This window comes from Balaenoptera borealis (assembly GCF_965194805.1).
Source record: "Balaenoptera borealis genome assembly, chromosome: 8".
Classification (NCBI taxonomy): domain Eukaryota; kingdom Metazoa; phylum Chordata; class Mammalia; order Artiodactyla; family Balaenopteridae; genus Balaenoptera; species Balaenoptera borealis.
In genome coordinates this window covers 65,357,863-66,511,295 of record NC_138865.1, presented here as the reverse complement: position 1 = coordinate 66,511,295, position 1,153,433 = coordinate 65,357,863, and the positions used below count along the sequence as shown (strand labels likewise).

Sequence of the window (1,153,433 nt, the reverse complement as noted above, 5' to 3'; positions counted from 1 at the left end):
ACCCACAAACTGGAAAATAATTGTATTGCAGAGTTTCTCCCACAGGAGTGAGAGTTCTGAGCCCCATGTCAGGCTCCTCAGCTGGGAGGTCTGACATTGAAAGGAGGAGCCCTTAGAGCATTTGGCTTTGAAGGCCAGTGGGGCTTGATCACAGGAACTCCACAAGACTGGGGGAAACACAAATGCCACTCTTGGAGGGCGCACACAAGGTCTCGTGTGCACTGGGTGCCAGAGAAAAAGCAGTGACTTCATAGAAGCCTGGGCCAAACATACCTGCTGGTCTTAGAGGGTCTGCTGGGTAGGTGGGGAGAAGCTGTGGCTCACTGTGGGGACAAGGACACTGGTGGTGGAGGTACCGGGGAGTACTCATTGGTGTGAGCTCTCCTGGAGGCCACCTTTTCAGCACCAAGACCTGGCCCCAACCAACAGCCTGTAGGCTCTAGTGCTGGGACACCTCAGGCCAAACAACCAACAGGGCAGGAAAACAGCCTCATCCAGCAGCAGACAGGCTGCCTAAAACCTTCTTGAGCTCACAGCCACGTCTAAACACACCCCCTGAAATGGCCCTGCCCACCATAGGAACAAGACCCAGTTCCACCCACCAGTGTGCAGGCATCAGTTCCTTCCACCAGGAAGCATGCAGAAGCCTCTGAGACAAGCTTCACCAACCAGAGGGCAGACACCAGAAGCAAGAGGAACTACAACCCTGTAGCCTCAGAACAAAAACCGCAATCACAGAAAGTTAGACAAAATGAGATGACAAAGGAATATGTTTCAGACAAATGAGCAAGTTGTTCCAAAAGAACAACTAAGTGAAGAGGAGAGAGGCAATCTACCCAAAAGAGAATTCAGAGTAATGATAGTAAAGATGATCCAAGATCTCGGAAAAAAAATGGAGGCACAGATTAAGAAGTTACAAGAAATATTTAACAAAGACCTAGAAGAACTAAAGAACAAACAAACAGAGATGAACAATACAAAAACTGAAATGAAAAATACATTAGAAGGAATAAATAGCAGAATAAATGAGGCAGAAGAATGGATAAGTGAGCTGGAAGACAGAATGGTGGAAATCACTGCTGCAGAACATAAAGAAAAAATGAAAATAAATGAGGACAGTTTAAGAGACCTCTGGGACAACATTAAATACACCAACATTCACATTATAGGGGTCCCAGAAGGAGAAGGGAGAAAGGGCCTGAGAAAATATTTTAAAAGATAATAGCTAAAAAATTCCCTAACATGGGAAAGGAAACAGTCACCGAAGTCCAGGAAGCACAGAGAGTCCCAGGCAGGATAAACCCAAGGAGGATCATACCAAGACACATATTAATCAAACTGACAAAAATTAAATACAAAGAGAAAATATTAAAAGCAACAAGGGAAAGCCAACAAATAACATACTAGGGAATCCCCATAAGGTTATCAGCTGATTTTTCAGCAGAAACTCTGCAGGCCGGAAGGGAGTGGCATGATATATTTAAAGTGATGAAAGGGAAGAACCTACAACCAAGAATACTCTACCCAGCAAGAGTTTCGTTCAGATTTGATGGAGAAATCAAAAGCTTTATAGACAAACAAAAGCAAAGAGAATTCAGAACAACCACACCAGTTTTACAACAAATGCTAAAGAATTTCTCTAGGTGGAAAAGAAAAGCCCACAACTAGAAACAAGAAAATTATGAATGGGAAAGCCCATAACTACGGCAAACATAGAGTAAACATAGGAAATTATCCACACACAAATATGATACCAAAACCAGCAACTGAGAAGAGAGTAGAAATGCAGGATATTGGAAATGCATTCGAAATTAAAAGACCAGCAACTTAAAATCTTGTTCATATATAGACTGCTATATCAAAACCTCATGGTAACTGCAAACTGAAAATCTACAATAGATATACACACAAAAAGAAAAAGGAATCCAAACATAACATTAAAGTTGGTCATCAAATCACAAGAGAACAAAAGAAGGGAGGGGGAAAGAGACCTTCAAAAACAAAGCCAAAACAATTAACAAAATGGCAATAAGAACATATAAAATGAGTGTGCTAATAACAGTACCTGCACCTTTATTGAGCTGTTGTGAAAATTAATGGAGTTAATACATGTACTACAGTGTTGGTGCTGGCTCAAGAACTAAGCAGCTGGACCTTGGGCGAGTCAGAAACTCCAGGGCTCAATTTATCTCTCGATAGGATAAGGGACACAAACTAAATCATTGTTATCAATGAAATCGATTTTTAAAAAATGGAGTGTAGTGATTCTGGCTGAGATAGAGGGGACCCAGGCTCTGTCTGCTAGCCTTGCCCTGCTCCCTCTCTATCTGGACACTCCAAGGAAGCCCGTGGAGTTTGAAAGGGAATGAAACCCCATTATAAGATATAGACTGGCTCAATGAATACAGAAACAAGACCCATATATATGCTGTCTACAAGAACCCACTTTAGATCTAGGGACATATACAGACTGAAAGTGAGGGGATGGAAAAAGGTATTCCATGCAAATAGAGATCAAAAGAAAGCTGGAATAGCAATACTCATATGAGATGAAATAGATGGTAAAATAAAGGCTGTTACAAGAGACACAAAATGACAATACATAATGATCAAGGAATCAATCCAAGAAGAAGATATAACAATTGTAAACATATATTCACCCAACATAGGAGCACCTCAATATATAAGGTGAATGCTAACAGCCATAAAAGGAGAAATTGATGGTAACACAATAATAGTGGGGGACTTAAAAACCCAACTTACATCAATGGACAGATCATCCAGACAGAAATCAGTAAGGAAACAGGCCTTAAATGACACATTAGACCAGATGGACTTAATTGATATTTATAGAATATTCCATCCAAAAGCAGCAGAATACATATTCTTCTCAAGTGTGTATGGAACATTCTCCAGGATAGATCAGATGCTGGGCCACAAAGCAAGCCTCAGTAAATTTAAGAAAACTGAAATCATATCAAGACACTTTTCCAACCACAATGCTATGAGATTAGAAATAAACTACAAGAGCAAAACTGCAAAAAACACAAACACATGGAAGCTAAACAATATGCTATTAAACAACCAATGACGCACCGAAGAAATCAAAGAGGAAATCAAAAAATACCTAGAGACAAATGAAAATGCAAATACAATAATTCAAATCCTATGGGATGCAGCAAAAGCAGTTCAAAGAGGGAACTTATAGCAATACAAGCGTACCTCAGGAAACAAGAAAAATCTCAAATAAACAACCTAACCTTACCCCTAAAGCAACTAGAGAAAGAAGAACAAATAAAAGCCAAAGTTAGTAGAAGGAAAGAAATCATAAAGATCAGAGCAGAAATAAATGAAATAGAAACTAAGAAAACAATAGCAAAGATCAATAAAACTAAAAGATGGTTCTTTGAGAAGATAAACAAAACTGATAAACCTTTAGCCAGACTCAACAAGAAAAAGAGGGAGAGGACTCAAATCAATAAAATTAGAAATGAAAAAGGAGAAGTTAAAACTAACACCACAGAAATACAAAGGATCATAAGAGACTACTACAAAAAAACTGTGTGACAATAAAATGGACAACCTGGAAGAGATGGACAAATTCTTAGAAAGGTACAATCTCCCAAGACTGAACCAGGAAGAAATAGAAAATATGAATAGATCAATCACAAGTATTGAAATTGAAACTGTGATTTAAAAACTCCCAACTAACAAAAGTCCAGGACCAGTGGCTTCACAGGTGAATTCTGTCAAACATTTAGAGAAGAGTTAACACCTATTCTCCTGAAACTATTCCAAAACATTGCAGAGGAAGGAACACTCCCAAACTCATTCTATGAGGTCAACATCACACTGATACCAACACCAGACAAAGATACCACAAAGAAAGAAAATTACAAGCCAATATCACTGATGAATATAGACATAAGAATCCTAAACGAAATACTAGCAAACCAAACCCAATAATACATTAAAAGGATCATACACCATGATCAAGTGGGATTTATCCCAGGAATGCAAGGACTTTTCAACCTCTGTGAATCAATCAGTGTGATACACCACAATAACAAATTGAAGAATAAAAACCATATGATCATCTCGATAGATGCAGAAAAAGCTTTTGACAAAATTCAACATCCATTTATGATTAAAAACTCCAGAAAGTAGGCATAGAGGGAGCATAACTCAACATAATAAAGTCAACATATGACAATCCCACAGCTAATATCATTCTCCACAGTAAGAAGCTGAAAGCATTTCGTTTAAGATCAGGAACAGGACAAGGATGTCCACTCTCACCACTTTTATTCAACATAGTTTTGGAAATCCTAGCCATGGTTAATCAGAGGGGAAAAAAAAGAAATAAAAGGAATCCAAATTGGAAAAGAAGAAGTAAAACTGTCACTGTTTGAAGATGACATATTATACACAGAAAATCCTAAAGATGCTACTCAAAAACTATTAGAGCTCATTAATGAATTCAGTACCAATGGTATTTTTCACAGAACTAGAACAAAAAAATTTTAAATTTGTATGGAAAAACAAAAGACCTCGAATAGCCAAAGCAATCTGGACAAAGAAAATGGAGCTGGAGGAATCAGGCTCCCTGACTTCAGACTATACCACAAAGCAACAGTAACCAAAACGGTATGGTATGGGCATAAAAACAGGAATAAAGATCATTGGAACAGGATAGAAAGCCCAGAAATAAACCGACGCACCTATGGTCAATTAATCTACAACAAAGGAGGCAAGAACATACAATGGAGAAAAGACAATCTCTTCAATAAGCAATGCTGGGAAAACTGGACAGCTACATGTAAAAGAATGAAATTAGAACATTTGTTAACACCATATGCAAAATAAACTCAAAATGGATTAAAGACCTAAATGTAAGACCAGATACTATAAAATTCTTAGAGGAAAATATAGGCAAAACACTCTTTGACATAAATCGCTGAAATATCTTTTTGGATTCACCTCTTAGGGTAATTAAAATAAAAAGAAAAATAAACAAATGGGACCTAATTAAACTTAAAAGCTTTTGCACAGCAAAGGAAACCATAAGTAAAATGAAAAGACAACCCACAGAATGGGAGAAAATGTTTGCAAATGAGACCAACAAGGGGTTAATCACCAAAATATACAAACAGCTCATGCAGCTCAATATAAAAAAAAAACAACTCAATTAAAATATGGGCAGAAGATCTAAATAGACATTTCTCTGAAGAAGTCATACAGATGGCCAAAAAGCACATGAAAAAATGCTCAACATCTCTAATTATCAGAGAAATGCAAGTCAAAACTACAATGAGGTATCACCTTACACCAGTCAGAATGGCCATCATCAAAAAGTCTACAAACAATAAATGCTGGAGAGGGTGTGGAGAAAAGGGAACCCTTCTCCACTGTTGGTGGGAATATAAATTGGTACAGCCACTATTGAGAACAATATGGAGCTTCCTTAAAAAACTAAAAATAGAGCTACCATATGATCCAGCAATCCCACACCTGGGCATATATCTGGAGAAAACCATAATTCAAAAAGATACATGCACCCCAATATTCAGAGTGGCACTATTTACGATAGCCAAGACATGGAAGCAGCCTAAATGCCCACTGATAAAGGAATGGATAAAGAAGATATGGTACATATACACAATGGAATTGTACTCAGCCATAAAAAAGAATGAAATAATGCCATTTGCAGCAACACAGATGGACCTAGAGATTATCATACTAAGTGAAGTAAGTCAAACAGAGAAAGACAAATATCATATGATATCACTTATATGTGGAATCTAAAAAAATGATAAAAATGAACTTAATTACAAAACAGAAACAGACTCACAGACTTAGAAAACAAACTTATGGTTACCAAAGGGGAAAGGTGAGAGGGAGGGATAAATTAGGAGGTTGGGATTAACATATACACATTACTATAAAATAGATTATCAATAATGACCTATTATATAGCACAGGCAACTCTACTCAGTATTCTGTAATAACCTAAATGTGAAAAGAATCTGAAAAAGAATATATATATATATGTATAAATGAATCACTTTGCTGTACACCTGAAACTAATACAACATTGTAAATCCCAATATAAAATAAAAAAATTTTTTTAAACTCTTAGAAGAAAACACAGATAAAAGTTTTCGTCAGACTGGATTTGGTGATAACTTCTTGAATATGACACCAAAATAAAGGGAACTAAAGAAAAAAATAGATAAGTTGAACTTCATAAGCTGAAATTCTAAACTTTTGTGCATGAAAGAACACTATCAAGAGAGTGAAAAGACAGCCCACGGAATGAGAGAAAATATTTGCAAGTCATACCTGTTAAGGGATAATTTCCAGAATATATAAAGGACTCCTACACTCAACAACAAAAAAACCCAATTCAAAAATGTGCAATGGGGCTTCCCTGGTGGTGCAGTGGTTGAGAGTCTGCCTGCCAATGCAGGGGACACGGGTTCGAGCCCTGGTCTGGGAAGATCCCACATGCCGCGGAGCGACTGGGCCTGTGAGCCACAATTGCTCAACCTGCGCGTCTGGAGCCTGTGCTCCGCAACAAGAGAGGCCGCGATAATGAGAGGCCCGCTCACCGTGATGAAGAGTGGCCCCCGCTTGCCACAACTAGAGAGGGCCCTCGCGCAGAAACGAAGACCCAACACAGACATAAATAAATAAATAAAAATTTAAAAAAATATGTGCAAGGAACTTGAATAGACATTTTTTCAGAAAAGATATGCAAATGGCTAATAAGCTCTTGAAAAGATGCTCCACATCACTAGTCATTAGGAAAATGCAAAACAAAACCACAGTGAGAGACCACTTCACACCAATTGAGATGGTTATTACGCAAAAAAAAAAAAAAAAAAAAAGGAAATAACAAGGGCTGGCAAAGATGTGAAGAAATTGGAACCTTGGTACATTGCTGTTGGGAATGTAAAATGGTACAGCTGTTCTGGAAAACAATGTAGTGGTTCCTCAAAAAGTTCAACATAGAATTACCATATGATCCAGCAATTCACTCCTAGGTATATATCCCCCAAAACTGAAAGTAGAGACTCAAACACATACTTGCACACCAATGTTCATAGCAGTATTATTCACAATAGCCAAAAGTGGAAACAATCCAAATATCCATCAATAGATGAAGTGTTAAACAAAATGTGGTATATACATACAATTAAATATTATTTAGCCTTAAATGAAATTCTGACACATGTGACAACATGGATGAACCTTGAAAACATGCTAAATGAAATAAGTGAGAAAAATATTGCATGATTTCACTTATATGAGGTACATAGAATAGGCAAATTCATGGAGAGAGAAAGTGTAATAGAAGTTATCAGGGGCTGGAGGGAGGGGAAAATAGGAGTTATTGTTTAATGGGTACAAAACTTTTGTTTGGGATGATGAAAAAGTTCTGGAAATGGACAGTGGTGATGGATGCACAACTTTGTGAATGTACTTGTTGCTACTGAATTGTACACTTAAAAGTGGTTAAAATTATGTATATTTTACCACAGTAAAAAATGTTTTAAAAAAGGTAAAAAATTAAAAAGAGTAAAATAAACATCTTCAGATAAATGAAAACTTCAAGAATTCATCATGCACTGTACTTGAAGCTTTACCTGTACTGTTTTATTTACATACTAATTCTATAAAGAAGATAAAAATTTCTATTGTACAGATGAGGAGACAAAGCCTTAAAAGATTGACTTGCCTAAGATCAAAGAGCTAGTAAGTAGGTAAATAGTGATTTAAACCCATGTCTGCATGTTTCTAAACACATAAACTTTCCACTACCTTATTTTTTTAAATTAGGCTGCAAATTCCTAAAGGGATTCCATGATACCTTTACTTTCTCTGATTTTACAATATCCCTCCCTTGACTTCTAATCACCTCCAGTAGCCCATAGTGCTCTTGATTGAAAATGTTAATACAATTTATTATTCTTAATAGAAATTTCAAATACTCAGAAGATTCCAGGTAATATGTACATTATAGACAAAGAATTCACCATTTTATATCAAAAGTTTATTTCTCATTTTAAAGCTTTTTTTCAAAATGTAAATCTACTTTTACCATAAATAAAATCCATGTTGATTGTTAAAAATGATTTTAAAAGTGCAGACAAGTGAATAAAAGTGTGTGCCCTTATAATCTTACTCCCTAGAGATAAGCCCCAAAGGCATCATTTTGAAAATTTGATTATTTCAATTTTGTTTCAACTTTATTTTGTTTAGTGAATTTTTCATAATAATTGAATAATTTTAATTTTTTTTTGTTTCAGTCCCTCTGATTCGAGTTAGCAAATAATGACTGAAACAAAAAATGTTAAAGTTATAACTCAAAGTGTACAAAACTAAGTAAGTATAAAAACACTAAGTTTTGTCAGGTTTTAGCTTTTATACTTCTGAGGTTATCAAAGCTTAAAAACTTCACAAAGTCAACATTATAACTTTAACTTATTTTTTTTTATTCTTTTATACTTTGGCCTTGCCACACAGCACATGGGATCTTAGCTCCCTGGCCAGGTATCGAACCCATGTTCCTGCATTGGAAGTGCAGAGTCTTAACCACTGGACTTATTTATCTAACTTATCTTCTTAACCACAGCATAGTGTCTTTTGAATGAACATGCCACAATCCAAGGTCTCAGGGGGGTTCACTTTTTCTATCTTTATGAGCCCCCAAATTGCTCCCTTTATTTCTCCTTTAACTAGGGAAAGGGGTTTGGCTAAGCTGGGACATGCTTTTTGGAGATGCAAGGATCTTGGTTGGGCTGGAAAAATAATGAACTACAAGGAGTTCTCCCAAGACATGAGACCCACACACATTCCTGCTCATGTGAGCATGATGAGAGAATTTCATTTTTCCTTTACCTCTGAATTGAGTCACAGGAATCTGCCTAGCTCATATACTGCATATGCTGGAGGGAGGTTGACAGGAGCATGAATGAAACTTGTGAGTGGATTCATGGAATCACCCTCCTGGCTGCCCCCACTTTAAAAAGAGGTGCAGCAGTCCAGAATGCTTTTGCTAAACTAGGAGTCCACACTCTCTCGGCAGATTATAAAAGCACAAAAAATTGTTTTAAGAATCTCTCACACCAGACTTAGCTAAGTGAATCCTGCAGTCTACAGGCCCTGATATAACCCAGGAACCACTTGAGTTTTACTTGAGCAACAGTTCAGAACTAAATCTGACAAATTGAGCATCAGTAAGGATAATAACTGCAGTGTACTGAAACATATTGAATGTGTTTAAAACTGTGAATTCATAATCATGCAAAAAACAGTTTTAATTGTTCACCTTTGAAAGATGGTAAAGAACTGTTTATTTTGAAAATTGGTAAATAAAGAGAAAAATCGAGCATTTATCCTGCCTTTACAATACAGACTATGTGATTGGATAACTAAAGAGCAGATGAGGAAAAGTTTCTCTTGACACGATATTCCAACAAATAAATGAAGAAGGAATGACAGAACTGGAGAACAACATTTTGCATATCTAATGAATTAAGGATGTAAGCATTCAGCATCAATGGCTATTAACAACTCAAAGTAACCATTATGTGCCTCTTGTTGCACAAAGCCATCTGTGAAGCAGTCTCCACTCCGAAAAAAAATCAAACTTGATTTAGATTGTCCTTTAGATCCAAGTACCAATTATAGGAAATATAGAGGACAGTGATGCACACTTGGATGATAAAGCTAGAAATAAAAGTAAGAAAGCAATTACCATAAAGGTTAGTTAGGAAAGTGGTTATTTTTAGTGGGGACTTAATAGGCTCTCATGGAGAGCTTCTGGGTTGGCTGGCAAGGTTGTATCTCCTTTCATGGGTGGTGGTTAAAGGGTTGTTTGATTCATTAAATGGTACATTTGTTTTATGTTTTTTTCCTGTGGATGTGTTAATTGAAAACATTACAAACATTAAAAAATCATTAAGCTTGAAGAAGGTTATGGCAGATCAAGGTTTACATTGATATGTACAATAAGGGAGCAGGGCCAAGAATCAGTTCCAGGAGGGCAGGGTGGAGAGAGTGGGAACAGGGTAGACAGAAGCACCATGTTCCAAGGCTTCTTCTAGGAAGCAAACAGCAATTTCAGCACTTGCTGGGAAATAAAAGCCAAGATCTCCAGCTGTCAACCTAATAAGGCTGTGGCTTCCATCAACAATCACATTTCTGCTGTGGAAACAGCTTAGCAGGTCCTCAAAAAATTAAACATAGAAATATCATATGATTTAGCAATTCTAGTGCTAAAGAATTGAAAATAGTTTCTTAAACAAATATATGTATACAGTGTTCATAGCATCACTATTCAGTGTAGCTGAAAGGTGGAAACAACCCAAATGTCCATTAATGGATGAATGGATAAACAAATTGTGGTACTGACACACAGTGGAATGTTATTCAGCTATATAAAGGAATGAAGTACTGATACATGTTACAATGCAGATGTACCTTGAAGGCATTATGCTAAGGGAAAGCTGCCAGACATAAAGGGTCATATACTGTATGATTCTATTTATACGAAATATCCAGAACAGGCAAATCCATAGAGACATAAAGAAGACTGATGGTGACAGAGGCTGAGGGAGCAGGGAATGGGAAGTAACTCCTTAGTGGATATGGGGTTTCCCTTTGGAATGATGAAAATGTTTGGGCACTAGATATAGGTGGTGGTTGCACAACAGCACAGATTTACTTAAATGCCACTGAACTATACACTTAAAAATGGTCATGGTGGTAAATTTCAGGTTATGTGTATTTTGCTAAAATTTAAAAAAATTTTTAAATTTTACCATTTAGTTTTATGTTACATGAACTTCAGTAATAAAAAACAGGGGGGAGAGGAGAAGATGGCGGAAGAGTAAGACGTGGAGATCACCTTCCTCCCCACAGATACATCAGAATTACATCTACACGTGGAACTGCTCCTATAGAACACCCACTGAACGCTGGCAGAAGACCACAGACCTCCCAAAAGGCAAGAAACTCCCAACGTACATGGGTAGGGCAAAAGAAAAAAGAAAAAACAGAGACAAAAGAATAGGGACGGGACCTGCACCAGTGGGAGGGAGCTGTGAAGGAGGAAAGGTTTCCACACACTAGGAAGCCCCTTCGTGGGTGGAGACTGCGGGTGGCGGAGTGGGGAAGCTTCGGAGCCACGGAGGAGAGCGCAGCAACAGGGGTGCAGAGGGCAAAGTGGAGAGATTCCTGCACAGAGGAGCGGTGCCGAGCAGCACTCACCAGCCCGAGAGGCTTGTCTGCTTACCTGCCGGGGTGGGCGGGGGCTGGGAGCTGAGGCTCAGGCTTCGGTCGGATCCCAGGGAGAGGACTGGGGTTGGCAGTGTGAACACAGCCTGAAGGGGGCTAGTATGCCACAGCTAGCCGGGAGGGAGTCTGGGAAAAAGTCTGGAGCTGCCAAAGAGGCAAGAGACTTTTTCTTCCCTCTTTGTTTCCTGGTGCACGAGGAAAGGGGATTAAGAGCACTACTTAAAGGAGCTCCAGAGACGGGCACGAGCCGCGGCTATCAGTGCGGACCCCAGAGACGGGCATTAGACGCTAAGGCTGCTGCTGCCACCACCAAGAAGCCTGTGTGCAAGCACAGGTCACTATCCACACAGCTTCTCCCTGGAGCCTGTGCAGCCCGCCACTGCCAGGCTCCCATGATCCAGGGATAACTTCCCCGGGAGAACGCACGGCGCACCTCAGGCTGCTGCAACGTCACGCCGGCCTCTGCCACCACAGGCCCTCCCCACATTGCATACCCCTCCCTCCCCCCGGCCTGAGTGAGCCAGAGCCCCCAAAAGAGCTGCTCATTTAACCCCCTCCTGTCTAAGGGAAGAAGAGACGCCCTCAGGTGACCTACACGCAGAGGCGGGGCAAAATCCAAAGCTGAACCCCGGGAGCTGTGTGAACAAAGAAGAGAAAGGGAAATCTCTCCCAGCAGCCTCAGGAGCAGCGGATTAAATCTCCACAATCAACCTGATGTACCCTGCATCTGTGGAATACCTGAATAGACAACGAACGAATCATCTCAAATTGAGGAGGTGGACTTTGGGAGCAAGATATATTATTTTTTCCCCTTTTCCTCTTTTTGTGAGTGTGTATGTGTATGCTTCTGTGTGAGATTTTGTCTGTATAGCTTTGCTTTCACCATTTGTCCTAGGGTTCTGTCCGTCTGTTCTTTTTACTTAAAAATTTTTTTTTTCTTAATAATTATTTTTTATTTTAATAACTTTATTTTATTTTATCTTACTGTATTTTATTTTATTTTATCATCTTTCTTTCTTTCTATTTTTTCTCCCTTTTATTCTGAGCCATGTGGATGAAAGGCTCTTGGTGCTCCAGCCGGGCATCAGGGCTGTGCCTCTGAGGTGGGAGAGCCAACTTCAGGACACTGGTCCACAAGACACCTCCCAGCTCCACGTAATACGAAACGACCAAAATCTCCCAGAGATCTCCATCTCCACACCAAGACCCAGCTTCACTCAACGACCAGCAAGCTACAGTGCTGGACACCCTATGCCAAACAACTAGCAAGACAGGAACACAGCCCCATCCATTAGAAGAGAGGCTGCCTAAAATCATAATAAGGCCACAGACACCCCAAAACACACCACCAGACGTGGACCTGCCCACTGGAAAGACAAGATCCAGCCTAATCCACCAGAACACAGGCACTAGTCCCCTCCACCAGGAAGCCTACACAACCCACTGAACCAACCTTACCCACTGGGGACAGATACCAAAAACAATGGGAACTACAAACCTGCAGCCTGCGAAAAGGAGACCCCAAACACAGTAAGATAAGCAAAATGAGAAGACAGAAAAACACACAGCAGATGAAGGAGCAAGGTAAAAACACAACAGACGTAATAAATGAACAGGAAATAGGCAGTCTACCTGAAAAAGAATTCAGAATAATGATAGTAAAGATGATCCAAAATCGTGGAAATAGAATAGACAAAATGCAAGAAACATTTAACAAGGACCTAGAAGAACTAAAGAGGAAACAAGCAACGATGAACAACACAATAAATGAAATTAAAAATACTCTAGAAGGGATCAATAGCAGAATAACTGAGGCAGAAGAACGGATGAGTGACCTGGAAGATAAAATAGTGGAAATAACTACTGTAGAGCAGAATAAAGAAAAAAGAACGAAAAGAACTGAGGACAGTCTCAGAGACCTCTGGGACAACATTAAACGCACCAACATTCGAATTATAGGGGTCCCAGAAGAAGAAGAGAAAAAGAAAGGGACTGAGAAAATATTTGAAGAGATTATAGTTGAAAACTTCCCTAATATGGGAAAGGAAATAGTTAATCAAGTCCTGGAAGCACAGAGAGTCCCATACAGGATAAATCCAAAGAGAAACATGCCAAGACACATATTAATCAAACTATCAAAAATTAAATATAAAAAAAAATATTAAAAGCAGCAAGGGAAAAACAACAAAAAACACACAAGGGAATCCCCATAAGGTTAACAGCTGACCTTTCAGCAGAAACTCTGCAAGCCAGAAGGGAGTGGCAGGATATACTTAAAGTGATGAAGGAGAAAAACCTACAACCACGATTACTCTACCCAGCAAGGATCTCATTCAGATTTGATGGAGAAATTAAAACCTTTACAGACAAGCAAAAGCTCAGAGAGTTCAGCACCACCAAACCAGCTTTACAACAAATGCTAAAGGAACTTCTTTAGGCAAGAAACACAAGAGAAGGAAAACACCTACAATAACAAACCCAAAACATTTAAGAAAATGGGAATGGGAACATACATATCAATAATTACCTTAAATGTAAATGGATTAAATGCTCCCACCAAAAGACACAGACTGGCTGAATGGATACAAAAACAAGACCTGTATATATGCTGTCTACAAGAGACCCACTTCAGACCTAGGGACACACACAGACTGAAAGTGAGGGGATGGAAAAAGATATTCCATGCAAATGGAAATCAAAAGAAAGCTGGAGTAGCAATTCTCATATCAGACAAAATAGACTTTAAAATAAAGACTATTACAAGAGACAAAGAAGGACACTACATAATGATCAAGGGATCAATCCAAGAAGAAGATATAACAATTGTAAATATTTATGCACCCAACATAGGAGCACCTCAATACATAAGGCAAATACTAACAGCCATAAAAGGGGAAATCGACAGTAACACAATCATAGTAGGGGACTTTAACACCCCACTGTCACCAATGTACAGATCATTCAAGATGAATATAAATAAAGAAACACAAGATTAAATGACACATTAAACAAGATAGACTAAATTGATATTTATAGGACATTCGAATCAAAAACAACAGAATACACTTTCTTCTCAAGTGCTCATGGAACATTCTCCAGGATAGATCATATCTTGGGTCACAAATCAAGCCTTGGTAAATTTAAGAAAATTGAAATCATATCAAGTATCTTTTCCGACCACACCGCTATGAGACTAGATATCAATTACAGGAAAAGATCTGTAAAAAATACGAACACATGGAGGCTAAACAATACACTACTTAATAACGAAGTGCTCACTGAAGAAATCAAAGGGGAAATCAAAAAATACCTAGAAACAAATGACAATGGAGACACGATGGCCCAAAACCTATGGGATGCAGCAAAAGCAGTTCTAAGAGGGAAGTTTATAGCAATACAATCCTACCTTAAGAAACAGGAAACATCTCAAATAAACAACCTAACCTTGCACCTAAAGCAGTTAGAGAAAGAAGAACAAAAAACCCCCAAAGTTAGCAGAAGGAAAGAAATCATAAAGATCAGATCAGAAGTAAAAGAAAAAGAAATGAAGGAAACGATACCAAAGATCAATAAAACTAAAAGCTGGTTCTTTGAGAAGATAAACAAAATTGATAAACCATTAGCCAGACTCATCAAGAAAAAAAGGGAGAAGACTCAAATCAATAGAATTAGAAATGAAAAAGGAGAAGTAACAACTGACACTTCAGAAATACAAACGATCATGAGAGATTACTACAAGCAACTATATGCCAAAAAAATGGACAACCTGGAAGAAATGGACAAATTCTTAGAAATGCACAACCTGCTGAGACTGAACCAGGAAGAAAGAGAAAATATGAATAGACCGATCACAAGCACTGAAATTGAAACTGTGATTAAAAATCTTCCAACAAACAAAAGCCCAGGACCAGATGGCTTCACAGGCGAATTCTATCAAACATTTAGAGAAGAGCTAACACCTATCCTTCTCAAACTCTTCCAAAATATAGCAGAGGGAGGAACACTCCCCAACTCATTCTACGAGGCCACCATCACCCTGATACCAAAACCAGACAAAGGTGTTACAAAGAAAGAAAACTACAGGCCAATATCATTGATGAACATAGATGCAAAAATCCTCAACAAAATACTAGCAAACAGAATCCAACAGCACATTAAAAGGATCATACACCATGATCAAGTGGGGTTTATCCCAGGAATGCAAGGATTCTTCAATATACGCAAATCAATCAGTGTGATACACCATATTAACAAATTGAAGGAGAAAAACCATATGATCATCTCAATAGATGCAGAGAAAGCTTTTGACAAAATTCAACACCATTTATGATAAAAGCCCTGCAGAAAGTAGGCATAGAGGGAACCTTCCTCAACATAATAAAGGCCATATGTGACAAACCCACAGCCAACATCATCCTCAATGATGAAAAACTGAAACCATTTCCACTAAGATCAGGAACAAGACAAGGTTGCCCACTCTCACCACTATTATTCAACATAGTTTTGGAAGTTTTAGCCACAGCAATCAGAGAAGACAAAGAAATAAAAGGAATCCAAATCGGAAAAGAAGAAGTAAAGCTGTCACTGTTTGCAGATGACATGATACTATACATAGAGAATCCTAAAGATGCTACCAGAAAACTCCTAGAGCTAATCAATGAATTTGGTAAAGTAGCAGGATACAAAATTAATGCACAGAAATCTCTTGCATTCCTATATACTAATGATGATAAATCAGAAGAAAAATTAAGGAAACACTCCCATTTACCACTGCAACAAAAAGAATAAAATATCTAGGAATAAACCTACCTAAGGAGACAAAAGTACTGTATGCAGAAAATTATAAGACACTGATGAAAGAAATTAAAGATGATACAAATAGATGGAGAGATATACCATGTTCTTGGACTGGAAGAATCAACATTGTGAAAATGACTCTACTACCCAAAGCAATCTACAGATTCAATGCAATCCCTATCAAACTACCACTGGCATTTTTCACAGAACTAGAACAAAAAATTTCACAATTTGTATGGAAACACAAAAGACCCCGAGTAGCCAAAGCAATCTTGAGAAAGAAAAACGGAGCTGGAGGAATCAGGGTTCCTGACCTCAGACTATACTACAAAGCTACAGTAATCAAGACAGTATGGTACTGGCACAAAAACAGAAATATAGATCAACGGAACAGGATAGAAAGCCCAGAGAGAAACCCACGCACATATGGTCACCTTATCTTTGATAAAGGAGGCAAGACTATACAGTGGAGAAAAGACAGCCTCTTCAATAAGTGGTGCTGGGAAAACTGGACAGGTACATGTAAAAGTATGAAATTAGAACATTCCCTAACACCATACACAAAAATAAACTCAAAATGGATTAAAGACCTAAATGTAAGGCCAGGCACTATCAAAGTCTTAGAGGAAAACATAGGCAGAACACTCTATGACATAAATCACAGCAAGATCCTTTTTGACCCACCTCCTAGAGAAATGGAAATAAAAACAAACAAACAAAAAACAAATGGGACCTAATGAAACTTAAAAGCTTTTGCACAGCAAAGGAAACCATAAACAAGACAAAAAAAGACAACCCTTAGAATGGGAGAAAATACTTGCAAATGAAGCAACTGACAAAGGATTAATCTCCAAAATTTACAAGCAGCTCATGCAGCTCAATAAAAACAAACAAACAACCCAATCCAAAAACGGGCAGAAGATCTAAATAGACATTTCTGCAAAGAAGATATACAGATTGCCAACAAACACATGAAAGAATGCTCAACATCATTAATCATTAGAGAAATGCACATCAAAACTACAATGAGATATCATTTCACACTGGTCAGAATGGCCATCATCAAAAAATCTACAAACAATAAACACTGGAGAGGGTGTGGAGAAAAGGGAACCCTCTTGCACTGTTGGTGGGAATGGAAATTGATACAGCCACTATGGAGAACAGTGTGGAGGTTCTTTAAAAAACTAAAAATAGGACTACCATACGATCCAGCAATCCCACTACTAGGCATATACCCTGAGAAAACCATAATTCAAAAATAGTCATGTACCAAAATGTTCATTGCAGCTCTATTTACAATAGCCAGGACATGGAAGCAACCAAAGTGTCCATCATCGGATGAATGGATAAAGAAGATGTGGCACATATATACCATGGAATATTACTCAGCCATAAAAAGAAACGAAATTGAGTTATTTGTAGTGAGGTGGATGGACCTGGAGTCTGTCATACAGAGTGAAGTAAGTCAGAAAGAGAAAAACAAATACCATATGCTAACACATAAATATGGAATCTAAAAAAAAAAAAGTTCTGATGAACCTAGGGGCAGGACATGAATAAAGACACAGATGTAGAGAATGGACTTGAGGGCACAGGGAGGGGGAAAGGTAAGCTGGGATGAAGAGAGTGGAATGGACATATATACACTACCAAATGTAAAATAGATAGCTAGTGGGAAGCAGCCGCATAGCACAGGGAGATCAGCTCGGTGCTTTGTGACCACCTAGAGGGGTGGGATAGGGAGGGTGGGGGGGGAGGGAGATGCAAGAGGGAAGAGATATGGGAACATATGTATATGTATAACTGATTCACTTTGTTATAAAGCAGAAAATAACACACCACTGTAAAGCAATTATACTCCAATAAAGATGTTAAAAAAAACACACACACACAACAAATAACCACATTGCTTCATTTACTTGATGTCCACTGCGTACTTCTCCTGTGCCAGGCACTATGCACATGAAAGAGAAATAACCCCAGGATGCAAGGTGCTCACAGTCTAGTCTGAGGTCAGACAGATGGAGTGCATCTGAATCCCAGAGCATAAAAGTGGGTGTGTAAGAAGTAAAACTTGTTTTATTTTTCTCTCATTCAACCTAGTTCTTATTCGAGTCTTTTATTTCACTGAGGTGGCAGAAACACGATTTTTTCAGAATTGGAGTTTTCACCTCCTTTTTCCAGAGCTGTATCTAAATTCTTGGCACTTACATAATGCAAAGCTATGGGGGAAGGAGTGGGCACAGTTGGGTCTGCAGTCTCTGCTTCCCTGATAGCTGCAGAGGTATCTAGAAACCAGTCTGCTGGACCAGAAACACTGGTGCTGACATAATATGGTGATAACAACAGCTTATCTTTACATAGTTCTTATTATGTGCCAGGAGTTATCCAAACACTATGCAAACACTGTTTAATTTAAACAGCAACCCTTCAAGGTAGTACTCTCTTTATCCCTGTTTTACAGATGAGGAAGTCAAAGGACATAGAAGCTACATGATTTGCATAAGGTCACACAGGCTGGTAAACGGCAGAGCTGGTATTGGAACCCAGGCTGCAGAGTCTACATGTTTAACAAGTACTTATTGCTATCCCTTGCGCCAGTCAGTTGGCTCCCTCTAGGAGGTCAGCTTGCCCTGCTGCTTCCCTGACATACTTGGAGCCTCAAGAATCTTTCTGTTACCTCTATTTGGCCCCTTGTTCTAGGTGTGCTGTTTGCTGTCCAGATACTCTGCCCTTCAACTCTCATCCACTTCCTTCTCTTTTTCTCCTCCTGTCCCTGAGGAATCCTTTTCTAATGTCTAGGAGAAAGTCCCTCACTCTATCAATTTTGCTGTTTTCCCTAAACATTTTGTTTCATTTTCATACTTTGAGTTTTTAGAAATCAAATCAAGAAATAGACTCAAATTTTGTGTATGGGGGATGGGAGAAGGACAGTGTGAGGGTTAGGATGGCAGGAAGAGAAGGGAAGAAGAAAAGCAGAAATATCAAATGGAAAAAGAAGCTACAAAAAAATTTTAAAACATTCTTTCAGTGTCTTTTGGTGAAGTTAGTGGATTGACCATCATGTTTATTGTCTTTCTTTCTTAGCACTCCTAATTTTTTTAGGGTGCCCTCAAGGATATTTTGCATGTTCTCAACCAAGCGGTAACAATGATTTGCTCTCCTCTCTGGGGTCACTGGATATATACATTGTAGTATGTCTGACTGCCACCTCATCGCTGATGTTAGTGTAGTTTCACTCAAGCTTCCTTTCTGTCATAGCAATGAAAGGAAGCTTGAGCACCATTTTCTAAAAATCTGGGAGGCTGCTATGGTAAATTGGTTACAAAACAGCCTCAGTTTTCCCTCTCTGCACTTAAACTCTTTGCAATTTGACTTTGCAGTCACTCTCATCAAGAAGTGGAATCTATTTCTTTACTCCTTAAATCTGGGCTGGCCTGTGACTTATCTGAGCATCAGAAGTGTCTGTACTGGTTCTAAGCCTAGGCCTCAAAGGCCTTACACACTTCTGCTCTCTCTCTTGCTCCTCTGCCTTCACCATGGGCACATGCTGGAGCTAGCCTGTTGCGGGATGAAACATGTGGAGCAGAGCCATTCTTCCCAGCCAAGGTTATCTTAGACCAGCCAAAGGCCAGTCAACCACCCAACAGGTGAGTCCCAGCTGTGACAGAAGCACTGCCAAGATCAGCAGAAGCACCCTGCCGACCCACAGACTTGAAATAAATGGTTGTTGTGAGCCAAGAGTGGATGCTCGAATCACAGACCCTAGTTTGAAGATCACTTTACAATAATCTAGTGTTGTCTTTGTTTCCCCACTAGATTGGCACTCTTCAAGAGCCAAGACCATTCATCTGTGTCCCCAGCACCCAGAACAATATCTGAATGTTAAAAGGATTAATGAATCAATGAATTGGGAATGTCAAGATGTTCAAATCTAAGAAAAGGTGTTTATAGGGGAGGGTGTGGATATCAGAAATGGTAGATGTTGGAATTGGCTCACAGACAAAGAAACTGGGTTTTCTAGGAGGAAGGATGAAGCTGGTAGGGTAGGATGTGGTCAGGAATAATCAGCAGACCTGGCTAGTGAAGTTAGACTAGACACAGAATCTATGAAAGACACAGAATTGGTTATTGCTGGTATGACCCAGGTTCCTCTGAGGTTAGGGATAAAAGCTAGAATTTTTTCTCCTGGAAAACTAATTGCTTTTTTTTTTTAATTTGAAAATGGAATTGGCTTTATTCAACAATTCATGAATCAGGCAGCATCCCATGGGCTCTCTGAGGGGTTGTACAAAATGGAACATTTTATAGGAAGAAGGGTGGGGCAAGGAAGCTATTAGAAAAAGAAAATAATTGTTTTTAGGCCAGGATTTCTTTTAGGTGGGGAAGGAAAAGGCAAGGGTTTTACCATGTCGGAAAACTAGTTGCTTTGAAGAAGACTATGAATAGGTTCCTTTGACCTTTCTTTCCTTAGAGTTCTATCTAAGGACGAGGTCCGCCTTATCTTCAAGGAGTCCTGATCTTAAGGTAGGTGAGACCACAGTGCATATTCTCTTCCACAACACAGGAAGAAATCTTGAGGCCCATTGGCACTCTCCCTGGATGTCAGAATAATAAATACATACTGGTAGTGGCCCCTTGAATAAATGTATTTGTCATATTTCTGGATTTCACAGGACTGTAACTTTTATCGTTGTGAAAAAGGTTTGAAGGACTGACAAAGAGTTGCAAATATTTCTTTTACCAATCAAGTAGGCATGGAATAATATCATAATAAAGGTCAGGGTTACCCAAAAGGGTGTAGTTGGCCACCTTATACTCATATATGTCTTACATTGCCCTCATTACTCTCATTTTGTCCTAGACCAGTGAGAGCACTATCTTGAATCTGTGTCATTCCATGGGTTGGCAACTGCTGGTATAAAAAATGGACAATTGTAACTAGGGAGCAATAACAAATCTTAAGGCTATAGTGGACTATAACAATGAACCATGAAAGAAATATGGCCTGTCTGGAATTACCCTCCTCTAAATTACATTGCTTCCATAGTAAGGACAGTGACTTCTTTGTTGAAGTACAGCTGTCAGGATATACCTTTAGTACTTTGATAAGGAGCTCTTTGTCAAACCTGAGTTTCCCCAAAATTAACCCTCAGGATGATGAGAAGATTTGAAACCATATTATACAATAAACTAGGACTTCTGGGCTGAGAGAAGACTTGGGCGTATTTGCAGGGTAGAGGGAATAGTGGTTAAAGGGTATAACTTCCGAACTACCTGTCCAGTGAAGAAGCCAATGACTTTCCCAGCAAATTGTGATCTTGCTTCCCTAGCCATGGTAGACCAAAGCTAAACCAATTGATTCACTCCTACAGTTTGGGATTGGGACTGAGAAACTCCTAGTAGGTTTTTGGCTGAGTGCCAAGAACTCCTAACAAAGAGCTCTTCAAACTCAAGAAGGCTTCTCGGAGAGGAAGCATGTGTGCCTTACCTGAATTAATTCTCTTTTCTCCCCCTTCCACCTCCTAAATAGAGAAACCAAGCAGCCACTTGCCAGGGCTCTTAGCGTAAGAATTAATATGTCAGAAAATTATTTAGATCAGACAAAACCCTTAAAGAACCTACAAACTCTAAGAGGCTGTAGTACCTTGAGATGATTTTAGGTGATTCCATTGATGAATGTTTTTATTTTAATAGTATGCTAATTCGTTTATCTTCATAAATTTCAGTATTTAAAAAAAAAATCTTCTAGGACATCAAACTCATGGTTTCATGAATATTGTTTAGGCCTCATCTATTTACGTAAAAAAAAAGATGGGTTTAAAGAACAATATTACATATATAATATAGATAGTCAGAAAATAAGGAAAAGATCATTATAGTGAGTCACAAAGGAGGCTCAGCCACCTTCAAAGTTTTCAACAAAAGCTGCTGAAACGTTAATGTTCTTTGATCTCATTAGTAATGCAAATTTGAGGTACAATGACTTGTGATACGTATAATAAACCCAACAGTGAAACCCACTGAGGCATCAGGCTTTAAGAAACTGGCTTGGATGATTCAGAGAAGGAATAGCTATTTGTTGAGTGGTTGGGGTCTGTCAGACATCATTTTAAATGTTTTACAAGCATTAACTCATGTGATTCCTGCAACAACCTTATGAGGTAGGTAATTATTTTTATGCCCATTTTCCAGATAGGTTAACTGAGGCATGGAAAGATTAGTAAGTTAGCTAATTATCTACCACTAGTAAATCACAGAGAACCTACTTTTTCTTGAACAAGTTTCACAACCCCAGTCTGCTTATTTTGAATTTAAACTAGATTTTGGTTCCTGGGTCCTATAGCTTATTCAATTTTAACCCCCAGTGTTAGCACAATGCCTGGTACTTGGTAAAAAAAAAAAATGAAATGAAAATAAAAAGAATAAATAAAGGGATAGGTACAATTATCATAGTAGTTTGAATGACCCTAAAATTTCTTCCATATTTGCTTATTTTCCATTTAAAACCATAGGCTCTAGGCAACTCAGTCAAAGAACTGAATGAAGTCCCTAATCAAAGGCATCTTTCCTCTCATAAACTGGGCTGTGGTCAGGGTTAGAACCTGGCAAACTTTCAACTCAGCTGCTTAGGAAACACAATGTAGTCCAAGGGTTTGAGTTGCCTCTGATGACTTCAAAAGTTCATTTTACCCACTGTTACTCTGTGATTCTTTCAATTTCACTACCTCATTGCTGCCATAGTTCTCTTGCCCCATCACCCTCCCCCCTTCATTAAGAATGCTCCCAAGACCCCAAAAACTTCTTACAAATAGTCAGTTCTTCCACCAAGTGGAAGTGTCTTAGTTACTGTAGTGCTGCCTGGTACAGTTGAGAAAGGACGTGGAAAGGGGAATAGGAAAAGCAATCTACAAGATTTACAGTCCCAACTGTAAAATATGTAAAAATAAATTGTCACACTGTTGAAATGTCCATGTTATCTAAAGCAATCTACAGATTCCCTATCAATATCCAAAGGTCATTTTTCACAGAAATAGAACTCTAAATTTAAAAATTTATCTGAAACAACAAAAGACCCTAAATAGCTAAAGCAATCCTCAGAAAAAAGAAAAAAGCTGGAGGTATCACAATCCCTGATTTCAAACTATATTACAAGCTATAGTAATCAAAACATCATGTATGGGCAGTAAAACAGATACATAGATCAATGTAACAGAACTGAGAGCCCAGAAACAAACCCACACATACATGGACCCTTTATTTATGACAAAGGAGCAAAGAATATACAACAGAGAAAGGATAGTTTCCTCAATAAATGGTGTTGGGGAAACTGGACAGCCACATGCAAAAGAATGAACCTAGACCACTAACTCATACCAAACACAAAAATTAACTCAAAATGAATTAAAGACTTGAATGTAAGATCTGAAACCATAAAACTCCTAGAATAAATCACAGGCAGTATGCTCTTCGACATCACTCTTAGCAATATCTTTCTGGATATGTCTCCACAGGCAAGGGAAACAAAAGAAAAATGAACAAACTATATCAAAAAAGCTTCTGCACAGCAAAGGAAACCATCAATAAAACGAAAAGACAATCTACTGAATGGGAAAAGATATTTGAAAACCATACATCCAATATGGGGTTAATATCAAAATATATAGACAACTCAAAAGTTAAAAAAAAAAACCCTGAATAGTTTGTCAGAGGAGCTGAATAGACATTTTTTCCAAAGGAGACATACAGATGGCCACAGACACATGAAAAGATGCTCAACATCACTAATCAACAGAGCAATAAAAATCAAAACCACAATGAGATAACACCTCACGTCTGCTAGAGTGATTATTATCCAAAAGGCAATAAATAATAAGTGTTGGCAAGGATGTGGAGAAAGGGAACCTTCATAAACTGTTGGTGGGAATGTAAATTGGTGTAGCTATGGAAAACAATATAAAGATTCCTCGAAGAATTAAGAATAGAACTACCACATGATCCAGCTATTCCATTTCTGGGTATTTACTTAAAGAATATGAAAACAACAACCTATGGAATGGGAGAAAATATTTGCAAATTGTATATCTGAAAAGTGACTTGAATCCAGAATATAAAAAGAATTCCTACAACTCAATAATAAAAGGCAAATAATTACAAAATGGGCAAGGGATTTGAATAGACATTCTTCCAGAATGAGCAAATATTGTGTAGTTCTACTTATATGAAATATCTAGAACAGGCAAATTCACAGATTTTGGGGTCAGGGAAAATGGGGAGTTATTGCTTAAGGGTTACAAAATTTCTGTTTGGAGTGATGAAAATGTTTTGGAATAGACAGTGGTAATGATTGAACAACAGTGTGAATGTAATTAATGCTACTTAATTGTACATTTAAAAATGGTTAAAGTGGGGGGACCTTCAAGATGGTGGGGGAGTAAGACGTGGAGATCACCTTCCTCCCCACAAATACATCAAAAATACTTCTACAAGTGGAACAACTCCTACAGAACACCTACTGAATGCTGGCAGAAGACCTCAGACTTCCCAAAAGGCAAGAAAATCCCCATGTACCTGGGTAGGGCAAAAGAAAAAACAGAGACAAGAGAATAGGGACAGGACCAGCACCTCTGGGAAGGAGCTGTGAAGGAGGAAGTTTCCACACACTAGGGCTCCTTCACTGGTGGAGACGGGGGGGGGTGGGCAGTGTGTGTGTGGGGGAAGCTTTGGAGCCACGGAGGAGAGCACAGCAACAGGGGTGCAGAGGGCAAAGTAGAGAGTTTCCCGCACAGAGGATTGGTGCTGACCAGCACTCACCAGCCCGAGAGGATTGTCTGCTCACCCGCTGAGGCGGGTGAGGGCTGGGATCTGAGGCTCGGGCTTCGGAGGTCAGACCCCAGGGAGAAGACTGGGGTTGGCTGAATGAACACAGCCTGAAGGGGGCTAGTGCGCCACAGCTAGCCGGGAGGGAGTCCGGGAAAAGGTCTGGATGTGCCAAAGAGGCAAGAGACCATTGTTTCAGGGTGCACGAGGAGAGGGGATTCCTTTCCCGTGCGCCCACAGTAGGCAGAGCACCACCTAAGCGAGCTCCAGAGATGGGTGCGAGCCACAGCTATCAGCTTGGACCCCAGAGACAGGCATGAAACTCTAAGGCAGCTGCCGCTACCACCAAAAATCCTGTGTGCAAGCACAGGTCACTATCCATACAACCCCCCCCAACCCCCCACCACCAGAAGCCTGTGCAGCCCGCCACTGCCAGGGTCCTGTGATCCAGCGACAACTTCCCCGGGAGAACACATGGCACACCTCAGGCTGTTGCAACATCACACCGGCCTCTGCCACCACAGGCTCACCCCACATTCCAATTATGACTACCATGCCCCTCCCTCCTCCCAGATTGAGTGAGCCAGATCGCCCTAATCAGCCACAGCTTTAACCCCCTCCTGTATGGGCGGGGAACAGATGCCTGACCTACATGCAGAGGTGGGGCCAAAACCAAAGCTGAACCCCAGGAGCTGTGCGAACAAAGAAGAGAAAGGGAAATTTCTCCCAGCAGCCTCAGGAGCAGTGGATTAAACCCCCACAATCAACTTGATGCACCCTGCATCTGCGGAATACCTGAAGAGAAAATGAATCGTCCCAAAACTGAGGCAGTGGACTTTAGGAGCCACTGTAGACTTGAGGTTTTCTGTCTGCAACTGATTTGTTTCTGATACTGATGTTTATTTTAGTTTAGTTTGTAGCACTTGTTACCATTTGTGGATTTGTTTCCGGGTTTGGTTGCTCTCTTCTTTTTTTTTTTTTTTTTAATTATCATTATTTTTTTATGTTAATAACTTTTAAAGATTTTTAAAATTTATTATCTTTTTATTCTTATTTACTTTCTTTTTTTCCCTCCCTTTTCTTCTGAGTTGTCTGGCTGACAGGGTCTTAGTACTCTGGCCTGGTGTCAGGCCTGAGCCTCTGAGGTGGGAGAGTCAAGTTCAGGACATTGGACCACAGAGACCTCCCAACCCATGTAATATCAATCAGTGAGCACTCTCCCAAGGATCTCCGTCTCAATGCTAAGACCCAGCTCCACCCAACGGCCAGCAAGCTCTAATACTGGACACCCCATGCCAAACAACTAGTAAGACAGGCACACAACCCACCCATTAGCAGAGAGGCTGCCTAAAATCATACTAAGTTCACAGACACCCCAAAACACACCACTGGACGTGGCCCTGCCCACCAGAAAGGCAAGATCCAGCCCCACCCACCAGAACACAGGCACAAGTCCCTTATACCAGAAAGCCTACAACAGCCACTGAACCAACCTCACCCACTGGGGGCAGACACCTAAAACAATGGGAACTACGAGCCTGCAGCCTGCAAAAAGGAGACCCCAAACACAGTAAGTTAAACAAAATGAGAAGATAGAGAAATATGCAGGTGAAGGAACAAGGTAAAAATCCACCAGACCAAACAAATGAAGAGGAAATAGGCAGTCTACCTGAAAAAGAATTCAGAGAAATGATAGTAATGATGATCCAAAATCTTGGAAATAGAATGGAGAAAATACAAGAAATGTTTAAAAAGGACCTAGAAGAACTAAAGAGCAAACAAACAATGATGAAGAACACAATAAATGAAATTAAAAATTCTCTAGAAGGAGTCAATAGCAGAATAACTGAGGCAGAAGAACAGATAAGTGACCTGGAAGATAAAATAGTGGAAATAATTACTGCAGAGCAGAATACAGAAAAAGAATGAAAAGAATTGAGGACAGTCTCAGAGACCTTTGGAACAACATTAAATGCACCAACATTTGAATTATAGGGGTTCCAGAAAAAGAAGAGAAAAAGAAAGGGTCTGAGAAAATATTTGAAGAGATTAGAGTTGAAAACTTCCCTAAAATGGGAAAGGAAATAGTCAGTCAAGTCCAGGAAGCACAGAGTGTCCCATACAAGATAAATCCAAGGAGAAACAAGCCAAGACACATATTAATCAAACTACCAAAAATTAATACAAAGAAAAAATATTAAAAGCAGCAGAGGAAAAGCAACGAATAACATACAGGGGAATCCTCATAAGGTTAACAGCTGATCCTTCAGCAGAAACTCTGCAAGCCAGAAGGGAGGGGCAGGACATATTTAAGTGATGAAAGGGAAGAACCTAGAACCAAGATTACTCTACCCAGGAAGGATATCACTCAGATTCAACAGAGAAATTAAAACCTTAACAGACAAGCAAAAGTAAGAGAATTCAGCACCACCAAACCAGCTGTACAACAAATGCTAAAGGAACTTCTCTAGGCAGGAAACACAAGAGAAGGAAAAGACCTACAAAAACAAACCCAAAACAATTAAGAAAATGGTGATAGGAGCATACATATCGATAATTACCTTAAATGTAAATGGATTAAATGCTCCAACCAAAAGACATAGACTGGCTGAATGAATACAAAAACAAGACCTGTATATATGCTGTCTACAAAGACCCCCTTCAGACCTAGGGAAACATACAGACTGAAAGTGAGGAGATGGAAAAAGATATTCCATGCAAATGGAAATCAAAAGAAAGCTGGAGTAGGAAGTCTTATATCAGACAAAATAGACTTTAAAATAAAGACTATTACAAGAGACAAAGAAGGACATTACATAATGATCAAGGGATCAATCCAAGAAGAAGATATAACAATTGTAAGTATTTATGCACCCAACATAGGAGCACCTCAATACATAAGGCAAATGCTAACAGCCATAAAAGGGGAAATCAACAGTAACACAATCATAGTAGGGGACTTTAACACCTCTCTTTCACCAATGGACAGATCATCCAAAATGAAAATAAATAAGGACACACAAGCTTTAAATGACACATTACATCAGATGGATTTAACTAATATTTATAGGACATTCCATCCAAAAACAACAGAATAAACTTTCTTCTCAAGTGCTCATGGAATATTCTCCAGGATAGATCATATCTTGGGTCACAAATCAAGCTTCCGTAAATTTAGGAAAACTGAAATCGTATCAGGTACCTTTTCTGACCACAACTCTATGAGACTAGATATTAATTACAGGGAAAAAACTGTAAAAAATAAAAACACATGGAGGCTAAACAATATGCAACTAAATAACCAAGAGATCACTGAAGAAACCAAAGAGGAAATCAAAAAATACCTAGAAACAAATGACAATGAAAACACGATGGCCCAAAACCTGTGGGATGCAGCAACAGCAGTTCTGAGAGGGAAGTTTATAGCAATACAATCCTACCTCAAGAAACAAGAAAAATCTCAAATAAACAACCTCACCTTACACCTAAAGCAATCAGAGAAAGAAGAACAAAAAAAAAAACCCAAAGTTAGCAGAAGGAAGGAAATCATAAATATCAGACCAGAAATAAATGAGAAAGAAATGAAGGAAATGATAGCAAAAATCAATAAAACTAAAAACTGGTTCTTTGAGAAGATAAAAAAAATTGATAAACCATTAGTGAGACTCATCAAGAAAAAAGGGAAAAGACTCAGATCAATAGAATTAGAAATGAAAAAGGAGAAGTAACAACTGATACTGCAGAAATACAAACGATCATGAGAGATTACTACAAGCAACTATATGCCAATAAACTGGACAACCTGGAAGAAATGGACAAATTCTTAGAAAAGCATGACCTTCCGAGACTGGACCAGGCAGAAATAGAAAATATGAACAGACCAACCAGAAGCACTGAAATTGAAACTGTGATTAAAAATCTTCCAACAAAAGCCCAGGACCAGATGGCTTCACAGGTGAATTCTATCAAACATTTACAGAAGACCTAACACTTATCCTTCTCAAACTCTTCCAAAATATAGCAGAGGGAGGAACACTCCCAAACTCATTTTACAAGGCCACCATCACCCTGATACCAAAACCAGACAAAGATGTTACAAAGAAAGAAAACTACAGGCCAATATCACTGATGAATATAGATGCAAAAATCCTCAACAAAACACTAGCAAACAGAAAACAACAGCACATTAAAAGGATCATACATCATGATCAAGTGGGGTTTATCCCAGGAATGCAAGGATTCTTCAATATATGCAAATCAATCAATGTGCTACACCATATTAACAAATTGAAGAATAAAAACCGTATAATAATCTCAATAGATGCAGAAAAAGCTTTTGACAAAATTCAATACCCATTTATTATAAAAATTCTCCAGAAAGTAGGCATAGAGGGAAGCTACCTCAACATAATACGGGCCATATATGACAGCCAACATCGTTCTCAATGGTGAAAAACTGAAACCATTTCCTCTAAGATCAGGAACAAGACAAGGTTGCCCACTCTCACTACTATTATTCAACAGAGTTTTGGAAGTTTTAGCCACAGCAATCACAGAAGAAAAAGAAATAAATGGATTCCAAATTGGAAAAGAAAAAAGTAAACTGTCACTGTTTGCAGATGACATGATACTATACATAGAGAAGCCTAAAGATGCTACCAGAAAACTACTAGAGCTAATCAATGAATTTGGTAAAGTAGCAGAATACAAAATTAATGCACAGAAAACTCTTGCATTCCTGTACACTAATGATGAAAAATCTGAAAGGGAAATTAAGGAAACACTCCCATTTACCACTGCAACAAAAAGAATAAAATACCTAGGAATAAACCTACCTAAGGAGACAAAAGACCTGTATGCAGAAAATTATAAGACACTGATGAAAGAAATTAAAGACCATACAAACAGATGGAGAGATATACCATGTTCTTGGACTGGAAGAATCAATATTGTGAAAATGACTGTACTACCCAAAGCAATCTACAGATTCAATGCAATCCCTATAAACTACCACTGGCATTTTTCACAGAACTAGAACAAAAAATTTCACAATTTGCATGGAAACACAAAAGACCCAGAATAGCCAAAGCCATCTTGAGAAAGAAAAACGGAGCTGGAGGAATCAGGCTCCCTGACTTCAGACTATACTACAAAGCTACAGTAATCAAGACAGTATGGTACTGGCACAAAGACAGGAATATAGATCAATGAAACAGAATAGAAAGCCCAGAGATAAACCCACACACATATATACAATGGGATATTACTCAGCAATGAAAAGGAATGAAATTGAGTTATTTGTAATGAGGTGGATGGACCTAGAGTCTGTCATACAGAGTGAAATAAGTCAGAAAGAGAAAAACAAATACTGTATGCTAATGCACATATGTGGAATCTAAAAAAATTGTACTGATGAACCTAGGGGCAGGACAGGAATAAAGATGCAGACGTAGAGAATGGACTTGAGGACACGGGGAGGGGGGGAAGGGTAAGCTGGGAAGAAGTGAGAGAGTAGCATTGACATATATACCCTATCAAATGTAAAATAGGTAGCTAGTGGGAAGCAGCTGCATAGTACAGGGAGATCAGCTTGGTGCTTTGTGACTACCTAGAGGGATGGGATAGGGAGTGTGGGAGGGAGGCGCAAGAGGGAGGGGATATGGGAATATATGTATACATATAGCTGATTTACTTTGTTATACAGCAGAAACTAACACAACATTGTAAAGCAATTATACTTCAATAAGGATGTTAAAACTTCTAAAAAAAAATTAATTTAAATTAAAACATAAAGTAAAAAAAAACACCAAAATTACACCAGATTAGAAATGAAAGAGGATATCAATCAAATAAATAAAGAGATTAAAAATTATGAAAATATTTTATGCAAATCTACAGCAACAAATTTTAAGACTCGATGGAAATTGATGATTTCCTTCCACAATAGAAATGGGTAGAATTGACCTAAGGAGTATAAAACATAAAAAGCCCAATTTTCATAGAAAAGATTTGAAAGGTAATGTGGTAGCCTGAATAATGATTCCCCCAAAGAGGTCTGTGCACTAATACCTGAATCTGTTAATGAGTTGCTTTATAGGGTCAAGGGACTTTACAGATTATGTTTAGGAGATAACGAAATTATCCAGCATTATCTGCTTCCTTCAAACGATGTAATCTCAAGGGTCCATATATAATAGGAATGGTAGTAGGATAAATAATGACCCCAAATATATTCAGGTTCTAATCCCTGGAATTTGTGAACATTACCCTATGTGGCAAAGAGATTTTTGCAGGTGTAAGTTCAGCATTTTGAGGAGTGATTATTCTGTATTATCTGGTTGGTCCTAAAAGTAATTACAAATGTCTTTATAAGACGGAGTTAGAGGGTGATCTGACCACAGGAAAAGGTAATGTGACCAGGAAAGCAGAAATTTGAAGATGCTACACTGTTAGCTTTGAAAATGGAGGAAAAGACCAGGAGCCAAGAAATGCAGGTGGCCTCTAGAAGCTAAAAAAGACAAGGAAATGGATTCTTCTCTAGACCTCTCAGAGGAAGTGCAGCCCTGATGACACCTTGACTTTAGCCCAGTAAAGCTGATTTTGCACTTTTGACCTCCAGAACTATACAAGAATCAAGTTGTGTTGTTTTACTAAATTTGTGGTAATTTGTTACAGTAGTAATAGGAACCTAATACAGGTGATTATTAAAACCATTAAAATAAGGATCAGATGTTTCATAACTGTGCTCTAACTCTTAAATAACAGGTAATTCTGATGCAGTTTAAACTCCTTTATTTATTTTATAAAGCAAACATAATCCTGTTATTGAAACCAGATAAAGAGCAGGAAAAAGTAAAACTTTCAGGCCACTTTCACTAGTGAACCTAGATATAAAAATTCTAAATAAATTATCAGCAAACAAAATTTAGCATCTAATAAAATTAATTTTATGTATATTACTAAATGGTGTAAATTTTAGGAATGCAAGTGTATGGTCTAAAATCAATTATTCATTACAATAGCAAATTAAAGAAGAAAAACCATATGACCATATGAACACTTGCTGAAAGGGCATTGATAAAACCCAGCAGCCTCTCCTAATAAATGCTCTACATAAAATAGAAATAAAAAGAAATCAATGAGAAATGGAAAAGGCAATGAATGAAAAGTATATGAAATCTAATAAGTGCTCATTCATTCAATACGTATTTACCACTACCAGGTACACTGAGGATACAATAGTGAACATGATAGATACAATCTGTGCTCCCTAAAGCTTTCAGTACAGTGGGAGTGACAGGCAGTTCATTGAAGGCTTTGATGTGGAAGTAGGATATGGGAACCCATGAGAAAGCACTAAACCCAGTTAGGGCTACATAATAATAGAATTCTTGCAGGGACTGACATTTAAATTGAGATTGGAAAAGTGAGTTCAATGTATCTAGATTAAATGAGAGTGATTCATTGTAATGTACAACATGATAAATATAATTAATACAGCTGTATGTTATATATGAAAGTTAAGAGAGTAAATCCTGAGTTCTAATTACAAAGAAATTTTTCTTTAATTTTGCATCTCTATGAGATGATGGATGTTCACTAAACTTATTGTGATAATCATTTCATGATGTATGTACGCCAAATCATTATGCTGTACACCTTAAACTTATACAGTGCTGTATGTCAATTATATTTCAATAAAACTAGAAGAAAAAAAATAAAGGTAGAGTGTTTGGAGAAAATATTTCTGGGAGAGAGAATAGTCCTTACAAAGGCCTAAATATGAAAGATCCAAAGTTGATGTGACTGAAGTACAGAGCAGGAGGAGAGTGAAGTATGTGATAAAACTGGTGGGGAAGGCCCAGTCTAGACCAGGAAGGATCTTGAACCATATCAAAGATCTTGGACTTTATCCTATATGCAATGTGAAGACACTGGTGAGATTTAAGCAGGGGAATTGTGTTGGTTCTTCTCTATTTCCCTTACCTGCAAATCCATTCTTTGCCTTGATCCTGCCCTGGTAAGCTGATCTCCACAGGGTCCATCACCCAGTTTCTTTTGCCTACCGGCTTCTGGCTTGGTTCAGCCAATGAGTTGTCTATGCCCTGTGCCCTCCTACTTCAGTGCTACATCTCTGACAGTGAGTATATCTCTCCTGGACCACAAATCCTACCAGGTAGCGTCTTTGTGGCTCCAGCTCTCACTGAGTAACTATTTCTTGCCCCTTCAGGCCTTAAAGATGGATATGACTTCCCCTGTTTCTAGTCTCCTTAATCCTTCTCACACCTCTGTAAGTAGGCCTTTTATCAAAACTTTTCATTTGAACCATCTCAATTAAAGTCTATTTCCTTTTGAGAGCCTGACTGATATCGGAATGATTAGATCACATTTCTATTTTACAAAGATCCCTTTGGCAGCTTTATGGAAAACAGATTGGAGGATGGCAAGACTGGCTTCAAGAAGACCAGTGAGGAGGCTATTCTGGAGGTAAGAGAGGACAGTGGCTTGGGCTAAGGTTGCAGAACTAGGAATAGGGGGCTTCCCTGGTGGCGCAGTGGTTGAGAATCTGCCTGCCAATGCAGGGGACACGGGTTCGAGCCCTGGTCTGGGAAGATCCCACATGCCGCGGAGCAACTAGGCCCGTGAGCCACAACTACTGAGCCTGCGCGTCTGGAGCCTGTGCTCCGCAACAAGAGAGGCCGCAATAGTGAGAGGCCCGTGCACCGCGATGAAGAGTGGCCCCCACTTGCCGCAACTAGAGAAAGCCCTCGCACAGAAACGAAGACCCAACACAGCCATAAATAAATAAAAATAAATAAATAAATAAATATTAAAAAAAAAAAAAAAAAAAGAACTAGGGATAGGGAGTGAGGAGTCCAGCTCCTTGCCAAAATCCTATTTGTGACTTTTCAGGTCCTACATACAATAGGCAATTACAAAGACTTTCCCAGGCAGACCTCATAGGGAAAAGCTTGCCTCCCACACTAGACTTGGTGCACAGCCAATGCACTTCAGTCTGTAAAGGGGCTACAGCCATACTCTTACATACATCTGCATTCCTAGTCCAGGCATCTCCATTTGGAGGTCTCCTTATCAGGGAACCTAGAAGACGCTTTTCCCACTCTGACACAGTACTCAGTACTTTTCCACTCCTCGCCCTTCTCCCTCTTCCTCTCCTTTGGCCCCACAGTTCATAAAATTGTAGGAGCCTTTTGTATGGGTCTCCCTCAACAGTGAGTCAACCCCACCTGTTCACCATTTCATGGCAGAAAACGAAATGGGAGGAGTCGACACTTAGTTTGCTTTTATCCTCTTCCTTATACTATTGCAGTTAAGTGATTAAAGACTTGACTGTTACTTTCATTTTGGGTCATTATTAATCAGCTACTCCAGCACCTGACAGCTCAGCTTTCTCTAGCTCAGTTGAGCTCCTGACAGAGAGAAGCATGTGGATTCCAGAGATATTTGGAAGATAGAGTTGATAGGTTTGGCTATTGATTAGACTTGGGGTGGGGTGGATGAAGAGCAGTGAGGGAAAATACAAAGCCAAGGAAGCTGCCTAGTTTTCTTATTTGGGCAACTGAGTGGATAGTGCTGCCATTCACTGGAATGTGAAACAAGGAGCAGGAGCAGAGCAGCAGGGAGATATTTCCGTTTGAGGTCTGTGGGTCATCCAAGTCAGATGTGCAGAAGAGAGTTGGATATGTGAAAAGGAATTTAAGGGAGAGGTCTGGATTGAGATATAGATTTGAGAGTCATTGATTTATAAAAGGTAACTGTAACTATGGACATGGATAAAATGGCCCTGGGAGAATACATAGAGTGAGAAGAAAAGATGGTCTGAGACTAAAGCCCACAATGGTCTATTCCTAAAGTTGACCTCTTGGGATTCTCTAGATAATTCTCTAATGATATATTTTTCTATGACTGTATCAAAACCCTTCTTAAAATTACTGAATAAAATAGAGATAGCAGATTATAATGGAGAGCCAAAATTTAGAGTCAGCCCCATCATTCCTACTCTCCTCTGGCCTCCACATTGACCTCCCTGCCCCTATACCTCTAAACTACGCCCTGGCTCCCTCCTCTCAGGGAGCTGGAGGATGATGGACCCAATCAAGCCATCTCTTCTGTTACCTTTCCATGAAATCACAAAATCTTGACCTCCCTGTATTTTGAGCCTCTCCAAAGAGCAAAAGAATAGCCAGAATTTAGAGTTCAAATCTTTGAGTTTTTCTTTATCTGAAAACAGGGATAATAATAGCACTTACCTCATAACATTCTGTATCAAATGATATAATGAGATAAATTAAAGCACTTATGACAGAGCTTGGAACGCTGTAGATACTCCATAAATGTGAACTCCCTTTCTCCGAACTCCATGTCCCTCAGAACTGATAGGAATCCAGAATGCTGATTAAAGCACATGGTTAATGGCAAAGTTGTTCCTCAATGAAAGCAGCTGTCTTCACAACTGCAGGTACTATATTTCTTGGAATAATGTGTTCTGTACATTTACATCAGTTGTGTAAATGATTATTTCTTTTGGTTCACAAATTATTTCTCCTAATCAGCAAAGGGAACTACCTCTAAACCAAACCTGACTAAGCCCCTTTCTCAAGGAGAAGCCATCATGCCTCTGAGTAAAACTGCAGAGTAATTTCTTGAAACCTTTTAATTTTCTCTTTCCATTTTCTATTGGCAATCTGAACCAAGCAGAAGGCTAAATTCCTAAGTATCCAGAAGTGTAGAGGTCACTGTGTGTACTTCATCCTGAAAGGTTGAAATTAAATCAATCTGACAAAGATGGGAATTTCCTGATTTTTGTTCTGTTTATATTGAAATATGCTTTTGTTTTATCTAAAATACTGTTTCGAAACAAAGACCTGGCAAGATGCCTGAACAGACTTTCTGCTGTCTCTTCCATCTCCTGTGTCCCTATATGAGAGGCAGCGCAGACCCCACAGTTCTATGAAAAGTACGCAAGTTTTGGAGTTAGGCTGTCTTGGGCTCAAATATGAGCTTCACTACTAAGCAGATATGTGACTTTGGATCAGCCACTTAAGCTCTCTGAGCCTTAATTTTTCTATCTGTGTAATGAGAATTTCATTTGGGTTCCAGTGTCAATTAAATGAAATAATATGTATAAAGCCTCTGGTACACAGTAGGTACCCAATAAATGGCAGTCATGATAATATTTATTATGGAGGGTTAAACCAGACAGAAGAATGGAGTGGGTCCAGAAAACATTCCTTGAGAGGAAGAAAGGAAAGAAGGAGCAGATAGAGCGGGAAGAGAAAGTCATGACTTTATTCACTTCTCAGGGAAATTGGAAGGGACAATAAGGATGGGAGGTTCACTTGGGAAGCTGTCCTGGATGAAAAGGATATGCAGAAAGGTTCATCAGGTCAAAAAAGGGAGGTAAAAGTTCATTAAGACTTCTATTTGCATTCAAACAAAAATTCCGAAGGAAAAAATTCCGTTTAGAGATGGGGCTGCAATTCTCAGGGAGGTGAAATGGATACCATTATTCCAGAGGATTCTACAGTGGACTCAGTATGGAGGGAGAACACTAGAGAAAATACCTGGGAATCAGAACTGCAAGGGTAGCTGGTGTTATTTGTCTCTATGTTTGTTTGGTTTATTTTCCACCCAAGAACCATTTCTATATCCTTGAGTGAGAGCTCCCTGTTTAACTTGGGAAAATTACCTTTCCCAATGAAGTTGCCATCCTTTCTAAGACTGACCAACTTAATTATCTTTCCTTGAACTTTGAATCTTCAGTAGAGACTTAAAAATGAAAAATGGATAGAGTGAATTCCTCTAAGCAGGATTGCCTTGAAGAGCCCCAACCCTCACCCTACCCCCATCGGTTTCTGTTTCCCAGATCTGTTTTTTTCTAAACTGGATTCTCCAGGTGGATTCAATTTTGTTAGTTACCCAATATCCTTCCAACGAATCCCTTTTCTGCTTAACTACATAAGAGATGGATATCTAGTTGCTCAGTTATGGCACTGAATCAAAACACAATTTACAAGAAAAGAGGCCTCTAAAACCAAGGGGATGATCACATCAATACTATGATATCACTCCTTGGGAAAGCTGATTTTTAGTTTCATTCCTACCCTTCAGCATTCTCTATACTGAAGGGTGCTGGTAATCTGCAAACTAGATTTTCTAGGTTTCCTTGCCAGGTAGTTTCCAGTGAGATTCCACCAAAGGCAGGTCCTAGAGACAGACTAGGCAAGAGAGAGAAGACATCTTTTTCATTTTCTGCATTTGGATCTATCAGTGGCAACAGGCAACCATAAGCTCCAGAAGTTCTGGCAATGAGTCCAGTAGCATCAGTGGAACTGTGGGCTTCCAAGTTCTTTCAGTCTCAGTAAGAGTGCAAATTCTCAGCTCCTAGAAGCTGAGCAGTTGTTTCAACAGTATCAGCAACCACAGAAGAGCCCTAACAGCATAGCCTCAGTAATAGAGCCCTTGTGAGCTCTAGGTACCATCATTTGCCCATTTTGGCCTCTTTGGATTTTATTCCCTCTATTTGAAATGCCTAGAGCAATTCTGCTTTTCTAACTTGGCACTGACTGATAACTGGGTAACTTAATATTAAACTTTTGGTGGGGATGTTAACATGCGAGTAGAATCTTCAAGGTGTAGTGCAGTCAGACAGACCTGTGTTTAAATCTGGCTCTACTACCCAGTAGCAGTGTTATCTTGGGCAAGTAACTTAACTTAAAGATGTCTCAGTTTCCTTATCTGTAAAATGGAGGTGGCAGGATTCCTCATAGGGACATATGTAGATTAAATGATACAATGTATGTACCTGGCACTTAGCAGGCACTCAACAAATTTTGGTTTCCTGTCTATCCCTTTCTTAGCACTTGCCTATGCATGGTTTGGGTACAGGAGCATAAATACATTCCAGGAACTTTTACTTCAGACAAGCTTATCTCACGAACCAAGATACAACAGAAATGGACTATAAGAGGAAGTCAGATATGGAGGGGAAACATTTCCTGTCAGTTGTTGACAGGAAATATTAAGTGGGATTTCCAAAAAGGATGCTTTCCAGAGAGAAATATGATGCACAAAAAAGTTTAAACTCTTACTTCATAACAACCTAGTTCAAATCATAAATATAGGCCTGTACTCAGAAAAATAATGTTCTTATGTATTCATGGGAATTAGATATTCACCTGGCAGAGAAAAACTGGCTGCTACTCCTACTGTGGGTATTTTTGTAATGTCACTTGGAAAATGGAATGAATTATTTTTGACCTATCTGGGTAGAAATTTCACATTTCGTGTCATTTAGTATGAGTTGTCATGGATGTTAACAGAGAAAATATGCCTTTTCACATAAGGTCCCTTTAGCCCTTTGGAGCACTGGCTCTCTAGAGTGAAGTATTTGAAGTAAATCCAAAAAGATAAATAAAAATGACTAAAAGATCATTGCAGGGACCTCATGAAGAAATATTAAGGATTAAAGATGTCTAGGCTTGAATAGAATTATAGGATACTACTATTGGATGAGGAGATCCTCACTTTCAATCTTATTTTTGGATGAGGAAACCTAAGGTCAGAGGAGAAGGGACCTGCTCCTAAGTCATATATTTGAAGGCAGAAATGTAACAAGGTTTCCTATATCTGGGAGGGAGGCCCCAAAATGTGCTATCTTTTGCTTGTCTTCTGGAATGGCTTTGGCCAGAGTCTTTAGCTTCTAAGGGTGGGGCTGGAGGATAATCACAGTTATTCACCTTCTCAGGGCCTGCAGGCATTAGAATTCTTTTTAACCATCTATCAGAAAAGCTCAAAGAGTGTTCTTCCTATGTTTCCCTCTAAGAGTTTTATACTGTCCAGTCTTACATTTAGGCCTTTAATCCATTTTGACTTTATTTTTGTGTATGGTGATAGGGAGCGTTCTAATTTCATTCTTTTACATGTAGCTGTTCAGTTTTCCCAGCACCATTTATTGAAGAGACTGTCTTTTCTCCATTGTATATCCTTGCCTCCTTTGTCATAGATTACTTGACCATAGGTGCATGGGTTTATCTCTGGGCTTTCTATCCTGTTCCACTGATCTATATTTCTGTTTTTGTGCTAGTAGCATATTGTCTTGATTACTGTAGCTTTGTAGTATAGTCTGAAGTCAGGGAGTCTGATTCCTCCAGCTCCGTTTTTTTCCCTCAAGACTGCTTTGGCTATTCGGGGTCTTTTGTGTCTCCATACAAATTTTAAGATTTTTTGTTCTAGTTCTGTAAAAAATGCCATTGGTAATTTCATAGGAATTGGATTTAATCTGTAGATTGCTTTGGGTAGTATAGTCATTTTCACAACATTGATTCTTCCAATCCAAGAACATGGCATATCTCTCCATCTGTTTTCTTTCATCAGTGTCTTATAGTTTTCTGCTTACAGGTCTTTTGCCTCCTTAGGTAGGTTTATTCCTAGGTATTTAATTCTTTTTGTTGCACTGGTGAATGGGATTGTTTCCTTAATTTCTCTTTCTGATCTTTCATTGTTAGTGTATAGGAATGCAAGAGATTTCTGTGCATTAATTTTGCATCCTGCAACTTTACCAAATTCATTGATTAGCTCTAGGAGTTTTCTGGTGGCATCTTTAGGATTTTCTATGTATAGTATCATGTCATTTGCAAACAGTGACAGTTTTACTTCTTCTTTTCCAATTTGTCTTTTTTGACCCACCTCCTAGAGTAATGGAAATAAAAACAAATGGGACATAATGAAACTTAAAAGCTTTTGCACAGCAAAGGAAACTATAAAGACAAAAAGACAACTCTCAGAATGGGAGAAAATATTTGCAAATGAATCAACAGACAAAGGATTAATCTCCAAAATATATACAGCTCATGCAGTTCAATATTAAAAAAACAAACAATCCAATCAAAAAATGGGCAGAAGACCTAAATAGACATTTCTCCAAAGAAGACATACAGATGGCCAAGAGGCACATGAAAAGCTGCTCAACATCACTAATTATTAGAGAAATGCAAATCAAAACTACAATAAGGTATCACCTCACACCGGTTAGAATGGGCATCATCAGAAAATCTACAAACAACAAATGCTGGAGAGGGTGTAGAGAAAAGGGAACACTCTTACACTGTTGGTGGGAATGTAAATTGATACAGTCACTATGGAGATTCCTTAAAAAACTAAAAATAGAATTACCATATGACCCAGAAATTCCACTGTTAGGCATATACCCAGAGAAAACCATAATTCAAAAAGACACATGCACCCTAGTGTTCATTGCAGCACTATTTACAATAGGTCATGGAAGCAAACTAAACGTCTATCAACAGACAAATGGATAAAGATGTCGTACATATATACAATGGAGTATTACTCAGCCATAAAAAGGAATGAAATTGGGTTATTTGTACAGATGTGGATGGACCTAGAGACTGTCATACAGAGTGAAGTAAGTCAGAGAAAAACAAATACCATATGCTAACGCACATATGTGGAATCTAGAAAAATGGTACAGATGAACTGGTTTGCAAGGCAGAAATAGAGACACAGATGTAGAGAACAAACATATGGACACCAAGGGGGGAAAGTGGGGGTGGGAGTGGGGGGGGTGGGGTGATGAATTGGGAGATTGGGATTGACATATATACACTAATATGTATAAAATAGATAACTATTAAGAATCTGCTGTATTAAAATAAATAAATAAATAAAATTTTAAAAAAAAAGAAAAAGAAAAGCTCAGCCTCTCTCTCAGGAGGAGCATCAGCTGGCCACTCCTTGCAGGGCCACTGTGCCTGGGTACATTGGCTCCAGGAGAAGGGCAGGCATCACAGAGTGCCATCTGGGCCAACTCTGCCCAGATCTTTGGCTTTGGGGAGCCCCAGTGGTGATCTTCTGTTTTTGGTTAGTAGGTCACAAAATAGACATACAAAAAATAGATGTTTCAGTCTAGTATTGAATAGACAGACACTTGCTTTCACATATATCCTTCAATATATATTCATTATAATCTTCACAACTTTTATAACTACAAATGATCAAAAAGGCCTCAATTTTGAAGAATGCACATAAAATGAAGAGGGACTGCTCCTCTCTGTTCTAGCAAGGAACAGAGATTGGCTTAGGAAGCATGTCCCTTGTTATCCAGTCTTATGTTCTTTCCAGTTTCTCTAAAATAACTAACAATAGCATTCAAAAGTATTAAAATATGGTGCCCTATATGTGTTTTATAAGACTTTGTTCACCCTTGAAAAGAGACTTGTAATAGGTGGTCTAAATTTCCGGGAGGCACAACCAAAGGATTTAAAGTAAATATTTTAATATTACACTAATGGTTACTAAGGGTTATCATAGAATTACTACTTCTGGAGAGCTTGAAGAATGTTTGACAATTTGAGGGAAGAAAAGATAGCCAGAGGGACTTCCCTGGTGATCCAGTGGTTAAGAATCTGCCTTCCAGTGCAGGGGACGTGGGTTTGATCCCTGGTCAGGGAACTAAGATCCTATATATCACGGAGCAACTAAGCCTTTGTGCCACAACTACTGAGCCGCGCACTCTGGAGCCAGCATGCCACAACTAGAGAGAAGCCCGTGTGTTGTAATGAAGAGCCCACGTGCTGCAACTAAGATCCGATGCAGCCAAATAAATAATAAAAAAAAAAGAAAGGAAGGAAGGAAGGGAGGGAGAGAGAGAGAGAAAGAAAAAGAAAGAAAGAAAGAAAGAAAGAAAGAAAGAAAGAAAGAAAGAAAGAAAGAAAGAAAGAAAGAAAGAGAGGAGGAAAGGAGGAAAGGCATGCAGGAAGGAAGGAAGGAGGAAAGGAAGAAAGAAAAGGTAGCCAGAAATTAGTTTTAGCTCACACCATTCTTTGAATGTGTTGACAAGTGATGCTGAGAAGTCATCCCCACAGGACCCAAGCCAAGAGGACTGAAAGAGGATATACAGCACTGGCAGTTAACTTAAGAAATCAGACTTTTTGAGTGCTGTTGTTGCTATTTTTAACCACTGTTTTTAAAAAAATAACAGCTTTATTGAAATGTAATCCACATACATACAATTCACTCAAAAGTATACAGATCAGTGGTTTATAATATATTCACAGAGTTGTGGGACTATCACTACACTCAATTTTAGAACATTTTCATGATCCCAAATGAAACCCTGTACCCATTAGCAGTCACTCCCCATTCCTTCCCTCATCCCATCTCAGACCCTGGCAACCACTAATCTACTTTTTGTCTCCATGGAGTTGCCTATTCTGGACCTTTCATATAGATGGATTCATAGAAAATATCATGCATACATGGTGTTTTGTGTTGTTTCTTTCACTTAACATAATGTTTTTAAGGTTCATCCATGTTATACTATGTACCAGTACTTCATTCCTTTATATTGCTAAATAATATTCCATTATATAGATATACCACATTTTGTTTATTCATTCACTAGTTGACGGACATTTAGCTTGTTTCCCTTTTTTTTTTTTTGCTATTATGAATAATGTCGGTATGAATATTCAGGTACAAGTTTTTGTGTGGACATAATGCTTTCACATCTCTTGACTATATACCCGGGAGCGGATTTCCTAGGTCATATGGTAACTCTATGATTAAACTTTTGAGAAATTTCCAGACTGTTTTCCAAAGTGGTTGCACCCTTTTATAATCCTACCAGCAGGATCTGAGGGGTCCAACTCTCCACATCCCTTCCAAAATTTGTTATTATGTCTCTTTTTTATTTTAGCCATTGTAGTGTGTAAGGAGTGGTACCTGATGGCTTTGATTTGCATTTCCTAATGGATAATAATGTTGAGTCTTTTCATGTGTTTATTGGCCACTTGTTTATTTTCTTTGACAAACTGTCCTTTTTTGATAGTTTTGCTGTACATACATCCTTTTTTTAAAAAATTAATTTTTATTGGAGTATAGTTGCTTTACAATGTTGTGTTAACTTCTACTGTACAGCAAAATGAATGAGCCATACATATACATATAACCCCTCCCTTTTGGATTTCCCTCCCATTTAGGACACCACAGTGCATTAAGTAGAGTTCCCTGTGCTATACAGTATGTTCCCATCAGTTGTCTATTTTATACATAGTATCAATAGTGTATATGTGTCAATCCCTATCTCCCAATTCCTCCCACCCCTCCCCTTCCCCCCTTGGTATCCATACATTAGTTCTCTACATCTGTGTCTCTATTTCTGTTTGGGAAATAAGGTCATCTATACCATACATCCTGATAGACAAATTTTTTCTTTCAGTACTTTCAAAATGTGATCCCACTGCCTTCTAACAGTCATTGTTTCTTATGAGAATTCAGCTGTCAAACTATCAGCATTCCACTACCTACGGTCAATTGTTTTTCTCTTGTGCTTTCAAAATTTTTACTTTGGCTTTCCACTTTTATGATACATTGTGTATCTTTATTTATCCCAGTTAGAATTTATTGAGCTTCTTGTAAATTAAAGCTTTTCATGAAATTTGGGAAGTTTTCAACCATTAATACTTTGATTATTTTTTTCTACTCCTTTCTCTTCTCTCTTTATGGTACTCCCATTAGAGAGGTGTATGCACACTTCATGGTGTCCCACATTTCTCTGAGGCTCTGTTCATTTCTCATTTTTTCTCTCTGTTCTTCAGATGGCATAATCTCTATCAATTTATCTTTGAGTTCACTGGTTCTTTTTTATGCCTGTTCAAATCTACTACTGAGTCCCTCTAGTCAATTTTTCTTTCAGTTATTGTACTCTTCACCTCCAGAACTTCCATGAATTTATAAGTTCTATCTCTTTATTGATACTCTCTATTTGATGAGACACCATCATCTTACATTTTTAACCTTTTAAAGCATGGCTCCTTTTAGTTCCTTGAACATATATTTAATAGCTTTTCTGAAGTCATTTTCTGCTGAGTCCATTTGCGTACTCTCACAGGAAGTTTCTGTTGCCTGCTATTTTTCCTGTATATCACACTTTCCTGTTCCTTTGCATGTCTCAAAATTTTTTGTTGTTGAAAACTGGGAATTTTAGATAATATATTATAGCAATTCTGTATACTGCTTCTCTCCCCTGAGCTTGTTGTTATTGTTGTTTGCTTGTTTATTTTTTAATGACTTAGCTGGACTATTTTAATGAAATCTCTGATATTGCTCCTGAGAAGGCCCAGCCTTGGGCATGTGCATACGATGATGACAGTGATTTTAGCAGGATCCTGTCTGTCTCTTTTCCTGTCTTCTCTGTTAAGCTATCTGCTTTATTTGATATTACACTCAGCTGTTAGGCTTTATTAATTGCAAGTTGATTTCTCCACTGCTTTTGGTAATGCCCTGGGGCAAAGTTGCTCTGCAATCTGATCCAGTTAAATTCAGACCTCTTAGCAGGGGTGTTCTTTAAGTCCCTTCTATGAGGCTTGTTATAACTCTAATAAGGCTATTATTAGCTATATCTTCTCCTGGTTCTCTCTAGTAGACTACTTGACCTATAGTTTAGTTGTTGTTTTCATGGAATTACTTTCTTTCTTTTAATGTTTACCACCAAAATGGCCATTGTTTTCAAGAGTGCCCTTAGGCTTCTTCATTTTCTCTTCCAGATAAAGTCAGTTCTCTTGAAGAGAGCTTTGGAATTCTGTTATTATGGCCTGCCTCTCCCTCTGGAAAAAATCTTTGCACCTCTGCTCTAGAGCTGGGGGGCAGGTACAATGGTCCACTTCTCTTAGAGTGACACTTCTGCTTTATGAGCAGAGTGCTAGGTAGTGGTGGCAGCTTCTGATCTTATCAGGTTGCCCTCTAAGTTTCAAACCCTCCATCTTACAAGTGAGCTGTGGTGAGGGTATTCATGGCCCCAGTACTGTCAGCTTGCCATGCCTTGGGTATAGCCTCTGCCCTATTAGTGGGGGCTAGATAGAGGAAAGGAGACTCCAACTTCTTGGTCATACTCTCCTAGAATTTAGACTCTGCAACACAAAGCTGGAAAGGATGAGGAATGCTGTCAGCCTGCCCCTCCCAGGGAAATACCAAAGCCCAGGGAAATGGAGGGAGAAGGAGCCCTGTCTTCTTGTCCACATCTACCTGGTGTGAGCTTCCATTATGCTGAGCTGTGAGGTGGGGTGGGGAGGAGGATGGAGCAGACAGATCATGGGTCAAGTTCCACAGACTCTTGTTCTCATCAAGATCTAGATTTTCCTTTAAAAAATGTTTCTTCATTTGTACTATGCCCTTAGGACAATTTCCAGAGACTTTATTTTAAAAAAATAGTAATTTTCTATTAGAGAAATGCAAATCAAAACTACAATGAGGTACCACCTCACACCAATCAGAATGGCCATGATTAAAAAGTCTACAAATAACAAATGCTGGAGAGGGTGTGGAGAAAAGGGAACCCTCCTACACTGTTGGTGGGAATGTAAATTGGTGCAGCCACTATGGAAAACAGTATGGAGGTTCCTCAAAAAACTAAAAATAGAGTTGCCATATGATCCAGCTATCCCACTCCTGAGCATATATCTAGAAAAAACTATTATTTGAAAAGGTACATGCACCCCTATATTCATAGCAGCACTATTTTCAATAGCCAAGGACTTCCCTGATGGTGCAGTGGTTAAGAAGCCACCTGCCAGTGCAGGGGACACGGCTTCAAGCCCTTGTCCGGGAAGATCCCACATGCCACAGAGCAGCTAAGCCCATGCACCAAAACTACTGAGCCTGTGCTCTAGAGCCCACGAGCCACAGCTACTGAGCCCACGTGCCACAACTACTGAAGCCTGCATGCCTAGAGCCTGTGCTCCACAACAAGAGAAGCCACCACAGTGGAAAGCCCGAGCATTGCAACGAAGAGTAGCCCCCACTTGCCACAACTAGAGAAAGCCCATGCACAGCAATGAAAACCCAACACAGCCAAAAATAAGTAAATAAATAAAATTTAAAATAAATAAATAAATACAATAGCCAAGACATGGAAACAACCTACATTTCCATTAACAGATGAATGGATAAAGAAGATGTGGTATATATATATTATATATATATATAATGGAATATTACTCAGCCATAAAAAAATGAAATAATGCCATTTCCAGCAACATGAGATTATCATACTAAGTGAAGTAAATCAGAAAGAGAAAGACAAATATCATATGATATCACTTATATGTGGAATCTAAAATACAACACAAATGAACATATCTACAAAACAGAAGCAGACTCACAGACATAGAGAACAGATGTGTGGTTTCAGGGGTGGGAGAGGGAAAGATTAGGAGTTTGGGGTTAGCAGATGCAAATTATTATATATATTAATATATAATACAGGGACCTATATTCCATATCCTGTGATAAACCATAATAGAAAAGAATATGAAAAAGAATATATACGTATAACTGAATCACTCTGATGTACAGCAGAAATTAACACAACATTGTAAATCAACTATACTTCAATAAAATTTTTTAAAAACATAGTAATTTTCACTAGTTATAGTTGTTCCACTGGGAGTTGGGAGGTGGGGTTTCACAATACCATTCCAGAAGTCCTAGCAACTAAAATTTTAAAGGTATAATGGAGCTAATGGAGATCTAGAGAAAGTCAACTAAAATGATAATTAAGATCATGGTTAAAAAAAAGAGAGACTCTCATTAAGAAACAAAAAGCCTGAGAAGAGAAGCAATTGATGCTGATTAAGTACTTTGAAGCACATGTATCAGAATATTCCACCAACTGAACTTCCCATTCCTTATTTCAGTCATATATCATAATCCTGGTTGATCTTTCAGTAAAGATTTGATTACCTGGCTTATAGTCTTTCTCTTCACCATTCATCTTATCATCACTATTGATGATTCAAATATTCATGAAGATAATACAAGCAATATCCAAGTCATAGCTCCTTGACCTCTTCACCTCCAGTGAACTTGTCTTTCAATCCACTGCAGTTATTCACTCCCACGGCCATGCTTGACATCAATTATTGTACCATTAACAAAATCTCTATTTCAAGCATACTGCTTTCTGAACACCACCACCTCTCTTTCCAGCTCATCCTTGGTCCATAAGTCTTTGACCTCACAAGCACTTTCAGCTCAGTGATCTTACCACCTTTGAACTGCCTATCAATTCAATCATGTTCTCATTTTCCTCTCACCTAGTTGACATTCCAGGATCGGTCACTTTCATCACATCTTTGCATACATCCTCAATTCCTTTGCTCCTATCTTCCCTCCATCATTCTCACCCAACATATTCCAACCCTGGTAAAATCCAATTCTCCACCCACTCAGCACTTACACCAAAGCTTCTGTACATAGCCCAAGAAAAACACATAACTTCCTGATAGACCTCACCTAAAAAGTAAGACCCCCCAATGCAAGTGGTCCTCAGGATTGTTCAGCATTTCTCATATTCTATTCTGTTCTATTCTAACATTAAACAGCTTCTCCACCTTCCTCACACTCAGTTCATGACCTTTCTTCTTTTTCCCTCGAAAACAATAGAAGCAAGTAGATGACAACTTTCATGTCTTCCCACACCCAAATATGCCAGCCTACTTTCATCTGTGCCATATATTCTGACTACCTTTTAAAAATAAGTGATATGAGACTTCCCTGGTGGTCCAGTGGTAAAGAATCCGCCTTGCAATGCAGGAGATGTGGGTTCGATCCCTGGTCGGGGAATTAAGATCCCACGTGCCATGGGGCGACTAAGCCCACTTGCCACAACTATTCAGCTCGTGCGCCTCAACTAGAGCTTGCGTGTTGCAAACTACAGAGCCCACGCACTCTGGAACCTGAGCACTACAACTACAGAGTCCACGTGCCCTGGAGCCTGAGCGCCACAGCTAGAGAAGAGAAAAGCGGCACGCCACAACTAGAGAGGAATCCACGCACCACAACGAAGAGCCCACACACCGCCAGAAAAGATCCCACATGCCTCAACAAAGATCCCACGTGCCACAGCTAAGACCCAACATGGCCAAAAATAAATTAAATAAATAAATAAAAATCTTAAAAATATAAAAATAAAAGCATATCATTATAAAAAAATAAATAAGGGATATAAGTTTAACTCCTCCATGTGTGCATTAGATCTCATATCCTTGAGCCTGCTCAGAGACTATAACATTGTGATTACCCCTTCTCTCACCTGCATCATCATGTTCCACCCTCTACTCTCTAATTCATATCAACATACAAACTGGTGCAATATCTCCTATAATATACTTCCTTACATCCAGATCACCACCCTCCAGATAACCTCTTCTTTTCAGCAAAACTCTTTAAAAGAGTTATTTATTCTCATGATCTCTGCATTTCTCCTGTTGTTCTCTCTTGAAGGCTTTCATCTCCACCCTTCTATTAAAGTAGCTCTTGCCAAGGTAATCATTATCTCTAAATTGCCAAAACCAACGGGGAGTGCCTAGTACTATCCCTTCTTAACTTCTTAGCAGAGTTTGACACAGTTGCAACACTTGAAACACTTTCTCCATTTAGCTTTCAAGACATCACAGTTTCCTGGATTTCTTCTTATCTCATACATGATTCCTTCTTGTCTTAGTTGCTCAATTCTCTGACTCTTTCCACATTTAAGTTAGAATGCTTCAGGGTTTAATCTTCAGATCTTTACTCTTCTCAGTCTACATTTCCTCTGTTTATGGACTGAATTTTGTATTTCCCCAAAATTATATGCTGTAGCCCTATCCCCCAATGGGATGGTATTTGGACTTGAGGCTTTTGGGACAATTAGGGTTAGATAAGGACACAGGGCCATAGTCTGTCAGTATTACTGCCCTTATAAGAAGAAACACCAGAGAAATTGCATTTTCTGTCTCTCCACGCATGCACCTAGCACACAGCAAGGTGAAAGTCACAAGCCAAAAGAAGAGCCCACAGAATGAGACCTACCTTGCCAGAACCTTGTTCTTGGAGTTCTCAGCATCCAGAAATAAATTTCTGTTGTTTAAGCCAGACAGCCTATGGTATTTTGCTATGGCAGCCTGAGGAGACTAAGACACCACCTTATGCAACCTCATCGAGTACTATGGCTTTCCATTTAGTAACGAAAAAACCATGTATCTGCCAAACCTCAAACATATATCCAGCAGCATACTTACATCTCCACTTGAATATGTCTAGCAAATATCTTATATTTAAGTAGCCCTAGATGAACTCTTCTATCTCTCCACACCACCACCCCCAACTTGCTTTCCACTTATTCCTCTGTATCTCAGTAAATGACACCTCTTCTCCCTCTTGGGAAGCTCGAAATCTTGGAATTATCATTGATGCCCCACTTTCTCTCACATTTCATCTGAAATTTTTAGAAAATCTTGCTGCTTCTACCTTCAAAATATACCCCAAATCAAAGTACTGCCACACCTTGGTCTAAGTCATCATCATCACTTGCCTGGATTATTACAATAGTCCTCAGTTGAACTATTTTTTTTTAAAACTCTTGTCAACCCTTTAAGTCTTTCCTCTATACAGCAACAAGAATGTTTTTTGAAAAGCATAAGTCATATAATGTCATTTGACTACTGAATATCCTCCAATATATCCACATCATGCATAAAATAAAACTCATGGCCTACAGAGCCCTACATTACCTGGTCCCTTGTCTCCTCCCTGATCTCTCTTATTCCTCTTCTCCTCATGCACTGGTCTTCAGACACACTGCATTTATTACTCTTCCTTGGGCAACCCTGCTCTTGCTTCAGGCTCTCTACATCTGCTGTTCTCTCTGCCTGGAGCTCTTCTCCCAGATATACAGGCAGATTTTCCCCTCATTTCATTCAAATCTTGTTCAAATGTTACTTACCTAAAGAAGCCTTTCCTGCTCACCCTTTCTAGAATAGCAGACCCTGACATACTCTGTGCTCTTATCCAGCTTTTTTTCATAGCTTTTGCCACTACCTGATATTATATCATGTATCTATTTATTTATTTGCCTATATTTTTCTTATCTTGCTAGAATATAAGCTCCCCCGGGTAAGGGGCTTTGTTTTGTTTTGTTTTGTTTTGTTTTGCTGCTGCATTATCTGCGTATTGACTAGTGCTTGCCACTTCGGAGCTGTTCAGTAAATATTTGTTGATTGAGTGAATGTATTGAGTTGTAAAAAGAACAGAGGCTAATACAACTTGTCATTTTTTTCTAGAGAAGGGGCATTTTCTTTAAGAAATATACAGAGATACCAATGTTTCCAGAGTAATTTTTAGATCTTTGAATATTCAATATTGAGAACGTGAGGAGAAAAATTATGGAAATTATGCTTGTTAATTCATTCATTCAATAAATATTTATTGAGTGCCTATTCTGTGCCAGGCACTGTTCTAGGTATTGAGGATAAAATAATGAACAAAACATACAAAAAACTTTGCACTCATAATTAGGAGAATGAGGGAAAAAACAAGGTCAATTAGTAAATTGTACAATACAGAAAAGAGTGATAGCCAAAGGGGGAAAAGGGGAAGAAACACTACAGGTTAAATATCCAGAATTCACCAATAGATCAATTGTAAAGAAAATAAAGAAAGTGGGGGGAAAACAATAGATTATACTCTAAAATATGACCAAACTATGGTGTCTAAGGAGTCACATTTGGAAGATTAAACTAAAAATACAAGAGAATGATTGCTATAAAGGTCAGTGTAGTTTTTAACTGAGGGAGGAATGACAGGGTTGTGATAGAATGGGGTACATAGAAGGGGCTTCTGAGGTGAATGACAGGATTCTGCTTCTTGACCTGGGAGGTGGTTACAAGGGTATTCACCTTATAGTGACTCATTTAACATACATTTATTTTGGATGGTTTTCTGTATCTGTGTTTTATTTTACAATAAAAGATTAACAAAAAAAACAACAAAGGAAAAAATAAAAGAACCACTCCTAATAAGGCCAATTACCAAGACAATCCTCTTGTAGATAACAACTATCAATGCTGAACAAAATATAAAAACAAATACCTGAACAAATAGTGAACAAAATAGGTAGATACTTGGCAGAAGAGAACAAAGGTCAAGTTTCCATTTTGTTAGCATGGCTAAAAGCCATGTGGGGTAGATAAAGCTCTGTTAGAAAATCACAGTCTTACTGGTTTAAAAATCAGAGAAGAGGGTTTGAGTTTAGGGTACCACATTCACTGGAAGGTGAGAGAGGAAATCCCCAAAAAGAGAGAGCAAAAAAGGTGGAGGTCCCAAATTCTGGGTATAAAATTTGCCCAAATCTCTGGCTGACCCTTAAAAATGCAAACTAGGGGAAGACTCAAATCAGGTGTTTTGGTAAGGCCAAAACAACTGAGCTAAAATTTGAGCTACACCCATTGTAGAGGAAAAGCTAACTATATGTTTCTAAAAATCAATATTCTTCTGAGGAATATTCAGATTCAAGAGCATTCACAATATTGTGGATGTGAATCAAAATTACACAACATTCAAAGAATCAGGAAAACATGATAAATTTGTAAGAGAAAATATCAATAGAAAACAATCTAGGATGACTCAGATGTTGGAATTAGCCAACAATTATTTCAAAGCTTATATTAAAACTACACTTAGTGATATACAGGAAAATATACTCACAATTAATGAAAATATGGGAAATTTTAGAAGAAAAGAGACTTTTTTAAAAGCCCAACTGGAAATTCTCAAACTGAAAAATGAAATAGCTAAAGTAGAAAATTCACAGGATGGGCTTAAGAATAGAATGGAATGGCAGAGTAAAGAAGCAATGGAGTTGAAAATAGATCAACAGAAATTATCCAATATGAAGAACATAGAGAAAAAAAAATTTTTTATTTAACAGAGGCTTATAGGACAATATCAAAAGTTCTAACACGTATGTGATTGGATACCTGAAAGGAGAGGATAGAGTTAATTGAGAGGGAAAAAATGGCCCAAATTCCCCCCAATTTAGCATAAGACATACACTTACAAATTTAAGAAGTTTAATGAAGCCTATAAAGGATAAATAAGTTGGAAAAAAGCCTCCTATTAATATAATAGTCAAGCTGATAAAAATGAAAGAAAAATATTTGAAAGCAATTAGAGAAAAATGACACATTGCATACAGGGAAACAACAATGTAAATGACAGCTGCTTTCTCATAAGAAATAATGCAGGCCAGAAGACAGCAAAATATCTTTAAAGTACCAGAGGGGAAATCTGTCAACTCAGAACTCTATATTCAGTTAGAATATCTTTCATGAATGAAGGTAAAATAAGATTTTCAGATAAAAGAAAGCTAGGAGAATTCATCCCCACCACATCTGCAGTACAAAAAATAATGTTGAAGTAAGTTCTTCAGTCTCAAGAGAAATAAAGCCAGATGGAAATTCAGATCTTCAGGGAGGAATGAAAGATCCTTGTAAATGGTAACTATGTATATAAATATGAGACTATTTTCCCCTTAATTTCTTTAAAATTCACATAACTGCTTGAAGCAAAAATTATAAAATTGTATTGTAGGGCTTATAATATATGTAGATGTAATGCACATGACAACTACAACATGAGGGAATGGTAAATGGACCTATACACTTGCAAGATTTCCCTATTTTATGTGAAGTAGTACAATATTAACTCAAAGCAGACTGTTATAAGCTATAGATATGAATTGTAATTCCTAGAAAAGCCACTAAAAACACCAAAAAAAGTATAGCTAAAAAGCCAGTAGATAAATTTAAATGGAATTCTAAGATATATTCAAGTAGTCCAAAAGAAGGTAGGAAAGAGGGAAGACAGAAACAAAAAACACAAGTCAAAGTGAAACAAACAGTAAAATGGTAGACCTGAATCCAATCATATCAATAATTACATTAGGTGTTAATAGACTAAAGACTCAAATTAAAAGGCAGAGACAGTCAAAATGGATAAAAAAGAAAAATCCAAATATATACTGTCTAGAAGAAATGTACTTTAAATATAAAGACACAGATAGGTTGAAAGTAAATGGATGAAAAAGATATTATTGTACAAATAGTATGGAGGTCTATTAATATCACATAAAGTACACTTCAAGATAAAGATATTATGAGAGAAAGAGGAGAATTTCAAAAATAATAGAAGGAAGACAAAACAATAATGAATATGTATGTACCTAATAACAGTCTCTAAATACCTGATGACAAAACAGAATTAAAGCAAGAAATAGACAGTTTCACAAGTATCATTATAAATTTTACATTCCTTTCTCAGAAATTGATAGAACAACTAGACAAAAAATTATGTGAAGACATAAAAGGTCTGAACAACACTATAAGCCACCTTGACCTAATTTATATTTAGAGAACACTAGGTGAGAAGTGATGGTGATTTGGAGCAGCGAGAACAGTGAAGTGGTGACACATGATCAAATTCTAGATATATTTTAAAGGCTGACTTGGGATAGTCACTTAACATCTCAAAACATTTGTTATAAATCAGTAAAATGAGGATTAGTACTATCAACCTCATGGAGTTATTGTGGAATTAACTGAGATAGTACATATAAATGCACTATGCTATACAAATTATGAGATAGTATATATATGGTGCATAGCATAGTGCATGGCTCAGAGTAAGCAATAAGTATACTTAGCAATTAGTCTTACTATTACAATAGTAAGCCCTCCTATGTGCGCCCTCCTATGTGCCAGGGCCTAAATTAGGCACAGAGAATACATATTTCAATATGAGGCTCACATCTTACAGATGAAATGGAAACCAAACATTGCACTCACTTCATTGCAGTACCAATGGGAGCAGGAATGTCCAGCAGCTATAACAATGGGACATAAAACCCACAACTTTCATTTTTTAAAATGTCTGTCAGGAGGACACACCTGTGGTTCCCTGCATTTTACCACTCCCACAATTTCATTTTTGACCCCCTATGCAGAGTCGGATTACCCAAGAAAAGCTTTAAGTCATGGGAAATTTGGGGAAAAGAATAAGCAATACGCTATACAGAGTTTCACGGTTGAAGTTTAGATTTTTCTATCCTGACTGAACTCAGGGCATTTATTTGGCTTCTGTTGTTTTTCACTGAAGGAATATTGACCTTTAAACAGTCCTGGCTTCTGTGGAATTAGAGGAGAATAAGAAGTGTAACAGCTGGAGACTCAAGATAGAGCATTTACAGTAAATATTTGAGCAGCACATTGTTCAAGTCATACAACACTCTGGCCAAAAATATTTTGACAATGGGGAAAAGAGCCTTTCAAGTTAATTTTTCAGATACATTAATCCCAGAGCGTCTTGTATGGGTTGGAAGAGGAAAAAGGAAATTATGTAATATGATCCTGTGAAATGAGTGGGGCAGAAATAAGTGTTTCTACATGCACGGGGTCAACACCAACATCTTTATTACATCTACTACGGGCTGGGCTCAGAGGATACAAAGAAAAATGAGGCACCTTCCTTCAGGAGGTGGTGTCAGTCTGGGAGAACACCCAGTGACCTTAGGATCATGCCACCAGCCCAAATTCAGGCTATATTCCTGTCCCTCAGAAAGACATGACTACAATGGGCAAAAGCCTAAAGAAGGGATGCCCTGGTCTTTGGGCTGGATGCCTTTTGAGTGCCCCTCCAGACCCATTCTCCCTGCTATGTGACCACAGAGGCTAAATTTATGGGCTGCTCCACTTGGCTCCATTGCCCTGAGGCTTCTGGTGAGCTTTCAGTGAGTGTTGGGGCAGAGCCAACAACTTCAGATTATTAAAACAAACATCTATTTCAACCTCATGTTAAACAAGAACTTATCTAAAAATCTATCGCCAAATATAAGATCATTTACCCCTTTATTTTCTACTAAGGTTTTTACGGTTTTAGTCCTTACATTTAAGTCTTTGATCCATTTTTTATGTATTTTGTGTATCATGTGAGGTAGCTGTCCAATTTCATTCTTTTCAATGCGGATATCCAGTGTCCCAACATAATCTGTGAAAAAGGCTATGCTTTTCCCCATTGAATGACCTTGGCACCCGTGTCAAAAATCATTTGAACATATATGCAAGGGATTATTCCTAGGCTCTCTATTCTATTCCATGGTTCTATATATCTCTCTTTATGCCTGTACCACACTATTTTGATATTGTAGCTTTGTAGTAAGTTTTGAAATCAGAAAGTTTGAGTCCTTCAATTTTTTTGTTCTTTTTCTAGATTGTTCTGACTATTCTAGGTCTCTTGCAATTCTATATGAATTTAGAATCAGCTTGTCATTTCTACAAAGAAGCTAGCTGGAATTCTGATAGGGATTGTGTAAAATCTGTAGATCAATTTGGGGAATATGGTCATCTTAACAATATTAAGCCCCTTGATTCATAAACATGGATGAATCATTTAGGTCTCTCATTGCATTCATTTAGGTCTTCTTTAACTTTTTCAATGTTTTGTCATTTTCAGTGTATAATTCTTCCACATCCTTAGTCAAATTTATTCTTTTTTATTCTTTTTGACACTATTGTAATGAAATTGTTTTCTTGATTTTATTTTGATTCATTGCAGTTGTATAGAAATACAACTGATTTTTATGTGCTGATCTTGTAATGTGCAATTTTGATAAATTCAGTTATTAGTTCTAATCTTTTTTGTGGATTCTTTGGTATTTTCTACATATAAGATCATGTATCTGCAAATAGAGATAACGTTACTTCTTCCTTTTACAATTTGAATGTCTTATTTATTTTTCTTGCCTAATTGCACTGGCTAGAACTTCCAGTACAATGTTGAATAGAAGTGGTGAAGCAAGCAGCCTTGTCTTGTTTCTGATCTCAGGGGGAAAGCTTTCACTCTTTAATCATTGAGTGTAATGCTAACTGTGAGTTTTTTTATAAATGCCCTTTATCATTTTGGAGAAGTTCCTTTTTATTCCTAGTTTGTTGAGTGTTTTTATTATTAAGTAGTAATGAATTCTGTCAAAAGTTTTTTTGGTATAGATCAAGATGATCATGTAGTTTTTCCCCTTCATCCCATGAGTGTGACTTCCATATGTTGAACCACTCTTGCATTCCTGGTATAAATCCCACTTAGTTATGATGTAGACTATTTTTAATATGTTACTGGATTCATTTTTGCTAGTATTTTGTTGAGGATTTTTGCATCTATATGCATAAGGGATATCAGTCTAAAGTGTTCTTTTCTTGTGATATTTTTACTGGCATTTATAGCAGAGTAATTCTGGCCTCATAGAATGAAGTAGGAAGTGTTCCTGGCTCTTTTTTAATATTTATTTATTTATTTTTATACTATAACCATTTTATTTACCATCAAGAATATATAAAATCAATGCAGAAAAATTGGTATTACATAAATATCATTCTTATAATGGAATCAAAATCTCATGACTACAGAAGTATTTTCACTATGTGTAAGCGATAACTAAAGTCAGTTTTAGAGCTCAACATTCTGATGAAGTTCAGAAGTATTTTAAACTAGTTTTTGGAATCTTAGAATTTATTTTTTAATCTTTCTTTTTGTTTCCTCTCCCAGTAACACTGAGCTATAAAATATAAAATATAATATATAGCATATTTATTTTTATTTTTTGAAGAGTTTGAGAAGTATTGCTGTGAATTCTTCTTTAAGTGAATGGTGAATTCACCAGGGAGGGTACCTTATCCTAGGCTTTTCTTGCTTGTTATAGGTCTGTTCAGATTTTCTATTTCTTCCTGAGGCAGTTTTTATAATTTGCATGTTTATAGGAACTTATCCATTTCATCTAGGTTATTTAATTTGTTAATATATAATTGTTTATGATATGCTCTTATAATTTTTTATAAGATTTACAGTAATATATTCACTTTCATTTCTGATTTTAGTAATTTGAATCTTCTCTTTTTTTTCTTAGTCAAGCTAAAGTTTTGTCAATTTTGTTGATCCTTTCAAAGAATCAATTTTTGGTTCCAGTGATTCTCTCTTTTGCTTTTCTATTCTACATTTCACTTATTCAGCTCTTATCTTCATTATTTCCTTTTTTCTGCTAGCTTTGTAACTGAGCAGGACCCTATGGGGCCTTCCTGGGACAGACGCCTCCCCCATATCCTCTGCTTTAGCTCCTCTCTGAAGTACCTAGGTAATAGTATCTGATGCATATTTCCTGAGTTTTTCAGATGCTAAAACCACTACCAAATGGAAGAAATTAACTACTTGATGATCATGAGAACATAGCCTCCAGACCTTTTGGCGCTTAAGGATTGATCACCATCAACCAATCAGAGAATTATGCACGAGCTGATCACATACCCTGGGACACCTCTCCCTCACCTTGCCTTTAAAGATGGCTTGCTGAAACACTTCGGGGAGTTTGGGGTTTTTTAAGCACAAGCCACCTGTTATCCGTGCTTGGTCCTGCAATAAACCTTTCTCTGCTTCAAACTTGAACGTTTTGTTTTGTTTGGCCTCACTGTACGTTGGGCACACAAACTTGTATTCAGTATCAACTTTGGGTTTAGTTTACTCTTCTTTTGCTAGTTCCTTAAGGTTTAGAGTTAGATTACTGGTCTGGGATCTTTCTTCTGTCTTCATGTAGGCATTTACAGCTATAAATTTTCCTTTGAGCACTGTGATGGGGCTTGGGGCAGGCTGCCCCCAAATATGCCAAGGTGGCATATTGATTATTATGAACTGAAGTTACTTGACAAACAGCCAGTACAAGAAGAATATTCTGACCCTCCTTTGTTTCTCTGAAAGCAGGAAACAGTGCTCCCATTGGAAAATACCCTCTCTATGCTGAGAGGATGGAAGGCATTCTTATTACTGGAGATAGGGAATTCAAAACTGAGAAAGCTGTATAAACAAACTGTATTATTTCTTCATTAATTTGCTACCCCAAGCAAAAACCCCTCTGCTTTGTCAAGTCTTCACAAATAATTGATTCTTTGTCTAAGAAGGTATATTAACAGCCTGCTTTGGTCACTTCTTAGGTCCCACACCTATGGGACCTCTATACAAACAAAATTACATTTGTGTATTTTTCTCCTGTTAAGCTGCCTTATGTCAATTTGATTATTAGGCTAGCCTAAGGAACCTAGAAGGGTAGAGGAAAATTTTTCCTCCCCTACAACTGTTTTCTCTGCATCTCATAAGTTTGAATATGTTTCATTTTCATTCATTTCTAATTATTTTCTAATTTCACTTCTAATTTCTTTTTTGACCCATTAGTTGCTTGAGTGTGTTAATTTCCCCATATTTGTGAATTTTCTAGTTTTCCTTCATTTATTAGTGTTATCTCATTGTACTCAGAGAAGAAATTTTAGATGATTTAAATCTTTTAAAATTCATTAAAATTTGTTTTGTGGCCTAATATGTGTCTTTCCTGGAGAATGTTACATGTACACTTGAGAAAAAAGGTATTCTGCTGTTGTTGTGTTCCACAGATGTGTTCCATAGATGTCTGTAAAGCCTAGTTGGTTTATAGTGTTGTTCAAGCCTTATATTTTCTTATTGACCTTCTGTCTGGCTGTTCTACCTATTACTGAAAGTAGGGTATTGAAGTCTTCAACTATTACTGTTGAATTGTCTATTTCTCACTTCAATTCTGTCAGTTTTTGCAGCATATATTTTGGGGTTCTGTTATTTGGTGAGTATACGTTTTAAATTGTTAATTTTCTTGATGGATTGACTCTTTAATCAATCTATAACGCCTCTGTCACCTGTAACAATTTTTGTCCTAAAGTCGATTTTGTCTGATATTAGCACAGCCACACCAATTCTCTTTTGATTACTGTTTGCATGGAATATATTTTACCATGCTTTTACTTTCAACCTATTTATGTCCCTGGATCTAAAGTGAGTGTCTGATAGATGGAATATAATTGGATCATGCTTTTTATTCATTCTGCCAATATCTGCCTTTGCACTGGAAAATTTAAGCCATTTACATAAAGTAACTACACATAAGTACGTACATACTTCTGCCATTTTGCTATTTGTTTTCTTTAAGTCTTATATCTTTTTTTCCCCCATTTCCTCCATTACTGCCTTCTTTTTTTATTGATTTTTTTCTAGTGTGCTATTTTGATTTCCCTCATTACTTATTCTGTGTATTTTTGTTTTCTTCTTAGTGGTAACCCTGAGGATTACAATAAAATCTTAACTCTATAATAATCAAGTTTGAGTTAATACTAACATTTTCAATAGCATACAAAACTCTTCTCCTTTATAGTTCCATCCTCTTTTTTCCCAATGTTTTTGTCACAAACTAGATGTTTCTACATTAATTATAGATAAACATAGATCTATAATTATTATTTTATGCATTATTCTTTTAAATTATAAAGAAAAAAGAGAAGAATTACAAATAAAAAATATAACAATATAAAATATAACAATATTATGCATGTAGCTACTTTTTATTTTAATTTTTATTTATTTATTTATTTATTTATTTAGTTTTGGCTGTGTTGGGTCTTCGTTTCTGTGTAAGGACTTTCTCTAGTTGCGGCCAGCGGGGGCCACTCTTCATCGCGGTGCGCGGGCCTCTCACTATCGCGGCCTCTCCTGTTGCGGAGCACAGGCTCCAGACGCGCAGGCTCAGTAGCTGTGGCTCACGGGCCCAGCTGCTCCGCGGCATGTGGGATCTTCCCAGACCAGGGCTCGAACCCGAGTCCCCTGTACTGGCAGGCAGACTCTCAACCACTGCGCCACCAGGGAAGCCCGCATGTAGCTACTTTTTAACATTGTTCTTTATTTCTTCATATGGCTTCAAGTTACTGTCTAGCGTCCTATCATTTCAGACTAAAGGACTTACCTTAGCATTTCTTACAGGGCAGATCTACTAGTTACCAACTCTGTTTTTGTATATCTGAGAATGTCTTAATTTTCTCTTCATTTTTGAAGGATGGTTTTTGTCACATATAGAATTTTTGGTTGACAGTGTTTTTCTTTTAGCACTTTAGATATGTCATCCTAATGCCTTCTGACCTCCATGGTTTCTGAAGAGAAATTAACTGTTAACCTTATTGAGGATACCTTATACATGATAAGAAACTTCTCTCGTGCAGCTTTCAAAATTCTCCCTTTGTCTTTAGCTTTTGACGGTTTGGCTCTAATGTGTCTCAGTGTGGATCTCTGAGTTTATCCTGCTTGAATTTAATTGAGTATTTTGAATGTATAGATGCCTGTCTTTCATCAAACTTATGTTTTTAAACATTATTTTTTCAAATATTCTGTGTTCTTTTCTCTGTCTTTTTTCCCTCTAGGACTCCTATTATGCATATGTTGGTATGTTTGAGGTGTCCCAAAGGTCTCTTAATCTCTGTTTATTATTCTTTATTCTTTTCTCTTTCTGCTCCCCAATTGACCTAACCACTGATTCTTGTTAATAGTCACATTTGTTACTGATCTCCTCTAGTGAATTTTTCATTTTATTTTACTTTTTTTTTTCAATTCCAGAATTTCTAGTTAGTTCCTTTTTATAATTTCTTTCTCTTTATTTATACTCTCTATTTGGTGAGACATCATTCTCCTGGTTTCCTTTATCTCTTTGAACATATTTAAGACAGCTGATTTAAAGTCTCTGTCTGGTAAGTCCCATGTTTGCTTTTCCTCAAGGATGGTTTCTGGTGACTTCTTTTTTTCCTGTGAATGGGCCATATTTTATTGTTTCTTTCCATGCCTCATCATTTGTGTTGAAAACTGGACATGTTGAAAATTATAACATAGTAACTCTGGAAATTCAATACTTCCCATTCCCAGGTTTGTTGCTCCTGCTTGTTGTGAATTGTTGTTGTTTTTTGTTTAGTGAGTTTTCTAAAGTATTTTCTACAGTCTGTATTCTTTGTTACATGTGACCACTGAAGTCTGTGTACCATTAGCTTAGTGGTCAGCTAGTGTTATGAACATAATTTCCTTAAACAACTACAGCCAAAATTAGAAGAAAAAAAGGAAAAGGAAAAAATTACTCTCCCAGTTTTTGCAAGTTGGTTCTGTGTGGGGCATTCCTTCAATGCTTAGCCAGGTGATTTATAACTCTGCCTTAGCCTTCACTTCATGCTACCATGGAGACTGAAGGTCAGCCAGAGGTGAAAATATAGGGTCTTCTAAGGCCTGTTTTGAACATGTGTCCAGACTTGGGTATGAGCACTGACTTCCTGATTCCCCAGTACACATTGGAACTTTTAAAAGACCTTATTCTCCCATATATCTCCTTTCTTAAGTTCTTCCTTTCCAGGCTTTTTGACTTGTCTGTTGCTTATTCTGTTTTATCTCTTGTCCCAGGATGCTGCAGCCAATTCTTTTCCCTTTAAATGTTTTTGGCAAACACTTCCCAGGAGGCCACCGCAGCCCTGGGAATGCTTCAAATCAAATAAAACAAAGGAAAGTACTTGCACCAGTCCTTTAGGGAGCAGGTCAAAACACACAACCACAATTCTTTGAGAATAAGGCCTATCTTCCTCCTTCCGGCACTAGCATCTGCACCAGGGGCGCAGGCTGTCATCTTCCTGGCTGCCATTGATCTGGGGGATGAAGGATGGCAAGTAGGCAATTAAAAGTGCCACAGCGCTCTCTCACTGCAATGCACCAGCTTCTTTCTTCATTAAGCTTTTTGTGGTTGTTGTAAGTTTTTACTAGATTGAAGGGTAATGTGAAACTTGATTTTAACAGTTCTTGTCAGCTTATTTGTTGCTTTTGTGAAGGCATGGAACCCTGGAATTCCATATTCTGCCATATTAAGTGACATCAATTGAAATAGTTCTGCAACTTACATTATGGACAAGAATATGTTTAATTTTGTAAATGTTCTATATGTGCTTGAAAAGAGTATGTATTCCCCACTCTTAGATAAAATGAAATTTATATATCCATTTGACCTAGCTCGTTGATTGTGTCATCCAAGATTTCTAAATTCTTACGAATATTTTTTCTGCTTAACAATAGTTGCTAAGATATACATATTCAGTCTCCCACTAGAATGATTGATATGTGTATTTCCCTCCATAATTCTATTCATTTTTGTTTTATGTACTTTAGACTGTAACAGATTTTTGTTAGTTTAGATATATTTCTTCCCAGTGTATTGAATGTTTTGTCATATTCAGTAAACTTCTTCATCTTTAGGTATACTTTTTACCTAAAAGCATAACATGAATGAAGCAATACTAGCTTTCTATTGATTAGTATTTGCCAACACATAATTTTCTATCCTTTAATTTCAATTTATAGATTTTGTATATGTTTCTTAAAAACAGCATATAGATGAATCTTTTCTTTTCAAGTCCAATGATATTAGGTTTTTGACTGAAGCATATAATTCATGTAATGAAATTATTGATATATTTGGGTTAAATATACTCTATTTTGTCTTTTCTCTTTGTCTTGCCTTTCTCATGTTTTGTTTTCTCTCCTTTCTTGATTTGTATTGTATGAACTGTTTTGTTCTTTCTCCAGTCTTGCTTGATTTGTATTGTATAGACAACTATTTTATCTCCTTTTTTTTTTTCTTGGGCAGCGCCATGGGGCCTCCAGGATCTTAGTTCCCCAACCAAGGATTGAACCCAGGCCCTCAGCAGTGAAAGTGCAGAGTCCTAACCACTGCACTGCTAGGGAATTCCCTATTTTATCTCAGTATACTTGACCTCATTCTATTTTTCCTCCTCCAATAGCTTGGAAGTTAGTTATGTGCCTGATATCTATTATTCTGAAAATCTTCTTGAAAAATGTAACAGGCATGTTTAATGTATCTAAGCCTAAAATTCAGGAATATTTTTATCCCCTTTCTGACAAATACATGGTCTTAGAGAATTCCCATTCCTATAATCACCTCTCCAGATTTATGGGCTACTTTCGTCATGTATTTAGTTTTAGCTTTTCTTAATATTACAATAAATTATTATCATCATTTATACTCAATATTTGTTTAGTAGTACCTCCATATTTATCATATTCTTTGCTCTTCAATTCCACTTGAAGCTTAGGTCTACCATTTGGGGTCAACTTCCTCTGCCTGAAGTATATCCTTTACAACTTCATTTTTTAAAGTCTGCTGGTAGCAAACCCTCAGTTTTAGCTTTTTTTCTCTTTTAGGAACAAAGTAACATTGCCAGATCTAGTATGTGTCTGTGGGTCAGCAAAATTTCAGACAGACTCCTTGTATCTACCCTGAAAGGAGGCAGTTGGTACTTGAGAAGGAACAGGAGAGGAAAAAGAACTATGTAAGTCATAAAACTGGGGTGACCATATCTCAGTGTTCACCTATTACTCTGGACTAATTATTAATAACACTTTTTTCATTCTAAAAAGTTTTACACTTTGGATAATAAATTCTACTGTCACTTGAATAAAGCCCAAATGACCTGCAGTCCTCCTGGCTTCTGGAGCCATGTTTTCATTTGTATTGAACTCAGATAGCTAGGGACTTTCACTTCTAATAGAATGGAGTAGCTTGTGGCAGTCCAATGTTGCCATTAAGAATAACCAAAAAGGGCTGATAAAGCATCACAAACAAACAAATGAACAAACAAAAAAACAAGCAAACAAAAACCCATTTAAAGGTAAGAGAAAGGTAAGAAGCATTGAGGATGAGGAATCAAGATTCCAAGGAGAGGGAAGCTGAAGCTACAGCTGCTTTTTTCCCACGGGCATTTGCCAATTCCATGTGTGCACCAGGAGGCAGGCAATCTGGATTCTGTCTGGGCAGAAGGCCACTGCTAGGAAACAGAGAAATCAGCAAAGTCTTTGGTTGTCTTGTGGGGCTGAAGAGACAAAATTGGAGGCTTGAAGGGCCAAGAACTTAGTGAAAAAAAAGGGCTGGGGAGAACTGAGCCTGACATACAAGGAGTTTTCTCCTCAAAACATTTGCCAAATTATGCAATTGCATGAGGCAGAGGTTTATAAAAATTAGAAAGCCCTTAAAACAGAGCTGAAGTTTTGGCAGTTTTTGTTATATTTTGCAATCTTACTCTTCTGAGGAGAGAAATGTTATAGTGCATGACTGCTAGGGGAAATTTTCATAATTTAAAAATTTGATTAATCCAAAAGAAGCAAAGAAAGAAAGAAAATGTGGCATAAACCAGGAGGACAAAATATAGAAAAATAAAGCAAAATTGTAGACATAAATGCAAATATATCAGTAAATACAATAAATGTAAGTAGACTAAATAGTCCAGTACAAAGACAAATGATAGTCAAACTGGTTAAAAACAAAACAAAACAAAAACCAACTACATACTGCTTATAAGAGACACTTCTTAAATAAATAAAGAGGAACATTTTATAATAAAACAGAGTTCAGAGTACATCATAAAGTCACACTGTTAATCCTTTGTAATCTTAGTATTTGCAAGAATTACCAGGGTAGAGCATAATGACAGTCCCTTAGTTGTTACCTGTCATCTCTCCCTCCAATTTACTGCACACAGCTCAACTCCAAATCAGCACGGATCATCTAGCTTCTTGCCTACTTGCCTTCTTCCTTCACTGCTTCATTTCAAGAGGAGATACAGCCCTCTTCTTTCATTCCTCACAAACACAACACTTAGCTTGTAACAGATAATTGCTCAGGCTTAGGGATAATGAAAGTGTTGCATGTGACATGATTCTGATGTGAATTGGAAGTATTAAAAACACAGAACATAAAATCCATACTTGCTGGATTAATTTAAGATGGAAATGGGGAGAAGAAGACAGAAAGCAGTGAATCTTAGTTGACAGGATTGTAACTATTGGCTTTTTACATGCTATTTTTTTTACATGCTATTAAAACCTGCTAAAATCTCACCCATTCAGCTCTCCCTTCTACAGCAATTTGGTTCTCTGCCAAACTTTCAGTAATAAATAGAGCCTGCAAGCTCTCTGAACAGAGAACTGCAGCTTTTCAGGGGAGAAATCAACACCAGATCACAAGGTAAGAATGAAATCCATATTCTGGTAGATTTTTAGTCACATCTTGCAAAGTGAGATCTTGAGAACCATGGAAAAATGGTTTTATTTCTATAAAGGATTAGGTCGATTTATTATTATTGCCAATAGAAGTAAAAGTTGATGATAATAGTTGCTACTAACTTCAAATTCCATTTTGCTTTCCTTTGAGTGATTTATAAAATTATTAATAAATTGCTAAAATAAATTGTTTGTATAGTACTGTTCCCCTTCCCCACCACAAAACCTCGTAAAGCAAGTTGATAATTCTATTTCCTACTCCTGAAATGCTTATCCAAGACAAACATACTCACAATTGTTTACAAGTGGTTTTCAAGAAAGGACAAATATAAGAACTGAAAGGTGCCATTCCCTCAAAAACATCTGCTCAAAAATAATTTGTGAAAAAATAAGGAATTGACATCCTAAATGAGTAAATTTAAAAGCTCATTAGTTTTGCTACTATTCTTCATTTAGAGTGAAAATTGTTTTTGTTCTCTTTAATTCTTGCTGTCTTGCACTTTCCTCTGCCTTATCTTTCCCTGCATGAATACCTGCCTCCAGACTATTTTAATTTAAAAAATGGCACAAAGTCCTAAGTATTGTGGCTGTACACAAGTTGATTCTAGAAGGTCTTCGGAGACTTGAGAGTGGAGTATCTAGGACTAGGTGTGGCTGGATATTCTTGATGCTCACTCACTCCTCAGCATTGTGCTTCTTCAGCTTGAATCATCCCTGTATGTCACTGTATGCATCCCTGTATGTCATCCTATGCTGTTCCCTACATCCCTACCTACTGCTTCTCACATTTGTCTTTTGAATACTTAGTGCTCTTCTTCTAATTTCAACCCTGAAAAGGCACAGCTCTGTGTTCAGAAAACTTGAGAATCCTCTGTTTCTTAAAGTTTAGGGTGGGTGCTTGAGCTGAATCACACAGCTGGGTAGTGTCCTTAAATTGTAAAGAACTCTCATGGGCATCACTTTCTGCAACTCAAATTTCACATTTTCTTCTCCATGCTTCTCTGAAAGGATTCTGGATTTCCTGCCAATCTTTGACTGGTGGCTGCATAATTCATTTTCTCAGCAATGTATTGACGTAGATGTTTTTCTCTTTCCCATCACTGTTTAACTTACAATATCTAAAGCAAGAATGTACCTCTTTTCCTTTCCCATTTATAGCGAGGGAAGAATCCTAAGGGAAACTTTCACTTAGGGGTTGAAATAGGTCTAAAAAGTAAGGGAAGCGATTGAGAAATGGGAGCTGCCTCTTCTGGCCAGAGTCTGTAGAGGATTAAAGAAACAGCTTTCAACCAACTTCAGGGAATGTATCTGAGTTTCAGCTGTAAAAAGTTCTGCTCCATGGAGGAATTAAATCATTACAGGGAAATACTGTGGGAGGTGAGGAGGGGGGTTGGGGTGCAGCATTGAGGGAAGAAAAAAATAAACACCAAGAATTGTTTATGTGAGTAAATCTGACAGCATGAGGTCTGTTTTGGAGATATGAGTGCAAAGTTAAATCATTACATGGAAGTACTATAGAGGGGGCAGCATTGGGGGAAGAAAAATATATACATCAGGGAATATTTATGCTAGTAAATCTGATAGCATGAGGTCTTTTTTGGAGATGTGAGTGTAACTGTGCCAAAATCAATGTATCTTTCATTCAACAAGTTGAAATTTTGCCAAACATGGTGGGAATCGAGTGATAGAATTCTTCTCTTATATCTCAACTTGCAGCAGGGACATTTGGAAACATTAAGACCAAAAATAATCTCCTTGAACAGAAGAAAGAAATCTTAATTCCATTTAAAAAATGATGCTTGGTTCAAGGACTTTAGGAAATCCTGGTAGAACCTCTAATCTCTTTTCAATTTCCCTATGGTTTCTCTAGTGCTGATATCCGTACGCAAAAGGAACCTTTAAGGGTACACAGCCTTAGAGGACAGGCAAAGTTCATTTTTGGAGGTGTTAAAGGGGGGAATAAAGAGTTTGGGGCACTTCCTCCCTGTAGCAGACTCCTGGCACATGTTCACATGCTGTCCTTGTTATTGTTGGTAAATCATGCTATATCTGTGAAGGTTTTTGATTTTTTTGTTTTGTTTTGTTTTTTGCTTTAAGTGAAGAGTGCAGTATAGTATAATAGTAAAAAACACAGATTTTTAGGGTAAGATAGGCCTCAACTCCATTATCTGTCATTGATTAGCTGTATGGTTTTGGATCTTAACTTTCCTGAGCCTGAATTTTTTTTCTCTTGTGTAAAATGTAAAACAAAAACAAAACAATAATAAAACACTCTACCCTAGAGAGATGATGAGATGCTTATGAAGGTAAAGCAAGTCAGAAGCAGTCATGAAAGGTAACTGTTAATGATCACTGAAATTTTACTAAATGTGAGACATTCATTCCACATTCTCCCATTTAATCTTCACAGTACCTCTGTGAAATAAATATTATCTTCTCCACTTATAAAATTAAGCAGGTGAGATTTAGAAAGATCGTACTAACCCAACATGACACAACCAGCAAATTTCAGACCAGCAATTAAAACCCAGAGTTAAGTTCCATGAAGGAGAAAGACCTAACAGGAAAAATGGATTCCAAATGACTTAATTTAATGCGTCTCTAATCCTCTTTGTGAAGCCACTTTCTATTCAAATTTTCCATCATTTTCAAACAAAAATTTTAGTGAGATAACATTAAAACCTTTCACCTGTTTTCTTTAGGGCTACATTCATTACCATCTGAGGGAAAGGGTTCTTGTCAGCCACTGTTCTCTTATGTGACTTTCTTTTGTCATTCCCACTGGTAATGCCAGAACCAACAGTATCCATCCAGAAACTTGGCTTTACTTTTAACCAGCATACCAGTCTACACCTAGTTCCCCTTCACTTTGAACAGCTCATAAATTGGATGATCATCACAATTTTCCCCAGCAGTGCTAATGAATCTGAGATCTTTTGCAATTGTAAGAACGTTTTGCTCATTACTTCTCTTGGATTTCCTAGCAAAGATTAGATATTTTCTTAAAGAGTTGGACAGAACTTCATAGTTTTGCATGTCTGCTGTGTTCAAATCTCAACCACTCTAACTTCTTAGCCCTAACTTATTAGCCTGCTGGCTCTATCAGTTGCAGTTGTTTAAGAAATGCTATTTAAGTAGTTTATATTTTCTTTTAAAAGAGGAAATGATATGACTTTTCCCCACGTTCTTTCATTTGGGGTCTTGTTAAACCCAAACATGAACTTTCCTCTAACCTGAACTTATTAGTTCCAAAATTTTTCCTACCTAAGGTTTTATTTTTCCATTATCTTTTGTACATATATTATATATTAATTGTCCACATTCTTTAGCAATCCTGTTTAAACAATACTTTATCAGTAGTCAGCATGATTGCTTCATGCAGGTAAATCAATAGCAGTAGTATTGTTTCCTTGAGTAAATATTTCTTTTTTTCTAGTCATTTTTAAGAGTTTGAGCCACAGACCTAGGTGCCAACATTCATTCTAGTGTAATTCGGTGGCTATCTTTAGCTTCCTTTTTTTTCTTCATTATGACTTGTATAAGATCCATATTACCTCAATGTATATGTAGCATTACTTTATCAAAGAGCATGCATATTTTTTTCTTCACTGACTTTCTCAAGTGCCATATGGTTTGTGAAATCATAATCATAACATGGCAGAGATAAGTGAGAAAGGAACTAGCCACGTGGAGCATGCCAGCTGAATATCAACACTGGAAGGGACTCTCATTGTGGCTTTGGCCTTTATCAACTAATTTGGGATAATGTGGTAGTGAAGGAGCTGTGGAATAGCTAAAGGTTTACAGAACTTTTAACAACCTGGCAAGTGTTTCTGTTACCATTCGATAGGCAAATCCCAAATATAGGAGAAAAATCCTATAAAAGTTATGCTAGCAATAACTTTAGTCTTTGTATAAGGAAATACTTTCACGTATTATGAGAACATGTTTACAATTAACTTCTGAATGAAGGTAATGTAAAATAATATCTTAATCAGAAAACAGTTTTTAGTACTTTTCTCTTTTGAGCATCATTACAGACTCATGATTTTTGGTGATGTTGTAATTAACTCGTTTTCAGACTTGTTTTGATTAGCTATAATTTTTTGTTGTCTTGAGTCACTTGGTCACAATTTAGCACACAGAAGCCCCTTCATGGTGGCTCTTTTTTTTAAACTACCTCAGAACTTTAAAATATGCATCACTGCTTTCAGGCAACAAGTTATTCAGGCTCACCCTGCGTTTCTTCCATCTGAAACATTAAATCAGCCATTCTCCAAAGAGCCCTAGTTTCTCCAGTGGAGAACATTATTAGGCTACCAAAATCTGGGCCCTGGGATATACATTAGATTATATCATCTTAATACTGAAATTAAAGCAGTTCACTTAAAATCATGAGTTCATATTTATATTATCACTGGAGTTCTATGATATACGTCAAAATACTTCTTACAATTATTTTTAATATTTTATTTTGTTATGAGTATATAAACATTTGTTTGATTTACACTTTGGTCCAATTGTTTAAGTTCTTTTTGACTTTGAAAATGTTGGTGTGCTATTAATTGAAAGTTTTTAAAATTTGGTTGCTGCATTAGTTACTGGAGGATATGGAAACCTGCTTAACAGTTCACTTTATAAATAGGATGTTAACTGAAGTTTGATCTTCAATGTCTTTACAAGTCATTTCATTTGGTCACTATGTGTCCACCCACAATGACTTAATGCATGATTATATGTATATGATTTTCATAATCAATTTTATACACAAATTAATATATATATAAATTTTTGGTGAACAAATCCTACTGGTGTTTTGCAAGAATAAAATAGCAATAAAAGTACTATATTGGCAATCTGTAAAATTAATAGTAAAACTAGTAATAATAGTACCACTATTGGCAATCTGAATTTTTTTTTTAAAAGAACATCTCAAATAGTTACTTATAAATTTCAAAATCTTTTCCTGATATAAAATTTTTCAGTTTATCCATTCTGTTTCTGTCATATCATGTTTTTCTCTCATATAAAATATTTTTATTGATTTTAAAATATCAATTTATGTATTCATATTATTATACTAAAATTTTGCTTAAAATATATCATTATTTAAATGTTAAAATGGTTAAACTAGCTGCTACGGAACACAGTATGAAGGTTTCTCAAAAAACTAAAAAAAGAACCACCATATGATCTAGCAATCCCACTTTTGTGTATGTATCCAAAAGAATCAAAAGCAGGATGTTGAAGAGATATTTACACACCTATGTTCATTATAGTATTATTCAAAATAGCCAAGAGGTGGAATCAACCCAAATGTCCACTAATGAATGGATAAAGAAAATATAGTATATACATACAATGGAATATTATTCAGCCTTAAAAAAAAGGAGGAAATCCTGTCACGTGTTACAACAGGGATGAACCTTGAGGACATTATGCTAAGTGAAATAAGCCAGACACAAATACTGTATACTATATGATCCCACTTATAGGAGGTATTAAAGTAGTCAAGCACAAGAAACAGAGAGTGGAATGGTGTTGCCATGGGCTTTGGGAAGGGGGAAATGGCAAGTTGTATGATGGATATAGTTTTAGCTTTGCAAGATGAAAAAGTTCTAGAGATCTGTTGCACAATAATGTGAATGTAGTTAACACTACTGAAGTGTACACTTAAAAATGGTTAAGATGGTACGTTTTATATTATCTATTTTTTACCACAATTAAAAATGTTTAAAAAAAGAAGGGCTTTGCGCAGGGGGTGGGGGAGAATGTTTAAACAGCCCAACTGTATTTAGAGATATTATTAAGTCAATGTCCAGAATACATTAGTTGTTAGCCATTTCTTTTTAGGATTTAGAAAAAGTCAATGTAGAGTACATTTAGACAAAAAATATGTAAAGATAATTTGTATCACTTGATATGCTTTAGCTGCAATAAAAGAATAATGAATTGAATATGGCTCAAATTATAAGGACACTCACTGCTCACTTAACAAGAAGTTCTGAAGTTGGCAGCCCCAGAGTTGGTGCAAAGAATCAAGGACACTACCAAAAGACCCAGGCTCTTCTTACCCTTCTGCTCTGCCATTCTCAGACTGTCCATGATCTCTCCCTTCATGGGAGAAGATGGCTGGCCCAGCTTTGCGCATCACATCCTCACAGAGGCCAAGTGAGTGGAAGTCAAACAGCACTTACTTCTAAGGAGAGAAAATTTCCCAGAAGTCCCAGGCACACCTCCCCTTTGTCTCAATGTAAGATCTCTGTCACATGCCTATACCTAGACCTGTTATTGGTAGATGGAGACAGTATTGCCATGAATGGCTTAGGTTTCTGCATATCTAAATTTCTTCTTTGGGGAAAGAAAAGAGATTTGTCAGCTAAGAAACAACATTCATGCTAGGTAAACTATCAGCATCCCCTCATTCCTGCAGAACTCCAACCATTTTTAGTTTTTCAGGACTTCTTGCCCGTCGCTGAGAAGGGCAGCCAAATTCTTTTCAAAGTCATCCTGAGGATTCTGCCTTAGTCTGAAAAACACCTCAAAAATTGTCTTTAATCTGATTTTCAGTTCTTTCAGGACAGAAAACTAAGTCTTTAATCAGACATATCAGAAGCACTTCTTCCATACTAAGTGAAGAGAGGAATGTGTCCATTTCCCATCTGACCATTTTCTAGTCAGCTCAATTCATTCTTAAATATAGACGCTGATGTTCCTTTAATTTTTTTTTTTTTAGCCATGAAATAGATTGCTTACTTAATTCTGTCAATGAGTCTCTTTGACCGCCACACTTGAGAAAGTAGAATCCATATATTTTAGAATTCACTGACAGTCTCTATTTCCTTTAACTTAAAAAATTCATTAACATATACACACAGAAAATTGCACAAATCATGTGAACAAACCTATGCAACCATAAAAAGAAACAGAAGAGTAAAGAACTCCAGAATCCTCCTCCTGCCCTCTTCTTGTCACTTCTCTCTACCTCAAGAAAAGCCATTATTAGGTTTTCTAATATCATATATTCAATTTGCCTCTGGGGGTTTTGACCTATTTATAAATAAATTCATACATTCTATATCTTTTTGTGTCTAGCCTCATTCATTCAAGATTATGTTTGTGAGATGCCTCTGTGTTGTTGCACATCGAAGTAGCTTGTTTACTCTCATTACTGGTTAGAATTCTTCTAAATGAATGTGCCACAATTTATCCATTATAGTGTAGTCGGACATTTGCATTGTTTGCTGCTTGGAGTTATATGACTAGGACTGCTAGGAACATTCCACTACATATCTTTTGGCAAATATTTTTATGCCTTTCTGTTGGATATATACCTTCAAGTAGAGTTGTTGGGCCAAATGTATGTATATGTTCAGCTTTAGTGGATACTACCACATTATTTTCCAAAGTGGTTGTAGAAATTTACACTCTCATAAGCCATGTATAAGAATTCCAGTTGTCCCAAATCCTTGCAAATACCTGGTATTTCCTGTCTTCCTCATTTTAGCCAGTCTGATAGATAGGCATTGTGGTTCTCCTTCAACTTTAATGCATGCATTTTCTTTACTTTTCCTAGAAATATGTTGTTTCAGTCTGGGGCAACTAGACTTAAGTTAGCTGACAAACACACTTCAGAAAAAGATCTCTTCCCTAGGATTGTAGTTTTGGAGTTGAGGTATGCCTCTGTTGTGTACCAATTGCAAAGCAACATTAGTTAGAGAAGAAAACATTAAGAAAACAAACCATCATATTGTATTTGGGTTTCAGAAAAAAAGTCAGGAATCACTTTTTTAAAATGTTACACTATAGTAGAAAGAAAGGATTATTCTCTTAACCCCATGATCACAAATGGAGTATTTATAGACATTGAATACAACATACTTTAAGGAAATTTAGTCAAGTTATTATTGAATCATTATGAGCTAATAATAATCCACCCTCAATGTTTTATTAACTAAAACATTGCCCAAATGACATACAATTTAACAAAGTATCTACTTTATGTAATTTATCACAAGCATTTGATAAACCAGGTAATATAGAGGTTCTAAATGTGACATCAAAGCACTAAAGGCTGACTGACTGACTGGTTTGGGTTTATTTTTAAGCACAAGGCCAATTCTTATCTTCTGGTTGGGTGTCAGAAGCCTTAAGTTCAAACAAAGCAAAGGTATTTTTAGAGCTTATATTTAGTCTTCATGATATAACTAGCAAGCACTAACTAGTAGTTGACTTCCATTCTTAAAGAGGAAACTTTTTTCTTAAATGTTTTTATTTTTAAAGCGGGTCTGGTACATTACCTTCTACCAATGCAAAGTTTTGCTGCTTTGGGCTGCCTTCTCGTGGTCCTAAATTTTATTTTATTTTATTTTTTTATTGTTTGGCTGTACAGCTGCTGTGGAAGTGCAGAGTCTTAACCACTGAACCGCCAGGGAAGTCCCTCTTGGTCCTAAATTTTAGGCATTAGAGTCCTTATTTCCCCATTACCATAAACATCTGGCTCACCTTTTCGGAAGCTCCTCTTGTTATTCCTCAATTTTTCAAATCTGCCTTCAAATGAAGCCTACTAGCCTCCAGGATCAATTCCAGAAATATCTAGTGGCATCCCTATGCACTGGGAATGGAAGTTAGGTATACTTTCACTGGCTTTAAATATATATATATATATATATATATATATATATATATATATATATATATAGTATCTGGAATAAACTCTTCTTATCAATGTTTTATGTAGTTAAGAAATGTACCATACCCAAATCAGTCTGCTTCTTTAGAAATTTAAAGATATATATTGCATTCTACTTTGAAGATGCACTTCAAAATCTAAAGCTTTTCCTGTCTAAAATCTGATGTTTCTCTTAAAAAACAAACAGCAAGTCACCTGCTAGAATTTCAGATGCTGCCCAAAGAACCATATCCTTGTTAGGATTTGGAATTGTGCAAATATTAAACCACTCTAGGCTTTGGAATCTGGGCACTATTTCCAGAGTCAAAGCTGATATTAATGGGCAAGTTCTCATCTTTGGGTAAGCAATCTGTTTTGGTTGTATTGTTGCCAATTCCAGATGCTCTCACACTTCTTGGTATGTATTTGTGGAGAACAGGCAAGATCCAGAAATAATTCTTCCAAACATACATACACATAGATGCAATTACTACCTTTTTTATGAATAAACAGGGATGATAGAGTTTGATATAGCTTCATTGCCTACCCTTGCAAGTTGTTTTCCTTTGTGGATCTAGGTATAAACATTTTAGAAAGCAAAACAAGGCAGGTCTAAAACAACGAACTGAAGCAAACAGATTGGATTTTTATCTCCAGTTCTGAGTGCTGATTTTATGACCTAGTGACTCAGGTATGTTCACATGCTGTGGCTTGGCACCTGCTTTTACCTTGTGTATTTCTCAGCAAAGCCTTTATCCAGACTGAGATTTTGCCCCCACTCCTTGTTCCCCTGCCACCTTCTATGGAATGCTGTGCCAGAAATATTTTCTGTGATTCAGTTTTAATCACATCTTCTAAAACCTTTCTCACTCTTCCCTCACATTGTCTTACAAGCTAGAAGGAAACAAATCAAGGCTGCATGCCCTTATCCCCATCCAAAAAAGTGAGCAGTTTCATTGGTTGCTAGAGACGGGATATTGCACTGTGGAAGAAGGTATTCAAACATTTATTAAATTCCATACTTGAGACTAAAGGACAGCATCAAAAATTTCCCTGATAAAATGGAACAGTTCCCTGTATTTTCTTCACACTTTGTTTTTCTTTGCTGTTGTTGCTTAAAATTTTAATGAAACATTAGCAGGTTATAGAGGAAAGAGCAGTCATAGCTATTGCTCTGTGAGTTGGGGACCCAAGTTCTGGTCCTGGTCCTCCACCATGTACTCACTCACTAGGTGTGTGACCTTAAGTAAGACCTGCTTTGAGTGTTACTTCCCTCGTCTGTAAAATAAGGAGTTTTAGGCCAGCCCTGCAGTTTTTAATGGTGCTCAGTGGATGGCAAATGTGCTTTAGTGGTTCTACAAATATCTGATGCTAATTTCACAGTTTCTGGGGCTACTCTAAGACTAAACACCGATCCATAAACCCAATCAAAATTTCCTTTCTGCTAATGCAAATAGTTTCATTGTCTTCAGTGACTGACATGACAATCTTCTCTCTTTTTAAAAATGTTCTGCAGTTTCATAATTAATATATCAAGATGTAGATATTTTTCTTTTTTTTTCTTTTTTTAAACCTACTTGGGATTCATTGGGATTTTTAGATCTGAGGATTGGGGTCTTTCAATAACTCTGGAAAGTTCTCAGCCTTTATATCTTCAAATATTGCTCCTTTCCTATTCTATCTCCTTCTAAAATTCCAAATAGATACACATTAGACTGTCTCATTCTGTCCTTGAAGTCTCTTACCCCCTTTTTTATATTTTTCATCTTTTTAAAAAAATAATTATTATTTTTTTAAAGCCTTTATTGAATTTGTTACAATATTGCTTCTGTTTTATGTTTTGGTTTTTTGGCCGCGAGGCATGTGGGACCTTAGCTCCCTGAGCAGGGATCTAACCCGCAACCCCTGCATTGGAAGGAGAAGTCTGGACCGCCAGGGAAGTCCCTATTTTTCATCTTTAAGTGTTCCTGGATTGTATTCCAAGGAATATCTTCAGATATATTTTCTAGTTCACTGACTCTCTTCATATGTGTCTAATCTGTTTAATCAATCCATGGAGCTTTAATTTCAACAATATATTTTTCATTTCTAGATATTCTATTTGGATCTTTTTCAAATCCATTTGTTCTTTGTTCATGTTTTCAATCTTTTTAGAACTCTACCTAAACATATTAAAATCAGTTGTTTTAAAAAAAAATCAGTTGTTTTATATGTCATTTCTGATTGTTCTAATACACGAAGCCTTTGCAGTTTGGTTTCTGCTGTCTGTTCCCTCCATGGGCTCTCACCATGATGCCTAGTATTCTTGTTTGCTTTATAAATCTTGACTGCAAATTACTCATTGATCCTGCAAATTCTTCTCTGTGAATATTCTGTGGCTTGAGTTGCAGCTGGTAAAATTCATCAAGATAAGACTTGAGTTTTCCTTTCCAATATGCCTTGGGATACTACCAACCTAAAACCATTTTATGTTTAATTCTCTATTTCAGGCTTTTGGAGGCACACAGGTAGTGAGTGTGAATTCAGGCTGCAAACCCCTGTGGGGGCTGACTTTTCATGAGGAGATAAATTCTCAGAGCAATGGTTTCCCTTCCCTCGGACAAACAAGCTTCCTAGCTATCCCCTTCGGCAGGTGGGGTTTATTTATCTCAATCAGCCTTATCCTGTGAGTGTAGCCCTTTGGATATCCAGGTTTGTGCAGCAATTCCCTATTAGAATCCCCATCTTAGGCACATCCTGGGCTTTATTTCCTGGCCCCCGCACTTCACGTAGTTGTCTGCTCTCTCTAGCATTTAGCAGACAACTTTAGGAAAAAGCCAAGCTTGCATGCCTACTATACATTCTTTACTTTCATTCCAGCTCAACGATAAATTTGAAAAAACTTTAAAAAATATTTCTGGGCTTCCCTGGTGGCGCAGTGGTTGAGAATCTGCCTGCCAATGCAGGGGACACGGGTTCGAGCCCTGGTCTGGGAAGATCCCACATGCCGCAGAGCAACTGGGCCCGTGAGCCACAATTACTGAGCCTGCACGTCTGGAGCTTGTGCTCCACAGCAAGAGAGACCGCGATGAAGAGTGGCCCCCGCTTGCCACAACTCGAGAAAGCCCTCGCACAGAAACGAAGACACAACACAGCCATAAATTAAATAAATAAATAAACAAATAAATACAAATTAAAAAAAAGTATTTCTTACAGCATTATAGTTGTTTTGTCAGGTGGTTGGCCATGGTAACTAATCCACTGTTAAGTCGGAAACAGAAGTCTCTGATTAATTAACTTTATAATGAGCAAATATTATAAACTTAAATATATAAACCATATTTATATTAATAAATTAACAAATTCCTGATTTTCTCTTTTTTGTCTCTTGGGGGTTCTATTCAATATTCCTTTTTCAGAAAAGGATTCTACTTCTTATAAAGTTTTGAAAATTTCCTCTTCCACCCACAAACTGTAATGATTATAATGATTTCTCCTTATGATGTTGCTAAATCTATTCACTAGCTAGACCACCACTGATGGCGTATGAACAGAGTCTCAGTTTCACTCTCCCTTACAAGGTCAAATAATCCAGGTGGCATGTCATATTTTCAAACTTTTAATTTTGTTTTCTTAGTAGGGAAACCTTTTTGACCTAGGAAACTTTAAGCAGAAGCCCAGTATGGAAAAGAGGTTTCTGCTCTGGGCTCAGGAATAGGGAAGAAGGTCTGAAATCCAACAGATATGAATTTCTCCACCCCTTTTCTGGAGTACCTCATGAATTCTAAAAGTGTTTGCTTGAGGTTTTAGGCTATGGGACCTTACGCAAGTTCTCTGATGTCTCTGTGCTTCAGTTTCCTCATCTGTAAAATAGGGAAGATTATAGTACCCCCTGATAAAACTGCTATGATGATGGAATGAGTTACATATATAAAGCACTTAGTACAGTACAGTATTGGCACAGAGTGAACACTATATAAAGGTTAATTTTTTAAAATACAGAACTTTTAACTTCAAAAATCCTATTGAATTTTTCATACTCCTTTGAATTTTTACAAAATTCATAATTTGTATATTACTTGTCCAGTTTTACTTAAAAAGAATTTTCAAAGTAAAAGAAAAAAGTGATCTCAACTTTAAACTTCAGAGTCAAACTAAAACCAAAGACCTATTTATTCTATGTTGTTTCATTCCCATACATTGCTTTCTTCTAGCACTTAGGCCTCTCTGAATCCATAAAAACAAAAACAAATCTACACTACAGACTCTACAGACTTCCCTTTTCATTTTAAGTTTGCTCTAAGACAAAACATACCCAAGTCCATTATGTACCTTGATTTCAGATCCACCTCTACCCAAGATATTACATCTAGGTTACTTAATGCTCCCTTGTCCACCCGCCTCATCCTGTCTGCTATAAGGTTAGTGAAAAGAGAGGAGAAGGGCACAGGGCTGAGGCAGAGCTTGTACATTTCTCTGAGGATGGCATCTTTTGGGTGGTCAAGGGGCTGGTGTGGCTGCTGGTATAGAACCAAGCCTAGGGAGAGGGGAAAGAAGGGGCTGAACCAGGAACCTGTATAGGAGCATAGGAAAGAGAGTCAAAAGGATAAGAAGATCCTGGTTTTCAAGAACCCTCTTCAATTTTGAGATGAGGAAACTGTGACCTGGAGAGCTGAAAAGTCCTGTGGGGAGGGAGCAAATCCTGGGTCTAAGCTCGAGAATGGGAGGTCATTCTACCTCTGCTTCTTCAAAAATTACTAAAGACTTGGTCCAATACACAGCTGGGTCTCCAAAGTATGTGAGGCATGGGGAGGGGCAACCAAAGGGAATAAAACAACACACTGAACTGAATAATTCAAAATGTTGATCACACTAAAACCACAGGGCCAGAGGCCAAACATAATGTCAGCTTCTTTAAATGCTTTAGAAAAAGCATTTAAACAAAGTTGGATAATATAAGCAAATAAGGGAGGAAGCAATAAATTCTGCTGATTGGGAGACAAAGGAATTTGAATTGAGCTTTAAGGGTTAAATAGAAGTTTCCCAGGTAAAGGGGAAGAGGCAACTTTAGCAAGAGGAACAACTTGAGCAAGGCATGGAGGTGTGAAAGTGCATGGTAGCTTGAGGAACAGTAAATAGTCCAGTGGGTCTAAAATGCACAGGGCATGGAGGAAGGGGCTGTATGAGGCTACAAAGTTTGAAGGGCAGGTCGTACCAGTGTACAAAAATGATTAGATAAGACTGCATCCAGGAAAACCGTAAGAAAGCATAGAAGTGTTTTACAAATACTGTGTTATTTACCTTAAAGACATAAAAGAAAGTTTCCCTAAAAACTCATACCACACTTCCCCTCCTCTAACAAAAGGTTTGGCTTGAGTCATAGATTGATTTGCCAGGTTTCTTAATAGAGTGTTTCCTCTCCCTAGGAGGCATGTAGAAACTTACAGAGCAGTGGGGAGTGGGGGACAGGAAGTGATTCAGTTTGAGTGCTTTCTCATGGTTCCCCAAACTCAACCTCCCTTTCTTCGACATCACTTATTCTGATCTCCCCCAAGAAAGAAGTGAAGCCACCACAACCAAGGGAGTAGAGGGTCAGTGTGACCACACTCCTGTCTTACCTTCTCCCTTCTGCTTCCCTGCAAAATCTCTCAGAATTAAGTCATACAGTGTTGCCAAGCTTAGCCATAATCCCCATTTTTTCTTCCTCCTACCAGCCAGGACCAGTTTTGGGAGGCTGACTTCTTTCAGTGATTTCCTGGTACCCAACAATGGGTTGTGTAATCCCACCACACCCTCAGAGACCCTCTGCACAAACAAGAACATGCAATCTTGATGAGACAGTGAATGGAATTAAAGGCCCAGGAATTTAATTCTACCTCATTCTACCAATGGCTTCCATGGAATAAGAGAAAGAACCAGATGGACCCGATTTCAGATTCTGGCTTTGTTACTTATTAGCTATGTGGCCTTTTCCAAGATACTTAATCTCTCTGAGCCTCTATTTCCTCACTTCTAAAATGGAGGCAATCATATTCAAATACTAGTGTCATGGTGACAATTATAAATAATGTATGTAAAACATCTGACCCACAGAAGATGCCCAAGATACTGTAACTGTTATAACCGTTAGCATTATCGCCACCACCATCATTATTAAGAGTTTGCACTAATGCAGACTACCTACTGGTTTCATTCCTACCCTCTTACTGCCCTCCATCTGTTCCTAAAATGGCAGCCAGAGCACTCTTTTAAAAACTAAGTAATATTCCATATTACTTAAAACCCTTCTTTGGTTTCCCATTGTACTTTGTTTTTTTTTTGTTTTGTTAATCTTTATTGGAGTATAATTGCTTTACAATGTTGTGTTATTTTCTGTTGTACAACAAAGTGAATCAGCTATATGTATACATATACTCCCACACCCCCTCCCTCTTGAGCCTCCCTCCCACCCTCCCTATCCCAGCACTCTACGTCATCACAAAGCATCGAGTTGATTTCCCTGTGCTATGGAGCAGCTTCCCACCAGCCATCCATTTTGCATTTGGTACTGTATACATGTCAGGGCTGCTCTCTCACTTCTTCTCAGCTTCCCCCTCCCCCTCTGTTTCCTCAAGTCCATTCTGTACATCTGCATCTTTATTCCTGCCCTGCTACTAGATTCATCAGTACCATTTTTTTTTAGATTCCATATATGTGCGTTAGCATATGGTATTTTTCTCTTTCTGACTTACTTCACTCTGTATGACAGACTCTAGGTCCGTCCACCTCGTTACAAACAACTCAATTTCGTTCTTTTTTGTGGCTGAGTAATATTCCATTGTATATATGTGCCACATCTTCTTTATCCATTCATCTGTCGATGGACATTTAGGTTCCTTCCATGTCCTGGTTATTGTAAATAGGGGTGCAATGAATATTGTGGTACATATATCTTTTTGAGTTATGGTTTTCTCAGGGTATATGCCCAGTAGTGGGATTGCTGGGTCATATGGTAGTTCTATTTTTAGTTTTTTAAGGAACCTCCATACTGTTCTCCATAGTGGCTGCATCAATTTACATTCCCACCAACAGTGCAGGAGGGTTCCTTTTTCTCCACACCCTCTCCAGCATTTATTGTTTCTAGATTTTTTGATAATGGCCATTCTGACTGGTGTGAGATGATACCTCATTGTGGTTTTGATTTGCATTTCCCTAATGATTAGTGATGTTGAGCATCTTTTCATGTGTTTGTTGGCAATCTGTATGTCTACTTTGGAGAAATGTCTATTTAGGTCTTCCACCCAATTTGGGATTGGGTTTTTTTTTTTTTTATACTGAGCTGCATGAGCTGCTTGTATATTTTGGAGATTAATCCTTTGTCAGTGCTTTATTTGCAAATATTTTCTCCCATTCTAAGGGTTGTCTTTTCATCTTGTTTATAGTTTCCCTTGCTGTGCAAAAGGTTTTAAGTTTCATTAGGTCCCATTTGTTTATTTTTGCTTTTATTACCATTACTCTAGGAGGTGGGTCAAAAGGATCTTACTGTTATTTATTTCATAGAGTGTTCTGCCTATGTTTTCCTCTAAGAATTTTGTAATAACTGGACTTACATTTAGGTCTTTAATCCATTTTGAGCTTATCTTTGTGTATGGTGTGAAGTAGTGTTCTAATTTCATTCTTTTACATGTAGCTGTCCAGTTTTCCCAGCACCACTTATTGAAGAGGTTGTCTTTCTCCATTGCATATTTGTGCCTCCTTTATCAAAGATAAGGTGACCATATGTGCATGGGTTTATCTCTGGGCTTTCTATCCTGTTCCATGGATCTATATTTCTGTTTTTGTGCCAGTACCATACTGTCTTGATTACTGTAGCTTTGTAGTATAGTCTGAAGTCAGGGAGCCTGATTTCTCCAGCTCCGTTTTTCTTTCTCAAAATTGCTTTCACTATTTGGAGTCTTTTCTGTTTCCATACAAATTGTACAATATTTTGTTCTACTTTTGTGAAAAATGCCATTGGTAATTTGATAGGAACTGCATTGAATCTGTAGATTGCTTTGGGTAGTATAGTCATTTTCACAATGTTGATTCTTCCAATCCAAAAACATGGTATATCTTTCCATCTGTTTGTATCGTCTTTGATTTCTTTCATCAGTGTCTTATAGTTTTCTGCTTACAGGTCTTTTGCCTCCTTAGGTAGGTTTATTCCTAGATATTTTATTCTTTTTGTTGCAGTGGTAAATGGGAGTGTTTCCTTAATTTTTGTTCTGATTTTTCATCATTAGTGTATAGGAATGCAAGAGATTTCTGTGCATTAATTTTGTATCCTACTACTTTACCAAATTCATTGATTAGCTCTAGTAGTTTTCTGGTAGCATCTTTAGGATTCTCTATGTATAGTATCATGTCATCTGCAAACAGTGACAGCTTTACTTCTTCTTTTCCGATTTGGATTCCTTTTTCTTCTCTGACTGCTGTGGCTAAACCTTCCAAAACTATGTTGAGTAATAGTTCTGAGAGTGGGCACCCTTGTCTTGTTCCTGATTTTGAGGAAATGGTTTCAGTTTTTCACTATTGAGAATGATGTTGGCTGTGGGTCTGTCATATATGCCTTTTATTGGCTTTTTTATTTTTTATTTTGATTAAAAACTCTGGAGAGTTTTTAATCATAAATGGGAGTTGAATTTTGTCAAAAGCTTTTTTCTGCAACTATTGAGATTATCATACAGTTTTCATCCTTCAATTTGTTAACATGATGTATCACATTGATTGATTTGCATATATTGAAGAATCCTTGCATTCCTGGGATAAACCCCACTTGATCATGGTGTATGATCCTTTTAATGTGCTGCTGGATTCTGTTTGCGAGTATTTTGTTGAGGATTTTTGCATCTATGTTCATCAGTGATATTGGCCTGTAGTTTTCTTTCTTTGTGACATCTTTGTCTGGTTTTGGTATCAGGGTGATGGTGGTCTCGTAGAATGAGTTTGGGAGTGTTCCTCCCTCTGCTATATTTTGGAAGAGTTTGAGAGGATAGGTGTTAGCTCTTCTCTAAATGTTTGATAGGATTCTCCTATGAAGCCATCTGGCTCTGGGCTTTTGTTTGTTGGAAGATTTTTAATCACAGTTTCAATTGCAGTGCTTGTGATGTGTCTGTTCACATTTTCTATTTCTTCCTGGTTCAGTCTTGGAAGGTTGTACTTTTCTAAGAATTTGTCCATTTCTTCCACGTTGTCCATTTTATTGGGATATAGTTGCTTGTAGTAATCTCTCATGATCCTCTGTATTTCTGTGGTGTCAGTTGTTACTTCTCTTTTTTCATTTCTAATTCTGATGATTTGAGTCTTCTCCCTTTTTTTCCTGATGAGTGTGGCTAATGGTTTAACAATTTTGTTTATCTTCTCAAAGAACCAGCTTTTAGTTTTATTGATCTTTGCTATTGTTTCCTTCATTTCTTTTTCATTTATTTCTGATCTGATCTTTATAATTTCTTTCCTTGTGCTAACTTTGGGGGTTTTTTTTGTTGTTGTTCTTCTTTCTCTAATTGCTTTAGATATAAGGTTAGGTTGTTTATTTGAGATTTTTCTTGTTTCTTGATGTAGGATTGCATTGCTATGAACTTCACTCTTAGGACTGCTTTTGCTGCATCCCATAGATTTTGGGTCATCGTGTTTTCATTGTCATTTGTTTCTAGGTATTTTTTTGATTTCCTCTTTGATTTCTTCCATGATATCTTGGTTGTTTAGTAGCATATTGTTTAGCCTCCATGTGTTTGTATTTTTTTACAGTCTTTTTTCCTGTAATTGATAACTAGTCTCATAGTGTTTTGGTCGGAAAAGATGCTTGATATGATTTCAATTTTCTTAAATTTACCAAGGCTTCATTTGTGACCCAAGATGTGATCTATCCTGGTGAATGTTCCTTGTGCACTTGAGAAGAAAGTGTATTCTGTTGGTTTTGGATGCAATGTCCTATAAATATCAATTAAGTCCATCTGGTCTAATGTGTCATTTAAAGCTTGTGTTAACTTATTTATTTTCTATTTGGATGATCTGTCCATTGGTGTAAGTGGGGTGTTAAAGTCACCTACTGTTATTGTGTTACTGTCAATTTCCCCTGTTATGGCTGTTAGCATTTGCCTTATGTATTGAGGTGCTCCTATGTTGGGTGCATAGATATTTACAATGTTATGTCTTCTTCTTGGACCATTGCACTTTGAATAAAATCCAAGTTCCTTTCCCTGGCTTCCAGGGCCCAACCCTACCTGGCTTCTGTCTACTTCCATCTTCAACCCCATTATATTATACCCTTCCCATTGCCTAATCTTCTCCAGCCACACTGGCCCTCTTAGTTCCCTAAACAATACAAGTTCTGTCAGGGCCTTTGCCCCCGGAGTTTTCTCTGTCCAGAAGGCATCCTCTGTCCCCTCTCTGCCATATATTCTTCACACCCTTTGGGTACAGCTTAAATGCCACATTCTCTGACTACACTACCTTAGTACCACTCTACTCCTTTATTTTCATTACCAGCCTAATTCTTATTTATCATGTTCATAAATGATTTATTTGTGTGACTATTTGCTCAAAATGTATCTCGCCAAAAAACGAATAAACTCCGGGAGGGTAGGAAGAAGTCTGCTTTGTTCACTACTGTATCCCCAGCACCTAGCCCAGCACTAAACAAGTGTTTGATTTATTTTTGTTATTATGAGGCAGCACCCTGTTCAGATACAAATCCACACCACTTGTGAACTCGGGACCTTAGAGAGGTTGGGATTTCCCTACAATGATTACTAGTCATGTTTCTTTTCAATGTATTTAGCTACTTTCTAGGACATCAAAGTTGAAACTTTCTATTTTCTATATCATCCAAATTTTCCATAATGAAAATGTATTTTTAATAAAAATTTCTTGTAAACTCTGCATTTTAACAAGACTCCTCACAAGAAACCAATCTGATTAAATTAATTCATTTTAAAAGTAAAATTCACAATAAGGAAAGAAACACCAGCAGCCAACTTAACATTCTTAAGGATATCAGTATTTTAAAAGAGGGAAACTGCTAATCAAAGAGCATTGCCATAAGAGAAGGTCAGTGATTCAATAAACAATTTTCTAGTTGATCAGATATATCGATAGATAGTATGACAAAGTGAAATGAAAATTTCTGTGCAGTGTCCCATGGGTTAATGCTGATGGAATAGATAGTCCCTGGCAAGTAATGGGCACACAGTATTTGTTAAATGTAGGTTCCTGAAGCCTTCTCCAGCCGAAGAAGCAATCACACACATGGCAACTTTGGAAATGACTATACCTCATACATTTCTGTTGTTGTTGTTGTTCAGAAATTAATTACCAACTAATGAATTTCTATTTAAGATACTATTTCTTGATTAAAATCTCCTTCCAGGTTATTATTTTTATTTTTTTGTAATTTAAATGTATGTCATTTCCTCTGGAATGTTCCCCTCCCAGTACATGCACACTCTTACCCTCTCCTCCCTCCTTTTTTCTTAAAAAGCTCCTTCTATTTCCTTTTATTATCTAAAATATGGCTTTCCCCTGGTGACACCACTATTCTCAAAACCCGCTCTCTTTCATTGTGTGCCCGTGTCGCATGGCCAATAAAGAAAGTGGCACATTTCTCATTTTCCACTGCTCTTGGTAACCCCAACCCTGGGCCCAACTACTTATGTTAATTTCTTTCCATTCTGGTTACCTGGGACCCCAACATCCTTTTCTGTTTGATGTTGTCTCTGCTGTCATCACCCTCAGTGACTTCAGTGCCTGTTTTAATGATTCTTTAGTCCTCTTTCACAGCTCACTCACAAAGCCTCATCCTGACGGCCATTATTTTTTTCAGAAAGTTTTTTAAATTTTTTTAAAAAATTAATTAAAGGACTCTCTCCAAGGTCTTTAATCTCCTGTTAGGTCTCTGCAGTGCTCGTCATCAAATGTTCCTTTTTGAGAGGATCTTCTTTCTTTCTTTTTTTTTAAGATTTTTTTTGATGTGGACCGTTTTTAAATTCTTTATTGAATTTGTTACAATATTGCTTCTGTTTTCTGTTTTGTTTTTTTTTTTCTTTTTGGCCACAAGGCATGTGGGATCTTAGCTCCCTGACCAGGGATCAAACCCACACCTCCTGCATTGGAAAGCAAAGTCTTAACCACTGGACCACAAGGGAAGTTCCAGGATCTTCTTTCTTAGCCTTCATATATGACATCTTTTTTTCTGCTTCTCTTTCTGATCTTCTTTGTTAACTCCTTTTCTTCTCTTACCCCTTAAATTTAAGATTCTCCATAGTTCCGTCTAGACACAGCTTTCTCCTCCTGCTCCACACTCAGCTGAGACCATCTCATTTGCTCCCACGCCATCAACCCCTATGCTTTCACAAATGAACAAATCTACATGGCTAAGTCTGACCTCCCCCACCCACAACCCAGTTCCAGCTCCCTGCTGAAATTTCCATTTAATTGTTCCTCAAGTTTGAGATACCATTTGCCCCACATTACACTCATTACCTGTTCCTGCCAATGAACTCCCCACCTGAGTTTCCTACCCGGAACCACTGGTACCACTTTCACTTCCCTTTACCTCCCCTTCCCCAGTCCAGAACTGATATACCCACATCCAAAAAGAATTATGGAGGTTCTGTGGTGGACACAACCCTAACTGGGAATGAAATTGGATTCTAATACTGACTCAGCCACTAAGGGGCTGTGAGACTTAGTGGAGCTAGGACCAGGGATCTCTGGAGCCCTTTCTCACTCTAACATTCAAGGACTCTTATGAAATGCCTGCAGCACTCATCACCTACATCCTCTCCTTACTAGTCTCACTAACATTGTGCTAGCTCTGCCCTCACTGCTTTTTGCCTGGGTAATTTAATTGGCCTCCTAAATGGCCTTCTTTCCTTCCTTCTAGTCCTTCACACAGCCATAAAATTACATTCATAAAACACATCTTTGATATTTCTCAACTGCTTAAAAAACTTTCAAAAGATTCCTGTTGGCTATAGAATAAAATTCAAACTCCTTACTGTTACATTCTCATCTCTCTGCATGCTATGCCCCACATAACATGAAACTTCACCTTATCTAAATTGGATTACACGTGTGTTTGGGATAAGCATTTGGGGGGAAAAAATCCCCAACTTACTCTTTTTTTTTTTTTTAACATCTTTATTGGAGTATAATTGCTTTACAATGGTGTGTTAGTTTCTGCTTTATAACAAAGTGAATCAGCTATACATATACATATATCCTCATATCTCCTCCCTCTTGTGTCTCCCTCCCACCCTCCCTATCCCACCCTTCTAGGTGGTCACAAAGCACAAAGTTGATCTCCCTGTGCTATGCGGCTGCTTCCCACTAGCTATCTATTTTACATTTGGTAGTGTATATATGTCCATTCCACTCTCTTCATCCCAGCTTACCTTTCCCCCTCCCTGTGCCCTCAAGTCCATTCTCTACATCTGTGTCTTTATTCATGTCCTGCCCCTAGGTTCATCAGAACTTTTTTTTTTTTTAGATTCCATATTTATGTGTTAGCATATGGTATTTGTTTTTCTCTTTCTTACTTACTTCACTCTGTATGACAGACTCTAGGTCCATCCACCTCACTACAAATAACTCAATTTCGTTTCTTTTTATGGCTGAGTAATATTCCATTGTATATATGTGCCACATCTTCTTTATCCAGTCATCTGTCGATGGACACTTAGGTTGCTTCCAGGTCCTGGCTACTCTAAATAGAGCTGCAATGAACACTGTGGTACATGACTCTTTGAATTATGGTTTTCTCAGGGTATATGCCCAGTAGTGGGATTGCTGGGTCGTATGGTACCTAACTTACTCTTTATAATAAAAGTAATAGTAGATTAAAGATTTAGGTATTAAATAGTAAAGAATAAAAGTTTTAGAAAGTGGCATAATAAATTTATTTATAATCTTGGAGAAGGGGAGGTCTTTTGAAGCAGGACACAAAATCCAGAAGTTCTAAGGAAACGTTGATTAAATTTTACCACATAATATTTGAAAACTTATGTCAAAAATTTAAAAAATGCAATTAAGAAAGTCTAAAAATAAATGGTACTGGGGATAAATTTTCACCAACAACGGTTTCATTTCTTAATTTACAAAGAGTTCATATAAATCATTAATTTACAGACACAACAAATATGTTTTTTAAAAAGATGTTCAATCTCGCTAAATAATTAAAGAAACAAAATTCAAAACCATGAGATATTTCCCACTCTTCTGAAAGGCAAACATTTTAAAGGTGATGACTCCCCATTGCTGCTAAGGCAATGGAGAAAAGGGCACTCACCTGAATTGCTGAAAAATTATAAATCAATACAAACCTTTTGAAGTCAATTGGATAATATCTATCAAAATATGAGATGCACGTACCCTTTGATCCAGCATTCTTGCTACTATGAATTTATCTACCAATGACCTTACAAAGGCTTGCCAAGAATCATAACACACACACACACACACACACACACACACACACACACACACACACAGCTGTCAGTTGCAACATTGGTGATATTAGAAAAAAAAGAAAAGGGCAAAACTGGAAACAGCCAAAGAGTTAATCAATACAAGATTGCTTGTGGTATATTTATATGATTGAATGCTATTTGTAATGCTTCCTGTAAAAAAAATTATTTTGACATGTGTAAATGTTTATGATGTAAGTTAATTGTGTAATGAAAAAAGCAGCTTACAAAATAACATTTGCAGTATGATTCTACTTTTTTTTTTTTTTTTTAAAGCTGCGTTTTATAGCTACTTTATTTATTTATTTATTTATTTATTTATTTATTTTTGGCTGTGTTGGGTCTTCGGTTCGTGCGAGGGCTTTCTCCAGTTGCGGCAAGCGGGGGCCACTCTTCATCGCGGTGCGGGGACCGCTCTTCATCGCGGTGCGCGGGCCTTTCACTATCGCGGCCCCTCCCGTTGCGGGGCACAGGCTCCAGACGCGCAGGCTCAGCAGTTGTGGCTCACGGGCCCACCTGCTCTGCGGCATGTGGGATCCTCCCAGACCAGGGCTCGAACCCGTGTCCCCCGCATTAGCAGGCAGATTCTCAACCACTGCGCCACCAGGGAAGCCCTGATTCTACTTTTTTAAAAAATAGATGTGCATAGTATATCTGCATTGAAAAAAGAATGTCAGGATCTACAGTATACATGGTTTCCTGTCATTTACACATTTTCTAGGTGCACGTACATCATTTTTATAACAAGAAAAGAATTACTTAAAAAGTTTTTAACTTTCTGTAGAAAAGAAAAATGCAATTAAATGATTCACTCTTTGGCTGTTTCCAGTTTTTCCCTTTTCTTTTTTTTCTAATATTACCAATGTTGCAAGTGACAGCTGTGTGTGTGTTGTGATTCTCGGTAAGCCTTTATAAGTTCATTGGTAGATAAAGTTGTGTCCTTACATGCTCTATAGTGAGCAATAAACACTACGAAGAGTCCATGTCATAGACGTTTTATAATAGTTAATGGCTGAGTACAACTCATTGAAAGTGCCACAGCTAAAACAATCTAAAAACTCTGTTTAGGATTTGGCTGTGGGAATATGTTCCCACTCATTCAACCCATTCAACTAGCTCTATTTGCATTGCCTCATTCATCCGATGTTGCTTAATCCAAGTCTGTGTATATATAAGTAGAGCTGGAACATAATTGCATCAACTACCACCAAGTGTGGATAACAGGAGACCTCATCATTTGAGACCAGCCCTTCACATTTATAACTTAGGTAAGTATCATAACCAGTATGTGAGAATATTTGCCATATGTTATCGGAAAAAGCAGCACAAAAGAACCAGTAATGTTTACATTGCCATTTACTCTAATATTTCTGATTTAAAAATAAGAGAATAAATACTGAATTTTAAGTCTGAAAACATTATAAAAAGAGTGATCATATTTTTAAAGTAAAAGATTTGTAGGTTGTTAAAAGAAAATGCTTTGTTTTTTAGACTAGGATAAGAAAATATTTCCTGACTGTGCTTTTGACTCATCATGTGATTCTTAAAAAGCAGCTGTCTTTCTCTGCGTCAATGACTCCATTTTAAATGTGATATTTCCGTTTCTTATCTATCTTACATAACTCTGCAAGCTAATGTTGGTTTAGAGTAGAGTTCCTTGAAGTGTGTTCTCTCAAACTAGCCACAGGAGTGTTAATAGAGGGAGTTGAGGAGATTACAAGATCAAATAATTACTGAAAATAATTAGTTAAACAAAAGTACCCACAATTTTTCAATGAGGGACTGTCAACACCTTTACTATGCTAATATGAATTCTGATTTCCCAAGAAGTGGCATATAGATTGAAACATTTCCCAGATTTATTTGGAAATACAACTTTTTTTTAATGTCTCTCCAGAAGAATTTTTTTCTAGGACATAAGGATTCTTGAATAAAAGAGAAAAACAAACAAACAAATCCAGCAATGCAATTTTAATGTTATCAGTAAAATATTACCTGAACGCCTACTGTGTGCAGGGTACTATTTTCTGTACAATTTAAAATTTAGCACAATAAGGTTACCTAACTGCACTACCCCACATTATGGTTACAAATTAAATACCGTATTCTGAAATTTAGTATTTAAAAGAAGTTGGACAACTGCATGAGCATTTCAAGTTAAATTCCCAGTTCTGATTATTTTCTTTCTACATTTGGAGGGAGAACAGAGGAGACAGGATCAGGAAGCTCTGGCATAAAGATGGAAATCAGGAGACTAGATTCTGGTCCTGGTTCTGCTTTTGTGATCCTGGGCAAGGCACTTAACCTTTCAGTCCTAGCTTACTTATCTATAGAGTTAGGGGCTCAGTAAATGATGTCTAAAGTTCTCTGCTTCTAAGTGTTGTTAATCAATAAAGGAGGGAGAATCAGAGGAAGAAGGTAAGGATTGATGTGAGGTCCTCATTCTCTGTGAGGACAATATTCACTCCCATGGAAGATAACATTCATTCCCAGGGGGAGAGTAGGGAATCTCAACTATGTTATCATTGAAGGATTTTGCTCATGAGACTGGCTGTAAATAGAATGGCTATGTGTGAGATTCTAGTTCCATCTAAACAAGAAAATTTGGAAGTTCAGAATATTGGGGGTTTGGCAAGGGGCAAAAATAAAGGTGCATGAAGTTCATCTTCCAATGAGTCCTCTAACCCAGGAACTCAATGCTCCTCCTTTACTCTGCTAGAAGACTGATCCTAATGAAGTTTATAAGAGACTTAAGTAGTAACCACTCCTGGGATAATTTGGATTTAATATTTTTTAATCTAGCAAAAAGAGGGCAATGCTTAATAAAAGAAGCATTAACTATTATAGAATTACAGGCAATATTAGAATTTAAGACTGGAGGAGCAGTCTTGCTCCCTCCACAAACCACAGCTCCAGTGTCTTACCTTGATGATGAAGCCAGCTTGTAGTACCCTACTGAAAGAATACATAGTTTTCTGCAATTTATAAGAGAACTCCATATTCTTTCAATATGGTACTACAACCCAGCTTGATAATCGAGGAACAGCATCACTGATGATCCTTGCCTGAGTCAAGCATTAAATTGGGGGCTGCAAATGGTGATTTTCCTAATTCTATCATACCTTCTATAATGAATAAATCTCATTCATTCATTCTTGAGAAATGCTATGGAATTGCAGGTTTCTTTTTTCATAAAATGCTTTATAGTCAATTACCATCATTTTTTTAACATCTTTATTGGAGTATAATTGCTTTATAATGGTGTGTTAGTTTCTGCTTTATAACAAAGTGAATCAGTTATACATATACATATGTCCCCATATCTCTTCCCTCTTGTGTCTCCTTCCCTCCCACCCTCCTTATCCCACCCCTCTAGGTGGTCACAAACCACTGAGCTGATCTCCCTGTGCTATGTGGCTGCTTCCCACTAGCTATCTATTGTACGTTTGGTAGTGTATATATGTCCATGCCACTCTCTCACTTCATGCCAGCTTACCCTTCCCGTTCCCCATATTCTCAAGTCCATTCTCTAGTAGGTCTGTGTCTTTATTCCCGTCTTGCCACTAGGTTCTCCATGACCTTTTTTTTTTTTTTTTGATTCCATATATATGTGTTAGCATATGGTATTTGTTTTTCTCTTTCTGACTTACTTCACTCTGTATGACAGACTCTAGGTCCATCCACCTCACTACAAATAACTCAATTTCGTTTCTTTTTATGGCTGAGTAATATTCCATTGTATATATGTGCCACATCTTCTTTATCCAGTCATCTGTCAATGGACACTTAGGTTGCTTCCATGTCCTGGCTATTGTAAATAGAGCTGCAATGAACATTGTGGTACACGACTCTTTTTGAATTATGGTCTTCTCAGGGTATATGCCCAGTAGTGGATTGCTGGGTCATATGGTAGTTCTATTTTTAGTTTTTAAAGGAATCTCCATACTATTCTCCATAGTGGCTGTATCAGTTTACATTCCCACCAACAGTGCAAGAGGGTTCCCTTTTCTCCACACCCTCTCCAGCATTTATTGTTTGTAGATTTTTTGATGATGGCCATTCTGACCGGTGTGAGATGATATCGCATTGTAGTTTTGATTTGCATTTCTCTAATGATTAGAGAATGTTGAGCATTCTTTCATGTGTTTGTTGGCAATCTGTATATCTTCCTTGGAGAAATGTCTATTTAGGTCTTCTGCCCATTTTTGGATTGGGTTGTTTGGTTTTTTTTGATATTGATCTGCATGAGCTGCTTGTAAATTTTGGAGATTGATCCTCTGTCAGTTGCTTCATTTGTAAATATTTTCTCCCATTCTGAGAGTTGTCTTTTCGTCTTGTTTATGGTTTCCTTTGCTGTGCAAACGTTTTTAAGTTTTAGATCCCATTTGTTTGTTTTTGTTTTTATTTCCATTTCTCTAGGAAGTGGGTCAAAAAGGATCTTGCTGTGATTTATGTCATAGAGTGTTCTGCCTAAGTTTTCCTCTAAGAGTTTGATGGTGTCTGGCCTTACATTTTGGCCTTTAATCCATTTTGAGTTTATTTTTGTGTATGGTGTTAGAGAGTGTTCTAATTTCACTCTTTTACATGTAGCTGTCCAGTTTTCCCAGCACCACTTATTGAAGAGGCTGTCTTTTCTCCACTGTATAGTCTTGCCTCCTTTATCAAAGATAAGGTGACCATATGTGCGTGGGTTTATCTCTGGGCTTTCAATCCTGTTCCATGGATCTATATTTCTGTTTTTGTGCCAGTACCATACTGTCTTGATTACTGTAGCTTTGTAGTATAGTCTGAAGTCAGGGAGCCTGATTCCTCCAGCTCCGTTTTTCTTTCTCAAGATTGCTTTGGCTATTCAGAGTCTTTTGTGTTTCCATACAAATTGTGAATTTTTTTGTTCTAGTTCTGTGAAAAATGCCAGTGGTAGTTTCATAGGGATTTCAGTGAATCTGTAGATTGCTTTGGGTAGTATAGTCATTTTCACAATGTTAATTCTTCCACTCCGAGAACATGGTATATCTCTCCATCTGTTTGTATCATCTTTAATTTCTTTCATCAGTGTCTTATAAATTTCTGCATACAGGTCTTTTGTCTCCTTAGGTAGGTTTATTCCTAGATATTTTATTCTTTTTGTTGCAATGGTAAATGGGAGTGTTTCCTTAATTTTTGTTCTGATTTTTCATCATTAGTGTATAGGAATGCAAGAGATTTCTGTGCATTAATTTTGTATCCTGCTACTTTACCAAATTCATTGATTAGCTGTAGTGGTTTTCTGGTAGTATCTTTAGGATTCTCTATGTATAGTATCCTGTCATCTGCAAACAGTGACAGCTTTACTTCTTCTTTTCCGATTTGGATTCCTTTTATTTCTTTGTCTTCTCTGATTGCTGTGGCTAAAACTTCCAAAACTACGTTGAATAATAGCGGTGAGAGTGGGCAACCTTGTCTTGTTCCTGATCTTAGTGGAAATGGTTTCGGTTTTTCACCATTGAGGACAATGTTGGCTGTGGGTTTGTCATATATGGCCTTTATTATGTTGAGGAAAGTTCCCTCTATGCCTACTTTCTGGAGGGTTTTTATCATAAATGGATGTTGGATTTTGTTGAAAGATTTCTCTGCATCTATTGAGACGATGATATGGTTTTTCTCCTTCAATTTGTTAATATGGTGTATCACATGGATTGATTTGCGTATATTGAAGAATCCTTGCATTCCTGGGATAAACCCCACTTGATCATGGTGTATGATCCTTCTAATGTGCTGTTGGATTCTGTTTGCAAGTACTTTGTTGAGGATTTTTGCATCTATATTCATCAGTGATATTGGCCTGTAGTTTTCTTTCTTTGTGACATCTTTGTCTGGTTTTGGTATCAGGGTGATGGTGGCCTCGTAGAATGAGTTTGGGAGTGTTCCTCCCTCTGCTATATTTTGGAAGAGTTTGAGAAGGATAGGTGTTAGCTCTTCTCTAAATGTTTGACAGCATTCGCCTGTGAAGCCATTTGGTCCTGGGCTTTTGTTTGTTGGAAGATTTTTAATCACAGTTTCAACTTCAGTGCTTGTGATTGGTCTGTTCATATTTTCTATTTCTTCTTGGTTCAGTCTCGGCAGGTTGTGCCTTTCTAAGAATTTGTCCATTTCTTCCAGGTTGTCCATTTTATTGGCATAGAGTTGCTTGTAGTAATCTCTCATGATCCTTTGTATTTCTGCAGTGTCAGTTGTTACTTCTCCTTTTTCATTTCCCATTCTATTGATCTGAGTCTTTTCCCTTTTTTTCTTGATGAGTCTGGCTAGTGGTTTATTAATTTTGTTTATCTTCTCAAAGAACCAGCTTTTAGTTTTATTGATCTTTGCTATCGTTTCTGTCATTTCTTTTTCATTTATTTCTGATCTGATCTTTATGATTGCTTTCCTTCTGCTAACTTCGGGATTTTTTTTGTTCTTCTTTCTCTAATTGCTTTAGGTGTAAGCTTAGGTTGTTTGATTGAGATGTTTCTTGTTTCTTAAGGCAGGATTATATTGCTATAAAGTTCCCTCTTAGAACTGCTGTTGCTGCATCCCATAGGTTTTCGGTCATTGTGTTTTCATTGTCATTTGTTTCTAGGTATTTTTTGATTTCCTCTTTGATTTCTTCAGTGATCTCTTGGTTATTTTGTAGTGTATTGTTTAGCCTCCATGTGTTTGTATTTTTTACAGATTTTTTTCCTGTAATTGATATCTAGTCTCATAGCATTGTGGTCAGAAAAGATACTTGATATGATTTCAATTTTCTTAAATTTACCAAGGCTTGATTTGTGACCCAATATATGATCTATCCTGGAGAATGTTCCATGAGCACTTGAGAAGAATGTGTATTCTGTTGTTTTTGGATGGAATGTCCTATAAATATCAATTAAGTCCATCTTGTTTAATGTATCATTTAAAGCTTGTATTTCCTTATTGATTTTCATTTTGGATGATCTGTCCATTGGTGAAAGTGGGGTGTTAAAGTCCCCTACTCTTATTGTGTTACTGTCGATTTCCTCTTTTATGGCTGTTAGGAGCACCTCAATACATAAGGGAAACGCTATGTTGGGTGCATAAATATTTAAAATTGTTATATCTTCCTCCTGGATTGATCCCTTGGTCATTATGTAGTGTCTTTCTTTGTCTCTTGTAATAGTTTTTATTTTAAAGTCTATTATGTCTGCTATGAGAATAGCTACTCCAGCTTTCTTCTGATTTCCATTTGCATGGAATATCTTTTTCCATCCCCACACTTTGAGTCTGTATGTGTCCCTAGGTCTGAAGTGGGTCTCTTGTAGACAGAACATAATATGGGTCTTGCTTTTGTTTCCATTCAGCCAGTCTATGTCTTTTGGTTGGAGCATTTAATCCCTTTACATTTAAGGTAATTACCGATATGTATGTTCCTATTACCATTTTCTTAATTGTTTTGGGTTTGTTTTTGTAGGTCTTTTCCTTCTCTTGTGTTTCCTGCCTAGAGAAGTTTCTTTAGCATTTGTTGTAAAGCTGGTTTGGTGGTGCTGAATTCTCTTAGCTTTTGCTTGTCTGTAAAGGTTTTAATTTCTCTGTCAAATCTGAATGAGATCCTTGCTGAGTAGAGTAACCTTGGTTGTAGGTTTTTCTCCTTCATCACTTTACATATGTCCTGCCACTCCCTTCTGGCTTGCAGAGTTTCTGCTGAAACATCAGCTGCTAACCGTATGGGGATTGCCTTGTGTGTTATTTGTTGTTTTTCCCTTGCTGCTTTTAATAGTTTTTCTTTGTATTTAATTCTTGATACTTTGATTAATATGTGTCTTGGTGTGTTTCTCCTTGGATTTAACCTGCATGGGACTCTCTGTGCTTCCTGGACTTGATTCACTATTTCCTTTCCCATATTAGGGAAGTTTTCAACTATAATCTCTTCAAATATTTTCTCAGTCCCTTTCTTTTTCTCTTCTTCTTCTGGGACCCCTATAATTCGAATGTTGGTGCGTTTAATGTTGCCCCAGAGGTCTCTGAGACTGTCCTCAATTCTTTTCATTCTTTTTTCTTTACTCTGCTCTGCAGTAGTTACTTCCACTATTTTATCTTCCAGGTCACTCATCCGTTCTTCTGCCTCAGTTATTCTGCTATTGATCCCTTCTAGAGAATTTTTAATTTCATTTATTGTGTTGTTCATCACTGTTTGCTCTAGTTCTTCTAGGTCCTTGTTAAACATTTCTTGTATTTTCGCCATTCTATTTCCAAGATTTTGGATCATCTTACTATCATTATTCTGAATTCTTTTTCAGGTAGACTGCCTATTTCCTCTTCATTTGTTAGGTCTGGTGGGTTTTGCCTTGGTCCTTCATCTGCTCTGTGTTTCTCTGTCTTCTTATTTTGCTTAACTTACTGTGTTTGGGGTCTCCTTTTCGCAGGCTGCAGGTTCATAGTTCCCATTGTTTTTGCTGTCTGTCCCCAGTGGCTAAGGTTGGTTCAGTGGGTTGTGTAGGCTTCCTGGTGGAGGGGACTAGTGCCTGTATTCTGGTGGATGAGGTTGGATCTTGTCTTTCTGGTGCGCAGGTCCACGTCTGGTGGTGTGTTTTGGGGTGTCTGTGGCCTTATTATGATTTTAGGCAGCCTCTCTGCTAATGGATGGGCTTGTGTTCCTGTCTTACTAGTTGTTTGGCATAGGGTGTCCAGCACTGTAGCTTGCTGGTCATTGAGTGGAGCTGGGTCTTGGCGTTGAGATGGAGATCTCTGGGAGATTTTCGCCATTTGATATTACATGGAGCTGGGAGGCCTCTTGTGGACCAGTGTCCTGAAGTTGGCTCTCCCACCTCAGAGGCACAGCCCTGATGCCCGGCTGGAGCACCAAGAGCCTGTCATCCACATGACTGCTAGTGTTGAGGGTCTCCTGCAGAGGCGGGGGGTGGCTGTGGCTCACCATGGGGACAAGGACACTGGCAGCAGAAGTTCTGGGAAGTACTCCTTGGCATGAGCCCTCCCAGAGTCTGCCATTAGCCCCACTAAAGAGCCCAGGTAGAAACCATCATTTTTTTGATGCACAAACTATGCCAAATTTGCCCAGCAGGAGACCCTTCAAGGGGGCTCCTGTGTCCTTTTGACACAATCTCACGAGTTTTTTAATGACTCACTGCTTTATGGCACAAGATACTCAATGTTCACTTCTACTTTCCCAGCCCAGATCTAGAATCCTGGTTCCTTTTAGTGGAGAAAGTATGTAGAAACTAAGATATGGGCACACTGATATTGCTAATTCAAATTTAACACTACAGGGATTTTCCCTTCTTCTTTTATTTTATATTTATATCTCCGTTTCCCTGCAGTGAAAATCCTTTAACACCAATACATTTGTTTTATTCCATAGTATAGCAAAAACAATCTCAGAATTTCAATACCAATATTTCCTCTAACAACAAACCCACAAAGTAAAGTTTAAGATTTCTTTACAGTTCTTTTTGTCCTCTCACTATATTTCTAGTATAGATATATATTCAGAATGCGATGTTCAAATTTTACTGAAATTATTATTTTCTCTATGTGGCTATGTTATCAATTTTATATTGAGTTAGCCACAGTTGTTTCTGTTTGTTTTCAAGTTGAGACAATTGAAGTAATGTTATATGTTAATCCAACAGAAGCCTGAAAAATGAAGCCTAAAATGAAGTATTCAACCACCAAAATTTCCCCAGCAAGGATGCACAGCTCAGCAGGCAAAGCCTTGGTAAAATCTCCCACGTTGAGAAGTAAGGACTTAAGCCTTTCTGATTGTTTTACACACTATTTTTATCTGTTACCAAATCTTTATTATTCCAATGTTTATACATTCTACCTTACCAAAAACTACTAAGAATACAAGAGCTGAAATTGAAAGGGATGGGTCATAAATGTGTAACACAGTCAGTGCTGGTTTTAAACAGACTATATCCAGCCAACTTTTGCTTATTTGATGCATCACAGAACAGGAGTGGCTCAGATGACTTAAACCTGCTAATAGTGATAAACGTAATTATGGCCCTTCATATTAACCCCTTCTCTACCCATACCTCCTGCCACCAAATCCCAAAAGCTTTTTCCCAGATTTCCTAACAAAAATTTAAACAGACCCACTTTTATTCAACAAACATTTATTAAGACCTTTGGTATATCAAGCTTGTGGTCTTGACTTGAGACTTCTGATAAAGGAGAGAATAACAAGCAAAGATATTTGAATAATCCAGGACCCAAATAAAGCAGAATTGACCAAATGATGCTCAAGTCTGTCCAATTGCAAACTCAAAGGGTTTGGAATAAGTTGAAAGGTAACTAAGTCAGGTAGTAGCCTTAGTTTTAAGATCAAAGGACTATTAACATCTTTGATTCTTAAAATTACTTATCCTAGAAAAGAATTATGCAAATTTATTCTCATGTTTTTCATTTGAGAGCAGTAACACAAAAGAATTAACAGAGCTCTGGTGGACCAGAAAGAAAATAGAGCATGAGAAATGGTAGTGGGGACTGCCATATCTTTGTCCTTTGTGCTCTTCTGCATTTCCCTGAACATTTTAGGCCAGAAGAGAAAGCGGTGTTAAAGAATATCATTTCTGTCTCCCTGAGGCTCTGGCCCACCCATGCTCTTCTTTTGTAAGTAGGAAAACCAGTAATTGGACTGTGGTTTCTGAATTACCAGGAAATCACAGCTAAGTTAGTTCTTTTATTTATGTCTGAGTCAAAATGCTCCTTGCAGGAACAGTGACTCATTAGAAGTGACTCTGTGTCCCCAAATTCCCTCTTAATAAAGAATGAATTTTCTTTGTACCCTAGGAGATGTGGGCTCTATGTAGATACTGGAATGAGGGAGGGAGCAGGCTGGAATATACACCAGAGTTGCTGGCATTGATGGAAAATGAAAATGTAACCCCACCTGTCAGGGTGCAGTGGCCCTAACAGCTTATTTACACCATTCAGAGAAACAATGATAAAGATAATCCCAAATCTCATCGCATTATTTTTATGGTTCCTTACCAGATTTTTTTCCCCAACAATATTGGCTCAGTTTAATACTGTAATTGTCATTATTTAAACACTCCTGGCTAAAATTTCAACAGATACCTGTGTGGTGTGTGACAGGTATGAACTGCTTTTCAAAACTCAAGGTGCAAGAAATGTCACATCTTATTTTTCTAAATAAACTGCTCTGAGCCCCCAAACAACAAAGTTCATTTTAATTCCTTCTCCTCCCCTGGGCTAGCAGGATCTTACACAATCACAAAGCCATAAAACGCAATACCCAACCACTACAGGTATCCACACAGTCAGGTCCCACATGAGTTCTGGTCAGCACCAGGGCATTTCACCTCTAGTGCCAACAGGGCACGGGACTTCATGAGCTAGAGGAAAGCCTCTCCCCGAACTCATCTACTTCCCTGTTTCTAGGAAGCTACTCCTCAGGGTCAGGTCATTCTCCTCTGTTAATTCCTCTCCCCCACATCCATCAACCCTTTCCCTGCCCTGAAAATACAGTGTCCTTATGCATCTAGCCAGAGGTCACAATACGGGAGTCCTGGGACATATCCATCCAGCAGGAGTATTTTAGTTGGTCTGAATAGTGTTACTGTTGTTTTTTAATTGAGACAACATTTTAAAATTGGGAGATTTTGCATAAAAATCTGAATGTGTGGTTTCTCTCGAAAAATCTGAAGATCTAGCAACAAATGGGCCCATATCCCTACATGGCAATAGTTGGAGGTAGAACTGAGTAGGGATCACCCCCTTTAGTTTGCAGCTCTCCACAGAAGATCTTCTGTTACAGTGAAGGAGCTTTCACTTTATCCTGTGGACAGAAGGGAACCAACTGAAAATGTCTAAATGAGGAAAAACAGGACATTTTTATTTTGGAAAGATCATGTTGGTGGTAGTGAAGATAGAGCAAGGAGGCAAAAGTAGAAATAGAAACTGGTCAGAGGTCTACTGCATTCATCTTAGGGGTCTGGTGATGAGGGCCTGACCTAAGATGACAGAATGGAAAGACTAAAATTCAGATACGTTCAGAAAGTGAAATCAGTAAGGTAAACTGAATGAATTGAAGGATGGAGAGGGGGAAAATGGATAATTCTCAGCTTTCTGATTTAAAAATTGGGCAGATAATGGCAGATAGAGGTACTGCTTTTAAAGATAGGGAATTCTGGAGGAATATATTGGGGGTAAAAGATAAAGAAGTTGTTTTTTTATTATGAGTATATTTGCATTTGGGGTATGTGTAGGTCATTCAGGTAGAGATGTCCAGAATTCAGAAGGCTCTACATAGATAGAAGTAGACATGCTTTAAGGTAACTTTAGTCAAAATGCCCTGTGGCATCAAAATTTCTGTAGAGAAAGAGCAACAGATATAAAGCTCAGGAGACAGACCAAAGGTAGAGTTACAGTTTGGGGAGTCATCAATGTATAAAAAGATGATTGAAGTCATTGGAGCAAGCAAGATTGCCCAGAAAGAAAGCCTAGAGAGAGAAAAAAGGCAAAGGACAAAACCTTCAGGAACACCAACATTTTAGGATCAGGCAGAGAAGGAAGAACTAACAAAGAGACAGAGATGGACTGATCAGAGGGAAACAAGGAGAATCCAAGGAGACAGCTGATACAACAATAAGGGAAGAAGGGTTCAAAGAAGGATGTGGTCCCCAAGTCAAATGCAACAAATGGGTCAAAGGTAGTAAACACTGCAAAGAGACCTTGGTAAAATTAGTGTTTGGGGAAAAAATGAAAGATGAAGTGATTCCCTTCTGTAGTTCCTGTCAGCCGTGGTCTGGCTCTACAAAAAGATTTCCAAGCCCATTCCTATTTACTCACCAGAAATGCCTGAGGGATTTCATCATGCAGTTGCTATGAAGAAATTGCTTGTGAGAATTTCCTTAAAAGCCATATAAATATACTGCCTTCAGATATCAAGCAGGATGGAGACATAGGAAATGGCAACAGCCTTTTCATAAGTTTGAGCTGGCTCTTTGACCCTAGTGGAACACTCTCTTCTACAGAGTTCCCATGGCCATGCCAGCTTCATGCTTTCCTCCCAAAACACAACCCTCACACCACAGTTTCAGCTGCCCCGAATACCAAAGTATACCTTCTTCCAAACTCTCCCAATGTAAAGTATTTTAAATACTTCAAACACAGTCAGCCCCCAAGGAATTATACCCAGTGTTTGTCTCACTAGGTGCTAGCCCTTACATTCACATATTTAGCCCCCAATTCTATTCTTCTACATCCATAATATTTCCCCAGTGCTATGACCTTCACTTCTAACTACCAAAGACCCATATTCTCCTCCCCAAAGAGTCCACTCTCAAAATTAGACATACCTGGCATGGGATACCTCATGGGATGCTACACATAATGAGAAGCATACAGGAATGAGCATGCTTAGAGCATCATCTTATGCCTTTTAACTCTGAAGAGACAATGTGATACAGTATAGTGTAAACCCTGACAGCTGGATTTTGTTTTTCTATTTTGTAATGCAAGTGCCCGACTTAAGCTTTGATTGCTGAGGCATGCACTTCAAAGAGGTATCCACTTCAAAGAGGCATCTACTTCAAAGATGGCTATCTCAAATAAATACACGGCCAGCCACAAGACTAGATAAAGAAAAGGAGATCTTGGCTGATTTCCATAACTGGCCATTTGGACTACTTTCTTTTTTTTTTCCCACACTTTAAATTCCTGCTTTTATGTTTTAAATTCACCAGTTCGCTATCCTAGGCTCCCACCCTCAACTCCAATAAAAGCAGAATCCCACGCCCGTGCACCCTCTCTACCTGTGACTTCTCTGTGGGGTCCCAGATATGCAGTGTAATTTACAGATCCTATAATTAATTAACCTTGATTTCTTCAGTTTCCTGTTGGTTATTGCTGAAGGTCATCTTGCAATCATAATAAGAACCTTAACAGCCAGCCCAAAAACAACATTGGTTATTGACAGGCTAAGACCAGCACAAAACATGCAATTAATGACATATTGTATTAAATTAGTTGTCAGGAGACCAAGTTCAGTGTTGGCTCTGGCACAGCTTTGTAAATTATCTTTGCACTATATAAATGTGAGATACCATAGCTGACATATCTGTATTATAAAGGAATATTAGGGATTTTCAGGGTGAATGAGTATGATTTAATGGCCTTGCCCTGTTCAGACCGTTGAAGATACTTAAAGGTAGATGCCCATCTGAATTGGAAGTAAGATATAGATAATTCAAAACAGTAACTAACAAAAGTTTATTCCACTTAACTTTGAAAAGCATATTAGGAAGGCAAATCTTCTTGAGAATAAAAAAAAATCATAGAATGGATCTCAAATCACAAGTAATTATTTTCATTTTCTGAATTACTGTCAACAATTGAAATTTGGCTATATTGCATAAATTGCTTGATAATTCATTTACTATAATGTTGGAAATTGAGTTCCTATGACTCAAGTGTTATAACTTTCTTTTCTATTTGACTTTGAAAGGCTTTTTATGATTTCCAAGTGACAAATTTAATGTTTTATTTGAGATTTTAATTTTTATTTGGATAAATGAAATAATAATTACTGAATAACTGATTATATTTTTTTTACTTCAACTGATTTAATTTCAATTTGCATTTTGCTATTCCCTAAAGTTGTAGTGTAGCATTTTTTTAGATGGAGGTAGATGGAAGCATAGCTTTGATATTAGACACACTTGAGTCACAACTTCTCACCAGACCTGTAACCTTGGGCAAGTGTCATGACTGCTAAGAACTTCACATCATCATCTGTAAAACAAAGAGAATAATACCTACCTTGCAATATTATTTGTGAAGGGTTAAAGGAAACAGTATGTAGAATTATCAGCACAGTGCTTGGCCCACTGTAGACACAATAATATTTGACAAGGGAGTCAAAAATACTCAATGAAAAAAAAAAAAAAAACTCAATGGAGAAAAGATGGTCTCTTCAATAAATGGTGCAGGGAAAACTGGATAATAACATGTAAAAGAATGAAACATAACTCCTATCTACACCACTCACAAAAATTAACACCCAGTGGATTAAAGACTTAAATGTAAGACCTGAAACCACAAAACTCCTAGAAGAAAACATAGGCAGAAAGCTCCCTAACATGGGTTGGCTATTTTTAGTATCAATAACCTTTATAGACTATAGTCATCTCTCCAAAATTATTAAAAGTATATTCTAGATAAGTAGAAATGATTGTAGATTTCATATGATCAAAGAGCTCCCCCCCAGTTAGGCAAAAATTGCTATATGTTGGATGTAGATCCACACTCCCTTAAACCAATTTTGAAATCAAAATCTTTTCTAAAGACCTAAAGTTTTTCGTATCTCGTTTGACAGCAAAATACGACCTGAACTCATTTGACAGTTAAATCCTGACCTGAACCACATGAGGTCTTTATTTATTTCACTTTATGTAAATTTTCCTGTTTCACTATAAAATTATTAACTTTTTATTATGAGGTGCTGCCTTAGTCCCTGCTGGGTGTTCTAGTTATATACAATATATGGTCTACATGACAATGTTAAAATCTAATAAACTCTGAATTTTGAAACACAACTGGCCCCAAGGTTTCTGATAAGATACTGTGGACCTGTAGTTGCTTTCTTGGTCTGGTACACTCAGGGTTTGTAAAAGGATAAAGATGGATGGAATGAAATGGTATCACAATTTTTTCAATTGCTCAGAATCCCAACAGAAGGCTGAAGAAGTTTGCCCCATGTACTCTATGCAGCTACGCTCTGGCCTTAAAATAGAAAAGAAGACCTGTTACTTTAGGAAAGAAACCACCAAAAGGCATTCACCAAGAACAGGTAAGGAGAAACTGCATTTCCTGATAATTTTTCAACATAATGATGGGCATCTATTTGCCTTCACTTACCACATCAAGATACATAATTTTTTTCCTCATCCAAATTCCTTCTGGAAAAGAGTAAGGATGATGAACTATTTTTTAGCCATTTTCAGAAGGGCATATAGAGTTTTTAATAGCATGGGAGAAATGGTTTTGCTATAATATTAAGTGAAAATAGAGGATACAAAATTATAAATATATTTACAATATTTTTAAGTGTTTTTTTCTTTTATTTAAAGGAAGTAAACTAAAATGAATAGTGGTTGCCTTTTGGGTGTTGAGACCATGGGTGACTAGTTTTCTTTTGCCTGGACTCCAGTGGGTGTGCCCTATTGGGATATAAGTGTATAGGAGGTATTGATTCCTTCAGACCATGGGGTGACTGAAACCCTGGGGTCAGTCATCATTGTCAGCAAGCAGCCTCGACTGGAAATCCTCAAAGGAGAGATGGGAGAGGGGTTCTGCACAGAGTGAGGACTGACAGTCCAATCTTATTCCTACACCTGTCCTGCAGCTAAAAAGTACAAAGAGCAATGTCTGGTATTCGCTGCCTGTCAGGAGCTGGAACACATTGGACAGTCTGTGAAGAGCTTCACCTTCGATAAAACTAGGGTCCAGAAATATACTACAGCAACTGGTCTTCCAAGTATCAAAGGTAAGACTGGTCACAGGGGTGGTGTGAGGGTGAGGAGGGAGGTAAGACACGGACCGTGGAAGTGCCACACCAGGAAGCAGCCCCAAGTCTACAATTTCATGTAAATATATCAGAAACTTCTGTCCATTTGTTGCTGATGTGCCCATGTAGTGGTATCCAAACTAAGTACAGGGTAGTTGCTCTAACAATGCATGTGCGTTCTATAGTTAGCATTCCATTATTATTTTGAAATGCTTGCTATGGATTGGAATTTCATATACATTATTCCTGTGAAAAATACATTATCCTTTGGGGAAAAAAACCACATTATCTCCCCAAACTTCAACATTTTGACAATGAAAGAAAAGGAAGAGCTATTATATTTTTTAAATATAATTTCAACTCAAGTATTTTAAATAGTTGTTAAAATGGTTTTAAATTATATCACATACTTGTGCAAATATTCAATATTTAATAGTCTTAATTTTTTATATATTATTTTCTTTAGCATAATTCTATACTATAAAGAAAATATGATTTTTTCCTCCAGGACCTATATATGTAGTCTCTAAATCTGCTCCAGTTTACCTCAGCATGCGGTAGAAATATTATCATTTTCTATGTGTGCTCGTATATTAAAAAAAAATTGAGAGTACTGCTTTAAGTGTCACTGTTATTTAGCCAGAAGACAGAATGAGGCTCACATCTGCATTCTCCAGGACTGTTGAAAGTCTCTGAGTAACTCCATGCTTTACGGATGGGTATTCACTTATCCATGTCTATCAAAATACAGTCCCTTCTTGCCCATAGTTCCCTAGATCATGTGGAGTCAGGAAGCAGAGGTTTCCTCAGGCAAAGTCTATAACTTTTCCAGCTTCTTTCTCCCCACTAAACCCTCCCATAAGTACACTAACATGGCCTACCATGGCCTTCATGCAGGATGCTAGCATCTTTAATCCCATTCAGGTGGCACACCTCAGCCTTTTAGCTACATTAAGCTTGGGCCAGAGGCTTTCATCTATCCAACAGTGATGGACAAAGTGCAGCTCAAATTGCAGAAACAAACACAATCCATTGAGAAGGCTTTTTTTTTAATTTCTAAAAGATTTTTCATGGAAACAAGGTTTTTGAATTCTTAATGACAAGATTTTTACTTGTTACAGAACATTCTGCTTCCCTGAGTACATACAATGATCAATCCATTACTTTTGTTTTCGAGGATGGAAATTATGAGATCTATGTTGATGACTTAGGAAAAGACCAAGAGAAAGGTAGAGTATTTCTTTTTGTCTTTAATGATATAATGATGACTAGTAAAGTAAAAAAAATAAATTTACCAAACCATAAACAATAGATTAACTCAGACATGGCAAATAGATTTCATGCTATGTGCTAACTCCAATGCATTGTCAGGGGATGCTTGAATATCACTATATTGAGGAGGATTCAGAAGCTTATTCAGGGGGCTTCCCTGGTGGCGCAGTGGTTAAGAATCTGCCTGCCAATGCAGGGGACATAGGTTCGAGTCCTCGTCCGGGAGGATCCCACATGCCACGGAGCAACTAAGCCCGTGTGCCACAACCACTGAGTCTGCGCTCTAGAGCCCGCGAGCCACAACTACTGAAGTCCATACGCCTAAAGCCCGTGCTCCGCAACAACAGAGGCCACCGCGATGAGAAGCCCGCGCACTGCAACGAAGGGTAGCCCCCGCTCGCCACAACTAGAGAAAAGCCCGTGCAGCAACAAAAGCCCAACGCAGCCAAAAATAAATAAATAAAATAAGTTAAAAAAAAAAAAAGCTTATTCAGGATTCATCAGGGAAGAAGGATGATACTGAGAAGTGGTATCTGTTGTGAAATGTGGAAAGAGGTACCACATATATTTGCTATCACTAAATTATCTACTAGATCTTTCCAGCTTTATCAGTATCATTAAAGTATAAACCCTAGTAAAAGAATATACCAATGCTATGAACAACATTTAAAATATTTTAATACCAACATTGTTGGAGAATTCCTCAGAATATATTTATACATTTTTAAGACCTTTCTCAAAACCACAGAAGTTTTGCTTTTATTGATATACAATAAAAGAAGAGGATGTTTTCCGATGTTATATATATGTTGAAACTGAACCATTTGATAAAATTGTATCTCACCAAAGGGATTTTATGCATTCTCTTTCAGACAAGGTGTTACTCCGTTACTATGATTCCCAATTCCCCTCAAGTGAAACAGGTAATTTCAAAAGCTGGGTAGATCTAGTGCTTGAATTCTTAAATTTAGGGTAAAGACAAATCCAAAAATGCTCCATGGGAAAGGAAAGCAGTCTCAGAAGATTCTCTCCAACCCAAACTCATGGTAAAAATCTTGGATCTAAGATTCTAAAAGGATATACTCCATCTCATCCATTTTGCAGTTTAATAATTAGGATAAATGTTTGGCTACATTTAACAGAGATTCAGAATAATAGTGTCTTAAGTTATACAAAACTTTATTTCTGTTTTAGCCAGGGCTGGAATGGCAGTTCTGCTCAACAGGTTGCCCAGACCCAGCTCCTTTTCTCTTTGTGGCTCTGCCAACATCCACATGGCTCAAGATTCCTTGCCACCATGAAAATATCCATTCAGCAGGACAGAGGAAGACAGATGTATTATATGAGTTCTATTTCCCTTTAAGGATGCAACCTGGAAGTTGCACCTGACACTTCTATTCCCCTTATGTTGCTCAGAATTTAGACATATTGCTACACTTAGCTACAAGAAGGCAGGGTGGGAAACATTCTATTATTACACAAAAAGAGGAGTTGGATATTGGGGGACAACCATCAGTGGCTTTCTATGCAGACAGGGAAGCTGACAACTAGAGAAATACCCATTAGAGTCACAATTCTACTATTATTCTAATAGTATATAAGAAAACTAACCTCTCTCCTAAGGGGACTTAGAATTACCCCTTACTGTCCAATGACTCTTTAGTTTCATCTGGGTACAAGTATTTCTAAGAGATGTGTTGTTGAATGAAGTAGTTATTTTATATGACACCTTGGACTCTTTTCCTGGGTGTTAAATTCATTTAAATTAAAATGAGTTACAATTCTTAACTTTATAATTTGCATTTTTTAATTGCAAGATGGTGGTGGTGATCATCGGAAGTTAATGGTAAACCTGAGCCCCACAAAAGACAAAGACTTCTTGCTGCATGCCAACAGTAAGGAGCATTCTGTGGAGGTAATAGAAATATGCACCTAACTGTCATGACTGACTCTACTCATCTGTGCAGATTTGGGTGTTTGGGGTACTTTGAAGAAGAAGTTTTGTTTGTGCTATTGTACATAAAACAAAATCAGTTATGATTAATAACTTGCTTCTGGAACATGGAAGGGAGTGAAATGGCATGTGTAGCCTTGCTACTGAAAGTTTGATCTCTGCCAGCAGTACAGCATTGCCTGAGAGCTTTATAGAAATGTAGACTTTCAGGCTCCCTCACAACTGAATCAAAATCAGCATTTTAACAAATCTCCAGGAGATTCATAGGTACATTAAAGTTTGAGAAGCACTGCTATATAGAATGACTCGAATCCTTTCTATTTGGCTGTAGGAACTACTATGTTCTTCCAGGAAGTACTTCCTTGTAAAATATGGTTTTCTTAGGCAATTGAAAGACTAATTTTATACTCTGAGACTGGCTAAAGGGAGAGTCATAAACATTTCCATATGCCAAGATATATAGATAACATAATAATCTACATTTTAATCATAGGATTCACTGCATTGTCTTCTTCAGTTAGTAAATAGTAGTATTATATTGGTCATGATGAAGAATTATAAACATCTTGAGGAACAAACAAGCCAAAGTGGACACAAAGAAGAAAACATGAAAGTCTAATATAGAAGATAAATTACATAAATATACAATATATAGAGCTAACTAATATAGCCATGCAAGGTATTAATATAAACTCTGGATGGTAATCAGCATCTCCCTTAACAAAACATTCTTAAGTATATATAATAGTGTTTGGCATATATAACTACTCAATAATAAGTGCTGACCCCTACTGAGCTTTATTATATACCAAGAAGTGTGCTAAAGGTTTTACAAGTACTATCTCATTTAATTCTCACAGTAACTCTCTTATGAAGTTATTGTATTGGCTAGGTTTGCTGTGTAACAAACCATCCCTAACACTTAATAACTTAAAATAATAATCATTTCTATCACTCATGTATCTGTGGGTAAGTTGGGGGTTGACCGATCTAGAAAACTGGCTACACTAAAAAACTGAGGCTTGAAAGGTAAAGCAAAGTGTCCAGGTCTCAGAGATACTACATGGCAAAAGAGAAGTATGAATCCAGAAATACTGCATCCAGACCCAGTCATTCTAAGCCATCATGTCTCTCAAAATATACTATCAGTGAATCAAATCAAATCCCCCTACTTTGGCCCTCTGCTCATTTCTTCCCCACCTCCCATCCCCTTCTCAGTAAGCAGGCTTGCTAGAAATATCAAGTTATGAATAATTATTCTCCTTTAGTTTCCAATACAGGAATGTAAAGTTGACTCTGGACTTCCAACTCACATATTGGTTACTTTCTCTCTTGTCTTCCTCAGCTACAAAAATGTGAAAACCCATTGCCAGAACAGGTCTTCTTTGTCCTTCATGAGGAGACCTCTCAATGTGTTTCATTTGAATGTAAGAGCAATCCTGGAGTGTTTCTAGGAGTAAAGGATAACCACCTAGCTCTAATTAAACGAGGGGAACACCCTGAGGATTCAAATGAAGAGAATACCATATTTAAGCTCTCAAACTTAATATGACGGAAAGCTGCGGATCTTGGGTTGAGTAGTCCAAACAGCTACCATTGGAGAAAGGATGAGCGATAAAGAGACAGATAACACGAAGGGAAATGGAATGTTTAGTATGCTGTGGAATGTTTTCCTTACTATGTATAAAAATAATTTTTTTATAATCCTTCAGTTCTGTTTTTTATTTCCCTCTGTATCACTGCATATTCAGTACAAGTATTGGTATATTAAATAGCATATTGGTAAAGAGACTTGCCAACATTCTGAAGAGATACAGCCTGACCTTTACATTTTTCCACTTTCAGTGCTGAAAGAACTTCTTCATATTTTGAGCTGAGACCTCTGGGGAGAAGCGAAGGGGCTGATCCGCAGTTTTGTTTTAGACAGGGATCAATTTAAAGAGCTACATAGGGACATAATTTTCCCTGGTTCCAGATAATAGCCTCAAACACTAGAGCCTCTAATAAAAAAGACAACTGGAAGCAACACAGATTGACCATTTCACAACTGGAATAAAACACCAAGTTTGTTTGTAAATTCCGAAACTTCAGATGCCTATATGGCTAGACAGGTAACATAAATATGTGAAAAAGCAAGGATAATTTAAAAATTAAGGAAAATAAATCTAGTATTTTAAAAGTGAATAATTTCACCTCTAACTCACTTTTAAAATTCTGATTTTTATAGACTGAGTTAACTTTAAGCAAGGCATTCTTACATTAGAAAGTGAAATAAATTTTAGTTCAGACACGAAATTGAAATTATTAGGAATATCTAACAAACTAGAATATTTTTAAAAGCACTGAGCCCCAATATATGTTTGGGCATCCAAGTACCATGGGTTCCAAGTACCATGGTGTGGCCAGAAGTCCTCTAACCTACTAGAGCTTAGACGGGACATAGGATTAACATTACAACTTCAGTAACTGGTTATCCTTCATATGTTCTTCTGACCCTGGCTTACAGGAATCTATGACTTTTGATATATTCATTACCTTGGACAAAATTTCTTCTCATCCTTTCTTCCCATGTGCACAAGGCCTTTTGTTGTTTAGCTTCCCAATAACCCTGCTTACTATGGAATATTCACTTGACTTCTGTTCTTTCTCCATTTCTTTTGACCATCTGTGTCCTTCTGCACCGCCTGACCTCACTTCCACATCACCTGACCTCTGGATGTCAACATCTTTATTCTGCTTTTTCTACCTGATGGTGTAGAATTTTACATAAACCTATTTATGGCAATATTCTTCATTAAACATCTTTGTGTTTTATTGCTACTAAGGTACTAAAATTTATACTCAACCATATAATAACATTTCTCAGCTACTAAATAATTTTTGCTTATTTTAAAACCTTAGCAATTTCTACTGTAATTCTTCACAGGTGTAATACTGATAATAAATGACAAACATAATGACAGAATACTTATAAAAATATGACTTTTTCTGAAAGTGTAGGCTTTTTAATTTGTTGAGATATATTGAATATAATTGTTGGTGGAAAATAAAATAAAAGAGGCTGAGAATTACTGTATGAGGACAAACAATTATAGAACAATATATCTTTGTTTCATTACTTTGTCAATAATTTTACTATAGAGACAAAAATAAAAGCAGAATCTATATCATTCCCTCTGAAAAACACTAAATGTTGACCATGTGTATCTCTATGATATACTTAAATGATTACTATTCAGTAACCAAATATATCCATTACATTGTTCATATTCTTGAATAAACTGTATTTTTCAAAAGTATGTGAGACCATAATGATTTTATCATAAAATGACTCATATTGTGAAATTCTTAAGTGAAAGTAAGCATATCCCAATCCATCAATGTTGGTAAATGGAGTAGGTCATTTGTCTAATTTTTTTTTTTTTAAACATCTTTATTGAAGTATAATTGCCTTACAATGGTATGTTAGCTTCTGCTTTATAACAAAGTGAATCAGTTATACATATACAATATGTTCCCATTTCTCTTCCCTCTTGCATCTCCCTCCCTCCCACCCTCCCCATCCCACCCCTCTAGGTGGTCACAAAGCACCGAGCTGATCTCCCTGTGCTATGCGGCTGCTTCCCACTAGTTATCTATTTTACATTTGGTAGTGTATATATGTCCATGACACTCTCTTACCCTGTCACATCTCACCCCACCCCCTCCCCATATCCTCAAGTCCATTCTCTAGTAGGTCTGTTTCTTTATTCCGTCTTGCCACTAGGCTCTTCATGGCCTTTTTTTTTTTTTTTTTTTCCCCTTAGATTCCGTATATATGTGTTAGCATACTGTATTTGTTTTTCTCTTTCTGACTTACTTCACTCTGTATGACAGACTCTAACTCCATCCACCTCATTACAAATACCTCCGTTTCATTTCTTTTTATGGCTGAGTAATATTCCATTGTATATATGTGCCACATCTTCTTTATCCATTCATCTGTCGATGGACATTTAGGTTGCTTCCATGTCCTGGCTATTGTAAATCGAGCTGCAATGAACATTTTGGTACATGACTCTTTTTGACCTATGGTTTTCTCAGGGTATATGCCCAGTATTGGGATTGCTGGGTCGTATGGTAGTTCTATTTTCAGTTTTTTAAGGAACCTCCATACTGTTCTCCATAGTGGTTGTATCAATTTACATTCCCACCAACAGTGCAAGAGTGTTCCCTTTCCCCCACATCCTCTCCAGCATTTATTGTTTCTAGATTTTTTGATGATGGCCATTCTGACCGGTGTGAGATGATATCTCATTGTAGTTTTGATTTGCATTTCTCTAATGATTAATGATGTTGAGCATTCTTTCATGTGTCTGTAGGCCATCTGTATATCTTCTTTGGAGAAATGTCTATTTAGGTCTTCTGCCCATTTTTGGATTGGGTTGTTCGTTTTTTTGTTATTGAGCTGCATGAGCTGCTTGTAAATCTTGGAGATTAATCCTTTGTCAGTTGCTTCATTTGCAAATATTTTCTCCCATTCTGATGGTTGTCTTTTGGTCTTGTTTATGGTTTCCTTTGCTGTGCAAAAGCTTTTAAGTTTCATTAGGTCCCATTTGGTTATTGTGTTCTTATTTCCATTTCTCTGGGAGCTGGGTCAAAAAGAATCTTGCTGTGATGTATGTCATAGAGTGTTCTGCCTATGTTTTCCTCTAAGACTTTGATAGTGTGTGGCCTTACACTTAGGTCTTTAATCCATTTTGAGTTTATTTTTGTGCATGGTGTCAGGGAGTGTTCTAATTTCATACTTTTACATGTACCTGTCCAATTTTCCCAGCACCACTTATTGAAGAGGCTGTCTTTTCTCCACTGTATATGCTTGCCTCCTTTATCAAAGAAAAGGTGACCATATGTGTGTGGGTTTATCTCTGGGCTTTCTATCCTGTTTCATTGATCTATATTTCTGTTTTTGTGCCAGTACCAAACTGTCTTGATTACTGAAGCTTTGTAATATAGTCTGAAGTCAGGGAGCCTGATTCCCCCAGCTCCATTTTTCGTTCTCAAGATTGCTTTGGCTATTCGGGGTCTTTTGTGTTTCCATACAAATTGTGAAATTTTTTGTTCTAGTTCTGTGAAAGATGCCAGTGGTAGTTTGATAGGGATTGCATTGAATCTGTAGATTGCTTTGGGTAGTAGAGTCATTTTCACAATGTTGATTCTTCCAATCCAGGAACATGGTATATCTCTCCATCTATTTGTATCATCTTTAATTTCTTTCATCAGTGTCTTATAATTTTCTGCATACAGGTCTTTTGTCTCCTTAGGTAGGTTTATTCCTAGATATTTTATTCTTTTTGTTGCAATGGTAAATGGGAGTGTTTTCTTAATTTCAATTTCAGATTTTTCATCATTAGTGTATAGAAATGCAAGAGATTTCTGTGCATTAATTTTGTATCCTGCTACTTTACCAAATTCATTGATTAGCTCTAGGAGTTTTCTGGTAGCCTCTTTAGGATTCTCTATGTATAGTATCATGTCATCTGCAAATAGTGACAGCTTTACTTCTTCTTTTCTGATTTGGATTCCTTTTATTTCTTTGTCTTCTCTGATTGCTGTGGCTAACACTTCCAAAACTATGTTGAATAATAGTGGTGAGAGTGGGCAACCTTGTCTTGTTCCTGATCTTAGTGGAAATGGTTTCAGTTTTTCACCATTGAGGACAATGTTGGCTGTGGGTTTGTCATATATGGCCTTTATTATGTTGAGGAAAGTTCCCTCTATGCCTACTTTCTGCAGGGCTTTTATCATAAATGGGTGTTGAATTTTGTCGAAAGCTTTCTCTGCATCTATTGAGATGATCATATGGTTTTTCTCCTTCAATTTGTTAATATGGTGTATCACATTGATTGATTTGCGTATATTGAAGAATCCTTGCATTCCTGGGATGAACCCCACTTGATCATGGTGTATGATCCTTTTAATGTGCTGTTGCATTCTGTTTGCTAGTATTTTGTTGAGGATTTTTGCATCTATGTTCATCAGTGATATTGGCCTGTAGTTTTCTTTCTTTGTGACATCTTTGTCTGGTTTTCGTATCAGGGTGATGGTGGCCTCGTAGAATGAGTTTGGGAGTGTTCCTCCCTCTGCAATATTTTGGAAGAGTTTGAGAAGGATAGGTGTTAGCTCTTCTCTAAATGTTTGATAGAATTCACCTGTGAAGCCATCTGGTCCTGGGCTTTTGTTTGTTGGAAGGTTTTTAATCACAGTTTCAATTTCAGTGCTTGTGATTGGTCTGTTCATATTTTCTATTTCTTCCTGGTTCAGTCTCGGCAGTTTGTGCATTTCTAAGAATCTGTCCATTTCTACCAGGTTGTCCATTTTATTGGCATAGAGTTGCTTGTAGTAATCTCTCATGATCTTTTGTATTTCTGCAGTGTCAGTGGTTACTTCTCCTTTTTCATTTCTAATTCTATTGATTTGAGTCTTCTCCCTTTTTCTCTTGATGAGTCTGGCTAATAGTTTATCAATTTTGTTTATCTTCTCAAAGAACCAGCTTTTAGTTTCATTGATTTTTGCTATTGTTTCCTTCATTTCTTTTTCATTTATTTCTGACCTGATCTTTATAATTTCTTTCCTTCTGCTGGCTTTGGGGTTTTTTTGTTCTTCTTTCTCTAATTGCTTTAGGTGCAAGGTTAGGTTGTTTATTCGAGATGTTTCCTGTTTCTTGAGGTAGGCTTGTATTGCTATAAACTTCCCTCTTAGCACTGCTTTTGCTGCGTCCCATAGGTTTTGGGTCGTCGTGTCTCCATTGTCATTTGTTTCTAGGTATTTTTTGATTTCCCCTTTGATTTCTTCAGTAATCACTTCGTTATTAAGTAATGTATTGTGTAGCCTCCATGTGTTTGTATTTTTTACAGATCTTTTCCTGTAATTGATATCTAGTCTCATAGCGTTGTGGTCGGAAAAGATACTTGATACGATTTCAATTTTCTTAAATTTACCAAGGCTTGATTTGTGACCCAAGATATGATCTATGCTGGAGAATGTTCCATGAGCACTTGAGAAAAATGTGTATTCTGTTGTTTTGGGGTGGAATGTCCTATAAATATCAATTAAGTCCATCTTGTTTAATGTATCATTTAAAGCTTGTGTTTCCTTATTTATTTTCATTTTGGATGATCTGTCCATTGGTGAAAGTGGGGTGTTAAAATCCCCTACTATGATTGTGTTGCTGTCGATTTCCCCTTTTATGGCTGTTAGTATTTGCCTTATGTATTGAGGTGCTCCTATGTTGGGTGCATAAATATTTACAATTGTTATACCTTCCTCTTGGATCGATCCCTTGATCATTATATAGTGTCCTTGTCTCTTGTAATAGTCTTTATTTTAAAGTCTATTTTGTCTGATATGAGAATTGCTACTACAGCCTTCTTTTGATTTCCATTTGCATGGAATATCTTTTTCCATCCCCTCACTTTCAGTCTGTATGTGTCTCTAGGTCTGAAGTGGGTCTCTTGTAGACAGCATATATATGGGTCTTGTTTTTGTATCCATTCAGCCAGTCTGTGTCTTTTGGTGGGAGCATTTAATCCATTTACATTCAAGGTAATTATCGATATGTATGTTCCTTTTCCCATTTTCTTAAATGTTTTGGGTTTGTTATTGTAGGTGTTTTCCTTCTCTTGTGTTTCTTGCCTAAAGAAGTTCCTTTAGCATTTGTTGTAAAGTTGGTTTGGTGGTGCTGAACTCTCTCAGCTTTTGCTTGTCTGTAAACGTTTTAATTTCTCCATCGAATCTGAATGAGATCCTTGCTGGATAGAGTAATCTTGGTTGTAGGTTTTTCTCCTTCATCACTTTAAGTATATCCTGCCACTCCCTTCTGGCTTGCAGAGTCTCTGCTGAAAGATCAGATGTTAACCTTATGGGGATTCCCTTGTGTGTTATTTGTTGTTTTTCCCTTGCTGCCTTTAATATGTTTTCCTTATATTTAATTTTTGACAGTTTGATTAATATGTGTCTTGGCGTGTTTCTCCTTGGGTTTATCCTGTATGGGACTCTCTGTGCTTCCAGGACTTGATTAACTATTTCCTTTCCCATATTAGGGAACTTTTCAACTATAATCTCTTCAAATATTTTCTCAGTCCCTTTCTTTTTCTCTTCTTCTTCTGGGACCCCTATAATTCGAATGTTGGTGCATTTAATGTTGTCCCAGAGGTCTCTGAGACTGTCCTCAGTTCTTTTCATTCTTTTTTCTTTATCCTGCTCTGTAGTAGTTATTTCCACCATTTTATCTTCCAGGTCACTTATCCTTTCTTCTGCCTCAGTTATTCTGCTATTGATCCCATCTAGAGTATTTTTAATTTCATTTATTGTGTTTTTCATCATTGCTTGGTTCCTCTTTAGTTCTTCTACGTCCTTGTTAAATGTTTCTTGCATTTTGTCTATTCTATTTCCAAGATTTTGGATCATCCTTACTATCATTATTCTGAATTCTTTTTCAGGTAGACTACCTATTTCCTCTTCATTTGTTAAGTCTGGTGTATTTTGACCCTACTCCTTCATCTGCTGTGTGTTTTTCTGTCGTCTCATTTTGCTTATCTTACTGTGTTTGGGGTCTCCTTTTCACAGGCTGCAGGTTTGTAGTTCCCATTGTTTTTGGTATCTGTCCCCAGTGGCTAAGGTTGGTTCAGTGGGTTGTGTAGGCTTCCTGGTGGAGGGAACTAGTGCCTGAGCTCTGGTGGATGAGGCTGGATCTTGTCTTTCTGGTGGGCACGTCCACGTCTGGTGGTGTATTTTGGGGTGTCTGTGGCCTTATTATGATTTTAGGCAGCCTCTCTGCTAATGGATGAGGCTGTGTTCCTGTCTTGCTAGTTGTTTGGCATAGGGTGTCCAGCACTGTAGCTTGCTGGTCATTGAGTGATGCTGGGTCTTGATGTTGAGATGGAGATCTCTGAGAGATTTTTGCCGTTTGGTATTACGTGGAGCTGGGAGGTCTCTTGTGGACCAGTGTCCTGAAGTTGGCTCTCCCACCTCCGAGGTACGGCCCTGATGCCTGGCTGAAGCACCAAGAGCCTTTCGTCCACACGGCTCAGAGTAAAAGGGAGAAAAAATAGAAAGAAAGAAAGAAAGAAAGAAAGGAAGGAAGGAAGGAAGGAAGGAAGGAAGGAAGGAAGGAGGAAGGAAGGAAGGAAGGAAGGAAAGAAAGAGAAAGAAAGAAAGAAAGAAAGGAAAGAAAGAAAGAAGCTATAATATAGTGAAGTAAAATAAAGCTATTGTAAAGCAAAGCTATACAGACAAAATCTCACCCAGAAGCATCTACATATACACTCACAAAAAAAAGGAAAAGGGGAAAAATTAATATATCCTGCTCCCAAAGTCCACCTCCTGAATTTGGGATGATTCGTTGTCTATTCAGGTATTCAACAGATGCAGGCACATCAAGTTGTTTGTGGAGTTTTAATCCGCTGCTTCTGAGGCTGCTGGGAGAGATTTCCCCTTCTCTTCCCTGTTCGCACAGCTCCTGGGGTTCAGCTTTGGATTTCGACCCGCCTCTGCGTGTAGGTCGCCTGAGGGCGTCTATTCCCCGCCCAGACAGGACGGGATTAAAGGAGCAGCTGCTTCGGGGGTTCTGGCTCACTCAGGCCGCGGGGAGGGAGGGGTACAGAGGAGGCGGGGTGAGCCTGCGACGGCCGAGGCCGGCGTGACGTTGCACCAGCCTGAGGCGCACAGTGCGTTCTCCCGGGGAAGTTGTCCCCGGATCACGGGACCCTGGCAGTGGCGGGCTGCACCGGCTCCCGGAAGGGGCGGTGTGGAGAGTTACCTGTGCTCACACACAGGCTTTTTGGAGGCGGCAGCAGCAGCCTTAGCGTCTCACGCCCGTCTCTGGGGTCCACGCTGATCGCCGCGGCTCGCGCCCTTCTCTGGAGTTCGTTTAGGCGGCGCTCTGAATCCCCTCTCCTTGCGCGCTGCGAAACAAAGAGGCAAGAAAAAGTCTCTTGCCTCTTCGGCAGCTGCAGACCTTTTCCCGGTCTCCCTCCCAGCCAGCTGTGGTGCGCTAACCCCTTCAGGCTGTGTTCATGCCGCCAGCCCCAGTCCTCTCCCTGCGATCTGACCTAAGCCGAGCCTCAGCTCCCAGCCCCGCCCGCCCCGGCGGGTGAGCAGACAAGCCTCTCGGGCTGGTGAGCGCTGCTCGGCGCCGAGCCTCTGTGCGGGAGTCTCTCCGTTTTTTCCTCTGCGCCCCTGTTGCTGTGGGGTCCGTGCTGATAGCTGCGGCTCGCGCCTGTCTCTGAAGTTCGTTTAGGCGGCGCTGTGGATCCCCTCTCCTCGCCCACCAGGAAACAAAGAGGGAAGAAAAAGTCTCTTGCCTCCTCGGCCGCTGCAGACTTTTTCCCCCCGGACTGTCTCCCGGCTAGCTGTGGTGCACTAACCCCTTCAGGCTGTGTTCACGCCGCCAACCCCAGTCCTCTCCCTGCGATCCGACCGAAGCCCGAGCCTCAGCTCCCAGCCCCGCCCGCCCCGGCGGGGGAGCAGACAAGCCTCTCGGGCTGGTGAGTGCTGGTCGGCGCCGAGCCTCCGTGAGGGAACCTCTCCGCTTTGCCCTCCGCACCCCTGTGGCTGTGCTCTCCTCCGTGGCTCCGAAGCTTCCCCCCTCTGCCACCCGCAGTCTCTGCCCACGAAGGGGCTTCCTAGTGCGTGGAAATCTTTCCTCCTTCACAGCTCCCTCCCACTGGTGCAGGTGCCGTCCCTATTCTTTTGTCTCTGTTATTTCTTTTTTCTTTTGCCCTACCCAAGTACGGGGGGAGTTTCTTGCCTTTTGGGAGGTCTGACGTTTTCTGCCAGCGTTCAGTGGGTGTTCTGTAGGAGCAGTTCCACGTGTAGATGTATTTCTACTGTATCTGTGGGAAGGAAGGTGATCTCTGCGTCTTACTCTTCCGCCATCTTCTCTCCTCCCCTCTGTCTAATATTTTTGGTGATTCAAAATTAAGTAAGATTTTTCAGAGAACAGACTGTGTCTTTTTCACCTTTGTACTCATAGTGCCCATCATGGTGGCCAGTACAAAGGAGGTATTCAGTGACTTTTACCCAAGATCAAACAGCCAACATATACTTGCATTAAAACTTTAACCTGGGACTTCCAACTCCTTATTTAGATATCTTTCAATTTGGTTATCTTATTTTACCAGTTTAATTTTCCTTTTTTAAAAAAAATACTTTCCACCATCACTATAGTCAGTATTATTTGATTAAAATATTCAAATGTATGGTAGCTTTTTGTCATTTACTTGCATTTTTTTTTAACATCTTTACAGGAGTATAATTGCTTTACAATGGTGTGTTAGTTTCTGCTTTATAACAAAGTGAATCAGCTATACATATACATATGTCCCCATATCTCCTCCCTCTTGTGTCTCACTCTCACCCTCCCTATCCCACCCCTCTAGGTGGTCACAAAGCACCAAGTTGATCTCCCTGTGCTATGCAGCTGCTTCCCACTAGCTATCTATTTTACATTTGGTAGTGTATATACGTCCATGCCACTCTCTCACTTCATCCCAGCTTACCCTTCCCACTCCCCATGTCCTCAAGTCCATTATCTACATCTGCATCTTTATTCCTGTCCTGCCCCTAGGTTCTTCAGAACCTTTCTTTCTTTTTTTGAGATTCCATATATATGTGTTAGCATACGGTATTTGTTTTTCTCTTTCTGACTTACTTCCCTCTGTATGACAAACTCTAGGTCCATCCACCTCACTACAAATAACTCAATTTCGTTTCTTTTTATGGCTGAGTAATATTCCATTGTATATATGTGCCACATCTTCTTTATCCATTCATCTGTGGATGGACACTTAGGTTGCTTCCATGACCTGGCTATTGTAAATAGAGCTGCAATGAACATTGTGGTACATGACTCTTTTTGAATTATGGTCTTCTCAGGGTATATGCCCAGTAGTGGGATTGCTGGGTCATATGGTAGTTCTATTTTTAGTTTTTTAAGGAGCCTCCATACTGTTCTCCATAGTGGCTGTATCAATTTCCATTCCCACCAACAGTGCAACAGGGTTCCCTTTTCTCCACACCCTCTCCAGCATTTATTGTTTGTAGAATTTTTGATGATGACCATTCTGACTGGTGTGAGGTGATACCTCATTGTAGTTTTGATTTGCATTTCTCTAATGATTAGTGATGCTGAGCATCCTTTCATGTGTTTGTTGGAAATCTGTATATCTTCTTTGGAGAAATGTCTGTTTAGACCTTCTGCCCATTTTTGGTTTGGGTTGTTTGGTTTTTTGATATTGAGCTGCATGAGCTGCTTGTAGATTTTGGAGATTAATCCTTTGTCAGTTGCTTCATTAGCAAATATTTTCTACCATTCTGAGGGTTGTCCTTTTGTCTTATTTATGTTTTCCTTTGCTGTGCAAAAGCTTTTAAGTTTCATTAGGTCCCATTTGTTTACTTTTGTTTTTATTTCCATTTCTCTAGGAGGTGGGTCACAAAGGATCTTGCTGTGATTTATGTCATAGAGTGTTCTTCTTATGTTTTCCTCTAAGAGTTTGATAGTGTCTGGCCTTACATTTAGGTCTTTAATCCATTTTGAGTTTATTTTTGTGTATGGTGTTAGGGAGTGTTCTAATTTCATTCTTTTACGTGTAGCTGTCCAGTTTTCCCAGCACCACTCATTGAAGAGGCTGTGTTTTCTCCATTGTATATTCTTGCTTCCTTTATCAAAAATAAGGTGACCAGGGGGCTTCCCTGGTGGCGCAGTGGTTGAGAATCTGCCTGCCAGTGCAGGAGACACGGGTTCGAGCCCTGGTCTGGGAGGATCCCACATGCCGTGGAGCAGCTGGGCCCGTGAGCCACAATTACTGAGCCTGCGCGTCTGGAGCCTGTGCTCCACAACAAGAGACGCCGCGATAGTGAGAGGCCCGCGAACCGCGATGAAGAGTGGCCCCCACTTGCCACAACTAGAGGAAGCCCTCGAACAGAAACGAAGACCCAACACAGCCATAAAAATTAATTAATTAATTAATTAATTATAATAAATAAATAAATAAGATAAGGTGACCATATGTGCGTGGGTTAATCTCTGGGCTGTCTATCCTGCTCCATTGTTCTATAGTTCTGTTTTTGTGCCAGTACCATAAATGTCTTGATTACTGTAGCTTTGTAGTATAGTCTGAAGTCTGGGAGCCTGATTCCTCCAGCTCCGTTTTTCTTTCTCAAGATTGCTTTGGCTATTTGGTGTCTTTTGTTTCCATACAAATTGTGCAATTTTTTGTTCTAGTTCTGTGAAAAATGTCATTGGTAGTTTGATAGGGATTGCACTGAATCTGTAGATTACTTTGAGTAGTTTCGTCATTTTCACAATCTTGATTCTTCCAATCCAATAATATGGTATATCTCTCCATCTGTTTGTATCGTCTTTAATTTCTTTCATCAGTTTCTTATAGTTTTCTGTATATAGGTTTTTTTGTCTCCTTCGGTAGGTTTATTTCTAGGTATTTTATTCTTTTTGTTGCAATGGTAAATGGGAGTGTTCCCTTAATTTTTGTTCTGATTTTTCATTGTTAGTGTATAGGAATGCAAGAGATTTCTGTGCATTAATTTTGTATTCTGCTACTTTACCAGATTCATTGATTAGCTCTAGTAGTTTTCTGGTAGCATCTTTACGATTCTCTATGTATAGTATCATATCATCTGCAAACAGTGACAGCTTTACTTCTTCTTTTCTGATTTGGATTCCTTTTATTTCTTTTTCTTCTCTGATTGCTGTGGCTAAAACTTCCAAACTTGCATTTGTTTTGATGTTGTATAACACATATTACCAGAACGAATTTGCCCATTTCATTGTATCAGAAATGACAATTATGTCAAAATTTAGTTTTCCCTCATTTTATTTATATCCTTTACATTTTTATGCATTTATTGGATACCCTGAAATATTGTCAGGAAAATTTTATTTGAATGAGTAAAGTGACTTAGAATTGGAAAAGAAAACTAAGTAAGAGTTGAAATTTGGGGAGTTGGGGAAAGAAAATTCCTAATTTAAGTAGAATGCAACAGCTTGTTTAAAGTCTAAAAGGATTAATTCACAACCCCCATATCTGCAGAAAAAAACAATCAAAAAAAAAAAAAAAAAAACCCACCAATTTCAACCTTTGCGCCTCATGCTGAGAAACTGCATGGTGGATAGAGAAATCTTAAGCTGGGATACTCCAGTTGGGTTTGGGACAGGCTTGTCCTAAAACTCCTTCTCCCCTCATACTATCACCTCTACAGCCCAGAAATCTCATCTTCTAGCAGCTACTCCTTAAATACCTGCCATATATACTGGATGTATCAATGAGCTACTTCCTGTTGAGATGCCAAGATGATGAAACACTTCCTCAAGTCCAATTACAGTCCCTAACCCAGAGGACACTCCCATAAAGAGAGGGCTTCCCTGGTGGTGCAGTGGTTGAGAGTCTGCCTGCTAGTGCAGGGCACACGGGTTCGAGCCCTGGTCTGGGAGGATCCCACATGCCACGGAGCGGCTAGGCCCATGAGCCACAGTTGCTGAGCCTGCGCGTCTGGAGCCTGTGCTCCACAACAAGAAAGGCCACAATAGTGAGAGGCCCACGCATCGCGATGAAGAGTGGCCCCCGCTTGCCACAACTGGAGAGGGCCCTCGCGCAGAGGCGGGGACCCAACACAGCCAAAAATAAATTAATTAATTAATTTTAAAAAAAAGATCACAAGCACTACATTATTTCACTGAATTAAAAAAAAAAAAGAGAATGCATGAATCACTGCCTAGCATATTAAGAACATAGGCTGGGACTTCCCTGGTGGTGCAATGGTTAAGAATCCACCTTCCAATGCAGGGGACGCCAGTTCCATCCCTGGTCAGGGAACTAAGATCCCACATGCCATGAGGCAACTAAGCCCATGCACTGCAACTACTGAGCCTGCGTGCTCTAGAGCCCACATGTTCCAAAGCCCATATGCTGTAGAGCCCACGTGCCACAACTAGAGAGAAGCACGTGCCCCACAACAAAAGAACCCGCATGCTACAACGAAAACCCGATGCAGCTAAATAAATAAATATTAAAAAAACAGAAAAAGAACATAGGCTTGGTTTACTGCTTACTGCCTGTGCAACTTCAGCAAATTATATAACCTCTCTCAATCTCAGTTTATCCTCTGCAAAAATGAGGAGATACCAAATATTGTAGTTGTTTACTTACTATCTATCACCACCACCCCTACTTCCTTGCCCACAGAAACTCATTTTGACCTGGGCAGCAATATGCCCAACTAAAAATACACTCCATCCCAGACTTCCACACAGTAACCATTTGAAACTGTTCTGGACAATAAAAGATAGACGGTATAATGGTTCGAGAAAAACTACTTATTTATGGCTGCATTGGGTCTTCATTGCTTTGTGTGGGTTTTCTCAAGTTGCAGTGAGTGGGGGCTACTCTCCATTGTGGTTCACAGGCCTCTCATTGCAGTGGCTCCTCTTGTTGCAAAGCACAGGCTCTAGGTGCACGGGCTTCAGTAGTTGTGGCACGTAGGCTCAGTAGTTGTGGCTCACGGGCTCTAGAGCTCAGGCGCGGTAATTGTGGCGCACAGGCTCAACCACTCCACGGCATGTGGGATTCTCCCAGACCAGGGCTCAAACCCATGCCCCCTCCATTGGCATGCGGATTCTTAACCACTGTGCCACCAGGGAAGTCCCCGAGAAAAACTTTTTAAAGGGGACATATTCAGCTGGCATGTCCTTTTTCAGTCTTTCACCCTCTCCCCTTCTTCCTACCTAGACCATAAGTATGAGGTTGAATGTGCAGCAGAAAACTTCTGACCATGAAGCAGTAAGCAAGGAGACAAAGGCTTACATATTAAAAATGGCAGGAGGGAAAAATGGGAGAACTCTGGTGTAGAGAACAATATTCGTGTTCTGCTCAAATCTCCTTGAGTTTTTTTATACTGGATTCTTTGATAACATTTATGTGTGTACCATACACCCACACCACCACCACCACCACCACTTTCTGTGTGCTTTCAATATCCAGCACTTGCAGCTCTTCTTACAAAGACTGCACTTACAGTACTGATGCTGCTTTTCTTTCTTGCACAGAGAGATAAAAGTTTCTGTGAGTTTGCATTCCTTCCACCAGCCTTATAAGGCTCCTGAAAGCCCAGCTCCCTTGTTTTTTTGGGTGAAACAACTCTGTCTTAAATTTCACTCAAAAATCCCCCTACAGGGTTCATGTGGAAGCTACCCTCTGCTGGACTTCAGCATGAGATCACATTCTTGTTTAGATTCCTGTCCATCCCTGCCCTGCCCAACTCCCTTAGCAGTATTTCTTGGGAACACTTCCTTAGTAAATCACATGCTGATAAATCCCTTAATCGGAATCTACTTCTGGGGAAACTAATGTAAGACACCAGGTCACATGTGACATTTTTTTGCTGCCATACTAGTCTTGTAGTGTTAACTGCAGACTTTCTTGTTGAGAGAGAAAAATAAAACCATGTTTGCTTAAGCTAATGGTGGGTTTTCTGTTGAATGTGGCTTAAAGCAAACTCATCCATAGAAGAGATGACAGTAACACCTGCTTCTTAGGACACTGATAAGACTTGCCTTGTACATTGCAACCACTCAGTGAATGTTAGTTTAGAAAGACAGGCAAACCCAAGAACAATCTTTCTTAGGTATAATTGGAATATAGAAAGGCACAATCAAATCCCTCCATGACTTTAAGAAAAAACCTCTAAGAGATAAAGTATGGTGGTCAGGGGTGGGGATGGAATCAGAATGGATGTGATCTTACAGGTATAGAAGTAATCCACTAAGTTCATAGGGGTTTATTTGATTATACTTCTTAACCTACAAATAAGTTACATATAGTCTTTCATATACATCAAATATTACATTATAAATATAAAAAGATTTAAAAGTAAAAATGAAAGAATGACTCATATTCCTTCAAAAGATCATTGGATAAGAGCATAGATGTTCCAAAATATAGAAATGGGATAACTAAAAAATTACATAATAATTTATTAATATTAAATAGATCAGAAAAACAATAGAGAAATCAATGAAAACAAACTCTCGATATTGCAGAAAAATCAATAAAATGGATAAATCTTTTGCCAGATTGATTAGGAAAAAAATGGTGATACAAACTACCAACATCAATAATAAGAGAGTAGTCATCAGTATAGATTCTAAAGATATTAAAAGGATAAAAAAGGGAATATTATGGACAATACTTGGCAATTTTAATAAAAATAGACAGATTACTTGAAAGACACAAACTATCAAGACTTACTCAAGAAGAAACGGACAATATGAATGGCCCTATATTGATTTACTCATTACTCTGTAATGGCCTATAAGGGAAAAGAATCTTAAAAAGAGTGGATATATGTATATGTATAACTGATTCACTTTGCTATACACCTGAAACTAACACAACATTGTAAATCAACTATACTCCAATAAAAAATTTTTTAAAAAGTGAATCTGTAGTTTAAAATCTTCTCATTAAAAACTCCAGTCTTCATTGGTGAATTCTTCCAAATATTTAAGGAAGAAATATAAATTCTAAACAAACTCTATCAAAAAATTGAGGGAATTCTGTTGAACTAATTCTATGCAGCAAGTGTTACACTAAAAACCAAAGACACTGAAAACTACAGACCAATAGTTTTCATGAACAAAGATAAAAGAATACTAAATAAAATTTTAGCAAATCAAACCCAACAATACAGAAAAAGGATATATAATACATACAAAGGATACACACACACAAACATATATTTAAAAGATATAAAAATGCATCATGACCAAGTGGGGTTTATCCCAGGAATACAAGGTTGGTTAAATATTCAAAAATCAATCAATGTAATTTACCACGTTAACAAATTAAAACAGAAAAACAATATGATGATGTCAATAGATGCAGAAAAAGCAGTTCAAAATCTAATATCCATTCCAATAAAAGCACTCAATAAACTAAAAATAAAAGGGAACTTCTAAACATGATAAAGGGCATAGACCAAAGCACACTTACAGCTAACATCATAATTAATGGCAACAGACTGTATAAGATCAAGAGCAATGAACGGATGTCCACTCTCACCACCTCTTTTTTTCTTTTTCTCTCACCAGTTGTATCTAGCATTTTACTGGAGCTTCTAGCCATTGCAATAAGGCAAGACAAAGAAATAAATAATCCAGACTGGAAAACAAAAGTAAAACTATCTGTATTTAAAAATAACATGATCATCCATGTAGAAAGTCTGATGTAATTTGCAAAGAAGCTAATAGAACTATAAATTGAGTTTAACAAAGATCCAAGATGTTACAATACACAAAAATCACTTTTATTTCTATATAATATAATAACAAAAGACAACTGGAAATTTAAATGTTTACCATTTATAATACAATTAAGTATTTTAAAGTACTTAGGGATAAATCTGACAAAGATATGCAAGACCTGTTCACTGAAAACTACCAACCACAACAGAGAGAAATTAAAGAAGACCTAAATAAATGGAAAGACGTACCTTGTTCAGGGGTCAGAAGATTCAATATGGTTAGATGTCCATTCTCCTGAGGTTGATATATACGTTTGGTGCAATCCCAATCAAAATCCCAATCTGATTTTAAAATTTACATAGAAATTCGGAGGACCTAGAATAGCCAAAACAATTTCTAAAAAGAAAAACAACACTAGAGGTCTCTACTACTTGCTTTCAAGACTTATTATAAAGCTACATTTATGTTGAGAGTGTGGTATTTCCATAAAGATAGACAAAGTCATCGGTGGAACAGCATAGAGAGTTCAAAAATAGACTCAACCATATATATACAACAGATTATTCCCAAAGATGCAGTCAATTCAATAGAAAAAAAAAAAAAAAAAGGGTAATCTTTTCAACAAATGGTGTTGGAACAATTGCCTATCCATATGCAAAAAACAAAAAAAGAAAGAAAGAACGAAAAGAAAAAAACATTAAACTTCAATCCATACCTTGCACTATATATGAAAACTCAAGATGAATCACAGACATAAAACGTAAAACCTAAAACTATAAATCTAGAAGAAAACATAAGAGAAAATCTATGTGACACTGGGTTAGATAAAGATTTTTTATATAGGATATCAAAAATATAATCCATAAAATTTTAAAATTTGATATTTTGGAATTCATCAAAATTAAAAACTTTTGCTCTTAGAAAGATGGTGTTAAAAAGAGTGAGAAGACAAGCAAAAGACCATAAGAAAACATTTGCAAAACATGTATTTGCTAAAAGACATATTTAGACTATATGAAGAACCCTTAAAACACAGTAAGACACAGTGATGTCAGCATTATGGTAGTATGAGACAGTCCCTTTACCTCTCCCCTTCTATCTATAACTAGTAAAACATGCATAATTTAACAAAGGCTTTGCTGCACAACACATCAGGATGCTGGAGAGATCCACACATTTGTACATCTAAAGGTGGGTGGATTTGAACTCATAGAAGAGGCAGAACTGGGGGAAGAGTGGAGGCAGTACAGCTATCCTGGTCCTCCTGGCCATGGTGGCTGAGCCTGCAGCCCCAGACAACCTGATAACAGCAACAGAGGTGGTGCACACAACTCTGACCTCTAAGCTGCAGCAGCACCCACAGCCACAAGCAACTGGGCAGCAGTAGCATCAGGGCCCACAATCATAGTTCCTACAGCCACAGTGGCACCCATGACTCCAGCCACCCGTGAACATGAGAACGCCAGAAGTGGTAGAGGGAACCATAATCCTGGCTTGTCCCAAATTTCCCCCTCCCCCTGCCACAGTGGCAGTGCCCACAACCCAGGTGAACCTGGACACAGCAGAGGCACCCACCATCCTGGTGCCCCCAGCAGCAATGCCAGAAATAGCACTGACACCAGCAACAACAAGACACCAGTGACCCCAGGAGCACAAGTAGCAATGACAAGGGCACTGGTAACACCTCTGGCAGAGGTGGTAGAGGGAGCAGAGTGCTGATTCTCAAATATAGCCAGAGCCAGCTCAAGCAAGAGAAACCTAAAACTTGTGCTATAGCACCACCTAGTAAAAAAACAAAAGGAAGGACTTAATTACGAACCTGTTGAACAATTAAAATCAAATTGAACAAAAGCTCTATCTAAACAAGAAAGATGTTCACTACTTCAAGTACACCAGTGGAGGAACAAGTCATCAAGCACCATGAAAAACCATAGTGACATAGTATTTTAAAAAGAAAATGAAAGAGGGAGGGGATATGGGGATATATGTATACATATAGCTGATTCACTTTGTTATACAACAGAAACTAACACAACACTGTAAAGCAATTATACTCCAATAAAGATGTTAAAAAAAAAAAAAAAAGAAAATGACAATTCTCCAGAAACCAAACTTAAAATCTTGAAAGACTGTGAGGACAAGATAGCAGAGTAAAAGAACCTTGAGCTCACCTCCTCTCATGAACACACCAAAATCACAACTAACTGCTGAACAACCATCGATTAAAAGGACTGGAATCTACACACAAAAAAAGTTATTCTATATCCAAAAATACAAGGAAGAAACCACAAGACAGTAGGAGGGGGTGCACTCTTGATATAATCAAATTCCATACCACCCAGGTGGGTGACCCACAAACTGGAGAATAATTATATTGCAGAAGTTCTCCCACAGGAGTGAGAGCTCTGAGCCACATGCCAGGCTCCCCAGCCTAGGGGTCCAGAATTGGGAGGAGGAGCTCCCAGAGCATTTGGCTTTGAATGCCAGCAGGAGTTGATTGCAGGAGCTCCACAGGACTGGAGGAAACAGAGACTCCACTCTTAAAGGGTGTACACAAGGTCTCACATGCACCAAGACCCAGTGCAAAAGTACTGACTCCATAGGAGTCTAGCCCAGACCTACCTGCAGGTCTTGAAGGGTCTCCTGGGGAGACAGGGGATGGCTGTGTCCCTCTCTGGGGTCAAAAAAGCTGGTGGTGGACACAGCAAGGACCTACATGACCTCTGACTAAATGCAGACATTTTGGTTACTTGGCATGGAGACCTGGCCCCACCCAATAGCCTGTAAGCTCCAGTGCTAGGATACCTAAGGCCAAACAACAAATAGGGTGGGAACACAAGCCCACCCATCAGTAGACAGGCTGCCTATAGACTTCCTGATCCCACAGCCAGCCTAAGACATGCCCCTTGACACTGCCCTGCCCACCAGAGGGCCAAGAAACAGCTCTACCCACCAGTGGGCAGGCACTGACCCCTCCCACCAGGAAGCCTGCACAAGCCTCTAGACCAGCCTCACCCACCAGGGGGCAGACACCAGAAGGAAGGAAACTACAAGCCTGCAGCCTGTGGAACTGAGTCCACAAACACAGGTCAGAATCTACCCTGGAACCAGCTGGTCCCTGGCCCTTGGGTGACGAGAGGGGAGTGTACTTCTGGGACACACAGGACAGCCCCTACAGAAGGCCACTCCAAGGTTGAGAGATGTAACCAAGCTAGTACATACATAAAAATACAAATAGAAATTTAAAAATGAGATGGCAAAGGAATATGTTCCAGACAAAGGAACAAGATAAAACCCCAGAAGAACAACTAAGTGAAGTGGAGATAGGCAACCTACCCATGAAAGAGTTCCAAGAAATGGCTACAAAGATGATCCAAGAACTCATAAAAAGAACAGATGCACAGATTGAGAAGTCACAAGAAGTTCTTAGCAAAGAGATAGGAAATATAAAGAACAACCAAACAGAGTTGAAGAATACAATAACTGAAATGAAAAACACACTAGAAGGAATCAATAGCAGAATGAATGAGGCAGAAGAACAAATCATTGAACTGGAAGACACAGTGGTGGATATCACCGCTATGGAACAGAATAAAGAAAAAAGAATGAAAAGAAATGAGGACAGTTTAAGAGACATCTGGGACAACAGCAAACACACCAACATTCACATTCTAGGGGTCACAGAAGGAGAAGAGGGAGAGAAAGAGCCTGAGAAAATATTCAAAGAGATAAACAGTCACCCAAGTCCAGGAAGCACAGAGTCCCTTACAGAATTAACCCAAGGAGGAACACGCCAAGACACATAGTAATCAAATTGACAAAAATTAAAGACAAAGAGAAAATATTAAAAGCAACAAGGAAAAAGCAACAAATAACATACAAGGGAATCCCCATAAGACTATCAGCTGATTTTTCAGCAGAAACTCTACAGGCCAGAAGGGAGTGAAAAAATATATTTAAAGTGATGAAAGGGAAAAAGCTACAACCAAAAATACTCGACCCAGCAAGGCTCTCATTCAGATTCTATGAGAAATCAAAAGCTTTACAGACAAACGAAAGCTAAAGGAATTCAGCACCACCAAACCAGTGTTATGACAAATGCTAAAGGAACTTCTTTAAGTGGAAAAGAAAAGGCCACAGCTAGAAACAAGAAAATTACAAAATGGGAGAGCTCACTAGTAAAGCAAACATACAGTAAGGGTAGGAAATCATCGACACACAAATATGATATCAAAACCAGTAATTGTGAGATCCTCTGGCACAAATGCTGGATAGCTGAAATGCAATTGAAACTAAGAGATCAGCAACCTAAAACAATGATGTATACATATAGACTGCTATATCAAAACCTCATGGTAACCACAAAAATCTATAATAGATAATACACACAAAAAAGAAAAAGGAATCCAAACACAACATTAAAGATAGTCATAAATCACAAGAGAAGATAACAAAAGAGGAAAGGAATAAAAAAACACCTACAAAAACAAATCTAAAACAATTACCAAAATGGCAATAACAACATACATATCAATAATTACCTTAAATATAAACGGATTAAATGCTCCAATCAAAAGACATAGACTGACTGAATGGATACAAAAACAAGACCCGTAAAGATGCTGTCTACAAGAGACCCACTTCATATCTAGAGACACATACAGACTGGAAGTGTGGGGATAGAAAAATGTATTCCATGAAAATGGAAATCAAAGGAAGCTGGAGTAGTGATACTCATATCAGACAAAATAGACTTTATTTGTCTGTCTGTTTGTTTATTTTTGGCCACTGTGCAGCTTGCAGGATCTTAGTTCGCCAGCTAGGGATTGAACCCAGGCCATGGCAGTGAAAGCATCAAGTCCTAACCACTGGACCACCAGGGAATTCCCCAAAATAGACTTTAAAATAAAGACTGTTACAGGAGACAAAGAACAAAACTACATAATGATCACAGAATCAATCCAAGAAGAAGATATAACACTTGTAATAAATATATATGCACAGAACATAGGAACACCTCAATATATAAGGAAAATGTTAACAGACATAAAAGGATAAATTGACAGTAACACAATAATAGTGGGAGACTTTAATACTTCACTTACATCAATAGACACATCATGCAGACAGAAAATCAATAAGGAAACACAGGCCTTAAAAGACACGTTAGACCAGATGGGCTTAGTTAATATTTACAGAGCATTCCATCTGAAAGCAGCAGAATACACATTCTTTCAAGTTCACATAGACCATTCTCCAGAATAGATCACATGCTGGGCCACAAAAGAAGTCCTGGTAAATTTTAAAAAACTGAAATCATATCAAGCATCTTTTCCAACCACAACGCTATGAGATTGGAAATCAACTACAAGGAAAAAAAACTTCAAAAAACACAAACACGTGGAGGCTAAGCAATGTGCTACTAAACAACAATTGGATCACTGAAGAAATCAAAGAGGAAATTAAAAATACCTAGAGACAAATGAAAATGAAAACACGACAATACAAACCCTATGGGATGTGGGAAAAGCAGTTCTAAGGGGGAAATTTATAGCAATACAGTCTTACCACAGGAAACAAGAAAAATTTCAATAAACAACACACCCTTACAACTAAAGAAGAACAAACAAAAGCCAAAGTTAGTAGAAGGAAAGAAATCATAAAGATCAGAGCAGAAATAAATGAAATAGAGACTAAGAAAACAATAGAAAAGATCAAGGCAACTAAAGCTGGTTCTTTGAAATGATAAACAAAATTGATAAACCTTTAGTCAGACTCAACAAGAAAAAAGGGAGAGAGCCCAAATCAATAAAATCAGAAATGAAAAAGGAGAAATTACAACTGACACCACAGAAATACAAAGGATTATAAGACACTACTATGAGCAGCTATATACCAATAAAATGGACAACCTGGAGGAAATGGACAAATTCTTAGAAAGGTACAGTCTCCCAAGACCAAACCAGGAAGAAATAGAAAATATGAACAGAATAATCACAAGTACTGAAATTGAAACTGTGATTTGAAAACTCCCAACAAACAACAGTGCAGGACCAGATGGTCTCACAGGTGAATTCTATCAAACATTTAAAGAAGAGGAGAAACCTTCAAGATGGCAGAAGAGTAAGACGTGGAGATCACCTTCCTCCCCACAAATACATCAGAAATACATCTATATGTGGAACAACTCCTACAGAACACCTACTGAACGCTGGCAGAAGACCTCAGATTTCCCAAAAGGCAAGAAAATCCCCATGTACCTTTTGCCCCACGTAGGGCAAAAGAAAAAACAGGGTCAAAAGAATAGGGATGGGACCAGCACCACTGGGAGGGAGCTGTGAAGGAGGAAAAGTTTCCACACACTAGGAAACCCCTTTACTGGCAGAGACCGGGGGTGACAGGGGGAAAGCTTTGGAGACATGGAGGACAGCGTAGCAACAGGGGTGCAGAGGGCAAAGCTAAGAGATTCCCGCACAGAGGATCGGTGCTACCAGCACTCACCAGCCCGAGAGGCTTGTCTGCTCACCCGCCAGCCAGGACGGGTGGGGGCTGGGAGCTGAGGCTCGGGCTTCGGTCAGATCCCAGGGAGAAGACTGGGGTTGGCTGCGTGAACAAAGCCTGAAGGGGGCTAGTGCGCCACAGCTAGCCAGGAGGGAGTCCGGGAAAAAGTCTGGAACCACCTAAGAGGCAAGAGTCCATTGTTTCAGGGTGCGTGAGGAGAGGGGATTCAGAGCACCGCCTAAACGAGCTCCTGAGAGGGGCATGAGCCACGCCTATCAGCACAGACACCAGAGACAGGCATGAAACGCTAAGGCTGCTGCTGCAGCCACCAAGAAGCCTATGTGCAAGCACAGGTCACTATCCACACCTCCCCTCCCAGGAGCCTGTGCAGCCCACCATTGCCAGGGTCCCATGATCCAGGGACAACTTCCCCAGGAGAACACACGGCATGCCTCAGCCTATTGCAACGTGACGCTGGCCTCTGCCACCACAGGCTCACCCCACATTCCGCACCGCTCCCTTCCCCCGGCCTGAGTGAGCCAGAGCCCCCCTAATCAGCTGCTACTTTAACCCCATCCTGTCTGAGCGAAGAAAGGATGCCCTTAGGCAACCTACATGCAGAGGCGGGGCCAAACCCAAAGCTGAACACCAGGAGCTGTGCAAACAAAGAGAAAGGGAAATATCTCCCAGCAGCCTCAGGAGCAGCGGATTAAATCTCCACAATCAACTTGATGTACATTGTATCTGGGGAATACCTGAATAGACAATGAATCATCCCAAAATTGAGGCAGTGGACTTCGGGAGCAACCATATATTTCTTCTTTTTGTGACTGTGTATGTTTATGCTTCTTTGTGTGATTTTGTCTGTATAGCTTCGCTTTTATCATTTGTCCTACGGTTGTTTCTGTCCGTTTTTTTGTTTTTTTCTTATTTTAGTATACTTTTTAGTGCTTGTTATCATTGGTGGATTTGTTTTTTGGTTTGGTTGCTCTCTTCTTTCTTTCTTTTTTTTTATTACTTTTTAATTTTTTAATTTTTAATTTTAATAACTTTATTTTTTTTTTCTTTCTTTCTTTTTTTCTCCCTTTTCTTCTGAGCCGTGTGGCTGACAGGGTCTTGGTGCTCTGGCCGGGTGTCAGGCCTGTGCCTCTGAGGTAAGAGAGCCGAGTTCAGGACACTGGTCCACCAGAGACCGCCTGGCTCCACATAATATCAAACGGAGAAAGCTCTCCCAGAGATCTCTATCTCAACGCTAAGACCCAGCTCCACTCAACAACCAGGAGGCTACAGTGCTGGGCACCCTAAGTCAAACAACTAGCAAGACAGGAACACAACCCCACCCATTAGCAGAGAGGCAGCCTAAAAGCATAATAAAGTCACAGACACCCCAAAACACACCACCAGACATGGTCCCGCCCACCAGAAAGACAAGATCCAGCCTCATCCACCAGAAAACAGGCACCAGTGCCCTCCACCAGGAAGCCTTCACAACCCACTGAACCAACCTTAGCCACTGGAGGCAGACACCAAAAACAATGGGAACTATGAATCTGCAGCCTGCGAAAAGGAGACCCCCAAACACAGTAAGTTAAGCAAAATGAGAAGACAGAGAAACACACAGCAGATGAAGCAGCAACGTAAAAACCTACCAGACCAAACAAATGAAGAGGAAATAGGCAGTCTACCTGAAAAAGAATTCAGAGTAATGATAGTAAACATGATCCAAAATCTTGGAAACAGAATGGGGAAAATACAAGAAACGTTTAACAAGGACCTAAAAGAACTAAAGAGCAAACCAAAAATGATGAACAACACAATAAATGAAATTTAAAATTCTCTAGAAGGAGTCAATAGCAGAATAACTGAGGCAGAAGAACGGATAAGTGACCTGGAAGATAAAATAGTGGAAATAACTACCACAGAGCAGAATAAAGAAAAAAGAATGAAAAGAATTGAGGACAGTCTCAGAGACCTCTGGGACAATATTAAACGCACCAACATTCGAAATATAGGGATCCCAGAAGAAGAAGAGAAAAAGAAAGGGACTGAGAAAATATTTGAAGAGATTATAGTTGAAAACTTCCCTAATATGGGAAAGGAAAGAGTCAAGTTCAGGAAGCGCAGAGAGTCCCATACAGGATAAATCCAATGTGAAACACGCCAAGACACATATTAAACAAACTACCAAAAATTAAATACAAAGAAAAAACATTAAAAGCAGCAAGGGAAAAGCAAGGAAAAACATACAAGGGAATCCCCATAAGGTTAACAGTTGATCTTTCAGAAGAAACTCTGCAAGTCAGAAGGGAGGGCAGGACATATTTAAAGTGATGAAAGGGAAAAACCTACAACCAAGATTACTTCACCCAGCAAGGATCTCATTCAGATTTGATGGAGAAATTAAAACCTTTACAAACAAGCAAAAGTTAAGAGAATTCAGCAACACCAAACCAGCTTTACAACAAATGCTAAAGGAACTTCTCTAGGCAGGAAACACAAATAAAGGAAGGGAACTACAATAACAAACCCAAACCAATTAAGAAAATGGTAATAGGAACATACATATCAATAATTACCTTAAATGTAAATGGATTAAATGCTCCAACCAAAAGATATAGACTGGCTGAATGGATACAAAAACAAGACCCATATATGCTGTCTACAAGAGACCTACTTCAGACCTAGGGACACATACAGACTGAAAGTGAGGGGATGGAAAAAAGATATTCAATGCAAATGGAAATCACAAGAAGGCTGGACTAGCAATTCTCATATCAGACAAAATAGACTTTAAAATAAAGACTATTACAAGAGACAAAGAAGAACACTACACAATGATCAAGGGATTAATCCAAGAAGAAGATATAAAAACTGTAAATATTTATGAACCCAACATAGGAGCACCTTAATATATAAGACAAATACTAACAGCCATAAAAGGGGAAATCAACCGCAACACAATCATAGTAGGGGACTTTAACATCCCACTTTCACCAATGGACAGATCATCCAAAATGAAAATAAACAAGGAAACACAAGCTTTAAATGACACATTAAACAAGATGGACTTAATTGATATTTATATGACTATCCACCCAAAAACAACAGAATACACTTTCTTCTCAAGTGCTCATGGAACATTCTCCAGGACAGATCATATCTTGGGTCACAAATCAAGCCTTGGTAAATTTAAGAAAATTCAAATCGTATCAAGTATCTTTTCTGACCACAACACTATGAGACTAGATATCAATTACAGGAAAAAAATCTGTAAAAAATACAAACACATGGAGGCTAAACAATACACTACAAAATAACCAAGAGATCACTGATGAAATCAAAAGGAAATCAAAAAATACGTATAAACAAATGACAATGAAAAACACAATGACCCAAAACCTATGGGGTGCAGCAAAAGCAGTTCTAACAGGGAAGTACATAGCAATACAATCCTACCTCAGAAAACAAGAAAAATCTCAAATAAACAACCTAACCTTACACCTAAAGCAATTAAAGAAAGAAGAACAAAAAACAAACAAATAAAAAAACCCCCCAAAGTTAGCAGAAGGAAAGAAATCATAAAGATCAGAGCAGAAACACATGAAAAAGAAATGAAGGAAACAATAGCAAAGATCAATAAAACTAAAAGCTGGTTCTTTGAGAAGATAAACAAAATTGATAAACCATTAGCCAGACTTATCAAGAAAAAAAAGGAAGAAGACTCAAATCAATAGAATTAGAAATGAAAACGGAGAAGTAAAAACTGACACTGCAGAAATACAAAGGATCATGAGAGATTACTACAAGCAACTATATGCCAATAAAGTGGAAAATCTGGAAGAAATGGACAAATTCTTAGAAAAGCACAACCTTCTGAGAATGAACCAGGAAGAAATAGAAAATAGGAACAGACCAATCACAAGCACTGAAGTTGAAACTGTGATTAAAAATCTTCCAACAAACAAAAGCCCAGGACCAGATGGCTTCACAGGCGAATTCTATCAAACATTTAGAGAAGAGCTAACACTTATCCTTCTCAAACTCTTCCAAAATATAGCAGAGGGAGGAACACTCCAAAACTCATTCTACGAGACCACCATCACCCTGATACCAAAACCAGACAAAGATGTCACAAAGAAAGAAAACTACAGGCCAATATCACTGATGAACATAGATGCAAAAGTCCTCAACAAAATACTAGCAAAGAGAACCCAGTAGCACATTAAAAGGATGATGCACAATGATCAAGTGGGGTTTATCCCAGGAATGCAAGGATTCTTCAATACATGCAAATCAATCAATGTGATCCACCATATTAACAAAATGAAGGATAAAAACCATATGATCATCTCAATAGATGCAGAAAAAGCTTTCGACAAAATTCAACACCCATTTATGTTAAAAACCCTGCAGAAAGTAGGCATAGAGGGAACTTACCTCAACATAATAAAGGCCATATGTGACAAACCCACAGCCAACATTGTTCTCAATGGTGAAAAACTGAAACAATTTTCACTAAGATCAGGAACAAGAAAAGGTTGCCCACTCTCACCACTATCATTCAACATAGTTTTGGAAGTTTTAGCCACAGCAACCAGAGAAGAAAAAGAAATTCAAATCAGAAAGGAAGAAGTAAAGCTGTCACTGTTTGCAGATGACAGGATACTATACATAGAGATTCCTAAAGATGCCACCAGAAAACTACTAGAGCTAATCAATGAATTAGGTAAAGTAGCAGGATACAAAATTAATGCACAGAAAACTCTTGCATTTCTATACACTAATGATGAAAATCTGAAAGAGAAATAAGGAAATACTCCCATTTACCATTGCAACAAAAAGAATAAAATGCCTAGGAATAAACCTACCTAAGGAGACAAAAGACCTGTATGCAGAAAACTATAAGACACTGATGAAAGAAATTAAAGATGATACAAACAAATGGAGAGATATACCATGTTTTTGGATTGGAATAATCAACACTGTGAAAATGACTCTACTACCCAAAGCAATCTACAGATTCACTGCAATCCCTATCAAACTACCAATGGCATTTTTCACAAAACTAGAACAAAAAATTGCACAATTTGTATGGAAACACGAAAGACCCCAAGTAGCCAAAGCAATCTTGAGAATGAAAAACGGAGCTGGAGGAATCAGGCTCCCAGACTTCAGACTATACTACAAAGCTATAGTAATCAAGACATTATGGTACTGGCACAAAAATAGAACTACAGATCAATGGAAGAAGAGAGAAAGCCCAGAGATAAACCCACACACATATGGTCACCTTATTTTTCATAAAGGAGGCAAGAAAATACAATGGAGAAAAGACAGTCTCTTCAGTAAGTGGTGCTGGGAAAACTGGAGAGCTACATGCAAAAGAACGAAATTAGAACACTCCCTAACATCATACACAAAAATAAACTCAAAATGGATTAAAGACCTAAATGTAAGGCCAGACACTATCAAACTCTTAGAGGAAAACATAGGCAGAACACCCTATGACATAAATCACAGCAAGACCCTTTGTGACCCACCTCCTAGAGAAATGGAAATAAAAACAAAAATAGACAAATGGGACCTCATGAAACTTAAAAGCTTTTGCACAGCAAAGGAAAACATAAACAAGACAAAAAGACAACCCTCAGAATGGGAGAAAATATTTGCCAATGAAGCAACTGACAAAGGATTAATCTCCAAAATTTATAAGCAGCTCATGCAGCTCAATATCAAAAAAACAAACAACCCAATCCAAAAATGGGCAGAAGACCTAAATAGACATTTCTCCACTGAAGATATACAGATTACCAACAAACACATGAAAGGATGCTCAACATCACTAATCATTAGAGAAATGCAGATGAAAACTACAATGAGGTATCACCTCACACCAGTCAGAATGGCCATCATCAAAAAATCTACAAACAATAAATGCTGGAGAGGGTGTGGAGAAAAGGGAACCCTCTTGCATTGTTGGTGGGAATGTAAGTTGATACATTCACTATGAAGAATAGTATGGAGGTTCCTTAAAAAAACAAAAATAGAACTACCATATGACCCAGCAATCCCACTACTGGGCATATGTCCTGAGAAAACCATATTTCAAAAAGAGTCATGTACCACAATATTCATTGCAGCTCTATTTACAATAGCCAGGACATGGAAGCAAACTAAGTGTCCATTGACAGATGAATGCATAAAGAAGATGTGGCACATATATACAATGGAATATTACTCAGCCATAAAAAGAAACGAAATTGAGTTATTTGTAGTGAGGTGGATGGACCTAGAGTCTGTCATACAGAGTGAAGTAAGTCAGAAAGAGAAAAACAAATACCGTATGCTAACACATATACATGGAATCTCAAAAAAAAAAAAGAGAAAGGTTCTGAAGAACCTAGGGGCAGGACAGGAATAAGGACGCAGACGTAGAGAATGGGCTTGAGGACACGGGGAGGGGGAAGGGTAAGCTGGGATGAAGTGAGAGAGTGGCATAGACTTATGTATACTACCAAATGCAAAATAGATAGCTAGTGGGAAGCAGCTGCATAGCACAGCAAGATCAGTTCAGTGCTCTGTGACCACCTAGATGGGTGGGATAGGGAGAGTGGGAGGCAGACACAAGAGGGAGGAGATATGGGGATATATGTATATGTATAGCTGATTCACTTTGTTATAAAGCAGAAACTAACACACCATTGTAAAGCAATTATACCCCAATAAAGCTGTTAAAAAAAAATAAAGAAGAATTAACATCTATCCTTCCGAAACTATTCCAAAACATTGCAGAAGAAGGAACACTTCAAACTCATTCAATGAGGCCACCATCACCCTGATACCAAAACCAGACAAAGATACCACAAAGAAAGAAGGTTATAGGCCAATATCACTGATGAACATAGACACAAAAATCCTCAGCAAAAAACTAGCAAACTGAATCCAACAATATATTAAAAGGATCATACACCATGATCAAGTGGGATTGATCCGAGGGATGCAAGTGTTTTTCAATATCCACAAATCAATCAGTGTGATTAAAGAATAAAAACTATATAATTACCTCAATAGATGCAGAAAAGCTTTTGATAAAATTCAACATCCATTTATGATAAAAAAAATAACTCCAGAAAGTGGGCATAGGGGGAACCTACCTCAACATAATAAAGGCCATATATGACAAACCCAAAACCAACATCATAATCAACAGTGAAAAACTGAGAGCATTTCCTCTAAGACAGCAGTCCCCACCCTTTTTGGCACCAGGGACCAGTTTTGTGGAAGACAATTTTTCCATGGACAGGGGGTGAGGAGGATGATTCAGGTGGTAATTGAGCAATGGAGGAGATGGTTTAAGTGGTAATGTGAGCGATGGGGAGATGGTTCAGCTGGTAATGCAAACGATGGTTCAGGCGGTAATGAGAGAGATGGGGAACAGCAAATGAAGCTTTGCTCGCTCACCCACTTCTCACCTCCTGCTGTGTGGTCCAGTTCCTTAAAGGCTGTGGACCGGTACCAGTCCATGTCCCGGGGGTTGGGGACCCCTGCTCTAAGATCAGGAACAAGACAAGGATAACAACTCTCACCACTTTTATTCAGTATCGTTTTGGAAGTCCTAGAAACAGCAATCAGAGAATTAAAAGAAATAAAAGGGATCCAAATTGGAAAAGAAGTAAAATTGTCACTATTTGCAGGTGACATGATCTATACATAGAAAATCCTAAAGATGCTGCTCAAAAAGTACTAGAGCTCATCAATGAATTTGGTAAAGTTGCAGGATACAAAATTAATACCCAGAAATCTGTTACATTTCTATACACTAACAACAAAAGGTCAGAAAGAGAAATCAAGAAAACAATCCCATTTACCATCACACCAAGAACAATAAAATATGTAGGAATAAACCTACCTAAGGAGGCAAAAAAACTGTACTCTGAAAACTATAAGATGCTGATGAAAGAAATCAAAGCCACAAACAGATGAAAAGATATACCATATTCTTAGATTGGAAGAAGCAATATTGTCAAAATGATTATACCACCCAAGGCAATCTACAGATTCAATGCAATCCCTATCAAATTACCAATGGCATATTTCCCAGAACTAAAACAAACAAATTTTTAATTTGTATGGAAACACCGAAGACCCCAAATAGCCAAAGCAATCTTGAGAAAGAAAAACGGAGCTGGAAGAATCAGGCTACCCAGCTTCAAACTATACTACAGAGTTACAGTCATCAGAACAGTATGGTACTGGCACAAAAACAGAAATAAGATCAGTGGAACAGGATAGAAAGCCCAGAAATAAACCGATGTACCTATGGTCAATTAATCTATGATCAAGGCAAGAACATACAATAGAGAAAAGACAGTCTCCTCAATAAGTGGTGCTGGGAAAACCAGACAGCTACATGTAAAGAATGAAATTAGAACATTTACTAACACCATACACAAAAATAAACTCAAAATGGATTAAAGTTCTAAATGTAAGACCAGATAACTATAAAACTCCTAGAGGAAAGCATAGTCAAGAGACTCTTTGACATAAGTTGGAGCAATATCTTTTTGAATCCACCTCCTAGAGGAATGAAAATAAAAACAAAAATAAACAAATGGGACCTAATTAAACTTAAAAGCTATTACACACCAAAGGAAACTGTAAACAAAACAAAAAGACTACCTACAGAATGGGAGAAAAATTTTGCACACACTGAGACTGACAAGGGATTAATCTCCAAAACATAAAAACAGCTCATGCAGCTCAAATCAAAAAAACAAACAACCCAATCAAAAAATAGGCAGAAGATCTAAATAGACATTTCTCCAAAGAAGACATACAGATGGCTAAAAAGCATGTGAAAATATGTTCAAAATCACTAATTATTAGAGAAATGCAAATAAAAATTACAGTGAGGTATCACCTCACACTGGTCAGAATGGCCATCATCAAAAAGTCTACAAATAATAAATGCTGGGCTTCCCTGGTGGCGCAGTGTTTAAGAATCCACCTGCCAATGCAGGGGACACGGGTTCGAGCCCTGGTCCGGGAAGATCCCACATGCCACAGAGCAACTAAGCCCATGCGCCACAACTACTGAGCCTGCTCTGCAGAGCCCATGAGCCACAACTTCTGAAGCCCGGGTGCCTAGAACCTGTGCTCTGCAACAAGAGAAGCCACTGCAATGAGAGGCCTGTGCACTGCAACAAAGAGTAGCCCCTGCTCATCGCAACTAGAGAAAGCCCATGCACAGCAACAAAGACCCAATGTAGCCAAAAATAAATAAATAAATAAATAAATAAATAAATAAATAAATAAATTTTTAAAAATAATAAATGCTGGAGAGGGTGTGGAGAAAAAGGAACTGTTCATCCACTGTTGGTGGCTATGCAAATTGGTGCAGCCACTATGCAGAACAGTATGAAGGTTCCTCAAAAACTAAACGCAGAGCTACCATATGACCCTGCAATCCCACTCCTGGGCATGTATCTGGAGAAATCCATAATTTGAAAAGATACATGCACCCCAATATTCATAGCAGCACTATTTACAATAGCCAAGACATAGAAACAAGCTAAATGTCCATTGACAGATGAAGGGATAAAGAAGATATGGTATAAATGTGCAATGGAATACTACTTAGCCATAAAAAGAATGAAAGAATGCCATTTGCAGCAATATGGATGGACCTAGATATTATCATACTAAGTGAAGTAAGCCAGACAAAGACAAATATCATATGATATCACTTATATGTGGAATCTCAAAAAAAGAGAGAGACACAAATGAACTTATTTCAAAAACAGAAAGAGACTCACAGACACAAAAAACAAGCTTACAGTTACCATAGGTAAAAGGGGGTGGGGGAGGGATAACTTAGGTGACTGGGATTAACATACACATACTACTATGTATAAAACAGATAACCAACAAGGATCTACTATATAGCACAGGGAACTATACGCAATATTATGTAATAACCAATAAGGAAAAAGAATCTGAAAAAGAATATATATATACATATATATGTGTATATATGTATATATGTGTATATATGTGTGTATATAGATGTATAACTGAATCATTGTGCTGTACACCTGAAACTTATATAATATTGTAAATCAACTATACTTCAATAAAAGTTTTTTTAATTAAAAAATATTTTTTTAATATACTGTCAGCATCACAAAAATAAAATAAAATAAAATAAAATTCTTCTTTCCTCCATTGAGAAAAGAATAAAAAAGACTGTACTCTAAGTGATAGAGAATTCAAAATGGCTGTCATGAAGAAACTCAATGAGCTACAAGAAAACTCAGAAAGGCAGTTCAATGGGCTTAGGAATAAAATTAATGAATAGAACAAATACTTTACCAAATAGATCAAAATTCTGAAAAATTCTGGAGCTCAACAACTCAGTAAATGTGATGAAGAATGCATTAGAAAGCACTGGAAATAGAGCAGACCATATGGAATAGAGAATTAGGAAGCTTGAAGATCTTGAATCTTGAAATGATTCAGGTAGAAGAAGAGAGAGAACTAAGATATTTAAAAAAAATAAAGATGCTCTATGAGAACTGCCTGACTCCATTAGAAAGGCAACATAAGGATAATGGGTATCACAGAAGGAGAAGAGAGGGAGAGGGGAGCAGAGAATTTATTTAAAGAAATAATAGCTTAGAACTTCCCAAACCTGGGGGAAGAAACTAGATATACAAGTACATGAAACTAAGAGAACACCTAATTGCCTCACCATAAAAGAAGGCCTTCTCCAAGACACAGTATATTAACACTGTCAAAAGGCAATGATAAAGAAAGAATTTTAAAGGCAGCCAGTGCGGAGGGGGGGGGCGGAGTAGAAAAAGACAGTAACCTACAAAGGTACCCCCCAACCCCCATTAGGCTATCAGCATATTTCTCAACAGAAATTCTACAGGTCAGGAGGGAGTGGAATGACATACTCAAAATCTTGAAAGATAAAAATGGTCAGCCAAGAATACTCTATACAGTAAAATTATGATATGAAGGAGAAATACAAAAAAAAATACAAAAAAAACAAAAGCTGAGGGAATTCATCACCACTAGACCTCCCTTACAAGAAATGTTGAAAGGATCTCTTCTAGCTGAAATGAAAAGGCCAAAGTATACTAACCTTTGAATAAAGTGATAAACAGATAGAATTTAAAAATTGCAACTCTGTATCAGAATATCTTGTTAAACACTTAATTTTAGCATAAAAGTTAAAGGGGATAAAAGCATTAAAAATAACCATAGCAATTTCAATTTGGAAACAAACTCACAATATAAAAAGGGATAATTTGTGACCACAAAAATATAAAAGGAGAAGAGGAAAAGGACATAACTTGCATAGGTAAATGAAGATAAGAACTTATCAGCAGATAAAGGACTATTTTATCTATGAGATGTTTTATACAAACCCCATGGTAAACACAAAACAAAAATCTAGAGCAGAGACACAAAACGTAATAAAAGAGGAATCTGAGGAAAAACATCACAGAAAACCACCAAACTAAAAAAGGAGATAGAAACACAAGGAAAAAGAAAGAATGGAGATACAGAGCAACCAAAAAACAAAAGACCAAATGGCAGTACTAAGTCCTCATATCTCAATTACCCTCAATATAAATGGATGGAATTCACCAATGAATATTGAGCCATTGGCTCAAAAATGAGCCATTCCACAGAGTGGCTTGGTGGATTAAAAACAAGTACCAACTATATGCTGCCTTCAGAAGACTCATCTCAGGTCTAAAGACAAACATAGGCTCAGAGGGAAGTGTTGGAAGATGATACTCCAAGCAAATAGCAGCCAAAAGAAAGCAGGTGTAGCCATACTCATATCCAACGAAACAGACTTCATATCAAAAAAGGTAACAAGAGACAAGATGGACATTATATAATGATAAAGGGGATAATCCATTAAGGAGGCATAACAATTATCAATATATCAATATATATGCAGTTAACATAGGAGCACCAAAGTGTATAAAGCAATTATTAACAGACCTAAAGGGAAAAATTGATAGCAATACAATAATAGCAGTGGGCTTCAACACTCCACTTATAAAGATGGATAGATCATCCAGACAGTAAGTCAACAAGGAAATATCAGCCTTCAATGAAACATTACCAGATGGATTTAATAAGTATATATAGAACATTCCAAAAGCAGTGGAATACACATTCTTCTCAAGTGCACATAAAATGTTCTCAAGGATAGACCATATGTTTGGACACAAAAGAAGTTTCAATAAATTTAAGAAGACAAATCATATCTAGCAACTTTTCTGACCACAACGGTAAGAAACTAGAAATCAACTACAAAAAGAAAGCTGGAAAAATCAAAAACATGTGGAGTAAACAACATGCTACTGAACACTACTGGGTCAACAAGGAAATCGAAGAAGAAATTTAAAAATACCTAAAGACAAATGAAAATACAACATAACAAAGTCTATGGGATGCAGCAAAAACAGTACTAAGAGGGAATTTTAGAACAATGGAGGCCTATCTCAAGAAACAAGAAAAATCTGAGACTAAGATAACAAGGACATATTGTACAGCACAGGGAAATATAGCCATTATTTGGTAATAACTTTAAATGGAGTATAATCTATAAAAATATTGAATCACTATGCTTTACACCTGAAACTAATATTATAAATCAACTATATTTCAATAAAAATCATATGATCATCTCATTATATGCAAGAAAAAGCATTTAACAAGATTCAACATCCATTTATGATTAAACACTCTCAATAAAATGGATATAGAAGGAATGTACCTCAACATAATAAAGGTCATATATGACAAACCCACAGCTAACTAACATCATACTCAATGATGAAAAACTGAAAGCTATCCCTCCAAGATAAGGAACAAGACAAGGATGCCTGCTCTCACCACTCTTATTCAACATAGTACTGGAAGTCCTAGACAGAGCAATTAGTCAAGAAAAAGAAATAAAAGGCATCCAAATAGGAAAGGAAGAAATAAAACTGTCACTGGTTGTGAATGACATGATTTTATATATTGAAAACCCTAAAGCTTCCACCAAAAAACTATTAGAAATAATAAACAAATACAGTAAAGTTGCAGGGTAAAAAATCAATATACAAAAATCTGTTGTGTTTCTATACTCTAACAACAAACTAGCAGAAAGTAAAGTTAAGAAAAAAATCCGACTTACAATTGCAACAAAAATAATAAAATATCTAGGAATAAATTTTACAAAAGAGGTGAAATACCTGTACATTGAAAAGTATGACAGTGTTAAAAGAAATTAAAGAAGACAAGAAGTTACAAAATAAATGTCACAGATATGAAATGTACAGTGCAGGAAACACAGTCAATAATTATGTAATATCTTTACATGGTGACATACGATAAATAGACTTATGGTAATCATTTTGAAATGTATAGAAATATTGAATCACTATGTTGTGTAACAGGAACTAACACAGTGTTGTACGTTAATTTTACTTCAAAAACAAACAAACTCAAAGAAAAAAAATCAGATTTGTGGTTACCAGAGGCAAGGCGTGGGGGAAGGGGAAATTGGACAAAGATAGTCAAAAGGTACAAACTTCCAGTTATAAGATAAATAAGTACTAGGGACGTAATGTACAACGTGATAAATACAATTAACACTGATGTATGTTATATATGAAAGTTGTTAAGAGAGTAAATCCTAAGAGTCTCATTACAAGGAAAAAATTTTTTTTCTATTTCTCTAATGTTGTATCTATATGAGATGATGGATGTTCATTAAACCTTCTGTGGTAATCATATCATGATGTATGTAAGTCAAATCATTACGTTGTACATCTTAAACTTGTATGGTGCTGTATGACAATGATATGTCAATAAAACTGGGGGAAAAAGACATTGTTGAAAGAAAATAAAGAAGACACAAAGAAACAGAAAGACATTCCATGCTCATAGATTGGAAGAATTACCATTGTTAAAATGACCATATTACCTAAAACAATGTACAGATTCAATGCAATCCTTATCAAAATCCCAAGGACATTTTTCATTGAAATAGAACAAAAAATTCTAAAATTTGTATGGTATTACAAAAGATCCTGAATAGCCAAAGCAATACTGAGAAAAAAGAACAAAGCTGGAGGTATCACACTCCCCAATTTCAAACAAAGCTATAATAATCTAAACTACATGATACTGGCACAAAAACAGACACACAGATCAATGGAACAGAATTGAGAGCCCCAGAAATAAACCCATACATATATGAACAACTTATGACAAAGTAGCCAAATTCATACAATGGAGAAGGAATACTCTCTTCAATAAGTGGTGCTGGGAAATCCACACACAAAAGAATGAAAAACTAGGCCACTATCTTACACACCTTGCATAAAAAGTAACTCAAAGTGGATTAAAAACTTGAATATAATATCTGAAACCATAAAACTCCTAGAAGAAAACATAGGTAGTACTCTCTTTGACATTGGTCTTGGCAATATCTTTTTGGATATGTCTCCTCAGGCAAGGGAAACAAAAGCAAAAATAGACAAATGCAACTACATTAAACTAAAAAGCTTCTGTACAGCAAAGGAAACCATCAACAAAATAAAAAGGCAGCCTACTGAATGTGAGAAGACATTTGTAAAACATATATCTTATACGGGGTTAATATTCACAATATATAAAGAACTCATACAACTCAACAAGAAAAAAAATCCAATTTAGAAATGGATAGAGGATCTGAATAGATATTTTTCCAAAGAAGACCTACAGATGGCCAACAGGCCATGAAAAGATATTCAACATCTCTAATTATTAGGAAAATGCAAATCAAAACCACAATGGGATATCATTTCATGCCCTTTAGAATGGCTATTATCAAAAAGACAAGAAATGACAATGTTAGAGAGGATGTGGAGAAAAGGGAACCCTCATTAGTGTAATAAGTCAGACAGAGAAAGACAAAAAATGGCATAATATCACTTATATGTGGAATCTAAAAAAATAAAACAAACTAGTGGATATAACAAAGAAGAAACAGACTCACAGATGTAGAGAACAAAAAAACCACCCACTAGTGGTTACCAGTGGGGAGATGGAAGCAGGGAGGAGCAAGATAGGGGTAGGTATTAAGATGTGTTAACTACTATGTATAAAATAAATAAGCTACAAGGATATATTGTACAGCACAGGGAATATAGTCAATATTTTATAACTTATAAATGACGTATAACCTTTAAAAATTGTGAATCACTATGTTGCACACCTGAAACTTACATAATATTATAAATAAACTATACCTTAATAATAAATAAATAAATGGGAACCCTCGTGCACTGTTGATGGGAATGTACATCAGTGCATTTACATTCTATTTACTATGGAAAATGGTATGGAGATTCCTCAGAAAATTAAGAATAGAACTACCATATGATCTAGCTATTCCACTTCTGGGTATTTATCTGAAGAAAAGGAAAACACTAATTAGAAAAGATACATGCACCCCATGTTGATTGCAGCATTATTTACAATAGCCAAGATATGGAAACAATCTAAGTGCCCACCAATGGATGAATGGATAAAGAAGAGGTGGCATATATATATATATATATATATATATATATATATATATATATATACATACATATATATATATATATTAAAAAGTCATTAAAAATGATGAAATCTTGCCACTTGCAACAACACAGATAGACTTAGAGGGTATTATGCTAATGAAAAAAGTAAGGCAGAGAAAGACAAATACTGTATGATTTCACCCATATGTAAAGTATTTTTAAAAATAAACAACAAAACAAAACAAAAACAAACACATTTAGGCAAAGAACAGATTGGTTGTTACCAGAGGGGAAGAGGGATGGATGGAGGGCAAAATGCGAAAGGAAGTCAATTGCATGGTGATGGATGGAAACTAGACTTTTGGTGGTGAGCACACTGTAGTTTATGCAGAAGTTGAATTATAATGTTGTACACATGAAACATGTAATATTATAAACTAATGGTACCTCAAAAAACTCAATAATAAGAAAACAAACAACCCAGCTTTTTAAACTAGACAAAATATTTGAATAGACACCAAAGAAAATATATGGATGGCAAAGAACCACATTAAAAGCTGCTCACCAAGTCATTAAGGAAATGTAAGTTAAAACCAGAATGAGAAACTACTTCACACCCACTAGAATGTCTATAATCAAAAGACAAATAATAATGTGTTGGCAAGGCTACAGAGAAACTGGAGCCCTCATACTTTCCTGGTGGGAATATAAACTGTACGTCTACTTTGGAAAATAGTTTGGCAGTTCCTTAAAAAAGTAAAAATAAGTTCACCTTACAACCCAACAATTCTATTCCTAAGAATCTAACCAAGAGAAATTAGACATATATCCATATAAAGACTTGTACACAAATGTTCAGAGAGGCATTATACGTAATGACCAACCACTGGATGAATGGATAACCACTCAGCAATACAAGGGAACAAAGTACTGATACATATTACAACATGCATGAATCTCACAAACTTTATACAAAATGAAATAAGCCAGATGTAAAACACTACATATTGCATGATTCCATTTACATGAAATATCCAGAAATAGCAAGTCTACAGAAACAGAAAGTAGATGCCTGGAGCTAAGGACAGGAGCAGGGAAGACTACAAATGGAGACAAGGGTCTTTTTGAGGTGATGGAAATTTTCTAAAATTGGATTGTGGTTACACAACTCTGTAAATTAACTAAAATTCATTGAATTGTACACTTAAAATGGATGAATTTTAAGGTATATAAATTACACCTCAATAAAGCTGCTTTTTAAAAGATTTTTTAAATAACTAAACATACATTTACCATGTGATCTAGCCATTCCACTCCTAGGTATTTACCCAAGAGAAATGAAAGCTTATCTCCCTACAAAGACTTGTGTATGAATGTTCACATTTGTTTTGCTTGTAATAGTCAAAATCGGGAAACAACCCAAATGTTCATCCACTGGTGAACGGATAAGTAAACTACAGTATATCTATAAAATGGAAGTACTTCTTACCAATAAAAAGGAAGAAATTATTGTGATCTACTACAATATGGATAACTCTCAAAATAATTAAGCTGACTGAAAGAAGCCAGATCTTAGGGGGACCTCCCTGGTGGCACAGGGGTTAAGAATTCGCTTGCCAATGCAGGGGACATGGGTTGGAGCCCTGGTCCGGGAAGATCCCACATGCCGCAGAGCAACTAAGCCTGTGCGTCACAGTTACTGAGCCTGCGCTCTAGAGCCCGTGAGCCACAACTACTGAGCCCAAGAGCCCGTGAGCCACAACTACTGAGCCTGAGAGCCGCAACTACAGAAGCCCGCGCACCTAGAGCCCATGCTCCGCAATAAGAGAAGCCACCACAATGAGAAGCCCGCGCACCACAAAGAAGAGTAGCTCCCACTCGCCGCAACTAGAGAAAGCCCGCGCACAGCAACGAAGACCCAATGCAGTCATAAATTAATTAATTAATTAATTTTTTAAAAAAAGAAAGAAGCCAGATTTTAAAAAAAGAAGGCGGGCTTCCCTGGTGGCGCAGTGGTTAAGAATCCGCCTGCCAATGCAGGGGACACGGGTTCGAGCCCTGGTCCGGGAAGATCCCACATGCCACAGAGCAACTAAGCCCATGCGCCACAACTACTGAGCCTGCTCATCTGGAGCCTGTGCTCCGCAACAAGAGAGGCCGCGACAGTGAGAGGCACGTGCACCACGAAGAAGAGTGGCCACCGCTCGCCACAACTAGAGAAAGCCCTCACACAGAAACGAAGACCCAACACAGCCAAAATAAAATAAATAAATAAATAATAAAAATTATTTTTAAAAAAGCATTCCTTTAAAAAAAAAAAGAAGGCATACTAATAATTCTATTTATAAAAACTTCAGAACATGCAAACTAATCTATAGTGACAGATAGCACATTAGTGGTTTGGGGGAAATGAGAGTGTACAGGGATGAGGATGAAAGAAGTAATTACAAAGGGGCATGAAGAAACTTCTGGGTATGATCAATATGTTCACTATCTTGACTGCTGTGATGACTTCTCAGGTGTATTCATATTTCAAAACTTATCAAATCAGGGACTTTCCTGGTGATCCATTGGTAAAGAATCCGCCTTCCAATGCAGGGGACGTGGGTTTGATCCCTGGTCAGGGAACTAAGGTCCCACATGACTCAGGGCAACTAAGCTGGCACCCACAACTACTGAGCTCACGTGCCTCAAATGAGAGAGCCCGCGTGCCACAAAACTACAGAGCCCATGCACTCTGGAGCCCGTGCACCACAACTACAGAGCTCACGTGCCCTGGAGCCCACACACCACAACTAGAGACAGAAAACCCGCACACCACATCTAGAGAGAAGCCCGAGCGCCACAACTAGAGAGAAGCCCGAGAGCAGCAGAGAAGAGACAGCATGCTGCAATGAAAGATCCTGCATGCCTCAACGAAGATCCCACATGCCACAACTAAGACCTGATGCAGTCAAAAAGAAAAAAAAGAAAGAAAGAAATTTTTAAAAAACTTATCAAATCATTCATCTTAAGTATGTGTAGCTTATTGGCTGTCCATTATGTTTCAATAAAACTGTTAGAATTTTTAAAGATATTTAATAGGTCTATAGTATCAATAGTTAATAACTTTATTTTTAAATGTTTTTTCTCTTATTAAGTTCCTTACTGCATTGTCCTTATAGTTATTCACCACTAATTGCTTAAAATATATGATTAACTGAATTAACAAAAACTGCAATAGAATAAAGAAGCAACCCACCAAATGATGTTGCATATTGAAATGAAAAACAGACAGTTTTTCAGTTGTGAGACCTGGGATGGCAAATCATGACCTTAGATTTATTAGTAAGTTACTTTTAACATCATTCAGCTTCTGATTCAGTCTGTGGAGTGAAATGATAAGACCTTCCTCATAGAGCTGTTTTGAATATTTAATAAGGTAATACAATGAAGTCACCTTAATTCTGTGCCTGGCATCTCATAGGAGTTAAATGGTTATTCCTTTTCTCACTTCTAAGACATAATCTGGATGGGAGAAGCATTTGACTAAGTAAAAGCGTTTCTAAGCAATTATCTGAAGATTGTGTGAACGGGAGGTAGGAGGTGAGAAGGGTGGGCATGTTCTAAGAATTGGGTATTTATCCAAGAAGGATGGCAAACAAGAACTTCAGTCCCTGAGGAGGTATATTCAACAATGGTGCTATTGCAAGGCCTGGCTGAAATAGTCCTCCTAACTATTGCCCTCTGTCAAAAGTTAACAGTAGCTAACACTAAGTGGATAGAGTTATAGACAATTTTCATTTTCATCTTGATAGCTGTTTGTTTTACTTGAATGCATTACAATGAGCAAGAGATAATGAGAAAATAATAGTTATTTTCATTTTGAAAATAAAATTATTTGAAAAAGAAAATTAATAAAAACCACAATGAGATACCACTTCATACCTACCAGGAAGGATACAATTTAAAAAAAAAAAAAAAGAAAATAACAAGTGTTAGTGAGGATGTGGAGAAATTGGAAATTGGGACCTTCAGACAATGCTCATGAGAAGGTAAATGGTATAACCAATACGGAAAACAGTTTGCCAGTTCCTCAAAAAGTTAAACATAGAGTTAATATTTGACACCAAAATTCTACTCCTAGGTATATATCAAAGAGGAATGAAAACATATATTCACAGACACACACACAAAAAACCTGTACACAGGTGTTCATAGCAGCATTGTTTATAATAGCCAAAAAGTATAAACAACCTAAATGTCCATTAACTGGCAATATCTATACAATGGAAGATTATTCAGCCTTAGAAAGGAAGGAAGTACTGATACATACTACAACACAGATGAACCTTGAAAGCATTGTGCTAAGTGAAAGAAGCCAGACACAAAAGGCCACATATTGTGTGGTTCCATCTATATAAAATATCCAGAATAGGCAAATACATGGAGACAGAAAGTAGATTAGTGGTTTCCAGTGATGGGGGGAAGAAGAGAATGAAAAGTGATTGCTAAAAGGTATGAGCTTTCTTTCTGGGATGATGAAAATGTTCTGGAGTGAGATAGTGGGAACAGTTACACAAACTTGTGAATATGATTTTTAAAAAATATCTGAATTGTGCATCTTTTTAAATGGTGAATTTTATGGTACATGAATCATACTTCAATTTCTAAAAATGACACTGCTTAGAAATAGTAAATTGCCTAGCATGACACTACTAGTATAGGTAAGGACTAAATGTTACAAACATGGAGATTAAGGCTCAGAGGGATTAAATATTGAGTCTGTTCCCTTCAGAGCTGGTTTAGTCACTAGGAACAAAAACCTTCTCAAAATTGTTCAGCAACAAAAAAACGGTATTGGTTCACATTCTTGAGAGGGAATAAGATTGCCCCAGCATATCTAACCATCAAGCCGTTCTTGATTGCTGGACTAGTCAGGTGCAGCCATAAGGTCACATTCACAGAGTACAAATATGAACACCTTCATCAGGTGCTACGAGTAGAAACAGCAAATAAGTGGGTTGTAGGCATCGCAGAACACATTCCTACACTGCGCCAGGCTCCACAGTCAGTGAGTGGTAGATCCAGGAGTCTAATATTAGGAAAAATCAATAGGCTTGTTATCTGAAGAATCAAGATTACCTTCCAGATTTTGAGCCTAAGGGACTAGAAAGATGATGCTGTCAGAAATAGAAAGGGGTTGGGTTCCAGCAGCTCGGGCGGCGGGAGGAGCGGCAGCGGCCAGGCAGCCCAGCTTCGCGAAGGCTCTCGGCGCGCCGCGGCCCGCAGGCACCCGGCACGCGCCCGCCCCGCCACCACGATGCCCAAGAGGAAGGTCAGCTCCGCCGAGGGAGCGGCGAAGGAGGAGCCCAAGAGGAGATCGGCGAGGTTGTCAGCTAATCCAGCTCCTGCAAAAGTGGAAACGAAGCCAAAAAAGGCGGTAGGAAAGGATAAATCTTCCGACAAAAAAGTGCAAACAAAAGGGAAAAGGGGAGCAAAGGGAAAACAGGCTGACGTGGCTAACCAAGAGACTAAAGAAGACTTACCTGCAGAAAATGGAGAAACTAAAAATGAGGAGAGCCCAGCTTCTGATGAAGCAGGAGAGAAAGAAGCCAAGTCTGATTAATATCACACACCTGGTCCTATCAGTGGTCCCTGTTTCCCTTCTTGTACAATCCAGAGGAATATTTTCATCAACTATTTTGTAAATGCAAGTTTTTTAGTAGCTCTAGAAACATTTTTAAAAAGGAAGGAATCCCACCTCATCCCATTTTTTAAGTGTAAATGCTTTTTTTTAAGAGGTGAAATCATTTGCTGGTTGTTTATTTTTTGGTACAACCAGAAAATAGTGGGATATTGAATATGGGAGGCTCTGATTGTCTTGGGTGTCAGCTTAACATTCCACAGATGGAGGATAGCTTTTATACCCTGTAATACAAAGCATACTAAATGGCAGTTTGGAGTCAGTTGTGCATTTAATGTCTTAAACACTTAAATTACTTCTCTTCCCACGTTGTTTTTGGTAGAATTGTTTCCTAAAGCAAACCACTCACCCCTTGATCTTGGCTCTCCTGGGCAGAATTTTGTGCACTCTGTAACATCTTTGGTAGTGGTAGTCCAGTTCTTCTAGTAACTGTTAATGTGCTGTGAACGATGGACAATTTGAGTATGTAGTGTATATGATACTAAATTGTGAATTAGTGGGACTTACGATGTAACAGCATATCAATATTTGAAGATATAGGTACTTGATATCCTGTGAAGGAAAATTTGCCCCCAAATTTTAAGCTGGAAAGTCACTGGAATAACTGTTCAGAAAAGAATCACAACTACATGATTTTTTAGGTTTTTGGTATGTATGTTGAGAATTGTGTACAAATTGAAATGTCTGTGTACTGATCCTCAAAACAACCAATAAAATCTCAATTATGAAAGAAAAAAAAGAAATAGAAAGGAAGGTAGGAAACAGGAATTAGTGGGAAGGGAGAGAACGAGTTTGTTGGGACAGGCTGAATGTCAGCTGACAATGGGACCACGATATAGAAATACAGCTAGAAATATAAATGGTACAGTCCACAACCTTGAAGCACAGTTGGTGATCAAAACATTAGTTGTCTTCCACCATCCCTTGATTCAACTCCCGCCTCTTATACTTTTCCACTCATTCTTAATAGACAGTCCTACTGTAATCTTAAGTTATAAACACAGGTCTCAATTCAATAATTAGAATGTACAGTTCCGGGCTTCCCTGGTGGCGCAGTGGTTGAGAATCTGCCTGCCAATGCAGGGGACACGGGTTCGAGCCCTGGTCTGGGAAGATCCCACGTGCCGCAGAGCAGCTGGGCCCGTGAGCCACAATTACTGAGCCTGCGCGTCTGGAGCCTGTGCTCCGCAACGAGAGACCGCGATAGTGAGAGGCCCGCGCACGGCGATGAAGAGTGGCCCCCGCTTGCCACAACTAGAAAAAGCCCTCGCACAGAAACGAAGACCCAACACAGCCATAAATAAATAAATAAACAAATACTTAAAAAAAAAAGAATGTACAGTTCCATGAAATGGTCAAACCTCTGAACTTAATTTAGCATCAAATCATCTTCCCACCCTCATCCTTCCTACCCTGCAGGCTGGAATGGGGCTTCTGCTCATATTCTCCTTCACTTGCTACCTGAAGGTTTGCTCCCCCTATAGAATGAAGCTGGGTGGGGAAGTGGGGAGCAGAGGGAGTGAGAAGGAGAGGGGAGGTAAAGGGATAAAACAGTTCTTTACTAGTTCAGTGGCTTCAGTCTTGCCAAGCAGGCAATTAAAGCTGATTCCATGAATGGGCCTGGCAGATTATTAAAGTTGATGCTTTCTCTCAAGGGGCCCTTTAAAGATCCCCTGCTGGGCTCCTGTCTCCTGCTGTTCTCCTGCAGAGGTGACAGAGTTGGGAGGGTTGGAACATATTTCAGTTTCTTCCTCAGCTCCTTGTCTTTAGATGATTCACTTCTATCCTCTTTGCCCTAAGGTCTCCTTGCCCCCTCACAAATGTCCCCATGATGGCCTTCTCTCCTGCATGGCCCCTTCTGGTCCATAGGAAACACTCATTTATTATTGACCTTTCAAACATATCGCAAGTTAGAAAAAATAGTTTAGTAATAGAATAATGAGGCCCCATAAGATAGCTCCGACAATTATCAATATTTCTCTGTTCTTTTTCATGATTCCCCAATCCAACCCCACTAAATTTCTGTTGATGTTTCTGGAGTATTTAAAGGACATAATTTCTCCCATAAGTACTTCAATATCTACTCCCACTGTTACATGGCTTCATCTATCTTTCGCCTACCCTTTCCCCACACATATCTATACACACATTCCATCAAAACTGCTCTAGTAAGGTAGCACGAATACCTCCCAAATGATAAATCCAATAATCACTTCAGTCCATTTCTTCTGGTGCTCCCGGCTGCATGTCTTTCTCAACCACTCCATTCTTATTGGGTAGCTTCTTTTATCAAACAACTTTCCTGCTTCTCTTCCAACTACTCTTTCCATTCTTCTTGGCTGCTTATGTAGGCTCTCTTTTTCTCTCTGCCTTCTCAAATATCTGTGATCCTATATACACAGATAAGCAAAGGCCTAGGTCTCCAGACTCCGACTGGGAATGCCAAGTCTTGGTATCTGGATCACTCAAGGAACACAGGGCACTTTCCTCTCTCTAGCCTAGGGCCCTGGGGTGTTAATGTAACTACCAGCTGAATTCACAGCCAGGAAGACTGTCCAAACCTATTGTTGATTCAAAAAGACATGTGTCTGTTTCTGTGTGTGTGTGTGAGTGAGAGAGAGAGAGAGAGAGAGAATGAGAAACGGGGTGGGGGTGGGGTGGGGTGGGGAGAACTGAATATCAGGCTGTGGGAGAAGCTCCACTAAAAGAAGAGGGCTGAGAAATGGGTTTTCCATGTGTGCTGATGAATTGTAAAATCTGAAATTCCGTGTGCTACCTTGCTTACCATGAGTTCCCCTGTTCCCCACCCAGATAGCTCCCTGATCAACTGAACCAGCCTCACCCCACCTGGTCCTCAATCTATAGGTTTCATCTCTCTGCCCAGCCTGAGATATTCTTCAAACTACACCCTCCAACAGGAATCAAGGGTCACCTCACTCTCTTGTCATTACAAAGCCTGCCCACAGCCCACAGCACTCTGCTTCCAAGAGCAACCTTCATGTGGCCCTGCATAGCATGTTGTGTCCTCCTCCTCACAGGCTGTGAGTATCTGTGACTAATAAACTGCTGCCCATCTCACCTGACTATGTCAGATGTTGTGTGTTTGGCCATCTCATACTATTTACAGCAGGGATCCCCTCTTCAGTAACAGGATAAATACAAAGTGGTCAGATCAACTGGATCCTGCTGCTGGTTGGGAAGAGAGTGGTTAATAAAGACATCAAGGAATCTCAGACACTTGACCCTCTTGTTCCTCACTCCACATTGCCACCCCACAACTCAACCCTACCCCACCCAAGGCCATCAGCTCCCAGGGTTTTAGCTATTGCTATATGGACTGATAACTCTTAAGACCAGATTTCTTTCCTGAGTTACAGGCCAACTGTGCTTCCTATCATCTAAAGACACTACCATTTAGATGTGCCTTAGATTCTTCAAACTCAACACTCTATCTTTTCATCTCTGTATTACCAGCACCTAACACAATGCCAGGCACTTTCAATTCAATTTTTATTAAATATATGTAGCAGTCAGTCAAGCCTCCATAACTCTGCTTTGCTCCCTCCTGCTTCTCACTGCTGTGTATCTCTAATTCAGAGGTGTTCAAACACAACTTTCTGGCCCCAGCCACAGAGATTCTAATTCAGTAGATCAAGGTGGAACCCATGAATTTGTATTTCTAACAAGCTAATAAGTGACAGCAATGCTGCTGCTCAGAGGATCACACTTTGATAATCAATGTCCCAGCTCATACAAGAGTGTAGCCAATGATGACTAATACTTTGGATTACTTCTCTGCATGATTATTCTCTCTTATAGCAAGTCCTTTTGGCTCTCTGGTATCTGTTTTACCCTGAATTCTGACACCTGTAGTTGCCTTCCTCCCTGCCTGCCTGCCAACTTTCTCATTTCTACCGGCTTCAACCTTGCTATAATCTTTGAACTTTCCTACTCCTCCCTCCTTGCCTAGACCAAAGGCCCTAAACTGCCGTCTGCTCAGTCCTGACTTTGAGCTTAATATTTGCAGAGGCTGGAGTCCAAAGAAACATCAATATTGTATAATGCCAAATTTATCAAAGACCAAAATATCAGGTTTTGTTTAAGGTATGAGATATGATCAAATCTTGTCTAACAATGAATCTAAAGAGAAAGGTGGTATTTTATGGACTCAACTGCTAACCGCACTTGGGCAAAATCATTCCAGAAACCACAGAACTAATCAATAAAACTGTGGATTGTGGGTTGCTTTTGTAACAGACTTCCATATTAATAGAAGCATGAAAGGAGAGGAGAGAGCATGAATTTTGGTACTAGAGACATCCTGGTTCTAATCTTAATTTCTGCTGGCTATGGGACATCATACTGCTCTGAACCTCAGTCTCACTGCCTGTAAAATGGGGCTAATATATCTCCCATACAGGGCTTTTGAGAAGATGGAATAAGGAAATGGTTGTAACCACCTAGCACAGTGCCTGGCCTATATTAGGATCAACCACAGTAAATCCAATTTCTTTTCCTCCACGTACATTTTTAATTTAATACCCAATAGTACTTTCCCACCCTGCAAGGGAGGCTTTTTTCTCAAAGAACCACATTCAAGGAAAACAAACAAAAATGGCTAAGTTAGTGTTGCTTAGATTCAAAGAAATTGGCAGATGCTCCCTCAGGTCAGAACACTGCAGCTGAATGGGATCCTCAAACAGAAGCATTTTGTAAGTTAAACACAGACGAGAGGAAAACTAACTATGTTTTAACTTTTTACTGCTGATAACATGATACACTTCCCCTTGTACAATACTTTGCCTTTGCTTCTATTAAAAGAATGGTTACTCTGCAACATTATCTAAGCAAACACTTGAGAATTTTGGAATAAGCCCCAGTTGACACACCAGCTGTTTGGCCTTAACAGTCTTTCCTCAGTAGGAAGTCTTAAGTAGTTATAGTAAAGAATTTTAAGAAGAACAGTATAAACTAATTTAGTAATTCAGTTTCATGCAGGTACAACTTATTTAATAGGATTTTTCCTATTTTACCCTGAATCATTATCAATGCCCCATTGCTGGAAACAAAAATAGTAATTACCCAATATTTGAAATTCAGCTATTTGAGCAAGTCATCTCACCCACAACATGGACATCCCCTTCAGTAAAAGTCATATTTTTGAGGAATGCTAAGCTTGCGAAGAGAAACAATCTACTCCCTTCATCTCTTGGAAACCAAAAGTGAACATTTCCCACAAAATTTTCTGGGAGCCAGCCAGAGAAGGAGACTGACATTTGATTGCTTGGCTCTACTACAGGCCCTGCTTTGGTACTACTAAGCCTGGGAAGGCACACTTGGGAAAGAATGTAGGATGGTCACAATCACAGCTGGAAACTTTAAGACTGCTCTCTCAGTATTTGACAGTGCAAGTAGACCAAAAAAATCCCTAAGGATATAGAAGACTTTGACAACGCTATTAACCAAATTGACCTAATTGACATTTACAGAAACTCCATCCAACAATGGCAGAATATATATTGTTTGCACAGCATATTAATTCATTAAGAAGAAAATACAAAGGGATTAAAATCATACTAAGTATGTTCTCTGACCACATTGGAATTAAATTAGAAAACAGTAAGAGAGAGATATCTGGAGAATCCTCAAATATCTGGAAATTAATTATACACTTTTAAATAACTATGGGGCAAATAAGAAATCACAATGGAAATTAGAAAATATTTTATTTGAATGAAAATAAAAACACAATATATCAAAGTTAGTGGGACACAGCCCAAGTGATGCTTTAGAGGGAAATTTACATTAAATATTTATTGAAGAAAAGTCTCAAATGAATGTTCTAAGCCTCCACTTTGTAAACTAGCAAAACAAGAGCAAATTAAATCCAAGCGAAGCAGAAGAGAAGATAAAACAAAGGAGAGAAATCACTGAAATAGAAAAAAAGAAAGAAAGAAAAAATCAAAGAAACTAAAAACTGGTTCTTTGAATAGCTCAGTAAAACTGATAAACCTGTCACCAGACTAATCATGAAAAAAAAAGATAAAAATTATTGATATTGGGAGTGAAAGAAGGGACATCACTATGCATCCTATAGGATAAGAGAATATTGTGAACATCTCTTTGCCAATACATTCAATAGCTTGGATGAAATGGGCACTTTCTTAAAATAATTACCAAAGCTCACTCAAGAAAAACAGATAAAGAGCCATATACCTATTAAAGAAATTGTATTCATAGTCAAAAAACATTGCTACAAAACAAATAAACAAACAAAAAAACCTCCAGGCCCAGATGGCTTCACTGGTAAATTCTACCAAACAATTAAGGAAGAAACTATACTGATGTTATACAAACTCTTCCAGAAAACAGAAGAGGAGGTAACACTAATCACCTCATTTTATAATGGCAGCACTACCTCCAATAGCAAAACCAGACAAAGACATAACAAGAAAAGAAAATATACCAACCAGTATCTGCCCTGAACTTCAATTCAAAAATCTTTAACAAAATATTGGAAAATTGAAATCAGTAATATACAAAAAGATAATGCATCACAAAGTGGAGTTTATCCTAGGCATGAAATGTTGGTTCCACATTGAAAAATCAATCATTGTAACTTACCATATGAACAGAATAAAAAAGAAAATCATATCATAATCTCAATAGATACATAAAAGCATTTGCAAAATTCAACATACATTCAGGATCAAAAACTCTCAGCAAACTAGAAATAGAAGGGAACTTCCTCAACCTGATAAAAAAGTATCTACACAGGGCTTCCCTGGTGGCGCAGTGGTTGAGAATCTGCCTGCTAATGCAGGGGACACGGGTTCGAGCCCTGGTCTGGGAAGATCCCACATGCCGTGGAGCAACTAGGCCCATGAGCCACAACTACTGAGCCTGCGCGTCTGGAGCCTGTGCTCTGCAACAAGAGAGGACACGATAGTGAGAGGCCTGCGCACCGCAATGAAGAGTGGCCCCCACGTGCCACAACTAGAGAAAGCCCTCTCACAGAAACGAAGACCCAACACAGCCTAAAATAAATAAATAAATAAATAAGCAGAAGGAAAAAACAAAAACAAAAAAAAAAACAAAAAAAAGTATCTACACAAAACATAGACTTAACCTCATCTTTCATTCTGAAAGACTTAATGCTTTCCCTCTAAGATCGGGAATGACATCAGAAAGGCTGTCTGTTCTGATCACCTCTATTTAACATTGTGCTGGAGATACTAACCAGTGCAATAACACACACACACACACACACACACACACACACACATGCACACACACACACACACACACACAAATAAGAGGTTCAAGATGGCAGAGTAGAAGGATGTGCTATCACTCCCTTTTGCAACAGCACTGGAATCACAACTAACTGCTAAACAAACATCAACAGGAAGACACTGGAACTCACCAAAAAAGATAATGCACATCCAAAGACAAAGTAGAAGCTGCAATGAGACGGTAGGAGGGGCGCAATCACAATAAAATCAAATCCCATAACCGCTGGGTGGATGACTCACAAATTGGAGAACAATTATACCACAGAGGTCAACCCACTGGAGTGAAGGTTCTGAGCCCCACGTCAGGCTTTCCAACCTAGGGGTTCGGCAATGCGAGGAGGAATTCCCAGAGAATCAGACTTTGAAGGCTAGCAGGATTTGATTGCAGGACTTTGACAAGACTGGGGGAAACAGAGACTCCACTCTTGGAGGGCACACACAAAGTAGTGTGCGCATAAGGACCCAAAGAAGGAGCAGTGACCCCATAGGAGACTGAACAAGACCTACCTGCTAGTGTTGGAGGGTCTCCTGAAGAGGTGGGGGGCGGCTGTGGCTCACCACAGGGACAAGGACACTGGCAGCAGAAGTTCTGGCAAGTACTCATTGGCGTGTGCCCTCCCAGAGTCCACCATTAACCCCACCAAAGAGCTGGGTAGGCTCCAGTGCTGGGTTACCTCAGGCCAAACAACCAACAGGGAGGGAACCGAGCCCCACCCATCAGCAGACAAGCAGATTAAAGTTTTACTGAGCTCAGGCCACCAAAACAACACCAAGCTCTACACACCACTAGTCCCTCCCATCAGGAACCTTGCACAAGCCTCATAGATAGCCTCATCCACCAGAGGGCAGACAGCAGAAGCAAGAAGAACTACAATTCTGCAGCCTGTGCAACAAAAACCATATTCACAGAAAGAGAGACAAAATGAAAAGGCAGAGGACTATGTACCAGATGAAGGAACAAGATAAAACCCCCTAAAAACAACTAAACGAAGTGGAGATAGGCACCTTTCCAGAAAAAGAATTCAGAATAATGATAGTGAAGATGATTCAGGACCTCAGAAAAAGAATGGAGGCAAAGATCGAGAAGATGCAAGAAATGTTTAACAAACACCTAGAAGAATTAAAGAACAAACAGAGATGAACAATACAATAGCCGAAATGAAAAATATACTAGAAGGAATCAATAGCAGAATAACTGAGGCAGAAGAACAGATAAGTGACCTGGAAGACAGAATGGTGGAATCCACCGCCATGGAACAGAATAAAGAAAAAAGAATGAAAAGAAATGAAGACAGCCTAAGAGACATCTGGGGCAGCATGAAATGCCCCAACATTCGCATTATAGGGGTACCAGAAGGAGAAGAGAGAGAGAAAGAACCCAAGAAAATAGTTGAAGAGATTATAGTCAAAAAATTCCCTAACATGAGAAAGGAAATAGCCACCCAAGTCCAGGAAGCTCAAAGAGTCCCAGGCAGGATAAACCCAAGGAGAAACAAGCTGAGACACATAGTAATCAAACTGACAAGAATTAAAGACAAAGAAAAATTATTAAAAGCAACAAGGGAAAAATGACAAATAACATAAAAGGGAACTCCCATAAGGTTATCAGCTGATTTCTCAGCAGAATTTCTACAAGACAGAAGGGAGTGGCACAATATATTTAAAGTGATGAAAGGGAAGAACCTAAAACCAAGATTACTCTACCCCGCAAGGATCTCATTCAGATTCAACAGAGAAATCAAAAGCTTTACAGACAAGCAAAAGCTAAGAGAATTCAGAACAACCAAACCAGCTCTGCAACAAATGCTAAAGGAATTCCTCTAAGTGGGAAACACAAGGGAAGAAAAGGACCTACCAAAAAAAAAAACCCCAAACAATTAAGAAAATGGTAATAGGAACATACATATCGACAATCATCTTAAATGTGAATGGATTAAATGCACCAACCAAAAGACACAGGCTCGCTGAATGGATACAAAAACAAGACTCATATATATGCTGTCTACAAGAGACCTGCTTCAGACCTAGGGACACATACAGAATGACACTGAGGGGATGGAAAAAGATAGTCCATGCAAATGGAAATCAAAGGAAACCTGGAGTAGCAATACTCATATCAGATAAAATAGACTTTAAAATAAAGAATGTTAAAAGAGAAAAGGAAGGACACTACATAATGATCAAGGGATCAATCCAAGAAGAAGATATAACAATTATAAATATCTATGCACCCAACACAGAAGGACCTCAATACATAAGGCAAATGCTAGCAGCTGTAAAAGAGGAAATCGACAGTAACACAAAAATAGTGGGGGACTTTACGCCTCACTTACACCAGTGCACAGGTCATCCAGACAGAAAATTAATAAGGAAACACAAGTTTTAAATGACACAATAGAGTAGATAGATTTAATTGATACTTATAGGACATTCCACCCGAAAACAGCAGATTACACTTTCTTCTCAAGTGCACAAGGATATATTTTCCAGGAAAGATCACAACCTGGGTCACAAATCAAGCCTGAGTAAATTTAAGAAAATTGAAATCATATCAAGCATCTTTTCCGACCACAACGCTATGAGATTAGAAATAAATTAAAAGTGAAAAAAAACGTAAAAAACACAAACACATGGAGGCTAAACAATACGTTACTAAATAACCAAGAGATCACTGAAGAAATCAAAGAGGAAATCAGAAATTACCTAGAAACAAATGACAATGAAAACACGACGATCCAAATCCTATCGGATGCAGCAAAAGCAGTTCTAAGAGGGAATTTTATAGCAATACAATCCTACCTCAAGAAACAAGAAAAATCTCAAATAAACAATCTAACCTTACACCTAAAGGAACTAGAGAAAGAAGAACAAACAAAACCCAAAGTTAGTAGAAGGAAAGAAATCATAAAGATCAAAGCAGAAATAAATAAAATAGAAACAAAGAAAACAATAGCAAAGATCAATAAAACTAAAAGCTGGTTCTTTGAGAAGATAAACAAAATTGATAAACCTTTAGTGAGACTCATCAAGAAAAAGAGGAACAGAACTCAAATAATAAAATTAGAAATGAAAAAGGAGAAGTTACAATGGACACCACAGAAATACAAAGCATCCTAAGAGACTACTACAAGCAACCTTTGCCAATAAAATGGACAGCCTGGAAGAAATGGACAAATTCTTAGAAAGGTATAACCTTCCAAGAGTGAACCAGGATGAAATAGAAAATATGAACAGACCAATCACAAGTAATGAAATTGAAACTGTGATTAAAAATCTTCCAACAGGGGGGCAGAGCCAAGATTGTGGACTAGGAGGATACGGAATTCTCGTCTCCGAAAAACCATGGCACCTACCAGGCACTGGTGGGGGACCATGGACACCTAAGGGGATGGGAGGAACCCATTGTGACTGGGTAGGACACAGGGCATGGGGTGGAGTGAGGCGGGAGGAGAAGTGGAGGCAGGACAGGACTGGCGCCCCTGAGGGGCAGCAGGGGGAGGGGAAGGGATCCCACGCCCGAAGGGGGAAATTGGGGGACCATTGGGAAGGCAGAGGTTCAAAAGGGAGTGTGGTCAGGTTTCCCCTGCCCACTTGGGCCCCCAGGAGCCTGCTGAGATCCTGGGCCTGATCCTCTGCCCAGTGAGGCCCCCTGCAGCCACGTGGGTCCTGAGGGAGTGGGAGGGAGGGAAGGGGGATTTTAACACCCCACTTTCACCAACAGACAGATCATCCAGACAGAAAATAAATAAGGAAACACAAACTTTAAATGACACAATAGATCAGATAGACTTAACTGATGTTTTTAGGACATTCCACCTGAAAGCAGAGGAATACACTTTCCTCTCAAGTGCACATGGAACATTCTCCAGAATAGATCACATTATGGGTCACAAATCAAACCTTGGAAAATTTAAGAAAACTGAAATCGTATCAAGCATCTTTCTCCACCACAATGCTATGAGATAGGAAATCAATTACAGGAAAAAAACAAAAATACATGGAGGCTAAACAGTGCACTGTTAAATAACCAAGAGATCACTGAAGAAATCAAAGAGGAAATCAAAAAATACCTAGAAACAAATGACAATGAAAACACGGTGATCCAAAACCCATGGGGTACACCAAAAGCAGTTCTAAAAGGGAAGTTCAGAGCAATTCAAGCTCACCTCAAGAAACAAGAAAAATCTCAAATAAACGATCTAACCATACACCTAAAGCAACTAGACAAAGAAGAACAAAGAAAATCCAAAAGTAGTAGAAGGAAAGAAATCATAAAGATCAGAGCAGAAATAAATGAAGTAGAAACAAAGAAAACAATAGCAAAGATCAATAAAACTAAAAGCTGGTTCTTTGAGAAGATAAACAAAATTGAAAAACCTTTAGCCAGACTCATCAAGAAAAAAACAGAGAAGAATCAAATCAATAAAATAAGAAATGAAAAAGGAGAGATTGCAATTGACACCACAGAAATACAAAAGATGATAAGAGAGTACTACAAGCAACTATATGCCAATAAAGTGGGCAACCTGAAAGAAATGGACAAATTCTTGGAAAAGTATAAACTTCCAAGACTGAAACAGGAAGAATTAGAAAATATAAACAGACCAATCACAGGTAATGAAATTGAAACTGTAATTAAACATCTTCTAACAAACAAAAGTCCAGGACCAGATGCTTCACAGGCAAATTCTATCAAACATTTAGAGAAGAGTTAACACCTATGCTTCTCAAACTCTTCCAAAAAATTGTGGAGGGAGGAACACTCCCAAACTCGTTCTACAAGGCCACCATCACCCTGATACCAAAACCAGAAAAAGATATCACAAAAAAAGAAAACTATAGACCAATATCACTGATGAACATAGATGCAAAAATCCTCAACAAAATACTAGCAAACAGAATCGAACAACACATTAAAAGGATCATACACCATGATCAAGTGGGATTTATCCCAGGAATGCAACGATTTTCAATATACACAAAGCAATAAATGTGATACACCATATTAACAAATTGAAGAATAAAAACCATATGATCATCTCAATAGATGCAGGAAAAGCTTTTGACAAAATTCAATGCCCATTTACAAGAAAAACTCTCCAGTAAGTGGGCATAGAGGGAACCTAACTCAACATAAGAAAGGCCACATATGACAAACCCACAGCCAACATCATTCTCAATGGTGAAAAACTGAAAGCACTTCCTCTAAGATCAGGAACGAGACAAGGATGTCCACTCTCACCACTATTATTCAACATAGTTTTGGAAGTCCTAGCCACAGTAATCAGACAAGAAAAAGAAATAAAAGGAATCCAAATTGGAAAAGAAGAAGTAAAACCGTTACTGTTTGCCGATGACATGATACTATACATAGAATATCCTGAAGATGCCACCAGAAAACTACTAGAACTAATCAATGAATTTGGTAAGGTTGCAGGATACAAAATTAATGCACAGAAATCTCTTTCATTCCTACACATTAACAACAAAAGATCAGAAAGAGAAATTAAGGAAACAATCTCATTTACGATCGCAACAAAAAGAATAAAATACCTAGGAATAAACCTACTTAAGGAGGCAAAAGATCTGTACTCAGAATCTAACTATAAAACACTGATGAAAGAAATCAAAGATAACATAAACAGATGGAGAGATATACCATGCTCCTGGATTGGAGGAATCAATATTGTGAAAATGACTATACTATGCAAAGCAATCTACAGGTTCAATGCAATCCCTATCAAATTACCAATGGCATTTTTCACAGAACTAGAACAAAAGATCTTAAAATTTGTATGGAAACACAAAAGACCCCAAATAGCCAAAGCAACCTTGAGAAAGAAAAACAGAGCTGGAGGAATCAGGTTCCCTGACTTCAGACTATATTACAAAGCTACAGTAATCAAGACAGTATGGTACTGGCACAAAAACAGAAATATAGAGCAATGGAACAAGACAGAAAGTCCAGAGACAAACCCATGCACATATGGTCACCTTATCTTTGATAAAGAAGGCACGAATATAAAATGGAGAAAAGACAGCCTCTTCATTAAGTTGTGCTGGGTAAAATGGGCAGCTATGTGTAAAAGAGTGAAATTAGAACACACCCTAACACCATACACAAAAATAAACTCAAAATGGATTAAAGACTTAAATGTAATTGCAGACACTATAAAACTCTTAGAAGAAAACATAGACAGAACACTCTATAACATAAATCACAGCAAGATCCTTTTTGACCCACCTCCTAGAGTAAGGGAAATAAAAACAAAAATAAACAAATGGGATCTAATGAAACTTAAAAGCTTTTACACAAAAAGGGAAACCATAAACAAGATGAAAAGACAACCCTCAGAATGGGAGAAAATATTTGCAAATGAAGCAACTGACAAAGGATTAATCTCCAAACTATACAAGCAGCTCATGCAGCTCAAAATTAAAAAAACAAACAACCCAGTCCAAAAATGGGCAGAAGACCTAAATAGACATTTCTCCAAAGAAGACATACAGATGGCCAACAAATACATGAAAAGATGCTCAACATCACTAATCATTAGAGAAATGCAAATCAAACCTACAATGAGGATTCACCTCACACCAGTCAGAATGGGCATTATCAAAAAATCTACAAACAATAAATGCTGGAGAGGATGTGGTAAAAGGGAACCCTCCTTCACTGTTGGTGGGAATGTAAACTGATACAACCACTATGGAGAACAGTATGGAGTTTCCTTAAAAAACTAAAAATAGAACTACCATATGATCCAGCAATCCCACTACTGGGCATATACCCTGAGAAGACCATAATTCAAAAAGAGTCATGTACCACAATGTTCATTGCAGCACTATTTACAATAGCCAGGTCATGGAAGCAACGTAAATGTCCATCAACAGATGACTGGATAAAGAAGATGTGGCACATATATGCAACGGAATATTACACAGCCATAAAAAGCAATGAAATTGAGTTATTTGTAGTGAGATGGATGGACTTACGGTCTGTCATACAGAGTGAAGTAAGTCAGAAAGAGAAAAACAAATACCATATGCCAATGCATATATATGGAATTTTAAAAAGCAGTACAGATGAATGCAGTGGTGGGGCAGGAATAAAGACTCAGATGTAAACAACAGACTTGAGGGCACGGGGAGGAAAGAGAAGCTGGGATGAAGTGAGAGAATAGCACTGATTTATATACACTACCAAATATAAAATGGATGGCTAGGGGGAAGCTGCTGAATAGCACAGGGAGATCAATTTGATGCTTTGTGACGACCTAGAGGGATGGGATTGGGAGGGTGGGAGGGAGGCTCAAGAGGGAAGGGATATGGGGATATATGTATACATATAGCTGATACACTTTTTTGTACAGCAGAAACTAACACAACATTGCAAAGCATTTATACTTCAATAAAGATGTGGGGAAAAAAATCTTCCAACAAAAAAAATCCAGGACCTGATGGCTTCACAGGTGAGTTCTATCAAACATTTAGAGAAGAGCTAACACCCATCCTTCTCAAAGTCTTCCAAAAAATTGCAGAGGAAGGAACACTTACAAACTCATTCTACAAAACCACCATCACCCTGATACCAAAACCAGAAAAAGATATCACAAAAAAAGAAAACTATAGACCAGTATCACTGATGAAAATAGATGCAAAATCCTCAACACAATACTAGCAAACAGGATCCAACAACACATTAAAGGGATCGTACACCATGATCAAGTGGGATTTATCCCAGGGATGCAAGGATTCTGCAATATACACATATCAATCAATGTGATACACCATATTAACAAAGTGAAGAATAAAAACCATATGATCATCTCAATAGATGCAGAAAAAGCTTTTGACAAAATTCAATGCCTGTTTGTAATAAAAATTCTCCAGTAAGTGGGTATAGAGGGAACCTAACTCAACATAAGAAAGGCCATATATGACAAACCCACAGCCAACATCATTCTCAATGGTGAAAAACTGAAGTATTTCCTCTAATATCAGGAACAAGACAAGGATATCCACTCTCGCCGCTAGTATTCAACATAGTTTTGGAAGTCCTAGCCACATCATTAAGAGAAGAAAAAGTAATAAAAGGAATCCAAATTGGAAAAGAAGAAGTAAAACTGATACTGTTTGCAGATGACATGACACTATACATAGAGAATCCTAAAGACTCTACCAGAAAACTACTAGAGCTAATCAATAAATTTAGTAAAGTTGCAGGATATAAAATTAATGCACAGAAATCCCTTGCATTCCTATACACTAACAACGAAAGATCAGAAAGAGAAATTATGGAAACAATCCCATTCGCCAATGCAACAAAAAGAATAAAATACCTAGGAATAAACCTACCTAAGGAGGTAAAAGACCTGTACTCAGAAAAGTATTAGACACTGATGAAAGAAATCAAAGATGACACAAACAGATGGAGAGATATACCATGTTCTTGGATTGGAAGAATCAATATTGTCAAAATGTCTGTACTACCCAAAGCAATCTACAGATTCAATGCAATCTCTATCGAATAACCAATGGCATTTTTTACAGAACTAGAACAAAAAATCTTAAAATTTGTATGGAGACACAAAAGACCCCTAATAGCCAAAGCAATCTTGAGGGAAAAAAACGGAGTTGGAAGACTCAGGCTCCCTGACTTCAGACTATACTACAAAGCTACAGTAATCAAGACAGTATGGTACTGACACAAAAACAGAAATATAGATCAATGAAACAGGATAGGAAGTCCAGAGTTAAACCCATGCACCTATGGTCAACTAATCTATGACAAAGGAGGCAAGGATATACAATGGAGAAAAGACAGTCTCTTCAATACGTGGTACTTGGAAAACTGGACAGCTACATGTAAAAGAATGAAATTAGAACACTCTATAACACCATACACAAAAATAAACTCAAAATGGATTAATGACCTACATGTAAGACTGGACAGTATAAAACTCTTAGAGGAAAACATAGGAAGAACACTCTTTGACATAAATCACAGCAAGAATTTTTTGGACCCACCTCCTAGGGTAATGGAAATAAAAACAAAAATAAACAAATGGGACCTAATGAAACTTAAAAGCTTTTCCACAGCAAAGGAAACTATAAACAAGATGAAAAGACAACCCTCAGAATGGGAGAAAAAATTTGCAAATGAATCAACGGACAAAGGATTAATCTCCAAAATATATAAACAGCTCAGGCAGCTCAATATTAAAAAAACAAACAACCTAATAAAAAAATGGGCAGAGACCTAAATAGACATCTCTCCAAAGAAGACATACAGATGGCCAAGAGGCACAGGGAAAGCTGTTCAACATCACTAATCATTAGAGACATGCAAATCAAAACCATAATGAGGTATCATCTCACACCGGTTAGCATGGGCATCATCAGAAAATCTAGAAACAATAAATGCTGGAGAGGGTGTGGAGAAAAGGGAACCCTCTTGTACTGTTGGTGGGAATGTAAATTGATACAGCCACTATGGAGAACAGTATGGAGGTTCCTTAAAAAACTAAAAATAGAACTACCATATGACCCAACAATCCCACTACTGGGCATATACCCAGAGAAAACCATAATTCAAAAAGATACATGCACCCCAATGTTCATTGCAGCACTATTTACAACAGTCAGCACATGGAAGCAACCTAAATACCCATCGACAGATGAATGCAGAAAGAAGATGTGGTACATATATACAATGGAATATTACTCAGCCATAAAAAGGAATGAAATTGGATCATTTGTAGAGACATGGATGGACTTAGAGACTGTCATACATAGTGAAGTAAGTCAGAAAGAGAAAAAAATTGTATATTAACACATATATGTGGAATCTAGAAAAATGATGCAGATGAACTGGTTTGCAAGGCAGAAATAGAGCCACAGATGTACAGAACAAATGTATGGACACCAAGGGGGGGAAGTGGCGGAGGGGGGGGGGTGGGATGAATTGGCAGATTGGGATTGACATATATACACTAATATGTATAAAATAGATAACTAATAAGAACCTACTGTATAAAAATAAATAAAATAAAATGCAGAAAAACCCCAGACCCTTTGTATATATGAAAAAACATTTAGTTTATAATAGGAAAAAAAGGAAATAAGAGCCACACAGATTGGAAATAAGAAGTAAAATTATCTTTGTTTGCAGATGACATGATCCTATATAGAGTAAAATTCCAGAGAATCAACCAAAAAGGCTATTAGAATTTGTAAATAAGTTTAGCAAGGTCACAAGATAGAGGGTCAATTTACAAAAAAAATTATTTCTTATATACTAGCAAAAAACAATTATAAGTTGAAATGTGAAAAATGATGTTATAAACTATAGAATCAAAAACATAAAGTACTTAGGAGTGCATTTAATATTTCAAGATCTATACATTGAAAACTATTAAGTATTGCTGAGAACAGTTCTTAAGATCTAAATAAATGAAGCGATATACCATGTTTATCATAGGAAAATCAATATTAAGATGTGAATTCTTGCCAAATTCATCTATAAGTTTATTATAATTTCTATCAAAATCATAACAGAGTTTTGAAAAGCTAAAATTGACAAGGAGATTCTAAATTTTATACAGAAATTCCAAAGACCTACAAGAGCCAAAAAAAAGTTCAAAAGAGCATTGGAAGTCTCACACTACCTGATTTCAAGACTAATTATAAAACTATAGCAACCAAGACATGGTGGTATTGGCTTAAAGATGGACATATAGATCAATAGAACAGAACAGAGTCTAGAAATAGCCTTAACCACATTTGGTCAATTGTCTTTGACAAAGATGGAAAAAGGATGGATTTTCAACAAATGGTGCTTGAACAACTGGACACCCATATGTGAAAGAAAGTAAACAAGAGAGGGAGAAAAAATGAACCTCTGCCCCTATCTCACACCATATCCAAAAATTAATTTGAAAAGACCATAGACCTAAATGTAATAGCTAAAAATACAAAATTTCTCTTTAAAAAAATTGGAAAAAAATCTTTGTGACTTTGAGTTAGGCAAAGTTTGCTTAGATAGAACATAAACAGCACAAACCATAAAAGTAAAAATTGTTATATATTATAAAAATTTGAAACCTCTGCTCCTCAGAAGACTCTAAGAAAATAAAAAGATAAGCTTCAGACTGGGAGAAAATATTTCCAAGACATCTATCTGAGAAAGGACTTGTATTCAGAATAATATATAAATAATTCTCACAACACAACAATAATACAAATAACCCAATAAAAAAAATGGACAAAAGATTTGGACAGACACCAAAGAAGAAATATGGATGGCAAACAAGCACGTGAAAAAATGTCCAATATCATTAGTCATCAGGGAAATGCAAATTAACACCACATTGACATACCACCATACAGGTACTATAATAGATAAAATTTAAAAGACTAGCAATAATATCAAGTTCTGTCAAGGATGAAAAGCAACTAGAACTCTATCACATTGCTAGAGGGAATGCAAAATTATTCACACACTTTGGAAAACAGTTCGGCAGTTTCTTGTAAATTAAATAGACACTTATGCAACCCAGAAACTCCACTTTAAGTATTTACCTAAGGATATGAAAGTATATTTCCACATAAAAACTGGTATGTAATTGCTCATAGTAGCTTTTTATTCATAATAGCCCAAAACTAGAAAGAACCAAAAAGTCTATCAACTGGTGAATGGATAAACAAAATGTGATATATCCATACAATAGAATACTACTCTGCAATATAAAGGAACAAACTACTAATACATGCAACCACACAGATGAATCTCAATAACGTGATGTTAAATGAAAGAAGCCATACGTAAAAGAGCACATACTGTATCATTCTATTTATACAACATTCTGAAAAGTCAAATACTATATAGACAGAAATCAGATTTGTAGTTGCCTAGGGTAGGGATACATTCCAAAGGGGCATGGAGGTAGTTGTTGCAGTGATGGAAATGTTCCTATCTTGATTGAGATTGTGATTATACATCTGTATATTCTGTCAAAACTCATCAAACTATACACTTAATAAGGGTGAGTTTTACTGTATGAAAATTATCCCTCAATAAATCTGACTAAAATATAAGTCAAATAGCAATTTGGCCTGATGCCATGCAGAATGGAATTGTTCTACAAGCCTGTGAGTGAAAACTTTTTGCATTTTAAGAAAGAGATGAAATGACAGTGGTGTTTTGATTTGGCTTTTGGTTGTTTTGTTTTGTTTTTTTTCTTTAAAAACTGACTTGAGGTTTGCCACAATGCTAAATTCCTCAGTGGAAGTGGAATTTGCTCTTGCCTAGGATAACAGGAAGTTGAACTTCTTCTGATGAAAGGTGGTAGAACACAATGGCTAAAAAGAAAACATGATTAAAATGAGATAATACTACACACCTATTAGAATGGCTAAAATCCAAAATACCACACAAATGCTGTTGTGTATGTGGAGCAACAGAAATTCTCATTCATTGCTGATGAGAATGCAAAATGATACAGCCACTTTGGAAGACAGTCTGGCCATTCCTTACAAAGCTAAATATAGTCTTATCATATGATCCTGCAATCTTGCTCCTTGGTATATACTCAAATGAGCTGAAAACAAGTCTACACAAAAGCCTGCATACGAATGCATATAGCAGCTTTATTTATAATTGCCTCAGATTGGGAAGCAACAAGTATGTCCTTCAACCAGTGAAAGGATAAACATACTGTGGTACATCCATAAAATGAAATTTTATTCAACAATAAAAATAAATGAGCTATCAAACCACAAAGGGACATGTAGGAACTCTAAATGCATATTGCTACTTGAAAATAGCCAGTCTAAAAGGCTACATGTTATATGATTCCAACTATATGACATTCTGGAAAAGGCAAAACTATGGAGACAGTAAAAGGATCAGTGATGCCAGAGGTTCACGGGGAAATGGAGCAGAGAAGGATAAATAGGAGGCACAAGGGCATTTTTAGAGCAGTGAATCTATTCTGCATGATACTGTAACGGTGGATACATGGCATTATGCATTTGTAAATACCCATAGTACTGTGCAACACCAAGAGTGAACTCTAACTAGGGATTTTAGTTAATAATAATGTTTCAGAATTGGTTCATCTATTGAACATAGATGCAAAAATCCTCAACAAAGTACTTGTAAACAGAATCCAACAGCACATTAAAAGGATCATACACCATGATCAAGTGTGGTTTATTCCAGGAATGCAAGGATTCTACAATATACGCAAATCAATCAACGTGATACATAATATTAACAAATTGAAGGAGAAAAACCATATGATCATCTCAATAGATGCAGAGAAAGCTTTCGACAAAATTCAACACCCATTTATGATAAAAGCCCTGCAGAAAGTAGGCATAGAGGGAACTTTCCTCAACATAATAAAGGCCATATATGACAAACCCACAGCCAACATTGTCCTCAATGGTGAAAAACTGAAACCGTTTCCACTAAGATCAGGAACAAGACAAGGTTGCCCACTCTCACCACTATTATTCAACATAGTTTTGGAAGTGTTAGCCACAGCAATCAGAGAAGACAAAGAAATAATAGGAATCCAAATCGCAAAAGAAGAACTAAAGCTGTCACTGTTTGCAGATGACATGATACTATATATAGAGAATCCTAAAGATGTTACCAGAAAACTCCTAGAGCTAATCAATGAATTTGGTAAAGTAGCAGGATACAAAATTAATTCACAGAAATCTCTTGCATTTTTATACACTAATGATGAAAAATTTGAAAGTGAAATTAAGAAAATACTCCTGTTTACCATTGCAACAAAAAGAATAAAATATCTAGGAATAAACCTACCTAAGGAGACAAAAGACCTGTATGCAGAAAATTATAAGACACTGATGAAAGAAATTAAAGATGATACAAACAAATGGAGAGATATACCATGTTTTTGGATTGGAATAATCAACACTGTGAAAATGACTCTACTACCCAAAGCAACATACAGATTCAATGCAATCCCTATCAAACTACCAATGGCATTTTTCACAGAACTAGAACAAAAAATTTCACAATTTGTATGGAGACACAAAAGACCCCGAATAGCCAAAGCAATCTTGAGAACGAAAAATGGAGCTGGAGGAATCAGGCTCCCTGACTTCAGACTATATTACAAAGCTACAGTAATCAAGACAGTTTGGTACTGGCACAAAAACAGAAATATAGATCAATGGAACAGGATAGAAAGCCCAGATATAAACCCACGCACATATGGTCACCTTATCTTTGATAAAGGAGGCAAGCATATACAGTGGAGAAAAGACAGCCTCTTCAATAAGTGGTGCTGGGAAAATTGGACAGCTACATGTAAAAGTATGAAATTAGAACACTCCTTGACACCATACACAAAAATAAACTCAAAATGGATTAAAGACCTAAGTGTAAGGCCAGACACTATCAAACTCTTAGAGGAAAACATAGGCAGAACACTCTATGACATAAATCACAGCAAGATCCTTTTTGGCCCAGCCCCTAGAGAAATGGAAATAAAAACACAAATAAACAAATGGGACCTAATGAAACTTAAAAGCTTTGGCACAGCAAAGGAAACCATAAACAAGACTAAAAAGACAACCCTCAGAATGGGAGAAAATATTTGCAAATGAAGCAACTGACAAAGGATTAATCTCCAAGATTTACAAGCAGCTCATGCAGCTCAATAACAAAAAAACAAACAACCCAATTCAAAAATGGGCAGAAGACCTAAATAGACATTTCTCCAAAGAAGATATACAGATTGCCAACAGACACATGAAAGAACGCTCAGCATCATTAATCATTAGAGAAATGCAAATCAAAACTACAATGAGATATCATCTCACACCAGTCAGAATGGCCATCATCAAAAAATCTAGATACAATAAATGCTGGAGAGGGTGTGGAGAAAAGGGAACACTCTTGCACTGTTGGTGGGAATGTAAATTGATACAGCCACTATGGAGAACAGTATGGAGGTTCCTTAAAAAACTAAAAATAGAACTCCCATATGACCCAGCAATCCCACTACTGGGCATATACCCTGAGAAAACCATAATTCAAAGAGTCATGTACCAAAATGTTCATTGCAGCTCTATTTACAATAGCCAGGACATGGAAGCAACCTAAGTGTCCATCATCGGATGAATGGATAAAGAAGATGTGGCACATATATACAATGGAATATTACTCAGCCATAAAAAGAAATGAAATGGAGGTATTTGTAGTGAGGTGGATGGAGTTAGAGTCTGTCATACAGAGTGAAGTAAGTCAGAAAGAGAAAAACAAATACAGTATGCTAACACCTATATATGGAATCTAAGGGAAAATAAAGGTCATGAAGAACCTAGTGGCGGAGGATTAACCAAGATGGCGGAGTAGAAGGACGTGCTCTCACTCCCTCTTGCGAGAGCACCAGAATCACAACTGGCTGCTGGACAATCATTGACAGGAAGACCCTGGACTTCATCAAGGAGGATACCCCACGTCCAAGGACAGAGGAGAAGCCACAGTGAGACGTAGGAGGGGCGCAATCAGAGTAAAATCTAATCCCATAACTGCTGGGTGGGTGACTCACAGACTGGCGAACACTTATACCACAGAAGTCCACCCACTGGAGTGAAGGTTCTGAGCCCCACGTCAGGCTTCCCAACCTGGGGGTCCAGCAACGGGAGGAGGAATTCCTAGAAAATCAGACTTTGAAGCCTAGTGGAAATTGATTGCAGGACTTCGACAGGACTGGGGGAAACAGAGACCCCACTCTTGGAGGGCACACACAAAGTAGTGTGTGCATCGGGACCCAGGGGAAGGAGCAGTGACCCTGGGGGAGACTGAACCAGACCTACCTGCTGGTGTTGGGGGGTCTCCTGCAGAGGCGGGGGGTGGCTCTGTTTCACTGTGGGGACAAGGACTCTGGCAGCAGAGGTTCTGGGAAGTGCTCCTTGGTGTGAGCCCTCCCAGAGTCTGCCATTAACCCCACCAAAGAGCCCAGGTAGGCTCCAGTGTTGGGTTGCCTCAGGCAAAACAACCAACAGGGAGGGAACCCAGCCCCACCCATCAACAGTCAAGTGGATTAAAGTTTTACTGAGCTCTGACCGCCACAGCAACAGTCAGCTCTACCCACCACCAGAGCCTCCCATCAAGCCTCTTAGATAGCCTCAACCACCAGAGGGAAGACAGCAGAAGCAAGAAAAACTACAATCCTGCAGCCTGTGGACCAAAAACCACAGTTACAGAAAGATAGACAAGATGAAAAGGCAGAAGGCTATGTACCAGATGAAAGAACAAGAAAAAACCCAAGAAAAACAACTAAATAAAGTGGAGATAGGCAACCTTCCAGAAAAAGAATTCAGAATAATGATAGTGAAGATGATCCAGGACCTCGGAATAAGAATGGAGGCAAAGATTGAGAAGATGCAAGAAATGATTAACAAAGACCTAGAAGAATTAAGGAACAAACAGACAGAGATGACCAATACAATAACTGAAATGAAAACTACACTAGAAGGAATCAACAGCAGAATAACTGAGGCAGAAGAACGGATAAGTGACCTGGAAGACAGAATGGTGGAATTCACTGCTGCGGAACAGACTAAAGAAAAAAGAATGAAAAGAAATGAAGACAGCCTAAGAGACCTCTGGGACAACATTAAACGCAACAACATTTGCATTATAGGGGTCCCAGAAGGGGAAGAGAGAGAGAAAGGACCAGAGAAAATATTTGAAGAGATTATAGTCGAAAACTTCCCTAACATGGGAAGGGAAATAGCCACCCAAGTCCAGGAAGCGCAGAGAGTCCCATACAGGATAAACCCAAGGAGAAACACGCCGAGACACATAGTAATCAAAGTGGCAAAAATTAAAGACAAAGAAAAATTACTGAAAGCAGCAAGGGAAAAACGACAAATAACATACAAGGGCACTCCCATAAGGTTAACAGCTGATTTCTCAGCAGAAACTCTGCAAGCCAGAAGGGAGTGGCATGATATACTTAAAGTGATGAAAGGGAAGAACCTACAACCAAGATTACTCTACCCGGCAAGGATCTCATTTAGATTTGATGGAGAAATCAAAAGCTTTACAGACAAGCAAAAGCTAAGAGAATTCAGCACCACCAAACCAGCTCTACAACAAATGCTAAAGGAACTTCTCTAAGTGGGAAACACAAGAGAAGAAAAGGACCTACAAAAACAAACCCAAAACAATCAAGAAAATGGTCATAGGAACATACATATCGATAATTACCTTAAACGTGAATGGATTAAATGCCCCAACCAAAAGACATAGACTGGCTAATGGATACAAAATCAAGACCCATATATATGCTGTCTACAAGAGACCCACTTTAGACCTAGGGACACATACAGACTGAAAGTGAGGGGATGGAAAAAGATATTCCATGCAAATGGAAATCAAAAGAAAGCTGGAGTAGCTATACTCATATCAGATAAAATAGACTTTAAAATAAAGAATGTTACAAGAGACAAGGAAGGACACTACATAATGATCAAGGGATCAGTCCAAGAAGAAGATATAACAATTATAAATATATATGCACCCAACATAGGAGCACCTCAATACATAAGGCCACTGCTAACAGCTATAAAAGAGGAAATTGACAGTAACACAATCATAGTGGGGGATTTTAACACCTCACTTACACCAATGGACAGATCATCCAAAATGAAAATAAATAAGGAAACAGAAGCTTTAAATGACACAATAGACCAGATAGATTTAATTGATATATATAGGACATTCCATCCAAAAACAGCAGATTACACGTTCTTCTCAAGTGCGCACAGAACATTCTCCAGGATAGATCACATCTTGGGTCACAAATCAAGCCTCAGTAAATTTAAGAAAATTGAAATCATATCAAGCATCTTTTCTGACCACAACGCTATGAGATTAGAAATCAATTACAGGGAAAAAAACGTAAAAAAGACAAACACATGGAGGCTAAACAATACGTTACTGAATAACCAAGAGATCACTGAAGAAATCAAAGAGGAAATAAAAAAATACCTAGAGACAAATGACAATGAAAACACGACGACCCAAAACCTATGGGATGCAGCGAAAGCAGTTCTAAGAGGGAAGTTTATAGCTATACAAGCCTACCTAAAGAAACAAGAAAAATCTCAAGTAAACAATCTAACCTTACACCTAAAGAAACTAGAGAAAGAAGAACAAACAAAACCCAAAGTTAGCAGAAGGAAAGAAATCATAGAGATCAGAGCAGAAATAAATGAAATAGAAACAAAGAAAACAATAGCAAAGATCAATAAAACTAAAAGTTGGTTCTTTGAGAAGATAAACAAAATTGATAAGCCATTAGCCAGACTCATCAAGAAGAAGAGGGAGGGGACTCAAATCAATAAAATCAGAAATGAAAAAGGAGAAGTTACAACAGACACCGCAGAAATACAAAGCATCCTAAGAGACTACTACAGGCAACTTTATGCCAATAAAATGGACAACCTGGAAGAAATGGACAAATTTTTAGAAAGGTATAACCTTCCAAGACTGAACCAGGAAGAAACAGAAAATATGAACAGACCAATCACAAGTAATGAAATTGAAACTGTGATTAAAAATCTTCCAACAAACAAAAGTCCAGGACCAGATGGCTTCACAGGTGAATTCTATCAAACATTTAGAGAAGAGGTAACACCTATCCCTCTCAAACTCTTCCAAAAAATTGCAGAGGAAGGAACACTCCCAAACTCATTGTATGAGGCCACCATCACCCTGATACCAAAACCAGACAAAGACACTACAAAAAAAGAAAATTACAGACCAATATCACTGATGAATATAGATGCAAAAATCCTCAACAAAATACTAGCAAACAGAATCCAACAACACATTAAAAGGATCATACACCACGATCAAGTGGGATTTATCCCAGGGATGCAAGGATTCTTCAATATATGCAAATCAATCAATGTGATACACCATATTAACAAATTGAAGAATAAAAACCATATGATCATCTCAATAGATGCAGAAAAAGCTTTTGACAAAATTCAACACCCATTTATGATAAAAAACCTCTCCAGAAAGTGGGCGTAGAGGGAACCTACCTCAACATAATAAAGGCCATATATGACAAACCCACAGCAAACATCATTCTCAATGGTGAAAAACTGAAAGCATTTCCTCTAAGATCAGGAACGAGACAAGGATGTCCACTCTCACCACTTTTATTCAACATAGTTCTGGAAGTCCTAGCCACGGCAATCAGAGAAGAAAAAGAAATAAAAGGAATACAAATTGGAAAAGAAGAAGTAAAACTGTCACTGTTTGCGGATGACATGATACTATACATAGAGAATCCTAAAACTGCCACCAGAAAACTGCTAGAGCTAATTAATGAATATGGTAAAGTTGCAGGATACAAAATTAATGCACAGAAATCTCTTGCATTCCTATACACTAATGATGAAAAATCTGAAAGAGAAATTATGGAAACACTCCCATTTACCATTGCAACAAAAAGAATAAAATACCTAGGAATAAACCTACCTAGGGATACAAAAGACCTGTATGCAGAAAACTATAAGACACTGATGAAAGAAATTAAAGATGATACCAACAGATGGAGAGATATACCATGTTCTTGGATTGGAAGAATCAACATTGTGAAAATGAGTATACTACCCAAAGCAATCTACAGATTCAATGCAATCCCTATCAAATTACCAATGGCATTTTTTACGGAGCTAGAACAAATCATCTTAAAATTTGTATGGAGACACAAAAGACCCCGAATAGCCAAAGAAGTCTTGAGGCAAAAAAATGGAGCTGGAGGAATCAGGCTCCCTGACTTCAGACTATACTACAAAGCTACAGTAATCAAGACAATATGGTACTGGCACAAAAACAGAAACATAGATCAATGGAACAAGATAGAAAGCCCAGAGATTAATCCACGCACCTATGGTCAACTAATCTATGACAAAGGAGGCAAAGATATACAATGGAGAAAAGACAGTCTCTTCAATAAGTGGTGCTGGGAAAACTGGACAGCTACATGTAAAAGAATGAAATTAGAATACTCCCTAACACCATACACAAAAATAAACTCAAAATGGATTAGAGACCTAAATATAAGACTGGACACTATAAAACTCTTAGGGGAAAACATAGGAAGAACACTCTTTGACAAAAATCACAGCAAGATCTTTTTGGATCCACCTCCTAGAGTAATGGAAATAAAAACAAAAATAAACAAATGGGACCTAATGAAACTTCAAAGCTTTTGCACAGCAAAGGAAACCATAAACAAGACGAAAAGACAACCCTCAGAATGGGAGAAAATATTTGCAAATGAATCAACGGACAAAGGATTAATCTCCAAAATATATAAACAGCTCATGCAGCTCAATATTAAAGAAACAAACACCCCAATCCAAAAATGGGCAGAAGACCTAAATAGACATTTCTCCAAAGAAGACATACAGACGGCCAAGAAGCACATGAAAAGATGCTCAACATCACTAATTATTGGAGAAATGCAAATCAAAACTACAATGAGGTATCACCTCACTCCTGTTAGAATGGGCATCATCAGAAAATCTACAAACAACAAATGCTGGAGAGGGTGTGGAGAAAAGGGAACCCTCTTGCACTGTTGGTGGGAATGTAAATTGATACAGCCACTATGGAGAACAATATGGTGGTTCCTTAAAAAACTAAAAATAGAATTACCATATGACCCAGCAATCCCACTACTGGGCATATACCCAGAGAAAACCATAATTCAAAAAGACACATGCACCTGAATGTTCATTGCAGCACTATTTACAATAGCCAGGTCATGGAAGCAACCTAAATGCCCATCAACAGACGAATTGGTAAAGAAGATGTGGTACATATATACAATGGAATATTACTCAGCCATAAAAAGGAACGAAATTGAGTCATTTGTTGAGACGTGGATGGATCTAGAGACTGTCATACAGAGTGAAGTAAGTCAGAAAGAGAAAAACAAATATCGTATATTAATGCATGTATGTGGAACCTAGAAAAATGGTACAGATGAGCCAGTTTGCAGGGCAGAAGTTGAGACACAGATGTAGAGAATGGACATATGGACACCAAGGGGGGAAAACTGCGGTGGGGTGGGGATGGTGGTGTGCTGAATTGGGCGATTGGGATTGACATGTATACACTGATGTGTATAAAATTGATGCCTAATAAGAACCTGCAGTATAAAAAAACAAACAAACAAAACAACTAATACTAAACTTTCATTGGGTTATTTGTATGGAAATATGTTAATATAAATGTTTCAGACATTACATGAAATTTCTAAAAATCTTATATTTGTATTTGTATGGAAATATGTATGGAAATATGTTAATATAAATGTTTCAGACATATGAAATTTCTAAAAATCTTATATTTGTATTTGTATGGAAATATATATGGAAATATGTTAATATAAATGTTTCAGACATTACATGAAATTTCTAAAAATCTTATATGTTCTGGTATAATGTTATAAGTAATAATCCTAGTTATTACTTTAAAATGTATATCTCAGAAATAACTAATTTTCTTGTCAACTGCATTATTATGAACTTTCATCAAATCTTTAACAGTGGTCATTTTTAAGTCTTTTGTCATTTACAGACAGTTCTGGGTGTACTCTGATGCTTTTGCAAATATGTTCCTATAAAAGGCTTTCATCTTCAAGAAATTCATGGAAAAGACTCTGACAAGTACAGGTTTCTGGTAACTGACTGTACTGCTGAACTGAATGAATAAGCATTTTCAGAACTCTAATGAAAAACTGATGAACTCATAAAAGTGCTAACAAAAGATCAAGATGAAAAAAAAAATCAATTACATGGGACTGAGTGAACTGATGAGGATGAGTATAATTTTTGTGACTTTCTGTCTGAATTAAAAAAAAAAATCCCACAAGGACTCAGAGGCAAAGAATATACAAATCAATTTTCACTGCAAAGTATAGGAGCTGTTACAGTGGAGGATTGCTGGACTGAATGTCAATATTACGACATAGTATGAGTGTGTTTCATGTTTGGTAATTGCAATCATTGTTGCTTTTGTTGTGGTCATCCATGTACAATGCTTGGTGTCAGTCTATTTATCTCTTGTAAAAATAAAATACAGTGTGTGTGTGTGTGAAAAAAAAAAAAAGACAGACAATTTAGAGAAAAAAAATTGCAAAGGTAGAAATAATTCTAGAACTTGAGAGTAGTCATTGAAGTAAAAACCAGGTGAATTAAAAAAAAAAAAAAAAAAGAACCTAGTGGCAAGACGGGAATAAAGACACAGACCTACTAGAGAATGGACTTGAGGATATGGGGAGGGGGAGGGGTAAGATGTGACAGGGTGAGAGAGTGGCATAGACATATATACACTACCAAATGTAAAATAGATAGCTAGTGGGAAGCAGCCGCATAGCACAGGGAGATCAGCTCGGTGCTTTGTGACCACCTAGAGGGGTGGGATTGGGAGGGTGGGAGGGAAGGAGATGCAAGAGGTAAGAGATATGGGAACATATGTATATGTATAACTGATTCACTTTGTTATAAAGCAGAAACTAACACACCATTGTAAAGCAATTATACTCCAATAAAGATGTTTTAAAAAAAAATTGGTTCATCTATTATAACGAATGTAACATTCCAATGTAAGATGCTAATAATTAGGGGAAACTGTGGGAAGGTGGGAGGGAGTATATAGGAACTCCCTGTACTTTCCACTCAATTTTTCTATAAATGTAAAACTGCTCTAAAAAATAAAGCATATTAATTTAAATTTTTTTAAAAAAGAAAGAAAACATGGATGATAGATGTAGACTACCTGAGTACAAATCCTGCTTCTGTTCTTTATTTAACTGTGTGAACTAAACTAGTTCAGCTTTCTTGTCTACAAACTGGGGATAGTGTAGTAAGTAAATCATAGCTGAGGATTAAATGAGTTAATATACATAAGTCCCTTAAAACCTTGCTACTCAAAATATGATTCTTAGACCAGTAGCATCCACATTCACCTGGGAGCAAGTTAGGAATGGAGAATTTCATACTTCATCCTAGTTCTATAGAATATGAATCTGCATTTTAACAATATGCCCAAGATTACTTATATGTTCATTCATTAACGGACTGTTTTATGTGAATGTCTCTCCCTAGAGTCAAGCAACACAGGGCCTCAGAGGAAAGGGCTCGATAAAATGAGGGTTCCATCCTACTCTCTCAGAGATCTTTAAACTCTACTTCCCCCACAAAGGTTTTTTTAACATCTTTATTGGAGTATAATTGCTTTACAATAGTGCGTTAGTTTCTGCTGTATAACAAAGTGAATCAGCTATACATATACATATACCCCCATATCTCCTCCCTCCCACCCTCCCTACCCCACCCCTCTAGGTGGTCACAAAGCACCGAGTTGATCTCCCTGTGCTATGCGGCTGCTTCCCACCAGCTATCTGTTTTACATTTGGTACCCCCACAAACTTTTGTCCTTGGACTCAGGAGGCACGGCAGAGGGCAAACCAGGAAAGGCATCTACTCAGCTTACCCCTTCCTCTCCATTCTGTAGCCTCCCGTCTTCTTTCCTCACTTTGCCCTCTGCCTCAGTCCTGACCAGAGTTAACAGCTACTTTACCCAAAGTGTCAAACTATCCAGTGAAGCTACTGAACATAGTCATTAAAAAAAAAGAACTCTCTCAGCTAGAAAACATCTTTGGCCTTTACTCTCTACCTCTATATCTCCATCCTTCCCTTTCTCTCTCTCTCTCCCTCCTCTTCCCTTTCCCTTCCCCCCTCTTCCCTTCTCCTCTGCCTCTTTCTCTCTGTCTTTCTCTCTTCTTGAAAATCCTAGGCCTTAGCCAGTTGAAATTGCAATAAAGCAATTTGTCAAGGCTGAGAAGATACTGACAATCTGCCAGACACAGTCACCACAACTTCTGTTCTCATGCTCAACAACAAGGGTTCCTTCACAGTGTGGCAGAGGTTTATGATATGCCAATTGAAATCTTTTGTATAAGGCCACAATACACTGCCTGTATTGGACATTTGAAAGTTGCTAAGAGAGTAGATCTTAAAAGTTTTCATCACAAGAAAAAAAAAAATTTCTAACTGTATGGGGATGGAAGTTAACTATTAACTAGACTTATTGTGGTGATCGTTTCACAATATAAACAAATAAATCATTATGTTGCACACTTGAAACTAATATAATGTTATATCAATTACATCTCAATTTTAAAAAAAAGATTACAGTAAACTAAACTCTTTGCTGAAGTAACCATCTGCCATGCAGATGCCTTTGTTCCTAGAAAGGATTAAGAAACATGATGTTGATGATTTAACACAACTCTATCATCAGTTCAGAACCACTTGACTGATGCCAGGTAATTTAGTAATTTATCTTTTCAGTTTAAAGTTTGGAATCCATGCACATTTAACACTTAGCATTAGTCCCTTTTCTTTTTCCATATTAAATTTCAACAGGTGTTGGCTCACTTTGGCCAAACTTGCTAATTTTCTAAAGAATGCCAAGATACATCTTAGTACATGGTTCCAAACACTGTTGAAACCAAACAGTATCCAAGGAAAATTTTCACGTGGGCATATTTTTTTTGCTATAGCTCACCCTACAGACTAAAGATCCAGGTGGCATAAGAAGGGCCTATGTCTCATAACACTTACATGGGCAAAAACTATTCCTTTAAGGACATTGATGTCCTGAGGTACATTGCTTTATCCATGGATGAGTTCCTTTGAGCCACTAGCTAAGAAATATTAAATAAAATAAGACCCTTAAAGATAAGCATTTTTTAAATAAATTTTTAATAGACATTGGATTTTCAATATGAAGTTGACAAACTATGCCTCAAACTTCCTCTAAGTGACGTTTCATAGGCCCTTTCATACAGACAATATAAACCTTCTAAGGCAGATGATAGCAAATTGTATCTTCTAAAAATGGCTACCACAGTATTTCTCATCCCACATGCTCTTCTTATAAAGTATCATTAACATTCCTCCCATGCAGTGGTGGGATCTTTCTCCTCTCCCCTTGAGCCTGGGCAGACCTCTGTGATTGCCTGGACAAAGAGAGTATAGTAGAAGGAATGCTATGTGATTTCCAAGGCTAGATTGTTAAAACATCATGAATTTCTGCCTTGCTCTCTTGGCATGCTTGCTCTTGGAGCCCAGCCACTATACTGTGAGAAAGCTAAGCAGCCACATGGAGAGGCCAGGTATGGATGTTCTAGCCTACAACCCCCGCTGAGGTCCTAGTCAACAGCCAGCATCAATTGCCATACATGATAGCGAATGAGCCTTCAGATAATGCCAGCTCCCAACTGTTACCGACCAGGGTTCTGGGCCTTCCCCAATCAATAGAAATTGACTAGAGGCCAGACAAGAAATTCAGGCAAGGCTTTACTGGGGCCCCTTCTGCAGCAGTGGGGGAGCGAGAACAAACAACAGGCTCCCTTCCTTGCTCACTCCCCAAGGCGGGGCAAGCTTGTCCCTTATATGAGGTGAGGGTAGGGGTATGTCCAGGGATCATGCCAGAGGGGTGGCTTAGGTGTTTTACCCACCCCTTAGGTGGTGTTGTGTGCAGGAGGCTTGTGCAGTACCCTGTTTTGCTCCAGCCTCTTCAAAAGTGGCAGTTGGGTGTTTTTGGTCTCTGTATCTTTGGGGTCCAGAATTTGCCCCAACTGTGCATGCACACACTTATTTTTAGTCCCATACAGTTTCTTTGTATTTTGTTGCTCAAGGAGAGGTGTGTCCAGGTGCAAGCATTGCAGCACTGCAGCAAAGGGTTGCAGGTCCCAGCAAAGCGTCATAGGTTCCAGCCTGTCTCACAACCATCAAGTCACCCCCAGCCCTCAAGCCACCTCTATGTAGATTATAGAATTCCTCACCAATCCCATAGAATTTTTAACAGATTTTTGAAAAAAGGAAATGATTGCTGTGTAAGCCATTAAATTTGAATGGCTTTTAAGCAACAATAGATAACTATAACATCCCCCTCTTTTACAGATTAAAAATTGAGGCACAGAGATGTTGAGTGATTTGTCTAAGATCATACTAATAACAAGGGGTTAAACTGGGATTCAAAGCCAGAGTGTGAGCTCTGCACCAACTGCATAGTACCGCCTCTCATGCCTCCAGCACTATCACTGGAAAAACAATCCAAAGCTTATGTTTGACTCTTTGAAGTTGGGAAGTATATTCAGTTTGCTGATCCAATCACTTCTCCTTAAACTATTTAGACTTTTGCCCTGTTCTCTTTTATCTAATATCGGTTTTCAAAGAAGTTGACGTTCTGCCCAAATCTGTCATCCTACTAATGGTAGTCCACAACTGGAAGCAAACTTGTGGCCACTTAAACTTTTCACATAGGCATTTATAATGTAAGCTCCACATATGAAACATAAGTTACACAAAGTTCATAATTATATGAAGTTTGGTGCAACTCACAAGAAAAAAAGGAGGCTGAGTAAATCATTCTACTTGTATATATCACAAATATTAGGTATTCATTTTTTATATATTACAAAGCAATTTACTTAAAAACTGTGCCCTTTAAAAAAACCAATTTAATTTTTTAAAATTCCTATACTATCACAGATATCTAAGGAGCATTGTTTATGCTTTAGGGAGATGGAGTCACAAAAGCACTTGTGAAGGAACAAAGTGAGATAGCTAGAGAGAAAGGGAGGGCAGAAGGAAGAGGAAATCCCCAATCACTTTAGTTCACACATCTGGCATTTCTGCAGCTGTTCCGCATCTCTCTTGAGGTGCAGTGGCCATAACAACACATGATGTGTGGCCTTTGGAATAGTACATTGATTTCTAGGATTCAGCCAAGGGCCTCCTTGACTGCAGTAGACTGAGGAATGAACTCACCAGGGAAAAGTCAACTCTCTGGATGTTAGTTGACAGCTCTGAGCCTATCACCCCACAAGCGGACTCTTAACTCTTTTTATCCCAATGGGATCCTTTTAGGATCATACCTATAATGTTAACCCTAATACCAGCCACCACTCCTCACACTCAAATTACTATAATAAAATTCAATATATCAACAAGCATAAAGTAAACATCAGTGTGAGAAAAGCCCACTTCTAGTCCCTGAAAAGGGTGGATGCAGAAGGAGGAGGATAGAAAAGTCACCCTCCAAAGGATTCTAACAATAATGCCATGGATATGGAACATATAAATAAAATAACAAATGGCATCAGAGGACAAGTCCTGCACTGCTAAGAAGATAGACTCATAATAATAAGCGCTATTGGGATGAGACCTAGAGATGGATCAGGTTAGGCAGAATAGGACCTTGAGGGATTAAAAAAATATCTGAATGGATGCAGAAGAGAGTGAGAAGGGTTTCATGTGGGAGGCAAAAGGTAAAAGGGAGGCAGAAAAGCAAGTTTGGAAGAGAACTCACCCATATGCATATTTTGAACACTAACCATGTACCAGGCACTGAATAGAATGGTTAGACTGACCAAACCTGTAGGGTACCATCAATCTGGGATAAGTCTGTGCCTGTACCTTCCATTTATCTCTGTTCCTATCACCCAGAATAACACTTTTAAACTATTGATGAAATCATGTCACTCACATGATTCTATCCTACTCACAGAGTTTTGGTTATCTGGAACTCTGTGACTGTGAGACTTATGAAAAGGTGTAGGGTCCTGAGGATAGGCTAGATTGAGAATGGCCATAATTCATATGACCACCTTAGGGCTAATGACCAGTTGTGATGGAGGAGGGCAACCAGAAGTCAGAGCCAAGGAAACAACACTGTGCATCATGCTGTTGATGAAAGCCTGTAGACAAGAAAACAAGTCTCAGGGACTGCAACCAGAAAGGTCAGTCACAGAGTGCATGATGACTGGGGCAGATGAGTCAGGATGGAGGGGATAGATGACGGGATCTATTTTTATATGGCACCAGATTCATGGCACTAGGAAGGAATGACATATCAAAAAGGCCACATGGACAGACCTGGACATCCTCTGTTCAAAATCTATGCTGCTTTGCTAGGAAAGCAGATACAGAGACAGATAGTCACAGGACAGTGCAGTGATAAGAGAATGGCAGGGGCTATGGCACAGAAAGAATCAACTAGGAGGGCAGGGAAGGGCTCCCAGAGGGCAGTGTCCTCATCTGAAAGGTGAAGATTATAAAATCTGTCTCAAAGGTCACTGTGAGGCCATATGTGAAAACCAGTGGACAGAGTCCTAAGAAATACTATGTTGTAAAAACATTAGGCAGGTAGTAAGATTTCTTGTGGCTTTAATTTTCTTATATGTGTCTTCTAAATATTTGATAAGTCTGTATAACTCTAAGAAGTAAAATTTAATTGTTAAAATGAGGAAAAATACAAAGTTTTAAAAATATAGGATGTTACATGACAGAGTGACTGAAAGACAATCTGATCAGCTTCTTTAAACTAGGGTCCTCACTGTGGGTCTAGTCTTGACTTCCAGACTCTATACTGCCAATCCAACCAAATCACAAAAAAATCTCTCTATCCTGTTCTAGCTATAAATGGCTGCCAGTTCTGGGTGATTGGGAGTTCTTTGTCTTATTCTATCTTTAGTGAAAACAGTTCAGGCTTCTGAATCAATGCTTGGTTTAATAAACCAGATACTCATGGCTTTAGTCTCACCCAGTAGAGTCCTAAACACTGCCTAGCCCATACAAAGAACTTGGAGACACTGTACGTGGCTAAGGCTCACACAGGGACCCTCTCTCCCTCCTTAGGTCTCTTTGGTTCTTGGCCTCTTAGACCATATCGGTCACCAAGATCAGCATCCTGACCAGTAACACCCACTCCCCACACAGCTTCCAGCAGAGAAGCAGGATGATCAATTCTTGCTGAGGGTAATTTTCAGTCCCTTCTCCTTGCTCTACATAGAAATCACAACTTTAGAGGAATCCTCCAGATTCCTTTCCAATAAGTCTAAAAGGCAATTTTTGAAATCCTTTGTTCTTCCCTCTCATACTTAGGAGTAAGGCCTAATTTTTCAAAAGGGACAGTTATCTTCCAAAGACCTCATGCCTATGAGGAGGATATTGTTTCCCAGAGAGAAATCCATCAACAGATCCTTCATTTTCTCCAACCTAAACGAATCCAACACCGCTTTTTAAAAAATTTTCCTTCTACTATTTTAACTTGTTTTTGTAGTCTTAGTTTGAAAATGTGAAAAAAAGGAGAAAAGAGGAACTGGTAATAGCCAGTGAAAACAACTCACTATAATGTCTCTAAAATAATAGAGTCTAAGATTTAGAAGTTTTGAAAACAACTTTTTAAACAATTAGATAATAAGCAGATTCAAAAGCTTTATGAAAAATCCCCTATTATTCCAATTCAAATTTTCATTTTTGGTTAAGAAAACTTTTAAGAAAAGAGAATGATTAAGATAAACATTGTTATATTAGATACCCACCCCAAAAAGGAATATATGGCTAAAGAAAGGTCACTACACTCTTGACTGACAGTTCTTGGCTGGGTGAGCAGTGTCCCAGAACAAGTCTTCATCACACTAAAAGTTATCAAAATTTATTTAAGAACCTGCTGTATAGCACAGGGAACTCTACTTCACTTCGCTATACAGTAGAAACTAACACAACATTGTAAAACAACTATACCCCAATTAAAAAAAAAAATCATCTGCTGCCTTTTCATGCTTCACAGTACAGTCTGGCTTAAAAAGTTTACTAAACCCCTCCAGCAAATGATTGACTTTTCATGGGGTCTTGTGAGTGGTTTTGACAGACCAAAAATAAACAGATCTACTCCCTGCCTTGAGTCACTTTCTCTGTCTGGGGCTTCTTCAGTGACACTGGATGCCCCATATCCTTAGGGACACAGGTATGCACTCTGGGGATTACTGTGTATCTGCACAAAGGAATGGGTGCCAGGCTCAGTGTGCTGTTGAGTTCTGGTGCTGACTCTGCCTTTGTGAAACCTTAGGCAAGTCACAACTCATTCATTCAACAAATAATTAGTTAGCATCAATAATATGCCAGAGAGACTTTCCAAGATGGCGGAGGAGTAGGAGGACGTGGGGTTCATCTCTCCCCAGAAACGCACCAAGGATACATTTAAAAATGGAACAATTCTCACAGACCACCTGCTGAACACTAGCAGGGGACCTCAGACACCTAAAAGGACAAGAAAGATTCCCACGTAAACAGGTAAGATGAAAGAAAGAAGGAAAAAGGAAGAGGGGAGGAAGCAAGACAGGACCTGCACCCCTGTCAGGGAGCTGAAGGTGAGGAGAGGTTCCCACATCTGGGGAAGTCCCCTCACTGGCAGGGAGATCAGCTGGGACAGAAGGGGACCTTCAGGGGCTCGGAGGAGAGCCCAGCAACCGGTCTGTGGCAGGCAGGACAGAGTGAGACCTACACAGATGTTTCGTGCCATAGCCGTGCACACCCCAGCCTGAGACAGGTGTCCACCAGTGTGCACGGGAGCTAGGTGCTGGAATGTGGGGTTTGGAGAGCAGACCCAGGGAGGGGACAGCTGTTGGCTGTGAGGAGATAGCCTGAGGGGACGGAAGTGAGGAGATCTGCAACTGGGAATGCTCATGCAAGAAGCCCAGACTGCCACAGAAGCAAATTGCTATTGCTGAAGGACGTGCAAAGGACAGGGCTGCCATTGCAGCCTCTCTCCTCATGCACTGGCCCCTGCCTCCACGGGCACTAGGGAGGTCTCCCACCGGAGCCAGCTTGCACACCCCTGCTATCATCTCCTCCACCCCCACCTGTCCCACCTGGGCGACCCGCTCGCCCTGATCGCCACCTGACAGGCTCACACATTCCAATCGCTACCTCAGCACCTTCGTGCCTGGGTGGCCTGCTTGCCCTGAATGCCGCCTTGGCTCCTTCCTGCCTGATGGGCTCCTGTGCTCCAGGAAACTCTGGAACAGACTCTGGTGGGAGGAACACACGCAGAGGTGGGGCTAAAACTACAGCCTAGCCCCAGGGGCTGTGTGACTAAGGAAGAAGAGCTGAAATCTCTCTTCACGGCTGTGCAAACTGCGGAGTTACACCTCCACTGACAGCTTCCTAAATTCAGCGCCTGCAAAACATCCGAAAGGACGACAAGTGTTCCTGCAGCTGGGACGGGTCTGGCTTTAGCAGCTGTGGGCTTTGTGGGCACATATATGTGGGGGCTGGGCCAGGCCAGAGTCTGAGCTGCCTCCATAGCTCCCAGAGCAGGCCCAGGTGCACGACTACTGCTGTCCTCAGTGGATCTGTGCCAGTGGCCTGGTGAAAACAATGCCTGAGAGTCACCAGGGCCAACTGTCAGCATACCCACAGTTAAGGTGGGACTGAGAACAGTGCCAACAACAGTGTGCCTTGTGAGCCCTCACAATGAGCAAAAGGGGACACAACAGAGTATGTCCACAGATGAACAGCTCCAGAGGAGGAACACTCAGTGGCTTCTCTCCCAGTGGGAGTGCTCTAATCCCACTTACCTGGCACCACAGATCGGAAGCACAGCTAACAAACAGATCTGGGGGCCTGTACTTCAACAACTAGGGAGCAGACCCCACCCCTGACAGGGCAGTGACAACCACAGAGCAAAGGGGAGGCCCCATTCAATATCCAGGGTAGACTCTGGTCACCACAACACCAATCAAACCCCTTATCAAGGGGATAATAGCACAAGACCCAGGATAAGCCTCACCCACCAGGGGGCAGACACCAGAAGCAAAAGGAACTATGATCCTGCAGCCTGAGGAAAAGAGACCACAAACACAGTAAGTTAGACAAAATGAGATGACAAAGAAGTATGTTGCAGATGAAGGAGCATGATAAAAAACCACAAGAACAACAAAATGAAGAGGAGATAAGCAATCTACCTGAAACAGAATTCAGAGTAATGATATTAAAAATGATCCAATCTCAGAAAAAGAATGAAGGCATGGGTCAAGAAGATACAAGAAATATTTAACAAAGACCTAGAAGAACTAAAGAAAAAACAGAGATGAACAATACAATAACTGAAATGAAAAATACCCTAGAAGGAATCAATATCAGAATAAATGAGTCAGAAGAACAGATAAATGACCTGGAAGACAGAATGGTGGAAATCTCTGCTGCAGAATAGAATAAAGAAAAAAGAATGAAAAGAAATGAGGACAGTCTCAGAGACCTCTGGGGCAACATTAAATGCACCAACATTCCAATTATAGGGGTCCCAGAAGAAGAAGAAAAAGAGAAAGGGCCTGAGAAAATATTTGAAGAGATTATAGTTGAAAACTCTCTTAACATGGGAAAGGAAATAGTCACCAAAGTCCAGGAAGCGTGGAGAGTCCATACAGGATAAAACCAAGGAGGAAAACGCTGAGAAACATATTAATCAAACTAACAAAATATTAAAAGTAACAAGGGAAAAGCAACAAATAACATACAAGGGAATTCGCATAAGGTTATCAGCTGATTTTTCAGCAGAAATTCTGCAGGCCTGAAGGGAGTGGCATGATATATTTAAAGTGATCAAAGGGAAAAACCTATGACCAAGAATATTCTACCCACGAAGGTTCTCATTCAGATTCAAGGGAGAAATAAAAAGCTTTACAGACAAGCAAAAGCAAAGAGAGTTCAGCATCACCAAATGAGCATTACAACAAATGCTAAAGGAACTTCTCTAGGCAGGGGGGGAAAAAAAGAGGCCACAACTAGAAACAAGAAAATCACAAATGGGAAAGCTCACTGGTAAAGGTAAACATACAGTAAAAACAGGAAATCATTCATACACAAATATGACATCAAAATCAGGAACCATGAGAAGAGGAGAGTACAAATGCAGGAAATGGGAACTGCATTTGAAATTAAGACACCAGCAACTTAAAACAACCTTGTATATATACAGACTGCTATATCAAAACCTCATGAGAAATGCAAACCAAGAACCTACAAAAGATACACACACACACGAAAGAGGAAGAGAACAAAAGAGGAAGGGAAGAAAAAAGACCTACAAAAACAAATGGAAAACAATTAAGAAAATGGAAATAGGAACATACACATTGATAGTTAACTTAAATGTAAATGGATTAAATGCTCCAACCAAAGACAAAGACTGGCTGAATGGATACAAAAACAAGACCCATATATATGCTGTCTACAAGAGACCCACTTCAGACCTAGGGACACATGCAGACTGAAAGTGAGGGGATGGAAAAAGATATTCCATGCAAATGGAAATCAAAAGAAAGCTGGAGTAGCAATACCCATATCAGACAAAATAGACTTCAAAATAAAGACTGTTACAAGAAACAAGGAAGGACACTACACAATGATCAAGGGATCAATCCAAGAAGAAGATATAACAATTGTAAATATATATGCACCCAACAAAGGAGCACCTCAATATGTAAGGCAAATGCTTCAGCCATAAAAGGGGAAATTGACAGTGACACAATAGTAGTGTGGGACTTTAACACCACACTTACACCAATGGACAGATCATCTAGACAGAAAATTAATAAGGAAACACAAGCCTTAAATGACACATTAGACCAGATAGACTTAGTTGATATTTATAGGACATTCCTTCCCAAAGCAGAATATACTTTCTTCTCACATGCACAAGGAACATTCTCCAAGATAGATCACATCTTGGGTCACAAATCAAGGCTGGGTAAATTTTTAAAAATTGAAACCATATCAAGCATCTTTTCCAACAACAGTGCTATGGGATTAGAAATAATTACAGGGGGAAAAACGGTAAAAACCACAAACACGTGGTGGCTAAACAACAGATTACTAAATAACCAATGGGTCACTGAAGAAATCAAAGAGGAAATCAAAAAATACCTAGACAAGAATGTATATAGGCGTATAACTGAGTTACTTTGCTGTATAGCAGAGCTTGGCACAGCATTGTAAATCAACTATACTTCAATATAAACAAACAAACAAACAAATAAATAAATAAAATACCTAGAGACAAATGACAACAAAAACACGATGATCCAAAACCTATGGGATGCAGTAAAAGCAGTTCTAAGAGGGAACTTTATAGCAATACAATCTTACCTCAAGAAACAGGAAAAATCTCAAATAAGCAACCTATCCTTATACCTAAAGCAACCAGAGAAAGAAGAACAAACAAAACCCAAAGTTAGTAGAAGAAAAGAAATCATAAAGATCCGAGCAGAAATAAATGAAATAGAAGCTAAGAAAACAATAGCAAAGATCAATAAAACTAAAAGCTGGTTCTTTGAGAAGATAAACAAAATTGATAAAACTTTAGCCAGACTCATCAAGAAAAAAAGGGAGAGGACTCAAAATAATAAAATTAGAAATGAAAAAGGAGAAGTTACAACAGACACCACAGAAATACAAAGTATGAGAAGATTACTACAAGCAACTATACACCAATAAAATGGACAACCGCGAAGAAATGGACAAATTCTTAGAAAGGTACAATCTTCCACGACTGAACCAGGGAGAAATAGAAAATAAAAACAAACCAATCACAGGTAATGAAATTGAAACTGGGATTAAAAATCTTCTAACAAACAAAAGTTCAGGACCAGATGGCTTCACAGGTAAATTCTATTAAACATTTAGACAAGAGTTAACACCTACACTTCTGAAACTGTTCCCAAAGAACTGCAGAGGAAGGAAAACTCCCAGTCTCATTCTATGAAGCCACCATCACCCTGATACACAAACCAGACAAAGATATCATAAAAAAAGAAAAATACAGGACAATATCACTGATGAACATAGATTCAAAAATCCTCAACAAAATACTAGCAAACTGAATCCAAAAACACATTAAAAGGTCCTACAACATGATCAAGTGGGATTTATCCCAGGGATGCAAGGATTCTTCAATATATGCAAATCAATCAATGTGATATACCATATTAACAAACTGAAGAATAAAAACCATATGATCATCTCAATAGATGCAGGAAAAGCTTTTGACAAAGTTCAACACCCATTTATGATAAAAACTCTCCAGAAAGTGGGCATAGAGGGATCCTACCTCATCATAATAAAAGCCATATATGACAAACCCACAGCCAACATCATTCTCAATCGTGAAAAACTGAAAGCATTTCCTCTAAGATCAGGAACAAGACAAGGATGTCCACTCTCGCCACTATTATTCAACATAGTTTTGGAAGTCCTAGCCATGACAATCAGAGAAGAAAAAGAAATAAAAGGAATCCAAATAGGAAAAGAAGAAGTAAAATTGTCACTGTTTGCAGATGACATGAGACTATACATAGAAAACCCTAAAGATTCTACCAGAAAACTACTAGAGCTCCTCAATGAATTTGATAAAGTCATAGGATACAAAATTAATACACAGATATCTGTTGCATTCCTACACACTAACAACAAAAGATCAGAAAGAGAAATCAAGAAAACAAGCCCATTTACCATCACATCAAAAAGACCAAAATACCTAGGAATAAACCTACCTGAGGCAAAACACCTGTATTCAGAAAACTATAAGATACTGATGAAAGAAATCAAAGATGACACAAACAGATAGAGAGATAGACCATCTTCTTAGATTGGAAGAATCAATATTGTCAAAATGTCTATACTACCCAAAGCAATCTACAGATTCAATGCAATCCCTATTGAATTACCAATGGCATGTTTCACAGAATTAGAACAAAAAATTTTACAATTTATATGGAAGCACAGAAGACCATGAATAGCCAAAGCAATCTTGAGAAAGAAAAATGGAGCTGGAGGAATCAGGCTCTCTGACTTCAGACTATATTACTTCAGACAAAGCTACAGTCATCAAAACAGTATCACACTGGCACAAAAACAGAAATATAGATCAATGGAACAGGATAGAAAGTCCAGAGATAAACCCACACACCTATGGTCACTTAATCTATGACAAAAAAGGCAAGAATATACAATGGAGAAAAGACAGTCTCTTCAATAAGTGGTGCTGGGAAAACTGAACAGCTACATGTAAATGAATGAAATTAGAACACTCCCTAACACCATACACAAAAGTAAACTCAAAATAGATTAAAGACCTAAATGTAAGGCCAGATACTGTAAAACTCTTAGAGGAAAACATAGGCAGAACACTCTTTGACATAAATTGCAGCAAGATCTTTTTCAATCCACCTCTTAGAGTAATGGAAATAGAAACAAAAATAAACAAATGGGACCTAATTAAACTTAAAAGCTTTTGCACAGCAAAGGGAACCATAAACAAAACGAAAAGACAATCCACAGAATAGGAGAAAATATTTGCAAACAAAGCAACCGACAAGGGATTAAACTCCAACATTTACAAACAGCTCATGCAGCTCAATATCAAAAAACAAACAGCCCAATTAAAAAATGGGCAGAAGACCTAAATAGACATTTCTCCAAAAAAGACATACAGATGGCTATAAAGCACATGAAAAGATGCTCAACAGCACTAATTATTAGAGAAATGCAAGTCAAAACTACAATGAGGTATCACCTCACACCAGTCAGAATGGCCATCATCAAAAAATCTACAAACAATAAATGCTGGAGAGGGTGTGGAGAAAGGGGAACCCTCCTACACTGTTGGTGGGAATGTAAATTGGTACAACCACTATGGAGAACAGTAGGGAGGTTCTTCAAAAATCTAAAAATAGAGCTACCATATGATCCCGTAATCCCACTCCTGGGCGTATATCCAGAGAAAACTCTAATTTGAAAAGATACATGCACCCCAATGTTCCTAGCAGCACTATTTACAATAGCCAAGACATGGAAGTAACCTAAATGTCCACAGACAGATGGGATAAAGAAGATGTGGTGCGTATATACAATGGAATATTACTCAGCCATAAAAAAGAATGAAATAATGCTATTTGCAGCAACATGGATGAACCTAGAGATTATCATACTAAGTGAAGTAAGACAGAGAAAGATAAATATCATATGATATCACTTATATGTGGAATCTCAAAAAAATGATACAAATGAACTTATTTACAAAACAAAAACAGTCTCACAGACTTCAAAACCAAATTTATGGTTACCAAAGGGGAAACACCAGTGGGGAGGGATAAATTAGGAGTTTGAGTTTAACATATACGCACTACTATATATAAAATAGATAATCAACATGGACCTACTGTATAGCACAGAGAACTCTACTCAATATTCTGTAATAACATATATGGAAAAAGAATCTGAAAAAGAATAGATATATTTATATGTATAACTGAATCACTTTGCTATACACGTGAAACTAACACACACTGCAAATCAACTATACTCCGATATATAAAATAAAAATTAAATTTAAAAAAGGACAGGAATAAAGACATAGACGTAGAGAATGGACATGGGGAGGGAGAAGGGTAAGCTGAGACGAAGTGAGACAGTAGCATTGACATGTATACACTATCAAATGTAAAATAGATAGCTAGTAGGAAGCAGCCGCATAGTACAGGGAGATCAGCTCTGTGCTTTGTGACCACCTGGAGGGGTGGGATAGGGAGGGTGGGAGGGAAACGCAAGAGGGAGGAGATATGGGGATATATGTATACATATAGCTGATTCACTTTGTTATACAGCAGAAACTAACACAACAAAGTAAAGCAATTATACTCCAATAAAGATGTTAAAAAAATGTCATATATATGTGTGTGTGTATATACATATATACACATACACACATACAGACAATGGAACACTACTCAGTCATAAAAAAGAATAAAATAATGCCATTTGTAGCAACATGGATGGACCTAGAGATTATCATACTAAGTGAAGTAAGTCAGAAAAAGAAAGATAAATACCATATGATATCACTTATATGTGGATTCTAAAATATGACACAAATGAACTTATTTATGAAATGGAAACAGATTCACAGACATAGAAAACAAACTTATGGTTACCAGGGAAAAGGGGGTGGGGGAGGGATAAATTAGGAGTTTGGGATTAGTAGATACAAACTACTATATATAAAATATATAAACAACAAGGTCCTACTGTATAGCACAGGGAACTGTATTCAATATATTGTAATAAACCATAATGGAAAAGAATAGGAAAAAGAATATATGTATATATGTATAACTGAATCACTTTGCTGTACACCAGAAACTAACACAACATTGTTACTCAACTATACTTCAATTAAAAATAAATAAATAAATTTAAATAAATAAATAACTCCTGTGGTTAGTGTTGAATTTCAATAATATATATGTAAGCTTCAAGTTAGTACATTTTTATTACTTATCTTTAATAAACAGTGTACACTGTACTCTGCATGGAAGGATCAATCCTAAAATACCAGAGCTATTGGCAATGCTGCAATTTCTGGAATTTATTGTGAAACAGGAATATATATTGAAGATCAATTCTGATAAGGTCATTGACAAATCTTCCAAAGTTAAGACTTACAAATGAAAACTGTACTTCATTTCTGTGATAGACTAATATACAAAGGCATACATGTTTCTTTTCCTTTTTTAAATAACACATTAATATAACTAAACAGTATTAACCTATTGTTTCATTTTTGATATTGTAATTTTTTTGCTTATATACAGGCACAAAATTCCATAAAAGACAATTTTCACTGTTAAAAAGAATTTGATCAGATATCAAAAGTGATCAGATACCGAAGGTAGAGGATTCTGGCTAAACTGAGTTAGCAGGATTCTTGCGAAAACTGGGCTCTTGAGGACATGCCAAAGGACGGGGCCTAGTTTAAAAACAGCTCTAAGGAGCCTGACTAGAGTTTGGTCAAGGAGAGAATGTTTGTTAGTCTATTCTCTTGTTCAAGCAAATAAATAAGAGACATTCTTCTTTCCTTAGAACTAAAGTCCATTTCTCATACAGTGGCCTTTTGTTCATTAAGGACCAGCTGAACCACCTGCTAGAACTTGGTAGTAGAGGATATTTGCTGGATGGTGCTAGAAGTCAGGCATTTAATGAGAGAAATTTCTATGAAAAAAAGAAAACCAAAGATTAATAATTGGAAACCCAATTTCTGAGTCTAGAGGGCAGCTTTTAAAGAAGATTTCATTGGATGTTCTGGTGAACTTTCTGAGTGGCCCACATAGCAGCAGGCATGAAGGCTGCCCATATATGATCTGTTGTGGTAATTTATTTGAAGTTTATATGAAGTCATCCAGTTTCAGCTTATAGGGCTTTGGGAAAGGGCAATTTTATTTCTCAGTGAGGCTAAGTCAGGAGGGTTGGGGAAAAATTAGAAATGTTAGTTTGGAGAGTTATAGCTAGATATTAGAGGAAGAATTCAGGATCCAGTCTAGTTCACAGGTGTATAACCCACAAGGGTGAGTTACAGTTTTCCACTAAAACAAAATTTCTCTCTACAATTATCCCCCTTTATGAACAAAGATAACCAAAGTAAGGTAATTTTTGTTTACAAAATAAGCCTGGTCTTATTAAATTTGGTCTGATTATTTACATAAGTGCAGCAAGAATGGTAATTGACCACGTGGGCCTTTTTGAGTTTGATTCCTTTACTGGAATTTTTCATAAGGATTATCAGATTTTAAAAGTCTCCTGAGGCTAGAAAGCCAATCCAAAAACTCACCACAAGATTTTTCCTTCAGTACCTAAAGATTGGGGTGAATTCCTCTCTTCTTGAGGTCCCCAACAGGTCCTAAGTTTCCTAGGCCTGTCAGTAAGTGATCCTCCTTACTCACCTATAAGTCTAGGAACTCTGTAAGCCAGGTACCAGACCTGTTTTTCAAGAAGGCATTATAAGTATTGGTTCCATAAAGTCAACTTTAGCTACTTAGATTGAATTCTATGCACATCATTCTCAAATATGACATTCCAGTCCAAGCCTTGGTAATATAACCAATGTTTCCAATTATGACCTGTTACGAAGAGAACAGATTCTTATTGAACTTACGCAAATAATTATACGACCATGAAAGTAAGAATATTCACTAAGTGTTTCTGAATGCTGGAGGGGTCAAGCAGGTAGAAAAGATTAAAAATATTTCATTTTTTATTACAACGGTATAATTTATTAAATTGTCATGAGTTATAGATAGCTTAAGAGAAAAGGGAAAATGGTTCCTTATAACCAGAAAATAGACATTAAAGAACCAATAGTGTTCCAAACAAAAAATGTAACCATCCTTTACCAGTTCATTCAGTCCCATGTACTTAATTCTTGTTCTGCTTGATCTTGAGTTAGCAGTCTCATGAACATGTTGGCTTCTCCACTAGAGTTCTGGAAATCCTTACTCTCAGCATTGATATGGTCTCAAAATTATTTAAGCATTGCCATCATAAAGCATTCAGGCCTGCAACTTACCGCAAACACTTTCAGAGAAGAATCAGAGTAAAACAAAAACTATCTGTGGATGACAAGAGACTTAAAATGGCCATGGCCATGATGGCTTAAGATGTAATGAGAGTTCATTTGACAAGGAAATTTGATTTTTTTGTGTGTGTGTCATATGACATTTAAAAATAACAACTAGAATTACAGCTGATTACATTGTACCAAGACATATCATGGACAGTGAGGGTACTGACAAATTTTTTACTATAAACTTCATTAACTTCTGAAATAATTATACTAATAATATTTATCCATACAAACATAACCTAGAGAAAGTTAAGTATCTATTCTTATTTGACAATGCTTCCCATGCAATTTAGCATATCAAATAAATGGAATTACTCTTAACATTTCTCCTTTTACAAGAAAAGGATAAATCCCTTGCGATTTTCCAAGGGCCCTCTGGGAAATCTCAAGGGCAGTTAAAGATCAAGATTTTATTTCGCATTTGATTTTGGGAAGGCAAAATTGTCAAAAATGTAAAAAAACTTAGGTTTTTTAAATGTGAAGAGTCTCAGTTCCCTTAAATAATCAAGGACATGATAAAGGTTAACATAAAGCACATGAAATTATTCTGATGAGATACAAAATCCTGATTTCCCAGGCAGACTACTAATAAGGTAAAGGAAAACCTTTTATAATCTCCTATTAAGAGCAGACTGATAATCTAATATTTAGTCTTTTATCCAAGAACAGGTAATGTCTTTCCATTTGTTCAACCTACTTTGGTGTCTTTCAGAAATGTTTGAAGATTTTTCCTCTAGCCAGATTCTGCTTGCCTGGGACTCTTGCCTAGCTTCTTACAAACAAATTGCTTTTCTGGGACTCTAACCCAGCTTCTGGAGTATACTCAGAATCTTAAGAATCACTTAAAGGCATAAGAACAGGTAAAGAAGAAGCAAAACCATTTCTATTTGCAGATGAAAGGCAACATTCCTGGGTGACCTTAAAGAAATAAAATAAAATTAAACATTTAAAAATTTAGTAAGGTAGCAGTATATAAAATTAACATATAAAAATCAATAGCCTTTGTATACACAAACAATTATAAGAGAAAATTCCACTTACAATAGCAACAAAGAAGATTAAATACTTAAGAATAAACTTGTCATGAAATGTGTAAAGCTTACACAGAAAAATTTTTGAAACAGTTCTGAAAGTAGACTTGAACAAATGGAAAGACAATGCCTGTTCTTGGATAAAAGACTAAATATTATTAAATTGCCAGTTCTTCCTAGATTAATTTATAAACAACACCATCCCAATAAACATAACAACAAACTTTTCTATGGAACTAGACAAGTTGAAACTACAGTTCACATGGAAAAATAAATATGGGAAATATAGCCAGCAGAATATAAGAAACAAAAAAACGAAGAGAGCAAATGGACCTACCAGACATTAAAACATACTATGAAGCCTCTATAATTAAAATAGTGTGGTATTAGCACAAGACTAGACAAATAGACCAGTGGAATAGAACAGAAAGCTTTGAAGTAGACTCAAGTACATTTGGAAATTTAGTTGTAATAAAAGTGGCATCTGAAATCATTAGGGCACAGATGAACTTTTAGTAAATGGTGCTGGGAGAACTAAGTAGCCATTGGAAAAAGGTAAAATTATATTCATATCTCACACAATATAGAGAATAAACTCTGAATGGATTAGGGGACTAAATATAAAAAATAAAGCCAGTTGAAAACTTATGTCCACACAAAAACATGCATGTTTTTAGCATCTTGATTCATAATTGCCAAAACTTGCAAAAAACCAAGATGCCCTTCAGTAGGTGAATGAAGAAATAAACTGATATATCCAGACAATGGAATATTATTCAGTGCTAAAAAGAAATGAGCTATAAAACCACAGAAAGACATTGAGGAAACTTAAATGCATATTACTACTCAGTGAAATAAGCCAATCTGAAAAGACTATATACTGCATGATTCCAACTACATAACATTCTGGAAAATGCAAAACTATGGAAAAAATGGTCAGTGGTTGCCAGAGGAAGTGAAGGAGAGGAGGGATGAATAGGTGAAGCACTGCATTTTTAGGGCAGTGAAACTTTTCTGTATGATACAACAATGGATACATATCATTATATGTTTGTCAAAACCCACAGAATATACAACACCAAGAGTGAACCCTATACACTATTGACTTTAGTTGATAATGATGTGTCAATGTAGGTTCATTAATTGTAACAAATGTATCACTCTGGTGGAGGATGTTGATAGTGGGGAAGGCTTTGCCTGTCGTGGGAGAGGGGAGCACAGGGAGTATATGAGAACTCTGAAGTTTCCACTTAATTTTGTTGTGAACCTAAAACTGCTCTAAAAAGTAAAATCTGTTTTAAAAATAAAATTAAGTTAATAAAACCATACAAGAACTAGAAAAAAAAAACACACAGGAGAATTCCTCTTTTGGTTCTCTGTAGGAAAAGATTTCTAATTATAAGTCAAATCCAGAGGCAATAAAAGATCAATAAATTCACTAAATAAAAATATTTTTTGCATTGGAAAAAAGCCATAAACAAAGTTAAAAGACAACTAAAAACTGGGGGGAAAATATTTGCAAAATTATTCTTAGGAGAGAATTTGTGGATCACTTGTATTCCTATATATCTTGCTGTGTGTTCCAAGGCTGCAAGGCCTCAACCACTCTTTTACCTAGACCATTTCTCAGGGTTGTTTGTGTAACTGGCAACCTTGAGAGATGAGGTAACATCTCCCAGTGGACAAACAGCAGGCTTGCTTACTGCTTGTTATAAAAGTATGGACTCCCCAAGCTCAGTGTTCCTCAACTGTGACACAAACCCACTGCATGCACAGCATCTATCTTTTCAGGCCCATAGTAAGAAAATGCTAGAGAAACTTTAATACCATGGTGCACTGAAGGTAACCATAGTAACAAGAAAACCCTAGCTCAATTCTTGTCTAGATTGACTCAATCTCCACATTAAAGACCTAACAGAAAAACAGGCATACCTGTTTCCACAAATACTATATACCTCAGTCTCCACTGTCTTATGCTTGATGTCTAACTCCCAGCCAAAAATTATGAGACACATGAATAAAACCAAGAAGAAGAAATAAAAAAAAAAGACTCTCAAAAGACTTTCAAAAGAATCAGACTTGGATATAACCAAGATGATGAAACTATCAGACAGAGAATTTTGAATTACTAAGATTAATATGTTAAAGGTGAACAACATGCAGAGACAGATCAGGAATTTCAGCAGAGAGATGGAAATTATATGGAAAAGCTAAATGGAAATGCCAGAAATAAAAAATATGGTAACAGAGATGAAGAAGGTTTTGATAATAGGCTCATCAATAGACTTGAAACAGCCAAGGAAAGAGCCAGTGAATTTGAAGATAGGTCAATATAAATTACATAAACCAAAAACACAAAGAGAAAAAAAGTGGAGACAAAACCATAACAGAGCATGCAAAGGCTATGTGACAATATCAAAGATCTAACATGCATGTTAACTGGAATCCCAGGAGAACAGAGAAAAAATGGAACAGAAGAAATATTTGAAAAGCAAATGGCCAAGAGTTTTCCAAACATAAGATATTACACCACAAATCAAAGCATCTCAAAGAACCCTAAGCAGGATTAAAAACAAAAACAAACAAACAAAAAACCCCTCCTAGATGCATCATATTCAAACTGCTGAAATCTAAAGATAAATAATCTGGAAGCCAGGGAGAAAATAAAAGACATAGCATATAGGGGAACAAAAAATTAATTAGAACAGACTTCTCATCAGAAACTGTGCAAACCTGTTGGTGGGAATGTAAATTGATACAGCCACTATGGAGAACAGTATGGAGGTTCCTTAAAAAACTAAAAATAGAATTACCATATGATCCAGCAATCCCACTACTGGGCATATACCCAAAGAAAACCATAATTCAAAAAGACACATGCACCCCAATGTTCATTGCAGCACTATTTACAATAGCCAGGTCATGGAAGCAACCTAAATGCCCATCGACAGACGAATGGATAAAGAAGTTGTGGTACATATATACAATGGAATATTACTCAGCCATAAAAAGGAACGAAATTGAGTCATTTGTTGAGACGTGGATGGATCTACAGACTGTCATACAGAGTGAAGTAAGTCAGAAAGAGAAAAACAAATATCGTATATTAACGCATATATGTGCAACCTAGAAAAATGGTACAGATGAACCGGTTTGCAGGGCAGAAATTGAGACACAGATGTAGAGAACAAATGTATGGACACCAAGGGGGGAAAACCATGGTGGGGTGGGGATGGTGGTGTGCTGAATTGGGCGATTGGGATTGACATGTATACACTGATGTGTATAAAACTGATGACTAATAAGACCCTGCAGTATAAACAAACAAACAAACAAAAAACAACTAATACTAAACTTTCTTTGGGTTATTTGTATGGAAATATGTTAATATAAATGTTTCAGACATTACATGAAATTTCTAAAAATCTTATATATTCTGGTATAATGTTATAAGTCATAATTCTAGTTATTACTTTAAAATGTATATCTCAGAAATAACTAAATTTCCTTGTCAATTGCATTATTATGAACTTTCATCAAATCGTTAACCATGGTCACTTTTAAGTCTTTTGTCATTTACAGACAGTTCTGGGTGTACTCTGATGCTTTTGCAAAAATGTTCCTATAAAAGGGTTTCAGCTTCAAGGAATTCATGGAAAAGACTCTGACAAGTACTGGTTTCTGGTAACTGACTATACTGCTGAACTGAATGAATAAGCATTTTCAGAACTAATGGAAAACTGATGAATTCATAAAAGTGCTAACAAAAGATCAAGATGAAAAAAAAATTAATTACATGGGACTGAGTGAACTGATGAGGATGAGCATAATTTTTGTGACTTTCTGTTTGAATAAAAATAAAAAATCCCACAGTGACTCAGAGGCAAAAAATATACAAATCAATTTTCACTGCAAAGTAAAGGAGCTGTTACAGTGGAGGATTACTGGACTGAATGTCAATATTATAACATAGTATGAGTGTGTTTCGTGTTTGGTAATTGCAATCATTGTTGCTTTTGTTGTGGTCATCCATTTACAATGCTTGGTGTCAGTTTATTCATCTCTTGTAAAAATAAAATACAGTGTGTGTGTGTGTGTGTATGTGGAAAAAAAAAGAAAAAAAGAAACTGTGCAAACAGAGAGACAATACGCTAAAAGAAATGCTTCAAAATGCTAAAAGAAGAAAAGTGTCAGCCCCAAATTCTATACCCAGTGAAACTATCAAAAGTGAAAGAGAAATAATTTCAATAAATTTATAAGACTTTTAAATATGTGATAAAACAAAGTTCTTCTTCATATCATATTCAAAAATCTCTTGCCTATTCTCATCCATTTATCCCTCCAGATGAAGTTTAGAATTAACAGATACTGAATTTATATTATGAAAGTATGTATGTAATATTTGGAAGTATTTATTATAATGTTTATGAGGTTTTTTCAATATCACACATTTGTGTTTTCAATCTGAATTCTTACAAAAGAGGCCTTATTTCACAAAGGACTCATATACTAAAACATCAGCCCCTGCTTCCCTTCCAATCCCTCTTCCCCAGAACATGCAATTGCCAAACCCCAGTTTGCAATTGTGAATGGTCTTTAGAAATACGGAGAGATTGTGGGCTTATGATGGAGAAGGAATTTGTTTCTTGTTTATTGTTATTGACAGGTCAGGCAGAAAATATTCAACAAAAATATAGATGGTATGAACAACTCAACTTACCAAATTGACCTAATGGACATTACAGAATTTTGATTCCAACGTTTAGAAAATGTACATTGTTCTCAAGTGCAAAGGGAATATTATCAAAATTTGATCATGTACTAGATCCTAAGGCAAGTATCAAAACATTTCAAAGAACAGGTATTATATAGCCCACAATTTCTGTCCACAATACAATTAAATTAAAATAATAAAAAAGCACATTTTTAAAACCCACATATTGGAGAAATTAAAAAAAACATACTTCCAAATAACTTATAGGTCACAGAAATAATACAAAAATTTTAAATACTTAAACTTATGTTATAGGGAAACTATAGGTAAGACAATAAGCTACAAAATCTAAAAAGAAAAGTTACAACTGAAAGAAAGTGAAAGCAGTACCTATCAAAACATGTTGCAAGAGACTGATGAAAGATGATGGTAGTTTGAACCAGGATGATAGCAATGGAAGTGTATTGAAGTGGTCAAATTCTTATTATAAAGGTAGAAGCAAAAAAGAGTTACACATGGATTGGATATGGGTTATGGAAAAAGGAGTCAAGGATGACTCCAAGGTATTTTGCCCAAACAGTTGGAAGGATGGAATTATCATTTACTGTGATGAGGAGAATTAGAAGAGAAGGTTGGGGAGAGGTATAAATCAAGGATTTATAAGCATAAATTTTGGTTTATAAGCATAAATTTTAGATGCCCTATTAAACATTCAAGTAGAACAAGAGGTTATGCAGATGGGTATATATAAGTTTATAGTTCAGAGAAGAAAATGAGGCTGTAGGCATTTGGGAGCCATTGACATATAGATGATAATTAAAGCCATGAGACTGGATGAAATCATCCAGGGGTAAATGCAGAGAATGGAAGTACCTTGAGGACCGAGCCCTGTGGAACTCCAACATTTAGAAAAATTAAGAAATGACTGAGAAGGAATCATCAATGAGAAAAGAAGAAAATATGGTATCTTTTTAACAAAATAATATACACCTTAAGAATGATCTATACATACTGACCTAGAAGATGCCAATGATATATTAAGTTTAAAAAAATAAGAATATTGGGCTTCCCTGGTGGCACAGTGGTTAAGAATCCGCCTGCCAAGGCAGGGGACACGGGTTCGAGCCCTGGTCCGGGAAGATCCCACATGCCTCAGAGCAACTAAGCCCGTGAGCCACAGCTACTGGGCCTGCACTCTAGAGCCCACGAGCCATAACTACTGAAGCCCGCAAGCCACAACTACCGAAGCCTACATGTCTAGAGCCCATACTATGCAACAATAGAAGCCACCACAATGAGAAGCCTGCACACCACCACGAAGAGTAGCCCCCACTCACCACAACTAGAGAAAGCCCGCATGCAGCAACAAAGACCCAAGCAGTGAAAAATAAATTAATTAATTTAAAAAAATAAGAATATGCATATGAATTTCTATATTAGACACTGGTATCTATATTTCATATACAAAAATCCTATATGTATAATGCACCATAATGTTATCAGTGGCTATTTCTATTATATGAGACTTACGGGCAAGATAGGGGCAGAGGACATCTTACTTCTTATGCTATATAATAATTTTAAATTAGGAATATGAGTAGTTTTTATTTTTATCTGTAGTTCACAAGTATAAAATTGAATGAAAATACTAGGTCAAATACTATAAGTTTAGTGGGAACCAAAATTTTCAATTTAAGAATTACATACAAATATATAATAACCTATATATTAGAGAGGAGGGAGAATTGGATGAAGGTAGTCAAAAGGTACAAACTTCTAGTTATAAGATAAATAAGTACTAGGGATATAATGTACAACATGATAAATATAATTAACACTGCTGTACATTATATATGAAAGTTTTTAAGACAGTAAACTGAGAGTTATCACAAGGGCAAAAAATTTTTTCTATTTCTTTAATTTTGTATCTATATGAGATGATGGATGTTCACTAAACCTGTAGTAATCATCTCATGATATATGTAAGTCAGATCATTATGCTGTACACCTTAAACTTATATAGTGCTGTATTTCAATTATATTTCAATAAAACTGGAAGGAAAAAGAATATCATAAAGGGAAGATTAAAATATATATGTAAAGTTAGAAAAAGAAAAGATTTAGGTTATTTAAATATGTTAGTTATTAGAAGACTAAAATAGCAGTTGAATAACTAGATTATTTTGGAAATGTATTCATACTGGAAATCTACAAAAAAGTCACAAAATAGCTTACTACCTAAAATCTGAGAAATTCTAGGAATTGAACATTCTGAGAGATAAGGTGCTGAAGTCTTAGCAAGGATAGTGCACTTCTCTTTGAATCAGGCTTTTGGGTTCAGATATGTCAGGCTCTGGGCTTAAGAAAAAGTTTGAACCAGTATTGGTTTCAAACCATATTCTGTTAACTTTGCAAGTCAAATAAATTTGATTCTTTAATATGAAACAAACAAAAAGGATAAAGTAACTGAATGGTAGAAGAAAAAATGTAGGAAGAAGATACAGATGGAATGATGTGGACATTTAGAGAATAATCATTTCAATAAAATATATACACTAAACTTAAAATTGTAAAATAATGAAGTTTTGTTACACTGTACAAAAACAATTTCAGAATTGCTGTTGCAAAAATAATTTTGCTTCATTTCTGGTGTTCAGCTATTTATATTTCAATTTTAACTTCCAAGTTGCTTAGTAATGGAACTGTGTTTGATCACAAAAACCAAATATTTATTACAGATGCAAGTAAGCAAAGGAGAAAACAAAAACAAAAATATATATAATAACATATTGAACACAAATGGATGCGATGAATAATAATGGCACACAAAGAAGCTGGTTCTTCCTTGCACGTATTATTAGCATAGTAAGACTAAACATTTGACCTCTAACTTTAGCTCTATTCTCCACATTGATATTTCTGAATTAGTTAACAGTGTTGCACTGTTTTCCATATCAGTAGGAAGAGATGAATGCATATGCTAATTTATGTACATAGACTTCCTCCTTGTATGTAGAATACAATGCCATGATTCACATCTATTGATGCAGTGGAAAATGCTTTTGATATTGTATACACATTTATCAGTTTAATATGTTTTATATTGGATGTTTATTATTAGTCAAGGATAGCATTGTGAGGGACTTCCCTGGTGGCACAGTGGTTAAGAATCCGCCTGCCAATGCAGGGGACACGGGTTTGAGCCCTGGTCCAGGAAGATCCCACATGCCGTGGAGCAACTAAGCCCATGTGCCACAACTGCTGAGCCTGTGCTCTGGAGCCCACAAGCCACAGCTGCTGAGGCCCACCCGCCTAGAGCCCGTGCTCCGCATTGGGAGAGGCCACTGCAATGAGAAGCCTACACACCGCAAGGAAGAGAAGCCCCCGCTCGCCGCAACTAGTGAAAGCCCGTGCACAGCAACGAAGACCCAATGCAGCCAAAAATTTAAAAATAAATAAAAATTAATTAACTAATTTTAAAAAAAGGATAGCATAGGGGAGAAACCTCTTTTAACTGCTTTGTCTACTTTGCATGATTGATGTGGTGTTCAGATTGGACAATAAGAAACTATGCAAAACTTTTTTTTTTTTTTTTTAAGAAAGTAAAGTCAGGATTTGTTTAAGCAAGAATACGCTCTCAGAGGGAGAGCGGGCAGACAGGTGAGTAGCTGCTGCCCTGAGTTTCTTTGGCAAGCTGGTTATGAGGGGCATACAAATGAAGCAGAATATTCTTTGGGAAAGGAGGAGTTTGGGGGTTGTATTCCCTGATTTTCATCCCAGCTCCTTCCTCCCAAGGGGAGGGGGATTTTTTGTTCTTATTTAACTCTGATCGGAAGTGTCGTGGCGTCGGTACATGATGGGTGCTTCTTATCTGCAAGGCTAATTTTATTGTAATGAGAGCATAATGAGCAACAGGTTAAATGCCTTCTAGACAGGTAATATTATTAGGAGCAGCAGAATTAATGTTTTCTAGCATACTGCCTGGCACATAATAGGTGATCAATAGATATTTGTTGAATGACTGAATATGGGCCAACAGGAGCTATTTTTATCACTGATCCTTTGTCACTACGTTACTGGATTGATTTGTAATAATTAGGGCATGCTATAACCTTGGCTTAAGGAAGATAGTGTCTTCTCCTCACCATATAAATACCAACAAAACCTAAACTTTCTAAAGGACTAGTTCAGGGAAAAAAAGCAAGAAGATAAAGCATAGATTTTAAGATAGTCTTCTGCACCCACTATGTCAAATTCCTACTAGGTCTGTCCTGGAAATTTCAGATCTATTCCCTAATTGAGACCTTCCTTTTACACCATCTTAACCAACTACAACTTCTTAAAAAGAAACCTCGAGATCAGGCAACTCCTTCTAGTTCATCGTCCACATTTTTGTCCATTATTTAAAACATTTCTGGCTTAATAATGCTAGTAATATCAGATGACCCAATATTAATTAAAATATCAAAGTCTTAGTAAAGGGTCCAAGAAATCTTTCAGCATCTGGTCTCAATCTATATTCTTTAGACTCACTTCCCGTCACTTTTTTTCTCCACTCAAAGCCATGCCCACTCAACATTCTCTAGACGTACCATGTTTCCTCACGCATTTACAAAAGTGATTTTCTCTATTGGAAAGACCACTGTGCTTCCCACTTTCTACCCATGGAATGCAAAGAGGCAGTACACAGTAGTGGTTAAAAGGCTTAACTCTGGAGTTAGGCTGTCTAAGCGCAAATCCTGAGTTTGCCACTTACTAGTTATAAAGCTTTGGGCAAGTTGCTTTAGCTTATCCTTTTAATCCCTAAATCTAAATGCTAATTTGCAGGAAATATTGAAGATAGAAAAAAAATTATACCATAAGGAAGCAATTAGCCAAATCTAAATTGTGATACTGCATAGGGCAAAGAACATGATTTCTCTGAGATCAATAATATTAGAAAAGAAGAGGGCATGGAGGAAAGGAAGGGGGAAAAGAAGAATCTTGTAGAAGAAACTAAAAGAATTATACCAATCCAAGGCAATGGGTGGACCTAGTTTAGGTTTCAAACAAACCAACTTTAAGAAGGTATTTTTGAGACAATCAGTGAAATCTGAATATAAATGGGTTATCAGAAAATATTGAGGAATTATTAATTCTGTTAGGTATAATAGTGGCATTTATGGGTAGTATATTTTCTAAACTATTCTCAGTCAGATATATTATTGGGCATATTAAAAATGGAAATGACATCATATGTAGAATTTGCTTTAAAGTACTCCAGAAAAAAAGAGGAGGAGAGAGAAAATGAAACAAAATGTTGATGAATGTTGAAACTGGGTGATGGATACATTGGGGTTGTTTATACTATTCTTGAAATTTAAAAAAATTTAAACTACATACACACTTATCTTTTGACACTGAAATCCCACTTCTAGGAAAATCTACTCCTAAAATGTACCTTTGACAATATGAAAATCAGATAAATAAGTATTACAGTATTATTTGTAATTGAAAGTATTAAAACAACTTTAACGTCCATACATAAGGGAGTGGTTGAATAAACTATGGTACATCTACACAATGGAGTACTACTCAGCTCTAAAAAAGAATTAGGAAGATCTCAATGAATTGATTTGAAATAATTTCTGAGATATATTGGTAAATGAAAAAAGTAAAGTACAAAATAGTATCTATAAAATATTATAAGAAAGAAGCAGAGTATAAGAAAATATATATGACTGTGCTCATTTATGCAAAAGAAATATAGGAATAATAAACCAAAAACTCATCAGATTGGTTACCTAACAAGTACAGAACAGGAACAAAGTAGTAAGAATGAGGAGGGTAGCAACAATTCTCTGAGTATACCTTGCTGTATACCCCCTTAAAACCATGGTAATATTTCATACACACACACACACAGACACACACACACATTAGAATCAACCAGTATGTAGGCAGATCCCAAAATGGAAGAAAAACTAACAAATTAACATAGTAGTGTTATGAAAGGATAATATAACTAAAATGAAATGGGTAGGAAAGAAAAGAACTAACCTAAGTAACTCTGGAAAACAATATTTTTATGGTGTACTGCAAGGCTGAAAAAATGTACAAAAATATTGTACTTTAATTAATAACATTGTTTTTTATGTTGGTATAGGTTAGAAATTCATACACTATTGTACTGTATATTCTAAGATTAAACAAGTAAGTAAATATATTGTGGATATGAGCCAGGTTTCTCAATAGTGGAGAAAGACATTATAAATATGGAAAGGGAAAAGACTAGAACAAATTTTATAGTTTGGGACCGGAACTGGAAGTACTTATTTTAACTCACATTTTAAACATACATATATACAGATACAGAAATAAACACAGAAGTGTATATGCATTTGTTGGTACACATACATATATTTCCTAACTCTATCCACTGAGAATCTAGAAGCAATGACACCTGAGTAGCAATGAGCACACCTAGTATTTCTTGGTTTATTCTCCAATAATTGTAACCAGGACTCCTTAGAGAAATAATTAATTCTAGAGGTAGAGCATAATTTTTTAAAAAAAGATGAATCTGGAACATCTTGTGGTATTAGAAAGTAGAAAGTGTTCACAAAATGATGGTTGCGTATCAAAAGGACACAGAAGCCAACTTAATGGAACTCCCAATGGCCACAGCTGGGACAATTTGAGGACTAAAATAAATAATGATAGTATTGGAGTATAACCCATAGAATAAAAAAATCATGAGCCCATACTAATATAAATAACTGAATGAAAAATAAGTGGAAGAAAAGGGACCACTTCCTTACAGTAGATTGCCAATTATTAAATGTAGAAGGAATGACATAAATAGAATATCACTAATAGGTGAACAGTATAATTGCTGCAGGCAAGAATCACTAATGATGCTAAAATTAGTAGATGAAATTATGATGAGAAACAGGATATTCTTTAAGTCTTAAGATAATTATTAATTACAAAGGGGAAGAAATCTGACAGACATCACCTTAACCAGGTAAATAAATATCGTCAATAATAATAACATCATAAACCCCTTGTTATGATGCACTGAAAAGGGGACAACAGCACTTCTGTGATTTTTTTTTGGCAAAAATGTAAAACCTCAATTTATTTTTTAAAATATTTATTTATTTATTATTTTTGGCTGCATTGGGTCTTTGTTGCTGCGTGCAGGCTTTCTCCAGTACTGGCGAGTGCAGGCTACTCTTTATTGGGGTGTGCAGGCTTCTCATTGCAGTGGCTTCTCTTGTGGAGCATGGGCTCTAGGCTCACAGGCTTCAGTAGTTATGGCACGCGGGCTCAGTAGTTGTGGTTTGCGGGCTCTAGAGCACAGGCTCAGTAGTTGTGGCGCACAGGCTCAGCATTATACATTATACATTATACAAAGTAACAGACCAGTACTATTTAAAAGTGTCAAGCTCATGAAAGACAAAGAATGACCTAGTAACTGTCACAGATTGGTAGACTAAGGAAATGTGGTAACTGAATGCAACATTGGATTGTATGCTGGACCAGGAAAGGACATTAGTGGGGAAGGTGGTAAAATTTCAATAAGGTTTGTAGATGATTTAATGGTATTGTATTAATGTTAAAATTTTTTTGTTTCAATCATTTACCTGGTTATGTAAATGTTAACATTAAAGGAAGGTGGGTGAAGGATAAACAGTGACTCGTGCTACTCTCTTTGAAATTTTCGTATAAGTCTAAAATGTTTTCAAAATAAACAGTTGAGAAAAGAAACTCTTGGGGAGAGGGATAAATTAGGAGTTTGGGATTAACATATATACTACTATAACACTACATGTTATATGTGTATAACATATACATTACTATATATAAAATAGATAACCAACAAAGATTTATTGTATAGCACAGAGAAGAACTATACTCAAGATTTTGTAATAACCTATAAGGGAAAAGAAACTGAAAAAGAATATTATATATATATACACATATATATATACATATACATATATATATATATATATATATATATATTCCGAATCACTTTGCTGTACACCTGAAATTAACACAACATTGTAAATCAGCTATACTTCAATTAAAAGAAAGAAAAAAGAAACTTTGTGTTAACACAAAAGAAATATGTGTCTATTATTATTGCAAAGTTCCTGAAAATTTTAACCTTGACTTTAATTTTCCATTGTAAACTTATCTTCTTTTCTAATTGTTTGATATATAAATGGGCAGATAATTATAGAAGACCAAGAACCAGCCTTAATTTGCCCACATTCTTAAGAATGTTTACAAAGGCCTCTCATTTCCCATATGGTGCTGTGTACAAATCTTGGAAGGAACAAGTTTGGCCTTCAGGAAGCTTTCAGTATTTACCAAGGTATGATGGATGATAGACCCAGCCCTAAAGGCAAGGCTTTCTAATTAGCTTGTCTGTGGAATCTACAATTTTTTATGCAGATCTACAATTTTTTATGCAGATCACATCTTCTACTTCTGGAGAAAACAGCCAAGAAACCTTACCAAAACCACAGATAGTACAACCCAACTTTGAGAAATAGATTAATCACTGACTGAAAAATGTGCATGGGGGGTGTGACATCTCTTCTTTAAGAAGAGTTTGGCCCCAAAAGGCCAAATATTCTGACCATTTTCACCACCTCTCTAGTCTAGGTTGGTTAGCCCTCCCATGTACTGCCATGCCACTATTCTTCCTTCATTCTTATAAGATGGTATTATCTGTTTATCTCTCTGTGTGAGCAGGCATCATGCCAATCTTGTTTACCATTTTATCCCTAGCACCCAGCAGAATATTAAAATATGACAGATACTTAACAAGTATTTATTGGTGGCTGCACAGGGTTGCAGGGGAGCCCTGACACCAAAATGAAGAAACCAAGGCTCAGAAAGGTGCTAGCAGCAATAGTGAATGACATGAAGGCATCCAGTCCATTCTGTGATTGTCTATAATTATGTGAGGAATATGGCTGTCTAAAAAAGTGAAAACATTCTCCAGCATGTGGTGATGCAGAGATTTTACCAGAAGTCCAGGTGGATGACTTAAGAGATTTCATAAAGTACCCCAAAAGTGACATGAAAAGTGACCTCATCAAGGTGGACAAATAAGACATCCCTCACTCATTTCCCCCTCTAATAACAATAATTTGGCATCCATCCACAGACAAAAGTACCTTTGTGGGAACTATGGGATCCAAGTAGGAGATTGTGAATCCCCAGTGCAGTCTAAGACTGAGGAAAGCCATTTTGAGAAGGCAGGTCCACACACAGGCAGCTAAATCACCAACCATGGTCCTGACTATAGACCCAGAAACATCTCTGTAACCATGATAACTTGGCTACAGCCCCATTTGGCTTTGGTTCTGCCACCAATACAATATGCCAAGGAATCTGGGAGGAGTCACACCCACTTATGCATTGGGTAATAAACATACAGACCTCAGTCCCACCTGTGGACCATGAACTGGATACAGCCCCTGTCGGCTGTGATTCCTGGAGCCATGGAGCCCCTCTCAACGCAGTCCATGAACAGTCCTGCTGGCACAAGTACCTAGCAGAAGACACTCACATCTGCATATCAGGATTTGCTGAAATGGCTCTATACTTGGGTTTAGCCCCTCCAGCTGTGGTCAAGGAGCAGTTCAGCCTGCCCAGGAAACTGGCAAGAGACACACCCATCTGTCTCCAGAGTCAGCTCTGCAGACCTCAGCCTTGGCTGTAGAACCTGAAATAGCCCTGGGACTCAGTTCCAGACCCTCTCAGCCACAGTCCAGGGCCAGTCCTGCCCACCCAGGGACCCATTTAGTAATCAGGCAACAGCCCTCCCTCCCAGGAACCTGGTAGGAACTACATCCATCTGCACAGCTGGTAACAGACCCACTGAGGACCCAGCTGTGGACCTTTGTCCCAGCCCCACCCTACTGAACAAGGTACTGGAGGCAATCCCAAGTACCCAAGGACCAGACATGATCAACACCCTCTCAAGCCCCTGGTAACAAACCTACAAATGACAGACCCTGCTCAGACCTAGTGACAACCTCATAACCCACTCCAACTGCAATTCCAGAGGTAATACCATCAGCCCAAGGAACTGAAAGAAGAAAGTCTTTACCTTCTGAAACCAGCTCCTTTTAAATGTGCAGACACCAACACAAGGTTACATGGACCATGAAGAATCAGGCAAATATACCACCACCATAAAGTTCTAGTAACTGACCCAAAGAAATGGAGATTTACAATTTGCCTCACAAAAAAATTCAAAATACTCATCTAAAAGAAACTTAATGAAATGCAAAGCAACACAAATAGACAACTAAACAAAATCAGGAAAACAGTGTATTAATAAAATGAGAAGTTTTATAAAGAAATAGAAACCATAGAAGGAAGCTAACAAAAATCTTGACGCTGAAGAATACAACAACAGACCTGAAAAATTCAATAGAGAGCTTCAACAACAGACTTGATCATGTAGAACAAAGAATCAGAAAACTCAGAAACAAATAAATTGAGATTAGTCATTTAGAGGTGGGGGGAAGAAAAAAGAATGAAAAAAGTGAAGAAAGCTTATGTGAGTTATGGGACACCATCAAGGGAATGTGCTTTCACATCATGGTAGTCCCAACAGAAAACAGAAAGGGTCAGAAAGTATGTTTAAAGACATAACAGCTGAAAACTTCCCAAATCTTGGGACAGATATGAACATCCACATACAGGAAGCTCAACAGACCCTAAACAAGATCAACCCAACAAAGATTACTCTGAGACACATTAAATGAAAATGTTAAAAGTCAAAGACAAAGAGAATCTTGAAAGTAGCAAGAGAAAAATGACTCATCACATACAAGGGAACCCTCATAAGGTTATCGGCAAATCTCTACAGAAACCTTGCTGGCCAGGAGGAAGTGGGATGATATGTTTGAAGTGCTGAAAGAAAAAAAAACTTGTGAAAAAGACCACTGCACCCAGCAAAACTGTCCTTCAGAAATGAGAGGTAAAGGCTTTCCCATACAAACAGCTAAGGAAATTCATCACCATCAGACCTGCCTTACAAGAAATGCTAAATGGAGTTCTTTAAGTTGAAATGAAAGGATGCTAAGCAACAACATGAAAACATATAAAAGTGTAAAACTCACTGGGGTAAAGGTAAATATATAGTCAAATCCAAAATATCCTAAACTGTAATTGTAATAGTGGCCTCCCCAGTCTGAACCTGAAGCGTAATGGGCCCTTCCCTCCTCCCTCTCTGGCACTGGCCCACATGCAGTTAAGGCAGGGGCCACTCCACTGCTCGTCTCCACCCAGCCACGCCTAGTCCACTGGCCCCGTGCCGGCCGCCCACCCGCGCAAGTGGGCAGGTGGGAGCTCCGCTCCAGGGACACCAGCTCCTGGGCCACCTCATCGGTCATGAACTGACTGGTGAAGCCAGCAGTGGGCTGAGCCCACAGCGCCCGCGTCTCAAACAGCGATCCCAGTAATGGGGGCGTCAACCTCCACGTGGCCACCGCTGTCTCCACAGCTTGCGTGTCTCGCTCCACTGAGAGCTGGAGGATGATGTTGCTAGAGCAGCCCACTCACTACTTCCTCAGACCTGGCCTCTTTCTGGTGTCGCACCTTTCTACCCAGGGTGTAATAGTGGCGAGGCAGGCACGAGCTATAGCAGCCCGGCTCAGCCATTGGTTGGCACTGCAGTGGGCCCTTCTCCCAAGACCCATTAGTGAGCAAATGTCAACCAGCAACCATTAGTAGTCCTGCTCAGCCAGTGGTCGGTGCCACAGTGGGCCCCTCCCCCTCCCATATATAAAAGAAGCCTGAATTCGGACTGAGGTAACATGATTTTTTTGAGGCACTAGTCTTCCATCTTCTCAGACTGCTAGCTTTCTGATTAAAGTCGCTATTCCTTGTTCCAACAATTCGTCTACCAATTTATTGGCCTGTCATGCGGTGAGCAGAAGGAGCTTGGGCTCAGGAACATAGTGTTGCTGTATATTTCACTGTTACCTCTAGTATAAAAGTTTAAAAAATAACTATTAAAAATAACAAGGGCTATGAAAAACACAATAAATGAAATTAAAAATACTCTAGACGGGATCAATAGCAGAATAACTGAGGCAGAAGAACAGATAAGTGACCTGGAAGACAGAATGGTGGAATTCACTGCTGCGGAACAGAATAAAGAAAAAAGAATGAAAAGAACTGAGGACAGTCTCAGAGTCCTCTGGGACAACATTAAACACACCAACATTCGAATTATAGGGGTCCCAGAAGAAGAAGAGAAAAAGAAAGGGACTGAGAAAATATTTGAAGAGATTATAGTTGAAAACTTCCCTAATATGGGAAAGGAAATAGTTAATCAGTCCTGGAAGCACAGAGAGTCCCATACAGGATAAATCCAAGGAGAAACATGCCAAGACACATATTAATCAAACTATCAAAAATTAAATATAAAGAAAACATTAAAAGCAGCAAGGGAAAAACAACAAATAACACACAAGGGAATCCCCATAATGTTAACAGCTGATCTTTCAGCAGAAACTCTCCAAGCCAGAAGGGAGTGGCAGGATATACTTAAAGTCATGAAGGAGAAAAACCTACAACCAAGATTACTCTACCCAGCAAGGATCTCATTCAGATTTGATGGAGAAATTAAAACCTTTACAGACATGCAAAAGCTCAGAGAGTTCAGCACCACCAAACCAGCTTTACAACAAATGCTAAAGGAACTTCTTTAGGCAAGAAACACAAGAGAAGGAAAACACCTACAATAACAAACCCAAAACATTTAAGAAAATGGGAATAGGAACATACATATCGATAATTACCTTAAATGTAAATGGATTAAATGCTCCCACCAAAAGACACAGACTGGCTGAATGGATACAAAAACAAGACCCATATATATGCTGTCTACAAGAGACCCACTTCAGACCTAGAGACACTTACAGACTGAAAGTGAGGGGACGGAAAAAGATATTGGATGCAAATGGAAATCAAAAGAAAGCTGGAGTAGCAATTCTCATATCAGACAAAATAGACTATAAAATAAAGACTATTACAAGAGACAAAGAAGGACACTATATAATGATCAAGGGATCGATCCAAAAGGAAGATATAACAATTGTAAATATTTATGCACCCAACATAGGAGCACCTCAATACATAAGGCAAATACTAACAGCCATAAAAGGGGAAATCGACAGCAACACAATCATAGTAGGGGACTTTAACACCCCACTTTCACCAATGGACAGATCATCCAAAATGAAAATAAATAAAGAAACACAAGCTTTAAATGATACATTAAACAAGATGGACTTAATTGATATTTATAGGACATTCCACCCAAAAACAACAGAATACACATTTTTCTCAAGTGCTCATGCAACATTCTCCAGGATAGATCATATCTTGGGTCACAAATCAAGTCTTGGTAAATTTAAGAAAATTGAAATCGTATCAAGTATCTTTTCCGACCACCACGCTATGAGACTAGATATCAATTACAGGAAAAGATCTGTAAAAAATACAAACACATGGAGGCTACACAATACACTACTTAATAACGAAGTGATCACTGAAGAAATCAAAGGGGAAATCAAAAAGTACCTAGAAACAAATGACAATGGAGACACGACGACCCAAAACCTATGGGATGCAGCAAAAGGAGTGCTAAGAGGGAAGTTTATAGCAATACAAGCCTACATCAAGAAACAGGAAACATCTCGAATAAACAACCTAACCTTGCAACTAAAGCAATTAGAGAAAGAAGAGCAAAAAAACCCCAAAGTTAGCAGAAGGAAAGAAATCATAAAGATCAGATCAGAAATAAATGAAAAAGAAATGAAGGAAACAATAGCAAAAATCAATGAAACTAAAAGCTGGTTCTTTGAGAAGATAAACAAAATTGATAAACCATTAGCCAGACTCATCAAGAGAAAAAGGGAGAAGACTCAAATCAATAGAATTAGAAATGAAAAAGAAGTAACCACTGACACTGCAGAAATACAACCGATCATGAGAGATTACTACAAGCAACTATATGCCAATAAAATGGACAACCTGGAAGAAATGGACAGATTCTTAGAAATGCACAACCTACCGAGACTGAACCAGGAAGAAATAGAAAATATGAACAGACCAATCACAAGCACTGAAATTGAAACTGTGATTAAAAATCTTCCAACAAACAAAAGCCCAGGACCAGATGGCTTCACAGGCGAATTCTATCAAACATTTAGAGACGAGCTAACACCTATCCTTCTCAAACTCTTCCAAAATATTGCAGAGGGAGGAACACTCCCCAACTCATTCTACGAGGCCACCATCACCCTGATACCAAAACCAGATAAAGATGTCACAAGGAAAGAAAACTACAGGCCAATATCATTGATGAACATAGATGCAAAAATTCTCAACAAAATACTAGCAAACAGAATCCAACAGCACATTAAAAGGATCATACACCATGATCAAGTGGGGTTTATCCCAGGAATGCAAGGATTCTTCAATATACGCAAATCAATCAACGTGACACATCATATTAACAAATTGAAGGAGAAAAACCATATGATCATCTCAATAGATGCAGAGAAAGCTTTCGACAAAATTCAACACCCATTTATATTAAAAGCCCTGCAGAAAGTAGGCATAGAGGGAACTTACCTCAACATAATAAAGGCCATATATGACAAACCCACAGCCAACATTGTCCTCAATGCTGAAAAACTGAAACCATTTCCACTAAGATCAGGAACAAGACAAGGTTGCCCACTCTCACCACTATTATTCAACATAGTTTTGGAAGTGTTAGCCACAGCAATCAGAGAAGACAAAGAAATAAAAGGAATCCAAATCAGAAAAGAAGAACTAAAGCTGTCACTGTTTGCAGATGACATGATACTATACATAGAGAATCCTAAAGATGTTACCAGAAAACTACTGGAGCTAATCAATGAATCTGGTAAAGTAGCAGGATACAAAATTAATGCACAGAAATCTCTTGCATTCCTATACATCAATGATGAAAAATCTGAAAGAGAAATTAAGGAAACACTCCCATTTACTATTGCAACAAAAAGAATAAAATATCTAGGAATAAACCTACCTAAGGAGACAAAAGACCTGCATGCAGAAAATTATAAGACACTGATGAAAGAAATTAAAGATGATACAAATAGATGGAGAGATATACCATGTTCCTGGATTGGAAGAATCAACATTGTGAAAATGACTCTACTACCCAAAGCAACATACAGATTCAATGCAATCCCTATCAAACTACCAATGGCATTTTTCACAGAACTAGAACAAAAAATTTCACAATTTGTATGGAGACACAAAAGACCCCGAATAGCCAAAGCAATCTTGAGAACGAAAAATGGAGCTGGAGGAATCAGGCTCCCTGACTTCAGACTATATTACAAAGCTACAGTAATCAAGACAGTTTGGTACTGGCACAAAAACAGAAATATAGATCAATGGAACAGGATAGAAAGCCCAGATATAAACCCACGCACATATGGTCACCTTATCTTTGATAAAGGAGGCAAGCATATACAGTGGAGAAAAGACAGCCGCTTCAATAAGTGGTGCTGGGAAAATCGGACAGCTACATGTAAAAGTATGAAATTAGAACACTCCCTGACACCATACACAAAAATAAATTCAAAATGGATTAAAGACCTAAGTGTAAAGCCAGACACTATCAAACTCTTAGAGCAAAACATAGGCAGAACACTCTATGACATACATCACAGCAAGATCCTTTTTGACCCAGTTCCTAGAGAAATGGAAATAAAAACACAAATAAACAAATGGGACCTAATGAAACTTAAAAGCTTTTGCACAGCAAAGGAAACCATAATCAAGACCAAAAGACAACCCTCAGAATGGGAGAAAATATTTGCCAATGAACCACCTGACAAAGGATTAATCTCCAAGATTTACAAGCAGCTCATGCAGCTCAATATCAAAAAAACAAACAACCCAATCCAAAAATGGGCAGAAGACCTAAATAGACATTTCTCCAAAGAAGATATACAGATGGCCAACAGACACATGAAAGAATGCTCAACATCATTAATCATTAGAGAAATGCAAATCAAAACTACAATGAGGTACCATCTCACACCGGTCAGAATGGCCATCATCAAAAAATCTACAAACAATAAATGCTGGAGAGGGTGTGGAGAAAAGGGAACCCTCTTGCACTGTTGGTGGGAATGTAAATTGATACAGCCACTATGGAGAACAGTATGGAGGTTCCTTAAAAAACTAAAAATAGAACTACCATACGACCCAGCAATCCCACTACTGGGCATATACCCTGAGAAAACCATAGGTCAAAAAGAGTCATGTACCAAAATGTTCATTGCAGCTCTATTTACAATAGCCAGGACATGGAAGCAACCTAAGTGTCCATCATCGGATGAATGGATAAAGAAGATGTGGCACATATATACAATGGAATATTACTCAGCCATAAAAAGAAATGAAATGGAGGTATTTGTAATGAGGTGGATGGAGTTAGAGTCTGTCATACAGAGTGAAGTAAGTCAGAAAGAGAAAAACAAATACAGTATGCTAACACATATATATGGAATCTAAGGAAAAAAAAAAAAAAGGTCATGAAGATCCTAGTGGCAAGATGGGAATAAAGACACAGACCTACTAAAGAATGGACTTGAGGATATGGGGAGGGGGAGGGGTGAGATGTGACAGGGTGAGAGAGTGGCATGGACATATATACACTACCAAATGTAAAATAGATAGCTAGTGGGAAGCAGCCACATAGCACAGGGAGATCAGCTCAGTGCTTTGTGACCGCCTGGGGGGGTGGGATGGGTAGGGTGGGAGGGAGGGAGATGCGGGAGGGAGGAGATATGGGAACGTGTGTATATGTGTAGCTGATACACTTTGTTATAAAGCAGAAACTAACACACCACTGTGAAGCAATTATACTTCAATAAAGATGTTTAAAATAAATAAATAAATAAAGGGAGAGCTACATCTCAAAAAATAAATAAATAAAATAACAAGGGCTACAATAGTTTGTTACAGGATGCACAACACTAAAAACGTAAAGTATAACAACAAGAGCATTAGATGTGGGGGCATGAGAGGAAAATATAGAGTCTTATATGTGATCAATGGTAAGTTGTGATCAGCTTAAAATAGACTGTTATGTAAATAAGATGTTTCAAGTAAGTCTCAGAGTAAGCACAAAACAAAAATCTATAGTAGATACACACAAGTTAAAAGAGGGGAATCAATGTATGCCACTACAGGACATCAATTCACAAAGGAAAACAGCAAGGGAGGAAAAAAAGAACAAGGGAACTATAAAAAAGCCAGAAAACAAATAATAAGATGGCAATAGTGAGGAGGACCTTCAAGATGGCAAAGGAGTAAGATGTGGAGATCACCTTCCTCCCCACAAATACATCAAATATCTACATGTGGAACAACTCCTACAGAACACCTACTGAACGCTGGCAGAAGACCTCAGACTTCCCAAAAGGCAAGAAAATCCCCACTTACCTGGGTAGAGCAAAAGAAAAAAGAAAAAACAGAGACAAAAGAAGAGGAATGGGACCTGTACCTCTGGGAGGGAGCTGTGAAGGAGGAAAAGTTTCCACACACTAGGAAGCCCCTTCACTGGGGGGCGAGTCGGGGTGGGTGGAAGCTTTGGAGCCACGGAGGAGAGCGCAGCAACAGGGGTGCAGAGGGCAAAGCGGAGAGATTCCCACACAGAGGATCGGTGCTGACCAGCACTCACCAGCCTGAGAGGCTTGTCTGCTCACCCGCTGGGGCGGGTGGGGGCTGGGAGCTGAGGCTCGGGCTTCAGAGGTCAGATCCCAGGAGCGGACTGGGGTTGGCTGCGTGAACACAGCCTGAAGGGGACTAGTGCACCACACCTAGCCGGGAGGGAGTCCGGGAAAAACTCTGGACCTGCCTAAGAGGCAAGAGACCATTGTTTCTGGGTGCACAAGGAGAGGAGATTCGGAGCACTGCCTAAACGAGCTTCAGAGAAGGGCGCAAGCCGCAGCTATCAGTGCAGACGCCAGAGATGGACATGAAACGCTAACACTGCTGCTGCAGCGACCAAGAATCCTGTGTGCAAGCACAGGCCACTATCCACACCTCCCCTCCCAGGAGCCTGTGCAGCCCGCCACTGCCAGGGTACTGTGATCAAGGGACAACTTCCCCGGGAGAACACAAGGCATGCCCCAGGCTGTTGCAATGTCACCCTGGCCTCTGCCACCACAGGCTCGCCCCACATTTCATACTCCTCCCTCCCCCTGGCCTGAGTGAGCCAGAGCCCCCTAATCAGCTGCTCCTTTAACCCCCTCCTGTCTGGGCAAATAACAGACACCAGAGGACGACTCACATGCAGAGGCAGGGCCAAATCCAAAGCCAAACCCAAGGAGCTGTGCAAACAAAGAAGAGAAAGGGAAATTTCTCCATACAGCCTCAGGGGCAGCGGATTAAATCTCCACAGTCAACTTGATGTACCCTGAATCTGTGGAATGCCTGAATAGACAACAAATCATCTCAAAATTGAGGTGGTGGACTTTGGGAGCAACCATACACTTGGGGTTTGCTGTATGTGACTGACTAGCTTCTCATTTTTATATTTATCTTAGTTTAGCTTTTAGCGCTTGTTATCACTGGTGGATTTGTTTATTGGTTTGGTTACTCACTTCTCTTTTTTTTATTACTGTTTTTATTTTAAAAATTATTTTAAATTTCTTATTTTAATAACTTTATTTTATTTTATTTCCCTCTTCTTTCTTTTTATTCTCTCTTTTCTTCTGACTTGTGTGGCTGACAGGGTCTTGGTGCTCCAGCCGGGTGTCAGGCCTGAGCCTCTGAGGTGAGAGAGCCGAGTTCAGGACACTGGACCACCAGAGACCTCCCAGCCCCATGTAATATCAACTGGCAAGAGCTCTCCTGGAGATCTCCATCTCAACACAAAGACTCAGCTCCACTCAACAACCAGCAAGCTCCAGTGCTGGACACCCTATGCCAAACAACTAGCTAGACAGGACACAACTCCACCCATTAGAAGCAGGGCTGCCTAAAATCATAATAAGTTCACAGACACCCCAAAACACATCACCGGATACGGCCCTGCCCACCAGAAAGACAAGATCCAACCTCATCCCTCAGAACACAGGCACCAGTCCCTTCCACCAGGAAGCCTACACAACCCACTGAACCAACCTAACCACTTGGGGCAGACACCAAAAATAACAGGAACTAAAACCTGCAGCCTGCGAAAAGGAGACCCCAAACACAATAAGTTAAGCAAAATGAGAAGACAGAGAAATACGCAGGAGATGAAGGAGCAAGATAAAAACCCACCAGACCAAACAAATGAAGAGGAAATAGGCAGTCTACCTGAAAAAGAATTCAGAGTAATGATAGTAAGCATGATCCAAAATCTTGGAAATAGAATGTAGAAAATACAAGAAACGTTTAACAAGGACCTGGAAGAACTAAAGAGCAAACAAACAATGATGAACAACACACTAAATGAAATTTAAAATTCTCTAGAAGGAATCAATAGCAGAATAACTCAGGCAGAAGAACGGAGGAGTAACCTGGAAGATAAAATAGTGGAAATAACCACTGCAGAGCAGAATAAAGAAAAAAGAATGAAAAAAGTTGAGGACAGTCTCAGAGACCTCTGGGACAACATTAAACACACCAACATTCGAATTATAGGGGTCCCAGAAGAAGAAGAGAAAAAAAAAGGACTGACAAAATCTTTGAAACCATTATAGTTGAAAACTTCCCTAACATGGGAAAGGAAATAGTCAATCAAGTCCAGGAAACGCAGAGAGTCTCATACAGGATAAATCCAAAGAGAAACATGCCAAGACACATATTAATCAAAATATCAAAAATTAAATACAAAGGAAAAAATTAAAAGCAGCAAGGGAAAAACAACAAATAACATATAAGGGAATCCCCATAAGGTTGACAGCTGATCTTTCAGCAGAAACTCTGCAAGCCTGAAGGGAGGGCAGGACATATTTAAAGTGATGAAAGGGAAAAACCTACAAATAAGATTACTCTACCCAGCAAGGATCTCATTCAGATTTGATGGAGAAATTAAAACCTTTACAGACAAGCAAAAGCTAAGAGAATTCAGCATCACCAAACCAGCTTTACAACAAATGTTAAAGGAACTTCTCTAGGCAGGAAACACAAGAGAAGGAAAAGACCTACAATAACAAACCCAAAACAATTAAGAAAATGGTCATAGGAACATACATATTGATAACTACCTCAAATGTAAATGGATTAAATGCTCCAGCCAAAAGACATAGGCTGGCTGAATGGATACAAAAACAAGACCCGTATATATGCTGTCTTCAGGAGACCCACATTAGACCTAGGGACTGAAAGTGAGGGGATGGAAAAAGATATTCCATGCAAATGGAAATCAAAAGAAAGCTGGAGTAGTAAGTCTCATATCAGACAAAATAAACCTTAAAATAAAGACTATTACAAGTGACAAAGAAGGACACTACATAATGATCAATGGATCAATCCAAGAAGAAGATATAACAATTGTAAATATCTATGCACCCAACATAAGAGCACCTCAATACATAAGGCAAATACTAACAGCCATAAAAGGGGAAATTGACAGTAACACAATCATGGTAGGGGACTTTAACACCCCACTTTCACCAATGTACAGATCATTCAAGATGAATATAAATAAAGAAACACAAGCTTTAAATGACACATTAAACAAGATAGACTAAATTGATATTTATAGGACATTCGAACCAAAAACAACAGAATACACTTTCTTCACAAGTGCTCATGGAACATTCTCCAGGATAGATCATATCTTGGGTCACAAATCAAGCCTTGGTAAATTTAAGAAAATTGAAATCATATCAAGTATCTTCTCTGACACAACGCTATGAGACTAGATATCAATAACAGGAAAAAAACTGTAAAAAATACAAACACATGGAGGCTAAACAATACGCTACTAAATAACCAAGAGATCACTGAAGAAATCAAAGAGGAAATCAAAAACGCCCAAAAACAAATGACAATGAAAACACGATGGCCCAAAACCTATGGGATGCAGCAAAAGCAGTTCTAAGAGGGAAGTTTAGAGCAATACAATCCTACCTCAGGAAACAAGAAAAATCTCAAATAAACAACTTAACGTTACATCTAAAGCAATTAGAGAAAGAAGGACAAAAAAAAAAAAACTAAAGTTAGCAGAAGGAAAGAAATCATAAAGATCAGATCAGAAATAAATGAAAAACAAATGAAGGAAACAATAGTAAAGATCAACAAAACTAAAAGCTGGTCCTTTGAGAAGATAAACAAAATTAAACCATTAGCCAGACGCATCAAGAAAAAAAAGGGAGAAGACTCAAATCAACAGAATTAGAAATGAAAAAGGAAAACAACTGTCACTGCAGAAATACAAAGGATCATGAGAGATTACTACAAGCAACTATATGCCAATAAAATGGACAACCTGGAATGGACAAATTCTTAGAAAAGCACAACCTTCCGAGACTGAACCAGGAGAAATAGAAAATATAAACAGACAAATCACAAGCACTGAAACTGAAACTGTGATAAAATCTTCCAACAAACAAAAGCCCAGGACCAGATGGCTTCACAGGCAAATTCTATCAACATTTAGAGAAGAGCTAACACCTATCCTCTCAAACTCTTGCAAAATATAGCAGAGGAGGAAACACTCCCAAACTCATTCTAGGAGGCCACCATCACCCTGATACCAAAACCAGATAAAGATGTCACAAAGAAAGAAAACTACAGGCCAATATCACTAATGAACATAGACGCAAAAATCCTCAACAAAATACTAGCAAACAGAATCCAACAGCTCATTAAAAGAACCATACATCATGATCAAGTGGGTTTTATCCCAGGAATGCAAGGATTCTTCAATAAAAGCAAATCAATCCATGTGATACACCATATTAGCAAATTGAAGGAGAAAAACCATATGATAATCTCAATAGATGCAGAAAATGCTTTTGACAAAATTCAACACCCATTTATGATAAAAGCTCTCCAGAAAGTAGGCATAGGGGGAACCTACCTCAACATAAGAATGGCCCTATATGACAAACCCACAGCCAGCATCATACTCAATGGCGAAAAACTGAAAGCATTGCCTCTAATATCAGGAAGAAGACAAGGATGTCCACTCTTGCCACTATTATTCAACATAGTTTTGGAAGTTTTAGTCACAGCAATCAGAGAAAAAAAAGAAATAAAAGGAATCCAATCGGAAAAGAAGAAGTAAAACTGTCACTGTTTGCAGATGACATGATGCTATACATAGAGAATCCTAAAGATGCTACCAGAAAACTACTAGAGCTAATCAGTGAATTTGGTAAAGTAGCAGGATACAAAATTAATGCATAGAAATCTCTTGCATTCCTATACACTAACGATGAAAAATCTGAAAGAGAAATTAAGGAAACACTCCCATTTACCAGTGCAACAAAAAGAATAAATTGCCTAGGGATAAACCTACCTAAGGAGACAAAAGACCTGTATGCAGAAAACTATAAGACATTGATGAAAGAAATTAAAGATGACACAAGCAGATGGAGAGATATACCATGTGCTTGGATTGGAAGAATCAACATTGTGAAAATGACTATGTTACCCAAAGAAATCTACAGATTCAATGCAATCCCTATCAAACTACCACTGGCATTTTTCATGGAACTAGAACAAAAAATTTCACAGTTTGTACGGCAACACAAAAGACCCCTAGTAGCCAAAGCAATCTTGAGAAAGAAAAACAGAGCTGGAGGAATCAGGCTCCCTGACTTCACACTATACTACAAAGCTACAGTAATCAAAACAGTATGCTACTGGCACAAAAACAGAAATATAGATCAATGGAACAGGATAGAAAGCCCAGAGATAAACCCACACACATATGGTCACCTTTGATAAAGGAGGAAAGAATATACAATGGAGAAAAGACAGCCTCTTCAATAAGTGGTGCTGGGAAAACTGGACAGCTGCATGTAAAAGAATGAAAATAGAACACTTCCTAACACCTTACACAAAAATAAACTCAAAATGGACTAAAGACCTAAATTTAAGGCCAGACACTATAAAACTCTTAGAGGAAAACATAGGCAGAACACTCTATGACATAAATCACAGCAAGATCCTTTGTGACCACCTCCTAGAGAAATGGAAATAAAAACAAAAAGAAACAAATGGGACCTAATGAAACTTAAAAGCTTTTGCACAGCAAAGGAAACCATAAACAAGACGAAAAGGCAGCCCTCAGAATGGGAGAAAATATTTGCAAATGAAGCACCTGGCAAAGGATTAATCTCCAAAATATACAAGCAGCTCATGCAGCTCAATATCAAAAAAACAAACAACCCAATCCAAAAATGGGCAGAAGACCTAAATAGACATTTCTCCAAAGAAGATATACAGATTGCCAACAAACATATGAAAGGATGCTCAACATCACTAATCATTAGAGAAATGCAAATCAAAACTACAATGAGGTATCACCTCACACCAGTCAGAATGGCCATCATCAAAACATCTAGAAACAATAAATGCTAGAGAGGGTGTGGAGAAAAGGGAACCCTCTTGCACTGTTGGTGGGAATGTAAATTGATACAGCCACTATGGAGAATAGTATGGAGGTTCCTTAAAAAACTAAAAATAGAACTACCATACGACCCAGCAATCCCACTACTAGGCATATACCCTGAGAAAGCCATAATTCAAAAAGAGACATGTACCACAATGTTCATTGCAGCACTATTTACAATAGCCAGGACATGGAAGCAACCTAAGTGTCCATCGACAGATGAATGGATAAAGAAGATGTGGCTCATATATACAATGGAATATTACTCAGCCATTAAAAGAAATGAAATTGAGTTATTTGTAATGAGGTGGATGGACATAGAGTCTGTCATACAAAATGAAGTCAGAAAGAGAAAAAGAAATACCATATGCTAATACATATATATGGAATCTAAAAAGAAAAGAAAAAGGTTCTGAAGAACCTAGGGGCAGGACAGGAATAAAGATGCAGATGTAGAGAATGGACTTGACGACACGGGGAGGGGGAAGGGTAAGCTGGGACGAAGTGAGAGAGTAGCATGGACATATATACACTACCAAATGTAAAATAGATAGTTAGTGGGAAGAAGCCACATAGCACAGGGAGATTAGCTCTGTGCTTTGTGACCACCTAGAGGGGTGGGATAGGGAGGGTGGGAGAGAGATGCAAGAGTGAAGCGATATGGGGATATATGTATATGTATAGCTGATTCACTTTGTTGTAAAGCAGAAAGTAACACACCATTGTAAAGCAATAAAGATGTTTAAAAAATAAATAAATAAATAAATAAAAATGAAAATGGAAAAAATATATAGGTGCTATTTTCCTTGTAGTAAAGTTTTCATGCTTAAAAATATATATATATTATTTTACAGCTTAAAAAAAAGTTGTCAATAGTAAGTCCTTCAAGTAATTAAACTTAATTAATTTTCATTAAGTGATAACTTTGATTATAAATGGGTTAAACTTCCCAATCAAAAGGCAAACAGTGGCTCAAAGGATAAAAATATGTTACATCAATATGCTGCCTACAAAATACTCACTTTACTTTCAGGACACACATACGTTGAAAGTGAAAAAATAGAAAAAAATATTCTATGCAAATGAGAATTAAAAGAGAGCAAGGTAGTTGTATTTAAATCAGACAAAACAGTCTTTAGGTCAAAATTGGTCACAAGAGATAAGGAAGGTCATTATTTAATGATAATGGGGTCAGTTCATCAAGAATATATAACAATTGTAAATATATATGCACACAACATCAGAGCACCTATTAAGCAAATACTAACAGCTCTGAAGGGAGAAGAGACAGCAATACAAAAAGAGTTAGGGTCCTTCCATGTCCCACTTTCAACAATGGATAGATCATTAGACAGAAAATCAATAAGAAAACATTGGACTTGAACTATACATTAGATCAATGAAACTAACAGACATTTACAGAACATTCCATCCAACAACAGTAGAATACACATTCTTCTCTAGTGCACATAGAGCATTCTCCAGGATAGATCATATGTTAGGTCACAAAACAAGTCTTCACAAATTTAAGAAGATTGAAATCATACCAGCTATCTTTTCTGATCACACTGGTATGAACCTAAAAGTCAATTAACAGGAGGAAACTGGAAAATTCACAAATATTTGGCAATTAAACAACACAGTCCCGAACAACCAATGAATCAAGGATGAAATCAACAGAAAAATCAAAAAATATCTTGAAACAAATGAAAATGGAAATACAACATACAAAAACTTATGGAATACAGCAAAAGCAGTTCTAGAGGGGAAGTTTATAGCAATAAATGCCTACATTAAAAAAAAATCTCAAATAAACAACCTAACTTTAAGTTAGCAGAAGGAAGAAGATACTAAAGACCAGAACAGAAATAAAGAATAGAAAAAACCCAAAAAGATCAACAAATGTAAGAGTTGGGTTTTTGAAAAGATGAACAAAATTGACAAACTTTTACCTAGACTTACTCGGGGGGGAGGGGAGAGAGAGATCCCAACTCAATGAAATTATAAATGGAAGAGGAAACATAACAGCTGATACTATAGAAGTACAAAGGATCATAAGAGACTACCACAAAGAAAAGCCCAGGAGCAAATGGCTTCACAGGTAAATTCTACCAAACATTTAAAGAAGAATAATGCCAATCACTCTAAATTCTTCAAAAAAAAAACTGAATAGAAGCTAATATTCGCAAACTAATTTTATGAGGGCAGCATTACCCTGATGCCACAGCCAGATAAGGACACTACAAGAAAAGAAAATTACAGATCAGTGTCCCTAATGAATAGAGATGCACAATCTCTCAACAAAATTCTAACAAACTGAATTCAACAGCACATTCAAAAAATCATATACCATGATCAAGTAGGGTTGGAATACAAGAATGGTTTAATGTATGCAAATCAACAAATGTGATATTCCACATCAATAGAATGAAGGATAAAATTCATATGATAATCTCCATAGATGCAGAAAAAACATTTTACAAAATTCACCACCGTTTCATGATAAAAGCGCTCCACAAGTTGGGTATGGAAGGAATGTACCTCAACTTAATAAAGGTCATATATGGCAAACCCAGAGCTAACATCATACTCAATGGTAAAAAGCTGAAAGCTTTTCTTCTGAGATCAGGAACAAGACAGGGATGCCCACTCTAACCACTCCTATTCAGCATAGTCTGGAAGTTCTAACCAGAGCAATTAGGCAAGAAAAAGAAATAGAAGACATTCAAATTGGAGAGAAAAAATAAAATTGTCTCCATTTACTAATGACATGATCTTGTATATAGAACACCTTAAAATCTCTACCAAAAACCTGCTAAAACTAACAAACAAATTCAGTAAAGTTTGCTGATACAAAATCAACACACAACAGTTGCATTTCTATACATAAACAACAAAATATCTGAAAGAGAAATAAAGAAAACAATCCCGTTTATAATAGCATCAAAAACAATAAAATATATAGGAATAAATGTAACCCAGGAAGTGAAAAAGCTGTACATTTGAAAACTAAAGGCATTGATGAAAGAAGTTGAAGAAGAAATCAAACAAATGCAAAGATATCCTCAGTTCATGGATCAGAAAAATTAATATTGTTGAAATGTCCACACTACCCAAAGCCATGTATAGATTCAATGCAATCCCTATCAAAAATCCAATGATATTTTTCACCAAAATAGACAAAGCAATCCTAAAATTTGTGTGGAACTACAAAAGACTTGAAATAGCCAAAGCAATCTTGAGAAGGACAAAGCTGGAGGCATCCCAATTCCTGATTTCAAACTGTATTACAAAACTACAGTAATCAAAACTATGATATAAAAATAGACACATAGACCAATGGAATAAAATCAAGAGCCCAAAAATTAACCCACACATATACAGGCAATTAATATTTGACAGGGAAGCCAAGAATACTCAATGGGGAAAGGATAGTCTTTTCAATAAATGTTGCTGGGAAAACTAAACATTCACGTGCAAAAGAAATTGGAACTAACTTACACTTCTCAAAAAAATTAGCTCAAAATGGATTAAAGGCTTAAATGTAAGACCTAACCATATAACTCCTATGAGAAAACATAGAGAAAATGCTTCTTAACATTGGTGCTGGCAATGATTTTTTGGATATAACACCAACAGCACAAGCAACAAATGCAAAAATAAATAAGACTACATCAAACTAAAAAGTTTCTGCACAGCAAAAGAAACAACAAATGAAAAGACAACCTATCGAGTGGGAGAAAATATCTGCAAACCATATTTCAGATAAGGGGTTAATATCCAAAATATGTAAAGAACTCACACAACTCGATAGCCAATAAACACATAATCCAATTAAAATATGGGCAGAGGACCTGAATAAACATTTTTCCCTTGAAAACATATAGCCCAAAGGTAGAGTAAAAGGTGCTCAACATCACTAATCATCAGGGAAATGCAAATCAAAACCACAATGAGATACCACCTCACACCTGTTAGAGTGGCTATCATCAAAAAGATAAGAGATCATTGTTGGTGAGGATGTGGAGAAAAGGGGAGCCATGTACACTACTGGAGCAATGTAAATTGGTGCAGCTATCATGGACAACAGTGTAGAGCTTCCTCAAAATATTAAAAATAAACTATAATACGATCCAGCAATTCTACTTCTAGCTATATATACCAGAAGGAAATGAAATCACTATCTTGAAAAGATATCTGCACTCCCATGTTCATTGCAGCATTATTCGGTATAGCCAAGACTTGGAAACAACCTAAGTGTCCATCGACAGATGAATAAATAAAGGAGATATTGGTCAAAGGGTGCAAACTTCCAGTTATAAGATGAATAAGTTCTGGGGATCTAATATACAGCATGTTAATTATAGTTAACAATATTCTAATATACACTTGAAAGTTGCTCAGAGAGAACTTAAATGTTCTTACCACACACAAAAAAATTATAATTACATGAGGTGATGGAAGTGTTAACTAATCTTATTGTGATAATCATTTCACACTACATACATGTATCAAATCATCACATTGTATACCTTAAATTTACACTATATATGTCCATTAAATCTCAATAACTTGGGGGGAAAAGTATTTGTTGAATGAATACAGTAATATGTGAATAAAATACATCTATCCTCCCTATAGCTGATAACTATATAGCAACAATTCCTAGAATCATTCTTTGCTGTAAGTAAGGTCAGATTCAAGTCTGTGTTTGAAAAACATAGCCAAGTTCAAATCTGAAAAATTTCCCTGAAGGTCAGACTGTCTCCAGAGTACACAGCCAATTTTCTAGTAACCTGAGGGTCAAACTATACTTTTTATCACTTTTCAAAGAATACGAGGAAAGCATTAATAAGCTTGGTTGAGTTTCATCTATGAGAATGGTCCAGCTCTGGCTCCAGCAATGAAGCATGCCAGAGCCTCAAATTAGCATTCAGATTACTACTGTTTTCTTTACCTTTAAGGGTTTCTTAATCCTACCCAGGGAACTTTGTACTGTACCTATAGTTGGAATAATCTTTTGAGTCTCTCAGCAGGCGTTTCTCCTGGGGAGTAATCCATCTGAGACACCTTCAAAGCAGCCTCCACTCACGTCAAGAGCAGAGATATGCACACGTGTCCAGGGTAGACGACTGACACTCCTGGATGATCCCTGGGTCAGTCTCTAATCTCTAGTGCACCTCATCTTCCTAAGAGTCCCTGTGCATTTTCTTCTGCCCCTTCCTTCTATTAGGAGTGTCCCTGTAATCAATTACCCTAATCATTCCTCTGAGGTATCCAGTATCCACAGCTCATGTATTTATAGCATGTTAGGCTAATAAATAAAGTGTTTGAATATAATTATTTTTCAATATTTTCATTAAAGAAAAACAGTGCTCCAGAATAAACTCAACTGAAATAAGATAAATGCTTACTTCATCTTTTGAACCTGCTTTTTTCAGCATACGATACTTTAACATCCCAGATCACTCTTTTCATGATTTCCTATCATTGTTGAGGTCTCCTATCTTTTAAGGAGACTATCAGACAGCTTTGGTGAAGGGCAGTAATGAGGCCAAGGTTCTAGGGGTAAGGCCCAGGAGCACCACACAATTTCTCTCTATTCCATGGGCACAAACTGCACCTGAACTGTTTCTATTAACAATATTTATCACAGCAAACGTGGATTTTTTCAGACAGTAACCAATTCTCCAACTCTCTGTGTATCCTACAATTCAGTTCAATTCTGACACTAACTGTCCGTCAGACTCCACAGGTTTAAGGGGTCACTCCTACAAGACTGCCTCCACTTCAGATGCCAGTCACAATGTTTCTGGTGAAAGATTCCTGTCTTGTCACAGAAAGAATTCAGAAATGAGACAGGGAGGTCAAGAAAGTAAAGCGAGGATTTACTTAATTGAAAGCACACTCTCAAGGGGAGAGCAGGCAGACTCAGGTGAGTAGCTTCCCTGAGTTTTTTTTGCAAGCTGGTAATGTGGGGCATAGAAATGAAGGGGCAGAATATTCACTGGGGAGGGAAGGAGGGGTTTGGGGGTCATATTCCCTGATTTCTCATCCCAGCTCCACCCTCCTAAGGGAAGGAGGGATTTCTGTCCTTATTTAGCCTTGATCGGAAGTGTCATGGTGTCGGTGTATGATGGATACTTCTTATCTGCAAGGCTAATTTTATTGAAATGAGAGCACAATGAGCAAAAGTTTACATTCGTACGCCAGAGATTCCCGCCTTTTCCCACCTTTCTTTTTTTTTAATTTCAGTTTATTTTTAAAGATGAATTTATACATTTTAATATCCACAAGAGCCAAAACTGTATTTCTACAGGAAAAAAAAATGTATGATAATCCAAAAGCTTGAAGCCAAACATCTCCTAGAAAACAAAGTTACATGATGATCTCATATGATGCTTGGGAAAACAATATGAAGTAGATGAACTCTAAATAGAGGCCATGATCTGTAATACTAGTCTTTATTTTTTTTTCATATACATGTATCTATTCTTTTTCAAATTCTTCTCCTAATTAGGTTCTTATAGAATATTGGTAGAATTCCCTATGCTATACAGTAGGTCCTTGTTGGTTATCCATTTTAAATATAGCAGTGTGTACATGTCAATCTCAACTCCCTAACTATCCCTCCCCCCACCACCATTCGTCACAGTAACCATAAATTCGTTCTCTAAGTCTGTGAGTCTATTTCTGTTTTGTAAATTCATTGCTACCATTTTTTTTAGACTCTGCATATAAGCGATCACATAGGATATTTCTCTTTCTCTGTCTTACTTCACTCAGTATGACAATCTCTAGGTCCATCCATGTTGCTGCAAATAGCATTATTTCTTTCTCTTTAATTGCTGAGTAATATTCCATTGTATATATGTGCTACATCATCTTTATCCATTCATCTGTTGATGGACATTTAAGTTGCTTCCATGTCTTGGCTATTGTAAACAGCACTGCACTGAACATTGGGTGCATGTATCCTTTCAGACCATGTTTTGCTCCAGGTATATGCCCAGGAGTGGGATTGCAGGATCATATGGTAGCTCTATTTTTAGTTTTATAAGGAACTTCCATACTGTTCTCCATAGTGGCTGCACAAATTTACATTCCCACCAACAGTGTAGGGGGGTTCACTTCTCTCCACACCCTCTCCAGCATTTACTCTTTGTGGATTTTTTGACAATGGCCATTCTGACTGGTGTGAGGTGATACCTCATTGTAGTTTTGATTTGCATTTCTCTAATAATTAGCAATGTTGAACATCTTTTCATCTACCTCTTGGCCATCTGTATGTCTTCTTTGGAGAAGTGTCTATTTAGGTCTTCTGCCCATTTTTGGATTAGGTTGCTTGTTTTGATGATATTAAGCAGCATGAGCTGTTTGCAAATTTTGGCCACTAATCCCTTGTCAATAACATCATTTGCAAATATTTTCTTCCATTCTGTGGGTTGCCTTTTCATTTTTTCTATGGTTTCCTTTGTTGGACAAAAACTTTTCAGTTTAATTAGGTCCCATTTGTCTATTTTTCTTTTTATTTCCATTACTCTGGGAGATGGATTGAAAAAGATATTGCTGCGATTTATGTTAGAGAGTGTTCTATGTTTTCCTCTAAGAGTTTTATAGTGTCTGGTCTCACATTTAGCTCTTTAATCCAGTTTGATTTTATTTTTGTGTATGGTGTTAAAGAATGTTCTAAGTTCAGTTTTTACATGTAGCTGTCCAGTTTTCCCAGCACCATTTATTGAAGACACTGTCTTTCCTCCATTGTAGTCTTGCCTCCTTTGTCATAGATTAATTGACCATAGGTGCGTGGGTTTATTTCTAGGCTTTCTATCCTGTTCCATTGATCCATATTTGTTTTGTGCCTGTACCATACTGTTTTGATGACTATAGCTTTGTAGTATAGTCTGAAGTCAGGGAGCCTGATTCCTCCAGCTCCATTTTTTTTCCTCAAGATTGCTTTGGCTATTCTAGGTCTTTTGTGTCTCCATATAAATTTTAACAGTTTTTGTTCTAGTTCTGTGAAGAATGCCATTGGTAATTTGATAGGGATTGCATTGAATCTGTAAATTGCCTCGGGTAGTAATGTCATTTTCACAATATTGATTCTTCCAATCCAAGAACATGGTATAGCTTTCTATCTATTTGTGTCATCTTTGATTTCTTTCATCAGCATCTTATAGTTTTTGGAGTACAGGTTTTTGCCTCCTTAGGTAGGTTTATTCCTAGGTATTTTATTCTTTTTGATGCAATGGTAAATGCAATTGTTGCTTTAATTTCTCTTTCTGATCTTTTGTTGTTAGTGTATAGAAATGCAACAGATTTCTGTGGATTAATTTTGTAACCTGCAACTTTACCAAATTCATTGATGAGCTCTAGTAGTTTTCTGGTAGTGTCTTTAGTATTTTCTGTATATACTATCATGTCATCTGCATACAGTGATAGTTTGACTTCTTCTTTTCCGATTTGGATTCCTTTATTTCTTTTTCTTCTCTGATTGCCGGAGCTAGGAATTCCAAAACTATGTTGAATAAAAGTGGTGAGAGTGGACATCCTTGTCTTGTTCCTGATCTTAGAGGAAATGCTTTCAGCTTTTCACCAATGAGTACAATGTTAGCTGTACGTTTGTCTTATATGGCCTTTATTATGTAGAGGTATGTTCCCTCTATGCCCACTTTCTGGAGAGTTTTTACCATAAATACGTTTTGAATTTTGTCAAAAGCTTTTTCTGCATCTATTGAGATGATTATGTGGTTTTTATTCTTCAATTTGTTGATGTGTTGTATCAGATTGATTGATTTGCAGATACTGAAAAATCCTTGCATCCCTGGGACAAACCCCACTTGATCATGGTGTATGATCCTTTTAATGTATTGTTGGATTCAGATTGCTAGTATTTTGTTAAGGCTTTTTGCATCTATGTTCATCAGTGATATTGGCCTGTAGTTTTCTTTCTTTGTGGTATCTTTGTCTGGTTTTGGCATCAGGGTAATGGTGGCCTCATAGAATGAGTTTGGGAGTTTTCATTCCTTTGTAATTTTTTGGAACAGTTTCAGAAGGATAGGTGTTAGGTCTTCTCTAAATGTTTGATAGAATTCTCCTGTGAAGACATCTGGTCCTGGAATTTTGTTTGTTGGGAGTTTTTTAATCACAGTTTCAATTTTAGTACTTGTGAATAGTCTGTTCATTTTTTCTATTTCTTCCTAGTTCAGTCTTGGGAAATTGCACCTTTCTAAGAATTTGTCCATTTCTTCCAGGTTGTCTGTTTTATTGGCATACAGTTGCTTGCAGTAGTCTCTTATGATCCTTTGTATTTCTGTGGTGTCAGTTGTAACTTCTCCTTTTTTTATTTCTAATTTTATTGATTTGAGTCCTCTCCCTTTTGTTCTTGATGAGTCTGGCCAAAAGTTTATCAATTTTGTTTATCTTTTCAAAGAACTAGCTTTTAGTTTCGTTGAACTTTGCTATTGTTTTCTTCATCTCTATTTCATTTATTTATGCTCTGATTTTTATGATATCTTTCCTTCTTTTTGTTTCTTCTTCTTTCTCTAGTTGCTTTAGATGTAAGATTAGGTTGTTTATTTGAGATTTTTCTTGTTTCCTGAGGTAAGATTGTATTGCTAAAACTTCCCTCTTATAACTGCTTCTGCTGCATTCAATAGGTTTTGGATAATTGTGCTTTCATTTTCATTTGTCTCTAGGTGTTTTTTGATTTCTCCTCTTTGATTTCTTCAGTGATCCATTGGTTGTTTAGTAGCATATTGTTTAGCCTCCACGTGTTTGTGTTCTTTACAGTTTTTTTTCTTGTAGTTTATTTCTAATCTCATAGCATTGTGGTCAGAAAAGACGCTTGATTTGATTTTAGTTTTCTTATATTTACTGAGTCTCGCTTTGTGGCCCAGCATATGATCAAAGCTGGAGAATGTTCCATGTGCACATGAGAAGAATGTGTATGCTGCTGCTTTTGGATGGAATGTTCTATAAATATCAATTAAATCCATCTGGTCTAATGGGTCACTTAAGGCCTGTGTTTATTGGTTTTCGGTCTGGATGATCTGTCCATTGGTGAAAGTGGGGTGTTAAAGTCCCCTACTATTATTGTGTTACTGTCAATTTCCTCTTTTATGGCTGTTAGCATTTGCCTTATGTATTGAGGTGCTCCTATGTTGGGTGCATAAATATTTACAATTGTTATATCTTCTTCTTGGATTGATCCCTTGATCATTATGTAGTGTCCTTCTTTGTCTCTTGCAATAGTCCTTATTTTAAAGTTTATTTTGTCTGATATGAGAATTGCTACTCCAGCTTTCTTTTGATTTCCATTTGCATGGAATATCTTTTTCCATTCCCTCACTTTCAGTCTGTGTGTGTCCCTAGGTCTGAAGTGGGTCTCTTGAAGATAGCATATATATGGATCTTGTTTTTGTATCCACTCAGCCAGTCTATGTCTTTTGGTTGGAGCACTTAATCCGTTTACATTTAAGGTAATTATCAATATGTAAGTTCCTACTGCCATTTTCTTAATTGTTTTGGGTTTGTTTTCGTAGGCCTTTTTTCTCCTGTTCCTTTCTTGTTTTCCTCTCCTGTGGTTTGAGGACCATCTTTAGTGTTGTGTTTGGGTTGCTTGTGTTTGTGTGTGTGTGTGTGTGTATCTATTGTAGTTTTGGGGTATGCTGTTCCCATGAGGTTTTGATATAGCAGTCTATATATGCACAAGGTTGTTTTAAGTTGCTAGTCTCTTTCCTGCCTAGAGAAGTTCCTTTAGCACTTGTTGCAAAGCTGGTCTGGTTGTGCTGAACTCTCTTAGCTTTTGGTTGTCTGCGAAGTTTTTGATTTGTCCATCAAATCTGAATAAGAGCCTTGCTGGGTAGAGTATTCTTGGTTGTAGGTTCTTCCCTTTCATCACTTTAAATATATCGTGGCGCTCTCTTCTGGCCTGCAGAGTTTCTGCTGAAAAATCATCTGATAACCTCATGGGAGTTCCCTTGTATGTTATTTGTTGTTTTTCCCTTCTTTTAATATTTTTACTTTGTCTTTAATTTTTGTCAATTTGATTACTATGTGTCTCAGCATGTTCCTCCTTAGATTTATCCTACCTGGGACTCTCTGTGCTCCTGGACTTGGGTGACTATTTCCTTTCCCATGTTAGGGAATTTTTTTTACTATAATCTCTTCAAATATTTTCTCAGGCCCTTACTCTTTTTCTTCTTCTTCTGGGACCCCTATAATTCGAATGTTGATGCATTTAATGTTGTCCCAGAAGTCTCTTATACTGTCTTCATTTCTTTTCGTTCTTTTTTCTTTATTCTGTTCCATGGCAGTGATTTCCACCATTACGTCTTCCAGGTCACTTATCCGTTCTTCTGCCTCACTTATTCTGCTATTGATTCCTTCTAGTATATTTTTCATTTCAGTTAGTGTTCATCTCTGTTTGTTTGTTCTTTAGTTCTTCTAGGTCTTTGTTAACCATTTCTTGAATCTTCTAGATCCTTGCCTCCATTCTTTTCTGAGATCTTGGATCATCTTCACTATTATTATTATGAATTCTTTTTCCAGAAGCTTGCCTATCTCCACTTCACTTAGTTGTTTTTCTGGGGTTTTATCGATATCTTGTTCCTTCATCTGGGACATATACTTTTGCTGTTTCATTTTGTCTAATTTTCTGTGATTGTGGATTGCATTTCACAGGCTGCAGGATTGTAGTTCTTCTTGCTTCTGGTGTCTGCCCTCTGGTGAATGAGGCTATCTAAGAGGCTTGTGCAAGCTTCCTGATGGGAGGGACTGGTGGTGGGTGGAGCTGTGTCTTGCCCCATGTTCAGTAAAATTTTAATGCGCTTGTCTGCTGATGGGTGCAGCTATGCTCCCACCCTGCTGGTTGTTTGGCCTGAGGAAACCCAGCACTGGAGCCTACAGGCTGTTGGGTGGGGCTAATGGTGGCCTCTGGGAGGGCTCACGCCAATGGGTACTTCGCAGAACTGCCGGGCCAGTGTCCTTGTCCCTGCGGTGAGCCCCAGCTGCCTCCCACATCTGCAGGAGACCCTTCAATACTAGCCGGTAGGTCTGGCCCAGTCTCTTATGGGGTCACTGCTTTTATCCCCTTGGTTCTGTTGCACACAAGAGTTGGTGTGAGCCCTCCAAGAGTGGAGTCTCTGTCTCCCCCAAGTCCTGTGGAAGTCCTGTGATCAAACCCAACTGGCCTTCAAAGCTAGATTCTCTGGGGACTCCTCCTCCTGCTGCCAGACCCCCAGGCTTGGAAGCCTGACATGGGGCTCAGAACTTTCACTCCTGTGGGGTAACTTCTGTGGTATAATTGTTTTCCAGTTTGTGGGTCACCCACCTGGCGGGTATGGGATTTGAATTTATCGTGATTTGCCCCTCCTACCATCTCGCTGTGGCCTCCTCTTTGTCTTTGGATGTAGGGTATCCTTTTTTGGTAGGTTCCAGCATTTTTTTATGGATGGTTGTTCAGCAGTTAGTTGTGATTTTGGTGCTTTCATAAGAAGGGAGTGAGTTCGTGTCCTTCTACTCCACCATCTTGAGCTAATCTTCCTTCCTACCTTTCTTTGTCTGCCTCCAGGACACTTATCATCCCAAAATGTGTGGTTTCCTGTAAGTCTGGAGGTTCCTGCTTCTCTTTGTCTGCCCAACGACTCCTGATGTTTACAAGATGCATGGTTTCCTGCCATGTGGCCCATGTCCCCCTTTCTCTGCTCATATTTAACTACCTGCCTGCTTTAACAAGTCCCCGGTTGCTATTGGTACTTCTGACTAATTGGCTATAATTTAGGGGGTTCCCACAACCGCCTCCTCAGTTTTGATAATTCACTAAAACAACTTACAGAACTCAGGAAAACACTTTATTTGCTATTGCCAATTTATTAAAAAGAATGCAACTCAGGAACAGCCAAATGGAAGAGATGTATAGGGCAAGGCACAGAGGGGCACAGAGCTTCCATGTCCTCTCTGGGCACACCACCATCCCAGCACCTCAATGTGTTCATCAACCCAGAAGCTCTCCAAACCCCAGTGGTGTGGGGGTTTTATGGAGGTTTCCTTACATAAGCATGATCAAGTAAATCGTTGGCCATTGGTAATTAACTCCATCTCCAGCCTCTCTTCAGCTCTACAGAGGTTAAGGGAGGGGTTGAGGCTGAAGGTTCTAACCCTCTAATAATGCCTCTCACAGTCTCTCTGGCCATCTGAAGCTATCTAGAGGCCTCCAGCTACTAGTCATCTCATTGGCATACAAAAGACACTCTTATCACTCCAAGATTCCAAGGTTTTAGGAGCTATGTCCCAGGAACTGAGAATAAAAAACAAGTATTTATTTTTTATTATACCATAGCACCCTGAATTTTAACTCAGCTATGCCATCCATGCGAACTCTCAGACTTAGAGGTTGACCTAATGGTATAGGAGTATATAAATTTCAGAACTTCATTATTGAAATTGAAAAAACATACAAAAGGACATTATTAAGAGGTCAGTAGTAGCATCTTTATTTACAAAAGTACTGTAACAGTGTTAAAGCAGTCTTAGGATCTGAAAAACAGGGTTCACTTCTGTACCTACTAAGTCCCAGGAGCAAATCATTAACCAATGCTGAGCTTTGCTTTTCTTACCTGGTTTGTAAAATGAGAGATAACCCATTTTATCTTAAAATTTTTATATGTTTCAAATGAGATAATATATGTGAAGATGCTTGGCTAAGCATGCTTGTATAAAATATTTTATGAAAATATTATACAAAAGATAGGATATCGTATTTGGTTTCCAGAAAACTGTACAATTTGACCAGACAATTCTATTAGAAAGAAGCTCTTCCATTATATTTCCTGCTATTTATATCACTCTGATATTGACATTTTGAAATTGCACCTTTAGCCTATTTATCTCATTTTAGTTTTGAAAATAAGAATCACTAGCTAGCTCTACCTAGCTGTAAATGCTTTCTGAAAACCACTGTGCTTTGGAATGCTGATCAGCAGACTTGTAAGTTATTAAAATTTTTTTAATATATTATTTCAGAATGGTTAAAATATGAAAGGGAGGTATAAACATAAAATATGTATATATTTATTTTATATATACTTATATTTTATATAATTTATAAAATTATATAATTTTATATAATATTTAAAAGTAATCGGAAATTTGGCTGAACTTGTCTCTGATTCCTGGGAGGTACCCTCCAAATGCTTGGAAATTTCCTGAGTGATATAAGTGTCTTTGTTATTCTTGGTAGATTCTTCAAACCACACCTGATAGTTTGCCAGTAAGGTGACTCATGGTGGGCTCCTAGATAATTTCTGATAGTGAGATGATGCAGGGTAGGGGTTGGCCACACCAGAAAGACCACCCATGTGATTAGAGGGTTTGGGCTTTGAGCCACATGATAGCAGTATGACCTCCAGGGAAGTGGTAGAGATTGAGTTCAACCTCCTGGCCAATGATTCAATCAATCATGTCTATATAATGAAACCCCCCAAAATTTTGGACACCAAAGTTCAGGTGAGCTTCCCTGGTTAACAGTACTCTGTGCAAACTGTTACATATCAATGAGCCAAGGAGGCTGAAGTGCCCTGACTCCATAGGGAGAGGACATGAAAGTTTTGCATTTGAGATCTTCCCAGACTTCTCCCTATGTGTCTCTCCTTTTGGGTGTCCTGGTTTGTGTCTCTCTTTTTTTTTTTTATGAGTTGTTCTAGTGAACTATCAAAACTGAGGGGATGGGGCTTCCCTGGTGGCGCAGTGGTTGAGAGTCTGCCTGCTAATGCAGGGGACATGGGTTCGAGCCCTGGTCTGGGAGGATCCCACATGCCACAGAGCAGCTGGGCCCGTGAGCCACAACTACTGAGCCTGCGCGTCTGGAGCCTGTGTCCCGCAACGGGAGGGGCCGCGATAGTGAAAGGCCCGCGCACCGCGATGAAGAGTGGCCCCCACTTGCCGCAACTAGAGAAAGCCCTCGCACGAACCGAAGACCCAGCACAGCCAAAAATAAAAAATAAATAAATTTAAAAAAACAAAACTGAGGGGATGGTGGAAACCCCCAAATTTGTAGCCAGTTGGTCAGAAGTACATGTTTCCTGCAAACCCTTAAGCTTGTGACTGGTATCTGAAGTGAGGGCAGACTTATGGAGGTCTGTGCCCTTAACTTGTGAAGTTTGACCTAACTCCAGATAGTATCAGAATCATATTGTAGGGCCCTACCCATCCTACCTATCTACCCAATCCTCTCTTGCACTCCTCTATCAAAACAGAAATGATAGAATCATTTGAAATTTATGAAATCATTTGAAATGATAGAATCTTTGAGGCAAGATTGTGTATTCATACTTCCTCATCTTTTCAGGAAACAGTATAGGTAGATGGTAAAGACATTGGGCTCTGAAATCAGAATACATGGGTTCAAAACCTACCTCTGCTATTTACTTAGTTTTTGACCTTGAGCAAGGTATTTAACTTCTTAAAGTTTCACTTTCTTTGTCTGCAACATGGAAATAATAAAAGTACCAATTTATGCTCAATTAAATGAAATAATGCTCAGCACTGTGCCTAAAATATATTAAGAACTCAGTGAATGTTAGCTGTTACTTTTATCATTACTATTAAACATTAAAGAAGAAAAGAGTCTTGCTTAAAGGCATACAACTGGCTAGAAGCAGAGATATGCCTGGAGCACAGGTCTCCTTATTTTGCAACTTCTATTTGGGTGAAAAGGTAAAAGCCTTCCCACTAAATGCGGAACAAGAGAAGGATGCCCACACTCACCACTTGTATTTAACAAAGTATTAAAAGTCTTATCTACAGCGATCAGATAAGAAAAAGAAATAAAATGTATGCAAATTGGAAGGGAAGAGGTAAAACTGGCCCTATTTGCAGATGACATAGTACTCTATATAGAGAACCCTAAATTCTCCACCCAAAAACTATTATAACTAATAGATGAATTCAGCAAGGTAGCAGGATACGAGATTAATATACAGAAATCTATTGTGTTTCTATACACTAATAGTGAAATATCAGAAAGAGAAAGATTTAAAAAATCCCATTTAAAGTTGCATAGAGAAAAATACCTAGGAATGCCCTTCTGGTTCTCCAAGGACCCAGTGTGGGGAGAAAAGTGAAGACTCCTCTGCTGCTCTCTTCATCCCTGCAGGGAGGGTGAGAAAACAGAGCTGCAGAGATGTTAAGAAACCTGTACCAGGTCATTCAGCTGGTCCCCAGTCCTACTGTGCTGGCCCTACTCCAATGACTGGTGTCCTTATAAGAGGGAAATTTGGACACAGGCACAAAGGGAAGAAAGCCCTGTGACAATGGCAGCAGAGATTGGAGTGAGGCATCTACAAGCCTAAGAATGCCAAGGTTTCCCAGCAACCACAAGAAACTGGAAAAGAGGTACAGAACAGATACTTCCTCAGCCTGTAAAAGGAACAAATCCTGCTGACACCTTGATTTCAGACTTCAGACGTCCAGAACTGTGAAACAAAAAATTCCTGTTGTTTTAAGCCACCCGGTTTGTGGTCATTTGTGCCTGTAGCCCTAGGAATCTAATCACCTTATCTACAATTCTTGGACTAGGTTGTGAAAGGGAAGCTTTCAGATTGAGGATCGTCCAAAGAAGTCGGGAAAGACACAGAATGCAGCAAGTAGTCAATACATAGCACTCAACCTTGATTTATTCCTCTAAATCTCTATTAAACTAATTTCAGTCTTGTAATAATAAGAGCCAAGTTCTCTTTCCATGACTACTTCAACAAGTAGTGCCACCTGGAGAAGGTGCTATATGCCAAGCACTAAAGAGGCATCTGTCAGTTGGAATGCTTTCCTTCCGGTCAATTCCTTTGTTAGAACAGCTTAGCGGTAGTACTCAGCCTCCCAAGTGTGAACATGTGACTGACTTTCAGTAAGTGAAACAGAAGCATGAGTAACATATGCTAGCTCCCAGCCAAGCTCACTGCTACCTCCCTCAAGATAAGCTCTGTGCTTTTGCCTCCTTCTGATTGCCTGCAAAAGGGATCACCACCCAAGTAACCTTGGAAGCCACAAGTTAGAAGGTGATCCTTGTGGATCATCACTTGGAAGTGAGGTGCCTGCTAATTAGGAATGCCCCGTTTGGACATGGCATAAGCAAGAAAATAATCGTCTTATTACGGAAGGACATTGAGAGAATTAATGACACCGGCATATCTTTTGAGTCCCTTGGAGCTGTCTAAACAAAAAGATGTAGCAATAACTAGAGAGAGCAGAAGGAAATGAATTCCAGCGTGGAAGTCAACAAGCCAAACACTTCAGCTGGAGCCCAAGCCCAGACATGTGGTAATGAGACCAGCAGCAATTTCTCTCTGCAGTCCTGGTTCACACAGTGTAAACCCAATAAGCAAGGGAATCCAAAGCTTCAAGACCTACAGCTAAAGTGCAAACAACAGCAGCTTTGCACGTCAGGAAAGGTGCTTTCCTTTGAGTTGCAATGTCCGGCCAACACTTCTCATAACTACCACCACTGTGAGGAACGTCTGGTAGTTGCGTTGAGCAATACAGAACAGCTCAGTATTTTAGAATCCCCAAGGAGGTTGAAGGTTTCTTGCAGGCACTGCCTTCATTACTATTCCTGATAGGAAGGTAGAAGTCATAATATGTAATTTTTACATTCTATTGATAAAGCAACAGCAACAACAAACAGGCCCTGAGAAAATAAATAAGTTTTCCTAAATGAGGGACCTAGAAAGCAGGATACAGTTCCCACCTAAACATAAAAATTTTTTTTGTTGGTCCTGGCAAAATGCTGAATCGTGATGAAATGTACTAATGTGCACTCAAGGCGAACCACTCATGACATTAAAAATAAAACCACTCAAGCAAAACAATGAAGGTCTATCGAATGTTCACTGAAGGCCCTGGCCAGTCTTTACTTTAAAAAAAAATTTTTTTTGAAACGTCCATGTACCAATTTGCCATTCACGTGAAATATTAGGCAGCAAAAGTGAGTAAATTCTGAGGTGACTGAATTATAAGGACTGGTTTCTGACTAGAACTTTTCTCTCTTTTCAACATTGCCAGATAGGAGGTCCATTGGTGCCCACCACACTCAGCATCTGACTTCAGACATAAGTGACAACTTCCTCCCTGAATTCTCGGGCACTTACATTATTTTAATAGAACAATAGTTTTTTTGGAAGATAATGGTTGGCGCATATTCATTTTTGTGTCCCTACAGCACAAGTTAAATACCTTACACACAGTTAGTACTCAATAAATATTTGTTGAGAGAATGAATGAATAAATGCATGAATATGTATCCAGAAAATATTCCACCAAGATACCAAAAAAGAATAAAATAGCAATCAAATGACAATGAAATCACAATAAAATTACAAAGAAAATGTTAAAAAAAAGAAAAAAGAAAAATACCTAAGAATTAATTTAACCAAGGAAGTGAAAGACCTGTACTCTTAAAACTATAAATCATTGATGAAGGAAATTGAAATGACTCACATAAATGGAAAGATATCCCATGCTCTTGGATTGGAAGAATTATATTGTTAAAATGGCCATACTATCCAAAGCAACCTAGAGAATTAATGCAATCCCTATCAAAATACCCATGACATTTTTCACAGAACTAGAACAAACAATCCTAAAATTTACATGGAACCACAAAAGACCCAAAATTGCCAAGGCAATCCTGAGAATAAAGAACAAAGATGGATGTATAACCCTCCGAGACTTCAGACTGTATTTCAAAGCTACAGTAACCAAAACATGAGAGTATAGACACAAAACCAGACACACAGATCAATGGAACAGAATAGAGAGTCCAGAAACAAATCCATGCACTTATGGTCAATCTATGACAAAGGAGGCAAGAAAATACAATGAAGAAAAGACAGTCTATTCAACAAGTGGTGCTGGGAAAACTGGACAGCCACATGTAAAACAATGAGATTAGAACAGCCCCTCACAACAAATACAAAAACAAACTCAAAATGGCTTAAAGACCTAAATGTAACATCTGAAACCATAAAACTCCTAGAAGACAACATAGGCAGAAAACTCTTTGACATAAATCATAGCAGTATTTTCTTGGATCAGTCTCCTAAGGCAAAAGAAATAAAAGCAAAAATAAACTAATGGGACATAACTAAACTTAAAAGCTTTTGCACAGCAAAGGAAACCATCAACAGAACAAAATGACAACCTACTGAATGGGAGAACATACTTGCAATATGACCAATAAGAGGTTAATATCCAAAATATATAAACAGCTCACACAACTCAATATCAAAAAAATAGACAATTAAAAAATAGGCAGAAGACTTGAATAGACATTTTTCCAAAAAGACATACAGATGGCCAACAGGCACATGCAAAAATGCTCAACATCACTAATCATCAGAGAAATGCAAATCAAAACCACAATGAGGTATCACTTCATACCTGTCAAAAAGGCTATCATCAGAAAGTCTACAAATAAAGGTTGGCAAGGATGTGGAGAAAAGGGAACCCTCAAACACTGTTGGGGGGAATGTAAATTGGTGCAGCCACTATAAAAAACAGAATGGAGGTTCCTTAAAAACTAAAAATAGAACTATCATCCAGCAATTCCACTCCTGGCTATATATCTGGAAAAAATTAAAAACTAATTTGAAAAGATATATGTAGTGCAATGTTCATAGCAGCACTATTTACAATAGCCAAGACATGGAGGTAACACAAGTGCCCACTGACATATGATTGGATTAAGAAGATGTGATAGAGATAGATAGATAGAGATAGATAATGGATTATATAATTTTATTTATATATACATATATATATAATGGAATATTACTCAGCCATAAAAAAGAATGAAATACTGCAATTTGAAGCAACATGGATGGACCTAGAGAATATTATGCTTAGTGAAATAAGTCAGACAGAGAAAGACAAACGCAAATACTATAATGTCACTTATTCGTGGAATCTAAAAAATAATACAATGAATGGATGTATATGCAAAACAGAAATAGATTCACAGATACAGCAAACAAACTTGTGGTTACCAAAGGGGAGAGGGAACAGGGAGGGACAAATTAGGGGTATGGGAGTAACAGATACAAACTACTATATATCATATAGATAAGCAACAGGAATACACTGTATAATACAGGGACTTATACCATTATCTTGTAACAACCTATAATGGAATATAATCTGTAGAAATACTGAATCACTTTGCTGTATACCTGAAACTAACACAATATTGTAAGTCAATTACACTTCAATTTAAATAAAGGAAACTTCTATTTGATTCTTCTCTCTTTATATCATGATGCCTCTCTCCTATAGCCTCCTTATTGCTCCTCTACCTGGAACATTCATTCCTACCAGTCTATTTTTTCATACATCTGATATATCCTCTTGATTCTCTTCCATCAATGTTATTCCCATGCTTCCTTCAAAATCCAGTTGTCTCCATTATCTTTTCAAGCCTTATGGATGACTCTGATTGTGGTGACAAAGTTGATTGTTTTCTGCCTAGTATTGTATGTATGCATGATTTAATCTTCCTAACAAGGGTGTATACCATGAGGGCATGTGTTCTACATGTTTTTTAATCTTCCTGCTAGGACACACAGTAGTCTGTAACTAGGACAAGTTAACTTTATTCTGTTCTTATTTGTAGCTTCATTCCAAGATTATAACAAAATTTTGCCAGAATGCATCTTTCAGAGAATATGCCAAACCTCTTGGTCCTATGTCATTCTCTTCTCAAATGACCTAATTAATGCTTGAGATCTTTGTAAAGTCTTCTCAAGTGTACCACATTACTGATGCTAAATTCTCACACTGGGAAAATTGAGTTCCCATATTAATCTAATGGAGTAAGGGAGGGAATATTGATGGATAAGGCTGAAAAGTTAGGCATGCGACATATCACTCAGGGCTTTATAAGTCATGTTAAAGATTTTGTTTTTATCCTATGTGCAAAGGGAATCCACCAAGGCTTTGGAGCAAGAAGATGACAAGATCCAATGGATTGGAGGGAAATAAGAGTAGAAGTGGAGAGATTATTTGGAGAGCTATTGCAGTAATCCACGTTTTTAAAATGATGATTTGGTTTAGGGTGATGGCAGTAGACACTGGGGTTAGTACACAGATTGAAGATATATTTGAAGGAGTTTTAAATAGCACTTGGAGATGAACTGTATTAAGAAGTGAGGGATGGGGACTTCCCTGGGGGTGCAGTGGTTAAGAATTTGCCTGCCAATGCAGGGGACTTGGGTTCGAGCCCTGATCTGGGAAGATCCCACATGCCGCGGAGCAACTAAGCCCATGCTCCACAGCTACTGAACCTGTGCTCTAGAGCCTGCGAGCAACAACTACTGAAGCCCACACGCTTAGAGCCCATGCTCCACAACAAGAGAAGCCACCGCAATGAGAAGCCCGCGCACCGCAACGAAGAGTAGCCCTTGCTCGCCGCAACGAGAGAAAGCCCACGCGCAGCAATGAAGACCCAACGCAGCCAAAAATAAATAAATAAATATTTTTTTAAATTAAAAAAAAAAAAGGAGTGAGGGATGAAGGGATTTGGAAATGACTCAGGTTTCTGGCTTGAGCAGCTGGATGCACAAAGGCACTGAGATGGGAAAGCCTGAAGAGAAACAGATTCATGGATGGATAAGCAAGTGCTTCATTTTGGATAGAGTTTGAGATGTCTGACATATCCATATGCAGATGCCAACCAAGTTTCAACTCTGGAGCTCAGAGGCACTATTCACAAAGAAAATCTGTACCAGAGCTGTTTTGCTGTTACCTAATTCCATTTTCAGTGAGAGACCAATTTTATCATTGAACCTTCTAGAGCAGCAGTCCCCAACATTTTTGGCACCAGGGACCAGTTTCGTGGAAGACAATTTTTCCACGGACTGGGGGTGGGGGAGATGGTTTCGGGATAATTCAAGTGTATTACATTTATTGTGCACTTTATTTCTATTATTATTACATTGTAATATATAATGAAATAATTATACAACTCACCATAATGCAGAATCAGTGGGAGCCCTGAGCTTGTTTTCCTGCAACTAGATGGTCCCATCTGGGGGTGATGGGAGACAGTGACACCCGAAGTGTGTTGCTTATGTCCAGTCTACTCCGTAAGATGCAGCTTGTCATTTGCCACTCACTGATAGGGTTTTGATATGAGTCTGCAAGCAACTGATTTATTATAGTCTCTGTGCAGTCAAACCTATCTGCTAATGATAATCTGTATTTGCAGCCGTTCCCCAGTGCTAGCATCACAGCCTCAGCTCCGCCTCAGATCATCAGGCGTTAGATTCTCATAAGGAGCGAGCAACCCAGATCCCTCACAGGTGCAGTTCACAGTAGGGTTCGTGCTCGTATGAGAATCTAATGCCGCTGCTGATCTGACAGGAGGCGGGACTCAGGTGGCAATGTGAGCGATGGGGAGCGGCTGTAAATACAGACGAAGCTTCGCTTGCTCACCCGTCACTCACCTCCTGCTGTGTGGCCCGGTTCCTAACAGGCCACGGACTGCTACTGGTCTGTGGCCTGGGGGTTGGGATCCCTGTTCTAGAGCTAGTCACCATGAAATTGCAGCTTAAATCCTAGCATAAACTTGGCAGTATGGAGACTCTTTTTAAAGACTCTGTTATAAAAACACTTACAAAGCAACCTTCAGCAAATGAAATAGATCACTGAGCTCAAGAACCCAGGGGCCCCCAACCTAAGGTTGATTATGCACCTACCATGTGCTAGGCTACATGCTTTACAGGCACTATCATATTCTGCAAGGTGGCTCTATTACTCTGCCTAGTTTACATATGAAGAAACCAAGGGTTAGAAAGATTAAGACGTTTTCTCAGTGATATTTGGCATCACAGCCTAGTGAGTGCTGAAGCCAGGACTAGAAGCCAAGTGTGTCTGACCCCTTCAATTTTCCACTGTTTTCTTGGGGTTATTTTGCATAACATGACCACCTAAAACGTCAACAGCAGCATTTTCTTTTCCTAGAATATGAAATATTATATTACTCCCCTCCCCAGCCCCAAGTCTCCTTTTTCCCCACTGGATTTCCTCCCCCACCTTTTTCCTTTTCCCTCTCACCCTCTCTCCCTCTCTTTCTTTCTTTCTCTTGGAAAAAAAAAAAAGTAGTTCCTATCTGAGTGATGGATGAGGAAAGATGGATAAGAATAAAATATTCTAATGATGCTGGTAAAATCTGGCTTTCTTAAAGTACTGTTAAATATGCTCCTAACTGTGAGCTACAGAGAGAAAACAGTTGCCCTGGCACTGGAATAAAAACCATTTGCCTTGGGGCTTCCGTGGTGGCGCGGTGGTTGAGAATGTGCCTGCCAATGCAGGGGACACGGGTTCGAGCCCTGGTCTGGGAAGATCCCACATGCCGCGGAGCAACTAGGCCCGTGAGCCACAACTACTGAGCCTGCGCGTCTGGAGCCTGTGCTCCGCAACAAGAGAGGCCGCGACAGTGAGAGGCCCGCGCACTGTGATGAAGAGTGGCCCGCACTCGCCGCAACTAGAGAAAGACCTCGCACAGAAACGAAGACCCAACACAGCCAAAAATAAATAAATAAATTAATTTAAAAAAAAAAAACCATTTGCCTTCACTATAAAACCATTATGGGGGACTGGGCTGGGCGGGGAGGGATGTAGCTGCGGGTAGGATGGGTCCTCGCTGCCGGCTTCGGTGAGACTCGCTCGCGTGGACTGCCCGCGGCGGGCCCGCAGTGGCCGCGGCGGCATGAAGGGCGCTCTGGGGAGTCCTGTGGCCGCGGCCGCCGCAGGCGCCGCGATGCAGGAGAGTTTCGGCTGCGTCGTGGCCAACCGCTTCCACCAGCTGCTAGACGACGAGTCGGACCCGTTCGACATCCTGCGCGAGGCCGAGCGCCGACGCCAGCAGCAGCTGCAGCGCAAGAGGCGCGACGAAGCGGCGGGGGCGGCGGCCGGGGCCGGCAACCGCGGCGGCAGGAGCCCGGCTGGGGCCTCGGGCCACAGACCCGGCGCGGGCGGCGGCCGGAGGGAGTCTCAGAAGAAGCGCAAGAGCCTCCAGGCCCCCGGCGCGCAGCAGCCAGACAGCCCAGGGGGCGGCCCTCAGCCGCCCGGCCAGAAGCGAACTTCCAGAAGAGGCGAGCAGCAAGGATGGAGTGAGAGCCGGGGGACAGAGGTGACGCTTGATAGAGCAGAGCGGAGGTCCTACAGGGAATATCGACCCTATGAGACGGAGAGGCAGGCAGACTTTACACCTGAGAAGTTTACAGATGAAAAACCAGTTGACAGGTTTGATCGAGACAGACCACTGAGAGGACGTGGAGGCCCAAGAGGGGGCATGCGAAGCAGAGGCAGAGGTAGTCCTGGGAACAGAGCTTTTGACGGTTTTGACCAGAGAGGGAAACGAGAATTTGAGAGATACAGTGGGAATGATAAAATAGCAATCAGAACTGAAGACAACATGGGTGGATATGGAGTTCGCACCTGGGGATCAGGTAAAGATACCAGTGACATGGACCCGACTGCCCCCATGGAAGAGACCACAGTGGTGGAGGAGTCCCTGCGCCCCCTGGAGGAGGAATCTCCAGCCAAAGTTCCTGAGTTGGATGTAGAAGAAGAAACTCAAGTTCAAGAGATGACCCTAGATGAGTGGAGAATCTTCAAGAACAGACCAGACCAAAGCCTGAATTTAACATCCGGAAACCTGAGTCCACTGTCCCTTCCAAAGCAGTGGTGATACACAAGTCTAAATACAGAGATGATTTGGTAAAGGATGACTACGAGGATGATGCCCATGTTTTCCGGAAAGCGGCCAATGACATCACATCCCAGCTGGAGATTAATTTTGGTAACCTCCCTCTTCCCGGGCGCGGAGCCAGAGGTGGCACCCGGGGAGGCCGGGGAAGGATCAGAAGGGCAGAAAACTATGGACCCAGAGCAGAAGTGGTGACACAAGACGTTGCTCCAAACCCAGATGACCCCGAAGATTTTCCTGCTCTGGCTAGAGAGAGCCCTATTTCCCTGGCAACTTAAAACAGCACTGGCATACCTATAAAGAGACTTTTCTTGCTGTAGGGAAGAGAGTCAGACTCTAAGAACAATAGATGTTGCTTTTTCCCATGTAGTTTGAATTCATCGCACATTTTTGGCCTGGGGGTGGTGTGGGAATAGGGATTTCTCCAGATGCTAGAGAGCAGCAGTTCTGGTCAGGGGTTAGTCTGGCACTTTCCCAAGAAGGTGGAGAATGGTGATTATTTTTTTATTTAAGGAATTCCAAATGTAGTTCAGAAATAATGTTTAAAATATGTACATAGAGATTGTATTGAATCTTCCACAAAAGCATGGAGAGTAAAGCAAGTTGTAAAATAGAATCTATTGAGACTACTTAGTAAGTTGTATAGATACCGGAAGGCTATGTCCTTCTGTATTAAAGGAAATACATATAACTTGGACCATTAATTTAAAGCAGTCACAGCCTAGTTTTCCGAGACCAAGAAATTAAAATACAGTTGTATTTACTATTTACTTGTAAATGTTATATTCTCCTGGAATTTTTTGGTTTTCATTTAACCAATAATTTTAATTAGCTATCGGGCAGTCACTGGTAACCACTCTGTGGAAGAGAATTAGGGAAGGTATTGATTTTTTCATGGTGATCTAAACTACCTCGTGGTTTCTGCGTGTATGTACACACACATACACACGCTTAGTATAAATGTGCATATTTAGTGTTTGGGTGGTTTTTAGGATGAGTATTAAGTAAATGATTTTTAAAATAATGTTATTTAACCCACCAATCAAATGAAAAGGGGTGCAGGCAAGAGTATTGCAACTTAACACCACATGCTTTTCTCCCTCAGAGCTAGTGTCAGAATTCAACACCTGTGACAAAGGCCCTCTGTCCCTGTCCTGAGCAAGACTTATAAATAACTAATATTTATTGAACACCTATGTTTAGTTTTTCTCACTTGGCCCTTGCACCAGTTCGAGTTTCTATTTCTTGCCTTTGGAGAATTTTGGGGTTAGGGGCTTCCTCAGAGCTTCAATAACTCCCTGAGTCCCACCCTAACCAGCAGGGCTGAGACCTGGAGGCCCATGTTCTCTCAGCCTAGCTGCCTGCAGGGTGGTGCCCAGGGTGGCAGCCAGGGCAGAGGCATCTGTAACAGCCACTGGAAGCTCGGGTGACACTCTTCCCACTTTACTGAAGAAACTGGGTAACATTTGCTGGTTGTCACACAGTTAATATGCTTATGTGGGAATCTGAACCTTGGTCTCAGGATCTGTGCTTTTTTTTGCCTTGCTATACTAAGATGGCAGTTCTGAACTTGAACCCAAGTGTAAATAAAGGTTGGTATTCCCTCAAAAAAAAAAAAAACCATTATGATTTGATGGATGGGGAATGAACTACTCCTACAACAGCTGCTGTACTCATTAATTACTCAAGTAGACTGTGAGGAAACAACATTCTGCTCAGGTATTTAGCCTGTTACTTTTGCAAAACAACTTACCACACCCTTTGCATGCCTTTTGTGGTCTCATTTTATTGTGTGTAAGTCAGCCTCAAAATTAATACAAAGTAGGTGTGCAAGTTAGAGACTGCCAAATTGATTTCAAGGTTGGTCTCGAAATTGTTTTTTAAAGTATTTTGGTGTATACACCCCCTCTAGACCTTCCAGAATACAAATGTTCAATTCAGCAAATTATACCTCTCCTAGAGCCAATTGTTGACACCATACTCTTTATCCCCAAAGACCTATGAATTATTTTTTTAATGAAAGGAAAAAAGAAAGAACATAATGGACCATGTTAACATTTCTTGGGTTTAAGAAGTAATTTGAGTTATTTTGAATATTCCTGTTGGATGGTATGGCAGACACTGTTCATGAACTATACAACACGTGAGATAGTCAGACCATCCTTGCTCCTAGTTCATGAATAGTGAGGCTTATCATTTTCAATAGACATTTGCACTGTTTTCTGATTTTCACTATTACAAACTGCACTGCTATGAACATTCCTAGACTTCCTTCACATGTCTCTCAGTGCAAATGTGCAAGAATTTCTCTAGGAGTGGGACTGATGAATCATGGGGTATTTTTATTACTTTTCTTTAATTTCAAAATGGTTATACCAATTTACAACCCCACCCACAGTCTTAAGTATTCCTCTTGCTTCATATTCTCACCAACACTACTTATTGTTAGAGTTTTTTATTTTTGCCAGTCTCATGGGTGGGGTGACATGGTACTACATTATGATTTAATTCGCATTTCCTTAACTACTGAGGTAGAACCTTTTTTTAATAGGTTAATTTGCTATTCAGCCTTCTCTTTCTGTGAAATGCCTGTTCAAGTTTTTGCCCATTTCTCTATGAATTTTTTTTCTAACTGATATGTAGAAGTTACGTATATATCCTGGATACTGACTTTTTGTCAGTTTTACCAGTTGCAAATGTCTTCTCCCAGTTTGTGCCTTGTATTTTCACTCTTTGTGCTGTCTTTGGTAAATAGAAATTCTTAATTTTAATATAGCTGAGGTTATGAATCTTTTCCTTTATAATTTATGCTTTCTGTATCTTATTTAAGAAATCCTTCCCTACTCCACGTCATCCACATCATTAAGACATTTTTCAACACTGTTTCTAACAATTTCATTATTTTGCTTTTATTGCTTAAATCGGAATGCACCTAGAACCTATTTTTTGCCACATGGATAATCTATTTTCCCAGCATCATTTATTTAAAGATTCATTCTTTCCCCCACTTATCTGCTTTAAGTTTTCATATATACATGGGTTGGCTTCTTATCTCTCTATTCTGTCCCATTAGTCTATTTGTCTGTCTTTGAATTAATAGCTTTATAAATCTTGATATCTAGTATTTTGGTAAAGCAGGTCCCCCAATCTTATACTTCTTCAGGATTGACTCATGTATTCTTAGCCCTTTGCATTTCCACATGAATTTTAGAATTGACTTGTTAGGTTTAAGTATACAGTTGGGGGCTTCCCTGGTGGTGCAGTGGTTGGGAGTCTGCCTGCTAATGCAGGGGACATGGGTTCGAGCCCTGGTCTGGGAGGATCCCGCATGCCGCGGAGCAGCTAGGTCCGTGAGCCACAACTGCTGAGCCTGCGTGTCTGGAGCCTGTGCTCCGCAACGGGAGAGGCCGCGATGGTGAGGGGCCCGCGCACCGCGGTGAAGAGTGGCCCCCGCTTGCCGCGGCTGGGGGGGGCCCTCGCGCAGAGACGAGGACCCAACACAGCCAAAAATAAAAATTAATTAATTAATTAATTAAAAAATTAAAAAAAAAAAAAGTATACAGTTGGGACTTTGATTGGAATTGCACTGAATCTGCAGATCACTTGGGATAAGAGAAATCTTTACAATAACATGTCTTCTAATCCATGAATATGGTTTATTTCTCTATTTAGGTCTTTTCTAGTGTCTTTTGATAATGGTTTATAATTTCTGCCATAAAGTATTTGGACACTTCTTGTTAGGTTTCCCCCAGAACTTAACATTTCTTAATGTTATTGTAAATTTTATTAAATTATACTTTTTGTTGCTATTGTATAGAAATGTAATGACTTTTAGCATATTTATATTGTGCCTAATAGGCTTGCTAAACTTTCTTATTAATTCTAATAATTTATCTATTGACTAATTTTCCAATCTTTACACATTTATTCTTTTTTCTTGCTATATCACACTGGCTAGAACCTTCAGTACAATACTGAAAGAAAGCAGATGATAGACGCTCCTCTTTTTCCTGATCTTAAAGGGAATACTTTTAACATTTCAACATTGAGTTATGCCTATATTTAAAGCTGAAGAAATCGTGCTGCTCAGAAGCAAAGCAGTTGCTCAAGATCATAAAGCCTTTAAGTGATAAATCCAGGATTTAACATTAATCCAAGACCCATGTTCCTTTTATCAATTTGTGTCAGTATGGCCAAAAATTTAACCAATGGGACTTAAAATAGGCAGAGGCAAGGGGATACACTTGGATTTAAGACAATCTAACCCAAAGTAAAAATAAAAAATAAAAGCCTTTGCGCTTCACTAAAACTTCAGAAAATACTGGCAATCATTCTGCGGTGCAAACGTGGACATAATCCTTCCTAAAAATTGCCTGATAGTTCCTTGCTTCTCACAAGGATAAAGTCCAAATTCTCAGCAGGATACCCTTCCAAATTCATCTCTAGCCACCCTATCCCCAAATACCTTCAACCCTGCACTATTCATCATTCCCTAAACCTGTCATATATTTTCATCTGCTGTGACTTTGAGCACTCAGTCCTGCCTGTTGTACAATTAAGAATCCTAACCACTCATTCATTCATTCAACCAACAAATAGTTACCAAGACCCTAGAATGTGGCAAAAGTTGTGGTAAGCACTGAGGATATAATGGTGCAAAAAACAGTATAGTCAATGCATTTGTCAAGGTTTCAGAAAAAAGGAAGTTGTGGGAGAACAGAAGACAGAATAGCAGTGTTCTAATTGTCTTACTATTTGCTTTAACTGAGTCTTTGATTTGCAAGCTGGGCTAACCATTCTGAAGTCCCCTATCTTTCGTACTTATCCTTTTACTTCTTGTAAATTCTTAATCAGAATTCTCCAGAGAAACAGAACCAATAGGAGGATGAATGTGTATGCCTGTGTGTGTATATATATACACAAACATATGTGTGTACGTATGTGTGTGTATGTATGTATGTACACACAGCGAGAGAGAGAGAGAGAGAGAGATTTTAAGGAACTGGCTCACATGATTGCAGAGGCTTGGCAAGTCTAAAATATGATGGGTAGGCCAGCTTGCTAAAGACTTAGGGAAGAACTGCAGTTTGAGTCCAAAGGCAGTCTGCTGGCAGAATTCCTTCTTACTCTGGGGAAGGTGGAGGAAAGGGGTCAGTCTTTTTTTCTATTAAAACTTTCAATTGATTGGAGGAGACCTGCCCACCCACATAATGGAAGGCAATCTACTTTACTCAAAAGTCTAACAATTTATACGTTAATCTCATCCAAAAAATACCCTCACAAAAACATCCAGAATAATGTTTGACCAAATATCTGGGCACCATGGCCCAGCCAAGTTAACATACAAAATTAACCATCACACTTCTTACCCTTTCCTCTCTTTCCTACATCCTTGAACTAATTTTTTTTAAGGAGAACTTGAGTAGGAGAGGGGAGAAAGGGCTAGAAGGAAAGTGTCAAGGATAGCCATCTGATTTTTTCTTTTTTTCTTCAAGCTTAAGCTGTGAGGAATGTGTGGTTGAGGAAGGGCTCAACTGTTCAGCCTGTTTAACCCTGAAACCCCAACAGCACTGTCTTCATCCTCGTCTCCCTCAGAAGCTCCCAGTGCATGTATAGATCACTCTGCCAACCTTGTTGCAGCTGAGGAAAAGAGTCTTATAAAGTAGAGTACTAATTTTCTTTCTTAGGAGAAAATGAATATAAAGTTGTTTGAGGTTTGGGGTTTTTCTTCACTTATTTCAAACCCAGAAGGGTCCGCATAGACTTCCCACTCTGAAAGAAATTTAGTTTTCAATGTTGAATAATAAAATAACAGAAAATAATTATTTAAAGTCCTATAAAATAAGAATATGGAAAAGAAAAACACACTGACTACAAAACGAGGTTCTTTTGAGGGTATTAGAAGCCCATGTTCGTTTTCCTAAATTTCTCTTCCACACAGATTGAAAAAGAAGTATCAAATAACAAAATGTATCCTGCTTGTAAAATCATGTGAAATAGTTTCTTCAGGATGGGCATAAAGCTCTGCAAATCTACAGAGAAATATCAATCTATAAAACATTTTAAGGGTGCAAATATACAAATCTTACTTCACCTTGGATGGCTAAATAAGCCATCAACAGAAGAGTAAACACTCCCATCTAGTGGTTCATTTAGGGAAAAGACATTTGTACCCTTCAAAATGTTTCAACTAGTTAGGCAATCCAGTCCTTAAAAATAGACCATTTTGCCCTGAGAGAAAACAGGCTAAGAAAAATTAAACAAACACTTAGATATACAGTATGGCATGGTAGACAGATCACTGAACTAAAAGTCTGATATCTGAGTTCTAGCTCTGAGTTCTACTTTTCATAGCTGCATGATTTTAAACAAGTTTTACCTCTCCAAACTGGTTCCTCATTTGTAAAATAAAGTAGCTACACTAGATTAGTGTTTCTCAAGTGGCAAGTTATAACACAGTAGCCATATCAGTTTAATGGGTCATGACCTGAATTTTTTTAAATTTAAATATAACCAAAAAAAAAAAAAGTGCACCACAGGCTGTAGGAGTATTGTTTGAGGAAGTAAATAAATGTACACATACGTGTTGTATGAGTGTTCACGTATGTGTTTCCTGGAAGACAATATAAAATGTACCTGTTAACGTGGGTCACAGCCAAAAAAGCTGGAAAGACTCTAAGATTTCAATCAACTCCAAATTCATGTTCCTATGAATTGTGGCCATCAGTCCTCCCTCAGAGTCCTAATACAGGGTTTGAGCCTGCTTAATTTATAGTTAGATTTCTGATAGACCTGTCTACTGACCAGTGATTTCTCTCTTACAGTAAATCAAAAATACTCCAATCAGAATAGATATAAATATTTTCCTGGTTTTTTTTATGTGTTTTGTTTTATTTTCCTTCTCTAGAGACCACTACCAATCTTTCTAATGCAATGTTTCTCAAAATAATGGTCCAGGGACCAACAGTCTTGGATTCATCTGGGGTGTTGTTCGAAATATAAATTTTTGCTTTTCCTGTCCCACTGCTAGACCCACTGAATCAGAACCTCCAGGTATAGGGTCCAGCAATCTGCACTGTCGTCAAGTACCCTAGGTGATTCTTACATGTCCTAAAATTTGAGAAATACTAATTTAATTTTCAATGGCATTTTCAATGGCTCTTAGCAAGTAATTTTGTTGATCCCTGTCCATCTAACATCCTCTGTACTATCTCTGTCCTTTCTTCCATTTATTCCTCCCAAAAGGAGATGATCCTTGCTCATTCCCATCTCAGGAGGACAGATCTCTAATATCTACAGAGAATTGGGCCAATGGAAACACCAGTAACTTTCATGTATAAATCTGTAATATACTACCTGAGACCAAATGTGATTTTTAATATATTAAGCTATACTGAACAAATATTAGCCAGCAATTGTTCATTTGCACACAATCATACTCGGTACTTTTAAACAGAGCCCAAATCCTTTCTCTCCCAAATTTCAAAATAAATACTTCTGAGAATTTGTGGTTATATATATCCTTACTACTCAAAGTGTGGTCCCTATACCACAACACCAGCATTTCCTGGGAGATTGTTAGAACTAGACTCTCAAATTCTACCCCATAATTGGAATCATCTGCATTTTAATAAAATTCCCCAGGTGAACTGTATGTACACTAAAGTTTAAGAAGCACTGGTCTAAATCAAAACCACAATGAGGTAGTACCTCACACCAGGCAGAATGGCTATCACCAAAAAGTCTACAAATAATAAATTCTGAAGAGGGTGTGGAGAAAAGGGAACCCTCCTACACTGTTTGTGGTAATGTAAATTGGTACAGCCACCATGGAGAACAGTATGGAGGTTCCTTAAAAGACTAAAAATAGAACTACCATATGATCCAGCATTCCCACTCCCAGGCATGTATCTAGAAAAGATGAAAACTCTAATTAGAAAAGATACATGCACCCCAATATTCATAGCATCACTATTTACAATAGCCAAGACATGGAAACAACCCAAGCACCCGTCAACAGATGATTGTTTTAAGAAGATGTGGTATATATTTTCAATAGATGATTACTCAGCCATAAAAAAGAATGAAATATTGCCATTTGCAGCCACATGGATGGACCTAGAGGATATCACAGTACATGAAGTAGGCCAGACAAAGACAAACATATATCACTTATATGTGGAACCTAAAAATAATACAAATGAATCTATATACAAAACAGAAACAGACTCACAGACATAGAAAATAAGCTTATGGTTACCAAAAGGGAAAGGGACTGAGGGGAGGGATAAATTAGGAGTATAGGATTAACAGATACAAGCTACTATACATAAAATAGATAAGCAGCACGGATTTACTATATAACACAAGGAACTGTATTCAATATCTTTTAATACCCTATAATGGAAAATAATCTGAAAAAATATATATATCTATATAACTGAATTACTTTGCTGTATACCCGAAAATAACACAATACTGTAAATCAGCTATACATGAATTTAAAAAAAAAAAAGAAGCACTGCTCTATAAATAGTGGATGCGAACCAGTCAATTAGTAAATGCAGAAGTGACTGCAGCCAGGATTTTTGATGAGGCTCAGAGAAAAAAAAAAAATGTAATGGCTTCTAGGCATTGTTATGGACTGAATGTTTGTGTCCCCTCCAAATTCATATGTTGAAGCCCTAACCCCCAAAGTGATGATATTTGGGAGGTAATTAGGTTTAGATGAGGTCATGAGGGTGGGGCCATATGATAGGATTAGCATCCTTATTAAGAAGAGACAACAGAGATTTTTCTCTCCGTGGAAGAGAGCCCTGAAAGCCAGGAAGAGAGCTCTCACCAAGAATCAAATCTGCTGGCACCCTGATCTTGGACTTTCTAGCCTCTAGAACTGTGAGAAATAAATATCTATTGTTTAAGTCACCTGGTCTATGGTATTTTGTTATAGCAGCCCAAGCTAAGACAATGCTCTAAACAGTCTTTTTTTAACCTGGAATCTGTTCTCTTTATTTTCAAAAAGTGAGTCCCTAATACCCCTCCTGCCTGTGTAGAAAATCTCAGAGGAACACACAGGAGAGAGGGTGAGAGAGATAGAGGTTGAGAGACAATTTTTAGAGAGTACTATAAATCTCCATATAGTTATCGAAGGCTCTGTATTAAATGAAGTAGTCATTCAGGTGGGAAGACTGAGAAATAGCTGGTATCAGTACCTTGCTACAAGGAAATGAGCAAATCACCTCCAGGAGAATCAGACACAGAAAAAGATCAAGGCCAACCTAAATCAGTAAGACGCTACAACAAGATTATAGTAGCATTTCTCTAAATGACAGTTGCAATAGAGATTCCATTACCTAGAGTCACCAAAGCAGATATTGTTGTCTGGATGTTCACATGTTACATAAACCCCATAGTTGCTATCACAATATTTTAGAAAAACTGAGTCTGTTTGGGAGAACTACCTAGACAGAAGGGACACAATTTTAAGACTTAAGGCCCAGGGGCTTGATAATTTTGGTCCTAATGGAAAGTGATAATAAAACCACAATTGTAATATCCTTGGCCACTTATTTCTCAAGGCCACTTCTTTCTTAAGAAATGAGGATGAAATAAGCTATACAGGAATAAAACATCAATAAATGCCCAGTCAGACCATATATTCCATCTGGCTCTTGGAAACAGGGCATCCCCTTCCTATTATGAAGTAGTATCTCTCCTATGCAGATACTTCCTGCTCTGCTCTGCTCAATCTCCCAGGTCTGAATCCACTTTTGGCTTTCTCTCTGGCCTAATTTTGTTTCCCTAGTTTGAATTAATCTCTAGCTCTTCACCAGTAGTGTGACTCTGACCTGAGACATTCATGTGTATCAGCTAATCAATTACATCTTCTCAAAGAAGCCTCTTCCAGAGCCTTCTGAGATGCTCCAATCTGGACTAGTTACCTTCAGTGCCTTGGTGCATAACTCTCATTCTGGGATCGTCCCTCATCATCAATCCTGGGAATTCCCTGACCTCATCTGTATCACCTGTTTCAAGTACCCTATGTTTTCCTCTTCCTTATTTTGGTGGAGCATATCCTCCAGTAACTTCCTGGGAAAGGGTGCATGATAGATAAAATATGACACCTTGTATGTATTATAATGTCCTTATTCTGCCTTCACAGTTGATTGATAATTTGGCTGGGTATAGAATTCTAGGTTAAATCTTGAAGGCACTGCTCCACTGCTTTCTAGATTCCAGTATTGCTTGTGAAAAATCTGAAGCCATTCTGATTCCTAGCCTCTTGTATTTCACACCTCCCTCTCTCCTTCGCTCTCTCTCTCCAATCTTCTCTCTGAGTTCTGAAATTTCACAATGAAGCACCTTATAAAATTAGATTGAAACTGATTCCTTTAGTTCTGGGGAATTTTCTTGACTTATTGACAAATTTCTCCCCTCCATTTTCTCAGTTCTCTTTTTTGGAATCTAGCATTCAGCTGTTAAATCTGCTAGAATGACACTCTTATGTTCTTTTCTTTTCTCTCTTATTTTTCATTTCCCTTATTTTTTGCTCTATATTCAAAGATGTTTTCAATTTCATTGCCTAACCTTTCTATTGAGTTTATCATTTTGGTGATCATATTTTTAGTTTTCAAGAGTTCTTTTTTATTCCTTAAATATTCCTTTTTTAAAGTGTTCTCTTATTTTAAGATTACAATATCTTCTCTTATCTCTATGAAAATTTAATGATAATTTTAAAACTATTTTTCTTCTTCCTATATTGCCTCTATTTTTTCCAAGTTATTACTTATGTTTGCATGCTTTGGTAGCTTCCTTTTGTGTATACAGCTTTCCTCAAATTTCTGATATTCTTTGGTTGTCTTCTCACAGTTAAGAGAGCAAAACTAAAAAGCTAATTGGGGCTTCCCTTGTGGCGCAGTGGTTAAGAATCCACCTGCCAATGCAGGGGACACGGGTTTGAGCCCAGGTCCAGGAAGATCCCACAGGCTGCGGAGCAACTAAGCCCATGTGCCACAAGAACTGAGCCGACATGCTGCAACTACTGAAGCCCACGCACCTAGAGCACGTGCTCTGCAACGAGAAGCCACTGCAATGAGAAGCTCACACACTGCAATGAAGAGTAGCCCCCTCTCACTGCAATTAGAGAGAGCCCACACACAGCAACAAAGACCCAACACAGCCAAAGATAAATAAATAATTTTTTTTAAAAAAAGCTCTAATTGGAAGCTCTGAGTACCTGGGTGGCATTTGTCCAGTGAGCTTCATCATTAGATATTTTGGAGGGCACCTCCAATGCCAGTATGTGATATAATGTGCCAAAAGTTGTTTGATAGCTAACCTGTCGACCATTCTTCCCTCCACTGTTGCTAACAGAACACTATTTTTCTTTTCTTTAGGGCGGTAAATTTGATCAATTCAAGGTATGAAACATAGTCCTGTGGGAGCAGCTGGACAGTCTATAACATAGCTCCCAAAAGGCACAGCAATACTTGGCCATGGGTTAGGCAAGCATCAATACCAAAGGAGTGCATCCAGGGGTAGAAAACAGAGCAGAAGTGGCAGGTATGTTCAAAGCCACATAGGTAGCTATATCATGATTCCAGGCTACATCTACCCATTTGCAGAAAGACTACAGAAAGTGACAGGGGAGAAGGGGGATTCAAAGGAAGTAGGATGCAGCAAAAGGTATCAGGTACCAAGTACACTGGGGAGGGAAACTGAGGTAGAAGCTCACCTTACAAATAAAGCCAAAATTAGGGGATGGAAGGGAAAACTACAACTCAGGGATTATCTAGACAGGCAGGGCTCTTGTTGGAAAGCAAGCACTAGGTCGCTGATATTGTTGATTAGACTGCCATCATCTTCAGGACTGGCTCAGGAACTGGTGAGGGCCTGAGTCTAATACATGGGATCCATCATCTGTAGAGCTGGAAAAGATACTGAGTAACAAAAATAAGGCAGTGATAGACAACATAGGTGAAAGTAAAATCTAGAGCATCCTAAAGAGGGTAAATAATTCACTAAGGGCAACACGGTTAAAGCAAAAGGGAAAGGCTCAGGGCTGGTAATCAGTTATGTGTACCATTATGACCAAACCTACTGTAAAATATGAAAATACTTCCATGCTAGTTTGCAAACAGCAGCTGCAATGAGCCTTCAAAATGTCCCCCTCCCCTCACCCCTCTCCCTCCTTGATGTCCCCAGTATCCAGATCATCTCATGACCCAGCATATAAACAGCCCAGCAGAAGGCCTTCTGGACCCTATTCCAACCACTCGCCATTCTGATTATCAGTGCTCATGCATCATCAGTTATTAAATATTTTGCTATGTTCCTGAGAGGCTTAACCTGAATTGTGAAAATAATAAATATGCACCTGTCTGATGTATTCGACTGCACACAAATGAACAAGTTCATAAATGTTTCTGTATGAGCAACCAACTGTTTAGTACCTTTTGCATGTGAGTGCAAAGATATTCTAAGAAGTCATGGAAAGAATTTTCATCAATAGAGGCGCCTTCCTCACAGTGATATGGGGCAACTTCAAGGTTCTCTGCTCTAAAGAGCTATCTTTTATAATCCTTCTGAGTCTATGAGACATCTGTAGTGTTTACCAACCTAACAAGGCCCAGTAAAACACTTTCAACTTCAAGATACAAATTTAACTCTAGACTTGGACTTCTGTTAAAACTCCACGTTCTCCAATGATTTCACCAAAATGAGAATAAAAGGAATTACATACTTTTAAGGCATAATCCATAAGGACAAAGAGATGAGAAGAAGAGATAACCACCACAAAAATGAAGAAAGCAGAGGGAAGAGTAGTAACTTACTTGGAAGACCTAAGAAGTTTGAATCCTAAGCTGGTAGTGGAGAAAGTCAAGAATCAAAGCAAATTACATTGCATGACCACCAAAAAGCTCAGGAATTGGCAGGACCAGGTGTCTCTGGAAGTAGAAAAAGGAGGGTGGTCGTAGGAAAATGGGACTAAAAACATGAAGACAGGCTGAAAATCCAGTTAAGGAGTTAGAAACTCCTACAATTCTTCTCCCAACTGTGGTCAAGCAACTATGGCAAAGATATCAAAAAATACTGAAAGTTTACTGTCTAGAAAGGGTAAAACAGAGGATCTATGGATTGAAGGCACAAATGAGAGCAAGGATTTTGTACTAAAACAGGGAGATAATTTTGCAAAAGAACAAAGCCACAGACTGACAATGAAGACCTTTTTTATTTTTAAGTTCAACTAGTAATCAAAGTAATATAAATTAAAACAGCAAGATGTAATTTTTTCCCTATTAAATTGGCAAAGACTAATGACATTACCTAGTGTTAATGAGAATGCAGGAAAATAAACTCTTTCACATTCTGCTAGTGGAGGGTAAATTGTTATAAATTTTTCTGATAGTTATATATATTAGGTCACTTATTTGTTATTCTGCCTCAGTTATTCTGCTATTGATTCCTTCAAGTATATTTTTCATTTCAGATATTGCATTGCTCATCTCTGTTTGTTCTTTAGTTCTTCTAGGTCTTTGTTAAACATTTCTTGCATCCTCTTGATCTTTGCTTCCATTCTTTTTCCAAGATCCTGGATCATCTTCACTATCATTATTCTGAATTATTTTTCCAGAAGGTTGCCTATCTCTACTTCACTTAGTTGTTCTTCTGCGGTTTTTATCTTGTTCCTTCATCTGGCACATATTCCTCTGCCATTTCATTTTGTCTATATTCCTGTGATTGCAGTTTCCATTTTGCAGGCTGCAGGATTGTAATTCTTCTTGCTTCTGCTGTCCGCCCTCTGATGGATGAAGCTATCTAAGAGGCTTGTGCAGGCTTCCTAATAGGAGGGACTGGTGGTGGGTGGAGCTGGGGCCTTGTCCCTCTTATGGGCAGGGCTGTGCTCAGTAAGACTTTAATCCACTTGTCTGCTGATTGGTGAAGCTGTGTTCCCTCCCTGTTGGTTGTTTGGCCTGAGGCTTCCCAGCACTGGAGCTTACAGGCCATTGGATGGGGATAATAGTGGCCTCTAGGAGGACTCACGCCAGTGAGTACTTCCCAGAACTGCTGCTGTCAGTGTCTTTGTCCCCACAGTGAGCCACAGCCACCCTGTGCCTCTGCAGGAGACCCTCCAATACCAGCAGGTAGATCTGGCCCAGTTTCTTACTGGGTCACTGCTTTTCTCCCCTGGGTCCTGGTGCTCACAGATCCTTGTGCATGTCCTCCAAGGGTGGAGTTTCTGTTTTCCCTAGTCCTGTGTAATTCCTGCAATCAAACCCCGCTTGCCTTCAAAGCCAGATTCTCGGGGGGCTCCTCCTTCTGTTGCCAGACTCCCAGGCTGAGAAGGCTAATGTGGGGCTCAGAACTTTCACTGCAGTGGGAAAACTTCTGTGGTATATTTGAAAAAGAATAGATACATGTATATGTATAACTGAATCACTTTGCTGTACACCTGAAACTACCACAACATTGTTAATCAACTATACTCCAATATAAAATAAAAAGTTTTTTAAAAAAGGAAAATATCAATAGTAACACTGGATCCTGGGGTGGTGGGGAGCAGGTAGAGTAGGGTAAGGATAGGAGAATTCTCATTGCATATCTTTTTGTACCTTTTGAATTCTGTGTCTTGTGAGTGCTTTACATATTCTCCCATCACCACACATACACACACAAAAGAAATTTTTTAAATAAAAATGTTTTTTAAAATATTTTAAATCATTGTAAATGAATGTATATTTAATGACATGGAAAATGATCATGATAAGCTGTTAAGAGAAAATAATAGGTTATAAAACAGAAATGTATATATAATCCAAAACTAGTAATCATGTATGCATAGGGGGAAAAAAAGCCTGACAAGGTATAATCAAAAGCTTTTCTTTTGCAGCTAGAAAGAAATGTTCACTTTAAATGGATATTATACATAGCTATAAAAAAGACATAACAAAATAAACACATAACAACATAAATAAATCTCAGACATAATTTTAAATAAAAGAAGTCACACAAAAAAGTGTTTACACTTCCATTTACAGGCTGTTCAAGAAGAGGCAAAATTTATGTTAATAGAGGCCAGACTGGTGACTACCTATGTGGGAAGAATGGCTATGATTGGAAAGGAGCATGAGATAGTCGTCTAGAGTGTCAGAAATATTCCATGTCTTGATCTAGGGGGTGGTTACATAGGTGTATACATATGTACAACTACCTTGAGTTATACACTCAAGATTTGGCCACTTTATGTATGTTATATCTCAATTTTAAAAATTAAGTCTAGAAGGATATATTTCTAGACAAATACACACAAAGATACTATGAGAGTTATATATGCCATATCTCAAGAGAAAAATAATGAGGATGTTCCAGAGGACATGCAATGGTAGAGTAAAGAGGATGGACTTTGGAGTCAGATAGACCTAGGTTTGAATTCCAGCTCTGCCACTTATCAGCTCTGTGAATTTGGGCAAGTTATTCAACTTCCCTCTGTCTCAGATTCCTCACCTGTAAAAATGGGAACAATAAGAGTACTGACCTCAGAGGATTATTGGAAGAATCAAATGAGATGATGTAGGTGAAGTGCTTAAAAGAGTAAGTGGGTAATAGTAGGTATTCAGTAAAAATTTCTTCTGCTGCTAAAGGTAAATGTAGAAATTCTTTTTTTTGATCCAACACAGGAGCATGCCCATGCATGAGCGCCCACTCGCACACACACATGCATGCATGAACACACACGCACAGACACATACACACACACAGATCCTCTACAAATGCCTCTATTCTATCGGTCAAAATTACCAAGAAACAAAGCAAAAAGAAAAGAGACTAACAGCCAGGATTATACCATTTCCAGGAAAAATATAAAGTATTAGACAAAAATATTTTAAATTATGCATATTTCAATTTGCATAAAACGTTTTGTGAAGTTTCCAATGAAATTTTCAAAAATTCCAACAGCAAAAGAACATGTTCCAATATTCATCATCAGTATTCAAAGTTATCACTTGGGGATGAACAACAAGGTCCTACTGTATAGCACAGAGGACTATATTCAGTATCCTATAATAAACTATAATAGAAAAGAATATTTTAAAAAGAATATATATATATATACACACACAACTGAATCACTTTGCTGTACAGCAGAAATTAACACAACATTGTAAATCAACTATACTTCAATTTAAAAATTTTTTTTTAAATCATCACTTAAAAAGACTTCCCTGGTGGTCCAGTGGTAAAGAATCCGCCTTCCAATGCAGGGGACGTGGGTTCGATCCCTGGTCGGGGAACTAGGTTCCCACATGCCGCTGGGCAGCTAAGCCCGTGTGCCACAACTACTGAGCTCATGCGCCTCAACTAGAGAGCCCATGTGCCGTAAACTACAGAACCCACACACTCTGGAACCCACGTGCCACAACTACAGAGCCCACGTGCCCTGGAGTCTGCTCGCCACAACTAGAGAAGAGAAAACCCACACACCACAGCTAGAGAGAAGCCCACATGCCAGAATGAAAGATCCCGCGTGATGCAACAAAGATCCTGCATGCCACAACTAAGACCTGACGCAGCCAAATAAATTAAATAAATAAATAAATAAATAAATAAATAATCACTTAGAATTTCAAATAGCAAACTGAAAAATGCATCAGAAAAGAGACATACAGTTTGTAAATGCAATTGTCTTCCCTTATTGGAGCGGTTAAGATCAATCATTAACTATGCAGTGAAAAAAATATAAATCTTCATTTGTAATACTAATAAATGCTGAAACACATCCTGGGATTCTTTTGCCTGGGCCGAAGAGAAGAAAACCATAATAACACTTTTTCATAGATTATTAATCAGAATTGCACTCCTGGCCTGGGAACCAGAAATATATCTGTGGATCAGTGGCTAAAAGAGCCAGCATTCTGAAGAGAATTTTCAAATTGTAAGTGAATGTAGCACAAGTTTAATAACTGAATTATGCAAACAAATTGATAATAAAATCCTTTGAAGGAGTCTCCTGTAAAGAATTTTCATTGGCAGACAATGAAAATTTTAAAGCAATGTATAATATTTTAGGGATAATTCAAACCCTAAGAAATGAAAAGACAAAGCTCTTCCCATGTTCAAAGTTTAAAACCCAGGTTATTTGTGATTTTTGTTTTGTCACTAAACACCAATAGTTTAATATTCTGAGGGAGAGAGAGACAAGAAGACACATTAATAGAAATACACAAATCTCATGTTAGTCAATAATATCAATAATAGTCAAGGACTTCCCTGGTGGCACAGTGGTTAAGAATCCGCCTGCCAATGCAGGGGACACGGGTTCGACCCCTGGTCTGAGAAGATCCCACATGTCGCGGAGCAACTAAGCCCGTGCACCACAACTACTGAGCCTGCACTCTAGAGGCCACAAGCCACAACTACTGAGCCCACATGCTGCAACTACTAAAGCCCGCGCACCTAGAGCCAGTGCTCCGTAGCAAGAGAAGCCACCGCAATGAGAAGCCCACGCACCACAACGAACAGTAGCCCCTGCTCACCACACTAGAGAAATCCCACACACAGCAATGAAGACCTAATGCAACCAAAAATAAATAAATAAATTTATTTAAAAAAAATAGTCAGAACCTACCTCCTACTTCCTCTGTGCCAGACACTGCTCTAAGTGCTTTTCATGTATCTACTAATTTAATAAGGTAGATAGTATCACTAGCCTCACTTTACAGACAAAGATACAGGAATAGAAGGATTAAGTAACTTTACCAAGTCACACACTAATAAATGACAGAATCATGATCTGAATTCAGTCTTCAGACTCCAATATCAATGGTCTCACCACTCAGGCATTTAACTAAAGATATTAAAAAGTATGTAAATTCAGTGATGTCAAGTACCCTTGATGTAATGTGATGAGAATGGCACTCTCCTCTGTGGTCATCCTCCCCCAAACATCAGACAACCTCAAGTTGATAGACATTCTACAAAACACTTGACTAACACTACTCAAAACTGTCAATGTCATCAAAAACAAGGTAAGTCCAAAAAACTGTCACAGGCCTAGCTAAGACGGCACTAGGACTAAATGTAATGTGGTATTGTGGGTGAAATTCTGGAATAGAAAATGGACATTAACCATAAACAAGACGAAAAGACAACCCTGAGAATGGGAGAAAATATTTGCAAATGAAGCAACTGACAAAGGATTAATCTCCAAAATTTACAAGCAGCTCATGCAGCTCAATATCAAAAAACCAAACAACCCAATCCAAAAATGGGCAGAAGACCTAAATAGACATTTCTCCAAAGAAGATATACAGATTGCCAACAAACACATGAAAGAATGCTCAACATCATTAGAGAAATGCAAATGAAAACTACAATGAGATATCATCTCACACTGGTCAGAATGGCCATCATAAAAAATCTACAAACCATAAATGCTGGAGAGGGTGTGGAGAAAAGGGAACCCTCCTACACTGTTGGTGGGAATGTAAATTGGTACAGCCACTATGGAGAACAGTATGGAGGTTCCTTAAAAAACTAAAAATAGAGCTACCGTATGACCCAGCAATTCCATTCCTGAGCATATATCTGGACAAAACCATAATTCGAAAAGACACGTGCACCCCAATGTTCATTGCAGCACTATTTACAATAGCCAGGACATGGAAGCAACCTAAATGTCCATCAACAGAGGAATGGATAAAGAAGATGTGGTAAAGGGACTTCCCTGGCAGTCCAGTGGTTAAGACTCCGTGCTTCCACTGCAGGGGGCACGGGTTCGATCCCTGGTTGGGGAACTAAGATCCTGCATGCCGCACAGCACAGCAAAAAACAAAAAACAAAAAGAAAAAGAAAAAGAAAAAAAAATGTGGTACATATTTACAATGGAATATTACTCAGCTATAAAAAAGAATGAAATAATGCCATTTGCAGCAACATGGGTAGACCTAGAGATTGTCATATTGAGTGAAGTAAGTCAGACAGAGAAAGACAAATATCATATGCTATTGCTTATACATGGAATCTAAAAAAAAGGGTACAAATGAACTTATCTACAAATCAGAAATAGAGTTACAGATGTAGGAAACAAACATGGTTACCAGGGGGTAAGGTGGGGAGGGATAAATTGGGAGGTTGGGACTGACATATACATACTACTATATATGAAATAGATAACTATTAAGGACCTACTGTATAGCACAGGGAACTCTACTCAGTACTCTGTAATGGTCTATATGGGAAAAGAATCTAAAAAAGAGTGGATATATGTATATGTATGATTCACTTTACTGTACACCTGAAACTAACACAGCATTGTAAATCAACTATACTCCAATAAAATTTTTTGAAAAATTACAAAAACATTAAAAAATGTGTGTTAAAAATAAAAACAGTCTGCATAAACCCTTCTTTAAAAAATGTAAATCTAAAACTATTAAAAAATCAATAGGTTATTTCTTTAAAAGTATATAACCAAATATATGATTTTTACTTACCATCTCCACTCATCCCTTGAGGCACTTCTTGGTGAGATATTCAATAGATAAGCAGCTAGTGTCAGAAAAACACAAAGAGGGAAAAAAATGAGAGGTTTTCTTTCCCATGCCAGAGAACTAATTCCAGGCAAAGAGGGTGGCTTTTATCTTGTTGCTCTTGGAGAAAGTCCTCTGGAATCTAGCCAAAAGACCTGAAGGCAAATGAAAATAATCTTTATTTTTCCATCTCTCTTTCACCAACAAGGATGTGATTTGTGCCCTACCCCCAACCTAAGGACATTTTTTAACAATGGTTATTTCCATGTTTCCTGTTCATTAGAGTTACTAGTATACAAAACAGACCTTTCATACAGTCTTTCCAGGCACCAAGTGCAATATGCAGTTTTATTCAGTAATATATTGGATACTCCAGAAAACCAACTCAGACTAAACCCTGAGATGACAGCAGGAAGTCCCCTCTGTTAACTCAAGGAGAAGGCCCAAACCAGAATGTAATGGAAGAAGGCTTTTTAAAATTATTATTATTATTTTATTCTTGGCTGCATTGGGTCTTCGTTACTGTGCGCAGGCTTTCTCTAGTTGCGGCGAGCAGGGGCTACTCTTCATTGCGGTGTGCGGGCTTCTCATTGCGGTGGCTTCTCTTTTGCGGAGCACGGGCTCTAGGCACACGGGCTTCAGTAGTTGTGGCATGCAGGCTCAGTAGTTGTGGCTCATGGGCTCTAGAGCGCAGGCTCAGTAGTTGTGGTTCATGGGCTTAGCTGCTCTGTGGCATGTGGGATCTTCCCGGACCGGGGCTTGAACCCGTGTCCCCTGCATTGGCAGGCGGATTCTTAACCACTCTACCACCAGGGAAGCCCCTGGAAGAAGGCTTTTGCAACCAGACGACTCCTGATAGGTGGGCAAGAGTTAGCCAGGAAATAAGCATTCCAGGCAGAAAGAGAAACATGTGCAAAGGCCTAGTGGCAAGAGGATACAGTGAATTTGAAGTTTTCAGAACTGCAGTAATTTAGCCCTGGAGTACAAAGTATATGATGGGAAGTGGAAGAAATGAGGCTGGAAAGATAACACATCAAATATGTTTCAGGATATATTTCAGGAAAGAACAGTCTATTGTGAACAAATATGAAGTCACATGTGCAAGAAAACATTAAGTGTATATGCAGGAGTAGACTTCAGACAGGCTTCTGGCCTGGGGTGGTATACCAGGGAAACTCACCTTCAAGTCTCAGTAAAGAACTCAGTAAAGTCTCAGTAAAGTCTCAGTGTCTCAGTAAAGAACTTTCATAAATAGAATGTTTAAATATGTTGTGTTATATACATACTAAGGACTACTATAGAGCAGTGAAAACGAATAAATTATAGCAATACCACCAACACGGATGAATCTTAAAAACAGTGGGCAAGTCACAGAAGAATACATAAGGTATGATTCCATTTATATAACATTCAAAAATAGTGACAGACGTTAACTAGATTTATTATAGTGATCATTTCCCAATAAAGTTGACCCTTGAACAACACGGGGGTTAGGGATGCCAATCCCCTCAGAGTTGAAAATCTACATATAATTTACAGTTGGCCCAATATATCCATGATTCCACAACTATGGATTTAACCAATTGTGGATCATGTAGTACTACAGTACGTATTTACTGGAAAAAAATCTATGTATAAGTGGACCTGTGCAGTCCAAACCTCTGTTGTTCAAGGGTCAAGAAATATATAAATATCAAATCATTATGGTATACCCCTGAAACTGTTATGTGTCAATTATACCTCAATAAAAATAAAGTTCAAAAACTGGCAAAACTAAGTAATACATTATTTATAGACACAAAAGGAGGTAAAAACTTATGAAGAAAAAAAGGAATGATCACCCCAAAATTTGGAATAGAGGTTAACCGGGAGGAAGGAAATAGAATGAGAAGGACACGTATCATGCTTCAAAAACACTGGAAACACTATTTGTTAGTTGAGTGGTGAGTACATAGTTATTTACATTTATAATTTTTTAAAGTACATATGTATACTTTTACATGCATATTATATTTCAGAAGTAAGAAAGATAATAAAGAGTTTTAAGTATGAGTTTAAAAAAATGAAGCAGCCCTAGGTTTATAGAGTAATATCCCAAATTTGCTACTTAATAACTATGTGGCAAGTTATTTTCTGTGCATCTCAGTTTCTTGATCTGCAGAAATGGGAAACTGAGTCTCACAGAGATTAATAGTATTTCTAATACCTACCTCTCAAGATTATTATGAGGATTAAATGAAATAACACATGTGAAAGCACTTAGAACAATTCCCGGCACATAATAAGTAGTCAATAAACATTAGATATCTCCATTATTTTTATTATTGTAGAAGATATTTAATAAATGCTAATTTCCCTTCTGTCTTTTCTTTCAGAAAGAGAAGAGGAACCAGTACAAATGAAAGTCCATTCTGAACTCCAGTAGAAGAATCAAGCGGAGCCATTAGTGTTTATAGTTTGCTGCATTACTACTGTATTTCTTCACTTCTAATATTCACATTTTGTGGCGTTTTAATGTTTCTAAAATTGGGATTGCATGATTTAATCAGTGTGTGATTTAATACAGGTTTTTCCTCCTAGAAACCTCTTATTAAAATGAAGATGTGTCTTACAATTGATTGTGTCTCAGAATCGAGGAAATAAAGTAATTATGCTGTTGCCATAGCAGGCATGACAGATTTAAAACAAGAAGAGCTAAGCAACTACGGAGTAGAGTCCAAGCCTTAGGTTTTATGTGTTATAGCAAATTCACCACAATGGTCATAATCTTTAAAAGATTGTGAGTTTTCTATTAGCAGCTTGATTGCCCCCAGGTCTCTGCAGCCACTGGGTACAAGTGAGTCAAACTGCTTTGCCCCCACATTTTGCTGGTTCTAAACCCTCAGAGCCAAGCTTCAGGACTTAAGCACACCACCACCCCACGCCACCAAGTCTCCCCAGTCACTTCTTGGAGTCCTCTATGCTCAGGACCAGCCCTTACATGTGCTTCTAATCTGTTCTCTCTATGGATGTCCAGTCTGTGCCCAGTCCCTTGAGGGAAAGTGTATCTCTTAGTACTCAAAATCTGAACATCCTCTAGATAAATTTTCCTGCTTAATTAAGGGTCAAGTAATCTGGGTCCCTTACAGACATTTTAATAGCAGTCTACGCCTTTGTTGAAACTGCATGTAATTCAGGAAGTGTGTTGGCTGGGGAGGAGGGTGATAGTGAGAAGCAAGTGTAAAAATGTCTTTTTACAACCCCCTGTTCCGTTTTAAGGAATCCTCCTAATTTCTAGATCCTGACTAGAGAAACACACCGAACCCTGGGTTCCTTAGCAGAGCACAGACAACCTATTTCTACCAGCCCATAATTGACCAAGTCTTTACTGACTCATGTGCCAGCTTCACCTACATTCTTCTCTTAGATGACTCCCTACTGTTGTCCCCAGGACTTACCATCCAACCTGCTATCCTCCAACACGTAAGGAGAAAAAACAAAATCAAAACTTCTGGGAAGGGATAATCTGTTCCCCCCACTTTCCTCATGCAAATGAAAACAGGGAATGAGAACACCTTCTGTTGTGAAATTCCCCCTAAAGTCTGCTCATACTGCCCTTTATTTAGTTTAGTTCTTGGGCTTCTTTGCCCTTCATCTTCAGCATTAAGAGGGCAGTTTCTGGTTCAGTCTGAGAAAATTCTTGGAACCACTAGTGTTTCTGCAAGCATCAAAAGAAAAGTCCATTCTCTGGAACAAAATAGTGTTTAAAGAGCCCTTACTACCCTTTGTAGGTCTTTATATATACAGCCTTCATGTTTCCAACAGGAAGAATCTTCATTTTTAATCTAGAGACGTTCCTATATCTTTTGATCATTTTCTTTTCCCTTCTCTTCGCCCCTCCACTTCCCTGTCATTCCTCTTCTTCTACCTCTGAGGATCCGTACGTAAAATTCCTCCTAACAAGCCCCTTCATCCCGTACATATCATCTCATGCAAATGCGGAGAGGAGAACATTAGTTCTTCAGATTCAACCAGATTCTGAATTTTAATTTGATTCCCCCAAGGATTCCGGCTACAATTATATACACCACCAAAGAGAGTGAATAACTCTCCAACTTAAAATAAGCTCCAATTTAATATCCTGATAGTATGTTTGGGCTTCAGAGAAGAAAATCCTACGCTATAATATACCTCACTATTTTTTTAAGTTAATTAGTCCATGTAGAAGGGCTGCTGAAAGGAAATGTCACCCTGGTTCTAAATGAAGACCAACTGAACTACTGAAATGTGAGGACTGTTACCTATAACCTGTGCAGTTGTAAACTGCAGCAAATATTCCAGTTCATGCTGGAGAATATCTATGGGGAAGGTGACTCACTGCATATATTACAGATGGAGCTGGGCTATGATGTGAGATAGTTATGAAAATAACTTGCAAACTGAAATCAAATATAATATTATGGCTTTCCACAAGAAAAGCCTAACTACCAATTTTCTTCTCCTACTCTTGAAACATTCTTACTGGATTAGGTTTTCAACTATATGCCTTATTTTCAGGCCCAATTAAACATTTAAACATTTTTCCTGTTTTTCAGCTAAAATGAACAAAATGTTCATGGTAGTAGTTCTGTCATCATAGAAATAAAGTCCTAGAGAACTCACTATGGTTAAATCTAGCAGTGCAAATGACCGGACTACAGGGTGAGTTGTCAGTTCTTTAGAAGCAGTCTGAACCACCAATGTGGATTATTTTACAAGAGCTGATGTAATCAGGAAGCTCTGCATTGACCTTCCATAACAAAAGAAGTCAAGTGGTTAAAACGGCTGACACTGGTACAAGTCCCTAATCATTTCTAGACTCAAGTATCAATTACTACAATCTCGCTCCTTCCATCCCCAAACAACCCAGACCTGGTGAGTGGTATGACTTTGCTTTTACATTCAAGTTTCAATAATTTATTTCCAAAACATAATATACAGGCTTCTAAACATTAAGAGAAAAAAACCATTTTGTTGTATCATTTACCTTTACATTTACAAAGGATTGGTATAAATCCATCATCCTTACTAGAAAAATAATTCAAAGTTTATTCTTTGCTAAAAATAGGTCAATAACGTCTTTCTTGGGAAAATAATATAGCAATCCATTGTGGGATTAAAAATAATTTTCAAGCTCTTTCTTCAGAGGTTACTGAATCAAATATTTTGGCTGTTTTTAGTGTGCAAATAGCATCGAAAAGCTTTAAGCTTCAGATGAACAGTTTTGTGAGCCTTTCTGTGGAATACTGATTATTTCATTGTCTAATCTAGAGAGCTGAGGTTCTAAAATCATGGGGCAATAGTTTGGTATTTTACATCTTAAAAAGATAGTTTATTCAAACAGTTGGTTAGATTCATTATAAATTAAGTAAAATTTCATTTGATAGATCTACGTTTTCAAAACATATGTGTTGTTTTGTATGTGGTTATGCATAAGCCTAATAAAATGGACTGTTCCATTGTGTAACTTATTTTTCTAGGCCTACTCAGGAGGTCAGAATATTACTAGCTAGGAGGCCCCTTTCCAGAGGCCATGTTTTTCTTTGTTTGTTTTGTGTTTTTTTTTTTTTTTTAACATCTTTATTGGAGTATAATTGCTTTACAATGGTGTGTTAGTTTCTGCTTTATAACAAAGTGAATCAACTATACACATACATATATCCCCATATCTCCTCCCTCTTGCATGTCTCTCCCATCCTCCCTATCCCACCCCTCTAGATGGTCACAAAGCACCGAGCTAGCTGATCTCCCTGTGCTATGCAGTTGCTTCCCACTAGCTAGCTATTTTACATTTGGTAGTGTATATATGTCCATGCCACTCTCTCACTTCATCTCAGCTTACCCTTCCCCCTCCCCGTGTCCTCAAGTCCATTCTCTACGTCTGCGTCTTTATTCCTGTCCTGTCCCTAGGTTCTTCAGAACCTTTTTTTTTTTTAGATTCCATATATACGTGTTAGCATACGGTATTTGTTTTTCTCTTTCTGACTTACTTTACTCTGTATGACAGACTCTAGGTCCATCCACCTCACTACAAACAACTCAATTTCATTTCTTTTTATGGCCAATATTCAGAGGCCATGTTTTGATTTGGGATATGGAAACGAAGTTTCTCAGAGAGGTCAGGTCAATTTTGCTATGAGGGAAATCATTACTCTACCAAAAAGAATCACAGGTTAACAAAAGATTTCATACTTTGAACTGAAGGGTGAGGAAACATAGAAATAAGAAAATAGGCAGTGAGGTTGGTGGCTGAAACAATTCAGAGAAGGATAATCAAGTGCAAGCTCAAATATGGTTATCTGGAGTCTCAACTTGGAATAGACAAATGTATGCTCCGTGTAATTCAGGGGTTTCTTTACCCTTCATCCTCAGTTTTAAAAGAAGAGCACTGGTTCAGGGTTAGAACATTCCTGAAACCACTAGCGTTCTGCAGGCAACTGAGGAAGAGTTCAGCCTCTGGAACAAAACAGTTTCTAGGCAGTCCTTACTGCCCTTTTCAGGCCTTTATACACACAGCCAAATCCCTCATTAGCCTTCATGTTTTCAACAAGGACAATCCTCATTTTTTAATCCAGGGAGGCACATACTTCAAAGTAAGACAATAATAAACACTACTGAGCTATATGAAAGGATTATTAAGTATAAATCCAAAGGTTTGAAGTTGGTTTGGATGCCCAGCTAGATGCTTAATTATAGCTACATAGACATGAGTATGGCAAACAGCTGAAATTTGCTGAGGATCATATCAGGTTCCACAAGATCATGCTTGCAAGAACTACCAGAATATCCAACAAAACCACTAGAAACTAAGACTTGCTCAAGGCTATTCCCTGGTAATGAGCAGCCAGGCAATGAGCTAAATGATACCTGACCACCTGCCGTTACTGGGTTGAAGTCCTGATTTTTCCGCTGTATAAATTACCAGCTCTGAATAGAAAGAAGTAGGGGATATGGTACGTTGGCATCCTGACAGAGCCTGTTCAACTACTACTACTTTTCTGTGCAGACCACCTCCCACAACTGATAACCATGTATATGGACAGACATGCCTTCAGAAATGTAAGTGGATGCTTGGAAAAGAAAGAAAATGCAACTGCAACATTGAAAACCCATGCACTGTCTATTTGCATATATCTTATTTCTTCTCTCTTAAATTCTTATAGTACAGTAGCGTTTGCTTTTCTTAAGCTTAAACTTGACACAACTATTATAGATTTACTCATTCTCCCTCCCTTTCCCTCCCTAAAATAGACAATTGTGACTGGTCAGACTCACTTTCTAAGTTCCACTATCCCAAGCCTCTGGCACTGTTGATACTTCATGCCATGGGAGCACTGTTAGACTTAAGAGTTTTGAGGGGCCTTCATATACACCTTATGAGTGGTGCCAGGAGTTTCTCAGGCCCCTTAGGGAAGCTGGGAAGGGAAAATTGGGAGGGTACAAGACCAGGAGTCCTAGACTCCCTGCCCCACTTTGAGGCAGTTTTTATTTATTTTATGTATGAGGCTTTGTCATAAATTTCTGTTAGCACAAAAAGTTCAACTGATTTTCAAGGTTTTAAAAATGGCTGCTGTGGTGGAAAGAGGTCCGTAAGGGGAGTCAGACTTGGTTTGAAGGGCAGGACCAGTCACCTCTGAGGCAGGAGGGAAAATACCTCTCCTCCCTGACAACTGTAGCAGCACCTACCTCACAGGGACGTTGTGATGTCTAACCCACTAAGAGCATTGGAGGTGCACAGGCTGAGTCCAAGTTCTGTCCTCCGCGGCCTTCGGGCCAGAAGTCCCACCTCTGCCTCCACGACCTCAACCCAACATACCCTACCCCCCAGCCACACCTCCAACCCCATCCGGAAGTGGACCCGGTAAACCAAGGCATCTATTCCGCAGCCAGGACACTGACCCACTGGCCACAGCGTCCATTCCACTGGCCAAGTTATGGATCCATCCCACCCCACCCTACAGTCTGACCCCGAAGGCCTAGACTTCGACTCTGCTGGCCAAGACTACTTTTCCTCTGGCCATGAGTTCGACTATCTCTACCAAGAATTGGACCTGGACTCTCTTCATGAAGATCTTCTTTCTCAGCCGATGCCAGGCGCCATGATAGAGACCTCTGCGGCCACGTATGAATCCCACCGGACTGCCGAACCAGAGGATCTCACAGAGGCGGAGAAAAAGAAGCTCAAATCTGAGGTTGGTAAATTGGAGGCAGAAATTGTAACCCTACGCTGTGTGCTGGCAGCCAAAGAGAGACTCTGCGTGGAGCTCGAGGAAGTTGGACCTGACGGCCTTGGTGGGGCTGAGGCAGAATCTGTCCAAGAGCTGGCACGATGCTCAGGTCTCCAAAGCCTAAATGAAACAAAAGAGGTCAGCTGCCCTGTCCACCATGGGCTCTGCCATCTGCAGGAAGCTTGGAGACATGAAGAAATCGGCCACATTCAGATCCTTTGAAGGTCTTCTGGGGACAATCAAGTCCAGAGTCGCAGGTGGCAGAGAGCTAGGCAGTGACTGCCTTCCTTCTTCAGCGGGGAGTGGGGATGATCTGCTCCCTGTTTCCGGGAGTAGGGATGATCCGCTCCCGGTTTCAGGGAGTGGGAGTGATCCAGTTTCGGGAAGTAGGGATGACCTACTCCCCTTTCTGGAGCCAGAATGAGCTCCTTGGTAAACTTGCCTGGCCACCTGACCAGTGCAAGAACTCCCTTCCCTCATCCCAATTGCACCTCTGCCCACCAAAAACAACAACCAAACCACAATGGTAAAGTTAATTCAGGAAATGGACAGAGTCCGGTTTTGAGAAAAGTAGCTCCCATTTGTACATAGATATTTGCTGCTGTTGAGATAAAGAATCCAACGTTTTGTACCCAGTTATTTTACACTAAAGTTTATATGTGAAATGTATCACTATACTAGCCTTCCTGGGGTTGCATTTAAATGGACAGGACAATGGTCCCAGAGGGATTTTAGGCCAAAGCCAAAACTCCTTTTTTGGAAAAACCAGTGCATCAAAAGGCCAAAGTAGGTTTCTGTTTAGAACTGGTAAAAGGTATGAAATAATCTGCAATTTTATCCTCTCCCCATTTCCTTCCTTCCTTCCCTAAATCCTAGAAAGAAGCTTGAAAGCTCTACCTGGCCTACGGTTTTTATCTTAAAAAGATGATCAAGAAAAATGTTGTTTTTCTCTGAGACCCTCAGAAAGGGGGAAAAATATTAATAGACTAATTGGTACATAATACTATGACTTTTATGAAGTGATTTTTTTTAACTCCTAATTAAGCAAAATAACTTTAGCTTCAGTTTAGGAGATTGTCAACTACTTTGGACTCAAGCTGAAATTGCAACTTTATTTTGCCCCGTGCTTTGTTTGTAATCTTTTTATATATCAAAATGAGAGTTTTATAATTGAATCCTTGTGGCCATGTGTCTCTGCCACAGCAGCATGCTACCTAAAAGAAAGAAAATTGCTTCTCCGTTCTGCGGCGATTCCTTGTTAGTTATCACCTTCAGCTGAGGGACTGAAGGGAAAACAGCATAGCCAAATTCAAGAAAGATAAACCCCTGTCTCAAACGACATTTAAAACAGAATGTCTATCCCCTGCAATTCTGGCCAGTATGCCTTTTAACGGACCTAACTGATTGTACATCACTGGTCACCTTGACTCCAAGTTTGTCCTTCTTTATAGCTAACCCCAACGGAGAAGGAAACAAAACCCAACCCTCAGGGGATATCAAGATAGTAGGAGCCTGTAGGAACAGGAACCTGGTTTGGGTTTGTTCGAACTTTCTCATATCTGATTTTCACAGGAGCTATGTTTTGGATTTTTTGTTTTTTGTTTTTTTCTATTTTCAACATGCCTGGACCTGGCAGCTTCTTTCATTCCTCCAGTAACAATGCAGGTTAAAAGTTTGTGTCTTACATTGGCTTTTAGCAGGGGGACTAGAATCTTTATTTTCTTGGGTATATATATTGATAATGTCTCACTGTCTAAAGGTAGTCCCTACAGCCTAAGAAAGTGATCCTGTTTTGTTGATTTTTGAACGCTCCCCCTATGTTCCTTTGGTTTTCCTACAAGCAAAACCAAATACCACTATAAATGCAAAAGCACTTGGTAAACTATAAAGTCATTGATGTAAAGTCCACATATTTCTGAGGACAACGTTTTGCCTGGATTAAAATAAGATGTTCAACTATTTTACATGTTGTGTTTTAATTTGTTGTAGTTTTATGTGCTGAAGAACTAGAGAGAAACTTGCAGCATTCATGAAGCCAAAGTAGCCCAACAGGCAAAGGCTTTGACCCCATATTGCAGAAAGCCTTGTGTTAGAGAAAATCTCCAGCTGACATGATGAGACAAACCCAGAACATGTTCTATTTTATGTAGTAATTCAAACAAATGCTGTAACAGTTTCCCCCAATAAATCCTCAACCCCCTGAGAGCAGTGAAGAACACAACTATTTTTGTTTATCATTGTATTCCCATGCCTGGCTTACAGTAGATGTTCAATAAATACTTGTTGAATTAATGAAGGAATCAATATCACACACTTCAGACATCAAATCTTGAATCCAAGAGATTATCAACATGAACTTGTTGACAAGTTTCTCCTGCTTTTAAAGCATTTCACTTCCCCATTCAGAGATAATTTGAGATCCTACTATGTGTCAGGCACTGTGCCAGGCTCTGAAACCACAGAAATCAATTAGACATGGCCCATGCTCTCTAGAAACAGATTTTCAAATCATTACAACTCATTGCAGTAGGTGCTAAAATAGAAGACATATGTAAAGAACTGGTGTTCAACTCTGCCTTGGTAGTCAGAAAAGAATTCAGAGAGGCATAAAGTCTTAGAGGACTAGTAGGAATTTGCCAGACATACAAGAGTAGAACATTCCAGACAATATACAGAGGAACTAAGTCATGAAAGAATGTAATAGAATGGCATGTTCCAGGAAATACCAATAAGTCATTGTGGCTAGAGAGAGAGGGGAAGTGGTGAGAGACGAGGATGGAGAAATAAGCAGGGGCAAGATCACAAATAGTCTTCTGTATATGCTATCTGACATTAGTATTTAATCCTGTAGGAAATGAGGAGGATTTGAAGGTACTTAACTCAAATACATGTTTTAGATGTATCACTCTAGTCACCATAGAAGTAGATTGAGAAGTATTTAAGAGATAGAATCTCCAAAACTTAGAAAGCAACTGCATAGGAGAGAGGGAAGGACAGATTTGCAAGTTGATAAAGATGTAGAATTGAAAAGACTTGATACTGACAATGCTGGAGCTGCACATTCATTTTGCTTTGGCTCTTCTATTGGATTCCAGCATACCTGCATCAACAGCCATGGATACCAAATAAAATGCCTTCATGAGCATGTGGACTTTGGGTCAAAGGTTTCCTCCAGATTTTCTTTCTTCCACTTGCTTCTACCCTTCGCATGCATTGCTGACCCTCATTCCCTAGCCTGTTCACCTTTATAATTTGATCACTTCTGCTCATCTAGCCCTATTTGGATTTTGTAGCCTAGCCTCAGTCTATTTTACTTTAACTAGGCCACTTCAGGATGCAATTTCCAATAGTTCTCAGAATATGTGAACCCTCAAAGATGCCCCATCTGGCTCAACCCCTGAGAACCACTGGTTGAGAGTGATGTTGGAACAAAATTCCCTGAGGCTCTCAGTTTTCTTGGTCTTCCATTGCTCATATGAGTGAAGGGGCTGGAGTGGAAGGTAGAGACAAGGTTGAAAGTTCCAACTCCCACAGATGACACTCTCCACGCAGCTGGCAAGGATGGGAGTAGAGTACCAAGCCCTTGTTCATTAGCATCATACATACCCCAGCATACTGCAAGCATCACTCCCAGAGAAATTCACCTGCACTTCTGGAAACTACTTTATTCTAACCTTCAGATTTGAGAGAAAATATATCACATACCTACTCTCATGAACTGCATGGACTGCAGAGAGCTGAGCAGTGATCCAGAACTGTGTAGGTCTTCTGATAGTGCTAGGCAATGTGCTTGATGGCCCTACCCATCAAGGGCACAATGGTGCCATTTGTTGATTCTGCTAAGAAATGAGGTCAGTCGCATCTGGGCCATGGAATTTCAGTTCTTGTCCATGAATTCCAATGTAAGAAAAATTGATGATTGCCCCTCTGTCAAAATTACTGGGGCCACAGTTACCATCTGAGACCATGTCCCACTCCTTCTGACCAGATCTATTGATAGGAGGCTTGATGATGCCATGACTTCCAGTGCCTAGAGCCTCATTCACATAAGGCAAGTGAAAAATGGCAGAATGCCTTCAAGATGATGCACCTTGGCCAGCTACTATGAGACATTATCATGGCACTTGGTCATCTCTCAGAAATTACTAAGCAGGTCCCTAAAACAGTCAGAAATGTCTGGCAATTCCTGAGAGTTCACCAGGTAATTTAAAAGTTCCTTCCCTGTTTATCTATACTATCACCCAAATAAATGACCACCTCAAGAAGAGAAGTGGGTTCTTCTGGAAGTTGAAGGTTTTGGTCACCTCTACCCCAATCCTGGCTACCTTGCCTCAGACCCATGGCATTAAAACTTGCAGTTAATTGGAGAAAAAAATGTTACCTAAGTTAGAGGAATAATTCATAAACTTGGCTAAGCCAAACTTTCTTTCTAGAACATTATAACTAAGAGATTAAAAGTCTCAGTTGGGTTGAAACTGGTCTCTACAGTCATATAGATATAGATTTTTCATGTTTTAACTTCATGGTATCGCTTCAAATATCCTAATATTGACTTAGAAACTTGTATTGTAACCGAGGCCACCCACACTTCCAACCAACTGGCTACAAACCTTCAGGGTTCTTACTACTCCTTCAGACACCATAATTCACTGGAATGACTCACAGAACTCAGGAAAGCCCTGTACTTATGATTACAGTTTTATTATAAAGGATACAAATCAGGATTGACCAAATGAAGAAGCACAAAGAATGAGATCTCAGAGGAAACCTGAAACTTCCATGTCCTCAGGATGCATCATCCTGCCAGCACATCAATGTATGATTACCAAACTAGCAAGCTCAGGTGTCCAGCTTCAGGTGTCCAGAGTTTTTATTGGGGTTTCATTACATGGGTATGATTGATTGAATTATTGGCCACATGATTGAACTCAGTCTCCAGCTGCCTTCTCTCTCCAGAGGTTGGGAGGTCAGGTTAATATAATGTGACTCAAATCCCCAAACCTTAATCACATGGTTGGGTCTTTCCAGCACTGCCAGCCCCCATCCTGAAACTATCCAGGGACCTACCATGAATAACAAAGACACTCCTATCACTCAGGGAATTCCAAGGATTTAGAGTCTTCTTACAAGGAATCAGGGACAAAGACCAGCCAATTTTTTTATTATACAGAAAAACAAGCAACAGGAAGCTGCCCTACAAAATGGTCCCTCAATCTCCACAAACACAAGCAAAAGGCACTATGCCTCCATGCCAGCCTGTAAACACTTCTTACAGACAATTTGGCTGGTCAATGTTCCTTATCACCACAAAATCTCATATAATAATTCACAGCATTGCTTCATTACCCAACATATACCATTCCATAACTCTTATAGCTTCCAGACTGTTATTTACCCCAAAATTCCTGATTATTAGTAACACCCTAGTGGTTGGTAGCTAGAAAAGCCACAGACTACCAATGGAGGTGTATAAAATACCTTCAAAGGCACCAATGACTATTGGATTGAGGCTGTACTGGAGATGAAACATCTGCTCCACTCATCCCTGCATAAAAGTGAAATATGTCTTCCTTAGCATATTCAAAATCTTTATCCACCCTATGGAAGCTGATATCTAATTATTCCCATCTCTGCATATTCATCCCACCTTCCATTGGTCCTTGCTGAGCCTAGTCCATCTAGACCTTTACCCACTTTTACATATTATCTCCCAGTCCCAAAAATAGAAATATTAGACACCTGCTGGTTGGCACCTTGGCTCCCTCTCCCATGGTACTTAATGCCATGGAGATTTTATGGAGCTAGAAAAATGGTAGTGGGAATCAGCCTCCCACTGCAAAATTATCCTAGACCCTGGCCAGGGCCTTTCATGAAGCTCTCCTGAGGGGGTTGGGTGGGGAGTTTAGGGGAGTGGGGTGAAGCGTTGCAGCAGCCATCCTGAACACCATCTCATTTCTTTCTGGCCTGCTGTCACACTGAACTCTCCTTCTTCCTCTGTACTCTGCCCTGCCTCTGTCTGACTCCAAACCTTTGGTCCTCTACACCCCAAACTTTGAACCTACCTCTGGCCCTGTGAATTTTTTATTCAAACCAAGTGTTCCCATCAAATGGCTCTTATCTTTTCCTAATGGACTTAGTTTGCCCTTTGATTTGTGACTCTATGTTGCTGTCTATGAAAGCCTGATAAGCCCATCTGAACCTTACAGGAGAGGAGATAGGCAACTCACACATTTAGAGTTACCAAAGATTGGCTAGTTGGTAATGTATATAATTTCCAGGAAGGCAAACATTTATAATAATAAGAGCTAACATTTATCTGCTACTTACTATGGACCAGAAACTATTCTAACGCATTTCAGGCTTTAATTCATTTAATCCTTACTATAGCTCTTTGAGGTAGATTCTTTATTATTCCAGTTTTACAGATTAGGAAACCAAGACTCAAAGAAGTAAAGTAACTTTCCAAAAAATCCACAGCTAGTAAGTGCAGAGCCACATGCAAACTAGGAAGAGAAGTCTCACCAGAAATCAACCCTACCAGCACCTTGCTGTTGGACTTCCAGCCTCCAGAACTATGAGAAAACAAATGTCTGCTATTTAAGCCACCCAGTCTGTAGTATTTTTTTTATGACAGCTCTACCAGACTAATATAATCTCCTTCAAATTTTTACTCAAAAGTCACCCCTTTTGGCCACCCTATGTACACTTTTAACCACCATCTCCTCATTTCTGGGTTTAGAACCATATATCACAGATTACATTTTTGCAATTTGTTTACTGTCTGCCTCTTCAACTAAAATGTAAATTCCATAAGTGCAGAGATTTTTGTCAGTTTTTTTCACTAGTATATCCCCAGCATCTAATGCAGTGTCTGACACATAGTAAGTGTTCAATAGATAAATGAAAGGAGGGAAGAAAGTCCAGGAGCTGACTGGCTTGGTCCTCCTCATATCTCACCAAACTCTACAGGACAGAAAGGAGTCAGGGTTGGGACAATAAGTGAAACCTGGTCTGTACGTAGAATGGGGTCAGCATGATGGCAAATATCAACTTCAACAAACAATCAGAGTAGCCAGAGTCAGAAAATCAAACTAGGTCCAAACCAAGGAGATGTCTGAAGTCGTTAAAAACTTAAGGGCATCTAGGCAGCCAGTGACCAACTCTACCCTATACCTGGTTGTTAAGGTTTCTGGCTTTTACTTCTGATTATTTCACCTGCTCAGATATCTGCATTCAAAGGCTTCTCACTCTTATTTTACCACTCTTGTCCTTAGCTCAGGCAGAATTGGTGGTGATCTGAGGAATGATATGCAAGTTTACTCAGTGCCTTCAAAAGTTTCCTTCCCTTATAAAGCTTGAGAGTCCTAGAAAAAGAAATGCTTATAGTGTTCCCCCAGGTAGCAGCTAGGAGTCTCTCCAGGGTACACCAGGAGTCCCTTGCTTCAGCCTAGCTTCCTCCACTGTCTATCTCTCATTGCTGGCCACTTGGATTTCACCTCTCTCCTCAGTCTTTTTTGATGGCATCTTAGTTTTGGTTTCATCCCTGGATGCTGTCTCTTGAATTACTTTAAGCACTTTATTCATAAGTCTCTTAACAGCTGAACCCAGGATCTCTGGATCCTACTCCTGCATGAGTGGATTGAGAGCAAAGCAATAAAGACAAACCCTGCGACACTCCCCTTCTCCCAGCCACCTCCCCTCTACTTACAGCTTCTTCTCAACACTAGGGGGTGCTACTCACACTGTAATTTTACCCTATTTTGTGCTACACAAACCCCACAGTCATGCTCTTCATCCCTAAACTTCCATCAGTCACATCTCGTGATGAAACATTTATCATTAAAGCCTAAATCTATGACTCCCACTGAAATATGGATAAACCTTGCACCAGTTCCTTATGTAGAAAAAGACTTACCATTAACTAGGGTTTTGACCTTAACCTATAGAACCTACTCGCAACACTGAGAAGAAGGTCAGGGGGAAATTTTTTTGTTAATGTCATAGAATATCTGACTCTATGTATTCTGTGTATTCGCTTCAGGACCAGGCAAGTAGAGGGGACTCCTTGTTCTGATCCAAAATGAGAAGAGAGAAATCCTTCTCTGAAGGAAGAGGTTGTTTGTGGCAGTAGAGGGAGAAGGAAGAGGATCAATAATTGGGATCAGTGGATGAAAAGAAAGAAAAAAAGAAGGAGGGTCACACATGCCGAGGACTGAGGGGGTGGAGGGAGTGCAGGCATGGTGGGATTTGAGGGCCACCTGCACCTAGGCGCCTTGGGTAGGTATCGCCGGTCAGCTGGGGTGCTGTGAGCTGGGAGTGTGGCACGCTGTTCCGAGGTGGTGGTGGTTGTGGGAACAAAGGAGGAGCAAGCGCCTCGCTGAGTTCTTTGGGCCAAGCGGCTGTGGTGGTTGTTGCCATGGAGACATCGAGTAGTCAGAACAAGTCTGTTTTGGTTTGTATTGTAAATACCTGGGGGCGGAGACAAGATGGTGGAGTAGAAGGATGTGACCTCACCTCCTCTTAAGAAAACACCAAAATCACAACTAACTGCTGATCAACCATTGACAAAAAAACGCTGGAACCTACCAAAAAAGGTATCCTACATCCAAAGACAAAGAAGAAGCCAAAACGAGACAGGGGCAAACAGCAGAAGCAAGAAGAACTACAACCCTGCAACCCATGGAAAGGAAACTGCAATCATAGAAAGCTAGACAAAACAAGATGGCAGAGGAATATGTCCCAGATTAAGGAACAAGATAAAGGCCCAGGAAAACAACTAAGTGAAGTGGAGATAGGCAATCTACCTGGAAAAGAATTCAGAGTAATGATAGTAAAGATGATCCAAGATCTCAGAAAAAGAATGGAGGCACAAATTAAGAAGTTACAAGAAATGTTTAACAAAGACCTAGAAGAACTAAAGAACAAACAGTGATGAACAGTACAATAACTGAAATGAAAAATTCGCTAAAAGTAATCAATAGCAGAATTAGTGAGGCAGAAGAACAGACAAGTGAGCCAGAAGACAGAATGGTGGAAATCACTGCCATGGAACAGAACAAAGAATATGAAAGAAAATAAATAGGGACTTCCCTGGTGGTGCAGTGGTTAAGAATCTGCCTGCCAATGCAGGGGACACAGGTTCGAGCCCTGGTCCGGGAAGGTCCCACATGCCGTGGAGCAACTAAGCCCGTGCACCACAACTACTGAGCCTGCAATCTAGAGCCCACAAGCCACAATTACTGAGCTCATGTGCCACAACTACTGAAGCCCATGCACCTAGAGCACGTGCTCCAGAACAAGAGAAGCCACCGCAATGAGAAGCCTGCACACTACAACAAAGAGTAGCCCCCACTCACTGCAACTAGAGAAAGCCTGCACACAGCAACGAAGACCAAACAGAGCCAAAAATAAAATATAAATTAATTAATTAATTTTAAAAAAAGAGATTCAAATTTTAAAAAAAGAAAAGAAAGACAGTCTAAGTGACCTCTGGGACAACATTAAACACACCAACATTCACATTATAGAGGTCCCAGAAGGAGAAGAGAGAGAGAGAAAGGACCTGAGAAAATATTTGAAGAGATAATAGCTGAAAACTTCCTAACATGAGAAAGGAAATAGTCACTCAAATCCAGGAGGCACAGAGAGTCCCAGGCAGGATACACCTAAGGAGGAACACACTGAGACACATAGTAATCAAATTGACAAAAATTAAAGACAAAGAAAAAATAAAAAGCAACAAGAGAAAGGCAACAAATAATGTACAAGGGAACTCCCATAAGGTTATCAGCTGATTTCTCAACAGAAACTCTGCAGGCCAGAAGCGGGTGGCACAATATATTTAAAGTGGTGAAAGGGAAGAACCTACAACGAAGAATACTCTACCCAGCAAGGTTCTCATTCAGAATTGACGGAGAAATCAAAAGCATTACAGACAAGCAAAAGCTAAGTGAATTCAGCATCACAAGGCCAGCTTTGTGACAAATACTAAAGGAACTTCTCTAGGCTGAAAAGGCCACAACTAGCAACAAGAAGAGGATGAATGGAAAGCTCACTGGTAAAGGCAAACATACAGTAGAGGTAGGAAATCATCCACACACAAATATGATATCAAAACCATCAATCATAGCTCTATTTACAATAGCCAGGACATGGAAGAAACCTAAGTGTCCATCGACAAATGAATGGATAAAGAAGATGTGGCACATGCATACAATGGACTATTACCCAGCCATAAAAGAAATGAAATTGAGTTATTTGTAGTGAGGTGGATGGACCTAGAGTCTGTCATACAGAGTGAAGTAAGTCAGAAAGAGAAAAACAAATACCATATGCTAACACATATATATGGAATCTAAGGCAAAAAAAAAATGGTTCTGAAGAACCTAGGGGCAGGACAGGAATAAAGACACAGACATAGAGAATGGACTTGAGGACACGGGGAGGGGGAAGGGTAAGCTGAGATGAAGTGAGAGAGTGGCATGGACATATATACACTACCAAATGTAAAATAGATAGCTAGTGGGAAGCAACTGCATAGCACAGGGAGATCAGCTCAGTGCTTTGTGACCACCTAGAGGGGTGGGATGGGGAGGTTGGGAGGGAGATGCAAGAGGAAGGAGATATGGGGATGTGTGTATATGTATAGCTGATTCACTTTGTTATAAAGCAGAAGTTAACACACCATTGTGGAGCAATTATACTCCAATAAAGATGTTTAAAAAAGAAAAAAGAAAACAGCAATTATGAGGAGAGTACAAATGCAAGATATTGGAAATGCATTTGAAATTAAAAGACTAACAACTTAAAACAATCTTATCTATATATAGACTGCTATATCAAAACCTCATGGTAACCACAAACCAAAAATCTATAATAGATACACACACAAAAAAGAAAAAGGAATCTGAACATAACACTAAATATGGTCATCAAACCACAAGAGAAGAGAACAAAAGAGGAAGGGAAGAAAAAACACCTACAAAAACAAATCCAAAACAATTAACAAAATGGCAATAAGAATATACATATCAATAACTACCTTAAATGTAAACGGATTAAAGGCTCCAACCAAAAGATATAGACTGGCTGAATGGATACAAAAACAAGACCTGTTTATATGCTGCCTACAAGAGAGCCATTTCAGATCTAGGGATACATACAGACTGAAAGTGAGGGGATGGAAAAAGTTATTCCATGCAAATAGAAATCAAAAGAAAGCTGGAGTAGCAATACTCATATGAGACAAAATAGATTTTAAAATAAAGACTGTTACAAGAGACAAGAATGTACACTACCTAATAATGAAGGGATCAACCCAAGAAGAAGATACAACAGTTGTAACTATACATGGACCCAACATAGGAGCAACTCAATATATAAGGCAAATACTAACAGCCATAAAAGGAGAAATTAACAGTAACACAGTAATAGTGGGGGACTTTAACATTCCCACTTTCATCAATGAACAGATCATCCAGACAGAAAATCAATAAGGAAACACAGGCCTTAAATGGCACATTAGATCAGATGTACTTAATTGATATTTATAGAGCATTCCATCCAAAAGCAGCAGAATATACATTCTTCTCAGTACACATGGAACATTTTCCAGGATTGATCACATGCTGGGCCACAAAATGAGGCTCAGTATATTTAAGAAAACTGAAATCATATCAAGCATCTTTTCCGACCACAACGCTATGAGATTGGAAATCAACTACAAGAAAAAAAACTGTAAAAAACACCAACACGTGGAGGCTAAACAATATGCTACTAAAAAACCAATGGATCACTGAAGAAATCAAAGAGAAAATCAAAAAATACCTAGAGACAAATGAAAATGAAAGCATGATGATCCAAAACCTATGGAATGCAGCAAATGCAGTTCTAAGAGGGAAGCAGCAATATAGCAATACAATCTGACCTCAGGAAACAAGAAAAATCTCAAATAAACAACCTAACCTTATACCTAAAGCAACTAGAGAAAGAAGAACAAAGAAAACCCAAAGTTAGTAGAAGGAAAGAAATCCTAAAGATCAGAGCAGAAATAAATAAAATAGAGATGAAGAAAACAATAGAAAAGATCAATGAAACTAAAATCTGGTTCTTTGAAAAGATAAACAAAATTGATAAACCTTTAGCCATACTCATCAAGAAAAAAATGGAGAGGACTCAAATCAATAAAATTAGAAATAAAAAAGGAGAAGTTACAACGGACACTATAGAAATATTTACAAAGGATCATAAGAGACTACTACAAGCAACTATATGCCAATAAAATGGACAGTCTGAAGAAATGGACAAATTCTTAGAAAGGTACATTCTCCCAAGACTGAACCAGGAAGAAATAGAAAATATGAACAGACCATTCACAAGTACTGAAATTGAAACTGTGATTTAAAAACTCCCAACAAACAAAAGTTCAGGACCAGGGACTTCCCTGGTGGCACAGTGGTTGAGAGTCCACCTACCAATGCAGAGGACACAGGTTCGATCCCTGGTCCAGGAGGATCCCATATGCCATGGAGCAGCCAGGCCCGTGCATCACAACTACTGAGCCTGTGCTCTACAGCCTGCGAGCCACAACTACTGAACCCACGCACCACAACTACTGAAGAACACATGCCCTAGAGCCCACATGCCGCAAATACTGAAGCCTGCGCACTCCAGGGCCCACGTGTCACAACTACTGAGTCCACGTGCTGCAACAACTGAAGTCTGTGCACCTAGAGCATGTGCTCTGCAACAAGAGAAGCCACCACAATGAGAAGCCCATGCACCGCAACAAAGAGTAGCCCCCACTTGCCACAACTAGAGAAAGCCCGCAAACAGCAATGAAGACCCAACACAGCCAAAAAAAAAAAAAAAAAAAGTCCAGGACCAGATGGCTTCAAAGGCAAATTTTACCAAACATTTAGAGAAGAGTTAACACCTATCCTTCTGAAACTATTCCAAAACATGGCAGTGGAAGGAACACTCCCAAACTCATTCTGTGAAGCCACCATCACCCTGATAGCAAAACCAGATAAAGATACCCCAAAACAACAAAAATTACAGGCCAATATCACTGAGGAGCATAGACACAAAAATCCTCAACAAAATGCTAGCAAACCAAATCCAACAATATATTAAAAGGATCATACACTACGATCAAGTGGGATTGATATCAGGGACTCAAGGTTTTTTCAATATCTGCAAATCAATCAATGTGATACACCACATCAACAAATTGAAGAATAAAATATGATCATCTCAATAGATGCAGAAAAAGCTTTTAACAAAATTCAACACCCATTTATGATTAAAAACTCTCCAGAAAGTGGGCATAGAGGGAACATACATCAACATAATAAAACTTATTTATGACAAACCTACAGCTAACATCATACTCAATGGTGAAAAGCTGAAAGCATTTCCTCTAAGATCAGGAACAAGACAAGGGTGTCCATTCTCACCACTTGTATTCAACATAGTTTTGGAATTCCTAGCTACAGCAATCAGAGAAGAAAAAGAAAAAAAAAGGAATCCAAATTGGAAAAGAAGTCAAACTATCACTGTTTGCAGATGACATGATACTATACATAGAAAATCCTAAAGATGCTACCAGAAAACTACTAGATCTCATCAATGAATTTGGTAAAGTTGCAGGTTACAAAATTAATACACAGAAATCTGTTGCATTTCTATACACTAACAACGAAAGATCAGAAAGAAAAATTCAAGAAACAATCCCATTTACCATTGCATCAAAAAGAAAAAAATACCTAGGAATAAACCTACCTAAGAAGGCAAATACCTGTACTCCAAAAACTAAGAGACACTGATGAAAGAAATCGAAGATGACACAAACAGATGGAAAGATATACCATATTCTTGGATTGGAAGAATCAATATTGTCAAAATGACTATACTACCCAAGGCAATCTACAGATTCAATGCAATCCCTATCAAGTGGCATTTTTCACAAAACTAGAAAAAAAACCTTAAAATTTGTATGGAGACACAAAAGACCCTGAATAGACAAAGCAATCTTGAGAAAGAAAAATGGAGCTGGAGGAATCAGGTTCTCCTGACTTCAGACTATAATACAAAGCTACAGTCATCAAAACAGTATCATACTGGCACAAAAACAGAAATATAGATCAATGGAACAGGATAGAAAGTCCAGAGATAAACCCACACACCTATGGTCACTTAATCTATGACAAAAAAGGCAAGAATATACAATGGAGAAAAGACAGTCTCTTCAATAAGTGGTGCTGGGAAAACTGAACAGCTACATGTAAATGAATGAAATTAGAACACTCCCTAACACCATACACAAAAGTAAACTCAAAATAGATTAAAGATCTAAATGTAAGGCCAGATACTGTAAAACTCTTAGAGGAAAACATAGGCAGAACACTCTTTGACATAAATTGCAGCAAGATCTTTTTCAATCCACCTCTTAGAGTAATGGAAATAGAAACAAAAATAAACAAATGGGACCTAATTAGGCTCAAAAGCTTTTGCACAGCAAAGGAAACCATAAACAAAACGAAAAGACAACTCTCAAAATGGGAGAAAATATTTGCAAACAATGCAACCTACAAGGGATTAATCTCCAAAATATACAAATAGCTCATGCAGCTCAATATCAAAAATACAAATAACCCAATCAAAAAAATGGGCAGAAGACCTAGACATTTTCCAAAGAAGACCAACAGATGGCCAAGAGGCACATGAAAGGATGCTCACACTGACATCACATTATTAGAGAAATGCAAGTCAAAACTACAATGAGGTATCACCTCACACTAGTCAGAATGGCTATCATCAAAAAGTCTACAAACAATAAATGCTGGAGAGGGTGTGGAGAAAGGGGAACTCTCCTACACTGTTGTTGGGAAGGTAAATTGGTACAACCACTATGGAGAACAGTATGGAGGTTCCTCAAAAAACTAAAAATAGAGTGCCATATGATCCAGCAATCCCACTCCTGGACATATATCCAGAGAAAATGATGGTTTGAAAGGATACATGCACCCCAATGTTCATTGCAGTGCTGTCTACAATAGCCAAGACTTGGACGCAACCTAAACGTCCATCAACAGAGGAATGGATAAAGAAGATGTGATACATATATACAATGGAATTTACTCAGCCATTAAAAAGAATGAAATAATGCCATTTGCAGCAACATGGATGGACCTAGAGATTGTCGTACTGAGTGAAGTAAGTGAGACAGAGAAAGAGAAATATCATATGATATAGCTTATATGTGGAATCTAAAAGGAAATGATACAAATGAACATATTTACAAAACAGAAATAGACTCAGAGACTTAGAGAATGAACTTATGGTTACTAGGAGGGGAAGGGTGGAGGGAAGGGATAGTTAGGGAGTTCGGAACTGACATGTACACACTGCTATATTTTAAAAGGATAACCAACAAGGACCTACTGTATAGCACAGGGAACTCTGCTCAATATTATGTGGCAGCCTCGATGGGAGGGGAGTCTGGGGGAGAGTGGATACATGTATATGTATGGCTGAGTCGCTTTGCTGTACACCTGAAACTATCACAGCATTGTTATTTGGCTATACTCCAATATAAAATAAAAAGTTAAAATAAAATAGATAACCAGCAAGGACCCACTGTACAGCATAGGGAACTCTGCTAAATATTCTGTAATAACCTAAATGAAAAAAGAATTCAAAAAAGAATAGATACACGTATATGTACAACTGAATCACTTTGCTGTACACCTGAAACAAACACAACATTGTTAATCAACTATACTCCAATATAAAATAAAATTTTTTTAAAAAAAGAAAGTAAAAGACAAGTGTGTCAGGAGCTACTCTGAAGCTAAGCAAGGGAGAATTCTCAGCTTCTCACAACACATCATACTCTGGTCCCCAGACTCTGAAAGCCTCCAGCTCCCCACCTCATTAACCTCCTCCCAATCATCTCTTAGGGAGATTCCCTGCCCTAGGCAACAGAGGCTCAGAAAATGGGGGATGGGAAGGAGGGAAGAGGCTCCATTCCTGGCATGCTTAGTTGGACCCCTGAACATATTTCCCTGTAAAAATACTGCTTGTTGAATGGCCACGTCTTATAGTTCTGTTGGAACTCCACTTCAAAGCATTATAGGTTAAATATAGCTAACCACCGTGTACAACATGGTTTCTATGGAGAATGCATTCTGAGTTCCACATAACTCACTTCTACAAACAAACCACTGGAATTCTGGCATTCCAACAGGGGGACTGCCTGTGCAACTCTCAAATGAGAGAGGAAGATATATTAATGTGTTTTGGGACTGTTGGCTTCATCAGACAAGGAAAGATTGTGTGTCCTTTTTGCTTGACAGCCTTCTTATATTGCCTCCTGATCATTCTAGAGATAAAGAAATACAAGAGAACAAGTAAAATATAAGAGAACGAGTAAAAGTTGGAAGGAGGTATAATTTTAGCTTCTTTGGGCATTTTGATCATGAAAACTACTAAAGCAAATCGGATAAAAGTAAGCTCAGAAAATTAAGTTTACCTAAATTCAGATTATTAAACTGTACTTTAGCCACTTTAGTATAATTGTGTGGGGGGGAGGAATTGGGGGGAAGTGGAGAAAATGACTCATGCAGTCTTCTTACTGAAGCTGAAAGTCTACTAAACTCTGAAAAGATGCCATTACTAAGTGAGCTATAGCTCACTGTTTATGTGCAAGCTTAGACACCAAATCATATTTATTCTTTTTGGGGGCCCTTAGCAAAACAAGACATTAAACTTCTAGTACCTGGAAATATTTCTACATTGCAAGTTATTTTCTGGGAAAAAAAACAAACAAACCATGATTTGAAAATAGCAAGAGACAAAACAGGCTTTTTAAAATGATTCTTCAGTAATTAACATTTTTACATATAAGAAATGTCTGGCAAATATTTAAAGAGCATTCGTAAGTGTCCGGACAGTGACTTTTTAAAAAAGTCCAATAAACCTTGATATCATTCATCTGAGCACCTCCTATGTGCTAAGGATTTTACTTCTATTATGTTCTTTAATCCTCACTAAAGCCCTGTAAGGAAGAAAGTAACTCTCCCATTTCATAAATGAGAAACTTAAGGTGGAGAGACTAAAGAACTTGCCCAAGTCTTCGAAGCCTGCAAATGGCAGAGTGGACACTTGAATCCAGGTGCATCTAACTCAAAGCCAGGCTCTCAGCTACTCTGTTGCCTCCCAAATAGCAGAAGTCCAGCTGCCACTATTAAACATTAGCCATTATCACCAAGGATTGCCCAGGGGCATCTTTATAGTGCAAGTATCATGTGCAAAACACTTCCAAAGGGTTTCTCGGTAGGAAAGAGTGCACTTGCCAGAGGAAGGTGTTTTTGAATATTATTACCAGTAACAAATCCTTAAAATTAATCTATACTTTTTGTGCAATTAACGATCTTTAAGCAAGTACCTTTTTAGAAATAGACCATGAATAATGCAATCCGCATAAAAATAAGCACAATGTCTTATAGGGATATAGGTGTCCTGCTTGGGGGAGCTGGCAAACAGAGGGGGGACAGGCAAACACAGGTGCACGCATGTGTGCACACACATGCGTCCACCTTGAGGAGTGGTTCTGTTATCACCCAAGAGAAAGAGGGAGTCACGGTATGTTCTAGTTCCATCTCTAGCCTTATACAGAGGCTTGTTAATATTGGAAGGCTCAAGCCTGGTGACCTGAACTAGTTCGTTGCATAATCCACTCTTGAGGCTGTCGCTAAACTGTGGTGGAAGTTTGGATCATTTCCCCCAGGATAGCCCATAAAGCTCTAGAGCTGTCAATCCTTTCTCCTGGCAGATGAACAATGCCTATCAGTTCTTGTGGGTGGAACTTCATTGCTCCCTCCTCCCCCCGGACATGACTGCTGGGCTTCTAAAGTTATCACCCTCCACATCTCCTAAAATGCAGTATGTCAGAAATGCAACCAGTTTGCACCCAACAGCATTCCCCACCCCAACCCCCCACCAATTCCCAATCAGAGCTCTGGATATTCATGAATCATTATGACTGCTTAATCTCAGAGAGTTTTACTCAATTCCCTCTAAATCTCTCTGGATGGGTGAACAAGGATGGGCTTAGCTGCCCACAGCAGCTGCTAGACCCAGTATCTGTGAAAGCAGGGTCTGTATCTACATCCCAACCTCCAATGACTGAATGGACCCAGAAATCTGTCCTCAAGACTCTAAATTTTCCTTCTGTAGTGTCATATTCCCCAGGCCTAGGGAGTAAAGGAAAGCAGAGCCGTTGCCTTTTTGCCAGGGCAAACAAGCAGGTGCTCTGAATCCAGCGGTTCATAACAAAATGCTCAATTTCTCCTTGTTTGGGAGGCAGAGGTTGTTCTAGCTAGTGTAGAAGCTAGATTCCAAGTGGTCAGAACTGGAACAGTGTTTGCCATGTGGCATCAGGAGGTCAGATGGGCCAGCTAAATCACAATCCAGTAGGGAAAGCTTACATTGAAAAGCAAGACAAAGAGCTAATACATAACCCAAAGGCCGCAGGTTAGGATTTCAGAACAAGGACTTGAGAATCAGACAAAATGTGGTTCAGTTTACAGGGAGGTAGAGAGCAAAGAAAGGTGTCCAAGGGCACTGCTGTAAAGAACCTTAGAGTGTTTGTAAGTGAAACCAAAAGGATACATGGGCAGCTTCACAGCAAAGTGTGCATCCTTCTACCTCATGCCCAGTCTTCAGGTGAGTTGGAACAGGTCCTCTTTCCAGTTCCAGGCCCAGGGGTATGCATCATACTATACAAAGCTCCTTCCTCAGAGCTGCGATATCACCTTGGCTCCATCTGAATATTTTGGTCTTCTTTGACCTCTGCTTGACCACAGACTAGCTGAAATCTCAAGTCCCTTCTTTCAGAAGATCTTCTGTCCAAAAGCTTTGCATATATGCCTCAGACAAGGTCCCAATCAACTCTCATTTAAGGCTCCACAGACCTGACTGCAGTCTGACTGGCAAACAAGATACCAATAAAACAAAAATCCCATGCCGCAGAGCAGCTAAGCCCGTGTGCCGCAACTACTGAGCTTGCACTCTAGAGCTCACGAGCCACAACTACTGAGCCCGTGTGCCACAACTATTGAAGCCCTCGTGCCTAGAGCTCATGCTCCACAACAAAGAGAAGCCATCACAATGAGAAGCCCACGCAAAGCAACGAAGAGTAGCCCCCACTCACCGCAACTAGAGAAAGCCTGCACGCAGCAACGAAGACCCAACACAGCCAAAAAAATAATGAAATAAATAAATAAATTTATATTAAAAAAAAATCCAAAAGCCTTTTCATGGTCTTCAAAGCTTAGATCATCAATCTCAGCTTATTACCACAGCTTCCCATGCTTACCTCCTTCTAGCTTCACTAGTCTTTTTGTTCCTTGATCATTCCAAGCTCCCTTTCCACCCCTAGACCCAGGCCCTGCCCTGAGTCCTGTACTTTATATGGTCCCATCTAGCCTTCCTTCATTTATGTCCTTCCCTATAGGGCAAGGTCCACAAGACAAGAGACATGCCCACCAAGACCCAGTACCTCCCTATTAGATCACCCTATGAGATAATACTTGGGATTCCTAGGACAACAGAAGGTTCTGACCAAACAGCCTCAAGTCTGTCCCTAGAGCCTACAAGGACCTTTTCCCTATGTTCATCCTCCTGAAGGAGCCACTCCCACTGGTATGTACATCTCTAGACTCTGTGTTACACAGCATGTTATGGAATACAGTGACACAGAAAGTAATTATTGAACAAAGAAGTAAAATTACTCAACATATTTGGTTAGGTCTTCCCAGAAAAGAAGAGTTAAATTAAATGCAGTGCCTTCAGCTGTGCCCTGCCTGAATGTCAACTCATTAAAGCTTTGTTAAACCAGAAAGCCAGGGAAACTCAAAGCTCAAGCTACCCCCAAGAAAACTTTTGTTCTTGCCTCTTTTGATGAAAAGCCAGGAACTTGCTCCTAGTCTTCCAATATACGCAGTGCTTCAAGGTTTGAGGATTAAACCCAGCATTTCACAAGGCCATTGCCGAACTAATGCTGCAACACAAACTTTATCATTCACAGTCAAGACCGTCTTTTTAAAATATTTTCCAAATCAGAATGTCAATCATATTTGGATTCTGGTGCAGAGATTAGAATAATTAGTACCTGCAATCTTGAAATAATTGCTCATGGACACTGGTTTGCTGACACAAACTAAATGATAAATGTAAATTAAAATGACCAGATGCTACATGGCTATTCAGAATGTCTATATAGAGAAGAGCAGCTGTCTTTCAAAACTTATCTCTGCTTACCTACATATTTATGTTTCCCTTTCGGTTCAACCACTTGGAGTGTGTGGAGGGCCGTTTTCTTAATTCAGATTTATTAGAAAACAACATGAAGCAAAATTGTCTGCTAATTCTTCATTGGAGGCAAGGAAGTCCCAGGTAGGCAAAAGTGAAGGGAAAAAGGCAAGTGAGGCAAGGAAGGAGAAAAAGGTAAATATTGGTTTGGTCAACCCAATACAATCTTTTTCGTATTTACTGAGCTGGCCATACCTTTAAAAGAGACTTAACAAGTTGTTTGGTAATGTAGGATATCTCCAGAAAGGCATTTTTGGAATTACTTCATCTTGGAATCTTTGAAGGGCAAGAAATGTATTTTTCAGCTTTTTTTCCATCTCCTCTTTCCCATAGGGCATTACTTCAATGCTGTTCCTGCCATGTAAAGACAAAGAGATTTTGATACTTCCTACTGGTGGGAATTGGAAGAAAAGCATTTATTAACTGATACTTGCATGGCAAATGCCAGAGGATAAATCGATGTGCTTCTGTAAAGATAACCATATCCTGCCCACCAGCCATGACTGGGACTGTCACCAGACTGGATGCATGGTGACCCACCAGCATCCACCATCATCCATCTGGTTTTGAGAGAATATAGAGGTGAACTGAAAGGGAATATGATGGGGACCGCCATCCCCACATCCTTCAAGTCCAATAGTAGCACTAATTGCTGCAATCCTTTCTCAGGTGAGGCATTGTTTCTAATTTACATTCTTGAATGGGGGTGGGAACGGTCAGTTTCTGGCACTTCCACTTGGCCTTTCTAAAAATAATGGCCCTTAATCTACATAGTGCAGGGAACCCATGTAAGAGTTCTGATATCTATTCCAGCTAATACCTATTCCATTTATATACTCAAGGACTAGGGAACTAACTACAGACTACCGGGCAGGTCTGCTGACTCACTGGTCCTACTGTGAATTGGACTTGGGCTAATACCCCATTTATCATCTGGCTACCATAACTTCCATTCTAACTAGAAGATCAGGATGGTATTTTGGGTCTCCTAATATCAGTGCCAGAGCCACCTCAGACCTCATATCTAACAGATTTGAAAAGCCTGAGTATTGCCCTTTCCTCTGGCGCAGTTACTCTGGTAAATGACCAAAGGTCCCCTTAGGGAAGGATCAGAAAAATATTTTTCATATATACTATGGTGGCATTGCCAGACTCTTCCTCAAGGGGACCTGGTCTCCCCTTCAGTAAATGGATTCTGGGTCTATAAACCAATTTAGTTCTAGAAACTGGGTGATTTTTTCATTGTAGCATTGATGTCAGCTTTCCAGCTCTCAATTTTCTATTATACAAGTCAAGCAATGCCCTGGTCAGTTCTCCATCTATCTCATCTCTAAAATCACCATAGATCCATGTAGACCAAGGCACTCTAATTGCTACTCTGATTTTGATTTCCATTGCAATAATTATGTCCATTGTGCCTCTGAGAATTGTCCTGCCACTCGTCTCTGTCATTCTGAAATCCCATCAACCTCATTGATATTAGGCAGCCTAACTTCCATGCCACATATGCAGGCATGGTCTGCAGAGAACAGGCACCACCAAGCTTCCTAAAGAAACTGGCATACCTAGCACTAGTATATTTCTTACTGCCTTAGAGGTGGGAATGAGCTCTGGGTCCTTCAGGGAACATAATCAGTGATAGATTCTCAGGCTGTACATGGTAAATCCATTCTAACATTCCTGCTTCCCTAATGCATATACGTCCTTTTTGCTTAATGTAATGCCAAGATGACTAGCAACATCACCTCACATACTCTAGGCCACTGTCATGACCAAGTTTCAAGGCGCCAACTTGATAGTGTGCTTAAACTAGCTCTAGGTCCTAGAGCATTGAATCCTTAATCATGGGAGAATACCCCCATATCAGTGAATTCTCCCCTATCCAGCCCTATATTATTCCCCCCATCTAATATCCCCAAAACCCACTCTTACACATATTCCCTTGTTTCCTGCAGATATATAGTGGCCAGATCCTGTCATTTGTTTGATAGGTAGTCTATTTCTCCCCTAAGCAGACTATACCTTTCCTCTCAGGCTGTGTTGAAATATAATCCTGGTTACTTGCCTGTAGCCAATAAGGTATAGTAGAGGCAGTTTTGAGGAGAACAAGTATCATCTTGTTAGGCCATTGCACAGCCTCTAGGAAAGGGGAGGCTGCTTTCCTTTGTCAAAGAAAGCAGGTAGATTCCACTGGCCCGGGAACATTCCAGGGAATTTTTTAGTTCAGGGTTCTTAGGTTTATCCACTCAAATATCCTCATTACACAGGTCTTTCTGCCCTCTAGCATATTCATGGAAGCTACAAATTTAATTTCCTTTACATCTCTACTGTCTTTATAATTATAATCTGGATCTGATTTTCAACCCATTCTACCCTGAGACCAGACTGCCAGTGACATCTCTGGTTTTCAGAGAATCCTTTAAGTTAGCAATTAGCTGCCCCGAGTCTATCATTTTCTTTTAATAAGATTTCCACTGCCACCAAAAGCAGCCACCCCACATAACAAGTCTTATAATTACCAATTTCCACATAATGATCTCACAATGCCTTGCCTTCTGCCTTGCATCTCCTCCCAATTAATCACGGGTGAAGTTTCATTAATTGTGATCCCACTACCAGGGGTCATTATTACCCCAGTTACCACTGGGCAATAGGGTCTCAATTGCTTTTAGTCAAGTAGGCAATCCAACTCCAAAATTCCATCCTGAGAGTTTGCTATTTATGGCTAATCCTGGAATCTATTTTCTTAGCTTCAATTCCCTAAAACACAGAGCCTGAGGCAAAGCTTTTGTGCTACTGTTTTATTGGGAGTGCAATTCCAGGGAAGCAAGAGGAAAAAAGAGAAGTCAGCTAGGGAACGAGACAAGGCAAATACAAAGTAGAGCATTACTAAGGTGACCACAGCTTCATAAGGTATACAGTGGATTGTCCAGTGGTCATGGGACCTCTCTAGAAAAGCCATAAGAACCACTGTGTCTTGAAATCACTCGTTAGGGAGAAGAAAGGTAGGCAATTTATCTACTGATTCCTTCCTGTTTCCTACTCTATTTAGACAGGTTTGCCTCATATAGCATTAATGCCCCTGCACTTCTACATTCCCTCTGGACATCCACTGGTTCCAGATGGATCAGACAGGCCATAGAGTTACTGTGATAAGCAGCCAAGAACAATGGAACATAATGGATCTGAGAAGACATATAACCTAGGTCTTATGTACCCATAGCACAAATAGGGGAAAATGTCATCTCACAGCTAGAGCCATTCAAAGTTATTGTTAAAACTCTCAAAGAGAAACAAAGCTGGATGCTAGTTAAAGGCAGTAAAGACAGATTTACTCAGTAACTACGGCTGTAGTTAAGGGAGTCCAGTGTAAACCAAGCTCAATTTTGATCCATGTAGAGGTGACTGGGCATTTTAAAGGGAGAATGAGGAAGTAGACAAAGAGAATACGTAGGAGCTCAACAGAGTCAGGGAAGAGGGAAATTACAAAAAGTGGGTAGGCAGGTTGGTCAGTATGATTAGGCCATCTGAGTTTTCTAACTGGTTCTTATTGAAGTTAGGTACCCTCCCACAGAGACTGGGAGACAGGGGCCCTATCTTCAGATGTTGACTGAAACAGTAAATTCTTTTGGCAGATTGAGCTTTCCCAGGCAGGTACTTAAGGGGGGGCTTGAACATCCCAGGTATATGGCCTTGAGCTGTTAGAAACCATGCTTTTGTTCAAGGGTTTGTTCAGGTCTCTCAGTGTGGAAGGCAGTGAATGAAATTGTTTGTGCTTAGGGTCTGCAGTCCCTATAGGCCAAGCTTAAGGCCTAATTGAAAAGAGGGCTCAAAGGAACCTAAACTTGGTCAAGGAAACAGTCTTTGTCAGTACATCCATGAACTAAGGACTATGATACATATCCCTATCTGACATCAGCCAGTTCTGTAGGCTAGAACATCCCATACTATAGATGCAAAAGCAAGTCTTATAAAGATGGTACCTTTTACTGCAACCCTTTTGTCTTTTATTTCAACCATTTTTTAACTTCCTGAGGGATGATGACAATGCTAAATGAGAAGATGCATATAAGAAAGCATTCAATAAATGTTAGTTCCCTTACCTGTTAAACTTTACCAAGAGACCTTCTTTGCTCCCAAGGGTGATTTCCTCACCAAATGACCTCTTCAGTGGAGCCCTGGACTTTCAGACAGACGCTCATGTACATTTAGCCCCACACTTCTCTAAGAAGGTTGGGGCCTTTAACAGTTCAGGCCTGGGCTTCCCTGGTGGCGCAGTGGTTGAGAGTCCGCCTGCCAATGCAGGGGACACGGGTTCGAGCCCTGGTCTGGGAGGATCCCACATGCCGCGGAGCAACTGGGCCCATGAGCCACAACTACTGAGCCTGCGCGTCTGGAGCCTGTGCTCCGCAACAGGAGAGGCCGCGACGGTGAGAGGCCCGCGCACCGCGATGAAGAGTGGCCCCCGCTTGCCGCAACTAGAGAGAGCCCTCGCACAGAGGCGAGGACCCAACACAGCCATAAATAAATAAATAAATAAACCCAAAAGTTAAAAAAAAAAAAAAAAAACAGTTCAGGCCTGACTCACAGATGGAAGCCTCAGCCACCTTAAAATAAGACCCCTACTAAAGCCGCAGATAGTCTCTTCAGATTTCAACTCTGTCCTGACCTCTGGGCATTCTCTTCTGACATCCACCGACTCCAGCAGGCCAGCCCTGGCTCTCCAAGCTAACTCAGTGTCCTAGAGCCCTAGTTAGGAAAAAAAGTTCAGAAACCCCAGTAAGAAAATTATCTTCCTTTGCAGTTGAGTACCAAGCGTGACAAAACAGCAAGAAAACCTGATAAACATCCCCTCACCCCCGACTCTGCTCTATAAGACACTGGTTAGATACACTGCAATTAGTCAAGATTCATTAAACTCCTAAACCTCCAGAGGTGTTAATGAGATAACTCTGGTTTCCTATGGTACAGAGAGAAATGGGTATTTTGTTGTTGTTGTTGTTGCTGCCGCTGTTTTAGGGGATAACAGGCATTACCTCCTATTTATTATAAATTCATGTGTTAGTATCATTGACTTATTAGAGACATAATTTTTAAAGAACAGTTTCCTTCATTTAACTGGCTGTTGGTTTATTTAAATTCAGTTTAATGGCAAAGCCACCTGCATAAAAACTGAGAGGTTGCCCCTTTGAAATTGTTTAATACAGATACACAGTCAAAAATCAGAGTTACCTCTGAATCCTAACCCAACTCTGAAAAACCCACCTGGTGTGCTTCAGAGGATCTACCCTCTACTGTTAAGATGCATTTGGACTTTTCAAACATCTACCTTCAATTTTTTAAAAGAAATCTGAATATTAGATGGTGAAAATCTCTATCACAGAAAACCTGGACCAACAGAATTATTTTCCGACGAGTCATTTCTCTAGTAATAATACATTGGATCAAGGAGGGAAAATAACCTAGATGGGTTATTTTGTTATCTTAACCAAATTTTGTTAGAAGACTGTGGGCAAATGAGAATCATAGAATCTCATCCTTAAGTTAAATATTTTGACTAATCACCTGCCTAACAAATGTTTGGTTTGTATTTTGCAGGTTCTTGGGACTTGCCCCAAATCAGAATCTATTAGAATAGTGTGTAAAGAATCTGCATTTTTAACAGGCTACCCAAGTCATTCTCATGGCCATTGAAGTTTGAGAACTAGCGTAGAAGGAGGTAAGCACTCTCATACACTGCTGATAAGAGGGCAAATCAATAGAACTTTGTTGGAAGGCAGTTTAGTAGAAACTCTCTCAACCAACCCTGGATTAACTACGTTATTAGATAAACTGCACTCTATTCTTTCTATAAAACACACTGCTGGCCAGGACCCATCAAGTCCTTGATACCAGTATACTAGTCTTTGATCTGCCCTTACCATTCTGAATTATCTGCTTACCAAAAGTCAGTGTTTTTTATTTAAAAAAAATACTTTTATGCCAATTATACTTGGTTTTTTTTAAGATTTATTTATTTTTATTTATTTTTGACTGCGTTGGGTCTTTAGCTGCCACGCGGGCTCTTCGTTGCAGCACACAGGCTTCTCTCTAGTTGTAGCAAGCAGGCTTCTCTCTAGTTATGACCTGTGGATTTTCTCTCTCTAGTTGTGGTGCAGGCTCCAGGGTGCGTGGGCTCTATAGTTTGTGGCACGCAGGCTCTCTAGTTGAGGTGCGCGAGCTCAGTAGTTGTGGCGGGTGGGCTTAGTTGCCCGGTAGCATGTGGGATCTTAGTTCCCTGGTCAGGGATCGAACTGCATCCCCCATATTGTAAGGCGTTTTCTTTACCACTGGACCACCAGGGAAGTCCCTGTACTTGTTTTATAATTATTTATTTGATCAATATTATGTAAAAGAAAAGAAGAAGAGTTCTTTCAGGGAAAACTAATTTGAATGATTTAGACAGATTCTAAAGGCACACATACAAATGTTGTCAAATTAGGAGTAACGGAACGGAATACTACTCAGCCATAAAAAAGAATGAAATTTTGCCATTTGCAACAACATGGATGGACCTGGAGGGTATTATGCTAAGTGAAATGTCAGACAAATAAAGACAAATACTATATGATATCCCTTATATGTGAAATCTAAAAACTAAAACAAACTAGTGAATATAACAAAAAAGAAGCTGACTCATAGATATAGAGAACAAACTAGTGGTTACCAGTGGGAAAAGGGAAGGGGGGAGGGGCAATATAGGGGTAGGAGATTAAGAGGTACAAACTATTTATTATGTATAAAATAAGCTACAAGAATACATTGTACAATACAGGGAAAATGTCAATATTATATAATAACTATAAATGGAGTATAACTTTAAAAAATTGTTAATCACTATATTGTAGACCTATAACTTATATAATACTGTACATCAGCTATGTTTCAATAAAAAAATTAAATTAAATTAAAAAGAAAATGGGGTTATGGATAATAAACACTTAAAATGAGATAAAGTTTTTTTTATACAAAATTCACTTTTCTTTACTACCAGAACTTGTTTAAAAAACTACAGTCTAATGTCTTTAATTGAAAATGGAGAAGTTTAAGCTATTTGTTAGAGAACATCTATGTCTAATTACAAAGGTTATTAAAATCAATTGAGAAAAAAAGGAAAACTACAAATCCTAAATAATTCATTGTGGAGGTCATTTATCCAAGAAACATTACATGAAACTTTAATCAAGGGTCCCATTGTCAAAACAATAACAACAACAAATTCCTTATATCTGTGAGTCTGTTTCTGTTTTGCATATAGATTCATTTGCATTATTTTTACATTCCACATATAAATGATATCATATAGTATTTGTCTTTATCTGGCTTACTTCACTAAGTATAATATTCTCCATGTTGCTGTAAATCTATTTCATTCTTTTTTATGGCTAATATTCTATTATATATATATAATAATATACACACACTTTTTTTCTTTTTTTTGAATTTTATTTTATGTTTTTGTACAGCAGATTCTTATTAGTTATCTATTTTATACATATTAGTGTATATATGTCAATCCCAATCTCCCAATTCATACCACCACCACCACCATTTCCCCCCACCACACGCTTCCCCCCCTTGGTGTCCATACGTTTGTCCTCTACATCTGTGTCTCTACTGCTGCCTTGCAAACAGGTTCACCTGTACCATTTTTCTAGATTCCACATATATGCATTAATATACAATATTTGTTTTACTCTTTCTGACTTACTTCACCCTGTATGACAGTCTCTAGGTTCATCTACATCTCTAAAAATGACCTAATTTCGTTCCTTTTTTATAGCTAAGTAATATTCCATTGTATACATGTACCACATCTTCTTTATCCATTCGTCTGTCAATGGGCATTTAGGTTGCTTCCAAGACCTGGCTATTGTAAATAGTGCTGCAGTGAACATTGGGGTGCATGTGTCTTTTTGAATTATGGTTTTCTTTCGGTATATACCCAGTAGTGGGATTGCTGGGTCATATGGTAATTCTATTTTTAGTTTTTTAAGGAACTTCCATACTGTTCTCCATAGTGGATGTATCAATTTACATTCCCAACAACATTTCAAGAAGGTTCCCTTTTCTCCACATTCTCTCCAGCATTTGTTGTTTGTAGATTTTCTGATGATGGCCATTCTGACTGGTGTGAGGTGATACCTCATTGTAGTTTTGATTTGCGTTTCTCTAATAATTAGTGATGTTGAGCAGCTTTTCATGTGCCTCTTGGCCATCTGTGTGTCTTGTTTGGAGAAATGCCTATTTAGGTCTTCTGCCCATTTTTGGATTGGGTTGTTTGTTTTTTTAGTATTGAGCTGCATGAGCTGTTTATATTTTTTGGAGATTAATCTTTTGTCCATTGATTCATTTGCAAATATTTTCTCCCATTCTGAGGGTTGTCTTTTTGTCTTGTTTATGGTTTCCTTTGCTGTGCAAAAGCTTTGAAGTTTCATTAGGTCCCATTTGTTTATTTATCTTTTTCTTTCCACTACTCTAGGAGATGGGTCAAAAAAGATCTTGCTGTGTTTTATATCAAAGAGTGTTCTTCCTATGTTTACCTCTAAGAGTTTTATAGTGCCGGTCTTACATTTAGTCCTTTAATCCATTTTGAGTTTATTTTTGCATATGGTGTTAGGGAGTGTTCTAATTTCATTCTTTTACATGTACCTGTCCAGTTTTCCCAGCACCAGTTATTGAAGAGGCTGTCTTTTCTCCATTGTATATCCTTGCCTCCTTTGTCATAGATTACTTGACCATAGGTGTGTGGGTTTATCTCTGGGCTTTCTATCCTGTTCCATTGATCTATGTTTCTATCTTTGTGCCAGTACCATATTGTCTTGATTACTGTACCTTTGTAGTATAGTCTGAAGTCAGGGAGTCCGATTCCTCCAGCTCTGTTTTTTTTTCTCAAGATTGTTTTGGCTATTTGGGGTCTTTTGTGCCTCCATACAAATTTTAAGATCTTTTGTTCTAGTTCTGTAAAAAATGCCATTGGTAATTTGATAGGGATTGCACTGAATCTGTAGATTGCTTTGGGTAGTATAGTCATTTTCACAATATTGATTCTTCCAATCCGAGAACATGGTATATCTCTCCATCTGTTTGTGTCATCTTTGATTTCTTTCATCAGTGTCTTATAGTTTTCTGAGTACAGGTCTTTTACCTCCTTAGGTAGGTTTATTCCTAGGTATTCTATTCTTTTTGTTGTAATGGTGAATGGGATTGTTTCCTTAATTTCTCTTTCTGATCTTTCATTGTTAGTGTATAGGAATGCAAGGTATTTCTGTGCATTAATTTTGTATCCTGCTCTATACCAAATTCATTGATTAGCTCTAGTAGTTTTCTGGTAGCATCTTTAGGATTATCTGTGTATAGTATCACGTAATCATCAAACAGTGACAGTTTTACTTCTTCTTTTCCAATTTGTATTCCTTTTATTTCTTTTTCTTCTCTGATTGCTGTGACTAGGACTTCCAAAACTATGTTGAATAATAGTGGCGAGAGTGGACATCCTTGTCTTGTTCCTGATCTTAGAGGAAATGCTTTCAGTTTTTCACCATTGAGAATGATATTGGCTGTGGGTTTGTCGTATATGGCCTTTATTATGTTGAGGTATATTCCCTCTATGCCCTCTTTCTGGAGAGTTTTTTCCTAAATGGGTGTTGAATTTTGTCAAAAGATTTTCTGCATCTATTGAGATGACCATATCGTTTTTATTCTTCAATTTGTTAATATGGTGTATCACATTGATAGATTTGTATATATTGAAGAATCCTTGCATCCCTGGGATAAATCCCACTTGATCATGGTGTATGATCCTTTTAATGTGTTGTTGGATTCTGTTTGCTAGTATTTTGTTGAGGATTTCTGCATCTATATTCATCAGTGATATTGGTCAGTCATTTTCTTTTTTTGTAGTATCTCTTTCTGGTTTTGGTATCAGGGTGATGGTGGCCTTGTAGAATGAGTTTGGGAGTGTTCCTTCCTCTGCATTTTTTTGAAAGATTTTGAGAAGGATGGCTGTTAGCTCTTCTCTAAATGTTTGATAGAATTCACCTGTGAAGCCATCTGGTCCTGGACTTTTGTTTGTTGGAAGATTTTTTTTTAAATTATTTATTTATTTATTTATGGCTGTGTTGGGTCTTCGTTTCTGTGCGAGGGCTTTCTCTAGTTGCGGCGAGCGGGGGCCACTCTTCATCGCGGTGCGCGGGCCTCTCACTATCGCGGCCTCTCTTGTCGCGGAGCACAGGCTCCAGACGCGCAGGCTCAGTAGTTGTGGCTCACGGACCTAGTCGCTCCGCGGCATGTGGGATCTTCCCAGACCAGGGCTCGAACCCGTGTCCCCTGCATTAGCAGGCAGATTCTCAACCATTGCACCACCAGGGAAGACCTGTTGGAAGATTTTAAATCACAGTTTCAATTTCATTACTTGTGATTGGTCTACTCATAGTTTCTATTTCTTCCTCGTTAAGTCTTGGAAGGTTGTACTTTTCTAAGAATTTATCCATTTCTTCCAGGTTGTCCATTTTATTGGCATAGAGTTGCTTATAGTAGTCTCTTATGATGCTCTGTATTTCTGTGGTGTCCGTGATAACTTCTTTTTCATTTCTGACTTTATTGGTTTGAGTCCTCTTCCTCTTTTTCTTAATGAGTCTAGCTAAAGGTTTATCAATTTTGTTTATCTTCTCAAAGAACCAGCTTGTAGTTTTTTTGATCCCTGCTATTGTTTTCTTTGTTTCTATTTCATTTATTTCTGCTCTGATCTTGATGATTTCTTTCCTTCTGCTAACTTTGGGTTTTGTTTGTTCTTCTTCCTCTAGTTACTTTAGGTGCAAGGTTAGATTGCTTATTTGAGATTTTTCTTGTTTCTTGAGGTAGGCTTGTATTGCTATAAACTTCCCTCTTAGAACTGCTTTTGCTGCATCCCATAGGTTTTGGATCATCGTGTTTTCATTGTCATTTGTCTCTAGGTATTTTTTGATTTCCTCTTTGATTTCTTCAGTGATCTCTTGGTTATTTAGTAACGTATTGTTTAGCCTCCATGTGTTTGTGGGTTTTACGTGTTTTTCCCTGTAATTGATTTCTAATCTCATAGCGTTGTGGTCAGAAAAGATGCTTGATATGATTTCAATTTTCTTAAATTTACTGAGGCTTGATTTGTGACCCAAGATGTGATCTATCCTGGAGAATGTTCTGTGCACACGTGAGAAGGAAGTGTAATCTGCTGCTTTTGGATGGAATGTCCTATAAACATCAATTAAATCTATCTGGTCTATTGTGTCATTTAAAGGTTGTGTTCCCTGTTTAATTTTCTGTCTGGTTGATCTGTCCGTTAGTGTAAGTGAGGTGTTAAAGTCCCCTGCTATTATTGTGTTACTGTCAATTTCCTCTTTTATAGCTGTTAGCATTTGCCTTATGTATTGAGGTGCTCTTATGTTGGGTGCACAGATATTTATAATTGTTATATCTTCTTCTTGGATTGATCCCTTGATCATTATGTAGTGTCCTTCCTTGTCTCTTGTAACATTCTTTATTTTAAAGTCTATTTTATCTGATATGAGTATTGCTACTCCAGCTTTCTTTTGATTTCCTTTGCATGGAATATCTTTTTCCATCCCCTCACTTTTAGTCTGTATGTGTCCCTAGGTCTGAAGTGGGTCTCTTGTAGACAGCATATATATGGGTCTTGTTTTTGTATACATTCAGCGAGCCTGTGTCTTTTGGTTGGACCATTTAATCCATTCACATTTAAGGTGATTTTCGATTTGTATGTTCCTATTACTATTTTCTTAATTGTTTTGTGTTTGTTTTTGTAGGTCCTTTTCTTCTCTTGTGTTTCCCACTTAGAGAAGTTCCTTTAGCATTTGTTGTAGAGCTGGTTTGGTGGAGCTGAATTCTCTTAGCTTTTGCTTATCTGTAAAGCTTTCAATTTCTCTGTTCAATCTGAATGAGATCCTTGACAGGTAGAATAATCTTGCTTGTAGGTTCTTTCCTTTCAGCACTTTAAATATATTGTGCCACTCCCTTCTGTCTTGTAGAAATTCTGCTGAGAAATCAGCTGATAACCTTATGGGAGTTCCCTTTTATGTTATTTGTCATTTTTCCCTTGTTGCTTTTAATAATTTTTCTTTGTCTTTAATTTTTGTCAATTTGATTACTATGTGTCTCAGCGTGTTTCTCCTTGGGTTTATCCTGCCTGGGACTCTTTGCGCTTCCTGGACTTGGGTGGCTATTTCCTTTCCCATGTCAGGGAATTTTTAAATATAATCTCTTCAAATATTTTCTCAGGTCCTTTCTCTCTCTCTTCTCCTTCTGGGACCCCTATAATGCAAATGTTGGTGCGTTTAATGCTCTCCCAGAGGTCTCTTAGGCTGTCTTCATTTCTTTTCATTCTTTTTTCTTTATTCTGTTCCATGGCAGTGAATTCCACCATTCTGTCTTCCAGGTCACTTATCCATTCTTCTGCCTCAGTTATTCTGCTATTGATTCCTTCTAGTGTATTTTTCATTTCAGTTATTGTATTGTTCATCTCTGTTTGTTTGTTCTTTAATTCTTCTAGGTGTTTGTTCTTTAATTCTCCTAGATTTTTGTTAAACATTTCTTGCATCTTCTCGATCTTTGCCTCCATTCTTTTTCTGAGGTCCTGGATCATCTTCACTATCATTATTCTGAATTCTTTTTCTGGAAAGTTGCCTATTTCCACTTTGTTTAGTTGTTTTTCTGGGGTTTTATCTTGTTCCTTCATCTGGTACATAGTCCTCTGCCCTTTTATTTCCTCTATCTTTCTGTGAATATGGTTTTCCTTCCACAGGCTGAGGAATTGTAGTTTTTCTTGCTTCTGCTCTCTGCCCTCTGGTGGATGAGGCTATCTAAGAGGCTTGTGCAAGCTTCCTGATATATATGACATCTTCTTCAGCCAATCATCTGTTGATGGGCCCTTGTGTTGTTCCCATGTATTGGCTATTGTAAATAGTGCTGCTATATCTTTTCAAATTAGAGTTTTCATCTGTTTGTATATATACCTGGGAGTGGGATTGCTGGATCATATGGCAACTGTATTTTTAGTGTTTTAAGGAACCTACTATACTATTTTCCATTGTGGCTGTACCAATTTACATTCCCACCAACAGTGTGGGTAGGTTCCCTTTTCTCCACACCCTCTATGGCATTTATTATTTTTAGACCTTTTTTTTTTTTAAATTTTTTAATTTTATTTAGTTATTTATTTTTGGCTTTGTTGGGTCTTTGTTTCTGTGCGAGGGCTTCCTCTAGTTGCGGCAAGCGGGGGCCACTCTTCATCGCGGTGCGCGGGCCTCTCACCATCGCGGCCTCTCTTGTTGTGGAGAACAGGCTCCAGACGCGCAGGCTCAGTAGTTGTGGCTCACGGGCCTAGTTGCTCCGCGGCATGTGGGATCTTCCCAGACCAGGACTCGAACCCGTGTCCCCTGCATTGGCAGGCAGACTCTCAACCACTGCGCCACCAGGGAAGCCCTATTTTTAGACTTTTTGATGACAGCCATTCTGACAGGTATGAGGTGATATCTCATTGTGGTTTTGATTTGCATTTCTCTAATAATTAGAGGTGTTGAGCATCTCTTCATGTGCCTGTTGGCCACCTGTATGTCTTCCTTGGAGAAATACCTATTTAGGTCTTCTGCCCATTTTTTGATTGGGTCATTTGTCTTTTTCAATGTTGAGTTATATGTAGTGTTTGTATATTTTGCATATTATCCCTTCGTCAGTCACATCGTTTGCAAACATTGTTTCCCAGTCCATAGGTTGTCTTTTCATTTTGTTTGTGATTTCCTTTCCTATGCAAAAGCTTTTAAGTTTGATTATGTCCCATTTGTTTATTTTTGTTTTTATTGCTTTTGCCTTGGGAGACTGATTGAAGAATATATTGCTATGATTTATGTCAAAGAATGTTATGCCTATGTTCTGCTCTAGGAGTATTACGGTTTCAGGTCTTACATTTAGGTCTTTAAACCAGTTTGAGTTTATTTTAGTATATGGTGCAAGGGAGTGTTCTAATTTCATTGATTGGCATGTAGCTGTCCAACTTTTCCTACAACACTTGTTGAAGAGATGGTCTTTTCTCCATTGTATCGTCTTGCCTCCTTTACCATAGATTAATTGACCATAGGTGCATGGGTTTATTTCTGGACTCTCTATTCTATTCCATTGATCTACATGTCTAGGGAAGGATTATGCCTCCAGCTTTGTTCTTTTTCCTCAGGATTGCTTTGGCAATTCTGAGCCTTTTGTGGTTCCATATAAATTTTAGGATTATTTCTTCTAGTTCTGTGAAAAATGTCATGAGTATTTTGATAGGGATTGCATTAAATCTGTGGACTGCTTTGGGTAGTATGGCCATTTTAACAATATTAATTCTTCCAATCCAAGAGCATGGGATATCTTTCCATTTCTCTGAATCATCTTCAATTTTCTTTATCAATGTTTCATAGTTGTCAGCATATAGGTCTTTCATCTCCTAGGTTAAGTTTATTCCTAGGTATTTTTTTGATGTGACTTTAAATGGGATTTTTTTTAACTTTCTCTTTCTGATATTTCATTATTAGCGTAAAGAAATGTAACAAATTTCTGCATTTTAATCTTGTATCCTGCTACCTTGTTGAATTCATTTACTAGTTCTAATACTTTTTGCATGGATACTTTAGGGTTCTCTATATAGAGTATCATGTCATCTACAAATAGTGACAATTACCTCTTCCCTTCCAATTTGGATACCTTTTATTTCTTTTTCTTGTCTGATTGCTGTGGCTAGGGCTTCTAATACTGTGTTGGAAAGAACTGGTGAGTGTGGGCATCCTTGACTTGTTCCTGAATTTAGCAGTAAGGCTTTCAGCTTTTCACCACTGAGTATTATGTTGGCTATGAGTTTGTCATAAATGGCTTTTATTATATTGAGATATGTTCCCTCTATGCCCACTTAGGTGAGAGTTTTTATCATGAGTATATGTTAAATTTTGTCAAAGGCTTTTTCTGCATCTATTGAGATGATCATGTGATTTTGTCTTTCCTTCTGTTAATATGTGTTGTATCACATTGATTCATTTGCATATGTTGAACCACCCTTGTGACCCTGGAATGACTCTGACTTGATCATGGTGTGTGATCCTTTTTTGTATTGTTGGATTTTGTTTGCTAATATTTTGTTAAGAATTTTTGCATCTATATTCATCAAAGATATTGGCCTGCAATTTTCTTTTTTATAGTATCTTTGTCTGGTTTTGGTATCAGGGTGATGGTGGCTTCGTAGAAGGAATTTGGGACTGTTTCCTCTTCTTCAGTCTTTTGGAATAGTTTGAGAAGGATAGGTATAAGTTCTTCTTTGTATGTTTTGTAGAATTCTCCAGTGAAGCCATTCGGTCCTGAAGTTTTGTTTGCAGGGAGTTTTTTCTCTTTTTTTTTTTGTTGTTGTTAATTACAGATTCTATTTCACCTCTAGTGATCAGTCTGTTCAAATTATCTGTTTCTTCTTGACTCAGTTTTAGCAGGCTGTGTGTTTCTAGAAACTTGTCCGTTTCTTCTAGGTTGCCCAATTTGTTGGCATATAACTGCTCATAGTATTATCCTTTGATTTTTTTGTATTTCTGTGGTATCAGTTGTTATTCCTCCTCTTTCATTTCTTATTTTGTTTATTTGGGTCCTCACCCTTGGTGAGCCTGGCTAGAGGTTTGTCGATTTTATTTACCTTTTCAAAAACGAGCTCTTAGTTTTATTGATCTTTTCTATTGTTTTTTAATCTCTATTTATTTTCTCTCTGATATTTTTATTTCCTTCCTTCTGCTGACTTTGGGTTTTGTTTGTTCTTCTATTTCTAATTCTTTTAGGTGGTAGTTTAGGTTGTTTATTTGAGATTTTTCTTGTTTCTTTTTTCTGTGTGTGAAATAGGGAGCATTTTCTTTTTTTTTTAAATTTTATTTATTTATTTTATTTATGGCTGTGTTGGGTCTTCTTTTCTGTGCGAGGGCTTTCTCTAGTTGTGGCAAGCGGGGGGCCACTCTTCATCGTGGTGCACGGGCCTCTCACTATAGCGGCCTCTCTTGTTGCGGAGCACAGGCTCCAGACGCGCAGGCTCAGTAATTGTGGCTCACAGGCCCAGTTGCTTCACGGCATGTGGGATCTTCCCAGACCAGGGCTCGAACCCGTGTCCCCTGCATTGGCAGGCAGATTCTCAACCACTGCGCCACCAGGGAAGCCCCTTTTCTTGTTTCTTGAGGAAGACCTGTATCACTATGAACCTCCCTCTTAGAACTGCTTTTGCTGCATCCCATAGATCTGGTAAGATTGTGTTTTCATTTTCATTTGTCATGAGGTATTTTCTCATTTCTTCTTTGATTTCACTATTGACCCCTTTTTTTTTTAGTAGCATGTTGTTTAGTCTCCATGTGTTCATTCTTTTCCTGTTTTTCTTTCTGTGGTTGATTTCTAGTTTCATACAACTGCAGTCAGAAAAAAATGCTTGAAACAATTTCTATCCTTTAAATTTGTTGAGACTTGTTTTGTGATCTAGTATGTGATCTATCCTAGAGAATGTTCCATGCACACTTGAAAAGAACGTGTATTCTGTTTTGTTTTGTTTTTGGGGGGGGAGGATGTAGTGTCCTATAGATATCAATTTCATGTAACTTGTCTATTGTGTCATTTAGGACCTCTGTTTTCTTTTTTTCATTTATTTATTTATTTACTTATGGCTGCATTGGGTCTTCATTGCTGTGCACTGGCTTTCTCTAGTTGCAGCGAGTGGGGGCTACTCTTCATTGTGGTGCATGGGCTTCTCATTGCAGTGGCTTCTCTTGTTGTGGAGCATGGGTTCTAGGCACGCGGGTTGCAGTAGTTGCAGCACACAGGCTCAGTAGTTGTGGCGTGCAGGCTCAGTATTTGTGGTGCACGGGCTTAGTTGCTCTGCGGCATTTGGGAGCTTCCCGGACCATGGCTCGAACCCATATCCCCTGCATTGGCAGGTGGATTCTTAACACTGTGCCACCAGGGAAGTCCAGGACCTCTGTTGCCTATTGAATTTCTCTCTGAATGATTTGTTCATTGATGTCAGTGGGGTATTAAAGTCTCCTACTATTGTTCTGTTATTGTCAATTTCTCCCTTTACGTTTGTTGGTATTTGTTTTATAGATTTAGGTGCACCTATATTGAGTGCATATATGTTAACAACTGTAATATTCTCTACTTATATTGATCCCTTTATCATTATATAATGCCCTTCTTTGTCTTTCTTTATGGCCTTTGTTTTAAAGTCTATTTTGTCTGATATGAGTATTGCTACTCCTGCTTTCTTATCATTTCTATTTGCATGAAAAATCTTCTTCCATCCCCTCACTTTCAGTTTGTGTGTGTCTTTCAGACTGAAGTGAGTCTCTTGTAGGCAGTATATTGTAGGTTCTTGGTTTTTTTTTTTAAAATCCAATCTGCCATCCTATGTCTTTTGATTGGAGCATTTAGTTCATTGACATTTAAATTAATTATTGATAGGTATGTTCTTATTGCCATTTCAATCCTTGTTTTATAGTTCTTCTTTGCTCATTTCTCCTTTTTGTTTTTCCTTTTGTGGTTTTATGGGTTTCTTTTGTAGTATGCTTGAGTTCCTTTATTTTTGGTTTTTGTGAATCTATTGCATATTTTTGATTTGTGGTTACCATGGAGTTCAAGTATGTTGTGACCCATAACTATATCTACTTGCTTTAAACTGATAGCCTTTTGAGTTCAAACACATTCTAAAAGATCTTTACTTTTATACTCCCCTTCCCCACACTTTGTGATTTTGGTGCCATATTTTATATCTTCATGCTTATCCTTTCACTGTTAATTGTAGTTATAATTGCTTTTATGCCTTATTTTTATTGTATTTTAATCTATGCACTGGCTTATTTAAGTGATCCTCAATCCTCTTATATACGTGTCTTTCCTATTATGATTTTCCCTTTCCTATAGATTCTTGCTTGTCTTCTATTTTGCGAAGACCCTTCAACATTTCTGTTACGGTAGGTTTAGTATTGCTGAATTCTTTTAGTTATTTTCTTGTCTGAGAAATTCTTTATCTCTCTTTCTATTCTAAACAATAATCTTTTGGGGTAGAGTATGTTAGGTTGCAGGTTTTCCGTTTTCAGGACTTTGAATATATCATGTTACTCCCTGCAATAGGCTTTTATTATTGCTTTATAGACTTTTGAAGTGCATTTATTTACCAGTGTCAGAGTGGGAAAAAATGAAAAGGGAATGACTTTCTCTTTTGATTTTTATAAGCCATTCTAGAAACGATTAAAGTGAGGCATACAGGTATATAAACATTTCCTTTGTCCCAGAAAACATCATTGAGCAGCAATAACAAAAATATCTTACCTGGATTTTCAACAAAATTAAGATATTTGCAGTAGTCATTATCTGTGGTTATAGTTGCTGGAGAAAAGGAACAGATTGTAAATTTTTCTAACTTGAATTTTGAAAAGTAAATTAAAAATGTCTTTTATATCTATAACTTTATGTGATCATGACATCATATTTTAAACCCTAATGAAAGGTTTGGATTTTCAGAATAGGGAGAATTTCTGAGAACAAGCACACCAAAACTTGCCAGCATGCAAGAGCCACTCCAGATTTGCAGACAAACCAGCCAAGCAACCACAGGCTTCTTCTCTTGCATTCACATCAGGAAAGCCAAATCAGAACAATTATTTTTCAAAACAATTTGTCTCAGTACACTCTTTTTATTCTAAAACCAATATCTATTCTTAAGATAAAACATATGTATAGATTCTGTCTCTTTTGGTTATGTATACAAAACTCTTTCTTTTCTCACTACCTATTTTTAGAAACTATTAATTTGAATTATTGAGTTCTTTGTTTTTTAAGAAAAACATTTCATCTTAACGATCTAGCTTTAGAAAGCAAAATTCTTTACTTAAGCTATTTTAGGATTTATCTGATCTATTAAAAGGAAAAAGAGCTCTGAAGATAATCTCATCTAGTTTCTTTTTCTTTTTTTTGCAAAGTAAAAAAGATCAGATCATTGTATTCTTTCTCACAGCGTTTTTTTCTACGCAGTTATTTTTTCTTATCTATTTGCCAGTGAGCTTACTAACATTTTAGATAATTGCATTTTCTAAGATTAATATTCAACATGTGGCTATAATTCATTCAACTCTTAGCAATCTGAGGTTCTACCTGGCTGAAGTAAATTTTAAATTCCTAAATTAGTTCCGGGTTTTTTTAAATAGCATTTCATCCTTTACTTAAGGTATTTTTCTATTTGTAATTAGTAGTAAATTGTAATCCTAAAAGGAATCTGAAAAGTAAGACAATTTTAAGTTCATGGGTGTAGCATTATCCCATAGACTGAATTGTGTCCCCCTCCCCCAGAATTTATCTGTTGAAGTCCTAATCCTCTATGTGACTGTATTTGGAGATAAAGCCTTTAAAGAGGTAACTAAGGTTAAATAGGTCATAAGGGTAAGATTCAAATCCAACATGATATCATTATAAGAAGAGGAGGAAACGCCAGGGATGCACCAACACAGAAAAAAGACCATATGAACATACAGTGAGAAGACAGCTATCTGAAAGCCAAGGAGAGAGGCTTAGGAGAAACCAAACCTGTGGATACCTTGATCTTGGACTTCCATCTCCTAACTGTGAGAAAATAAATTTCATTTGTTTAAGCCACCCAAGTTTGTGGTATTTTCTTATGGCAACCCTAGCAAACTATACAACATCTGAGGCATTTAAATCACCAAGTATTTTTAAGCCACAGATAAATGCCTACAAATGATAATTAAAAAAAAAAAAAAAACACAGGAATCTTCCAAACAGTGTAACAGAAAAATAATAAACTGGTTCTATACACAATAGCAAATAGAATGACCATGTTTTAAGGACTACATCATGGACTTCCCTAGTGGCACAGTAGCTAAGAATCCACCTGCCAGTGCAGGGGATATGGGTTCGAGCCATGGTCCAGTAAGATCCCACATGCCACGGAGCAACTAAGCCCACGAGTCACAACTACTGAGCCCGCACACCACAACTACTGAAGCCTGTGCGCCCAGAGCCTGTGCTCCACAACAAGAGAAGCCACCACAATGAGAAGCCCACGCGCCGCAACGAAGGGTAGCCCCTGCTTGCCGCAACTAGAGAAAGCCTGTGCACAGCAACGAAGACCCAATGCAACCAAAAGTAAATAAATAAATTTATTTATTAAAAAAAAAATGACTACATCATGGTTGAATTGATTGCTCCAAAACTGAGCCACATTCAGAGTTACCAACTTAATCACCATATATGTATTGGGACTCAGCCCAGAAAAGATACAGGGAAATCATACTTCCTCTGTGCACCACTACTACCTCTCTTATTGTCCTGATTGGACTTCCTGCTTCAAAGGAGACATTCAGGGCACCTGTTCTATTTCTACTTAGATTCCCAAACTAGAGGACATATAAAAACCCTCAAGCAATATTTTAAGAGTTGCTTTGCTAAAGTTACTGAATCCAAAATCTGACAAGGCCATGACCCTGTCTCAATTACATTCACTCTCCTTGAGTTTCTTTTGACCTTTTTGACAATTATAATTCATTTAGCATATATGCTGACCTTGGATAAAGTTGCTGAAGATATGCACCAATTTCAACCACATTCATTTCTAATCCATTATTTTTTTCCCCACCAATCTATGAATAATTCAGAATAACTGAAATCCTCAAGGAATATATTTTGAGTATAACCCTACTTTTAAAAATTTGTACCTTGCTTCAATTTGTCCCCATAATTTCATGATATCAGGAAGCTAAATGCAAATGCATTTTGGCTCTTAACTTTCACTTTTTAAAATTATATGCATGGGGTATTTCAACACATGAAAAAAATAATCCAACAGCTCGTATTCTTTCCTATCTTCTCATTCACATGTTATTCCAGTCACTTTATCAAAGATCCTACACCACACTGTGAACCAAGTGTCTGCTTGCTCTCCCCCACCTTTCCCACTGCTGCCTCACCTCAGGTGGTCTCTCATCCCCTCCTGCATTTGTCCATGCTATAGCAGCTTCTCTGTTGTCACATAACTCCTAACCACCACCTCCACAGTGAGGTTTGGTTCACTTCACTACTGGTGGCCTTGTGAATTCTAGGATCACCATCCTCCCTCTCTACACCCTGTTGTTCCAGTTACATTGGCCCCATGGAGAGGTGAGGTGGTAAGGCTGCTCTTCTGTTTACTGCCTTGTCTCTTAATTCCCTCCCCACTGTCCCCAAAGCACCACTAACATAAGGCTGCAGAATGGGTACTATGCTTTTCTGAAAAATTGTGGGAAAGACAGAGTGTATTACAATATAGGAAAAAACATAGAACTGGATGCTATATGAACAGAAATAAAGGTCCCCTTGGACCAGCACCTTAGTTCCTAGACTTGTTTCCACTACCCTCCTTCATAGTTCACTCTTACCCTCCTTTTCCCTTCACAGTGTGGTGCTAACCCTACTTTAGAAATATTCTAGTCCCTAACACAGGAGTAACATACTACTCATAATCTCTGTGCCTTGTATCTCACCTCCACCTAGAGCAATTCATCTGAAGCTGGACGTTTCCCCAAATCTGCATTGTTATATCTAGGATAATAGTCCTTGGGAATCTTCAGCAGAATTTTGGGACTCAAAGCATACACCTTTTCATGAAACCTTTGCTATTTTAGAGGACAGTTATGCCTCCTCACTCCTCCTATGGAAATCTAGTAGAAAACACACATGCACACACATACCCATTCATGTGCACACATAGGTGCACCACATGTGTGCAAAGAGCATATGCACACACGGTCACACACATGCATATATATTCACATACATGTGTGTATGTACCATACCTTTCCCAAAAAACAGAACAACCAATCTCTTATCAATATTCTTAAGTCAGGAACCTGTAGAACACTTAAGAAGATTTTATTTGTGTGTGTGTGTGTGTGTGTGTGTGTGTGTGTGTTTGGTTTGTTTTTGTTTTTTTTTAATTAATTAATTTATTTATTTTTGGCTGTGTTGGGTCTTTGTTGCTGTGCGCAGGCTTTCTCTAGTTGCGGTGAGCAGGGTCTACTCTTCGTTGCAGTGCACGGGTTTCTCATTGCAGTGGCTTCTCTTGTTTCAGAGTACGGGCTCTAGGCACACCGGCTTCAGTAGTTGTGGCTCATGGGCTTCAGTAGTTGTGGCTCGTGGGCTCTAGAGTACAGGCTCAGTAGTTGTGGTGCACGGGCTTAGTTGCTGCGCAGCATGTGGGATCTTCCCAGACCAGGGCTCGAACCCGTGTCCCCCGCATTGGCAGGCGGATTCTTATGCACTGCACCACCAGGGAAGCTCTATGTGTGTGTGTTTATAAGAAGCTTTTAAATTTAGCTTTTCTTTACTTTTCACCAGATCAAATTCTCATACTGGGCTTTCTCCCTAATTAATCTCTGAAAGAGGAGGAAGAAGAGCAGAAAGCTTTTTAATTTCTCTATACAGATCAACCTGAGGCCAGGGATAAGATTTACATTTTCATTTATGCCACCAACAGATAGAATTTTAAAATCCACTTTTTCTAAGAAGGAAATCTATATAATTATGTGTATGTATATTATAATACACATATGGTAAAGTGAATACATCATAAGTGTATAGTTCACTAAATTTTTACATATCTAAACCCTGCTGTGGCCCCTACCCACATCAAAATATAGAATATTATCATCACCCAGAAGTTTTGCTTGTACTCTTCCCAGTCAACACCAGCAATTCCTTTACTCCCCAGAGGTTTGACTTCTAAAAGTATGGATTAAATTTGCATCTTCTTGAACTTTACATAAAGGGAATCATATAGTATGTGCTTTTTGTGCCTGGCTTAACTTAATCAAAAATTTTGTGATTCATTCATATTGTGGCTATATTAGTAGTTCATTCTTTTTTTATTGCTGTACAGTATTCTATTGTATGTATACACTACAATTTGTTCATCCATTCTCCTATTTATAGACTTTTAGGCAATTTACAATTTGGAGCTATTATAACTAAAGCTACTATGACATTCTTGTACACATTTTATTGAACATACGCACTAATTTCTATGCCCAGGTTTCAAATTTGGTTTAATCAATTTGCACTCTCACCAGCAATGTACAAAAGTCCAGCTGCTCTATATTCCTGCTAACACTCAATATTTTCAGTCTTTTTATCTTGAGTCCATTCTACCAAGACTTGTGATAAGTTTTAAGAAACTAAATGTTGTTGTGATATTCTTAAAAGCAACTTTTTTTTTTTAAAGCAAGGAACGTGACTTTTTTTTTTTTTAAATGGGAATTATTTATTTATTTATTTATTTATTTATTTATTTATTTATTTATTTATGGCTGTGTTGGGTCTTCGTTTCTGTGTGAGGGCTTTCTCTAGTTGCGGCAAGTGGGGGCCACTCTTCATCGTGGTGCGCGGGCCTCTCACTATCGCGGCCTCTCTTGTTGCGGAGCACAGGCTCCAGACGCGCAGGCTCAGTAATTGTGGCTCACGGGCCTAGTTGCTCCGCGGCATGTGGGATCTTCCCAGACCAGGGCTCGAACCCGTGTTCCCTGCATTGGCAGGCAGATTCTCAACCACTGCACCACCAGGGAAGCCCAGCAACTTTTATTTTTATGGGTAAAAACCAAAAAAACAATAATTTCTAATGTCTTTCAGATTGTATCATGATATATTCTGTGGGGTCACTCAAGAAATTATTATATATAATTTTGCCTTATCAGGGATTAGATAAAATGATACTGGATCATAAATTTCAGGTAGATCAAAGTTTACCAGCATCAACTGGTCATGTGACAAAAACATTCAGCCTGTACCAGCACATACATGAAGCACACTTATAGCAATAATCTGTGGTAGACTGAAATATTGGAAGATTGTGAGTAGACTAACAAAGTTACTAAAGTCATAAAAGATTATCAATGGTAATCTATTATGACTAGGACTGGTAGGAGTTATGTTTTAGATTAATTACAAAAATGGCCATAATTATTTCCCTCTCTATCCCTTTGCAATGAATCTTTGCAGCTCCTCCTTTTAAGAATAGGAGTCAATTTTCCCTCTCCTTGAGTTTTGGCTGGTTTTATGACTTGTTTTTGGTCAATAAAACCTGGTGAATTGACCCTGTACCAATTCCAAGTCTAGGCCTCAGGAGGCCTTGTTGGCTTATACTGGCTCTTGTAGAACCCTGCACATCCACAATGTGAACGAGCCCAGGCTAGACCTATATGGTGCAGTGACAGATCATCTCAGGTGACGCCATTCTAGATCCAGCCAGCCATCATCTGAGAGAAGAATTATTCAGCTGGGCCTAGCCCAAATTGTTACCACATAGAATAATGAGTTAAATAAATGGCTGTTGTTTTAAGCCTCTAAGTTTTGAGATGGTTCGTTAGGCAGCAAAACCTAAGAAATACAAGAAGTATATCTCAAGTACTTGATGGAGAAGGAATTCTTAATTATTATTAGGAGAAATTCACATTTAAATTGCTTCTGAGTCCTGCCAACAGCTGCTGCTGATAGTGGTAGTCAACATTCACTGAATGGTATGTTAAGTACTTACATGTGATATCTCATTTATTCTCACCACAAATCTACTAGGTACCTAATCAATTACAGTTGAGGAAACTGATGTTTGCCTCACATAGTTTACTCCAAAGCTGACGCTCTCAACCACTGCATCACCAGCTAAGAGCGAGAAGCTTACACTGACCCAATACTACCTTTCCTGCTCATCTCAATTTACAGGTAGTAAATTGATAGCCAAGAAAAGCTATGATTTGCCCAAAGCAGCTCCTTCTAACTCCCAGTCTAATATAGTCTTCTGTTAAAATTCTTTGTAGTCTATAAATTATATTAATGCTTATGATAAAAAATTGTGTTAGTTTGTAAAAGAAAATATGTAGGCTAAATATTCTAGAAAAATTCTCTTTCAACAACCTAGAAGGGATAATAAAATTTCTTCACTGTATGGAAACCTTATAAAATGTAATTTTAATAGTACAGTTTTGGAAGGAGTGCATTAGATGTACCTGGTTTATTCACATTGTATAAATAACATTTTAGGTACCAGGGAGAAAATGAGAAAATGGGACTGTATTTTTGTAAATATTTCTCGCAATTGTGTTGTAATTTTTTTTGGCTTTACAAAGTTATATTTTAGGTTTTTAATTTGGGGTCTGGGAGTGAGCAGAGAGAAGGCAGACAGTAGATCTTTTTTCAGTTTTGGAAATCCTCTGGGATTTCAAAAGAGGATCGAAATCTGCCTCAAGGGCCTCACAAACATGATTTGCTTTTTGAACTAATAAAACACCAAATTAATTTAGCTACATGTAAATTTGCCAAGCAGAAGTTAGCACTTCATAATTTATCTCCATCTTGAGCTGACAGAACCCCTATTGGAAAGAGTTCCCTCAGGCTCATAAATCCAAAGCCATAAAATGCTTTTTAAAATAACACCAATGCTTCCCATCCCAAATTCTTTATTATCGCAAATCACTAACAAGATCATTTGAAAACCAGAATAAATTCTATTGACTGAATGCGCTCAGATGTTGTGACAAAAACAGAGGAAAGTAACCATTATTGAGTGCCTGTGCAATAAAACTTTGTCTCATTTAGTTCTTGTGGCACTATGAGAGGTATTATTATACCCTTTTCAGGTACAGAAATCAAAGCTCAGAGAAATTAAATAAGTCGCCCAATGCCATAATGCTGGTAATGAGAAGAACCCAGATTCAAATTCAGGTCTATCTAATTCTAGAGCCCATGTTCTTTCCGTCATGCTACATAACTTCATTAAATCTGCATTAAACAAACTAATTACTAAATGGATATGGATCAGTTATACAGTATTTCTCACTCATGTAAATCTGCAAAATAATGTCAACATGTGTTTTTAACTGGAAAATGAGGAGGGGGGGCGTACCTTTCTATAGAAAGTATTTTAATGTCAGTAACCTTTCTCCTTCACAGGCAATAATCCTTATAGCAAACTAAATATTATATTAGTGAGATTGAAACTATTTTTTCCTCTAAAATAGTCTAGGAAAAAAATCTATTTTTTATCTCAATTTTCTTGTCCTTTTTCATAAATAGTAATAGTTTTGAGGGTGTTCAATACCTTAGAACTTAGGAATTTAGATCATTAGAAAATGTACAGCAAAGTTTTTTCTATGCAGAAATTATAACTATCTGTATAAAAGAAGACATGATTTATCTGCCTCCCTGCAAAGAGGAAGTGGGAGGGCATGAAGAAATGATCTCAGGTGAGGTGGGGTAGAATGATGAAGAGAAGTGTCTTTGCCTTTAGAGGCCCTGCATATTATGCAAACTTGTTTCTCATTCCAAGTAGACACCTGAATACTAGTTCCTCCCTCCCTCCCTTCCATCCTTCAACAACCACTTGTTAAGTATATCTAGGTACCAAGCACTGTTTGTGTTGGAAACAAAGATTAAGAGATTAAGTCTCTGTTCCCTAGGGAATCAAAATTTTAATGGGGAAGACAATCATGCAAACAAATAATTACAGCTCTGAGTTAGATGTTAGACATATGAACTAAGTATGGGAATACAGAGGAAGTCTTTCCTTCAGCTGGGAGGTATCAGGAAAGGTATCCTCAAGGAAGTGGCATTTGCAGGAAATCCTAACATATGAATTAAAATTTTCTAGGCAGAGAAGACATGGTAGGAAAGAGCCAGTCTAAGTTCAAAAGAGGGTGGCTAGAAGGGTCTAAAGGTAGGTGTTTACTGACCTTTACCCTCAAGAATAAAAGACGAAAAGTGGAGTCCAGTGAGGCTTTTCATAAATCAAAATTTAGTAAATCTGTCAATTTTATTCAGTGTTCCTAAAATTTCTAAAATTTCTTCTTAATGCAGAGAAGCATGATAAGGATGGGGTTGGGGATGAGTTATAACCTAAAATAACTTTCAGGGAACACAATATATCTAAAGTGTCATAAATTTTATATTAGAGCTGGGGTCAGCAAACTATGGCCCATAGGCCAAATTCTGTACTCTGCCATCTATTTTTATAAATAAAGTTTTATCAGAACACAGGTACACCACTCATTTACATATTGAGTAGAGCTGCTTTTGTACTACAACTGCAGAATAACTAGCTGCAACAGAAATTGTCTGCCCACAAAAATCTAACATTTACTATATGAGCCTTTAAGAAACTTTGTACTAGAGCTATATATCAACATGAGTAAGTATCAGAAAAATAATACTGAGTTTAAAAAGTAAGTTTGTGTTATAAAGAATCATGTTATACAAAGCTTAAAAAGACCCCAAATTTACTACTGTTTAGAGATACATGTATTAAAAGTATAAAGACAGGCATGACAATAATAAATAAGACAATGTTTATCTCTTTGGAAAAGGGAAAGAGGAATGTAAACAGAGAGGGGTTTTAACAATTTGAAATGTTTTATTTCTAAAGCAAGGTGGTGAATACAAGTGTCTATTACATTATTCTCTATACCTTTTTTTGTATGACTGATGCATTTCATAACTTGAAAACTCTCGGTTGTACAAAAAAAAAAAAAAGGAAAACTTAGATGGAGGAGTTATGTTGCAGATTCTACTGCCCCCAGATGGCTGCAACATCTTCTATCCCATATACTCTTACAATGTGGCTTTGACACCACTCCCATCTAGAGGCGGGGTCTCTACCCCCTCCCCCTGAAACTGAGTGGGCTTTTGTGAATGTTTTGGTCAAAAGAATATGGTAAAAGTGACACTATGTGACTTTCAAACTAGGCCATAACAAGTGATACAGCTTACACTTTGCTCACTGGAATTCTCACTGTTAAAATCTTCAACTACCATGTAAGCAGCCTGACTGCTTTGAGGCAGCCATGCTGTGAGAAAGTCCAATCCAGCCCAGAGAGAGAGACCACATGGAGAAGTCCTGAGACTTCTTACGGAGAGATGCCTAGCTAGTTCCCTACTGTTCTAGTCCCCATTCTTCCAGTTCTAACTGCATCTGACTGCAGCAGCATGACATATTCTGATCCAGAACTCCAGCTTTCCAACTAAGCCATTTCAGAATTCCTGTCCCACAGAAACTGAGAAACAGTAAAATGACTGCTATTTTAAACCTCTAAAATTTGTTTTGCAGAGCAAGTTGTAAATGGAAGTTGAACACTAAATTGACCCCATCATCAGGAAGTTAAACTCTAACAGCCTTCAGTGGAGAAATCTGAGCAAAATTGATCCAAAAACCCTCAGAAAGGTTGAACAATAAGAAGGACCAATCTCAGAAGGCATGTGACTGAAAACAGGAATAAACTGCAGGTGTTTAATGAGAATCCCAGATCTCCAGTCCTATTTGAACCATCAGGTATTCCACAGAACCAGAGCACTCACTGCAAGAAGGATGAGGATTATTCTCTGGACAAAGTGGATGGGGAGGCCTCCAGAGAAACAAAAGACGGATAGCTGAAAGGTAAAGAACACTGGCTAAGGAGGAAGGACATGAGAAATTTAAGCTCTAACCCTGTCACTCATTGATTACATGTCCTTGTCCAAATCATTTTCTCCTTTGTTAAAGAGCTTAGACAGGAATGATCTATGAAGTAGATTTCCACAATAAAAATCTGTGATTCAATTAAAAAGAGAACACCCTTTAAAATATGGCTAGTTTAAGTAATGAATCACGATATGAAGTGCTTTTTAGTCAATGGAAATTCTAGTTCACTTCTTGTAACATGTAGTTCTTTTAGAAATAGCATTAGAAACTATAATAGAAAACCTCCAGTTAAGGTACTTCTAATGTTTTGTTTTTCCCCACAAGGGACCAATCAAAAGAGTGTGGGCCTGTGGAAAACTGTATGGAGGTTTCTCAAAAAACTAAAAATACAACTATCATATGACCCAGCCATTCCACTCCTGGGTATTAAAAAAACCCCACTAATTCAAAAAGATACATGCACCCCAACAATGTTCATAGCAACATTATTTACAATTGCCAAGATATGGAAGCAATCTAAATGTCCATCAACAGATAAATGGATAAAGAAGATGTGAGATATAAATACACACACACACACACATATGCACACAGTGGAATATTACTCAGCCATAAAAAAGAATGAAATTTTGCCATTTGCAACAACATGGAGGAACTTGGAGGGTATTATGCTAAGTGAAATAAGTCAGACAGAGAAAGACAAATACTGTATGATATCACTTATATGTGGAATCTAAAAAATAAAACAAACTAGTGAATATAACAAAAAAGTAACAGACTCACAGATATAGAGAACAAACTAGTGGTTACCACTGGGGAGAGGGTAGGGAGGAGGGGCAAAATAGGGGTAGGGGATTAAGAGGTACAAACTACTATGTATAAAATAAATAAGCTACAAGATTATATTGTACAGCACAGGGAATATAGCCAACAGTTTATAATAACTATGAATGGAATAGAACCTTTAAAAATTGTGAATCACTATATTGTATACCTGAAACTTATATAATATTGTACATCAACTATACTTCAATTAAAAGAAAAAAGGGGGAAAAAAAGAGGCTGTGAGCCAAGGTATAGGGAACTGAAGGAATATGTATGAATCTAAGACTGTAAAAATGTTACAGTCCCTAGACCCAAAGAAATAAAAGAAGGGGGCTTCCCTGGTGGTGCAGTGGTTGAGAATCTGCCTGCCAGTGCAGGGGACACAGGTTCAAGCCCTGGTCTGGGAAGATCCCACTTACTGCGGAGCAACTAAGCCCATGTGCCACAACTACTGAGCCTGTGCTCTAGAGCCCGCGAGCTACAACTACTGAGCCCACATGCTGCAACTACTGAAGCCCGTATGCCTAGAGCCCGTGCTCTGCAACAAGAGAAGCCAACGCAATGAGAAGCCCACACACCGCAACGAAGAGTAGCCCCCAGTCGCTGCAACTAGAGAAAGCCCGCGTGCAGCAACGAAGACCCAACACAGCCAAAAGTAAATTTAAAAAATAATAAAATAAAAGAAGGGAGAGGTTACCAGAACATGGAAAAGTGAGTCATGCAGAGCAGGTCACTTTTGGAGGAGTAGTGACTTCCCAGGAAGGCGAGGTGACCTTTCAGGAAGAAAGCCAGGGGAATAAATATACTGACCTCCCTCTCTTCCCATCCTGCAGTTTCCTGTCTGTGCTTCCTCCCCACTGGCCAAACTCAGTTGGAAGCCTGAGAGCACTGACCCCATTGATGTACTCTCTGCCCTTGAACTCCAGGACAGCCAGCCGGTAGAGAGTGGCCCTGGAGGAGCAAAAGGAAGGTAATCATCAAAGATGTGCGGATGAAAAGGTGGTAATCAGAACTTTAGAGACCAGATTGAAATTCACTTTACATATATATGTGTGTGTGTGTTGACTTTGAGAAAATGAGATATTCTGAGGGGTGATAAGATTCTAGAATATTTAGTTCTACGATCAATCTTTTATCTTTCTGTTTTGCCTCTTTTAACTTGAACGAATACTGAATCATGACAGATGGCATAAACTTTAGTATTTGCTTCTCATCCATGTAAATAATTCCTCTTTTCTTTCCTTGCTCACATCCAAGTTGTTTCAGCTACACATCTGGTAATAAGGCATGGTATGTCAGAACTCTCTGATATTATGGTTTTTGTCAGAGAACGTCTATCTTGTTTTTAAAACCGGGCAGCTTCCTAAGCAGACAACAGCATTGCAGGGGAAGAGAAAACCTTAGTTACAACATGCACTATGTGGAGAAACACAGAAGGATGTATTTTGTTACATATAAAAGCACTCTTTGCAGTTATTTATAGCCTAAGTAACATACTATTCACAAAAGCTCATGTTTCCAGATGTAATTAATTTGGTCTGCACAGGACAAATGTATCTTTTCTGAGTCTCACAGCTCTAAGCCCTGTTCTGTCAATCATTTGGGATCTACACTGACTAGATTAACAGAAATCCTATACTGTCCCAGTAGATACCCAATGTTGACAGTAGTTTCCCTCCATCCTCCCCCCCCCCCCCACCAAGGGTTCTCCATGGAAGACCCACCACATTAAGAAGGACAAATTGTCTTATGGGAATGAGTACAGGAGATCTTGACTAGTTCCTCTTTCAGAACTTTTCTACTTCCCTGCAAAACTTTAGACCGCATTTCCAACTGTCACTTAGATATCTCCATGTAGGTATATTTTGGATGCATTTCAAATGCTACACAGTGCAAAGGGAACTCACTGAATTTTCCCAGTTTGCTTCCTCTTCTAGTTAAGAGCATCACCATCTACCAAAACCATCATTTAAGTCTCCCAAACTGGAAACTTGGGAATTATTCTTAGCATTCCATTTTCCTCATTACTCATATCCACACATTCTACAAGTCTGATAGGCTTGATTTTCTAGAATACTCTAGAAGCTACCCTTTCTTCTCTCACCCATTGCCACAAATTTCACCAAAACTGACACAATTGCCTCTTCAATAAGCTTTCTGACAGCATCTCCCCCTCCTCTCCTTGTCCCTTAGTTTTTCCCTAAGGCATCCTTCCACATTCCTTCTTCTGTCTTTCCAAAGGCATATTTAATCACAACAGTGGACTCCTTTAAAAACCTTAGTTTCTCCCTGGGGCCCACAAAATCTACTGCTTTGAATGCTAATATTCACACTGTGTTCTTTTCCATTTAGTCAACCTTTCTCTTATATGCAATCTCTTCTGACCTGTAAAAATGCATACCTCCTGTCTTTGCTTAAGCACTCTCTCCTCTTTGGGCATTCTGTACTTAACTAAATCCTCTCCATAATAATAGCACAAAAATAATTTATTGTGTACCAGCAAGGGATAGGCACTATGCTAAACTCTCTACACTCATTAGATGTTATAAGCACCATTTTACATTGAGGAAATTGAAGTAAATAATTCGTCCAAGATCACATTTTAAGAAAACAGCAAAACTGGGTTTACAATTCAGGTCTATCTCAATCCGCGAACTGAACACTTAAATGCTGCCTTCATTACAATATACCATTTAACTCAGGTCAAGTTGTACCCCTATCTTTAAGCTCACAGATCATTCTAGTCCCCCTTCACTCATCTCTAATTGTTGTTTTAACCAACAACAGACTATTTAGTACTAAATTATTCTTCAATATTTTCATTTTTTCTAAATCTTATCTGAATTGGATTGTAAATTCTTTGTGAGCGGAGAATTAAAAAAAAAAAATCTTAACATGCCTCCGCAATGGCATAGCATATCCTATAATAGCAAATAGCTATCTCTTATTGGGGCAGGTTATAAGCATGTTTAATATTTACACATGTAATGAATACTCAGTATTTGCTTTACTTAAATCAGGAGCAGACAAGATGAATTATATTTAGAGGATACAGTGAATGTAAAATTTTCAACAAGAGCAGAAACCGAAGTGTGTATCTGTATTCCATTTTTTTCTGTCCCTCCCATGTTGGGCCATCTTTTTTTATCATACTACTGGACTTCTCCGTACTTGCAGTTATCTTAAGTGGTTATTACAAAAATGCTGCTCTACCTTTAAGGTAATAATTTCCACCAGCCTGAATAGTCACGTTATGGATTTTGGCCAATATTAAGTCAAAATCTTATATATATAATTTTTTCTACCTTCATATGCTCTCTCCCTTCTTATTTGAAATAAGCCCACTGTTCGGTGTGTTAGGTAACCCTGCTTTGGGCCTGTTTCGGAGAATTTATTCCTGGTAGGCTCTCTGGAATTCCTTCTTCGGGGGTGTGTAATTTTGCATCTTTTAAAAGCATTTTCCATGACCCCGCAATCCCTTAGGCCAAATGCTCACTAACCCGGAAGGTCCACAAACGGAAACCGCGAGAGGCCCTCCGGGCGACGGCACCAACGCCTCCGTGGCCCGAGGTCCGGTTGCGAGCTCAGCGGGCCCGTAGAGGGCGATCCCAGCCGGCCCCGCAGCCTGCAGGCCTAGGGCCGCCACCTCGGCCCAGCGGCGGGAAACCCCAGGAAGCTGGTTTCCGCGCGAAGGCAGCATTCGGGCGGGCGGGAAACGAGTTCGCGAAACAGAAGGATCCCCAAGGCCTTTCCTGGGTGGCCGGCCCCACCAGGCCGCGTGGCTGGCGGTGTCTGGCTGAGCGCGGTGAAGCGGGTTCATTTCCTTACACGCTTTTCACAAATCTAGGCCGCGCCCGCGCGCACGCACACCGCTTTTCATGATCATACAAGTGCACGTCAGAGTTTCTCATCTTTGGTGTGTTTTTGAGACCACAGAACCGAATCGGCTAAGCCTGAGGAGTCGCTCGCGCTCTGGGTCGCGAAACCGAGACCAAGGGTGCAACCCATGTGGGCGGCCTTCTAACCGCCAGACACCCGAAGACTAGAGGGCGTGTCCAGGGCCCAGGTGCACGCTGAGGCGCAAGTAACGGCTCTCGGCGGCCCCGCCCCTCCGCCCCGCCCTCCCCGCACCCGCCCATTTTAGTTCCCTCAGGTCTATAGCCACTTCCCTGGTCGCTTCCTCTTTAAGGCGGAGCCCGGGGTAGATCTCGCGAGATCCGGGTTGGCGCCGTGACCTCCATGTGGGAGCTAGAGCTCTATAAGTAAACACTCCGCGCGGTGCAGACAAGGCTGTTTCCTATTTGTGAGGCGGGGGCTGCTTCAGCCGCGCTTCCGACTGGTTCCGGTTTACTTCCCTCCTCAGCTCTCTTAGGTGGGCTCGCGGTCTAGCATTCGCCGCCGCCTGTCGGGCCCGGCGTCTGGTCGGTCTTCCTCGCTTGTGCGCGCGCTCGCCCGCCGGCCGCGGAGAACCAGAGCAGCCGGAGAAGCGGCGCGGGCCGGGCGGGGCGCGGCGCCCGGAGCGCAGGGGGAGACAAAGCGAAGCCGGCCCCTTCTCCCGGCGCTGAGATGTGGATCCAGGTTCGCACCATCGACGGCTCCCAGACGCGCACCATTGAGGACGTGTCTCGGAAAGCCACAATTGAGGAGCTGCGCGAACGGGTGTGGGCGCTGTTCGACGTGCGGCCCGAGTGCCAGCGCCTCTTCTACCGGGGCAAACAGGTGAGGCGCGCCCACCGCACCCCTCTGGAAGCCCAGCAAGGGCAGCGGGGCGCCACGGGGATGCGTGGGCTGGGCGGGCCGGAGGGCTTGGTGCACCGCGCGCGCAGAGCGCACCTAGCTCCACTTCGGATGGGCAACCCGCGAGGCTCAGAGTGCGGCCCTGGGCCCGCCTACAGGGCGCAGCGGGGTCCTGGTCGACCCCTTTGCAGGTGCGCTCGGCGGGGGCGCCCCGAGCGCCGAGACCTCGTCGCCCTTACCAAGCGGGTCACCAGCCGCAGGCATAGCCCGCCAGAGCGCCTGGGTTCCCTCGCTTCCCGCGCTTGGTGGGGTCCGGGGCCCCTGGAGGGCGGGGAGGGCAGCGGGCTCTGGCGGCCATGCCGAAGCGCGGGTGGGGAGGGTCGGAGGCCCCCGCTCCCAACCGCGCTGACCCGGCTCACGGCTCGTATCGCTTCCGTATCTCTGCCGGGCTCCGGGCTCCCAAATAGGAGGGGAAACATACATTGCTCCCTCTGGGGCATAAGACCCGAAGTCTGTCTCCTCACTGTGGAAGGGATTTGTATATACTGAAGATTCGAAGGGTTTACAGAACTTCTGGTCCTCGCTTCCCTCACCTCTTTTCCTATAATCAAATCTGTCGTGGGGCAGATTAGAGACCTGGGCTGAAGAAGCTGTTGATGTAACCCGGGACAGGTTTAAACTGCCCGGTGTTTGCCAAGGGGGTTGTTCGCAGAGTGAAAAGCAGTGTAAAAGATTCGTTTTGCTCTTATTTTTCACCTTCTAATAGACCCCTCACTCAAGCTTTTAACACAGCAATTGGAGCATAGCCAGCGGTACATACTTGAAGGCTGAAAGTGTTTTTTGGCGGTGAGGGTGTCTGTGGGCGTCGCTGGTAGTTGAACAGTTTAGCCTTGGTCTGGCCCATTGAAGAAGATTTTTCCTACTCACATGGCCTGTACCTAGAGACCCAGACCCATCCTATTTTATTGCCTTTTTTTTTTTTAAAAAAACGTTAATCCACTAAAGAAGTTGGCATCCTCCAGTTGGTAGATCATAGTTTGGCTCCAATCCTGTAGTTTGAAATAAGTGTAACTCTCTTTGATTTGGTAGAAGTAGCCGTTTTCCTACAGCCAAAGGGTTTGAAAGGAATATTTTTCTCCCCTTCCTAGGCTTACCCTTTGAAAACTGCCCAGAAATTTCAGAGTAACAAGATTACACTCTGAGAAAGAGCCAGGGGTTTTTTTGTTTTCAAGTAAACGATAGCATCTTTGATATGTGTTAGTAGCCAGTTTTATATTGATCTTCTAGTGTTAGACTTGTAAAAATAGCTGTTCAATTTAGTTGTAAACTTTGCTTTAGAAATAAATGTATGTGTATTAAACACTATGTAGCTTTATATTGCTATGCCTCCAGTGGCTGACACCTTTTTATCTTTTGGTCAAAAGTGAAAAGCATGTAATCAAGTTTATTGAATTTTATTTTCTAGCTAGGAACAATAGTACGTGAATTCCTGGGATACTTTGGTGACTTCACCAGAGATAGAAATGAAGCATGAAAATGTATTCCTGGGCGACACCCCTTACAGTCTAATTATCAAATACGATAAAAAGAAAATGTGCACCTGGCTGTCTTTAGGAAAAGGTAGGGATTGGGATAAATTCAAGGCAACAGGGTACATTTTCAGGAAACCAGGAGGCTATTCCAGGTTCAGGGAAAAACTTGAGGATAACAACATTATGTACCTCCTAGCCCAGGACAGTTGATAACTCCCTACTTTGATTTCACTATAGGGATAAACCAGTAGGAATTAGGAATGGACCTTGGGTGCTGTACTTAGTTGGAGACAGAAGGAAGACATCGCTGAAGCTGTGTTTGTTCCTTATGAGCTGACAGGTAGCCATGGCAGTGATTATTATCTCTATTCTCCTTTCCTCTTTGGTGTCTACAGTCCTTGGACAGGATAGTGTGTCCTACTGTTGGATTGGTGTCACAGGGCTGCCCATATCCTGTAAAACGCCTTTGTGCTTATTAGAAAAAGGCCACCCCTTCCTCAAGATGCCTTACTGCCACATAGTGAAAAATGTCATAAATAAAATCAAATTTACAGTGTCCATGATGTAAATGGTCTCCCCCCTCCCCCCACCTTAGGTCTGCCGCTTTTAATCCTTGGAAAACATCAGAATCACCTGTGGATATTTATTATAGATGCTCAGCTCACCCCAGAATTGCAAGTGGTTGAATTTAACAAGACCCCATGGGAGACTCTGATGAGCACCAGAGTTTGAAAATGAATATTGAAGGATAGCCTCATACTAGTTTCTTACTGTTCAAAGTATGGTCCCTGGATCAGCAGGACCAACAGCATTAGCTTCACCTGGGAACCTCACACCAGACCTACTGAAGTAGAATCTGTATTTTAACAAGGTCCCCAGGTGGTCTGTATGCAAATGAAGCTTGAGAAGCTCTGTAATTATGTGATTCTCTCTACTTTAGAGAGTCAGAATGGAGAGCAGCAATTCAGGGCTGTAAGTTCCAGTTAAAGTAGGGTAACCTCATTTGGATATTCTTCTCTGGGAAGTTGAGTTTGCACCCTGGGGGTTGGGGGTTTTTTTTAAGGAAGAGTTATATTGGTGGATCTCTAAATCTTTTTGAGAATCCAGAGTTTTTCCTACTTCGAAAGGATTCTCTACCTTCTTCTCTTTCCTTCCCTGTACCACTGTAGGGACTCTTAGAATAGATCGTAGATGTGGGGCATGAACCAGAACTGAAGAAAAACTGAGTAGTTGCCTTTTGCCCCTGGACTCAGTTTTCACATGGAGTACAAAGTAAAAGTGTTTGCCTACTTGAGTGTGTGTGTGTGTGTGTGTGTGTGTGTGTGTGTGTGTGTGTGTGTGTGTGTTATAGTGTATATGCTGTGAAAGTGTAATGCCCTCCACCTGCATCCCTTATCATTAGCCCCTTGGGAATGACTTCTCTGCCTTCTCAGCCACTGCCAATTCGTGTTTGCTTCCTAGTTTTCCCTTGCATCACTGTTGCCGTTCTTACTGTTACCTGGAATTTCTTCCTTCAACCCAATTCAAGGAAAAAATTCTAGGACTAGTCCTGCCTCTCTAATATTGTAAATTCTGCAACCCCATCTTCTAGGATGGCAGTTATCAAACATTTTCTGCTGTGAGACATTGATGGACTATAGTTAAATGCATGAAACTCATAGGTGTTTGTAATTTCCAAATTACCCAGTCCTTTTCTCCCCCACTCAGCATACTTTAAGTGCAGGTAATTTTCAATCTATACTTTCATTAAATTTGGGAGAACTTTAGTACTTATTCTTATTTTTTTAGCTGTGCAGCTTGCAAGATCTTGGTTCCCTGACCAGGGATCAAACTTGCGCCCTCGGCAGTGAAAGCGCAAGGACCACTGGACCGCCAGGGAATTTCCAGTACTTTTAAAATAACATTCCAACAGTCTTCGCAACTCTTCACAATAGCCTAACTCTGTGGAACTTTCTGTGCGGTGAATAGTAATCACTGTTTCAGGAAAACTGGGAGGGTACCTATGAATTAGGAAGCCCTATATAATCTGGGTAAAAGTCGCTATCCTAGCGAGCGTGAGTAATTGAGGAAAAGTGGTTACTTGTTATTGTGGGCCTAATTTCTATTACAGGGCTTCATGTCTTCATATGCTTAGCGCTTCACTATGACTTAAGATGCTATTTTTCCTTTCAAACCAAGTCTCACTTTAAGCAGCTTATATTTACTCTGATCACTTCCTAGAAACTAGTCAGAGGGGTTGGGTATAAGAATGCCCCCAAGGTCCCTCTCACTGACACCTCAAATTTCAGTGGAAAAGTGTTTATGGAAATACTTTGGATTTCCAATTATTTCATCACCTTAACAGCTATCTTCATTTTGGGGCATGCCCTACCACTTAATGTGCATGTTCTGTGCTGTTAGTTTTTTCCCTACTTTGAACATGACATTTTTTTGTAGTTGTCATAATGTGCAACAGCTGTATGTTTAATCAAAGTTGTGCTTTTTCAGTTGTTACAGAATTGGTGTGTTCTTACTTGGGGGTGGGGGGGAGGGAAGGGGATGCTGTTGGAGAAAGTCAAAATGAAGGTGTGAATGTGTAGTTTTTTGCTCCTTGAGGTTTTCCCAGGAGTTCTTGTTTTTTAAATCAGATAAGCCATGTTAACATCCTGTCCCTATAAGGGCTTATCTACTTACTGACTTGGAAGACTCCTTAGACTTATTTGAAATAAGCATGTTAACTAATCTGTGAGATAATGTCTCATTTAATTCCCCCACTGGAAGATTTGAATTTCTCAATCCCTTATTCTGTTTAACGGTGTGAACACTTGTAGTGTGCAGGATTGTGCCAAGTGTACTCTTGGACCACTTGAATTAAAGTTACCTTACCTAGTACGTTAGTAAGTTTGTCATTCAAGGACAGATTCTCATTCTTTTCTCTTTGGTTGACTTCTCACATATGGCTTTATTGTGTTAGAGCTGTGAATGGTGACAGGTATTAACATACAAAGAGGGAAGAATGACTAGGGATTAAATTGGTAATGTTTTTGGGGAAATGGTAGTTCTGAACTTCAAGGAGTTTAGAAAAATGGCCAACTGACTTTCATAAAGAAACAAAATGGAGACTTAGTTTCCTAGGGCTTCTGTAACAAAGTACCAAACCCTAGGTGGGTTAAGACAACAAATTTATTGTCCAGCAGTTCTGGAAGCTGTAAGCCAGAACTCAGGTTGTCAGCAGGGCCATGCTATCTCTGGCTCTAAGGAAGAATCCTTCCTTGCTTCCTTTAGCTTCTTGATGTTTGCTAACAATCCTTGGTGTTCTTGGCTTGTAAATGTGTCACTCCAGTCACGTGGCTATTTTCTCCCCATGTGTCTGTCCAAATTCAAACTTTTCATAAGGACACCAATCACAATGGATTAGGGCCCACCCTTATCATCTAGTTTTAACTTGATTACATCTGTAAAGATCCTATTTCCAAATAAATAAGGTCGCATTCTGAGTTACTTGGGATTAGGACTTCACCGTATTTGGGAGGGGTTGGGGGTGGGGCTGGTGGACGCCATTCAGTCCTTTATAGAGACCTTGCCAAAATATGGGTAAGTTGCAAGATAATTTATTCACTAGTCATCCTGGAATACTTTTCATAATACAACTTGATCACCTTTACAGAGAACTTTGAGCAAGTTGGAGTAGCATAAGCAAGAATTGTAATTATTCCTGCTTGAATTTTTTTTCCACTTGATTTTTTAAAATTACTCTTCAGAAAGATAAAATGGTTAAACGTCTTTATGAACACAAGGTCATAAAACAGTTCACTTTCAAAATTCACCTTTCTTGTAGATTCATTAAAATACACAAAACTTGTTGAAGTTTAGAGTTTTTCTGCCTAGGTGATGAGGTCACAGCAGCAGTGATACATTTTTGGTTTCAGTGGCTATCAGATTTCCCTATAGTTGATATAGAATGGTTCTTAAGAATGTATGGAGGTCCTGAGAAGGTGCTGTCATCAGAGGCCATAGGAATGGCTTCACAATCACTAAATTGCAGTGCTCTGTATTTTATTTTAATAATTTAGCTAGGACATTTGAGTAACTAAGGATGTAGAAAGATTGAGTCTTGAGAGAAGCATTTTAATCTTTTTCTATCCTTTTTTTCTAGTTAGAAAATGGATATACTTTATTTGATTATGATGTTGGACTGAATGATATAATTCAGCTGCTAGTTCGTCCAGACCCTGACCTTCCTAGCACATCTAAACAGACTGATGTACAGGCCAAACCCTGTTCTAAGAGTCCACCTAAAGTAAAGAAAACCCCAAGGGTGGGACCTTCCGGTCAGCCGTCTACATCAACTCATGATTTTCTTATTGATCCTGGCATTGGACTATACAAGGTATGTTGTCTTCCTCAGACTTCTGGTTAATTGTGAGAATATAGATATGTTCTCTTCAGGGTGTTGTGAACAAGAAAACATTGATTGCTGTTTGAGAGTAAAGATTGGGCTGTTAATGTTTTAACTTTTAAAAGTAATCTTGAAATACTAGTGAAAGATATATAGACAAATGTATAAAATGTATATGTACAGTGCAGAGAATAATAAAGCAAACACCTGTGTAATTCCACCAAGGTTAAGTAGTTCCTTTTTGAAGCCTCCTGTGTGCCCCTACCAGAACACATCTCCCTCTCCCTAAGAGGTAAACTACTTGTTCTCACTTGTATGGTCATTTTATTTTTCTTTAGTGTTACTACTTATGTATGTATCTCTAAACAATGTTTTGTTTTGCCTGTATTTGAACTTTTTCTTTTTTGCATATCGATATTTTATTTTTCACTATTATGTTATTGCATTTTATTAACATGCCACAATACATTTATCTAATCCATGATTAATAGGTATTTGGGCTGTTTCCAGTTTTAGCTGTTATAAACTGTGCTGTTTTGAACCAACTATGTGTATCCTGGTATACATGTTGAAGAATTTCTTCAGGAATTTTTACCTAGAAATAAAAGTGCTGGTGGAATTTCGATGCATATTTTATCTGTAGATCAGCTTGGGGAATTGACATCTTTACAATGTTGAGTCCTTCATTCACGAATGATAGATGTCTCCATTCATTTAGATCTTTGACATCTTTCTCAATTACTTTTCTGTTTACATATCTTTGACTTATTTCTAGCAGCTTTGTTTTTGATGCTGTTACAAATGGTTGCCTTTTAAAACTGCGATTTGTTTGGTATGTAGAAATGCAATTGATTTATTTATTGACCTTTGTTATCCAGCAACTTCTTCAAATTCTAGTAAATTTTGTAGGAATAATTGACAGTTTTGCTCCATCTTTTTCTATCCATATATTTTTTCTTAATTCTTACTGGTTGGGATAAACTGGGACCCAAACTTAATTTTTCAGAGCTTTTTCAAGGCTAAAAATTAAAGATTGGTAGACAAAATGAATTAAGAAAATGCAAATAGAGATCTATGGAAAAATGCAAACAGATCATAAAAATGGAAAGAATCAAAACTGGCAAAGAGTTGTATCAAAGTACCTGGCCTGGCTACACTGATGAATTGCTTTAAACCCACAAAGATATCTAAATTGACCCACAAATGTAAAAAAAGGAAAGCTTTCATTTGTTCTATAAATTTAGTGTAATACTGATACTTAAAACATGATAAAAAGCACACTAGTATCACTACATATTGATGTAAAACCTAAGTTATGTTTTGCAAATAAAATTATAACTGTATATAAGAAGAACATACCTTGACTAATTGTGGTTTGTCAGGAAGTGGGATAGTTCATTGTTAAGAAATATTTTAATATTTCATATTAATAAACCAAAGAAAACAAATGATCTAATTTGTTTTCTGCATCTAAATAAAAATTTGAATTCATTTCTGATTTTTTTTAAAAATCCTTGGTAAGAGGAACAGATGGAATAGATGAATATTTTAAACCACACCCAGCATCATGCTTAATGGTGGGGAAAAGCCACAAACATTCCCATTAAAGACAGGAGCCAGACAAAGAAGCCCGTTAATGCTATTGTTTAACATCTTTCTAGAAGTGCTAGGTAATACAGATAAGCAGAAAACAAAGTGTTGTAAATACTGGAGAAGGCAGTCTTTACTTAGAAATACCTGGAAAGCTGAGAAAATACCTTAGAGCATAATGAGCCATCAGCAGAGTGGCTGTTTACCAGTAGCTTTCCTTACTATGATCATTTAGTAAAAGAAAAAAGTATAGTAACAAAACAAAAGTCTGGGAATAAACTTACATGATATGCACAAAACTTACATAAATTAGTGCCTTATGTAGTGCTCACAGTTCAGATTGAATTGTTAATATTGAAAGCCCACTTGCCAAATTGTTGTCTACGTCACTCATTGATTTCATCACTCTTTCAGTTACCAAAACTTTCTACTTGATATTTTTTCATATTATTTAAAAAATAAACTTGTTAGTTTAGAACAGTTTCAGATATACAGCATAATTGGGAAGATACTACAGAGTTTCCATATATCCCACACCTGGTTTGCCCTGTTGACATCTTACATTAGTGTGTGGCAGGTTTGTTATAATTAATGAACCATATCTCCTTAGCTTGTACCTAATGTCTTTTATGTTCCAGAATCCCATCTAGGACACCATATTACATTTACATTAGTATTATACTAAGATAGTTGTCACATCTCCTTAAGCTCCACTTGGCTGTGGCAGTTTCTCAGACTTTGTATTTGATGATCTTGACAGTTTTGAGGAGTATTGGTCAGGTATTTTGTAAAATGCCATGTTAGGATTCATTTGTTTTCCTCATCATTAGACTGGATTTACATATTTTGGGAGGAAGAGCACAGAGGCGAAGTGCTATTTTCATCACATATCTAGGGCACTGTACTGTCGACATTCTATTTGGTGATTATAATTTAGGTTTTACATCAATAGTAACTTACTACTGTTGATGTGAACCATAATCACCCGGCCAAGGTGTAGTGTGTGTCACATTTCTTCACTGTCAGTTTATTTTCCCCCACCGCCCTTTACATACTGTATTTTTTTGAGATGAAGTCATTCTATGCAGCCCAAACTGCATAGAGTCAGATTATCTACAAAAATTATTAGGAATTCTTTTATGCAGAAGACTTGTCTCTTCTCCATTTCTTCAGTCATTTATTGACATCAGTATGGATATTTTTTCTCCTGTGTCCCTTCCATATACCCCCATTATTTTGGGTTTCTTTGATTTTCGTTAAAGCGCTTTCTTTCTGGCACTGGCACTAGCCCTAGCGCTTTTCTTTCGGGCTCATCTTGTAAGTTTCCTGCCCCAGTCCTGCAGTCAACCATTTCTCCAAGGAGCCTTGGTTCCTGTAATTGGAGAATGGTATTGGAAACTAAGATCTGGGCTCTAGGTGCTCCTTGCTACTGGGGTGTTCTTGTTTTTAGGGCCCTCAGCTGACAGAGCAAGGAAATACATGTAGTATGTATAATAACTCCTGTATATCCATGTATCTATAAATATGTAACCATCTGTGTCCATATTAAGCTTACATTATTACATTTTAACTTTTAAGGGCAACAGTTTAGAAGCTGCTACTTTTGACTTGATTTGTTTTGGGCCATGTAGGTATGAATTTGTTTTCATAGGAGGACCAGCTTATGAATCTGCAGATCTGAGATTAATCAAGGTTAAGTAGTTAAGGTCGATTTAAATTCTCTGTTTAGCACACTTCTCAATACCCAGTTGTGTCCCCTCCCCCAAACTAATTCAGACAAACATCATGAGAAACTACTTCTCTTAGCAGATCTTCGCTTTTTATTTGCAGTGTTAGCACTTTGGCTGTCACCTATTTCTAGTACTTGGTTTTGTTTCGATTTTTAAACATCTCTTATATTTCATATTAATATATAGCATAGATGTTAAGGACTTGAGCTTTGTTGTCAGACTTGGTTTCAAATTTCAATTCAGCCGCTTTCTGAGTTTGACAAATTTGGCAAGTAAGTACATTGTCTCCCTTTCCTCATTTAGAAATACACTTGGAACCTGGCATGTAAACTCTCAAAAGGCTACTGTTATTTGTAAAGTAATATGTTTAGTCAAAGCTGCACTTAACCTTCCTCTTTAGTTGAAGAGGCTAACACAAACTTACTTGCTTTTTTGGATGAACCTCGGTAATTGTCATAGATATTTGAAATTTTGACTAGTGACTTTTTCATATAGAAGGGCTTATTTCTGGATAATCCATTCATTGAGTATTTAGATATTTCGTGTATATTTGTACTAGGTACTAGAAATGAGGTAAACAGATGATATTGCCCTCTGCCTTCATAATTATATTAGATATTCTTTTGGGCTAGCCTGAAAATGCTCAGAGGCTTCTACTTTTGACTTATTTTGAGTTTGCTTTGAATTTTGTCTTTTCCTTAGAGCGAGTCTCTGAATAGTGGGTATATCAAACTTTCATTAAATTGTGTCTGAATCATTTAAAAATTGGGAGGTTTTTTTTTTCCTCTTCATGAATTCTTGCCTATGTAATTTTTGCTTTATAAAGATTTTTCTTTATGGATGAGCAAACAGATTTGGAGGCTTTCCCTTCCTTTTGCTTAAGAATATTTTTGGACCTCATGATAAGCAGGCACAAAAAGTGGATTTTCAAAGTAGTGTACTCAAAACAGACATAGGTAAACATTTAAACTTTAAGATGAAATTTTAATCTGAAGTTGTTATCCAATATCAGTCTTGTTTTGCCCTATTTGATAACTTTGAGTGATATTTGGTCAATTTCAGATAGCTTCTCACATGTTGTAAAAAACCAGATATCACTATCATGTTTAGAAAGTCTGTGGAAGATTGTGCAGAGGCTGGGTCCATCCATTCCCATTGTACAACACATTGAACCACACTCTAGGAAGCAATTTATTTTCTGAAACCAGGTGGACCTCTGATGCCTAAATTGGTTTTAATTCTGGTTTTTAGATGTGGAAGCTTTGTATGACTCACATCAGATCTTACTGTTGAAATGACTCATTCTGGCTTAAATAATAACTGTTTAGCATGATGATAGTAAGCTTTTAGGGTTTAGCTAAGTGTGTGGCACTGTTAAAACTTTTTACATGTCTATGCTTATTGTAGCAAATAAAGAGGAAAATTATCAGTAATTACTAAGTAAAAATCATGGATTTCTTATATTTCCTGTCTTTTGTCTATAGTGCAGTGCTGCTCTATTTAACCTTGTTGATCATGAAATGTAATAGACAACAAATAAGAGTAGAACTTAACAAGATATTATGAAGTCAGTGTCCATAAATACCACTCAAATTAAGAAATAGAACAGCAGTACGCCAGGAGCTTCTCATGTGCCCCTCTTTATTAAACTCCCTCCTCCCTAGTTGTAACTACTACGCAAACTTCTATGGTAGTCATTTCTTTACTTTTTATTAGCTTTAACCTTTTATTTATTTATTTATTTATTAAAATAAATTTATTTATTTATTTTTGCCTGTGTTGGGTCTTCGTTTCTGTGCGAGGGCTTTCTCTAGTTGCCGCGAGCGGGGGCCTCTCTTCATCGCGGTGCGCGGGCCTCTCACTGTCGCGGCCTCTCTTGTTGCAGAGCACAGGCTCCAGACGTGCAGGCTCAGTAGTTGTGGCTCACGGGCCTAGTTGCTCCGCGGCATGTGGGATCTTCCCAGACCAGGGCTCGAACCCGTTTCCCCTGCATTGGCAGGCAGATTCTCAACCACTGCGCCACCATGGAAGCCCACTTTAACCTTTTATTACACTTAACCTCTAATAACCTTTAACCTATGTATGCATCCCTAATTTTCCTCTTTCTGAACTTTATATAAATGGAACCATATTGTGTTTTGATTTGTAACTCTGAAGAAACACGGTATAATGAGAGAATCATGTTCAGAGTTAGAGAAACCTTTATCAACTTAGCTCCCATTTCTAGCTGTGTATCTTCTGAGGGCAAGTGTATTTCACTTTTGAACCTAATTGGAAAATAAGAATGGCGTTGCATTGTAATTTTTAAAGGAGGTAACGTATATAACGTTAAATGGCTAATGTATTTACTAAATAAGCATGGTATGGTAATAAGACCATACTATGAGTTTTAATTAAGTTTTAACATAGGACATATGTTGATACTTAGTGGAAGGAGAGTTATTTCATTTCTTCCTACTATATGCTTGCTAGGTTGGCACATCATACAGATTTGTCACCTAATCTCAATATTACTGCAAAGTATGTTACTTTATAAAAGAAGCTGAGGCTGGGACAGGTTAAGTAACTTGTTCAAGGTTACATCTAGTAAGTGATAAGCAAGGGCTTAAACACACAAGCTCTGCAGATAAACCTCAGTTTTCCACAGAACATACAAAGTGCTACAGCTAGCTATGGTAATTTCTCTAGTATTTGCTCTTGGTACTGTTTTATTTTTTAATGATTTTTCCTTGCCTCCCGTACTTGGGGTTTTTTTGTTTGTTTGAGTTTTTATCAAACACTTGGACATGAAAGACTCTTCTCTAAATGTGGCTACGGGCATATCTTGGAGATAATACGGGTTTGGCTCCAGACGACCGCAAAAAGGAATATCGCAGTAAAGAAGTCAAACAAGTTTTTTGTTTTCCAGTGCATACAAAAATTACATTTACACTATACTATAGCCTATTAAGTGTACAACAGCATAATTTCTTTTAAAAATGTACATACCTTACTTTTAAAATGCTTTATTTAAAAATAACCATCTAAGCCTTCAGCAAGTCGTGATCTTTTTGCTGGTGGAGGGTCTTGCGTCCGTGTTGATGGCCACTGGCTGATCAGGGTGGTGGTGGCTGTGGCAGTTTCTTAAATCAGACAGCAACTTTGTCAACTTTGTCACATAGATTGACTCTTCCTTTCACAAACAACTTTGTCACATAGATTGACTCTTCCTTTCACAAACAAGTTTTCTGTAGCATACAAGGCTGTTGCATAGCATTTTACTCACAGTAGAACGTCTTTCAAAATTGGAGTTGAGTCCTCTCAAACCCCGCCACTGCTTTATCAACTAAGTTTATATAGTATTCTAAATCCTTTGCTGTTTCAACAATCTTTGCAGCATCTTCAGCAGGAGTAGCTTCCATCTCAAGAAACTACTTTCTTTGCTCATCCATAAGAAGCAACTCCTTATCCATTCAAGTTTTACCATGAAATTACAGCAATTCACCAACATCTTCAGGATCCACTTCTAATTCTAGTTCTCTTGCTATTTCCATCACATTGAAGTCCTGAACCCCTCAAAGTCATCCATGAGGGTTGGAATCAGTGTATTCTAAATCCTATTAATGTTGATATTTTGACCTCTTCCCAAGAATCACAAATGTCCTAATGGCATCGAGAATGGTCAGTTCTTTCCAGAATGTTTTCAATCAACTTTGCTGAGATCCATCCATCAGAGGAATCACTATGGTAGCTATAGCCTTACAAAATGTATAGTAATGAATAGTAGCAAAAACATAAGCTTTAAGGTCAAGGTGTCTTCAAATCCTAGTTTTACATTTTATTAACTTTCATTTGGAGCAAGTTAACTTGTCAGAGCCTTTGTTTCCTTACCCTGTAAAATATGATTTATTAATTATTAAGGTTAGTTAGACAAGCCTAACTAAAGGAGCCTTGCATAATACCTGGTATATGGGTATTAACTTTAGTACATACTCACCCGCACCCCTACCCCATGTGATACCATCTGTCAGAATTCTCTTGGATAACTTAAGTGGTCTTAGACCCTCAGGAAGAGCTAGCTTGATTAGGTAATGATCTTGTATTAGTAATGTCTTTTTTTTTTTTTTCTTTTTAAAGACTTTTTTAAAAGTTGAAGGGATGTCTCTTGGTTGTCCCTCCTGAAAGGGCTTTGACCTTTAGACCAATTCCCTCAGCTTTTTTAGGACAGGAATTTTTTTTTTTTCTTTTTAAAGACTTTTTTAAAAGTTGAAGGGATGTCTCTTGGTTGTCCCTCCTGAAAGGGCTTTGACCTTTAGACCAATTCCCTCAGCTTTTTTAGGACAGGATTTTTTTTTTTTTTTAAACGCGATTCCTTAGGTAACTCTAAATTTCTCTGGTATACCTGTCTTCTAATACCCTGTTTTCCTTTTGTTAGATTGTATGGTTTAGTTCTGGATCATCCACTAGAGTTGACTACATACATTTTGCATCTTTATAGCTCTGTTCTCTTTATATTTTCTTTGTTCTTCGAGGTACTAAAATAATGCATTTGCTAGTGACTTGCTGTTGGTGGAACTTATCTCCATTCTGTATAGGTAGGTTCACTAGATTCTTTCCTTTGTACATGTGCGTAAGTCCCTCGTTTTCGAGTTTTATTTTCTGTTTAATACTGTGTTTTCTGGTTGGACTGACTAAATTATCTGTAGGATTCTGAAGAAATTAATGGAACAAATTAATATCACAGTCATAATACTTCAAAGTTGTGGCTTTTTGTTAGTGACATTCTTAATGAATGACATGCCAGAATGACTCTTGGGTACACAAGAATTATATTTTAAAGGTCTAATATAGATATGGGTAAGGAATAGTTAAAGAAAATACCTATTTCATTGAAGAATATTGGGAGGAAAGTTAATTTTCATATCAGTAAATAACAGATTTGACAGTATAATCCAAAAAGAATAGTTTCGTTCTAATCTTTGAAATTACTTTAAACATGAATATCTGCAAATATTAACTATGATAACCCTCAAAATAACTTGAGTTATATTAATGTTTTTGAAGCAGTAGATGAAATTACGCTTCATTAACTAATTTTAAACTTTCTTTTAGGTAAATGAATTGGTGGATGCCAGAGATGTTGCCCTTGGTGCTTGGTTTGAAGCACGTATACATAGTGTTACTAGAGCTTCTGATGGACACTCACGTGGCAAAACTCCACTGAAGAATGGCAGTTCTTATAAAAGGACTAATGGAAATATAAATCATAATTCCAAAGAGAACACAAATAAATTGGACCATGTACCCTCTACGTCTAATTCAGACTCTGTTGCTGCTGATGAAGACGTTATTTATCGTATCGAGTATGATGAGTAAGTGCTCATGCTATTGAGGACTTCATTCATGTTTTTGTTTGTAGAAGCAAAATCTTTCATCTCAAGATTGTTTTCAAATAATAGTCTTTCAGAAGAAATCATCTAGGGGTCATGTTCAGTCTAGTACCATTTGTTTTTATTTTTGTTTGTTTAGTGGTTGTAATATAATAAGAGCTCCTCAACATTTAGCATCTGGCTCCTAAGTGGTTTGTTGTTTTGGGTATCCTAATACCTGGCTTAATTCAACATGTAAGGGTTTCTCTTTGTCTGGTCCTCTATTAGGGTTTTTGCTATGTATTTTAATAATATTCTAGAAAGTATATAATAGTGTGTAATGTAATAACATTCATTCATTTATTTATTTATTTTGGCCATGCCGCGGGGCATGTGGGATCCTAGTTCCCCAACCAGGGATCGAACCCATGCCCCCTGCAGTGGAAGTGCGGAGTCTCAACCATCAGACGGTCAGGGAAGTCCCTGTAATAGCCTTTAGAATGAGGTTGAAATATTTTCTAAAAGCTAATATTGGGATAATTCACATAAAATTTATACATTTAAAGGGTACAATTCACTGTCTTTAATATATTCATAGCATTGTGCATTATCACACACTATTCTTAGAACATTTTTATTTTCCCCCAAAAAACTATATGCTCGGCAATCACTTCCCAATCCCTCTCTCCCAACAAAAATTTTTTTTTTGAATTTTATTTTATTTATTTTTTTATACAGCACGTTCTTATTAGTCATCTATTTTATACAACAAAATGTTTTTAAATGTTCATGTGATAACAGTATTAAGAACTTGCTTTGACGGCTTAGACTTTAACACTGAATTATTTTCCTTACCTATTTTCAAAATCCTAGTATAAAAGTTACTATGGGGAAAGATTTAGTGTTTATTCAACACTAAATGATCTTTGTCTTCATTCAAGTGACATTTTAATATGTATAGAAAGTATGAAACCAAGTCTTTATCAGGTGTGAGTTCAAGATCCTAAAATGGTTTTGATTTTTCTTAACAAAAATGGTATAAAAGACTGGTGTCAACTCAGATTTCCAGGATACCTGGAAAGGGGTCAAAAGTAGATCCCTTTCATCTTTTCTGATACTTCTTATGGTTGTAGTTAACTTGCCAACATGGCTTATTTCAAATGTGCAATCATACTGTTTTTTACCATAGTAGATGATAATAGAACCAACAACTAAAGTGAGTATTAAGATCTGGGATTGGCCAGAACTGGCAATATTGGTAAATCGAGCCTGGGATAGAAAGGGATTGGAGTTGATGTGTTAATAGTAACCAGTGTCTGGGTTTATGAATACCATGGCAAAGAAACAAGAGTGGAGGACTTAAGCTATCTGTATATCGGCTGTCAACAAGTAGAGTTCTTGATTTGCTTCAAGTTTTTATTCTATTTCTTGGAGAAAAGAAGAAATAACTCAGAAACCTGCTACCTGGGACCTGATTCTGGCCAATAAAGGAGTTATTATTTGGCCAAAAAAAAAAAAATTGTATAGAATGGCACAGTGTAGAAATAGGGTAAGAAGCTTTAAACACTAAGTGAACTAAGGCTTATTAAATTTTTTACAGTTTTAGGGGCTCTTGGTTGGTTTTGGAATAAGACTTTCCAAGGGATAGACCTGAGTTTGGTACAATGTTAGAACATAAATCACAATATCTTAGCGTTTATTTGGTTATTTTTTTTTTTTAAGTAAATCATTTTTTTTTTTAATTAATTAATTTATTTTGGCTGTGCTGGGTCTTCGTTTCTGTGCGAGGGCTTTCTCGCACAGTTGTGCAAGTGTTGTGGCAAGTGGGGGCCACTCTTCATCACGGTGCGCGGGCCTCTCACTATCGCGGCCTCTCTTGTTGCGGAGCACAGGCTCCAGACGCGCAGGCTCAGTAGTTGTGGCTCACGGGCCTAGTTGCTCCGCGGCATGTGGGATCTTCCCAGACCAGGGCTCGAACCCTTGTCCCCTGCATTGGCAGGCAGATTCTCAACCACTGTGCCACCAGGGAAGCCCTGGTTATTTTTTAATGAAGAAGTTTGTGTTGATTAGAATGAATGTTAGTCTAAACCCAACATGCATGAGAAGACTAAAATTATCTGTCCAAAATAATTTTACATGATGGAATTGTTTCAGTGCTGGCAATTTAAAGATATGGTAGCTGAACTTTCTTTGAGACATAAGATATCAGAAGCTTAGTAAATGTCATTCATATCTTCAAAAAGAGAAAAGGACTATACAGAGTAAAGTATGAAATAAATAAAATAGATGAGTTTCTGGATAAAAGTCCCAGATAACAAAAAGCTGGTATAAGCATCTAGAAAAAATCATGATCCCATATGGATGTGATAAAGAATCCTGTTAAAGTTTCATTCCTCACGGTTATCAGAAAAGTTAAAAGCTATAGTCAAGTTCGTGTTAATTTCAGTAACTTATTAAACAAGTTCTTATGTTCTTGGACGGAGGATGCATTGAAGACAGATTGTGGAGTATGTGGCTTAGCAGTAGTAATAGATTCTTATTGAGTAGTAAGCTCCAACTTAGTCAATAGAATGTAGCTATCAAATAGTTACGCTGTAGGATGTTTTATTAGAAGTAAGATATCTAGAACAAGACTGGTGGTGCTACCGTTTTACTGGGCTGGTTATTCTCTACTTGGAATATTGTTTTCCATCTTCGTGCTTTAAGAATAATACCAACAGGACCTGGTGCATCTTTAGAGTAGAAGTCAAAATGTAAAATCAACATGAAGAATAGCTAAAAGAACTAAGTATTTACATTGAAAAGACTGGGATCAAGATAGTTTTCATATTTTAAAAGCTCTGGGTGAAAGTTCTGTACAACATAGAAGGTACGTTTCAGGATAACATAAACTTCCTACCAGTCAGATCTCTAAAGATAGAGAATGGTCTGCACTGAGAAGGAGACAAAAACAAGTGTTGGCTATCTTCAACCTTAGACAGGGGGAATTACTAGAAATGTTACATTGCAAAGGGAAATAAAGTTAGAAGTCATTAATCCAGTCACTCTAATTTTTTACTTCCAAAACAGTATTTGTGAGACAGTTTTTTTGTAGTTAATAGACTTTAAGTACATATAGGCTGCCATTCCATTCCATTTATGATTCTAATTTAGTACTGACATTTCTCTCAATGAATTAACTTCATTTTTCTCATAGATTAAGTTAAAGTAATCTGCTTAATTGTCTCCAAACTCTGAGTGCAGCAGTGCGTTTTGAACAGCCTGTCATTTAGCCAGTGCAGAGAGGTATTGTACATGGGGCCAAGGAACCTGTCCGAGGAATTCTTCTGGGATATGCAGTGTTTGTCAGTTTAAAATGGCACTGTTCAAAAGTTACTTTTATAGTGACCTACAGGTCCTAGTATATTAACCAGACCAAATGAATTCTCAGTCTTTGAAATGAATTTCATTAAAAGCATTGCTGTCTCAGAACAATATAAGTAGGTATACTACTCTGCATCTTCAATCCCCACTCCAGTCAGAGCAGAGTTAAAAACAATTTTTAATCTGTGAGGAGTGATACGTATAACAGATTTATGATGTTACTTATTAGGTAGATGTGTTCCACAAAACAACACTCCCAAAAGCCAAATCTAGTAGTTGATATTGTTCTAGAATCTCAGTGAAATCATTTGTTTGCTAATCTTATTCCATTTTTCCTCTCAAAATTATAGATACAAATATTCTAAGTGCATAAAAAGCAGGTTATGTTAAGAGATTTGTTTGAAATGTTTTAAGGTTTAAGAGTTTTACTGTTTTCAGGGGTCCCTTTTCTATAGATTCCTTGATGAACATAGACTGAATTGAGAGCTTCCTACTGCAAATAATATAAAGCAGAATTGTGGAGTTAACATCAAAGTGCCTGCTACAAAGAACATATATGTGGGTTTGTTCTGTTTTGTTTTTTCATGATGGCTATTCTATACTATTCATCTGTCATCACCCTTGCCTTAGCAAGGGCTTTGTATTTTTAGAATTAAACCAATCCAGTAAGTACTTTGGGAGAAAGAGCTAGTAGTACAAATATTAAATCTAGACTTTAGAGATTTAGATTCCAACGGATTCTTAAATCTTCTGTAAAGTTTTAACTTCTTAAAAGCAGCTTTATTAAGGTATAATTCACATAGCATTCAATTCTCCCATTTAAAGTGTAAAATTCAGTGTTTTTTTAGTATATTAACAGGACTGTGCAACAGTCACCACAATCTAATTTAGAACATTTTGGTCTTCCACAAACCCCGTACCCATTAGCAGTCACTCCCTGTTTCCCTACCCCCACCAGCCCTTCCCCCAACCCCTCTCAGCCATAGGCAATCGGGAATCTTCTGACTCTGGATTTGCCTATTCTGGACATTGCATATAAGTGGAATCCTATAACATGTGGTCTTTTGTGACTGGCTTTTTTCACTTAGCATAATGTTTCAAGGTTCATCCATGTTGGAGCTTATATCAGTACCATATTCCTTTATTGTCAAATAATGCTCCATATTACCACTGTTTATTTATCCATTTATCAGTTTATGGACACTGGTGTTTTCTACTTTTTGCTGCTAGGAACCTTCATGTACTATTTTTTTGTGTAGGCATTTGTTTTGGTTTTTTGGCATGTTATGTGGCAGCGAGATTGCTGGGTTGTATGGCAGTTATGTTTAACCTTGGGAAGAACTGCCAGACTTGTTTCCAAAGTGGCTGCACCATTTTACATTCCCATGAGTTGTGTATGAGGGTTCCAATTTCTCCACATTCTCACCAAAACTTTTTTTGATTAGAGCCATCCTATAGTATAGGAGGTACAATTAACCTACAACATTATGTTAGCTACAGGTGTACAGCATAGTGATTCAGTATTTATACATCACAAAATGACCACACCCCTAAAGTGTGTTTATTGGAGAATGACTACGCCTGCTTGAAACTTTTGTTTTTAGTGGTATTTTGGGCAGAAAACGAAAGGGAAGGGGATTCAGAAGTGAGCAAATGTCAAGGTAATATAGGCAATTATAAACCCATGGAGTGGTTAAATGGTGAATTAAAGAAAAAGAACATCAAATTTTCCCTTATTTCATAGTAAGCTTGTACTGTATATTTCCATAGCTTTCTAAAAGTTGTCTTTATTCCCATTAGTTAGTTACTCTCTGTAGTTATTTAAGGTTTAAAAATGTTAAGGGTCCTGAACATCTAAATTCACAAATCTGTGACTGCAGTCTTCTGAGAGTAGAGATCCTGAAGCTAATTGTGGTGATGAGCCATGATCTTGACTGATAGGGAAGTAGACTGGGAAAGGGGCAATCATTACCTTAGTGTTTCTGGTAGGTTAATATGTCTATAGCATAGCTTACAGCTATTTAATCACATTAACTCTTATATGCCAGACTCTGAGCTAACTTCTTACATGAATGCTCATGTAATCTTTAGAATAACTATAATGTTAGTTACATTAACTCCCATATGAAGAGACCAAGGCTTACTTACATAACTTGCCAGAGGTAACATCTGTTAAATTGTCTGACTCCAGAGCTTAAGGGTTAACCAATATGCATTATTGCCACTCTGCCTTAAACAGGGTACATGTAATTGGTAATAGCCTACATGACTTCAAAGGTCAACGATTTTGTATGACCTAAAGACTTGCTTTAGACTTGGCCTGGGTTTTAAAGCAGACAGCACTTATACAACTTTGAGTTAAACCCTGGGTATGTAAGCAACTGAGGCCACACTACTGAATTTAATCTTTACTCATCGTTTGGCTGCTTTATCAACAGATAAAGGCTTAAATCCTTACCCTGCTTTTGTATTAAGAAACATCTGTTCTTAGTGGATTTGGTTTAGATTCCTCTTAATTAGCAGTTCTCAACCCTAGCTACACATTAGTTGTCTAAGGAGCTTTAAAAATATCAGTGCCCAGGACCCACCCCCAGAACTTCTTGTATGATTGATCTTTGGGACCTCAGGGGATTGCTGTCTCAAAAGTTCCTCTGTGATTCTAATGTGTAGCCATGGTTGAGAACCACTGCCTTAGACTAGTGGTTCTCAAAGTATAGTCCTGTCCAGGAACATCAACATTACTTGTTAGAAATCTAAGTTCTTGTACTTACTCCGGATGTAATGAATCGCTCTCTGGAGGTGGCCCTGCAGTCTGTGTTTTAATAAGTCCTCTGGGTGGTTAATATGTATACTCAAGTTTAAGAACCACTCACTGATTGCCTTTTGTACAGCCTTATCAGTTGCTACTAAGAACCAATATGGGGGAAAGGGGTTGATATGACAATTTAAACATAGTAAATATATTAAAGGCTGGAGATGATATACAATACCTGAGGAATCTGAGTATTCATCTTTATTTTAGTACCTGTATAGGTGGCTTATAGCTTGTTGATTTTTCCATTTGTTTCCATATACATAAATGATTAGTTAAGTCTTTTTCTAAAAGAAATTATATTTCATTCCAGCTAAATGATCTGTATCATGTAAATGAGGGACCATTTTCCACTAATGCAGTCTTTATCTGTACCTTGGCTAACATAGAAAGCAGTGACCATCATGTGTTTGTGGAGAATTTATCTTTTATGTTGTATTGGTACATTCTTTTTTTTCCTTTTTAACCAATTAAAATATTCTGTTTTGAGTTTTGTGGCAATTTTAGTATATCATCATTCACATAATGTTTCTTTTGACTTGATGATAATTTCTCTGAATTCCCCAAACTTGCACTTCCTCTTAAGAACTCAAACCCCAACCCAGACCATACAAAAGGAAAGGTTAACATGGGAGCAGTATTTGCAGAATTAGCTCCAGAACCACTGTTTAAAAAGTATTCTTTATTTCTTCTGTCTGCTCCATCAACCGTTAAGTATTGGTAAATTCTTGAGTAGGGGAGAATACTCTGTAGTAGTTGAATATTTGTTCTGAGATCTAGTTCTGGCTTTCCTGTTGAATTAGACTCTTAAATGCATCAGTCAATAGTTCTAAGACAAGCTTTCTGAATTGGGCTTAGGGTTAAACTAGATCTCAGAATCTCCCCATATACCTTCTTCTAAGGATTCAACAGGTACATTTACAGGTCAGTTAAAAAGGTGAATACTAGTCTTGTCAGTGACTTGGTTTTTTAAATTGCTTCATTAAATTTAGTGTTCTAATTTAGAGACCTTGATTTATAAATTGGAGCTGATTTCTATAAAGAGAAATGTAAGCTAGAAAGCACATAGTAGTTTGAACAAGGAAGTATATATATATAAAGAGGGAAAATGCTTATGAAAGTTATTTTATTTATGTGTCATATCTTAGTGAATTGTCTATGGCTAGGCAAAGTTGAAATCTTTAAACATGAGAGAGAGTTTTCATAGTGACATGAAAACTACTTATATAATCTTTCATGCTCCATAGTGTTCACATTTCAAATAGAAATCAGTTTACCTCAGAAACAAAAACTCTTTTTGTTTTGACTTTTTAGTAGATTATTCTGAAGTACCCTTTTTAAAGCATGGTTCAATAATTCTCTTGTTAAAACAACACTATGTGCCAGGCACTATACAAGTACTTTTCCTGGATTATCTCATGTAATCCTCATTAAACAATCAATGAAGTGGATACTTTTCTAAGTGTAAAGAGGGAATAACTGAGATTTAGAGAAGTTAATATACCTAGTATTGAATAGGTGATAAGTGGTAGACTGAGATTCAGAAGAGCACGTACTTAGAGCCACTCTACCATACTACCTCTCATTTTGAGAGAAGCATGCTTATAAAATACCTTAATATATAAATAAGTATATATAAAATATTATAAAGCAGTTATGTTTGCATAATTAAAAAAATTTCTGTCATTCTCTCCAGTTATGTCACAGAACAGAAACCTTAAATCAATAAACACCTGTGTGTCTTTTTCTGTAAGGAAAATGCATAGCTCGCTAGTATTCAAAGGATTTTTAAACCAAATAGGTTAAACTGCTGCTTTTAACAGCGTGTCAATGTTCTACCATGGGATTGAGATCAAATGGAAATGTCATAGCATCACTTAGAACTTGGAGGGTAACTTACGCTAGGCTACAATTAAAAGCTCTTCTGGCGAACGTCTTAGGATAATGTTGTCATTGCTGCCAGCATTCTTTTAAGATTTTTTGAGCTATTCTAAGCCTGTGGTGCATGCTTTTGAGTATTCTTAATTATGGCTACTGCAAATAGAAGTCACTGAACCAATTTCGAAAAAAATCAAGTGGTATTTTTAGATAAAAGTTGCTGTTCTATAAAGTAACAAAACTGATTTTCTTGAATGTATTGATGTGATCTATTTCTAAAGGAATCCCAAAAATGTTTTAATGATGTCTGGGTTTTCATGGGAGAAAAGGAATAAGATTTTTAAAAATCAGATCAGAGTGTCATGTTGATCTTGAGTAGGGAGCTATAAATGAGAGGTTTAGTTTCAGAACCCTGGTGCAGTGACCAGTCTCCCCCATTGTTTTTTGGTTGTTACTGACATGTTTGCCAAAGACTTAGAATATTTCCTCTTTCTATGACTTGCAGTGTTCTGAATGGATGATAATCAAAAGGAGGGCAGAAGAAGTTAGATCTTTGACTTTATTGTTGCTCTTCTCTTGTGTTAAAAGATCACTTGGTGCTTAGAAAAATGATTACAGGTATCAGTTAAAATGACTACAGATATCAGTTGATTTCACCTTTTCAAATTTATACATCATTCCTTTACATTAGTGTTTCTCAAAACGATGGTCAGCAACACTGCGGATTCACCCAGGTACGATATTTATAATGCAGATTCCTGAGGGATACCAAATCCCACCCCCACTCCCTGCATTGGGTGGGCCTGGAGTAGAGCCCAGGAATCTGCTTTTCAGAAAGGCAGCCAGGAGCCTATTAAGTATACAGAGCATTGGTTCTCTTATAGGCTTTATAGTTTTAGTCATTAGAATCAGAATTTGCTTTGAATTCTAGGTCTTCGGTTGAGTTTTTTGCTTTGTTTTCTTTGAACTTGTTCAGCTTTAATTTCCTCATCTGTAAATACCTACTTGACCATGTTCTGTTTTTTCCCCCAATAACCTTGAAAAGTATCCAGTAATAATAGTGAAATTTTCTGCTTTTCATTTATTAATAAAGCCAGGTTATTTTGGTAAGTACTCTTAAATAATTTATCTTTGGCATAGGTATCTTTTAACCTGATTACATTGTTTCCACTATTAAAACAGTTATACACCATTGTTAACATGTTGTACAAGTGAGATTTATTTCCATGTAATATGTAAAGTCCTACTGTAAGCAGTTTTAAGTAAGTTATTTTTTGTCTGTGAGTAAGCTTTACATTTAAGGTGTGAAACTGAGTAATGTTATCTATTAGATTAAGAAATGCTTTCTTTTTGCATGTAGTATGACATTAAAGATTTGCTAAAGTAGAACATGCCTCCAGGTAAATGTTGTCCTTATTTAAGCATTTTAACACCAGGAAGCCATGTTTTGAAGGAAGGTTTCAGTGATAGAACTTTGCTTAATACAGTTTGAGTCTTCTAAAATGATTAGTTAGCTTACAAGTCACCTAAGGAAATGCACTTTTACTATTTTATAACAAACCTGTTTTAAAAATTGTGCTTAATCAATTTCCCTGAAATTTAATTCCCCAGGTTTTACTCAATGATTTGTTAATTGAAAACACAATTGGTTTTTGCTAAAATGTCACATAGTTCAGGATAATCAAAAGCATGTACTCTGAAGGATATCTCTAAAAGACATCTAAAGAGTATTTGGAGCAATGAAAATGTTACTGGGAAAATAAGCTTAAGGATATTTAAGGCTTATCTGAGAATATAGACTTTATAACACCAAAGTGTTTCTAAATTCTCAAAGATGCAGAGTAGCTAACTAGAATAATCTTATACCTGTAGTGGGGTAATACCTTGACTTTCAGGTTCTAAGAACAGAAGGTCATGTAGAATAAGAGAAAAAAAGGACCCTAGTCTTATCCTTCCATAGCTGTACGTTGGCTCTTGGCACAGTGTAGTCAGCTTCGGTATGTTCCTTCCTCTCTGCTTCAGGTCTTTGGGGATATCTTGAGCCCTGTTTTAGAAGTTTTTCAAGCTTCCAACACTTCCCAAAATGTTTCATACAGTCTCCTGCAGTTCGCCAGTGCAAATGCTGGAAGAAGTCAGCGCTTGGACCAATTTGTAGACTTTGCAGTGGTTATCTTCAGCCATACATTAGACTTCATGGGAGGCAGGGAATGCTGTGTTGGAGGCTGCCTATACTTAAAAAGACTTTCTCTTGCGTACTTGTATAAGTAACAGTGGAGCTAACTACAAGTTTCTTCGTTTTAAGAAATCCAAAAACGTTATCTTTAAAACGCCTTTTTCTTACTATCTCTGTATAGAATTCTTTGTTGCCACTTAACTACCCTAAAACACAGTGGTCCCAGTTTATTACATTTTATTAAGAGCTTTAGTTATACAAAAGATTTTTCTATTTAATGAGTTGCATGTTTCCAAACATCTGTAGGCCTGGTATATCCCAAACACACTAAAGTTTGAATGTGGTATCTGCTTCTCAATGAAAACTTGCTATTTTATAGTGTAAGTTCTGTGATAGAAATATGCACAACTAGCATTTAGAGTACCTAAAGTTCTGAGATTATAAGGTAGAGAAGATACTTCTGTATTCCTGAAGGAGAACCACAGGATACCAAGGTTAAGGAGGTACAAAATACGGGGTTACCTGAGGGTAGATTAGTATGGCTGGAGTGTAGGAGATATATGGTGAGTAGTAAGAAATGAAACTAAAGGTGAATAAAGATTTCAGGTTAAACATGGCAGATTAAGTTGCATGTTTGTCTCCACTCCTTCTTACACCCTCCTAGAAGACAGTAAAAGAATAAATGCATAAACCCCCGAGGACAAAAAAATGTGATAGAAGTAAGACACAGAAGAGAAAGCAACAAAATTTTGGAAGGTAAGAAGCTAATGGGTAAATGATGCCTAACTTAGGCCAGAAAAAGCTGAAACCTAAGGATAAGCCAACAACAAGCAAGTAAATTGACATCGAAGAACCTTTGGAAGGTTCAGACCTTGGATTTACCAGGTACTTTGGACGTAGGCATATGGAATAAAACTGAGAAGAAGAGGATTGGTTTATTTATATGAAAGAGCATTTTAATCACTTCTACCCCCACTCAAGGCTTAAATCAAGAAAGAGGAAAACATGGTACTCAGGAAATAGGATTCAACGCAGGAAGTAATGAAAGGAGATCCCAGCATGACAGCTGGGACAGTCTGAACTTTACTGATTACATTTCTGTAGTGGTATTTAACATGTTCCTCTGTTAATGTTAGTTTCCTGAAAGTTTATACAGTCTTCCCTTGGTATCCATGGGGGATTGGTTCCAGGACCTCCACGCATACCAAAATCCATGGATGCTCAAGTCCCTTATGTAAAATGGCATATTTGCATGTAATCTGTGCATATCCTCTTGTATACTTTAAATCACATCAGATTACTTATAATACCTAATACAATGTAAATGCTATATAAATAGTTGCTTGAGCCTGGCAAATTGAACTGCTTTTTGGAACTTTCTGGAATTTTTTTCTGAATATTTTCAATCAGTGGTTGGTTGACTCTGGATGCAGAACCCATGAGTATGGAGGGATGACTGTACTTAGAGGTTTGATTGGTTTTAAATTTCATTATTTGATAAGACTAGTTTAGAGATGGTATTTATTTACCTATTACATGGCGTTGGGAGGCACATAATACCTGCTGCTTTCTTTTTTTGTGGTGAGATTTGGGTGTTGTCAGCCTGATACATCCATTGTGAAATTTGCTGCCAGCTTTTAATAGTTTTAGTAGCCATTAATCTTTACCTACAGCCACTATTTTATGAAATGTAGTAAAAATAGTGATACCTCATTCTCTCCTTCATTTATTAGCTATAATTTTTTCATAAGGAGCTTTCTTCAACAAGCAGTTGGTTCATATACAAAAAGTAGGATAAACTATTGATTCTTGAACTTTTTCAGTGTTCAGAATGAATAAATTCCCTAGCATCCTCCAGAGGTTGGTCAGTGAGATTTTTACTAAGTCTCATTATGAACTAATGGATTTTAATACTTGTTTTACTCTAACTCAGTTCTTTTTGGTGCCCAGATTGTCTCATCTCTGGCCTGTGGGGCTCCTTCAAGTTGAACCTGACATAATGAGGGTTTCTTTGCATTCAGGTACAATAGGATGTCCCAAGCTCTTCTATTTCCTGCCCAGGCCTGGATTCAGCCATTTCTTTAAGGAGCCCTAGTTCTTTTTGTAAGAGCGTATAGTCGGCTGTTCATTGATACCTGTTTTGATCATGTTTCTAGGTCTTAACACTGGAAACAGCTAGGAAATGTTTGTATTGATATTTCCAATTAATTTTAGAGTTGAGGGGTTATCATTTTAATATCCTTAATCTCTTATTTTTTCTCTTACCTTGAAAATCATGGTTTCTATTAATGTCACCACTGACTTGTTTTATTCTACTCATATGATGGTTTCAGACTAACAGTACTAATATTGCAAACAATATGATTAGTGAAAAGTTGGTATGTTTTTTACTTTGTCCTTAGTAAATAGGTATAACCCCACTAGGAATGTATAGTTAGTATATTTTCAAGTCACATGTAATGGTATTTCTCAGTAGTTAAGCCACTCTTTTCATTTTGCTTTTGGTTTTTAGGGATTTCTCACATTTTGTAAATTGTTTTTATAACCAAGTGAAACATTAAACGATCCTATAGGTAAAACTTCAAAACAAGTACATTAAGAAAAAGTGTCCATCTTGGTTCCTTCTACCCTATTTCTTACCTCTTTTTGTAGTAACTTAATGAGTTTTTGTTTATCCTTCTGTCTCAAAATATATGTATGTATGTGTGATTACTTGTATACTCACAAATACATACACACTTATATATGTACATGTACAAGTATGTATTTCCACACACACTCATTAGGTAGAAAGTACACGTAGATACTGTTTGCATCTTGGTCTTTTTTTTAGTTAATGTCTCTCCATAGCAGATGTCATATTCCTTTTTACAGGAGAATAATATTCCATTATATAATTGTATCATATAGTAAGTAGTTTCCTATTATGGACATTTGATTATTTCTAGTCCTGCTGTTACAGATAGTGCAGCTATAAATAGCCTTGTGTATGTGTCTTTTCCTGGGGTTTTTTGTTACTTATGTTTGGGATAGATTCCTAGAAGTGGAATTCCTAGATCAAAAGGTAAATATATAGGCAATTTTGCTGTGTATTGCCAAATTCCCCTCTACAAGGAGACAGTACCACTTTGTATTCCCATCAGCAATGTAAGAATGCCTGTTTTCCCACAGCCTATGAACAAATTGTTATCAGGCGTCACAAAATGTTTTAAGCAGATCTGTGTTTTAGAATCTTTGGCAAAAGTATAATGGAGTCTAAGGTGTAATCCTAAAGACAGGGAGATGTGTTGGCCTTGACAGTAGTCTCAGAGAAATGCAGGCCTTCACTAACGGTGCAGAGTTACATTAAAGAAGTGTTAACAGTATATAGCATAAGGAGGACTTAGTAACTGGATGGAGGAATTGGGGATGACTCCAATTTCTGGGAGTATGAAAATTTAGAGAATATTGACCATCAGCAGATTATGGGATGGGGGAATTTCTTGAATTTGAGGTGCTCCTGAGACATACGTGTTAGAGATGTAGTTGGATATGAATCTGAAGAGAAAAGAAAAGAAAAATAGTGATATTTGAGTCTGGGCGTGTTTTTGACTTTGGTAAAAGTAGTTTTTGGGTCCCTTCTATATCTTTTTATACAGCAACTGACTTATCATCTCTGGGTAGCATTAGAAAAAGTATACTTCACTTTCATGACTTTTACACACTTACTGTATACATAAAGATGATGTATTCATATGCTCTACTTCTATAATTCTGTTCTGAAATCATACTTAGTTTCAGGGCAAACAGCTTAAATTCCTTTGCTCTGATGTAGGCAATGATTTATTTTAACTCATCTCCAATAAGCATTTTAAAAGTTTGTTACAAATATTTCCGTTCTTGGTATCTAATTTTGGCAATCATAGGTAAATGGAGAGCTTTTTACCAGTGAAATACGCTTTTTTACTTTGTTAATCATACAGGAATATATGATAATGTCATGATGTAAAAATCACAATACAGCTGAGAAAAGGATCTCATCTAAAAGAATAGTTTTCTATCCTTTATGGCCTTAAGAATATTTAGTCAGGAAACAAATTCACAACTTTAGAATTAGAAAAGCCCTAAAATATCTAGTTACAAGTCTTCTCCATTTTAGTTCTCAAAACAGCCATATGAGGTAGTTACCATTAGGTGCGTTTTACACATGAGAGGTAGTCATGTGTAAACTAAACACATGTAAAACAGCAAAGTTTAGTAACTTTCCCAAGGATACACGGTAGTAGGAAGCTAAAATGGAATTTAAACCCAGGCAGGTTGAAAATAGAACATATTTTGAGTGAAGAGACCAGTATGATAAAGGATTCAAAACCTTACGTAAGTTGAAGGAAATTCACTTGAAATGTTTTATACTTAGAAGATAGAGGAGGGCAGGGTGACAGGCTTAGACTGTCAAGGATTAGGTCTTTTCGTGGAGAGAGTATATAGATTTCTTCATGGCACTTAAGCTATGGAACTCATTCTGTGTTTATCTTTGATCCAGTATCAAGTATATTCTCTTTCCTGTGTCAGAGCTATGTGAAGACAGAATGGTTTTTCTTAGGGTTAAAGCTGGCCTCTCATCACTTACCATCCGAGCAGAGGTTGCATGGTTATTTGGGAGGCTTGTGGTAAAGGGGAATTTATAGTACTGAGAGGGTAAATGGACCAGATTGTTTCTGAGGCCTCTTGCTAATCCTGAGATTTTTCTTTCCGCAATTAACTAAAATTTGAAGAAACTTGATTAAATAGAGTGATTAAAATTCTACCCAGGGTTAATATCCATTTATTATAAATGAGTTAGGTATACTGTGAGGGTCCTAGGCCTGCATAGTACTTGTTTGATTTGGAAGAGCCAAGGCTAGCTGCTAGAGCTGCTTCCAACTTCAGGCCCACTTAAATTTTGAGTAGGCCACTCAGTTGGTTAAGGGTTAATGGTCTCTTCCCTTAGTTTTCTACATTGTTAATGCTGTCACAGAACGGTATGATATTTAACTGTTCTTGTGTTTCTGCAGCACAGTAGCTTATCAAACTTGAGTATGCTTGAGAATTTCTGAGAAGATTTGTGAAAATAGATCACTGGGCCTCACTCCCGGCGTTTCTGAGTCAGATCAGAAGTGGAGCCTAAGAGTCTGCATTTATAGCATGTTCACAGATGGAACCACCGGTTTGAGAACCACTGCTACAGTAGCTTGGCCTTTCCCAGTAGATTGAGTTTTCCAAGAGCAGGAACCAGATATTACTCATTTCTTTGTCCCTCTACTAGCAAGCAATACATAAAGGCAACAGATCTTAATTTTATAGAAGCCATTGTGGACTGTTACATTGCTGTTTTTGGCCTATGGATACCAGATGTTAGGCCAAAAAGTGAGGAACCTTGTAAAGCTTTAAGTTTGGGTCAGGTTTAGGTTTGTTAAGCTTACATTTAGAAATTCAAGTAAGATCAAGATTCTGCTGGATTTCTTTCACATGGTTCTACTTTCTGATACATACAAAATTCCAGGATTTTTTTGCTCTTGTTTTTTTGTTTTTTCATTTTGCCATTACTAGGCAGCTAGCTACATGTAAGAACTGAAATCTTATCTTTCTCCTTCTGGAAAAATGGAGGCCATTGAAAATGTACTAGATTTATGTTCTTATTATGCGTAAAGCAAATGGCAGAACTTGATGAACTGGTTCCAAGTTCAGGAGGAGGTCAGCATCTAGTCTTATTAAAGTAATTTTTATACATGGGTTAAGAAAATGTGGAAAAGAAGAACTTGGGTTTTTTACTTACCCCACTCTTTATTCCCTATCACCACCACCACCCCCAAGCTAGCAAAGAATGACTTACTAAGATTTTAGCAAGACTTGTTTATTCTGGCAGTTAAAATCAGGAATAAATATCATTTACTTTAAGTGCCATTAAGAATAATATGATTAGGTTTTTATACATGTTGCATATAATTTTAGTCTTCCTTGGTGATAATCATAAGCAGTGTTCTGTGATTCTTTTTTCTGTCTTCTCAGATATCCGGAAAGTGGTACTGTAGAAATAAATGTAAAGGATCTTCGACCACGAGCTAGAACCACTTTGAAATGGAACGAACTAAATGTCGGTGATGTGGTAATGGTTAATTACAATGTAGAAAGTCCTAGTAATAGAGGATTTTGGTTTGATGCAGAAATTACCACACTGAAGACAATCTCAAGGACCAAAAAAGAACTTCGTGTGACTGTTTTCTTGGGGTAAGATTCTCTTCACTGATGCCATTTAATTACTGAATTAAGGAGTGTAATTTTTAGGTATTAAGCACACATTCTTTAGTTAAAAAAAAAAAAAAAAGGAATCTATGAAAGATGGAAATTTCCATACTAGAGGAAAACGTTTTAATAAATTCTTGAGAATTTTTTTATTAAGAATGGCCCTTAAATCTCCATTGCTACTTTAAGGCTGGAGGTATTATTTGAAAGCACCTTGGAAATAATTGAATATCTTATTAGAGAAATTCTTGCCTACCACATAGGATTCTCCTAGGTTAAACCAATAATATACAAAAGCATTTCAATAGCTATGGTTGCTATGAGAATCTATGTTGATATAACACCAGTGAATGTCTACCTAGGCAGCTGTCTGCTGGACTTGCAAGACTAGCAAAAATTTTCTTTTATAGTAATTTTCTTTAATTTAAGAACTTAAAACAAGCTTAATGAAGAGAATTCAAAATGTAAACTATCACCCAAGATTTCATATTACTCAGATATTTCCATTGTTAATTCTTTAAGAAATACTTTTAGATGTTTCCTTCAAGTGATAAAGTACTATGCATTGTTTCAAAGCTACCTTTTTATACTTGGGGAAATAGTATCAACATCGTTTTGTGTTCAGTTCTTCTGAGTAAAGTGTATTGGATAAATAGTCACTAATTTACTTTTTTTAAAAGCCTGTTAAAAGTATTTCCAGTTCTTTATTACGATGTTTAAGTAAACAACTTTGTGTATATGTTTTTGTGCATTTCTTTTCTTTAGAATGAATTATTAGAAGTACATTTGTTGTGTTGGGGATACTAGAAAGACCCTGACAGTTTTCTTTTACTTAAGGGAAGCAGCCAAACTAACATTCTTGTCAAGTTCTGGTTAACTGATTATATATATTATGTATTATATATATAATGGACATATATTATCATATCTGTTATAACACGGAGGTGACAAATCTAAGATCAAGCATCTGCTTATGATTAATAATATAAAGCAGGGGTTGGTAAACTATGGCCCACTGGCTACCTGTTTTATGAAAATAAAGTTTTATTGGAACACAGTGATCCCCATTTATGTATTAGCCATGGCTGGTTTTTTGTGTGTGTGCTCAACAGCATTGTTGAGTGGTTGCACATGAGGCTTACAGAATCTTGAACTACTTACTCTCTGACCCTTCATGGAAAAAGTTTGCTGACTCCTAAGATAAAGAAAAAGAATGTTGTGAGCTTATGTTTTAGAAAACAGTTTCAGAAATTTGTACAAACACAAGTGTGATTCTATTGCCAGGCTAAGGACGTAACAATTAACAGAGTTCTAAGCAACTTGAAATTCTGATATGGATACATATCATGAAGGAAAGGAGAAAGCATCTACATAAATTAGTTATCTAGGGATTCTTGTAATGTTCTTGAGTGTAGGAAGTGGAAAGAAGCATGTATACACAATGGGAAGAGATAACAGTACTCATAACATTGAGCTAAAAAAGCTTGCTATTTAAAACATGTTTTCCTGAGTAATTCTGAGGTACAGTTAGAGTGGAGCACTCTGGCTTTAGGGACTAGAACTAAGATTGAGTGGAAATTATAGATAAGCAAATATTGGCTCATGAGAAAATGATTATATGATGGCTATCCCAAAGTAAAACACACTGTCCTATAAAGGATTATGTTTGCTGTCATTTAGGTTTTTACTAGACATGTTAGGGATACAAGAGTCAAAAAGGAGTCACTGTGGCTTGTGGATGGGAATTTTTTTTCATTGTTAGAAATCTTTTCCCTTCACTGGAAAGAGTGGATAAATAACCAGAGGGAAAGTATAAATATATTCTGCTGTTGATAGTTTGGGGCTGTTACAAGCAGTGCTGCCATGACATTATACCTCTGTCCTGGTGCTTATGTGCGTTAGTTTCTGTAGAATGTGTCTTGTCTAGAAGTAGAATTGCTGGGTTGTAGAAGTTGTGCATCTTTAACTTTAATAGATAGGACCAAATATTTAAGTGGTTGTACCAGATTGCACTTCCACAGTAGTATGAGAGTTCCCATTGCTCTGCATTCTTAACCACACTTACTTTTGTCAGGCTTGAGTTTTTGCTAGTCAGGTGGGTATATAATAGTATTCCATTGTGGTTTTGATTTACATGTCCCTGACTATTAATGAGATTGAGAACCGTTATGTTTATTGGCAATTTGGATATCTCTTGTAAGGATCCTGTTTCAAATATTAGTGTGTGTTGTTGTAGCTAATTAGGTAGTCTGTCTCACTGATTTTTAGGAGTTCTAGAGAACCCTAAAGTAGAGTAGAGACTTGACCATTTCAGTTATATGTGGAGAAAATGTCTACTCCAATTCTGTGGCTTATCTTTTTTCCCTATGTTTGAGTAGTAGTCTTAATTTTAAGGGGTTGAATTTATCAAAAATTTCCCCTAATGCACATACTTTCTGTGTCTTGCTTTAAGAAACCTACTGGGGGTTGGTCAGGGTTGGGGATGGGTGGGGGTGGTCAAAAGGTACAAACTTCCAGTTATATGATATATAAGTTCTAGGGATGTAATGTACAGCATGGCAACTATAGTTAACAATACTGTATTGTATATTTGAAAGCTGCTTAGAGAGTAGATCTTTAAAGCTCTCATCACAAGGGAAAAAAATATTGTAACTGTGAGGTGATGGATGTTAACTAAACTTTTTGTGGTAATCATTGTCAATATATACATATATCAAATCATTATGTTGTATACCTTGAACTTATACAATGGTATGTCAGTTACATCTCAATAAAACATAGAGTGAGGTGGAGGGGAGAAACTTTTCCCTACTCAGAAAACATAAAGATATTCTCCATTATTACCTTATAAAAGCTTAATATTTACCTTTCTTTAGATCTTTAATCCACTTGAAGTAGGTCTTTTTGTACAGTGTGAGGTGAGGGTTAGACTTAATACATATGAATAATCATTTTTCCTGGCATCATTTATTGAAAAGCCCATTTTCCCCTCATTGATCTTCAATATCACCTCGTCACATATCTTTATATTTGATGCATCCATCTGGTCTCTATTCTGTATCATTGGTCTGTTTTGAGTGTCCTTATATAAGTTCCACACTTTCATAATATGACAGAGCAGGTCTTCCTACCTTGTGCTTCAATAGTTCTTCTCTGTTCTTAGCTCTGTGTACTTTCATTCGAGTTTTCCAATCATTTTGGTAATTTCTACATAAAAACCATTGGGAATTTGATAGGTACTACATTAAATCTAATCCATGGGTGTGATTTCTCTCCATTTACTTAGGTCTTTATTATGATTTTGTCATGTTTTTATTAGGTGGAACCATATGAAATGTTTTTATAGATTCAAAATGTTTGAATGTTGGCCATTATATGGTTCAGCCTGATATAATTCTCTCCAGAGGTCTGACCTTATGTGTCTGTTATCCTTATTTAACCTCAGATACCACTTGTTATTATAAATCCTTTTTAAATTTCATTTTTCTCTTTGTTACTGGTATATAAGTAACCTTTGATTTTGGATCCATTAGCCTTACTAGAGTTAATAGTTTTAATTCACATGTAGATTGTTTCAGGATTTTTATAATTGTAATCTGTGAATTATGACATTTTTGTGTTGTATTTTTCCTTCGATTGCTAACTTTTGTCTTCATTCACCAGTTGCCTGTTAGTACATTGCTGAAAGGAGGTGGTGAGAGCAGGCATCTTTTTTTTCTCCTGATATCTCTTTGAAAATTTTACCAATAATTATAATGTTTGATGGGTATTTTGTAGGTATGCTTTCCTGGATTTGGTTTGACAATATTTTGTATAGGATTTTTGCATTTAGGTTAATGAGTGAAATTTGTATATTAACTTTCCTATCTTAGCTATCCTTTCGAAATTACGTTGGTTTTATAAAATTATCGTGTGCTATAATATTTTTCTATTTTATGGTAGAGTTTTGTGTCCTTTTCCTGAATGTTAAAACTTCTCAGTAAAGTCCTTTGGGGCTGAGTTTTCTTTGTGGGAAGGTTTTTTGATTTCTGTAATGATAATAGAACTATTCAGATTTTCTATTCTTGAAATAGGATTTAATTTTCTAGGAACCTATTTTAATTTTAGTTTATTGTCATAAGTTTGGATAGCCTCATCTTTTAACGTGTATAGTCTTTGTTAATGTTGTTCCCTTTTTCATTCCTGAATTTAGTTTGTGATTTAATCTCACCAAAGGTTTATCAGTTTTACTATACATTTACAAAGAACTAACCTTCATCTTTGATACTCTCTATTGTATTGAAAGTGCAAAGGAAGAAGCAAATAGAGGACATGATTTTTAATCTGCCTCGGAGATTTGATAAGGGAACTGGGAGTTAAAGTTCATGCTTGTTCCTAATTTTTAGCTTGTGAGTAGCAAAAAGTGAATATGCTTAAACTGTCTAATTCTAGTTAACAAATTCTATTTGATTAACAATGTTGTGTTAGTTTCAGGTGTACAGCAAAGTGATTCAGTTATACATATACAAGTATCTATTCTTTTTAAAATTCTTTTCCCATTTAGGTTATTGCAGATTATTGAGCAGAGTGCCCTGTGCTATACAGTAGGTCCTTGCTGGTTATCTATTTTAAATATAGCAGCATGTACATGTCAATCCCAAACTCCCAATCTATCCCTCCCTCCACCCTTCCCCCCTGGGAAGTTCATTCTCTAAGTCTGTGAGACTATTTCTGTTTTGTAAATAAGTTCATTTGTATCATGTTTTTTTAGATTCCACATATAAGTGATATCATTTGATATTTGTCTTACTTCACTTAGTATGATCATCTCCAGGTCCATCCATGTTACTGCAAATGGCATTATTTCATTCTTTTTAATGGCTGAGTAATATTCCATTGTATATATGTACCACATCTTCTTTATCCATTCCTCTGTCAATGGACATTTAGGTTGCTTCCATGTTTTGGCTATTGTAAACAGCACTGTAATGAACATTGGGGTGCATGCATCCTTTTGGACCATGGTTTTCTCCAGATATATGTCCAGGAGTGGGATTGCTGGATCATACGGTAGGTCTATTTTCAGTTTTTTAAGGAACCTCCATACTGTTCTCCATTGGTACACTGGCTGTACCAATTTACATTCCCACCAACAGTGTGGGGTGCTCCACGCCCTCGCCAGCATTTATTGTTTGTAAAGTTTTTGATGTTGGCCGTTCTGACTGGTGTGAGGTGATACCTCATTGTAGTTTTGATTTGCATTTCTCTAATAATTAACAATATTGAGCATCTTTTCATGTGCCTTTTGGCCATCTGTATGTCTTTGGAGAAATGTCTGTTCAGATCTTCTGCCCATTTTTTGATTGGGTTGTTTGTTTTTCGATATTGAGCTGCATGAGCTGCTTGTAAATTTTGTAGAGTAATCCCTTGGCCATCACATTGTTTGCAAATATTTTCTCCCATTCTGGGGGTTGTCTTTTCATCTTGTTTATGGTTTCTTGGCTGTGCAAAAGCTTTTGAGTTTAGTTATGTCCCATTTGTTTATTTTTGCTTTTATTTCCATTACTCTAGGAGACGGATTGAAAAAGATCTTGCTGCAATTTATGACAAAGAGTGTTCTGCCTATGTTTTCCTCGAGTTTTATAGTATCTGGTCTTACACTTAGGTCTTTAATCCATTTTGCATTTATTTTTGTGTATGGTGTTAAAGAATGTTCTAATTTCATGTTTTTACATGTAGCTGACCAGTTTTCCCAGCACCATTTACTGAAGAGACTGTCTTTTCTCCATTGTATGTTCTTGCCCCCTTTGTCATAGATTAATTGACCGTAGGTGCATGAGTTTGTTTCTGGGCTTTCTGTCCTGTTCCATTGATCTATATTTCTGTTTTTGTGCCAGTGCCATTACTGTTTTGATGACTATAGCTATGCAGTATAGTCTGAAGTCAGGGAGCCTGATTCCTCCAGCTCCAATTTTCTTTCTCAAGATTGCTTTGGCTATTCGGGGTCTTTTGTATCTCCATACAGATTTTAAGATTTTTTTGTTCTAGTCCTGTGGAAATGCCATTGGTAATTTGATAGAGATTGCATTGAATCTGTAGATTGCCTTGGGTAGTATAGTCATTTTGACAATATTGATTCTTCCCATCCAAGAACATGGTATATCTCTCCATCTGTTTGTCATCTTCTATTTCTTTCATCAGCATCTTACAGTTTTCGGAGTACAGGTCTTTTGCCTCCTTAGGTAGGTTTATTCCTAGGTATTTTATTCTTTTTGATGCGATGGTAAATGGGATTGTTTCTTGAATTTCTCTTTCTGATCTTTTGTTGTTAGTGTATAGAAATGCAACAGATTTCTGTATATTAATTTTGTAAACTGCAACTTTACCAGATTCATTGATGAGCTCTAGTCATTTTCTGGTAGCACCTTTAGGATTTTCTATGTATAGTATCATGTCATCTGTAGACAGTGACAGTTTTACTTTTCCAATTTGGATTCCTTTTATTTCCTTTTCTTTTCTGATTGTTGTGGCTAGGACTTCCAACACTATGTTGAATAAAAGTGGTGAGAGTAGGCATCCTTGTCTCATTCCTGATCTTAGAGGAAAAGCTTTCAGCTTTTCACTGAGTACTATGTTAGCTGTAGGTTTGTCATAAATGGGCTTTATTATGTTGAGGTATGTTCCCTCTATGCCCACTTTCTGGAGAGTTTTTATCATAAATGTGTGTTGGATTTTGTCAAAAGTTTTTTCTGCATCTATTTAGATGATCATATGGTTTTTATTCAATTTGTTGATGTGGTGTATCACATTAATTGATTTGCAGATACTGAAAAATCCTTGCATTCTTGGGATAAATCCCACTTGATCATGGCGTATACTAGACATTTACAAAAAAACTAACGTTCAGCTTTGATCCTCTCTATTGTACTGAAGGTGCAAAGGAAGAAACAGAGGACATGATTTGTAATCTGCCTTGGAGATTTGATAAGGGAACTTGGAGTTAAAGTTTATGCTTGTATCTAATTTTTAATTTGTGAGTACCAAAAAGTGAATATGCTTAAACTATCTAATTCTAGTTAACAAAATTCTATTTTTAACTTGCCATTTTCTGTTTCTATTTTAGCTTTGAAGAAAATTCAAAACAGAAGTCTAGGGTTTAAATCAGTTTTTCAAATCTTTGGTCACTTACTCTTGTATATTTAATAGTATATGAAATTATACTAGATTAGATATTCCTAAGTAGAATTTGAATCCTATAGCAAAAAAAAAAATTTTTAACCTTACTAAAACTATGGATGTACTTACTGTATTCTGTGTCATTTTTTAGGGTTTTATTTACTAAATTTTATCCATACTTGTTTATCATGACATCTCTAGTGATCTTATTATTGAATGTACCATTCTTACAGACTATGAACTTGATGTCCATATCAAGTTATAAATCAAAGCTCACTGTATTCCAACCATAGTGGCCTCCTTGTGTTGCTTAATCATATAAACACGCTCCTGTTTCAGAGCTTTTGCACATGCTGTTTCCTCTGACTGGTCTGCTCCACACAGATATTCATTTGGCTTACTTTGTCTTTTGTTTTATTTCTTTATTCAAATATCACTTCGAAAGACAACTTTCTTGATCACGCTATGTAAAATCATACATACAGACAGATACCAGGCATAGGTGTGTGTATATATGATTGAATTCTCCCTTAGTCTAACTTATTTTTCTTTATGATACTGATTATCACCTGACATTTATTATTTTCTCTTGCCCTACTTGTATTAGTTTCCTGTTATTGCTATAACAAATTACCACAGGCTTAGTGGCTTAAATAATAGAACTTACTATTTTACAGTTCTGTAGGTCAGAAGTCTTATGAGTTTCACTGGGCTAAAAGCGGTGTCGGCAGGGATGTGTTCCTTTTTGGAGACTGAAGGAAAATTGACTTCCTTGCCTTTTTCAGATTTTAGGGGCCTCCCAGTTCCTTGGCCTGTGGCCTGCTTCTCCATGTTTAAAGCCAACAAAATTGTATCTTTGACTGTTCATTTGTAGTCATATCTTCCTCAGGCTCTTTCTTCCTTTTTCTACTTTTCAAGGCCCCCTGTGATTACATTGGGCCTATCTAGATAATCCTATTTAAAGGTCATTAACAAAGTCCCTTTTGCCATATAAAGTAACATATTCACAGGTTCCTGGGCTTAGGACATAGATGTCTTCGGGGCCTATTACTCTGCCAAGCATACCACTGGAATGTTAATGCTTTGATTTTGTTGTTGTTGTTGTTTGCTCCTGTGTGTCAGGCCCTGTTCTAAGCACTAGTTAAAATAAATGTTCAGTAAATACAATATTTCATAGAATCTGAAATAAACGGTTTTCCATATTTTAACATCTCTGAAATTATGATGTATCTTAAAATTGCTATTGGACTGACTAAAGTTGGGTTCTTTCAGATATTTGAGTTTACTTCTGCTAGTCACCTTGGAGTACCATCTATAGAACTTGAAGTTAAATTTTCTGCTTGAGCTTTTTTAAACCACACAGGTAGTATGAATTCATATCTGTCAGGGGATACTTTTTCTCCTTATACCCAGGGGTAATATTGAAACAGGCATCTTTGTTTTCTGTATGTGCAAGGTGGTTTATTTGCCATTTTTCTTTAACATGAGAGAAGCCATTTGTTGTCCTAGCTTTGAGGGTCCTTCTTAGACAGCTCATCTCAGGCTTTTTTCTTGCTTGAGGTTTCATAAAATAATATGTCTTATAGTTGTTGGCTTTCATTTGGTGTCCCATCTTTATTTGAGGGTTCTTCTTATACTGACCCATTGCAGGCCAGTTTCTTTTTTGGTAGTATATAAAATAATGCATTTTTACAATTGTTCGTTTATTAGATTTCAATGAAATAAATAGGTTGTTTCCTGAAGGAATGAATTGACTATTTACCTGTTTTGGTTGTGATCTGTGCCTTGCTTCATTAGTTTAGTCAAGAGGAAATGGATGTAGTAAGCCTTCAACTTAAAATGATAAATGACTGGAAAAGTGATTTTAGTTTTAAGCTGTCTGATTTTATGACTTATTGAAGCACATAGAAGGTTTCTCTTTCCAGGTAGGGTGGAATAGCTGGCAGCAGATCAGCATTCTTACCTAAAACAACTAGAATAGCCAGATCAAGTACAGTTGTCATCTGAAAGGCAGCAGAGAGGTAAGGAGAACGACCAGGGGTATGACTCTGGAAAGGGAAGAACCTTAGAAAGCAGTTAGCTTTTTTTTTTTTTTTAATTTATTTTATTTTATTTTTTTATTTCTGGCTGCATTGGGTCTTCGTTGCTGTGCGCGGGCCTTCTCTAGCTGCAGCGAGCGGGGGCCACTCTTCGTTGCAGTGCGCAGGCTTCTCATTGCGGTAGCCTCTCTCGTTGCAGAGCACAGGCTCTAGGTGCTCGGGCTTCAGTAGTTGTGGTGCCTGTGCTTCAGCAGTTGTGGTTTGCAGGCTCTAGAGCACAGACTCAGTAGTTGTGGCGCACAGACTTAGTTGCTCCACAGCATGTGGGATCTTCCTGGACCAGGGCTCAAACCCGTGTCTCCTGCATTGGCAGGCGGATTCTTAACCACTGCGCCACCAGGGAAGCCTGACAGTTAGCTTTTGTAGTTGCTTTTTGCCCTGGGGACTATGCTAATTATGGATACAGGGCAAACCTCACTGAACAACTGGCGGCAGTATGGAGACAAGAAATCAGAGCTGTTGGCAGATATGTGGGATGCCTCAAGCATATGACCTGTGTTCTCTTAGGACTTTTGCCAGTTACTGGGTTTTCCTAGGCAGGAGGCTAAAAACATAAGTAAAAAACAAAGTGGAGTTTTTAGCAGTCTTAGAAGGCAAACATGAATTTGGGGATCCCTGGTGGAGTGGTCCCACAGAATATACAACAGGCTCTTAGTTGAAAACTGTAGATGGTTAAGGCAGACAGGTAGACTAAATCTTACCAAAGCTGAAGAACCAGCCTTGCCTCAGCAGAGTTGCTAATTAAAATGTTAAACCACTGCAGTATCTCTCCAGCAGAAGGAAGATTGGACCTTCTTAATGGTAAGATAATGACTGAAGCCTCTAATGTGGTTTTTTTTTTTTAATGCTTTTCTTTTTTTTTTAATTTATTTATTTTATTCTTTTATTTTTGGCTGCATTGGGTCTTCGTTGCTGTGCGCGGGCTTTCTCTAGTTGCGGAGAGCGGGGGCTGCTCTTCGTTGTGGTGCGCAGGCTTCTCATTGTGGTGGCTTCTCTTGTTGTGGAGCGTGGGCTCTAGAGCACAGCCTCAGTAATTGTGGCACCGGGCTCAGTAGTTGTGGTTCACGGGCTCTAGAGCGCAGGCTCAGTAGTTGTGGCACACGGGCTTAGTTGCTCCGCGGCATGTGGCATCTTCCCAGACCAGGGCTTGAACCCATGTCCCCTGCATTGGCAGGTGGATTCTTTTTTTTTTTTTTATAAATTTATTTTTTTTTATTATTTTATTTTTAAGAAATTCACGTTCTTTATTTATTTATGACTGTGTTGAGTCTTCGTTTCTGTGTGAGGGCTTTCTCTAGTTGCGGCAAGTGGGGACCACTCTTCATCGCGGTGCGCGGGCCTCTCACCATCGCGGCCTCTCTTGTTGCGGAGCACAGGCTCCAGACGCGCAAGCTCAGCAATTGTGGCTCACGGGCCTAGTTGCTCCGTGGCATGTGGGATCTTCCCAGACCAGGGCTCGAACCTGTGTGCCCTGCATTGGCAGGCAGATTCTCAACCACTGCGCCACCAGGGAAGCCCGGCAGGTGGATTCTTAACCAGTGTGCCATCAGGGAAGCCCGCCTCTAATGTTTTATATATACTATCTACCATGGAATCAAAAATACTGTGCTACCAAAAGACAGGGCCACATAATCAAAAACCAGAAGAAGATAAACCAAGAACAGAAATGGAGTCATAAGTGATCTTGATCAAGTTATCAGGCAGGAACTTTAATTATAATTAATATGCTTAAGAAAATAGTTGAAAAGATAGAGAATTTCAACTGAGAATTAGAATCTATAAAATAATCATATGGAGAACAAGAAGTGAAAAGTACAGTTTCCACAACTAAGACTTCCTTAGGTTGGTTTATCAGCAGATAAGACACAGCAGAAGATAGGATAAACTCAAAGGCAAGTCAGTGAAAAATATCCAACTAAAACATTGAAAATATAATGGAAAATAATACAGAAAAGACTGTTGTATATGTGGGACTTTGTGAAGAGGTGTGTTTACATCTATTTGTAGTTCCCCAAAAGAGAGTAGGGTGAAAACTATTTGAAAATGTAATAGCTAGAATTTTCCAAAACTGATAAAAGACGTCAGTCGAAGATTGAAGTTTTGCAGTTCCTAAGCAGGATAAATAAAAAGAAAACAGTGGCATATCGCAATAAGGCTGCTGAAAACTAAAGATAGAGTCAAAGGGAAGACGGCTGAGTTTTAACCAGGAGTAGTGTAAGCTAGAAGACAGTGGAATGGCATCTGAAAACACTGACTTTAAAAGTTCTCAACTTAGAAATACATTCTTTATGAAAATACACTACAAAAATGAAACCAAAATAAAGACATCAGACCACACCTGAGAGAATTCAGTACCAACAGACTTGCACTAAAAGAAATACTAAAGGGAGTTCTTTAAGCAGAAGGAAGATGATCTCAGATAGAAAGAAGGAAATATAGGAAATAATTATGAACAGAGGAAGGGTAACTATGTGAGTACCAATAGACTACTGAAAAAAATAAGTTTAAAATATGTGTAGAATAAAATCATGATAACCATGTGAAAGATGGGATTAGTAAATGAAGCTTTGAGATTCTGACATGATCAGGAAAGTACTGAAAGTAAAACGTAAAGCAGATTGATTTTTCAGGTTTGCATGGTGCATTCTCTAAGAACCACTAAAAATTAATAAAATATTAGCAAATTAAGAGTGGAAATAGAATAATACAAAAGAAGGCAATCAAGAAGAGTAAGACAAAAAGGTAGATAAAGTAGAAGACATGGTAAAATGGTAGCAACAAATATATCATCAATTATATTAACTATATATGAACTAAATATTATAAAGACAAAGATCAACAGACTAGATTAAAATAAAAACAAAACTCTTACGCTGCTTATAAGAAAATCTCCTTAAATATGAAATCACAGAAGTTGAAAATATAAGGATGGATGGGATTCTAGGAAGATGGCAACAGCATAGATTTTAATCTTCCTAGATATCCTTATAAAAACAAATAGAACGAAAAGATCTAATCCAAAAATTAAGGGCAGTATCTACAAACATTTAGGGTGATGTGGTATCTCCCACAAACACCAAGATAGCTACTGAGATAAACAACTGAAAGCTACAAGACCTGTGCGGTATCGGTAACTATACAAGAGGAAGAAGAGGGTAACAGGATATATGATTGACCCAAGAACTCCAAAATAATAAGTTAAGTTACCTCAGCAAGCTATCTCACCTGAGAGTAGCAGCTATGATGGCCATCTTTTAAGATGACCCCCAATAATTCCTGCCTCCTGGTTCTCAACACCTTGCAGAGTTCCCTCCCACATTTTATTAGGGTTGCTCTTTGTGACCAGTAGAATATGGCAGAAGTGATGGTATACCACTTCTGAGATTGGGTTATGAAAACATGGAAGCTTCCATTTTGGGCTCTCTCACGTCACTTCCTCTGGTGGAAGCCAGCTGTTATGTTGTGAGAATTCAGACAGCCCATTGGTCTTCCCCCAGTTGAGCCTTTATATGAGACTGTAGGTCTGGTCAACAGCTTGACTGAAACCTCAAGAAAGATCATGAGCCAGAACTACCCAGCTAAGCTGCTTCCAAATTGCTGATCCACAGAAACTGAGGTAATTTTTGTTTTAAACTGCTAGTTTTGTGGTGACCTGTTATGTAATAATAGTTAACTAATACAGTAGCTGAAGCCAGAAATGGGTATGCACCCCAGTTTGGATGAGTATACACAGTTTGCAGTAAGGTCTGAAGAGATTAGAGCCCTATGAACTCTCAAAATTAGTCAGCTAAAGTTCCATTCCAGGACAAAGTCCCATATTGAGAATAAACTACTAGGAATGCAGTCCAAATTGAGTAGGACAGGAACAGTAAGGACAAAGGAAAAAAGGGTCCAGTTAAAAAATAGGGAAGGGGAATAGAGCCAGGAGATACCAAAAGGAAGTTTCTATAGTGTCATTTTTTTAAATTAATTTTTGAGGCAAAATTTACTTAAAGCAATATGTACCATATTGCAATATGTACCATATAAAGCCACCACTGTAATCAAGATATAGAACCTTTTCATTACCCCCCCCCAAAAGTCCCTGTGGGCTCCATCAGAGTCACAATTACTACCACAACCCTCAACCTTGGCCTCAAACTACTGATCTGCTTTCTATCAGATTAGATTTTAGCTGCCATAGTTTTGAATGCTTCTCCAAAAAACAACAACAAAACTGAGTTATATGGAGCTCTGTGGCTGTGATCTAGCAAACCTAATTGAAGTTATACCCTCTAAAGGGTCAAGAAAATTTTATAAAAACAAGCAAAAGAAAAGCATTGATGTCAAATCCATACAAAATTAGAAGAAAAAGAAAAAATAAGGAACCAGGATAGCACCCTTACAAGGAAAATATCCCAGAAAGACATCCATGAGTCAAGAAAAGGTAAGCCAAGAATTTTAAGTCTAGCCAAAGTGGCCTTCATTATAAAGGCTGGAGACAAACTATCATTAACTTATAAGAACTAGGGGAGGAATTGTTCTCATGAACCCTTCCTGGGAAATCTTGTAGAGAACTAGTTTCAGACCATCAAGATGACTGTAGGCAATTTGACATAGAGTAGTAATAAACATTAAAAATATTTCTGCATCTAGAACTGGGACTAGAGGGAGGTACATAAGGGAGAAAGTGTAGTATGTAATGGTTTTATGGTCTGACACTGTAGATATAACTGTAAGACATGGCAGAAATATACAAAGAAACTTTAAAGTATTTTCTGTAATCATAATGACAACTGGTGAAAATGTCATATGTAATGTGGGGTAAAGCAAAGAAGTACTTGTAGCATTCTAATTTAGGTATCCCTGGTGTCTTTGAGAACTAGGATTTTCTGATTGTGGGGGAAAGGAGAAAGAGAAATAATTGCTTTGTCAAAAGCAGACTTATCCTTTAGTCCTGAATTTGAACAGAAAGTGTTTGCATGAACTCATGAGGTATCTTGTACATGTATTAATGTGTATGTCTAAATTTTGTAGCTTGGTCTAGAAATAGTGATCAATCCAGTTTTAGAAAGCTTTTCCAGTGCCTAAATTGTGGTCTTGAAATAACCATTTCCACCTAAAAGAAACTAGGCTTCCTTGGAGATAAGACTACAGACTGTGGGGGGGGGGGGGCAGGGGTCGGAAGCTGGGGCGAATTGAGAGTAACATCTACATATATACTCTACCGAATGTAAAATAGATAGCTAGTGGAAAGCAGCAGCATAGCACAGGGAGATCAGCTCGGTGCTTTGCGATGACCTAGAGAGGTGGGATAGGGAGGGTGGGAGGGAGGGGATATGGGGATATATGTATGCATATGGCTGATTCACTTTGTTGTACAACAGAAACTAACACAGTATTGTAAAGCAATTATACTCCAATAGAGATCTATTTAAAAAAAAAAGACTACAGGGTGGGGGCAGAAAATGTACAAGATGAACTGAGAACAAACATCTTGTCTTGCACATAACAAGGAAGCCCACAAAGACTGCTAAATTCTTGTCAGAAAGATTTGAGAATCAACTGGAAGATCCCATTGGCCAAAGATGAGATGATTTGAACATCAATAAGGAAAATAACTAGCATGGATTGAAACACCTCAAATACATGAACTCCTAGTTATATAGAAACTCATTGGTCACCTACATAGAATGTTTGAGAACTGTGTTTTTTAAACTGCTAAAGAAAGCATTTCATCTATATTTGTTATACGAGCTATACCACTGAGTCACCAAGTAATTGATGAGCTCAGGTTTCTCTTTATGGAATTATTCCAGCAAATAAGTAAAAAGGGAATGAAAGAACTAGAATATCAACATTTTCCAATCCCCAGTGAATTAATCTAGGCATTGAGCATCTATGGCTGCTGTAGGAAAAGACAACTAAGTAATTAGGTGCTTACTGATGAAAATAGACCTATAGACAGTTTTACCCAAAAAATGAACCTGGATTTGTGTAAACATTTAGAGCAAGGGTCAGCAGTTTTGTTCTGTAAAGGGACAGATAGTAAATAGTTTAACCTTTGGCCGCCAGATGGTCTCTGTCACAATTCAACTCTGCTGTTGTAGCGTGAAACCAGCCATGGAGAATACATAAACTAATAGGCATAGTTATGTTCCATTAAAACTTTATTTTTAAAAACAGGCATCAGACCAAGGGTTTTCAGCCTTTACTCCAGATCCAACTACTGATTTACTGGAAATATAAATGACAGAAAAAACTAAAGTACACTTTGGGAATGCAGGTATCAAAATTGAGACCATGGGAAACTCTATAGGACAAATGGTGGGGCTTCTTCAACAAATTATAAGGAAAAATATTAGGAATTTAGTTTTTGAAACACAAAACTATATCATATATTTAGGGAGGCAGACAGGTGAGAAGATTGAAGAAAATTAAGGTAAATATAACTCGTGGAAGGGAGTGAAGAGGTTGTGACTGGGAGGGAGGACATGAAGTGCTGAGGTAGTTGACAGTCCTATCTCTTGTCATGGTTGATTACAAGGATGTGTACCTTATAATTGGCTAAACCATACATTTATCTATAAATTTTCTGCATTTGACATTAAAAGTTTTAAAAGGTGAAATGATTGAAAAAGTCACCAAGCAAATGGTAACCAAAAAAACCAAAGGTACACTTTTGATACAAAATGCATTACTAGAGATACAAAGACATTTCATAAGATTTAAGGATCCTTAATCTGTGTGTACCCAATAATATATCTTCAAAAATACAAAGCAAAAGTTGATAGATTAAAAGGAGAATTATACAAATCCACAATCACAGCAAGAAACTTTGAAGAAGTATATGCAAACAGCTATAAATGTGTCTATGAAAAATATGGCTTAGTATTTGAAAGACTTTTCTTTGTAATAAGAGGTCATCTATTTACCCAGAAACTTGCCATATTTATTGGAAATATGTTTAAATCTTTCATTTTAATTGGGAGTATCATTTTACCTAGTCTTTAAGTTAAATTAAACTTACAAGATAGCTATCTTCTCACCAGATGATCTGAGTCTTGAATTTTTTTTTCCTAATATTAAAAGTGACACAACTTCAAATATTAATTAATCACTGGACTTTTCCTACTGCTGGAAACAATAACTCAGTGATTAGAATAGCTATAATCCCCATTTGTAAATAGGTAGTGTTCAGCGAGTTTCCAAACTGACTTTTAATTACTATTTGTGTATGATTTAGATTTTGCTGGCAGAGGTTAACCTTTCTTCCTTTTTTAAACAGGGGTTCTGAAGGAAAATTAAATGACTGTCAGATAAGATTCATAAATGAAATCTTCAAGATCGAGAAACCTGGAGCCCATCCTCTTTCATTGGCAGATGGAAAGTTTTTAAGTATGGATTTTTCTTATGGGCTGAGACTGCATTTATTGTTCGTGATTGCCATTTTAACTGGCCAGGGAATAACTTTTGAGAAAGTATAAAATTGTAGACCATACAAATTTATTTTCAAGACAACCATTTTGATATAAGATCTATTTTGGTTTAATGGATTTTTCTCAAATGATAAAATTTGTTTTCAAAAAGTATTTTCTCATCTTGGCATTTTATTGCCATTTTCTTGCTGTTTCGTTTATTATAGAGTCTGTCCAGATTAAAAACCCACTTTGGTAATGTTGTGGCCATTTAAGATTAATTTTGAATAGTGAGACTTATTTTTATACTAGTAGAGCCTGAGAAGAATAATGCTGGTTGAGCCCTGAATTTCTGGGAGGTAGTGAATGAGGTTTATGTCATCGTTAGGATGTTAGAATGTAGCCTTATCTCTTCCTTGTATATATTTTACTTAATATCATATAGCTAGTTGGTAACAGAAGTAGACTAGATTCTAAGTCTTTTCATTCATGGTTCAATCACTATCTTTCCAAATAGGTTACAGTGTCTCATACTCTGTCAATTCTGATTTTTTTTCTGGAGAACAATTCATTGACTTTATGCTGTGTGTCAATGTCTAGTATATTCTGGGTAAAGAAATATTCAAGATTAAATAGTTCTGCCTAACCTCTTCTTACCACAGTTGTGCAAGATTAGAACAAGACAAGACCTTTAACAGATCAATAAATAAATTTCCATGTTACTGGTCTAAGCCATACTCATTTTTTGAGGCTGCAATGCTAATACATCTACGTGAATTAAGAACCTTAAGGCATACTGTGTATGACTGTTTCTATGGTTTATGACTGTATGGTTATATTCTAGGAATAAAGGTAAACTTGATGAGTAAACTTATTTAATGTGACTTACTTGCTCTCAGTAAAACACAATAGAAAAACAAGATTGACTAGGTTTTTCTTGTGTTTTCTCTCTCAGTATATCTGCATATATATGTTGTTCTCTCCTCTGTCTAATGCTAATCATGTTATAGCTACAGCTTTGAACTTCTGTGTAAAGAAACCATTTCAGAGCCACAGCCAGATTGCCATTGACCAGATCACTCTCCAAACCAAAAATCTAAACATACCTTTGGCATTTTAGGTCTGTGAAATTTCCATTACTTATATATGTTGTCACAGCTACCTTAGTGGAAGTGAAACAAAATTGTAACCTTCCATTCATTAGCAAGAATAGGCAGTGTGATCAGTCAGAAAGTTAGTACTGAAATCAGTGGCAGTTTTCTTTCCCCCTCTCTTATTTGTCAGGTACTTGTTCCCTGTTTCTCATATTGAACAATCAGCTCTGATACGGTAAATTCCTCGCGAATTTATTGTGTGCATTTGTAAGAAATTCAGAGTATAGAACTATATAAGTTATAGAACTCCCAAGAGGTAATCACTCTAACAATATATGTCATTCTAGACATCTTTCTGTATCTATATAATTCATCTTTGTGTATCTATACAGTTAATTTTGTGTAAAAAATTTATTCTGCTATTTCCTTTTTGAATTTAACATATTTGGCTACGTCTGTATTATAGTTCTTATAAACTTACCTCATTTTACACAAAATCGATCCAACTGTTACTCTTTTGACATTTAAATTTAACTTTTGGTATTAGCATTACTATAAGATTTCTGTGTATGTATGTATATTTTATAATTTCAAGTGAATATTTTGGCAGAAGGTGTTTGGGTTTAGATGGGGGAGGCTGGCGGGATGGGGGAAGTCGGGGGGCAATAAGTGGAACCTGTTAGTTGCCAGAGTTCTGAACCAATTGACAAGTAAGATAAAAAAATAAAATAAACTGTTAGATACTGTTACTAATAAAGAGTGTATTGGGGGCATAGCAAAACCAAAATGGGTTTGCTAACTTCTAACCGCCGTACCCCTCCTAGTTCAGTCCACCCAAGGAAAGGTTTGGATCTGCAGAATAGGTGTTACCTAATAGTTTCGTTTATTAAGTAGTTAGAGCCAAACAACTTTGTTCAAGTATTGTATTTTGCTTGAAATTTTAATAAATCTTACAGTGCCCCGTGAGTTCACTGCATTGCCCCTAGGCATCTCGATGCACATTTGGGGAACTTTAAAGTACTACACTGGATTATTCCTTATGGTTCTTTTCTCTTTGTTAAAAAAGCTGCATGTTATTCTCATGGGTTTTTCTGTATAAGATTCATAGAGATAAAAATGATTTTAAGACTAGGCTCGCTATAATTTTGTTCTTAATAGGGAAAAATGACCCTGAATGTGACTTTTGTGGTGGAGACCCAAATAAGAAATGCCGTTCTTGCTCCTGTCATATATGTGGTGGAAAACAGGAACCCAACATGCAAGTTCTATGTGATGAATGTAACATGGCCTATCATATTTACTGCCTGAATCCTCCTTTGGATAAGGTCCCTGAAGAGGAATACTGGTATGATTATCAGGGGATTTTTGTTGCTACTGTGTTAAGAATTGCATGTGAAATGTGTCTTTGAAACACCAAAAGTAGATTTCTAAAGATACGTAGTGTATATACATTTTTGATAGGTAAGAGGTAGATTTATTGAGAGAGACACACATTCTGTAGGCAGAATGCAGTCCATCTCAGAAGGCGAGAACGGCCTACGTAGTGTATATTAAAGGGCTTAAAATTGTATAACTAATGGTTATTTGGCCTTGATACCTTTATTCAGTTATAACAACAGCTTCTGACCCAGTCTCTCACTCCATTTTTTAATCTCTCCAGTTCCTTCTCCAATATGAGTCCTGTGTTCTTTCAGAAATGCAAATTTGATAGTTACTCCTTTGCTTCAGAGGCTTTATGTTACTGTACAGGGCCCTGCACAGTGTTTTTTAGTTGATTTCTCCCACTGTATCCCTTGCCACTTTCCTCTTTTATTTCCCCAAATACTCTATACCCTAGCCAGATTAAATATCTTTCAGCTTCTTAAATAAGTCATGTTCTTTATCTTCTCTGGGTTTACACTTGATGCATTTTCTTCTTGGAAACATTTTCCTCTTTGCGTAACTTCAGGATGATACTCATCCTTCAGGTTTTTTCACTTAAGTATGACTTCAACTGGGAAGCCTTTGTAGATGGTTCCCTCTACCCCTCAGTTATTTTAGATGTGCCTATTAAATGTTTTATAATGTTACTTAACAGTTAAGTGCTTCATACATGCAAGACACTAATAAAGTGCTTTGTATGGATTATCATACTTAATCGTATGAGGTTAATAGTAGAACCAGGCACCAAGGTGAAATATACTTGCCAGAATCTATACTTGTACTGAGTAGTGTTAGCTACAAACAGAAAGGATTAGAAAAGAGACTGGGGGATAATGTTCCCAGTTAAAGTTATAATACGCTTCTTAAGATGTCATATTAGGAAGTTTTTTCTTTTTAGACTACGGTTCATGCTGTTAGCATGGAAGATTAAGTTAGAGGGATGACAGACTGTACTCAGAAATACTAACATCACCATTATGTAGCTGATATCATTGTGAAGAATAGATTGTTCTCCATTCCTTTGGTCTCTCCCCACCTGTTGGGAAGGTTGTTGTATTACAGCAGAGGCTGTAGGGGTGGGGGAAGAAAAAAAAGGATACAACTTCTTCCTTTAACCCTCTGCCACTACTTTGCATGGTCACACCCTGCATTTTACCATCACCAGTAATTATATTTCCTCTGAAGTCTCATGTGCTTCTTCCTCTTTGTTTCTGTGGACGATGTGTTCTTGCTTCACTAAATGCGAACCTTTCTTCCTGCTCTCACAGTTTCGTATCCTTTTGCATTTTGAGGAACTTCACTCTTGCAGTTAATTGCACTCCCGAATTGCCATTACTGGGTTATTCTCATTAGTATCCTAGAATCTCTTGTTTTCACAACACATGCACATACACACTTTCCTAGGTCCCATTTCTCCCACCTTTGTATTGTGGGAGAAAGCTGCCCACTCTCTTGCTTCTCAGAGCTGTCTCCACTGATTATTTCCATTTGCTCTCCTCCTGTCCATACCCCAGCACTCCAGTCTGACCTTCCCTCTCACTACTCAACTATATCTGCTTATATTAGGCTTACACATTTTATGTTGCCAAACCCAAGAGTCACTTCTGAGTCTTCTCCTTACTGTCCTGTTTACCTGCTAACTCTGTTTTTGTAGTTTGTATGATATCATCTATTCTCATTTTCCTCCAGCCTCACCGGCCTTTCCTTGGTCTCTTGTTGGTTTTCTCTCATCTACCACATTTCAGAGTTTCCCAAAGCACTACCCATGTTTTCTCTCTTCATCCTTGCTCCCTAGATGACCTCATGTAATCATGAGACTTTAAATACCAAGCAAACAGCTTGGAATTTATATTTTCAGATCCAGTCTTCCCTGAGCTTTATATTCCCTATATTCAACTGCCTGCTTCGCTAGTATCACAAAACTAGTGAGTCCAAATAGAGATCTTGATTTCCACAAACGTGTCCCCTAAAATCCCGCTCCTCACCTAATTTTCAGTAGGTAATACGATCATCTCATCCACTTGTTGAGGGCCAAAAAGCTAAACTTAATTTTGATTCTCTCTTCTCCCCACTCACATCCAATAACACATGAGCAAATCTTACAGTTCTCCATAATGTTTCTCTACTCTCACCACCCAGTTCAAACCACTATCTCTACACTGAACTGTATAGTAAATGCCTAACTAGTCTTGCTTTCACATTGTCTACCAGCTGTCCTTCTCGCCAGAGCAGCAGAATGATCTAAGTCCTGAATCAGGTTACTCACCTGTTTAAAACCCCCTAATGTCTTCCTGTTGCGTTTAGGATAAAATCTCAACCCTTGCCATCTATGACCTGCCCCCTGACTACTTTTATGTTCTTCAGAACGTACCATTCCTTACTATGCCTCAGGACCTTTACATTTAACGCCTCTTTGCCTGGAATGTCTTACCTGGCCTCTTGATAGGAATCTCAGCTGGAATCCCACCTCAGAACCTTTAACTATTGTATCTAAAGACACATAACATTTCTAATCACTATTACCACCCACATAACCCTGATGTATTTCCTTTATAGCATTTACCACTTTCTGAAATTGTTTCATTTTATGTACTAGTAGTTTTCCTTAACTGTTTACAAATATTTTGATCACAAACATTTATCCCTACCCAGTGCCAAAATAGTGTCTGAGTTCTTAACAAACTTGATGAAAAGATGGATCCCAGGGATGACTATAATTAGAAGACTGTCTTAGATTACTCTATGGAGTATTTCTACATTCATATCGAGGTCCTTCACTTTACCTGGAATTCCTTAACCTTAAATCTTCTTTTCCACTTCTCCAAATTATGTTGTCTGGATATTTAACCTCTGAGCTCATTTTCTCATCAGAGATAATATCTGCTTTCACCATAAGATCTTTGATAAAATTATAGGGTTAGCACATCAGGTAAAATACAATCTTTCTTACCACAAATTAATTTTTGGAAGCCTTCCTGATTTCCAAATTAGTAGGGATTTTACTTGATAGTATTTATTGCCATATCATACATAATTTTACCTTGAATTTGTTTCTGTATCTCACTGCCCGACTAATTTTCTCAGGGACCGAATTGTTTACATGTCTCATAATTAGGCAGTCAAAATTAACTAGTGGGTACAGGTGTCATCTTCTTTACTCTGTAGGCCACATGGCATAGATCATTATAAAATGGGAAGTATAGAAAAAGAAATCTAAGACTAATGGGGGAGTGGCCAGTTGATCTTTGGATATACTCAAAGTTTCCATATCTTGGTGACTCAAGAATAGTCCCATCTCATTCTATAGACATACTTCTGCTTTGCTTTTTAGAAATGATATAAGGCAGATTATAATGGTGTACAAGTTACAGTAGAATGACCAACTACAGATAGGCTAAAGGACAAACAAGTATAGAGAATTGAAATTGAGCTAGAGATAAGGCTAATATAAGCAAGCATCCTTGAATCCAGTGTACTTGTTATAATAAACTATACTTTTTTTTGTGGGGGGAACATTTTATTTGCAGCAATATTCTCTAATTAGAAAAGTCATAAAATATCTACAAAAAGCCTTCTGGAGGTAATATGTGATTTTAGCAAGGTGACAGGACATCCGTTCAGCACGCAAATATCAATCACATTTCATTATGCCTGCAATTAGACTATACATTTTTGAATCTGAGAATTCTAATAACCAATTTAGATGGGGAGATATATCAGTTGCATGGATCATTGTTCAGTCTAGAATCATCTATTCTTACCACTTTTGCTTTAATGATAAAAACTTCAAATGAATAATTTCTACTCTGAGGATTAGTGATAAGATCAGAGTTTATGGTGCCATTTAAATTGGACAGCCTTGTTTGGCTTTTGCATTGCATTTGAGAATTTGATAATAAAATCTTTTAAGTTCTCTAAAAGAATGACAAGTTTTTTTCGGTGAGCTTAATCATGTAAATATTTTGAAAAGCTTAATACTGAAATGCCAACTGAAACTCTGTAATATACACCAAGTATTACATCTTAAAACTTGTTCTAACCTAGAAAGGCCATTATTCTGTTATTGGCTTTAATATAATATTATCAAAATTCCTTTTCCTCTTTTTTTTTAAGGTATTGTCCTTCCTGTAAAACTGATTCTAGTGAAGTTGTAAAGGCTGGTGAAAGACTCAAGATGAGTAAAAAGAAAGCAAAGATGCCATCAGCTAGTACTGAAAGCCGAAGAGACTGGGGCAGGGTAAAGAAGGAAGTCTCTTTTTCTTCCTAGTTACAATGTTTATAACTGTGACGCAAGTTACAATGTTTCAGTTCCAATAGTAGTAATGGTATAAATGATGTTAAGAATCTGAAATGTTAACAAACAACTATATTGATTAATCATATAAATTGTTAAATATTAATCATATAAATTGTTAGGTTTTTATTTTATCCACATTTTATGGGAATTAAGGGCTTTCTTTAAGATTTAACATAACTGATTTCTCAGTTTGTTCGGTACCTTGTAGGGAATGGCCTGTGTTGGTCGCACTAGAGAATGTACTATTGTTCCTTCTAATCATTATGGACCTATTCCTGGAATTCCTGTTGGATCGACTTGGAGATTTAGAGTTCAGGTATGTTTTAAATTGGCTTAGTTGAAAGGGTAAAATTGGGTATAGTTCAAATTGTAGCAGTGTCAGTGTCGATTGATTCTAAATGGACTAACCTAGGTAGTATCACAGGGCATTCAGTTGTTAGAATGAAAGATTTCCTATAGGATGGGTAGACTCTTGCTCATAGCTTAGCAGACAGAGGAGCACACATCATGGAATTAGGCTTCCTCTAAGCCTTTGAATCACTTCGTTTTACTATTCTGTTATAGTTATGGTAGTTAAAGTTATTAAGTGTTCTGAAGAACTTTTCTTGCCAAGAATTTAATATTTGAAATAGATCTTTAAGTCATGCAGTAAGTTCTCATTTAATGTCATTGATCTGCAAGGAAGCTCACTTAGGGTGTTTTCTTTGGGGATTATCCTCTTGAATGAATGTTAAGATATTGGTTAGAGGAAATGTCAGATAATCCAAGGATTAAATTACTTCTCTTTTCCTCTTAAAGAAAACTCTTGTATTTTTCTAATTTCTTCTTTAGAAAAGTAATTTTTTCATTATGGAAAATTTAATGTGGAAAAAAAAATCTCTTAGGTAAAGAGCAGTTTCCAGTTAGACAGGATTCTGAACTTTAAGAGTCGAATAGCACTGGTGCTTAGACCACTGGTAAAATTTTAAGATTAAAATAATGTAATACATATACATAGCATGGAAAGTTAAATACTAGAGTATGATTTATATTTTAAAAACCTACCCTCTTTTTTCACCATTTTCTGTTTCTAAGAGGCAATCACTTTAAAGTTACTTTTTCTGAATTTACCTCCTTATTTATAAATAACATGTTACAGCTTTTGTCTTTATATTTTGGTTTTATTAATCTCTTTCTATGGAAGACAAGAATTTAGTTTAACACACTCTGTCCTCTCATCCTTGCAATGGTTATATCATAATTTTGAATAAATCAATTTTCAAGGCTTATATTATGACTTTGAATCTATAAATACAGTAAAAAAAAAACTGAGTTCAGGCATACCTCATTGCATTGCACTTTGCTTCATTGTACTTCACAAATACCATGTTTTTTACAAATTGAAGCTTTTTGGCAACCCTGTGTCAAGCAAGTCGATAGGCGCCATTTTTCCGACAGCATTATTTTTTAATTAAGGTGTGTACGTTTTTTAGACATAATGCTGTCATACACTTAAGACTACAGTATAGTGTAAATATGACTTTTATATGTACTGGGAAACCAGAAAATTTGTGTGACTCGCTTTATTGCAATATTTACTTTATTGTAGTGGTCTGGAACCAAACCTGAAATACCTCTGAGGTATGCCTGTACAATAATAAATAAGATTTATTTTTTATGCTATGTATTATTTATAATATTTATATATGAAATAAAAATTATAATAAAATACACTTAGTGTATTTTTAATTGCCTTGTTCTTTGTTTGCTTCTTTTTTTTGTATGCCTGTCATTCATTCCCAGATTGTAAAAGCCTCATTAATATGGTCTAAGATGACTGAGGTCATTGGCCTAAGCATTTAGGAGGATAGATTTGCAGTTTAGGAAGTAGGGAAGATTCAGCATGATTTATTATCGGGGTTGGTGAGGTTGGGAATCAAATGGTCCTATGCTGTAAAGTACCTAGTGTTTCCAAGGCCTAAATCCAGGTTCTGTTGCTCTTATCAGCTTCTCATCTAATGTGCCTCTTTACCTAGCCCACTATACAGGCTTGGATTTACTCTGCTAAGAACAGTTGTGTGATAAACAAATGAATTAGAATACTTCTCTTAAGAAGTTTGAGGTACACAAAGAAGTGACACTTAAGTTTAAGTGAGCCAGAATTGAAGATACATGGGGAAAAGTAGTAGGCCATTGAAATAGAAGAATTGCATGAATAAACTAAAAATGGGTAGTATGTTTATCATTGAGTAGTTGGGCTCAGATGTATAGGCTCCAAAATGGAGAAGCTGAAGATAAGGCTGGGAAGGTAGCTAGGCGCCCGGTTGAGAGAGGATAATATGTAATACTTAACTTGGGCTTAATATACTATTAAGACTGTTTAATACATGTTAAGCAGTTGAAAATTAAAAGCAGATATGTTCTTAAAAGGATCATTCTGTTTGTGATAGGTAGAATGAGTTTGAAGGAACAAAACTGCTGGAGGCAGTGAAAAAGGGTATGTTTTAAGTATTCATACTCAAACTAGGCTTATATCAGTGAAAGTAGAAAAAGATGGTTTTGAGAGATTTAGGCGATCAAATCAACAATATTTGTGACCAGATGGGTTTGAAGAATACAGAAGAATGAGGCTGAAATGACTCTTGCCTTTTTGACTTGGCTAGGGAACAGTGCCATAATGAAAGATGAGAAATGAGAAAAAAAGAGATCTAGAGCACTTACAGTAAATTATTTTTTGCCCAAATTGAGCTGGAATTACCAATAGACATAGGATAATGATTATTTAATAGTTATTTTGAAACTCACAATTCTAGGCCTGAGCAGTTTTAAGAGTCATCAATTCAGTACCTGAAGGATATATAGTTGGGGAGAAGTAGTCTGTGAGCAAAGCTTAGAATTCTGTGTGATATTCAGTTCTTAGTTGAAGCTTTTAGGATACAATAACATGTGTGAAACCATTTTGTAAATGTAACTTAACGAACTGTTCAAAGGTATTTTGAGTCTCTCTTGATGTTATAGGTGAGCGAAGCGGGTGTCCATAGACCCCATGTTGGTGGAATTCATGGTCGAAGTAATGATGGCGCTTACTCTCTTGTCCTGGCTGGTGGATTTGCGGATGAAGTAGTAAGTCATGATACAAGCTTGTTCTTTAGAACCTGTCTTGATCATTCAGTAAAATACAGAAGCTTTGTCCAGGATAAATCCCATCTCTTTTAGCATCGTTTTTATGTTGAAGTGGTCAGTTCTTTACCAGTCAAAAAGTAAATCAATTGGCAGTCCTTAATCTTTGTGTGTACTGATTATTGCAGTGAAAATAGTCACATTTTCTTTAGAGCTCATTTTTAATTTTGGGCTCATTTACATTTTTAATAATTGTAGATTGACATGTAGCGTTAGAAATAATACAGAGATGTCTTTGCCCTTTATTCAGATTCAGCCATTGGTAACATCTTGCAAAACTATAGTTTAATATCAACCAGGATACTGACATTGATACATTCAGGACACTGAACATTTCCCTTACCACAAGGATCCCTCATGTTGCCCTTTTTTAAGCACCATACTATATCTGTTCCCCCAAACCCCCTTAACCCCAGACAACCACCAATCTGTTCTCTGTTTCTATAATTTTGTCACTTCAAAAATTTTTATAAATGGAATCGTATAGTGTATAACCTTTGGGATTGGGTTTTTTTCACTCAGCATAATCCTCAAATTGTGGCATGTGTCAATAGTTCATTCCTTTTTATTGCTGAGTAGTGTTCCATGGATATAGGTGTACCACAGTACAACCATTCACCCATTGAAGAACATCTTGGTTATTTCCAGCAAATAATGCTGCATTAAAAATTGTGACAGGTATTTCCAGCAAATAATGCTGCATTTAAAATTGTGACAGGTTTTTTTGTAAATATGAGTGTTCATTTCTTTGGGATAAATGCCCAGAAGTGTAATTGCTGGGTTGTATGGTAGTTGCATGATTAGTTCTTTAAGAAACTGACAAAAAAAGAAAAAAAAGATGGAAAAAAAGAAACTGCTGAAGTATTTTCCAGAGTGACTGTACTACTTCTTGTTCTTATCAGCAGTGTATGAGTGATTCAGTTTCTCTGCATCCTCACCAGCATTGTGTTGTTGCTTTCTTTTAGCCATTCTGATAGGTATGTAGTTATAGCTCATTGTATTTTTAATTGACATTTCCCTAATGGCTAAGAGTGTTGGACATGATTTATTTATTTGTTATGTGTATATCCTCTTGGGTGGTGTAGCTCTTCAGGTCTTCTGCCCATTTTCTAATTGGGTTGTGGGTTTTGTTTGTTTTTACTGTTCATTGGATGTGTAGTTTGGAGGTATTTTCTCCCAGTCTGTTTCATCTGCGTGCTTTCATGGTATAATGATGAATTCAAATATAGATGAGTTAATGACATAGAATTTAACTATTTTTACATGATTATTTGCTGCTTGAAGAATAATCAGAAATGTTTTTGTTCTTATGTTTCAAACACTGTTGAGCTTATGTTGTCCCTATTAAGCTCTCTCCTACCTAGTTCACACTACTTTTTCCTTTATAGCACTACCACAGTTATAACTTTAAAAGTCGACAGGGTTATAAATATGAGCATTGTGAAGTCAATCCAGATACCATTTGGAAGACTGTATCTGATCAATTTAAGAAGTATTCTGGACTATTTTAGATGTACTTATTTATTAGAATTCCTTCAAATGGAGTATACACTGAAGATGAAATTCCTTAACACCTTATTCTTTAAAATATAGACCTCAATTTTGGGTCAACAAAGTGAATTGAATGAAGGTTTTAGGACATATAGAAACACTTAAAACCATGAGATTTTAGTTATGACTTCTAATCAAAGGAAAAACTAGATGCAAAATAATTGACCTTTATTACAAACAAGAATTAAGTAGAGAAAACTTCATTATCTTAAGTTCAGTCTGAACTAGTTAAAATAATCTTGCATTGAAGAAGAACCACTATTGAGATAGTATTAGTAGAATTAATTTACATACTGATAGTTACTTTCCTCGGTTTAAGTACTGAATCAGGCAAAAACAATAGCGATATAAATTTGTAGCTACTATAAAAATACTCGTGGAGCTAGTTTTTAATATCTTCTTTGGGCGTGTTTTTTTCACATTTAGTAGATGCTATACAACTTTTAGTATCCAAATTCTTTTCTTTCTTCTTAATGGTAGGTAATTGTTTTATGCCAATATAATTTGAGTAAACCCATAGACTGTAAAATGTGGGGAACTTACAATGCTGTTACGATTTTTAAGTTTGAAATTTAGCAGCAAACTTGGATATGGTGATTCACTTTGTTATAAAGCAGAAACTAACATACCATTGTAAAGCAATTATACTCCAATAAAGATGTTTAAAAAAAAAAAAACAGTAAGCCTTGGATATGGTATAGATTGCTGTTGGGAAATCAGTTTTGGAGTATTTATTAAAATGGTGCCCTGTAAAGAACCTACAAATTAATATTGATAAGTTGATTTTAATAACATTGAATTAAATTAAACAATATTCCCAACCCATAAGACCTTATTTTGTAACATTCTATAAATTATTTGTATAAGAATAGCTATGTTTGGAGGTGTTGGAAGCTATAACCTTAAAATGAAATCTTTAGATCAAGTGATAACAGCTTGAAGGTATATTACACACAAGATTGCATTTGAATTTTGCCTTACTTTGGTAGATACCTTGAGAGAACTTGTCAACTTATAACATCCGAACCAAAAGTTCTGACTCTGAAACAAGAATTGGTGAATTATACCTGGCTTTAGGTGTTTTAATGCCAAAAATGTTCTCCTGCAGGACCGAGGTGATGAATTCACATACACTGGGAGTGGTGGTAAAAATCTTGCTGGTAATAAAAGAATTGGTGCACCATCGGCTGATCAAACATTAACAAACATGAACAGGTACTCTATATTGTTAGTTTGTAAAGACTGTTTAGAATTTGGGCTTTGTGTAAAAGTTGGATTATAGGACTATAATTTATAACTTACACTGTAGAGGAGAATCTTAAATTGTGAGTTAATATAGCTAAAATACAAATCCTATTACCTGATTAGTATATAATTACTTATAAGCTTCCTAACTTATTTCTTAGTATCATTTTTTTAAATGACATAATTCCCAGTCTTAATACATGTGCTTTGCATTTGGAAACATGTTGAAACCTTTAAAGGAAAGGAACCTATATAATTTAATGAAATTGAGGACAAGGTGGCTTATCTACTACCACATAGGTCAAAGTTATGTTCTACTAAACACAGATTTATCTTTTAAAGTGACAAACTTCTTTTTAGAGGAGACTAATGTGAAATAGGGTTATGTTTGGGAGCCACATTTATGTGCATAAGTGAAACATCAGATAACTTAATCAGAACTACACAAGGTGCTTTTAGGATTTATGATAAAATGTCTTTTAACTGTTAAAAAAGAGAATGTTTAGGTACAAAAGAGCCACCTTGTGCTGACTTTATTCTATAGAAATATTCATGATATTCCAGCTTCCATGGGAATAGAAAATTTAATAACTTCAAAATGTTTTATTTCGTAAATGGCATGCTAATACCAATAATTAAGTAACCCAAACCATCAGATATCAATGACCACATTATAACTTGTCATACTGATAATTTTGTGATCATGAAGTTGAAATTTTTTGTATCCTATTATTAAGGGTATTTTGTGGAATATTGAGTAAAAGTGAGTATTTTTCGCTTTCCTGAGTCTAAATCACTCAGTTTTAAGTAGTGTGTCCTTAATTTCTGATTACCACGTGAAGTAAAGAATATACTTTATGATTTCAAGACTTTGTTGCATACCAAGTTACATAGAATCTGTTTTTATGTCTTCCTTCTATATTATTTCTGACAGTAGGATTATTTTATTGAACCAGCAGAGGAGACAGGTCAGATTTGCTGGTGAAAACATTGCTGAGGTAGGAGTCCAGCCCCTACGCAGTCTTTTTCTAACAAGAAAGCAACTCTTTAGGAAGAATGATCTTAAAAGGAATTACAAATATTTCGATGTGTAATGTCAATGAAAATGTATCTTGAATTTGCAAAAGGGCTTTTTCATGTTGTCAAATCTGAAAATTATACTTTCCCTTTAATAATAAGATTATTTGGCTTGAATGAAACTTCCTTTGTAACTACCTGCACTTGTAATGTACATGATAGATTCCTGTCAAGCTTTTGAAGAATCTAATAAATATACCCTGTTTATCATATGTCACAATCTCAGAAAATAATTGACAAGTAGTAAAAATGTATATATTAATAAGGAAGGTAGTGAAAATGAAATAGAAACTCAAAACAATTTAGGATTGACTTATCACAGAGACTCTAACATTCCTTCAGGTAATTTATACATTAAGCTGTGAGTACACCTTGTGATTGTAAAGGCCTCTTAGGCAAAGGTACCTATATGTTTTATAAACATGAAAGCTGAGGTGAAAGCTCTGACCCATAGTATACTCTTTCCTGACGTGTATATGGTCTAATTCCTTTTTTGTTTCTCTACTAAGAGGTAGTTTGATACCTGCTTTTTGCTTTTGAGAAGTTTGTTCCTGTTTCTTCTCAGCTCTTCCACTTTATGAAACTGAAGAGGGCAGCAGGTAACCTGGCCATCCTTTAACAGGGCGGTTAGAGGCAATCGATTGAGCTGTGGATAGAGTAATGGAAAAGCCTTGTTGTTTTGCCTAGTTTCATCCTCTTAGACTCTTTACACAAACTTGAACAGACTGCATACTTATGTGAAACTAGAAGTGAGTTAATAATTCCAGTTAATGGTGCAGTCATTATGATGGAAGGTACCTGTGAGCACCAAAGCATTCCACTCATTAATGTGAAGATAGTACATATCTCTTTCTTAGCTCTTTAAGAGGATGAAGTATATGTATCTCAATAGGTATTCCATAAATAATACCAGCCCTAGAATTGATGGCTACATTTTCTTCTACCTCAGAGTTTTAATGCATCTCCCATTTGAGATAAAAAAGATAACTTGGTGACCTTTAACTCTTTGACCACGTCTATTAAAAAAAATTTTTAACAAAACACTTAAGTTCATTTACTTTAACTATGATAGAAAGATTATAGTAGATTAGTCATTTAGTCTTAAGGTCTTTTGTTTGTTTGGGGTTTTTTTTGTTTGTTTTTGAGCTTGCATAAAAAGAACTATACCCTGAAAAAGCATGTTGTATCATATCTGATTTTACCAGATTTGAGGGGAGGGTATCTTTTTTTTAACCTTAAATGTTCTTAGTGGATTCTTTTCACTTAGGATATAGGTGTCTTAGAGGAAAAATACTAACTTTAAATACATTCTAGTTTGTCTTTTGGGGAGCAGGACTAAGTTTCCCCAAGGAAGGTCTTCTAACGTCTATTAACCTTACTGATTAATTACTACTAGGTGAGTACACATACTAAGGAAGCTTCAGCTAAATCCAGTGCTGTTTCCAGCTCAGTGTTCCTCCTTGTTCATGTGTCGTCAGTAAAATGTAGTGATCTTGAGCAGCCAAAAATCTTTATTGTCATGATTTAGCACAGGTATTTGAATGCTTCAGTTTTATTTAAACTTACCTTTTTACTGGAAGTCTTTAAAGGATATTCTCATATTAAACTTGTTCTTGTTATCTTCTAAACTTAAGGAATCTCTATTGTCTGGAATGTGGAAAGTAGACCTAGGAAGGTCATTCATACCTTGCTGACAAATTTATTTTTCTGGATTTCTTTCTACATTTTTCCAGCAATTTACCTCATTCCCTTATCAAAAATAACTATTACAACAATCACTTGCTTTAGTTTTCCAACTTTCTCCCTTCCCTCAACAAACGTTATTTAAAGCAAATTCCATGTATTTCTAGTTGTTTTCTATTATACGTGGCACAGATGTTATTACTTTCAGAAGAACCCTACAGGCTATCTGAGAACCAATCCCCTGGCTTGGGGGTGACATCAGAAAACTGATTTGTCTTCTCTGCTGGTGGGGGAAAGCATAATCCTATTATCTGGAATAATATGGAAAGAATCATAGAATCTTAACCATCAGGTAAGGCATAATTCACCTTTTAATTGAGCTAATGATGCGATTATATACTTGAAGAAAGATTACTTGGTATAAAGACTTTGTTTTATTTTTTAGGGCATTGGCCCTAAACTGTGATGCTCCATTGGATGATAAAATTGGAGCAGAGTCTCGGAATTGGAGAGCTGGTAAGCCAGTCAGAGTGATACGCAGTTTTAAAGGGAGGAAGATCAGCAAATATGCTCCTGAAGAAGGCAACAGATATGATGGCATTTATAAGGTGCTCTATCTGGCATGACATCTTGTTAGTCATTCTTCCTGGGCTTTCAAGACAGGGTTGCCACAGGGAACTGCTCTACTGTGGGTGGGCTAAAGGAAACAACAGACCATCTTAGTTGGTCTTTCTACTTTTTCTGGAAATACAACATGTACAAAACGAGCTCTTAATTTTGACACTTGTCTTTTAAGGCTTATCCAAAGTCCCTAAAGGCAGCGTTATATTTTGGGTTAAGTTTTTTTACAAGTATATATTCTCTTATGATAAAACTGTTCAAATAACTTGGCCGTTGTAGACATTGATTCTTATATCTTCCAGAATGATTCTAATTGTAATAGATTTTTCGAAGCGGAGCACATCATAATTTTGAAAATAGGTTGCATTCTTTGTTTTAAAAATGAAGACATCTACTGCCACCATTTTTATCTACTATTATGCAAAATTCTATTAATTAATGAGCATAATCTTGCTGCCACTTCAAATTTATAGCAATCTATACTTAAAGGAATTATCATAATTAGGAAATAAGGTCAAAACGATATTTAAGTGCATATTTTTTACTTACTATTACAGCAGAGCAAGTATCTTTCAAAGTTGCATTTAGTTCTGCCAAGTTTACTTAAAACGCTATTATGACATTATGAATAAGTCTAAACTTTACATTTCAAACTAGTACTGAAATATTATGATTTAGGTGGTGAAATACTGGCCAGAGATTTCATCAAGCCATGGATTCTTGGTTTGGCGCTATCTTTTAAGGAGAGATGATGTTGAACCTGCTCCTTGGACCTCAGAAGGAATAGAACGGTCAAGGAGACTATGTCTACGTTTGCAGGTTAGATTACATTTGTCTAGGCTACTTGTATTTTCATAAAAACGTATGCCTCTGTACTATCTATGTGCCTTAACACTGGATATAACCCACAGCAGTTGGTCAGTGGACTGTAAGGGGTGAGGAATGAGATCATGCAAGTATATGGAAGGAAAAGAAGTAAAAAAGTAGCATCCTAGGTGTCAAACTGCCCTAAGACCAAGAATTGTGCTTGGGGAAAGCTGGGCTTGACGATGAAATGTAAAGTGCAGTTGACCCTTGAACACCATGGGTTTGAACTACATGGGTCCAGTTATACACGGATTTTTTTCAATAGCAAGCATTTCAGTACATATCTGTGGTTGGTTGAATCTGCAGATGCGGAGGGCCAACTATAAGTTACACAGGAATTTTCAACTTGAGAGGATTGGCCCCGCCCTAACCCCCTGTGTTGTTCAAGGGTCAGCTGTATTTCCAATTCAATCTGGACTTGAAGTATGAGGGAAAGGGATACCTAAAATTTAGATATAAGACGCCTTGAGAAGGGAAGTTTATCCTAGAGGGCACAGGGGGTGTGTCTCTGGTAGGGGAAGGGGGGAGGTGGCTTATAAGAGTGGTCTGCTTTCTACCCTTCTCACTTTTCCTCACCCCTTTTCTCTCTTCCCCCTCAAAGCTGCTTCCTTGTCCTGTCACCACCTTTAGTGCTTTGCCTTTTTTTTTTCCCTTTGCCCATGCTCAGCTGTTAACCCATATAAGACTTTGTTGGTTTTTTGTGCATAATGGATGGTATGGCTACATTTCCCCTCCACTGCCTATACACCCTAGACTTTGTCCCTGACACTGACTTCAGAGCATGGTTTGAGTTCATCCTCCATCATTCCCCATCGCTGTGCTTCTCGTAAAGACTACCAGCTTTGTCATTTCCCCTGGCTCTGCCCACACTGCATGTGTAGGGGCTGAACTATGGGCAAGTGTCTGACCACCCAGGCAGGTGAGTGTGTCTCTTCTAGTGCAAGTCTGTTTCTGTTTTTGTTTTCTTTTTAAACTCATAGAATTGTTTAAATGAGACCCATCAGCTGCTAAAATAACTGCCAAAATAATTCCTTTTATAACTAAATATTTTTAAAACCTATTGTTAAATCCATTTTCAAAGGATTTTTTTTTCAGGTCTACTGTTCAGCAGAGCAGTGTTCTAGATAGGTTAAATTTGAAACAGTTGAGCAGAACAAAGCATATAAGCCAGTCAGCTATGATGAGTTAATATCATTGATGAGGGCTGTATAACATATTGAGCTTTAAATATGAGTGTTATCACAAAGCATGTCCAAAAGAAAGCATAGCCAATAAAACACAAGGGTAATAGGGTAGAATTTATTCCTTAAAGTCTAACCTTTTGGTTGATAAAGAATTCAGTAATTTAGTGGCTTTAGGTCTTCTAAAAGCTCTCCCGCCCCACCCCACCCCTGCCTCTTAATTTGGTGAGATAGAAATTTGGCCCTTCATGGGGTATTTTGTTTTTAAGATTGGCTCCATAACTTAGTGTAACCCCAACTATATGAGTATCATCTATTGTGCTCTTTGGTTGATCTTCACTTACCTTCATATCTAATTCTACTTTCCTTTCTTCCTCAAACTTTTTAAGCCCCCTAGTCACAACTCCTAAAAAGTTCTTTCTTCTTTTTGATCTGAAACTAAGATCATCACATTATTAAATGGAATATCTTTAACAGTCAAAGCTACATGGTTTTACACTGAATTGGGGATTTTTAATAGTCTTCTGTCCTTTGAATTCTGTTTCTTTAAACGTCTGTGTCCTTTATATAAATCTTTTCAATTTAGGGAAAGTATAGATTCCTCCCCATTCCCCTTTTTAAATTTCTGACAAGGATCTAGAACCCCTCTTCTCTATGAAGCTTAAATCTACATTGTACTTTTTTCCCTCGTCAGTATCCAGTAGGTTACCCTTCAGATAAGGAAGGGAAGAAGACTAAAGGACAGTCAAAGAAGGCCAGTGGAGCCTCAAAAAGGCCATCTACAGATGGTAGGTAATGATTGCAGGACATAAATCTGAATAACATAGTTTCTAATAAAGAGAAAACTCATAAGAAATTAAAAGAAAAATGAAGGGATTTTTTTTTTGGTGGGGGTGGGGTGGGGTGAGCTTTTTGTATATCTTAATAGTGTCAGAGCCTAAACAAAGTATCCTAAACTATATGGGAAAGTTAAATGCTGCTCTACCCTGGTTATCTTCATGCTAAACGTAATTGGTGCCAGTTTACTCTTTCGTTTCATAGTTCTGCTTAGAACCACTTGTAGTGTGCTGATGTATTTTTAAATAAATCTAGATGATTGTCCAAGTGCCTCCAAAGTACTGAAAGCATCAGATTCAGGAGAAGCAGTTGAGGCTTTCCAACTAACCCCTCAACAACAACATCTAATCAGAGAAGATCATCAAAACCAGAAGCTATGGGATGAAGTTCTTGCATCTCTTGTGGAAGGACCAGTATGTAAATATTTTTTTAATAAGTTTCTAATATTAACAAATGATGAAAAATATTTTCCCTATGAATTATCATTTTCACAAGTGAGTTAAAACTTGATCCTTTTATCCAATCTTCTCACCCAGTACGGCCACCTTTCAGAAATGAGGCAGCACTTGATGCTTTTAAATTGATTTTAGTCCTCTTAGATGTTGGTTTTTTGACCTCTCTGTGCTTGAACTTGATAATTTATGGTGAGTTGCTGTTCATAGGAAGAATTTTCAGTTGTGGAACACATTCAGTTTAATCTGAAACTCATCAGGAAAGTTTTGTTACAGCTCAAAGTTACCTGATAGAACAAGTCTTAAGCAATTCAGCATAATTTTCAATGCCCGCACGTTCAACCTAGGAGTAAAATAAACCAGCATTTATTTAAGTATTTCATGTTTTGGATTTTTTTTCCATTTTTTTTTTTTTTTTTGGTAATGATAAAATTTTAAAATGAAAAGGAATTTCAAGGTTAACTGACATCTGGGTTTTGTGTTAAGCTGTGTTTTGCAATGAAGCTTTCTTATCAAATCCCAAAAGGTAGGGGTTTCAAATGTAAATTGTTCATTCTTTGCTCACTGTTCTTATTGTCTCTAATTTTGCTTATAAATTTAATTCTTCTGTTTTCTTAGATATTAGCCCCTTGTCATGTGTAATATCGTTACTCTTCTGCTTTCTTTCCTTCAAAAAGAAAAGCTGCTGTTGTGGGTGAGCTCTAGTATCCTCTCTTGAAATTCCACTTTGTCATTTTTTAGTAATTTCTTCCTTCCAATGTTTTCTTCATTTTTCTGAGCACATTGGCCAGAACTTCTTGTGTGTCTGAAATGGGGTTAATGCGTATCTATATGCCCCTTTTATGTGGATTTAGAGGGAACTCTCATAGTTTTTGTGTTGCTTTTTGTTTGACAAATAGTCATCATTATGGAAACATCTTCCTGATACAGTTTGTAGACTTAGAAATGAATGAGGTTTATCAGATACCCTTTGGATTGATACTGGAGGTTTTTTTTTTCTTTGTTTCGTCTATAAATGTGATATTTTGCATTGTCCTTGGGTAGAATGAGACTTACATGTTTGGAGGACAGAGAAAAGTGAGTTAGCTCTGTGAGAAGTGTTACTTGCTTTTTAGCCAAGAGAGAACCAGGCATATGGAGAGTCTGACTCTGGTACGTCAGATTCCTTTTCACTTAGAGCAAGTAAGAAACAGCAAGCAGTTGTTGGTCATGGTCTGATTATTTTCTGGTTGGAGAGGATACAGCTGGTTAGTGATAACTCAGGTGAGTTCCAGCTGTGAGTGGGCAGAAGACAAAGTAGCAGATACAGGTGAAGGATAATGCCACCTGAGTGCACATGGAAGTTCTCTTTTGCACGTCTGTTGTCTGGGTTGGACATGTGTATTAGGCTTCAATCTGTGGCTTTTCATATATCCTGTTTATCATTTTTAACAAATTATTGAAGTGGTCAAATCCTGCAAGACTCGGTAGGTATGTGCAAATCAAGTGTACTTTTCAACCTCTTCTTTCAATTTAACTTTTATGTGAAAGTCACCAATTGACAGTTCTCAAACAAACAAAAACAATAAAAATCCTGCCCCTGGTGGCAGGGTCTTACATACCTATACCTAGGTCAGGTGACTGTGACCTTGCTGCTAGTGGTTACTCTGAACATTTATGTACTATTGCCCTGCGTAGGTTTCATGCCCATTCTTTTCAGATAAACCAGGAACACATTTAGTAAGCCAGAAAAATCAGGTTTTGGCCAGCAGTGACTTTTAAATAAATGCATATATTACATATGTATGCTTATATCCAAACACCTTCCCAAGGCCCTATATGATCTGGCATCCATCCCTACCTACCTTTGCATTCTCCTCTTGCTGCTCTCTCAGGCCCAGACTGCTTTAGCCACAGTGACATCTGTGCTATTTAAACACACTCAACCTGTTCCTGTTCCTAGGCCTTTACACATATACTATCTCTCTGACTAGAATTCTCCTCTCTGTATCTTCATGTGGCTTGTGCCTTCATATCTTGTAAGTCTCTGCAAAATACTACACTCCTCAGAGAGGCCTTCCCTGGCTATCCTTTCTAAAATAGACCCTCCTTACTCTGTTGCTTTAATTTGCCTTGTTTCGTCAGATACTACTATATGAAGTTGAGTTTTTAAAAATCTGCTCTCCTAAAGGAATATAAAGTTCCATGAGAGCAGAGACTTGGCCTTTTTATTACTGCTGTGTAGATGAGTGCCTGGTACATTGTAGGAACTCAAAATGTTGATACTAAGTATGCTAATATTACAGGCACTGTGGAGATACTGGGGAAATATCAGTCATTAACAAAGTAGTTTGTCAGAGAGAAGGTACCTGGTATTAAAGTTAAGTTTTTTCCACATCTCCCCCTAACTGGTATATTCTTCTAGTGTGTTGAATAACACTTCATTGATAATTCACTTGAGCTTTATAATCCATGCTTAAAAATAAGTTATTATCAAGACATAACTATGAAATGGAATATTTGGGGTTTTTTTTTAACTTGAAATTCCTGTAGATTCTGCTTTTATTATTAACATAAAGAACAAACATAAAATATACTCCCCTACTACCAAAAAATAACTGAGTTGAGGATTATCCTGGTGACTATTCAAAAAACTACTTTTCCTTCTAGGTTAAACAAACAGCTTAGGTAAGATGGAACCCAGTAATGGCTTTTGAAGATTATAGACTACCCATCTGATCATGTTTGCTTTAGAAAGCTCGACCTTCTGTAATTTAGTCCCAATTTGAGTAAACAGTAGCACCAGGAAAATATGGGATTTGGGGATTGGGGCAACATATCACAGAAAATTATTCTAGGTAAATAAATATGTTGATTCTTTGGGGTCTTAGATACTAGAGTATTATTGCCAAGTGCTTTTATCTTTTTTAGCATAAAAAATAAGTATTGAAGTTTTTTAAGAGAAGAAGATTGAATATATAGAGATATATTAGAATACCATGGAGCTTTTTGAAAATAGATCTGTATGTAATGACCTGAGACAAGCTGTTCATGATTTTTTTAAGTGAAAAATAGTAATCTCTGGAATATGAAGTTTACTTTTTGAAGCCATATGTCCTGACTTTGCAACCTTTGCAACTCAATCCTAAGATTTAAAAACTAATGTGTCTATCTTATGGATGGGATTTCTGCAGTTTCCTATTACACATTTGCTTGTTAGTTACAATCACTACTTGATTTTTTTCTTAATAGAAAACATACTAAATGGGATTGACACTTTTTTCCCCAATTATTTGCAATTCTTTTAATATATTATGAAATGCTAACCTTTTTTTCTTCTCCTTGGGTACCATTCTAGAATTTTCTGAAAAAATTGGAACAATCTTTTATGTGTGTCTGCTGCCAGGAGCTAGTTTACCAGCCTGTGACAACAGATTGCCTCCACAATGTCTGTAAAGTAAGTAGAACTCCTTTCTCATTTTCCCTTGTTAGGCCAGAAGGCACACTGACCTCCAAACCTCTTTTCAGCATGCGAACAAGCATTTTTTTCATGAAGCAGAATAGATAAGGAAACTTGCTGGTTAGGAAACGTTTAATTACATCTTGGTGGTGAATCCATGTTTTAATTCTGTAGTAATTCAAATCTGTATAGTCTCAACATTCTATCATGTTTGAAATTATTGAGGAGGGGTTGAAATAGAGAAGAAAGTAATGTGTTGTTGCTATTTTCTGTTACAGCTTACGTATGTTTCATATATTATAGTGCAAACTGAAATAATTTCGTGTACTTGAGGGAACCTAGAACAGATTCTGTCTGGCAGCATGCCCAGAGGAGTTGAATATTGTCTTATCAGTGTGGTGTAAAGGGAATTTGAATTTCAGTCAAACCAAGGTTGGAATCTTGTTCTACTGATTGGTGGTTATGTGCCCTGACCTAACTTCTGAACTTTAGTTTCTTTTGTAAAATGGAAACCGACCTTCCACTAAGTGTTTGTATGTGACCTTGAGTCAGTTCAGTAGAGCTAAATATATTTTTGGAAAGCACATTATACATTGACTTCATAAAGTAGATACGTAATTTAGTTTTAAGCAGGGGATTCCTGAGTTGTTTTTCTTTTGTGCTCTATCAGGAAAGATCAGGATTAAAATCCAACCTAGAAGGTGAGGCTAGTGGAAACATGCAGAATTCTAACATTCATTTTTACTGGATGAGGAAATTAATGTATACAAAAGTGGTCATTTACCTGAAGTTTCACAGTATGTGTCAGAGGTGGAACTAAAGCCACGTCTGTAGGTTAATTTTCATAGTGCAGATTCAGGCCTTGACAGTTGTTCATGTTTTATGTTTCTCTTGTTGCCAAACAGTAAGTTTCTAGTTCTGTTTAAAAGCCTAAGTTGTTGAGTACTTTCTATGTGCTTTACCCTCAGGTGAAATTAGGTGTTTTTTTATTTTGTTTCATTTTGGTTTTGGTTTTGCCTTAGGATTGCTTACAGCGCTCCTTTAAGGCTCAAGTGTTCTCCTGCCCTGCTTGCCGGCACGATCTTGGCCAGAATTACATCATGATTCCCAATGAGGTTCTGCAGACTCTACTTGACCTTTTCTTCCCTGGCTACAGCAAAGGACGATGATCTGTCTACTTCTACTGTGTTGCTCCCTGTGGCTTTTTGGACAATAAAGAATCTAAAATGGTTGGGGTGGGGGTGGGGGGTGGAAGCAATGGTGGACCATATCTCTCACGTTCTGAAGCAGCTAATCCTCTTTCCTACGTAGCCATCATCTTGTGTGTGTAGTAAGAGGCCCATTTCTCAACTGTCTTTTAAATATCAAAAGGTAGTTCTTGTCAGTTTAACAACTAGTTTTAATGAGTAAAAAGTCAAAGCCTCAGCTCTAGTTGATATCCAAGTTATGATTTATTTTGCAACTACCTCAGGACAGAAAAGATTTATGGGGATTTTTTAAATCATTGAATAATTAGTTAAATGAAATTTTAGCTACACACTGCCTCCCAAATATTAGTTGTGCCTGGTTCATGTAATTTGATTTTCAGAAAAGGAAGTGACACTTGAGATTGTTGGAATGAACGCAGCTTCTGTAGTGTGCATAATACATTTTTAATGTCTTCTTCCATTACAGTGTGTGTTTTGCAGGACAGGTTCATTTTTTTAGCCAATTTTGTGAGCTCCATTGTGCTTTTTTCTGGTGTTTTATGCAAGCTGACTACTAATGAAAACAATATGAATGCATTGTTGCTGCATTAGTGTAATGTGGTGTGGTTTTGCACTTAAAAGAGGTATTCAGATGATCTAGTTGTAAATGTTCATGTGAAAAGCCTCTTCTGTACTAATCAAACTGCTTTTAGTGAGTCTCACCAGTGGTTTTACATCTGCAGAGCATTGAGGACTGGGCTGACTTTTTGAGAGGATTGAAATTGCTTCATATTGTGATCCTAAATTTTATATTCACTATATTCCCTAAAGTATACCTTAATAAATATTTTATGACCAGAAAAATAGCTCATCTTGTTTCACTTTTTTACATTTGTCTGGCTTATATTTGTAGGTGTTTTTAAGAATCAGTCATTTCCAGAGTATTTCATTGTGTGTTTTTACTGAAACATTTTGCACAATTTTTTACTCTTGATTTTTGGTATTGAGAACTAGTATGAAATCTTAAGCACTAAGGGACAGATTTCACCCTGGGTTTGATCTTTTGGGTTTTTTTTAACTAAATGGGGAAAAAGTTTCAAATTAAGAACCTAGTGACTATTCTTTTATCTATAATAACCAAGTCTTAGGTTCAATTTAAGCATAATCAGTGCTACTTATTTCACAAACCCGAGAATATTCTAAAACAGTTCTAGTTTCTGAAACTAAATTTTCATAAAACTTTTAATATTATCGAATCAGTTTTCCTACCCTGAATTCAGAGCCATAAATTAGAGCCAATATTTATTGAATATTTGTTTTGCATTTGTTCATATGTATTTATTTAATTCTACTGACAGTCCTAATAGGCAGGATTTCTTATCCCCTTCTTATGGATGAATATCAAAGGCACAGAAAGGTTAAGAAACTGGCCAAAGTTCATAGGGCAAGGAAGTGCCAGAGCTGTGCTGTAAACAGGCTGAGTCCAGACCTGGCAATCTACTTCTAGGCTATGTAGACTCTCACATTTGAATATAAGCCAGACTGGTTTCAGTGCTTTTCCTGCATTCAGTTAAGCTCAAAATCAGCTCTGGGAAACACAGCACCGTGATTGGAGCTACTGTCACTTAGGGCTAGTTTTAAACATTAGAATCATTTTTATTTTGAAGAATCAAATTTAAATTAGATTGAAAATGAATCATTAAATTGCATCATCTAGTATTTTATTTCCTCTGGCATTGGCCATATCGCTGCATGAAGGGTGGGGAATACCTTCCAGTTTCAGCTACTTGAATTTGTTCTACCACTTTTTAGGGAAATAAGGAATTCCCACATTTATGCTGTATGTTGTTTTAACTTTGCTATAAAATGATAGATTATGAAAAAAAAGCTGATTACAGCTTAACATGTTCAGAAGTGTCAAGAATGTCCCAAAGCTAAGCAATTTTATATTACTCTTAAACTTTTTTCTAAAGACTTCCAAGTTTTTTTACGTAAGTATTTCAGTTTGTATCTAGAAGATACAGACTTTCAGAAAGCATAACCACAATATGTTGTCACATGTGTAAAAAAAATTTGTTAACTAATTATATCATCAAATCTAGTAAATATTTGTTCAAATTTCCATTGTCTCAAATGTCATACATGGATATTTAAGTTTGTTTGAATCCGGATCCAAATAAGGACTTTACATTGTTACTAATTGCTATCTTGTAAGTATCTTTAATCTGTGTATATCCCCTTAATCTTTTTTTTTTTTTTCCTTTGCCTTTTACAATTTGCATTTTGAAATGTTCTGGAGCCTTTCAAACAGAATAGATTTTGCCAATTATAACCATGTGGAATAGTTTAACCTGTTTCTCTTTATTTTCTGTAAATTGGTAGTTAGAATTCAAGACTGACCAAATTCAGGCTTGAATTGGGTGGCGGGGGGTGGAGGGCGGGAAGACTTCCTCATAAGTGGTGTGGTCATCCTTCAAGAGGGTGGTACATAATGTCTCTTGGGCTTAAGTTTGAAAGCTGAGGGTTTTACTGGATTCTATTACATTTAGTAAGTTATACTGATTGCTGAGCACTCAGCCACTTTCATAAGGGTAGGAGTTTTCTTTTTTCTAGTTAGAGTAGGCAGATCCTCTAGTTTTAGAACTCACTTCTAAATAATACGGTTCATTCAGCAAATATGTGCATGCTAGTATGTTTAAGGGTATTAGGTAATCTTTTGGAAGCTGGCAATCAAAAACACCCTTAGCTGTCTTACAACCCTGCTGTGACAGTTTGGCTAACATAAAGGGGCCCTGCCTATATAAAGCTTAAAGCTTTGGATCTCAGTATAGATCCCACTTACAAGAGCTGGCTGGGGATCTGCTCTGACTTGCCCACCGTCTATTTCTCTTTGCGCACCAGGGACAAAACCTTTCCCCATTCTTCTTCAGGTCACCCTGAAGATAGAGCTCATTACTGTCTACCTGTCTGATTTGTCTGTCTTAATTTGAGGAAATTGAACTTGATGGCCCACTCACCACCAGCTCACAGTGAGAAGAGTTATCCTTGCTTGTCCACTGACTAGTGCTGACTAGTCCCCACACCAGACCTTTAACTCTCTGAAAGAACTGTTATTTAGTAACCTGGGTTAATCAGACACTACACAGGAAAAAAAAAAAAAAAAGATTAAATACCAGTCACTGGACACAGGAATCAAGAGCCAGCTAGAGGGACCAAGCAGGCCGACCAAATGATGTATTGAAAAAAATGAATGAAAGAATAAGAGTTTTACAACTATATCCTCAAGTATGAAATTGCATTGTATTGATAGAGTAAGAACAAGTGCTGTGCAAAGAGTAATTTGAGATTAAAATTCTTTGAAATAAACATGACTGTGAAAACAAAATGCAACAGACAAAACAGAATGGACACTGCCAGAATTTTAATGTATTGCTGAGTAATCCATTATATGAGTATCCTGCAATCTGTCTATGCACCTCCTGATGTATAGGTTGTTTCCAGGATTTCACTATTATAAGGCAAGCTGCTGCAAAACTTTGTCTTTCGAAAATAGTTTGACATTTCTTATAAAATTAATTATGTGCTTAACATACAACCCATCAATTTCATTAATATTTATTCAGGAAGAATGAAGACCTATTTCTAAAGCAGTTTATACCATTTTACACTGCCAGCAGTGTATGAGAGTTCAGGTTGCCACAATCTAACACTTCATTTTGTTCTTTCATTATAACCATTCTGGACAGAGAGGGCATGTAGTCTCTGTAGGAGACAAGAGTGGGTTGAAAATTTAGTGACCAGAACGACTGTAGTAGTCATTTGTACTTTTCACCAGGTATTTCTGGCTCAAGTGCACGTGTTAGGATTATACATCCCAACCTCCTTGTGCTTGGCCAGGGCCATGTGACCAGCTGGTCAGTTAGTTGTAACAAATGCTATGTGTCACTTCTGAGCAGAGCATTTCATTGCCCTCCAGAGTTTTCTTTCCCCTTCCATGGAGACCAGTAGCATCTAAATAGAGCTTTTCTATCAGAGTGGGGTCCCCAGCCAACTTGTGATGTACATGCAACGTGAGTGTGAAGTAAATTTTAAGAGCATAAGGTTTTTGAGTTGCTAACACATGATCCAGGCTTTCCTGACTGATAGCATTCCTAAATTCCTCAGCCTGCCAGTAGACATGAAATTGAATTTAATTGATCTTTTTAATACTTTGGAACTAGAACGTCTACTGTTTCTAAACTGACTTCTTTACTATCCAAATTAATTGACAAAGCTACTGATAAATTGGTTGGTGGCATGGTAGGCAACCACTAAGATGGTCCCCAGTGATCTCTACCTCCTGGGCTTCGTGCCCTGTTGTAATCTACTCTCTGTGAGTGTGGGCTGGAATGCTTTCATTCTACTCATGTAATGTAGTGAATAGAAGTGATGGGATGTCACTTCCAAAGTGAGATACTGTGGCTTCCACTTGGGCACCCTCTCTTGCTCATTCTGAGAGAAGCTAGCTGGCATGTTTTGAGCTACCTTCTAGAGAGGCTCTTGTGGCAAGAAACTGATGTCTCCACCCAACAGCCAGTAAGATCCTGAAGCCAGAGGAGGTGAGTATAGAACTGGATTCTCCCCTAGTCAAGGCTTGAGCCTCCATGCTTTCTGTTAAGAAGTATCCTGTTGGGCTTCCCTGGTGGCGCAGTGGTTAAGAATCCACCTGCCAATGCAGGAGAGAGCGGTTCGAGCCCTGGTCTGGGAAGATCGCACATGCCGCGGAGCAGCTAAGCCCATGTGCCACAACTACTGAGCCTGCGTTCCACAATTACTGAAGCCCACGTGCCTAGAGCCCGTGCTCCGCAACAAGAGAAGCCACCTCAATGAGAAGCCCGCACACCGCAACGAAGAGTAGTCCCCGCTTGCCGCAACTAGAGAAAGCCTGCACTCAGCAATGAAGACCCAATGCAGCCAAAAATAAATAAATAAAAATTAAAAAAAAAAAATCCTGTTATTCATATTGTTCTTCTCCTATGGGTAATGTGGTGTTTTTCTCTAGCCTCTTTAAAGATTTTTTTTTGTCTTTAATTTTCAGAAGTTCAATTATGATGCTACTGAGCATGAGTTTCTTTAGGTCTGTCTTGTTTTGGGTCCATTCAGCTTCTTGAGTCTAGATTATATCTTCTGTCAAATTTGGAAACTTTGCAGCCATTTTTTCTTCAAATGTGATTTCAGCCCTGTACTTTTTCTTCTCTCCTTCAGAACTTTAATGCCATGAATGTTCGTTTTGTTGTTGTCCCACAAGTCTCTGAGATTCTGTTCATTTTTACTCACTTTATAGTCTCTATCATTCAGATTAGATTAATTCTTAGTGATCTGCAGGTCCACTGAGAATTTGCTCTGCCATCTATATTCTGCTATTGAGCCCATCCAGTAAGTTTTTTCTATTTTGGTTATTGTATTTTTCAGTTCTAAAATTTGTTTGGGTCTTCCGCGTATCTCTTACTCAAGTTTATATGATGAGTAATTTTGTACTGGATCCTGGACATTTTGAGTAGTATGAGAATCTTATTCCTATTTAAATCTTCTATTTTATAAGGCCAACTGTTTAGGTTCAGTGGGGTTCAGGCCACATTTGTGGTTCAGTGTCAATTTTCAAAGCCTCTGCATTGCTATTCTGGTCCACCTCCACTTGGATGCTACCCAGAAACCAATCTGAAACCTCAGCAGTAGTCCACCCATAGTTCACTTTGCCATGTTGATTATGGTCAGTTTCATGCGTGGTCTGCTTGAGGGTCTGCCCAAGACTTCATTAACAGATTTAAAGGAACCCTTTCTCCAGCTTCTTTCTCTCTGTAATCCTCCCTCAACCTCTAGTTGGGATGGTTAAGATGCTGCCTCTTTGCAGCTGGTCACTCAGTACAGGGCAAGGATGGTCCACAGGGCTCCTCCCCACAGTCTTGGCCACATCTAGTGAGTAGGGGGATGGGTGTTCACTTGGAATGGGGCAGGTATAATCAAACGGATTTTTTATACAGGTCACCCTTTTCCCATCCTTTGGCTTATGAGAGCAGGCTTTTTGTTTTCTTCATCTGTACCCATTGATGTTTTCAGGTTTTACGTTTTTCTTGCACCCAAATCAGGAAAGTAAAAAGGTGGCAAAAGAAAAACCCCAGGAAACTTCCAGGTCATTCCTCAAGTTCCAAAGTGCCTACCCAGGCTAACACCTTTTTTCCACCTTTCAGAGCCTTTTGATAGTTGCTTTATATATTTTGTCCAGGGTTTTTGGTTATATTTAGCAGCAGGAATGAGGTGAAATATTTAAACTTAGGTATTCATAAACAAAATATAGTATTTCAAATGTTAAAATCTGCAACTTTTATTTCATTGGACTTTATGCTTTAAGATAGTCTTCTCTTTTAATAGGTAAACTTAGTCTCTTTATGTGTGTTATACTGGAATGTTTATTCCTATCATTGCAGTTTGTTTATTGTTACGGAGGAGGCAGGAGTAATTCTTACCTTTCCTCCGTATTCTCATAAATGAAGAGGATTTGATCCTCCCCGCCCCACCCCTGCCACACACACATGCTGGACTGAAAGGTAATGTTTCTATCATTTTGTGATCATCCTTAATCTTTCAACTTAACTTTAGAGCATATTGATATGATTGATATTTATAAAATGGTCAATAGCTCAGTTTTTTTCTGAATAAAACATATATTTTTGTTTCCCTTCAGATTACCTTTTCTGACCTATTAATGTTTAGTATTCGTTATAACTTATTTTTTAAAACTCAAGTTATTTTAAATATGACTTGCTGTTTTACTTGACAAGTTTTGTCTGTTTACTCACTTTCTTGTTGAATACTTCAAGATGTTTTTTTACCATGGACTTTTCAGTGAAAGTCTATGAACAGTAAATTTTATCAATCTTTGTGGGTCTGAAAATGTTTTTTTTCACACTGATTTTAGAAAGATAAATTGGCTGGGTTTAGAATTCTAGGTTGCTAGTTATTCTTTCTGTAGCATCCTGTAGCTTTCCATTGTGTTCTGGCATCTTTTATTGCTGAAAAAAGTTGGATGTCATTTTGATTATTTCTTTGAAGGATATATGTTTTTCCCCCCAATAACTTTGGAGTTTCACTAAAATCTATCTAGGTGTGGATTAATTGCTGTTTGCTTTGCTTGGGATTCATTGTACTCCTTTAAATTGAAAATGCAGTTCTGGAATTTTAAATTTTTCTTTTAAAAATAATTGTTCCTCCCATTTTTTTCTATCTCCTTCTTGACCTCCTAGAAGTTTGTAGCAGTCTACCCTCCATACCTTAGTATCTGTTACATCTTTCATCTCTTTACCCACTCTGTGCTATGGTCTAAGTGATTTCCTTATATCTTCCAATTCACTGAATTTTCTCTTTGAGTCTAGCCCACTTTTTAACTAAACCAGTTGTTAATTTTGTTGAATGGGACTCTTTCACCATGCAACTAGTAATGAATTTGGCTTCTGCATTCACATGTAGCAAAGATTCTTGTTAGTGACTTTGTTTCCACCCGTGGCCTGGGAGGGAAAGCTTGTTTTCCTGCTGCGACCCTGAGCTAGAAATACCAGTTTTTCAGTCCTGGTATTGGAACAGAACTTTCCCAATTCTAAGCATACCCCATTCCTGCTTCTTACTATACATTATAACTGCAGCCTCGATTCCTAACATCTCTTCCCTGGCATCTTTGGAATCCCAATTCCTAAGACACATATCCAGTCCAGCCACCTCCATGGGCCTCGTAGTGTCAGGTCCTTTGGGTTCCCTCTTCATTTCTGCCACCTGGAGATTTCCTTTTCTTCCTTCAGAACCTATGTGTGTTTTTTAATGGGGGGAAGAGAAGTATTACACTGGCGTATCCATGTCTTTGTAGCAGGGATAGCAACAGTTCCCGTATATGTTCATTCTGTGTCCAAAAAGAATTGAGTACCGTTGGTATTTTTCATACCAACTTACTACTTACTACTCGCACACCCTGTGAGGTAAATGCCATCATCTCCATTTTACTGGAGATAAGAGAGTTACTCATCCTAAGTCACTAATGGTAGTCAGGAGCAGATTTAGAATTTAAGCTCAAGGCTGTGTTACTTTCCACTACTTTTTCTGCTTCACTATGTTGTTTGATTATTTACTCCAGTATTTTTGTATTACATCCTTTTGCTCTTTGAAAACCAGGCTTGGACACTATTTTAAAGAGAACCAGCGTGTAACCTGACTGAATTTCATCTGAAAATGTCTGAATGGTTGTTGCATGGCACCTGTTTCTTTTTAGAGACTCTTCTCGTTTTCATAGTGTAAAAACCATGGGCTTCATTCCTAAATGCAACCCGTTTATGGGAAATAATGAAGTTGCTTAAGGATGATACTGAGCCTGCCTAACTGGCTCCTTTCAGCCTCTCGTCCCCAAACTGCCCCTTGTTCAGGAGCATTAGACCTCAGACTGACAGCACTGGTGTGAATGGCAGACGCTGTCCCAGGCTAAAGGCTGTCTTTCTGACAAAATGCAGAAATAGTGCTGACTCTCCTCTCTACCCCCCACTCCTCCCCCCCCCCCGCCCCCCCGCCAACATGGCTGGCACCACACACTATACTCACTCCTTTGCTATTTGCAAGTTTATGTAACAGCCTACCCAACTGTCTCCTTCCATGGAAAGTATTTTCTTCATTGTCTTTTGGAATGCATTGAAGCTGCTTCTCTTAACCAATAAAAACATCTAGTTCTTCTATTTTGGGGAACTTTAATATTCCTATGCAGTTCACGTTGGATAAAATGTCTTGAATGCAAGCAAGTTATCTTTTTCCATTCTTTATGCCAGACTTTTAAGAAAGAATCTGTTTGTAATCTAATTCTACTTTGGCTGCTTCCTACTGCAGTGAGTAGCAATTTTGGATCAAGTTCCCAGTGGCAGCACTGGGGGAAATTCTGCATTTTTTTAGGATGACTGATATCACTCCTGGTGCTGTTGGATTCCACCCTGTTTTCTGGGAATTTATAACTTCGGCTGTTACTTAAAGCACTTAAATCTTATGAATCTCACCAAGTTTTTTGTTTTATTTTTTTCAAATGATCTTTAGAAGTGCTTTTGTAGGAAATTGAAAATGTCATACCCCAAACTATACAAACGCTTTTACTAGTGCTTCTACAGTGCAATAGACAGATCAAAATCACACTAAAATTCTCTTGCATTGGTTCTGAAAACCCTAGACCTCTATAAGAGATCCAGACCCCCAGAGAGTCATGTAGGTCCATTTAAAAAAATAATTTGTAGTTGATTTTTTTTTCAACCTTCCGTTGTCCATTGATTCTCTTGAATTCAGGAGAAATTATAGGCAATCTCCAACCTGCATTTCAGAACTTAATTCGTAAAAGAATGATGGCCATAATCTGTGACTTAATGTAGGTTGAAAATGAAATCTCTTCTATGAATTAGTACAAATATTTCCCCTAGGAACAGTGATACAGAGGAAAGAGGTAGATTTCCAGGTTAGCCTTCAAAAGCCTCTTAAACCCTAATTGAGCAGCACTGCTTTTACGGAAAAGGTATCCAGTAACCCTTCCCAGTTCCAGGCACCAGAGACTGCCCCCTCCCCTAGATAGACTACATGTTCCAAAACAAACTACGGGGTGGGTGATCTGACAGCAGAGATTGTAGCTTCTTTAATATCAGGGACTTATTCCCCATCCTGAGGAAGTTATATATATGAGAGGTGGGGAGAAGACATGGGAAAAGCTCCAGATGGACAATGTGTACGAAGGCTGGGAAGTTAGTTGGCAAGGTAAAGCTACAGCTGGGAGGCCCCCCCCCCCCGGAACAGGGAGGGCTAGGAGAGGGGGGAAGGGGGAGATCAAGTACTCAATGAAGCAAGTGATAAGAATTACATATGAACAGGAGAAGGAAGAAAGAGGAAAAAGAACATCATAACTCACCCGCACAGACCACACATCTTTGTTGTAGTACACAGCAGGGTCCCTGCCTGCTTCTGTGGCCAGAAATAAGCAGGCGGGTCCTCCAGCCCCTAAGGCTCCCTTCCTGGGAGGTTTCCACCCGCCCTGTCCTCAGGGCTTTGCTGCTCTCTGGACTCAGTTTTCAACTTCACAGACATCCTAACCCTGAGGTAGTCACCCCCCTGCCTCTTACTTCCTTACCTCTGGCCTCAGGTTTGGCTCCTGTATGGTTCCCTCAGTTCAGAACTCTTGCCGCCTAGTTGGTTTCTAAGAAAAACTTCCGTGTCCTTCCTCTTCTCTCAGGGTCCTCCCCTCCCACACACATTTCCCTCCTAATCATGGGGTCCTCCCTCTACCCCTTTATTGAGAGGCCCACTCCACTATGTCTGGTGCCCCCCTCCCAGCCTCTTTCTCATCCAGGGAACTTGGACCCTAGGTCTCTTCTTCCACTCGCCACCCCCACCTCCACCCAACACTGCTTCTCTCCTCTTCCTCCACCTGCTTACTGCTGGCCTGCCTCCCTCCCAAGCTTGGGCTTCCTCCTGCCCTCCACCCTTTCCTTTTGTCAGACCCTGTGCTCTCAAGTCAACTTCTTAACCATCCCCCTTCCCCATTCTCTTGATTTCTCTCCTCTTCCCAATTTGAGGGAGTTCTCTCCTGCCTCCTTATTTGGGCCAATTGTTCATGCGCTTGACTCCCTTCTCTTCCTTCTCACCCTGGAGAACTTTCTTCCACCTCCCCTACCCCCCCATCTGCCTTTTCTTTCCCCCCAGTATTTCCTTCATCTGCCTTGTCACTGAGCTAATGATGTTCTTTCCTCTTCCGCATCTGAATCCTCCCCATCCCTACCACAGACCCCTACCACCTCCTCCCCCATTTCCTTCCTGTTCCTAACCTGCACCTTCTTCCCACTTTCAGTTCTCTTCCCTCTCTCCTTCCCCAATTACAAATCCTTCCCTCCCTTCCTGACCTAAGGACCGCCCCCCCTCCCCAATATCTTTTCTCCTTTTCCCTCAAAGCCCTCCATCCTGAGCCGGGGTCCCGTTTTTCCTCTCTGGACCCTATTTTCTTCCCTATGATCTCGACTCTAGGCTGAAACCCCTCCTCCCCCTTCTTGACTCCAGAAATATTCGGACACCTTTCTTCAACCCCAGCGTTTATTCCTCATCTTCTTTCTTCCTTCCCTATTTCCAAGAGATTCTTAAAACCCTTTACATATGAGATTGAAAATAACCAAATGCTAAATAAGATGGAGAATACAGATACTAAGGCCTTCAAATATGCTTCGCCCTCTTCCTGAACACCCCCTTCGCCCCTTCTCCACTTCTAGTCATGGCTGGCTTCTTTTTGTTCAGATTTTAGCCTGAAAGTCACCTTGTAAGAGAATCATTCCCTGGTCACCTAATATAAAGGATTCCCAAACACCACCCACCCACAGACCATATTGGTTTTTGTTTTCTAAAGAACATTTAATACTGTGAAGTCTTGATGTGTTCGTCCATCTAGAATTGACGTCCCATGAAAGGCCTTAACTTTCTTGTTCATCTTGTATCTCTGTCGTTTAGAATGGTGCCTGGTACATAATGGCTCAGTCAGTTTGCTGAATAAGTTAGTGATTTCTAGGTACCAGACACTATGCCAAGTGCTCACGCTGTCTTGTTTAATCCTTACAACAAGGCTGACTGAGGTAAGTACTTTTATTATTGCTATTTTATACCTTAAGTAACTGAAGTGCAGAAAGGATAAGTGAATTTGCCTGTTGTCTCAAAACAGTTGGTATATCTGAGAACTTAATCCAGATCCGTATGAAGTCACAGCTCATGTTCCTCCCACTTTCTCTGGTGGGCCAGAGGAAAAGGGCCGTTAGGAATGGAAAGGGAAAGAAGATGGATCTGAATGCAAGGTAAGTCAAAGTGGAGTCAGGACTCCTGTGCTGGGACAGGGAGTGCAGGATGTATAGAATAGGACACTAGATCCTAAGTGAAGATGAGGATAATAACAGGAGCTAACACTTAGGAGCACTTACTTTGTGCCAGGTTCCAAACAATATATCGAATTCTCTCTCACCTAGGAGTGGTAATGTCATCTTACAGATAAGGAGACTGAGGCTCAGAGATGCTAATTATCTTCTCTGAGGCCATACAGGTACGATACAGGGGAGCTGGGATACCACCCCAGGCAGTCTGACTACAAAGCAAGTACTCTGGTTGCTATCCTGCACTACACGCAGCAGGAAAATAAACAGACTTACGAGAGTAGTATGCTCTGTGTTGGGCACCAACTCCTGCTTCCTGGATTCTTATCTTCTGGACATTCTGGAATGACCTCAGCTGATGTAACACTCCTGCCTCATGGCTTACCTCTTACTGCTCTCCACAGAGGAGGTGATTGATGATGAACCCACGTTACTCCACTAGCACTGGGGAAGCCCCCCCCCTTTTTATCTCCCCCCTTCACCTGGGATCAGCACAGGGCAGCAATTCTGGATTAGCTCTACAGACTGTATCTGCTCTACAGACTCAAGCTTTTTTCTTGAGTGAGGTGTCCCCGGGCTTAGATTGCTGAAGCATGGGGGTAAAAATGGAGAAGCAAGCCCTTCCAGCTAGAGATCTAAAACCACAGTCTCCAATTGGCTTCTTACTGATAATAAAGCTGATTTGTTTTCCAAATGGCAGGAGCGAGCCTAGCAGGCCAGACAAGGCGGAAGCACAGGTGGCATCGGCTCTAGGACAGTCTGCTCCAGTCATAGAGGGATTTTCCTCTCAAAATGGTAAGATTTGCATAAAAAATGCAAGGTTGACTAAGTCCAGCCTCTTCCTCACCCCTACCTGCCTCCCCAGACCCATCCCTTAAAGGCTTAGAGTTCTGGAAATGTCCCTGAAATGTGAACAAAGAAAGCTGAGAGGCAACAAAACCTGGGACTTGTTAGAAATGCAAATTCTCTGGCCCTGCCCCAGACGTACTGACTCAGAAATGGGTCAGGGCTCAGCATTCTGTTGTCTATAAGCCCTTCTGGTGATCTAGACACACTCAGGTTTGAAAACCACTGCCCTAGGTAACATCCCTAACCCTGGCTGATGTCTGAGCCAAACGTTCTGTCCCAGAGCCCTGCAAACCTCTCAAAGTGCTAACATCTCAACTTCCAAACTGCTTGTCCCAGATGGCTTCTTGCACCCAAAACTGGCACCTACATCCTTTATTTGGATAAAAGGCACCAGTTTGGTCATTGGAAAACACGTTCCCTATATGTATCTAGAGGGTTCATGGTTTGTTTTTGTTTTTTTAGAATTATTATTATTTATTTATTTTTGGCTGCATTGGGTCTTCATTGCTGCGCATGGGCTTTCTCCAGTTGCAGCGAGCGGGGGCTACTCTTCGTTGCGGTGTGCGGGCTTCTCATTGCGGTGGCTTCTCTTGTTGGGCCGCACGGGTCCTAGGTGTGTGGGCTCAGTAGTTGTGGCACGCGGGCTTCAGTAGTTGTGGCTCGCGGGCTCTAGAGTGCAGGCTCAGTAGTTGTGGCGCACGGGCTTACTTGCTCCGTGGTATGTGGGATCTTCCGGGACCAGGGCTCGAACCCGTGTCCCCTGCATTGGCAGGTGGATTCTTAACCACTGCACCACCAGGGAAATCCTTCATGGGGTTTTCAGACTGAGCTGGGGCCCTTCCCCTCTATGACACACAGCTGCAAGGCGAGGGTTGTTCCAGGAGTGCCCTGTGGCCTATCCCAGGGCTGTGAGAAGGCCAAGGGGATGCCCGATTCACAGGATGTATGTGTGTGTCTACATCAGACTCCTCATCTTCAAAAGTGCTCAAAAGGTATATTCTCCATAACATTTTGTAGGTACTTAATGCCCCTGAATTGAATAATTTAAAATGGTAAATTTTATCACAAGGTGGGGGTGAGGGAGAACTACACAAAGCCTGTCCAGAGGCTTGTCTCCAAGGCCTGGCATTTTGTACTTAGCTTTAATAGAACCCTCACAGCATGCATTGGGAATACTGGTTTCCATGGCAGTGTCCCTCTTTGAGATCAAGGATCATTCCTTCATTCATTCAATTTATATTTGTTTGTTGAACACATACGATGTGGAAGACCCCAGCTCAGCACAGGTAATCCAATGATGAATGAGATATGGTCCCTCCTCTCAGAAAACTTAGTCTAATGAGGCAGACAAAAACCAAGTAAACAGAATAATTACTAACTGTGCAAAAGAGTGTAGGATAACAAACTGAGTGCCAAGCTAGAAAATAAGAGAGCCCATTTCATGTAGAAAATAAGAGAGCCCATTTCATGGAGACGTGCAGAAGACCTCCTGAAGAGATGCTGAAACATGAAGAACAAACGGGAGCCAGCAAAGCAAAGGTGATGGGGACAAGTGCTCCAGGTGGAGGATACCACACGGACAAAGACCCAGAGCAGGGAAAGATGGCACAAGCCTCAGGTGAATGCATGAGCGACTTAATAGTGAAGACAAACAGTTTACTTCAACTCTCTAAATCACCTGCTTTTGCCCCTAACAAACATATTCCAGGGCAAGCAGTGGATGACCAGCTGTGGAAACAACTTGGGCACTCGACCATTAACACTTTACAGTCTGATAAGAAAGAAAAGACTTGCTGTTCACTCTGGTGGTTTGTTTACACATGCTTGTCCTTCCTCAGAAGGGGCTACTCCATTTCCTGATGGTCAGTCTGTGTTGAGAGCCTGGTTTCCAGCTCAGGAAGGGCAGAGTCTCCAGGTGTGTGGTGACCACGGCAGTGTGGTACCCAGTTTACACGGGTAGGAACTGGAGTTGTTCAGCCTGGGTTCAAATTCTGGCTGTTCTTTCTCATCAGCTGTGTGACCTTGGGCATCTCTCCATACCTTCCCCCTCGTATAAAAGTGGAATGTTGTGAGGCTCCAATGAAATAATAAACACTTAGAATAGTACCTGAGAAGTACTCAACAGATATTAATCATTTAATTATTATGTAAAAAAGGAACCATGGATCCCATCACTTCGCTACTGCTTAGTTAGGCTGAAATGAACAGTTCTACAAACTTTTTAAGTGTGAGAATGAGTAGACCACTTGCAGAGCATTCAATAGAGCACGCAGACCTTTCGTCCATGTCACTATCATAATAGCTTGAATAATGGTTGGTTGAGTAACAAACAAGGAACCAAGTAGTCAGGGTTAGAGCAGATGCTCCATAACTTTTGGGGAAGAACATATGAAGCATTTGCTATTTCTAGGGAAAAGTTATTTGTGGCAGGCCTGCTAGTTGCCTACCTGAAACTCATTCTTCTCCTTTTCTTCAGTTAACAAACTTCTGGTTTTCTTTGGGGCAGTAACATGCCCAGGTAAAAGATCTTCTCATACTCCCTTGCAGCTAGGAGTGGCAATTTGAAACAAGCCTGGCCAGTTAAAAGTAAGCAGAAGTTACTGGGTGGAACCTCTGGGAAAGCATTTCAAAAGCAGCTGACTTGGATGGAATCTGCCTTTTGTTTTTCCTCCTTTTTCCTGCCTAGAATGGGTATGTGATGCCCAGGTATGCAGTAGCCATCTTAAGACTGTGAGGATGAAGACTATATGCAAAGGGGGCAGAACAGGAAGACTGAAGACTACCCCTTGGCTTATCACCTCTGGACTTACTGTTAAATGAGGAAAAATGAACTATTTAATTAAACTGCTGTGGTTGTTTCTCAGTTATATGCAGCCAAACACAATTCTATCAGAAAGGGCTAAAGTGGCATTCACTGCTAACCGAGACATACAAACTGTTTCTTTAGCCAAAGACACAACTAATAATGTAACGGTTCTGCTGGGTTGGGTATTCTCATTATCCTTCGAACGCCTCTGAAACTAGGGTACATGGGAGTTAACAATGGAAAGTGGACCAAGAAGGCATTCTTCAAATTGCAATGCTTTTATTAGAATATTATTAATTGCAGATTTTTAAAAAACTACACACATGGAAAAAGGAGAACACTCAGAAATACTATTACAGATTAGGCAAATTAGTAGGATGAAAAAGATTTCTTCAGTGTATACAAAATGTAAACATTTGCCCTGGGATTTCCCACAGATGGCACAGTCCACAAGGACTTATTTGGAATAAAAATATGTCTATTGGATCTCCAGTATAGTCTCTATACTGCAAACTTGCTACATTGAAGTTAAAGTTACTAGCACACCCCAAATTTTCTACGCAAAAAACTAAGTGGTCCCGATCAAGGCAGCTTGAACATCAACTGCTACATGTGAAAGCAGAGGCACCAAAGCAAATCAATCTTCCAACAATGAGCTTCCATTCACTATGCTAATTGTATTTACATTTACCTTGAGAGATATTACAAAAATATACAGTATATAAAACCCCTACTTGAGTCTGTGGTGGAAAGTGAAACATTTCTTTATCAGGCATTCCAAAGCCATTAAATCAGTCACTTGAACTTAGGGAGAGAAGACTAAGAAGAGGCCCTCTTCTGTTCAGAAAATGGGGACTCGTAAACATCCATGGGTGGGCAGGTACAAACCAGGTGCTGATCTCCATAGATGTCATCAATCCGGGCAATGGTTGGCCAGAATTTGTTTTCTGGTTTCACGAAGGGCTGCAAGGGACAAAAGACAGAAATCTTCCGGGATATTCTGAGAGGTTTCTCTCGGTGGGGAAGAGGAAACTGCAATGATATTCCCACGGCCTGAGGTACCATTAGCCCAACAAGTACTCAAAAAGTATAAAAAGCTAAAATCCAACCTCCTTCATTACTGTCCATCCAAAACCCCCTGTCCCTACTCTGCCGAGCATACCACAGAGCACCTTCACCTAAGAATCAAAGGGGAGAAAGACTGCATTTGGGGCCATCTCTCTGTTGGATGATGGTAGAAAACATCGATCCACTTGACAGGGACTCCCATTTGGTCTTCCTGCACTGTGCACCCTGAGGATTCCCAGGCCCCTGGATGGCATTCTGACTCTGACCTCAAGAGCTCTGAAAGCCAATTCCTGTGTTCTGCATTGTTCTGCAAAGGTGTCCTACATGTGGTCACTATGGTGAGGAGACAGCAAGAGTGGGAGCCCCACAGAGTAGGTGATGGCCCCTCATACACACATGAACGTGGACCAGCTGGCACATCCAGTTTCAGAGGAGAACTTACGAGTGGGAATGCTGCCACCTCTCTGGAATACGGCCGATCCCAGTGGGAGGACGTGACGCAGGTCAACGAGTGTGGAGACATCTGAGACAGAGACATGGATGGGAGATGGGGTCAGAGCAGAACACTGCCTTTCCCTTCCGCACGTCACATCAACCAGTGAGGTGATGGAAGCCCATGGATGGTGGGTGGTGGTTTTGTTTCAGTTTGGGGGGGAAGGAAATTTTGGTAGGAAAATTTTTATTGTGAAACATTTTAAATATCAGAAAGTTATAGTAATAAAATAAGCACCCAACATAAATCAACATTTTTGTCATATTTCTTAACCTTTTAAAACAAGAAACATTACAGATACAGTTGAAGCTGCCTGCATATCCCCTTTCCATCTTATTGCTGGCCCTCCTCCCCAGCGATAACCACTACCTTGAATTCGGTTGTCACAATTCTCATCATGTTTTTATACTATTACTGCATATATTAATAAACTGCATAGAGCCTAGTTTGGTACACTTTTAAACCTTATATCATCCTGTGAGTATTACCCTCCACTTGCTTTTTTTTTTTTAATTTTTATTTATTTATTTATTTATGGCTGTGTTGGGTCTTCGTTTCTGTGCGAGGGCCTTCTCTAGTTGCGGCAAGTGGGGGCCACTCTTCATCGCGGTGCACGGGCCTCTCACTGTCGCGGCCTCTCTTGTTGCGGAGCACAGGCTCCAGACGCGCAGGCTCAGCAATTGTGGCTCACGGGCCCAGTTGCTCCGCGGCATGTGGGATTCTCCCAGACCAGGGCTCGAACCCGTGTCCCCTGCATTGGCAGGCGGACGCTCAACCACTGCGCCACCAGGGAAGCCCCCTCCACTTGCTTTTGTATCTCAGTATTGTATTCTTTAGATGTCTATTGCTATTTTTTAAAAAACTGCCTAAACCCTGAAAGAATCCAGAGAAAAGAGAAATAATAATGAGAGCAAATCATATTATATTCCTCCACTACCCTGTCAAACTCACACTGAGCACGGTGCTGGCCTTCTCCCGCCAGCCATTGGCCCCAGCCCTCCACCTTCAGCTGGGCAGCTCTGGAACTTGTCTGAGCTCCCCTGAACATCTCATACTCCTCTGGCTTGAAGCCATAACAACAGAACCACAGCCTTCGAGGTATACTCAATTCATGATCCCTCAGCTTAATAATGTCTGGACCTAATGCAGAACTTAGAGCTCCGATCAGATATAAAAGGAACATATTTTGGAAGAGGCGAAGTAATGCCTAACAATTTTTTTTCCAGTGTAGGCCATAAACATGGTAAAACATTCAGGCCAAGTACCATTCTGGTTGTTCTAAGAGATAACGACTCTAATAAAAGAATATCTTTATCCAGAGTTTATAAGGTAAATAATCTCAGTAGAGTGCATCAAACAGAGACACAGAATGATAAGATTTCTCCAACTATATAGGGTCCTTCAGCCTCTGCTCCCTCCTTTGGAAGCCAACTGGGTCCTTGTGGGGTAAATAGCTCCCGCAACCACCAAACGTATACATAAAGTTAAAACATATCAGAAATAACCACATTCGGGGCTTCCCTGTGGTTAAGACTTTGCCTTCCAATGCAAGGTGTTGCGGGTTCCATCCCTGGTCAGGGAGCTAAGATCCCACATGCCTCGTGGCCAAAAAACAGAAACAAAACAGAAGCAATATTGTAACAAATTCAGTAAAGACTTTAAAAATGGTCCACGTCAAAAATATCTTTAAAAAAAAAAAAGAAAGAAAGAAAAGAAATAACCACATTATACTTGAGTAACCACTGTTGTGTTGATTCAAGAAGATTTAAACTTCCAGGTAATGAACGTATGGTCTGCTCAGAAGAATGGCCTTATCCTAGGCAAGAATATCATCTTCCAGTAAGACTTCAGAGGTTGCCGGCACACCATCCAGACACTGTTTTCTACTCTCTGAGATATTTTAGATAAAGTACCAGTGCCTACGTACCTTCAGTGGATTGACCCTGGGGTCGATGCGGCCCTCCTCAATGTCGGCGATTTCCTGCCGAATGCTGATCATGGCATCACAGAACCTATCCAGCTCTGCCTTGTCTTCCGACTCAGTGGGCTCAATCATGAGAGTGCCTGCCACTGGCCAGGACATGGTAGGGGCATGAAATCCTGCAAAGGAGATGGAGGAACTTGTGTCACTAACTTTAACCTCCCCAATTTGGAAGACGAGACCCTCCCCATCTTATAGTTTATCCCAAGGAAAATAATCTGATAAATTTGCTACGGTATATATCTAGGGATACATTTTAGCACTATTTATGGAAGAAAAGCTTAGGAAATAACCTAACATCCAACGATAGAGGATTGGTTAGGCAAATTTTACTGGGCTTCCATACAATAAATATGCAACCATTCTTAGTATTTAAATGTATATTTGTTAATATTTTTGAATGTTTACCCAACTTAAGTGAAAAAGACAAGCTACCTAATGATACTGTCTCGTTTCTATTTTTAAAATGACAAAAGTATTTATATATATATATACACATTTATATATGTGTGTATGTGTATATATATACATACACTTTATATATGTATGTATATTTTAGGAGGGAAGCTGCTTTGAAGAATAAATACTAAAATTTTAACAGGGTTATTGCCAGAAAATGAGACTAGGGTTTTTATTTCACTTTGTTTTAGAATCTTTTTATAATGTTCATGTATTACTTTCAGTTAAGAGAAATTAAAATATTATAGCCTACCAAAAGGTAAATAATGAGGTAACAAGCATTAAGGAGGCTGGGGTGAGTGTTACTGTCCCTATTTTACAGATGAGGAAACTGAGGCTTGCCCAGGATGTAGAAAGTCTTCACCTTTACACTGAATACAGCTGAAGGTATTTCTATGTTTCCAAAAGCTTTCACATGTTAAGATGAATCGACAAGACACATGGTCAAGAGAGAGATTTCCTGGTCAAGAGAGAGATTTCCTGGACAAAAGCCAAAAACAACTTTTTCCCAATTCTTACACTTTTTCCTGTGAAACTTTAAAAGATGAAGAACAGCTCCCAGGTTGATATTTCTGTCAACTAAGTTGGCCCTGGAGGGCAATGGTTCCCAATTCTGGTGTGCATCATTACGTGGAGTCCTTTATAGAGTCATGCCTGCATTCTTTAAGGGATTGTCTTCTCAACATTTTATTATAAAATTGTTCAAATATACCGATAAGTTGAAAGGACTGTAGAGTGAACACCCATACACATTCTACCTAGAATCTACAATGACGCTCTGTTTGCTTTATCACATAATCTAGTTATCTATTCCTATCACATATCTAAGGCATCCGTCTTAGTTTTGATGCATTTCCAAGCATGTTGCAGTCATCAGTACACTTCCCCCTTAAACACTTCAGCATGCATATTATTAGCTAGAATTCAATATCTGAATTCAATATCTGTCCCCATATTTTTGTGATAGTTTACTTACTGCGAAATACACAAATCTTAAGTGTACAATTTAATGAATTTTGACAAATGCCTACAACTGTGTCACCCAAATCAGAAAGGGATTTCTTTTTTAAACAACAAGCTGATCTCATTACCCATTAAGTCTGACCTCAATTCCATGTGTGAGCAAATGCAGCCCAGTATTTTCTGCTGTAGTGGTTCCCATATCTGGAACCATCTGAGTTGTCATGGAAACATGGATTCCTGGATTTTAACCCTGATTCAGGAAATCCAAGGTATGAGCCTTTAAAAACTCATATCAGAATCAGGTTAAGTTTGGAAATCTCTGCCGTATGGCAGCATGCCCACACTCACCTGATAGGACTCATCCATAGAGTGCTTGTAAACACAGATTACTAGGCCTCACCCCTAGTATAATCAGTAATTCTGATTCAGGAGGTGATTTAGACCCAGAATCTGTGCTGTCATTTTCACTGTTGTTTTTTTTTTACTTAGCCATTCATTCATTCTCTCACTTATTAAGCACAATTGTTCTGAGTGCCTCCTATGTACCAGGCACCTGGACAATTCTGGGCTTAGGGCAAGCGTAGCCATCACTCTATCAAACATCAAAATATCAAGGTTGTAGGTAGAGCAGAACTTGGAAATACTGGGCAGTAACCTCAAATACCACTTCCCTCCTACCTCCATCCCCCAGCTCCCTCCCTGCAAATGCTGCTGCAGTCAGATGCGGGATACAGGCCACACATCTCAGAAGGGAAGCCTTAACCTGAATCAGCCATCACTCAGCCATTGCCTGGGAAGTTAAGTCAGGTCATAGGAGCAGCCAACAGGAGATTCTGAGGTAATTGCTAATTTCATTAATGAAAACTTTCTCCGGTTTTCCCATTTATTATCAGTGTAACTCTACATAATAAGATCATTCACGAGAGAAGTGAGTCACACACGTGGGACTCCCGTTATGATACGGTAGTAAAACTATTATTAAAGTTCCTTATTAAAAGAAGTCATTCAAATCATCTTAAAATTCAGATAGGACTCCACATCCATCAAAAGGCAAAGTTCTCCCCAACTTAGCCTTCCTGAGAATTGAAGGTTCTGTGATGTTATTAATAATGTCACTAAGAAAATGTATTTTAATAAGGGCTGTGCTGAGTGAACATCCACTAACAACACACAGATAAAAGACTTCACAGAAAATCACATCATCTCTGTGAAAACAAGGTGCACCTATTCCTTCATCTCCATAAGCAGCTGAAACAGCTATGCCACGACTGAGGTGGCTATAAAACTCAAATGCCACTCATCTTTCTAACACTCCTACAGGATGCCTGCTTCACTTCCTTCACTTTCATGGACCTCTCTGTTTACCAGGAGTCGGATAGGTGGAAGGATTTACCAGAAACATGGGCAGAGAGCAGCAATCATTTTCTTTGGGATTTTTAACTTTGTTAACTATAAAGACTTCTTTACCTAGCTGCTGATGGATTCAAGATGCATGATTTAATATCTTTTGAAGGACGGTACCAATGGAGTCATGGGGAAAGTTTTTTCTCTATCCACAGCCCCCAGATCCCCATTTAGCCTGTGGATCAGTTTACTATGGTACCTGCACATTCAGTCTGTGGTCCATAGCCAACATGGGCAGCTACATGAATGTCAAAAACCCAAGTTCCCCTACAAGGGGTCACTCCCGGGAGACCGCTCACCATAATCCTGAAGCCTCTTGGCCACATCGACGGCCTCAATATTTGCAGACTTTTTGAAGGGTCTTGTATCCAAAATAAACTCATGAGCCACATAACCTGTTGAGGAAAATTATTTCAGCTCAAGATTAACATCAGCTTGTTGTTTTACCCAAGCAAATGAACAAATAAACCAGCTTTTTAATGCATATCGTTGAGGACCAAGAAACCATGGGCATTTGGTAAGTTTATAGTTGACAACAAAGATTTCATCTGCTCTTATTACGTATAAAAATTGTTAACATGTTGGGCCAATATGTCCAGTCCTCAGTGCTCAACACACCCATGAGCCAGGAGGCTGGTGGGAGGTGGAACAGGAGCTGGAAGACTTGCTGAGATCCCTGGGGATGAGACCATTTCTACTCAAAGGACCTAAAATCTACTTGCAACAGTTAAACATGTCATCATGGGCCTGATCCTTTTATATAAAGTATTTCTAGAGTTAGAGGTACATTGACACCCTTTTCAACAGCATTGCTCCCAACATCAAATAACGGTTTCTTCTGTGTGTGTGTGTAAATACATACTAAACATATCCATGAGACACAGAATTTTATTTGATTCTTCAAAGGGGCTTTTGAGGTTTTGGTTTCAGGCTTCAGGCTGAGAATTAGAAATAAGGGCTGTCAAACAGCACACCGTAAGTGGCAAGGAGCTGATGAGGCCGAAGTCTTGTGGGGGTCAGTTCACTTTGTTCTAATTTGTAAACCAATTGCCTCTCTAGCCTCAGGCTGCCATCTCCCCAGCATGACTTGTTGACCACCCATCCAACATCTAGAATAAACCACAGAGTAAGTCAGCATTTTCTTAAATAGAACAACATTCCCGGGAGCTTCCCAAATTCCATGGCCCACACAACTGATGAATTTCCTTCAAAGAAAGTATCTACTCAGGTGAAAATAACGTACTCCTTCTTAACCCGCTATCCTGACCCTCAGCAAACAGTGAATCTACTTACAGATACTTGGAGCAGACATAACTCCTCGAGCCTGAGAAGAAAAGCTCCAGTCATTAACAGCCCCTGAAGATCTAGTATGTGAACTGCTCTGCTTCTTGTGTGATGAATACATATGAAGGGATTGGCTTTGTTTGAAAACAAAAGTATGAGAACCTGAGACTTTGAATATACTGTCACCCCATATTTTTAAAACAAGCTTTCTAACCGTGATGAGGATTCAATTGTAAGGAGTGTGGTTCAAAAGTAGAAAGGTGTATTCAGAGGTAGATAAACTTAGACCAAAAAAAAGTGCCTAAAAGAAATGACCAGCTGGAATGTTCAGGGGGAAAATCATGACATTATTTAAATCCTCATCAACTATTAATTTCAGGAATGCTAAATGCCCTACGGCACTACCCCATTTGGGGAGCCCAACCTCAAGCTTCGACCTTTCTTTTCTGAGGCTCTGGCAGCCATCCCAGCACCATGACAATGACTCAAAGAAGAAGGCTAATGGAGCTCACTGCTCTGAAGAACACTCAGCCATCAGGAGGGGAGGAGGAGACGGACACACAGTGGGGAGGAGTCTCTCTTGCTGGCGGGCAGACAGCACAGTCTTTCAAGCAGAGGTTCAGTAATAGCTGAAAGGCCGCATCAAGCCAAGCCCAGCCCAGTGCTGCTAAAGCAAGACTTCATCTGCAGAGGCCCCGCCACAGCCAAGTGGTTTGGGAAGAGCTCCATTTTCAAAATGAGGTTCAGATGTTATTTTCTAAGTCCATATTCTAATACGTTCAAATGGAAACTGTAGTGGGATTTCAGCATCTCTCTCTCTCTCTCTCTCTTTACTTGAGGCTGAAAAGGGGTGAAATTTAAACTTGGCTGTTCTTGGAGGCCAGATCCCAAGATGTTCATCTTTGTTTGCAGTTTTTAAGGAGAAAAGATATACAAATATATGGCATATGGTGAGTCAGAGTAATCTGAAGTAGAAATTGTATAAACTGATCAGTGCAAGTTTTAATTTTCAGTGAGTATGTGTTTCCTCTGGGCCTAACCATGACTGTAGCTGAGAGTCTGAAATGATAAGTTGAAGGAGCAAGGAAAGAAGAGGGGTCGGGGGGATGATGGAAGAGCAAAATAAAAGTGGCTTAGCTCTAGACAGTATGGTACTGGCACAACAACAGAAATATAGATCAGTGGTACAGAATAGAAAGCCCAGAGATAACCCACACACCTGTGGTCACCTAATCTATGACAAAGGAGGCCAGAATATACAATGGAGAAAAAACAGCCTCTTCAATAAGTGGTGCTGGGAAAACTGGACAGCTACATGTAAGAGAATGAAATTAGAACACTCCCTAAACACCATACACGAAAATAAACTCACAATGGATTAAAGACCTAAATGTAAGGCCAGACAATATAAAACGCTTAGAGGAAAACATAAGCAAAACACTCTTTGACATAAATTACAGCAAGATCTTTTTTGACCCACCTCCTAGAGAAATGGAAATAAAAACAAAAATAAACAAGTGGGACCTCATGAAACTTAAAAGCTTTTGCACAGCAAAGGAAACTATAAACAAGACGAAAAGACAACCCTCAGAATGGGAGAAAATATTTGCAAATGAAGCAACTGACTGACAAAGGATTAATCTGCAAAATATACAAACAGCTCATGCAGCTCAATATCAAAAAAAACAAACAACCCAATCCCAAAATGGGCAGAAGACCTAAATAGACATTTCTCCAAAGAAAATATACAGATGGTCAACAAACATTTGAAAAGATGCTCAACATAACTAATTATTAGAGAAATGCAAATCAAAACTACAATGAGGTATCACCTCACACCGGTCAGAATGGCCATCATCCACAAACAATAAATGCTGGAGAGGGTGTGGAGAAAAGGGAACCCTCATGCATTGTTGGTGGGAATGTAAATTGATACGGTCACTATGGAGAACAGTATGGAGGTTCCTTAAAAACTAAAAATAGAACTATCATCTAGCAATTCCACTCCTGGGTATATATCTGGGAAAGATTAAAAACTAATTCAAAAAGATATATGTACCCCGATGTTCACTGCAGCACTATTTACAATAGCCAGGACATGGAAGCAACCTAAATGTCCATCAGCAGACGCATGGATAAAGAACATGTGGTACATATATACAATGGAATATTACTCAGCCATAAAAAGGAACGAAATTGGGTCATTTGTAGAGACATGGATGGACCTAGAGACTCATACAGAGTGAAGTAAGTCAGATATCGTATATTAACACATATATGTGGAATCTGAAAAAAAACTGGTATAGACAATCTTATTTACAAAGCAGAAATAGAGACACAGACACAGAGAACAAACGTATGGATACCAAGGGGTAAGGGGCGGGGTGGGATGAATTGGGAGATTGGGATTGACATATATACACTACTAGGTGTAAAATAGATAACTAATGAGAACTTTGTGTAGCACAGGGAACTCTACTCTATGCTCTGTGGTGATCTAAATGGGAAGGAAATCCAAAAAAGAGGGGATATATGTATACATATTGCTGATTCACTTTGCTGTACAGAAGAAACTAATACAGATTTATAAAGCAACTATACCCCAATTAAAAAAAAAGAAAGAAAGAAAGTGGCTTGGCTCTAAGCTTGGAACATCCCCCCTCCCAACCCCTCATGTGTTAATTATCTTACAAGGCTGAAGATGACATGGGAAAGTGCTACAGAAAGATAAGGCTTCCCAAAACCCTCCTTGAGAGCAGGCACCAGAACTTTCTTATCCTGCATCCTCAGAGTGAGTGCCTAGAAATAAATGGAACTCACTAGCTAATTAGAAAGCTTGGGTGGGCAATCAACGCTCGGTCAAGCTTTTCAGTTGTAACCCAGGGACCACAACTAACAGCATCAAGACTCCTGTTTCCCTGGGAATGAGGTCAAGTAGATGGGCCACCCCCCCTAGGCTCAGGAGGTCACTTCCCAGGCAGGGATGTGAGGGTCCAGCCTCTAAGGCCCATGTCCACCTGCCCATAAAGGCCACCGGGAAACCTCTTCAGGGACAGGAATTTCCAGGCAGAGTTAGGTTTGCCTAAGGTCAAAAAGAGATAAGCATTTAAGAAATTAAAACATAAATAAAACACTGGGCTACTAACAAAATGGCCTATCCACTGACGGGAACTCTACTTGGATCAAACAGTGAGCCTAGCCTCCCACAAGAGCAGACACCTGTGAATTTTTTCAGTTCCTCCTTTAAAAATGCCTCACCCTACCTGAGGTAATTCCTTTCCTTATCCTAGCAGAATAAATACTACTGATGCTTCCCCATCCCAATTCTTGGCTATCACTTCCTTGTTTCACAAAACCCTAAGCCTCAACAAGTTTCGCTGGTATTTTCAAATCTCTCAAAGAAATGGTTCATAAAGGGAAGCCTGGAGTTCATTAAAATTATTGCCTCACAGTCGTCCGTAATTCCAGTCTTATTTAGAGCTGGTAAATATGATTAAGATGAGTAACGTCTTCTAATATTGCCATTAGACATTTTGGAATACAATGTGTTTATTAAGAACATTTCTATTTTGGGCTCTCAGGAGGTACGGCGATCATTCTTTTTTAGGCCCTAAAATACTAAGCCTCCAATTGTATAATGAATGTGTTTACCAGACCAAACACAAGACAATTTTTGGTTTCATGAACTTTGGGGTTGGGTAAGAAAGTCTGTAATCACCAATCTCTTTCTGCTTGGGATGAGAAATACAATTCATTATTTAATTCTTGGATAAAATGTCAAAACAAATGGAAATTTCATCCATCTTTCTGTGTTGCGAATCTCCTGGGACAGTCTGCCCGAACCAGTCACTTGTGATGCCAAGCACATAGCAGGCACCTGAGCAACAGGTGCTCATTCACTTTCCTCTCCTGGAGTGCCATGCATCCCCATGTGGTCCACACCACATTCGTTCTTGCCGTAAAGAACTCAGGCTTGCATCGCACAACTCTGTGAGCACACTAAAAACCACTGAAATTCAGTGGGTGATGTGTATGGTATGTGAATCCTATCTCAATGAAGTTGTTAAATAAACTTAATCCTAAGGAAGTATTAAATAAAAAATAACAATTAGAAGAAAAAAACCCTAAACCTTGTAAATTAAAGCAAAAACATTATTTTCACCCATCAAATCGGCAAAGACATTTTGGGTTTGGTTTGTGTTGCTTTCCCAGCCTGGCACTTGGTGCTCACTGGGCCCTAGTGCGATGGTCACTCCTATGCTGTTAGAATGAAATCAATTGCTATTGTCTCTGAGGGGAAACAAGGCCATACATTTCAAGAGCTTAAATGCATTCAGATCCTCTGAGATAACTTCTCTTCTACAACTCTAACCGGCGGAAATAGTCAAGGACGTTTAAAAAAAAAAATCTAGGTAAAAGATATTCATTGCAGCATTGTTACAGATGCAAATAACATGGTGGGCAGGAGGTGTGGGGGGGGGAACCCCTACAATTACTTAAATCATGGTATATATGATAGAATCGATGTAGCCACTTTCAAAGCACCTTTAATGACGAGGGAAATAATCGCAATATAAAATAAAGTTAAAAAACAGGATACAGGGCTTCCCTGGTGGCGCAGTGGTTGAGAATCTGCCTGCTGATGCAGGGGATGTGGGTTCGAGCCCTGGTCTGGGAGGATCCCACATGCCACGGAGCAACTAGGCCTGTGAGCCACAGCTACTGAGCCTGCGCATCTGGAGCCTGTGCTCCGCAACAAGAGAGGCCGCGATAGTGAGAGGCCCGCGCACCGCAATGAAGAGTGGCCCATGCTTGCCACAACTGGAGAAAGCCCTCGCACAGAAACGAAGACCCAACACAGCCAAGAATGAATAAATAAATAAATAATAATTTAAAAAAAAAAAGAGTAAAGCATTTAAAAAAAAAAAAAACAGGATACACACTGTGTTTATAATATGATCTCAATTGTCTAAAAGTAAGGTGGGAAGGAATACAGCAAAATATTCAGTGGTTATGTCTGCTTGATGGAACCATGGATCATTTACATTTTCTTCCTCAAACTTTTTTATTGTCCAAATTTTCCACGTTGAGCATACGTACATGACTTATATAATCATACAAAACCAATACTGATGCTAATCCTGAAGGCCAATACATAAGCAGGATGCATCTCACAGCACAGGAGCTATATTTGAATTAATTAGTAGCTCTTGTAGCTTCTTTCATACCCAACACAAGCATTTCATTGTGTTGCTTAGAGACATATTGCCCACAACTTTCTTTCCTACTCTCTGGGGAGCACTGTTAACCAGAGCTCCCGATTATTTAGTTCTTTTCTATTTTCAAACTCCAGAACCACCATTTTGGATACATATTTACAAAGCAAGATCAGCCTTTAAATTAAAGATCACAGGTGGAGATGCACACTTCCCTGGGCTGGAGACACTAAGAGCCATAGAGGGGCCTCGTACCCGTGGCCCTGGGTCTGGGCGCTGGATACTGACGGCTCTCTGCTCTCTCTGCCCCAAGCTCAAGACCCGTGGCTCCCTGGTCTCGGATTCCATGCCCACAGCCCATGCGCCGCCTGTCCACCTGACTCTTAGCGCCACCCTCCCATCACCTCCAGGGTGACTTGACTCCCCCTCCTATTATTCCCTCTATTGTAGCTTCACTCTCCCCTCTTCACAGCCTTTTCTCTGGCAGCTTAAAATCATCTTGTTCTCTTATTTAAAAACAACCAAAGCTGCATCCTATTGAAGCAGCTCCTGTCCCCCTTTACCACCAAACCCCCCAAACCATGAAAGCTTCTCCCTTCTCCCAACCTCAGCCTACATCTCAGCCCATTTCCATCTAGCATCTACCGCACTGTTGGGCCCTAACTGCTTTTGAAGGGGACCAAAGGCTTCCTAATTGTGAAAGGCAATGGTGCTTCTTAAGACTTATGAGACCTGCGTCTTTTTAAGCCACCTGCTCTTCAGCCTGTCCCTGCATGTCACGGAAGACCACCCACACGTGCTGACTGTGCGTGTTGTGCTGACACGATGCCAGGGACCGAGGCAGCCACAGCCTCCGCCGGGCAGGAGCTCAAGGTCTGCGGGAGACAGCCAGATGATAAACGGAGTGGGAGAATCCTCCGCGGAGGAGGGAGCCAAGAGGAGCAGTTCTCGCCACCAGGAAAGGAAAGGGCAGCCTCAGGGAGGAGGTTGGGCCAGAGCAGAGGCAGGAAGGACAGGCGCTGTGACAAATGCTGGGGGTTGGGAAGGGGGGCATCTAAAGCTGCCTCGGCACAGAGCCCCCCTCACCAGATGCCACTTTTCCTGCACCCACTCCATGTAGCCATCTGCTTCAGGGGTTTTGCTCTGGCTCCTCAACACTGTTTCCTTGGGTCCCACCATTTCCAAGAGCCTGCTCTCAGATTCTGTGCCCAGAGCCACATCTCTGCAAGTCTACCTGCTCCAGCCTCTGCCATCACTTCCAGGGAGACCTTGTTCCTCCATCTCTTACTCCCTCTAAGAGGGAGGCTTACCTAAAATTTCTTCACTCTCAACTAATTAGTAACTAACTCCCCTGATTCTACTTCTAACAGCATGTTCATCTCCTCCCACTGTCTTAATGATATTAACATCCTCTTAATCCTGTCATTACCCTGCTCAAAAACGCTTCTGGCCCAACTGTAGAGTCCAGAGCCTTCCAAGGCCTTCAAAGCCCCATGCTACCTCTCCAGCCTCATCCTCATCTGCTCCCATCCTTCAACCCACCCAACACTCCCGCCACCCAGACAACTCCTTTCTCTCCAGCTTGCTCCTGTATCTCTGTTTACTGGCGTTCTGCTACTCTTCCTTTCAGGCTTATCTCAAATGCCTCCTCCCAGAAGGCTCTCCCAACTATTCTGCCCTGCCTCTGCCCAGTCTGAATTACTCCACTCATTCCCATGGAACTGGAGGAGGTAATGAGTGCATGGTATTTATGTATACATCTCTCAGTGGTGTGGGCTCCTTGTTGGCCTGCGCTTCAGAGACTAAGTGCATGGCAGAGCCTCGCAAATAGTGATATCCTGTTCACTAAACTGAAGTGCTTTCCAATAACTCTAGGCTTTTCTCTGGTCTGTGCTAAGAAACAGAAGTTTCCCACCCTCTTCTGAAAGCCACATCCACTAGGTCAAACTTGGTTTGGCCAAGGAAGAAAACCAAGGTGAATATAGACTAAAGTTCATACTTGCCTCTTGCACCCCGGAAAAGGACTCTGTAGTGTTTTTCTAATCTCTTGGCCATGTAGTTGGCATTTAATATAGCAATTTCTGTGGCCTGTTTAAGGCCCTTGCCTCCCATCATCTGCAACAGAGGGAAAAAGAGCCGTCAACCACGGAACAGGGAAACCCAATGGACACTAACCAAAGGTATCCCCAGATAAATCCCACTCACAAAGGAAGTCAGCCTACCATCACTCTCTGGATTGCAGATGAGTGAAATATCCTAACAAGGATATCTGTCAATCCTCTCTAAGCCTGAAATAATTTTTGGTTTCCTCCTTTGAACAGTAATTTTATGCTTCTTATTATAGTTACAAAGCTTAGAACAGGGCAAAACTAACTGCTGACTATTGTGTTATCTACCGAAGAAAAAGAATTGTTTTTAGGTTACATGCATTTGGGGGAGGTTTTGTTTGGTTGTTCACTGTGAATTTGAGATGCCTTGATAATTGCCAGGAATCTCATGGGATCTTGGCCAAAATCCCCACTGAATCCATTTTGTATGGTTTGTCTTCCAATTGTCCATATTTGAGGCCTTTATGTTTAACAACTGCCAGGTTCAATCTTATTCTTTTCTGGTGGTTCATAAGTCCCTGTGATTATATGGGGTGAATGCCATTAGCAGCAAAGAGCTTAAAACCAAGACTGCACCAATTTTTACTCACTACTTTCTTCCCAGAACACCTCATATGATGGAGGCTTGATGTATATTAATACATAACTAACGTAAAGCAGATGAGAAAGCACCAAGTAAAAGAGCAGGGACACCGAAGTCCAAAGTAAGGAGAAGACACATTTTGGTCAAAGAAGGGTTCCTAGAGTAAGAGTTTGAACTTGAGTGGAAACTTGAAAATGGGTAGAATTTGGATAGACAAAGAGAAAGGGGATGACACTCGAAGTGAGAAGAATGGCAGAAACAAAGGTAGGGAATGGAAGGCACATGGCTGCAGCTTGGGAGGTGCTGTAGAGCTGGGTAGGCTGTGACTACCTCTCACAAGCCTCAAACCCTTGCTGGGAAGGACCTGGACTTGGTTCAGCCAGCCACTGCCTCTGGCCTGTGCATCAGAGTCTCTGAGCAGCTTGATGGCCCAAGCCCTAGCCTGCATATGCTGAATTTGATTCTCTCTGGGATGGGCCCTAGGCAAGTGCATTTGGGAAGAACCCCCTAAGGATTTTGTGCAGGCTAGGCTAGGGAGATCCAGCGAGGAGAGGATGGAGAGCCCTGGCTGGAATCTAGCAGTCCTGTAGGGAGTCTCCAAGAGGGACTGCAGCAGGGACAGAAGATAATTCTAGAGTCCAGGTGATAAGTAACAACAGCCTGAAATAAAGAAAGGGCCCAAGGTCAGAGGGGTGGCTTAAACCCTACTTTATTTCATTTTTAAACTGAGGCTCTGTCTGGTGTTCCTGGCATATGGCCAAACCAGCCTTGGGGCATTTATTTTCTATACGTGATTCATCGCCAGCCCAAATAACATTCCATAACAAATAACTCAGGTATACAGAGACCAAAAGGAAGCTGTAAATTAGATTCTGTTTGCAAAGAAGCAGACCTTTATTATGATTGTTTTTGTTTTTACTACTTGCAAACTAACTCGAGTATCATTTCAAAAAGCAGGTTTTAGTCTCTGGGGTACAGAATTGTTGTTCCAGCTTCCCAGAAAGTTTTCATTAAGAATCATAAATGCTACACTGTTCAAGAATAACAACCAGCCCAAAGAGTCATCCGGTGTGATTTGCATAGCTGAGTTAGGGGTTTATTTCACCAGAATCCTCCCTTCCTCTAAGGAGGGGAGCCAGTTGGGGAAGGCTGCTCTAATTAGCGGCTGAAGAAGTGCTCCTATCCAATGCATGGTCTTCTCAGCCCAGGAGGTAGGCAGGACAGTTTGAACAAGAGCTGTATAAAATAAACTCCGGCCGTAGTGTTTCTTGGAAAAACACAAAGGAAGGAAGCCTGTTCTCTGACAAAGTCTAATTACCCCCGAGAGTATAGTTCCACAGGCCCTAAAGGGCAAAGAGCTTTGGGAAACCACCACATAAGCAAATTTCTGCTATTTTCATCTTATCCTCCAGGCTCCCAAGAAATATAAAGCGAAATGAGATGTATTCCTAAAATTTATCCCAGGATCTCAACCAAGTGTAATAATTAGTATGTGCACTGTTTTTCACTTGCGAGGGGCCGTACAAATCCTACAGGAAACCAAATGACGTGGCCAGAACATCCATATGACTCATGGTACTTAACTCTGTCTGGAAAAATATATCTGGCATGTCAGTTTCTCTGGTGTTAAACCCACTATGAGAACGCAAAGGAAAACAGCCTGATGAAGAAGAGACAAAATGAGTTTTAGCTGATCTCTTCAGGAAGGTTTCTTCCACTCAAGTCATCAGCAATTTTCAAGTCTGCAGTCTCAGTTCCCCACCCACACATCATACCCCCCCGCCCCTCTAACACACATCCATAGGCCTCACCTTAATATAAGCCCATGAAATGGGCAAGATGGAACTGGAGCCCCATGGGGCCGCGCTGACGGTACCCAAAGGCCGGGCATCTTCGCTTGGCTTTACCGAAATGATGGGATGATTAGGCAGAAAAGGGACAAGATGCTTCTTCCTGTATTGTTTTTTTTAATACAAATTTAGAAGCTGTAAAAAGATCCAGTCTAACCAAACAGGCAGGTGCTGGGCCCTCTCAGGAAGCTCTATTCCTAGCAGAGGAACTCTGACATGGGAGGGACCCGGCACCTGCTAAGGGGCAGATGTTCAGGAAGTGTTCCTTCCTTCCTCCTCTGCTGGAGGCATGGCTCAGCAGCCATCAGCATCCCAGCAGCTCACCCAAGAACCGTGGCGGCGAATCTGGCAGAGGCAAGCAGCCTGGAATAGTATGCAGGGCCATGGGCTCACAAGAATGTGGGGACATCCCAGCCCTACACACCCTCTCCCTCCCAGCCCCTGCTCCCACACTCTTTCCCAAGACATCTAAGGGATATAGAAGGATGCTGCTGAGAAGAAGCCCCATGGGGTAACACATCAGAGGCCAGCCTGTGAACATCAGCCACCCTGCCTCCCCCACAGCTGAGGCACTGGGCCTCCTTCACTTACTATAAATAGTAGTAATCAAAAAGGAAAGAAGAGAAAAGCAAGGGGGCCAGGCTCGCAGCATTCCTGAAGACTGACCCCTTTGGCACAGTTTTGGGAAAATGAAGATGCTCAGGAAATGGCTGCTCAGCATCATTTTCATGAGATGATTTGGCTTCACAGTGTAAAGATATCAACTGCTACGAGACACTGCTTTAGTCTTATTCTGACTTCATCCAATTGTTTCTAGTAATAAGGTCTGTTTCCTTCTTACTTATCTCAGATGTAATAAGAATTCAGGCTGCAAAGTGTTCAACATCTTACACCCAATTCACTTTTTTTTTTTTTGGGGGGGGGGGGTGGCATTTAAGTTCTACTCTCTTAGCAAATTCCAATTATACAATAGTGTTATCAACTATAGTCACCATGTTATATGTTAGAGCCTCAAATGTAACCATCAGCTGATTTTAAAAAGAAATAAAGAAAAGCTGCTTAGAAGTCTAAATTAAAGTCTGAGAGGCACTTCTAGGTGCTAATATGCCAGTTCTCAGCCATAATGCTCAGTAAAGGTCCCTATTCATTACTCTGTTAATAATCCTGCTCTGTCTAGGCGTGACTGGGAGCTAAGTGTGGTCACACACTGTGGTTAATAAAATCTAAGTATGTTTCTCCTTAGACATACCCTAAAAGCACCCCTTTCACTGCTCCTCACCCAGTCCCTATAGGCATGCCACATGTGAAGGTATCCTGACACTTGAAGACCTCGACGAGAAGAACAGAGAGTTTGGGGCCAATCTTTGATTCTCAGTCTTCAAAGCCATCCTGAAACCAGGGCCCAGAACTCACACTCCGATGGGCCCCATGCCAGGGCCACCTCCGCCATGGGGAATGCAGAAGGTCTTGTGAAGATTTAGGTGTGAGACATCAGACCCAACGTCTCCAGGACGACAGATTCCCACCTACCACAAAGGGAAAGAGCCAAAAGCAAAAGTCAAGAGCGTGAAGGGGTGTTCTGGAGAGGCGGCCATGCTGTTCCCCTTGAGAGGAAAGGCAGATGGAGCTGTTCACAGAAACATAACTTAATAATGCAACCAGGACGCCCCCGCCAGTGTCCTTCGCCCTCCATGTGCCCGTGGCCTTTAAACTGCCGGTTCCTCAGCTGGGGGCAGGGGCACTGAGTTTCCCGTTGGGAGGTAAAGTGGCCACCCTTTACCTCCCAAATGCCGCAAGGAGACAGGCCTCTGGGCACTAGGTACCCCACCCTCGCCCTACACATGCCGGTGCGAGGCCCTCCCCAGGCCAAGGAGGTGGAGCGCTTTCCCCAAGAACGCAGTGAGTGGGACGCAGTGCCTGTCTCTTCTCCCTCCACAGATGAGAGAATTGAGACACGGATATTATATGCCCTGCTCGATATAAATACAACTGGATATAAACTTCAGGAGGCCAAAGTATATCACCTCTCTCGTTCACTCCTGTATCTTGAGCATCTAACACTGTGCCAGGCATATGATTGCTCTGGCAGCCCTGCGCCAGCCTCCCGGGCTTCCTCCCAGCACAGCCTGTGAGCGACAGCCCTTCCCTTGCACCTGACTGGGCCTCTGGGGCAAGGAGGTGCTGCACGAAAGGAAATCTGAGGCACAGAGAAGTTAACTGCCTGGTCCAAGATCACAGAACTAAGCTGTGAGACTTGAGTTGGTGTCCTTCATGCATCACGTCTTCCCATCATTTAAGAAGCCACTGAGATACTTGCATATTTAGCTGTCTCCTACCTGCGGTGTGGCTGACAGGGTCTTGGTGCTCTGGCCTGGTGTCAGGCCTGAACCTCTGAGATGGGAGAGCCGAGTTCAGGACATTGGTCCACCAGAGACCTCCCGGTCCCACGTAATATCAAACAGCGAGAGCTCTCCCAGAGATCTCCATCTCAATGCTAAGACCCAGCTCCACCCAACAGCCAGCAAGCTCCAGTGCTGGATGCCCATGCCAATGAACTAGTAAGACAGGAACACAACCCATGCATTAGCAGAGAGGCTGCCTAAAATCATACTAAGTTCACAGACACCCCAAGACACATCACCGAACGTGGCCCTGCCCACCAGAAAGACAAGATCCAGCCCCACCCACGAGAACACAGGCACCAGTCCCCTCCACCAGGAAGCCTACACAAGCCACTGAACCAACCTCACCCACTGGGGACAGACACCAAAAACAATGGGAACTATGAACCTGCAGCCTGTGAAAAGGAGACCCCAAACATAGTAAGTTAAACAAAATGAGAAGACAGAGAAATATGCAGCAGATGAAGGAGCAAGGTAAAAACCCACCAGACCAAACAAATAGAGAGGAAATAGGCAGTCTACCTGAAAAAAGAATTCAGAGTAATGATAGTAAAGATGATCCAAAATCTTGTAAATAGAATGGAGAAAATACAAGAAACGTTTAACAAGGACCTAGAAGAACTAAACAGCAAACAAACAATGAGGAACAACACACTAAATGAAATTTAAAATTCTCTAGAAGGAACCAATAGCAGAATAACTGAGGCAGAAGAACGGAGGAACGACCTGGAAGATAAAATAGTGGAAATGACTACTGCAGAGCAGAGTAAAGAAAAAAGAATGAAAAGAATTGAGGACAGTCTCAGAGACCTCTGGGACAACATTAAACACACCAACATTCGAATTATAGGGGTCCCAGAAGAAGAGAAAAAGAAAGGGACTGAGAAAATAATTGAAGAGATTATAGTTGAAAACTTCCCTAACATGGGAAAGGAAATAGTCAATCAAGTCCAGGAAGCACAGAGAGTCCCATACAGGATAAATCCAAGGAGAAACATGCCAAGACACACATTAATCAAACTAACAAAAATTAAATACAAAGAAAAAAACATTACAAGCAGCAAGGGAAAAGCAACAAAAACCACACAAGGGAATCCCCATAAGGTTAACAGCTGATCTTTCAGCAGAAATCTGCAAGCCAGAAGGGAGTGGCAGGACATATTTGAAGTGATGAAAGGGAAAAACCTACAACCAAGATTACTCTACCTAGCAAGGATCTCATTCAGATTCGACGGAGAAATTAAAACATTTACAGACAAGCAAGAGCTAAGAGAATTCAGCACCACCAAACCAGCTTTACAACAAATGCTAAAGGAACTTTTCTAGGCAGGAAACACAAGAGGAGGAAAAGACCTACAATAACAAACCCAAAACAATTAAGAAAATGGTAATAGGAACATACATATCGATAATTACCTTATATGTAAACGTATTAAATGCTCCAAACAAAAGACATAGACTAGCTGAATGGATACAGAAACAAGACCTGTATATATGCTGTCTACAAGAGACCCACTTCAGACCTAGGGACACATACAGATTGAAAGTGAGGGGATGGAAAAAGATATTCCATGCAAATGGAAATCAAAAGACAGCTGGAGTAGCAATTCTCATATCAGACAAAATAGACTTTAAAATAAAGACTATTACAAGAGACAAAGAAGGACACTACAGAATGATCAAGGGATCAATCCAAGAGAAAATATAACAATTGTAAATATTTATGCACCCAACATAGGAGCACCTCAATACATAAGGCAAATGCTAACAGCCATAAAAAGGGAAATCAACAGTAACACAATAATAGTAGGGGACTTTAACACCCCACTTTAACCAATGGACTGATCATCCAAAATGAAAATAAATAAGGAAACACAAGCTTTAAATGACACATTAAACAAGATGAACTTAATTGGTATTTATAGGACATTCCATCCAAAAACAACAGAATACACTTTCTTCTCAAGTGCTCATGGAACACTCTCCAGGATAGATCATATCTTGGGTCACAAATCAAGCCTTGGTAAATTTAAGAAAATTGAAATGGTATCAAGTATCTTTTCTGACCGCAGTGCTATAAGACTAGATATCAGTTACAGGAAAAACACTGTAAAAAATACAAACACATGGAGGCTAAACAATATGCTATTAAATAACCAAGAGATTAATGAAGAAATCAAAGAGGAAATCAAAAAATACCTAGAAACAAATGACAATGAAAGCACAACAACCCAAAACCTATGGGATGCAACAAAAGCAGTTCTAAGAGGGAAGTTTATAGCAATACAATCCTACCTCAAGAAACAAGAAAAATCTCAAATAAACAAGCTAAACTTACACCTAAAGCAATTAGAGAAAGAAGAACCAAAAAAATCCAAAGTTAGCAGAAGGAAAGAAATCATAAAGATCAGATCAGAAATAAATGAAAAAGAAATGAAGGACACAATAGCAAAGATCAATAAAACTAAAAGCTGTTCTTTGAGAAGATAAACAAAATTGATAAACCATTAGCCAGACTCGTCAAGAAAAAAAGGAAGAAGACTCAAATCAATAGAATTAGAAATGAAAAAGGAGAAGTAACAGCTGACACTGCAGAAATACAAATGATCATGAGAGATTACTACAAGCAACTATATGCCAATAAAATGGAAAACCTGGAAGAAATGGACAGATTCTTAGAAATGCACAGCCTTCCAAGACTGAACCAAGAAGAAACAGAAAATATGAACAGACCAATCACAAGCACTGAAATTGAAACTGTGATTAAAAATCTTCCAACAAACAAAAGCCCAGGAGCAGATGGCTTCACAGGCAAATTCTGTCAAACATTTAGAGAAGAGCTAACACCTATCCTTCTCAAACTCTTCCAAAATATAGCAGAGGGAGGAACACTCCCAAACTCATTCTACAAGGCCACCATCACCCTGATACCAAAACCAGAAAAAGATGTCACAAAGAAAGAAAACTACAGGCCAATATCACTGATGAACATAGATGCAAAAACCCTCAACAAAATACTAGCAAACAGAATCCAACAGCACATTAAAAGGATCATACACCATGATCAAGTGGGGTTTATCCCAGGAATTCAAGGATTCTTCAATATACACAATCAATCAATGTGATACACCATATTAACAAATTGAAGGAGAAAAACCATATGATCATCTCAATGGATGCAGAAAAACCTTTCCACAAAATCAACACCCATTTATGATAAAAACCCTCCAGAAAGTAGGCATAGAGGAAACCTACCTCAACATAATAAAGGCCATATATGACAAACCCACAGTCAACGTCGTTCTCAGTGGTGAAAAACTGAAACCATTTCCTCTAAGATCAGGAACAAGACAAGGTTGCCCACTCTCATCGCTATTATTCAACATAGTTTTGGAAGTTTTAGACACAGCAATCAGAGAAGAAAAAGAAATAAAAGGAATCCAAATCAGAAAAGAAAAAGTAAAACTGTCACTGTTTGCAGATGACATGATACTATACATAGAGAATCCTAAAGATGCTACCAGAAAACTACTAGAGCTAATCAATGAATTTGGTAAAGTAGCAGGATACAAAATTAATGCACAGAAATCTCTTGCATTCCTATACACTAATGATAAAAAAACTGAAAGAGAAATTAAGGAAACATTCCCATTTACCATTGCAACAAAAACAATAAAATACCTAGGAATAGGGCTTCCCTGGTGGTGCAGTGGTTGAGAATCTGCCTGCCAATGCAGGGGACATGGGTTCGAGCCCTGGGCTGGGAAGATCCCACATGCCGTGGAGCAACTAGGCCCGTGAGCCACAGCTGCTGAGCCTGCGCGTCTGGAGCCCGTGCTCCGCAACAAGAGAGGCCGCGACAGTGAAAGGCCCGCGCACCGCAATGAAGAGTGGCCCCCACTTGCCACAACTAGAGAAAGCCCTCACACAGAAACGAAGACCCAACACAGCTAAAAATAAATAAATAAATAAAAAATTAAAAAAAAAATACCTAGGAATAAACCTACCTAAGGAGACAAAAGACCTGTATGCAGAAAACTATAAGACACTGATGAAAAAAATTAAAGATATACAAAGAGATGGAGAGATATACCATGTTCTTGATTGGAAGAATCAACATTGTGAAAATGACTATACTACCCAAAGCAATCTACAGATTCAGTGTAATCCCTATCAAACTACCACTGGCATTTCTCACAGAACTAGAACAAAAAATTTCACAATTTGTATGGAAACACAAAAGACCCCGAATAGCCACAGCAAACTTGAGAAGGAAAAACAGGGCTGGAGGAATCAGTCTCCCTGACTTCAGACTATACTACAAAGCTACAGTCATCAAGACAGTATGGTAATGGCACAAAAATAGAAATATAGATCAATGGAACAGGATAGAAAGCCCAGAGATAAACCCACACAAATATGATCACCTTATCTTTGATAAAGGAGGCAAGAATATACAATGGAGAAAAGACAGTCTCTTCAATAAGTGGTGCTGGGAAAACTGGATAGCTACATGTAAAAGAATGAAATTAGAACACTCCTTAACACTGTATACAAAAATAAACTCAAAATGGGGCTTCCCTGGTGGCACAGTGGTTAAGAATCTGCCTGCCAATGCAGGGGACACGGATTCGAGCCCTGGTCTGGGAGGATCCCACATGCCGCGGAGCAACTAGGCCCGTAAGCCACAACTACTGAGCCTGCGCGTCTGGAGCCTGTGCTCCGCAACAAGAGAGGCTGCGATAGTGAGAGGCCCGCACACCGCGATGAAGAGTGGCCCCCGCTTGCCACAACTAGAGAAAGCCCTCGCACAGAAACGAAGACCCAACACAGCCAAAATAAATAAATAAATAAATAAATAAAAATAAGGTACCGCTTACTTTTAAAAAATAATAATAAATAAATAAATAAATAAGTAAATAAATAAACTCAAAATGGATTGAAGACCTAAATGTAAGGCCAGACACTATAAAACTCTTAGGGGAAAACATAGGCAGAACACTCTATGACATCAATCACAGCAAGATCCTTTTTGACCACCTCCTAGAGAAATGGAAATAAAAACAAAAATAAACAAATGGGACCTCATGAAACTTAAAAGCTTTTGCACAGCAAAGGAACACATAAACAAGACAAAAAGACAGCCCTCAGAATGGGAGAAAATATTTGCAAACAAAGCAACAAACAAAGGATTAATCTCCAAAATATACAAGCAGCTCGTGCAGCTCAATATCAAAAAAACAAACAACCCAATCCAAAAATGGGCAGAAGACCTAAATAGACATTTCTCCAAAGAAGATATACAGATTGCCAACAAACAGATGAAAGGATGCTCAACATCACTAATCATCAGAGAAATTCAAATCAAAACTACAATGAGGTATCACCTCACACCAGTCAGAATGGCCATAATCAAAAAATCTACAAACAATAAATGCTGGAGAGGGTGTGGAGAAAAGGGAACCCTCTTGCACTGTTGGTGGGAATGTAAATTGATACAGCCACTATGGAGAACAGTATGGAGGTTCCTTAAAAAACTAAAAGTAGAACTACCATACAACCCAGCAATCCCACTACTGGGCATATACCTTGAGAAAACCATAATTCAAAAAGAGGCATGTACCACAATGTTCATTGCAGCACTATTTACAATAGTCAGGACATGGAAGCAACCTAAGTGTCCATCGACAGATGAATGGATAAAGAAGATGTGGCACACATATACAACGGAATATTACTCAGCCATAAAAAGAAACGAAATTGAACTATTTGTAGTGAGGTGCGTGGACCTAGAGTCTGTCATACAGTGTGAAGTAAGTCAGAAAGAGAAAAATAAATACCGTATGCTAACACCTATATGTGGAATCTTAAAAAAAAACAAAAAAAAATGGTTCTGATGAACCTAGGGGCAGGACAGGAATAAAGACGCAGACGTAGAGAATAGACTTGAGGACACGGGGAGGGGGAAGGGTAAGCTGGGACAAAATGAGAGAGTAGAATTGAGATATATACACTTCCAAATGTAAAACAGATAGCTAGTGGGAAGCAGCTGCATAGCACAGGGAGGTCAGCTCCGTGCTTTGTGACCACCTACAGGGGTGGGATAGGGAGGGTGGGAGGGAGACACAAGAGGGAGGGGATATGGGGATATATGTATATATATAGCTGATTCACTTTGTTATACAGCGGAAACTAACACAACATTGTAAAGCAATTATACTCCAATAAAGATATTAAAAAATAAAAAAATACTGCCACCAAAACCTGGCATCCCACAGGCAGCGTGGCTTGTGGTTTCTATGGAAACAGCAACTGACTTTTTAGCCTAATTTAGATTTTAAAATACAGAATTGAATATACAGTCAATTCCTAATTATTCACCCCAAGAGGGAGAAAAGGAAGTACCCTAGCGCAAGAAAGTACAGTACCTCCGTGCTATTGAAACAGGCAATTTCACCCCAGCATTTCTAGCACCCCAGCTTTGGGTATCATGCACTTTACCAAAGGGCCCCTTAGGGCACGTGGCTATAAAGGGCTGGAAGGCTGTTGGAGAGAATACTGAGCTGAGGGAGAGAAAGGGAGGCTGACAGTTTTCCTGGACCATTCTGGCACCAGCCACAACATTCAACGGGTGTTCCTGCCACTTTGGCACTTGGACTAATTGTGAATGTGGTCAAAGATAAAGAATCCATTTATGCTACTGAAGCAATAGAATCCCTGGACTACTCAAAAGAAATCAGACAGGAGCAAAGAAAAGCAGAGAGTCTGAAATGGTTTAACAAAATTTTTTTTTAAAAAAGGGACTTCCCTGGTGGTGCAGTGATTAAGAATCCACCTGCCAATGCAGGAGACACGGGTTCCAGCCCTTGTCTGGGAAGATCCCACATGCCACAGAGCAACTAAGCCCGTGTGCCACAACTACTAAGCCTGCGCTCTAGAGCCTGCAAGCCACAACTACTGAGCCCACGTGCCACAGCTACTGAAGCCCGCACACCTAGAGCCCGAGCTCCGCAACAAAGAGAAGCCACCGCAATGAGAAGCCCGCGCACAGCAACGAAGAGTAGCCCCCGCTCGCCGCAACTAGAGAAAGCCAGCACACAGCAACAAAGACCCAATGCAGCCAAAAATAAATAAATAAATAAATAAATTAAAAAAAAAAAAAAAAAAAGGAGGAGAGGAGGAAGCTGAGAAGACTCTTAAAAACATGATGAGTCCCTGTCCTCCAAAGTCTCCCTAACGCATTTCCTCAAAGGTACACATCACACAGACCACCACCACACCCCCCAAGCCCTGCCAAGAAGTCAGGATCAGCCCTTCAGGGACAGAGCTATTCAGCTGTTTCACACTGATGAAGCTGAAGCTAGTCCAAGGCCATGGGAGATCAACAGCCACCAGGGGCCAAAACTTGGGTCTAAATTCCCTCAGGAAGGGAGTCAGGTGACCTCATTGCCTTTAGTACCCCCAGAGGGATAACACCCTGTGACAAGCTAAGGACATTCAGCTCACTCCCTGCTTCCCTTCAACCTTTTTACCTCCTCCTCAGCATCCCCCATAACCTCCTTAGGATCTGTAATCTCAGTGAAATTGTGGTACATACTTTGTTTGATTTGGCAGTATAGAAAGTCAGTCTCTGTTCTGAATTCAGTGTCATGTTTTAAGACAACTGCCAAGAAATCAAAGAAAATGAACTTTTTTTTTTTGGCACTTAACCATTTTCTCAGGGAGCCCTCTCACACTGCCCACCTGAGCGTTCATATTTGCTCCGTCCAGGTAGACCTGTCCTCCGTGTTGGTGGATCAGGTCACACACATCTCCAATGTTCTCTTCAAACACTCCATTGGTGGATGGATATGTAATCATGATTGCTGCCAGGTTCTCCTTGTGTTTATCCACCTGAAAGATAAAAAAGGGCAGAGGGAGACAATGAGAGGGAATGTTTCTTTCTTAGCCAATCCCTCGCTTTTTATTTTAAAGGATTAAGAAGGACGAAGACTCGTTCTATTCATTTCTGGAACTGTCTCAATGTAGGATGACGCTAATAGGAGATCCACAGCCATTACTCCCTTTGTAAATCATTCCAAAGAAATAACAAGATCCCTTCAGGATAGGTCTCCATTGTCAAAACCAAAAAACTGTTCAGAAGATTTTTGGGTATTTTGGGCTCAACTCTCTAAAGTGGTTTTCCTTTGGTTCAAATCATCTCAATAATTATTTCAGATCTTTTTGGTTCCAGACAAGTTGATTCTCACAGTTAATCTCTCTCTGCTCATCTTGCCATATCCACCCTTATCCCCTTTCCCTCCCATTCTACTGAAACTAGAATTTCCACTAGGAGTATTCTGCTCTGATTAAAAAAAAACTCCATCTTTTTCCTTTTGACAGAAGGCAAGCATATCTAAAAGGCATGTTCCTGTTTTTTTGACCAGCAAGTCAGTGAACAGGCTCATGTGGAAATGAAAAAAAACCTTTTTAAGGTCATATCCTATTTTGGAGAGACTTAATAATTATAACTACTGGCCCAGAATATTTATCAGTAAAAACTTTATGGAGCTATGGAAGCAGGAGGGTGGGTGGGAGAGGTGAGCAGCGTTGTGTGTTTTCATCTTCTCTTTGAGGTGGTTACATGAAGTTCTCAGTCTCCATACCTAACAACCCCGACAAAATCACATTGCTATTCAAGTGATTTCCTTCCCTCTTAAGATGCAGCCTCCAGTCCACCAGTGGAAAGCAGATACGGTTGCTAGGCAACCTCTTCCTGGAGGTTGGGAGGTTGGGAGTGGGGATTGGTGCTGCAAGAAGGAAGATGGAATATTGCCTGAAATTCAGCAGGTAACGGCTGGGGCCATCATAAGCATCTGCAGAATCTACATTTATGTTTTAATTCCCAACACAAAGATTGAGAATACCAGTGACTGCCAGTTTGACTGTTAATGGGGGAAGGAGGGGAAGGTTGGGCAGAAGGAGGCAGGTAGATCCTGCAAGGAGTATCCTTACTACCACCATGAATAATTCATTCAGTTTCTTACACATGCACACATTAGATGATGGGATTTCAGTGTAAAGGACCTTCTCCCTGTTAGAGAAGGAAGAGGTAAAATAGACTGTGGTCAGCTTTATTCTGGACCAGAAATGTGACTCTTGCTTTTATTTTTCTTATAGAGTCGGCTAGGTTTTCTGATTTTATGCCATTCTCCCTAGACTCATTCAGAGGAGGAACTGCAGTCTTTTAATTAGAATGCAAAAGAAGATAAACTATCCCTGATCCCCACAACTTCTTTCCAACCCAGACCTCCCCCATCTGTTAAGTGGAAGATGAGTACCATAGCCTTGAGGTGAGCTGCATCGATATTCCCGTATTTATCCACCTCCACAGGCTGAATCTTCATGCCTGCCATGTGGGCACTTGCAGGATTGGTTCCATGTGCGGATTTTGGAATGAGGCAAACCTTAGGAATGGAATGAAAGGAAGGAAGGAGAGAAAAATCACCAGGCTATTCATAATGACAGAAAAGTCCTACAAAATACTTGGAGCATAAATTCAATAGGCGCCACATGCTCTATTTAAATTGACCAGTAGTGCCTTAAAGTTTACTACAATTTCATTATTACTGTATTGCAAAACAATGTCCAACAGGAGTTTACACTTGAATCCCCAAATACTGTTCCCTAAAGACTTTCAGAATATTAATACTCTCCTCCCTTAACCCAGCAACACCAAAAGCAGGTCTAGGCTTATTCTAACCTTGTCTCAGCTATAATATATAGAAAGCACCTTACAAGAACATGAGATTGGAAGTTAAACTCTAGGACTCAAATGCACACATCACAGCTCCAGTGCTCTGCTTGGCTCTACTGAGACCAGGAGAAGTAATAGCCGACATATTCCAAGGCCTCTCAGTGCCAACACACCAATGACTACTTCATTATTGGATGCTTACTCTGTGCAATGAATTGTTAGTTGCCATGAGAATCATAACTAAGCACAAATGCCGATCAGCCCCTGCCCTGTGCTCACACACTGCGTTCACTGACAAGGCTGGCATCCGTATAAATAAATGTCTAGAAGGACTTCCCTGGAGGTCCAGTGGCTAAGACTCCGCGCTTCCAATGCAGGGGACGCGGGTTTGATCCCTGGTTGGGGAACTAAGATCCCACATGCCGGGCGGTGCGGTCAGATTAAAAAACTAAAAATAAATAAATAAATAAAAGGACCCTTTAAACAGGGACTGCATCACCTCAACCTAGTCTCCTTGGCCAGTGGAAACATCTCCTCCTCCCTTATCTGAGGAAGCCGTTCCTCTCTTTCCAAAGCATCTTGTTGTTGTCAGTATAATTGGGGAAATAAAAATTCTTTAAAAAAAAATGTCTAGAGCCCACAGGTACCAAAGGAAATCAGAATAACGGGGTGCCACTTCAAGTTGAAGAGATCAAGAGAAAGTATTTCAAGAGCTAGAACCTAAGCCAGAGCTTAAAGATGTGTTGAATTCTTATGGAAGGCGGATGGTAGGCACAACGTTAAAATTCCCAGATTTAAATCATTTGCATTTCCTGCCCCCAAATCATGGGAACACAGGTGCTCTGTGTGATCTGATGGTGCCCCACTACAGGAAAGGGCCTCATGGAGTTCCCTCCAACAGAAAGCAACAAGAAGAAGCAATGTTGACCCTGAAAACAATCCTGTTTTTAATTTTTTTAAATCCCAGAACCAATACTGACACCCCTTGAAGAGAAGTGGATGGGCATCATAAAAATAGGCTTATGAAGGGGATATTTAGCTTACAGCTGTTTCCTCAAAAACAGCAAAGCCATCTACTTAAGCAAAATGTATGTGACCCAAAGAGAACTACAAACAGAGGCAAACATGAAATTACTTTGTTGTTCTTCTGCAGACAGAAAGTTAGTGCCTCTTTTGAATGGTTACTGGTCTCATGCTTATTATGCTGTGTTGTCCTCAAATCCTTTTTCTTGTTTAAATGTTTCCCTTTTGTATTAAGTTCTTTTCTTTAATTTCTCAGGACCAAAGCTGGAGTTATTTTTCCTTTCTCACAAGATATTTTTATTCTACCAAAGGATCTTTGGATAAAAGGATCCCTTCTGGGCAGAACACTGATCAAGGAAGGGAAAGGTGAATATTTAAAAATGAATATAAAATATTTGTTAAAGGCCTCAATGAAGAATTCATACCAGAGAAGTTATAAGGAAACAAAAACATCCAAGCTAAAAATGTCACTCATCTTGTGATACACTGAATAGCATCCAAATGTGTCCACATTCTAATCCCAGAGTCTATGAATGTGACTTTATATGGCAAAAGGGATTTTGCTGGTGTGATTAAATTAAGGATCTTGAGGTGAGAAATTGAGGATCTTGAGATGGCATCTTGAAATCTGGATTATAGGTTGGACCCTAAATGCATTCACAAGTGTTCTCATCATAAGGAGCCAGGGGAAGCTTTGACTACAGAGGAGGTAGAAGATGTGATAACTGAACAAGGGGTTGGAGTGATGGCAGGAAGGGGCCATGAGTCAAGGAATGTAGGAGGCCTCCAGAAACTAGGAAAGGCAAAGAAACAGATTCTCTCCTGAATCCTCCACAAGGAACGAGCCCTGCCAACACACTGACTTTAGCCAAGTGAAACCAATTTCAGACTTCTAGCCTCCATAACTATAAGAAAATAAATCTGTGTTGTTCTAAGTCACTAAGTTTGTAGTAATTCGTTACAGTAGCCATGGGAAACTAATACACATCCTGATATAAGGATTAGCGGGAAGAAAAGGTCTCAGTGGTTTTGTCAGGGATTTCTTGCTGTTAGACGTTTCTGATTTTCTATGTGGATCCTCACTTTAAAAATTGTGGCGTTGCAAAGGACTTGGAAATAACAGGACCCAGATTTGATATTTTATCAACATTAACCCTCTTTGGTACATTTATGCCAATTTAGGTGGATGCTGTGTTTTTCTAACCCCCCAATGCACCTGGTATAGACCCAACATAGCTAGCTCATCCTCAAAGACTTGCTGGGGGCTTCCCTGGTGGTGCAGTGGTTAAGAATCCATCTGCCAATGCAGGTGACACGGGTTCAAGCCCTGGTCTGGTAAGATCCCACATGACAACTAAGCCCACGAGCCACAACTACTGAAGCCCGTGTGCCACAACTACTGAAGCCTGCGCACCTAGAGCCTGTGCTCCACAACAAGAGAAGCCACCGCAATGAGAAGCCCACTCACTGCAACGAAAAGTGGCCCCCGCTCGCGGCAACCAGAGAAAGCCAGCACACAGCAACGGAAGACCCAATGCAGCCAAAAAACAAATGAATAAATAAATAAAATAAATCTATAAAAAAAAAAAAAAAGAAGACTTGCTGAATGAGTGACAGATTAAGGAGGAGGGCTCCTTTGCAAGGGAAATCAATTTCTTACCACAGGTAAAATCCAAAAACAAAAGGCCACTCCTTTGCCTCAGGCAGCTGAGAAAAGAAAAATACATATAGGTTTTGGGGTTGTTTTTTGGTGGTGGGTTTTTTTTTGGTTTTGGGGGGGTTTTTTGGTCAGTGTTTTCCCTTTGTATAGGAAATTCAGTATCTGATCAACAAACCTGAGTTAGTATTTGACAGGCAAATTGAGTTAATAAATATAAAGTGTTTAGGACAGTGCCTGGCACAGGGTAATTTCTATATAAGTGTTTGTTAAATAATTTGTATTCTCTCAAGTTAAACTGGTAAATCAAGAACCTGGCCATTGCATTTTAGGAACCTCTGAAATTTAACCTAAGAGTAAATGTGAAAATAACTTCCAAAACAGCTTGAAATAAGAGAATCATCAGGAACCCGGGAGGTTCTGTAGCACATGACTTCCCCACATTCTTTTTTTTTTTTTTCAAAAGGATATATATATATATATATATTTTAATATTAATTAATTAATTTATTTATTTTGGCTGTGTTGGGTCTTCGTTTCTGTGCGAGGGCTTTCTCTAGTTGTGGCGAGCGGGGGCCACTCTTCATCGCGGTGCGCGGGCCTCTCACTGTCGCGGCTTCTCCTGTTGCGGAGCACAGGCTCCAGACGCGCAGGCTCAGCAATTGTGGCTCACGGGCCTAGTTGCTCCGCGGCATGTGGGATCTTCCCAGACCAGGGCTCTAACCCATGTCCCCTGCATTGGCAGGCAGATTCTCAACCACTGCGCCACCAGGGAAGCCCCAAAAGGATATATTTTACTAGATTCCATTAGAGTCTGTTGTATGGAAGCAGCTGTCTTAGACATCTCTGATGTTGAAAAATCCTGATTATTTGAATAATAAGTCATTTTCTTTTTCTCTAACTAAAAAAGTCAGGTTTAATTAAAATCTTTAATCTAGAAAGGATGCCAACATTTCCGAACTTAAGAGTTCTGTATTTCTACAAGCTCAGTGACTGGGTAGCCTTCCCTGCCTCCCCTCACCCACCCCCCAAAATGCAGCATCCCACTCCTCTCTGTCCTTCAGTGGAATAACCTCTTCCAACATTTCAGTGATGGTAGTGTGAACAGTGGTGCCAGAAGAAAAGTCACACACAAGGGGACTGAGAGAGAAGGGAGGACTGGAAAAAACAAAGAAGGAAAAGGAGCTAAAAAGAATCCATGAGTCACAGAAGAACTCTGCCCAGGCCCAATCAAAACGTCTCTCATCCTTTTTCCTTGACCTTTCTGGTTTGGTCCCCAACTCCTAGACATTCACAGATAGCTCCGGGTGTCAGACTAAAGAGCAGGGAACCAAGGAGGGATGGGAAGTATCACAGAGTGGACAGCCCTGGGTTTTAGCTGGCCTTTTCTCGCTAGCTGCTCACTGGCTTTCCACAAGCACCACAGTGTAGATCTCGGCAGCCTCTCCATAAAGCAGGAGCGACATGAAGATGGTTACACAGGATGAATGGCTCCCTCCCCAGGAGTCCCAGACACCTCATGGTTAAAGAACATAACAATGGGGAGTTCCAAGGGCTACTGAGTACATGGAAGCCACGGAGGAAAAATAGAAAAAGCAACTTTAAATGTCAGTCATCTGGCATCCTCTCACTGGAGTCCCAGTGTTTCCTTTCTGACTCTATGACGGTGCTGAGATTCTGAGGTCCAAAGAACAATTGTAATTCCAAACTAACCCTTCCTTAGAAAGTTAAAGACTTCAACACCTAAGCGAAAAAAAAAAGTTGAAATATCAGGGACTGTGTCTGTCTTATTTATCGCTTGATCTCTCTCTGGACTGGCGCACACAGTGCCTCGCATGTGGCCAGTCTTCAATAACTTATTCAAGTAATAAATGTCCTGTTTTCCAAAAGGTCTTTGAAAGTCAATTCTATTCCCCAACCAGGACGAAGGCCTGGGAAAACACACCTGTGTAATCAGGATGGATAAGCAAGGGAAGGTGGGAGAAAATTTTTTTTCTCCCCTTTTGTGAAAGGGAAGTGAAATAGTATTTAAATTCTTCACTGCAAAATCCAGGCAACGGGCCACAAACTATCTTCCAGCTTTAATAAAACCAGGAATGGACTAAGATTGGACTACCACCCACTGCACCCCACTTATGTGGGCAGCCAGACCACCCCAGCACCTTTTTCTCTAACTCTCCTGGGCTGGGCAGACACTTCGACCTGCTCCTGGCTCCTACCCACTGCTCCCTCTAGCACCACCTCCACAGCTCATGAAGTTCAAGTTTAGCGTGGCCATCACCAAAATGAAGGTCCCAGGAACACAGACCTCCTTCAGCCACAATCTGAAGCCTGTGTTGTTAGGTCATCTGCTAAAGGCACTGCCTTTGGGGATTAGTGGAGGCCTGGCGAGCCCATTAGCACCTGCTGGCCGCACAAGGGCCCCCCAAAAGCAGTTTGGACCCTGGAGACTAGACTCTCACCCAAAGCAAACAAAGAAGCAGAACCATGAACTCTGCTCCATGTCCCATGTCTTCTTTTGTTGCTTAGAGCTGAGAATCACTTAATAGGGAATTTATTTATTCAATAAATATTTTCTGAGCATACATATGACAAGAACTGTGCTCAGGCACAGTAGGAGTTACAGAAGAATGAAAGCTCAGTCTCTGCCCTCTGTCCAGGGCTGAGCCAAGGAGGGAGGCTTGGAATGGCAACATTCCTGCCCCTTCCTCCCTTTGCTCCCTGCGGGGAGCAGGTCCACAGCCAACTGGCTGACTTTTACAGACTGGGTTTGAGAGAAAGCCTTTTATCTCCAAATGTTTTCCCTCAAAATGGTCCAGTGAAACGTCTTGGAGGCAAGGATCGTAATAGCCAGTTCATAGACATTTGTTTCTTGATTATATGTTTCCCCAGCTTCTTCCAAGAAGACTTGGAGGGAGTGTCCCACAGAATGAAAGGGACCCTAAAGCTGAACCTGCTGCCCTCCCCCCACCCCCCGGTGGTGAGCAAACGGTCCACACTCACTGTTCTGTGTCTCTCTCCTTTCCCGTCTAAGTAGGCTCGGATAGTGGCCAGCCCAGCGTATTCCCCCTGGGCTCCGCTGCAAAGACAGGAAGAAAAGGGTCAGAGCTTTATGCCTCTCTGCTTTCATTTACTCATTCAATATTCATCGGGCACAGGCTGTGTGTTCACCAACATGTGACACTAAAAGCTCACCTAGGACCCCTGCATGAGCCTAAAGGCTTGAACAACCAGAACAGTGCCTGGTCTGTGCACTAAAGCTTACCCATGCACCTAAAAAATTTTTTTTTATTATGGAAAATTCCAAAATTATAGAAAAGTAGAGAGAAGAATATAAGGAACCATCACATTATACCTATCACCCAGCTTTAAAAATGATCAGATTATGGTCAATCTTGTTTCCACCTATATCCTTCACTCTGAACTAGATTATTTTGAAGCAGAACTCAAGCATCATATCATTTCATCAATTCAATCTTCAATATGTATCTTCCAAAGATAAGAATTATTTTTAAAAGATAACTGTAGGGACTTCCCTGGTGGTCCAGTGGTTAAGACTCCACGCTTCCAGTGCAGTGGGCACGGGTTTGATCCTGGTTGGGGAACTAAGATCCCGCATGCCGCATGGCGCGGCCATAATAAATAAATAAATAAATAAAAACAAAAGATAATTATTACACCTAAAACAATGAACAATAATTTCTTAACATCACCAAATGTTTAGTCAATGATCAGATTACCCCAAAGGAACTGTACACTTTGAGTGTGGCACCATTCCTGACAGTCTCAGGGTTGGCTTTCCCAAGCCCTAATGATCATGGCTGCTAGAGGCTGGCCATCCCCGTCTCAGCAGTCCTTGAAGACACTACTTTTAGAGAACACTTAATGACTAACATTCCAGGGAGGGATGCTGAGTCAGTCATAAACTGTTACTTAATGTTCTCAGTACTCTCTGCAGGAAGGAAAGGAAGTGAGTAATAGGTTTTTTTAATCCCATTCAAAATGCATATTTCCTCCATTTCGCAAAATTACACCATCTTTTGACTCTGTGGAAGGCGCGGTGGTTTTGGCATTCATCGCTTCTGGTCACCCCGTAATATTGAGATCATACTCCAAAAAAGCACAAGGCTTAAGAATAAATTGGATAAACTGTTTAATTTCTAAACTAAAAGCTAAAATTTTGAGCATTGGAAAACATTTTTTGAGAGAACGCTGGGATGGAACCAGTTGGATTTGAAATATCTGCAAACTAGCATAGGGGCATTGATGGTTTGGTGTCAGGAGACGGCAGAATTGACGATTTAGGGCTCAGCATGAGAAAAGGACAGAGAACAGGGAAACATCTGGGTGTGCAGGGCGTAGAGCCTGGCTGGAGGAAAGGAAGGAAAGTGGTGATTTCCACAATGTGGGTGTCACAGAGCAGCAGAAGAGACTAGATGAGTTAAGGAATAATAATAATAACAATAAGTATAAACTGCTCCATTAATTAAGCACTTCCTCTTTACCAGGCACTGTGCACAGAGTAAACACAGGTAAATGGGAAACATTGTTGTTGTCACCACCAAGCATTTTACACCATCTTATTTAATCCTCCTAATACCCCCACAAGATAGGTACCATTGTCTTCATTTTGCACATGAAGAAACTGAGTCAGAGTATTACATGCCCAACCGGCCAACAGTGACAGCCGGAGACACTGATACAAGTTGGCCTGTCTTAAGGGGCCTCGTGCTTCACTTGTAAGCAGTGAGGCTCCTCTGAGCACGCTGTGCTTCCCAAAGGATTGAGAGTCATGGGAGCAAACACTGGCTTTCCTTCACAGAACCCTTGTCTGACTGACAGAACTAGGAGGTTTAGCTCCATGTAAAAGGCCTGTCCCCATAAGACCTGGGGCACCCATTTCCTCATCACCCACACTGAGTGAGCTTTGCCTCTCTCCTCTCTCTTCCAGGGAGGGAGGCAAACACTGGGCTTCTATTTTTCTGGCTTCTGAAAAACAAGTTCTAGCTCATTTGATGTTCTTTATTTTGAGAACAGGAAAATGAACATGCCACGATTTAGCAAACCACTTACACCACTATTTACTTAGCCTCTCTGTGTTCTCATCTCTGAAATGTGCATAATAATTGCACCCAACTCGAAGGGCAGTTATGATAAGACATGAGATGATCCATGGTAAAGGGCTTTTCACAGTGCCTGGCACTAGGTAAACACTCATTAAGTACTGGCAACTATCATCACTATCATCAACGTCATCATCATCATCATCAATCATCACCATCTTCAGGCAGCAACCCTCATCACTCTGTGACTCAGGATGGGCTGAGGATGGGCTACCACAGCATTTGAATGAGCACTTCCACAACCCTCAACCTCTGTCACCCTCTCCTTTCCCTCCAGCAAGCCAAATCCACCATTCTTCAACTGTCCCAACTCAAGTTCTGCCTCTTCTATAAAGCCTTCCCCAAAGTCACAAATCCAGTTCCTCACCATGGCCTACAAATCCCCCACACGATCTGTGACTTCCACCCACCTCTACACCCGTGTCTTCTACCATCCTCTCCTTGCTCACTATCCTCCAGCCACCCAAGCCTTCTTCCTTCCCTGAAACAGATCAAGCCAATGTCTGTCTTGGGGCTTTTCACTAAATGTTCCTTCTGCTTGGAAAGCTCCTCCTCTAGTTCTTCAAATATCTGGCTTCTTATCAGTATTTAGGCCTCAGCTCAAGTGTCACCTCCTCAGAGAGGCCTTCCCTGAAGGCAGAAATCTTATCTGTCTTTATCAACATTGTTTTCTCTACGCCAAGAACACTGACATAGGGGGTGTTCAATAAATACTGATTGACTGACTGAATGACTGAATTATTCTTTACCTCCTCCAAACTCGTGGAGTATTTTACTCTACTCGTTCTTCTGATAATACCATCCTATTCATACACTATACATTGAAATTATAGATCTCACATGTACTTCGTGTGCCTATTTTATCTCAATTAGGGTATAGGCTTTGAGAATAGGATCTTAGGTATTAGAGTTCTATACATTCACAGGGAATATATAGAATAGTACTCACAGGGAATATATAGAATAGTACTATGCATGGAGTAGCTCTGCAATAAATGTTTAGTCAATTTGTTCAAAATTGAGTTCTTCTCCAGTCCAGACAATCAACATTAATGTCATCCTTTCTCCCATGGAAAGGGACTTCAGCACATGGATTTTGTATTTCTCTCTGTGTTTTTCTCATGACTTCTACTCATCTTGTTTTGTTGGAAGACCAACCAAGGTGTTTAGGAGTGAAAGAAGAGACTGGAGCTAGGAGCCAGTAATCCAGGAGAAAGGCAACATGCTAAAGACTTGATCAGGAATGCTGGGTGTTTTCTGCCTTAGATACTCTTAAAAATCAGCCATGTTTCAACTCAAAAAAGTACAAAAGATATGTTCTAAATGCCACACAAGTCTTATTCCTAGGGTACTATGGAAATAAGGGGAATTATTAGTGCCACCTGTTGGTGGAAAAGTATTATGAAAAGTAACTGCTTATAAGCATAACCCAGACAGAACCCGTCAGAAAAGTACTACCTGTGGAGGGGCAGCTAGGATAGTGGTCTTCTGACATCTATTTAAAATGAAGTGGCTACTGGCCTGGACCTGCAGAGCCAGCCACAGTGAGGAGGATGCCAGTAAATGGGGAGCCTCAGACCCACTTAGAAGTGCCAGGTAGGCATAAGCTTAAACTGTCTGAGAAAAACAAGGCCCCCAGTCACGGCATTTACTCAGGCTGGTGAAAAAACTGCGACATATTGTACTGTTTAACACAGAATGAGTGACAACTAGCAACTTCTTCCAAAACCCAGACTCATTCTACAAAGAATCCACGAGAAATCCAGTAGACTAGACGAAGCTAGAACAACTGTATAGCAAGTACAATGATCCACAAGGTGAAAATAAATTGGAGTTGATGGGATTCAACAGTTTTGTAATGATTTAAACCTAGACCCTATTAGCGTCAGTGTATCATCGTAAGTGTGGGATTTCAGGGCAGCTATTCAATGTGAATTTGGCAAAAAAATTAATTAAAGGGGGGGTGGAATTTGAAGATGGCATGACAGAGCTAGAGTGATAGTTCAGCTCTTTTGCTAAGATTAGAGCAAGAAGGACAAAATAAACTTCAAAGATTTTTATCATTTTACCTTTACCTTTGCTAAGAGCACTGAGCAAAGGTTAAGATTAAGAAATATTACAATTTAGTTCTATCTGGAAAGGTTAAATTTTTAGATCTTTGGAACAAATTTTTATTGGACTATCACACAAAATAAATCCCAAGGGACACTTGGAAACTTCCACTAGATTTTAGAAATATAACTGCAGATACGTCTATCTATGATGAAGAAGGAACATGGATGGCCTGCTCCTACAGATGATTTTGCAGAATGATATGCATGGCCAATAGTCACAGGTGGAAAGCACAGCACTTTTTAAGCATACAATTTAAGCATAAGATTATAAGTGAATTGCATCCTATAAAGAAGGCATTTTGGTCAGTTACTGAGTACCTTTGTCACTGATTGCAGAAGTCATCCTCAACCAGTCATTAAATAACCTCTTTGTTCCACCTAAAGAATACAGTGGCTGACTTTATATACACCATAAGAAATTCTTCAGAAGTTGTCTGCTTGGGAATATTTGAAGATGGATTATTGTAACTGCTGTTTTTAAGAGAAAGATTTCTGCACAGTATATATACTTACAAAAAAGTAACATAGAACCCATTTGCGTGACTGCAGAATACGCTACAATTCATGACTTAGTGTGAACCCCAGCAGTCACCAAAATTCCTGTTGAATTATACTATAAATTGAACTGAGAAAACAGTAGGATGTTTTATTTATACAAGTCAAAGTGGGATACTATATTTATACAAGTCAAAAGGTGTTAAAAATGTGCCCTAGGGACTTCCCTGGTGGCACAGTGGTTAAGAATCCGCCTGCCAATGCAGGGGACATAGGTTCAAGCCCTGGTCCCGGAAGATCCCACATGCCGCGGAGCAACTAAGCTCATGTGCCACAACTACTGAGCCTGTGCTCTAGAGCCGGCGAGCCACAACTACAGAGCCCGCATGTCGCAACTACTGAAGCCCGCGCACCTAGAGCCCATGCTCCACAGCAAGAGAAGCCACCACAATGAGAAGCCTGAGCACCACCACGAAGAGTAGCCCCCGCTTGCCACATCTAGAGAAAGCCCGAGCGCAGCAACGAAGACCCAACACAGCCAGAAATTAATTAATTAATTAATTAATTAAAAAAAAAAAAAAGTGCCCTAAAGAAAATGATCATGTTATGGATCATAACATTTAAAATTTTGGGTGCTGATGATTCAAGATTTATACAATTTTTTTGAACTATCAAGTATCGAGATTTACCAAATCTATTCTTGTTTTAATTTTCTCTAGATATTCTTCTGAAAATCATTCAGTAGTTTTTAACACACCATTGTAGTTCACACACTAATGGCCACATTTAGTGTGCAGTTTCAGAGAAGTTTTCTTCTAAGCTGTCTACAAGTCTGTGGGCCTATTTTATTTCTAATAATATCTGAACTTCTTAAGAAGTTTCCTATATGTTTTTAAAATTATTACATTTAAAAAGACATTTTTCATGAAAAGGTTTTTTTGAGTGATAAACTGTAAATTTAAATACGAAGTGAATTGTTTCCCTTCAACCACCTGTAATATCAATATCTAACATCTAGCCTGTTGTAAAAACTATAACTTTAAAAAAAAAAATTTATTTATTTATTTTGGTTGCACTGGGTCTCAGTTGCAGCAGGCAGGCTCCTTAGTTGCACCTCACCGGCTCCTTAGTTGCACCTCACCGGCTCCTTAGTTGCGGCGTGTGAACTCTTGGTTGCGGCATGCATGTGGGATCTAGTTCCCTGACCAGGGTTCGAACCCAGGCGCCCTGCATTGGGAACGTGGAGTCTTGACCACTGCGCCACCAGGGAAGTCCCAAAACTATAATATTTAAGAGCTAAAATATGCATCATTATCCAATAAAACCAAGATTTTTGTAGACATAAGATTATTCTGAAATTTATATGTAAAGGCAAAGTGACTGAAATAGCTTCATTTTGAAAAAGAAAAAAGCAAGAAGAATCAGTCTGATGCCAAGACTTATTATATAGTTACTGTAATAAATAGTGTATTATTAGTGGAAGGATATACTTGTAGATCAATGGAATAGAATATAGAAACCAGAAATAAATTCACATATATAAACCCAACTGATTTTTGACAAAATTGCAAAAGTAATTCAATAGAGGAAAGACAGCCTTTTCAACAAATAATGCTGGAACAATTAGACTTCCATAGGTCAAGCTAAGTCTCATACCTTACACAAAAACTATCTCAAAATAGATCATGGACTTAAATGTAAAACATAAAACGGTAAAACTTTTAGGATTAAACAGAAGAAAATCTTTGAAATTTAGAGCTAGTCAAAGAGTTCTTTGACTTGAAATCAAAAGCACAATTCATAAAAGGAAAAATGGATAAACTGAACTTCATCATAGTTGAAAACTTTTGCTCTGCAAAAGACCCTGTTAAGAAGATGAAAAGACACGCTACAGATTGGGAGAAAATATCTGCAAACTACATATAAACAGTAAAAACAGTAACAAAGAAACTACATAACAAACAGTAAAAAACAAAGGCAACTCAATTAGAAAATGGTGCTGTGATGATCAAACATGTGAATGTGCTTAGAAATAGAAAGGAAAGTTACATTAGGATGTTGGAGATTTGCAGGTTCTCATTGTTGCTCTTTTTGTGGATGTATATGTAGAAATGCTCAGCCTTTCAGTCCCCTTAAAAGGGGAATTTCCCCTTTTGTGTGAGTCTAGGGAAAGGCAGGGTCCTAACACACCCTATGGAAGCAGAAAGGGACCAGATATTCCCAATCACTACCCATGAACGAGGTGCTGGACATGTAACCCAGTCTCAACCTAACGGATACTCCAGCCTGGGACTTCATGAATCTGGAGAGAGTGACCCTAGGAAAAGGGCAGTCACAGTGGTGGTGGTGATGCTTCCCCTGGCGTGACCTTGATTGGTTCTCTGCTGCCAACTTCCCTTGGGTCTTGCTCACTTTTGAAGCCCCATTCTCCAGCTTTTCCATCAATTCTGGGAAGCACCCAATATCTTCACCCTGTAAATTGCTTTTCTGCTTAAATTATGCCAACCCATCTTCTGTTGTTGCACCTAAGAACCTTTACTTAATGACGGTGTCGTGGGGCAGGAGGGGATTACTAAATTTCTCCTACAACACAGCTTTTTAAAGTCACTCATTCCTAGGCAGGTCTAACAAAGAGATGGGGCCATCCTGGAGTTTCTCTTGCCCCTAATATCAAAGCCTTCCTTGATTTGCTGTCCCTTTTCAAACAATTTTACCCTGAGCTCCTCTGGATCTTACTCTCATCTGTCTCATTGGGATATGCCACCTAATTTACAGATGAATTTAAAATTTGTATTATAAAAGTAATATGTTTGTCTGATTTTTTTAAAATTCCATCAATGCAGAAGGGATGAAGCTTACAGTAAAAAAAGAAAAGAAAGCAACCCCCCCCCAAATTCTTCCCAGTCTTACTCCCCAGAAAGAAGCACTATTAATAATTTCTTGTGATACATAATGTTTTGATGTTGGACATTCTAATGCCAAACTGTCCTCATCCAAACCCTTCTTTACTTTAAAAATACCACCAACGAGTGGTTAGGAACAAAAATGATCCAAGTGAAATGTTAGCTAAGAAACTGACATTATGGTAAAACTAATCACAGTAAAATGATCAACAAAACAGCCAGTGTGTCAAAAATGACCTGAATCAGTGCACGGCAACCTCAGAGGACCACTCTCAAGAAAACAAGGTAGAATTAGTGCTGACTCCTAACTTACAGACAGGATAAACATGATATGCTTCCATAGCTTAGAAGCAATTCAAATTCAATCAAACTCTTTGTTGCATAACTCAAATATTCCAAACACTACCTAGATCTCTGCTTCTAGTAGCTTAAAATAACACCCCCTCAACATGTTCTTACCAACCTGTATCTAATTTGACATAAGCTAAATTCTATGCTTAACCTTTGAATTCTGGGCAAAAAACATCTGGATGGATCCAGCCACTCTAACCTTTCTGATATCTCAAGAGCACCTTAAAGCAGTGGTTTTCAAACTCGAAATCCCCAAATATCAGCATCACCCGGGGACTTGTTAGAAATATAAATGCTTGGCTTGCACCCCAGGAGTACTGAATCAGAAATTCTGTGGGTACAGCCCAGTGTGAGAACCACTTCTCCAAAGCCTTACAAACTGCAAAAATCCAAATATACTCTTGAGAGTCAAGAAAGTTGGGGAAGGGGAGATCCTTCTCATTGCTTTATATTTCCCCAAAAGTGGCTCTTTTCATCCTTCACCCTTCTTTCTCTTCCTGGCACTCTGAGTGTCTCCTTGGGAAATTAGTCACTCATCAGAGAGGGTCTCTAATATCTGGTTTCTCAGAGCTCTCTGTAAGGGAGGGCTCTGAAGCTGCACTAGGCCCAGTAGGAAAGCGAATCAGAAGTTATGAATGAGGTAAGTCTACTCAATGACACTGACCATGAGCTCAGGAAAGAAGGGGAGGGACATGGCCACTATCAGGGGTTTGACTCTGTTGTAAACAATGTGATCTGCACATGACAGTCATGACTTGGCCTGCAAAGGCCAGTTTTAAAGTTCACTCCACTGGAAGATATTAGTCATAACTAAACCTCCCTCTTTGGTGTTCCTCCAGGTCAACACACTTTGCAACCCAGTGATGCACATTAGTATCACCTGAGGAGCTTTTTAAAAACTCTGTGATGCCTGGGTACTGCCCCTGGAGGCGATTCCGATGTAGCTAGTTTGCACGGTGGGGAGGCCATGGTATACCTCAAAGGCTCCCCAGGAATTCTAATATGCAGCCAGGACTGAGAACCCCTGCAGGCCGTGGTTTTCACAGTGTGGTAGCCAAACCAGCACCACCTCATCCCCCAGGATTATATTAGAAATACAAATTCTCAGGCCTCAATCCAGACTCATTAAATCAGAAACTCTGGTGGTGGGACTTAGCAATTACAGGTGATTCTCATGCACAATAAAGTTTGAGAGTCATTGATTGCGCCCTGTTCACACCTCATTGAAGAACCTTACCAGGAGGAGATTCCGGGAAAGCAACTGCTAGCTCTATCTACACTCAAGATCACAGTTTGCAGTTTTTAAAGACAAAAACAACTCCCTCACTTTTATGAGCCAAGTGAGCTAATAATAATTCCAGCTTGTCTTTCATTTTAGATATCCGTGGAAGGTGTTAAATGCTGTTTCTGTCTGCCTTAAACATTACATCATAATTCTAACCTAGCAATTCCTAGAGTGTATTTGTGTGCTGCTGAATGATTTTAAGAGTGTCACAGGGATACGGGGAACAAGCCGAAGCAAGCTGCGCTGGGCACAGTAGGAAATGGAAAGGTAATTAAATATTATCTGGCTACGTTCTCCACTAAGCTGGAAATGCACTCCGCGTTTATAGATTGAGCAAATAAATAAGAGAAATGGGGACAAGTTTCTTGACATTTTTGTTTCTAGTCCTTTAAACAACGTTGGGATCTAACTGTCCCAGGAAACAGACCAAGTGAAGGCTTGGCTATATGAACCAAAGATTTCACGCCACAGTTTTTGGTTACAAAATCCTTTATCATCCATATTTATCAGCCATCCCTCAATTAAATCTCAGATCAATAAGGTAGTTTTCCCTTTCTTGCTGTATAGGAGAGAAACCTACATCACAACTAGGGAGGAAGCCACATGACAGAGCTCTGGAGGCCTCACATATCCTAGGTGCTAGCTAACCTCTCCTTTGAGCTGCTGATTTCCCCTCAGAAGAAAGTGCACTGCAGACAAAGGCCCTGTGGCAGTCTCTATCTAGGCGGGAACTATTAGAGAAAGAGAGAAAGAATAAAAACCCTCTGTGGGCATAACATAGAACTGCTCTGGACTGGAAGACATTATGTGAGGGCCCAGCAGCACAGACGAGGCGGAGCCATCAGGAAAACAGGCAGAAACACTCAGGTTTATGCCCGAAAATTGCAGTTTTCCTACTTAGGCATTTTAGAACCAGAGAGTTGTATTTCGAGTCCACTTGATGTTAAATATTACTCTATTCTACAGAGTTTGGCTCTTTTGCCCTTTGTTGCAAACCTTCCTCACTTTGAGTACGGCTTTGCTACAAAGGAAGACCAGTGGTTTGCCTCAACCCCAAGGCAAGTTCAAAGCCAACTTCATTATGCTATCAGCTGATGGCCAAACCCCCTGAGATCAGGAGAGTCAGGGTGGAAATGAATCTGTAAGCATCTTATCAAGAATTTCATTGTTTCATAATATGCACGTTCCCCACAATAAAAGTAACTTATTTTTGGATTGTATTAAAATAACATATATCGTGGTTAAAAAACGTTTTTATAAACTAAAATAGCGTAAGGACAAAAAGTAAAAATCACTTGAAATTCTACCACCTTGAGATAACTATTTCGGTGTCCATCCTTTGATTCTCTTTCCATCTATGCCTCTGCATAGATCTGTAAAACAGTATGGCAGTTCCTTAAAAAATTAAACAGAATTACCATATATTCAACAATTTCATGTCTGGCTATACACCCAAAAGAACTGAAGGCAGGGACTCAAACAGGTATTTGTACACCAACACTCATAGCAGCATTATTCCTTATAACCAAAAGGTTGAAACAACCCATATGTCCATTGATGGAAGAATGGATAAACAAAATGTGGTACATACATACAATGGAATATTTTAAAAGGAGGGAAATGCTGACATGTCACAACATGGATGAACCCTGAAGACATTATGCTAAGTGAAATAAGCCAGACACAAAAGGACAAATATTGTATGATTCCATTTATGTGCTGTACGTAGAGTGGTCAAGTTAATAGTGACAGAAAGTAGAATCACGGTTGCCAGGCGCTGGGGTAAGGGGTAAATGAGGAAATATTGTTTAATGGGTACAGAGCTTCGATTTGGGAAGATAAAAAAGTTCTGGAGCTAGACAGAGTTGATGGTTGTACAATGATGTGAATGTAATGAATGCCATTGAACTGGACAGTTAAAAATGGTTAAAATAGTAAATTTTATATTATGTATATTTTACCACAATAAAAAATTAAGTTATAAAATATTACTAACGCTACTTCCTAAAAATTACGCCATAGTTATCTTTTAAATACCATGCAGTAACAATAAAAGAAGGGAAATATATTTAGATTCCAAAGTTTTGGTGACTGGACTCTAGAACTCTGTAGACACACTGACCAGTTCCAACTTGTCAGGTATAAATAAAAACACCAGGAAATGGTCCCTTGATAAAAGAGGTTACTACACCCTCTATTTTATGAGTATAATTTCAGTGGCTGACATGGTACACTAAATTCTTTTTCTGTGCAGAGTAGTCAAGAAAACTTGTGTTTCTTCTTACAATAACTATAAAGCCTACACTGGTCCCTTAGACTTCAGTGGACACTAGCCAGCATTAAATCATGACTAATTAACCAGTAAGTAGTTAGCCCTGTGGTAGACTGACTCTGAGACCTGGAATATAGAATTATAAGACCTGGGATTTATAATCCACCTATGGAGAAAAGATTACCACAAATAAACCAAGAGGGAGGTTATGAAGAGCTAAAACTAAAGTCACTCACATAGAATATGTGGTGCATCCCTTCCTCTTTTCCCAAATTAGACATCAAATTTCCTTACTCACTGCAAGCATAGCCCCTGTATTTTCCCAACAAAGAGTAAGGTATTTCCCTATCTGTCATAGCAGCCTCTGCTCAGGACCAGAAATATCCCTCTACTAAGCCTCAACACAGCCTCTGTAACACTCAAGTCAGCTCTTGGAAATGGGTGGTATATCTGGGAATCTCTGGAGCTGGAGAAGGCATCACTGCCAGGAGGTACAAAATGATAAAGATTTCTCTCCCTCCTCCAAGACTGGGATAGAGAATGGAGCCTCGCTGACAATCATACAAATGAGGAGAGTAAGACAGAGAAAGAGCATTAGGTAAACTGAGGAGAACAGAGAAACTTCTAAGACGATGGTTTTCAACCTTGGCTGCAAGCTGGAATTACCCGGGGAGCCTTAAAGATATACCCATGCCTGCATCCTTCCCTCCACCTAGTCTTTCCCCATCGAGATTATTATTCTATCTGGAATTGTGATCTGGACATCAGGATTAGTTATAGACTCACCATGTGAGTCTAATTTCCAGGCCTGGGAACCACTGCTTTACGGGAAGGAGAGCTTCCTCATCCTTCAGTCAGTCTTCTGGAGACCCTGCCTGGGACCTCAATTTACTGCAAGAGCTAATGACTTTAAAAAAAAAAAAGAGCTAATGACTTTTAAAAGTTAAAATGGTCTTGAAAAATTGCTCTCCAGTACAATACAGAAGATGTGATCATATTCCATCACTAGAGGGCAGTTTCTTCATTGTCAACACTTAATTAAGGTATTATTGCCTCAGGTTAATTTACTCAGGTTCCTCCCTTAATTAAAAAAAAAAAAAAAGCAAAGCTGCATGATGACATTTTAATGAAGGTATACTACAGCCTGACTTTCATAAACACCAATTCCTTCCTATTTATGAAATGAGAGTTTGAGAGACTAACATTAAAAAAGCTCTGTGTCCTTTCATCTGTCACATGCCCTCTTCCTAAAGGGTTTGTACTGTATGGGGTATATTGTTCTCACAAAGTGTATGGCTTTGCTGTGTTACCTATGTTTCCAAACAGGAGGTAGGGCTTGATAGTAACTGATTAAGATCTGATTACCTTCTGTCTCAGAAAATGAGACAATAAATGTCTCAGTTTTAAAAATTCTTTGATTTTTGTATCTTGAAATAGAAATCTGGCATTTCTAACAAGCTTCTAGGTGCTGCCAATGCTGAGACTGCTGGTGGAGAACCACACTGAGCAGTGGGAGGTAGAGAACCTCGGGGCAGATACCAGACTCCTCCTCTGAAGGTATCCCCAGATGTTAATTCACATGCTGACGACATGTCTGTCTGTCTGTCTATCTATTCCCATGAAGACAGAAAGATCACAAATCCAGTGGATCCAGGTTGACTATACTACATCAGAATCACTTGGTTGCTTCTTAAAAACAAAGACTTTTAGTCTCAACCCCTGGAGATCAGTACTTCTGGAGTGGGGCCCAGGAATTTATATTTTTTTAACAAGTACCCAGGAGATGCTGCAAGAGCCCTTTGCTTTTGAAAATCACTGTTGCTCAAATGTTTTTACTTTACAGACAGAGACCGAGGACAGAAAAAAGGAAGGGAACTTTCAAAGTTAGTGACAGAACAAACTAGGATACGGACTCTCCTGGCCTTACTAGATTGAGGCATTACTGCTTATAAGGAGTTAACACGTGTGCTCAACTCTGATTCTTACACTATAAGATGGATGTAGTAACTAGCTTCCAAAGATGGCCTGCAATGAACCAGGACTCTTGACATTCACACCCACGTGTTGTCCCCTTCCCACTTTCAATCTGGGCTGGCCCTGAAACTTGCTGTGACAGATAGAATGCTCTGGAAGTGATGTTGTGTAACTCCAGAGGCTGAGCCTTAAGAAGTTTGCAGCGTCCACGTCCTTCCATCTTGGAACACTCCACTTTGAACCCAGACCCAATTCTTTGAGGGAGCTCAAGCAACCACTGGAGAGGTCCATATGGAGAAGAACCAAGGCCCAGGTCAACACCCTTAACTGAGCTCCCAGACAACAGCCATCACTACCTTCCCAGTTATGTGAATGAGGCCACTTTGGACCTTCTAGTCATCCATCCCAGTGGGTATTATACTACAAGAGATAACTGAAAAGACAGAAGAAGAAATCCCCTTACCTGTTAGGCTGGAAAGAGATTCGGTCATAGCCCGTGAGTTCACACAAATCCTTCTCAAGTTCTCGAAAAAGCTGCTGGTACCCTTGAGCTTGGTCCAGAGGCACAAAGGGGTGGATGTTTGCAAATTCTTTCCATGTGATAGGCTGAAGAGCAAGAAGGGAGGAAACGTACACATATGTACACATTGTAATAGTAATAAGACTGACTTTAATAATGATGATAATGATTATCAACAGCTAACACAAAGGGTGCTTACTATGTGCCAGGCACTGTTCTAAGCACTTTACATACATTCATTCATTTAACTCTTACCACAATCTTATGGGGTAAGTACTATTACTGCCTTCATTTTACAAGTGGGTCACAGAGGCCCAGAAAGGGAACTTATACAAAAGTATAACCATTTCCTATTTTTTCAGGAACAAAAAGGCCCCTGAATAGATTTATATCCATGAAACCCAATGAGTTGTTTCAGGCATGGTTTATTCAAACTCTTACATAGCACATATATCATTCTTTTTTCATGAAGCAGAACAAAACACCAACAGAAAAGCAAATGGGGAAAATCCTCCTATTAGAATATAAAATGATTTTCTTTGCCTGATGTGATTTGTCGTATCAGACTAATCCTATGGAAAAAAGGAAACATCCTAGCCTAGTAGAGATACTTACCAAACACCATAGCAGGGGACACAAATCTTCTGTTGATACAAGAAACAAATTAAAACCTCAAATCTCTACCTTTCTGGCACTGAGAAAGGATTTCTAGAAAGAAGGCTTACGGTTCTTAATTCTATCTGAGCTTAACAACTACAAATTGATAAAAGCTTTCAACATGGCAGGTTTAAAAGGGTGGTGGGGGGAGTTGGGGAAGGTAGGAAGACATAAACACTATATGTTTAATTATTTTAATATTTAAAAATAATTTCACCCATAAATTTAAATGATCGGGTTGTGATAAAGTTAGGGTTTCTCCCAAGATTGTTGAAGAGCAAGGTAAAGGATTACTAAAGCAGTTATTCAATCACGGTCCCAGCAGCAGCTTTCTCTAGTTATCTGCTTATGTATAAGCCAAGACACTGCCTCTGCTAAGTTCCCTTTTAATAGAAGTGACCTACTTACTGTGAGTTCAGATGAACTGTTGAGCTTCATGGTACAGGACCCCTTTAAGAAGCACAGCCAAAGCATATTACGTTAGTGACATGCTATGGTCTATCTGATCGGCCCTCCCATCTCCCCAAATGGTCACCCATTCATCCCTCTTGCAGCATATTAGATGTGACCCAAAGAGGTGGGATCAGGGTGGGGTGGGAAATAGAAATAAAGGCAATAATTACCAGTGGAATCATGCTATGAACAAGGGAAATGTCTTTGTTTTCCAATCTCTTCATATATCGGACAATATTTGTTTCTGAGTGATAGCTGTGAATATAAAACACACGGTTTAGGCCAATATAGTTAGGTAAGAGCCCATACACATCCCTCTAAAAGGTAAGACACACTGAGATCTACCTTCAACATACAGATCAAATTAGGCCATGGACAACATGCCAGCAAAGCATCAGAGGGAAGGGCGTGTACCCCCCATGAAGCGCAGAGGATGCCCTAGGACAAGAAGCTGCCTGTGGGCGTGAGAGGAAGAGTTGGAAAGAAGAGGATGTTGAGTTCCTGGGTATGATCTTCAGCCTGGCGACTATGCATCGAAACTCCCATCTTCTTGAGAGTAGAATTAGGGGTTATAGTGTCAAGGGAGCACAGCCACCAGGAAATAAGGTGTGCTTTGCCCAGGTTAGAATTGGGATTTAGTAGTGAGTCAGGCTGAGCCACAATAAACCAGGCCATGTCATAGTCAGAATGCCATAGTAGAAGCCACTCTCTACCGTGCTCCCAAGCCACAGCACACAATGCAGAAGTCACACAAACTACACAAACCTGTTGAACACTTGATGTGTAAGGAATGGACTAGTTCTCTTGAAGGCAGTCCCTAGAATACCTCTCCGTTCCTCACCCATGCTTTCAGCAACCAGCTCCTGCATGGAGAGACCACAGAAACTGAAGGGCAGGAAGCATGCCTGGAACCACATGTGAAGAAGGCTTCCATTCAGCGTGTATTCTGACAGAGCACCAGAAATTCCCTACCATCCAACCTCCCACCTCCCTGACCACCCACCCCAGGGATATCTGGCACAGTGCAATGACAGATGTCAGGGGTCATGCATTGTGGCAATTCTCCAAAACACTGTTTTTAAGTTCTGTTGAACTTAGCCACAGTGAACAAAGAAAAGTGAACAATCTTTACTGCCAAAGAAAAAAAAGTTGACATCCCCTGCATGTTCCTTGAATAATGAAGCAAGTTCCAGTAAACTATTTTAAAGGGCTATCTAAAAAGTGACGACCATGATAACACTCAAGTGAAGATTCTCACTTGACATTGCTCTTTTATCTTTGAGAACAATTCTAATAAAATACAAGTGCCAAGACCATTCAGTGGGAGAAAGGACAGTCTCTTCAACAATGGTGCTGAGAAAACTTGATATACACATGCAAAAGAATGAAGTTGGATCCTTATCTTATAGAATATACAGAAACTAATTCAAAATGGATTAAGGGGACTTCCTTGGTGGCGCAGTGGTTAAAAATCCGCCTGCCAATGCAGGGGACATGGGTTCGAGCCCTGGTCTGGGAAGATCCCACATGCCGCGGAGCAACGAAGCCCGTGCGCCACAACTACTGAGCCCATGTGCCACAACTATGGAAGCCCTCGCGCCTACAGCCTGTGCTCCACAACAAGAGAAGCCACCACAATGAGAAGCCCACGCACTGCAAGGAAGCGCAGCCCCCGCTCGCTGCAACTAGAGAAAGCCTGCGCACAGCAACGAAGACCCAACACAGCCAAAAATAAATAAATAAATAAATTTATTTAAAAAAAAAAATGGATTAAGGACTTAAATTTACAAGCTAAAACTACAGAACTCTTAGAAGAAAGTATAGGGGCAAATCTGCATGACCTTGGATTTGGCAATGGTGTCTTAAATATGACACCAAAAGCATGAGCAACACAAGAAAAAATAAAGCACACTTTTGTGCATTAAAGGACACTATCAAGAGAATTAACAGATAACCCACAGAATGGGGGGAAATATCTGCAAATCATATATCTGATAAGCATTTAATATCCAGAATATATAATTAGATACATGGCTTGCTCCTCATTCTGCTCCAGGCCGATAGTATGAGAGCCCTCAGTGGTTGCTCCATAAATATTCTTCAAATGCATGGAACAAGTATCTGTGATTAAATTTACTGCAGAGTTCTAGAGGGAAGATATTATTCAGTCTTGTTTATTAATTAAAGATTAAAAGAGAACAGTATAATACTTTTTTGATGATTTACATTTGTTATCTGATACTTAAGTCATCTCTCAAAGAGGACTCAGACAACCAGGGCAGCACTGATCAACGCTCTGGAACCTATTTCTGTTTCCTTTCATTGATTCATTTAACAAATATTTATTAAGTGGCTCCTATGCTCCAGGCCTTATAGAGTGTTGTGATTAACACCTTGCCACAGGTCTAGATAGCTGACGTCTCTCTTCCATCCCACAGACTCTCCTGCTCACATGTCCCTGCTATCTCATCATTTTAGAAACCAACTCAGTCACACTGAACTGTTTCTAGTTCTCATATAACCTCTCTCCTCCTAGCCTTTGTGGCTGCTTTTCCCAGTGTCTGGAACACCTCTGGCCCCATCCTCCTTCTTCTCAACTGTGTCTGGATAGCTCCTACTCATCTTTCAGGTCTCAGCTTAGGACAGTTTCTTCCAAGTGTTGGTGAGAAGCCCCCTCCACTCTGTGCTCAGAGAGCATCTTTGGACACTGCCCATCATAGTACATCATCTGGATTGCAGTCTTGTGCCTGTTTGGATCCTCATTAGACTATAAGCTCCAAAAGGGCGGTAAGTATGTCTGATTTACCACTAGCCTCAGGGCACAGCATAAGACCTGGCACATATTAGGTCAGTTTTCCCAGAATCAACATAACCAAGATGCCAATGTCATGAATCTTTGTATTAGGAATAGTTTCAATTAAACACCATTAACAATCCTTCCAACTAGCCTTGCTGCTCAGTCCTGGCTGGGGCCCACGGCAGTGACCTCTAACTATCAGCAGTCACAGTGGCAAGGGACAATCGGTGGCATAATTTTAACGCAGGCCACCTAATGTCATTCCTGCGCCCCCTCTCCCTCACACTCAGGCCCATAAGAGGCAAAGCCAACTGTGACACCTCCTCAAATAGTCATTATGAGGAATGTGAATTTTGATTTACTTACTGCAGATGACTCACAGCCGAAGATCCACAACAAGTCATCCAGATCTTTTTCATTGACTGTTTCATCAAGAGAAATACCAAGCTATAGAAATGAAAATGAAAGGGAAAACATCAGCTCTAAATGCCAAGATCAGTGCAGAGACTCCAAGAGAGGTCAAAGGGGAGAAAGTGCTGGACAAAACTCTCAGTTGTTCTAAAATAACAGGGTATCATTATGTCCAAGTTGGCCCTTGGGCAAAGTAGGCTAGACCAGTCCCAAACGTCAAAAGATTGAGAGTTTTACAGCCACTTCTGGACTCTAAAAGAGTCCAGATGGCTGCAGGGCACTCCTTTTGGTACTAGATATGCTCACTTTTTTCTTCCCTTAACTTACCTTATCATATCACTTATCATAGCCTTTACCTTGAACAGTCATATTGTGAACGAAGGAGTATTATGAGCAAAATATGTGCCTAAGAGTCCCATATATGAAAACACAACATCTTAAGGAAAGCTGACAATGGATTATCATTTAATAGGTCACAATGTTCCAAACTGGAAATGAAAATTGTTTACAAAGAAGTTGTGCCCAAAGGTCCAATACTGATTTTTTTTTAAATAAAGAGAAATTTTAATGAGAAAAGTCATAAAAATTTATAGAATTTGTACAACAAACAAACAAACAAAACTGAAAGTCTGACTTACTGTGTGATCCTCAAACAGCCGAATATTTATTTGTCGCTGAGCAGCCCTGCCCAAGACCTCCTTCACCGAGCAGCCACACTGAATCTTCAAAGTGTCAAAGAACAAGTCATGCTGGAGTTGGTGTCCTGCTCTCTTGAGACCTAGACAAGATAGGATAGCCACTGGTCTCTATGTAGAAACCAAACCCTCTGCCACTGACGCTTCACAGAAGTAAAGAGGTAAATCCTACTACGGTCTGTTCCTACACAGTGTTTTGGTCGGTGTTTTTTTTAAAAAAAAGAAGGACTTCCCTGGTGGCACAGTGGTTAAGAATCCGCCTGCCAATTCAGGGGACATGGGTTCGAGCCCTTGTCCGGGATGATCCCACATGCCACAGGGCAACTAAGCCCATGCACCACAACTACTGAGCCTGCGTGCCACAACTGCTGAAGCCCATGCACCTAGAGCCCATGCTCCACAACAAGAGAAGCCACCGCAATGAGAAGCCTGCGCATCGCAACAAAGAGTAGCCCTTGCTCGCCGCAGCTAGAGAAAGCCCGCGTGCAGCAACGAAGACCCGACACAGACAAAAATAAATAAATAAATTTATTTTTTTTAAAAAAGGTAAATGTTTATTATTATGCTACAGAAAGTTGTGAAATACATATAAAAATGGAGGAAAAAATCACCATAATCACCATCCAGAAATAACTAGTGGTTACTTCTTGGTATAGATTCCTCTAGAAGAGTGTGTGTATGTGTATGTGTGTGTGTAATATATCACATACATATACTTCTTTACCCTTTTTTAAAAAATTTAATGTATCATGAAGATTTTGCTTTTCTACAGATCAAAACCCCTATCATTATTTTTAATGGCTATATAATATTCAAACTTAAATTATGTACCATAATTTAACTAATTACTTATTATTGGACGTTTAGGCTGTTTCCAAGATTGCGCTATTGTAAATAATGTTTCAATGCACACCCTTTACATCGTTATCTGATTATTTCCTTTAGATACATCCCTAGAATTTCTGTATCAAATTGTAGGCACATTTTAAAAGCTTTTGACACATATTGTTTAAGTGCCCTCATAAAAGTCATACCAATATCAGCATTCTTTTTAATCTCTGCCAATGAAATGAGAGAAACACTACTTTATTCTTTCAATTTACATTTCTTTGATTAATAGTGAGGTTGAAATTATATATGTTCATTTGTATACTTTCTTTTAAAATTACATTTAATGTCCTTTGTCCAGTTTTCTCTCAGGGTGTTCATTCTTCTTGTGTATGGGGTGGGGGGACTGAGGAAGAGCTCAATATATTAAATATATTAACACTCAGTCTGTCATAGATGTTGAAAATATTATTCTTAGGTTTTTATTTGACTTTTAATTTTGCATGTAGTATTAGACATGCAGTGAGTTTTCAATTTTATTTACTCACATGTATCGGTCTTGTTATAACCAAAAGTTTTAAAACAGAAAACTGACTCACCTTCAGACAAAATCAAAGTGGCATTATGTACCCTCCTAGCAATATGTTCCAGCCCGTGGGACCCATGGTAGATTGCAAACATTGCAGCCATATTCGCCAAGAGAGCCTAAAACGACAAAAAGCATTTAAAGAATCAGGTTCAACAATGTGATGGAAGATGATCAGTGGGAGGGATTGTTATTCTGACTTGAGATGCCAAAACTAAAAGCAGGTACAAAGCAAAATGATTAGACTCCCTGCCTTCTCTATGATAGTTGGAGACCATTTATAACCTGCCCAACCATCTGAGGGGTAAATACAGCATCCAAGACACCCTAGAGCCACTATACTAAACCTTTGAATGTGACCATTAGTAAGGCGTTCCATCCATGCAACATAATCATGTCACCCATAAAGGGGAAGATCAGGCTGTCATCAGACATGGAGATGCAATATTTAATGTTGGAAGATAGTGGAACAACAAAGACCTCAGGGGGAAAAAAGTGAGATCTAAGAATTTTATGCTCAATAATACAGTTCTTCAAGGATAAAAGCAACAAAAATTTTCAAACACACAGGAACTCAGGGAGTATAATTCTCTTGAAGCCTTAAATAAAGCACTAGAAAGTGAATTTCAGCCAACCAAGAGGTGAATGGTGAATCTATGCAAAGGACCACCAAAGATGAAAATGCAGGACGCAGGGGAATAAAACCAAAATGAGTTGGCAGGAGATATATTAGGAAGGGAAAACCAGAACCTACTGGCTTATTCCCTGCTGACAGTAAGGTCACTTTCTCAGGTAAAGATATCTCTCCTGACCGTTGATTGAAGTTTCACAAAAATATTTACAGGGAAGTGTGTATTCTAGTGTGACAGAGAATAGGAAAGAATGGCACTAGAATCTCTCAGAGACTCAGGGAGGGAATCCAGCATAGGCAGCAAGGAAGGGACCACTATGGTGGCATCTTGGGTCAGGGAGGAGGATAAAAAGAGGATGGCAAAGGTCAGAAACCAAAATGAGTGCCAATGCGGGGGAAAATCATGGAGGCCCACCTCCTGTCTCTCCTCCTTTTGGCGCTATCCCTCACCTGCTTTTCCACCCTAGATCCTACCAACAAGCAGCCTTCTAACCATGCAATATCACCCTAGGTAACTGACCCAAACTCTAGTCTCAGACTCCTCACCTGCTTAGTCCATTCAATTCTCCCACAGCCCCTCCCATCTCATTGGTCCAGCACCATGGTTTCTATGAGTTTCCAGTCCCACTAAAGTGACTTCTGTCCTAATGTACTAGGTCAGCAGTTCAAGGTCCACCTTCATGTTCAAGCATCCCAAGGTGGGAAGGGGCACATTACAGAACAGAAACACTACTCAGCTGAGAAACACAGTGCTTTAAAGTTGGATGATGTTCAATATCAGATCTATTTTGTTAGGTACACATTTCCTCTGTGAGGCTGCTAGAAGGAATCTCTCTGGGGTCACTGCAAAAATGCCAGAAAGTGAAATCAGAGTCAATAAAGGAAATGAGGAAAAGAAGACATCAGAGAACACAGCAGTAGACTTTCTTGGACCAAGTGCCAGAGAGAGTACAGACACTCTTGTGGACTCTGTATAACAATCAGAAATAAATACGGAAGAACCACAACACGTTATAGCTATGGAGAGGGCATGTCTTAAGTAAAACATCCATAATATAGTGTATCATGGCTCATGGCTATACTGCCTGGGAATAAAAACTCAGGCTTGATGTTCACAGAATGCTCTGGAAGCCTCCCATCACAGAAGCCTTTTGGAGGTTGGTTCATGTCACTTTTTAAACTAGAGATCATTCTTTCTACAAACAGGAGACTATATCAACCAACTGACCAACAAATTAATGAAAAGTATAAAGTCACTTTTAGAAATCTTGGTAAGGCATTAGAATATCAAAGGAAGTTCAGAGAAACAGAGAGACCAAGAAGATTCAAATTTCTTTGATAATCTGACAAACAACATAATTAGGATACTTAAAGTAATCAAAAGTGAATCATGGGGACTTCCCTGGTGGCGCAGTGGCTAAGAATCCGCCTGCCAATGCAGGGGACATGGGTTTGAGCCCTGGTCCAGGAAGATCCCACAAGCCTGTGCACCACAATTACTGAGCCCACGCTCTAGAGCCCGCGAGCAACTACTGAGCCCGCGAGCCACAACTACTGAGCCCACGCACCTAGACCCCGTGCTCCACAACAAGAGAAGCCACCACAATGAAAAGCCCGTGTGCCGCAACGAAGAGTAGCTCCCGCTCACCGCAACTAGAGAAAGCCCGCGTGCAAGCAATGAAGACCCAACGCAGCCAAAAATAAATAAATAAAATAAATAAATTTATTAAAAAAAAAAAAAAGTGAATCATGAAAGGATGCTCAAAATCATTAGTTATTAGGTCACTGCAAATCAATCCTACAGTGAGATGTCACTTCACACCCACTAGGACAGCTATAACCAAAAAGAGGAACAATAACAAGTACAGGTGAAAATGTGGAGAAATTAGAACCCTCATATATTGGTGGAGGGAATGTAAAATGGTGCAGCCACTTCAGAAAAGAGTCTGGAAGTTCCTCAAATAGTTCAACATAGAGTTACCAACGACCCAGAAGTTCTATTTCTAGGAATATACCCAAGAGAACTGAAAATATATGTCCCCACAAAAACTTATACACAAATGTGCATAGCAGCCTTATTCAAAGTACCCCAAAGTGGAAGCAACCTAAATGCCCATCAATTGATGAATGGATTAACAAAATATGATATATCCATACAATGGGATATTCTTCAGCCATAAAAAAGAAGGAAGTATTGATTCATGATACCGTAGGGGTTCCAAACAGGCCTCCCTAAGATGTGCCACTTTAGCATGTGGATTATTTTGAGTTCAGGCAATGGAGACCTTCTGGGCTCAAGAGAAACTACTGCTCCTCCCTTAACTACCCAGAAGAATTTAAATTGAGGATTCTTCCCAGAAAAGGAGTTATTACCAAAGATAAATTTTATCTAAGTGGCCCCATCTATATGGCAGAGCAAACAACTAATTACCAAACATCTTGTTCTTCTTATCATCCAGTGAACGGCCCTCCCATGCTTGGAAGCACCTGGCCCCTATCCCATTCCTTAGCCCAGGATGACATGTATACCTTATTTACTTTTCTGTCCTTTAACTTCTTATGTATGTGGGGTCTCTGAGCCTCTCATATATGTGGGGATCCTGTATGTATGTATAAAATGTTATTTTCACCTGTTAATCTGTCTCATATCAATTTAATTCTTAGACCAGCTAGAAGAACCTAGAAGGTTAGATGAAAAATTTTTTTTTCCTTCCCAATTCTGTAACGTGGATGAACCTTGAAAACATTATCTCAAACGAAAGAAACCAGGCACAAAAGGCCACATATGGTATGATCTCATTTATATGAAATATCCAGAATAGGCAAATCCATAGAGACAGAAAGGAGATAAGTGGTCACCAGGGGCTGAAGGGAGGGGAGAAGGATAGGAAGTGACTGCTTAATGGGAACAAGTTTCTTTTAGGGGTGATGAAAATATCCAGAAATGAAATGCTGGTGATGGTTACACAACTTTGTGAAAATACTATCAACCATTGAACGGTGTACTTTAAATGGGTGAATTATATGGAGAGTTATATCTCAATAAAAGAGCTAATGAAATGTAAATTATACATCAATACCCCTGGACTTTAGAAAAAGCTAATGAAAGTTTGTGGTGGAAGTTGAGAAATAAGAGAATATAAAGAAGAAGATATGATGCAAATTCAGACACCTGTAGAAATGTCACAAGTTTACAGAAAGATTTTTTTTAAAGAATTCAGTAATGCATTTTCAGAGATTAAAAAAAAAAAAGTTCTGCACCATCAGTGATGCAAAATTAAGAGAAGTCCAGTGTGGACCCTACAACACTCAAGAGGAATGGGGCAGCCTTGAGAAGAACATGGAAGAGGTGCTACAAGAAGAAGGCTGGAGTAAAGACATAGAGTGCTCAAGGAACAGCTTAAAAAATATCAGTCATCTCCGAACAAAAGAGAATAATTATAGGCCTACAAAGAAAATGACACTGGCATCACAAGCAATTGTTTCATGCAACCAGTTATGAGAAGAAACACATGAGATGAAATAGACAATTGAGAGTTAGAAAATCTCCAGAATAAAAAAGTGAAAATCAGAGAAGACAGGGTATGACTATCTCTAAGGCAAACATCATGTTATTCATTGCTGAAAAACAGAGACCTCTTACGATCCAAGTTAAATAATGAAATATCAGCTATCCATGAACTGGAAGGAAAAAAGAAGTAGGAATGTAACTTTTGCTCATTGTAGATAGCCCAAGTTAACCTGGAAAATTAATTCAAACCTTGAAGCAGAAAACCCTTAGTGCACTTATGATCAGAGAGACACGTTCTGCAAGAACATGAGCAGAAAGCAGCAGACGAAGGGAAGATACGTAAGCAGGGAATTCAACAAATGAAGGGTAAACTACAGAAAGTAAAGGCATCACATAAAGATCAATTTGCTGTCAACAGAGGACAAGCTTGTGACAACTGGCTCCTTCCTGCGATACTAGAGGAGCTCTTCCCTGAAAAGCAGCCACCTCCCTGAGACAAAAAAAAATAATACAGGAAAACCAACTGAGGAAACTATTTCAACAACCAATGGATATGGAGCAAACTATAAGAAGACCTTATCATCTACTCCCTCCCTGGAGAGGCTTTCTAAAAGCTGGCAGTGGTGCTGTGAGCCTATGCCCTAAGGGGAAGAACACTGCACTGCCTACTGAGGTATCTGTGAGATCTCTCCCTTTCCCTGACCCCGAATGGAAGAGAACCGAGAATGGATTATATGCTCAGGAGTGGTCCTCCACCTGATCCTAGGAACTGGCTGGATGTCAGAAAACACTGCTCCCTCTAACCTGAGACCTTGGGCAACGTTCAGGTAACTCCTCCTCTTTTATCCCATACATTTCAGAAATGCCTCTCATGAGTTCCCAGTAAGAGTACCCCATGGCCACCACCGGCTGGCCAATCTGGACTATCCCCTCAGTACAGTCACCTCAAGCACCTTCACGTTGCCTTCCTCACACTAACCTGGAGGGCCTCCATCTCAGCCCTAAGAGAAGGTGCCCCAGTCACCACCCATAATGGACCTGCCCTGTGGCCAAGAATGCCAGAGATCCTAACGGGTGAAGGGTGTGCATACATGGAACCACAGTAAAATGCATTGTATTGGCATTCTGACAAGACCACAAGGCTTCTCTACCAACAAGATCTTGACATTTTTGGTGTGCACACTGCTCAGTGGATGAATGAAGCAACAACTCAGTAAATCAACAAGTAGCTCATTGCTGTAGACTGTAAGACATTCAGTGAGCAGGTCAGGTATGTGATCTACCTGAGCTGTACAGATGTTGCTGGTAGCCTTGTCTCTCCGGATGTGTTGCTCCCTGGTTTGAAGAGCAAGACGATACACTTCTTTTCCACTGGCATCTCTGGACCAAGAATAAAACATCCAGTTAGTACAGATTATCATAGCACCAGGAGTTGCCATAAACAGAACTGCTTCTTTCCTTCCCACCTTGAAGTGAATTCAGCAAAATTACTTAGGTGCAAGGCCATAAAGAAACAATTTACAAACCAATCTTCTTCTAAAGGGGACTGTTAATTTTCAGTTTGTACTTTGAGGATTTGAGGCACTGAGATATATACAATAAGCTGGGAACTTTAAAAGAAAATTTTCCAGCAATCACCCAGCCTAATAAAATGATGGTGATTGAGGATTAAACTTCACTCTGAGCTTCTTGGCAGACTCAGAGAAAAGGGAAATACCCGACAAAGGAAACAGAATTTCTATACTAGAAATCTAAAGCAACTATATGGCTATAAATAAAGGATGTTAACAACCTAACACTTGTCTCTAATAAAATTTCTCCTTTCTTAATACAATTAAAAATCTAGATAACCATAAAGATTCAGCAGTCTTAGCCTTTATTTCATCAAACTCTCAGGTCCACTTTCCAGAAAGGTAAGAAGTTCAATACAAAAATCAGAAGATGAGGGCTTCCCTGGTGGCACAGTGGTTGAGAATCTGCCTGCCAATACAGGGGACACGGGTTCGAGCGCTGGTCTGGGAAGATCCCACATGCCGCGGAGCAACTGGGCCCGTGAGCCGCAACTGCTGAGCCTGCGCGTCTGGAGCCTGTGCTCCGCAACAAGAGAGGCCGCGACAGTGAGAGGCCAGCGCACCGCGATGAAGAGTGGCCCCCGCTTGCCACAACTACAGAAAGCCCTCGCATAGAAACGAAGACCCAACACAGCCAAAAAAAAAAAAAAAAAAAAAATCAGAAGATGATAACTGATATATGAAACTCTTTTAAATTAGAAAACCCTCTGTCTCATCTGGTGAAGAGACATCATTGAAAGAAAATGTAATGTGAGAATACTTAAAGAAACTATTATTTTTTTTTTTTTTAAATAAATTTATTTATTTATTTATTTATTTTTGGCTGTGTTGGGTCTTCGTTTCTGTGCGAGGGCTTTCTCCAGTTGCAGCGAGCAGGGGCCACTCTTCATCGCGGTGCGCGGGCCTCTCACTGTCGCGGCCTCTCCGTTGCGGAGCACAGGCTCCAGACGCGCAGGCTCAGTAGTTGTGGCTCACGGGCTTAGTTGCTCCGTGGCATGTGGGATCTTCCCAGACGAGGGCTCGAACCCGTGTCCCCTGCATTGGCAGGCGGATTCTCAACCACTGCGCCACCAGGGAAGTCCGAAACTATTATTTTTTACATTAAAAAGCAAAGTGCCTTTTGCTATCATGTGACAAAGTGAAAGTATTTCAGAACTTCTCATCACCAGCACATCATTCACTAATTCAGACTCTTCACTTACATTAATAGCCCAGCTTTATGAAAGGTCAAAAACAATATGCTAAAGTTCCACAGTAATAATCATGGCATTCATCTCAATTCTTAACCTGAGGATTTTCATCAATGAGAAGCACTCAAGGAAGTACATTTGGAAATTACTCAAATGGCCAAAGGGCAGGCCTCTAGGAAATAATGTAGGTCACACCCAATGTGTGCATGGTAATGTCTTATCGCCCTTGTCTTTACATAGCCATGTGGCATGTTAATACTTCTGAGAAAGAAACTAGTTAGATATAAAACACACTTAAAATATTCAGTCTCTCAAGACTTTCATCAATCTAAAATTCATTTCTATGACTTCAATACAAATATGCTATAAATTGTACACATACTTTTCCAAATATGCACAAATTCATGGCATTCGAGAAGAGGTACATGGCATTTGAGAAGGGCCAAGTATGGGATAATGGGGTGTGTGTGTGTGTGTGTGTGTGTGTGTGTGTGTGTGTGTGTGTGTGTGTGTGTTGGGATGGGGTTGGGGGGTAGGCAGGGCATTGATACCCCAAACATTCATACCCCAAATACATTCTCTCTTCTGACTCTATGTTTACATTTCCTTAATCGACCCAAAATGGCCCAGTTAAATTCAAAGAGAAATCAACAACTTCCGTGATCAAGAGAAGGAGCAGGGAAAACCATAACCACAATAAAAGGGAAGAAACATGAGCTGCTTTACCTTGTTACCCCCACCATTCTTCCAGGCATCATCCTCACCAAACTTTCTCTGACAGCAAAAAAGGCTGCATGTGGTCCGCCATAGCCCAGAGGCACCCCAAATCTCTGTGAGCTGCCCAGAGCAACGTCCACCCCAAATTCTCCAGGAGGCCTCAGGATACACAGAGCTAGAAGGTCAGTAGCACAACAGGCCAAGCTCTAGAAAGGAAACAAGAGAAAATGGACAAGGTTGTGATCTTCCCTGAGACCAGTGGAAGGATAGCAAATTATCTCCATTATAGGCAGACTGGCAGAGTTGGTTCGTATCCTGTGAAATTTATTTACTCATTCATTCATTTAAAATATTTACTGAGTGCCTACCATGTGCCAGGAACCAGTGAAGAAAACAAACTTGAAAAAAGGAGGTTGGAAGGAGGCAGTTTTACCTTACCAAGCGATAAACGTGTGGATTAAAACACAACAAAAAGAGTAACAATAATAGGGCTTCCCTGGTGGCGCAGTGGTTGAGAATCTGCCTGCCAATGCAGGGGACACGGTTTCGAGCCCTGGTCCAGGAAGATCCCACACGCCACAGAGCAACTAAGCCCGTGCGCCACAACTACTGAGTCTGCGCTCTAGAGCCCGCGAGCCACAACTACTGAAGCCCATGCGCCTAGAGCCTGTGCTCCGCACAAGAGAAGCCACCGCAATGAGAAGCCCACACACCGCAACGAAGAGTAGTCCACGCTCGCCGCAACTAGAGAAAGCCCGCACGCAGCAACGAAGACCCAATGCAGCCAAAAAGAAATTAAACAAATAAATTTTTTTAAAAATCATGCTAAAAAGAGTAACAACAATAATTCAAAGTTGAGACACACCTCCATGGACCCCCCACAAGGAGAGGTTTGCCTACCCCAGCCTGATGGGCTCTCTCCACGAGCTCCGTGAAGTCTTCCACCTTCCCCTCGGTGTCTGGGTACTGGAACAGCACTCCACTGACATCTTTTCCACTGAAGTCCATTTCATGGGGTAACTTCAGCTCAATGAGGACTCCAGCATACCTGAAAAGACAGAAGACAAAGAACCACCATGCTTTTGGTTTACAGGGAAAGTCAAATCATCTACAGTTTCTTTTCCACGATAAGAGCGTGCGTATGCTGTGTCCCTCCTCAGTGCCCCCACCCCCTACCCTATCCCAACACGCACACACCCCCATCCCACACCCAGCCCTTCAGTGGTAACTGTGCTTCACACCAACTCACGTGCAGCCACCGTTAGCCCCTCCCCTCCCACTTTCCTGTCAGAATCTGTGCCTGAGACAAGAGCAGAAACATGCCTTCCTAGGGCTAAACAACCACCACCTGTAACTGCAGAGCCATTGCCACTTTGACCTTGGATAGGTCTTAGGTGAATGGAAAACCTCAGTAAGACAAGGAAGAAGACCTTCCTTAGGTTCCTGCAACTATCTAATTCCTATCATATGTCAGAAAACCACTTCTGAAGGAATGGTGGTATGGGATCAGGGGGAAAGGCTTTTACAAGGAGAAAGCAAACACACCCACATGTGGTAGTTGTTCTGTGTTTGTTTTATCTGATTACAGCACTTAAAAAATATAATATGGGGCTTCCCTGGTGGCGCAGTGGTTGAGAGTCTGCCTGCCGGTGCGGGGGACACGGGTTCGAGCCCTGGTCTGGGAAGATCCCACATGCCGCGGAGCAACTAAGCCCGTGCACCACAACTACTGAGCCTGAGCGTCTGGAGCCTCTGCTCCGCAACAAGAGAGGCCGTGATAGCGAGAGGCCTGCGCACCGCGATGAAGAGTGGCCCCCGCTTGCCACAACTAGAGAAAGCCCTCGCACAGAAACGAAGACCCAACACAGCCAAAAAGAAAAATTATAAATAAATAATAAATAAAAAATTAAAAAAAATAATAATAATATGCTTTCATCTACATCATACTATACTAGGTATTATGTGGATTCCCTATGAGCCATGTTTGCAGGAATATATACAAAATCATAACAGTTGTGTGAGAGTTCCATTTTTACCCTGTGCTTTTCAAACTTTTCAAAACACTGTTGAAACAATTTTAATATTCTTAATTTTCTTTTTAAAAAAAAGAACACAAAACAATGTGTTCTTTTTGTAAAATATAAAGCAAAGGTGACCAAACCCACTGTGTATTTTTCCCTGCATTCTAACACATCTTACTTACCAGCGAGGTCATGGGAAGAAAGTGGGAGGGAAAGTAAAATTCAATAGCCCCAGCTTAAACCAGGCTCAACTCCAGTCAGTTTGGAAATTAGAGGAAGAAACAGCAGAGATGAGCATAACATTATCCCTGAGTTCAAAATACAAATACAATTAATTACTTGGCTCGAGTCTGGACGACAGCTATTGTCTGTGAGTGGCAACGAGGGTCAACAAAAAACTTCCTCCTCTTGTTGTGTCTGTTGAAAAGAAAAATCACAATTCAAACACGAACATTAAAGAAATCAGAGTATCTTCTAAGAATGCAAAGCAAAGATGGTACTTAAGGAAAGTCTGAGCATAGGATAAAAAATAATGAGTCATTAATAACTAATAGTGACATTTCCTGATTCGAATTTCACTGAAATCCAATTCCCATTCTAACCCCATTTAGCAAAATCAATCTTAAACTGGTTTAAATTTTTTAAAATATACTATGAGGAAAAAGAAAGAAAAGGGTAGTGATTAGGTGCGAGTAGGAACAAAAAACTAAGTCTTCTAGATAAAATCATCTGAGAAGTTTATTGCCAAAGGAGCATTTAGAGATTATCTAAACCGAGTGTCCTCATTCAAAGGAAGCGGAGAAGAACTCAGATAGGTTGTGATACGTGCAGGTACCACACAGCTATGGAAGGAACTGCGTTGGGTCTAAGACCCAAATTCAGGAAGTTCTCTAACAGTCCATAGTTTCAGGAAACAAAACTGATGGGGATGCATAACACTTTGTGTATCACAAGCGCATCTGGGTAAAAAGAAATGAGTGGAGGATACAAGTATATTGCATAAAAAGAAAGATCCACATGACCAGTTAACAGCAAGTTTCTCAATGGAATGGGACTGAGAAACAGCAAAGTTTTACTTGTCATTATATCCTTCTCTACTATTTGAAATTTTCCACTATGAACAGGTATTATTCTTATAATAAGCATAAATTCAATACAGTAAGTAGAGTTGGGAGATACAAAATTAACTGTCCAATGCACAAAGCTCTTCAAAGTCTATATCTAAATAACTCTGGAGAGAAGAGCTATCTAAGCCTAAATGACCTCGGATGGAAACAAAAACAGTGCTATTGAAGAAAACAATGCTATTTCCTAAAAATAAGAAACACAAGGCTGCTTCTCAAGGGTAAAATTAAATGCAGGATGGAAGGTATGAGAATTAAGAGAGAGGAAGCAAATCAAGCACTTGCAGAGTGTGCCGTAGCCCAGTGACTCTATTAAGTTCAGGAGAGAACCCCTGACCCATCAACTACAAAGGTCTCAGCTTCTGCAAGTGTGAGATGAAAGCTCTTACTCAGAAAAAGGGGATGGAGGTGGGGGATGGGAGAGCAGCGAGAAGGTAGATGAGGAAGAGAGAAGGTGAAAAGGAGTGAAAAGCTGAGAGTAGAATAGAAATGGCATTCCTTTCCGGCTGTCCCTAAGATGACCCTAAGATGACCGGAAGAAGAGCCTGAACCCACCCCTGGGACTGCTTGGGAAGCAGAAGGGCCTGGAACTTAGAGGCCTCCACATCTGCCCAGTGAGTTCGAGGTTCACAACTGCAACACTGTGATTTATAGGAAATAAATATTTGATCATTCAGATGACCAAGATATATTTCTCATATATATTTGGTCTTTGTCCACAGTTCCTGGCTCACAGCTCCCAAAACCACTGGAATTTTCTTAAGTGTGAAAAGTGATCAAGGTGTCATTTGTAATGTTAATGAGGTGACCTTTTGCATCCCACAGAGGAATGAGGGCTGGTTGCTAAAGGAGCCAACCGTGTGATTAGAGGGTTGGAACTTTCAGTTCTACACCCTGAGCTCCAGGGTAGGAAGAGGGGCTGGAGGCTGAATCAATTGCCAATGGCCAAGATTTAATCAATCGTGTCTATGTAATGAAGCCTCCATAAAAAACCCAAAGGGTAGGATTTGGAGAGCTTCTGGACTGGTGAACATGAGGAGATTTGGGAAGAATGGGGATCTCTGAGGGAGCATGGAAGCTCTGAGCCCTTTCAAGATACCCAGCCCTATGCATCCCTTCTGTCTGGCTATTCCTGAGTTATATCATTTGATAATAAACTGCTTCTAGTAAGTAAAATGTTTCTCTGAGTTCTGTGCGCTGCTCTGAGGAGGGGGTCATGAAAATTCCAGTCGAGGAATACAGGTAACAACCTGTACTTGAGAATGGTATCCTGAGTTGGAGGGGGTTGTTGGAACCCCAATCTACAGCCAGTTGGTCAGAGGCACAAGTAACAACCTGGGCTTGCGACTTGTAGCTGAAGTAGGGCAGGGGCGGGGGTTGGGGGGGGGGCGCAGTTTTATAAAACTGAGCCCTTAACCTGTGGAATCTGATGCCATCTCCAGGTAGATGGTGTCAGGATTGAGTTGAATTCTCTGATACCAGCAGATGTTTGTTCGTTTGTTTTCAGGTGTGAGAGGAACCCCTCTCCCTGACTGGAATTGGTACCAGAATCAATTTAACCACCCCTCAAGACTGTGGAAGCCAAGAAAGAGACTTACATGGGCATTCAGAGTGTAAACAAAGAATGTTGCCCGCCAGTTCCCCAAGGATCAAGCCATTAGCCACTGCAGTCACCCAGTGCAGTGGCTAATGGCTTGATTCGACTAGGGCCAGCCCCCCAAAACCTCAGACAGACACATCATCAATGTAGGCAGATTTCCCTACCAGATGACCATCTACATGAGAATTCTACCTGGAAGGAAGGTAAACTCAAATGTATTCTCAAGGCAAAGAACAAAAGAAGGTGAGGAGCTGGAGAACGATTATTAACTAAATATTAACCAAAGTTAACCATGACCCAGCAATTCTACTCCTAGAAATGCATCCTCAGGAAATAATCAGAACTTTTGACAAAGATTTATCCTACAGATGCACAAAAATACCATTAATAACAGTGAAAAATGGGAACAAACAATGTATAACAAGAGAGGTGAGGTTACATAAATTATGGTACTTCCACGCAAATGAATATTGCTATGTAGCCAATAAAAGCCACAGTTTAGAGAGCTGACTAAAGAAATGGGGAAATGTTCACAAAATATTGTTAAATAGAAAAAGAAAGCAAGCTATAAAACATTAAATACAACCTGAGAAGAATATTCTTCATAAAAGAGGGTGATACTTATTTACATATTACATTGCAGATTGCTAGTTCCTACCCAATATCCATTCTCCCTGTCACCCATAGTAACAGAACCCCAATATGTAGGGGGCGGCAATGTGCCCATCTGAAAAAAACTGCATTTCCCCAGGTCACCTGTAGGTAGGGGTGGTCAATGAAGCATAAGTAAATTGTTGAGTGGAGGCTTCCAAAACACTATTTAAAGAGAGCTTATTTCGCTAGAAGTACCCTTTACTTCTTCCTGAATGCAGGCGTCATGGCTAGAGCTCCAGCAGTCATCTTGTGACCAGGAGGACTGTGGACGGGACTGTTGTCTGCCACTGCAGTAAACAAAAAATGTTGCCCGCCATCCCAGTTCTACAAGGATCAAGCCATTAGCCACTGTAGCTGCCCACTGATGGTGCACCCTGAGAGGAATTCAGGATGGAGAAAAACAGGAAGTATTATCTGCTTTGGAGACTGGCCCAAGATAGTTAAGATGCATTTCTAAGGAATAATTTCAATGAGCCCAAACTCTTGCATCTTCCCATATGTTGAAAAGCACTCACATCATTAACCTGAGATGTCTGTTCTTTGTGATTAGCAGTCATCTTTTGATGTTCGACTGCATGGTTTTTTCCAGCAAAAGACTCCTACATGTTCTGGCTCCTCCCTGACCTCTTCGGAGCAGTTCCTCGGAGCTGTGTGAGAGACTGTCTCTGGGGCTCTCATCCTTAGTAAGATCCCCAAATAAAACTTAACTTGCAACTTTTAGGTTGTATGTTTTTCTTCATTCTACAGGATGAAAGCCTCGCACTAACGATGGCAAAGAGAGAGGGGCATTGGTCCTTGATACTATCTCGGAGTTGCTGTAACATCCCTGAACTTAACATTATGTATGTGAAGAGCAAAATGTCTTTCTTTCATAATGTTAAACAATAAACAGCAGTGGCTTTTTTAAATGCACTATATTTCACATCTGTTTGTTACCTCAACTAACTGGTATAATGATACTGATACAACATATCTCATAGATACAAATGTGTGTGTGTGTGATAAACAGAAAGAGGGGGCAGGGAAGAGAAAGAGAGAGAGAGGGAAAGAGGGACAAAGTCACTGGGCACTGAACGGAGCAGGGGAACCCCCGTCTGCACAGCAGTTGTGAGGCTAGAAGACGTCCCTCCCCCTGAGGGAATCTCATGCTGGGCCTCTCACCTGTGGCAGAGCTGCATTGCCTCTGCAGCTGCGGTGGCCTCATCCAGCAGGGATGCATTAGCCATGTCCATGCCTGTGATGTCACACACCATGGTCTGGTAATTGAGTAAACTCTCCAGTCTCCCCTGAGACACCTCTGGCTGGTACGGAGTATACTGGGTGATCCTGTAAGGGACCCAAAACACTATGTCCAAACTGTGAATCCACTATTCAGAAAAAGCTCATGAAATACCTTCATTTTAGAATTCAGTATCTGAAAATTAAGTTTGCCTCTCTTGAGAATCATATAATACATCAATAAGCTTCCTTTTTGTCTTTTGTAAGGAAGCTCAGCATTAAATCATAGTAACAATATTATCCTTTGGGGATAATCAGTACTTACTTTTCTATCCCTCTAAATTACTTAATCTTACATTTCTATTTTAATGATCTTATTGTAAGTATGTTGTATTGTAAGTTGGCTCTTAAAATCCACTTGAGACTGCCTATGATATTATAAACAGAATAAAAAAAAAAAAAGCTCACCACAACCACGGTTCACAATAGAAAAGTATCCAAGAATCTAATATCTAATACTCGAAACTTTTGGTTTTGGGGGAGAGGAGCTTTGTTTATACTAACCAGAAGTTCTATGTGCTCCTAAAAAATTAATAGAGGTCTATTTAAGAATTGTTGGGAACTCCCTGGCGGTCCAGTGGTTGGGACTCCGCACTTTCATTGCCAAGGGCCCGGGTTCAATCCCTGGTCAGGGAACTAGGATTCCACAAGACGCGTGGCACAGCCAAAAAAAAAAAGAATTGTCACTATCCAGTTATTAAAAGTCTATGGAAGTAGTAAACTCCATACCTATCAAAATTCAAGAATACTAATGGTTAGAAGGCAGCGTAGACATGAATGCTAACCTTAAAATCCTCCAGTTATTAGCCAAAAATGTGTCTTTAGGTATGAGAGTTAACCCACTTAGTGACTTCATCACTTTTTTCATCCCTTCATTCATTCACTCATCCTACAAATATTTACTGCATGTCTACTAAGTGCCAAAAACTATGATAATTTCTGGTGGCACATCAGAAGCAAGATGGGTAACAGTCCCTGATCTCAAGGAAAATATATTGTAGTGGGGAAAAAGAGATAAAAAATACATAAAATCATTTCAGAGTGATAAATATTTTAAAGAAAATAAAATAAGAGGAGAGAGGGTGGCTGAGGACTTGGAAAGAGCTGCTATCTTTTCACCAAGAATCCATTACTGTACTAACAAAGTGTGTCAGATTGGGGGCTATGCTCCCACATGAGATTAACACTGTTTCATATCTCTATTGTTTTCATTCTTCCAAGCCTGAAGAGTATTAGGAAAAAAAAATTTTTTTCAACCCCTTTTCCTTCTCTCTTGATTTGGTAATCACGTTCAGGATATTTCCACCTTTTTTTTTTCTTTTTTCTTTTCTGAAGGCTTTGAAATCAATGTCTTCTTACCTTTGAGGGGGAATAGAGTGAGGGAGATTGCCTTACCAAGCAGTACAATGTCAAGACTTTGAAATAATTTCCCTGAAACTTTCATTGGTATAGTTGTGTGTGTGTGTGTGTGTGTGTGTGTGTGTGTGTGTGTGTGTGTGTGTGTGTGTGTGTTTGTACAGCAGAGTATGTTTTTGCTTAAATTAATTCCTTGAACAGCCTGGCTTAGCAACTGTAAATCAGTTTGCCAAATTCTAAGCGGGTGGTGAACTGGAATAAATGAAGCACACAATACATAATGTAGACAAAGTAGAAAGGGCATCTCAGCAGAAACGGCACACAAGAGGCACAGGCAAGGTGCCACTGTGACCTCAGATCAGATAAGATCTTCATACACAGCTACTCTGCCACCACAAAGACATATGCTTAGATAGCCTGGCTAACACGAAATTTTCATTTTACTCACAATCATTATTTGGCATACGGACAGACACACAAACTTATACACACACATACACAAACAAGCATGCATATGTATCAGCTAGCCCATGCAAAGAATTCATCACAGCACTGAACAGAATGTTGAAAAATGAGCAACAAACTCTCTATTAAAAGGAAAATGATTAAATAATTAATTTAATTAATTAAATAGACAATATGCATATAATACTATGGATTGTGAAAATGATATGTAAAAATATTTTCTGACATAGAAGATGCTCATGATACATTAATTTAAAAAGTAAAATGTAAAATACTACAATCCTATTTTTGTAAATTTGTAAAAACGTGAACCAAAATGTAACAGTGATTTTCTCTGGGTGGCAAGATTAACCATAACTTTTACTTTCTTTTTATTATATGTTCTAAATTTTAAAGACATTGGCTACCATTTATTAACCATCTTCTGTGTGTCAGGAACATGTTTACAACCTTTTTTTGCTGATTATGTGATGCATGCTCTTTGTAAAAAGTTGGAAAATTGAGATAACTACTGAGAAAATAAAATCACCCATAATCCCAGAACTCCAAGATAACAATAGTTAACATTTAGGTACATTTCTTTTCAGTCTTTTTTTCTTTTTCTTTTCCTGCTCATTTTTCTGTTGTGTTGTTTGCCCCTTTTCCTGTTAATTTGTGACTTTTCTATATACATTCTTTTTTTTTCTCTAGCTTTATTGAAGTATAATTCATTTATACTTAAGTATAATTCACTTAATATGTGTATATTAAAAGTGTACAACATGATGTTTTGATATATGTATACTTCGTGAAATGACTACCACAATCAGGTTAATTAATTTCAGTCTCTTTTTGACATCACAATCATATTTATACTTCAAAGTAAGATGGTACTCTGTATAAAGTTGCGTCTCAATTTTTTTTCTGTTAACATTATTCCATGGACAATTTCTAATAACTTTAAATATTATTCAGAAATATGCATTTGATTGTTATGTGTTATTAAATCATTTATCATAATTTATTTAACAAATCCCCTCAAGTTGAACATTACTTTTGGTTTTTAAATATTAGAAATAGCGTTAACAGTGAACATCCTTATCTTTGTATTATCTCCTTAGGATAAATTCCTAGATTCCTATCTTTGTATTATTTCCTTAGGATAAATTCCCCTCAAGTTGAATATTACTTTTGGTTTTTAAATATTAGAAATAGCATAACAGTGAACATCCTTATCTTTGTATTATTTCCTTAGGATAAATCCCTAGATATGGAATTTCAAATCATAAGGTGTACGATAATCAATTTCAAATCTTTCGGTACATATGCCATGTTTTTCTCTAGACAGTTCACACCATTCTGTATTCCCTTAAGTAATACAGTGATTCACAGGTTTCCCTGTATCTTCACCAATGCTAAGTATTAAGAAGCTCTGGGTGTCAACCTAAATTCTCTAATTTATTACCTGTGAACTGGGACAAGTCACTAAACCTCTCCCTGCCAATTTCTCTTGGCCATCAATGGAGATAACATCACCCATATCAGATATTATCTTAACACTCAAGTCCAATTAACATACATAAAGCATTTTGGAAATGGTAAAGTCCTTCCCAAATGCTGGTTGTTTTGAAAAGTTTTTATCCTCTGTTCCGGTCTTAGAAATTTTTTTTTTAAACACTCATAGACTTCTCCCAAAGGATTTATTCATACTTCTATTCAGATATTATTAGATAGTTCTACATGGAAACAATTTCTTTCTGGAAATTCATCACATCCCATGTCAGCATCACATTCCCTATCCTTCCTCCAACCAGATCGCCAAACAAGGTAGTTTCTTTTCTTAAATATTCTTATTCCTTCAAAGTTACCACTCTCATGCCAATTCTCAAGGTAAAAACTCCAGATTTTTTTAGGCCCAAATGATGACCAATTGCCATTAGTCTTCCTTCCGACGTCCTATATCCACCCCTTTGTTGCCTTACTAGCCTAGCACAGTGCTTAAAATAGGAAATTATCTAATATTTCTGGTGCAAATGTATTTGTTTGACTTTCCTGCTCAAATGGGGATGACTCCCCAGTTACCTGCAAGAAAAAGCCCCAAACCTCCCAAACACAGTCCTTCATACCTGAGACCATGCTATTCCTTTGCTCACAGACTTTGGGATTTAATATTCCCCCTCCCTTGTTCAGCCTTTCTCTCCTTGCTCAAAGTCCAAGCTTAGGCTGATGCTAATTAGCACTGCTAAAAGGAGAGAGCTTTAAAACTTTTCTTGCAGAGATGAGAAATACATGATCCTACTTCTTTTACTTGTAAACTTCTTTTATAATCCACACTTTTTTTTTACACTAATAAACAGACATAAATGGTCTTAAAAATCATCTATTAATGGACAAGGATTGGTGAGTCTCAAGCCTGGAGATACTAAACAAACCCTCATTTCAGGAGAAAAATGCTAGCACAGGGCCTGCCATCCTGCATAAAAGGGTTTAGTTGCCTCAGGCAAAACAGTGATCAAGAAAATGTCCGTAATCTACAATTTCTATGTTCCAACTGATATTTAACTCAATTGATTTCTGTTTCTAGATATATTTTAATATTAAAACCCAAAAAGTATCTGCATATCCAAGAAGGCATTCTGTTCCGCTCAAAAAGGATGCATGATATATTCAACATGGCATTAACATTTATTCCAAAATAATCAGTATTCTCTACGATTTTAACCAAAAAAGGCGTGGGGGAGTTGCAGGAAGACAAACATTCATGAGATTCTCTCATTTAATCCCAGTGCCAACATTACACAAAGTAGAAATAGTCACAAGGGAAATGTAAGTGTTTTGATATTAGTTAACTGATATTATCAGCAATAGAAAATTTCAAAAAGTAGACCCCATAAAATATATTCTAGGCCTAATGTAAATCTTCTTGTAAGAGCCCAAATGTTTGTATTCTCTGGAGGCTATGTTACCCATTTATTTTCACCTCACGTCACCGGAATTTGTTGGTTCCATCTCTATGGCAACCATTCAGAAGGGTGATAATGTGAAGTCTACCCACGCTCATGTGCACAGCCCTCCCTATCAGGGCTGGCATGGGCCAGTATCACCCTCTGTTTCAGATCAGCTTTCGGAGAATGCAAAGGAACAATACTTAAAATGCACCCCAAAACCAGAACTGAAAAGCAAAGAACAACACTGTCTCCCTCTCAAAACTCTGGCGGATCCTAAAAGTAAATGAACATATCCACTCACAGCCAGGAAGCAATATGGTGAATATTCTGTGCGGCCACCAAGAGCGAAGACAGCTGGCCAGTATTCAGACAGCTGGAATGCTGCAGCCCATTCATGTACTTAGGAGGCTTGTTTTGTAAGAAGGAGGAGACAGGCCATTTGCTTTTGAAATCAAACTTGGAGTTTACCATCCAAACTTTTACCAATACCCCAGGGGAAAAGAAGCCCTCAGCAATACAAATACCTTCACACGTGTTCACACACACACAAACACACACACACACACAAAGCAGAAAAACTACTTCTTTGACAGTTCATTCCTGTTCTCCTATTAATAAAGAAATGGAGTATATTGAAACCAAAAGCAATGCAGGAGTGATTAGGCCAACAGATCTGGCTTCTATAATGATGAGATGTGAATCACTGCATCTAGGACAAACACCCTCACCAATCAGGACTACCTTTGCACTTATGCAAAAGCAGACAAAAGATGCAAAGGCGCTGTGCCTCCCACCCAGTCTAACCTATGCCCTGAGCTACACACATGTCTTGGTCCTCAGACCTACAGGTCTGGGCTTTAGGCACCAGATGAAGGCCCGCTGTGCTGACGGCCCAACACATATTCACTCACAGACTCAAACACACAGAAACCGCTATGTTTGTTTGACTGTAAGTTCAAACAGAGTGTAAGTTCAGAGTGTAAGTTCACATATGGTAAGTAGTCAAAACAGTACATCTATTCCTAGTACTAAGAACACCTTGTGCAAAGTTTAAAATTACGTAGGGTATCAGGTTTACTCTCTAAAATGTCAAAATTGTCAACGTTTGTAATCTTAGATGGGGCTGCATGTTTCTCTGTGTGTTTGTGTGTGTGTGTGTGTGTGTGTGTGTTTTAGAGGTGACTAGATGTTTTAAAGGGAGAATGAGGGAGTGGGGAGGGGAATGAGCAGGGACTCAGTAGAGTCTGGGAAATGAAAATTTACAAAAACAGGAAGGGGGCCGCCCACATGAAACCCATCTGGGTTTGCTAACTGGTGCTCATAGAAGTTAGGCTCCTCCTAGATGATGGTACTGGTCATGCAGGGAATTAAAGGTAAGTAAAAACAGGGCTTCAAACGTGAAATATTATGTCAGAAACAATACTGCGACCAATTTAAAGGAAGGATATTTCTATGCAGAAAAAAAAAGTTCTTAAGCTCCCCAAATATTCCAAAGATATTTATGTTTATTGTTTTAAATTGAAATAGAAAAATTGCATTAGATAGATACAATGTTTGTATTTTAGTGATTCCAGAGTTTAGCTCCAATATGTGTACCTTAAAGTATAAGTATCTGTGATCAAATTTTATGGAAATTTTAATCCTTATTACCTTAAATACTTCTCCAGTAGAAGATGAAACCTGAATTATTTCCCATGCTATGCTCAGGTATAAATTTTGTTTCTAAGAAGCAAAGGAAGTTCATTACCACCAGTAATAAGTTTAACTTTGAGAAGCAAGGGAAGTTTGCTTAAAGAGATAGCATTTAAAAAATCACTTTCTGATGAATTATTTAAAAATACTAAACCAACATTTGATAATATCCCTATTTTCAAAATAAATCTGCCAAAACAGAATCATAATGACTATGTGCTCCTCATTATAATTTACCTCATTATAATTTATAATACTCTTACATAGAATAAAATCATCAATTTCAGGGGGGCAAATGTGATTGCTACAAGCTCCAGAAATGTGTAATTTGTAAGAAAACTGTATTCCCATGAAATCAAAACACCTGTATCTCTTACCAAATTTTGAACTGTTTAAATATCATACTTTATTATCCGCTATTCTGATTGAGCAAGAATAATGAAGCTCAAAGGATGACAAAATTAGGTTTTATGATATAATAAAATATGTATTATTATTATTAAAAAAAAAAAAAAAAAGAAGTTAGGCTCCTACCCAACCTCAGAAGTTGGGAGACACGGACCCCATCTTCAGGAGTTGACTAGAACAAACAGTAAATTTGGGGGGTAGCTTTGAGTCTTCTCAGGCAGGCACTTACTTCTGTTTTTGAGGAAAAAAATGGACTAACAGCTGTCTCAATAGTCTGTCATAGGATGGCAGGTGGACAGCTTCTTATATGAGGCGATTATACTGAAATGAGAATTTTGGTCACTTGATTCAAATTAACTCTGATAGAATTTTATTAAATAAAACCTATTTTTAAAACAGATGTGAAGTGTTCAGCAAATGTTTAAGATATATTGCTGTGGAGCACGTGCTTAGTATTTCAAAGAAGGCAATTCCGTGCTTCCCCATGGGGGGGGTCCACATTCCCTTTACTAAAATTGATTTTTTTTCTATATGCTAACCTAAAAGATAGTCTCTGCATCTTGCTATAAATACCTTTGAATTGCAGAGGCAATCACTTTGTCCTTGCATAATAATGGTCCTACTAAAAATTAAATCTACCTCGTACACCAACCAACTTAAAAAAAAAAAAAAAATCACCCAGGAAGTATCAAAGCCTTCCCAGGCTTGGTTTGTTTCTATGCTAGAGATGGTAAGTGCACACATTCCTTTGGAGATAAGGTTATCAGTTGAAATAAAGTTTCAATTCAAAGATGCTGGTGTATACAATGGCACTGATCCAAAAACAAGAGAAAGAAAGGCCCAGGGGTCCCCATCTTTCCTCCTCCATAGTCAGACAATATTTCCCAGTGGGCAGAAGAAGCAGATGCTCTGATCTGCTCTCAGGCACCTTTGAAGCCACGGTCTTTGCCCGTTAAGAAGTACCCAAGGTGTTTTCTGGTTTAGTGTATACTAGGACGTGAACCTCTGTTTCCTTCTTTCTATCATACAGCAAACAGGAATGGAAAAGCAAGATAGCATGGAAGTTTTCCTCAAGTGCAGGAGAAACATTTTCATTTTGTGCAACCTGTGGCCGCCAGAGTGGGCAGGGACAAGAACACCCCCTACCCCACCCCCTAGAGGACTAGGAATGAGTCACCTGATAGGTGAGGTGGAGGCAGAACAAGTAACAGCATTAACAGCTCAGGCTTGTCTTTGATTGTTTCTAGAAGAGCCTGTTCACAGAATACACATGTTCTCTTTCTCTACAAAGTGCTAAGTAATAAAGCGAACATTTTCATCTCCATCTACCTGATACAACGTCTTCTTTTTTCAGTTGGTCATAAACCCAGAATATTGGTTTGGGGCAGGGGGCAGGGGAGGGGGGTATAATTAACTGTAGCTCCTAAAATCCTGAGAGAAGACAATGGACCAAGATTTTGACTCACTGAGTAATCTCAGACAGCCTAAAATCCTAGTGTCTCCAAAGAATAAAGCCCTGAATCTGCCCACCTGCAGGTTTGATATCTTGCTCAAAAACGCTCACTGAGAACAAACACGGAGTCAGCAAGAGGAAGAGATGCCCAGCATCCACAATTCTGAGCTCTAGATTATTTTATGGGAATAAAAGTGGAAAGAAGCTTCTAAGTCCTCTACATTTGAGTAAGGAAATCTCCCAAGCCAGAGAAAGCCAGGTAGGTTCCTGCAGGTTACGGATAGCACTAGAGTATGGGTGTCAGTGGGCAAGTTCTGAGGCTTTGGGGGGTGGGGACACAGAAAGAGTCATGCAAAACAAATCACAGCACTCCTGTTTTTCATCAAGAAATACATTACCATCCTGAGTTCTCCAGTAAGTTCCGCAAAATTGTCTGTGGCACTGAGCAGTTATAATAGCCCATGCCAATATATGATCTCCAGATCTGGTTCTTGCTGGAAATGGCATGCAGCGTTGCAAGGATTTCATTTTCACCTGATTGTGGGAAAGAGAGAAATGTTACAGAGAGAAAATGTCTCAAAAGAGAGCTCTAGTTATAGTTTAAAGCCCTAGTTTTGTTTGAATATTGACATGAGGAGAACAGCTATATGGAAAATATAAGAATCATCCGCTCAGCAACACTAAGTACTAGATGCAGGAACCTGAAACATCCCCAAACAGCACTCAGTTACTCCTCAAGGTTGGTTCCTCATAATTTTTTTTGGCTCTTCTTTTTTTGGCTTTGTCAGAATTTCCCAGTTTTGACACCTGCCTCATTCCAGTTTTCTTCTGTGCCTTTACATGTTTTATTTACACCAAATAAAAATTCTGTTCTTAGTAAAATATTTTTCCTTTTATTTTTTTTGGGGGGGGGGGTTAATTTATTTTATTTATTTTTGGCCACGTTGGGTCTTTGTTGCTGCACATGGGCTTTCTCTAGTTGCAGCGAGCGGGGGCTTCTCTTCGTTGCAGCACGCGGGCTTCTCACTGCGGTGGCTTCTCTTGTTGCGGAGCATGGGCTCTAGGCGCGCGGGCTTCAGTAGTTGTGGCTCGGGGGCTCTCGAGCGCAGGCTCAGTAGTTGTGGTGCATGGGCTTAGTTGCTCCGCGGCATGTGGGATCTTCCTGGACCAGGGCCTGAACCCATGTCCCCTGCATTGGCAGACGGATTCTCAACCACTGCGCCACCAGGGAAGCCCTGTTTTCCCTTTTAAATTGCCTTATACCAATAGTTGGTATGTCTTAAATAACACATGACCTACATTATTCTCTAAAATTGCCGTGCTAATTCTGACACTTTTTCCTGTGTGTCACTGAAAGGGCTACTTATAAAAGGCCCTTCACTCAACCAAGAAAATATCAGTTATAATAAAAGACCCAGGACTTCCCTGGTGGCGCAGTGGTTAAGAATCCGCCTGCCAACGCAGGGGACATGGGTTCGAGCCCTGGTCCAGGAAGATCCCACACGCCACGGAGCAACTAAGCCCATGCGCCACAACTACGGAGCCTGCGCTCTATAGCCCGCGAGCCACAACTACTGAAGCCCGTGCACCTAGAGCCCGTGCTCCTCAACAAGAGAAACCACTGCAATGAGAAGCCCGCGCACCACAACAAAGAGTAGCCCCCGCTCGCCGCAACTAGAGAAAGCCCGCGTGCAGCAACGAAGACCCAACGCAGCCAAAAATAAAAAATATAAATAAATAAATAAATTTATAAAAAATAATAATAATAATAAAAGACCCACATGCAGGGGGTTTTTTATATTTATTTATTTTCCTTATTTTTTCCCCCTTTGGTTTTATTTTTGGCTGCGTCAGGTCTTAGCTGCAGCACATGGGATTTTCGTTTCGTCATGAGGCATGCGGGATCTTTCGTTACAGTGCACAGGCTCTTTGTTGTGGCTCATGGGCTTTTCTCTAGTTGTGGCACTCAGGCTTCTCTCTAGTTGTTGCGTGCGGGTTTTCTCTTCCCTAGTTGTGGCGTGCAGGCTCCAGGGCGCGTGGGCTCTGTTGTTTGCAGCACACGGGCTCTCTCACTGAGGCGCGTGAGCTCAATAGTTGTGGTGCCCGGGCTTAGTTGCCCTGTGGCATGTGGGATCTTAGTTCCCTGACCAGGGATCGAACCTGCGTCCCCTGCACTGGAAGGCGGATTCTTCACCACTGGACCACCAGGAAAGTCTTGACCAGCATTTTCATTAAGGAACTAGGTAATTAAGGAGGAATTATAAAAGTCCTCGGATGCAGATGAGACCCTATTTTGCGTCATGCATGTAATAACAGCATCTGACATTTTGAGCACTTACTCTTTGCCAGGAATTGTACCAAATGCTTTCCACATCGCTTTGGAAACTAAGGCTTGAAGAGAACCACTCACCTAAGGCTACACGGTTTTAAATTAGCTACCCAGACTAACTCCAGCTTCCACAGTTTCCTGAATGGGCCAGATTTCGAACTGCTACATGTATAGCACTTATACTGAAAGATACTTTCTAGATACAAATGACCTTACCTGGTTCTTTCTCTGCCCCTCTGCATATAGTTAGATCATGCTACTAAAATTTAACTGAGACTTAACTACTTAGGCAAATGTCTGCCCCCTTTAAGATCTTACAGACTCAGGGACTTCCCTGGTGGTCCAGTGGTAAAGAATCCACCTTCCAATGCAGGGGATGCAGGTTCAATTCCTGGTTGGGGCACTAAGATCCCACACGCCACGGGGCAAGTAAGCCCGCGTGCCACAACTACTGAGCCCGCGCGCCTCAACTAGAGCCCGTGAGCCACAAACTACAGAGCCCACGTGCTCTGGACCCTGTGCACCACAACTACAGAGCCCGTGCGCCACAACTAGAGACAGAAAACCCACACGCCACAACTAGAGAGAAGCCCGCGTGCCACAACAAAAGATCCCACATGCCTCAACAAAGACCCGACATAGCCAAAAAAAAAAAAAAAAAAAAAAAATTAGGGACTCAGTCACTAAATCTTGGAATTGATTGATTTTATTGTTACAGATCTAGGTACAACAATCTCTAAAATGGCAAACTGGCTAGGAAGATGCTTCAGGATGTTTTAATTCTACTGAACTCTGTGACTGTTATTCTCATTAATCCTTCTTTATCTTCATTGAAAACACTGTCACCTTCCATCCTACCCTCCCACCCCACTTGCTTTCACAGTAAATAAATTCACAAGAGATGTGTCATTTTGCCAGACTAGGCTAACAAAAGAGAGGAGTAAGTATCAGTTTACAAGTATCGGTTTCATGAGTAAATACAACCCTACTGCCTTATGATGGACAATCTTGCCTTCTTCCATGGAAAACTTAGGAACTATAGGTAAAAGTACAATAAAACAATATCTGAGGAGATACGCAAGTACAGCATCCTTAGGAACAATCATGCAAGAAATCCAATTACTTCCCAAAGTCTTCTTAGGGCAGAGTGATTAAGAAGCCCAGTAGGAGGGGAAATTAGCAGTGCCTGGCCCACACCCAATTCAGCAAGGCCAGCTTCAATCAAGATCCTGTGCAAGACGGACAGGTCCCTGTTCCATATTATGCCATGAGGACAAAAGGTCCAGCTCTCAAATGAGAACAGTCTTTGAAGGACTTTGTCAAATTAAGAGTTTAACCTTTGAGAGTCATAGAGTATTGAGTAATACGATTTTTTTCTACATTACAGAAAGATAATTCTATTGGTAGTGTGGATAGGTCAGAGAGGAGACTCTGGAAACAGGGGGATATGGTAAGAGGCCAGCACAATAGTCCAGGAGGGAGATGGTCCAGGGAGTGTTATGGGTTAAAGGGTTAAACTGTATCCTCTAAAGAGATACGTTGAACTCCTAACCCCAGGTACCTAAACAAGTACATAAAACATCAGTGGCTGCTACGAGAGATGTTGATATTTACCTGGAGACCCTAAACTCTCAACTAGAATGGTGGAGGAACCTGATTCTTCCTTTTGCGAGAAAACCCATTCTCTCATACCTCCCAGCAGGGCTGAGGATGTTAGTGCAAGTTTGTGTGCCCAGTGAAAGAGCTTCAGTTAGAGCCCAGTTCCTTTCTCGTCCATTCTGCAGCCTATCCTGTCCATATGCCTTCACCACTGCAGACTAGCCAGGAACCCACTGCCACATCCCACATCAGTTCAGGGTGTCCATATATCAATACATATCATCATCCCTCATAGTTGCCAACATCCTACACACTTGGATAAAACACTTGAAAAAATTTAAAGGCCAATTAGCATAAAAGAAGAGCAAAAAAATTAATTATAGATAAGACCCAGAAGCATAAAAATGTTCAAACTTGAGACACACAAGTTTTTAATCCTGTAACAGAGGAGACTTCCCTGGTGGCGCAGTGGTTAAGACTCCATGCTCCCAATGCAGGGGGCTGGGGTTCGATCCCTGCTCAGGGAACTAGATCCCACATGCATGCCACAACTAAGAGTTCGCATGCCACATATAAGGAGCCTGCCTGCTGCAACTAAGACCTGGTGCAACCAAATAATCCTATAACAGATATACTCTAGTCCCTATGGGACCAAATTTTCCAAGCACCTGTGGGCTCTGCCCTTACCCAGATAGAGCTAATACACATACAGCAGGCCCTCCAGGACCCACAGCTTCCAAATTTGTGGATTTCAACCAAGAATCAAAAATATTCGGAAAAAAAATTTTCAGAAAGTTCCAAAAAGCAAAACTTGAATTTGCCAGTGTTGGCAACTATTTACATATCATTTACATCGTATTTACAACTATTTACATAGAATTTACCTTGTATTAAAACTATTTACATAGCATTTACATTGTATTAGGTATTATAAGTAATCTAGGGATGATTTAAAGTATATGGGAAGGTTGTGTATAGGTTATATGCAAATGCTGCACCATTTTATATAAGGGACTTGAGCATCCAAGGATTTTGGTATGGTGGAGGGTGGGGGTAAGGGGGCGCCTGAAGCCAATCCCTCCTGGATACTGAGGGACAATTGTATTCCCTGATTGGCCCTCATCATAGCCTGGTCTTGACAACCAATTTTACATTCTATTGGGAAGAAAGTGAGTTAATAGAATGAGTAGTCCTCTGTACACCAAGCTAATAGACACTCATGAGCCATCAAGAGTAGGGTAGGTACTTGGTCATGCTTCTGAAAGTTATAATGGTTTGAGAAACGTTTACCATTCACTAATCCATTGCTCATCATGACAACCTAGAAGTCAAGACAGTCTGTGACTTGAAGAACAGAGAGTTAAACTGTTTCTTACTGTGATAAAATCAAGACCTCACCTAGAGATTATCATACTAAGTGAAGTCAGAAAGAGAAAGACAAATACCACATGATATCAGTTATATGTGGAATCTAAAAAATGATACAAATGAACTTATTTACAGAACAGAAATAGACTCCCAGACACAGAAAACAAACTTATAGTTACCAAAAGGGAAAGGGGAAGGGGGGATAAATCGGGAATTTGGTATTAACAGATACACACTACTATATATAAAATAGATAGACAACAAGGACCTACTATATAGCACAAGGAACTATATTCAGTGTCTTCTAATAACCTATAATGGAAAAGAATTCAGTTATATGTATATAACTGAATCACTTTACACCTGATGCATTGTAAATCAACTATATGTCAATAAAAATAAATAAATTTTAAAAAAATCTAGACCTCAGGCTTTACCAGTCACATTTAATAAAAAACACCCCCCAAAAACACAACTTAGTGAGTGTCTGGGTTATTTCTAATGTTTGTTCACTGGTCACCATTTCTCATACCTACTAATGAAATCTGACTTTGGTCCAATCAGCAGAAGAGCCAACCTTGTACATTTAGGAGCCCAGAGTTTGAGTTACCGTGTTAAATAATGCCAAGATCCAATGGACATGGAGAAAAGGGGAGAAGAGGGAAAAGTCCACAATCAGAGGTCTACCGCTGAACCTCTCTGAAATGGAACATAGCAGAAGCAGTCTCTAAGAGCAAGTTTGGGGGCATGATTGGTCTAAATAAAAGCCCAAATCCTAACCATGCAATATCCACCATTGTACTTCATGATAGATTTAGATTCCTTTCTCCCTTGGAAAAGAATGCCTTTCTAGAGAAATAGTGTGGGATCCTTAAGTCCAAAGTGGCAGTCTTTTCCACCTACATAGTAAGAGAAGCATTTTAAAAAGGCAATTGTGTCATCCAAACCCTGGGCAGCACAGCCCCAGGAAAGCTGTGTGAACAAAGAGGAGAGAGGAAAATGATCAGCTTCCCCCCAGAGTGAGCCCCACAGCAGTGCACATTCCTCACTCTTGTCCTTCCAACTTGACAAAAACAGCTTCTTCCTGTTAACAGGCCCAATTCCAGTAACTATCTTCCTGAATATGAAGGACAATGAAACAAACCAGGGAGGAAATGAGACAGAATGAGAAAGGGAATGTCCATTAAAAAACACTTGGATGGATAAACAACAAGGTCCTACTGTATAGCACAGGGAACTATGTTCAATATCCTGTAAGAAACCATAATGGAAAAGAATATAAAAAACTATATGTATATAGATAGACAGAGAGATATACATATATATAAAATATGAAAAACTATATATATATATATATATCTGAATCACTTTGTTGTAAACCAGAAACTAACACAACATTGCAAATCAACTATACTTCAATTAAATAAATAAATAAATAAAAACAAAACATTTGGAGACAAACTGTCATTCTCCAGACGTCTGCCTACAGCCTCAAAGAGCAGCCAGACCTTGCATTAGTGTGCCCTCCCAGCCATGAAAGTCCTCAATCCTTTAGCGATCTAAGCAGTTAAGTTCTTTTCTTGTGGAATAAATACCTGCTTCTGACCTTGTTTATTCCTCTACCTCAGCACGTTGCATAACGCCCTGGTCCTAATGTACCAAGAACAGAGTTCAGTGACCTGGGCACCATTCCCTAAGAAACTACAGGTGGGTCTCACAATGTTCCTGCTTCTCAGAATTCAGAATGAATGCTTCCTCCTTACATAATTCCATATAAGAGCCTTTCCAATAGTAACTCCCTTGTCACTTGCACCTAAAACGTCAAGGAGAATTTTGTACCAACCACTTCCCCAAATATATTTCCTGGTAGGAATAAGCTGATTTAGTTGTTAAATTTCTAGGCCTAGGTTTTAATTTCCCATACATGTGAACTTGGACAAGAACTAGGAGAATGTCATTAGAATAAACAGGCAGGCTACGTGGGTCAAGATACCTGCTACACCCCAACACACACACACACACACTGTTCCCCACCCTTAACCCATTCCCAAACACACAACACAATTTTTTTTTGCCACAATTATATGGAAATATGTATCCATGCTTTGCTTTTGCTTTTCTGACAATCTAAAAATATTATGCCTAAGTTTCCACAGAGTATATATTATTCTACCATTTACATTAAAAAATAAATATATATGGATATGTTGTATATTAACAGAGTATCTCTGGGATGATTCTTAAGAAACTGGTAAGTGAGAAGGGGTCTTGCTTACCCTGTATATCTTTTCATGCTTTTGAATTTTGGATAATATGCCTGTGCTATTTATTCAAAAAATTTAAATTGAGTTAAAATGTTACACTCAGAACAAAATCCTGCTTGTGAAATACATGGGTGCGGACATCTGCCGTCCCCACAGTGGCTGGCTGTCCGCAGAGCATTTTCCAGGCAGCCCAGCAACACCCAGCATGGGGCAGCCACTCAACCAGCAACAGAGCCTCCCTCCCACTCCCTGCCCTTCATGTGCTTTGCAAGATTCTCAGAAAAGGGCTCTAAGGAAATCATCAGGACTGAAAACCAACAAACTCGTATTTGAATTTCCCAGAAAAGGCTTTTTCTGCCTGAGGCTGAAGGGAAGAGCTGGGGCTAAAATGGGAGGACAGAGACTGCTTTAGCATTTTTCTTGCCAAAGCTGCTCAGGAACCATGGGGTGGAGTCTGGGGTCTCAAGATAAACAAACCATGGATGATAGCATATATCAGGATTTTCTGATTTCCTGAGTGGAAGCCAGAATTTGCCTACAAACTCCATCCTAATGCGTAGCCTTTTTCTAACTTCGCCTAATCATTTGCAGCACCTCTCTCCCTCCCCCATAAATAAGTGGGCTTAAGCATGGCTTAACCCCACTTACCCAGCCCATTAAACCCTACTCCCTCTTATTTGTCAAGTTTCTTTCCCTAGCAAAGGAGGGTTTCACAACCACAGTCTGCTGAATTATAGCATTTGTTCAGTCCAGGAAGGCAAACCAATCTATAAGCTCTGTTAACGCAGAATAATGACATGGGAACTCTTTGAATTGAAAACCCTTCAAGACTGGCAGAGGGGCGCCCACCCCATGCGTCAGGATGTGGTCTGGGCAGCACCACACAGGCCTGACCTGGGGCTCTGGCCCCCCAACCCTAATCCTGCCAGGCTCTTTCCCATCTTCTTGCTCAGCCAATTAATACCCCAGGTCACCCAGCCCCTCATGAGTCTTGGGAATTAGAACCCCCAGCCAGGCACTTCCAGCCGAGAGGAGCCAAGGCACGTCCAATCCGTGTTTCTGATGGCTCCATGGTCCCTCGTCTCCACAGGAGTGAGCAGTCCCTAGAGCTCTGCCTGCTCACCCAAGAGATATACAGGTTCAAGATCTTTATAGCAGCTGTAGGAAACCCAGAACAGCATCCCATGGTGGGGTAGTGGGGACATGTCTGTTATTTACTTCTTGGACTTGGGTCACACTACTTTCTGTGGGAGACCTCCTCAACCACCCCTTTTCATTCAATCTATAAACATTTACAAAAGAAGTGTACAGAGAAACATTACAATTTATTATATTTACATGAAACACCAGTTGACCTACGTAAGCAAGCCAAATGGTCAATTTGAAATGAGAATCAGAGTGGAAGTCCTGGAGTGTTTGTTTTTCCTCTTTGCTGCCCTGTGAGTAGCTTGTCATGGCCAGCAGAGCAAGAACAAGAAGGGACAAATATGTATTGAGTCCAACTCAAACAATTTAACATGTTTGCAGGAAAGAGAGAATTTTTATAGATCAAAGGAATACAGGCATATGGAGAAATTTGTAATCCAGCCAAGAATCTCACCAACTAAATTATAATCTCCTTCTGGACAGGGGCATAGTGGTTGCTAGGTACATACTAGGTGCTCAGAAAATACAAGTGAATGAAAATTCACCTCAACTCCCACATATAGTTAGCTCAATATTCACAATAACTCACCCATCACAGAAACCACAATGACAAATCAATGTGCAAGCCGTTCTCACATCCCTAAAGGCATGAGCTTCAGAGAAACATTTCTAAAGGGAAACTTGCAGCTATTAAGCAAGTTCTGTGAAATAATACAGTGCCTACAATAATTTCATATTTTCCAAAATTTTGTTTCCTTATTGTTTAATCAGTTAGTACATTGGATGATACGGACATTGAGAATCCTTACTAAAATTCCCAGTTTGCATTTTTATTAAAATACTTCAGGTTTAACAAGTAAAACAAACCTGAGCAGTCAAAACGAGATCAAAGTTCTTCACACATCATGTAACAGAGATTTCTAAAAGCAAACCACAGTGCCATTTGGTGGGGTGAAAAGAGGACATAAGGAATAGAAGCCACAACACTCACCCTCCTGCAAGCAGCACACAACCTCATTGTGCACCACCCCCCTTCAGGCTCCCGAGCTGACTCAGAGGTTTAGCAGGTCAGGCCCCCCACTCCCATTCCCATAAGGTGGTCACTGAGCTCCCATCCCAATGTGGACGGATGGGACTGCCTCACCTGTCTCCCACCCCAGCCAGCCTGTGTGGACCTTGAAGTCCTTGGCCACTTGACTTTACCAATCCTCAAACTAAGCTAAATTCAGGCACCCCATTTCTCTGTTCCTGCTCCCAGGTCACTAAATGATGCTGGGTGAGGGGATCCTAGCAAACCTTACAGATTCAAGCCATTAAATCTCAGCAGGACTTCCACGCAGGGTGATCTAGGCTCCTCACTACCCAGATGATCACTTTCTCACTTTTCTAATGCTCAGTCTCGCCCTTCCTGCCTCTTACTTAGATCATCAGACAGGCAGCCCCTGAACTCCTCCCACCTCGGAGTGTCCTTATGTCATCATGTGGACTTTCTTCTCCCTTATGCCTAAGAAAGGTCCAGAATATGACACTGAGGTCCACAAATCCCTGACTTAAAATGTATCCTCTGGCCTCTTGGATTACTTCATCTCAGGCTGCTCTGCCTGTGTCCTTTTCCATGCTCTATTTCCCAGTATCCTGGTTTCCACTTTCTTCCCAATACTCCATCCATAGGAAATCTCACTCATTCTCGTTAATTCATTCAGAAGACTCACTAAATCTGCAACTCCATCTCAAATCTCTCTCTTGAGCTCTAGACTCGTTATTTTCAACTACTGATTCAGGTTTTTCAAATGCATGTTCCTGAGCACCTCAAATTCAGTTCTGCTCAAACAACACCCATGATCTAGGTTTCCTCTAGGACCCTCCTCTTCTCCCTGTTTGCTCTCTGTTAGTGACATCTCCATCACCCCAAGACACTCAGCCTAGAAACTGACTGACTGACAGTCCTACCTGCTGTCCCTCTGGACCGACCACCATGTTTGTACCAAAACCATACTTCCCACAGGCTGCTCCCAGGCAATTATTGATACTAAGCCCAGCAGGAGAACTAATGCAGACCCATTCCTGTAAGATGTGGGACTCCTCTGATGGGTGACTTTGGTTCAAGGACTCTGCTCAGTCTGACCAAAACTTTTTAGATCTGTGCTGCAGTCTATGATTCTTCTTACCCAATTCTTCCATCCTTCTCCCCCTCCACCAGGGTCAGACCTGCATCACAGTCTAAAGGCTCCCCTGCCTTCTCCTGCTCCCACTCTTACATATCTAATATCAGCTTGGTGACTGCTTCCTGGTAGACACATTTAAAATCTCACCTCTAAAATCTCCAACAGGGCTTCCCTGGTGGCACAGTGGTTAAGAATTCGCCTGCCAATGCAGGGGACATGAGTTCGAGCCCTGGTCCAGGAAGATCCCACATGCCGCGGAGCAACTAAGCCCATGCACCGCAACTCCTGAGCCTGTGCTCTAGAGCCTGTGAGCCACAACTACTGAGCCCGCAAGCCACAACTACTGAAGCCCACGTGCCTAGAGCCTGTGCTCTGCAACAAGAGAAGCCACCGCAATGAGAAGCCCGTGCACCGCAACGAAGAGTAGCCCCCGCTCACCGCAACTAGAGAAAGCCTTCGTGCAGCAACGAAGACCCAAGGCAGCCCAAAATAAAAAATATACAATAAAATCTCCAACAATCTCCCAGCTGGTCTCCTTGCCTCTATCTCAGAGGCACTCTGCAAAACAGTTTGACTATGTCACTTCCCTCTGTAATAACTGTTAATGTCTCCCCATTATGTAGAGGAAAACAAATCCTTTATCATGGCTTTGGGCCCTCCATACCTTGCTTTCCATACCTCTCTACAGCTCAATATTCTACACACATGGTCTACTCACCATCCTCAAATAACCATGTTAGGTTATTTGAGGCATGTCCACACTTCCAAGCCTCTGCTCATGCCATAACCTCAGCTAAACCATTCATCCTATTGGCAGACCTAAGGAGCTATTCAGTATCTATCTCCCTATCAGTTTTAACCTACAGTCAGGGACCATATCTTTTTCACCCTTTACTTCCTGATTCTTGCACCCTCAGTGCCTAAAGCAGTATTGTATTTTCCATTGAAGTCTCTCAAGGAATGAAAGTAGATGGAGGAGGCTGTAGACATAGATTTGGTAATAGTGGCTTATAACCCAATGGTGACAAAGGGGAGTAGGTTGGGGCATTTAGTGTATGGGCAAATGGCCCTATGTACCTCAACAGTCCTCAAGAGTAATACCATATTTAAAGCACAGTATATTTTATTTTGATAGCATTGAGTACTTTTAAAAGTTAGATAAAATTCATTATAATTTATGATAGCAAGTATATGCTAATTTAGATGAATGTGGTAGTTTTTAAAATATCTCTGCAGAAGATTTTTAGGGCAGTGAAAACACCCTATATGCTACTATAATGGTGGATACATGTCATTATACACTTGTTCAAACCCACAGAATGTACAACACCAAGAGTGAACCCTAATGTAAACTACGGACTCTGGGTGATGATGATGTGTCAACGTACATTCATCAGTGGTAACAAATGTCCCCCTCTGATGGGGGATGTTGATAATGAGGGAGGCTGTGCATATGTGGAGGCAAGGGGTATAGGGGAATTCTCTGTACTTTCTGCTCAATGTTGCTGTGAACCTAAAACTGCTCTAAAAAGGAACGTCTATTAAAAAAAATTATGTGTGCAATCTTGTTTGCACTCCTCCCTTCAAAAGGTGTAAACTAATTCCCCTTCCCTTGAATTTGGGCCAGTCTTAGTGACTCACTCTTATGAACAGCATATGATATAAATGATACTATAGAACTTCCAAGACTAGGTCATAAAAAGAATAGTTTCTGCCTGGCTTTCCTTCTCTCCTGAATCACTGGCTCTGCAGGAATCCAGCTGCCATGTTGTGAGGACACTCAAGCAGTCTGTGGAGAGACCCATGTGAGGAGGCACCCAGGCCTCCCGCTAACAGCCAGCACCAACTTGCCAGCCATGTTTATGAGCCACCTTGGAAGTGGCTCCTCCAGCCCTGGTTGAGCGTCCACCAATGTGCGACCCACAACCTCATGAGTGACTCAGCCAGAACCACCTAGCTTAGCTGCTCCTGGATTCTTGACCTACGGAAACTGTGAGGATAATAAATGTTCATTGTTGTTTTAAGCCACGGTTTTGTAGTAATTTCTTATAACGCAAGAGATAACTAATACAGTAACTTTTCTAAAAAAGTGCCAATTTTTTAAAATATTGGTAAAGAATTCCATTTACATAAAATCTTTGATGGTGCTGGATGAATTCCATGATCCTTTAAAAAGATGAAAAGGAAAAAGTTGTTTTACATTTTAAGTTCTTTGTCTCAATCACATGACCTATTTGGTCCCTCATCACCATATGTCAGCATGTTTGTATCCTTGCATGTCAAAAAATAAGCAAGTCCTGTGAAAGGATTTCAATCCAAAATGGAACCCAAGGGGAGTTCCCTGGTGGCCACTGCTGTGGCCCAGGTTCAATCCCTGGTCGGGGAACTCAGATCCCACAAGCCATGTGGCCCGTCCACAAAAAAAACAAACAAAAAAAGGAACAATTTGAGACAGCAGAAACATAAAGTTGAAGAGGAAAAGGATGGGACTCATACAGCCAAATGAAGATAAGGTGCTATCAGCAGAAAAAGTACTAAAAAAAAAAAGATGGAACCCAAGGATATGAAATGGAGAATCTCACACATGCTCCCTCAGAAGAACGGAACTTAAGAACTGAGAGACTGATTTCCTGTAAACGCCTGATTTACAGAAGACTGAGACTTATCTCTGGACCAATGAACATCCACCAAGAATTTCTCCATACTCAAGCCAATGAACTTACTGGCTGGGTTCTGGCTGGATGTCCCTCTCTTTGTGCTCCCTGCCCACAAACACAACCTGCCCCAGAGCCTCAATAACTTGTTTGCAGCTTCTACAGCACATGTCTCCTAAATTGCAATTCCTCTGCTATTCCCAGATAAACTCAAATTTCTGGTAATTTGAGCTTGTTTCAGTTTACATCCTTACTTAGATTGATAGTTCAAAACATGTTAATGCTTAAAAATGATACTTTACAAAGACTGAGATTTCTCGTTTGGTGTTCTAGTTTCAAAAGGAAGGGGAAAAAACTGATCACAATTTATTTTAGGATTCATCTCTTTTAAAATAAATATTTTCTTTTCACCTCTCCACTTTTATCAGGATATACCACCACATATTTTTCTGAAATATCCCTGTAGTATAATAAGAAATATCTCTGGTCTTTGGTATTTCCTGAGTGACAGGAGTATCTTGTGTTATTCATACTCAAGTCCTTTTGAGCACACCTGAGTATCTGCTAATCAAGTGATTAGGGTGGGGTCCCTTAATAGCCTCAGGATGGGGCTGGTCAGCAAAAACACCAAGTGATTAGAGGGCTGGAACTTTCAGGCCCACCAACTGACCTCTGGGAAAAGGAAGGGGGGAGGGGTTGCAGGATAAGCTATATAAAAACAGCAGATTTGATGAGCTTCTCGGCTGGCTAATACATCCCTGTGCTGGGAAAGTGGTCCACCCCAGTTCCATGGGGACAAAAGCTCCTGTGCTCGGGACACTTCCAGACCCTACCCTATGTACCTCTTCATTTGGGTGTTCACCTGTATCTCTTATAATATCCTTTATAATAAACTAGTAAATGTAAGGAAATGTTAGTGTTCTGTGAGCTGCTCTAGAAAATTAATTGAACCAGAGGAGGGGGTCCAATTTATAGCCTGTTGGTCAGAAGCCCAGGTGACAACCCTAACTTGTGATTGTCATCTGAAGTGGGGGCAGTTTTGGGGGACTTAATCTGTGAGGTCTGATGCTATATGCAGGTAGACAGTATCAGAAGTGAGTTAAATTGTAGGACAACCAGTTGGTGTACCCTGAGAACTGAAAACTGCTCGGTGGTGTTGGAAAACACTCCAGAATCCCCCAAATCATTGACAGCATAATTATTCGATTAAGATTCCATCCAGGGCTTCCCTGGTGGCGCAGTGGTTAAGAATCTGCCTGCCAATGCAGGGGACACGGGTTCGAGCCCTAGTCTGGGAAGATCCCACATGCCGCGGAGCAACTAAGCCCGTGAGCCACAACTACCGAGCCTGCGCGTCTGGAGCCTGTGCTCCGCAACGGGAGAGGCCACGACAGTTGAGAGGCCCGTGCACCGCGATGAAGAGTGGCCCCCGCTCGCCACAGCTGGAGAAAGCCCTCGCACAGAAACGAAGACCCGAAGACCCAACACAGCCAAAAATAAATAAATAAATAAATAAATTTATAAAAAGGACAATTTAAGGCATAGGGGTTTACTCTTAAAAAAAAAAAAAAAAAAAAAGATTCCATCCAGGATGAGACTATAACAATACTCAAATAATTCCGTAATTATGCTTCACACGTTGCATTTTGCCGTTTTCTTTTTCTCAATGAAGGAGCTGCCTTTTTGAGTTTTTCCCTTCTTATAATAACATATTTACACACAAAGAAAACATAGTCAATGTAAAGATTTTGTCTTTCTTTCTAACAGGAAAAGATATACTTAAACTTTTCACATTGTTTTCAGAAATCCCTGTTTTGCTATCCAATTGCACATCATTTCTGTACACTCAGAGCATTTTATTCATATTTCTTATGACATCTTGGACACTAACTTTCTGAATCAATTTATGTTAAGATGGAAGCTCCCTGAGGATAGTGACTGTTTTTTCATACATTTATCCTCACAGTTCCTTGCCTATAGTAAATAGCCATAAACACTTACAATTTAGGCAATAGGTTGACTGTCCAAGGTATCAGTCAGATAAGCAGGGGTCTGCCTAACAAGAATTTATGACAAAAATACAAGGACAACAGACTGCTGTGAGAGTCTAAACATATAGATAAGGAATAGCCAGACCACAGAACTTTCACCCACAACCTGCAGCAACCTACTCAGGAAACCAACCCTCTTATCTACAATAAACCACCTCTGAAGTCAGCCTGCTACAGATTAGACTTGCAGAAAGCCATCTTTTGCTATCTCCAGTGACAATGGAGGAAAATGAATGATAACTTCTATAACAATTGGCCCAAAAGGGCCAGGACTTGATTAATAACTGACAGCTTCCCTACTCTTGGTCCTTGCTTCCAATTTAGGACCAACCAGACAAAGCCAAACAAGCACCCCTAACCAATCACATAGGAAGCCCTGCTTTAATTGGCCCACCTACAGCTTGCCCAGGCCAACAGGGCACACCTGAAGCCTTTCCTTTATTTCACTATGAGGTCTTCCCACTCCTCTGCAAAACAGAAGTCTGACTCCTCCTAGAGCAAGTTCAGAACAAACAGCCTTTGCTTTTCTCATTTGGCTGGTCTTTATTTATTTCCACAGTTGTATAATGAAAATCCATTGGAATTATCCTAAAGATGAAATAATAATTCATATGTGCTGGGAACTGAAGGAGCTAGGAATGGCCAAAGGAGAGATTTGTCACAGACTGAAGAGTTTACAGGTTGCACCTCACAACAGACTTAATCCAGCTGAAAGATAATTGACGTCCACAGCCAGGGGAACAACTGCCCTGTAGGTGTCCTTGGGATCAGTTCAGAAGAGTGCCCATGGACTTCCCTGGTGGCATAGTGGTAAAGAATCTGCCTGCCAATGCAGGGGACACGGGTTCAATACCTGGTCTGGGAAGATCCTATATGCTGCAGAGCAACTAACAGCATGTGCCACAACTACTGAGCCTGCACTCCAGAGCCCACGAGCCACAACTACTGAGCCTGCACACTGCAACTACTGAGCCCACACACTGCAACTACTGAAGCCCATGAGCTCTAGGGCCCACCTGCCCCAACTACTGAGCCCGTGTGCTGCAACTGCTGAAGCCCGCACGCCTAGAGCCCGTGCTCTTCAACAAGAGAAGCCACCGCAATGAGAAGCTTGTGCACCACAACGAAGAGCAGCCTCCGCTCGCCGCAACTAGAGAAAGCCCGCACGCAGCAACGAAGACCCAACGCAGTCAAAAATAAATTAAAAAAAAAAATGGAAGAGTGCCCAACCCCACCTGGGTGACAGAGTCACCACATGCAGCTGCGTTACACAACACCCCCTCCCTCTGCTCACTGCCCTCCATTAACCATTTATTAAAATCACTCTAAACGATATCTCTTAGAACACTAAGTTCTCACAAGACCGTCAAAAGTCTCATTCCGACAGCTCAGCTGCTCAGTTCTGGTTGAATAACTTGAACATTAAAGGGTTTAGTGTCTCCTCTCTCTTCCTAAGCATGCTCACAATAAGCAATGTGCAATTTTGTGTAAACTTTAAACCCTGCTTCTGTGAAGTTACAGGCTAGTTCAGTCTGGTTCACTTGAGATGGCTTCACTGAAAATACTATACAGACAGGCATAGCATAGCCGAAAGTGATTGGCATGGTTCATAAAGTATTTAAATTTTGTATTAATAAAATACATAGTTATTGTAGAAAATCTAGAAAAAGCAAAGGAATAAAAAGAAATCTAAAATCATCCATAACGGCACCATCCAGAGAAACAAATGTTCCCACTGACATATAGCCTTCTAGTTTTTTGTTCTTTGTGTATGTCAGTGAGGGATGGAGAAGTCACTTGACTAGATGAATCTGATAGGGTTTTGAACTGAGTATCTTTGCTTGTTTCTCTAAAGTATGGCTTACTGTGAAGCCAACTAATGATCAAGGTATTCTTTCAAGGCACTTCCTGAAGTGTCCAAGGGGAGGGGGAGTATCCTGCGGGACGGCTGAACTGTCTGTACCTCCCTGACTCTGTCAGGCCACTCTGTCCTGTACAAGCTGGTCCCTTTAGCTCCAGCACTCTCCCCCAGCCTTGTCCAGCAGAGCATAACTACTCATCCTTCGATACCCAGCCCTAGTCCTGAACTTTTGTTATCCCTTCCCTCACCCTGGCAGCGGGCCTGAGTGTTCTCACACCTGTGCTCTCAGCCTGCCGCTGCATTTCCACTAGGGCAGTTGGCAAATGGCAGAGTGATTCCAGTGTGATTGGCCTTGTGCATACCCGTAAATTGGATGCTTTGGAAGAGTCAGGACAGGAGTTTTCTACTTTATACACCCACCCCCTTGCAGAGGACACAACGAAGACAATGTAGACTGATGGCTGGAGTGTGAACAGCAGCTGGTCTGTGTGGGATGAATTTTGCCTTCACCGCTTACCAGTGGTGACCTCGAGCAGGATTCTTACCCTCTGTATGCCATGGTTTCTTCATCTTTAAAACAGAGTTGTTAATGGTAGTTACCCCTCAGGGTTGTAATATGGATTAAATTAATACATGAAATGCACTTTAAAAAGTGCCCAGTACATGGTAAGCACTACATAAAGATTTGAGATTATAAAGTTATGCATAAGAACTAACCCAAGTATCTCCCTGCTGCTTACAGCTCTCACAATCTTCTTTTTACTCAGCAATGAGGGATTTAAGACTCATCTAACTAGCTCTTATTAGTTTTCTCTGTATGCAGTGAACAAATATTTGGTCTAGAATTCCTCTGACTACAGTAGAACACAGGCATTCAGCATTCACGTGAAACCAAGTTTGGATAATGCTGCTCCACTGTTAAATGAAAATGCTTCTACTAGAGGTTACCTGTACCAATTTGCTCTCCGCACGTGGAACACATTAATTACCCATGACGTGTGCACAGCTCAGAGTAAAACACTGATGCCTTTCTGATGCATTCTGTGCCGCCCACCACCACCTCCCCCTCCCCCTCCCCATCCTCCCCATTTCCGCCCCCAGCTCACTTCCAAGTAGCAAGCTTTGTTGGAGAGCCAGCCCACTTCAGGGCAAGGGGGGACTCCTGACTGTGCAATATTTTCTGAGTCACCTCAGATTAACCAGATGGAACCAGCCCCAAGTCTCACAGAAGCTGGGTTTAAAGTTTACACTTAAATTGCAAATTACTTATCAGAAGTCTGCTTCTAAAGAGAGGAGGAGAAATGGAATCCCCCAAGGTTCAAATTAGTCAGCTGGAAACAAGCAGCTGAACTAAAAAAGGCTAGATAACTTTGACATGGTTCCTAGACGCTAATTTCTTCAGGAACATTTTATTTTAGAGTATACAGTAAAAGGGCTGACCTAACATGTCCTGACTTTGAAAGTCTCAGGAGGGCATTTACTTGTTCAAATATTCACCGATGGCTTGCTTTAAAAATATATAACTCTTCACTCTAAACATTCAATTAATCAGGATTCTGATTTCCTAAAACTGAAATAGATAAGGCTTCCAGCTATCCCCAAGTCTCAAATCAGTTCAATTGGACAAAAAGCGCGTATCTTCTTCTATGAACAAGGTCCCTGCCGTCAAGGGAAATGGTTCAGATTTGAAACTAACAAAGGGAGCAGCCCTCAGCACACCCTGAATTACAGCATCAGCCAGCTGGAGCTAGACCTGCTTCATACCTCAAGTTGTATACTTTAAAACAAAATAAAGCTTGCCTTCCACATATCCCTTCTGTCCTAAAACCTAAAACAAACCAATTGTCTTCTCTTCACTTGACTCCAGAAGTAAGAGATAGCATTTTTATGATTCAAAACCATGAGAATTCTTTCCTGTTTATAAAAAAAAAGAAAAAAAAGCTCTTCAGCTCTGCCTATTTGCCTTTAATTTTTTTGTGGATTCTTGCTCAGTCCATGGAAGTCAAATAATCTTCAGACCATTAAAAATATTTTAAATATAAAATAAAATTCTCTTTCTGTTTGAATTTTTAAAATAAAAAAATAATAAAATTCTAAGAGAGTCTATGGGTAAACTAAGATTTCTTAATCAAGCATGAATCTTATTTCTGTTTCTCTATAAAAATCATTCAGGCTTTAAAAGTACTGCTGCCTTTCAGTAAGTATAAATAGTAAAATTTGGATGTGAGAGAGAACAATCTGAATATACTGTGGTATAAAGAACCTTGGGGTAGGAGGCCAGATGTCTGGGTTTCCCATTTTTGTCACTTCCCTGTTTGCATGACTGTAGGCAATTCCTTTTCCCTTCTGAGTATCCTGATCTGCAGAGAAGTGATGACACCTCTCAAGCCAAAGGATGGGAGAACCATGGCCTGGGACAGGTGCCTGGAAAGTTGGGAGTCCTCTACACGTGTTTGTGCACTGCCTTCCCCTGGAAAGTCTGCTGTGTCCTCACTGAGATAAAGAACTGAATTATTCCACCCTCTTCCGCCCCGTGAGGTACCCAACGTTGATTTATTTTCATAAACATTCTCCCTCCTGAGCAATCCTAACCCACAGCTGGACTTTCAAAGACCATAGAAGACAAATAGGCCGGAGCAAGCGGAGTCTCCCGGTCACTTACAGACTGGGTCATCCATTTTCAAGGGTCTTTTCAAGCGGATGCTGGCGGGGACGGTCTTCTCGATCAGTTCATCAATGCTCTAAAATTAAAACGCAAGTCCGTGAACACTAAAGGCAGAGGAAATTGCTTCTCAGTTAAAAGTCACCTCTGTATTTTGCAGCTACAAAGGCTTGTGGGAAACTTCATTTAAATTGTCTAATTAGGGTTTCTTTTTAAAAAGAACTTTGAACAAACCAAAAATCACTGGAGAAAAAAAATAATGAGTCGGGGTAGTGATTCGGCCACTCCGGGTTGGATTTCAGTGGGCAACCGGAGATAATCGGATAAATCAGGAGGTCCTCCTCTTGCAAAGTGAGAGCTCATCTGCAGGGCGACTTAGGTTGAAAAATATACGGTTTTGAGGCGCGAAGAGCGGGTGGAGAAAGTAACCTGGTGGGAGCAGGCTGGGGCACGCGGACCGAGCACGCGTGCTTGCTCCCACACCAGGGGCCCCGGGCCAGGGTGCGGGTCCCACGCGGAGCGAAGCAGAGCTCCTGGCGGGGGCCGGGAGGCCGTACGGGCAGAACCCGGGTGGCGCAGGGTGAGGCCTCTGAGGGCCGGGTTGGGGTCCTTACCGCCAGCCCCAAGGCCTGTAGCATCTCCCTCTGGTCTTTGTCCCCAGGGCCGATATGCCTCCTAGCAAAGTCGTCGTGTCTGGGCAGGAGGCGCTCGAGGAGGCGCGAGGCCCCAGCCCCGCCGCTATCCCCGCCGCCGCTACTGCTGTCACGGCCCCGCGGCGCCCAACAGGGCCCCGCGCCTCCAGCCAGGCGGCGGCCGCCCCCGACTCCGCAACCCAGACGCAGCCCCCAGGCCCTGGCGCACGTCTGCATGGCGGTGGTCACCGTCCCCTGCCGGGCCGGCGAGGGTCAGCCACGCTTCGGCTCCTCTTCTGGTCGCGGTCCCCTGGGTAGCGGCTGCCCCCGGGTGGCTGGAGCCCCTCCCTGCTGGACGACCGAAGGGACGGATGGATGGTCAGAGGCAATGAATGGGTGCCGCGCGGAGCCCGGACACCCGCGCAAAGTTGTTACTCCACTCGAGGCACCTGCTTCGCACACTTTAAGCGTCGTTCTGGGGGTGGGCAGTGGGATACGGCCAGGAAACGCTCGGCCAATGGGAGTGAACGGAAGGGCGGGGGCGGGGTCTACCCCGCCCCGCCCCCTTTCCCTACCCCCTCCTCAGGCCATCGGCGGACTACTGCTGCGCCTCGCCCGGAGTCTTCCATTCTCAATTACTCCTACTCCATCTCTGGTTGACGCGGGGTGGGGGCGCTCCATGCGCTCGGTGCCAGAGGCCACAGGCGAAGTGCCTGGGGAATTCAGCTGAGATGGAAGATGATTCCAACCGAGAGGCCAGACTCAAAGAGTTGGTTAGTCTCCATTAATTTGGGGGTATCTTTCCTCTCATATCTCATGGAAACCAATATGCACAGATGAGAGTTCTTATATAGTTGTAGGATCGTGAGCGAGTTACCCAACCTCTGAGCTTAGGTTTCTGCATCTCATAGAGCTGGATGGGAGTTAAAAAGAGATTATGCATTGAAAGCACTGCCATAACACTAGCCTTGAGCGCTCTCTCTCTCTCTCTTTCCTCCTTCCCCCCCACCCACGCCCCCCCCACTGCGGGTGTGTGGTATAAAAATGCAAAAGATACAAAGGTATACATTTTACACTGTCATCTTAGTTGGAAAATTATTTATACTTGGATATTTTTGAAATCTAATCTCTCTAGTTATCTCTTGAGATTTTTATCGAGAATGAACTTACAAAATTCCCACTGGGGGAAAAAAAAAATTCCCACTGTCATTCTAATATGAGGAAGAGAGAAGGACAGAAATCAGCAGAACATTAGGTGTACTAACACTAGGAAAAACAGAACGCGTCCTCTTTCTCCTCCTCTAAACTTCCTCCTTCAATCATCTTCTGCACACTCTGGGTTCTGTAGCTGACAGGCACAGAGACTAGGCAGAGGCAGGAAAGTATAAAATAAAAAGCAGTAGGCAAAATGTTTGTATGGCAGGCGGGGGTGAGTGGTGAGCTAGAAAGGCTGGGTGGAATGTCTCTGAACAGCTTTTCATCCATTTGGAATTGAAATTACAGCCTTCATAAAAGTTGGGAGATATCCTCGGTGCTAGAGACCATGGGGGGAGGGGGAGAAATGTGCATTTATTCCCCATTCCTGACTATTCTTTTTCTGTGTATCACAGGACCTGGAAGCAAGAGAACTATAATTCCAAGATTGGCTCCAGAGTTCTGAATGTTATTAGTCTTCTGTCAACAAGATACTCTTGTGTGAGAACTGGAAAATGGAATAAAAGTGGAAACCATTTTCTTATTTCTCTGACAGCAGCAGACAGATGCATGGGTGGCAGCAGACATGAAGCGCTTCTTTACCAGCCATCCATGTTGGTACAGCAAGGCAGCTGTGTCCATCAATGGAAATGTCCTGTGGTTTTCCAACCTAGGAGGCAGCAGGAATTTCTCACTGTCCTGGACTAGAGCTTCAGTGGTTGACCTGAAGATGGTGGTATTCTATCTACCCTGTCTCTTGCTCTTGCAGTCCTTCCACTGGTTTTATATGCACCTATTCCTGGCACTTTAATCCAGCTATGCTTGAAATATTTTGAGTGTTTTGTTTGTTTTCCTAAATAAACCTTAACAAAGACTGTAACTGAGGCCAAAAGTAGCTTTAAGGTAGTAATCTTAAAGCTTAAACGGATTAGCTATCTGACCCAGTTCTGTTTGAAGGCAGTGATAACATTATCACTAGTGGAGAATGAGATCATGATAGTCTTAGGCATGAAATGGAAAGAGTTACTTAAATTATCAGTGGGGAATAAATTGCCTATTGAAGACAGGTCTTTGCTAGACCAAATAGTTGCTAGGTTAGACCCTTCTGGTGGGAATGATGCCTACAAGGACTACAGAGAGGGCTAGTGGCTTTTGAATGCCCTGGAGAGTTTACCGAATAAAATGACAGCTCAAAGAACTAGAGAGCTTCAATGCTCTATAACTTCTGTAGCTGCAGGGAGAAGGTATTTACAAGTCAGACCCAATGTTTGATCCAGCTGATTGTCAAATTATCATACAAGTTGAATCCACAGCTTTATTAGGACTCATATGTGAAAGCTTGGGATTAATTTAAAACCCTAAGATTTGGAATGGGGACATCTTCGTAGTTTGGGTTGAATTTAATTATCTTTTTTTTTTAATTTATTTATTTTTGGCTGCATTGGGTCTTTGTTGCTGCGCACGGGCTTTCTCTAGTTGCGGCGAGCGGGGGCTACTCTTCGTTGCAGTGCGCGGGCTTCTCATTGCGGTGGCTTCTTTTGTTGCGGAGCACAGGCTCTAGGTGTGCAGGCTTCAGTAGTTGTGGCTCGCGGGCTCTGGAGCGCAGGCTCAGTAGTTGTGGCGCACGGGCTTAGGTGCTCTGCGGCCTGTGGGATCTTCCCAGACCAGGGCTCGAGCCCATGTCCCCTGCATTGGCAGGCGGATTCTTAACCACTGCACCACCAGGGAAGCCCTTAATTATCTTGAATCCTCAAATCCCACTGAGTTCCCCTTGCCACTTGAAGCAGTCCCTTCTCCTCTCTCTGAGATGCTGGCCATCCCTTGCTTGATGATCCTGTAATGGCTTCACTGAAAAATTAACCTTTCAGGGACTTCCCTGGCGGTCCAGTGGTTAAGACTCCACACTCCCAATGCAGGGGGCACGGGTTCGATTCCTGGTCGGGGAACTAAGATCCCGCATGCCACACGGCACAGCCAAAAAAAAGAATTAATCTTGCAAAGGTATGCCAACGCTTCTTTACCTCTAGATCCACAGCCAGAGTCAGAATGCAGCATACCCTAGGAAGGTGAATAAGATGTCTGACACCAGAGGAGAAGCTTACACAGGGAAATAATTGCAAGACATTGCTAATGTACATTGGCACTGGAGGATTCCTGTGTAGGAGTGGGTTCTAACCAAGGAAGAAGGAATATAATATTGAAGTGATTGGTGTGTTTGCAGCACTAGAGATTCTGGATTTAGTGTATTAACTCAATAAGTCAGGAGTGGCTCTAAGGGTCTGCTGAGTTGGTTGACTGAAATCAGACTCAATAATGGCCTTCATTAAATTAGGTTAAGATACTAGAACTTTCTTGGTTTAATAGAGAAGAAAGGATCCAAAGACTTGGTGAGAGGGAATTCCCCGGTAGTCCAGTGGTTAGGACTCCGTGCTTTCACTGCTGAGTTCCCAGGTTCAATCCCTGGTCAGGGAACTAAGAGCCCACAAGCCATGTGACCAAAAAAGAAAAAAAAAAAAGAAAGAAAAAAAGTCAAAGACTTGGTGAGATAAGAGTGCTGGATTCATCATGTGCAACATACTCTTCAACCCTTTCAGTGTATTCCTCAGTAAGACATAGAGGACAATATCTTCACCAAAAGAAATCCATTGGTTCAAGAGGATCAGCATTATTCTTGAAAAGCTCTGTACTTTATGTCTGCATGTGTGAGATGATGGTGGAAGATGCCACTGTTGAAATGGGCTCCCTGATTTCAGTGGTAATGATGGAGTTCCAGAGTGGTAGAGGCCAGTGGCAACACTAGAAAACAGAGAACAGTGAGCAAGGTTGTTATAATGCACAGCAGAGTTAGAGAGGTAATCGGGCTTGATCCACAGGGATCTTTGGTGTTCACTAATTAATGAGCAGCCTATGAAAATCTTACTTAATCTGGTGAACCAAAATTTGATATGTCACCCAAATGGAGAGACCCAGTTGCTCAACTAGTTCTCTTACTTCAGCTGGTTTCATAGACCCAGAGCATCTTAGATGATGGGTATCTTAAGAAAGAATCCTTGAGAAAAGATCTTATGGCCCTGCTGTAAGTATATACTGTAAATCTTCCTCCTAAACTCTCCCAAAGATACCTGTGGTCATTTACCAAGTGTGATGGTTAATCTTATATATCAATTTTGCCTGGGCCACAGTGCCCAGATATGAGGTCAAACATTATTCTGGACGTTTCTGTGAGAATGCTTTTGGATTAAAGATTTAAATCAGTTGACTTTGAGTAAGGCAGATTGCCCACCATAAAGTGGGTGGGCCTAAACTAATCAGTTGAAGCCCTGACTAGAACACAAGACGGATCTCCTCTGAGCAAGGGGGAATTGTGCAGTAGACAGCCTTTGGACTTGAACTACAACATTAGTTGTACCCTGATAGCCTTTGGACTTGAACTGCAGCACTGGCTCTTCTCTAAGTCTCCAGCCTGCAAGCCTGCTAGTGCAGATTTTGGACTCACCAGCCTCTGTAATCTCATGAACCAATTCCAGAGAGAGAGAGAGAGAGAGAGACTATATATATAGAGTGTGTGTGTGTGTGTGTGTGTGTGTGTGTGTGTGTATAAATGGAGAGATAGAGAGAAAGAGAGTGTATGTATACTATTGATTCTGTTCCTCTAGAGAACCCTGACTAATATATCAACAAAAGAAAATATCCAGACTTTGGGTGGATTATTAGAGCCTTGTTCTAAGATAATGCTAAACTCTTCAGATCCAAACCAAATAACTCTAGTCCACAAATCACAGTGGGGTGTTATGAAGATTAGAATATAAATGGAGATTTGGGATTTCTGGTTTCAGTTCCACTATGCAAAGAGCAAGGAAGTCATCCCTCCTGTCCTTAAAACAAGAAAAAGGTGAACAAATGAAAAATCAATAACTTTTGCACACATCTGAAAACTGACATTGCAGGGCAAAATGCCACCCTGAAATCTGATGAGACAGGCTCATACAAAGAATCACAGCCAAGATCTGATTACCTGGAGCAGAAGCCACTGGAGCCCTAAACAGGTAGGAACACATCATGGTATTATGATGAACTGCTGGATGCTAAGTGTGGACTAATTTAAAAGAGACTAATTTAAAACTCCTGGGAACTACAGTCTTAGTGAGGCTCTCACACTTTCTTGGGTTTTACCCCCAGAAGCCCCACCATAGTTAGGGTGAAGATCCAAGAAATATCTCCTGATAGCACTGGTAGGGGAAGAGAATGAGTAATCACTGTGAAATATGCCCAGAGTCTTCTTTATGACAAAGACCTACTCTGCAAAGGAAAGGACTTTACCAGAGCTTTATCCCAGCTGGAGAAGGGAATTCCTTCCACTCTATCCCGCTCCAGCCTTCTGGTCTCACATAATGGGAAAAAAAAAAGTCAAAAGGGTTTAGTGCTTCAAGGAAATAGACTGGGAACTCTGCAACCAGGGAAAGAAGTATGGGGCAGGGGTGGGAGTGAGGGAGCTTTATCACTGGAGAAACACTTGGAAGTTCACAGTCCGAGACATAGGCCCACAAAAACACTAATATTTAATTAGAACATTAGGAAACACTTCCTCTCCTCCACTATATACCACCACACACCACATAAACAGGGCTACAATAAAAAGAACTAAACAGGCAATATATATATATTTTTTTAAATTAATTTATTTATTTATCTTTGGCTGCATTGGGTCTTCATTTTGGTGTGCAGGCTTCTCATTGCGGTGGCTTCTTTTGCTGTGGAGCATGGGCTCTAGGCGCACCGGCTTCAGTAGTTGTGGCTCACGGACTTGGTTGCTCCGTGATATGTGGGATCTTCCCGGACCAGGGCTCGAACCTGTGTCCCTGCATTGGCAGGCAGATTCTCAACCACTGTGCCACCAGGGAAGTCCTAAACAGGCAATATTATACACAGCCCAACTCTAGCCAAATTAACATAAATCTCATATTAAAGCCTTATTTACCTCAGTTCCTAATACCCAATACAGCACACTGGGCTTTCAACAAAAATTACAAGGCATGCAAAAAGTCAAGAAAAAAACTGTTTGAAGAGACAAAAATCATCAGAACCAAACATGCATATGATATAGGTGTTGGAATGATTCTAAAAGGAATTTAAAGTAACTATGTTAAAATAACATGTTAAAAGTTCTGATAGAGGGACTTCCCTGGTGGCGCAGTGGTTAAGAATCCGCCTGCCAATGCATGGAACACAGGTTCGAGCCCTGGTCTGGGAAGATCTCACATGCCACGGAGCAACTAAGCCCATGCACCACAACTACTGAGCCTGCACTCTAGAGCCCCCAAGCTACAACTACTGAGCCCGCGAGCCACAGCTACTGAAGCCTGCATGCCTAGAGCCCGTGCTCCACAACAAGAGAAGTCACCGCAATGAGAAGCCTGTGCACCGCAACAAAGAGTAGCCCCCACTCACCGCAACTAGAGAAAGGCCACGTGCAGCAACAAAGACCCAATGCAGCCAATAAATAAATAAATAAATAAAATTTAAAATTAAAAAAAAGAAAAAGTAGACAGCATGTAAGAACAGATGGCCAGTGTGAGTAGAGAGATGGAAACTCCAAGAAATAATTAAAAGAAAATGATAGAAATCAAAACCCTGTAAGAGAAATGAAGAATACCTTCTAAGTGATCATTAGTAGATTCAACACAGCTGAGGAAAGAAATTAGTGAGCTTGGATAGGTCAATAGACCTGTTTCCAAATTGAAATGCAAAAGAAGAAAACTGAATGAAAAACAAAAAAACAGAAACAAAAAGCTAGACCCAAACATCCAGAAACTGTAGGACAATTTCAAAAGGTACACTACATGCATAATTGGAATACCAAAAGGAGAAAGGAGCAGAAGAAATCTCTGAAGTAGTATTAAGTGAAAACTTTCAAAAATTAAAACAGGAGATATCCTGGCGGTCCAATGGTTAGGATTGTGCACTTCCACTGCAGGGGGCACAGGTTCGATCCCTGGTCAGGGAACTAAGGTCCTGCAAGCTGCATGACAAGGCCAAAAAATTAAAAATAAAATAAAAAAAAAATTAAAACAAACATCAAACCATAGGTCCAGGAAAATCACAGAACACTAAGCAAGAGAAATACAACAACACTTAGGCATATCATATTTAAATTGCAGAAAACCAAAGACAAAGAGGAAAATCTTTTAAAAAGCTAGAGGAAAAAAACACTTTACCTATAGAGGAACAAAGGTAAGAATTTCAGCAGATTTCTTGTTTAAAAAAAAAAAAGTATGCAAATAAGAAGAGAATGGAGTGAAATATTTAAACTATTAAAAGAAAAAACCACCAGCCTAAGTTTCTATACAGGAAAATTATCCTTCAAAAGTGAAGGATAGGGACTTCCCTGGAGGTGCAGTGGTTAAGAATCCACCTGCCAAAATGGTACAGATGAACCAGTTTGCAGGGCAGAAATAGAGACACAGATGTAGAGAACAAACGTAAGGACACCAAGGGGGGAAAGTGGTGGGGGGTAGGGGTGGTGGTGGGATTAATTGGGAGACTGGGATTGACATGTACACCCTAATATGTATAAAATGGATAACTAATAAGAACCTGCTGTATAAAAAATAAATAAAATAAATTAAAAAAAAAAAAGAATCCACCTGCCAATGCAGGGGACACAGGTTCAATCCCTGGTCAGGGAACTTAGATCCCACATGCCACGGAGCAACTAAGCCCACGTACCACAACTACTGAAGCCCACGCACCTAGAGCCTGTGCTCTGCAACAAGAGAAGCCACCGCAATGAGAAGCCCACGCACCACAACGAAGAGTAGCCCCCGCTCGATGCCAACTAGGGAAAGCCTGTGTGCAGCAACAAAGATCCAATGCAGCCAAAAATAAATAAATAAATAACTTTTTTTAAAAAGTGAAGGATAGGACTTCCCTGGTGGCGCAGTGAGTGGTTAAGTATCTGCCTGCCAATGCAGGGGACATGGGTTCGAGCCCTGGTCCGGGAAGATCCCACATGCCACGGAGCAACTAAGCCCGTGTGCCAAAACTACTGAGCCCACGTGCTGCAACTACTGAAGCCCGCACACCTAGAGCCCATGCTCTGCACAAGAGAAGCCACCACAATGAGAAGCCCGCACACCACAATGAAGAGTAGCCCCCGCTCTCCACAACTAGAGAAAGCCTGAACGCAGCAACACAGCCAAAAAAAAAAAAAAAAAAAAAAAAGTGAAGGATAAATACTTTCTCAGACAAAAATTGAGGGAATTCATAGCAAGAAGACATTATCTATATTTTTGCTCTTTCCATTGTTTCTTCTTCCCTTCTAATGTTCCAAGAATGCTTCTTTTATCATTTTCTTTTTGTTTAGGGAACTTCCTTCAGTCTTTTTTTTTTAAAGGCTGGCATCTAATTCTCAGTTTTCTTTCGTCTGAGAATGACTTGATTTCTCCTTCATTCCTGAAAGATATTTTCACAAGATATAGTATTCTGGGTCAACAGTTCTTTTCTTTCAGCACTTGAAAAATGTGTGCCACTTCTTTCTGGCCTCCATGGTTTCTGATGAGAAATCATATCATTCAAATATTTTTCCCCCTATAGATAAAATGTCATTTCTCTTTTGCTTCTTTCAGCACTTTTCTTTGTCTTTAGTATTCAGAAGTTTGACTATGATGTGTCTTGGCATGGATTTCTTTGGGTTTATCTTATTTGAGGTTTTCTCCGTGTCTTAGTCAGCTTGAGCTGCCACACTGAAATTCCATGAATGAGGTAGACACAACAGAAATTTATTTCTGGAGGCTGGAAAATCCAAGATCAAAGTGCCAGCCAATTCAGTTCTGGTGAAGGCTCTCTTTCTGGATTGCAGATGGATCCCTTCCTGCTATGTCCTTACCTGGACTTTCTTTGGTGTGTGCACAAGGAGAACGAGAAAGAGGAAGAGAGAGAAAGAGAGAAAGCTCTTCCTCTTCTTATAAGGCCACCAATCCTAATGGATTAGGAACCCACCCTTATGACTTCATTTAATTTTAATTACCTCCTAAAAGCCCTCTCCCCAAATATAATCACATTGGGGTTAGGGCTTCAACCTATGAATCTGGGGATGGGGAGCACAATTCAGTCCATAGCACTAAGCTTCTTAAATATGTAGGCTTGTATTTTTTGCCAAATTTGGGAAATTTTCTGACATTATTTCTTTCTGTGGCCCTTCCCTCTTTTTCTCTTCTCCTTCTGGGACTTCAATGACATGAATGTTAGATCTTTTGTTAGAGTCTCCTATGTCCCTGAGGCTCTGCTCATTTTTTTTTTTTTCCCCTGTTTTCTCTCTGTTGTTCAGACTGGGTAACTGTTATTGCTCCACCTTCAAGTCCACTGATTCTTTCTTCTGTCTTTTCCATTCTGCTGTCAAGCCCAGCCATTGATTTATTATTTATTTATTCATTGGTATTTTTCAGTTCTAAAATTTCCATTTAGTTCCTCTTTATAGCTCTCATTCAGGTTGAGGATTTTCCTTGTTCTTGATATGATGAGTAATTTTGCATTGTATCCAGGACATTTTGAATATTATGAGACTCTGGTTCCTATTTAGATCTTCCATTTTAGAAGGCAGTCAAACTGTTTAGGTTCAAAATGCATGTCCTGGCCCACTTTTGTGGTCTATGTTTCAAGTGTCAACTCATTTTCAAAGCCTTTGCATTGCTATTCTGGTCTGCCCTACTTGGGTGTGACCCAGAAGCCAAACTGAAACCTGGGCAGTAGTCCACACATAGTTCAGTTTGCTGTGTTGATTATGGTCAACCTCGTGGATGGTCTGCTCAAAGGTATGCCCAGGATTTCATACACAGATTTAAAGAATCCTGCTTTCCAGTTCTCTCGTCTAATTCTCACCCAGTCACTAGTTGAGAAGGAGCAGCACGTTGCCTTTTTGCAGCTGTTCACTTAGTGTAGTGCAGCGACGGTCAAGAATGCACCCCCTCACAGTCTCTGTAGTGCCAGGTTAGGGGATAGCTGCGTCTGCTTGTGTTGGTGCAGGCCGGGCAATGTCGACAGGGCTCCATCCCACAGGCTTGGCCAGAAATAGTGACAATGGGAATGCGTGTGGCTTTTTTCATGGTGTTTACCTGGAGTAGTATGGGTTCTGTCCTGAAGAGTCACTGTTTTCCCATTCCTTTGGCTAGTGAGAGCAGGATTCCCTTGTACTGAGGCCTGGATATACAGGAGGCAAAATAAAAACCTCATGAAGCTCACTGCTGGGCCAGTTTTCAAGTCCCAAAGGGCCTGGCCAGGCCACCTTCTTTTCCCCAACCTTTCAGAGTCTTATGATAAGTGCTTTAAGTATTTCAACCAAGGATTTTAGTTATAATTGGCAGGAGAAATAAGTAAAAATACATCTAACTCCATTTTTTTCCAGAAGCATAAGTCTGATTCATATCTCTTTCAACTCTTCTGCTTGATCTGTGCAGGACATGATTTTAGAGCTTGATAATGGATTATGAAAATTTATTCAGGTAGGGATTCCAATTGGATCTGCTTTTACTGATTACTGGAGCAGATTAACATAGCCCCTTGCAAGTGGTGTACTGCTATTAATCTGGGCAGACTATTTTTTTCTCTATACCAATTAGTAAAGACCACCAGAAGCACTTTACTTCATCTGTCAGCAGAAGAAGTACACCTGCCTGTCTTTCCACAGGGCTGTGTCAGCTCCTCAACTTTGTGTCATGCTCTAGTCCGCCAGGACTTTTTTTTTTAAATAAATTTATTTATTTTATTTATTTATTTTTGGCTGCATTGGGTCTTCATTGCTGTGCGTGGGCTTTTTTCTAGTTGAGGCGAGCGGGGGCTACTCTTCATTGCGGTGCACAGGCTTCTCATTGCGTGGCTCCTCTTGTTGCCGAGCAGGGCTCTAGGCGCGTGGGCTTCCGTAGTTGTGCCTCGAGGGCTCTAGAGCGCAGGCTCAGTAGTTGTGGCACACGGGCTTAGTTGCTCCGTTGCATGTGGGATCTTCCCGGACCAGGGCTCAAACCCGTGTCCCCTGCATTGGCAGGCAGATTCTCAACCACTGCGCCACCAGGGAAGTCCCTCCACTAGGACTATGATTGTCTTGCTCTTCCACAGGACACAGTGCTTGAAGGACCTGGTGAGCAGCATGTAGCAAGTTTGCTTGATGCCTTGGAAGACACATGCCACAAAGTGGGAGATAAACCTCATGAAAATTCAGGAATCCACTACCTCAGTTAAGTTTCTAGGGCTCCAGTGGTCTTAGTCCTCTTGGGCTACCCACTTCAAAGTGAAAGAATTTTGTGCATGTTAAACTCCCTATCGCTAAGAAAGAGGTGCAATGATAAGAGGGCCTTTTTTGGATTTTGGAGGCAGCATGTGCCACATTTCTTATACTGCTCCAACTCATTTACCCATACAGTTGACGGTTTTGAGTGGAGCCAAAGAAAAAGGAAAGACAAGCTGGTCTAACACTTGGGACTCATGACCCAGTAAATCCAGTGGTGGTCTGTCTGTGGCACATAACGATGCTATATGGAGCCTCTGGTAAGCACTAATGGGAGAATCATAGAGTAGACCCATAGGCTTTGAAGCAAAGCCATGCTTGTTCATTGATGGTATGATCTATTATGCCCATCACGAACTGGTGTTATCTGACACACCAGTATTTAAAGCTGGGAATGCCCAGCAGCACTCCTTCATCAAGTGGAATGGTATCCATTCCATCATCCAGGGGAAGATGGGCTAAAGCATGATACTCATGATATCTTCATGATACTTGACACAAGCCAAAAGAAATTACTATAGAACTATGATATAATCCCACTTAAGGATTGCCCTGAAGGACCACAGGGAAGAGAAATCCTCCAAATGGGCAGAACTTGAAACAGTTCATTTGGAAAGAGAGATGTCCAGAAATACAGATATCACTGACTCTGGGACAGGGGCTAATGGTTTGTGGATAATGGTTTTTGTTGCACAACAAGACCAGAGGATCAGTGATAAGGAGAGATGCATGTGGTTCTACCTCTCAGAATAGCACAGAATGAGAAGATGTTAGCATTCCATGTAAACATTCACCAAAGAGCACCAACTGCAGACAAGGCCTCCAATAATCAAGTGGACAAGACAACAGATTCTGTATGTGAGCCAGGATCATTCCCCAACCACTCCAGTGCTTGCTTAATGAGCTCATGTTGAAAATGTCCACAGAGTTAAACATGGGTTTAACAATAAGGGATTAACAATATGGGATTATCCTCATTCCAGAGTTACTGGCTCTGTTGGTTTAGATAACTTAGTTCTAAAGAAAGGAATGTTTTTCCAAGAAATAAAAACAATGATCCCACTGAACTAGAAGTTAAGACTGCCACCTGGACATTTGGGGCTCTTCATGCCACTGAATCCACAAGCAAAGAAGGGGCAATTGATGCTAATTATAAATGGAAAACATGTTTATTGCTTCACATTGGGAATAAGGAATATATCTAGAATTCTGGGTATTTTCCTTTTTTAAATTTATTTATTTATTTATTTATTATTTGTTTGTTTTTGGCTGTGCTGGGTCCTCGTTGCTGCGCGTGGGTTTTCTCTAGTTGTGGTGAGCGGGGGCTACTCTTCGTTGCAGTGCACGGGCTTCTCATTGCAGTGGCTTCTCTTGTTGCAGAGCACAGGCTCTAGGTGTGCAGACTTCAGTAGCTGTGGCTCGCGGGCTCAGTAGTTGTAGCTTGCGGGCTCTAGAACGCAGGCTCAGTAGTTGTGGTGCATGGGCTTAGTTGCTCTGTGGCATGTGAGATCCTCCCGGACCAGGGCTTGAACCCGTGTCCCCTGCATTGGCAGGCGGATTCTTAACCACTACGTCACGAGGGAAGTCCCAGAATTCTGGATATTTTCTAAAGCACCTCTTAGTACTTCCATGTCCAGTGGCTAAAATGTAATAAAAAACTATAACAACCCAACAGAAACAGGGCCAGTAAGAGCTCAGACCCTTCAGAAATGGAGATTTGGGTCATCTCATTACTGGTAGAGAACTGTGACCAGCTAAGGTCACAGAAATAGAGAACAGGATATAGGTAGTGGACGAAGGAGGTTATAAATATGTTATAGTCTGATGACCAGTTGCAGAAAGAAGCATGAAGTTCCTATGTATGCTTTTCCATGTTTTGTTATGTATATACTTTATTTACCAACCTATTTTTCCCTTTCCCCTTTCCGTATTATTTTATATAAAGAATTTGGTGGCAGTTAATGTTATAAATTAATCCAGTATGTACAGATTATCAAAGGAGGATTATGACTAAATAAGAAATATCATTCAGAAATAGTATAGTGGCTGATGAGACTTCTGTTGTCCCCTTCTGGAGAAAAGGTGGGCGTGCTTTTCTTTGTGTAAGGGATAGTTGCATAAAATTAGAAGGAATTTTTGCTATTGTTGTTGTTTGCTTAACTATAGATAGAAAGCACTGTGTGGCTGCTGAGAAACCGAAGAGGTAGACTGCTTTTTCTTCTTTTCTTTTTTAATCCAAGATGCATTCTCACTCCCTTCTAAGCTCTTCTCTATATCACAAATGCTGGAATCTTGGAACTGTATTTCTCAGACCCTGTTGTCTACAGGATCCTGGATGCCATGTACAGTCAGCACAAGATACACTCATGCACTATTTGTAAGGCAGAAGAGAGGTAGAAGCCATGTCTTTCTTCCTCTGGTGGAGTGGGCAGGTGTGTGGGATGAGGCAGATGGGGATTGCTGTAATGAGCACAGGCATTCCACTGTTAGTCACTCGCCTCTCTGCAACAAAGCAGCGATGTCAGCTGGTGGCTAGTTCCTGTGATTTCCTGACCTGTTTTGGCAGCCACAACTTACTGATTTGTAGGACCAGAGCAATAGTGCAAACCTGGAAGCCAGTGGCAGGTTCCCCTGACTTCCTCTTCTTTTTTTTTTTTTAAACTTTAGTCAATTCATTATTTTTTTTTAATTTTAGTCCATTTTTAAAAAAAATTTTATTTATTTTTGGCTGCATTGGGTCTTCGTTGCTGTGTGCGCACTTTCTCTAGTTGTGGAGAGCAGGTGCTACTCTTCATTGCAGCGCACGGTCTTCTCACTGCGGTGGCTTCTCTTTGCAGAGCACGGGCTCTAGGTGCGCGGGCTTCAGTAGTCGCAGCACACGGGCCCTAGAGCACGGGGGCTTCAGTAGTTGAGCTGCGTGAACTCAGCAGTTGTGGCGCACAGGCTGTAGGGTGTAGGGTGCGCAGGCTTCAGTAGTTGTGGCGCACGGGCTTAGTTGCTCCGCGGCATGTGGGATCTTCCCGGACCAGGGATTGAACCCGTGTCCCGTGCACTGGCAGGCGGATTCTTAACCACTGTGCCACCAGGGAAGTCTCCTTCTTCTTCAGTGTTATAAACACTTGATTCTTTTAATTTTTATTTTATTTTATTTTATTTATTTATTTATTTTGGCTGTGTTGGGTCTTTGTTGCTGCATGCAGGCTTTCTCTAGTTGTGGCGAGCAGGGGCTACTCTTCGTTGTGGTGCGCAGGCTTCTCACTGCGGTGGCTTCTCTTGTTGCAGAGCATGGGGTCTAGGTGTGCGGGCTGCAATAGTTGTGGTACTTGGGCTCAGTAGTTGTGGCTCGTGGGCTCTAGAGCGCAGGCTCAGTAGTTGTGGCGCACGGGCTTAGTTGCTCTGCGGCATGTGGGATCTTCCCGGACCAGGGCTGGAACCCGTGTCCCCTGCATTGGCAGGCGGATTCTTAACCACTGCGCCACCAGGGAAGCCCAATATAAACACTTGATTCTTTGCTTGAAAGGCCCAGAGTGATTTGTTTTCCTGCTTGAACCCTGATGGATACGCTCTTGCAGGTTAAGCCAGCATACCTAAACTTCGTTACAACCATGATTTGGGGAAGTAATTCCTTGTGGCCGATAGTTTCTGCACAGGTTCCAATTCCTGTCTGCATGGTTGATTTGAACTGCCTGATGATGTCAAACAGCTCCTGACTGAGAGACTTTATGTTGAGATCTTACTTATTTAGAAATCTAGAAGAAGGAAAGTAGCCGAACTTTACCATGGAGTTAAGTGACATGAGTGCCTCAGGAACATACAGTTTTCATCTGTCACTATCCCAACTCAGTAAAGACTGCCACATTCTTATGCCTAGAAGAAAACATCTAATGTTGATTCAAGTTAGTCCTCTTTTGTGTAGTTGCTGCCTTAAACTCAGCTTTAGATGATGTGTAAATATGATATATGTGGAGCATTCCTATTAAACATATAAGTTCAGTCAAAAGAGTCAACACCACAAATGATTATCAAACAAATCTAGAAATAAGCAAGGATGCCCACAATCAACATGTTTATTTAATATTATTTTGGAAACCACAGCCCTTGTATTAAAGCTTGAAACTTCATTAAGTAAAGTATTGGATAGGAGGAGTCAAATTTCATTACTTGTAAACTACTACAGTACTTATAAAAATCAAAATAATCAGCTGCAAGTAATTTGAACTAATAAGCGACATCTAATAAGACTTTCAATACCTTTTCCTTTACATGAGCAGCGATCACTTAGAAAATACAATGAGAGGGCTTCCCTGGTGGCGCAGTGGTTGAGAATCTGCCTGCCAATGCAGGGGACACGGGTTCGAGCCCTGGTCTGGGAAGATCCCACATGCCGCGGAGCAACTAGGCCCGTGAGCCACCATTACTGAGCCTGCGCGTCTGGAGCCTGTGCTCCGCAACAAGAGAGGCCGTGATAGTGAGAGGCCCGCGCGCCGCGATGAAGAGTGGCCCCCACTTGCCACAACTAGAGAAAGCCCTCGCACAGAAACGAAGACCCAACACAGCCATAAATTAATTAATTAATTAATTTAAAAAAAAATACAATGAGAAAAAAACTGCATTCATAATAGCAAATGATAAAATACTAGGGATAATCTTAACACTAAATATTCAAGATTTAAATTATAAAAACTTTACTAAGACATTGAATAATATTTCAATAATTAATGAGACATACAACTATACTCCAATAAAAAATTTTAAAATTGAAAAAGAAGTAATGAGACATAAGACAATCCTGTATGGAAAACCTAAATATAGTAAAAATGATCACTTCTACACAAAATAACGTATAGGTTTAACTGAAGTCTAATAAAAATCCAATAGTAATTTTTGGCACTTTACCAATAGGTCTAAATTTTATCGGCAGTAATAAATAAGAATTGTTAGGGAGCAGGCCGCTGCCCTCGTAGCAGTAAACGCGGCCAGTCCGGTTGGCCTTGGGGGCGGGGCTGTAGAGGAACTTGTCAAAGCTGCAGAGTGAAGTGAGAATTCTACTAGAGAGGAAATGGCTGCCTCTTCTTCATCCTCCTCAGTCGGTGCGGTCAGTGGAAGTTGTGTCACTGGATCTGGTTTCAGTGGCTCAGACCTTGCCCCACCACGGAAAGCCCTTTTCACCTACCCCAAAGGAGCTGGAGAGATGTTAGAAGACGGCTCTGAGAGATTCCTCTGTGAATCCGTTTTCAGCTATCAAGTGGCATCTACGCTTAAACAGGTGAAACATGATCAGCAAGTTGCTCAGATGGAAAAACTAGCTTGTCTGGTAGAAGAGCTGGAGGCAGATAGTGGCGATTTAAACCCATCCAAGCAGCTGCTGGGGTTCACACCCTCTTCAGGTTGACCTTGCCTGGATGGTCACCTCTGGGGTACAGCAAGTGCAGGTCCAGTGAGGAACTTTTCCTACAGCTTACATAGCCATCCAGAGATTCACAGCTCCATCACTGAATTGTTAATTCACATCCATACTTGGTTTCTCTGTATCTATCCACAAGCAACAAATACTTAAATGTGTGATCTTACAGGGAAATTTTTTGTTTATTTGTTTAAAAAGTATTGAGAATCAGATTTAGGCAACTGGCATCACAGAACCGGGAGGTTTGGGTTTAAGAGAGATTTATAAAATTTCACAAGCCAGGACACATGCCAGAATTGGCCAATGGAATGGCATCCCTCCTGTCAATTCATGCAGTTCCTAGAATGCTCACCAGTCAAGTCCAAGGTCAAGACCTGGAGTTATAAAATACAGCATTTCTGACCTAAAACTGTTCTTTTTGCAGATGAATGTGATTTCAACTCAGGACCTGTCCAAATTAGGAATTTTTTAATGTTTGGGATTTTTTTTCTATTTTTAGACATCTAATTCTATAGATTCTTTTTCTAACCTCCTCTAGGCACGCCAAATTCTGGCAAAAAGAATTGCTTTTTGAATGTTGAAGTTCTCGTAAAAATAAAGCAGTGAGCAAAATCCTTTTAAACACAGAAATCCTGAGTTCATCTTGTTGGTGGGCTCAGGCAATTCTGTAGCAAATAAATCCTTTGAAAGAGCTCCAAACTGGTTTCTTTATCCTTTCAAAGCCTCAGGAATTTGGGATAGGGGAAAGAGGGCAAATTACTTTTTATAAGAAGGGAATCTAAAAACCATTTCTCCTAAGCAAATGGTAGATTTGCTTTCTCTCAGGGATATTTGTCTTTTTAGAAGTATATGAATTTATCATTAATATCTGAGTAGGTTTTTTACCATGAAAAGGAAAAACCTGGAAAGCTAAGAGGTGTATTTTGTTTTTCCTCATGGGACCACAGGGTCCACACTGCACAGTTAAGAGAATCACTTATTAAATTGTATGCAAATTTTGCCTCAGAAAAAAAAAAAGAAGAATTGTTAGGACTTTTTTTTTTTTACCATAAAGAATAATGAGGATAGAACTTTAAAAATTACAACAATGTGATATACACAAGACTTCTGATTCAGTACTGGCTCAAAACACTAGCTATAAAAAAGCAAGACTAGATATTACATGGCATTAAGGAATTTTTGTTAATTATCTTAGGTGTGATAATGGTTGTGTAGGAAGTGTTCTTAGGAGGTGTGTATGAAGTATTTAGGAAGAGGGATTATGATGTCTGCAACTTATTTTGAAGTGATAAAGAAATTTAAAAGATAGTCATATAAAGAAAATATGGCAATGATTATTGAATCAAGGCAATGATATATATAATTCATATATACATAATTCTTTTTCTTTTTCTTTTTTTTTTTGAAACTTGTAATAATAAAGTAGAAAAAAAAAAAAAAAGCAGTGAAATACTAACCTAAGACACAACAGTCAGATGAATGGACCAAAATCTCAAGGTATATCCTAGTATATATAAAAACTTAATATATAAAAAAAGAAGAAGAATTTGGAAAAATGCTCAAGGTAGAGTTTCACTTCACATCAAACTAAATTCCAGATAAATTAAAAAAAACATAAAAATACAGATACACACACAAAAAAAGAATACAGAGATGCATACTCTGGTAGGGAAAAGGCCTTGTATATGTTAAAATAATGAACAAAAGTAAACAGATATGTAATATTAATAACTAATAGCTACATGAGATTCTAATATATAATTCATTTAGCCATTTCCCTATCCGTAGATACACCTCTCCCCCAGATCCTTCAGCTCCAGCTTTCTCGCTCTGCACTTGTTGTTCTCTCTGCCTGGAATATTCTTCCCCTAAATTTATTCAGCTTAAATATCACATCATTGAAGAGACCTGTCCTTGCCACATAATCTGAAATGGGCCTAAAATAAGTCACGCTATATTCTTATTGCTTTACTGTTCTTCATCACATTTATATGTTTACTTGCCATGATCTTATATGTTTATTTGTTTTCCAACTTTCTCCCTTACTAGACCGTAAGTTCCATGAGGTCAGGAACAATTGCCTTTTCACTGTTGTATCCCTAGTGCTTAGAATTATCCTAGTGCCTGGCTCCTAGTATGCGCTCAAAATAATTATTATATTATATTATATTATATTATATTATATTATATTATATTATATTATATTATATTATACAAATTCTGGTAATCAATCTAAAGAGAAAAAACAGGTGCTCTAAGAGATATAACAAGGGCAACCTAATTTAGATAGAGAATTCATGGAAGGCTTTGCTGAGGAAGTGATATTTAAAGTGGTATCTGAATATCAAATCAGATGACAAGTAGAGGGAAAGGAAAGGCATTTTCCAGGCAGAGAGAACAACATGGGCAAAGGTTTAAAAACAGGAAAGAACAGCCATAAATAAGCAGCTAAAAGACTGACATGCCTGGAGCATAGTGAGGGTCGGGGGAAAGAGTAGGTAAAGTCATTTAAAATGGTATAGAACTTTAAAAGTTGATATATACACAAATGATTTATTCAAGTCCTTTGGTTTATAGAAGTTACTAAGGTCAAGGAATGGACTGTTAGATAGTTTGTTTCAGTAGAAACAGGGCTAGAATATAAGTCTTCCGGTCCTAACTCCAAGATCCTCTCTTTTGGAGGAGGCTGCTTCATCATTAAACTAGCATGTCAAGTCCTGTAAATAGAAAAGATCCTTTAATTACTGCAGTGAGTAGCTGAAGTTCCTTCCTGACCCACTCTCCCTGCTTCTGGTGAGAACACAATGGTTTTCTTTGGGAAAGCGTTTCCCCCACATTGTCAGGCCATGTATTTGGATGGGCTGACTCCACTCCAGGGCCACAGGTGTGGGCATGGGAGACAGGCCTTGCAAAGAAGAGTAGTAAATCCCCCTGGCCACATTCATTAGTTTCCATTATCATGTTAGCTTATCAAGCTAAGCTAAGTGAATCCACCCAGAGCTCTGAGAATTGGGGTTGCACATCAGATAGGATTAGATTCAGTGTATATAACAACCTCCTCCAAAGTGGTTTAATCACACAGAAATGGACAAATAAAAAGAAATATCCAATTCTAATCATATCATTTGAGAACCTGGACCCAGCCATATCTGAAAGCAAGGTCCCTTTAAACTGTGTGCCAAAAACATCTCTCACTAAAAATGCTGCTTACAAAAAAACTCAGTATTCCATGATCCTTTAGTATCTTCCAAACTAAATTCCATGGTAATGCTTAGACTTGAAGGGTCTATATTAACAGGAATTCAGCACTTACATTACAGAGACAATATAGTTAAGTAGTCAAATACATAAGCTTTGAAGTCTTATTGCCCAAATTCAAATCGTGCCTTCACTGCTCACTAGTTTGGTGACCTTGGATGAATTTAAAACCCAGACTCTTCAACTATAAAGCAGAGATGCAAATAGTACCAGCTCACACAGTTACTGTGAGAAGTGAATGAGGTATTTCAGGTAGAGCAGTTGATGAAACAAATTTCTATAATACGAGTAATATATTATAAGAAACGCAGAAGTGATTTTATTCAGCAGTGCTTTGTATGACTGGGCTATGGGAAAGGGCTGGGGAGAAAGAAATTTGTCTCTTTTGAGCACTTCTGTGTCCACAGCCACTTTGTGACTAGGAGAAGGAAACCTTCTTGAAAGACGTGTAATCCGCACAAAAATGGGCCCTTGTAAGTCTGGGCAGGGAGAGACAGGAACAGGAGACCAGATCATGGTCACCTGGTAGATAAATCTGAGAGCATCCATGTAGAAACAGAAAAGGAGTACACTGCTTGGGTTTGAGGGGCTTAGAGAGAAGCATCTGGGGAAATGCTTTAAAATGTTTCTTTCCCTCCTCTCATCCACTGCATTATACTTTTTCTCTCAAATCCATAGAAATCATAAAGCAGAATAAATGCAGAGCAGCATTTTAAACATGCCTGGCACAGAGCTCGGCACATGATCAGCATTCAGGAAACATCCTTCAAGCCCTAAGGATGCTTACATCTATAAATATCATGTGTTTGGATCATGTTCAGGATTTGCTCTGCAACCAGAACTAAATGACACCCGGGTTTAGCGTCTAATGTCTTGTTTCAAAGGAAACTGGCAGGGATTAGTTGCATTACTTTAAGGATTCACTACCCCAAAATCTCTGCCTTTTGCAATACAGAGACCTTATTATTTAGGATTAGATTAGGGCATAAGTGACAGATAAGCTGAAATAATAGTGGCGTATTTCTTCTCGTCTAAACAAGGTCTAGATATTGGCACTGTAAATGCTGGCGTTGTGGTAATAGGCTTAATGCTATGCTGTGAAACCACAGGCTCTTTTACTTAAGATAGGATTAAGACATATATTCAATATATTCTAGATTCCCAGTAAGAGAGCCAAGAAGGCCTGGCTCCCAGGTGATGCTTTGTGGGACACACACACACACACTGGTGATGCTTTGTTTTCCAAGAGAAGCAGAGTTGTCAAAGGATTTAGATGAAAGGTAAGTACCTGAATTTTGTTTCCTGGCTGACTAAGGGTGGGGTGGGGCAGCAGAGAACAGAGGAACACCAGTGGCCCCTGTCCAAAAATATCTCTTCCCACTATACACCAACTAGAGATACATCTGTGTAAACGAGTTTCTCCTTTAAAAGCAATTACTGCCTTGCCAAGCCTCATTAACAACTCAGTGTGAATTCCTTTAAACAGACAATCCACTCAGCTCTCACCTGAGGTCCTGCAAGTGTCCATCGGTGATTTTTCTGGATGAATTGCTGAATCCCTCTTTCTCATTATTACACGAGCCAGAACATTATTTGGGAACTTTATTTTTAATAATAAAAAATAGCTATATAACAATGAACTTTTATGTTTGCATCAAGTAACTAACTTTATTCATTGTATTTTATGTCTGCCTTTATAATAATGGAAGTCTTTCTATGACATGCTTTTCCTAAGTTACAACAAACTTCTTTCCTTTTCTCTTGGGCCTGATGTGAGGCCAGTCCATTTCACTGTCAATACCCCTAAGTAAACCATGGGAGAGGAGCAACAAAGAGGGTGGAGAATTCTTTTTTTTTTTTTTTTTTTTTAAATATTTTATTTATTTATTTATTTATTTATGGCTGTGTTGGGTCTTCGTTTCTGTGCGAGGGCTTTCTCCAGTTGCGGCAAGTGGGGGCCATTCTTCATCGCGGTGCGCGGGCCTCTCACTATCGCGGCCTCTCTTGTTGCGGAGCACAGGCTCCAGACGCGCAGGCTCAGTAGTTGTGGCTCACGGGCTTAGTTGCTCCGCGGCATGTGGGATCTTCCCAGACCAGGGCTCGAACCCGTGTCCCCTGCATTGGCAGGCAGATTCTCAACCACTGCGCCACGAGGGAAGCCCTAGGGTGGAGAATTCTTGATTCTCCTCAGTTTGTGACTCATGTACCTACACGCCGCTGCTACACCATTCCCCATCCCTCCTCTTCCTGGGAAGAACAAGTAGGGCAGGATGATGTTTCTGCTAGTGGGACTCTTTTTTTTTTTTTTTTTTAATTGAGATAAAGTTCACATAACATAAAATTAACCATTTTAAAGTGAACAATTCAGTGCATTTAGTACATTCACAATGTTTACAAACCCCACTACCATCTAGACCCAAAACATTTTTATCACTCCAAAAGGAGAATCCATACCCATGAAGCAGTTACTTCTCCTTCCCGCCTCCCCTCAGACCTTGGTAACCACCAACCTGCTTTCTGTGCCTGTGGGACTCTGCTTGAGCACTTCCTCCCTACAGAATCCATGGGAATGTGCAGGTGGTGAGGTCGTCTCTATGGCCTTAGAGAAGAGACGAGGATGTAAAACACCCTGAGAACATGGCTGAAGTGTAGAACTCCCTGGGGGAAATTATTCTGTTTCTTCAATAAGAAAATATAGGTGAGGGCTTCCCTGGTGGCACAGTGGTTAAGAATCCGCCTGCCAATTCAGGGGACACGGGTTCGAGCCCTGGTCCAGGAAGATCCCACATCCCACAGAGCAGCTAAGCCCGTGCGCCACAACTACCGAGCCTGAGCTCTAGGGCCCATGAGCCACAACTACTGAGCCCGCGTGCCACAACTGCTGAAGCCTGCGCACCTAGAGCCCGTGCTCCGCAACAAGAGAAGCCACAGCAGTGACAAGCCTGCACACCCTAACAAAGAGTAGCCCCTGCTTGCGGCAACTAGAGAAAGCCTGCACGCAGCAATGAAGACCCAATGCAGCCAAAAATAAATAAATAAAATAAATAAATTTATTTTTAAAAAAAGAAAAGAAAATATAGGTGAAGCAACCTAAGTGTCCATCAACAGATGAATGGAGAAAGAAAATGTGGTGTATATATACAATAGAATATTATTCAGCCATAAAAAAAGAAGCAAATCCTTCCATTCGCAGCAACACGGATAGACCCTGAGGGCATTATGCTAAGTGAAATTAGTCAAACAGAGAAAGACAAATACCATATGATCTCACTGATAAGGAGAATTTTTAAAAAACTGGACTCATAGATACAGGGAATAGATTGGTGGTTGCCAGAGGTGGGGGTAGGGGAGTGGGAGAAATGGGTAAAGGTGGTCAAAAGATACAAACTTACAGTTATAAGACAAATAAGTCTTGGGGATGTAATGTAAGGCATGGTGACGACTGTCAACAATATTGTGTTGTATATTTGAAAATTTCTAAGAAAGTAGATCTTAAAAATTCTCATCGTAAGAAAAAAAAATTGTAATTATGTGTGGTGATGGATGTTAACTAAATTTATTGTGGTGATCATTTCACAGTATATACATATACCAAATCATTATGTTGTACACCTAAAATTCATATACTGTTATATGTCAATTATATCTCAATTTTTTTTAAAAAAAGAAAATATAGGAATTGGATTAAGAAACTCAGTCGTCAATTAGCCTTACCTAATAGATGAGTCAGCAGACTTCCCCTTGAATCTTATTAGTCAGACCCAGTCTCACCGCCAGCCACTTCTGTATACTGGGAAGGCTCAGCTTTTCCAGCCTCTGTGTTTGTAGAAAAGCCAGGAGAAGGGAGTTGGGACACCCTTACAGTCAAAGAAGTACCTATGGTTATATTTAAATACTAATTATCCAATCATTTAAAAAGGAGACATTGACCCCATAATAAATTAAATATATATAATTAAGCCTAATATTAATGTAGGGGAATTATGATGGAAAAATGCACTCCTGAAAATATTTTAAAACATTAAAACAAAAATAGTACTTGATATTATTAAGACATAATGAAGATGCTTCCTATGAATAGGTAAGGGACAAGAGAAAAAGAATAAAAGGTCAGTCCCAAGTTTTGAGTCTAGGAAATGAGGGGATGTTGGCAGACATAATGGAAATAGGGCCATCCAGGAGGAAAGCAAGTTCAGGGTGTAGGATGTTGACTTTGCCTCCAGAAAGGTGAGTTTGATGTTGGGGTGAAGGGGTACTCAGGGAAAGGACACAGCAGGTCAGTAATAATGTAAGATCAGAGGTCAGGTCTAGGGACCTGGGCCTGAGAACCACCTACTTCCAGGGGGAGGTCGGGTGGGGGGGATATATGTCATGTCCAAGTAAGCTCTCTGGGGAGGGGTTTGACCAAACTGATCAGAACAAACCCTGAGGGTCATCCATATTTGAGGAGAGAAAGCAAAGACCCTGCAGGAAGCAAGGAAAAGGGTTGAGAAAGAGGGAGGAGACATGGGTTGGCCTAGAGTCTTGGAGACCAGAGAGGAGAAAATGTCAGACAAGGTGGGGGCACTGTGCCCAGATGCCCCAGGGAGGTCAGGGGAAAGAGAAACAGGAAAAGATTCACTGGAGTTTGCACAGAGAAAACTCCTGTGACCTCTGAGAGGCAATTACCCCAGGTCTAGAGCCTGTCTATGCAGGGCTAAAGTTGGAAGTGATGTGGGAAGGGATGCAGCACATTCCAATCATCTGCTTGAGATGTCTGGTGATAAAAGGGAGGAAAATCCCATGGTGGCTTGAGGGAACAGTGAACAGAGAAAGTTTTAAAAGTAGGCTGACCTTGACCCTTGTGGCACTGGATGACACATTTACATGGGTTTTCCTGGCCAGTGCTGACCTCAGTGGTGTAATCCAGCACTCTCTGGTCAGAGTTTTACACCAACAGGTATCACAGAGTCAATTCCAAAGTTCACTTGGTGGGCAGCTTGTGAAAAGGGCAAATAAACCATAGGTCGTTTTTTTTGTTTTTTTTTCCCCCTCAAGTCCTATTCTCTCTACAAAAATGACCTCAGAAATAGCACATAGAACCTCCTCTACCCATTTTGGAAAGGAAATGCAATGGATATAGAGACACTGTATCAGAAGATGAACAGATCATCCACACGTCTGGAGAAGTTGGAGCGCATACAAATACAGTCCTCAAAAAAAAAAAAAAAAAAAGGAGTAGAGTGGAGATGATAACCCCTAATTAATTTGTCAGACTGGGATTGGCTGGTGGTGGTGGTGGTGATACTTCCCGAGGAGGGACTTGGAGAGCCTGTTAGATGGGAAGGGTCATGGGTCAGTTCACAGTTCAGGGGGAAGCATAAGAATGCGAGTGTGGAGCCTGCAGGAGATTGGAATCTGAGAGGTTCAGCTGTTTAGCAATAGCCACTGTGGGGTAAGAAGAGGATCTTTCACCACCAGCAGCCAGAGCTTGGCCTCAAGAAACTTTTTTTTTTTTTTTTTTTTTAAGGCTATTAGTAGGCAGAAGTTCTAGCAAGCAGTAACTCCAAAGAAAGGTCCAGTCGCTTAAATTTGAGGATAAACTCCAATACTGTAAGGAATCGGTGAGGCCCTAGAGACACTGGGGGAATAGAAAATCTACTTAGAACTTAAGATAATTTGGGTGACAAGGTCATTGAATGATATAGAGTGCCTGTTACTAAAATCCAGCTAAAATCCCAGTTACTGGAACCAGGAAATAAGGTCCAGGTGGACCCATCCCCACCCCAGGCTAAGCAGAAAACTAACCTCCTATGTATTTCCCCAGTTTAGAGACCAGATTAGTGGATTACTATAGAGTTTGGGGTAGGTCAAGGCCCGCAGCAGGGAATGAAGTGAGAGGGACTTGGGGCCAAAACCAGGTCAATCATTGCCAAAGCTCTGTGACCAGCTCAGCCTTGGGCATTGACTCCTGGAGTGTTTTCCAATACCATCAAGCAACTCTCCAGTTCTCAGGGGACACCAACTGAATGTCCTACAATTTAACTCAAGTCTGACACTATCTACCTGAAGATAGCGTCATATCCCACAGGTTAAGGGCTCAGTTCCACAAGACTGCCCCCAGTTCAGATGCCATTTGCAAGTCCAGGTTGTCACCTGTGCTTCTGAATGACCAGCTGTAAATTGAAGGTTCCCATGACCACCTCCTCGAGTTCAATTAATTTGCTAGAGTGGCTCACAGAACTCAAGAGAAATACTTCCTATGTTTACCAGTTTATTTTAAAGGATATCATAAAAGATACAGATGAACACCCAGATGAAAAGGTACATAGGGCGAGGTCCAGAAGGGTCCTGAGCACAGGAGCTTCTGTCCCTGTGGAACTGCGGTGCACCATCCTCCCTGCCCATGAGTGCATTCACCAACACAGAAGCTCATCAAACATTGTAGCTCAAGAATTTTCATACAGCTTCATCTATAGTGTCCCTCTGCCTTCCCTTCCTAGAGGTCAGCAGGTGGGGTTGACATCTTCAGCCCTCTAATCACTTGGTCGTTCTGGTGACTAGCCCTATCCTGAGGCTATCTAGGGACTCCACCTTAAGTCAGCATTAACTCTGGTATGAATAACTTTTAAAAGACACTCCTTTCACTCTGGAACTTCCAAGGGCTTTAGGAGCTTTGTGCCAGGAACTGAGGACAAAGACCAAATATATTTCTTTCTATACCACAACTCCTCACATGGCTTCAGAGTGGGCCATGCCATTGTGGCATTCTGACTCCTCAACATCTCGCTGAGAATCCTTGGAGATCCCTGGTCTCTGACTCGGTCCTCACCCCAGGGTTAGGATTCTACTCCAGTTATACGAAATGGGTCCCAAGGGCAGATGATGGGTTGGGGGGAGAACTGGGCCTGGCCTGTGTTCTCTCTCCCTCAGCTCTGAGGAGCAATAAGCAGATCCTAAGAGGTACTAACTCATGTCTCCAAAGATTGCTTCCCCCAAGGTCTTCCCTCTGCAGAAACACCATGAGTGTTAGCCTCTGACCTGAGGACAAGGATGACCAGGAGCCTGCACACTACAGATCATATCTTCCCTTTTTAATTAACATTTCCACTTCAGTGCAGCCTGATTTCATTCACTCCTCAGCAGGGTCCTGCTCCTGTAACATTTTCACTGCCAATTACTTCATGACTCCCTTATTCAGGGCATACAGGCTTCCCTTTAACCACCCACTCTCCTCTATCTCCTCTGTGTTAATCAACCCAGCATGAAAGCAGACTGTTCAAGGGTCAGGGAAGCCCAAGGTCAGGAGGAGTTAGGCATTAGTCAAAGGCTGAAGACCTTCCAGACAAGTCAGAGGCAGAGACTATGTGCCTTTAGGGGCTTCAGCAGCCTGAGGGTGGGCTCCCATATTTCCTGAAGCACACAGAGACTGAGAAAGCCCTCAGCACAGTGTTGCTGACAACCTGAGCACTTCCTTCTTCAGAATCCGGGCTCTAATGCTGGGATTCTCACTTTTCTCCTACCATATTTCATCAAAGGTGGGTGTGTCTGACTAAAGTCTGTGCTTTAACCACTCTGAATGTGCAAGAAAATATAAAGGGAGTGGCCCACATATCCCCTACTATGCTCTAGGATCTGCCAATTTAGCAGGGGTTTGGAGGGGAGGACCTGAGGCAGGGACCCAATGTAAGTGGCATCTGCACGTTCATCTTACAGGCCAGTGCTTAGCATGAAGGTGGCTTTGGAATGAAAAAGTGTGTGTTGAAGCGAAAAAATCAAAACTATTCAGGTGTGGGGGACCAGAACTTGATGTCCCTCACCAATCTGAGTCCTGTGGATAAGATCAAAATGTGGAAGCCAACAGGGAAAATACAACAGGGGCTGAACTAGAGCAGAGGTGCTGGGTCAAATGGAGGACTCTCCTAAATGATCTACTTCACAGGTAACTTCCATCCCCGGGCAGATTTCTAAACTCGATTCTTTTCCCCTTTAAAAGAGGCACTGTTGGGGCTTCCCTGGTGGTGCAGTGGTTAAGAATCCGCCTGCCAATGCAGGGGACACGGGTTCGAGCCCTGGTCCCGGAGGATCCCACATGCCGTGGAGCAACTAAGCCCATGCGCCACAGCTGCTGAGCCTGACCTCTAGAGCCCGCAAGCCACAACTACTGAGCCCACCAGCCACAACTATTGAAGCCTGTGCGCCTAGAGCCCGTGCTCCGCAACAAGAGAAGCCACCACAATGAGAAGCCCACACAGTACAACGAAGAGTAGCCCCCGCTCGCCGTAACTAGAGAAAGCCCACGTGCAGCAACGAAGACCCAATGCAGGCAACAAATAAATAAATAAATTTATTAAAAAAGAGGCACTGTTGGGACTTCCCTGGTGGCGCAGTGGTTAAGAATCCACCTGCCAGTGCAGGGGACACGGGTTCGGGTTCGAGCCTTGGTCTGGGAAGATCCCACATGCCGCAGAGCAACTAAGCCCGTGCACCACAACTATTGAGTCCAGGTTCTGCAACAACTAGAGAAAGCCCACATGCAGCAACGAAGACCCAACACAGCCGAAAATAAATAAATAAATTTATAATAAAATAAAATAAGCACTGTTTACACACATTCTTATCAGACTGAATATCTGCTATTCCAGCCCCAAATCCTCTGGCTTCTGTGTCTTTGTCCATTCTGTGCCTAGAGCTTCTTTTACCTCCACTTGGCTGGTCAAAACTCTATCATCCTGTAATGTACATCTATTACTTTATATCCTGAAAAATACATCTGTATTCTTTTTTTTTTAAATGCATAATGTGAAAGTTGCTAGTTAAGTTTTTTTTTTTTTAATTTTTATTTATTTATTTATGGCTGTGTTGGGTCTTCGTTTCTGTGCGAGGGCTTTCTCTAGTTGCGGCAAGCGGGGGCCACTCTTCATCGCGGTGCGCGGGCCTCTCACTATCGCGGCCTCTTGTTGCGGAGCACAGGCTCCAGACGCGCAGGCTCAGTAATTGTGGCTCACGGGCCTAGTTGCTCCGCAGCATGTGGGATCTTCCCAGACCAGGGCTTGAACCCGTGTCCCCTGCATTGGCAGGCAGATTCTCAACCACTGCACCACCATGGAAGTCCCTGTATTCTCTTTTTAAATTGAAACAAAAAGCAGCAACTGTTATTCATCCAAGATGCCTTGTTTTACCCCTTCCTCTGGTGCCCTGGGGGCAGGTTACTTACCCTGCTTAAGACTCAATGTCCCCAGCCAGAAATGGAAATATTAACAACCACTTACATAAATGAAAATAAACGTTCATAATTGAAACACTGTATATAAAGTGCCTAGCAGGGTCCTGGAATGTAGTATGCTGTCAATAAATATTAATTCTCTTTCTCACTCTATGCTCATCCCAATATAAAATGACTCACAGCTCCTTTGCTGCACACTCCACCTTGTTCTACAGTATCAGTGCTCTTTCCTCTTCAGTTTGCAGTGCCCTTAAAGGCTAAAGGCTTAATCTTATGTGAATTACTTTACCTTCCTATCTCTGCCACAAACTGACACACTTAGTACCTTAAATATAGTATATACTTAAGAAATACTTGTTTTGAGATTTTTTTTTGAATTACTTTTATTTTTTTAAGCTATAGTTTTTTTTAAATTGAAGTACAGCTGATTTACAATGTTGTGAGAAATACTTATTTTGTTGAAAGCATGAATGAAAGTGATAAAGAAGGAAGAGATTGAAAAAAACCTACCTGCCCATCCACTATGAGAAAGAGGAAATCACTTCATGTTTACTTTTTCTAAGAAGTTTAATGGGGGGGAGGGGCTTGTAGGCTAGAGTTTTGTTTGTTAATTTATTTACTCTTTGTTTTACCATAAGTAAAAGTGCTTAGAACAGCACCTGGCACAAGTAATACTATAATAACCTTTTACTATTATTCCCCTCTCCCAAGTGTACTTATAGTTTAGCTACTGGCAAACCGCATTCTCAAATACTGTCCCTAACTAAGGCAAGCAGGAAGATCACTGGGCTTATGGGGTTTTTTTTGTTTTTTGTTTTCTTTTTTTGGGGTGGGGGGGAGTAGGGGGAAAGTAGCCCATCTGGTCTGATGCATAAAATCCCACCTGAATGCTGCCATCTAGTGTTCACTTCAAAAGTTAGGTGCGGTCCTAGCTAAGTAACCCTGTCCTCCCTCCCAGCAAAGACCATTTTAACACTGTTTTGTTATTGGATCCCAGGTTTTGGGAAATTTTGGTTACCAAAAGTACAACAGAGCTTTTGGCAGTAATAAGGGGGTAACTGAGAAACTGGAAATTTTCCTAAAATTCTAACAGAAATGATCCCATAGCAAAGTGATATGATTACAACCAAAATCAAAGAAATGAGAGATTTAGGTTATCCTGTGAATAGTAGTTGCGGTACATGTGGTTTCTGTTGTAGAGGGGAGTGAGGAGAACACGACTGTTTATTTGAGTACCTTTCATGCATCAGTCTCTTTACATAGGGTTACTCTAATTCAGATCTCCCCGTAACCCTCTGAGTTAATACTGCTATCCCCATTTTAAAGGTAAGAAAATAGAGGCCCTGACAGTTTCACTTGTTTTCTTTTCCAAAGCTAGTTGAGAAAAGAATTAGGTTTTGTACCCATGTCTATCAGTTTTCAACTCTATGCCCTTTCATCTGTACCCCAGTGCCTGCTAAACTTTTGGAAATCCCAGCAACAGGCCACCGACTCTGGTTACTATTCTCATAGATTTCTACAGTGTCCTTGCTTGAGAACCACTGCACTAAAGAAATACAAAACCCTCTGCATGTTAATGTCCTAGAAATAAACTGTACCATTAAGACCTGAACCAAGACTTTCAGATATCTAAGTTAGAAACAGTAAGTACTAAGAACAAATCAACTTGCTTCACAGTGATATAAAGGGAAAATGATCAATAAATAATAAAATACTAATCTTCCCCAAAGTACTCTATATCTTTACGAGAACTGAAACCAAATAACAGAATCATAGAAATCTGCATTGTAGAAATCATGGAAATGTTATTTTTAACAAGTTTCTATCTTTAATAAGCTTGTGCTCAATGTTGAAAAGTTTTTTATAAAGGGGAAGAGGAAACAAAATTAAAAGGTAACAATAATCTCTGAAGTCCAATCACTTAACCTCCCAATATTTTTATGTATAGCATAAGTTTTAAATGCCTTATTTGAAACAAATGTATATGTATATATATAATTTTTAAAGTAGCAACATGCTAAATGTGCAGTTTACCTTTTTTTTAAAAACTAAGGTACATTGGTAATAGTTTTCCATGACAGAATTATTATTCTATAACTTTTTAATGGCTGCATTGAGTTCCATTTAATGGACAATTATATTATATTTAACCAGATTAAGTACATTTAGTTTGTTTCAGATTTTTACCAATACAAGATAATGCAGGGGTAAATAACTGCATTCCTAAACCTAACATATATCTCTGTGTTATTCAAAGGAAGATACACAGTGCAAACAGAAAGCGGACTTAAGAGACTCTTAAAGAAAGCAAGGGGTGCAGCCAAAAAATTAATAGGAAAATTACAAATAATCAATTAGCTAAGCAGCAAAGCTGCCCAAGAATTAATCCTCTTATCCTCAGTGTTCCAAATAAAGTTAAGTTGACAGAAATTGCTTTCTCATAGGCAGGGCTCTGGCTCTTCCTGTGTGCCATTACTGCAAAGTTAGAAGGAATCAGGGGTGCAGTCGAGGGTTAAGAATGATAAGCCAAATGCTTACACAAAGAAAACCATCAGAAACCAAGTAGTATTTCTAGACTGGGCTTGCAAACACAGGCAGAGGTTAAGAACCTGAGGTAAAGCTGAGAGACTAAACCAGAGTCATAGCACCCCATGAAGTCAGGGCTCCGGCGTGGGTGGACCAGCGTTAGAACCACAGATCTGCCAATCACTGTGAACTTGGGCTAGTCCCTTAAACTCCTTGAGCCTCAGTTTCCACATTTTCCTCATCTTTAACATGGAAAGAGCAATAATGCTTCTCCCTCAAAGTTGTCAGGATTAAATAACATAATGTAGCTTCCATGTAAAGAGAATGCTATAGAGTGGATGTTCAATAACTGGTAGCTATAAACCAGGAAACCAAGTTTTGTCTAACTAGGGTCGAGGGTCACTGTGCTTTAGCCTCAGAGGCTGGAACTAGATAGGGCCCAATCCAAAGGGTGGAAAGTATCTGAGCCACACAGGGGACACTGGTGAGAGCCAGAGCATGGAGGCTAGATCCCAGAAACAAGGATGACACTTGGGGTCCATGAAGGGTAAGGGAAGGCATGTGGGAGTGCAGGCAGGGACTGAGTCCAAAAAGCAGGTCCCCAACTGGAACTCCTTTAACTCCTCTGATTTCCCTAAGAGCCCCCAAAGCTGTACAGCTTTTACTTAGCTCCTTCTACAGGAATTTCCTTCTCTTTCCTCCTCTGACTCTTTGTGTTTGCCTCTATTAAGTTTCATATTGACCTAACTTTCAATGTTTACCACTTTCTGAATAGTAAAGCCTTATTCCAGAAGGCGAATATAAATCTTTGCTTTCCTGGGAGAAATGAGAGGAATTCCTTCAGACAAGCTTGGCAGCACTCTTGATAATCTCATTACATCTAATACATCCCCATATCCCAAGGATCCTTCTTCTGAATATTTTGTGAATACACTTCCTTAGATCTTTATTATCACCACAATAGTTCAAAATGTCTTTGTCTTTTCTTGGACTCCTACAGTCATCTGCTAACTGGAGCCTTCATTTCTACTTGTGTCCACGCCCATTCTCCATTTCCAGCTAGAATAATACTGTATTATAAAAACAAAAATATGACCAAATCTTTTTCTAGCTTAAAAAATTTCTAATAATTCTCTTTACTATCAGGATGAAGTCACAATTCCTTAACGTTGTCCACAAAGCCTCTATGACCTGGGCTTTGACTTTCCACACTCATTGGCAATTCTCCTCTTTGTTCATAATGCTGCTGTAGTGGTAACTTTTCTTCAGTTCCTAGAAGTCATCAAGCTTTGTTCAACCTCGGGCCCTTTGCACATAATCCCCTTTGCCCACAGGCTCACTGCACAACTTTTCACTTGACCAATTCCTCCTTATCCTTCAGGTCTCTAATTAATTTGTGACTTATTCACTGAAACTTACCCATATCTCCTAAACTAGGTTAGGTCTTTGTTTTATGCTTTCACAACACCCTGTACTTTGTCCTGGCTGCACTTATCACAACTCTAAATAATAGTTGTTTGGTTATTCTTGAATATCTAGCTCTTTGAATTGAATATGATCAAGGATGTATGTCTTATGTTCAAAGCTATAAATCAAGCACATAGCACAATTACTAGCACATAGTAGGCTTCCAATAAAAATAATGTATGTCCACAATTATCCATATTTGCATCTTCAGTCATATATCTATGTGTGTGAAATACATAAAACTAGAACAAAAGAAATTTAGCTGATTTCCTGCATGCTCTTTGGAAGTTGGAGGTTATTCTTTGCCTACTTATCTTGCAGTAGGAGGTACTCAATAGCTAAGAGACTCACTATAGTAAATTTTCTCCAAGTCTGACCCTGAAAAAGTGGTTTATACATAGAAAAGGAGCATGTCAGCTATAAAGGATAGAGAAAATCAGGCTGGCTTTAGCAATCTCCATATCAAAATTCAATGCTAGGAGAAAATGGAGCAATGGCCTACAAAGCACACAGTTAAGGAAAAAAAAATAGTGTGATGCAAGAATGTAACATTTAGCAAGGTGTCTTGATATATAAAAGCAAGAGGGACTTCCCTGGTGGTCCAGTCGTTAAGACTCCACACTTCCACTACAGGGGACGTGGGTTCAATCCCTGGTTGGGGAACTAAGATCCTGCATGATGCGTGGCATGGCCAAAGATTTAAAAAAAAGAGAGAGAGAGAGATAAAAGCAAGAAACTAAAGAAAATAATGAAATCTCAAATTTCTATTTCCAGTTATAATGGGCTAGGTTATTCAAACTAATATGCCCACTGATAATGACTAAAGATGCTGGATAAACTATAAAAAAATAATCTCAAAAGCATCAAATTACTGAAAGAAGGTAAGGAACTATTAGGCCAAAAGCTAAGAGAAGGCAGAAACCGAAAGAAGCAAATGGGGCACCAGAGCACAAAAGCTATTCTTGCCCTGAGGACATTTTCTAGTCAGGGAACATGTAGCTTTTTTTTTTTTTTTTTTTTTAGTTGCTTCATTGGGCATGGAATGAGCAGACAAGGTCCAGGGCTACCCAAGGTGAAAATGGTATAATGTGATTCTACCCATATTAAGCTGCGATTTCACAGGCTATACCCTAAGGGGAAGTATGAACCAGTACCCTAGAATTTTAGGAAAGTTTGCTTTTACAATGACAGAAAAAAAGGTTTGCTTTTACATAGGAGAAAGAAAAGATAGTTTAAAAAAACTCCCATCTTTGAATAGATGGGCAGCCATTGGGCAGCTCTTGCTCAGATTTGTAGCCTGGGTTAGCAATGGCCCAAGGAAACTCCACCCATGAAAACTGGTCTCTGATTGAGAAAGCCTCAAGGCACCCAGCAGGAACAAACAAAAATCCTCTTTGAAAGCAGCCACAAATACCTTTTTCTCACAAATCGTTTTTCAAGGTTAAAAAGTGAAGACACAAAGAAACCAGACACCACGGACCATACACAGCACATATATCAGGCAGCAGAAAGGAACCTGAAAATAATTCAGACATTAGAACTATCATGACACAGATTACAAAACAACTGATACAGATTACAAAACAACTATGACTACTATGTTTCAAGAAATAAAATAATCCAGCTCCAATTAGCAGGAAACAGAGAGGACAGAGAAACATGCTGAAATGCTCCATGTATATGGAATCAACAAAATCCAGGCTGAGCGGAAACACTATAGAGTCTAAGGTCCCAGGTTCGTCAACAGAACCTTGTAAGGAATATAAAGCTTTAAACGTTTTGCCATTAAGTAGGATGTTTGGTATATGGTTTATTGCAGATACCCTTTATTAGATTAGTTTCCCTTCCATCACTGGTTTTCCATGAGCATTTATCATGAATAAGTATTTGATTTAATCATTTATTCTACAATTATTGAGATAATCATATTCTTTCCATTAGTCAATTAATACTTTGAATTCTGGTGTTAAAACAACATGCTCAAAACGTGTTATTCTCCTTATATAAAACTAAATTTGGCTAATATTTTGCTTACCAGTTTTTGCACCTACATTCACGAGTAAACTGTAAATACCATTTTCCTTCAATTTGCTCTCCTTGTCAGGTTTTCCTATCAGGGTTATACTAACCCTCATAAAAAGTTGAAGTGTTCCCTGTTTTTGCCTTCCCTTCCCCATTTTTCTAGAAGTATTGTATTTGATTAATATGGGAATTATGGTTATAACAAACTTATGGTTACCAAAGGGGATGAGGGAGGGGATAAATTAGTTTGGGATTAACATATACACACTACTATACATAAAATAGATAAACAACAAGGACCTACTGTATAGCACTGGGAACTACATTCAGTATCTTATAATAACCTATAATGGAAAAGAATCTTAAAAAGGATAGATATATGTGTACGTATAACTGATTCACTTTGCTGTACACCCGAAACTAACACAACATTATGAATTAACTATACTTCAATTTTTTAAAAATGGTTTTAAAAAAGAGAGAGAAAGCAGAAAAAAAAAAAGGGAATTATGTTTTCTTCATAATGTTTGGTTTAACTTGCCAAGAAAGCCTGGGTGGCCTGGAGTCTTCTTTGCGAGAAGGCTTTGGACTCCTCTTTCAATTTGCTTTTAAACTGTTTTCCTGCACATGGACAAAGAGGTTCCTCCCCAGGACTTTTCCATTCCGGGAAGCAGATTGCGGAGTGCTCGGGCCACAGAAGTGAAGCAAACGCACACAAGGTGTGGTCACTACGCGCCAAGGGAGAAACCGGGAAACCACTCAGGGCGCAGACGGGCCGCGACGCCCCTTGCCCCGGAAGCCGCGTTCTGATGTCACCACGCGGTAGCGTCCGTGCAGGACCTCAACGGAGCCTATTGTATCACGGGACACGCATGGCTACACTCTGGTCTTAGAGCGTTGGTGCGGACTTTCGCTCGGTGCTCTATGCACCTGTTCCCCCCGCCTGCTCAAACTTCTTTCCTATTTATGAAGAGGGGGGCGTCCCCATCTCCCGGAAGCAAGGAGATGCGAGAGGACGGCGCCAGTTTAGGTGCAGCTAAAGGTAATGGAAGCTGATCCGGAGCCTGAGACCCATCAGAGGCTCACGTGACGGTCTAAGGGCTACCACTGCCTACTAAGGTTCCCCGCCACCGAGGGATCACGTGACAGATGGCTGGCTCAGCTGTCACGTGATGCCGCGTCGCGCGCGACTTTGCGCTGGAGAGTGCTAGTTCTGGACTGTGTGTCTTTGCTTCCGCGGCGGCTTTGGTCCCCTTCCTTTGCCGCATGCGCAACACACGACTGCCTCCTGCGTTGTCCCCCGAGCCACACTTCCACCATTTCTTCCTCCCGGGTCCAGAGCTGTGTGTCCGCTTGTCTGCCCCTCTTGGGCTCTGGGGGAGAAGGTGATTGGGGAACCGGAGGTCAGGGGTGTCGGGACAAGAGGTCTTCGCCCGCATCTGCTGAGACTGTCGTGATCGCCATGCTGAGGGTTGGGGAAGAGTGCCACAGGCCAGCGGCGGTCCCGGGGATTCTGTCTTGTGTAACGTGCTCTCGAGAGAGCTGGAGTGAGGAGCGTGCGTCCTAGTGACTCATGATGCGGCCACGTCACCGTCACCTTCTCTCTCCCTTGGGACTTCCTGGGAGTGAGCCGGTGTCCTAGGAGCTTATTCTCATCCTTAGGAGAATCATCGTCTCCCTCTCCTCCGCTAAGGGGTTTCGGGCCTTACACGACTTTTTTCTGGATTTCTGACCATTAGCCTCTACATTCCCCGAGGCTTAACTCTAAGCTGACCTCCCACCGGTACTGGACCTGCGCCATGGCCCTTATGGGTATATAAAGTATAACTATAAATTGACCTGGATTTTTTAGATTTTTAGCTCCCCAGTTCAAAACATACCTTCCTTGTCCTTGATTTCCATCCCTACACCATGGTAGTAGGACTAATCCACCATTACAGTCCACCACTACCGTCTGTAGACATTTATACTGCTGGACGTGGCATCTCCCATCCGCTCCTCCTATGATATTTGACATAATATTATCTGGCTACTGTATCGAAACAAATGCTTCCAAAATCTCAAAAGTATTTTCCTCTGGTTATTAGGTGTACTGTTTTATTAAAACTTTTTTTTTCTTTGTACTACCTTGGTATTACCAAACAATTCAAACCTGATCCTTACAAGAACAGTATTTTTTATTATTAGTAAGAAGACTATTTTAAAGTGAAGTTGTCTCTGCACCAGACATGCAACAGCGAAATTCCTGTTTTAGCAAATAAAGATGAGGCTGTCTGATCATTTCAAATGTCATGAAAAAGTAATACTTTTAAATGCTTAAAAATAAAACAAATAGCTGCCTGTTTGTCTTTTAAGTTTAGCTTGTTGAAAACACTTTTATGAACCAGTCTAGCACATTGTGAAATGTTTTTATTGAATGAATGAATGACTCCTCTATGTCAGGTTTAAAGATAAAGTATATGATTTATCTGTCCAGTGCACATGTTGGTAGCCTTGTGTTAATGCTCTTGGTAGGTCTGCAGTTCAAAACAATGTTCTTTCACTCTGAACCATGGAATAAAGCATTCAGTGCACTTCTTATCACATTATCAGGAGTTGTTATAAATGGATCTCCTGCTTTTTCTTCATAGTTAAGCAAACTTAATTCTAAGGAATTACTCTCAAAACTTCTGCTACTAAAGATAAGAGTTTCAGTGATTTTTAAAAATTCAATCTATTTTTAACGTGTTTGGTAAAATGTTTTATAGTCATGTGATTCAAATATTGAAATGTAAAAAAGTATATAGTGAAAAATCTGTTTCACATCCTTGCAACCTATTTGCTCTGTTCCAAATGCACCCTATCCCAAAGACAACTAGTTGGGAGGAAATACAAATACACTTATTTTCTTTCTTTTTTTGACACAAATAGTAAACTATTTTATACAATGTTCTGTATCCTGGTTTGTTTGTTTTTTGTTTTTTAAATAAATTTATTTTATTTATTTATTTATTTTTGGCTGTGTTGGGTCCTCGTTGGTGTGCACAGGCTTTCTCTAGTTGTGGCGAGCGGGGACTACTCTTCTTGGTGTGCGTGGGCTTCTCACTGCGGTGGCTTCTCTTGTTGCGGAGCACGGGCTCTAGGCGCGTGGACTCAGTAGTTGTGGCTCGTGGGCTCTAGAGCGCAGGCTCAGTAGTTGTGGTGCACGGGCTTAGTTGCTCCGCGGCATGTGGGATCTTCCTGGACCAGGGCTCGAACCCGTGTCCCCTGCATTGGCAGGCGGGTTCTTAACCACTGTGCCACCTGGGAAGTCCTCCTGGTTTGTTTTTGTTTGTTTTTTGTTTTTTGTTTTGGCTGCTTTGGGTCTTCGTTGCTGCGTGCGTGCTTTCTCTAGTTGCGGTGAGTGGGGGCTGCTCTTTGCTGCAGTGCGCGGGCTTCTCATTGCGGTGGCTTCTCTTGTTGTGGAGCATGGGCCCTAGGCGTGCGGGCTTCAGTAGTTGTGGCATGTGGGCTCAGTAGTTGTGGTGCATGGGCTTAGTTGCTCCGTGGCATGTGGAATCTTCCCGGACCAGGGCTCGAACCCATGTCCCCTGCATTGGCAGGCGGATCCTTAATCACTGCACCACCAGGGAAGTCCCTGTATCCTGCTTTTTTCATTTAAAAACATTTTTGTTTTCCATATGAGTATATAGTATTATCCTTTTTTTTGTAGAGTTGTATAGTATTCCATGGTACATATATCCTATAATATTTTTTTTTTACCAGTTTCCTATTGATGGGCATTTGGGATCTTTCCAGTCTTCTGCCTATTATAATAATGCTGTAATGAAAAATAAACTGTTTTGTAATTGTGCAAGTGTATGATGATATAAATTTCTAGAAGTTAGTTTCTGTGTCAAAAGTTATATGCATTTGAGATGTTGATAGACAAGTGTCAAACTGCCTTCTGTAAGGATTGTACTAATTTAACTTCTGTAATCATTATACTAATTTAACTTTCACGAGCAATGAATATATATTCCCCATAAACTCATCAACAAAATATTCGCATACTTATTTTTTTAAATATATTTATTTATTTATTTATTTTTGGCTGCATTGGGTGTTTGTTGTTGGGTCTTCGTTGATGCACACGGGCTTTCTCTAGTTGCGGTGAGTGGGGGCTACTCTTGGTTGCAGCGTGTGGGCTTCTCATTGCGGTGGCTTCTCTTGTTGCAGAGCTTGGGCTCTAGGCATGCAGGCTTCGGTAGTTGTAGCACGCGGGCTCAGTAGTTGTGGCGCATGGGCTTAGTTGCTCCACGGCATGTGGGATCTTCCCAGACCAGGGCTTGAACCTGTGTCCCCTGCATTGGCAGGCAGATTCTCAACCACTGCACCACCAGGGAAGTCCCTAGCATATTTTTTTGTCTTTGATGATTTGATAAGATTGTCATTGTATCACATAATAGCTTTAATTTTCATTTCTGTTAGGAGATGAGCATCTTATATTTAGGAGCCATTTATATTTTCTTTTCTGGGAACATATTGCAAATCCTTGCTCGCTTTCCTATTGGTTTGTTTTATTCATTAGTTTTTTTTTTTTTTTTAAAGAAATTCACGTTCTTTTATTTATTTCTTTTATTTATTTATGACTGTGTTGCGTCTTCGTTTCTGTGCGAGGGCTTTCTCTAGTTGTGGCAAGTGGGGACCACTCTTCATCGCGGTGCGCAGGCCTCTCACCATCGCGGCCTCTCTCGTTGCGGAGCACAGGCTCCAGACGCGCAGGCTCAGTAATTGTGGCTCACGGGCCCAGTTGCTCCGTGGCATGTGGGATCTTCCCAGACCAGGGCTCGAACCCGTGTCCCCTGCATTGGCAGGCAGATTCTCAACCACTGCGCCACCAGGGAAGCCCTATTCATTAGTTTTTAATATACATTTTACGTCATATTAAAAGGACGTGCAGCAGGGATAAATGTCAATATGGTTAGGAAAATTTGAAAGGAAAATTTTCTGCCAGGGTTAATTCATTTGCTGTGATGGAGCATATTTCACTCTGGGCTTCTGTCAGACATGGAAAAAAAAGGGGGCGGGGAGGTATTTGGCAAAAGGAAACAAACAAATGAGAGAGAAAGAGAACCTTAGTGGGTTCTAAAAATTCTAGAAGAACTGTAAAGCTTAGGGAAAAAAGATATCATTATCCTGATTTTATTTATTTTTTTCCCCTAGAACAAGAGAAGTTGGTAGGGAAATGGAAAGACAAAAGTTCTGATGATTTGCCCTTAATTTCACCAAGTTAAGTCAACTTCAAGAGTCCTCTTGTCAGAAAGGTAAGAACTGTATCCCCCAAATCAACACAATGTATCTAAAAGGTTCATTCTTGCTTAGACTGCTGAAAAGCATCTCTAACAAGTCAGCTAAAGTACAAATGCTTACCTATCTGGTATTTAATTCTACTGAAAATGGACACCAGAAATCCTCTTTCTTTTTAATAAATTAAATTAATAAGATAAATAAAACAATACAAATTGAGTACCTTTGGAAGCATTGTTAATATAAAAGGTCCAAAAATAAAGCTAAATTTCTCCAGTAACAAGCAAGTGGTTAATTATAGCTTGATACGTCATCAGTTAGAAACCTCAAGAAGAAAAAAATACTTAGAAATTTACATGATGGTGTAGGGACATATTAAGAACCCCAGAATTAGTATGAACATTATTTTAAGTTGAAGACTTTTGACAATCAACGGGTGCAGAAAGAAGCATTCTTAGAGCTTCCCTTATTTGACTAAAAGCAGAAACTTCTGGGAAATAAGGCTGCCAAAAATTCCCTCTTCATCGTGGGTCTACTCCCAGGAGAGAGACCAAGAGTAAACCACTATAAATCCCTCTCCCAGGGGTTTCATGGCCATAAAGAAGAAGGAAAGACCCTCACACCAGCATAAACAAACATTATCACAAACTTTCTTCCCCATTTGTTCTTCTAAAAACCCATTTGTCTTCCCTAAAGAAACCTATTTGTTATTCCCATAGAAGCCGGTTCTCCCCAGTCCCTTTTCCCTACTAAGTTAGGTATATAAGCCCTATTAAGTTAGGTATATAAGTTCTCCCCAGTCCCTTTTCCCTACTAAGTTAGGTATATAAGCTACCTCCTTAGTTAGCTCCAGATACATATGAATAAACTTTTACTCTTGGTAATGGTCTTTTGTCAGTTTAATTATCAGGTCCCCCTTCTGAATTTAAGAGGTTGGAGGAAAAGTTTTTCCTCCCCAGCAGTGGTCAAAGGGACAGCAGTTTTTTCCGTGAGAAAAAGACAAATAAAATTGGTGGTGAGGGGAACCGCAAACATTTTCCAAAAAGAAGAAATCCAAATGGATTTCTTTGGATAAAATAAATTGTAAAAAGCCATTCAATCTCATAAATATCCAGAAAAATGCAAGTTTAAATCACCCCTCTGGTTGACAAATATTAAGAATCTGACAATAACCAACACTGGCATGTAGGATGAGCAACAAAAACAAACACTGCTGGAGAAAGTGTAAATAGATGCAACAACTTTCCAAACAGTTTCATGTTGTCTAGAAAATTGAAGATCCAGATACCCTATGACCTAGCACATTCACTCCCAGCTAAACATTGAGCATCTCTCAACAATCTGTTAGAAATATAAATTTATGGGCCCCACTGCAGACCTTCTGAACCAGACTCTGCATCTTAACAAAATCCACAAGTGATACATAAGCACCTGTACTCCGGGCTATATGGACGAGAATGTCCCTGAGAGCCCCAAATAGAAACAATCCCGTTATCTGTGAACATGAGAAGAGTGTGCTATATTCATACAATAGAAAGCCGTTTATCAATGAATAGGAACAAATTACAGGTAAATGCAACATGGATAAATATCACAATGTTGAGGGAAAGAGGCAAAGCACAAATAAAATATGCAGAGTGTAAATCTACATACGTAACCCTCAATAACGGTCAAAACCAAAGTGCACTGCTAGGTATGCACACTGAGGTAATGATACTAAAAAGGGGGAGGGGGGGAAAGTAAAGCAGGAGAGTGATTCCTAAGGAAATCAGAGTGGAATTTACCTCTGGAGGAGAGAGGGTTGTGATCTTAGAGGGAGGGTGGCAGTTGTGGGGTTATTACAAAACTAGTATAGTTGTGGACAGTGTTTAAGGAGTTTTGTTTTATGATTATTTCTTTTTTTTGTTTTATGATTATTTAAATAGTGTAATGTTCTATGTAGTTTTCAGTATGTGTGTTATATTTCATATTAGATAAGTAAATGCTATAGACTCATTTCCAATTAGGAAGAAATCAGCTACGTTAACACACGCAAAACTACAGATTGAACTTCTTCCAACCAACACATAGATAGATGAGAAAAGCAAGAAGCAGGAAATAACAGCAAAGTAAATTGGTTCTGGATAGAGAAAAACCAAGGTCTCCCAGTTTCTATTCTACTAAAAATAAGGTCTTTTTTCCCCCAGTAAAGCTATCTCTATCTCTGTTGTCCATGAGGGAAGTTTAGGCACACAGCCCCAGGCCCGAGGAGTGGGTGTGCTCTGGCGGTGGAGGTGGAGGGAAGCAGGGGAGTTGCAGGAACTTGGGAGGAGGCTGTAGGCCATTCGAGGTGGAGGAGAGGTGGAGGCAAGGGAGGGAGGGCATGGCACTCAGAGATCAAAGAAGTGGGCTGTACCCCACAGAGCTAGCCTGCCCCTCTTCTTCCTGCCTACCTCTTCACCTTTGACCCAGAACCCTCACAGGAATAGCAGTTCTGGAGCTCTTTTTCTGGGTCAAACAGTGCGTGGAGGGAAAGGGCGTTCCCTATTAGAACTCATTGTCAAAGGAACATACCCCAAATTGAGCATTAAGGAGGATTTAGCCACTAGGGCACCTACACAGGAAGTTAGGTCAGGTGAAAAATGCCCAAGAAGAAAACAGTCAACTCAGGCTGAGCTTCCTGTAGCACTTAACAGTGAGGCCTGACATTCACAGAGTGGCCTTGAAGCCTGTCATTATTATGGCCTTGTTGTGGGTTGGTGCATGTATTATTTTAGTCTAGAGAAAGTTCCTTTCTATAAAAAAGTAGAATATACAAGATAATGAAGTCCCAAGTTGTTGAAAATAAGCCTCACTTGAAAGAAAAAAAAAAAAAAAAAGAACAGAAATTCCTAAGGATGTGTCCAAACATTAACAGAAGATAACAGGAGCTGAGGACTCTTTTGATTCATGGTCACTTCAGAATACAACTCACTGTTAAGAAGGCTGGGTTTAAAATTACAATCAGGGCTCTAAGAAAGTAGGCAAAAGGCAGAGGGAAATGAATTTAAGATGGACTTTGAGAAAGAACTAGTGAAGAAATCTGAAAAATGTTACAAGTTTCTGAGAAGATAAAACATAAATCAGTACAATTTTCAGAAACAGAAAGGGTCATTAATTGTCTTAGTCCATTCGGGCTGCCATAACAAAATGTCACAGACTGGCTAGCTTATAAACAACAGAACTTTATTTCTCACTGTTCTGGAGGTTGGGAAGTCCAAGATCAAGGCGCCAGCATGGTTGCCTGGTTCATAGCTGTGCCTTCTTGCTATGTCCTCACATAGTTGAAGTGGTAGGCAAACCCTCTGGGGTCTCTTTTATAAGAGCATTAATCTTCCACCCTTGATGAGGGCTTTACCCTCATGACCTAAGCACCTCCCAAAGGCTCCCCATCCTAATACCATCACATTAGGCACTGGGATTTCAAAATATAAATTTTGGGGAGGGGGACATAAACATTCAGACCATAGTATTTTTTTTTAATAAATTCATTTTATTTTATTTACTTTTGGCTGCAGTGGGTCTTCATTGCTGCACTGGACTTTCTCTAGTTGCGGCGAGCGGGGGCTACTCTTTGTTGCGGTGCACGGGCTTCTCATTGCGGTGGCTTCTCTTGTTGTGGAGCACGGGCTCTAGGCACATGGGTTTCAGTAGTTGTGGCACACGGGCTTAGTTGCTCTGTGGCATGTGGGATCTTCCTGGACCAGGGATCGAACCCGTGTCCCCTGCATTGGTAGGCGGATTCTTAACCACTGCACCACCAGGGAAGTCCCAGACCACAGTATTAATGAAGCAAAAATCATTAAAGAGACCATCAGTGTGAACTCTGTCAAGTGCTGGGGGAAAAAATTTAGACTTTGGAAAATAGAGCAGTTGCTATACAAAGTAGAGAACCAGGATGAGCTAGCCACATTGAGCTGAGTAAAACTGCTGAATGTACATAAGAGGTCTCCAAAAGAGAAGGACAAATCTGTTGATTACAAAGAGAATGCCACTTGATATGACTTTGTTTGTGCTGTGGTACCAAAAGTGTGCCTGCCAGAAATTGTACCTTACTCTGACATGTATGTCGCTGTCTTATTTCCCCTATGACTGCAGTGGTCTGAAGGGTAGAGGGTTGACCTTATCCAAATATACTTTCTCATCTCCCACCCTCAGCACCAAGCTGATGTAAGTACCAAGTTGTACACTGTAAATACTTAATAAATACTTTAAGGCCTGAATGAAAGAAAAATAGGCAGAGAGTAGAGAGGTTTTTTTTTTTTAAAAAGAAAAAGAACAAGCTAAAAAAAACTTACTTGCTGTTATAAAGAACAACATAATGAGTTCTTGAGAATTGATTCAAGAAGATTCCCTACTACCCCTGCTCCACCCTCTCAATCACCACAAAGATGAAATCACTTTGTGTTTATTATTTTAAAAGGAAAATAAAATATAGTAGAGGGAAATGCTTGCAGGTTAGTTTTTTGTTGGGTTTCTCTTTTTTTAATTTAATCTTCTCTCTCTAGCAGCCTGTACAGATGCTTTCTTTTCTAGGTTAGTAACTATTGTCCTGATGGAGGCAAGTGGGAGGGTCCCTGGGGAAGCGGGATCCACTGGGTAAGAAAGACACTCGGAAAAGACTTGGCTTGGGTTTTGTCAGGAGGGGAAAACAAAAGTGGGCCATTGACCCAGACAATCTTGTCTGAAAGCTGCCATCTAGTGTTCATTTCTGAGAATATGCCCTGACATACTTACTAATCCTGTGGTTCTCTATCTGAAGGACAGTTTTTATTGATGTTTTATCATTATGCACCAGATTTTAAGATAATTTGGTTACCAAAAGAAATACAATACGAAAAGAATTGTGTTTCTCATCTGTTTAACTGCATACATGTAATACTGCCTAAACAAAACTTTGGATAAATATTTCTAAAAGAAACGATCCCATACTGAACTGATGTAATAGCAATTAAAAAATAAAAATAATATGCAGGTTATCTTCTCCATCCTATTGTTAGTAATTGTTACCAGTAGTTTTTGTTGCAGAGAGGGCCAGGAGAGAAGAACCACTGATTGTGTATCATCAGTGTGCCCGACTCTACATTGTCTCATGTAAGTCTTAAAACAGTCCTCTGAGTACTTTTCCCCTCACCTTTATTGAGGTATAATTAACAATTAAAACTTGAGTTAAGGGGAATTCCCTGGCAGTCCAGTGGTTAGGACTCTGCACTTTCACTGCCAAGGCCCCGGGTTCGATCCCTGGTCTGGGAACTAAGATCCCACAAGCCACACAGCGCAGCCAAAACAAAAAACAAAACTTGAGTTAAATTTTTCTAACACCATTTTACAGATGAGAAATTGAAGTGAAGTAACTGGGCTTTATATCAAAGAGCAAGCTGGGTAAAGAACCCACATATGTGATACTCACAGGCCATGCACTTTCATCTAAAGCACAGTGCCTAGTAAACTTTTTGAAATTCAGGGGAAGGCTTGCAACTCCACGTTTACTGCTTTCATAAACTGTTAGAAGGCCTAATCAACTTCGTTTGGAAATCACTGCATGAAAGGGAAACCCAACCCTCCACATTGGTCTGCAGGGCCACTTCCTTAAAACAAATTGTACTCTTGAGACCTGAACCAAAATACTCAAAATTCTAAGTTAAAAACACTAGGGTGGGTAATTCCCTGGCGGTCCAGTGGTTGAGACTCGGTGCTTTCACTGCTGAGGGCCCGGGTTTGATCCCTGGTCAGGGAACAAAGATCCCACAAGCTGTGCGGTGTGACCAAATAAATTAATAAATAAATAACAGTGCAGAGTAATGATTTAAAAAAAAAAAAACAACAACCAGGGACTTCCCTGGCGGTCCAGTGGTTAAGACTTCATCTTCCCATGTAGGGGGTGCAGGCTCAATCCCTGGTCGGGGAGCTAAGATCCCACATGCCTCGTGGCCAAAAAACCAAAACATAAAACAGAAGCAATATTGTAACAAATTCAATAAAAACTTTAAAAATGGTCCACATCAAAAAAAAAAAAAAAAGAACCTTGGGACTTACCTGGTGGTGCAGTGGTTAAGAATCCACCTGCCAGGACAGGAATAAAGATGCAGACTAGAGAATGGACTTGAGGACACGGGGAGAGGGAAGGATAAGCTGGGACAAAGTGAGAGAGTAGTATTGACATATATACACTACCAAATGTAAAATAGGTAGCTAGTGGGAAGCAGCCACATAGCACAGGGAGATCAGCTCCGTGCTTTGTGACCACCTAGAGGGGTGGGCTAGGGAGGGTGGGAGGGAGATGCCAGAGGGAGGGAATATGGGGATATATGTATACATATAGCTGATTCACTTTGTTATACAGCAGAAACTAACACAACATTGTAAAGCAATTATATTCCAGTAAAGATGTTAAAAAAAAAAAAAAGAATCCACCTGCCAATGCAGGGGACACGGGTTCGATCTCTGGTCTGGGAAGATCCCACATGCCACAGAGCAGCTAAGCCCGTGTGCCACAACTACTGAGCCTGTGCTCTAGAGCTCGAGTGCCACAGCTACTGAAGCCCGCATGCCTAGAGCCTGTGCTCCACAACAAGAGAAGCCACCGCAATGAGAAGCCCATGCACCGCAATGGAGAGTAGACCCCGCTCGCTGCAACTAGAGAAAGCCCGCATGCAGCAAAGACCCAATGCAGCCAAAAATTAATTAATTTTTTTAAATCTTAAAAAAAAAAACCACTAGGGTAGTTTTATTCTTGAGTTTTACTAGAGCAAATTCTTAAAATATATGAGGTATTTTAGTTACACTCTACTACGTTTCAACTGAAACTTCATGTTTTACATTACATTTATTTAAACTTTTAGCTATTCCATATTATATCAGGAATCCAAATTCTTGCATGGAATCAATCAAATAAGCTATGCCCTCAACTCCCAATTTTGTGTATAAATCGTATTCATCACAATAGAGAAACACGCACAGTTAATTTTTTAAATTAAGGCAAAATATTAAATTTCCTTGGTTCAGGGACTTCCCTGGTGGCTAAGACTCCAAGCTCCCAATGCAGGGGCCCTGGGTGCGATCCTTGGTCAGGGAACTAGATTCCACATGCCGCAACTAAGAGTTCGCATGCTGCAACTAAAGATCCTGCAGGCCGCAATGAAGATCCCACGTGCCACAATTAAGACCCGGCACAGCCAAATAAATAATTAAATATATTTTTTAAATACTTTACAAAAAATTTCCTTGGTAATGTATTTAATCACCTTTTGAAGTTTGACAAGTATTTTAACACAAAATTCCCTAGCTTGGAATAAATATTTTAGAGCACCAATATGATTCATTAATGAAACATTTATCAGAGAAAAGAGGACTCATTGATTTGACACCCATCTGTCTAGATCCTGAGCTTTTGTTCTTAGGCAAGATTATTTTTCTTTGCTCCTGACAACAATTCTATAAAGTTTGTAATAATTGTGTGATATTCAGGCAAACTAGTGTTGCAAATAACCCTAAATTTTAGGGGGCTCAACACCATAAAGTTTTATTTATTGTTCACATTATAGTCTAACACGGATCGGTGGGGTCTTGCTCCATGCATTTACTCAAGGAACCTGGCTTCTTCTGCCTAGTGCTCTACCACCTTCAAGGCAGGTAAGATCTTTTTTTTTAAATTAATTAATTAATTAATTTATAGCTGCGTTGGGTCTTTGTTGCTGCGCGCGGGCTTTCTCTAGTTGCGGCGAGCAGGGGCTACTCTTCGTTGCAGTGTGTGGGCTTCTCATTGCGGTGGCTTCTCTTGTTGCGGAGCACGGGGTCTAGGTGCGTGGGCTTCAGTAGTTGTGGCACGTGGGCTCAGTAGTTGTGGCTCGCAGGCTCTAGAGCGCAGGCTCAGTAGTTGTGGCACACAGGCCTAGTTGCTCCGCGGCCTGTGGGATCCTCCCGGACCAGGGCTCAAACCTATGTCCCTTGCATTGGCAGGCGGATTCCTAACCACTGTGCCACCAGGGAAGTCCCCACACATTTATTTTTAATTTAACAAGCTATAATACATTTGTAGCATTCCACATTCTTTTTTAGAGGGGAAAATTATATTATGTACTTTACATGTTAAAACAGAGGTGCTTTCAGTTACACGTGTTTAAATTTTAGTATTTATTAAGTGCCTCCAGCTAGACTAAGATTCTTTATTTCAAATTCTGCAATCCCTGGCCTTTAATTTAGGTTTCCTTTGAATAGTGTGAAATTACACTATTATATTTCCCATTACTGAAAAGTTAGAAAGGAGTTAAATTCATTAAAATATATGTGTGGAGAAGTCTTAGGTCCATTTAATACGAAGATATGTCTTCCTTTGGAGCACATATCTTCTTTTGGCAATCAGCTGGGTACTCTAAATGCATCCTTTCTATGGTATGCCCTCTTAAAGGCTATAGGCTTTTGGTGATAATGTATCAAGTAATTAGTCATATATGTAGACAATTTAGTAGAAGATTCCTGTCATCAAATAGTTCCTGACATCCCCAGAAGAAGGAAACGTGGAGGCTTGTGAGTCAGAACAGGGTGACTTTAACAGCAGCATAAGGGAGTTGCTGAGGTTAATTCGGGCTTTCATTTTTTTCCAATGGCCATGTTTTTACCGTGGTTACATTTGTACTCCATGGTCTGTTGAAAGGATGTGGCCTGCTTAGGGCTTTCATAGGTACCCAACAAGGCAGTATTTACTCTTTGACCTGGGCAAGAGGACCCTGCACTGTAGTGGCCACCACATATCAGAAACATGCTAAACTGCTAAGGCCTATAGGGGAGGGAAAGATTTTCTTTTCCTTCTAGCCATCTTAGGTTCTCTGGCTGGGGCCCTGTATTTAGACTGACAAGACAGACTAAGAGAAAAACAAAGAGTTTATTAATGTAGGCTTCCCTGGTGGCGCAGTGGTTAAGAATCCACCTGCCAATGCAGGGGACATGGGTTCGAGCCCTGGTCTGGGAAGATTCCACATGCCGCGGAGCAACTACGCCCGTGAGCCACAACTACTGAGCCTGCGCTCTAGAGCCCGTGAACCACAACTACTGGAGCCCGTGCCTAGACCCCGTGCTCCACAACAAGAGAAGCCACTGCAGTGAGAAGCCGGCGCTCCACAACGAAGAATAGCCCCCGCTGGCTGCAACTAGAAAAAGCCCGTGTGTAGCAACGGAGACCCAATACAGCCATAAATAAATAAATAATAAATTTATTTTAAAAAAAGTTTATTAATGTATGCATCACGCAAACACATGGGAGCAACTCGGAGATGAGTAACTCAAAAGAGTGGTTAGAACTCGGCCTATATAGCATCTCAAAAAAAGAACAATAAATTTTTAGATAAATGACAAGGCAAAGGAAAAGACTTTTGAGTTTCTAGGGCAGCAAATTGTGGGAAGGCAAATATATGGGGGAACTAATGGAAGGTAAGATGTGTTATGGAGATTCCTCTGGTGCTGTCTCTGGGCTGAAAAAAGCATCTAGAGTTGTCTCCAGTAGTTAACTTTTGTCCTTCCTGGTAGAGAGAAGAGGGGGAACATGTTAATGAATTTACGTCCTGCTTTTAGGCAAATAGGGGGAGGGCAGAAAGCTTTCCTTATATCTGCTTTTTCTCAATTGTCTTCAGCAAAAAATAATCCTGATGCCAAAGTGGCATATTTTGGGGTGGTATGTTCTGCTACCCTTCACGCCCCAGGAGATAAACACCCCAGCATATCTCTAGCTGTGTGTCCTCAAAAGAAAATGACATTGGGTCCAAATGCTAAGAAGCCTCCTCGGTTGTGCATGGCCAACGTCATAGATGGATGTTGCTTCAGAGACTGGAAAGGTTTTGAGTAGCAGAAGCACTTAAGTAGGAGAACGTAACAAATTACTTTGTCAAATCCTTTCAGATAGCATTAATGCAAGGGATTCTTACATAGCACAGTTACGTAACAATGTGGAGAATTGATTTCTTGCTTCTCTTTATATTTCAATGAGTGGTTCCAGAATTACTCAGGAATTAGGTTATTAGCACAGTATCTGCAACAGCTGTGGCTGAGAAACACTTAAGAATATTAAACAATTCATATTATCTTTAAAGTCCTTTGTATGAATGTCAAGACCTAATATACACAAAATATGATGCTGACTACTAACACTGGCAACTGGATGGACTGTGAACACTAAAATCATATTAGTTTTATTTTTATAACAATATTTAGTAAGATTTAATTACATTTGCCAAAAATTAAGATTGTCTAACTCTTAATAATTTTGACTTAAAATCTTTATATTCTTTAATTATAACACATTTTGCCTTTTAATTTTGGAAGATAATTCGGAAAACTTTAGAAGAAAAATAACTTCTTAAAAATGTGTGAAAATAATTTTAAAAATGTTTACAGTAATTTAATTTACACTTGGGGAAAATATATTAAAATCTATACACTTAGAACACAATTGCATTTTACATTTTTAGTCATTTAGGTCAGGGGTTGGCAAGCTTTTTCTGCCAAGCTCTAGACAATAAATAGTATTTTAAACTTTGTGGGTCAGTCTCTAGGACAACTACTCAACTCTGCTGTTATAGCTCAAAACCAGCCACAAACAATACATAAATAAACGGACATAGCTATATTGAAATGAAACTTTATTTACAAAAAGTTGGTAAACCAGATTTGGCCCATGGCTGTAGTTAGCTGACCCCTGATTTAGATTATTACTGTCAATAGAACCTAAGTAATATTAAAGTCTTAATTATAATAACATAATTAGTAATATTGCTTAAATAAGGGCAAGAAAAATTAATATTACAGAATAGAAAAAGTTTATGAGTTATGTGTCTTAATTTTATGAACCTTCCAAACATCAGCAGTCCATCAACAGAACACCTGAACAGGTGCAATATTAAAGAGAATCAGCAAAAACCTGAGAAGGAGCAGGAAGTGAAGTAGGAGAAAACCAAGAGAATGGGTGTCCTGGAAGTCAAGAAAGCATGTCAGGGAGAAGAATGTGATCTTATGGATTGATGGAGGGAAAAATCTAGTGAAATAGCTTTGAGGGATCATGGGAGATGAGTCATCTAGACAGTAATTATAGACAGTTTATCCATGTCAGCATCATTATGTTTATTACTGCTCCTCTAATCACTCATGTCGCTTTGCCTACTCAGTAGAGTTAAAGCCTGATAATTGTACACTGTATTAGGAATATTCCCAACTGTGTGCTAGTGTAGGGCAAATTCAGAAGTTTTGTGTATAAACAGTATTTTTGTCTTATAACCATTAATATCACATTCCTTTTATCCTCACTGCCCCTCAAAACAAAGAAAACATCTGGGACTAGAACCACCGAGGTTTTCAAATAAGCTGAAATTAGAGTTTTGTAGCATTGAAACTGAGTCTTTTCACCAAAGTATAATATAGCTTGAAATAGGAAACAGCAATTAAGAGTCTGCCCAAATCCACCGACCAGCATTAGGATTGGGCTAATCTTTCTTAGTTGAGAACACTATAGAAGAAAAGTCCCATTGGGCCTGGCAGTGAGACGCTTTCAGGCAGTTAAGAAAATTCAATTTACCTTTGCTGAACGTTTGCACGTTGTGCCACCTGCCTCTGGCAGCAGAGAAGACCTAAACTGCACACCCTGAAGGCTGTTTAAGTACAAAAACAAGGCTGCCTTTGACACAGTGAATGGAACCAGGGTGCACCTGCACTTCCAAATTTCTCAATTTCAGCGCAAGATGGGCTCGGTCCAAGCGTTCCTGTTCAGGTTTCCCATCTGAACGCTCACACCCGCAGGGACATTAGGTGCTCCACACTGGTGCCTCCAACACATGGCACTTGTGCTCCCTGAAGCTTACAACTCAGTCGTTGCTTAACGGGCCTAAGCAAGGGCTTTTAAGCCCGCCCAGCACCTTTCCACTTGACAGAGGCTGTAGGGCCGTGAGCCTAAGGGAGTCCCTTCACACGACGCGAGCTCTCGGATCCAGGGCAGCACCGAGGCCACGCCTCTGATGTCCCCGCTCCAGATGGCCCACGCGCGGGCACGGAAACCTATTTCCAAGGGAGGGCGTTGGCTCCGGAGGTCTCTCCCCAGAGGCATCCCGCGGGTAACTGGGCATCAGTTCTTCTTTCCTGCCTGAGTATCTCCCCGTTCTGTGACGACCAAGTCACGCTCCAAAGGTGCAAGAAGCTTCCGGGCTGTGGATTTAGCTTCTGTGCTGCGCGGAGCGGACCTGGAAGAACCGGAGTGGCGTAGGCAGTCAGTTGACCCACGTGACTCGCTTGGACCCGGCTTAATGGTGCTCGCATTCCTTGGGTCACGTGAGGCCATGGGCAGTCAGGAGGATCGGCATCCAGCTCTTTCTGCGCGTGCGCTGGCAATCTATTCCCCCACCCCCACCCCCACCCCGGGAAAAATCTTTCAAATGGCATTCTCAATACTGGTTCACTTTGTCCTGCTACCTTCCTCTCCGAGGTCGGGACACGCAAGCCCAAGTTCTCTTCCTTCCCAGCGCCTGGTGCAGGTGAAGGATCTGGAACCAGGCAGTCAAGAGGTGCGGAGACCGCTGGGACGCGGCAGTTTTCCTTCGTGTTCGCGTATGCTGCAGTGTGCCTGCTGTCACGTTCAGCGAGCTGCGAACACTGCAAGTCGGCCGGGGTTTTTTTTTGTTTTGTTTTTTAACATATTTATTGGAGTATAATTGCTTTACAATGTTGTGTTAGTTTCTGCTGTATAACAAAGTGAATCAGCTATATGTATACATATATCCCCATATCCCCTCCCTCTGGCGTCTCCCTCCCACCCTCCCTATCCAACCCTTCTAGGTGGTCACAAAGCACCGAGCTGATCTCCCTGTGCTATGTGGCTGCTTCCCACTAGCTATTTTACATTTGGTAGTGTATATATGTCCATGCCACTCTCTCGCTTCCTCCTAGCTTACCCTTCTCCCTCCCCGTGTCCCTAAACAGAATTTTAAGAAGTTAGCCAAGATACAATGAGAAACTGATTTAGACTTAGGTCCCAAATTTACAGTTTCAATGATTCAGGAGAATTCCTTGGTAGCCATACTGAGCCTGTTTTCACATTTGTAAAAGGGTGAGGATTAAAAAAACTGATACTTCTGGAAACGCCTGTCATTCTGATTGGATATTTTTAAAATGTTGACTGAAATTTAAATGGATAAATTATAAAAAGAAGATGACAAAAAGGCCTATTATCATTTCATTACCCAGATAAACCCTGGTGGCCCACTGATAGGAGAAGGGGCTTCTCTAAGTTTTCTTCATCCTGATTTCTGGACACTCCCTTCTTTAATCTGCTTTTGGAGGCAGGGGGTGACATTTTGGCAAGTTTTTTTTTTTTTTTTTAACATCTTTATTGGAGTATGATTGCTTTACAATGGTGTGTTAGTTTCTGCTTTATAACAGAGTGAATCAGTTATACATATACACATATCCCCATATCTCTTCCCTCTTGCGTCTCCCTCCCTCCTGCCTGGGTTTTTGATCCCCAAGCTCGCAGTTCTCTGGAGGTCGGGAGTTGACGGCCGGGCCCAGCGGAGCGTTGGTGCCTGTGGAGGTCGCTTGGTGCCAGACTCAGTCCTGTCCCTCGCCTCTTGGGCCCTTCTTTTTCTGAAACCATGATCCCTAGAGTTAGTTCCTCCAGGATATTCTCCAGACCCTGTGACCAGCTTTTTCATTTTTCCCTCCTGGGGCCAATACTTTCTACCGTGTCTACAGCCAAAATATCTCACCACCAGGAGGACCTTCACCACCAACTGGTCATTTAGGACTCTTCCTCATTCGTGGAAATCCACGGGCCTTTTGCCACTTCTCATTTCTGGTAGGCTATCTCTCAGGCTTAAGGTAGTGCAGGCCTCCCACCTGTAAAAAATGGGTCATCCCTATGGCCCTTAAGACTAATTACACTGACCCCCATCATTTTTTCCACGTTTAACCCTCCAGTTTAGTTTGCTCTTTCCTCATGGTCTTGATTACCAACCCATCTTAGGACCAGAAGAATTCATTCACCTTCACCTTTAAAAGGTGGAGGTTGGTTGGCATCTTTCCTCAGGCTGCGTTGTTAAAACACATGTTTCAAAATCAGGTATAACTTTTCCTTTGGTATTTAGGTTTAACAATTTTATGAAACAATATTTTTCTCTTTGAGCTGCCCTGGCATCATGCACTTCTGAACCAAACAATTCATATCTGATCCTTATATCAAAGGAATAGGTTTGGCATTAGCTACAATGGAAGACTACCTCAAAGCCTGTCCTCTTTGAATGCTCTTCCTTGGACTTAAGCAGCTGCTGTGTGGAATCCCAAATAAACCCATATGGAGGAGAACTGAGGCTTCTGGCCAGCAGCCCCAGCTGAGTTTCCAGCTGGCATCTACCAACAACTGTCTGCCTTGAGAGGGAGGTCAGTTGGGCCTTCTTTCTTCCACACCTCGGAGAATGGAGTCATTTTCAAGATGTAGTCTATGAGTGGCGTTTGGGAAAACAGATATTAGTTGGTATGTTGCAGTGAGATGGGAATGAATGACAAGCAAAAGTTGGCAGAAAGGGAAGAAAGTCAATGAGATCCCCATGAAGTGGGCATTCCAGACAGCGAGAGAGGTGGGTGTTCCAAGACTTGTGGGGAATGGAGACCTATTATGATAAAGTGACAGTAAGCACAAATATTGAGCTGAGAAGTACTGGGAAGGAATAAAGAGCAGGTGACTAAAAGTGCAGACTAAATAGAGATGTCTTGTAGCAGAAAGATGGATACCCAATCACCTGTTGTAGGTGATTGGTTTAGAAAGAATTGCTTCATCTAGATACTTGAAGAGCCATCATACAAGAATGGTAGGGCTTCCCTGGTGGCGCAGTGGTTGAGAATCTGCCTGCTAATGCAGGGGACACGGGTTTGAGCCCTGGTCTGGGAAGATTCCACATGCCACGGAGCAACTAGGCCCGTAAGCCACAGCTACTGAGCCTGCGCGTCTGGAGCTTGTGCTCCGCAACAAGAGAGGCCGCAACAGTGAGAGGCCCGCGCACCGCGATGAAGAGTGGCCCCCACTCGCCGCAACTGGAGAAAGCCCTCGCACAGAAACAAAGACTCAACACAGCTAAAAATAAAAAAAAAAAAAAAAAAAGAATGGTAACAACATTAAAGAATGGTTAACAACACTATTATTAAATTATACCTTAAAACAAAGGCTGGGAATTCCCTGGTGGTCTGGTGGTTAGGACTCTGCAGTTTCACTGCCGAGGGCCCGGGTTCAGTCCCTGGTTGGGGAACTAAGATCTTGCAAGCCCTGTGGCGCGGCCAAAAATACAAGCAAAAAACAAAGGCTCTTTCATTCTTATATTAAAAAGTGTGCATTTCAAAAGTTTACATCATTCACCAAACAGACTCATTCACTCATGGGTAATTTTTGTATAAATTTCCCCACTAAGAATTGTTGGGTTCCGTTAAGTATACAGCTTGATATATCATCACCCAGAAATCGCGAAGAAGAACACAAGGAAATTTAAAGTCAAAGTGGCAGCAGTTTTTAGGGGATAATTTGGATCATGCTCAGATAGAGCTCTGCAGATATTTTATTGGACTTTTCTTTGCCTATCTAAGAAACTAGTCAAATGAACATGAAATAAACCAAAAAACTTGAGCTTCATAGAACTTTCATCAGCCCAAATAAGTGCATTTATTTAAGATATTATTCTTAGCACTTTACCTCATTAATTAATTTTGGTTTATACAAAATACTCTTCTGAATGTCTACAATGTAGCAGTTATTTCTGAGCATTTCCTACTGGAAACTCACAGAAATGAACAAGCATATTTTGCATGCTGTAGGACTATTGAGAACAATCGTGGCAAAAATACGATAACATAAAAATAGGTGAGGTAATAATTTCACTATATATGTATATATATCAAATTATTATGTTGTACATAATAATTTATTATGTTATTGTTATGTTGTACACCTTAAACTAAATACAAGATATAATTAAAATACAATGTTGCATGTTAATTATATCTCAGTAAAACTGGGAGAAAAATAGGTTTTGGAGTATAGTTGAAAAACACCAGGAAGATCCTGGAACTAAAAGTCAAAGAATTTTCCCAGCTAGGTGTTTAGTCTGCCTTGGCATAATTACATTGAAAATGTTCTAATATTACCCTCAGTAAATCATATTCCAAGTATATGGGAGCAAATGGTAAATTGGGCTGGAAAGAGTTTCCTTACAGGCAGAGATTTTTACCCAACCAGTTAAAGAGTGTCAAAGAATTCTATTTTTCTGGAAATAATGAAAAGAATCATGATGTGTTGAATTTCAACAGTGACGCTCGAAGGCGTTTAAAAGTTGAATGAACTGGTTCTTTTTTTTAATTAATTAATTAATTTTTATTTTTGGCTGCGTTGGGTCTTTGTTGCTGTGCACGGGCTTCTCACTGCAGTGGCTTCTCTTGTTGCGGAGCACGGGCTCTAGGCGCACAGGCTTCAGTGGTTGTGGCCCACGAGCTCTAGAGCGCAGGCTCAGTAGTTGTGGCGCACGGGCTTAGTTGCTCCGCGGCATGTGGGATCTTCCCGGGTCAGGGCTCGAACCCGTGTCCCCTGCATTGGCAGGTGGATTCTTCACCACTGCGCCACCAGGGAAGCCCCGTGAACTGGTTCTTTAACATATTTGTATGTATACTATTGTGGAGTTAATGAAGAGAATCTCCTCGCATAAAGGACGCGGTAGGACTCCCCGAGTCCAGGTTAGACACCGCGGCACTGCCCGCCGTGCGGTCTCTGACGTCGCGCTTCTGATGTCACCGCTCTGGGGACTCCCATAGGTCCAGGTCGCCACGCGGACGCGTCTGATTCAGCCCAGTGTGAGGCGCTTCCCGCAGCTCCGTTTAGGTCCGTTCCTCCCTTCTGTTCATCTCACCTGGCCAGGGCTTTCCGGGCCTCAGGGGGCAGGAAATTAGGCAAAGGGGGTCCTTGTTCAGGTGAAGCACGGAGGACGGAATTGGACCGAGGAATGTAACGTAACCCCCCTAGGCCATGGAGGCTCACGCGGCGCCAAGTGTGCGGGGTAAGGCGCTCACTACAGCCGTTGATCGTCAGGTGATTCGCCTTTATGCACCTTTCGTGTACCTCCAGAAAGTCACGTGACACATGGAGACCTCTGGGTCCCAGGGGAATGTTTCTGTAACTGACAGCAGTCTGGCGTTTGACACCATAGGCGTTCATTGCCTATACAATGGCCCACTCACATTTTTAGATGGGGTCCTGACCTGTTCGCCCAGAAGATTGCTGTTGGGCTGGGGGTGCAGGGTGGAGGCATAGGTGAAGGCCTCCGGACTGCTTCTGAACACTGCTTCTTCACGACGGCTTCTGGAGGCATCACAAGGTGCTCACTTTTGGAGCTTGGGAAGGCAGGGGACAGTAGGGCAGTTTCCACCAATGTCCTTCATTCCTGTTGTGACTGTCAGTCTGGTGGAGTGAGCTGCCAGCTGAACTTTGCCCCTCCTGCTGTCTAAGACTTTTTCTGCAGTGCTTCCTGTATGTGGTCTTACCCACCACCATCATCTGGTCAGTTTGGCTCACCTCCTCAATTAAGGCTTAAACCCCCTTCCACTTTCTTTTTTACTAGGCACCCTTCAGGCTAATAAAAACAGGTAGGTCCTAATGAAACTTAAAAGCTTTTGCAAAGCAAAGGAAACTACAATCAAGACAAAAAGACAACCCTCAGAATGGGAGAAAATATTTGCAAACAAATCAATGGACAAAGGATTAATCTCCAAAGTATATAAACAGCTTATGTAGCTCAATATTAAAAAAACAAACAACCCAATCCAAAAATGGGCAGAAGACCTAAATAGACATTTCTCCAAAGAAGACATACAGATGGCCAAGAAGCACATGAAAAGCTGCTCAACATCACTAATTATTAGAGAAATGCAAATCAAAACTACAATGAGGTATATCACCTCACACCAATTAGAATGGGCATCATCAGAAAATCTACAAACAACAAATGCTGGAGAGGGTGTGGAGAAAAGGAAACCCTTTTGCACTGTTGGTGGGAATGTAAATTGATACAGCCACTATGGAGAACAGTATGGAGGTTCCTTAAAAAACTAAAAATAGAATTACCATATGACCCAGCAATCCCACTACTGGGCATATACCCAGAGAAAACCATAATTCAAAAAGACACATGCACGGGGCTTCCCTGGTGGTGGAGTGGTTAAGAATCCGCCTGCCAATGCAGGGGACATGGGTTCGAGCCCTGGTCCAGGGAGATCCCACATGCCACGGAGCAGCTGAGCCCATGCGCCACAACTACTGAGCCTGCGCTCTAGAGCCCATAAGCCACAACTACTGAGCCCACATGCCACAACTACTGAAGCTCATGTGCCTAGAGCCCGTGCTCCGCAACAAGAGAAGCCACCCTGATGAGAAGACTGCGCGCCACAACGAAGAGTAGCCCCTGCTCGCCACAACTAGAGAAAGCCCACGTGTGGCAACGAAGACCCAATGCAGCCAAAAATAAATAAATAAATAAAAATAAATTTTTAAAAATTACAAAAAAAAAAGACACATGCACCCCAATGTTCATTGCAGCACTATTTACAATAGCCAGGTCATGGAAGCAACCTGAATGCCCATCAACAAGACAAATGGATAAAGAAGATGTGGTACATATATACAATGGAATATTACTCAGCCATAAAAAGGAATGAAATTGGGTCATTTGTAGAGACGTGGATGGATCTAGAGCCTGTCATTCAGAGTGAAGTAAGTCAGAAAGAGAAAAACGAATATCATATATTAACGCATATATGTGGAACCTAGAAAAATGCTACAGGTGAACTGGTTTGCTGGGCAGAAATAGAGACACAGATGTAGAGAACAAACGTATGGACACCAAGGGGGGAAAGCGGCGGGGGGGTGGGGGTGGGGGTGTGATGAATTGGGAGATTGGGATTGACATGTATACACTGATGTGTATAAAATGGATGACTAATAAGAACCTGCTGTATAAAAAATAAATAAAATTCAAAAATTAAAAAAAAAAACCTTTTTGATATTTTTAACAAACTTCCTAAATATCAGAATCTGAATAAAGCTTTTTAGTCTCCACCTGACTCTGAGATACTTCGAAAGAACGTCTCTGAGACATCTCAGAGAGAGATGTCAAACTAATTTTATTTGGTGTGTTAAATTACTTCAAAAACATTGTCAAGTGATTGGAGATGAACCTTAGGTTATGGTGTATGGATAAATGTCATTTATATAGATATTCCAAAATTTATATGGAATCCCTAACATCTGATATGTCCTGATATGTTATCAATCATAACACTAGTTATTCTAAAATGTTATATCCAAGTTTCCTGCTAATTACATTGTACTCAAATCTTTAACCATGCTATTTTAAGTTTTGTCCTGATGCTTTTACAAAATGAAGATTTTCAAGAAGACTGATAAAAAGGAACTTTTAAAGAAATCTATGTTTCGGATAGCCTTTAGATAATATCACTGGACGGGGTAACATATGACAAAACTATTGAGAAACCTGATTATTTCATCCAGATGAATGGGAATTAATTACATGAAACTGAATAAAGTGGTAAATATGATTTGTAACTTTATGACTTTGGGAAATATACTGGCTTTAATCTTTGTTTTTCAGAAAAACCTTCTCTCTTATGCGATGACCTACAACAAGTTGATAAAGTATGCCTTTGTAAACAAAGACGAAACATTTATCTTTTTCTCTCTACCTGATCCTGCCAGAATTTGTTGTCTCCAGCTGGCTCTCCTGTGGATTTGATATTTATGTCAATCATTGTTTTAATTTGTTCTTTATTTCCAAATTGTTTGTGCTTTGTGTCTCCCTGCTGCACTATGTCAATGTTACTAGGTGCATTACTTATATCCTGTTTTATAAAATTGTTGCCTCTTGCAGTACCCAGTGTGTAACCAGGCCTCCAACAAAACTCCTGTGGCTAAACATCTTAAGGAAATAGATCACTTTTATAACATACAATAATTGTAATAATATGATCTAGGTATGGGAAGAAGCAGCAAAGGAAAATGTCTCCTGGATCATAATTAGAAGATCCAGAGAATCTTTAATTATCAATAGGGCCTAATCCAAAAAATAGCACCTGGAGTGGCATATCAAGAATCTTTGCCTGACCTGGGATGAGCCTTCCAGCACCGTGGGACAAAATTTGATCGTGAAATGTCTCCCAAATGTTGGTTAGATTCCTGACCAGGAGGAGAGGATCAGTCATCTGCAATTGCAGCCCTCCAACATGAGCTAATAAACCCTGAGGAAATTCAGGAAGGTGAAGAATACCTGCCATCTAGCAGCCATCAGACTGCAGCCACTCCCTGTGGTGAGCCCTGAGGACACTCAGGATGTGAAAATACAGGATACAGGCTCCAGATAGCTGTGGTGCATATCAAAGAAATGATTTCAGTGAGCCCAGACTCTTGCATCTTCCCATACATAGAAAAACACTAAATTCCTTAACTTGAGATGCAGCCTCCTGGGCTTGAAGCCCTCAAAATTCCTGATAACTCTCAACTTTTAGGTTGTGAATATTTTTACGTCTACAGGTGTAAAGTAGACACTTCCAAAGTGGAACAAAAGACAAATCTCAGCATTTGGAACACTGACGCCGATGGCAGACACTCTCAGAAAGATCCATCTGACGGAGCAGTTAGAACATTTTCACCCCTTTTTCCACAAGATTGTGGAATGGACATTGACAGTGGGGAATTGTAACAGGGAAGAGCTAAATCGGACTCCACACTGGATCTGTTTCTTTGACTTTAACCTTTGTTTTTCGTTGCTTTTGTTATAATCATACATAATGGCCTGCCTCAGGAAACCCTGCCCACCTGTGAATGGCTGCAAGACAAAAGAAACTAACACATCCTCTCACTGAGGCTGGTCATTCCAGGAGATGTTTTGCAAGACCTATGGCCCTTTTACTTTACTTCCTCACCTCCTCTCCCTCTCTGATTCTATAAAAGCAACTGGCATCTAGACCCAGATAAGATGGTTTATCGGAGACACTAGTCTGCCATCTTCTCAGACTTCTGGCTTTCCGAATAAAGTCGTATTCCTTGCCTCAAAAAAAACCAAAAACCAAAAAACAGAAAAACAGGTAGGTCCTTCAAATCAGTTGGAGAAGCTGAGTTCAAAATTATATTTGGAATATTTCCAGTGGAGTAAAAAATATTTCAGCAATGCAGACAATTTGTGTTGTGAGTGATGGTGTTGTTGGTAAGATGTGTCTTGATATGCTACACAACAATAAGTTAATGTCTGAATACGTTCCATGGTTTCTGACAACTATGCAGTCAGTATCTGGTGAGAGCCATACACTTATGGACTTTTTGATCCTGCAGGACAAGAAAGATATTTGACAGAACAACCCCTCAGCTATCCACAAACATATATTTCTAGTCTTTTTCAGTGGTCTTCGGCCCTTATTTGGAAATGTGAAAGAAAAGTCGGTACCTGAGATAATTCACCATTGTTTGAAGACTCCTTGTTTGTTGGAACCAAAATTGATCTCAGAAGTGTGATACCCTCTATTATCGAGAAGCTTGCCAAGAACACAGAAACCTCTCGCTCCGCAGACTGCTGAAATGCTGTTTTGTGACCTGAAGGCTGTCGAATACATGCAGTGTTCTGCATTCTCACAGAAAAACCTAAAGGATGCATTTGACAAAAACACTATTGACTGCCTGAGAGACTCTGGAACCGAAGAAAAGCCGCAGGTGAGTGCTGCTTTGAACATATCTCCAGAACTCTGCACCATTGGTGTTGTCATCAGACTAAAAGCAATGTTTAAATCAAATTAAAAATTAAGGCTCTGAGCCAATTTAATGTACCATTGTAAAAATGTATAATTTAAATGATACGTTAATTTTTTGTGCTATGAATACTTATAAAGTGTTAGAGAAAAGTTTTTTGATGTCCAATGTGTTTCCTGTGTAAATAGTGTCTGTTGGTTGACAAATCAAAAGTTTCTGTCTTGATGGCATTATTGCGGTGTTAGCAGATGCTTGCCAGCAGGTGTGACTAGTAAACAGTGACAATATAGGGCTTCTTGCCAAAAAAAAAAAAAGTTTGGGGACAAAGAAGGTGAATTTACCACACTGAAGTCCTCCAGCAGTCATAGAAAAAACCATGTCCTCTCAGACGTGTAACTCCTGCCAAAAGTTGACCTTATCTATGGTAAAAGAGGCCATACCATTGTGGCCCTTGAAACTTGTCTGTACTATCTTTTATTCAGTGAAAAGTTCACACACCCAAGTGGTTGTAACTGATACCTCTGAATGTATTGTGGGAACAGATGTGTTGCGTATGTATAATACTTCTCTTGATTATTAGGAATGTTCCCAGTGGGGAAATGCCACAAATTAAACAGTGCTAGTGGGATGAGTATACAACTAGGAGCCCACCTGGATCTTTCAGCCCAGTTATGAGCTACTAGTAGAGCAGGACAGGATGCCAGGTGAAGGGAGGAGAGGGGATGAGCAGATAACTATACTGACTAAGGAAGTGGTAGTAAGAGGACACATAAGGAAACTATCTAGCAGGCTATACAGACTGTCCTCTTATTTCGACTGGCTAGTTCTAATGAGCCTTTTGAGCTTCAAATATCAGTGCTTGACAGTGCTTGCAGTAGACTGCATCTGTGGCACTAGGCAGTGGTGCCCACTAGGGTTTTGGACAGAGCATTTTCCTAACACCACTGCCTGGTATACTCCATTTGAGGGGTAATTATTGGCCTGTTATTGAGTGCTGGTGGACCCTGAGAAGCTAACTAAGCAATAGCACATGATGTTATTCTCTGACCTGCCCATTCTGGAGTGGGTCAAAAATAAAAATGCCAACAAAGTGGGTATTGCCCAGCAAGCATGCATTATGAAATGGAAATAGTATATCCAGGAAAGAAGTAAGACTTGGTGTATTACTTTTCTATTGCTGCTGTAACAAAGTACCACAAACTTAGTGGCTTAAAACAACACAAAATTGTCTTACAGTTCTGAAAGCTAGAAGTCCAAAATGGGTTTCAGTAGACTGAAATAAAGGTGTTGGCACGGCTGCCCTCCTTCTAGAGGTTCTAAGGAAGAATCAGTTTCCTTGCGTTTTCCAGTTTCTGGAGGGTCTTGGCTCATGACCCCTTCCTCACATCATTTCAGCCTCTTGCTTGCATCATTACATCTCCTACTACCTCTTCTATAGTCAAATCTCCCTCTGGCCTCTTTCTGTTAAGGACACTTGTGATTACATTTAGGGCCCAAATGGATAATCCCCATCTCAAGATCCCTAACTTGATCACATCTGCAAAATCCCTTTTACCACATAAATTAACACTCATAGGTCACAAGGATTAGAACCTGGAAATCTCTGGGGGCTGTTATTCAAACTACCACACTGGGCATTAATGGAATCTCACAGCTACATAATTACTAGGAAGATGTGTCTATCTCAGATGCAGGATCTATGCTATCACCTTAGGCTTCTTGGGGGCCTGGGTACACTACAGCTCCTAAGGATGCCTAAGCCTCATGGATATGCCAGCTAAGTTAAAGGTCAAAGGGGTTGTGTAGGAAAGAGTTAACATAGCAGATCTGAGCCTGCTTATCCTTAGGAAGTTCTGCTTACAAGGTTGGCCTTTTGCTGGTGTCTGAGATGTGATTTGGGGAGGGTTCCCACCATCCACAGAACTGATATGAGTGGCTCATTGTACCTAAAATGTTTGTACAACCAGTGTGGATTATGCTGGATACCTGCTTTCCTCCTGGGAGTCTGGAATTTTGGTATGTGTTAGGCAGAAAGTGCCTACATGACCAGTCCCCCAGTAAAGCCTTGGGCTCTAATGTGCTTGCTCCCTGTGCCTTTTCTATCTGCTGTCTTGTTTTGTATCATTTCACAGTAATAAATCTTAGCTGTGAGCACAACTATATGCTGAACATTGTCCTCCTAGTAAATCATCAGACCTTGGGGGAGGGTGGTCTTGAGGACCCCTACCTCAGTTGGTGTCAGAAATGGGATTTGCTAGCCCAACTCTGACTCACTGAAATATGGCAAAAACAGCTTGAGGAAGGTAAAGGTGAAGGAGTGAGGGATAACACATCTTTAGTACTAACTATGCTGGCTATTGAGTCATTCACGGGATGAAACAGCAGTATTTTCTGAGAGGTGGAAGTTACCTGTGGAATTTGAAAATGATAGATCCAACTCCAGGAGAGTTGGCTTGCTGGATCTCCTGGCTGTTTCTAGCTGTGCTGGCTGAAGCGAGGGGCAAAAGTGCAGCCTGTGCTAAAATGTGCTAAAGTGAGGGGGAAAAGGTGATGCCTTTTTGTATTTTGTTCTCTCCTTCATGTGGGAGGAGAAAGGGCCCCCAAATTCCCAAAGGTGAGTTTGGATGACCCAGAAATATTAAAAGTTTGTATTGCTTTTTTTTCCAAGTTGAAGGAAAAAAATGTTAGGTCAGTTCCCACGGCTAGAGCAAAGCAAACCAGAGGGGGAAAAGGGAAAAAAGCACTGCAGTCATTTCTTCAGCCTAGTTACCATCACTGGTACAGTAGCCCTATCCTCCCTCTCCTGCCCCCAATTCCAGCTGAGAGTCTTCCTTGGTAGCTCTAATGTTAATCCTGGAAATGTTAAATTTACTGGTAGAGGGTTGAGTAAATTTCCATTTAAAGGTTGAGGGGGGTGCGCTGTGTTGAAATAGCTTTGTGCTTTGTGGTTTTTGCATCTGGATGTAGGATAAAAATTGATGGAAAATATTATATGCTTATAATTTCATAAATGCTACAGGGATCATCCCAGGCAGGGAAAGTTGCAAAGAAAAAGTGTTAGTGGGACACACAAATACTTGCTTTTTGCCATTGGTGGGTGGATTGAAATTTTTTTTTTTTTTTTTTTTGAGTGTTGAAAACAAAGTCAGTCTCTGTAACTGATGATATTTGTTATACTTTTTGCCTATTGTAACTTCTGGAAAAAAATGAAACAACATGAAAAGAGAGGCACTCTCCAGATAGAAATACACTTTTGGAGTTTTACAAAGCAGATTTGAGTTGCTAATGAGCTTTTGTAAAATCAGATGTCTGATCCATAAAGCCTGATGATTTTCCAGCCTGATGTGCATATTTTTGGGTGGGTCTTTTTGGACTCTAAGGCTGACAAGATAAAAAGGGCGTCATAAAGCCTCACTTGTCAGTTGGACTTGGAACATGGCTCTCTGGCCTTGTAGTATCTGGGCTTTGAATATGCTGCTAAAGAAAAGCTGCTGGCTTTTTTGGAATCCTGACGCTTAATTGCCTAGACCTGACTCTAAGCTGAAACCTGGTTTGGGCTATTTCAGCCTCAGCACTAGCTGTGCCAAACTAAAAGCTGACGAAGTTCTGCTCAAAAAATAAAACTCAGATTCTGGAATAGTTACACATTTAGGACACTTCTCTGTGGGCTAAATTGTGGAAACATCATGGATGCTGGCTGGACCATCTGGGTCACAAATGCCCACAGAAAAGGGCTTATTTCTGATGGGGCCGTGTGAAATTGAGCTGCTGATCAGCTCTATATTTCTGATACAGAGACTGAATGCATTCCTAACAGGATTCCTGCAAAAGCTAGGGAGTGTGACACCTCCACCCACTACTAACAGGTCAGACTCTGGACCCCGTTTCAGGGTCGTCTCACTGCTGTTGACTTGTATTCAGCTTTCTAAATTAGTTGCAGTTTGCAATGGCGGTCTGATAGCCTGACTCTACTTCCCTCACCTTTTTCCTGGTATACACACCTTAGTAAGGCAGTTTGATTATTAAATGCAGCTGTCCCCAGAAAGGGACTGATCTTTTCTAGGCTGTTCCCTGGATAAATGATTAGGACAAAATGGATGGCAGGTTATTAAGCCCATTATAATTATCTTTTAAAAATTTAAGATTTCATTCTGACCCATTTCGAATATGATGTGTCTTTCTGGTTAAATTATACAAAAATGTTTTTCTGTGAAAATGCTTTTATGCCTTTTGCATACAACTTTTCCAGGTGAATGGCCTAGATGAGAGTAGGGGATAATTGAAAAAATGTTGTTACCATTGCTGAACAGGACACAACTGTTTTTGTAATGATGCAGGAAAAAGTAAAACCCCAGCACCTGGGGATGGGGAGGCAGGGGGGGAAGGGCATTAATGATCTTTGTTTTTTAGAACTGTTCCTGGAAGCCTTGCCCTCTTCCTAAAGGAAAAACTATATGCCTTTTCAAGCTGCGAGTTCTCTGAATTAAACTGGTTGCTGAGGCTAGGCTCACACCTTACCAGCACTGAGATGGCAGGGGGTGACCCCAGTGCCAGCACTTTCCTGCAGAACACCTATAGATGTTGTCCACACTTGTGAAGCTGTTGAACTGATGTTATAGACAGGTAAAACTGTTTGGAACTGACTTGCCTCAGGGAGTCCCTCTGAAATCAGGGACTGAACTGCATAATTTGGACTGGACTGAGAACCCAGAGTGGGAGGTTTGACAGTACAAGGCCACATGGGGCCCTGATAACCTGTGCTGCCTGACTAATGTATGTCCTGCTTGGCATGCCCCAACATTTGTGAACTCTTTGTTTCTATGGTTACCACTTGCGATCTCTGGGACTGTACTTGTCTGTGTGCCTCGACTATCATACTACCTCAGCCCTGGAAAGCTTTCAGGTCAGCTTCAACTTACTGGCTGTGCCTGAATTGATGCCTTGGGCTAGGTTAAAAAAAAAAAAAAGTTAATCAGAAGCTTAAGGATGAAGTCATCTGGCTTTTTCAGATAGATCTGTATAGTTAGTGGGACTTGTTTTAATTGGCTAAGTAAAGGACCCTGAAAGGGCATAACTGAGATCAGTACTGCAGGCCGCTCTCACCCTGCTGCAGGAGGTCCTACTGATAATACTTTCGCTGTAAAGATGCCTTGGCCAAGAGCCAAGAGCCTGCTTATCCTTGGAAAGTACTGCTTACAAGGTTGGCCTGGTGTCTAGGATGTGTTTTGGGGAGGGTTCCCACCATTCACAGAACTGATACGAGTGGTTCAGTGTACTTAAACTGTTTGTACAACCAGTGTGGTTTATGCTAAATAGCTGCTTTCCTCCTGGGAATCTGGAATTTTGGTATGTGTTAGGCAGAAGGTGCCTACGTGACCAGCTCCCAATGAAAGCCTTGGGCACTGTCTCTAATGAGCTTCCCCAGGAGGTAACATTTCACATGTGTTGGCACAACTTGTTGATGGGGGAATTAAGCTGTCCTGTGTGACTCTACTGGGAGAGGACTTGGAAGCTTGTGCCTGGTTTTCTCTAGGCTTTCCACCATATGCCTTTTTCGTTTGCTGACTTTGTTTTGTATCCTTTCACTGTAATAAATCATAGCTGTGAGTACAACTATGTGCTGAATTTTGTCAGTCCTCCTCGTGAATCACTGAACCTGGGGTGTGGCCTTGGGGCCCCCTATACAGGAATGTACTGGAATGGTACAGCTGTGCAGCTTTAAAGAAAACTGTAAAACTATGCATGGAAAAGGGAACTCTGCTCATTGAGCATAGTTTAAGTTGTGGTGTTTGCTCTAAAAATGCCTCCCAAAATATGCCTTGTTGCATTTTCATTGACTCATGGCATTGGGCAATGGGCTAGCAGTGTAGTCTGGTACTTGGCAGCAGGAAAGTTGGATGATCAAGTCTTAGCTCAGAGGGGCCAAACGGGGAATAAGATTGCACAAGACCCATGCCCTCTGTTTGTGACCCATGTGAATGCCTATGGAAAAGGACTCTTGGAGGATGAACATCAGTGGAAACAAGCTGATTTGACCTGAGCTTCCCAGGTAAGGACCATAGCCACCTGAATATACTATTGCACAGGGCAGCAATCCATCTACACGTCAGAACCGGGCCTAAAAATAAGCTCCAGTGATTCCAGCACCTGAGACAAAGGAAGCCTGGCACACATACCCAAACTGCCAACTACACAGTCAAGTAGCAAAGGGAACTTGGGGACACATAGTCTGGGGCACTGGACCTGGCTGGTCTTGGCATGTGGACTGTGTAATTAACTCATTCACTCTTTTCCTCCCAAGTCTACCTCCTGGGATATGGGGATACTGGAATTTGTGTGTATCAAAGAGGAGCCAGGAGGTGGGAGATTCTAACTCGATGTCCTTTTGCTGCCCAGCTAAGCTTGCTAGATTTGGGCGGTTATGGATAATGATGATAATGATCATGGATGTGAGATGACAACTCTAAAGTGCTTCTAGTGTTGCCCACATATCAGAGGACTGTAGATGTTCTAGGTGGTACAAGGAAGAAACTACTGAGCCACCTAGGAACAAGTCTGGGCGTATGGTGTGAATAAGACATGGGGACAACTGGCAAAAGGGTGACATGATTGCTGTGGGGACTGATGCCAAGCACTTGGGTGTGGCAGCTAGCACAGGACAACCTTAACTGCTGGGGAGGGATGGGACTGGGGAGGGTCCATTCATCTCTTTCAGCTCTGATCTGCAGAGCATCTGGCTAGTTTTTTTTTTTTTAATGTAATGACTGTAGTAATCAGTTTATTACATAGATTAATCATTCTTGAACGTACAAGCTCCAGAGGTGCAATTGGGTCTTTAAATATACACAAGTATTTCCATCGAATGAATTTTCACCCTTACATCCAGATAGACCTAAGCAGTTAAAAACATAAGAAAAATAAGAGCTATTAGCTATGTATTAACTGAGAAACCACATACAAACCAAAGAATATGGAAGAGAGAAAAAGGGGCTGAAGGACGAAGGTTGAAGGGTGGGGAGATGTAAAAGAGTTGGAAACAAAGCCCATCACACTTTACTTACTAATAGCTGCAATCCATTTAAATGTTGACCAGTTAAACTTAGACCTTAAAATACAGGATGTAGGTAGAGTTTAATCTGATTGGTCATAACTTTCACCTAAGACGTTAAGTCCTTTGGAATAAAATGAATACAGAAACAGCTTCATGTTCTTCGCCTTGCTTTTCATAACTGTTTTGAGTTTAATGGGATTTCACTTAAAAAACAGTCTCCTACAGGTCAGTGGAGCTTTCCTTCCCCATCCAAGCACACACCATACCCACCACCCCTCACTCTGCTGTTATCCAAATTTAAGTCAATAAGGAAAGCTTTTAGTCTCACACCTAGGTTATGCCTGGAGAACTGGCTTGTCACACACACACTTCTCTGCTAGGAGGCAATGTTGGCACAGAAGTACAGTATTTCTAGTTTGTTGTTCCAAGTATGTACAACACACAGCACTGCTGTATCAGGTGAACGTGCACAGGGGAAGATGAGGCCTGGGCTCATAGAAAGCAGTCAAATGGAAATCAAAAGGACTTTCTTTCAGAGGTCCCCTATCTTTATTTGTAGAGGTTATCCAATAATTTCTTTAATGACATCGCATACTTCTGAGTCCATTCCCGAGCTATTCTGTTGTACTTTTCTCTATCTGTAGATCCGAGCAATCTCAGGCACTAAAGGATCATCTGGATTGGGATCACACAACAGAGAACAGATGGACAAAAGTACTCTTGAAATAGTGCTGGAGACCACTGTGACCGCAGAATATCAAGACAAATGCTGCCATTACTGTTAATATTTGGATGATAAAGTCTTGTTGTAAATGCAACCTTAGGTGGTTTGAAGGGGTAATCTGCTGGGAAATGAATGTCAAGAAAAATACTCCACCCTGATAGGGACTGTCATTTGGCCCCATTATTGTAGCTTGCCCATGGAACATATCATCTCCAACGGGACCTGCTGAACACTGTGCTGGGGGGTCCCGCGCCAGGTCGTTGAATTCCTTGTGGATTCTCTTCAGAGCCATCGCGGGGGGCGGGAACAGGGGCAGGGCAGGGACGGGGAAGGGGCCAGGGGGCGCGAGGCCGCCTTGGTGATCGCGGGTCGGCCGGAGAAGATGGGGAGTTCCGGAGCGCGGGTCCGGCGGGACGGACTTGGGGCCGTGGCCCACTCGGCTCCTGAGCCTGCCGTAGGGGTCACCGCATCATCCGGCGGCGGCCCCTTTATGCGCTGCCGCTCGAGCCGCCCCCGCGGCAGCTGCCGCTTCCTTCCAGGCTCAGCGCCGCCTCCTCAGCTGCCGCCGCGGATCCCTCCGCCAGGGAGCAAGAGCCCAGGCCTCGGGCTCGGCCGGCTACTCTGGGTCGGACGGTCGGAGGGACTGCTTGCTGCAGGGGGACCGAGGGACGCGCGGGCGGGCGGCCTGGCTAGTTTTTAAGGCAGACTGACACCTCCAACTTGACCACTGGCCGATAGGGAATCTTAATCCAAGAGCTCTCAGAAGCTTCCCAGCAGCTGCTGACTGCAGGAGTTCACAGCTGCCACGCCAGACAGTAGAACAAGATCAACTTTCTCGAACCCGATCCGATTTCCTTTTACCTATTCACAGGCCTGTTTACAGACTATAGCAACTGCTCTAAGTTAAATCGATTGTTGTATCTCTGTTGCCTGGGACAAATTAAAAGGATTTGTATAATTAGGATATCTGATGGAGTGGCCCATGTTTCTAAAGAGAGTTCTTGGCTAGTGATGTGAGCGGTTAGGGGGTGAAGTTGTAGGGAAACTGCTCTGTGCAGGTGTCCTTGCAAATATCCATATAGGCCACGTAGACAAGGCTTCACCTCAGGAGATCTAAGTCTTGGTGAAATGCCCCATAATCCTCTCAGAACTTGAGAGAGTGGGAGGCTTGGGAGGAGCTGCTACAAGGCCATTTCTCACCCTCCTTTTTATCTTTCCTCGAGGCTGTTATGAGACAATTTCTTACTGCCTCCCAGGCTCTGGTAAGATATAAGGGCTTCTGCCTTGAAACTCCTCTCTTCCCCACACTTTAGGGTACAGCTGCATGCTATAAAATTGCTTAGCAGGAAATACTCAAACTGCTTAGTATAAAACTGGTTCCTGGGACTTCCCTGGTGGTCCAGTGGCTAAGACTCCATGCTCCCAGTGCAGGGGGCCCGGGGTTCGATCCCTGGTCAGGGAACTAGATCCCACATGCCACAACTAAGAGTTCGCTTGTCGCAACTCAAAAGATCCCACATGCTGCAACGAAGATCCAGCACGGCCAAATAAATAAATAAAACTGGTTCCTCAGAACCAGAGCGCCTTATCACCCATGTTGCCTTGTTATCTGACCCCTTTTGCTTTAGTGCTGTCTTGTGGGGCAAAGGACACAGGGAGCTGGCACCTTTGCGGATCTTGCTATTGCTGTCTATGGAAATAAGAAACTGCCTGACTAAAAAGGACTAATTATTTCTTCAGCAGCTGAATGTCTCAGCCTTGCATGAGGGCAAGGACAAATGCTCTGCACCCACCCTTGGCCCGTAAGTATGGATTTCTTTCTTCTCCCAACTCAGTTTAAATACTAGTTAAATTTGAGTATGTTAGAAAAGTGATCAGGACTAGTTTTTGTTTTTATTGTTACAAAAATTTTTGTTTTTGGAAGTAAAGCATGCTCATGATGACTTTGTAACAGATGAATTCTAGGCTTGAACTGTTGAGCCTAGAACCACTGGTTCCTGTCTGGAGAGTAATCTGGGACCTCTTAGTGTTTTATTTTTCTGTTTTGGTGGTATGTGTGAAATTGTCGTTGTTGTTGTTTTTTAATCTTGTTTTCTGTTGTTGTTTGCTTGTTTTTTAATTCATTAATAAGTGAACAGCCTTTGGAAGGGAGGAGGACAGATTGAGTCCACATTGTACTTCCTAGATCTAGTTTAGAAAAGATACTCCCCACCTGGTACTCTTAGGAATTCCAAATACCTCATTTAATAACATACTTCCTTAAAAAATTTGCCTTTTCTCTTCCACCCATGAATAGGTCTGGTATTTGATGGAACTCATGAAAGTGGGTGAACCTAACTTGCCCCTCTTCTATAGGATGCAGTGAATGCATATGTGACTGTGACTTTTCAGGTAATTTGTCATTTCCTTATTTCTTTGAAGTTAACTTCTAACTCCTTTTATTGATAATGAAGAAAAATATTGCACTTTTTGAAATACACCAATTGAAATGAGTGCATAATTTAAATAGTTTTTCCTTGTCAAAAAAAAGTAGATGTAGCAACCAATCTATGTTTCCCATGTATACTTATATTATCATTATCTCCAATTTATAGAGAAGGAAACCGAGGCTTACAGAAGCTCTGTGTGACCACATTTCCACAATTCACAGTGAGTAGAACTGGGACTTGAACTCAGGTCTGTCTGACGTCAAGTCATTCCCTTAACCACTCTGCTCTACTACAGGAAATTACAAATGAACCTCAGAGGAGCTCATAATTTGACAGGGAATTTGAGGGAGGCCCAAGTTAGACATAATTATGAGGCAGGGCCTCCATTTGATTTATGTTGGCAGTTATGACCTAGGGCAGGCTTATAGTAGGGGCTCAAAAACTATGTGTTGAAAATAAATGATAGGCATTAGTACCAGTATTCTGAGGAGCTGGTACATTCACCTCTGAGTGGACATATCATAATGTAGAGGCAGCAGGGAAACCCAGAACAGAAGCTCAGTAGAAGCAGGACACCAAGGTCAAATGGAGAAATCCTAGAAATAATCTCCTGCAGATGTGTTGACACAGGTTTTAAATCTCCCTGTGCAGATTTTTTTTTTTTTTTTAAAAGAAATTCACGGTCTTTTATTTATTTATTTATTTATTTATTTATGACTGTGTTGAGTCTTCGTTTCTGTGCGAGGGCTTTCTGTAGTTGCGGCAAGTGGGGGCCACTCTTCATCGCGGTGCGCGGGCCTCTCACCATCGCGGCCTCTCTTGTTGCGGAGCACAGGCTCCAGACGCGCAGGCTCAGTAGTTGTGGCTCACGGGCCCAGTTGCTCCGTGGCATGTGGCATCTTCCCAGACCAGGGCTCAAACCCGTGTCCCCTGCATTGGCAGGCAGATTCTCAATCACTGCGCCACCAGGGAAGCCCCTCCCTGTGCAGATTTAAATGTCTTTCTTTCCTCTCTTTTAAAAATATGTTTTAGGTCTGAGAACTTAAGATCAGCCTACAGGCAGCCCATTCCAGTCAGCTTGAGTGCCCACAATTTCTCACCCTCCAGCCTCTACATCTGTGTTGATGCTGTACTGAATGTCTGTTTCCTGCCTTTCAATCTCTTACAATTCTTCTATCCTACAGTGCACATACATAAAGTTTCTATTTCTTAAAACTGCAATAAATCACTTTCAAAAATAAAAATAGTAACAGATACTCCCTCTCCCACCTGCTATCTTTAGAGGCAAACAGACCAGGGTTCAACCCTAGATTTTGCTGCTTCCTAACTGGAAAATTGCCTTGGTTACTTATTCTCCTCAAGACTCAGTTACCTCTCCTGAAAAATGGGGATTTTTTTTTTTTTTTTAACGTCTAACAGGGTAAAAGTGATATGAAATTAAATCATGCATGTTGGGACTTCCCTGGAGGTCAAGTGGTTAAGACTATGCGCTTCCACTGCAGGGGGCATGGCACAGACTCAGTCCCTGGTCGGGGAACTAATATCCCACATGCCAGGAATGCTGCCAAAAAAAATTATGCATGTTAACCATCTAGCTCAATACCTGCCATATAATTCGCCCTCAATATATGTCATTTTCATCCCTTTTCACTACTTATCCCAGAATGATATAATCCTTTCCTTTACATCTGGTAAAACTTCACTTCATGGGCATGTCTCACTTTCTACCTGTACTGTGTTTTTTTTTTTTTTTTAATTTATTTAATTAATTTATTTTTTATTTTTGGCTGCGTTGGGTCTTCGTTGCTGCGTGCGGGCTTTCTCTAGTTGTGGCAAGCGGGGGCTACTCTTTGTTGCGGTGCGTGGGCTTCTCATTGTGGTGGCTTCTCTTGTTGTGGAGCACGGGCTCTAGACACGTGGGCTTCATTAGTTGCAGCATGCGGGCTCAGTAGTTGTGGCTCACGGGCTCTAGAGCGCAGGCTCAGTAGTTGCTCCGCGGCATGTGGGATCTTCCTGGACCAGGGCTTGAACCCGTGTCCCCTGCATTGGCAGGCGGATTCTTAACCACTGTGCCACCAGGGAAGCTCCTGTACTGTGGTATTTTTGTAGTTGTCTTATTTTCCCTGTAAGACTACAGTGTCCTTAAGGAGAGAGGATTGCTTAGAATGCAAGATCCAGTCCCTGCTTCCCTACATCCAACTCCCTCACCCCCCATTTACACAGAGTTCTTTGTACACAGTATGTTCTTGTTAAAGACTTGTTAAAACATGATTAAAATAAAAGAGAGGAAAGAAAAAATGAAGAGATAAAATAACAGACTGTTGCATTAAAAAATTTATTGAAGTCATCAAAATGATTCAGAAAGATTTCCAACTAATATTTACCTGTCATGTACCCTTCTCTCCCAAATTGTAGTACTAAAATATAGCATGTAACTTTTTTTTCTTTGAAAAGTAATGAATAGTGGGAATTCCCTGGTGGTCCAATGGTTAGGACTCTGTGCTTCCACTGCAGGGGGCATGGGTTCCATCCCTGGTCTGGGAACTAAGATCCCACAAGCCGTGGAACGTGGCCAAAAAAACCCCGAAAGTAATAAATATTGTAAAAGTGGATCTAGCTGTTTGGGTTTTAGTGATTGGTATTTGTTCATTCCTTTTACTTGCCTCGTCTAATTTGACTATCTGGCAAAAAGGTTCCCAAATATCTCAACTACCAATATAACTGAACTGTCACTCACAAAAAGGAAATCAGAAGGAGGTATCAACTGGCTAAGCTCCAGGATTGTAGAAAAACCCTAATAATTAGTGACCCAAAAAATACTGTCTAAAATCTGCCATCTAGTGTGGACTTTGTAAAATTACATATTACTGGACACATTAATGCTATGATTACTACTAGGGCTTCCCTCAGTGGACACTAGGTTTCAAAATTTTAATTGTCAAACAAAATGATCAAAAGTAGCATTAAGGGCTTCCCTGGTGGCGCAGTGGTTGAGAATCTGTCTGCCAATGCAGGGGACACGGGTTTGAGCCCTGGTCTGGGAAGATCCCACATGCCGCGGAGCAACTAGGCCCGTGAGCCACAGCTACTGAGCCTGCGCGTCTGGAGCTTGTGCTCCGCACCAAGAGAGGCCACGACAGTGAGAGGCCCGCGCACCGCGATGAAGAGTGGCCTCTGCTCGCCGCAACTAAAGAAAGCCTTTGCACAGAAATGAAGACCCAACACAGCCAAAAATAAATAATTAATTAATTAATAAAAAAAAAAAAGTAGCATTAAATTTGATTTCCCATTTAGTTTTAACCATAGATATATAGAGAGGTAGAGAGATAGATAAATGCTAAATAGATATAAATAGATTGATATGCAAAATAGAGCTTTCGCTCAGCATAGTAAGGTGGTATTGGAAACCTTTAAATATAAAAACTATCTAATAATGAACTTATATAATTGGTAATAAAAACAAAGAAACATATTCCCCTTGTTTATCCTTATTATTGGTAAATGTCATTCCTGACAGGAGAGGGTGAGTAGGAAAGTATCATTTGTTGGGCACAATCTCTGTGCCAGGCTCTTAACCTACTTTAATCTAATTTAAATCTTATCTTTTGGTCTTTGAGTTAAAATATTATAAACCTCATTTTACATATAAAAAAATTAAGACCTAAAAGGTGAAGAAATTGGCTTTCTATCACAGCTGGTTAGTAAAAGCACCAGGATTTGTACCCATGTCTGGAAACTCCAAAGCTCATGTTCTTTCATCTCCATACTGCCTTTTATACTTTGTGAAATGCTGGAAATAGTGTACCAACTTACACTATGTAGCAATAATCCCCTCTTTCATTTCTGATATCAGTAATTGATGTGTTCTCTCTCTCTCTTTTTTTGTTTTCAGTCTTGCTAGAGATTTATCAATGTTTTTTTATCCTTTCAAAGAACCACCACCTTTTAGTTTCATTAATTTTCTGTATTGTTTTTTATTTTCAATTTTATCTCTGCTGTTATTTCTTCTGACTGTTTTGGGTTTATTTTTTCTTTTTCTAGTTTCTTTAAGTTTCTTAAGTCTTAGATTATTGATATGAAAGCATTCTTCCTTTTTTTTTTTAAATTAATTAATTAATTTATTTATTCATTCATTTTTGGCTGCATTGGGTCTTTGTTACTGCATGCGGGCTTTCTCTAGCTGCGGCGAGCGGGGTCTACTCTTCATTGCGGTGCACGGGCTTCTGATTGCGGTGGCTTCTCTTGTTGCAGAGCTTGGAATCCAGGAGTGTGGGCTTCAGTAGTTGTGGCTCGCGGGCTCTAGAGCGCAGGCTCAGTAGTTGTGGCACACAAGCTCTAGGGAGCAGACTCAGTAGTTGTGGCGCACGGGCTTAGTTGCTCCGCGGCATGTGGGATCTTCCTGGACCAGGGCTCGAACCCGTGTCCCCTGCATTGGCAAGTGGATTCTCAACCACTGCACCACCAGGGAAGTCCCAAGCAATGCATTGTTATTCTCTGGCTGTTTTCAAGATTTTCTTTGTCTTTAGTTTTCAGCAATTTGATTGTAATGGATTTTGATTCAAGTTCATTTGTGTTTTCCTGACCTTCTTGAATCTCTAGGTTATTGTTTTTTTGCCAAATTTGGTAAACTTTTAGCCATTGTTTTTCATACACACACACACACACAATAATGCACTCTTTCCTCTTCTTCTGAAACTCCAGTGACATGAATGTTAGCCCTTTTGGTATTGTTCACAGATCCATGAGGTTCTGTTCATTTTTGGCAGGGAGGGGATCTTTTTTTTTTCCTCTGTTGTTCAATTTAGATAATATCTATTGATCTATTCTCAAGTTCATTGACTCTTCTGTTATGTTCTTCTGTAAGATTTTTTTTTCGTTATTGTATTTTCAGTTCTAAAATTTTTTAAAAACTTTTTGCCTAATTTATTTAAAGAATGGTACTACTTTCTAGTATTTTTTTCTTTTGTATTAGAATCTGCGTTTGAAATGCTAATTTCTCTTCCTCCCAAGGTTTTGCAGCCATCTCCACTACACAGTTAGGCTGATGGGCAGTTGTTTGCCAGCCGCAGCTGGTTTTAGCTATGAAGTATACACATGTACTTAAGTGAAATATCAAATCTAGTAAAGAATCCATCCCAAGTTACCTCTACCTTCTTTAAATTTTCAGCTCTTCTGAGATGTCTACCTAGATATGTATCTTCTCAAAGTTTAAATCTCCCTTCTGATATGTTTAAATATGTGTATCTCATAAGGGCAGTTTAAACTTTGGGGAAAAATGTTTCACTTTTACTTTAGATTTCATTATACATTCTCAGAAGCCTTAACCTTCACCCTTTTGATAAATTACAATTCTTTTTTGTTTGTTTGCTTGTTTTTGATTTTTGTTTGTTTGGGTTTTAAAAAATTTTTGTCTTTCTTTTTCTCCAGTTCAACTATTTTTATTTGAATGTTTGGGCTGTTGCTCTCTGGGAAATGACTGCTCCCCAAGAGAAACCAATAAAAAGAGTTTCTAAAAGTGTCCTCTTCACCTTTTTCTTTCTTTCTTTTTTTCATTGAGCTATAATTGACATATAACAGTGTGTAAGTTTGAGGTGTAGATTTGATACACTTACATACTGCAATATGATTACCACTGTAGCATTAGCTAACACCTCCATTATGCCACATGATTAGCATTTCCTTTTGTGGTGAGGACATCTAAGATCTAGTCTCTTAGCAACTTTCAAGTATATAATACAGTATTGTTATATTAACTATAGTCACAATGCTGTGTATTCGATCCCCAGAACTTACATGTCTTCTAACTGCAAGCTTGTATCCTTTGACCAACATCTCCCCAATTCTCTCACCCTCTTCCTAATTCCCCCACCCTAAAACTTCTATTTGGTTTCTCTTTATATCTGCTACTTCTTTGCTAAGAGTTTCTGTCTTTCCATTCACTTCAAGAGTGTTTGCCCTTGTTGGAGGTTTTTAATAATAGCTGCTTTTTTTTTTTTTGGCTGCCCCTCACAGCTTGTGGGATCTTAGTTCCCCAACCAGGGATTGAACCCGGACCCCAGCAGTGAAAGCACCAAGTCCTAACTGCTGGACTGCCAGGGAATTCCAATAATAGCTGCTTTCGATTTTTTTTTTTTTTTGGCTGTGTTGGGTCTTTGTTGATGCATGCGGGCTTTCTCTAGTTGCAGCGAGCGAGGGCTACTCTTCGTTGCGGTGAGCGGGCTTCTCATTGCAGTGGCTTCTCTTGTTGCGGAGCGTGGGCTCTAGGTGCGTGGGCTTCAGTAGTTGTGGCACACGGGCTTAGTTGCTTCACAGCATGTGGGATCTTCCTGGACCAGGGCTCGAACCCATGTCCCCTGTATTGGCAGGCGGATTCTTAACCATTGCGCCACTAGGGAAGTCCTAGATTCTTTATGTGATAATTTTAACATCTGTGTGATCTCAGTTTTGACATCTGTTCATTGTCTTTTCCCATTTACATTGAGATTTTCATGGCTTATCATATGTCAAGTACTTTTAGATTGTATCCTAGACATTTTGAACATAATGTTGTGAGACTCTGTGTCTTGTTTAAATCCTATGGAGTATTTTGATTTTTCTGCTTTAGTAGGCAATTAACCCAGTTTAGTTCAGACCACAGGTTCCATCTAGCCTTCTGTGGGTTGTGGTTTCTATGTCGGTTCCATTTTTAAAGTCTTTGCACTCTATTTGGCTCTGTCCTGTACGTGGCCAGTGTGAAGCATGGGCAGAGGACTGTTACTTTAGTTGTCAAAGATTTTAGTATGCTATTTAGGATCAGATCTATGCATGTGCAGCTTGGGGTGAGCTCAGGAGTTCAGAAACAACTTTTTGAGGTCACTTTTCCAAAATCGTCTTCTGTAATCTCATCAGTACTGTTCAGTTGCCTAGGCTCCCTTTGTGGTCCTCTCACCAGAAAGCTGGGGCTTTATTTACCTTACTCTGCTGCACACTTTCCCTGACCCATCCAGAATCAATTGCTAGCAAGACAGAGAAGGAGAGAAAAAAAAGCAAAGGTTGTTTTCCCCATTCTCTTGGGACCACAGATCATCCAGTTGGAGAGCGAGTTTCCCTTAGAGTTTTAGGTACCTGTTACCACCACCACTGGTCACTACCAGGAGAACACTTTCCCTCATCACCAGCCTGAACTAGAGGACTTCTAGAGCTATCTTTGTCCACACAGATATGTACTTCCTGGTTTGGAGCTGTGCTGTGACTAGGTTGGGGGATGCAAAAGGGGGAAGGAAGTGGTAAACTCAACTCCAGTTCTCTGGTACTGTGATTTCTGGTCTTCCCCAATTTACCTGCTTTTATTTACTTTTCATAGTCCTTAGACTGTTCCCTGCATTCTGTCTAGGTTTTTTAGCTGGATGAGTGGAAGAGACAGAGCAAAGTGTGCTTACTCTTTTTTACCTTCAACTTGAACTCACGGTGTCTTTTTCTTTTTTTTTTTGGCTGTGTTGGGTCTTCGTTGCTGCATGCGGCTTTCTCTAGTTGTGGTGAGCAGGGGCTACTCTTCGTTGCAGAGCACGGGCTCTAGGCATGTGGGCTTCAGTAGTTGTGGCACGCGGGTTTAGTAGTTGCAGCACGTGGGCTCAGTAGTTGCGGAACGTGGGCCCTAGAGCGCAGGCTCAGCAGTTGTGGTGCATCTTAGTTGCTCCTCGGCATGTGGGATCTTCCCAGACCAGGGACTGAACCCGTGTCCCCTGCACTGGCAGGCAGATTCTCAACCACTGCACCACCAGGGAAGTCCCCATGGTGTCTTTTTTATACAAATAAACTTTATGCAAATTTGTTGAACATCTATTAGTACATGAAATAACAATAATGTTAATATTTTCCCCCTAAACCCAAGGCTATATCTTTAGTTGTGTGAAGCGTGAAACTACCATACAAACTCCCATATTACAGAGTATCATGGAGATTTAATTTTTGTCTAATTACCAAAGTAATATGTGTGGAATTCAAAGAGTTTGAAAAATGTAGAAAAGCACAAATTTAATTTGAAACATAAATCTCTGTAATCCCAACACATAAAAAGAACCATTGTTAAAGTTTGTATAGATTGTTTCTAAGATTTTGTTCATTGTAAATATGTACACGTTTTAAATAAAGGTAAAAACATTATATATTATTTTGTTTTTTTCTTTAACATAAGAATATATACTGTTATTTTTTCCTTTAACATAGTTATTTTTTTCTTTAACATAGTAATATATTGGCCAGTGTTTTCTATGACAATAAATATTATACACTACAGCAAGCTTTTTTTAAAAAAATTTATTTTATTTATTTATTTTTGGCTGCTTTGGTTCTTTGTTGCTATGCGCGGGGTTTCTCTAGTTGCAGCAAGTGGGGGCTACTCTTTGTTGCAGTGCGCAGGCTTCTCATTGCAGTGACTTCTCCTGTTTCGGAGCTTGGGCTCTAGGCACGTGGGCCTCAGTAGTTGTGGCACGCAGGCTCAGTAGTTGTGCCTTGTGGGCTGTAGAGCGCAGGCTCAGTAGTTATGGTGCATGGGCTTAGTTGCTCCATGGCATGTGGGATCTTCCCGGACCAGGGCTCAAACCCATGTCCCCTGCACTGGCAGGCGGATTCTTAACCACTGCGCCACCAGGGAAGCCCAACAGCAAGCTTTTTAATGGCAGCATTGAATCCTATAATTTATTTAGTCAGAACAACACTATGAGGATTTAATATTTCAAAATTTTAGCTATCAAAATAATGGTAGGATAAGGTCTCATACACATAAGTGACTCTCACCTCCAATTGATTCCTTGCACAAAATGCCTGAAGTAGAATTGCTGGCTTAAAGACAATGCACATTTTTAAGGATTTTGATACATCTATTCAAATTTCCTTCTAGAAAAGATGTTGGAATGTGAATTGATACCTATTTCTTCTTTTTTTTTAAAAATACATTTATTTATTTATTTATTTATGTCTGAGTTGGGTCTTTGTTGCTGCACACAGGCTTTCTCTAGCTGCGGCGAGCAGGGGCTACTCTTCGTTGTGGTGCGCGGGCTTCTCATTGCGATGGCTTCTCTTGTTGCGGAGCATGGGCTCTAGGTGTGCAGGCTTCAGTAGTTGTGGCTCGCGGGCTCTAGAGCTCAGGCTCAGTAGTTGTGGCGCATGGGCTTAGTTGCTCCGCGGCATGTGGGATCTTCCCGGATCAGGTCTCAAACCCGTGTGCCCTGCATTGGCAGGTGGATTCTTAACCACTGCGCCACCAGGGAAGCCCCCTATTTCTTATTAGGTAGTTTTTTCCTGTTTTTATATTGAATTAATTTTAAATTTACAGAAAATTTACAAGACTAGAACAAAGAATTCCCATATACCCTTTACTTAACTTAGATTTACTATTTTTGACATTTTGCCATATTTGCTTTCTCTCTCTTTCTCTCTCCACACACACATGCATGCATACCATGCACACATTAATTATTTATACTTTTTGAAACATTTGAGGCTGGGTTGCATACATCATGTCTCCTTTCCCCTGAAAACTTTAGTTTGTATTTCCTAAGAAAAAGAATACTCTTTTACATAACTACAGTGCAGCTATCAAATTTAGGAAATTTAACATCACTAAAATACTTCAATATGAAAATAACAAGGGATCAAGAGGACTAAACAATACATCTGCTAGATAATTAATCCTCTTAAGTAGAGCTAATGAAATTAGGTTGACAGAAATGGTTTTTGTCAGCGCTGGGGGCTCCTGCCTTCTCAGTGGCATCACCGAGGCACTTCATATAGGCAAAGCCATACCTACCTTGTACACAACTATCACCAGCATCTCTGACAACTCAGGGCATGAGGCAGGCCCCCAGTGAATATCCATTTACTGAGTTAATGAGCAACAAGGATTACCCAGAGTTTGCACCTTTAGTCTCATGATTATTTTATTTTGTTCTTTTGTTTGCTGTTGTTAAATAACAGGAAGTTAGAACAAGGGAAAATACAAAATTTTCTGCCATCTATATGGAATCTGTAGCTAATTTTGTTCACTTGAATAGTGGAAGTGGAAGTAGCTAAGAGACTCTCCAAGTCTGACCAAAAATGGGGCTTCACCAGACAACATTCTGTCACCTCTAAGGGGTAGGGTGGGGCGGAGTCAGGAGACGGGCTGACTTCTGCAGTCTCATTACAGACAGTCTTTGGAAAACTTATTACCAAACCTAGGAGAACTCAGGATCTAGTTCACATGTGACCTCCTTAAAAAAGTAGTAGCAGTTTAACATCTGCCAAGCAAGAGGTGAGAATGGAGAATCTTTGGCAAAAGATCTGGCAAACATGAAGGGGAGCATGTTAGTCTCTTCTTCTATACCTGTGGTGTTTCTTTAACAAGAATTAGCTCATAGGACATTGATAAATAAGCCTATGCCAGTATAACAGTGGAAATTATGGGTTCAAGTGGAATTTTCCTCTGCACATTAATGTTTGGGAGCAATTAAAGGAAAAAAAGCAAAACAAAACAAAAACTTACAATGCAGGAAGACCTTAGGAAAAAGATGAAAATACTACAGAAACCCCCTGTTTAGAGAAAAAAATGTCTGGGTTAGTGATTGCAAAAACCTGGCCACACTTTCCCACATTAAACTATTTTGGGAAGCTGTGTGTGCAGATGAAAAAGTGTAAAGATATTTCTCTGGCTGTTACTAAAATTTGATCAAGAATGCTATACCCCAGATAAGACTTTAATTTTTTAAGAAATATTTACTTATTTATTTATTTTGGCTGTGCCGGGTCTTAGTTGCTGCAAGCAGGATCTAGTCCCCCGGCCAGGGATCAAACCCGAGCCCCCTGCATTGGGAGCGCAGAGTCTTACTCACTGGACCACCAGGGAAGTCTCAAGATTTTAATTTTTGATGAAATTAGTCTCTAAGGCCCTCAAGAACCTATCTTGTCTAAGAAAGAAGCAGAAGTCCATAGCGCCTAACGCGGCCAGAGGTCCCCTAAGGGTGGCAGCCCCACACTCCGGAGGAATTTTAACTGTGCCAGCAGTGGGATTGCTAGTGCTCTGGATAGGCTGCAAGTGGTGTGCCCCATTCCTAATTAACCCAAAAGTCCGCAATTGCACAGAACTTGAGGTTTTTTAGGACCGCGTATTTGGAGTTACTGCAGAAACTCCTGTTACACAGCAAAACAATCGCCCGGTTTCTATTTTACTAAAACTAAGTCCCCTGCCAAAGCTATCTCTATTGTTCACGAAGGAGGCATGGGCACACAGACCTGGAGCCCTATGCTGGGGGGGTGGGGGGTGGGGGAGGGGTGGAGGGCAGCAGGAGAGTCCTTGGGACCCTGGGAGGAGACTGCAGGGTGGAGGAGGTGCCAGGGGCGGGCTGGAAACTCCGGGCACTCAGCCAGGCAGGCGGGAACCAGCACTCGGAAGAGCTTTGCCTGGGCGGTGGGTGCGGGAGGGCAGAGAGGTGGAGGCACAAGGCCCGCTCCTTCTCCTCCTGCTCCGGGGTCAGCACCTCGCTGCCCCTTCGCCTTCGACCCCGCGGGTCTCCCCGACGCAGCAGCGGTGGCTTCAGTCGGCAGCCCACGCTGGGGGCGACGCCCCGCGGCAGCAGTTCCGGACCCCTCTTCTGGGTCAAATGCCCCAAGGAAGGAGAAGGCGCCTCAAGGAGGGACTTAACCAAGGAACATCCCAAGAATTGAGTTAAGGAAAATTTAGCCTACGGTTCTCAAACTTATTGGTCGTAGGACCCCCTTAACACTCTTGAAAGTTGTCTCTGTGGGTCTATCCATCGACATTTATTATATCAGGTTTTAAAACAAAGAATTTAAACACAGTAATACAGGTGCCTTTCCATTAGCCTTCATGGCAGTGTTGAAATCACTCCTAGTTGTAGCTGCAGACAACCCCACTGTGAATGAGAGCAGAAAAGGCCAATAAAGTCGAAGTATATAATGAAAATGGTTTTAACCTGGCCAATTCCTGGAACAAACTTTGACAAGCACTGCTCCAAAAAAACCCACAGCTTAGAAACAGGGCCTTTATTTCCTGGAACGATTTAGACAGGAGCCCTGGGGAACCTAGACCAGGGCCTGTGCTGCTGGAGTTAGCTAGACAGTGACCTGCAGAATTTACAGGGGTGCCCTGGGATGCTGTGCACGTTTCAAAAAAGGAACAGAACATTCCAAGTAACTAAACACAACATGCTGAGAAGGATACACTTCACTTGAAAGGAAAAAACCAGAAGCTACTGACAAGGTATCGGAATGTCAATAGCCTCACAAGATAAGAAATCACTTGAAGAGAACAGCCAACAAAATAGGAATGCATCTCTCTGATGAAGGGGCTAGATAAAATCAGCAAACATTTAAAAAGTAATCTAATTCCAGTGAAAAATATACTTGTTATGGTGTAAACTAAGAAGAAAATACAAAGAAATCTGTAGAAAAGTTTTAAGTTTATAGAAAAATGACGAGTAAGAATTTAGTATACCTTTTAGAGAAGATAAGATAGTTCTTAATGAAGCAAAACTACTTGAAGAGAAAGTTAAGTGTACTCTGTCATGTGACAGGAAGAGGAAGTTGAAATGAGCAAAACAGGAAAAACTGAAAGTACATCAAAGGTCTCCAAACGAGAGGAAAGGATCTCTCGATTATAAAACTGATGATGCTAAAGTTTTGAATAATTGTCTTGCACAGATCAGTTATGTGCAGGTCAATTCTGAAACTGAGGGCAAAAAAAAGAAGAAAATATAAAAGAAATTGTATTTTCTGAATTAGACAATGGAGGGTCAGGGGATCAGCAAGTTGAGAAAGTTAAAGACAGAGAAGATAATACTATCAGTTATCTATTGTGGCATAATAAACAACCCCAAAACTTAGTAGCTTAAAGCAGCAATGATTTATTATTATCTTTAAATGATTCTCTGGGTGGGTTGACAGTTTATCTGCTGGTTTTACCTGGGCTCACTGGTACAGAAACATTGAGCTGAAAGACAGTTGGGCTGGAAGGTCAATGTGGCCTCACTTACATGTCTGACAGTTGGTGCTGTCCATTGGGAGCTTTGGTTCTTTCCCATGTGACCATTATTCTCTAGCAGGCGAGACTGGCTTCCTTACATGATGGTCTCAGGGCAGCATCATAAAAGGGTAAAAGCAGAATCTGCAATGTCTCTTAAGATCTGGCTTTGGAAGTCACAGAACATCACTTCTGCCACATTCTGTTGATCAAATCAAGTCACAAGATGAGTCCAGATTCACAGAGTGGGGAAATAGATAACCTCTTGATGGAAGGAAGAACAAAGTCATTGCATAGGAGCATGGGAGAAATTTGTGGTCATATTTTGTATTTTATCATAACAGAGAATGAATATGACGAAGACCCAAGCTATATTAACATTAGTTTCAGGAGAGAAACCGTTTACAACTTTATCTGAGTGATGAGATGTCAATTATGCATGATTGGAAGAGCACTTAAGGAAGGTGGAGCCGGATATTTGCTCATTGTAGACAGCGCAAGGTCCCTTGAAAATATAAAGCTTCAAGCTGAAAATTGGACTCATTGATCAGACAAAAAACCTTACTGGAAGAATTTGAGCAGAGAAGAAAGATTAGGAGCAGTTAAGTACAGCAGAAGGGAAATATTAAAATTAGTGAATTCAACAAAATAGAAGGAAACTATAGAATATGAAAATATCTTATAAGGCAACACGTTGTTCTGCAGAAGAAAGTCCGTGACTATTGGGTCCTTGTTTGTGATACTGAAAGAGCTATTGCCGGAGAGATGAAGCAAGCCACCTTTCTGAGACAGAAATTAATAGAGGAATGAGTTTAAAAAAAAAAGTTGCTAATGCTCTGAAAACTAGGGATTGTTAAAGCAACATTTCGTGATCTCTTTCCAACTAATACACAAATTTCATTTCCAAGAAGAAGAGTCCTTTATTTTCTGTTATAATGAGAGACTATAAAAGTAGCAATACAATATCTGATGTCTCCTTCAATGAAAGGATCTTTTAAGTTCATGCCTGAGGGTGGAGGGGTACAGTACTCCTCAGTGATGAAGGATCTTCTGTGAAATTACAGGTACTCTATGATCATTAGTAGAAGAGATTTGCTTAGACTGGAACCCTGATGCGGTCGGTACTAATTAGTATCGCCCCAAATTCCTCCCCTTCCACCACAGTGGATGGCTTGGTTGACTCTGGTACAAATCCCAACCCTTCTCAGGTTCACCTCACAAGCTTACTACCAGCAGGGCCTCTGTTTTCTCCTGGTCAGTTTGGACCACTTCCCCACCACAGGGACTTCATGGGCCTGAAACTTTTCTTCTACCTTTTCTTTCTGGCTCCACCTGAGGCCTAAGAGAGGCATACCTGGCCTCTACCTGAAATATATGGCCTGTTCTATGATGATTAAATCTATAAACACTGACCTCTACCTTTTATCTTTAGTAATATGTTTTTACTAATTACCAATAATGCTGCTCTTAACATGTATTTTGATGCATATATATATGCAGACTTAGGGGAGAAATTGCTGGGTCACAGGGTATACATATGTTCAACTTTAGCAGGTAATGCCAGTTTTCCCAAGTGGGAGTGAGCACTTAAAAGATATATAAACAGAAGTCCTTCACTTCACTTGCTGAAGACCCCAAAGCATTTTTTATGGAAAATAAGTATTAACTTACGATGAAACATAGATAAAGTATGTATAAAAAAAAGAATTTGTTTTCATTTTGGCAGAGACAATAATTTCTCCACCAAACAGAACATTTTGTTTCTATAATTCATACCAGAGTACTATTTCCTAGCATATTTCAATAAAGCTTGAATGAGTGAATTAATTAATAGGTCTTCTCCATAGATTGGTTTAAATCAGATACACTTTAATACACTGGAAATTATATGGTATTTAATGGTTAGATATGTTGTAAGATAGACTTTTTCTCCAGATAATTTTTTCTTGGGTTTACAATGTAAACCAATACACCTTGTTCCATTAAACCTCTGGCTTACAGACTAAAGAAGCTGGTTAACACACACATGGTATTGTCATATGCTGTTGTAAATGGACCTGCTGCTTTCCTTACTAACCAGAAGTGATTTCAGCAAACTAAGGAGAGAAAATATTTTTAAAATCATCCCCCTTTTTATTAAAAAAAAAAAAAATAACAAGGCATACCTTGTTTTTGTTTTTTATAAGTTTATTTATTTTATTTATTTATTTTTGGCTGTGTTGGGTCTTCGTTGCTGCACGTGGGCTTTCTCTAGTTGTGGCGAGGGGGGCCTACTCTTTGTTGCGGTGCCCGGGCTTCTCATTGTGGTGGCTTCTCTTGTTGCAGAGCATGAACTCTAGGCACGTGGGCTCAGTAGTTGTGGTTCACGGGCTTGGTTGCTCCGCAGCACGTGGGATTTTCCCGGACCAGGGCTTGAACCCATGTCCCCTGCATTGGCAGGCAGATTCTTAACCACTGCGCCACAAGGGAAGCCCCATACCTTGCTTTATTGTACTTCGCTTTATTGTGCTTTGCAGATAATGTGGTTTTTACAAATGGAAGGTTTTTGGCAACCCTGCATTGAGCAAGTCTATGGTCACCATTTTTCCAATAAAATTTGCTCACTTCCTGTTTCTATGTTGCATTTTGGTAATTCTCACAATATTTTGAATTTTTTCGTTATTTTATTTGTTTTGATGATCTGTGATCAGTGATCATTGATGTTACTGTTACAATTGTTTTTGGGCACCACAAACCACACCCATATAGGATGGCAAACAATTGATAAATGTGTGTGTTCTGACTGCTTCACTGTTCCCCCTCTCTCTCCCTCTTCTTGGGTCTCCCTATACCCTGAGACACAGCAGTGTTCATACACATACTGATATTTCAAATCCTTTTTAGTTGCAGGCAAAGAATATACAGGCATACCTTGGAGATAATGTGGGGACTGTTCCAGACCACTGCAATAAAGTGAGCCATATGAATTTTTTGGTTCCGTAGTGTATATAAAAGTTATGTTCACACTATACTGTAGTCTATTAAATGTGCAATATCATTATGTCTTAAAAATGTACAGACCTTAATTTAAAAATACTTTATTGGCAAAAAAACGCTAACCATCATCATCTGAGCCTTCAGAGGTTGTAAACTTTTTGCTGGTGGAAGGTCTTGCCTCGGTGTTGACGGCTGCTGACTGATCAGAGTGGTGGTTGCTAAAGGTTGGGGTGGCAGTGGCCATTCCTTTAAATAAGACAGCAATAAATTTTGCCACATCAAATGGCTCCTTTCACAAATAATTTCTCTGTAGCATGCAAGGCTCTTTGATAGCATTTCACTCAGAGTAGAACTTCTTTCAAAATTAAAGTCAGTCCTCACAAATGCTGCTACTGCTTTATCAACTAAGTTTATGTACTAATCTAAATCCTTTGTTGTCATTTTAACACTCTCCACAGCATCTTGACCAGGAGTTGATTCCATCTCAAGAAACCACTTTCTTTGCTCATCCATAAGTTGAAGCCAATGCTCATTTACCATTCGGAAAAGTCCTAGGGCCCTTAAGAATCATGCAGAATCTACTCTGCCTGTGCTCTATAAATGGAACAACAAAGCCTGGTTGGCAGCCCATCTGTTTACAAGATGGTTAACTAAATATCTTAAACCCACTGTGGAGACCTACTGCTCAGAAAACCAGATTCCTTTCAAAATATTACTGCTCATTGACTGCTCAATGTACTTGGTCACCCAAGAGCTCTGATCCCGATGTACAACAAGATTAGTGTTGTTTTTATGCTTGCTGACACAACACCCATCCTGCAGCCTATGGATGAAGGAGTCATTTTGACTTTCAAGTCTTATTATTTAAGAAATACATTTCATAAGGCTATAGTGGCCATAGTTATCCTCTGATGGATCTGGACAAAGTCAACTGAAAACCTTCTGGAAAAGATCGAGCATTCTAGATGCCATTAAGAACATTTGAGATTCATGGGAAGAGGTCACAATATCAACATTAAAGGAATTTGGGGGACTTCCCTGGTGGCGCAGTGGTTGGGAGTCCGCCTGCCGGTGCAGGGGACACGGGTTTGAGCCCGGGTCCGGGAGGATGCCGCATGCCACGGAGCAGCTGGCCTGTGCACCACAGCTGCTGACGCTGCGTGCTGCGGCTGCTGGGGCCCGCGTGCCTGGAGCCCGTGCTCCGCAACAAAAAAAGAGGCCACCGCCATGGGAGGTTTGCACCCCGCGGCGAGGAGTGGCCCCCACTCGCTGCAACTAGAGAGGGCCTGCGCGCAGCAGCGAGGACCCAACGCAGCCAAAAATAAATAAATAAATAAATAAATAAAATAAAATAAATAAATAAAGGAATTTGGAAAAATTGGATTCCAACCCTCATGGATGACTTTGAGGGGTTCAAGACTTCAGTGGAGGAAGGAGCTACAGATGTGATGGAAATAGCAAGAGAACTAGAATTAGAAGTGGAGCCTGAAGATGTGGCTGAATTGTTGTAACCTCATGGTGAAACTTGAATGAATAAGGAGTCACTTATGGATGAGCAAAGAAAGTGGTTTCTTGAGATGGAATCAACTCCTGGTCAAGATGCTGTGGAGATTGTTAAAATGACAACAAAGGATTTAGATTAGTACATAAACTTAGTTGATAAAGCAGTAGCAGCATTTGTGAGGACTGACTTTAATTTTGAAAGAAGTTCTACTCTGAGCGAAATGCTATCAAAGAGCCTTGCATGCTACAGAGAAATTATTTGTGAAAGGAGCCATTTGATGTGGCAAAATTTATTGCTGTCTTATTTAAAGGAATGGCCACTGCCACCCCAACCTTTAGCAACCACCACTCTGATCAGTCAGCAGCCGTCAACACCGAGGCAAGACCTTCCACCAGCAAAAAGTTTACAACCTCTGAAGGCTCAGATGATGGTTAGCGTTTTTTTGCCAATAAAGTATTTTTAAATTAAGGTCTGTACATTTTTAAGACATAATGATATTGCACATTTAATAGACTACAGTATAGTGTGAACATAACTTTTATATACACTACGGAACCAAAAAATTCATATGGCTCACTTTATTGCAGTGGTCTGGAACAGTCCCCACATTATCTCCAAGGTATGCCTGTATATTCTTTGCCTGCAACTAAAAAGGATTTGAAATATCAGTAGTGTATAATATGGCTGAGAAAGCTAAAAAATTACTTATGCTAACAAAATTATTGTAACAGAGTATTACATTTCACTGTGAGTTACTGACAACCCTGATAAAGAAACTATCCAAGTAAAGGAAACAGTAGAGAGAAAACTCTTTCAGTTACTGAAATTCTTAAGGGTCAATAGGACCAAAGGAAAAAGGCACTCAGTTTCCTTTTCACTTGTTTTTGCCTTCAAGTTTTCCCCTTTGTAATCAACAAAAAATTTTGTTCAAAAGGAAAGGGAAGGTTCAGAAGTTTTACCCTTTATTTATCAAGTTAAATCAACCTGGGTGGTCCATTTGTCAAAAGGTGGGTAAGAAAGTTGCTATAAAAAATATACAAATATTAACATACTAAATATTTGAAAACCTTTTAAATTGAAATGTCACTTATATAAAAGTGCACAAATCATAAGTGTACAGCTTGATGAATTATCACAATTATTATCATCCAGGTTAAAAAACAGAACATAAGCCGCACCCCAGAGGTTCCTTTCCCCTCCCCTCCCAATTGCTCCACCCCTTTCTTCTCCTCAAAGGCAACCATTATTTTGACTTTTTTTTTTTTTTTTTTTTTAATTTATTTTTTTTGGCTGTGTTGGGTCTTCGTTTCTGTGCGAGGGCTTTCTCTAGTTGTGGCAAGCGGGGGCCACTCTTCATTGCGGTGTGCGGGCCTCTCACTATCGTGGCCTCTCTTGTTGCGGGGCACAGGCTCCAGACGCGCAGGCTCAGTAGTTGTGGCTCACGGGCCTAGTTGCTCCGCGGCATGTGGGATCTTCCCAGACCAGGGCTCGAACCCGTGTCCCCTGCATTAGCAGGCAGATTCTCATCCACTGCGCCACGAGGGAAGCCCTTGACTTTTTTTTTTTAATAAATTTTTAAAATTTATTTATTTATTTTTGGCTGTCTGTGTTGGGTCTTCGTTGCTGCACGCGGCGAGCAGTGTGGCGAGCGGGGGCTACTCTTCCTTGCAGTGCACGGGCTTCTCATTGCGGTGGCTTCTCTCGTTGTGGAGCACGGGCTCTAGGCACGCCGGCTTCAGTAGTTGCGGCACATGGGCTCAGTAGTTGTGGCACATGGGCTTAGTTGCTCTGTGGCATGTGGGATCTTCCCGGACCAGGGCTCGAACCCGTGTTCCCTGTATTGGCAGGCGGATTCTCAACCACTGTGCCACCAGGGAAGTCCCCATTATTTTGACTTTTAACACCATAGAATTGTTTTATCTATTTTTAAATGTTAAATAAATGGAATAACACAGCATGTATTCTTTTGGGTCTGTCTTCTTTCACTTACCATTGTTTTTGTGAGGTTGTCATTCTGTTCTGGGTAGCAGTAATTCATTTATTTTTATTGCAGTATAGTTTTCCATTGTAGAAATTTATTGACTTTTATATCTCCACTTAACTGCTGATAGATACTTGGGTTGTTTCCAGTTTGGGGCCTCACAAGTAATGCTATAAACCTTTTTGTGTATGTGCTTGATGCATATGTATATGTATTTCTATTTGTGTTTCTGTTTCTCCACATTGTCACCAATGTTTGTTTGTCAGTTTTTATTTTTAGCCATTTTTGTGGATGTATGTTGGTATCTCATTGTGGCTTTATTGTGTGTTCCATGAGAGCAAGGCCACATCTGTCCTGTTCATAGTTGTATCATTATCCAAAACCTGTTCATAAAACATAGTACAAATAATAATAAATAACAGTAATACATAATAAAAAGGATTTAAACAACTATAGATACTGAGTTTGCAACTTCAACTTGGGTATGTAGTTTTTATTTGCTAAAATGAATATTTAATTTTTTATTGTTATGACTTGATGTCATAAGTAAGTCCCAATGTTTTCCTTGATGTGAAAGAAAACATAAACTACCTCACTTGTTCCCCCAGCACCCCACCCTTCCAAACACACACGTACAAGTTTAGGACAATGGCCCAGGGAGAACTAGAAGCCCTAGGGAAAAAAATGACATGTATCCCCAAAGCTATAATTTTATTCAAATATTTTGATGGGGAAATTAAATATTTTAACTGGTAATTTTAGGTGTTTTTCTTATATTAAACACAGACATAATGGTATCCAAACTGATTGAATATTTAGCTTATACAGAGAGTTGACTCACTTCAGTGTCTAGCCCACATCCTTGGTCACCATATTCTTCTTGGCCATTGTGACTCCCTTAGTGGAAAAAGACTGGAAAGCTTTGATGATGATGGGGAATTAGTGAAGTGTTTCAGTTGCGTGGAATCATGATCCAATTTTTATCTTAGGAGGGTAATTCTGACTTGCAGTACAGAAGATGAGTTGGAGGGGGAGGGGGTGAGTGGAGAATGCATTGGAGGTAGGGAGATCATTAGGAGACTTTTGTAATAATCCATGTAGGAGATAAATTGATCTGAACTTCAGAACACAGGACACAGAGAAGAACAGGTACCAAGATTTCTAATTTTATTAGGTACTCACTATCATATTAACTATGACACTTTAAAAAAATCATCTGAACATCTAGTTATTGGTTGGTTTGTATTATACCTGTAGAAGTAACATACATATGTGATAATGATAAATGGAAACATTAATGAGTATTACTATTATTTCTTTATATTTGCAAAAGTCTAATGGACTTCAATATATTCAAAATTAGACTATATTATTTAGTAGTGTATCAGTTTATCAATTTGCTGCATTATACATATTTTAAGAAATTTACAAGTATTGTCTCTGAGGTGAACAGTAGTTCACATAACATAAGCTTCAAGGAAAATCTATGTATCCATTATACAGCCTCCATCTTATTACAATTGGCGTTTTTAATTGGACCTAAATATATTAATCTACTACATGGCTAAAATGTTAATTTTCATTGTAATTTACAACAGAGGTATTTCAATACATTAGGGACACAACATTGTCTTCTGTGACATGAATCCAGCTGATTTTCTAGTAGGCTCACTTCAATTTCCAAAACTGTGAAGTGCTTAATAGATTCACACAGTGCTTTACAGCTTTTGAAGTGTTTTGACATTGTACGGTATCTTCTTTAATGTTCAAAAATGCTCAAAGTCAGCAAAACTGATACGTCACCCTCATTTTTCAGATTAAAAAAACTGAGACTCGATTTACTGTGTTCAACAAACGTTATTTGTGCAATATTATGTGTCTACAAATTGTGAGTGGACTGGAATTCAGGTTTCCAGACTTTTAGTTTTGGTGTACTGGGTTCCTCGTCTAATACAGCATATGGCTTCCAAGGACCCTAGTGTTTAGTAGTTGACATATTTCTTAATCTCAGTACTTCCGTTTTCATATCTGTAACAAGGAGGTAATAATCATACCTATTCATTGAATGATTTAAGGATTAATTTCATTAATATATGTGAAGCTCTTAAAACAGTGTCAAGTTCACAGTAAGCCCTAAATGAATGTTGTTATATGTTTATGGTTTTAGCATATCCGATTGACTTGTAAGGAGGGTTGGGATCCTCATAGTATACACATTTGGAAAAGTCCCAGTTGAGTTTACATATTAGGGAAGTTCAATCGTGTACCTATGTGGGTAATGTTTCTAATTTAATGACTAAAGAAATGTGGTGACCCAATAATTCCATTAGCTTTACTTAATCACCCATATTTCATCTGTCCTCGCAATGCTCCTTCCAGTGAGAAAAGACTTCCAGGGGGCGGTAAGTGGACCTGTTTAGATATTAAAAAAAACAGAAATCAGTGGATTGTAGTAGAAAACTCAGCATATGAGACAGCCCGAGTGTGCTCAGAAGTGTAAGGTTCTGCCCAATCTTTCTTCGCCGAGAAGACGTTAGGGGAAACGTCACAAAGGACCCAGCTGGGAACTCTACAGGAAGTTAAAAAAATTGTTCAGCTTTGCAAAACACCTGGTGCTCAGTCATCTGTCTTTGGTAGTACAGAGACCTTAGTTAAGTAAGGTCTGTGTGGTTCTTTCTGACACCTTGGAAGGCAGAGGTACAGCGGAGAAATAACAAGTTGTAGCAAGCTAATTTAAGTACGTTCTGAGAGGTCCGGAGGTACCTGCACTTCCTGTTACTACAATTCAGGCCATTGTGCTGTCACCACAAGTTTTTGAGAGACCCCCTGTCCGAATTCCTATTAGGGCCGCCTCGGGACTCAAGAGCACACCTGCGCGGGGCGGACCTTGTTCCGCGTAGGTGACTGCAGTACAGGACAGTTTCGCTGTCCTCGACTAACAACACAGCTTCTTGCTTGAGTTACTTGTTAAAGGATTGGCAGGCACACACCCTTCGCTCACTCGGGATCTCTCATTTCGGTCTGGAGGCTCAGAAGCCCCGGCCGTAAGACGCTGTCATTGCTGCCCAGCAGCGAGCCGCGACATCCTAGCCAGGCTCGGCTGGGCATTCCGAGGCCGCACCCAGGGCAACGCCACTCTGACGTCTGCGCTCCGGAGGCCGCCATAGGCCCGCGTCGGAGCCCAGGGCGACGTGTGGCGCGTGGACTCCATCAGGTCCAGCCCTGCGGGAACCCGGTAGGCGCTTCCAGGCAAGGTTCTGTGCACCTGTTCCTTCCTTCTGCTCAAATGTCTTCCCCTTCTGGGCAAAAGGGGACATGTCCGTCTCCAGAAAACACGAAGCGCGGTGGGAGCCTAAGCTAAGAACAGTGCAGAAGATTAAGCCCAAAGCAAGAAGGTGCCTGGCACCTTTAAGCTGTTTGGAAGTTCACGTGACCCACTAAGTGCCGGGCCCCAGCGGTCACGTGATGGCGCGCGCGCCCTCGCGCAGGGAGAGCCGGCTGGCGCTGTGCGCGCGCCTTTGCCGCTGTCTCCCTGCCCCTCGACGGGAGGGTGAGTAGCGGCGGAGTCATCGGGAGACTGGGACCGGGTGCGCGTGCGCAGGGAACAGCTGTCACCCAGTGCGGAACAAGTCTCCCAAATTTCCCGAATCTCCCTGGGCCGGAGGCCACCGTTTGCTTTCTCACCTTCCTCTTCTGGGTCGTGTCCTCTCCCCCGCCCGCGCGCCAGGTAACCGCTTTTCCGGAGTCCGGGGGATGGGGACGGTGGGGGGAGGGGCCCGGGCGGTCTTCCCGGCACTGCCCCGCTCTGCGCGGGGCAGCAGGGGGTGCCGGCGTTCGGCGGAGCGGAGACGCCGGGCCAGAGACGCCAGGTCCGCGGCCGCCGCGACTGTCACGCTGGCGAGAGAGCGGCCGGCCATGGTCTCAGGGGTGGGAGGCGAGAGCCAGTGACAGCCCGCTCCGGCCCTCCGGGGGTTCGGTCCTCAGGCTCGCCGTTCTCCCGGGGGCCGGAGTCGGGGTCGCGCTCCTTGGAACAGAGGAGCGCGCGGGTGGTCCGGGGATGCCTACTCCTTACCTTTCCCCTCCCAGCCCGGTCTGCGGTGGACTCCGCGGAGGCCGGGCCTGGTGCGCCCCTCGGGGCCATCTCTTCCCTGGGACTCTCATGACCCGCGGGGTGGGGGTGAGGGCTCCTCTCCAGACCACCCCACCGTAGGTAGCCAGCTCCTCTCTCGGGTCCGTCCTTAGCTGCTGTGGCTATCCTTTTGGTTTTTCCGGCGTGGGGCCATTTCTTCCTGCAGTGCCTCTTGCCACGATGCGGTGTAGACAGTGGGTGCTTAATAAGTATGAGTTGGATCGGGTCGCGTGGAATGCCAGGCATGGGACGTGGCGGGGGGTGGGAATGTGAAGAAAGGAGCCGGGCAGGCTGGGGCTCCGGGCTTGAGCTTGGGGTTTTCCTCGGGGCTCAGCCAATGAAACCAGCAGGGCTCGATTCGGATGCTTTCCGGGTGAACTCGGAGCCAGCCTCCCCTTGAGCTGCAACCACGCACGTCTGCACGGTCTGGTTTTGGTTGTGGGCGAATCCCAGGGAGGGTTTTTGTGTGGTTCCTCCCCCTGGAGAAGAGAGGGCAAACTTTATTTTTTTTTTAGCAGTTGGTAAATTACCCTGCGGGGTGATTTATCAAGCGCTGCTTCGGAAGTGTAGGTTAAAAGTTGCAGTCGGTCCACTCTTAACCTTGTGGAAGTTTCTTGGTAGGCTCGGTTCACCTACGTTCGGACCAAACTTTGCCCTATTTCACCCACTTGAATTTGCAGTATTTTTTTATTTTTAATCTCGGGAAACTCAGCGTCACTGTTTCTATGGCAACGGTTACTAATATTCTAATTTCGAAGCGTCGTGTTTGAAAATTAGTGGCTTTAAATCTTAAAGGTCCATTTTTACTTTGTAGCACTCAGTTCTTTATAATCATTAGTCTAGTTCTCCTACCTTGCGGGTCCCCTCCCAACTCTCAGGCTTTGTTTTGGAATGTGTCACACGGTTCGGGTTTTTTAGGCCCTCTTTCTTCCAATTTAAGGTCTTATGAAAAGTTTGCACATAATCTTTACAGCACCCCACGAACTTGGCAATACAGTTTAAATCGGAGACTTGTTTCATTTTATTAACAGACTGTAATCTGTTGCTTTTGTAAAGTTAAAAACATGTTTTAAACATTGCATGTGCGCAAATGCTTAAAAGAAGAGTCTGTTAACATTCAGTAAGAACGCAGATTTTAAGAGGCTGAACAGGTACTTAATTTTAAAAAAAGTTTCTTAGACTTAAATTTAAATTTAAGGACGAAAATCTGGTATATTGAGTTCTCTTCTAGACATCGTAACGGGGCTAGGTTAGGTGCCGCTGGGGTACAGTCTGAATTCTTTGCTTTTCTCATTGTTTTCTAATTGCCTGTTAATTGCCTTTTCTTCTCTACTACAATGTTAAGAGCTCTGAGGACAGGTTTTGTGTGTGTGGGTGTCTGTGTTTTCTTTGTTCTGTTTCCAGCAGTTTACCATAGTGCCCCAGGTGCTCAAAATACCCTCTTTCTTAATAACAGCTTTATTGAGATATAATTCACATACCATGAAATCCACCTATTTAAAGTGGATTTTTTTTCATGGTTTTTAGTATATGTATAGAATTGTGCAACCATCAGCACAATCAATTTTAGGACATTTTTATCACCTCAAAAAGGAATACTTTCCCATTAGCAGTTACTGTCCATTTCTTCCAAACCCAATCTTCACCCCAGCCCCAGGCAAGGGCTAATCTGCTTTCTGGCTCAGTAGACTTGCCTCTTCTGGACTTTCCATATAAATGTAATCATAGTATACTTGATCTTTTGTGGCTAGATTTTTTTCACTTAGCATAATATTTTCAAAGTTCATCCATGTTATATATAGCATATTTCAGTACTTTATTCATTTTTATGGCTGAATAATATTCCACTGTATGGATATATCACATTTTGTCTGTTTGTTGGTTGATGGGCGTTTGGGTTGTTTCTACATTTTGGCTGTCATGAGTAATGCTGCTATGAACATTCATGAACTAGTTTTTGTATGCATATTTTTTTTTTTTTTAACTCTTGGATATATACCTAGTAGTGGAATTTCTGGATTAAACATTTTCTCTTGAATGAGTGAATGAGCGGGTAGGGATAGTAGTATTGATAGACCCCTTTGAGGGGCCTATTGACTCTTTCCTGCTTCACTACCAAGACCACTTCTTAGAGGCAGAATTCTCTGTGTGTGGCTTTGTCCTGAGTATAGTGCTGTGTTTTTCTTGTCTGGATGCCATTAAGATCGTCCCTTTCTGTTAGCCCAGTCTTTTTTCATATGTAATACTCATAATGATTATTCCCTTGATATTGATTTATTTGTTGTATGCTTATTAGAGATATGATGATAAAACAGGTACATTACATGCTGTCATTAAACTCAGTGTCTAATGCAGGTCTTTCAGTCTTTTAAAATTTATATTTTCTTTTTTGTAATATGAATAGTTAATGCTTCTCTCCCTACCTTCATTTCTGATATGAATTTCTTGGGAGTTGTACCATAGCTAAAGTCACTGCATTTTCTTTATCCTTATCAATCTAGAAGGGTTTTTGGGGCCTAAAATATAAATTTAAAATATCGGATTATTATTTTTCTCCCTGCAGCTTCACCCCTCTCTCCCCTCCCCAAAGATTCCCCTGTGCCCCTACTCTTTATACCCTTTGGGAGAAGATGCTGATCATCTAAGTCCACACTTGTAGGGCCTAATCCTTTTCCCACCTAAGCAATTGGGACATTCCCTTTGAGGAGTCTGTTTACCTTGTTTCTCTTTCAATGGCCTCACCTCATTCTTTCCCTGAGTCCGCTCAACAAGGCTTTGCCCAGCCAGTCTCCTCCCTCTCCCCAGTTGCCTGGCTTGATGGGGTTTGGTACCCAGCACACATTCTTGTTCTCCCTGCCTAGCAGCCTGTGCTTCTTTGTCTGGTTAATTCCATCTCATCCTTCAGATAGCTCAGCTCAGTTGTCACTTTAGGTTAGTCTTTCCTCAGTCCTATATACTTGCCATAGCAGTGTTCTGTAATCTCATTTATAGACTTAAGTCTAGTTGTGTATCACTCTTTACTTTCCATCCCCATGTATGCACAGAAAAAGCTCCACATGAAATATTGAAAGTGGTTACTTCTGGGCAATGGGAGTATGGTTAATTTGTCTCCTTCGTGTTTATGTGCATCTTTGGATTTTTCTCCTATGTATCAGTATGACCTTTGTGAACAGGAGAAAAAACCAGTTAAAATCCATGTTTGTTAGAAAATCTGGAAACAGGAGACTTTAGAGGAAAAAAGATCATTAGTAATTGCCATTTTTAACCTTTTTTGTTTTGTTTTAATAACCTAGATGAGATTTTACTATAGCTTTTCAACATCAAGCTTTTATTACATTTCTATTCTTTCTCATATGTAGGGACTTCTAGGGATTAGTGAGGTTGCCTGGGGTGGTCTTCCCTAGAAACTTGAAATTAAGCTGATTCTTAGGGACCAGAACATAGCATCTATTTGGGTATGAGAACTGAGTTTGTGCTAAATAACTAATTTCCCTTTTTTTCCCTGAGAAATGTCCTTATTTATACATTTGTATGTTTCATAGTACAGTTTTTCCTTGCAGAATTGCTTGTTATTTGCGCCATTTGTTTTATTTTTGCTGTGGTTTATTCTGCCTAGTAGTGGGTACTTGTCTTCAATAGATCACACCTCTTATGTGCCATGCACTGTGTTAGATATGGAGCATATTGTGAACACAATAGACAAGTGATTCCTTACTATTTCATAAAAGAGGATTATTTTGAATGTGACTGTTTAGTTACACCGTTGCTCTTGCTCTGTATTTTCAGATACACATTGGCTTCAGCTACTGTGGTATTTATGAATTGCTGCTCCATAGAGACTAAAATTTTTTTAATTTAATTTTTATTTTATATTGGAGTATAGTTGATTTACAATGTTGTATTAGTTTCAGGTATACAGCAAAGTGACTCAGTTATACATATATCTATTTTTTTTTCAGATTTTTTTCCCATCGAGTTTATTACAGAGTATTGAGTAGAGTTCTCTGTGCTATACAGTAAGTCCTTGTTGATTATCTATTTGATATATAGTTGTGTGTGCATGTTAATCCCAACCTCTGATTTATCCTAATTTATCCCACCCCAGCTTTTCCCCTTTGGTAATCATAAGTTTGTTTTTCTAAGGCTGTGAGTCTGTTTCTGTGAGACTTTAAAATTTATTCTAGATTCTTCTGGGTTTGTATTATACATTACTGTGGGTAAATATTTAAGGAGCAGAATAATGTATCATCAAAACCGTTTTGCTGATGACTTCTTTGTTTTATATTTCCATCCAGTTTTAGTTATTAATTTGGCATCTCTACCTGTTAACTATAACAGGCCAAACTGTGATCTTTCCTCTCAGCTCTGGTCCTCTGAGTTTTTCTTGCACCTCACTCCATTTCACTGTTAACTTGGGAAACCTGAGGGTTATCCCAGACACCTCATGGCTCTTCAGCCCTCGCATTTGTACCATCACCAAACCTTGTCACTTCTGCTTCCTAAATATGAATCAGATCAGTCTTCTAGTCTCCACCTGGTACCACCTCTGTATCCACTCTACCCCCCTTGATATCTCTTCTCTACTCAGTGATCTTTTAAAATGCAAATTGGATCATTCTAATGGCCCTCAGGACACTTAAAAGTCCTGCATTATCTCTTCCTATCCCAAGCTCCCCCCCAAGCCTTATTTATCAATAGATGGTTCTACCTTTCTGCCCAGTGGCTTTTCTTTTTTTTTTTTTAATGAAATAAATTTATTTAGGGCTTCCCTGGTGGCACAGTGGTTGAGAATCTGCCTGCCAATGCAGGGGACACGGGTTCGAGCCCTGGTCTGGGAGGATCCCACATGCTGCGGAGAAGCGGGGCCCGTGAGCCACAACTACTGAGCCTGCGCGTCTGGAGCCCGTGCTCCGCAACAAGAGAGGCCGCGGTAGTGAGAGGCCCGCACACCGCGATGAAGAGTGGCCCCCGCTTGCCGCAACTAGAGAAAGCCCTCGCACAGAAACGAAGACCCAACAGAGCCATAAATAAATAAATAAATAAATAAAATATAAACACTGGGTTCAATTAACTGCCCATCCATTAAAAAAAAAAAGAAAGTAAAGTAAGCGCTTACAAATCAAACAATTCTAAATACAAGAAAAATTAGGCTAAATAAATTTCAGGTTCATGTGACCTGGGAAATATTCAATATTAAATTAATAGCTGGTATTAAAAATAAATTATTTATTTATTTATTTTTGGCTGCGTTGGGTATTAGTTGCTGTGCGGGCTTTCTCTAGTTGCGGAGAGCAGGGGCTACTCTTCGCTGTGGTGTGCGGGCTCCTTCTCATTGCTGTGACTTCTCTTGTTGAGGAGCACCGGCTCTAGGCCCTCAGGCTCAGTGGTTGTGGCGCATGGGTTTAGTTGCTCCGTGGCATGTGGGATCTTCCCGGACCAGGGCTCGAACCCGTGTCCCCTGCATTGACAGGTGGATTCTTAACCACTGCGCCACCAGGGAAGCTGCCCAGTGGCTTTTCATTTCCCCAGACCTTACAGACCCTTGCTGAAAGTGCCATTTTCTGCCAGGCAGATTTTCCTTCCCACTCTCTTCCTTTCCAAGTACATCTTTCTGGTCTCTGCTTGAATGCAGTTTCTCACACAATCCTGACCTGTCACCCCTACCTTCTCCCCAATCTAAATCAGCTTCCCTAATGATAACCGATCCTAATTTACTAAACTTTTCCTTCCATAACACTTAGCAGTTTGTAATCTTATATTTATGTGATTATGTGATAGTTTGTTTCTAAACTGAAAGAATTCTACAACGGCAGGGATCAACTATTATTCACTTACATCACACCAGCACGCTGCTGTCTCACCAGCACTATAGTGTAGGTGCTCAGTAAACCTTTGTTATACAAATTAATGACATTTACATATATGAAAAAATTAAGGAAATTAAAATCAGGCACACGGTAGGAAATACATTTTACCCATCCTGACCACACACACACACACACACACACCCACACACGTATAAAACTGAAACAAAAATTTCACAAAACAATAGTTTGCCACCTGTTCTGTACTCTGATATTGTCTGTACTCTGATATTGTATCACATATTATAAAAATATTGATATAACCCACTAAATCAGGTAGGACTGCTGACTGCAGTTTGAATAGCAGAGGTCGAAGGCAATCCATTAGCCCCTCTCCCCGCTTTTGAAACACAATTACTATTTTCTTAGTCTTATCTGATGGGAAGTATAAGTATAGCTTTAAATACCACCTTCCAACCCCCCTCACACATTTAAAGAATTGGCTATTGCCAGAAGCTAGTTATTCTTAGAAGTTCTGGCCTGATCTCAAAGGAAGGTTGCTTAAGGTCAGGTTGAGAAAAATCTAAATCTGACTCGTTTTAGGTCTTCTCTTCCAGGTTTCTCTGGGGTCACTAATAGCACTCTTCCACCCTGCTTCCCTGAGCTCATTACAGGTGTGTTTTAAGGCTGGCTGCTCATCAATTTTATTTTCTCAATTTATTACAAACCAAACAATTCCAGAAATGAAAACGAGGGGGTCAAGGCAAACCAGTAAGTATTTGTGAATGTATGAATTAAGGAGCCTGGCCAGGCATGAGTGTCACGTTCAGCGTATCACTAGAGCTTATCCTTAGGGCTGTGGTTCTCATTTGTTCACTTACCAAAACTCCTGCAAGGAAAAGGCTTGGTGCTGTTTAGCCCCACCATGAAATATTGATCTCTTATATATTTTGCTAACTAAATATTAGAAATAACCTAAGTGTCTAGCACAGGGGCTATTTTAAGTGAACTCTATGCTCTGCTATTACTAACTTGGAAGAATATTTAAAAACATTAGGTAATTGCAAACCTTCTTTGTTTAATGAAAAAAAACAATAAACAAAATTATATACATTGTATGATTCTAGTTGTGTTTAAACATGTTTATAAATGGGTGTATGTCTAGAAAAAATACACTGCAATGTTAACTTGGTGGTGGGATTACTGGTAATTTTGATTTCCCATCATTAAAAAAATTTTTTTTGAGAATGAACATTATTATATTTATAGTAAGAAAGGCTCAGTTGAAAAAACAAATTTCCTATACATTACCATGTATTTGCAAATAGGAAAAATAACACCTTTCTTAAAATGGTGGTTAGGGACTTCCCTGGTGGTGCAGTGGTTAAGAATCCGCCTGCCAATGCAGGGGACACGGGTTCGAGCCCTGGTCTGGGAGGATCCCACATGCTGCGGAGCAGCTAATCCCGTGTGCCACAGCTGCTGAGCCTGCGCTCTAGAGCCCATGAGCCACAACTACTGAGCCCGCGAGCCACAACTACTGAGCCTGCGCACCACAGCTCCTGAAGCGCACATGCCATAGAGGCCGTGCTCCACAACAAGAGATGCCACTGCAATGAAAAGCCTGCACACCGCAACGAGGAGTAGCCCTCGCTTGTCACAGCTAGAGAAAGCCCGCATGCAGCAATGAAGACCCAACACAGCCAAAAATAAATAAAATTTAAAAATAATACACTTTAAAATGGTGGTTAGAGGCCAGTTTTCTAGTGACTGTGTTTTGGGAACCTCCGTCCAAGTAGGACTTACATTCTACCTTCATGATATGTAATCTTGCACTGCACAGTGTTCTACGTATCTGCTCCTAGCCTGCATATTTTTCCTTTTCTGTCTAAGTTATCAAAGTTTACTAAGCCTTGCTTTTTATCTTTTATTTTGTTGAAATCTCTCCCTGTCATAATCAAGCATGTTGATAATGAATGTTCACTTACGGTTGATAATTTAGAAAGTCCTAATAGCCCTTATTAAACCCTGCAGTCTGGCATGAGTTGAAGGGATGGAGAGGGTTTTGGATGAACTAGGTATACAGGTGATACCTTTCTGTTAAATTTGGAAAATGTCTAGTTATAGTGGGACTTACAAACCAAATTGAAGGAAACATATAGTAATCGTTTGTAATGTGTAATCATCAGTAAAATTTCCCAAAGCTGTATTTAAAATTATTTAGGCTTTTAACACTCAGGCCTTAGTAGATTAAATTAAATATTTGAAAATATATTTGATAACTGTACAAAATACATATTCTAAGTATTGATTTACTATTTACTAGAGAAGGAATGGGAAAAGTTTGAAATTAGAGAGAAATGTCAAAATAAGGACAGTTAGCCAGATAGGACCTTTTGGAGTGTGTGTGTGACAGTGACAGCAGTTTTTGGGGATTACATATTCCTGTTCTCATTTTCAGCATTGCAGGTTCAGAAATCTGAACTTTTCCCAGTGATCCAGAGTATGTCAGGCATTGGAGGACTAAGGTCCTCAGTGTCACTCCCTAATCAAACTCACAGGAAGAACCAGAGCTCAGACCCAAAGCATACATGTTTGTTCCTCAGGGCTCTTTCTAGAAAGTCTGGTCCCTGGGAAAGCACACATTATTTGGTGACAGGCAGGTCCCACAGATGGAGATGGTAGCATTGAGGAGTAATCTGAACGGGGATATTTTTCACCTGCTGGGCTTCTCTTGACCCTTAGAAGTACTCACTTCTGTTCATCAGGACATTCTTCCTGCAGGTACGTTTTTCCTGTTGAAGGAGGTTAAAGAAGACAAATTTCTTCACTTTGGCTCTTTCTTTATCTTCACCTTTTAACTCTTTTTTTTGCACTAGGCATTTGTTTAAATTCTAGTCCTGAGGACATCCCTTTGTTTCTCTGATTGAAAATCAGTCTTGTTGCTTTGGTTCTGTTTTGGGAGTCCATCAAATACTCAGCAAGGTCACGGGCATCCCTTTGAGTGGGAGACTGATGGTACTGATGAGGCTTATTTATTTATTTATTTTTGCTGGTAGCTTATCTCATCCATTTTGTTCTTATTTAATTTTCAAAAGGAACCCTCGCCTAAAATTTGGACACTTTACTGAGAACTCTCAGTCTACAACATTCAGGCAGCTTTCATTAGCAGGAAGAATCTAGCCCTGAGATAGGGGAATTCAATTTTCATTCCTTTTTGATAATTTTATTTATTTTTGTTTATTTTTAAAAATTTGTTTTATTATTTATGTACATATATGTTAAAGAAATATTATTTTAAGTAGGCAGTGCAAGGTATACAACAAGGTATAAAACTGAGAAGGTGTAAATGGGTAAAAAGTACATATATTCTTACCTTTGGCCATCAGATAGGCATTTCCTCTTATTAGTCAACCATTGTTAAAACTGTTTCTTTTGGGGCTTTCCAGACATAGTCTATATATTCTTTATAAGATATTTTGTACAAGCATATGTGTGTATATGCATATGTATGCATTTTTTACACAAATGGTAGTACCTATACTTATTGCTTTGAATATTTTTTTTTTCATTTAACTGTAACTTGGATGTGACCTTCCCCTCTCCCCCTCAGTTTTATTGAGGTATAATTGACATACAGCACTGTATAAGTTTAAGGTGTACAACATAATGATTTGACTTACATACATCACGAAATGATTACAACAGTAGGTTTAGTGAACATCCATCATCTCATATAAATACAACATTAAAGAAATAGAAAAAAAATTTTCCCTGTGATGAGACTCTTAGGGTTTACTCCCTTATCAACTTTCATATATAACGTACAGCAGTGTTAATTATGTTTATCATGTTGTATGTTATATCCCTAGTGTTATAACTGAAAACTTGTACCTTTTGACTACCTTCATCTAATTTCCCCTTTCCCCACCCCCTTGGATGAGATTTTTAAAATATAAATATAGAGCTTTTTTTTTTTTTTTGGCTGCACCACATGGCATGCGGGATCTTAGTTCCCTGACCAGGGATCGAACCCATGCCCTGTGCAGTGGAAGCACAGATTCTTTTTTTTTTTTTTTAATAAATTTATTTATTTATTTATTTATTTATTTTGGGCTGTGTTGGGTCTTCGTTTCTGTGCGAGGGCTTTCTCCAGTTGCGGCGAGCGGGGGCCTCTCTTCATCGTGGTGCGCGGGCCTCTCACTGTCGTGGCCTCTCCCGTTGCGGAGCACAAGCTCCAGACGTGCAAGGTCAGTAGTTGTGGCTCACGGGCTTAGTTGCTCCGCGGCATGTGGGATCTTCCCAGACCAGGGCTCGAACCCGTGTCCCCTGCATTGGCAGGCAGATTCTTAACCACTGCGCCACCAGGGAAGCCCAGCACAGATTCTTAAGCACTGGACCACCAGGGAAGTCCCTAGAGCTTCTTTTTTTAAAGTGATTGCACAGTATTGCATTGTATGTGTGTATGATAATTTATTTAACCAGTGCAGTATTGAAAGTTATTTTGATTCCTATTACAGCAATCTATTTATGTACCATTACCTCAACGTTTTAACTGTTGTAGCTTTATAATATATTTTTAGAGCTTTCCAGGTTATTCTTGTTTATTTTTCCTCATTATATTTATAATATGTCAAGTTCTAAAAAACCTATTTATAGTTTTATTGGAAATAAACTTAATAGAGAAATGTAGAGAAATATCTTTAGAATATTGAGTTTTCCTGCCTGCAAATATGGTATGCCTTCCCATTTAAGTCTTCTTTTAAGTCCTTATAAAGGATATTTTAAAGCTATCTTTACATAGATCTTGCACATTTCTTAAATTTATTCCTTTGTATTTTAAAAATAATTTTCTTTTTTAACTTTGGGACAATCTCAGACTTTTAGAAAAGTTGTATTAATAGTACAAAGAACTTTTATTTCCTTGAAAAATTTGCCTTTATGCCCCCATCACTCCTCAATACTTGGGTGTGTGTTTCCTATAAAGACAATTTCCTGCATAACCACAAGTATATACATTAAAATCAAGAAGTTAAATAACATTGATACATTACTGTCATCTAATCTTTAGACCATTTTACATCTCACCATTTGTTATAGCACTCTTTGTAGCAAAAGTATCCAGTCCAGAATGATGCATTGCATTTTCTTGTTTTCAGGTTTCTTAAGTTAACATCATTCAGTCTCAAATCGTTCTCAGTCTTTCTCTGATTTTCATTATATTGACACCTTTGAAGATTACAAGCCAGTTATTTTAGAGACTCCCTTAATTTTTGTTTGATGTTTCCTCATGATTATATTCTTGAGGCATCTTTGGCAGGAATATCACAGAGGTGATGCTGTATTCTTTTAATTATATCTTATCAGGTGGCATACAACTTCATTTTGTTCTATTACTAGTAATGTTCGATTTGATTGCTTGATTAAGACAGAATCTTCTATGCTTCTCTGCTCCAAAGTTATTCTTTTGTTTCAAAAAACTATGTACATATCTTGTTCCTTATCAAGCTTTCAATTTATTCATTTATTTTTGTCAATTTGGATTTATGGTTTCCTATTTTATTCAGGGAGCTATAATTTGTTAATATTATTTATACTGATGCTTAAATTGCCATAGGTTTGGCCCCTGGGAACCCTTCAAGGTAAATTCTCTGTCCTTTTGACATGTCCCATCGTTCTCTGAGCACTCCCTTCCTTTCAGGCACAGTGAGAGATTCAGGCTCATCTTGAACGTTCCCTACCTCAAATATTTAGAAGCCAAGATCTAGGTGCTTGTTGATATTGGGGTGTTGCTCCCATGCCCTCTCAGTGAACAGAGCTAGGGAATATGCGTATGTTCAGATATACTTATCCATATACACACGCACTCAATACACATACACAAAGAATTGTATAACACATGTACTAATACTGAACAATTCTTGTATTCCTGGAATAACCTTTTGGTCATGGTTTATTATTTTAATGTGCTTTGGATTTTGCTTGCTCATTTTTTTTTTTTATAAATTTGTTTATTTTTATTTTTGGCTGCATTGGGTCTTTGTTGCTGTGTGCGGGCTTTCTCTAGTTGCAGCGAGTGGGGGCTACTCTTTGTTGCGATGCGCGGGCTTCTCATTGCGGTGGCTTCTCTTGTTGCAGAGCACAGGCTCTAGGCTTGTGGGCTTCAGTAGTTGTGGCACACGGGCTCAGTAGTTGTGGTTCACAGGCTCTAGAGCGCAGGCTCAGTAGTTGTGGCGCACGGGCTTAGTTGTTCCGTAGCATGTGGGATCTTCCTGGACCGGGGCTCGAACTTCTGTCCCCTGCATTGGCAGGCAGATTCTTAACTACTTTGCCACCAGGGAAGTCCCACTTGCTCATTTTTAAAAGAATTCTCATCAGTACTCTTAAATAAAATTGTTTTTCAGTTTTCTTGGGCCAATTGTCAAGTTTTGTTACCCATTTTAGCCTTGCTTCTTAAGGATTTTAAAGCTTATTATTTTTTTTTCTTGTGCTCAGGAGCAGCTTAAGTAACATTGGGTTATGTTTCTTAATTGAGCATAATTCTGTGCAACCATCTGGGCTTGGTGCTGCAGATTTATTCTTAAATTTAGTGGGCTTTGGTTTGTTTGTTTTTGTGGTAGCAGGAGAGTTGAGCAAAGAGGTCAGTTATATTTAGGGTTTGGGTTTGGGGGATACTAAATGTGCAATCATTGTACCTACTTGCTATTAGATTTTAGGATAGGGATTTCCATTTCTGAGCCTTAGTCTCATAATTTCACAGAAAACTTTTAAGAATGGAAATGAAGTATTATATGTAAAAAGCACAGTAAAGAACCAAATGCAAGGCTTTTTTTTTTTTTTTCTTTAAAAGGTTCATTTTAATAAGATAGTGGTATTTAAAGAGTTGTCAGCATAGTTCTCAGTCTCACACTGTTGAAGGAGTTTGTGCAGAGGGACTGGGCCTCCCTCCATAAGACCAGGAAAATGGAGACATTTGTTTTGCTATTAACAACAAAGAAAAATTATGAGTCAAACAAACCAAATGCAGCCCAGGTAGAGTTCATTTCTGTGAACACTAATGAAGGTTTGGCCTTATATTTTAATATATTAAACCGTATTTTATAATCAGTAAGAAGCATTGGGTAACAGATTATGATTTTTCCTTTGAGCTTGTATCATGATTGTATTTGTGTTTATTATAATTTAGTTTAATATTTGTGAACCTGAGGAAAATTAAACTCATCTAGTAGACATTGAAAATATTTTTAGATGCGTTTGCATGTCACGTATAGCTGATACTGCATATGGCTTATGCGATTGTGGATTGTTAGGAATATAATTTCCAAGTTTGCATATGAAATTGCACTTAAATATGTTCTCAAACTGGTTCAAAATTTGGCTGTCGTTTTAATATGTTAAACTAAGAACCTAAGAGTAATTTACATGGCCTCCGGTAAGTTTTTCTCGTAGGTCTAAATGGTTTCGGTAATCTCAGATGTAAAAGTTACGCGGGCTTCACTGTAGGGTTGGCGGCGACGCGTGTTTCACCCTGGGTGTCTACGCGGCTCCGGGATCCAGCTGGTGTGTGGGCGGCGCAGTGCTGGTTAACCAGCCCGCCTGCAGAGGGCGCCGCGGGCCGGTGGTAGCCAAGAAGCCGCAGCAGGTGCTGTGGGTCCACGGCAGCTCTCGCCCTTCCGCTGAAGTGGCTCCTCCTCCCAAAGCTCCCCGAGCGATCAGTCCAAGCCCAGCAAGCTTTTAGTCAGAACTCACAATCATGTGAAATACAAGTTTTGGAAACTGTTGAAATCGCCTTCTTCGTTTTGTGTGTCCTTGTCACACCGCTGCATAATAATAGAAAGTGCATCAAGTTTCTAAATTCTTCTTGGTCATAAGAGAACAATCCTTTTTTTCTATTCAAGCAGAAATATTAGTTGGCATTCATTGCATAATTTTTGGGGTCTGTCCGGACCCAAATTTTAATGTAATTTTCTTAAAAATTGGAAATAATGGAGAGTTAAGGTTTTTTTCCTTAATTCACATTTATTGAAAATGGATAAGAATTTCCCTTTTTAGCCCTTTTCATGACAGACACAAATCTCTCATAATCAGATAGAAGGTTAAGTTTCCATGTTTTAAAAATGATTTTTATTCTTATAACTTTTAAAACATTTTTTTCCAAGTTTAAATGTTTTATTGATATGCAGATTAGAGATTACTTTTGGCTTCAAGTTAAAAATAGTAGGTTTGAAAGTAGAGTCCAACAGTAAAGAAAACATTGGTCATTTTAAATTAGTATTTTCTAAATTCTTAAAAAGAAGATTTAATGCCACAGTGATGCTTTCTCTGTGTTGTGATCACTGTTTATCACGTACTTTTCCACTGAAAATTTAATTTTTTACTTTCTTCCAAAAGAGAATTTAGCAGTATGTCTATATTTATATTTACTGATTTTTTAATCTTATCTTTGTCTTCTCTGTACCTTTAACAAATTGAATCATAATGTCTGTCATGACACTTTCCTGCATTGCAATGTAAGAAATCACTTGCTTTTATGAAACACTGCGAACTATTTCCTAGATAAAGAGATTTCTTATTTTGAATTACTGCTGTTTGTAAACTTTCTTTCCCCTTGCCATTATGATACATTTATGTGACAAGATTTCTTACCAGATTACAGGGTATTAGTAGGATTCATAGTTCTCATAGCTAGAAAAGAATTTTATTCTAGTGGGCAAATGATTTTCTTTTTTTTTTTTTAATATTTCTCTAGGCTGGGCTGTGTCTTATTTGCATCTTAGTTGCGGCACACAGAATCTTTAGTTGCAGCATGTGGACTCTTAGTTGCGGCATGTATGCGAGATCTAGTTCCCTGACCAGGGGTCGAACCTGGGCCCCCTGCATTGGGAGCGTGGAGTCCTACCCCCTGGACCACCAGGGAAGTCTCTCTAGTGTGTAAATGAATTTCTACACAGATTACCTTTTGATGCTAAAATTATTGTTGATGTTATAGTTGATGATTTTAAGTTCTTCCACCAAAGGAGCCACACTTGATTGTTCATTTAATCTATACATTATAGGTATTTATAGTTGTGTTATTGTTTGTGTAACAGAGTAAGCTAAGGGAAGGAGACCTAAGCAAATTAATTCCTTTTTAAGGGCTTGAATACAAATACATAACCCAGGCCTAGGCTTTTTCAATTAAAATAATGCCACAGTATATAATTTAAAAAACAGTTTCAAGCCCTATGTTGGGGTGTTCATTGGGCTTGCAGGTCTGTCTTGCTTTGGTACCTTTAATATAAAAAAATATGGAGTCACGAAAAATAAAAACTAGGAGTGATTATTTGCTTATTACTGGTAGATTTTTTTATATTAAAGAATAGTTTCAGCATAGAAGTAAAAAAAATTTCTTGGTATTAATTTAAAGTATGTTTAAAATTTCCAGGTATTTTCAGGAATTCATAACTTATATTGATTGTTTCATCATTTAAAAAAGATTTTATGTAATGCTTGAGGCATGTGAAAGACATGGTATACAGTACTATGAATTCACCCATATATAAAACTTTGTTAGAGACTGTCATACAGAGTGAAGTAAGTCAGAAAGAGAAAAACAAATACCGTATGGTAACACATATATATGGAATCTAAAAAAAAAAAAAAAAAAAAAATTGTCATGAAGAACCTAGGGGCAAGATGGGAATAAAGATGCAGACCTACTAGAGAATGGACTTGAGGATACAGGGAGGGAGAAGGGTAAGCTGGGACAAAGTGAGAGAGTGGCATGGACATATATACACTACCAAATGTAAAATAGATAGCTAGTGGGAAGCAGCCACATAGCACAGGGAGATCAGCTCGGTGCTTTGTGACCACCTAGAGGGGTGGAATAGGGAGGGTGGGAGGGAGGGAGATGCAAGAGGGAAGAGATATGGGGACATATGTATATGTATAACTGATTCACTTTGTTATAAAGCAGAAACTAACACACCATTGTAAAGCAATTATACTCCAATAAAGATGTTAAAACAAAGAAAAACTTTGTGATTCTCTTCTATCCCAACTACCTTCGCTTGGCAGCCTTGTCCTGATTTTCTTTTATTGCTTTTTATTTTTGTTTTTGTTTTTTTTTTGGCCGAGCCATGTGGCTTATGGAATTTTAGTTCCCTGGCCAGGGATCGAACCCAGGCCCTCAACAGTGAGAATGCAGAGTCCTAACCACTGGACTGCCAAAGAATTCGCAACCTTGTCCTTATTTTTATGTTCAGTATTCCTTTGCTTAAAAAAAAAAAATGTATTTTGTATGCATTTATCCTTAAAAAACAAATTAAACTTTATTTTCTAGGTTTGTAAATGGACACGTACTTTGAGTAGTCCAAGACTTAACTTTCTGAGGTTCATCATATTGTTGGGAGTAGCTTTGGTTTGTTAACTTTCACTGCTGTGTAATATTCCATTGGGTGAATATACTCTGATTTATTGACTGATTCTTCTGTAGATAGACATTGGAGTTGCTTTCTAAATGTCAGTAGAGCAGGGTTGTATGTATGTATGTATGTATGTATTTACCTGGCTGGCTGGCTGGCTGTGCTGGGTCTTCATTGCGGCACGCGAGACCTTCGTTTTGGCATGTGGGATCTTTTTTTTTTTTTTTTTAAATATTTATTTATTTATTTATTTATTTTTGGCTGTGCTGGGTCTTTGTTTCTGTGCGAGGGCTTTCTCTAGTTGCGGCAAGCGGGGGCCACTCTTCATCGCGGTGCGCGGGCCTCTCACTCTCGTGGCCTCTCTTGTTGCGGAGCACAGGCTCCAGATGCGCAAGCTCAGTAGTTGTGGCTCACGGGCCTAGTTGCTCCACGGCATGTGGGATCTTCCCAGACCAGGGCTCGAACCCATGTCCCCTGCACTGGCAGGCGGATTCTCAACCACTGCACCACCAGGGAAGCCTGGCATGCAGGATCTTTTAGTTGCGGCATGCAACTCTTAGTTGTGGCGTGTGGGATCTAGTTCCCTGACGGGGTCAAACCTGGGCCCCCTGCATTGGGAGTGTTAAGTCTTAGCCACTGGGCCACCAGGGAAGTCCCTAGAGCAAGGTTTTTAACTTCTGCACTATTGACATTTAGGGCTGGATAATTATTTTGTTGTAGGTGCTTTTCCTATGCATTGTAGGGCTGTTAAGCAGCATCCCCCCCATTGGCCTCTTCCTCACTAGGTGTCACTAGCACTCCTCCAGTTGTGACAAACAAAGAGGACTGCAGTGGTTTCAGACAATGCCAGTTTTCCAAACAGGATAAAAATCCCTCCCCTCACCTTCTGTTGAGAACCATTGTTGCCTTTGACCCATGTACAGTTTAAAATTATCTTAAAAGTTTCATACATATGGGGATTCAAAATTTATCTTTTAACTCATAATTTTACAATTCCTCTGTTTTAGTAAATATATATCCCACATAAATACAAGGTCTTATTATTGGGTTCCTGAATAATTTTTAAAAGTATAAAGGAGACCTGAGATCAAAAAGTTTGAGAACTCCGCTCTGCGCTTCCAATTCCCCACTTACAGAATAAGGTTAATAATAATACCTACCTCGTAGGGCTGGGCTCTTGGGAGGATTAAATGAGTTAATTTTCCTATATTAGCACTGTTATTATGTGCTCCCTATCCCCCATAGAAGGATAGCTCACCCTTTTTTGATCCAATTTACTTAAGACCCACTTCAAACTCACCTCTTCTTTATGCCTTCCCCCACAGTGGCCATCTGTGGTCTTGCCTTTTCCCCAGGAACTCCTGTAACATTTATGTTTGTACCTTGAGTTTGACTCTGAAGTACATACTGCGTGTATTTGTCAATTTTGCTAGGATTCCTCATTCTTCTGGATTTTTGCTATCTGACAAAGGGGAAGGAATTTCTGGTCAGTTGGCCAATCTTTATTACTGTTGTTTTCCTTGTGATTTTGGTTGAGTTAGGCAGTTATCCTGGGAGGAATTCTTTTTACTTTTGGTTTCTGCATCTAGAGCCAGGTGGAAGCACATTTCAAGCACCTGAGCCTCCCTTTCCACCTACTTGCCCATTTAGTTATCCACAACAAAATTTGAAAATATCTTTTCAAAGCTGTGTGACCTTGAATGAGTTTGTTAACCTCTTGATGTTAAGTTCTTGAATGTTAGCTGCCTCTGCTGTTAGTAATGCAGAGTCTTCTGCTTCTGCTTGGTCACATATTTGGGGATTGATTGGAGGAATCTTAGGATGACTTTGTGGTCTGCCTCCATTAACTTTTCTGTAGTGGGCATGGCTCTTTCAATAGTCAGTGCTTGTGTTCAGCATTTTTGAGATTGCTCTTATATCTTTACCTATCTAAGATAAAGTTTTTTCTTTCCTCCTTATTGCCTCCAGGTCCTTGAAGTTAAATAATTTTAGCAGGCAAATTCTTTGATTAATCTTATTTAGCTATAGAAAGAGAGGGTTGTCATTTGAATGAATGAATGAATGAATAATTTAGGAGGGATAGTTAGGTCTGAAAATCTGTGTGCTTTAGAGGAAAATAATGGGATTACTTATCTTAAATGTCAAGCTGAAGAATTGGAAATTAAAGTGGTTTGCCAATGTCATTTCAGATTCCACTTGAATGGCTTCCAATTGGAAGCCATTTTTACTAAGAGAATGGTTTGTTGAGAATGTTACCTTTGGAAGTTTCATCCATCTAGGTAGAGGTTGGGGGTCTGTAGAGTTAAAAGCTCGGAAACCAGGAAGGTAAATAAGAACTTCAACTTGAGTAAGTTACTCGATTTTTATTAATGTAAATAAGCAATTCCTTCCATCCTTCTACCCTCTCTTCTTTTCCCTCTCTCACATGTAACGCTGGGCTCATGAAGGATCTTAGAGATCATTTAGTTTATTGGTTCCCAGATTTGAAAAAATAAGCTGGACTGACATAGGCTTGTCAACTTTTAATTTTCTAAAGTAAAAATTATAAAAGAAACCTTACTATAACTTACTGTTCAAAAAAGCACCAAGAAAGCAGAAAGAGCATTCTTCAAGAAGAAAAAGTGTAACTTTATGAAAAGTCAGAACACTTTCATTCCTGTTTTTTAGTGAACTGATGGAACCACTGCCCACTAGTGTTTAGGAACACTGAACTTGTTTAATTTCCTAAGTTTAAAGGTTACCAAGACTAAACATTAACAAAGATGAAGTGCTTATACCTCTGGGTATAGATGGAACCACAGCTCAGACCACTTCTGTGGCCATGATCTAGTCCAGTGGTTCTTAACTATTTTTGGGGTCATATGTGATACATTTTTGAGAGTGATGGGAGCTATAGATCCTCATCTTGGAAAAAATAATTGGACAAGAACAGTGTTAGGACTGAAAAGAATATCAAACTATATGTGAGACCATGAAAAACTTATGCTAATACATTTGAATGGACAGTTTTCCAGAAAAATATAAATGCTGAAATGTATTCAAGTTGTAGAAATATACCATCTGAGAGTTTTTATTCTGTAGTTATATGTCTTACCACAAAGAATACCAGGTTCAGATGGTTTTGCAAGCTAGTTCTACAAAGTATTCAAATTATACCTAATTTCAACCCTCGCAAACTCAAAATTTCCCTCTTTCAGGAACACTTCCCAACTCATTTTTTCAGGCTAGCAAGTCTTTTTTTTTTTTTTGGCTGCGTTGGGTCTTGCTTGCTGCACGCAGGCTTTCTCTAGTTGCGGCGAGTGGGGGCTGTTCTTCATTGCGGTGCGCAGGCTTCTCATTGTGGTGGCTTCCAGGCACGGAGCACAGGCTCTAGTCACACGGGCTTCAGTAGTTGCAGCACGTGGGCTCAGTAGTTGTGGCACATGGGCTTAGTTGCTCCGAGGCCTGTGGGATCTTCCCGGACCAGGGATCGAACCTGTGTCCCCTGCATTGGCAGGCAGATTCTTAACCACTGCGCCACCAGGGAAGTCCCAGGTTAGCAAGTCTTAATACCAGCACCAGACAATGACAATATGAATAAGGAAAATTACTAGCCTCACTTATGAAGGTAGGATATGAAACCTTAAATGAAATATTAACACAAATAATTCCACAGTGTGCAACTCTGACAATACATCATCATCAGATTGGGTGCATTCCAGAAATATAGGTTGGTTCAACATTAAAATCATATTTAATCTCAGTAGTAAAGGAGAAAACCGATCGTAATAGATACAGAAAAAGCATTTGATAAAATTCTTTTAAAAGCAAACCAACCCCCCCCCCAATAAAACAAAAAACCTTGAGAAAAGGATAGAAAAGAACTTTCTAACCTTTTAAAGGGAACCTATACATAGTAAACATTATTCTGAAGAGTAAAGATTAAAAGCATTCCCTTTACAATAAGACATTCTACTGTCACTCCTCTTTAGCACTAGGATGCCCTAGCCAGGTCAGTAAGATGAGAAAGAGAAATAAAATGAATAAGTATTGTCAAGGAAACAACAAAAAAATTACTATTCTCAGATGATTTTCACATGATCAATGTAGAATCATTAAATAATCTGTAGACAAATTTTTGGAAACGAGATTATTAGCAAGGTAGCTGGATATGAGATCATTTAGAAGTTAATGACATTTTTATGGGGCTTCCCTCGTGGCGCAGTGGTTAAGAATCCGCCTGCCAATGTGGGGGACGTGGGTTCGATCGCTGGTCCGGGAAGATCCCACATGCTGTGGAGCAGCTAAGCCCGAGTGACAACTACTGAGCCTGCGCTCTTGAGCCCACAAGCCACAGCTACTGAAGCCCGTGTGCCTAGAGCCCGTGCTCTGCAACAAGAGAAGCCACGACGATGAGAAGCCCGTGCACCGCAACGAAGAGTAGCCCCCGCTCGCCGCAACTAGAGAAAGCCCGCGTGCAGCAACGAAGACCCAACGCAGACAAAAAAAAAAAAAAAAGTTAATTACATTTTAATATACCAGCAACAAAAGAAAACAATACACCAAAATAAGAAATGTTGTATTTAAAACAATTAAATGTTCTGTTTAAATGTTTAAGTGTTTAAATGTAAAAGTGACTGTATTCTTCAAAAATGACAATGTCATTGAAGACAAAAAGAGATTCAGGAAATATTCCAGTTTTAAGAATACTAAAGAGAAATGACAGCTACACGCAATACCTAATCCTAGACTGAATTCCCTACTGGGGGGAAAAAATGCTATAACAGATATTATTGGGTCACTTGACAAAATTGGAACACAGAAATTAGATATAAGTATTGTATCTATGTTAAACTTATTGGAGTTGAAAACTCTTGTGTCTGTGTGTAAGAGAAGACCTCTATTCTTAGGAAACACACACTAAAGTTTTTAGGGTAAAGGGCCACGATATATGCAACTTACTCTCAAATGGCTCAGAAAAATTACATGTATGTGTGAGTATGTGGAGAGAAAGAGAACACAAATTGATAAAGCAAATAGGGTAAAATACTACTTTGATGAATCTGGGTTAAGTGTAACAGGGCTTTTTTTGTTTTTTATTTTTCTATTCCTGCAGTTTTTCTGTAAATTTCAAATTATTTCTAAAGCAGAAGTTAAAGAAATACTATTTACAATAGCATCAAGTATAAGAGTAAACCTACAGAGCTTTGTGTTTTTCTTTAACTCAAGTTAAGTTCCCTTATTGATTTGACTTTCTCCTAAGTCAGGGATGGAGGGCTTGGCACTGTGGAACAGACAAGGGAAATAGCTCTGTTTAGCCACAAGGAAATATTTTGACAAATGTTGACATTGCATTATTTTTATGCCTGTATTATAAAGGCATAGAGTAGTTTTTCCAAAAGTTCTTGAGTAGTTTTTATTTTAAAGATGTAAATCGGAAAGAAAGATACATCTATTATTTTATTTCTACTTAAAACATAAATATACATTCATTTGCTCATGTTTTGTTGTAAGATAAAGCCTTTTCTTTGAGTAAAGGTTCGAGTCCTGCATTTCCTCTTTTGCATAAGCAATACACTCCCAACATAGCATGTACCACTCTCAGTTTCTGTTTTTTTTAAAGTGAGAGTTTAGACACTTGAAATAATATGAGCCAGAATCCTTCTAGATTTTACAAATCCCTTTACCCCCTAACTTTTTACTACTGCAGTTCCCACACTTCATTTGGCACTTTTTTTTTTTTTTTAAATCATCTTATCTATACTGGATTTTTCCAAAATATTTAACTTAAATTTTGTAGAAACAGTAACATTTTTGTATTCAGACTTCATCTACTTAAATAATATTTAATCACATCACATAATGGCACTGTTTGCATAAACTGGATTGGAAATAAGCACTGTTGATTGCTAAGCATGCATTTCAGCTGATACTTAGACACAATAGGTATAGCCTACTAGCCTCGCCTATGTTGTGGGCAGCAGTGACGTTTTTCACAGACATTGCGTTAGTATTTGGTGAATTGGTTAAGCAAAAGGCTATTGAGAGCTTCTACTATGCTAGACCAGTAAGGGAAAGTAGCTGTAGTGGCTGGCTAGTTTGTTAAATGGCTCAGTTAGTAATTTTACTCAATTACTACAAAATGAATTTTGAGTAATTTGGCTTAATTTCATTAAGATACACAAGGAACTGATTATTTGTATACCAGGTTCTTTTCTACTCACCGTTAATTAGTTTATATTTGATAATTTTATCAGTCATGATTCGATTACAGACAGTGGACACGTCCCTGGTTAACTTACCCAGAAAGAGATTTGATACTGGAGTTGTTGAAGGTTGGAGAACAGGTTCTTGGCTGGGACCCCAGGGACCTATCTCCTGGGATATCTCCCAAAACACCATTGCTGGTGGGCCTGCCTTGGGAACTGCCATTTCTGCCACAAATAGAAAACTGAAGAATCAGGGTACAGGATCATAGCACCTTGGCTGAGATCTGGGGAGCAGGAAGTTGCTGCTGCATTTGTTTGTTCCATGGACTCACTATCTAAGTTGTGATCTAGGGGTCAGGAATCATGCCAGAACTGTTAAAGATCCAGACTACCTATGCTAGATCTGTTCCAACAAAAAGGATGCCTCGTGGGTTTCCACCTCTTTCCCCACTCTGCCCAGTTCTGAATTCAACTGTCTTCCTATTGGAAGAATTTAAATCATATCTGGAGTGCCTGTTGCAATGTAGATTTCAAGTCTCCAGACCCTGCAGTCTCTTTTTTTTTTTTTTAATAAATTTATTTATTTTATTTATTTATTTTTGGCTGTGTTGGGGCTTTGTTGCTGCCCACGGGCTTTCTCTAATTGCAGCGAGCAGGGGCTACTCTTCGTTGTGGTGCGCGGGCTTCTCATTGTGGTGGCTTCTCTTGTTGCGGAGCACAGGCTCTAGGCATGCGGGCTTCGGTAGTTGCAGCACACAGGCTCAGTAGTTGTGGCTCACGGGCTCTAGAGCACAGGCCCAGTAGTTGTGGCACACGGGCTTAGTTGCTCCACGGCATGTGGGATCATTCCAGACCAGGGCTCGAACCCATGTCCCCTGCATTGGCAGGCGGATTCTCAACCACTGCGCCACCAGGGAAGCCCCAGACCCTGCAGTCTCTTGAAGATGCAGACTCTTCAGGCATTTACCTTATGACTTACATTATGCCTGGGTGACTCAGGCTTGGTTTCTTCCCTTTCTTTTTTCCCCTCTAAAATCAATCTTTCTCTCTCTTTCTCCCCACCCACCTCCCCTTCTCTCTGCTCATCTCCTTTCTCTTAATGCCCAAGGAAGACAGTGGCTGCCACAGCCCCTCATGGCTTCCTCTGTTCCCCACTTCTGAGTTCCTGGGGGAGTGATTGATCTAGCACAGGTCAGCTGTGGTCTGCAGGATTGGCTGCCTGGCTCACTGCTGTAGGTGGGAGAAATTCTTGAGGGGAAGGGAGGAGAATGGCTTCCATGGGCTGGGGGGGTAGGTAGGGGCTTTTTCTGAATGATCTAATTAAAAGGGCTTAGGTACAGTCAATTCTCATTATTTGTGGTAGTTATGTTCTATAAAGTCACTGTGAATACTGAATTAGTGAATTCTGAACCATTGCTCCTAGGGGAAATATAGGTTAGATTCCTATGCGTCTTTGATCACAATGCTTGTCAACGCTTGTCAAGGTGGTATATTGATCTTGTGTTATGTGTGCTTCTGTTTAAAGACACCTTATTTAATATGTAATTATTCATTCATTAACAGTGAACTAGGGCTTCCCTGGTGGCGCAGTGGTTAAGAATCCACCTGCCAATGCAGGGGACACGGGTTTGAGCCCTGGTCCGGGAAGATCCCACATGCAACTAAGCACCTAAGCCCGTGTGTCACAACTACTGAGCCTGCACTCTAGAGCCCGGGAGCCACAACTACTGAGCCCACGTGCCACAACTACTGAAGCCCACGTGCCTAGAGCCTGTGCTCCGCAACAAGAGAAGCCACCGCAGTGAGAAACCGCACACCAAAATGAAGACCCAGCAGAGCCAAAAATAAATAAATTTATAAAAAAACAAAAAAGAAAAAAAGAAACAGTGAACTCATGCCAACAATGTAACTGATAACTGAATGAAGCTATGTAACATGTATTTTCATCATAAAGCACATAATAGCTTTCTTGCATTTAGGAACTTGTGCTTGGGGGCTCGTTTAAGCAGCTAAATCACCAAAAAGAAGCACAAAAAAATGCAAAAAACACTGGCAATAAATAGACTGCAAAAAGGATACTTGTTTACAGTATGAGGGCTGAAACAAGAAGGCAAATCATTGCCTTGTTTGACTTCAGCTGGATGAACATGCATGTAGGGTGATTCACATATTTCACCACTCCATGCGTGTTTGTGAATAACCATACAAGTGCTGCAATCATTGATTTTGGGGTTATAAATTTTAGCAAATAGGTGAATTTGCAAATGCAGAATCCAGGAAGAATGGCAATTGACTGCGGATATTGAGTGAGAATGAGGAGAGCATTAAAAAAAATGACATTGGTATTTGGTGAGGAGTGTTGTCGGGAAAGGCTTCATAATGCAGTTTATACTTGAGGTAAACTTTGAAAGATAGGTTTTTGCCAGATTGCCAACGGAGGAAAGGCCAAGGAAATAGCATAGTAGTTATGAATATGGTAATAGAATTTTAGGTAAGGCTCAGGTCACATCCTCAGCTCTTACTATGGGATCTGGGGCAAGCATTTTAATTTCCATCATTGGTGAATTAGAGATATTCATGATCACTCTCAGTGGAGTTACTTTAGGGTTTAAATAGGAAAGTGCACAGTAATGCACTTTGTAGATGTCTAGCTCACAGGAAGTACTCATTAATGTCATACACATGATGCATGTCTGTATACAGTACAGCAAAGGAGGGAAATAGCCTGGTATCCATGGGAACTTTGGTTAGAATGAAGCAAAGGTTTCAAGTAGGCTAAAGGGCTCTTTGAGGCTGGGGGAGAAGACAAGACCTGGATCATGGTTTTCATGCTGAAATGGTTCTGAGCTATTAAAGGGTTTAAAATAGGGATGGCGTGATCAATTTTGTGCTTTGAAAGTTTGTTCTGTATTTTTTATAGTGTATAGAAGAGAATTGAGGGGAAAATCAAAAGGTATGTAAATCAGCAAAGACTCTTGGAGTAGTTTAAGAAAGAAAGGACCAAAGCTTGACTTAGGATAGTAACATTGGGAATGGAGATTAGAGAATGGATATGAAAGATGTTCAGGAAGTTGAATAGACAACAGTTGGCATCCACATGGAAGTGGAGAGTGGGGGAGGGCTCAGGATGGCTCCTCGGATTCTGATGTGGTCCTTGCAGTGGAGGGCAGGGCTTGTGTAGGAGATGTTCTTCCTTCTCCCTTCCCTTTACACTCTTTAAGGTTGGATCCCACTGTTCTTGTACTACTAAAGGCTCTCATGGTGCTCTGTGCTTCTCTTTATTGCAGCACCTGGCCTGTGGTATCATAACCACCTGTGTATTCCCTCTTACACATAAGCTCTTTGAGGATTAGTGCCGGTCAGTGTTGGTCACAAAAAGACAAGCAAGACTATGGATGGATTGAATGAACCAGGATGGAGACTCTGGGATAGAGAAGTAGATTTTGGAGGAAAGATTCCTTTTTATCCCTGTTAAGCTTTAGATTCAGTTTTGTCTCTGTTGAGTGTGAGAAGCATCTCTGAATGGCTGTGCCCAGTAGGCACTTCGATTTACTGGACTTGGATTCAGGGGAGAGAGGTTCTTGCTGTGTATTTCTTTTTATTTTTTTTTTAAATCTCATTAACAGCTTTTTAATATGATTTTTAAAAATTTATTTATTTATTTATTTAATTTATTTTTGGCTGCGTTGGGTCTTCGTTGCTGCGTGTGGGCTTTCTCTAGTTGTGGTGAGCGGGGGCTACTCTTTGTTGCGGTGCGCAGGGCGGTGGCTTCTCTTGTTGCCGAGCACGGGCTCTAGGCACGCAGGCTTCAGTAGTTGTGGGTCGAGGTCTCTAGAGTGCAGGCTCAGTAGTTGTGGCGCACAGGCTTAGTTGCTCTGCGGCATGTGGGATCTTCCTGGACCAGGGCTTGAACCCGTGTCCCCTGCATTGGCAGGCGGATTCTTAACCACTGTGCCACCAGGGAAGCCCTGCTGTGTATTTCTGAGGCATTGGTAAGGACAGTTGAGGCCAATGTGGATGAACCCTCCCATAATGTCTGTGTCTGGTGTAGAGGGAAGACAACCACAGAAAGAACCTTGCAGTCTATCAATAGTGAGGGGTTTGGCTGAAGAGGAGCATGGAAAGGAGTTCCAGAAAGTGGAGTGACGATGAGAGAGTGAGAAGGGGATGGTGTATGTCCCACCATCCCCAGAAGCTGTGGCAGGAGAGGACTTGTCCAGTTATAAAGACTGCAGAGAGGTTGGTAAGAGGATTAAGAACAACATATTGGATATAGCAATTGGAAAGTCACTGGCAACCCTTTCCAGAATGATTTCAATGCACTGGTGCATGGAGATGTCAGATTGCAGTGGGATTGAAAATTGAATAGATGAAGCAGATAAAATGAGTGTAGGCTATTCTGTGTTGGGTTTTGTCTGTGAGGGTTGGGTAAAGAAGGCTGAAGGCTGTAGCTGAGGTCTATGTAGGAGGGGCCATGGTGTACAGGGAGCCTTTAAGAATTATATGGGAGAGATTTGAGCATGTCTGTAGGCAGTGGGGAAGAAGCTAATAGAAGAGATTTAATTTGAATAGGTTTTTTTTTGTTTGTTTGTTTTTTAAAAGCCAACATCTGTGCCTACTATAGCCTGGCAGTGTGCTAAAGTGTTATATTTAGCAACTTATTGAGTCCCCATCATAGTGCTGTAGAGGAGGTAGTGTTATCTCATTTGACTGATGGGGAATCAGGCTTGTTTAAGTAATTTTCTTGATGCCCTGCAGCTATTAAGTGTAGGAGGCATGTGGGAGGGATTAGAATCTGACTGGTTTGACTTTAAGGTCGGGTCTTGCCTCTTTACTTGGTTGCCTCTTAAGTGAAGACAGTCACAATTTGAAAGAATATACCAAATGATTTAGTTCAACTCCCATTGTGATGGTAATTTTGTATAAGATGCCATTTTCTTTGGTTGATATTACCACTGTGATGTCAGTTTAGCTGAATTGCTAGAAAGTGGAGTAACTGTCATTTGTTACCGTAACCTTTTGTTTTGTCTAGTGCTTCCACCTAAGGATTTGGGCATGGCCTAATTAAGCAACATGGTTACTGGTCTTCATATATATATATATATATTTTAAAATAAATTTATTTATTTATTATTTATTTATTATTTTTAGCTGTGTTGGGTCTTTGTTTCTGTGTGAGGGCTTTCTCTAGTTGCGGCGAGCGGGGGCCACTCTTCATCGCGGTGTGCGGGCCTCTCACTATCGCGGCCTCTCTTGTTGCGGAGCATAGGCTCCAGACACACAGGCTCAGTAGTTGTGGCTCACGGGCCCAGTTGCTCCGCGGCATGTGGGATCTTCCCGGACCAGGGCTCGAACCCTTGTCCCCTGCATTGGCAGGCAGATTCTCAACCACTGCGCCACCAGGGAAGCCCTATTTTTTTTTTTAATATTTATTTATTTTGACTGTGCCTGTCTTAGTTGCAGCACACAGGATCCTCACCACGGCATGCGGACTTCTTAGTTGCAGCATGCATGCGGGATCTAGTTCCCCCACCAGGGATCGAACCCGGGCCCCTTGCATTGGGAGTGCCAAGTCTTACCCACTGGACCACCAGGGAAGTCTCTGGTCATTGTATTGATAGTGATGAATGGAAACTTCATCCCAAGGGAAAAGGATAATAGGATTTCTAACAATTAGGTGGTTATTATGTTGCACAAGCTACAACAGAATGGAAGTTTGCCTCCCCCCCACCCATCCATTTTCTAATAATTGCCTACTTAGTGGAATCTGATTGGTGATAAAGGAACTCTGATACTCAGCCATTGAACATTGTAAGTTGAAAGTAACAGGGCAGACAGAAAAAAAAAGTCTGAGTATTGAATCCAAAAAGTTCAGTGTTCTAATTTATGCCTTTTATTATTTATTTATTTAGGCTGTGCTGGGTCTTAGTTGCAGCATGTGGGATCTTCAGTTGTGGCATGCAGACTCTTAGTTGCGGCATGCATGTGGCATCTAGTTCCCCGACCAGGGATTGAACCCAGGCCCCCTGCATTGGGAGAGCGGTGGCCCACGGGACCACCAGGGAAGTCCCTAATTTATGCCTTTTATTTTATTTTATTTTTTTAAATTATTTTTTAGAAATTTATTTATTTTATTTTTGCCTGCGTTGGGTCTTTGTTGCTGTGCCTGGGCTTTTCTCTCATTGCGGCGAGCGGGGGCTACTCTTTGTTGCGGTGTGCAAGCTTCTCATTGCAGTGTCTTTTCTTGTTGTGGAGCATGGGCTTTAGACATGCATGCTTCAGTAGTTGCGGCACACGGGCTCAGTAGTTGCGGCACACGGGCTCAGTAGTTGTGGAGCACGGGCTTAGTTGCTCCGTGGCATGTGGGATCTTCCCGGGCCAGGGCTCAAACCCGTGTCCCCTGCATTGGCAGGCAGATAACAATTTTGAAAAATACTAGATTTAATTTCATATGTACAGGAGCCCCAAGTATATGAGACCCAAGGGCAGGTTGGGCAGTTGAGGCTCATATGCCATCTTGAGCTAAGGAATGGGACAGGGGCCTGGGGCTTCAAAGGTGAGGAGCGTAATTCACTGGATAATAAGAAGAGCGGATGTTTGATAGTCGATGTTTGCCCTGTTGTACAGGTAGGTCTTTCAGATAAAAAGCTATCTCTGGTAATAGCTCTCTTTCTGACCCAGGCTCCCTATCTAAATTCTTCAGGTAGTTAAGGGATAGGTAAAAGTTTTTCTTGACTCTGCTGGGTCTTGATTGCCTTCAGCTCAAAAGAATTCACATGCCAAAGTGACATATTTTGAGGTCACAGATTCTCCTCCTCACCTAAAATATCATTTGTTCAGGAAAGACAAGGGCTTGATTCCTTCCTTTTATTTTATTTTACTTTTTTATTATTTTACTTTTGGCTGCTTTGGGTCTTTGTTGCTGCGCGCGGGCTTTCTCTAGTTGCAGTGAGTGGGAGCTACTCTTCGTTGTGGTGTGTGGGCTTCTCATTGCAGTGGCTTCTCTTGCTGCAGAACATGGGCTCTAGGCGTGTGGGCTTCAGTAGTTGGGGCATGCGGGCTTAGTAGTTGTGGCTCACGGACTCTAGAGCACAGGCTCAGTAGTTGTGGCGCACGGGCTTAGTTGCTCTGCGGCATGTGGAATCTTCCCAGACCAGGGCTCGAACCTGTGTCCCCTGCATTGGCAGGTGGATTCTTAACCATTGCACCACCAGGGAAGTCCCCCTTCCTTTTATCTTAAATCTTTGGAGTATTATGTTGATGTATTCCAATGGTGATTGATCTTTTTTTTTTTTTTTAAGGAATATTATAGACTTACAGGTTTAAAAATATTTTAGTGTATTTATTTCACTACAGACTCATGGTTTCTTGCTTTATTTAGTTGATTATAGTCTATTATTATCAATTATTTTTATGCTCAGTTCCCCCAGATTTAGCCCGTGGAAGTCCCTTCAAGTTGGCTTTTCTGTCCTTTCGACATGTCCCCATTGTTCTTTTGAGTATTTCCTTACTTTCTAGCGCAAGATATTCCAGGCCCACCTTGTAGTTTTTCTTCCCCTGCCATGGAATCAGACTTTTATCCAAGAAGCCCTGGTTCCTTTTAGTGGAGAATGGTAGTATTTAGCGACAGAGATTTGAGGGATCATTGCTACTGGGGTGTTACTGCTCTCCAAGCCTCTCAGTGGGCAGAGCTAAGGAATTATCTGTACATATACATGTACATATACATATATGCACATAACACACACACACACTGTGAGTTTATACCAGTACCTCTAAATTCCCTCCTAGTGCCATAAGTTAACTCTAGTTCCTCCCTGTTTTTATTTGTGAACCCCGTTCTCCGACAGTGAGAATCTTGGCTCCCATTACCAGTTAGTATGTATCCACGTTCTCACTGCTGCTGCTGTGTTTGCACGAATGTCCTTTTCATCCCAGTCAGGCTCTATCATGCTGCATGGGGCCACCATGGCTACCTTCTGCCTCCCAAAGTGTTCCTATGTCCTTTTGACCTGACTCCTGTTAGTTGTTATTTTTTAAACTTCTTATTTTGAAATAAATTCAGAATAACAGAAAACTTGCCAAAAGACAAAGTTATTCCCATACACTTCATCTAGATTTTCCAAATATTAGAGTTGTTCCATGCTCATCATTTTCTCACTCTCACTTTCTCTCTGTTACTCTGTGTGTGTGTATGTGTGTATACACATATTGTTCTCTGAACCGTATGAAAGTAACTTGTAATACCCCTCTACCTGTAAATACATCATCATATATTTCCTAAAAACAAGAATATTCTCTAACCACAGTGCAGTTATCAAGATCAAGAAATTAACCTTGACACAGTTCTATTATCTCATCTACCAATCTTACTCAAATTTCACCATTTGTCCCACAAATATTCTTTGTAGTAAAAGAGAAGAAGGGTGTAGAGAAAAGGGAACCGTCTTGCACTGTTGGTGGGAATGTAAGGTGATACAGCCACTATGGAGAACAGTATGGAGGTTCCTTAAAAAACTAAAAATAGAATTACCATATGATCCAGCAATCCCACTACTGGGCATATACCCAGAGAAAACCATAATTCAAAAAGACACATGCACCCCAATGTTCATTGCAGCACTATTTACAATAGCCAGGTCATGGAAGCAGCCTAAATGCCCATCGACAGATGAATGGATAAAGAAGGTGTGGCACATATATACAATAGAATATTACTCAGCCATAAAAAGGAACGAAATTGGGTCATTTGTTGAGACGTGGATGGATCCTAGAGACTGTCATACAGAGTGAAGTAAGTCAGAAAGAGAAAAACAAATATCGTATATTAACGCATGTGTGTGGAACGTAGAAAAATGGTACAGATGAACCGAGCAGAAGTTGAGACACAGATGTAGAGAACAAATGTATGGACACCAAGGGGGGAAAGCGGCAGGGGGTGGGGGTGGGGGTGGGGGTGGGGGTGGGATGAATTGGGAGATAGGGATTGACATGTATACACTGATGTGTATAAAAGTGATGACTAACAAGGACCTGCAGTATAAAAAAATAAAAATAATAGATAACTAATAAGAACCTGCTGTATAAAAAAGTAAATAAAATTCAAAAATTCAAAAAAAATACCATTAAGTCGCTTAAAAAAAAAAAAAAAAGAGAAGAGAAAAAATTTTTTGTTTTTTGGTCCATGATCTGAGGATCACATACTACATTAATCTTTTAATCTGGAACTGTTTTTCATTCTTTGTCTTTGATGACCCTGACATTTTTGAAGAGTACAAACCACTTATTTTTAAGAATGTCACTTAATTTAGCCTTTTCCTTGTGATTAGATTTAGGTTACATACATTTTTGGCAGGAATAGCCATATACGTGGTGGTGTGTCCTTCTCAGTACGTCATACCGAGAGCTTTTCTTTGCTGTCTTGCTTTCTAACTTAGGGCCCCAGGCCTGTGGGGTCCTTAGATGACAGGAAAGAGCAGCCTTTAAAGCCAAATGCTCTTGTTGTGGTTCTGTACCTGGTTAGGGATGCTAATGGCCGATGTAGAGGCTTGCCACCTCCCTTTCCCACCCAAGTCTAGAACCAATTGAGAAAGATGAAGGAGTCAAATGGAAGGCCGGAGTATTATGAGCTTTGCTATTGATAAAACTGGGGTTGGAGAATGTTGCCGTCTCTACTTCTTTCCCTCCAGTCTGGCCTTTGATGCTGGTCTTTGTTGGTAGGGCTGCTGTAATAAATGACCACAAACTCATATGGCTCAAAACGAGAGAGATTTATTCAGTCGCGGTTCTGAAGGCTAGAAGGCCAAAATCAAGGTGACAGAAGGGCCATGCGTGCTCTAAAGGATCTGGGAAGAATCTGTTCTGTGATTTCTCTTGGCTGGTTGTGCTTGCTGACATCCCTTGGTTTGCAGCTGCATGGCTTCAATCTGCCTTCATCTTTACGTGGTGTTCTTCCCTCTGGGTCTGTCTCCCCTCCCACCTTTGTAAAAAAAATTTTATTGGATTATAGTTGATTTATAATGTTGTGTTAGTTTCAGGTATACAGCAAAGTGATTCGGTTATACATATACATATATTCATTCTTTTTCACATTCTTTTCTCATATAGGTTATTACAGAATATCGAATAGAGTTCCCTGTTCTGTGCAGTAGGTCTTTGTTGGTTATCTATCTTATATATAGTGGTATGTGTATGTTAATCCCAAGCTCTTGATTTATCCCTCCCCCCTGTGTTTCCCCTTTGGTTACCATAAATTTGTTTTTGAGTCTCCTCCCCTTTTATAAGGAGACACCAAAGTCATGTTGGACTAGGGTCCACCCTAATCGAGTTTGACCTCTCTTGACTTGATTATATGTACAAAGACCCAGTTTCCAAATAAGGTCACATTCACAGGTATTGGGGGTTAGTTTTTTTTTGTTTTTTTTTTAAATTTATTTTTGGCTGTGTTGGGTCTTTGTTTCTGTGCGAGGGCTTTCTCTAGTTGCGGCGAGTGGGGGCCACTCTTCATCGCAGTGCACGGGCCTCTCACTGTCGCGGCCTCTCTTGTTGCGGAGCACAAGCTCCAGACGTGCAGGCTCAGTAGTTGTGGCTCATGGGCCTAGTTGCTCCACGGCATGTGGGATCTTCCCAGACCAGGGCTCAAACCCGTGTCCCCTGCATTGGCATGCAGATTCTCAACCACTGCGCCACCAGGGAAGCCCAGGGTTTAGTTTTTGACATGTTTTTTGGGGGACACAATTCAACCCATAACAATGCCTCACCAAGGTTGCCTGCAAAGAAAACGCTTACTTAGCTCCCTGTGAAACCAAGCTGGGTGAGCTGCAGTGGTGGAACTGAAAGGCCAGACTTCCAGCTGCCTCAGGTAGGGCCTAGGCCCTCCCTCCGGTGAACCTGGCTCACAGGGACTGGAGTAGAGCAGGGTAGTAGCACCTGCTCTGTCCAGGCCTTGGCTGCTCAATTTCTTTTTAAAATCTCACTGTAGGAAAGGAGAAGTAAGTGAGGACTGGAAAGGATGGCCTCCAGAGTTTGGGTAAGTCCTCATGAGGAGCCAGGGGGAGGCGGGAACAGAGTTCTCTTCGAACACTAGCCCAGCTGGTATTTGTCCCTCGGTTCCTTTTCTTTCTAACCAAGTGCATTATCTGCTTAACTGGTGAGTGCTGTATCTCCCAGGGGGCTGTGCTTTATAGTAGATCCTCAACTGTCCTCTTCAGTGTAGACCAGTTCTGTGGCAGGCATTGTCTAAGAAACTAATACTCCCATGGTGAGAGCCATCAGTTTTTACTCTTCTCACAGAAATTGTTTAAACAACAGGACACAGGTCAGAAATACAGGTGTATATAAGGAAAGCAATATAGGCTATAGATTGACATTTAGCAGGAAGGCCTCAGCCTTAGTTTCTTTTTTATTACCAAATAGAGATATATTATTAGAATAAGGAGAGTAGATGTTTTCCCTTCATGATAAGGTAAAATTTTTCAGGAAAGAGGCTTGGGTGAGTTGTTTAAGTATGAATTAGTGTTAGAGTTTTTGTTTTTGTTTCCACTTAATGAAAAAGATCTTTAGTTCATTAAAAAAGTTCTTAGGGTACTTACTATAAATATGATTATTTGGTTTGAGTGGTCTCGAAAACATTGAAGGCCAGCTCTGTAGAGGCAAAATAACAAAGTTATCACAGATATTGTTGTCACTCACTTTGGGGACTCAGTCTGTAAAGAGGCGTAGCATTAAAAAAAAATGTCTATTGCATCACCTTCAGTAGAAAATCATAGAGATGTTTCTTGCAAAATATGTCTTTCTCCAACTAGGAAACATTGTTGCAAGAGCACTTTAAACCTTCTTTTCTGCTTGGCTCAGAGAAATAAAGGTAAAAGAGAGAGAAGCGGGGCTGGGAATTTGATCCTAGCAACATGATTAAGTTTAATAATGATAAAGGTGGATTAGGAAAAACTCAAGGAACTGAAAATTTATAAACTAACTTTTAAGGGTATGTAGGCAACCCCAAAATGAAATGAAAATGGTTATAAATGTCCAAAAATGATCAATATCACTAGTAATCAAAGAAATGAAACTTTGCACCAGACTTTTTTGCCTGTCATATTGGCAAAGATTTGGGTGGTGGGATTAACACTAAATCTTAAGATACTTTGATGTTTTAAATTTTATCATGATCATATATTAACTTTATAGATTGAAAAGGTCTAAATATAAGCTATCTAGGTCTTTAGTAAATGTACCTGATTTGGAGGTAGAACTGGCTTTGTGTAATCAAGGAAGTAGTGACGTTAGGAAGAGGCAAAGTTTACTTCTCAGATGAGTTAGCAAGCTAGATCAAGGGTGAGGGTTTAATTCTGATTGTTATGTATTTGCTGCATATCTTAACAGCCTCATTGCTTGTTTTTCTTCTTTTCAAAAAAAATATTATTTATTTTTTGGCTGCATTGGGTCTTTGTTGCTGTGTGTGGACTTTCTCTAGTTGCGGCGAACGGGGGCTACTCTTCGCTGTGGTGTGCGGGCTTCTCATTGCGGTGGCTTCTCTTGTTGTGGAGCACGGGCTCTAGGCGCGCGGGCTTGAGTAGTTGTGGCTCGCAGGCTCTAGAGCACAGGCTCAGTAGTTGTGGCACATGAAATTAGTTGCTCCGCGGCATGTGGGATCTTCCCTGACCTGGGCTCGAACCCGTGTCCCCTGCATTGGCAGGCGGATTCTTCACTACTGTGCCACCAGGGAAGCCCCTGCTTCAGTTTCTTATCAGAGCCATTGTTCTGTTTTTTAGACCAAAATCTTGACTCCTCTGTTTCTCACTTCTATCACAAAATTTTGTTCAGAAGAGAGCCGCAATCTGACCACTTCTCACTGCCCACCCCGGGTCTAAGTCACCATTTTAGTTTGCCTGGATTTGTGTAAATTGCCTCCATGCTTCTAGCCTTGTCCTTTTTTGATATAACAGCCAGAAGGATGAGTCAGCTCACTTCTCTGCTTAACATTCTCCAGAACAGTTACCTTAGAAAGCCATGTCATCCCCTTGGTGGGAAACACATGTTAGAACATGATGTACAAGAGGGGGAAGAAGCTCAAGTTTACTTCTATCTCATTTAGAGTAAAAACCAAACCCCTTTTCTCCCCTCTCACCCCACGCCCCATGTCCTCTCTTACCATTCTCTCCCTTGCTTACCACACTCACTTCTTGCTGTTCTTTGAAGAGCCCAAGAGGCTCCTTCCTGTTGGCTCAGCCTCAGATGCTCTTCTTCCAGATATCCCATGGTTTATTTCCTCCTTCAGGCCTCTGAAAGGCTTCCCTTGCCCACCCCGTGTGAAGCAGCTACCCCTCCTCTTGCACTCTGTGCCCCTACCCTGGTTTACTTCTTCATAGCACTTATTATTTATTGTCTGTTTCACTCCACTGCTGTTAGGGTTTTGTTTCATTCCTTTCTGAATGTCCACCCACCAGTCAGGCACTCAGTACTTTGTTGTTGAATGACCAGCTGAATTTCCAAATTTTCTTTAGTGGCTTCTCAAGCCCTTTGCCTAGAGAAAGAGGCAGGCCGCCCTTGTTCTTCAGCCGTGGGAAAGTAAGGCTGCCTTCCATGTACCAGATGTTTCTAAGAGGTGCTCTGGGGACTTCTTCCCCTTTCTCACTGCTCAGATTTTTATATTCTATTACTCTGGTAATATAACTGGTCAAATGAATCTGTTTTCTAAGTAACTTTTCCATGTTTGGGGCCAATGCTTTCCTTTTTCCTGCATTTGGTATCATTTAATGTAAATACTTCAATGACATTTTGGCATTTATTCCTTCATTCAGTTAGCAAATAGTTATTGCAGCAGATATTATGAGCCAGGCTGGGTACCAGATGGGACGCCAGGGGTTAAAGAGATGGAGGTCCTGCCTTTCCCTTGAGTAGCTTGGACTTCAGTGTTTGGTTGCAGGTGCCATTGGGACAGGCAGCTGATGTAAGAGAAATGCAGAGAGGGAGGTCGAGAAACACAGGGTGGCTCACCTAGGCCTGCTGCAGAGGGTTGGGAATCTCCATAGTGGACAGGAGTTTGAAAGGTGAGGAAACAGGTAAAGGCTGCTCCAACAGGAGAGAATAATTTGGGCAAAGGCCTAGAGAGCTGTACTTGTTTAGAGAAGCAAAAATCAATGAGTATTATTGGAGCATACAGTGTAATGCAGGCTGTGGCGGTGGACGAGGCCATGATAGTTCTTGCAAGGGCCTGATCTGGATGCTTCTAGAGGGTTATGTGTATCCTGTATAGAGGTGAGACTTTTATCCTGCAGCCCATGGATTTGGGCATGTGCACCTGAAGGGAAGTGGCTGGTGAGTGCAAGTTTTTTTTTTTTTTTTTTTTAAAGTATTTGTTTTTTATTTATTTATTTATGGCTGTGTTGGGTCTTCGTTTCTGTGCGCGGGCTTTCTCTAGTTGCGGCAAGCGGGGGCCACTCTTCATCGCGGTGCGCGGGCCTCTCACTATCGCGGCCTCTCTTGTTGCGGAGCACAGGCTCCAGACGCACAGGCTCAGTAGTTGTGGTGCACGGGCTTAGTTGCTCCGGGGAATGTGGGATCTTCCCAGACCAGGGCTTGAACCCGTGTCCCCTGCATTGGCAGGCAGATTCTCAACCACTGCGCCACCAGGGAAGCCCAGAGTGCAAGGTTTTTAATTTGCATGCCCCCTTTCTGAGGCAGGGAGAATACAGAATATTTTCTGTTGTGTATTAATATATCTCCCCACAGAGTATTTTCAAATTTATAAATTCCTGAAGGGTTGGCAGGGTTTAATTTTGATGTACCTCATTTTCCTTGCATGCACTTTGTTTTTTTGTTTTTTGTTTTTGGCCGCGCTGCATGGCTTGTGAGATCTTAGTTCCCCAACCAGGGATCAAACCTGGGGCCCCAGAGTGAAAGCATCTAATCCTAACCACTCGACCACCAGGGAATTCCCTCCTCACATGCACTTTGTGAGATAGACGCTCATTTAAACCTTCAGTAAATGCTGATCACATCATCTGTAGTCCTGATCTGTTTAAACTTCTTATTATCCCCTTGCATGTTTTCCCCTTTATCTACCCCATCCCTTCCCAACTTCTCTTTTTGTCAAGCAGATTAAATTGATTATAAAAAGACGAGACAAGGAAAGCTTTGTTCTGAGAGGATTTGCTGCCTGAGCTGTTGGATGCCAGGCAGTGTTGCTGCGTCTGGAAGTGGGATGGGGCTGGACTCCTTCCTGAGGCACGCATGCCTGCCCATGCTCCTTATCACCTTGGCATTCCCTATGCCTGGCACACAGTAGGTGTTCAATAGATGTTTGTGGAAGGAATCATGCTGTTCATCGACAGCAGGATTAAGTTTGTGTTTTCGCAGCACTACTGCTGCCTATGTTTCTACTTTGATCTCCTGTATAATCTTTTCTTTCTAAGCTCCAGACAAACTAACCTCCCCTCTCCATCCCTGCAAACTTCCAAATACTTTCACCACGTAAAGCGTTCTTTCTCTCATCTGGCAAACTTCTGCATCTTCTCATATGGCTTAACTCTGCCTCTTTCTGGGGAAGTCATTTCTGAGTAACTCAGGTGAAGTCAATAACTCCTTCCTGTGTATAGTTTTGTATTGAAGTTTGTTCGGCCTCTAAACCGTGAGCTTGGAAGACAACCTTACCCCTTTCTGTGTCTCCAGTACTTTAGCCTGGTGTCCGGTGGTTTTGCGGACACAGTAGTTTGTAGGTTATTATAGGGAAGCATGTCACGACGAGTAGAAGCGCACCTGAGTAAGCCCTGTGCTGGGGATGTGGAATATTGTCCATTAACCTCTCAGCCAGCACCAGGCCTTTATACAGGTGCATGGATGAGAGTCTGTTTCAGAGCTGGTGCATAGGAACACCACCTTCTGTAAACTTGCAAAGTTAGAAAATTTATTCTTTTTTAAAAAAATTAATTAATTAATTAATTAATTTTTGGCTGCATTGGGTCTTCGTTGCTGCGCGCGGGCTTTCTCTAGTTGCGGCAAGCGGGGGCTGCTCTTTGTTGCAGTGAACGAGCTTCTCATTGCAGTAGCTTCTCTTGTTGCGGAGGACGGGCTCTAGGCACACGGGCTTCAGTAGCTGTGGCACGTGGGCTCAGTAGTTGTGGCGCACGGGCTTAGTTGCTCCTCGGCGTGTGGGAATCTTCCCGGACCAGGGATCGAACCTGTGTCCCCTGCGTTGGCAGGTGGATTCTTAACCACTGTGCCACCAGGGAAGTCCCTAGAAAATTCATTCTTTCTAGGAAGGACTCTGAGGAGGAGAGCAATATAATTAGGTCAGTGATTTAATGCCAGGAATAGGAGCTTGGGAGGAGGAGTAACTAGAGGCAGTTTTTCTTTTCAGGAGTCTGGGGAGAGATGAGGGAGTCTCCCTAACAGGGTGGTAGAAGGGAATGGTTAAGTAACTAAAAGAGTTTTTGCTGGGGGAGCTTACCTGCTATTTGGGAGAAATGACCACTGACCTCACCACCCAATAACTCAGCACTGATGCCCGCATCATCTTCTCTGCAGAGACTGCCCCAGCCATCATGGAGGTGGCCGAGGTGGAGAGTCCGCTCAACCCCAGCTGTAAGATCATGACCTTCAGACCCTGCATGGAGGAATTCCGGGAGTTCAACAAATACCTCGCATACATGGAGTCTAAAGGAGCCCATCGAGCGGGTCTTGCAAAGGTGATTATCCTCAGATCTTTCAAGCCAGAAAATGATCACTTGGCCTTTCAGTTATGCTTAGTCTTCTTGATTTCAAGAAGAACAAGAAACAAGAAACTTGTTTCTTCCAAAGGAAGACATTTGCAAAATCTTTGTTCTTGTTAATCCATTAATGCAGTTAATGCAGTGGGAAGCATTGATAGGCTTAAAGTAGAGGAGAGGAGGATATGGTGGCTGCTTGTTTGTTTATTTGTTATTTTTGTGACATTATTTTGATAAGATCACACTGGCTTCTACATGAAGAATGAATTTGAGGGGGAGGCAGAGCAGAAGCAGGGAGTCTTGTCAGGGGTAGTTGTGATGTGCTCAGGGACATAAGGGTGGTTCCTAAGGCGCTGAGGACTGCGTTGCAGGGTTGCCCCCATAAGCCCAGAGTTAGAGCTTTGAAAGAGAGATTGCCTAGATTTGAATTTAACCTGAGATAGGTGTATCTTTCTATAGTGGAAATCTATTTCAATTTAAAATTTTCCTCAAGAATAGATTTTATTGATACTTGCTTCGTTTTGTTATTGTTCTAAATGTTAAGTTTATAATCTGGGTTTCTGTAGACTTGTTGGCATCACCACATAAATTCCTGAGCCCCAGCAGAGCCTTCTCTACTGTGGCTCGTCACGGGTCCTCCTTGGAACCCCATCTCCGTGGAAGGTCCAGTAGCATTGAGAGCAGACAGTAGCCTCGGAGAGAACTTGCAGAACTGCAGGGGTTGGTGCTCAAGTCCTCCTCCTGCATCTGGACGCAGCTGCTTGTAACCTTGGACTATTCTGACATCTCTGCCTTGAAGTCTGTTCTTTGATATGTATGGTTCAAGTCACTCCTAGAAAAGGTTTAAAATTTGGGGATATTAAGTTGAGTGAAAGTTGATTAGGGGTGGGTGAGAGAGAAAAGGAAGATAAAGGTTTATAGTGAATTTCTCAGATGAGCTATCCTTAATCTTTTCATTAGGTTCGCTCTTAAAGATCTCATTTTTGGAACCTTAACATTTCCGGGTTGTCTTTGAGGAGGAAAAAAATCATGCTTAAGTTGAAGAGAATGATATTTCAGAATCATTTGACACACAGAATTTTGATCATAAACTTAAAATGAACCGGTTAGCAAGGTTTTGGGCTTTATTTGGGCAGAGGGGTGTTATGGTGACTGTCCTCTTCTCTGGGCTCTGAATGCAGCCCTTTGTCCTGTTGTTCTCCCTCTTTTGTTGCCTGAAAACATATATCTTACTGTGTTCCACTGGGATTAGTGAATGTTCTGTGGTCGGGGGCACGTTTAGTAACCTTAGAAGAGGAAGCAGCAACTAGCCTCACAAGGGAGCTGCAGGCACACAGAGGACACCTGTGCTGCCTTGGGTGTTCTCTGACAGAATGACATTAATGAGAACTACAGTTAGTTTTCTGAATGTTAAACCAGACACACCTGAGTCCAGACTTTTTTTTTTTTAAGTGAGACTCATTGACAAAGCTGGAGTTATTCAATCTTGTGGTAATTTCCTCATTTATTCAATCTTGTGGTAATTTCCTCATTTATTCAATCTTGTGGTAATTTCCTTTTACTTATTCAATCTTGTGGTAATTTCCTTTTACTTATACTAGGAATACAATAAACTGTTTTATTCCTAATCATTTTTGCCATCTTTTACATCAAGTCACACGGACCCAGTTTCACCTGATTTCCTTCCTTTTCTGGAAGTTACAGCAATAGCAAATGTATAAAACTACACCAAATCAAATCAAATTGTAAAGATAAAAACTGCATTAATGTTGCTAGTTTACTTTGAGGGCTAGCCCTGGGGACCAGAACCACCTATGAAATTCTTTGTTGATGCACCATTTAATGAATTGGTCTTAATTTATGATTTGAAGAAAGTGGTTGAGAAGTTCCAATAGTAGTGACTTTGGCCTCAGATTACAGTCTGTCTTGCTTGATAACATTTTAAAAAAATCAATTAATTAATTTATTTATATTTGGCTGTGTTCGGTCTTCGTTGCTGTGCGCGGGCTTTCTCTGGTTGCCGCGAGTGGGGGCTGCTTTTCATTGTGGTGTGCGGGCGTCTCATTGCGGTGGCTTCTCTTGTTGTGGAGCATGAGCTTGAGGCACGTGGGCTCAGTAGTTGTGGCTTGCGGGCTCAGTAGTTGTGGCTCGCGGGCTGTAGAGCGCAGGCTCAGTAGCTGTGGCGCAGGGGCTTAGTTGCTCCGCGGCATGTGGGATCTTCCTGGACTAGGGATCGAACCCGTGTCCCCTGCATTGGCAGGCGGATTCTTAACCACTGCGCCATCAGGGTAGTCTGGTTGATAACATTTTTTAGATTTATACTTTAGATTTAACTTTTTTTTTCCAGAGTGAGAGGTTTGACACCCTGACTTTCTGTCTACAAAGTTGGTAGTCCAGTTGCGAAAGTGAAAAGTGACAGTGTCCTTAAATGTAAAACTTGTACTGTTTTTGTGGAGAAAGCTTATGATGAAGCATTATTATATGAGCAATGGCTAAATTCTTCGGCAGCAGTGTTCTGGACGTAGCCTGTTCTGGGCCTGAGGTTATGCATAATACAGAGCTTCACAAGTAGCCTGGAGGGTGCAGATAGCTATCTGTGCCCAAAGGTGAAGAAAGAGTGTAAGAAGCACTGCCCTTCCTCCTCCTGCTCCTTTCTCAGTTGGTAGATGGTAGTAATAGCAACATATTTCAGGATAAGTAGTGCAAATACAGATTTTAGCTGGACAATTTTTGCTGGTATAGGGCCCAGGCTGGGGTCGGGGAAATGGTAATATGAAATATATATATATATAAATATATATATATAAAGTCCTAAGTATGGTGTGCTTACGATTCCTATGTAAGAAAATCTGATGTGTTAAGATTTAAAATTATAGTTAAAAAATAAGATTTTTGTCATAGACCTGAACTTACAGATTTTTAATGTTCTGTCTGAACATTTTAACTGAAGTAAATGAACACATGCACAAAATATTCACAAAGGTAATATTTAGAGTTTTGTAAATGTATTCCTTCTTTAACTTTAGAGAAGAAAATTTCGTTCAAAATTTTTTGGGGTGAACAACTGCCTTGTTTTTCACAACACAGGAAAATATTTAACTCTAAACATTATTGATTTTGATTGTAGATATATTTCTAAACAGGAGCCTGAATAAATCTATGTTTTATATTTTGGAATACTCACATTTATTTCTGATGAAGAAAAAGTTAGTATTTATAACACTCTCAAATACTGCCCTCTCCCCATTCAATATGTGATCAAGACAATGTAGTATGTTTATCCATATCCATTTGGTGCGATTGTCCGTATGCTTTTTAAAATACTGAGTATGTGTCTCATTTTAAGCTAACATACCTTGGAGAAAATAAAATGTATAATATTGCCATATTGCTGATGAAAATTAAATTAATTTTAGACTTGACTGCTCCCCCCACCTCTTTTTTGAATTAATAGAGTCGTTTATCAGCTGTATAACACTGGCCAAGTCACTCCTTCCCCGACTTCAGGTTTTCTCATCTGATGAAGCTTGACTTAAACCTTTCACAAAAGCCAGTTGCAGGTGCAGTGTAGATAAAATGTGAAAGACAAAACCTTAAAACTCTTAGAAAACAAAATAGAATGTATTCATGCCCTAGAGTAGGAAAATATATATATTTTAAACAGAAGATCAAGGCAAAAAATGAAGAAATTGGATTATATTAAAGTTAAGAACTTATGTTTATCAAAATATACAGTTTAGAAGGTTGAAGGGAAAGTTACAGGGTAAGAGAAGATATTTGATATATGTACACACACATACATATAGATATTTGCAAATACACACACACACACACACACACACACAACATTCATCTAAGAATAACCAGCCTATATACAGAATCTCTATACGTTAATAAGAAAAAGACTGACAGTGCAATAGTAAAATGAGCAAGAGGCTTGAATAAGCACTTTATGAAAGAGGATATCTGTAGGGTCAGTGAACATATGAAGAGATTTCTTTAGTTATCAGAAAATGCAAATAAAATCCACACCTGAGTACCATTACACACCTTCCAGAAAGACTAAAATTTAAACGGTCAACAATGCAAAGTGATGATGAAGATGTGGAGCGACAGGAACTTTCACACATTGCTGGCAGGAGTGTGAAATGGTACAACCACTTTGGCAAAAGTTTGGTAATAACGATTAAATTTGATCTGTACGTATCCTATGTCCCAGTAGTTTCACTGTTAGGAGGGTATGTGCGTGTGTGTATTTTAGAGAACCATGTGCCCACATGCAGCAGAAGATGCATACAGCAATATTAATAGTGTTGTTTGCAGTTGCCAATAATTAGAAAAAAACAAGTGACCACCAAGTAGTCACCCTTACAAATAAATATTTATACGAAGGCATACTAAGTAGGAATGAAAGTCAATGAACTTCAGTTACCTAGGTCATCATATTTGAATCTCACAAAAATATTGAGTAAAATATAAAAGATAAAGAATGTATGTATATATGGATGCTTATGTTTCTGTACATTTAAAAAACTGTTGTTAGGGTTTACACACAGACATAAAACTATAAAGCCCAGCAAGGAGATTAATAGCGTAAGTGCCATGATAGTGACCACCTTTTGAGTAAGAGAGGGATGTATTTGGAAAAGGGTACCAGGACCTCTGGGGTGCCAGCAGTATCTTACTTCTCACACCTGAGCAGTGGATACTCTGGTGTTTGCTTTATAATAACTCACAAAGCTACATATTTGTGATTATATATTTTCTGTATGTGTGCTATCTATATTTTGCAATTAAGTTTTTAAAAGAAGTTTGTTCCTAAAAATTAGGATAACTTCTAAAGGTGGATAAATTCCAGCTATAAACCATGACTCAATTCATAACTTTGTTCCTTCTAATTTTTGATCATATGAATATGTATTTTTGGTTTTACTGTTGATGATCTTTTCATTGTTAGTAATTAAGTGTTGAAATATTATGGAAAAGCAGTGGTGTGCTGAGCTACTTCATACAGGCACATGAGAATTGAGAGTGCACATCTTTTCCAACCCCATGTTCAGTGACATCACATTGGTAAGCTCAAATTGGCCATGGCGGGAGTAGTTACACCATGGAAATAGGCAAAAACCACAAATCAGGGTTCCCCCACCTCCCCAGAAAGTTGTTGGTTAAACATTTACTTGCACACCACTCTGATTTGCCATATTGTGTGAGAGGTGTTTAAAGAAACGATATCAACTAAACCAATACTTATTTTTCTCATGGTACTATAAACAGCACTTGAACTCTAGCAAGTTATTTTACTTTTGTGTGTCTCTCAATTTTACCTTTAAAATAGAGAGGTTAACAGTAGCCACTAAAAAATAAGTTAATACAAGTACAGTATTTTGTATAGTGAGTACTCAGTAAATTTTGCTGTTTTAAAAAAGTCATGTCAGTAAGGTGAATATTTGGGAGAATGCAAGCATTTCCTTTAATGTGAATCTTCACAGTTCTTTTACACATTTGTCGTATAAATGCTGAGAAATTCTTCACTTGTATTCTGTTGGAATAGGAAAGCTAAATAACTACCTGGAATGTTTTCCAAATAATCTTTTATTATTTTACTTTTAGGTGATTCCTCCTAAGGAGTGGAAGCCAAGGCAGTGCTATGATGACATTGACAATTTGCTTATTCCAGCGCCAATTCAGCAGATGGTCACAGGGCAGTCAGGACTGTTCACTCAATACAACATCCAGAAAAAAGCCATGACAGTGAAGGATTTCAGGCAGCTGGCCAACAGTGGCAAGTGAGTAGATTCAGTTTACTATTTTTATTTCTTTCGAAGATATAGGTGAACATGGTAAGAAACCAAGTAGATGGGAGCTTGTGGTGAAAAGCAGGAGTCTTCTGCACAATCTCTTTCAGTCCTCATTTAACTGTTACTGTTTTCTGTTTTTCAGGTGGTTGCCTGCCTACTTACTTTAGTTTACTGCTAGGGAAATTGTACCTCATTTTATCATCTTATTCATAATATTTGTAAAATTTTTTTTCCCTATCTTTTAGTTGCCATGAGTTTTTGATTCTACACTTGATTCATCTTTGTTAGGCAAATTTTCTTCTGTGTGTGACAATGTTTAAGTCTTTTTTTTTTTAAAAAGCATTCCTCTTTTTAAATAATTAATTAATTAATTAATTAATTAATTAATTTTGGCTGCGTTGGGTCTTCGTTGCTGTGTGCGGGCTTTCCCTAGTTGGCATCGAGTGGGGGGCTACTCTTCATTGTGGTGGGCAGGCTTCTCATTGCAGTGGTTTCTCTTGTTGCAGAGCATGGGCTCCAACAACTTTCCGGGGAGGTGGGGGAACCCTGACGTGTGGTTCTTGCCTATTTCCATGGTGTAACTACTCCCGCACAGGCACGTGGGCTTCAGTAGTTGTGGCACGTGGGCTCAGTAGTTGTGGCACACGGACTTAGTTGCTCCGTGGCATGTGGGATCTTCCCAGAGCAGGGCTCGAACCCGTGTCCCCTGCATTGGCAGGCGGATTCTTAACCACTGTGCCACCAGGGAAGTCCCGACAATGTTTAAGTCTTAAATGATAAGTTATATATGTTAGAAGATGAGTAATTTAAAAAGAAAATCCTTGAATGACTTGAAGGGCCACCATTATTGTGTTAGTCACCTGCTGCTATCTAATGAATCACCCCAAACCTTAGTATCTTAAATCAATAAACATTTAACATCTCAGTTTCTGAAGGTCAGGAATCTGGGAGTGGCTCAGCCAGGTGGCTGTGGCTCAGGGCCTCTCCTGAGGTTGCATTCAAGTTGGCTGGGGCTGCTGTCACCTGAAGGCTTGACTGTGACTAGAAGATTTTCTCCCAAGATTGCTCCCCTTACGTGGCAGTTGGCTGGAGTCCTGAGTCCTTTGCCACATGAACTGCTCCTCATGTTGTGGCAGCTGGCTTCTTCCAACGCAAGTGATCCAGGAGTTACCAAGATGAAGACACAATGTCTTTTCATGACCTGTTTCTTGACTGTCATTTCTGCCATATTCTATTTGTTATAAGCCAAATGCAGCCCATACTTAAGGGGAGGAGAATTAAGCTGTAAGTCTTGAAGGGAGGTGTATCAAAGAATTTGTGGATATATTTTAGAAACTATCACAGTTATGATTATTATTAAATTGCCCTCCCGTTTTTTTTAAAGTTTCTGATATGGTGGTTAAGGCCTTAGATCAAAATATTAATCTGGAAAAAAAAAATACCCCCCCAAAACCAACCAACCAATCATCCAACCAAAAAACATCAGTGTCTAAATTCTCTGGATGGGTATTCATGAGATTAAGTCCTCTGGATAAATTTAGTTGATATCTTTAAAAAAAAAAATTTATATTTGACATAGTAAGCACCTGATGGTACTTGAAGAATCTTTTTTCTGTGTGAAGTTCCTATTATGGAGCATTCTGGCTAATCCAAAGCAATTAGACATTTTATAATTAATTCAAGTCCCTCTTGAATTTTTTTTTTTAACATCTTTATTGGAGTATAATTGCTTTAACAATGGTGTGTTAGTTTCTGCTTTATAACAATTGAATTGTTTTTCATAGGCATTAGTAAAGCCTCATTGTTTCAGATTTCATTGATTGAGAATGTGAAACTTTTATCATGGACTAGGCTTGTTTGCTTTCATACTCTTTAAGAACTCTTTAATAAGTTCAATGCTAAAACAAGATTGCAGAAGCAATTTTATCCAACTTTTTTTTTTCCTAACCCAGTGTTAGAAAGATATTTTCTTTTCTTTTAACTTAATTAATTAATTAATTAATTTTTGGCTGCGTTGGGTCTTCATTGCTGCACATGGGCTTTCTCTAGTTGTGGCAAGAGGGGGCTACTCTTTGTTGTGGTGCGGGCTTCTCATTGCGGTGGCTTCTTTGTTGTGGAGCATGGGCTCTAGGTGTGCGGGCTTCAGTAGTTGTGGCATGTGGGCTCAGTAGTTGTGACTCGTGAGTTCTAGAGAGTAGGCTCAGTAGTTGTGGCACATGGGCTTAGTTGTCCATGGCATGTGGGATCTTCCTGGACCAGGACTCGAACCCGTTTCCTTGGCATTGGCAGGTGGATTCTTAACCACGGCTCCACCAGGGAAGTCCCTATCCAACTTTTTATAAGTATAAACTGTTTACCATATTCTGTTCTCCATCTTCTAGTGCCTATTTCCAGAGTCATTCTTAAAGTATTAAATAGCTTACAAAACCCCCCTCCAGGCTACGTGGGTCCCTGGGGGCATAGGAGGGAGGCTGGGGAGATCAGGAGAGGCAGGTGGGAGGGGCCCTCCAGAAGAAGCTGGAGAGGAGCGGAGGGCGATTGCCCCACCCACTCAGGCATGGGGAGCCTGCTGAGCTCCCAGGCTGGTCCCCTGCTCTCCCAGGTGCCCCCCCACCCTACTGGCCACATTGGCCCTGGGGGCATAGGAGGGAGGCCGGGGAGATCAGGAGAGGCAGGTGGGAAGGGCCCTCCCAGATCCCAGACTGGAGGTGCAGGAGAGGAGAGGAGGGCATTTGTCCCACCCACTTGAGCCCAGGAAGCCTGCTGGGCTCCCAGGTGAGGTCCCCTGCCCTCTGAGACCAGGGATGGGGGGGCACGCCTGGGCCCCTTCTGTTCCTTGAGCCTAAGCCCCACCGCCCACAGCCCCCAGGGCCTTGTCCAGACCTGTGGGTCCTGAGCATTAGCCCCACCCACTGCCCAGACCTCACCCTTGCTTAAGCCCCACTCTCCACAGCCAAGGCCTCCCCCCCACTTTTTTTTTTTTCCTTTCCTTCCTCCTCTTTTTTACTATTGTGGTACTGATGTACCTTCTGGTTGTTGACTCATGTATATTTTTATTTTTACATTCTTTCTAACATATCTGTTAGTTTCCTAGTCTAATTTTATTTTTTACTTTGTTATTTTCTCTCTTTTTTTTTTGCCAGCCCATGCGGCTTGCAGGATCTTGATTTGCAAGCCTGGGGTCGGGGGGAAGCTCCTGCGGTGGGAGCTCTGAGTCCGAACCACTGGACTAACAGAGAACCTCAGACCTCAGGGCATATTCATCGAAATGAGGTCTCACAGAGTTCCTCATCTCAGCAACCAAGACCCAGCTCTACTCAATAGCCTACAAACTCCAGCATTGGAAGGCTCAGGCCAAACAACCAGTAAAACAGGAACACAATCCCACTCATTTAAAAAAAAAAAAAAATGAGATGGCAAAAAAATATGTCACAGATGAAGGAGCAAGGTAAAAACTTACAAGACCCAGTAAATGAAGAGGAAATAGGCAATCTACCTGAAAAAGAATTCAGAGTAATGATAGTAAAGATGATCCAGAATCTCGGAAATAGAATGGAAGCACGGATTGAGAAAATACAAGAAATGTTTAACAAAGATCTAGAAGAACTAAAGAACAAACAAACAGGTGAACAACACAGTAACTGAAATGAAAAATACACTAGAAGGAATCAATAACAGAATAACGGAAGCAGAAGAACGAATAAGTGAGCTGGAAGACAAAATGGTGGAAATAACTGCTGAGGAGCAGAATAAAGAAAAAAGAATGAAAAGAATTGAAGACAATCTCAGAGACCTCTGGGAGAACACTAAATGCACCAACATTTGTATTATAGGGGTCTCAGAAGAAGAAGAGAAAAAGAAAGGGTCTGAGAAAATATTTAAAGAGATTATAGTCAAAGACTTCCCTAACATGGGAAAAGAAATAGTCACCCAAGTCCAGGAAGCACAGAGAGTCCCATACAGTATAAACCCTAGGAAAAACACACCAAGACACATATTAATCAAACTAACAAAAATTAAATTCAAAGAAAAAATATTAAAAGCAACAAGGGAAAAACAAAAAATAACATACAAAGGAATCCCCATAAGGTTATCAGCTGATTTTTCAGTGGAAACTCTGCAGGCCAAAAGGGAGTGGCAGGATATACTTAAAGTGATGAAAGAGAAAACCTACAACCGAGATTACTCTATCCAGCAAGGATCTCATTCAGATTTGAAGGAGAAATCAAAAGCTTTGTTTTTTTTTAAAGATAATTATTTTATTTTTTTAAAAATTTATTTATTTATTTTTGGCTGCCTTCCTTCTTCATTGCAGTGGCTTCTCTTGTTACGGAGCACGGGCTCCAGTAGTTGTGGCACGTGGGCTCAGTAGCTGTGGCTTGCAGGCTCTAAAGCACAGGCTCTGTAGTTGTGGCACACTGGCTTAGTTTCTCCGTGGCACGTGGGATCTTCCTGGACCAGGGATCGAACCTGTGTCCCCTGCATTGGCAGGCAGATTCTTAACCACTGTGCCACCAGGGAGGTCCCTCAGAAGCTTTTCAGAGAAACAAAAGAATTCAGAGAATTCAGCACCACCAAACCAGCTTTACAACAAATGCTAAAGAAACTTCTCTAAGCAGGAAACACAAGAGAAGAAAAAGACCCACAAAAACAAACCCAAAACAATTAAGAAAATGGTCATAGGAACATACATATCAATAATAACCTTGAATGTAAATGGATTAAATGCCCCAACCAAAAGACACAGACTGGCTGAATGGATACAAAAACAAGACCGTATATATGCTGTCTACAAGAGACACACTTCAGACCTAGGGACACATACAGACTAAAAGTGAAGGGATGGAAAAAGATATTCCATGCAAATGTAAATCAAAAGAAAGCTGGAGTAGCAATACTCGTTTCAGATAAAATAGACTTTAAAATAAAGACTGTTACAAGAGCTAAGGAGGGACACTACATAATGATCAAAGGATCAATCCAAGAAGAAGATATAACAATTATAAATATTTATGCACCCAACATAGCACCCCAATACATAAGGCAAATTCTAACAACCATGAAAGAAATTGACAGTAACACAATAATAGTAGGGGACTTTAACACCCCACTTACACCAATGGATAGATCATCCAAACAGAAAATAAACAAGGAAACACAAGCTTTAAATGACACAATAGACCAGATAGATCTAATTGATATTTATAGAACATTCCACCCAAAAGTGGCAGAATACACTTTCTTCTCCAGTGCACATGGAACATTCTCCAGGATAGATCACATCTTGGGTCACATATCAAGCCTCCGAAAACTGAAGAAATTTGAAGTCGTGCATCTTTTCTGACCACAACGCTATGAGATTGGAAATCAATTACAGGAAAAAAAACGTGAAAAACACAAATACATGGAGGCTAAACAGTGCGCTACTAAGTAACCAAGAGATCACTGAAGAAATCAAAGAAGAAATAAAAAAATACATAGAAACAAATGACAACGAAAACATGATGACCCAAAACCTATGGGATGCAGCACAAGCAGTTCTAAGAGGGAAGTTTATAGCAATTCAGTCTCACCTCAAGAAACAAGAAAAATCTCAATCTAACCCTACCCTTAAAACAACTAGAGAAAGAAGAACAAAGAAAATCCAAAGTCAGTAGAAGGAAAGAAATCATAAATATCAGAGTAGAAGTAAATGAAATAGAAATGAAGAAAACAATAGCAAAGATCAATAAAACTAAAAGCTGGTTCTTTGAGAAGATAAACAAAATTGATAAACCCTTAGCCAGACTCATCAAGAAAAAAAGGGAGAGGATGCAAATCAACAAAATTAGAAATGAAAAAGGAGAAATCACAACTGACACTGCAGAAATACAAAGGATTATAAGAGACTACTACAAACAACTATATGCCAATAAAATGGACAACCACGAAGAAATTGACAAATTCTTGGAAAGGTACAATTTTTCAAGACTGAACCAGGAAGAATTAGAAAATATAAACAGTCCTATCACAAGTAATGAAATGAAAACCGTAATTAAAAATCTTCCAACAAACCAAAGTCCAGGACCAGATGGCTTCACAGGCGAATTCTATCAAACATTTAGAGAAGAGCTAACAGTGATACTTCTCAAACTCTTCCAAAAAATTGCAGAGGGAGAAACACTCCCAAACTCATTCTACGAAGCCACCATCACCCTGATACCAAAACCAGAAAAAGATACCACAAAAAAAGAAAATTATAGACCAATATCACTGATGAACATAGATGCAAAAATCCTCAACAAAATACTAGCAAACAGAATCCAACAGCACATTAAAAGGATCATATACCATGATCAAGTGGGATTTATCCCAGGGATGCAAGGATTCTTCAATATACGCAAATCAATCAGTGTGATACACCACATTAACAAATTAAGGAGTAAAAACCATGTGATCATCTCAATAGATGCAGAAAAATCTCTTGACAAAATTCAACACCCATTTATGATAAAAACTCTCCAGAAAACAGGCATAGAGGGAACCTACCTCAACATAATAAAGGCCATATATGACAAATCCACAGCAAGCATCATACTCAATGGTGAAAAACTGAAAGCAATTCCACTAGGATCAGGAACAAGACAAGGATGTCCACTCTCGCCACTGTTATTCAACATAGTTTTGGAAGTCCTAGCCACAGCAGTCAGAGAAGAAAAAGAAATAAAAGGGGTACAAATTGGAAAAGAAGAAGTAAAACTGTCATTATTTGCTGATGACATGATACTATACATAGAAAATCCTAAAGATGCCACCAGGAAATTACTAGAACTGATCAATGAATTTGGTAAGGTGCAGGATAAAAAATTAATGCATAGAAATCTCTGGCATTCCTATACACCAACAACGAAAAATCAGAAAGAGAAATTGAGGAGACACTCCCATTTACCATTGCAACAAAAGGAATAAAATACCTAGGAATAAACCTGCCTAGGGAGGTGAAAGACTTGTACTCAGAAAACTATAAAATGCTGGTGAAAGAAATCAAAGATGACATAAACAGATGGAGAAATATACCATGTTCTTGGATTGGAAGAATCAATATTGTGAAAATGACTATGCTACCCAAAGCCATCTACAGATCCAGTGCAATCCCTATCAAACTACCAATGGCATTCTTCACAGAATTAGAACCAAAAATCTTACAGTTCCTATGGAAACACAAAAGACCCCGAATAGCCAAAGTAATCTTGAGAAAGAAAAACGGAGTTGGAGGAATCAGGCTCCCCGACTTCAAACTGTACCACAAAGTTACAGTAAGCAAGACAGTATGGTACTGGCACAAAAACAGAAATATAGATTAATGGTACAGGATAGAATGCCCAGAGATAAACCCATACACATATGGTCATCTAATTTATGACAAAGGAGGCAAGAACATACAATGGAGAAAAGGCAGCCTCTTCAGTAAGTGGTGCTGGGCAAACTGGACAGCTACATGTAAAAGAATGAAATTAGAACACTACGTAATGCCATACACAAAAATAAACTCCAAATGGATTAAAGATGTAAATGTAAGACCAGACACTATAAAACTTTTAGAGGAAAACATAGGAAAGACACTCTTTGACATAAACCACAGCAAGATCTTTTTTGACCCACCTCCTAGAGTAACAGAAATAAAACCAAAAATAAACAAATGGGACTTAATTAAACTTAAAAGCTTTTACACAGCAAAGGAAACCATAAACAAGAGAAAAGGCAACTCTCAGAATGGGAGAAAATATTTGCAAATGAAACAACAAAGGATTAATCTCCAAAATATACAAACAGCTCATGGAGCTCAATATCAAAAAAACAATCCAGTTAAAAAATGGGCCGAAGACCTAAATAGGCATTACACCAAGGAAGACATACAGATGGCCGAGAGGCACATGAAAAGATGCTCAGCATCACTAATTATTAGAGAAATGCAAATCAAAACTACAATGAGGTATCACCTCATGCCAGTCAGAATGGCCATTATCAAAAAAGCTAGAAACCATAAATGCTGGAGAGGGTGTGGTGAAAAGGGAACCCTCCTACACTGTTGGTGGGAATGTAAATTGATACAACCACTATGGAAAACAGTATGGAGGTTCCTTAAGAAACTAAAACTAGAACTACCACATGACCCAGCAATCGCACTACTGGGCATATAACCTGAGAAAACCATAATTCAAAAAGAGACATGGGGGCTTCCCTGGTGGTGCAGTGGTTGAGAGTCTGCCTGCCAATGCAGAGGACACGGGTTCGAGCCCTGGTCTGGGAAGATCCCACATGCCGCGGAGCGACTAGGCCCGTGAGCCACAATTGCTGAGCCTGTGCGTCTGGAGCCTGTGCTCTGCAACAAGAGAGGCCGCGATAGTGAGAGGCCCGCGCACCACGATGAAGAGTGGCCCCCACTTGCCGCAACTAGAGAAAGCCCTAGCACAGAAACGAAGACCCAACACAGCCATAAATAAATAAATAAATAAATAAATAAATAAATAAATAAATAAATAAAATTTAAAAAAAGAGACATGCACCACAATGTTCATTGCAGCACTATTTAAAATAGCCAGGACATGGAACCAACCTAATTGTCCATCGACAGATGAATGGATAAAGAAGATGTGGCACATACATACAATGGAATAGTACTCAACCATAAAAAGAAACAAAATTGAGTTATTTGTAGTGAGGTGGATGGACCTAGAGACTGTCATACAGAGTGAAGTAAGTCAGAAAGAGAAAAACATATACCGTATGCTAACGCATATTATGGAATCTAAAAAAAAAAAAAATGGTACTGATGAACCTAGTTGCAGGGCAGGAATAAAGAGGTAGACATAGAGAATGGCCTTGATGACATGGGGTGGGAGGGCGAAGCTGGGGCGAAGTGAGAGTTGCATCGATATATATACACTACGGAATGTAAAATAGTTGGCTGGTGGGAAGGAACAGCATAGCACAGGGAGATAGGCTCGGTGCTTTGCGAAGACCTAGAGGGGTGGGATAGGGAGGATGGGAGGGAGGCTCAAGAGGGAGGGGATATGGGGACATGTGTATGCATATGGCTGATTTGCTTTGTTGTGCAACAGAAACTAACACGGTATTGTGAAGCAATTATACTCCAATAAAGATCTATTTAAAAAAAAGTATTAAATAGCTTAGTTCATTTAGTGGAACCTCTACTTGACTACTTTGATATTTCAAGAGACTATTTGTACTTGGAAATAATCAGATAGTACTTAATAGGAAATGTTGGTTAATACCCTTAAAAATCATCATAATTATTATGAGAAAGTTCTGTGGGGTTTCAAAGGAAGGTAAACCTTCTGTGGTAGTTAATTGGAATGGTGTAATTTCATTTCGTAGGTGCTATGGAGATGGATTTTGAAGGAAGGTCAGAAATGTTACAAAACTAATGCATGCTTATTTAAAAATTCAAACATTATAGAAATGCGTAATTTCAACTCCCAGGGACAATCATTGTTAATAATACATGGCGATTCAAAATATTGATGAGTACAGAGTCTCAAAGTCCTGTGTTCTCTTGTCATGGAGAAACTTTGATTATCATCTCTAGCCCATTTGATTATCATAGCATGGTGTCAGTTTTCTATTTAGAGGGAATTTATCTTACTAGGCACTTACTTTATTCATATCTCTGTTTTTATTCTGGTGGCTTAGTTGTAGATTGACTCTTCCTGAAGGTAACCGTTCAGGTGACAGTCTCTGTTTTGTGTTCCACTGTGTACCCAGTGCTTGGTACAGTATCTGGGACATGGTAGGTGCTGTTTCAATTATGTTGATTGAAAAAATAAATAGTGTCATGAAGCTAAAATATACTTGAAGTAGTATAAATTATTAAACAGATTGTAAAGATTTACTTATTAACAGAATATACATTTCTTGATATTCTGAAGTTCAAAGATGATTTAAAAAATAGTGGACTCTAGGGACTTCCCTGGTGGTCCAGTGGTTAAGAACCCATGCTTCCAATTCAGGGGGCTCAGGTTCCATCCCTGGTCGGGGAACTAAGATCCCACATGCCACGTGGAGTGGCCAAAAAAAAAAAAAAAAATGGTGCACTATTTTTTCTCGTTACAAAATATAACTATCATGAGAAATTGTCTGAAAGATTATTTCCAGATTAAATGTTATTTCTTTCAAAGTTGATGTATCTTTTGAGTTGCATTAATTTCACTATAATTGTTGTAATGTTATTACCTTTGAAATTTATATTTTTATATTTCCTCTGTGAGTTTCATATGAAAATTTATTTCAAATGCCAGTGAAATGGGTTTTAAGCCTTAAGCCAAGGCTCTACTTGTCCACTCACAGCTACACTAGGATCACATGGTCTTCATAACAGTTATTGAATGGTCCTAAGATGGGACTAATTTTCATGGTAGGCAAGAGGCATTTTTCTGGTCTTTCTGTTCATCTGTTCTCCTTCAGTACATGCCCTTGCATAGGTACACAGTACATAATGTGCTTGGTGGTAGAGAGGATAACACGCTCATTTGGTTAATAACATAACTTAGTCCAAAGAAAATCTGGAGACCTCCAACATATCTTTACTATAAAAGTTTGTGGAGGTGAGTAATACGCTGCTTCCCATCGCTTACATTGTTGATCTGTACTTTCTTCTAGGCATGGAGCTAAGTGCTTTACAGAATTATCTGATGGAGCCTTCACAACAGCTCAATTGTTATTATCCCTGTTTTATACAGGAATAACTGAGGTCCAGAGAGATTCAGTCTCCTGTCCTGGGTTATGTAGCTTATAAATGGCAAAGCCTGGATTTAGATCCAGGCAGTCTGGTTCTGGAGCCCTGTCTCTTAACAGCTGTGCTATAGTGAATGAAAGATTCTGGGTAAGAAGTGTGGTTGAATCAGTTTTGAGCAAGTTGACGCTGGATTTGTGGAATAGGCGTGATTGTTTGGCAGTCCTTTAGGGATGGAAACTGTAGCCAGGTTTCATTAGAATCAGGTACCAAGTAAGTGAACTGGTCCCTTTTTCCAAGTTTAGTATCAGTGTTTGTTTCAAATATTCAGGGATTTTAGACTTTAACCTCAATAGCTAATACCAAACTATAGCTTTCTCTCCTAGAGTTATGGGTTGCTAAAAATTGATCCTGAGTGGGTGAGTATATGGTGATAGATTCTTTAGGTCTTCTCATAGTGAAAGGCAGTTTAGGCTTTCAATTTCTAAAATCTAAGAAGTTTCTTTAGAAGTCATAATAAACAGCATCTTTGCTACTTTTTTTTGTCACCTGACTGACCTCTGGTTAGCTTGTTTAGCTTCTGCCTGGAATGTTTGTTACTATTGGAACCCTCTAATCAAAGCATTAGAATGAAGTGGAGTGGATTCTTTCATACCCATCCTTTTTATTTTTGGTTGCCCTGTGAGATTAAATCTGTAAATTACTCTGTATTTCAAATACAGTTGTTAAATCAAGTTGTTTGGCATTCTTGCTTATTGCTTAGATAATCAGTTTGGCATCCCCAGTGTAGTAGATGTAGATGTTGCTGGTTCTATAATTCTTCAATCTAAAATGTCCAGTAAGCTTTGTAGGGATTGCTGCTTCTGCTAAACACCTTTTTCACTATGTGTGTTCCATTGCTTTCTCAGTTTGTTGATTTCTTTGCTAATTTTTTTTTCCTGCAGAACGTTGTGGTTTTTTTTTTTTGGTAGTAATATAAGATTATTGCTTAAAATCCAAATAATACAGAGAAGTGCCTTTCTGTAATTCCTATGTAAGAGATAACTATTAGTATTAATAATTTAGAGTATATTTCTTTCTGGCCATTTAATATACAGTTACAGATCTTTTTTTACGTAAATAGGATCATAGTATATTTACTGTTCTGTAATCTGCTTTATTCACTGTGGAAAGATTTTAATGTCAATATACAGAAAGATCTGCCTTATTTTGTGTTCTTTTATTTAACGTAGTCCTAGTTGCTGGATGTAAGCTTGAGGTTTCAGTTAATGCTGCAGCAACATCCTGGGTTATATATCATTGTATACATCTCTGTGTTGCTGAGATGAATTTCTAGAGTTGAATTTTAGGGTCAAAGGGACATTTTTTAAGGCTATTGAAAAATTATACTCTGGTACCAGTATATACCCCGACTCCAGCTGTGTAAGAGAGGTTTCATTCTTTACCACAATTTATATATTAAGCATTTGCCAGTCTGAGAGGTGCAGAATACCTTATTTTAGTTTTACTTTCTTGGATTTTTAGTGAGATTGTCCTTTGTCAATTTTTCTATAGAAAAAGATAAGAAATTTTAAGTGAATTACATATAATTAGTAATAAATATTAAATTATATATATAACAAATTACATATATGTAATTATATATATATAAAATACTATATTCTAAGTTATACATTTTGTCTTTTATATGTAAGTCTTTTATTCTAAGTTATGTGTTTTGTCTTTTACATGTAAATCTCTAAAATGTCCTAGTATAGTATAATTGGTTAAAGATTTTAGAAAATATTTTGAAAGCTAAAATACTATTAAGTAGTTTTCTGCTTCTATTGTTGATACTTTCATAAAAGTACTTTTCTTATTCATCAAAAAATGAGGTTTTCATATAGAGTTATTTAGGAATCTTAGAGTCTTCAGAGATCTATGATAAACATTTATATATTTACTTGTCAGATTTGACAACATGAGCTACTGCAGTGTTTTTATTTTGATAGAATTTTGTTTAGAAAGTGATTTAAATAAAATGGGTAGGGAAAATCTTAAAATTGTCTTACTATTTTGTGCTTTGTTTCATCTCCCTTTTCCAGGTATTGTACTCCGAGATACTTGGATTATGAAGATTTGGAGCGCAAGTACTGGAAGAACTTAACCTTCGTGGCACCTATCTATGGTGCAGACATTAATGGGAGCATATATGATGAGGTATATTTCTATTACAGTGGGTTTTGTAAAGCATCATTTCATGTTACTATTTTTGTTACCGTTTTCAGTGGTCGAGAAGTAGTCATTTGTTGTGCTTTGTGTGACCCATAATTCTTCACAGGACAAGAGGAAATAAAGACACATCAGTATGATTTCTGCTGCTTCTGTTTTTTACATTGAAACCAGCTAATTGTACAAATATCTGAGCCTGTTCAACAGTAATATAGTATGTGGTTATCTGGCTGATCTTCAAATTACACTCAAAATTTTTAAAAGCAAAGCACATTATAAAAATACCTGGAAAACAGGAAATATTATTCATAATAGTACCATCTTAAGGCAAAAGCAGTGTTGTAATATGTATTCTTCCTATAGTTTTCCTCTAATCATTTGAAAAAGTTATATTAAGCATGCTTATAGGACTTCCCTGGTGGCACAGTGGTTAAGAATCCGCCTGCCAATGCCGGGGGCACGGGTTCGAGCCCTGGTCTGGGAAGATCCCACATGCCGCGTAGCAACTAAGCCCGTGCGCGACAACTATTGAGCCTGCGCTCTAGAGCCTGCGAACCACAACTACTGGGCCAGTGTGCTGCAACTACTGAAGCCTGCGTACCTAGAGCCCGTGCTCCACAACAAGAGAAGCCACCACAATGAGAAGCCCGAGCACCGCAGCAAAGAGTAGCCCCCACTTGCTGCAACTAGAGAAAGCCTGCGTGCAGCAACGAAGATCCAACACAGCTAAAAATAAATGAATGAATGAATGAATGTATATAACAAAAACAAAACAAAACAAAGCATGCTTATATTCTCTTTTTTATCCCCCCAACACACAAATTGTGAGAATTTTTTCTTTTTTAAAAGTACATTTTACAGTTTTTCCTGTTATTTTTCATGAGAGCATAATCTGCTTGATATAATCTAATCCTTCTTGCCTCCCCCGATACTACTTGAAATCCTATTTTTAAAAAAAATCTTTCTTTTTTGAAACCTTTTATCCCCTCTCCCATTGTTTTATTTAGAGAAATTTCTTGCCTACCAAAAAGTTGAAGTGATACAGTGAACACCTGGATGCCCTCACATGGATTCACTAGTTGTTAATATTTGCCACATTTGCTTTTTGTTTCTCTCTCACTCTGTCTGTGTCTCTGTCTCTCTGTCTTTATGCTGTAACATTTGAAAGTAAGTTGCAGACATCATGACAATTCACCCTTAATTATTTCAGCATGTTTCTTTCAGTTATAAGGCAATTTAACATTTACATAATGTCATCTAATATAGAAAACATACTCAAAGATCCCTGATTTTCCCAATAATGTTCTTTATAACCTGCTTTTTTCCCCATGTGAAGGATCCCGCCAGGGATTTCCCTTTAAAGTTAATAAGTGTGCTATAGGGTAATATTTAGAGGCTAGATGAATATCCTGTTCCCAATAGCCTTTCACCCAGTGAATTTGCCTCCATTGATAATCCTTGACTGAGTCAGTTATTGTACTATTTTTAAACTGTTTATATTTTGAAATATAAAACAAGCTGGAAAGTGCATAAAACATAAACTTAGAGCTTCATGAATTATTGTAAGGTGAATACCTAGGTACCATCCCTGACATCAAGGAAAACATTATGGGCACCCTAGATTTCCCCTATCTGTCCCCTTTACCTATTATATAGTCTCCTACTTTTCCTCCAAAGGAGTGGTTATAGGGTATACACATGGGTAGTTTTAGAAGAAAACTAGTTTCCAGTTTACACCTTTCTATACCAGTGTTTGCTACTTCCCATTGCCCCACAGCCTCCCTGACACTTGGTATTGTCAGTCTTTTAATTTTAGACATTCTAAAATTAAATGGGAGTGTGTAGTAGGCTCTTGTGGTTTTAAATAACATCATGATTTTTTTCTTTTATGTTCATTGGCTGTTTGGATTTCCTCTTTATCAAAATGCCTGTTCAAGCCTCTTGTACGTTTTTCTTTTTTGTCATGCTTTTCTTATTGAGTTACAGTTCGTTATAATACATTTCTGGCTATGAGGTAGTGGCACAGTTTTAGTTTTTCTATATGGATCTTCAGTTGTTGAACACTGTTACTGAAAGGACCATTCTTATTTTTGAAAATGGGCCGGGTATTAGATGATACTATGGAATTACTGTTGTCCTATTAGACGTGATGATGACATGGTGGCTATATATATTTTTTCTTGTCAACTGACAATACACACTGAAAAATATATAGGTGAAATAACATGCGGTCTGGGATGTGTTTTGTTTTTTAAATTAATTAATTTTTTTGGCTGCGCTGTGCGGCTTGCAGGATCCTAGTGCCCCAGTCAGGGATCGAACCCCGGCCATAGCAGTGAAAGCACCGAGTCTTAAGTATTGGACCACCAGGGAATTCCCCTGGGATTTGTTTTTAAAATACCGCAGGAAATAAAGTGGTATGACTTTCGTTGAATAAAGATTGGCAAAATATTGTTAAATGAAGCTAGGTGATAGATACATGATGTTTAGAATATGTGTATGTTTGAAATACTAAAAATAAAAGTTAAAGAAAGGGAAAACATCCTTTCTCTTCCCCCTTCCGTATTTTCACTAGTGTAAGTAACCTCCCTGTTGAGAATTTTTGTTTAAGTTTGTACATGCTCATGTAGAAAAATTGAAAAATAGAGAAAAAATGAAGAAGAAAATTACTCTTAAGCTTACCAAACAAACATAACCTCTTTATGATTTCCTTTTGGCCATTTATTTATTTATTTATTTATTTATTTTGGGTATCCTATTTTATTAGCATTTAAATTTCACCAAGAGTTCAAGCATATGCTAGCCATATGTTCAGACTTTTGAAATAAAGATAAAATGGGCAAACAGCTTTAAGGGTGCAATGTATTTAACACTGCACAATATATTAACTAACTAGACAATCTACGGGGTGGTATAACTATACACTTAGGAGCACCAAGTTTAGGAACAAATCCTGGGATTGGAGGAAAAACCCGCCATTCAGGACTGAACAGAGGTCCTTGGTTGCTGACAGAATCTCCCCTTGACTTCAGACTTGAGACAAACCGAGCAAGTCTATCAGCATACAAAACCCACTGATTTCAGGACAAACAGTAACAGGATAGACTGGCCAGAGCCAATTCAGATTGTGGGGATAGTCTGAAGCGATAAGGGCTGGCTGCAGGCTGGAAATGTTGCAGCTGAAGTCCAGGATTGGCAGATGAGAGCAGTCACCTTCTAAAAATCGCTGATTTCTATACAAATTACCAAGATGCTTTTCCCAAACAGGGTGGCCTTTTATTTTATGTTAGTGTGTGTATGTATATGTATGCATGTGCTTGCATGTGTGTTTGTGTTTCCCCATCTCAAAGGCTGAGAGATTTTAACAGTTTTTTTGCTTTAGAAGCATTTTCAGTATTGGTCTCCAGAGGATCATTTTAGTGTATTCTAACCCCAGCCAGTTTTAGATTGTACCTTGTATTAAGTCTTTGCTATTTTTTTTTTTGGAATTTCAATTCCAAGTATATTCTTTTTTATTTAAATTGAAATGTAGTTGATTTACAATGTTGTGTTACTTTCTGCTGAACAGCCAAGTGATTCGTTTATACTCCAAGTATATTCTTTAAGTTTGACATGTTATGATTACTTATGTTTAGGAAAATGTTTAGGAGTGCCATTAGTAGTAAAGCTTCCTTACAGAAGATGGCACCTTGTCTTATTAAAACAGCTTCTTTGGGAATTCCACTGAAATGGGTGAGGCCAAGCAAATACGGTTGGTATTTTCAGTTGGGGCCCAGCAAAGTTAAAGTGTTTTCTCAAAGTTACGAGGCTGGTAGACTGGCTGCCAGGTGCTCTTATTCCCCACACCAGTTTTAAGGAAGTAATTATGTACAGTTAGTCTCACAGTTGTGGAAATGTGTACAACTAGGTCTGGGTCACCTACAAATTTCCCCTGAGCTAATGGTTTATTTTGTTCCTTCTCTGTGGTTTCGTCCCTGTGGTATCCTGGCAAGTTTACAGGTTTCTAAAAGGAAGACTGAGCCGAGGAATCATCTGGATCTTGGGCTGAGAGGTTGCATGTCTCAGGACTCAAAAATAAAATAAAACCCAATCCAAGATTTTTTTCTAACCATACCTTGGGATCATTGGGCTCTTTGTTCCTTTTTGCAAATATAATAAAGAGGTAGAAGCAGCATACGATTTTCACAACAGTCAACATAAAACTGCCCTGAACTGGCTTTACACATTTGATAGTTAAAATAACATAATTGTTGACAGCACAGCTGAGGGTGATGGACATTGGTTTGCAGTGCTTATCAATTTACTGCTTGTGTTTGAAAACCAGTTACACAATGGCATTGCTTCAAGGGAACATTGACTTTAGACTTCAGATTTGAGTAACTTTAGTTATTAAAATCCAATGAACAAAATCCGCTGGTTTGTAAACATGCAGTTTTAAAACATCCTCATTATTTACAGGTTTTGGAGCCAGGAATCTGTCATTTTGGTAGGACCTACAAGGCATAGTATTTTATGGAATTTTTGTGGGAGCATTTAGTAGCTCCAGAACTGAGCTGACGTTTTCAATGCTTTTGTATCATAAAGAAAGACATAAGAGAGATGTTGTAAACTGCTACTGGTAAATGAAACCAGTCACACTCAAGACAACTGAATTCAAGCAAATGAAAAATAACTTGTATTTGTCCCCTTGAGGTAGATGCAGAGTAACAAGAGAAAGAGTGCATTAAGGAGAGTGATAAAGAGTGAGTGTAGTAATAACTTGTAACTGTCAGGAACATTTGAAATCATCACAATGAATGTGCATTGAATAAAGCCCATGTATTGTTTTGCTCTTCACTGTTGTATCTTTGCATTGTTCAACTGCTCAGCTCAATTTAAATTGTATTGGGAATGGGTTTGTTATGGTTCACGGCATTATTTTGAAAGGGATTATAGTCATCAAATTGTAGTTCAGTTCCCCCCCTCAATTTCTAGTTACGGCTTTTTCCCTTAATGTTAAAAGAAGGGTTGAAAAACCATAACCGTTTCTTGGTGGGGATGGGAGTTCTTGGAGAGGGTGTGGGGAAGGTAAGAGAAACAGTCTGTGCAGGGTGCAAAGATGAATAAGGATCCTGGTTCTCAATAATTCACAGGCTTGAGGGGCAAAGGGGCAGTAGGATGTAATGAGCTTGGCTGTAAAGGCAAGTGTGGGGTTCCACTGGAGCCCAGAGCAGAGGCACTTACAGTAGCTTGGCGTTGAAGGAAGACTTTTTGTTGGAGACATGGCATCTGAGATTGGCCTAGAGGAGCAAGTTCAAGTCCGGTAAAGGAAGGGGAGAGAAGAATGGGGCTGAAACTAGGTAAATTTGAGGGTAAGACTGCACTTAATAGTCTTTGTATTTTTACTGAATTTGGAGGCTTTTTGGTGAGCCTGGTCTTGAGGAGGGTGAGGCAGACCTGGAATAGTGGCTGTGGGGTCTGAGGGAGAGAGATCAGCCTGGCCGGTGATGGGGCTGTGCGGGCCCCTTCTGCTCAGATGTTTGTCTTGCAGCACCAGGCAGGTCTGTTAAGGGGCAAAAAGAGGTGCCATTGTAGTGTTGATCCAGGCCTGGGTACAACACAAGAATTAGGAGTGAGAGTGTTCATGAAGGACTACTTGAGGACAATCAGCCTTGATAGTAAAGGGAGTAAGTAGGACCTGGAGATTCCAGGGAATGAGTCTTGGCCCCTCTTTCATTCGACTGCTGCTTTCAGAGCTTGATTTCCTTAGGATATACTTAAAAATCTCAGTCAACACCATGGGCAGCAGCCTGTGGCAGCAGTATCAGTAACATGATTTAAGCAAGTTACTAGTTTGGTTTTTTTTTTTTTTTTTCTGTTTGTTAAAAATTTATTTATTATTTATTTATTATTTATTTTTGGCTGTGTTGGGTCTTTGTTTCTGTGCGAGGGCTTTCTCTAGTTGAGGCAAGCGGGGGCCACTCTTCATCGCGATGCGCGGGCCTATCACTGTCGCGGCCTCTCTTGTTGCAGAGCACAGGCTCCAGACGTGCAGGCTCAGTAGTTGTGGCTCACAGGCCTAGTTGCTCCGCGGCATGTGGGATCTTCCCAGACCAGGGCTCGAACCCGTGTCCCCTGCATTGGCAGGCAGACTCTCAACCACTGCGCCACCAGGGAAGCCCTGCAAGTTACTAGGTTTTAAAGCAAAATGCCAAGACTTTCAAAGGCATGACATGACAAAGCCCAGTCTTTGGGTGTATGATGCAAAGCCTGGCTTGGCAGCCAGATTCTGCCTATTGCTTGTCTTTGTAAATAAAGTTTAATTGGAGCATAGCCTTATTGTTCATCTGCATATTATATGTGTCTGGCTTTTTTGCACTACAGTGGGAGAGTTGAGTAGTTGTGACAGAGATTGTATGGCCCACAAAAGCTAAAATATTTACTGTCTTGCCCTTTGCAGAAAAAGTTTGCCAACCCCTAATATAGAGGCACAATTATTTGCTCTTGGGGAAGGGTGCTCAAAACCTTTTTTGAGATACAGATGAAATTCTGAATGTTTCTGGGAGAATGAGATTGACTATGTTGATACCTTGAAATGAAATCTGGTGATGTCAGGGACCTTCTGTAAGTAAAGAAGGTCCTGAACTTAGAAACAGAGCCACCTGTATTCTTGGGTGGCCCTAGATGATTCCTTGAAAACAGTAATAGAAGCATAAGAGTCCTAAGATCTGAAACTTTTTTTTTTTCTTTTTTTTGGGTTGTGTTTTACTAACGGCTGGTCCACTGATAAAGAAAGTTTTAATTAAGGAATTCCCTGGCCGTCCAGTGGTTAGGACTCCACCCTTTCACTGCCAAGGGCCTGGGTTCAATCCCTGGTCAGGGAAGTAAGATCCCACAAGCCGTGCAGCACGGCCAAAAAAAAAAAAGGAGAAAGTTTTAATTAGCCTATTCTAACTGTACATTTAAAAAATAAGTCCTCTGATAAAAGAAACATGGGAGTTACTTCAGGAAACAAACACACAAAAAGAAGACAGACAAAGAGAAAAGATGAACAGGTAGAAAAAAGTGATATAACTGTGTGGGATGTTTCAGTTTGACTAAGGGACATGAAAATAAACAGATATCTGCAGAGAAAAAAGGAGGTAGAACATTTCTGGGATACCGAATAGCCATGCTTCCACAGACCTCTGAAGACAGAGTGCATCTCTTTGTTCTGTGTGTGAGAGCTAAGAATCGGCGTCAACATTTTTTACTTACACTAGTACAGTGACATTAAGTCATTCAGGCTTGTGTTCTGTGCTCTTTGGGGCTGCATTTCTAACAATACCTATCATGTATATAGTGGTAAGCCTCTTAATGATGATAATGGTTCATTAAATTGAGGTTTAAAAATGAAGTCCCACATGCTTTCCTTAAGCTGGCTGTTACCTTCTTGATAACACTGTTTTCACGAGTCTTCTTTGCAAGATTTTCCCTTTGTTGAGTGGTGACAGACACCTCTTCCCCTAAGCCTCACCTGTCTCCTCCATCGTCCAGGCTTTCTGATTTGAATACTTCATTCATATCCTAACAGGCATTGTTGTCTGCAGTGGCCCCTTTGAGATGATGTTTTCATAATAGTGTACCAGCAAGGTTCCTACTTCACAGTAATTTAGCCTTCTTTGGATGCTTTATGTCTAAGTACTTCTTTCTTCTGAATAAACCTATGAGATGGCATGGCATTAAGACTGACCGTTTCCCTTGTGTATAACCATCTTCGATGATAGTTTTCAGCAGTTCACTGGAGGAAGATAGCACATCTCACTGTGAGGGGAAGCTGCTTCACCCGTGATCCACAACTTGTACAGTCTCTCACTGTTCTTAAATCTCCCAGTCTTGCTTTGAAACTCAGCTCCTTCACTGAATCATATTCCTCCCATTTGCAGCTGCCTCCAGATCACTGAAGGTGTCCGCCCTCTCCTCTACCAGCCTGGTACTCAGTGATCTCCTACACTGAGAATGACTATCAGTCCACTGCACAAGGAGTTTTTCTAGTTTTTCATATATGGTGTTGGTTCGAGTAACACGATTAAGCTTTCCAGGAGCAGCACTGCTATGTTGTTAGGTATGGACATATCGCGATCATGTGTTTTGTGCTTCTCTCCCTCATTGCACACCATCACCTTCAAGTCTTTCTAATGTGTGGGCTTTTCTAGGACTCTTATGCTCACTTACCTTCTTTTCAGGCTTTTCCACATTTGCAGAAGACATTTCCACCAATAATGATTGGAAGATGATAGCAGTGATACCCAATGCATTTAATCTGGGCACGAGGCATAATCCTTTTGGGACAAGAGCTGAGATACAACCGAATTGCCGTCTATATTATCTCACCTAGATTTGTATACAACTGAAACCGTTCTGTTGGTTCACAAGTCATTATAGAGAGTTTTTGATTTGGACAGTGAATTTTGGGTAAAAAAATATGTTATTACAGCAGGTATTTGGAAAATTAGTACAGAAAATGAAGGATACCTATATTATTTCTGTTTCTCTCACAGTAAACTCTGAGTCCAGTGATGGCAGGTATCATTTCTTATAGACTCTCCAGCCCCAGCCCCTGTCATAGCATCTGCTTCAAATAATGCCCCTAAATAATGATAGAATTGATGAGTGCATGACTTTGGAAAAATAGGCTGAGGCTAGATCATGGAGTTTCCTGAGTATTTTTGGTTTTCATTCTCTACATCTTGAAGAACGTTTGAGATTATTCAATAGGGAAATGATAGGATCAGAATCATGCTTTAGAAAGTGTGATCAGGTAATGGTCTACCAGATGGACTGGTCATAGCAAGAGGCTTGGAAAGTGCTTTGAGTAAGGAGGAAGAGGGAGGGGTCAGAGTGATCTTCTTCAGTGTGTGTTTTTCTGAACACTAGTATCCTGAGACAGTAGTTCGGGTCTCAGCACCCATTTATATTTCTAATAATTTATTGTGGACCTCAAAGAGCTTTTGTTTATGTAGATTGTATCTATCCTTGTTTATTGTATTGGAAATTAAAACTGAGAATGTTTAAAAGTATTTAATTCATTAAAAATAATGTTATATAACATTCCTATTTTTATAAAAAATGACTATATTTTCCTACACACAAAATTTAGTGAGAGGAGTGGCATTATTTTACATTTTTTTTCAAGTTACTAATGTCTAGCTTAATAGAAAACCCCTCTGGATTCTTATATCTACTTCTGCATTTAATCTGTTGTAATATCATATAGCCTCCTGAAAACTCTACCTTACACTGATGCGAGAATGAGAGTGAAAAAGGAGAATAATGTCTTGGTATAATTGTGAAAACGGTTTTGATGACACAGACCCTGATGGGATCTGGAGGTCTCCCAATGGCCCCCAGACAACATTTTGAAAACCTCTGCCTTAAGATATTTAGCAAAAGATTCCTTCTCTGATCTCACTCTACATAGATGATGCAGGGATCTCCAGGCAAGGTAACAGTTTCCATTCTTGTTTACTGACCTTCAGGTAACTGTGTCCCTGATACGAACCTCAGAGACCTAATCACATTACGAGACAGAGGTTCTCAAACAAGAAGTCATGGAGTTATTTGGGGAGCATCATGCCATAAATTCTGACATATAACTCAGGCAAAATGGGCTGAGTTACAAGCAGAAAGTGGGCTTAGGATGTGAACTCAAGTCCCTGCATCTTAAGATATATAAAATATTTTAAACTGTATTTCCAAGATTTTCCTTTAATATTAATTTGCTAGTCTATTGCTTCTGTCATCCAGTTATTTATTAATAGATAATTGACAGAAAATTCAAAACAGTTTGAAAAATACAGTGACAAACCTTAAGACAAAAAAATATAATGTCAAAAAAAAAATATATATATAATGTCTTATACTGCATATTTCTCCTTGAGAGCTGGGGAAAATTTTTTTTTTTTTTTTTAACTATGCATGTACTGGATGGATGGGTGTGTATGGGGGTCCTCTTTCTAATTTCCCTTTTAAGTTTTCTTTATAGTCTATGATTATAAATGCATAAATTTTATAGGTAAAAATTACCTTTTTGTTAATATAAATGTTAATATAAAAAAGGATGGAAAGCATTATATGACAGAGAAAATTGAAATCACTCGTAATCTTGGCATTCAGAGACAAGAGCTGTCAAAAAAGTTTAGTGTATTCCCTTCCAATGTTTCTTCTCTACTTTGTGCTGAATAATTATATTTCTTTTAACAGGCGTGGTATCATGGTGAACATAGTTTGGTTTTGTCTTTTCTCCCTCCCGTTTTAACACATATGAATGCTTTGCCGTGATTACAGATATTCTTCAACAGGATGATTTAACATTTTTTTTATCTCTTATTTTTATTGGTAGGATGGTTTTCTTGGACAGGGGAAAGCCAATTTATCTAAGGTGGAGAGGGACCCTAGGGGCTGCGGAGGCAGGAAGGGTATGACAGTTGTTAGTCTTCTGTGGGTCAGTGTGAGGCTGGGCCACAGTGCACAGTGGGGTGGGCAGATCATTGCTAACTCATGAGAGTGGTACTTTGCCACTGACAATGCCTCATTTCCTGCCTTTTCTCCACAGCCTCTTGAAATGGAAGGCTGTATTAAACAGCACAGAATATTTGACCTATTTACTTCTATAGTCAAGGTCTGCCATCCCTAGCTGTGACTTTCAGGAAAGCTCTGTCTTTGCCTTAGAGTCTGTAAAGGAAAGGGATTGAATTAACAGCTCTCTGAGGTTCCTTTCAGTTTAAAAATGTTTGCTCTTTTATAAGATTTCTTCAAGAAGGTGAAGTCACTGACAATGAGTTTTTATGAGTTGTAGATTCCTTTTATATTAGAATTTTGTCAAGAACCCCTTTATAAGAAATATGTTGGCTGAAGCATAGGAATCTTTTCATACCAAAATTGTAGTCTTACTGGCATTTAGCCTTATAGATGACTTTTTTTTAATCTTCCTGCACTGGAGTAGCTTAAATACCTTCATCCACCAGATGGTGCTCTTGGACAACAAATTTTTCTGAGGCTGAGCGTTTCCAAATGAGGTAAAACGTTTAAACTGTTGAGTCACCAGAGTTCCTTTACATTTTGTATTTTTATCATGTTAGGATATCATTTATCCTGAAATAAGAAATAATTTTAAGCCAGAGCACTAACTGTATGTGTAATTTTCACATCCAAGGGAAAATATCATCATTCTAGACATGTCTTAATGCTAAGAGACGGCTGTTGGCTTGGTATTGTGACTTTTAGATTTTACTTCTGTGAAATAAGGCTTCTAGTTAATCAAAACTCATTACCTACCAGCATGTTATGGCTGATCTTTAGTAAATGAAGTCTTAGCCTCATGATCTCAAGTTATGCCATCCAGACAGGGGAGGTGATGGTAGTTTATTCACTTGACACATTGCATCTAGAATGTTTCAGCAGTTCTGGAAGCTGTATTTTCGGAGGGGTATTGCTAGGGAATTGTCGATAGAAGAGAGTTAAGCCCAGTTGCAGGCTGACCTCAGAGTACATGGCTACTGCCCTCAAGTATCTATCTTGCATGTTACAAGCTTAGGTGGGATCACTGTGGGGAAAATCAGTTTTGTCTCTGGAAGTGCTAAATTGATAAACACATATGAGTCCCATGCTGAGTAGTTTGTGAGGGTGTGAGAAGTGTTAGGGATACCAGGTGTTTGCCAGTGGAAGTTGCTAACTTGGTAGCTGGAGAGTTGTGAAAGGTTTCCCTAAGGGATAAATAACACATACAGGGCAGACTAGGTGCCCCGTGGGTCGTGTGAATACTATGTACCATAGGCATGGAAAGGGGTAGGCATGGAAAGAGGTTATGCTTCTTGGGAACTGGCACAATCCCTGAGATTGTGGTGAGAATTCAGGGCATCTGTGGGCATCAGGCATGTGAACTCTCTTAGTGAGGATGCTTAGAGAGCTCTGGAGGTACTGAATGGTCACTATGCCTGGAAGGGCAGATATCCCTGGGAAAGTGTTAGGGAAACAGAAGTGGGAATTTACTGAAGGGGAAAGAACATGAAAGGCAGAGTTGAAAAGCCAGAGTTCTAGTGCTGAATTTGGTTGGTGATCATCAAAGCATTGATTATTTCACCTGGAAAGAGTCTTGGACATCATGATGTAGCCAACAAATTTATAGATGAGGAACTTCAGACCAAAATGTTAGGGTTTATCCAAGATGACACCTAGTGACAGAGCTGGGAGATCCCTTTTCCCATTCTCTTTCTACTATTTTATTATTTTTTAAATTTCATTTTTATAAATTTATTTATTTATTTATTTTTGGCTGCATTGGGTCTTTGTTGCTGCATGCAGGCTTTCTCTAGTTGTGGCGAGCAGGGGCTAATCTTAGTTGTAGTGTGCAGGCTTCTCATTGTGGTGGCTTCTCATTGCAGAGCATGGGCTCTAGGCGTGTGGGCTTCAGTAGTTGTGGCATGCGGGCTCAGTAGTTGTGGTGCACGGGCTTAGTTGCTCTGCGGCATGTGGGATCTTTCCGGACCAGGGATCGAACCCATGTCCCCTGCATTGGCAGGCGGATTCTTAACCACTGCGGCACCAGGGAAGTCCCTCTTTCTACTATTTTAGATTGTCACCAGAAAGGATAATTAGAACTTTGAACTACACTGTGTGCTCTGGATCTCTTCCTCTCTTGGATTAGTATCTGCCAGGGTCTTCATTGGATGCTTAGTGTCTTCAGAAGCAAAAGTTTCTTCTGTTCCCATTGCAGCTGACCTTGCCTGCAGGTTTACAAAAGGACTTTGATAAAGCATGTTTACTTGAAGCCCTTCCTACTTTGGGCTGTCCCCATTTAAAAAAAAAAGGATGATGAAGATCATCTAGATTTCATCTTTACTATGATGTTTTACAGACATGGAAACTGATTTTTTTTTTTTAAGGAGGAAATTTATAAATAGAGTAGAAGGATTCAAATAATTCTGTTGTCAGAACGGAAGTATTGATCCACACCTTTCTGCTTCTAGAATCTATTTTAGAAATGATTAGAAATACGGATCGATGTCTGTGTGCCAAAATCATTTTCCAGTGTTTTTTTTTTTAAATATTATAACAAAGAATGTAAAACAACCTGTATGTCACAAAGGAAAATAATGATGCAAATTGTTACAGACAAGAAGGTGATATATATAATAAAATAAATGTTAGGAGAATGTTCACAATCCAATAGTAAGTGAATAAACCAAGGTAACTACGTATAGCTGTATCTCCAAGATCTTGAATGCCTACACAGAATTTCCAGTGTTGTATACAATTTCCCTCATAAATCATCCACTTGACTATGGGAAGAGAGCAGCAGGTCTGGCTGAGATGGAGGTTGGGGAGCTGCTCCCACACGCCAGCTTCCTAGCATCCGTTCCTCAAAATAAGTCGCCACCTGTCAGTGGGCTTTTGGGGTCACTGGAACAGAGTTAGAGCCATGAATTCCAAGAGTGTGATTCTAATTATGTTCTAACTAAAAAAGAATTTTTTAAAGCGAAAGATATCACTAAAATGATAAAATGATCTTATTTGCAGGTTTATACGTTTGATTTTTTAAAAACTTATGTTCCAAATGTTCTAAATGAGAAAATATAGAATATTAATTCAGGAAAATTGTTAGTTTTTTCTTTTTCATTGAAGAAATAATGTTGAGCCTGTGTATATGATCCAGAATTTTTCACTGTGAAGAATGAAAATGAGACCATTGGAAATACCTTAAGTTGTTTTTCTTCATGAAGAATAAAAGGGTGTTATTTGAGCCCTCTGCCAGGTGTTATTCAAGTGTGTTAAATCTAAAATTGCTTTAAGTGAGAGGTGGCATTGAGGAAGAAATGAAGCAAGGTGGAAAAAACAAATAACTAGATAGAGTCCTATAGAGGAACAGGGAGAAAGAGGTGCATTCTTTATCTAAATTGAATTTTCCTGGCATTAGTAGTTGTAAAGAGGCTCAAGCCCAGCCCATACTTTGGTACCATTCAAAAGCTAAGTGGCTTCTACTTTTTCTTTAGTAGAATCACATTAGCGTCATGGACTCTGATATATTACTTTCTTACTTAAAACCATTAGGGAATGGGGGAAGTGGGGACCTATGGATTTGGTTACTAAGGAGGAAATGTGTTAGACATTATTTTGCTGTCAGTAGTAGAGACCTTAAAATAAATGGCTGAAACAGATTGTTTAGTTTTCATGTAAAAATTTGAGGCAGGTAGTCCAGGGCCATGTTGGTTCCATGATGTTGCCGTAGACCTGTACTCCTAGAAATTTCTTCTGCCATCTTCATGATGAGATTCTTACCCTTGTGCTCTTGTGGTAGCTGCTGATCGTGTCTGAACGTCTGGTAGAGGGAAGGAGGGCAAAGGAGTTGTGTCTGCTTGAGTCAGCCTCTTCAAAGCTTTCTCCTGGAAGCCCTGCCCAGTGATGTCCAGTTACGTTTCATTAGCCAGAACCGTACATATCCAGCTGCAGCTACTTTGTTGTTTCGATTAAATGGGGTTCTATTAGTAAAGAAGGTGAAAATAGATAATAAGTACTTAGGCAATCTCTGTTATAAAAGTTTATTAACAAACAGTGATTTTGAAGTACTGTTTTACACTGCAGTATAATACACCTTAAAGAGTTGAATGAGACAAGGGGCTTAATAGTCTAGAAAATATGAATACATTAGTAAAGATTGTTGTGTTTTTAATTTCCTGTATTTAAAAATAACTTGTCCAGGTCTGGATATGGGATTTTACTATTTTATTAAATGTTGAGATAATTGATCCTCTTTAAAGAAGAATAGGGCTTTTATGGTTCAGATTCCTTTTAGGATTTTCTGCAAGGACCATGTGTAGATATGTAAAATAAAGTTAACAATTCTGTTTATTATTTAAGTAAGTTTTTTTTTTTTTAATAGAATGCATGTCTGTGAGTGAATCCATGAATCCTGCTCTTGGCCCAAGGCAGTCTTTTAAAATCATCTTTTTGATTGGTAGTCCTTAAAAAAAAGAAAAGTAGCAAACATAATAACCAAATTACTAACTTTCTCTTCCAGTCATTGCAGGGATACAGGGAGGTTTTTCCCTCCTTGATTATATAAAAGTTTAGAATTGACTTTCTGGCTCATTGTTTGGCCAGTGAGGCTTCAGACACAGTAGTGTCAACTCCGGTTAGAGTTTTCCATTCTCACCCTTCCCGGCTCCACAGTTATGAGCTGGGAGATCTTGGGCAAATTATCTGACTTCTCCTGGGGCAGTTCTCTCATCTATAAAATGGCATTGATAATAGATGATAGTTTTATTTATTCACCTTATAGGATAAAATGAGATGAATAAATAAAACACCTAGGATAGGGCCTGCTCCATAGTATGTACTGAATAATATCTGCTACTGGTGGCAGTATTAAAGCAAAATGGGACAGAAATCCTGAGGCTGTGATGAGATGTTCAGTAGTTGACTCCGACGAAGAGAATCGTGAAGAATTCTGTTCTGCAATAGTCATTTACTTATAAGTCCAACCTGCATTCCAGCAGTTTATACTTTCTGCCATTTGTCAAAGTCTGTCACATCAGAGCCATGAAGGATGTTTGTTTAGGGGTTACTAAAGAAAATGCGCCTGCTGTTCTTACAAAATACGCCGCTCTCTTCGTGTCAGTGAGAAAAGGTGCCAGGGCAGAAATGGTGCCGTGAGATGTGACTCAGGAGATGTTCTCTTTTTCATGACTTTTGCTTTATCATATTTTTGGAATGTAATAATCTGATTTTATATGTGCAACTTATGCTTTACAGCACAGTGATACACTGACTACCCCAGACCCACCATGGAGTCCCACAGCTAGAGCGTCAACAATACTGCTCATAGGGAATTCCCTGGCGGTCCAGTGCTTAGGTCTCCATGCTTCCACTGCAGTGGGCATGGGTTAAATCCCTGATCGGGGAACTAACTTCAAACAATGAACTAAGATCCCGCATGCGATGTGGCGGGGGCCCCCCCCAAAGAAAAAACCAAAAAAAACCAATACTGCTCATGGGATGCTCTTTCTACAGTCCTTCCCTGCTACCCCACCCCATCACCCAGGGGTGGCCTGAACTTTGTGTTTGATTTCTTGCCTTAAAAAAAAAAAAAGGTTTTCTCACACAAATTTTGTTGCTGTTGTTGAAGTATGGTTGCTTTACAACGTTGTGTTAGTTTCAGGTGTACAGCAATGTGATTCAGTTATACATACATACATATGTGTACGTATATATGTACATATGTATATGTATGTATGTAAATGTATATATAAAAGGATGTATATATATATATATCCTTTTTCAGAGTCTTTTCCATTGTAGGTTATTACAAGATATTGAATATAGTTCCCTGTGCTATACAGTAGAGCCTTGTTGGTTATCTGCTTTATATCTAGTATTGTGTATCTCTTAATCCCAAATTCTCAATTATCTCCCTCCTCCTTCCCCTTTGGAAACCATAAGTTTGTTTTCTATGTCTGTGAGTCTGTTTCTGCACAAACACATTTAAAAAAAAAAATAAATTTATTTAATTAATTTATTTGTTTTTGGCTGCATTGGGTCTTCATTGCTGCGTGCGGGCTTTCTCTAGTTGCAGTGAGCGGAGGCTACTCTTCGTTGTGGTGCATGGGCTTCTCACTGAGGTGGCTTCCCTTGTTGTGGAGCATGGGTTCTAGGCGTGCGGGCTCCAGTCGTTGTGTCATGATGGGCTCAATAGTTGTGGCTCGCGGGCTCTAGAGCACAGGCTCAGTAGTTGTGGCGCACGGGCTTAGTTGCTCCGTGGCATGGGGGATCTTCCCGGACCAGGACTTGAACCCTTGTTCCCTGCATTGGCAGGCGGATTCTTAACCACTGCGCCACCAGGGAAGCCCACAAACACATATTTTTAAACAATATATTTAGTTTGGCTTATTTTTGACCTTATTAAAAGTAGTATCACTTTATGTAGTCTGCTGAGACTATACAAAACACTAGGTTTTCTGAGTTTATCCATCTTATTGTGTGAGCTACTGTTCAGTCATTTCCATTGCTGTATAACATTCCATTTTGTGCATATACATTTTATTTTTTATTATCCTGTCAGGGGATATTTTCTTTTTAAAATGAATATTGCTGCTATGAACACATTCCTGTATATGATTTCTGGTGCACTGTATACAAGTTCTCTAAAGCACTTATCTAAGAATGGAAGTGCTGCCTCCATGAGTGTTCAGCTTTGTCAGATACTGTCACCTTGTTTCTCAAAGACTTTGTACCAATTTACTCTCCCCCAGCACTATATAATCATTTTTAAGACAGGTTTACTGAGGTATAATTTACATACCACAAAATTCACTGATGTTAACATATAATTCAATGATTTTTGTGTAACCATCACCACCAACCAGTCTTAGAAGACTTCTCTCACCTCCAAAAGTTTCCTCATGCTGACATACATCCTCTTCAGCACTTAATATCGTTCATCTTATTACTTATTGTCAATGTTGTGGCTTTAAAATATCTTGTGTGTGAATTTGCATTTCTCTGACTACAAATGACGTAGAATGGCTTTTCATATCTTTTTTTTTTTTTAATTTTTAAATTTATTTTATTTTATTTATTTATTTTTGGCTGTGTTGGGTCTCCGTTGCTGTGCGCGGGCTTCCTCTAGTTGCGGTGAGCTGGGGCTACTCTTCGTTGCAGTGTGCAGGCTTCTCATTGTCGTGGCTTCTCTTGTTGCAGAGCACGGGCTCTAGGTGCACAGGCTTCAGTAGTTGTGGCACGTGGGCTCAATAGTTGTGGCTCGCGGGCTCTAGAGCGCAGGCTCAGTAGTTGTAGCGCATGGGCTTAGTTGCTCCGCGGCATGTGGGATCTTCCCGGGCCAGGGCTTGAACCCGTGTCCCTTGCATTGGCAGGTGGATTCTTAACCACTGTGCCACCAGGGAAGCCCCAGCTTTTCATATCTTTGTTGGCCATTTGTGATTTCTCTTTTTTCCTCTGCCTATTTTTCTATTAGACTGTTTGACTTTTCCTTATTATTTGGAATTTTTTATGTATTCTGGATACCCAAACTATGCCATATTGTTGAATTACATTTGTTGAATTATTTGCTTCAATAGTGGCTTGTTCTTTCCAAAACTTTTTTGTTTCTTCTATTTTCAGTGTCTTTGTGTGTGTCTGATAACAGGTCAGTTTTAATTCTAGCACCTGAAGCTATACAAGGGTACACCTTATCAGCTTCCTGGGACTGTTGTACACATTCTGTAAAGTGACAACTGTGCAATACCACTTAGTATCTCAGAATCAGGAATATAATTTTGAATTATTTAAAAACAATCCATAGAGTTAAAAACAAAATCAGAAGCCATCTACAGTTATATAATTGTCAATTAAATGCTATACACCTAATACTTGATATAATAGTCAATATCTAGCAGGGAATGTTGAAAGCGATTTTAGATTTTCATCCTATTGTACTCTGTTGGGAATGTTTCTTGAGTAGGTATGTGACTTGCCAAAGATGGGACAACCAAGACCAGGACAAGTAAAGTTCTTCCATGGTTTCTGTAGTGTTCACTTTTTTTCTTTGTCAGTTTTAAAAGTGAACAGCGAGAAGTAAATACTTGACTTTACATATATACAGGTATGTTGTAAAAATATATTTGTTTACAAGCATGTAAAAATACTTGGTAACTAGTTTGATAAGAAAATAATGTACAAAGGTATATAGCAAAAACATGAATCGTCTGTGACCCTGCAAAATCAATTCCATATTTTATATTACATCAAACAAAAAGTTTTAGTTTTAAAAGGAAGATGGACAGAAATTATTATTTTTACACTGAACATGGCTGTGAAAAGAGTTAAATTAGAAAGACTAAGAATATTGGAATGCCAGAATGAGCCCAAATATTTGTCCACATAGAATATTATTGTCTTCAAGAGTAGGAGTAATAATGAAGGCTTTATAAGCAGTTTTTAATCAATAAATTTAATTGGCATTTTGATGTTTTGGTCACTGTAAAACAAAAGCTGTAGCATCACTAAAGGTCTGAGAAGTCTGTTTTGTAGCTTCAACTCAGTGTATTTAAGGTTAACTAAAGTTGACATCAAAATTTTTGGAGATGGACTTATTTACAGTGTCTTTTAATGAACAGATTTTAATTTTAATGTAATTGGTTTCATCAGTCTTCTCTTTTAGTGACTTTATTTATCAATAATTTTGTATTTTTCTCTCTGCTGGGACTCTGAATACATGAACCTTAGACATTCTGTCCTAAGTATGCTTAACTTTACCTTTCAGATATTCCTTCTCATCTTTCTGTACTGCATTGTGTGTTCATGTCTTAAATTTTATACTTCTCTTGTTTAATCCTTTCAATGAGTTTTTAGTTTAATAATGATATCTTTCATTTCTAGAAGTCCACCTCTCCCCCCAAATCTGACTGGTCATTCCAAATAGTTTATTTTACTTTCTTGTCTTTGTGATTCCATTTTTTATTTCTTTAAACATTTCACATTCTTTAGTGTCTGCAAATTCTGATATCAACAGTCCTTGGGGTGGTGCAGGGTCAGTTGTTTTTGCTAGCTTTCTGCAGTGAGGTCTTGACTCCCTGTATGCGTAGTGATCTTTGGTTGTATTCTTTGGCTTGATCTTAATTTGTGGAGAATTTACAGGTTTAAGTGAAGGATGCTTTTCTCCCAAGAGGATTGGAGTTGCTTTTGCCTGGAACCAGGGATACCATTAACCTCAAAGCCTCAATGATCCAGAATCAAGGCAGGAGTCCCAAGCTCTCTGCTATCTTTTATTTGACTGGGCATTTCCCCCCTTTTCTTCTCTGCCCTCCTTCTTGTCATATTCATATTTACCTTTTTAAGGTGAACAGTCTTTTATATGGTACTTTTTGTTGCAGAATTTTTTTGTTACTTCAGAACTTGCTCTACATTGGTTATTGTCTAGACTTTCAGAAAGAAAACAAAGCACTGCTGTAAAATTGTAGGTATTTTGGTGTGTAAAAATGCAAAAAGGAAAAGAGGTTTGTTTTAAAAGTAGAAAGTTTAGAGAATGTGATATTTTCATGGAAAGGAAGAAACAAAAAGAGCTATCACATCACACATTGTAATTAACTTTAAAGCAAATTGAATTTCACATGGGTCTAATTTTATTCTTACTGTGTAAAGATCCTAAGGAAATCCTCTATTTTAAAATGTGGCCAGAGCTTTCGTTTTAGTTATTGAAAGGTGCAATTTTCACACATTACTGTGCGAAATGGATTGAATTTTGAAGTCTTTAAAACTAACCAAGTTTTATTTTTCTTTCTTCATTTGCATTACCTTTGAAACTTCAAGGGCTTGTTACAGGCATATGAATTGGTGGCAGTAATTTACATTAGCCTAGCTTTAAAGTAAGTGGAAATTGGGTGGATAGTCTTTTGTTTGGATCACAGTACTCGAGTAGGTGTTGGCTGGACTGCATTAAGGGTCATAGAAAGTGATGGTTAGAGCCAAATGAGGAAAGCATAATCTTTTAAAAAATACTAAATAAAAGTACCTGAAAACTTTAGTTGGAATCTTTAATAATATCTTTTAGTATTTTCTCAGAGTTTTACAGTACCTAGGAGGTGGATCTTCTTTTTTTAATAATTGGATTTTCTAATGAAATGATGTTTTTCCCCATAAATTTATAGATTTCAGAAATTATTGCTGGTCACTTTGAGTCCAGCTTAGAGCTGGGCGTGTGGCAGTGAAGCTTTAGAGAGATGGAGGCTCAGAGCATTGTTTGGAAAGAGCCCCGTGGGGATAACGTTGAAGGTGCTGAGGATGATGGCAGGAGTCGGGGCAGGGTGGGTGGGCAGGGGAGGAGAAACGTGGGTTGGATATTGACATTGTTGAGGAAAGTAGTAATGTCTTATGTAAACAAGGTCCTGTGGTCAAATCACATCTGGGAAAAGTGGAGTTAAGCAAAGTTAAACAGGCTTCCTTATAGCATGGCCTCTCAGAACCTTCGGAGTGCCTGTTGGCACCGTGACTTTGTAAGAGGAGGAGAAAAGGATGCCAAAGTTTTTTGACCACAGCCTCTTGTAGAAGTAATGTTCATCAGAAGGTTATTTTGGGAAGAATTGGTTTGCTATGATTTTTGCATTATTTCTCTGTATTAGGTGGGAATGAGTCCTTATTGGTAAGTTTTCCAATGTGGCACGTGGCTGCCCTGTCCTCCTTCAGTCGCCCAGTGACTGAGCGCGGTCACTAAAGAGGGAATCCCAGATGCTCATAGTCCGGAGACGAGTGCTCCTGGCCTGGATATGGCCTGTGTTCAGGGACCCAGGCCCAGAGCTCAAGGGCGTGAACTCAAACTTGGCACAGTCTCTCTGCATAGGTTTATAGATGCATCGTTCATGCTGATGCCAGTTTGGGGGTACTTACTTCCTCTGTGAAGTCCGAAGTCCAAAGCCTGGTCCTCAAGCAGCTCCTGAGTGCCTATGGTAATGAAAATTTAGGAGTTCTTTCAAATTGCCATCTGATTCTTGATAGGCTGATGATACAGAGATTGAAAGGAAAGATCCTTGATAAACTTCTCATTTACACATATGTGTACAAATTACGGTCCAATGGTGAATTATTTCAGAAAACCAGGCAGATACAGGGTAAATAGACCAACAGGGCAGGGCAGGCTTAGAATGCACTGGGTTATTGGGGTGAAGGGAGGGGTGGGACCAGGAAGGAAACATCTGCCCAGCGGAGGTCAGGTGAGTTACACATATTGCTTAAGCACCTGCTGGACATTGTGTAGAAGAGCTTTATATGAAGGGATGGGATCTGGGAAGAGGCATTTGTCTATGAACTTGGGCTGGTGTGCAGACTTTCTGCAGAGACTTGACGGCTTTAAGCTTTGAACGGTTTGGCAAATTTCAACCTGTCGTTGTGGGGCTTGTTGGTAACTGGGGTCTTTCTGGAGGCTACTTTTACACTAAATTCTATCACCGACTCCCAAGTGAAGCAGCTTTTCTTATAGGCTTTGCCATTGTTTGTGTAGGGCGGCTGTATGCCTGGGTGGGAACAATGTAGCAGCTTTATATGTTTGCCTGTCCTAAATTTTAGCTCCTTGGATCTTTGTTGATAATTGATGCTGAGAGAAAAGGATGATATGCTGTATTTAACATGGTCAGAACTGGAAGCGTAGAGTTTATAAGTGAAAGCCTAGAGTCAGGTAGATTTAGGTTTATCTTTGCCTCCCACTATTCTAGGAGCACTGGTTTTTTTCCATCTGTTCATTTGGGTATAATGTTACCTGTGTTACAGGATTGTTTTGAATAGATGTAGTGTATATGTATGTGTAGAGTAGTGAGGTAGACTGTGGTGTCACACTTCTCCTAAATGACAAATGAGGTGTACTCCTTGTCTGAATCTCTGAAGGAGACCTGGTGCTCTTCAGAGTTTGAGTAGAACCTGTCCTTGGAGGTAGCTAGCCAGTTCAATAGATAGTAGAGAGCAGAAATTGGAGAAGGAATTTGGAAATAGTAAGATTTATTCTCAGCCTCTGTTATACCAGTTATCCTTAATATTTTAATAACCTCTTTTATTGAAATTATATGACTTTTTATTTTAGCAAAAGAAATTAAGTTTTAACATCATGGCAACCTTGGCCTTGCCCAAAAGAAACTGCTGCAGACATATTATTTGCCCATTAATGGGGAGAATTTCAATAGTAAGTTTCATAGGACTTTATTATCACTTATCATGTCTTTGGCTTTTGTTTTGGTGGAGGCTTTCCAGTAAGATTTACTAGAGAATAGTGGAGACATTTATTTAATCAGTTCTAAGACATAGTAAATTTTATTTTTCCAAAGGTTTTATGTCCTTCAGCCTATTCAGTACTCTGAACAGCTCTGGGAGGGTACCGTAGCCCTCAGGCTTTCACGAAGAAAGACTAGGAGCTCAGAAAATCTCGGTGATTTTTGCCCTGGGCAGTGGCAGAGCCGGAGCCATAATCTGGGTCTTTTTGCCATCACTCATTCTTCTCTTCCATCATCCCTTTAGACCCACATGTCTAGGCATGTCAAGGGATTCGGCCTCAGTTATTTCTGAAAGATAATATCAGTCAGAAACAAAGATAAGACTTCTCCAAATGTAGGAATTTCAGAGGGATGGTTTGTTCCTAAATTTGCAAGCTCATTCACTTTAAAAATGATTCCTATAATATGGTGCTCATTTATTACTTCATATTCATTACCTCAGTAATGACTTTTAAATAGGACTCTATTATTAGAGTGATTGGACTGAAGTCTGATTGGACTAGAGTTAAGAGATTGCATCACTATAAATAGAGTGAGATAAAATATTTTACATGATTTGGTTGAACTTTTATGAGGTCTTGTAAGTTGGAACCTAGGATCTTCTCTAAAAGGATACTCACTTTGAACAATTTCCAAATAGCAAACTTCCTACTGTGGGGTTTAAGTTGTAGATAGAGTGGCTACCTTGGGGAATTTGGGAATTAAATTATTTCCCCTGGCACTTTCAATTATATTACCTGAGGCAGAACTTCATTAACTGCCCCATCAACAATTTTCCTGACCCAAAATCTCAAGGAAGTAAGATCAGGACACTGATTATATTGTCATCTAAAGACCAGAATGAAAACAGAACAGCCCTGAAAGTTTTTAGTGCATAAGGGGACTATTAGACATGGTTGTCTGTGAGGCCGTTGGCATAGTTATTGGGGAAGGCCTTTTGGGTATACATAAATAAATTTAATGTCCCTCTTTAATAGCACCATGAAGAGGTTGAACTAGTTTTAAAGACATTGCCATTTCCTCATGATTGCATAAAAATAGACCTAATCTCTGATATTTAGAATTTGATTATTAGAAAAGTATATGGGAAAAATACATAGTTGGTAAAAATGGTAAGCAGTTGTGAATTACAGTGAATTAATAAGAGATTGGTAAGTTTTAATAAAACTGGAATCTTTTCCTGTCACTTTAACTTTTATATCAGTGACTCAAACTTTTCTGTCTCTTTCTATCACCAGCCATGTTGGGTTACTGGTATAAAACTACATTATTCCAGCAATTTTACCAGAGTTTGGATAAGTATTTTTAGCAGTTATTCTTTGTTTAAAATTCCCCATCAACATAAGAGGCTAATATTTAGTTGAAGAAGCAGTAAAAGCATAATGATCTGTGGCTTAGAATAGTGCTAAGAATTTTCCCAATAATTAGAGCTGAATTTTCAGGAAATGGTGTATCACATGCCAAAATTGAAATGGGTGAGGGTGAGAGAGGGATGACAGAAGATATATTTTGTTAGTGGTATCTTGAGATGATGTCTGATGTTTAATATGACTTCTTAAGTAATGTACAAATAAACAAGCAAGCTAAAAAACAGGAAACCCCCAAAATTAAATGGTGTGCCAATGATGGAAAGCATGCTCCAGATCATATGCTTTGAATCAATGATTTTTCTTACTAACAGCAAATGGGGAGTGGGGCCTTAATTCTCTGTCATTTGGTACAATTTTATACTAATGTTTATATAGAGCCACATTACGTTGGTAGTAATCTTAGATAATTAATCATGGATCTGTATAAGTATATGTGTGTGTGTGTGTGTGTGTGTGCGCGCGCGCACGTGCATGCCTTGGATAATTGTTGCTTTATTTTTTATTTCTAAGTGAATTAAAATACACAGTGTAATAATTTTGGCAGATGATGGTTTGAGCAGTAAATGTTATCTTTATGAGTTTATTAATGTTTGCTTTTTTTTTCCTCTCTCTCCCCTGATTCCAGGGTGTGGATGAATGGAACATAGCTCACCTAAACACGGTCTTGGATGTGGTTGAGGAAGAGTGCGGTATTTCTATTGAGGGTGTAAATACCCCTTATCTCTATTTTGGCATGTGGAAAACCACATTTGCGTGGCACACCGAGGATATGGACCTCTACAGCATTAATTATCTCCACTTTGGAGAGCCCAAGTCTTGGTAAGTTACATGTTTAGTATTCATTTGCTTTGGAGTTTTGAAATTTGGGCAATATGAACCCATTGAAGATGAATTTTTTCCCTTTATCTGGTGGATTCAGATTTATATGAGCTGTAAGAAAGTTTTTTTGACTGTAACAATTATTACAGAGTCTTCCACTCTGCCTAGGGTTTTGCTCAAAACCATAAAGCTAATGGTGACTTGTATATCTAAAATTGCCTGTAGACCACTTTTGTGGGCCATGGATTGATAGGTATTTAGTCTCGAAGAATTTGTTTGGGACTTCCCTGGTGGCGCAGTGGTTAAGAATCCACCTGCCAATGCAGGGGACACGGGTTCGAGCCCTGGTCCGGGAAGATCCCACATGCTGCGGAGCAACTAAGCCCGTGCACCACAACTACTGAGCCTGCGCTCTAGAGCCCACGAGCCACAACTACTGAGCCTGCGCTCTGGAGCCTGCGAGCCACAACTACTGAAGCCCACGCACCACAATGAAGAGTAGCCCCCGCTCACCGCAACTAGAGAAAGCCCACGTGCAGCAATGAAGACCCAATGCAGCCAAAGATAAATAATAAATAAAATAAATAACTTAAAAAAAAAGAAAGAATTTGGCATCTTTACTTCTCTGAGATTTGCTGGTAGGTATGCGGGCAGCAGTTAGGAGTGAAAATCGACTTCCTGGATGTAGAGTATCAAGTAATCCTAATGATTTTCTGGTCTAGTCCCCTCTGAATAAATGACAAGTTCCATTTAGTATGTGGTGGCTAGAGGGAGAGGAGGGATGAATCAGGAGGCCTATTATCGCTCTTTGGATGATGGATGTGGGGAAAAGAATAAGTTAATGTGAATATGTGTTCTTAACTTGGAATTTCCTGTGTTTGTGAGCCTCTTTCCTCATCTTTCTGAGCAAGGATTTTAAGATTTATTGCTCTGTAGAATGCATCATATGTAATGCATCATATGTAATGCATCAAATAATTACACATTTGTAATTATTAGTCTGTCAATCACCCTGGAGTCCTTTGTGGTCAGCCAGTTTCACGTTTAAACTTGTTTTTGTGGGTTTTAGTCTTAGGAGAGTTTCAATATCAGTTGTATTTTGTAAAGTACACATACATGCAGAATAATTCAGAGACAGAAGCATATGAAGTAGCTACTTGACAAGCCAGGAAATATGATGTTTCTGCTGGTATTCTGTTGGAACAAGATAGGATGCTCTTCAGGTGCTTGTGTTAGCCCAGTAGCTTTCTTGCCTCCAGTTTAAAGATAGTGGCCTCTTTTCAAGTTCTCCTGCTGATTAGGTGTTGAGTACAGTGTATAATTTCTATCCCCATCTTGCCATTAGTTGCCCTTGAGGTTTTATCATTTGGCAAAGTGTGAAGTTGTAAGCTTTCTCCAGCAAATTCAAATACAGCAAAAGTTCATAATGATCAAAAATGACATTTAATCAGCAGGAAAGCTTTAGGAGCAAGGGCAAAGCTCTTAGGACATAGAAGAGAAATCCAGGTATTTTCTGGTTTGCTATGGAGTTTTAGGATCTGAAAAAAGTTAGTGAGAAGCTGTGTAACTTATTTTTAACAGTGTTTTACTTACACATTTTGTTTGATAAATTCTAAGCATTCTGCTCTCTTAATGGAATAAGTAAAACGTTAACATTTTTAATAGGTGGTCTAGGACCTAGAGAGTCTTTGGTGACAGAATGGGGCAAAGAAATAATTCCTTACAAGGTGTTTGTCGAGGACCAGCTGTGAGCACAAACTTTAGAACCTGTGAGTCTGTCATATTTCTTCAGCACCCACTGTAGAGTCTGTTGGAGGGTCATCCTTTAGTACTTTTGGGACTTGGCTTTGAGAGGCTCAGAGAAATATTGTAAACAATGTGTAGGCTCCTGGGCAGTTTTTTAGCTGCATAGTTATCCCCATGATCGTTCCGATCCTCTCTTTTGTTGTGGATAAAATTATGTGAAATTGGTAGATTCAACATCTTGCTGAAATCTAGTCTATAGGCTATAGTATATACTATACTTCCCTTAAGAAATCTGAAAAGTTAGGGAATTCCTCAGCAGTCCAGTGGTTAGGACTCCGTGCTTCCACTGTAGGGGGCACGGGTTGGATCCCCGGTCGGGGAACTAAGATCCTGCAAGACGTGTGGTGCAGCCAAAAAAAAAAAAAAAAAAAAAAAAAAATCTGAAAAGTTAGTGGCAAAGCTTTCCTGTAGGTTTGGAGAAATTCATGACAATGCCTAGGACATTAATTTGAGTTTTTAATATTGGAGGAGTCGAAATGAAGTCTCTCCTTTCTTATTAAGAAAGGTGATTCCCCCCCACCCGGGACAAGGATTGTCGTGTCCTAAAGATTGCTTAGAGGAGAATATTCTGTCTGGGATAAGACTGATTATAGAGTCTTGTGTCTTTGGGAGAGAGCACCACTGTTTATGAGTGAGAATGGGTACGCTGGATTCCAAAGTATTTCTTTCTCTCTGGAATGTATTTATATTTTCTGTATTTAGTTATCTATTAGTTTTTAAGCATATAGACTCCATTATATGCATTAAGAGTAGATTTATAATATCACTATTATCTTTAACCTTGGCCATTATTTATAATGATAAAAAAATAAAACATAGCAGTGAATTATGACAGTTAATCTACATTCCATTTACTAGGATAACTAGTGTAGGACAAGAGTGATATAAATGACTCTAAGGATGTTTCCCAGTGGATTTATGAACGATTATATTAGCGCAGCATAAATAATTTTGAGGTAAACTTTATTATCATTAAAATTCACTTCAGTAGTCATCATAACATATTTGAAGTCAGCTTTGAAAGGTGGTAGAAGCAATACAAATTCATGCAAACACTGAAATGTGTGTGGCAGACTCAGACTCAAGGGAACAGCGATCAGGGCTCCAGTCCTTACTCTGCCACTGACGTGTGCGGCTTGGGGCAAAGAACTGTACTTCTGTGACCAGTTTCCTCACTCACAAAAGGGCAAGACTAATCAGGATGCTCTCCAGTGCTCTAGCTCTGTAATGTGTGATCACAACTATTGGAATATTTTTACCTAATCTACAAAGTGAGAGGATGACAAGGTGACGTAAGGTTCTGCGTGTGTGTGCGCGCATGCCTGCACTAGTTTCCTTTTCCGGTGTCCTCTCCTTGTTCATTTGTTTGTTTGTTTGCCGCTCCGCAAGGCTTGCAGAATCTTAGTTCCCCGAACCCGTGCTCCCTGCCATGGAAGCGTGGAGTCCTAACCCCTGGACTGCCCGGGAAGTCCCTGGTGTCCTCTCCTTGTTGAGTTACCTTTACTCTTCTCCAGGGGTGCCCTCTCTCATGCTTAACATCTCTGGCCCCGGCAGTGTGTCTTCCTCCTCTCTGGTCTTATAGTCTGGCATTTAATTTCAACTTCCTTCTCTTCTTCAGTTCTCTCAGGCACCAAGTTCTGGGTGCGATTATTGCAGAGACTGCCTATGATTCTCTCCTTACATCCATGACTGCACTACTGTCCTCTGCCCGAGTATTCCATAGATTTTTGCCTGAAGGCTTCCTGGACCATGCGTTGCCCCACCTTAGACATCTGCCTTTGCACCTTTCAAGGGGTTGTGACCACCCCTGCTGGCCCTTTCCTGTGCTTGCTTTGAAGTTCGGGGCTGTGTTTGCCTTTGAATCATCAGCACTTAACACAGGGCCTGGCTATAGGATTGATGCTCTGTAAGTAATTCTCATTTTGAATCAAGAGAGTTTTAAATTGTTTTGGATCAGTCTGTTCAAGGGCAGACAAGATAATATATAAAATGTTCTATAAAGACTCTTGTCTCAAATGTAACTGTTAAGAGCACCAAGTTTCCAGAGATATCTGAGTAGCTGCTGATAGGCCTGGCTCCAGGTAGAAGCCGTGAAACATGCTTTTCCGTGCACAACATGTAGCAGATTTTGCTGAGTTAAGTGTTCATGAACATGGGTTCGTACTGAAGAGACTTTAGAGGAGCTAATGATTTATTTAAACATTTCTGGCATGAAGGTTTAAGGAAAAAAGAAAGCTTGAAGTAGGCAGATAGAAAACTGCTTTGGCAGTCGGTGGTAACATATTTATTTTCTGGGAATTAATACTGACTTTGGAGCCAGAAGACCTGTTTTAAAATCCCAATCTGTCACTTACCAGCTGAATGACTTAGAGCAAATCACTGTACTCCTTTCATCATGAATTTCTTTAACTGCCAAATGGAGGCGTGATTTATTCTCTATCTACTTAATAGGGTTTCTAGGACGGTCCAGGGATATACTGTGTATACAAGTCTTTTGTAAAGTGTAAAGAACTATACAAATATTCATAATTACTATCGTCTTAATAACATTATAAAAATAAATAATTTTTTGGTCAAAGTAATTACTTAAAGCCTGAACTTGGCATGATGTATTTCTGTATATGATAGAGTGGGAGTTTCAAGGATAAGCAAAATATAATTTTCTTTCCCAAGCATCATGTGGTAGTGGTTAATTGCTGGGGAAATAGAATTTAGATGGTGCCTTGAATCTTTCTTTCTGAGATCATGTCCAAACATAATGAATAAGTTACTTTCAGATTTAGTACTCTGTAGAGAATGAGAAAGGTAAGGTTTAAAAGGACATGTCTTAAGCTATGAAAGGTCTAAAATCAGGAAAGAAATTTCTCCTGGATGTTTTTTAGAAAAATTAAGGATGGGCTGCAGCATTTTGGACTTGGCTAAATTTTATTCAGTAAGCTGTGCGATTTTGTTAAATGTAGCAATAAGGAAGTGTCAGATTATTCAGTATAATAATATAAACTTAGTTCCATGCTTTTTCTTTAGATCGATTTGTTTAGTGCTGTGTAATATTTAAGAGCACAGGTTTTTGCACCAGAGTCTTGTGTTTTGAGTTCTGGCATTGCTTTTTTACTTAGTATATCACCCAGGACAATTATTACATAACCCCCATGCCTCCATTTTTTCTCCTAAAATACTCACATGGTTTGGTGCCCACCTTGTAAGGTAGTTGTGTGGATTAAATAAAATACAAAGCGTATACCACAGCTCCTGGCATATCGTAAGTGCTCAATGGATGTTAACATTTCATACGTTTACTTAACAAATATATATTGCATGTCTTATGTATAAGACCTTATAGATCCTGTATTAATAAGGATTCTTTGTTCTAAATGACAGAAACCCAATTTAAGCAAAAGAACATTTGGCAGTGTGTATAATCGCGATAAGCTAGAAGCAGGGTTCAAGCCCGAGAGCGGATTCTCGCATTGGGTGTCTGTCTCAGCCTGTCCCTTCTTTTCTCCCCACCGCCCCCCCCATTCATTCACTCCCTCCCATCTCACCCTTACCCCTTCTTGCTGTTTTTCCTTTTCCTTTCTTCCTGGGGTAGAGAAGGAGCTCTTTACTTATAAATAAATATTTGATTATTGCTGAATTTTAGAATTCAGGGCTGTCTTTTTAAAAGAACAAATGAATTGTATGTCATCGAGTTGACCTGAGCTTGTTTGTTGTACATCTTCTCCATTACAGTGTGAGCTCCCAGAAAGGGGGACCCTCACTGTCTGGCTCACTAGCGTGTCTCCAGTGCCTGCAATGGTATCTGGCATGAGCTTGGCACACAGTGGGTACTCAAGTATTTGTTCAATGAATGGTCTTACTGAAGGAATTCCTTATTGAGGTTTTTTCCTTTAAACACCTGGAGCGGAATGTTACTCTAGGGATTGGACAGCTTGATACTATTTAATGATACATTGAATTAACAACATATAATACTAACTCCGGTTGTTGATTTATAAGGTTAGTAAGTTTAGACTCATTAATGTATTCTAATTGGAAATGTTAAGACTAACTGAATAATGGTAAAAGCTGTATCCTTCTGATGGTTTGTATAGAAAAAATACTCTAGGAATTAACAATGGTTTGCTTCTGGTTTTAATTATTCTTCCTAGAGAAATATGACCTCTAAATAAGCAAAATACCTACTGTGTAGCATAGGGAACTCTACTCAATGTTCTGTAATAACCTATATGGGAGAAGAATCTGAAAAAGAAGAGATATATGTATATGTATGGCTGAATCACTTTGCTGTGCACCTGAAACTGGCACAGCATTGTAAATCAACTATACTCCAATATAAAATAAAAATAAAACAAAGAAAAATAGACTTTTATAAATATTTTTTAATTGAAGTATTAATAAAATTAATTGCATAAGTTATTTTGATCACTTCTAGGCATATCTATGTATATATTTTGAGATAATATTATTTAAAAAGGTTTAAAAAATTGGAACTATACCCCAGAAATATGGTATTAATTTTGTACTCAGCTGCTAGCCGTATTTGTAGGAAGAAAGAGAGTACAGAGATAACAGGAAGCAAAAATTTTTACTGATCAGATGGATAATATTTTAGTTAGACCTGAGCCTGATTTGGAGATAAAACACAACCACACTGGTGCACACACACATACCTGCAGTCCAGACAGTGAGTCCCGAAGACCCCTGCTCAGCACCGAGTTTTTTAAGGAAAGTCAGTGAGGTCTAGCGTTTGTGATTTTGAAAATAAATCTCACTCATTTCCCTGAAGTGATGAGATGTAATGCCTTTTCACTAACTGATTGGCGACTGTGGGTTCTCATACAGAAAATCTAAACTTATATTAATTAAGTACTTTTGATACCCCTGATAAGCATAGCAGGGGCTTGTAAATTCCTTCAGGATGCCTATTTCCTTGTTGCTACTCTTTCACTTAAAGCCACCACCATCACCACCTACAAGAACCCCAGAAAACCCTTTAAATGAAAAGAGATTGCTGAATCAAATCCGTAACTCTTAGGGAAAAATCAGAAGGTTAATGCAAATTTATATACTATGTAGTTCATGGAAAACAAGCATTAGTGCTGTTAACCTTGCTAATTACTGTGACAGATATAGCAGTTCACAAATTATATTGCTTAACTTATCTTTTTCCTCCGTATTTCTCTTCCTCCTTTTCAGACTGTTTAATATTGCCTTTTAGATAGCACTTTGTAGAAAATATTTATTACTTAATATTTGTTTTATAAAAATTATTCTTTGACTTGAGCATATAGGAAAGCAGCTTTTTTTTTTTTTGATTGCCCTTCTGCAGGTAGGCTTACAAATGGATTTATAAACGCTACTTCTGTGACCCCAAATGTGTTCATTCTTTGTCAGCTTACTTTTCAAGGTGTAGGTCTTGACTAGGATGGTGAAGTATGTTCTTTATCTTTGGTGACTCAATTTCATTTAGTGTGTACCTTTTATGTGTGCTGGGAACTGTGCTAATCATTTTAAGAAATCATTTCAGGTAATCCAGACAACAGATGTTTCAGGTAGGTGTTTTTTGGCCACATTTGTAAACTAAGAACTCTGAGACTGGTGCTTAGTGAGTCTTGCAGCTGGGATTTTTAACTTTTATTTGTCTGACTCTTCTTATAGATTTAAAGAGAAAAGGAAAGAGCAAAGGTGAAGGAACAGGCAAGAAGAAAGTGTGCCTGTCTTTCTTGTTTATACCATCAACTTTCTTTTAATGAGATTTTCTGCAGAACCAAAAGAGAAACCAGCCTCTTATACTTTGGGACAAAACTATGGCATAAAAGAGATTTTCAGAAGGGTGAAATGTGGCTAGATTCTAATCTTGTTATAATTGATAGCAGTTATTTGGATGGGGGAACCATTGGAGTTGAGAGTGGGAGAGACCACTGGCCCAGCTTCGTTTGCTTCAGATTTGTTCTTTAGATATCCCTGGGAAATCTACTTGAAATCAGAAAGAAAACCCCACATTTTAGAAAGAACGAGTTTTACCTTGAGGATTTTGTCTTCCTCTAGGGAATGGGTGATGATTCTTCAATTAGATGCTTACTTTCAGTCCCCCCAAATGAAGTTTTGGAAAAAGCAAGTCTGTTCCTGTTGAGAGCTAAGAGTGCTTTGTCTATCAAACCTGTCAGATAAGAACTGCTAGGATGGGGACCAGCCTAACTTCCGAAGGCTATAACACAATCCTTACTCTTCCAGTATTTCGGGTCAACTAATTTTTACTTTAATTTTCATGCATTTCCTCATGTTATTTGGAACCTTTTTTATTTATTTATTTTTTTTAAATTTATTTTTATTTATTTATGGCTGTGTTGGGTCTTCGTTTCTGTGCGAGGGCTTTCTCTAGTTGTGGCAAGCGGGGGCCACTCTTCATCGCGGTGAGCGGGCCTCTCACTATCGCGGCCTCTCTTGTTGCGGAGCACAGGCTCCAGACGCGCAGACTCAGTAATTGTGGCTCACCGGCCCAGTTGCTCTGCGGCATGTGGGATCTTCCCAGACCAGGACACGAACCCGTGTCCCCTGCACTGGCAGGCAGATTCTCAACCACTGCGCCACCAGGGAAGCCCTGGAACCTTTTTTAATCCATTTAAAAAATAATGTCTGCGTTGGATGTCTCTGGATCGAGAATGTTTTGTTGAAATTGTCTTGGCTCCTTGAAATATAAACTCACTATGAATCAGCTTAGCCAAAAGGAAGAATTTAATTGGCTCACATAGCCATGAATGGTCAGAAACATCTGGAACCCTTGGAAGTTGCCAGGGTGTGTTGGATCCTGGGCCCCACTTCTCTTTGTGTGTTGCCTTCATTTTTCTCCCTGGCTCATATATTTCTCCCTGTATCACTAGAAAGGAAAGCTGCCCCATTTGGGGAGGGACCATGGAATCTCCTGGCTTGGATTCTGTGCCAATCTCTTGTTTAAATCACTGAGGCCAAGGGTAGGAAGGTATTGGGATTGTCCTGGCTTGGGTCACAGGCCTGCCTCTGTGGCAGTGAGGGCAGAGGCACGAAGAATGGCAGCCCCCATTAGAATTACATGTTTGTGTTTGGAGGAGATGGTTCCCCATTAAGAAGGAGAGTGCTATTACCTGAATTATGCTGCACGAAGGGAATAAAACTCGATGTCTCCTACAGATACAAGGCAAAGAAAATCCCAAATAAATGTTCAAGTATTTGCTTAAAAATTTTAGGAAGGCTGATTCAATTACTTTAACTGGCTCTTAACTTATTTTCTGTAAGATTTGAAAAGATGTCCTGTGGGCTTATTTCCTTAAGATGGAATGAATATATATATTTAAGATATTAAAGTTATTAAAATGTATGTTTGTTTAACTTATTAAAAGCATTTCTAGCAATTGATCAGTAACTTTTACCCTAAGTAGAGGCAATTGGCAAAAATAAATCTTTATACTGGACTTGAAACTAAAAGATCTATAACTTATTAAGTTTTTTTCTGACTACTTGAACCAAAATTGCTCTTTTCTCGTGACTTAAATAGTCACAGTATCTAATAGTTTTTCCACTTTATTATGTCCTGTACTAATAGTCAGTTTTACCACTTTTTTATGTCCTGTTCTTTCAGAATTCTTTTTTTCATTGGTTTGTGTGTTTCGGTCTTGTCTCCACAAGGAGACTTGCTGCATCTTGAGGGCAGCACCACAGCACCTTTGTCAAGCCAGGCACCACCATAGGCTCATAGGCCTGTTTAGTTATTGAAGCAGGATTCTGCTTCTGTTTTTTGGGATCTGCTAACTTGTATATCACATATCTACAGTATCATGCTTTTTTTTTTTAATTTTATTTTTAATTTTTTTACTTTTTGTATTTTGGCCATGCTGTGCGGCATGCAGGATGGTCCCCCGACCAGGGATTGAACCCGGGGCTCTGCAGTGAAAGTGCCGAATCCTAACCACTAGGCCCCCAGGGGGCTGTGCGGCATGCTTCTTTCAGTCTTTATTGATCTTTTTATAATACTCTTTTTGGTTTCTTATGGGTAAATATTACAAAATTAGCCTATAAAATAATATAGTCATGTATCTTGTGTGATGCCCTGTATAGAACTGACCTGATGTATAGGAAATTTTTAGAAGTTACAAAAACCTGTTAGAAAGTTTTAGACACTCTACTATATTTTGATTGTCAGCGATAATAACAGATTTGATAGCTTGCCTAAGAGAAATCCACAGACAGTACACTCCAAATTTAATATAGCCAAATGTTGTGTCCACCCCTTCTTCCCTTCCTCCAAATGACTGATTACTTGTGGGGGCTCCATACGTGGTTTCTTTATTTAAGGATTCGTGCACAAAGCTTCTGGAATGTTATTTTATAGCATATATTTCTGAGAGGACATAGCATCCAACTGTGTGATCTCTGAAATGATCTTCTGACCAGAGACCAAAAAAAGCCCATTTAACAATCTTCCTTGAAAAGTGAATGTTCTTTGGCAAGGCATTATACATCAACAAGGGCTTGAATTAGATGGGTTGCCGTCATCATCTTCGCTCTTATAAGTTACCTCTCTCAGCCCACCTGAGTAAATATTAACATCATTTAGGGAATGTCAGGTGTTGGCAGAAACATGTGACTATTTACTGTCTCCCCGCCCCCCCAATTTTATTGAGAAATAATTGACATACAGCACTGCGTAAGTTTAAAGCATACAGCATGATGGTTTGATTTACATATATTGTGAAATGATGGCCACAGTAGGTTCAGCTAATGTTCATTTTCTCGTATAGATACAATAAAAAGAAAATGAAGAAAAAAAGAAAAAAAATTCTTCTTGTAATAAGAACTCATAGGATTACCTCTCCTAACTTTTCTGTGTATCATACAGCATTGTTGGCTATAGTCATCATGTTGTTCATTGCATCCCTAGTACTTATTTATCTTATAACTGGAGGTTTGTACCTTTTGACCACGTTCCTCCAGTTCCGCGTTTCCCCACCTTTGGCCTCTGGTAGCCTCAAGTCTGATCTCTTTTTCTGTGAATTGGTATCTTTTTTAAAAAAAAAATCCACATATAAGTGAATACTTCTTTTTTTAAAATTTAAGGTTGTATACCTTTTTTGTTTGTTTGTTTTTTGCACGTTGCTTGAGTTGTCTTTGGGTAGCTTGGTTGCTTTGTGTAACGTGCACTTTTGAAAGACTCTCAATTTTCAAAGAGGTTTCCAGCTGTACAGTGGCTGTGTAGGTAGTTTTCCCTTGAAGATTAAACATCAATCACAGGAAATCTCCTTGAAAATGCTTCAATACTTTGTTGGAGATAATTGTGGTAGAACTCTGTAAGCCAATTGTAGTGGAACTCTTTAAGCTACTTTATCTTATTCATGGATGGTACGAGTATCCTTTGAATAAATGATAACTTGGAAAGGATACTGCCCTCCGAAGATTTCTGTATAAGGTAAGTTTGTTTTTCATTGGGAAAATATTGGATTTGAAAATTTTTGATATGGACAAATAGCTTCTTACAGGCATGTTTTTGTTTATTACCAATTTTTGAAGTTACTATATTTTTGATTCTTCTGGAAGTGGCAGTTTGTTTCTGTTTTATTAATGCTTGATCCTGTAAAACATTGCATCTGTGTTCGGTGACTTTTGGTTTTGTTTGTTTGTTTGTTTCCTGTTTGTTCATTAAATATTTATTGAGCCACCCACCAGTCAGATACTGGGCTCGGTGCTAGCGATACCATGGTGAATAGGGCAGAATGGTCTTCATGAAACTTACAGTTTAGAAATATAGCTTTTAGTACCCCCACCCTCCCCTTTATTTTCTAGCAGTAGCAGAACACTTGTTCTTAGCACAATTTTATTGGAATCCAAATCTTACATTAATTCAAATCTTACACAGAATATTCATGCATAAGCCAGAAAAAAATTTTCTGTGATGGGTCCTCACTTTGGAGAACACTGGCCTGGCACAGAGGTTCTCAAACTTTCCATTTGAAAATTTCTTCAGAAGGGCAATTTATACAAAATTGAAAATAAAGGCAGAGCTGACCTGGCTGAAATGTGTTTGGTGGGACCCTCTCCCTTACCAACTCCTTCCTTGAGGTACCTTCAGGAAACCCTGGGGCCCTGGGGGGTGCCATGGAAAACAGAAAATCAGTCATTTGATCATCTAGTACTTGAAAAATCACTTTGCTACTGAATATGTTATGTGTTGAGTATTTTGGAGAGGTCAGTGTTAAGACGTAAAGATTTCTTTTATGTTGTTTATGGGTGATATCAACTAATAATTTATAATATCTTTTTTCTTGCTGCAGTTGCTTTACTTATGATTGTCTACAGATGTGGCTGCTAGACTTTTTTTTTTTCCATCTAATTGTTCTGTCCGGAAATGGGCCACAGGTGGCATAAGGGTGAGGCCAAGCTCTGGCTGAATTCCTTTCCTCAGGGGCTTTTTATATGGTGTCCCTGTAGGGCCTCAGTTCAAACACCTTGTCCTCCGGTCATAGTTAGAGACTCCCAGCTTCTGTTTTCAGGACTGGTGTTTAAGAGACACCTCCTTACAAATATGTTCTTTGTAATTGTTTGTTGTAGCTTGTGTCACTCAGGAAGCCAACTTTGAGACTCAGATTTGTGTGCTGGAAGCAGCAACCTTGGGGAGGGAGGAAGGCAGGACTAGGCAGAAGGGAAAGTTGACTGCTTTCGAGCCCTGGGCAGATCTCAGAGGCAGCTCTGGACCTGGCAGGGCCCTCCAGAATTGCCCCAAATGGAGGCAAGAGGGCCAGGCCTTAATACTCAGGCTTGGACCATTCATTGCATACGGGCCACCATCCCCTCTCTCGCCAGGGGCATGATCCTGGGGGACGGAATGAGACCCTGGGTGAGCATGATGTGGGGCAAGGATCCTCCCTTTGGTGAAGGTGCTGAGGGCCTCATCCAGAAAAGGAGAGTCTGGGCACCTACCAAAGCATCCCTTACAGTCACACATTCTGTTTCTCACATTCATCTGTTTTTAAGAACTGAAAATGAAGTAAGCAGTGTTCTGTTTTCCACAGTTAACTAATGAGACTTCATAGTATAAAATAGTAATGCTTAAACTTTAATAAATGAACAAATGGTAAAACTTGTTAACATCATCAGTAATGTGAAAATGTAATATAATCACACATACAAAATCTATAGCTGTTCAGCCTTCTTTTTGACACAGGAATATGCCTTGATTAAAAAGTATATTGTAAATTACTTCAGAAATATTGAGTTTTGTGAAATATAATTTAGGCACTTTGCTTTTTGATTCGTGAAGTTTTTTATAACAAGAACTAAAGAAAAGTTTTGAGTAGTGGTTTGATGACTTTGTTCTTTGTATCTGCATTTTATCAATATTTAAAATGTCATTATCATTTGCCTGGTGTGTACTATAACTTTAATTTCAAAGGCTAGTGACTTTTTTTTTTTTTTTCCAATTGTGAATTTTAAAAGTGGGTAAATGTAAGAAGGATAGCTGGAAGAACTATTCTGTGTGTATATTGGAACTTTGGCCTGTTAGCAGACAGAAAACTTTTTTTTTCTAAAAGTTGGATCACTCTGCAGTGATTGCAGTGATCATTGTAAAGGGTGTGGGTATGTCCTGGGGAGGGACAGACTTGGTAGCACCTGTCACTTCCTTCTTCTTGGCATCTTCCTGTGATTGATGAGGAAACAGGAATGGAATATGGGTCTGGAGAGCATGTCTTGGGCTTTGGAGTCAGATCTGGGGTTGGGCTCCAGCCCTGTCATCAACCTTGCTCAAGTAAATTAATCCCTCTAAGTCTTAGTTTCCTCATCAGTAAAATGGAGGTGTTAGTAGGAGAACTTTTATCACAGGATCTCAGCACAAGGCTTGGCGTCTTAAAAGTGCTTGATAAATGGTGGCTGTGATAAGCGATATAATCATGTTTATTGGTCAGATATTCTTTTCACTCAGCCTTCAACACTTTAGTAACTGTTGAAAGCAAATCAGGCACACGTGCTTATGCCAGTAAAAGAGGGGAGGGTCAATTTAGAGTTGCTGTTTGTCAGAAAACTATCCTTGTGGACTTGAGCCTGAATCTTCATGGGAGGTGACTGAGTAGCAAGAAGAAGAGGAAATATACAAAGGAGGAGGAAAGGGCCACTTCACACACAGCCTCCGTTAGGGGAACGGAGTAGAGGGCAGTGCTGTTTCAGGACTGACCTACCTGAGCGTGGCCTGGACCTGGAAGGGGATCTCCCCTCTGTGGCCCTGGGCTTGGTAAGACTGCCCTTGATGTCACAGGGTGGCGGGGGTGTGTGGTGGGAGTGGGCCAGTGGGAGGTGCCAGTGGCCAGGGACCTCTGCAGCTGCCTGTGTGAGACAGCACAGTGACAAAGGTAGGGGTAGCAGGACAGCTGAGGACATTGATTTCTAAGTACATTGTGATAGCCCCAGGGCTCCCAAAAGATATTAGGGAGCCCCTGGGGGATGATCTGAGAAATAGGAGTTACCCTTTAGTAGTGCTGGTAAACACTTCTGCTAGACTAATGGACTGAGCATATCTTGAAAGAGACCAGTTCATAGAGAAAGCCTGAATCAGAGGAATGGATCTAGTACATTTTGAAAAATACAGCTTTACCTACTGACAGTTCGAAATGTCAGTCTGATATTATTCAGTTAAAGATAGTATTTGTATTACAATCACCAGGATAACATCATTTTAGGTCTATGAGAAAACCACCCAAAGATGTACTTGGGGTTATTCTGTTTTCCTTGGCCTTCAAATTAGATCTTTTCCCCCCTTAGTTATAAAAGACTCTGGTTTTAAATAAAACACAACCCTGTAAATATCTAATTAGTGTGTTCATAGTTCATTAGTGATTCATAGTTTCTTTTTATTTATTTATTTATTTATTTATTTATTTATTTATTTATTTTTGGCTGTGTTGGGTCTTCGTCTCTGTGCGAGGGCTTTCTCTAGTTGCGGCAAGCAGGAGCCACTCTTCATCGCGGTGCGCGGGCCTCTCACCATCGCGGCCTCTTTTGTTGCGGAGCACAGGCTCCAGACGCGCAGGCTCAGTAGTTGTGGCTCACGGGCCTAGTTGCGCCGCGGCATGTGGGATCCTCCCAGACCAGGGCTCGAACCCGTGTCCCCTGCATCGGCAGACAGATTCTCAACCGCTGCGCCACCAGGGAAGCCCCATAATTTCTTAATGTTAGCAGAATTGTTTGCAATATTCCTTATATCTGAAACAAAAACACTGTCCTAAAGGTTAAATGAACAGTTAATAATTTCAGCACACCAGTGTGTACTTGAGGGTATACAATGGTAGGCATCTTATTTGGTGGTTTTCAAAGGACACAAAGAAGTGTGAGACACATTTATATCCTCAAAGAATTAAGAATTAGCTGCCTAACTGAGCAGTGGTGGCGCAGAATAGAGTGCTTGGCTGTAAAGCAGACACTCACTATAAAAGGTAGGTTAAAATGGATAATTTGTTTGAAAATTTCTGGGTGGTGGTAGGCATTCTCTCCCTCACAGAACTCAGTGCCTTTCCAGACAGAAGTGATTTATGCACACCACACAGCAGCTAGCTATGGAAAGTAGTAGATGATAAATACTACATGAGAAATATAACGGAAGGGCTCTGGGAGGATGAAAAGGGGTAGGATTGCCGAGATTTCCAGTGGTCAGAGAAAGCTTCAAGGAGGAGGTGGAATCTGGGAAAGGCTTGGGAAAATGGGATTTGAAGCAGAATGGAGGGGCTGTTTGTGGTGAGGAGTGAGGTCAGAAAACCCCTGTGAGGGATAGAATAATTCATAGTCCAAACTGTGGAGAGTGGACTGCTGCTATTTGTGGCTGTGGCTAAACTGTGTGTGTGTGTGTGGGGGGGGCATCCTGAAAGCCAAGCAGTAAGGAATAAAGGTTTTTATCCTATGATAGTGATATGAGGTCTGTAGCTGCCCAAGGAGATAGACAGTTTAGTTATGGTAATGGTCTAGCTGAGGCAGATCAGGGTTGGAATTGAGGTTTTGCTGCAGGGAGGTGGATATGAAGCTTTGAGGGTGTAGAGTGGATGGGACTTGTGACTGGCAGTGGGGGCAGAGAGGATGACAAATTAAAGAAGGGGTGACTCTGATAGTTCCAGTATGGGATGCTAAGGGCAAATGGAGTTCTGAACTGCAATGGGGAAGCTGGGGGAGATAACCAACTTAAAGGGGGAAATCACAAATTTGATCTTGTTTGTTGTGAGTCTTTTGAAGTGATAGGATACTTTCATAGAAAAGTCTAGGAGATGGTCAGAGCCTTAGAATTAGGACTCCCCTGACTGAGGTCACTAATTGTCTGTAATAAACCCCTATGCATACGGACCTTCTAGCTTGCCTCTATTTAGTCACCAATTCCTGCTTCAGATAGATTTTAAACAAGTGAAGGAAGTGACATGAACTGATTGGCTACATGGACTAGAGAGGGTAAGGCTGAAGACTAGCTAAGAGGCTGCTGTAATGATGTGTGTGACAGAATGGTGCCTGGACCAAGGCGGTTGTAGTTAGGATAGAGAACTGTAGACAGGTTCATGAGATTTCTCTTGTATAAGTTACAGGTGGAGCACATAAAACTTGGGGATTGATTAGATAGGGGAGTACAACCACAGACAAATTCCGTTTCTCTGGGCAGTTAGATGAGGAACTCTGTAAAAGAAGCAGGTCTGTCCTGAAGATGCTGGAGGATTAAGCTTTGGACAAATTGTGTTTGAGGGCTGCTAAATGGATTTGTTCAGTAGCTGGTTGGTTTTTGAAGTGCAGAACTCAGAGGGACACACATGGGATGGAGGTATGGTTCAGCAACATGTGGGTGATCTTGAAGGCTTGAGGGAAGGTGGTTCCCTTAGGGAAGAATGTGGAAGCACTAAAGCATGGTGCCCTGGGGAACGTTAGGCAGCCAGAAGGTAGGTTTGGCAAGAGCAGAAGGTAGAAAAGCACTGGAAATGACTTAAATCATCAAAGTCAAGAGAAGTGAGTGTTTAAGGAGCTAGTTGAAAATTCCAGAGAGGACAAGGTAGGTAAAGACTAAACAACGTGGCAACCTTTGTCCAAGCAGTCATAACTGAGTGTGATGGGAATAGGATCCAGACTGAGCTGGACTCCAGGGTGAATGGGATAAAATGAGGCAAGTACTGGAAGTGGTGTGTGTAAAGGGAAGAAAAGAAAGTAGATGGGTGGTAGCAGGATGAAGGGCCCAGAGAAGGTATTTTTTTGAGGCAGAAGAGATAATAAGCATGTCTAAATGCTGATGGGAAACGGTCAGATGGGTGGGCAAGTAGGCGGTATTTTTATGCTGTTATTTCCAAATAAATGCTGAGAATTGTTTAATGTTTCCATGAAGTAGTAGAATTTACTAGAAGACAGAAATTAATAAAACCTTGTATGTTAGAGCAGCAGGATTTCAAACTTCTTAAAAGCATACAAGTGATTCAGGTTTTTAAGGGCTTTTATCCCCCCCCATGATTGCTCTCGTTCAGGGCATTCTGTTTCAGTTATATTCTGATAGTTGCTTATGTTGATTTTTTAAATTGTTTAGATGAAAAATATTAACATTCTTATGAAGCTGGAACTTTTTTCTGGTTGACTTGTATTTATTACCCTTTTTTTTTCTTTTTATAAAGAACTTAGATGGTACTTTTCTTTGCTGGCTGCTACATTCATAGGAGCTAAGTTTTTAGGGCAGTTATATCAGGAACTTATTTTTGCCCCATGCCATTTAAGTGGAAATTAAGTGCCCCAGTCCTGCCCATCTACCTTGAGCACACTTTGTCCTTCACAGTGTAAGATCCAGGGGGGATGAAGAGAAGGCAAGGCAAAATGGGGAGACCATACTAAAAGTACAGAGTCCTGGGAGAAAGATTTGATTGAATTAGGTATTTGAACGGATTAGGAAGTTGAAACTGGTAGAGTGGATCCTGAGTATGCCAGGCTGACCCTGTAATTAGGAAATGAGGTATTGGCTTATATAATTTCTTACCTGTTCTTCCAATTTCCCACTTTCATGATTTTTTCTTCTTGCTGTATCCTTCCTCTCCTTCCACATCTTCCATCCTGGAGGGTCAGGAACATGATTCATCATTTTGAGAGCCACAAAAGTCAGCACATACTTTCTGAGCATCTGCTTTTCTGGTGCTTTGTTCTACGAGAGACACTGGTCCTTGCTCCTAGGGAGGTTGAAAGGAGAGAGGGAGGCAGAAAGGTAAAAAAATTAAATTCTGAGTACCATGGTGGAAACCTGTCTTCTGTGTGGTTGATAGAGCAAAAGGAGGAGTGTGGAGCTCTCCCTGGGGGTGACTCAAGCTGAGTGGAGAAAAAGGAGTGGAGGTTTTGTTGGCCGGACAGGAATGGTAAGGGTGTGTAAATCCCAGAAATAGGGGATGGAAAGTAGTGGAGGTATAAAGTAACAAAGACACCGGAAGGGCATTCAAGTGGTTTGGTAAACCAAAGAGCAGGATTTGATTGGGACATTGGTCAGTAGGTGCAACTGAAGAGGTGTCAGGATAGCTGCAGGTCTGTGTGCCCTGCAAAAAAGTTCAGCTTCTATCCTTCAGGTAAGTCAGCCACTGAAGGCCCAGGGTTTTGTCATGATCAGATCTGTAGTTTGCAAAGATGACTTTGGCACACCATGGAGGGTAGTTTGGAAGGGTACAACAGAAGGTGGGTGCCCACCTGTAAGGTCAGTTACAACTTAGTGACCTGAAGGCCAAACTGCACTGAGGGGACACACTCAGTGCCCTTATAAGTCATGTGTCCAATTTAAAGAATTTTTGATACATGTATAATGTATGGAAAAAATCTTTCTGATGATTAGCCTCCAGAGAATTTTTACTAGAACCCTTTTAAGAGATGTGTTTACTATGTGTTGGCTATGTGATTTTTGTCAGAATTGTGAAGATCAATTGAAAGACTATGTCAAGTGTATTTTTTATCCTTATATTTATGTTTATATATACATTTATATTATGTTTTCTGTGAGCAGATGGTTGAATTTCAGGTTAATGAACTTTAACTCTGACACCATTTTTTTAAAAAAGTGAACCTGGAGATATAAATATCTCCATGTCCAACCCTTACATGAGTGCATGCCTGTGTGTGTATACACATGCATGTGTTAGCATGTATTTTATGCTTGTCTGGGGCATGTATGTGTATGTGTGTGTGTGTGTGTGTGTGTCCTTTTCTGGGTATATTTGGCAACGTAAACCAGGGATTAAAAATTGCTGAGAAGTGGCCAATGTATAAATATACGTTGGGTGATTGTCATTTAGTTATGCTAAAATTTTATCTTCCCAATTCAGTTGGAATAATTTCATTAACAGTGCCTGAAGCAACAGGATATATGGTTGAATTTTCTTTTAGAGAATTGCCTAGTTACAACGGATCCAATTAAGTTCTGCATATGTTATCAGTGGCATTAAATGCAACCAAGTGTGGTGTCAAGTAAAATGAGAAGTTATTTTAGTAAAAAAGTAACTTGTACTTAATATATATTGAGCTAGTAAACAGCAAATGTAGGTCTGAAGAGTAACATATTCTTATTTAAAACATGAAATGGGGCTTCCCTGGTAGCGCAGTGGTTGAGAATCTGCCTGCCAATGCAGGGGACACGGGTTCGAGCCCTGGCCTGGGAAGATCCCACATGCCGCGGAGCAGCTAGGCCCGTGAGCCACAACTACTGAGCCTGTGCATCTGGAGCTTGTGCTCTGCAACAAGAGAGGCCACGATAGTGAGAGGCCCGCGCACCACGATGAAGAGTGGCCCCCGCTCGCCGCAACTGGAGAAAGCCCTCGCACAGAAACGAAGACCCAACACAGCCAAAAATAAATAAATAAAAAATAAAAAAATAAAAAAATAAAGGAATTCCTTTAAAAAAAAAAAACATGAAATGATCATTTAACTTGAGATTATTGTTTTAAAATTTGTTAGTAAGTTCACAGTAAATAAAATCAAGTATGTAACTTTTGAAAACACCAGGAACTAGAAATGAGTAATACTTGAAGACGAATTTCTGTTTTCTAAGGGTGAACAACTCTTTCTTTCTTTTTTTTTTTGGCTGTGCCACATGGCTTGCAGATCTTAGTTCCCCAACCAGGGATCCAACCCAGGCCCCGGCAGTGAGAGCACCGAGTCCCAACCACTGGACCACCAGGGAATTCCCAACAATTCTTTTTTCTATAATCAAGATTTTAAAAGTCACATAATTGTGAAATAAATCAAAGCTGCCTTTTTTATGGCTGGTAAATTTTTATTTAAAATCTATTTGAAAAGTACAGTGTTCTTAGGTTTGGTGGAGATATAAATGTTACTATAATAATTTAATGTTCTATCCTGCTTGTCAGTAAAAACATTTTAAAAGGTTTTTATTTTTTTTATTTTTTACTTTTTTATTTTATTTTATTTTTTTTAATTTATTTGTTTATTTTATTTATTTATTTTGGCTGTGTTGGGTCTGTGTTGCTGCGCGCGGGCTTTCTCCAATTGCGGCAAGCAGGGGCACTCTTCATTGCAGTGCGCGGGCCTCTCATTGCGGTGGCTTCTCTTGCTGCAGAGCACGGGCTCCAGGCGCGTGGGCTTCAGTAGTTGCAGCATGTGGTCTCAGTTGTGGCTCACGGGCTCTAGAGCACAGGCTCAGCAGTTGTGGCAGCAGGAGCTTAGTTGCTGCGCGGCATGTGGGATCCTCCCGGACCAGGAATCGAACCCGTGTTCCCTGCACTGGCAGGCGGACTCTCAACCACTGCGCCACCAGGGAAGCCCGGTTTTTATTTTTAAAGAAAACTTTTTTTTTCTGGACTTCCTTGGTGGCGCAGTGGTTAAGAATCCACCTGCCAATGCAGGGGACACGGGTTCGAGCCCTGGTCCGGGAAGATCCCACATGCCGCGGAGCAACTAAGCCCGTGCGCCACAACTAGTGAAGCCCGCGCGCCTAGAGCCTGTTCTCCACAACAAGACAAGCCACTGCGATGAGAGGCCCGCACACTGCAACAAAGAGTAGTGCCCGCTCGCCGCAACTAGAGAAAGCCCGCACGCAGCAACGAAGACCCAACGCAGACAAAAATAAATAAATTAAAAAAAACAAAAACTTCAAAAAAAAAATTTTTTGCTTAAAAACAAAGGCCAAACTAACCAACTGCAAAACAAAAAATATACAACCAAAAATAGCCCTGGATCGCTGGGGTGCTGTGAGTGTTACAAGGGAGGTTCTAAACTCCATGCTGTGGCCAGGTGCCCCTTGTCCAAGCAGTTTGCTGGCCTTGGACCTTTGTTCCCTAATGTGTAAAATGTGGTTGGAATGGTGAGCTGGGACATTGAAATAGGTGATTTAAGTTTATTTTTCTTCTGTTTAGTGTCCAAGAGATACAGTTCTGTGTTTGGTTCTCTAATCTCTGCTTAGTTCATCTAAGTGGAGTTTGGGGTTGACCTTTTTTTTTTTAAATAAATTTATTTATTTTATATATTTTTTATTTTTGGCTGCATTGGGTCTTCGTTGCTGCGCGCGGGCTTTCTCTAGTTGCGGTGAGTGGGGACTACTCTTAGTTGTGGTGCGCGGGCTTCTCATTGCGGTGGCTTCTCTTGTTGCAGAGCACAGGCTCTGGGCGTGCAGGCTTCAGTAGTTGTGGCACGTGGGCTTAGTTGCTCCGTAGCATGTGGGATCTTCCGGGACCAGGGATTGAACCCGTGTCCCCTGCACTGGCAGGCAGATTCTTAACCACTGAGCCACCAGGGAAGTCCCTGGGGTTGACTTTTTTTTTACATAACATTATTTAGGAATAGATGTCCTTAGGATACTAGCTGAACAATTATAAATCTAAAATTTTATTTGTGTTTAAAATTTTAGGTATGCAATACCCCCAGAGCATGGAAAACGACTGGAAAGACTAGCTCAAGGTAAACTTGCTTTCTGTTTCTCATCTAGATAGGTTTTTTGTTTTTGAGGTATTGGGTTGGCCAAAAAGTTCCTTCGATTTTTAAGTAAACATAAAAGACACATTTTTCATTCTCACCAAGAATTTTATTGAACAACATATTCACTGTTTTGTTCCATTACCTTCTGCAATTTTGGGGGCAACTTCATAATTCCATCTTCCCAAAACTTTTTATCTTTTTGAGCAAAGAACTGTTCCAGGTGCCTTTTACAGGCTTCCCAGGAATTGAAAGTTTTTTCATTAAGAGAATTTTGTAAAGACTAAAATAAATGGAAATCCGAAGGTGCAACGTCTGGTGAACACCATGGATGAATCAGAACTTCCCAGCCAAGCTGTAAGTTTTTGCCTGGTCATCAGAGAAACATGCGGTCTTGCGTTATCCTGATGGAAGATTATGTGTTTTCTGTTGACTAATTCTGGACGCTTTTCGTCCAGTGCTGCTTTCATTTGGTCTAATTGGGAGCAGTACTTGTTGGAATTAATCGTTTGGTTTTCCGGAAGAAGCTCACAATAGAGGACTCCCTTCCAATCCTACCATATACACAACATCACCTTCTTTGGATGAAGACCGGCCTTTGGTGTAGTTGGTGGTGGTTCATTTCACTTGCCCCATGATCTCTTCCATTCCACATTATTGTACAGTATCCACTTTTCATCACCCGTCGCAATTCGTTTTAAAAACGGAACGTTTTCGTTAGGTTTAAGTAGAGAATCGCATGCGGAAATACGGTCAAGAAGGTTTTTTTGCTTAACTTATGTGGAACCCAAACATCAAAACGATGAACATAACCAAGCTGGTGCAAATGATTTTCAGTGCTTGATTTGGATATTTTGAGTATGTTGGTTATCTCCTGCGTGGTATAACGTTGATTGTTCTCAATTAATGTTGCTATTTGATCGCTATCAACTTCAACTGTTCTACCTGACCGTGGAGCATCGTCCAGCGAGAAATCTACAGCACGAAACTTCGCAAACCACTTTTGACACATGCAATCAGTCATAGCACCTTCTCCATACACTGCACAAATCTTTTTTTTGCATTTCAATTGTGTTTTTAGCTTTCTTTAAATAATAAAGCATAATATGCTGAAAATTTTGCTTTTTTTTTCCGTCTTCAATATTAAAATGGCTACACAAAAATTCACCAGTTTTGATAAGCTTTTTTTTTAAATGCACTCCTGATATGACAGCTGTCACAATACAATCTAACAAAATTGTTTTGAATGAAGTTAAAGACAACTAAGCGCTACTAGAGCTATCTTACGGAAAAGACCTAATGAACTTTTTGGCCAAACCAATATTTTTACAGTGTAGGATATCACTGTGTTAATTTTATTCTTTTCAAGTTATTGGCATTTAAGTATTTCTCTCATTGAGTAATTTTAATTTTTTCACATTAATGTGTGCATATTTTTCCCAGTTGCATAATCTTCATGATTATTTTAGTTGGCTGCTTAGCTTTTCGTCAACTGATTGCACTTAACCTATTTTGGTTATTTCCAAATTTTTTTCTCTTTTATATAGTGTACTTAACATCACTGTGCCAATAATATTTTTTCTTCCTTTAGTTGTACCCTTGGGATAAATTCCAAGGAGTACTGATGCTGCATCTTGGGCTGTAGGTGTTTTATGAGTACTTTTCATGTTGCCATATCATTTCACCAAAGGGTTGTGTTAAATCTCTTTTTTGACCCCCTCATTTTTATTTGGCCCCCTGGGCCTGAGAGTGCCTGAAGTATGAAGGTGAATGTCCCCAGCTAACTGGATGAGCATGATATTGTATGCCTTCTTAGACTGTTAAAATTAAACATACTTTACTGGAACTTGAATTTTTATTTTTTAAGGCTTTGTCCATCTTCTTTTTTTCTTTTTCTAGTTTTATTGAGATGTACTTGACATATAGACGTTATAAGTTTAAGCTGTTCAGCATAATGATCTGACTTACATACATCATGAAATGATGACCACAATAAGTTTGGTGAACATCCACCATCTCATATACATACAAAAATAAAGAAATGGAAAAAATTTTTTTTCCTTATGATGAAAACTCTTAGGATTTACTCTTTTAACAGCTTTCATATATAACATTCAGCAGTGTTAATTATATTTATCATGTTATATATTGCATTTCTAGTACTTATTTATCTTATAATTGGAAGTTTGTACCTTTTGACTGCCTTCATGCAGTTGCGCCTCCCTCAACCCTGTCAATCTTCTTAAGGGCCAGGTTGAGTCATTCTTCTGGGAACTCTATCAATTGCTTTCACTCTGTGACCACTTGTATCTACAGAGAGCACCTTCTACTTTTCTTCCCTGCCTTAAAGATACACCAGGCAACCTTGTTCTCATCTGCTCCCGCAAGGGAGGAGAATCATATTTACCCCCTGTTACCCTCTTTTTCTGTTTTGCTAGCCACCCTAACCAAGGACGACGTAGACTGGTAGTGACTTATTCCCAGGGGAAAGTGGAGTTCCACTGAGTGACAACTGAAGATAAGACAGAATGTCTTATTCAGAATGCCTTTATTCAGAATTGAATCCTCAGGGAGCATTGTCTTTTCAGTCAGGTGCTGATCTAAGTTTCACTGGTATGTTAGGTTTGCCTTCTAGTAGAAAAGGAATTTTGTTCCTGCATTATGTATGCTTTCATTTAATAATGAAATGGGGACACTGAGAAACCCCGTCCTTTGACTTGACAGTTCTGAACAGAAATTGTTAATGATATCTAAAAGTTACTTTCCTCCAAATTAGAGTTAGAGTATCACGTTTGTAAGAATATGCATTATTATAATTTTGGCAGGCTAATAACTATAAAGACTTAGTGTTTTCATAATGTAATACATTATAGTAATAATAGCAATGTAATTGTAATCTTGAACTTTGTTAGGGACTATTTTCATGAATATTAAGGTGGGTGAATCCTGGTTCTGGATAACAGATTAGAGCACAGCTTAGAAAATGATTACCATAATCCTTAAATACCCTGGCAATGAACTTTGTGCTAAATCTATATGCTGTGAACTATCCTCGTCCCTGTGATAATTATTCTACCATGTTCTGTTCACCTCATTGCCAGAGGACTTTTAAAATGGATCCAGTGTAAATTTTATGGTATGGACTCACATGCTAAAGTTTTTGCTATAAACTGTCTGTAAACACTTTGACGTAAACTGTCTGAAAATGACATTCCAGGAAAATGGATGCCATTTGCTTAATCAGTAAGAGGTTAAGAAACTTGAAGGTTGAACAAGAACTTTAAACTCAATTGCATGTTTTTTGAAAACTTTTTGCAGCATTATTTTGAGAAATGATTCAGGGAAAAGACCCTATAGGACAGTGGAGGATTTCTGTCTGCTGACCAGATGCCAGCCAAATTAATTGAGTTCTGCTAAGTAATTAAAATGATAAAATAATGCAGTAAATGAGATGGAGCATTATAGGTTGTCTAGGTCAAGGCAGCACTTGATACATAAAATGAAAAGCAGCCTCGGATATTTTCCATTATCTTGTCTGAACATCATAATTATCACACTTGCCTTTTATGCATGAATGCTTTCATCTTTGGTTTCTATTGAAATCTTGATTGACTGTGGCACCTACAAATATTTTATCTGAAAGACGTTATGCCTGCATCTAAATAAAGCCAGGAGTTTGATTTTGCCCTTCAGCTGCTTTCTCATCTATATAGGTTTTTTCCCAATATTATGTAGACATAACTGTAATAAAAAATCTCAAGTGAATTGTTGCAATTTTTATACTTGTTATGTTCGCCTATAATGCCATTGCATTCTTTCTAATTTTTGGCTTGATACAATTGAATGGAAAGTATAAAGGAGAATAGAGATATAATATTAAATCATAAATGACAGTTTTGAAGATTTTCAGTTTTAAGAATGTCTAAATCTCATCTATTTTAGAAATAAGACAATATCTTTGTGGTTCTATTAAGTTAAGCAAGATATGGATTAAAGTAAATTGGGAGCAGCTAAATTTTTTTGTGAGTGACTGTATTCCATTGGTCTCTCATTTTTAATAAAGTGCTAATATTTAAGAAAAATTGAAGATGCTTTACTTTGGTCAAAATTTTGGTTACTGGGAAAAGAATATGTGAGTTAGGACTTTGTGCAGCAGAGTTTGGAAGTGTGAATGATCAGCAGGAATTTTGTTTTAAGTGACAGTATGGTAGAGTTAGTTGAATACACCGGTTCTTTTGGAGGCTTATATTTACTTGTAACAAGTGTTTTCGTTTTGACTCCTTAAAAAAGCGACAGTAAAAAGGAATGGATGAATCATTGTTATGAAGGATTAATTTAGTTCAAGTTTTTTTAAGCAGTTAATTTTGGTGTGTGTGTGTGTGTGTATGTATGTTTTTAAATGACTGGAGTTATCTTGAGTCTAAACCTGTGGAACAGAGTCTTAGCCTGATTTGCAGGGATCCCTATTCCAGGAGGTGGACAAAGGGTCTGTGGGTGGGATGCAGGCAGTCTGTGGACTCTCTGAAATTATATTCAAAATTGGGCATATATGTGGATTTCTGGGACGCTATCATCAAATCCATTAAGAGGGTTTGGTCCAAAAGAGGTTATGAACCACTGCTATCAAGAGACTAGAAGAGTAGCATTAAATAACAAGTCATTTTAATTTTATAAACATTCTAAATTGACCCGTTCTCATACCTCTGACTTGGAATTAGGAAATGTACTTTTATCAGCTCTCAAAATGATGAATACATTATTCCCTTAAGCATTCATTTACATGATAGCCTGAAAATATTGTATTAAAGTGCTTGGTTTTGAAAGGATAATAAATAAAATACCCTTGATTATGAATAATCAATTTTAGGGGGCCCCTAAGCCCTAAAAAATGAAAAAGTCCAGTGATATATCCTCTGCCTTCATGCCTAACTCATGCTTTAGGCATGGAGATCAATGTGTGGTGTGTCAGGGTATGTTTATTTTCATCTTACTATCAGTTGTTACATTAAGAATGGTGAAACAATCCCTAAATTTAACTTCCTCATATTTTGATGTCAAATATCACACTGTGTTTAATTTTGAATATTTTATATCCAACCATGTTCTTAGTAGGATTTTAAACATTGGACAGTAATACATAACATACACCAAGTTAGGATAATTAGAATGTGTGGTGAAAGACAGTTCTGAGAAGTGACAGGTAGGGAATGGGGAGGAAAATTCAGGAAGGGAATGCCAGCTAGCCGGGAAAGATTACTATGGAGGGAAATTAAGAGTTCTTTGATTCTGTGGGGGGTGTGGAGGGGGGAAGCTGAGCCAGGAAAATCCTGTTTAGCTTGACTGATCTGTTTGTGCCAAAGTGCTTGGCCTGAGGTGTCCTGGGTGACTTCCGCGTGTGTGGTCCATATGCCGTGTCAAGGTGGGAAAAAGCTGGAGCTGAAACAAAGCGGTCTCAGGAATGCAGTAAAACCATATAATGGTCTATAGACCATGTGTAATGGTCTATATGCCTGTTAAATTAGGTGGAAATTTTAACTCTAAGTGTTCTGCCAACCAGTTTGAAGTGGAAAAAACTTTCCCATTACTCACTGCACTGTGTTCAAGAGTTAAAAATAAGGCAATTGTTTAGGAGAACCACCATCCTTCTCGATACCACGGTCAGTATGAATTTCTCCTGGCACCCCTCCTGGAGAGCTGCATGGAGCTTTGTCTCTCCAGTAGAGATGTTGATGGATTATGGGACACGTGGAGCAGAGTGAAGCCTGCAATGTGATAACTTTCTACCCAATTATTAATTGCTCAGCAAACGGTAGGAAAAACAGAGAGGTCAACTACAGCTTAAACCTCTAATGTTGACCTCTTAACTAGGAATGTGGGTAAAAATACCAGGTTTCTCCCCACATAATGTAGCTCATTAGTTCTTTTCATTAAGAAGCATGTTAAGAAATTTCATATGTGAATCAAATACATCTTTCTAAAAGTATTTCCCACAGAAGCATTCCTTCCATATTCTTTTCCTATGTCCTTTTCCTTACCATTCGTTTATATGGCTACTATATTTTTTAAGCCTCATATCAGTCGTATGAATATTGCAAAAACCATTACAGGCCTACCTCATTTTATTGTGCTTCGCTTTATTTCAAGTTGCAGATAATGCACTTTTTTCTTTTCTTTTCTTTTTTTTTGCAGATTGAATGTTTGTGGTAACCCTGTGTTGAGCAGGTCTATTGGTTCCATTTTTCCAACAGCATTTGCTCACTTCTTGTCTCTGTGTGACATTTGGGTAATTCTCACATTTCAAACTTTTTCATTATTATGTTTGTTTTGTGATTGGTGAGTTGTGAAAAGATTACAACTCACGAAAGTGTTAGATGATGATTAGCATTTCTATCAATAAAGTATTTAAAAATTAAGGTATGTACATTTTTGGGGCATAATTCTATTGCACATTTAATAGACTACAGTATAGTATAAACATAATTACATATGCACTGGGAAACCAAAAAAATTCTTGTGACTTGCTTTACAGTAATATTTGTTTTATTGCTGTGGTCTGGAACAGGTGGAACCTGCAATATCTCTGAGGTATGCTTGTATAAAACTCTATCAAAGCATACTTGGGTAAATTTCAATTATATTCAAATTAAATTGTCTTAAATCTATTGCTAGTATGGACATACACTCTACATGTCTGATTTCTCCATCTTTCCCCTCTGCTTCCCTCTCTTTTTCCTTTCTTTCCTAAGCAATTAATAACTAACATCAGCTTCTCCAAACTAGTGTTTGTATATCCATAGAAAATGTTACTGAACTTTGATTTTTAAATTTTTTTCCAAGGCTAAAATTTTGTTGGTTTAATAGTAGCAGCATGTGTTTGTCATATGAGATTGGGATTCAAAAATAGTTGCTTAGTTAGTAATAGCTAATATATTAGAAAATGTAAACTAGTTGACAGTTGGCAAAACTTCTTATTTGAAGGAAAGAACACACTATTTTTAGAGTATATCTGCTCTATTTCTAAAACAATTTAAAAACATTTAATAAATTTTTAGGTCAGATTAATTGAGGTAAAATGCACTTACAATAAAAGCCACCCCCTTTAACTATACAGTTTTGTGAGTTTTGACAAATATATACAATGGTGTAACTACCACCACTATCAAGATATAGAACATTTCCAGTACCCCCAAAAGTTCTCTTGTACCTTTTTGCAATTAATTCTTCCCCCCAGCAACCACTGGCAGCCACTAATCTGATTTCTATCTCTAGAATGCCATAAAAGTGGAATTATACAATGTGTAGACTTTTCTGTCTTGTTTCTTTCACTTAGAATAGTGCTTCTCACATCTGATCACTTTTATGTTGAATACAGGGCATCCTTTGATGTGTATAGCACCTGGTTCTTGAGGGGGCTTATGTGATTCTGTACTTCCTCATGCTATAAAACTCCCAGCAGAACTTTGGCAGTCTTAGCAAATGTTATTGTGGGATGCTTTTAGGGTTTCAGGGCTCTATTGGGATTGCTGGAGTACATGTTCCTTATCATGGTGGAAATGGAAGATTTGTTGAACTAACATGATAACTAGAGTCAACATGGTGGAAATGAGTAACAGGGATAATAATAATGGCCACTGTTCATTGAATGTTACTATGTGTCAAGTAGACTAAGTTTTATTATTTTTTTTAATTGAGGTAACGTTCACAAAATGTAAAAATAAACCATTAACCATTTTGAAGTGTACAATACAGTGGCATTTTAGTATGTTCATATTGTGCAACCATCACCTCTATCTAGTTCCAAGAGATTTTTATCACCCTAAAAGGAAACCCTTTATTTATTTGTTTATTTATTTATTTATTTATGGCTGCGTTGGGTGTTCGTTGCTGCGCGCGGGCTTTCTCTAGTTGTGGTGAGCAGGGGCTACTCTTCCTTGCGGTGCACGGGCTTCTCATTGCGGTGGCTTCTCTTGTTGCGGAGCACGGGCTCTAGGCACACAGGCTTCAGTAGTTGTGGCTCACGGGCTCCAGAGCACAGGCTCAGCAGTTGTGGCGCACAGGCTTAGTTGCTCCGAGGCATGTGGGATCTTCCTGGACCAGGGATTGAACCTGTGTGCCCTGCATTGGCAGGCGAGTTCTTAACCACTGTGCTACCAGGGAAGTCCCAACCCTATATTTTTTAATTGGTCATGCTATATTCCCTCCCACGCCTCCCCAGCCCCTGGCAATTAGTAGTCTGCTTTCTGTCTAGGTATTTACATATTATGGATATTTCATATACATGGAATCATATAATATGTGATCTTTTGTGTCTGCCTCCTTTTATGTAGTGTTCTTCTATGTTATAACTTATAGCAGTACCTCATATTTTTTTATAGCTGACTAATATTTCATTGTAAGGATATACCATATTTTGCTCTTCCATTTATCAGTTGATGGACATTAGGTTGTTTCCACTTTTTGATAATGGCTAAGTTTTTTGTGCATTATCTCACTGGATTCCCGTAAGGATCCACCCAGTGAGGATAGCCACTGTGGAAAACGGTATGAAGGTTACTCAAAAAATTAAAAGTAGAACTGACATATGATCCAGCAGTTCTACTTCTAGATATATATTTGAGGGAAATGAAATCACTGTCCTAAAGATATATCTGCACCCCTGATATTACAGCATTATTTATAGTAGCTAAGACATGGAAACAACCTAAGTGTCCATCGACAGGTGAATGAATAAAGCAAACTGTTATATATATATATACCATAGACTATTATTCAGGCATAAGGAAGAAGGAAATCCTGCCATTTCTTTCAACATGGATGAATCTTGGGGTCATTACGCTAAGTTAAATAGTCAGATACAGAAAGACAAATACCGTATGATGTTACTTATGTGTGGAATCTAAAAAACCAAACTTATAGGTACAGAGAACAGTTTGGTGGTTGCCAGAGGCAGGGGGTGGGGAAAATGGGTGAAGGGGGTCTAAAGGTACAAACTTCCAGTTTTAAGATGAGTAAGTTCTGGGGGATGTACTGTACCGTATGGTGGCTATAATGAACAATACTGTATTGAAAGTTGCTAAAAGAGTAGATCTTAAAGCTTCTCATCACACAAAAAATTATAACTGTTTTTAGGTGATGAATGTGAATTAAACTTAACGTGGTAATCATTTCACAATATATACATATATCAAATCATTATACTGTATATCTTATACGATGTTATATGTCAATTGTATCTTGATGCTGGGGGGGGGAAAAAAAGACCCCACTGAGGAAGGTAATACTAGCATCCTGATTATATGAATGGGGAAATTGAGGAGCTGAGAGATTATGGGACCAGACAAGGCTATATGAGTTGTTGGACTTGTGTTAGGAATCCATGTCTCTGTAGGGATTCTTAACTGTTATTCTCTTTTATTTTGCTAGCCATGTGGACAAGATGAGGGTGACTTCAGATAGTTCAAACAGTTACGTTTTTTCATCTAAAACTTAGCTCTGCTATTTAATAGCAATGCGAAAGGTGTATGTTGTGAGCAGTAAATGAGAGAGGAAATTTGGTGTTCAAGTAAGCGTGTGTGTTAGGTGTCTGTAAGAGGAGATTGGGCAAGATTTACACAAAATCCCATAACATAGTTTGCACCTCACAGTAGGCTGCCTCTCAAGTGCTTCCACCAAAATATCTCTACAATGGAGGAGAGTGAAACCCTACCACTCCACAACACTCATGCAGATTTTGCATCTTGCTCCCTTAATACATTTGTTTGTATGCAAATATAAACCACGTAATTTAGCATGACAAAAATAGATGCTCAGAAAGATGTGCCAGGTTTATTCTGTGTATTCTTCTACACCTGGCATGTTACCTGATGGCCATGGGGTATGTGAGGTGTGGTAGTGAGTTGCTAGCTGCTGTGTCCACTACTAGATACTTGAGGGGTCAGTGTAGAACTGTTTCTTTATTGGAACTTCCTGGTTTTCAAGATTATGAAAGAGTGGATTCTCCAATTATGTGACTGGTAAATTGGAAAGTCTTACAGAATGTTGCAGTAGTAACATTCAAATACGGTAAGTTTAAGAGCAGACTTCTTCCAAATAAATTCTTTCCAAATTGAAAACTTAGGAAAAAAGCACATTAAGAAAGTAAATATTAGAATAGAAAAAAAAGGTTCTGAAAGGCATATTTTAAAGAACTTAACTTGCAAAAATTTTAACACATACCTTGTTTTCTCTTTATTTGGTGACTTTCAAAAAACTCTGATTGTCTTAAGTTGAATTTTTAGTTAAATTTTATCTTTTCTATCAGATCTATTTTTGTTATATTTCATACATATGATTCCAAATTTGTTTTTTTCACTTGTTATGAAAGCTGCTAACATTCCTTTAGCCAGCATAGTTCTGAGTTTTGAAAGATACTATCATTTTGTATCAAATAGTATTCTGGTTATATTGGCTTCTTTATATATTGAATAAAATATTTTTAAGAAATGGTGGAGTGAGGGTGAGTGTGAACCATGTACTTCTGCAAGTATTTTGAGGTAAAATTCATTTTGAGACACATACATTATGTCATAATTTGTGGTTTATGAGGTGTTTTCCAGGGCGATGTGAAATATAGTTCTGATAGCCTATTGAAAATATAAATTCTGAACCAATACGAAGTTCTTAACATATGGCAAATTGCCTTCCTTCAGTGGTTTTCCAATTTAACTTACGACCAGTCATCACGTTGTTCAGGTCCTGATTACAAATCCATATCAAAAGAAAATTAAGTAGACTCCTCTTTCTTCATTGATTTTAATTTAAAACTTAATTCATGCAGTGCTGCACAGAGTTACAGATTTGAAAAGCTTGATAGATCTATTTAAATTGTATTGCTAAAACTTTTCCGTGGGTTATGTGTTTGGGGACTGCCCTGCTGTGCTTTACTCTCTGTGGTGTAGACTCAGGACATCTTATTGTATAGATACGGCTGTTGCATTATGTGGTACTTTCTCACCATTCACTAAGGTCTGCATTCTTTCAAAGGTTATTTTCTATTTATGTATTGTGAATATTAACCATAAACGGAGGGCTGCATTAAATGACCAGATAGGGTACAATTATTCCTTTTATTCCCATTGGTATTGTAGCGAATGATAGTATTTCTGATGTTTCTGTTGGATGTACTTTTTAAATATTTCTGTCTGTTGGTCATCTTAAAAATCCAGGTGTAGATGCTTAAGCAGAATATACTACTCTTTGCAGGTGGTTCTTTATACCCTAATGGCTTTTTTTTAGATGTTTCATTTGTTCCCTTCCGATGATCTGTGGCCTCACATACTCCATGGTGGCATCAATAAAGGCTTGTTAACTTTAAAACTATCCCTGTAAAACCTTGCTATTCTATGAGGTTAAAATGGTTCATGATTAGGTAATGAGTGCTGGTAATTCTTTCATCAGATTGGTCATATTCTGGAGCTATTTATACGTAGTGAGCCACAGAGTTAGGTAAGTAACATTTCCAGTGGCCTTCATTTTGGTAGTGGAGGAGTTAAACAGCATCTGTCCTTCCCACTTTACCCAGCTACATCACACATGCTTTCCTGGTGATTCTGTGTTCCTTCTGGGTCCTCTCTCTGATTCTCCTCTGTCTCTTCCATGTTTCTCTTGTCTTTCTCTTCTTGCTTTCCCGTTCTCAGTGTGGTGGTTTTTCCCTCTGAGTGAGGAAGGTAAAGAGCAGGATATCAGGCACATTCATTTTCCTCTAGCTTACATAACTGAGTTAATGAGAGTCTGCCTCAGACAGACTGCAGGATTGAAGGCAGAGATGGAGAGAAACAACTGTGTTTCAGTGCATAATATACTGTTGAATGAAAGGGTTGCTGCATGTTTAGCTTCTTCATTTAAAGGTGTCCTCAAAACAGTATGTACTGTTCCCATACAGGCTGGTGAGACAGGTTTCCAAGCTTTTGACTGGCCCTGGCTGGGAGTTACTTCAGGAAACTAGAAGCAGTTAAACTATTTAAAATCGATCAGAAAGAAACAAAGGTGGGAAACTGCTGTGTCTACTGTATGCCGGGCATTGGGACAAGTGCTTCTAGAATGATTGCTTCTAGGAGTCTAAAATGAGAGATTTCCTCTGTTAAAATGCAGATTTTCCTCTTCTACCTTCCCTTAATATTTTGTCCATTTATCAGTTAATAGGTAGATCGAGTTCAAATCGGTTACAAATTGGAAGTTGTAGGTTTAGTCATTTTATATCATGCAAACAACTCTTGGCAGATCTTTTTTTTTTGTAAAAAAGGTCAACCCTTGGTGATAAAAATATGTATTGTTTAATTTTTAAGAATTCTGACTCTGGTTTTTAGTACCAGGGTTTTTGATGGTGGACTTGGTCTATATTTGCGTAAAGCTGTCATTCTATAAGAGTACTAGAACATAAGCTTAAAAAAAGATTTGAAATTTTATCTTAATTGACACATTACTGCTTATAATTACTGTTTCCATTTAGGTTTTTTCCCAAGCAGTTCTCAAGGGTGTGATGCATTTCTTCGCCACAAGATGACACTGATATCTCCCTCAGTATTGAAGAAATATGGTATTCCCTTTGACAAGGTATATTAGTGTTACTCTTTAACAAAGTCATTTAATGTGTGTAGTATTCGTATTTAAGACAAATTTAACATAAACTAATATATCTTTGACTTCAGGTAGGATTTTTAGGATGTGGGGAGAAAAATTCAGATTCATGTTTTACTTAGGTAACAGTTATTTACCTAAATATTAATTTGAAGCTACTTTTATTTCAAGATGCATTTACTAGAGATTTCATGCAGTTCTAGTTCACTTACAACAATACTGAAAGTAAAATGTAGCACATTTGACAGAATAAGATATATAGCTCTTCTCCATTGAAGTCTCTTATATGAGCAACAAAATTTATGTGTATGTGATCTATTTTTCTTTTTTTTAAAAGAAATCAGAGCAATTTTTATTAGCAGTTTGGTTGGTTAGAATCAGTGATTATGGTGCCAGTATGTTATTTCTAAACACATTCAGACATAATACAATTGAGATTTCATTATGGATAAAATTGCCTGATGATTTAATAATCAGATATTGCTTCTTTGGAGTATTTCTGAAGATTAAGTTCTGTAAGACGCTGTACAGGCTAGATCCCTCTTTCTTTGTGTCCGTGGGTAGTTACTGGGTCAGAATTATTACAGAGCATGAGCATTTTTATGTGAAGAAGCTGAAATGAAAAAAGCTTTTGACCAGATAAATAAAAGGTCTCTCTCAGTTGGAGGAGGATTAAGTCCTTAGCTACTTCAGAAACATTAAAAAATAGTTCCACTCTCTTTTTCATTTTTTATTTGACTGTCTTCCCATAATCCTTGCTGTTTTCCACCTTAGAAGCTTTTCACTTGTGACTAAATCTTTCCCTCTTCTTAATCTCAGGCCCTTAAAGTCCTGTCTTCCACCTCCCTCCCCCACCACCCCCAGCCCAGGCTTTGTTGAAAGTAGAATTTTTGCAAGGACCAAGAAACATTCTCCAACTTGAGGTGGTCCCGCTGTCTCACAAACAGGCTGTGCAGTAGTCATGCATGAGACATACTTGTCTTATGTGATGAGGATACTTTCAACACTGGTTTAGTCACATACTTTTACCCATGACAGAAAGTGTGCCGTGGAGATGTGCACTGTGGAGAAGGTCCACAAGTGTGGGTGGCTGCAGCACTGCTGCAGGTACAGAGGTCAGAGGCTGCGCCCCCCCAGAGGGGCCGTTCCTTCTGGGGGGCCTTGTCTTACTCGCAGATGCCTCTGGGCATCAGGCTTTCCAGTCTCAGACATACCGTCAGTGCATGTTCTTTCAGGTGGTTGGCATAAGCCTGACTAAGCACTTTTATTTAAGTTGGAATATTAAAAGGCAGAGGAGAAGGAGTGGACTGGAGTCCTCCAAGACAGGAAAACCTCTGCGGGTTTAGGGCTGGTGATAGGAATTGATCAAGCTGTTCTTTGGAGAGGGGTTGTATGAAGTAGCAGGACTGCGGGATTGGCTCATTTGCCCAGGATGGAGGCCTTTGGAGCTTGTAGCTTCTTTCTCAAATTTGGGGAGAAGGAGGCAGGTGCCTCACACCCCTTTCTGGGCCGAGGCTCTTCAAGCACTATTTGGTAGTTCACTAGATGCACCAGGCTCTTATCTGGTCTTTTGAGGATGGGACATTTCGTGGCTTTTGTGGGAAGTGGAAGGGTGAGTGCTCGTCCACAGATGGTGAGACACCAGCAATTTAGAGGGCTGATTGGCAGTTGCAGTTTTTCATATGAAATACTGCCACTTCCCCTTCCACCTTGATGAAGTGTGTGTGATGATTGTGTGCTCCTCAAGGAGCTTATTCTCTGATGATGATAATGTAACTTGGCACAGAGTAGCACAGACTTCAGAATTGTACTTCCCAAGTTCATTTCTGATTCCATCACTTGGGTAAATTACATAATTTTTCTAAGCCTCAGTCTCTTCATCTGGAAAATGGGGATAATAATAGTACCACTTAATAGGGCTATTATGAGGATGAAAAGAGATGATCTATATGAGGGGCTTTGCACAGTACAGGTTATATAAAATAATAACACAATCTTCCTCCTCAGTTTAACCTTCTCTCTTTAGGCAATCATTTTGCAGTTGGACTAACAATTTTTTCTTCTTGTTTCAGTGAATTTGTACATATTCATACATATATATGAAAAAGTATGTTTAACAAATAGCTAATTTCTGCTTTTCGATTACGTACACTACCCTTTCTGACATTTTTTGCCGTATGGAATTTTGATGCTTGGTTAGTCTTATAATAAAAGGGACTTGTTCTTGTCTACCCCTATATCTTTTTTTTTTTTTTTTAAATATCAGTTTGTTACATAGAGGTGGTAAATTAGCCTTATATTTTGGCTAACTGGGATTGACCTGTTTCTAGAAATTATATAGAGGCATAACATTTAGGGTCCAATTTAATGGGAACAGGTACTTTTTCAACAAGGCAAGAACAGGGTTTTCTAGGGAGAGTAGAGAAAGATTGTAGGTGGAATTCAGTGGAGCAGTGAAGCTAGTTTCCTTATCCCACTGACAACAGACTTACCCTCTTCCTCCACCTTATAGGGCTAGAAACAGTTGAGCAGAGTGAGTTTTGTTTTATCACATGGTACAAGGAAGTGCCTAGTTTCCAAGCACAATTATAATTAATGAGATTCAGTGAGACCAGGAAAGGAGAGAATCAGGCTTTGTTCTCACGTGGCTCAGAATGATGGAACTGGAACCATGTTGAACACTGATAAGCCATTCTCTGCCTGCCAGGTGGCAGCTGAGTTGCTGCTCATTGCAATAGAACACCTGCTGGGGTGTCACAGGGGAGGGGGTGATGAGCTAAATTTCAGAATTGTTGGGAAAGAAAATACTTCCACACACAACATTTTAGCATTCCTAAAATGGTAACTGAATTGCAGTGTGTGCACCTGTATTTATACAGTGTCTCCTGTATGTTTCCACACAAGTGCATACTCACATATTCATTTATCAACATTTTAGGACTGAAATGAACCAAGGTAACTGAATGAATCAGTGAGTTATATATTTGATAGTCTAGCATTGAGTAGACAAGTTAAAAAAAAAAACACTGAAAAATTTAGCTTCACTGTATTTCTATAGCTCATGGTGTGTTTTGTATGCTTTGGTGATTATAAAAAAACCAAATTTCTGTAATCTGAAAATTAGGAATGGACTGAATACATTTTTCATCTTTGCTTTTAGGCTGCTGGCTTATTTACCCAAGCTAGTTTAATTATATTTGAAAATGCACTCACTCACTCATACATACTTATATATTATACATATATTTGAATAACTATTTGGTAGAAATTTTACTATTAAATGGAATGCAGTTAATTGAATGTTTTCTAAGTATTATGAAAGGATAATTGGTGAATACTATCAACTCTTTAGCAACAAGAATTCATAATATTCAGTGTGTGTTATCAAAGTTTTTATAGCTCTAACTTGAAAAATGTCAGTTATGATAGTCCTGTTATATAATTCCAGTAATGTGAATTTTTAAAGTATTAAAATATACATAGTGAATGCTAATAAGAACAAATTTATTTGAATAACATAAAACAAAGACATCTTCAAATAGAATATAATTTCTTTGATTATAGACTGAATGATTGAACTACATTGCCAGAAGGTCACACCCTGTTTAGAAAATTCTTTTAAAAGTCTCCTGAAAAACTAATAAAGGATTAAGTAAAGGATCTGGGGGGACTTCTTTTATAGCTCGGACATCATAACATTTTTTCTTTTTTTTTTAATCGGAAATATATTTTAACTGTATTTGCAATTTGGGAAGTCTTATAATTGGGAAATATTATATGTTTTCTACCCTGCAGATCACCCAGGAGGCTGGCGAATTTATGATCACTTTCCCATATGGCTACCATGCTGGTTTTAATCATGGTTTCAACTGTGCAGAATCTACAAATTTTGCTACTGTCAGATGGATTGACTATGGGAAAGTTGCTAAATTGGTAAGTTATGTCTCAAACGCTTAAATTAAATGTGTATTCTGATTATTATAGTGGGAAAGCTAAGAGCACGTGCAGCATTTATTTTTTTCCTCAATGATGTATGCTTGTCACCATAGTAATTTATTCCAGACAGATATATTTATTTTACATAGGCTATATTAACATTTGTAGCAATGTTTTCCTGTTTTGAGATTAACGTGGAGCAGTTTACTTTGAGAGGTAATTTTATGCAACCAGTGCTTTCTTTCTTAAGGCCACCAGTTGTTTTTTCATGAGATTTTTCCAGTGGCTCCGTGTGACTCCATATTAGGTAGATGTGGCTCCTTCCATGTTAGAATTCAGTCCATAGCTTAGAAAACAACTATTTACAGAGGAAAGTGGTAAAATTGTTAACAAGAGGTTAAGGGAGGATGGTAAGAAGAAATAATTAAAACTGCCTTTAGTGCAGAAATGAATTTTTTGAAAGTAATAGTATAGAATGTATTTTAACAAGAAATATATCTTAATGTTAAATTTGGTATAAAAATTTGCATCTCCTACTCAGTATATTTAATTTAGTTCACAAACTGTGTATTTTCATTCACAAGCAACTTGTGTTAAATTTCATTAATTGCCCCCCTGCAGCGTTAAATAGAGGACATCTTCAAAGTGATGGTAGCTTCTATTAGGTTGCTTCCTTTCCTGTGGATTTTAAGGCAGATGTACAGGCTGGCAGAAGGCAGTTTCTTAATGAAACTGTGTGTTTAACTACAGAGTATGTAAAATTGACGTATATTTGGTGGAAAATGGCACATACAGCCAATGTAGCCTTATCTTGGCCACTGCATGGTCCAGGCAAATATTATTCATTCTACATTGATAAAACTTTCATGTGGAACCATTGAGTGAACTTGGATAGAAATATATTCAGGGAAGACAACTCTAGGTTTATTTTACACAGGTATTTAGAAAATTGCATAATATATTAAAATAAAAGTATAGCAGCTCAGAAAGCATTTGAATGAATTTGTGGCATAAAAGAAATCTCCTGCTATTAGAAGACTTTCTCTGCTCTAAGTAATTTTTATTTATGAGGGGTAATTTAGAAAGGAGCAGAACTGAACTACTTCTTTCCCTTACGCATCCTTCATATTACAATAAACCTAATAAAAAAACAGAAAGCCCGGTGTACGTACCTTGGTCAGCTACTGCCGTGCTTTTGCAGAAAAGTAATGCTTGTATCTGCATCGAAACAGTGTCATAGCCCTGAGGTTATAACAAGGCATGTTATTTTATGGTTTGCATCTTTAATCATTGACATAATAAGTCAGCTATCCCAGCTGTTCAGTCACCAGAAAAATTAGTTGGTTCTTGTTTACTACAGCTTTCAGTTCTAGTTCTGAGTATCGGCTTCTTCCCAAGACTAAAATGTCCTGAGTGCATTTCCACCTTTCCGGGTGGTCAGAGTGGGAGTGGAGTGTGACCAAGTAAGAGAGGTCAGCAGTGGTCCTCTCTGAGGTCTCAGCTGATGGAGCCCAGACCTGTGGGGCTGTTAGGAAGCAGAGCCCCATGGTGGAAGAGGCAGGGATTTGAGGCCCAGCTCGTCTTCTTGCTAGCCAGAGAACATCAGGAAAGTCATTTCTTCTTTTTGTTTCTTCCTATAAATTAAAAATTCCTCTCTACCTCATAGATTTGTTGTGAGGAAAAAAACTTAGGTATGTGGATACCCACTCATGCTGTGTTGATTTATATCATTCAATTTAGTCAGGGGATATGACTGTCTGGGTTCTGGTTTTTTTTACTGGGTACAAAATGTTCAATGGCTATAATGCAGTTTTGGCCGGTTAATTTAAAATTGTAATTACATGTGTTTGAGATGTTTCTAGGTGTTGTCTCCACTCTTTCCTTACTTTTGGTGAGGTGGTGCTATTCTGAGAATGTATTAGTTTTCCATTGCAGCTATAGCAAATTACCATAAAATTAGTGGTTTCAAACAATACTCTTGTACTGTTTCGTAGTCCTGTAGGTTATACATTTGACATTGGTCTAACCAGCAAAAGTCAGGGTGCTTGCAGGGCTGCATTCCTTACTGGAGATTTTGACAAAGAATCCACTTCCTTGCTCGGTGAGATTGTTGGTAGAATTCAGTTCCTGGCAGTTGTAGGACTGAGTTCCTGTTTCCTTGCTGCCTGTCAACCAGGTCTTTGCTCCTAGAGGCCTCTCTCAGGTCCTTGCTGTGGTCCCCTAGATTTCAGAGCAAGCAATCCACAAAATCCTTTTTGTCATAAAAAATAACATATTCACAGATTGCAGGAACTAGGACATGGATATCTTTGCTGTTAGGGATGGAACCGAGTTGGGGAGTGTGTGGGCGTCAGCATTCTACCTACCACAGAGAGCTTCAATTGATAACTGACACGGTGACGTATTAAGAATCTACTTTGGGACTTCCCTGGTGGCGCAGTGGTTAAGAATCCACCTGCCAATGCAGGGGACACGGGTTCGAGCCCTGGTCCGGGAAGATCCCACATGCCACGTAGCAACTAAGCCCGTGTGCCACAACTACTGAGCCTGCACTCTAGAGCCCGCGAGCCACAACTACTGAGCCTGCATGCCACAACTACTGAAGCCCGCACGCCTAGAGCCCATGCTCTGCAACAAGAGAAACCACCGCAGTGAGAAGCCTGTGCACTGCAACGAAGAGTAGCCTCCGCTCACTGCAACTAGAGAAAGCCTGTGCACAACAACGAAAACCCAACAGAGCCAAAAATAAATAAATTTAAAAAAATAAAATAAAAGAATCTACTTTGATTCGTGTAACGAATTTTGGTTATTCTGCATAAAAATAGGAAACTAATCTTGGATACAATTTTGAATGTTTCACTAAAACATCCTTAGGCTTTCTTAAATTTATTCCTCAGTATTAATGTTTTTCTTGGCTATTCTAAATTGTTTGCTTACATTATAATGTGCTGTGATGGCATTTTGAGGGAAGATTTTATTTTATCATTTATTTGACACATATTTTTATTGATTTTCAAGTCTGTTTCTTTAGGGAACCATATAATTTACTATATAGTGTGTGTGTGTATGTACGTGTATGTGTGAACATGTGTAATTTTTAATCTTAGGAAAATTTGTAAATTGGGCAGTTTTTGTATTTTGCTGGGGACAAATGTAATGTATAGTGAATTAATTATGAATTGTACTTAAAGACTTTTAACTTTGATGATGGCCAAATTGGTTAGTCTTAATTCTTTGTCTTCTTTAATTCATTCTAAATGATAACTATTTAAAAAACAGTAATTTTTCACGAATAATGATGAGTTATGCATTTAGGGGGGATAATTTAAAAAATAATGGCATACTTTTTATAGTTGAAGCACTGGGGAATGACATCTGCTTTACCTGTCGCATGTTGATTTGAGTATATAAAAGCATCTGATAAAGTGTCTGTGGTGTGGCATTAATTAATTAACGTGGTGCAGAGTGAAGGATCTCTACTGATAATATTTCATATATTACAAACCAATATTTCTAATTTCATAACATAGACAAGAGCTGTTAGGAGAGGTTATTTTTTTAAATTAATTTATTTTATTTATTTGGCTGCATCGGGTCTTAGTTGCGGCACTCGGGATCCTCGTAGCGGCATGTGGGATCTTTCATTGCAGCACGCGGGCTTCTCTCTAGTTGTGGCGCGCAGGCTTCAGAGCGCGTGGGCTCTGTAGTTGTGGCACGCGGGCTCAGTAGTTGCGGCATGCGGGATCTTAGTTCCCTGACCAGGGATCGAACCTGTGTCCCCTGAATTGGAAGGTGGATTCTTAACCACTGGACCACCAGGGAAGTCCCCAAGAGGTTATTTTTTAATTTAAAAAATAATTTTGGAAAGATAACCCCAGGTTCACTGATATTATTGGTGGTCTTTGTTTAACAGCCAGCAGGCTTTGGTTAATAGGAACCTTTTAAGCCATTCAAGTGGCTTAATGTAGATGGGGACAGAGCTCTGTTTTTTCAGGTAATGCTTGTCTGCTCTATGCCAGGCACCATGTATGTTTCTGTGAATTCATCACTTGGAGGCTGACCTATTTGATGGGAGCCAGAAGTGAGGGTAGAGTTGGCACTGCAAGGGATCCAGGACTGCTTCCTTTGTTGTTGGCTACTTGACCTCTGGTGGCATCTCTGGAGCAGGACAGGAGGTGGGGTTTCTGTGGATTTCCTTTGAATGTATTACTGACCTCTTGGTATGTGGTATTGGTTCATGAAACCTTCCCTTTGTTTAAAGTATAGCTTACATTGACTAGAACTTCCATGCCATTATTTGTGGTGATCCCAAATACTCGTCTTCCAAATTTCAGCAAATTCCTGAACCTTTGATATTCTCAGCTAAATAATAATAATAACAACAATAATTATTATGTGGATATTCCACTGCCTGTCGGTATATTCCCTGTATTCTAGCACTTAGTCCAGACGGCTCTTTATTATAGTATCTACCCAAACTGCCTCACCTCTCACATAAGGCTTTTTTTGTGCCTAGATTGTGGAGAAGGTCTTTAGAAAACAGGCATAGGTAGAAATGAGCCATGATAGCAACTTAATTTGACTATCCTTGTTTCTAAAAATTCCTGCTTATACCATTGGCCTTGCCATTCCTCTTGTTTCTGTCTTTCCCTCTCTTCTCTTTAGGATCATTCAGCTGTTTTTTGCCTTGACCTAGTAAATATAGCAAGGCAAATCCTGCATGATACTCCAGAAGAGAAGGGCCTTGCCTTAAGAGGGCCCACCTACCAAAGAAAGCGGTTATGTAATTTCCCCCCCATTTAATTGATCAGAATTAAGGTTTTCACTGAAAAAAATTGAGAGGAATGTTCCAGGTGGCCACGTGCCCATATGCCTACTTATAGGCGGAGTTCAGCTTTGGTGAGTGCCCGGCGAGTTTCTTCTCTGGAACAGGAATTGTGCTACATGATTATACAAAAGGACTTGTTTTCTTTGTCTTCAAGGAGCGTTCATAAAGAGCAGAAGGGCTTTTAATAAACCTCCATTTGCAAAGCTATAGTATGCGTGGAACATATCATCCAGTTATTTTAGGCATTTTTCTAGCTTTGAATATCAGAGTAATCTAGAGTGAAACACTGTATATTTTTTTCTAGTAGAGATTTAAAAATATCTACCAGATTGCATAGCAGTTGAACTAAGATATTGGTGTATATTCGAGATGAATGTTTTCTGTTCCTGGAACGTTCTTTCTATCTGTGGTGAAATGGAGTCCGTGGTAACTTCTGTGCAGCAGCTGTGGTGGCATTCACAGGTCTGCTTCCTAGCTAGGACGGATCAGAGAGCTGGCCTGCAGGTTGTATTTCATTTTTCCGTTCGGTGGGATGAAGTGCAGTTGTTTTGATGTTAGGTTTGATGGATTTGTTTGCCACTGCATTCATTAGCTTCACATCAGAAAACTGACAGGCTGTTAAATGAAACTTTGGCTTAGATTTTCAGCTTGACTGTTTGGAGACATTTGTGAAGATATTATGTTTTTGTGTTGCAGCAGCCTCCAGCACTATGATTGTCTCTAAGGGAAGAAAAGTTATTTACTGTACTGATTTTCTTGAGTAAAAACGAATCATTGTCTGGGGGACAGTCATATCTAGCCTACACCATCAGAAGCAGTGTATTTATGACAGTGTGTGCAGCATGAGAGACTTATCTATGGCATGATAAATAACATTATCTTCTTGGAAGGAAAGGTAATAGTTGGTGACTCCAAAATGATATCTCATATTTTACATTAATTTTATTTTAAGTGATAATCTATTAACATGATATGCCAGAAAGCTGAAAAATTGCACTGCAGAGCTGGGAATGTTCTCTTATGAACTCCAAGAGCATTACTTCACTATCTAACTTTAAAGCATTCGGACATTTGAATTCTCAAACGTTTGAACAAGTTTAAAAAGAGATGATAGAATGTTGAAATTGATTTCCTTTTAATCTGGAAGGGATTTCAACTATTAAATTGTCTTTCATGCAAGAACCATGATATGGGTTCATTTTATTTTATATTTCAATCCTTCTCTAAAATTAAATTTGGTTTTTCCTAAATCAGGTAGCAATTGTCCTAAAAAAATCTTTAATCTTGGGCAGTCTTTATTAAAGCAATCAGGAATCATTTTAACAGTGAGTCTCTAGGTTATATTTTAATATGCTTTAGATCGTAGAATACCAGTATAGTGACATTTCTCTATTCTTACAGCTTGTGAAGGAAAGAAAATGTAGACAGTGTCGCACATTGCTCATTTAACAGTTCTTGGCATTCTGATTTTAAGTGTCTGGTATGGCATATAAAATATGAACTTCGGGAGTTTAGTGATTTTATTCTGCATTTTATCTTTTTACCTCTACTTTTCTCTGTTTCCTGAGTCCTGGTGGTACAACATAGCAGTGCTGATGAGTGACTCTCCTCTGCCTTTTTTACAGAGCTTAAAGGAAAGAAGAGAAAATACTATGAAAATACCAAGAAAATACCATGTAGAGAAAAAGAAGCATACAAAGTCATGTCTTTAGGAGTTTGTACTCTAACTGGGAAGTTAGTATTTATGTATCAAGAAGAGGTATTAAGAAAGAAAATAGTCACATTATGTCCCCATTTTATTCTGATGAAGTATTGAGTTGTGGGATTCAGAAAATCTGAGACTTCAAGTAGTATACTAGGAGAGCCAGTTGATTAGTATATATTGTGTCTGCAGGAGAGATATTTGGGGCTTGAGTCCTCAGAGATAGGGAGCCTGATTTCATTCAGTGCTAATTTAAATTTGCTAGATTATGGGATTTGAATGGAACTAGGTATATGGTTTATGACACTGATGTTTAGTTGCTAACCTGAAATCAAGGTAATATCTGTTTTTGAGGCTTTAGTTAACTCAATACCTTAAAAAAAAGTAAATTGGCTTTTTGAATAATGTGTACACTGTACTGAGAAAAATTAATTTGTCTTTAAGCCATTCTACTTTCATCTCGTTTGATAGTAGTAGCCGACATCGTTCACAATCTGCCAGGCGCTGTGCAGGGCACTTCACACGTGTCACTTCTTGCCATCCCAGAGATAATGCATCTTCTGTCCTCTACTAGCCCCCTTTCTCAAACCAAGGAGTTGGGTTGATGCCTAAAATGAGGATGGCGAGGTTGAGATTAGAGGCAGAAGGTTGGCCCCCTAGTGCCCCATATCCTTCTGGATTCATCTCCTTGGATGCGGTGGATTAAACAGGTGCCAGCCAAGTATGTGATTTGTAGGATCACTTTTAAGATACTTGAGGCTTCAGAATGATCCTGTCCCACGTAAGTTGTAGTTGACAATCACCACCAGGTGGTGGTGATTCTCTCTGGCATTTGTTTTTGTTTGGATTCTTAAAGCCAGTGGACACTTTATTCTGTATTCTTATGATCTGTTGATCAACCTACATATGAATTCTTTTTTAGCCCATCGTTAACCTCTCGGGCTTTGACCACCCTACTCTTTGATTAAGTTGGGGGGAAGAAAAGGTTCTTTGCTTCCTTCTTCATTTTGAGGAGTGAGGGGGATCCTGAGGCATCAGTCTGGACAAAAAGGTGTGTATGTAGAGAATCAGAACAAAGTTTAGTATGCTCCTACCTTGACGTATTTCATGATTATCAGGGACTTAATTTTATTGAAGCACTTTTTGAAGCTTTGGGGAATTTTTTGTTTACCATTTCTTTTGCCTTTTCCATGTTTTTTTTTTTTTTTTCCAGTGTTTATAACAGTAAACACAGTAAAAAAATTCCGTAAAAGGCTGTGTCCTAGATAAGTGTCTGGAGAAGACGGTAGAAGTCGGGAGTGAGTATTCTGGCCAGTGGTGATCCAGAATTCTAGGAGAGTAGTGGGAAGAACACCTTGGCGGTATTTGAGGGAAGCAGGTTGGCCAGCCCCTCGAGGGAACAAAGGGATAATGGGAGAATCATTTGGGCTCTGGGCACCCCCAGCATTTATAAACAACAGATTTCCTGGTTCCCCACAGCTTCTCATTCTCTCCCACACAGGGTTTACTGTGTTTTCCTCCTTCTGCAACTACCACTGAGAAGACAAGCAGTGGTTTATCTAATAAGGGGTGGTTTCCTCGCTTGAGGGATTTGCAGCCAGGTGGCCCCAGGGTTGGTGCAGCTCAGCAGTGTCATGAGGTCTCATGCTCTTCCCCTCCTTCTGTCTTATTCTCCTCCGTGGGAGGGTGTTTATTAGCAAGCTTGCCACTATAGCTGTGCTTACTCCAGACGTGTTTCTTCCAGGGAGGAAGGAGGGGGACAATGCAGGAATGTGGCTCACCCACGTCCCTCTACCTGGGAGGAAAATCTTTCCTTGAACCCTACCTGAAAAAACTTTTATATCTCATGGCCAACCCAAACCATAAGGAAGCTAGGAAAGTAAATGGCAGGTCATTTTGGGAGAGCACCTGTTATGTGCTGGGCCCTGTGCTTCAGTTAAGAAAGTAAACAAGACATGTGTGGTCTCTGTCTGGTCGATGGATCCACATTTAGAGTCTACAGCAGCTGTTCTCAACCCTGCGGAGCTTTAAAAGCATGGACCCACCCAGACCAATAGGATAAGAATCTCTGGTGAAGGGATACAGCATTTGCATTTTAAAAATCCCCCTAGGTGAGCCTGCTGGATGCTTTGGGTTGAGAACCACTGGTCTTTAGTGAATTAAATAGGCCTTTGTTGTTTGGGTTGATGTTTTCATTTTTACATTTCAGCTAAAGGTTCACTGGCAGCTCTATCAAACAGACCAAAATAATTATAAATGCAATTTATATATAAATGTAATATATAAATTTACCACATTTAAAAATTTTCTTCTGAGAACCTAAAGCTTTCCAGTCCATATGTGACATCCATTTTTACAACTTAACTCATCACGTCAATTCAGATGATGAAGCCTAAGATTTCATAGCAGGAAGGGAGATGATCGATTTGGAAGGTTTGCGGACAACCTAAGAAAAAGGAAACATGGACCATTAAAATAAAGTCAGTTCTTCTAACACCAATAAGCTGATTTTCTTTGGGAAAATCACTTTGCCTTGCTAAGACTGTACTGTTGAAATAGTGGTCCTGTTCCTAAATTTATTCAAAAGCTGTGGTGGAAATGTCCACATGTTGGTTAGGAGGCAGCATGGCGAGGGGTAAAGAGAGCACGGTTTGTATCTAGTGGGGCTGGATTTGAATATGGGGACGACTGCTTGCTAATGATTAATCCTAGCAAGGATTCACTTGATAACTTTATGATCTGGTTGCTAATTGTTCTTACAAGTACCTCCCTCAAAAGATCTATATAATCTTTTGATTCAATGCTGTAACTTACAGAAAAAGCTAGTTATAGGAGGACTCGGGAAAACTTCTCAGGTGGGGTCTGAACCCTTGGCCTAGCCACATAGTGATTTTTCTTTCTCAGTGGAAGAGCTAAGTGTGAATTAGGACTTCTTATATAAGGCATGCCAACCAAGGTCACTGTTCCCTTTCCTTCAAGATACTTGTCCTCTGCTGATTGAACAAAAGCAGCATGTGCAGATGCCCAGTTTGAAGTTTGATGTAGGCATCTTGCCTACTTGATCATTTGCTGTGACCTCTTTGAATCAAAAGAGAGCTTTAATGGGATTTCACTGAGGTCAGTGGCTATAATTAGACTTTAATCTGTGGATCCACAGTCTATCCTCCCTCTGCTGTGAGCAAGATGATAGAAAGCGTGAATACACCTCTCTTCAGAACTGCTTGTCGGGACTGTAGCCCGGAAATTCCCACGGGGGCTGTAGCCCTGGAACACTCTCTCACCAGAGCCCCTTCTCAAGCAGAAGGTTGAAAGTAATGAGGGTAGTAGCTGAACAGGGTGTTGATATTTAAATATCAAAGGGAATAAAGAATGGGTGAAGAAACCCCTGATTAATCTCTATTACTGTTTTAACAGTTCCGCACTTCCGCAATTAGAAGAATCAGAGCGTTAGCCGATTCAAAGAGGAAAGGTGCCCCCAGTTAGGCAGACCCTAAAAAAGTCTGATATAATATAGAAGCCCAGCGCTTGGTTCTCTCCCTCTTTCAGCCATGCCCAGTATTTTAAATTTACTATGCTTTTATTCCCTACAAACTATGCCTAGTAATATTTTTTTTGCCTCTTTCCGAAACGAGGAAGGTAAAGCAAGAGTATCTTCTGGACATTCCAGATACTCTGGAGGGATGATTTCCAACATGATAGCTTAGAGCACTGATGGATTCTTTGTGGCTCTATCTGTGATATTTAGTGCTCACAGCTCATTCCATCTGGCATTATTTTTGTCTTTCATTTGTATTGATCAGCTTGCTGATCCTGCCAAGTGCTGTCCTTAAGGGAGAGCAATATCAATACGTGTATGCCTCTTGCTTATAACGCTGAGTGCAGTTTTATGATGGTGTTATGTTTCTCTTACTGTCTGATATTTTGATTTTTATCATACTTGAGTATGACCAATGAATAAGTAGCTAAGTAAGGGAAGTTTCAAATTAGTGTTGTTAAAAATATGAAGAAATAAAATCGTAATATTGGGGAACTGTCTATTTTATAATCATAAATAGCAGTATTTTGGCAGATAGGGGATGAGGATTGTATGTATATATTTTACCAATATTGCTATTACTTTATAGTCTTTTAGTAAAAGGCTAGAAAAACATTAAGGAAGAAAAATTTAGCATGCCTTGTGTTCCATGTATAATATCAAAGTTAGTTTTATAAAATTAATTATATGTTGTATCTTCCTTCAAGATGCTTCATTAGAAATATACCTCAAGTAGTTATTGAGATTCCATGATCTGCTTAGTATTGCCATCAGGATCACTCCTGACGTGACACAGGGTAGTGGAGGCGACTGACACTTTGGAGAGTAACAGACTGTCTTGAATCCCTCTCAGGCTGTGTGTAATTCTGCTGAGCTTCATTTTCCTCATATATTAGGGAGGCACTGTTGTGCATTGAAGGCGGACAAGTTCAAGGCTTGGCCAGGCTCTGACTTGAATTCTGCCTTTTCCTTTTACTAACTGTGTGATTGGAGCAAGTACTTAATTAACCTCTTTAAATACCTTTTTCCCATATGTAAAATGGAGATTATAGCCTCTTTAAGTTGTTCTGAAAAATAAATGAAATTAAATCTGTAAGGAGCCTTGCAGAGTTGTGGTGGGGACTGGATAGATGTGTGGTGGGTTAGGATTGTGTTTCTTCTGCATCTTTCTTGCAGAATTCCAGTTTGGGGAATTGACCTTGGCTCAGTGGTGGGCCTGGCTGGTCTAAGAGAATTCCCGTTTCCTTTTCCAGCGATGATGGATCAGATCAGTGGACCAATCTTGGCCAAATAGAAAGGAGGAGGAGGGTAGAATTGGTGGAGAAATAGAGGAAAACGCCAGCGTGCCCTAGGAGAGTAATGGGAGGCTCGTCTCTCTAGATGAGGACAAGGAAGCGCTGAAGTCTCCAGCCTGTGATCTTAAGGGGACCATACCTAGCTTAAAGCCCATGCTTTGGACACCAGGTTAGAGAGCTAAAAGGCTTCTGTTTAAAATCGAAGCCTGGAGAAAGCAGGCCAGTGTTTTATTTTTCATAACTCTGTCAGAAATACAAGTGTTTGTTGCTCCATCTCCAGAGTATTTCTTTCCTTACTAAAAGTGTTTTGATGGCTAATTTGAGTGCAAGCAAACAAAAACCCAACCCAATCACACAGACCCGTGTTAGAATTCTGGTTCTGTGTGTGGTACTTGTGTAACCTGCCTCTGTGAGCCATAGTTTTCCTACCTGTAAAGAGGGCTTTAACTGGTGCCTCACCAGGATGGGGGCCACAGTGGGGGCAGACACCTAGCACCATGCCTCTCTCACTGAGTACATTTTTAAAAAGCCGTTCATCATGGTCATTTCTAAGTCAGGGAACTCCCTAATACTATTTGGGGAAGACTGGTGGGGTTCAGGCCTGAGGTGCTGAGAAACAGTGGCTATGGGGATAGTATTTGCAGCATACGTGCTAACAGCAGGCTGGGCAGATGGATTGCTTTATATATTTCTACTGAATTCTCACATCCATTCACTTTTACTTTCTGCCAAAATGAGGGCAGCATTTGGAGTTCTGTGGGCCAGATTGCCAAGAGGAGGAATTTGAAGGAGCTGTTGCTTATGTGTTCAAAAACATACTGTGGCTCTTGGGCCCTCTGTTGAATTCGAAAGACCATGTGTTGTAAATTCTTGGAAAGAAAACCATCATGGACGTTGTAGATTCCTGCTAAGTTTGACTCTCATCCAGACATGGCTTTTACATACTGCATGCATATTTGAATTAAGATAAAAGAATAGGTTGTTTCCAGCAACTTTCTAAATTTTCATAAACTATATTTTTATACGGCTTAGTCATAATTTTCAGTGTTTCTTGTATTCCCAGTTCTCAGGAATGTGTATTCTGTCCTTTAATTTTAAGTATTAATTAACAAAAAATTGGACTGTTCTGATAACTATTGAAATAGCATGAAAACCTGTTTCTTTGAAAACTGAAAATTTGTTCAAACTTCAGTAGTATTCATAGTAATACTGAAGGATTTTTTTTTTTTCTTATCATATTAGTAAAGACATAAGGAAAACTCCCATTACTCTTGAGAATGTACTTGTTAGAGTGATCACTTTGCACTTCTGTTGGTGGTGGTGTAATTGGGATAAGTATCCTGAAAAGCAGGCAGGTAATATGTATCAATACCCCTCAACATCTCCATGCCCTTTGATCCATTTCTTACACTCCTAGGAAATAATTGGAAATGCAGGCAGAAGTACACTTACAAAGATGATTGTTGTAGTGCTAGTTTTATCAGCAAAAATTGAATTGTAACTACTATGTCCAATGATATGGGAATCATTGAGTAAATTATGGTGTGCCATGTACTAGAATCCTTTTAATTTTACAGAAAATTATTTGAAAGGAAATCACGATGGCTCTTAGTATTGTTACCTGTTGTTAAAGTGTATAAAAAATTAGTATATGTCCACGGCTAAAAAAATTAGACTACAGAAAAATATTTAATGGCACCCTTTCTAGCCCCTTCCTTAAAGGTAAAACCTTTTAACAACTCCTTGTATATCCTTTCAAAAATATTAGCATATGTCTCTCTCTGTCTTTTAAAAAATTTACACAAAGTTAATCAATGCTGTTCACATTGTTTTCCAGTGTCTTTAAACAGCTTTCCTTTTAATACATCTTTCATTTATGGCAAGTAAAACATTTAGAGTGTAAATATTTATTAGAAAAATCTTCTAGCTTATCCCAGCAGAGTAGGACAGGTGGTTGCCGTAGATTTTTTGTGTGGGCCATCACAGAACCACAGTAGTGCATAAGAGTTCATTGCACAGATCTCGTTAACAAATCAGGACTTTGAAAACGAATGCCTTAGTTCATTGCTCTGTTTCCCTTCACCCTCCTCCCCCGTGCAGAGCAGATGGCTAGGTGGACCTGGAGCACTTGCACGTTTCCAGCCCTGTCTTTGTTGACGGGCCCTGCCTGCACCAGCATCTCAGCTTATTCCACCACAGTTAATACTGGGAGATAGTTAATGCCATCATAGTTTCTGTTTTACTGAATGACAGCATTTCTAACCCGTGTCCTCATACTTGAAAGATTGGATTGGTTAAGTAAATTTTAATAAGTTCCTTTAGAATTGCATTTCTCTGTCCTCATAAAGGATCATCCCAGTGAATTTGGAAGACACGACAGGAAAAAGTAACTGAGTGACTTTTGTCAACAGTTATGTGATAATGGGAAATTGAAATAGGAATGGCACAAAGAGGGGATAAAACCCAGCCTGGTTGCTACGTACAGATGTAGGCAAGAAAGGATACATAAAATAAGAAAATGCCAACTGCAATAATCATAAAGGACACTCTAGATTTAAAACACGTACATGAAGTAAGACAATCAGGAAGTTATTGCCCATTGTTTCAAGAGAGCAGATGGTGCTTAAAATATCCCTTAATTTTATGTCATTCTTAAAAGCAAACAACCAAAGAGCATATACAAGCTATATTTAAAAAGTTAAGTGCAAACTTTTCTATTTTGGGGGAATGGTAGAGTAGAGCTGAAGAAGAACAAAAGTAGCATTAAATCTGCCAATAAAGATACACATTGGAGGCTGTCTTGGCAGGGGATTGGAGGCATAGATGAGGGGAAAGATAACCAAGAGAGCAGTAATCCAAACCCTGCTCAGCTCCTGTGTGAAACTCTTCTCTGTTAACATATTTGCCCTCTCATTGGCTCTAGTAAGTGACTTGATGTTTAAGTTTTGAAATGTCTAGATTATGTCTCTAAAACCACATCCATTTAGGTACATGGTCATAATTTTTAGAAAACGTGATTTCATACTTTAGTATTTCACATTTGATTAGAGAGAATTTTAGGAAGGTTTTTTGAATTTTGGTGCTGTTTACACTCAGGACCTTCTGAATTAGTGCTGGATCATAGATCCTGAAGTGTTTAGTTTGAGTAAGCATGACCAAGGCCTCTCAATAGACAAACTGCTGTTCTCAGATTTGTACACGGTTTACACTATAGCAGTGTGTCTTAAAAGGCATTTCTGTAGTGTAGTTGCCTTATGACCAATTCATGGTGCTTTTTTGCCCAGTTACTACACAGATGTATTTGTGTAGAGATGGAAGGGGTCTGTGGCACCTCAATAGAGATGGAAGGTGTCTGTGGCAAAGTTAAGTCAGTCTGTGATATACTCAGCCGCTCAGGGCTGGACTGAAAAGTGAACACAGATTCCTTTACAGTTCCCGTTTACCACTTTACTGTTTGTTCTCATCGGTGATCCTGCCTGTCAGAGCAGCCTAAGTGAAAGTGAAGACAAGGAATTGGAAGCTCAGATCCATATTTCTAGAAGTATCCACTCTTTGAGTTGTGCAGTGGAGAATCTGAAGTCCATACTCAGTTACTGAGTAACTGATGGAGCTACTTACTGGGAAAATTGGGGCGATGCAGTTCACTGTGTTTTCAAAGAAACATTTTGAGGTTGGGAAGTTTACAAACCTAGAATTTCAATAAGCACATGTAGAGTTTAGTTTTTATTAGATTGATATAATGCAGTTTGGGCTGATTTCATTCTAAGAGATCCCCCTTTCCCCCTGTTTATATTCTGCATTTACCTTTTGGAACTGATTGACATGATAGCAGATTGAATCAGACTTTATAATTCTTAGACTTTATAATCATTAAGCTTTGAAGTAAATGGTGCTTCTTATTTAAGGAAATTCCACAGGATAAAGCCAAACAGGTACCACTATGGAAGGGATTGTCTTCAGTGGATATCATGTGTTCAGCTCCTAGATGCTTATTGTCTTAATAGGGTCTGTGGACAAAGTAGTCCTCAGTGTAACAGTGGTTCTGGGCCTTCTGCTTCAATGTGTTTGTCTCTGAAGCAGAAGGCCTGGAACCACTAATCAGTGTCCACCAAATTTCTTAAGACTGGCATTCAGTTTAATTCAACGTCTGTTAATTACCTGCTGTGTAATGACCTGTGATGGACTTCTGGGAGGAGGCCCCAGTTATCCTGAATACTGTGGGTGCATAGAGAGTCAGTTTGATGAGATCTTGGACCCACTTCCCTAAACCAGGCTTTCTGTCATGCATATAAGAATATTAAAAAAAATTGGGGGCTTCCCTGGTGGTGCAGTGGTTGAGAGTCTGCCTGCCGATGCAGGGAACACAGGTTCGAGCCCTGGTCTGGGAAGATCCCACATGCCGCAGAGCAACTAGGCCCATGAGCCACAATTACTGAGCCTGCGCGTCTGGAGGCTGTGCTCCGCAACATGAGAGGCCGCTACAGTGAGAGGCCCACGCACCGCGATGAAGAGTGGCCCCCACTTGTCGCAACTAGAGAAAGCCCTCGCACAGAAACGAAGACCCAACACAGCCATAAACAGATAAATAAATAAATAAATACATAATTGGAAAGAAAATAAAAAGGAATATTATCAAATATATAATTTTACATTTTGCTTATATTTTTATTGTTTTTGAATATTTTCTCATGCCACTTCAGCATTCTCAAAAATACTATTTAAAATAGCTGAGGGGGGCTTCCCTGGTGGCGCAGTGGTTGAGAATCTGCCTGCCAATGCAGGGGACATGGGTTCAAGCCCTGGTCTGGGAAGATCCCACATGCCACGGAGCAACTGGGCCCGTGAGCCACAATTACTGAGCCTGCGCGTCTGGAGCCTGTGCTCCGCAACAAGAGAGGCCGCGATAGTGAGAGGCCCGCGCACCACGATGAAGAGTGGTCCCTGCTTGCCACAACTGGAGAGAGCCCTCGCACAGAAACGAAGACCCAACACAGCCATGAATAAATAAATTAATAAAATAGCTGAGGGGCTTCCCTGGTGGCACAGTGGTTAAGAATCCGCCTGCCAGTGCAGGGGACATGGGGTCGAGCCCTGGCCCGAGAAGATCCCACATGCCGCAGAGCAACAAAGCCCGTGCGCCACAACTACTGAGCCCGCGTGCCACAACTACTGAAGCCCGCGCGCGTAGAGCCCGTGCTGCACAACAAGAGAAGCCACCACAATGAGAAGCCCGTGCACCTCAACAAAGAGTAGCCCCTGCTTGCCGCAACTAGAGAAAGCCTGTGTGCAGCAACGAAGACCCAACACAGCCAAAAATAAATAAAATAAATAAATTTATTTAAAAAAATAGCTGAGTATTTTATCCTATGAATGTACCCTAATTTAACCATTTACCTATTGTTATGGAGTTTGGTTATTTACAAATTTCAGTATTACAGATTACACACTGTAGTAAAGAGCTTTATGAATTCATTACTGTCCAACTCTCTTTTTTCTCAAGAGATATAATTTTAGAAGGGTAATTTTTTTTTTCTGTTTAAGGATTCTTTTTTTTTTTTAACATCTTTATTGGAGTATAATTGCTTTACTATGGTGTGTTAGTTTCTACTTTATAACAAAGTGAATCAGCTATACGTATACATATATCCCCATATCTCCTCCCTCTTGCGTCTCCCTCCCGCCCTCCCTATCCCACCCCTCTAGGTGGTCACAACGCACCAAGCTGATCTCCCTGTGCTATGTGGCTGCTTCCCACTAGCTATCTGTTTTACATTTGGTAGTATATTAAGTCCCTGCCAGTCTCTCACTTCATCCCAGCTTCCCCTTCCCCTTCTCCTTCCCCGTGTCCTCAAGTCCATTCTCTATGACTGCGTCTTTATTACTACCCTGCCCCTAGGTTCTTCATAACAATTTTTTTTTTTTTTAAGATGCCACATATATATGTTAGCATACGGTATTTGTTTTTCTCTTTCTGACTTAGTTCACTCTGTACGACAGACTCTAGGTCCATCCACCTCACTACAAATAACTCAATTTCATTTCTTTTTATGGCTGAGTAATATAGAAGGGTAATTATTGAATCAAATAGTTTTTGGATACAGGTTGTCAGATTGTTTCCAGAATTTTTACTCACAGGTCACAAAAAAATTATCTTTTGCCAACACTGAGATTGTTATTAAAATAATTTTCCTTTTTTAAAGAAAAAGCATAATTGTATTTTTTTTGAATTTTATTTTATTTTACGTTTTTATACAGCAGGTTCTTATTAGTTATTATACATATTGGTGTATATATGTCAATCCATAATCTTGTTTTTTATTTTCATTTTAAAAATTACTAAGGAACTTGAATAATTTTAATTGCTTATATTTTCTATTCATATTTTAATATTCAAAATATTATTATGAATATTATTATGAATTAAGGATAAGAACCTTTGGCTTTATTTTCCACAAACATTATTCCCAGTTTGTTTGCTTTTAAATTGTATTGGAGTATATTTTGTGTTTTTATTTACAGGAGTCAGTGTTTGCTTATGGCCCAAGGATTGAGCCTGTGTTCCTTTTTTCCTCTTAGCTGCCACTATACACCCACCTGGACCTTCTTTTTTCCAAATATTGACAGTGGAATGGGCGTAGCCTTCCTAATTCCCACTCTGTTCCTGCAGCAAATTGTAGATGTCATTTGTATTAAGATTTGTACTGCTAGTAACTGCAGGGCAACAGAGGATTGAGAGTCACACTTTGTGGGAGTCTCAGAGGTTTTAGGTCAGATTATGTCCTATCTACCTCATAGGGATAAGGATGTCTTTCCCCTGGTTCCTCTGTCTGTGCAGTTGAATAAGGAGGTCTTTACTGTTTCCAGGTTCTTGACCTACATTTTTCAGCTCCACTGCCCAGTTTTTACCCTCTTATGCTTCAGCTTTGCTTTATTGTGCTCTTTTCCCTAAACAGGTTTACACTGCATACGTTATTGATTACATGTGGAAAGATGTCTTGAAAAAGCTTGCAGAAATTCTAACATCCTTCGAAGTTCAGCTTAGTACCCCTTCTCTCCCATGAAGCCTTTCTTGGGGCAGCTATATTCTTTTAATTGTGTCCTTGCTTATCTCTCTTCCCTGGACCTACCTCTGTTAAATAGATGCTTTTTATTGGATTCATCTTCGCAGAGCAGGACATGTTATCTTGTCTCAAGGGGTCAAGAGAAAGTGTTTCTCTGCTTGCCATTCCCAGATGCAATGACTATGAAACCAAACCTAGTCCAAACACAGTGATCTTGATTTGAGGTAAACGCTGGGAAAGCAATCAGTGAGGAAATTACAGTCTTGGGGAAACAGAAATAGGACACAGAGGGAAATGGGTATTCAACACAGTCAAGACACAACTGTAGATTGAACGTTCATTCATTCACTAAGCTATACATTTAACAGAGGATGATAAACTCTTTGGGACTGGGCAGTTTGCAAGGGGGGAAAAACTTGATAAAGATCAGTTCCAATCTAGATGTGTGGTTTTTACAAAGCCTGTGTGTAGAGATGTGCAGACAGTAGAGTAAGTGCTTCTGTAAATTTAATAGGAAGGAGCCTAATGACAGCTTGGGTGTTTGTGACTGTGCTGTTCATTAATAAACCTTCAGAGTAAATTTATAACTAAGTGAAAGGAGGACAAAGCTAGCCTATTTTATGGCATTTGTATGTTATGGTTTAAGCCCCACAGCAGAACTAATCACTGGAGTTGTATGGATTACTGAACAAAGATGAGGAACTTTGAACTCCAAGGAAAGGTGCTATTTATAGAGTTAATTGTATTTTCAGTTGGGGATTTTAGCTGTGGCTTAAAACAAGCCATATATTGAGGAAAGATCAATGGGATGCTATATGGTTGCAAAAGAATGTCATTCTTAGGGTTACATGCTTATTATTTTTATGAGACTTTGATAGTTCTTTACTATAAGGAGAATATTTTTGAATAGTAAAAAACATATGAATACTCAAATATATGATATGTGTTTTCCTTCTGTATAGGTACAGCTTTTGGTTTTTAAAGATTTTTCCTTGAGTCACTGAAAAAGGTTGGCATTACATGTTTTTATGTACTTAATTGTGTACAGCTATAGACTCAAGTGGGTTTTAAAATCAAGTTGCTTCTAAATGTTGGTTTGGCAAAAATAAAAACTGCCCTGCATTTCTACTGTGCAGCTGCTAAAAATAGTGGAATACATCTGTATGTACTGATACAACAAAGATCTCCAAAATATATTGTTAAGTAAAAAGCAAAAAGCTAGTTAATGTGTACTTTGTATAGTGTGAAGCTATGTTTCTAAAAACAGTCTTTAAAAAAATGTAAATAGTTAGAAAAAGAAATGAAAGGATTCATATGGTTAATTATGGTGGCCTTTGGCCAGTGGAGTGAATTTGAGGTGTGTAAAGCAGGGACCCTCACCTTTTATGCACTCTACTTCTGTGTTGTTGGAGACTTTTTTCTTTTTCTTTCTTTCTTTTTTTTTTTAAAACAAGACTGCTTTCATATATTATTTTGTGCTATTTAAAAAATATCCAATAAAATTATTTCTTACAGTTTTCAGTAGTATCTTTGTATGGAGAGCCCTAATGTCTAATGTCTAAATGTGTCTCATAGATACATGGTAGAGATATTCTGAAATCTCTCTGCTTCAGGATATTTAGCTTGTAACCAAAATTTCACTGTGAAGGAGGAGGTGATAAATATATGTGTCTATACATGCTCATAGTACTTTTTTTTTTTTTTTTTTTAAAGTGACTCAGCCCTTGCAGTGTTGTTTTGGGAGGTCACCACTCTTTTTTTAAAAAAAATTAATTTAATTAATTTATTTATTTTTGGCTGTTTTGGGTCTTTGTTGCTGTGCGTGGGCTTTCTCTAGTTGCGGCGAGTGGGGGCTACTCTTCGTTGCGGTGCACGGGCTTCTCACTGCGGTGGCTTCTCTTGTGGAGCATGGGCTCTAGGCATGTGGGCTCAGAAGTTGTGGCACGCGGGCTCAGTAGTTGTGGCTTACGGGCTCTAGAGCGCAGGCTCAGTAGTTGTGGCTCACAGGCTCTAGAGCGCAGGCTCAGTAGTTGTGGCACACGGGCTTAGTTGCTCCGCGGCATGTGGGATCTTCCCGGACCAGGGCTTGAACCCGTGTTCCCTGCATTGGCAGGCGGATTCTTAACCACTGTGCCACCAGGGAAGTCCCCCTTATAGTCCTTTTTCTTTTTTTTACGATTCCCTGGGATCACCCTTCTTTTTTTTCTTTTTATTCAAACAGAAAGTCACAAAAATTATAATCATCCTCATCAGTTCACTCAGTCCCATGTCCCCCTTATAGTACTTTTAAAACGTTTAAAACTTTATCCTATAATTACTGATTGATGTGTAATTAAGGTGACATTCCTCATTGATTGCAAAATGGAAATAAACAACATTATACACATTCAAACAATTGTTGAAAGAATTAAAGTGGAAATTTGCCTTGAAATTATTTTCAGATAGAATATGTGTTCTGTATTTGTTGTAGTAAAAAAGCCTGAAATTGCATAATGGCTTTTTCTAAGACATGTACCATGTGTGTGTTTGTCTTTCCCATATAATCCAGACTCACTAGCAGATTCTGTAAATTGTATCATGGACTATGGTGCTTAAATATTAATGTATTTTATTTTGTTCTCAAAGTGAAGATTCATGGACAGTGTGTATCATTCACCAGCAGAGGGCAGTGTCTCTTCACAATTTTTTTTTCCTGCAAAGTCCTTTGGAATGAGTGGGTTTCCCTCATAGCATTTGACCTAATTTGAGGTATAGAGATGTAGAAAATATTATTGATTATGAATTTGTAATAGATATGTTTTATATGGAAGAGAAGATGATAAAATCGATGTAACTTAATGTAGGAAGGGGTATTTATACTCTTGTTTATATTCCTTCTGGATTAGTTGTTTCTTAAAAGAAATGCTCATTTTACGTGTAGGAAGCATTTAGCTGAAAATATCATCAAATTGAATTGCTTTCTTTTGTGAAATGAAGTTATAATTCCCCCAGATCTATTGCAAGCTGTTCATGGGTTTGGTTCCTACATGTTGTATAGTTTGGCCACTGTGCAAAGGGAGAGCATGCCCCCCGCCCCCCACCAAAAAAAACACAACACACACACACACTCTCAGCACAAACATATTTATTTGGAGGAAACTTACATGCTGACAAAGTAGCAGTGTAAGTCCCCGCAGGTCCTATTCTCCCAGGGTGAGGTGGACTTGAATTGGGGAGTATTGCCGGGAAAGGGCTTCAGTGGAAGGATCCAGCCTGGACCCTGTCATGTTGTGCTCCCTTATTTACAGAGAACCAGGAGCAAAACACGTGACCAGGAACGGCAGGAGATTCCTAGGCGAGGAAGTAGTCTTCATGTGAAGAGATGACACTTAATTTAGACTGCCTGGGCTTGAATCCTGGGTTGGTTGTTTGTCGGTAGTATCATTTTGGACAAGACATGTATAATTTGGGATAATAATACCATGTCATATAGGTTACTTGTAAGAACTAAATCAGGTAATTCATATAAATTTCTGGAATAGTGACCGACACAGGGCATGTAATAAATGTCTCTTTTCTCTCATGAGGTTTTGACATTTATTAAACTTTAGAAAGCAATTTGGGATCCCCATCTTCTCAAATTGTGCCATGGCAGTGACCATCAGTGCATTTCTGTATTTTGCTTCCCAGATCTGCCCCAGGAACTGGTTGTAAGCCAGGGCTCCTTGTTCTGAAATAACACCTTTGGTGGGTGCAGATCTAATACCATGTCACTGTTGGGCAACTATCATTGAAATACATACCAGCCATGCCATGTTAACTGTCTTTCAGAATAAACTGTGAAGGTACCCAACATGGGGATGCATTCTTATCATCCGTGTTCTGAGGGATTTCAAATGGGTCAAAATATTTATTCTTTGGTTTTCATTTGGCTGTGTCCAGAACATACCAAAGGGCTGTAGTTCTAGAATAAATTTTTATCTGTCATACATCAGGGACAGAGACTATCTGGGAGAAAGGTTCAGTGTCGAGACACCTGTTCTAAAACATCCCCCCACCCCCAACTGATCCCTTTCTTTCTTTTTAAAATAAAGCAAGACGATGAAAGATTTTGAAAATACAAAACTCTACTTGAGAGTATTTATAAGTAAAAAAATGTAATTCTTTAATTTGCTGGATATGAACACCCAGAGGAAGAAGGGTTTGTTCTTAGTCCAACTCTGGCCCTACATTTGTGGAAGGATGTCCTTTATTCTGCGGCTGTGGCTAAGAGAGCAGGTGTACAAATGCAGGTGGGAGAAAGGGGACAGAAAGCTGCAAAGATCAACACTTGCCCTCTCGACGCGCTTGGTCCACACAAAAAGGCTCGAGCATGCAACAGGTTTCTTTACTTCCACAGATCATTAATCTGGATGTGTTATGACTCTCTGATCTAGCACATCCAGAGGCATTAATGCATTGGGGATAGAAATTTAATTTGATAAACTCAAGGTATTCAGCAGTGGCCATGAAAAATCACCAGAGATATAGATGGATCTTTGCCACTGTGAGATGTTTCAAAGATTTCTTCTATTAAATGCTGTTTCCAAAATGATAAAATGCTCTTCAATTTTTTTTATATAAAATAACATACCTTAAATATATATAATTTTATTAAAAAATATAAAAACGCAAATAAAAATTGAGGTAAAAGACCTTGGGTAAATTTTATAAGATGTGAAAGAGCAACATAAATCAGAATAGAGAAACAAGAAGGAACTTGAAATAAAATTAAAAATCATTTCACAAAAAAATAATTAAAACTCAAAAGTAAGTTTCCGTTTGTACTTTTTATATAGCAATCTTTGTACACCATTTAATGAAACAAGTACTTATATTGAATGAAATACGTACTTATATTTTAAAACCTTCAGTATTTTAGGGTAATTTCCATAGAGAAAAAGAGGGTGAGGTTGGAGGACAAGTGAGGGAAAATAAGTTGAGATTTCCATCTCACATCCAAACAAAATTCTGTATGGCTGAAATATTTCACATGTTAAACATTTTAGAAGAAAATTTAGGGGAATATTTATCTGATCTTTGGGTTGAGGAGGACTTTCCAAGCAGGACACCATTGCTGGATACCATGAAGGAAAAGATGGTGAGATTGGAATTACATTTTAAAAAGTCGCAAACTAAATAAACAAGTGTACTACTGGCATTACCTGAGAGATAGTGGATTAACGTCCTTAATAGGGTGCACCTCCAGTTAATCCCTCAGTGCTGCTTAATAGCAAATTAGTTGAAAAAGAAAGTCAAATATTGATATAATTTGAGGCAGAATGTGAAATTTACAGGAGTATTTAAAATAAAACTGGATAATTTAGGGAAATTTGGCACATCTGGGATGCTGCTTGGTCTTTACCTTCTGATTGCATGAGGCTACGAGCTTTTCTTCTTTGCCATTAGGTGTACTTCAGCAGGCGAGTTTGAGAGGTGGCACCACATGAAGAACCTCTCATTCTTGTCATTAGTAATTACCGTGGCTAAAATTCAGTGAGTGTTTACTCTGTGTCAGGCATAAAAGTTTACACTAACTCATCTAAGTTTAACAATTGTTATATGAGATAGGTAGTATTACTACCCCCATTTTATGGTGGGGGATATTAAAGTGCAGAGAGGCACAAATGAGGATTAAAACATGTTGGTGAAGTGCTTAAATGGAGGTAAAAAGACAAGAGGGGCGCTTTAGAAAATATCCAAGATGAAGAATCTGATAAATCAAGGGTTACATCACTTGCTAGATTTGAGGCTTTGGGTAAATTACTTATTTTCAGCTTCAAACAGCAGTATAAATATCAGTAATCCCTGAGTGCATATAACTGTATCTAATATTTCTAGTGATGACTGTGAGCCATTAAGCTAGTTAATGATTTTGATGTATCGCATACCCTGGTAAAGAAAGAAAGCAAGTATATTAGGGACGGATGGAATTAAGAGTGTCAAATAGTTGAAATTCACCCCCACCCTTCTCATGGTGTATTTCACTACCCCCATGTGCTAGATAAATCAGGCCTGTTAATAATGTTAGCAGTTTTATACAAACGTGCATATTTCAAGCAAAAGGGGGGGATTTGACTAATCTCTTGGATCTCTAAAATAACTTATTTTATCTGGAATCTTAATTAAAAATCTTTTTTTTTTTTTGGTTGTGGGGCTTTTTTGGAGATATTTGAAAGGCGTATTTATGAACCCGTATGACGTAGCTGGCCGCCTGTGGTCCTGCATAGGATGGTAGGTGCCGAGGGACGGCAGTGGCAGGGGCTGGACACGGTCCACTGAGAGGGGAAGTGCTGCGCCCGGCCCTCCCTGGGGTCTTAGTGGTGAGAGTCTTCTTCAGGGCTTCACCCCTGCTTTGGTCTGGGGGTGCGGGTTAGGTTCCTACTTTAAACGGCTGTGAAGGAGTAAGTTGGGAACCTGGTCCTGAAGTTCCTTGCCAGCCATTCCATTTCTAAGGTTTCTCCCAGCAAGTTGGGACAGACAGGCAGATGGAAGGTGGCTTTTGGGAACAGATTTCCTCCAGGTGCAGGCAGAGCCAAGGAGGGGCCTGCAAGGTGCTATCCTGAGACCTGCCAGCCCTGTTCCTCCTCCTACTGCACTCCAACTCCTCCCTTTTGGCCGTCCTGCCCCTCTTTACAGCAGGGAGCAGGGAATGGTGCTCCTCCCTCCCAGTCTGATGAACAGTATACACTGCGGGTCTCAGCTTTGCTGTCACGTCTTGCAGGCAGCATTCCTGACCCCACAAGCAGGTTAATAGGACTCATATCTGTCTTCAGGGTTATTCTGCAGGTTACATGAGAACGTGTGCCCATGGTGCTTGCCTTCCTGGCAGTGCTCCTGCAAGCTGCTCTTCTCTGAAGCAGAGTTACAGGAGCCCACAGAGCCCTGGAATTCACTGTAGAAGGGACGCAAATACCTCAGCCAAACAGGGGATCAAAACAGAAAGGCACTTTTACATATGTAAATAGAGTAGGTTGAAGGTACAGAAAACCCATGTACAAAGTTGTTCGCTTTTGTATCTGAAGGGCAATATGCTTGGACATAACCTTTTCTGTAGTGTCTGGTGAGATTCACAGCTTCGTGTGTTAACTAATTTTTGTTTTGCTGTATTCCAATGACATTTCTTTTTGTTTTACATATACCTATATATATATATAGGTATATGTATATATATTCTTTTTCAGATTCTTTCCCATTATAGGTTATTGCAAGATATTGAATATAGTTCCCTGTGCAATACAGTCGGTCCTTGTTGTTTATCTGTTTTATATATAGTAGTGTGTGTCTGTTAATCCCAGACTCCTAATTTATCTGCCCCCCACATCCCCTTTGGTAACCATAAATTTGTTTTCTATGGCTGTGCGTCTGTTTCTGTTTTGTATCATTTTTTAAGATTCCACACATAAGTGATTTCACATGATATTTACCTTTCTCTGTACTTCCAAAGACATTTCTGTTTAGATGAGGAGGGCTTTCTTTCCCCATTAACTGGCTTCTAACCAGGATAGCAGGTACCAGTGTCTTCTGAACCGTGAGCTGCTCCCGGAGGTGCGTGTGTGCTCCCTATGAGTTTCAATAGGATGTTTTCCCTTTCTTTTTGTACTAATTTTGCTATTGAACTTAGAAGGAAAGAATACATTTTCTCACCAACATTTCTACTGTTGATGTTTCAAGAATTGTGATATTCTATTCTTGGAGTTCTTTTCTCATATGGTAACTTTTCCATATTGTTGCAAACCAGTGGATATTTCCAGTATGTTGAGAAATTTAACAAAACGAAAGTAAACAGCAAACAGAATACTGGCTGTCTCTGTCCTTCATCTGAAAAGAAATGGGACATGAAGATTGAAATGCTTGAGATATAGCCTTAGTTCAGTAACTGACAGTTTCAGTTCTGTGTTTTCAAATAAACAAAACACCAGCACTCATACCGGGAAAAGTAAATGTTCAGATTTCTTTCTAGGTAATATAACTTGATTATATTCTTTTAAAATTAGCTGCCTAGGGATAGGAATTGAAAAATAAAAATTCCTGCACAAAAATGTTTCCCTAGTATTAAAATTTAAATGCAAGCAAATTGGTTTAAAACTTAAAAAACAGGTTTCAGTGTTCTTGAAAGCATATGGTGAAACAAACACATTTTTTGTAATGTAATGCACCATTTATGGAACCTAATGCACTGTCTTAGGCTCAAGTTTGTAAAATGGATTTTTATGAAGTATATCTTTCTTTAGTCCATGCCTTGTGCCAGCTGAGGAAGAATACATGTCACATTCAGAGTGCTTCCGCAGCGGGGTTGGGGAGAGGCAGGGAGAGGAATGCTATTTGGCACTTCCTCTTTCTGGTGTGGGGCAGTGGACTTCACCTTCCCTCCTTCTCTGGGGTGGGCTTGGCCAAGGCTCCTTAGCAGGGGAGCTATCTCAGCTCCACAGATGCCCTGACAGCCTCTCCACCTGCCTTCTTTCCTCTTCTTCCTTCTCTTCATTTATTCTGTTCTCTTCTTATCAGCAAAGCTAGCACTTGGGAAAAACTGGACAGGTTTTACTTTATTATGATAATACATATAAGCAAAATTGAAAATTCCCAGATGAGAGTTCATGCAGTTACTATTAAGCACATTATCTGTACCTGCTGTTTAGATTACGCAAGAATGGGTGTTGTTTCATCTACCTACCAGCATTTGTCTTAGGGTTTTCACATTTCTTTGAGGGGGTTAGGGGGTTGCATGGTAAAAGGGATAGAAAACAAAAGAAATTGACCTTCCTCTGAAGCAATCATGTTCAGTGCCTTCTCTTCTAACTACCACCATGATGAGGAATTGGAGATGCCTGACACTTTGAGATTGGAGGTTAAGTTCCCTTTCAATTCAAAAGAGACAGAAATGATTGTTGCAGTCTAGTCATTAAGAAGTCATTGTTCTCCTTGTACTTGGCACTTTTTATGCTATTTCACTGTCAAGATTTGATTGTTTTTAACCCTTCAGAAAGAGAACAACAATTTAGGGGAAAAATCCATTTGTCTGTCTCAAGAATAAAGAGATGTCTTGGTTTGGTTTTGCTTTCCTTGAATATTGTAGCAACCTATTTATCTTTGACTTGGACCTTATTGTAGCTTTAATCTTGATGGGTATACATTGCATCCCAAGGTATAGCTTCTGAAGAACAAGGAAAGGGCCATTTAAATGCTTTCTGTTTCCATTGTAAATGGTCCCTTAATAGAGTTAACATCAGCTTGTGGTAGTGCAAGGACTATGCTGGGTGTGAGAAGCTAAGACAGTTTTTTGGCACTTGAATATGTAAGAGGCTAGGCTTTTATCACTGATAAATGCTCTAACAAAGGTACCGGGTAATACAGGAATATAGGATGAGGAGAGATTAATTCCAACATGGCAGGGATCTGAAACTTTTTTTTTTTGAGAGGACTGATATTTGAGCTGGTGAAGATTAGATGGGATTTTGGTGGTTTGGAAGTATGTGTCTGAAAGGGAATCAGCAGCTTGAGTGAAGTCTTGGAGGCAAGAGTGGTAGGATATTTTTGACAATTGTCTCTGTGTCGTTTGAGATGTAGTACATTTAGACTGGGGGGGGGGTGGAAGCAGGCTACGAAATACCTTGAATGTTAGGTAGAGGCATTTGGACCTTTTAATTCTGTGTGATGGGGAGCCAGTGAACATTTTAGAAAAGAGTTTCAATATAAACTCTTTAGAAAACACAGTGGTGAAAATACAACAATAGGTAAGTTTGCAATTTTTTTTTTTAATGATTTCATTTTTTAAAAATAATTAATTAATTAATTTATGGCTGTGTTGGGTCTTCGTTTCTGTGCGAGGGCTTTCTCTAGTTGCGGCAAGTGGGGGCCACTCTTCATCGCGGTGCGCGAGCCTCTCATTATCGCGGCCTCTCTTGTTGCGGAGCACAGGCTCCAGACGCGCAGGCTCAGTAATTGTGGCTCACGGGCCTAGTTGCTCCGTGGCATGTGGGATCTTCTCACCCGTGTCCCCTGCCTTGGCAGGCAGATTCTCAACCACTGCGACACCAGGGAAGCCCAGTTTGCAATTTTAATAAGAGCATTTTTCTTTTTTGGCTAGTTCTTTTGACCAAATAAATTCTTTGCCATTTATTCAGCAAATATATATTAAGTTTCATATACATACAAGATAGTTTATATGTGGGAATAAAACATGAATAAACCAAATCTGGCCTAAGAAGAGCTTTTAGCAGGATGTTTCATTTTATTTCTATTTTAAGTATTGAATATTGCATACCTGTTAAGAGGATTGTGTCTTCTAAAATAAGCTTACATTTTAAAGAAATTCTGATAGCCTTTGAATATTTTCCATTTTGGTCAAGTGACTCTCAAAGCAGCAGCACGGTGTTTCCCTGTGCTTGTGTGGATGGCCAAATGATTGCAGGGAGACAGTGGGAACATCCCAGTTCCACTTATTTTTCTCTCTAAATTTTAAGAAATGATATAAATGGGGGGGTTCATATTCCATCCGTTAAAGATTATTTAGGTCATCAGGCTTTCTGTTTATTTGTTTAAATGCAAGAGCGAAGAGGGTTAGGTTAAATCATTTACACTGGTATGAATTATTTTCACTGGCAGGAATGACTTAGAGAATACAGAAGATTAGGCATAAAATGCAGGCTGTGAGAGAGATGTTCAGAAAGGCCTGAGGAAATCACTGATGGGGAAGCTCCTGCCTTGACCTTCTCTCTTCTGATAATCTTGAACCCACCCTACTCGATCAGTAATTCTTGTGGTCTTAACACATGTACTATCTTCATATTCCCAGTTTCGGGCATCCCATCCTGTGACATCCATCTCCTGCCTTTTCAGCTCATTTCCTTTGCTACCCCAACTCCAGCATGCCTGTGGACCCCAGTAGGGACTAAAATCTATTGATCCTGCTTTTCATGGTCACTCACACCCTCATGCTCTTACTTCCTTCTCTATCAGGCTTATATTCTGTTATCCATTGTTGTATACTCTCCCTTGCCTCTCTCACTGTGTCATACTCACCTGGCAAAACCCCCATCTTATTCCATCCAACTATCTCCCTGCTCTCCATGCTTGTCCCTGGGCAGCTGCTGTGGCTGGGGACAAGTATACAGCCATCCCAACTGTTCTTCCCAGATCTAAGACCTCATTTCATTCCCAGAGATCCAACCACATTCTCCTGGTCCATTGGCTCTCCTCTTCTCTCTCTTCATCCTCATTCTCTGCTAATTACCTTGCTTTTCATTTCAGTGAGAAAACAGAAATTTCCATGGATTCCCACCAGCACACCTACCTACTTACCAGGCCCAATGCCCGTATACTTTACCTCCCATTCCAGTATCCCAGATGAATTGTTTTTGCTTTTGAGGCCATTCGTGCACTTGACCCCAGGCCATCTTGCACCAACTTCTTTTTTTTCCCAATAAATTTATTTATTTATTTATTTATTGGCTGCATTGGGTCTTCGTTGCTGTGCGTGGGCTTTCTCTAGTTGCAGCAAGCAGGGGCTGCTCTTTGTTGTGGTGTGCAGGCTTCTCATTGCGGTGGCTTCTCTTGTTGCGGAGCATGGGCTCTAGGCGCACGGGCTTCAGTAGTTGTGGCACGAGGGCTCAGTAGTTGTGGTGCATGGACTTCGTTGCTCCGCGGCATATGGGATCTTCCCGGACCAGGGCTCGAACCCGTGTCCCCTGCATTGGCAGGTGGATTCTTAACCACTGTGCCACTAGGGAAGTCCCTTCCACGGTGATATTTCTATTTTAACTTCAAAGACAGTTTCATAAGGAGATTTCTCAATAAATCCCCTCATTTCTTGCTTTGTCATATCCTTTAGACTCTCAGGTGTGAATTTTCTTCCCTCTAAATTAGCCTTTTTTAGGATATTTATTTGGTAAAGCCTGTGTGATTTAACATTTGTACTCTTTACTGGGTTTGGAAGACCTCTTTTCTTCCACTTGTTGACCAAGATTACAGTTACATGTTAGCTCTTTTATTATCATAGAGCATTTGAATCAGATAGATTCTTAAACTCTTCAAAAAATTCTCCTTTAAAAAATGTTGCACTGATGTTGCATCTGACTCTCCTTTCTGATTAATGTGACTGAGAATTGGGCCAGTAATGTGGTTCATATTTGTAGTTTTTATTGAAGTGCTGTTTTCTTTGTGATGCCGAATCATTTTATACTGACCTTATGTTTTTTTTGAGTGGTTACCTTACAAATGCAGTTGAAATCTTTGTAGTCCATAACGACTGCAGTTTAAGTTTTGTGTGAATGTACATTGCTAGTGAATTATATTCTTGGGTTTATTTGAATGAGTGAATGAATGAATGAGTGATTACAGTGACAGAAGAAAGGAGGCAAATTTTAACCTTTCATTGAATTCCAAGAAACGTCTTCTTGAGTGTATGTGCTAAGGGCTATCCGGTGGCAGAACACAGAATAAGCCAAACGTAGTAGGCAAGTTCTGAGTCTTGTGGGGTTTGGTATCTGGCCTAATTGCTTATAATTAATGATCAAAGAAAAAGATGTTCATATAATCACAGCAAATGGCTCTTATCTTTGTTGTTTGTTTCAAATGCTTTCTATGTCACTGACTACGGAACCCAGAATTATCTATTTGGGGGCAGGGAATCAAAGGGGTACCGCTGTGTCTTTGAGCACGTCTGTTTTTGTCTTCATCTGTAGGAAAAGGAGAAGAGTCTGAGAAGACACTGGTGCTGCTGGCACCTCTAGCCTTTTAGGTGGGGCATGTGACTCCTTTCTTTCCTCTGATATTTGGACATTTCTTGGTAATTTTGGGGCGCATGTCTCTCTCCGGTGCCTTAGGCAAGACAGTGTTTACTTCTTACAAACCTCAGGTATGGTAATCCAGAATCTTCTTTCACACAGCTGCGGGAGGAAATGCAAGCTGAGGTTTTATACTTAAACTCAGAATCAGAACACTAGGAAGGAGGAGATGGTTAATGGTTGCATGAGCTTTTGTTTGTTTTAACTCACTGAGGGCGTGGGCTAGTTTCCTATACTGCACAGAATTTATGCCCCCAGGTCTGCTTTGCACAGGGTCTCCACCCTGCTGCTCTGTAGGCCACAACACAATCAAATTAGCCCTTTGGCTCCTGGTTGGAGGCAGGCGGTGGAAACAGGCAGGAGATTGACGGGGGTGGAGAATGCAGCCCACCCTCAGGGTTGCCTCAGGCCATCCTCCAGGGACTCTTCTGGATTCTGATCATTGCTCCCTCCTCCAGGCCTTTTAGACTGAGCTTTAGTGAAAACTTGGCTGTTAGCCGGCCCAGGGTACTACTCTGCCTGTCTTGTTTCTTATTGTTTTTTGAATTTTATTTTATTTATTTTTTTATACAGCAGGTTCTTATTAGTTATCCATTTTATACATATTAGTGTATACATGTCAATTCCAGCCTCCCAGTTCATTGCCCCCCTCCCCCCTGCCACTTTCAACCCCTTGGTGTCCATACGTTTGTTCTCTACATCTGTGTCTCTATTTCTGCCCTGCAAACAGGTTCACCTGTACCATTTTTCTAGGTTCCACATATTCCTGATGGGAGGGACTGGTGGTGGGCAGAGCTCAGTAAAACTTTAATCCACTTGTCTGCTGATGGGTGGGGCTGGGTTCCGTCCCTGTTGGTTGTTTGGCCTGAGGCGACCCAACACTGGAGCCTACCCGGCTCTTTGGTGGGGCTAATGGTGGACTCTGGGAGGGCTCACGCCAAGGAGTACTTCCCAGAACTTCTGCTGCCAGTGTCCTTGTCCTCATTGTGAGACACAGCCACCCCCCCCCCCCCCCCCGCCTCTGCAGGAGAGCCTCCAACACTAGCAGGTAGGTCTGCTTCAGCCTCCTATGGGGGTCACTGGTCCTTCCCCTGGGTCCCGATGTGCACACTACTTTGTGTGTGCCTTCCAAGAGTGGAGTCTCTGTTTCCCCCAGTCCTGTCGAAGTCCTGCAATCAAATCCCGCTAGCCTTCAATGTCTGATTCTCTAGGAATTCCTCCTCCCGTTGCCGGACCCCCAGGTTGGGAAGCCTGACGTGGGGCTCAGAACCTTCACTCCAGTGGGTGGACTTCTGTGGTATAAGTGTTCTCCAGTTTGTGAGTCACCCACCCAGCAGTTATGGGATTTGATTTTATTGTGATTGTGCCCCTCCTACCATCTCATTGTGGCTTCTCCTTTGTCTTTGGATGTGGGGTATATTTTTCGGTGAGTTCCAGTGTCTTCCTGTCGATGATTGTTCAGCAGTTAGTTGTGATTCGGTGCTCTCGCAAGAGGGAGTGAATGCACATCCTTCTACTCCGCCATCTTGACCCAATCCCTCGCCTCTCTTGTTTCTTTACACCCTGCCTCCACCTGTTCTGTCCCTTCATTCAAATTATTCCAAAGCTTCATTTTATCCCTGTTTTCTGCTGGGACTCAGACTCATACAGTGTTGACCCAGGAATCTCCTGTGGATTTTGTCTGAGGAGTTTTTATTAAACATAAAAACTGAAATTGTTTGAGGTCATTCTTCATAGAAAACTATTCTTTCCTTTGGTCTCTGGATTCTGCTTTGCTATTAATATGGACACAAGATAGGTTACTATATGTATTTGTTGAAATTAAACTCTTTTTAAAAACACATTCTGGTAACAAAACTAGAATGTTGATATTTTGTGTTAGTGAGTCTTAGTCTTCCTACTTTGAGGTTCTGAAATGAACCGTGTATATGGCAGTGAAGATTCAGGGAAACCTATATTCTTTTTACTATTTAACGTTCTAAACCTTTTTTGAGGGTTCAGTATTCCATTTTGAAGCTTGCAAAGTGTGGGTTCTTAATTTCAGGCCACTTATTGTTTCTTCTTTAGCCGCTTTTGTGGGTGCCCAAGTTGCGCTTTGCTGGGACTTGTTAAGATCATATGTAAACATTTCAGGGCTGCCACTGCTGGTGACATATCTCACCCGATAGCCATGGAGGAGCTTCTGATGGAATAATTATTATATGAACAGCATTGTAGGAGGTTGTTACCACAGAAAAATATGATGTGGATCAAATGAAAGAGACACAAACTTTAATAAATTGAGCTTGGTTGCTTTCTTTTGCCCAGGATAAGCTCACGTCCAGAATTCTCCTGGCCTGCTGTAGTGGAATGATGGTTTATCACAGGCTTCTTCACTGTTTTTGAAAATGCTGTTATAAACAGGTTTTTAAGGGAAACTTTTACAGTGAGTCATTTGTTTCACTTCTCTGTCCATCTTTACCACCCCCCTCAATTAACACGCTAGTTACTTAAGTTTTTAAACTGAAATTCAAATTCAAATCTCGGTTGAGATTTGAGGGTTTTTTCTGTTGAGATTCAAGTTCAAAGTCAAGTTTTGTTTTTGTTTTTGATTTTTGTGGTAGCTGAAATGATGTAGTACCACCTGTTGAGAAGTCTAAAGGTCTAAAGTTATATATTTTATAAGAGGGCACTGGGATGTGAAAAGGCACTGTTTTTTTGTGTGTGTTGAACTGCAGTTTAGCCTGGAGTACTGGTATTACTAATCACTGCAGCAGATCTTTGCAGATGGATCCTTAATGGATCCCAAATTCCCCTTCCTTGGATTACTAGAGAACAGCTTTCTGAGAACAGCCATTGTGAGCAATAAAAGCTTGTGGTCAGAGACATCCTGTATGGGCACCATGGCTTCAGTTTGCTCTTACAAATGACCTAGTGATCAGCTGGTGACAGTGAAAATACAGATCCGCCCCCGCCCCGCCCTTTGGATGGTGCTTTGTTGATGAACCAGGTTTTCCTCCTCTTTGTGAGATTATCCAATGTGATGGCAAGTGGGTGTCAGGCATTGGGTCTTACAAGAAAACATTCCTGAAGCTGTGGGCTTCAGCTGGGAGAGGCATCTATAGTGACGGTGGGGAAATAAAACTGGCCTTGTCGGAATTTGATAGACTGGTCCACTCATGTCTTTGAGCTTCAGTTTTCTCATCACTCATATGAGAATGTCTGTAAAATGTGCTGGTATGAGAATTAAATGAGCTAATATAAGGGGGTTTGTAAATGTAAACAAGTATGAGATAGTATTAGAGAAGCAGATGTAGAGAGAAAATTAGCAAATGAGAGATCAAAGTAAAAGTGAAGGAGAGAGAAATATTAGGTGAAAGGTAGAATCTTATCTCTGAGTGCTTGTTTCATTTTTTGCTTTGAAAATATTTTGTAGCCATATTCAGTTCTTTGCATAATCAAAGTTATTTCCTGTGAGTGGCAGTTACAATATAAAACTGATTATATCCTTCTCAGTGAGAAGCCACAGGATCTTTCCAGTATTAACTTCAGACCCTCATTTATATCTCATTCTACACTCTAGGGTGAATAAGGCCTGGTGCTAAGAACACACGCTGGGAAAAACAAATCAAATGCCTCCAAACGCTGTTTATCACAGATATGGACTAGGGAAATGGATGCTCAGAATTCCAAAACAATTGGAATATTTTCAGTAGTTTACAAATTATTGAAAGGTTCCTGATATTTTGACTTATCTGAGGGACTCTGTATTATAGTGATTTAGAATTTGTAGTTCAGCATTGCAAATTCTATTCAGATGATCTGGTCATAATTAGTGGCATTGTTGCCTTTTAACTATTGCTCACTTTCATATTCATAAATGTGCCAATATTATTGGTACATGCAATTAAATATACGTGTTCATTTTTAAAAATTATTGTTTCTGTGATTGATGGAAAATGTATTAGGTGACTATAGCTTTTTGGTAAAATCAGTGCAGGCTTTTTACCATTATTACTAGAAGAAAATAAACTCTTCAGGCTTTATATTTAGTAACTCCCTTGATCATTTTGACCTAGAGTCTAAAGTGATGGTGGTAAAGGAACTGATGATAAACAACATTAATTAGACTATGAGACGTATCAGATTTACCTCCCAAGGCAAGAAGCTTCCCTTGAGGTGATCATCCATCCTCTGCGGGGAGGCTTCTGGCCCTTCCAAGGCGCTCTCATCATTGTTTTGTCTGACTACTCCTTTGAAACTGCTTGAGCCATTGGCCTGTACCTTACCCCAGCTCAACAATCAGCCTGTGTTTTTTTTTTTTGTTTGTTTGTTTGTTTGTTTTGTTTTTTTTTAAACATCTTTATTGAAGTATAATTGCCTTACAATGGTGTGTTAGCTTCTGCTTTATAACAAAGTGAATCAGTTATACATATACAATATGTTCCCATTTCTCTTCCCTCTTGCATCTCCCTCCCTCCCACCCTCCCCATCCCACCCCTCTAGGTGGTCACAAAGCACCGATCAGCCTGTGTTTTTATCTTATTTGACCTTTTGGTAGCAGGGGGCCCTTCTTCCCTTCTTGAAAAACTTTCTTATCTTGGCTCCCACGCCCTCAAACTCTGGGAAGGAGTCTCACTGTCCCTATTTCGTCCCCTCTGATGGCTTCTTTAGCACACTCATATTGGGCTGTCGCAATAGCTTTTATCCAGTTTACCTCTGGGCCAAAGCCAGTAGTCAATCTCCATCCTCACTTTACTCAACTCCTCAGCCTCCCCAGCCTTGAAACACCATCTTCTTTTTCCTCATAACACCATACTCACCTGGTTTTCTTCCAACTTCCTATCTGTTTCTTAGCCTCCTTTATCAGGCCTCCAAATATTAGAAGGCCACGGAGCTCTGTCCTTGGCCCTCTTCTCTGTCTTTAAGTTCTTTATCGATTTGGTAATTTGTCTTCCCTGTACAAGGATGTAAGTCCCTTGCGAGCAGGCACTTTTATCTGTCTCGTTTGTGCTTGTATCTACTGTGCCCAGAGCAGAGCTCTGTAGGTACCGACTGACTGGCTCGACCCTTCACCACTCCTCTCATTACTTGGACTTGTGTGTCCTAGCTCCCCGTAGTTTCACAAAGGTTGTAGCCAGTGGTTCTGTGATCACTTTGAATGTGACTTCAGTGTCCTGGAATATAGTTTATATAGTTTATTACTTCACTTGACCTATGTTCTCTTTTTCCAGTAATGGTACTACCTCTTTGTGGCAGGTAAAACCGAGGCCTTTTGCTGTGTTATCAATGCCTCCCTCATTATTTATCCCCTGTGATCAGTTACTTTGCTTACTGCCTTGTTACCCATCTATTCCTTTTCAAACCTTTACTTTTTAACCACCTTGGAGGTTGATGGTTAGTTACCCCTTGTCTTGACCCTCCCTCTTAAAATCTGTCAGATTATGCTGAGAATGCAAAACTCTGAAGTTCCTTTATGAAAGAAAGGATTTTGAACAAGGAGTCCCAGTTGCCAGTATTCTAAGTCTCTGCCTCCTTACACGCATGTTCAGGTGCCCTCTATAGCTTTCTGTCGCCTGTTTCCCAGTCTGTGGGCCCAGCACTGCCTACAGCCTATGCTTTAGCAAGACTGAGTTACCTTTTACCCCACACCTGTGCTTCTTCATCTCCCTGCTTTGCCTCGTGCTGTTACCTGGAATATGGTCTTTATGCAAACTCCACACATACTTCAAGACCATTTCAACTGCCTCCTTCTTTGTGAAGATCTGTCTGCGTCCCCTAAGCTTGAAGTAATCTGTCTCTACTGTGAAATCCCTAGTTATCTTTACCTTAACGATAGTGCTCAGATTTTTCTTTTTTTGTGTTTGCTTATGTCTTAGCTCTCTTGTAGGTCATTGAAGACAGATGCTTAGCCCTTGCCTTTTGTTCAATAAATATTGAAGGAATAAAGGAGACTCAACTCATGAAAAGAAAACTAACTGCCCTTTTACTATTTACTTACCTATCCTGGGTGTCAGTTCTCTTTTAATTGTGTTTATTCTTCCATTTCCAAGTTAATAACAGCTAACATTTGAGTGTAATGCTTTACTTTTCACAAAACATTGTACATTTATCCTGCTTGACTTTTTCCCTTCAACAGTTCGGTAAGGAGACAGTGTATGTAAACCATAAAAGAAGGCAGAAATTGAAGTGCAGAAGCTGTTTCTCTGGTTAGGTGCTACTGTGCCCCAGTCACTGGTCCATGAACTTTTCCTGTACTATTGAGTTGACTCTTCTTAGCAGCCCATTTTTTCCCTAATTATTGAGGTATAGTTGATTAGCAATATTATGTAAGTTTCAAGTGTACATCATAATGATTCACAATTTTAAAAGATTACACTCCTTTTATAGTTATAAAATATTGGCTATATTCCCTGTGCTGTACAATACATCCTTGTAGCTTATTTATTTTATACATAGTAGTGTGGCAACCCTAACTGGTACTTCAGTCAGGTTTCCAACTCAGGTATATTCTCTTGGGATATGGGAGAAGGAGGAATATTTTGTGGGTGCCAAAAGAGAATATTTAAGAGGTTCATCTTCCCTATTTTGGAGAAATTGTAGAGATTTTCTTTCAAATGTTTTCTTTGGTTTTTAAGGATTAAAATAGACTTGATTTCTACAGCCCTCTGCCACTTCTTTCTTTTATGGCTCATAGAGTCTCATTTCTGAAATGTCATTAATTTTATTGGCCCCTGAAGGATGTTACTCACTCTTGATGAGTCCTGAGGGTCTTTGGGATATTAGTCTCATTTTAACTGTTCCTGGTGTAATTGGATCAGTGTGATGCTTTTGACTTAATTGGTTCCAGTTTGTCAGAGGAGAAAGACATTCTCCTTGGTGCGGTGCTAAAGTGTCTCTATCTCCCAGGACTCCCTACAGAAATCACATTATTCAGAGTCAGCAGTTCTTGGGATCTCCTAGAGGTCAGATTCAGCCACTGGTGGGAAATTCCCCAGGGAAGCCACAGGTAGGTTTTAGGGTTATGTATGTTGACTTCTCACATCCTCAAAATAACTTCTGTCCCATCTGTCCAGATGAACAGAATTATCAATATTAGTTGCTTTTATAAATTCCCTCTATAACCTTTTCATATAAATCCATTTTTAATTTAGCATCTAATATAGAGAATGCCTAAAAAATAAAACAGCTGTTGAATTTATTTAAAAATATATTTTCAAAGGCTCTGCATAGCGTAATTCCTTCCTACCTCTTAAGTAATCAGTATTCCTCTGTTGTAAAAGAATGATCTCTCTAACCTGGTAGTCCTTTCACTTTAGTGTACATAGGAAACTGGAGAACTTGTAAAAAATATGGAAGCTGGGTCTTACTCTTCTGCACCTGCATTTTGCAGGAAGCACCTCAGAGTATTCTGATGCCTGTGATCCTCTGAGTACGTGTTGAAGGTACACTGCTGCAGTCTCACTGTTCTTTGCCTGTGACTACTGTCTTCTTTTGCCAGAATCCTTCAGGACAGCACTGACATTTACACAGGGTTGCTTCACCTCTTGACTCTTGGGTGCGTGGAGTACTCTGTCTCCCACCTCGCCACACATACCTTAGGCCTTGCCTTGATCCCCTGTCATGAGTGCAGCAGGCATTGCTGCTTATTCCCCTTGTTTTTTCATTTAGGGAGCCCCCCACCAAACCCACCCCACCAGCATACATACCGTGTGAAACTACTATCACCTCACTTCAGTAGGTTTATAATTGCTTGAAGGGATATATATATTGAACAAAATGATTTTGGTGAGAAATATATTGGTTAACAACTACGTGCTGATACACAACAAGTAGAGTTGCTAAAAAATTTAAAAGGTTTAAAGAAAGGTCACAGTAATCATGTTTTATTAAGAAATGCTCTTCATTTGGTTAACAGGGATACTTTTTGTACTCAATTAATGGCCCTCAACTAAAATTCATGCTTAATAATCATTCCCTCCAGGTTTTTTTTCTTTTTTTAAATAAATTTATTTATTTAATTTATTTTTGGCTGTGTTGGGTCTTTGTTGCTGCGCACGGGCTTTCTCTAGTTGCAGCGAGCAGGGGCTACTCTTCGTTGCGGTGCGCGGGCTTCTCATTGTGGTGGCTTCTCTTGTTGCGGAGCGCAGTCTCTAGGCGCATGGGCTTCAGTAGTTGTGGCTTTCAGGCTCTAGAGTGCAGGCTCAGTAGTTGTGGCGCCCTGGCTTAGTTGCTCCACGGCATGTGGGATCTTCCCGGACCAGGGCTCGAACCCGTGTCCCCTGCATTGGCAGGCGGATCCTTAACCACTGCGCCACCAGGGAAGCCCCTCCCTCCGGGTTTGAGTGAATATTATTCTTGAATATTACTCTTGTTGGGGCTGTGGCTGTCAGTAAGCACTGGTCATATCTTAATGGCAGTGTTATCTGAGAAAGGTGTTTACCGTGTAGTTTTATGTAAGAAGTATATTGGCCTATAAGAAAATTGCAATCCATTCTCTAAGGTAGTTGTGCAATTAAAAAGAAATCTTAAGTAATAATGTGGCTAGGGCTCTGGCTAGACCCTGCAGGGTAGACAGAGGAGTAAGGACAAAAAAGGCACCTGAGGTTTCGTAGGGAAATTAGTCCTGATGGGCTGTAGCCATCACAGAGTCATTCGTGCCCTGAAGAGTACAAGTACTATGAGAGAGGTTCTGCCAGAGTGTTTGGTGGTTGGGTAAGAGAGAGATGATTCGGATGCCATCAGGAAAATACTTCATGAAAGATGCTGGGATCTAACAGGTGTATAGGTACACATGTGGTGGAGTTATGTAGCCCATCAGACAAGAGTCACAGTTGGAGTACAGAGGGGAAAGTATGTGATGTGTTCCAGTGACCAAGTAGATCATCCTGGTTCTCTGGTGCATAGACTATAAGTAGGTAGTAGGATTTGGGATCATATTCTTAGAGCCTACAAGCCTGGGCTTTTAGGAGAACTCTCTTAAGTAATACATAAACCTAGTAATGCCCCTCCCCCACTTCTAAAATTCCTTAGTTTTGTATCCTTAAGAAAAATTTTTTTGGAAAAGTACACATTTGTAGCTTAGGGAGTCAGAAGTAGAGAGAGGTGCTGCAAAGTCTACAATCAAAACAGTCATAGCAGTAGCAGTAGTCAGTATTCAGTTCTTTTCTCCTTTAATCCTTACAACATTTATTTGAAGTAGGGAAGACTGAGGCAGAGAGGTGGAATGTCTCCCCCTGGTGCGTACGCAAAGGAGCAGAGCCAGACTGCACCCTGCATGTGGCCATTTCCACTAACACATCAGTTCTGAACCCTGGGATAATCTTGTCCACAGTGGACATTTGATAACATCTGGGGACATTTTTGATTGGCATGACTGGGGTTAGAGCCACTTGCATCTAGTGAATAGAGGTCACAGGTGCTGCTAATGCACAGTGCACAGGTTAGTGCCCCGCCACAAAGAATTATCTGGCCCAAAATGTCAATTGTGTGGAGACGGTACTAACTGTACTACCAGACTTTGTAGTCACCGTTCATGCAGACCTCTATTAAGTTTTCCTTTAAGCTGTAGAGCTAATTTAAGAAAAAAAGCAGTTTATTTTATTGTTAGTTTTTTGATTGTGCAGGAGGTATAGTGAGTTCATTTATATGTCTGTGGTAGTAAAATCTTAAAATATTTTAGTTCCATAAGAAATATGTATCTCCTGTGCTGAGTATTACTGTATTGAAATGGAATCAAATAGACCATCAGCATAAATTGAATCAGCTTTTCTAAAGCACATTCTGGAATTCTCCTATGGGAGCAATAGGTATTAGGATGTTAACTTGAGAAAGCCTCTATTAGATTCTGACAGGTAATTATGCCTACACGTTCCAAATCCCTTGGTTTCTTTAATTCTGCAGGTGGTGCTGTTTGCCTAAGGGAAAGATAAATGCCAGCATTTCCTGCCTGTTTGAAGCAGATTCTAGTTATCTGCTGCATGCACTGCTGGTTGAGGGGCATAGCTACCAATGGTTGAAATGAAACAGATTTAGGAAAGGAATGGCTTGGGCCACGTTCAGGGTTGACTTTCCTCATGGAAAAAAGTAATTCTGATGAGCAGTGTTCTCTGCAAATAACTTTTAGGCTAAAATTTTACATAGAATTTAAAAGAGAATGCTATGTTAATAATGAACTTTGAAAGGGCAAATAAAAGTTCTGCCAGTACAATTGAACTTGAGGGTAATTTGATTAATATTTACTTACATATAGTTTTTTTTTTAATTAATTAATTAATTTATTTATTTTTGGCTGCATTGGGTCTTCCTTGTTGCCCGCAGGCTTTCTCTAGTTGTGGCGAGCAGGGGCTACTCTTTGTTGCAGTACGCAGGCTTCTCATTGCGGTGGCTTCTCTTGTTGTGGAGCACGTGCTCTAGGCACACGGGCTTCAGTAGTTGTGGCATGCAGGCTTCAGTAGTTGTGGCTCGAGGGCTCTAGAATGCAGGCTCAGTAGTTGTGGCGCACGGACTTAGTTGCTCCGCGGCATGTGGGATCTTCCCGGACCAGGGCTTGAACCCATATCCCCTGCATTTGCAGGCATATTCTTAACCACTGCGCCACCCGGGAAGTCCCTACATATAGTTTTAATACACATGTAAGACAACGTGTAAATCTCAAAAGGAGTAAACATTTTAGTCAAGAACATAGAGGTTTGACAGTCAAATAAGGAATATAATATGATGGTAAGGATTTTGGCATGTTTGTTTCTGGAATGAATGGTTCTTTGAATTACAGTTTTTCCAGATCTTCCACATTGTAAAACTAATTATCGAAATTAGAGTTGGATAATTTTTTCTAGAATTAAATTTCTATACTATCTTACATGCGCTGATCCTTTTTTTAAAACAAGATTTTATAACCAAGTTGAGGATCATTATTAATATTTAGGATTTTAAAAATATTTCTGATATTTAATATGTGCCTATATTCCTACTTTTCCAATTTCTCATAAACAACGTTTTTTATTATGAAAATCATACAGGACTTTGTTTATATTAGGAAGTATGGTATAAAACAAGACATTATAAAAGGCTAGTAAATATATTGCTTTAATGTATCTCTTTGTTGTTTGTGTTATTTCTGTTGTCACTGAACAGCATTAAGTTCTTGTAGGGAATCACTTGCTGAATAGGAAAGTCCTGATTCCTGCCGAAAAAGAATGTAAATTCCAGATTTAAAGCTTGAATTTTTTGAAGACATTATGAAAAATAGTAAACAGTAATAATTTTAAAATGTCAGCTTCCTGTTTAATAAAACCTATTGAATTACATTGGCAGACAAGTATACTTATGTTTATTTCACATAATTTGTTTAGATTTAAAAAAATAATTTTGTTTATTTTGGCTTTCAAGCGAGAACTAGAATTACTTAGAGCCAGAAGGTAGCTCTAACACATGAAGTTTATTCAAATCCTAGGGAGAAGAGAAACAAATTCATAAACCAACAACATAAAAAAAAAGATACCTTGTGATTTCAAGATATCCAGATGTTCATGTGTTTTCTTTTTAAACTCCATTGCTTACTACCTTGTTGTTTTTACTTAAGTTAGAAAGATTCCACCCCCCCCATAATTATGTAACTTTGCATCTATTTTTAAAACTACGTATGCTATAAATATTGGCGATCTGTAGGTATGTGTATATAGGAGTACTTTGAAATATTGTGGGTTTGGTTCCAGACCACTGCAATAAAGTGAATATCACAATAAAGTGAGTCACAAAAATGTTTTGGTTTCCCCATGCTGCCTATAGGAGTTATGTTTACACTATAGTTTATTAAGTGTGCAATAGCATTATGTCTAAAAACAATGTACATTCCTTAATTAACATACTTTATCGTTAAAAAATGCTAACCGTCATCTGAGCCTTCAGCTAGTCATAATCTTTTTATAATAGTAACGTGAAAGATCACTGATCATCATAACAAACATAATAATAATGGAAAAGTTTGAAATATTGGAAGAATTACCAAAATGTGAAACAGACATGAAGTGAGCAAATGCCGTTGGAAAAATGGCGCCAGTAGACTTGCTTGATGCAGGGTTGCCTCAAATCTTCAATTTGTAAAAAACGAAGCACAATAAAACGAGACGTGTATATACACAGTATTGCTTTACATGGACTTGATTTGCTTAGCAAATCAATGCATAGATACATTTATCCATAGATAACAGGGCTTGAGAAAAAGACATTGACATTGGATATTTAATATTTTCACTTTTCATTTCAGTGAAGATATCATCTCTCTTGATAGTCCAGTAAATTAGATACTACTGTCTTAAGATAAATGGAAGGTTTCCTAATGGAAATCATTCAGTCCATTTGCTCGAGCTTTCTGGATTGCTCCTGGTGTTGTAGTTGACTGGTTCAGGTTGCATACTCTAGCATTCTGATAAGTGAGAATGACCCTTGCCCTGATTATTTAGAAAATGGAAGTGTTCATTCTCTGAGAGCCAGTTTGTAGAAAAGCTCCCATGTGGGAATAGTATTTTGGGAGGTACAGAGAATAATGGTTACAAGCAAAGGCTTTAGAGTAACAGCCTTTAACTCTCATTTCTGCCACCTAGTAACTGGGTGCCCTTATTTAGGTATTTATCTCCTCTGTGCTTTAGTTTCCTTATCTGAGATAAGAGCACCTACCTCCCAGAGTTATTGTGAAAGTGCCTTATGTAAGGATTTTAGCACAGTGCCCAGCACTTAGTACTGAGGAAACGTTGATTAAATGTCTGTTATTACTGACTTGGTTTCAGGTACTGATTCTAAAACCAGAAACACATAGTTACTTAAAATCTTTTGGCCATTTTACTATGTAGACTATGTGGAAATCATAGACACTTTTATCAGAGAAGTAGAAAAAGGGGAACCCTACAACTAATTTATTACTGTAGTCACTAGGAAAGAGTAGAAGGAAAAGTTTATTGATGTTCTCCTTGTTCATTGTATTTACAGGACTTAATGGTCTCTTAACTATATAACTTAAGTGGTTTTAAAATGGAAACTATATAGCTTTCTAGGTTTTAAAAAAGAAACATCATCATAAAAACTTAAAGTTATTCCTACAAAAGCAGTGGCATCTGTAATATATGGTCAGAAGGCTCTTGCTAGCTTCATGGTTCAAACCTTTTTAGGGAGATAATCTTTGTAGCTCAGACCGTAAGCTCTATGTGCTTTTGGGGTTTAAACATTGATCAGTAAAAATAGATGTTAAGGGCTTCCCTGGTGGTGCAGTGGTTGAGAATCCGCCTGCCAATGCAGGGGACACGGGTTCGATCCCTGGTCCGGGAAGATCCCACATGCCACGGAGCAACTAAGCCCATGTGCCACAACTACTGAGCCTGCGCTCTAGAGCCCGCGAGCCACAACTACTGAAGCCCACGCACCTAGAGCCCATGCTCCACAACAAGAGAAGCCACCACAATGAGAAGCCCGTGCACCGCAACGAAGAGTAGCCCCCCCGCTCGCCGCAACTAGAGAAAGCCCGTGCACAGCAATGAAGACCCAACACAGCCAAAAATAAGTAAATAAAATAAATAAATAAAATAATTAAAAAAAAAAAGTTAAGTGGAAGACTGTAACCCTAATTTTGTGTTTCTAGTGTTAAAATAGTGTTTAGTTTCTATTTCTAGTGTTTCACTTAGAAATTCTGTGTTAGTAATTGAATATCAGTTATGTGTGTGTTTGTTTTGAATCTCAACATGGGAGTTCAAATTAGACTGCTGTCATGGAGGAGGAGTACAAGAGCCTGAGATGTTCATGGGAGGTAAGGAAGAAAGACTCCCTAAAAACCGCAAAAAGGATGGGATAAGGATATACAGTATAGATTTCTAAAGAAGTTAGAACTGGCAATCTATACATAGCCTTTCCTATTTCCTCTCATTGTTTTTCTTGCAAAATTAGGTTTCACAGTTAAAGTTTGAAACTCTGAAAACCGAAAATGCAGATCAGATTTTAAAAATAAATGGCCATTTGGTTAGTGGAAGCATAAATAATTGAAAGGTGCATGTCAGATTCTCCTGTGGATTGTACATAACAGTGTACCCCTCAGGAGGGCATTTCCCTTGGAGGTGATTTCATGCAGGTAGGATTTGCTTTGGGGATAATGCCAAGTATTCGGTCTTCTCACTTGTTTTTTATTATATATATATATATATAATTTATTTATTTATTTTGGCTGTGTTGGGTCTTCGGTGTTGTGCGTGGGCTTTCTCTAGTTGCATTGAGGGGGGAGGCTACTCTTCGTTGCGGTGCATGGGCTTCTCATTGTGGTGGCTTCTCTTGTTGCGGAGCACCTGCTCTAGGCACGCGGGCTTCAGTAGTTGCGGCTCATGGGCTCAGTAGTTGTGGCTCACAGGCTCTAGAGTGCAGGCTCAGTAGTTGTGGCGCACAGGCTTAGTTGCTCCGCGGCATGTGGGATCTTCCCGGACCAGGGCTTGAACCCGTGTCCCCTGCACTGGCAGGTGGATTCTTAACCACTGCACCACCAGGGAAGCCCCAGTCTTCTTACTTGCAACATAATAAGATTATTCTTGTGAATTAAAACAATCTTTATTGTAATACTATATATTATTGGGTATTGAGCTTTCTTGTAGCAGAGCGAGCAGTTCTTACCTCTTGTGCCTATGTAGCTCTCCCACACTGAGAGTCCTCCCCACAAAGCCAGCTACAGAGTAATACTTTTGTCTTTTGAGTCCTGGGAGCACCCCTCCCCACCTTTCCCCTTTTCTGCTGCAGAATATATGTTTTAAATTTATCATCTTAGTCAACTGCTTTCAACACTTTTACAAATTGATGACATATCTCATGTAAATGGGACAGAACAGGGTGATTTAATAGTTACATGCACAAGGTGTTCTCCAGATCTCCTTCACCTCCTTCCTCCAGCCAAAGGTTTCATGTTTGCATGAATGATATGTATATGTGTATGTATATATAATTTAGTATATATTGCTGTATCACAAATTGAATATGTCATGTTTATATATTTGACATATAATATATTTTAAATAAATAAATTTATTTCATAGCTTCATTCCCATGACATAACACACATTTTCAGAGGGTTGCTGGTGATCATCCAGAGAATACTGTAGCTGGGTAAGGAAGATGATGGTTTTACTAAATGAGTAAACTCAGGTTTAAAACTTTTCAGGAGGACGAAAAGAAACAGTAAGTCTTTGGTTCTCTTCTAAAGGAAGTTAATATTTTCTTTGCTCCTGTGTGAAGGCTGAAAAGGTAGCTTAACTGTGTCAAAGAAAGGGAAAATTGAAACCAACCATATAAAGCTGTTCTTGGAAGATACTTTAAATGAGAACAATCTTCCAAAACAGCTGGCTTTTTAGTCAGCTAAGCCATCTGTTTAGTTTTTCAGCTGGTACTGTCTTCAGTCTCCCTGATTTTTATAGCTTCCCCTTGGGAAACCACAAGATTCCAAATCATCACAACATTGCAGAGCCCTTGGAAGAGCTGTGTGTGACTTAGAGGATTATTTGTTAGTCTTCTTTTATATAATTCTGAATGGTTTTTACTTCTGTGGAACTTGTGGTTTTATAAATTTTGGGAAGAGGGAGAGTCTGAGGAAAGAAGAAAGACAGTTTTTCTTATATAAGCATTTATTTTCCAGTAATACACCACTAATAAAACGGTAGCTCTTTCATGTTTCATTTAATGGGAATGCATAAACCTGTTAATGGAATAAAATTGTTTTAGATTTTTCAGTTCTACCATTTAGTTGGTTTCATTCTTATGTCAAATTCAGTGATGTTACAGTTTTGTTGCAAACATTCCTTAAAGGGTGTTGATGTTAAATTTATTTATACCTCATTACAATGATTACAGTTTCTTAGAACTACAGAATGGATATTTTAAAATTGATGCATAGGTATCAACCTGTTTTTAATGAATGTGTTCCTTTTGTTTTAAAAGTTAATCATATTTGTAAGGATACATTTTAATATTATCATATGGTGATCAACAAGTGACTTCCACTGTCTCCCGGCTATATGTATATATATAAAATATATTTTGGCAGAGGAAATAATTGGCAAAGAGTTATGCTTTATCCTGTGTGTAGAAACTACATTTCTTGTTCGCTCACATGTGCTCTAAACATACAGAGAACAATTCTCAACCTGCATATTGTTTGAGCTTCAAAATGTGAACAATTACTACCCATTATCGTCACTACTCGGGAGAGCAAGATGAATATAACTTTTAAAAAGTCTCTGTGAGAATCGTGACAATTCTCAATTCCACCCTCACAAAAATAGGACCAAAATGTTAGGGGATAAATACTAATGCAAATAATTTAATGCTTGAATTTGAAAGACTCACAATCATCCACATGGCAGGAATAGTCTTTAAAGTCATTTCAGCTCTAAAATTTCATACTTATATTGAAATATTGGGAAAAAATAGCCAACATTTATATAACTTTTCATTTCCATTATATATTTCATTAACATCATAAAACTCATGTTTTATAGGCATATATATATTCATACATCACTAGATGTATAATTGTACCACCTTTCTTCCCTAATTGCTTTCTTACCATCTTAGTTGCTCTTTAGCTGCCTTCATTGAGTGAGGCTTTATAAAATATTTATTCTTTTACTTGATTTTGAAACCTCACAGTACCCATCCTTCGGAATTTTTCCTCATGCCTGAGAGGTGAAGGTGTCTCTTCCTTTTCAGACTGAGGTGTGTGTTCTCATTATCCTTCTCCACCCAGTTTCCTTGGATCTTCACCTCAGGGGCTTCTTACTGTCTGTCCACTTGCATGTCCGGGCCCAGCTTCAAGAGGGTCCTCAGCTGTGGAACTGTTCCTGGACACGTTCATTAGCAGTGGGCTTGCAGGTTTCACTCCTCAGATGGCACTTAACTGTCTCCTCACAGAAATTAGATTGCTGCCTTGTATATATTTGCTGTTCAGTTAATGATTTAAAAATTTAATCCCATATAAAAACCTTTTTTAAAATGTTGAGTTAGTTTAATTATAAACTATCTTGATGTAGCAAGGATGAAAGTGCTTTTTCCTTTCTTTTTTGAAGAACAGTGCTCAATAACTCATAAGACTTGATAAAAAGTACTAATCTAGTGAAGATGTGAATATTGATTTTACTCTTCTTTCTCTGATGAATGGTATCATGGGCAGCTAAGATAATGCATTTTTATTTTAGGTGAGACTAATGGCTGATGAAGAATGAAGTTACTATATTTCTATGAATTTTATCCTAAAATATAGGTTGGTTGTAATTTCCTGTTCTGTGAACAGACCCTTAAAGAAGGATCCTTACTCATTTTGTTTTAAGTCAAGATGTGTACAATTTTACTGTTTTGGTCCAGCATGGGTCCAGCATAGGATATTGGATGCATTTTGTTTATTCCATTTGCAATTTTTGCTATTTGAAATTGACCTTCTGTTTTTTTTGTGGTAACTAATATTTTTTTTATTGACGTATAGTTGATTAACAATGTTGTCTCAGTTTCAGGTGTACAGCAAAGTGATTCAGTTATACATACATATCTACCTATCTATCTAATCTATTTTTTTCAGGTTCTTTTTCCTTATAGGTTATTACAAAATACTGAGTACAGTTCTCTGTGCTATACAGTGGGTCCTTATTGGTTATCTACTTTATGTATATCAGTAGTAGTGTGTATGTTAATCCCAAATTCCTAATTTATCCCTCCCATGCCCTTTCCCCTTTGGTAACTGTAAGTTTGTTTTCTAGGTCTGTGGGTCTATTTCTGTTTTGTATAGATGCATTTGTGTCATTTTATTTTATTTTTTAGATTTGACATATAAGCGATATCATATGATAATTGTCTTTGGCTTACTTCATTCACTTAGTATGATAATCTCTAGGTCCATCCACGTTGCTGCAAATGGCATTATTTCAGTCTTTTTTATGGCTAACACTCCATTGTGTGTGTGTGTGTGTGTGTGTGTTTGTGTGTGTATATACCATATCTTCTTTATCCATTTATCTGTCGATGGACATTTAGGTTGCTTCCACTTCTTGGCTATTGTAAATAGTGCTGCAGTGAACATTGGGGTGCATGTATCTTTTTGAATTATGGTTTTCTCCAGATATATACCCAGGAGTGGGATTGAAGGATCATATGGTAACTCTATTTTTGTTTTTTTAAGGAACATCCTTAATGTTCTCCACAGTGGTTGTACCAATTTGCATTCCCACCAACAGTGTAGGAGGGTTCCTTTGGTAATTAATTTTGCCTCTGCTTCTGTCTGTAAAAATGTCTTTGTGCTGTCTTCTGGAATAGTTTTCTCTGCTTCCTATGGCTTAATATCATAAATGATTATTTTCCTAAAGCATTAAAATTTTAGAAATGAATGTACAATAGCCCCCAGATTATGTAAAACAAATTCATTCTGAGATTATTAATGGAATGTATTCATGGAACAATGGAATGTAGAAACTAAAAAAAAAAAAAAAAAATCCTATTTCCCTTGAGTGTTATTAGGAGAACAGAGCATGCCTGTAGACAAGAGAAGCAAGAGAGAGAAAATGGAATGACTTGCTTGTTATCACGTGTGTCATCGATAGCTTCATACTTGTCCTCACGGCAGCAGAGCCATCAGAGATGGCTGTCCACTCCATGCCACGGTCATTCTCAACCTGAAAACCCCAGATTCCCCTGAAAGTTCAAGAATCTGTACCTAGCAGTCATGTAGCCATGACCAGCTTACGTGTGTGTGTGCACAGTGGTGGCTCACAATGTTCTTTACATGTTTCAATTATGTTAATCGCCAATGTTTAAATATCAGGAGATTTCACAAAAAACTCTGGAGTTACAGGTTCTCTTAAACACTGGGACGATTTGAAAACATTGCCCCCATATTCCCTCCCAGGCAACGTTTGGCTGGTGGTGGAGGCCTGCTCCTGTAGACCATGGAGGCTCTCTCCATTTCCCCCTAGTTCTCAGCTTGCCTTCTGCCAGTCACACACAGAGGATTTTTGGGCCCTACTGCCACCTGTGCCTACCTAGTTATTTTGGGGACACCGGACCCACTTCACTCATTGTTAGTTGCCTGGTTCTGTGGCTATTTGGATTTGCTCCCTTCCAGTTTCAGTGTTCCTTCAGTCGACCAGACAGTTAAATTTTGAATGTGTTATTGTAATCTAACTCTTTGAAAATTAGATTGAAAATTGATTGTTTGAATAAATGCTGGAGAGGGTGTGGAGAAAAGAGAACCCTCTTGTACTGTTGGGGGGAATGTAAATTGATACAGCCACTATGGAGAACTGTATGGAGGTTCCTTAAAAAAACTAAAATAGAACTACCATACGACCCAACAATCCCACTACTGGGCATATACCCTGAGAAAACCATAATTCAAAAAGAGTCATGTACCACAATGTTCATTGCAGCTCTATTTACCGTAGCCAGGACATGGAAGCAACCTAAGTGTCCATCGACAGATGAATGGATAAAGAAGATGTGGCACATATATACAATGGAATATTACTCAGCCATAAAAGGAAACAAAATTGAGTTATTTGTAGTGAGGTGGATGGACCTAGAGACTGTCATACAGAGTGAACTAAGTCAGAAAGAGAAAAACAATTACCGTCTGCTAACACATATATATGGAATTAAAAAAAAAAAAAGGTTCTGAAGAACCTAGGGGCAGGACAGGAATAAAGACTCAGACGTAGAGAATGGACTTGAGGACACGGGGAGGGGGGAGGGTAAGCTGGGACGAAGTGAGAGAGTGGCATAGATATATATACACTACCAAATGTAAGATAGATAGCTAGTGGGAAGCAGCCACATAGCACAGGGAGATCAGCTCAGTGCTTTGTGACCACCTGGAGGGGTGGGATAGGGAGGGTGAGAGGGAGAGACAAGAGGGAGGAGATATGGAGATATATGTATATGTATAGCTGATTCACTTTGTTATAAAGCAGAAACTAACACCATTGTAAAGCAATTATACTCCAATAAAGATGCTAAAAAGAAAAAAGACCTTTGTTTGGGGCCCTTGATAGTAATCAGTTAGGATTAAACTAAAAAAGCCATGAACATCTGTGTGCACAAAATATCTCATTAATAATGCTCATACCAAGTTACAGAAAAATTAAGCAGTGGTGAAAATTCTAAAATATGAATCAGTATTCCTTCTAATTTCTGAAAGAAGTCTTTATAAAAGAACCTCCCCCACCCCAGTCAGTGAAGGTGACTATTTGTGTAGACACAGAGGAGCTTGTGCTCTTTCCCTCGATGCTGCGTGGGTTTGCCTTCCTGCCTCCTGTACTGCGCTCCTCCGAAGCGCTCCGCGTCTGCCCACTGAGCTTGGTGGCATGGCACTACAGCCTCCAGCCCTGCTGCTGTGACCCCTGCAGCTGTACAGCTGAGAGTCCAGGTGACAAGGAGCCCTTTGAAGGGGATTGTGAATATTAATTGGCAGAGCAGTTATTCTGCTTCTATCTTCTTTAGGATAGGTTTTACCATATTGAGTTTGGAGGAAAATATAATTGCCTAAGAGTTTCAGGGAAGCAGTAGAGTGATTATTAAACTAAGGTGAAACTGGTTTATCTTTTTTTTTTTTTTGAAGTATATTTGATTTACAATGTTATGTTAATTTCTGGTGTACAGCAAAGTGATTCAGATATATATATATATATATACACACACACACACACACGTACATATACATAACATATACATTACATATACATTCTTTTTTATATTCTTTTCAATTATGGTTTATCTGAAGATATTGACTATATTTCCCTGCGCTATACAGTAGGACCTTGTTGTTTATCCGTTCTATACATAACAGTTTGCATCTGCTAACCCCAAACTCCCAATCCCTCCCTCCCTCACCCGCCCCCCCCACCCCCACCCCCCCTGCTTGGCAACCACAGGTCTGTTCTTTATGTCTGTGAATCTGAAACTGGTTTATCTTTATCAAATGTATACCTACATTTGGTTTCCTTTCCTCTTCTTTTTTATTGTCTGTTTTGCCGTGTCTATTTTTCTGTTTCTAGTCCTCAGAATTTTATTTTTTTCTCTCTAATTACTTCCAAATCTAGTAGCACTAACACTTGTAATTTAGGAGGTTAGGTACTGAATCTTATGGCTACTGCTTTTCCATCAGACAGCGCCCACTTGTGTCTTGAACTTCATAGCATGTCAGTACTTTTCTGGTACCGAGAAGGCAGGAGCTGAGCATAAAGTGTGCTACGCTGTGTTTTGTTATGATACTTCTTTCTTTATGGTTTGTGAACTAATTGCTTTTTTCCCCTTTGTTTTAGCCCTGTGGACCTCATTATGAATATGACTGTGTGCTTTTGTAAATGAAGGCCTCCATTTAGTGGCCATCTACCTTTCTTTTGACGATATTACCCTAATGTTTTATATAATGAAGCAAAGCTCAAGATAGAAACATAGAAGCATGGAAAGAAGAAAAAATAGCATATTCTAAAATGCTAAACATTGATTAACTCTGTAATAGGATTTCAGGAGATATTTAATCTTTTGTGCTTATCTCTATTGTCCAAATTTGAAACATTTGAGCATGTTTTCCTTTAATCAGAATAAAACCTATAGACATTTTTGGAGCATAAATATTAAGAGAAGTAAATTACTTTTCTTTAGAAATTTATAAACATTTTAAGTTATCATTATCTGAAAAAAAATTATTAAAAAATTTTGTGCTCTTTCTTTGACAAAACAGAGGACACCATTTAAAAAATTGTGCAAGTAACTATCTGCCCTGGTGGAAATACTTTGGTCTGCTACTAAAGGGTATTTCCATGCAGTGTGTATAAGTATTGGTGTGTATAGGTATAAGACCAATGGCCTTCGGTATCAGAACCAAGTGAAATGGTTGTTAAAAATGTAGATTTCTGGGCCTCATTTCATCACTCACTGAACAGGAAGAATCTTGAGACTACTTGAGAAAAATGTTTTTCTTCTTTTTTTTTAAAAACAAACTCTCCAGGTGTTTCTCATGCTTGCTAACGTTTGAGATCCACTTCCCTTTACTCCGCTGCCAGGAGAGCAGTGTTAAATTCTAAACTTGATTTTTATCTGGTTCCTTTCAGTCATTCCTGGCTTAAGTGTAAAATGTTATAATGTGTTCTTTCAGGTTAGTTTAAATTTATATAACAGATAAAACTGCACAGTTTTAAAGATTGATTTTGTTAAATTATGATGTTTAAGAAATCCTCTAAAATGAAATTAATTATCTACAATTAATTATCTACAAAGCAGGTGCTGTTGAATTGGCTCTGTAGTCTGAATTTATTATTGATTGAACATCTTTATATTTGAATTTATGCCAGGTTCAGAAGGTCTAGGTGGTACCAGGAAGTGGTTAATATTTCAGTGACAGTCAAACCTTTAAGTGCCTGAAAGCTAGGGTGTTAAACTCCCTCCTGCAATTGATTTTCAGTTGCAGGATTTCATGCACATCAATGACAGAACGGCAATGCCTTTTTTCCTAGTTTGAAATCGTGGTTCAGTAGATACGCAAATCTATTTTGCTGAGTTTTGGTGACTTTTTAAGAGTTTGGTTCATGTCTTTTTTGCTTTTTTCATCTAAATTAAGGTATAATCAAATATATGAAAGCTATCAAAGTATTTTATTTTATTTTTTAAATTTTTGGCTGCACCATGCAGCATGTGGGATCTTAGTTCTCTGACCAGGGATTGAACCTGCGCCCCCTGCAGTGGAAGCGCGGAGTCTTAACCACTGGACCTCCAGGGAGGTCCCTCAAAGTATTTTGGCACTCATTCTCATCGTGCAAATTCTGTTCTTTTTTTCCTCAAACATATGGGTTACTTTTGGATAAAAAATTAGCTTGAATATACTTTCTGTAGGTTCCCTCTAACCAAATCACTTGTAGTCAAATAAAGCAGAACCTTTTGCCTCTTTGCAACAAAGGAAACAGCACAGCATGGGAAATTATGTATGCTAGGAGGGGCTAATTATTGACTTTGGGCTTGTTTGGGTGTTTTGGGGGAGGGTTCAATGGAAGAGTGGTTTTGGTTTGGATTGGACGCTGGCAGAAAGTGGGAAATTGTATGATCTGATATCTTAATTTTATCTATAGGGCAATAGAAACAGTAGGCTAAAGCTGTAATTGGTAAAAAGTAGCAGTTACTCATATTAGCTGGAACTGGGGATGTTAGGTTATGGTTGCGATTTGTATAGTGTTCTTATTTTTGTCTGTGTGTCAACACAGTTGTGCAGTGATTATGTTTTTGTCTTGCTCTATCCTGATCACGGAGTGGTCTTTTCTATCGTTCTCATTCTTGCTTTACACACACACACACACACACACACACACACACACAGACACAGACACAGACACACCTACCCCACATATGGAAGCTTTCTCTCTCTTGTTTTAGTCAGCTCATTTAGGTAAACAATAAAAAGTGAATATAATTTATCTTTTATTAGTTAGAATCAGTCCAACCTTCCTTCTTAAAATAAACAGACCATTTTTACCTGACACTCTGGCTGTAAATATTATTTTGGGCAGGATAAATTCAAATTGATTTGGGAATTATAAACCATCTAAAAGTAGCATTGATGTCTTTGGATTAATATTCATTTACTTAAGTGTCTGTTTCTTGAACTCATAATTAAGGAGAAAATAGCACAAGATTAAATTTATTAACTTAATTTTGACAAAATCATCACCTTTTAAGTAGGACTTATTTGATAAGGTTAATAGTGTGCCTATTAAATTTATAATCAGGATCAATCTGAAATTAGATAGATTTTAATACTTAGAAATAATATACATGTTTATCATTTCAGATTTTAAATATGGCTTAAACCTAATAATGTTTTATTAATATAGTTCGACTTTTAATCTGAAGTACATACTAATATTTCCTCAAGGTAATGGAAATAAATTTTTACATGTTAAAGTCTTGAATCACAGGCAAAGTGTGTTTTCATATGTGCTCTCAGAGATGTTAAAGGAGCTTTTTCTGGTCATGTAAGGGGATGAACTATCATATTTCATGTAGGTCAGAAGCAGCACAATTAGAACCCACAGATTTTAAGATATTTTGTTTGATGCAGATGTGTCTTTTCTACTGGTGTTTATGGCAAAATTTGTACCATTCGAATGAGAACTTGATTGTGGTAAATGAACATAATTTTTAATGACTTTCTTGCCACAAATTAATTACGTTCTGGGCAAGCATGATCTCATAGTGTTGCTCAGGGATGCTAGAGGTTCCTACTGATAGGAGAATATGAGGTGGTTGTAATTGATACTATAGATGCAGGAATTTTAATAGTCCATATTTAATGAAATTATACTTACTGTATTTTAAAATTTAAAACAAATTATGCAAAGTGGAGTTCTTTTACTATTATATCAATATTATACTTTAATTTCATATTTTAGTTTTATCTTTTGATAAATTATACAGAGATGTACATGGTGCCTTTCCCTAACACTTTTCCTTAGTTTTTTTGGCTGCCTGTCATTGATCTCCATTTCGTACCAGCAATTTTGTAACATTTTCTAAAGAGAGTATAGAAAGATGACCAATTTTTTGCTCTAGTATAGTTAAAACTTTTTTATGGTTATTTAGTTCTAAAACATTTCCTCTCTTGTCACAACTCATTCGCAGGCCATGCAGATTTTCAGGATTGATGTCCATATTTAGGATAAACCTCTCTCTAGTTTTTTTCACATGTGAGCTGAAATATTTCCAGACTTTTCAAGGTGTTTGTTTGTCTGGTGTGTTTGTGTGTGTGCATGTGTATACAGTGAATAATTGCATATTGAATATATTCTTTGAATTGATGGCACTCATTAACCAGTATGTCAATGATGTTCTTTTATAGTACCTTATGAATTTTACATTATTTTTGTTGATGTCAGTATTTAATGTCCCATAGCAGAACACTTTTTTTTCACTCTTCCTCATTAATTTGATAATAAAGTAATCCTAAAGCCTTGTCATTACTTACATTTAAAATTTTACCTCTAATCTCAAATTAAACGCACCCCAACTCAGTTGCTTCTTGGCCAGATCCCAAATACTCCAGCAACACTCTGATGCCACCTGGCATAAGGTGAAGTGGGGGAACAAAAATTAAATGGAAGAGGTCAGTGCTTTTAGCAGAATCAAATGAAAATCTTTTACTGTTGTAAATTAACAAACAACACATAACCATGTGAATACGTATCTGGATCCTTCCCAGGATAATCTATGGAAAATATTTATATTGACTATTTTGTGCCACATTTCTCTTAAGAATGTCAACTTATAATTTCTCCGGCTGTGTTCCTCTGTATCTGTAATGGCTGTGAATGTGAACACTATATGTTTGTTCTACTTTTACTGGGGAAAATGGAAATTGTTTCAATTTGCATTTCTTTCATTTCTATAAGATAGTCAACATTTATCATCTTTATTCATTTTATGTTTTAAAAATTTTTTTCCATTTTGTCCTTTAAATATTATTTTCCCACTAGTGTTTTTCTTGCTGCATTCTGTGAGCTCTTTGTTTAGTTAAAGACAGTCATATCTACCAGTTTTCTTTTTTAACTCATATATTACACATTTGGTGTTATGCTCAGAAAGACTTTCTTTACTGTAGTATGTCACAGCAATTAGGATTATCATTTATTAATTTTATAATTTCTTTTCTTTAAACCATCTAGAATTGACTTTATTGTATGGTGTGAGGCAGAGACCAAACTTAATTTTTTCACAAGTCTTCTCATTTCAAATTGTTTGCTTGAAATTTTGTTTTAACTAATTTTTAAAAAATTGAAGTCTAGTTGATTTACAATATTGTGCTAGTTTCAAGTTTAAAGTCATTTTTTAACCAGTTTATCTCTAACCTATTTATTTTCTTCTAATATGGCTGTGTATTAGAGTTACCTGGAGAGTTTTTAATCAGTATTTGGACCCTCATCCCAGAGTGAGTAAGTCTGAGTCTCTGGGTGTGTGGACTGTTCATTGATATTTTTTCCAAGCTTGTCAGGAGACTGTAATATGTTCCTGAACTGAGAGGCACTGCTGTAAACTTTCATAATCATTTGCATTTGTGCTTCAGTTTCCATTTTGTTTTTATTGGTCTCTCCATCCCATATTTGTTTCTTATTCATAATGGATTTACTCATTGTTAGGCTTCCAAATGTAATTTGATTTTGTTTTTATTCTACGAGAGATGCTATAGCTTCTTTTATTCAGTTGAGTTTGAATCTAGCTTTATAAATTGAATTCCCATTTTTATGGTACTTCTGAAAGGAAATAAAGTTACCTGATATTAGTTGTAGTATCAGTATTTTTAATTTGTAATCTTAAGAGTTAACTAACTAGCTACATTAAAAAAAAAGTTTACTGTTTTGTGACTTACGCAAAAATTGATTTTTTTCTGCCTAAAGGATTACTTTTTATTTTATTAAAATTTTTCCTTCCAGTTTTATTGAGATATTGACATTCAGCACTGTATAAGTTTAAGGTGTACAGCATAATGATTTGGCTTACATACATCATGGAATAGTTATCACAGTAAATTTAGTGAACATCTATTACATCATATAGATATAAAATTAAAGAAATAGAAAAAAAATTTTCTTCCCTCATGATGAGAACTCTTAGGATTTACTCTTTTAACAACTTACCTATGTGACAGCAATGTTAATTATATTTATCATGTTGTGCGTTACATCCGTAGTACTTATTTATCTTATAACTGGAAGTTTGTACCTTTTGACTGCCTTCACCTAATTCGCTTTCCCCCAACCCCTGGCCTCTGGTAACCACAAATCTGATCTCTTTTTTTTTTTTGAGTTTATTTTTGAAGTGTAATTGACCTACAATACTATGTTAATTCCTGTTACACAACATAGTGGCTCAATATTTTTATACATTTCAAAATGATAACCATGATGTCTAGATTCGATCTGTCACCATACAAAGATACACATAATTTGATTTCTTTTTAATATGAATAACTTTGCAAAACTGCCTGAATTCTACAACAATTATTAGATAGCATTCATTAGCTTCAGCTAACTCCTTAGCAGAGATGCAGCAGTAGTGGTAATTGTACTAGATATTTATATATGTTAACAGTAGAATTATGCTCTGATATATATATATCATATATAGTATGTAATATACAATATCACATACGTGTATATACAATTAGACCTTGTAGAAAGGAAAATGATAATAATATAGAGATGATATATATGACTTTTCCATTTTTCTCTTTCCTCACTTTTTTTAAATGAAGAAAAGGGATCAGAATATTATAAACTGATGTTCTTTTTGGATTTTAAGATCCTGTATTCAACCTGTGGGTTAATGGGTTGAAGGGAAAGCAGAGGCGTTTTATACTTTTATTCTCTCAATATATTATGTTTTATTTAATGTGCCATTTTCCAACAGGTCCTGGGTATCTTTGGTTTTTTCTAGCCTAGAGGATTCACATTTCTTGATAGTTAACTTTGAAACTTCCAAGGCCACCTATATACCTTTGAGCTATAAATTAAAAGCCCACGATAAACCCTGTTTTCTGGACTCAGAAGCCCAGTATCAGTTTCTTCCAGCCATGATCTAATTATGTTCAGTTGCTCATAGGGACACTGATACAGCCCGTGACATTTGGGCACCACTTGTTGCATCTTGTTTGCTATTGGGAGTTGGCTTTCTAAGAAATTGAGGGATGTCTTGGAAACTGCCATCAAGAATACCTACGTATGGTGGAGGCTGTTAAGTATCTCCTGTAACCGGAATTAACTATTTTAGTTGACTGTTAAGCTGTGTGCAACCTATAGATCGTTATAATAGGACAGTGACATATAGGTATACAATTTTAGAAATAACATTGAAAAAAACACTACATTGAGAATTTGACTATTATTTACATATTTTATACATTTAAATATAAAGTAAGCATGCAGCATAGAGACATTCAAATTAATTATCAAGTAAAAGAAATATTTGTGTAATTTACTTCACTTTGATACTTTGTTAGTAAATTGGGAATAAAATCATAAAAGCAGTAATTAGCAGCACTATTTAAAAGACATGTTATTAATATACAGTTAATGAGAATTGACATGTTTTGTCATTTTAAGTATATTTAGATGTCTTCTCTTCATTCTTTTAATATTAGGAGTAGAGTAATATGATTTTTGAAAATTGGCCTTGCTATTACTTAGTTCATAATTTAAGAAATATAATAACTAGCAGTCATAAGAATGAACTTGAATTGGTTTAAAACATATTGCTGGTGACATCATAAACTAATCTTTATGAAATAGAAGTTGAGAAAATGTCTGAAAAACTTTAAAAAATATGCATACCCTATGATCTGGCATTTTACTTCCAAGAATTTGATCTAAGGAAAGAGATATGAAGAAATAGTTATACATGCAAGATTTTATTTGTAAAGATGTTCAACACAGCATTATTTACAACAGTAAAACAAAACAACAACCTGACAGCACCTGTGTGTAACACTAGAGGATTAGTAACATAAATCAGGGTACTGTTATGTTGGAGAATGCAGTTGGCCCTCCCTATCTGTGGCTTCAGCATCCACGGATTCAACCAATTGCAGATCAAAAATATCCAAAAAAAATTCCAGAAGGTTCCAAAAAGCAAAACTTGAATTTGCTGGTGCATTTATTTACATTGTGTTAGGTGTATTATAAGTAATCTAGAGATGATTTAAACAATATAGGAGGATGTGTGTAGGTAATATGCAAATATTTTAAAAAAATACCCCATTTTATTTTTATTTATTTTTATGCATTTCTTTTTTATTAATGTTATGACTTCTACATAATATTACTGCATAATAGGAAATGCATGTCTGAAACACATTATCCCTTCAGTACAATATGAGAAGTAAGTACAGATTTGCCATCCCTTGCAATAATTCCATCTCCATCTACACCTCTGGATCTTAGGAAAAACACAGAACTGCAGTAGAATCCAGGTGACCCCCAACTCCTTTACTCTGACCATACTGACAAAGCCTAATGCACAGGAATATGTTTATAACTTCTGTCACAAAAGCTCAGACTTTAAGGATGTCCCAGAGTAAATGCAAACTACCCATATGAGTACACATGATAGTGGCCTACAGGTGCCTGGGCTCTTGGATTAATTACAAAAAGTGAGGGCAGGACCAGCTACATAATTTGCAGGGTCCAGTGCAAACGAAATGCAGGGCCCCTTGTTCATAAATTTATTAAGCATTTCAGAATGGTGACAGCAGAGAATTCAACCAAGTGTGGGGAACTTCTGGACATGGGGTCCTATTTGACCTATGAAACCAGCCTTGAACTGGGGCCAGGTATACACCGAGATGTGTGCTGCACACAGTGGACTTTTATGCTCATCCAACAAAATCTGTCAGCATTTAGCAAAGCAAATGTAATAGTGGCACCTACTATGTGCCAGGCCTTCCTCTAAGTGCTTTGTGTGTTATGCTACATTTAACTGATGAAATAGGTATTATTATTCCCATTTCTCAGAAACCAAGACCTAGATAGGTTTAGTAACTTAACTAGTAACCTGCTGTATAGCACAGGAAGCTCAGCTCCGTGCTCTGTGATGACCTAGATGGGTGGGATTGGGCGGGGGAGGGAGGTCCAAGAGGGAGGGGATATATGTAAAAATACCTCATTTTAAATAAGGGACTTGAGCTTCTGTGGGTTTTGGTATCTGAGGTGTTGGGGGTGGGATGGGTTTCCTGGAACTGGTACCCCCAATGGAGACTGAGAGATGACTGCACTGGGGAACCATTTTAAAAGAAACACCACGTGCGGTATTGTTCCACTGACAGAAGTGTGTTTGGAAAGGTGAATGCAAGAAAATCACGTTAAGTGGTTATATGGTTTTCCCCAGGTGGTTATTATTTTCCTCATGGTATCCTTTGGCATTTTTCAACATTACTCCAGTGAGCATGTTTCAACTTTGTAGTTGGGGTAGGGGACCCAACGCATATTTTTAAAAGATTTTGCTTCTTGAGATGACTAGCACTTGCATTTTTATATCATGTCCTTTTATAAATGGCTTAAGGTGCCCAATATGATAATATGTAATAAAATGTAACACATCATCTGAGCCACTTTTATGATTAATTGATACTTTTGTATTTTAGATGTTACAAAGTTCCGTGCCAACTTTTCTCTGTGAAATGGCTGGAATTGGCCATAGATCTTTTTTGTTCATTTCAGCACATTTTATGAATGGATGTTTATTATGAAAAGTATCAAGCATCTTCCTTTCACTAAGACAGCCAGAGTGTTCTCACTCGATTGAGCTGACGGCTTATAATAGTCTGTTTATTTAATCACTTTTGCTTACTCAGTAACTTGATCCACAGTGGAGTAAAGGCTCTCCCAGCCTTTATTTTTTGAAGATAAGATTGAGCGATTTAAACATGATTTATTCTTCTTTGACCTATGGTTTGAATTAAGTTGGCTGTTTGCTTTCTTATTTTTAAGAGAAGCATTTAATCCTGGCAAAGCAATAATCTAATCAATCCCTTTGTTTTTCAAATTGCTCTGGAGACAGTCCTAAACTGCCTAGATTATAAAGCTTTCTTTTATTAGAGTATGAAACGCAAAATTGATTTTGATAGCTCATTTGGAAAACAATATGTATTTAAGAGAATAACATTTCGTTTCAGATAAGTCTCACTGTGCAATGTTATACAAACATTTCCCCAATTCATACTGACGTTTTCCTGCCGATCCTCAGGTATGATTAATGAGCTTTGAGAGAACTAAGGATTTTTTTCAAGTGCTGTTATGGGATTAGTTCTGGGTGATAGTAAATACACTGATTTTCCTAATGTTCTGCTATCCCACCTCTTTTTTTCTACCAAACTTCTTGAGTGGGTATCACATACTTACAGGTGTAGCTGTTGGGGAATCAACAAACAGTATTTCCCACAGAGGCCATCTGTGCTCTTTTCTTTTACTCCATTCTCAAATACTACATTTCATTCTATAACCACACTGAACTGACCAGGCAGTACCCCTTCTAACTGAACTGTGCTCTCCCTACGGTCTCCTTTCACTTTCTATCGGTTTTGATCCTGTGTACCTTTCAGTGTCTACTTCAGGTAGCCTGAGCCCCCTTCCCCATGCAGTATGACTTGCTCCTGGGACTCTGTTTGAATCTGTTTAGTACTGGGTCATGTAAATGTCTTCGTAGTGCAGTTGTTTTTATGCTCTTAGAAGAGTGAGGCTGTGCTTTTATTTATCTCTGGGCTTTCTTAGAACCCTGTGGAATTCCTGCACATATAATCCCTCAGTGTCTTCTATATTGAATAAAATTAAAGATGTTATGTGATAATGAACTATTCTGGTAGCCACACTTGCCAAGTAAGTTAGACAAAATGCACAGGACATGATCTTTACTCTTCTTTTCAGAAGTACTTAGGGGTCCAAGGAGTCCTATAAAATTATATGAAAAATCCTTATATATGTTCCTATGTGTATTTTTCTGAAGTTTAGATTCATAGCTTTTTATCTGATTGTAAACAGCATATTTTATTTATTTATTTCTAAGTAATTTCATAAAAGTACATAAGTCCAACAAAGGAGAATCAAAGCCAGTAACTCTTGTTGGGTAGTTCATTCAAAATCTCTGGTCCAGAATTCATGTACCCTCTCCCTATTTCATAGATTTCAGAACTTGGAAAAATCAGAGAATTCTTACTCAATTCAATTTTGGGTTAAGTTGCCCAGGGACAGAGTATGGCAACTTGAGAATTGAAGGCTGGATCCTGGTCCTAATTACTTTGCTTCCATCTCTAGTACCTCCAGAGGCATTTCTCTTGGAAGAATGGGAACTCTTAGTTTGCTAGCGTGAGCAGTCATATACTCATGGTGGTTCAGTACTAGATCATTGGGCCTCCCCTTTAGAAACAGGTGAGTGAGCTGCGAGTTTAAAGGGCACAGTGCTGGTAACCGGATGGTGGAAGCGTCTGGACTTCTAATGCAGAGCTTATGTCTGGATGCCTCTCTATGTTTTAGGAGTAATTCTTCTACTATGGGGTGAGAGGAGTGGACACACAGTTTAAAGAGGATAATTTTTTGGTTGGTGTTATCACCAAACATATCGTCGATTCCAAGAGCAAACAATCGATTATTTAGGTGGCGTAAAGCACAGAAAGATGAAAGGCTCTCTGCACAGCTGTCCGTGTCTGTAGGTTGTTACTTTTCATCCCTGAATGGAGACAAAACTGTTGGCTATTTCGTTCCTTGCCCTTGGTTCACCCTTTCTTTTTCATGGAGGGCAGTGGACCATGACTCAGGCCCCACAGAGCCGAGTGTAGAGTTTTCTTCTCCAAAAGCTGAGCAGGAATTTCTTGTCTTGGATTCACGGAATCATTTGGCTCTCTCATTGTGTTGCTGGCAGATTTGCATGGAATTTGTGCTGCAGCCTTATCAAGTATGCTTCCCGGAAAGGCAAGTGTGACTGGCTTCTAATTAATGGCATGATCGTGATGGCTTTTAAAATTAGGCACTTGGAAAATTTTCAGCTTCCTTTTTTTTTTTTTTTTTTGATTTGTAAAATAGTTATAATCTTTTGGCTTCTTTCCACATTTACCTTACCAGCCAGTACCAAGTCAATTAACTCAGTTGTGGGGAAAAATACTCTCTTTATAAAAGTGTCTCATAATTTGATGTATTAACTTTAATTTCCATGGCAAGTCATTAGCTTCGAATGGCATATGGCTACATTTTTGTCTAATGCAAAATTATTCTCAATCTTTATAATGTGAATAAAAGAGCACATTACAGCCAGTTGCCTTTAGGTTAGGTTGGAAATATAGCAGAGCTGCGCCCCCTCTGTCCATGCCTTGTTTCCAGAGCCTACTTTAGTTCTTTCAGAAATGGCGATGTGGGTGCTGATAACTCCTGTCTTTTGATTTTGTGTTGGCTGCCCGTTCAAAAAATCAAATGCCACCTCACCTGTTTCTCTGAAACTACATTTTTTTCAGGTCAGTGGTTGGCAAGCTACGGCTCCCTGCCATTTTTGTGATAAAGTTGTGTTGGAACAAAGCCATGCTCATTTGTTTGTGTATCGTCTGTGGCTGCTTTTGTATTACAATGGCAGATTTGAGCAGTGTGGCAATGATCATATGGTCCACAGAGCCTAAAATAGTTACTACCTGGAATTTTTCAGAAAAAGATTTTTGACCCCTTCTCTGTGAGATCTGACTGGGCTCAGATGTTGCATATTCAGGTGTTGTCTACACGGCTTTGGCAAAGAACCTGCTGGCCTGCTTTATGCTTGTTGGTAGCAGAGAAATGTTTCTTTCCTTTCCCAAAGCATGCATAGTGGTATCCTGTTCTTTGGCCTGAGAACTCAGCTGGGTCTCTGTTATGCTCTGTGGCAGTGTTCCTAGTCAAGCCACAGCCTTTTCCAGCATATTCAGGCTTGGCTGTATTTCTGAAAAGGTGTCTTAAGGGTCAGGCTGCTTTGAGGTACACTCGCTCACAGTGAGCGTTGCACTGTCACACTTGGACAGACAAGGGACCTGCTGGCTTTGCTGACTCATTTTGCAGTGAGGCTGATTAGCATGGAGCATAGATCTTGTTTGTGATATTTTTTAGGCCACAACATCTAGAGGTAGAAAATAATGACTTTGCATAAACTCTTTTATTTGTAGTGCCCTGCAAACATGTGTGCAAATTCTCCCTGGCACACAGCTGCTGAGGAAGATTATGCTCTGCATAATGCCATCCGTCATCACTTTTTTTTTCTTCAGTAGTTACACCTAAATGTTTATTTTCTTTCTCCTTACTACAAATCAAAAATATCTGTTTAAAAATGTTTTTCTGAACAAAACATTCATCTAACGTTGTTTTTCAGTTAAATAGAAAAGACCATGAGAACATTAAAGCTACAGTGCTGGGAGGATCTAGGCAAGTCAACCGACTTCAGAGTCCAATAAATCATATGTAATTTCAAGAAATCCTTAACGTTGTGCATTACCAATGTACCTTGCTCATGTTTTAGAAGTAGAGGGAATCTTATCCCCAAATATTTGATGAATGAGAGAATATTAAGTGCACAAATAAGTTCTAAGAAGCTTGACGTGTAGCTTTTACATATTAGAAACAGAAGGAAGGAGGAGAAATAGAAACTAGAAACAGGGGGAATGAGGTTATAATAATAATAAGGTTCAGCTAAGAAAGGTCCACAGTGATTGCACTTAAAGCACAGTCACTTTCACTGCTCTCAGGGAACACTGCTATGCTATGAATCCACAGGAAGAAATGCCATTACCTCAAGTAATCGTACTTGGGCCATGAAAATACGAAAAAGTGTACCTTTGTGCTAAAATCACAGCATGAAACCATTCTAGACAAGAGCCAGGATGATTTTTCAATAATGATACAAATTACTTATAATTTAGGAGTAAACAGAGAGACAAATACCAGTTACTTCATCTCCTCATATACTTTGCATACTCAAAAAATTTCAAATGTTTTTAACCTAAGATATTTCAAAAATGGAAACTGCAAAAACAATAATACTCACAGCCCCCCATAAAGGATTCCTTTCAAACAACATCCAGCAGTGCCTTTTATTCTTCTGATTAATCATACTTATTTCCTGCTTGTGGAGGAATTCATTGGATATACAACTTGTGGGTAAAATCTATAGGCATTCTGTATTTAGACACCAAACACGCACGCACCTTCTGTTCGACATGGTAAAGAACTAACTAAGGGGAAGTGCAGAGCTAATGTTTCATAACTCCTCTTCTAGCACTGATGCAGCCTCAAAGAACTACGCAAGTAACGAATTTCAAAAGTCCACGAAGGTATTTCAAAATGTAGTGAGAGAACTCTAGAATACTGTGGTAAAATGGGAAGGATGGGGCCAACTACATGTGATTTTATTGTAGTTATAGTCTTTAAATTTATAACAAACTATCCTTCAAAACTAGGTCATAAAGAGTCTTAGCATATTTTTTCATGGTCATAAGAAAGTCATAAGAAATGCTGAATAGCAAAACCGTATCCATCTCCCCCCAAGCAAAAGGACCTTCTGTTTCCTTCCCAGGTTACTAGCAATCCCAAATGACTTCTTCATTAAAAAAAAAAATCAGGATTTTAAATAAGGAGAGGCACCAATGAGTAAATTTCCCGTCCCTGCCATGCTTATAAGAGAAAATTACTAATTAAAGTCAATGTTTTAGATAATATATCACATAACATAGACTTCTCAACGTCATCACTTTTTTTTTTTTTTTTTTTTTTATGTGGGATCTTCCCGGACCAGGGCTCAAACCTGTGTCCCCTGCATTAGCAGGTGGACTCCTAACCACTGCGCCACCAGGGAAGCCCCGTCATCACTTTTGATATTTATTTCTATCACAAATCCTTCACGATGTTTTATAATAAATAGTACAAACTAAACCTACCATTCATTTTCTTTACAAATGAGTAGTTGCAAGACTGAAATCTATGTCTTAGCTTTCATGGAGGTTTTTGCCATTTGCCTCTCCGTTCATCATTGAAATCTTTCTGATGGGACTTTATTTTTGGTCTCCTGGCAAAAGAGGGCTGCATTTTGGCCATTTAGAGCTGGTCAAAACCATAATGAAATTAGAGAAAACTTTTTTCCTCTGTGGTAATGGCAGCCAAGTAGCAGTAGTAGTCATGTCATCAAAGAATGTTTGTGGATGGTGATCCCACCACCATGGTAAGAGATGAAGCACAGAGACTGCTGCTTCTCAGAAGGCTGTGCCATTCCATTCTTCTGTGCACAGAACCATTGCTCCTTCCCAGAAGTATGGTGTGTTGCGAACGATCCCTGACATGCATGCCTCTGACCAGGTATTCAGTCTCACAAACTTGGTGCCATGGTGTGGTGAGTGTTCTCTAATAGAGATACAACTTTATTGTCTGTGCAATGGAACCAGGAATGGGTCCATGTTACAGAGGAGTCACATCATGCGAGGCAGGGTGATGACAGGGTGCTATATGCTCAGGTTTGGAGGCAGAGAGCTGGGCCCACACACTGGCTGTGCTCTTTATTGGCTAGACAACCTTGTACAAACCACTTAGCCCTTCTGACCCTCACATTCCTCTACAGTAAAATGCATACAATCCGAGTATATATGTTTATGGTGGCAATAATAAAAAGTTTTATCATCAGAAACCTACAGAATCCATGCTTAGGGCCACAGAGATGTTGGGTGGTGAGATGGTATGACCTTCAAGTGTTATCACTCATTCAAGGGAAAGAGAACAATTGTAAACATACAAGCATTAGTGGCATTCAGCTAATCCTATTTTGCAACCAACATTAGGGGCTTTGCTATAGCAAAGTAGCCTTTTGGTTTCTTTTTAATTGTTTGTAGATTTTCTTTCCATTGCAGGGCAAAGAATGGTTTTATCCAGCTGGGTGTTTGCAAAACTGATTCATAATGCTGTCCTTACCCTGTCAACTCCACAGTCTTGCCAAACTATTAACAATAACACCAACACAATTACCAAACAACTACTAAAAGTGTTTTTAATAGAAATCACTTAATTATTGCTATTGCAGTTAGGGACAAATAATAATATAGCTCTGAGTAAGAAATCATTATTTCTTTTCCTGATTAGTTCAGCTGTAAAGGTTAGGATACATTTGCCTTCTTTCATATGTAACTTTATGATAACATTATGATGATAGGAGAGAGGGAATAATAGGGTTTAGTAGAAGGTCTTGTAGAGTCCTAAAGGGAAGTCATAGGATCTCTCCTGTGCCTCCCTTTCAAAGCCTAAAGCCTGGAATAAAACATTTACAGTCATTCCCACACTTTCTCTTCCCTTTCTGAGATATCCAGGAATCCAAAGACCAGATAACTTAGCTTGATATAGTCCTACGCCAAACTCTTTCTCTAAGAGAAAAAGGTGAGAAGATGAGAGCTGGATAGCCCCAAGTTTTCTTCCTGGTTTTACAGTCCTTTAAAATACCCTCCGATCTTGCACTGTTCCCCATACGTGGCCACAGACAGAAGAGAGGATGTTGGCTGCCCCTTCTCTCTTTAAAATGTTGGTCTGTTTGTTTGCATCATTGCCGTTTTCTTTTGAATTTTAGGCTATAACGTCTGTCAGGGGCTCTTGGAAAATATGTCTTGTATTGTTATTTTTGAACTTTTACTTGCTTAATAAATGTTAAGCGTTGTGACTGTAACTTGTCTGTGGTTATCATAGCACAGTTGTACCTGATGTCACATCTTTAGTCTGAACAACTTGAAAAGCCATTTAGTGGATTTTTTATGCCAGTCAGATCAACCAAGTATATATGCAGCTACTATCATTCTCTAGATTTGTTTCAATTTATGAGTTCCTATTATAGTTCATAAGACAACTCCAAGGAGTGTAAGTGACTTGTAATTTATAGCCATGGTATGTTGATTCTGTGAAATTTAGTCTAGTTAGGCTATACGAATTGTGATGACACTTATCAGTTGTTTACACGAAACAACAGAATAGATATGTATGTCTTCCTTTGAGAAGTAATAAAAAGAAATGCCTGTCAACTTAATTTATCACCAGACATTTTCATGTTTAAAGCCCTTTATAGAGAAATAAAAGCTTGACCTAAAGATTATGGTTACTGCAGACTTGACAGCAGCTGTGACTGTGGCGTAAAATACTCTAAGGGCCTCGACTGCCATAATAAAAGCTGGGTAGCTCGTATGAAAAGCTGTTAGATGAGGTGAATGTTCTTGGATATAGAAACGATTAAGTAATCCTTCCAATCAGAGATCTGAGAGGTCATCTGGTTGTTTATGTTATATCAGAACTGTGCCTTTTCAAGCACTAAAAAATTTTGTTTGCTGAAGGAGGTATCTAAAATTCTTTTTCTCTTTTTTGAAAGTTTAAATATTACTAGTACTGAATAGCCAGGAAATATCAAAGGATGATTTTATAGTTATCTAGTGGTAATTGCATTGTGCAGTTCTGCCATCATGTAGCTACATACATGCCACATTGACCAGGGGCTGATGAGTGGAAGATCCTGTACAAGCACAGAAAGAAGAATTAGATGGTTTGCTTACAAGTTTAGCACATGGTATTTACTATTAATGGCTTACTAGGTCTAGCTCCTGAAAATTATCCAGTTACTTTCCATCAGAGATAGAAGTCATTTGTACAAACTGTCAAAAGTTTGTAAAGTTTCTGTTTTTCAGTAGAAAGTTACATTTTAACTATTTCTTATCAGAAAGAATGTAGCATTTATATACAGAATAATTTATTGGTAATTCATAAACTGTCTTTTCATATCTTCTTATATCTTAAACTGTGACTTAAATTAAAAATTATAATAGTAATGTTTATTGTTAGAATTCAAACTTGCAGTCATAACGGGCAAAGTAAAGGTCTGTGCCCCTCTCAAACAAAAATAAAAATAAAAACTAGTAACCTCTTTGGTGGTATTTAACATTGTTATCTGTCTGTAATCTGTTCACTGCCATGGTTATTTTTCCATGTAATTTCTTTCCTCCATAGAAATTGCCATCATTTTATGCTTTTTCCCCTACTGGCCTATGGTGTTTGACGGATGTTGTGAATGCAGTTTCTGTGCACTACTGAGTATATACATTAATCAGAGACTGTGAAATGCCCATTGTTCTCTCAGGTTCATTTATAAATCATTATAAATCATGACCGAGCTACTGGCTAGGTTATGTTTGCTAACATTCACTCTATTATGTACTTATGTCTGAGTGGTGGGGAAACGTGGAGTCATGGCGAGCACAGGTAGCTCCATGGGGTATGATTTTGAAGAAAATGAAATAAATTGAATGACTGATAAAAGCAAGGATAGGACTGATGATGATTAAATTTCTTATACCCAGTAAATTCTCAGCTGAATCTGCAACAGCATCCCGAATTAGAGGCCCTTACATCATAGCATAAACCCCTTCCTATGTTTGCTCAGGTTAGCAGTGTTACCGACCAAACTTGGGTCCACTCACCCAAGTGCAGTAAAGCCAATCTACTGACACCAGGTTGTGGTGAGGAAAGTGTAGCGTTTATTGCAGGCGCCAAGCAAGGAGTCCAGGTAGCTAATGCTCAAAAAACCTGAACTCTCCAATGGGGTTAAGGGAAATGTTTTTAAAGACAGGGTGAGGGAAGGGGGTTGTGGGGTACGTGACCAGCTTGTGGGCATTCTTCTGACTGGTTGGTGGTGAGGTGATAGAGTCAACATCATCAACATTCCGGTTCCAGTTGGTCTGGGGTCTATGTGCTTGTGATCAGCATACAGTTAACTTCTACCTGGTGGAGGTTTCAGTATCTGCAAAACAGCTCAAAGGACATGGCTCAAAATATTATCTATAGTCCTTGAGGAGGAACTAAGCATCTTTGACTTTGTTTAATGGCTAAACTATTATTATTTTGTCTTGCTTGACTGTTTTCCTTTGTTTCTGCATTTTCTTACTTTAATTAAATTTATTCTTTGGAACCTGGGGAAGGCCTGGGAGGCTAAAGTTTTTCTACAAACAAGAGGCAGGCAGAGGATGGGATGGGATGGGAGTGAGTCAGTGGCAGTGGAGGGGTCCCAGGAAGGTCCCGTAGGGTCCTGCTCAGTTACAGCAGTAGTTAAAGAAAAATTTATATCTAATACATTTGCAGACCAGGTATTGATAACCTATCCAGTTTTCTAGTTTTGGAAATACAAACTGACCTTTGGATACCGAAGCTATTAATGTTCATGTGAGTTAAAGGCTAACTGAGATTTTCAACTTTTGTGGTAATCACATAGTTAGACCATATGAAGGCAACTTTTTTAAACGAAATATGTTCAATGATCATTTTAATTGGTTTGATTTTATTAAAGGAAAAAGATGTACTATAAATGCACGTTTTTAACATTTACATTTTTACAAAATAAATCTTTTATAGTCAAAATGAGAGATTCAGTAAAATAAGATGCTTATTTCTTTGTTCCATTAAACGGGGGGGGGAAAGACATCAGCTTAAACAACTGCCTCAGCCCTCATGTAGATTTGTTTCTATTTCAATAAATCCTCTGGGCATTAGTAGTATAATATATAAAAAGCAATAGGCAATGTGAAAACTTTAGTTTATCTATTTCTTCTTAAAATCTGGTGTGATATTTTCATTACCAAAAAAAAAAAAGAAGAGCTCAGCATCAAGAATCAGTTACTGACATTTTCCATAATTCACTATACATATACAAGAATTGCAGAGCTAAAATGTGAAACCCCAGACCTCTTACATATTTTACAGGATACTTTTCTTTCAAGTAGCCTTTAATGGACATTGTTTTCATAGCATTGTCTTAAAATTACTTAGCAATGAATTGTAGAACCAAGCTGCCTGGGTTTGAATCTTGCAAAGACCTTCGGCAAACTACTTAACCTCTCTGTGCATTGGTGTTCTCATTAGTTAAATGGGCATAGTAAGTATACCAACCTCTTAGGGTTGAATTATTAAATGTAATGTGCTTAGAACAGTCCCCGGCATTTAGCACATGCACTCTACAAGTGACAAATAAGTAAATGAATGTAGACAAATGCTTGTTTTAGTGTTAATTTATTGTTGAAAATATATCCAAAGGACACGTTTTTTTCATTCAATTTATTAATTCATGCAAAAAGTATTTATTGACCCCCGCCCCCTTCGTTGAAAGGCACAGTGATGAGCAGGACAAGCATGATCTTTGTCCTTTTACAGGCAAGGCTTAGAAACTGACATTTATAAAATAATTATACAACTAATTATTTAATTATGATGTCATTTGTGTCACATATTCAGGGTGTTGAGTTATTTTGTAGTAGGGGGAACTGACCTAGTCTGTATGCATTTAAGGTGAAATATGAAGGATGTTAGCTAGATAAATATGCTTGGTTATAGCAAGAGGATGAGAATGTTTCCAGTAGGGGCAGCAGTACATAGGAAGATTTATAATGTAGCGTAGCAAATACCGTGGAGAAAAATGACAACGCGAGTCGATAAAGGTGTTTCATTGCTTTTTAAATTCATGAGATCCGCTCTTTCCCCTGTTATGTGCCCTGTTGTCTGTCCTCCTGCACATTCTTCCGGAGCAGCATCCCCTTCTCTGCCTCTCAGTCTTCCTTGTGGCTCAAGGACTGCACCCCCCCCCCCAGCACCCCGCCAAGCAGAGTCTGTACATTCTTCTGTTTGATGGTGCTGCCATCATCCTGTTGTTTCCTTGACACATTCCTACTCCTAATTTATCCTGCTTTTTCTTGCTCTCACTTTTTCAACTGTTCCTAGCTCAGCTACTTATTCTTCAGTCCAAATGAACATTTGAATATTTGAAAAATGGGTAAAAAGAAGCTTCTTTTGCAAACTGTTGGAGCTAATAATTTAGGCTCTTTGGACACTAAGAACATAACTCTGATGGTATTTTATTGACTAAGGAAGTCTTGCTTATTTTTTGCTTATGACCTAAGAAATATTCTATTTCAGAATTTTTCCTGATCATCAAAGGACTAGCTGAAGTTAACTTCTACCTGCATTATTCTCCTAAATAGTCTTTTTATCTCTGTCCAGATTTTTTATCTTTTGATCTCTGTTTCTTGAATGCCAATCTTACAAAAATGGGAATTTCTAAGAGCCTTCTTTATGTGGTTTATTTCTCCATTACTACATCTTGGGAATTATATCAATTAAAGAGAGAATAATTATTAGTAGGAAATAAAAGAGAAAGGTGGTTCTGGCTGTGTAAGCATAAGCATGTGTGAACTTAAATTAAGACAATTTGCAGGGAAATACCTAAAACCATATACCCCTTTTATGTTTCTTAATACAGATATGTTACAGCTGAACTGTGGTAAAGTGAGGGTAATTGATGACTAAGTGGCATTTATCTCCAGAACACAAGAGTATTACTCAGGTTTCTCCAGAGCCAATAGGATGCATATATGTAAAGAGATTTATTGTAAGCAATTGGCTGTAATTATGGAGGCTGAGGTGTCCCAAGATCTGTAGTCAGAAAGCTGGACATGCAGGAATAGCTGATGTTTCAGTTCTAGTGCAGAGGCAGGGCAAAACCCTTGTCCCAGCTCAGTCAGACAGGAGGAGTTCCCTCTTATTCCTGGGATGGTCAAACATTTTGTTCTATTCAGGCCTTCCCCTGATTTAATGGCGCCTGTTCATATTAGAGACAGCAATCTGCTTTATTCATTGTACTGATTCAAATGGTCATTTCATCTAGAAGCACCCTCACAGACACACCCAGAATAATGTTTGACCAAATGTCTGGGCACCCCATGGCCAAGTCAAGTTGACACATAACGGTAATTATCACAAAAAAATTTGGTCTAACGTTTAAAAATCAAATCAGTTTAATCCATCACATTAACAGAATAAAAGAAAAAACATATGATCATTTTACCAAATGTAGAAAAAGCAACATTCATTTCAGATAAAAATGCTCAGAGGGAACTTTGTCAATAAAGTAGGTATAAGAAACCTACAATGAATGTCACACAGAACGGCGAAATATTGAACAGTTCCTCCCTAAGATTTGGTGCAAAGTGAGAAGTTTCATTCTCACCACTTCTGTTTGTTATTTCACTGAAGACTCTGGCCACTGCAGTAAGTCAAGAAAAAGTAGTCAAGGGCATGAAGATAAAAGAGAAGTAAAACTGTCCCTATTTGTAGATGATTGTTTATGAAGAATATAGCTACACATAGATCTAGATCTTCTCCAATAGAAGAGAAGAGAGAACCCAAAATAGACCCACACTTATATGGCATTTAATTTTTATCAGTGGCACCAAAGCGATCCAGGGGGGGAAAAAGAGTCTTCAACATATGAGAAAAAAATTAACCTTGAACCCCACCATATAAAACTACTAGTTCAAGATGAATCCTAGACCTGAAGGAGAAAACTGAAATATGAAGCTTTTGGAAGAAAATATAGGAGAATATCTTTGTAATTTGGGGATAGAAAAAGGTTTCTTAAGTCATAGAAAGCAATAATTATAAAAGACAAGAATTGATGAGTTAGACTTCATTAAAGTTAAAAACTGTTCATTAAAAGACATCATTAAAAGGACACAAATTAGGAGAAAACATTTGCAAAACATATATTTGATAAATGACTGATATCTGGGATATATAAAGGACTCAGACAGCTCAATAATAAAACAACAAAAATATCTCAATAAAAAGTGGACCAGAAATATTACAGACTCTTCACAAAGGAAGATATACAAAATTAAAACGTGTCCATGAATGTACAGTTGTTCCCAGTAGTTTGCTCCTAGTAGGAGCTAGGCTGCAACATTGTTGGAAGGACTGGAGGAGTGAAAGGGTGTGTAGGGAAGATGGTGTTACCTGAGCTCGGGAACAGCCGGGACCTTTGTGCCCCTGTGTTCCTCAGCCCTGGCCTGCTGCTGTCACTTCTCCGGCAGCCTGCTGCTGAAATCTTTAGACTCTCTTCTGCCTTCTAATCTCTGCAAGTCTCCTTAATATCAGAGCCACATCAGAACCCTTTGGCCTGGGGCAGCTCCATACAGGGAAGAGTTCAGATGGACTGGGATGGTGCTGAATATCAGCACTGTATATCCTGTACTGTCGATATATTGTCCGTTTTTAGGAGCACTGATACTGATGACGAAAGGATGTAGACTCAAGTCTTCATTCTACCACTTGCTTAATTCATGACCTTTCGCAAATTATTATTATTTTAAAAAATATTTATTTATCTATTTATTTATTTATTTAGGTTACTCCAGCTCTTAGTTGTGGCCGGCGGACTCCTTAGTTGCGACCTGCGGGCTCCTTAGTTGTGGCATGCAAACTCCTAGTTGCAGCATGCATGTGGGATCTAGTTCCCTGACCAGGGATCAAACCCGGGCCCCCCTATATTGGGATCACGGAGTCTTGTCCACTGTGCCACCAGGGAAGTCCCATGACCTTTGGCAAATCATTGATTCTCTGTATCCTACATTAGTAAAACAGAGTTATTAATAGTTCCTCATAGGGATGTGAAGATTAAGTGAACTAATATAAGTACCGATGCAATGAGAAAATGCTTTGCATTTATCACTGTGCCTGGCACATAGAAAGCACACAGTATGAGATGTTTGCTATTATAACCATCAGCTTGAATTCTTATTTTTTACTACAATCAATTAAAACCTTTTAAAAACCAAGAACTGGTATTTAAGATAGGTCCCCCTTCCTCTTATACTTAAGAACTTAGGAGACTAAACATAAATGAAAAAATACCACGAATAACTTGCCGTTGGACACAAGAAGCCATGAGTACCATTGCTGCATTTAACTGATCGCTCTTGGTGAGACAATTCTTCCTGCTGCATCCACTGTAGGAGTTTCACGTTCTGCTCAATCAGGCCTTCTCAGAGGCAGGGCTTCTGGTCTGTGATTGACAAGATTCTTGGATGTTGCTGCTGCTAAATAATAATTAAGTTAAACTGTTTCATTAAAAATATAAAAAGGAAGTAGTTGAATATTAAAAAAAAATTACACATTTACTTTGAATTGCTGGAAGAAGTCCAGAGTAAAGGTTCTTTTTTAAATTTGGGATTCCAATAGCCTCTGTAGTTCAATACCAGTAAGTTAACATTATCCTTTGATATACGTAATTCATTTTCAGGCACTTAGTAATTTTATGTCTTTGTGGTTACAGGTTGCCGTATTTCTGACATTTTATTATTACAAGTAGTATTTAGATCTGAGTATCAAAGTGAGATGGTATTTTAGACTAGGCTTTTAAAATAATGTATTTTACATTGGGTTTTTAAAAATTTAATATTGGTCCTGGGACATTGGAATATGTAACTTCTGTTTGTTTTAACACTACTTAATTGCTATTTTGATGTTTCTTTCTTGATGATATAGAGACAGAAATGTATTTATACGAGTGTAAACTTTTCCTGTTGAAGGCTTTTTTGTGTGTTGTGACTGGCATTTAAAATCTTAACTGGTTTAGACAGCCATATGGATTCAAGTCTCCAGATTAAAAACATGGGGCTAATTTATCTGTTTATCTAAACATGCTAATTGACCTTAATTGTTTTGAACATATGTAAAATTGGAAGTTTGAAGTAGTCTTCTGCTTTGGCAAATTCTTATTATAATCTGTTACTGATTTTCTTGTTAATTTAACTTTTATGACTTGTTCCTGGCTCACAGTATATGTCTGTCTTACCTGATAACCCATTTCATTTCATTCTGACTATAAAATCATTTTCTTGTAAGTCAAATGCTAATTGTATTGCTCTGGTTTCAACTGTAGATACATTTCCAGTAACAATCTGGAGAAGTAGATTTAAAAATCCTTCCTATGCTCATAGATGATTTTAACTTTTCTTCTGAGTATGTCATGTACTTAGTTAAGTGTGTAGATTATGTCTTAAGATGATCTTAATGGGTCAACATTCTCAAAAGTTGTAGCCTTCCACCTCCTTTTGGCGCAGAAAGAAAATGGACTACCTCCTTGATGTATATCTTCAGATATCTGTCTGGTTCCTCTTACTGCACTTTCTTCTCTCTGGTTCTTTTATCACACTTGGCTTCCTTCTCAGGCTTTTGTTCCCCATGTTGTGGCATAGATGACTGTTGGCTTTTTCTAGGCTAGTAGACTAGGAACAAGTCCTGAGATGAATCCCCTTGGCCTTCCTGGGTCGTGTGTGGATCCCTGAACCAGTCACTGTTGTCATTGGGATGGAATGTTTGATTGGTTCGTCCAGCCTCACCTAAAACACAGGCCCTAGGCCTGGGGGAGAATTGTTTTTAGTGCTTATTTTAGTCAGAAAACATCCTAATAAAGAAAAGTCTTAGGAGTGAACCACGTAATAAAATTTAGTGATTTAATCCTGCTACATCAATTTCAGTAACATTTTTTGAACAAACTAAATAATGAATAGTAAATTATAAATAAAAACAGCCCTATTCAGTTTCACAAAACTTAACCAATGGTGAGAATTGCAAACTTTTTCCAGATTTCTGCCCTCCCTCATGTAGCTGCTTATTTATGAAGTTTGGTAACTGTGCCCATCATACCTCTTTGCTCATATTAGTAGTCATACCTCTTTGCTCCTATTAGGCCCTGAAATGTTTGTGGAATGAATGCTGTCATAGCTTGTTACTCTGGACATTATTGCAGCAGCACAGGTATTAAATTGAATTGAGAATGGATGTAATTTAATATTTGATTAAAGGACTGGGCCTTCTACTGTTAGTTTTCTTTTCCATATTCATTTCACAGAGAGGGGAGATAAAAGCTTGTGGTAGGGTAGGCTTTGTGCTTCTGCACTTGGAAGGGGAGGCTCGCCATTTACAGTCTTGGGCCAGAGATTGTATGGATCAGGTGGACAGTTTGAAGCAGAATGGATTTCCCGCACGGAATTAGAGTACTGGAAAGCCATTTACCACTTATTTCCTATGTTCTTGGACAAAGTCAGAAGGCAAAGGATGAGCAGACATGGTATGTGATGATTGTTTATTGCTATAAAAAGTCTTCCCTGACCCCTGCCCTGCCTTCCAGAAGACCTCAGCAACAGTTCTTGGAATGTAAAATGAACCAGAACTGAAGTGATGAACTAGTGTCCTAACCCTGCCATTCCCAGTGCTTTACCCTCCTCTCCCCTTTAGCTGGGGCTCTCCAACCCCATGAGGAAAGGTTTTTGCATTTTCATTTAAAGGGTCACTGCTACAGCTTGTATTTATTCACTAGCGAAGGCAGAACATTCCTGGTTTTCTGTTTCTTGACAGTTGATGGATTGTAGTAGGCAGCCACATCTGAGGAAATAAGTGAAACTACAGCCCTGAAATAATTTCTTATTACACGTATAGATGAATAATCTTTACTCTGATTATTGTGTAAGTTGTACAAAGAGGGGGCTTTTTTTTTGGCACCAGAAGTTTGGTTGGATATAATTGTTTTAAAGTGAGTGGTCTTTAGTACTTGGCAGGATTTGAGGCTGATATCAGCTGTGTTTATGATTACTTTCTGGACTCAGTCCAGTTTGAATTTAAATGTATTTAAAAGTATATGTGAATATGAGGGAATGTAGATCATTAAAATTGCATTTATTATGTAGCCTTTCTTTTTTTTTTAGACATTTAGACTGATTAATGAGTTTCTGTAGAGTAAAGATAGAACACATCCTACCAAATCACTTCCTAGATTTTATTAGTAGACCCATTGCCCCTGGGGTAGTGAAGGACTTCTCTTGTCCAGAGCTTGTTAATCATCATTGCAACAATGACAATTCTCCATTTTATTTGTATCAACCAAATTCTTAGAGAGTGGATACAAAGTTAGAAATCTGAGTTGTAGTTTGTAGCTGTGTGTCATTTGCTGGACAAAAAAAGCATTCCTTAACATTTATGACATGTTTCCATTAATTAAGGCAGAGTCCTCATATTTGCTAATGAAATACTTTGAGGTCTTCTAATGAAAGGTTCTACATAATGATAAAGTAATTCAATTTTTAAATAAATTATGTAAATAGAAATGAAGCAAGTAAATAATTCAAATATAGTAAGGTCAACATTAGATTTCATTTTCATTTTTGTTTTGCTTCTTACATTACGGGCAATATTCTAGTGTTTGGCAGTCATTCAGCTAGTATTTATGGAGCACATACTATGTGTTGGTGACGGTAAAACTGATCTGAGCCCTGTCTTCACAGAATGTAGGTTCTAGGGCAGGAAATAGACATTAACCAAATAAACATACAAACATATGATTAAAAATTGTTATAAGTGACCTGAAGGAAAAGAACAAGGTGCTAGGAAATGAAATACTTCTGGTTTGGATAAATATAGAGAGATCAAGAGTGAGAGAGAAACTTCATCACTTAAGAAAGGGATTCATCTATTTATGGATATTTCCACTCCAAGTGTAGAGCTTTAGTCCAAGCAACCTCTTCATGCCATGCCCACTTCTACTTATACCCACCACCTCTGTCCCCACACCACTCTCCCCAGTATCAGATTTAAGAAAATGGATCAGTCTCTAACATATGTATGGGCATTATAGGTAGATAAACATATATATTACATATATGATCATGTATAACCTGTTTTCTCCACCTACTAGTAATGCTTTTCCATATCTCTAAATGTTCTTCCATAAGTTATACCATGAGTTTTTAAAGGAATACCCTCTTTTTTCTAGAAAAGGTTTTTTTCCCCTTTTTTTAGATCTTTGATAAACGCTGCTGAAATGAACATTCTTAAACATAAGCTGCTACATTAAGTGATAATTATTTTCTTAGGATAAGTTCCCAGTTGTTAAATTACTGGTCACAGATTATTCATATTTTAAAAGTTCTATTACATATTTAAAAGTTCTGTGTTGCTAAGTCATTGGCATGATTTATCCTTAACATGTCACAGATTGGTTTAATGCAGCTTCATTTTTTGCTATTTTTTTAAAAATTTAAGCCATTATTTCTTTTTTAAAAAATTTATTTATTTTATTTATTTTATTTTTGGCTGTGTTGGGTCTTTGTTGAGCGTGGGCTTTTCTCTAGTTGAGGCGAGTGGGGGCTACTCTTTGTTGCGATGCACGGGCTTCTCATTGCGGTGGCTTCTCTTGTTGCGGAGCACAGACTCTAGGCGTGAGGGCTTCAGTAGTTGCGGCACATGGGCTCAGCAGTTGTGGCTCATGGGCTCTGGAGCCATGTTTTGCTATTTTTGAGTCTAAAGTCAAGCAAATAATAGTAATAGTCGTGGAAGTTAGTTCTGCATGTTGGATCCCTATTGGCCTTAAACTGATTTAAATCCTGTTTTTTCCATCTTAATTTCTTAGAATAACAATGAATTCTCTTATAAGAAATGTTTTTCCATAGACTTTCCTATTTATGGTTTTCTAAATTTGGCCAGAGAGAAATTGAAGAAACACAAATCCATTGTGTGTTTTTCTATCTTCTATTTGTTTTTCTACTGGTTCAATGAGTATATCTACCTTTTTCCCCTGCTTTAAATCATCTCACAAAATTAATAACAGAAAAGCTAATAGCAGTGCCAGACATATTCTCACACTTGAATGGGAATGCAGGAATTGCCAGATAAAATGAATCTGAGATGCTGAATTATTTACTTATAGTGCTGTGTGGTTCTCTAAGGAAGTATTGCTGAAAAAGTATCTGTTGTCAATTTAAATAATTTTATTTCCAACAAAATTATTTGTTTTCCTTTGATTATTTAATGTTAAATTTCCAAGCATATTGTTAACATTAGAAAGCCTGAAATAAATTATACTTCTTCCTAAAGGCATTAATTTTTTGACCTAGTTAGCTTTCATCCGGTTGTCTCTTGTTTTGGAAATAGTGCCAGAGAATTTTTTATGTAGCAAGAGACATGTGATCAGAGTGCATTGAGTGTGGGGTAGTATTTATGACATGACTGTTAAATAAATAAAGGTTTCGTTTTTCCTGAAAAATATATTAAAAATTCAGTATGACATATGGGATTTAAAAATATGGTAACCTAGAATTTATTTGAAAAATAACAAGTTATTTTTGTTTCTCCCAAGCGAGAGCACCCTTGATATATACGGTCAGCTCTCCGAATCCTTGGGTTCTGTATCTGTGGGTTCAACCAATTATGAATTGAAAATATTAGGGAAAAAAGTCTAGAAGATTCCAAAAAGCAAAACTTCAATTTGCCGCCCGCTTTGGTAGCTATTTATGTAGCATTTACATTGTATTTATAACTATTGCTATAGCAGCTACATGGTATTAGGTATTATAAGTAATCTACAGATAATTTAAAGTGTGTGGGAGGATGTGCACAGATTATATGCAAATATTTACTATACCATTTTATATAAGGGGCTTAGGCATCTGCAGATTTTGGTGTCTGAGGGCAGTCCTGGAACCAATCCCCCAAGGATACTGAGGGACAATGGTACTATCCAGAGCTTCCATTCTGGGGATTACATTATGAATACATGGCCTTTTTATTCATTTTCCTCCTCATTTACTCCTCCCTCTCCTCTTTAGAAAAACGGTATTTACTTATTAATCATATTTCCTACATTGATAATAGTGTTTGAACTGTACAAAAAAAGGTGGAAAAGGGTTAGAGGATGTTGCCTTCATCTCCAGTTCCACAGAAGTGAAGAGGTGAACATCTCCAGCATTAGTCAGATGGTTCTTACCATGGCCAGTGTTCTAACGTGAAACCTGGGGCGTGGCTAATTCTGCATTCAACCCCTTGAGTTACTCAGCGTGTTCCTATGTGCTTAGTGGCTCAGTGAATGGGAAGCTGAAAATCCCAGAGATGCTGGTAAGTAGGATGAGTCTTACATCACTTGAACTTTTTTTTCCACTTACTATCCTTGTGACATTCCGCAAGTGACTTAGTATTTTTGTGCCTCAGTTTCCCATCTATGAATTATGATAATTAGAGTGGATTTTTTATTTCCTAAGGTTCATTCCAGGTGCAGGATGAACTTCTAATTGTGTCCAATTAGTCATTAAAAAATATTTGAAAGATTCAAAAGTCAGTGTATCTGAGCATCATGGGAGAAGGATTATATGTTGTATACTTCTATGCATTTCTTTTGGCTCTCTCGCATATGATCTTACAGACTCTTGGGAGCAAATATTTATATTCATAAATCACTTAGATCCCAAAGACTCTGCAGAGCCCTATTTTTTATCTGATCTTGCCCAAATTTATCACCCATATAAAGTGTGTGACATGCAATGCATGAATTCAGAACAAAATAACTTCATCTGTTCCCTAGTACTAAAGAGTTCAATTTCATGCTGTGTTTTACATGGCACAGTGGGAGTAGATTGTTTAATGTCTGTAACTCTGAACTTCCTTAACCTTTCTATCAGATACTTAGGTAAGTGTTGAGAAGCAGGAATTCTAAAAATAATTCCTACAGTTTTTTAGAGACCCCTGGAGCAAGCTATTTGAGCCCATTCCCCTTCTTTTTGCATAGTTTTTCATTGTCTATTTGAGCAGTGTTCCCATGGGTCAGAAAGATAGAGTTTCTAGTCTCATACCTTAAATTGCTTTATAATTGCCTTACTTTATAAGGGAGATATACCTTATAAAGTATGGTGAAGCCTGAAAATATTCAGAAGAAATTAATCTGAATCTATTAAAAGTAGGGAGAGCGGAAGAAACATATTTCGGAAGGTTGCTAGCTAGACTGGATAAACTCTATCAACGCAGCGTGATGTCATGCATTAAAAGCTAAAATAATGAGATCCAGGCATTTATTCTCAACTACGATTTCAACTTGGTTATGGGTCATAGAAAAAGAAGTTTAGAATGGAAAAATGTGGCCCATATTTAAATTAAAACCATTTAAAATGTGTTAAATATGGCTTGGTTTTGAATGTCCACAGTAGATTGGTTAAGAGTATGGGAGTTATTCTAGATTTGAATCTGGTAAAGGCTGTATTACTTGTTAGCGGTGTGACATTGGGCAAATTAAGTAAAATTCTCTGAGCCTCTGTTTCCTCATATGTTTATAAAAGGTTATTTATTGAAAAAATATTTTTAAGGGCCTCCAATCCTCTAGGCAACTAGAATGTACTTCTCAGAAAGACAGACACAATGTATATTTTCATGGTTTAAAATAAACTGGGAGGGGAAGGTCAGATATGGCAAAAGTATCTGAAATAATTCACAATAATGATTTATTAAAGTGAGAATAAGAAATTTAGTGGTGGTATCAGACTTTCTTACTATGACTATGATTATCTTTTTGGCCATTAGGGATATTTTAAAGCTACTTTCTTCTTTATGTCCATGAGAACAAAACATTTAGAAAATTTCTCTGGGTGTGTATCCTGGGATCCCCAGAACCTTTAAATGCTTTGTGCACCTTGACAACATCAGGGTTATGTGAGCTCTGCAGAGCAGTCTGGGGAAAAACAAGGGATGTGCAGGTCTCCTGCAGAACTTGCTTCATTAATGGATATAAGGACAAAAGAAATGACCTTTGCATTCTTTATATACTTTCATTGTTGATTAATAGTGATCTTAGAATTGTATTTCTTTTATCTCTCTGCTCAGTCAGTGTAAACATAATTATATAGTTTACTCTTCATGTAATCTGGTGAAATAGCCTATTACTTGTCTTTGACCGATATTATATGAAATGTTACTCAGGAAATCAAAGTGCTGTTCAACTATTATTTTCACCTTAATTAGTTCTAAGTATTTAACAACTCTGTTTCTTGTATTAAAATAATACTTATAAATTGTTAAGGTAATTATAATAATTTTCTCCCAAAATTATTAATGAAGAAAGTACATGAACAAATGAGCAATGATTGAATAAGTACACGGATGAAGTAAATCAGTATTATAATGGATATTACATATGACCAAGGGATGAAGGCCCATTTGGTGTACAGTGATGGATGCCTAAATATGTTCCATAGATAGGAACTGGCAAGAAATGGGGCATTTTCTGTTCTACTGTTACATTGATTTCACGCAATTTCTTTAGCTCATTTGAAGAATCCCATGGCTCTACCATCTTTGAAAATCAGTTCTGTAAAATATAAGTATTTGAGCCCAGACTGAAACTTTAAAGCATTACATTGCTTTACAACAGCATTTTGAGTTTCCTTCAGTATTTTTGTGAGGAAGAGGGTTGGGAGGGTCATAATCATAATCACGTTTAAGGAGCTCGGTTGATCAAGTGTATTTACACACTTAAATTTTTTTGAACCTTTGTGAGAGAGCCAGGAAGACATTTTTATATGAAGGAGCGGACTCAGCTCAAGACTTACATTTTTACTCAGCTAATAAGTAGAAGAGCTGTAGTCAGTTCAGGGTTCAACAAGTATATAGATAGAGCAATGTGGCTACTGCTTATTCATCATATTAAACATAGTTTTATTCATTAATCTGGTGGAATAATCACCAGTGTGGACTTTGAAATTGCCTGGTTTCTTTAGCTCAGCACAATGTATATTAGATTCATCTACATTCATTATACTGATTCTGAACTCCCCTTTTTCTAATGTATACTTAGTTTTGAGTCAGCTAAGAAATACTGATCTGTTTGGAGTACTCCAAGGAGGGTGAAATTCTGTTCAGATTTGTAACTGGCAATGAAAATTTTATGATAATAGAATGAATTGACTACAGAAGTAGAATATTCTACTTTTTAAAAAAATTTATTTGGAATAATTTCAATATGAATAGGTTCCTTTACATTTTTTTACAGTTAATCAACACATTAAATAGTTTTATTCATTCTTAATTGTATGGTGAATGTAAAAAGAACAAAAGTTCCTTCAAAAATTTTTGTTGTATCTCAATAGGTTAGATACTTCTACAGATAGTATAATAATACCCTGTCAATAGATGTTGGCTTTATTAACTGCATAGTGCATTTATTTTCTAAAATTGTTTTTATTTAATGATTCTTGGCAACCGTTTAAATTAGGCCATGTTTCTGTTAAAATAATTAATTAAATTCCATAAAAACTGAGTGGCTTCTCCATTGGAACACAATGCCAGAAAATATTGATCAGAAATACTACCTTAAAAATTTGAGTGCATATTGGAAAATTTTGTTTCTCATTCATATTTGAAATGAGAGATAACTAAGTATAATTGTACCAGAAAAAGTCTGGGTTTCCTGGACTTCTGCAAATTTAATATGGGTTAACAGTGTGGCAGTTTTCCAAAGAGCTGTGTCTTTTCTCTCCTATAAGTTTGGTATGATGCAGTAGATTGGATGTATGTTTATGTAGTTGTGAGATGAAGATGGAGATTCCAGAGTACTAGTGGATTGATAGTAACATAGTTTGTTTTAATGCTAAAAAATTTACCAGCAGGTTGTTTTTTTACATGTGGAGGGAAAGAAGAATGTTTAGGTTTTGGACATGACTAAGTTGAAAACAGATAAAAGGATTAAAAACAAACAAATAAACAAAAACAAAAAAAAAAGAAAAAAGAGTTAAAGAATAGGAAGGAATGAAAGAGATGTAAATCTGGAAGAATAAAGAGTAAATCATAGATCAGTTGGTCAAAGATTTCTCTTGATGCTCTAGCGCTAGAATTGTCTAAACCTTTTTTTTTTTTTTCCAATGAGGTATCTGAGGTTCCTGAGTGCTAAATTATCTATCTATTTACTATAAAAGGTAGTTTGATGGTTTAGAATATAATTATATTTCAGGCCTAGTTACTGCCTTTGGCTCTAATTAGTTATCACCATCAGTCACATTCTTGGTTAAATAAGAGGTTGCTATGCCTAAGTAGTATCTTTGTTATTACTTAGAGTAAACAATAATGAATGGTTGTGTCTAATTATGTTAATAACACATTCTTCTTAATTCTTATTGTCATAGCTAAAGAAAGCGTGTTGTTAGAAAACAACGAAGTGGAGAATATTTCTCTTCCCTTTATTCTTTATTTATGATGTTCTTTCAAAGGGCAACTGGTAATACAAACTTTTGGGTTCTCAAAGCAAATGAATGGTGATTCCATTGAAGGTTTGGCATTTTCCCATTTGATACACAGTCCCATATTTTCATAGCTTCTGTGTTTGGAGATGTAAGACAGTTTTGCTATGTGTTGGATAGGAAATGGATGCTTCTTTCTTACTGTATTTCTGATTTAATGTAGTAATTTGGTTGTACCTTGAAGATAATTAACAGATAACCTTCAAAAACAATAATTTTCTTGGAGGGGGACTAGATTTTGATAAAAACCTAACTTTTCCAATTATTGATTTGAATTTTTGAAGGAAATAGGAATTGATATGCTTGTTTGTGTTTTTAAAATGAGTCATTTTCATTGTTAAGTACAATTAAAATGGTTATCATAAAGCACAGTATGTTACAGTGTTCTTAGGTTTTAAGATACACCCACTACCTATGTGTCAACAGCAGACAGCAATATATGCTTCATCAGACACTTACAAATATTCAAAACAAGAGTTTGCCATCATTGGCTCCTTTCCTCTTTTTGATTGTCCTATCAGTAAATCTGTTTCATCCTATGCATTGGTCCCTTTTTATAATTGTTGAGAAATTAATAATTTATAAGAAAAATTTAAACATTATTTATCCTCTTTGGGCTATGATATACTGTGGTTGACATTCATTGGAATTTTGTATGTAAAAAAGAGAACATTTTCCTGTATATGTACAGAAAATTAGTTTTTAATTCTGAGATTGATAGTATCTCATGTCTCTTGAAACTACATACATGGAGCCATCTAACACCAAGCTCTTATATTGATAAGAGGCCCCTTTTTGGGGGATACAGTAGAGAAGTCACATGAATTCATCCCCCACCCTCACCTTATTCTACCTTACAGTATCCTACCTGGCAGGATTCACTTGGGTCATGGTGTTTCCCCTCATAAATGCCTGACTTCTGTTGATCTTTCAGTTTCTGTTGTTTCTTCAAGAGGGGAAGCCGAGCAGTTGAGTCTGATAGGAAGGACCCAACGAGGAGCTGGATGTGCATCGCAGTGGGTTCCACCCATGACAAGGGCCCCAGTCCTCTCACGTCATCTCTCAATCCCCTGCAAGGTCATAGTTGCTCTCGATTCTTCAAAACCTCTGTGCACTTCTCCTTCACTCTGAAGACCACTTGTTATACCGGAAGCCTGATTCTTACTTCCTCAGTTGCTTCAACTTTCCCAGTAAGGCAAAATTTAATAACACTAAGAACCTCTGTATTCTTGTAGTCAGACCAATTTAAGGCCTTGTCCCCTGTGTGTCTGTGTCTCTTCTTGTCTGATAAGGGCACCAGGCCCATTGGATTAAGGTCCCACCCTACTCCAGTAACCCCTTATGTAATTACTTCTGCCATAACCCTTTCTCCAAATAAGGTCCGCATTCTGAGGGGGGTTAGCACTTCAACATACCTTCTGGGGGTTGGGGAAGGGAGACATAATTTAACCCATAACAGCCACATCAAGTGGCTATTAGGCTTGTTATCTTATTTTAAGCTATTCTTTCCTTAGTTCCTTCCTAATTATCATTTAATTGTTATAAATAGACTGAAAAGCAGGATAATTTCACACATTTTTGCATACCTTCAAAGCCTTCCTTATCAGACATTTGCACGTGAGAGTTTTTTTTCCTCCCATAATTAGCCATCCTGTGTGTCACAAAGAAAATATGTTAAAATAATACCTCAGTTTGGGTTTTTATTAAGCATCAACTTCTTATTTTATTAATCATATATTGTGGTTATATGAAATTTCCAATTCTACAATTCAGATGACTAACTGAGTATTTGCTGCCTTAGAAAGTTGCTGATTTTTAGAAACATTTTCATCTTGAAATTAGATTGCTGGTTTTCAGTATAAATAACGGAGAGCATGAATTTGATTTCCTGGGAGATAGGAACAAATAATCATGATTCTGTGTAACAAGTTTTAGGGTGGTGAAATATGGAAGAATTCAGTGCTTAACAGACTACTGACGATTCCCTTTAAATTTGGACTTAGCCATTACATACATTACATACTACATAACTAGTATGAATGTTCTTAAAAGAAACAGTAAGAAAAGCCATTCTTATTAGTGTTTTGAATTCATATCCAAAATAGATTACTTGAGAAGTATTACCTAGTATTGGTTATTGCTCTTTGTACCAATATGTAGTCTGTAAATTTCTTTGTTTCTAAATGGGAGTGTTAATGTCTTCCATTCCTACTAATAAAGTCACATAGCACGTTCTATTAAAAGATCTCATCTAATCTTTAGGGCTTTAGATGAGTGTATTATTTGTAACTACTGACAGGAGTAGATTTTCTCTGTGCTGTTGAAGTTTACTACAACTATTTTTGACTCTGGCATTGTTCCCTTGCATTATTTTGGGTATTTTATGACTCTATTTCTGAATATTTAAAATCGAAGGTAAGACATATATATGTTTTATTTTAAGGAAGTCTTAGAGTTTATTTTTTTCTTAAACTTTTTGTTTTCAGATAATTGTAGATTCACATGCTATTGCAAAAGATAATACAGGTAGATCCTGTGTATCCTTTATCCTGTTTTCCCCAATGGTAACCTCTTGCAAAGCTATAGTACAATATCAAAAAAGAGGAAATTGACAATGATAGAGTCAAGATACAGAAAATTTCCACCACTGCAAGGATCCCTCACATTGCCCTTTTATAGCTGAACCCAATTCCCTCTCACCATCATCCCCTCCCTTAACCCTGGCAACCATTAATTTGTTCTCTATTTCTATAATTTAAGACATATATTCTTATATTGAGTCAAACAATCAGTTGAGTGGTAGATCTTGTTGCATGTGTACAAAATTCAAGACTTCTAGGAAAGAGGAATGGGAAATTAAAATCTAGGACAAAATTCTTGCTGTGGAAACTTATATCGTTTATATTGTCCACTCCTTTTTCTTCACGAAGCAAATATTAGTAACACTATACGAAAATAAGAGAGTCTCTGCTGGTGAGTCTAAACTTCATTTCTTCCTTTAGTGAAAGGTTGCGTCTTAAACCAAAATATCTTTAAATTTCTCAGAATCCTCATTTTCCATATTTCTAAGCTAATTATAGTAAAAATGACTTAGAACTCTCTCTTTGTAGGCATGCCTCAGATATTGTGGGTTCAGTTCCTTTCCCCACAATAAAGCGAGTCACACAAATTATTTGGTTTCCCAGCGCATATAAAAGTTATGTTTACACTGTACTGCAGTCTATTATGTGCAATAGTACTATGACTAAAAAAAAAAAAAACAATGTACATACTTTAATTAGAAAATACTTTATTGCTAAAAAATACTAACCATCATTTGAGCCTTTAGTGAGTTGTAAGCTTTTTGCAATAGTAACATCAAAAATCACTGATCACAGATCACCGTAATAATGAAAAAGTTTGAAATATTGCGAGAATTACCAAAATGTGGCACAGGGATACAAAGTGACCAAATGCTGTTGGAAAAATTGATAGACTTGCTTGATGCAGGGTTGCCACAAACCTTCAATTTGTAAAAAGCGCTTTATCTGTGAAGCGTGATAAAGCAAAGCGTGATAAAGCAAAGCGCCATAAAGCGAAGTGCACTAAAATGAAGTTTGCCTGTACTTAACTAATAATAGAAAGCAGTGGTGTAGATAAATAGTACTCTATTCAGAAGAATAATTGGTACAACTTGCATTCAGTGTTTAGGATGAATTTTCTTTGGATGGCAGAATGGTGAGCAGGAAGGCATTATGGTAGGAGCAAAAGCACTGAGGTAAGGAAGCTCATGGTGACTCTGGTCCCTGGGTTGAAGAGGAATGTTCATGTTGACTTGCAGTGGGAGAGAAACCTGGAAATCTCACTAGTGGAGTCCAAGCTTAGAGCCCTTGAATGCTGGGCTCAGGACTTTATTTTAAAGGCAGAGCAGAGTATTACACCTTATTGAACTCCAAAGTGAAAGATTATGATATATTTGAGGGAGATTAAAGTGACAGCTATAAAGATGAATTGGTGCTAGGAGAGACTGCAGGCAGGGAAATTAGCTTTGTTATGCTAGGTTTTAGCATCTGACAGTGAAGGTGTCCTGGTAAAAGGATTTCTGCAGGTAGAGGAAGAGCTAATTATAGATGATGACAGACTGGATTTCTAGGGGTAGAAGACAAGGGAGGGATTAGGAAATGTTGATTGTGAATATAGGAGAATAGAAGGATTGTCATACCATTTATAATGAAATTTTTGTTTGCAGTTGGAGAAGCTGGTTTTAGGCACACTGACTGTTAGCTGTGTCCTGAACTGTTTTTTTTTTTTTTCTTTTCCTTTTTTCTTTTACCTGAGCTTTCAAGGCAAGATTGGAACTCTCTGGAGGAAGTTTTGGGCTGGAGATTATTAGGAAATTTTAAATTAATTTGCATGGAGATGATAATTGTATTGCCAAAATATTGAAAGACTTACTGTTTCAAGGCTGTTGTTGAGTCAACCAGTCTGTTGCCAGGTGTGTTAGGGATGGTTAAGGTATGTTAGTTACATCTTTGAGACTATCTCTGTTTCACTATTTGAATTCTATCTGTCGCATTGCATGGAGTATTAACCTAGACACAGTATAACCTGTGTGAGGTCTTTATAGGAAACTTGCTTTATACGATATGACTTCTAACTATGTATTCATGAGAATCAAAGTTCTAGTGGATTCAAAATAATCTTTTCTTTGAACTTCTTATCTTAACACTATTCCTTCTTTCTAGTGGATATGATTGTAGTGGTGATGGTGGGTGTTTCATGTGATATGATGTAGAAGAGACTGTTTATTTGCTCCTAATTGTTGGTTACTTTGTGAGAGTGTATTTGTTAATAAACATTAATGTGATTAAAATATATCTTGGAGAAAATTTATCTCAACCTATTGGTTAAATTATTCTAACCACACATTTATTAGCTACTTTTATTGATTGTCAACCTAGGTTTTCAGCTTTACAGTATTCAGCTCACTGATGCATCCTTGTGCTGGGAGGGTAATCCTTTTGTTGCAGGCATGCTTTCAAATGTGTGCTCTTTCCCTTTAGTTGTTCTTGGTACACAGTTTCCAAGAACTCTACAATGCATTTTAACATCTTATTCTACTGTTTATAGATGTGAATATACAGGTTGTCACCTCCATTCAGAAGAAATTGAGTTTATTACTCACTGAATGTTTTTCTTAAAACTCTTTTTTTAATATTTATTTTATTTATTTATTTTTATTATTTTTCGGTTGTGCCAGGTCTTAGTTGCGGCACATGCGGGATCTTTGCTGTGGCATGAGGGATCTTTTTTAGTTGCGACGTGCGGACTTAGTTGCGGCATGCGGACTTCTTAGTTGTAGCATGCATGCGGGATCTAGTTCCCTGACCAGGGATTGAAACCGGGCTCCCCTGCATTGGGAGTGTGGAGCCTTACCCACTGGACCACCAGGGAAGTCCCTACTCACTGAATGTTTGAAAATGTAAAACGTTATTCTCCATTATGTAGTGACTAAGTATTCGTGTATGGTACATTCAAAGGACAACTCAGTGTGACTTTCTGTAGTTAGCAAAATGTTTAAAGCACTCCAACCCCATTGCGTTTCAGTGCACCTGCAGGAAAGACATGGTGAAAATTTCAATGGATATCTTTGTGAGGAAATTTCAGCCAGACAGATACCAGCTTTGGAAACAAGGAAAGGATATATATACCATTGATCACACGAAGCCTACTCCAGAATCCACCCCTGAAGTAAAAGCATGGCTGCAGAGGAGGAGGAAAGTAAGAAAAGCATCCAGGAGGTAATGATCCCGCCCACACCCCATCCTACTTGTACTTACTCAGTTAAAATGGGTCCTTGAACATAATGTTCTCAAAGACTATTTATTTGCTTTTTTTTCTGTTTATTCACCATCAGTTTACTTAATATCTTATGAAAAATTTGAGGCAAAGTATTTTTAATTCTTTGGAAGTATAATAAATAAATAGAATATAAACAGAGATGTATATTGTATTTGAGAATATTTTTGAAGTTGCAATGCATGAGAAATAGAACAGTTCTAGACTTTCTAAACCCCTTACATTAATGTATTTAAAGATTTATCAGTGCCCTCTATTCATCTCCTTATTTTTGTCAACTTCAATAACTCAATTTCCAACTTTTTTATTTTGCTACTGATTTTGACTTTTAGTAGTTTTCTTCTTCATTTGTCAAACATTTTCTCATTGGGATGCCTATATATTTTGCTACATTATACACACTTGGCTTTATTCTTTCACAAGATGTAAATCAGAGCATGTGGTGTTTCTGTAACGTGGTTGTCCCTGTGTACTTTAATCTACATTCCATTTTTGTGGCCAGTGCCATTTCAAAAGGCTTTAGGCCTGTTGTGGTCATCTTGCTGTCTTAAAACACATTAAATAGTGTGTGTTACGTTGCTCAGGTCCTCAGGCAACCTTTTTAGACTTTTATATTTTCCAGGTTTATATTACATTTTTACTCTCCAGTATTACTCATTGTTTTTCTTTCAGATTGTAAAAGTAATATTTGTGCATTGGAGAAAATTTGTAAAATAAGGAAAAGAATAATGAAGGAGTCCCAAATCACCCATAACCTCACAATCCAGAGATAACCAGTGTTAACATTTTGTATATATCCTTTACATATATATTTTTATTTATTATATAATATTATATACATTTCCAAAATTGGGGCCATGCTCTATTAATAATTTGATGACCAGTTTTGTGTTTTTTCATGTAACTGAATGATTTGCTTACAACGTAATTTCTAATGCCTGCATGTATTTAATCTCCTGTATTTGGACCTGTAGCTCGTTTCTAGTTTTTTGCTACTAACCAAATAACACTGTAATTTTAAGTCTTTGCCCACACTTCTGTTGCTTATTTTCTGACTCTCTCTCTCTTCCCCCTACCCCCAACAATTTATTTTCTGCTATTTTAGAATGCTAGTGAGTGGAGGAACCTTAAGAACATGGAGTCAAACCAGCATTTTATAAGAGATATACTTGACGCACAGAATTAGTTAGTAGCAGAATTAAAACCCAGGTGTTCTTATTTCACCCTGTAGTCTACAGCAGTAGTTTTCAAACTTTTAGTTTTCAAATCAGTTTAATAGGTTAGGAACAACATTTTAAAATTAGGAAGTAAAAGAGAATAAAATGCATTGTAGTTCTTCCCATGAGGTAAGGGTAAGTATTAATTCATGACATGTGTGAGCATGTGTGTCTGTGTGTATTGTGTCATCATCTGAAATGTATAACTTACTGTGGGTTGCATTCAAAAAAGTTTGGGCAACACTGATTTAGAGTCACTGTGTTTTGTAAATGTGCGAATCCGCATTGCCAAAAAAGTTCACTGTGGAAGGAGGCAGTAGTCAGTCTTGAGTTCAGTAGCCAATAGCACATCTTGAGAATTGTTCTTTAATGGACAGAAAACACAATACTCTCATTAGGTGTATGATCTGGTCTCTTAGTTACTAACCACAGTGGTCCTTGTGGGTTGACATTGAATATAGATCTTTGACATTGAACAGATTCGAAGTGCCTTTCAGTAGGTTAAAATAATCAGTGGTCTTTGCTCACCCAGTTAGAAAGCCTCATGTTAAGGGGCTTGTTTATTATGCTCACCTTTCTGGTTTGATCATCGAGTTTGCTGATCTCCCTTAAGTAATATGCTATATCTAGGAAAATCTAATGAAGGGAATGATTCACTGAAATCTCAAAGAGATGTCAGCCATCTTATTGTAAGTGTACTATGCTATTCATAATGTAGAAATATTCCACGTAGGCCACTGCATGGGTTCTCAATAAAAGTGATGATGATACCAATACTGTTACTTCCAGCAGCAGCCAAAGCTAATTTACATAGGTTATCCCTGGCTACCCCCTTTATCTTATCTGTGACTTCCTATAGAAAAACACTCATGTGTTTTCTTGTGTGTGTGTGTGTACTCTGAAGTACATGTGGTTTTGATTTGACTTGTAATTCTTCTTAAATGAAAGTGTTAGAAATGTGTCATATACAAAAGGCATCTGCAACAAAGCTATCAAGTGACTTGCTGGAAAATACTAGAAGAGGAAAAATTTAAAAACAGCATCCACTCTGAAAATAAATAATACATTGATATAAGATGTTAAATACATATGGTTAGCCTTCCTCCTCTCTTAATTCCTTTAGCTAATGATAATTGGCATTTAATCTTAATGCTTTTCATGCATATTTCAGAATTATACGAAACTCAGGGAAATATAGCCACCAGTTCACCTTGGAATGTAAATAATCTACTCAAATTTTAACAATAGCTTTATGGAATCTCCTCATTTCCTTTTTCTTTCTTCATTATCTAAATAATATTTGCTTTTATCCTTATGTCATCATTTTTCACTTTATTTTTATTTTGAGCTTTAATATTGTTATAAAATTTTAAGTGATTTTCCAATAATGTTTAATAATCAATAATATTTAATAATCAATAATGTTTAACAATTTAGAGTTGTTTTAATTTTAATTTTTAGTAAATTGTTATTAAGACTCTTGTTAACATTTCAATTTCAAATTTGATCTATTCATTGTGAAGATTATCTTTGTATAATGTGATTAAAAACCAATCAGTTTTTTCTTCTCTTTTTTCATTAAGTGAAAATAAAATTTGTATATATGTTTTTTCCTGTCCATTAGAAACATTGTGTTCTGACTCTAGCTTCTTTTGTTAAAAGCTTCCAGTGCACTAGTTCTCACTCTAAGAGGCCTAAGAATGAGGAGGACGAGGAAGTGTCAGCTGCAGTTGATGTCAGCTGCCCCACTCCTGACCCAGACCCAGATGAGCTCAAGGACAGTGAAAAGCCAGAAGAAGCAGTGAAACTAGCAAACACAGAAGCACCTTCAGAGGAAGAGGCCTCTGCTAGCAGGATGCAGCTGGATCACAATTTATCAGATAATATCAGATTCGCAGGTGAGAAACTAGCTGATTATGTTTCACATATTAGTAGATGATTGTTGATCTGCCTTAAATCTGTGTTTACTAGGGCAGATATGTTACTTTTCCACGTAGCTTAACCAATAAGCTATCTAAAACGATGCGGTAACTCAATCAAAAGGCCAAGGGAGTGTTATGAAAATCAGAAGCACCACTGCTACGGGTAATGGAATTTTGAGACAAGCAGCCAGCAGTGCCTATTTCGTTTAATAAAAAAGAAGATTCTAAAATGAAAAAAATTTATTTTTAGTGCAACTCAATTTATAATATACAATACGTTTTTTGGAAAGCTTCTCTTGAATTCACATGGAATAGAGAAAACCAATTATAGATAATTCTTTGCAGATTCTTAGCTTCGACTTAATTTTAAGAAGAAAATAAAGATTAAGGTTTTACAAAAGAACAGCAAACATCATTCAGTCCTGTGACATGTATATATAGTCCCCTAGCTGTTTCTCTGCACCAAAGCCATCATCTGTAAATCTCAACTGCTTTGCTTTTCCCCTCTTTTATAGCATATTTCTCTGAAACTGTTTTAATGCTTTGCCTCTTTAATAGTTGTTGGAGATTTTGTCCTTTTCGTAATCGAGCTTGGTGGTAATTCCTGTCTCTCTCTCATACCCCTCCTCTATTGTATCCTTCAATTGTGGGACTCTCCCAAATCCAGCCACCCCCTTGCTTCCTCTTTGTTCAAGGCACGTTATCTCTTGTCTGGACTGTTGCAGAAATTCCTTCCTTCCTGTTTTGCCTGTGTCCACTCTAGTCACCCCTACTAGTCAGCTCTCCATACAGCAGTCATAGTGATCCATTTAAAAGACATGGTTTGTCTTGTCCCTACCACCTTCTTGCTCTTATTGCACATAGAGTAAAAGAAAAGGTCTTGATCATTGTCCTAGTTAGTCGGATCCTTGGCTGCTTCTCTATTCTTACTACCTTTTGCTCTTGAAATATCTGTGCTAACAGAGTTTAAATCATAGACATTTTTTTCACTGAGTTTATATTTAATTGGAGAGCTAGACAAATAAATATATAATTCCTATCTAGTGTGCTAAGTGCCACTAGTAGAGATGGCATAGGGTGTTCCTGGAATACCAAGGAAAGACCTGAAACAGACAGGAGGCTGGACTGGCAGGGTTTCTTGGAGTAGGTGATATCTGAATTGACTTGTGATGAACACATGGAAGATAGAAAGCAAAGAAGGTAGGGAAGGGAATAGCAAGCAGTACAGAGAACAGGTATGCAGTGCATACAGATATTTCTTGATAGTCTCTCACCGTAGTTTTTGGTTGTTGTTTTTAATCACACCAGGTTAAATTAACTACTTTACAAATTACTGGGTAGTTTAAGCTAAGGGTACCCAGGTTTATTATTTCTGTCACTGCCTGGTCTCTTGCATTTTGACTTCCAGGTTTTGAGACCTGGCAGAGCATTTAATAGAGGACTTGGCTAGGTGCAACATCCGAGCTACTATGTGATAAGTGAAATGATGCTTGTGTGTGTGCGTGTGTGCGTGTATGTGTAAGGAAGGGAGGAGGGTGAATAGAAATGGCTGTAGAAGAGAAGTGCATGTGATATTCTTCTTTCATATGCTGTCATTGTATGATGCAGGATTAGTGTAGGAAATAATTTTTATTCGACCTCACAGTTTTACATGTGGTTTTTTTTTTTAATATAAATTTATTTTTGGCTGCGTTGGGTCTTCGTTGCTGCGCATGGGTTTTCTCTAAGTGTGGCGAGCGGGGGCTACTCTTTGTTGTGGAGCGCGGGCTTCTCATTGCGGTGGCTTCTCTTGTTGCGGAGCACGGGCTCTAGGCGTGCGGGCTTCAGTAGTTGTGGCTTGTGGGCTCTAGAGCGCAGGCTTAGTAGTTGTGGCGCACAGGCTTAGTTGCTCCGCGGCATGTGGGATCTTCCCGGACCAGGGCTTGAACCCGTGTCCCCTGCATTGGCAGGTGGACTGTTAACCACTGCGCCACCAGGGAAGTCCCTACCTTTGTTCTTGAGTTACATCCTCTGAGCTGGAATGTTTCCTCAGTAGCATATATTGGAATTAAATTCTTATTTTTAGAAAGATCTCAACTTGCTATTGCTTGGGTAATTATTGTTATTGCCCTGGCTTTTGACATTGGTCTGCAGTGGAATCTCTTTTTAAATCCCTTATTTTGTCAGTAAGTATATTATTTTGCCACCTTAACAATTACAAAGGCTGCATGGTGCTTTGGTGACCTTTCCCACTCAGGTCTTTAGTGGAAATTTAGAGGGAAAGTTTGATGATAGAAATTTAGTTGAGAATAGTTCAACAGTTCTCAGCAATAACACAGTGTAAGATTTATTAACAGTCTTTTGTTTTACTCCTCAGGAAACGTCTGCCTAAGCACATCTGTGGCAGAGAAAATCAAAACTGAGGCTGACCAAACCTGTGCCACAATTCTGCCTTCAATTCCCAGTGATGCTGACGATTCCATGTCTAGTGGCCATGTTTTGTCTAAGGAATCAGAGCCACCCAAGCTTCCATGGCCAAAGTCACCTGAGTCGTGCTCCTCTGTGGTGGAGAGTAACAGTGCTTTGACAGAGGGAGAAGAGAGTGATGTGGAGAGCCATGGGGTAGGCCTTGAACCTGGGGAAGTCCCAGAGGTCCCCAGTGGAGAGAGAAATGGCTTCAAAGTCCCCAGTGTATGTGGCAGTGTCAATTTTTACCATATTTATTGTGTTGTCAAGGCACTTTCCGAAAACAGAATGCTGTGCATCAAAATCTTGCTTTAGGGCAGAAATAACATCTCACATTATGGGTCTTAATCATATTTCCTTCAATGACCGGGAGGTAAGCCTTCTGTGAGGTCTGGCTCACATGGTAATAATTCAGAGAACATGGAACTTTTGGCCACATATTGGAGCTTAATTTTCTTACTTTAAAAATTTTTCTAACACTAAACTCTTTATTTTGAGATAATTGTAGATTTATATGCAGTGGTAAGAAATAGTATAACAAGGTCTTATGTATCCATTTTCCCCCGATAGTGTCTTCTTGGAAAACTATAGTAGAATATCACAATGATACTGACATTGATCCAGTCAAGATACAGAGTGGTTCTGTCACCTCCAATAGTAGCCAGGCTGGAAATAATTTCAGCTGCAAGGCTCTGGCCTCCTTCTGCCAACACTTAATACCCCTGGGTTGCAGGCTTCCCACAGCCTCTATTTTAAGATTAGGGCTCATCTGGTCATGCTTTTCCCTGACTCTTTCCTCATGGACTCTGAATCTAGGACCAGGCTGACCCTTCTGGTCCTGCCCACCGTGGGAACCAGGCCTTTGCCTCTTGGAAAACTCAAGATCCCTCTTGATTTCCAGCCTCCTCATTCTAACCCTTTGCATAGGGCCTCCCTGTTTCTCATATGTTCTTGTACAATGTTAATATCATATGCTTTCAGCGTAAACTTTCACTGTAACTTTAAGATTGTGAGTGTATCAGCCAAGCTACGATTGCGTGTAGTGATTGTCATAATTTGGTAACCTCTTTTGACCTGTACAACTTGATAAAGGAGTTCAAGTGGATGAGTAAGGGAAGCCTCAAATGTTTGAGCTGATAAATTGTGCTGCCACTGAACAGACCCACTTCTGGATTGCTCCTGCCCATTTCAACTCATCACAGCCTTTTGTAGCTTTAGTAGCAAGGGAGAGTAAATAAAGACATCAACTTGGAATACTCTGTTTATAAGTAGTTTTAAAATGTCCAATAAAATATAGATGATTTCCTAATTTCACCCAATAACTTTTATCATTTTTATGCATGATTGTCCTACTGAACTATAAAATATTTCTCAGAAATATCTGAGAAATAGAAAAATATGATCTAATTTATTTGAAAAGGTTGCTGAGAAACTTGAAAATAGTATTCACATACCAGTAAATAAAATTTACAAATTAATTTCACATAGCGATTGTAGCTGGATAGATATTGGGATTCTGGAATGGTGAATAAGTCAAATGCCTGTTTATATTTGGTCAGCTTCTTTAAACTAGAATGGAACTGAAAGTAACTTTTCTGTTTCCTTGCTTTCAATGGAGGCAATTCGATTCTCAGTGCTGTTAACCTTCATCTTTATCATTTCTCTGAACAAAGCCTGACTGCTTGGGAAAGCAAGTGCTGCTGTTGAGGGCTGAGGGACTTGGTTTGCTCTCATCAGAAACGGCTGTGTGGTATTCTTTTCTCATACCATGGTGTCAGACAGTCCTTCTAAGTAATACAGACCCATTTCATTTTCGTGTAGTGTGACCAGTGCTTCTTAGTATTAAGCATAATGCTATGTGTATGCTGGTAGCAGTCAGTTTTACTCAACCTTCTCAAGAAACATTGAGTTATTCTTTAAACAGTGTCTGTCTATCTGTCTATCTGTAACTGGACTCCATGCTTTTCCTGGAATAAATCAAATGTGTTCACACCTTACCTGCTATTCCTGCTGTCCAAAATACTCCTGCCCTAGAGAGCTAAATGTACTTTTCCCTCATTGCACTCAAGGCTCCACTCAAATGTCTTCTTGTCAGAAAGGGCTTCTCTGATGACCCCATATAAAAGAGCCTTCTCCCCATCTCTTTCCATTCTTTGTCATGCTTTATTGTTTTTGTTGCATATTTGCTTAATAATACTTCATAAATATTTACTTTCTACTTGTTTATTGTCTGTGCTCCCCCCCCACCCCCCGCCCCCAATCTATATTGCACTCCTTGGAAGCAGGGACCTTCTGTAGCTCACTCTTAGAACAGTGTGGCATGTAGTAAGGGTTTAATAAATATTTGTTATTGTTGACTAAGTTATCATTCCTCACATTAATTTTTAGCTGTTATAAACTACAGGTAAGTCTCATCCTGTATTATACTTTGTGATCCCAGCTTTGATTAGAATGTTCTCACACATGTTCTCACAATTCTGTTTTGGTGTCAGATGTCAGCATAGTTTCTCTCCTTCCCGGCCCTGCTTCTTCAGCTTCCTGGGAAATTCCTGAGACTCCTTTCTTTTGCAGTCAACTGTTGATGCAAACCCACTAGTTTCGAACTCTTTCTCTAACCACACCCCTGCCTTTTATGGGGGGTTGCTGCATGGGCAAGAAAGCTTGTAAGTAGTTTCTGCCTGGAAGATGTCAGGATGCACATGACTTTTTCCTTTACCTTTGAAGGGAAAATGTAGTCTGGGCAGCTCAGGACAAAAGATTTTACATAAAATTTAAGTGGTTTCAAGATGACAGTAATGTGCCATATTAAACAACAGAAACAACTTTTGATTTCCTGTTTGATCCTCAGAGAAGTGGCGATTCATTTTTGAATGGAAGGAAGAGTACAGGCTCACCTTGGCAGTATTGCCTCCTGTGTGAGGATAGAAAGCAAAATAACCTGCCACATAGTCACACATGACCAAATGCCATGGTCCTATTTTGTTATGAATATATAATCCTAAATTTAAATTAGTTTTAAAGAATTTTTGAAAACTAGCTAACTGCTGAGTTTATTGTAGGTTTGAGAAGCGTACTCTGCACTACAGATAGTGTTTTTGTTTTTTTTTTAATATATTTATGTGTTTATTTCAGCTGCACCTGTCTTAGTTGCAGCATGCGGGATCTTCATTGCGGCATGAGGACTTCTTAGTTGCAGCATGCGGGATCCAGTTCCCCAACCAGGAATTGAACCTGGGCCCCCTGCATTGGGAGTGCAGAGTCTTACCCACTGCACAACCAGGGAAGTCCCCAGATAGTGTTTTTGTTTTTGTTTTTTTAAAATTTGTATTTATTTTTTGGCTGTGTTGGGTCTTCATTGCTGCGTGCGGGCTTTCTCTAGTTGAGGCGAGTGAGGGCCACTCTTCGTTGCGGTGCATGGGCTTCTCACTGCTCTGGCTTCTCTTGCTGCGGAGCACAGGCTCTAGGCACATGGGCTTCAGTAGTTGAAGCATGTGGGCTTCAGTAGTTGAAGCATGCAGGCTCAGTAGTTGTGGCTCATGGGCTTAGTTGCTCCGTGGCATGTGGGATCTTCCCAGACCAGGGCTCGAACCCGTGTCTCCTGCATTGGCAGGCCGATTCTTACCCACTGTGCCACCAGGGAAGTCCCTCCAGATAGTATTTTAATATGAAGTGGAAGAATAGTTAATTGACTCCCCTGTCAGTAAAATTATTAATAGAATGGATTTCTATTTCTTTTGACTTGTAGGTTTAAATTCCTTTAACGAAGTGTTAATTCCTCAGCAGGTGAATAAGTATAAGAGTTCTTCATAATTAAATTGTTGTAAATCATCATAACCATAGTTTTTTGTTTTCAAACAAGTCTTTAATGGTGGCTGTTTCTCCCCCATTTGTGTTCTGTAACCAGAGAATAGAAGGAGAAACCAAAACTGCTAAAAGTTGGCGCCATCCACTTAGTAAGCCTCCAGCAAGATCCCCAATGACTCTGGTGAAGCAGCAGGCAACGAGTGATGAAGGTGAGCTTGTGTTGTTTTCCAGTATTTATTCCGTATAGACTGTATAATACTCAGAATTTATTCTGTCAGTTTGTTGTAACAAACTTTTCTAAAAAATGGCCTGGTAGAGAAGAAATCTGACCAAGTGGCAAATATATATACCATAAGGAGATCATAAGTAATACATAATTTATTTGGAATTTATATTTTAGGGATACATACTTGATTCACATAATCTAGCCATGTTAAAGTCTTCCTTTTTTTTTGTAATTATACAGCTTTTTTTTTTTTTTTTAATTTTATTTATTTATTTATTTTTGGCTGTGTTGGGTCTTCGTTTCTGTGCGAGGGCTTCCTCTAGTTGCGGCAAGCGGGGGCCACTCACTATTGCGGCCTCTCTTGTTGCGGAGCACAGGCTCCAGACGCGCAGGCTCAGCAGTTGTGGCTCACGGGTCTAGTCGCTCCGCGGCACGTGGGATCTTCCCAGACCAGGGCTCGAACCCGCGTCCCCTGCATTAGCAGGCAGACTCTCAACCACTGCGCCACCAGGGAAGCCCCAAAGTCTTCCTTTTTTTATATGATGGGGTAAATTGGTCATTTCTGACATTTGCCTTAAGACCCTCCAGAAGAAGCTGACAATCATTTTTCTCAAGGTATCAGATTACGGAATTAACACGCTTTGTATTTCTTTGCATTGCCTTTGTTTTTAACTTGAATCCTTTAAATTTATTAACACCATCTGAGTAAGAAACTACATGCAGTACTTCTATATCCTGTTACATCTGGTGTGTCATGAAACATCCTTTCTCATTAACTAGATTTTACTGATGTGGCTTGGTGTGAAGTAGTTTTATTTACAACCAGTTACTATTCCTAGATGTAACATTTATCTGTTTGTCTTACCTAGTTGCCCCTTTTACCTCTCTTTTTCCAAAAATGTTTTTTTGTTGTCTTCAATCATACCACTGACCAGCTGTTTATTCCTTGCAGGTGTCTCATAGCATCATAAGGGTCTATTTTTTTTCCATCTCTAAAAGGATCAGTTCAAGCAGGTTTTCTGTAAAAAGCCCTTCTTTGAGATGTTCTCCTTTCCTGGTGGAAATTGTTAATCAAGTCCTATGTCTGTGAGGATGCTGTCAAGGGAATAATGTGAATCTTGGGTTCAGGCTTCCATTTAGTTTAAATCCAGTTTATCAGAGTACACATCTTTAGCAGATTTTTTTAAACTTTTATTCACTGTCTTCTTTTATGCCACATGTTTAGTTAGAAAAAAAGATCATCAGTGTAGGGATCAGGTAATGATGGTAGCAGTCTCTGTAATACCAATTCAAGGTAGAATTCTGCCTTGAGTAATAACAGTAATGAAACATATTTGCCTTTATTTCCGTATATCATCATGTTCAGTTTTTCTTTATCCAACTTTATCAGATGCAGCACAAACCGTTTTCCCCTTAGTGCCAAGATGAAGGACTGTTCTGTATAAAGTAATTAATACTTAATTTACATTACTTATGGATTTTCATTACCCTTCCCCATCATAGCCTCTAACAGCATAGCTTCTTGGAAGGGAATGGGCTATCCTAACACATAAGGAAAACTGCCTTCTCCTGTGTCATTATCTTCCCAGGAAGTTTATTTCCATGTGAATCATCATAAATTGGCCCAGAGTTTCTCCATGGAGAGCAGTTCTGATTTCGATCAGTATAGCTTGCAAAATTTCTAAATGGATTGGTTTAACGAAGACATCTCAAAAGTCTGAGGTTAAATATCTTGCTGAAACACTGGTGATTGTAGCTTTTGCAGCAGTCTCACCCTCTATTTTAATATATTAAGGACTGCTGGGGTCCTCTGGGGATTTTTGAGAATTGAGAGGAAAAATCAGAGAATTACAGTGATGGCTAAAGATTTTTACAAGCTTCCAAACAGAGAGTGGATAATATTCCATGTCCTGGAGCAAATTACTTATTTATTGGGCATTGAATGTTTTTACCTCAGCCTTCTCCCTCTGTGTCTTGTACATCTAAAAGTGAATGAAAATCATCATTATTATGATTATAATTATGTCATTATTAGACATCATTATTAGAAAGTGACAAAGAGTGGGATTAGTGCTCATTGGGAGCACACAACTCCAAATCTAGCGTCTTTTGGGAATTTCCTAGCATAACTACTGGGCTCCTTTTGCACTCCTCTTACAGAAGTAAGTGTGTATGCCAGACAGGAGCATGACTAGATTGGAGCATCTGAGAAATTGCATCTCTAAACAGCAGTGTCCCTTATTGGTGAATGAGCATTTCTCTATTCAAGCTAGCATTTGACTCCCTAACAGAAAAGCAGCAGAGGGGAAAGATATTGATCCAGCACCTCTGGGAGCTCATGTGCAGCTGGGAGATAAGAGTCACCTCTAAGCTGCTCTTCTCAAAGGACAGTGCAGTGGCTCTTTGATACTCAAATGGCCTGAAACTGTAGAGATCATTCTAATTGGTGGCAGATCCAGTAATTACAGGATCAGCAAGGATTTCCTGACTCTTAGCCTATTCTTTCCTGGAAGAAGATTTTCCATACTTAGCAGAAAAACACGAGGGTCTGCAGTGGTGGAGCAGAGTGGGGAGATACCTAAGAAATGAATTGATGTTTCAGAGTATATAGCATTTTTACATAAAAACTAATATCTAATTCATTCTTTTTAGGAGGATGAAAAACTGTCTCAAATGTATACTACATATTTATTATTATTATTATAAATTTATTTATTTATTTATTTTTGGCTGTGTTGGGTCTTCATTGCTGCACGTGGGTTTTCTCTAGTTGCGGCGAGCGGGGGCTTCTCATTGCAGTGGCTTCTCTTGTTGTGGAGCACAGGCTCTAGGAACACAGGCTTCAGTAGTTGTGGCATGTGGGCTCAGTAGTTGTGGCACACGGGCTCAGTTGCTTCATGGCATGTAGGATCTTCCCAGACCAGGGCTCGAACCTGTGTCCCCTGAATTGGCAGGTGGATTCTTAACCACTGCACCAACGGGGAAGTCCCTGCATATTCATTATTTGTAGTTTAAAAGAAATTACTAATCTGTCTCTGTTTTTCTTTTTTTTTTTTTTTTTTCTCTGTTTTTCTTTTAACTGAAGTGTTTATCAGTTCTCTTTTCCCTTAAGTCAGGCAGCTGCACAAGGTGATCCTGAAGCATGGATTAATATTCTATATATTTTTCTGTTTTTTAAGTTAATTATACAATGTTGAATTGAAACAGACTTGAAAGAGAAGTGCTTGGGTGGGTCGTTTTAGTTTTGAAACAAAAAACTACAGGGTATGTATCCATTCCGGGTACGTATCCATTCTCCTCTTGTGCTGTGTCACTATAACAGCATGTTCCTGTTCTCCGATTTCAGAGCTTTGTGGTTGAGTGTCTACAGGGACTGGGGTGTGTATGCAGCACGGGTGAGCCAGGGAGGCTCTGAGAATAACACCTTGCCTGGCCTCAGAAGGCCCTGAGTGTGAGAGGATGGACCCTGGCCTGGCGGAAAGCCCAGAAATCTGCCATAGTAATTCTTTTTCTTTGGTTGCTGAAGATGTCTGCCCAAAGGCTCTCACATGTTTCCCTTAATATTACAGATTCGATTGAGGATAAGTGACTTTAAGGCTGTTCATGATCCAGTACCAACTTCTCTCTGCAGCTTCATTTCCCTCAGCTACCCAACGTGAATCCTCCTTTCCATCCATTCAGACAACTGTTTGTTTTTTCTTCTGAGTATGTCTGCTGCTTTATGCTTTCGTGCTTTACCTGTGATGCACCTTTCCATCTTGGAACCATTCTCACCTACTTCTCACCACTTACCCCTCCTTTCTCTTCCTTCTCCTCTACTGTCCTATTCCATCTATACTTAGCTCTAGCATATCGCTTGTCATCTTACATTGTGCTTCATTATTTTTCTCTATGTCTGTCTCCTCACTCTCACTCCTTTTGTGTCCCCACTCCAAGTCCAAGGTCAGTCTATGGCTTAACTCACCTGTGGATCCAAAAGCAGGAAGTCCTTGGTGATTAGTAACCTTGAAATCAGCCATTAAAAAAGATAATGAAATACTTTGATATAACGTATGCTGTCATGTTAAAAGGAAAACCAAAGTTCTTGTCCAGGAAATATTCTCTCTCTATATACGTGCATAGAAGAACATACAGTTTTAATTAGCTGTAGATAAAATATGTCACCTAACTCAGTTTTGTATCCTGAATGTGTGGGAATCCTCTTTCTACTGTGCCAAATCCTAGAACCTACTCAAAGTTAATATGAAGCTGACGTGTTGCAGATGTGGCCAGTGCTTTGGAGACCTGAGGGCCCCCAGAGTAACGATTGGGATAGTTGCTTAGCTAGCACCTTGGTGTGTATGTAGGGATGTGTGTGTGTGTGTGTGTGTGTGCACGCGCGCGCACGCGTGTGCGTGCGTATGTGTATTTCCTTCCCAGTTTGAAGGCATTCTTATTCAAAAATTTTTCATTCATGTATGCTTTTTCTGACTAGTTTTCATTGGCAGCAGTTTGTGCTGACACAAACTCAGGACTTTTCCTGAACTGACATTAGGCTAATAGACATTGTACATTGACATCCATATTCTGAACATGCATTTTATCCATCCCCCTGCCTTGCCCTTTATGGTTCATTGTTTGGTCTTTGAACTTCTCCTGCACACATATGTACGTTTTTTAAAATTGAAGTATAGTTGATTTACAGTGTTTCAGGTGTCATGTATGTGTTTGTTTCCCACCTAAAATTTTATTTTTACTACATTTGTTTCCGGTATAAATTTTCCAACTTTTCCTACTATTGACTTACAGTATCTTCACTGCTTTTGTACTTACTGTGTACATAACCCCCTTGGTGAAGTGATAAGGTTAATGTTGTTTCTAAAGCAACTGTAAGGGAGAATCCCTACAAACACACAGGAGACCTCATGAACGTGGCAGTGGCTGACGCAGTGATACTCTACTCATTGATTCCCGTGTTTGTTGGTGTTAATTTGAGTTGACATACTAATGCTGTCTGTGGAGTTTTGCTGGAGACTTAGAAAGTTAAGTTGAAAGTTTATAAGAAAATATACAAGATTGTTATCAGGTGATTTTAGTTCTCTTTTCTTTGCTGATGACTTTTCAAACTTTTTGTAATAAATACATTTCTCTTATATTTGGGAAAAAAATATTTTAAAGAGACAGAGAGTATGGATGTGATGTACTGGATTACCAGATAATCCTCCAGTTACAAAAGAATCAGAAAAATAATTGATAAATAAAACAATCAACCTTTATACATGCATGGAGAGGCAAAAGTAACATAAAGTGTCGTATTTCTCCATGTCTGTGATCACGGTCAGCCAGCTCCAGTGCTCCATTAGCTGCATGACCCTCCATGCTTTGGCTCTGTGCTTACCAAGTGAAGATTATAGAAGCATCCGCCACATGGAGCTCTTAGGAGGGTTAAAAGACTATGTGTAAGGCACTCAGAACAGTGTCTGGCACATAATGAATGTTTGTTGTCTTTGTTGTGACATGATGCGGAGGAGCAGGAGGAGGGTGATAGCTGAGCTTTCGAGAAATGAGGGAAATCCAGAGGGGATTCAGAGCGAGATGACATTCAGGTGGGTAGGAGAGAGTGAATGCCATGCCGTTTGGAGGAAATATGCCGGGACTGGAGTGGAGGCTGGGAAATCAGAGCCAAGACCTCATAGGATCCCCCAGACTCATAAAGCAGGACTCCTGAAAGCCTAAGCCCTTAGTTAAGGGTGTGCTAGGGAAAAACTAAAGACCAAAATGGACCATAGGCCCAGGCAGAGGACAAGAGGTCCTGCTGCTGGGTCTCGGCTTGGGTGGGGAAAGAGGATAGGATAAGAGAAAGTCACCCTGACAATTCTTAACCATAGGGCTGCCGTCACATTTATGCCTCTTATTCCAATCAGAAATTTAAAGTAAAAGTGCCTCCAGGGCATCTAGCAGAAGCAATTGCAAAATCTTTTGAACCCACCTGAACAGGAGTTTAGTTGACTAAAAGACCGTAGATGCTGACTGAAGTCCTGGCTTTGTCCCTTAGAAGTTTTTCGACTTCTGGCAAGTCTTCTCTCTGGCCTCAGTTTCCTTTTGTGTAAAATGTGAGCCTTGGTTTTGAGTAATTAGGGCTCCTAACCTACATGTCCATGAATGGATATTTGACATTTCAAATACCCTGAAATAATGTGGTGATATGTTGAGCTCATCACCCTGGGACCAAATTTTTATTTGTAACTCTTCAACTATAATTTTATACGGAAAGATTGAAAGATGCCAATACCCATCTGTACTGTGTTTACCCAAGTGCAGAGGTGACGCCACCTACACGTTTGAATATTGACAAGATTCAGATTAAAGCGCTGGTTATGGCTCTGATTTTCTTTAATCTGAACTGTCTGGATAACTCTCTAAATCATCAGTTCAGCAAGTGCAGTACTGTAATGAGCTGTTACGGATCTCTTTGAAATTAAAGACAGCTTAGATCCTGATCCTATCTCTGTAATGTCTGCATGCCTTGAGGGTTACATTAAAAGTGTATTTCAGGCAGTGTTACAGCAATTTATTTTTTGGACAGTCTGTCTATATTAATATTATAATTCATTTAGCAATAGATTAAATATTTAAATATAGAGATGGAAGAGGTGGAAATTGCTACATTAATTAGAGATTATTCTTGGAGTTTGGCCATTATGTAACCTATTTAAGCTACATTTTCAGTTATTTTGAAGAATAAAATGTGTACATTTAAGTACATTTAAGCAAGGAAAATCTCAGGAACTCACATCTGACAAAATCTGATTAATTCCTCAATGTTTTTCTCTGTTTCACACTCATTTTGTGAAAACATTCATGTTTATAATGCAATTGAATGATAAATTGGTCCTAAATATGTTTTCCCAAGACTGATTTCACTTTATTAGAGATTTTTGTTTTCTTCTGGGATTTCCTGATATTTCCTGGGTATTTTATGAACTTTACCCTGTGTCATTTGGTAACTGTTAGTTCTGTTGGTGCAAAAGCTGGCTTTTGGGCACTTTGTAATCATCCCTCAAATAAAAGGACATTACTTTGAATTGGCTGTTTCACTTTATCTTTGGCAGACAGATGTTTTGGAGAATTATGCCCTCCTGCCCCTGGCATGCTGTAACTCCCTCCTTTCTAAGAGCATTGGTATAGGTTTGCCAATCTTCATTTTGTAAAAAAATTTTTATTTCAAAGATTTAAGTGGATATATTGACCAAATATAATAGTGATGTCTTTTATTGATTCAAACTTTAAAAATGTTATTCTAAGTATTAGATTAAATTAAAAATTTGTTTTAATACCAAAAACATTTTTGCCCGATGGTAATGGGCACCTGTGTTTTTGGTTAGCAACCTGAGACCTGCCTTCTAGTCTCTCCTTGGCTGTTAATGGCTGTATGGCCTTGGAAAACTAAGTCATGTAACCTTCTAAGGCTTATCATATGTTTACTCATATGTATGATGAAATTGTTGGATTAGTGATCCCAAAGTTTCATTCAAACTCTAAAAGTCTTTAATTCTATCACAATATAATAAGAAGAAACTATCACAACATTTAAAATCAACTATACTGCCCCCCTCCAAAAAAAAAATAAAATAAAATGTAAGGTCCCCAATCCTAATATACATATGTAATAGGAGAGGATACTGTGTAGTCCTCTTGCTTCATGCTAGCCTTTCTTGGAAAAGCAAAATAGTGAAGTATAAGAACATTCCTCATCAACAGTGTTTCCCCTCTGTAAAAAGTCCTTTTCTCTGCCAGTTTTGAAAAACAAATGCTGTTTTATGATCGTTGCATGTCATGCTCCAAATGTTATTAATTTTTACATAACGATCTCTTCTTTGTTCCATCAATTCGTATTAGCTTGAGGTAATATTATACTTTCATAATAAGCACAGTTATATTTCTGTCTGTTTAAGCAATAAAAGAGCAACTTCAGCAGATTACTAAGCAGATTGGCTTGGAATGTTTGTTGATAGGTCACAACCAGTGTTTTCCTGCATTATGTGGACATAAAACATTAGATGTTGTTGGCACTCAGATTTAATGGATATTTTATCTAGCACTTAGCTTTGTAATAAACGGGCATTCTCAGTTTAGCTTGATTTTTCTGTTAGCAAATCCCATTGGAGTCCCAAGGGCATTGACCTTTTCTGCAATATAGGGAATAAAAATAAAAAACACCTTGCCCTTATTATGGAGTGGCTTGGTAAGGGTTTGATTGAATTAGACAAAAATGCACTAGCTTTTTAACTCATGTTACACGGTTGCTTTCTGTAGTTTTCAGAATCAATCTTGAGACTTTTTTAAAGTGGTTGGCATGAAGTCTTATGATCAGATGTCTGCAAGTGCTGAAAGCATTGGGATTGTAAAATGATAGTCAAGACTTTGATTTATTTGAATCCATGTGTGCCTTGCTTTACTCTTAAAGTCTTGTAGAAAACATCTGAGGAACAGCTTTTGATATTATAATTGTGTGGTTTATTCCATTCTTTAGAAAAATAAATTATTGTATTAGGTTGAAATGTGTGAAACTGCTGATATTTGATTTTCATATATCTTCATGTATTACTTTACATTTCCTTAAACTTGTACACAACCCCTTCTCCCTGGAGACAAGGATGTCTTACCCTATAGGCCATTGAATTATCCTGTGTTTTGTACTACATTTTCGGCATTTTTAGTTCTATCTTTTGTTTGGTTGTGAAACTATGAATATCGAGAATAAGCATGCAGTTTGCAAAGTTAATGTAGCTTTTAAAATTTAATTTTATAATTACTTTATGATCTTCATTTTCTTTGTTTTGTCTCTGACTATTGAAAACTTAACCTGGGCTGGCAATGTTTTGCAGGCTGACATTTGGGGACCATTGTCATGGATTTTAGGAAAAGACTTTTTACTTCTGGGAGGGTTGTTAAGTAATATGTGTAAGGCTCCCAAATAGTGAGTGGTTAGGAAGTGGCTCACTTTATCATCATTTAAATTCGATATAGTATTGTTTTATTCTTTTTCTTTTTTCTGATTCTTAGGTTCCCAGTTTTAGGGAAGTGATGAGGTGACTTTTTTTAATACATACCACATGGACCTCTAAATTCTACATTGTTTTACTCTTCATGTTTGGTTTGGTTTTGTTATGGGGAGACATTTTCAAGATTGAAAAGTGTATGGATTTTTGTTTTGCTAATAAAAAAGTAGAAACCAAAGGAGAAAAGGTTTGTGATGATATATGAACATATTTGAATATTACTCAAATATTTCTATAGTTGTTAAGGTCTTTCCTTGAGGAATCATACTTTATGATGCCTTTAAATGAGTTAGCCAAGGATCTGGGGTAAGAATCTTCTTGGGAGAAAACAGTGAGTACAAAGGCCCCAAAGGAAGGCAGTTAGTATGGCATGTTTGAAGAACAGCAAGAAGAACCCCTGATGGCTTTGGATGTGGAACAACAGAATGAACGTTTGCTGCCTTGTCCTCTTCTTATTTCCGTACATCCTCTCGAGTAGTCCACACCCTTGTTTCTCTAGTAGTTGTCATTGTGGCTGCTCTGCATGAAGTTCTCTGTCTCCTTAGCAGCCGTTTTGTGTGATCTGCCAAGTGACACCTCTGTTAGTTCTTGGGTCAAAGTGTCTAAGGGTCCTGCTGTCCTTTACACAGATGACCAGAGCTGGCTTTTAGCTAAGAGGAGCAATTTTTTTTTTTTTTTTGCAGGTAAAGTGCAACGTACCAGTTGTTCTTTGCTTGGAGATCTTGTTTTGGCCATTTTAATATAGATGCTGTTAATGAAATAGTTTAAGAAACTGAAGGGTTCTTCCATGGGAAGTTTTGAACTCCTTGAAGGCAAAGGACTGTTGATTTTTGTTTCTTATCTCCAGCATCAGCCATATTGCCCAGTACACAATAAGTTTCATATGCTGTCTTTCACCTATCTTTGATTTGATTCTCAGAATAACTTCCTTTTGGTGCCATGTTGTCAGCTAGTTTTCCAAAGATATGCCAGCTTTTTTTTTTTAACATCTTTATTGGAGAATAATTGCTTTACAATGTTGTGTTAGTTTCTGCTTTATATCAAAGTGAGTCAGCTATACATATAAATATATCCCCATATCTCCTCCCTCTTGCATCTCCCTCCCATCCTCCATATCCCACCCCTCTAGGTGGTCACAAAGCACCGAGCTGATCTCCCTGTGCTATGCGGCTGCTTCCCACTAGCTATCTATTTTACATTTGGTAGTGTATATATGTCCATGCCACTCTCTCACCCTGTCACATCTTACCCCTCCCCCTCCCCATATCCTCAAGTCCATTCTCTAGTAGGTCTGTGTCTTTATTCCCGTCTTGCCACTAGGTTCTTCATGACCTTTTTTTTTTTTCCTTAGATTCCATATATATGTGTTAGCATACTGTATTTGTTTTTCTCTTTCTGACTTACTTCACTCTGTATGACAGACTCTAACTCCATCCACCTCACTACAAATACCTCCATTTCGTTTCTTTTTATGGCTGAGTAATATTCCATTGTATATATGTGCCATGTCTTCTTTATCCATTCATCCGATGATGGACACTTAGGTTGCTTCCATGTCCTGGCTATTGTAAATAGAGCTGCAATGAACATTTTGGTACATGACTCTTTTTGAATTATGGTTTTCTCAGGGTATATGCCCAGTAGTGTGATTGCTGGGTCGTATGGTAGTTCTATTTTTAGTTTTTTAAGGAACCTCCATACTGTTCTCCACAGTGGCTGTATCAATTTACATTCCCACCAACGGTGCAAGAGGGTTCCCTTTTCTCCACACCCTCTCCAGCATCTGTTTATAGATTTTTTGATGATGGCCATTCTGACTGGTGTGAGGTGATACCTCATGGTAGTTTTGATTTGCACTTCTCTAATGATTAGTGATGTTGAGCATCCTTTCATGTGTTTGTGGGCAACCTGTATATCTTCTTTGGAGAAATGTCTGTTTAGGTCTTCTGCCCGTTTTTCGATTGGGTTGTTTGTTTTTTTGATATTGAGCTGCATGAGCTGCTTGTATATTTTGGAGGTTAATCCTTTGTCAGTTGCTTCCTTTGCAAATATTTTCTCCCATTCTGAGGGTTGTCTTTTCACCTTGTTTATGTTTTCCTTTGCTGTGCAAAAGCTTTTTTCATTAGGTCCCATTTGTTTATTTTTGTTTTTATTTCCATTTCTCTAGGAGATGGGTCTAAAAGGATCTTGCTGTGATTTATGTCATAGAGGGGCACATTCTTTTGAATACTTCTGTAAAAGATATTAATCTTTTTATTATCATAAATATACTCAGTGATGTTTTTGACCGAGTGGGAGAATAAAGGCCTTTTTTTTTCCTGAAAGGATAAATCTTGAAATATTTTTATATAGGAGATAACTGGGTGTCTGTCTAGATAGGCTCTTTCTGTTCCAACCTGTCTTGTCATGTTAAAAGTTTAGTGTTTAGGGCATACATTTTAAGTAATTTTCTGGATGATCTTTGAAGAGATTTGCTGGAGACCCTACAGGTTATGCTGGAGACCCAGAAGGGAAAGAATCATCATCTGTTGAAGCCCTAGGTCTGTCTTAACTAATGAATAGCAGCTGTATAACTGGTAGCTCGTATACTCATTTGGCAGATGAAGGAATTGAGGTTTAGAATTATAACCAAACATTAAGACCACATAGATTACATGAATGAAACATTGTTTTAATTTATTCTAATAGGTTTGGATCAGAGCTCTACTCTTGTAACCATGCTTACCTCAAAATAGTTGAATAACCATTGTTCTAGGCCACAAAGTCAGGGCTTTTATAACGTTTCTTTCCTAATTTATTACTTTAACTGTATAATGTTTGTTATAGATTTAATCTTGTGATCACTTAAACGAATATTTTTAAGTATTATTTTTTAGTTTCACTGTTTACTAGTTGCACTCTTTAAAAACTTATATATGCTTTTATAGGACGAGCAGTGTAAGTTGTTTTATGTAGAAAGTAAAATATAAACCCTTAATCATTAAAGTTAACAGTGTACATCTATAATAATCCCTGCGATCACGTCTTAGTGAGGCCCCCACCACGCCTTGGGAAGTGTTATTAATTGAGGGGGAAAGTTGCTCTCTAAACAATGGGGTATGCCTCTAGATTAGTATAAGTAGAAGTCTCAAGAAGGTTCTCTGAACATCTTGAGATTCTCAAGTGAATAGCAGCAAGCCTGACTTTCTTTTGAGAACCAGAAAGTTTTCTGAATTCCCTGAGCTCCCACTTTTCTAGGGACCTCCTCCTCCTTCTCTTCGTATGCTCTGCAGGATTGACTCTTTGCCCTGCAGTACGCTTGTTGCTGCTGTGGAGTCTCTGGGTCAGCCTGGGATGTACTGCTGACTTGCAGACTTTATAGTTATGTATGGACAGGACACATTTCTAGTTGTCCCTTTGAGACTGATCTTTTGAGAAACAGCATTGTTTATGGTCGTGAGGAGAGGGCGGGTCCTACAAGCGAGGGTACTTCTGACAGCAACGGTGTTGCTTACTTTTCCTAGGCGCCAACTGGTGTCCTACAGTTTAGTTTCTTTCTGACACTAATGACTCAGTGTTAGCACAGCCCCTGCAGGTTAAGGACTCAGTCCAGTCTCACCAGTTGTCCCCACTTCAGATGCCAATTGCAAGTCCTTACACCTGACCATTGAGCTATAAAGTCTAGGGGCTTCCTACAGTTCCCTCCTCAGGTTTGATAATTTGCTAGAATGGTTCACGGAAGTCAGGAAAACACTTCTTACATTTACTGGTTTATAACTCAGGAACAGCCAAAAAGAAGGGATGCACAGGGCAAGGTATGAGGTGGGGGTAGGTGTGTGAAGAACTTTCATGCCCTTTGCAGGTACATTACCCTCTTGATCCCAGAAGCTCTCTGAACCCTGTCATTTAGGGTTTACGTGGAGCCCCATTGTGGCTACACGATTGATTAAATCACTGTCTATTTGGCGATTGACTCAATCTCCAACCTCTCTCCCTTCCCCTGACGTCAGAGGTGGGGCTGAAGTGCTAACCCTCTACTCATGCATTGACTTTGTATTCATGCCTTGGTCTTTCTGGTGACCAGCCCCAATCCTGAAGCTATCTAGGCGGCCCCAGCCACCAGTCATCTCATTAGCTGACAAAAGACACTTTTCAGTTCTGCAATTCCAAGGGTCTTAGAAGCTCTTGTGTCAGGAACTAGGGACTAAGACCAAATATTAATATTTTAATCAGTGATGTTCCTCTCACCCATATCATTCAGGAAATTCCAAGGGTTTTAGAAGCTCTGTGCCAGAAACCAGGAAAAGACCAAATATATGTTTCTTTTTATGTCACAATATCATAGCGAGTATGATTTAAATAGCAAGCAGGGAGGATCATTTGGGAGAAGTATTTGAAATACATTGGCGGGACCTCCTTGGTGGTCCAGCGGTAAAGAATCCACCTTCCAGTGCAGGGGACGCGGGTTTGATCCCTGATCAGGGAACTAAGGTCCCACATGCCGTAGGGCAACTAAGCCTGGGCGCCACAGCTATTGAGCTCGCGCGCCGCAATGAGAGAGCCTGCGTGCCGCAAACTACAGAGCCCACATGCTCTGGAGCCCACAGGCCACAACTAGAGAGAGAAAACCCGCACGCCACAGCTAGAGAGAAGCCCGAGCGCTGCAACGAAGAGACCGAGTGCCACAACGAAAGATACTGCTGCTGCAACTAAGACCCAATGCAGCCAAAAAAATAAAGAAAATAAATAAATAAATAAGATAAATAAATATTTAAAATACATTGGAAGGATCGAGGGGAGTTGTAAGCAGGCTGCTTGTGAGGGGCTACTTACTGTGATTTTATCTGCAAGTAATTTTAGAGGCAGAAGTTGTGGTCGACCTCTTAGTACACAGCTGTCACAGGTGTAAATCAAATATTGTGGTTTAACTTTTATTTCTTCTTGAGCACTCTTAGTGGGTTCTATATGCATATCTATTTCTACTACCTTTCTCCAAGAGCTTTTATTTCTGCCAGAAATATTCAGAGTTGGAGGCAAAAGCTTGGTTTCCTAGGTATAAGTCAGAAAGAATATTTTTAATATTCTGGGATACTGTGTGCATGATCCAGGAGCTTGGTGCCTGGTCTGTAGGCAGGCAGGTTCTACTGATTGTTTTTTAGTGATGTGGCGATTGAAAAATTTCAGAGCAGCCATTGAGGGTGCTGCTGGTATGACAACAGTGTTTTCAGTGGTTTACTTCAGTACGTTTATCCAGGGTCGTATCTGTTTTCCCCATTCCCCCACTACAGTAATGCTTGTCAGGGGGCTAGCTATCCTTCATAGGAGGCCGCTTAAACAGAGGAAACATGTCTCCTCTCGTGTTTCTGTAAATACAACAGTCCAGGAGTCTAGATTTCTGCCATGCGGTAAGAGGCTCACCAAGAAAAAAGATAATTAAGTGTCGGCATAGAATTTTTTTTTTTTTCCCCTGCTATAGCTGGCAAACCTTGCAGACCTTGAAGAAATGAGAGAAAAGAAGTCCTTCTTGCAGTATTGACTTGTTTTCTTTTTGCTTAAGCATTACTCGTTGATTGAGGAAAACAGTTTATGAGATTCTTGCTTGGCTGTGAGAACACAGTCTACACCAGCTTTATTAGGGCTGTGTTGTTCAACAGGGACTCTGTGATACTAATACTTTTGGGTGAAAATGAACATGTATACATCAGTGATTCTCAATCTTTTCCTCAGGACTCCCTGTGCCCATAATCATTTTGAGGACCCCAAAGAGGTTTCATTTCATCTCCTTTCTTTTCATTTCCTTTCTTTAACTCCCTTCCCTTCCCTTCCCTTCCCTTCCCTTCCCTTCGCTTCCCTTCTCTTCTCTCCCCACCCCATTTGCCCCCTTGCCCCTTTGCCCCCTTTTCCTTCCCGTGGATTTACCTTAATGGTACTTATTTGCTGAAAGTTAAAACAGGGAAACATTTAAAGTAACAATCATAAATGCATAAACAGTTACATTTCTTTTCTTGAATTCATCCATTAGTTTTATTTTCTAGGTTAAAAACCCCAAATTACTCTCATCTTTATTCATGTTTTCTATTATTAAAACAATTATTATTGTTTTTTGTTCTTTTTTAAAAAAATTTTTTTAATTAAAAAAATTTTTTTATGGAAAGGCATTTTATTTTAAATATAGCAGTGTGTACACGTCAATCCCAAACTCCCAGTCTATCCCTCCCTGCCCCACTTCCCCGCCCCGGTAACCGTAAGTTTGTTCTCTAAGTCTGTGAGTCTGTTTCTGTTTTGTATTTATTTGCTGAAACTTAAAATGGAAAAATTTAAAGTAACAATAATAAATGCATAAACAGTTACATTTATTTTCATAAGAAAATAACAGTTTTCCCAAACCATAAAAATAAAGAGAAGAACAGCATTGTTTTACATTTTTTGCAGAGCTCTTTAATATTGGGTTTAATAAAATTGGATTCTCATGTCTGCTTCTGCATTCAGTCTGTTGGACCATGTTGTTCTGGTTGAGGTATATTGGAAGAAAGTCCAGCTTACCAAGGATACATGGTTAGAAGGGGTGCAGTATTTTAATAGCCTTTTCAGATAATTATGGATATTCTTTGATACTACATAAAACTTGACAAATGGTGTTTTTTTAAAGATTAGTTGCACCATGAAATCTGAAATCCCATCAGTGAACTTTTTGTTCTCTATTAAGCTAAAAATTCATTGGTCTATCTTGCACTTTGAGTGGCTCTTCTATGCATGCGTGATTTTGTAACGTCATGCATTGGTAAACAAAGATCTGTGTCATACAGGTCTTTTTATATAATATAAAAAAATTACATTTGTTATTATCACCATCAATTCCATCAGAAATAGCTTTAATTATTGGGAAGCTGTCAAGCTCACAAAAGTGGATACAAATTTTCCAAAGTTCTAATTTTGACTCAGAAGCTTGAATTTCGCCATTGTCAACAAATACTGTCAGTAGTTTTTTTGTTAAAATGACAGCTTTCTTTGTTCACTTTCATTGCTGCCAGATACCCAAGTCTGAATAACCATAGCTTGTCTGTTAATCATTCATTCAAGTAAAAATGCTGTTCCATGAAAAAGGCAGCTCATTCAACATGCGATTCAATTAATTGCACATGTGCTTTTCCCAAGACAACCATTGAACTTCAGTGTGCGGCAGAAGTGCTTTATGCATACATCCCATTTTATTGCACATTTAATAAAATTGATACTTTTTTCTTTTTTTTTTGCTTCATCAAGTCATTGTTAAGAGAATAACCCCCAACCGCCAACTGCAAATTTGAGATAGTCAAGAATATAACAACTGCATTGGTGCCACTGCCTTGATTCAAGCTAAGGCACCAACAGTTTTACCCTTCATTGCTTTTGTGTCACCATTACAGATGTCAGCAGTGTGACACAGGCAAATAACGTCTTCGTGTTATTATTTTTTCAGTTTATTTTTTTAATTAATTTTTATTAGAGTATAGTTGCTCCTTCATGTTATTATGAAATTGACCATACAGACCTCATGAAATTGTGTTGTGTATCTCCTGGAGTACACAGACCTTACTTTGAGAACTGCTGTTACACTATTGGCTCTTCTTTTTTTCTTGTTGAGAATACAGTTGGGAAAGAAGGGAGTTCTGTGCTGGTAACATTTTCACAGATTTCCCAAACTTTGATGCATTTGCACCAAGGGACCTTTCCTTTGCCTCATTCTCTCTTGATTCTACAGCAAACTGTGGCATTCGGGGTGAGACTCAGAGCTTCTGAATGTTGCTGTGCTGGTATATTAAAAAAAGAGATAATTATAGTAATAAAAACATTGGTATTCATTGAATGCTTACAATGTCCATGTCCTTGTATGGTTTTTTTTTTTTTTTTGATTTGATATTTGTATATATTGTGGAATGATCACCAAAATTAGTCTAGTTAACATACATCACCACACAGTTACAAATTTTTTTCTTGTGGTGAGAAAATGATCCACTTTTAAGATCTACTCTGTTAGCAACTTTTAAATATACAATACAGTATTAATCAGTCAATCAATCAATTACTAGTTAACTATTAATAGTTAACTACTGATACTGTTGATATCTTAATATTATATAATAGTTAACTGTTTTTTTTAACATCTTTATTGGAGTATAATTGCTTTACAATGGTGTGTTAGTTTCTGCTTTATAACAAAGTGAATCAGCTATACATATACATATATCCCCATAGCTCCTCCCTCTCCTTGTATGTTTAATATCTGCCCCTGCCCTCTTCTTTTGTGAAGGTGTTGTGAAAACTAATTTGATATTTAAAAAATCTTTAAAACAGTGTGGTCTATTTTCATTGCCTGGCATCTTACAAACTGCATCATATAGGGAAGTAAATATATACCAACGAGATTACAGTGTAACTTTAGAGGTTCATTAGTTAACTATAGTTTAAGAAGAGGAGGAGGAGAGGAAATTCCTAGGCATAGTGATTCCAAATGATCAAAACATTTAGAAGCTACGATGCAAAAAACATTTTCCCTCTACCGTATATTGGAAGACAGAAAGTATTTTTTTCAAAATTAACTGGATGAAGAAGGTACACTAAAAAGAGACCAGAAACAGGAAAGGTGTTTAGAGGCTGAAAGGGAGGATTTTCATTTGGAATTGTGTGATGATGAGAGTATTTAGATATCCTGAAAGTACTTTGCCCCCCAGAATATTTAAGACTTGTAGTTTACATGAATATCATGAATCTGGAAAAGGCAATAGCCAAGGTTAGTCTATTCTTGAACAATGCCATGGTTCAAAGGTAAGCAAGAGCTCTTGGAGATAGTGGAGGGGTGAATAATTTGATGAGATAATTTCAGGAAGACAAAATACCGTCAAGAATGTGCCAATGTTTCTGACTTTTAAAACTAAGTTAAAATCTGAATAATCATTATCATGTACTTATGATTAAATGCCGTCTCTTTTTCCCCTCTCATAAAATTCAGCATGGAATTGACAGACAGATCATATGAAAATAAGATAATTGGATGGATTTTACATAATAATATATGCATTATATAATCACTTTAGAATTTACAAAGAATTTTAGCACTTCGGAATTTTAAAACAAGTTTTACATTTACTATTTCATTTTAATATTAAAAAGAAAAAAAAAAACCCTGAAATAGGTGAGAAGGGAATGATCACCATAAGAGAATCTATCTTATGGAAAGAGTTAGAATTTAAAGCTAGGTCTTTGGGGGAGTTCCCTCGCGGTCCAGTGGTTAGGACTCAGCGCTTTCACTGCCGTGGCCCCGGGTTCAATCTCTGGTCAGGGAACTAAGATCCTGTTAAGCTGTGTGGTGTGGGGGCGGTGGGGGGGGAGCTAGGTCTCTGGACAGACAGTTCCTGTACTTGGGACTGCACAGTGTTCCTGCCATGCTGCTTTGCATACTCTGGCCTGGAGAGTATCCAAACAGAAGACAAATGCTCTTTGGGCCAGAATGTGACCTCATTTTGGGGCAGGACAGCTGTAGAGCAGGGTCCTCTACCAGGTCAGTGTTGAGTCTGAGGACAAGCTCAAGGTGTGTCCTAGATCAAGTCTTAGACCAAGTCTGCCAGAGGGCTTGGCACACACACTTTCCTGCTCTCTGGCTCCATTGTTAAGAATTGTTCTTTTCCTGTACTTCTTGTTCATTTTCACTAGGCTTATAGGAATTAAATATTTCCTTAATCCCTAAAAATATTTTGAGAACTCATCACCTTAACTTATGACCATCTAAAGGAATAAAAGCATCATCCATCTTATGAGTTTCCATCTTTTTTAATAAAGCAAATGATATGATAAATTCACTGTGAGCCAGTAAGTAGAGTCCAAGTTATTCAAACCCAAGGATTTTTTTTTTTCAGTTTAGATCTCATTTTTAGTATATATGTTGGAGATATTAGCTATTAGACTTTATGGAATTTCAAGTTCCTGGTTAACTTTCACTCCCATCTTTCATTTGTCAAATTTTGGTCTTCACAGTAAGTCTTCTATTGTGTATTATAAGGAAACTGAGGTGGAAACTGTTAACGTTTAGTGTCAGATTACTTTATTTCAAATGTAGGCAAAGGTTCTTACCTTTTGTTTTGTTTCAAACACTGCCTCTGACTGAATGCTAAGCATTTTCCATTGTAAATAATAATAATGCTGCTGCCGATGATACCATCACCACCACCAGTACCGCCATGGAAACAGGAACGTCCCCTTTTGCTTCAGTTGGCATTTGATGTCTTTTGAATTATTTTCAGCCTAATTTAGCTCTTCCTATTTTCCACTTGAGCAAATCCACTTTGACTTTTTCTAAAACAGGTAAGTCAACAAGGCAAGGACAGGAGCACATTAGTTCACAGGTATACCCCTTCTGGGACTTGAGGACATTGCTCTACAGTATTTATTTGTAGCACTGAGACAGCTACTGGTGAGGAAGTTTACAGTGTATCACAGCTGTATAGACATCAAGTACTAGAGGTAGCTGCGGTTGCTGCCACCCGCTTTGATATACTGTCCTCTGCTATAGGCGTGAGGAATTTTTCCTCTTAACCTGTTATGTCTTTCTGTATTTTTCTGGCCTTCTATAAATTTTTGTAAAATGTCATTTTTGTGGAATAGATCTATGCCTCTTTCATGTTAACAGATATACGTGCTTGAGAGATTTGACCCTCTGGGAAATCATATTGAACAAATGAGATTTGGCATAGGGATTGTCTTTTATATCCATGTAATGGCAGTATATCGCTTGGCACATGATAGGTGCTCTGTAAATGTTATTTACATGAATTTTGAACCTAAAAGTTAATTAAATGAAATACAGTTAATAAATTTTTATTAAATCATGCACAATGTTAGGTCAGGAAACTAAAAATATTGGTAAGACAGGTAGTGGCTAGCAAATTCCTCTGCTAGCTGGAAGATAATCTCACATATATGAACCCTTTTACCCTGGGAGGTATCATGGTAGCACAAGAAACACGGAAGGAGTGGAGTTGAGAGGAGGGAGCGGTCTAGTGAGTCCTGGCAGGGATGGGGAAGGAGTGGAAAGGAGGGTGGTCTGTGTGGCCGTCGGATTTCAGGTAGTCCTTGATGATGCAGACGATGAAGATTTTGTTTCACCTCTCGGAATATATTTGAAAGATAAAATAGGTGTCCTGTCTGACATTAATATCACAGATACTTTGGAGTGTGTGCTTCTTTTATAATCAGGGTTATTGTTTTTCCCTGAGTCCCCTGCTCACTGTGTTTTCACACCCTTTCTCTTAAGAGTTGCCCGAGGTTCCATCGATTGAGGAGGAAGTGGAAGAAACCGAGTCTTGGGCAAAGCCCCTGGTCCACCTTTGGCAGACGAAGTCCCCAAACTTTGTGGCCGAGCAAGAGTATAATGCAGCCATGGGCAGAATGGAGCCGCACTGTGCCATCTGTGCTCTGCTCATGCCCTACTACAAGGTAGCCAGGGGGCGGGGCCCCTGCCCACGTTTCCTTTCACTGCAGCACTTTCTGTGTGACTGTGGAAGCACAGGTGAATCTCTGTAAGGTTAGTAGGCACATGAAGAGGAAGACATTAGTACTTCTGCAGCTGATGGCTATCATAGAGCAGCAAATGGAATTCCTGAGTGCCACTTGAGAGACTTTTCTCTGACAGTGCTTTATCATTTTTGAATGTCTTGGTTTATTTCAGTCAAGGGGGCAATTCCAACCTTTCTTTCTACCCCTTTCACCAAGAAACACAGAACTTAAAGCTTAAGAATAGTAGAAGCTTACAAAGAGAGAACTTAGATCTAGTCTCTGCTTTATGTTTGAAAATATTACTCTCAATCATATAAATGTTGGCTCTGGGCCCACATTTAAAATATCTCTCTTCATCTTCCCACGTGGAACATGCAAAAGACACAGCAGGACTCAGTGCAAACTGAATTGTCCAGTTCACCCTCATCAGCCAGCCATTCATGATATTATTTTCAGATGTCATTTTGTATATGTTATGCTGATAGCATCTTAGGTCACAGAGGGCCACATTCTCCAGCAGTAACACAGACAAAATGATCTTTCAGAATCTGGTTAGAGTAAAACTACCAGATCCATTTTTAGATACAATATATTTTAAAGTCTATTGATGTGAACATTGTGTTCTGGGTTATATTTTCACTGGTAGAGAGAGTCAGAAATATTTTACTCAAGATCACATCATTCCTAGAGTTCCACATTAAGTAATTCTGGTTAGACGTTTCAGAGCATGAATATGTATGATGTGCCACATTCTCAGACCTTTGTAAATAGAGGAAGTAGTTCGTTCACTTGTCTTTGAATGTGACACTGGTGAGTGATTAACCTTATTTTTATTTCCCATTTAGTCACTAAATTTCTGTGTTTTCTTGGAAAAACTTACCTTTATATTGATTCTTATTTCTGTATCATAATCTGCCTGTATATTTCCCCGATAATTAAAAAATTCTAACTAAAATGATAAGATTTGGGGAAATTTATTAATATAAGGTCTCTGGGGATAATAAGATAGTTCATTAATTAGTTTCAAATAAACACTGAATATTTGTTGTGTATTTTGGTGAGAGGTGACGATTTCTTTTTGAACATTATCGTTTGTTATTTAATGACATTTGCTAGATCTTTCTGTCTTGCTGTTTTAAAACTTTGTGGTGAGTCAAAAAGCCTTCAAACACTCTCTAAATGCTGTAGTACAAATTAAAACGGAGGTCTTTGAAGATACTCCTTCAGGTGTAACCAGGTAAGATTCTTCAGTAAATGAAATCAGATCTGTTAACCTGGTGCAAATAAAGAAGCAAAAAAAGTTCATCAGAAGAATTGATGCTTTTCATGAACTATGTATTTAAGAACATAGTTTTAGTAGCTCATCGATTTCTGTACCAGCAGATGTACAGAATATCCTCTCACTCCTACAGCTTAGCTTCTGGATGGGAGCCTGAGGAGCAGCACTGATAAAGAGCTAATAGTTGGGTCCGGGAGAACAAGAGGAAGTACAGAAGCTGGAAGTTGGTGGATGAACAGCTATTAGTGGATTTGAGTGACCAGAGCAAGTGATCTGAGCTCTTTTCCATGTTTTTCGCTCACGTGGAAATATTCTGTTTTTCAGCCAGATAGCAGCAATGAAGAAAATGATTCTAGATGGGAGACAAAATTAGATGAAGTGGTTACTTCAGGAGGAAAGACTAAGCCCCTCATTCCAGAGATGTGTTTTATTTATAGCGAGGAAAATATAGAATATTCTCCACCTAACGCCTTCCTGGAAGAGGATGGAACAAGTCTTCTGATTTCCTGTGCAAAGTGCCGCGTACGGGTTCATGCAAGTAAATGAGTCTATCACTCATTAATCGCTGGCTTTTCAGTGCTTCACAAAGTCTCTATTTCTCACCCGTTTGTAACTTGCCAAATCTATCACATTGTACTATTGACATTATTAATGGTTAGATCATTCTTTCTCACATTTCTTCTAATGAAAGTATGAATAGGTGTAATCATTCTTTTTCCTCCAATTTTATGTGGTATCAGTGGAGAACAGGTCTGGTTCTGTTTGTTCGTTTGTTTGGGGTCCAAATGTGGGGTCATTGTGGGATTCCTTTCACATGCTTGAATTTTACTTATTTTAAGTTTGTAAAAACTGAGTTTTAATCTCTAATGTTGATTCATGACTGTTTTCCTTTGTTACTTTTGAAAGATAAATGAGTATTCTTTTGGTGATTTGGGGAATTATTGTTAAATTTAATTATCGAGTTAAAATTTTATTCTTTGTAAGGGTAGGGAGATCTTCATTGCCTTCCAGGGGGAAAAAGTGCTTAGAGTTGTTTTCCCCCAAGACTGAGAAGGTTAGGCTCCATACCTGTCTCAATTTGGTGTTTTTACATAATTGTGTAAGTGGCAAATACATTTTTTTAGATTGGTCTGCCATATAAATCCTCTAAAATGTATAAAATGGATCTATTAAACATTGCAATTCTATTTTAAAGCATTTTAATATTCTAACTCTTACCAAGTCAAATGTTCTGTTAACGTTCTTATGTATGGTGTGAGTCTGTCAATGTAGGATGAATGATTTATAATAAAGGTATTACCTTCTATATTTACCCCAGAGTAATACCAGTCTTGTGTTAAGGTTGAAATTGCCTGGCTATCTAGCATTTATTTATTAGATACTTTCATCTTCCCCAAGGGATTTGAACATGATGTGCTTGAAATGTAATTATATAAAACTTCTTATTTGTTTCTATCAATTTGTAACACACATACACATATATATACACACACACATTCACTCTACGTGATTATATTTATATGAGAAACAGTGCACCATTTCACAAACAAGTTTGGATTTAATCTTGACTCCAGAATGCACTAGCTATGCAATTTAGCCATAATATTTTATAAACATGTGCTTGAACCAAACACTTTATGGTCTTGGGTAACTATGATAGACTTTTCTTTGGGTAATTACATTTCTGTTATTTTCTCTTCCCGTGTCAAATGTAATAGAAATTTGATATGAAAAATTACTCCTTTAAATTTTACTCATTTAAATCTTTCAAAACTCTTTTTTCGGGAAACCAGAGTAACACATGTTTGTTGATACCATATAATTGCTACATATATTTATATCATCAGCTATCTCTTTACATCGTTATTTTGAGTCAGGCATGTACTGAATGGACAAATAGAATTGAAGACAGCTCTTCATTACTAACTATGAATTGTACATCCTTTGTTCCTATCACTGAAATTAAAGCTAATTAAACATAATTTTTGAAATGTAGTTTTACATTACATTAATTTTATGCACTGATTTTATGTACATAAATATTATGTCACAGTTTATTTATTGTGTCATTTTAAAACTTCCCCAAACTTTGCTTCATAAATTGCAACTTATTTTGAAATATGTTTTGCATGAGTAAAGGACTAGACTTGACAATTTAGAAATTTTCTAATCACGCATTAAGTATTATCATCAGTATTCTCTATAATAACTGTTGTGAGCACTGGTAACTATTAAGATGCACACTCTCATTTTTTCTGGCAGTGATAATCCTATTAGCTATGAGGCATGAGAACCAAAAGTATCTTTGAGCCAGCCTTGCTAATGTTTTGTTCTAAGCAGTGAGAATCAAAAATGGTATGGTATGGTAGGCTGTTGTTCCGATTTTATTTATTCAGTGCTAAAATGTGTAATATTGTCGAAATGCAAAAGACTTTAATTAATGGATCCATACTGTTATTTTATAGGTTGTTACGGTATCCCTTCTCATGAGATCTGTGATGGATGGCTATGTGCCCGGTGCAAAAGAAATGCATGGACAGCAGTAAGTGGCTAATTTTAGTATCTTTTAACTCCTTTTCTCACTCCATCCACTGTGGGTCCATTTAAATCTAGTGGTCAGGTAAGATGGTACACATGCTTTTGTGTGCCATTCCACAGTTACCTGTATTTCTCGTCTTCTCTTTCCAAATCATCCTACCTGGTAGCTCTATATCGATTGTGGAAATGTTAAATACATTTCTAGGCATCACCATTTGCTCAGGAACCTGTGGAGACTACTGGTTTATTAGAGCATGTCCAAAGTATTGCTTCATGTTCTTGCCCAGCTCTATTTTGCAATTCTTGAAAATAAGTCTTCTAAGTAACAGTGAAGGTGGGAATCTTCAGTGACTTCTCAGGAAACTGTGCTAATTCACAACTGTTCCACTAGCGTGAGGTCTTCCCCGCTTATTCATTCGTACATTCATACTTTAGAAAATTTTAGAGTGTTCTGTGCTAGGCATTGCTGTGAACTTGAGACAGAAACTTCAACAACAAATGATTCCCCACTTGGAGAACATAGATTTCTCTTCACCTAAACTTTTTCCTGAAGACCCTGTTGAAACTTTAGCTTACATCCAAGCGTTGCGTTCCATTCTGTTAATCCACCATGTCACCCATTGTATCATTTGATTATGTGCTACCTTAACTTTTCTTAAAAATTCTCTTTCAAGAGGTATCAGAACATGGTTGAAAGTGGAGACCGATCAGATCTCAAGACTGTATCCCTCACTCTTGATCCCAGAGCAGATGCTCAGCTTGATTTTGATTGTAATAGTAGCATTTGCTTTATTCCTTAATGATCTCTAATGATAATGAGTTAAATTTCCTTGCAACCAGAGTTAAAAACCTGAAGGACAATATAAGGACAATGCTTTACATGAGGAAAATTTATGTCATGATTATGTATGTTTAGCTCTCAGTGTTGAAATAGACATATGGTGACTATAAATTAAAAGCATCTGTGAGAATGTCTTTCTGTATGATTTTATTGCTGGTATTCACTCTGGGTAGTGAGGGGAAAATGGGGCAAAATATGGACACTCTTTATAGTCCAAATAATCTGATTTCATATTAGAGGTAATATCTCCAACTTAAGAATTCTTTTCATTAGTGGGCCCAGATAACATTTTGGTATTTCCTTTGGTGTGTTGTTCATTATGTTAACAAAAACTGTATAAATGTACAGCATCTTTAAAACAGCCATGAAGTCCTGCTATAATAAATACATTCAGCTCTTGTTTATCAAGCTGGTTCTATTCGTATTATATGAGCCAAAGTAAAGCCTTGTAGAGTCAGTTTTACTAATGATATCCCCTCATTCACTCTGAAGTATAGATTTAGAATTTAGAGATATTCTAATCCAGTTCACCAAGGCATGAAGAGTTCTCTGTTCCATCCACAGTTACTGCTTGGCTCCTGTGCTCACACACCGAGCAGTCCTGTTACCCAAGGTACTACTGTCCTTTGCATGGCAGAGCCAGGGCCAGGCCTAGCCCAGCCACCCTGATTCTAAGGCAGCTTCTGATCAATTATGTCATTTTCCTTTAGCATGTCTACAGAAGGAAATAATCACTCTCTGCAACTGATTTGAAGCATCTTTCTATTAATCTCAACCCCTCCGCACCCTCAGAAAATACAGTGTGCCTTTTGTATTTTAATATTGATACCATGTAAATCTCTTTTAATTTGCAATAAAAATGGGAGCTCTTAAATACAGCTTTGCATTGATTTTTTTAGACCTACATAATTTCTTAGTTCTAATTGGAAATGATCTGAATTCACAGTGAGCCAATTGTTTTTTCAGTTTATTCATTTTGAGTGAACTTTGTCCATGAAGCTCTATTTCTAAATTTTTCTCCTGAAAAAGAATTGAATTTTATTTTAAGCGTTGCCGAGAAGTAACTGATAATATTGATATTTTGGCTTTAACACCCTTATTTAGTGTGGCATTGAGTGTTGCAATATTAATTTTTTACTAAGCACTTAAGTATGATTCTTTGAATTTTGTGGCTGGAATGATTGCATTTTGAAAGTACACTTAGACTTGCTTTCTTAGGAATCAATCTCACACTGTTAGTTTTAGGTTCCAGAGGAGTCCTAGACCTCCTTTTATTGATAAATAGAAGCTCTAAAAAAGCTAATGGAAATCTAACGAAGCAGCTGAGGTCAAATGCTATTTCATTGCTGGCTTTTATTTCACTAACTCTAATTACTAATTATTTCCTGGGATTTTCTTTTTAAACATGGTTTGTGAAGGTAAGGCTTATTCATCACGAACACAGAACACTCCAAGAGCATATTTTGCTTGGGATATGTATTTATACAACAAATGTGATTGTTTCAGTTAATTCTGTTTCCTTTTATGATTAGTGCTTTGAATATCTTGAGGGTAAGAAGAGGGTAGCCTGAAACACCTTGTATTCATTTTCATAAGGTATGTGTGAGAATTGTATGTGGTAGTTCTATTTTTTAAAGATTCTTCTTAAAAAGAGTGTCTGTCGATGGGTGAATGGATTAAAAAAAAGGTGGTGTGTGTGTGTAGATACACACACACAAACACACACACACATACGTACAATGAATATTATTCAGCCATAAAAAAGGAAAGAAATCCTGCCATTTGTGATAACATGGATGAACCTGGAGGGTATTATGCTTAGTGAAATAAGTCAGGGAAAGGCAAATACTGTATGCTCTTACTTCTATTGGAATCTAAAAAAAAACCTGAACTCATAGATACAGAGCATAGATTGGTGATTGCCAGGGGCGGGGGTGTTGGGTGAAATGGGTGAAGGTGGTCAAAGGGTACAAACTTCAGTTACAAGATGAATACGTTATGAGGATCTAGTATATAGCATGGTGACTGTAGTTAACAATGCTTTATTAGATACTTGAAAGTTGCCAACAGAGTAGATCTTAAGTGCTGTCACCACAGAGAGCAGAGTAGATCGTAAATGATTTAATCACAAAAGATAATTATGTGAGGTGATGGAAGTGTTAACGAACCTTATTGTGGTAATTATTTCTCAATATATAGATATATCAAATCATCACATTGAAGAACTTAAACTTATACAATATGTCAATTATATTTCAATAAAGCTGGGCAAAAAGAGGAACACTATATCATAGAGATAAGTATCAATTATTTAAATTTTGGAAGCAAAGGCATCTCAGCGATTATTTCATCCAGTCCCAGACCATAACTAAGTAAATAAGTTCATACATTAGAAGATTCTGTCAGCTTCAACTTGGGCTTGGTGGGTGAGAATGTACATAAGGCTGGAATCAATGTTCACAGACCAGCTGTCTTTTTATTTACCAATTCTAAAGCGTGGAAGTTGCTCCGGATCAAACTGCCCTGCTAGTTTTTAAGTAACTGGAGGCCAGAACTTTGTCTCATTTTTCTCTGTAACACCCCTAACACCTGGTATAGTGTTGGATCATTTCTGAACTTGCAGAGCCTTTATCTGTGACCTTGGTCTGTGACCTTCAGTGCTCTCACCATTTCCAGTTTTGGTTTAGTCCTCACTGTTTTTCATTTTGCTACTATTTCTTTACTTTAGCCACTTATGTCATCTAAAATAAGAAACAACAAGCTGTATTGCAGCTTTAGCTGCATGTGTTAGAGGGAGAGATTAGTTACAAATTTTGAATAACACCCTAACTTGGATTCTAGAATCCTAGCTCTGTGCTCAAATTCAAATGAAATGAAACAGTGAAATAATTCCCCACATACCTGTCTCTCCTGACATTCGGGTTGTATATCTCATAGTTCTAATTAAATATCATTGCTTTGTGCTTGTTTGTCCCATTTCAGTACTGCTTAGATAAATAGATCTGTATGAAAGCTATGTTTGCGTTTATGGCTTATAACCCAGCTTTATTAGAGTATTTTATTTTCAGCTCTGTTTGTTTCCAACCCTTTTGTGATTATGTAATTCATTTTGGAGCCATTTTTACTCCTTCATTATAGTAGCGCTTTAGAGTGCATTCCAAACATTACCAAGTTCTGTTTTTGGTGTTGAATGTCATTACTCTGATTCTAGAATGTGTTTCTTGCTATTTTGAGTCTTAATTTGAATCTAATCACTTTTGACCTAAATTACTAGAGTTTTGTGTCTAATCTGTTTATGGATTTCCATTTTATAATGACTACAAGTTACTGCTAATTAAAAACATAATGTAATATTCTCACTGTAAAAATACAGAATTTGTATTGCTTTCTTTCAGGTTTTTTTCTCTACCATTTTCTTTTTTTTTTTTTTTTAATTTTTATTTATTTATTTATTTATGGCTGTGTTGGGTCTTTGTTTCTGTGCGAGGGCTTTCTCTAGTTGTGGCAAGGGGGGGCCACTCTTCATCGCGGTGCGCGGGCCTCTCATTATCGCGGCCTCTCTTGTTGCGGAGCACAGGCTCCAGACGCGCAGGGTCAGTAATGGTGGCTCACGGGCCTAGTTGCTCCGCGGCATGTGGGATCTTCCCAGACCAGGGCTCGAACCCGTTTCCCCTGCATTGGCAGGCAGATTCTCAACCACTGCGCCACCAAGGAAGCCCCCCATTTTCTTTTTTATCCCTATTTTGAAAAATTGTTTTTGAGTCTGAGTATTTCTGTAAAATTCCTGAACTCTACTTTAGGGCTTCACTTCTAATTATGAAGGAGGATGTTAGTTAAATGTCTGGAAATGAACTGGTAATCTAAATACTTTTATTGTAAAAAATAATAATCTATGTGCTGAATACTCTGTAGAGTATTAAGAGGTTAATATGCTAATAAATCACAGGAGAATTTTCTATACTATCTTCTAAAGAATTTATAAATGGAATTCTAAAGAATAAAATATAAGCAGGTTAAGAGGTTAAAGAGGAATATGGATAAGATTTTCTCTTTTTAAAATTTAGGAATAATGTAGCTTTTTGGTGGTTGTTTCTTTGCAAGAAATTTGGATGTTTCTTTTGCGGTGGGGGTCACTGTGAGGTTTTGTTTTAGTGCCAAAATGGGAGTGAAAACTTCATGGGAAGACTGGTAGTTTAACATATGGGAAGTCACGTCATACTCAGGTTTATGACTCTGACAAATCTTGAGTTGCCAGTCTTCTGTCCAGGGTAGCATTAAGCCTGTACTGTAGGTTTTCATTGTCAGTGTGAAAAAGTCCAAATAAAGTATCATTTGTGCTGTGCCTTACTAGGGAGCTTTTTTAATCACCATATGTAATTCCTGGGGGGAAGGGAGGGGTAGACACAGTAGCTCACATACCTGTAATCTAAAATCTTAATTACAGGAAGATTTAAAAGCAACGTAATGAGAAGGTTCGACTAGAGATGTATATCTAAGACCTCTTCTCACCCTAAAATCCCTTGATTCTGTGTTGTTTTTTATTTCCATTTTGCCTTAATTAGTTTTCCTTAAGAATTGGGCACCTTCAAGAAATCTAAATTTATTCCTGTATTTCTTAACCTGGTCAGAGGTGATGAGTAACAGAAAAGTATAGGAATAGAAGTGACATTGGTAATTATTGGCTGGATCAGTGTAGTTTTTATGTGTTCAAGGAAACTTTCGTTGTTTTTTAAAAAGTGACTTTAAGGCCTTACTATAACTTTATCTACCTGATGTTCAGGAATCTGTGGCAATGCACATCTTCCTCGGGATTTCTTTTTATTTCAGTATATCCCTTTGCTCTTAATTTAGGAGTATTTGTTTAAATATTTTCGTTTCAAAGTAATGCAGTAAAATACACAGTTGTATATTATATTGTTGGGTGGATATTGTGCTATGAAAAGGTAGATTTTGAAATGGAAAATTAAAATAAAACACCTTAAAGGTTAGAATTTTCATTCTGTATAATGAAATACATGAACTAGGTAACTGTACACATTTATTATCTATTGAAGAGCATTTATTATACTCTGTAGAATAATAAAGTTGTACTATATATGTTTAACAAGTATAGCATTCTGTTTTTTTTTTTTTTTCAAAATGGTTTTAAGAAATCAAAACCCAAACATGAAATAGGTTTTCACCTTGGCCACCTATCTATTCACTGTTCTCTTTATTTTGCTTATTTGTTTTTTTTTTTAAATGGACTAACAGATATGAGCACAAGCTATACCTTGATAATCATTTGGAATTAGCGTCTTCTTTCCTCTTACAAAGAGTGGAATAAGCAATTGCAGTGATTAAAAATAAACATTTTGGTGCTGTTTATTTATTTTTATTTCTTGATTATAAATAAGTGGCATCTATAGATTGAGTAGTGGTTGCCATTCATGCCCTCCAAGGCTGCACATAGCTATTTTTTGGCTTTTGAAAGAAAGTGAAGTGTTTTCTCTACATGAATCATAGTCAGAAAGTTAAAATCTGGAAGTACCTGAGGTAGTGGTCTTTAAAAAACCCAACCCCACAGTGTTGCTAAAGCTTGTGAGCTATGTCATTTGTTGGAACACGTTTATCTGAACTCTTAATCTTTGGAATATACCTTAGTCTTTATTTTTTTTTAATTTATTTATTTTTATTTTTATTTATCTTTGGCTGCGTCAGGTCTTCGTTGCACGCGTGGGCTTTCTCTAGTTGCGGCGAGCGGGGCCTTCTCTTCGTTGCGGTGTGCAGGCTTCTCATTGCGGTGTCTTCTCTAGTTGGGGAGCCCGGGCTCTAGGCGTGCAGGCTTCAGTAGTTGTGGCTCGCGGGCTCTAGAGCACAAGCTCAGTAGTTGTGGCAAACGGGCTCAGTTGCTCTGCGGCATGTGGGATCTTCCCGGACCAGGGCTCGAACCCATGTCCCCTGCATTGGCAGGCTGATTCTTAACCACTGCGCCCCCAGGGAAGCCCATATACCTTAGTCTTAACTCCCTACTCTTAAGGCTCAAGTAAAAATGATCAACTTCTTGGAAAGTTGGTAACTCATCTTTGGGAACAATGAGGTCCCAATCCCTATAACTCTATGTACTCTGGCTAATAATGGAGGAAAGTGGTCTAATAGGTAGAGTCTGACTCCTACTTTGCATTGAGGCTGGTCCTATAGATAGGGGCGTGACTGATACGAAGCAACCCTAACCGCACTCTGTTACATCTGAAGGCAGTGCTTTCTCTTCTCTCTGACATGGGAATTCTCTTAGGGTAGAGATAATTAAGGAAAATGTATGTGGCTGAGGATTATGTTACCCTTATCGCATAATACAACCATTATATCTCCTCTCCAACTCCTCAAATAAAAATAGTGGTAGTGATAATAGATGTTAGAATTGCAAATCATTTGGCTCTTGGAAGTCTTGTGTTTTAAAAAAAGTAATAGTTTCATTTTAAAATGTTTGACCTACAGATTCAGAATAACGGCTGATTTAAATATAAACCAATGTAAGTAGCAAGGATAGAATTTTTCTAGCTTCCATAAAATTTAGTACTGGCAAAGACTAAAGAATTCTTCATCTATCTCAGAAATTTCATTTTAAAGATACTGAGCCAGGGGTTTGAGAGAGTAACTCCTTTGTCCAGGATCACCCCTGTATATGGTAAGAGAGCCTAGATTCATGGCAATACTCAGGCCTCTAGATTTTCAGGCCCACACTCTTTTTTTTTTTTTTTTTTTTACTCTTCTCAGTTACTTGTTTTTAGAGTGGAAAGAAGGCTGAACAACAGGCCTAATTCTGAGCAATGTATTTGAATGATTTTTGTTTGTTTACATTGAAAATAAAGTCAGCACTAATAGTGTAATTGGTCACATACTTAATATGGAATGATTAGTGTTATTGGGTGGTTGAGTTGAGCAGTGTCCTTACTCTTTCATATTGACTCTAGTTTCTGCCTGGAGGACCTTTCCCAGAGCTGGATAATCTCCTGAATCTAGTTTCCCAATTGACAACCAAGTTGGCATTTTTCTTTAACAAGGAGCTCTGACTTGGCTTTGTAGATCGGAGCCATTGATGTTTAGATCTGATTGGCTATGGCCTTGAGAGGTCGTGGTGGCACTCCCGCTCCCTGTGATGTGTTTTATGCTGTTGTTTTTTTTTTTATTCCATGGGATACTGTCAAGACCAGGTGGTGAGAGGCTGTCAGTCTGAAAGGCTGACTTTGATCCTCAGACACAGTAAAACTAGTAGAAAAAGGAAGGCTGTATTCTTGTTAAATGCCATGACTGTATGTAGCCAAGTGTTTGCTTGTGCCATTTCTCCTCTCCAGTGAGGTGTCCCTGGAAGCTGCTAGCCAGACCACACTCTCCCATCTGAGGTGACGCATTTGAGTTCAGAATTACCTTTTCCCTCCTGAGGAGGCAGATTTTTCTGAACAGCTGCAGACTTAAACAACCTTGGCTCACAAAGGCCAGGGTGGTAATAATTATTTTACTTTAAGCAAACAGAACAGCACATTTGAGGATATCAATTATCCTGACAGCATAGCTATGATGTGGAGGCCTTTCTGTTAGGGAACTGCTTACAGGCTAAAAAAGTCACAAATCTTTTTTTTTTTTTTTTTTTCTGTTCATTCTTCTCCCTTTTGCTCAATAGACACAATCCCTCCGTACCCCACTTTGGTAATGGAGAGAGAGAAAGAGAAATCTACAGAGCTTATTGTAAGTGGAACTATATTCATAAATAGCTTCTTGATTGAGAACAAATGCCTCGTTAATCTTAAGTGCTTCAACCAGAGAGCACAAGTAAAGTCAGGAAGAATAATGACTGACATTATGGGGAGCATAGCATACCGCAGTGCACACCGGGATGTGCATGCCCGGAGGTCACTGGGCTAAAAGGCACATCTCCTTAGCAATGAGGAAAGAGATCCCTAGGAGGCGTGGAGGGGGAAAAAAAAAAAGTGCAGTGCAGGCGTTTCTCATGAACGGCAAAAACTAGCCCAGTGGCAGGATGAAGAAATCATGTACTTTGTTATTTGCTATCGAAGGTCATGCTGGGAAGAAAGAATAAACCAGCTGGGTTTTTATTTGAAAGCCAAATGTTGTACAGTTTTAACAAAGTTCAATTTGAAGTACTTTGCTTAGGATCCTGGAAATACTATTATGTAAATGCCATGAAGTTCCATGTAGATTACCTCTGACCAGTCTTAAATTATAGAGGTGCTTCTCCTTGCTATCGAGCATATGCCTGGCTTGCTCTCACATAGGTGCTCTGCAAACCTCAAAGTAGTTTTTATACTGCTGTAAGGAATGGCATTAGAAAGATAAATGGTTGGGGGGATGTAATTTGAAACAGAGAGTATGATTTCCTCTTCTTTTATCGTCCTTTCATACAAATGGCTGTATGATAGTATTTAAACTGTTAAAATGTAGTGAGAACATCTCCCCCCCCTCCCCGCCGCCGGCATGTCTACATCCTAATCCCTGGAACCTGTATGTTATGTTGCATGAAAAGGGAATTATGGTAGCAGATAGCATTAAGGTTGCTAATCAGCTGGCTTTACAAATAGGGATATTATTCTGTTTACCTGGGTGCATTCAGTGCAATCAGAAGGGTCCTTAAATGAGGAAGAGGGTGGCAGAAAAGGTCAGAGTAATGTGATGTGAGAAGTGCTTGGCCTGCTGTTGCTGGCTTTGAAGATGGAGGAGGAGGGCCTAGGACCAAGGCACGTGGGCTCCCCTAAAAGCTGCAGAGGGCAAAGAAATAGATTCTCCCTGAGAGCCTCCAGAAGAGAGTGACCTGCTGACACCTTGATTTTAGCCCAGTGAGACCCATTTTGGAATTCTGACCTACTGAACTGTACATATTTATGTTGTTTTAAGCCATTGTATTTGAGGTAATTTGTTATTGCAGTAACAGAGAACTAAAGGGTGTACAATAGAAAGACAGCCTTTTGAAAGGGTAATTAGTTTTCACTCTTAACCATTCGGCATTCCACTAGGTGTGTTGTATTTTCAGTGTCATCTTTCATTTTCAGGCATCTTTCTCTGACTACCTTCTGTCTGTCTAGCCCACACCCTCTGGTTCTGGGACTCCAGCAATCCTTTCACCTCACTGTGACGTATGATTCAATAATGCTCCCGACTTTTCAGTCTCTCCCTCCCCTCATGTCCTTACTTCTGTTTAAGCTGCTATATTTCCTTGCGCATACTCTCAGCTCCCTTGCCACTCTCTGACTTTGTTACTCTTCCTTGGTATAACTCAACCCTGGTAAATCCAACTATCTATCTGCTCTGTACCTGCACCTCTGTAGCTGAGTATGGCTGTGGAGAAACACCCAATATGCAGATTGCTCTTGCTTTCAGTTTGTAACTGGAGGTTGGTCCTCAACGGTGTGGGTAATTCATGTTGCATTCCCATCACTCGTTCACTCTACTACTCTCCTGATTGACAGTTTCGTATCTTCTTTCTCCTCAAGCTTCCCCATCTTCCCCATCCTCACCCTCACCTCATGAAGTCTCTTCATATTCATGGAGAAATGGGAAGACACCAGTAGAGATCTTAATGTTTCTACCTGCTTCATATCTATAATATCTCTTCTCCTAAGGCTATCCGCTCTCTTATACACAGGATCATAGTTACAGTAATTCATCCCTTTCTCGCCCACATCCCTTCTCCAGATGATTCTCATTATCATCCACACAGTCTGTTATTTTTTCCATCTTCAAGTAAACCAAAAAACCCTCTCTTGATCTTTCTTCCCACTAGCTCCCACTCTATTCCTCCACGCCCCTATATATATAGTAAAACTCTTGAAAAGACTTATCTTTATTCACTCTCTCCAACCCTTCTCCCCCACTTCTCTCTTAAATTTATTCCAGTCATAGGCTTTGCCCCACTTTTTCTTAGAAACTTCTGTTGATCACTGTCTCCTGTTTGAAGCAGTCCTCACTTGGCTTCCAGGATCCTGCACTCTCCTGCTTTTCCTCTCACTCCCCAGAGTTCAAAATGTGGGCCTCTTTTCTACACTAACCCATTTGGTAACCTCATCCCATCTCATAGCTTTAATGGTTGTAAACAGCATCTAGTCATTGATGGCTTGGGCATCTCTAGTCCAGCTCAGTCTCACCCTTGTGGCCAACTTTATGACAGCATCTCCTCTAGCATGTCCAATAGCTCAAATTCACCCTGTCCTGAACTGAATTCTAGATATGCTGCAGGCTTCCTTATCTCCAGGCCTTCCAGCTGCTGAGGCCAAGAACTTTAGAGTTAGATTTGATGCTTTCTCTTTCTCATACCTCACATCTGTCTGACAGTAGATCCTGTCTTGTCTACTTTTAAAATGAGTCTAGCATCCTGTCCACTTCTTAGTCACCTCGGCTGACATAATCCAGACTAATCTGCTCATTACCTCTCTCCTGGATATGGTAGTAACCTGCTAACTTCTCTTCACCCTTCTGCCCTTGAGCCTTTATTGTCTGTCAACACAGCAATTGGGATGATCTGATTAAAATATAAGTCAGGTTCTATGTCCTTGGTGCATTCAAACCTTACAGTGGCTTCAGGCCATCGACTTTTTTTCATGGCTTATGAAACCTTACCAGATATTCTGTCTCTTACTTTCTGATAACTTTCCTATTAGAAAAGGCCAGGATCTGCTGCCATCACCTTTCCCTAGAGAACTCCATGGCCCACTCCCAAGTGCTTAACATCCTTTACCTTAAATAATCTACTGATTTAGTTTGTCTTCTCTCCTAGCCAGAGTGTATCTTTGTCATTCATTGCTGTTGCCCAGTGTCTAGGACACAGCATGGTGATTCACCAATATCTGTTGAATGAATATATATTTTCACTTATAATACAAATTAAGTGTGAGCATCTAAATTAGGGAACTCACTTGCTGGTATAAAATTTATTGGACCCTGTGAAATTTCCATTCAGAAGATTACTGCAGGAAACTTGTCATTCAATTTCCTAATCACTCAGAATTCTTGCCAGCCCCATCCTAACATGAGATTCCATCCTCTCTCCAACCTTGGTAACTGAGCCCCATCTCCAGAAATTGTTCTTCCATGTTTTGTTGATCAGCACTTTGTAAGCTAGTTTTCCGTTAATGTGATTAATTAGTCTTTGTTTTCCCAGCTCAGACATCCCTATTTTATGGTTTTGCATTTCTGTTATGAACACGTCAGATAAATAAGGCTGTGGGGAGGTACTTCAATCTTGTAATTTTTCTATAGCACTGAAAATTGGCTTTAGTGTCACTTATGGATATGTCAGCTAAAATGAGAGCTCCTTACAAGGCAGCTTGAGAATGTTGGTATTGACATTTCTTTAATTGATGTTTTATAGAAGAGCCATTGGAACATGATTTCCCTCTAGGACAAATAACAAACAACTATGATAGCCATATTCTAACAATGCCCTTCTCACCATTGTTGTTAACGTTGTGTCAGCACTTTGATTATAAACACTCTTTTTCAGTTTAATAACTGAGCTGTAAAGAAATCATTCAGTGTTGTAAATTGGTATACTAGCTGTTCATCTCAGCGGTGATTTTTTATGAAACCAAATATTAAAAGTGACTTGGTATTGCTAAAAGGGGATTTTGTGAATGGTATTAGGTGAGGGAAAGGGACCTAAGTAGGAAAGGTGCAATGTCCAGAATATGATCTCAATTTATACTTTTTCATTCAGCTTTTAGCTGCCCTGGGGGTGGGTTACACAACAGAATGGCTCTTTAGATGCTGTCCTTGGGAGCCAGGAATAACAGCTGCTCATAGAGTAATCATTTTGTAACAGGCATTTCAGCATTTTTTTGTTTTGTTTTAGGAAACATTAGTTGACTAGCAATATATCTAAATCTTTATAATAGTGAGTCATTTTACCCTGGGTGTTATTGTTTCTAGAAGAGGCATGCTCATAAACATAAGATAAAAAAAGCCTGGCAATGAGTGTTCACTATGGAATTTTATTTATTTGTTTTGTTCTGCAAGGCTGAACAATTTTGGTATCTCCTCAAGTTAGGTTGGAAAGAAGTTTCCATACACTGAAAGACTCTAGTAGAAATCACAGATGCCCGTTTAAAATTTTCATTTAAGTAAAAAAAAATTTAGGAAAAAAAGATAAACCTCCATGATTACATTAATTTTAAATTACACATATTTGATGGAAGAAGGTTTCTTTTTGAATTTTTGAATTTTATTTTATTTATGTTTTAATACAGCAGGTTCTAATTAATTATCCATTTTATACATATTAGTGTATATATGTCAATCCCAATCTCCCAATTCATCCCACCACCACCATCACTTTCCCCCCTTTGTGTCCATACGTTTGTTCTCTACATCTGTTTCTATTTCTGCCCTGCAAACCGGTTCATCTGTACCATTTTTCTAGGTTCCACATATATGCGTAAATATACGATATTTGTTTTTCTCTTTCTGTCATACAGAGTGAAGTAAGTCAGAAAGAGAAAAATATCGTATATTAACGCATATATGTGGAACCTAGAAAAATGGTACAGATGGAAGAAGGTTTAATTTCTTTGTGTGTCTGTGAGTTTTCTTTTTTTAATGTAAGAGTAATAAGTATCGTTAGGAAGGTCTCCCATTCCCAACATTCTCAGATTCTCAAATCTCATTTTTTTTTTACAGAAAATTACTCATACTGTTTAGTCAATCAGCCTTTCAGATCTTTTCTGTGCGTAAACTAATGCTATATTTTGTTGTTCTTGGGAGACCCAAATGGTGTCAGTTTATTTAAACATGCCTTAGTGTTTTCACTTAATATTTCATTGTGTAATTCTTAGTAATTCAGTAATTTTTGGATTTACCATATCTTTTTCATCACTATTTTAAATTTCAAACCTGAATCTAATTAAAAAATTCAGACATTACAAATAAAATCTAAGTAACTGACAATTCCAGTTCCTCCCAGAGGTAACTGTTTTCTCTATTATGAACAGAAATGAAATGATAGTCATTGTATATTCCTACTTCTGCATAGATGTAAATGTTTAGCTAAGATAGATTCTAAGAAGGTGAATTGCTTGTCGTAATTTATGTACATTTAAAATTTTGATTGATAATGCCGAATTCCTCTCCACAGCCACCGTAACAACTCACATACCCCTAGACTATAGATATTCTGATTTAAAAATCTGAGGTTAACACTCATTATTTCATTTTTCATTTTCTTTATTCTTGAAATTGTGTATCTTTCATGTATTTATTGGCAATGAAGAGTCTTTGAATTTTCTGCCTATTTTTCAAAAGTGTGGCTTTGTAAAAATTATTTTTTGGATAACAATTTTTGGTTTTTTATTGTAAATTTTTAATCTTATTTTATATTAATTTATATAGTATTTTATCCTTTAGAATTTAAAAATTTTGATGTAGTCAAACTTTATTAAAGTTTTCTACATGCCTTTTGTTTTTTAAATGTTATATCAAGAAGTCATATTTATCCTAAATTCATCAATGTATTTGCCTAAAATTTCTTTTAATACTTCTGTAGTTCTGCTTTGTTTTTGAGTTTAGGTCTGTAAATCAATTGGAATTTATTTTTATGAATCAGAAATACATACACACACATTCAATTGAATTCATTTTTGAATAGTTTGTGGTATTAATTTTTGGTTATTTATCCAGCTCTAACTTTCTGTTTTCTAATTTTCTCTTCAACCAAGAGTAGTCTGCTGTTTAACATATCACTAAGTTTTTAATTTCAGGTTTTTTTTTTTTGGTTATAGAATTTTTATATTGTTTTTAAAAATCTGATTTGTTATTTATTTATAGTCTCTCACTTACATTCCTAATACCCATATTTAATTTTTAAACATATTAAAATGCTTATTTTACACCTTATATCTGAGCTCAATGTGCATCTAATTCTACTGTCTTTTTTTTTTTTGCTTATGTAACCATATTTTCTTGGATGTTTTTTGAGTTTTTATTGTGAGCTTATATTCCTTTGAACTTAATATTTGGGAATTTCTTGAGGGCTTTGTTATAGGTGGTTGCTGAAAATTACAGTTTTCATTTTTATATTATCAAAATCCACCTTCCAATAATATCATCCTACTTCATGAACAGTGTAAGAACCTTACAACAATATAATTTGATTAACTTCCCTTCTGTTTGTGGTCTTATCTTACATTTTACTTCTGCATAGACTCCACTCTGTAGTATCGTTATTTTTGTGTGAAACAATCAAGTTTTTAAATGAAACCTGTATAGTCTCTCTGTCTCTCTCTCTTGCTCTCTTTGTTTGTATGTGTGTGTTTTGAAGATACTGAAGCTTTATTTTATATTTACCCGTTTTAGGTGTTCTTCATTCTTTCCTGCCACTTCATGGTTCAGGCTGGTGTCATTTTCCTTCATTCTGAAGATTTTTTTTTAGTGGTTGTTATAGTGTATATTCATTCTCATAGATTTTTGTCTCTATGAGATTATTTTTATCTTCATTTTCAAAGGTTATTTTCCTTGAAAATAGAATTTCAGGTTGCCAGCTTTTTTCTTTCAGTATTTTATGGATATTGTTCCATTGTCATTTTCCTCCAATGTTTCTGGGTGGATTTTTAGGTGGAATTTATATGGTTGTTTACTAAATGTGTCTTTTTCCTCTGCTTTTAAGATATGTTCTTCATATTTGGTTTTCAGAGTTCTGACTGTTAAGTATTTAGATATGTTTCCTTTGTAGTCATCTGCTTGTGGTTTGCTGGGCATCTTGGATCTATGGGTTGATGTCTTCTATCAACTTTGGAAAGTTCTCTGCCTTTATCTCTTCAAATATTTCTTATCATCCATTCTTTCTTCCCTGTTCTTCTTGGACTCCAATTATACATAAATTGAATTGGTTGTTATTTTCCCTTAGATCTCTGTTAATTCTTATAACTACTTTTTTCCTTATATTTCCTATTCATGTCTTTAAATTAATTGAGCTTTTACTCTGCCAATTTCCAGTCTGCTTTGAAATCTGTCTATTGAATTCAACATTTCTAATGTCATATTTTTTCATTTCTACCATTTTAATTTGTTTTTAAATTAATTTCTATGACTTTGCTAAAATTTTCCTATTTCTTCACATATGTTGTCTGTTCTTTTCATTAGATCCTTTAGCAATTCAAACATACAAATTTTAAACTCTTCATCTGATAATTCCAATATCTTGTCTATCTTGTGTCTGATTTTATTGATTATTTCCTTTCTTGATCATAAGTCATATCTTCTTGCTTTTTAGTGTACCTTGTACTTTTTTTTTTGATTGTTTGGTGGACATTTTATCTGTAGCAAATGAAGTTAATATTATTATTTCCAAAAAGAGTGTGACCCTTTGTATGTCAGATTTCTGGAGTAGAAGCGAAGTGAACCTGATTGCACCTGAGTGGGGTCTGGGCTTTTTTGCAGCTTTTGTTTGATTCAGTCTGCTCTGATGTCAGGTGTTTTGAGGGTGGGATTAGGACTTCTGCCTTTAGCAGTGTCTGTTTCTGAGACTATGGAGACTCTAGCATTTGTCTGGTTTCCATAGCTGGATTGGCAGCTTTTAAAACTAGGAAAGATTTCTCTTTGCTTTAGAGCCCAGCTACCTGGATTTTGGGTTCCTGGAGAGTTTTCTTTTCTCTCTACTTCTTTGTCTTGCTTTTCGTACCTCAAGAGAATTATAATGACAGATCCATATTTTATTCCCTGCTAAATTACTATACCCAGCTCATCCATTGACAATGTTATAGTGGTCTGGAACCACAATTAACCTTTCACATATTTAACTACTGTTCTTCTTGTATTGATTGTGTGTTTATGAATTGCTTTATATTTATAAACTCATTTAGGGAAGTAGTAGTTTTTTCCTCTTTTATAGGTAAGATATCTGAGGGGTAGGGGGTAGGTAAGTAACTGACCAAAGGTCATATCACTAGTAAATGGCAGAACTGTGATTTGAACCTTGGCCATCTGCACTTTGTTAAGCACCCGGATATGGCTGGCTCCCTAGTTTTACTGTTCTTCCTCTCATTTAAATTGGATTCATTTAGCCTGAGGTTTGATTGCACAGACCAACTAAAACACTGCTTTTGCCTGAAATGGTATCATTTTTGAAGGATGAAGTGGAGATAAATTTAATATCATACCAATGAGAAGTTTTATTATTAGCTAGGTTAATGAAACAAATGGGAACACAGATTGTTATGTAATATATGCTGCTTGGTAACAATTTTTTATGATATGAGTTCTTTTGAGGGGATTAGTTTAAAAAATGAATTCTTAGTTACTTATAGAAATGAGGAAATGGGGACTTGGTTATGCCCTTTGTCATTATTTTCTTCATAGTATGTTTAAATACACACAGGTCTTCACCCCTTCTCAGTTGTGAGCTTCCCAGGGCAGGTACAGTTTCCTGTTTATTTTGTCTCTCTACCTTGTGCCTTGCCTTGTACATAGGGGCAGAAGATGCTGGAGAAAAAAGCATGGACATGTGGTCAGGAAGGGCTGAGCTTGAACCCAGTTGCTCCTTTTGCTAGTTTGTTAGGGGTTGGAAAACTACAACCTGTGGGTCTAAGCCGGCTCACTGCCTATTTTTGTAAATAGCATTGTTATTGGGATACAGCCACATCCATTTGTTTACATATTGTCCTACAATGGCAGAGTTGATTAGTTGCAGTAACTCTGTAGTTGTGCAAAGCCTAAGTTAGTGAATATTTGACCATTTACAGAAGAAGTTTGATTACCCCTGGATTGGATGATTTTATCAAGTAACTCAATCTCTTGCATCTTAGTTTCCTCATCTATGAAGTGTGATATTAGTTACCTAATAAGTTCATGTTAAGGAAGGGAGGTGAAGTACATGATGTTTCTGGCATGGTATCTGGAATGAATTAGGCCTTTAATATAGTCTCTGTTCTTCTGATGGAAGAATTTTTATTACTGATAACCAAATCAATGATTTAATGCCCTGAAGGACACTATCACTTCCTACTTTCTCATTCAATTCTTTCACTGAATTTGAAGATGATCAGTACTTAGTACAATTAGTATATTTGGTAGGTGCCAGCCTTTCTGTATATCACATTGTATACAACCTTTCTGTATATCAATCTGTGTATCTGTACAGATTCTTAAGAAAACTTTGGCTACTTTTCAGGTAAGGGTTAATCTATTAAATTTTTTTGTTTTCTGACAATAAAGTACTACTTAGACAAAGGAAAGAAAGGTTAAAAATTGTCCTATCTGATATTGTCTTCTACTGAGCTATGAACATAGGCATTTAGTTCAAATTAATTTACAAATGAATGACTTGACAGGTTGACATCTTTGTGTTTCTATCAGACCAGCTAGTTTCACCCATATGAGTGATGGTGAGTCAAAAAAACTGATGTAACTGGACATGACTTTTTTCTTTCCTAGTTATTTTTTCCAAATTAAGGGAATCAAATAGAAACTATGATATCATATAATATCATGTAAATCAAAATTACTTGGCCATGAATATTTTTGTACTTTACTAAGAAATATGATTTCTCACTCAAGTAAATCATGGCAAAAATAACTATGTCAAATCACTGTTTCTTTTTTCTTTTTTTTTTTTTGCAGAATTTTAAAGTTTTATTTCTTTGTAAAATACTTACCAAGAGTTTAAACAGTGCTTGCATTCTTCTCATTGTATAACTTATTATTATTTTTTAAATAGATCTTTATTGGAGTATAACTGCTTCACAATACTGTGTTAGTTTCTGTTGCACAGCAGAGCGTATCAGCCGTATGCATACACATGTCCCCATATCCCCTCCCTCTTGAGCCTCCCTCCTATCCTCCCTACCCCACCCCTCTAGGTCATCACAAAGCACCGAGCCGAGCCGATCTCCCTGTGCTATGCTGCTGCTTCCCACCAGCCAACTATTTTACATTTGGTAGTGTATATATGTCCATGCCACTCTCACTTCGCCCGTTTCTTAACTCCATGTTAAGTCACTGGAGCCTGAAGCTTTCTTTCCTTAGTACACCACCAATATGTGAAAATGGTCTTGGCAATTTTGTGATGCTTTGGTGGTTTTCAAGATTTTCGCTCTGCCCTGTTTTGCCATATTTTCTCATTTATTTAACAAATTAATATGGAGGGTACACTCTCTATTGGCTGTCGTGATAGAGAAAGAGTCACCTAACATATTCTCCCAGCACTCATTGAGCTAACAGTTTAGTGAAGACAGCAGAAGGGATTCAACAAATAGTAAACAAGAGTAACGAGAGGGAAGTAACTGAGCAGGGGATAAGGAGAGCCCTCTTTGAGAAATCAACATTTAGGTTGAAATGTCATGGATGTGTTCAGTTTAATGAAGAACGGAGCAGCGTGTGTCTGGTGTGTTTGGGGTCAGAGGGAAACTCATGGAAGGTGGGATTGACAGAATTCAATTGATTGGACCTAGGTTGAGAGGAAAATTATGTCTTAAAGCCTGAGCTAGACTGGATGGTTGATGCCACTGCTGGGAAACTGGCTTGGGAAGAAGACATGAGCTCAGTGTTGCACGTGTATTCGAGATGCTAGTGGAGCTATCAGTGAGACATGTCAGGAGACATGTTTGAGTCAGCGGCCTTTTGGGAATCAGGGGAGTAGATCAAATGCCTAGCAAACAGGTGTGGAGAGAAGAGTGAATAGGCCCTGCTACAGAAATGATAGTGTTTAAGGAGCATGAAAGAGATGCCTGTAAAGGAAGCTGAGTATCAACTAGAGATGGAGAAGGACAATGAGGAGAGTGTCGGGTCATAGAAACCACAGGGAGAAACTGTTTCAGGCACAGTTGCCAATGTTGAATGCTGCTAAGAGGTCAGGCGAACCAAGGACTTGAAATATCCATTAGATTTGGTGACATGGAGGTCGCTTGTGACCCTAGAAAGAACAAGTTTCATGTTGTGGCAGGCGGGAGTCTTCTCAGCTCCACTTAACATCTTGAGTCTACAGATTCCACTTCAGAGGCTGTTTCCTTCTGTTATATTTGGCTCTGCAGCACGTGTACCTGTTCATGATCCTAATTAGGTGCATGGAAGCAGCTTCCATGCTGCTTTGCTATGTTTAATTCTGCTCACTCGTCCCTTTAGGCGTCTTCTCACCACTAGTTTCATTAATCAGACATCTAATTCTCTCAGTGTCTGCGCTCCTCACCGTCCACAGCTCTCCTTTCCTGCATTCCCACTTCTGTATTAACATCTCTTTATGCTAGTTTCAGTGAAAACATTTGACCTCCTGTTTTGTTTTCATTTTCATCCTCTCTCTGTAGAAAGTGTGTTAAATTACTGAAAAAAAATCAGTAACATTTTATGAAATTGTTATTGAATAATTTGGATATTATTGAATAATGTGAATGATTGGATTTCTCATTTTCAGTATTTGGATTGTGAAATTTTCCTTTCGTTGTGTGTTTCATCAAAACCAGTCCTTTCAAAGGCCGCTGGAATACGGCTTTGCAATAGAGAATGTTCTCCATCAAATCATCTTCTTGAGCTGGGTTTATAATGGATTCAAATGGATATACACAGGGCAGCTTTTGCTACTCTGAACCTTTAATAATCACCAGGGAAATTTCAAATAGGTGTGCAGAGACTCTCCAGACAAGTAAAACCATTGAATATTTCTAGTCTTTTTGCCTTTTTTGCTGCCTATCAAGAGTTCTACAGATATGTTAATCCTCCTCAGTGGTTTTGGTGGTGTTCTCAGAAAAAGAAAAGCTGTGGAGTATGACACCCCATTATTAATAGCAGATAAGTTAGAGGGATTCCCTGTAAAGCTGAGCAAAGCTGTCAAAATCAGTTAAGGGAGATCACCTTAAAGAACAGATAAAGAATTTTTTTTAAAATTAATTAATTAATTAATTAATTTATTTTTGGCTGTGTTGGGTCTTCGTTTCTGTGTGCGGGCTTTCTCCAGTTGCGGCGAGCGGGGGCCACTCTTCATGGCGGTGCGCTGGCCTCTCACTGTCGCGGCCTCTCCCGTTGCGGAGCACAGGCTCCAGACGCGCAGGCTCAGTAGTTGTGGCTCCCGGGCTTAGTTGCTCCACGGCATGTGGGATCTTCCCAGACCAGGGCTCGAACCCGTGTCCCCTGCATTGGCAGGCAGATTCTCAACCACTGCACCACCAGGGAAGCCCAAGAAATTTTATATAGACAGCTTGGAGGAAAAAAAAAACCCACAAAATAACCTGTAACTATTGAAAAAAAACCCCAGACTATTAGTGCAGTAAATTGGGAGGACAAGCTTGAGGTTGAAAATAAAAAATTTACTTAGGTATTTAATTAAAAATTCTAGGTCAACAAAAGGCATTGCATTACTTTCTGGCCCTGTTTTCTCGTGGACTTTTTCATAAAATTGTAATGAGAAATGATAAAGTCTATGTTTGTAGTAAAGGGAGTCATCTTGGAATGAAAAGTCTGTGCCAATCTAAGACACATAGAAGTGCCAAAAATATAAACTTATGTGGGGAAGAGAAAGGAAAACATTTTATGGCATTGTTTTCTGGGACTGGAAAGCCTGGGTTTATCAGAGCAATTTTTCCAACACTGTTTGCCCATAGAAAGACCCAGGAGATAGTTTTGTGAAGAGTGTCTTTTAAAAAGAGCTTCCTTCATATCCACATATCAGAATGAAGCCTGCCAATACCGTTTTTTAGCCATCCTGTATACAGGAGTGGATTCCCAGAACTCAAGGGAACCGAGTTGTATGTGTATTTCTCTGTTCTAGAATTTTGGTACCTATCTCCCCACCTACCAGTTTCTCTGTGTCACAGCTTCCCCCCAGCGATGGCAATTGAATATGATACTAGGATAATGATGGTTTCTCCTAGAGATACATACACTGAGAACACTTTTGGGTGTCCCCTCACTTTCCTACCTCTCTTTTCCTCTCTCTTCTTGAACTGTTTAGAGATAGTCCTTCATGAAGTTCCTGATAACTTTAATTTTAAAATAAAAAATTAGCATTTATGGGGATATTTAGATAAACAGTACTGACTTTTATTACATGGCTCTAATAATTGTGTGGTGTTTTTTCTGCCCTAGGAGTGCTGTCTCTGCAATTTGAGAGGGGGTGCTCTTAAGGAAACTAAGAACAATAAGTAAGTAGTACATTAATTGTGTTGAATTTCATCGTTTTCTTCTCTCTCTTGAGTGTTGAACCTCTGGGTGACAGTGTGCTCTGCCTCTCATTGTTGTACACGTTGTTCCACAGCTTTTGCTGTTTACGTCTGAGGTGGGGCTTCTGTGCATGTCTCCAGAAACCATTACTGACAGCACGTTCACCTCTGCTGGGCAAAGGTGTTCTAAGTCAGCTTCTGTTCTGTGTCTTTGACATCATGAGGAATAACCCCTCTTTCACTAACAGAGCTTGAAGAGAGCCCATATCCTCTAGGTGCCTTTGGAATCCTTGTGTTTAACATGATGAATGCTTTCATTGTAATAAAAACAGAATATGCCTGAAAACAGTGAAATCTGTTATCTTCAGGTAAATAAAATCAATTCTAATCATACTATTAGAATAAAACCATTTACTTTTAACACCAGCAAATTAACAAGAAAGTGTGTATTCTAAAATAGAAACACAGGGAGAAAAGATTGATTTTGCAATTTAAAGGGGACAGTTGGAGACTATGAAGAGAGTCATAAGTGAACATAAAAGAAAGTCTTGTTTCTATGGCAGTTGTTGAAATATATTTTTGTGTGAATTTTATTTTTATGACCCGATTTAAATATTTAAAATGGGGCCAAAGCAAATTATAGGTTCCTGTGGAAATAGAAACATGTAGAAATGGTTTAGGTATAGGTTGTATTATGGTACTTGAGAGCCAGATCCAGCCCCAAGATATGTTTTATTTGACTGACACACCATTTTATGAATTTAATTCAAAATTTAAAAGTTGAGAGATTTTATATAAAAATCCAGATGTTCATCTTTACTTAATAAATGATTGTGTATCTCTATATGACAATAACAAGCTAGGATGAGAACCTGGCCTAAATGGGGCAGGCGCTCCTCGGGTTACCATGATTTACCAGTATGTGTGTATTTGGTTACATCTTGCCTGGCCCCATGGGCACTGGAGTTGGTACCCTTGGAATAATGTCATGTCCTGTCATGTAATGATGGAGTTGGCATAATTATGTGCATGTGCATGTTTCTGATTGTTTATAAGGAAGAGTGAAGGCACTTATTCCTACATTGATAAAGTTTAGTCTAAGAAGCTGTATATTTGCTTAATTTTGGATGTTCATCTCTCACAGTCTTAGTTAATGTCATTGGCACGATGCTAAAAACTATTGACTAGTTCTAGGATGTTACACGGGTTATGCAGACTGCGAGATGACTTAGGCAGTTCCTGTAAAGACAGAGGTGACAAGAACTTCTCTTCCTTCCTTTGGGCAGGACACAAAGAAGTAGTGTGTGCTATAGAAGTATAGTATTTATTTAGATACGAAAGAATGCCCTGATGGGGTTGACACTCACCCTCTGTCCCTGTGGTCTTTAAAGGCAGGATGGAGTCTTATATTTAGAGTGAAATAATATGCTTTGACTTAAAAATAGGTTGACAAATTCAATAATTCTTTCAAAATCTCTTTAAACCTCAAGAGTCTCTATATTTATTTGAGGCATAAGATTTATGAGAGACTTAATAGTGTTAATGAGGACGTTGTCATTTTTCTGGAGTAATTCAGAACTTGAAAGGAGATATTCTAGGTTTTTAGTAGGAAACAAGGGAACAAGCTAAATTTCATTTCTCCTTATCTCTTGGTTCCTTTGATTATAGTAGGATTGCAATAAGAAACAATTTAATTAAAGACTTAATCGGTATTAATTCTGTTAGAAAACTTTTGCTATTTTTTCTAGTTTGCTTCATGATATTTGTATTATGTAAAAAAGATTATGTGGTATACCCGGTTTATACCTTTTATTAATTGAACTAATCTTTTGCCACATACTAATTATAATTAGCTTAAGTACATTAAACACCTCTATATTTCAGTATCAAATGAAATAGCAGACCTACATTTCAGTATTTTGCAGGTCACGTGTAGAAAAATAAAATGATAGTGTTCTTTGGTTTTCACCTAGTTCTTCATGTCACAGTTGTGGGCAGGTGTGGTACTGAATCTACCCAGGTATCATCCAGTAGGTTTAAAATTCAAAGAATCTGTGATGGATATAGGCTTTGGGCTTTCTTTCTCATCTGTGTGTTTCCCATCCGAGAGAATTGCCATCCTCTGGTTGAAGTATGGGATACATAAGTTTAGGGAACGGTTGTTTACATTTATGTCTCCTTTCCTGTAGGTGGGCCCATGTCATGTGCGCCGTTGCAGTCCCAGAAGTCCGATTCACTAATGTTCCAGAAAGGACACAGATAGATGTAGGCAGAATACCTTTACAGAGGTTAAAATTGGTGAGTGGCAAAGCTTCTTTTTTTTTTTCCCCTCATAAATTAGTGTTAATTTCATGTTCTGAATATTTCTATTTATGCACGCACTCCAAGGTAATTTTTTTCTTAGCTTCATTGTTTCATTCTACCTTTTTTTTCCCTTTAGCCTAAATTTACTTATCTGTACGCACTCTTTTCCTGTTATATTTTAAGTATGCCTGTAACTTTCTTCAGCTTCTGTTTTCAGTGAGGCAAAGGAATACTGCATTTCCTGGATTAATGTCAATTTTCAAACTATAGGCTAAACGGTGAAGTTTGTTAGAACTGAACCGAGCTATCCAACTATGTCTATTTGAATTGCTTAGTTTTTCTCTCTCTTGCCTCTTTTTGGTTGGCCTTGACTTGGCAAAATGCATCTAACCTATTTCGTCATCTCTTCACCAAGAAGAGACTTGCAGAGAAATGCAAAAACTTTAATTATTCCGAAGGGATTTTCCCACGAATAGAGACAAGTCATTTAATTTGCCAAACTCTCTGGCTGGTTATTTTCCATTGTTTCTCTTTGTTAAGAGTATTTTTTTCATTGAAAAGTTAGGCCTTTAACATCCTCAAGATTGAGGTAACTTTGGAGTTCTGTTAAATTGTGAGCCAACAGATCATTAGCTTAGGCCCTTATATTTCATAGTTAATGAGAATTTTCCCTAAAGTTAAATTGCCTGACCTTAAAATACTGAAGCCTGTCTTACAAGTGGACTTAATACCCTACAGTTTCTTCAGCCCTTGTTACGTCTAACTTGGGGTCTTTCCACTATTTCAGAGGCTGAGCTGTAACTCTTTACCCGAGTGTTACTTGCTTTGTTATTAGTCGTCTCTCCCCCACTGGGGAGCTGGGTGCTTTGTCTCTGGACTTCTGTCTCAGGAACTTAGAATCTATTCTGCTGTCTTTCAGTGAACACTTATGTTCCACTATAGCTCCATCAGGAATTTCACATAGCTAGAAAATATGTGGCCCTTTATGGGCCTGATGATTGCTGTTGGCAGATATGAGTGGTGGGATCAAGGATGCTCAGGGTGTGGTAATGGAAGTTTTGTGAATGAGATGGAAATGATTGGGCCATTTCAATGGTCCCTTTAAAGCTCATAGTGACTATCAGAAGAGAGTAAGGTTGTTCAGCTCATGGACTTCCATAGGAAAAAGTTTGAAATCTTATATCTTGTTCACCAGTTTAAAAAAGAAAACAAACACTGACACGAGAGAGAGGCAGAAGTCATCTTCGGTGACTCTTCAGACTGCTGTTTCTACTTGCTTTCAAGAAATCTCATGTTTAGCCTTTATTTTGCCCTTTCTTTCGTTTTACTGTGCTGTTACTTTGTTTATAAGTGCATTCTGAGTGCAAAAACCGTAACACCCAAAAGGGTGAAAAGTTGTGTAAAAATTGGTGCAGAAAGAAGAAAAAAGAATGAATACAATAAACCTTATATCACATTACATTTTATGCGCAAACTGCTTTTCAACTATTGCTGTTTACTTACATAAACTTGTTTTCATTATTCAATTGATACATATTCTATCTGTGAATATTGTTTGGGCCTTTATGATTGGAACAAAATGCATTCGTTTTTTCCATTAAAACTAATAAAAATATTTTTCATTGGGGAAAAAAAAACCACCAAAAAGAAACAAAAACATTTGCCAGAATTAGGACTGTAGGGCAGGTTATAAAGAAAAATGTTGAGTTCATGACATGCTACAACATTTAATGCTTAGTGTGACAAATACTAACAAATGTCTTACATTTTAATATTTTTCTGATTTACAAGTAATATATATTTGCAAAAATTCAGACACTACATTTGACAACCACCTTTGGTTCTCTCTTCTGAAAGATGATTTCTGTTTTCAGTTTAATGCCCCTTGGAATAGTGGTCATTGCTCTTGATGCTTCCCTTTAAGGACCTATGTGCTTGGCTTCTCTTGTCCACAAATGCCTCCTTAGTGACCTGCCGTCACTCACACCAGTCTCAAAGGGGTTTTAAGGGAACAGCAGGGAGGGGCAGCATGGATCATTTCCGTGCCAGTCAGCAAATTGTATTTGCTGTATTTCAGAAATCTGAAATCTGATGGTTGCATCCGAAAGTGGTAAAAGGTTGCCACCTTGATTGTGCATGTTACATATTCTTTATAGAAGGTTTTCCGTCCTTAAACAATTGGCACCTTTAAAAGAATATGTCTTGACTGAATTTCAGATCACCTAAACTCTATTTCAAATGACAATGGAGAGCTCTTTATTGGCATACAGGTATTCATGACACATATTTGAGTGAAAACAGCAGGCTGTAGATCAGATTTTTTTTCTGTTTTTAATATAATTTTATACGCATGGCGAGTTTTTTGGAATGATGTTTATCAGAATGCTCAAAGTGGTTATCTTAAGTGGGAAAATACAAGGGGAAACTTCATTTTGGGAGGGAAAAATAAATCACTCAAAAATACTGTGATAGTTTGAAAGGGGACAATGGCCAGAAAGAAGCGTGGGTGACTTTTTCACCAGAAATCCTCAAGAAAGCACCATGACTCTGTTACATCTCCTGTAGTATGGCATCTGTGCCCCAGCCTTGCTCACTGTCTCTTGGTGATTGGACTCAGGCTGGCTCTGAATAACAGAATTTATAAATGATCACTTGTGTGTGGGGTGGGTGGAATGCACCTTTCCAGGAAATAGGATGCTCTGCCCTGAACATATAATCAAGTGTTCCTAACATCAGCATTCTTTTGAAGTTTAATTAAGCTAATAAGTGCACATCCAGCTAGAAGTCAGAGCGGTAGTTTTGTGGTATTTCATCCAGTCCAACCTAAGTCTAGATGGATTATTTTACTATGTCTATTTAGTGGATGTATGTGTGTCTCCTAGTGTCAGTTTCAGTCTTTTTTCTGGAGCTGTAGCCAACTCTTTTCTAGATGCTAGGTTGTTCACCCACCTTCTTATTTACACAGATATGGGGGGGCGGGGAATATAAGATTTAGATGTCAGTATCAATGTATTTCACCAAACAGTTATTACCTTACCTCGCCAAATACTTAGTGTACATTTTTGAGTAAGACATTGTTTCTGTCTTCTAGCATCTTATAGTCTAGACTGGGCTTTCTCAACTTTGGCCCTCTTGACCTTTTAGACAAGTTGTTTGTTGTGGGTGACTGTCATGTGTATCATAGATTCCAGCATCCCTGACCAAACAGGCAATACCAAAAGGTATAAATTTCTAGTTATAAGATAAGCACTAGGGCTGTAATGACAACATCATGAATATAGCTGAGACTGCTATGGGATATGTAGGAAAGTTCCCAAGAGAGTAAATCCTATGAGTTCTCATCAGAAGGGTAACTTTTTTTCCTTTTTTCTTTTTTTATTTCTTTTTGTTGTATCTATATGAGAAGATGGATGTTAGCTGGACATACAGTGGTAATCATTTCACAGTATGTGTAAATCAAACCATCATGCTCTGTGCCTTAAACTTATACAGAGATGCATGTCAATTATTTCTCAATAAAACTGGAAAAAAGTAGCCAATGCCAGATATCCCTTGGGGGGTAAAATCACCCCCATTTGAGAACCCACTGGTCTACAGGGAAGACATAAACATAAGGAGAAAATTTTCATTTTTGTCATTTTCAGAAAGATAATATCTTGGTTGAAAGAAGTAAGTTGGAGACTGAGAGAATGGAAGTTCTTAATTGCTTTTAAAAACATTCCTAGGGATTTTTTTTGGCAAATTGTTTGAATTTCTTATTTGTGAATAAAGCAATAAAATTTGGCAACCTGTGTGTATATTTGCTACTGTACAATTATTAATTTTATAATCTGATTTAGTATTTTAACATTACCTGTTTTTATAGAAATTGAACAACCTTGATTACTAATCAAATATCATAAAGACTTACAGTTCTGTAATGTGTATGTGTACACATGTGGTAGTTACTGAGTAAGTATTCATGAAATGAATAAAAGGCAGCAAATTGTTACTTATTATTTGTGCTTCTGGCTTAAAATTATTGTGGCTGAAGGGTTTGATCAGACAATACCAAATGACTTGTTTTTTTAAGGCAAAACCCTTTAAAGGTCACAGTGGTAAATTCATGCACATCTCTGTGCGTGCTGCTTTAAAGCAAGGCATTAGTTACCTTATCTGCGTCACGGGGGACATATGATTAGGCCATAGCGCCGGGCAGTAATTTGGAGAGCCTCTGAACACCCCTGCAGCCCTTGCCCTGTTGTCTGAGAGTTCTGGTCTTGGAACCTCTGGTCAGTTGGGGATTGAAAACTGGAGTGACCTGACTGAAGCAGTAGCAAGGGAAATCTGAGCCTCTCTCCAGTGCCCACCAGGTGGTGCTGCTGTACCAGTTTCTCATCCAGTTGCCCTTAAATCACCTCCTTTAGCAAGTGCCTAATCGGAGCCTGGCCCCAATGGTAGAGGGTGCATGTGTGTGAGATGTGATGCATACTGGGTTGCTCTAGCCCAAGGGATGACGGCAGAGCAGAAAGTGCTGCTTGCTGATGTGCATTCAAAGTGCTGAATTCCAGAGGGCAGTTTTTTTTAGTTCAGGTTTTGATTTAGCCATATAAAAAAGAGCTGCTTTCCCTTGGGGCAAGTTAGTGTTTTTCTGTATAAGTAATAAGCAACACTAGTAAAAGCTAGTAACTGCAAGAGTCTTAAAGGACAGCTAGTTTATGGCAAACATGAGTTTAAAATGTCTTCTGAAGTATGAAAGCTGTATATAAAAAATGCTTATTATTATTAGCGGTCTTTCTAGGATATGGAATACTGGAGTTTATGCAGAGGTATTTGAGTATTTTGGTAATATTGTTGTTAGCCTTTTATTTATTCATAGGTTCAACTTGCAGCTTTTGAAATACTCCTCTGTGCAATTATTTGTGTAAGAAGATGTTTGTAGAGGATGTAAGAAAGGATTTGTTTGCTTTAGCAGATTTTTCCTCTTATAATGACCATTGAAAAAAAGAGACAGCAAATGGAAAACAACTCTTTCAGTGCTCTTCAATGTTGATCCTAAAATAGTGTGTGCTTTGTGAAGAACCTTTATCTCATCCAGCCACCTTGTTTGCTATTATCATAGGTGTGGCCTCTACTCATCAGATAATTAAATGGACATCAATGATGCCACTGGAGTTATTTTCAAGACATTGTATTTTATTTTATTTATGTGGCTGTTAATTTAAAATACTTTAATAAAATTCATTATTTTTAAACTAAATACTGCAAAAATATATTTGGCTATAGTGGTATTTATCCAATTAGTTTGTTCTTTTCTTTCTTTAACAATATTTTGCTTTTGTGTAGAATAATTATCTCAGGGGTTAATAAAGTAATTTCTGCTGCATCTTAAAAATGCTAGAGGTTGCTATCTAAAAGCACCAGGTAGACTTCCCTGGTGGCGCAGTGGTTAAGAATCCGCCTGCCAATGCAGGGGACATGGGTTCGAGCCCTGGTCCGGGAAGATCCCACATGCCGTGGAGCACCTAAGCCCGCGAGCCACTACAACTGAGCCCGCGTGCCACAACTACTGAATCCCACACGCCTAGAGCCCCTGATCCGCAACAAGAGAAGCCACCACAATGAGAAGCCCGTGCACCGCAATGAAGAGTAGCCCCTGCTCGCCGCAACTAGAGAAAGCCCGCGCACAGCAGTGAAGACCCAACACAGCCAAACAATAAATTAATTAATTAAAAAAAAATTAAAAGCACCAGGTTATTAAGCAGAACCATCCTTTAACAGGAAGGAAATGGCTGAAAGTTACCTGAATAGGCTTTGTATCCAAAGCCATGTTCAAAAGGGAGAACCATTTTCTCTGTCAGTTTAAGCATTCTTCTGATTATTAATGCAGGTTCTAGATTACCTAGTATTTTTCTTATCTACTCATTTAGAATGAATTTCTTTGCCTCTGAATAACTTTTCAGTTTGGGAAAAATTATACTTGTGGCGAGTCCTGTCATCCCCAACCCCTTCCCCATGTCCTCTGGTACCTTCTCCGCTCATCCAGAGAACATCAGAGCTTTGGCACCTGGTAAGAAAAAGAATGAGGAGGATGCCGGGGACATCTCCTACTCCCCACTTGAGTGGTGTGCTCAGGGATAGCCAGTCTTGGGGCTTGTTTGAAATCACAGATGATTGGTATGCCTGAGGACGAAAAGAAAAAATCGCCCCCATGTGGTATAGATTTTAAAATGTACTCAATCATTTCCTTTTCTTATTTCTTTCTGTCTTGTTTTCTCTACTAATATGATTGGTTGGTCATGGTCATAATTGAATCTCTGGAAGAGAAGCAAAATTGTGCAAAAATGATAACAGCAAAAAAGGAAGTAGAGAGATATAAAACACACATGAAATTAGAATGTCTTTTAAAAAAATTTTTGTAATAGAAAAAAAGACGGCAAAAACTTTCAGGAAGAATTAAAACAGGAATTTTGAGAGGACAATGCTTTTATAATATGATCACACAGAAGACAGCAGTATCGTCAGGAAGCAGATCACCAGTCTTTAGATATGATTATAAAACTTAAGAGAAGAACATTAAAAAAAAAACAACTCCAGAAAAAGGAGTAAGTCAGCATGAAATTCTGGTATTTGTTAGATATTTAGCCGTGAATGTCTATTACATACATTCATCACTTCTTGAAGATTAAATTAATTAAATATCTATGGAATTTATAGAAATGAAACAACAAGGCAAGTTTGTGGATTATAAGAAATCTTGGAAAATTGCAGCAGACCCAAAATGCAACCATTAGTTTAAACAGTCTTCCCTTTTGGAGAGAAAGTTCTCAAATAGAAGTGTTGTGAGAATATTTACATATTAAACTGTACATATCAAAGCAAATGACGTCTATCTTGCTTGCTGTCAGTGCATAAAGAACTTGGTGGTGTTCGTTGACCACACACCTTCCTCACAGTGGCATGGAGGGTACCTCTGATTTCTGTGTCTGCAGACATTCCTAGGATTTTACATTTGAAATCCTATTTCTGCAACAAAATAGAGGGAGAAATGATTTTTGGAATAGCCGAAGTTGCCCCCAGGCATTTGATGACCTCCGATTTGTATTTGACAAGTGAACCAAGCACAGGCACAAGTGTTCTCCGAGCGAAGAACATTATTTTGAAAAGGAATTTACACTGCAACGATGACTGAGCTACAAGCCTTTCAGTACCTGGCTGAGGCCAACTATTCTGCTTAGAAGCCTCTATACACTTTAAAATTTGTACCTGAAGGCAAATAATAGTGAACTTGAAAGCCAAAGATTATAGTTTTGAAAGGTACATCAATTCTGAGAATAGAGTGATTTCACTGTGGTATTCCATCTGAAGAGCTGAATCAAGGGGAAGAAAATACATTCAGCCTTCCTATTTCTTAAAGGAAGGCACTTGATCCCTTGCTAACTGGCTTATGTTATCAGATGCATTGAATACTAAAAATAGAATTACTGAGAGATAGAGATGGGGTCTGCCTCTCATGCTGTAAGATCACTCTGAGTCCTATTTAGTTGAAGATACAGCAACGTTGGAGAGCAGCTTCGCTTTCTTTCTAGAGGAAATCATGGTCGTATTTGACAGAGCCTCTGTTACTGCAGTTTGGGAGATGCAAAGACATACTGATTATCCTTCATCACTTTAAAAGAAAAAAAAGTAGAGTTGTAAAGGCAATCGGAAGTCATTATGTTCCACATTAGCTCATGTACTGATTTATTCACGTCTTCAGTTATTTTTAAAGACAAAGAGGAATTCTAAGAAAATAATAAACGTTGACAATGATGAGCAAGTTTATTGGTTAAATGCAGTTGAGGGAAAATTTGCTTGTAATAGTGAGCTACTGAAGGGGGAATAAGTGACACCACAAATGACAGAATCGTGGTGTGTAGGGTCCTATTATTTCATATGCTCAGTATAAAATTTATTATATCATTAAGAACATTCTTCAGGATTTCAACATACACATGTCCCCAACTTTGTAAGATTTTTAAATGAGTGTGGTGTAAAAAAAAAAGTACATTAGTAGCTGTATAGTACTTTACTGTCAGAATGATTTGCTACAGGGACTAGATCCTATTGCAAGCTGTCAAATTTGTATATTGCTGTAATACCAAACCATAAAATCTTTTGAGTAAAATGGAAAATGTCAGATGGGCATGACTACAAATAATATACTTTCTGAAGGCTGTAGATGTCTATAGGAGAAAATGTGTAAATGCATGAAATATTATCTTGTTACTATGGATTTTTCTTTATCTGATGAAAGAAAACTGTGAGGCGAAAGGAAATTGATTGGAGCCTTTAAATTTTTTAGTTTTGAACTCATTTTTCCTGAGGACTAATTTTAAAAACATTATTAAATAGATAAGTAGAACTTCAGATAATTCATGATTAAAGAGTATAGTATGAGAGTCATCTCGTTTTTTAGCTTACATTGCTGAATGGTCCATTTTTGTCTGATCTTGTCTGAGTAGTGATTACTGATGGATCTTTTAATTGAGTGAGTTGGGGTCGGGGTTCCAAAGGTGGGGTCACCCCTTTCATTCCAACATCGACTGAGTCAATACCAACAAATGCTTGCCAAACCGAGACAGCTGCTAGATGGCTCTAAACAATCCATAGGGTTTTGCTTGGTCAACAGTGATTGACAGCAGAGAGGTTATAGTTTTTGAAAGGTACAGTCATTATTGTAAGACAGTGGGTCCATAATTATTTATTTTTCTAACATTTTAGTATAAATTATTTATTCCCTTAGAAGCGGCTTTTAAAAATCAACAAAAAGGTTATATATAAAGTGACAATCTTTTCATACTTGTAATTAATTTAATGTAAGTCAGTGTGGTATATTTTAGGCATGTCCCCACAATTTAGTGATGTCATTTTCTAAGATGAACTCATAGATACAGGTACCAGCCCAGTTTGCATTTATTGATTTAAATATCAAGGGTTCTGTGCATTCATCTGTATTGCCCTTTGGGTCATGAATTCTAAGTCTCTGCTACATTGAGATCGAGTGTGCAGGCTCTGGACTAAGACTGTTGGAGTCCTGCGTCCACCACTTAAGCAACCTTGGCCATGCAGCTTAACCTTTCAGAACCTCATCTGTAAACCGGGGTGGTTGTGAGGATGACATGATGCAATGATGCAATGCATCCTCGGCGAATGGCGCAACCCCTTGCTGCATAAATCTCTGTAAACTGCCTTTTGGCCAATTAGGATTGGAGTGGATAAATATTTATAAGGAGGGAGTAGGTTCTTTGTGCTATCTCATTTGTTCATCCATTTGCTCAGTAAGTATTTCCTTAGGACTTGCTGTGTGGTTAGGTGATAGATGTATGTCATTTCTGCTTTTATAGATATTACAGAATAATGGAAGTTATTGAAAATTAGATAAGCAGCTACAAAGCAGCATGAAAAGTTCTACTGTAGTAAAAATCCAGAATGCAGTGGAGGATCTTACTCAATTTGGGGTTTGAGGGGAGTAAAGGGGTGTAGAAAAGCTTCCTGGAAGAAGCAGTGCCTAATAACGCCTCATCTGAGACCTGAAGGATGAGAAGAGGGCGCTGGAGGAGCGGTCAGGACCAGGAACAGGATGTTCGGCATCCTGGAAGCGGGCGGGAACCGTAAGGTCTAGGAAATGAAATTTCAGCAGAGCTGGAGCATGAGGTATGAGGAGGGAGAGATGAGTCTTGAGAAGGGGAAGCCTCAGATGATGTAGCACCGTGCTGTCCAGTACGGCAGCCTCTGGCCACTGACGGCTGCTGAGCACTTGGGATGTGGTTAGTGTTACTGAAGAGCTGAACTTCGGATTTTATTTAATTTCAGTAAGCTAAGTTAAAAAACGGAAGCAGCATAAACACATGAAGTACAACTGTAGTTTTGGTAGGTCCACATTTTACATTTCAAACACCCTTGAAAATTGAGCGTCCAAATTGAGATACATCGTAGGTATAAATACACAGCAGATTTCAAAGACTTACTATGAAAAAAAAAAGAATGTGAACTATCTCATTAATAATTTTTATATTGGTTACATGTCAAAATGATAATGTTTTGGATTTGTTAAGACGTATTGATGTATTATTAAAATCAATTTCACATGTCTTTTTTATTGCAATTACGTATACTTAACATAAAATGTATCATTTTAGTTATTTTTAGGTGTGCAGTTCCATGGTGTACAGTGGCATTAAGTATATTCACATTGTTGTGCAACCATCATGCCCCTCTATCTCCAGAACTTTTTTATCTTTCCAAACAGAAACTCTGTACTCATTGAACAGTAACTCCCTATTCTCCCCTTCCTCACCTGTGGCACAGGTGTCTCCTAAAAAAATTAAAAGTTGCACATGTGACTTGCATTTTATTTCTACTGGACAGTGCCATTCTAGAGGACTTTGTACTTTATCCCAAACAGGTGGAAGAACCTTTAATGCCCATTAAGAAGTGGAATAATATGGTCAGATTTGTGTTTCAGAAGGGTGTTGTGCTTCTGGTGGGGAGAATGTATTCAAGAGGGTAGGACTGGAGCCAGAGAGGCCAGTTTCAGTAATCATGTGAAAGATGATTTTGGCGTGAACCTGGGATGGAGATCAGTGAACTGATCATAGGCGGGGTTGGCTTGGACTAGGTGTGGGGAGAGCTGGGGTTCTGGCATAAGCAGCTGGGGGACTGGTCATGCCATGCGCAGGGCTCGTCATTGCTGGAAGGGGACTGGGTTGAGGGGGAAGTACACCTGGACATCCTTAATTTGAGGTCCTTGTAGTCCAGCTGGGTGTAGCACAGGGGAAACATGTGCCAGAATTCTACTTCTCATGGGTATGTAGCTATTTACCAGCTGCTTTTAGGTTGTTAGGACTAGAAACATATGAAGTTCAGTAACTGTTACTGGTCAGAAATTCAGGAACAGTGAGCAACTGTGCTTTGTATGGATGTGAATTTGGTTCGTGATAATATTGTATCTGCCCCTCTGTACTCTTTCTGAAGTGTAATAATCAGGTAAACAGCGTTAGCCTTGGGAGTTTCATTTCTGTCTTCTCTCAGAGCAAAAGAAATGAAGAACATTGAAAATGGAAACTAAACCTATAGAAATGGAATAGTTTGATTTGCAAAAAAATGAGCAAGAAGGAAAGTCCAAGGTTCTCATGAAAGATAAATGTGTCCTGCAACCAGTAAAAACACAGCCTACGTGGGGCTATCATTGCCAGGATGAGTGGCCACAGGGGAAAGGGGATTTGCAGTAAGAATCACGAGGGTTTGCACAGACTCATGAGGAGGTGTTCATTTCAGAATGGCCTTTCCTTTTAATTTCAGTTGAATTTTAGTTTAAAAGCATCTTTTCACTAATAATTTTTGAGATAAAACTGCCTTTAGGATCAAATTTTAAATCATAGATTTTTTTTTTCTGTTCAGAATATAAAATGCATTCCACCTTTCTTTAGTAATAACATATTTTACTTTAAATAAATGGAAAAAATAGTCAAATTGACCACTTTGTTGTAGCAATAGTGCTTAAGGTTAATTAAAACTTTCAAGATTTTTTTCTTAGAGCCATCTGTTCATAATTGATTTTTAAAATTCATCAATTTTAAGCACTTATTTTCTTTGGACAAAGCAAAAAAATTGCAAAGTCTTTTCAATAAATGGCAGATATTTTTCAGTAAAAGAATCATGACATCCTGGCAAAGGTATAATTTTAATAGACTAATGAGCTTTCTGACCAGAGCCGACTGAGCCTCATCTGATTTTTACAGTGATAAATTGGCTGTGTCAAAATTTGCAATCTAGTCTGGTGAAATATTTAACTATGAAAGTTTAATTCTCATTTTTTATTTATGAAAGCAGTGGTAGTGTCATAGCAGCTTATAATATGCTGGCCATTTGGTATGATTTATTTCAATGAGTGTCACTTGTTGTGTTTAGTGGTTGTTGACCCATATTTAATTCTAAAAACTCTTAAGTGGTGTGAAATGTAATAAGTCAGCCACTGTACTTAAAAAAAAACCCAAAAAACAAATCATGATCCACAGATCTATTCAGTTGTCTTTTCCCGGCTATAATGATGTCACAGCTTTATATTTGACAGCTGTTGATGCAGGGGCACTGAATGAGTAACAGCTTTCTTTACAATTGTGGGGATCTACTTAGAGTAATTTCTACCACAAAACATATACTTGAAATGTCATAAAATCATCTTTCATTGGTTCATTTGGGGATTCCAACTTGTCGTCATTTTAAAGGTTTTGAGGAAACTTGCGGAATAAAGAGCACTTCTTTCATTTATCAATCTTTTTATTCAGTAAAGACTTATGGAGGTGATCATAGTGTTTGGTGCCTGGTGACAAGTGGCATTAGGTGGACAGGGTCATCCCTCTTGTGAGGTTTATATTCTGGAAGAATTTAGATACAGATCTTCCAAGAATGTCATTTGTGTTTTTGGTTGTTTTGGAAGGCAGACAGGAAGGGCTAGATTAAAGCATTCTTCTAAGGCATTTCTTCACAGAGAGGTATAATAAGCATTTCTGTCTCCTAATGTCAGGGTATTTATCTAGTGTAGATAATTTTTAACAAATAGGTTAAAATATCAAAAGAAAACATTTTTTCAGATACTATGAAATTAGTTTGATATCATTTTATAAATAATAATAAGCATCTTCAAAAAACAAAAAATCTTAAATGGTGGTATATTGTTAACATAAAATTTCAAATTATTCATAGCTTACAACAAAATGAAATATCTTATGAATAATGAAACATTCATAATAATGAAACATTCTTCATAATATGTACTGTTTCAAATACCACGTCTTGGATTTTTTTTCTTTAAAGAATTGAGTTATTGTGTTGTTGTTATTACTTCTTTTATAATGCACAATAAAAGGTATAAACTCATACTGCTGCAGAAATTTGCTGTAAAATTTCTCAAGGAAGAGGCTGTCCAGAGAAAATTATCCTCTGGTATTATCCTTTTCTTATGTTTCTCAAAGCAATTCATAAACATTTTTCAAATAATAATGTAGCATTACAGAACATTTTAGTTGGCAGGTCAACTTAGAACTAAGGGGGAGATCAGTGACCCAAATGTTTTTAGAAACAGCAATCAAATTTAAATACTTCTAATTCTCAGGTACCGTTTCTTTAAGAATCCCTTTTCATAATTAGAAGATGAAGAAGCCAGCAACAGGAAAATCACTGCTTTTCCTGGCAGGCCCAGCAGCTAATATATGTGCATTTTCAGCCTCCTCATTTTGACAGGGGCAATCACCGTTTAATTTCAAAATTCCCTTTATCTTAGTGATAGCCTTAGAACTATTGAGTCTCCCTTTCCTGTCTGTGACAGCATTACTGCTTCTGTGCTCTTCGCCACACACTGATTTGGTAGCCCTGCCCCGCAGCTATGGCACTGTCGCAATGTACATCCTGCATAGATAAGACATGACAGCCTTTTAACCTCAGCTTGCTGTTTGTGCAGAGGGTGACAGCCCACCTGCACTGGGGAAAGCAAACAAGCAAGCGTGATGCGTTTGTCTTAATCACATTCCATTTCTCTCAGAGACGTTCCAAGAAAATGACAGGCCAAGCTCAGAGTTCAGGTTATCAGCCTGAAACATATAAGGCGCAGGGCATCTCCACAGCAGATAAGGTTAAACTGTACTATTGAACTTTGACTTGTTTATTTAAAGTTAGAATTTTAATATATAGATCCTATAAGGTTCTTGTTCCTTATTTTATAATTTTATTTTCAAAGACCTGTTATTTTAGTTATAAAAGCAATGCCTGTCATAAAGGTTTTTTTTAAAACTGAAGTGTATAAAATACAAAATGAAATCATCTCTAGCCTCATGCCATTCCACAGAAGTGGTCATGTTTAACATATTGGAGTAATGATTCCTGACTTTTTTCTATGGAGGAAACAGCTTGGAAGGATATAGCTTTCTTATACTGTGTTATAATTAAGGGAGTGTTTCAGTAGCATACTATATATACGTATGATACTCAGACACATATACATAAATCTGTTTTATAAAAATATCAACCCTCTCTTAAGGGTAGTCATGTTTTTCCTTTCCTTTGATCTTATTATGAACCTACTGGCATTCATGACGCTTCACACACCTTTGCTTATGTCACTCAGAACGTTTTCAGGCTGCATTTTTAAAGTTTGTTTGGTTTTTTTTTTTTTTTTTGAATAGAACTTAATCACCTGAACCGCATAAAGGTAGTGCTGAGTGGTCCTCAGGTGTGTCATTTGCTGCAAGTGTAAAAGCATCTAAATGCAATAATAAAGCATATGAGTGTTGGGGCCTGACAACTTGGGTTCATGTCTCAGCTCTGCCACATACCAATTACTTGAGAATATGTCATCCTCTTTGGAAGTCTGTCCTTGATTTTCATGACAGCTGTCCTTGATATCCCTTCTCTCTCTTTGGCCTCTTGGTCTCAGGCTTCTTTGCAGGTTCCTCTTCCTTTGTCTGACTCTTGAATGTTTATGTCCCCCCAGTTTCTATCTGAAGCTCTTTGCTCACTCTTTGCCTTCTCAGTAACAATTTGTAAAATTAGAATCACAATAATAGTACTTTCTTTTGTTGTTGTGAGTATCAAATAAGATAAGGCATCTAGAGTACTTCACCCAGTGCCTGGCCATAGTAATTGCTCAATAAATTGTTCCTTCTTATTGTTGTGATTATAAGTACACTACCCTAGTAATACCATTACAGTAACAATGATATGAAAATAAAGCAATAATATATAATTAATTAATAATATTATTAATAATGTAAATAAATAAATAATAATAAGTTTGTTTTAAAGTTTACTTTTATCGCTTGGAACATTTTCTCATATATAAAATATTACAAATAAGTATCAATAAAGCTCACAAATGTTTAATTTTTTAAAAAAACCTCTTGATTTTTAAATAATTACAGATTCGCTGGAAGTTGTGAAGGTAGTATAGAGATTCTTGTGTGCCCTTCACCCAGTTTCCCTCATTGGTTACATGTTATATAACTATAGTACAATATCAAAACCAGAAATTGACATTGGTACAATATGTGCCTTTAGTTCTATGTAATCTTATCACATTTATAGCTGTCATTTTATTGCAAGGAAATGTGGTTCTGCAGAAACAGTTAAAAGGGAGGTAAAACAAAAGTAGCAGCAATGTATATGGTTTATAGCGTGTGTAAAAGAACTCTATTAAAACTGTGCAAAAATTTGATCTTACCCTTCACCAGAGGACAGAGTGCTTGATGACATTATTCATTAAGTAAAGCAAGTAAAACCACAATGTGGTGCCACTACATATCTGTGGAATAGTTAAAAATCAATGAAACTGACAATACCAATGCTGATGTGTAGCAGCTGGAACCCTCCTTCATTGTTGGTGGGAACGCAAAATGGTACAGCCATGTTGGAAACAGTCTGGCAGTTTCATATTAAGGTACACATACAATTTACCATACCATCCAGCAATCCCACTCCTAGGAATTTATCTCAGGAATGAAAATTTATGTTCACACAAAAATTTGTGAGAGTTATAGTGGCTTGTTCATAATCACCCAAATCTGGAAACAACCCAGTGTTTTTCTTTTTTTATTTATTTTTACTTTTTTTTTTTATTAAGTATAGTTGATTTACAATGTTGTGTTAATTTCTGCTGTACAGCAGTGACTCAGTTATACACATATATACATTCTTTTCTATATTCTTTTCCTTTATGGTTTATCCCAGGAGATTGGATATGACTCCCTGTGCTTATTCAGTGGGACCTTGTTTATCCATTCTAAATGTAATAGTTTGCATCTATTAACCCCAAACTCCCAGTCCATCCCTCCGCCTCCAACCCAACGTTTTTCAGCTGGTGACTGAATTAACAAACCATGGTACGTCAATACAGTGTAATACTTCTCAGTAGGAACAAGCTACTGATACCATCAACATGGATGACTTTTAAATGCATCATGCTAAGTGAAAGAAGCCTGACTCAAAAGGCTCCATACTGTGTAATTCCATTCATATTGTACTCTCGTGAAAAATAAACCTCTGAGGGCAGAATCCAGATTAGTGCCAGGGACCATGCCGGGTGGAGAGGTTGACTGCAGAGGGAATAAGGGAATTTTTTGTGCTAGTGGAACTGTTGTATATCTTAGTTGTGGTGGAGGTTGTGCGACTGTATTCTTTTGTCGAAATTTGTGGAAGTGTACACATTAAAGGGTGACTTTTATTACATGTTAATTACATTGCAATTAAAACGTTAAGTATAAAAACCATATTTTTTTTTTACACACACACACACTGTATTTTATTTTTACAAGAGATAAATAAACTGACACCAAGCATTGTAAATGGATGACCACAACAAAAGCAACAATGATTGCAATTACCAAACACGAAACACACTCATACTATGTCATAATATTGACATTCAGTCCAGTAATCCTCCACTGTAACAGCTCCTTTACTTTGCAGTGAAAATTGATTTGTATATTATTTGCCTCTGAGTCCTTGGGGGATTTTTTTTTTTTTATTCAAACAGAAAGTCACAAAAATTATAATCATCCTCATCAGTTCACTCAGTCCCATGTAATTAATTTTTTTTCATGTTGATCTTTTGTTAGCACTTTTATGAGTTCATCAGTTTTCCATTAGAGTTCTGAAAATGCTTATTCATTCAGTTCAGCAGTATAGTCAGTTACCAGAAACCTGTACTTGTCAGAGTCTTTTCCGTGAATTCCTTGAAGATGAAACCCTTTTATAGGAACATTTTTGCAAAAGCATCAGAGTACACCCAGAACTGTCTGTAAATGACAAAAGACTTAAAAATGACCACGGTTAAAGATTTGATGAAAGTTCATAATAATGCAATTGACAAGGAAATTTAGTTATTTCTGAGACATACATTTTAAAGTAATAACTAGAATTATGACTTATAACATTATACCAGAACATATAAGATTTTTAGAAATTTCATGTAATGTCTGAAACATTTATATTAACATATTTCCATACAAATAACCCAAAGAAAGTTTAGTATTGTTTGTTTTTTTGTACTGCAGGCTCTTATCAGTCATCAGTTTTATACACATCAGTGTATACATGTCAATCCCAATCGCCCAATTCAGCACACTACCATCCCCACCCCACCGCGGTTTTCCCCCCTTGGTGTCCATACGTTTGTTCTCTACATCTGTGTCTCAACTTCTGCCCTGCAAACTGGTTCATCTGTACCATTTTTCTAGGTTCCACATACATGCATTAATATACGATATTTGTTTTTCTCTTTCTGACTTAACTTCACTCTGTATGACAGTCTCTAGATCCATCCACGTCTCAACAAATGACTCAATTTTGTTCCTTTTTATGGCTGAGTAATATTCCATTGTATATATGTACCACATCTTCTTTATCCATTTGTCTGTCTATGGGCATTTAGGTTGCTTCCATGACCTGGCTATTGTAAATAGTGCTGCAATGAACATTGGGGTGCGTGTGTCTTTTTGAATTATGGTTTTCTCTGGGTATATGCCCAGTAGTGGGATTGCTGGATCATATGGTAATTCTATTTTTAGTTTTTTAAGGAACCTCCATACTGTTCTCCATAGTGGCTTTATCAATTTACATTCCCAGCAACAGTGCAAGAGGGTTCCCTTTTCTCCACACTCTCTCCAGCATTTGTTGTTTGTAGATTTTCTGATGATGCCCATTCTAACTTGTGTGAGGTGATACCTCATTGTAGTTTTGATTTGCATTTCTCTAATAATTAGTGATGTTGAGCAGCTTTTCATGTGCTTCTTGGCCATCTGTATGTCTCCTTTGGAGAAATGTCTGTTTAGGTCTTCTGCGCATTTTTGGATTGGGTTGTAAAACCATATTTTTAATGTTACTAGATTGACTGTGGATGCTAATGAGAGCTCAGTGGTATGGGGAGAGGGGAAATGTGGTGAAGAAAACTGGGAGGAGAGGAAGTGAAAGGAAAGAATGTGGGTGACAGTAGAAAGGGGAGTGTTTGGGGAAGTGAGAACTGGAGTCCATGACGGCCCCCATCCCAGGCCACAGAAAGATGTCCATGCCTTCCGCTCTAAAGGCTTTTCACATAAATCTCCCTCCATTCAGAAAGTTCTGATCTCAGGTTGCTATTTCCATAGCTGAAATCTTACTGCCAAAATCAGTCCTGAGAAAGGTATTAATTTTAGTTTCTCCTGCTTTATCATAATAATCATTATCTCATTGAGGGTTAAATGAGATATTTGTTACATTTGCACAATGGCTGGCACTGAATAAGTTTCAATAGTTAACTGTCATGAAATGATGAGGTCAACTTTTATTTAATAGATGAGAAATCAGAGGTTTAAAGTGGTTTTGTTTTATAGATTATAACTGAAGAGCCATGTTAAACCTGGCCTCCTGACCCAACTCCCATGCTCTTTCCTACTAAGTTATATTCACCTTGGAGTCAGGTAGCTTTCTGATCTTCCCAAAGGCTGAAAACAAATACTGACGTGCAGAAGTTAAATGTTTGCAGGATTTTCCATGAAAACCATCTTCACAGTTCAGGTATATTATCTGGTTTTCATTTTTTTCTGTTTTCCATTTCAGAGGACTTTAAATGTGTGCAGTAGTATAAGATGATGTCTGGGTTATTTAAGTCCTTGGGAGAAATAGGTTGCAAGAGAGTGGGGGAAGTATTCTTAAATTAAGTGTAAAAATATTCTCACACAGTGCCATTAGCCTTGCAGGGCCCGTCAACCTCCAGTTCACTCTTGCCTGGTGTCAGATGTGTTGGAAGGCTTTGACAAACAGTTGATATGCCAGAGACAGCTAAAAGCCTCAGAGAGGTGCATAGAGACGTAAATCTATCATCTAAATGAACTCCACTAGTGGCAGGTGTCTCAGAACTCTAACTCACGGTGATGTGGGCACATGGGTTTTGTTAACCAGAAGCAGCATTTTAACACTGACAGCTTCTAAAAAAGACAGCTCTAGATAGGAGTTTACTATCTGCAGAACTGCAAACTAATCTTGCCTTCAAATGAAAAGATTGTAGTGCAACTCACTTTATAAGAGCGGAGAAAGATGTCATTGTTGTGTTTATTTCCTAACATCTGAATCTTTTAATGCATAAGCAATTTTTATGTCCACCGTTCTTGAAACTTGACCAGAATGAAAACTTTGGTTGTGGAAAGTTATGTACAATTAAGGTTTGACCACTTTATTTTTATGCTTGTGAGCAAGTCTTGGAAAAGTTTGCAGTAATTTTTTTTGAGGTTTATTGGTTTTTAAAAATGCTTTTATACATTTCTTTTTTATCTCTATTTTCTTTTTCTTTTTTCTTTTTCATGGAAAGGCATTTTATTTTAAATACCGCAGTGTGTACATGTCAATCCCACACTCCCAGTCTATCCCTCCCCACCACCCAGCCTCCACCACCCTTTCCTCCTGGTAACCATAAGTTTGTTCTCTAAGTCTGTGAGTCTGTTTCTGCTTTGTAAATAAGTTCATTTGTATCATTTTTTTTAGATTCCACATGTAAGCGATTATTACCTTTATATTATAAAACAATTCTGGTTCTTTTGAAGCATGCCAGGCACTGTGTTAAACTCAACATTAACGTTTCACCTGTCCACCCTTCGTAATTTTATTTATTTGAGAATAACCTTAAAAGGCCAGATCATTGTAGTTCGTAGTTTTGCCGAGACTTCTGTGGCTGTTGTCTAAGGCATTAGTGAGTGAGCCTAGCTGACCATCTAGCGTCGACATATAGACGCAACCTTGCCGCCTCTGTATGTCAGAACACATGTTATGTTCTACATGGAAAGGTATGTGCTCTATTGCTTCTCATGAATTTGGGAGTTTACAGAGGTCTTAGAACCTCTGACAACATCTTCTACCATATATGGTGAATGGGTGATTTGCATTCTTGAGATTGATGGTCTCCTTCCTTTTTATATATGAGGTGGTCAACAGAATTCCCCCTTTCTTGAGCAAAAGAAGGGATATGAAACAATTTTCTCCTCAAGCAGACCCTGGAGGAAAGCACCCCAGCTGTGATGGGTGAGCGTGATATGGAATGAGCAGACGGTCAGCCAAACAACTCTGCATTCAGATGTCTTGTCAGTGTCCCCCCAGAAAGATCCCAGAGCTTAATACCTCTTTGCATGTAGGAAGTTAGTTATAATTCTTTCTGTGTATGCTGAATTTTTTAATACTTTAGTAGAAGATTCAGCTGACCTGTTCTGTTGGTTTGACCTGACTTACCAGGATGGATAAGCTAGCTGCTGGAGAAATTAAAGAGATAACCTTTCTCTTAGATATTTTATTTAGTCTTTTTGAAAGTTTTTTATTTGGGGGATGAATTAAATCTTGGGGGCAGTGATTTGTCTTGTTAGTATTCTTAAAATAAGTCAAGCCTCACTTGTCCCCACTCATGGAAAGGTGCAGTTAGCAACACAGCCTGTGGGATGGAACTGACATCTACCACGTGTGTGCCCTGCACTGGGTGCTCTACCACTGCCGCCATGTGCATCACCCTTGTGGTCCTCAACAGTTCTGCATGTGTTTAGGATTTCAGTCCCCTCTTTGCCATGCCTGTTGTGGGCACCCTACTGAAATGAAAAACAGTAAAAACAGCAACGACAAAAGCCCAAAGTTCTTGCTTTCATAACATTTTATGCTAATCATTATTCCAGCCCATTTTTACTGGAAATTCAGATGGTTTTAAGGAAATTGAGATATGGGACTGTTCATTTAAGATGTACATGTGGGAAGTGGTTGAGCTGGGATTAAATTGATCTGTATCACACTAAAGCCCTTGCTGTTTGCACTAAAATTCATTAATGTCTGGCATATTAGACTTTTGAAACTTAGAATATACTGAATTTTTTAGGGTAGGCTAGGAATCTAGACACAGAACTACACCAACAATAATAATGAAGGCTCACTGTGAAAACTGCAGTTCAGTAGGAAGTGGACAGTTGTGTGGGCACCCCACCCCCAAAAATCTTGTTTAAGATGCTCTCATTGTAGATGGGAATAGTCAGCATCATCTCCAGGATGGGGACACAATAGCCTGAGCTCCTGTTGGAGTCTGATATCCGTGGATTTTTTCCTAAGATAAAATGTCACCTGTCATTTTCCCCTGGAACTTTAGGACTTTGTGTTCAGTTATTTTAAGTTTTGTTTGTTGCCCTAATGTGTGGATAAAGCTACTTCTTTTTGTTTCATTTATTTATGTATGTATGTATGTATGGCTGCATTGGGTCTTCGTCACTGCGCGCAGGCTTTCTCTAGGTGTGGTGAGCGGGGGCTACTCTTCGTTGCGGTGTGCAGGCTTCTCACTGCGGTGGCTTCTCTTGTTGTGGAGCACTGGCTCTAGGCACAGGGGCTTCAGTAGTTGTGGCACGTGGGCTCAGTAGTTGTGGCTTGCGGGCTTTAGAGCGCAGGCTCAGTAGTTGTGGTGCACGGGCTTAGTTGCTCTGTGGCATGTGGGATCTTCCCAGACCAGGCCTCGAACCCGTGTCCCCTGCATTGGCAGGCGGATTCTTAACCACTGCACCACCAGGGAAGTCCCAAGGTACTTCTTTTGACTAGTGTACTTTCCCTACCCTGGAATTTCTCTTTTCTTTTGTAATTGAGCCTAACATATATCCTATTATAGCCTGATAAATTGTGATTGGAATCGAAATCTTTCCAAGGTGCATTGAGTTAATGGTTTTGATACATCCTGGGGGGGGTCACCTCTCGTAGCATGGAGGCATTTTAATGGGACCCTCAGAAGTCGAGCAGTTAATCCTGCCACACAGCACAGGCCAGAGGCTTGTTTCCTGGGGAATCCACTTTGTATCTCTCAGCCTGACTCCTGCCCTCTGGCAGCACATCAAAGCAGCTGAACATTTTGAGTTTTGGTGCAACTATCACTCATTCATCAAAGTTCTGTCTGGGTGATATATGTTTTCGAAAACAGATGTGGAAACTGAGGTGACAGACGTTGAGAATGGACCTGTTGTTGAAGCTCATATTGTCACACATGCTGTAGGAAGACAGGTTGTTAGCATTCAGAGTGGAGCACCTACAATCTGGTGAATTCAACATGTTGTTTGCATAGCTCTTGGATTAGTCTTTGTGGTTTGATTTGCATTGCTTTGGAGGTAATTAAAAGCTGTCCTCACCCCCACCCTCTGTGCGTGCGCTAAAAAATAGTAAACATGAAACAGGGTAGCTTACTATATTTTAGTGTTAGCAAGATATACCAATGTTCTTGTGTTGAATATTCTTTTTCATTTTGGCTGCTCTGTGCCAGGCATTGTCTAGGTGATCCTACAATAACTCTTTGAGGTTGATATCATTGATCCCATTTTATATTTGATAAAACCGAGGCTAAGAGGAGTTGGGTAATTTGAGTTTGTTCAGCCACTCAGCTTAATCCCAACCACTGTGCGGCCTGTACTGCTTCTGGAATGTGATGTGGCGCAAAGTACCAAATGGAGAAAACGATGTTCTGTGACTCACAGGAACACCTTTAAACGGCATCACGACTCCTGAGTCTCTCATCGCTGTGCCCTGGACCCCAGCTGTATGAGAAGTCAGCTCATCAAGGCAACACAGTGTGTGGTCCACATTTTCAGCCAGACCAGTCACTCTAGGGAGAAAAGCATCTGTACTCAGTGTTCATTTCTGTATCTTGGTCAAATGTCATCCTGAGCCATGGCAGCACGTAGGCACGTGCTCACCTTGGGTTTCTCAGGTTCCAAGTAGATACCTGGGCTCAGGGACATCTGAGCATCTTTAGTACAGGTAAAGGAAGAAAAAAGTTCTTCAACAGGCCTGTTTAATCCACGTCACGAATAAGTTTTTCATAACCATGCTTTGATGAGGAGGAAATTTAAGAGAAATTATGCATACAGAATGTTCCCAATTATTATTTTTTTTAATGAACAGGGAAATGACTTGAATGCCATATTGTGGTTGCCTGTGGATGGCAGGATATTAGGTGATTAAAAAAAGTAATTTTTTACATACTATTGTGTACTTTGGAGTTTTTCTGCAAGAAGCTTCGTATTGCTTGTAAAAAATCAAAGGAAAAAAAGTACAATATAAAATTAGGGAAAATGTTATTTGAACACCTTGGTCTTTTATATGACTTTTTGTCTAGTGACCCCAGTAGGAGGGATATGGGACCAGCTTACGGCAGAGAGAGTCCTCATTGGTTTCCTCCCTTTGTCTTCAACACAGACACCCTGAGTCATCTTCCCTCCCTCCCTCCCTCTCTCTCTCTCTCTCTGTCTGTCTCTGTCTCTGTCTGTGTCTCTGTCTCTCTCTCTTTCTTTCTTTCTTTCAATTCTGGGCACATTTTTTTCTTAGTGACGTTCAGAATTCCATATTCATTTTCTCCTTAATGGTTCAATATGGAAGGTTCTCTTCTGATGTCTTTGGTAGTAATTTTCAGGGAATCCTTGTTTTGCTTGCTAACTAAGACCAATATCTGTATTTTAAATTATTTTCGTCTGTCATTTTAAAAGTATGTAGCTTAAGTAAGTCGAATATAAATTGCCTTCACCCTTTTCTAGAGGTTCCATATCCAAAAAATAAATTTAAAATGTACTGAAATTTCTTTCATTACTTACTATGTTCTTAGTATCCTAAGATCAATGTATTCTTGTCTGTCAAACCTGATTTCTATGTGTGTTGGCGGTCCCCAAACCACTCCCAGTTTTGGTGATTCACGAGGAAAACTCAGCACTCAGCATACAGTTGTTCTCACAGCTGTGATTACACCAAGCAATCTCAGCAAAGGGAAAAAAAGGCACATGGGGTGGAGACTGGAGGAATCCAGCTGCAAGCTTCCAGAGTTCTCACCCAGGGAGGCACACAGTGCTCCTTAATTCCCCCTGGAATGAGTCATGATAATACGTGTAGAATGTTGCCAACCAGAGAGGCTTATTAGAGAGTCGGTGCCCAGAGTTTTTACTCAAAACTGATCACATAGGCACCCTCTGCCTAGCATGTATCACAATTCCAGACTCCCAGAAGGGAAGCAGTTGTTCAGCATAAACCAAATTGTTTGTACTGTGCAGTCTAGGCACCGTGAGCCATTCTTTTCAGGAGATGGAGGGAATTCTCCTGAAATTCAAGTTCCCAGACACCTGCCAGGGGGCCAACCTTGTCAGCAGGACTCTCAAAGGATAGCATTCACAGGCCTGTTAAGTTAATTCCTTTCTACACAACATGCAGTAGAAAGCTAGAATATCCATTTATACCAAAGGCAAAAATAAGTTTGCTGGAGCAAAGAATATGTGCATTAACCTCTTTAAGAGTGACTTTGGACATCTTCCCTCTAGCTCACTTTTCACCTCTGTAAGATGCGCGAGTACTTTGCACTTTAGAATTCTGTGATCCTCTATGTTTTCTAATACTCTATACATCAGTGATTCTCAAACTGGGGTCCATGTACGCTAGGGTTATGTGAACACTGTCTCAGAGGTACAATGCAGTGATAGTTCTTTGAGGATCAACTTCCAGATCCTCGACTTTTGTACATGCTGTTTCCTCATATTGGTGTGAAGGAGAGAGAACCTTGGAAGGAGCTTCTGGTTCTCCTTTCTCATCACCCCTTTTGCTTTACAGAATAAATGAATTACTCTCGGGTAGGTAAACAAAGGGGCAGATTCTGAGGGCAAGTGTTCAGAGACCAAAGCAAAGATAGATTAGGTAATAAATACTGAAGAGAATAGCACATTATTTCGCTTAGGCCATAAATTTATTGAAAAGGTTGTGACCTTGTCTACTAGCTGCTCACTGAAATCCATGGTCTTCTCTTCCTTGGGCCACAGCTAGTTCACATCACAGCCTCCCTTGCAGGAAGGAGCTCAGCCAAAGGTATGGGAGGAAAATGATGGGTGACTCCCAGGCTTGGCTTCTAAATACCCCCATCTGTCCTCCTCCTTACTGTTTTCTGGAAAGGAGTTGACCCAGAGAGAGACCCCGGAACCCAAACGCTGAGATGGCAGCGCTTTTGTCCCTAAATGACTGTGGAGGAATGTTAGCCCACTGAACTGTTTTCCAGCCCAATACTGTTATGTGAGCCAGAAACAAATTTCTGTTACGTTTAAGTCATTATATCGTTGGACCTGTATTTTACCCTAATACACTAAAGATTATCTCTTAGAATTAGAATTCAGAAATGAGGTGCTTGATATGGGGATGCGTATTAATATGCTCATTTTATTTTAAAAAATGAATTCAGTCTTTTTCTGATAGAAACTAAATCTGTTTTGCCAGATTGGTTTGATAATGAGGACCACCTTTGTCTGTCAGGTTATATATATGGCTGACATTTCACATAAATTTGGCTTAATTTGCAGTCCCAAAGTTTGACAAAAATATATTTAAAGCACACGTATAATTATATCCTGGAATTCTATGCTGGAAAAGAGTATCCTTTACTTTTTTTTTCCAATCTTAAAATTAAAAAATAAAATTTATAAGAGTTAACTTTAACATATGCAAGGAAAGATACAGTTTTCCAAAACTCTTTTGGGGGAATTGTAAGCAAAAACAATTGAAGACTGCTGGTATATAAAAGAGGACTGTTAGCAAGTAGTTTAAATGAGTCTTGGTTGATCTGATTAATTAACAGGCAGTTAGTTATTCACTTGTGTAAATGAGCTAAACCTAAAGCAAACAACAGAGACTAATGCTACAGCTTGAACAACTTGTACTCTTGTAAGTCTTCCAAATTACCCTCTTAAAATATTTGTATAGATCTCATCAGGCAGGTGAATGGAAAGGTTGAGTAAGTGAGCTTCCTGTAAGAAAAGTGTATGCATAGGGGGATTACTTCACTTAGGGTGCCAGTAAACCTGAAATTTTATTGTTCCCTCTCCTTTCCTTAATCTCTTTTATGTGCTGAGGAGACACATAGATATGGGATGAACCTCGGGACCTGGGCCAAGTGTTTGTAGGAAAGAAATTGAAGAATAACTAGGTGACTAAAGTGCTAAGGGAAGGACTTAGTCTAACAAAATGCAATTTCCTAAATTTATGATTTGGCAAGCTTGGCACCTGTAGGGTTTTAAATAACTTCAGGGAAACATTCCTACTTGTGCCCCATACAGCATGTCACACTCACTGCAAGCAAGGAACAGCAGAGTGCAGCCTGAGCATTTGTCCTCCGGGTAGATCAGCTGTAAAGGATCAGAGACACTCATCTCACAGGAGGCACTACCCCGTTGACTAAAAGTGCTCCAGGAGTGTGTCTCTGGCATCCATCCACTCTGAAAATGTTGGCAGTCATAAATGCCAGAGTCACACCTGGCATTTCTGTTGAAAAACACTGAACACCCCATGGTTCCAGAGCCTGAAGGGGTTAGGGGGAAATCTGGGAAGTAGAATAACTGCTCTGCATGAGGAAGTATGAAGACAGACCTCTTCGAGTTGATGGAAGGTATCCTTTGTGTTTCCAGCATCTGTAAAACAAGTATCTAAAACCCTGGAGATGAGTTCAGAGGGGCAAACAGTGGAAGGTAGGCCAGGGTGCTAGTAAGGAATGGCATGTGTTACCTCAGAAACTCAAGGGACAGGATGAACATCCCATGTTTCTCGCACTTCTTTAGAAACTGCGTGAGAGCAGGAACCTAGAGAGCTAATTGCTGGCTAAAGGGACTTTGTGGGAGGTATTTGGTGGACGATGTTTAGACGTTAGGTGCCTTCCACTTGGCCTGGCCTATCGACCTGTGAATGGCATCGAGGTGGCTCTGGGGATGGAGTCATCAAAGTAATACTCCTGAGACTTCCTTCTGGAGACTCTGTGATTCCTCCAGGGCAGACACCACTGTGATCTTCGGCTTTGTATCATCAGAGCCTCAGGTGGGGCCAGAGTCTATACTCAGAAAAGGTTTAAACGATGAATGAATGGACCAGTTATAAGGTTTCCCTCCAACCTTGCCCACTAAAATGGCACAAAGGGAGGGACTCGGACCAACATTCCATTAGGACTGGTGTGTGCTCACCTGAGTTTCATTTCAGCCTCCCTAGCAGGTGAGATTCAGGAGGAGTCAGGAGGAGAACCCAGTCAGGCATTGTCACTGCTACTGTGATCAAGATAAGACACCAGAGGCATCCCATTTAGAGCGACTCCGCAAACCCTCACTGAGTCTTCCAGAGCCTTGCTCTTGAGTCCTCTCTGAGGGTGATGATGGAAAGGATAGTACTTGTTGTGTAGCCATTTGCAGAGACAGAGCTCTGACTGCTTCCTGCCTGTGGGACCCAGGGGGCCTCCATAGGGCTTCGGGCAGTCCTTTCCCCGAAAGAGTCGGCCCCGCTACTGCAGGCAGCCTTGTCTGCTGACTTGACACTTCATCTTGAGACTGCTGGGTTGTCACGCTTGGCTCCGGAGCTCACACTGCTTTAAAGCTGCTTCCTTGAGGGCAGGAATATCTACAGGGAATAAAAAATGAAACGGGCAATTTTGCCAAGGATTTGCGGTAGCAAAACAGAGAGCTGACAATAGGAACATTCATTCTATGTAACAGAATGAATGATCATGTTGTATGCACTAAAAGGAAAGTGTCAGAGTTAGGAGAAATGATAAAGTAGAGCACCAACCATTAAGGGTTCCTTCCTTATTTAATATTTATATTCCTAGCCATTGTTAGGGTTCCATCTCAAGCAGGGATGAGACCTGACTGAAGTTCCCTATTGTCTATTTTCCTGAAGAAGTGTTGCACAGTATTTAATAATTTATCAAATAAGTAGAGTTCTCTCAGTTCAGCAGTCAGTATGTACTCGACAGTTCAGGAACACTTCCCCCCCATTCCGAGTTGGTATTTTGTACATGTGTTTGTATGTGTGTATTTTATATAAAACACACACATATAAAATATATTTAGTATGTGTGGATGTATGCATTTGCGTATGTCAGGGGAGAGAGGAGTTGATGTTTACTCTGGCTCTGTCTTAACTTCAGCTCAAGATCATCAGAAAGCCTAGATGAGCATTTCTATGCAAAGGGCAGAACATCAGGAGGGATCTTGTCCTGGTTCTGCTGTTGGCTACGAGACCTTAGGCAGGGAATTTAATCTCCAGGTGTCTAATGTTATTTGCTACCTGTAAAATGAGATAGTCATACCTAACATCCAGAGACATAACGAATCATGAGTTACTGCATGTAAAGTGCCTGAGGCAAATGGAAGTTACGTTCTTTGTGAGACAGGGCGGTAGCATTTATACAGTAAAACCATGGGACAGTTTGGGTTCCTTCTACATCACCCCTTCTCTCAAAAGAAAGATAGGGAGGTCTCTCCACCATACCTCTATGAGAATTTGGGTCCAGATCCTTAAGAGGTTTTTTGTTTGGGAGAAGATTGAAAGAGTAAAAGCATTATATGAAGAGAAGACTAAAAAGCTACGAAGAATTATAGGAAGGATTCAACTGGTAGCGCATGGTGTGCAAGGGCAGAGAGCTACTCAGATTATCACCTTTAGATCCCTGCAATCAAGTGCCTAGAGGAGACAAGGCTCTGAGGGACCAAGTATGTGCTGCCATAGACATTTTAGTGAAGATAAGGAGTTGAATGGAGGTGGCTGGTTGCTTCTAATGCCCTGGGGAACTTAGGGGAAGAAAATAACGAGCTTGGGGCTTTTAATTTAATGTGAGTGGTAATGACCTGTGCTGCTGCTGGCTGAAGCTCTAGGAGCCTCTGCGTGGTGCCACCATCTCTCCGTTCCGATCTGTGAAAACGGCGTGGTTCAGATAGGGGCGCTCCCCCAGCCCAGGGCCCAGATTAAAGACCTGCAGCAGAGTCACAGCCAGCATTCAACATGAGCAAGAAACAAACATTTCATGAGGCTTTGGAGACTGTTGCTGCTGGAGCATGAAAGATGACAAATATAAAGTCTGTTAACATATTCTTTTGGAAAATGCTCACATAGTGTCCGATATCAGGGCCCACTATGCTCATAGCTTGTTCTTTAAAAAATCTTTCCAAGCACTAAGTTCTCATGCAGGTCTCCACTGACCCTTTATAAAGCAACTACCATAAATGTTACCCAGGGCCATGACTGTTCCACTTATGAGCTGTGTGATCTTGGTGAAGTTCCTGAACTGCTCTGTGCCTCAGTTTCTACATCTATAAAATGGAAATATTACTATTGCCTATCTCATGGAGTTTAGAGGAATAAATTAAGTAAATAATGAATAGTATATGTATTACCCTCAAAGCAGTATTCAACATGTAGTAAATATTTATTAAATTTATTTATAAATATTTAATGAGTGTTTACCTTCTTCCAGGTCCTGAGCCGTTACTTATAAGGGCTTACATGTAAGGGCTTATAAGGATGAACCAGAACATATTGGTTCCAATGTTCTTGGAGCTCTTAGGTCTAGGAAGAGAGATATATTAAAAAAATGACTATTTATGAAAAGGAATTGTCCCATGACAATGTCCATCAGGGAGACTAACCTAATTTGGAGGGTCAAGAGTGGATGACCCTGAAGGAATGACATTTAAGAACTAAAACGTGAGGAGGTGCAGCCAAGATGAAGGTAGGGATGGTGGGGGGAAGTTATGCAAGTTAAGGGAGTGGTATATTCAAGGTCCTTGAGGCCGGAAGAAACGAGGTGCATCAGAGAAGAGAAAGGAACCAGTGGGGCAGGAGCAGCGGAGGACAGAGCTCTGAGCCGCGTGGCAGAGGAGAGGGGGATGCCTTTGGGCGCGTCTCAGCCCTGGGTGTGTGATTGTGGGCAAGCTCATCTGCTACAGGCCTCAGTTTCCTTATTTCTAAGATAAACGATCCTTTCAGTTCTAAAATTCTTATTCTGGGATTTTTCTTACCTTTTCCTGGTTCCAAAAGAGCCAGTGAGGCTGTGCTCAAAGTTGTTTCTAATCAAGTCTAGTTGTGTAGGGTGAACTAAGGGGAACAACCAGAAAGGGGGGAGGGTAGGCTCTTTCTGGTCTGATGCTTAACCTGACTTTTACACTGTAAAATGCAGAGTCCTGACGGCTGACCCTCCAGCAGCTTTGGGTCCTTGGGTGGCATTGCAGTGAAAGCTCCCGCTAGAGGCAGAAAGGCAGGAGTCACACTTACGCTCCCGCTTCCTCCTCTGCTCGTAGGAGTGTGGGCTTAAAATTTTTTTTCTGTTGTGTTTTTCTTCTCAGACTGCATGGTGAGATAATTTTAGCATTTATAGAAAATGGTGCTCCCCACTGGGCTTATACATTAACCCCTCCTAAAGTGAATGGAGCATGCAGTGGAGGAACTTAGTTTTTTTCTCTTTTTCTTTCTTTTATTACTTTTCATTTTAAAAAGTTATTCACATGTGGTACATTTGAACCCAAGAGCAAGCAGAAAAGTTTTAAAAATTGGTAGATATTTCTGTATCTTAAAACTCCACTGGCCTCATTGTGAATTTCTGAGTTAGGCCACACAGGATTTTTGGTTGTGTGTCCTCTTACATACACTGATTGCTGCAACACCAGCATCAGAATAGTTATTACCCTGTTGAGTAAATATGCCTCTGTCACAGATGGGAACAATTTTAGCCACAGTCTGTGCTGTGTTTCTCAGTGGAAACTTTACAGAAAGTTTAGAGGCTGGGGGAGATGGGAAAGTTGGGAGAATACACTTTGGAATAGGCTGCGCTGAGAAAGATGGCCACCCTGCTTCTCAGCTCCAGTCCCTCCCTGAGCCAGCTGCCGCTCTGCCCTTGGGAAGTAAATGTTGCCCTGGGCACTGCCCTCTTCAGCCCTTGCTCCTGACCGAGGTGCTGTCAGAGTGCTCTTCACTTTTGATAACTGTAGCTGCTACCAGAAGACCCCTGGGATCGTGAACTACAGGACCACCTGGCAGGCACTTTTGAACTGATGCCCACGTTCCCGCATCTCCTTCCTAAGAACATGTACAAGGATAATCCACACTTTTCCCTGAAGTCGATCTGCCCAAGAACAGACCTGCTGTCTACAGGTCTACAGGGTCTCCTGTCCTCCTCCCCTCACAGCCCGTCTCCTACTTGGCTCGTGTCTGTCTCTGATCTTACTGTGGTACCCTGCTTGTGTTGCAAGACCTCTGGCATGTGAAACAGAGGAATGATGCAAAACGCTGGTCTTAGTCAAGTTGAAAAAGGGAATGAATGTAATGACTGGGTAGCAAGTGCTTATTTGCAACTCAGGTGGCTCCTTTTCGTTACTTTTGACAAAATTGAAGGACTACCCAAAGGAAGTCAGCTGATAGATAGTGATGGATGGTAGTTGAGAAAGAGTTCATAACAACTGAGAAACATTGCTGCAACAGAGCTCCTCCAATCCTATCCACTTATTAATGTGAATTTTTTTTAAAGAAAAATATAATTAAAATGACACTGGAACTATATCACTAGCAGTGTGTGATATCTGTATTTATACAAGCTACTTTAAAAAAATCTTTGTATATCAGGTTAACAATATATATCCAATAAAAATTACTATTTTACTTTAATAATTAACAACATTGTAATATATATGTAGCTCCGATCAGCTATAAACTGAAAATAAGTGTAATTATTCAAATCAGAAGATTTTTTTTAACTTAGAGCCTGTCATAGGAAATTTTAAAAAATGAAACTTCATTAATATGCATATTTCTTTTGACAGAATATGGTGGAGTGGTCAATAATAGACTTTTGAGCATAGAAGTATCTTGTCTTCAGATAAAATTCTGTGGGGAAAGTGGAATAGAGGTAATAGAAGTTTAAAGGGAATAAATGATGCTATAAAATCTGTTAAAAAAAGAGGTTGTTCTTTTATGTTTTTAAATGGATGATGGAGGTATCAAATCACCATAGTATTTAGAGACAATGTATTTTACTTTTTTTTAAAAAAATTTATTTATTATTTATTTATTATTTATTTTTGGCTGTGTTGGGTCTTCGTTTCTGTGCAAGGGCTTTCTCTAGTTGCGGCGAGCGGGGGCCACTCTTTATCGCGGTGCGCGGGCCTCTCGCTATCGCGGCCTCTCTTGTTGTGGAGCACAGGCTCCAGACGCGCAGGCTCAGTAGTTGTGGCTCACGGGCCTAGTTGCTCCGCGGCATGTGGGATCTTCCCAGACCAGGGCTCGAACCCGTGTCCCCTGCATTGGCAGGCAGATTCTCAACCACTGCACCACCAGGGAAGCCCTGTATTTTACTTTTAAAAGTCAATATTTAATACAGAGAATTATAACTTTCACAACTTAAGGTTATGATGAGAAATTTGATGTATCTACTTAAAATTACTCAAGGGAGTAAGTACATAGATTTTCAAGAATTACCTGCTTCTAGTTCGTGAAGGATTTGGGATGTAGTGATTTCCAAATCTGGCTTGGGAATGTATATTAAAAATACAGATTTCTGGGCTCCTTTTCAGACTTATGAATCAGAAGTTCTAGCTGTGGGGAGCGTGGGACCTTATGTTTAACACAATCCTCTGATCCCCAGTGGTGCTGGTGCAGCCAACCCCAAGACCAGTGTTCGGCCCCTGTGTCCACTTGCTTCTACTTCCAGGCCTGAAGACCCTGCCCTGTCTTCCTAGGAGGGACTCATGAAGCGGGAGGTGACAGACTGCTGTGGAAGTGGTGCAGTGGCAGAGACACAGGTGGGAAGGAACCACGGAGCCAGAAGTTCCTGAGGTGTCAGCCATGGAATGAGGACCTAGATCCTAAGCCATTCTGTCCATTTACTTTTAGGGGCAGTTCACATTGTCTCCTTAAATCATCTTTGCCTGGCTCATCCTAAGCTGTGCCATTTTTGAGCTCTCTTTAAGAACTTTAAAGTTCTTTACTGCAATTTTCTAGATTTATTAAGCAGAATTAATATTGGCCCAAGATCTACCTGGGATCAGTGAAAAACCATCGATTTAAAAACTATTTGACTTGCAAAATTTGAGTCCATCAAAAAATCAGAAGCAGTCAGTGATTTCTAGCCATCCTTCTGGATCTTTTGATTGTAAAAAAATTCCCTCAGAATATGAGATGTGGCTATTATTAGGCAGTATAGAATATTCTGAAGGGTTTGACTTAATGGACTAAATTTGCTACACATTGCTAGGGGTGCATTGTCTTTCTCTATACTTTCTTTTATGTGAGAAATTTGTTGCTGTTTCCTGTGTCTCAACAAGATAAATGAACTAATTTAAAATATTTTCCATGCCTCATCTGTCCACTCCACAAGCTGTCAATGGGCTTGGATTGGGGGTTTGCGTGCCAGCAGTTCTCAGCCCGGAGTACTGTTATAGTGAAAAAAGAATGTCGTTTCCATAGCAGCTTGGAACGCCTTTGCAAGTGTGCTTTCACATTCTTGCAGGATTGGGTAAGAAAGTCGATACTTGCTCTAGCTTTCTAGAGCCCATTTGCTTGACTTAAATGAGGTCACTGTTATTTTTTTTTTTTAATTGAGGAAGTGGGAGAACATTTTCAAGAACTGATGAAGGGAAAACAATTTGATATGAGTTAACAACCAAAACAGAAAGAAAAAGAAAAATATTGGAGTTATTAAAATTTCAGATTATAAAAATTAAAGTGGGAAAAGTTACTATTTTTCTTCAAAATAATGTTTCTAATTTAACATACTTTAAAGTGTTTTGTGGGTTGAATAATTTAAAAAATATCATGGCCTCTTCACAGGTTTATTATTTTTTATAGTCACCGGAATTCATCATATATTCCTCTGTAGCACATTTAAAGGAAAAATCATATGCAGAGCATCATAGTGGCTCTTTAGGGCATTTTTCATCCTCTTTTTCATCAGGATCGAGTTCTTCGCAGTATTTACTGAGTGGTATTTGTAGAGGAGGCAGAGTGAAAGAAGTGATAAGTTGGAAAGAATTTTTACTGTTTCTGAGATAGTACAGACGGGTTCCTCGTGGATTTTCCCAACTTTTTTATACTTAATAATACATTTTAATGAGTCTTTGGGGGAAGTCATAACTTTGCTACATTGCTTATCTCTGCCGCCTGCTCACATGACAATACTCTTGTGAGGTATAATATTAAAATCATCTCTGGCTAAAAGTGGATTTTGGCTTTTAGCCTAACACTGAGCAAATAACCTTTCCATTCCAAGTTAAGTGTTCCCATAAGCTCCTTAAAACCAAATTTTCCTTGTTAAAAAAAGTTACCTAATATAATTCCCAAAGAGTAGGGTATGGAAGCTATTTAAATGAGGCTTAAAAAAAAATCCTTCCCACGTTTTGCTGGCTTGGTCTTTTCTTTTGCTAATATTTGATGGGTGTTTCTTTGCTAGGTTTGGAGTGAGAGGTCAGAATTCTCACAAGGGAGTTTGACGGTCCATCACATGGGTTCATTTCCTTAGCTCAAATTGTGGCTTAAAGCAGAATGCAGCTGCCTATTGCCAGTACGCCTTCACTGGGGAATCACTGCAGAAACTCTATCAGGCCCCATCTTTGTACTTGATGGTGACCCCATTATTGTCCAGAACTCTAAACCTCCAGCTCCCTCATAGCACAAGGCCAGGCTTTCTATGGTTTCCCCAGTATGTCAGCCCCAAGGTAGATGAAAATTTGATAGATGTGCTTATAACCTCTTTGGAGTTTTCTGTAGGAACTTGACAAGTAGATTCTTTCTACTAAATATTTTAACACACAGCCTCTAAAATGACATTTACCTCTTCTAGGACCATTTTTGACAGTGACATGTAGTAGTTTCATTTCATTTGAAAACATCATTTGGGGTTTTACAGAAAAAAATAAAATATTTATCTCCACAGCTTGTTATCAGCAGGGAGGATAGGCATTCTTGGATGGATGGATGGAAAGTTTATTGGTGGAAAGATTCAAGAAGCTATTTTGTGATAAAGGATTTCTTTGCATTTTTCCTCTAGTCAAGTAAATTGCTTGTGGGTTCTTGCTAGGAAAAAATAATCCCTCTGGTGCTGCTTTTAATTTGATCAGGTTTAAAATGTTTTCAGAAGGGTTAAGCTTCTCTTGCGTTAATGTCTGGTGTGGTCAAATGGAGGATGGCTTTGGAAAGGGCTTTTTTATGATGTTCTATTCAACCTTGCCACAGGAGGTTCAGTACAGTGGACCAGTCAAAACAATAACACCATTTTCACTTGACTTTAAGATGTGTGGTGTGTCCCCTTTCCCCCGACAGATAGTTCCTAAGCATATTTTTCTTTGACTCATGTGGTAAGGGTTTATGTTTCCTATGTTATATATCCAATGTGCCCAGCTGTCACTTTCAAAAAATAGGCACATACCACAATATTAACCCACTGTCATGATTTCTCATATATGTCTGCTGATAACTAGACTTCACTTGCAAGGGGAAGAATTAACTGTACATCCTGTTTTTGTTCACTAGGTAAAAGTTTGCAAGATAAACTATAATCCTGGTTGGGCATAGGAGCATTTTTATGAGCAGGTGGGCCAAGTTGTGAAAAGACCATCATAAAGCTTAAAGCTTGGGGAAAAAACTAAAACCTCCTGTGCTTGGGGGCTCTGTTTTTAATCTGATCCTCTGCTGAGTTTATGAATATTTCAAGGGAACCTGAACAGGTTACTCTTTCTTCCCTGGGGGCTACTGGGTGGTTTTCAATGGAAACATGCAGTTTGTCACTTTCGTAGGAATGGTTTTAACACTATTTAAGTCCAAAGTGGAGGTCAGAATTCACTTAAGAGAAATAGGGAAACCCCGTGTGACATTTTGCCAAACTTCACACAAGTCTAGTAATAGAATAGAATAAATTTTCCACCCCAGTAATATAGATGTTGTTGAGTTTTTGGGTTTTTTTTTTCCCTAAGAAAACTTAACATCATTAAAAAAAAAAAAAAGAGTTTTCCCTCTGGAAGAAAGCAGACATACATGCTCCCTATACTTTAAGAAGGGTCTGTGAGTCCAGGTGTTTAGTTTCTTACATTTTGATGAATACTGGATAAATGTATGATTTCAGTGACACTGCTTTAAAAAATAGTTAACTAAACATGGCTATTGCAGAAAAAATGAAGAAAATACTCAAAGTCCTGGATGAAAACCCTGAATCTAGGAAGAAGATTCCCCCCCAGCCCTTCTTAAAAGTAAATCTCAAAAAAAGACACTGGTGATAAAGAATTAAGCTGTGGTCATCACACTTGCCGTTGAAATGGGAAGCCAGGATTGGAGAATGAGCAGGTTGGCTCACAGCTGGGAAGACATCAGCAGGGGTGAAAAAGATCACGTGGTCCTGAGGGAGGCTGAACAGGGGAACTTGGTACAGACTAGTTTGAGAAGAGTTGTTGATGCTTGTCCAGACACGGGGCTCAGCCACAGGCTCAGCAAATGGGGCTACACCGTTCTGTGAAGATTTGTTGAAAAATCACACCCTTTTTGTTCCTCAGTGGTATAATCCCCTTATAACTGGTGCAGTCTGATTTTCTGGCTCATTTGTATCCTATGTTCAAGCTCTTGTGCCTTTTGCTGTGGCAACCGGAAAGGAACAGATACATTGTCACATTCTACTGTTTCTTTTCCCTTTTTTCCCCTCATCTTTTCAAGGGTACAGTAACAATGGCCATGTTTGCAAAGCCTTTTGTGTTTAGATACTTTAGATACTAATGGATACTTTTGTATCCATTACCCCCTTAATTCCCACGGTGATCCTATGAAGCGCAGCTGTAGAAGCTGAGGCTCAGATGCACATGGGAACTCACCCAAGCACCCCGCTCCCTAGTGGGGGAGCTGGAGCTCAAACTGCAGTCTCCCTCAGTGCCGTTCCTCTGTCAGGGAGCCGGATGGGTGTGAGTTAGCCTGAAATTTGCTCAGATACCGGCAAGCATTATGAGCCCCAAATCTTAGCCTTTAGTACAAAAAAACCTAGAGGTCTTGAACTCTTCTTTCTGTTTCCTCATTTTGCATTCATTTGACCAAGTCATTTGAAGGGGATTCCAAAGAATACTGTTTTTTCTTTATCGTTTACCATTGAAAAGTACCACTTTGGCCTCAAACTTGTAGCACTGAAATTTATATGTATATATACTTAGACAAAAGCAGCTTGAGTTTTACTACCTGAAGCTTGATGGACTCCTGTTCCACGGATCAGCTGAGGGGCTCTCTCATCACACACAGGCATACACATAAGGGAAGTAGGGCTGTGAACTTCAGGATCAAACGGATTATCCTCATCTTTTAAAAAAGTAATGTGAACGATAGAAGACGACCACACTTTAGTTTTACGATTGCTAGTGAGCCATAATAGAAGCAGTAAATGTCTCTTAGAGTTCTTTCACGCATCTGCTTTGGTAATTCACTGTTCTGTTAGAACAGATCTCACAGAAATGGAATTTTTAAATATTGAGAAAATTCCATTGAGAAATAGAGGGAGAATGAAAAGCTCACTATAAAAGCCATGCCAAGAATAAGCAAGATGTGGCCCACATCTGAAAAATGTTTACTTTTAATCTAAATGAACTTTTCAGAGAAGTTAGTGTTCTCACTCTTTTGCTGAAGAGTCAGTTGCTGGGCCAGTCTAATACCTGTTTGACGTTGTTTAGCCAATTTTTCATGACAGAATAACATTGTAGGTAATGTTGTAGGTAAACATTGTAGGTAAACATTGTAGGATAAGGTATTGTTATTTTCATGAAGAAAATCTGCATGGTTAGAATTACTTGACTCCTCTGTTGCCGCTATACACCTTTTTATGACCTGTTCATGGCTAGTTGCAAAAACAGGGAAACTGAGGGTAGTGCACAGTGTCTTTGGTTCGTTGTGGAAGATCTGCCAGTTCTGATTTTGAAATGTTAGGGAAGAAAAAAAAAAAAGCTCTAAAGATACCATGGTTTTTATGCTCTAACCTTTTTTGATTATTATTGTAAAAACAGTAAAACAACAACCTTAAAAAAGAGAAACCTAAGGTTCCAGTAATCTAATCATGATGTTTTCCATTTTTGCTTATTCACTGAAATATTTGTTCTTATGTGGTGATTGTAATCACTGTGTTCATTCATGGTGATTTTAGACATTTTTAATTGTTCTGTGTCAGATTCTTAACTTGTTGCATGGACTCTTTTGGCAGTTTTTGGTAAAGGCTGTGGATAGTTCAGAGAAGTATTTTAAAATATTAAAAATAAAATACATAGGATTACAGAGGAAACAATAATATTGAAGTACACTTACTAAAATATTTAAAAAATTAGTTTGTGACATGGTAACGTGTTTTTTTTTAATCAATGCATTAAATAACAAGATGCGGAAATCTATAGTTGCCTAGTGTCTGAATGATTACGAGCATCAGTGTTTTGAAACTGTGGCTCTGAAGATGAAGGGGAGGGCAGGGCGGTTGTGGAACTTCATGCCTGATGGTCCCTATTATCTGGGTGAAGGAAGAGGCTCAGCTGTCTTTAGAATGTGAGGGTTTGGGCTTGGGTTCCAGAGTGGTAAGGTCTGGGAACAGATGGGGCAGCCTTGCTTAGCTCTGACGATGTCCCAGGGACTGAGAAACCTTTTACAGATGTTATTTCTTTGAAGCCTGAGAACAGCTTCCTGAGGAGGAGTTGCTGTTGTCACCTTTACTTGACCAGTGAAGCAGCTAAGCTTGGAAAGATTACCCACAAATAGATCATTGAAAAAAATGTTGACCATTTACTCGTCCTCAGAGGAAGTCCACCTAAATAATCCAGAAGCAATATCCTGGTTAGTAAATCAGTGCAAGTCAGGGTTAGGATTCAATCCTAATCCTTTGACCAGAGCCTGTTTTACCACCTTTTGTCCATTCCCTCAGCTGGGAAAGATAAAAGAACTTCTCGGTGACCCTAAGGGCCACTTGAGATTGAAACCCCACATTTGTCTAATCTAGAAGACAAATCCCCAAACTCACTGTTAGGTGATTTTTCCTCCAGAAGCAGGAGGAGGGATGGGCTCTGGACTGGACAGTGTCCACACAGGGGGCTGTACCCTGACCTGGCTCTTCTCAGGGCCACCATTTTCCCCATCAGAGAGGAGAGGGTCTTCCTCTGAAAGGCCACCTGTGGCACGTCTGCTAATGTTGACCTAATAGCTTTTCATCACTGCTTCCTCAGTTTTATTTGGAGACATGGTGCTGGGGTATTTTAACTTAAGCATAAATTTTCTCAATGTGGTCTGCTGCTGGTGTAATTGAAAGACAAGAGGCAAAGAGGTTGCAGCAGGCCACAGAGAGAACCGTTCATGGGTGACAGTTCCTCACAAGAGTCAGATGTATTCAGGGGCCTTGGGGCAGCTTCTGGTGTTTAGAGCAGGAAGTACACCCCAGCATCTTGGTTTGTGTAGTGATCAAAAAAAAATCATGAGAGCTCTTTATTTTTCCTTTTCCCAAACATTCAAATAAGTACCATTCACCAAGATAAGTATATGTAGCAGGAGTGTACATAAATGTTCATTTAAACTGTTAAAAAGTGCCTGTGGGAAGTCAGATAAGAGAGGCGGTTGAGACTTGGCTCGTGGGAGTCAGTTCCTTCACTGCCGATTAGAGATGCCTTTACCTTACTGTTTCCTCTCAGACCCGACCAGTGAATGCAATTTCAGTAAATATACAGAAAACAGGCATTTCAGAAACATACACTCCTCTCTAAAAAAAACCTTGAACAAAACAACCCTGCAGCCTTTATAGTGTTGGATGTTTGCACTGTCTCAAAACAAATATTGCTAAGGATAATTAGTCTTTGTCTTTGATTTATTCTGTTTTTTTGTCAGATATCTTAAGGCCTTCAGGCTTGAGGCCAGAAATAAATAGAAAATGTGTCCTAGTCCTTGATCCGATAATGCCAATAGCAAGTCGTATCAGATATTCATAATAAAGATTTTTTTTTTTTTTGCCTGTCCTTGGAACAGCAGGAAGCTTGTAAGCCAGCCTCCCTAAACTGTGACAAACAGGAAAATTGTGTTTCTTTTTGGATTTAACGGAGAATGAAATGATTAAAATGCTATCATTTCCAGCATTAATTCAGAGCGATCTATAAAAATTCTTCTAAGTTATAAGTAACCTCACAAATTTGTGTCGATTTTTGTAGGGTGGAGAGCACATATCAGTGACTAAGCAGGACCTCGTTGTATCAGAAAGGACAGAGTGCCTTTTTTTTTTTTTTAAGTACGTAATTCAGCAATTCTGGGTTCAATTAAATGCTTTATTCGAGGAGAGTAAGAATTTCTGTTTGATCTCTTGTAAACAATAATTTCAAAAAATGAAATTTCCTCTAGGAAACAGGTGCTCTTTAATATTAACATAAAAAGAAATAAAAGTGCAAATAAAAAGTACTTAGAAAATGTTTATTTTGTGGTTTAGGAGGCTTGCTTTCCCCACCCATCAGCTGAAAGATGTTTAGTGACACTTAATAAGTACTCAGATTAAGATTTGTTCTAAAGCTCTCTATATGCTATAGTTGTATGCCCCCTTCGCCCTTTAAATCTGAAATAAACTTGAAATGAAGTATAGAACCCAAACAGGCTGTTAGAGAAGTAGAAATGATAAGTGATTGATTTTTCTCAGCATAGATAACATTGCCTATTTCGTGATTCAGCAAATGCTGCTTTATAGTATTAGTGAAGTGCCTCTTTCAACATGAGATTGTGATGTTGCCTTTAATATTTAATTTACTTGCAAATGCTGCTTATATGTCTGGCTTTTCTGCATAGCCCAGGTAGTAACTGCAGAGGGGAAGCTCTGTTTTCTGCTGAGGGGGTGTCAGGAAGAAGGGCAGGAGACGTTCAGGGGCTAGCTTGCTGCCCCCATGACTTCTCACCACTTCTGTTTATTCAGTCCATGTTATTTTGGCTGTTTCTGTGACTAGCCTTCGTGCCTGTGCTGAGCTGGATTCAAAACCAGGTCTGTCTGACTTCCCAAGTCCATGCTTCTAATAACCGTGAAATACTGTCCACGTAGGGAAGACAGGAGAGTGTGGTGTTTGGTCAGGGCACTCCCCAGATATTTAGTTTGTACACATGCCAGGTACCTTCGATAATGAGATGAGTAGAATTTGTCCAACCGTCAAAGAGCAAAAGATGGATGAGCAAAGAGACATGCCTGGGCAACAGGCATTCTTAGCCCAAGGTTGTTGAGATTTTCTGGGCTGCTCTGGAGACTTGCTTGGTTGCTGAAGCCACTCAGAAACCTCTTAGCTTTGGTACATCCATCTAGAATGTCCTCCCTCCCTCCCTCCTCATCCCACTGCGTGTGGGCTGGCTGAAACCTGGTAGTCCTTCAAGGTGAACTCAAAGGCAGCCCGCTCTCGCTGGCTCCCCCAGTTCTCTAAAACCCGCTGGACAGCTTCCCTGAGCCACACAGGGGACCCCGTGTCCCCGCCGCCACTGCAGGCTCAGCCATCATGCAGCACGTCCCCAACACCCTGCAAGGCAGCATAGGATCTGGCGTAGAAGCATTGCACGTAGCCTCTGAACACCAAGAAGTTAATTACAGGGAACTTCTGACTTTGGAGAAACCCCCCTTTTTACTTTATTATGAGTTCCCGGGAGCCAGCCTGTGGAACTGACCCAGAAGTGCCTGGACTTGGTGACTCATGGCCCTCAGTTCAGAGCGGTGCACAGGTCACCTGCCTGAGCAGTCCTGCCACCTGGCCTGAGCCGTCCAAGCAGAATCGCACCTCCTTCCTCATCCTGTGTTTGGTGTCCCTCGGGTGGCTGTCGTGAAGTTCCTTCTTCGTTGCCCCTCTTTCTCAGTTGAAGAGTGGTGAAGAGCGGGGCGCAGATGGGTAACTGCACAGGTGCACGTGCCGGCCTCACCTTTGTCCTGCTGGTCCAGCCCCATCTCCTTCCAAATCCGTAGCCCTTCATCTTGCTGATTGTGATGACCGTGGCAACACTTTTGTCACAGCTCTTTTTATTTGCCAAATTAAGCTTCTTGAATAAATGGATGGCATCTTTTTGGGTCTCCTTTTGCATTTTTCGAAATGCCTTTCATATAGAAGATATTTAATAAATATCGAGATAGCTGAAAGAATGAATTGACGTGTTATATATAATAAGGAAACAATCCTTCATGTGGTCAATGGATATATATTGAGCACCTACTGTGTGCAGTCAGTGTTCTAGTACTGGATTTAAAAGGTGCTTCCAGAGGATTTCTATTTGGTGATCTTCCCGGCGGTGTTTTCTGCTGATCCAAAATTTTTTTTAAAAAGTCTTACTGGGCTGTTGACATAATGCTTTTCAAGAGTCATTTGTTAATTTGTCAGTTTGTGTATGAACTGCCATGGCCTTTCCAGTTCTAGAATCCTTTTGTGATTCTTGTTTAATATTTCTCAGGGCCAACAAAGTCTCCCTTGCTTGTTTTGAATAAGTGCAGCCTTCTGGCTGATCCCCACCACCTCTGCCCGTTTTTCTGGCTCTGTCTCTTGGCCTGGCTGAGCTCATTCCTCTGCCCTTTCCTCTTTAGCCTGCTGCTTGACTTTTTCTTAGCTTCTCACCTTTTTTGGGGTGAATCTCACTAAACAAAAAGCAATGAGATAAATGGCTTCTGATACATATCATAAATAATGATTTAATTCAACACACTTGACACCGTGAGCCATTTATTTTAATGCTCTGAACTTGAAGAGTAGAAATAACTTTTCTTGATGGGGGTGTGGAGAGACAGAGCGCTCACCATGTTACGAGCTGGTGCACAAGTATTCGGAATTGAGTTTTACTGTATCATTTCATGATGTCTGCCATCTGTAACATCCTTAGACCGCTGAGATCAGAACAATTCTGTCTGGCCCAAGTGGTGTGAGACTGCGTATTAATTGCTGCCCCTTACTATAGCAGCACATACCCTGCAGTGTGAGTTCCCCGTGGACACCTCGGTTTCCAACCTTCCCTTCTCCCTTCCTCCCCAGCCGCTCTTTAGCTCTCTGGGTAAACTGATTTCTCTCGGTATCAACCTACTCCTCTCTCTGCTCCTTCTGAATCTTGCTCTCACAGGACAGCTCTCGTGTTCTGCTTTTCCTTCTGCCTAAGTTGTTTACACGTCTGTTTCCGCCCCTGGACTGTACGCTCCTTGCTGTAGATCTTAGACTTCATCACACAGTGTTCCCCCAGTGCTGGCCATTATTGGCACGTGAGTGACTGACTTGAATATTTATGAGCAGAACATAAATTTTACAGGTAGAGTAAAAAAAAAAAAAAGGAGGTTTCTCTTTTAAAACCTATATTTATGGATGTAGAGAAAAATCAAAGTGTCAGCCTCAGTCCTCTGACTTGCCTGCAACAATAGTGACATCCATCAAGTCCAACAGTATTCCCTGTTGGAGCTGGAAATGTCAGTTTGCCATGGAGTACCTGGAAAAAGTGTCTTTGGAGAGCAAAAGGAAAAAGGAATTAGGTAATATCAGCTTGTTACTTGTCTGATAAGGAAATACTAATTAAAATAAAAGTATTTGTGCCTGTTTTGAAATTACCAGCTTATTTATGGAAGAAAAAAGACTCATAAAATTGGCAAAACAACAATAAAATCATACTACAAATCATATTAAAAGAAAAAAAAAGAAGGGAAGGGGATGTGCTTTGAACCTGTAACTCCTTCACAGCCCATCATTTCTTGATGCCCTTTGCCAGGCTGTGTGCTCAAGGAATCTAATGATACACAAAGCCTCATTGCCAGATACTTCATTAAATCCTCAATCCATTAGGAGCTTTAATGGCCTATGCCGTTGGAATAAGTATGGAAATCTAGTCCCCCAAGAAAGTACAGTGATCTATAAATCATACTTGCCTGAGGATTCTCTCAGCCCTTGACACAGAAGAATAGATGAAAAAACATTGTACTTCCTGAATTGCCTTATACTAGAGCCTCTCAGAATAAGCCACACCCTTTAACACTTTAACCCTCCAGCCCAGTGGTTCTCAAAGTGTGATCCCTGGATCAACAGCATCAATATTACTGACAACTTGTCAGAAATGCAAGTTCAACAGCCCCAGCCCAGACACACTGAAATTCTGGGGGTGGCGCCTGCAACCTGTGCTTGAAGCAGGCCTCCCAGTGATTCTGAAGTCCTCTAACATCTCTGGTGGCATAGTTACGTGTGGGGTCTTTTTTCACTGTTGAGGAAACAGGTGAGCAGATCTATAGCTTGACCAAAATATACTTGCCTGGATTCAGTTTAATTCAACAAACACTGAGCAGCTGTTATGTCCCAGGCATCCTTACTAGAAAACCATAAAGGTGAATGACACCTTAAAGTCACTCTCCAGTGTCATCTGTGTCAGCATTTTCCTGCTATGCTATGTTGGTCTCCCTGGACATCAGCCCTCCTCGACTTTGTTGTGAAGCACCCCAAGTGATGGCTGTCTAGGCTGCCTCATTTGACTTCTCAAACCTCCTTTATTTATCGTCTTCCAGAAATTGGTTCCTTATCCCTTTCCCAGTGGGTCACTGGCATCTCAAACAGGAACTGCAGGAAGAATGGCCCTGTCTTTCTGAACCTTCTGCGCTTTTAAGTGCCCAACAGTCTTACTGTTCACACATTCCTTTCAGTCCTCATCCCTCTAGAAACTGGTCACCTCAACCCTCATCTATTTCAAAACTAAAGCAGCTGCTAAAGAGGTTCTTTCCCACAGCACACAGACTGTCCAGCCCTGGCCTTGAGTGAGTAGCTCTATTTAAAGGAAGATATAGAATCTCTGTCAACAAAGAATAGCAAGAGTGAAAAACACTTAACATTTACCTTCCTCCTAATAGCCACTTCCCTAGTCCAAGTCCTCATCATCCTTTGCCTCAGTATTTCTGTGGCTTCCTAACAGTTTCATTTCCCACCAATCTGTTCTTTATTCACCTTGCTGCTAGAGTGATCTTACTTGAATACTGATTCCATCATTTCACAGCTCACTATCTTCAAATACGTGCCCATGGCCTATAGCTGGGGTCAGCACACTAGGGCACGAGCTTGTTGTTGTAAATAAAGTTTTATTGGAACACAGCCACACCCATGATTTGTGAATTATCTGTAGTGGCTTTTACACTACAGTTGACCCTTGAGCAACATGGGTCCATTTATCTGTGGATTTTTTTTTTCAATAAATATATGGGAAAATTTTTTGGAGATTTGTGGCAATTTGAAAAACTTGCAGATGAACCATGTAGTTTAGAAATATGGAAAAAATTAAGAAAATGTTAGGTATGTCATGAATGCATAAACTATATGTAGATACTAGTCTATTTTATCATTTACTACCATAAAATATACCCAGATCTATTATAAAAAGTTAAAATTTATCAGAAGTTACACACACAAACACAGACCACACATGGCGCTACCCATTACATTCGGCTCCCATAGAGCAGTCATATTACTGCTTCTTCATTATTAATGCATGAATCATTATACCTGTAAATAAATGTGAATTTTTTTTAACATTATCTTTTCATTTTTGATGCCTAGTATTAGCAATATGTTTAACATCTACAGTTTTTCATATCATATAAGACAATATTGATGTAGGTACTGACAGACAATTCACCTTGTAAACAGATGACATAAACTTAGGTATGGATAAATATAGTACAGTACTGTCAATGTATTTTATCTTCTTTGACTTTTTAAATAACATTTTCATTTCTCTACTTTACTTTATTGTAAGAATAGCGTGTATAATACATATGACATACAAAATATGTGTTCATCGACTGTTTATGTTATGGGTAAGCCTTCTGGTCAGCAGTAGTCTATTAGTAGTTAAGTTTGGGGTAGTCAAAAGTTACATGATTTTTGACTGTGCAGGGGTTGGGGTTGGTGCCCCTAAGCCCCACATTGTTCAATTCAACTATACAATGCAGAGTTGAGTATTTGCAACTGGTACTGTATGGCTCACAGGCCTAAAATATTTTTCTGGCACTTTAAGAAAACTTCTGCTACCCTTGGTCTATAAGATAAAATTTAGTCTGTTTACAGTTAACTTACTGATATGTTTGGGTTTAGTTCTACCAATTTACAACGTGCCTTTTCCTTTGCTCCCACCTGTTCTATGTTTCTGTTTCTTTCCTTTCATGTCTTTGTTTGAATTTATTATTTTTCCTTATTCTATTTGTTCTCACACTATTAGTGAATTGGTACTTTTACCCTTTTCCCAGACAATTCAAGAACATTTAGAACATTTAAAACTTCACTTTTACTACTTCTTCCTTATATGCTACAATTGTCATCTATTCAAATTCTCTCTGTTTTCAAACCCAGAAGACATTACTGTTATTGTTCATACAGTCCATATTCATTTAGATTTATCCACATATTTAGCGTTTTGGTTACTCTTTACTTCTTCATTGCATACTTCTGATCCTTGAATGTGAAAAAGAAAAAATAATCTTTATGTTTGCTCTCACATTTGAATGAAAATTAGGCTGGATGTAGACCACATTTAATTTTCCTCTATAAATTGGAAGACATTGTTTCATTGTCTTTTAGCACTCACTATTGCAGATTAGAGATCTGACAGTAATCTGATTTTTATTCTTTGGAAGATTTTGGGATTTTCTCTTTTTATTTGGAAATATAAGATGTATCTGAGATGTATTTAGGTGATTTAAAAAAAAATTAATCCTACTTGTTGGGCCTTTTTTCAGGTCTGGAAAATTTCTGTTATTTTCTCTTTTTCTATTCATCTAGAGTGCCTTTTAGAGAGATAATAGAACATCTGGATCTCTTTTCCATACTGCTTAGCATTTGTGTTCCATTTTCCTTCTTTTTTGATCTTTTCTTCTGTGTTCTGTACAATCTCTGGGCTCCATCTTCCAGCTGCTAATTTGATCTTCAGTGGGATCCATTTCAGAATTCAGCACATCTTAATTTTTTTTTTTTACAATAATATTTTAAATTTTAGAACTGGGTGGTTGTTACTGTTTTTGTTTTACAATTGATGGGATCTGTTTGGGAATCTCTATCATAACACGTGCTGCATCTCTTTTAAACTCATCTTCTGTTTCCCCTTACCTGATTCCTTAGGCCAGCTATTCTTCTATTTATTAATTATAGTACCTCTTGTTCATGGCATTGTTTTCCTTCAAGTGTTCGTGATTTTTAAAGTATATGATTGTATTTTATCTTGGGTGCACTATTTTTTTTCCTTAGCCCAAACGAGAATTCACTTGTCTTATTGGCAAATGATAGGTCAGGTCACAGGACTCGGCTTCAGATCGGATCAGATTATTTCACCTGCTGATGATGAGTGGGGGCAGGTGGGCCATGGGGTTGGCCTGACAGTGGGTCCCTTGTCTTTTAATTATTTGCTTCCACTCTTGACGTTGGCCTTGCCAGAAGTGCCTCCTCAGAGAAATCTACTAATAGTTTTTTGCTGGGGCTCTCCTCCCTGGAATTAAGTGCTCTCTTTTTTGTTAGTCAGTGCTCTTGTGGTTTCATTCTTTTTCCTATCTCTGTTTATTTAGGGTTTGGGGCTGGTGGGTTTGTAGCAGGGGCTGAGGCCACCATCTTGATCCAATCAGTCATTGCATTTCTTTAAAGCCTTCTTCCCTATGTTGCCCCCAAGCATACCTCATTGCACTGGTCATTCTAGTTTCATACAGCATTTTGTTTCTACTTTTTTCATAGTACTTAATTCTATTGTAACATTCTAGGAAGTGGCTTATATATCCTAATCTTTGCCCTATTGAATTAAATTCCGTAACCCAGCAGTATAGTTGTTAAATTGCCATAGATGCTTTAGCCAGGGTAGAGAACAATTGGTTTAGTAGCAAGCAAGTGAAACTGGGGTTTTGAAATACTATGTAGACTGTAATACAGCATACGGAATGGCTCCCCTACTAAGTTTTGTGGAGTTCTCTATCTCTGCGAGAACCTATCAGATGTTTAAGCCAAACTTCTCAACTCTGTGAATAAATATCTTCCAAAGCATTGCATTACAATAGTCTGCAGGTTGACTTTCTAAGGATACTGGTTTTATCCTTAGAAATGGCCACCTCTGGTCTTCCTGGGAAAGGAGGCACTTCCCTTACTAGATTCCAAGGAGTGAGTTATTAGTAGGCTTAAATGTATTCTTTCTGTCTCCTTCCCTCTTTCTGGAGAGCTTCTGTTTATTGAGGAAGTTAATGGTAGAAGAGGCTGGGAGTTACCAGTTCATTAATTAGCTAAGTCATAGTACTCTTTCTTACTCTTAATCCTATTTAATTGGTAAAATAGGAAACAATTTCTCCTTTCGTACATCTGTCAATATCTGAATTTATTCAAACACTGACCTCTTTGTGGTGTGATTAGGCTCTTAAAAGATTATCTGATTATGCCTGGGGTTCCTGATATGAGGTCTTTCTATTATATCTGTCATCATATTTCAAATGGTTGGCATTGACAAAAAGATACTGGTAAACCAAGAGTTACCAGGAATATATTGAAACTGATACCAAGAATTGCCAAAGAGATATCAAAATGTTAAATAATGCTTTTGTTTGTATTGTAATGGATCTTTTTTTAGTTCTATGGGAAGATGAATCAAAATGGCATGAAATAAAAGACTGCGAGGGGCTTCCCTGGTGGCGCAGTGGTTGAGAGTCTGCCTGCCAATGCAGGGCACACGGGTTCGAGCCCTGGTCTGGGAAGATCCCACATGCTGCGGAGCAACTAGGCCCGTGAGCCACAATTGCTGAGCCTGCGCGTCTGGAGCCTGTGCTCCACAACAAGAGAGGCCGCGATAGTGAGAGGCCCGCGCACCGCGATGAGGAGTGGCCCCCGCTTGCCACAACTAGAGAAAGTCCTCGCAGAGAAAATGAAGACCCAACACAGCCATAAATAGAAATAAATAAAAATTTAAAAAAAAAAAAAAGACTGCGAGACTGGTTAGGAGGCCATTACTACACTGGGCAAGACAACATGGACAGAGATGGTGAAAGTTGGTATAGATGGGTAGGTGAGATCAGAGCAAGATTAAGGTGCAGAATCTGTAAGACTGAAGATGCTGATCAGATGTGAGGGCAAAGAAGAGTTAGAAGTTTTGTCCACATTGATTCTTACAGGTCTGTTGATAAAATATTACAGTCCTCAAAAGGCATTGAGTATAAGTACCTTTTTTGTCCCAGGTAGGAAAATGTACCTATAAAAGAAGAACATTTGTATCATCATTTGATCAGATTGCAGACTTACTTTATCCTTAGGAATGAAAAGTTGAGCTTTTTGATCATTGTTTCTTCTGCTTTCTGAACCTGACCCTGTGTTGTTCTACAACTATTTTTTCCTAACCTTCAAGTATTAGTTCACAAATCTTGCATTTAGTGAAGCTGTTTGATTTTTTTCCATCTCTCATAACAAATGTACTGATAATGTTTAGGGCTAATTGTATGCAATTTAATTTTCATATTGTGGTAATTATTATTGCAGTTTTTATTTCCATTCTTTCTTCCCCAGGCATAGTCAGCTATAGATATTCAACAGAACTATGCCCTTTGGGGTGATTTTCAATTTTCTCACTTTGGGAGGCATATTTTTGTTTCAGTCATGAAGGGTTCAGATTTGGATTATTAAACACTTGAGCCTGCAGTTTCCACATTGGACCATTTAACACTTTACGTTTCCTTGTAAATGGAAACGTGAGCCCAGCTGTGTGCTCTTTGGGTATTTCTGAAGACCTTGTCTAACTTAGGAGAGTATGTGCCTGTCTGTCAAACCCATAGTCTATCTCTTGATGTACAGAAAGGCCTGGCATGCAGAAGGTAAAAGAGAAGTAGCTTCAGCATTCATGGGTGATTTACAGGAGCACCCGGGGGGCCTCTTCCTCAGCTCTGTGCCTGGAGAAGCATGTGCAAAAGGGCTTGGCTTTCCTCACCACAAGGAGTATTTCAGCATGTGTCTGGTAGTATGCGGCCGTAGCTGTGTGTTTCCTTGAAGGTACGCAGCTTATGTTGTCACAGTCACTCTCACCATTAGGGGCCCTGGAGGTCAGGCCTTGTTGATGTAATCAGTTTTTTTACTCTCTAATAGCTATTATGCTGTGAAGTGTGGAAATTGGCTAAGTTAACCGAGTTTGAATTGATGCTCTTCTTTGTTTTAACCCTCCAGAAATGCATGTTCTGCAGGCACCGGGTGAAGAAGGTCTCTGGAGCCTGCATCCAGTGTTCCTATGGCCGCTGCCCGGCCTCATTCCACGTCACGTGTGCTCATGCTGCTGGGGTGCTGATGGAGCCTGACGATTGGCCGTATGTGGTGAACATCACGTGCTTTCGACATAAAGTCAACCCAAATGTGGTAAGGCCTGCTCTCCCTTTACCGATGCCAAGACTGCATATGAATCCCTTCCTGCACACCTCCCAGGGCTAGCGTGCTCTAGTCTGTAATGTTACTCATTGATGATGTGTCTAGACTGTGAGTTTCTTGAGGGCAGGTATTATACATTATTATTTACTAGTATTTGCCCAAGACCCATCAGTGTCTGGCACATGCTAGATGCAATAAATATTTATTGAGTTGAATGAGTGAATGAACAGATGAATGGATAAAACTCTTTATGCCTGTTCTGGTTTGGGGTCTGTATACAGGGCTGCTGAGTATGCTTGTACAGGTTGTGTCCTGCACATCTCTGGGATGAGGGGGAGAGCATTTCTGGGAAGAGACTGATGTGAAAGCGTCTCCTGAGATCCTGCAGTGTTTAATCCAGACACCTGTACACTCTGGCCTTAGGGGTTTATTTAATCCCTTCTAGAGAAAACAAAGAGCAGCAACCCAGTAAAGGGAGGGAGAGGGTGATCACAAGTGTTTGGGGACTTGCTGTCTGAGACGGGATAAGTTAGGGGCAGCATCGAGGCCCTGGGAGGAGTGAGGACAAGCTCAGAAAAGCAGAAATGCAGAAGAGAAGTTCAGAGGGCAGCGTTTTCTGCCTTTTCCATTTCACTCAGGACTGAACCTATTTCTGGGAAAAGAGTGTTTGCAACTAACTACCATGTGAATTTAACTGAAAGTCAGTTGACCTGTCCTTGGTGAATGGAGTCTTTCCTCTGTTTCAAAGGCTTAGAATCATTAAGAGGTAGTTCCTATGCCTTTGTTAGCTCTCCTGTTCATCGTCATTGTTTTTGGCTGGCAGTGAGGACTCTAAAGCATCCTGTCGACCCTCAGCTTTGCTAACGTGCTGCCCCTTGTTACCCCTGGGAAGCCTGGCCACAGATTATTTGCAGACTAACATGCTTGTCCTATGTCTCTAATCACCTCCTGTGAGCAGCCTGCCAAGTCGTCGGTATGGGCTTGGGGAGCCGTGACGCATACACAACAGATCTCTTGGCTTTTTAATGATTCTGGCAACTTCCATTGGTGTCTTGAGAGATGCTTGATGTTTGTGGGTTGGAACTCGGTGTGGATGCATGCGAATGTGCAAATGTAGAAAATGACATCACCAACTGTCACATCTATTTTAAAGTCATTTTCTATACTTTTCCATTGTCTTAGGTCTCAAGTTACATATTCATTCGTGCTTTTTCCTTAGTTTCTTGAGTTGATGGGCTCTTGCTAAGAATAGTATATGTACTCAGCAGAAAACACACTTCAGCAGCTTAAAAAAATTACACTAATAACACATTGCATTACGTGGCGCTTTGCCATTTACAGTGAAGTCACTAGCATTACCTCATTAGATGACACATGTGAATACATTTTGAGATGTGAACCAGGTCATGGCCTCTGGAGTCGGAGTTGTTGGTGTTCACACTTAGATTCTGCCAGTAACGCATGTGCAGCCTTGTGCAAGTTCTTCTCTCTGAGTCTCAGCTTCCTTGTCTACAATGGCATGCCTACCTTACCATGTGGTTTTCAATCCACCGGACACTGTAAGCCCTCAGAAAATGAAAGTTGTACTACTGCTTTCTCTTTTTGTTACTTCTGCTGCTACAATCCTATGTGAACTGGGCCACATGAGTAATATTATCCCTGCTTCAAGGATAAGAAGCTCAAGTTCAGAGAGGTTCAGTTTTTTGCCCAAATAGATTCAGTTAATGAGCGACAGGTGCTGGAATGTAAATGTCTTTTCAGCCCCTACTCTACTATTTGTTGAATTCCAAACCCCAAACCTCCAGTGGTGCTAGAGGTGTTCATCTAAAGCTTTGCTTGGGATCATACATTCCCTTTTTAATATTCCAGAGCTCTGTGGTTACTGATGATTATATTGAAGTTGCTATTAAAGAGATCCAGGTGTTCAATCAGGACCTCATTCCTCTTAACTCTGATGTGTGGCTCAGTCAGGTTTATGTTACTAATGTGTTTCATAAATGATGATGAAAAGGAAAATATTTGACTTTGAGGTGATTTAGGAACTACTCTCCCCTACAGATTACTTTAAGCTTGGTACACTTTGTAAAGGGTAGGGAAAAGATCATATAATTTACATTACATGTGGCAGGTTTTCCTTATGAGGAAAACATTTTAGTGATTGTAAATTGCGTTTGCAAAGCTCTCTAGGGGGAAGCACTATGAACACTGGATTTCTAAAATACATTCCTGAGAGCTAATACTTATCCATTATTCTTTAATTAGACTTCAAGTATAGATTCCTCCCCAAAATGTTTGACAACTAACTAGAGGGAATTCATAGAATCTGGCAACTTTGGTTAAGAGCATTGTAATTACCCTTACTGCGTTAAGTGTCCTTTCCTTTTTCAAGCATAAAAAAATTGAACTTCACTCAAGGATCTCTCTTTGTGTAAACTGTGAGTGCCAGGGGACACACTCCCAAGAGTCGGAAGTGTAGTTTGTCTATGTTCTTAACCATGCCTTGCTTGTTTGGGAGTAATGGGCAATCACTGAATCATAGCAGTGGAAAACCTGAGATAAATTTCAGGCTAACTTGGCGAGCCAACACAGGCATTTTAGAGAGTAGAGGATGCCTGTACAATTTAGGTGAAATGAAGTATAAAGCTACAGTTACTTCAGTATTCCATTTTTACTCACTTTAGAGTTTTTGTTTCCCTTTTTTTTTTGCTTTTTTACATCCAAAAGGGCCATTTTAAAGTAAATTCTACTCCTCCTTTAATGCCATAAATTATTTAAAATATACTAGCTTATTCAGTGTTGTTGAGCTTTGGGTGTAAAGTCATTCTGGATAATGGTATAAAAATTTTGTCTGATTTATTATAATGCACTTTTCCAGTAGACAGTAATCATACTCTGTAATTAGAATGATAGTATTTGGAAAAATAGGTAGCTTTCAAATTCTTAAAGTAGAAAGGAGCATATTACAGAAAGTGTTCAGCTAATCCTTGTTAATCTAAATTTTAGTTTGCAGTTTTCAGTGTTTTTGTCAAACATATTTTTTGACTGGCACCTTACTTTCTTTCAAATATGAGGTTTCATTCGTGTGTGCATGTATGTGTGCACATGTGTTTAGGTGTGTAGTGTTGTGGTACTTGACCATCCTTTGCCGTGAGCCACTGTGACCTCTTTTCTGGCTCTATTTCTGAAGGTTCCATTGGATGTATTCCTAACCCACTTACATGCATGTTGCACAGATGTTTATAAGGAAAAGACAGAGAACACAATAAATAGTAAAATGGTTTTGAACCTGGGAGCCTTGAAAACATTTCTTCTCCAGAACAGACAATGAGCTGCTCATAAATTATATACTTCCTGCAAAGTACAGCCACCACTGGGCCATCTCCTCACACCTGAGTAAACTAGACAGGTGTCCAATGGAAGAGATGCCTGAATAATGAAGGGCAACAGAACTGAGAAAGATGGAATGCACAGATTTCTTTTTCAAGCAAATTACTTCAATAAACCTTCATATTAGATTTATAGTGTTTGTTCCATATATGCAGTGTTGGAGCTCCAGAATCACTTGTGCTTTATGCATTAATACACTGTAAGGAACAACACCTGTCTAATACAGAATCTTATACAAGGTACATCATTTTCATCTCAATACCCTCTCCTATCAAAGACATTTGAGACATTTATTTCCGTTATAATTTTCTAAGTTGTGGCTATTAGCAGGGAGACAGACACCTATTCAAAAAAGAGGAAGAACTTGAAGTAAACATCTTAGTGGTCAATTTTTTTCCCGCTATTTTGTGTACCTTTTCTTCAATTTTTTTCTATTATTTTAACTAGATCATTATATTAACTGATTTAACCAGTGTTTTATCTTTTAAACTAGTACTCAGCCTTCCATAGAAGGTGCTTGGTATAAATTTGTTGAAATAACTCGCTAATGCTAGGGAATGAGCTTAGTGGACAGAAGAGAGCTAGTGTTTATTGAGCATCTTTTATGTCGTGTGTGTGTTAGATATTTTACATGGGCACCTTACTTCAAGGCAGTGTTCTTGGTGTGGGCAATGGAAAGTAGTGGTTATGTTGGCTTCTGTATGGCACCCCCCCACACACTCTGAAAGTTTCTCTTGTTATTCTGCCCCTTTAGCTTGCCTTCATGTTCTCTTCTAGCACTCATCTTTGTAATAGAACTTGAGTTCTTGCTCAGCACTTACTGACTTCTTTCCCCACCTGTGTCTTCAGCCCAGCTGCCCAGACAAGCTTTAGCACAACTCCTTCCCTGCTGCCACTATGCGTGGCTCAGGACAGGAGGGACACCCGCATTGCCCAGGATCTGGTGAAGGGCTTATAGCAAGGCAGCTCTTCTGGTTAATCTGTGCTTACATAACTAACCTCTGGGTGGTAATGGGGTGAGGATACCTGTCATCACTGACAATAAAACCTTTCCTTGGTGTGCAGAAACAACTTTCACCTTGCCAGCATGTGGAGCAATGGACGATCAAGGCCCCTAAATTCTAAACCCTAGAATATTGTATAGTGTATTGTACTTTCAGTATCAGTTATTGAGAAAACACCAAGTGACCAAAAAAAAAAAAAAACCATTAAGAAATCAGTAACACTTTTATATGAATTCATTAATTATAAAAAGGGTCTGCAGTGTTTCAGGTTGATTATGGATTGATAGGGAGAGACCCCAAATACTCATTCCCACTATAAATCCCCACTGACCATTTTGAGCATCATTATGGGTTCTAGCCTTTTAGAGATCCAACAGGTACCAGTTGACTGTAATTTTCTTCTTGGTGCTTCTGTCACACTTTGACCATGTGGTTTCAAAACCAGGCACTCTGACACAGAACGAGGCTCTTAGCTGCTATGCTCTATTCCATAATAAGACAGGGTAAATAAAGATATGAATAAAATGTTTTGGGAGTGCTTGGAAGGAAGTCACTAATTCTATCGGGGGCAGCCAGGTAGAATTCACAGAGGAGGTAACATTTGTGCTGGTTCTAAACAGAGAGAGTTTGAGTTTGCTGAGAGTTTGAGTCGATGTGTTGACCCTGTCGGAGCCAGGCAAACTCGCTGGCATCGGAAGGCCACACTGAAAGCAAACTAAACTCTCACTTGTGATTAGTTCTCAGTTATCCAGTTGTCTCTTGATTCAAACTATAGTTTGAATCCATCAGTGTTTTTTTTTCTTTTTCTTTTTCTTTTCCCTCCTTTAGTTTGGATTTCCATTCCATGGCTTGACTCTGTCCCCTTCTAGTTTCTCTTCCATGCTTTTAAGAAAGAGAACCAGGATTTAGCTAACACTCATCTAACAATGATATGAATGGTGCCATTTCCACAATCCTCTTCCTGCCCCCCAGATCTGGGTGTCTTTGTGTTTAACTGACAGTGTTTGGTGGTGGTTGTTTTTCCTATAACAATTTGGATATTGCTAACTCCCCTTCTGTTCAGTCAGTAAAGTTTGCTATGACCAGATAACAAGCTCTTCTTAGACTTGCACATAATAATCTGGTATTTGTATATGATTTGTTTCTTCTGTGTAAATTATTTTTGAAATGCCCTTCTGAATTTGTACTGTTACTGAAAAGCAGAGAGAATTCTGACCAAAGCAAATGTCTGGAGTAAAAAGTTCTTAGCAAGGGTTCAAACAAACAAACATACAAACAAACAAACAAACAATACGGTGATTCAAGGATGAATCTGATCAATCTTTCTAAATCATACATACATTTGAAAAAAGAAATCCCTTACCCTTTTATCAGTAGGAGTGTTTTGTGGAGATCTCAATCCATGTATCCTAGATGACAGAAAGTTAAGGCCAGATTTGCCTGGGAGGAGAAATATTTAACACAGACATTTTAGAATATTTACAATTGGAACCAGTTTTTCCCTTGTTCACTCTGTCAGGTAGAACCAGTGAAGACAGTGTTTTTCTTAATTATATCAAGAAAATTAAGTATATCCCACTTCAAACTTCTGTACTCTATTAATAACCCTCATTTTAATTTCCTGCTCCTCCTTCTGTAGACATTTCCAGGGGAAGGGCGAGGCCAGTGATCATGGAGCTTTTCTCCCCCAGGCTTCCAGTCAGTAGAACAAGGGCTTCAGAGGAGCTGTGGCACATCCTTGGTCCCTGGGGTCCCATTGTTATTGCCTTCATAGCTAGTGTAGTTAGGGAATCTCTCTGAGGGCCATCCTACCTTCTGCTGGGCCTGGCTGTGGGGCATAGAGGAAAAGTTCCACTGACACTGACACTCTCCCCACAAGCTCCCTGCAATCACCTCATGGTCCTAGGCCAGAGGCTCTTTTGTCTCCATTGAGCCATCTTTAGCTTACCCTTCTGTCCCTCCCCATTTTCCAGCTCCTTTTCAAAGTCTGGCCACTTGGTAAGGGTCTTTGTGCCCGTCCCAGCTCAGGCACCAGCTGCAGAGATTCCAGACCCATTTCTGATGCTAATTAAAGTGTTTCAAGGGATTTTTGAACTTGTGGGAAGAGATAACAGGTGCCTCCATTGCAGATTCCAATTTTAATTCAGTCAAGGATACAGAAACTAATCAGAATGGGGAGACCACGCAGGCAGAGAAAGGCCAAATGCCTTGGTGTGCCACCTCTCCTGCACACTGTTCCCTAGTGGGCTACCCAGTTGTGGCAGTATCTGCATGGGGTTGGCTGCTGCTGGATCTGAATCAAAACTGTATTTTGCTAGCATATGTCGATAGTTGCTCTCTCTTAAGGGTTTACATTCCCATTCTGGAAGAATGTACTGTTAACAGTCTGGGTCTTTCCATTTAAGGAAAAATTTGCAAGCAACTGGCTCTGGAATCAGACTTCTGGTTAGCAAAGCCACATCCTCATCTGGGGGCAGAAAGCAGAGTGGGTTTCCAGGGGCTCAGAACAATATCTCTGCCTTTAAGTACAGCATTTCTCCAGACCCTGATTTCTTATCCTTTATCCTTTAATCTGGTTGGGTAAAAAAACATTATTTCAAATGCTTGCCGGAAACATCCAAATGCATTTGAAAAATGTTAGGACATAGGTTGTGTGGGACGCCCTATTTATTTTGCAAATAGACAGCACTTGCTCCTAAGGGCCTGAAGAGCCCCTGAAATAACTCTGAAGCCATGTTGGCTACTGAGGCCTTAAGTGTTTTTGATGTGAGTGTTAGCAATCACCCTCTTTGGAGCCTTGATTTTCAGGAGCTCTCTTGTTCGACAGCCTTGGCTGTCTTTCTCTCTCTCAAAATGCTGAATAAGTTAGCTTTATAGAAAGGAGAATTTTGCCTGAACTTTTTTCAGCCTTGTAAAACTGCAAATTAATCCCGATTTAAACAAGAAAATTTCATGAAAAAAATCTGCATCTTGGTACAGGTGTTTGGTTTTTATCACTAAAGCAGACTCATCAGAAGCCCCAGGAGAAACTTGTCAGTGTTGTATTTCCTGCTTGGCCCTGTTATCCCCACCCCCTGCCCCGAAGTGCATCATGGAACCAGGGACCAGTCAGCAGACCTACCGCAGAAGGGCCAACTGCAGGAAGGAATGTTTGTTTACCTGGGACGGTGGATACTTGGCAACTTCAAGGACCACACGTACTGAGGAAAATCAAGTCTTCCACTCTAACAACCACTTATGTGGCTACGTTTTTTAGCATAGGTAAGATGTGTTTCTATATGAAACACTTGCTCAGTTTTTCACAGAATTAATATTTCTCAGTTCCCAGGAAATTTTAAGCTTTTCAGCAATTTATACACCTTTTTAAAAAAAGTAATTAAGGCTTGCATTATTGTCTGTTAGCTTGTTAAGAAAATTAAGTAGTGACACTAAATCCCGTATTTTAACATTGGTATTACAGTCAAGCACCATGGATACAGTAGAGAAATATAAATGGAATGTGCCACAACAGCAAAGGGTATTTGACATTCCAACATCCTGTAAAGCATAAGAGGCAGGATATTTAATTCCTTCATTTAGAAAACAGTAATTAGACGCCATACTCGTAATGAAATCCATAGATACTGACAAAATGTAATGAGAGTATAATTTTATGAGACTATTAACTGCAAGCAATAGAAAAGACACTTAAATGAGGTAAGTTCCAAGGTTTCTATCTAAAAGTCTAGGTCTATGTTCTGTGTCCACTTTCAGCAGACATGATATATAAAACTCTGAATTAACTAGAAAGGCCTCTTGCGGTCTCTTGGCAGGAAGCCAGGCAGCCTGGGGCTACTTCCCCCCTTTCCACAGAGTGTTGGTAGCCATCCTGGGCTCTGACACATTTCTCATGTGTAAATAAATACTTCTTTCCGGGTATAAAAGGAATGGTTTCTTGACCATTCCTTATCTGAAGTTGGCTTGTTTTCACCGTGAGGTTTCATGCATCCTCCCTGTCTTGTCCCACACTGGGTATAGTGGGTCAGTGAAATTATAGTTATCTGAAGGAACATAAGAAACTCCTGTTTCTACATCTTTCAATAAAACATTCTTTAAATTTTTCTTTCAGCCATTACTGGGCTGACCTGTCACTCAGAAGCTTTTTCTTGGGGCAGGAGGGAGGGAGAAGTGAAAAGCCTCTTCTTTGTGGGCATCGGATACGCTCATGGGTTATTTTCCATTTTGTTTGTCTTTTCTTGAGAATTAGGTAGGCCTTTAAGTTAATTTTGTCCCCCTTTTCTCATATATTTCTCAGGAATTAGAAGAAAATTAAAAATTTGCAAACCCTTATATTAAACAACTTTTAACTGTACCTTAAAGTGTGTTGTCATGTATCTCTATCATGTATTTTGAGAAAAGAAGAGCATCTTTAATAGATGCAAAGAAGTAGCTTTTGTCAAGGCTGCAGAGCCCAGAGAGATTAAAAGGAGGGCGACAAGGCACGGGGCTGGAAAGGAGGGGCTGCTCCAGGGCCTCTCAGTCCTTCCCCTGCCCTTCCTGCCTCCACTGGAACCGCACACAGCTGTCTTTCAAGCACAGTTCTGGGCACATAGATGCATTTAATTAACACTTGATAGACTGACAGATGGATATTAGCTTGCTTGCTTAATAGCGGACGTTAAAGACTGGATTTGTCCTCTTTGATTAACATTGATGATTTGATTAACATTGGTGAGCCAGTGAGGCAGAATCTGCGCTGTTCCTGCTGTTGTTGTGATGGGCAGTAGAAAGCTTTTGGCTGACTTCTCTGCCACTGCTCCTTTGGCTGTTTCTCCTGACATTTCAAACGAAGCTTAGGAAGCTTGCACTTGTTCATTCTCAATCTCTCTCTCTCTCTCTCTGTCTCTCTCTACCTCTCCCTCCCCTCTTTCTCTCTGATGCTCATGTAAGTAGTGTGCCTTTGTAGAATCAGAATTGCTTGTCCCACCCTGATTTTCTCTCCTGTTCAAGGTGACTTCCCCCTTTTGTTGAGAGCAGCATATCAAGGTAGATGAGGTAAATAAAATTAATAATAGCTAATATTGGTTTAGTGTCTTTTAAAGTTTATTGAACGCTTTCATAAGTATTGGGTTGGCCAAAAAAGGTTCGTTCAGTTTTTTCCTTAAGATGCCTCTAGTAGCACTTAGTTGTCTTTAACTTCATTTGAAACAATTTTGTTAGATTGTATTGTGACAGCTATTGTATCAGCGTACATTTAAAAAAAACTTATCAAAATTGGTGAATTTTTGTGCAGCCATTTTAATATTGAAGATGGAAGGGAAAAAGCAACATTTTTGGCATATTATGCTTTATTATTTCAAGAAAGGTAAAAACGCAACTGAAATGCAAAAAAAGATTTGTGCAGTCTATGGAGAAGGTGCTGTGACTGATCAAACGCGTCAGAAGTGGTTTGAGAGGTTTCGTGCTGGAGATTTCTCACTGGGTGATGCTTCACGGTTGGGTAGACCAGTTGAAGTTGATAGCGATCAAATCGAGACATTAATTGAGAACAATCAACGTTATACTATGCGGGAGATAGCCAACATATTCAAAATATCCAACTCAAGCATTGAAAATCATTTGCACCAGCTTGCTTCTGTTCATTGCTTTGATGTTTGGGTTCCACATAAGTTAAGCAAAAGAACCTTCTTGACCGTATTTCCGCATGCGATTCTCTACTTAAATGTAACAAAAACATTCTGTTTTTAAAACAAATTGTGATGGGTGATGAAAAGTGGATACTGTACAATAATGTGGAATGGAAGAGATCATGGGGCGAGTGAAATGAACCACCACCAACTACACCAAAGGCCGGTCTTCATCCAGAAAAGGTGATGTTGTGTATATGGTGGGATTGGAAGGGAGTCCTCTATTATGAGCTCCTTCCTGAAAACCAAACGATTAATTACAACAAGTACTGCTCCCAGTTAGACCAGCTGAAAGCAGCACTCCACGAAAAGCGTCCAGAATTAGTCAACAGAAAACGCATAATCTTCCATCAGGATAGCGCAAGACTGCATGTTTCTTTGTTGACCAGGCAAAAACTATTACAGCTTGGCTGGGAAGTTCTGATTCATCTGCCGTATTCACCAGACTTTGCGCCTTCGGATCTCCATTTATTTCAGTCTTTACAAAATTCTCTTAATGGAAAAAATTTCAGTTCTCTGGAAGACTGTAAAAGGTGCCTAGAACAGTTATTTGCTCAAAAAGATAAAAAGTGTTGGGAAGATGGAATTATGAAGCTGCCTGAAAAATGGCGGAAGATAGTGGAACAAAATGGTGAATACATTGTTCAATAAAGTCCTTGGTGAAAATGAAAAAATGTGTCTTTTATCTTTACTTAAAAACCGAAGGAATGAAGGAACGTTTTGGCCAACCCAATAGTACATTGTCTCATTTGGTCCACACAGTAACCCTCTGTTGCAGGTGTTCTAATTATATCCATTTTACAGATGATGAAAAGGAACTTCAGAGGGGTTCAGCAGTCATTAAAGTTACAGAACCTCCATTTCTTCAAAGTCAGAGCACATGGTGTGTCATTTAGATGGTGCTGATTTGGCTTCACTTTTCCAGTTTGAGACCATGCCTTGAATTAGTTTACATGGTTTTATTATTTACCTGGGCTTCCTTCTTGGTGACACAGAAAAACTGTTAAAGCCTTTAATTAGTCTGTTTTGCTTTGGGCCAACTTGTTAAGAAAATCTTTGCATCTATTTTAGCTATTTTTACCCCATTCACCTACTGTAATTGAGATTCAAAAATAGGTAGGAATAGGTAGGAATACCATATAGCAATGCCCCATGTCCCTTGCTTCTCTCTGTTGAAAATGTCCCATCTGAGGTAATTTTTAAAAATTGCATTACCTTATAAATGAATGAATGAATGCTTTTCCTCCTCATTTCCCCTAAATTGTAATTCATTCCAGCATTGTTTGTATATTTTAGGTTCTTTGCATTTTCACATAAATTTAAAAATCGGCTTGTTGATGTCTAAACACACACACAGCTGCTGTGAATGATTGAGATTTTGTTGAATCTATAGGGTCCCCGCCCCCATTTTACTGTTACTACCCAAGAGGCCTGAAGAGCATCTGAAATATAAAAACCCAAAGCAGAGCTTCTAGTGCCAGCCATCCAGGGACTCATATGTTCTCTTACAACTAATGAGATTGGAAATGAGTTGGCAAGAGCTCACATCAGGTCTTTCCTGTCTGCTCTTTATGAAGTATGTTTGCTGAAAACTATTCAGAATAGAAAGCAGGTGGTGCCTACCTGTTGAGAGTTTCCTACATTAACACAGTGAAGCATCTGAAGATGGTTCTCCCATCCCAGTCCCCTTCACTTAGCTCCTGAATAAGACCACCACCTCTGAGGTGAGCTAATGACTCAGATGGAAAAGAATTCATTTTTTTTCGTCTCAGTATCTTCTGCAGCCTGTTAGTTATACTTCTGTAGGTGTTAAATTGAATAAGACCTTAAATCTGCCGGGAAACTGCTTACCACCATTTCCCACTGTATTATATGTTTGTACTTAAAAACCCACAAGAAATAAAGTACATGTGAACAAACAGACATGTCGAAAATTAAATACTTGTGACATTTTTATGAGCCTGCATGTGCATTTGTGCTGTAAGAGCAATTGTTTCTTCATGAAGCCCCAGGGATTTAGGTTTTTCTGGGTAAAATATTTTTACCTAGTTCTCATAATTTTATAAAGAAAGCTTTCATTATTACAAGGCAAATTTAGATGAGTGATTTTTGCTGCATAAGTTTGGTAAAAGAATAATAGTTTGTATTAATTTATTTACTCTAATACCTCTAGGATTTTTTAATAAAATCGATACCTTGAAAAAAATACAATAATATCTCAGTTTATTAATTCATAGAAATTATGGAGAAATAATAAAGTTGAGAAGGCAAAAGGGTTATTGGATATACATGGAAATGTGCTTTTTGGCCTGTTCATTGGATAAGTTGCTTAGCTTTTTCCTTCAACTCTCCAGCCTTGATGAATGAATGATGGATGTACCTGTGAGCCTCTACATATACTATCGTATTTGGATTTGCACCCTTTATTAACATCATTATTACAGATGGAGAATCCATTCAGGGATTTTCCTAAGATGACATCTCTACCCATGACTCATCTCATCAGATGGTGGGTGATTCTCCTTCAGGGTATGAATGCACATCAGCCTTCACAGGTCCAAAAAGAGAAGACACATCTTGCAAAGCATAGAAATATTCCTTCCTCTACCACACAGAACTCCTCTCTGAGCCCTCACTTTAGAGGTCATGTTTGAACTAAACTCCTCTCTGTTCTCTGTCAAAAAGTCACTGGGGAGAAATGATATTTGAGGATGCAGTACATATTCCAATCTCAGTGCTTAAGTTAGATTCCTGTTTCAGTTTAGGTCACCCCAAAATTACCCACTTTAGCCTCTATAACGTCACCCTTCACAGAGGTGCCTTCATTGAGTTTCATTTCATTACTATGTCCATTTATTGACAGTATGTACAAGCACCAGACGTAAATAACATTGTTGTGATTTTTATAAAGACTGTTGTTACAAGGTTGAGTGCTGTGCCTTTAAATGTTCCTGGTGATAAAATCTTTTTAACAATTTAGTATCAAGAAAAATTTGTCTGTTAGAGCATGAGGGAAAAAATAGCAATTTTCTTTCTAAGTTCCAGCTAGAATTTAACAGTTCTGTCAGTTTTGAGCATAAGCAAAGGTGGCATTAGCAGTTCCTGTGACTCTGTCCACAATAGAAATCACATTACCATTGTAAGAGAGACCTCAAAATATTACTATGCCTATTGTAACTTTTTTTTAAACAGCAGGTTCTTATTAGTTATCTATTATTTTTATTTTTTTATACAGCGGTTCTTATTAGTCATCCATTTTATACACATCAGTGTATACATGTCAATCCCAATCTCCCAATTCATCACACCACCACCCCTACCCCCGCCGCTTTCCCCCCTTGGTGTCCATACGTTTCTCCTCTACATCTGTGTCTCTATTTCTGCCCTGCAAACCAGTTCATCTGTACCATTTTTCTAGGTTCCACATATATGCGTTAATATACGATATTTGTTTTTCTCTTTCTGACTTACTTCACTCTGTATGACAGTCTCTAGATCCATCCATGTCTCAAAAAATTACCCAGTTTCGTTCCTTCTTATGGCTGAGTAATATTCCATTGTATATATGTACCACATCTTCTTTATCCATTCGTCTGTTGATGGGCATTTAGGTTGCTTCCATGACCTGGCTATTGTAAATAGTGCTGCAATGAACATTGGGGTGCATGTGTCTTTTTGAATTATGGTTTTCTCTGGGTATATGCCCAGTAGTGGGATTGCTGGATCATATGGTAATTTTATTTTTAGTTTTTTAAGAAACCTCCATACTGTTCTCCATAGTGGCTGTATCAACTTACATTCCCACCAACAGTGCAAGAGGGTTCCCTTTCCTCCACACCCTCTCCAGCATTTGTTGCTTGTAGATTTTCTGATGATGCCCATTCTAACTGGTGTGAGGTGATACCTCATTGTAGTTTTGATTTGCATTTCTCTAATAATTAGTGATGTTGAGCATCTTTTCATGTGCTTCTTGACCATCTGTATGTATTCTTTGGAGAACTGTCTATTTAGGTCTTCTGCCCATTTTTGGAGTGGGTTGTTTGTTTTTTTAATATTGAGCCGCATGAGCTGTTTATGTATTTTGGAGATTAATCCTTTGTTGATTCGTTTGCAGATATTTTCTCCCATTCTGAGGGTTGTCTTTTCGTCTTGTTTATGGTTTCCTTTGCTGTGCAAAAGCTCTGAAGTTTCATTAGGTCCCATTTGTTTATTTTTGTTTTTATTTCCATTACTCTAGGAGGTGGATCAAAAAAGATCTTGCTGTGATTTATGTCAAAGAGTGTTCTTCCTATGTTTTCCTCTAAGAGTTTTATAGTGTCTGCCCTTACATTTATGTCTCTAATCCATTTTGAGTTTATTTTTGTGTATGCTGTTAGGGAGTGTTCTAATTTCATTCTTTTACATGTAGCTGTCCAGTTTTCCCAGCACCACTTATTGAAGAGACTGTCTTTTCTCCACTGTATATCCTTGCCTCCTTTGTCATAGATTAGTTGACCATAGGTGCGTGGGTTTATCTCTGGGCTTTTATCTTGTTCCATTCATCTATATTTCTGTTTTAGTGGCAGTACCATACTTTCTTGATTACTGTAGCTTTGTAGTATAGTCTGAAGTCAGGGAGTCTGATTCCTCCAGCTCCGTTTTTTTCTCTCAAGACTGCTTTGGCTATTCAGGGCCTTTTGTGTCTCCATACAAATTTTAAGATTTTTTGTTCTAGCTCTGTAAAAAATGCCATTGGTAATTTGATAGGGATTGCATTGAATCTGTAGATTGCTTTGGGTAGTATAGTCATTTTCACAATATTGATTCTTCCAATCCAAGAACATGGTATATCTCTCCATCTGTTGGTATCATCTTTAATTTCTTTCATCAGTGTCTTATAGTTTTCTGCATATAGGTCTTTTGTCTCCCTAGGTAGGTTTATTCCTAGGTGTTTTATTCTTTTTGTTGCATTGGTAAATGGAAGTGTTTCCTTAATTTCGCTTTCAGATTTTTCATCATTAGTATCATCATTATATAGGAATGCAAGAGATTTCTGTGCGTTAATTTTGTATCCTGCAACTTTACCAAATTCATTGATTAGCTGTAGTAGTTTTCTGGTGGCATCTTTAGGCTTCTGTATGTAGAGTATCATGTCATCTGCAAACAGTGACAGTTTTACTTCTTCTTTTCCAATTTGTATTCCTTTTATTTCTTTTTCTTCCCTGATTGCCATGGCTAGGACTTCCAAAACTATGTTGAATAATAGTGGTGAGAGTGGACATCCTTGTCTTGTTCCTGATCTTAGAGGAAATGCTTTCAGTTTTTCACCATTGAGAATGATGTTTGCTGTGGGTTTGTCGTATATGGCCTTTATATGTTGAGGTAGGTTCCCTCTATGCCCACTTTCTGGAGAGTTTTTTATCATAAATGGGTGTTGAATTTTGTCAAAAGCTTTTTCTGCATCTCTTGAGATGATCATATGGTTTTTCTTCTTCAATTTGTTAATATGGTGTATCACATTGATTGATTTGCGTATATTGAAGAATCCTTGCATCCCTGGGATAAATCCCACTTGATCGTGGTGTATGATCCTTTTAATGTGCTATTGGATTCTGTTTGCTAGTATTTCGTTGACGATTTTTGCATCTATATTCATAAGTGATATTGGTCTGTAATTTTCTTTTTTTGTAGTATCTTTGTCTTGTTTTGGTATCACGGTGATGGAGTCCTCATAGAATGAGATTGGGAGTGTTCCTTCCTCTGCAATTTTTTGGAAGAGTTTGAGAAGGATGGGTGTTAGCTCTTCTCTAAATGTTTGATAGAATTCACCTGTGAAGCCATCTGGTCTTGGACTTATGTTTGTTGGAAGATTTTTAATCACAGTTTCAATTTCATTACTTGTGATTTGTCTGTTCATATTTTCTGTTTCTTCCTGGTTCAGTCTTGGGAGGATATACCTTTCTAAGAATTTGTCCATTTCTTCCAGGTTGTCCATTTTATTGGCATAGAGTTGCTTGTAGTAGTCTCTTAGGATGCTTTGTATTTCTGCGGTGTCTGTTGTAACTTCTCCTTCTTCATTTCTAATTTTATTGATTTGAGTCCTCTCCCTCTTTTTCTTAATGAGTCTGGCTAATGGTTTATCAATGTTGTTTATCTTCTCAAAGAACCAGCTTTTAGTTTTATTGATCTTTGCTATTGTTTTCTTTGTTTCTATTTCATTTATTTCTGCTCTGATCTTTATGATTTCTTTCCTTCTGCTAACTTTGGGTTTTGTTTATTCTTCTTTCTCTAGTTCCTTTAGGTGTAAGGTTAGATTGTTTGAGATTTTTCTTGTTTCTTGAGGTAGGCTTGTATAGCTATAAACTTCCCTCTTAGAACTGCTTTTGCTGCATCCCATAATTTTTGCATCGTCGTGTTTTCATTGTCATTTGTCTCTAGGTATTTTTTGATTTCCTCTTTGATTTCTTCAGTGATCTCCTGGTTATTTAGTAACGTATTGTTTAGCCTCCATGTGTTTGTTTTTTTTATGCTTTTTTCCCTGTAATTCGTTTCTAATCTCATAGCGTTGTGGTCAGAAAAGATGCTTGATACGATTTCAGTTTTCTTAAATTTACTAAGGCTTGATTTGTGACCCAGGATGTGATTTATCCTGGAGAATGTTCCATGCGCACTTGAGAAGAAAGTGTAATCTGCTGTTTTTGGATGGAATATCCTATAAATATCAATTAAATCTATCTGGTCTATTGTGTCATTTAAAGCTTCTGTTTCCTCATTTATTTTCACTTTGGATGATCTGTCCATTGGTGTAAGTGAGGTGTTAAAGTCCACCACTTTTATTGTGTTACTGTCGATTTCCTCTTTTATAGCTGTTAGCAGTTGCCTTATGTATTGAGGTGCTCCTATGTTGGGTGCATATATATTTATAATTGTGTTATATCTTCTTCTTGGATTGATCCATTGATCATTATGTAGTGTCCTTCCTTGTCTCTTGTAACGTTCTTTAAAGTCTATTTTATCTGATATGAATATTGCTACTCCAGCTGTCTTTTGATTTCCATTTGCATGGAATATCTTTTTCCATCCCATCACTTTCAATCTGTATATGTCCCTAGGTCTGAAGTGGGTCTCTTGTAGACAGCATATATATGGGTCTTGTTTTTGTATCCATTCAGCAAGCCTGTGTCTTTTGGTTGGAGCATTTAATCCATTCACGTTTAAGGTAATTATCTATATGTATGTTCCTATGACCATTTTCTTAAGTGTTTTGGGTTTGCTTTTGTAGGTCCTTTTCTTCTCTTGTGTTTCCTTCCCACTTAGAGAAGTTCCTTTAGCATTTGTTGTAGAGCTGGTTTGGTAGTGCTGAATTCTCTTAGCTTTTGTTTGTCTGTAAAGCTTTTGATTTCTCCATCGAATCTGAATGAGATCCTTGCTGGATAGAGTAATCTTGGTTGTAGGTTCTTCCCTTTCATCACTGTAAGTATATCATGCCACTCCCTTCTGGCTTGTAGAGTTTCTGCTGAGAAATCAGCTGTTAACCTTATGGGAGTTCCCTTGTATGTTATTTGTCATTGTTCCCTTGCAGCTTTCAATAATTTTTCTTTGTCTTTGATTTTTGCCAGTTTGATTACTATGTTTCTCAGCATGTTTCTCCTTGGGTTTATCCTGTATGGGACTCTGTGCACTTCCTGGACTTGGGTGGCTATTTCCTTTCCCATGTTAGGGAAGTTTTCGACTATAATATCTTCAAATATTTTCTCGGGTCCTTTCACTCTCTCTTCTCCTTCTGAGATCCCTATAATGCGAATGTTGTTGCGTTTAATGTTGTCCCAGAGGTCTCTTAGGCTGTCTTCATTTCTTTTCATTCTTTTTTCTTTATTCTGTTCCTTAGCAGTGAATCCCACCATTCTGTCTTCCAGGTCACTTATCCGTTCTTATGCCTCGTATTCTGCTATTGATTCCTTCTAATGTAGTTGTCATTTCAGTTATTGTGTTGTTCATCTCTGTTTAATTGTTCTTTAATTCTTCTAGGTCTTTGTTAAACATTTCTTGCATCTTCTCGATCTTTGCCTCCATTCTTTTTCTGAGGTCCTAGATCATCTTCACTATCATTATTCTGAATTCTTTTTCTGGAAGGTTGCCTATCTCCACTTCATTTAGTTATTTTTCTGGGGTTTTATCTGGTTCCTTCATCTGGTACATAACCCTCTGCCTTTTCATCTTGTCTATCTTTCTGTGAATGTGGTTTTTGTTCCACAGGCTGCAGGATTCCCATTGTAACTTTGAAATTAGGATATTACTAGTTGTTTGACCTGCCACTAGGTATTAATATTTAGTACATTATTAAAGAATTATAGATATTATACCAGAAATTTGTTTTTTTCAATATTATTTCAATATAATTTTTTTTAGTGGGGGAGGATAATCTTGTATTATTTTATGCATTTAAAAACATTTTTCTGAGTAGGGATCCACAGGCTCACAAGTTAACCAAGGGGTTCCATGGCAGCAAACATTCCATTCTCAGTGGCCTTCTGGGCACATGTGCATATAGGCTTCCTGGCTCCCTTAGGCTTGGTTCAGATGGTCAGAAAGCTGTGGTGATAATAATTAAAGAAATACAGTTGACTCTGGAACACCATGGCTTTGAACTGCACAGGTCCACTTATGCATGGATTTTTTTCAATAAATATAGTACCTGTATTTTCATTTTTTAGATCTTTAACTAAGTGTGGAGAAAATTTGTGTTTGATTAGAGATCACAGTATGTGGCATCAAAAGAGTCCTGATTCCATTCAAACTGTTTCAGCTTCCTGCCCTTGGTTGAGTCATGTACTAATTCTTTTGTTTTTGAGGCCGAGATAGCGCTATGCAGATATTTTCACTGTGAAGGGGATCAAGGTGCCCCTGACCCCTGTGTTCAAGGGACAACTGTGTATAATGGAAAGTACACAGAAGTACATAAAGAATCAAATAGACAAAATCCCATTACCTAACATTGTATATAGCTAACAGTTTAGTATATTATTTTCTTAGTACATTTGACCCTTGAACAACATGGATTTAAACTGTGTGGGTCCACTTGTATGTGGATTTTTTTCCATAAATACATACTGAATTCTGTACAATCCTTGACTGATTGAATCCATGGATATGGAGTGCCGACTGTAAAGTTATATGTGGGTTTTTAACTGTGCAAGGCCGGGGTGTGGTTGACGCTCCTAACTCCTGCATTTTCCAAGGGTCACTGTATTCTTTTTTCTAAGTTGTGTATGTGACAAACCATCCCAAAACTTAGTGGCTTAAAACAATGACAACTCTTTAGCTGCTGATTCTGTAGGTCAGAAGTTAAGGCCGGGCTCAGTTGGGTGGTTTTTCTGTTTCAGGCTGGTTGCCTCATCTGTCTGTGGTCAGCTGCAGAACAGCTTGCCTTCTTTTGGCTGGGTTCTCTCATATGTGTAGGGCCTCAGCTTTGGTCAGTGTGGTCTCCAACCTGCCAGCAGGATAACTTGAATTTTTTCACATGACAGAATCTGGGGTCCCTAGGGAGACAGCGGAAGTGTGCAAGAGGCTTTGAATTTGCACACCGTTACTTCTGTTGTATTCTTTTGGTCAAAGCAGGCTAAGCCACAAGCCTAGCTCAGATTTGAGGGTTGGGGAAATAGACTCCAGCCCTAGATGTGAGGAGCTGCAAACTCACATTTCAGAGAATGTGGAAAGAGGAAGGTGTGAAGGTATGTGAGCATTTTTGCAATTTACTGCAGTGTGTATGCGTGTCATGTGTGTACACATAGGAAAACTGAGAGCATATGCAATTATACATTCTGCACTTTTCATCTTCAGATAGGCTCCAAATCCAAGTTGCTAATTCAACTCTGTGATTATACTGGGTAGATTAAATGAAGTGCCTCAAAAGGTATGTAGAACAGAGGAGGTTCTAACTCAATAAGTCAGTTAGAAAAGAAAGAAATGTAACTTCTCTGGGAACTGCTTGAATTCCATTAGTCTCACTTCCTGGTTAGTTTTATTTCTCCTCTGATTTCTTTCTACGTGTGTTCTCCTGGTTGATGATACCAAGGCACTTGTGGTGGGCGAGCATCTGCTTCTGGGCCCCACTTCAGCCTCTCACCAGCTCTGAGATCTTGGAAAAGTCACTTGACCTTGTACCTCAGTGACTTCATCTGTTTAATGAAAATAACAACTGCTTCACAGTAATTGGAGAGTTTAATTAACTCATGTGTATGGACATGTGTTGGTAACATATCTGTGTTATGTGTACCAGTGACTCTTTGATGCTTTTGCAAAATGTCTGTAACATTTTCTGAGTTAACATTTTTTTTTTCACATCCCCAGAATTTTGAACTGGTTCTAGCTTTTCTTTAAGTCGTGTTTTTTCTTAAACCACTGTTTGTTGATTTCTGCTAAGTGCATGTTAAAGAAAATGTGACTTTCACCAGCCTTAGCCTGTGCACTAATCTTAAAAAAACATAGCCACTTCTATAATCTGATTGAGCCCCTTGCATAATGTCCGTCTTCTCTGATCAGAAATGACATTCTTAACATCAATAGATTCTTAGGCTTTTCTGACAGGAAATATTATTGAGGATGTATAATCAGTTATGGGATATGCTTGTCAATAAATTTTTCCTGCAAAAATAAATCAGAAATCATATTAAAGTAACATTATGAAAAAAATCTGTTTTCTTTAGTACTCCCCATGAAATGGTCATGCTTGAGGCTTATGAAAATTTGTATTTAGATGAAGGCTGTATATTTAATTTGTGTGCTGGCCATGTTTCCAACCAGCCAGTTTGCATAAATTTCGTGTCCTAGCAGGAAGAAAGTGGTTGTGGTCTAGAATCAACCTTTTCTCTGTCAAGTCTTTGTCACTTTTCTTTTCCCTTGACTGGCTGCTTCTACTTTCCAGACCTTGTGAATCTCACTATAAACCTTCTTTATTTCCTCCCCTTACCTACATACATGTCTACCCACCCTAAGAAAGAGGAACTTCTTCCTAAAACTCCCCTTTGTTTCTTTTTGCCCTTTTCTGGACAGTAAATAATTAGAATCAATCTTCTCCCATTTAAAAAATGTGTCTCTACCCCTCCTCACAGTTCATTTATTTAGTTTTTTCGTGTTCATTCATTTTTCCATTCATTTATTCATTCATTGTTCATCTGACAGCAACAGTGTTGTATGCAGTGTACTGGGTGCCACAAATAAAAAGACAAAGAGGTCCTGGCACTGACCTGTGGATTCTGCCCTGTTATAGGAGGGATAGTCAGTGAAAGTGACATTTGACCAGAGCCTTAAGAGAGTTGTAAACAAAGGCTTTGAGAGCCTTGGTGGTGGAGGGAGGAGACCACATTATTATGCCTTCCTTCCTAAGAACCATAGCTATGTGCCCCTGTTTGACAAGAATTAGAGTCAGAAGGGGATGAGATAAAGAGCAGGACAGTGATTATTTAGAGCTGGATTGAGCCTTGTCATGTGAAACCAGGGTGCTGCACAGTTGTATATGCTAGTTACTGGGGTACGGTAGGGAAGAGTGGTTTATTAACCTGGGGCTAGGTTCTCACATATGTTCTCCAGTTCTTAAAATGAAGCCAGTTAACAGTTGCCGAGAGCCAACTGCCTATGAGTCTATGCATTTTATGTACTTCATCTTATAGGAAACCTTTAATGTAAGTATTATTGTCCCTTCTACAGATGAGCAAACTGAGGCTGCTAAAGGTTATGTAACATCCCCAAGATCACACAGCTAGGAGGAAGCTGAGCTTATAATTCAAATCCAAAACATTGTTTCCTTAGAGGGTGCATTCCAATTTTAATAAAGTATGCACAATGAAACTATTATCATAGTAAAACACAGTATGTGCAATTCTGACTATGAGTGTTTTTAAGGTGGTTTGACAAAGAGGGACAGCATTTGCAAAAATATGCTGCCAACATGAAGCCTTTTTTGGCCCTAATCCAGGTCACTAAGGACCACTGTGTTCAGCCAAACAAGTTGCAACCTTCGCCTCCTCAGGTCAGTTGTAACTGATACAATCTTTTTTTTTTTTTTTTTAATTTATTTATTTTTGGCTGCATTGGGTCTTCGTTGTTGCGTGCGGGCTTTCTCTAGTTGTGGTGAGCGGGGGCTACTCTTCATTGCGGTGTGCAGGCTTCTCATTGCGGTGGCTTGTCTTTTTGCGGAGCACGGGCTCAAGGCGCACGGGTTTCAGTAGTTGTGGCACATGGGCTCAGTAGTTGTGGCTGGCGGGCTCTAGAGCACAGGCTCAGTAGTTGTGGCGCACGGGCTTAGTTGCTCCGTGGCATGTGGGATCTTCCCGGACCAGGGCTCGAACCCGTGTCCCCTGCATTGGTAGGCAGATTCCTAACCACTGCGCCACCAGGGAAGCCCTAATACAATCTTAAGCAGCAGTCATGGGCCCAATTTTGGAGTTACAGAACTCTGCAGACTGTGCCCTCACTTGAATTTATTATTACATCTAAGTTGTTCTTTTACTTTGAAAGATTAGATATATTTAAAGGGGTTGGGCAGAGGAATGAAGTGGGAAACTAGGGAATTATTTTGGCATATGTAGGGTACTGTGGCCTAGCTGTTAAAGATTTCTCCTTCAAGCAAAGTACATTTAAATCACTACAGGCTTCTTGCTCTTGTCCTTTGTCAAAATGTTTACACAGCTAACTACACCTAAAGGCACAGAAAAATTTCCCAACCAACCTAGCAATCAGTAGGGAATGATTTCAAGAAGGAAAATATCCTTTTGTTTTGTTAGGCATGTGAGAAACTAGATGGCAGAGCTCACTCTACAAGGAGGGGACTCTTAGGAACACGTTTGGGAGAGAGTTGGCCCTCTGCCCAAGTCATGCGCATCTTTGTCTGTAGGCCCTCATCTCCCACCTGGAGATGCCCCTTCTCCCCTAAAAGCCACACAGACCTGGATCATTTTTCTTCTATGCTTAGTCCTCTCAGTGGCTTCCTTAGGCTCACAGGGTAATATATAGACTCCTTAGGATGGCATAAGAACTGCTCTACTCTCCTCTTCCCCCATAGCCTGACCTCTGGGCCCCAGGCCATTTCTAAAGTCTTCTCCTTCCTCCCCTCTTCCCCTCCCACACAACAGTGGATCTCCTGCAGTTCCCAGAACAGAATGGGCTGTTTCCTGCTTCTGGGCTTCTGCTCATGCCCATTACTTGGTGCTTCATTGCTCTCCTCCCCTAATTCTGCCTGTGAGTATGAAGACATGCTGTAGATGGCATGCTAGAATATCACCAGTCTTGAATCATGCCACCTGTAAGAGAACTTCATGGCACGTACCTTTGTGGGCCTGTTCCAGGGAACAGGAATCAAGTCTTAGTCGTTTTTGTTTGAGTCCCCAGCACCAGGGGAGGTGCTTGGTGTCCACTGGCTGGCAACACATGACTGTTGAAGGAATTAGTGAATCATTAACTCTCTGGGCATTTCTTCTTTGGTTTCCAGAAGGAACAGATGAAGCATAGCACTTTATATGTTTCCTACAAGGTGTTTTAGCCTTTTTTGAAATTCAGAGAAAAAATAAGTAAAACCTCTAATTAAACCAAGATTCTGAATTGATGACACTTTATTTCCCAGTGATGTTATAAATACCGCTGCCAGAAAACACTGGGGTTTAATGAATCTTGGCTTTCTGTAGGTTAGGGGTGACATGTCAGACTAATGTTGGTATCTTGGGGATCTTGAGACTGTGCCTTCTAGGGCCCATTTAGCAAAGGTCTTGAACCTTCCCAAGTGCTTGATTCAGGGCCCCCCTAGTGGGTCAGAGCTTGTGGCATCAAAAGAATAAGGGTGATGAATGAGACTTGGAGCTGGGGGGTAAAAGGGACTGAATGTTTGAGAGCAGACTTCCTTGTAAGATGTTGACTGCCCTCTCCGCCTGGCAGGAATGGGGTTTGTATGAGTTCCTGACAGGGGAGCAACAGCCTTATTCTGAAAAATAAAACAAAGCAAGCAAGCAAGCAAACAAACAGAAAGCCCCAAATACAGCAAGCTAACGTTTCTGGAGTGCTTACTCTGAGCCCAGCACTCTGCCAAGCATTTCCTGAAGCATTTATCCTGAAGCCTTCTGCTTCCATAGCATGACACAAGTACTCTGAGACCTGGTCCATGGTTTTCCATGGTTATACATATGTGCATGTATACCTGTAGTGTGATAGTGTGTGTGTGTGTGTATGTATACATATACACACACACACACATATATCTACATGCATATATTTCTTTGCTCTGTCTTCTGAAAGGGTCAAGAAACAAAGGTGCTATTGTAGTAATAAGCACACCTAAGCACCTGGATCTTATTCTCTAATATCACTGCCCTCTAAAATGAACCACACTTCTCAGGGAAATGTTAATTCCAGGGCTGAGGCAAGATGATCTTGAGACATCTTGTTAGGCCAGAAAGTAAGGAACTGATAAAAAGTAAAAAGACATCTTAAGGGGCACAGGAAAACAGATTGAAGAGGCTTCTATTGGCCAAATCTGAGATAATCTGAGCACCAAAATTACTAATTATAGTATGAATTCTAAACAGTTGGGGAGGAGGAATTAATAATTCCATACTGATGATGGATGGATGGATGGATGGATGGATGGACGGATAGATGGGGGGAAGGTAGGAGATTTTTGCTTAATAACTGCCAGGTGCCAACTAGTAAATGTGGAGGGAGTGCTGGAGCAGGAAAAATCAGCATATCATCACCATCATAGTAAAATTGGATCAAGCAAGACTCATCAATGGTTGCTAAATCTAAGCAGAAATGTGGAGGAACAGGATATTTACATGGTGTTAAAATCCCTCCCACAGATTGCTTATTAGTTGGAAGGGAAAAATAGTCATTACAAAATGAAGAAATTGGACTACTCTTTGACCAGGATCAAAATTAAAATCACCATTGAAAGGTGGACAAACATGTGCCTCCAGATGTGATATCCTGAGAAGAATACAACATTGTCTCTGTGGTATTCTGGCCAGGAATGTATAACCTGAATCTAATCATGAGGAAACATCAGACATATGCTCTACTGAAAAAGCAGGGGGAGGGAGAGCTGTATCCTTCAAAAGTATCATGATCATAAAAGACAAAGAAAGGCTGTGGAAATGTTCCAGATTAAAGGAGGTCAAAGAGACTTGGCAACTAAATGCAGTTTGTGACTCAAGACTGCATCCTGTACATAAAAGATGGGGGACATAAAGATCGTTATTGGCTCACTTGACAAAATTGGAATATGCATGGTTGATTAAAGTATGGCATCCATGTTAAATTTACTAAAGTTAGTAACTGTACTGTGGTTATGTAAAGGAAAATCCCTGTTTTTAGAAAATACACACTGATGTATTTAGGTGTTAAAGCCCATGATTCTGTGTAGCTTATTCTCAAATGGTTTGTGGCGTGCACACACACACAATTTTATATATACTTAAATATACACATATGTAAAATAGAGAATAGGCAAAAAAAAAAGGGAAATGGTAAAATGTTAACAATAGCAATAAATAACCATAGATGAACCTGAGTAAAAGGTCATGAGTATATGTATGTTTTTGTATTATTCATATTCTTGCAACTTCTGTTTGAAATTATTCCCGAATAAAAGGTTTAACAATTAAAAGTGTATATCATGGGGGCTTCCCTGGTGGCGCAGTGGTTGAGAGTCCGCCTGCCAATGCAGGGGACACGGGTTCGGGCCCTGGTCTGGGAGGATCCCACATGCCGCGGAGCAGCTGGGCCCGTGAGCCACAGCTACTGAGCCTGCGCGTCTAGAGCCTGTGCTCCGCAACAAGAGAGGCCGTGACAGTGAGAGGCCCACGCACCACGATGAAGAGTGGCCCCCACTTGCCGCAACTAGAGAAAGCCCTCGCACAGAAACGAAGACCCAACATAGCAATCACTCAATCAATCAATAAATCTTTAAAAAAAAAAAAAAAGTGTATATCATGACCACACCAATGATGTTTTCTAAGTAAATATTTCTTTTATTTTCTGTTCTTTCTCCTGTTTCTTTTCTCTCTTCTTTCTCTGCCCCTTCCTTAGAAGTCCAAGGCTGGCGAGAAGGGCATAGCCGTGGGGCAGACGGTCATCACGAAGCATCGCAACACCCGGTACTACAGCTGCAGGGTGATCGCTGTGACGGCGCAGACCTTCTATGAGGTCGTGTTTGATGACGGCTCCTTCAGCAGAGACACATTCCCCGAGGATATAGTGGTGAGTAAGGTCCTGGGTGCCTGCTCCCCAGTTTACTTTTTGTGTAACTAAACCAGCTGAACCTCTCGGGAATCTTTACTTAGGCTCTTGAAGTAACTCATTTCAGTTAATATTTGATTCAGGTGTTCTGTTTTCCTACCACAAAGAGTATTGTTTTCTAGGAGGTTCCTTAGTCGTCATTATTCTAAATAGTAGATGAACTTAGACTCATCTTCCCAAATCCTTTTAACTAAGTGAAAAATGTGTGTGGTCAGAAACATAAAATGTGAATTCACCTGTTCTTTTCTGTTACGAAGTGTTAGCGTATTTGAATTCCTTTATTCTTTTTCTTTCTGCTTAGCTGGAGAATGTGGCTTTTATTAATCTGACCTGACAGTGATATCTGTGATCAGACAGAAACATCTGTGGATGTTTCATATGGGAGTAACAAAAATCACGCAAGAAAAAGGCTCTGACTTTTACTGAGTTTCTTAACTGTGGTCTGGAGTGGGAAACATGCGTGCCAGTCTGTCTGTCTGTGTGTCTCAGGGACTTGCTTTTGAGCAGGATGTTTCATAAGAAAAGCACTTTCAGCAGAAGGTTTTTTGAAACTGAGATCCAGTCAGATAACTGAGACCAGGGTTAGTCTTCTGGTCATCTTGTTATCCCTTCTTCATTTAAGGGAAATGTCCATCTGGGGAGCCAGCCCTCACTAATGTAACTTCTGCCTTGTCCTGGGTCTGTTGATGATATGCCCTTGTTTGTATTTGGAAAGATGTTTTTCTTTAAAAGTAATAATTATGCATTATGTGCAACTGATAATTAAATGTAACCTTATGAGGTTGCTCATAAATATTTCTAGAATTTTGGTCTCCTGGGGCCGAAGAAACATTGATTCAGTTAGCTTTGTTAGGCTTACTTCTCTATGCCTTTAAGAAGGACAAGTATGTAAACAAAAGTTACCTTATTTGAAAGATTTTAAAGCAGATGAGTTTAAACACATTAAAAATCCCAGGACTTGATCATACACCAAAAGGGTGAATTGCGTTTCTTTGCAGAATTCCACCTGGAGCTTTGCTTTACTGCACTGCCATTGCTCTTCATAAGCAGCAGCCCTTAGGTACCACGCTCCCCTTGTTAGACTAGGCCACCCCTTCAAGCACGCAGTATCTGCTGTGTGCCAAGCGTCACACTGGGTGCTGGTAGAGATAATGAGAAAGAAGGTGTGATTCCTGCTCAGTCTGGGGGGAGGCAGGCTGGTAAATAGGTGCTTTCTAGACAGTGCGATAAATGCTATAAATGAGCCAGAAGCAACTTCCCACCTGTTGGGGTCAGGAGACTCGAGTCCGAGAGTCCACAAGGTCAATAAGGGCTGACACTGCCGGACATGTACCACATACTGCCAGGACTGCTTCAGGAGCTTGACACACATGAATCATTTCGTCCTCACAACCTTACATGCTTACAAGCCAGATTTTCTACATCTGGCTACTGAAGAAACTGAGGCACAAAGCAGTAAATAACTTTCTCAAGGTGACCCACAGCTAGTTAAGTGTCAGAAAGCGTATTCAGTCCCAGAGTTGGGCTCCAGAGCCTCTGTTCTTAACCCCTGGGAAGAAAGGACACTTAGAGTGGAAGATGAAGAGGTATGTGAGGGCAAGAAAGGCAAAGAAACGCACAGGCTCTCGTCAGCCCTGCCCAGCCTACACACTTATTTCAGAATCAATCAGCCTTCTTTTGAGCAGGCTGTCAATATTGAGCCAGCCAAAGAGAGAAAACTTTGCTGGGGAGCATATTGGGGATGGGACAACAGACTTCTGAGCACTGATCCCAAAACCTGAGCAAATAGTTAGGTCTTTATCCATGAGGGTATTTAATGAATCCTAAATTCCCTTTCACTTCACGAGCCTCCACACACCCAGTTGGTCTTAAGCTTTCTTGGATTGTCTTCAACTTGTACGTTGGAAAAAAGTGGCTGTGATCCTAGGAGTTTTTTGAATCCACAAGCCTTCCCTTTGATAACTTCGGTTCCCACTCTCTGTGAACCCAAACAAGTTTGGTTTAAAGTATTTGTGGGTGTTGTGAGAACAAGGCTCTAAAATTTATAAGATTGTTCAGAAGCACCTTGGCATTTAAATCAACAAGAATGGAAAAGCAAAAATTCTTTACAGCTTGATTAGCTATTACTTAGCGTATGTGATAAGAATGTGCGGTTTAGCAGTGGGGTGTTTGTGTGTACGTGTGTGTGCGTGTACGTGTGTGTGGCCACAGCTCTAGCCTTGGAGGGAGGCGGTGCTCATGGTGGCGTGAGTTAATGTAGATTGGAGAGGGGCGTCTGTATGAATTTGTGTGAATGATAATATTTTTCAGGGAAAAGAATTATAATTGTCTTTGAGTAGGTCTTCTCTCTTTCATCCAGCCTTTCCTCCCTCGATATTCCCCACTGCCCTTTCCTGTCTGGTACATTTTTGGTTACTTGTTCCAGGCCTCTTACACCAACCAAGTAGGAATATTTGTCATGCTGTATTTTCAAATTTCACATACTGTCTAATAATGTCACCGTTTGTTGGCTGCTGTGGCCTCTTCCTCTTTGTTCTCTTGGTGCTGAATGAGACATCCCCAGCTTTCCTTCTTTGGTGGCTCCATAGGGAAGCTTTTATTTTTCCTTATAATATTGTATTAGGGTTCTCCAGAGAAATAGAACCAGTAAGAGTAGTGTGTGTGCGTGTGTGTGTTTAATATATTACAAGTAAATATGTATAATATGTATGATTTATTATAAGTAGTTGGCTCATGTGATTTTGGAAGCTGAGAAGTCCCAAGATCGTAGTCAGCAGACTGAAGATAGGAGAGCAGATGGTGTAATTCTAGTTCAAGGGCCAGCAGGCTCAAGACCCAGGAAGAGCTTCAAGTCCAGAGTCAGGAAAAAACTGAGTCCCAACTCAAAGCCAGTCAGGCAAGAAGAATTCCCCTTTATTTGGGAAAGAGTCAGCCTTTTTATTCTCTTCAGGCCTTCCCTTGGTTGCATGGGCCCTAGGAGGATCGTCTGCTTTGTCTTATCAATTCACATACTAAAGTCATCCAATAACACCCTCACAGACTCACCTCGAATAATGTTTGACCAAATACCTAATATCTGGGCGCCTGTGGCCCTGTCAAGTTGACGCATAAAATTAACCATCACATATGTATTGTCCTGGGGCATTTTAGGAGACTGCTTACCTTGTGGTGCCAGAAGCGCTGACTCATAGGCAGAATGTAATTTCCCTTTCTGTAAAGCAGCCACACTGTTTTTGTCGGTTTGCAGCACTCTGTAGATCCACTCCATTAGCTATGTGCTCCGTCCTGCTCATCATCCAGGTTCCCAAAAGGCGAAGTCATGGATTTTATAAAGCAAGCTTTTAAAATTTAAAGGACTGTCAGGGATGGATTGGGGTCTGTGTTTCCCACCGAAATTAATGAAAGCTACATGATTAAATGCCCTCATAGTATGTCAACTAGACTTCACTTGGATATGGGGAATCTGATGTTATATTTCAAAACATAATGTATGTGTATAATTATGTATGTTATAAATATATTCACATATAAATCATATATATATATTTTAAAAAATGCTTTGCTGAAACCCTTTGGAGAGATAGGGGTTTTGGGAAGCATGAGCCACCCATTCTTGCGTGGCCCTGCAATAAACCTATCTTTGCTCCCCCCCAGAAAAAAAAAAAATCGTACTCATTCTCATATGTGATATAATGTAACTACGTTTATATCACCGTTTTTCAGCCCATATGGGTTAATTCTTATGATTGTCCCACTTCCACTTTTGATATCCATCAACATCAGAACTGTCTTCTGGGAGATGGGAAAGCTACTTGGTTCCCTAATGGGGAGTTTCATCAGGACATAAGAAAAATGTGACCAGGTCTGCCTCTGTCTCAGCATCTTGCAGATTGTGGCAGAATAATTATTTGTGTGGAAACATTAAATGTATTCCATATTCCTCAGAGAAATCTTGTTTTCATTAGATAATATACCTGTGCCATCTGAAGCTGGGGGTAGAAAATGATTTTTTCTTCTGTTTGTCTGAAAACTCTCTAATCCACACAATGTGCTTAATCGGGCGTGAGTGCTTCTGGGAAGGCCCTTTCATCAAATGCAACATGACGTCAGTGTGACTGGCTAGTGGAGAACTAGCTTCTCTAAGCTGCGGGTACTTGCTAACTAGAACTGCCGTAAGGGTACAATTTCAGTTTTTTAACTATGAAAAAATCTAGAACATCAAGTTTAATTATCCCAAAGTGTTTATTTACATATAACATAGTCTTTTATGAAGCCTGATGCTTTAGTAAAGAAATACATTCCCTTATTTATAGAATCACTGATTATGATCACTTTATGCTCCCAACAGAAGAGAAACCTTTAATGCAGGCTGGCCTATCCATGTTTGAAAATAAATTTGCTGGGCATTAAAATGCCTTTGTTAGGGTTATGTGACTAGAGGGAGTGTTTGGAGTTGTAGAGAGAAACATTCTTTGGACTACCAGAAAATTTCTTTCCAGACCTAGGTACTTTATTTCTGTGATAGCCAGAAAAATGTCCCAAATCTTTTCTCTCAACAGTACACCTGCAGGATATGTGTATTGGCCCAGTTAAACACAGCATGCAATCTGTAGCTGTCAAGGGAAGTAACAAAAGATGTATTGCTACACGCCTCCATCTGTCAGTCTATGAAATTGCGACACACTTCCTGATGAATTTTTTTGTAGTCTCCTACTATTTTGATGGGAATGAAAGTTGCCCACAGGAGAGAATTCAACGGGCATGGTGATTCCAGGGCCCCTTATTACCTTTTGCTAAAACCTGGGATCCTCTGGCATGCCTATGATGACCCTAGAATGATGGCTGCTTCCCTTCCTCTGCACTTGGAGCTCATTTCGAGGGAGGAAGATGGTGCAGTGTGATCCGGATAGTTTTAGGACAAGCACTTAACATTCACCACTGGGCTTGAGAAGAGAAACAGGACCATTTAGAAATTTGACAGCAAGAGTCCATCACTGAAATTTCCATGAAGACTTGCTACATTTTTCAGCGTCCTTTGAAATGTGAAAAAAGCACGAAAACTGTACACTTCAGGATTCTAGGGATGGACTGTCATGGCCTTTAGTTTTTGTGGGCTTTACAGTGCAAACTGAAATTCTTAAAGCTAATTTTTTCCTCAGTTATAGGCAGGTTGCTCAAACCTGTTTGAAGCCTGTTTTTTCCCCCACTAAAAAGGGAATAATAATTTATACCTTCTGAGGTTATTGAAAGGACTAAATGAGCTAATTTACCATGTAGCTAAATGCCTACATGGTAGGCACAAAATCAAAATTTTTAGGTAATTAACTTCAGTCTGTAGAACTTTTTTTTCCCTTTTTCCTCCCCCATCTAGTTTACGCTGCCCTTTTCTGGTCTTGATGAAATTTGGTTAGAAGATGTGTCCTTAGAACTTTATTCCTACTTGTTAGGTTAAATGGGTATCTGTACAGGTGAGATTTCATTGAGTCAGATTATTGTTTCCACTTGCTGTAAAGCAGTCCTGGCATCTTTAGACTTTATAATAACCCAGTTCTCTGCATTTGTGCATGTATTTTTCTGCATGTTTAAAGTGTTATTTCATTGGCTTTTCATGACAAACCCGGCTCCAGAATAAGTTCGTGCTCATTTCATAGATGTGATACTTGCCAAGTCACAAAAACCCTATGATTTGTGCGAGTTCCCCAAATTAGGGGTGACAGAGTCAGGTGCAGAATGTAGGTTGGCCCCCTGCATTCCATTGCTTGTTGCCTCTGTGCTTTGGGGCACCTTTCCAGGAAGTCTGCTCTCTGTGACTTCAGCGTCGCTGTGGTAGAAGACCTTGTACCTAACTGCTCAGGGTTCAGCACCTCCACAAGGCCCCACTTGGCAAGTGTAGGCGTAGGGGTGACTCTGGATGTTCAGGATACAAAAGAAAGTATCTGAGGGTGTTTGAGAAACTAAGGAAGTTTTCCAAGAAACTCTATCTTATCTTATAGGATCCTGGGAAGTGTTTTTGGATTCCTGTTGGCTTCTAGATTGTGAGGTACCCTGGATTTTTAAGTCAGGTGGAAGTCACGCCCCATCCCAGACCATCTGTGTTATGTGTGCTCCAGACTGATGCTCCCCCCACTCGCCCCCAGTCTTGATTCTTCTAGAATCAATGGAATTTGCCAGAGAAGGCTCCAGGAACTTTTACTGGTTTAGGATTCTGTAGGTGTGGCCCACATGGCATTTAACTGCTCAAGAGGGGCACCCTTGCTTCTCTTTCTTGGCTGTAGAGCTGAGAGTCTGTGAGGTGAAGGGCTTTGCTAAATTCCTGTTGATTTTTACATCCTTGGGAAGCCTTTTATATATGTAAAAAAAAAAAAATCTGTTATTACTTTGATTTTAATCAATATTCAGTTTAAAATCTACTTTTTTAAGCCTTCAAATTCAGCTAACAAATTTTCTTATTTATAAATCTAATAATTTTTTACATAAAAATTTAGAACAAACTCATTTGTTCCTTGATTAATGTTTATATAATGTATAAATTGATAGATCAAATTCTAACCATTTTACATTTAAGTAAGCAAATTTCCTTGGACATCTTAACTATGCTTATAGGTTTAATATATGTAATTCTCACAAATGTCACAATTTTTTTAAGCACTCAGTGTCCATAATGCTAATAAATTAGACATTAATTTAGTAGTTCAAATTCTTCTGTTTTAAACATCTTCAAAAAGCAAACAACACATACAGCAGTACAATATTTATAAAGCATATTACTGCACCTTTATATAAACACAGTTTACATTGGATAATCTGTTAAATACAATCTGTATTTAAACACATTTTAATGGTAGATAAGTAAATAGAATCTACCCACCAAGGGGGAGTAGTATTACTATATTGGCTAGGCGTTTACTAAGAAAAAATAATCAAAGAACCTCAAGGCCGTTCAGAGGCATAGAGTCTGGTTATATCTTTGAAGACTAAACCTGCAGTTGCTGGGCAGGGGCTCCTAACTAAGGTCAGCTTTCATCTGATTCTTCAACTCTCTAAATTATGTGCTCTTCACTGAGGCTCTAACTAGTTTCATAAGTTTCATGAACTGTCTCAAGTTGGTGGGGGTGGGTACTTACCAGATCCTGGAATTTTATTCTCTTTTGTGTAATTCTGGTGTGGCTTTTTGCCTTGAAACCTGGGGCATACTAATGGAATGTTGAAGCCCTTATTTGAGTTGGGCTCCCTTTCTGTTTTATAAATTGTATGCATCTCTGCCCATGATTCTGTAGCTATCATATTGACAATTTCCATTCAGCATTGTGATCCTCTGAAGAAAAGTATGTCATTGCCCTGGTGTCCCATGCAGGATATTAACTAGTTGCCCTGAAGACACAATGTCAATTACATTTTTCTTCAAATACATACCTCCTTCACTTGACAGTATTTCTCTTATTTCTCTTTTGGCAATTATCTCAAGGTGATTGGTTTGAGGAACTTATTCCCAGGAGACAGTTTTTGGTGTTTCTTTCCCATCCTTTTCTTTCCAAGGGAACTCAAAGGTATATAGCATCTCATCTTCACTCTAACAAGATAAAAATAACTACATTGAACTTGGGGGCAGTGTTATTAATTTCCAGGACTTTATCGTCTCTTCTCAACGCAGGGCTTAACCCAAGGGTGGCAGTCACCATGATCCAAATCTACCCGTGTTTGGGAATATCCAATCATATCATTCTTTTTGACCTATGTATTCAGTGCTGTTTTAGGCACCATGGAGGATTCAAGATGTGTAAGCATAGGTGAAGGAGTGATCCTGGTTGTTCTGGAGGCAAAATAAAATACCCAAGTGGGTTTGAAAGACTAAGAAAAATGTTGTTATCAGAAACAGTCTATGCTATGGGATTCTGGGAAGCTCATGGATTTTCTTTTCTTTTCCAAGTTTTTAAAAAAATTTATTGAAGTAGGTGATTTACAATGTTGTGTTAATTTCTGCTGTACAGGAAAGTGATTCAGTTGTCTATCTATACACATTCTTTTTTATATTCCTTCCATTATGGTTTATCATAGAATATTGAATATAGTTGCCTGTGCTATACAGTAGGACTTTGTTGTTTATCCAGTCTATGTATAATAGTTTGCATCTGCTAATCCCAAACTCCCACTCCATCCCTCCTGCACCTGCCTCCCTCTTGGCAACCACAAGTCTCTTCTCTGTGTCTTTGAGTCTGTTTCTGTTGCATAAATAAGTTAATTTGTGTCATATTTTAGATTCCACATACAAGTGATATCATTTGGTATTTATCTTTCTTTTTCTGACTTATTTCACTTAGTATGATAATCTCTAGGTCCATCATGTTGCTGCAAATGGCATTATTTCATTCTTTTTTATGGCTGAATAGTATTCCATTATATATATGTACCACATCTTCTTTATCCATTCATCTGTTGATGGACATTTAGGTTGTTTCCATGTCTTGGCTATTGTGAATAGTGCTGCTATGAACATAGGGGTGCATGTATCTTTTTGAATTATAGTTTTGTCCGGATATATGCCCAGGGGTGGGACTGCTGGATCATATGGCAGCTCCATTTTTAGTTTTTAACAGAACCTCCATACTGTTTTCCATAGTGGCTGCACCAATTTACATTCCTACCAACACTGTATGAGGGTTCCCTTTTCTCTACACGCTCTCCAGCATTTGTTACTTGTAGATTTTTAAATGATGGCCATTCTGACTGCTGTGAGGTGTGGTACCTCATTGTAGTTTTGATTTGCATTTATCTAATAATTAGTGATGATGAGCATCTTTTCATGTGCCTATTGACAAGCTGTATGTCCTCTTTGGAGAAATGTCTATTTAGGTCTTCTGCCCATTTTTTGATTGGGTCATTTGTTTTTTTGTTATTGAGTTGTATGAGTTATTTGTATATTTTGGAAATTAAGCTCTTGTTGGTCATATCGTTTACAAATATTTTCTCCCAGTCTAGGTTGTCTTTTCATTTTTATTATGGTTTCCTTTGCTGTGCAAAAGCTTATAAGTTTGATTAGGTCCCATTTGTTTATTTTTGCTTTTATTTCTATTGCCTTGGGAGATTGACCATTGATCATTGGTATGATTTATGTCAGAATATTTTGCCTATGTTCTAGGAGTTTTATGGTGTCATGTCTTATAATTAAGTCTTTAAGCCATTTTGAGTTTATTTTTTTGTATGGTGTGAAGGTGTGTTCTAACTTCATTGATTTACATGTGGCTGTCCAACTTTTCCAACACTGCTTGCTGAAGAGACTGTTTTTTTCTCCATTGTATAATCTTTTCTCCATTGTATAATTTTGCCTCCTTTGTTGAAGATTAATTGACTGTAGATGTGTGGGTTTATTTCTGGGCTCTCTATTCTGTTCCATTGACCCACATGTCTGTCTTTGTGCCAATACCACACATTTTGATTACTTTATCTTTGTAGTATTGTCTGAAGTCTGAGAGGGTTATGCCTCCTGCTTTGTTCTTTTTCCTCAGGATTGCTTTGGGAATTCTGGGTCTTTTATAGTTCCATATAAATTTTAAAATTATTTGTTCTAGTTCTGTGAAAAACACCAGGGGTAAGTTGATAGGGATCGCATTAAATCTGTAGGTTGCTTTGGGTAGTATGGCCATTTTAACAATATTAATTTTTCCAATCCAAAAGCATGAGATATCGTTCTACTTTTTTGAATCATCTTCAATTTCCTTTATTAATAGTTTATAGTTCTCAGCATATAAGCCTTTCACCTCCTTGCTCAGGTTTATTCTTGTTTTTTTTTTTTGATGCATTTTTAAAAGGGATTTTTTTTTTTTAACATTCCCTTTCTGATATTTCCCTGTTAGCGTAAAGGCATGCAACCAATTTCTGTATGTTAATCTCGTCTCCTGCTATCTTGCTGAATTTGTTTATCAGGTCTAGTAGTTTTTGTGTGGAGTCTTTAGGGTTTTCTATATATAGTATCATGCCATCTGCATATAATGACAATTTTACCTCTTGGGAAGCTCCTGGATTTTCAAGTCAAGTGGCCACAGAGACATTATAGTGATAGAGACCAAGCTGATGAAGAGATACCTCTTGTTATGAGGCCACCTCGGCTTTGGGAATTCATGCCCCATCTCAGCCCATTTGTGTTCTGTTTTCATCACTGATGCCCCTTACATCCCGTCACCCCAACCAGGAGCTGATCTGAAAGATTTTACAAGAAAAATACCCAATGAAGGTTGTTGAAAATAAGTTCAGAGACGGAAGCAATGGTGATGGACCAGAGGGTTGAAGGAAGTCACTTCAGGGAGGAGAGAGATGAACTAGGTTACTGACTTGTAAGAGTTCTTTGTGTGTTTTAGATACAAGCCCTTTGCCAAATATTTAGCATTTTTTCTCCAAGTCCGAATAATATTTCATTGTATACAATATTTTGTTTACCCATTTGCCAGTTGATGGCTGTAAATCCAGTTGATTAGATTATTTCTAGTTTGGGGGCTATTATAAATAATGCTTCTATGAACGTTTGCTTTCAAGTCTTCTTTCAAGTCTTTGTGTGGACATGTGTTTTCATTTCTCTGGGATAAATATCTAGGAGTGAGATTACTAAGTTATATGGTAGATACATGATTGGCTTTATAAGAATATGCCAAACTGTTTTCCAGAGTGGCTGTACCAGCAATGCGTGAGGGTATAATTTCTCCACACTCTTACCAACACCTGGTATTGTCAGTCTTTTGGATAATAACCATCCTAGTGGGTGTGTAGTAGTATCTCAGTGTGAGTTGAATTTTTATTTCCCTGATGACTAATGATTTTGAGCATCTTCTCAAGTGGATATTAGCTATTCATACATCACCTTTGTTGAAAAGCCTATACTGATATTTCACTTTTTTAAAAATTGAGTTGCAAGTTTTTTTTTAAATATTCTATACATGAATTTTTTGTAAGATATGTGATTTGCAAATATTTTCTCCCAGTTTGTATGTTGTCCTCACTTTCTTAAAGGTGTTTGAAGAGCAAAAGTTTTAAATTTCAATGAAGCTTATTGTATCAATTTGTTCTTTGTGGATCATCCTTTTGGTGTCATATTTTAAGAAATCTTTGCCTAACTGAAGGCCACAGAGATTTTTCTCTTATATTCTCTTCTAGAAGTTTTATAGTTTTAGGTCTTACATTTAGAGCTATAATCCATTTTGTGTTAATTTTTGTGTGTGGTGTGAGGCCAGGGTCCAAGTTCCATAAAATGAAAACCATACAACCTAACTTAATCAATTAATTGTAAGGATTGAGAGAATGTCTATAATCATCATAGTGCAGCAACTTTTACATAGTAGGTGCTGAAAAAAACGTCATTCTTCTCTGCTCCGTCACCTAATTTTCTCAAAATTGCACTACAGAAGGGAAAATTAGTTATTTCTTTTAATATTCTGAACTTCTAGAAAGCCTCATGGATGGCTTGTTTGCACGTCTACCTAATATCAAGAATATTTTGTAGATATGTATTGTATAAACCTTCAGAAATTTAGTTTCAACATAATTTCTGTACCTTTAAGGAAAGAAGAGTAGAAAATACCAGAGAAAACGTGGTTGCATCTGCAAAGAGAACTGGAATATGGTTAATGTGCTTAGACCTGAAAAATACTTGATAGATTTTAGATTAGTCCAAGATCATATTTCAAACCAGGACATGTTTTGTTTTTCCAAAGAAAGAAAGGAGGAAGGAAGAGAAAAACAGAGGAAATATTTTTTTTGGTTAGTAATATAAGGGAAATTAATGAAGAAGTGCTTACTTATAGAAGAAATTAAACTCCAGATTTTCCATTTTAACTTGATCTTGTTTGTCATAACACTTACCTCAGTTGATATATGATAGCCATTGAACTTTGAGCTTCTTGAAAACAAGGGCCGTATCTGTTTGAGTTACTGTTATGTACCTAGTTCTCAGTACAGGGTTTATAGTAAGTGGATAATAAATAGTTGTTGAATTAAAGAGTAAATAAATTAATAGCCATCACATATTCAAGTATTAAATTTGTTATTCTAAGTCATACCTTAGACAATTGGTATGTTATTTTATTTTTTAATTTTTATTTATTTATTTATGGCTGTGTTGGGTCTTCGTTTCTGTGTGAGGGCTTTCTCTAGTTGCGGCAAGTGGGGGCCACTCTTCATCGCGGTGCGCGGGCCTCTCACTATCGCGGCCTCTCTTGTTGCGGAGCACAGGCTCCAGACGCGCAGGCTCAGTAATTGTGGCTCACGGGCCTAGTTGCTCCGCGGCATGTGGGATCTTCCCAGACCAGGGCTCGAACCCGTGTCCCCTGCATTGGCAGGCAGAATCCCAACCACTGCGCCATCAGGGAAGCCGCCGGTATGTTATTTTAAAATCCATAGTCAATGTCAAGAATTGTTTTAGAATTTGAGTCCAAGTTCGTATTGTAAGTAAGTTTCGTGTCCTTTCCAGGTAAAGAATATTTATCCTTAGAGCAGAGCTTTGCTCCAGCAGTAGTCCCTGGGAAAACCCAAGCCTTCAGTGTTTGGCTTCTACCTAAGATTTCTTTAAAGAAGAAGGTCTCGAGCCCTGAAAAAAATTAGAAAGCACTGGTACAGATGAAGTGAATAGTTATGTACTGTCCCTCTGCCACAAGAGTGAGGAATCTGTCATGAAGAGGTGGCTAAGGGACCCATGGTGTTAACGCAGCTGCTGGTACCTGTGTGTGCCTGAGAGCAGGACTGTTGGGAAAAGTCACCTGTGGTCTTAGCAGGTTCCACCATGAATGTTCAGCTCGAAACTGTGAATATAAGTGACATCATTTCTAAATTTCAGAGTTGGGCTGAATCAACTTGCATTGAATTGAAAATATAAGCATAATGAAAATTCTTTATTCCTTTTGATAAATACATGGCCAGATGTCAGTGTTGCTTCACATCATAGTATTATGTCAGCGTTCATTGTTGACCCTTCTCTTCTTCTTTAAATGAAAATGGCACACTAGCTGCCTTTGATGGCAAGGTCTCAAACTTTTAAATCTTTCTTTGCTCCGACTACATTTTGATCTCAAACCTAGATACTGTGACCCTGAGTGTGGTATAATCATGCATGTTTCATAAGTGCCTTAAATTGTCCAGAGCTGACCGTTCCTGTAGCACATTTGTAAGCATAACGTTCTGCATGCAATTTCTGAAATATATAGCTAACGCTGAGATCTTCCTGAGGCAAGCAGTCAACAGGGAGCTGCCTGTTTACAAGCCTTTTTACATTATCCTTCACCTCTATCCAACCCCAGGTGCGAACACACTGGGACATAGCACATAAATTGGTGACACATCCCAGAAGATATTGGGCTCATAAATCAACAGAGTTTATGTTCCTGTTTGACCATGGGGTTTAAATTATTTTGGTAATGGAGTGAACTTAGATTATTATCTGATAAGTATATCCAGAAGAAGTCAATACTGTCTGTTTATTGGTAGACCGGCACTGCCTTCATTTTATTATTTCCCTTTCATACCTTGTTTGAAAGAGGTTAGCTGATTTTCATGGGTGAGAGAGAACCAGTAATAAATCTTGCCTTTCGTTTCATTAAATGAATTATATTTTGAGGTCAGGCTGTGGGAGTAAAGGGAGAAGAGGAAATGTGGAGAGGACGGAGTGAGTGCGATTTTTCCTTCCATTTCTAATCTTTCCCACAGTCAGAAAATGTTCTCTGCTAAGAAGTGAGTGAAAAACCTGGAAGTTGTGACCTGCTGTAGTCTTTGTTGGTTGTATGTGTTTCTGCAGATCAATTGCCCTGCCCTATCTGATTTCTTAGCTTCTGTGAAATGGAAGATATTATGTTTGCAAGTCTTCTATGCTTATTTTATTCCGTACCATTAAACATAAAGAATGTTTTAGCTTTTTCTAAATGTTATAATATTGATAGTACAATATGTTGAATAATGTTTTATGCATGGTTTTTCAGATCCAAGTAGGGTTTTCTACTACTTGGAAATTTCCGTAATTAATGGTGATATGATCTGTGCCTGAAAAAGATGCCTTTTGCAGATTAATGGCTAACAACTCAGCTAAAAGGGAGGGGGGGTAAAATTATGCATGTTTCTAGTAGTATAGTTATAAGAATATACTTGTAAGTTATTGTTTTTAAAACAAGCCTGATATTTATCCTTTTTATTAGCCTTTAATTAAAACTAATCTGAACTAATGATTCTATTATATGTGATATCCTCTTTTTTGAGGGAGTAACAGATAATATTGAATCTTCTAAACAGTTTATCTGATTTATACCATAAAAGTAGTGACTAGCACAAAACAAGTCAGACTTTGGTCATTGCATTCTAAGCAGCCAATATCTGAAGCCCTGTTAAAATAGGAACTATAAGAGAACTGGTATGAAATTTAATATTTTATTTACAGTTTTAAAATTTATTTCAATACTAGTAAAACTCCTTTCCTATATTTATGTTGAAACTCTACCCCGTGTCATTAGTTACGTTTCTAATGGGGTTTTGTTTGTTTTGTCTTGTATTTTGTTTTTGTCTTTGTTTGCAGGAGGTTGGAAGGGCAAACATCTAACCAGTATCTAAGAGTGGGTTCCCTGCAGGAGAAGTCTAATGAGGATGGGAAGCAGCGTGTGTGATGCTCAAATCCTCCTTCTTCTCCAAGAGTGAGGGGCTCGTATCAGTGTGGAAGGCTGATGCTTCCCCAGGAGGCCCTTCCTCTTGTAGAAAAGGAACCCCTGCAGCTCCAGGTCTTTGATAAGCCACATCTGGGTACTTGATTGGTGATTTATGGATTCTCCAGCCAAGGGATATGTTACTCTTCAATAAGTGGAGCCTTACTAAAAATTTTGCTTCCAGTGAGCACCTGCTACATGCCAGGCATTGTGCTGGGCCCTGGAAATATGATGGTGAGAAATAAAATGGAAGTGGTTTTTGCTCTCATATAATTTATAATCTAATGGGAAAGAGTAACATATGACAATCACACTAATAAAAATGCACTTCAAATTGAGATAAGTCCTGGAGTGATAGGAATGTAATCCTATAAGAACAGGTAGCAAAAAACCTTATATAGATGTGTGATCAGTGCGACTTGAGCTAAAACCTACAGGATGCGTCACTGGACAAAGGGCAGAGGACAGTGTCCCAGCAAAGAATGTGTGAAGGCTGCTGTTGACAGGAGGAAGCATCCTGCTCAGGGTGCTGAAAGAAGGCAAGTGTGTCTGTTGGGAGAGGTAGGTGGTAGGCCTGGAGAAGGAGGAAAGGGGCAGGCTAGGCTATGCCTTGAAGACCATGTTAGAGGGTTGTATCTTTACTCCAAGAGCAGGGGAAAGCCACTGATGGTCCTAAGCAGAAGTCAACATGAAGAGATTTGTTATGAAGCATTTTCTTTGGCTGTCATGCAGAAGATGAATCGGGGAGTAAGCTGTAGTGTATGCTGGGGGACCAGTTAGGAGAGCACTGCAGTAGATCAGAGGAGGAGTGTTGTAATTTGGACTAGGGAGCAATGGAAGGATCTAAAATACATTTAGGAGGTGAAATCAAGAGGAGTCATGGTGTACTTATACTGGGGCTGAGGAAGAAAGAGGTGTCAGCATGACTTGCAGGGTCCAGCTTGCTCAGCCAAATGGAAGGAAGCCCAAGTTTCAGGACCAAGGTTATGAGTATACACTTGGCCTTTGTTGAGGTTTCCTCCCTTCTTCCCTGCTCTTCCCATCTAGAGCAGTTACTGTATTTACGGCCATCCCAGGACCCTGGGGTTGCAAAGCATAGGACTGTTTTGTTTTGTTTGTCTCTCACAGAGCTGAAGGGATGCTGAGTGAAAGGCCCCATGTCACAGTGTGAGAACAGACATCCCATATTTCAGAAATGGCATGGACAGTCACTTCATTTTCATCTTTAAATGGATATATCATAACATACACACTATTACCTAACTCTAACCCGCTTGATAAAATAGTATTTGACCAAATTAATTCTTCATTAATTTGGCCACCCAAATCGATGAGTCCTGTTTACCCTTGATGGGGCTTCCCATCTTGACACACGAACATTTAAATTGGGCATAATCACACATTTTTAGACTTGGTCTCACTGTATAGCTCATTCTAACTTACCTTACTCCATAGTTCTCCTCAGCACTCATTTACCTGACTTTGCTCCCATCCCACCCCCAGCCCTGTTTCTGTACACATAGCCTGTGGGCTCCTCTCTGGGACTTTTACTTCCCCTCTGCCTTCCGTGCTCCCTCCCCTTTGGCTGTAGGCTCTGGGAAGAGCTCTCATTTTCTGAAGGAGACGGAACTTCCAGAGTCTTGAGCATTCTCATTTTTGAGTTTCACATACCATTTTTAAAGGGAAAGGGTCAGTGACTTACTTTGGTAGACAAAATGTTGTGGTTAGTAGTAATAATAAGAATTAGCAGCTAATATTTAACAATCACGTATGCGCAGTGTTTTACATAACATTCCCATGGCTGGCTAAGCCTCAAGAAATATAGAAGGATGTGAGATGAAAGGTACAAGTCTCTGGAGCACCCCACATCTGGGTGCAGTCCCACCTGCTGCTTATATATCCTCCCAGGATTTAAAAAATGCGTATATAGTCCTTATGTGTGTGTATATGCATGTAGATCTTTGTTTATTTGAAGGCACCTGGCATCATACTGACTTGTTAGAAGCTAGGAATTGCATCCCATGTTCTATTAATGTTATTGCTGATTGGTAGTTAGTGATGGACGTTTAAAACCATTTGCTGGCAAAGCCATCTCCTTTTATCCCTTATCTTCTTCTGCCTCCATTTCTACTTTTTCATAGTAGCATCCCTGGGGTCTTCTTTCTCCTTCTTTGTTTAACCTATAAAAGCCAGGCTCAGCTGTTCTGGCTCCAGCATCACCTCCACTGACACCCCCTTTACAGCTGCCCACGTACCCTGGGATTCTCCCTTTGGCATGTTTTTGGTTCACAGTTGCTAGTACATGCCAGTCTACATCCATTCAAAACTGTGGGTGTCTGTTTCAAGGAAAGTAACTGACAATGCTAACAAAACCTTGTTTTTTGGAGGGAGATGGGAAAAAAAGACCATATCATAATTCAAATATTAATTGGCTGACTGCTTAGTTTTCATTAAGCAAATCAGATATTAGCAAGAATCAGGCTTCAAATAAAGATTAATATCTAGCATGAAAAGGACAGAAAGGTTCCTACTTCAAAGGTTCACTAACTATCAGAAAAAAGGGCACAACGTAATCCTCAATGTAATTCTGAAACAGGCATTCCAGGGCTTGAGCGTGATCAATAAAGCTAAATTCACTGCCCTCCTCTAATGTGTTTTTAAGCCTTTGGATTAAAAGCTCTTGTTTTGATGAATCTGACAATAGCATGTTATCTATATATCATTTTCATTCTTTTCCGGGAATCTACAAACAGCAAAATTCTTATTTCGATTTGACAGCCTTTGACAACACAAGAATCATTTGGGGAATTTCTGAAATTGCTGACTTCTCTTTAAGGTTAATAGTGTTGAGTAAATAGATTGATTCATTATCCTCTCCTCAACCATCTTATTTATCTGTCTACCATTTGTGACAGACTGGCCTCTGTGGAAATAGGCTGGTAGTAATTATACACGTCCTGTTCTTCATAAGACAGTCTGTTATGAACATGATTGTTTAAGTTTATACATTTGCATTAAATCTGAGAGGAAGGACATGTTAAATTAACAGAGATAGAAGCAGTAGGTTCCATGGGAAGCATTTATAGAGTGAGTTGTTCATATTTTATTGCTATGCTTAGGCACATCTGCAACTTGGAAGAAATTCTGGATTACTTCATTTCTACATATATTCATTTTAGGACTCCTCTGCTTCTGAATTTAACATAATACTGGCTGACATTTTTTGACAAATCATATTCTCACAAATCCTTAAGTTTGTCTTCACCCCTTCCTGGTTCTTTTTTTTAATCTGTTTAAAATCTTCCCCAGATGTTACTCATTTGCTCAAAATCTTGCACTGCTGAGCTGTGAAAGGCAACATTAACTTAAATAATAGCCAGCTCTTGGTGAGTCGTGACTCTGGGCCAGTCACTTCATTGTTCAGTCCATTTCTTTCTTTTTTTTTTTTTTTAAAGATATTCGCCATGTATTTCTTCTTTAGGTCTTTTTTTTTTTTAATTTATTTTTATATTTTTATTTTTGGCTGTGCTGGGTCCCTGCCCCTGCGCGAGGGCCCCCTCCAGCTGCGGCAAGCGGGCGGCACTCTTCATCGCGGTGCGCAGGCCTCTTGCTATCGCGGCCTCTCTTGTTGCGGAGCACAGGCTCCAGACGCACAGGCTCAGCAGCTGTGGCTCATGGGCCCAGCCGCTCTGTGGCATGCGGGATCCTCCCAGACCAGGGCTCGAACCTGTGTCCCCTGCATTGGCAGGCAGACTCCCAACCACTGTGCCACCAGGGAAGCCCCAGCCCATTTCTTTAAAATGGGACATTGGCCTAGAAGATCTCGTAGGCGTCTTCTGATTGTGGCAGGGAAGAAACACACTGGGTCATCCATAATCACCTCTAACTATAAGCATTAGAATGTGCCCCCAGCCCAGCGGTCCACTCATTTACACACACATATGCCCCTTTCCCGAGCCCAGGCCTTGATGACCACCTACCTGTGTGGTCATGTGAGGGAGCACATGCTGGGCCAGCTTGGGTGAGGCTGTTTGTTTGGGCACATAGCCTCACTCGACAACATGGCATGCCACTTGTATATTGCAATATCATTTGGAGACTAGAGGGCCAAGCTCTTCTTAGGCCATAGCCCAAGAGTAATTAATCCTTGACATATTTTTATACACCGCAATGTCTTTTTGCAGTTGTACATTTCACTGCAAAAGCTTTGTAAAAAAGACTTTTCCACAGAGGTAGGCAGAGGCCTCACACCGTTTTCTTTCATCACTTCTATGCTTTTGCTTCCCCTGTTTGCGAGTTTCCTAGTTGTTAAGTTAGAACCTTCTGTGTGCCCACCAGAGGACGAGGCGGTGCTGCATGAATAGGTCCTCTTCTTGGGGTCTTGATCCAGAAGGATGCTCCCTTTCTTTGGCCATAGAGGAAGCTGATATTATAAGGAGCTCAAGGAGTGAGGCCAGAGAGTGACTGAGATTAGATTAAGGGAAAAGATTATTTTCCATCTAGGTCTGATTTTTCTTCTTGTTTTTTTTTTTTTGCATACTCTGTTCCCAACATTTTGGTGTAGGAGGAAGGGCACTGGACAAGGGCTTGAGAAATTTAGAAACCATAATCCTAGCTCTGCCTGTAACGTCCAGTGAGACTTGGACAGGCTGTTCAATGAGAGAATCTTAGCCAGCGGGTTTCTTGTCTAGAAGTTCTGAGTAACCCTGGCTCAGTTCAGGGCTGCTGCATAACTAAGACAGGCTAAGGGCTAAGTGTGCAGTCTGCTCCCACCACAGCCTTTAAACCACCCTACTCCCTTCCCCGAACCCTCCTCTGTGACCCCCTCAGATTCCACTCTCTGCAGAAAGTATCTACTACCCTAGCCCTGGAGAGTGGTTCTCAGGTCCGTTGTTGATACTCAAGTGGCAGGGAGCGCACTTCCAATTTGTTGCTGTAACTATTAGGGAGCATCAGCTTTGTGTGGAGTCTAAATGCTGCCTCTGAAACACCCCAAGAACCAGTCAGTTCTTAACCTTTAGATCAAAACCAAATACCCCCATTTTCTCTTTGTGGCAGCTTTTACATGCTATCAGGTTCCTACTCAGTCATCTCAAATTCAAACAAAGCGGTCGTCCTGCCTCAGTCACTTAATACATATTTGTTCTAGGAAGGAATGAATGATTCAATGAATACAAAGTGGTTTTCAGAATGTTCTTCCTCCAGGACACTCTCAAGATGAAATTTTTGGGGACAGCGTTCTACACAAAATGCTGGTTTCAGATGTACGAACACAGTGCCCGAAACCCAAACTGGCTGTGCAAGCGTGACGACTCGTTGTTCCCTTAATCTGGACATTGAACACTTATACAGTTCAGCTAGACGGAAGGTTAAATGAATTATTTATGCTGCTATTAAAAATCATGTTTTCAAGGGATATTTAATGAAAAATCATGTTTTCAAGGGATATTTAATCGTAAGTGGAGAAATCAGGCTCAGAATTGTATATACAGTATGATCCCAATTATGTATAAAAATATAAATATGCAAAGAAAAAATCCTCAAAGGAAATGCATCAAAACGTTACTGATTATCTCTGGAGAGTGTAATCATAGGTGATTATGATTTTCAACTTTATCACCTTCTTATAGTTTCCATATAAGCCTGTTTTATTTTTATCATCAGGAAAAAATGTTATTTGTTTAAAAAGATCTGAACCCTTCTGAGAACTCTTTATATTGTGACTCGTTTTTCCTGATTTTCCTTATCAGGATTCTTTCAGAATCTTGTGTCAGAATTTCATTTTAGTTCTCCCATCTCTTGGGGCATCTTGAGGCTCTCTGGGATACAGTAACCATGTAGTGTGCCAATAATCCCTCTGTTAAATGCTTCTGCTTTATACTGTAAGTTCTATGATATAGTTCTTACACTTATCTTTTTGTTTTGTTTTGTTTTTGGCTGTTTAATTGCATATGAAACTACTAATATTTTAGTATTTGTTTTACAAGAACTTAGAAAATTTCAGTTCAAAAATGATTACAAAGCATATTTATTTTCAGTGTCTGATCTACGAGTGAATCAGGTTCTGGGGCACACGTCGTCTTGTAAGACTATCGTCATCAAAAGTGGTCCTGAAGCAAGTTAATGAAAGGACATTAAAGCTAATACATGTCTTGCACTTATCTTTATTATTATTATTTCAGTTTAAGGCCTTCATTTTCCACTAAAGAGTTGCATGAAGTAAAACACCGCACCTGTTTTTCTCACTACTAATCCCACTATTCCTAGAACACAGGAGATGATCAAAAGTTACATGTTGAGTGAAAGAAAGGCTGCCCCACTTGTCTACTTACTAGCTGTGTGAGCTGGGGCATGTCACTGTGCTTCTTAATCTGTATGGGAGATGACACCTGCCTTCCTACCCCATGGGGTTGTTTTGGATTTTCAAAGAGGGTAACATTGTCTGATCATCTTTAACAGTAGGTTCTTGGCTTCTCAGTGTGTCCTTTCTTCATGATTTTAAATGCCAAGAACCACCTTCTCCCAAGGCTTTTTGTCCCCTGCCTGGCGTCCTCCAGATGTTCCCTGTTGAAATGAATTAAATCCAGTCACAGTTCACTTCAGACTCACCAGCTGCCAGCCACTGTGCTTTGCTTTTCTCTTCTCCTCTCCTTTTCAGTATATATTAGCTCTCGTTTGCCCAACAACCCTGCAAGGTTGTATTGTTATTTTGGTTTTATTGCTGAGGAAGCCGGGACATAAAGAGGTGAAGTCCCCTGTGCACGGTAGCAGCTCTTCTTTGACCCTGGGCGGCATGACTGCAGGCCTGGAAGCGCTGCCCTGGGCCAGGTCGTTGGGCCCAGCCGCGTGCTCTGGGAAGCGGTGCACACCCTGCGGAACAGAGGGGAGCGGGCAGAGGCTGGCGCGGCCCGAGCTGCTGTCCGATCTCAGAGCTCCCAGCGTGACATGTGAGCACAGGACAACCTTTTCTCCCACGCTGATCCTTATCCTTCCTTTCATCTTTCTTTTTTCAGCTTTTGGAACTGACATTTATTTTTAGAAACCACTATAGAGAAATTCACCTCAAGCCCTGCATTTCTTCTTTTTGCAACATACGTTTTTATTGACGTGATAAATTATTTTGTTCCCCTCATGCTTTAGCCTCTGCCAACAGCTAAAAAAGGGGGAAAGACCTGTCCCCTATAGATGGGAAGTTTTCCCCTTTTCTGAGTATGAGGAGTTACAGCTCTGGGGTGCTTACGCATTAGTGTCTATAGGGAAGACAGCAGGAGGATGCAGCCAGGCCAGGGGCAGCCTTTAGGAACGGTGTTGGCTGTCTCTCTGAGGTGGGAAGAACTGGTTGTGTAGCAGACAGACCTAGTATACATCTCTGCTCCGTAACTAAACATGCGACCCAGGGCAAGGGAGTTGACACCAGTTACTTTATCCACAAAATGAAGATAATAATAAATGCTAGGATTGTTGGAATGATTGAAATATATTGTATGAAGCAGTTAGCACAGTGCCCAGCAGCACATAATAAACACTCAGGTAGTGTTTATGTTTATAGTGGTGGTTATTATTATTGGTGGTGGAGGCTAGTAATTTTCGGTCAATTCATTGGTCAAGAGAGTCCCTAAGCATAAGATTCCCAGTAATACTTGGGAATTATACATCTTCCATACCTTTATAAGAGGAGAGGTTACTAAAAGAAGGATCTAAGAGGAAGTATCAGAAAACTTTCAACATACAAATCCCATTTTCAAGTAGTTTGTATATCTGGGGCTTTGGGGAGTTTAACTGGAAAGATTTCCTGCTTTGGCTACTGGTGTGATGGGGAATCAGCCCAGGGATCATTGGTGGGATTATTCTAGAACACTCTTGAGAGGCAGAGAAAGGGTCAGGCTACCGCTCTGTCTTCCTGGCTTGGCTACACCACTCAACATAGTCAGTGTGATAACCAACTATGGAGCCCCAATAAAATCAAGCTGCCATGCCAGAGCCTCCAACGGTGATCCCCACAAAGTGCTGCAGGAGCTGCGAGCTCCCTCCAATGTCCGCCTTTAAGGGCTACATCACTGCTTTCTGCACAGCTTACAGCGTTCAGATAGACCTAGCCAGATGAGTGCAGGAGAGTCCTGAATGGGGACTCTGTGATTAATTCAGTTTATATGGCAGGGGATTTAACATTGAGGGGAAGGCCTGAGGAGTTTGGTTAATCGTAAGGAGAAGGTCCTTGACACAGGTGATGTCAAGTGAGCATGAGTCGTGAACACAGAGTTCCCACCTCCCTGCCCACTTACCTATGATCACATACGGTACATCATATTGTAGATATTCATGTACATATTTGAGTCCCCAGTGGATTCTGAATTCCTTGGGAGAAAGGACTCAGAAAGGACTGTTTTTGTCTCTGTCTTCCCAATGCCAAGTTCAGCGCAAGGTGCCAGGAGACACTCAGTGTATGCCAGAGAGGGAGAAGAGGCAGTAAAGGAGGGAGAAGAGGCAGTAAAGGAGGGAGGAGAGGCCTCTCTCAAAGGCAGGTAAGGGTGAATAAATGATCCTTTCAGTTCCATTCATACTCTCCAATTACGAGGATGCGGAAAACCCCTGGCCAGCACTCCAGAGCTGCCTCGCTAAGGCCTCGCGTGCTCTCTGCCTGCCTGTGTCCATCCCTCACAGGCCTGTGCCGTCAGGTCAGCTCCCCAGTGTCACCCCTGATTCTCGTACTGACTTCTCTTATGCTTCATTTCAAAAGAACCAGAAAGATAATTCCAAAAGAAACTGCCTAACTTTGTATACTTTCTATGATTTTAGAAGCTTTTCCATGCCAGAATCTCACCTAGTTCTAATAACAAAGATGTGACTTCTTTTAGCACTATACCTTCTGAGGCTTAATGCTGTAGTAACTTTCAGAAGAATAAGACCGCCTCCATCTCTGGGACCTCAGTACCTCTACCAGGAATTGTGTTCACTCTTGGCTTATAGCGGAAGGGAAAGTGTATACTAACCAATTGGCCCTCAGGAATTTACCAAATAAGTGTCAGTACTGTTCAGTCTCTGAAGAAGATACAATTGTTTAGAAGACAGGTGTGGTTACGTGTCAGGGCATTGGAGAAATGTGGCTGCTGGAAAGGAATTTGGCTGTTGGAGGGAATAAGGCGGGTGTCACGCCAGCTTAACAGAGATAACCAGAGCGTCTTAGAGAAAGGGTGCGTGTGCGTGTGTGTGTGTGTGTGCATGTGTGTGTCCCTTAAAAAAGAATTAAAAACCTATTATAAAGGAAAACTGGATATCAGACATAGAATTTTCCCAGAATGATGGCTGTCAGTGTGGAAGCAGGTTGGCTTGAATCCATTAACCCCCAGGCTGAAATGACAGTGTTTCACAACTAGCACAGAACAACGATAAGAGGTATGTTGGAAGGCTGTCACTGTAGAAGAGCTGTAGTCAGCGGAAACAGCATGGAATTAGTTCTTCCTTTATAGGTAGGATGTATAGTTTATGCTGGGAGAGAGAATCTTCTTGTGCGGTGATTCTCAACGGGGCTGAGCATCAGATGGCTTGGGAGGGCATTTAGCCTGGACCCCACCTTGGACTGACTGAAGCAGAATTTTCTCTAGTGGCTAAGAATAGATTTGCTGCACTAGAAAAGTAAGTCTGATGGTGAATTTTTCAAAGCTGATGAAATTAACTTTATAAATAGTTTACATACCTTTTCACCAAGTGATTCTGGTTCTACAAGTCTATTCTAAGAATATAGACAGTAATTTGGACAAAGATTTATGGAGAAAAATATACAATAGTATTATACATGATGGGGAAAATTGGAAAGACCTACATATCTCACAGTAGGCGCATGCTTAAATTAATTGTGGAATATCCATAATGTTGCATATATTCAGTAAAATGGAGTTTTCAAAGGATAATTAATAAGATCCTCTTAATTACAAGTGATAAATAGCAAGGTACAAAATTATGTATGTATATGCCAAAGGGAAAATATATTATTTCACTTATGAGGTGCTTACAAATAGCCAAATTCTTAGAGACAGAGAGTAGAATGGTGGTTACCAGGGACGGGGGGATGGGGGGATGGAGAGTTATGGTTTAATGGATACGGAGTTTCAGTTTGGGATGATGAACAGCTTCTGGAAAGGAGGGTGGTGATGGTTGTACAGCACTGTGAATATACGTAAGGCCACTAGAATGTGTACTTGAAAGTGGTTAAAAGGCAAGTTTTATGTTTTGCCTGTTTTACCACAATAGAAAGAGCCCTCCCCTCCTATGGGATGTGCCATGGGATGAGTGAGGAACACGGTGGGAACTGCAGTGTGAGCTCTTCACAACAGCAGCCTTGCCTGATTCTTCAGAGAGAGGTCAGTTGTGTGCTCATGTGAAAGAAAATAAAGGTTGTAGCTATGAGGGAAAATATTTAATCTGTACAGGAAGCCCGAATTTTTTTAAAAAAATGCATAGAAGCGTAGAGAGAAAATCCACATGGTAACAGGATTTACTTCTAGGTGGTGGAAATATGGGTTGTTTTAAATCTTCTGTCTTAAAAAAAAAAAAAAGTCTATGATTTCCCCCAAAGGAATATATAGTAGAAGCTCAGAACAAAAAGTTATTTTTAAGAAAAAGAATTTTAAAATGTTTTTCTATCTTTGTTAATTTCTACATGAAGGTTGATAGCAAACCATTATGACTTATATTCAACGAACAGTCCAGAATTTTATCCATGCGAACATGGTGCATCCCTTTGAAAGCAGTCCCCACGAGAGTCCCCTCTAAAGGGCTACCATTGCAGAGAGAAATCTTCAGACTGTGGGGAGTATTGGAAACTTGGGGACAGTCACAAATCATCTAGGGCTGTGCCTTGTAAACAGGTGGGCGGTGACATGAATATGTCCCCTTCCTTTGTGAGGGATGGTTTTCCTCATAGGCCCTTTGAACGAGGATTAGATGGTCGGGGAAACCCTCCATTTTTATATTCCACCGTTAAATGAAAGGGTTTTTTCCTCACTTTGTGAGGCAGGATCTGCCATTACCCAAACTAGCCGTTCCTTATCAGTCAGGGTCGTTAGTGTCGAGCAACAAAAACTGTAACTCAGGAATTCCTTGGCGGCCCAGGGGATAGGACTCGGCGCTTTCACTGCCGGGGACCCGGGTTCGATCCCTGTCGGGGAACTAAGATCCCGCAAGCCTTGTGACGTGGCCAAAACAAAACAAAACAAAAAACTGACTGTAACTGATTTAGGCACTACAGGAACTTAGTGGAAAGTTATAAGGATGCCCGCAGAATCTCCAGGAATGCAGAAAAACAAAGTCAAAAAACAGGTGAGAATGAGGGAGGCTGCTCGGCTGGAACGTGAGTAGGACCAGGCCACTCCCCTTTCGGTCCACCTGGACCAGGGTTCTGCCATCGGCACGTGGGAGCTGCCACTGCTGCTGCCGGCCTCTGAGAGCATTCTCCCCTCCACTGTTTCTCTGCATCTCTGGTCACAGGTTCTACATCTACTGGCAGGATGTAGCTAATTGGCCGGGCCCCGCTCCATACCTGCTGCTGGGCAAGGGAGTATCTGGCATCTTTCAGCACTTGTAATGGCAGGTGAGCTCTGCCTTCCGCTGAGACTCTGAAGGGGAGAAGGGGGTTCAGATGCTGGGAAGCCAGATGACAGATAGCCAGTATGATTAGCACATGGCTTTCAGTCAGTCTTGTTAATCTCTGCCCGAGTCCAGTAATGAGCAGGTGATTATCCCTTACAATGCCAGCAGCTGCTGGCTTCAGTTTGCTCTCGGTCACTTAAGCATTTTCTGCATGGGGGACTGTAAGAGGTTCCAAACTATATGCTGATTAAGTACTGGGAATTCACATACCGTGTCTTCATCTGGTGCAGCGGGACTGATAGATGGGGCAGCCTGCCCTGTGGTTTATACTTGATAGGAGTAGAGGTGGGAACTGGGGGAGGGAGGAAGGCAGGCAGCGTGCAAGGACAGCTGCTCCTTGTAGAGGTCCCTTTCAAAGGGCCTAGAGGCAGTTCAAGAACACAGTGACTTCAGAATTCAAATAATCAGACTGGCAGTTGGGCTTTCCTCTTTGTTGGGAGAGCAAGTACAGGAGCTTGGCCCTGACTTTGGCAGGAATGAGATATGACACCGTCCTCTTGCCTGGGATTATGACTCATCGCAGTCCTTTAATCACAGCCCTTTAATCATAGGCAGAAGTCCACTCCTGACTGCGATGACTATTTCTGTCTTTAATTTTTACATCATCTATGTAGTACTCTAGCTACAGGCTTACTGGCAGCTCCAGACACCTGTGTCCCTGTGGAGAGGGCTCTGGCAGATTTCAGGGGAGTTCACACATCCCTGGAGGCAGTACAGCAAAGGGTAAACAGGTATTTCTGTCAGGCGAAGGCAGACTTCTTCTGAGGGTCTAGACAGCAACTGAGAAAAACGCATTAGCCAAGGTTTTTAATGCATATACTTTTCCAGCAAAGTGTTACTTGCTCCAGTAACACACTACAAACTGCATCAGGAAAGGTCTCTTTAACATTTTACATCCTTTGGTAGAATAGATCTCAAATTCTATAATGCTTTAAAAAACCATCCAGGTCACATAGAGCTGTGGGCAGTGTGGGCTGGAATCTTCATTTTTAAAGTGTGTCCCCAGCAGTTGGGACCGCACTTTGAGAAGCTCTGCTCTATTGTCTGATTCCTCATGCACAGCCAGGGAGATGTGAGCCGCTGAAGGCCTTTAAGAGAGAGGCAGACCCTTCAAGCCATTGCTTTCCATAAACTGAATCCCCTCATCTTCAGACATTTTATTTATTTTATTTCATTTTTTTCAGACCTCTCATTTCTAACAGAAACTTTTTTTTTCCTCCATGAAGTCCTACTCAGAAACCCAACGTATAAATCAAAAATTCTGTTCTGAAGTGATCGTGGTGGCCAAAGCTCATGTACTCCACATGGATTCCAGCCCTTGCAGGGAGCCCTGAGGCTCCAGCTGTGGGGCTCAGTGTGACAGGCTTCCAGGTGTGGACACGACACCCTCTGTCTGTCCCTAGCTTGGGGAGCTGGACACTGTTGTCTCCTCTAGTGTCTCACACAGGTGGTCAGTAAATAGATATCAGATTAGTGACTGTGACAGTTCTGGGGACACCCAGCAGCTTCTATGCTGGAGGGGTCAGGGAAACGTAAATATCAGACTTTTCAACTTCTTTTCATCAGCCCACATGCTCCTAATCCCGTTTCTGTCTAAATGCTTTATATGCCATGTAGACATAGAAAATTTCTGGCAGACTCAAGAATTGAGACAGCTGATGAATTGAAACCACTTCTCTATGGAGGAAAATAGATGTTACAGAAATTAACTCTTGTGTTTTACTATGAGCTGCCTTAGGTCCATTTGGGAAGTAGCTGGGGTGTAAATAATGAGTAATACTCACTAAATGAAGTTATATGCAAATCCAGGTACATCCACTTCCAGCTAAAGGACCTGGCAAAGGGTGAGAAATTGGGCATCATGACCGACAATAATGCTGCCTGGTGGTGGAGGGGGAAGGGAGATTCTCAGAAAAATTTTATGTTCTTATGTGTTTGGTTGGTTATTTTTCTTTATTCTTCTCCTATGAATAAAGAGAAAAAGTTCTGAAGCCAAGAAATTGAGAAAGCAAACCGAAGTGTCTTCCCTAGATTTTGACGGGAAAGCGTGTGAAGTGACTGTGGCTGATCCGGAGCACAGCTGTATGGAGGCTGAGCTGGAGGAGGCTCTTGGAGGTCACTGTGCCTGGAGGCCGAGCTGGAGGGGCTCTTGGAGGTCACTGCCTGGAGGCTGAGCTGGAGGAGGCTCTTGGAGGTCACTGTGCCTGGAGGCTGAGCTGGAGGGGCTCTTGGAGGTCAGTGCCTGGAGACTGAGCTGGAGGAGGCTCTTGGAGGTCACTGTGCCTGGAGGCTGAGCTGGAGGGGCTCTTGGAGGTCACTGCCTGGAGGCTGAGCTGGAGGGGCTCTTGGAGGTCACTGCCTGGAGGCTGAGCTGGAGGAGGCTCTTGGAGGTCACTGTGCCTGGAGGCTGAGCTGGAGGGGCTCTTGGAGGTCAGTGCCTGGAGACTGAGCTGGAGGAGGCTCTTGGAGGTCACTGTGCCTGGAGGCTGAGCTGGAAAAGGCTCTTGGAGGTCACTGTGCCTGGAGGCTGAGCTGGAGGAGGCTCTTGGAGGTCACTGTGCCTGGATGCTGAGCTGGAGGGGCTCTTGGAGGTCACTGTGCCTGAAGGCTGAGCTGGAGGAGGCTCTTGGAGGTCACTGTGCCTGAAGGCTGAGCTGGAGGAGGCTCTTGGAGGTCACTGTGCCTAGAGGCTGAGCTGGAGGAGGCTCTTGGAGGTCACTGTGCCTGGAGGCTGAGCTGGAGGGGCTCTTGGAGGTCACTGCCTGGAGGCTGAGCTGGAAAAGGCTCTTGGAGGTCACTGTGCCTGGAGGCTGAGCTGGAGGGGCTCTTGGAGGTCACTGCCTGGAGGCTGAGCTGGAGGAGGCTCTTGGAGGTCACTGTGCCTGGATACCGAGCTGGAGGGGCTCTTGGAGGTCACTGTGCCTGAAGGCTGAGCTGGAGGAGGCTCTTGGAGGTCACTGTGCCTAGAGGCTGAGCTGGAGGTGGCTCTTGGAGGTCACTGTGCCTGGAGGCTGAGCTGGAGGGGCTCTTGGAGGTCACTGTGCCTGGATACCGAGCTGGAGGGGCTCTTGGAGGTCACTGTGCCTGAAGGCTGAGCTGGAGGAGGCTCTTGGAGGTCACTGTGCCTAGAGGCTGAGCTGGAGGTGGCTCTTGGAGGTCACTGTGCCTGAAGGCTGAGCTGGAGGGGCTCTTGGAGGTCACTGTGCCTAGAGGCTGAGCTGGAGGTGGCTCTTGGAGGTCACTGTGCCTGGAGGCTGAGCTGGAGGGGCTCTTGGAGGTCACTGTGCCTGGAGGCTGAGCTGGAGGAGGCTCTTGGAGGTCACTGTGCCTGGAGGCCGAGCTGGAGGAGGCTCTTGGAGGTCACTGTGCCTGGAGGCTGAGCTGGAAAAGGCTCTTGGAGGTCACTGTGCCTGGAGGCTGAGCTGGAGGGGCTCTTGGAGGTCACTGCCTGGAGGCTGAGCTGGAGGAGGCTCTTGGAGGTCACTGTGCCTGGAGGCTGAGCTGGAAAAGGCTCTTGGAGGTCACTGTGCCTGGAGGCTGAGCTGGAAAAGGCTCTTGGAGGTCACTGTGCCTGGAGGCTGAGCTGGAGGGGCTCTTGGAGGTCACTGCCTGGAGGCTGAGCTGGAGGGGCTCTTGGAGGTCACTGCCTGGAGGCTGAGCTGGAGGAGGCTCTTGGAGGTCACTGTGCCTGGAGGCTGAGCTGGAGGGGCTCTTGGAGGTCAGTGCCTGGAGACTGAGCTGGAGGAGGCTCTTGGAGGTCACTGTGCCTGGAGGCTGAGCTGGAAAAGGCTCTTGGAGGTCACTGTGCCTGGAGGCTGAGCTGGAGGAGGCTCTTGGAGGTCACTGTGCCTAGAGGCTGAGCTGGAGGAGGCTCTTGGAGGTCACTGTGCCTGGAGGCCGAGCTGGAGGAGGCTCTTGGAGGTCACTGTGCCTGGAGGCTGAGCTGGAAAAGGCTCTTGGAGGTCACTGTGCCTGGAGGCTGAGCTGGAGGGGCTCTTGGAGGTCACTGCCTGGAGGCTGAGCTGGAGGAGGCTCTTGGAGGTCACTGTGCCTGGAGGCTGAGCTGGAAAAGGCTCTTGGAGGTCACTGTGCCTGGAGGCTGAGCTGGAAAAGGCTCTTGGAGGTCACTGTGCCTGGAGGCTGAGCTGGAGGGGCTCTTGGAGGTCACTGTGCCTGGAGGCTGAGCTGGAAAAGGCTCTTGGAGGTCACTGTGCCTGGAGGCTGAGCTGGAAAAGGCTCTTGGAGGTCACTGTGCCTGGAGGCTGAGCTGGAGGGGCTCTTGGAGGTCACTGCCTGGAGGCTGAGCTGGAGGGGCTCTTGGAGGTCAGTGCCTGGAGACTGAGCTGGAGGAGGCTCTTGGAGGTCACTGTGCCTGGAGGCTGAGCTGGAAAAGGCTCTTGGAGGTCACTGTGCCTGGAGGCTGAGCTGGAGGAGGCTCTTGGAGGTCACTGTGCCTGGATGCTGAGCTGGAGGGGCTCTTGGAGGTCACTGTGCCTGAAGGCTGAGCTGGAGGAGGCTCTTGGAGGTCACTGTGCCTGAAGGCTGAGCTGGAGGAGGCTCTTGGAGGTCACTGTGCCTAGAGGCTGAGCTGGAGGAGGCTCTTGGAGGTCACTGTGCCTGGAGACTGAGCTGGAGGAGGCTCTTGGAGGTCACTGTGCCTGGAGGCTGAGCTGGAAAAGGCTCTTGGAGGTCACTGTGCCTGGAGGCTGAGCTGGAGGGGCTCTTGGAGGTCACTGCCTGGAGGCTGAGCTGGAAAAGGCTCTTGGAGGTCACTGTGCCTAGAGGCTGAGCTGGAGGGGCTCTTGGAGGTCACTGCCTGGAGGCTGAGCTGGAGGGGCTCTTGGAGGTCACTGTGCCTGGAGGCTGAGCTGGAGGAGGCTCTTGGAGGTCACTGCCTGGAGGCTGAGCTGGAGGGGCTCTTGGAGGTCACTGTGCCTGGAGGCTGAGCTGGAGGAGGCTCTTGGAGGTCACTGTGCCTGGAGGCCGAGCTGGAGGAGGCTCTTGGAGGTCACTGTGCCTGGAGGCTGAGCTGGAGGGGCTCTTGGAGGTCACTGCCTGGAGGCTGAGCTGGAGGGGCTCTTGGAGGTCACTGCCTGGAGGCTGAGCTGGAGGAGGCTCTTGGAGGTCACTGTGCCTGGATGCCGAGCTGGAGGGGCTCTTGGAGGTCACTGCCTGGAGGCTGAGCTGGAGGGGCTCTTGGAGGTCACTGCCTGGAGGCTGAGCTGGAGGAGGCTCTTGGAGGTCACTGTGCCTGGAGGCTGAGCTGGAGGGGCTCTTGGAGGTCAGTGCCTGGAGACTGAGCTGGAGGAGGCTCTTGGAGGTCACTGTGCCTGGAGGCTGAGCTGGAGGGGCTCTTGGAGGTCACTGCCTGGAGGCTGAGCTGGAGGGGCTCTTGGAGGTCACTGCCTGGAGGCTGAGCTGGAGGAGGCTCTTGGAGGTCACTGTGCCTGGAGGCTGAGCTGGAGGGGCTCTTGGAGGTCAGTGCCTGGAGACTGAGCTGGAGGAGGCTCTTGGAGGTCACTGTGCCTGGAGGCTGAGCTGGAAAAGGCTCTTGGAGGTCACTGTGCCTGGAGGCTGAGCTGGAGGAGGCTCTTGGAGGTCACTGTGCCTGGATGCTGAGCTGGAGGGGCTCTTGGAGGTCACTGTGCCTGAAGGCTGAGCTGGAGGAGGCTCTTGGAGGTCACTGTGCCTGAAGGCTGAGCTGGAGGAGGCTCTTGGAGGTCACTGTGCCTAGAGGCTGAGCTGGAGGAGGCTCTTGGAGGTCACTGTGCCTGGAGGCTGAGCTGGAGGGGCTCTTGGAGGTCACTGCCTGGAGGCTGAGCTGGAAAAGGCTCTTGGAGGTCACTGTGCCTGGAGGCTGAGCTGGAGGGGCTCTTGGAGGTCACTGCCTGGAGGCTGAGCTGGAGGAGGCTCTTGGAGGTCACTGTGCCTGGATACCGAGCTGGAGGGGCTCTTGGAGGTCACTGTGCCTGAAGGCTGAGCTGGAGGAGGCTCTTGGAGGTCACTGTGCCTAGAGGCTGAGCTGGAGGTGGCTCTTGGAGGTCACTGTGCCTGGAGGCTGAGCTGGAGGGGCTCTTGGAGGTCACTGTGCCTGGATACCGAGCTGGAGGGGCTCTTGGAGGTCACTGTGCCTGAAGGCTGAGCTGGAGGAGGCTCTTGGAGGTCACTGTGCCTAGAGGCTGAGCTGGAGGTGGCTCTTGGAGGTCACTGTGCCTGAAGGCTGAGCTGGAGGGGCTCTTGGAGGTCACTGTGCCTAGAGGCTGAGCTGGAGGTGGCTCTTGGAGGTCACTGTGCCTGGAGGCTGAGCTGGAGGGGCTCTTGGAGGTCACTGTGCCCGGAGGCTGAGCTGGAGGAGGCTCTTGGAGGTCACTGTGCCTGGAGGCCGAGCTGGAGGAGGCTCTTGGAGGTCACTGTGCCTGGAGGCTGAGCTGGAAAAGGCTCTTGGAGGTCACTGTGCCTGGAGGCTGAGCTGGAGGGGCTCTTGGAGGTCACTGCCTGGAGGCTGAGCTGGAGGAGGCTCTTGGAGGTCACTGTGCCTGGAGGCTGAGCTGGAAAAGGCTCTTGGAGGTCACTGTGCCTGGAGGCTGAGCTGGAAAAGGCTCTTGGAGGTCACTGTGCCTGGAGGCTGAGCTGGAGGGGCTCTTGGAGGTCACTGCCTGGAGGCTGAGCTGGAGGGGCTCTTGGAGGTCACTGCCTGGAGGCTGAGCTGGAGGAGGCTCTTGGAGGTCACTGTGCCTGGAGGCTGAGCTGGAGGGGCTCTTGGAGGTCAGTGCCTGGAGACTGAGCTGGAGGAGGCTCTTGGAGGTCACTGTGCCTGGAGGCTGAGCTGGAAAAGGCTCTTGGAGGTCACTGTGCCTGGAGGCTGAGCTGGAGGAGGCTCTTGGAGGTCACTGTGCCTAGAGGCTGAGCTGGAGGAGGCTCTTGGAGGTCACTGTGCCTGGAGGCCGAGCTGGAGGAGGCTCTTGGAGGTCACTGTGCCTGGAGGCTGAGCTGGAAAAGGCTCTTGGAGGTCACTGTGCCTGGAGGCTGAGCTGGAGGGGCTCTTGGAGGTCACTGCCTGGAGGCTGAGCTGGAGGAGGCTCTTGGAGGTCACTGTGCCTGGAGGCTGAGCTGGAAAAGGCTCTTGGAGGTCACTGTGCCTGGAGGCTGAGCTGGAAAAGGCTCTTGGAGGTCACTGTGCCTGGAGGCTGAGCTGGAGGGGCTCTTGGAGGTCACTGTGCCTGGAGGCTGAGCTGGAAAAGGCTCTTGGAGGTCACTGTGCCTGGAGGCTGAGCTGGAAAAGGCTCTTGGAGGTCACTGTGCCTGGAGGCTGAGCTGGAGGGGCTCTTGGAGGTCACTGCCTGGAGGCTGAGCTGGAGGGGCTCTTGGAGGTCAGTGCCTGGAGACTGAGCTGGAGGAGGCTCTTGGAGGTCACTGTGCCTGGAGGCTGAGCTGGAAAAGGCTCTTGGAGGTCACTGTGCCTGGAGGCTGAGCTGGAGGAGGCTCTTGGAGGTCACTGTGCCTGGATGCTGAGCTGGAGGGGCTCTTGGAGGTCACTGTGCCTGAAGGCTGAGCTGGAGGAGGCTCTTGGAGGTCACTGTGCCTGAAGGCTGAGCTGGAGGAGGCTCTTGGAGGTCACTGTGCCTAGAGGCTGAGCTGGAGGAGGCTCTTGGAGGTCACTGTGCCTGGAGACTGAGCTGGAGGAGGCTCTTGGAGGTCACTGTGCCTGGAGGCTGAGCTGGAAAAGGCTCTTGGAGGTCACTGTGCCTGGAGGCTGAGCTGGAGGGGCTCTTGGAGGTCACTGCCTGGAGGCTGAGCTGGAAAAGGCTCTTGGAGGTCACTGTGCCTAGAGGCTGAGCTGGAGGGGCTCTTGGAGGTCACTGCCTGGAGGCTGAGCTGGAGGGGCTCTTGGAGGTCACTGTGCCTGGAGGCTGAGCTGGAGGAGGCTCTTGGAGGTCACTGTGCCTGGAGGCCGAGCTGGAGGAGGCTCTTGGAGGTCACTGTGCCTGGAGGCTGAGCTGGAGGGGCTCTTGGAGGTCACTGTGCCTGGAGGCTGAGCTGGAGGAGGCTCTTGGAGGTCACTGTGCCTGGAGGCTGAGCTGGAAAAGGCTCTTGGAGGTCACTGTGCCTGGAGGCTGAGCTGGAGGAGGCTCTTGGAGGTCACTGTGCCTGGAGGCTGAGCTGGAGGTGGCTCTTGGAGGTCACTGTGCCTGGAGGCTGAGCTGGAGGGGCTCTTGGAGGTCACTGTGCCTGGAGGCTGAGCTGGAGGAGGCTCTTGGAGGTCACTGTGCCTGGAGGCCGAGCTGGAGGAGGCTCTTGGAGGTCACTGTGCCTGGAGGCTGAGCTGGAAAAGGCTCTTGGAGGTCACTGTGCCTGGAGGCTGAGCTGGAGGGGCTCTTGGAGGTCACTGCCTGGAGGCTGAGCTGGAGGAGGCTCTTGGAGGTCACTGTGCCTGGAGGCTGAGCTGGAAAAGGCTCTTGGAGGTCACTGTGCCTGGAGGCTGAGCTGGAGGGGCTCTTGGAGGTCACTGTGCCAAATTAAGATTTGCTGTGAGTAAAGCGCTCATTGACAGTAAGCAAGACGTCAAACTGTATCTTAGACATTTAGTTCCAAAGAATTTTTCAAAAAGGAATTGTTCCTCACTTGGTAAAGTTGCATACATTTAGTTTACTAATAAGGATGTAAGTTTATGATAAATTCCTCAAGTATACTTTATACTTTCCTCAGGCCACATTTCTATGGCCATTGCCACACCTTGGTGTTATGGTACGCAGAATTGCAGGTCAGGATTGGTTTGGGGGTAGTTATTTTAAAGGCTAGTAAACCTCTGTTGAAGGTCAAATCTGTGAAACTAAGGGCATAAGTCTTCTGCTTGGAGGTGGCTTGTGGTGGGTGAGTAGATGGGGACTGTGGCCTGGTAATGCCTGAGGCCTTGACTTGCCTCTGTTGGGATTGAGGAAGGGCCCAATAGAAAACGTCTCATCCTGCCTGAGGACAAGCAATTTAGAGAGAGAAAGAAGTCAGAGTTTGAAAACTTAACATATCTCCTTTGTCATAAAGCAGATGCTGGAGAGTGTGGCTTACATCTGTGGGCAAAGAATTTTCCTGATACTGGACCTGAGAATTAGGCCTCCTAGAAAGGTAGTACAGGGCACCGCCAGATCCTCTCTGTGAAAGGAGCAGAGCAGAAAGCAAGTTCTCTGCCGGCAGAGGGGATCCAAAGAGAAACGGAAGGTGAGGGGTAAGCTAGAAGTTACCAGCCTTGCTTGGCTTACAGACCCTGGCTATCTCAGCACATTTTTTATAGCGCTCCTAGGCCAAAGGAAATACCTAACAGTTCCATCTACTAGTTTGGTCTAAACAACTTAATAGTAGTAATAAGCTCGGTGTCTGACAAGTGTCCCTGTGTTTCCCCTGAAAATATCCCTATTTCAGAACCCCAGTGAGTTCACTGTGGTGCCCCAAGGCACTGTAGTGCATAGTTTGGAAAATGCAGTCTCCTTCAGAAAACTCAACAATAAAATTGTCACTCCTTATTCTCTTGGAGAATGAGTTTGTTTTCTATAACTATTTCTGTTCTGTAGATAAGTTCATTTGTACCCCTTTTTAAGTTTCCACATATAAGTGATATCACATGATACTTGTCTTTCTCTGTCTGACTTATTTCACTCAGTATGACAATCTCTAGGTCCATCCATGTTGCTGCAAATGTCATTATTTTGTTCTTTTTAATAGCTGAGTAATAGTCCATTGTATATATGTACCACATCTTCTTTATCCATTCCTCTGTTGGTGGACATTTAGGTTGCTTCCATGTCTTGGCTATTGTAAATAGTGCTGCAGTGAACACTGGGGTGCATGTCTCTTTTTGAATTATGGTTTTCTCCAGATATACGCCCAGGAGTGGGATTGCTGGGTCGTATGGTAGTTCTATTTTTAGTTTTTTAAGGAACCTCCATACTGTTCTCCATAGTGGCTGTACCACCAACAGTGTGAGAGGGTTCCCTTTTCTCCACACCCTCTCCAGCATTTATTATTTGTAGACATTTTGATGATGGCCGTTCTGACTAGTGTGAGGTGATACCTCATTGTAGTTTTGATTTGCATTTCACTAAGAAATACTGATGTTGAGCATCTTTTCATGTGCTTTATAGCCAGCCATATGTCTTTTTTTTTGATTAATTTTTATTGGAGTATGGTTGCTTTACAATGTTGTGTTAGCCTCTACTGCACAACAAAATGAATCACCCATATACATACAGATATCCCCTCCCTTTTGGACTTCCCTCCCATTTAGGTTACCACAGTGCATTAGGTTCCTGTGCTATACAGTATGTTCCCATCAGTTGTCTATGTTATACATAGTATCATTAATGTATATGTGTGTCAATCCCAGTCTCCCAATTCATCCCACCCCACTGGTTTCCCCCTTGGTATCCATACATTTGTTCTCTACGTCTGTGTCCTATTTCTGCTTTGCAAATAAGGTCATCTATACCATTTTTCTATATTGCACATATATGCATTATTGTACGATATTTGTTTTTCTCTTTCTGACTTACTTCACTCTGTATGACAGTCTCTAGATCCGTCCACGTCTCAACAAATGACTCAATTTCGTTCCTTTTTATGGCTGAGTAATATTCCATTGTATATATGTACCACATCTTCTTTATCCATGCGTCTGTCGATGGGCATTTAGGTTGCTTCCATGACCTGGCTGTTGTAAATAGTGCTGCTATGAACATTGGGGTGCATGTGTTTTTTTGAATTATGGTTTTCTCAGGGTATATGCCCAGTATTGGGACTGTTGGGTCATATGGTAGTTCTATTTTTAGTTGTTTTTTTTTTAAACATCTTTATTGGAATATAATTGCTTTACAATGGTGTGTTACTTTCTGCTTTATAACAAAGTGAATCAGCTATACATATACATATATCTCCATATCTCCTCCCTGTTGCATCTCCCTCCCACCCTCCCTATCCCACCCCTCTAGGTGGTCACAAAGCACGGAGCTGATCTCCCTGTGCTATGTGGCTGCTTCCCACTAGCTAGCTATCTTACATTTGGTAGTGTATATATGTCCATGCCACTCTCTGACTTCGTCCCAGCTTACCCTTCCCCCTCCCCGTGTCCTCAAGTCCATTCTCTATGTCTGCGTCTTTATTCCTGTCCTGCCCCTAGGTTCTTCAGAACCACTTTTTTTTTTTAGATTCCATATATATGTGTTAGCATATGGTATTTGTTTTTCTCTTTCTGACTGACTTCACTCTGTATAACAGACTTTAGGTCCATCCACCTCACTAGAAATAACTCAATTTCGTTTCTTTTTACAGCTGAGTAATATTCCATTATAAATATGTGCCACATCTTCCTTATCCATTCACCTGTTGATGGACACTTAGGTTGCTTCCATGTCCTGGCTATTGTAAATAGAGCTGCAGTGAACATTGTGGTACATGACTCTTTTTGAATTATGGTTTTCTTAGGGTATATGTCCAGTAGTGGGATTGCTGGGTCGTATGGTAGTTCTATTTTTAGTTTTTTAAGGAACCTCCATACTGTTCTCCATAGTGGCTGTATCAATTTACATTCCCACCAACAGTGCAAGAGGGTTCCCTTTTCTCCACACCCTATGCAGCATTTATTGTTTGTAGATTATTTGATGGTGGCCATTCTGACCCGTGTGAGGTGATACCTCACTGTAGTTTTGATTTACATTTATCTAATGATTAGTGATGTTGAGCATCCTTTCATGTGTTTGTTGAAAGTCTGTATATCTTCTTTGCAGAAATGTCTATTTAGGTCCTGCCCATTTTTAGATTGGATTGTTTGGTTTTTTTTTTGATATTGATCTGCTTTTAAGTTTTGGAGATTAATCCTTTGTCAGTTGCTTCATTTGCAAATATTTTCTCCCATTCTGAGGGTTTCCTTTTCGTCTTATGTTTTCCTTTGCTGTGCAAAAGCTTTTGAGTTTCATTCAGTCCCATTTGTTTATGTTTGTTTTTATTTCCATTTCTCTAGTAGGTGGGTCAAGAAGGATCTTGCTGTGATTTATGTCATAGAGTGTTCTGCCTATGTTTTCCTCTAAGAGTTTTATAGTGTCTGGCCTTACATTTAGGTCTTTAATCCACTTTGAGTTTATTTTTGTGTATAGTGTTAGGGAGTGTTCTAATTTCATACTTTTACATGTACCTGTCCAATTTTCCCAGCACCACTTATTGAAGAGGCTGTCTTTTCTCCACTGTATATGCTTGCCTCCTTTATCAAAGATAAGGTGACCATATGTGTGTGGGTTTATCTCTGGGCTTTCTATCCTGTTCCATTGATCTATATTTCTGTTTTTGTGCCAGTACCAAACTGTCTTGATTACTGTAGCTTTGTAATATAGTCTGAAGTCAGGGAGCCTGATTCCTCCAGCTCCATTTTTCATTCTCAAGATTGCTTTGGCTATTCGGGGTCTTCTGTGTCTCCATACAAATTGTGAAATTTTTTGTTCTAGTTCTGTGAAAAATGCCAGTGGTACTTTGATAGGGATTGCATTGAATCTGTAGATTGCTTTGGGTAGTAGAGTCATTTTCACAATGTTGATTCTTCCAATCCAAGAACATGGTATATCTCTCCATCTATTTGTATCATCTTTAATTTCTTTCATCAGTGTCTTATAGTTTTCTGCATACAGGTCTTTTGCCTCCTTAGGTAGGTTTATTCCTAGGTATTTTATTCTTTTTTATGCAGTGGTAAATGAGAGTGTTTCCTTAATTTCTCTTTCAGATTTTTCATCATTAGTGTATAGGAATGTAAGAGATTTCGGTGCATTAATTTTTGTATCCTGCTACTTTACCAAATTTATTGAGTAGCTCTAGTAGTTTTCTAGTAGCATCTTTAGGATTCTCTATGTGTAGTATCATGTCATCTGCAAACAGTGACAGTTTTACTTCTTCTTTTCCGATCTGGATTCATTTCTTTTTCTTCTCTGATTGCTGTGGCTAAAACTTCCAAAACTATGTTGAATAATAGTGGTGAGAGTGGACAACCTTGTCTTGTTCCTGATCTAAATGGAAATGGTTTCAGGTTTTCACCATTGAGAACGATGTTGGCTGTGGGTTTGTCATATATGGCCTTTATTATGTTGAGGTAGGTTCCCTCTATGCCTACTTTCTGGAGAGTTTTTATCATAAATGGGTGTTGCATTTTGTTAAAAGCTTTTTCTGCATCTATTGAGATGATCATATGGTTTTTATTCTTCAATTTTTTAATATGGTATATCATATTGTTTGATTCGTGTATATTGAAGAATCCTTGCATTCCTGGGATAAACCTCACTTGATCATGGTGTATGATCCTTTTAATGTGCTGTTGGATTCTGTTTGCTAGTATTTTGTTGAGGATTTTTGCATCTGTGTTCATCAGTGATATTGGCCTGTAGTTTTCTTTTTTTGTGACATGTTTGTCTGATTTTGGTGTCAGGGTGATGGTGGCCTCATAGAATGAGTTTGGGAGTGTTCTTCCCTCTGCTATATTTTGGAAGAGTTTGAGAAGGATAGGTGTTAGCGCTTCTCTAAATGTTTGATAGAATTCGCCTGTGAAGCCATGAGGTCCTGGGCTTTTGTTTGTTGGAAGATTTTTAATCACAGTCTCAATTTCAGTGCTTGTGATTAGTCTGTTTATATCTTGTATTTCTTCCTGGTTGAGACTCGGCAGTTTGTGCATTTCTAAGAATCTGTCCATTTCTTCCAGGTTGTCCATTTTATTGGCATATAGTTGCTTGTAGTAATCTCTCATGATCCTTTGTATTTCCGCCGTGCCAGTTGTTACTTCTCTGTTTTCATTTCTAATTCTATTGAGTCTTCTCCCTTTTTTTCTTGATGAGTCTGGCTAATGGTTTATCAATTTTCTTTATCTTCTCAAAGAACCAGCTTTTAGTTTTATTGATCTTTGCTATTGTTTCCTTCATTCCTTTTTCATTTATTTGTGATCTGATCTTTATGATTTCTTTCCTTCTGCTGCTAACTTTCTGGTTTTTTTGTTCTTCTTTCTCTAATTGCTTTAGGTGTAAGGTTAGGTTGTTTATTTGAGTTGTTTCTTGTTTCTTGAGGTAGGATTGTATTGCTAAAACTTCCCTCTTAGAACTGCTTTTGCTGCATCCCATAGGTGTTGGCTTGTTGTGTTTTCCTTGTCATTTGCTTCTAGGTATTTTTTGACTTCCTCTTTGATTTCTTCAGTGATCTCTTTGTTATTTAGTAGTGTATTGTTTAGCCTCCATGTGTTTGTAATTTTTACAGACTTTTTCCTGTAATTGATATCCAGTCTTATAGTGTTCTGGTCAGAAAAGATACTTGATATGATTTCCATTTTCTTAAATTTACCAATGCTTGATTTGTGACCCAAGATATGATCTATCCTGGAGAATGTTCCATGAGCACTTGAGAAAAATGTGTATTCTGTTGTTTTTGGGTGGAATGTCCTATAAATATCAATTAAGTCCATCTTGTGTAATGTATCATTTAAAGCTTGTGTTTCGTTATTTAGTTTCATTTTGGATATCTGTCCATTGGTGAAAGTGGGGTGTTAAAGTCCCCTGCTATTATTGTGTTACTGTCGATTTCCCCTTTTATGGCTGTTAGCATTTGCCTTGTATGTTGAGGTGCTCCTATGTGGGTGCATAAATATTTACAATTGCTATGTCTTCTTCTTGGATTGATCCCTTGATCATTATGTAGTGTCCTTCTCTGTCTCTTGTAACAGTCTTTATTTTAAAGTTTATTTTGTCTGATATGAGTATTGCTACTCCAGTTTTCTTTTAATTTCCATTTGCATGGAATATGTTTTTCCATCCCCTCACTTTGTATGTGTCCCTAGATCTGAAGTGGGCTCTTATAGACAGCATATATGCAGGTCTTGTCTTTGTATCCATTCAGCCAGTCTGTGTCTTTTGGTTGGAGCATTTAATCCATCTACATTTAAGGTAATTATCGATATGTATTTTCCTATTACCATTTTCTTAATTGTTTTGGGTTTGTTATTGTAGGTCTTTTCCTTCTCTTGTGTTTCCTGCCTAGATAAGTTCCTTTAGCATTTGTTGTAAAGCTGGTTTGGTGGTGCTGAATTCTCTTAGCTTTTGCTTGTCTGTAAAGGTTTTAATTTCTCTGTCGAATCTGAATGAGATCCTTGCTGGGTACAGTAATTTTGGTTGTAGATTTTTTCCTTTCATCACTTTAAATATGTCCTGCCACTCCCTTTGGGCTTTCAGAACTTCTGCTGAAAGATAAGCTGTTAACGTTATGGGGATTCCCTTGTGTGTTATTTGTTGTTTTTCCCTTGCTGCTTTTAATATGTCTTCTTTGTATTTAATTTTTGATAGTTTGATTAATATGTGTCTTGGCGTGTTTCTCCTTGGATTTTTCCTGTGTGGGACTCTCTGTGCTTCCTGGACTTGATTAACTATTTCCTTTCCCATATTAGGGAAGTTTTCAACTATAATCTCTTCAAATATTTTCTCAGTCCTTTTCTTTTTCTCTTCTTCTTCTGGGACCCCCTATAATTCGAATGTTGGTGCATTTAGTGTTCTCCCAGAGGTCTCTGAGACTGTCCTCAATTCTTTTCCTTCTTTTTCATTCTTCTCTGTGGTAGTCATTTCCACTATTTTATGTTCCACATCACTTATCCATTCTTCTGCCTTAGTTTTTCTGCTATTGATCCCTTCTAGAGAATTTTTAATTTCATTTATTGTGTTGTTCATCATTGTTTGTTTGCTCTTTAGTTCTTCTAGGTCCTTGTTAAACGTTTCTTGTATTTTCTCCATTCTGTTTCCAAGATTTGGATCATCTTTACTATCATTTCTCTGAATTCTGTTTCAGGTAGATTGCCTATTTCCTCTTCATTTGTTTGGTCTGGTGGGTTTTTACCTTGCTCCTTCATCTGCTCTGTGTTACTCTGTCTTCTCCTTTTGCTTAACTTACTGTGTTTGGAGTTTCCTTTTTGCAGGCTGCAGCTTCGTAGTTCTCGTTGTTTTTGGTGTCTGCCTCCAGTGGCTAATGTTGATTCAGTGGGTTGTGTAGGCTTCCTGGTGCCTGTGTTCTGGTGAATGAGGCTGGATCTTGTCTTTCTGGTGGGCAGGACCGCGTCCAGTGGTATGTTTTGGGGTGTCTGTGACCTTATTATGGTTTTAGGCAGCCTCTCTGCTAATGGGTGGGTTTGTGTTCCTGTCTTGCTAGTTGTTTGGCGTAAGGTGTCCAGCACTGTAGCTTGCTGGTTGTTGTGTGGAGCTGGGTCTCAGCATTGAGATGGAGATATCTGGGAGAGCTTTCGCCATTTGATATTATGTGGAGCCAGGAGGTCTCTGGTGGACCAGTGTCCTGAACTCAGCTCTCCCACCTCAGAGGCTCAGGCCTGACACCCGGCCGGAGCACCAAGACCCTGTCAGTCACATGGGTCAGAAGAAAAGGGAAAAAAAAAGAAAGAAAGAAAAAAATAAAATAAAGTTATTAAAATAAAATTTTTTTTTAATTATTAAAAATTTTTTTAAAATTGAAAAGTAATGAAAAAAGGAAAGAAAGAGCAACCAAACTAAAAAACAAATCCATCAATGATAACAAGTGCTAAAAAAGTATACAAAAAAAACCAAACAAAAACCAAGGAAATGGACAAAACCCTAGGATAAATGGTAAAAGCAAAGCTATACAGACAAAATCACACAAAGTCCATCGCTTCAATTTTGGGATGATTCATTGTCTATTCTAGTATTCCACAGATGCCGGGTACATCAAGTTGATTGTGGAGATTTAATCTGCTGCTCCTGAGGATGCTGGGTGAAATTTCCTTTTCTCTTGTTTGCATAGCTTCTGGGGTTCAGCTTTGGATTTGACCCCGCCTCTGCCTGTAGGTTGCCTGAGGGCATCTGTTCTTTGCCCAGACATGACAGGGTTAAAGGAGCAGCTGATTAGGGGGCTCTGGCTCACTCAGGCTGGTGGGGAGGGAGGGGTACGGAATGAGGGGCGAGCCTGCAGCGGCAGAGGCTGGCGTGACGTTGCAACAGCATGAGGCGCACTGTGTGTTCTCCCGGGGAGGTTGTCCCTGGATCATGGGACCATGGCAGTGGCGGGCTGCACAGGGTCCTGGAAAGGGAGGTGTGTGGATAGTGACCTTTGCTTGCACACAGGCTTCTTGGTGGCTGCAGCAGCAGCCTTAGCGTTTCACGCCTGTCTCTGGTGTCTGTGCTGAAAGCCATGGCTCATGCCCGTCTCCGGAGCTTGTTTAGGCGGTGCTCTGAATCCCCTCTCCTTGTGCACCCCAAAACAATGGTCTCTTGCCTCTTAGGCAGGTCCAGACTTTTTCCCGGACTCCCTCCCGGCTAGCTGTGGCACACTAGCCCCCTTTAGGCTCTGTTCACGCAGCCAACCCCAGTCCTCTTCCTGGGATCTCTATTTTTAGTTTTTAAAGGAACCTCCATACTGTTCTCCATAGTGGCTGTATCAATTTACATTCCCACCAACAGTGTATGAGGGTTCCCTTTTCTCCACACCCTCTCCAGCATTTGTTTATAGATTTTTTTGATGATGGCCATTCTGACTGGTGTAAGGTGATACCTCATTGTAGTTTTGATTTGCCTTTCTCTAACAATTAGTGATGTTGAGCATCTTTTCATGTGTTTGTTGGCCATCTGTATGTCTTCTTTGGAGAAATGTCTATTTAGGTCTTCTGCCCATTTTTTGATTGGGTTGTTTGTTTTTTTTGATATTGAGCCCCAAGAACTGTTGGTATATTTTGGATATTAATCTTTTGTTGGTTGCTTCGTTTGCAAATATTTTCTCCCATTCTGAGGGTTGTCTTTTGTTTATGGTTTCCTTTGCTGTGCAAAAGCTTTAAAGTTTCATTAGGCCCCATTTGTTTATTTTTGTTTTTATTTTCATTACTCTAGGAGGTGGATTCAAAAAGATCTTGCTGCGATTTATGTCAAAGAGTGTTCTGCCTATGTTTTCCTCTAAGAGTTTTATAGTATCCGGCCTTACATTTAGATCTTTAATACATTTTGAGTTTGCTTTTGTGTATGGTGTCAGGGAGTGTTCTAATTTCATTTGTTTACATGTAGCTGTTCAGTTTTCACAGCCCCACTTATCGAAGAGACTGTCTTTTCTCCATTGTATATTCTTGCCTCCTTTGTCATAGTATAGGTGACCATAGGTGTGTGGCGTTATCTCTTAACTTTCTATCCTGTTCCATTGTTTTATATTTCTGTTTTTGTGCCAGTACCATACTGTCTTGATTGCTGTAGCTTTGTAGTGTAGTCTGAAGTCAGGGAGCCTGATTCCGTCAGCTCCATTTTTCTTTCTCAAGATGGCTTTTGCTATTCGTGGTCTTTTGTGTTTCCATACAAATTGTAAAAATTTTTTTGTAATTCTGTGAAAAATGCCATTGGAAATTTGATAGGGATTGTGTTGAATCTGTAGATTGCTTTGGCGGGGGGGGGGATAAATTGGGAGACGGGGATTGACATATACACACTACTATATATAAAATATAGTAGTAGATAACTAATAAGGACCTACTCTATAGCACAGGGAACTCTACTCAATACTCAGTAATGGCCTATATGGGAAAAGAATCTAAAAAAGAGTGGCTATATGTATATGTGTAACTGATTCACTTTGTTGTACACCTGAAACTAATACAACATTGTAAATCAAGTATCCTCCAATGAAAATAAAAAAAAAAAAGTGAATGAATGAGGGAGTGGGAAAAAAAAAGAAAAGCCAGGAGTATTACCTTAATGGAGCTTCCTCCACATGGAATAAAACTTCAGGAGAAGGAAGAAACTAACTCTTGTTCTCTCCTTGCCACCATCACCAAACCATCTGGGTTTTAGCTCAGAGTTATCCCTGAGCTGACGTAGCTTCCTATCCTAGGAGACAGCGTCTATTTAGAAGCTACACCTTCTAGTCTTCTTAGTACCATGTACATCTTTGGAAGGGAAGGGAAATGAAAAGTGATGATAACTCCAGGGGCATATATAGAATACAATTCTTCGTCCTACCCTTTCAATTCTGTGTAGCCTGAGATCAAATATTATGAAGGCCAAGAAGAAACTTATTTTCATTTGACTAAGATGCAGACTGTCAACTCTGCAGAGCCTCTGAGCACACACTTTTTTTTCTTTGCCCATAGCTTTTTAAATGGAGGCATAGTCTGCAGTGAGAAAGATGAACCTCTCAGGTATACTCTGAACCCAACAGTAAAAGGCCCACTCCTTTATGATGCAAAATTTCTGTTAATAATGAAAAGTAATACATGGTGGATTTATAATCATAAACAACTGAATATTTCCTGTGTGTGCCTCTCATTTAAACCACAGAACCCTGCCCAGTCTGTATTTAAAGCTTGACTGGTCAAGTGTGCATTTCAATCAGTCAGATTGGCCTCATCAGTAAAATACCAGGATTAGCAAAACATGAATTGCTAAATGTGCAAAAAATTTATCAAAGTCGTCAAGTATTTAATTCCTTTGTATTAAAATTTTATTGTGTCATTCTCAATACATACAAACTTAAGTTTGCAAAATCTATCCCTCCCCCTCTAAAAAGCACCTTCCCAGGATGAGCTAGTGGGAAGTTTGTTCTGACTTACTGCCCGAGGAGGAGGCAGTGCTGAGTGGAAGAAGTGAGGTGAGAAGACTGCTTGTGGCACTGCCAGGATCACCTGCGGAATGAGGTGGACTACTCAGTGGATGGGAGGTGCAGGCAGAACCAGACCTGCAGGGGAAGGTCCAGGGGTCTTCAGAAGAGGCCTGCTGAGCAGGACCCAGGCCTTACAGCTTCCCCTGCCGCACTCTGGAGGCTCCTGCATTTTTTTCCCTTGCTGCTTTGTCCGGGCCTGCCAGCTCTGATGACAGTCTGCTTCTCTCCTGTCCCCAGGTCCACCTGGCTGTCCTCAGTTCTTCATCTCTTACACTGCTTCACTTCTCCAGAGATCCTGACAACTGAAAGGAGCCTCCTTGGAGGCTCAGTTTCCTTGTCAGTAAAATGGGGGTAATTAATAGTCTCTGCCTACCTCATGGAACGATTGTGAGGATCAGACGAGATGTATGTTAAAGCATTCCGATAACTGCAAAATGCTGTATAAATGTCAGGTGTTATAAATCATTAGCCAGTCTATTTCTCAGCTAAAGCAGTTTCTATGCACATTTTACTTCTGAACAATTCTTTGTCAAATAGCAAATGTAAATGCTGTTTTTTCCTTCTTGGATTATGGTGGTTCCTTTGTAACTTTATGATGTAGGCTGAATCTTTAAGTCCTCCTTTGGCTTATAGCTCTTCCCCTGAACACCCATGCAAGATCATAATCCATAAAACACAGAGGCAATAACTCCTTTTAATTGCCAGGAGTTCATCATTTGCTACGTTCTAAATGCAGTCACTTAGACATTTGCCTTGAAAAGCCTAACTCTATTTATTATGCAGAGCCGAGACTGTGTGAGGCTAGGCCCTCCTGCCGAGGGAGAAGTCGTTCAAGTCAAGTGGCCTGATGGCAAACTCTACGGGGCAAAATATCTCGGATCAAATGTTGCCCACATGTACCAGGTGAGTGCCGCCCTGGGTGTGATGCTTGCTGAGACGGACAGGAGAAGCCAGAGGGCAGACAGTACAGCCAGTGTACTGCTGACCAAGAAGCCACGTGAATTTGGAACACCTCTTGTTTTATAAAAAAGGCAAAAATTCGATGTTTGATGACCTAGATATTAGACTTTTATTACCGAGTTCGATACTGGGAAACTCTAGTAACATTTGATGAATGGGTTAATTGTAAGGAATATAGTTAGGTCAAAAAGATTCCCAGCTGGATGGTGGGCTGCTTTCTTGTGTTTCTGCTATACGGGGAGAGACTAATTGGCAGGATTATCTAACTGTAAGCCAAATCAGTGATGGCTGTTCATCATCCAGCAGCCCCTGAATGGGTGGCTTTTCCCTGAGAGACATCATCCCCGTCGTGCGTTTCAGCAAACCTAAACCAATGGTGCATCGGCACAGATGCGGCCATTTGTGCACCCGAGCGTAAAGGAGTGCTTATTTAATGAAAAGTGCAGTTATCATTTTGGCATTCTGTTACTGAACAACTCTACATATTATTAAAGAATATATATACAATTTAAAAATGAATTGTATCCCTATTAGAAATGAGGATGAGTTAAGCTCTAATAAGGAAAACAACATGGATGGCGCATGTGCATTTATATTCCTTCAGAAAGACTTTAAAAAGGAACAAATTTATTAGAACCAATAAATTATAGTACTTTTAGTAACACGATGGCAGAAATCAACATTCTAAAGCTAAGCAGTAGTGTAAAAACAGGAAGATTGAAGTAAAAGGAGAAAAAGCAAGAAGGTTCAGGCCTGTGAAGTTAAAAACAGCTTGAGAATGATAAGACCTCCAGTTTCCTCAGAGAAACTGTTCAAAGACTGATAAAGGGCTAGGGCTTAAATGGAACAGTACATTAAAAGACACTGCACTAAAAACTGGAGCACAATGTAATTAAAAGTGTTCAAAGAAGTTTGGAAAACTTAGGGGAGAACATTTTTTTAAGGTGTAGAAAAAGCAAACGGGGTGGAGAGGGGAGGATGTACATAACCAGTGTTTGTGTGTTTGTGTGTGTGTGTGTGAGAGAGAGAGAGAGAGAGAAGGCCATTTCCCCTTTGTATTGGTGACAAAGTGTTAAGTTGCAGATTCAGGTCATTTACAGCAGGGTAAGTGCTGGAGCATTTTTGTATCAGAATGTCCAAAATTAGGCAAAAATCACAAGACAGGCTGGTAATACTGGAGACTCCTAGAAAAGAAGTGTTTACTACATCATTCAAAAGAAAATAATTACATTTAATTAAACAATAAATGCAAAAGTGAAGCATCTTACATGTAGCAAAGCTATTAGCTACATGAAAAGTATAATGAAGACATGTTGAAATTCAGGCTAATTAGTGATCAGTGTGCTAACTTCAGTTGAATTTATGATGGCCTATCAACATAGAACTGTGAGCATATTTACAGACTCAATGAAAAAGTTAAGACTAATATTAAAATTGTCTCTCGAGGAAGTAGTTTAAAATTCCTCATTAAACCAACTGGCCTTTTGAGATCATTTTGTGTTTTGTGTCTATTTATTCAGCCTCACCACTGAATAAGCAAAGATATTTATAAAAATGGAACTAAATACCTACTGCACAGTGCTAAGTATCCTAAGTATATGCATTTTGGGGGCCCTCACAGTAGCCCTGCAAGATAGATGTTTTTGACTCCTACTTTACAAAGGAGGGAAAAAAGGCTCAGTGAACTTGATAATTTGTTCAAGAGCATACAGCTGGTAAAGGGAAGGGCCAGAATTTACTCTTGGCTCTGTCCCAACTCGGGTGAACAACTATCCCAGCTTGCGAGGGACTGTCCTTGATTTTAGCACTGAAAGTCTTGCATCCTGGGATACCCCTTCAGTCCTGGACAAACTGGGATGGTTGGTTACCATACCATACTCCCTCTTAGTTTTAAAATTGCCTTTTTCTCTTTTAGAATTTTCAAATGATCTAAAACAGAAGAAAGGTAGGCACAGGTAGTTCTAGCTATGCTATCAAACTGTATACATTGCATGACACCTTGGCCTAATTAAATGTTACAGAAACCATTTTGCTGAAACAAGGCCAGGAAGAAAAGCCTTCCCATCTCAGCGTTCTGAGAAGTAGCAGGGAGAGGTCTCCTGTGACCGAGACCTAATTCTGCCCCTTGTTTGAGCTTAGTCAAATGTGAGCAGTACATGGATAATAAATACGAAGTTTAATTATATATTTTATCTTTAGTATTTTTTAAACTTCAGCAGATTTTTTTTTATTAACATAAATAGCACAGCTACATGGTTTAACTTATCTTTTAACTAGAATTGCAAGCATATACTTATTTCTTAAAAGTAAAGACTTCAGACAGACAAGTTAGGGATTTCAAAAATACCATAAGTGGTTCAGAGTTAGAACATATTAGATATTCTACCCTGATTGCATCCCTTTTGTTGTTTTCTTCCGGAAGAGTTCATGTGGGATCGAGCCTAAACCAAGATCACTTTGAGTAGGGCGTTTGATGAATTTCCCCCAGATGCTCTGTTTGTTTTTCAGTGTCACTTTTTCTCTAACAAAATATCCTAAAATATTGAAAAAACTGGATAATGAAATTACTTGCTGCCATTTGATTAGCTTGAAAAAAAAGTTTTAAACATTTTCATTTAGATGATAATGTATTTTCACAAATTGAGGTGGCTGACACGTGAGGTTAAGGAGAACCTGAGATCTTCCTGGCCATTTGTTTGAATTTAACAAAAGTGAGTTTTGAAAGTTAAAGCTCCATAAGAACTTGAGAAATTATTTTATCTGAGAGGATTATTATACAAGAGTAAATATATCATCACTTCTTTCTCAAAGAGAAACAGTCCTCCCTCTTATGTTGTCAGAGCCTCTTAAAGAAACAATCAATCAGTATTTACAGGCCCCACCCATCTTCATGTTAAATTGGCCACAATCTCATGTTCTGAGAAATCATTTGAGCAGCAGTTACTTTTCTTTGTTTTTGCTTTCGGGGGATAAAGTTCTCATATCACATATTGCAAGACACTCATTTTCAAGAATTTTAGCCTGTTTGAAAACATACTTTGTTCTTAGTTTGATAAGGGAAAGAGCTTTTCTTCCTTCCTTGGCTGTTGGCTAGTTCTCTTGTTTGTTCTGCTTGAATCCTTTTTTCTTTTTTATGTAGCTAATTGGAACCCTGAAGAAAATGGTGAGTGCTTGCTTCTTTTTTAAATAGATCATGCTCAATGTCTTATTTTTCATTAGGTTGAATTTGAAGATGGATCCCAGATAGCAATGAAGAGAGAGGACATCTACACTTTAGATGAAGAGTTACCCAAGAGAGTGAAAGCTCGTTTTGTAAGTGCTCAATAATCCCTCTGAGGGATCTGCCATGTGAATCTCTCCTCTCTCACTGTGTCCCAAGCCCAGCAGGAAACATACTTAGGCTTTTGGATTGATTTTGAAGAAAGCCAATGCAACTTTTCCCTTATTGAAATCTGTTTAATCCAAAGCTCAAATGTAGCCAGAAACAGGGAAACTGGTGCAAGTTCCTCATCTTTCTTTCTAATGAGGTCAAATGATGCTTCTTTGTGTTAACATCTATTGGCATACAGAAAGTTATTGAATATGTGTTCTATGCAAGCTAACTGGGAACATATGAAGATACCATCAAGACATTTACAATCTTGTTAGTGGAAGCAACGTTAAAAGAAAGCTTTCAGTAGGAGATTCAAGGGGACTCAGCATAGCGGACATCTAGTTTCCTATGGCCTTATCATATACAGTTCACCCTTTAACAATGTGGGGGGTTGGAGTGCTGACCCTCCACACGGTCACATACAACTTATATAGTCAGTCCCTTCCTGCCCACAGTTTCACATCTATGGATTCAATCACTCGCAGATCGTGTAGTACCATCATGTTTATGATTGAAAAAAATCCGTGTATTAAGTGGACCCATATATAGTTCAAACCCATGTTGTTCAAGGTCAACTGTATTAACTTCTCTCTCAGAAGCTGATTAATGTTTGTGTCAATTTATAACTAAACTAAACTCTCACTTTTATAACAAAAGGAATAAACAAAGCCCAAATACTAGTTGTGGGAATACTAAAGCAGTTTTTTTTTTACAAAAGAAAACGTTATTAGTTTCAAGCCCTGTACATACCATTAAAAGACAAATAAACATGGACAAATAATCAAAACTGAAGTTGTTAAAAAATATAATTCACAATAACCTAGTTTTCATTATTGTATCATAAAATATTTACTGGACCCTGAAATGAAGTCAGTTTTACTCATTTAGAATTGCATCTAGTGCATCTGTGAGATGATAAGTCCTAAACTAGGAAATTTGAATGAGGGGATTTTTCTGACTAAAATGAAAATTTTTTTCTGAATAAATGACATCCTTAGTTTTCATTGCATGCTAATGGTATACTTTTATGCAGTGATAGAGTTACCCTAGATTACTTTGGAAGAACATGGGTTTCCTTAAATGTTCAGTTGTATATTCAGCTCCTCTCCTGTCAGATGGGATCCTGAGAACAGGGTAACCGCGCCAGGTGTAAACTGACTTTTTCTCCTCAGCTTCATCCTTGAGGGGAAGGTCCTTCAAAGTGAAACAGTCAAGAGAAGAGTGATAGTAACGGCACTGCTGCCCACCCAGTGAGGCAATGTGGCATGCAGGGGACCCACACACCTGAAAACAGATTGACCCCCAGATAATAAACAGCAGGGAAAGGGAAAAGAAAATATTCCTATAGTAAAGACATCTGTTAAACCTTAACAAAGACCTAAAAGCCTGGATAATTGGTCAGTGTTCTAGGTCTTGAAATCTCCTGAGAAAAACTTGCCTTTTCAAGATGCTGGAGGTGACTGCCTCTCGTCCTGTTTCCTGTCTTCCATGGATTCTCTGTCCCCTCCCATTCCCTCCCCCCTTTTTAAAAAAAAAAATCTCCTAAAGATTTAGAGGTTGGGAAATGGAGTAGGTAGCCCTCTGGAAGTCTCTCAGGTCTTTGATTTTCTAATCCATGTACGGTTAAACATCTTACCAGCTGGGTCTTATAGATTTCAAATACCATTTCTTAATCACATTAAAAGAAAGCTTTTTGCTTTCTGCTCTGATCACAATCTCTTTGTTCCACAGTAGATTTGGCTCCAGTACCAGTATGCTTTCCCATGTAGCTTTACTTGAGCACGAATTTTCTAAGGTCCATTTCTCAGAACAGTCACACCAAACTGAACTGCTTTTTAAAAATTCTCATAGGAAATTTTTAAATTAAAAAATAGGTACTCTAAATCTAACCTGTTACGTTATGTTGAGCTTAGTAGAAAATTTCTTCAGAGACAAAATCCAGTTTGCTCACCGTCCCTAAATCCAGTTTGCCACCTCTGTTTTTACTGAATCAAAGACTTACGTGCTTCTGTTGTAGAAAACCAGCTTTTTCTTAAGGTTTGTATATAACCCTCTGGCCCTTGGCTAGTCTGTCCCTGACTGCTATTTTTTTTCCAGTTGGTGAAACAAATCTAATGGGAAAACTTATTGACGGAGGATACTTTATAATTAGAGAAATCTTTTGGTTTTTTTTAAGGTGGGGTGGGTTGCAGCCCCCACTGGGAGGCCTTCATGTTTTAATGACTTCTGCTCACCCAGACATATGCTGACTTGGGGAGAAATTTTTCTAAAGAGTCAGTGACTGTGCTGGGTTCCTTCCCACTAACTTCAGAAACAGCCCCATTACCTTTTATGGTCTCACAGAATAACCATAGCAATGGTGTATAATTAACTGATGCTGCTGGTAAACTGGTTTTATTATTGTATTTGAGAGGCTTACTTTGGCTGTCCTCACACAGTGGCAACACTTTCATAGATGTTTTATTTTCTCCTTTAACTTTAGCACTTGTAAAAGGGAAAGATTACTCAGAGGAAGTGCTTTGCCAAGAATGAATGAACCAAAACTGTTTTATCCGAACGGTAGAGGGTGCCCAGCCCATCCACAAGCTCTTACTTTTCTTCCTGAGTGAAGCTAGGAGCATCTGGGGGAATCCATGGAGGGAGCCTATCACCCTGGATGACCATCTCACGAGCTAGCAGGGAACATGCCCAGCTTTGCACTTGGGTCCATTTTTACTTTTCAAGCTTCTTTGTAATTGTTCCATTGTTTCTCTCTTCTTCATGATTGACCATGTGCTTTCAAGCCTTAAATGCTGGACCCTGCCTGTGTCACTACCAGGGGCCTCCGTGACACAGTTGGTGTCATCTCAGTAAAAACCAGTTGGGAACACGTTTGAGGGGCAAAATAGGAAATTAGGAAGGAAGAATAGTACTTTAAAGTAAGCTTTACCTGGAGGGAGGAATCAAAATGGTGGAGGAATAGGACTTAGAGCTCACCTCCTTCCACAAATACATCAAAAACACATCTACAAGTGGAACAATTCACACAGAACATCTACTGAACGCTGGCAGAAAACCTCAGATTTCTGTAAAGGCAGAAAAACCTCCACGTAAACCAGGTAGGACAAAAGAAAAGAGGAATTGGGATGGGACCTGTGCCCCAGGGAGGGAGCTATGAAGGAGGAAAGGTTCCCTCGCCCTGGGAAGTCCCCTCACTGGTGGGGAGATCAGCCTGGATGGAGGGGGAGCTTTGGAGAGCTCAGCAACCAGTTTGAGGAAGGCAAAACAGAGAGTGACCTACACAGATGGTTGGTAGTGCCGCCCTGAACTCCCCAGCCTGAGATGCTCATCTGCCAGAGCAGGCAGGGGCTGGGTGCTAAAGCCTGGGCTTTGGAGGTCAGACTCAGGGAAAGGACCAGTGCTGGCTGCACAGAGACAGCCTGAAGAGGCTGGAGCGTGGCAACTGAGGATGCACTCAGAAGAAGCCTGGGTCTGCCAGAGAGGCAAGGCATCATTGTTGGGGGATGCAGAGGAGAGGGGCAGAACTTGCCACAGGAGCTTCTTTCCCTGTGTGCACTCTCAGGCAACAGGACACCACCTATATGAGTTCTGGGGGCAGGCATGAGCCACCGCTGTCATCGTGAGCTCCAGAGGTGGGCATGGGCTGCTGCAGCCACTGAGAGACCCATGAGCAGGTGCCAATCGCTGGCCCTGCCATCTTGCGGGCATGCAGGCCACTGCTGGGAGACCCACAAGTAGGCGCTGATCACTACCCCAGGGTACCAGGAGTGAGCATGGGTCACCACACCTGCCCACCCCATATCAAGGGGATAACGGCCAGCACACATTGAGGAAAGAGCAGGAAGTATCCAAACTAAAAGCAGCCCCTCGATTCTGACAACATGGCAGAGTAGAAGGACTGCAGCTCACTTCCTCTCACGAAAACACCAAAATCACAATTGGTGAACACCATCGACAAAAAAGACTGGAACCTACCAAAAAAGATATTTTACATCCAAAGACAAAGAGGAAGCCACAACAAGATGGAGTGAGAGTTCTGAGCCTCACGTCATGCTCCCCAGCCTGAAGGTCTGGCATTGGGAGGAGGAGCCCCCAGAGCATTGAGCTTTGAAGGCCAGTGGGGCTTGAGTGCAGGAGTTCCACAAGACAGGGGGAAACAGAGACTTCACTCTTAGAGAGCACACACAACGTGCACTGGAACCCAGCACAAAGCAGTGACTCCATAGGAGCCTGGGCTAGACCTACCTGAGGGTCTTGGAGGGTCTCCTGGAGAGGAGGGTGTTGGCTGTGGCTCACTGTGGGGGCAAGGACTCTGGTGGTGGAGGCCCCAGGGAATACTGATCAGCGTGGGTTCTCTTGGAGGTTGCATTTTTTGGCACTGAGACCTGGCCCCACCCAATAGTCTGCAGGCTCCAGTGCTGGGACGCCTCGGGCAAAACCACCAGCAATGGGGGAACACAGCCCCACCCATCAGCAAACAGGCTGCCTAAACTTGTACTGACCTCACAACCACCTGTAAACACACCCCTTGACATGGCCCTGCCCACCAGAGGGACAAGAGCCAGCTCCACCCACCAGTCCCTCCCACCAGGAATCCTGCACAAGCCCCTGGACCAAGCTCAGCCACCAGGAGACAGACACAAGAAGGAAGAGGAACTACGATCATGCAGCCTGCAGAAAGGAGACCACAAACACAGAAAGTTAGACTAAATGAGACAGTTGAGAAATGTGTTCCAGAAGAAGGGACAAGATAAAAACCCAGAAGAGCAACTAAGTAAAGTGGAGATAGGCAAATATACATGAAAAAGAATACAGAGTAATGATAGTAAAGATGATCCAAGATGTTGGAAAAAGAATGGAGGCACAGACTGAGAAGATACAAGAAATATTAACAAAGACCTAGAAGATTTAAAGAACAGAGATGAACAATACAAAAACCAAAGTGAGACATACACTAGAAGGAAACAATAGCAGAATAAATGAGGCAGAAGAACTAATAAGTGAGCTGGAAGAAAGAGTAGTGGAAATCACTGCGGCAGAACAGAATAAAGAAAAAAGAATGAAAAGAAAGGAGGACAGTCTCAGAAACCTCTGGGACAACATTAAATGCACCAACATTCACATTATAGGGGTCGCAGAAGCAGAAGAGAGAAAGGACCTGAGAAAATATTTGAAGAGATAATAGCTGAAAACTTCCATAATATGAGAAAAGAAACAGTCACCCAAGTCCAAGGAAATGCAGACTCCCATACAGGATAAACCCAAGGAGGAACACACCAAGACATACAGTAATCAAACTGACAAAAATTAAAGACAAAGAGAAAATATTAAAAGCAACAAGAGAAAAGCAACAAATAAAATGCAAGGGAATCCCATAAGGTTATCAGTTGATTTCTCAGCAAACTCTGCAGGCCAGAAGGGAGTGGCATGATATATTTAAAGTGATGAAAGGAAAAAACCTACAACCAAGAATACTCTGCCCAGCAAAGCTCTCATTCAGATTCAATGAAGAAATCAAAAGCTTTACAGATAAGCAAGAGCTAAGAGAATTCAGCACCACAACCAGCTTTACAATAAATGCTAAAGGAACTTCTCTAGGCAGAAAAGAAAAGACCACAACTAGAAACAAGAACATTACGAATGGGAAAGCTCACTGGTAAAGGCAAACATACAGTAAAGGTAGGAAATCATCTGCACACACACAAATATGATATCAAAACCAGCAATCATGAGCAGAGGATAGTACAAATGCAGGATATTGGAAATGCATTTGAAATTAAGAGACCAGCAACTTAAAACAGTCTTGTATATATAGAGACTGCTATATCAAAACCTCATGTGATCTGAAAACCAAAAATCTATGATAGATATGCACACAAAAGAGAAAAAAGCAACCCAAATACAACACTAAAGATAATCAGATCACATGAGAAGGGAACAAAAGAGGAAGGGAAGAAAAAAGACTTACAAAAACAAATCCCAAACAATTAACAAAATGGCAATAAGAACATACATATTGATAATTACCTTAAATGTAAATGAATTAAATGCTCCAACCAAAAGACACAGACTGGCTGAATGGATACAAAAACAAGACCTGCATATATGCTGTCTACAAGAGCCCACTTCAGATCTAGGGACACATACAGACTGAAAGTGAGGGGATGGAAAAAGATATTCCATGCAAATGGAAATTAAAAGAAACCTGGAGTAGCAATACTCATATCAGACAAAATAAACTTTAAAATAAAGACTATTACAAGAGACAAAGAAGGACACTACATAATGATCGAGGGATCAATCCAAAAAGAAGATATAACATTGTAAATATATATGCACTCAACATAGGAGCATGTCAATATATAAGGCAAATGCTAACAGCCATAAAAGGGGAAATTGACAGTAACACAATAATAGTGGGGGACTTTAACACCCCACTTACATCAATGGACAGATTATCCAGACAGAAAATCAATAAGGAAACACAGGCCTTAAATGACACATTAGACTATATGGACTTAATTGATATTTATAGGACATACACCTGAAAGCAGCAGAATACACATTCTTCTCAAATGCACATGGAACATTCTCCAGGATCACATGCTGGGTCACAAAGCAAGCCTCAGTAAATTTAAGAAAATTTAAATCATATCAAGCCTCTTTTCCGACCACAAGACTATGAGATTAGAAATCAATCACATGAAAAACACTGCAAAAACCACAAACATGTGGTGCCTAAATAATATGTTACTAAACAACCAGTGGATCACTGAAGAAATCAAAGAGGAAATCAAAAAATACCTAGAGACACATGATAACAAAGAGACAACAATCCAAAACCTATGGGATGCAGCAAAAGCATTTCTAAGAGAGAAATTTATAGCAATACAGTCTTACCTCAGGAAACAAGAAAAATCTCAACCCTAACAACAACCTAACCTTACAGCTAAAGCACCTAGAGAACGAAGGACAAACAAAACCCAAAGTTAGTAGAAGGAAAGAAATCATAAAGATCAGAGCAAAAATAAATGAAATAGAGATGAAGAAAACAACAACAAAAATCAATGAAACTAAAAGCTGGTTCTTTGAGACGATAAACAAAATTGATAAACCTTTAGCCAGACTCATCAAGAAAAAAAGGGAGAGGGCTCAAATCAATAAAATCAGAAATGAAAAAGGAGAAGTTACAACTGACACCACAGAAATACAAAGGATCATAAGAGACTACTACAAACAACTATATGCCAATAAAATGGACAACCTAGAAGAAATGGACAAATTTTTAGAAAGGTACAACCTTCCAAGACTGAACCGGGAAAAAATAGAAAATATGAACAGACCAATCACTGAAATTGAAACTGTGATTTTAAGACTTTTAACAAACAAAAGTCCAGGACCAGATGGCTTCACAGACGAATTCTATCAAACATTTAGAGAAGAGCTAACAACTATCCTCTGAAACTATTCCAAAAAAATTGCAGAGGAAGGAAAACTCCCAAACTCATTCTGTGAGGTCACCATCACCCTGATACCAAAACCAAAGATACCACAAAAAAAGAAAATTACAGGCCAATATCACTGATGAACATAGATGCAAAAATCCTGAACAAAATACTAGCCAACCGAATCCAAGATCAACTGGGATTTATTCCAGTGATGCAAGGATTCTTCAATATTCGCAAATCAATCAGTGTGATACACCACATCAACAAACTGAAGAATAAAAACTATATGATCATCTCGATACAGAAAAAGCTTTCAACATCCATTTATGATAAAAACTCTCCATAAAGTGGGCATAGAGGGAACCTACCTCAACATAATAAAGGCCATATATGACAAACCCACAGCTAGCATCATTCTCAACAGTGAAAAGCTGAAAGCATGTCCTCTAAGATCAGGAGTGAGATAAGGATATGCACTCTCACCACTTTTATTCAACATAGTTTTGGAAGTCCTAGCAGGGCCATCAGAGAAGAAAAAGAAATAAAAGGAATCCAAATTGGAAAAGAAGTAAAACTGTCACAGTTTGCAGATGACATGATACTATACATAGAAAATCCTAAAGATGCTGCCAAAAAACTACTAGAGCTCATCAATGAATTTGGTAAAGTTGCAGAATACAAAATTAATACACAGAAATCTCTTGCATTCCTATACACTAACAACAAAAGATCTGAAAGAGAAATTAAGGAAACAATTCCATTTACCATCACATCAAAAAAGAATAAAATACCTAGAAATAAACCTACCTAAGGAGGCAAAAGACCTGTACTCTGAAAACTATTAGGATGTTGATGAAAGAAATTGAAGATGACGCAAACAGATGGAAAGATATACTGATACCATGTTCTTGGATTGGAAGAATCAATATTGTCAAAATGACTATACTACCCAAAGCAATCTACAGATTCAACACAATCCCTATGAAATTACCAACGGGATTTTTCACAAAATTAGAATGAAAAATTTTACAATTTGTATGGAAACACAAAAGACCCCAAATAGCCAAAGCAATCCTGAGGAAGAAAAACAGAGCTGGAGGAATCAGGCTCCCTGACTTCAGACTATACTACAAAGCTACAGTCATCAAAACAGTATGGTACTGGCACAAAAACAAACATATAGATCAATGGAACGGGATAGAAAGTCCACAGATAAACCCACACACCTATGGTCACCCAGTCGATGACAAAGGTGGCAAGAATATACAATGGAGGAAAGATAGTCTCTTCAGTAAGTGGTGCTGGAAAACTGGACAGCTAGCTACATGTAAAAGAATGAAATTAGAATATTCTCTACACCATACACAAAAATAAACTCAAAATGGATTAAAGATCTAAATGTAAGGCCAGGTACTATAAAACTCTTAGAGGAAAACATAAAGAGAACACTCTTTGACACAGATCGCACCAAGATCTTTTTAATCCACCTCCTAGAGTAATGACAATAAAAACAAAGTAAACAAATGGGACCTAATTAAACTTAAAAGCTTTGCACAGCAAATGAAATCATTAAAAAAAAAATGAAAAAACAGCCCACAGAATGGGAGAAAATATTTGCAAACGAATCAACAAAGAATTAATCTCCAAAATATATAAACAGCTCATGCAGCTCAATATTAAAAAATACAAACAACCCAATCAAAAAACGGACAGAAGACCTAAACAGACGTTTCTCCAAAGAAGACATACAGATGACCAAGAGGCACATGAAAAGCTGCTGAACATCACTAATTATTAGAGAAATGCAAATCAAAATACCATGAGGTATCACCTCACACCAGTTAGAATGGCCATCATTAAAAAGTCTACAAACAAATGCTGGAGAGGGTGTGGAGAAAAGGGAGCCCTCTTGCACTGTTAGTGGGAATGTAAATTGATACAGCCACTATGCAATACAGTATGGAGGATCTTTAAAAAACTAAAAATAGAACTACCATATGATCCAGCAATCCCACTCCTGGGCACATATCTAGAGAAAACCATAATTCAAAGAGATACATGCACCCAAATGTTCATTGCAGCACTATTTACAATAGCCAAGACATGGAAGCAACCTAAATGTCCTTTGACAGAGGAATGGATAAAGATGTGGTGTATACACACACACACACACACACACACAATGGAATGTTACTCAGCCATAAGAAGAATGAAATAATGCCATTTGCAGCAACATGGATGGACCTAGAGATTATCGTACTAAGTGAACTAAGTCAGAGAGAAGACAAATATCATATGATATCACTTATATGTGGAATCTAAAAAAAAATTGTGTAAGTGAACTTATTTACAAAACAAACAGACCCACAGACTTTGAAAACAAAAGTATGGTTACCAAAGGGGAAATGGGGGGGGGGAGGGATAAATCAGGAGTTTGCGATTAACATATACACATTACTATATATAAAATAGATAACAAGGACCTATTGTGTATAGTACAGGGAACTCTACTCAATATTCTGTAATAACCTATATAGGAAAAGTATCTGAAAAAGAATGAATATATGTATATGTATAACTGAATCATTTAGCTGTACACATGAAACTAACACAGCATTGTAAATCAGCTACACTCCAATATAAAATAAAAGTTAAATTAAAAAAAAAGTGAGCTTTACCTGAGCATAACGGAAAAAGCCCACATTCCTTTGCCTAGCTATCACTTACTGAGCAGTGACTGTGTCAGGGCACATTCCTTGCTGTTGGGAACATGTATAAAATTCAGTTCATAGTCCCTAATATCCTCACCGTGAAGGGGTTCAAGGCACCCCCTATGGGGAGACACTTACCTACCCCTTATCTCTGCCACTGCCCTCATTCTACTGCATTGACATGTAGAGTGTTACAGGAACCCAAAAGAAGGAACCTCACGTTTGTCAGTGGCAGAGAGGATAGGATATCTTCTATGCAAAGGAAACAGTACATCTAAAGATGGAGGGGCATGAACCAGTAAGGTGTGGCCGGGAATTGCAAATAATTCAGTCTAATCCAAGCATGGGGTAGGATTATGCCTGGTTATGTATGTCCAGCCTAGGAAGCGTAGACGTCATCTTGAAGGCAGTAGGGCTACTGAAAGACTATTAGCAAGGCTGTCATATAATCAGAGATTTTAGAGAGCTTTCTTCTAGTGGTTCTGTGAAAAATAGACTGGGGTGCAGCATTTGTTACAGTGGTTTAGGAGAGGAAGTGTGAGGGCCATGGGGTCAGTAGGGTTAAAGAAGAAAGGATGGAGGGATTCAAGGTACATGTAGGAGGGGCCCTGGATAGGGTAGGGACCAGGGGAAGTTTACAATAACTTTCAGGTTTCCGATCAGTGTAGCTAGAATTGATGGGGATGGTGCTGCCGTTCATTGAATACAGGAAGGACAGAGATGGAGAAGGAAGACTTGGAGTTCACTTTAGGTTGGGTTGGTTCAAAGTGCCTCCAGTATCAACACTTTGAGATGCCTGCTGGGCTGCTGGACATGTTTGCAGGCCTGAACACAGGTGGAGGTCTGAACTGGGGCGAGAGATGTGAGCATCTTTGCGGTTTATGTTGAAATTGAAGTTGTGAGTGTGGGCAGGCAGGCCCGGGGAGCATATGTGGCAAGGAAAAGACCACACGCAAAGCCTCAGGGGCATCAGAGTTGAGCAAATAGTTAAGAAAGGGGAGCCGCTGAGACATCCACGGTGAGCAGCCAGAGGAGGAGGAGGAGAGGCAGGAGGAGGGCTTACAAAATGACAGCTTCATGCAAGAGTTAGGTGACAGAGTAGTCACATAAATTTAGGGTAGAGAAGTGTCCTAGGAACTAGGACTCGAGCAAGGACAGTTTCAGGGAAGTGGTGGGGACAGAGGCCCAGAGGTAAATAGGAATAGGGGTGAATTAGAGATGACTGTGGACAAATTTGTCATATACCTGGTTGGGCAGGAGCCAGAGGGGGCATGAAGGGTGAGGGAGATTTAAATGAGAAGACTTTAGTCCTGCTCATGTTGGGGAAAGTCCCTGGGGGTTGGCGATCCTGAAGAAAACTGAGCTAAATGGAAGCAGGTGGGGAGGCTCCAAGGCCCCTGCGTGGGGCCTTCTCCCTGGGCCTCAGCACCCTCCCCACTGCTGACTGAGTCCGATCTTTGTCCGTTCTTATGCTGTCAAGTGCCTGCCCTTCTGCAGTGTAACACTGGCTGTTCTTAGTCCACAGCCTCTGACATGCGATTTGAAGACACATTTTATGGAACAGACATAATCCAAGGGGAGAAAAAGAGACAGAGAGTGCTGAGCTCCAGGTTTAAGAACGAATATGTGGATGACCCCGTCTACCGCACGTTTTTGAAGAGCTCTTTCCAGAAGAAGTGTCAGAAGAGGCAATAGTCTACCTACACTGCTGCAGGCAACAGAATGACTTGGGCTAGAAGAGGAACGATGAAGGGACAGCCTGGGGCTGTGCCATGTGTTTCGCTGGGGTAGGTGACGGGCTGTGTCTCTGACAGTGGAAAATTAGGCTTCCCAGAGTTTGGTCACCAACACCACAAAATACGCATTATTAATTGGATACCACAATCTGAAGTTGTCTCCTAGTCTTGCATTTACTTCCTAGCAGTTGTCTCCTATGATCCCAAAGAATTTTTCTAAGTAGAAGGGAATAATAGTGAATCACCCATCAAAAAAAGCCACTGCCAGAGGAGGTGAATCCCCACGTGTGGCTTACTTAGTCCCTATTCGGGAGCCACATGGAGACTTCTCTCCTCAACCCTAGCAGGTGGGAGCCTTGATTCCCAGGTGGGAGGGTGATAATTTATATATTTTCCACAGTCAGGGAAGGACTCTCACTTTTTTGTTTTAAATGGCAGTTTTTATAAAACATTTTTAAAACACAAATGGCATGTATGGTAATAAGATTTACCCATATGCTATCTGCATTTCCCTTGTACAGAAATTTTACATTTTTTAATATCCGTTTTACTTTTGATTGTGTCTGATGAGAACTGAGTTGTTGGCCTTTGTGAAGTTTTTGGCTCTTGAGAAAGAATTCTTATGAATTGTATGGGAATTTTATATATTTAAAGAGGGAGATCTGGGGCTGTTATTTTTAAATACTTTTTTTCCATAATACATATTCTGAGTAGATATTTATAAAATATATGTTTCTTTCATTATGTGTTTGTAAGATTAGAGTTTAAAATAAATATGCTTTGATGCATAGTTTTGAAGTAATATGATTTTTCCTTTTTGAAACAGCTTGGAAATGTACTAGTGTTTAAAAATAAAGATTTCCATTTTCTCCAATCCTGTCTTCTAACTTGCTTATTTGTCTAGGTTTAAACCTATAGAAAACAAGTTTTTTTGGGGAGCTGGCTTTGTGGACATTCTGGAGCCCAGGTTTGTCAGAACTTCTTCTCTCACTGTTTACGTAACTGTGGACACACTGTGAGACATTTATGGCTATACCACTGGGGACAAGGCTCCTCTACCTGGCCACAGTGCCTGATGAAGTGTTTTCCTCAGCTCCATCTTCAGGCCTGGAAGAAATCTGAGCATCTGGAGTCTGGAGCTCTTTTCATCCCAGGTTTCTTGGTCCTCAGCTTCATTAGAAGGGGCTGTACAGATCCTCCAATCCCTCCCATCACTTTACAGATGAGCAGTGGAGGAGAGGAAGGAAGAGGGCTTGCCCAAGGTCACACAGTAATGCTTCAGTTAACTATGGCCACAGTTATGCTGCATAACAAACAACTGCAAAATCTGTGTCCTGTGATGAGAAGCACTTCTTTTGCTCATGAGTCTGCAGGTTGGCTGATCTAGGCTGGGCTTGGCTAGGCAGCTGTGCTGACCTCGGCTTGGGCCAGCTCACACATCTGCTCCATGTGTCCCCATCAGCCCACTGGACTCAGTGGGCTAGCCCAGGTATGTTCTCAGGTCGCTGGCAGAGGCAGAGAGGCCAGCCAAGTAAGCAAATTTTAGATCTGTCTGTGATGTTGGTTAACATCCTGTGGACCAAAGCCCAGAGCTAGGCATTAGAGGGCATTTCAGAGTTTTATGGCAAAACGTGTGGACGTATCATGTTACTGGAAGATGAAGATGAAACAGTAGTGACAGAGCCACAGTTAAAACTCGGTTTTGCAGACTGCTAGCTGGCTGACTGCTTATTTTCCAGAGTGCCTCATGGCTGAACTCTGAGCTGGGGAAGAGCCCATCAGCCATATTTTTACAAGGACTGAGCACTCCATGTCTTCTGCCAGTATAGTCATATGTTTTATCAAGTAATCAAGCTTGCCTTTTCTATCTCCACATTTTGAATGGAACTGACCTGCTGTCTCCACAATATGCCAGGAAAGTAGGCCTGTGTAAGGCATTAAGAGGAATTAATCTAAATAGGATCATTTGTTTTGTACAAGTTCGCCTGTCAGCAAGATTTCTGATTGGCTGCCACAGGGAGAAAATGTGCAGAGTCCTATGTGATTTCAAATACAGCTGTTTTTTATGGTCTCACTTAACTAATGTTCCTATAATCAAGTACAGCTGTATATAGCCTAAGCAAAATAGTGCTGGCCACAAGTGCACTCTGGCTCTTGAGAAAGATACCTTTGTTTCACTGCATTCTGCATAAAGTCATTATTAGCTCTATGACCAGACAGACCAGTAAAGCTGTTTTACTTTACCGTGTGACACCTCAATTGTAATTTTAATTTCTTTGCATTAAACTAACTACATTTTTAGTGTGTATGTGTAGCGTGAAATCAGCTGAAGTCCTTCTAGTATTAAAAAAAGAATTTCTGGCTGGATAATTATTATGTAATTCTAATTACAAGCCCTTTTTCTGGAGGTTAGAGGATTAGTGAAACTGCCTGACATATTTCACAACATTTTAGTTCCTTTATATGTGTTTGAAATGAGAACAATGTGATCCTTGTCAGTTTACTTTTATTAAGGTACTTCTGTTTAGTTCATCTAAAGAGAAATTGAGAAGAAGCATCCACTAAAATATCACATGGCTTCACAGAATATATTATAAATTGCTACTGGGTAATGGTATATGAAAACGTGAAGACTCAGAATACAAAAACAAGTAGGAGTGAATGGGTCTGCCACTTCTCCTTGTACCCATCCAATGTGAAGCAAGGCTGAAACGTGATTGTTACTGTAAATGACCTGGAGGTCTTACAAGTAATCATATTAGAGGAGTATATGCTGCAAGATAACACTATTTTATTTTTGCCTTTAAATAAAAAGGATCTGAAATGAAACAATCCTCATTTTAGATATTAATCAGCCCCATAAACTTGAAGCTAACTAGAGATCCTGAGACATTCTCATTACATGAAGTAACTGGTTGGTTGCAATACTTGACTGTACCACAAACTGCTTCTGAGAATTCAGGTGTGCAGTCATCGGAACTCTCGCACAACGTGTTGTTGAGACATACAACACTGACGGGCCTCTGAGGAGCCTGTCCTCTCCAGCAAGTGTGCTAGAGACTCAGAAGCCCCATGCTCCATCCTCAGATGGTGCAGGTCCCCTTGAAGAAATGGAACTTCATCAATGATATTAATGATGTACTGAGAATCTATTGTGTACACAGAGCCTGGTAGACTCCTTAGTGGCATTTGTCTTATTTAATCTCTCCCAAGAAATCAGCAAAGGAAATATTCTTCTCTTTCATGGAGAGTAACAAAGGTTCAGAGAGGTTAAGTAGCTTTTGAATCACTCAACCTTCTTGATGCATGAAGAAAAGTAAGGATTCTAAACTTCTTTTTTGAATCAAAAGACCCAATCAAGACATTGAGTAGATGACTCTGAAGCTCAAAAGACAGGTCAGCACTGTCAGGTCAGCACAGATTAGAGGTATAAATATGGAAAGTATCATCTTTATTTTGTTTAAAAATACATGAAATTCACCTTCTGGCAAAGGCAAAACTATGGGGACAGAAAAGAGATCAGTGGTTGCCAAGGACTGGAGGTGAAGGAGGAAATTGACAACAGAGGGTCAGCATGAAGGAACTTTTTTGGGGCAATGGTAATATTCTTTATCTTGACTGTGGTGGTGCTAACAGGACTCTATGTCAAAATTCATAGAACTGAACACAAAACAGGTGGATTTTACTATGTGTAAGTATCATCTCAATAAACCTGCCTTAAATAAATAAATAAAATCAAGTGGAATGATGGTCAGGTAACTCAGGGAGAGAATATGTTGTGTGAGAGGAGGACAAGAAGTGAGAAGAAATCAGAACCCTGGGAAATAGCTACACACAGTTGAGTAGAAAAAGAGGGGCCTGTGAATGAGCACTGAAAGGGGCCAAGAAATGGGAAACCAGGATGCTGTGATGTCATGGACTTCAAGGGAAGAGAGTATTCCAAAAAGAAGAAGAGGTCAACACAGAGAAAATGCTGCAGAGTCCCAGATCATGTAATTCTTCATTAGAAGGCCACTGGTGTCCTTCATGAGTGCATTTCACATGGCTTCAGATGAGAAACCTATTAATATTCAAATTGGTGAGGAGAGATCAAGATGGCGGAATAGAAGGACATGTAGCTCACCTCTTCCCACAGATACATCAAAAATACATCTACATGGGGGACAATTCTCACAGAATACCCACTGAACTCTGGCAGAAGATTTCATACAACCAAAGCTGCAAGAAAGATCACCACGTAACTGGGTAGGATAAAAGGAAAAAAAAAAAAAAGGAATCCTGGGTTGGAGCTGTGAAAGAGGAATGGTTCCCTCACCCTGGGAGCCCCCTTCACCAGTGGGGAGATCAGCTGGGACAGAAAGGGAGCTTCAGAGGTTCAGAGGAGAGTGCAGCAACTAGCTTGCAGGAGGCAGAATGGAGAGAGACAAGCACAGATAGTCCTGGCCACTTTGCTGCACTCCCCAGCCTGAGAGGTGCATCTGTTGGTATGCGTGGGGGCTTGGTGCTGAAACTCGGGCTTCAGAAGACAGATGTGGGGAGACAACTGCGGTTGGCTGCACAGAGAAGCCCGAAGGGGCTAGAGTGTGGCCCTGGCCACAACTGGGGGTGTGTGCAAGATGGAACCCGGTCCACCATAGAAGCCCCATTGTTAACACACACACGTGAAGAGAAGGGCAAGGCCCCACCATAGCAGCCTCATTCTCAGCAAGCTCACAGTGGCCAGGGCTCCACCTCTGCAAGCTCTGGGAGCACACAAGCAGCTGCCCACATGCAGAGGCAGGACTAAAATCTGAGCCCTGTCTGGCAGCTTTGTGACTTTGGTGGATTTATGCCATTGGTGCCTTTGTAAACTCAGTGCCTGTGGGACATCCAAGAAGATTAACGGTGCTCCCATGGCTGGGGTGGGTCTGGAGTTAGCAGCTGAGGGCTTTGGGGGCATGAGTACATGGAGGCGGGGCTGGGGTCTGTGCTGAATCTGTAGCTCCCATGATGGGTCCAGGTGACTGACTATGCACGACTACTGTGAACCTGGTACCTTACTTCAGTGGATCTGTGCCTATGGATCTGCACTGGTGGCTTTCTGAGCACAGTGCCTGAGGGACATCTGGGCCAATTGCTTGCACTCCCATGGCTGAGGTGGGGCTGATGGCAGTGCCAACAACATTGTATGCTGTGAGCCCACACAAAAGGTGACAACACCACAGAGTGCTCTTGCTGTTGGACAGCCTCTGCAGAGGAATACTCAGTGGCTCCTCTCCCAGTGGAAGTGCTCCAGTCCTGCCTATCCCACACTGCAGCTCAGAAACAGATGTGGTGGCTTCTACTCCAACAACTGGGGAGCAGACCCTGCCCCTGACAGGACTGTGATGGCCAAAGAGCAAAGAAGAGGCCCTGCTCAACATCTGGTGCAGGCTCTGGTCACCACAACACCAATCACACCACCTATCAAGGGGATAATGGCCAGCACACACTGAGGAAAGACACGGCAGGCACCCATATTAAAAAAAGCCCTTGCACCAAAAATACCAGACTCATGCAGGCTACTCAGGGACACTACCATAAAAACAGCCCTTCAAGACCACAGTAGATAACTGTTTCTCCTACATTCATAGAGTCAGAGAAATAAAAGTAAAATGAAAAAGCAGATAAACTACTCCCAATTAAAGGAACAAGAGAAAACCTGTGAAAGAACAATGAAACAGACTTCTCCAGTCTACCAAATCCCAAGTTCAAAACAGAGATATGAAAATACTGAAGGAATTAAGAAAGGCTATTGATAGAAATGCAGATCACTGTAACAAGGAACTAGAAACTAAAAGAGGAGCCAGTTAAAGTTTGAAAACTCATTTGCTGAGACAAAAGCTGAGCTAAAGGCAATGAATAGCAAACTGAATAATGCAGAACAACAAATAAGTGATCTGGAAGATAGAATAATGGAATTCACCCAATCAGAACAGCAGACAGAAAGACAAATCTAAAAAAATGAAAGCAATATACGAGACCTATGGGATAATATAAAGCAAGCCAATCTATGCATAATAGGGATCGCAGAGGGAGAAGAAAGAGAAAAGTGATTGAAAATGTATTTGAAGAAATTATGGCTGAAAACTTCCCAAACCTAAAGAAAGAAACAGATATCCAGGTACAGAAAGCACAGAGGGTCCCAAACAAGATGAACCCAAATAGACCTACACCAAGGCATATTATAATCAAAATGGCAAATGTTACAGATAAAGAGAAGATTCAAAAAGCAGCAAGACAAAAACAAAGAATTAGTTACAGGGGAATCCCCATAAGGCTCTCAGCTGATTTCTCTATAGAGACATTGCAGGCCAGAAGGGAGTAGCAAGATATACTCAAAGTCCTGAGAGAGAAAACCCTGCAACCTAGAATACTCTATCCAGCAAGATTATAATTTAGAATAGAAGGAGAAAGAAGGAATTTCTTAGTCAAGCAAAAACTAAAAAAGGGGCTTCCCTGGTGGCGCAATGGTTGAGAATCCGCCTGCCAATGCAGGGGACATGGGTTCGATCCCTGGTCCAGGAAGATCCCACATGCCATGGAGCAACTAAGCCCGTGTGCCACAACTACTGAGCCTGTGCTCTAGAGTACACGAGCCACAACTACTGAGCCTGCGTGCTGCAACTACTGAAGCCCATGTGCCTAGAGCCCATGCTCCGCAACTAGAGAAGCCACCATAGTTAAGAAGCTGCTCACTGGAACTAAGAGTAGCCCCCGTTCACTACAACTAGAGAAAGCCCGTGTGCAGCAATGAAGACCCAACACAGCCAAAAATAAAGTTAAAAAGAAAACAACTAAAAGAATACAGCAATACTAAACTTATCCTAAAATATTGAAATTTTGATCTTTTCTAAATAAAAAAGCAAGAATCTATAGGAAAGAGAAAATCACAATTGGAAAATAAATCACTTAAATAAGCCAGCACGTAGATTTAAAAATTTTTTGTGAAGCAATTGTAACTACAGTGAACAGCAGAAGGATAATTATGAAGCTGTAAAAGAGGACATCAAAATCATAAAATGTGGGGGAGGGGAGTAAGAAAATGTAATTTTTTTTTTTAGAATATGTTTGAGCTTATATGACTGCCAGTCTAAAGCAAGTAGATATAGTAATGGGTTAACATACTTGAAAAACAAGGTAACCACAAATCAAAAACATGTAATAGATTTACAAAAACCAAAAATAAGACAACTCAAGCATAATACAAAAGAAAACCATCAAACCACAAAAGGAAAACCAGAAATAGAAAGGAACAAAGATGAAATACAAAATCAACTAGAAAATAAGGTTTAAAGTGGCAATAAATACATATCTATCAATATTACCTTAAATGTCAATGGACTAAACTCTCCAATCAAAATAAATACAGTGGCAGATTAGATAATAAAACAAGAGCCTACAATATGCTGTCTACAAGAAACCCACTTTAGGGCAAAGGATACACATAGATTGAAAGTGAGGGAATGGGAAAAGGTAATTCATGCCAATGGAAATGACAAGAAAGTGGGGTTACCTATACTCATATCAGGGGACTTCCCTGATGGTCCAGTGGTTAAGAATCTGCCTTCCAATGCAGGGGATGCGGGTTCAGTCCTGGTCTGGGAACTAAGATCCCACATGCCACGGGACAACTAAGCCCACACGCCACAACTAGACAGCCTGTGTGCTGCAACTACAGAACCCATGTGCTCTGGAGCCTGCATGCCACTAGAGAGAAGCCTGCATGCCACAACTAGAGAGAAGCCTGTGTGCTGCCACAAAGAGCCCACGCACTGCAATGAAAGATCCCGCATGCTGCAACTAAGACCTGAAGCAGACAAAAAATTAAAAAATAATTAGTTAAAAAAAAATACTCATATCAGGCAAAGGAGACTTTAAAAACAAAGGTCATGAAGAAAGATAAAGAAGGACACTGTATAATGATAAAAGGATCAATACAAGAAGCTGATATTATACTTGTTAACATACATGCACCAAATATAGGAGTACCTGGATACATAAACAAGTACTAGCAGACAAAAAAGGAGAAATTGATGGGAATAAAATAATAATAGGAGACTTTAACACCCCACTGACATCAATGGAAAGATCTTCCAGACAGAAAATCAATAAGGCAACAGAGACCCTAAATGACACAATAGAACAGATAGAGTTAATTGATATTTTCAGGACATTCCATCCAAAAAAAACACAAAAAAACAAAAAACCAAAAAACCAGAATACATGTTCTTTTCAAGTGCATATTCAAGTGCATATGGATATTCCCCAGGAGAGACCACATACTAGGACACAAAACAAACCTCAATAAATTTAAGAGGCTAGAAATCAAGCATCTTTTCTGACCACAATGGCATGAAACTAGAAATCAACCACAGAAAGAGAAATGAGAAAAAAACCAATTATGTGGAAACGAAACAACAGCTACTAAAAAACCAATGGGTCAATGATGAAATCACAGAGGAAATTTAAAAATACCTTGAGACAAATGACAATGGAAACTCAACCATAGAAAATCTGTGGGATGCAGCAAAAGCAGTCCTAAGAGAGACCTTCGTAGCGATAACAGTCCTTCCTCAGAAAACAAAAAAATCTCTAATAAACAACCTAACCTACCACCTAAAAGAATTAGGAAAAGAAGAACAAAACAAAACCTAAAGTCAGCAGAAGGAAGGAAATAATGAAGATCAGAGAGGAAATAAATAAAATGGAGATTAAAAAAAATACAAAAATATTAATAACACCAAGAGCTGGTTTTTTGAAAGGGTCGACAAAATCAACAAACCTCTACCCAGGCTCACCAAGAAGAAAAGAGAGAGGACCCAAACAAACAAAATAAGAAATGAAAGGGAGTAATAACAACCAATACCACAGAAATGCAAAAAAAAACCCATAAGAGAATACCATGAACAATTATATGCCAACAAATTGGACAACTCAGACGAAATGGACAACTTCCTAGAAATATACAGACCACCAAAACTGAATCAAGAAGAAATAAATAATTTGAACAGATTGGTCAATAGCAGTGAAAAAAAATCTGTAATAACAAACAAACAAACAAAAAAACTCCCTGCAAATGAAAGTCCAGGACCAGACGGCTTCACTAGGGAATTCTACCAAACATACAAAGAAGAAGTTATACCTATACTTCTCAAACTCTTCCAAAAGTTTGAAGAGGAGGGAACACTCCCAAAGTCATTCTTTACCCTGATACCAAAAGCAGACGCTACCAAAAAAGAAAATTACAGGCCAATATCTTTCATGAATATAGACACAAAAATTCTCAACAAAATATTAGCAAACCAAATCCAACAACACATAAAAAAGATCACACCCTATGGTCAAGTTGGATTCATCCCAGGGTCACAACATATGCAAATCAATCAATATGGTACACCACGTCAACAAAGAAAAGACAGAATCCACATGATCATCTCAATAGATGCAGAAAAAGCATTTGATAAAATTCAACATCCATTAATGATAAAAACTCTTACCAAAGTGGGTATAAAGGGAACATATCTCAACATAATAAAAGCTATTTATGACAAACCTACAGCCAACATAACACTCAATGGTGAAAAGCTGAAAGCCTTCCTGTTAAAATCCAAAAACAGACCAGGATGGCCACTCTCACCACTCCTATTCAACATGGTATTTGAAGTTCTAGCCACAGCAATCAGAAAGAAAAAGAAATAAAAGGTATCCAAATCAGAAAGGAAGAGGTAAAATAGTCATTATATGCAGATGACATGATACTATATGTAGAAAACCCTAAAGACTCCACACAAAAACTACTAGAACTGATAAACAAATTCAGCAAGGTAGCAGGATACAAGATTAACATACAGAAATCAGTTGCACTTCTTTATACTAGCAATGAAATATCAGAAAGGGAAAGTAAAAAAAAACCCCTTTTAAAATCACATCAAAAAATAAAATAAAATACTTAGGAATAAAACTGTTTAAGGAGGTGAAAGACTTATATACTGAGAACTATAAAATGTTGATAAAGGAAATTAAAGACGATTCAAAGAAATGGAAAGATATACCATGCTCTTGGATTGGAAGAATTAATGTTGTTAATGTGGCCATATTACCCAAATCAAGCTTCCGATTTAATGTGATCCCTATCAAATTACCCATGACGTTTTTCACAGAACTGGAACAAATAACCCTAAAATTTATACAGAACCATAAAAGACCCAGAACTGCCAAAGCAATCCCGAGGCAAAAGGACAAAGCAGGAGGCATAACCCTCCCAGACTTCAGACAATACTACAAAGCTGCAGTAATCAAAACAGCATGGTACTGGTACAAAACAAACATGGGTCAATGGAACAGAATAGACAGCCCAGAAATAAACCCACACACCTACAGTCAATTAATCTTCTACAAAGGAGACAAGAATATACAATGGAGAAAAGACAGTCTCTTCAGCAAGTGGCGTTGGGAAAGCTGAACAGCTGCATGTAAATCAATGAGGTTAGAACACTCCCTCACACCATACACAAAAATAAACTCAAAGTGGTTTAAAGACTTAAATATAAGACATGAAACCATAAAACTCCTAGAAGAGAACATAGGCAAAACATTCTCTGACATAATTCGTACCAATGTTTTCTTAGGTCAGTCTCCCAAGGCAATAGAAATAAAAGCAAGAATAAACAAATGGGACCTAGTCAAACTTATAAGTTTTTGCAGAGTATAGGAAACCATAAACAAAACAAAAAAAAAAACAACCTACGTACTGGGAGAAAATATTTGCAAATAATGTGACCAATAAAGGCTAATTTCCAAAATATACAAACAGTTCATACAACTCAACAACAACAACAACATGACAAAAAACAAAGAACCCAATTGAAAATGGGCAGAAGACCTACATAGACATTTTGCCAAAGAAGATATACAGATAGCCAATAGGCACATGAGAAGATGCTCCACGTCGCTAATTATTAGAGAAATGCAAAAAATCTACAATGAGCTACCACCTCACACTGGGTGGAATGGCCATCATTAAAAAGTCTACAAATAAAAATGCTGCTGGTGGGAATGTAAATTGGTGCAGTCACTATGGAAAACAGTATGGAGGTTCCTCAAAAACCTAAAAATAGTGTTGCCATGTGATCCAGCAATTTTACTCCAGGGCATATATTCGGACAAAAATATAATTCAAAAAGATACATGCACTCCTATGTTCATAGCAGCACTATTTATAGTAGCCAAGACATGGAAGCAACCTAAATGCCCATTGACCTGGATAAAGATGTGGTATATATATATGTATACACAAACACACACACACACACACACACACACACAATGAAATACTACTCAGCCATAAAAAAGAATGAAATAATGCCATATGCAGCAATATGGATGGACAAAGAGATTATCATACTAAGCAAAGTCAGAAAAAGACAAATACGATATATCACTTATATATGGAATCTAAAATATGATACAAATAAACATATCTATGAAAGAGAAACAGACTCACAGAGAACAGACTTGTGGTTGTCAATGGGAGGGGGAGTAGGGAAGGGATAAATTAGGAGTTTGGGATTAGCAGATGCAAACTATTATATATAGCATGGATAAACAACAAGGTCCTACTCTATAGCACAGGGAACTATATTCAGTATCTTGTAATAAACTACAATGGAAAAGAATATGAAAAGTAATATATATATATATATATGTATAACTGAATCACTTTGCCCTACATCAGAAACTAACACAACATCATATATTAACTATACTTCAATAAAAAAACAAACAAAAAGCCCCAGATTTGGTGTTCCTCACTGGACATGTATTGTGCCACTCTCTCTCTCCTTTCAAAATTTTCTTCTTTGTCTTTAGTTTCAGAAGTTTGATAATGTGTCTTGCCTTTGATTTCTTTGGGTTTATCTTGTTTGGGGTTTGTTCAACTTCTCAGCCTTTCACCAAATCGGGAAAAATTTCAGCCATTATTTCTTGGAATTTGTTTTTAACCCCACACCCTTTCTTTGCTCCTTCTGGGACTTTAATGACAGAAATGTTGGATCTTTTGTTGTTACACAGGTCCCTGATGATCATTTAAGCCTATTTTCTCTTTGTTCAGATTGGGTAAATTCTATTTATCTTTCCTGCTTCTATCCTGTGTCATCTCCAAACTATTACTGAGGCCATTGAGTGAGGTTTTTAAATACTGGTTGTAGTATTTTTCAGTTCTATAATTCCTATTTGGTTCTCTTTTATATCTTCTATTTCTTTGCTGAAATTTTCTATTTTTTCATTTGTTTCAAGAGTATTCATAATTGTTCATTGAAGCATTTTTTTCTGATGGCTACTTTATAACTTTATTTTTCAGATAATTCCAACATCTAACTCATCTTGGTATTGGTGTCTGTTGATAGTCTTTTCTCTTCAAGTTGTAATTTTCCTGGTTCTTGGTATGACAAGTGATTCGATTGTAACCTGGACATTTTGCGTATTATGTTAGAAGACTTTGTATTCTATTTTAAATCTTTTCTTTTAGCAGGGAGTTACCCTGTTTTGAGTTAGTGCTCCTGGTCAGATTTTGTGGGCTGTGGTTCCAATGACAATTTAGTTTTCAGAGATCTTACAGTGCCCTTCTGATCTGCTTTGTTTGCATGCTACCCAGAGGCCACTCTGTAAACCTGGGTGCTATTCCCCACTTTAGTTCATTCTAAGACTTTTTGTTGAGTTAATGTAGGTCAGTTCCATGTGTTGGTCAGCAAGATCCTGAGCAGGTTTAAAGAATTTCTTTCTCTAGCTCCTTGCTGTTCAAGAGCTTCCTTCCTTCCTCTTTCCCATTCTCTAGTTGGGAAAGTGAGGGATGCTGCCTCCCACTGTTGGGAAATCCCACTCAGTCTCCTGCATGCTGGCATGGACAGAAATGCTACCCAGGACCTCCAGCTGCTAAGTGAGCAAGTCCAGCCTTTCCCCTCAGTCTCCATGAACACAACAGTGGGGGTGGGGGAGATGGGGTGGGAAGTACTGCTCTGGCTCACTTGCTACCACCAAGTGAGGGTCAGAAATCCAAACTACCTACTTGGTCTCCACTGAGGCTCTATGGGCAGGGACCGTTCATTATGTTTGGGGTAGAGTACTACCAAAAAGTTTTTGTCCTGCTATGCTGCTCTTTTCTGGGTCCTTTGACTAGAAAGAGTAAGATTTTCTTGGGTCTAATTTTTTTTTTCTGTGCCTGTTGGTGGTTTCAGTTTGCAAGGCTTCTCCAGTTCCAAGTCCAGGATATAAGAGAGATACAACAAAACCCCAGAGAACTCACCACTGTGTAGTCCCTAAATCCTGAAGTCTTTAGCTTGTCTGCTTGCCTCTTTCAACATTTCATAGTCCTCTTATGATTGTTTATTGTATTATGTCCATGGTTTTTAATTATACCTAGACAGGCAGAGAAGGAAGAATTAAGTCTACTCTACCTTGCCCAGAACAAGTAGTCCTCACTTTTTCTTTTAGGTGGGAGAAAAGAATTTATTGCTAAGGGCAGGAGTCTAGTTGAAAGTCAGATATTGAAGATCTAAAGGGAATAACTGATGGAGGGATCCTGAAGGGAGGGAAGGGGTTTGGGACCAGAGGTGGAATGGCTGGCCTTACATAGGAAAAGGGAGATTCATCCAGGAAGACTGAATCCTGATTATAAGAACAGAGAAGACAGATTATAGAATTGTTTCAGGAAGGGGCTTTCTAGGTGGTTTTGGTATGTGGAAAAGGTTGTAAGAGAACTGAAGATGCTAGAGAGAGAATAGTTTCTTTCTACCCATGAGTCTGGGTTGAATAAGAAAGGCAGTTGATGTCAAAAGGGGATTGACTGGGAGAAAACAGAGGGATCTAGGAAGTAGACGGCTATAAAAGACTGAATAATGCCCTCCCGCCACCAAAGATGTCTATAGCCTAATCCCCAGAACCTATGAATATGTTACGTTACATGGCAAAAGAGACTTTGTAGTTGCTATTAAGTTCAGGATCTTGAGGTGGGAAGATTATCCTGGATTATCTGGATGGACCCAATGTAATTACAAGGGTCTTTAAAAGAGGGAGCCAGGAGGGTCAGAGACAGAGAAGGAGATATGATATAGTAGCAGTGGGTGGAGCGATCTGCTTTGAACACAGAGGCAGAAGTCAGAAGGCAAGGATTGCAGGTGGCTTTTGGAAGGTGGAAAAGGCAAGGAAACAATCTCCTCTAAAGCCTCTGTAAGGAACCAGCACTGCTGAAACCTTGACTTTAGCCCAGTGAAACTGATTTTAGACTTCTGGCCATCAGAACTGTAAGGAAATACATTTCTGTTGTTTTTAAACCACTAAGGTTGTGGTAATGTGTTACAGTATCCATAGGAAACAAAGACAATTGCTAAACAGATATAGCAGGAGGGAGGGTGAGAGAAAGCGTTCAGTGGTCAGAAGGAGGGGTATTAGTGTAAGATTTCTGCAGTTGAGATTTAAGTATTGATAAGACATAGGGTGTGGTCATGGGAGTAGAGTGGAGCTGAAAGTCATTTCACCAAATTAATTTGTTTCTTTCAACTATTTAGTTTTTTAAAATTGACAATCCATATGGCAAAAATTCACCCTTTTAAAATGTACAATCCAGTGGTTTTTAGTATATTCACAAGGCAGTGCAGCCATTACCACTATATAATTCCAGAATTAAATATTTAGCTTTGATTGACTAGTATTCATTATGTCTTCATATATTACAGCATTTAAAAAAAATGTTCAGTTTGTTTCTGATGCAGCTCCTGGAGACTGAGAAGCACAGGAAAATATTTTCATGACTATATATTCTTGAATATGAAGAATTCTTCTGAACATATTATTTACTATACTCACTCATTTGAAAAGATGATACAATTGGCCAAATGGAGGCATGCCTCCTGTTGATTCACCAGGCTTCTGACTGTGGTGCTGTGAGTCTTTTCAGTGGAAGACAGACCACAAAGGGGGAGGGCACACCCTGGCTGCAGAACAGAGTTGCCCTGGAAGGTCAGGACCAGAAGACTGGCGGAAAGTGTGGCCCTCAGCTCCAGCAGCCACCAGGAACGCTAGAGCACAACCTTTTTGCAGCAGCTCTTTGGAGAAAGATGAATCCCTGGCCCCACATTCAGTGATGGGCCTCTCACACCCTCCTGGTAGGAGTACCAGGGGTTCCAGTGGAGGTCACCTTTCTCCATTCACTGTACCTTGTTCCCTTCCAGGAGTATCATGGATGATCCAGTCCTCTTTTCTTTCCCTCCTGGGGTGCTCTCCTCTCCTGGGTGGGTGTCCTTTTGCTCCCAGAAGCTTTTTCATAACTCATAAATCATTTAGAAGCAAACCTGACCTAACCCTGAACTGATTTGAGGCTGTTTATATTCTTAACTCATTTAGTATGAATATTCAAACATATCACAATAGAAAATTCATGTTGGATGTTAGGCAATATATGATAATAACTACCTTTCTAAAATCCTGAAAATTTCGAACTTACATACAATAAATCTAGCCCCAAGGATTTTGGATAAGGGAGTGTGGCCCTCTTCTTTTATACCCATTACTTGCTGGGTAGTACTCACTACTTACAGGGCCTTATTCACCTCCGTATTTCCTGTGATTCCCCTGCATGTCACAGGCCCTCATTGAGTCTGGTTGTATGCCAGCCACTAGCTTGGTTGAATGCCACTCAGATGTGTGTTCTCACTGGGCGAGGGACTGATGGCATTTGTCTTAGCTTTGGGCACTGAATTAACATCACCAGGCTTGAGAGTCACAGTACTGCTGACCAGGGGAAGACACTCTGCCATCTGAGGTTAATTGTGAAATGGTGGCGTCATCCCATTCTGGCTACTCATGGAAAGGCCCAGGTGTCGCCAGAGGGTGGGAAGGCTCATTCACCAAGGCAGACTCATGCTACCTAGACAGGTTGTTCCTTGCTTTCATGACTCAAGAGAGCAAACCAATTTCTCCCTGAGGCTGTAAAAAGGCATGGGATAGACCATGTAGGGAGAAACGTTTCTTGTTTGCCCTGAAACAGAGATTTGGACTCTAGGGGAGAGGTTGAAGCCTGCAAGGCTGGAAATTGAAATGTCTGCTTAGTCCATAGAATGCCCTGAATCAAGGCTTTGAGGCCACCCCCTGTGGGCTCTCCATGTGTGACTTCATTGTGATATGATTATGAAGCTATTTATCTCAAGCTTTCCCCCCACCCCAAATCAAAGCCATAATGAGTAAAAGGGCCTCATAATCATTTCTGCATATTTTGGTAACAAAGGAAATGGCTGTTGATGATAAAAACTGCTATTCATAAATTTGCACCCTTTGTTGCCATTTAAAAAGAGATCTTGTATTGCAAGCTCATTAGTAGCTGAACTTTATTTTGTCAAAGGAAATGGAGTCAAGAGAGATTATGTTTCATCTTTAATACAGCTGTTCCACAACAATGCCATTATCCTGAGTTTCAGATGAATTTAATTGAACCTTAATGAACAAAATTAGTTGTTTTATGCAATTAGAATCCCATTTAAATAGGTTAGAAAATAAGTAGGATGGGAAATGTGGTTGATTTGATTTTCCTCAAGACTGACTCTCTAGGCCGCCTCGGCCTCTACGTTTTCTCCCCTCATTGAATAAGACACTAATATTTTTAGCATTTAAGAAGAATTTTGACTTGCCGAGTTTTTTCCCCAGGCAACAGAAAATGCCTGGGACCTCCAAGGAGGTGGGGAGCAAAGAGAACTGGCCAATGGGAACCAATCACAGAGAACTAAGGTAGAAACACTCTTTCAGCCCAATGTGGTCCTTGCAACCTGAACTCCCTTCCCTTTTGAGGTAAGGAAGAGGTTATTGAGCAGCATCTAACAAAAGGTAAGGAGGGATGATCTGAGTGCAAAGCTTCCTTCTGCCACTTAATAACTTTGTGACTTGCCATATATCTCTTGACATGTGGGCCTCACTTTCTCCATCAGTACAGTGGGAATAATAACATCCATTTCTTAAAAGTGATGGTAGAGAAATTGGTTCAAGATGGCAGAGTAGAAGGACGTGCTCTCACTCCCTCTTGTGAGAGCACCAGAATTACAACCAACTGCTGAACAATCATCGACAGAAGGACACTGGAACTTACCAAAAAGATACCCCACATCCAAAGACAAAGGAGAAGCCACAATGAGATGGTAGGAGGGGTGCAATCACAATAAAATCATATCCCATAACTGCTGGGTGGGTGACTCACAAACTGGAGAACACTTATACCACAGAAGTCCACCCACTGGAGTGAAGGTTGTGAGCTCCACATCAGGCTTCCCAACCTGGGGGTCCGGCAAAAGGAACAGGAATTCCTAGAGAATCAAACTTTGAAGGCTAGTGGGATTTGATTGCAGGACTTTGACAGAACTGGGGGAAAAAGAGACTCCACTCTTGGAGGGCACACACGAAGTACTGTGCATATCAGGACCCGGGGAAGGAGAAGTGACCCCATAGGACACTGAAGCAGACCTACCTGCTAGTGTTGGAGGCTCTCCTGCAGAGGCGGGGGTGGCTGTGTCTCACCGTGAGGACACTGGCAGCAGAAGTTCTGGGAAGTACTCCTTGTCGTGAGCCCTCCCAGAGTCTGCCATTAGCCCCACCAAACCGCCCGAGTAGGCTCCAGTGCTGGGTTGCCTCAGGCCAAACAACCAACAGGGAGGGAACCCAGCCCCACCCATCAGCAGACAAGTGGATTAAAGTTTTACTGAGCTCTGCTCACCAGAGCAAAATCCAGCTCTACCCACCACCAGTCCCTCTCCTCAGGAAACTTGCACAAGCCTCTTAGATAGCCTCATCCACCAGAGGGCAGACAATAGAAGCAAGGAGAACTACAATCCTGCAGCCCATGGAACAAAAACCACATTCACAGAAAGACAGACAAGATGAAAAGACAGAGGGCTATGTACCAGATGAAGGAACAAGATAAAACCCCAGAAAAACAACTAAATGAAGTGGAGATAGGCAACCTTCCAGAAAAAGAATTCAGAATAATGATAGTGAAGATGATCCAGGACCTCGGAAAAAGAATGGAGGCAAAGATCGAGAAGATGCAAGAAATGTTTAACAAAGATCTAAAAGAATTAAAGAACAGACAAACAGAGATGAACAATACAGTAACTGAAATGAAAACTACACTAGAAGGAATCAATAGCAGAATAACTGAGGCAGAAGAACGGATAAGTGACCTGGAAGACAGAATGGTGGGATTCACTGCTAAGGAACAGAATAAAGAAAAAAGAATGAAAACAAATGAAGACAGCCTAAGAGACCTCTGGGACAACGTTAAACGCAACAACATTCGCATTATAGGGGTCCCAGAAGGAGAAGAGAGAGAGAGAGGACCTGAGAAAACATTTGAAGAGATTATAGTTGAAAACTTCCCTAACATGGGAAAAGAAATACCCACCCAAGTCCAGAAAGTGCAGAGAGTCTCATACAGGATAAACCCAAGGAGAAACACGCTGAGACACATCGTAATCAAATTGGCAAAAATTAAAGGCAAAGAAAAATTATTGAAAGCAGCAAGGAAAAAATGACAAATAACATACAAGGGAACTCCCATAAGGTTAACAGCTGATTTCTCAGCAGAAACTCTACAAGCCATAAGGGAGTGGCATGATATACTTAAAGTGATGAAAGGGAAGAACCTACAACCAAGATTACTCTGCCCGGCAAGGATCTCATTCGGATTCGATGGAGAAATCAAAAGCTTTACAGACAAGCAAAAGCTAAGAGAATTCAGCAGCACCAAACCAGCTCTACAACAAATGCTAAAGGAACTTCTCTAAGTGGGAGACACAAGAGAAGAAAAGGACCTACAATAACAAACCCAAAACAATTAAGAAAATGGTCATAGGAACATACATATCGATAATTACCTTAAATGTGAATGGATTAAATGCTCCAACCAAAAGACACAGGCTTGCTGAATGGATACAAAAACAAGACCCATATATATGCTGTCTACAAGAGACCCACTTCAGACCTAGGGACACATACAGAATGAAAGTGACAGGATGGAAAAAGATATTCTATGCAAATGAAAATCAAAAGAAAGCTGGAGTAGCAATACTCATATCAGATAAAATAGACTTTAAAATAAAGAATGTTACATGAGACAAAGAAGGACACTACGTAATGATCAAGGGATCAATCCAAGAAGAAGATATAACAATTATAAATATATATGCACCCAACACAGGAGCACCTCAATACATAAGGCAACTGCTAACAGCTCTAAAAGAGGAAATCGACAGTAACACAATAATAGTGGGGGACTTTAACACCTCACTTACACCAATGGACAGATCATCCAAACAGAAGATTAATAAGGAAACAGAAGCTTTAAATGACACACTAGACCAGACAGATTTAATTGATATTTATAGGACATTCCATCCAAAAACAGATTACACTTTCTTCTCAAGTGCGCACGGAACATTCTCCAGGATACATCACATCTTGGGTCACAAATCAAGCCTCAGTAAATTTAAGAAAACTGAAATCATATCAAGCATCTTTTCTGACCACACGCTATGAGATTAGAAATCAATTACAGGGAAAAAAACGTAAAAAACACACACACGGAGGCTAAACAATACGTTACTAAATAACCAAGAGATCACTGAAAAAAATCAAAGAGGAAACCAAAAAATACCTAGAGACAAATGACAATGAAAACATGATGATCCAAAGCCTATGGGATGCACCAAAAGCAGTTCTAAGAGGGAAGTTTATAGCTATACGAGTCTACCTCAAGAACCAAGAAAAATCTCATATAAACAATCTAACCTTACACCTAAAGGAACTAGAGAAAGACGAACAAACAAAACCCAAAGTTAGCAGAAGGAAAGAAATCATAAAGATCAGAGCAGAAATAAATGAAATAGAAACAAAGAAAACAATAGCAAAGATCAATAAAAGTAAAAGCTGGTTCTTTGAGAAGATAAACAAAATTGATAAACCATTAGCCAGGCTCATCAAGAAAAAGAGGGAGAGGACTAAAATCAATAAAATTAGAAATGAAAAAGAAGAAGTTACAACAGACACTGCAGAAATACAAAGCTTCCTAAGAGACTACTACAAGCAACTCTATGCCAATAAAATGGACAACCTGGAAGAAACGGACAAATTCTTAGAAAGGGATAACCTTCCAAGACTGAACCAGGAAGAAATAGAAAATATGAACAGACCAATCACAAGTAATGAAATTGAAACTGTGATTTAAAATCTTCCACCAAACAGAAGTCCAGGACCAGTTGGCTTCACAGGTGAATTCTATCAAACATTTAGAGAAGAGCTAACACCCATCCTTCTCAAACTCTTCCAAAAAATTGCAGAGGAGGGAACACTCCCAAACTCATTTTATGAGGCCACCATCACCTGATACCAAAACAAGACAAAGATACTACAGAAAAAGAAAATTAGAGACCAATATCACTGATGAACATAGATGCAAAAATCCTCAACAAAATACTAGCAAACAGAATCCAACAACACATTAAAAGGATCATACACCATGATCAAGTGGCATTTATCCCAGGGATGCAAGGATTCTTCAATATATGCAAATCAATCAATGTGATACACCTTATTAACAGATTGAAGAAGAAAAACCATATGATCATCTCAATGGATGCAGTAAAAGCTTCTGACAAAATTCAACACCCATGTATGATAAAAACTCTCCAGAAAATGGGCATAGAAGGAACCTACCTCAACATAATAAAGGCCATATATGACAAACCCACAGCAAACATCATTCTCAATGGTGAAAAACTGAAGGCATTTCCTGTAAGGTCAGAAACAAGACTAGGATGTCCACTCTCACCACTATTATTCAACATAGTTTTGGAAGTCCTAGCCACGGCAATCAGAGAAGAAAAAGAAATAAAAGGAATCCAAATTGGAAAAGAAGGAGTAAAACTGTCACTGTTTGCAGATGACATGATACTATACATAGAGAATCCTAAAGATGCCACCAGAAAACTACTGGAGCTAATCAATGAATTTGGTAAAGTCACAGGATACAAAATTAATGCAAAGAAATCTCTTGCATTCCTATACACTAATGATGAAAAATCTGAAAGAGAAATTAAGGAAACACTCCCATTTACTATTGCAACAAAAAGAATAAAACACCTAGGAATAAACCTACCTAAAGAGACAAAAGACCTGTATGCAGAAAACTGTAAGACACTGATGAAAGAAATTAAAGATGATACCAACAGATGGAGAGATATACCATATTCTTGGATTGGAAGAGTCAATATTGTGAAAATGACTCTACTACCCAAAGCAATCTACAGATTCAATGCAATCCCTATCAAATTACCAATGGCATTTTTTACGGAACTAGAACAAAAAATCTTAAAATTTGTATGGAGACACACAAGACCCCAAATAGCCAAAGCAGTCTTGAGGGAAAAAAACGGAGCTGGAGGAATCAGACTCCCTGGCTTCAGACTATACTACAAAGCTACCGTAATCAAGACTGTATGGTACTGGCACAAAAACAGAAATATAGATCAATGGAACAGTATAAAAAGCCCAGAGATAAACCCACGCACCTATGGTCAACTAATCTATGACAAAGGAGGCAAGGATATACAATGGAGAAAAGACAGTCTTTTCAATAAGTGGTGCTGGGAAAACTGGACAGCTCCACGTAAAAGACTGAAATTAGAACACTCCCTAACACCATACACAAAAATAAATTCAAAATGGATTCGAGATATAAATGTAAGATCGGGCACTATAAAACTCTTAGAGGAAAACATAGGAAGAACAGTCTCTGACATAATTCACAGCAAGATATTTTTTGATCCACCTCCTAGAGTAATGGAAATAAAAACAAAAATAAACAAATGGGACCTAATGAAACTTTAAAACTTTTGTACAGCAAAGGAAACCATAAACAAGATGAAAAGACAACCCTCAGAATGGGAGAAAATATTTGCAAATGAAGCAACTGACAAAGGATTAATCTCCAAAATATATAAACAGCTCATGCAGCTCAATATCAAAAAATCAAACAACCCAATCCAAAAATGGGCAGAAGACCTAAATAGACATTTCTCCAAAGAAGATATACAGATTGCCAACAAACACATCAAAGGATGCTCAACATCACTAATCATTAGAGAAATGCAAATCAAAACTGCAGTGAGGTATCACCTCACACCAGTCAGAATGGGCATCATCAGAAAATCTACAAACAACAAATGCTGGAGAGGGTGTGGAGAAAAGGGAACTGTCTTGCACTGTTGGTGGGAATGTACATTGATACAGCCACTATGGAGAACAGTATGGAGGGTCCTTAAAAAACTAAAAATAGAATTACCATATGATCCAGCGATCCCACTACTGGGCATATACCCAGAGAAAACCATAATTCAAAAAGACACCTTCACCCCAATGTTCATTGCAGCACTATTTACAATAGCCAGGTCATAGAAGCATCCTAAATGCTCATCGACAGACGAATGGATAAAGAATATGTACAATGGAATATTACTCAGCCATAAAAAGGAACGAAATTGGGTAATTTGTAGAGACGTGGATGCCTCTAGAGACTGTCATACAGGGTGAAGTAAGTCAGAAAGAGAAAAACAAATATCGCAAATTAAAGCATATATGTGGAACCTAGAAAATGGTACAGATGAACCGGTTTGCAGATCAGAAATTGAGACACAGAAGTAGAGAAAAAACGTATGGACACCAAGGGGGGAAAGCGGCGGGGGGTGGGAGTGGTGGTGTGATGAATTGGGAGATTGGGATTGACATGTATATACACTGATGTGTATAAAATGGATGACTAATAAGAAAAAAAATACATAAAAGTTGAGTGGAAATATAAAGAAAATTCCTAGAACTTAAAAAAAAAAGGTACGTGTGAGGGTTCCAATTTCTGTACATCTTCACCAACACTCGTTATTTTCAGGTGTTTTTTTAAATGCTGTCCTAGTGTGTGTGAAGTGGTATTTCATTGTGGTTTCGATTTGAATTTCCTTAATGACTGATGACATCAAGCATCTTTTCATATGCTTTTTGGCCACATGTCTATCTTTTTTGCAGAAACGTTTACTCAAGACCTTTGCCCAGTTTTTTTAAAAAATAAATTTATTTATTTTATTTATTTAAACAAAAACCAAAGAAATAGCAGAAAATAATATAAATAGCAGAAATAATCTATAAGCAGATTATGTAAAGTAATACCAAAAGAATCAACTAAAAGAGGTGAAAAGAATTGCCTCTGGGAGAAGGTAATAGTGAGGTGGAGAGTTGTTGGTTGTGTTTTGTCTTTTAACAAGACATAGAGAACTATTGTCTCTAAAGTATGATCAGGTATACATGTGATAAAAATAAAACTGATTTTTCTTTAAAAAGGGGGGAAAGCAACTAACCTTCTAATTCTTTTTATTCCCATCTCAAATCCTAGAACTCCCTAAATTCTCATGCTGCCTTCCAGAAGAACAAAACTCAAAACAAAAAGGTCCAGGTAACAAACTGAAGGAGAAAAACCATATGATAATCTCAATAGATGCAGAAAAAGCTTTCAACAAAATTCAACACCCATTCAACACCCTCCAGAAAGTGGGCATAGGGAGAACTAACCTCAACATAATAAAGGCCAGATATGACAAACCCACAGCCAACGCTGTTCTCAATGGTGAAAAACTGAAACCATTTCCACTAAGATCAGGAACAAGACAAGGTTGCCCACGCTCACCACTATTATTCAACATAGTTTTGGAAGTTTTAGCCACAGCAATCAGAGAAGAAAAAGAAATAAAAGGAATCCAAATCAGAAGAGAAAAATAAAACTGTCACTGTTTGAAGATGACATGATACTATACATAGAGAATCTTAAAGACGCTACCAGAAAACTACTAGAGCTAATCTATGAATCTGGTAAAGTAGCAGGATACAAAATTAATGCAAAGAAATCTCTTGCATTCCTATACACTAATGATGAAAGATCTGAAAGAGAAATTAAGGAAACACTCCCATTTACCACTGCAATAAAAAGAATAAAATACCTAGGAATAAACCTACCTAAGGAGACAAAAGACCTGTATGCAGAAAACTATAAGACACTGATGAAAGAAATTAAAGATGATACAAACAGATGGAGAGATATACCATGTTCTTGGATTGGAAGAATCAACATTGTGTAAATGACTATACTACCTAAAGCAATCTACAGAGTCAATGCAATCCCTATCAAACTATCAATGGCATTTTTCACAGAACTAGACAAAAAATTTCACAATTTGTATGGAAACACAAAAGACCCCGAATAGCCAAAGCAATCTTGAGAAAGAAAAATGGAGCTGGAGGAATCAGGCTCCTGGACTTCAGACTATACTACAAAGCTACAGTAATCAAGACAGTATGGTACTGACATAAAAACAGAAATATAGATCAATGAAACAGGATAGAAAGCCCAGAGATAAACCCATGCACATATGGTCACCTTATTTTTGATAAAGGAGGCAAGAATATACAATGGAGAAAAGACAGCCTCTTCAATAAGTGGTGCTGGGAAAACTGGACAGCTACATCTAAAAGAATGAAATTAGAATGCTCCCTAACACCATACACAAAAATAAACTCAAAATGGATTAAAGACCTAAATGTAAGACCGGACACTATAAAACTCTTAGAGGAAAACATAGGCAGAACACTCTATGACATAAATCACAGCAAGATCCTTTTTGACCCACCTCCTAGAGAAATGGAAATAAAACTAAAAATAAACAAATGGGACCTAATGAAACTTAAAAGCTTTTGCACAGCCAAGGAAACCATAAAGAAGATGAAAAGACAACCCTCAGAATGGGAGAAAATATTTGCAAATGAAGCAACTGACAAAGGATTATCTCCAAAATTTACAAGCAGCTCATGCAGCTCAGTATCAAAAAAACAAACCCAATCCAAAAATGGGCAGAAGACCTAAACAGACATTTCTGCAAAGAAGATACACAGATTGCCAACAAACACATGAAAGGATGCTCAACATCACTAATCATTAGAGAAATGCAAATCAAAACTACAATGAGGTATCACCGCACACCTGTCAGAATGGCCATCATAAAAATCCTACAAACAATAAATGCTGGAGAGGGTGTGGAGAAAAGGGAACACTCTTGTGCTGTTGGTGGGAACATAAATTGATACAGCCACTATGGAGAACAGTATGGAGGTCCCTTAAAAAACTGGAAATAGAACTACCATATGACCCAGCAATCCCACTACTGGGCATAATTCAAAAAGAGTCATGTACCACAATGTTCATTTCAGCTCTATTTACAATAGCCAGGACATGGAAGCAACTTAACTGTCCATCGACAGATGAATGGATAAAGAAAATGTGGCACATATATACAATGGAATATTACTCAGCCATAAAAAGAAACGAAATTGAGTTATTGGTAGTGAGGTGGATAGACCCAGAGTCTGTCACATAGAGTGAAGTAAGTCAGAAAGAGAAAAACAAATACCGTATGCTAACACATATATGTGGAATCTAAAAAAAAAAGTTCTGAAGAACCTAGGGGCAGGATAGGAATAAAGACGCAGACGTAGAGAATGGGCTTGAGGACACGGGGAGGGAAGGGTAAGCTGGGATGAAGTGAGAGAGTGGCATGGACATATATACACTACCAAATGTAAAATAGCTAGCTAGTGGGAAGCAGCCCCATAGCACAGGGAGATCAGCTCCATGCTTTGTGACCTCCTAGAGGGGTGGGATAGGGAGGGTGGGAGGGAGACGCAAGAGGGAGGGGATATGGGGATATATGTATATGTATAGCTGATTCACTTTGTTATACAGCAGAAACTAACACACCATTGTAAAGCAATTATACTCCAATAAAGATGTTTAAAAAAAAAAAAAGGTCCAGGAACAAGGAGGTAGAAAGGAGAGGAAGGCTTTGTTTTCGGGTGGCTGAAAACCCGCCAGTGACAGGGTGGGGGGCCAGATGGAATCTGTAACCCAAAGAAGCTCAAAGTAGAAATAATCAAAGGACCCAAACAGAACAGGCTGAACTGTCCTATATATCAAGAGGTAACCCTAGAGGAAGGAGCCCTGGAATTGTACAGAAAGCCAAGTTCCTTTAGCAGGGCTTCAAATCTGCTGCCAAGCTTTTGGCAGCTAAAAACCCAAACTGGGGCATAAACTGTTACAAAGTCTTTATGATCAGAGAGAATTATGGAAAGTTCCTCAGGGGAGGCAGAAGAGCTTTTCTTAGCAGTAAAATCTCAAAGAAATATCTAACATGGGGCTTTTATAGGGGACGTTCTGTGATGTAGGTGACAGACAAGGCCCTCAATAACGCCGCTGCTGCAGGAAGTGTAGGGATGAGTTGCCTGGGGCTTCCTGTGACAAAAGCCTAAGGCAGGGAGCTCTGCAGGGGTTAACGTAAGATCTAGCAGCCTGGATGTGGGGTTTGATCAGAAAAGTGCCCAACGATGTCTGGCAATGGGGTTGCCTAAGTATCAAAGACAGAAGAATATGTTTTTAAAAATCTGAGAAACACGGAGACTGATGTGAACAGCAAATGAAGCAGATACTGTGAGCAATTTTAAAGCTAGAAAAGTAAATCAGGAAAGTGAGAGGAGCATCCCGTGGGTATGAGGATAGCCAGGCTGTCCCAAGGCTGCCTGGCGAGGAACTGATCTAAGGTTTAGACAGAAAGAGCTCTGCTTCCCCAGGGACTGGAGAAAGACAAGGAAAGCCCCAGGTAATTGGGAACTAGTCACTGAAGGCTTGAACCTGCTGCCTTGGGAATGAAGCACAGGGCCAGGGTGTTCTGGGCTTGATGACTAAGAAGGGGTGGCTTAATTGTGTCCTGTGTCCCTTCTCAGTGTATTATTATACCCAGAGTATTGTAAACTTGGCAGAAAAGTTGTTACGCCTTTGATGTGCTTACATTTCAAAGGGAGAGTTGAAAAAAATAGCCTTCTGGATTCACTGACCTTAAAGGTGCTGTGGAAGCTAAGAGGAGGACAAGTTTTATTCTAATTTGGGTCAGAGAGGCTTTTTTTTAAAAAAATATCTTTATTGGAGTATAATTGCTTTACAATGGTGTGTTAGTTTCTGCTGTATAACAAAGTGAATCAGCTATACATATACATGTATCCCCATATCTCCTCCCTCTTGAGCCTCCCTCCCACCCTCCCTACCCCACCCCTCTAGGTGGTCACAAAGCACCGAGCTGATCTCCCTGTGCTATGGGGCTGCTTCCCACTAGCTATCTATCAGAGAGGCTTTTGGATTTAAGGCTTGAATGATGTGGAGGATGTTGACACTGGTGGAGGCACAGACAGCCAAGGACTCAGGGACAGGAAAGATAACAGTGGGGGCATGGTCAGGTATGGCTAGAACATCAGCTGTCTGAAGAAAGTTGAGAAAGATGAGGATTGAAAGCAAGGACATGCTTTGGAGAGTCTTGAATGTCACGCCAGAGAGCAGCATGTATCTGGTGGTTGGCGCCAGCTCTGAGGGACAATGGTAGGACTGCAGATTCAAAAGTAGGGTGGTAGTGGTGGTATATGTGTGTTAGGAATGAGACTTCTCTCTCCTCTGTCCATTGCCTAAATACCATGCCTAATGTCTCGAGCAGCCATACTGTAATCTCCTTAACAACTGCTAACATTATTGGAACTCACACTATGAGTCCAGGCACTGTACCGGGTGCCTTGCATTTCTTATTGTTTTATGATAATTTTATAGCAAATGAAGGCTGATAAAAGTTGGGCATTTTGCTCAAGATCACAGAGCTGGTAATGATGGAACTGGGCTCAGAACTCAGCCCTTGCTTTTTTGTTCATTAGCACTTTAATGCCGTCCTTACAGTCAGAACCAACCCTTTTTTTGATAGTCTCGCTGAACCCAAAGATCAGTTCAGAGCAAGTGCTCAAAATATTCCTCTTGGGTCTCTCACTGCCATAGTAGGATGTTAGGAAGACCAGCTTGGCTCAGGTAAGGGGGACTACTTCCTTAGAGACAGGATGGGACTCAGTTGCTAGGGGTAGCAACTCATGTCTCCCCACCTGTTTTCCCTGCCCCCTCCCAGGCCCAGGAAACTCAACTAGGACCCTATGAAGACCCACTTCTGGGGACAAGGCTTAGAAGGGCAGGTGAGTGGCTGTCCGCCTCTTGGTGGGTCTGTGGGAAAGGGCCATAGCTCTGCTCTTGGCTTCTAGACATCTAGTTAGAGAAGGGACTAGGCCATGATAGTGCCCTTTAACTTGTTTTTTAAATTGAGGTATAGCTGATTTACCATATTAGTTTCAGGTATGCAACATAGTGATTCAAAATTTTTAGAGATTATTCTCCATTTAAAGTTATTATTAAATATTGGCTATATTCCCTGTGCTGTACAATGTATCCTAGTATCTTATTTATTTTATCCATAGTAGTTTGCCCTTTAACTCTTGAGGCAACTGCTCCTGAGGCCTATGGCCTCAGCAGCACTAAGTTGATGTCGGCTGAGAGTTCAGGCGCAGCCAAAGGGGTCTATCAGTGGAGACATTAGCGCTGGGATGTTCTGTTCTCAGTTCCTGAGTCAGGGTGGGGCCGGGAGGCAGTGATGCGGACTTCTTATGATAATTCCTATTTCCTTGCAGGAAGCCTGGCCACTGGGCCAGCCTTAGGTCAGGGAATAGGAAATTACACAGGTTTTCTCCCTACCTCCTACTATGATGTCTAAAATTCCATTACTAGAAATCTATATACTTTCTGCCTTTTGGAACATCCTATTAAGATGCAGCTCCCCGGGGCAAAGACTATATTTTAAGTACCTATTAACTGACTTCTCAGCTAGGAATATTTGAGTGAGATAATTATGGGAAACTAGAGTAAGAGCTTTAAGGGGAAAGGATGGAGGTGGACTTGAAGAACTGGGTTACTAACAGCAACAGGAGTGGAAGGACATTGAATGGAGAATTTCAAGGCACTTAGGGGCAGCTCTACATAACCATGTCAGTAAGGACAGGTTCTAGAACTTAAATAGAACAAAATACATCATCCAAAAAGTTTTTAAGCCAGGGATAGCTAGGGAATTCATTTACCCATCCATCCATCCATCCATCCATCCATCTATCCACCCATACTTCAAGCCTTTAACAAGGGCTTACTTTATGCCAGGTGCTGAAAGAGCTACTTAGATGACTTAGACATGATCTCTTTCCTCTAGGAGTTTCAAGTCTGGTGGGAGAAGAGATAAGATATATGTAAAAATGGTCTCCAAACAAGATAGTGTTAAGACAGGGACAGGTAAAGCACTCCAGGAATTCCGAGGTGGGCAAGCCCAGACACACTGGGCGAAGCTTCCTAGAGTAGGTGGCATCTGAGCCGGGCCTTGAAGAGTGGGTAGGATCCCAGCATGTGGAGCCAATGAAGGGCATCTGGACATAGGAAGGACGTAAGGAAAGAAAAGGAGACAGGAAATTTCAGGGTATACTGGGGGGGCTAGGAAGGGCCTGTGTGGCTTCACAGAACTTGTGAAAGAAAGATTGGAGAAAAGGCTGGAAGGACCCGGAGGTCTGGCTCAGGGTAGTCTCTGTTCTCAGGAAGGGGCTGCTTTGCTGTTATGCCTGGGAAAGCTTGCGAAGGGCTGGTGATGGTGGCAGGGCTTTGTGCAATGGAAAGGGTGGAAGGAAGGGTGGGAAGGGTGCTTAGAGTCAGACAGACCCCAGTGGGATTTCCAGCTTGTCTTTTTGCTTTGCTGAGAAATTAAGAGCAAGCTATTATTAGGTTTGCTGTTCCTTCACTTTTCCCATCTCTAAATCTGTTTCTTAAAAGAAAACATTTAACATATCTAGGCCTAAAATGTTTTCAAAACTTCTGGGGCTGGAGGCTATGGCTCCATGATGCTCTTCAAGATTTTTAGCACTTGTGAGTTCCAGAGGGGGCAGGGCAGTTGCTGTTTCAACTCTCTTGTGCCCTGCCTGCCAGAGAATGGGCACATCCCTCTGGGCGGGGGAAGTGACATGATTAGCAGGGGACCAAGTGATTCTTCCCATTCATGCTCTGGATCTTGAATGTATAGCAAAATTTCAGTCTTAGAGGGGAGATTGATCCTGGGCAGGGGCAGCCCCATGTTGAGAACTGGCTCAGGATGACTTGCAAGAAGAAGGCAGTCAGGGTACCAGAGGTTAGGAGCCTGGTTTGTCATTGTTTGTAACAGTGAAAAATTGGAAACAACCTAAATGTCCAAGAAGAAGAGATTGATAAAATAAATTATCGAAGAGGCAGGCTCTGAAATACTGTGAGACCATGGTATTGATCTACATTTATTTATGAAGTAATATTATTATTATAGAGCCAATCAAGATTTTAAGACAGCATACAGAGTATGAGCCCATTACAAATATCTGTTATGTTCCCTTCGATTACAATTAACAAAAGTTCATTAGCCTAGAAAAGATGCATTGCTATACTTGTGTAAAAATCCTATTCATTCTATCTCCTCTAGGGCACGGGTCCAGTCATTCGGTCCTCTTTTTATCATTATCCTTTCCCCTTCTCCTCTGGATAATTACCATCACCTTAAAGATGTGCCATACTATGACTGATCCAAAAAACTAAAACAAAATATCAAGACTTTCTTGACTCCTCCATCTCCTACCAGTTATCATGTCATCTCTCTGCTTCCCTTCATAGCAAAACTTTTTGAAACATTTATATTTGCCACTATGTCCCCTCCACTCATTCTTTCTTAAATTCACTCTGATCATGTTTTTGTTCCTACTGCTCCACCAAAACTACTCGTGAAGTCATCAATGCCAAATCTGGCTCTACTTCGTCAATCAAATGCTCAATTTCCTCTCCTCATCTTATTTAACCTTTCAGCAGCCTTGTTCCAGTTGATCACACCTGTTTACAACACTTCCTTTATTTGGCTTCTGGGACATCAAACCCTCCTGGTTTTCCCCTTACCTCTGTTGGGGTTCTTTCTTAGATGATTCTGCAGATTCCCCTAATTTTCCTCACTTTTTAATGTACTTCTATGTTGCTTTGCTCCAGGGTTTAGTGCCTGAATCTTTTCTCTTTTCTATACTGTCTATAAGTGATCTCATCCAGGTCTATGGTTTTAAACACCAACAATATATTGTGAATTTCAAAATGATATTTCTAGTCTCAACACATCTCTGCTTGCATGCTTAATAGGCATCTGAAACCTAAATTCCCCAAATGGAACCTCTGGTTTTCCCTGGACCTGCTCCTTCCATGCTCTACAACCCATAAAGCATCCCTCTATCTACTCAGGTCATCTTGACTCCTAGGTTTCTCTCACATTTCACACCAATGCCTCGGCAAATTCCACTGGTACTCTCTGAAATCTGCTCTAAATGCTAGCAACATCTTAGAACATTTTCTGAATCTGACTATTTCTCATCACTCTACAACTCTCATCTAGTCTAAGCTACCAATATCGTTCTTTTTCCAGTCCTACCTGATCACACTGCCTCTTTTGTTTTCCCTAAAAAGCAACCACACTCATTCTTTTAAGGCATTCACCTCTGCTTACAACACTCCAGTGACTTTTATCACACAGGATAAAATCTAAAGTCCTTACCATGCTCACAAGACCCTGTGATCTGGCCCCTGCTACCTCTCTGACGTCATCTCCTGCCCTTTTCTCTTGACCACTGCTTTCCACCTATACTAGCTTCTTGGCTGTTCCTTGATCATGCCCAGAACATTCCTGCTTTAGGATCTGTGCATTTGCTATTCCCCTGCTTGAAATCAAGTCTCTTCTCTCAGACTGCTGCTCAGCTAGCTCTATTTCTGTAGGTAATTCTCAAATATTCCTTTATCAAAGAGGTATTTTCTGACCTGTCATTCCTTACATAATATCTCTCCTTTATGTTGCTTCCTGTCTCCTATCAGTATCCATTATGTGGTGTAGGAGTTGTGCCTAACTCTTGAGGAGGTCATTCACCTCAGCTGCAATGTGATTGGCCCCTCCAGAAGCCTGCAGTGTACAACCTGCATAGCTGTATATGGCACACGTGCTAACACACGTAATACCGTAAATGTATTCATTTATTTGTTTATTTTCTGATTCCCCCACTGCAATGTAACCTCCTCCAGAATGGGGACTTGGAGTATCCCAGCATGTGGAACAGGACCTACAACATAGCAGATGTTCAAAAATTATTTGGTATATGAATTAATATGTGCTCGGTGTATGTGTGCGTCTATATGGATGCATGGGAGAAAATGTTTAAAAAGAAATACACCAAATGTTGATAGTGATTATATCTGAGCAATGGAATTACATGTGATTTTTCACTGTCTTCTTTATCCTTTCCTTAGGGCATAGATGTTTTAATAAGAATATACTATTTTTACAAAGACGAAGGAATTTTGGAGTCAGATAAACCTGAGATTGAATCCTGGCTCCATTCTTTACTTGTTGTGTAAACTTGGGCAAACTTATTACCATCTCTGTGTCTCTTTAAAATGGAGATACTATTCAAATCATTGGGTTGTTGTGAGAATTAAAGAAGATATGTCTGTCAAAGCTTGGCACAGCATCTGCCTGAAAGTAAGCCTGTAATAAATAGTATTCCCTCTCTTCCTCTGAATTATTATTGTTTTTATTATTCTTTTGGGGGAGGAGATCACTGAGATGTAAACAAGAGCCCCCAAGCCATGAGGGACTAATGGGTCTGTGTTTAACCCCAAGTGTCCTTCCGTGACGGCTGATGGGAGTCATTAAACTGGATTGACACCAAAGGCAGTGCAATGTGGTGAGTGAATGAAGGAAGAGCCAGGTTGGTGTCATTCGCATCTCATGACGACTCATCATTAATAGGATTTTAAATCTTTTAGGACTTCTATACGCTTATCTATTTTCTGTGGATAATAGCAGTAAGATGGGCTGCATGGGCTAGAATTCCCTATTCTTCACTGGGCCTGGGAATACTGGAAGCCCAGGTGAAAGAATGACTGAGGTGCTGGGAGCAATCTACAGGAGCTCTAGTGTCTGCTGGAGGGAAGACAAGCTGCAGGGGAGCCTGTTGGAAGCCCAGTGTGCCCACCTTGGGCCAAGTGCCAGAGTCAGGAGAACTTCTCTACCCTGGCCCAGAGACCAAGGGGCACAAGCTCCAATCTCATCATGCCATCCTTTAGCTCAAACAGCAGAGAACAGACGTTCCATTAATAGATTTATGGTGATATTTATCTTGGTCAAAACTCACGCTCATGTCCATTACAACGATGAACTTCACTGCTCACCTGCTGGCTTTCTGGAGAGCCCACCAGAGAATGTTTCAGCCAATGGCTCAGGTTGTTAACTCTGGCAACACTTCTGGCCTGAATCCTGCTACCTCCCGCCATAGGAAACTCAGTTACATTAATTTAGAGTGAAACCTTAAGGTCCTGCTTCCTCTCTCTCCTTTAAAACTGGAACAAGCCTTAAGCAGGATCCCTTCCTTTGTCCTCTGACCCATCCTCATTCCTATAGGATTTCAAAAGCCATTCTAAGCAGAATATGTCCCAAATCGTTAAGAGTATCAACAAGAAGAATTAGGAAAAAAAGATAAACAAAACTTAAAGTCATTAGAAGGAAGGAAATAATAAAGATCAAAGAGGAAATAAAATAGAGATTAAAAAACAATTAAAAAAATCAATAAAACCAAGAGCTGGTTCTTTGAAAGTGTAAACAAAATTGACAAACATCTGGCCAGGCTCACCAAGAAGAAAAGAAAGAAGACCAAAATAAACAAAATAAGAAATGAAAGAGGAGTAATCACAACTGATACTGCAGACATACAAAAAACCATAAGAGAATACTATGAACAATTATATGCCAACAAATTTGACAACCTAAAAGAAATGGACAACTTTCTAGAAACACACAGCCCACAAAGACTGAATCAACAAGAAGTAGATAACTTGAACAGACGAATCACTAGAAATGAAATAGAATCAGAAAAAAAAAAAAAAAAAACTCCCTAAAAACAAAAGTCCAGGACCAGATAGCTTCATTGGGGAATTCTACTAAACATACAAATAAGAACCTATACTGATCCTTCTCAAACTCTTCCAAAAGGTTGAAGAGAAAGGAATACTCACAAAGACATCCTATGAAGCCACCGTCACCCTGATACCAAAACCAAAGATACTACCAAAAAAGAAAATTACAGGGTAATATCTTTGATGAATATAGAGGCAAAAATTCTCAACAAAATACTAGCAAACTGAATCCAACAACACATAAAAGGTCATACACCACGATCAAGTTGGATTCACCCCAGGGTCACAAGGATGGTTCAGCATATGCAAATCAATCAATGTGATATACCACATCAGCAAAAGAACAGAGAAAAACCACATGATCATCTCAGTAGATGCAGAAAAAGCATTTGATAAAATTCAACATCCTATCATGATAAAAACCCTTACAAAAGTGGGTATAGGGCTTCCCTGGTGGTGCAGTGGTTGAGAATCTGCCTGCCAATGCAGGGGACACGGGTTCGAGCCCTGGTCTGGGAAGATCCCACATGCTGCGGAGCAGCTAGGCCCGTGAGCCACAATTACTGAGCCTGCGCGTCCGGAGCCTGTGCTCCGCAACAAGAGAGGCCGCGATAATGAGAGGCCTGCGCACCACGATGAAGAGTGGCCCCCACTTGCCGCAACTAGAGAAAGCCCTCGCACAGAAACGAAGACCCAACACATCCATAAATAAATAAATAAATAAATAAATAAATAAATAAATAAACCCAAAGTTAAAAAAAAAAAAGTGGGTATAGAGGAAAGATATCTCAACATAATAAAAGTTATTTATGATAAACCTACAGCCAATATAATACTCAATGGTGAAAAGCTGAAAGCCTTTCTGCTAAAATCTGGAACAAGACAACGATACCCACTCTCACCCCTTCTATTCAACATAGTACAATATTAGGAGTCCTAGTTACAGCAATCAGACAAGAAAAAGAAATAAAAGGTATTCAAATTGGTAGGAAAGAGGTAAAATTGTCATTATATGCAGATGACATGATACTATATACAGAAAACCCTAAAGACTCCACACAAAAGCTACTAGAACTGATGAATGAATTCAGCAGGGTAGCAGGCTACAACATTAACATACAGAAATCGGTTGCATTTCTCTACACTAAGAATGAAATATCAGAAAGGGAATGTAAACAAACAATCCCTTTTAAAATTGGATCAAAAAAATAAAATACTTAGGAATAAATCTGACCAAGGAGGTGAAAGACTTATATGTTGAGCACTACAAAACATTAATAAAGGAAATTAAAGATGATTCAATGAAATGTAAAGATATCCCATGCTCCTGAATTGGAAGAATTAATATTGTTAAAATGGCCATACTACCCAAAGCAATCCACAGATTTAATGTGATCCCTACCAAATTACCCATGACATTTTTCACAGAAGTAGAAAAAATAATCCTAAAATTTATAAGGAAGCATAAAAGACCCAGAATTGCCAAAGCAATCCTGAGGAAAAAGAACAAAGCAGGAGACATAACCCTCCCAGACTTCAGACAATACTATAAAGCTGCAGTAATCAAGACAGTGTGGTACTGGCACAATAACAGACATACAGATCAATGGAGCAGAGTAGACAGCCCAGGTAAAAACCCCACACCTATGGTCAATTAATCTCTGACAAAGGAGGCAGGAATATAAAATGGGAAAAAGACAGTCTCTTCAGCAAGTGGTGCTGGAGAAGTTGGACAGCTGCAAGTAAATCAGTGAAGTTAGAATACACCCTCACATCATGTACAAAAATAAACTCAAAATGGCTTAAAGACTTAAGCATAAGCTATGAAACCATAAAACTCCCAGAAGAGAACACTGGCAAAACATTCTCTGACATAAATTGTACAAATATTTTCTTAAGTCAGTCTCCCAAGGCAATAGAAATAAAAGTAAAAGTAAACAAACAGGACATAATCAAACTTATAAGCTTTTGCACAGCAAAGGAAACCATAATAAAAATGAAAAGACAATCTATGGACTGGGAGAAAATATCTGCAAATCATGTGATCAACAAGGGCTTAATTTCCAAAATATACAAACAGCTCATATAACTCAACAACAAAAAAACAACCCCATCAAAAAATGGACAGAAGACCTAAATACACATTTCTCCAAAAAAAACATACGGATCGCCAATAGGCACATGAAAAGATGCTCAACGTAGCTAATTATTAGAGAAATGCAACTCAAAACTATAAAGAGGTACCACCTCACAGTGGTTGGAATGGTCATCATTAAAAAGTCTACAAATAACAAATGCTGGAGAGGGTGTAGAGAAAAGGAAACCCTCTTATACTGTTGGTGGGAATGTAAATTGGAGAAGCCACTGTGGAAAACAGTATGAAGGTTCCTCAAAAAACTAAAAATACAGTTGCCATATGATCCAGCAATCCCACTTCTGGGCATATACCCAGACAAAACTACAATTTGAAAAGATACATGCACCCCTATGTTCAAAGAAGCACTATTCACAATAGCCAAGACATGGAAACAATCTAAATGTCCATTGACAGAGGAATGGATAAAGAAGATATGGTATATATAAATACATACAATGGAATATTACTCAGCCATGAAAAAGAATGAAATAATGCCATTTGCAGGATGGACCTAGAGATTATCATACTAAGTGAAGTAAGTCAAAAAGAGAAAGACAAATACCATATGATATCACTTATATGTGGAATCTAAAATGAGATACAAATCAACATACCTACTAAACAAAAACAGATTCACAGATACAGAGAACAGACTTGTGGTTGCCAAGGGGTGGGTAGGGAAGGGAAGGAATGGGCATTTGGGATTAGCAGAGACAAATTATTATATATAGAATGGATAAACAACAAGGTCCTACCGTATAGCACAGGGAACTATATTCAATATTCTGTGACTGGTCACCTAATCTATGACAAAGGAGGCCAGAATATACAATGGAGAAAAGACAGCCTCTTCAATAAGTGGTGCTGGGAAAACTAGACAGCTACATGTAAAAGAATGAAATTAGAACACTCCTTAAAGCTATACACAAAAGTAAACTCAAAATGGATTAAAGACCTAAATGTAAGGCTGGATACTATAAAACTCTTAGAGGAAAACATGGGCAGAACACTCTTTGATATAAATCGCAGCAAGATCTTTTTGACCCACCTCCTAGAGTAATAAGAATAAAAACAAAAATAAATGGGACCTCATGAAACTTAAAAGCTTTTGTAAAGCAAAGGAAACCATAAACAAGACAAAAAGACAACCCTCAGAATGGGAGAAAATATTTGTAAACAAAGCAACTGACAAAGGATTAATCTCCAAAATATACAAACAGCTCATGGAGCTCAATATCAAAAAAAACCAAAAAACCCAATCAAAAAATGGGCAGAACACCTAAATAGACATTTCTCCAAAGAAGACATACAGAAGGCCAACAAACACATGAAAAGATGCTCAACATCACTAATTATTAGAGAAATGCAAATCAAAACTATAATGAGGTATCAATCACCTCACACCAGTCAGAATGGCCATCATCAAAAAATTTACAAACAATAAATGCTGGAGAGGGTGTGGAGAAAAGGGAACCCTCATGCATTGTTGGTGGGAATGTAAATTGGTACAGCGACTTTGGAGAACAGTATGGAGGTTCCCTAAAAAACTAAAAATAGAACTACTATATGACTCAACAGTCCCACTACTGGGCATATACCCAGAGAAAACCATAATTCAAAAAGACACATGCACCCCAATGTTCACTGCAGCACTATTTACAATAGCCAGGACATGGAAGCAACCTAAATGCCCATCAACAGAGGAATGGATAAAGAAGATGTGGTACATACATACAATGCAATGTTACTCAGCCATAAAAAGGAATGAAATTGGGTCATTTGTAGAGACATGGATGGAACTAGAGACTGTCATACAGAGTGAAGTAAGTCAAAGAGAAAAATATCGTATATTAACATACATGCGGAATCTGAAAAAACTGGTATAAATGATCTTATTTACAAAGCAGAAAAAGAGACACAGATGTAGAAAACATACATATGGATACTAAGGGGGAAAGAGGGGTTGTGGGATGAATTAGAAGATTGGGATTGACATAGATATACTATTGATACTATTTATAAAATAGATGACTAATGAGAACCTACTGTATAGCACAAGGGAACTCTACTCAATGCTCTGTGGGGACCTAAATGAGAAGGAAATCCAAAACAGAGGGGATATATGTATATGTACAGCTGATTCACTTTGCTGTACAGTATAAACTAACACAATACTGTAAAGCAACTATACTCCAATAAAAAAATAGATTCATAATAACCAAAAAGCAAACAAAAAAACCAACCAAACACAATAACAAAACAAAAAGGGGCAGAAGACCTAAATAGACATTTCTCTAAAGATGATATACAGATGGCCAACAGGCACATGAAAAGATGCTCAACATTGCTAATTATTAGAGAAATGCAAATCAAAACTACAATGAGGTACCACCTCACAGCAGTCAGAATGGCCATCACTAAAAGGTCTACACATAACAAGTGCTGGAGAGGGTGTGGAGAAAAGGGAACCCTCCTACTCTGTTGGTGGGAATATAAGTTGGTGCAACCATTGTGGAAAACAGTATGGAGGTTCCTCAGAAAACTAAAAATAGAACTACCATATGATCCAGCAATCCCACTCCTGGGCATATATCCAGACAAAATTATAATTCAAAAAGATACATGCACCCCTATGTTCATAGCAGCACTACTCACAATAGCCAAGACATGGAAACAACCTAAATGTCCATTGACAGATGAATGGATAAAGAAGCTGTGGTACATGTGTACAATGGAATACTACTTTGCCATAAAAAAGAAAGAAAAAATGCCATTTGCAACAACATGGATGCAAGTTGAGATTATCATACTAAGTGAAGTCAGTCAGAAAGAGAAAGACAAATACCATATGATGTCACTTATATGTGGAATCTAAAATATGATACAAATGAACCTATCTATGAAACAGAAACAGAATCACAGATAGAGAACAGACTGGTGGTTGCTAAGGGGGAAGAGGTTGGGGGAGGAATGGAGTGGGAGGTTGGTGTTAGCAGATGTAAGCTTTTATACGTATCAGTAGAATGGATAAACAAGGTCCTACTGTATAGCACAGAGAACTATATTCAATATCATATGATAAACCATAATGGAAAAGAATATATATATATATATAGATAGATAGATAGATATAGATAGATAGATAGATAGATAGATAGATAGATGTATATATAACTGAATCACTTTGCTGTATGGCAGAAATTAACACATTTTAAATCAATTATACTTCATTTTTAAAAAATTTTAAAAAAGAAAGAAAAAGAAATGGTATAGATATGAATTAGGTGTGAGTCTATATTACAAACAGATTGTTTTTAAAAAGAGTTCACTAAATTTTTCTAGAGCATTAAATAATAATACATATTATTTTACGTCCAAAAATCAATTAATTTTTTATTGAAGAAATACATAAAATGGTATTAGGGATGAATGTAAAAGACTGCTGACAATATAATTACCCAAAGATAACTACTATTAATAATTTGGTATTTGTTCTATTTCATTATATCTGCACATATATTTAAGTGAAATAAGAATTATATTGTATATTTTGGATTGTAAATTCCTCTTTTCCCTTAACAATATGCTACAAATATTTTTCCATATTAAAAAAAATCCTGTGACAAACTATAATGGAAAAGAATATCAAAAAGAATATATATGTATAACTCAGTCACTCTGCTGTACAAAAAAAAAAATAACACAACATTGTAAATCAACTATACTTCAATAAAATTAAAAAAACAAAAAGAGTAGCAACAAGAAGTACAAAGATGGTCATTGGCCAAAATTTCTAATTAAGCAAGTGTTTTCAAATCCAAAAGGTATCTCTTCACAAACCTTGAGCCCCCATTATTCATCCCTGGGTATAATTAAAGGCAGATAAAGAAGGCTTTGTTTCTAGTTCATCTAGAGATGCTCCCAAAGATCCCATTTCCTAGTCTTTTGAATGCTCTTCTTGATGAAAAGGGGAGAGGGCAAGGAAATGAGTTTGTCCTTTCCAGGTCTCTAAGGTTTCTAAGCCAGGTGTACCAAAAATGTCCATCATGGTTTCTGTCATATCCGTATCTCTTTCCAAAAGAAACTGCCCAACCTTAGTACCTACCATGTTTAACTGAGCATTAATGCTTCCACCTCTGCTCCAGCTGATTGGACCAGGAGTGGGGATCTGACCCAAGGGCAGGTAAAACATTGGCTGGCCAGGGGCCCATGAGGTGGTGTGGTGCTAGAAACTCTACTCCAATAGGAAAGAGCAGGGGCAGTGGGATTTTTGCCCTCAGAAATTTGAAATAGAGAAGATCTAAGGCTGAAAGCATGCATCTCACAAACCAAGAGGGATCATTAACCAGCTGAAGCTGGGATAAACCAAAATTATGAGAAAGCAAAAAGCACAATATAGAGAAGATATATATTAAAGGTTTTGAGGCAGTTACTGGGTTGTTAGATGAGGAGTGGACATAAGTAGACACAAACACGGTTACTGGGAATCAGTTGTCCTCAGAGGAAATGCTTGTGAGTTTGATAGTTACACAGTCATAACTTTGAGCATCTCCATAAATTGTAGTAGAAAGACTGAAGTTAGTTTTGCCAGATCTTTTTTTTTCTTTTTCCAGTGAATGGAAAATGTGATGTCAGTGTCCCCCTGGGTCCTCAGTCTTCCAGCAAACATCACTAGCACATTCTTAGTGTTCAAAATCAGTCTTGGCAGCCTTGCTCTTTTCTGACCACCTCTGGCCATCCATATAGCTATTTTCCGTCAAGCTCCTTTGAGGCTCACATGAAGATGACATGAGAAGTAGTTTCCATTTTTCTTCTTTGGCTCTAAGAGCACATTTGGTCTACAATTAGGCATATTTGCCTCCTTTCACGTGTTCCCACATTCCCCCAGGGGGAAGCCCCAGTGGATTCACAGTCCAGCCAACACATTTTACATTTGGTAACAGAGTCCCCAGGGATTATGTGTGAAAAAAGTATGCGACAGAGATCAAATCTCCTCAGACACTTTGCTTTATATTAAAGCTTGGTTTTTGCCTTAGGTCCACCAGTTTTTGCCTTTAAGTATGTCCACAGAATAACCCTAGAAGTTGTAATCAATGAGGAGATCAAGAGGGTAATTGGAGGTCATTTATTTCCTAAAAGAAGCTTAGCCCTAATTGGGAGAAGATGAAAAGATTGTGGAATTCCCTCCAAGTCAAAGGTTTTCAGGGATACACATAAAAACAATTTAAATCTTTTAAAAGTTAAGAAGTGTAGAATTCAATCAATACAGAAGCTTGAGTAGATGTAGCAAATTTGCTGAAAAGATGAAAGAATGGGAAAACGGCCCCTGCCATAGACACGTGGGAATCTAAGTGTCCCCTCAGTGTTATGGCAAAAATCTAGTCATCACCTCATGAGGACCCTCTCCTGTAGCTCACAAATCACGGCAAGAATGGATGGCAAGTCCAAAAATATTTGGGAAGATGATCCCAAAATTGTTTGGGATTTTATAATTAGCATCTTTTAACCTCAGATATATAATTAAGAGTAGAATTTTTAAAGAAAACTAAATAGACATTATTATTTTTGCATTAAGGAATCTGTGAATATTTTATTTCCGAAACTTAAAAATAATTTAGCCTGCTAGAATAAAGACATGTCTGGTAATTCTAATTTCTCATTTATGCTTCAGTGAATTATTTAAATTTATGATCTTAAGTTGAAGTTACTTTATAAATAGTATTGGGACATGTAAAAATTAACATTCACTGAGTTTATGAGTTTGATTAATAGCTTTACAAGGGTTAAGTAGTCAGTTTTATAAACTAAGTCAGACAATTGGCGTGCTTGAAAAAGCCATAGGATGGTAATAATGGTGGATTTAACACCCACATAACTTCCCTCTTTCTTGCAACTCCACTAAAACAATAGCAAAGGGATCATCATTATTATTTTTTTAAAGATAGAAACCCAAAAGGATGGGGAGAAAGGCAAGAAGACAATGGCAATAAATTCTGGAAGCTAAAAAGCAGATGGATGACTGTTAATTTACTTAGCAAATACAAAAAACCTGAATCTTAAGCCTAAAATGGAGAACGCCAAGAATATCCTGATCTAAACCACAGAACCCTCAAAAGACTCAAAGCAGAAACTGGGGAGGGAGGTGGGGCATAGCGGCCAAAAAAAGAGCATTGATTAAAAGTAGTTAGAGCCCTGGATCTCACCCCACCACCCCCAGCTCCTGCAAGCCTCTAGGTGAGTGCCTCTCCCCATCCCTGGCAGAATTAACGTGGAGGTTTCTTCTCTGAGCAGAATCAGAGGGGCTCCAGACTGGAGGACATGAAGCCTCAGGTGACTGTGCTGAAGAAAGGAGAGGAAATGAATGTACGCACGTGGCGTGCTGAGAACCCCCCCAACACTCCTACTTCCCCCACCCCCACCCCAGTCTTTCCCTTTCACTTCTAAGAACCACTGAGCACTAAGCCTCTACCCATCAGTCAGGAAATTGGGAAATTGCACCAGCCCAAGAGGAAAGATCTAGAGATAGTGGCATCAAGGATCCCTCATTAATGGCCCAGCTAGACCCATCTAAGTGAAGCTCAAAGTTGACAAACTCCACCCATATCCTTAAGACTTCCAATTTGCTCTTTTACTCACTTTTACACATGAGCAGACAAACGAAGTTTGCCGGACATCTGAGAAAAGGTTGTAATATGGAAGACAGAGACCAAGACAGACAAACCAGTGAGTGGGAGCAGAGACGATACAAGGGAAGGACACTTATATAAAACATGATTGTTACAATAATCAGAAATAAGCACAGATATTGCACCCATGAAACAAGAACAAGATGGGATAAAAGGAACATTCAGGGAACAAAACAGAGCTCTCGGAAATGAAAAACATGACAGCACAAATGAAAGAAATCAAAGGAGTTAGGAAATAAAGGTGAAGAATTCCTCCAGTTAATGAGCAAAATAAGACAGAAGAAGAGGATAAAAGAAAAATAATAAGGGACAAATTTAGGACAAGCTACATCCAAATAATGGATGAGAAACAGAAATAGAAAGAAAGGGGAAAAAAAACCCCATAACTGAGTTAATCATCAAAGAAATAATTAAGAAAAATTTCCAGATCTGTAAGACAGGAGTTTCTATATTAAAAGGACTCATCAGGTTGCCAGCACGATAGTTAAAAATAATCCACATCAAGCCACAGCATAGTAGAATATTGGAATTGTGGAGATACATAGGTGCTAGAAAGAAATTAAAAGTTGCAAGAATATTTGAAATGGGATGAAACTTTGCAACAGCCATAATGGAAACTAGAAGACAACTGAACAATGACTTCAAAATGTGGGGGGGGGGGCAAACATATAATTTCCAACCTAGAATTTTCTACCCAAACCACAATTAAGTGTGAGTATAGAAAGAAGGTATTTTCAAGAACAGAAATATCAAAACATTTAGCTCCCACACACACATACTCGGGAAGCTAGTGGAGGATGTCCATTATCAAAACAAGGGAATTAATTTGCCCTAATCAGGAAACAACCGGAAATGGTGAGTTGCTATATTTTGATTTTCTTTTAGGGTGAGAAAGTGGGTCACTCAGCTCCATGTTAGAATGTGGGGCATTTAAGAAGTATTCGGGTTTAAATAGGAAGAGAGAATTCTAAAGTGTTATATAAATTATACAGGGACAAGAAAACTGGTGTGCAGCACATGACACAGGTGGAGGGAACCTCCAAGATAGTAGTGAAGGGAGGTATCAGGGAGTCCTACATAGGGACTACATCGAAATTGTAGCAATAAGACTCCAGAGGTAGACAGACTCTCATCACTACATCACTGGCCATCATGCCCTCTTTCTAAATCAGCTAAAATACTGAATGATATGCTCCAACAAAACAGGGGACTAAACCACGAAGGAGGGAGACATGAGCTCCAGGAAACAGGGATTTTTTCATGAGAAGACAAAGGGAATTCCTGGGATGACAGTAAAGAGAAGTCACAGGTGACTGTATGTGGTAGGCCTAGACCAGCACAGGTAGAAGGAGAATGAATTTCTCCTGAAGGGCAGTCTCCAGGGGGAAAAATGGCAGTGTTAGATCCTGGCATGATAAAATTTATGAAATACTGTACTGAGAGATTTGTGAAAATTATGGGACAAATTAGCAAAATGTACAAACAAACAAAAACTCTAGGCAAATTTTTTTAAAAAGCAAGCAATTGTTAACTTCAGGGAAAACAAAATAAGAAATAAAAGTCATAGTGCCATACAATGCTTAGCTTAGAATTACATTTATATAGACAAATACTGTGACCACTGAGAATTACTGCAACCAAAGATCTTGATATAACTGTAGTGAGACAATGATCTGGAAGAGCAAAGGGGAAGGTGGCATGAGAGAGCACAATCCTCCTCGGTTATTACAGGTCAGGAGAAATGAGTCAAACTGAGGTGCCAAAAGTTAGCAGTAGATGCATATTATTTAGAAATACGGAGAAGTGTATATTCCAAAAGAATGGGTGAAAGGGTCAAGAGTAGCTGCCTCTGGAAAAGCGGAAAGCGGGAAGTGGGAGCAGTGGGGCAAGGAAACTATCTTTTTTTGTTATAAGGCTTTTTGTACTATTTGTGACGTTATGTGCATGAGTTATTTTAACAAAAATAAAAACAATTTAATAAAATAGAATATATTAAACTTATAAATACTATTTAAAATGTTTAATGCTTAAATAAGTTTATAAATGGGTCCAAGTTTAACCAAAGGCTCCTAAAAGTGATTGTCAGGTTTGTTGAAATTATATATAAAATAACGATGTTTGTAAGTTGAATTTAAAAGCTTAAGGAAAAATTAGGTTCAATTAACTTGAATAAATTTAATATTATTTTTTAAAAAGTAACTTCTGAATATCCTTTTCTGTGCAAAAAAGTCCATCTTGATCACATGAAATTCCCTTGTATTGCCAGATTTTAAATCCTGTGCTGAATTCTGGAGGAGAGGGAGATGCCTGGGGATGAATGACTGACTCAGCTTTTAAAAAAGAAAGAAAAATCTTCAGCTATGGTCTTTTCATCAGTTCCTGCCATCTGTATACTGGGGAGATGGACTGATGTGGACACCCCAATCTCTCACCAGACACTCCAGTCTCTCACCCACCCAGGAAGCTGGCTTCCTCCAAGCAGTTCTGCATCAGATGAACAGGATGGGTTGTTTGATCTTGAAACTGTCTGGTCATTCCTGAGTCATATTTTGCGCTTAAGCAGCCTTCTCCCCAGCTCTGGGCAATTCCCTGTGGAATAGATAGGAAGGCTGACAAATTGCTTTCCCAATCCTGTTAGTGACGTTTCCTGCCCCAGTCATTAGGCTCAGGGAAAATGAGCAGTGGCTGCTAATTAGAAATAGATTGGGGTGAGGGTGGGCAGGCAGCAGGGGATGAGCGGGGATCCAGGGACACAGTTCGGAGACTTTTGCTAAAGAAATCCAACCTGAAACAACGGACAACTGTTGAATTAGCCCACACCACTAGGCACTCATTTTAAAAGATTACAAGAGATGTCCCTACAGTCACCCTCAGGAACCAATTTTTTCCACACTGCATAGTCCTCCAGCTCCTCAGAAGGCAGGACTGGGCAGGCTAAATTTAAATAGGTAGGGCAACTCTAAAACACTGTACTGAGCAGGATATCAGAGGGACTTCTTAGACAGGGGTCTGCACATATTTTCTATAAAGGACCAGCTAGTAAATATTTTAACCATAGGATCTCTGTCACAGCTGCTCAACTCTGCCATTTTAAGCACAAAAGCAGCCAAGGGCGGTATGTAAATGAATGAGCATGGCTGTGTTCCAATAAAACTTTATTTACAGAAATAGAGGTGGGCTACATTTTTGCCCACAGACAGTAGTGTGCTGATCCCTGCAATGGATGAAAAGTGTGAAGGGGTAGAAATGCTAAGGATTGAATCTCTAATGATGGCATTTCAGGCTGTTTGACAAGTGGGTGAATATCAATCAGAATCTTACTGTTGCAACTACTGGAAGACTATCCAAACTTGTTTAAGCCAAAAGGGAATTTTTTTGTTTGTTTATATTGTAAAACTGAAAACGTAGAGGTAGAACTGGTTTTAGGAGACGTTCTGAATGCCTTCTCTTTTTTCCTCACCTTTGGGCTCACATTCTCCTCTGTAAAGGGCATTCTCAACCAACTTCTCTTCTCAGAGTCATAAAATGGCTACCACCAGCTACCAAGGCTAGACCCTTCCAGATTCACATCCTGTAGCAAGAGCTTAGAATTCCTGGCAGAAGAATTGAGACACAATCAAATTAAACTGGCTTTAAGCCAGGTACCTATTCAGTCTCAATATCTGCTAGCACGAGGTTCTTTTCTTTGGCTTTCTGTTTCAAAAAGGTTCTGATTACTCTTGGGCCATATTCTTCCATATGAACATTGCAATCAGCTTATCAAGCTCCAAGGAAAATCTTGCTGGGCTTTTGACTGGAACTGTATTAAACCTATAGACCAACTTGAGGAGGATCAACATCTTGACAATATCGTCTTCATATTTATGAATGTGGTATAGTTCTCTCCATTCTTTTAGGTTTTCTTTAATATCTCTTAATAATGATTTATAATTTTCCCTGTAGAATTCTTAGATACATTTTGTTACATTTATTCTTAGATTCTTGATATTTTTTGATACAACTGTAAATCTTAACTTAAAAAAATTAGTAACACAGCAATAAACATTTGTTATCTTCACAGTTGCATGGATCAGGAATGTTGGGAGTATCTTAGTTCTGACTTGGATCTCTCATGACATTGCAGTCAAGCTGTCAGCTAGGGCCGCTGTCATCTGAAGGTTTGACTGGAGCTAGAGAATCACTTCCAAGGTGATACTCACATGCCTAGCAAGTTGGGGCTGGTTGCTGGTGAGAGGTCTCCGTTTCTCCCCCATGGGGGCCTCTCCACAGGCTGCTTCAGCATTCTCACAACATAGCAGCCAGCTTTCCTTAGAGTGAGTGATTCAAGAGAAAGAGAAACCCAGGAAAAAGTTATCCTTTTTATGATCCAACCTCAAAAAATCACATAGCATCACTTTCTGTTAGAATTGAGACATTCGTCTGGCTCATTTTCAAAGGGAGTGGAATTAGGTGCCATATTTTGAATCTCAGGAGTGAAGAAAGTACAGTCCCCACAGTCTAAGGTTTCTGTTTTGTTCTGTTGTTGGTGTTTTGCAAAGAGACCTCTAGGCTCATACAGAAATGGACATTTGCTTTTCCTATTTTTACAATGTGCTTTCACCAGATATTTTGGTAAATCCTAGTAGAAGAAAATATTGTTTTCTTAATACTGTTGTCACCAGAGCCCCTCTTGGTCTGAATTCCAGCCATATGGTACTGATTGTAGCCTCCCATAGATACTCTAGTTTTGCTGTCATTCCTCTGCATGTGCTTTTCTCTCTGCCTGGCTTATTCCCACTTAAGCCTTCCCTGACCTGAGTCTGGGTAGGATCCCCCTTTACATGCTCCCATCACACCCCATACTTTCACCTTCCTAACACTAATCACACTATAATGCAATGGTCCTCAGAGTCTGGCCCTCTGGCAGCATCAGCTTCACAGGACATTGTTAGAAATGCAGATTTTCAGCGCCCCCCCACCCCAAGCCGCTTGAATCAGAAACTCTGGTGTAGGGCCCTGAAATCTGTGCTTTAACAAGCCTCCAGGTGATTCCGGTGCTCACTCAGTTTGAGAACCACTGCTTGCTCTAATGTAATTGCCTATTTACTGTTTGGACCCCATACCAGAGGGAACCTCCATGGGGTAGGGCTCTATCTGTCCTAGTCACCTCTCTGTCTGCCAAGACAACGGTGGGTGCTCTGTCAATTCTGTGTGGAATCTGAAAGACAAAGGTAAGAAAAGGTGAGGGGACCTGGTCAGAGAGAACTGCCCAGGGGCCAACCTCCACCTTCCTGCTTCCACTTTCTTCCACTCATCTCCAAAGTCAGTCACACTAGATGCTCCAGCCTTTTTGTTTGCTTCTTTACTTTTATTTTATTTATTTTTATTTTTAACATCTTTATTGGAGTATAATTGCTTTACAATGGTGTGTTAGTTTCTGGTGTATAACAAAGTGAAAAAGCTATACGTATATATACATATCCCCATATCTCCTTCTTCTTGCGTCTCCCTCCCACTCTCCCATCCCACCCCTGTAGGTGGACACAAAGCACCAAGCTGATCTCCCTGTGCTATGCGGTTGCTTCCCACTAGCGATCTATTTTAGTTTGGTAGTGTATATATGTCCATGCCACTCTCTCACTTCGTCCCAGCTTACCCTTCCCCCTCCCCGTGTCCTCAAGCCCGTTCTCTATGTCTGCGTCTTTATTCCTGTCCTACCCCTAGGTTCTTCAGAACCTTTTTTTTTTTTTTTAGATATATGTGTTAGTATACAGTATATATGTGTTAGTATACAGTATTTGTTTTGTGTTATATATGTGTTAGTATACAGTATTTGTTTTTCCCTTTCTGATTTCCTTCACTCTGTATGACAGTCTCTAGGTCCATCTACCTCACTACAAATAACTCAATTTCGTTTCTTTTTATGGCTGAGTAATATTCCATTGTATATATGTGCCACATCTTCTTTATCCATTCATCTGTCGATGCACACTTAGGTTGCTTCCAGGTCCCGGCTACTGTAAATAAAGCTGAAATGAACATTGTGGTACATGACTCTTTTTGAATTATAGTTTTCTCAGGCTATATGCCCAGTAGTGGGATTGCTGGGTCATATGGTAGTTCTATTTTTAGTTTTTTAAGGCACCTCCATACTGTTCTCCATAGTGGCTGTACCAATTTACATTCCTACCAACAGTGCAAGAGGGTTCCCTTTTCTCCACACCCTCTCCAGCATTTATTGTTTGTAGATTTTTTGATGATGGCCATTCTGACTGGTGTGAGGTGATACCTCATTGTAGTTTTGATTTGCATTTCTCTAATGATTAATGATGTTGAGCATTCTTTCATGTGTTTGTTGGCAATCTGTATATCTTCTTTAGAGAAATGTCTATTTAGGTCTTCTGCCCATTTTTGGATTGGGTTGTTTGTTTTTTTGATATTGAGCTGCGTGAGCTGCTTGTAAATTTTGGATAGTACTTTGTTAGTTGCTTCATTTGCAAATATTTTCTCCCATTCTGAGGGTTGTCTTTCCGTCTTGTTTATGGTTTCCTTTGCTGTGCAAAAGCTTTTAAGTTTAATTACGTCCCATTTGTTTATTTTTGTTTTTATTTCCATTACTCTAGGAGGTGGGTCAAAAAAGATCTTGCTGTGGTTTATGTCAAAGAGTGTTTTTCCTATGTTTTCCTCTAAAAGTTTTATAGTGTCTGGTCTTACATCTACATCTTTAATCCATTTTGAGTTTATTTTTGTGTATGGTGTTAGGGAGTGTTCTAATTTCATTCTTTTACATGTAGCTGTCTGGTTTTTCCAACACTGCTTATTGAAGAGGCTGTCTTTTCTCCACTGTATGTTCTTGCCTCCTTTGTTGTAAATTAGGTGCCCATATGTGCGTGGGTTTATCTCTGGGCATTCTATCCTGTACCACTGATCTATATTTCTGTTTTTGTGCCAGTACCATACTCTCTTGATTACTGTAGCTTTGTGGTATAGTTTGAAGTTGGGGAGCCTGATTCCTCCAACTCCGTTTTTCTTTCTCAAGATTACTTTGGCTATTCGGGGTCTTTTGTGTTTCCATATGAATTGTAAAATTTTTTGTTCTAATTCTGTGAAGAATGCCATTGGTAGTTTGATAGGGATTGCACTGAATCTGTAGATTGCTTTGGGTAGTATAGTCATTTTCACAATATTGATTCTTCCAGTCCAAGAACATGGTATATTTCTCCATCTGTTTATGTCATCTTTGATTTCTTTCATCAGTGTTTTATAGTCTTCTGAGTACAAGTCTTTTGCTTCCTTAGGCAGGTTTATTCCTAGATATTTTATTCTTTTTGTTGCAATGGTAAATGGCAGTGTTTCCTTAATTTCTCTTTCTGATTTTTCATTGTTGGTGTAGAGGAATACAAGAGATTTCTGTGCATTAATTTTGTATCCTGCAACCTTGCCAAATTCATTTACTAGTTCTAGTAGTTTTCTGGTGGCATCATTAGGATTTTCTATGTATAGTATCATGTCATTGGCAAACAGTGAAAGTTTTACTTCTTCTTTGCCAATTTGTATTCCTTTTATTTCTTTTTCTTGTCTGATTCCTGTGGCTAGGACTTCCAAAATTATGTTGAATAAGATTGGCGAGAGTGGATATCCTTGTCTTGTTCCTGATCTTAGTGGAAATGCTTTGTTTTTCACCATTGAGTAAGATTCTTGCTGTGGGTTTGTCATATATGGCTTTTATTATGTTGAGGTACGTTCCCTCTATGCCCATTTTCTGGAGAGTTTTTTTCTTAAATGGGTGTTGAATTTTGTCAAGAGCTTTTTCTGCATCTATTGAGATGATCATATGGTTTTTATTCCTTAATTTGTTAATGTGGCATATCACATTGATTGATCTGCATATATTGAAGAATCCTTGCATCCCTGGGATAAATCCCAGTTGATCATGGTGTATGATCCTTTTAACGTGCTGTTGGATTCTGTTTGCTAGTATTTTGTTCAGGATTTTTGCATCTATGTTCATCAGTGATATTGGCCTGTAGTTTTCTTTTTTTGTGGCCTCTTTTTCTGGTTTTGGTATCAGGGTGATGGTGGCTTCGTAGAATGAATTTGGGAGTGTTTCTCCCTCTGCAATTTTTTGGAAGTTTGAGAAGGGTCGGTGTTAGCTCTTCTCTAAATGTTTGATAGAATTCACCTGTGAAGCCATCTGGTCCTGGACTTTGTTGGAAGATCTGTAATTACTGTTTCAATTTCATTACTTGTGATAGGTCTGTTTACATTTTCTAATTCTTCCTGGTTCAGTCTTGGAAAATTGTACCTTTCCAAGAATTTGTCCATTTGTTCGTGGTTGTCCATTCTATTGGCATATAGTTGTTTGTAGTAGACTCTTACAATCCTTTTTATTTCTGCAGTGTCAGTTGTGATTTCTCCTTTTTCATTTCTAATTTTATTGATTTGCATCCTCTCCCTTTTTTCCTTGATGAGTCTGGCTAAGGATTTATCAATTTTGTTTATCTTCTCAAGGAACCAGCTTTTAGTTTTATTGATCTTTGCTATTGTTTTCTTTGTTTCTATTTCATTTATTTCTGCTCTGATCTTTATGATTTCTTTCCTTCTACTGACTTTCGGTTTTCTTTGTTCTTCTTTCTCTACTTGTTTTGAGTGTAGGGTTAGATTGTATGAGATTTTTCTTGTTTCTTGAGGTGAGATTGTATTGCTATAAACTTCCCTATTAGAACTGATTTGCTGCATCCCATAGCTTTTGGGCTGTCGTGTTTTCATTGTCATTTGTTTCTAGGTATTTTTTGATTTCCTCTTTGATTTCTTCAGTGATCTCTTGGTTATTTAGTAGCATATTGTTTAGCCTCCATGTGTTTGTATTTTTTACAGTTTTTTTTCCGGTAATTGATATCTAGTCTCATAGCATTGTGGTCGGAAAAGATACTTGGTACGATTTCAATTTTCTTAAATTTACCAAGGCTTGATTTGTGACCCAAGATATGATCTATCCTGGAGAATGTTCCATGAGCACTTGAGAAGAAAGTGTATTCTGTTGTTTTTGGATGGAATCGCCTATAAATATCAATTAAGTCCATCTTGTTTAATGTATCATTTAAAGCTTCTGCTTCCTTATGTATTTTCATTTTGGATGATCTGTCCATTGGTGAAAGTGGGGTGTTAAAGTCCCTACTATTATTGTGTTACTGTCGATTTCTCCTTTCATGGTTGTTAGAATTTCCCTTATGTATTGAGGTGCTCCTACGTTGGGTGCATAAACATTTATAATTGTTGTATCTTCTTCTTGGATTGATCCTTTGATCATTATGTAGTGTCCCTCCTTATCTCTTGTAACAGTCTTTATTTTAAAGTCTATTTTATCTGATATGAATATTGCTACTCCAGCTTTCTTTTGATTTCTATTTGCATGGAATATCTTTTTCCATCCCTTCACATTCTGTCTGTATGTGTCTCCAGGTCTGAAGTGGGTCTCTTGTAGACAGCATATATATGGGTCTTATTTTTGCATCCATTCAGTGAGCCTGTGTCTTTTGGTTGGGGCATTTAATCCATTTACATTCAAGGTTATTATCAATATATATATTCCTATTACCATTTTCTTAATTGTTTTGGGTTTGTTTTTGTGGGTCATTTTCTTCCCTTGTGTTCCCGCTTAGAGAAGTTTCTTTAGCATTTGTTGTAAAGGTGGTTTGGTGGTGTTGAATTCTCTTAGCTTTTGCTTTTCTGAAAAGCTTCTGACTTCTCCATTGAATCTGAATGAGATCCTTGCTTGGCAGAGTAATCTTGGTTTTAGGTTTTTCTCTTTCATCACTTTAAGTATATCTTGCCACCCCCTCTGGCCTGTAGAGTTTCCGCTGAAAAATCAGCTGATAACCTTATGGGGATTCCTTTGTATGTTATTTTTTGTTTTTCCCTTGCTGCTTTTAATAGTTATTCTTTGTACTTAACTTTTGATAGTTTGATTAATATGTGTCTTGGCATGTTTCTCCTTGGATTTATCCTGTATGGGACTCTCTGCGTTTCTTGGACTTGATTGACTATTTCCTTTCCCATGTTAGGGAAGTCTTCAACTATAATCTCTTCAAATATTTTCTCAGAACCCTTCTTTTTCTCTTCTTCTTCCAGGACCCCTATAATTCAAATGTTGGTGCATTTAGTGTTGTCCCAGAGGTCTCTGAGATTGTCTTCAATTCTTTTCATTCTTTTTTCTTTATTCTGCTCATCAGTTATTGCCATCATTTTGTCTTCCAGCTCACTTATTCGTTCTTCTGCCTCATTTATTCTGCTATTGATTCTGTCTAGTGTATTTTTCATTTCAGTTATTGTGCTCTGCATCTCTGTTTGTTTGTTCTTTAGTTCTTCTAGATCTTTGTTAAATATTTTTTGTATTTTCTCAATCTGTGCCTCTATTCTATTTCAGAAATTCTGGATCATCTTTACTATCATTACTCTGATTTCTTTTTCAGGTAGATTGCCTATTTCCTCTTTATTTATTTGGTCTTGTAGGTTTTTACGTTGCTCCTTCATCTGTGATATATTTTTTGCTCTCTCTTTTTTTTTTTTTTTTTAAATGAGTGAGATTTTGTTCCTGTCCTACTGGTTGTTTGGCCTGAGGCTTCCAGCAATGGAGTTTGTAGGCTTTGAGTAGAGCTGGTTCTTGGTGCTGAGATGAGGAACTCCGTGAGACCTCACTCCAATGAATATTCCCTGGGGTCTGAGGTTCTCTGTTAGTCCAGTGGTTCGGACTCAGAGCTCCCACTGCAGAGCTTCAGCCCAACCCCCGGGTCATGAACCAAGATCCTGCAAGCCACCTGGGGTGGCAAAAAAAAAAAAGAGAACAATACCAAAATAAAAAATAAAATTAGACTAGGAAACTCACAGATATGTTAGGAAAAATATAAAAATAAAAATATAGATGAATCAACAACCGGAAGGTACATGAGTACCACAATAGTAAAAAAGAGAGGAAGCAGGAAAAAAAAAAAAAGAAAACTGTGGGGAAAGGCCTTGGTTGTGGAGAGCGGGGCCTAAGCAAGGGTGAGGTCTGGGCAGTGGGCAGAGCCAATGCTCAGGACCCACAGGGCTGGAAAAGGCCCTGGGGGCTGTGGGGGGTCGGTTTTAGGCTCAAGGAACAGAAGGGGCCCAGGTGTGCCCCCACCCCTGGTCTCAGAGGGCAGGGGACCTCACCTGGGAGCCCAGCAGGCTGCCTGGGCTCGAGTGGGTGGGATAAACGCCCTCCTCTCCTCTCCTGCTCCTCTGGTCTGGGAGGGCCCCTGCCATCTGCCTTCCCTGATCTCCCCGGCCTCCCTCCTATGCCCCCAAGGACCTACACAGCCTGGAGGGGGTTTTGGAGGGCAGGGGATTGGCTCCTAGGAGCTCAGCAGGGTCCCTGTGCCTGAGTGGGTGGGGCAATCACCCTCTGTTCCTCTCTTGCTCCTCCTGAATGGCTCCTCCCACCTGTCTCTCCTGATCTCCCTGGCATCCCTCCTATGCCCCCAGGACCCACGTGGCCTGGATGGGGCTTTGGAGGGCGGGTATTGGCTTGGGAGCTCAGCAGGCTCCCTGTGCCCAAGTGAACCAGGCAATCGCCCTCTGCTCCTCTCCCGCTCTTCCCGTAGAGTCCCTCCCACCTGCCTCTCCTGATCTCCCCGGCCTCAGGGGCACTGATCCTGTCTGGCCTCCACTTCTCCTCCCCCCTCAGTCCCCCTACGTCCTACCGGTTCACTTTAGGGTTCCTCCCATCTCCTTGGGCGTCAGAGTCCCCCACCAGCAGCCAGCAGGCGCCCTAGTTGTGGGGAGACACTAACTCCAAGTCTTCCCACACTGCCATCTTGACTCCGCCTCCCCTGCCTACACCTTCTCTGAATATTGTGGTCATGCCATACATTTGGAGATAATGAGGTATGTGACTGACCCCCAGGGAGATGGATTTCCAGCCCAAATGAGCCCGAAAGATCTCTTCCCATGATGGACCTCAGTCCTAAAGAGAAAATGTATGTCAGTCCCTTTATCACTCTGAGAATTTGGAAATGTGGGGATGAACAAGGACCTTGGAACCTAACGAACAGACTTGGAAGCTGCAGATCTGGGGAGATCTGAGCCTGGTGAATTGTTAAGGATCAAATTCATACAAATTAAAATTAATTATGTTAATTAAGGCTACAATTTAAAGCATAATTAGTGATCCTTTTAAAATAGAGAAATATTTTTGGTTAGTATACATGTGTTAAATAAAAATTTATACTAGAAGCAATAAAGTTTGATTTGTTATATGTGTAACATATATAAGTAATCTTGCAAAAATGTGTGTGCATATATAAAAATATACCATTCATTTAACCGTTTATTCATTTTCTTATCAATGATTTATTGGTCTATTGTGTGCAAAGTACTGGGGATGGAGAAATGAATCACACATTTCTGGGGATGCTGGGATGGACCATTTTGCTGTATTAAAGAATTTGGATTTATCTTTCAAAAAGTATTATTCTCACTGGCCCTGACCTGGGCCTAGAAATTCAGGCTTGAAATTTTGACCTTTCTGGAAAATGTGATGCCTGGCAACTGTCTGTGGCTGTACTGAAAATACTGGTAAAGGGTTTAAGTCTCTAACGACTCTTCAAGAACAACCAGGCTGACAATGAGTAATATGCAGTTTGATGTGAAAATTAGAAAACTGGCAGACGAACCTGCAAGAGGGAAATTGGATTTCCAGAGAGACGAATGGGAGGCCATGCGGCTGAATAGGGTTCATAAGATGCAAACGCATGCAGGGGAGTTGCAATCCTTCCTCTTTCTCAGCGTGCAAAATAAGTCCCTATTATTTATTTATTAATGGGTGAAAGCGGGAGTTCCGTGGTCCTGGTGTTTATGACCAAAATGGAAGGATTCAATATCGAGCAATGATGTGTTCAAAACGAAGGCATGTCATTAAATGTCACAGGTGTTTATTAACACATTTTCTTCCTTATTCGAATAAAACAAGCATTATCCAACCAGGTCCGTGACTTTCTTGCCTTTTCTTGTCAGGCTTTAGCAGATGCTTAGTTTCTGGGAGGCAGTGTGGTTGAAAGCAAATCTGGGAAAAGCAGAGATATCCGGGGGGGATGTGATGAGGAATGGAAAACGCCTAGATGGTAGCTTTAACAAGGAGGACTCCATCTTCTGAAAGTACAAATGTGGCTTTCTGGCTCTTTCTCTTAGCTTCCCCCATCATCTGTCCCATTAGGTCACCCACTGGTTTCCCATCCCCTTTCTCCTCTCTCGCATATCACTGACATCAAGAAAAGGCTTCCATTCTCATGAACTGTGACTTCTTCTCCCCACAACAGTTGGTGGGGGAAAGTGGCAACCTTCATCTCAGGATCCTTTGAACGGCTCCATGTCCAGAGCAACTCCATGCTAAAAAGACTACACAGTTTTGAATGTTTGTGCTCCAACGTAAAGAAACCAACTTGGGAGAAAGGACATAAATTCATTTTTACTGCACTGAAACCTCTTTCTGCTCCAGGCAGAGAAGATAAATTACCACCCAAGTGATATAAAGTTAGTTTGAATATATTTTTGGATCAAATGTATCACAATGTCTGGAAATCTCTCCTCTTTCAAGTTGGAATTAAAGAATGGTTATCAGACCAATAATAGACGCTCTCATTTGCATACATTTCATCTCAAGGCACTTCTGAAGTTATGCAATACTCAAGTGGTTAATTGTTCTTCACACTCCTGACATATCAAATTACAGCTCAGATTAGGGAGGAACCATTGGTGATTGAGATGATTGGCAGGAGCTCACAAGGGGGGCATCTTTTAGGCCTGAAGGAGGATATGGCCAACAGGGGTGCTGCTAGGCCTTTTAAAGTGTTCCCACGAACAAGGTGAACTTTGCAAATTTTACTTAAAGTAGGTCTTCTCCACGCTTTATGATTCCAAACAACTGGGCATTCAACGGTGACAAAAATGCTAGTGTTTTTTCGTTTTAATTGTCCCTTTTCATCAAAGACTTAAATTTCTTGAAATAGCCTCTAAAGTTGTCATTGATTCCATTTCCTCCCCCAGAATTCTTACTGAATAGGTCTCTGGTCTCAGAGATTGTTCTATGGATGGAATTAATAATCAGTGTTTACTTGGTGTAATGTCAGTAGGCTGATTTTTGAAAATCCTCCCTGATTTCTTCATAATCCCAGGGGACCTTCAAGAAAGAATATACTCCATTTTATTTACTCTGAGCCTCCCAAGCCCAGCACAGAGGCAGGCGTGGGAATGATATGCCTTCCTTGTTGAGTAAAGAAGTAACTAGCCCATTTCCCATGGTGCCATGTTGGGCTGCACCCCACAGGCCTACAAGCCCTGTGCTTGCTCAGCTTCAAGAACAAAGAAAGAGCCCTGAGTTGGCAACAGAGACATCAATGGTTTAATTATTAGGGAACCTTACACGTCTGAAGCAAACTCCTGATGTGACACCACACTGTGTGTGGCAGACAGTGGGCAAGACATGGCAGCAGTCTTTGCTCCCGGGGGGAGGGGGAGGTTACCAGTTATAGGGGGAATTGACATCAGGTTGGCTCATTGGTTACCAGGTAGTTGAGACTAGCAGAGGGACGTGCCCCTCACCACCTCTCTTATAAGCTATCATAGTGAAGATGTTCTGATCTACAGGTTATAACAGTCGCTAGCTGGGGCAGGGGCAACTATGTAGGATGGTCAGTCATGTGAGTAGGGTGTAGGTGAAGCAGACACTGGTCAGCAGGGGATGTACAAGGAGCAAGAGAACAGCCATCTTGGGTGGCCTGATCATACACTCCACGCCTACATACCCTGCATGAGCCTTACAATCTTGGTCCACCCCTCTTCTGAGATATCCCTGGGGCCAGGTATGTAGAGGGGCACTGCAAACAGATACCACAAATACAATACAGACACGAGCAGCTAAAGAGTATCAACTGAAAGATAACTAGTAGGCTAGGAACAGTCGTTTGCCAGCATGTGGGCAAATTCTGGAGCCAAGCACTTACCGGGTCAATGGAGAGGGAGTCAGTGATGGCAGCATCCTGTCCAGTTTATAATGAAGGTAAGGCCACTGCGGGTTTTCACAAACCCAAAGCCACCCCCATGGTGGCCGCGGGGAGGCCCTGGCTCTAAAAGAAACATTCTGTTGGCCTAGCCAGGAGTCAGCAGTCACAGTACAGGGCTACCACCCCATGTTATGTCACATGCCATTAGGTGTGGACCCATTAGGTCTTTCCAAACAAAAAACAGTTAACCCCACTTGTTGGACTTGTGTGTCCAAAAGCAAGCCTATTCTATTCCACACAGCATAGACCGGGGGGCTTGTGGGCACTCAGTTGTACAGTAATGTTTACCGATGGGGGTCCTTCTGATATATTGGCATGTGGGACAAAGAAGGTGGTGAGAGTCTTTCTCCCCCATGGTCGGTAGCCCCACATAGTCACATTAACCAGGTCAATTTTCCGTGGAAGTCCAGAGAAGGACGACAACAGCATCTCACTGTAGACCCAGCAATTAGACTCATTTCACAGTGAGGCCAGTGTTGCTGCTCAGTCCTCAAATAGATTTCTTCTGCTCAGACTACGGATGAAATGTAAGATATCTAACAGGCACAGCACAAGGGAGATCATGACCATTAAGCAAAATACAAGCAGTACCCACATTCTGAGATGATACCACACCTGCCTGTGTTTTTTGTCCTCTTCTGCAATACAGTTCAGAAAACTCAAGTTTTCAGTAACACAGGAGCATGTCCAAAATAACCTCTAAAATGGCCACCTAGTTTTACCTTGGATGTCAGAATCACAGCTACTCCACTTTGACTTTCGAATGCATTCCCCTCCACAATGGCCAGAGCAGATGTAAATGCATATTTGATAGGTCACAAAACAGGCCACTTTAGTCAGTAAAGTTTAAGTTAAACCATGTATAAACCAGAATGACCTCCCCATACCTCCATATGTGAAGATTTTTCTATCATTTTCCCTTTTGATTGTAAATCTTTTGATAGACCAAAGTATATACCCCTCGAAGGGGGAATGCTGTCTGCCCTGGGTCCAGATCATGTCCCTTGGTGCTAGGCCTCCTTTATGTTTGCCTAGTTATCCATGTTGGGGGAAAACTGATCAGATATTGTGAAAAAGCTCAGAGGTATGTTAATGGGGAAATATTTTATAGGCTATACATTTTATCACTTATACCAAATTGTTACACAAACATTGTATATGTGCCTTTAGCAGCAGACTTACAGTGATACATCATGAGTAGTTATACTCTGTGACAATTTCACTAGATAATTTTCTTTCCATCTTGAACATCAGGGCATAAGTATGGCTAACACAATAACTTTCATAAATACAGACCTCAATTAGCAGAACTAGAATTTAATATCCACTGAAACATAATATTTTTTCTCTCTAAAATTACCCTCAACTCCACCAAACACAGCCAAATCGAGACTAATTTGTTTGCAAAATGAGTTTGGTCAATTGACCACATAGGCTTTTCCAAACTGGCTGTGGTAGAACTCCCCAGGAGTCTCAGACTGAATTCCCAAAATGCCTCTTAAGGCCAGGAAAGCCATGCCAAAGGCCTGCCATCAGGCTCTGCCTCAGTGGATTTCTCTCTTCTAGCAGTCCCCAAAATGTTGAGATTCCTGCTTGCCAGGAGACCGTCATTCCCATTCACCTGATAAAGCTGCTTAGAACCCAAGAGTCTCCAATTTCTGGAGGGCCAGCCAGAGAGAAAAGAAAAATGTTCAATTCTACCCACAGGTATAGTTTAACAAATTGCTGTAAGTCATAACTAACTTGAGGGGAAGGGCTTCCCTATATCTATTTTTATGAAGCCATCAGGTTTTCCATTAGGATTCTTTAATTTCTCACCCAGTTCAGCAGTATAATCTAAAATTTATCAGAGGACTGTACTTGTCATAAGGTCCTTCCCATGAATCTTCTTGAAGATGAAGTACTTTTGCAAAAGTATCAGCGTACAACAATAACTGTCTATAAATGACCAAAGACTTAAAAAGTCATGGTTAAACACCTGATTACAATGTAATCGATAAAGAAACTTGGTCACAGTAACTAGAATTATGACTGATTGTAACCTTAACCTTTAAAAACCTTAATCTCTGGCAAAAACCAAGAAGCAAATCATTGTGAACTGCTTGTCATATCAGCACTTCCTGATTGGGAAACTGATGCTTTAGTCTTCCTCTCCTAAGAAGGCAAAGCTAGGTAAACTTAGACCCATCCAGCAATTAATGTTCCAATATTTTATCCTATTTGAAATGACCCAGATAGTCAATGAACTTTCTTCATTTAACTTAGTTTAGTTTCAAGTTACCAAAACCTGATAGATATTCCCAAAACATAATTAGGCCTAAAGAGTTTGCCTAAAAGTTCCTATTTCATTTACATTTACTTAAAATTTCATCCTATCAAGTTATTTTCCTTGCTGAAAAATTTGCAACAAATATAACAAGGTCTTATTTGACCTCTAGTAAACCTAGGTCCAACAGAAGTGTTATACTTAACACTGATGACTCTGAAGACATGTCTATATTAAATCAAACCAACAAGCTTAAGTAGTTTCAATACCAGATGTCAATTCAGTACTGAATAGCTCCCATATCTTGTGAACCTGAAATTCATTCAGGACTGTTTCTTTTATATTTTGGAGAATTTTATATTTTTGAGAATTATTTTATATTTCTGAGAATTTATATAAGCACCTAGTTTCTTTTAAGCCAATTAAACAGAGCTCATCCACAAACCAATCTTGGCAATGCCATTTGGAGGCAGAGACACCTTATATTTATAAGGTACATATAGACATACATGTATCTATAGACACAGAGATCTCACAGTTTTCCTGCTAGTTTAAAAGGCCTCTTTTTTTTTTTTTATTTTTAAACTCTCATGGATTAAAGATCCTGAGGAAGCCCAGGTACTTCCTCTAAGGACATATGCAAAAACCAGTTTTAGAATGTCAAAAGAGTCCCATCTTGGCCATTTTCAGGGATTTTTTTCAGTTTCTAAATAGCTAATTCAGTTTAAACAAACAACAGTAATAGAAAATAGTACATCTCATTCATTCACATGCCTCACTTTCAGGGGAACAAGAATCAGCATTCAAGTTAACCTTTGCCTCAGCTGTTAGCTAAGCCTCTGTGGTCTTTCTTAATATACAAAGCAATGGCCAATAACACCCAAAGCAATCTACAGATTTAATGCAATCCCTATCAAATTACCCATGACATTTTTCACAGAACTATGACAAATAATTCTAAAATTTATATGGAACCACAAAGACCCATAATTGCCAAGCCATCCTGAGTAAAAAGAACAAAGTTGGAGGTATAACCCTCCCAGACTTCAGACAACACCATGAAGGTACAGTAATCAAAACAGCATGGTATTGGCACAAAAAAAGACACATGGATCAATGGGACAGAATAGAGAGCCCAGAAATAAACCCACACACCTACAGTCAATTCATCTTCAACAAAGGAGGCAAGAATATACAATGCGGAAAAGAAAATCCCTTCAGCAAGTGGTGCTAGGAAAGCTGGACATCCGCATGTAAATCAGTGAAATTAGAACACTCCCTCACACCATACACAAAAATAAACTCAAAATGGCTTAAAGACTTAAATATAAGACAGCGCACCATAAAACTCCCATAAGAGAACATAGGGAAAACATTCTCTGACATAAATTGTAGCAGTGTTTTCTTAGGTCAGTCTCCCAAGGCAATAGAAATAAAAGCAAAAATAAATAAATGGGACCTAATCAAACTTACAAGCTTTTGCACAGCAAAGGAAACCATAAACAATACAAAAAGACAACCTATGAACTGGGAGAAAATATTTGCAAATGATGTGGCCAACAAGAGCTTAAGTTCCAAAATATACAAAGAGCTCACACAACTCAGTAACAAAAAAACAACCCAATCAAAAAATGGGCAGAAGACCTAAATAGACATTTCTTCAAAGAAGACATACAGGTGGCCAATAAGCACATGAAATGATTCTCAACATTGCTAATTATTAGAGAAATGCAAATCAAAAACTACGAGGTATCACCTCACACTGGTCAGAATGGCCATCATCAAAAAGTTTACAAATAATAAACGCTGGTGAGGGTGTGGAGAGAAGGGAACCCTCCTGCACTGTTGCTGGGAATGTAAATTGGTGCAGCCACTATGGAAAAGAGTATGGAGATTCCTTAAAAAACTAAAAACAGAACTACCATATGAGCCCACTCCTGGGCATATAAACAGACAAAACTATAATTCAAAAAAACACATGCACCCAATGTTCACAGCAGCACTATTTATGATAGTCAAGACATGGAAGCAACCTAAATGTCCACTGACAGATGAACAGATAAAAAGATGTTTTATATTATGTATATATATATATATATATATATATACACACACACACACAATGGAATATTACTCAGCCATAAATGAAATAATGCCATTTGCAGCAACACAGATGGACCTAGAGACTATCATACTAAGTGGGGTAAGTCAGACAAAGAAAAACAAATATCATATGATATCACTTATATGTGGAATCTAAAATATGATACAAATGAACTTATTTATAAAAGAGAAACAGACTCACAGACACAGAAAACAAACTTATGGTTATCAAAGGAGAATGGGGGGGAGGGGTAAATGAGGAGTTTGGGATTAGCAGATACAAACTTCTATGTATTAGATAAACAACAAGGTCCTACAGTATAGCACAGGGAAATATGTTCAACATCTTGTAATAAACTATAATGGATAGGAATATGAAAAAGGATATATATATGTATAACTGAATCACTTTGCTGTACACCAGAAACTAACACAAAATTGAAAATTAACTGACCCCCCTGGGGGTCTCTGGTGGCGCAGTGGTTAAGAATCCGCCTGCCAATGCAGGGGACACGGGTTCGAGCCCTGGTCCGGGAAGATCCCACATGCCGCGGAGCAACTAAGCCCGTGCACCACAACTACTGAGCCTGCGCTCTAGAGCCCGCGAGACACAACAAGAGAAGCCACCGCAATGAGAAGCCCACGCACCACAATGAAGACCCAATGCGGCCAAAAAGAAAATAAACAAAATAAATAAATTTAAAAAATATATAATAAAATAAACTAAACTTCAATTAAAAAAGAAAAAAAAAAGCAACAGCCAGCCCACAGCTGTGGCCACTGTTTTCCCACTGTAACGGCGGCCAATATCTCCACAGCAGCCTTGGGGTGTCTGTGAGAATTCTGTGAACTCTCTCGGTGGCCCCCATTCATCAAGGACAGCCACTACAGGGCCCTGCATACTAGTGGACGGCCCCCCCGGGATTTCTGCCGCAACTTTCGAGATTACCCCTGCAACTTCCAGGCCCCCATTCCCCACCCTTACTTCCCAACATCTCTGCGCTCACGGGAGTTTCCTCCATCTCCTGGCTGCTCCTCCAGTTGTTAGGCTGCACCCCGCGGGCCTGCGAGGCCTGTGTTTGCCCAGCTTCAAGACCAAAGTAAGAGCCCGGAATCGGCGACAGAGCCGTAACGGTTTAATGGATGGGGGAGCTTACCTGTCTGAAGCGAGGTCCTGGAGCGACATCCCACCACGAGCGGCAGAGAGCGACGGGCAGAACATGGCGGCAGGCTCCCACAATGCGGTGCGGCGGGAGGTTACCAGTTACAGGGGAAATTGACGTCAGGTTGGCTCTTTGGTTACCAAGGAAACTAGCAAAGGGGCACGCCCCTCACGCCCCTCACAGCCCTTTCTGATTAGCTCTCACGGTGGAGGTTTTTTTTCTTCTTTAAAGCAGAAATGTGTTTATTAGGCACCCTTTTTCCTCACAGAGGAGCAAGACCCACGATAGAAGTGCGTGCAAAATCTCGAGGTTGCAGGAATCTCTCAGAAGATTCCAGAGAATGTAGGTGCTGACTGGCCACCACCCCGAGAAGAGCACCATTTGGCTGGAGCATGACTGCTGGAGCAGCATGACGCGGAGTTGGCTCCTGGACTCCACAAACACTGAGGAGTGAAAGGGGGGCGGGGGCCTGGGCCCCGGGACAACCATCTGAACACCGGCAGCCGCGGAGGCCTTCACAGCTGAGGCATGTCACCTGCCTGAGCCAGCAAGCAGGGGAGGCGAGGGGAGGGAGAGTGCCGGCTCCCGGGAAGACCCTCCCCCGGGCCAGGTCCAAGGGCCCTCCCCAAATCTGCAGCCTCCTCCTGCTGCTGACTCAGTCCCACGAGTAGGGGTTTCTAAAGACCCTAAAGACCTGGGAGTTCCTGCCTTCCTTCGGCAGTGTGGCCTCCTGGTGGCTCTGGGCTGCGTCTGTATCTTCAGGGAAGGGTGGAATTGGCACTGCCCATCACCTGGCTGTTGGCGGTGGCTCATGGGGGTATGACATCGTAAACTCCTTAAGGATGGGCCTCTGTGCGTCAGGGTCATCTCAGACGTTCTGATCTCAAGGTTAGAACAATCAGCAGCTGGGACAGGGAAAAGTATGTAGGAAGGTCAGTCCTGTGAGTAGGGTGTAGGGGAAGCAGGCGCTGGTCAGGCAGGGGGTGTACAGAGAGCAAGAGAACAGCCATCTTGAGTGGCCTGATCATACTATAGTTCGCAATATTATCCACACAGCTGTAGCGTATTCTGTAGAGATACACTGATGCTCAGCTGACGTGAATGCTAGCCCCATTAGGCACTTTGAGCTTCAAATGAGAGACACACCAGATTACCATTTGTCAAGTGGGTTTCCTGCAAGGGTATGTGAGATGTCATTGGAGGTCATCTTTGGGATGCAGTCACCTCTGTGGCATAGACAGTGTCACCAAATATTCTGTGTGTAACCCTGTACTTTAGGCCTCCCTCAGATTAGTGCCACGTGGCTATGCATGGCCAATGGACTGTGAGAGAAAGTGGTAGGTGTTATTTCCCAGCAGAGGCAGTTGAGACCCAGTGTCCCCAACTCCAACTTTTTCTGTCTGTTTCATGGGGACCTTGGAGACCACAGTTTTAGACTGTTTCATTCTAATAGGATGGAGACTTCATGAGCCTGGATTCCCCAGTGAGTGGTGAGCAATTTCCCCACCGACTGCATTAGAATGACAATGTGAGAGAAAAATAAATCTTTGTTGTGTGAGGTCACCAAGGTAGAGTTAATTTGTTACCCTAGGGAATTCTGACAAATTCATCCCCAGCAGATTTCCCCTTCCATCTCATTGGCCAAACACAAGTTATATGGTCACTCATAACTGCAAGGAAAGCTGGGAAAAATGGGAAGAGGATTGCTAATTTGGCTTAAATGAATCATGGCCTCCCCTCTGGGACTGTTTCACCCCAGACAAAAGTTGGGGTTCTGTTACAAGGAGGGAGTGAGGGAGGCATTGGGTAGGCACTCTCACTGTCTGCCAAATCACCAGACACCATTTAGCCTAAACAAGGAAAAAGCTAAAGCCGTAAAGGCAGTAGTGGCTACCCAGGTATTTCTGTAATCCCGCACCTCAGACGAAGTGTCCCAGAAAAGTCTGATGCCAAGTGGCTCCTTCTCCTCTGAGCTGTCAAGATACCTGGTTAAGTGACAGTTCAACAGCCTCTGCCTCCTACCTTCTGCTTCCCACCGCCCAGGAGGCTGCCCTGGAGGTAAGGAGGGAAGTGATCCCGCTATCCCTTTGCTAGATCTCTCAGAGAGGTTATGAGGCTGAACAGATTTGTGTTCGAAAAGGGCTTTGAGGCTCTGGTGTGAAAGGCACCACAGAAGTGCAAATGCCTGCAGTTCATTGCCTGCTGAATGGAAAGGAGCTGAGTTGCTCTAAACTGGAATTTCAGGGCCGGTGGTTGGTGTGTGGGATTCCCCCCATGTTTTTTTGGACAGGTTCTCTTATGCATAGACTGCTTGTTCCCATGGTAGTTCCCTACCCACTTTAACACTCAGCGCTCTCCTCACCCATCTCCTTCTGGAGGAGGTAAAACTGCAATTGATTCAAATTTGATGCTCAGCACTTTTACCATCTCCTTCCCTGACCTTCTCTGGTACTCATCCCTTCAACCACTTAGCAGTTCTCCCCCCACTCAGGGCCTGATTGTTGGGAGAAATTGAAATCCTATTAGCTACACCCGGGGATTGGCCCCTTGGTGGAGGTGGATGAGTTCTGAGGATAATGATCTGACCTGCCTCAGCAAGCTACTGGGAGGGGTGTTAAAAGTGCACATTCCGGGCTTCCCTGGTGGCGCAGTGGTTGAGAATCTGCCTGCCAATGCAGGGGACATGGGTTCTAGCCCTGGTCTGGGAAGATCCCACATGCCGCGGAGCAACTAGGCCCGTGAGCCACAATTACTGAGCCTGCGCGTCTGGAGCCTGTGCTCCGCAACAAGAGAGGCCGCGATAATGAGAGGCCCGCGCACCGCGATGAAGAGTGGCCCCGCTCGCTGCAACTAGAGAAAGCCCTCGCACAGAAACGGAGACCCAACACAGCCATAAATAAATAAATAAATAAATAAAAAACAAAAAAACCCAGGAAGACAGGGAGTTCAAACATTAGATAAATGTATTAAAAAAAAAAAAAAAGTGCACATTCCCAGGCCCAGCCCAGAGTATCTGATGCAGGATCTTCAAGGCCTCTGTGGTTTCCAAGCACGTGAGTGTTTGCCAGAGAGAAAGCTCAATAAAGATTCCTTAAATGATGAATGAATTGTGAAACGCTCATAATGTGAGGTCCTATGCTGTCTTCCCTGTAAGCTCTCATTTTATCTTCCCCGAGCCCTAGGAGGCAGCTATAATTCTCAGCGTTCCTCCATTTTCCAGATGAGGAAACTTGGCCAAAGAACTCAGCCAGGATTGGGACCCAGGCTTTACACTAACACCTTAGCATGATTGAGTTGTCCGTTTCCTCTCCCCGAGGATTAACATTTTTTAAAGGATTTCAGGGCAAGAACCCAGTGGAATGGACCTCCAGTGGTGACATTTCTGGCAGCAGAATTGGTGAGAGGCTATTACCCAGTGCTGCAGTGTCAGGAAAAGTTAAATCTTTTTGACAATTCAATGGCCCCCTTTGGGTTTGCCCAAATGGCACCTGTTGTTGAGGTCAACAGAGCTTAAAATTTAATTTCATCTGCCTGCAGACAATCCCTCTCATTAGGGGGTGGAATGATGATGGGATTCTCCCAGCCATGCAGTTTCACTTTCTACAGGGCAATGCATAAGTACAGTCACTGTTTCTGCAGAGAGAGGGGGATAGTTACCGGGCCCCTCACCAACCCCCCAGACTGCTTGTAATGAGGAGGCGAGTGTCTGGGTAAGGAGAGATGGGGGGGAGCAATGAGTTGGGGTGAGAGGGGTGAGAAGAGGTGAGAAGAGGTCAAGCTACACACAGGGTTCCTAAGCGGCAGCTCTGCTTTTTTCCTCTCTGAACCGTCACCTGTCCTTGAAGGCGAATCATTATGTTCAGCAGAATTTGAATGCTTCCATGATCCAAATGACAAGGACGTGGTTTTTCCATTTATTAGAGATGAACTCACAGCTGGACATGAGGGACTCTTTTCTGTTTTCAACTCTGAGCTAATAGGACCCTTTGGTTCCATAATAAAGGTGATGGTAATAACACTAGTAATAACAGTGCTAGTAGTAGTTACTATTTGCTTGCTACAATACGAGGTTCACTGCATACATTTTGTTATTTAATTCTTACAATAGCTCTGCGAGGTAGGAATCTCATGCTCATTTTACAGGAAGAAACTGAGACTGAGCTAGAAGAGGTAACTGCCTAATGTCACACAGCCAGTAAAAGACAGAGCCAGAACTGGAACCCAAGTTTGTGTGACTTCAAATGTGTACCTTTTCTATCACCCCGTCATCACCTATCCTCCAACTGTGTTTCAGTAATGAGATAAAGACCGTGCGTCCCAACTTCTCTCTGTGGATCAGGATGATATCCATGACAACTGAAAAACACTGCACATTGCATCTGGAGTGTTGAGGGCATTTAGACACTCCCCTCCCCTCTCCCTAGGGAATTCCTTGGAGAAACTGGGGTGGGGGGGATACTGTTGGAGATTTCATTTTCTTTTATGAGTTATTGGTGATAGAGTGTACGTGTGTGTTTGCATGTTCTGGTAATACTGGTGTCTGATGTGTGACCTGTTTTTTATTAAAGTTATAGCTTTTGCAGGGAATTGGGGTTATTACTGGTGGTTTGGGAGAGCAGGTGTCAAAGTTGGACTCATTCTGACATGTGGAAGGTGATTTCAAGTTCTTTGCCCTGGAGATGTATATGCTAATAGGAAAAATGCTCTTGATTTTCTTCAGGCCAAATTCTGAAAGATTATACTAGCTCTGTGGATTGCAAAAAGGAAAATAAAAGAACAGACATGGCCTGGGAGGCAGACTTGGGAGGGAAAGAAGAAAGGAAGAGACTGATGTCACTGAAGAAGGCTGACAAAGGGCAGGTAGTGTCCCTTTCCACAGTGCTGCGGGGCATGTGTGGTATGGGGCAAACCAGTGAATGCCAGTGTACCTCATTGAATGAATGAATTGTGGCACTGAATTCAACAGGTTATTAGAACCTAAGAATTAGAGCTATGGAAAAATTCAAGTCCTATATATAACTTCCCTTTCTCTAACTTAATGTCAAACAAAAACCTTTTGATGGTACAAGATAAGCCTGTCTCCAGGTCGTGCTGTGCAGGGGATATTTGTCATAATCGTGACCACCCTATATCTTTTGCACTCCCATAGTACATTTGGTGATTTTTCTCATTAAGATTTGCACCTTCCAACAGTTGAGGCAAGAAAACTTGTATTCCAAGCCACTGCTGAGGCTAAGGCCAGACGTGTGAGCCAGCTTCCACCAGGGAAACGGGCCACATAAAGAAGAAGGTCACATTCAGAAACTACCTTTCCAGAGGAAAGGGCAGGAAGTGACTGGACTAGTAGTAGCAGCAAAGCTCCTAATAGTAGAATCTTGTGGCCAACATACCACACTCAGTGTCTCACACTCTGTGTCCACCAGGGGAGCTGTGGTGCTGCATCCACAATGCCAATGGCACTGACCAATGAGTGGTCCAGTGTTGGCATTTGGGTTTTCTTCTTGGCTGTAGAGACTCTGACCTTAATTCACTGTCTCTGAGTTTCTGGAGATCCTGTAAGTTTCATAATGTCTGTAGTGATTTTCCTTTTTATTTCAACTAGTTAGTATTGGTTTTATGGTTTGCAACTGAAAATCCTGATCTGCTTAGGTGGACATTTCTTTTCTTTTTTACTGTGAATTAATAAATGGCATTTTGGTTTTCCTGAATCTAGCCCACTGTTAGACACTGATGAGATCCAAGTTTCTGAGTCTGAAAAGCAGAGAGTTATCAGGCCGTGGACCCTGGATAATGGTAGATTTTCCAAGGTAAGTCCCATTGGGGACATGTCTGCTTGATCATCTGGCTGTCTCTAGGTAGCACTTTCAGCATTGCTGTATTTTACACTTATTCTCCATTTACAACATTTATTAGTTAGAGTTCTCCAGAGAAACAGAACCAATAGGATTTATATAGTTATATAGAAAGATTTATTATGAAGAATTGGCTCACATGATTATGGAGGTCAAAAAGTCCCATGATCTGCTGTCTGTAGGCTGGAGGCTCAGGAGAGTCAGTGGTACACACTCAAAGGCCTGAGAACCAGGGAATCCAGTGATGTACATCTCACTGGAGTCTGAAGGCCTAGAAACCAGGAGAACTAATGTTCAAGGGCAAAAGAAGATGGATGTCCAGCTCAAGTAGAGAGCAAATTCACACTTCCTCTGCCTTTTTGTTCTATTCAGGCCCTCAGCTGACTGGAAGATGCCCACCTACACTGGTGAAGGTGATCTTCTTTACTTAGTCTACCAATTCAAATGCTAATCTCTTCTGGAAACACTCACAGACCTGCCCAGAAATAGTGTTTTACCAGTTATCTGGGCAGCCCTTAGCCCAGTCAAGTTGATACATAAAATTAACCATCACAAACTCATTATATAGTTGCTAAATTTAAAAGGCCACACTTGCTAGAATTTAAAAGGCCACACTTTTGTAGGAATCCTATTGGTCTCTGTTTCTATCTTCTTGGCTTTTACACTGCTCTTATAGCTTCATAACCCTATTCAGAAACCCTTAATGGCTTCCTGTTGTATATGGGAAAAATTCTGAACCTTGGACTCTGGCATTCATGGTTTTCCACACTATGGCTCCACTTTCCACTTGTATTCCCAATACTCTAATGCCACTACCAGATGGTGATGTTTGCTTTTCTTTTTTTTAAACTCTGGCCTTTCATTATGCTATTGTCTCTGCTTGCAGGAATCCTTTTCTTTTTCTTTTTTTTTACAGTTGGGATATATTTTATTTATTTTATAATTATACCACAGTTTATTCAGAATTTTTCATATTGATAGTAGGTTGTTTCCAGTTTTGCATAGAATAGATGCTTAGAGTTGCTATTTGCTCTGACCAGAAAACTCTTTTTAGTTATTTTTATCAGAGATGCTTGCAGGAATCTATCCTACCTCTCTGTCTACCAGAATCTTCCCCATCATTCAAGATTCCATTCAGATTCCATTACTTCAGTGAGGACTTTTCTAATGACACCCTGCAGAAATATTTGCTTCATCACCTGAAATCTTCTCTGGCATTGAGAGTACTTATTTCATAATGGCTTGTTTAGACATCTTTCCAACTATGTTCCCAACTATAACTCCTTGAGGACAGGACCATGACTTACTATTCATTTTGTTTCTTCTTGTATCACTGAATATTGAAACTTGGTTATGGTAGATGCCAACACAGTGAATAAATTCTTTAATTAGTGAAGCACTCACAGTAGACACACTATTTGTCAAAACAGAAAAAAACAAAACAAAACATAGTTCTTTTTAGAGATATCTGGGAATTTTGCGAGAGTTTCAAGATTGGGCTATTCTTGTGGACAGTCCATGGGGTCATAACTGTTTAGTAGCACAACTTATAAACCTAGAGACACATGCATTTATAGTGTTGGAGGAATACCACGTCAAGACACATTCAAGCCACAGTTCAATGCTAAATTGTGGGCACGAGAAAGGTGTGTCCTTCCTTTAATGTGTAGCTTCACACGTACACTCAGTAGTGAATGGGGGTCCCTTCAGAAGAGTTGGAAGAACAGAGGTCTTAAGAGTCCAAAGTCCTGGTTTCTCTGGTCTTGATTCTGCTGCAAACTAGAGGAGTGAACTTGGGCAAGCCCTTTATCTTCTTTGAGCCTTGATTTCCTCATCTAAATATTGGGTCATGATCATGTTTCTGCCCCATTTGATTGCTGAGAGGCCAAATAAGGGATGAACACCTTGAAAGTAAAGGAGGGGAAGTTTGGGTAGAGGTTAGTGGGAAGGAGACAGAGAAAGAGAATAATAAGAAGGCACCAGTAAGTCTGGTGGGAGAAAGAATGGTATAATAGAGCCAGAAACTGGCCTAGAGGCACTATCAGCGGAGGGGGCCCTCTTCCATCTGAAAGACACCAGGGAGTCTTTCTGAAAGTCTTCCTAAGGGCTGTATCAGAGATTGCTATTTGCCCACCAAAATGTCATCTTCCCCTCTTCTTCACTATCAGAACCCCTATATTGTGACAGGGTGCCACCTTGGAAAAAGCAAGAGTTTTTTCCCACATGTTGCTTTCTTCTCAAGTCTTGGGCCTGGGGCCTAGGAAAGCATTTGTGTCTTGCAGGCATTCTGCGTGCCTTGGAGAATCAGTGTGGCCAAAAGAGCAATTGTGAACTTTCTCCTGAAAAATCAGTTTGGAACAGAGCTTAAATAACATGAAACTGGGCCTCTTTATGGCTTAGGGTATGAAAAGGTCTCTTTTTATCTCCTGGGGAGAGCCTTGTCTTCCTCTTTCCCTCCCTCCTTCTTTCCTTCCTTCCTTCCTAATACAATCATGTATCCAGTGTTGTTAAGTAGCAGAAAGCAATGCTAGAAGACTTATCATAATAATTCTAAAATAAAAGACATCATAAGAAGAATCTGAGTTTGTCCTGTGAGCCCAGGCCAGCCCATTTTTACCTGCACTCTTCACTATGGTCATTACTACTGCAGCCTCCCCTTATTCATTATGATGAATTTTCATCCCACTGCTTCCCAAATGAGGAAAGATCGTAAAACAGTCAGATACAGTCTCATCCCTGGTCCTGCTTTGTACCAGCCAGACACAGAACAGGGCAGGACATTTTCTCCTCATTATCACCTCATCACTCAGTTCCCCTTGTCTGGGTAGGGTCAGCGGATGTGGGGCTCAGAGCTGAGTTCAGGAACCGAAGTGCTAATGAGGAGAAAGTGTTCAAGTGTGGATCCTGCCCTCTCACTCAGGTCCCATTGAAAATGGTAACACCATGAGATCATCTTTCTTTCTACTGCTAAGTTTGAATGAATTTTAATGCTGCTGTTTTCTGAAGTAAGTAGTATGTAGAAGGCTTTAGTTCTAAGCAATAAACTGTCCCATGGAGAGGGAAATTAACCAAATATTAAGGTGGTACAAAAGATTCTTACCTCTTTATGAAAAGAAAGACATAATTTGAGTTGGGGGAAATGTTTTAGAGAACAAGGCATAGCTATGTGTTAAGCTTTGGGCTAGGTGGTAAGAATACAAATAAATATTTACCATTTATTGTTTCCTTTAAGACAGGAGCCATGAGCTGAGAGCCTTTGTGATGATTTTATTCTTTGTCAATTCAGCTAAACTGGAACTGTGTTTCCCAGATTTCCTTCCTGGCATGGTTGTGGGTTAGGGTTGACTACAAGAGAAATTTGCATGAGGAGTGGAAGGTAGAATTAAAGCAGAGGCAAGTATGCTCTGGAGGTCCAGGCAGGGCACCAGGTGCTGCTGCAGCCCATGCATGTTGTCACCAATCTGCTGCATGCCTTGCTGGCATGGGGTGACAGCTGAGCTTGCAGACCTTCTGGCTCCCGTAGAATCTCGTCCTTCAGCCTTCTGACCCGGCTGTATGTGCATCTTTGTGGTGAGGGAATCAAGTCTTTGTGGTAGAGGTGATGAGAGACACGAGGGTTTAGTTTGTCCTGTGGGTTCAAGTTTGTCCTTATGGGTTCCAGTTTTCCTCCTCTCCCCACTTCATAGCCAGCTTTTCTGATTGCTGACCCTGCCGACCTATGTATAGCAACTTCAGACCCACCCCCAGGTATAGAGTCAACAGCCCTGCACAGACTTCTTCACTGTTGTTTCTTTTGCAGTTCCTGTTAGTGACTTTTCTCTGATCCTCCAGCCATCCTCTCTCTCCTGGATTTGTACTTCACTGGTTTCTTCCATAGTTATGTAAGGTCTAATCTGTGTAATCAATCCTTTATTCCATATCACTCATATGACATTGGTTTTGAGACTGGCAGAGGCTTGAAGGATCTCAAGGAGACTAGCAGTGAAGCTTTGGAGGATAGGCAGGAAGTTGATATTGGAGGATGGAGAAAAGGCAAACAACCCATAGTGTGTAACGGTGAAAAGTTTGGCCACACTTCTGTATGCAGTCATGTGAAAAATAGAAAATATACCCAATGAACTGGTAGGTTTGGGTAAGGAGATCTCCAGGATGAATATTGAATGTGCCAACTGGTTTCTTTTCACAATGTATAAGGTAGAGCTAGAAAGAAATGAGCTTAAAAAGGAACTGTTAGGTTTTCAAGCGGAATTTAGAAGAAATATAGAAGGCTCAAACAAAATTCAGCAAAAATACCTCAAAGTAAGAAATGGTCTCAGGGCGAGGAACAAACTTAGGGCAGTAAAACATTGTCTTAGTGTAAAAATAAGTACTTAAGTGTGTGTCTTGTAGACCTCAGATAAACAATAGGACTTCTAAGAATCCTGATGTACCTGTTAGATGTTCTTTGTTTGAAAACAGAGCTTCTAAGACTCTTAAGGGTCTCATAATTTCTTGGCACAAGATAGAAAAGGAATTATCTCAGAAAGAAATCTGGATGTGCCATTTGCCCAGTAGAGTGGAATATAATTTGATATATAAGCAACATAATTTTTTAAAGGAATTGTCTTAACTTGAACTGAAATGAACAGAGATAATTCAAAATGAAAAGAGGACTCTGAGTCTTTAACCTTCTGGCAGGAAGCAGGCTGAGAAGGCTACTCGGCTGTAAAGCCATTTCTGATGGAAAAGGAAGGATAACTCAGGAGAGTGGAGCTGACTGCCCAGGGGAAAGAGCCAAGAGCCACCTTATATGCCTGCATCTTTACCTGATGGCTTTTTCCAGTAACACGGAGCTTGCTCAGTCCATTCAGGAGAGCCAAGATGTGTCATAGACTTCGTGTTCTCAAGGACCACCCTCAAGCAACGAGGGGCAGGAGTCAATGGATAAATGCTTCAGCTTCCGTGTTTCTTGGTGAGCTATTTTTCATGGTTCCTCGAAGGCTGCCCAGTGGGAATGGGCTGCAGTTGTCAACAGCAATAACCTACTCATTAACATATTTTACTGGCTTTTCTCATTTAACTGTCTCACTTTCATCATTCCTTTATTTATACTTCTTGGGATCATCCCCCCAAATAAACCCCCTGCACCCAATTCTTGTCTCCGGGCTTGCTTTTGGAGGAATCCAAATTAAGACCAGGAAGAAATGATTAACTCTAACTGGGAATATGTGAGGTCGTGTCTGAGAAGGGTTCTCAAGGATTAAGAAATGTAGCAGGCCAGCATGTTGTGTGGGATGGGATGGGCATTGCTGGCAGAGTGGTAGCCTGTGTCAATGCCTAGAGGTGAGAAATGGGGGGGGCCACATTTGGTGAACCATTAGTCATTTATATTGCTAGCCAGTACAAGCCTTTGTGTGGAATCGAAAAATGCAAATGCAGCCTGGGGAGCATAGTATGTTTGAATTAGAAAAAGGTGCCTAGGGATAAAAGGGCACCCCTTTTTTCCAAAAATATGCAGCCCAGAGATTAAGGCTTGGCAAGTGGGTTGGGCTGGATTTCAGCCTCCTCTTGATCCTTGTGAGATGAGCCTAGACAGGCAGGCAGAGCTGTTGTGAGGTGGGCATATGGGTCGTGCTAAGAGAAGTATTCTGTATACAAAGGGCTCTGTTAAGGTGTTTTAAGTGGTGGGTCCAACGTCATTAGGTTGTGTTATAAGAAGATCATTGTATCTGCTGTAGATAGAGGAGTTTAGGTTTGGGGATAACACTGAAGGCAATGATGATGAGGGCTTGAAATAAGCAATGTCTTTGGGGATGGAAGAAATGGGCATATTTTCTAAAAATGGGCAAGGTAGAGTGAGTAGACGCTGATGACAGACTGGTCAGGGGTGGGGAGCTGGGGGTGGAGAGACATATGACAGACATTTTGAGCAAATGGTGGTCACTCAGAATTTTATCTGGTCGCTGCATTCTCCTGTCCCCTTGCAGCTAGGTGGGGACTTGTGGCTAATTCTGCCCCATGGGCTGTAGTTAGATGTGCTATATGAAATATGTGTCAGCCGTCTGATCATCCACAATGGACAGCATAACCTAGGCTGTTCTTCTGAGCTATCAGGAGACCTCAAGGGTGATGCCTGGCTTCTGATTGGGATGACTGGGTGGAGAGGTAGGTCCCTGAGCTATCTTGGAAAGGAGGGGTGCTGTGTCAAGATGAGAGATACATTTTCAGGTCCCTAATGCAGAGGATTGTTAGTGCCTTTTCTGGAAATAAAAGCATCAGGACAAGAGTAAGAAGAACTGGTCATCGCACTGGACACTAGACTCATTGAACATCTACTCAGTGTCCTGGCCTATGCTGACGCTGTGAGGGAAAGGAGAGTGGTTCAGAACATTGCCTTTGCCTCCTGTGAACTCACAGTCTGACTGGTGAGATGAAGCACGTACAGAAGAAAGAGTCAAATAAGCCAGGTCAGCAAGTGGCCCAAAGGGGGAGAGAGACAGCCAATGCCATGGGATCCAGGGAGGACGAAATAACTGAGTAGGAGACTAGATTTAAGTTTCCTCCAGTCAGAAGGAAGAAGAGAGGACCCCCTGGGACACATCAGGAAAACTAAGCTTAATATACATGTGTCTAAAGGACTTCAGAAGAGTCACAGGGGAGTATAAAACAGAGCCTAAGCCTGATGCATATTTGCCCCAAGGAAGACAATTGGAATGAACATGAATCTCACGTCAGTGGCAGGGAAGACTTCATGGCCAGACCAGCCATTTAAACTTGCCTCCACATCCTCTGTTCTATATCCCCAAGACAGGCTCCTAGATATTCATGTGATAAATATCTCCATGGGCAGGTAGTAGAAAGAGGTACTAGTGTTGGGGGCTGCTACATGGCTTACAAAGGAGAATTAGTATTTTTTATGCATCTTTTATTCCTACTGCCCATCAGCAATCCTCCACCTAACAGGAACATGTGCACATACACAACACACACACACACCCTCCAATTCCCAGTCAGGAACACAGAGCTCTGGCCATAAGCACACACAGAGTAACGTCTCAAATTCCCTCACTAACGTTATGGATCGCTTTACAGGAAAACATGGAAAGGGAGATTTTCCCTAAAGGGGCATGTTTGCTAATCGCATGTTAGCAGAAGAACATCCAGGGTTTGTGATCTGTGTGCTTATCTTATCTAACGCCTGCATGTACGGCGGCGTCCGTGCTAACTTTCCTCACTTGGGCTGGCTCTGAGCCTCGTCACCCCTGGGAACATCTGAACACCCGGCTCCCCAGTGCTGTGGAGGCTATGAAATTAGCTTAGACAGCAGGTGGGCACTGAAGAAATTGGAAGACAGCAGCTGATCTAAGTCACAGGGCACTGTGCACTCCTGCGAGGGGTACGTGAGATATAGACCCTATCATGAGAGCCCATTCGGCAAGCGACCACCTTCCCCTCCACAGGCCCAGAAATACCAGCTCCAAACAGTCAAGAGCAGAGGAAGGAGGAGTGCTGGGTTCCTGAGCACCTTCTTCCGCATCATCTCTCCGTGGGGTCATCCAGCCTCTATAGGCTGTCCTGGGCGGTGGGTGGGGTGTGTGTGTGTGTGTGTGTGTGTGTGTGTGTTGGATGGATATGGAATGTGATTGATCCTGCCTCGTATTGGCATCAAAATCCAGGAGCTTCCATGCTACAATAATGTAGATGGAACTGAGAAAAAATAGGGGAAAATATATAAAAAGAGCCGACATTCGTTGACGGATCCACCTGTGTGCCGGGCACTGCGCTTTACCTGCAGTGTTTGCATATAACGGTTCATTTAGTTTTTCTAACAACCGTATGATGTAGGAACTATTGTTTACACGCATTTGACAGAGGAGGAGACTGGGGCACAGAGAAGAAGCAACGCACCCAGCATGTGAAGCTCGGCACTCTCACTCCAGAGCTTGTAATTTCCTGCTCTGTTGGCAGGCAGCAAAATGGAGAGGGGGTAGCAGCAAATAGAGAAATGCAGGGATAAACCAGCCCTAGTTCCTGGGAAAATACCAAAGCAGGACCTAGAATGTTCAGTGGAACTGAGCAAAGAGAACGTTTACTGCCTTTGGGTCTTTGACTCACTCGGGAGCATGATGTAGATAAGGGTTCGCTGGCTCTGCAGAAATGATTCCGCCCCTAAGCTCTCCACTTACTGAAGATAGATTCCTTGGATTAGGTTGGTAGGGAGCAGACAATTTTCCCAGAGTCTTCAGAATGGCTGGCCTGGAATAAGATGAACCTGAACAGGCAGCTGCACAGCACAGGGAGGTGGGGAGAAGCTGGTCCAATTACTGCTCTTCTCATCAGGGGCCCTTCCTATGGTGTCAAGTTCCTGGTAATAAATACTGTAATAGTAGTAAACGACTATGTGTACGGTGCTTTATTAGATGCTGGCACTGTTCTAAGTGCTTCACCATATTAGCCACTTAATCCTGTTAATAACTCTATGAGGTAGGTATCGTTATCATTTCCACTTTATAGATGAGGAAATAGAGACACAAGAAGATTAAGTATCTTTCCTACAGTCCCCTAACTAGAAGGGGGCACAGCTAGGTTTGACTCAGGCAGGGGGGCACCGGAGTTCAAGCCTTTAGGCACTCAAGCCACCGTCAGGGGTTTGCCACCTGAGAGATGTCACGGTGGTTGATGAGTGTGAAGGAGTCCTTGCACCCAGCTAGAGAGAGCTCAGCACACGAGCAGAGGAGAGGAAACCTTATTCCGCATTTAAGTCAAGGAGAATAGTGCTGGAGCGGAGCATGACACGTGAATGGGGACCTGTGGCTGGAGCTTGCTGGGGGTCCATGGGGGATTTGCATATGTGAGTCACCTCTGCTTTCTGGAGCAGTCTGGTTCCCTTGTTTCAAGATTCTACTTTGGGCTCTGTCAGAGGAAATAACTCCCTTTGGGCCAAAAGGGCAGCAGATGTGGCCAATTGGGAGGAGTGGCATGATTAAGCTGTAAGTACACCATCTTGTTGCCCAGCTCTGAGACTCTGTTCTCTGTCCGGCTGGGGAATTCATTAACAGAAGGCTGAGAGGCTGAATTGCCAAGAGTCCCACCTGACCTGTGCCACGGAGGTATGGAGCTCACCACTATAGGAGAGGGGGGCTCAGTGTTGCATTACAGGAACCCTGCTGCACCAGGGAAGTAAGAAGGAGTGAGTGAAGCAAAAAATCCCCTTGTGGGGAGAGAAGCCAAGAGGTAGGTTAACCCACCCAGAGCCAGTCTTCTCACCTTCTGTGTGAGGGTATTGGTATTTTATTGTTCTCATTTTACGCATAAGGAAACTGGAGTTCAGAGAGGTTAAGAAACATACCCAATGATGCTCAGCTAGTTAAGGGCAGAGCTGGGGTTTGGCCTTTAATGCTCACTGACTGTGGATGCTAAGCTAGTGCACCCTACTGCTCTGTGCAGGTAAAGCCAGGGCACCTGCTAATCTCTGCAGGTAAACCAGTGCACTCCACTGCTCTGGGCAGGTCAACTAGCACACCCCATTGATCTGTATAAGTAGACAGAGCATCTCACTGATCCGTACCGGTAAATAGCACACCCCACTCATCTGTGCAGGTAGGCAGCACACTCCACTGACCTGTACAGGTAAACAGCACACCTCACTGATCTGTGCAGATAACCTGAGAGTTATCGGGCAGGGTGACCTAACCGAGAGATGGAATTTTACAGGGTAGGCTATAGCAGAGAGAAACCAAAATGCTCACTTTACAAGGGAACATTATGGGGAAAGTTGAAAGCCCCCTGCAGGGATTGGGTTTAGGATCAAGAGGACTGGAGAGCTGTATCCATAATAGCCTTAAGGATTTAGAAGTTTCCTTGGTGGCGCTTTAAAGATGCATTTGTCCTGAGAATAGGAGATGAGGGACTCCCGAGCATATTTAGGTCAGAGTCTAAGGGGAAAATTCCTTTTTCACTGCAGAGGGAGTTACACTCTGGAGATTGTATAATCTCCTTCCCCAAGCCTTTTAAGTAAAATAGGCGTTTTGCGTGTTAGTGAAGGAGGGTAGATACTGAAGCTGTTGACTCCGTCTGGGCTTCCCAGCCCTAGCCTGTGAGCTGAGTGAAATACAGACTTCCGGGCTCCCTGACAGACTTTGGGTCAGATCTGGAGGCAGGCCCAGGCATCTGAGTAATGAGCTCAATGTGATTTTGACTCTGAGAGACTGATGATGTCCATTGCTGGAAGTCTTAAACCTGCTCTGAAGCTATAATTTCCAAGTGAGTGTGGAGTTCTTCAAGGCCACTTCTGTTCAACCACTTAGGCGTTGCACTAAATTAGGTTTTCTTAACCCGGGGTCCACTGCTGGCTCCAACAGCCCTGGAACCTTGTAAAACTGGAGGTAAAATTCTGTGTGTGTGTCTGCTTTTGCGGAGAGAGGGTCTTTTATATTCATCAGATTCACAGAGAGATCCATGATTACAACAGGTTAAGAACCTTGGCACTGTATGTTTTGGCAACTGCTCTGAACCATTTAAGATCCTTACAAGAAGAGAAGGCTCATTGATTTATAGACACACTTTTGATTGTGTGTGTGCATCTGTATGTGTGTGTATGTATATTGGTGTGTTTTGTGGAGTACAGAACGATCCTACTCAGAGAAACCATTCAGGATTCACACTTAACTCAAATTACTTAATAAAAAATTATATGCAGTAAAAAAAGCCCCAAACAATCCATTTAGAAAATGAGCAAAAGACATGAACAGACATTTCACCAAAGAAGATATTCAGAGGGCAATAAGCACATGAAAAGATGTTCAAGATCATTAGCCATTAGGGAAATGCAAATTAAAACCACAGTGAGATATTACTACATACCTTTCATAAGGGCTAAAATAAAAAGTAGTCCCTCGTGAGTATGCAGAGAAAACTGGATCACTACTACATTGCTGGTGGGAATGTAAAATGGTATGGCCACCCTGCAAAATATTTTGGCAGTTTTTAATGCGATTAAATATATAACTACTGTATAACCTAGCAATGGCACTTTTGTGCATTTATCCCAGAGAAATTATAATTTATGTTCACATAAAAATCTGTACATGAATGTTAGTGGTACCTGTATTCATGACAGTCAGTATCTAGAGGTAACCTAGATGTCCTTCAGTAGCTGAACAGTTAAACAAGAGGAGGTGCATCTTTGTAATGGAATGTTACTCAGCAATAAAAAGAGTGAGCTATTGATACATGTAACAACTTGGATAAATCTCTAGGGAATTTTGTTGAGTGAGAAAAGCCATTCTTTTTTTTTTTTTAAACATCTTTATTGAAGTATAATTGCTTCACAATGGTGTGTTAGTTTCTGCTTTATAACAAAGTGAATCAGCTACACATATACACACGTTCCCATATCTCCTCCCTCCCGCATCTCCCTCCCTCCCACCCTCCCCACCCCACCCCCCCAGGCAGTCACAAAGCACCGAGCTGATCTCCCTGTGCTATGCGGCTGCTTCCCACTAACTATCTATTTTACATTTGGTAGTGTATATATGTCCATGACACTCTCTCACCCTGTCACATCTCACCCCTCCCCCTCCCCATGTCCTCAAGTCCATTCTTTAGTAGGTCTGTGTCTTTATTCCCATCTTGCCATTAGGTTCTTCATGACTTTTTTTTTTTTTTTCCTTAGATTCCGTATATATGTGTTAGCATACTGTATTTGTTTTTCTCTTTCTGACTTACTTCACTCTGTATGACAGACTCTGACTCCATCCACCTCATTACAAATACCTCCATTTCATTTCTTTTTATGGCTGAGTAATATTCCATTGTATATATGTGCCACATCTTCTTTATCCATTCATCTGTTGATGGACACTTAGGTTGCTTCCATGTCCTGGCTATTGTAAATAGAGCTGCAATGAACATTTTGGTACATGGCTCTTTTTGAATTATGGTTTTCTCAGGGTATATGCCCAATAGTGGGATTGCTGGGTCGTATGGTAGTTCTATTTTTAGTTTTTTAAGGAACCTCCATACTGTTCTCCATAGCGGCTGTATCCATTTACATTCCCACCAACAGTGCAAGAGGGTTCCCTTTTCTCCACACCCTCTCCAGCATTTAATGTTTGTAGATTTTTTGATGATGGCCATTCTGACCGGTGTGAGATGATACCTCATTGTAGTTTTGATTTGCATTTCTCTAATGATTAATGATGTTGAGCATTCTTTCATGTGTCTGTTGGCCATCTGTATATCTTCTTTGCAGAAATGTCTATTTAGGTCTTCTGCCCGTTTTTGGATTGGGTTGTTTGTTTTTTTGTTATTGAGCTGCATGAGCTGCTTGTAAATCTTGGAGATTAATTCTTTGTCAGTTGCTTCATTTGCAAATATTTTCTCCCATTCTGAGGGTTGTCTTTTGGTCTTGTTTATGGTTTCCTTTGCTGTGCAAAAGCTTTTAAGTTTCATTAGGTCCCATTTGTTTATTTGTGTTTTTATTTCCATTTCTCTAGGAGCTGGGTCAAAAAGGATCTTGCTGTGATTTATGTCATAGAGTGTTCTGCCTATGTTTTCCTCTAAGAGTTTGATAGTGTCTGGCTTTACACTTAGGTCTTTAATCCATTTTGAGTTTATTTTTGTGTATGGTGTCAGGGAGTGTTCTAATTTCATACTTTTACATGTACCTGTCCAATTTTCCCAGCACCACTTATTGAAGAGGCTGTCTTTTCTCCACTGTATATGCTTGCCTCCTTTATCAAAGATAAGGTGACCATATGTGTGTGGGTTTATCTCTGGGCCATTGGTAGTTTGATAGGGATTGCATGGAATCTGTAGATTGCTCTGGGTACTATAGTCCTTTCACAATGTTGATTCTTCCAATCCAGGAACATGGTATATCTCTCCATCTATTTGTATCATCTTTAATTTCTTTCATCAGTGTCTTATAATTTTCTGCATACAGGTCTTTTGTCTCCTTAGGTAGGTTTATTCCTAGATATTTTATTCTTTTTGTTGCAATGGTAAACGGGAGTGTTTTCTTAATTTCACTTTCAGATTTTTCATCTATAGGAATGCAAGAGATTTCTGTGCATTAATTTTGTATCCTGCTACTTTACCAAATTCATTGATTAGCTCTAGTAGCTTTCTGGTAGCATCTTTAGGATTCTCTATGTATAGTATCATGTCATCTGCAAACAGTGACAGCTTTACTTCTTCTTTTCCAAATTGGATTCCTTTTATTTCTTTGTCTTCTCTGATTGCTGTGGCTAACACTTCCAAAACTATGTTGAATAATAGTGGTGAGAGTGGACAACCTTGTCTTGTTCCTGATCTTAGTGGAAATGGTTTCAGTTTTTCACCATTGAGGACAATGTTGGCTGTGGGTTTGTCATATATGGCCTTTATTATGTTGAGGAAAGTTCCCTCTATGCCTACTTTCTGCAGGGCTTTTATCATAAATTGGTGTTGAATTTTGTCGAAAGCTTTCTCTGTATCTATTGAGATGATCATATGGTTTTTCTCCTTCAATTTGTTAATATGGTGTATCACATTGATTGATTTGCGTATGTTGAAGAATCCTTGCATTCCTGGAATAAACCCCACTTGATCATGGTGTATAATCCTTTTAATGTGCTGTTGGATTCTGTTTGCTAGTATTTTGTTGAGGATTTTTGCATCTATGTTCATCAGTGATATTGGCCTGTAGTTTTCTTTCTTTGTGACATCTTTGTCTGGTTTTGGTATCAGGGTGATGGTGGCCTCGTAGAATGAGTTTGGGAGTGTTCCTCCCTCTGCTATATTTTGGAAGAGTTTGAGAAGGATAGGTGTTAGCTCTTCTCTAAATGTTTGATAGAATTCACCTGTGAAGCCATCTGGTCCTGGGCTTTTGTTTGTTGGAAGGTTTTTAATCACAGTTTCAATTTCAGTGCTTGTGATTGGTCTGTTCATATTTTCTATTTCTTCCTGGTTCAGTCTCAGCAGTTTGTGCATTTCTAAGAATCTGTCCATTTCTTCCAGGTTGTCCATTTTATTGGCATAGAGTTGCTTGTAGTAATCGCTCATGATCTTTTGTATTTCTGCAGTGTCAGTTGTTACTTCTCCTTTTTCATTTCTAATTCTATTGATTTGAGTCTTCTCCCTTTTTCTCTTGATGAGTCTGGCTAATGGTTTATCAATTTTCTTTATCTTCTCAAAGAACCAGCTTTTAGTTTCATTGATTTTTGCTATTGTTTCCTTCATTTCTTTTTCATTTATTTCTGACCTGATCTTTATGATTTCTTTCCTTCTGCTAGCTTTGGGGTTTTTTTGTTCTTCTTTCTCTAATTGCTTTAGGTGCAAGGTTAGGTTGTTTATTCGAGATGTTCCTTGTTTCTTGAGGTAGGCTTGTATTGCTATAAACTTCCCTCTTAGCACTGCTTTTGCTGCGTCCCATAGGTTTTGGGTCATCGTATCTCCATTGTCATTTGTTTCTAGGTATTTTTTGATTTCCCCTTTGATTTCTTCAGTGATCACTTCGTTATTAAGTAGTGTATTGTGTAGCCTCCATGTGTTTGTATTTTTTACACATCTTTTCCTGTAATTGATATCTAGTCTCATAGCGTTGTGGTCGGAAAAGATACTTGATACGATTTCAATTTTCTTAAATTTACCAAGGCTTGATTTGTGACCGGAGATATGATCTATCCTGGAGAATGTTGCATGAGCACTTGAGAAAAATGTGTATTCTGTTGTTTTTGGGTGGAATGTCCTATAAATATCAATTAAGTCCATCTTGTTTAATGTATCATTTAAAGCTTGTGTTTCCTTATTTATTTTCATTTTGGATGATCTGTCCATTGGTGAAAGTGGGGTGTTAAAGTCCCCTACTATGATTGTGTTGCTGTCGATTTCCCCTTTTATGGCTGTTAGTATTTGCCTTATGTATTGAGGTGCTCCTATGTTGGGTGCATAAATATTTACAATTGTTATACCTTCCTCTTGGATCGATCCCTTGATCATTATATAGTGTCCTTCTTTGTCTCTTATAATATTCTTTATTTTAAAGTCTATTTTGTCTGATATGAGAATTGCTACTCCAGCTTTCTTTTGATTTCCATTTGCATGGAATATCTTTTTCCATCCCCTCACTTTCAGTCTGTATGTGTCTCTAGGTCTGAAGTGGGTCTCTTGTAGACAGCATATATATGGGTCTTGTTTTGGTATCCATTCAGCCAGTCTGTGTCTTTTGGTGGGAGCATTTAATCCATTTACATTCAAGGTAATTATCGATATGTATGTTCCTATTCCCATTTTCTTAAATGTTTTGGGTTTGTTATTGTAGGTGTTTTCCTTCTCTTGTGTTTCTTGCCTAGAGAAGTTCCTTTAGCATTTGTTGTAAAGCTGGTTTGGTGGTGCTGAACTCTCTCAGCTTTTGCTTGTCTGTAAAGGTTTTAATTTCTCCATCACATCTGAATGAGATCCTTGCTGGGTAGAGTAATCTTGGTTGTAGGTTTTTCTCCTTCATGACTTTAAGTATATCCTGCCACTCCCTTCTGGCTTGCAGAGTTTCTGCTGAAAGATCAGATGTTAACCTTATGGGGATTCCCTTGTGTGTTATTTGTTTTTTTTCCCTTGCTGCTTTTAATATGTTTTCTTTACATTTAATTTTTGACAGTTTGATTAATATGTGTCTTGGCGTGTTTCTCCTTGGGTTTATCCTGTATGGGACTCTCTGTGCTTCCTGGACTTGATTAAGTATTTCCTTTCCCATATTAGGGAAGTTTTCAACTATAATCTCTTCAAATATTTTCTCAGTCCCTTTCTTTTTCTCTTCTTCTTCTGGGACCCCTATAATTCGAATGTTGGTGCGTTTACTGTTGTCCCAGAGGTCTCTGAGACTGTCCTCAGTTCTTTTCATTCTTTTTTCTTTATCCTGCTCTGCAGTAGTTATTTCCACCATTTTATCTTCCAGGTCACTTATCCTTTCTTCTGCCTCAGTTATTCTGCTATTGATCCCATCTAGAGTATTTTTAATTTCATTTATTGTGTTATTCATCGTTGCTTGGTTCCTCTTTAGTTCTTCTACGTCCTTGTTAAATGTTTCTTGCATTTTGTCTATTCTATTTCCAAGATTTTGGATCATCCTTACTATCATTATTCTGAATCCTTTTTCAGGTAGACTACCTATTTCCTCTTCATTTGTTAGGCCTGGTGTGTTTTGACCCTGCTCCTTCATCTGCTGTGTGTTTTTCTGTCGTCTCATTTTGCTTATCTTACTGTGTTTGGGGTCTCCTTTTCATAGGCTGCAGGTTCGTAGTTCCCATTGTTTTTGGTATTTGTCCCCAGTGGCTAAGGTTGGTTCAGTGGGTTGTGTAGGCTTCCTGGTGGAGGGGACTATTGCCTGTGTTCTGGTGGATGAGGTTGGATCTTGTCTTTCTGGTGGGCACGTCCACGTCTGGTGATGTGTTTTGGGGTGTCTGTGGCCTTATGATTTTAGGCAGCCTCCCTGCTAATGGATGGGGCTGTGTTCCTGTCTTGCTAGTTGTTTGGCATAGGGTGTCCAGCACTGTAGCTTGCTGGTCGTTGAGTGAAGCTGGGTCTTGATGTTGAGATGGAGATCTCTGAGAGATTTTCGCCGTTTGGTATTATGTGGAGCTGGTAGGTCTCTTGTGGACCAGTGTCCTGAAGTTGGCTCTCCCACCTCAGAGGCACAGCCCTGATGCCTGGCTGGAGCACCAAGAGCCTTTCATCCACACAGCTCAGAATATAGGGGAGAAAAAAATAGAAAGAAAGAAAGAGGATAAAATAAAATAAAATAAAGCTATTATAATAAAAAATAAGAAAAAATTATTAAGAGTAAATGTATTCAGAAAAAAATTTTTTTAATTTTAAAAAATAGATTTATTAAATTTTTATAGTAAAAAATAAGAAAAAAATTATTTAGAAAAAAATTTATTAAGAAAAAAAATTTTTAATTTTTTAAAATAAAAAATATGAAAAAACTTATTAAAAATTTTTTTAATTTCTAAAAATAGATAATACGGAAAAAATTATTTAGAAAACATATGTTAGGGAAAAAAATTTTTTTTTAAGTAAAAAAAACCAAAAAAAAAAAACCAAAAAACCAAAAAAAACGGACGGACCTAACCCTAGGACTAATGGTGAAAGCAAAGCTATACAGACAAAATCTCACCCAGAAGCATACACATATACACTCACAAAAAAAGGAAAAGGGGAAAAATTAATATATCCTGCTCCTAAAGTCCACCTCTTGAATTTGGGATGATTCGTTGTCTATTCAGGTATTCAACAGATGCAGGCACATCAAGTTGTTTGTGGAGCTTTAATCTGCTGCTTCTGAGGCTGCTGGGAGAGATTTCCCTTTCTCTTCTTTGTTCGTACAGCTCCCAGGGTTCAGCTTTGGATTTGGATCCCCTCTGCATGTACGTCGCCTGAGGGCATCTGTTCTTCGCTCACACGGGACGGGGTTAAAGGAGCAGCTGCTTCGGAGGCTCTGGCTCACTCAGCCCGCGGCGAGGGAGCGGTACGGAGGAGGAGGAGGCGGGGCGAGCCTGTGGCAGCAGAGGCCAGTGTGACGTTGCAGCAGCCTGAGGCGCGCCATGCATTCTCCCTGGGAAGTTGTCCCCGGATCACGGGAGCCTGGCAGTGGCGAGCTGCACCAGCTCCTGGGAGGGGCGGTGTGGAGAGTGACCTGTGCTCGCACACAGGCTTCTTGTTGGTGGCAGCAGCAGCCTTAGCGTCTCCTACCAGTCTCTGGGTTCCACGCTGATAGCCGCGGCTCGCGCCCATCTCTGGACTTCGTCTACGCGGCGCTCTGAATCCCCTTTCCTTGCGCGCCACGAAACAGAGGCAAGAAAAAGTCTCTTGCCTCTTTGGCGGCTGCAGACCTCCTCTCGGGCTCCCTCCCGGCTAGCCGCGGCGCGCCAACCCCTTCAGGCTGTGTTCACGCCGCCAGCCCCAGTCCTCTCCCTGTGATCCGACCGAAGCCCGCACCTCGGCTCCCAGACCCCGCCCGCCCCGGCGGGTGAGCAGACAAGCCTCTCGGGTTGGTGAGTGCTGCTCGGCGCCGAGCCTCCGTGCGGGAATCTCTCCGCTTTGCCCTCCGCACCCCTGTGACTGCGCTCTCCTCCGCGGCTCCGAAGCTCCCCCCTCTGCCACCCGCAGTCTCCGCCCGCGAAGGGGCTTCCTAGTGTGTGGAAACCTTTCCTCCTTCACAGCTCCCTCCCACTGGTGCAGGTCCCGTCCCTATTCTTTTGTCTCTGTTATTTCTTTTTTCTTTTACCCTACCCAAGTACGTGGGGATTTTCTTGCCTTTTGGGAGGTCTGACGTCTTCTGCCAGCGTTCAGTGGGTGTTCTGTAGGAGCAGTTCCATGTGTGGATGTATTTCTAATGTATCTGTGGGAAGGAAGGTGATCTCCGTGTCTTACTCTTCCGCCATTTTGCCGCAAGTGTCCTTCTTTTTTAACGTACACATTTCCAACAGTTTTTTTTTTTTTTGAATGGAACATTTTGGGGAGAGAAAAACATGGGGTTGGGGGGAAGTATGAAATACAAAATAAATACAAATGTAAGCTCTCTGGATAATTGTTTTATAACCACAACCAACAAGTACAGAGAATGCCTTGTATAAAACAACACAATAAAAGTTTAAAGATGAAGGTATTCCCTTAGCAAGGTTGACGGTTTCAGCATCTGGTATTTGGGCCTTAGGCTGCAGTTTTTGTTTTTGGTTGGATCACCAGGTGTGTGACACTCAATTTGCTGTTTCTGTGGCTTTTTCTAAGAACAGGTGAAAGGCCCTCAGGGCCCTGTCAACGGGACAGTCACTTGCTCTAGTGATGTATCTCCTCATCTCTCTTCCAAGGAGACGGCTCAGCATTCCCATTTTTCTGATGCGGATGGAGAAGTTCTGCACTGGTTTCTAAAGCTTAGTCACAGAACTGTAGAGCCAGAATACTGTTCACAACTTCTCATCTCTTGGTGGTATGGTTTATGTATCTTTCTCACAGGGTAGAAGAGACATTTGGTGTTTGCTGGGAAGCACTTGGATGTGGTGGTAAAACCTCTCTAGAGGGAACTCAGGGCATGGTGATAGAGGAAAACTCAACTGTAACAGATCCATGGTGCTCTGCAGCCAAAAGCTACCTCTAGGACATTTTAGTCAAGTCTTTCTGATACAGAAGGCATTGGACAGTCTGGGACTGGGTTCGAGTCACTGAAAGGAGGTGAGACTTTGGGCAAATTGCTTAAAACTCTCTGAGACCCAGTTTCCAAATCCATGAAACGGCCCTCTCAACAGAGGTAGGTTCCATGAGCTGACACGCCTGATAATACATACCCAATGATAGGCGGCCCCAAGTTGTTATGGCAATGGCACTGTCTTCAGGGACCTGGGCTCCCTACCAATCTTGTCAGCATGTGGTTGCCATTTCCAATGTCACCTCCTGGTCTAAGACGTTGCTGGAACTCCTGTCTTCTCCTCTGACTCTCAGGAGATAGGAAAGAGAGGAAGAGCAAAAATGTCACACGCCACCTGAGTCAGTTCCTTTTAAGCATATTAGCTCCAAGGGAGGCTGGGAAATGTAATCTTTTAGTTAGACTACAGGTATTCCATTAGTAGGGAAGGGCAGCATGGTGGGAGGAGTTGGAAATTGGGTGGATTACCAGCGGTTTCTGCCACAGGCAACAATCCGGACTGGATGGGTACAGGGAATAGTAGTCAAAGGGTCAGAGTAGGGGGACATTGTCCAAGCGAAGGTGAATATTTTTCCTACAGCAGCTTGGCGTTTTGTATTTTTATTCTGTCAGTTAGTTGAGCATGAACATATTTTGCTCTGCAGAAGGGACTTTTTCAAGGTTCTCTTTGGTCCAGTGTAGGAGATAGAAGGTTTCTATGGAAAACAAACAGTCCGGCCGGCAGCTGGGCACACATGATAAATTACTGCTGGGTTATGGGGAACACAAAGGAGCAGCAATTCTCAGCTCTCCTCCTCTTTTATGAACACAAGGACACACAAAGTCCTTTACAGTGACACTTGTTCTAGCACCATGGTTCATGACTTCTGGAGAATTTCAGAATAGAATTTTATTTGCCATTTCTCTTATCTGGAAGACACTGGGACAAGATAATGACATTCTAGGTGGGAACTTTCAGCTATAAGGGCTCAAGATCTTTTCCACCACCTTCTCTTTTATCCTTTATACGCATCTAATCAATAACGTTGGTCATTTTTTTCTTTCAAGTATCTCCTGCCTTCATCATTTCCTCTATGGTAATATTGCTAACAGGTCTAGATTACTGTCCCGCCCACCTCCTAACTAGTATCCCACATGCATCCTCTCATGCTAACTAAGCTACCAACCCTCCAGAGCAGATAGCTCTTCATCAAATATATTTTTCATTCTGTTCCCCACCTGCTCAAAACCTTTCTGCTACTTCCTCTTTTTACATGAAATTATCTGTTTATTCATAGGCATAACAATAAAAATGATTGGGGGGTACGGAAGTACAGATTAGTCAGATATAGAAGTGTTAGATTTCTCTGTAAGATGGCATGCCTAGGCTTTATTTTCTATGTTGATTAAAAAGTTGTTAATTTAAAAATTTACCTCCCCTCCCTAAATAGAATAACAGCCTGTGTTGTCTTTCATGTGGATTATTTCATGTATTTTGTACAGCCCTATCAGTTTTCTGATGTGTGTGTGTGTGCCCGTGTGCATGTGTGTGTGCTCATGCATGTTTCTTCATGACAGTGGGTAGGAATGTACTTCTACCCTCCACGCTACTCATTCCTTCATTCGCTTATTACTTATTCTAATAAGCACTTTTTTCCCCAGAATTTTCTATTCACCAGGCATTGTGGTAGCTGCTGAGTTTTTATTTGTATTATAGTTGTGGTGCCATTACTCAAGTTGATGTGGATTCTTCTCACCTAATCAATTTGCTTATCTAAATTCTATCATCTTTCAAGGCCCAGTTCTAGTTTAAATACTACCAGGAATTAATCCCTCCACCCCTCCATCATTCACGGGTTGATTCTGAATGTCTGTAGGTGTGTGGTGCAACTATATTGGTAAGACAGAGCTCTCTGAGTGTAAGTGACAGAAACCCAACTCAACTTAGTTTAAGCCAAAAGGGGTTGTATAGACTCTCAGAACCAAATTGTGGGAAGGGCAGGAGCTGACCCTTTGGATTATTTGGAGTAAGGAGGTCTAAGGCTCTCAGGGATCTCTCTCTGTTTTCCTGTATTTCCATCTTTGCTTCTCTCTGACATTCTTGTTGTTTTCTTTCACTCCTAGAGCACACTACTGGGCCATTGGGTGGAGTTGAAATATGACCTATATAAGCTTTGAACTTACACCCTATGGCTTTGTAATCAGAGAAGGAAAAGATCCCAGAGGAGGTTTCTGATTGGTCCAGCCAGAATCCCAAGACCATCTCTGTGGCCTGTTACTATAAGAAAGGGACATTGAATACTGGGTTGACAGGAACAGTAACCACTACAAAACCTGTCCTGAAAAAATTTATGTAGTCTTGTTTTGAAAAAGATAAAAGACTCTTGTGTTGGTTATTCTGTGTTAATTATCTCCTGTGGCTCAATATGGAGTCCCTGAGGAAAGCAATCACAACTTGTGTTCTCCTGTTAGATCAGGTCTGGTCCTAACTAATGTGAGGAAGAGCTAGGTTAGGGCTCATTAGACACACCCACTCCCAGGAAAGAGATCCTGAAGGGCCACTGGGGTCTCTTTCATTTGAGATCCCAGAGCTCTTTGGAGACAAGCCACAGGGTTTTCAAACCCTGTCAATAGCCATTTGTACCCAAGTCCCCTGGAGATTGCTGCACATCCACTCCAAGTTAAGTTGGAATCAGCAAGCATTATTCTGGTCCTCTTTGGTCTGAGAGATGGCCTGAGCAATGGTGTGGCACCAATGAACCCAGACTCAAGGTAGTTATTATGTTCCAATGTTTCTGCCTGGTCCTGGTAAGGGAGACAGTTCACTCAGTATCTCTCCTGAGGCCTTCTCCTTAGAGTCACTCAAAGGCCAGTCTGCTTTAGGGCAGTCCATGGAGCTGTTCACCAGGGCTGATCAAGGTGGGTCAGGAGGACAATTTGGGATGAACTCCCATTGAGAATTTTGATGAGGTACGGCGGCCAAGTCTGAGGTCAGACTACTGAGTTCAAATTTTGTTTCTGTAGCTTATTAGTTTTGAGATCTCTTGTAAGTTACTGTACCTTTTTGTGCCTCAGTTTCCTGACCAGTAAATTCAGGATAATAAGGCATAATGTTAAACTCTGATAATCTTCACAGGTGCTGACCAATTAGACCAATCACAGTAGACACTGGCCATGTCCTGGAGTGGGGATCTGGGGCCCTCTGCTCTGCTAATCCTTTAGTTGCTGAACGTGGGAGTCCAGATGGTCCTAAGGGGGGTCCAAATGACCAGGGTGGCTGCAGACACATTGAGGGGCTCAAGTTTTGAGTTTTACCACCAGTAAAAATTTCAATATTTTGTACTGCTGTTCCTGTGGGATTGGTGAAATATTAACCCTGGGGATAGTAATTGTGCTTCACAGGGCTCTTGCCACATCCACTAGTTACTGTGGTGTAAGCCATGTCCTGCTAAACCCTAGGGGCATCATTCACCCTGGACCCACTGTAGATGTGTGGAGTTATAATGACAGTTTTCTGGCAGACAGAAAGAATTCTGTCTTTCTCTCAGGGAAAGAATGCCTTTTTCTAATTTGCAGTGTGTTGCCATATGGATTAGTTGTGGGACTGGTTGCTGTGAAGATTAAATGAGATAACCCATCCCGTGTGCTTAGAATAATGCAGGTGTATAGAAAAACCTCAGTGGAGTATAGAAAAACCTCAGTGGAGGTTAGCTATTTCTCTCTGTAAATGAAGTGATGCTGACACACTCACAGCATGCAAAGAAGTAGCTCTGTATCACTCAACTTGAAACTTGTTGTACAACACTATCTGCAGTGTAAAATGAATTCACATTAAAAAAATAAATTCTGCCTTTATCTTTTATCCCCTACATTGAAAAATTACAAACATTCAGCAAAGTTGAAAGAACTATACATTGAACATTTTTGTGTCCACAATCTAGATTTATTTTTATTATTATTATTTTAAAATATTTATTTATTTGGCTGCGTTGGGTCTTTAGTTGTGGCACGTGGGATCTTCGTTACTGCGTGAGGGATCTTTGTTGCGGTGTGCAGGATCTTTTAGTTGCTGCATGTGGGATCTTAGTTGCGGCATGCAGGATCTAGTGCCCTGACCAGGGATCAAACCCAGGCCCCCTGCATTGGGAGTGTGGAGTCTTAACCACTGGACCACCAGGGAAGTCCCCACAATCTAGATTTAAACATGAACATTTTTCCGTATTTGTTTTGTCATATATCTATTTACCTATCCCTCTATCCATCCACCAATTCATTTAAAAATGCATTTCAAAGTAAGTTAAAGGTGTCAGCATACTTCACTCAAACTTCAACATACACGTCATTGACTAGAGTTTAATATCTGTTTATGGTTCCTTTTTGAGGTAAAATTTACATACAGTGAAATATACAAAGTTTAAGTGTGCCATCTGGTAAGTTTTGACAAATTGTTGGAGAAGGTCATCGAGAGGACAAGAGGGCGTGACCGCAGGTCGACCTGTGAGCTCATCTCCGGGCAGGGGGAGGCTCCTCACCCCCACCTCTACCCTTGGAATGTACGCTCTGCCCACTGTTCCCACCATGGGAACCATTTTCAAGGACGTAGCTTTGAGAGAGTAAGGTGTCATTGAGACCATCTGGACAGTATATGTGTCTGAAGCCAGTAAAGCCTCTTTATAAACCTTTAAGATTTGTCTTTCCGACGCCCAAGGCAAGACTGGTATGTAAATTCCCTTGCTTTTTAGAACTGCCATCTCCCCATCTGGAGTGGTCGCCTCTGTCTTTCATGTCTCTTTACCTTCCATGTATGGGGGCTGGTGTGTGCACCAACACAAATGCATACACCTGGGTAACCCAGGTGTCCCCCCTAAAACATACAATGTTATCATCACCCAGAAAATTCCTTGTTTCCCTTCCCAGTCAAAGACCACCTCCACGACCCCCAGAGGCAAGCACTGCTCTGATTTTTTTCCCCCTTGCTATAGATTAGTTATGCCTGCTTTAAAACTTCATGTAAATGGATTGATAAAGTATTTATTCTTTCATGTAGGACTTCTTTCACTCAGGATAATGTTTTTGAGATTCATCCATGTTGTTGAAAGTATTAGTAGGTCTTTTTCTTTTAATTTATGAGTAGTATTACACTGTATGAATTCAACAGTTTGTTTAGTGTTCTCCTGTTGATGGACATCTGGAGTTTCAGTCCGGGGCTATTACGAATAAACATTCACTGTGAACATTCTAGTACACATCTTTTTGTGGACGTATGCTTTCATTTCGTGGGATATATATGTAGGAGTAAAACTACTGGGTGATAGGATATGTGTATGTTTAGTTTTTAAATTTTTATTTCTTTATTTGTTTGTTTGTTTATTTATTTATGGCTGTGTTGAGTCTTCGTTTCTGTGCGAGGGCTTTCTCTAGCTGCGGTGAGCGGGGGCCACTCTTCATCGCGGTGCGCGGGCCTCTCACCGTCGCGGCCTCTCCCGTTGCGGAGCACAGGCTCCAGACGCGCAGGCTCAGTAATTGTGGCTCACGGGCCCAGTTGCCCCGCGGCATGTGGGATCTTCCCAGACCAGGGCTCGAACCCGTGTCCCCTGCATTGGCAGGCGGATTCTCAACCACTGCGCCAGCAGGGAAGCCCTTGTATGTTTAGTTTTATAAAAAGCTACAGACCATTCCCCAAAGTAGTTGAACCATTTTACGCTCCCACCAACACGCATGAGTGTTCATAGTTGCTCTGCATCCTTGTTACTGTTTGGTGTTATCAGCCTCTTTGATTTTAGCTATTCTCATTGGTTGTGAACTGGAATTGGGTTTTAATTTGCTTTTCTCTATTGAGTAATTACTTGAGAGCTTTTTCACGTGCTATTGGCTGTTTACATAGCTTCTTTTGGGAAGTGTCTGTTCAAATCCTTTACCCAGTTTTTAAAAACTTTATTATTTTGAACTAATTTTAGGCTTACAGAAAAGTTGCAAAAATAGTATAGAGTTCCTGTACATGCCTCATCTGGCTTCTTCTAATGTGACATCACATATAACCATAGCATAATTATCAAAACTGGGAAATGAACATTGGTACAGTACTGTTAACTAACCATAGATTTTATTCAAATATACCTGTTTCCCTACTAATGTCCTTTTTCTCTTCCAAGATTCTGTCTAGGTTCCCAATTGCATTTAATTATTATTTCTTATGCCCTTGCCCCTCTTTAAAAAAATTGGTTTGTCTTTTTATTAAGTTCTATGTGTACTTTATATATTCTGGATACAAGTCTTTATTAGACATTAGGTTTGAAATTTTTTTTTTTAACTCTGTGGCTTACCTATATTTGCTTAATGTTAAATTTGATGAGCAGATGTTTAAAATTTTGATGTTAATTTATCCGTATTTTTGCAATGGCTATTACTTTCTGTGTCCTATTTAAGAAATCTTTGTCTATCCACAACTTGTGAAGGTATTCTCCTGTTTTCTTACAGAAAATTTACAGTTTTAACTTCTGTATTTGGATTTAAAACCCGTTTGAAGTTAATTTTTATGGATGGTGTGTAGTGGGGATTGAGGCTACTATATTTTCCCCCCATATTGATATCTAGTTGTTCTAGGACCATTTATTAAAAAGACTTTCTTTCCCCATTGATTGCTTTGGTTGGAAATCAAATGATTTTAAAGTGTTTGGCATTGATCTATTTTTCTATCCTTATGCCATTACTATACTGTCTTGATTACTGTAGCTTTAGAGTAAACCTTGAAGTTGGTTAGTGTTAATCCTCTAAAGTTGTTCCTCTTTTTCAAGATTACCTTGGCTAGTCTAGGTACTTTGCATTTCCATACAAATTTTAGAATCAGCTTGCTAATTTCTACAAAAAACGGCTATGGTATATTTACTGGGATTTGGAAAGAAATGGCATCATAAAAATGTAGTCTTCCAATTCATGAACATGATACATTTTTCAACATTATTTTTAAATATTTCCAAATTTTCTGTAATAGTAAAGTCTTCCTCTTGAGTTTCTGTCAGCAATATTTTGTAGTTTTTATGTCTTGTACATCTTTTGATACATTTATTCCTAAGTATTTTATGTCTTTTGAAGATGTTGTAAATAGAATTTTAAGGAATTTTATTTTCCAGTATTTTGGCTACCAATATATAAAAACACAATTGATTTTTGTATGTTGACCTTGCAAAATTCTCTTAGTAGTTCTAATAGTTGAGTTGTACATTCCTTAGAATTTTCCAAGTAAATAATTACATCATCTTTGATTATAGACAGTTTTACTTCTTCCTTTCTGATCTTTATGCCTTTCTGTTTTCTTGCCTTACTGTACTAGCTAGCATCTTCAGTACAATACTGAAGAGAAATAATAAAAATGCCCTTTTCCTGATTTTGTGGGTAAAGTGTTCAGTATTTTATCATTGATTATAATAATAATGCTGTTGTTTTTTCCTTAAGTGCCCTTTACAGGTTGAGGTAGTTCCCGTCTATTCCTAACTTGCTGAGAGATTCTAGCATAATGGGCATTGAATTTTGCCAAATGCTTCTTTTGTGTGTCAATTGAAGTGATAAAATTTTCTCCCTTAATCTGTTAATATGATAAATTACATTGATTTTCCAGTGTTAGGCCAAACTTACATATCTGGAATAAGCTCCAATTGATCATGATATAGTACCATTTTTATGTATTGCTGTGTTTGATTTACTAATATTTTACTAAGGATTTTTTGTTTATGTTCACGAGGGCTATTATTTTGTAATTTTCTTTCCTTTTTTGTAATTTTCTCATCAAGCTTTGTATCAAAGTTATGCAAGCCTCAGAAAATGAGATGAGAAACAATCTCTTATTATTTTCTGAAAGGGTTTAACATTCATATTACTTAATCTATGAATCTTTGATAGAATTCATCAGTAAAATTATCTGGGCCTGGAGGTTTCTTTGTGGGAAAGTTTTTGATAATAGGCTCAGTTTCTTTAATGGATAGAAATGGGACTACTCCTATTCCTATTTTATTTTGCATCATTTTTTTAAGTTATATTTCTCGAGGAATTTGCAGTTTCATCTAAATTGTAAAAAAATTTCCTTTACATTGTTCATAATATCCCCTTTTTGTCCTTTTAATATCTGTAGGATCAGTAATGATATCCCTTCCTTTACCTTCATTCCTGAAGGTAATTTGTGTTTTCTCTCTTTTTCTCTTAATCGGTCAGGTTAGGGATTTATCAATTTTGTTATTGTTTTCCAAACAATCATGTTTTGGCTTAATTTATCTGTTTCTTTTTATTTACTTCTACTTATCATTATTACTTTCTTCCTTCCTTTTAAATCCATGAAATTGTATTACCTGCTATATTTACAGAGATAATCTGTTTAATACAGATGTTTAGTATTTGTCACAATTTTGGTAAACTTGTTTCAGGATTTTTTTCAGTTTTTAACATATTGGGAGTCTCCCTTCTGGAAGGCCTGTGGTCCCTCTGAGCTGGTTCTCCATCAGCTCTCAGAGAGCAGCCGGAGAAGAACTGGAACTCAACTTCAGCTGCTCTCACTCCTGAGTTCGTTATGGAGATCCATGTGTCCTGTCCTAAATAACTGGCCTTGGAAACTTTGGCAGAGTTAACCTTGCTCTTCGGGTAGAATTTTTAGAGAATAGATACAGCCCAACAAACCCAAAAAACAAAGTGGTAAAAGAGAAAAGTGAAGACTTCCAGGACTCAAGGGAAAGGCTACTATCTACAAAGAGATTCTGAAGGCCACAGGCTGGAGGGACTGGGGGCAGTTGGAGAAGGTCTCACCTCTGGCCACGGTGGCTGCTACACCAGGAGGGCATTTATCTCTGCATTCCTGTCCCCCCAGCCTGCACTGAGCTTGTCTCAGCAGCACTGAATGCTGTCTGCTTTTCTGTGATGTCTTGTTTTGGGTTGAGTTCTTTTCGGCTGGGATAGAAGATTGTCTACCTCTCCTCCAAGAGGTGGGAACAGAGATGGCTCTGCGGGAAACCAAAAGTGAGACCTATTCTCAAAGTTAATTGAAGCCGATCGTTATAATTTATTAAAAGTGCAATTCTGTTCAGAACATGAAATGGGGATAATGGCTTAACAGACACATAAATGAGTGTGAAATCATGCACAGCTGAGAAGGGGGCCCAAGATAAAAGTGGAGAAGGGGTAATGGTGCAGAGAGAGGACCAAAGTTTCTGATTAAAGCCACACCTAATCAACTGTGAAGGTTATCGCCAAGAATTCAAGAAACAAGCCTCTCATAGGGAGGTCTGCAGTGTTATGGGTGCACAATTAGGGGGAGAAGTGAGTGTGGGAGCTGCGTAATATGAGAAAACAGGCTGAGTACAGAGATTGGGGAAAAAATAAACAAATCAGGCATCTGCCCACTTCCTCTTTTTCTTTTCAGTCTCTACACCCATTTTTTAAAAAACTAAAAGCACAGATCCAACTTACAGTATATGTAAAAAGATCAAGTTTTGGGTTCAAGCAGCCCCCTCACTTTTTATCTATGTGATCTCAATTTTCTAATCTGAATAATGGGAAGAATGATGAGTAAAGCCGAAGGACTCTTGTGACAATTGATTGAAATAAGCTATCCAAAACACCTAATACAGTGCCGAGCAATGGGAGCTGCTGAAGCTGATTAGTTTACTCCCTTCTTACACTTTTCTCCTTCTCACTGGGCCAATTTCTTTTACTCCTAATTCAAGTATTAACTGGGTTTATTGTTACAGTTCTAGCCTTTCTATGTCGCATAGAATTACAGATTCATATACTCCTTGATGTGAAAGGGATCATAGAATTTAAGAGAATTACCAGACATCTTTCAACTTATCAAGTCACAAGTATTTATTTAACATTCTCTATGTGCCAGTCACTGTGTCAAGAGTTGGGATACAGCATTGAACAGTATCGACCCAGTTCTTGCCATTTGTGGAACTTATAACCTAAGGGGGAAAGAGGCTTTCTTTAAGCAAATATTATGCAGATAACTGATCAATCAGAACTGTGCTAAGTGGCAGAAAGGAGAGGTGAGTGCTCTGCAAGCAAGTACAGTGGAACCTGATGTAGAAGCCGTTGTAGACTGGAGCGCCAGTGCAGGGAAGGGTGGCCCCAGAGAAGTGGCTTTGGGTTGAGACCTGAAGGACGAGCTGGAGTTGGCCAGGTGAAGAGTGGGAGGAGGAGACCCATTTGAGAAACTGAAAAGAGTCAGTGTAGCTAGACAGGGGTGGGTTGGGTGGGGAGGGTTGAGGGAAATGGGGGTGAGTTGGGTGGTCTGGGTGGTTGGGAGCTGTTGAGAAGAGAGGCTTAAGGAAGCTGAAGAGGAGAGGTAGGCAGGGGCTAGATCCTGCTGTGGAGGCATCTCCAGGGAATTGATAGGATTAACCAAACAGAGCAATGGTCTTCCTTCCCTTAGGTCTTCTGGATGGTTCTCTTCTGCTCTCCATGGCAATCCAAGGCTGTGTAGGGTAAACATAGAGCTGATGAATGCTTGAAGCTAATACTTTAAAGGAGTCAAGTCAAGGAATCATTTCTTTCTAAATAGATTAATGAAATGCCAAACAATGAGTCTAAGTGGTCTCAGAATGTTTTTCTAGTTGGGAAGTGACCAGAGTGGAATGTTGACAGCAAGTTGTATAGATTTTCATTTTCCTTAAAAAAACATACTTAACATGTTTGGAGAACAGTCTCAAAGAATGCTTCTTTAGAATCTTTCTACCCAGTTCACTGTTAACTGCAGAGAATCCCTCACAGAAACCTGTAAATAAGCAACTCTGGAATTAAATTAGCTCCCGGCTATCTTAAACAAATATCCTTCAAGGGAAATTGTGTTATCTAACCGGCCAGTTGATTCTTGGCTTTTTTCGGCTTCAAGAAAGAATTTAAATGGAATCCCTGTGTGTTACTCTCATTTCAAATCCTCTGGAGCAGATAAACATTATCATGAAACTGGCCAAGGATGAAATTTAAATAAGTAGTGATTGGAAAGGATGACAGTAAGAGTTTCCAACTCACAAAAACAGACAAATTAGTTTAATTAACTGCGAAATTTGGATGACAAAGATATGGGGGGAATTATTTATGTTGATGTGAAATGCATGCTCAGTATTTTTGTAAACAAACCTATTAGGGGAAAGGAACTCCATGAATATAATCATCCCTCAAAAATGCACCAGCAGAGAGCAATTTGGAGCCAAGCACATAATTTTCTCCTTGCAAGTTTACTGTCCCTTTATATGGCAGCATAGATGACAGGCCTTTCCCCACCAAAATGGATCGTCCTCCGTTGTGCCATTACAGTACCGGTCTGACTGTATGTTTGTGTGGGGATCATGGCGGCTGCTCATATGGTTGAATCATTGTCTGAAAAGAGGAGATAGAGGCTGCCTTTGTGCTAGAAGCAGCCATCCTTTCCTGATGACTGGGGTGAAAAGGACTTTGAATAGACAGTAGAGCACAGCATGGAGTGGTGGAAAGTCATTACCTTGGCCCAATGGTTAGCAAGAGATGCTTTCAAATCAAAGTAGACGGTGAAATTCTACTGTCCCACCTCCCCCATCATGAAGCCACGTATGCACATATAGTTTCCAATTTGCTCTTCTGTTACTCTGGTTGTGTAGACAAGGACTAAGTCCTGATATAGCAAATTAGAGATCAGTGTGTTTTAAACCTGGAGAACCAGAAAAATATTTTGGTAAGGCCACAGTATTATGTAGGTTGCTTATTTCTATAAGGAACATCTATTGATTTTGTTTATCCAGGAATCTCCTCACCCCCATTTTTGAGAACTCCCTTTTCTTCTTCTTTTCTTCTGTATCCTCTCGCCCCTCTTCCCCTCCCCATCTCTTCCTGCACCACCCACTTACCATCTCCTGTGGATCAGGTGAGCTGTCAATCATGATACAGTAACTCAGGTTCTGGCCGGTCATAATACCATATTTTTTGGACACAGTGATTGGTCCATAATTAGATTCATGATCCAAGCAGGGCCCATCAGAATTCTTTCCTGGGAGTGGTAAACAGACATTGGGAGAGGGAATATCTTTCTGTTGGAGAAGATAAGCTGGAAGGAAGTGACTCCAGGGCTGCTGCTGCCATCCTTTTTGCAATCTGCAGAGACACCAAAAGCTGAGAAGAGTCAGACAAGTAATTTCAGCATAGTTGAATCCCTAATTTCAGTCCCTGAGGCTCTGGTTCTTATAGCATTTCCTCCTTCCCTCCCTCCCTTCCTTCCTTCTTTCTTTCCTTCCTTCCAACAATTGCTATTATTATTATTATTGAGAATTTATGATATTTCAGACACATTTCTAAGGGGGGGGCAATTATGGTGAACAAGACAGAAAAGTCCTTGTTCTCTTGGTCTTTATGTACAAGGGAGAGAAAATAGACAACAGATTAGTAAGCAAGTGAATAATTACAAGAACTGCAAATAGTGGTAAGTGCTGTGAAGGAAATAAAATAGAAGGTGACATGATAAAGTCTGACTCCAGGTGGGGAGGATAGCTCATGTTGCTTGAGTGGTCAGGGAAAGCTTCACTGAAGGACAAGAAAAAACTGACCATGTGGAGATTTGGAGAGCAAGAAGTCCAAGAGAAGAAACAGCCAGAACAGAACCATTGACGAGGAAAACTTCAGTGTGTTAAAAGAAAAAAAAGAAAAAGTGATGGTGGAAAAAATAGAAGAAGGAGAAAGTAGAATAAGATCAGATTGGAGACTAGTGAGGCTTACATTTCTTGGCCAGGAGATGAGATTTTATTCTAGAAACTGAGGGAAGACTTTGGAGAGTTTTAAGCAAGAGGATGACAATATTAAATTTGAATTTTAAAGGGACTATTTTAAATTCATTCAAAAGGACATTCAATTCAAAAGGACTATCTTGGCTACTATACAGCAAATAATTATAGACAGGAAAGAGTAGAAGCCAGAAATCTGGTTCAGTATTTTATTAATTAGAATGATTATAATTATAACAAAGCTAATAAGAATATGATTATACTATTAATACACAAACTGTTCCGGAATCATTCTGTAGTCTCACAAATGTCATTCAAGACCCAGGCTCTTTCCATCTTTTAGCATGTTATGCTCAGCATTTTGACTTTGTTCTTAGGCCTCAGTTCTCTTGTTTACCGGACAGCTGCCTTCGTTCCAGGCATCTTATGTAGACACACAACCTGAATGATGGAGGGACTGTCCTCTAGTGATTCTCTTTATTATCAGGGAAAACCCTTTCCAAAGCCCCTTCCCACCCTAGAGACCAGGGTTGAGGCACATGTCAAGGGGAACTAGAATTACCGCAGTTGCATTAAACCCATGTGGTTCTTTACATGGGCACAAAAAAATCAAGATTTACCAACAAGGAAGAAGGGAGGCAACTAACAGTGTCTTCCATGATTGATTTGATTACTCTGAATAATTACTCTGAATAATCCAGATAACTTTTAAAAACCTTTAACTCACCTCCCCACATCTTTGATCATGTTAAACTATCTTTGACAGAAGGGGACACCTTGTGTAATGGTGTATTCTAATATTTTTATCACAGTCTGCATTGAATTTTGAAAACCGCTAGGTACTATAATTCACGGTAGGTCTTACTGAGTTTGTCATTTAACAACTCTTCTTGACCAGTGAGCTCTCTTTTGTTGTCTTTGGGTCTAATGGGGCCAAAGATAGTGACTGGCAAGTCCATGTGACATTGTTGCTGCTTGTGGATTGGTCCTTCTGAGACTGCTATGAGATAGATTCAAATCATCACTCTCCTGGTCCATTCCCTCATCCTCTTTGTCATTTTCATCTTGCTCATCAATGTACCCATCTTCATTTGTGTATGTTGGTGGCCTGACAGTTCCTCTTCTCCTGAAATCCGCTGGCATTTTTTTCTGATTGCCCTTGCTCTGGATTCCTTTGGCCAAGGTTCTGGCCCTGCAACTTCATCATGAATCTCTGCGCTTATCCTGTTGTCTTCACTGCTGCTGCTGACCTCTTCCATCACACTGTTCATCCTCTATTTAGCTGGATGAGGGTTGTTTCTTAGGGAGCCTCCAGACAACAGTTCTGGATTCCTTTCCAAAGCCAGAATCCTACTTCTATCCTATGAGCTGTCTCATTGCTGTCATAACATAGCCAATATAGTCATTTCTTACTGAAGTTAGTCTGAGTTTGATTTCTGTCACTTATTACCAATGTTCATGACTAAATATACTTACCCTGTATAGAATGTATTCTAAATGAGAAGAGGAAGACAAGTATCGATAAGAAGTCTTAAAAGGGAAGACTGCCTTGTCCTATTTAATCAGCTGAGTCAGGGACAGTGCTGGGCAGAATTTTCTTGGCTGTCAGTTTGAAGCCTGTGAAATTTCTTTCCCTATCCAGGCTCAGTCATTATTTAAAATCATTCAAGTCAATGTCACCAGGCTCTCCTGAGAGAAGCAGGCAATGGCAAAGTCCACTCTTGTATATAACTTCTGTAACTCTACTGTCATGCTTTATTGAGTCTCTCAACCAAAAATGTCCTTTAACTGGACACTGGGTCTGGCTTTACATACATATCAGGTAAATAGCTACCCAACTGGAGAGATTCAAGAAGAAATTACAACACCCTCTTGCTTTCCATCTTTCCATAAGCAGCTGAAGTTGCAACATCCCTAAAGGAAGCAAAATCCAACTGTCATCTGGGAAGAGAGAGGAAGGACACATAGCAACTCAGTATCATATCAGCTTGAATTTGTTTATAATATCAGCTGATATATTGTGTCACTCAAAGTGGTAGGAAAATGGGCCACAGACTGGATACATTTTGATAATGGTGATGATTGAATGAAACACAGTTCAGGACAAGATCACAGACTCTTAGGATTAAAGGAATCCTCAGGTTTGTTTCATTTTCTGCCTAAGACCATGTAGTCCAGGGATGCTTAATTTAAGGTCTAGACTTTAGGGGGTTTACAACCCCCCTAAAATAATATGCAAACTTTATAGGTCTGGGCAATTTTTGATAAAGAAGACAGTTAATAGCTTCCATTAGATTCTTAAAATGGGTCTGTGACTAAATACGTTTAGTCACTGAGGTCCAACCTCATCCCCTCCCATGTGTGAGTTCTTACAGCATCCCTCCCTGTGCACAAACAGTCCCGTCAGAGAACCCCTCCCTCCCTCCTCCTGCTCCCCACTTGCCCTTTTAGAAAGCAGCCAGTTTAGTGCCAGCTTCTCAAACTGCAGTAAGCGGAACCCTGCGGTATGTGAAGAGGGATGGGAGGCTCTAAGATAAACAAGAACCATCTTCCTTGGGATACTTTTGCTAGAAGATTTGGACAAAAACTTATTTTAATATTTAAGAACAAATCTCATATATGATGATAGAGCAAGCAAGTACAATTTACGTGACTTTGTAAGTTAAAACATGAAGCTTACACTCGGCAGCTCCTCTGGGTTCTGCCCATTCACCCTGACGCATGATTTCACACATCCTGGGGGATATTCGAGGTGCTTTGGTAGAAAAGTTGCAGAGGCACCAGTGTATTAAAAAGGATACAGATTATACAGTAGAAAAACCTGGGTTCAAAACCCACCTCAACCTCTTATTAGTTCTGTATCTTTGGAAAAATAGTTCTAGCTTCTGGGAACCATCCTTTCCTCAGTTATAAAATAAGGATAATAAAACCCCCCACTGAGTTGTGGGCTTCAAGGAAATAAGGACTGAGGGGTGCCTGGCTCACTGTAGGCCACTCTGCTTACATGAGCTGAAATTTGCCTCCAGGAAACTGGTCTTAGTTCTGTCTTCTGGGGTCTCCGGCCTACAGATATCCATCTTTTTCCTTCCTCCAGGACAACCTGGAGGAAGTCACATTAAAAAATTGTGGTAAAATATGCATAACATAAAATTTACATTCTAACCATCTTAAAGTGCACAATTCCGTGGCACTTAGTACCTTCACAATGATGTGTGACCATCACCATTATCTAGTTCCAGAATTTTTCATCACCCCAAATGGAAACCCTGTACCCGTGAAGCAGTCACTCCCCATTCTCCCTTCCCTCCAGCCCCTGGCAAACAATACCCTGCTTTCTGTTGCTATGGATTTGCCTACTCTGGATATCTCATATAAATGGAATTCTACAATACGTGGCCTTTTGTTTCTGGCTTCTGTTTTTCTTGAGCTCAGAACAATGAAGGGACCAAGGAGAGCTTAGGTGAAAGAAAGGCAGGAGAAGCGCTAAGGGATTGAGAAGGGCAGAGACAAACATATTTGGCCTCATATTGTAGCCCCAGGTCCCCACTTTTATGTCTGGCAAAGTCCAGCCCTGTTGCTGCGGGCTCACAAGGCCTGGCACAGGCATCTGTGCCAGGCATCTGAACGTCAGGTCTAGGCCTGGGGCACCATCAGATCCAAGGTCGGCTTGGGCAGCAGGTGCTTGGGAAGCAATCTTTCAAGCCTGCCGAGTCCAGCTGGATGCCATGCGCTGTTTATCCTTGTATGGCACAACGGAGCCTCGTTATAGGAATGGCACTTGCCCAAACATTCACAGGAAAGGCAAACCAGACTGGCCTGGCTGGAGCCTTTGGAAAAGCAGAGAGGCCACTCATGTGTGCAGGCAGCGAGCTGCATGGGTAATTAAATCACTCCCGAGGAAAATCTTGTTTGAGCACTAAAGGTCACGGCTATGATTTGTCTGTGATTCTTTGTCAATACGGTTTTCTAACCAAGTACCACATAAAGAGTCCATTATATGGGCTTCGGGGCTGCCTGCTCGCCCAGGGATGGGAAGGGAAAGATTTGTAGGCCGGCCCTGTTACAAGCACCCTCCTCGAGGAGTCTGCCTTTTGTTGACTCAAGTCCTAATTCATGCTGGGGGGAAGTTAGTGTAACTAGAAGTTTAGGGTCTCATAAAAGGCTTTAACTAGTTTCACAAAGATACTCACAGATGGCTGAACAGTAAACATTGGAAAGGCCCAGCGCTGGGTGAGAAGTTGGGAGAATGGAGCCTGAACTGTGTTTGTGTTTTGCTTTAACAGTTCCAGGTTGGTTCCAGTAAATCACTGGGTTAGGCCTGGGGATTTGTGTTTTTCCCCAGGGTCCTCTCTTGTCCTTTCTCACACAGAACACGTAGAGAAACCACTGAATCAAACTCGGACTTAGGGCTTGAGAGTTGTAGGCATTTTCAGAGGCTCTTTGAGGAAACTGGTGTTGGATGACAGCTCAAGCAAACTGGCCCCTCTGTGGGAGCAGGAACGCCAGTGAATCACACAGCCTTGACCATGGCAATCCAAGCCCTCAGAGAGAAAGGAGAGTTCCCATTGCTCAAGGAACAGCCCAAGTGCACAAGCTTCTCCTCCTATGGAAACTCCAGCTCAATCCCCACCTCCTCCATGAAGCCCTAAATAATTTAAAGCTTTATTTTTCTCCCGAGTAAAGTAAGACCAGGGCAGGTATGGCAGCTTAATGATAGCATCAGAGACCTAGGCACCTTTGACCTCTTTGCTCTTCCATTCTTTAGTGTGTACACCCTGTTTTAGCTGGGACTATGTTTGTTGCATTTAGTGTAAAAAAATAAAAATATGTGATTTTTTCTCTTCCAGAAAGAAGTCTGGAGGCAGGAAGTCCAGTTTGGTGATTTCTTGATGTCACCAGGGATCAGACTCCTTCTAGATTATCACTCTGCTATTTCTGGGATGAGGCTCTCATCCTCAGGGTCTAGGATGGCTGTCCTAGCCATCAGATCTTAGTTCTAGGCAACGCAGTGGGGAAGGGGAAGGGTACACTCTGACTTTGTTAATGTTAGAAAAAAACAATTTGGAAGCTGGGGAGATGACAGTGATGACCAGTAGTTGAGATCAAACTAAGATGAAGTGGTAATTTTATTGATTTATTCTAAAGTGTATGTAGAAGAATGAGCCCACAAATGTGTGATCCCACATTTGGAGCCAGGATGCTGGGTTCACATCTTACTTGGTAATCATCGTGACCTTTGGCCTCAATTTCCTCATTTATGCATCAAAGGGATTTGATTTTCCAAAAACCAGACCATGACGCTGGGCTCCCTTGGATCAAGGATGTGGAGAGTTTCAGGATGAACGAACCAAAATGGGCTTACTGGCAGGTTAGGAATCCACTGAAAGGAATGAGTCCATAGCAAAATGCTGGGTGGAATCTAGGAAACAGAGCCAGCAAGGTAGGACAAATAGCATGTGGGGCTAGAGATGGTAGGCTGCAGAGGAAATGGGAGAAACAAGTTTGGAATTGAGGTAGCCAGAAATCACAGTACCCGGGGTCAAATGAGCTATGTAAGAACTAATTCAATGCAGGTGGCCCATCTGCCCAACATCCCTCTTCTGCCTGAGCTTTCTGGGTCTGGGAGAAGTCCTTGAAGGGGGTGGAAGCTCTCAGGATAGGGCTACACGGTGCTCAGATCTCTTACAGCTCTAAAACAGCTGTGAGTCTAAGTTGAATGAAGAGGTGATAAAGATTCTGAGGAAACATAGCTGGTCTGGGAGCTACTGCCTTTACCCCTCAAGGCCTACCTGATCTTGGGTCGGGCCACAGGCTTCACTGGCTCTGGAATAAGAATGGGCAAAACTGATTTCAGGATATTCAAAGAAAAAAAAAGTTCTCTCTCAGGTGGAGACAAATGGGTTAATCCAAACCAAAAGACCATGGAGAATTTCTGAGACGAATTGTGCTCATCTGGCTTTTAAGACAACCTTGTGTGGTGTTTCTCTCTAGTTCTTGGGAAAGAAAAGATTGGGAGAGAGTGAGCAAAGGCAAAGAAACCTTGCAGAAAAAAGTTAAGGGTTGGATTTTAAAATTCCATACAGGCAAATATTCTGTGTTGAGAAAGACAGATGATTTTTTAATGTTTTCTGAGGATACCAAGAGTTTTTCAGACGCTCTCAAGTAAGCAAGCATAGTCAGGTGGATGCTTTCAAATAGTTTCTTCAGCTGTCCATGGGCTAGGATTTCAAAAGTGTCCAGAAATCACTGTGCTCTTTAACCAAATTCTCAGTAATTACTCTGCACGTAATATGCACTAGTTCTTGATACTCTTGTATTTGATTTGATTGATGGCATGGGTAATAGAGAAGCAGGAGCAGGAGGGTAAAACTGAGGGCTGTATTTCCCGCAAGAAACTAGCCCCCGTCTCTCGGGTGATGGGCATTTATCCTATTGTGGGGGTGGGGAAGCTGGGAAGAGAGGGTTTCTGAAGGGGCTGTGGATCAATCCAACCTGCTGAGCTGAACTGTAATCAGCTCAGCCGGAGGGAATTTTCTGGTACGATGAGAAAAACAGAGTAGTGTAGTGTTTCAGACAAAACTAAAGGGCATTTTTATTTGCTTCTCTCTTGTATGTCTTGTGACTATCAAAAAAATAGAATCAGGACGTGTTTTGGCAGTTAGAGACTTCTATACTTCCAGGTGGAGGCAAATAATTTAGTAGGAACTATTTACAGCAGGTGAAGTCTCTTTTGTTCATGTTAGGGAAAACTACCTTGTTGATAAGGTAAATAACAAATGAGTTCAAGGACCCTGAAAAAGAATGTTTTGAAGGTTTTCAATATCTTGAAAGTTAAATCGTCAAATGCTCATAATTTAAGATATATTAATTTCACCCAGATTATAGTTCAAAATATGTAGTGAAGAAACAACATAGATTTTCTCTAATTTGCAAAGCTTAAAAAATTGTTTGAGGAAAATATGGCAATATGCTATTTGGGCAACTTTCTCCTAAATGGAGAAAAGCCAGTGAACAGGACGAAGGCTATCTTCCGTGGCACATTTTCAGGTATCACAGTGTATGTTGGTTATTTTCTTTAAGGTTGCAAGGAAGATACATGAATAAGCGAATGAATAAAAGGTGATTTCTGTTTTCAAGAAGGCAAGATGCATACAGAAAAATATAACATATGGCTGCGGAAGATAAATGCTAATTGAGAAGCCTCAGTTGTGTTCAGAGCTTTACCATCTGCCTGATAACCCAGAAATAGAAAGTTGGGGTCATCTTTCACTTACCCCTTTCCCTTGTTCCCTACATGTGTTCCCAACTCTGGGCCTTGATTCCTCCCCCTGGCATTTTCTCCACCTCATCCTTCCCATCCCTCAAGACCAAGGTCATATGTCGACCTCCGCACAGAGACTTCCCTGATGTCCTCAGTACAAACTAACTTCTGAGGCTTAAACCTACTTGCAAAATTCTAGTTGATCTAGGGTGGACCACATGCAGACTGTCTTTTGTCCGAGTTAGAGAAAAGAGAATAACAGAAGGTTTTCTTTTCCCCTCTAAGATCAGAGCTGAACTGACTCATTTGACCCTCCACCATAGGCATTTTCAGGCCAGTTGGTCATACCCTCGTACCTCACCTGTTCGGTAGGAAGAATAAGAAGCGGTAGATGTGCATCTCCTCAGAAGAATCCTGGGCCTGTGGCCCACAGTAGGAGGGAAAGGGAGGGGGAGAGAAACAGGAGAGAGAGAGACAGAGAGGGTGAGAGAATGAGACAGAGTAAAAGACAGAGAGAGAGAAATAGAGTGAGAGAGAGAGAGTGAGAGAAAGACAGACAGACAGAGACAGACAGAGGAAAGAGGCTGGGATGGGCCCTATCCTGGGAGGGAGCAGGTCCAAAGCATCCCACTTTTCCAGCTTCATGACAGAAACCAGTACGGCAGGATAATGAAATATTGGGACATATCAGCTATTGTGTTTCTCCGGCACTTAATTCCTGTGACCTTTGGTTCTTTACCAGTCAGCCAGTGGCTGACCTTGCTTTAGTACTCCAACAGATGAGAACCTCAAAGACCAAAGAAGCAGTGCTTGGCTTTTTGAAACTCGTGACAGAAATAAGAGTCATGAGAGATGGAGGTGAGGGAAAGCTTTAGGGTCTGTGTGAATCAGAAGTAAGAGGCTGGGGAGATAAGCCAGCTTCATCCACCTGTCTAGACCAGAGAAGGACTCCTGGGCACGAGGCAGCAGAGGTGTAGGGAGCTGGGTAGCTGGATTCTGGGCAATGACTGAAGTGCCGCACTTCTGTAGGGGTTCTAGGATAGAGTGGATCTGTGTCTTGCTACTCAGGTGAAGCCCAGGAAAATGTCAAGCTTCTCAGTTCTCTTGTCCCATCCAGCTTGGCACATGGCATGTCTCTCAGCAAAGGGAACCTGAGATGGGCCCACCGATCTCCCACAGCCCCAGGGTGGCATGGGAAAACACCCCAAAGCACCCCTCTGCCCTCATACTACCTTAGAGAAGGCCTCTCACTTATCAGAGAGAACAGTGGGCCAGAAGAGGACTTGAACGTGGTCATCACACAGGGAGATGTGACACTTCCGGGAATGCCAGGGCAGAGAGATACAGGTGACAAGGACTGGAGCCAATGCATACTCATCCCAGGGAAGGACCTTGTGCAGAGGTGATGGTAATTGAGGATGCGATACCTCCTCCTCATCAAAGGAGCTCTACGTAATTCAGGGGGATGTGGACACAAATATCTGGACAAAACCATAGAAAGAAAATCCTGCTTTGCCTGAGCTTATCCTAAGGTGAAGCTTCTCTTACCAAGCAGGGTGGTTTGAGATAGAAATATAAAACTAAAGAAAGGTACATTTATTTGTTCATCTCAGTTTGTGGCCTAAAACAATTCATAACTGCTATACAAATTATTATATACCCTTGAGTGTTGTGTCTCCTCATATACTGGCGGAGTAAACAGCCCTACCTATTATTAGTACAAGTGCTATTAAAATGCCCTTAAACCTGACCAGCTATTAGTTCTCTTTGGAGGTGAGCTGAGTTGGGGGGTGGAAAGGCGGAGGAGACTTGAGCCTCCACTAGGGGCCACCAGACACCACAAAGCAGCAGATTCTGCTCTCTGATTCAACATTAGCCACTTCTGTGGAGTTCTTGCAAGCCACTTAGCAGAAGAATGTGTCATACTGAGTCCTAACCTAAACTTGCGCCCTATCCTCTATTTGCACTGAAACTTTTGGTGCAGGATTAGGAGGCGCTTTGCTTTTAGAGAGCTTTGGTGAAAGATTCTCCTTGAAAGGATGGAATGCTTCGTTGCTGAGAGCTGTTTTTGCAAATCGTTCTTTACTTACAGAGAAGCTGATAATTTAGAAACCACTTGGCACAGTCTCTGGTATCCTCAGAGACATAAGTGATGACTGGGTTCTCAGTAGAAACTCAGGGGGAGAGTCTTTTTCATTGGACTTCTGATTGATTGCATTGAACTCTCGTCAGTTACTGTGAGAAGTTCCCGGTTTAGGGAACAGCTGGGAAGATGCTTTACCTTTGCCTGTTTCTGGGCCATGTAAACACTTTAAAAGCCATCTCTTTAGCACTTGGGAACCTCATCAATTGGATATCTCAATTTGGATTTTTAAATATGGTCTCTGAGTCTTAGGTGTTAGATGCAATGAAAGTGATGGGTAGCTTGGAAATGCTCTCCTGTCCTGCTGAAGCAAGCAGTCAGCATCCTTTCTGTGGCAGACCCAAGGCCTGCCATCCTCTTAAAAAGTCATCTTATCTTAAAACCAGATTAAAATCCTTCAGCAGATCCCCACTGAGTCCAAACTCCTTAGCCTGGCAACTGAGGGCTTCCTTAGTCGGAGCTGACCTTGATGTCAGGTCTTACCTGGCATCCCCTCATAGCCCGATACTCCAGCTATGGGAAAATGAGTGTTGTTCGTGGAACACACCAGGTTTTCCCACACCTTTGTGCTTTTGTTTATACTGGTGCCAGAATATCCTTCCCCTTTGTCCATCTGGTAAATACCCACTCGTATTTCAACACTCAACCCCTCCCTAAATCCTTCCCTGAACTTCTGAGAAATCCCAACTCTATATCCCTTATACCTCTGCTGCATCCTGTTTTATAGCCTCTTTAGGGCTTTGTTGGAATGATTTGGTCATGTGGCTCTCACCGTTTCTATGTCATAAGAACTTTGAAGGCAAGAACTATGTCCCAGCTAGCTCTGTGTTCCTAATGCCTGCTGTCTAATAGGCCTTCAAGAAGTGTTTATTGAGCAAATGCAATGTGCTTCGATTTCTGCAAAAATCTTGTAGTACTGCTAGTTTAACAGTGGTGCCAGGTAGCTTTTTTCCAGTAAGCTGGGTGTGTTATGCTCAGGAGAAAGATTTCAGCTCAGGATTGGAAAGATCATGGTGCTGTCCAATCCTGAGTTCAGGTCAAAGGAACCACTGAATTATCACCATCTAAAAACTGGGAAAAGGACTTTATTGTAATTCATCATGTATGGTTTCTTTTAAAGAGATTTTATTGCCATTAGGGAGTCAGCCAATCAAGACTACACCCTCATCTGAGAAGCTCCAAAGAAGCTCTTGAAATTAACTTCTGGAGAAGCCTTGCTTGAAGGGCAGATTCTAAGCAAACTGTGACACAGAGGAAATTTGCCTTTACCCAGCAATTTTTCCTCCTCTCTGGTTCCCACCCTGATCTCTCAGACTGTAACTAAGAGATTCAAGATGCTCCTTTTGAAGATCGTTGACTCTCTGAATACCTTTGATTATTAATACGCCTTACCGTGTATTATAATCACATGTTTGTATGGTTACAGCCCTATGAGACCTTTGGGCTTCTGGACATCAGGAAAGTATATCCTATTTACCTTTATATCCTTGGGCTCTATATAGTGCTACCATAGTCAGCACTCAATAAATGTTAGTTGAATAAATGCCTAAATAAAAAGTATACAGATTTCCTACTTCCTACTATGTTTATGAAGTTTCCTCAAATTTTCCTGGAAAAGACTTCGCCCCTATAAATTTTAGATTAAGTAAAAGAACACAAAACTTAGCACACTTTTCAAGATTGCCCTAATTTGCTAGTGGAACCAGAAGATTTCATACCCTCCATCTGTGGAGTACTTCATAGTTTAACAAGCATAGTCACCACCTTTTCTCTTATTTGGTTTTTCTCATGACCCCGTGAGATGAGTGCTACTCTCAACATTTTACCAGGGAGAAAACTGGTGCTCAGAGAGGTTAGTGACACCCCAGAAGTTGCACAGTTAGCAATTTCCTGAGCCAGAGCTAGAACTTCAGTCTTTTGAAGATAACTCAGTGTTCTTTTCAGTATAATACACCGCCTTCCCAGCTTAGTCACCTCTGGGCCTAGTGAGGTCTCTGATGGTAATGCAATACCAATTTTGGTTGCAAATTTAATTGAAATATTTTAAAACACGAGACTAGTGTTAGTGTTTTCCATTGTTCTAAGAATTATGTAGTAAATCATTGAAAAAGATATGCTTGTATTTCATGCATAACGTTAATAGTATACCTACTGCAAAACAGAATTGCTAAAATACTCTTAGCTCTCTGCTGGTACAGTGTATGCAAAGCATGCTATATACTCTCAACTTTTGACTTAAACCTAACATAAGAGCAACGGAAAAATTCAGTAAGTGAAGATATCTGCACCCTCTTCTAGTTGTGTATTTGCTCTACCTATAGTATTAGGCAAATATGAAACTTTGTCATATCTATGCAATGTTTAACAATGAAATGCTTGGGAAAATAGCAAACCAAATACATCTTGTGCAGTAAATTTGGAAATCTGACTTTTTATAACCTTAGGCTTTGTCAGATTCTCTACAATGCTTCTAAATCCTTTTGCTTTATGGTTTTCATATATCTGCAAAAGATAAGTGTATGTAAAATTGGATATTTTCCAGGCAATGTGTCTTTCATTTGTAGTTCTTGAAGAGCTCAGCTATATGCAGTAATGTATTTATGTTTTAGAATGCTGACTATGGAATAAAGTACTACACTTAAATATACAGTACCTCTACCAACATTCCTTAAACTATTTGGATAAGTGTGGTTGTGACTTTTATATAATTTATTGTGTTCTGTCAAATCATACTCATAACTCCCACTTTGTATTTTAGAAATTTGAAAACATATCTTATTTCTACCACTAGAATATGGTTTCCTTGAGGGCAACATCTGTAACATTTATAATCGTGTTTAGCTACCAGTAGCAGAAAAGTTTACTAAGGGGCTAAAACAAATAGGGATTGAATTATTTCATAGAACGATACATCCAGAGGAAAGCAGTTGCTAGGGTTGGTTAATTATATCACAGCAAATTTTGCTGCAATTTTCTTGGTCTTTTCCTCATGCTTGTTACCTCATGGTTGCAAGAGGGTGACTATCCCGCCAGCCATCAAATCACCAGTAAGGGCAGAAAGAAGAGGAAGTTAAGCAGCAGCTATTTCTATCCCTTTTGTTTCTCAGAAAACTGCCAGTAGACTTTGACTTATTGTCTCCTTAGCCAGAGCCGTGACCTGGCCACTCAATTGCAACAAAGGGTGGTAAAGTGGGTATTTAACGCTTCTGGCTTTAATGGGGGAAGGTGGCAAGGCAGGAGGTGGTTGAGAGGGACCAGCCAGCCGTGTTCGCCACCGCGTCCTCTGTCATCTCTCTGAATCTCCTGTAGCCCTAACACAGTGCCTTCAACTGCATAGTTATTTCAAAAGGTTGAAATCACTTCAGTATAATCCAATTTAGTAATTATTATGTTGGCCTTGTTGCTGCAGGTGTTCAGGGGAAAGGAACTAATGTGAGTACCTGTGATGTGCTAGTAGGCAGTCCACATGCTTTGAATCATTTAATCCTCAGAACAATCCCCATTTTACAGCTGAGAAAACTGGACCTCATGTGGATTAAGAAGCTTGAGGCTGTAGCTAGTGAGGTGAAAAGACAGTTTTCAAACACAGATCTGAGGCCAAAGCCCAAGCTACTTCTACTCTACCACACTGACTATTGAATGATTCAAATCACCTTGATATGAAGATGATCCTAGTATACTGGCACATTCTTGATATTCCTTATAATTGTGAAATGAAAAGTCTGACTCAATACTGTCAATGACCTTCTGTGATAAAGTAATAGGCTGTGACATCATTAGTTAGATGTTCTAAACTGCATTTGTTTGTGAAAAAGTATGTCTGCTAAGCAGAGGTTAGGTGGGCTGCCTGAGTTGGGACTGAGTGAGAGGTAAGGTTTATACCAGGTTCTGCTACATCTAGGGGTAGAGGCAGCACATCACCTTGGATTTGACTTTGTTCAGGGAAGGTTCATTTGCATGGGGCCTCTTAGTTATGCAAACTGAAGGTGAATACATACTCCTTGCTCAAGGAGGGCAGAAGGACCTTTGGTTGCTTCCTTTAGACTGCCAGGTTTGCAGAGCTGACCACTGGGGAGAGCTGGCATGAGTCCAGAGCCTTCAGGGCAGGAGGCGCCGAGACTTCAACCCCTGCTACTGAGATTCGTGTTAAGGAAACTGATTCATTGGTCCATTGGCAGAAGATACCAGGGGATCAAAAACAGTTCCTTCAAGGGAAGTCTGAGGTGGTGAGCAGAGCCAACGCAGCATGTGGCAGATTTAGGAGGCCTCTGGTAGGGTGTCCTAATCTGGGGAACAGGAGTGAGTAAATGAGTAGAGACTGGGAGCACCAGGCCTCACCACAGCGTGCAAAGCACTGGTAGAGCTGGCAGGACCAGTCCTCCTCTGTAACATCCTACAGCTGTGGGAGGCAACAGCAGGAGTGGCCTGGCAAATTCTACAGTTCTCTGCTTGCTTGGGGCTTGGTCATGACAACTTCCCTGGGGACTGGATGAGCCCAGGAGCTTTGGGGTGAGCTGTGAGAATCCAAGAAGGAAATCCCCAATTTGCAGCTCCAAAGGGTTAATGTAGAATCTGAAGTCATGCTCTGGAGAAGAAAGCAACTGTATTTTACAGAGAGTATTGTACATAGGTAATACCATGAAAGTCAATGACATAAAAATACTGCTAAGTTGAGGCTCTGCTGAGGAACTGAGATTTTTCTAGGCCTTCAGGTGGAGGCAACTAAAGGCACAGCTAGATAATTTGGTATTAAATTGTTGGGTCTGTAACCTAGAGGTAGAGAAGAATGTTAATGAAGACACCTTTTTAAGGAGAAGTGATTCCTGATGCAGATCGACACTACAGAAACGAAGATTACGGAAGACAAGCTGGGGGGTCAGAGTGTGTGTTCACACAGAGAACGTAGAGTGACTAAATTGATAGGAAACAAGGGATGGAAGAGCTGGGAGCAGAGATTAATGGGGCTAACTATGTAATTTATTTGTGTTTGAATAGGTAATAGGTTCCCATGTTCAAAATTCAAATGGTTTGAAAGTGTATAATAAAAAGGAGTCCATTCCTGTCCCATCCACTCAGTTCCTTGTCTTAGAGGCAACCAAGGTTTGAGGCCCTTACACACCTCTGGAGAGATATTTTATGCATATATAAGCAAGTATGTGTGTGTATGTGTAGCTGCACGTTTTTACACAGCGGTTTTATAGCATACATAGCCTTCTGCATCTTGTTTAAAAAAAACTTAGCAATATGATTTGGAGATCATTTCATATTAGTACAGAGGGAGCTTTGCCATTCGTTTTTCTTTCTTTAGAGCTGCAAACAACCTATTGCTGGCAGTGCCATACTTGAGCCAGTCCTCTCCTTAAGGACATTTTTGATTGTTGCCAATGTGTTACAATGATTAATCTTGAATGTATATCGTGTGTGTGTGTGTGTGTGTGTGTGTGTGTGTGTGAGTGTGAGAGAGTCTTGCTAGAATAAATTCCTAGACAACCATGTGTTTTAACATGAAGATTTATTTATAAGGATCCTGACTCTGTTCTCTGCAGCTACTAAACAGACCAAGAAGACCCCAGCTTTAGTTATTTAGTTATTTAGTTATTTAGTTTAGGGTTTAGTTGAACCTAAAAGCCTTCATTATAATGGTTAACAAGAAGTTCTGGAGAGCCACGTTTGTTTTCCATCTTTCCTCTCTGAGACTTCCTAATTTTCCCTCACAGTCTGGGGATGGATGACATTATTATTTTCAGTCTGTAGTGAGATAGCAGCCTAAGTAGATACCTCTAGATCTTCTAAGATTGGTGCCTCTCCCTCTCCCACAGTCTCAGCAGGTAAAGGAGATGTTTAACTTTAAATGCTCCTACTCCAAAGGCATCCCCTTCATTCAGGTATAAGAAAGAGGCAAAGTAGAGATTTTGGTAACAAGGAGGGTTGGGCTGGGAGAGCAGATAATCAGGCCAATGAGAAGCTGAAATTAAGATTTGTTATGGTGGATCTACTTGTAGATATTTGAGAATTGGTTGTAATTGAATTTTTATTGTTCAATCGGAATGCAATATATCCACTGGCCTTTAAAATTTTTAATTGAGGACCCATATTTAAAGTTTTAAATTACTAGATCTATTTTGCCTTGGCCACTATATAAAACCAGAGTCCGTCTATAGCAGCACCTAATAGTTCCGTACAATCAATCAAAGTATGTTTCTCCATTTTATTTCCTGCCTCTACTATTAACTTCTCACTACCAACCTGCTTTTATCCTTTCACATGGTGTGTGATGGATTAAACTAGTTAGCTAGCCAGGTAGATTATACAGAGTACGTTAACACTTAGTGTTTTTAATGGAGCACTGAGCCAAACAAAAGCCATTTCTTTTTTTTTTTTTTAAATATTTATTCATTTATTTGGTTGCACCGGGTCTTATTTATTCATTTATTTTTATATCTATTTTTGGCTTTGTCGGGTCCCCGTCCCCGCGCGAGGGCCCCCCCCAGCCGCGGCAAGCGGGGGCCACCCCTCATCGCGGCGCGCGGGCCCCTCACCACCGCGGCCCCTCCCGCCGCGGAGCACAGGCCCCAGACGCGCAGGCTCAGTAGTTGTGGCTCACGGGCCCAGTTGCTCCGCGGCACGCGGGACTCCCCCAGACCAGGGCCCGAACCCGCGCCCCCCGCACCAGCAGGCAGACCCCCAACCACCGCGCCACCAGGGAAGCCCAAAAGCCATTTCTTACAGAAGACAGTGAAGCCTGCGGCTTGCCATGTTCCCAACTTTGTGGTTCTCACTTTCCCTGAGTGGGCAGATAATAGCCATGTAATCATTTTAGTGCAGGTGCATTTAATTAGCTTCTTCCTTAAGACGCTTCTATTATCGCCTGACGGTCAGTCCTCTGAGTAGCCAGAGATCCTTGCATCAGGCTTTCCTCTCCCCTGCCTGGGTCTATTTTTAGCAAAATGACTGAGAAACTCCTGAAGCAAACTAACTCCGTAGGGTTTTTGTTTCTAAGAAATGGGCCTCTGGGTTTCTGAGCAGGCAGCTCCAGAAGTTTTCTCCAGTTCTCAGTGTTTTAGTTGCCCCAAGTTCCCCATGTTTTATTTTCTGCTATTTAGAGGTAGGATCGCATCGCCCAGCTGCTCCTCAGATACCCCGCCACATGCACCGCGGGCCTGGGGTCTGGCCGCTCTCTGCCTCACCAGGTGAGACGGGTGGCCTGTGATTAGCCCCTAGCTGATCCCAATTGCTGCTCAGGGCCCACGCCAGCGCGCACGTGATGCTGCTACCCGCTTGCTCTTAGCAGGCTAGAACTGGCCAGCCTCCGAGGCGCTGCTATATAGTTTCAGCGCGTCCTCGGGAAGGGCCTGGAACGTCTTTCTCTGATTCCGCACGCCTGCGGCCCAGTGCCTGCTTCTGAGGGATTCTAACACTTTCGGTCACCTGGACCCACATCTTCGGTAATGTTTGGTGTCTGGGCTCAGGGCTCAGTTATGTTTTCTGGTTTTCTTACTTCCATGTGGATTCTAAACTCCTGCGGCCGTTTCTGGGGCTTGCTGGCTCATTTGGGTCTAGGAAAAGCAGGGAAGGAGCTGAGGGAAAGGCTGGTCGTCTGTTTTCTCGTCGCCCCTGTAGCACTGGAAAGCGGTCCAGTCCCAGGGCCCTGGTGCTGTAAACTCGCCGCTGACCCTCTCACCGAGGTGGCCTGGCAGTCATGGAATGAAAGCTCATCCCCAGCACACGCTCCCAGAGGCTGGCCTGGGCCCCACTGGCAAGCGAGGCGGGGGACATGGGGGCTGGGAGTGGGCAGTGAGACCCAGAGCTTTTCCTCCTTGCTTGTCTGCGGGCAGAGGCTGAGTTGTGTCCACCTCTCCTTCCCCGCAGAAGAGGAGCACAGGACTTGGAATATGCAACTGCTCAGCCATCACTCCAGGTTACTGCTACCTTTTTTTGTTTTTTGTTTTTTTGGCTGCGCCTTGGGGCTTGTGGGATCTTAGTTCCCCCGACCAGGGATTGAACCCTTGCCCTCAGCAGTGAAAGTGCGCAGTCCTAACCACTGGACCGCCAGGGAACTCCCCGCTGCTACCTTCTACTAGTAATACTAATAAGGGTTACAACAGGAGCAAATGATATCTTCCATGGGAATCAAAGTGGGGCCTGTTGCCAGGAGTTTTTAAAACACCAGCTCTCCCAACCCTCCATCTTAACATCATTCATAACTTTCCTGAGGCGTGAAATGCTAGGAGCTCACATTATTGATCTACCATGTGTGGGTGCTTTACATACACTAGTACTGGTCTTCTCAGCATTGAGAGCCTGGCTTTACCAGTCACTATATCCCAGGTGCTGTTTTAGGTTCTGCAGATCATTCCGTCCTCATGATAACCCTGTACTGTAGGGCTCTTATCTTTCCCATGGCGTCATGTCCCAACACCCTTTTTAGATCAAAGATGTCTGATAAATTAACAACAGAAACAGCAGTGGCAGGTGCTACCAGTGATTGAGTGCTTACTCTGCACCAGGCACTGTTCAAAGCCCTTTGCATATTTTAATTCATTTAATTGCCACAACAACCGTATGAGCCGTGAGGAAGGTGTCGTTATTTATCTTCATTTCACACATGAGAAAAATGAGGCAGAGAGGTTAAATAACTTTACTAACCTCACCCACTGATAAAGCTTTCTAGCAATGCTAACATTATTCCTATTTTAAATGTTAATAATAAGAAAATCAATGATATTTGAAAAGCTCACTGAATTTGAGCAGATTGACCCAACAGGAAGGTAGAATTTGTTCCTCTTTCAGAGACAATTATTCTTTTCGTTTAGGAAAATGCCTTAAGGAGGCTGCTTTGTTGTTGAAAGCAAGGTCTCTGGGCATGCCTGGAATTGAAGTTAGAACATAGATGAGGAAACTGCTCTGCAGAGTAAAGTAATAGGAAGTTTGGAGTTGTCCTTTGGCGCCTTGAGGTGGTAGAAGGACCTGGAAGAGAAGAAGGTAGGAATGGGAGAGAGAGAGTGGAGCTCAGTAATATGGTGGGAGGTTAGGTTCCTTGAAGGAAAGTAGTCGTTGACCAACTCCCCTTGGAGGGAATGGCCAACAAATTTCTTGGAACCAGGATAGCTGAAGTTGTTTCTGCACATGTTATAACTGTTCTCTCTTGAACTCAAACCTGCAACATAAGTTTGCTACTCACTCAGCACTGCTTTGGAGGAGTAAAGAGAGAGGACATGGGCCAGGCTTTCTAAGCATTGACCAGCAGTGAAAGGATTTAGACACTTGGGCCAGAGCCGGGAGTGAGTCCGAGTTGGGTGGCAGCAGAGAAACAAACAGAAGTTAGACTCACTTGGAAACTGATGGAAGAGACCCCCACGCTAGCTAAAGGATGTGTATCCTTTCAGGACTTGGTCTTAATTAACTGAAAGCGTTGTCTCAAATGGAACTAAACAACAAGGAAGTTTATTATCTCCCACTTTAGGTGGTACAGAGGTAGGGTGACTTCCGGTTGGGTGATTCATTAGTTCAACTATGTCATTAAGGATGTAATGCCTTTCGTTCTCCTTTGCTATCTTCTGGGTTGGGATCATCCCTAGGGTGGTAGCAAGATAGCTGCAAAAGCTGCCTCCCAGGCTTGGAGCTTGGATTCCTATGGAATTGAGTTCTGCTGGACATAAACTTTAGTGTCAGGCCTACTCAACCGTCATCACCAAAGGGCTGCTGGTTGGTACTTGATGTCTTTGTAGAACTTCTTTGTTCCTTAGCCAAGGTACCCTGGTGGAATAAGGAGAAATGGGAGGTAGGGAGAGGTAAAACATAGGCTTTTCTAGAAGAAAACAACAGCAATCACAACAAAACCCCTCAGGATTTGTGGAGAAATGGTAAATTCCATGTTTGGGATAATAAATGTATAAGGTGAGCCTGGAACATTTTATATCAGAAAATAAGGAAAGCATCAGATTGGCTCCTGAATCTTTTTAACACAATCCCCAAAGTCTTTGAAGGACTTCCACTGGCCAAAGATGGAACACTTTGAGAATCAAAAAGAATATAACTGTGAATGGATTGAAATACATAAGATATATTATGTATAATTTATAATACACAAAAAAATAATCAGTCACCTTTGAGGAATGCTAGGGAACCAGTCCATTATTCTGAAAATAGGTAAATAAGAGCACTTTAATTAACTTGGTTTTCCTGCATAACCTGTACCTCAGAGCAACCAACTATTTGATGCAAGTTTTTCTTTTTAGAAAAATTCCAGTTAATGAATGGAGAATGATAGATTTTAAATATCAGTATTCCAGTCCTTAATGAGATAATTGATCTAAGCAATTAACAGCAATGCCTGCTAAGACCATTAGTTGAAAAGCTGATAGGGAACTTTGTAACGGATGAATGAGGCTGGCAACACCTGAACTCCTTGATCAGTATTAACATCAGGCTTATGTACCTCCTGATGTGATGCAATAGGAAGTACACAGCACCACCTATGAAGTCTTCTTGCCAAAAAAATTGAATCTAAATATAATCAAGCCTTCTGGTTTACAGGAAATATTGGGACATAGGAACAGAATATAGTATATGAACTTTTTAAGATTCTGATTTAAACAACCCAACTACTAAAAAAATATATGAGACAATAGGAGAACACTAACTGAATGTTTGATATAAAGGTATTGTTAACTTTTTAAAATGTGATAATGGCATTATAGTTATATTTTTAAAAGCCCTATTTTTAAATAGCTACATAATGAAATATTCACATTTGAAATAATATGTGGGATTTGTTTCAAAATAATACAGTGTGTGCATGGGGGAAGTGAGTGAGGGTAGAGATAGAGAAGCTTGGCCATATATTGATAATTGCTGAGACTGGGTGATGAGTACATGTTCATTCTAGTATTCTGTTTGGCATATGTTTGACCTTTTCTGTGGTAAAATGTTGAAAAGAATCAGCTATGGTCAACCATTTTTTTTTTTTTTTAACATCTTTATTGGAGTATAACTGCTTTACAATGGTGTGTTAGTTTCTGCTTTATAACAAAGTGAATCAGTTATACATACACATATATTCCCATAATCTCTTCCCTCTTGCGTCTCCCTCCCTCCCACCCTCCCTATCCCACCCCTCTAGGTGGTCACAAAGCATGGAGCTGATCTCCCTGTGCTATGCGGCTGCTTCCCACTAGCTATCTATTTTACATTTGGTAGTGTATATATGTCCATGCCACTCTCTCACTTTGTCCCATCTTACCCTTCCCCCTCCCTGTATCCTCAAGTCCATTCTCTAGTAGGTCTGTGTCTTTATTCCCGTCTTGCCCCTAGGTTCTTCATGACCATTTTTTTTTTGTTTTTTAGATTCCATATATATGTGTTAGCATACTGTATTTGTTTTTCTCTTTCTGACTTACTTCACTCTGTATGACAGACTCTAGGTCCATCCACCTCACTACAAATAACTCAATTTTGTTTCTTTTGGTGGCTGAGTAATATTCCATTGTATGTATATGTCACATCTTCTTTCTCCATTCATCTGTCGATGGACACTTCGGTTGCTTCCATGTCCTGGCTATTGTAAATAGAGCTGCAATGAACACTGGTACATGACTCTTTTTTTTTTTTTTTTTTTTTAAATTATTATTTATTATTTTTTATTTTTGGCTGTGTTGGGTCTTCGTTTCTGTGCGAGGGCTTTCTCTAGTTGTGGCAAGCCGGGGCCACTCTTCATCGCGGTGCGCGGGCCTCTCACTATCGCGGCCTCTCTTGTTGCGGAGCACAGGCTCCAGACACGCAGGCTCAGTAGTTGTGGCTCACGGGCCTAGTTGCTCCGCGGCATGTGGGATCTTCCCAGACCAGGGCTCGAACCTGTGTCCCCTGCATTGGCAGGCAGATTCTCAACCACTGTGCCACCAGGGAAGCCCCTCATGACTCTTTTTGAATTATGGTTTTCTCAGGGTATATGCCCAGTAGTGGGATCGCTGGGTCGAATGGTAGTTCTATTTTTAGTTTTTGAAGGAACCTCCATACTATTCTCCATAGTGGCTGTATCAATTTACATTCCTACCAACAGTGCAAGAGGGTTCCCTTTTCTCCACACCCTCTCTAGCATTTATTGTTTGTATTTCCATTTCTCTAGGAGATGGGTCTAAAAGGATCTTGCTGTGACTTATAGAGTGTTCTGCCTATGTTTTCCTCTAAGAGTTTGATAGTGTCTGGCCTTATATTTAGGTCTTTAATCCATTTTGAGTTTATTTTTGTGTATGGTGTTAGGGGGTGCTGGGAAAACTGGACAGCTACATGTAAAAGAATGAAATTGGTCAACCACTTTTGAATCTTTGCAATTCTGGCTTCTGCTACTTTGGCTGTAGGCAGGGAACTTGATGAAAAGGCTTCTGGCAAAGACAAGCAATGGCATTGTAGAGGCTGTCTTGTGAGTAAGGACTGCATCCCAGGGCCTCTTTAAATATGTAGGACTATTGTTTTTCAGGTTTCAGCCACATTGGTGTATTGATCTTAATTTTCTTGTTCTCTGCTTCCCCTCCTCCCATTCCCACCATATTCTGGACTGGTGACAGGATTCAGTGGAACAAACTGGGTGTAAACTGTAGAGGATTTGTTCTAAGGAACGGTGACACTGGCTCTTAATTAGTATGTTTCTCATTGCTTGTGCTTTGATTCTGGGAGTTAACCACGGATCACAAGTCAAAAAACTGTCCTCTTCTACTAGTGGCTAAGACTTGACATCACTTCTCTACTGCCAAACATAATGTCTTTTTTTTTTTTTTTTCAGTTTTAAACTTTTTAAATTGAGG

At 39.5% G+C, this 1,153,433-nt stretch overlaps 8 protein-coding genes, 4 long non-coding RNA genes and 5 pseudogenes across 38 annotated transcripts; 11 read left to right on the top strand and 6 right to left on the bottom strand.

The window, feature by feature from the left end:
• The first annotated feature begins 59,286 nt into the window (after positions 1 to 59,286).
• On the top strand, positions 59,287 to 109,460 carry IL33 (interleukin 33). Of its 4 annotated transcripts, XM_082404448.1 has the most exons (10): positions 79,966 to 88,140; positions 88,510 to 89,165; positions 96,294 to 96,345; positions 97,518 to 97,625; positions 103,580 to 103,705; positions 104,261 to 104,401; positions 105,544 to 105,651; positions 106,567 to 106,617; positions 107,512 to 107,609; positions 108,994 to 109,460. In XM_082404448.1, the coding sequence occupies exons 4-10, from the start codon at positions 97,529 to 97,531 to the stop codon at positions 109,198 to 109,200; spliced, it is 828 nt and encodes a 275-aa protein (XP_082260574.1). In that variant the 5' UTR covers positions 79,966 to 88,140; positions 88,510 to 89,165; positions 96,294 to 96,345; positions 97,518 to 97,528; the 3' UTR covers positions 109,201 to 109,460. The 4 variants fall into 4 exon arrangements, with proteins under 4 accessions (XP_082260573.1, XP_082260575.1, XP_082260574.1 ...); XM_082404447.1 differs by lacking the exons at positions 79,966 to 88,140; positions 96,294 to 96,345 and adding an exon at positions 59,287 to 64,729 and having other exon boundaries at positions 88,966 to 89,165; XM_082404449.1 differs by lacking the exons at positions 79,966 to 88,140; positions 88,510 to 89,165; positions 96,294 to 96,345 and adding an exon at positions 59,287 to 64,729.
• Positions 109,461 to 153,199: 43,739 nt separating this feature from the next.
• On the top strand, positions 153,200 to 155,055 carry LOC309634409 (non-histone chromosomal protein HMG-14 pseudogene; annotated as a pseudogene). The gene has a single exon. The product of its transcript is annotated as a non-histone chromosomal protein HMG-14 pseudogene (transcript).
• A 99,446-nt stretch (positions 155,056 to 254,501) lies between these two features.
• LOC309634388 (intracellular hyaluronan-binding protein 4 pseudogene) lies at positions 254,502 to 259,080 on the top strand (annotated as a pseudogene). The gene has a single exon. The product of its transcript is annotated as an intracellular hyaluronan-binding protein 4 pseudogene (transcript).
• A 58-nt stretch (positions 259,081 to 259,138) lies between these two features.
• Positions 259,139 to 287,616, top strand: TPD52L3 (TPD52 like 3). The gene is given in 3 exon segments (XM_082404451.1): positions 259,139 to 283,379; positions 283,381 to 283,462; positions 283,466 to 287,616. Coding segments are annotated over 3 exon segments (714 nt in total). The 5' UTR covers positions 259,139 to 283,047; the 3' UTR covers positions 283,766 to 287,616.
• Positions 287,617 to 332,617: 45,001 nt separating this feature from the next.
• LOC309634403 (uncharacterized protein) lies at positions 332,618 to 337,178 on the bottom strand. The gene is made up of 2 exons (XM_082404457.1): positions 336,604 to 337,178; positions 332,618 to 334,054 (listed from the first exon to the last, which is right to left on the bottom strand). Exons 1-2 carry the CDS (start codon positions 336,921 to 336,923, stop codon positions 333,880 to 333,882), a joined length of 495 nt encoding a protein of 164 aa, XP_082260583.1. The 5' UTR covers positions 336,924 to 337,178; the 3' UTR covers positions 332,618 to 333,879.
• A 134-nt stretch (positions 337,179 to 337,312) lies between these two features.
• UHRF2 (ubiquitin like with PHD and ring finger domains 2) lies at positions 337,313 to 410,535 on the top strand. The gene is made up of 16 exons (XM_082404375.1): positions 337,313 to 337,822; positions 343,508 to 343,741; positions 352,162 to 352,421; positions 368,672 to 368,890; positions 385,427 to 385,536; positions 387,809 to 387,995; positions 392,186 to 392,309; positions 392,578 to 392,685; positions 395,367 to 395,471; positions 398,188 to 398,294; positions 401,530 to 401,692; positions 402,384 to 402,524; positions 404,448 to 404,541; positions 404,846 to 405,003; positions 408,380 to 408,478; positions 409,504 to 410,535. Exons 1-16 carry the CDS (start codon positions 337,670 to 337,672, stop codon positions 409,648 to 409,650), a joined length of 2,409 nt encoding a protein of 802 aa, XP_082260501.1. The 5' UTR covers positions 337,313 to 337,669; the 3' UTR covers positions 409,651 to 410,535.
• Positions 410,536 to 415,976: 5,441 nt separating this feature from the next.
• Positions 415,977 to 425,394, top strand: LOC309634405 (uncharacterized protein). Of its 5 annotated transcripts, XM_082404465.1 has the most exons (5): positions 415,977 to 421,322; positions 421,409 to 421,538; positions 422,311 to 422,405; positions 423,318 to 423,451; positions 425,146 to 425,394. In XM_082404465.1, the coding sequence occupies exons 2-5, from the start codon at positions 421,441 to 421,443 to the stop codon at positions 425,191 to 425,193; spliced, it is 375 nt and encodes a 124-aa protein (XP_082260591.1). In that variant the 5' UTR covers positions 415,977 to 421,322; positions 421,409 to 421,440; the 3' UTR covers positions 425,194 to 425,394. The 5 variants fall into 5 exon arrangements, 1 of the variants encoding a protein (XP_082260591.1); XR_014248071.1 differs by lacking the exon at positions 423,318 to 423,451 and having other exon boundaries at positions 415,977 to 421,538; XR_014248072.1 differs by having other exon boundaries at positions 415,977 to 422,019; positions 422,311 to 425,394.
• Positions 425,395 to 425,524: 130 nt separating this feature from the next.
• On the bottom strand, positions 425,525 to 524,718 carry GLDC (glycine decarboxylase). The gene is made up of 25 exons (XM_082404373.1): positions 524,268 to 524,718; positions 523,654 to 523,732; positions 503,953 to 504,088; positions 495,137 to 495,301; positions 490,937 to 491,014; positions 489,477 to 489,624; positions 488,586 to 488,782; positions 486,382 to 486,478; positions 480,970 to 481,075; positions 479,486 to 479,625; positions 478,803 to 478,883; positions 476,405 to 476,502; positions 475,810 to 475,894; positions 475,595 to 475,636; positions 474,473 to 474,615; positions 460,496 to 460,571; positions 454,397 to 454,522; positions 452,820 to 452,969; positions 444,088 to 444,200; positions 442,636 to 442,777; positions 440,137 to 440,248; positions 431,933 to 432,028; positions 428,754 to 428,926; positions 426,776 to 426,856; positions 425,525 to 426,228 (listed from the first exon to the last, which is right to left on the bottom strand). Exons 1-25 carry the CDS (start codon positions 524,520 to 524,522, stop codon positions 426,085 to 426,087), a joined length of 3,063 nt encoding a protein of 1,020 aa, XP_082260499.1. The 5' UTR covers positions 524,523 to 524,718; the 3' UTR covers positions 425,525 to 426,084.
• On the top strand, positions 462,155 to 474,464 carry LOC309633786 (DCN1-like protein 2 pseudogene; annotated as a pseudogene). The gene is made up of 2 exons: positions 462,155 to 462,231; positions 464,247 to 474,464. The product of its transcript is annotated as a DCN1-like protein 2 pseudogene (transcript).
• A 128-nt stretch (positions 524,719 to 524,846) lies between the features above and the next one.
• LOC309634414 lies at positions 524,847 to 546,261 on the top strand. The gene is made up of 4 exons (XR_014248079.1): positions 524,847 to 525,058; positions 525,896 to 526,215; positions 545,575 to 545,697; positions 545,904 to 546,261. It is a non-coding gene; the product is annotated as an uncharacterized lncRNA (long non-coding RNA).
• LOC309634408 (anaphase-promoting complex subunit 16 pseudogene) lies at positions 539,077 to 541,850 on the top strand (annotated as a pseudogene). The gene has a single exon. The product of its transcript is annotated as an anaphase-promoting complex subunit 16 pseudogene (transcript).
• Positions 546,262 to 553,521: 7,260 nt separating the features above from the next.
• On the top strand, positions 553,522 to 593,688 carry LOC309634411. The gene is made up of 6 exons (XR_014248075.1): positions 553,522 to 562,570; positions 562,928 to 564,168; positions 564,500 to 564,922; positions 572,468 to 572,555; positions 577,384 to 577,462; positions 584,594 to 593,688. It is a non-coding gene; the product is annotated as an uncharacterized lncRNA (long non-coding RNA).
• LOC309634412 lies at positions 574,132 to 577,384 on the bottom strand. Its single transcript, XR_014248076.1, has 2 exons — positions 576,484 to 577,384; positions 574,132 to 574,438 (listed from the first exon to the last, which is right to left on the bottom strand). It is a non-coding gene; the product is annotated as an uncharacterized lncRNA (long non-coding RNA).
• Positions 593,689 to 594,337: 649 nt separating the features above from the next.
• LOC309632792 (ubiquitin-conjugating enzyme E2 D2 pseudogene) lies at positions 594,338 to 596,066 on the bottom strand (annotated as a pseudogene). Its single transcript has one exon. The product of its transcript is annotated as a ubiquitin-conjugating enzyme E2 D2 pseudogene (transcript).
• A 1-nt stretch (position 596,067) lies between these two features.
• KDM4C (lysine demethylase 4C) lies at positions 596,068 to 1,040,015 on the top strand. 14 transcript variants are annotated; one of them, XM_082404367.1, is made up of 24 exons: positions 596,068 to 596,314; positions 596,809 to 596,903; positions 597,107 to 597,161; positions 659,448 to 659,608; positions 665,243 to 665,418; positions 678,247 to 678,361; positions 703,132 to 703,325; positions 724,987 to 725,036; positions 737,539 to 737,642; positions 741,462 to 741,599; positions 832,870 to 833,063; positions 836,001 to 836,236; positions 838,617 to 838,930; positions 842,610 to 842,718; positions 863,043 to 863,224; positions 864,888 to 865,101; positions 867,029 to 867,105; positions 888,991 to 889,046; positions 891,254 to 891,362; positions 941,342 to 941,527; positions 967,647 to 967,817; positions 1,014,602 to 1,014,721; positions 1,017,998 to 1,018,090; positions 1,029,829 to 1,040,015. In XM_082404367.1, the coding sequence occupies exons 4-24, from the start codon at positions 659,465 to 659,467 to the stop codon at positions 1,030,003 to 1,030,005; spliced, it is 3,159 nt and encodes a 1,052-aa protein (XP_082260493.1). In that variant the 5' UTR covers positions 596,068 to 596,314; positions 596,809 to 596,903; positions 597,107 to 597,161; positions 659,448 to 659,464; the 3' UTR covers positions 1,030,006 to 1,040,015. The 14 variants fall into 14 exon arrangements, with proteins under 14 accessions (XP_082260493.1, XP_082260492.1, XP_082260490.1 ...); XM_082404366.1 differs by having other exon boundaries at positions 596,068 to 596,903; XM_082404364.1 differs by lacking the exons at positions 596,068 to 596,314; positions 596,809 to 596,903; positions 597,107 to 597,161 and adding an exon at positions 619,763 to 619,946 and having other exon boundaries at positions 838,617 to 838,861.
• On the bottom strand, positions 615,997 to 624,475 carry LOC309634401 (uncharacterized protein). Of its 2 annotated transcripts, XM_082404454.1 has the most exons (5): positions 620,469 to 624,475; positions 620,081 to 620,290; positions 619,268 to 619,753; positions 617,238 to 618,808; positions 615,997 to 616,779 (listed from the first exon to the last, which is right to left on the bottom strand). In XM_082404454.1, the coding sequence occupies exons 1-3, from the start codon at positions 620,555 to 620,557 to the stop codon at positions 619,483 to 619,485; spliced, it is 570 nt and encodes a 189-aa protein (XP_082260580.1). In that variant the 5' UTR covers positions 620,558 to 624,475; the 3' UTR covers positions 615,997 to 616,779; positions 617,238 to 618,808; positions 619,268 to 619,482. The 2 variants fall into 2 exon arrangements, with proteins under 2 accessions (XP_082260580.1, XP_082260581.1); XM_082404455.1 differs by having other exon boundaries at positions 620,081 to 624,475.
• On the bottom strand, positions 717,987 to 748,048 carry LOC309634415. The gene is made up of 2 exons (XR_014248080.1): positions 742,775 to 748,048; positions 717,987 to 721,315 (listed from the first exon to the last, which is right to left on the bottom strand). It is a non-coding gene; the product is annotated as an uncharacterized lncRNA (long non-coding RNA).
• Positions 1,040,016 to 1,153,433: the final 113,418 nt, after the last annotated feature.

Bases quoted from the DNA above. Each gene is read 5' to 3' on its own strand.
- IL33 (XM_082404449.1), top strand. From the start codon at position 97,529: ATGAAGCCTAAAATGAAGTATTCAACCACCAAAATTTCCCCAGCAAGG. The intron at 97,626-103,579 runs GTAAGGACTTAA...TCAATTGCTCAG, and splicing joins AAAATCTCCCACGTTGAGAA to AATCCCAACAGAAGGCTGAA. The intron at 105,652-106,566 runs GTAGAGTATTTC...ATTCTCTTTCAG, and splicing joins AGGAAAAGACCAAGAGAAAG to ACAAGGTGTTACTCCGTTAC.
- LOC309634403 (XM_082404457.1), bottom strand. From the start codon at position 336,923: ATGAACCCGCTTCACCGCGCTCAGCCAGACACCGCCAGCCACGCGGCC. The intron at 334,055-336,603 runs GTTAGTGAGCAT...TTGCTCCTCCAG, and splicing joins TCCGTTTGTGGACCTTCCGG to GGCCACTCTCTACCGGCTGG.
- UHRF2 (XM_082404375.1), top strand. From the start codon at position 337,670: ATGTGGATCCAGGTTCGCACCATCGACGGCTCCCAGACGCGCACCATT. The intron at 352,422-368,671 runs GTAAGTGCTCAT...CTGTCTTCTCAG, and splicing joins TATCGTATCGAGTATGATGA to ATATCCGGAAAGTGGTACTG. The intron at 401,693-402,383 runs GTGCTCTATCTG...ATTATGATTTAG, and splicing joins GATATGATGGCATTTATAAG to GTGGTGAAATACTGGCCAGA.
- LOC309634405 (XM_082404465.1), top strand. From the start codon at position 421,441: ATGAAGTCACAGCTCATGTTCCTCCCACTTTCTCTGGTGGGCCAGAGG. The intron at 421,539-422,310 runs GTAAGTCAAAGT...TCCAAATGGCAG, and splicing joins AAGATGGATCTGAATGCAAG to GAGCGAGCCTAGCAGGCCAG. The intron at 423,452-425,145 runs GTATATTCTCCA...TTTCCTGCCTAG, and splicing joins TCTTCAAAAGTGCTCAAAAG to AATGGGTATGTGATGCCCAG.
- GLDC (XM_082404373.1), bottom strand. From the start codon at position 524,522: ATGCAGACGTGCGCCAGGGCCTGGGGGCTGCGTCTGGGTTGCGGAGTC. The intron at 491,015-495,136 runs GTGAGAGGCCCA...TCTTTTCAACAG, and splicing joins GCAATGCAGCTCTGCCACAG to ACACAACAAGAGGAGGAAGT. The intron at 475,637-475,809 runs GTAATTATTGCC...TGCTTCTTAAAG, and splicing joins TTCATAGCATGATTCCACTG to GGGTCCTGTACCATGAAGCT.
- KDM4C (XM_082404358.1), top strand. From the start codon at position 619,862: ATGGCGCGCGCGCCCTCGCGCAGGGAGAGCCGGCTGGCGCTGTGCGCG. The intron at 678,362-703,131 runs GTATATTTCTAT...CCCTGATTCCAG, and splicing joins ATGGGAGCATATATGATGAG to GGTGTGGATGAATGGAACAT. The intron at 842,719-863,042 runs GTGAGCTTGTGT...CTTTCTCTTAAG, and splicing joins GCAGGCAACGAGTGATGAAG to AGTTGCCCGAGGTTCCATCG.
- LOC309634401 (XM_082404454.1), bottom strand. From the start codon at position 620,557: ATGAGAGTCCCAGGGAAGAGATGGCCCCGAGGGGCGCACCAGGCCCGG. The intron at 620,291-620,468 runs GTAAGGAGTAGG...CTCTCTCGCCAG, and splicing joins ACCGGGCTGGGAGGGGAAAG to CGTGACAGTCGCGGCGGCCG. The intron at 619,754-620,080 runs GTGAGAAAGCAA...CACTGTTCTTAG, and splicing joins ACACGACCCAGAAGAGGAAG to CTTAGGCTCCCACCGCGCTT.